At 37.0% G+C, this 1,153,433-nt stretch overlaps 1 protein-coding gene, 1 non-coding gene and 2 pseudogenes across 2 annotated transcripts; 3 read left to right on the top strand and 1 right to left on the bottom strand.

Annotated features, from left to right (window-relative positions):
- Positions 1-244,367: 244,367 nt before the first annotated feature.
- Positions 244,368-1,137,151, bottom strand: DPYD (dihydropyrimidine dehydrogenase). Its single transcript, XM_065908208.1, has 23 exons — positions 1,136,907-1,137,151; positions 1,098,353-1,098,463; positions 1,021,724-1,021,806; positions 929,497-929,584; positions 900,699-900,860; positions 885,066-885,262; positions 878,522-878,603; positions 871,951-872,038; positions 774,800-774,907; positions 772,929-773,098; positions 756,233-756,443; positions 727,414-727,598; positions 687,617-687,832; positions 618,301-618,465; positions 553,265-553,333; positions 539,481-539,564; positions 470,852-470,972; positions 469,916-470,035; positions 405,343-405,485; positions 372,219-372,398; positions 267,009-267,152; positions 249,118-249,258; positions 244,368-245,905 (listed from the first exon to the last, which is right to left on the bottom strand). Exons 1-23 carry the CDS (start codon positions 1,136,943-1,136,945, stop codon positions 245,735-245,737), a joined length of 3,078 nt encoding a protein of 1,025 aa, XP_065764280.1. The 5' UTR covers positions 1,136,946-1,137,151; the 3' UTR covers positions 244,368-245,734.
- On the top strand, positions 945,063-945,169 carry LOC136156706 (U6 spliceosomal RNA). The gene has a single exon (XR_010661193.1). It is a non-coding gene; the product is annotated as a U6 spliceosomal RNA (small nuclear RNA).
- Positions 1,050,164-1,051,914, top strand: LOC136149709 (small ribosomal subunit protein uS10-like; annotated as a pseudogene).
- On the top strand, positions 1,061,032-1,062,269 carry LOC136163305 (eukaryotic initiation factor 4A-II pseudogene; annotated as a pseudogene).
- Positions 1,137,152-1,153,433: the final 16,282 nt, after the last annotated feature.

The following is a 1,153,433-nucleotide window of genomic DNA, read 5'->3' as shown; positions in this document are numbered from 1 at the left end:
GAGACACACATCCCGCCCAGTGAGCTCAGGAAGTCAGTGACCCCTAGGACATGCTCTCTGCACACATGAAAATCAGTAATTTATGGAAAGGTGGCATTTCAAAGTGAAAGACCCTGATTGTACTGAGACCCGAAATAATTTTTCCATAGTACCTCGGTTGACCATGTAGGGACAAGAAATCTCCCCTGCCCAACCTGGAGGAGGAGCTGATGAAAGAAGCATGACTGACATTTTACTCAAGATTGAGGAAGAAGATGGTCTATTCCCCCTTCCCACTTTTCCTTTGATTATAAAACTGTAGCCCACTAAATTCTCCAGGCAGGGCACCTTCTCGCTGGCCCACCTGTAAGCCTTATAAGCATCCTATTCTAATTAATCACTTCTTTTAATAAATCACTTCTTTTGTCTATCACTTTACCTCTTACTGAATTCTTTCTATGCTGAGACATAAAGAACTAGAGCTCCTTGGAGTCCCCCCAACGAAATGCCACTTAACAGTTTCAAACTAATAGTCACTCTTCCAAAGAAGATATTCAAATAGCTAACAGATATGTGAAAATGTGCTCAACATTGCTAATCATCCAGGAAATGCAAATCAAGGTCACAATGAGGTATCACCTTCACACCTGTTACAAAGTCACAGTGAAGTATCACCTTCACACCTGTTAGAATGGCTATTATCAAAAAAGATGAGAGATTAACCAGTGCTGGCGAGGATGTAGAGAAAAGGGAGTCTTGTGCTGCAAACCCTGTGGGATTGTAAATTGGTGTACCCAATACAGAAAACAGTAAGGATACTGCACAAAAAATTAAAAATAAAATGGCCTATTCTACTTTTGTGTATATATCCAAAGGAAATGAAACCACAATGTTGAAGAGATATTTGCACCCTTCATATTCAATTTAGTATTATTCACAGTAGCCAAGGTATGGAAACAATCTAAGCATTTGTCAACAGATAAATGCATAAACAAAATGTCACACACACCATGGAATATTATTTAGCCATAAAAAGGAGGAAATTTTGCCATTTGGGACAACATAATAGACCCCAAGGGCATTATGCTGAGTGAAATAAAGCAGACAGAGAAAGACAAATATAGTAGGATTTCATTTACATGTGAAATCTAAAACAAAATCCTTCCACCCTCTGGCAAAATAACAAAACAAAAATCAAACCCATAGACAGGTCAGATTTGTAGTTACCAGACATAGAAGGTGGGAGGTGAGGGAATTAGATGAAGGTACTAAAGTACAGACTTTCAGTTATAAGTACTGAGAATGTAATGAACAACAGAATGACCCTGGTTAATACTGCTGCATGGAATATTTGAAAGCTTCTAACAAAGTAAATACTTTGGCCAGCTCATGCGAAGAGTTGACTCATTGGAAAAAACCCCGATGCTGGGAGGGACTGGGGGCAGGAAGAGAAGGGGACGACAGAGGATGAGATGACTGGATGGCATCACTGACTCAATGGATATGAGTTTGGGTAAACTCCGGGAGTTGGTGATGGACAGGGAGGCCTGGCGTGCTGTGATTCATGGGGTCACAAAGGTCGGACACAACTGAGCGACTGAACTGAAGAGAGTAAATACTAAAAATTCTCACCATAAGAAAAAACACTTTTGTACCTGTATTTAAGTCAAATTATTCATTTTACTGTACATCTTAAATTTATACAGTGCTGTATGTCACTTATACCTTAACATACACAAAAGGAAAAATTATAATTACAATTTAAAAATACTACAAATCCACCTTAATGATAAATGACACCAAGTGTCCCAAGGCAGGGGAGAAGTAAAAAGAAAGATGAATTGAGGCCACAGCGGTACCTAATCACAGCCCATTATCTTTAGCCCCTGAGGCCACTGATCCCAGACCAGAGCTCTGCTTCCCATTCACAGAATTCCAAATCACATGTTATCAGCTGCTCTCCAAAAACACAAGGGCCCAAACACAACAGGCAAGGGGCACATCAGTGGGGTTTGAAAGTTTAGTAAACTGTTTGAAATAAACTTGATGTAAAGTGGTGACCACAGGTAAACACATTTGGAGATGACATAGAAATAATATTCAGCTTCAAGTAAGTCCTGTGAGGGACTCAGAAAAGTAAGCACAAATGTTGGGTTAAAAAGCAGATGAGTAGGGTTAAAGCATCCTACACATGGAAGGGCGGCTAAGGCAGGCTTTGGCTCTTAACTAAATGATGTTCATCCCTACAATATCCGTATTTGAGAGATTAGGAAAAAGTTTGGACATTGTATTCCACTTTGCCCTTTCCACCTGGGTGCTCACAATAGTCCTGATGCTTTTGCCTTTTTCCCAGGACACTCGACTCTGGATCACACACAACTCACTGAGAGATTAGATAAGTGTTGTCTGGAGAACAATGAGACTTAGTGGATAAACAGGGATGGCTTACAAAGAGCATACAAAGGGTGGTTATCATCAGGGTAGCACAGGATTGGGATGTGGGTCCTGTGTGCGGCATCAAGGTGTGAACCGGAGCCCATCATTACCATCCAATCCTTTCTACAATTGACCTTGAAAAGAAGGTCAGTGCGATATTGACCAAATTTGCAAATCACACAAAGCTTGCAGGTAGGGGAGATAAAGACGATGACATATTACAAACCCAGCAGGAAAATAGATAATTCAGGGCACTGGTTGAACAAAAGTGAGATGAGGTTTAATACAGAGACATGCAAGATAATATATGCACCTGAGAGAAAATAACTCTCAGCACAGATTCAAATTATGGGGGTATTACTCAGGAAGCTGTCATGCTGAGTGAGATTTGGGAAGGATGGTGGATAACAAATTGAATAGGAGTTCACAGTGCAATGCCACAGCAAAGAAGGACAGTGCTATTTTGAGATGTGTAGACAATATAAAGAGATCTTTGAAAATACAAGAGGGGACAGAGTGTTGCTTTATACTATATGGGTAAAAACTCACCTTGAACTCCCTGGTGCCCTGACTCTAACAAAGACAGCAATAAGATGGAAGATTTAGCAAAGATAGTTATTTGAATGCTATTCAAAATGATGCACAGGTCTCCCTAGGAGAAGCTGAATTGACTTCCCTTGCAAACATGCATTTATAAAAAGTTTTTTCATGGCAAGGTCCTCCTCTTATTATATTTTCTTTAATGTCTTATTGACTTTCAGAAGGGGAAAATAACTATTTAGACAGAAAAGAACAAATAACTAAATGTATTCTTTTAGGGAGCAGAAAAACAAGTGCTGAATTTTCACATGGTTAGCAATGTTTACTGGGTATAAATTCCTGCCTGCTGAAATTTTTGACTCTAATAGGGAAAGAGATGACAAAATTATCATATAAAGACAAATTAATCCTTGTATTAGACTCATAAATTAATATTTGAATAATAAACATTTAAAGGAGAGATCTTGTGCTGGAATCAATTAGAGAAGTTTTCAAACTGCCCTCTCCTCCACTCATAGTATTGAAAAGTCAGTAACAGTAGGAGTGGGCAGATGATTGAATGGGGAGAAACTGGAGCTTTGAGGTTGGTAAGAGGGAAAATGACTGGCACCTGAACCAGCTGGTAGGGGTCTCAGGAACAGAAAGATAGGAGAACAAAAATCCTTAATACTTGGGAAGATCAAGGTTTTGCAATCAGACATACTAGATTTATAAGCATGCAGTTTATATACTCTCTCTGAGGCTAAGATGTTTTATTAAGTTATAAAAATTACTTTGCAAGATTATAATGACAATTCAAAATAGTATGTATATGTGAAGCACTTAGATGTCAAAGCCTGTAGCAGGTCCATGATAAAGGTTTACAATTTTAGTGATTAGTTGTTGAAACCATAGAGGGGGGGGAAAAAGACTAAGAGGTTTTAAACCTGGAGAGAATTTTAGTACTTGTTTTTCAGAAATGCAGTAGATAGGAAGATAATTTATTAGCTTGGCAAAGTGCTCAGACTTTCGCTCACATCAAGTTTGAAGAGATGGTAGAACATCTCAAAAGCCTAGAATACGCAGGCTTTTGATTTTGCCAGAATTTGCCTCTTGAGGTATTTCATGCACTACTGAATATAGGGAGGGTAGAGTCACTAAAACTGTACAATTGTATAGCAATTTTGAATCCATTCTCCAAAACTTATAGGAATACCAATGCATTAACATTTCTGGAGAACAGATTTTGAACATTTTGATGGGCCTAGGTCAAACTGAAAAAAAGCTCAGGACTAAAAATTCTCAGCTCATTGGATGACACACATTCTTTTTTTTTTTTTTTAACATGTTAAGTACCTATCAAAAGTAATAGGAATTCCTCCTGTTCAGTTCCTAATTCACATTTAATTTCACACAAATAATGACACTATTTCTATGCACATCATGAGTGTGTGTAGTGGGGAAATAAGTAAGCAACATAATAAGCTAACTAAGATCCAAATAAAGTATGTAGCACATCTGTCTGAGGTTAATGGTACTTTGCATTAAGATTTATCTCATGGTTACTTTTTATGTCTATAGAACGTTTGTTATCAGTTATCATTGCATGGACCATAGTCACAGGAGCAAAATATGAATATATGGTTAAACCAATCGCTATGTGATGCTTCTTTGCACACATTTATTCCTATTTTGGAGAAGGCAATGGCACCCCACTCCAGTACTCTTCCCTGGAAAATCCCATGGATGGAGTGGCCTGGTAGGCTGCAGTCCATGGAATTGATACTAGTCAGACACGACTGAGCGACTTCACTTTCACTTTTCACTTTCATGCATTGGAGAAGGATAGGGCAACCCACTCCAGTATTCTTGCCTGGAGAATCCCAGGGATGGTGGAGCCTGGTGGGCTGCCGTCTATGGGGTCACACAGAGTCAGACACGACTGAGGCGACTTAGCAGCAGCAGCAGCATTCCTATTTTGTCATCATTCAAAAGACATTTTTATTCCCGCCATTCAAACAATAATCACTTCCAAAACTTAAAATGATGTATTAAAAATTAAAATATAATTAGCAACATCATAGCTGAAATGTACCTAATTTTACAATTTGATAATAAATAAGAGAAAGGTTAATGTTAATGGTGACGATCATCTTTCCAATCACCCAAATTTATTTTTATACTTTATTTTACACTTTAACATTCTAGAGCAGAGGTCAGCACACTTTCTCTATAAAGCAGCAGATAGTGAATATTTTAGGTTTCATGGGCCAGGAGGCAAAATCTAGAATATGGAAGTATTTATATAAATGAGAGAAAACAAGTGTCCACAAATTTTAACAATAATAATTAAACATTATTCAGTGGCTCAGAATGTAAAGAATCTGCTTGTAATGCAGGAGACCTGGGTTCAAACCTGGTCAGAAAGATCCCGTGGAGAAGGAAACAGCAACCCACTCCAGTATTCTTGCCTGGAGAATTCCATGAACAGAGGTGCCTTGTGGGCTGTCCATGAGGTCACAAAGAGTTGAACATGACTAATCAATTTTCACTTCACTTCATCAATATAACAGTTAATATAGTAATAAATCAATGTATTTTAAATAATATGGGCCTATTAATGAGAAGAATGAAATTTTTGAGGGGGGTGGTGATAGCATTTTACTTAATTGAAGTTCAAAGCTAGTGGTCCATGCAGTCCTGGCTTTATTGTCATACAAAGCCTTCCCTTATTCCCCTGAAACAGTAATCTTTTCCCAGGGAATACTCCAGAACATGCTGCTAGCACCTCTCTTTTGGTACATAATATAATAACCTCATAGCATTGGACTCTTTTTAAAATGGGGTGGGTTCTAGGGTAAGACACCCTGAGCATGAATTCCAGTAGAACTGAAATATTATTAATTGTGTAACCTTTGGTTAGTTACTTCAGTTTGCTCATGTATAAAAGAAAAAGTAGCACATATTTCATAGGGTTGTTGTAAAGATTAAAGAAACTTAAAACAGCAAAAATTAGTACCATGCCCTGGTGACTCAGACAGTAAAGAATCTGCTTTCAATAGCAACTCCCTCCAGTGTTTTTGCCTGGAGAATTCCATGGACAGAGGAGCCTGATAGGCTACAGTCCATGGGGTCACAAAGAGTGGGCATGATTGAGTGAATTACACTTTCACTTAGAAGAAAAAGATGACATATAAAGCACTGATATAAAAATTATCCTTGATTAAAAAAAACATTTAAAAATGTAAAACCATTCTTAGTTCAAAAGTTTCATAAAAACAAGCAGCAAGTTGGGTTTGGGTCATGAACCATATTTGACTAAAACTTTTTATTTTAAACTATCATTATATGTGTATTAGAGCCAAAATGAACTTTAAGCTGTTGTCAAAATTACCTAACTCACTGTACAGGTAAAGAAACTGAGACCAATAGTTAACTGACCTACCATGACCATCTAGTTCATGAGTACTAATTTTTGATGTTTTAAATTTCTATTTAAATTTCTATTTTAGTGACAGATCCCAGAATAGAACCTTCATCCTTGGAACCTCCTACAACTGTAAATCCCAAAGTCAGCCTGAGTCGGGTGCTAAGAGCAAGGCAGAAGTCAGTTAGAATTAATAAGTTCAGACATTTAAGTCTTACTCAGTTCCAAGAAGAGGACCCGACACACTAGCCTCCTGCCTGAATCCTCGCAGTTTACAAGGATTTGGAGTTACTTGTTCAGACTATAAGCATCCAGAGAGAAGACAGGATCTGCCATACATGAGTTTTTCTGCTTTAGGACCCAAAATACTCCCATAGATGTATATTAGTGTGCTAGGGCAGTCAACAGTTAGAACTGGTCATGAAACAATGGACTAGTTCAAAATTGGGAAAGGAGTACATCAAGGCTGTATATTGTCACCCTGACTATTTAACTTATATGCAGAATATATCATGTGAAATGCTGGGCTGGAAGAATCACAAGCTAGAATCAAGATTGCCAGAAGAAATATCAATCACCTCAGATATGCAGATTGACACCACCCTTATGGCAGAAAGCAATGAGGAACTAAACAGTCTCTTGATGAAAGTGAAACAGGAGAGTGAAAAAGCTGGCTTAAAACTCAACATTCAAAAAATGAAGATCATGGCATCCGGTCCCATCACTTCATGGCAAATAGAATGGGAAACAATGGAAACAGTGACAGACTTTATTTACTTGGGCTCCAAAATCACTGTAGATGTTGACTGTAGCCATGAAATTAAAAGATGCTTGCTCTTGGAAGAAAAGCTATGACACACCTAGACAGTGTATTAAAAAAAGAGATTACTTTGCAAAAAAGGTCCGTATACTCAAAGCTATGGTTTTTCCAGTAGTCATGTATGGGTGTGAGAGTTGGACCATAAAGAAAGCTGGGTCAAAGAATTGAAGCTTTGAAAACTGTGGTGTTGGAGAAGACTCTTGAGAATTCCTTGGACTGCAAGGAGATCAAAGTCAATTCTAAAGGAAATCAGTCCTGAATATTCATTGGAAGGATTGATGCTGAAGCTGAAGCTCCAATGTTTTGGCCACCTGATGTGAAGAGCTGACTCACTGAAAAAGACCCTGATGCTGGGAAAGATTGAGGGCAGGAGGAGAAGGGGACAACAGAGGATGAGATAGTAGGATGGCATCACCGACTTGATAGACATGGGTTTGGGTGGACTCCGGGAGTTAGTGATGAACAGGTAGGCCTGGCGTTCTGCAGTTCATGGGGTTGCAAAGAGTTGGACATGACTGAGCAACTGAACAACAACAAAGAGCAGTCAAAGAACCACAGACTTGATGGTTTAGACAGCAGAAATTTATTTCCTCACAGTTCTGTAGGTTGGAAGTCTGAGATCAAATGGTGGGCAAGGTTGGTTTCTCTCACAGGCCTCTCTCCTTAGCTTCTAGATGGCTTTCTTCTTTCTATATTTTTACATGGTCTTCCCTCTGTGTCTGGGTCTTAATCTCTTTACTTTAAAAAATGTATTTATTGTTTTATTTTTGGCTGTGCTGAGTCTTTGTTAAGGTACACTGGCTTCTCCTTTGCAGCAGCTTCTCTTGTTGGGGAGCAGAGGCACAGTAGTTGTGACGCACGGGCTTAATTTCCCAGCCAGGAATTGAACCCATGTCCCTTGCATTGGCAGGTGGCTTCTTAAACACTGGACCACCAGAGAAGTCCCTCTTCTTCTTACAAGGACACCAATCATGCTGGGTTACAGCCTATCCCAATTACCTCACAAAGTGAAGATAAAACTAAATTACCTTCAAATAGACTCATATCTTAAAGGACTGAGAGTTAGGACTTCAGTGTTGAATTTTAGGAGTACACAACTTAGCTCATAACAGATTCCCAAGCCTGGGATTCTGATACTTTAGGATGGTATCTTTTTGTACCTGTATAATTCTGTAATATTTGCACTGAGCAAAGGATGATAGATTGATAAGAAAGGGATATAAGTAACCTTACATAATTACCTGCTTTTCAATGTTGGGAGCAGATGGACTGTCACAACCAAGTCTCCCAAATACTCATGGGTCTTAGTTTTCCCAACCCTGAGACAGAAGAGATTGGGCACATTCAGGGTGGTATGGCCAAAGATGGAGGCGGGTACCACAGGTACCCTCAGATCCCTAAGTCAAAATCCCTATCTTGACTTACAGAGACAAAACAGAAGTGAATAAATGTTTGCCACAAACCTTGAGGATGTAGAGGAAAGTAATTCCATCTGCCCAAAGCATTCAGGTTATGCATTACAGTTTCAGAATTATATTTTAAACCAAGTAATATTTCACAGGGATAACATAATCACCTAATGAAGTCTCCTTGATGTTAATTATAGAGATGTATTGAAATCCAGCAGCAAGATTTATTTTGTCTGAAATATCCTTTACATTTTCATAGGATGTAATTTAGACAGTATTGTGTCTATAGCATTCCATTCAAAGTCACCTTGCCTTTCCACAAAATCCTGTCTTGCTCAGAATATATTTAAATTAATGCATGGTGTACAAATTCTTACCTTATATAAGTTTCTGGGCATTTCTGCCTGAAATATGGGTAGAAATAATGGTTTCTAGGAAAAGCATTAAAAAGTAGAATTTGTTTACATTGTTCTGTGTGTGTACCTGCTCAGCTACTCAGTTTTACCTGACTCTCTGAGCCCCCATGGACTGTAGCCCACACCAGGTTCCTCTGTACGTGGAATTTTCCAGGCAAGAATACTGGAGTGGGTTGCCATTTCCTCCTCTAGGGTATCTTCCTGACCGAGGGATTGAACTCATGTCTCCTGCATCTCCTGCATTGGCAGACGGATTATTTTTACCACTGAGCCACCTGGAAAGCTGTACACTGCTTTGCACTTCTTCCATAAGAATCCCTTACTTTTAGTTAATCAGAGGTGTTTAGTAATTTGCCCAAGGTCACAGAATTTATAATGGGTGGAGTCAAAGCTAACAGACAATTTTGTTTGACTTTATTCTAATACTTTTATCATAGCTTTGCTTTCTCTTTCAGAATCCCTTTAATCATAAAACACCTAATAACCTGAAATACAGTTTTGTATAACATACTTTCTCGGGAGGGGGGCTTCAGATGGGGGACACATGTATACCCATGGCAGATTCATGTCAATGTATGGCAAAACCACTACAATATTGTAAAGTAATTAGCCTCCGATTAAAATAAATGAATTTATTAAAAAAATACTTTCTCTGTTGGCCCACTTTCATCTGTAAGTAATATAAAATGAACTCAAATTGATTTAGCTCCTTCTCAATATGGCAGCAGGATATCTGCCACCAGCAAGAGAACCAAATTGGGCAGAAGAGAGAGATGGCTCTCTACAGAGTAAAGGAAAACTGTCTCTGATGATTCCAGCAAACCTTTGCTTTGGTCTTATTGACTGGTATTAGTACACATGCCCTGAACCAATCAAAGGAATGGGATTAAATTTGAACCCACCAGGTCAAGCCTTTGACCTGAGGTTAATTCCCTAATCTACAGACAGGTTGTTCTGGAGAAGTTGTGAAATGAAGCCTGGGGAGTAAACTGCAGTTTTGCTCCCTCCCAAGGGTCATAAAACACCAGGCTTTTAATTTTTTAATATTCCCTTTCAGTGTGTTTGAATGTACTGTAACTGCAAGGTGTCTGCTTCCTCAGGATTCTGTGCCTTTAAAAAAGAGTGAGTTTTAATTCATTACATGTCAGGCAGACTAAACCCTTTGCCAAAGCAACCCCTTCTTAGTAAACAGAATGCTTTAGAATGCTAAAGCATGGGTGACAAACCCCAGAGCAAACTTGCTGAAAGGTAGCTGTCATTGAGAAATTCTTTTCAAGCACACTACCTTTGTGAAGTTATTCTTGCCAATTAAGGAAAGAAAGGGAGAAAAAGACCTTCATTTTTATTATAATATATCAAAGAATAACTTTTTAGTTTTAAGGCAAATATTTGCTTTTCTGGCAAATCTTTTAAGCAAATGTTTATTTTTTTAAAGTTTTTAATGCAAATTTTGCAATTTCCTTGGGTTCTGTTTTTTTCTGTATGGTGTTTAAAAAGAAATTTTTATCCCTGGATTTTTAAGACTACAAAAGAGTGAACTGTAACTATTATAGTGTTTTAGTTTGTAACTAAACATGAAAAATATCCTTACAATTTTAATAAAACATAACATTTTAAAAGAACATTAGTTGTCCCTTAGAAGTATTATTAGCAAAATTAATTTTATAATCATGCATCTTATTTATAAATTATCATTTCTCTTTTAACAATGAAGCTTCAGAGAAAGATAAGGATTATTTTCAAAATTATGATAAATAATATTTAATATATCATCAAACATCAAAGTTATTTTTAAATAATTTCAGGTATATTAATTCACTGATCCTTTATATAGCTCTCTAATTTCTTTGCTTCACAAATAAGAAAAGTGAGGCTCAGGGAATTAACATTGATAGTAAGTAGTGGATTTGAGATCCAAACCCAGATAATCTGGCTCAAAGCATTGCTCGACAATGTTATATCATTTTTTTCAGTACCCAGTGCCTTTCCAGAAGTATCCCAAAGATTTTCTCCACTCAACAATCTTTACCTCAATAATTAATACTCTTGATCATATCCTCAAATTTTTCCTTTCTGTTTTCCTACTTATCAATGAGAGTCAACATTTGAATGGCATTTAGTGGTTTGCCAAGCATTCTCACGTAGTATTTTAATTACAAAGTATATTTCATTCACATTCCCATTTTGCAGGAAAGAAACTGAAGTTCAGCTAGGTAAAGTTCTTAGGTCAGGAGTGACATCACCAACATGGTGACACAGGTCATTCCTGACTTGGTTCCCCCTCACAAGGCAAAAAATTAACCCCTAGTAACAGGGAAGACACCACTGAGAGAATCCTAGAACATGGGGGAGAGGCTGAGGCTGCACTTTGCACCACTGAGACCAAGAGAGCCCATACTAGGATAGGGGAGTGGCAACGGTGCACAGTCGTGCCAATACAGGTGCAACTGCACTGCTCCTCTCCCAGGTTGGAGGAGTACCATGCCAAGAGGCTTCCCCTGAGCCTGCAGTTCCTCCAGTAAGAAAAGCGAGCCCAGGGTGGACATTTAGCTCACTGAGCATCCTGGATACTTTTTGGGAACCCCCACTCCAGTCGTGTCTCACAGAGATTGCAGAATTTCTGTGGTGCTCAAATACTGGAAATCTGATTGTGACAGAAGAGGGAAGAAGAGGCTTGCAATAAGCAGTACTTGGATCTTGGCAGAACGAGTTCCTACCTGTAGTACTCAGGTACAGTCTCAACCAGTGCCTTTGCTCATTGGCAGAGCCAAGACATGGAATAGTCTGAGCAGGGAACTTGGAAGGGTACAGGTCTGTCTGATTTGGGACCTCAAGCAAACAGCTTTGCTGGCCCTGCAACTAGACTTACCCCCACACTGGCAGGGAAGCCAAATCACATCCCAGCCCACTTCTGAGTATCCCCCAGGCTTGACTGATCAAAAGGCCTGGCCAGAACACCCGGAAGTTACATAGCCTAACAGTGCTCATGCACAAGTATGGCAGACAGAGTTCATCTGCAGAGTGAAGCCAGTTGTCTTGTTTGGCTGGAGAGCTTTTAGTGTCAGTTGGCTTGAGTCAAGACCACAAATGAAAAGTCTTGCCAGTCTTGGAGTCAGTTCTCAAGCTCTCCTGGGCAGGGAAACTAATTCATAGCCTTGCTCATTGCTGAATACAGCCTTCAGCTCACCCAACTAGGAAACCTAAACAAAACACATGGGAAGCTGTGTAGTTCATCCAACAGCCCCACTTACAGTGGCACTTGAATAGAGATCACAGTCTGTGGCTTTCCCCTTCTGCAGAGTCAACTAGTGGCCTCATGTGGCCTGGGAATTCTGTGCACAGTCTTGCTCAATTCAGATTCCCAAAAGACAAGCTGTGTAGGCTCCAGGGCCTACCCTGTTGCCCTGCCAGGGCAGAGAAATTAATTTATAGTCCCCATATACTGCTGAGTATAGTATCTAGTTCTGACTGCTTAGTAAGCCTGACCAGAAAAACCAGGTAACAGTGCAGCTCATACTACACCTTCAGTTGGGTAGGGAACCAAGTCAGAAGTCCTATCCAACTGTTAGCCAGCAGCAGCTTCCCCAATCTCCTCCCCTCACCCCAGAGCTCAGAAAGTGGCTTTGCACAAAAACAGATCCTGATTATAAGACAAATCTGCTTAGGACATTACCAGAAGTTATACCCAGACACTCAAACTGAGCTGACTGGTGAAGAACTGTCTGCCAGGGTGAACCTATAGAATCTGAAAAAGGAAAATGCTTCCCTAAATGCAGAGACACCAGTGTAAGGCATCAAGGATCATAAAAACCAGGTAAATATGACATCACCAAAGAAAACTAATGAAGCTCCAATGGCTAACCCTAAGGAAATGGAGAATTATGAACTCTTTAAAAAGCTTAATGAACTATAAGAACACCAAGATGAGTAAACAAAGTTAGGAAAACAATGCATAAACAAAATGACACTTTCAACAAAGAAATAGAAACCCTCCAAACAAAAACAAAAAACAAAAAAGAAATCCTAGAACTGAAACATATAAGGTCTGACCTGAAGAATTCAACAGAGAGCTTCAAAGGTAGACTCAACCATACAGATGAAAGAATCGTTGGAAGACAGGCCATTTGAAATTATCCAGTCAGAGGAGCAAAAGGAAAAAAAGAATAAAAAAGAGTTAAAAAAAAAAAAACCCACAGGATTTATGGGACAGAATCAAAAGAAATAAGAACTGCATTATGAAAATTCCAGAAAGAGAAGAGAAAGGGATGCAGAGTATTTAAAACAATAAATGCTGAAAACTTCCTAAATCTTAAAAGAGAAATGGACATCCAGATCTATGAGGCCCAAAAGACCCCAAATAGGTTGAATGTGAGTAGGGTTACATCACAACAGATTCTAATTAAATTGTCAAAAGTCAAAGACAAAGAAAGAATTTTGAAAGCATCAAGAGAAAAAAGAGAAATCATACACAATGAAAACCCATGAGGTTATCAGTGAATTTCTCAACAGAAACTTTTCAGACTAGGAGAGAATGTGATGATACATTCAAAATATTATAAGAAAAATTGTCAACCAAGAAACCTATACCCAGCAAATATGTCCTTCAAAAATGAAGGAGAAATAAAGACTTTCCCAAACAAATGAAAGCAGAGGGAATTCATCACTACCAAACTCTTCTTACAAAAAAAATGATAAAGGAAGTTATTTAAGTGGAAGTAAAAAAAAAAAAAAAAAAGACACTAATTAACATCATAAAACCATAAGAAGGTAGTGTAAAACTCACTGGAAATAATAAATAGTCAGATTCTGTAATGTTGTACTAGCAGCATACAATGCATTTACAACTCCAGTTTAAAAGTTAAAAAACAAAACATGGTAAAAATAACCACAATTATCTGCTATTGGTTATCTAATATAAAAAGTATGTAAACTGGCATCAATAAACTTGTGAGGGAGAGGAGGAGTGAAAGTGTGTAGTTTAGGAATGCCTTGAGATTAAGTTGTTACAAGCTTAAAATAGGGTGTTACAATTTTACAAAACATTATGTAAGTCTTATGGTAACCACAAGGGAAAAACCTGCAGTAATCACATGAAAAAACATGGTAAAGAAGACAAAGCATAATGACCAAAGACATCAAAACACAAAAAGACTGCAAGAAAAACAAAGAACAATGGCCCTACAGAACAGCCCAAAAGCAATTGATAAAATGATAATATCAAGTTTTTTACCTTAAATAATGCCTTATGACTGTACCATGGAAGTGAGAAATAGATTTAAGGGGCTAGATCTGATAGACCAAGAGCCTGATGAACTTTGGACGGAGGTTCATGACATTGTACAGGAGACAGGGATCAGGACCATTCCCATGGAAAAGAAATGCAAAAAGGCAAAATGGTTGTCTAAGGAGGCCTTACAAATAGCTGTGAAAAGAAGAGAAGCAAAAGGCAAAGGAGAAAAGGAAAGATATTCCCGTTTGAATGCAGAGTTCCAAAGAATAGCAAGGAGAGATAAGAAAGCCTTCCTCAGTGATCAATGCAAAGAAATAGAGGAAAACAACAGAATGGGAAAGACTAGATATCTCTTCAAGAAAATTAAAGATACCAAGGGAACATTTCAGGAAAAGATGGGTTCAATAAAGGACAGAAATGGTATGGACCTAACAGAAGCAGAAGATATTAAGAATATGTGGCAAGAACACACAGAGAACTGTACAAAAAAGATCTTCATGACCCAGATAATCACAATGGTGTGATCACTCACCTAGAGCCAGACATCCTGGAATGTGAAGTCAAGTGGGCTTTAGAAAGCATCACTATGGACAAAGCTAGTGGATGTGATGGAATTCCAGTTGAGCTATTTCAAATTCTGAAAGATGATGCTGTGAAAGTGCTGCACTCAATATGCCAGCAAATTTGGAAAACTCAGCAGTGGTCACAGGACTGGAAAAGGTCAGTTTTCATTCCAATCCCAAAGAAAGACAATCCCAAAGAAAGCTCAAACTACCACACAATTGCACTCATCTCACACGCTAGTAAAGTAATTATCAAAATTCTCTAAGCTAGGCTTCAGCAATACATGAACTGAGAACTTCCAGATGCCCAAGCTGGTTTTAGAAAAGGCAGAGGAACCAGAGATCAAATTGCCAATATCCACTGAATCTTCGAAAAAGCAAGAGAGTTCCAGAAAAACATCTATATCTGCTTTATTGATTACGCCAAAACCTTCGACTGTGTAGATCACAATAAACTGTGGAAAATTCTGAAGGAGATGGGAATACCAGATCACCTGACCTGCCTCTTGAGAAACCTGTATGCAGGTCAGGAAGCAACAGTTAGAACTGGACATAGAACAACAGACTGGTTCCAAATAGGAAAAGGAGTACGTCAAGGCTGTATGTTGTCACCCTATTTATTTAACTTATATGCAGAGTACATCATGAGAAATGTTGGGCTGGAAGAAACACAAGCTGGAATCAAGATTGCCGGGAGAAATATCAATAACCTCAGATATGCAGATGACACCACCCTTATGGCAGAGAGTGAAGAGGAACTAAAAAACCTCTTGATGAAAGTGCAAGAGGAGAGTGAAAAAGTTGGCTTAAAGCTTAACATTCAGAAAACTAAGATCATGGCATCTGGTCCCATCACCTCATGGGAAATAGATGGGGAGACAGTGTCAGACTTTATTTTTGGGGGCTCCAAAATCACTGCGGATGGTGACTGCAGCCATGAAATTAAAAGACGCTTACTCCTTCGAAGGAAAGTTATGACCAACCTAGAGAGCATATTATAAAGCAGAGACATGACTTTGCCAACAAAGTTCTGTCTGGTCAAGGCTATGGTTTTTCCAGTGGTCATATATGGATGTGAGAGTTGGACTGTGAAGAAAGCTGAGTGCCAAAAAATTGATGCTTTTGAACTGTGGTGTTGGAGAAGACTCTTGAGAGTCCCTTGGACTGCAAGGAGATCCAACCAGTCCATCCTAAAGGAGATCAGTCCTGGGTATTCATTGGAAGGACTGATGCTGAAAGCTGAAACTCCAATACTTTGACCACCTCGTGTGAAGAATTGACTCATTGGAAAAGACCCTGATGCTGGGAGGGATTGAGGGCAGGAGGAGAAGGGGACGACAAAGGATGAGATGGCTGGATGGCATCACCGACTTGATAGGCATGAGTTTGAGTAAACCCTGGGAGTTGGTGATGGACAGGGAGGCCTGATGTGCTGCGATTCATGGGGTCACAAAGAGTCAGACATGACTGAGCAACTGAACTGAACTGAACTGAAGTGGATTAAAGTCTCTAGTCAAAAGACACAAAACGGAGAGTTGGTGGAAAATGTTGGAGTATGAAAACCCTGAACTCATCTCCTCTCACAGCCATACCAAAACCACAACTATTTATAAAGGATCTATTGATGAGAAAGACTAGAATCTAGCAGAAAGATCTACAACTAAGGATATAAAGAAAGAAGCATGATAGAGGTAGGAGGGGTTGATTCATGGTATAATCAAGACTCATGCTCCTGGTTAGGCAGTCCACAAATGACAGGTTAACTACAATTGCAGAAGTTTTCCCTATGAAGTAACAGGTCTGAGCTCTGCATGGGTCTTCTCACCCAAGGGGTCCTGCACCAGGAATATAAACCCTCAGAACATTTGGCTTTGAAGGCTAGGGCAGGACTTACTTTCAGGAGATTCAGAGATCTATGGGAAATAGAGACTTTACTCTAAAGGGTACACACACAATCTCACATGGTCTGGGACGAAGGGCAAAAGCAGTAATTTGAAATCAGCCTGGGTCAGACGTACTTGCTGATCTTAGAGAGTCTCCCAGAGCAGCAAGAGGCAACTGGAAACTCAACCTGGGGATGTAGACACTAGTGGTAGGTAGCTATTTTGGGGAGTTCGTTCTACCATGAGGACACTGGTGCTGGCAAGTACCATTTTGGAATCCTCCCTCTGGTTTATTAGCACTGTAATTCTGGCTCACTCACCAGGCTGTTGACACTAGTACGCCTCAGGCCAAGCAACTGAATGGGTGAAGACAAGTCCCATGCACCAGCAGGCAGGCTGCCTTAAGAACTCACCTCCCCTGCCCCCAACCCTGAGCCCAAAGCTTCCCCAGGACACACTGTGCAGTAGAAGACCCAGGATGCTGCCCCCACACACCAGTGTGCACATACTAGTCCAGGCATCCTCAGGCTCTGCAGCCAGAGACCCCAGAACACAGCTCTGTCTACCAGTGGGCCAACGTTAGCTCCAGGACCACTGCAGCTCTGCAGCCTGGAGTAGCAGGACTCAGACCACCAGCTGGGTGGCAGCAGCTCTGGCACCTTAGGCCCCTCAGCCAGCAGCCCCAGGATCTGGTTTAACACAACAGTGGCCTGACACAAGCTTCAGGACACCCAGAACCTGAAGCTAATAGTGTCAGGCATTGACCCCACCCACCAGTGGACCAGGCCCTGAAGCCAGAGATTCTGGAATCCAGGTGCACCCACCAGTGGGATGACACTAGCCCTGGGACCACTTGGGCTTGCATCTGTCCACCAGAAGGCTCATATTAGCCCTGGGACACCCCCATAAGACCCTAGCCCCTGCCACCAGAAGGGTGACTTTAGATCTAGGACCCCTGATCTTGCAACCACACACCTCAGAACCTGGCCCAGCCTACCAGTGAACCAGCACTAGGCCCAGGATTCATGAGGTTCTACAGCCAGCTTCCTTATGACCCAGCTTCACCTTCCAGTGGGAGCAGCCTCTGCAAAGGCAGACCTAACCTACTGGGCCAGGGGTGCCATGCCTACCAGACCTCCAACTGTAGTCAGCCCACCACAATTAAAGGACCCACACAACATGCCGAAGGGGCACCCTTAGAGTACATAGCTCTGGTGATCAAAGGAGAGTGGGCTGCTGGAATGCATAGGATATCTCCTGCAAAGGGGGACTTCAAGGTCAGGAACCATAACCAAACTACTAGATGCATAAGAATAAAAAAGGAAAAGTAAGCAAAAATGAGGTGACAGAGAAACATGTTCCGAATGAAGGAACAAAATAAAACCCCAGAAGAGCCAAGTGAAGTAGAGATAACATACCCAATAAAGAGTTAAAGGTAATGATTGTAAAGACAAACAAAAAACTCAGGAGAAGAATGGATGAACAAAATGGGAATTTAGAAGCTTTAAACAAAGAGAAAATATAAAGAATAACTAAACAGAGATGAGATGAAGAATACAATAATGGAAATAAAAAATATAGTAGAAGGACCCAGTAGTAGATTATATGATACTGGATTAGCAAACTGGAAGACAAAAGCAGTGGAAATCACTGAAGATGAACAGAAAGAAGAAGAGAAAATAAAAAGAATTTAAGAGAATTTAATAAAATAAAAATTTTATTAAATAAAATTTAATAAAATAAAAAGAATTTAATCTCACTTAAGAGACTGCTGAAACAATATCATTCATACTAACATCCACAGTATAAGGGTCCTAGAAGGAAATGAGAGAAAGGGGCAGAGAATGTATTTGAAGGCATAATAGCTGAAAATTTCCCTACCCTGGGAAAGGAAACAGACATCCACATCCAGAAAGCAGAGTCTCAAACAGGATCAGTCTGAAGAGAACCATGCTAAGACAAATTGTAATTAAAATGATAAATATCAAAGATAAAGAGAGAATGTTAAAATCAAAAGAAAATAAGTGAGAATACAAAAAACTAAAAATCTTCTGCACAGTAAAAAAATAAAAGATCAGTAAAATGAAGAAACAACCTATGGAATGGGAAAAATTCTGTAAACCAAATATCTGATAAAGAGTTCATATCTAAAATATACAGGAAACTTAAACAAAACCACAAATAATCTAAAGTAAAAAGGCAAAACATAAATAGACATTTTTCCATAAAAGATATTCAAATGATCAATGGATGCATGGAAGGGTGCTAAGCATCAATCATAATTAGGGAAAAGCAAACCAAAACCACAATAAACTACCTGGTAGGATGGCTAGCATTAAAGAGACAAGACACAACAAATGCTGACAAAAGTATGGAGAAAAGGAAACCATTATATACTAATGATGGAATTATAAATTGGTACACTGTTTATAGAAAATAGCATGTGTGTATGCTTAGTTGCTCAGTCATATATGACTCTTAAAATTCCATAGACTGTTGCCTGCCAGGCTCCTCTATCCATAGGATTCTCCAGGCAATAATACTGGAACAGGTTGCCATTTCCTTCTCCAGGGGTTCTTCCTGACCCAGGAATCGAACTTGGATCCCCCGTACTACAGGTAGATTCTTTACCGACTGAGCTATGAGGGAAGCAGAAAATAGTATGGAGCTTCCTTAAACATTAAAACTAAAACTATACATAGGATTGAGCAATTCCACTCCTGGAAATATATCACTGGGAAATGAAATCAATATGTCAAAGAGATATTTGCACCCTATGTTCACAGCAGCAAGATACGGGAACAGCAAAAGTGGCCACTGACAGATGAATGGATAATGTTGTTGTTTGTATATAAAATGGAATATTATTCAGCCATAAAAATGAAAAAATCCTGCCATTTGTTACAACATAGATGGATCTTGAGGGCATTATATTAAATGAGATGAAAGTGAAGTCACTCAGTCATGTCCGACTCTTTGTGACCCCATGGACTTTAGCCTACCAGGCTCCTCTGTCCATGGGATTTCCCAGGCAAGAATACTGGAGTGGGTTGCCATTTCCTTCTCCAGGAGATCTTCCCGACCCAGGGATTGAACCCGGGTCTCCCGCATTGTAGGCAGACGCTTTCCTGTCTAGCCACCAGGGACTGGACCCTAAATGAGATGGTCAGACAGAAAAACACAAATACTATATGATTTCACTTATATCTGAAATCTAAAACAAACAAACCAAACTAATGGAAAAGTGATCAGATTCGTGGTTATCAAGGACAGGGAGTCGTGGGAGGGGAAATTGTATAAAAGTGGTCAAAATGTACAAACTTCAGTTATAAGAGAATACTGGGGATATAACGTACAGCACAATGACTATTCTTAACACTGCTGTATGATATATATTAAAGATGTTAAGAGAGTAAAACCTATGAGTTCTCATCACAAGAAAAATATTTTTCCTTTTTCTTTTGTATCTACATAACTAAACTTGCAACAATCATTTTATGATATATGTAGAGCAAATTATTATGCTGTGAATCTTAAGCTTATACAGTGCTATGTGTCAATTATATTTCAATAAAACTGGAAAAAATAAAAGGAAAAAAGATATTATCCAGGATCCTTCAGCTAAAAGGAGGTAGAGGTAAGATCTTATTCAACTCTTTTTTTTTCTGTGATATGACTATGCCATTTTTAGAGGAAGAGATTTTCTTCTGGGCCATCATGGTTGAGTTGTATGGAGTGGAGTTGTATGTCACAGAGACTTTTTCACACTCTTTCCCTGGGAGCCCTGTACTTTCCTTTAGGAATCTACAGGGGCCAATGGGAGAGCATGAACTGGAGAGACTTCAAGTGTTCCCATTGGTTAGGGAAGATCTGCTTTTATCTCTTTTGCACATGAACTTCTATGAAATAATATTTTAGATACAATATTCTTCAGCTTAAAAACCACTGTCAAAACAAGAAAAGAAATCCAGAATGAAAAAAGCCTCCTATTCCAAACCTCAGATAAGGTAAATAATTTCCCACAAATCACATAGCTCACAGACACACAGAACCAGCAAGGCCATAACCCAGTTCTCCCAAGTCATATCCCAGAGCTCTTTCTACCATCATGATAAATGCTACTTTCCTGAAGAAAAAAGTCATTTAAAAGCCCATTACAGAAATGATAAACTGGGAGCCAGAAACAAAATCTTAAGAAAAAAAGTAGGCCAAGTGCTGTATTGAGGTCTGAGAAGGCCATTTTTGCCTACTCAGGCACTGATTCAATTTTTCATTTTGGCATGATTTGAGCTTTCTTCTTTCTTATGTCCAGGTACAACTCTTTTTCAGGAAAATTCACTATGGGCAATTATCTACTTGGGGAAATAAATGAGACTCTTTTTAATGGTGTTCCTTGCCCTGCTTTGAAGAGGGATAAATCAGAACTTGTTCTCAAAAGACCTTACCAAAAATAAAAAATATATTTTAATATTCACAGGCAGCCCTGGGTAAGTGAAAAATGTACATGATAAGCTTGGAAAATAAAAACAATCAAAATGTTAGTAATGATATAATGTAATAATTCACCAGAATACTCAGGTAATAGAATGGGCACATAAATATAGTTTTCTAGTGAACTGAAATGAGCAAAAGAAAAAAAAATTGTTGTAACCCTCACAAATTTTTTTAATGCAATCTTATTCATTCTTTAAAAATAGTTATAATACTCAAGGTAGGTTGGTTGATAATTTATAATATTACAGTGCTTCTGGACCATCATTCTGAATATGAGTTCTCACTGAATTCTACATGATGAAAGAAACTAGGTTTAAGGCAACTTGGTCCCAAAGGCTTTTTTATTTTAAAAATTCATAAAATTTTCTCTCTAAAAATTTCAACTGCTTCTGTTTCTAGCCATGACAAAATAATTAGTATTTACAATGCTCGCTCACTGTAAACAAGTAGAACACAGGACAAGATGTACTGATCATAAGTTTTCAGACATTGGGTAACAGGTAGAGCAGGACTGTTCTGAAAGAAAAGGGAAATAGATGAGATACCCTACAACTGTCCTAGCTTTCTGCCTGGTTATTCCTTCCATATGGTGACAAACGGAAGGTGAACTCAGAACACAGAGAAGTCACTCAGTGGTGGAGTCAGAAATCAGAGCGCAGGAAGGCTGAAGCAGCTAGAATTGGTGGGGACGCATACAGGAGCGAGGGGTTCCCAGGTGGTTCAGTGGTAAAGGACCCACCTGCCAGTGAGGGAGACAGGAGATGGAGACTCGAGTTAAATCCCTGGGTTGGGGTGATCTCCTGGATTAAGAAATGGCAGCCCATTCTAGTACTCTTGCCTGGAAAATTCCATAGACAGAGGAGCCTGCTGGGAACTATGGTCTGTGAGGTCATACAGAGTTGGAAATGGCTGAGAGACAGCACACACGCACACCCATGCAGGAGAGAGTTATCGAGAGGAAGGAGCTCCAGAAATCTGCAGAGGAATTCACTGTGCCTTTGACTACGGAAGTGCTTGTGGATATGACACAGCTCTACAAGAACAAACAAAGAACTACATGCAGTATAAAACAAATAATTCTCAGACCTCAAACAAGGCTGGGAAATGGTCAACCTCTCACTAGTTTAATGTACAGATCTCCTTGAACATCTGAAACATTCAGTGGTGAATCCAGAAGGAATAAGACAGGAAGCAAGGTGACAGGGCACAACCATTAAAAGAATGACATGACAATTAAGAACAGGATACCACAAAAACTGGTTAGAGCCTACTAGGCCCAAGATGGCAGAAAGCTTGATTTCCAGTAGACCTCAGGCCCCGTTATGTGCTCATTATATAACACATGAGCCACATGACATACTCACAGGCGCCAGGACAGTTCCCAGGCTAACCATAAAAGGCCAAAAAGTGGGCAGCGCTCCAATTGCTGGAAGTCCCCATCCCTTCTCCAACATAGAATGTTCCTCACACCCCTTAGCCTCTGAAAAAACTGAAAAACATTAAACAGAGTCTAGAAACCTCTGAGACAACAACAAGGTATCTAACATATATGAAGTGAAATCCCAGAAAGGCATGGGACTATGCAGAAAAAATTAAATACTGATCCCAAACTTTACAAATATAGTGAAACCTATAAATTTATAGATCCAGGAAGCTCCAATGAATTCCAAGCAAGATAATTATAAAAAATACACACCAGGACATGACAAAATAATAAAAAAAAATAGCCAAAAATGTTTAAGACAAATATTCCCTGGAACAAGTTTTCATATACTAATAATGACTGAAGGATTCTCATTAGAAATAACACAGACTGGAAGACACTGAAAGTTCTGAAAGGAAAACCTCTGAGAACCTAGAACACTACTTATAGCAAAAAATATCCACTAGAGACAAAGGTGAGATAAAAATATTTCAGGTAAACAAAACCTGAGAGAATTTAATTGCCAGCTGTTCTGAACTATGAAAATTGCATCAAGTTTTCAAGTGGAGGAAAAGATAAAATAAAATAGGAACTTGGATCTAAAAAAAGAAGAGCCCCAGAAATGATGAACATTTGAGGCAACAAAAATGGCATTTTCTTTTTTAAATAAAATATATTCATTATTTAGACCAAGACTAATAATGTTTTGCAGGGTATTATAGCATATGTAAATGTAAAATATGTGATAATAGCACAAAGAATTGGAACTACATTGTGAGTGTGAATGTAAAATGGTGCAACAATGATACCTGATACTCTTACCATAGATTCAAGAATTTTATTCCTCATTATTTACCCAAGAGAAATGAAACATGTTAAAGTCACGATGACTTTAACACAAATGTTCATAGATGCTGTCTTCATTTATGATAAATATTTATAGTGGCCAGACACTGGGAATGGAACCAAAGATATATGAATTTGTGAATGATTAACAAACTGTTTTATTCATCCAGTGGAATACTACTCAGGCCTAAAGGAATGAACTGCTGGTGTATGCGACAACATGGGTGAATCTCCAAAATATTATGCAGAGTAAAATAAATCAGACAGAAAAAATACACACTCTAAATTTTACTTGTATGAAATTTAGGAACAGACAAAATTAAAATATTAACAAGAAAATAGATCAAATGTTGCTTGAGGTCAGAGTTTGTGGAATACTACCTGTGAGTGGAACATAAGAACTTATGAGATGAAAATACTGTATATCTTGATTACTGTATAATTTGTCAAAACTCATTAAATTGTGTAGTTAAACTGAGTTCCTTTTATAGCATGGAGATTAAAACCAATATTTAAAAATACAACTAATCAGTAATAGAAGACAAATGTTTCTATTAATGAACAATCTTTTTAAAACAAGTTGATATAATGGATAAAGGAGTTTATATTTAAGTTAAATGAGAGACTGTGTTCCTTCGTATTCTTACCTTTTTCATTAATGAATTTAATGTCTAAAATAAAATACTTGGCCTGGTTGTATGTATTCCTCTGATTTTCTCATTTGATGGATGATTTTCTGATTAAAAAAATCATATTTAAATCAAAGCAAAAAATAAATTTATTCATTCCATTTTCCCTCCTTGAATGACACTGATTTTATTCATTTATTCATTCACTCACTTTTTGAATATTTTGAATAAGAGTACAATATAGACTATGGAATCAATAAACTTGGTCTCTAATCCTGGCTAATTATTAGTTGTATAGTTTTGGGTACCTCAGTCTTACTATTTTCTTGTTATTGTTGCAGACTATGTAGTCAGTAAGTAGCAATGTTCCTACACCATTAAGAAAAAGCATAGTCACTATCTTTAAGAAATTTACACTTGATGAAAAGACAGGTAAACAAATATTTGTAACATATTTTGGTCACTGGCCTGATAAAAGAATATATGTCTTACTTCACTCTGTCATGTTCTTTATACAGAGTGAAGTAAGCCAGAAAGATAAAGAACATTACAGCATACTAACACATATATATGGAATTTAGAAAGATGGTAACGATGGCCCTATATGCAAAACAGAAAAAGAGACACAGAAGTACAGAACAGACTTTTGAACTCTGTGGGAGAAGGTGAGGGTGGGAGGTTTCGAAAGAACAGCATGTATGTTATCAGTGGTGAAACAGACCACCAGCCCAGGTGGGATGCATGAGTCAAGCGCTCGGGCCTGGTGGGCTGGGAAGACCCAGAGGAATCGGGTGGAGAGGGAGGTGGGATGGGGGACCGGGATGGGGAATACGTGTAACTCTATGGCTGATTCATGTCAATGTATGACAAAACCCACTGAAAAATAAAAAATTTAAAAAAGAAAAAAAAAAAAAAAGAATATATGTCTGCACCAGAGGTCCACTGAAGGGCCACTTCAGTGTGCTGAGATGTTTGTAGAAAGTGTTAGAAAAGGAGTTCATATTTGGACTCAGAGTTGAAGAATTATTAGAAATTTACCTGGTTGACAAGCAGGCAGGAGCCACTTTAGGTAAAGTAAATCCAAGTGCAAATAAAACAAGACTTAAGAAACATAATACCTTAAATAAAAATGTAGTGGTAAAACATGTAAAGGTTGTGGGTGAGAGCCATGAAATGAAGCAGAGCTGCTCATGGATCCATACCACACTGCATCTGTTGGGATAAGAACACTATGAGATTAGGTGCTAAATAATGAAAGTTTCTGCTTGTCTATCTGGATGGAGAGATTCAGAAATTGCAAAGCTTACCAGCACTAGGATGTGTTTCCTTTTTACAAACATAACAGTGTTATTAATAGTAAAGAGTTTCTGCTATAGTATTTAAGTCATATTAAGTTTTGCCATTTCTTTTAAATGGTGTTAAGAGTTTATCAACATAACTCCTGAGGACTGTGAGTAGGGAGGGGGCCTGAGCATGGCCCAGGAGGTGTGAAACACCCAGAGACACCAGACCTTTGCCCCAGCCCTTGCCTCGGGGAAACCTGCCTGCTAGGGTCAGGTTGAATGCCCATGCCTGACCTGTGGACCTGTGTTCCCCACGCAGGTGGGAGAGAGAGAGGCCCCTTGACTGAAACTGAGAAGTTTTAGATTCGTGGTTTTATACTGTGCACCAGAAGCGAGGAGAGGGATAAAAAAAATACCTTCACTTGTACACACCTCATTTTTATGACTCGAAAGAACTGTGTTTTTATTCACAATTACAGCTCACAGCAAGGCTGTCCAAGCTGTTAGGGAGATGTTCCTACAAAGGGCCCTGACTGAAGAGGCAGTCAGAGATAAGGAGACATTTATTAATAGAGAAGCCAAAGGAAAACAGTGTCTCAAGGAGGGAGTGACCAACTGATTTGAGTGCTGCTAAGAGGTCTCTTGGCAGAATGGAAGACTTTACTGAAATTAAACTTTTGGACACTGGACCTATTTTTTTGAAAGAGATAAAATAAAAAAGGAAAATGTAGGAAAAGAGAAAATATGAAGATCACTTCTCCCTTTTGGAATGCACTGAAGGAGCTTCCACAGGAGGGAACACAGCCCTATCAATCAAGAGAAAATTGGATTAAAGATTTACTGAACATGGCCCGGACCATCAGAACAAGACCCAGATTCCCCCATAGTCATTCTCTCCCATCAGGAAGCGTCCATAAGCCTCTTATCTTTACCCATCAGAGGGCAGACAGACTGAAAACCACCATCTAAAAACAGAAAACTAACCAATCTGATCACATGGATCACAGCTTCTCTAACTCAGTGAAACTATGAGTCATGCCATGTAGGGCCACCCAAGATGGAAGGGTCATGGTGGAGAGTTCTTACAAAATGTGGTCCCATGGAGAATGGAATGCCAAATCACTTCAGTATTCTTGCCTTGTGAATCCCATGACCAGTATGAAATAGCAAAAAGATAGGATACTAAAATATGGATTCCCTAGGTCAGTAGGTGTCCAAAATGCTACTAGAGAAAACTGGAGAAATAACTCCAAAAAGAAGGAACAGATGGAGCAAAGCAAAAACAGCACCCAGTTGTGGATGTGACTGGTAGTAGAAGTAAAGTCTGGTGCTGGAAAGAACAGTAATGCACAGGAACCTGGAATGTTAGGTCCGTGAATCAAGGTAAATTGGAAATGGTCAAACAGGAGATGGTAAGAGTGAGCATTGACATTTTAGGAATCAGTGAACTAAAATGGACCGGAGCTTCCCAGATAGCTCAGGTGGTAGAGAATCTGCCTGCAATGCAGGAGACCTTGGTTCGATTCCTGGGTCAGGAAGATCCACTGGAGAAGGGATAGGCTACCCACTCCAGTATTATTGGGCTTCCCTTGTTGCTCAGCTGGTCAAGAATCTCCCTGCAGTATGGGAGACCTAGGTTTGATCCCTGGGTTGGGAATATCTCCTGGAGAAGGGAAAGGCTATTATTCTGGCTTAGAGAATTACATGGACTGTTTAGTCCATGGGGTTGCAAAGAGTCAAACAAACTGAGTGACTTTTACTTCACTTTCATAAATTATATAGACCATTATATCTACTACTGTGGGCAAGAATATCTTAGAAGAAATGGAGTAACCCTAGAGTCAACAGGAGAGTCCAAAATGCAGTAATTGGGTGCAATCTCAAAAATGACAGAATGATCTGTTTGTTTCCAAGGCAAACCATTCAATATCACAATAATCAAAGTCTATATCTGAGCCACTAATGCTGAAGAAGTTGAAGTTGAATGGTTTTATGATGACCTATAAGACCTTCTAGAACTAAGACCCCAGAAAAGATGTCCTTTTCATCATAGGGGACTGGAATGCAAAAGAAGGAAGTCAAGAGATACCTGGAATAACAGGGAAGTTTGGTCTTGGAATACAAAATGAAGCAGGTCAAAGGCTAACAGAGTTTTGCCAAGAGAGCACATTGGTCATAGCAAATACCCTCTTCCAACAACACAAGAGATGACTCTACACATAGACATCACCAGATGGTCAATACCAAAATCAGACTGATTATATTCTTCGCAGCCAAAGAAGGAGAAGCTCTATATAGTCAGCAAAAACAAGACCAGTAGCTGACTGTGGCTCAGATCATGAGCTCCTTATTGCAAAATTCAGAGTTAAGTTGAAGAAAGTAGGGAAAACCACTAGATCATTCAGGTATGATCTAACTCAAGTCCCTTACGATTATACAGTGGAAGCAACAAATAGATTCAAGACATTAGATCTGGTAGACAGAATGCCTGAAGAACTAAAAACAGAGCTTCATGACATTGTACAGGAGGCAGTGATTGAGACCGTCCCAAAGCAAAAGAAATGCAAAAAGGCAAAATGGTTGTCTGAGGAGGCCTTATGAATAGCTGAGAAAGGAAGAGAAGCTAAAGGCAAAGGAGAAAAGGAAAGGTATACCCATTTGAATGCAGAATTACAAAGAATAGCAAGAAGAGATAAGAAAGCCTTCCTCCATGATCAAGGCAAAGAAAACAATAGAGTCTCTGAAGAACTCTAGAGGAAAACAATAATATGGGAAAGATTAGAGATCTCTTTAAGAAAATTAGAGATACCAAGGGAACATTTCATGCAAAGATAGACAGAATGAAAGACAGAAAGTTATGGACCTAACTGAAGCAGAAGATAATAAGAAGTGGCAAGAATACACAGAACTATGTGAAAAAGATCTTCATGACCCAGATAACCATGACGGTGTGATCACTCACCTAGAGCCAGACATCTTGGAATGTGAAGTCAAGTGGACCTTAGGAAGCATCACTATGAACAAAGCTAGTGGAGGTGATGGAATTCCGGCTGAGCTATTTCAAATCCTAAAAGATGATGCTGTGAAAGTGCTGCACTCAATATGCCAGCAAATTTGGTAAACTCAGCAGTGACCACAGGAATGGAAAGGTCAGTTTTCATTCCAATGCCAAAGAATGTTCAAACTACTGCACAATTGCACTCATGTCACACATAGCAAAGTAATGCTCAATATTCTCCAGGTCAGGCTTTAACAGTCCATGAACAGAGCACTTCCAGATATTCAAGCTGGATTTAGAAAAGGCAGACGAATCAGAGAGCAAATCGCCAACATCAATGGACCATAGAAAAAGCAAGAGAGTTCCAGAAAAACATTTACTTCTGCTTTATTGACTATGCCAAAGCCTTTGACTATGTGAATCACACAAATTGTGGAAAATTCTGAAAGGGGTGGGAATACCAGACCATCTGAACTGCCTCCTGAAAAATCTGTATGCTGGTCAAGAAGCAACAGTTAGAACCGTACATGGAACAATGGACAGGTTCCAAATTGGTAATGGAGTATGTCAAGGTTGTGTATTGTCACCTTGCTTATTTAACGTATATGCAGAGTACATCAAGTGAATTGTCAGGCTGGATGAAGCACAAGCTGGAAGCAAGATTGCTGGGAGAAATAGCAATAACCTCAGATATGCAGATGACACCACCCCTATGGCAGAAAATGAAGAGGAATTAAAGAGCCTCTTGATGAAGGGTGAAGGAGGAGAGTGAAAAATTTGGCTTAAAATTCAACATTCAGAAAACGAAAATCATGGCATCCAGTCCCATCACTTCATAGCAAAGAGAGGAGGAAACAATGGAAACAGTGACAGACTTTATTTTCTTGGGCTTCAAAATGACTGCAGATGGTGAAATTAAATTCACCGCAACTATGAAATTTAAAGATGCTTGCTCCTTGGAAGAAAAGCTATGTCCAATCTAGATAACATATTAAAAAGCAGAGACATTACTTTGCCAACAAAGGTCCATCTAGTCAAAGCTATGGTTTTTCCATTAGTCATGTATGGGTGTGAGAGTTGGACTATAAAGAAAACTTGAGCACTGAAGAATTGATGCTTTTGAACTGTGGTGTTGGAGAAGACTCTTGAGAATCCCTTGGACTGCAAGGAGATCAAACCAGTCCATCCTAAAGGAAATCAATCCTGAATATTCACTGGAAGGACTGATGCTGAAGCTGAAACTCCAATACTTTGGCCACCTGATGTAAAGAAATGACTCACTGGAAATGTCCCTGATGTTGGGAAAGATTGAAGGTAGGAGGAGAAGGGGACAACAGAGGATTAGATGATTGAATGGCATCACCAACTCGATGGACATGAGTTTAAGCAAGCTCTGGAAGTTGGTCATGACAGGGAAGCCTGGTGTGCTGTAGTTCATTGGGTCACAAAGAGTAGGACACAACTGAGTGACTAAACTAACTAACTTTTCCTTTAAATGTGTGATTTTTAAAAATTTCTATATCAGCTGATTCTGTTTTCCTCTCCATAGAAAGCATAGTTCACCATTCTGAAATATTGGTTAATGGAAAACAATGTATTTTCACAAACTGAAAAACAATTTATAAATCACATTTATATTTAACATAATGAACTTCATATTTAAAATGATTTTAAATCATTACCTACTTCCAACTATTTTCCCCAAACATTTCTGGAGCTCAGTGGACAATGCAAGCAGATTGAATTAAGCCATTTAATCCAAAGTCTCAAATAAAAAAAATTAGGCTTCAACATTGCTTTAAGTAGAACCTATGAGTCTGAGTAAACTCCAGGAGTTGGTGAAGGACAGGGAGGCCTATCGTGTTGCGATTCATGGGGTTGTAAAGAGTCGGACACGACTGAGCGACTGAACTGAACTGAAGGAGCTAAGAATTTACTGATCAGGACTATATCTGGAGACAATAACGTGTATCAAATAAAGTTTAGTTCATAAGATAGAACACTATTGTATTTCAAATGGTAAGAGATATAATATAGGGAATTAGAAAATTACAAAATTGTTGGCAAAGTTGGAAGGGTGTGAGTCAGGAATTAATGATTAACTCAACTGTAGAGTTTAAGGATGTACCACCATAACTGCAATTCAGGAGTCAGGCACTTGCTGCTGGCCCCACTGGACTGCCACAACTCTCACTCGACCAGGAAGGTAAAACCAATGACCAGGCATGAGGAAGCTGAGTCCAGCCACCACAACTGCTAATCTCCATGACCAAGATTGCCAGCACTAGTTAACTACAGCTGCTCTCCAGTTCTCTTTACCTTCCATATCTCATGAGAGTGCATCTAAGTGACAGAGATTAATTTGCATTTATAGGTTCAGCTATAAGAATGAGGAATGAGAATTGTAGTTTTCTTTCCCTTTGGGGAAAGCTCATGAAAAAGAAAGGACAGAAATGGATGCCAAGTATAATACCTATTTGACTGTTGCTAACACATCCTTTAATCTTAGAACTGGGTCTCACTCAAACTTTGCCTCATGAGAAAATATGACAATTTAAGATTATGACAGAATGTACTATAAAAAAAGCACGGTGTTGGAGGTGGATGTTCTACAGAGAGAATTAGAAAACAAGCAACTTGAGAGGGAATAACTAATATTTTATTAATTTTTAAAAATTTTAGTCGGGTATAGTACCTGATGAAAGATGGACACTAATTCAGTTTACTAAATAAATGAATTGAATGAAATACATTATTCCAACACAACTGACCAGGGCTGCTCATTTATCCGTTAACATTAGGATTTCAATGGCTCTTGTTCAAGTTAATACATTTTTGCCACTTTCCCTCCAATATATACAAAGGCATAAGGTTGTAATTACTTTCCATAAATATCCAGAGGTAAAGGAAGAATTTTCCTCTGCAATTGTATTTTCTAGGAAGCTGTCACACAGAAATTGCACTAATATAGCTATTATAAACTCAATAGTTAGGAAATTGAGCAAAGCAGAAAACATTACTGGCTCTGAGTATAAACTTCTGGGCAACACAAAGGAAATTATTGCTGCAAACAGGCTTTCATGTAGAGGTGGGCCTTCCTGGCAGCTTGCTTCTTGCCTTTGGATTTGCTATTTAACTTGAAGTGGTGACCTGCACAGAGCTTCTAGATTCTGGCCAGGGAATGCTAAGGTCTGTGGCACTTTCTACCCATGGAGCTTTTCTCTAGCTACTAGGATCACCTTTATACAGAACTCAGCTTGGATTACTATTTTTTATTTATTTATTTATTTTTTACTTTTTTTTCTTTCTTAGGAAGCTCTCTTCAATAGTAGGGAAAACAAACTATTGCTTGAGATTAATCATCAGACATGTAACAGAGAATTAAAAACATTTGTGAACACTGGTACTATCACAACAGGAAATTTCACTTTGAAGAGAAGGATACAAATTCTGTTTTGCAGAAATAGTACAGATTTTCCTGACTGTGTTTGCAGAATAGTTTTTGTTAAAAAAACACAGCTTGTGAGACCAGCAGACTACATACCAATTTCTGGCTCTCCATCTTCTACTTCCAAGCTTGAACTTCCTCATCTATAAAATAAAGGGTAACACATATTTTTCTCATGGATTATCAGGATTAATTAGACAACATTCTTAAAGTGTGAAGAGCACTTCTAACTATAGTCAGTGGCAGGCATGTGGATACTAAGAGTGGATTTTGTTATCATAATCACCTTCAATTTAGATAATATTTTATATGAACATGATGTGGGCATTTTCAAACTTTAATGACTCAAGCTTCTGCTATATGAAGATGTTATTAGTGATGATAAACAAGATAAAATCCCATGATTTTAGGGGATCAGTGTGACTGTTCAGGGTAAAGAGTGAGTTTGGAGTGTGATGATTTTAGGTACAACCTAAACTAAGACATGCTTGGGCATATTACTTAACACTCAGCCTCAGTTTATTAATCTCTATAATTTACAGAGTTGCTCTGAAGATTTGAACTACTTCATTGGGAGGTAAAGCGGAAAGGCAACTGCTGGCCTCTGGACTTTCTTATCCATGGAGAAATAGAACGTCAGATGCTCGTGTCTCCTAAACATTCCTGATCCTTCAGACCATCAAGTCTCCTGACCATGGATTAGACAGGCTGCTCACAATTTCCCTCCCACAGCCAACCCTGTGCCAGTTATGGGAACGACATGACTAAATAGGATAGCACCCAACAATTTCTTTACATCCCAACTGATCTCATAAAATTCATAAAATTATTGTTTTTCCTCATAACATTTCAGTGATGGAATAAAGTATGCTAAAAATATATTGCCTTTCCCAGTGGATAAAGATTAATTCAAATAGTACTTATAAGAAGTAGTCAAGAGGAAAATAAGATTTAAAGCTTATTTCTCTAATTTTATGGGCTGTGGTCAGCTCCTAGTGGTTCAGTGATCTGATTGTGTGTATGTGTATACATATATGTATACAAACACACACATGTATATATATAGGTTCCATTTGTTATTAGTTTTGTGAATGTTAATATAGTACAGATATGAATATTTAATAAAACTTTTAAACATTTGGGAATTTTTACATACAGAGAATGATAAAAGAAGTTCCCTAATAAAGTCTCTTTTTGGACTTTACAGATGACTTTGATAGAAATAAATCATCTAAATATTTTTGCACATTCATGCATTGAAAAGGACTATTCTAGATACTAAGGATACTAAGCAGTAAGAAGGAACACTTGACATGGTCTGTCTCCTCAAAGAGCTTATAACCTAACTTAAAGACAAAGCAAACATAGGTGAATAGAATGATAACTGAAAATCCCAAGAACTGAAACTTAAAGACGAAATAAATAGACCAGACCATATTGCTTAAGGCTACCCTGGTGGTTCAGACAGTAAAGAACCTGCCTGCAATGTGGGAGACCAGGATTGGGAACATCCTTTGGAGGAAGACACAGCAACCCACTCCAGTATTCCTGCCTGGAGAATCCCCATGGACAGAGGTGCCTGGCAGGCTACAGTCCATGGGGCCACAAAGAATCAGACATCACTGTGTAACTGAGCTTACAGGCACACAGATATTGCTTAAAAGAACAAAAAAGGGAGATAACTTTCAAATAGAATGATTAAAAAGTCTTCGTGATTAGTAAGAGCTAACATTTATTGAAAGCACTGTTCTAAGTGTTTTACACATTTTATTTCATGTGAGCCTTACAATAACCCTAAAAGGAAGATGCTGTTATTTCCATCTTACAAATGAAAAAACTGAAGCACAAGTGAAGCATTTGGATCAAGGTTGCATATTTAGAAGCAGTGTAACCAAGATGGAAGCCAGTCAGACTTATGCATCCCATTGTGTTCTTAGTTTTCATGCAAAATACCTCTTGAAGGGGGTTAAATTAAGGCCAGACCTTCATGGATAAGTGGAGCTAAAATACAAGACCTTGTAGATAGGTCAGTGAGCTCATAGGGGTAGGAAAGTACAAGTCACTTTTCAATAAAGGGGGTAGTTGCTTTTGGATGTAGTCAAGAGTTTCTGTAAAAGTGAAAAATGTAAAGACTGAGAGGGAGAAATTGGGATACCTTGTAAAGGGCCTTAAAGATCAGGTGTAAGACAAGGCACTTCAATTCTATGATAATCAGGGAGCCATGAAATATTTTTGACATCAATTAAGATTATAGCCTGTATTTATCCATAGTATTCAAGGAACTTAGAAAACTGTGTCTCTATGTGCAAGATCTGTGATTTTGCACAAAACTGGAAACTTACTCCACCCATTCTTCCTCTTATTGACTTTCTTCTTATGCCAGAAACAGAAAGGGTCATGCCTGTGACCTTCCTCTTGACCATTCCCGCTCCATTTCCCTGTCTTCTTTTACTTTTCTGTGACAGTCTTGGATGCCTAACCATAAGGATACATATGTTTCTGCATTCTCATAGCTGTTCAGTTCTTGGGAGCACAGATATTCATCACACTTTGTCCTGGTTTTAGCCTGGGTGACCCTCCTGGTCAGTTTGAATCAAACACAAGCCGCTACTTTCTAAGCTTGGTATTTTTCCTGATGTTTAAACCCTCTTAAAACCTCTCCATTCACTTTAAAAACTCCAATTAATTTGTTAAAAGCCAATTCGAGGGATAGATGCTTCTCTAGCCATTCACCCCAAACTCTATTTACCCAACTAACTTGTTTGTTTACTTTGAGGATCAAGCCCACTTGCACTGGATTAATTCCAGCTATTTGGGACATATTCATCCACACTGCAGTTGTTCTGTGCTTAATAACCCTTGTCTCAGGGCATGAAGAAAAATGGATTGGAAAGAAGCAGATGGGACTTTTTCTTGCCTTATTTGCCTTTGTCATACCACCAATTACAGCACTGGAAACTCCAATTCTAGGGACAGACTAAGGTGGTAGAAGATTATTGCCTCTCTGTGTTCTTTTTTTTTTTTTTTCCTCAGAGGCAGGGCACATTGGGTAGAAGAAGGGAGGGAAGATATGTTTAATTTGGGTGTTTGAATTTGAGCCAGTAAGCTAATATCCAAGAGGAAATGTTTTGAAAATAGTCTGAAATAAGAAACCAGAATAGAGGTAGGAGATCTGAACTGCAGACGTAGTTTTGGAATCTAATTTCAATAGTTTTATAGTTGAAATCTGAAATATACTTAAGCTCAGTGAGGAAGTAAATCAGTGGAGAGAAATTGTTGGAAAATCAAATAAGCCAAGCAAACAGGTATATATCGTGGAGAAAGAAATGGCAACCCACTCCCATATTCTTGTCTGGGTGATCCCATGGACAGAGGAGCCTGGTGGGCTGCTGTCTTTGGGGTTGCAAGCACTCAGACACAACTGAGTGATGGAGCACACATGTGTACACTAAAATGTCATAAAAACTGGTTTTTATTTTTGTAATTATCATAATAACACTATCTATTGAAATGAGGAAGAAGATACAGAGTTGGATTGATTATAGGATTGGAGGAGGATAATGAAAGTTAAAATGTCGAGACAGGAGAATGTTTCTAGTAAGTCTCTAGTGTCAAGCATGCTCCAGAAAGATCAATGATGCTGACTGACCAAAAATCATGGGAGGTGGTAAACAGGAGAGGTCATTAGCAATGATGGTAGGGGCAAGAGACAGATTGTGGGAAATTACAATGAAAATGAAGGTCAAGAATTGGGAATACAGGTTTGGACTGTTGGCATAAAAAGGAAAGGATGCTACTGATTGGTAAGTAGAAAGGGCAATAAAATGAAGTAGAAAAGGACTGCTAACCAGGGGAAATAAAATATTTCAAGTTTGAAGGGAAGGGAACAGATGGAATACCGCTTCTAGTGAGAAAGAGATTGGACGGATGGTTGGAAGCTGATGAGGGTGGGAGTGAACTTACAAAGAAAATAGGAGTGTGAGAGTTTCCTCAAAGATATTTTTTGCTAAACTCAGCCAAAGGTGATGTGGAGTCCCCACATTACAGGAGATCTTGCCCTCTTTTAGCTTTCACTAGCTAATAGACATTCTCTATCCCTCCATTTCATAGATTCTGTCTTCTTCCAAACATCACTTGAAACTCTCCACCTTGCTTTGGCATTCTATTTACATTCTGCTTCCTTACACACCTAACAACATGGTTTACTACCACACAGGACTGTGTCATATGCACGTGAATAAAATGAAGCAACCACGAGCCTCATGTCCAGTAGCGCAAACGTTGAAGGAATGAAATGTTCACTCTAATTTGATGCCTAAGTAGATATAAGAACAATCTTTTCATAGCTATCTATAAAATCTTCCCTGGTGGCTCAGATGTTAAAGAATCTGCTGGCAATGTGGGAGGCCTGGGTTTAATCCCTGTGTCAGGAAGATCCCCTGGATAAGGGAATGACAACCCACTCCAGTAATCTTGCCTGGATAATTCCATGGACAGAGGAGCCTGGCGGGCTCCAATCCAACGGGCCACAAAAAGTCAGACATGACTGAGTGACTAACACAACACATAAAGTCTTTATGATGAATTACATCAAAAATACAAGTGGATAAAAAGAAAAATGTTTTATTCTTTCTAAGGTAAAGGTGTTAAAAATAAGACTATTTTTCTAAATTGTATTATCATGTGAAGTATGTTTTTCTTTTTTGACTCACCTTTAATAGACTTCACAAAATCAACTTCAAATTCAATTATTGTCATCTCTCTCTATTCCCCCCCGCCACCAACTCCCTGCCAGTTTAAAAACTTAGATGTTGGTTTAAAAACACAGACTGTGTGATTAAAGCATCTATAGAGATTATCAGAGGAGAGACTACTTTAATAAACTTCTTAGATTTTTGTGCATACATATAATGTGGACTCTGGAGATTTATAGTCAGTGAAAGTACCTTTTCAATAATAATTAGAATTGAGCAAAAACACTGATAAATAGATTTTTTTCCTCCTTGGGGTTATGAGAAGTCAACAATAGGAATTATATTTGGGGATGGGGTGCAAAGAAGTTATTAAAAGAAAAGAATTAATCATAGCTACTATAATGTTTTGATCTGGGCAAAAGATGGTCTTTTAAATAAGCTTTCTACTTAATCCACTTGAATCCAGCCTTCTTTTGTGCAGTCCCCACAGGGATGTTTTGTGTGGTTTATGTATTTTCTTGTGTTTGTTATTTCAGGACTTTGTGATATTTACATCAGTGCTGATGACCAGCGAGAAGAATTTGTTCACTCTATTCTTTCTCACACTCCAGATTGATTCATACAAATTGAGGCAGCATGTAGGAAAGAGTTCATTAATTTCAGGCAGGTCATGGGACTGAAGAAACATATAGAGTGTTAACTGAAAATATCAGGTTGTGTGCTGTCTCCTTAATTTCTCAGGGTAAAAGCTTGCTGGATTTTTCTCTTTTGTCACATAATGCATGTCCAGTGTATTTTTTAAATTAGCTTTGGGTTGTTGAGTAGTTGAAACATCATACTGAAACTTAGTCTTAAGCCAAATTATTATAAAGCATTCAATTGTGTGAATGTTTCATTTCTCTGCATATCTTTTATCTAGATTAGTTAGTTTGATAAGATTAATTCAGTTTCACCTGGATGTTAGGTAATTCTGGGGTACAAGAGCTTACAAATGTCATTGTTTGTTTCACAAATCTCTTGTACAATTTCATGAGGAAAGAATGTCTGTTGTGTCTGTGTCCTAGATTCCTCAAATATAAGATTGGGAAAGATAACACTTCTAGACCAAGTGGCTGCCATATGCACAGAACTCAGATCTGATAAATCATTCCTGAAAAGATGAGAGTGTGGAGGGCAACTTTCAAGATGTCTTAACAGAAATAGACTATACAATTTTGTCAAGTGCACATGAAACATTTTTCAGTATATATCATATGTTAGGTAACAAAATAAATATTAGCAAATTTAAGAATTTTGAAATCATACCAAGAATCTTTCTGGACCATAATGAAATGAAACTAAAATTCTATATCAGAAGGAAAACTTGAAAATCCAAAAATAGGTGGAAGTCAAACAACATACTACTCTACAACCAATGAGTCAAAGAAGACATCAAAAGGGAAATTAGAAAAAATATTGAGACAGATGAAATAAAAACACCATGTACCAAAACTTATGGGATACAGCAAATCAGTACCAGGGACAAGTTTATACTGTAAATGCCTATTTAAAAAAACAAACAAACAATAAAAACCCTCAGATAACCTAACTTTATAACTTGAACCTGCAAAAGAACAGACTAAACTCAAAGTTAGAAAAAGGTGAAAAATCAATAAAGTCGAAAGTAGAAGTAAATAAAATAGAGGATAGAAAAAGAACAGAAAAAACCAACAGGTTGTTGTTGTGTTTTTATTTTTTTAAAGATTAACAGATTTGACAAACTCAGTTACGTGAAGCGAAAAGAGAGAGAAGATTCACATAAAATAACAAAGCTAGAAAGAACAGATTAAAAGATGAAATATTTCAATTGATGCCACAGAAATAAAAAAGGATTGTGAGAGACTACTATGAACAATTAGACGACAACAAATTGGATAACCTAGAAGAAAGAGATAAATTCATAGAAATATACAAACTGCTAAGAATAAATCATGAATAAATAGAAGATCTGAATAGCTCAAAACTAGTAAGGAGACCGAGTCAGTTATCAAAAACCTCCCAACTAAGAAATGCCCAGTATCAGATGGATTCACTGGAAAATTCTTCCCACATTTAAAAAAGAATTAAAACCAACCCTTCTCAAACTCTTCCAAAAGTTGAGGAAAAGCTTCTAAACTTGATTTATGGGGCCAGAATTACTCTGATACTAAAGCCATACAGAGAAACGAGAAGGAAAACTATAGTTCAATATTTCTGGTGAATATAGATGTTAAAATTCTCAGCAAAATAATAGCAAACTGAATGCAACAGCACATTAAATAGATCATACATTATGAACAACTGGAATTTATCCCTGGAATGCAAGGATGTTTCAACATTTAAAAAAATCAATGTGATATACCACATTGATAGGACGAATGGTAAAAAAAAGTTACATGATAATCTCAAAAGATTCGGTAAAAGAATTTGTGAAAATTAAACACCCTTTCATGTCAAACAAAAACACTCAGCAAACTAGTAATAGAAGGAATGTTGAAGTATCTCAACATAATATAGACCATATATTAAAAACCCACAGCTAACATAATGCTCAATGGTAAAAAACTGAAAGCTTTTCCTCTAAGATTAGGAACAAGACAAAGACACCTAGTCTTGCCACTTCTGTTCAACATAGTTCCAGAAGGCCTAGAGAGAGAAAGCAGGTAAGAAATCTAAATCATCGAAATAAAAAATTAAGTAAGATTATCTCTGTTTGAAAATGATATGATCTTTTTTTTCTTTTAAATTAATTTATTTTTTTTATTGAAGGGTAATTGCTTTACAGAATCTTGCTGTTTTCTGTCAAAGCTCAACATGAATCAGCCATAGGTATATATATATCCCCTCCCTTTAGAACCTCCCTCCCATCTCTCTCCCCATCCCACCCTTCTAGGTTGATACAGAGCCCCTGTTTGAGTTTCCTGAGCCATACAGCAGATTCCCATTGACTAGCAAATGATATGATCTTCTATGCAGAAGATTCTAAAGATTCCACAAAAAAACTGTTAGAACTGAGTGCAGCAAAACTGCAGGATACAAAATCAACATACAAATATCATCACATTTTAAACAGCAAAAATGAACAATTCAAAAAGAAATTTAGAAAACAATTCCATTTATAATAGTAGCAAAAAGAATAAAATACTTAGGAGTAAATATAATCAAGGCGGTAGAAGACTTGTACATTGAAAACTACAAATCATTGCTGAAAGAAATTAACACAAAAAAATGGAAAGACAGCCTATGTTCATGAATTGGAAGACCTTAATGTTGTAAAAATGTTCATACTACCTAAGGCTATCTACAAATTCAGTGCAATTCCTATCAAAATCCCACTAGTAGTTTTTGTAGAAATAGAAAAACAACCCTAAAATTCATATGTAACCACAAAGAACTCAAAATAGCCAAAATAATCTTGAGAAAGAACAAATGTGGAAGCCTCACACTTTGTGACTACAAAACATGTACAAAGCTATAGCAATCAAAATAGTATGGTTCTGGCACACAGACATATAGAAATGGAACAGAAAAGGGAGCCCATAAATAAATCCATATATATATACATATATATATATATATACATACATATATATATAAACAAATGATCCTTTACAAGGCTATGAAGATCACATACACTGGAGAAGGGACATACTCTTCAGTAAATGGTAGTGAGGAAACTGGATTTGTGTATGAAATGGAATATAAGATCATGTCATTGACAATGGAATGTAAATGGACATTCATCCTACACACAAAAGTCAACACAATATGAATCAGATGCTTAAACATAAAACCTGAAACTATAAAACTTCTAGAAAAAGTAAAGGAAAAGCTCATGACCTTAGACTTGGAAATGATTTCTAGATATGATACAAAAAGCACAGGCACTAAAACCAAAAATAAACATGTAGGACTACATAAAATCAAATTCTTTTGCACAGCAACAGAAACTATCAACAAGACAAAAATGCAGTCTATTAAATAGGAGAAGATATCTGCAAATTATACATCCCATAAGGGACTAATATTCAAAATATACAAAGAAATTATACAACTCAACATAAAAAAGCAAACAACCTCATTAAAAATGGGCAGAGGACCTAAAAAGACATATTTTTTGTCCCAAAGAAGACATATAGATGGCCAACAGATACATGAAAATATGCTGAACATCATTAATTACCAGGGAAATGAAAATCAGTCATGATGGTATATCACCTCACACTTGTTAGAATGAGTGTAGTCAAAAAGATAAGGGATAAGTGTTGGCAAGGATGTGGAGAAAAGAGAACCTTTGTTCACTGTTTGTGGGAATATAAATTTGTGAAATCACTATGAAAAGAGAGTGATGCTCCTAAAAACTATTAAAAATAGAACTATCATTTGATCCAGCAACTCTATATCTGGATATTCGTCCAAAACAGTTGAAAATAGGACTTCAAAGAGACATTTGGACTCCCATGTTTATTGCATCACTATTCACAATAGCCAAAAGGTAAAAACAACCTAAATGTCCACTGATGCACAAAGGAAAAACAAAGGGTAATATAAGCACACAATGAATATTATTCAGTCTTAAAGAAGGAAATTCTCTCAAGTACTACAATATGGATGAATCTTGAGAACATCATGCTAAGTGAAATAAGCCAGTTACAGAAGGACAAATATTGCATGACTTCATTTATATGAGGTATTTAATGCAGTCAAACTCATAGCATGGAAAGAAGATGAGTAATGTCTAGGGACTAGGGAAAAAGGAAAAAGGCAATCTCCTAGGCAATGAGTATAGAGTTTTAGTCATGCAAGACAAAAATGTTCTAGATATCTGTCCAGCAAGGCACAGACAGTGAACAATACTATACCACACACTTAAAACTTGTTAATCAGGTAGATTTCATACTATGTGTTTCAACCACAATTTATTAAATTCTATAATTGAATCTTGACTTTTTTTCATAGTTTAGTGTGTATTCAGTGTTATATGCAAATGTTCTATGAATGTTTGGAAAAGTTTAAAAAATTACTTATTTTTAAGTAATAAATCTTATTATTTAATAAATTCTATTAATTACATTGTTTGAACCATCTATGCTACAATTCGGGCAACCAAATCTACAGATTGATAGTGGCTTGTGTTCTTCTATAATTATATTTCTCTCAATTTCTTCCTCCTAAAAGTTTCAAACAACTTTTGTTCATATTTATGTTTTCATATATATGTTCAACTTAATGCTCTGTTTCTTGGCTTTGCCTTCCTTTTTGTTTCATGTATATATGGCTTCTCTCCCCCTCCTCTTCCTCCTCCCTCCTTTCTATCCTTTATACTTTCCTTTCACCCTTCTTTCCTTCATGTTTTTGACATCTTAACACACCTTTAATCATTTTTCTTTTTAATTTTATTGTATAGACTACTTTCATTTTATTGTCAAATTTAATATTTTCCCTTTCCAGTTTGTTTTGTGCTTTCTTGTTTCTATTTTTTTGTCTTTTGATAAATATATTTTCCTTCTTTTTATTTTCTTTAATGATGTGGCAAGTTATTTTAAATTTTACCTCTAATTTGCTTATCAAATACATATGTAATCTTCACTTCTCCATTTATTAAAATCAAGAACCAAGCAGAGATGACATCCCCTTATGCGCTGAGGAATTTATCCACCATTCTACTTCTCCCCAGAGTGATCTTTGAAGACCATAAAATTTAGAAGTATTGTTTGCGTGTGTATAATATATGTCCATAAAAATCTTGTAAACATATCTGCGGAAGTTGCATTGTTGATTTTAATACAATGTTCCCATTCTTGATTTCTTGATTTTGATTATCTTTTAGTAAGCATGAACATCTTTAATTTTTTCTAGAGACAATTTTAAGTGGCATAATTTGAGAACATCATTCTGTTTTAATTTGATGTTTAATGATTTGGTGTTTAATGATTTAGGAAAAGTTGGAGGTTAGCCTGATATTTGTTCTGAGTTAGAAGCTTTGGCACTTGTAGAATTTTTTGTTGTTATCTTACAATTAGCTTTAATAGCCTGGCTACAGCCAGGAGTGCATTTTTTTTTATTACCCATGTCTAGGACATAGTGATCTCTGGGTCAGGAAGATCCCTAGGTCAGGAGAAGGAAATGGCAACCTTCTCCAGTATTCTTGCCTGGGAAATCCCACGGACAGAGGAGCCTGGTGGGCTACAGTCCATTGGGTGGCAATAGAGTCAGGTATGACAGCGACTAAAAAGCAACAAAAACAAGGACATAGTAAGCTCTTCCAGTTTACACACTGCATATTTTCTTTCAATCTAAGGAAAATTTTCATTGAACATGCATTTGATTGTCACAGTTAATGACTGATGATGGTATTGATAACAGTTATTCACTGAGTGCTTGAAATGCCTGTTTTGAGGTCTCCTTTTCCTAGGCTTTAAGGTTGAATTCTTTCTTCCTTTTGGTTTCTGCCCTCCTAAGTTTAGTCCAGTGGTTTGTGTAACCTTTCTTGGGCTGAGTGTTTGTTTGCTTTTCCTCTGATGGGCAAGGCTGAATGAGGTGGTAATTCTGTCTGATGATGGTTTGTATTTTTGTTTTGTTTGCTGTTTAGATGAGGTGTTCTGCACAGGGTCCTACTGGTGGTTGGAAGATGCCAGCACTTGTATTCAAGTGGTTTCCTTTGTGTGAGTTCTCACTATTTAATACTCCCTAGGCTTTCAGCTCAGTTCATTCCCTCAGTTGTGTCTGACTCTTTCTGATACCATGGACTACAGCATGCCAGGCTTCCCTGTCCATCACCTACTCCCAGAGCTTAGTCAAATTCTTGTTCATAGAGTCAGTGATGTTATCCAACCATCTCATCCTCTGTCATCTTCTCCTCTTGCCGTCAGTCTCTCCCAGCATCAGGGTCTTTTCCAATGAGTCAATTCTTCACATCAGGTGGCCAAAGAACTGGAGTTTCAGCTTCAACATCAGTCCTTCCAATGAACACCCAGGACTGATATCCTATAGGATGGAATGGTTGGATCTCCTTGCAGTCCAAGGGACTCTCAAGAGTCTTCTCCAACACCACAGTTCAAAAGCATCAATTCTTCTGTGCTCAGCTTTCTTTATAGTCCAACTCTCACATCCATACATGACTACTGGAAAAACCATGACTTTGTTTTGGGTAAAGTAATGTCTCTGCTTTTTAATATGCTGTCTAGGTTGGCCATTGCTTTTCTTCCAAGGAGCAAGCATCTTTTAATTTCACGGCTGCGGTCACCATCTGCAGTGATTTTAGAGCTCCTCAAAATAAAGTCTCTAACTATTTCCACTGTTTCCCCATCTATTTGTCATGAAGTGATGGGACCAGATGCCATGATCTTAGTTTTCTGAATGTTCAGTTTTAAGCCTGAACTTAAAGTTTAAGCCTGAACAGTTTTCACTTTCCTCTTTCACTTTCATCAAGTGGGTCTTTAGTTCTTCTTTGCTTTCTGCCATAAGGGTGGTGTCATCTGCATATCTCAGGTTATTGATATTTCTCTCAGTAATCTTGATTCCAGCTTGTGCTTCTTCCAGCCTGGCTTTTCTCATGATGTACTCTGCATATAAGTTACACAAGCAGGCTGACAATATACAGCCTTGACATATTCCTTTACCGATTTGGAACCAGTCTGTTGTTCCACATCCTGTTCTAACTATTGATTCTTGATCTGAATGTATATTTTTCAGGAGGCAGGTCAGGTGGTCTGGTATTTCCATCTCTTGAAGAATTTTCCACAGTTTATTGTGATCCACACAGTCAAAGGCTTTGGCATAGTCAATAAAGCAGAAATATATGTTTTTCTGGAACTCTCTTGCTTTTATGATGATCCAGCGGATGTTGGCAATTTGATCTCTGGTTCCTCTGCCTTTTTTAAATCCAGCTTGAATATCTGGAAGTTCTTGGATCACATACTGTTGAAGCCTGGCTTGGAGAATTTTGAGCATTACTTATTAGTGTGTGAGAAGAGTGCAACTGTGCAGTAGTCTGAGCATTCTTTGGTATTGAAATGAAAACTGACATTTCCCATTCCTGTGGCCACTGCTGAGTTTTCCAAATTTGCTAGCATATTGAGTGCAGTACTTTCACATCATCATCTTTTAAGATTTGAAATACCTCAACTGGAATTCTATCACCTCCACTAGCTTTGTTCATAGTGATGCTTCCTAAGGCCCACTTCACTTTGCATTCCAGGATGTCTGGTTCTAAATAAGTCATCATATCATCATGTTTATCTGGGTCGTGAAAATCTTTTCTGTATGGTTCTTCTGTGTATTTGTGCCACCTCTTCTTAATATCTTCTGCTTCTGTTAGGTCCATACCATTTCTGTCCCTTATTGTACCCATCTTTGCATGAAATGATCCCTTGGTATCTCTGATTTTCTTGAAGAGATCTCTAGCCTTTCCCATTCTATTGTTTTACTCTATTTCTTTGCATTGATTGCCGAGGAAGGCTTTCTTATCTCTCCTTGCTATTCTTTGGAACTCTAGGTATATTCAAATGGGAATATCTTTCCTTTTCTCCTTTGCCTTCTGTGTCTTTTCTCAGCTATTTGTAAGGCCTCCTCAGGCAACCAGTTTGCCTTTTTTGCATTTCTTTTTCTTGGGGATAGTGTTGATCCCTGCCTCCTGTACAATGTTGTGAACCTCTGTCCATAGTTCTTCTTCTGTCTATCAGATCTAAAACCTTGAATCTATTTGCCACTTCCACTGTAAAATCGTAAGGCATTTGATTTAGGTCATAGCTGAATTATCTAGTGGTTTTCCCTACTTTCTTTAATTTAAGTCTGAATTTGGCCATAAGGAGTTCATGATCTGAGCCACAGTCAGCTCCAAGTCTTGTTTTTGATGATGCTTTATAGCTTCTCCATCTTTGGCTGCAAAGAATATAATCTGATTTTGGTATTGACCATCTGGTGATGTCCATGTGTAGAGTCTTCTGTTGTGGTGTTTGAAGAGGGTGTTTGCTATGACCAGTGCACTCTCTTGGCATAATCTGTTAGCCTTTGCCCTGCTTCATTTTGTGCTCCAAGGCCAAATTTGCCTGTTACTCCATGTATTTTTTGACTTCCTACTTTTTCATTCTAGTCCCCTATAGTGAAAAGGACATCTTTTTTGGGTGTTAGTTCTAGAAGGTCTTGTAGGTCTTCATAGAAATGTTCAACTTCAGCTTCTTCAACGTTACTGGTCGGGGCATAGCCTTTGATTACTGTGATACTGAATGGTTTGCCTTGGAAACAAAAGAAACCATTCTGTTGTTTTTGAGATTGCATCCAAGTATTGCATTTTGACTCTTCTGTTGACTATGATGGCTACTCCATTTCTTCTAAGGGATTCTTGCCCACAGTAGTAGATATAATGGTCATCTGAGTTAAATTCACCTATTCCAGTCCATCTTAGTTTGCTGATTCCTAAAATGTCTATATTCACTCTAGCCATGTCCTGTTTGACCACTTCCAATTTGCCTTTTTTCATGGGCCTAACATTCCAGGTTCCTATGCAATATTGCTCTTTACAGCATTGGACTTCACTTCCATCACCAGTCACATCCACAACTGGGTGTTGTTTTTGCTTTGGCTCCGTCTCTTCATTCTTTCTGAAGTTATTTCTACACAGATCTCCAGTATCTTCTCACTGTTTGATACTCCTTAGGGTTAGTTCTCTGGTAGTCTAGGGTCTTGGAGTCAGTGTTCCCTCCAAAGGCTCAGCGCTTGACCTCTATGGTTCCTTCAGCCCGACTAGCTTGAGAAACTCGGTTCAGCTCTCCACAGACCCTGCCAGTCTTGGGTCCCTCCAACTTTATGGAGCTTCTGCGGCTTGTGGGGGTCCAAATTCCAGGGCCTGGGTCCTCAAACTTCAGCCAGCACTGCCACTGTGGCGAGAGCTGATAAGTCACAGAGCTCCCAGGCCAGCTCCATCCTGATGCCTCCATCCATCTAATGCCTCCTTAGCTTGGCATTTCTTACTTGGGGCTTTCAAAGAAGCCTTCTTTGTTTAAACTTCAAGCACAGATCTTTAGGAGCCACAGTATACATTTTTTCTTTGCTTATAAGTCAAGGATCTTCCTTACGAACCCTCCCAAGTCAGTTCTCAAGAAGAGTCCTGCTCAGTGTCCTTGGGGTTGATAGAACAGGACTGAGTTCTCTTCAGAAGCAAAGGAAAGCTTCATTCTCTGACAGAAGAATGGAGAGGCACTAGCTCACTTTCTAGAGCATGTGCTCTTCAGGGCTTGAAATGCCTATTTTAAATAATTTATATGCTATCTAATTTAATCATAACAGTGACTATTAGCATCCTCATCTTAAAAATAGGCAAATTAAAGGTCAGGGATGTTAATCAACTTTTCAAAGCCATTGCAACTGGAAAATTGGAGAGAATTTGAACTGCAAAGGCCACACTCAAATAGGTGAGATAAAGACATACAAACTTCAGTTATAAATGTGTCACCAGTATGAAATGAATAGTGTGGGGAATATAGTCAATAGTAATATAATATTTTTGTATGGTTACAGATGGTAACTAAACATACCCTGGTATTCATTTTGAAATGTACAGAAATATTGAATTACTATGTTGCATACCAGGAACTAACACTGTTGTAGACCAATTATACTTCAAAAACAAAAAAAAAATTCATAAAAAAAGAGATCATATTTGTGGCTACCAGAGGCAGGACATGGGAGAGGGGGAACTGGATGAAAGTGGTCAAAAGGTACAAACTTCCAGTTATAAGATAAATTCTAGGGGTGTAATGTACAACAAATATAATGAACACTTCTGCATACTAAATATGAAAATCCTAAGAGTTCTCAAGAAAAAAAATTTCTTTTTCTTTTATTTTGTATCTATATGAGACAGTGGATGTTCACTGAACTTATGGTAGTCATTTCATGCTGCGTGCAAGTCAAATCATCATGCTGTACACCTTACACGGTACTGTTTGCTGTTATATCTCAAGAAAACTGGAAAAAAAATTAAAAGACTGCAACCACTAATTGACACTGTCTCCTCAAGAGTTCTAAGTTTCAGATTCTTTGATATCATGTGGGCATCAAAGAGATGGTATCTAAAGTGGTCTTATGTTTCCTGCATGCATTGTTCTGAGTTTTCAACATGCTCCCCCTTGTTCTCGGGTGTTGCTTTTTGATCTTCCTTAAGTAGAGAGAAAGCTCTCTATATTTCATGTTCATTTATTCACATGAGGGATGTGTTTCCAGCAACTCCTCCTCTTTACTAGTTGATGGGAAATTCTTCCTCTCAGATTTAGGTCCTAAGGGCAGAGTGACGTGTACAGTTCCTACATTCTGCTTTTAGTAACTTGTCATTCAGGGTGGGTCTGATATGAATATTTTTCTGTGGTCAGGCTCTCTGCCTATGGTTGCAAGACAGAGGAATCTGCAGCAATTCTTGACACAAGTTTAGAATAGTTTGAAAACTACTTTCTGCCAGCATTCATGTCTCCTATCAGACTTCATGTCCCGCCAGAGAAAGCATTCTTCTCAGGCACCTAGGCCTCCTAAGATGCTGTACACTATTGAGTGTTCCCATTTATTTCTGACGATGCCTTTTGCTGTCTCTGTGTAGAAAGCAACAGGTGCATGGAAAGCAGGGAGAGATGCATTATTGAGTCATAGGTTTTGGGAAGACCACCATGAATCCCATAACAAAGGGCAAATATTGGAGGTGAATCAAGGATTTTTTCTTTTCCATAATGTTTTTGGCATTCTCTATTATTTTTCATTGACCTGCAGAATATATGAAACCTAAGTATTTATTAACACATAAATATCAGTGATAGATTTAATGGAAAAATATCCCCAAACTTTAACGTATGTTCTTTTAGAAGTTTTGTTTTATACTCCTGTTGCGAGTTTTATACTTCTTCCACCCATCGTTCTTGTTGAGTCACTAAGTCATGTCTGATTCTTTTGTGACTCCGGGGACTGTAGGCTCCCAGGCTCTTCTGTCCATGGGGTTTTCCAGGGAAGAATACTGGAGTGGGTTGCCATTTCCTCTTTCAGGGAATCTTCCTGAACCAGGTAGGGATTGAACCCACATCTCCTGCATTGGCAGGCAGATTCTTTACCATTGAGCCACCTGGGAAGCCCCAGAGAGGAGGGTAGGAAGGGCCTATTAGGGACATACCAGTAAAAATTTGAAAAATCATCAGATTCAGCAATCTGGTTTAGAGCCTAGTGTTGTACAGGAGCAAAATTTGCTGCCCTGGAGCAGCAGCTGCATGGCGCTGGAGTGACTTTGAGGAGATACCCCATGTCCAAGGGCAGAGAAGCCCCAGGAAGATGGCAGGAGGGGCAAAAATCACGCTAAATATCAAGCCTCATACCTGCCAGAGACACTCAGAGGGATCAAACAAAGCTTGTGTGCACCAGGACCCAGAGATTCCAAGGAGACTGAGACAGAACTGTGTCTGAGTGTCTCCTGTGGAGGTGAGATTCAGCAGTGGCTGCTGCAGGGCCAGGGGCTCTGGGTGCAGCAGACTTGGGTATGGCATAAGCCCTCTTGGAGGAGGTCACCACTAACCCACCATAGAGCTGCCAGAACTTACACAGGACAGGGAAACAGACGCTTGGAGGGCTCAGACAGAACCTCGTGCACCAGGACCCAGGAGAAAGGAGCAGTGACCCCACAAGGGACTGACTCAGACTTGCGCGTGAGTGTCCAGGAGTCTCTGGCAGAGGCGTGGGTGGGCAGTGGCCTCTGCAGGGTTGGGGGCACTGAGCACAGCAGTGTGTGCTGGGTCCTTTTGAGGAGGTATCTTTATCTTCATTACCTCCACCATAGTTTGGCCCCGGGTAAATAACAGGGAGGGACCACGGCCCCACCCATCAACAGAAAATTGTATTAATTTTTACTGAGCACAGCCCCACCCATTAGAACAAAACCCAGTTTCCCCCTCAGTCAGTCTCTCCCATCAGAAAGCTTCCATAAGCCTCTTATACTTCTCCATCAGAGGGCAAACAGACTGAAAACCACAATCGCAGAAAACTAACCAATCTGATCACATGGACCACAACCTTGTCTAACTCAATGAAACTATGAGCCATGCCATGTAGGGCCACCCAAGACGGACGGGTCATGGTGGAGAGTTCTAACACAATGTGGTCCACTGGAGAAGGGAATGCCAAACCACTTCAATATTCTTGTGTTGAGAACCCCATGATAAGTATGAACAGGCAAAAAGATAGGACACTGATAGATGAACTCCCCAGGTCAGTAGATGCCCAATATTCTCCTGGAGATCAGTGGAGAATAACTCCAGAAAGAATGAAGAGACAGAGCCAAAACAAAAGCAACAAACACCCAGTTGTGGATGTGACTGGTGTTGGAAGTAAAGTCTGATGTTGTAAAGAGCAATACTGCATAGGAACCTGGAATGTTAGGTCCATGAATCAAGACAAATTGGAAGTGGTCAAACAGGACATGGCTAGAGTGAATATAGACATTTTAGGAATCAGCAAACTAAGATGGACTGGAATGGGTGAATTTTTTTTCTTTTTTCTTTTATTTTTATTAGCTGAAAGCTAATTACTTTACAATATTGTAGTGGTTTTTGCCATACATTGACATGAATCAGCCATTGATTTACATGTGTTCCCCATCCTGATCCCCCCTCCCGCCTCCCTCTCCATCCCATCCCTCTGGGTCTTCCCAGTGCACCAGCCCTGAGCACTTATCTCATGCATCCAGCCTGGGCTGGTGATCTGTTTCACCCTTGATAGTATACTTGTTTCAATGCTATCCTCTCAGAACACCCCACCCTTGCCTTCTCCCACAGAGTCCAAAAGTCTGTTCTGTACATCTGTGCCTCTTTTTCTGTTTTGCATATAGGGTTATTGTTACCATCTTTTTAAATTCCATATATATGTGTTAGTATACTGTATTGGTCTTTATCTTTCTGGCTTATTTTCACTCTATATAATGGGCTCCAGTTTCATCCATCTCATTAGAACTGATTCAAATGAATTCTTTTTAATGGCTGAGTAATACTCCATGGTGTATATGTACCACAGCTTCCTTATCCATTCATCTGCTGATGGGCATCTAGGTTGCTTCCATGTCCTGGCTATTATAAACAGTGCTGTGATGAACATTGGGGTGCACGTGTCTCTTTCAGATCTGGTTTCCTCGGTGTGTGTGCCCAGGAGTGGGATTGTTGGGTCATACGGCAGTTCTATTTCCAGTTTTTTAAGGAATCTCCACACTGTTGTCCATAGTAGCTGTACTAGTTTGCATTCCCACCAACAGTGTAAGAGGGTTCCCTTTTCTCCACACCCTCTCCAGAATTTATTGCTTGTAGACTTTTGGATAGCAGCCATCGGAATGGGTGAATTTAACTCAGATGACCATTACATTTACTACTGTGGCAAGAATCCCTTAGAAGAAATGGAGTAGCCATCAGAATCAACAAAAGAGCCCAAAATGAAATACTTGGATGCAATCTCAAAAATGACAGAATGATCTCTGCTTGTTTCCAAGGCAAACCATTCAATATCAGGTAATCAAAGTCTATGCCCTGACCAGTAATGCTGAAGAAGCTGAAGTTGAACGGTTCTATGAAGACATACTAACTAACACCCCAAAATGATGTCCTTTTCATTATATGGGACTGGAATGCAAAAGTAGGAAGTCAAGAAATACATGGACTAACAGGCAAATTTGGCCTTGGAGTACAGAATGATGTAGGGCAAAAGATAATAGACTTTTGTCAAGAGAACACACTGGTCATAGCAAACACCCTCTTCCAACAATACAAGAGAAGACTCTACACATGGACATCACCAGAAATACCAAAATCAGATTGATTATATTCTTTGCAGCCAAAGATGGAGAAGCTATAACGCATCATCAAAAACAAGACTGGGAGCTGACTGTGGTTCAGATCATGAACTCCTTATGGCCAAATTCGGACATAAATTGAAGAAAGTAGGGAAAACCACTAGACCATTCAGGTATGATCTAAATCAAATCCCTTAGGATTATACAGTGGAAGTGACAAATAGATTCAAGGGATTAGATCTGTTAGACAGAGTCCCTGAAGAACTATGGATGGAGGTTCATGACACTGTACTGGAGGCAGTGATCAAGACCATTCCCAAGAAAAAGAAATCAAAAAGGCAAACTGGTTGCCTGAGGAGGACTTACAAATAGCTGATTTGAAAAGAAGAGAAGCTAAAAGCAAAGGAGAAAAGGAAATATATACCCATTTGAATATATCTATAGTTCCAAGGAATAGCAAGGAGAGATAAGAAAGCCTTCCTCAGCGATCAATGCAAATAAATAGAGGAAAACAATAGAATGGGAAAGACTAGCGATCTCTTCAAGAAAATTAGAGATACCAAGGGAATATTTCATGCAAAGATGGGCTCAAAAAAAGGACAGAAATGGTATAGACCTAACAGAAGCAGAAGATATTAAGAAGAGGTGGCACAAATACACAGAAGAACTATACAGAAAAGATTTTCACGACCCAGATAATCATGATGGTGTGATCACTCATCTAGACCCAGACATCCTGGAATGTGAAGTGAAGTGGGCCTTAGGAAGCATTACTACAAACAAAGCTAGTGGAGGTGATGGAATTCCAGTTGAGCTATTTCAGATCTTAAAAGGTGATGCTGTGAAGTGCTGCACTCAGTATGCCAGCAAATTTGGAAAACTCAGCAGCAGCCGCAGGACTGGAGAAGGTCAGTTTTCATTCTAAGGCCAAAGAATGCTCAAACTACGACACGATTGCACTCATCTCACAAATGCTCAAAATTCTAAAAGCCAGGCTTCAATAGTATGTGAACCGTGAATTTCCAGATGTTCAAGCTGGATTTAGAAAAGGCAGAGGAACCAGAGATCAAATTACCAACATCCGATGGATCATCAAAAGAGCAAGAGAGTTCCAGAAAAATATCTATTTCTGCTTTATTGACTACACCAAAGCCTTTGACTGTGTGGATCACAACAAACTGTGGAAAATTCTGAAAGAGATGGGAATACCAGAACACCTGCCCTGCCTCCTGAAAAATCTGTATGCAGGCCAAGAAGCAACAGTTAGAACTGGACATGGAACAACTGACTGGTTCCAAATAGGAAAAGGAGGATGTCAAGGCTGTATATTGTCACCCTGCTTATTTAGCTTATATGTAGAGTACATCTTGAGAAATGCTGTACTGGATGTAGCACAAGCTGGAATCAAGATTTCTGGGAGAAATCGCAATAACCTCAGACATGCAGATGACACCACATTTATGGCAGAAAGCAAAGAGGAACTAAAGAGCCTTTTGATGAAAGTGAAAGAGGAGAATTAAAAAGTTGGCTTAAAGCTCAACATTCAGAAAACAAAGATCATGGCATCTGGTCCCATCACTTCATGGCAAATAGATGGGGAAACAATGGAAACAGTGAGGGACTTTATTTTTTGGGGCTCCAAAATCACTGCAGAGGGTGACTGCAGCCATGAAATTAAAAGATGCTTGCTCCTTGGAAGAAAAGCAATGGCCACCCTAGACAGCATATTAAAACACAGAGACATTACTTTGCCCACAAAGGTCTGTCTAGTCAAGGCTAAGGTTTTCCATTGGTCATGTATGGATGAGAGAGTTGGACTATAAAGAAAGCTGAGTGCTGAAGAATTGATGATTTTGAACTGTGGTATTGGAGAAGACTCTTGAGAGTTGCTTGGACTGCAAGGAGTTCCAACCAGTCCATCCTAAAGGAAATCAGTCCTGAATATTCATTGGAAGGACCAATGCTGAAGCTTTAACTCCAATACTTTGACCACCTGATGCCAAGAACTGACTCATTTGAAAAGACTCTGATGCTGGGAAACATTGAAGGTGGGAGGAGAAGGAGACAACAGAGGATGAGATGGTTGGATGGCATCACAGACTCTGTGGACATGAGTCTGGGTAAACTTTAGGAGTTGGTGATGGACAGGGATGCCTGGCATATTGCAGTCCATGGAGTCGCAAAGTGTTGGACACGACTTAGCAACTGAACTGACTGACTGACTAACATCTCTTCGGCATACAAATTGCTTTGACCTGAAAATCATCAAGGCCCAGGAAACAGAAGATTCTTTGGCTTTCCCCCTAGCTACCTAAACAATGTAGATAGAGCACCTGTTCCTGGAAGGGAATAATCACCTTAGATAACTGTGTGTGCGTGCTAAGTCGCTTCATTCGTGTCCGACTCTTTGAGACCCTGTGGACGGCAGCCCTCTTGGCTCCTCTGTCCATGGAATTCTCCAGACAAGGATACGGGAGTTGGTTGCCATGTGCTCCTCCAGCAGGCTCTCTCGCGTCTCCTGCGTTGGCAGGCAGGTTCTTTACCACTAGCATCACCTGGGAACCCCATAGATAATTGTTGTACGAACGAGGTGTATAGACAGGGTTGAAACTAGCAAAGTCAACCTGTTTAAAGCTCACTCTGTGTTCCATTGTCTCTGCATGATCTAGCAACATTTGCTTAATAAACATTTATTCTTCCATCTCCATGTCAATTGCCTTCCTCCTTTGGAAATCCTAAACTACTACCCTCAACCTCCTCTTTTGTCTTTAGCTAAAGACGGTATTTAAGGTGAGGATTTTAGCTATTATGGGGAGTTCCTCAGTTCCCTTGGGTCTCTCCTATATATACATATTTTTATAATTTTGTGTGATTTTTCTCCTGTTAATTTGTTTCACATCAACTTAATTCTTAGACCAACCAGAAAAAAAACCTAGAAGCTTTTCCAGTTAGGGAAAAAAGTTGTTTTCAATTAGATTTAGCATTACCCTAGATTCTAATAAAATTGAAATAGCTAATATTGCTCAGAAGTTTATTGATGTTCTAAGATGTTTTTATGTCCTGATATTGTATGTGAGAATCAGAAAATCAGCACCATACCCTGCTAAACTCCCCTAGTATGAGCCCATACACCCTACGACCTCTCCTCCCAACTGTGATGGGAGGCCCTCATCTTACCTTCTCTGTGAAATACTTCTGTCCTCACGAAGTCCATTAAATAGACAATGGTAACACAGAAACTCTATGCAAGGGAATTAAAGTGTGACCCAAGCATAAGGCTGGCGTGTACGAAGTGGGGACATGGCTCTTAGAAAAGAGGAACAGGAAGACTAGAGGTCCGTGGAGGTTCATTTCAGATGTTTTCACCACCCTGCTGCCTGCCTTTTCATGGTGATATGTTAATCCCAAAGGTATGAGAGCTGCTTCAAACCTGGCATCAGAGCTATGCAAGGAGACAAACTGGTTGGTGCAAGGAACTCCTGAAATATTTGTATACTGTTTGCTGTTTAACTGGGCTTCCCTGGTAGCTCAGACAGTAAAGAATCTGCCGGCAAAGAGGGATACCTGGCTTTGATCCCTGGGTTGGAAAGATCCCCTGGAGAAGGGAACAGCTACCCACTCCTGTAGAACTGCCTGGAGAATTCCATGGAGAGAGGAGCCTGGCAGGCTATAGTCCATAGGGTCACAAAGAGTCAGATACGACTGAGCGACTTTCAACTTTTTCTGCCTAACTATCAACATTCAGCTATTTCTCACTGGCAGTGATACCTGATATGTCATTACGGCCCAGATATAATTTTATGGCTGTCACTATCGTGCTAAGTGGATGGCAGAGGATGAGATGGTTAGATAGCATCAGATAATGAGGGACAGGGAGGCCTGGCGTGCTGCAGTCCATGGGGTTGCACAGAGTCGGACACGACTTAGCAACTGAACAACAGTGTGCTGGGCAGACCAAAGGACTGGTAAGATTTTACACTCCTGTAAATCCACACTCATATATGTGTTATTAAAGTTATTATTAAAGAAACAAAGTTTGAATTCATTTTAGATTTATGGAAAACTTGCAGAGATGGTACACAGAGTACCAGTATAACACCTCAGATAACCATCCTTTAATCGTCAAAGCCAGGAAATTGCCATGGTGTAGCACTATTAACTAAACTCCATGCCTTATTTAATATTTCATACCTGATTTTAATTTCACCCATTTTCCCAATAATGTCATTCTGTTCCAGGAACCCACCCTGCATTGAGTTGTCGTGTCTCCTCAATCCCCTCCATGTGATATTTCTTTTTCCTTTCTTCGTCTTTCATGACATTAACACTTCTGACGTCTACGGATCAGTTATTCTGTAGAATGTCTTTCAAGTTTGTGTTTGTATGTTGTTTTCTCCTGCTTAGAATAAACATGCTTTTTTGATCAGAAAACTGAAGAAATTACATTGTGTCCTTTTGAGTACACAGAGGTGATTTTAAAATATCCTCTGTTTAGATACAACCTGTTAAGTTGAGTTCCTGTTCATCAGTTCAGTTCAGTTCACTCAGTCCTGCCGGACTCTTTGCTACCCCATGGACTGCAGCACACCAGGCCTCCCTGTCCATCACCAACTCCCGGAGTTTACTCAAACTCATGTCCAGTGAGTCGGTGATGCCATCCAACCATCTCATCCTCTGTCATCCCCTTCTCCTCCCGCCTTCAACCTTTCCCATCATCAGGGTCTTTTCAAGTTAGTCAGCCTTTTGCATCAGGTGGCCAAAGTTCATCAGGTGGCTAAAGTACTTCCTATTCATAGAAGTCCTTAAACAAGGTGTAGTTGTAGGATTCTTGGCTTTGGATATAAAATTGAGGTATATGACTTCTTAGATCCTTTTCTGTTTATCAGATTCTATGATTCCACTTCATTCATTTAGCCAGTAAATATACTGAGAATCTCCTATGTGCCAGGCATTGAAACATAAATATTTATATTTAAACAAGTAATATTTTAGGAATATACATAAATAAATACATACATAGCAAAATAAAGCTAGTCATAGAGGAATGTCTAAATTTCTTGGGAAGCTCAGGAAAGCTGAGGGTTAAGAAAATCAAATTAGGGAATTATGTGTTTTTTCCCACACCACCAAGAAATTCTCCCGTACCCACTGGGTATCCTACAATTCAACTCATTTCTGATACTCAATGGAGTTCATGTCAGATTCCACAGGTTAAGGGTTCAGTCCTACAAGAATGCCCTCCCCGACATCCTTTAGATGACAATTTCAAGTCCAGGTTGTTGTCTGTGCTTCCCCACCAACTGCTACCCATGACCCCCTCCTCAGTTTGATTGGTTTGTTAGAGAGGTTTACAGAACTCAGAGAAATATTTACTTATATATACCCAATTATAAAAGTATGTAACTCAGAAACAACAAGGTGGAAGAGCTGCATCAGGCAAGGGACCTAGGAAGGGAGTGCCACTCTCCCTGAATACTCACCAACCCAGAAGATCTTTGAAATTTGGGGGTTTTGGAGGCTTCATGACATAGGCATGATTGACTAAATCATTGGCCATTGGTGACAGAATTGAATCCTCAGCCCATCTCCCCTTCCTAGAGGTCAGGGGTGGGACTGAAAGTTCCAATCCATTAATTACAAGGTTGGTTCCCAGAAACCAGCCCCCAGTCCCTAGGTTACCCATGGGTTTTCCATAAGTCATTTCCTTAACATAAAAGATACCTTTTCAACTCTGCTTCAGGAAATTCCAATGGTTTTAGGAACTCTGAGCCAGGAATAGAGACAGGATCAAATAATATATTTGCTGCTATAAATTACGATATCACAGGAATATGAGAAAACTCATCTCTCCCTAATTCCCATCTTTACCTATATGGGAAGGAATGTCTTCTAACACTGAACTTGAAGTGGTGGGAAGGTAGCTTCTTAATTCTTCACTCCCTTAACTCAGCTAATTAATTGGTAAAATGTAAGATCCCGACCTTCAGTGGGTCTTATTTTTTATTGGACATGGATAAATGCGCTTTTCTTTATGTATGATCCAGAGGCTTGATTTCTAGGACTACCATCTTTGAAAACAATAAGCTTTGTTTACAGTTTTCGTAAGGTTAATGCCTCAGTGGAGGGGGCTCTGGGCAAGGGTGAGGGAGATATTTCCTCACTGGTGGCTGGTGTGATGCTGTGAGTGTGTTTGTGCCGGGGCTGGCTACATGAGGCTCTGCGGAATTCTCCAATCCCGTTTTCCCATTAATCACATGGCTACTTCAATCCCTGTTTTGACTCATGTGTCTATTATGTATTGATTTGAATCCTAGGAAGAAAGATCTGTAATCAGCACTCCTAAAACTCAAATACCTTTGATTGTCAGGACAGGCTTTATAGAGGCAGAGCTATTTGGACTAGATTACAAAGATAAGACAGAGAATGTCAACGGTAGAAGATAAGTACATATTTTGGACATAAGAGTTTTGGAGTGTTTGGAAAAGGAGCTAATCATAGCATCATTCTTCCCTACCTTGGGTTTAGAACAAATTTTCAAATAAGATAATGGAGTAGCAGATGGAGAACCAAATATAATTTTTATTACTGATGTATGCCATACTGGTGAATATACCTTAGGGTAGGTCTTTAACAGAGGGCAGTGAGTCAGCCCTTGTTGTGTGTCATTATTTTACACCCTGTCATTGGGCTCGGGTCCTGCTCAGCCATTGGTCGGCACCTCAGTGGGCTGTGCCTTCAAGCAACCAACAGTCAGTGGGTGACCATTAGTAGTCCTGCTCAGCTATTGGTCAGCACTGCAGAGGGCCCTGTCCCCAAGTAACAAACTGTCAATGAGGGATCATTAGGGAAGCTGAATGTGAAAGAATTTCAGTCTAACCTGGAACTGGAGAATATGAACGGAGAATCTCACCCATCTACCCTCAAAAGAACAGAACTTAAGAACTGAGAAACTGATTTCCTGTAAATGCCTGATTTACAGAAGATGGGGACTTATTGCCTGATCAAAGAACATCTGCCAAAATTCTCCTTCCATTCCCGAGCCAGTGAGCTCACTACTTAGCCTCTGATTGCACCCTCTCCTCTTTGCCCTCTGTGCATAAATACAGTTCACTTCAGACCCTCAGGGGACCCACATGTAGCTTGCAGCAGCATGTGTTTCTGAATTGCAATTCATCTGCTACTCCCAAATAAACTCATTCCAGTAAATCAAGCTTGCCTCAGTTTACCCTTTTATTTAGGTCGACATATGTAATCCTCAGAATTACCCTGAATTACCCTTATGGTCAGAGGCAGTGATGAACTTGGGCAAGTATCCCAACATGGATGGAGTATATGCATGTCAATAGTATGGGGTGTGTGTGTATGTGTGTGTGTGTGTATTGAGATGGTGGAAAATAATAGAATATGAGACTAGAAAGAAACATTGAAATAGACTTAGCTCTTTGGAAAAGTTATACAGCTTGTATCATATATTAGATCATTCTCATTGCCGTATGAAGGATGCATTGGCAGGAGGGGAGACAGACGGCATGCAGCTAAGTTCAGCTCCCCATTTGTTGAACTAATTCAGGAGTGAAATGACTAGCATATGAACCAAGACAATGGAAGTGAGGGTAGAGTGGACAGGATAGATTTAAGACAAATAGTCCAGCAGAACAGACAGACTTGGTGAACAGTTACATATGAAAATGAGGGAGAGGAAGAAGATTAGGAAGCCAGCTGAGTCTCCTGCTTGAGGATCTGAATTAGGGAATGTGGGCAGCAGCAGGCACTTATGGAGAAAGGTGCTTATGACAATTTTTGAGCTCCTGGTGTGTGGTAGAGTGTGCTGGGCATTTTCCATGACTCTTGGGGTTTAGGAGGCCAAGAAATAATATTCCTCCCAGGAAGCATTTCATCCAAAAGCAAATGCAAGTCACAACCATCTTCACCAGCTACTGTCACTGTCACTGGAGCTGGCCATTTCTGTCTCAGAGCCTCCAGTCCTCATAGTCAAGGAACCAGGAGGCAGCCCACCCAGCTCACGCCTGCCCTCACCCAGGAGACCCCCCTAATCGGCCAGCAAGGCACTGGTGGACAGTAACGCTCTCCCCCAACCCCACCTAGGGCCAAGGAGCGCCCGTGACACTCAGGAAAGACACTGTCCCTGCCACTTGCCCTTTTCAGGAGGCAAGGCTGTACTCACCAGGGTGTCTGGGGAGCAGGACGCCCGCCTGTGCCTAGTCTGAGCTGCCAGCACCTGGCAGGCGTGCAGGGGCATGGGAGCCATGCCCTCAGCTTCTCATCCTTGCCACTGCCCCACTAAGGTTGCACAGGTAGGATCTGGGCCCTATCCCTGGTCCAATGCAGACCTGCCACGAGAGCTCTGCCCTCCAACAAGGCTACCGTCCACCCAAACCCAGTGGTCTGCCTCCCAGAACTCATCAGATGCTCACTGAGGGTAAAATGTAAACCCTGCGAGAACAGAAGGATTTTGAGCAGTAAAGTTGGATCTGACCAAACCAAGGTATTTCTGTCAATCTGTCTGAGGTTCTCTCCATCAATTCCAAAACTCTGGGAACAGAGCACAGGATGGAGGCAGCAAGCAATCCCGGGAGTTGCAGGCCAGGGTGAGGATATGTGGCTGTCCTCCCAGCAAGGGTGCCGGGGCCCCCACCTGAGTTCACTCTCTCACAGACACTTTCTAAGGACACCCAACCCCAGCCTGGTGCTCAGGGCATTGGTGAGCAGTGATGGGAGGGAGCCACTCCACTGACTACATTTTGAGGCTTAGCTCTTTCAATCAGATGAACAGTACTGTTTTGTGAAAACTTTGAAAACTAAGGAAAACCCCTAAGCAGGAGAAGCATCAGGAGAGGGGACTTTGTCTGCTGTTCATTGCTGTGAGGCCAGGACATGTGCCTCCCCAACATTACAGGTAACACGGCAGCCAATCCCCAAACATAGGCGCCCCACAAGCACCAGGCCAGCACTCCTCTTATATGTCCCAAGCCCAGAGACATGGGAGCAAGTGTGCAGACCGGAGGCAGATACCTCAGCAGGGATCCTGATGGGACCCCGGCCCAGTCTGTGTATGAGTTAATGGTTCTGTGCTGATGTTAACTTCCTGCACCTAGCAGATGCAAGAAGCTCACATTTTGAGAGGGATACGGGGAAGTTATATGGGAATTCTGTATACTAGTTTTTCACCTTTTTTCCAGTAAAACTAAAAGGTTTAGTTTGTTTTATTAAGTTAAATCCTGGAAAAAAGTTAAAAAAAAAAAGAAAGAATATTCTTATTTCTCTTTCCAAATTGGAAACCATTTAAGAATAGGATACAGGAGTTAGTCACATGCAGATCAAAGTCTCTGGCCATGTGGGCTTGCCCATATTTTTCACCTGAATCAAACAGATTTATCAACTAGTGAAACTAGACAACTGTAGGCATTTATCATAGGACTAGAAACAGATTAAAAAGGACAAATCATTTCTAAATGCAGGCATTTCTGAAAGAAAGAACTTAGAAGACACTGACCTGAGCAGCTTCAAGTCCTTCTGAACTCACCAGAGAACTTCTCCTTTTGTGGGGAGAAAAGAATAAAGGGTGCAGAGTTGGAGGAAGTGGCCCTTGGTTTTCTTTCTCATTCTTGCAAGGGGCATTGGGATTATTCACACCTATGGAAACAAGGGGAATAGAAATTAAACATTAGCTCTAGTCCTGACAGGCTTAATTGAAACACTTGCAACAGTACTGAGAGATGGGTATTTTTAATCTCCATTTTACAGACCACAAAACTGAGGTCAGAGAGGTTAAATTACTTTTTATGTTCACATGACTATTGAGTGGTGGGGACAAGATTTATATCCAGCTTTGCTTGAATTGAAATACTTCATCTTTTGCCATTGTAATACCACATTGCTTTAGAAGCTGAGTTAGGAAATGTTAAATTTTAGATGTTGACAAGGACATCCAGGTGGAGAGGGAAAGTGGAAATACATATCTGCAGTCCAGAAGGAATCTTAGGCTAGAGTTATAAATGTAAGAGGCAGAGGAAAATACATGGACGTTGAGAGTTTTGAGGAAGATAAAATTCTACCCAAACTGTTATTTGATAAGGAGGAATAGGTAGATGACAGCTTTATGGAAAAGAGGATTTGGGGGATAATCAACAGAATTATGGGTTGACTGCAAGTTATATACATACATTGTTATTACGTTATTTAGTCACTCAGTCGTGTCTGACTCTCTGCGACCCCATGGACTGTAGCCCACCAGGCTCCTCTGTCCATGGGATTCTCCAGGCAAGAATACTGGAGTGGGTTGACATTTCCTTCTCCATATACACATACATAAATTTTACTTAAAGTTCTTCCTTGTAATCTGTGACATATTTCTAAAGATAGATCATTCCTTTCAAAATTATGTTTATGAGTCTCCCAGCATAGGAGGTAATTCTGTTCTATAATTGCCATTTCCTCTCTGCTTCACAGAAGCACTGCTCTTGGGTTTGGATTGACAGACTAGGAAGAAGCGGTTGACTTCACCCATCATTGTTTAGATTCAGGAAAAGCTATAGGACATAATAATAGCATGAGTGGACCAGCAGAGCAAAGGTCCCAAGACTTCCAGGCGCCCGTTCTGATTTCCCTCTCACTCTGCACCTGGAACGCAATGAAAGTGAATCAATGTAGATAACCTCAGTTTAGGGGCCCCTCTGGGTCCTTTTAGCTTTCAAGACTAGCTAGTCACTTAGATCCTCTCAGAATTATAATTCTTTTATTCCTTAGTGCAACTGATTCTCACCAATAAAAGTTGCTCATTATTTCCTGAACAATCTTGACAGTAAGGTATAGGTTCTTAGTCTACTATATAGTCCTTTGCTGGATTCTCATTTATTTTGGATTAAGCACAGGCATATTCATAAAATTTCTTCTGTTAGTGTTATGGGAGGATTTATAGAATTATGTTCCCAGGTATCTCCAAGACTAGAGAAAAGGCCACAGTACCATTTCATCCTGGTAATGAGGAGACAAAATCAAAGGAAATCTATAAATATTATACCAACGATGTAACCTATTTATTAAATAATTGTTAGTGCATTAGAATGATCAATTACAAGTGGCCAAAATTAAAAACAAAACTGAAAACAAAACTTCAAGCTGATTTAACTAAAAAAGAAAAATAATTGATTAAAAACCTAAGAGCAGCTATAGCTTCTGATACAGGTTGTTCTAGGGTCTCAGGATTGCAAATGATACATGATTATTTACTCTCTCTCTTCATTTCTCCACTCTGCTTTCTGATTTACTGGCTCCACAGCTAGGCCTAGCATAGTAATCCCTGTAAACTTAATGCTTGGTTTCTCGAATGTTCAAATCCAGTGGAAAAGAGACTTTATCCTTCTTCCAAAATCCTGCCTCACTGACTCTGTTTGGAGTACATTCCCATTCTCGAACCAGTCACTGTTGTTCAAGGGAATCTGATGCTCCAGCTGGCCAAGCCTGTAGCTGAAGCTGGAGGCCCACATGAAGCACCAGGGCTAAGAACTGGAAACAGGATGCCACAGGGGAATTTGAGCTTATTGGAAAAATGGTGTGTGGATGCTTAATGACTGAGAAAAGTCATCTATGTTTAGGATTCCCTCTCTCAACTTAAAGGAATCCAGCTCAAAATAACTTAGGCATGAAAGAATCTTCATGAGTTCACATCCATGAAAAGTCCAGAGATGCAGCTGACCTCATTCAAAGCAGCAACCAGGAGCTCAAATGATGTTTCATGACTCTTGCAGCTGCATTCCTTCACTTCTCTTTGGTGTTCAGTATTTAGGCCTCTGCACAAGGTGGGCAAAATGGCAGCTGGAAGTCTCATACTTGTTATGTAGCTGGAAACATTTGACTACTTTAGCACATCTCATGGGTAATAGCTGTCTTTCCCATTAGCTCTATAACCCTTGGGGAAGACTTTCTGTTCTGCTTGGGTCAGGCTTCTATCCCTTCATTAAAGACAAGGCCCCAGGATGCCTAGCTATCCTGGCAAGGTTTGGATTCACCACTGACTTAGTGAGGGCAGGACACTGGAACTAACAACCCTGAGTGGGACCAGGAAGCAATGGTTCGCAAAGGAAACTAAGTGTATGTCAGAAGCAGACAAAACCAGAGCTACTGCCGTCCATTCTAAGTCACTAAGTCGTCCGACTCTTTTGCAACCCTAGGGACTATAGCTCCTGCAGGCGCCTCTGTCCATGGGATTTCCCAGGCAAGAATACTGGAGTGGGTTGCCATTTCCTCCCCTAGGGTATTTTCTCAACCCAGGGATCAAACCCACGTCTTCTGCATTAGCAGGAGGATTCTTTACCACTGAGCCAACAGGGAAGCCCCTCTAACTGGTTAGAGGTGTCTAAAGGATTTAATATTGTGTCCATACATTTTCTCATTCCTCTGAAAGCAAATCACTAAGCACAAGAGTTTTAAACATGAAAAAGAGAAAGATCATTGTGAGTTCCACTTTAGCAGAACATAAGACCTCATAACTATTCACTGGCAATTCATATTCTTTGGAAGAAATTTGGGAGGAATCATGCAATTCTTGGTAGTAGGTCTGGTATTTTCCTCTGCAATGCTATACTCACCAGATCAGAGGAAATAAAGCTACTAAAATGACTGAGATGAGTTCGATAGATGGAGTTTTGTTAGTTATGATTATTGCTAGTGTTGTTTCCTTTTTAAAATTTTTAATTGGTGGATATTTGCTTTACAATGGTGTGTTGGTTTCTGCCATACAACAACATGAATCAGCCGTAAGTTTACATACGTCCCCTCCCTCTTGAAACTCTCTCCCACCCCCTACCCCATTCCACCGCTCTAGGTTGTCAAAGAGCACCAGTTTGAGTGTTATACAGCAACTTCCCACTAAATATCTGTTTTACATATGGTAATGGGTAATGTTTTAATGCTACTTTCTCAATTTGTCTCACCCGCTCCTTCCCACTAATGTTGTTTCTTAAATTAAGTATTACAATAACCATAATCTCCACTTTACACTTTGAGAGTAACTTTGGCAACATTTTTATTTAGTTGTAATTATTTTATATTAAAGTCCTCTGGAGATGAGCTTTTCAGAAGAGGAGATTCCATCAGCGAATCCCTTCTAAATTCATACAACTTTATGAGCAGGACCGGAAGTGAGTAGGGTGTCTTTAGTGAGATGTGTTAGAGATGATTCACTTTGTTTTTCACTGTGTACGACACATTTTTCTACACGTGAGCCAAGATTTCTTCACTTTCATCACTAGGAATGAGGCCACCCAAGCTGATTAACTCACACCAAGGGTTTAAATGGAATGGAATAAAGATGGCTTATTTAAATCACAAGCATTTTGAGGATCATTAGAGCTCTGTGTCCTATGAATAAGGACGATTAAAATTCAGCAGAGTTTTGTGTATTCTTAATGCGCATTTAGTTTACACCACAACGCTGTCTTTAACATACCATTATGGTGTGTGCTGTGACTGCTATTCATAATGACACACACTCAGTAATATGCGTGATGATACAGAATAAGTTCAAGTGTCTTTACATTATTCTTAATATAATAATGGTTCCGAGGGCTGCATGCAGCTGTGAGTGCATATTAACAGGGGTATCCCACTGTGAATTATGAATCTATAACACAAAATTTTCAGAAAAAGTACTTACTGTGTATGTAAAATAGCTGCCTTTTAAAGCTTGAAACTTGGTCTGGTTAAAATTGCTCCTAGCAATATTTTTAAAAGAAAATATTCCAGAGGTAATAAGTGGACTGAATGGATTTGTGAATGATTGCCGTAAAGTCTTAGGTAATAACTCATAAAACCACAAAAGGAATAGAAAATTATCTCTTTATGCATGTGTAATATGAAATCAATTCAAATGAATTTCAGTAACAAATGTTCTTGATGTTTTTGCCATCTAAATATGGATCTCCCTATTTATCTTTTATTCTTGTTGATTGAGTGATACTGAGACATAAAGGATCCTATTTCTTTGCTAATCTGAACTCAGTGCTTATAAGTTCAGTTCAGTCAGTTGTGTCTGACTCTTTGCAACCCCATGGACTGCAGCACGCCAGGCTTCCCTGTCCATCACCAGCTCTGGGAGCTTGCTCAAACTCATGTCCATTGAGTCAGTGATGCCATCCAACCATCTTATCCTCTGTTATCACACTCACTGATGACAATATAGGCACTACCTTCTGTGCCTAAAAATGTAGGCAAATTCATGGATTATTTTTTTAAGTTTTGACCTCATTTTGGTAATATCCAGACCCACATCCACTCCTCCCCAAAATCTTTCTCAAATTCCAATTATCCCAGTGAACCAGTCCAAACACTTTCACCTTACACAGGAAACTTGAGCTATTCACCACAGTCTTTCCAAACTCATCTTCCTTGACCTCCCACCTCCTCAGAAGATGGACACCAGCATCTTGGAAATATTCACTACTTCTTTGCTCTGTACCTCTTTCCCCTAACCCTGGAATGTTTGCTATGTGCCTGTGGACACTTTTTCATTTCAAGGCATAGTTAAAGCCTTGTCGGCTCAGTAACACAGCCCTTGCTGCAGCCCACCCCAATCACACACTTAGTTACTCTCTTTACAATGCTGTTTCTGGATGGTGTAGACTGCCCTCTGATGTGCTTACTGGGTGCCACACCACTGAAACACTGCTGATCCCATGGGATTGACAGAACCCTGAAATGTGTGTAACTCACGGCATCCAGTGCAAAGCACGTACAGTCTGCATTAGCTACTCTTATGCTCACTGAAATGAATTATGAGTGTCTGTTATTAGACCGTTCACCCCCTGAGGTCAAGGACTATGTCTTATACCCAGGACCAAGAATGATATTAAGCAAAAAAAAAAAAAAAAAAGAAAAAGAAAGTGACTGAATGCTTGTTACAAAAATGGGTTGACTATTTCACTAAAGCACTTTGTAAATTATAGAACGATTTTACACACAAGCTATCATTATGGTATTTCATTGATTCTAAGATTCCCTTTTTTGTACAATTTAACTCCTTGGAAATTGGGACAGGTTGTCATAACTTGATTGGCAGCATTCGTTCTCTCTCAATGGAACATAAAATAATGATGTGTCTTACATGTGATAGTGTCTTAAATTCAAAGAAACATGGCATTACTACCTTCCAACTAGAGTTAATAAGGTCAGTTAAAAAATGTCTATTAAGTGTCTTTATTGATCAGAGTAGGCTGAGTATCATAATGGAAAAAAAAGTGAAAGTCGCTTAGTCATGTCTTACTCTTTGCGACCCCATGGACTATACAGTCCATGGAATTCTCCAGGCCAGAATACTGGAGTGGGTAGCCTTTCCCTTCTTCAGGGGATCTTCCTAACCCAGGGATCAAACTCAGGTCTCCCGCATTGTGGATGGATTCTTTACCAGCTGAGCCACAAGGGAAGTCCAAGAATACTGGAGTGGGTAGCCTATCCCTTCTTCAGCGAATCTTCCTGATCCAGGAATCGAACTGGGATCTCCAGCATTGCAGGCAGATTCTTTACCAACTGAGCTATCAGGGCAGCCTGAGTATCATAATAAATAGTCATAAATCTCAGTAGCCTATCAAAAGTTAAGTCTTCACTCGTGTTCCTATCAAATGTGGGTCAGAGAAGAGATGAGGGGAGTCTGCTGTCTGCAGTCTTTCAGAGCCTATGCCTGTTCCATCTGGAGGCTTCTGCATCCACTAGGGTAGTGGCACTTTCTCAATGACCTTCTAAATGAATGGGAGTGTCAGCACAGAGGACCCTTCTTGGAGCCTAACTGTGGCACACATCACTTGCATTCCCATCTGCCAGCAAATGCAGTAACATGTCCCCACCCAACTGCAAGAAAGACTAGACTTCTAGTCTAGATGTGTGCCCGGAGGGAGAAGAAAAGGGGTCTGGGAGGCACACAAAAAATTTCTGCCTCAAGCAGCATGAGACATGTGGCAATACTGAGAGCACACACAAATATTTCCACAACTTCAATCTGCAACAAGCTTATAATTCAATCTCTATTTAGTCAATAAGTGTTTATTTCATATCTTCAATAAACCATGCCATGTGCCACAGGACATGAAGTATACAGAAACAATGGGATGTGGATCCTTGTGTGGCGGATTTATTATTATATCTGAGAGAAGAGGTGAGATAAGCACATAAATAGCTGTAAGATAGAAAGCAAGAAGTGCCACTAAACAGGAGATTGTGCCTTGCTGGAGGGGTCAAGGAAGGGTTTTGGGAGAGAGATGTGTAGACACAGACTAAAAGAAGGAAGACTGAATATGGATATGAACAGAAAGAATGCCGGGAAAAAGGGACAGACTTGAACTCAAACAGGAAGAAGAAGGCGGTACAGGCTTGATCTGAGTGTTCCAGAAATTTGCCCGTGTGTGGCTATTAGCATAACTGATGCTACTTGGCATTAGCTCCTCCTGTCCTTCTACTGACCCTACCCACCACTGTCCTACGCAGTGAATCACTTCTGTTACCAAGGACTTTGCAGTTAACATTGTTTAATAATCACGAGGACCAGGTAACCCCTATGCTCTGTTAGTCCCTAGTCAATGATGAAAATCTTCCCTGACATATTCCCAGGGCACATGACAATGGTTACACATTCATGAATCTTGACTTAGAGGAGCACATCTTGTTTCCAAGCCCCTACCTCCATACCCTCAGGTTAAGTATAAAATTGTCCCAATGGCCGCTCACCAGTTTTGAGTGCAGCTATGAATGTCTGGATTGTGGTCTGCCCCATCAAGTATGTTACCCTCTAATACGCTAGTTCGTTGATTATATGGAACTGCCTGCCTTCTTTTTTGGCCTAAAGATGCCTTCCCAGTGAAGTGGATATTTTTTGTTTCTGTGTCCTTCAACAGCCTGGAACAAACACATGGTCACAAAGAGTCAAAGAAAATTTTAGTGCACAGAAGCAGCCTAGAAAGGGATTTGAGTACTGTCTTGAGGCACGTAGGATTTTGCTAGGTAAGGCTATAGGGGGAAGAGAGTGCACAAAGGAAGTGCACAGAGGCAAGGTCTCCATGTTGCCTGCTTTGGTTCCATCATGTCAGCAGGTGGGTGAGCACGTATCCCCATCTGCCCCTCTCCCTCCCATCTTATCAGCATATGATGCAGTAAGTCATGTGCCGTGGGTGGAGTCTGCAGAGCGCTCACAGTGCTTTCCATCTGGACATGTGCACAATATGTCCTCAGTGCAGAAGGATTTACTCCTGAAACCCTGTCACCCAACCGAAAGGGCACTGTAGCAATGCCTTCTGTGCCCAGGGCCACACTCCCTTAGTTTACCTCTGATTTCAGCCATGGCTGTGATGGAAGTTGCATGGAAGCCCAGACCCGCCTTGTGCTGGCAGCTCCCCTTCTGCTGCAATGGCCCTCTGAAGAACCTGACAGCCTTGTAGTGGGAGAGGACTTACCAGCCTTGGGGGCAGCCCTCAACCAATAATGGAGGGTGTTCAGAGGATAAATGCTCATATTTATTTCAATTCACATGTTACAAAATCTTCGAGAAAATTGGGTTTTCCATATTGTTGCTGACAAAGGGAGAGAGTTTCTCAAAGTGCTCCAGGAACTAAGAAACATCCAGGACCGTGGCTTAAAAACCTGTTGCTATAGAATTTGTGTCCTTTTGGAGCTCTGGAAAGGTCATATATCTTCCAGGGAGTGTCGCGTTTGGTTTTTCATGCAGTTACTGTTCTTTGCCTTAATAAATGCTGCCTCTGTAAGCCTCCTTTAAAATATAAGAGATACCCCCTCTTTGTCTAACAGCTATAAAAGCTTATCAGCACCTTAGTAACCTTTATAGGTTTATTTCTGTTTAAATCACTTAATCTGATTTACATTAGTCTTTTTAAAAGAAGCAATATTTTCTTGCTGTAGACACCCTTTGAAATTGATATGGTTTAAATCTTCCCATACAGACATCTCTGAACAGTGACTTTTTTTCCTTAGTTGCCAACAGACTGAAGAGATACCAATAATAACAAAAGAAAACACAGGCTTCCCTGTGTCGACGTCACCTTAAAATCCCATAACCCTGTGTGGCTAAAATAAAAAAAAATATGAAAGGAATACCATGTACGCTCTTAGTATAAAAGTTAACTGCAGAAAAAAGAATCCTTAGATATCTACACTGCTACATTGAGCCTTGTACTTAGAGGTGCCCTCACAGCTTTTATGCTGGTTGATGGAATCCGGTTCACCATGCCTTTATATTTCTTGAGTTATTTCAATTACATTTTAACACAGACAACAGGAATGATGAGGATTTCAAGAAGTGAAATGGTACCTCCTGAATGCTTACTATCTACTGTGAAGTATGATACACACTTTACATGCAATTCACTTCTTCCTCAAATCAATCCAATGAGATTTGTATTATCTCAACCTTATCCCAATCTTTTAAATGATAAATCACAATTCAGGGAGGTTAAGTAATGTTTGTTCTCAAAGTTATGTACTAGTAAATACATATCCATTCAAGGCAAATCTGTTTGACTGCCTTGAAACGACAAACTAGGTCCCTTTTTCTGCTCCTCATTTCCCCCCGCCCCCCTGTCTATTCATCCATACTACTCCACTTATACAGACCCACAATGAATACCTTTTCTGCACTAGATTCTGGCTTACAGGCTCTCAATACTCAAAATGCAACCATTGAGTAAAACCACAGAGTTACAACAAATTTAAAAGGTTATCTAAGTAGCTTAAAATTAAAATTTGAAATTAAAAGATGATTGCTCTTTGGAAGAATAGCTATGACAAACCTAGACAGTGTATTAAAAAACAGAGACATCACATTGCTGACAAATGTCCTTATTGTCAAATCTATGTGGTTTTTCCAGTAGTCATGTACAGATATGTGAGTTGGACCATAAAGAAGGCTGAGCACGGAAGAGTTGGTGCATTCAAATTGTGGTGCTGGAGAAGATCTTGAGAGTCCCTTGGACAACAAGGAGATCAAACCAGTCAATCCTAAAGGAAATCAACCCTGAGCATTCATTGGAAAGACTCACACTGAATGCTCCAATACTTTGACTACCTGATAGGAAGAGCCAACTCATTAGAAAAGACCCTGATGCTGGGAAAGATTAGGGGAAAGAGGGGAAGAGGGTGACAGAGAATAAGATGGTTAGATGGAGTCACTGACTCGATAGACATGAGTTTGAGCAAACTCCAGGAAATAGGGAAGGACAGGAAAGCCTGTCGTACTACAGTTCGTGGGGTCACAAAGAGTCAGACCTGACTTAGTCACTGAACAACAACAAAAAAGTAGTTTAAACTTCCTCTAGATACAACAGTCGGACGGTAGGTGGGGGTGGGAGGCATGCACCCACAATGTTCCAAACAATTTTAGCTCCACTTGAAAACCTTCTATGATCAGAATTTAGGTTCTTTCTAGGTAGCCCACTCTTCAAATCTCAGTTTTAATCTTTTTTTTTTTTTTTTTAAGTGTCTGTTGTAACTAGATTTCATCACACATTCTCCACTAGAGCAGCCTGCAGGGAGAAAGTTAACCTTTCTCCAGGCAAACAAGTGGCCAGACAGCTTTGGCTCCTACTTCGCTGGATAGACTGGAGAAGCAAATGGCAACCCACTCCAGTACTGTTGCCTGGAAAATCCCATGGATGGAGGAGCCTGGTAGGGTACAGTCCATGGGGTTGCAAAGAGTTGGACACTACTGAGCGACTTCACTTTCACTTTGGGATTTCTTGGGTGGCTCAGATGGTAAATCGTCTGCTTACAATGCAGGAGACTCGGGTTCGATCCCTGGGTCAGGAAGATTCTCTGGAGAAGGAAGTGGCAACCCACTATAGTACTCTTGCCTGGAAAATTTCATGTTCAGAGGAGCGTGGTAGGCTACAGTCCATGGAGTCGCAAAAAGGTGGACACGACTGAGCGACTTCACTTTCACTGGATAGAACAGCCTGGGAAGGGTCAAATCTGGGTATCTTGATCAATTTCCAAATCAGTGTCAGTTTCTCCTGTCAAATTGAGAACTGATGTTTAGAAGTTCTCATCTTTCAGCAGATTTCCCAAATCAGTTGGGAGGATATCGTTGCCCCTCCCTCCTCTTCCTTACCTCCTCTTTTTTATCATCAAAAAATGATATAATTTCCTATCCAACTATTTGGCTCCCTCTTGAACCCATTGTTTCTTTTAGGGATTTTTAAATGTGAAGAGTCCGTTGCTCTTGGAGCCTTTACTGCAGCACCAACTCCACTGAAGGTAACTCTACGCATTCTGATTTCTTAAAATTCAATCAGTGAGAGCTAATGAATTTCTAAGGGCAGGAGATCAATCATGTTCTATTTATATTTAATTAATTTCATGTTGTCTCACTTGTCTTTTATAACTACTTTAAAGCATTTGAGAAAAGTATGCTTGTGAATACATTCTTATCTTAAAATAGCTTTTAATTTTTAAATGAATTTTACTATACCTAATTCATAAAAATCTTCATTTTCTCAGAAATTTTAGGACATATTCAGTAAATCTCTTATTGACAAAAAGAAGCCTCCTCACAGATTTCATGCCTCACAAATTTCTTCATTTCATTCAAAGAAGAATTGATTTCATACTTTTTTCTTTTTCTTTTTGGTCCTGAATGAAACTCAATTGTAACAGTTTATTGCATGTACTTATTTGTCTATTTGTCTCTTTCCGGACCATGTGCTCCTTGTGTTTAGCAGAATCCATGGTACACACAGTAGGTGTTGCAAGAATATGTTGTTTTGTTTGAAAGACTGGCGGAGTGAGTGAATCCAAGAGGCTGTGAAACTAGAAAAGTACAGAATGTACAAGACTTATCAGGGGAAGACTTGCTGGTTACACATGGAGCAAAGGGATATGGTAGATGAAAGAGGTTATGACACAACATGATTAAAGATTGAGTAAAATGAAAGGATGATAGAATGTATGCAACTGGGCACTAAGATATTGATAGAGAAGGAAAGAGGGGCTAGGTTGGAAGAAGGAAAAAGGTTTTCAGGGAAGTGGGTGGATAGAGAGGGAAAATTGGGAGACCAGAATTAGGGCAAGGGAAACTCATCTCTTTCAGAGGCTGGTATAATAACATGGACATAAGTTCTTTTATGGAAGACTCTCAGATCTCCTTTGGTGGCCAGGCCAGTTATTAATTTTTCTTCAAAAAAAAAAAAGTAGGCAGAGGGATTCCCTGGTGGCTTAGTGGTAAAGAATTGGCCTGCCAATGCAGAAGACACAAGTTGAATCCCTAATCTGGGAAGATCGCATATACCGCGGAGCAGCTAAGCCCATGCACCGCAGCTATCGAACCCGTGCTCTAGGTCCCGGGAAGTGCAACCGCTGAGCCCGTCTGCTGCAGCTACTGAAGCCTGCGCAACCCACTGGCCACGCTCTGCAACAAGAGAAGCCACTGCTCTGAGAAGCCCATGCACCGCAACTTGAGAAAAGCCTGCACAGCAACCAAGACCGGCACAGCCAAATACTTAATTAATTAATTAATTAATTATTATTTTAAAAAGGAGGGACACCATTTAGGGAAGAGGTCAGCAAAGTTTTTCTATTGAGTAATTATTTTCAGCTTTGCAGGCTATATAAGTCTTTATAGACATTTCTCAACTCTGTAGAAAATTCTCAATTCTGCTCCTGTGAAAACAGTCATAGACTCTATGTAAGTGGTCCAATTTAATATTATCTAGAGAATCAGGTATTGGGCGGGGTTTTGCCTGTAGGCATAATTTTCTAACTCCTGACGTGGGGCTCACAGATTAGAGTCAATGTTGGTCGGTCATCTCTCTACTCTGTTGTGTTTTCATAGCTTGTGCAATAAATTGGCTTAATGTGAAATTAAGGCCTCTCTGCTCAGAACAAACAGCTTGCTTACTAATAAACTCCTTAACAGGAAACAGTCTAACTGAAAGGAAAAAAAGCACAATGTGAGAGTTGTGAGTTAGGTTTATTTGGGGGCAAAATGAAGACTATAGCCTGGGAGACAGCATTTCAAAAGTTGTCAGAAACTGCTCCAAAGAGGTCAGTCAGTTCAGTCGCTCAGTCGTGTCTGACTTTTGTGACCCCATGAATCGCAGCACGCCAGGCCTCCCTGTCCATCACCAACTCCTGGAGTTTACACAAACTCATGTCCATTGAGTCAGTGATGCCATCCAGCCATCTCATCCTCTGTCGTCCCCTTCTCCTCCTGCCCCCAATCCCTCCCAGCATCAGGGTCTTTTCAAATGACTCAAGTCTTCGCATGAGGTGGTCAAAGTACTGGAGTTTCAGCTTCAGCATCAGTCCTTCCAATGAACACCCAGGACTGATTTCCTTTAGGATGGCCTGATTGGATCTCCTTGCAGTCCAAGGGACTCTCAAGAGTCTTCTCCAACACCACAGTACAAAAGCATCAATTTTTCGGCGCTCAGTTTTCTTCACAGTCCAAAGAGGTAGGGGAGTTATATATGTGATTTTGGTGAAGGGTGAGTACTACATGAAATTAAGGGTACATTTTTGCAGATGGTTGCTGCCAGTCTGGTGACTGTGATTCACAAGAAGCAGACATCACTAGAAAAGATTTTATTTATGAGGAGATGCAAGAATTGGGCTCCTAAAATCTTCTGAAAGTATCTATCTGAAGACCTGCTCTGCCAGTTTTTCCCAGAGCAGAGAGGGGCCTCATTCCTGATCGCCACTCTTAACTCCTTTCAGGGGGTGTTGAAGCTACAGTGGCGCATAATTTAATCCTTGTAGAGATAGTTGACAAGTGCCAGTTTGTAAGGAACAAAACAAAATCTTTTATTTCCTATTAGCTACAAATCATTCACTATTCAAAAGTTAATATTATGTTTGGAATGCACTCTTAAAATATACCTATCAAGTAGTTGAGAATTTCAAATGATCAATTTTAATCCTTTTGTTGTCCAAAGGGGAAGAGACAAAGAGGAAATGATTGCATGAGACATGTGAACTGGGGGAAATGGTGGACATGAGGTGATAGGTGAACCGGCTAGTTGGAGAAGAAGATCAAGTTTGTTCTCCTCATCATTTGACTTAAAATCAGTACAGTTTGTCTCAAATTAATCATAAATTATTTCTTAGGGGGGCATTTTTGTTAGCAATGACTATTAATGCTCTATGTCTTTGTTTTGCAAGATTTCTGAAAAAACAATTATTTTGTTTAAATATGATTGATCACATAAAAAAGGAATCTCAGTGGATGCTAACTGTGGTGCCATTCATTCCTCAGGATAAAAATTCATATTACTAGAGAGGTAGTATTCTGATCAAAGTGGCACTGTCAGTTTATATATAAAACTGTCTCTTCCCAACTACAAATGTATGGCAATAACATCTGTAAATAATACATATAGAATCACTGTTATACTGGAAAAGAAGATAAACATCTTATTGACAAAAAATTTAAAAGATAGAAATTACAATTAGGGAGACTGAAGCTGGAGATCTACTACATCATAGGAAGAAAACACAAAGAGGCAGCTGAGAGCTCCACCTCTATGGGGAAATGGAAACTCAGTTTTCCATACTTTGGTCAGGAGCTGAAGAAATAAAAAAAGTCAACATCACTCTCAGGGGCTATAGCCTGTAATGTACTGCTTGGTAGCACAGCAAGAGGAAGCAGAGACAGCTCAATAGGGCTCAAGTCATATACTGCCTTTGATACTAGATCAGTTTTAACTCCCAGAATGGTAATTCTGAGCTACCAGTACAAATCCTGTTTTTTGACTGGGGACCTGAGTAACCCTAATACAGTCAACTATAAAAAGACTAGACATTGAATAGTGAGTGCAAAGAGGAATAGAAAGGAAAAATGACAAAATACAATTGTTTAATTTGATCTTGCAACTAAAATTTCATGAATGAAAACTCACAATAGTCAACAGATTTACTAAGTGATGAAATTGTTTATTTGCTAAGTCGTGTTTGACTCTTTTGCAACCCCATAGACTGCCAGGCTGCCTGGCTCCTCTGTTCATGGAATTTTCCAGGCAAGAATACTGGAGTGGTTGCCATTTCCTTCTCCAGGGGATCCTCCCAACCCCAGGATGGAACCCATGTTTCCTGCATTGGCAGGTGGATTCTTTACCATTGAGCCACCTAGAAAGTCCAAATGATAAGATTACTAAGATTATAATCTTTTGAACATGGCATTATATGGTAGGTGGTCAAAATCCTCAAAGACACAAAGTAAAAATACATGCATAGAGAAACCAGATATTATAAACAAAAATAGATCAGTATGAGTCATGGGTAGTAGAAGATGTTTTTTAAATATAGAGATTTAGGAAGTAAAAATGTAGTCACTGAAGAAGCTCAGTAGGTTGAACACAACCAAGGAAGAATGAGTGAACTAGTAGAAAGATCTGAGAACTTGACTTAGAATTCAGAAGAGGTAGATAAAGTATTAAAGGAAAGGTAAGAGACAGAGAGTAGAATGAGCAGCCCAACTCCATGTAATAGGAGTTGCAGAATTAGAAAAAAAGAGTGGCAGAAAGGTAATATTTTAAGAGATAATGAAGGATTTAGTGCTTTTCTGAACTGAAAAATGTATCATCTGAACAAGACCACAAGCTGAAATTCAAAAATAAAAATAAATTCATATCCAGAGTAACAAAAATGTAGACAATAAGACTAGGAGTTCTTAAATGCTAATGGAAGAAAAGGACATTACCTACAAAGTGGTGAAAATTAAGCTGAGAGCAGACTTCACAGAAGTAACAATAAATGCCATGAGTTGACAGAGAGGGAAAATAATACTCAATATATAGCTCTTTAACTAGTTAAACTATTTTTCAAAGTAAAGGCAAAATACCATTTTGAGATACTAGGATTAAATGAATTTATCCCCCATGTATAATAGCTGAGTGAAGATCTAATCAACTAGTAAACTAGTAAATTAGGGAAGATATCATCAAAATAGGGATATAAATGAACTACTGACATTAAAATTAGTATTGTGTGTGTGCTTAGTCACTCAGTCATGTCCAACTCTTTGTGACCCCATGGATGGTAGCCCGCCAGGGTCCACTGTTCATGGGGATTCTCCAGGCAAGAATCCTGGAGTGAGCTACCATGCCCTCCTCCAGGGGATCTTTCCAACCCAGGGATCGAACTCGTGTCTCCCACATCACAGCTGGATTCTTTACCAACTGAGTCACCAGGGAAGCCAGTAACCACCACTTATCTTCAAACTAATGAAAAGTACAAGATCCAAGAGAAACAGAGGGCTAGTGTTTGGAGGGTAAAATAGACTTTGTTAGAAAAATATGAAATTAAATAGGATTGTTAAAAATTTTAATATTGACACTAAAAGAATAGAAATACAAGTATAATTCTAAATTGGCAGAGATAAAAAGAGGGAGTGAGAATAAATGCTATCAAACAATAGGCTGGAAGAGAAAGGGACAAAGGAAGAAATATGGAAAAAAGAAAACAGAAAAGAATGTAGCATAAATGAGTCTAAATAATCCAGTAATCACAATAAATGTTAGTTGATTAAATACACCAAGTATCAATAAAAATAGGGTGATTAAATTGCATATTAAAACATTTTCAGGGCTTCCCTGGTGGTCTAGTGGTTAACAATCTGCCTGCCATTGGAGGGAACACAGGTTCAATCCCTGGTCCAGGAAGATTCCACACGCACAGGGCAACTAAGCACATACTCCACAACTCCTGAAGACCCACACTCTAGAGCCTGTGCTCCCCGACAAGAGAAGCCGCCACAGTGAGAAGCCCACTCACTGAAACAAAGACCCAGTGCAGAAAAATATTAATAAATCTTAAAAAAAAAAGCTCCAACTTAAAAACAACATTTGCAACATCTAGACTTACCAATGTATCATTAGAGAGTGTGGTTTGGAGGAAGGTAAAGCAGGTGTGTAATTTTGGTGTTGCTTTTGTTATTTAGCATTTAGATAACTTCAATGTGACTTGCTTACACAGGAAAACCAAGAATAATAAAAGCAGTTGATACCACTGCATTTGTCTGCACATTACTATGCAACTATGCTTTTCAGGGGATTTCAAATGAGATGCACTTCAGCTTAAATCCTGGTTGTGTCAATTCGATTTTGTGACATAGAACAAGTAAGGTTTCTGAGATTGTTTTCTCATCTGTAACATTTTATAGAATCCTACTTCACAGGATTAAAAGTGGATGTAAGCTTAAAGTATTTATTAAGATTCAGTATATGTTAGACCCCTTTTTCTGTTTTCCCGTTACTCTTTAATGTGTTCTATTTGGGGCTAAGATAAAGCTAAATATTTGACTTGATTTAAAGCTTCAATAAAGAAGTAAACCTAGAGGCAGCAAAGGCTCATTAAATATCAGTCTACATATGTAGATGGTGTTTGCTTGGAAGCACTACAGGAAACTCAATGATACCTAAGAAAGGCGGGTTCCAGCTTGCATGTGCTGTAAATCATAAGTTGTGCACAGGACCTTAGTGGTTACTTAATCTTTTTCATTTTACCAATAGGGGAAATGAAACACAGAAAGGATTAGTGTGTTGAAATTACATAGAACAGTGTTTTCCACATTTTAATGAATATGGAAGTAGTGAAGTGAAAGTCATTCAGTCGTATTTGACTCTTTGCAACTCCATGGACTATACAGTCCATGGAATTCTCCAGGCCAGAATACTAGAGTGGGTAGCCCTTCCCTTCTCCAGGGGATCTTCCCAACCCAGGGATCAAACCTAGGTCTCCAACTTTGGAGGTGGATTCTTCATCAGCTGAGCTACAAGGGAAGCCCTAATGAATACCTGGGGAGCTTGTTAAAATGCAGATTCTGATTCAGTAGACCTAGGTGGAACCTAGGAGAAAGCAATGGCACCCCACTCCAGTACTCTTGCTTGGAAAATCCCATGGATGGAGGAGCCTGGTGGGCTGCAGTCCACGGGGTCGTGAAAAGTCAGACATGACTGAGTGGCTTCACTTTCACTTTCATGCATTGGAGAAGGAAATGGCAACCCACTCCAGTGTTCTTGCCTGGAGAATCCCAGGGACGGGGGAGCCTGGTGGGCTGCCGTCTGTGGGGTCGCACAGAATCGGACACGACTGAAGCGACTTAGCAGCAGTAACAGGTGGAACCTGAGATTTTTCACGTGGTTTCAATACTGATCCACCGTAGACCACAATTGGAGTTGTAAGGACATACATGTTGAGAGTAAACTTTATAATCTGAATCTTCACTAAAAACACAATGTGCTTTCTTCCACATCACACTTTAGGTAGCTTTCTAGGAAAGCAAACAAGAGGTTTTTCTGTTGGGTTTATAGAGCAGAAATAAACATAATTTGTATTGATATATGTCTTTCTTGGTTTGATATTGGAAGTGAGATCGCAACTATATAAATAGAAATTGATCAAAAAACTTGTTAGTGAAGAGAGAATTCTGAATGCAACCACCTCAAAGTTCTCCCTTTGTGCCAACTTCCCTGTCAAATTTCCAAGTCTAAGTGTTTCACTTGAAAAATAAATGGATTTCAAAGCACTTTTGTGCCGTGACTCTCAGTGGGGTTTTAGAACACATATAAGGGAACCAAAATCCAAAGTAAAACCCTTTGGAATAAGATATTGTACATTCAGTTGTTAGGTATGGATTCAGATAATTTAGTCACGTTTACTTAGGCAACATTCTTTTTCCAAATACTTCTTGCTTCCGGGATCTAAATAAGGCTCTTAGACCCTTGGGTTCAATTTCCCTGTCTGTTATCACACTAATTATTTTTTTAAAAGAAACACTTAAAACTGTTAAACGCTAAGTTCTTAGATTTATGGATTCAATAAAAAACAGTGCCTCTTCAATTTTTCAGGGCTTGTGCTGATTTATATGTGCTTTGCTGACACAAAAATTAGATTAAAATTTTTTATTGAATCTTGTCTGAAACGCTTAGACTTGAAGGGAGACTTCAAGAGAGAAAATTCACTTTACTGAATCTGGCTTTGGGAAAACTGAATATAAGCACCGATAAGGTTACTGGTTTATGTCTGGATGTATCTCGGTCCACCCTGCCCATCGGGGGAAGAGATTTCTTCGTTCATTCATAATTTCACCAGGATTAAGTATTCTATCCCGTATTTCAAAGTGTGGCAGCCTGATTACCATCTGTGTAGTCAGGGGTTTGAAATTTTATAGGATCCCAGCAGTTGATCAAAACTCGTTCTGATCAACTCAGTGAAAGAATTATCAGGAGACTTCTTTAGTGCCTTTGGTAGAACTTGTTTGTCAGAGCTCAAAATTCAAATTTCTGGGTGGCAGCTTCCTGCAGCTCCAACCATAGACTTTTTCTCCTTGGTCACAATTTTCTTCATTTGAGCTCAGTTTGGTCTCTAGAAGTCCAGTAGTGTTTTATGCACTCGGATGAACATTGAATCAGGAGGACAATTAAATAGCTGAGAACAATGAACTCAGGGAACTCTGCCTTTCTTCTTTGTTTAAATCCAGGAATTCTTCTAGCCCCTGCTTTCAGAATGATCAAAATCCTTTGGTTTTCACCCCCCAGTTACAGGCTACCAGCAAAGTGTGGAATTGGTTTCATTACCTTGTGAGATTGCTGGTGACAGTGACTCATGCAGGGAGGGTTATTTGTTTCCTGTGATTTTCCTGCCATGCAGGTGGTTGGTTATATAAAAAAAAATTTTTTTTAAAGAAGTTATTTTCAGATATGTCCTGAAATAATATCACCTCTGTTGGGTTGCTTAAGGTAATAGGAAACTGAAGGATGAGGGATAGAGGACTTGGTCTTGCATCAGTGGTAGTAGAAAGGTGCTGAAATAACAATGTTAGAATAGCTATGAACAGAATGTAATGCTATCATTGCTTATGGCCACAAAAATTAAACACTGCAATAAAATAATTGTCTATTGGGTGAACTGGTAGACGTGGTAGTTTTATTAGTATGATTTTGAATATTTTAATAAAGAATTTATTATGAAAATAATGAAGCAGAAATTTTGATATCTACATTTTTGCTTTTACAATGACGCTCCCTATCCCATCCCCTACTCCAGGAGGAAACACCCCTGGTGTTTCTATTCTCTCATCCAAAAGAGTGAAGACTAGATTTGGGGAAAATTTATTTTTGACAGGTAAATTAGACATAGTATTTTTGAGGTGGGCTTCCCTGGTGGCTCAGTGATAAAGAATTTTTCTGCCAATGCAGGAGATGTGGGATCAACCTTTGGGTTGGGAAGATCCCCTGGAGAAGGATATGGCAACCCAGTCTAGTATTCTTGCCTGGGAAATTCCATAGACAGAGGAACCCAGTAGGCTAAAGTCCATGGGGTCACAAAAAAGACATGACTTAGCAACTAAACAACAAAAAACTTTTGAGGTGTAGGTTTTAAATGAATCTTGCCTATTAGAAGATGGCCAGAATATTTGCATAGGCATACTACCAGGAGTTTGAAATACTAAAAAATAAATATCCTTTCCCACCTGTCAAATACAAAAGCTTTTCATCTTGGCACAAGTTAAAAGCCTCATTGTTATTTCCCAAACTTGTTTACTAAGCACATGTTGAGCTCAGTTGTCCCTTTGAATTTAATCAATCAATAAATTCTCCTTTTGAACTGTGATTTCTCAGAACTTAACCAGCGAGTAACTGTAGGAAGGCAAGCTTCTGGATCAAGCTCTTCAGATGCTATTATGCTAAGATCTCTCTCTCCACTCGGGCTGCAAGCCTAGGCAGCCACCCAGGGTTCCGTGTGAGGGGCTGAGAGGCCATTAGGAATCAGGGAACAGCTTTCTCCTGGTCGCGGCGCTGGCACTCTTCTGAGAGCCGCAGGGCGCTGACCCTGGCGGCTGCTGATAGCCTGTCTGCTGCCCTGGACTTGCTGTTTTTCAAAGCTAATCTTTCTTTCAGTTCATTTTTATACTTAGACTTTATTACCATGTAAAGCTACAGATATCAGAAGAGGTAAAGATTTACTCAGAGAGGATATTACTGAGTTAATCTCATGAGATATCACAACACCCATACATTTATTTTTCAGCCGTTATCAACTGGGTATTTCATATTAATCAAGGAAGATATGATTTTGCTAGAGAACCAACTGGTGTTGCTATCAGTTTTTCCTGTGTGTGGTTCTGTCATCTTTTAAATCCTATGGTAGGAGAATTTCTTCAGACTCAGTCAGAATAAGATGTAGAAAGAGGTGACAAGATCTATATCCTTAATTTAGAACTTGTTTCTAATGATTGATTATTTGCATCAAAGGTGTAGTTTTTATGCTTTCAGTTTAAATACAGCTCAAGCAGCATTTCTAATACATATCTTTTCCATTAAACATTTAATGTAACGCTTTTTATTTATCTCTTGAGACAAAAAACCCATTAGTTTATAAAAGAAAATGGGTAATTCTTTTGACTGCGTTTGAATGTTACTGGAATGGAACTGAATTTGGATATGTCCATGGGTTTTAGGTGAGGAACAAGGTAGTTGTGCTCATTTAAATAATCAATTGGTCAGATTTCCACAGAACATCTTAGGTATAGGAGAAAATTATTTCACTTATAGTAAGAGCATAGGGGAAGTGAGCTTTACACTCAGTGAAAATTTCAAATCTACACTGAAGAGCAAATTATTCTGCAGACCGAGTTAAGACAAATACTTTGCTTTCACTTTGTCCTTATGATTTTTAAGTCAGATTGTGGCATACCATACAAGTTGTACTTTAAAAAAAAAAAGAACAGGAAAGAAGACATTGTCATTGATTTAATCCCTCAATTGATATTCACTAAGCGCTATTTCTACTTTATTGACTACGCCAAAGCCTTCGACTGTGTGGATCACAATAAACTGTGGAAAATTCTTAAAGAGATGGGAATACCAGACCACCTGACCTGCCTCTTGAGAAACCTGTATGCAGGTCAGGAAGCAACAGTTAGAACTGGACATGGACCAACAGACTGGTTCTAGATAGGAAAAGGAATATGTCAAGGCTGTATATTGTCAGTCTGCTTATTTAACTTATATGCAGAGTACATCATGAGAAATGCTAGGCTGGAAGAAGCACAAACTGGAATCAAGATTGCTGGGAGAAATATCAATAACCTCAGACATGCAGATGACACCACCCTTATGGCAGAAAGTGAAGAGGAACTAAAAAGCCTCTTGATGAAAGTGAAAGAGGAGAGTGAAAAAGTTGACTTAAAGCTCAACATTCAGAAAACTAAGATCATGGCATCTGGTCCCATCACTTCATGGCAAATAGATGGAGAGACAGTGGAAACAGTGTCAGACTTTATTTTTTTGGGCTCCAAAATCACTGCAGATGGTGACTGCAGCCATGAAATTAAAAGACACTTACTCCTTGGAAGGAAAGTTATGACCAACCTAGATAACATATTAAAAAGCAGAGACATTACTTTGCCAACAAATGTCTGTCTGGTCAAGGCTATGGTTTTTCCAGTAGTCATGTATGGATGTGAGAGTTGGACTGTGAGGAAAGCTGAGCACCAAAAAATTGATGCTTTTGAACTATGGTATTGGAGAAGACTCTTGAGAGTCCCTTGGACTGCAAGGAGATCCAACTAGTCCATCCTAAAGGAGATCAGTCCTGGGTGTTCATTGGAAGGACTGATGCTGAAGCTGAAACTCCAATACTTTGGCCACCTCATGGGAAGAGTTGACTCATTGGAAAAGACCCTGATGCTGGGAGGGATTGGGGGCAGGAGGAGAAGGGGACGACAGAGGATGAGATGGCTGGATGGCATCACCGACTTGATGGGAATGAGTCTGAGTAAACTCCGCGAGTTGGTGATGGACAGGGAGGTCTGGCGTGCTGCGATTCATGGGGTCGCAAAGGGTCAGACACGACTGAGTGACTGAACTGAACTGAACTGAAGTGCTTTCTATGTCCCAGGAACTGTGCTAAGCCAGTTGGTTTCAGTACATCTTGGTTACTGCCTGATAACCATCTAACATCAATCCTGACCTCCCTCCTCACTGCTATTCTACAACTACCAGGTCCCAGGCCCTGAAAAATGTCTCTGGGACCTGTTCATTTGTCCTTGTTGTGATCATCTGTGAGATTTTTGTTTGCACTAGTCCGGTGTCTTCCCGCTTCTCTTTCTAGAGAACCATCCTTCAGATCCACCCAGGAACCCAAGTGTTACATGTGGAAATGGTGCTCTGGTGATGGCTGTGTTCATTCCTCTTGGGAAGAGGACTGTTCATTTCTGGTGCAGTTGCTCTGATGCCACAGGACATAACGAGACCTGTGATTCATCTGAACCCTTACCACAGTGAACTAACAATGAATTCCTTCTAAAACAAACTTTTTTTCTGAGACAAGTACTTTACAATTGTTGAATGACACTTTCACTGTTACAAAATGGTCTAAATGAAATGGGACTAGAGATGAAGGATTACTTTAAGGCACTTAGGGGAAGAAAGAAGATGTTTTCCCTGAAACAATTGCTTTTCAAGGCTACCAGAGACCATCTTTGCCTTGAAATGCCTTGAGTAAAAGTGGGTACCAAGCAGGAAAGGATTCCAAGATTTTTTTCTAAATTCCTAATTTTTTTTGGTTGGCAGGGCTCAGAGCAGTATGAGCTATCTAAGTTGCCAAAATGGATACTTTTTTTCTAGAAAACAGCAAATATTTGAGAATTCTTAGAAATTCTTACAGTTTTTATTAGGTTGAAAAACAAGATTACAACTCAAATTTTTCAAGTTTTCAGTCTGGTCTGTGAAAACTGGGAAGAATTTGAAATTTGACTATAAGATCTCAATTATTTGTATCTGATGATAGTCCGAGATAAGAAAAAACAAGTTGAGAATAAATTTTACATTCTAGTAGGCTAACGTCTTGTGTGTTGGAGAAAATTTTATTAAAACAAAATGATTTCTCAACCCAGAAAAATTCTCTACAATTGTAGTAGAAAACTTATTTGAATAAGCATTAAACCATAATATGATCCACATCCCAGGCAATCTAAGAGATAGCAAAGACAGGAGGGATCAAGCTGGCAGAAGGGGAGGATGTGGGGCTCACCTCCCCAACACAAACACATCCAAAGCACACCTACATATGAAACAATTCTCAAGGAAAACTGGAAACTGGCAGAAGAACTCCTATACAACCAAAGCTTCAAAAAAGAGTTCCGCATAACTGGATAGGGTGGAGAGAAGTCATGGGATTGGGAGGGCTTTGAGAGGAAGGAAAGGTCCCTACGGGTCACCTTCACCCTGGGGAACAAGCAGGTTGAGCTGGGTGTCCCGGTCCTGGAGGCCTCCATGGAGAAGGTCAATCCCTCTGGCTGCTGGGAGACCTACTGGGACAGGGAGAAGGGCTGGAGAGCCTGGTCCCTGCTTGTGAATAGTGCACGGGGCTGGTCTGCCATCCACAGGACAGAGAGCTCCGCGCTGCCAGCAGCTTCCTCACCGTGCTCCCCAGCCTGAGCGCAGCAAACACCCTGGGCCTGCTCACTGCACATCGGAACCTGGCCTGAGATCTAGGAGAGCCGGGTCTGGGGAGAAAAACTCCGTCTAGGGACACAGGCAGGTTGGGGGGTCTGGGATATGGTCCAGGTGATACAGCGGCTGCCAGTGTTAGTAACTAGCTCACACCAGCACCACAGGGGAAGCCCAGACTGATGATGGCAGCGGAGCTGCTTGAATTCCTGTGGCCACAAAGCCCCGGCCTGGATAACACACAGGTCTCACTCCATATCACAGCTGTGCACTGGATCTGGGAGGACCACACAGGGGAAGAGACAATGCCGTGCTATGTCTGAGCTGAGCCATGAATCCCTACACAGGCAGCACATCAGATCAGTGTGAGGACATGAGCCTCACTTCAGTGCTCCCGTCCTTTGGGGCAAAGCACGCACTCAAGGGAAACAGAGCCTGCTCAAGCTCAACCCCCGGGGCTTCTGCTCCAGCAGCTGGAGAGCAGACCCTTCCTCTGATATGGGGGAGACAGCCCCTGAGCAGAGAGGACGACCTGCCTCTCACTCTGCACAGGCTTTAGATCCCCTAACACCAGCTACCCTAACTAGGTGATGGCATTCATCTTACCCTGAGGAAAGATGTGGCTTGTGTCCACATCAAAATAAGCCCTCAAAAAAAAAAAAAAAAAAATAGGGACACTGCCCCATGAAAACACTCTATCAACACCACAATAGATTAGGGCTTCTCTGATATTCACAGAACAGAGCAAGTTGGTTTTTTTTTTTTTTTTTTTTTAGAACAGAGAAAGTTAAGTGAAAAGTCAAACTATTCCCAATTAAGACAGCTGGGGAAGGCCCCCTGAAAGACAAAACAGATCAGTCTATGCTAGACAATGAGTTCAAAATGGAGATTATAAAAATGCTAACTGAATTAAGATTATCAATATAAATGCAGATCAATGTTAACAAGAAACTAGAAAGTATTAAAGATGACCCAATCAAAAATAATTCAATTTCTGAGATAAAAAAGCAATCTGGAAGCAATGAATAGCTGCCTAAATGATACAGAAGAGTGTACAAGTGATATGAAATATAGAGTAATGGAGATCACCAAATTAGAATAGCACTCAGAAAAACAAATTAAAAAAAAAAAAAAAAAGAAAGCAACATATGAGACCTATGGGAATAAAACATGCCAACTTATATATAGCAGGGTTTCCAGAATGAGAACAGAGAGAGAGAAAAGAAAATCAAAATAATTTTTATTTTGTTTAAAGAAATTATGGGATGCCCCTGGTGGTACAGTGGATAAGAATCCACCTGCCAATGCAGAGGACACGGGTTCAATCCCTAGTCTGGGGAGATTCCACATGCTGCAGAGCAACTAAGCCAGTGCACCACAACTACTGGGTCTGCAATCTAGAGCCTGTGAGCCATAACTACTGAAGCCAAAATGCCTAGAACCCATGCACCACAGCACATAGTTGCCCAATAGCCCTGCTCTATGGAACTAGAGAAAGCCTGTGCACAGCAATGAAGATCCAGCACAAACCAAAAAACAAATCATTAAAAAAAAATGATTTAAAACAGATATTATGGGTAAGAACTTCCCAAACCTAATAAGCAAACAAATGCAACCCTATGGACTGTAGCCCTGCAGGCTCCTCTGTCCATGGGGTGCTCTAGGCAGCAATACTGGAATGGGTTGCCATGCCCTCTTCCAGAGGATCTTTCTGACCCAGGGGTGGAACCCACAGCCTTTTGCATTGCAATCAGATTCCTCACTATCTGAACCACCTCAGAAACCCATGGGTGCCCAGACAAAATGAGCTCAGAGCCAAACCAAGACATATCATAGTTAAAAATGACAAAATTTAAAGATAAAGACAGGAGAGAAAACAAAGAGTTAGTTACAAGGAAACACTGCAGAAGGCTGTTAGCTGATTTCTCTGCAGAAAGTTTTAATATATCATGCAACTCCCTTCTGACTTTTAAAGTTCTGAAGGGGAAAAGCCAGGAACCTAGGATAGTCTACCTAGCAAGACCATCATTTGGAATAGAAGGAGAAAGAATTTCTCAAGATAAGCAAAAACTAAAAGAATTAAAAACATTAAAATGTATCCTAAAAGAAATGTTGAAGGTTTTTTTTTTTTTCTGAATTGAAAAGAAGCAAGAATTTACAGAAAAGGGAAAAATCCCAATATGAAAGGTAAATATATAGGAAGGATTAAAGATCACTTAAGCAAGCCAGTATGTAGATAAAAAAACCAAAATTGTTAAAGCAACTATAACTACAGTACATATTGAAAGGATAGGCAATGAAGATGAAAAATTGGACATCAAAGAACACAAAACGTGGGGGGTGTGCAGTAAAAACTATGTCAATCGCTCAGTCATGTCTGCCTCTTTGCAACTCCATGGACTGTAGCTTGTCAGGCTACTCTAACCATGGGATTTCCTAGGCAAGAAAACTGCTATTTCTTTCTCCAGGGGATCTTCCCAACTCAGGGATCAAACCCAGGTCTCCTGCATTGCAGGCAGATTCTTTACCATCTGAACCACCAGGGAAGCCCCATATAGATCTTCTAGAATGTGTTTGAATTTAAATGATTATTGGTTTAAAGCAAGTTGAAGTAGTTATGACTCAACATACATGTAAACCAGGGTAACCACAAATAAAAAACCTACAATAGATTCATAAAAACCCAAAATGAAAGGAACTCAAGCATACTACAGAAGAAAATCAAACTACAGCACAAAAACAAAACCAAAGATCTACAAAACTGGAAAACAAAAAGTAAAACAGCAATAAGTAGAAACCTATCAACAATTATTTTAAATGTTAATGAATTAAATGCTCTGATCAAAGGCAGAATGGTCAATAATTAAAAAAAAAAAAAAAGAACCTTCAATAGTGGTATAGCCACTATGGAAAGTTGATGGGAATATACATAATGGTGCAACATGGAGTTTCCTTTAAAAAAAAAAACAACTGAATATAGAATTATTATAAGATCCAGCAATTCCACTCCTGGGTATATATCCAGAAAAATAAGAACACTAAATCAAAAAGATACAGGCACTCTAGTGTTCATAACAGCTCTATTTACAATAGCCAAGATATGTAAGCAACCCAAATGCTGGAAAACAGATGATTTGCTTAAGAAGATGTGGTATATACATAAAATGGAAAACTAGTCAAGCTAGTTAGTGTTAGTCGCTCAGTTATGTCTGACTTTTTGCAATTCCACAGTCTGTAGCCCACCAGGCTCCTCTGTCTGTGGATTTCTTCAGGCAAGAATACTGGAGTGGGTAGCCATTCCCTTTTCCAGGGGTTTTCCCTGACTCAGGGATCAAACCCGGGTCTCTTGCATTGTAGGCAGATTCTTTACTATCTGAGCCACCAGGGAAGCCCCACAATGTAGTATTATTCAACCATAGAAAAGAATAACATATTGCTATTTACATCATCATGGATAAGCTTAGAGAATATTATACTTAGTGAAATAAAGACAGAGAAAGACAAATACTGTATAGTATCACTCATATGTGAACTCTTTAAAAACACCATGAATGTATACACAAAACAGAAACAGACTCATAGACACAGAAAACAAATTCATGGTTACCAAACAGGATAGGTGGGGGGTGATGATGAATTATGAGTATGGGATTAAGAGATACAAAATACTATTCATAAGACAGATAAGCAATAAGGATTTGCTGTATAGCAGAGAGAATTAGCTCCAGTATTTGTAACAACCTAATATAGAACATGGGCTTCCCAGGTGGTGCTAGTGGTAAAGACCCCACCTGCAAAGCAGGAGACATTAGAGATGGGGTTTTGATCCCTGGATCAGAAGACCCCTGGAGGAGGACACAGCAAACAGTATTCTTGCCTGGAGAATCCCATGGACAGAGGAGCCTGGCATGCTACAGTCCATAGGGTCACAGAGTAGGACAAAACTGAAGCAACTTAGCATGCACGCACAAAACAATATAATCTGCAAAAAAAAAAAAAAAGATTTTCTATGCTGTATACCTGAAGTAACACAATATTGTAAATCAGCTACGTGTGAAAATCGCTTAGTCATATCCGATTCTTTGCGACCCCATGGATGATACAGTCCATGGAATTCTCTAGGCCAGAATTCTGGAGTGGGTAGACTTTCCCTTCTCCAGGGGATCTTCCTAATGCAGAGCTCGAACCCAGGTCTCCCGCATTACAGGCAGATTCTTTACCAGCTGAGACACAAAGGAAGCCCATATTTCAATTTAAAAAGAGATTTCAAAGGAGAAAGAAATCTCATTCCTTTACACAGTCAAGCAGATTAACCCATTATGTACACGTTTCAAGATGAATAACAAGTAAATAAGTAAAGGACTCATTTGTCACAAACAATTCATCCTAACTTTACCTGGTAACTGGGGAGACCGTATGTATTAGCTAATTGGATCTATCTAGAGAAAAAGCAAACCTCATATCTTTATAACAGGAGGTAATTTTGCACCTTAGAGCAAAGTGTCCACTGAATTTAGGCTCCTCTCACCACAGATTCTGGAAGCTAGGGGTACTCTCTCTCCTGATGTTAGCACTTCAAAGAGATGATTCTCCAGTTTCTTCAGAAAGACATGCCTAGGTCAGAAAAGCAACAAGAGGCCAGCTGACAAAAGACCTATCTAGTCTAAAAAATGATTTATATATATTTCAAAGAGAGAAGAAAGCAAACGCCCTGTGAAAAGGGAGGAGAGCGAAGTCTCTTCCCCCATTTTCAACAGGGAGAATTAAGCCTCTTATTTTTAATTTATGTTTGTTCTTACATGTGCAACTCTGTGGGAAAAAAATCATTATTTGGTTTCACAATTGTCTGCTAATAAGATCTGTTATGTAAATGTTTACCTCTGGGTATTGAGACCATGTGCAATATTTATAACTTTAACTCTGATAAATGTATCCTATGAGCTGAGTTCCTGAGAAATTTGAGATCACTTCTGTAGCCATCTTCTTCCCCCATGCTCTAAGAGAATGGAGTTTCTTAAGAGATCAGGAATCTGACTCATGTAATTTTGCATGTGCCATGACCCGTGGCCACAATTCAGTGGCATGTCCAACTTTTGAGCTCCTTAGTTAATTTATATAGAGCTAATAATTCCTCCCCTGGCCTTCCTCTTAATTCAGTTCCTATTGATACAGATATTCTTACTGTAGCCACACAATTCCCTTCTTACTCCCATTTACAACAATGGCTCTTAACACTGAATAGATATTACACTCATCAGTGGACCTTTTATAAAATAACAATGTCCAAGAACTCATGTCTTTCAGAGATTTCAATTCAGTTGACTTGTTATAGGGCCCAGGCATCAATATTTTAGATATCTGCTGTGCAGTTTGTGTTTAGAACCATTGATCCAGAACAAATGCTTGGTCCAATAAGCCGCTCACCAAAAATACTAATCACCCTCTCTCTGTAAGATGGTCCCATGCTCATCCATTTAGAATGGTGGAGACTTCCACTTCACTGGCCTTTTTTTTATAATGGAGGAACATCTTTTGCAGGAAACCACATTATCACAACCACCATCATTTCCACCACCAATAACTGTAAGCTACCTATGTGAATTTTTAGTGCCATGCACATTCTGGTATGCAACAACATCTAATAAATCTTTATCCAATGGATGAGGAATGCCTAGTGTCTTGCTGTATCTGTTTGCTGAACCCAGGGTAGGCAAGGCATGAGCTGAGAAGCTGGAAGATAACTGAAGGAGCTGGAAGATAACTGAAGGAGCTGTAGGAACTACAGACATGTTTATCCTCCACCTGCAGGTGTGGCGGCTATAGCAGTAGCAGACAAGCTGTATTCTCTTATGGTTAACCCAATATAACCCAGCCTCAGCGACTTTTCAGGTGGAGCTTAGATAGGTTTACACAACAAAAGTGGCCCAAGGCCAAGCGGGTACATCCTGAGGCGCATGCACAGTGCTATAAGTGATCTCACCTGCTATATAACCAGGTATTTACAAAACATGAGCAACAGCAACAGGCTATGGGGTGAGAGAGCCTGACCACTGCCATCTTGGATAATTTGCTTTTTCCCTACACCTAGTTATTAATTAGTATGTGAGGCTCAAAGAGACAGAACTTGGAGCTCTTGTATGTAAAGAAGGTCTCTTCTAAAATTCAAACTCCAGGGGTGTAGGATCATGGTAAAATTCAAGTACATGATTATTTTCTGATAAGAATAATTAAGGTGGGATCATAGTAAGATGTTAAGTTTTAAAATGGGGGTGAGGACTCAAAGCCAGAGACGTTTGAATGGTAATTAATTCCTGGATTTTTAAATACTTCAGTTGTAAAATATCTATAAAGTATTCTGCTATAGACTATCTCTCCAGTGAGAAAAAATAACACCCAGAAGCTTTGAAGAAATATTGCTATTTCTCTTCTTGGGTAGGAGGGTGGTAGAGAGGAAAATAAATAAAGGAGGAAAACTGGGCAAAGATAATGTTTTTAGGGTTGAGGAGAATAAAGGAAAAGTGTTGGACAATAAGAGGAAATTGACTGAGTGGGCCTTTCCCTATCAAGACAAGAAGAGTTAGAAAAGGAGTAGTTTCTTTACACACAAGCATAATATTTTACTAGCTTAAAAGACAACTAACCATAATCTTGGAACTTCCTATCTTCTTTTCATATATCTTGTACCTTTGGTAAGTGTGCTTCCTGGTGTTTGTTCTCCCCTCTCTGTAGCCCTACATGGTCTTCAGTGGACAAGAATATGTATAAAATATAATATACACACACGCACACACATTTGGAGGGCAACTATTTAACCAGGAGTTCACCTATATTTAGCAAACATTCCCCCAAATGTTCTACCTTCAGAAAAGAGCTCCTGGCCAGGTAAACCTGAAAAGCTGTGCGCTAAAACTCCATGCATACTAACATATGAAAGGCGTGAGAAACCTGAAATCATGAAATCTGTTGAAATTTAACCCAGCGTTCTCCAAAGTTAGGAAAGCAAGAAACTCTTTACGATAACTTCCCCACAGAGCTAGACATCTGTATCACATCCTTTGAAGGATGCTGTGTTAACTCACTTCACCTGTGTTGCATTTTCTATCTTGTCCCTTTAGTTCTATTACTATGGGCCTTTATTCATTTGTATTACCAAAGACCTAAGAAAATTTCAGAAAACAGGTGATAAAAAGAGGAAAGTGAAGCTACTAGAGGGCGAGAGAGACTCAGAACCAAGATGGTGTTAGATTAGAAACCGAACCAAGCTGGCCAAAGACTTTTCATATGAATATGCAATTTAGGGAAAAGAATAAGGGAATAGGCTGTCTGGATTCCTGTGTGTGATTTTCGGATTTTTACTAGATGCAGTCTTGGAGAAGGCAATGGCAACCTACTCCAGTACTCTTGCCTGGAAAATTCCATGGATGGAGGCGCCTGGGAGGTTACAGTTCATGGGGTCGCAAAGAGCTGGACACAACTGAGCGACTTCACTTTCTCTCTTTCCATAGTTCCTTTAGGAGAAGGAAACAGCAGCCCACTCCATCATTCTTGCCTGGAGAATCCCATGGGTGGAGGGGCCTGGTGGGCTGCAGCCTATGGGGTTGCAAAGAGTCTGACATGACTAAGCAACTAACTCACACATACACACACACTAGATGCAGTCTACTCTTTTGACAATACAGTCTATTCAAAAGAACTGGGATGAAAGTGAGCTGAGCTTGAGATTTAAAAAAAAGTTAAAATAGAGAAAGAAATGAATCGTTATTTATGACAATTTCAGAAAAATTGCTCTGATTCCTCTCTTGAACATGGTTATGATCCACATTTCTTTAAAAAAGAAATCCTGTTCGGTAATACTGTTGTTCAATCTCTCTGCTACCTCATTACCAGCTATAAAATTTATCATAACTCAAATTCAACTAACTAGATTCCTCTGGCTACAACTAAAGAACCTTTCTTCATTATTCCACACTTAGAAAAATAAACGTCAACAAAAGAAGCTAATAGGAAGGATTTATGAGATGTGCAATAATTCCAGCAGCATGACTTTGATTTCCAAAATGCTCTCACATTGAGCATCTAATTTGGTACAGACTAGGCAACTATAATTATCTTAGTTTTCAGATGATGACAGTTAAATGATTTGCCCAAGATCACACTACCAGCAGAGCCTGAACTTTGGCTCATTTCTTCTGACTCTGAATCTATTTTCATCCCAATACACATAACAGCTTACTAGCCCTTTGATTTCACAAATAACCCACACTTAAAGTTCACAGAAAAATGATTAGTTAACAGCTAACAATTATTGAGAAGTTACTATGCTGTGGGCCCCCTTTTGAGTCTTCACATAAACGATCTTATTTCATGTTCACAAAATTCCTGCAGAGAAAACACTATTGTTATCTTCTTTTTACTGGTGAGGAACAAAGGTTTGGAGAAGTTAATGGGCGTGGAATGTAGACTCAGGTCTTTTAGACACTGGAGCTCACTCATGTGCCAAAGCTGTTTGTTTTTAATTTTCTACTGCTATTGGAACAAAATACCACAGACTCAGTGGTTTAAAGCAGCGCAAAGTTTTAACTTACCATTGTTGTAGAAGTAAGAAGTTCAATAGAAGCCTCACTGGGCTAGAATGAAGGTGTCAGCGGGGTCGCATTACTGCTGGAGGCTCTTGGGGAGAACCTTGTTGCCTTCTCCAGCTTTGAGAATCTGCCCAGGTCACATCTGTTGCCTCCTAGCGTCCTCCCCATTTTGAAAGCCTGCAACGTTCCCTGGGTCCTCATGCGGCGTTCTCTAAGGCGCCTTGCCGGCTTTCACTAAGAACACTTGTAATTACTTTGAGTACACCTGGGTAATTGAGAAGACTCTCTCTAAAGGTCTGCTGAATAACAATATTAATTCCACGTGCAACTTTCCCTTCACTCTGTAACTTAACATTTTCAAGACGTGAACATCTTTGGAGAACGTTACTCTGCTGACCACCCTGTTCTGTTTTCACAGAAAGGAAGATTCAGTGAGGTTTGGAATGCAATAATTCATTTATTCAGGTAGAAAATGCCACCAAGAGGTGTTTAAAAGACTTTCAAAAATAAATATGTAAACAAAAATAACTTGATTAATAATGAAGAACTTTATTTCATTATTTAATTAATAACGAAAATATGAATTTTTAACAAAACAACTAGAATGCATAATTGCTACATGTTTTCACACACGTCTGATGCCTATAGATTACCTACGAGGTATATAGATAAGATGACAGTTAATTAACCCTCTTTCCATCCTACTTTTTTGCTTTCTTTTTCTTTTTATCCTGCCTTGTTTAACAAATTTCCGCCCTCCAAAATAAATTATACTGTGTAGGCCTAGCCTAGTAAAATTGATAACTTTATCCTAAAATAAATGCATTAAAAATTTCCATGTTTTCTATTATTTTTTAGCTTAGTCTTCAAGGAACTCTGTGTGAGGATTCTGAATATTATTTGCAGATGGCAGGCCTTGAAACTGGTTTATCTCATCAATAAAAGGAAAAAGAATCAAGGAGACATTGTTAGGAGAAGTAAGAGTGAAGTTGGTAAAAGGCAGGCATTTATTCACTGAGAAACATATGGAACACTAACCATATGCCAGGCACTGTTCTAGGCTCTAGACAAACAGTAATGAATCAAATAGCCAAGAAGCCCTGTCTAAGGGGCATAGACATCAATTTCTATGAGATAGATACTGAACACTTAACAAGTCTGTATGTAATATTTAGCAGTGGAAAGTGCTGAAAAGTCTGAGAAGATTCATTCAGGGTGGTGGTTGCTGTTTTCTATGGGGTGGCCAAAGAAGACTTCCCTAATAAGTTACTATTAAGAACAGAGACTGAAAGGAAGTATTAAGAAGAGGCAGACCATGTGAATATATGACAACTAGTGTTTCTGAAAGAGGGAACAGCAAGTCCAAAGACCTTGAGGCAGGAATATTCTTGATACATTGAAAAAAGAGCAATTGTTTTCCCCCTCAGCGTTATTATGGTATGGTATGAAAAGGCAAAAAGATAGGACACTGAAAGATGAACTCCATAGGTCAGTAGGTGCCCAATATGCTAGTGGAGATCAGTGAAGAAATAACTCCAGAAAGAATGAAGGGATGGAGGCAAAGCAAAAACAACACCCAGTTGTGGATGTGACTGGTGATGGAAGTGAAGTCCAATGCTGTAAGGGCAATATTGCATAGGAACCTGGAATGTTAGGTCCATGAATCAAGGCAAATTGGAAGTGGTCAAACAGGAGATGGCAAGAGTCAGCATCGACATTGTAGGAATCAGCGAACTAAGATGAACTGGAATGGGTGAATTTAACTCAGATGACCATTATATCTACTACTGGGAGCAGGAATCCCTAAGAAGAAATGGAGTAGCCATCATAGTCAACAAAAGAGTCTGAAATGAAGTACTTGGATGCAATCTCAAAAACAACAGAATGATCTCTGTTCATTTCCAAGGCAAACCATCCAATATCACAGTAATCCAAGTCTATGCCCCGACCAGCAATGCTGAAGAAGCTGAAGTTGAACGATTCTATGAAGACCTACAAGACCTTCTAGAACTAACATCCAAAAAAGATGTCCTTTTCATTATAGCAGACTGGAATGCAAAAGTAGGAAGTCAAGAAATACATGGAGTAACAGAAAATTTGGCCTTGGAGTACAGAATGAAGAAGGGCAAAGGCTAATAGAGTTCTGCCAAGAGAACACACGGGTCATAGCAAACACCTTCTTCCAACAACACAAGAGAAGATTCTACATGGACATCCAGATGGTCAACACCAAAATCAGATTGATTATATTCTTTGCAGCCAAAGGTGGAGAAGTTCTATACAGTCAGCAAAAACAAGACCAGGAACTGACTTTGCCTCAGATCATGAACACTTTATTGCCAAATTCAGACTGAAACTGAAGAAAGTGGAGAAAACCACTAGAACATTCAGGCATGACCTAAATTAAATCCTTTATGACCATACAGTGGAAGTGAGAAATAGATTTAAGGGACTAGATCTGACAGCAGAGTGCCTGATGAACTATGGCCGTAGGTTCATGACACTGTACAGGAGACAGGAATCAAGACCATCCCCATGAAAAAGAAATGTAAAAAAGTAAAATGGCTGTCTGAGGAGGCCTTACAAATAGCTGAGAAAAGAAGGGAAGTGTAAAGCAAAGGAGAAAAGGAAAGATATACCCACTTGAATGCAGAATTCCAAAGAATAGCAAGGAGAGATAAGAAAGCCTTCCTCAGTGATCAATGCAAAAAAATAGAGGAAAACAACAGAATGGGAGACACTAGAGATCTCTTCAAGAAAATTAGAGATACCAAGGGAACATTTCAGGCAAAGATGTGTTCAGTAAAGGACAGAAATGGTAGGGACCTAACAGAAGCAGAAGATATTAATAAGAGGTGGCAAGAATACACAGAAGAACTGTACAAAAAAGGTCTTTATGATACAGAAAATCACGATGGTGTGATGACTCACCTAGAGCTAGACATCCTGGAATGTGAAGTCAAGTGGGCCTTAGGAAGCATCACTACGAAAAAAGATAGTGGAGGTGATGGAATTCTAGCTGACTTATTTCAAATCCTGAAAGATGATGCTGTGAAAGAGCTGCACTCAATATGTCAGCTCATTTGGAAAATGCAGCAGTGGCCACAGGACTGGAAAAGGTCAGTTTTCATTCCAATCCCAAAGAAAGGCAATGGCAAAGAATGCTCAAACTACCACACAATTGCACTCATCTCACACGCTAGTAAAGTAATGCTCAAAATTCTCCAAGCCAGGCTACAGCAATATGTGAACCGTGAATTTCCAGATGTTCAAGCTGGTTTTAGAAAAGACAGAGGAACCAGAGATCAAATTGCCAATATCCGCTGGATCACCGAAAAAGCAAGAGAGTTCCAGAAAAACAACTATTTCTGCCCTATTGACTATGCCAAAGCCTTTGACTGTGTGGATCACAATAAACTGTAGAAAATTCTCCAAGAGATGGGAATACCAGACCACCAGACCTGCCTCTTGAGAAACCTGTGTTCAGGTCAGGAAGCAACAGTTAGAACTGGACATGGAACAGCAGACTGGTTCCAAATAGGAAACAGGGTACGTCAAGGCTGTATATTGTCAGCCTGCTTATTTAACTTATATGCAGAGTACATCACGAGAAACTCTGGGCTGGGCTGGAAGAAGCACAAGCTGGAATCAAGATTGCCAGGAGAAATATCAATAACCTCAGATATGCAGATGACACCACCCTTATGGCAGAAAGTGAAGAACTAAAGAGCCTCTTGATGAAAGTGAAAGAGGAGAGTGAAAAAGTTGGCTTAAAGCTCAACATTCAGAAAACTAAGGTCATGGCATTCAGTCCCATCACTTCATGGCAAAAATGGAGAAAGAGTGGAAACAGTGGCTGACTTTATTTTTCTGGGATCCAATATCACTGCAGATGGTGACAGCAGCCATGAAATTAAAAGATGCTTGCTCCTTGGAAGAAATAATCAACCTAGATAGCACATTAAAAAGCAGAGACATTACTTGGTCAACAAAGGTCCATCTAGTCAAGGCTATGTTTTTTCCAGTGGTCATGTATGGATGTGAGAGTTGGACTATAAAGAAAGCTGAGCACAGAAGGATTGATGCTTTTGAACTGTGGTATTGGAAAAGACTCTTGAGAGTCCCTTGGACTCCAAGGAAACCCAACCAGTCCATCCTAAAGGAGAACAGTCCTGGGTGTTCATTGGAAGGAAAGATGCTGAAGCTGAAACTCCATTGCTTTGGCCACCTCATGCAAAGAGCTGACTCATTTGAAATAACCCTGATGCTGGGAAAGATTGAGGACAAGAGGAGAAGGGGACGACAGAGGATGAGATGGTTGGATGGCATCACTGACTCATTGGACATGGATTTGGGTGGACTCCAGGAGTTGGTGATGGACAGGGAGGCCTGGTGTCCTGCGGCTCATGGGGTCAGAAAGAGTCGAACATGACTGAGCGACTGAACTGAACTGAACTGATTGAGGTACAGTTGACATATATTGTTGAGTAAGTTTAAGGTTTCTGATGTGTTGATTTCATAAACATATATAGCAAAATGTTTACCACTATAACATTAACTAATACCTACATCCATCACATCATTACAATTTTTTTTTTTTTTTTTTTTTTTTTGGTGAGAACATTCACTCTTAGCACTTTCAAATGTAAAAGACGTCTTAACCATAATCATCATGCTGTAAATTAGATCCCAAGAGGTTATTCATTTTCTAACTGGAAGTTAGTACCTTTTAACCAGCATCTCCCCATTTTGCTTACATTCCAACCCCTGGTAATCACCACTCTACTCTGTTTTTATGAGTTTGTATTTGGATTCCATATGTAAGTGATATCATACAATACTTGCCTTTTTTTAAGTGGTGCTGGGCATAAAAGCAGCCTCCCTGTGCTTTTTATTTTTTAACTAGTATTTGTCTTTTTTGTCTGATATTTCATTTAGCATAATGCCATCATGATCCATCCATGTTGTCACAAATGGCAGGATGTCCTTATTTCTCATAGCTGAATAATATTCCATTATATGTATTGTGTGTATATATATATATATATATATATATATATACACACTTTATATAATGGATATATCACATCTTAATCCATTCATCCACTGATGGGCACTTTGGTTGTTTCCATGTCTTGGTTATTATGACTAATGCCACAATAAATATGATAATACAGATATCTCTTTTATTTCCTGTGTTCAATTCCTTTGTTTATACACTCAGAAGTAGAATCACTGGAAAAAATTATTCTAAGTGAAGCAGAAGGAGAAAACTAGACAGAAATAGGAAATGAGTCAAAGAAGTAGTAGGGACAAGACTATAGCTAATATTTGAGAAATTTGATTTCATTATGAGTGAGATGAGAACCCACTGGGTTTTTGGAACAGAGAGGTGAGATCTGGTTTTAGTTCTGAAAAGGTTACTCTAGCTGCTGAGGGTGAGGAAAAGAATAAGGGGAAGAGAGACCAGTCAGGAGGCCATGAAAATCACCCTATTGAGGGAAGACAGTAGCACTTAATACGGGGAAGGGGCCAGATTGTGGATTTATTTTGATGGCAAATCTGTAAAGATTGCTGATGAGGAGGAAGTGTGGTATGAGGAGAAGGGAGGAGGTGAAGATAAAACCAAGAATTTTAACTGAGCAACTGAAAGACTGTAGTTGATATTTAGCACTTGGATGAATGAATCCGGGGACAGAACAAGTTTAGAGAAGAAAATGAGGATTGTGGCTTTGGACATGTTAAGATTGAATTTCCCATTGGATAATCAAGTAGCAATGTCAAATAGGCAGTTGGATATGTAAGTTTGGACTTTAAAACTGGATATTAAAGTTGTGAGTCACCTTAAGTCCTTCCTGGTGTGTCTCAATACTTAGTAGTTGGAGAAAAGAGGTGGAAATGAGCAAACTAAGCTGAGAAAGAGTCAGTGAGATAGGTAGAGAATCAAAATAGAGGAACAACCTTAGAGTAAAGTGAAGAAAGTGTTTCCAGAAGAAGAATAAAACTGCAACTGCGTGCTCAGTTGCTTCAGTCGTGTCTGACTCTTTGAGAAACCATAGAGTAAATATATGCCATTAGGCTCCTCTGTTCATGGGATTCTCCAGGCAAGAATACTGGACTGGGCTGCCAAGCCCTCCTCCAAGGGATCTTCCCATCCAGGGATTGAACCCACATCTCCTGTGTCTCCTGCATTGCAGGCAGATTCTTTACCATTGAGCCACCAGGGAAAAGCCCCCAAAATGTATCTAGTATGGGGAAAAACATAAAATTGAAAACTGCCTGTTGGATGTAACAATGTAGAGGGGACTTTGATAACCTTGGCAGGAGTTTTTACAGTGAAAATAAAGATGAAACTGATTGGAGTGAACTCCAGAATGACAGGGTGAAAGAAAAGCAGAGACAGCAAGTATCAGTTCAGTTCAGTTCAGTTGCTCAGTCTTGTCCAACTCTTTGTGACCCCATGAATCAGAGCACGCAAGGCCTCCCTCTCTGTCACCAACTTCCAGAGTTTACTTAAACTCACGCCCATTGAGTTGGTGATGCCATCTAGCCATCTCATCCTCTGTCGTCCCCTTCTCCTCCTGCCTCAATCCCTCCCAGCATCAGGGTCTTTTCCAATGAGTCTTCCCATGAGGTGGCCAAAGTATTGGAGTTTCAGCTTCAGCATCAGTCCTTCCAATGAACACCCAGGACTGATCTCTTTTAGGATGGACTGGTTGGATCTCCTTGCAGTCCAAGGGACTCTCAAGAGTCTTCTCCAATACCACAGTTCAAGAGCATCAATTTTTCAACACTCAGTTCTCTCCACAGTCCAACTCTCACATTCATACATGACTACTGGAAAAACCATAGCCTTGACCAGATGGACCTTCGTTGGCAAAGTAATATCTCTGCCTTTTAATATGCTATCTAGGTTGGTCATAACTTTCCTTCCAAGGAGTAAGCGTCTTTTAATGTCATAGCTGCTGTCACCATCTGCAGTGATTTTGGAGCCCCCAAAAATAAAGTCTGACACTGTTTCCACTGTCTCCCCATCTATTTGCCATGAGGTGATGGAACCAGATGCCATGATCTTAGTTTTCTGAATATTGAGCTTTAAGCTAACTTTTTCACTCTCCTCTTTCACTTTCATCAAGAGGCTTTTTAGTTCCTCTTCACTTTCTGCCATAAGGATGGTGTCATCTACATAACTGAGGTTATTGATATTTCTCCTGGCAAACTTGATTCCAGCTTGTGCTTCTTCAAGCCCAGCCCAGAGTTTCTCATGATGTACTCTGCATATAAGTTAAATAAGCAGGGTGACAATATACAATATACAGCCTTGACATACTCCTTTTCCGATTTGGAACCAGTCTGTTGGTCCATGTACAGTTCAAACTGTTGCTTCCTGACCTGTATGCAGGTTTTTCAAGAGGCAGGGCAGGTGGTCTGGTACTCTTTCAGAATTTTCCACAATTTATTGTGATCCACGCAGTCAAAGATTTTGGCGTAGTCAATAAAGCAGAAATAGATGTTTTCCTGGAACTCTCTTGCTTTTTCGGTGATCCAGCGGATATTGGCAATTTGATCTCTGGTTCCTCTGCCTTTTCTAAAACCAGCTTGAACATCTGGAAGTTCTAGGTTCACATATTGCTGAAGCCTGGCTTGGAGAATTTTGAGCATTACTTTACTAGCGTGTGAGATGAGTGCAATTGTGTGGTAGTCTGAGTATTCTTTGGAATTGCCTTTCTTAGGGATTGGAATGAAAACTGACCTTTTCCAGTCCTTTGGCCACTGCTGAGTTTTCCACATCCATAGACACCCTTTAAGTATGACATCTCTGAAGAAGAGCAGTAAAATTGAATAGTAGTGGAGCCAATCATGAGTCAAGGGTTTGTTTTTTTTTTTTTTTATTTTTCTATCTTGGAAATGCTATTTATTTTTATTAATATATATTTGATATATAACATTGTATAAATTTAACATGTACAAGGGAAGGTTTACAAAAAATGGGAGAAATTATAGTGTATTTGTAGGCTGATGGTAATGAACTGTGGTTTCCCAGGTGGCTCAGCTGGTAAAGAATCCTCCTGCAAGGCAGGAGACCCCACGTTCTGGGATTGGGAAGTTCTCCTGGAGAAGGGATAGTCTACCCACTCCAGTATTCTTGCGTGAAGAAGCCGCAAGGACAGAGGAGACTGGTGGGGTACTGTCCATGGGATCACGAAGATCAGACACGACTGAGAGTAAGCAGAGCGCAGCATAGTACAGGAATGAGCTAGTAGGAGAAACTGAGGATGCGGGAGTCAGGACAGTTGCCAAAATAAGCGAGTTAGTAAGTGGTAAGTGCTTCCCTTGTGGCTCAGCTGGTAAAGAATCTGCCTGCAATGTGGAACCCTGGGTTCAATCCCTGGGTTGGTAAGACCCCCTGGAGAAGGGAAAGGCTACCCATTACAATATTCTGGCCTGGAGAATCCCATGGATTGTACAGACCATGGGGTCAAAAAGAGTTGGACTTGACTGAGTGACTTTCATTTTCTAAAGGACGAAGGAATGAAGCTTAGGGAAGTGCTATCCCCACAGAGAATCAAGAAAAGTGACAAGAGGGAAGGTGGAGGATGCAGGACCAGACTCAGATAGATTGGACGGTTGGTAGATGTTCTCATTACTTCTAAGAACTTCTAGTGTCTCAGTGAAGTAAAATACAAGGTCATCAGAAGATAGTGAAAAGAGGGGAAAAAATGTGAAGAGTTTGAGGAAAGAGAAGAAGCAGTCATCTAGGAGAGTTAGGGTGTAAGTATTCCAGAGAGACACAGCAGAATGCTGGCGGTGCATTTCAGCATGGTTCTGTGTTTTTCTCTAGCCGCCCCAGGGATAAGAGACTGAACCTTAATTACAACCCTTGGAGCTGTAGTATTTTTAAAATTTGTAAAGGTATTATTTCTTCTGGATCATAATAAAGCATTATGGGCTTCCCAGGTGGCTCAGTGGTAAAGAATTTGCCTGCCAATACAGGAGATGAGGGTTCGGACTCTGGGTCAGGAAGATCCCCTGGAGAAGGAAATGGCAATACACTCCAGTACTTTTTCCTGGAAAAATTCCATGAACAGAAGATCCTGGTAGGCTGCAGTCCATGGAATTGCAAAAAAGAGATGTGACAGGATGCTGGTGGTGAATTTCAGCAGTATTTTTCTCCAGTTCCCCCAGGACACGAGACTGAACCTCTATTATAATCGTTGAAGGTAGTTTTTTTTTTTTTTTTTGTAAAGATATTATCTGGATCATAATAAAGTATTATGGATGAAGCCTTTAATGTGGTCCACTCTCTGGGAACATTTGCACTTTCAATAGTAGGAGAAACAATTACCCAATACCTGATGACTGAACAGTGGAATTTCCGTAATAAGGTTGATGAGGAAATGTTACTGAAGAATGAGTGCGATTGCTGTTCCTCAAATAACAGTATATTGTTATCAATGGATGCATGAATCTGGACCTTTATAAATAAGCAGTTGTGATTTTAGACATTTATTTTTGACAGATGCTATTCCTTAATGTCAGGGTGAATGTGCCACTTAGCTCCAGAACAACAACAAAAAAGAATAGAAACAAAGAAGGATTTAAGGGGATAGCACCGTTGTAAATCTTCTTTGTTTTGCTGTTCTGTGGTTATCTTTTAAAGCTGTGATTCATTTCCAGGGTTTTTTCATCAAAGTAAATAAAAAGTATCACAAAGATTCCCAGTATTTTCTTTTTATAGCCCTTTGGTCCATTATTACAATGCTAAACTCAGACATCTTTGGAAAATGAGCACACAGTGGTGTCCTCATACCACAAGATGCTAACTCTAGTCACCCCTTCTATTTAATAAAGACAAAGGAGATGTCTCTTTCTCTTAAGTGGCAGAGCTAACCTTATAATCTGTCATAGCTCTGCCAAAGCAAGGAAATTCTGAGAAAACTTCTGACACATTTTTCTAGACTCCTGGAAAAACAGTATATAAAGAACCAAGAGAGCCTGACATGAAATGAAGACAGCTTACTGTTCTGTCTTTTTCCTTAATTGGAAATGCTGTTTTATAAGCAGCTCTGTTTTATTTTCATGTACTTTAGAGAAGAGCAGGAGAGTCTGGTTAAACTAGAAAGACCTTCACTGGTGCTCTAACACTGCTGCTTTATTTTGGGGCTCACGGTGTGATTGAAAGAGAGACGGATGGGTCTAATAGTGCTTCCTGCTCCAGGTTACAATGGGAATCTTGAATTCTTGGATAATTCCCAAACAGAAACACAAAGATAAAGAGCAGAAAATATAATGCAATATAAATGTCTTATTTACTTTTATTTTACATCTGCAATTTATTGGTTTTTCATCTCTAAGGGTCATTATCTAGCCTGTTACTAATTCATCCATATACCCCATTAAACATTTATAAGTATATGCATGGTACTTACAATACTTCATACCAAGGTTCTGAGAATATTGAGATTAGTCAGTGATGGTCCTTGATCTCCTGTAGCGCGTAGTCTAATCTTCCAACATAGCCGATAGTGTTGGATTGAATTGTGTTCCACTAAAATTCATGTCCACCTCAGGAGTGTGATCATATTTGGAAATATGGTGTTTGAAAAGGTAATTATGTTAAGATAAGATCACACTGTGGCATCCTTATAGGAGGAAGGTTATTTGAACACAGACACACATGGAGGAAGTAAACCATGTGTAGAAGGCATGGGTTAGAGTTTTGGTTCCCCAAGGAAGGCCAAAGATAGCTGTCATCAGAAGCTAAAAGGAGGCAAGGAAGGATAATATTCCAGAGCCTTCAAAGAGAGGATGGCTCTGCCCACACCTTGATTTCAGAGTTCTAGCCTCTGAGACAATGAATTTCTGATGTTTTAAACCACTTTGTTTGTAGTTTGTTAATGTCAGTCCTTGCAAACTGATACAGATACTCATCCATTTTGATGTATATTCACTGCCTTCAAATAATTCTCTTCTCTCACTTTTTCTTTTGTAAAATCATTCTCTTTAAATGGAGAAAACTTTCAAACAAGTGGTCTAATACAGTTGATTTGTGATATCCTGTGCCAACCCATATTCTTTTTTTTTACCCATCAAGTATTTTTGTCTTCATGTAGGGTAGATGTTTTCTTTTTAAAGTACATCTGTGAGAGAGTTTGCTTTCATAGTGCAAGTGTTTTGTGATGTAAATAAAAGCTAGTCATTGAGGACTTACTAGAAACTGAAGGCCTTTTTTTTTTTTTTTTTTTAAACCAAAGCACAGGTGAATGGCTTATAATTCTTCCCTGAACTTCAAATGCTTTTTGTGAGAAGCAAATATGGAAGGAATATGATACCAGGGTTTCTTAAAGTTAAATGAAATTTCTACTTGGCCATGTCTCTTAATAAACAGAAACCAACTAAGCCATATTTTTTTATCTGCACAAAATGAATGGCATTTCAATCAATAGATTCAACAGCAAAGAGCCAGCCATGGTAGTACAGCTGCCAATGTCAAATATAGTAAGTACTCAAGAAGGCATTGGCAGGGACAAGTTTTGTGCAAATGTTGTTTCATGAAAAGCAGATTCTCATGGTAATTGTTGGTGACCATGGAGATCAAGTTCTAAATGAACGTTGTACAATTATTGATTTGGAGATGAGAAATGCATTTATCCTAAAATCTCATTACCTAGCAACCACTGAGGCAGAGTCACCCAATCAGAAATAGCCTCTCTCATAGAACTATGGAGGTCAAATTATGTGTAGTTTGTGTGTGTGGTGGGGAGGGGGTTGGTATTAAAAATAGGTTTACATAGAATAGAATATTCATAGCCTTTACTTTTCAAACCTGCTCAAACTAGATTCTCTTATAAAGAATAGGAGAGAGCATAAAAAGTTCTCTTAGGATGCTTGGGAAATAGAAAAAAAGGTAAATTGCTTGCATTGGTTAGATAACATTTATTGTTTTCTTCAGGGGAGAACTTTCTTCCTCCTCATTCTTTCTCAATCTCTCTCTTTCCTCCCTTCCCCCCTTTCTCCTCTTAGAGAACTAACCACGTATGAAATCTTAGAGTGTATATATCCAGAACTATCTAACCAACAAAACCTACTTCCACGTGGCATTTCTTTTAAAATATTTCTTTCTGAAATATTTTCCTAAGAAAATGATGCTCAAGATTAATCGGAAAATCCCAACTTGATATGAAACAAAATGTAACTGGAATCTTCTGGGGGCGATGATCCCATGAGAGACAGCTGTTGCGAGGTGCAAGTCCAAGTTTACTCATTCAGTTTATGGGTTTAAATAGTAATTTACAGGGAAATAATGCTCCTTGATGAAAATAGATGCTTGTTCATCTATATTAAGAGTCTACTAATTTCCTCTCCTATTCAATATGTTGGGAGATAATTTCATGCCACTGTATAAAAGTTGGAGGTGTTTTGGAAGCAATGGTAGCACATACATTTAAGAATAAGTTATAATAGCCTATTACATACAAACCCTGCTCATTTTTTAAAATTTGTGCTTTTTTATTGGAGCATAATTTCTTTACAATGTTTTGTTAGTTTCCGCTGCACAACCAAACCAAATGAGGCAGCTACATGTATGTATGTATGTGTGTGTATATATATCCCCTCCCTCTTGGACATCCCTCATCCCCCACCCCACGCCTCTAGGTCATCAGAGAGCCCCAGGCTAAGCTCCCTGCTTTATACCCCAGGTCCCTCTAGCTGTCTGCATTACACGTGGTGGTGTGTATGTATCAATGCCTCTCTCCCAATTTGTCCCATCCTGCCTTTATCCTCTGTGTGCACATGCCTGAACACTTGCTAAAACATAAGAATAAATTAAACTTTTACATTAAAACTAGGAGGGTGAAATAGTCAAAGATCTTGACCTTCCTTACTTAGTATCCCTATGATTCTCAATGATTTTTGACTAGTTCTGATCACATTTCAAAGAAGAAATGTTTACCCAATGGAAAAACGGAATTCTACCCTAATTCTTTGCAGGGGGATAATTCTGTGAACCATGTATGTAACTGTATCCTGAAGCCTTAAATTGATCATAAATCTCTCAAAAAATTTAATTTTTTAATCTGTGTAGACTTGTTTTCATCACGCTAAATGTTAAAATCTAACATTGTAACTAATGTTAAGCCAGTTACCTGCTGAGTGCCTGCATGAAAGATGAAATGCCTGGAGCATTTGGCATGAGAATTTCAGCCATTAGTTATTAGACTGGTAAAGTTAAATTTATGACCAAGTGACCAATGAACGAATGTTTTACTCCCTAATTCCTATTTATCAGTTAGGTGTAATATTCTAAGAAGCTCTACAGAGTTGGATAATAAATAATATATCTCTGTATATACATAACTAGAAACAATGACTTGTATAACTGAAGTTAAGATCCTCAGCTGGCATTATAGTCTGTACCATGCCTCAGTCCCTAAAAAATATTTATTGAATGCCTACTAATGGTCAGGGATTGGGGATTTAGTAGAAAACAAACCGAACAAAAATCCCCACCTTTGTGGAGCACTAATTCCATGATGACTTTAATTACAACTTTAAATACTTAATGACAGCTGTGTATAAGATTGAGCAATGCAACTGGCTTTTTTACAGAATGTGTAATACTGTACAGGTAAGACAAGTTCTTATAAATATATACACCTGTGCAATTGTAACTACAAAATATAGGTCTTTTCTATCTCTCCAGAAAGGTCCCTCATGCTCTTTCCCAAGAAACTCATACACCACATCAGGAATCACTGTTTTTATCTGGAAAACCAAAAATTGCTTCTTCTTTTTCTTAGATTTTATATAAATACAGTTATAGCATATGCACTATTTTGTCTTAGTTTTTTCACTCTGTGTATGGTTTTGGGGATTCATTCATGCTGTTGTATTGGCATTACATTCCTTTTTACTGCTGAGTATGATTTCATTGTATGAATATACCAAAATTTGTATATTCATTCAAATGTTCATGGACATTTGGGTGGTTTCTAGTTTTAGATTCTTATGAATACAATCTGTAATAAACAACCAGGGATAGTCTTTTTTCATATAAGTCTGTTGTCAGGTATATATACTACAAATATCTTCTCCCAAGCTGTAGCTTGCATTTTCGTTTTTATTTTGCTTTTGCTTTGGTTTTTTTTGTTTTTTTTTTTTTTTTGCATTTTCATTTTTAACCATGTCTTGTTGATAAACAATATTTTTAAAATTTGACAAAGTCAACTTGACACATTTTTTTCTTTATGATCAGTACTTTTGGCCTCATCTTTACAAAAACTTTTCCTCTTCAGGAATTGCAGAGATATTCTATTTTGTCCTTTAGAAGCTTTTAAGTTTTAGCTTTTGCGGTCAGGTTTATGACCTATTTCAAGTTAATTTCTCTGTGAGGTAGAAGTTGAGATTTATTTTTTATTTGTGTATTTATCCTGTAATTTTGTGTCACTTTTTGAAAAGACTTTTTTCCCTATTGAATTGCCTTGGGACATTTTCCAAAAATCAATCAATCATATGTTTCTGGACTATTATTGAACACTCTGTTCTGCTTCATTGATCTATTTTCTAATCTTTATGTAATACATACTATTTATAACAAATTTTGAAATTAGCCATTGTGAGTCCAAATTTTTTCTTTCTTATTGTAGGCTCTTTCCACATAAGTGTTAAGAATTAGCTTTGTGATTTGTATTTCAAAAGCTTTGTTGGGAGTTCTTGAAATCATGCTATATTCGTTTAACATAATTGAATTGTGTTGATCAATGCATGAATTGATATCTTAATAATATTTAGTCTTAGAATCCATAAACATGGTATATTTCTCCATTTATTTGTCTTATATTTCTTTCAGAAGTGATATATAGTCTTACACAGCTTGTGTTAAATTTATTCCTAAGTATTTTATCTTTTCTGAAGCTATTTAAAATGGTATCACTTTGAATTTTATTTTCAAATTATTTGTTACTGATATATGAAAGCTTAATTGAATTTTATACATTGACTTTGTAACCTTAAAATTTACTAAATTTACTTATTAACTTAATTAATAAATTGCTTATTAATTGTTTTATAAATTTCTTATGACTTTCTATATAAATAGGTGTTATATTGTCTGCAAATAAAAGCAATTTGTAACCAAATTTTCAAAGTCTTGTTAAAAAATAAAATGTTATTGAGGTTCAAAATTACTAATAATGTGAGGATAAAAATAAGGCACAAGCCTTCACCATTTTAAAGTTATATGTTGAATCTGAGATAGTTTTTCTGTATCCTTATTAACATACACCAGTGCTGTCCATTAGAAATACATCTGAAAACTTTTTTAGTAGCCAGATTTTAAAAAATAAATAGAAATGGATATAATTAATTTAATGCTATATTTCATTTTACTCAATATATCCAAAAGTATTATTTCAACATATAATCAATATAAAAATTGTAAGATATTTTATAGTCTCATCTTTAGTTCTCAGTCTTTGAAATCCAGGCTGTATTTTGCCCTTACAGCACATCTCAATTTGGATCAGCCACATTTCAAGTGTTCCATAGCAACATGTATCTGATAGTTTTCATATTGAATAGTACAGATCTAGAGGATAAAAGGCAAGCATATAGACATATAACTTGTAATTTAACAACTGAATATTTTCTCCTTCTACAGATGCATGGAAGCTAGTAAGATAACTTGAAAATTTACTTTCTCAAGGCACATATTGCATAATTTATCACACTTACCAGTCTAAGCACTGTTTGAGGAAGGGATAGCAATGGTTAAGAAGCCAAGCTCTGAGCTAGATGGGCTGATTTCCTGTCTTGCCTCCATAATCTAATGTGTGACGTTGGACAAGGCTCTTTTTCTCTTATTCTCTTTGTCTTAGGTGAGTTAAATAAGATTAAACAGAGCAAGGTGCATAGCAAGCTTTTAAGAATGTTAGCTCTGAATATTTCACTGTGTGTGTGTGTCTGTGGGTATTTGGAAACACCATGTATACATGACCTGGAGGAAAAATGGATACAGTGGCAAGTCATGTTCACTTATATCCCTTTTGGTTGGTACTACGTTTAAACTGAGTCACATCTGATTTGATAAAGTAAATTGGAATAATCAAAAGTATTACACTTAATGAAGAAAAAGCATGAGGAAAATGTCTGTGGAGCTCAGTAAAGAGGCAGCCATGTACCCTGACCAGCCAAGAGAGGTTCTATCTAGGGATCTCAAAACTGCTCTGTATTTAGAGCTGAATGGACTTTTCAGACATTTTTTTATAGATATATTTGCTCTAATTTCTATTTCTGGTCCCAGGCCGCCAGTAACCTCTACTGGCTCAGTTGACATCTGGCAGCTCTCTGGCTCAGTAACTTAAGTCAAATTACCTTCTTCTCTTTGTTTTAATAACTATCCTTTTCTATTCTCCATGGAAGCCAGAGAGAGAGGACAGGAGGAAAAAAAGAAGTCCCTCTGAGGCAAAGTCTTAGATTTTTGAAAGAATCTATTTTAGACTTGCTTTAAAATCCATTCATTTTGATGAATATAATCTAGTATGTGTCTGGAGCCAGCCCAGTAAATTTGTGAAGATTCTCGGCTTCATCTCAGTACTCTCAGAGAGACAATAAATTTGCACTTCTGCAGCATAATGAGATTTGTTTGCACAACTTCCCTGAGTGTATCTATAGAATGTGCTTGTGGGGGAGAAGGGTTATTCAAGTGCTACCATCTGACTTTGTGCTTTCAGTAAATGTTTGCTATTTGAGATATTTTTCTATGTATGTGTCTCAGAGTTTCTTTGCTTTGTGATGTTTTCTTCTCATGGGAGGCTGGCAGTATAAGTGGTTGACAAAAAAAGCTAATAAATCCAGAGTTAATAGGGCTCTAGACAGCAAAGTACATAGTATAAGGAGTCTCACTAGCTGCAGAGTGTGGTTAAAGGTGGAACTGTCAACAGAAGTCTGATTGTTGCTGAGGGCAGGACAAAGCTCAGAAAAATTCCAGATGAGTTTTCAATTCACTGAAGTCATGTCTCACATCAACATATACCTCTTCCCTGGGATTTGAAGTCATCAAGGAAAGATACAACTCTCTGTGGGTTTCAGCTTTGCATGAATTTGGAGTTGGTTCAGGAGAAATACTTTGAGTGGCAAAGTACACAGGAATGGAGAGTGTCCATACTCAGGTACATCATGTACCTTAAATGTTTATGTAAAGAGCAGCATTGTGGAACCTCCTGCTTTTTGTGACAATATGCCTTTCACACTGCTTTTGAAGCTCCATGATACAGATTTACTCCCTACTAAGGGTAAATCAGGTACATTTAAATATTAGCTGCAGTGGTTACATACTGGAGGTGAGGCGGGATTGTGGGCAAGGATTCAGTTCAGGCAGATGCTTAGGCAGGATCTTGGCTGAGTGTGGGTGCAGTGACCACTGACATCTGACTGTCGTGGGAGCCACCACTCTGTATTTCCTCAGAGAATTTCTCAGGTAGGCTGAGGAGGTGTGTCGCTGTGGGTTGTGGAGGGGACTGGCTGATGGGGCAGGACTGATTTTCTGAGATTTGAGCACCGAATCTGGAAGAAAGGTGGATAAAAGATGACTCATAGTTTCTAACATATAAAAAGAGTAGAGAGGCTGAAACATTGTACACTTGAGGAGTAGGAAAAGGAAAGGCAGCTTAAGTGTACCTCTGACAAAGGGACACTATTATCAGAAAAACCCAGGCCGTCTATGATCTATAACACTGGCATTGGTTTCTCTCAAGGCAACTCAACCACCTCTTGAAACATACACAGTTCTCAATGAAGACAGAAAAAAAAACCTCATTTAAAAATAATTGTGTCATTTATAGAGACATGGATGGACCTAGAGTCTGTCATACAAAGTGAAGTAAATCAGAAAGAGAAAAAAAAAACTATCATATTTTAATGCATATATGTGGAATCTGAAAGATGGTACAAAGGAAACAGTTTGCAGGGCAGGAATAGAGACCGAGACATAGAGAATGGACAGGTGGACATGTAGAAGGGTGGGATGAATTGGGAGATTGGGATTGACATAGGTATAATTGCCATGTGTAAAATAGCTAGCTGATGGGAAGCTCTTATATAGCACAGGGAGCTCAGCTCAGTCCTCTGTGATGACCTGGAGGGATGCGATGGGGCTGTGAAGGTCCAAGAGGGACAGATATAGCCTGGCAGAACTGCTTGTCCTTGAATTCATTGGAATACAACTGTTTTATTACATACATATATAGCTGATTCATTTCAGTGTACAGCAGAAAGGAGCACAGCATTGTAAAGCAACTATAAGTAAAAAAATACTCTGGGAATGAGGATAAACTGAAGCTTCCATATAAACTGTAAGTTTTGCATCACGTACAGAGCAAGCAATTTGTGCCAAGTCTATTTCCAGGTCCAGCAAGGAGGTCTAAACAAGTAGGGATCTCATCCAGCAACAACTGTTTAACTCTTCCTAGAGGTCAAGCTTTGTGTGAGGCACTGCAATTTGGAGAGAGCAGAGGGAAAAATGTTCTAGAGTCCTTGGGAGTCTGCCAAGCACATGTTCACCTGTTCTGAAAACTGCCATGAAGCCTTGGGAAAGAGAGTGGGGTAGGGGTGAGGGAAGTATCACTGAGAGCATCAACCCTCCAGTTCCTGATAGCTCTCATCTTCTCACATAGCCTCGCAGGACTTCTTGCCCTTGAATTCATCGAAATACAACTGTTTTCTCAGAATCCGTTCCATTTTCTGGCTTTTGCTAGTTTGAAGGGATATCTATCATTTTTTGAGGGAGACCAGACATACTTAGAGTTAAACAAAGGAATATGAACATGTATTATTGAAGCAGAAATAATCCTTCCTATTCTAATTTCTATCTTCCTGCCTTGCATGTTTTTCCTGATTCTCATATTTTTGGAGCCGCTCAATGGAACCATATCTCTTCTCTACCCTCTTTGCGTCTGTAATTTTATCTGATTTGATGTAACAATGAGGTCAACATGAATGAATGCCAATCTTGTCTCTCATTTCTGCCTTTTATACACATTATGTTGTGATAAAATTGGACTATCCACAATATGACAGAAAACTATTCCCCAAATGGTTAGCATATTAGTTACAACTGAACTTATACAGTGCTTTCCCATGTAAACCATAGCCTTTTCTATTTTAATCTCTATATGTCCAAGGCTTACTAATTTGACCCAGTTTAAATGCTACATGCTTCTGATTGTTCTTGCTTACCTCATTCCTCTTATCCCCTTCCCTTTCAAACTTACTCACCATGGAAAATAATGCTCTCTCCTTGAACTTCCCACACTGTTCTCTGTACTTTGCTTGTGCTAACTCATTCAGTACTAAGCATAACCCTATGATGTATAATATATAACCTTAAAATCACTGCTATTTTACAGATGAGGAAATTAAGGCATAGCAATCATGTTCTTGATTTCATGTTCTTGTCCACACAGTTCTATGTACTTTGCATGTGCTAACTCATTCAATACTAAGCATAACCCCATGATGTATAATATATAACCTCAAAATCACCACTATTTTACAGCTGAGGAAACTAAGGCATAGCAATCATGTTCTTGATTTCATGTTCTTGTCCTGTGCTCAGTTGCTCAATTATGTCCAACTTTTTGTGATCCTGTGGACCATAGCCCACCCGATTCCTTTGACCACAGAATTTTTCCAAGCAAGAATACTGGAGCAGGTTGCCATTTCCTACTCCAGAGGATTTTCTCAACCCAGGGACCGAGCCCATGTCTCTTGTGTCTCTTGCGTCACCTGCATTGGTAGGCAGATTGTCTACCATTAGCTCCTGCTCTTAGTAAATATCAGATCCAGTATACAAACCTAGAGAGTCTGGTTCTAGGGTTCATGTTTTTAACCCTTATTCTATAATGTCTAAATATGATCTGTGCTTTATATCTAGTATTAAAAATGTTGATGGCAACTTCTTTTCCTACACTGATCTTCTCGAGCATAGAGCTGCTGTTTGATTTTCTTTGGTTCTTCCACATTGCCCAACAGGGTGCTTTACACATTTAGAAACTCACTACATATTGGATTAAGGATTGATTCTCTTATTTTGTTACTGTGTCACTTTCTGTGGTTTGGTTGTCTCTAAATTTAACCAAACAACATCTTAGTTGGTGGTCAATATGTTGATTTATCATAAACCTTATTGAGACCAGAGTAAGCCATCTTCTTCACATCTTTCATGCCACCTCTCACCTCCTCCTGGCTGAAGAAGAAAGAGGAATTGGTTTGACATGACAAATTTTGTGGGTTGCTTTTAAACAACTTAATAACCTCCAGGATTTTACAAATTGATCTTTTTCTTAATGAATTGCCCAAGAAACTTTCAGGTTTGAGAGTCAGACCAACTGCTCCATAATTCATGAGTTAGTCCTTGTGTTCTTCTTGTAATGCAGGATGAACTGATTAATTTTTTGGACATTTGGCAAATCTGATCTGGGTGACTAAGTCCCTGGCCTGTTTTAAATCCTATTTCTTAAGTCCTCTGGTAGGAATTATATTATGTCTCTGACAACAGTGGCCTTTGTAATGAGAACTGAAACAAAACAGGCCTTAAACATACTCATGTTAGCCAACCATTATTCAATTGTCTTCTTACTACAAAATTATCTATCCTTTGTTTTTTACTTTATTCGAAATATATTTCCTGGTTGCTAAATGTTACATCTTTCCTGCTAAGCTGATTTTATGTATCAGAAGCACATGCATAGTTAGAGGCTTTGGATGATAGAAATTGGATTCATCTATTTTTGAAGGTTAAAGTTTGGGGATTATTTACTACAGCAACCCACACCATACAAGCATGACCTTTACCTTGCTTATAAAGAAGGGCTGGTCACACAGACAATAATCTACTTAATCTTACTTTATAATGCCATGCAAATGCCTAGGAAAAATTCAAAAGCTAATGATGTCATCAAAATAAACTAATCTGTAATAGTTGAAGACATTTCCCTCTTGCCTGAAGGCTGTAGCTCCAACAACTTTAAAGAGATGCATTTATTTCTTCATCCATCCATTTTTTTCAACAAATATTTATTGATGTTCTAGCATGTGCCTGCTCAGGTGCTAACTCAGGAGGAGCGTTTAAAGATAAATAAGAGTTGACCCTTACAGGACTTCCCTGGTAGTCCAGTGGCTAAGACTCTGAGCTCCCAATGCAGAGGGCCCAGGATTGGTCCCTGTAAGATAACTAGATCCCACGTGCTGCAACTAAGCAATCGTATGCTGCAACTAACATAGAAGATCCTGCATGTTACAACTAAGTCCCAGTACAGCCAAATAAATAAATATTTTAAAAGAGTAATTGACCCTTCCCCTTGAGGAGTTAGTTCAGCCTGTTGGGGGGACACTGCCAAGTTGTATATCAACAAAAATACTGAGTATTTACAAATGGAAGAATGATTAACTTACAAGGGCACTAAGAGAATGTGACTTTTAAATAAGGTCTTCATGACTAGAAAGGAGTATGCAAGATAGAGAAGAGACAGATGAAAAAGAAGTTAGAGATGGAAGAGAACTAGAGGGATGGGGTTGAAAAGGAGAGCTGGGCTCTCATGGGGAAGGACTTAGTGTGATTTTTCTCAAGGGGTCATATTATATTCTAAAGGTAATAGAGTCTGAAGGTTCTGAAAGATGAGAGTGACATGCATGTATTTTTTTTTTTTTTTTTAAAGAAGATAATTTTGGTGTCGGGTGGGGTACAATTTAGAGAGAAGATAATCGGGAATTGCCTATAAAATACTGAGTGACATTTCTCGGAATTTGATTTTCTAAAGATGAGCATATAAAAACTCAACCCTAGTAGAGAGAAGGATTTTATTGAGAACAATCATATATTGATAATTGTTAATGATTTATTTGCCCTATAGCAAAAGAATCAGCTCTGGCATGACTTTACTCTCTCAGAGTACAAAAATCACTGTTATTTTCCCAACCCAATGCACATATCTGAAATTCAACCAAACCCTTGGCATTCAAGCAAGTTCATGTTCATTTGTAAGCTGTGGCACAGCAGGATTTGGACCAACCTCTTATGCACATTTGGTGGAAAATAACCTTAAAAGTAATTGTGGATCTCAAACTTCCTCTCTTGATTAAAGCAGAATTAAATTTTATTTAAGAGGTCATGATTATGGGATACTATAGAGCTGATGGCAATGGTGCCTGCAGGTCTATTATAGAGCCCCATGCCCAGTCAATGGCCAAAATATTAATCAAGGGTGATGATGATAACTGTGGTGCTGTTATTCAAGTCACTCTTAGAACAATTAATTGTTTTGTCTATGCCCCCAGAAAGGAATGTTTTATCTAATCTTAGAGAACTATACTTTTTTACATATGAATACTCAGGTCCCATATTCATAACAGAAGAATCTTGCTGTTCATGTGGTTTATTTGAATAGCCTGCTGGATTCATGAGAGAATTGAGGTGTATGTATGTATGCATGTATATCACGGGGGGAAAAAAGTAATTAAGCACACACAATAGAGTCCATCTTTAAAGTCTTATATACTAATAAGTCTTTTAAGATGTTAAAAATATAATCAACATATGCAGTAGGAACACACGTGTGTCTACAATGAATTAAAACTTGAGAAAAATATCATGATGTCATGATGTTTGGCTTAATCAGACTCAGCCTAAGAAGAAGTGGAAGGAATTTTTGCAGTGAGAGACCACGATGATTTTATGTCTGAGTTAATGGTAAATAGCGATGACAAATCAAGGCCAGAGTTACTACCCATGTGATAGAGTAGAAGTCCATTTTCTGAGTCATGTCCAAAGATATACGTTCAAGACCAGACTCTGCCACATGTTAGCTCTGGAATGGTGGGAAAATCATTCAAACAATGTACACCTTAGTTTTCTTATCTGTAAGATGAGTAGATTCAGTTGTGTGCCCCCTGAGAAGCCTCCTGGCTTTAATGTTATATGAATTCATGTCATTGCCTAAAGGCCCATGATTTCAGCGGTTTGATGAATCTGTTAAAGTGGTTGGTTTACCAGACTCTGCTGATGGGCTGTCAGGGCCATGGTGGTAAACAGCAATGTCAATGAGGCAGTGAGGGAATGACTTTCTCTATTTCCTTCAGGGTTGGAGCTGATCTCTATCTACCTTAGTTTCCATAAACCAATTATAAATGTGAAGTCTAGGTTGCTAGATGCCCATCAGCAGACAAATGGATAAGGAAACAATGGTATATATACACCATGGAATATTACTCAGCCATTAAAAAGAATTCATTTGAATCAGTTCTAATGAGATGGATGAAACTGGAGCCCATTATACAGAGTGAAGTAAGCCAGAAAGATAAAGACCAATACAGTATACTAATGCATATATATGGAATTTAGAAAGATGGTAACGATAACCCTATATGCAAAAGAAAAAGAGGCACAGATGTACAGAACAGAATTTTGGACTCTGTGGGAGAAGGCAAGGGTGGGATGTTTTGAGGGAACAGCATCAAAACATGTATATTATCTATAGTGAAATAGATCACCTGCCCAGGCTGGATGCATGAGACAAGTGCTCGGGCCTGGTGCACTGGGAAGACCCAGAGGAATCGGGTGGAGAGGGAGATGGGAGGGGGGATCGGGATGGGGAATACGTGTAACTTTATGGCTGATTCATATCAATGTATGACAAAACCCACTACAAAATTGTAAATAATTAACCTCCAACTAATAAAAATAAATGAAAAAAAAATGTGAAGTCGTTAATTGAAGGTTATAGCTCTTGTAGGATTGGATCCACCAAAAATACAGAAGCCTGCCAGGTTAGGATGCCCTGGCCCTCTCGATGGTGGCCACGCAGTGCTGTGTGTGCTCCCCCCACACAGCCCAGCTCCTCAGTGGTGTTCAGCTCTTTTCAGCCCCATGGACTGTAGCTCCGCAGGCTACTTTGTCTCTGGAATTTTCCAGGCAAGAATGCTGGTGTGGGCTGCCAATTTCTTCTCCAGGGGATCTTCCTGACTCAGGGGTCAAACCTACGTCTCCTTCACTGGCAGGCAGATTCTTCACCACGGAGCCACTGGGCAGCGCGGTGCAGGGCCACGGTTAGAGCACCGACTGTCTTGGCGACTGAAGCAAGTGCTTAATCTCTCCAAGCCACATTTTCCTCACTAGAAAACTGGGCTAGAGACAGCATCTATCTCATTAAGTAGGCTGGAGATTCAGATAAGTAATTTTAAAAATAGTGTTTATTGAGTGGTATAAGTCCAGCACTTTGTGTGAGTTTTAAACTCTTAACTTCACTTGTTTCTCAAAAGGACTAGAGGGGATGTTGAGTGGAAAGACTGAGATGGTAGAAGGAGGAAAGAGGGACACCAGAAACAACATTTTTAGAGCTTTGTAGCTTTGCCCCCCATTTGCCTCAGTTTTCTTATAGTTCATAGTCTTACTGCTCTTGTAGGAATGACCTTTGACTTTCCAGAGGAAAATAATGCAGCAAGAGAAACAGTGAAAGTGGATTCGTGGCGAAACATAAATGTGGCGTCTGTATTTTATGTTCACACCAGTGTCTTCTACTTTAAATTTCTCTATTTTGTCCCCACTTTTCCACTTGGTAGAAATCATTTGCTGCCCTAATGTTCAGTTAGTGGATTTCTTTTGTAGGAAAAAGGGCTTTTTAAAAACCTACTGTAATGACCGCAGTACAAGTGAATCCTTTCTATAAATTCACTTGGATTTTTACCTTGACAATTGTGAATGAAATGTAAGAATAAATTTAACATCCCTGAGAGAAGCAATGGGTTCCTTTTCTATTAATTCTAGATTCACACCTAGTATTAATTTATTTTTGGTTTCCATTGGGGGCAGACTAAGATAAATTGCATTCAAAGGGAAACAGGAGTGATTTTGAAGACAGAGGTTAGAACTGGCTCAGATGAAAATTTCTAAAACACTGTGGTGTATTATCTGGAATGACTGTGAAAATATCTTCCCTTGAGAATTTTCTTAACAGACTGGCTTCCTCTCTGTTTATATTATATTCGATGCAGTGGTAGCTGAAGTGTGGGGGTGGGGTAGGGGTGGGAACAGTGTCTCCAAAGCCCCTTCCGGTCCAATCCTTCAGAGTCTAATACCAAAGGGAAGGAAACTTCACAAACAGCCTTTATCATTAGAGCCAACTTAACGACAGAGAGCAATTAAGCATTTCTATGGCGGGTAGTATTCTGTGTCTGTTAGCTATTATTAAACTTATTGAGTTTTTGAGGGGATTTATCTCTTGTTGCCTCTCTTTGCCTTTGGCTCAATAGGGCAATGAAATCAGAATTGCATGTCTGTGACAACATGGGGGCGTTGCCACAGGATGAAAGATGTTACCAATTTAGCCTGCCGACCACTTCAAACTCGAGAGGAGGAGCAGATGGGCTGGTGCTGGAAAATTCTCTTACTTGCTAGATGAAAACAACTCATAAAATGCTAAAGATGGTAAAGTGATTTTAAAAATTAAACAAATACAAATCAATTTTTTGTGTCTCTTGGTATGTTTCCTAAACAATAATGTCGTGTTTGGCCTAGAATCAACCAAGGAGCATTTGCTGAGGGCCTGCTAAATATCTGTTATGAATTACGGAGTACAAAATTAGTGAGTTTAAAAGATATGGACTGCATCTAAGGAGGGTACATATGGTTACCAGGACAAGCTGCACACTCATGTGTGTATGTCTGTCTGTATCTGTTTGTCTATCTCTGTATGTATCCATTTATGCATCTATCATCTATGTATCACCTATCTGTAGAATTCTATTAGCATCAGGTCTTGACTTAATATTATATATGTATTACATATAGACAACACTAAATGTTTAATTGCGAGGTACTGGCATATAAGACTGTCAGTTATGTAATATGCAATACAGATATTGTAAAGGAGAATATTTAAGAAAAAATAATATGAATAAAGATATAAAGATAATTTGATCTGGACATTTGAGTGCATAGATGGGAGGAGCAAAGCAACTGAGTGTGACAAACAACTTGAGCCAAGGCTAGGGTCAAGGTGACCATGAAAAGATATGCTTACTGGAACCAGTTTTTGGTGGATTTGAAATTACAGAAGATAAAGCAAAGTAGGCAAATAAGTCAGGAGAGTTAGGCAGAGTTGGAATTAATATTTTACCCTTTATAGGGTTTTAAATTAGAGATGGCATACAGTTTAGTGGATGGATGAATTTAGATGTGGAGGTAAGCTCTATTTCCACCACTATCTTGTAAGGTTGGAGATTTGCTTAATGGAATTATTTGGGATAATGAGAACTGGACAGTTGTGCCAAAATGCCATAGTAGAGGCAAACATTCTATAGGTGGGGAGGAATATAATCTAGAAAACAAATTGCTGCAAACTTGGTGATATCATTCATTCAAAAAACATTTGTCAATACCAACACTGTACTAGATACACCCAGTGGACAAGTTCCCTATCTTTCCAGAGTTTATAGCTGTGTTAAAAAGCAAAATTTAACTTAGTAAATTTTAAAGATCCTATTGGCTTTTTTCCAGGTGTTACTAGTGTTAAAGAACCTGCCTGCCAATGCAGGAGACATAAGAGACAGAGGTTCAATCCCTGGGTTGGGAAGATCCCCTGGAGGAGGGCATGGCAACCCACTCTAGTATTCTTGCCTGGAGAATCCCATGGACAGAGGAGCCTGATGGGCTACTATCCATGAGGTCGCAAAGAGTCAGACATGACTGAAGCAACTTAGCTTGCACACAAGGATTCATGAACAGAGCAGCATCTAGCAGATAGAAAGGAGCTGTACAAAATGGAAGGCTTTTATAAGTAGAGAGGGACAAGGAGAGAGCAGCTTATTTAAGGCAAGAGAAAAAGCATGCAACTGACTCTCCTTCCTTTCATGTGGCATCACTGGGCTTTCTCAGACTTCCCTACATATCTGTAAAACTCCCCACATCTTGAAGACTTTAACCCTGTTTCAGTCCAAATTATTACCCTCACCCAAATTCCTATGTTGAAGTCCCAGCCCCCAGTTCCTCAGAATGTAAATGTATTCAGAGATAAGTTAGGGTTTAAATGAGGTCGTATAGGTGGCATGCCTGCTCAGTCCCTCAGTCGTGTCAGACTTTTTGAGACCCCATGGACTATAGCCCACCAGGCTCCTCTGTCCATGGACTTCTCCAGACGAGGATACTGGAATGGGTTGCCATTTCTTCCTCCAGAGGATCTTCCCATCCCAGGGATCAAACCTGTGTATCCTGCACTGGCAGGCAGATTCTTTACCACTGAGCATCTGGGAAGCCCCATATAGGTGGACCCTAACCCAAACTGACTGGTGTCTTTATAAGACAAGCAGAGGTGGACACACACAGAGACACCAGGAGTATGCACACAAAGGAAAGGCCATGTGAAGACACAGCCAGAAGTCGGACATCTGTGAGCCAGGGAGAGAGGTCTCAGAAGAAACTAAAGCTACCAACATTTATCTTGGACTACTAGCCTCCAGAATGGTGAGAAGATGGATTTCTGTTTAAGGCACTGAGACTACATTGTCTTGTTACAGCAGCCCAAGCCAGCTAACACAACTTCCAAAGCAGAAAGTTGAAGACTTTTCTGTATGATTTCTTAGCTCTTTCTTCTCTTTCCTTTCTATGATTTACTGGAGCAGGAAAGTTGGACTTCCCATTTCCTGTGCATAAACTTGCCTATCTAAGTCTATTTTGCCCCCAGGTACCAAGGCTCATAATATTACCCAGGATGAAAGAAGTGCTGTATTTTCCTACACTAATAAAAATAAAGAAATAAATCCAATGTCTGAGTCTTTCAGGCATGACTGTTCTTATGGTAGCCATGGAATAATTTGTAACAATGAAACTAGCACGAAAATGCAGTAGTTTAATATCCTTTGAGTATTATTCCTGCTACATGGCCAAGTAGAGGAGATAAGGCTTTAACACACACTCACACAAACAAAAAAGTAATTATGAAGAGGAATAAGTATGATGAAAACAAATATAGGATCTATTGAGATGGGAGTGTGCAGAGGTAGGGAATTCCTCTCTGGGAAAGTATTGGGTTGGCATTTCTACTTGGACTTGAAGAAAGAGTAGTATTTAACTTGGGACAGGAGGAGGATATGTCAGGAGTGCAATAGCAAAAAGGAGGAAGGAAGCTACTCGGAGGAACCACATGGAAGCTGGTGGGGATCGGTGGGGCGGCCGAATAAGGATGAACACATGATGTGGCATGCACTATTACAGAGGCCCGGCTGGGGAAGGCTGGTGGGCTGTGTTAGAGGGAGGTCTGAGATTTTAACCTCAGTGCAAGGGCAGCCACCAAAGGATTTCAGCCTGTGATTGCCAATTTGTGATGATGGAAACGCCAGGGAGCACAAATATGTAATGACGATAGCCACAAATAGCATTTATGAAATGCTTCCTTGATGTCAAGAGGTATCTATGTTGTTTAATCCTTGCAACACCTGGTGAGGTAATAATTGCTACTCTTTATTGGCTACTGACAGTATTCCAAGCACCATATTAAATACTTTACAAATATATCTCTAGTCTTACAACAAACCTGTCAGGAGGTATTATCTCCTTATTTTAAATAATATAATGGAGGCTCTGAGTGATTAAGTGATGATTAAGGTAAGTGGCAGAGCTGATGTGAAAACCAGAGCTATATAATCCTATCTTCCACAGTCCTAGGCATGTAGTGTATTTGAAAACAATTGAAAAGGGTGAACAGTAGACAAAGCAAGATAAACAAGAAAGATGTAATTTGAGGAAGGCCTTTCAATATCCCTGAATCTCTCATTCTGGCTAAATTCAGGACAAATCCACAAAATTTATTTGCTATTGTACCTGTATACTTCACCAGCAACCCATTAAGTCATATTGTGTTTGTGTAATTGGTATTAGTTTCCTAGGGTTTTCATAACAAATAATCACAAACTCAGAACTTCCCTAGTTGTCCAATGCTTACGACTTAGCCCTCCAATTTGGGGGGTGGGAGTTTGATCCCTAGTTGGGGAGCTAAGATCCCACATGCATCAGGGCCAAAAAAACCAATACATAAAATAGAAGCAATATTGTAACAAATTCAATAAAAATTTTAAAAATGGTTCACATAAAAAAATCTTTTAAAAAAAGAACCACAAACTCCACAGTAGAAATTTATTCTAGATTCTGGAGGTCACAAGAGATCAGGAGGTCAGCAGGTCCATATTCCCTCTGGAGGCCCTTGAGGAGAATCCTTTGCCTCTTCCACAGGCGGCTCCAAGTATTCCTTGGCTTGTGGCTGCGTAACTCCATTCTCTGCCTCCATCTTCACATGGACTTCTTTTTTCTCACTGTGTCTTACCTCAGTGTTTTTTTTTTAGGACACTTGTCACTGGGTTTAGGGCCCAACTTGATGATCCAGGATGATCTCACTTGTAGAACTTCAATTTAACAGCGAAGATCATTTTTTCAGTAAGGTCAGATTCACAGGTTCAAGAGCATGGACACATTTTTTCCCCACTTTCCCACATGTCCCATTTCAGAAAGCTCCTCCTGTGTTCTGGATGAACATACAGAGAAAACCCAGGGTATTACCAATCTCTGATCTCTTTGTTCCCCAAGGCAGAAGACCTCCATCCTTAGGGATTAGCTCTCTTGCTGTGGTTTCAATCTTCTGAGCAAATATAGACAAGTTAAAAGTCTACAGAAGTTTCTTATTTTTTTTCATTTTATAATTGGAAGTTTTGTGATATTTCATAATTGACCAGAATCATATCATTTTCCCTTCCTTCCTTGATACACAAGTCTCTTTTCTATGTGTCAGTTTGTACATAGGGCATTAGAATGTGTGTTGTTATTGTATTGAAGAGTATAAAAGTCTTTCTGGAGTAAAAATAACAGTCATGATTTTGATTATTGCTTTTTTTCATTATAAAGTCATTAGTGTTATTCTGACGAACCAAAGTGAAAAGATCTTCACACAGTTCCAAGTTAACAAATTCTTTTCTACTCACTCATACATCCAGGCATAAATGATAAGGCGTCATCGTATGTGTTTGGAATGGAGCCCTACAATCTGACCTGCAGATCAAAAAAGTGCTAATAAGTGGCAATCAATCCATCAGCCAACAAATGGTTTTATTTTCACTCAGTAAGGGTTTCACGCTTAAAGGGGAGATGGATAATTAAGACTTCATGTTTCAAAATATTAAATATTGATTTGTAGACATTTAGCAGCAGGCATAAAGCTCTCCTGAGGGATGACAACAACTGTCTCAAAGATTATAAAAGATTTTATTTCTCTGGGTAGAATTTAGCATTTATTTCTTATTTAAAAGATGTGAAATGAGAGTTAGTAAAATATTATATCAAGGATATAGCTCAGAGCTCCTCAAATTGCTGTCATGTCTGTGGTGTGTGGCTGGCCAGAGTTAAAATAAAACCCTTTTGCTAGTTGCGTATCGGCTTTTGGTTTATTGAAGTGTCAGAAGGTTTATAAGCTCTTCAACTCAAGTTTTGATTGTTTTATCCAACTACTGTCACTTCTTATCAGTATTAAAGGCAGAAATCAAAGAAAAGGCCCAGGGGAGGAGGACTTCCAAATGTTGCTTTTTGCTGTCACTGTTGTAATGCTGACACTCTCCTGACAGGCCCTTTTTCTTGACACCATGGAGTAATTAGGGGCATTTTTATAATAAGCTTTACCAATTAGTTAATACATTTTCTGATTAAACACTCATTTGTCTCAGCTGTACAGAAACTGCCTAAATGAGTAGGAGCTGGAGATGGGACTATAGCTGGGGCTACATGGAGACACCACGGCGAGTCCAAATGTCACCTGAGCTTTGAATTTCTTAAGACCTTGAATCAGAAATCCTTGTCAGTGCAGGCAATTGGGACAATATTAGGGCCAGACATAATATTCAGACCTCAGAGAGTAAAATCCCAATCAATAGACTCCATGTAATGTGTGGATTTTTAGCACCTTGATGAAATTCAGTGTCTTTCCAAAGGTTTGCTCCATAATAATCTCTTTTGTTGAGGAACTGTGCAAGACAAAGTGGAACATTGACTGGACATGGTGTGTGTGTATTAATCGCTCAGTCATATACAACTTTTTGTGACCCCGTGTACTGTGGCCCACCAGGCTCCTCTGTCCATGGAATTCTCCAGGCAGGAATACTGGAGTGGGTTGCCATTTCCTTCTCTAGGGGATCTTCTTGATTCAGGGATCGAACCTGTGTCTGTCTCCTGCGTTGGCAGGCGTGTTCTTTACCATCTGAGCTGAATGGGTGTGAGGGGACCTACAAAGCAGTATAAAGGTTCTGCAAATATGTTACAGAAGATGAATTAAAAACTGTAAATTCCCCAGTGTTGCCATAGCATTCTCACAGATACAATGCAAGTTTCATCTTTATTTACACTACTTGATATGCTTCAATACGAACAAGCATACTATCAGAAATTGTATGCCATTTGGCTTGTTGCAGTGAGCTCTTAGCTGTTAAAATTAAAACTGCAATTTCAAGGCAGAATTCTTTTGGCTGCAGAGGGCTCGGTGTTGTTGGGTGGAGTAAAAGTGCAGGGCCTTGGGTCTGCTCTTCCGCTGGGGTAAGAGTAGAGTTCACTTTGAGCCCTAGAGTTCCCCACGTGGAGGACACGGGCAGTCTCTGCTGCCTTTCTCTCATTTTGCTCTAAGAGTCTCTTCCCATCTCTCAGCAGCTTCTCAAAATTTCTTCTCCTATAGTATTCACTCAGGAATCTTTTATTTCTCATTTTAATATGATGGAAAAGTGACAGCAGTTGGATTTTAAAAATTGGAATTTGGATTGCAGTTCTTATAAACCGTCCTTCCACTGGAGATCATACAATGTTTGTTCATGTTGCTATTGGCAGCTCCAACTCCTTTCTAAGACTGAGGTCTTAGAGGTAGGTAACATCATATAGGCATAAATTGTGAAGAGAAATGAGCCAGAGCCTCAAGTTCCCAAACTGCAGCCATGATTCTCCACTGGATGAACCTTGAGTCTCCATGCCCTGTGGTTGGGTTTCTATTGATTTTTGTTTTCTAGATCAATTGCACCATGGGGCTTTAGAATTGCTCATTAAGGAGTTTGAAAAAGAAGCAAATTTGGTTCAATTTTTGTGCTGAAAATTTGCATTCTCTAACTCTGAAAGGCCTGGCACTAGAGCTCTGCAACCCTTACCTCATGCTTTGAAGGTTCCATTGCATATATCCCATGGCAGAGTGGAAAAGATTTAATGAATAGCCTTGTGGTATATGAAATTGATTTCTTTAGTAAATATTAGTTTGGGAGCTTCATGTGTGAAACTGGCATGCAGTGTCGCAGTTCATTTTATTTTCTTTTTTGCACTCATATATTCAATCTTATAGTAAAATATTTTTGTATTTCCCATTAAAGTTTATGTGATGCTGTTTAAGGCTGTTTTTTGCTTATAATGAAATGCTTAGAATTAAAAATACATTCTTTTAAAGGCGCATCTTTTTTTTATTAGACATTTGAATGCATCACACTGTTTTATCAGCAGTAGTAAGTAGAGGATAGAATAGGGAAGTGACAGAAAATCTATTTGGCAGAGAAAATAGGCTCTCTTCATATGTGTATGTGATTGCATGTGTGAGTAACATTACAGTAATCGTAATACGAGGATAGACATCTTTTGGCATCATAATGGCAAATCAGAAGACAAAATACAATTTTTAAAATGTGGTCTGTTTTGGTCACTTGATTATTTCACACCAGCAGCGAACAGAATATAGACTAAGACAAGAGAATCTGCTACATTAGATTCTAAATTAAGTCCTACATTATAGCTCTTTTATAAGTGAAAAGGAATTTAAAAGGCAAGTCATCTATTTGGAAAAGAGAAGGAGCTAGTATAGTTAGAAATAAACAGTCATATTTGTTTTAAACATATATTTTGTAAAACAAAGAAGCAGCTGTGGTTTCCATAAGAGAACCTTTGAGAGTGCATTAAATGGAATATTTAAAGCTGTAAAGTTGAAGTGGGAATTCATACCAATTATCATTGCCTCTAATAATTTAGATAGTATTTCCTAGCATGCAAGAAAATCTCTAAAGTATATGATCATGTTCAGATTTACACATAGGTTTCAAAAAAAAATCTCTCTCTTTCTGAGAGCTTCCAGGAAATTCTTACTCAACATGCAAATCCCTTCTGATTATCAGGTGATCAAGGAAGTATTTGTCATTTCTAAAACACTAAACATTAGATTCTAAAGATAATGCGCCCCAAAGAGGGGAAAACCTGGCTCGTTTAATAATGTATACTTCATTTACAGTTCCGAGGAGCTTCGTTCTTCTGGCTATGACATTTCCCCCAGTCATGGTTCTGATGTATGCAGATCTCTAAGTACATTTTAAATAGAACAATAACTGAATGATACACTCAACAGGATTCATGAAGAGGAAATAGACATATTTCGGCGTGGGAGAATATTTATGCATTATTTAACAGCAATAATGTTTGAATTCATACATTATGCAAATGCAGTTATAATCAGGAAAATGAAAGAACTTGGACTGCTGCAACGTCCTTAAACCCACCATTAGGTACCTATTTGTGCATAACATTTAATACTGCACAATGCCTTACGATACTACAGTGTATCACTCGAAGAGAAAAGTTATCAGAGATTAACTGGGTATAAAATGAAAAGTTGATGAACCCCTGATTGCTACCTTGATACTGACTTCTATAAATTTATCTTTAAACAAGTGCAAGGATGTTAATGATAATTAACATGATATTGGAATAAAATGCACTTTACTCAAATGCTGCCCCCCATTAAAGCTTTCTGCTATTTAGTCGGATATGAACGACTTCATCTTCTTTATCCAGAGAGCCACTGCACTTAATGCAGGCACTATTCTAAGAATTTTACATGACTTACCTCATTTAATCTCATAACAATTAGCTCATAACAATGTTATGAGGTAGATACTATTATTATTCCTATTTTACAGATGAGAAAACTGAAACACAGAGAGGATGTGTATCCTGCCTAAAGTCACTGAAGTGTTAAGTGGTAGATCCTTGACTTTGAATACAGGAACTCTGAATCCAGAGCCCACAGTCAGTCTCAATGCCATGTTGTTTATATTACTATGATAGTTACTTATGTTCTACTTCTTTCTTTTAGACTGTAAGTTCTCTGCATTAGAAATGGTAAGAGTTGAGTATCTGTTATATCCCAGACAACGTGCCAGCCCAGGTGAATGTCAAGATGAGGAAACATAGCCCCTACTTTCTAGGGGCTCACAGTCTAGCTGGGCAGATAAACATGAAACTAGACCGCATTGTGGGAAGCGAGAGACAGGCATGTAGAGAGAAAATTAGGGAAGTGATTGGAAGGGCATCTAACCCGTCTGGAACTATAGGAGTAGGAACTATTCAGGAGAAGGAATCTCAGGAAAGCTGAAGGAAGAGATACCTCTAACTGGAACTGCATCCTATCTACTGAGGCTTTTCCTTATCCTCTAGTTCCTGGCATGGAATTCTTCACAGAGAAATTGATTAAGTAGATCAGACTAATGTTTAATTGGTTGAATTAAGTCATTGTTTCCCAACACCAGGGACTTCCATATTGGCAGTCTTGGGTGCAGCAGGGTCTAGGGAGAGTTTGGAGACAATATGTGCCCTGATTTTAACTGGAAGTAGTGGTTTCTGTTGATTTGTAGAGAATTTTATAATATCCATGACCTCGCCCTGTGGGGGAAAAATGTACACCTCTGTGGAATTCTGTGAAATTTCAAGGTGTATGTGAACTCTCTAAAATCCGCTCGGGACCCGGTTAGGGACCCCTGGTCTAAAGGAATGCAACTGGATGAGTAATAAGCCTGCCAATATACAATGGCTGTAAGTGAGTACAGATCAGTGGTTCTTAAACTTTCTAGTCCTGAGGGACTTCTTTGTGTCTGTAAAAACTAAGGACCACCCCCACCCAAAATTTTTTGTTTATGTGGGTTATATAAATCTATACCTACGTTAGAAATGAGAACTGAGAAATTTAAACATATTATCTATTAATTCAAAAATTACAATAACAACTTCCATTATGTGCTTGCATAAATGTTGCTATGCATGCATATGTGCTCAATCGCTTCAGTCGTGTCCAGCTCTTTACGACCCTATGGACTGTAGCCCACCAGGCTCCTCTGTCCACGGGATTTCCCTGGTCAGAATACAGGAGTAGGTTGCCATTTCCTTCTCCAGGAGATCTTCCCGACCCAGGGATCGAACCCACGTCTCCTGCATTGCAAGAGGATTCTTTACCTGCTGAGTCACCTGGAAAGCCCTAATATTGTTATAGGATATAACTATGTTTTCCAAATTAAAGAAATTAGTAACGTGAGTGGTATTAGTTTACATTTTTGTAAATCCCTTTAATGTCTGGCTCCGTAAAAGATAGTGGGATTCTCGTCTGCTGCTGCTTTTAATCTGTTGGGATATGTTATTTTGGTTGAGCTTACAAAGGAAAATTATTCTCACATAGATATGTAGTAGGAAAGGAAAGTATACTTTAATAGTCTCATGAGATCATTGTGGACATTCTTCTTTGATAGTACACCAAAACTTGGCAAACAGTTGTTTCTTAAAAGTTATTTGAAATGTCAAACCTGAAACAGTATTAATGAACTTTTTTCTGCTCTGCTACTTGAACATTCACTAGTTTTCTTTGCATTTTGAGTGAATTTTTCACTCTTGTATGAGGATTATAAAGTTTTGCAATGTTTGTTTGGAAATGCAAGTTCACTGAGATATGCAGATCTTCCAAATGTTGATGCATTCCATTACATAGCATTTAAAAATTGCATTCATTAATATCACCACCAATCTCACCCCAAAATCCTTAAATATTGGGAAGTTGTCAAACTAATCGATATGGATACAGATTTCCAAAATTTCTATTTTTATTTGGATGAAATTTAATTTTATCAATGACAGCAAAGATGGTCAGTTGCTTTTCTTGAAGTGATAGGTTCGTGTCATTTGTTTTTGAGAAAATGTCTTCCAAATACACATTGAAAAAATCATAGTGTGTCAATTGTTCTTTCAAGTAAAAATGCTTTCCACAAAGTGGCTTGTTCGGCTTACAACACAAATGAGCCCCTAAATACTTCCTGAGACAAAGCTTGTACTTCTATGTATAACCAAAGTGCTCCATGTCTACTTCCCATTTCATCTTATTAAATATTGTATTCAAGAGTAGCTTTAATAAAATTAATTTTTACTGTTTCATAAAAGACATTCTTAAGTGAAAGTAGCATTTGTTTAAACTGTAATTGCATAGCAGTTGAAAAATATGACTACATTGTACAGTTGGATGCTGCTTCCTTGATTTCACAAAGGCACCAGAAGCCCTACCCACCATTACTTTAGCACCATTAATGCAAACCATCAACGCAATGAAAAAGGCAAATCATGTGTTAGTAATATTATGAGAATAATTTTGACCTTGCAGATGCCCTGAAAGATCTCTGAAATTCTGCATTCTACACTTTGAGAACCATCTGTGTAGAAGGTACAAAGAGAAATTAGCATCCTCTATGGAGGAAGTTTGAAATAAATATGGAGGCAAGTTTACAAGTTTGGAAAAAATAGCTTTTCAGAGAGAGAAGCTAACTCATAAAAGTATTTGTATGTATCTAAGTATGTTTCAAGTGCAAGGAAATGCTGTTTTATACTGTAGACTTCTTGGATGCCCAAAACACCAATTTTAACATTGGATTGTTCAGGATAAGAATGTGAGACTCCTGAGGTAGTCATTTCCTGGCTGCAATTTTTGACCTTCGTGTTTCAAGCACAGCAATATCCATTTCTCTGGGTAGAATTTAAAGGAGTCAATGGGAAATGGTAGGAGGGAATTACAGTCACCCAAGTGAAAATAGAGATTTTTAAAAACCTTACAAAACAAAGACTTTCAGGAGTGAACTTATACTGCAAACACATTAACTTCGGAGAGTCCAGGTTTAGAGTGGAGTGTTGACAGACACAAACTGCAAAAGCAGGAGGAGGCTGTTCCGCAGTAATTAAAACTAAACTGAAGAAGTCGAAGGATGCTTGTTATTCTGTGTTTTTATAGCAGTGTGTTCAGCTGCCATGGAGGAGACTCTATTAGCATTTACTTTACAAATCTCATTTCTTCAGAGGTCAGAGCTCAAGCTGAAAATTCACTTCTGGTGGAAATTCCTTAACTTTCTGTTGGCCCATGTCACAAATGGAATGCTTCTTAGGTTTATTTTAGTTGTCTAAATATTGTAGGGTTGCTTGGTAATAAATCAACTTTATGCAATATTTTTCTTCTCTTTATCTCTGGTCATCTTGAAACACTAAGGGTTTCTTGCATTAAAGTAGAATCCTGTATAATACATAGATCACTGATAAAAAGATAATTTGGTGTTGTGAAACAGGTTAATAAGAAAGAATATTACTAGCCATTCATCTTTCTGCCTCCAAGGCAAAGAATATCTTCCAGAAAGATAGCAGTTGAATGTCTTTTTAAAAACGAAGTGGTAATTTTCTCACCAAGATTACTGGCATGTGGATGGAAATTTGCAGTAGAAAGCTATCCTAAGCTTCAGATTTCATTATACTTTGTGATTTCCTTGATATCACCACTTCTTCAAGCACAGTTAAGGTATATTGTGTAGGATCTTTCATGTACACAGATCCTGGAATCCTGGGAGAGATTCATATATGTCCGATATGCAGTTATTTCTGGGACTAGGTTAGCATTTGGTGGTATTTCCTGCCAAAAAATTTTGCAAAGGAAATTGCTATGTTTGGGTAATGCATGAAGAATGTTTTCTGCTGGAACTCTGAGTACCTACCACATGAATAAAAATATGTGCTCTCAGCAGAGAAAAAAAAAAGCTTAGGCTAGAAAAACTTACCCTGGTCTTCTGACCTCTGCGGGTCACTGTCACAACAAAGAGGACAAGTAAGTCCACAGCTTTGGAGATAAGGATAAAGGAGATTGGGTAGTAGCCTCATGTTTCTATCCATTTGGAAGAAACTATTTCTGTGATATGGAATGTTTTAGACATTCAGGCTTGACTTTGTAACTAATATAGTAATTAAGCACATTTATGTAATTCTGGACTGGGTATCAGTGTTAGATTAATGGAAGACCTTTCTGCTAGTGCAATTTGTTCAACTGCTCAGAAGGCTTTCTCAGAGGACTCTTTGGAGGTGTCTTTTGGGAAAGTTTACATAAGAATACCCAGAGAATTAAAAGTCATTGCAATAAAGGGAGACTTGGAGATGGTTTATTACAAACCATCCATTTCTTAAGTGAAATATTTTCAGCTCTTCAGGATCATATCAGATGAGAGCGAACCTCTAGATGGGCGGCAAGACAGAACTCCTTGAATTCCTTTCAAGACCTAAGTTTTCATGATTTAATAAGAACAAATGTAAAAATACCTGCATTGAAATAAAAGCCCTCCATACAGCCTAGCTACCATTTTTATTATCTTAACTGTTGGTTAGATGCTAAAGAGTGAAGAAATAATAATAGAAAACCGGTCTGGGAAAAAGGCTGAGAAAAAGACTGTCTCTCTATAGAGATTTTCAAGGCAAGTGAAACAGCATTAGCCTGCTGACAGGTTGTGATGGGGAACAGTTGAAAAGAGCTTAGAATTTCTGAATCGACACAAAAGCAGTACAGGTGTCACTTCAATCTCATGTAACCTTAAAAGAAACCCCAAATCCATGTTCCCTTTGGGAGTCAGAATCAATATAGGCAAGAAGGAGGCCACAGAAAGGAAGCATGGTATTTGCTTATTCACAATGACTACTTTTCCTGCAATATGTTTATAATACTGGTGCTTTTGTTTTAGAGGTAGAATACACAACCCCCCCCCCCATACACACATTCCAAGCTGAAACATAGCACCAAGAGCATAACATCACCCCACACAGTTTCATTATTAATAGTGTTATCGTGAATGCAAATGTTGACACATTATCTGCACAACTATTTTCTAGTAAGGAAATCCACAAATAACACTTGACATCTTGTTTGCATAGCAGCTACCGTGTGTATTTTTCACTGTTCTTTGTATCTTCACTGCATATTGGAGCTCTGCATCATTTTGGCCTAGTTCAGCATCTTTTAATATGCAAACCTGATTCAACATCAAAGGACAAATCAGCTTCAAAATGATTTTCCACACTAACAGTCTTGTGCATCACCACCAAATATTATCACATTGATTACCACACAGTTTGAAGATTCAATGGTTTTGTGTTGATTTTTTTCTCCATTAATTTATGTGGTCTTTCACAATATGCTTTTGAGGGCATAGTTTTTTAGTTCTCATTTTCTTAAATCTATTCTTCATTAAATGTGTAATTTTCAGTACAACTCAGGGTTTTCTAGCATCATGATGTTAATGATGCTTCAATTATTTTACTCTATTGTTTGCAATGCAATTAAACAAGACACTGAATCTTTAACATTAACAATTCTTCTGTATGACTACAACCGTTAAATAACTACTGCAAACTTGCTATCAGTTCTGTAGGGTTTACATCAGAAACAATCTTAGAAGAGCTGTTTCACCATAGGATGCAAACATCTTGGTTCCTAAGAAAGGCATCGTGGAGATGGTTTGCTAATTGATTTTTCCTTAAGAACAATCTGTTTCTCTTCCAGTTTATTATAGGAAACACTGGAATTTGTCATTTTTCCAATATTTGGAGGCTGCTGCCTTAATAAATGCACATATCAGATGATGCGCCTTCCCTGTCTGATGGGCAAATGGTGTTGGGCAGAAGAAGGTCACACTGCTGTTAAATTTGCTCCTGAGCAAAGGATCAAAGTGTAAATGGAATTCTGAAAGCTGGGAAATGTGAGTGTGCCAGTGTAAATAATCTATTAATTATTGACAGCTAAGAGACTAAAAATTCCTATTTAGTCATGACATCTTCATTTTCACACTGAGCCACTTCTGGCAATTTTTAAATTAAAGTTTTCTTTTACTATAGATATGAAATATTTCCCTTATACTAAATCTCTGCTGGTGCTTTCTCCTTCTTTTGACATTTTGTCTGATTTCTGCATATTAAAGCAATATCGGATATGACAAATGGCAGGGAATGATTCGAGCACGAGAAAGAGAACAATGATATTAGAAGTGCTTACACACTACACATTTAGAAATTTTTCTTCCTATGTAGAGGGGAAATAAATCCCCAGGAATAATGTGAGTGATGTTTGAGAAGCTTCAGGTGTGTTCACTATTTATAGAGGGCAAACAACACTAAAGGTGATGACAATTACGAGACCATTTAGCAGATATCACAGAATTGTACGTCATTTTTCAAATATTTTAAAGTGTATCCAGGAAAAGGACAAGGCAAATGTAAAATATTTTAGTGTCCTTACTGTAAGTTTTCAAAGTTATTATTATAAATCGTTTAATGACACAATACTTTTCATATATTCAGTTTCTTTTTCTCCACTACACATCACCGGGCTTTCTTTATTTCTGGCGTGAGCTATTTGTTTAACTGAAGTAACTGGCACTCTGCTTATCAGAGTTTAACTGGAGAGAGTATAAATGGAGCCTGACGAATAGGCTGGGCCATACAAGAACATTCGGGAACTTCTGAGGCACAGTGGGTTCGTGCCCCTGACATCTAGGGGAATGGCTTTTATTAACAGTGCACTTCCATTGGCGAGGTAATGTTCGGGACTTTGATCACTATAAAGACCCTCTCTTCTGGGTTTCTTAACAAACTAAAAGGTTGAATCAGGTTCCCTGAAGTTTGCGAACCCCTTTTTGTCCATTTGGGTCAAGTTTGAAGCCCAAATGGGCCAATTTATGTTTGCAGGTTAGTGTTGCTTTGAGTTGAGGAAATATGTTTGAACTTTCTATTCAGCAGTCCAACTCAGGGGGTGTGAATAACGGTGAACTGTTCACACGAGCCCCAGCACACCTGCATGCTGGGTTTCCTACTGCTGGACTGCTGGTCCAAACTGGCCTTAAAGAACTGGACACCAGAGGAGGTCTTTCATGGTTCTCTGACTTTGATTTCCCACTCTCTGCTACTGATCATTTATGATAAACTGGAGCCTTTTGAGGTGAGCTATGTCATGGCTACTGTCTACTTTTGAAATGACACTGTATTAATGCATTTTACAACTAAAACGAATATGAAATACTTGATTTTTAAAAGAAATATTTTAGGTAATAAGCCTAAGGTAGAAAGGGGAAAAATGAGAGGGAGGGGTCACCATGGAATAAATGTGTGAGGAATTTAATTACATCGTTTGTTTAAGATAAGAAGACAGAAAGCAGGAAAGATCAGTAAAGAAGGAATTCATCAGAGAGTAAGCTAATAGCAAGCCATTATTCCGAACAGAATCACATAGTAGGTATGAGTCTTTGTATTTTCAGTTTGGAAAGATATTTTTCTTTTTGGGGTGATGCCGTGCATTTTGTGTTTCACAACAGCAGTATCCGAAATGGAGGAGATACATCAATAGATCCATCCTTAACTAGCTCAGCCATATTCCCTCGTGGTGCTTGAAATGCTCATTCTGTCCAGCAGAGGGCACTAGTAACTAGTGCACACCAGTAACACGTCGTGGTGTTTCCCATGATGAATAACCATATTTTCAATACAACGCAAGCCGCAGTAATAAGAACTAGTTATTATTTTTGTTCTTGTTATCATGACATATCTTTTATTTATCCCATTAGACATTTCCAGCTTCTATAGCTTCAATTAAAATATCAATACCTGGTTCAGAATACTCTCTCAAAGTCAAGAACTGGGCTATTAAAATAAATACACACAGATGTTTTCACACTTCTAAATAAAAGGGACTTTCTTGACTTTTTCTCAAAGTAACAATTCTATTCATTTAAGCAGGATTCCAAAGAAAAGGGGCAACAATTCTAAACACTGCAAATATTTGAGTGGAGAGCAATTGATACTTTAGAACTTATAAGAATCATGGCTCTGCTTTCCCAGTAGGAAGTTTTCAGTGAGGAAACAGTCAAGGTGCAACAAACCTTGATTTCACAGACAGACTCTAGAAATTTTAATTAGCCATCTCCTTACATGTTTAGACATTAATATTGTTTATGTAACCATCTTATTACATATTTAAACATCGCATTAATTTGGCAACCTGCTGAGTGTTACTGAGGAATTCCCTGAAGAGTGACAGATATTTCCAACATTTTACCAAAACATAATTTGTGAAGTTTAACTAAAGCAATTTGGCCCTTTTCATCATCCTGGACCAGATGTGTAAAAGGAAGAAGCTATAGAGCTTTATTTACCTATTAAAAAAAAAAAAAAAAAGAAAACAATAGCAAACATCTTCAAACACCTGGCAAGAAAGAGTTCCTTACCCTGTTTTCATGCTTTAGCACCGTAAACGCATTATTACGGAATGATAGTTACCTAAAGTCTATGTACTGTGGTTGTTTAGTCCCTAAATCATGTCTGATTGTTTTGCAACCCCATGGACTGTAGCCTGCCAGAGTTCTCCAGGCAAGAATACTGGAGTGGGTGGCCATTTCTTTCTCCAGGAGATCTTGCTGACCCAGGGATTGAACCCATGTCTCCTGCACCGGCAGGTGGCTTCTTTACCACTGAGCCAAAGTCTATGTTGCTCAGTCGTGTCCGACTCTTTGCTACCCCATGACTCTAGGCCGCCAGGCTCCTCTGTCCATGGCGATTCTCCAGGCAAGAATAGTGGAGTGGGTTGCCATTACCTTCTCCAGGGGATATTCCCAACCCAGGGTTTGAACCCAGGTATCCCTCATTGCAGGTAGATTCTATACCATATAAGCCACCAGGGAAGCCCAAGTCTATGTGTATTCTTCTTAAAAAGAAATTTTATAAGACATTTTAAATTAAATCAGTGTATTTTTATATCCCTTTACATATCTATATGTTAAACTTTGGATCATTGTGCTTCTCTCTCTTTTTTTTTTCAGTGGGAAGACCTAGACCTTATGAATATGTGCAGTAATTTTAAAAAATGTGATATACACTGCACATAATTGAAATGACACATTTTGCTATAAAATTATACCTTTTATGGCTTTCACTTAAAATACAGAATGTACAACTGGTTGATCAATTAGAGTTTTGAATTTCATTATTCATATTTTCTTATCACCAGTTTATAGGTAGTGTCCATTTTGTCTTCCATCACAGTTGTGCCTGGTTGAGTGTCAAAAAAGTTACATTCTACAGGACGTCCCTGGCAGTCTAGTGGTTAAGTCTTTGCATTCCAATGCAGAGAAATGGTTTTTATCCCTGGTCAAGGAACTAAGATCCCACATGCCTTGCAGACAAAAAAAGAAAATGTAAAACAGGAACAATGCTGTAACCAACTCAATAAAGACTTTTAAAATGATCCACATCAAAAAAAAATAAAGTTACATTCTAGAATATGGTAAAACTTTAGAGGGAGATTTATGCCATTTTGAATGAATTGTTTCAGGTTGCCTGCATTTTTAATACCTCTTTCTTCTCACAGAGAAGAAAAGTTTGTTATTTTTGGCTTTCATTAGCGTTCTCACTTCAGAGTTAGTATAGGATTCTGCTTTCAAAGCCGGCATCTCTCTTCTTTTTAGCATCTGTTACATAAACAGGGTGAACAGCGACAGGATTCCAAATCGGTGAAGGAAGCAGCTAACCCGCTTATTCCTCACTGGCCAGTATAACTGACAGCACTTAGCTCTCTCCACCCCTGCCGCCTCAGTTTTGAAGGGAAGCACTGTTTTGCTCCTTTCCCAACACTGAGGTTCTGACAACAGGCAGGTCTGAGGCAACGAGTGCTACTGGGAAGAGAGCAGAGGAAGGAAGCCTGGTAGTGGGAGAACGAAGGTATTAAGGGAAATTATTAATACTTCTATATTTTTTTGCATATTTCTTTCACTGATTCTTATACCATCCCTTTGAGAATATATAATTGGGGTGTGTGTGTGTGTGTGTGTGTGTGTGTGTGCTCAGTCATGTCTGACTCTTTGCAACCCCATGAACTATAGCCTGCCTGGCTCCTCTGTCCATGGAATTCTCCAGGCAAGAATGCTGGAGTGGATTGCCATTTCCTTCTTCAGGGTATCTTCCCAACCCAGCAATTGAACCCTTGTCTCCTGTGTTGGCAGGCAAATTCTTTACCACTGCGCCACCTGGGAAGCCTTCCCATTAAAAATTCTATATACATATTTGTATATATGTATATTTTAAGTAACGAAGAGGGGAAATTCTCTAGACAGGAGAATTTTTTTTCCTCTACTCTCTGAGCTAACATTCAGGCAGGAATTGGTCAAATCAAAACATCTTAAAGGGAAATACTGGGTTGGTCAAAAAGTTCATTTGTGTTTTTCCAACCAGAATAAACTTTTTGGCCAACCCAATATTAGCTTTCATAACAATAACTTCAGTGTAGAGTGACTCCAGGGCAGAATGATGTTCTCAAGGATTGACTGTTTGCCTTGGTCTTTTGCTCTGTTGTTCTCAGAGCACACTGGATTTGTGCTTAGCTTGTGTCTTCATAGTCATAAAATGGCTGCCACAGCTCCAGCAGTCACAGTTCACATTGTCAAACAACACATAGTCTAACACAGTTTCTTAAAGATAGCCAAGTCTGCTGCATTGAATTGTACCGTTTTACCTCTGAGATTAGTGGTAGCTTAATTCCCAAGTTCCATAGGGAAGTAGAATGGCTGCATTTGCTCCTGCCTCTCAGGTTCAAGGACATCATAAAACAAAAACAGAAATAAAAACCTTGCACTCAGAGAGTTAAATAATTTATTCCAGGATCTAGGAGCCTATAGGGAACATAATGCGCGTTGTTCTGTCTCTAAGTCTACCCTGGAAGATTTAAGAGAAGGCAGCCCTCAGATTTCTGTTTATTTGTGTAACTTCTTTGTACACAGTAGGCACTCAGCATCAGTTGATTTGATTTTAGGTTTAAAAATGAAATTAAAACCAAGTTCCCTTGGGCTATTTGGCTTTGCTCTCACTCTCTGGCCTTTCTCTGTGATAAGTTTAATTGAATTTGAACCAGACTCAACTGTGAGAAATGTCCAGGACCCAGATATCTTTTCTCATGTGTTTAATTTGTGCTAATATTAACATAGATGGAGATAATCAGACTCAGTGAACTCATTCTGCGGCTCTAGGATGCTAGGCCCAATCTCTGTAATTAATCAGCCAATCAATCTACAATACCTTTTGAGTACCCCCACTAGAACTCCATCCTACCTGCTCTAAAATTTGTAAAAGGTGCTTTTTGTCAAGGAGCTTACAATATATTTGCAGAAACGTGAAATACATGTAAAGTGTCGGCTAATGGTTTTAAGGTGTTATATATGAATCAAATAATTAAGCTCCTTGGGAGGCTCAGTACATAAACAGACATAAGATGTGAGCTGGCCTGTGACAGGTGAACTGGCCACAGGGGAGTAGAGTAATATCTCTGATGGAGAAGCTCTACTCAAATTTTATGAACATGAGTTTTCTCAGATATCTGCAGCTGCACCACCTGGAGGGATTGGAACGGAATCGACTTAGAGGCAAACCTCAGGCCTGGAAAACTGGGCCAGTTGCTTAGGGCTGTGAACTCTGTGCAGTGGGACAAGGACTCAGAGAGTCAGGCTGAGGCCCAAAGGAGGATGCTTTTATTTAGGAAGCTTTAACTAAGAGGCAAAGGTTGCAGGTCCATTGAGTTGGTGATGCTGTCTAACTACCTCATCCTCTGTCACCCCTTACTCCCCTTGACCTCCATCTTTCCCAGCATCAGGGTCTTTTTCCTCTCTCTTGACTTTCTACAACCAAAACTTTATTGCTCCATTTCATGTGATCCAGCAATTCCACTCTTGGTTGTATATCTGAGAAAAATGAAAGTACTAAATCGAAAAGATACATGCACTCCAGTGTACATAAGAACACTATTTACAATAGCCAAGGCATGGAAGTGACCCCAGTGCCTATAAACAGACAAGTGAATTAAGAAGACTGGTATTGATAGACAATGGAATATACTGCCATTGCAGCAATGTGGATGGGCCTAGAGAGTATTGTGCTAAGTGAAATAAGCCAGACAGAGAAAGACAAGTATTTGATCACTCATATGTGGTGTCTAAAAAATTATGCAAAACAGAGACAGACCTACAGATGTAGGAAGCGAACTAGTTACCATGAGCCCAGGGAAGTGGGGAGGGACAAATTAGGGGTATGGGATTAACAGGTACAAGCTACTATACATAAAATAAACACCAGGAATATACTGTATAGTACAGGGAATTATAGCCATCACCTTAAAATAATCTATAAAGGAGTTTAATCAGCAAAAGTATTGAATCACTATGCTGGACACCCTAAACTGACACAATATTGTAGATCAACCTCACCTGAATTGAAAAAAACTAACCCGCTCCATTTTAAATCCCACTAATTCTGACATGGGTGTTTGTATTATAAACAGGCAATGTCTGAATGTCTAAAGAATGTCTCTATTGCTTAGTTATGAGACATCAACAGTGGTTTCTTGATTCAGGGCTCTCTTGGGTATCCTCCTCAAAATACACTTGTAAGCAGTCACCTACTTATGTGATACCTTGAAAGCAAGAGAGGAGAAAACAAAATAAATGGAGAAGAAGTAGGCATGGAGAAATGAGCACTAACATGATGCTTTCAGGCTATTTTCACAGAAACCAGGAACTGATTAAAAGAGAGAAGCAAACAAATTTGTGGTCATTTAAAACCTAAAGACACATTTGATAACATTTCTTAATTTCTTTAAATTTCTATCTTTTCCCTCCCTGTGAAGGAAATCTACTCAGTATAACATAAACCGCTAATACTGTGGTCTAGGCAGAACATGGTTCTCTGAGCCAATGCAGGCGAGTTTTCAGGGAACCTAACAACATTATTGATTTTAGGCAAGCTTATTAGAATCAGTGTTAACATGCCATCTTCCTCTACCAGACTGTATTTGGACTTCATTATGAAATCTCATTACATTAAAAGGAGGCAGCAATGAGTTCTGTAAATAAAAAATTCCCAAAGATGGATTTGTTAAAATTAGTATATCTAAGAAACCTGCTTTGGGTATCAGTCTGTCAAGAAACAGGATCATGTACTTTATTTTACCGTGCATTCCCGCTGCCCTTTGTATCTGGATTGAGAATAGTCACCAAATCTAGTAGCATACGGAAAATCTTCACCTGTTTCCCTGTGGGTAACTCTGTGCGACATACAGCTGGGTGAGGCACCACATCACGTGGTGGCAACAGGCAGCTGGAAAGGGGTGAATGCTGGTTTGTTCCTCTTTCCGTACAGCTTAGCCACGCAATAAACTCCTGAATCCTGAGCAAGAGCTGTGACAACGGAATTAAGTCCACAGCCCTCAGGCCCCGCCTTTCAGCGCAGGAATATGAAGGACTAGCAGAGATTTGAAATCACTCCCACTTCCGCTTCAGTAGCACATGGGAAATCATCTGGATGAGGTGGCTTAAATGAATTAATGAAATTGATGGAAATGAACTGATAGTGGAAATTATTTTTCCAAAGCAAAGAGTTATAATACGTACTTTCCTCTCAGGCTCTCAGTCCAGGGGCTATTTAATCAGTACCAACACACACAGTCTTGTAAAAACTGGAGAGAATGATGAAAACTGTCTAGCCAGAAAGCTGAGTACCCTCTCTTTCAAAATTACAGGCACACACTTAACACCAAACTCTGAGTGTGGCTTCACACTCATAGTGTAGCCCTAAGGAGCATTTCTGAAAGCCACATTTGTCCAAAGCGTTCCTGGAGGCACACAGCCACAAAACCCCGGCCCGCTTCACAGAAGGCTCCCCAGTGTCAATTTGCACGGCCTTGTCCCAGAATGCTGCTTCCTCACCCATCCAGTTGACATTTAGGATCTCGACAGATCTGGGCATTGATCTGACCTGTTGGATTAATACTGTCACGGGGACAAAGACCTCAGCACCAAGATGCTGAGTAGCATGCTATAGTTTAGGGAGAACTCCCAGGACTCTAGTATCCAAGTAAAAGGTGACAGTTGAAGTGATTGGCCGATTTCTCCCTCCTCTGACATGATATTCCCATCTACCATACCTTACATAGATTAAGAGTGGGGTCACACATTTACTCAAGCCATACACAACCATGCTGGGAAAATGTAGTATCTTTATACTCTATAATTGATCTGAGTCTTCTTTATGAGTCCCCTCTCTCTTGGATGCTTTGAGCTGCCAATTAACAAGATATCAGTCTCCTCTGCTTTAAATAGTCTCATTTCAGCCTCTGGTTCATCTGTCTGGCCTCCTCCCAGGACTGTTGCTCCTGCACTATGGGGGCTTGGCTTGGTCCCAAAGTCTAGGAATGTCCTACAGATCTGGAGCCTGTCAAAGTGGGCAGGCACTAATAGCAGAGTTCCTAAGTTCCCCTATAACTAAGTTTTTAATTATCATCCCCCCTTGGACTGTGACCCCAGGATGACAGGGGAGGGGGATTGCATGGATATGGAAATATACACATCTCTACTTGGGCATTGTTTCTTCCTACCACTTTTCAGAGTTGGCAAAATTGGGCTTTTATTTTACTTTCTTTCTCTCTGATCTGAACTTCTTATTAATACATTCTACATTTCTCTTGCAGAACTCATTCCCGCTGGTCATTGAGGTTTAAAGAAAGAATTCAATTCACCAATAAAGGATTACAACTCAGAAGGCATTTTGAAAGCCTTGCACTCATTGCCTACTGCTATATTTATAGAGGTAAAGTTTGAGTGGAGTTATAGAATACTGTCACTTTCTCTTTCCCATACAAGGTCTCCTCACAATGTCCGTTTTCAGAGACTGACTTGAGATGTCAATTGCCTTAGCTCCCATGTTGTTAGCTAGATATCTTGACCTTAGAATCTCTTAAAATTCTTTAAACCAGAGGGGTGTTTATTTTTAGTAACCACAGTATACTTGGAAAAGTGTGCATGATACTTGTAACATAAATGATGAAGGGTTTCATATCAGTCTGGTTGTTATCAGTCTGTATGCTTATGTACAAAACTCTCTTGCAATGATTTTCTTAGAGCACTTCAGAGCAAAGAAGTCTCTCACTTCTGGTTTATAGAGTTGTATATACAGAGGTATTAGGTTATGAAATTAGTTTTTGAAGCTTCTGCAATGGGAGAAGTGAGCTCATCGTGCTCAACACCAGTCAACCTCCTCTGCAGTGCATTATACAATTCTGGATACAAACAGTACATCTGTCGGAGAGCAACTGGGACTCAATTATTCAACGTATTTATTCAATAAATATTTATTGCACTCTCCGGGCCATCTTTTTTTTCTTGGTGCTGGGGACAAAATGGTGAAGTCTTTTTTTTTTTTTTTTCTCATTGCCTTTTATTTTATTTATTTTATTTTATTTATTTTTTTTTTCAGTGGGTTTTGTCATACATTGATATGAATCAGCCATAGAGTTACATGTATTCCCCATCCCGGTCCCCCATCCCACCTCCCTCTCCACCTGATTCCTCTGGGTCTTCCCAGTGCACCAGGCCCGAGCACTTGACTCATGCATCCCACCTGGGCTGGTCATCTGTTTCACCATAGATAATATACATGCTGTTCTTTCGAAACATCCCACCCTCCCCTTCTCCCACAGAGTTCAAAAGTCTGTTCTGTACTTCTGCGTCTCTTCTTCTGCCCTGCATATAGGGCCATCATTACCATCTTTCTAAATTCCATATATATGTGTTAGTATACTGTAATGTTCTTTATCTTTCTGGCTTACTTCACTCTGTATAATGGGCTCCAGTTTCATCCATCTCATTAGAACTGATTCAAATGAATTCTTTTTAACGGCTGAGTAATATTCCATGGTGTATATGTACCACAGCTTCCTTATCCATTCATCTGCTGATGGGCATCTAGGCTGCTTCCATGTCCTGGCTATTATAAACAGTGCTGCGATGAACATTGGGGTGCACGTGTCTCTTTCAGATCTGGATTCCTCAGTGTGTATGCCCAGAAGTGGTATTGCTGGGTCATATGGTAGTTCTATTTCCAGTTTTTTAAGAAATCTCCACACTGTTTTCCATAGTGGCTGTACTAGTTTGCATTCCCACCAACAGTGTGAGAGGGTTCCCTTTTCTCCACACCCTCTCCAGCATTTATTGCTTGTAGACTTTTGGATAGCAGCCATCCTGACTGGCGTGTAATGGTACCTCATTGTGGTTTTGATTTGTATTTCTCTGATAATGAGTGATGTTGAGCATCTTTTCATGTGCTTGTTAGCCTTAAATAGGGTAGATAAAGTCTCTGTCCTAAGGGAGCTTATATTCTGGAAAGTAAAATAAGAAAAAGGAAATGGGTGTGGATGAAAAATGTTACCTGCCATTTATCAGTCAAAAAAGATGTTGGGGCCGTGAAGTCATCAGCCACTGCAGTCGCCCCCAACTGTGCTCCCTGAGGGGATTCAGGATGGAGAAAAACAGGATATGGTCCTAGACAGCTAAGGTGAATATCAAAGGAATGATTTCAATGACTGCAGACTCTTGCATCTTCCCATACAAAGGAAGTGAGAAAAGTTCTAAATCCATTAACCTGCAATGTCTGGTTTTCTTTAATTAACAGTGCTATTTTGATGCTCCAACTACCTCATTTTTTTGTTGTAAAAACTCCTTACACATCCGGGCCCTCTTCAGAGCTGTCCCTCAGAGCTGTCTGAGAGGCTGCCTTCTGGACTTAAGTTCTCAACTAAGTACCCTGAAAAAAAAAATCAGACATAATTCTCAACTTTTAGGTTGTGCTTTTTTTTTTTTAGTTGATGTGGGTACATATGAAGAGTATTTAGGGACCTTCAAGAATTTATCCATAAGAAGAAGAGAAAGCTCAGGGAAAGGAGAGTGAGGTTTGATCACTATGCATAGTAGAGGGACCAAACTTTAGAAGAGAGAGGAACTTGTATTCCTACTTGGTGTTGCTGGGCAGAGCAGTACTGGGACCAAAGGGGAGGATCAGGGAGGCAGATCCTACTCAATATAAGGAAGAACTACCTAGCAATTAGTTTTACTTCACCTGTCTTTGTAGAACTTTACTGTACTGCTGGAAGGAATGTGAATTGTTCAGTTGCTTTGGAAAACAGTCTGGCAGTTACTCAAGTGACTAAACATACATTTACCATATGACCCAACAATTCCACTTAGGTATATACACAAGAGAAATGAAAACATATATGCATACAAGATGCTGTATATGACTATTTATAGTAACACTATTCATAATAGAGAAAAGAGGGAAACAATTCAAATGTCCATCAACTGACGATCAGTCAATGGAATATTATTGGCCATAAAAAGGATGAAGTACAGATACGTGTTACAACATGGACAAACCTTGAAAAGATTATGTTATGTGAGATAAGCCAATCACAAAAGACCACATATTGTATGATTCTGTTCATATGAAAGTATAGGATAGGAAAACCTATAGAGGAAAAGATACATTAGTGGTTGTCTAGAGCTGGTGAAGATGTTAGAAGTCTAGGGGAATGAAGGTTAAAGGGTATGCAGTGTCTTTCTAAGGTGATGAAAGGGTTCTAAAATTGATGGCGATGACATCTGCACACATCTGTGAATATGCTAAAATTGTATACTTTAAATGATTAAATTGTAGGATACGTGAATTATAGTTCAATAAAGTTATTTAAAAAAAGAAGTAATATTTGAATGTGTGCTTTCAACTTTTCTAACCAGATTATGGGACACACCAAATTACGGCTTTGGTTCAAGGGAAAAGAGAGGGTCCATTTCAGACTCCTTTTGAACCTTTTAGCATGTATGGAAATCAGACATTCTTTGACGATTTGGGGAAACCGGGTTTTCTGAAAGATAGGTCCTGCCTTTTTTTTTTAAAGTGCTTTCTGTGTCCTTTGTCCTAGGTTCTCACTCCTAAAGATGCAGCAGTAAGATGCAGAAGAAGGAAAGAGCTGAGAGAAATTTACCAATCAGTGGCTACTCTTCGTCTCTCAATGAACTTTTATCAAAAAGGACAAATTTTAAAAGAAACATATAATAAAAGAAGGGTATCACTCATTAAAATATTCTTGAAATTTATAATAAGGAAAAATATTTAAAATTTCAAAAAAATTTTAGTATGTTTTAAAAAAATTTTTTAATCTGCTTTTTTAATTGGAAGATAATTGCTTTATAATATTGTATTGGTTTCTGCGGTACAACAATGCTAACCCTAAAAATTTCAAAATTTTATTATTATTTGTTATAATGATAGTTATAAGTGAAAATGTTAGTTAGAAAGAAAGTGAAAATGTTAGTCATGTCCAGCTCTCTGCAACCTCATGGCCTGTAGCCCGCCAGCCTCCTCTGTCCATGGGATTCTCCAGGCAAGAATACTGGAGTGGGTTGCCATGCCCTCCTCCAGGGGATCTTCCTGACCCAGGAACTGAACCCATGTCTCCTGCATTGCAGGTTAATTCTTTACCATCTGAGCCACCAGGTCATTTGTTATGTGACATAACAAAAATTTTACTTATTGATACTTAGTACTTGTTGTGTCCTAGTCCCTTTTATATACTTTAGTCATAATTCTCTTTTAAATTACAAAAACAGTATAGCGAGACTGTAATTTGCTTCAAATTACTATTTTTGGTTCAGTGGCAGAGCCAGGTTTAAATCTGTGTCTTTCACATACCAGTATGTTGTTACAAGTTGCCTCTGAAGAAAGTGAACCAAAGCTGCAGCTTGAACATCCTTACTGCTAAGATGTACGAAACAACCTAAGAGGTAAGAAAGAAGTCTGGTTATGTAGAAGGTCCCTCCATAAAGTTGTCAAAAGTGAAACCACATCCTAAAGTGAGTGCTGCCAATTATTTCTTAAAAGGTCAGTACCATTGCTTAGTCCTGAAAATTCAAAGTTTCTTATTTCATGATTACTGGATTCAAATAACAGCACTTTCTCTCTCTTGTCTTTTTCTCTTGCTTTCACCCTACACAAATTGCTAGTTGTTGAGCTGCCAACAAACCAGAGCTCCCCTGGTGCTTCTCACACATCTCCAGAAGCGATGTCAGACTCATGTTCATATTCTCCTTGGCTGATGAAATATTTAAACCATGCTGATAGCCTCAGATGGCATTTTAGATGCTGAATACACCACCCTGTGGGTCTCTTTCCAGAGGAACAGTAGGCTGCAGTGCCCTGCCTCCATCTCTCTCCCATGTTTATGCTAAAAATGACACTTTCTCCTAATGCTTTTTAATCAAAAGCAGCTCATCACCAACACTAAAAAACAAAAAAACAAAAAAAGAAAACAGTCGTTGCTAGTAGGCTTGACTGGCCAAGTGCACACAATTAGTAAGACCTTTTGGAGGAAGAATGTACAGAAAATGCTCCATTCGTTGACTCTCAATTAAAATGATAACAGCAACAGATCAAGTGACGGGAAACCTGTTGCCTTTCTGTCAACCCTGAGGCTGGTGCCTGGTGGGAGAGCGAGGCTGTCTTTGCAAGCACAGGTGAGCAGGTCAAGCCAGGTGCAGCTTTAACACCCAAGCTAATTGAGGAAGACATTTTCATTTTGACCTGATCCCATAGAAAACAGACAAACAAACGCAAAACACTTGTCGAAGAGCTGTGCTGACACAGGTAAGGTTAATAGGTGTGAGGGACTAGACTTTCCTTAATATTAATCAAAAATAATTTGAGCCTTAACACAATGCCCTTGCTCCTTAATTTTGATGGTAAAAATCAGACCATTTCCCCTCAATGCCATTAATGGGGTCAGTCTCTGAGTCTGAGCCGGTTGCCATGCCGTCAGTCCTGCGGAATCCTAAAAACCATCATCATTTGTTTTTAAACAGATCAAGAGCTATTTACCATCTCAGTGTTTTGTGTACAGCTGGGTGTCTGGCAAATGTCCAATATCCATTAACATTTAAAAATTAGTCCCATAATGCATCTTTTCTAGGGCTTGAGAAGTATACACAGTGACACATGTTGAGAACCAATTACACTTGCACTACCATTAGTCTGGCTGCATTCAACTTCCCAGTAAATGCAGGCTAATTTAGTTTCCAGAATGGCGTGTCTAAATTCATACAATGACCTTAGAGAAGGCTGAGTATCTAAAGGTTTAAAGTGGAACAAACTGCTTAGCAAGAATATTACTTTTCATAGTGAAACATGAGAGCACATTACGTGATGATCCGCTAAAATTCTGCATGTTCCCTCTTAATCCCTCTTTTCTGAAACTTGCAGTCAGGATGAGTCGGGAGGGCATGGACAGATTTCAGCAACTATTTTTATTCCCTTGGTCTGTAAAGCTCCCATCACTTTGTATGTTTGCAAATAATTCACAATGTGTCTATTCTTTCTCAATTTTGTAGTTATTACTGAGTTACCTGATTCCATTTGTTTAACAAATGAACAAATTCTGTCTTCGGAGGACAGCACTTCAAACTCTATTTGGGAATCATATTATCATGTTGCCCAAGATCAGCAAAGCAAACTATAATGGGTGGTTTGGTAAAATGCTGAAAATGGAGGTGTTTAGAAAGAAATGGACTTCCAGGTGACACTAGTGGTGAAGACTCTACCTGCCAGTGCAGGAGACGTGGGTTCCATCCCTGGGTGGGGAAGATCCCCTGGAGAAGGAAATGGCAACCCACTCCAGTATTCTTGCCTGGGAAATCCCATGGACAGAGGAGCCTGGCAGGCTACAGTCTGTACAGTCTCAAAGAGTTGGACAGGACTGAGCATCTGAGCACACATACACATAGAAGTACTTTCTGGAAAATGCTTTTCAAATTTGCACTGTCTAGAAAAATTCCTCTAATCATATCCAAGGTGAAAGAGGGATTGGATCTATCTGGGGAGCAGCCCTCCTTCTTCCCAGCTGTCCTTTCAGTTTTCAGTAATCAGGACGGAAACTGATGGGCTTCCCTGGCTGATGATTCTGGAGCATGTAGTGTACCAAGCTTATCTTAGCTCACTTAGTCTATGTCATGCTGTTTAATAAAGCTAAATTGCTCACATAAACAGAATACTGTGCCATGGGCTTTTAGGATTCAGAGGTAGTTTAAAAATATAATTTTTCACTAACATTCAACAGAACAATTTAGCAATAGCTTACAGAAAATTGCAGGAAAGCAGTAATTTTCCAAATGTGCACAAACTGATTCAGTGATTTACCAATTAGAGACTTTGGGGGTGGTTGGGGATGTGTACTGAACTAAAAAAGTTGTCCTCTCCTAAGGAAGATTTTCCATGATTCAGGCCATGCTAGGGAACCTTACTACATTTTTCTCAAGCATCTTGAAATATTTCATGATAAAGCTCCTTTTGGAGGTTTTAATTGTTAGGTTAAAATTGCATTGATTTAAGTCAGAGTTGACTCTAGGAGATATCGGGCTTCCCTGGTGACTCAGATTGTGAAGAATCTGCCCACAGTGCAGGGGACCCAGGTTCGATCCCTGGGTCAGGAAGATCCCCAGGAGAAAGGAATGGTAACCCATTCTAGTATTCTTGCCTGGAAAATCTCATGGACAGAGGAGCCTGGCAGGCTATAGTCTATGGGATCGCAAAGAGTTGGACACAACTAAGCATAAAGCCAGGAAATGTCAGGGCTTCTGTAATTTAAGAGTAATTTTTCATGTGTTTGGAGACATTTATTAGGATCTCCTCTTATTTTGAGAAGACTATATATTTATAATATTTTGGGTTTAAATGCTTCTAAACATCATAGGAAACACAGCTGCCTCACTCGGGCTGTTGATCTGTGTTCTGATTGAATTGGGAGTTTGAGGTTTGCACTCTTTTCTATCATTTGGGGAGTACAAATTATAGTTACTGCTGAAAATTTGTAGGAGAGGAAGATAGACACAGTAGATTAAAATAATAAAGGAAAAATGTGCCAACTGGGGGAAACATCCAAACCTCCACTTTTTCAGAGCTGTTTGTATTGTATATTTCCAGGTCACTTTTTTTTTTTTTTTTTTTAGTGTAGGAATTAATCCAATTGGCATAGAAGAACTTGATTTATTGGGTGAGTAGAGGTTCTTTTAGGTTGAGAATATTTCATTTCAGTAACTTGAAAGGTAAAGATTTTTACCTATAGTAGTAAATGTGTGTCCTGCTTCAAATAACTAGTTCAAAACAGGCTTGAGAAAAAAAGTGTGTTAATTTTATATAAAATGCACACAGGGTTATGATCTCATCACACATACAAAAAACCTTTTACAATTGCAATAGTGAACAAGAAATGTTTTTCCTCCAACTTAATTATTTAGTTTCCTATGAAGAAGTTGATCTACAGAGGTCAATTATCCTTCAGGGATATCCTGGAAGAAATGAACAGTTAGCCTGATTTTCTGTTGAGTTTGGAGCTTGAGACTCAGTATGTGATCTATTAAAGAAAGGAGATAATTCCTCTTAAACCATGTCTTAATCTACATGGGAGTCTTACACTGCAGGTAAGAAACCAGCAAAATAATCCAATCCACCACCATGCTGCCAAGACAGAACATCTCGATACACAACAATCATGGCTTCAAAACATTAAAAGAGAAGTCTCTCATGGGGAGCAATGAAGGATAACAGAATTCACTCCTCTTATGAATTGTAAAACCTTGTGAAAGGGAAATGCCTTTTGATTTTTTTTAACGAAAGAGAATTGCTCAAATCTGATTAAAGGGAGTAGCAGCAAGCATTGTAATTTGGGGTAATCAGGAGAGTATACAGTTTTATGGAGAGATGAAAGCCAAGAGTAAGACTTTCATAAGCTTCAGACTATCTGGGAGGCTGACTATTACTTGTCTCTGCTCTAAAAAGAAAAAAAAAAAAAAAAAAAAAGCTGTTATTGCCCCAAGAAACAGAATTTAAAATGGGGAATAAATTGAGTTAAAAGCATCCTACACAGAGCTTTTCAGAAAAGCACTGAATTTTCCTACATGATGAATCTAGAAAAAAATTATTTCCTCTCTGGAAACATCTTTCTCTCTTTTTTGAGTTAACATGGGAGTTGTAGATGCAACACTGTCCCTCTCTTTCTCTTAATTTTAGGATCCTAGTTTCAGCTGGATCTATTGCCTTGGAAGCCAGGGCTATGCTTTAAGCTAAATAATATTGGATGTCTTACAAGACCAGAACCTTCATGTCACTAACTTAACATTTCCCCCAAGGATGCATTCATTTGCTATGTCTTGGTCCTAGGAGTCTGGCTTTTAAATACACACACACACACACACACACACACACACACACACACACACACTTGGGAGACTGATGAGAATATGCAGAGAGTTTAAAGATGAAGAACTCAGAAGTATATTATGGATTGGGAACTTGCTGGAGTTGTGTCATTTCAAATGTAATCCCAAGGAAATAATTTTATAGCCAGTTGCTGGTTTTCTTTACAAGAGGAAGAACAGTTTTATCAAAAAACCACTGTGTAGGTGGTAAAAATAAGTTTCTGCATGGAAAGGGGGGAGAGCTCTCTTGAATGGCTGCTACTTATGATACCAAAGATAATTTGTAATAATACATAAAGAGAGCACCCTGAATCCATTTAACCAGTTTCAATGAGATTTAAACCCTTTTCATGCATTTTCATTGACTTCTATAGCATTCTGGTGAGGCAGAGTGGGCAGATATTATTTCTGCCTCCGCAGTTGAAAGATGGCTGTGATGAAGACTAGAGCTGAGGATATGTGGAACCGTGTCTGCTGATAAAAGATTAGGTGCTTCTTGTTGAATCTCTTTTCAAGTTATTTTTCTTTTCTGATAGATTTCCTTTTCAATATTTTTCTCTGCTCAGTTGCACACTGCTTCAAGTCTTGCCAGGAGGAAGGGGAGAGGAAAGGGTCCCAGGACTTTGAATTAATCTGAAGGACATGTTCTTTAATCCTCCTTTTCCTTTCTCAACTTGTCTAAACTTCTGCTGACAGGCTCAGGATGACCTCGTAAGCTTGAGCCTGGCATCAGATGTGGCCAGAAGAGATTTTATGAGGAGAGGTGTGGTCCTGCCACTCAGTCTGGACTTGCATCTCCAAAAGCAAAGCCCAGCCTACTGGCTGCTTAACAGGTCCTGAAGGATGGGGTAGAAGTGGCAATTATAGCTTTTGGTGTCAAGACCTACCTGGATTTAAGCCCTGGCCCTGACACTTATGGTCTGAGTCTCCCTCATATGTAAAATGGCAGTAATATTGATAACCACTTCATAGGATTATTTATCTAGTATTGGTAAGGATTAATGAGACAATGTGAGAAACATGTCTATTATGCTGTCACTGCAGACCCATGCTGAACCAAACAACTCATGTCTCTGTGATGCTAGTAGCTGTGGACTCAGACTTGAGCTTAGCCTTTTTTGCAGTATGCTTTCTTGGTCAAAGCCCCCAAAAGTTAACTTTCTCTGTTACACTGTGTCTCCACAAAGGAGCTTTCCTGAGTGTAATTTTATATCAAAAATACATCACAGAGTTCATCACATCAGAAGGTTTTCTTGTCATTGATTATTTCACAGTATATACCTACATCAAATTATTATGTCGTGCATCTGAAATGTATAATGCTATTTGTCAATTATCTCAATTTAAAAAGTAAATGGAAAATAAAGATGTCTGCGAATCCATCAACTAATCTTTGTTCTATTGAATAGTAAATTTTCTCCTGAGAAGGCCTTACATCTCATAAAACTCTCTCTGAGGGTGCAAAATATATGTGGTGGCAGTTTTCAAAAGCATTTCTGTGCTTTGCAACCAGAATCAAACATCGGAGAATGTTAGGTCCAGCAGCACCTTGGAGAGCACCAAGCTTGCTGCTCTGGCCATTTCACAGATGAGGAAACCGAGCCATATAAAGGCCGTACTGCTCTTCGTTTGCTAAGTAGGTTAAGAGCCTTGGGCTCCTAACTCTTAGTAGTGTGTCTTTTCTTTCTCATAGAATAAAATATGATTTTACCAAATATTTCTGGATACAAGTCTAAAGGCAAAAACTACTTGTTCATAAAACAATTGATCCATGTAGGCAATCTACTTATTCAGTCAATTCATTCCTTGGCAGGGGAGGAAGGGCAGGTCACTGATGGGGAAGGGTCTCTTAAAATGGCTGTTTGGCTAACTTTTTGGTGAAATAATTCTCACTTCAAGATTGTGGTCATTTCAATATCTTTGAGCTCAGAAAAAAAGTGCTTCAATGATGTCCCTTCCATGTTGTTCTGAATGAATAGGAGGCAGTGGTTATGGCCATGGGGCATTCAATGGGACAGGAAGAGATGTTTTTCATGCCTTGGGATTTACAGGATGCATAACTGTGGTTAGTGGTCAACTCTCTCTTATTCTATGGGATGATCCGAGGTGAAACATCACACAGTTTTTTCCCACAATAATTTATTTCCTCTATTTTTTTTTCCTTCAGTGGTGCATTTATACAAGGCCTGACAAAATGTGGACACCAAACTCAAGTGCACAGTTCAATAGTTCAAAAGCATCTCTGGGAATTAAGGGGATGTTTGAGCAACCACCAGAATGACAGGTGAAGTCAATACAAGACAACTTCAGTGTTTTTTCCTATTTGCTCTTAGAATGATGCATTTTTGCCTAGTGAAGAATTGGTGAAGCTTCTTCTCTAATAGTAAGTTTTAAAACACCCAGAAGCATTTCCTACTCCATCTCCACATTCTTTTTCTCTGGTAGAAAGATTTTGTTCTCATAGGTCTCTAAAAGTTAGAGAGTGTTTCAACATCTGTTCCATACATATTAGTTATTCCCAAAAGAGCTTTGTGGAATCACCTTCACTAATGTAGAGCCAACACTGAGCTCTCTTACATCGACTTCTGTACCCCACATCTGGATGCCTAACTACTTGTGTAATCTGATGACCCTGATCTTATAAATGATGGCTCATAAACATTACTACCTGAACTTTACCAGCTCAGAGCCCCTAGTTGCTCATTTGAGAATCCCAGCCAATCTCCCACTTGATTCACTAATCATGTGTGTAGGCTCACCCTGGGATACATTCACTTAGGATTCAGTCTCTCAAGTTCTTTGCAAGGTGTTTCACCAGTGTTGCAGTGTCATTAGACAGAAGACTCTTCTTGGCACATTCTGGGAATGGCCCCAAGAGCCTTTTGGGAGACTGAGCGGTACCATCGTGGGGGTATTGTGGGGCTGGAAGCCCATGAGAAGGGCTAAGGAAAACCTTCTCCCCATCTCTGTGCTGTACTTTGTCACCTGGATTCAGAGTAGAATAAATTGGGTCCAGAACCTTATAACATCTGCGAATTTAGCTCCATACATTCTAACTTCTTCCTTTTGGTCCAAGAACTGCTGCCTGTTAATCTGGTGGTGGGGAAGAAACACGCTGGGGGAACAGAAGGATAGCATGCTCTCCATCCTTCCTCCCACCTCAGGATCCCTCATCTATACCCCCCACAGCCACACTCCTAACCCACACAGTGCTTCCTTCAGCTGAGATGCCAGCCTCTGAAAATTCGCTCATGGAAATGGACATTCACATGTGTGATGGGGTAGGATGGAGAGGCAGTGGAATAGGAATGTTCTCATCCTGAAATTCTTGACCAGTGTAGGAATTCAGGTAGGAAGTGCTGGAGCCACTCAGGTGGTGAGGCCCTTCCTCTCACATTGTGAGGGCGTCTGGCCCCTTCTGGCCAACCGTTGTTTCCTCCTCCGTGTGGTTGTCAGAAGTAGACCCTCTTCTCTGTGTGGCAGATGGAGTGTCTGCCTCAGAACGTTTCCAGGAGAACCGTGTATGCTGGTGACTATTATCAGCAGTTCTTCATTGAAGAGCTGACATGCTTGCTCTCAAACCGTATAGTAAAGGGTTGAGGGCGGGGAGATTGCCTGGCTTCTCACCACGTGAAGGAGCAAGGCCTCCCAACCTTGGCCTTGAGTTCCAAGTGGATTCGTTCTTGCTCACTAATTCTCTCTGTTCTCTCCTCTCACCCCTTTAAAGCCTCTTCTCATGATGATGCTTTTAATCACACCATCCTTGTTCCCTTCCTACTCCCAGAAATTCAACACCTCAGCAGAATGATGAAGCCGCTGTATGCCTCCTTTCTCAGGAAAATTCCACAGGGTGGACCTCGGGTCTCCATTAGGTATCATGGCTTTCTTCATTTTTCCTGCTTTCAACTGGTCCTCCAGATGTGCTCTCACCTAGAGCCTACTGGAGCTATGGAAGTCCTGCTCCCCTTCGACCTCTTCCCAGGACACTGTCCTCTGGAAGACTGTGTGTTTAACCTTTGGCACAGGTTCCCATTTCTTGTTGTTAACAGACCGTTGACTTTGCTTCTTGAGAATGATCCTGGCCTTATACGTTCCCCATCATTACTTTCCTTACATTAATCGGCATTGTGTTGCATGCATGCTCAAGCCTCTTTGAAAATTAAGTCATGGAAATGGGTGTACAAGTTGACCCTTGAACAACATGGCAGTTAGGGGCACTGACCCTCCTGCTCAGTTAAAAATGCCTACATTACTTATAGTCTGCCCTCCACACCTGTGGTTCCACATCTGGGGATTCAATCAACCTCAGATGGTATAGTATTGTAGTACTTACTATTGGGGGAAAAAAATGGCTAAGTGGAACTGTGCAATTCAACCTGAGTTGTTAAGGATCAACTGTCCATGTGTGTATTGGGATAAGACAACTCCCCAAATAGCTCCTTGACCACAGAGTTGGGGTGTAGAGGTGGGAAGACTTGCAGGTACCAGCACAGACTGTGTTGCTGGGGGTGGGGAGCCATGCCCTCCCTGTACACACTCAGTATGTTTTCACACATAAGTCCTTTAGTCTTTGTCTTAGGTTGGGTCCCCCAGAAACAGACCCTGAGACAAAGCATTAAGTGTAGGAAGGCTTTTACATGTGAACTTTCAAGTTGCAAACTTTCAAAGATGCATATGTGGGTGCCAGCCCTCGTAGGCAGCCATTGTACTGTGTGACTGTACTTTTCAAGGTACTGTGAGATTAAAAATGTTTTCTTTATTTTTTGTGGCTTTTTAATATGTATTATTTGTATGAAAAACCTATTATGGTATAGTACTATATAACCAATTGTGTTAGTTGGGTACCTAGGTTGACTTTGTTTGATTTAGGAACAAATTGGACTTATGAACTTGCTCTTGGAACAGAACTCATTTGAATGTAGGGGACTTACTGCATATCAGTCTGTGGGGGAGATGATCTCAGGAAATGCCAGTAGTGGAAGGCAGGTATAAGCCAGGAAAGAGAAGGGACGAAGCTAGTGTGTGTGCAGTGGATTCCTGGGTTGCCAAATGCTGGGAGACTGTAAGGAACTTACCTCAGCAATGTCCCACCTAACAGTGGGATTCCCCTCTATTACTAAAGAATGGGCCTTCCCAGGTGGCTCAGTGGGTAAAGAATTTGCCTGCAATGCAGGAGATGCAGGAGACACAGGTTCGATTCCTGGGTCGGGAAGATCCCTTGGATTAGGAAATGGCAACCCACTCCAATATTCTTGCGTGGAGAATCCCATAGCCAGAGAAGCCTGGCAGGCTACAGTTCATTGGGTCACAAAGAGTCAGACATGACTGAAGTGACTGAGCATACATGCACGCCTTACTAAAGAATGCTACTCTGAAAGGGAGTATAGGCCCTGCCCTCTGTTAGAAACCAGAGAAAGCCCTCATGCAGTTATAGGTGCTTACAGTCAGCAGCCCATAACAGCTTGCACTGGGACCGTCAGAGCCAAAGGGAATGGGCAGGCCCCTCATTGCCCCATCCACTACTGCTCTATTCAAAGATATCAGGAGAAACATTTTTATACTTCACTGGTCTGTGACCCAGAAATGCAGAGACCCCTCCTTCCCTTTGGTCAGAACCTGTTCCATGCTGGTGTGGTTTTTTTTAAATGAAAGTCCTCCCTACCCCTACTCCACAGAGAAGGATGTAACAAAGAAGGAGGGCTGGCTGGGATACTGGGCCATTTACAATCATCAGCCTTTGTTTTGATAGCTCCTGAGAAAGTGGCTAGTACCTGTTTAATAAAAATAAATATTTGTTAAATGGAATAATAAATTAAAATATTGAAATTTGAATCAAGGACACCTGATCTCAAGAATTATGCTCTTTTCCTTTAATTCCATCAGTAAAGAAACTGCCTGCAATGCAGGAGAGTTGGGTTCGATCCCTGGGTTGGGAATATGCCCTGGAGAAGGCAATGGCAACCCACTCCAGCATTCTTGCCTGGAGAATTCCATGGACAGAGAAGGCTGGCGGGCTACAGTCCATGGGGTTACAAAGAGTTGGACATGACTGAGCAACTAACAATTTCACTTTCTTTTCCTCATTAGGTAGTCTCAGAACTAAGGAGACGAAACAGTAGCTGCCACCAGAATGGTTTCCCTCACTGGGAATTCTCCACCTTGACTGATAATGGCTTTTGAGTATCTAGAACTTGGATCTGTAAATTGGCCTGCCAACCTAGCCCGAATGCTAAACCTCAATTTGTTAAGGGCCATTCAAATCAACTGAAACGTCAACATTCTTAAAAACAGATCTATTAATAATTCAAATGCTTTAGTAATAGTATAAGCATTTTCTTACACTATATTAGAAAATTTGATGATGTCTGCCATATTTATAATTGTACTGGCTTTATTTTTCAGAAATAGTATGATTGCTAAGCACTGACATGTCTGGTTTGATGACAGTTTTCCAAATCCCATAGCTCTTATTTCAGTAAAGGAAATTTGTCTAGGAAAGCTGTGAATTCATCACAAGAAAAAAGAAGTTAATTTTAGTATAGGATTAGTGGTGGTTAGGTGTTTTTGTTTCTTCTATTTCTTTACAATTTGTTATGGGCAATAACTTTCTAATCAGGACTCATTCTATTCCACTGATACAAAACAAGTACTAAAGTTTCAATGGCATGAATTTGCACACACATTATGTACACATGTACATGAATTCACACACAATGTATTTATTCATTCATTCATCCATTGAACAAATACTTGCTTGCTGATCCGTAAATGAGTCATTAAATGTATAAACTCATTTGAAGGCCTACAATGAGGTAACTGCTTTGCTAAAAAGGAAAGCACAGACCTCTTGTTAGGAAAGACCTTAATTCAAATTCTATTAGCTGCCTAATACTGAATAAGTGAGTTCTACTCTCCAAGTTTCAGTTTCTGAATCTGTCAGATCATGATAAATAATACTTATTTTGTGATTGATGAGGGTTAAATTAGATAAGACATGAGAGTAAATTAATACTTAATTCTATGGATGACTCTATGAGTCCTTGCCATTACTTTGCACATTTTTGAAGAGGAGGCAATCAAGCTGCTCCCAGATAGGATTCTCCCAAGTTGCACAGAATGACATCTCAGTAGCTAACACAGGAGGCTACATTCTGATTTATATACCTGACATCTTGCTCTAAAGTTTTCAGGCTTATGTAGAAGTAGTAGGAACCTTCCCCTTATCTCAAGTGACACTACAATTGTTCTTATCAGGTAAGAGGCATAGAATCTCTCTCTCTCTCTCTTTTTTAATCAATTAGGTACTCATTAAGGTCAGCAAACTTCTATTGATTGGTAAAGGAGTATGTGGCTAGTTAAAGCAGCGGTGACAACTCAACTGCCAAGCAGAGGACACCTAGCAACTCTCCAGAAAGTTATTTTCATTTATTTCCATTGAGTTTTATTAAGTTCCCAGCATCACAGCCTAGGAATGATGTTTAAATATTTGAGTGGGGATTGACTGTGTGTTTTGACATAGTTGTGCTTTTGCAGGAGTATCAATGATCATATAGATTGTTTGTTCATTTGATGAGCTTCTTGCATGAGTGGTGTTGACACTCAGACTATTCCTTCAAGAATGTGTTTAGTTTCACCAGCATCCTTCTGTAATATAGTAGGGTAAATATTTTTCTTTGTATGTGTGGGAACAACTTTCTAAAGTCACAGAGGAAGGCAGTGGGAATGTATGATTTTCATATACAAATATTTATTTTATAGACAATTTTTCAGGAGCATTTAGTTCATAAAGCTAAGTAGATCTATATATTGATTAGACTGGCTGGTTCCCACAGCAGGAGAACTTGATTCATATCTTGTAAATTCACTATTCTCTTTAGAGTTTCATGTTCTTCACTGGCAGCATTTCTTCCAGGATTATAAGGCCTCTGCCACCTACATGGGTATGGGTTAAAAAAGAAAAAAAAAAAAAACAATAAAGGAAGACATAAGCATGTACAGAGTGTTTTGAAGATAGAATTACAAAGCATAAAAATGTTTACCTTTGATATCTTTTATATAAAAAGAACCTAGGAAAAATAACCTTTGTATTTTTCTTCATATTTTTACCTACTTTTGACAAAGGGAGAAGGATAAGGCAATAATGAGATTGGGTTTGTAGCCTGGTCCACCTGAACGCTCCTCTACCCCTCAGTTTGGCTTGAAGGATGTTCCCTACCCATCCTAAGTCTTAGGTTCAGCACCTAAAGAATGAATGCAATTATAAATACCATGTAGAGTTGTGAATATTTAAAGAAAATATATACAAAAGTACTCAGAAAACAGTAAGTAATGAATAATTGTCAACTATTTTTATTTCTTGTCAAGGTTATTATAGCCCCTGAGAAGATAAAACATCTAGTAGTTAGAATATAGTATTAGAAGTGGGCAAGGCACAAAATTCTGTTTGTAGCTCTACTATTGACTTGTTGCATGTTTGACATGAGTAATGTACTTTTTCATTTGTGCCATTTAATTTTAAGTTATCTGGAAAATGCAATGCTGGAATTTGGTGATTTCAGTGCCATGAAATTTTTTAGGATGGAATCTGGAAATAATGGGGGCAGGAACAGGTCACACAGAACCCTAGGGATCATTGTGAAGATGGTGGCTTTGACTTTGCCTCATCAGGATTTTTAAGTAGAGGAGTATAGTTACTTGAATTAGGTTTGAGAGTGTTCTGTTTTGTTTTATTGGAGTATGCTGCTGCTGCTGCTGCTAAGCCACTTCAGTCATGTCCGACTCTGTGCGACCCCATAGACAGCAGCCTATCAGGCTCCTCTGTCCCTGGGATCCTACAGGCAAGAACACTGGAGCGGGTTACCATTTCCTTCTCCAAGGCATGCATGCATGCTAAGTCACTTCAGTTGTGTCTGACTCTGTGCGACCCCATGGACAGTGGCCCACCAAGGCTCCTCGGTCCACGGGATTCTCCAGGCAAGAATACTGGAGCGGGTTGCCGTTTCCTTCTCCGTATTGGAGAATAGTTGCTTTATGATGTTGTGTTAGTTTCTGCTATACAGCAAAGTGAATCAGCTGTGTGTATACACATATCCCCTTTTCTTTGGATTTCCTTCCCATTTAGATCACCCCAGAGTGCTGAGTGGGGTTCCCAGTGCTATATAGTCAGTTCTCATTAGTCATCTGTTTTATAAATAATGTGCTGTGTGCTCAGTTGTGTCCGTCTCTTTGCAGTCCCTTGGACTGTAGCCTGAAAGGCCCCTCCGTCAATTCCAGGCAAGAATATTAGAGTGGGTTGCCATTTCCTTCTCCAGGGGATCTTCCCAACCCAGGGACTGAATCTATGTTCCTTATGTCTCCTGCACTGGTAGGCGGATTCTTTACCACTAGCACCACCTGGGAACATAGGAATGTATATATGTCAATCCCAATCTCCCAACTGAATTAAGTTTTGAATTGACTCTTGGGATTGCTCTGTTGACAGTAGCCTATGGGGGTGGGGTTTGGAGAGAAAGGAAAGGCAGGAGGTAGAAATCCTCCTCAAGTGGACATTACAGTAATCCAGATGAGAATCAATGGTGCCTTAGTTCAGGATGGTTGCAGAGGAACTTTTGAGAAGTAATTGCATTCTTTATGTATATTCAAGGTAGAGACAATATCATGATAGATGAGTTGGATGCAGGGTGCAAGAGAAAGAGTTAAGAATCACTTGAAAGCTTTGACCAAAGTAAGTGGAAGCATAAAGTGCTATCAACTGGGAGGGAGAGAACTGAAATGGAACAACTTTCGGGTGGTAGATCAGGAGTCCAGTTTGTGACATGCTGAATTTTAAAATGTGTATTGACTTAGAGATACTGACTAGGCAGTCAGAGGTATGTATCTAGGGTCAGAGATACGGATCTAGAGGTCAGACTGGAGATACAAACCTGGAAATCATTTGCATGAAGGTGGAATTTAAAGACATAGACTGGATAAAATCATGAAGCCAGTTAATGTGATAGAGTAAAGGGGACCAGGTATCAGGTCTTTGGACAGTTTGCTTCATTAAAGGATGTCTTCCAAAAATTAAAGGAAGAGCAATCTTATTCAAAAGAGCTCAGATTTACATCTGATCACTTTTGTGCCTTCAAACTGTGAAAAGTGTAAGTCTTCTTGCTCTTGCTGAGTTTCTGCTGAAAGAAAAGTTATAGTACACAGCAGGTGAAATTTGAATTTTTGGAATGTCTCTTAAATGCCATGGGCTTGTATCTGGAATGTATAAAGAATGGTCAAAATCCAATAATAAGAATAGCAAGCTTTGATTAAAACATAGGCGAAATATTTGAACTAACACTTTACCAGAGAAGATATAAAAATGGCGAATAAGCACACAAAAAGATACAGAGTATAATTAGCTTTTATAAAAATGCAAATTAGAATCACAATATGAGATATCATAGCATACTAACTAAAATCACTAAAAAGCAAAAACAAAAGAAGCAAATAAAAAACATAGTACCAAATGTTAAGGAGGATACAGAGCAACTAAGACTGATGGTTAGGAATATTAAATGATAAAAAGCCACTTTGGAAAACAGAAAGTTATATGCACTCAGCATAGATCTAGCAAACATATTTACCCAAAAGAAAAAAAAAAAGCTTATAAACAAAAACCTGTACATGAGTGGCTTTGTTCATAACTGTCCCAAACTGGAAACAATCCAAATGTCCTTTAACTGGTGAATGGATAAACTGTGGTATGTTCTTACTATGAGTTAGTTCAGTTCAGTTGCTTAGTTGTGTTCAACTCTTTGCAACCCCATGGACTGTAGCACACCAGGCTTCCCTGTCCATCACCAACTCCTGGAGCCTGCTCAAACTCATGTCCATTGAGTCAGTAATGCCATCCAACCATCTCATCCTCTGTCGTCCTCTTTTCCTCCTGCCCTCAATCTTTCCCAGCATCAGGGTCTTTTTTCAATGAGTCAGTTCTTTGCATGAGGTGGCCAAAGTATTGGAGCTTCAGCTTCAGCATCAGACCTTCCAATGAGCACTCAGGACTGATTTCCTTTAGGATGGATTGGTTTGATCTCTTTGCAGTCCAAGGGACTCTCAAGAGTCTTCAACACCACAGTTCAAAAGCATCAATTCTTCGGTGCTCAGCTTTCTTTATAGTTCAACTCTCATATTCATACATGACTACTGGAAATCCATACGTTTGACTAGACAGACCTTTGCTGGTAAAATAATGTCTCTGCTTTTTAATACGCTATCTAGGTTGGTCATAACTTTTCTTCCAAGGAACAAGTGTCTTCTAATTTCATGGCTGCAGTCAACATCTGCAGTGATTTTGTACAATGGAGTGCTACTTAGCAATAAAAAAGAACAAGCTATGGATATGCATAGCAACATGGATGAATTTCAAATGCATCATGGTAAGTTTAAAGAGCCAGATTCAAAGTCCACATATGGTCTGACTCTACCAAGACAGAACAGATCAGCTGTGTGACTGACTGGAGCTGTGGAAAGGAGTCGACCACAAAGGACACAAATGTGTAATTTGGAGTTCTTTTGTATCTGGGTTTTGGTGGTGGTTACATGACTGTACACATTTGTCAAAACTCGTAAAACTTCTCACCCTAAGAGGTGGATTTCACTGTACAAATGAGTATATCTCAATCATCCCTGATTAAAAATGTAGGATTTCTTTACACTCTTGAGAAGCAACTAGAAAGAAATCAGAACAAACAAATAGCCATATGGCTTCACAGTGCTGAACTCCTGGGAAACCACCTCTGAAAGTCAAGGAAAAACCAAATCTCACGCTGGAGGCTTCCCGCAGGGCTGTGCAGGGGGCAGTGGGCTGATGAGGCCCTCTTTCATTCGCTGCCTCCACAAGACTTTGAACAAAGCCGGGGATGGCCTTGCTGTGGACTGTTGGACAGCACATAGTCTCAGTGATAGATGATCCAGCCTCATGTACTACAAAGTACCAGCATACAACAAGCTTGTTGTATTTTTAGATCCCAGACTCGGAGACACCATGTATGGTATTTTCACCTGGGGTGAGGCTGACCTGAAACACCACAGGCAGACTCTCTGGAGTAAAAGATTTTTAACTGTGTGTCAGCAATGATTAGTTACAAAGGGAAAGAGAACTTGCCCCATTTGACACTAAATGACAGAACAATGTGACAAAAGCTAAAAACAGCAAAAAACAGTCTTTAAGACAAGAGGCTGATCCCCAGTAGTGTTAGGAACAAGCCTTTTGATTACATCCTTTGTCCCAAGAACAATAAATCCCTACCCTCCAAAGGCTTTCTAGGCTAGTCTCCTAGATTTTGGCCTGGTGACCTCCAAAGCACAATATGCAGAGCTGAAAGAATCCGACCTGCATTTAATATTTCATTTCTGTCTATCTCTGCAAAGTGTATTCTGGAGAGGAAGTCACAGAATCACTTTATACCCCTATAAATCAGGCATAGCACAAACCACATGTTCTCTAGCTTTTTAGAGACCTGAGTAATGGGTTAAAAAGCTGATTAGTAAAAATATTCTTTTAAACCTCTTGACTTAGTTTTCTTGCCAGGTTGTTAATTTTAATATTGGCTTTCTGTGAAACCTCAGCTTCAGTAATAAAGTATCCTGTAAGGCTTTGCTAGAACTAAGCATGCAGAGACACCAGACAGGTCCCTGCCATAAGGGTCCCTGCCATAAGGGCTGGCATTAGGGGAGGAAGAAGCAAGAGTTAATAATACAATAACAGTGATGATGATGATGATGATGGCTATGGTAATTCAAAATAGCATATGCTAAATCACAAATGTGTACACAAAATAGTAACCACAATAGAGAACCAGAACACTGTAAATAGAGATTTAAGACCCAAACAGTTCTGCCCTCAAGTTCAAGTTCCATTCCTTTGTGACTGTGAAACACTGAATGACTCATGGACCCTCTGTCTGAGTTTCTTTATCCAGAAAAAAAGATAACTGTAGATTCTACTTCTTAGAGCTGTGAGAATTAAAGGAAATCATGGTCATACATGTTTGAGGACAGGATGTGGCATTGACATGCTCTATTGGTACCAGAAATGAAGATGATAGAAGTCCTGGTGGGACTGCAAAGAGGCGGCTACCTCTGTAATGATATGTCAAGTGTGCTCTCAGAGGGAGGTCCTGGCTGGAAATATACATTTGCGAGTGTGAATAATACTTAAAATCATGGGAGTGGAGTGAGATTAAGGAAAGAACATAGATTAAAAAGAAGATAAGGGGACTTCCCTGGCCATCCAACAGTTAAGACTCTGTGCTTCTGCTGCAGGGGGTGTGGGTTCAGTCCCTGGTCAAGGAACGAAGATCTCACGTATCATGCCCCATGGCCAAAAAAGAAAATTAATTAATTAAAAAAGAAAAGAGGATACGGCCTAGTGTGGAGGCCTTTAGCATGCTGAAGTCTAGAGATTGTGCTGAGAAGGGGCTACTAAAGTTAGTTTTTTGGATTTTCTTCTTTCTATTTTTATGGGCTCCCCTGTTGGCTCAGTAGATAAAGAATCTGCCTGCTGTGTGGGAGACTGGGGTTCAATACCTGGGTCAGGAAGATCCCTTCGAGAACAAAATGGCAACCCACTCCAGTATTCTTGCCTGGAGAATCCCATGGACCAAGGAGCCTGGTAGGTTATAGTCCATGGGGCCACAAAGAGTCAGACACAACTAATGACTAGCACTTTCACCACACTTTCTATTTATTTCAGAATTTACCTCTATAATACTTCACAAATTCCCCAAAAACATCTCAGTCATGGAATTCAGCTTCAACCTAAATCGTGATAGGTAGCTCCACTCACTTACATTTCTCTCATTATTAAGGGGATGTGAAAAAATAAGTTAAATAAACCTTTGTTGGCCTGTGTAATTGTAGTCCAAGTCTCCATTGTCAACGTAAAGGGGTGAAGTAATTATCTAGATAATTCAGGCGGAACCTACCAGGCCTTTGGGACCCCTCTCTCCTTCTGCCTCTTTTGCCTGAGTAACCAGGGAATCACTTCAATCCTTTCTCTGCTCACGTACTTCTGGTCTTACTGTATCTTTGACCGTTGGACCCTGTCACTGAAATAAATATATCATACTGGACACAAATACCAGGGAGGGAAGACACTCTCATTTCACATGTGGATATATTTTATTTCCATATGGACTATTCTGGGAGCCAGTGAGGAAGGCAGATCTAAAGTGCAAAGGATAAATGAAGGCAGACAGTCAAGAACTGAGTCCTTGTCAGTTTGAAAGGAAATCAAGCCCACTAAAGGTGCAGGAGTTGAATTTTCTCGACAAGATCCTGTATATAGCTCTTTGGGAGAACAGCAAGAATACTTAAAAAAAAAAAAAAAAAGGAGAACATGTTGACCCATGTCACAAAACACTGTATGAATTTATAACCTCCTCATTAGAGATATTTTTCTAATCAAGAAGTAGCTCTTTAGCCTCATGAAAAGGAATGTGAAGGGGATGAGATGTTGTTGATAAGAGAGTAGAAAATTGTACTTGCTTACATGCCCAGGATGGGATAAATAACAGCAGGGTAAATGAAAATCTACCCAGCAAACGACACCCTCCCTTTTGTGTGACTGAATATAAGTCCATGGAACTTGCAGTTGTGGCCAAATAAAGAGAAGCCACCAGCTCTAACTCGGCATTGACAGAGGCTGTCAGATCTTATCTTAATGAGGCACAGATCCTAGGACAGGAGAAGAACAAAACGAAGCTGTGTGATAAGGTACACAGTGCAGTAATTGGATCAAGCTGAGGCAGTGGTGGTCCTTAACAGCGGCTCTGGGTACAAATGAAAGGGCTGTCACTGGCAAATAATTTGCTGTGTTTCAGTGTTCACTTTTGTCCATAGAGTTGTGTGTCAGGAGAAGAGTCTTAGACTTGCCTTCTCCATCTGCCTTCCAGAATATTTGTCTCTAACTGCACTTCAGCCAATTTAACAAGGAAATCTTGAGATGTTAGAAATCCTTTATTTACATGAGTATACTTTCTCAGCTCTTATTCTGCATCCAGTAAATTCCCCATGTTGCTAGCAAAGTGTTGCAATTTACATTGCATTGTCCATGACTTGCCAAGTGAAAGTGAATGTTGCTCAGTAGTGTCTGACTCTTTGTGATCCCATGGACTATACAGTCCATAGAATTCTCCAGACCAGAATACTGGAGTGGGTAGCCATTCCCTTCTCCAGGGGATCTTCCCCAACCCAGGAGTCAAACCCAGGTCTCCCACACAGAAGGCAGATTCTTGACCAGCTGAGCCACCAGGGAAACCCAAGAATATTGGAGTGGGTAACCTATTCCTTCTCCAGCAGATCTTCCCATCCCAGAAAACAAACTGGAGTCTCCTGCATTGCAGATGGATTCTTTACCAGCTGAGCTACCAGGGAAGCCCTTATGACTTTCCAAGGTTCCCCTAAAATGCTAGGTAAATATTGACATCCTGTGCGGTGAAATGAACTCTCCAGAATAAACTGAGATCTTAATTACAATTAAAGAAGTCTTTAGCCCCTGAGAATCACAGCACTCTTATAACAGTTCCACAGACATTGTTTCTGTAATATATTGCTTTGCAACAAACTACTCTAAAACTTTTTGACTTTAAACAATAGTCGACCATTTCTCATTATTCTCCAATGTGGATTGAGCTCACTGATGGGATTCTTCTGTTCCATCTGGTGTCTGTTGTGGACTGAACACAAGAAGATGGTTTCTTTACTCACATGTCTAGGCCTCACCTGGGTTTTCTTGAAGAGCTGGGGGCTGGTTGGGGATCTCTGTCCATGTGGCCTCTTCATCTGGCGAGGCTGGGCCTCCTGGTGGCACCATGGTCTCAGAGAACTCTCTCCATCTTTGTGGAGACCAGAATGGGAATGTAAACTAAACAAAATTAATAGCTCACATTAGATCACTGCTTGCTCTTCAGCTGTTACAACAGTGAGTGGTAGAGTTTTAGCTTCAGGGTCAGGACACTGGCATTCGAGTTCTGCCTCTGCCCAACAAGTCCTTCAGCCCCATCAGTCCTCGGCAACCTCATCTGTAAAATGAGTAGATAGGATTAGACTGGTGTTTTTCAAATCACAAAGGTGCAAATGAGGGATATTTTAAAAGCATTTTCTCTCTCATTACCCTACAACTGAACCATGCTTAGTATATTTATTCAAGCACAAGCGTTAATTCAAGCGCTTTCAAGCAAGTCCGGAAAGCACAACCTATTCTGTGCTCTCAGGATAGTTTTTAGGTAGCTTACCTTCTTTGCAACTCTAGGATATGTCAAAGAAATAAACGTTCATAAAGTTGTAACTACTTACTAATGCAAAAGGGGAACACTTCTGATGTCAGTGATGTGAAGAACCAGAGCAGTTTCCTGAGAGAGGTGGTGGAAATGTTCACAGGAGGTTTTGAGGAATAGGGCTGTCTTCTAGGAAGAGTTTTATTGTGTTTCTGTCTGGAATCGTAGATTGACTCGAAGACCTCTGGATCCACTCGCCTCAGTGTAGTGGTGTGACGGGGCTGCATTAACTGATGGCCCAATTAGCTTTTCAACAATACAACTGCTTATTAAGTAAACAAAACCATCTCTAAACACAGGCCTGCAGTTGACAGTGAAGAGCTGTGTAGATGTTACTTTCGTTCTTCCCGTAGCTTAATGTTCTACTGCTGTACCATTCAATAGAAATATCATGTGAGTAACATGGGCGTCACTTGGAAATTCTAGAAGTCACATTGTAAGAGACAGGTAGAACTAATTTTAAAACTTTATATTTTGAAGTAAATTTAGACATAAAACAGTTACAAAAATAGTGCAACTTCATGTTCCCAAACTTTCTTAATGTTAACATCCTACATAACCATGGTAAGGTTATCAAAACTAAGAAATTAATATTGGTGCAATATAATTAACTAAAGTATGGACCTTATTTGGATTGATGAAATTAATTAACCCAGTACATCCAAAATGAAATCAATAGAAAAATTACTGATATGATATTGTATGTTCTTTGTTTTGTACTAAACCTTCAAAATCTGCTGTGTATCTTACACTTGTGGCACGCCTCAGTTTGGACCAGCCACGTTTCAAGCATGCAGTTGCTCAGTGTGGCTGGGGCTCCTTCATGGAGCAGTGTGTGCTGTGCCCAGTCACTCAGCCATGTCTGTCTCTTTGTAACACCATGGACTGTAGCTAGCAAGGCTACTCTGCCCTTGGAATTTTCCAACCAAGAATGCTGGAGCAGGTTGCCATTTCCTACTCCAGGGGATCTTCTTGACCCAGGGATTGAACCCACGTCTCTTGAGTCTCTTACACTGGCATGCAGATTGTTTACCACTGCACCACCTGGAAAGCCGCAAAGTCCTACTATAACAAGTTAGAGAAGAGCTGCCATCAACAGTCAACTTATTCTGGTGTGAATCCTACTGGAGGTACTTGGCATCCATGCAGTACTAATGGTAGAGACAACTAGCTTCTTATTGAGAGCTCTGACTTAGGGGACAAGCAGAAGGGAATTCCAACTTTGTAACTTCAGTCAGTTCAGTCACTCAGTCATGTCCAACTCTTTGCAACCCCATGAATCACAGCACGCCAGGCCTCCCTGTCCATCACCAACTCCTGGAGTTTACTCAAACTCATGTCCATGGGGTCAGTGATGAAAACCAGCCATCTTATCCTCTGTCATCCCCTTCTCCTCCTGCCCCCAGTCCGTCCCAGCATCAAGGTCTTTTCCAATGAGTCAACTCTTCGCATGAGGTGGCCAAAGTACTGGAGTTTCAGCTTCAGCATCAGTCTTTCCAATGAACACCCAGGACTGATCCCTTTTAGGATGGACTTTGGATCTCCTTGCAGCCCAAGTGACTCTCAAGAGTCTTCTCCAACACCACAGTTCAAAAGCATCAATTCTTCAGCTCTCAGCTTTCTTCACAGTCCAACTCTCACCTCCATACATGACCATTGGAAAAACCATAGCCTTGACTAGATGGACTTTTGTTGGCAAAGTAATGTCTCTGCTTTTTAATATGCTATCTGGGTTGGTCATAGGTTTCCTTCCAAGGAGTAAGCATCTTTTAATTTCATGGCTGCAATCACCATCTGCAGTGATTTTGGGTGTTAGCTATATGACTTTGATATATAACTCGAGTTTTCTGGGCCTCCTTTTCTTCATCTATTAAAAAATGAAGAAAATAGCAACCACTCATGAGGTTACCAGATTGACGGAATGAGATCACACAGTTAATTGCTAGGACAGTGCCTTACCTGGAGTGGCTACATGGCAAATGTTAGCTTCAGTGGTCATCTGTATCACAGCCAAAAGGCCAAATAAACATCCACCTTCCTATGAGTAATTGGAAAAGTTGTTTAAGGCTCTGGTTAATATTTCAGAAAAGCTCAACAAGTGGTTATTAAGTACCTACTATTTTCCATAAGCTTATGGAAGTTTCCTTATCCATCAAAGGACAAACAGAATGAAAACCACAATCACAGAAAACTAACCAAACTGATCACAAGCTGATGGATCACAGCCTTATCCATCAAAGGACAAACAGAATGAAAACCACAATCACAGAAAACTAACCAAACTGATCCAAACTGATGGATCACAGCCTTGTCTAGCTCAGTGAAAGTATGAGCCATGCCATGGAGGGTCACCCAAGACAGACAGGTCATAGTGGAGAGTTCTGACAAAACGTGGTCCACTGGAGAAGGGAATGGAAAACCATTTTAGTAGTCTTGCCTTGAGAATCCCATGAACAACAGTATGAAAAGGCAAAAAAGTATGACACTGAAAGATGAACTCCCCAGGTCAGTAGGTGCCCAATATGCTCATGAAGAAGGATGGAAAAATAAATCCAGAAAGAATTAAGAGATGGAGCTAAAGAAAAAACAACACCCAATTGTGGATATGAATGGTGGTGAGAGTAAAGTCTGATTCTTTAAAGAACAATATTGCATAGGAACCTGGAATATTAGGTCCATGAATCAAGGCAAATTGGAAGTGGTCAAACAGGAAATGGCAAGAGTCAACATAGACATTTTAGGAATCAGTGAACTAAAATGGACTGGAATGCATGAATTTAACTCAGATGACCATTATATCTACTACCATGGGCAATAATCCCTTAGAAGAAATGGAGTGGCCATCATAGTCGACAACAGTCCAAAATGCAGTACTTGGATGCAATCTCAAAAATGACAGAGTGATGTCTGTTTGTTTCCAAGGCAAAGCATTCAATATCACAGTAATCTAAGTCTATGCCCTGACCAGTAACGCTGAAGAAGCTGAAGTTGAATGGTTCTATGAAGACCTACAAGACCTTCTAGAACTAACACCCCCAAAAGTTGTCTTCTTCATTATAGAGGACTAGAATGCAAAAATAGGAATTCAAGAGCTACCTGGAGTAAAAGGAAAATTTGGCTTTGGAGTACAGAATGAAGAAGGGCAAAGGCTAATAGAGTTCTGCCAAGAGAACACACTGGTCATAGCAAACAACCTCTTCCAACAACACAAGAGAAGACTCTACACATGGACATCACCAGAAATACCAAAACCATATTGATTATATTCTTTGCAGCCAAAGATGGAGAAGTTCTAAACAGTCATCAAAAACAAGACTGGGAGCTGACTGTGGCTGAGATCATGAACTCCTTATGGCCAAATTCAGACTAAAATTGAAGGAAGTTGGGAAAACCACTAGACCATTAAGGTATGACCTAAATCAAACCCCTTATGATTATACAGTGGAAGTGAGAAATAGATTTAAGGGACTAGATCTGATAGACAGAGTGCCTGAAGAACTATGGATGGAGGTTCATGACAGGAGGCAGGGATCAAGACCATTCCCAAGAAAAAGAAATGCAAAAAGGCAAAATGGTTGCCTGAGGAGGACTTACAAATAGCTGAGAAAAGAAGAGAAGCTAAAGGCAAAGGAGAAAAGGAAAGATATTCCCATTTGAATGCAGAGTTCCAAAGAATAGCAAGGAGAGATAAGAAAGTCTTCCTCAATGATCAATGCAAAGAAATAGATTAAAAAAATAGAGTGGGAAAGACTAGAGATCTCTTCAACAAAATTAGAGATACCAAGGGAACATTTCATGCAAAGATGAGCTCAATAAAGGAAAGAAATGATATGAACCTAACAGAAGCAGAAGATATTAAGAAGTGGTGGCGAAACTGGAGCCCATTATACAGAGTGAAGTAAGCCAGAAAGATAAAGAACATTACAGCATACTAACACATATATACGGAATTTAGATAGATGGTGGCGATAACCCTATATGCAAAACAGAAAAAGAGACACAGAAGTACAGAACAGACTTTTGAACTCTGGGGGAGAACGTGAGGGTGGGATGTTTTGCAAGAACAGCATGTATACTATCTATGGTGAAACGGACCACCAGCCCAGGTGGGATACATGAGTCAGGTGCTTGGGCCTGGTGCACTGGGAGGACCCTGAGGAGTCGGGTGGGGAGGGAGGTGGGAGGGGGGATCGGGATGGGGAATACGTGTAACTCTATGGCTGATTCATGTCAATGTATGACAAAACCCACTGAAATGTTGTAAAGTGATTGGCCTCCAACTAATAAAATAATATTTAAAAAAAAAAAAATACACAGGAGAACTATACAAAAAGATCTTCGTGACTGAGGTAACCATGATGGTGTGATCACTCACCTAGAGCCAGATATCCTGAAATGCGAAGTCAAGTGGGCCTTAGGAAGCATCGCTACAACCAAAGCTAGTGGAGGTGATGGAATTCCAGTTGACCTATTTCAAATCTTAAAAGATGATGCTGTGAAAGTACTGTACTCAATATGCCAGCAAATTTGGAAAACTCAGCATGGACCACAGGACTGGAAAAGGTCAGTTTTCATTCCAATCCCAAAGAAAGGCAGTGCCAAATACTGTTCAAACTACCACACAATTGCACATATCTCACACACTAGGAAAGGAATGCTCAAAATTCTCTAAGCCAGGTTTCAACAGTGCATGAACCCTGAACTTCCAGATGTTCAAGGTGGATTTACAAAAGGCAGAGGAACCAGAGATCAAATTGCCAATATCCATTGGATCATCAAAAAAGCAAGATAGTTCCAGAAAAACATCTACTTTTGCTTTATTGACTACACCAAAGCCTTTGTCTGTGTGGATCACAACAAACTGTGAAAAATTCTTCAAGAGATGGGAATACCAGATCACCTTACCTGCCTCCTGAGAAATCTATATGTGGGTCAAGAAGCAACAGTTAGAACTGGATATGGAACAATAGACTTGTTCCAAATTGGGAAAGAAGTACATCAAGGCTGTGTATTGTCACTCTGCTTATTTAACTTATATGCAGAGTACATCATACGAAATACTGGGCTGGATGAAGCACAAGCTGGAATCAAGATTGCCAGGAGAAATATCAATAATGTCAGATATGCAAATAACACCACTCTTATGGCAGAAAATGTAGAAGAACTAAAGAGCCTCTTGATGAAAGCGAAAGAGGAGAATGAAAAAGTTGGCTCAAAACTCAACATTCAAAAAAAGATCATGGTATCCGGTTCCATCATTTAACAGCAAATAAATGTTCGAGAATCAATGGAAACAGTGACAGACTTTACTTTTGGGGGCTCCAAAATCACTGCAGATAGTGACGGCAGCCATGAAATTTAAAGACACTTGCTTCTTGAAAGAAAAGCTATGACCAACCTAGACAGCATATTAAAAAGCAGAGATTTTACCAACAAAGGTCCATCTAGTCAAAGCTATGGTTTTTCCAGTAGTCATGTATGAATGTGAGAGTTGGACTATAAAGAAAGCTGAGTGCCAGAGAATTGATGCTTTTGAACTGTGGTGTTGGAGAAGACTCTTGAGAGTCACTTGGACTGCAAGGAGATCAAACCAGTCTATCCTAAAGGAAATCAGTCCGGAATATTCATTAGAAGGACTGATGCTGAAGCTGAAACTCCAATACTTTGTCTACGTGATGCAAAGAACCAACTCATTGGAAAAAACCCTCTTGCTGGGAAAGATTGAGGGCAGGAGGAGAAGGGGACGGCAGAGGATGAGATGGTGGGATGGCATCACCGATGCGATGGACATGAATTTGAGTAGGCTGTGGGAGTTGGTGATGGACAGGAAGGCCTGGCGTGCTACAGTCCATGGGGTTGCGAAGAGTTGGACATGACTGAATGACTAAACCGAACTGAACTGAACTATTTTCCAGGCACTGTAATGAGTACTAGAGGCAAAAGGTGAATAAAAGCCCTTATGGAGTTATTGCTACAGAGTCTGAAGGACTATTATATAAAAGGAATAGTTACCTAAGATATTTTTCAAATCAATAGGTCAGGCTGCATTAATTAGTTGGATTATATTACTCATATCCTTGTTACAGAATGAGGTGGCAAGCTCATGGAGATGGTTAGAGGTATCAAGAAAATCTATCATTGGTAATAACAATGATAGTTATTGGTAATATCAATGGTAATATCATTGGTAACAAGAGCCAACATTTCTTCTGCACCAAATCACCCAGCGACTCTAGACTATGTGACTCTAGACTATGTCTTAACTAATGCCTTATATTTCTCTACTAAAGTTTTTGTTATTTAAATCTCTGAATGTAGTGCATGTCATTTTTTACATTCCTGACACATACAATCAGGAAACCACAGGAGTGAATCTTTCAAACTTGTAATTGTCTTTGGGAAGTTGTCCTATGGATTAACCATCCCTCCCTCCCTCCCTCTCTCCTTCCTTCCTTCCTTTTCTTTTGCTTTCCTGTATTTCTTGCATTTACTTTGTATCATGAGATCATTTGTCCAGATTGTCTAATTTTTTATGTTATCAATGCAATTTGAGGAATGAGCTAACTTGATCTTTCATAATAAAAACTAAGAGCTCTGGTACACTTGAAAAGACTCTCTTGTCCAGCAATCACAAGACAGACTGAATTCTGTCTCTTATACACAGATATATTCCTTTCTCACAATTTAAACAATTTGAGTCTCAGTTTCCTTATTTGTAAAATGAGAGTAAGAAAAATGTTTCTCTTTTAGAATTGTTTTGAGGATTAAAAAAGATGATGTATGCAAAACTTGTATTACAACATATGCTTTGTATCCATCAACCACAAAAAGTGTGTTCAGTAACTGTTGTTTAACAGTCAGTCCAAGATGTCAACCTAATTGTGCCTGGGAAGCACTGAGGAATAAACACTAGTGTAACAGGAATGTGAAAAGAGTTCTTTAGCTTTTAATTAGCTAAATGGCATTTTTGTGCTGCACTGATCATTTTGAAATCTAGATGTCTTAAGCTAGGAAAAAAAAGAAAAACAAAAAACTTTTTCCCCCATCCTGTTAGCTACAATTATCTTTTAAAGAACCCAATATAGAGGATTTTAAGCACAATGATTTTTTTTATTATTATTAATTGAAGAGGAATGCCCCTCTACCTCTGGCAGCAAGGCCATGAGACTCATTGCCCTGGCATGAAAGGAGGCCAGGGGGAAAAGGAAACAGGAAGTCAGAAGTCGATTTCTTGTGTTCCAGGAAGGGGTGAGTGAATAGTTCTTTCTGCCCCGTGATTGGGTCCACTTCTCATTGGCACAAGGAAACTTAAGAATAATCCAAATAATTTTGTGATCCCGAGTCATGAGTGCTGATGGCATTGTGTGGGGAAAGGCGACAGACTTTCTTAACAATTCCGGCTGTATAACGGATCTCTGTCCTACTTCCTTTAGAAACGATGACTCCGTCACTCTTAGGGGTGAGCCTGAGGGAGCATCACTGGCAGCCCTTGGCCTTTGTAAGGCTTAGCAAAATTGCCCTGGGATGGGCGGATGGAGAGGCCTCCAGTGGCCCGAGGACTGCTGGCAGTTGTGATGAGGAGGGCATGGGGCATAAGATGCTGAGCTGGGAAGGAGGGGACTGGGTTTAAACGGTGGAGACTGTGGTCTCTGGCGAGGAACATAAGACTCTCACACTCCAAAAAGAGGGGGGAAAAAATGAGAGAAGCACTCTACCTCTGCAGCCCAAATTTATGGAGCAGAACAGACCAGACCAGACCAGACCATTTTTAATGGAGGACTACAGACTCTGACAACATTTTTACAAGGAGCAGGGGAAGGATAAGATAGCTTGAAATACTGAAAAGAGACTGTTATACCAGAAGAGACTGAACTATTTTAATGGAATAATTAAACTGTTGGATCTAGAAATTTACCATGTTAGATTAGCATTTATTTTTTCTTCTATTAACAAGTAGTTCAGGTGTGTATGTTTGTATGTGTAGAAAAAAATCAAAAGATGAGAACACAGGGAGTATAGCCAATATTTTATAATAACTATTTATGGAGTATAACTTTTATTTTCTCATTTTTAAAAATATATTTTAAAATTTATTTATTTGACTGTGGCATGTGGGATCTTCCCTTGTGGCAGGCATGTCAGTAGTTGTGGCCCATATAGAATGGCTCCACAGCATATGGAATCTTCCTGGATCACGGATCAAACCTGTGTCCCCTGCATTGGCAGGCAGATTCTTAACCACTAAACCACCAGGGAAACCCTTGGAGTATAACTTTTAAAAGTTGTGAATCACTGTATTGTATATCTGTAGCTTATATAATATTGTACATCAACTACACTTCATATAATATTTTTAATTAAAATAAAAACTGGAAACTTATTTTTGAGGAAATGGGTAAGATTGTGAGAAGAGCATATTTTTGGAGGGAAAAATCAAATTTCCATTTGTAAGTGTTAAATTTGAGGTATCTATTAGATATATAAATGGAAAGGATGGGTAGTCATTTAGGCATTCAGAAAAGAGGATTGCACTAAAGATAAAATGTAGCCATTATCAGCAAATAGATGGTATTTCTGTGCCAGGGCATGGCTTGTAGTTGTTCAGTCACTAAGTCATGTCAACTCTTTTAAAATTTATTTATTTTAATTGGAGGCTAATTACTTTACAGTATTGTGATAGTTTTTTCCATACATTGACATGAATCAGCCACAGGTATACATGTGTTCCCCATCCTGAACCACACTCCCATCTCCCTCCCCATCCCATACCTCTGGGTTGTCCTAGTGCACCGGCTTCGAGTGCCCTATTTCATGCATCAAACTTGGGTTAGTCATCTACTTCATACATGGTAATATACGTGTTTCAATGCTATTATCTCAAATCATCCCCCCTTGCCTTCTCTCACAGAGTCCAAAAGTCTGTTCTTTATATCTGTGTCTCTTTTGCTGTCTTGCATATAAGGTCATCATTACCATTTTTCTAAATTTCATACACACGTGTTAATATACTATTTGGTATTTTTCTTTTGGACTTACTTCACTCTGTATATAGGCTTCAGTTACATACATCTCATTAGAACCAACTCAAATGTGTTCTTTTTAATAGCTGAGTAATATTCCCTTGTTTTTATGTACACAACTTTCTTATCCATTCGTATGCTGGTGGACTTCTAGATGGCTTCCATGTCCTGGCTATTGTAAACAGTGCTGCAGTGAACATTGGGGTACACATGTCTTTTTCAACTCTAGTTTCCTTGGTGTGTATCCCAAGTAGTGGAATTGCTGGGTTGTATGGCAGTTCTATTTCCAGTTTTTTTCAGGGATCTCCACACTGTTCTCCATAGTGGCTGTACTAGTTTGCATTCCCACCCACAGTGTAAGAGGGTTCCCTTTTCTCCACAAACTCTTCAGCATTTATTGTTTGTAGACTTTTTGATACCATTCTGACTGGCATGAGATGGTACCTCACTGTGGTTTTTACTTGCATTTCTCTGATAATGAGTGACATTGAGCATTTTTTCATGTGTCTGTTGGCCATCTATATGTCTTCTTTGGAGAAATGTCTGTTTAGTTTTTGGCCCATTTTTTGATTGGATCATTTATTTTTTGGTATTGAGCTGCATGAGCTGCTTGTATATTTTTGAGATTAATTCTTTGTCAGTTGCTTTGTATGCTATTATTTTCTCCCATTCTGAAGGCTGTCTTTTCACCTTGCTTATAGTTTCCTTCATTGTGCAAAAGCTTCTAAGTTTAATTAGGTCCCATTTGTTTATTTTTGCTCTTATTTCCATTACACTGGGAGGTGAATCATCAGAGGATCTTGCTGTGATTTATGTCAGAGAGTGTTTTGCCTATGTTGTCCTCTAGGGGTTTTATAGTTTCTGGTCTTACATTTAGATCTTTAATCCATTTTGAATTTATTTTTTGTATGGTGTTAGAAAATGTTCTAGTTTCATTCTTTCACATGTGGCTGACCAGTTTTCCTAGCACCACTTGTTAAAGAGATTGTCTTTTTTCTGTTGTATATTTTTGCCTCCTTTGTCAAAGATAAGGTGTCCATAGGTTGTGGATTTATCTCTGGGCTTTATTTTCTGTTCCATTGATCTATATTTCTGTCTTTGTGCCAGTACCATACTGTCTTGATGACTGTGGCCTTGTAGTAGAGCCTGAAGTCAGTTCCTCCAGTTCCGTTCTTCTTTCTCAAGATTGCTTTGGCTACTTGAGGTTTTTTGTATTTCCATACAAATTGTGAAATTATTTGTTCTAGTTCTGTGAGAAATACCTTTGGTAGCTTGATACGGATTGCATTGAATCTGTAGATTGCTTTGGTTAGTATACTCATTTTCATTATATTGATTCTTCCAATCTATGAACAGGGTATGTTTCTCCATCTATTTGTGTCATCTTTGATTTCTTTCATCAGTGTTTATAGTATTCTATATATAGGTCTTTTGTTTCTTTAGGTAGATTTATTCCTAAGTAATTTTTTCTTTGTGTCACAATGGTGAATGGGATTGTTTCCTTCATTTCTCCTTCTGTTTTCTAATTGTTAATATATATATAGGAATGTAAGGGATTTCTGTGTGTTAATTTTGTATTCTGCAACTTTACTATATTCATTGATTAGCTCTAGTAATATTCTGGTGGTGTCTTTAGGGTTTTCTATGTAGAGGATCATGTAATCTGCAAACAGTGAGAGTTTTATTTCTTCTTTGCCAATCTGGATTCCTTTCACTTCTTTTTCTTTTATGATTGCTGTGGCTAAAACTTACAAAACTATGTTGAATAGTAGTGGTGAGAGTGGGCACCCTTGTCTTGTTCCTGACTTTAGGGAAAATGTTTTCAAGTTTTCTCCATTGAGGATAATGTTTCCTATGGGTTAATCATATATGGTTTTTATTATGTTGAGGTATCTTCCTTGTATGCCTGCTTTCTGAAGAGTTTTTTTTTTTTAACATAAATGGGTATTGAATTTTGTCAAATGCTTTCTCTGCATCTATTAAGATAATCATATGGTTTTTATCTTTCAATTTGTTCATGTGGTTCATCACATTTATTTGTGAATATTGAAGAATCCTTGCAACACCAGGATAAAGCCTACTTGGTCATGATGTATGTTCTTTGTAATATATTGCTGATTCTGTTTGCTAGAACTTTGTGGAGGATTTTTGCATCTATGTTCATCAGTGATATTGGCCTGTAGTTTTCTTTTTTGTGGCATCTTTGTCTGGTTTTGGTGTTAGGGTGATGGTGGCCTCATAGAATGAGCTTGGGAGTTTACCTTCCTCTGCAATTTTCTGGAAGAGTTTGAGTAGGATAGGTGTTAGCTCTTCTCTAAATTTTTGATAGAGTTCACCTGTGAAAACATTTGGTCCTGGGATTTGGTTTGTTAGAAGATTTTTAGTTACAGTTTTAATTTCCATGCTTGTGATGGGTCTGTTAAGATTTTCTATTTCTTCCTGGTTCATTTTTGGATGGTTATACTTTTCTAAGAATTCATCCATTTCTTCCAAGTTGTCCATTTTATTGGCATATAGTTGCTGATAGTAGTCTTTTATGATCCTTTGTATTTCTGTGATGTCTGTTGTGATTTATCCATTTTCATTTCTAATTTTGTTGATTTGATTCCTCTCACGTTTTCTTGATGAGTTTGGCTAAAAGTTTGTCAATTTAATTTATCTTCTCAAAGAACCAGCTTTTAGTGTTGTTGATCTTTTGCTACAGTCTCCTTTTTATCTTTTTCATTTATTTCTGCTCTAATTTTAATGATTTCTTTCCTTTACTAACCCTGGGGTTCTTCAATTCTTTTTCTAGCTGCTTCAGATGGAAAGTTAGGTTATTTGATTTTTCTCTTGTTTCTTGAGGTAAGCTTGTATTGCTATGAAGCTCCCCCTTAGCACTGCTTTTACTGAATTCCATAGGTTTAGGGTTATGTTTTCATTTTCCTCTGCTTCTATGCATATTTTGACTTCCTTTTTTATTTCTTCTGTGATTTGTTGGTTATTCAGAAGCATATTGTTTAGCCTCCATATGTTGGAATTTTTAATAGCTTTTTCCTGTAGTTGACATCTAATCTCACTGCATCGTGATCAGAAAAGATGCTTGAAATTATTTCTTTTTTTTTTTTTAATTTACCAAAGCTAGATTTATGGCCCAGGATGTGATCTCTCCTGGGGAATGTGTCATGTGCACTTGAGGAAAAGGTGAAATTCATTGTTTTGGGGTGAAATGTCCTATAGATATCAATTAAGTCTAACTGGTACATTGGATCATTTAAAGTTTGTGTTTCCTTGCTAATTTTCTGTTTGGTTGATCTATCCATAGGTGTGAATGGGGTATTAAAGTCTCCCACTATTATTGTGTTACTGTTAACTTCCCCTTTCATACTTGTTAGTATTTGCCTTACATATTGCAGTGCTCCTATGTTGGGTACATATATAATTGTTATATCTTCTCCTTGGATTGATTCTTTGACCATTATGTAGTGTCCTTCTTTGTCTCTTTTCACGGTCTTTATGTCAAAGTCTATTTTATCTGATATGAGTATTGCTAGTCCTGATTCCTTTTGGTTTCCACTTGCATGAAATATCTTTTTCCAGCCCTTCACTTTGAGTCTGTATGTGTCCCTTGGTTTGAGGTGAGTCTCCTGTAGACAGCATATATAGGGATCTTGTTTTTGTATCCATTCAGTGAGTCTTTGTCCTTTTGATGGGACATTCAACCCATTTACATTTAAGATAGTTATTGATAAGTATGATCCCATTGCCATTTACTTTGTTGTTTTGGTTTCAAGTTTATAAACCTTTTCTGTGTTTCCTGTCTAGAGAAGATCCTTTAGCATTTGTTGAAGAGTTCGTTTGGTGGTGTTGAATTCTCTCAGCTTTTGCTTGTCTGTAAAGCTTTTGATTTCTCCTTCATATTTGAATGAGATCCTTGTTGGGTACAGTAATCTGGGTTGTAGGTTTTTCTCTTTCATCACTTTAAGTGTTCTGCTATTCCCTTCAGGCCTGAAGAGTTCCTATTGAAAGATCAGCTGTTATCCTTATGGGGATCCCCTTGTGTGTTATTTGTTGCTTTTCCCTTGCTGCTTTTATTTTTTTTATTTTTTATTTTTCCCCTTGCTGCTTTTAATATTTGCTCTTTGTATTTGATCTTCGTTAGTTTGATTAATATGTGTCTGGGGGTGTTTCATCTTGGGTTTATTGTATTTGGGACTCTCTAGGTTTCTCAGACTTGGGTGACTATTTCCTTCCCTATTTTAGGGAAGTTTTCAACTGTCATCTCCTGAAGTATTTTCTCATGCCCTTTCTTTTAGTCTTCTTCTGTGACTACTATGATTTGAATGTTGGGGCATTCATTGTCCCATAGGTCTCTGAGGTTGTCCTCATTTCTTTTAATTCTTTTTTCTTTTTTCCTCTCTGCTTCATTTATTTCCACTGTTCTATCATCTGCCCCACTTATCCTATCTTTTGCCTCAGTTATTCTACTGTTGGTTCTCTCCAGAGTGCTTTTGATCTCATTTATTGTATTATTCATAATTGATCGACTCTTCTTTATTTCTTCTAGGTCCTTGTTAAACATTTCTTGCATCTTCTCAATCCTTGTCTCTAGTCTATTTATCTGTAACTTCATTTTGCTTTCAAGATTTTGGATCATCTGTACTATCTATCATTCTGATTTCTTTTTCAGGTAGACTCCCTATCTCCTCCTCTTTTGTTTGGTTTGGTGGGCATTTATCATGTTCCTTTACCTGCTGAATATTTCTCTGCCTTTTCATTTTGTTCAGGTTGCTGTGTTTGGGGTGCCCTTTCTGTAGGCTGGAATTTCATTGTTCCTCTTTATTGTGGAGGCTGCTCCCTGTGGTTGGGGTTGGATTAGTGGCTTGTCAAGGTTTCCTGGTTAGGGGAGCTGATGTCGGTGTTCTGGTGGGTGGAGCTGGATCTCTTCTCTCTGGAGTGCAGTGAAGTGTCCAGTAGTGAGTTTTGGAGTGTCTATGGGTTTGGCATGGCTTTGTGAAGCCTATCTTTTAATGCTCACGTCTGTGTTCCTGCATTGCTGGAGAATTAGCTTGGGTGTCTTGCTCTGGAACTCGTTGGCTCTTGGGTGCAGCTTGGTTTCATGTAGGTATGGAGGCTTTGGGGTGAGCTCTTATCTATTAATGTTCCCTGGAATCAGGAGTTCTCTGATGTTCTCAAGTTTTGGAGTTAAGCCTCCTTCCTCTGGCTTTCAGTCTTATTCTTATAGTAGCCTCAAGACTTCTCCATCCATACAGCACAGTTGATAAAACATTTAGGTTAATGGTGAAACAGTTATCCACAGTGAGGGACACCCAGAGAGATTCACAGAGGTACATGGAGAGGAGAACAGGGAGGAAAGAGATAGAGGTTACCAGAAGGAGAATAGGGGAAGTCAAAAGGGGGGAGACCAATCTAGCCAGTAATCAGTTCTCTAAGGTTCTCCACAGCCCAGAACACCCAGATAGATTCACAGAGTTAAGCAGAGAAGCGAAGGGGGAAGGAGGAGATAGAGGTGACCTGTGGGAGAAAAGGGAGAGTCAAAAGGGGAGAGAGCAATCAAGCCAGTAATCACATCCCTAAGTGAAAATGGATATTGAAGATTAGGTTTGTAAAGGTACAAAATTGATATCAAATACCAAAAAGCAGAGATTAAAAAATCTAGAGTAGAGTTTAGATTCTCAAAAACAATATTAAAAATACAAAACAAAATCAATCACAAAAATTATAAAAAATATGTATATGAAATTTGCTTTAAAAAATAGGATCTTTTTTTCTAGGTAATAGTAGGTTATAAAAATGAAAATTAAAGGAGTAATAAAGGACTTAAATTAAAAAAGATTAAAAAGTGATAGTAGTAAAAATATACCTAGAAATTTCTTTGGAGCTGTTGTGGGCAGCTCAGTTTCAGATAGTTTCTTGTTCCAGCTTGTACTTGTTCTCAAGGTCTATGGGCCCCCTCCAATGCTTAGTCAATGTTAACTCCAGGGTTTTAATCTGCTGTACCTGTCACGTCCAGAGTGGTTCCCTCTTTGTTTATTTTGGCTTCCTCTGTTTGCAGGTCTCTTCAGTGTCTAATTTCCACTCTGACACAAGGGGGCGAAGGTGGTCACTTATTTAGGCTCACTTGTTCTGTTGTGTTGTGGGGAGGCATGGACACTGAAAACAAACATCACTGGCACATGTGGGGGATGCTCGCAGTGTATGGACCACACTGGGTTTGCCCCAGCTCAAGGTGGCGTGTGCTTTCAGGGTCTACACTGCTCAGGCTCCAGTGTGCTCTGCAAGGGAACTGTCCAAAGCGGACCCTGCGTTTGGTGCGCTTCCCAGGTCTAAGCTGCTCAGGTTCTCAGGTACTCCGCAAGGGCACAGGCAGCTGGGCGTGCGTTTTGTGCCCTTCCCAGGTACGAACAGCTCAGGCGACCAGGGGTTTGGCCAGCGCACTGTCCCCGGTGGACCGTGCGTCTTAATCACCTCCCCGCCCCGGCTGCTCGGGTTCCGAGTGCACCGGGAGAGCTCTGTCTCAGCTGGGCCGTGTGTCTCCTCTGGGGAGCCGATCTCAGGCTGTGACCCTCCTGGCAGATGTCAACATCCAGCATCCCAGGAAGAGGTGGTTAGTAGCTGGGAGCCTGCACAAAGAGCTTGGTGGAGGATGCCAGGTCTCTGGGGTCCAGATTGGAGCAGACCCTTGCCTTCTGACTCTGAATGTCGCACGCCTGCCTGTGTGTCTCCGGTGGCGGGGAGGGGCCTGAATGCAGCCAGCTAGCTCCCATTTGGTATTCGCTCAATCCTTTGCTCTGTGAGCAGGCCAGGCTGCCAGTTAGACCCTTTCATGGGAAAGTTCTCTCTCTCTTTTTTTCCTCCCTGGTGATCCCACAGTTTGGATGGCTATCTCACGTTAGCTGCCTCAGATTGTCTTCAGGGCATTCAGGCCCGGTCCTTAGCCTAGGCACCAATTATCCAGCCCGCACCTCCCTGTCCAGACCCCGCTTGCTGATGGCAGACTTCAGCATCTGGGCTACTTCTCTGCTGGCAGTTGCGATTAGGCACATATTCTGTGTGTTCTTTGTTTTTGTTTTTCTCCTGGTTATGTTGCCCTCTGAGGTTCCAAAACTCCCCACAGACCCTCCCCTGTGACAGGGTTTCCTACTGTTTGTAAACTTCTCCTCCTTCACGGCTTCCTTCCCAGAAAAGAGCATCTCTGTCCCTAACTCTTTTGTCTCCCTTTTTGTCTTTTATATTTTGTCCTACCTCCTTTTGAAGAGAATGGGCTTCCTTTCTGGGTGCCTGATGTCCTCCACCAGCGTTCAGAAGTTGTTCCGTGGAAGTTGCTCAGCATTCAAATGATCTTTTCATGAATTTGTGGGGAGTAAGTGGTCTCTCTGTCCTATTCCTCCACCATCTTCCATGTTGACTCTTTGTGACCCCATGGACTGTAGCACACCAGGCTCCTCTGACCTCCACTAACTCCTGGAGTTTGCTCAGACTCATGTCCATTAAGTCAGTGATGCTATTTAACCATCTTATACTCTGCTGCCCCCTTCTCCTGCCTTCAATCTTTCTCAGCATCAGGGTCTTTTCTAAAGAGCTGGCTCATCACATCAGGTGACCAAAGTATTGAAATTTCAGCCTTAGCATCAGTCCTTCCAATGAATAGTCAGAGTTGATTTCCTTTAGGATTGACTGGTTTGATCTTCTTGCAGTCCAAGGGACTTTCAAGAATCTTCTCCAGCACCGCAGTTCAAAAGTATCAATTCTTCAGTGCTCCAGCCTTCTTCATGGTCCAACTCTCACATCCGTACATGACTACTGGAAAAAAAACATGGCTTTGACTATACAAAAAGAACTATACTTTGTTGGCAGTGATGTCTCTTCTTTTAAATACACTGTCTAGGTTTGTCAGCTTTTCTTCCAAGGAGCAAGCATCCTTTAATTTCAAGGCTACAGTTGCCATTCACAGTGATTTTTGGTCCTTGGCAATTCAAGTGTTTGAAGAATGTTTGCCTTTCACTGATTATCTTTTGGCAGCACTGTATGCACACCTGGGATGGGGAGATGGAAGACTGACCATTGCCCTTTCCTTTGCCCTTGACCAGAAGCCTAAGAAAAAAGAAAACTTAGGAGTATATCTATATGACCTAGAGAGTATGTGCTGATGCTGAGAACAAAATTCTTAGACATCTGCTTGGCTGTTGATGAGGAAGGAAGGCAAACCTGTCTACACTGCCTTCAAGTTTCATGGGAGGAGTAGTGAGGACACAATTTGCATGTCACCCAGGGCAGTATTTTGAGAAGGGAAGTCCTATCCTTTCGTAGTTTCCTGGTTTAACAAAGGCATGAGCAGAGAAGACATGAAAGAGACGTCTCCAGTTGAATACTAACAAAAGCCACTTGCCTCCTACTGTTTCCATCTCTTTACCTTCTAAAAATAACCTCTTTGAGAGTTGGGCCTGCGTGTACATCTGTCTGTTGGGGTTTGTACTCTCCCTGTATCATATTCATGCCTCACAATGAGGAGATATTTAAGGCGTGTAGCTCTCACTCTCCTCCTTTCATTTATACTCTCCACATTTACCTCTTCTTTCACACGTCCATCTTCCCTAAGTGTGCTCAGACATGACAGTGGAAGCAAATGCTCTATTTCATGTCACTGGGGGTGGATGATATTGTTCCTGGTCGATGCACATAGACCGATCTCATCTGCATCATGGAAATAATATAAAACATCCCCTTCAGTTGAGGTAGCCACAGGTCCAGTGTCATACCCGGTGGGTTTTCAGTTGCTGATTCTTCGGCGTCTATCTTGTTCTTGAAATACGCAGACTCTCCTTTCCTGAGAGGCTTGAGCAAAGTATAGGAGAAAGGTTAATACTAATAATGGCAATGATGATATTAGGTTTGCTAGCATTGAAAGTTACCATTCATTAAATATCTTCTTATATTCAAGTTCACTATGTTTGGTTCTTTGCCTGTCTTACATCAGATACATGTGAAATGGGGCTTGGGAGGCCACAAATATGGTGATTAGGGCCAAATTTCTGGAGTGAAATAGCCTGGATTAGAATTTTGGTTGCATCACTCATTGCAGTGTGATCTGGGTCCCCCTTTGCCTTGAATTTCTTCATCTGAGTAATATGGACAGTAGTAGTGTGGATAATAAAAGTACCAACTGCAGAAATTGGCTTTCTGGACTAAATGTAATATAAATAAACAAATTGACATGTTAAGAAATTAGAAAAACACTAGGCTCATAGTAAATGATCCATAAATATCAGCTTTATAAATATCAGTATCTTATATTTGTCCTCCTGTCAAAAAGGAGAAAAGCAAATCAAACATAAGTGATCCCAAACTGCACCATGGTAGGTGGTATGTCTGGACTTATAGTCAGGTTTGTTTAAGGCTATGCATTTTTCAGTGATGCAGAGGCCAAAATGGCCCCATAACAGATTTCTGACATCTGTATATAGCTAATGAATGTTTCATTCTAACATAAGAATTACTGGTAAACACATTGTGTGCTGTATCACACGGGTACATGTTATATCACTGTAAGAGAAGACCACAGTGTTCCCGTTTCACTGGACTCTTGTATTAGTTCAGGTGGCCTTGATCTCCATGCAAACTGAACAACAACAATAATAACAAAACCCCTGCAGCAGTGTGAGAAGGTCAGTGCCCCTGACCACTACCACCTCTGATCACAGGCTGCAGAGTCCTGACTTTATAGTAGAGCCTATGCATGTATTGATACTTTGTAAACTTTAAAGCTTTTACCATTATCATCCTTGAATGCCTATTGTGTGGGTACCAATACCTAGGAATATTTATGCCATCTGGGTAGAAATAAAAACCCCTGAAAGTTGATGTTATAACTCTCAATGCACTTTTCCTCTCTATTTTTCTTGTTTCTAATGTTGACAACCGCCCACATGGTATTCACTGGTTCTCAGTATAGCCCACAGAAACGCCAGCTGGCTGCATGCCGGTGTCAAGAGGATGAGATTGTTGAGAGCTTCTTCATAGCAATACCTTGTCAACCACCAGCATTGTTTCTAAATCTGAAATATTTTTCTTCTTCCGTGCCTTTGGTTTCTCTTTCCACTTGGGAATGGGACCCAGAATAGGTTACTAATTATATTGTGGTAGCTGTGATTCCTAAGAACTCCAGCTCTCATCTTTATGCAGCATCACTCACTTAGCTATTCCAGCTAATGTGTGGAGATCGGATAGGGCTGTCAGCGTGCACATGCAACATCACAGGAAGTCTGCTGTGCCTCCAAGTAGTTCCATGCTGGCTTTAAAAATATGATTTGTTTTCTCCAAACCTGTCCAGTGCATAACATCCAGAGAGAAACATGATAAAACCACAAAATCTGCCTCCTGCCTAGTTTTGACCATTAAAATCGTCTTTGTCTTCAATTAATAGAAATGCTAAATCTATCTTTTTGAGAGTCAATAGCTACTGAAATTCAAACAGAAGCATTTCAAAAAGCACGATGTTTCTCCTACACTAATAACAACTCCTCAGGTAGCAGCGCAGATCCTAAGGAATATTCTTGAGCTTCGAATCTGGCCTTGTGTACACTAGATTGTTGATTAGAGCATTAATAAATAAAGAAAGCTTGCAGAGTGCACAGCACTTCCTAGGCTGTATAAAAATATATTATCTTCTACTCAACAGATAAAATGCTTTAAAAATGGAAACTCATGGGCTCCAGGGCCTGTTTTGGCTTTCAAAATCTCCCAGCCAAAAAACCTAAGGGCTTCTGACTATATGTATTTTGCACATAATGAAAATACATAGTGAGCCTTCAACCTGTGTGTGACGTGTGTGTATCAATATAGTAACTCTATGTGTTATGGTGTTTGAATTTAATCTGCCAGGAATGAGATCAGTTTACTGACTTAAATGTCTTTAGACAATGACAGAGTCAGGAATCATAGGCTTGTCATTAGAGGTATGTTTGGTTTATACTCCGTGCTGTTTTACTGTATTCAGGACTCTGTATTACTGTGTGTGGAGTGGTGGTCACTATATTGAATTCCAAGTGGCTCTGGATTTGGGAGCAAAAAAAGAAGAGAGAGATGAATGGTGCCCCTCTTCTATCACAGACTTGAGATTTCTTTCTATCTACCACAGACTTGAGGTTTCTACCTGCAGTTCTTGACCCAGGATATTCCAGTAACTTATTTAAAATGTAGCTACAGTTTGAAATATTCAAGTTGTTCTTATTCTGGGTATATTGTGCATTTCTTTGGTAGAACAACAGATGAGCTAGTATATACTGAGTAATGTAAGTAATGTCTGTGTAAGCAGTTTCTAGGGGCTTTACATGTGCTAGTCCACTTCACCACCACAGCAATCCCATCAAGTAGCATTATTATTTTCCCAATTTGTAGATGAAGACACTAAAACATAGTAAGGTTAAGTGATTTTTTTCCCCTATAGACACACAGTAAGTGGTGGAAGGGAAACCATTCCAGTGTTTTTAACCACCATGGCCAAGGATTTTGAAAGACAGATTTTATGTAGAAGTGGTAGTAAGGAACTTTTCTAATGGCAGGTCAATACAGAGGAGAAGCCAGAAATCTTTGATTTATGATACTGAAACTTCTTGGCTTTTCAGGCTATGTTAGCAACAGCATCTAAGATTCCTTAATTTGGGGGAAAATCCTAAGTCTATGATAACTATACTTTTTCTCCTTTTGCAACATAAATATTCTGAATATGTAAAATGCATGAAAAATTGCAACCAGTAAGAAGTATGAAGGAAAGATAGGACAAACCTAGACAGTGTATTAAACAGCAGAGAGATCACATGTTTTGAAAAGCAGAGACATCACCTTGCTGACAAATGTCAAAGCTATGGTTTTTCCAGTAGTCATGTACGGATGTGAGAGTTGGACCATAAAGAAGGCTGAGTTTGGAAGAATTGATGCTTTCAAGCTGTGGTGCTGGAAAAGGCTCTTAAAAGTCCTTGGACAGTAAGGAGATCAAACCAGTCAATCCTAAAGGAAATCAACTCTGAATATTCCTTGGAAGGACTGATGCTGAAGCTCCAGTACTCTGGCCACCTGATGTGAAGAGTCAACTCACTGAAAAAGACCCTGATGCTAGAAATATTGAAAGCAGGAGGAGAAGGGGAAAACAGAGGATGAGATGGTTAGATGGCATCATCAACTCAATGGACATGAGTCTGAGCAAATTCTAGGAGATAGTGAAGGACAGGGAAACCTGGAGTGCTGCAGTCCATGCAGCTGCAAAGAGTTAGACATTACTGAGCGACAGAACACCAACAATAAGGATGAATATAAAGATTCTCTTACCCCATGTGGTGGTAATAGAATAGATGTTTCCAGAAGTGGTGTCATCCATAGTTTTAAGTCTTACCTAAGAAGGAGGTAGGGTTCCACTTTAAAGGAATGCAGTGTTCACTATAGTTGAATCATTTGGTTGACAATGTACCTAGAGTAAGGAGCCCTTCTGTACCCTCCAATCATTAGTTAGCTTCACACAAAGTTATAGGACATTTTCTGTAAATGCATTTTCTGTAGATGGTGCATGTTAGCAAGGACTAGACATTTCAAGTGATGTCCTTGAGTAGAATGTTTTGATTTGCTCCTATTAGGTCTGGCCTTACAATAAGTCTTGGGTTCCCCTGATTTCTGAGATATTGTAAGCATTTGAGGTAGTCTTGAGTAGGGATTCCCAAGGAATCTAGTGAAATAAGGAAAACTTGAAACCCTACTCTTGAAGACTCACATGTAGACCTTACCTTGGTCTGTGGCCAGGACACAAGAAAGGATGAGCCTTTGGTTCATTTGTTTCGATTCATCCATATCATTTCACACCACCAATCCATTTCATTCTGGAGTAACACCAACAGTATCCTTTTTTGGCCTTAACCAGTGAGTCATTTTTCTATTTATTTACTTTGACTTCTCCACGTGGCTTGTAAACTCTTGGTTCCCCAAGCAGGGATTGATCCTGGATGCTTGGCAGTGAAAGCTTGGAGTCCTGACCACTGGACAGCCAGGAAATTCCCAGCCGCTGAGTTCTTTACATGTCCTCTGCTCTCTCAGTATTTTCACTCTTGCCCCCTGTCCTCTTTCCACAAAAAAATCATTAGCAGCACTGTGTTTGATTTGGTTGATTCACCTGCCAATTTTGCTACACTTGGAATTCTAGAGCAGTTTTACAAATGAAAGGGTGTCTAAGTAAAGACTCTACATGTTAGGATAATTCACTAACTAATGGTTATATTGCTAATTTGATTTTGCTGCTGATCAAAGATAGGAAGAGAATTGTAACTGAAATGCATTGCACCCAATTTGTAAATGTTGGTACACATTATCCATCATTGTTACGCTATTATGCTATTAACATAAATTATCACATAGAGGTAATTTAAAACTGTTAACTGACACAGGTATATCTTCTTCCTGGTGATAATTACACATAAAGGAAAGAGGTCAGGCTAAATGTTGCATAGTATTATTGCATGGACTATTGATGGACAGTAGTGATTAAGTGATGTTAGCATTGAAAAATTATTTTGCTCCTAGTATCTCTATGAATTTTCTGTTATACATGAATTTAAACTCTCATAATCAAATAAGCAATAGATTTTTCTTAAAAAACACAATTTTGGGGCTAACTTTTCTGAAGTCACTATTCTGCTTCACACTAATATTGATTTTAATGAGTTTTTGTTTCATGTTCTTTTAGTTGCATACTTAGTTATAGGACTTTTTCTTTTAAATTTTTTCTTTAAATTTTCTTTAAAATTTCTTTAAATTTTTCTTTAAAAAATTCGAAGACCTTCACTCACTACTAGTGAATCCTTGGTTGAGTACATAATTCCCAATTCATTTGTATATCAATTTGTATATCAATGTATATTCTTAAGCAAATTAGAATTTGCCTCAGAAGGTGAGTATTCACGTTGAATGGGGATATGTGGGCATATTCTGTGTTGATGCTATGATAGTGTGAAGAGAGATTTTCTGTGGAGTCTATCCGATTATGTACCATATGTAGCTTTGGGGATATAACTAATGAAAGGGAAACTAAGATCGATTATAGGATGAGAGACAAAGCCAGATGATGAGCATTGGATTTTTCAGGCTTAAGCTTTGAAAATCTTAAGTACTTGAAGCTTCTCAGCCAGAGGATAGGTTGTCAATGAAATACTAGACAAGTCATTCCTGGAAGTGTTCTATGAAATCTTACTACACTTGGATTTCAAATGTAAAATGACAAGGAGACCTCTAACAGAATAATGTGCTATAATTTCATCTCATCCCAGAGGGTTCCATCAATTCTAGGACTGTTGAGTCTATGAGAGGTATGTGTTGCAAGTATTTATGAGATGGAAATGAAACAATGTAGGTGACATTCTGAAGCTGTGAAATGGGGAACCTAGACTGATTTCTCAGTGCTCAGGTCAGAAAATAATCACATAAACTTACATGGAATATGCTACAATAATTCTTTGTTATTCTCAAATGTGGAGTGCTAAATGCCAAGTCAGGACATAGTGGGATGTTTCTAAGTTCTAACATAATCATGAAGGATGAAAGACATATACCGTCAGAATTACTCTTGAAAACCTTAGGAAGTTACCCTATCAAAGACTGAGACACTCTCTCAGTTAATCCAGAGCCACCAGATTTCTTCCAGGTTGGGTACATCAGTATTTCTGTGTGCACCAGAGGCAGTAAGTGCCATTTATTTAGGGTCATAATGCACAATAATATATATATAAGAACTAGAATCTGAGTTGACAGAGTGAGGACAGTCACATGATGAGAGGCATGTAAGAACCAGGCAGGTTGAAGGAAGAGATGTTCATCTTCTCACATGCCGTCTACAATCTCTCTGGGATTTCCAGGCACTAAGTGAAATTGCTGGCCTAATCGCATGATAACAGCTATCTTTCCCTTCTTCTCTTTGCTCCCTCTCTTTTCTCTTCCTCTTTTCTACCCTCCTTCCCCTCCCTTCCACTACTCTCAACAGAGCTTTATTTAGCATCACCATGACAATCTCTTTAAGATAGAATAAAAACACTTAAGACTTTTAAAAAATATGTGTGGTCTATTCTCAGTTCTAAGATCTCTAATTTTTCAAACCCCTATGACTTATTTTATGTTGATAGAGATTCTTAATGTTTTTGTAGGTCAGACTTTTTGAGTAGGTTCTGAAAGCTATTTTTCTTTCCCATAAAAAATGTACTATAGACATTCAAACTCAATATAAACAAAAATAAAGATCCATGCATGACCCTATAATTTTTAACTAAGATTCTCTAGACCACTACAGATTTCTCCTTCAACCAGCAGGTGATCCACATTTTGTAATCTAGTATTCTCTTTATATTATCACTTTTGAGGGGACCTATAAGGATGATAAGGATAAAAACACTAAGATTGAATAGCTAACATTCATTAAGTTCTTAAATATGTACAGGCACTAGTCTACCTCATTTACCATTTATCACAACCTGATGACAAATGTGCTGTTATCCTTACTTTACTGTTACAGAAACTGAGATGTGGGGAAGTTAAGGAATTTGCCCAAGATCACACAACTATTAAGTAAGTGAATCATGACTTGAGGCCAGAAAGTCTGGATTGAGACCTTATGGTATAAAATTAACTGGATGTCCTTTCTACTCAGTTTGGTCAAAAGAAAAGAGGAGATGATCATGGCTACACTATACCATTAAATTGTGGCTCTGTGACAGTGGTGGCTTATACTAGTGCTTCCCCTCTTAGAAGAGGATGCGCCTCCTCTTAGTATTTGAAGATGGCTGTTGACCTACAACTACATCCAGCTAGTCTCGCAATCAATCCTCTTGGAAGCACTTGAATTGATTTCTAGCAGCCTTTAGTCTGATTCTGGGTTCCTAAAAAGCCTATACCTACTTTCCAGAACAGTTTAATTACACATCACTATTTGTTTTAAAATCAGAATATAATTTCAAAGACTAAAAGATAAATGATATTATTTAGGACATATAGTTGCAAGCATCAGAAATTTAACTTAAAAAGAAAAATATATTGAACTGTCAAAGATCTACAGAACAGTGACATCATGGGAAAACACAGAGAAAACTAATAGTAATGGATAGATTTGGTTCTCATCTGCTTTTCCTTTCATTTATTTCCCTTTATTGCTAACTGGCTTTTTCCAAGTGGCAAGAAACACGAGCCACCATAGATTACACATTTTATATTTTAGATCTTATAAAAAGGGAGACAGTTTTGTCATTTTCTTCATGCCCAGTTCAAGAATCTAAGACAATATATTTTATGGACACAACTTGGGTTAATTTCCCAAGGGTCTGTTCACTGGAACAAATCCAATGGGACTTGAGATAGAGGGGTTGGATCATTTGAAAACATATCAGTCCCATAGAAATATGTGGATAGAATAGTAAAGGAGAAGTTCCCAGGAAAAGTGACAGAGTGATAAACAGACGGCACTTACTGGACGGCTCCAAAAGAAAACTCAGCTAAATTCATTTGTTTGCAGTTACTAATAAATTATAGAGGACTATTAGACAGAAGGCTTGAAAATGTATTTCTTGCTTTGCACAGTCAGAGGAATATATTGAGAAAAATGGTGTAACCAATCTAGTGTGTCTTAATTTAGCAAATAAGTGACTATTGGAAATTTTTTATTATTTCATCCTTACTTTGGACTTTTATATCAGTTTAGGGTGAGATAAAATTGTAAGGAAAAGCTGGTGGGAATAAGAAATACCATTTTTTTTAGAAGAATAGCTGTGACTGCCTGCTGAATGACTTCTGGAAGAGTCTGTGATTGCGACAAAGATAACTAGGCTGAGAAGGAAAGTGAACATGCAAAGCTTAGAACCTGACTTGTCAGAGGTTTTTTGATAGAGTAATTGCCACCTGGTGCTTTCTAATGAAATAAGCAAAATAGCATTAATACACATGACACTTTAAGTAACATGATTCTGGGATATGGGATGGATCAACTCTTAGAGGAATCTGCAGTTTTTGAGAAGGATCTGTCACTGGTCTGGCTACACCTGCTTTACATTTCTGTCATTCTGCTGAGTAAACGATGGTTTTACACAAGAGTGTTCTTACAAATTATGTTAGTGATAAAGACATACTTTATGGAGGTCACACTTTTTCAGCACTGAACAAGAATCAGGATGTGAAAGGACAAGTTTCTTTCTCATTCTTTTTCATTCCCATTACGTGAGAAAAAGAAATTTACATGTGGGACTTCATGTATTTAAAAACACTTGGGCATCAGATTGAAGCTTTTCTTCTTGACCAGCTTAAGTGAATGTGAGAGATAGTGTGTGGTAGATGGGCACATGCAGCTCCAACTCCATCATTTAGGAAGATGAATAATAGAAAGTTTTAGATTGAATGCTTTTAAAAATGTGCTTTATGTTTAGATCGATATTTAAAAATCTTTTCCATCTACCACTAACTCTGGGAACATTATGATGAACTACTAATATCAATTTACAGCAATATTTTTTGAGAAATGGAGGTGTATTTGCATAGGAAGTTCAAAGGACAGTTTAAGATTAAACAAATGTAACCTCTAATTTCTGGTGATAGTAGGGTGTCTCCATAGCTTGAAAGGACAAGGCGGTAGATATGGTGAGAGAAGGAACATAAGGATAAGATATGGTGGGGAAATGCAAGAAGAGTGCAAATTTGGTCAGAAACAAAGTGTATTTAAAGAGACTGTGGCTGTACCTCAATCACAGTCACTGACTCCATACAGAAAGAGAAAGAAAACAGGATGTTAGAATATAATTTGTGAGAAAGAAAATCCAGCATGCTTCTTGGCTATTTAATAAAATTATGACTCATTATCCATTGTGTCATTGGAAAGCATTAGTATAGAGTTGGTCAAGAGTATGGGCTATAGAATCTAAGTTCAAAAAATCTTCCCTGCTGGTTGTGTGAACTTGAACAAGTTAATCTTCTAAATCTCACATCTACCATCTTCAGACTGTGGATAATAATACAACCTGCTTGAAAAGTTTATTCTGATTAAACAAGCAAATCCAGGTAATGTTATTACCTCAGTGCCTGCTATACAGCAACTGCTGAGTAAAATTTCCTACTATTTATGACTCAATCATTAATTCCTCCTCCTCACTTATGGATAGAAAAATCTGTCCCATCATGTACACACCACATCCTGGTTGTATTCCTGGCTTTAGAACTCTCTAGAGTGACCTTAATGTTGTCTAATCATAGATAACTCTTTGACTAGGGAATGGTAATAGACTGCTCAAGACAGAAAGTGGCAAAGTCTTGACTACCATTCCTACTGATGAATAAACTGAGTCCTAGAATGCCTACACATCTTTCATAAGGCTACCCAACTAATTGGCATTAGACTAACAATTTTTCCATTATAACATTTCTTCTTAAGATTCTATGGGTGCCAGGAATATCTATGAGTGTCTGACAAAAGCCATAGATTTTATCCTCAACCAATGTATGTCTGCACATATAAAACATTTTGCATACAATCTCAAGGATTCCAACAACCACACACTTCCATAGGCACTTGCTTATAGACTTTAGCTGACCAACACCCTCCCAACTTTGCCACCTTGAAAATTAACTTTTGGTTAAATTCATCCTGTTTTTCTTTGCATCTATGTCCTTCACGTAAAGACTTTCAGTCTTTCTTCCCACTGTTCCCAAGACGATAGAGAACTCTCTAGAATGGTCTTAATGTTGTTTAAGGCCATGTCTAAGGCCTGAAGCAGGAGATCTAGAAGCAATGGACTTAATGTTATATTTTAAAGTTGATTAGAATCTGAAGGCCTGCATCCTTTGGAAATGTTTCAAGAAAAACACATTTCTACCAAATACCTCAGGAACAGGGCAAAGAATGGCAGCGAAAACATAAATGTGGGATTATGTCCTTATATGGGGCTGTTCTCATTTTTATTATACCAAGAACATGTGAGATGGGATGGGGCCTCCAGATTTGTGCTCATAATGGAGAGACAAATTGCCCCAAATCATTGCTCTCTTTACCTCCTGCGAATGATGACTTGTGTTGTTGTGATGCACTGGTAACATATCCAAACTAAAGGTTTCTCATCAGTGGTGGAATGATTTATTTTTTCTTTTGGAAAACACGCAAGCAATCTCTCTGTATGCAAAAGAGTGAATGGGTGGTAGACATAAAAGAATGGAAGAAGGAGTGATTAACTTTTAAAACAACAAATGGTTATTAGAGTATTACAGGGATAAGAGGGTCAGAGGAGAGGGAGGGGAGAGAGGAGAGGAGAGAAAATCACAGGGAGACCAGATTGCCAGTTGTTCATCCACCCCCTACAATTCTGTTGGTGGCAGAGAGAGGACCCCCACTGTCCCCTCCAACCCAGCCTAAAGCCCCCAGATAAAACAGCAAGTGCATTACTGTGTGAGGGGTATCATAACCAAACTCAACAGACTGGGTGGTTTACACAACAGACATTTCTTTTCTCAGAGTCCTGGAGTCTGGAAGTCCAAGATCAACGTGTCAATCAGGCCGGCTTCTACTGAGCCATCTTTCTTTGACTTACAGATGACCACCTTCTCTCTGTGTCCTCACATGGTATTTCCTCTGTATTTGCATTTCCCTGCTGTCTCTTTTCAAGGCCAAATTTCCTCTGACACCAGTCAGATTGGATTAGGGCCACCTTACTGGCCTTGTTTGAACTTGATCCCCTCCTTAAAAGCCTTAACTTCAAATAGTCACATTCCAGGGTACTGGGGGTTAGAATGTCAACTTATGAACAGAAGGAGACTCAATTCAGCCCATAACAGCTGAGTAACGTGTCAGCCTGGCAGTCTCATAAGTTGGTCATCCAGGCAGAGGTGAGGAGATGTTGTTCTGTAAGGTAGAGTGATGTAAGGTAGGCTCACAACTGACATTTTCAGCTAGCAGGATTTGGCAGGTATAAAGTAGACAGTGATTATTTTGGCTCTTTGACCAATGTAAGTCTTGACTCCTGCACTAGCTCTCTCTGCAAAAATATGAAGTGTTTGGGACAAAGGATTTTCTGTTACCCTGAGAATGGATTTCCAAGAAGGCTGCCAGCCCTGATATAAAGGCTTTGCTCCCGTCCAGCTCTCAATGCTGTGTATACTCACCATGGTGGAACATTTCCAATCCCGTCAACTTGTCTTTGATTTCACATTTTTTATAGTAACTTTCTAGCCAAATATCAATGCTGCTCACTGTCTTTTAGATGTTCAACATCAAAAATTGCACAGTGGCTATGTTTTTATTTTATTTAAGGATTATCTCTATTTTTGGCAATCTTTGACAAGTCTTTTCAGCACTGACACTGCAATAAACCCATTGAAACCCTGGCTTTTATGGAGAACAAACAAGCCAGAGAATTATTTTACCCAACTAAGATGAGACATAGATTTTTGTTATCCTCCACCTACAAAAAATCCTATATATCTCCATTACAAGTTTATCTTAATAATGGAATTTTGTGTCTTGCTTGCATTTTCTAAACTTTGGAGGATTTCACATAAAACAGAAAAGTACTTTTCAAATCTTTTATTTAAAACCAGGACATCTTCTGGGCCAAAGAGGTGACTTTTAGAAATGGAGCTAGGACATGATCATCTCCCCCAAATGGGAGACAAATCTAAAGTGTGCTGAGCTAAGAAACCAGGCAGGTTTCAAAAACCTCTTACCATATTTATTTTTATCTGTATACTTCCTCTTGTGTCCATTCCCATATGATCTGCCATCAATTACCCAACGTAACGGAAACCTCGAGTTTCTTACAAGGTGGAGATACGATAAAAGTAACTGGAGGCCAGTGAGGTTGCCACTTCAGCTTTTGTCTAGTTGCCTGCCCCTTGCACCCCCCTGACTCCTTCCTCTAGCTTTTCTGTTAAAAGCTTCCATTTGTATATCTCTTCTTTTTCATTTTTTAAAGTTCATAGGAAAAATGATACTGCTGTGTTTCAAAGCACTTTGGAATCAGATAGATTGGGAATTGAAATCCTGGCCCTATGCTTGCTGTGCTGACTTGAGCAAGTTTCTTTTTTCTGGCTTTATTTCCTCATCTCTTAATTGGTGCTATGAAAAATAAATGGGATTATAATTATAAAGCACTTGGTCTAGTGTCTGACTATAGAGTATCAGACTGCACAAAAAGAAAGCTATTTCTCTATTTTGTATTCTCTCTCTTTATTGGTCTTTTTAATGTTGGACCCTCTCTTCCCTTATCCTTTCTCCCCTTTCCTGTCCAGTTTTCTCTCTTTCCTAACAATAACATAGGGTACGCATGTCTTTGCTTGCCATCCAATCCAATGCATCTCAAACAAGGGCTGTATTGGAAATGCTTAAGGGTTTCTAACTATTCCAAAAGCCTGAGGGAAACCTTAAATTCACCAGTAATAGCACCTCATTGTTTCTTTTCCTTTGACTCCAATTAGGTCAACTCAGTATGGAGAGACTGTCTAGTTCATGTTTATCAGCAACTCTAATGAGATATAAATGTCTTACATGTGAAAAGAGAGAGTGAGAAAGAAAGAATGGGGAAAAAAAGAATCAGCTTGGAAATACACTTTTTCTGGGAAATCCATCTTTCAACATATGGAGTCTATGAGGATTGGGAAAGAGAATAAACAAATCCTTTTCTTTTTCTCTTTCCTTATCTCTAAATTTAAAAGGGCATAGACTAGATGATTTTATCTGTCTTCAACACTCACGTTATAGACTATGTCAACATGACTCTTTAACTGAAAGATATTTTGGTATCTGAGACCTGTAGCCTTTTCCTTGAGTGATACTGTAAGAAACAGGTTTATGGGTCTCACCTTTGTATTAGCTCTTCAGGATTATTATTGAGGACATTGTCTACTACATTATTCAGTGTGGCTCCTGTATGAAACCCATCTCACTATTTCATGTTGACATCTAGGAAACTTACAGAACTTCAAGTCTCAGTTCTAGTCACTGAAAGGATCTTTACAGCTTACAATCTATATTCTATTATCCCAGATCTCAGTGTTCAAAAACACAATGTATTCAGATTTTTCTATTTTATAACACTTACCTTAAGTCTTTACAAAAATTCAGAGTATACATTTATAAATAATTCTGCTCCCTCCTCTGGCTTCTCTAAATTCTTAGCCTTCATAGATGCCATTTCCTCCAGATGCCATTTTATTCATACACCTTCTTATACTCTGTTCATCTCCAATATAAAGTCAATGACTAAATAGTTCATTCACACACACAAAAGGAGGTGAGCCTGTTTTTTCTCCTCTCATGACCTCTAATTTTTGCATGTGGATTTCTGTTTGGCTTGTAGATATTACTCTATGCTATTTGGTGAGAAGAAATCTACAGTGATAACTGATACCCTATATCATACTCAACTTTCCCTTGTGGTCTTAATTTTGCTAGTGAAGACTGTGGTATTTTTCTCTTTGCTCTATTTCTCTTTTCTTTTGTTTGAGAATATGCCATATTTTATTTTGGAATAGTCATATTTTACCTTAAGGATATGGACTTGGGACAAAATTGTTCCTGAATTACTTAGCTTGTTCCTGACTTAAAGCATTAATTATTGCAAGCCAAATTGCCCACAAAATGTAGCTGGCTCATGCAAATCCTCAATTTAATAATTTACTATAGGTTATTGAAGGGGTTTCACATTTTAATTATGCAAATTGCTTCAAGAGCCTTTTGGTCATTTTCAACAGAAACTTTAGTGAGCAGAATACACATGTAACATTATTTTTCACAAAAGTAGAGCTGAGACACTGAAAACTAAGATGGCATGTGGGTTAGCACACGGTGAAAGCCAGGAATCTGGGAAAGGACTTCTTGGATTTGAATTCTAGATTCTTCACTTATTTGCCATGTTGTTTTGAAAAGGTTACTTAGTTTTTCTGTGTTTCTTTTTGTTTTTTAATCTGTAAAATGGGCCCAAAATGATGCGTTTAGCTTAGCTCAGAGCCTGGTGCATGAGCAGTATTCTTGTTTCAATGATTTTAAGTTTTCAGGATAAAATTGTCAAAACTGGCCTGCAGTGAACTGGCACATAAATACACTTTATTGCCTTAACTCCACATCTCTTGGCTACTTGTCATCAGGTTTCTGTCATCCAGAGAAAGCTGTTCTATACTTCAGCATTAGATCTGGACACTGGGGAACAAAAAGGAGCTCATGTAAAATGAAGCTGAAAAAGAAGTTGATGATTTAAATAAATGAGAATTGTTTCTTATAAAACCCAGGAAGGATAAAGAGCCCCACTCAGTTCATTAACCAGTTACTAAATGGTGTTTGTGTTATCCCCATGAATACTAAATGAATTCATTATGATATGTGCTATTACAGTGAATAGCAAATGAATTCATAACGATGGGCTTCATAAAAATATTCCTAATGGAGAAGTTATGCATTATCAAGCTGGTTTCTAGAGTAACTGGGACTTACATTTAAATGGGGGAAATAAATAATACTAGGCACTACATTGGCTAGTTGGAGTTATTTGAGTAGGTTCTACAGAACTGAGAACACAGTTTGTGTCTTGGTAATAAGTCAGGAGCCTCCGATGACTCTCAGGTTTTGGTTTCTGTCCTTGATTACTGATGCTTGATATCCATTTTTGTCTTTGACTCAAAGAAAAGGATCCAGTAATATGTAGCTGGTCAACAGTAAACCTTTGCTTTGTGATTAGAGAGATTAAGTGAGAAAGTCTTAAAATATTTTCAACCTTTCCTGCCTAGAGGCCATCCAATGCCTATCACACTTGACCAATCTTCAGGTCAGTTGCTGTACGTAAAATGCAGTGAACCACCCCCACTTTCACACAGCATAAGAATAAAATAAATTTTAGAATGAATGGCACGAATGGTGTATCCTTGAAGTAATATTTGAATTTTATTGACCATCATAAATAGATTATGAAATCATGGCAGCAACAAAAGCACAGATGGTGTCTTATTATAAATCTGCAAACTATAAGCAATGAGCCTGCAGACCACTCAGAGGGCACTTGTGGGCCATCAGTGGTCCAGAAACCACAGTATACTAACCTCTCATCTAAAGGTAGAAGTAATTTCTTAGGAAAAAATTGACACAGCTTCTTGGGTTCATAATAAACTTAAAATGCTTCTAAGGCTTAGTTTTTAAGAACCAGCAGTTTTATGTGTCACCCTAATTTATGAATTACATTTGAGCCTCTGAGAGTGAAATTTAGCAAGTATAACAAGCAAAAGAAATAAAAAGTAAAACTATACTAGTGCAAGCAGTTTAACAATTTAATTAAATAACATTACTTGTAGCCTACCATGTGCAAGGCATTGAGGGAGATATATAAAAAAGACACCATGTTAGTCTTCAAGAAATTTTCAATAGAATTTGTCATGTACACATTTCACCGTGATGTAAATTAGGCTGGGATCAGATTTAGAACCAATATACACATAGTGGAATTGAATAATAATAGCAAAATAAGACTATTCAGTTATATAGGATTTTTTTTTGTGCCAGAATCTTTCCTAAGCACTTTACATCAGTTATTCATTTAGTCCTCTCAACAAGCCTGTGGTGTGGGCACTTTTGTTATTCCCAATTTCTGTTGAAGAAGTGGAGCCACAGAGGGTAGAGTAACTCAGAGATAGCTAATTAACTCTAATTTTGGCTTGCTTTCCTTCTCCAAAGAGCATACTGCCTATGTTTTCTTCAAGGAGTTTTATGGTTTCAGGTCTTACATTTAAGTCTTTAGTCCATTTTGAGTTCATTTGTGTATATGATGTAAGAAAGTAGTCCAGTTTGAGTCTTTTGCATGTAGCTGTCCAGTTTTTCCAGCATCTTTTATTGAAGAGACTGTCTTTTCCCCATTGTGCTCTTTTTAGTTACTTTCACCAATGCTATATAGTTTTCTAAGTATATGTCTTTTGTTTTCTTAGATTTATTCCTAAGTATTTAATTCTTTTTAATGCAACTGTAAATAGGCTTGCTTTGTTAATTTTTTCATTGTAAGGCACAGAAACACAACAAATTTCTGTATCTTAATTTTGTATCTCTCAACTTTACCAAATTCATTGATGAGCTCTTGTAGTTTTTTGGTGGCATCTTTAGTATTTTCTATATAAAGTATCACATGCCACCTGGGAAACCCCATACAGTATCACATCATTTGCAAAAAGTGATAATTTACTTCTTTTACAACTAGGATTCCTTTTATTTCTCTTTATTGTCTTACTTTTTGTCTTATTTCTGTGGCTAGGTCTCCCAATACTATGTTGAATAAAAGTGGCAAGAGTGGTCATCCTTGTTTTCTTTATTATCTTAGAGGAAATGATTTTAGCTTTTGCCTGTGAAGTATGATGTTGGCTGTAGGCTTGTAATATATGGCTTTCATTATGTTGACATATGTTTCCTTTACACCCACTTTGTTGAGAATTTTTACCATAAATGAATTAATTCTGCCCAAAGCTTTTTCTATATTTGTTGATGTTATTATACAATTCTGCTTCTTCAATCAGTTAATGTGATGTATCACATTGGTTAATGTGCAGATATTGTATCCCTGGGATAAATTCCACTTGATTATGGTGTCAAGAAAAAAAAAAACATATTTAATAGATATAGAGACTAAACACCATGCTGTGAGGAAACATGGCTTGGTGGTGATTTTCCCAGTTCAAGCTCTTCATTAACCAATGGACCTGTTTTTTGTGGTTGTAGTCCAAGGAGGGGAGAAACAGAAAGGAGACTGTGACCAAGATAGAGAAGAACAGTGAATCCAAGGAGTAATTTCAGGGAAGTCAGGGGAAATTTTTTCTGAGTTTTCAATGTTTGGCCCATGTCAATATCACTTGCATATTTCTTGAAGAAATTTTTGTCAAATTTTCAGACTCTGGACCTTCATTAAAGCAAGTCAAAACACACACAAACACACACACACACACCATCTCCAGTTAATCTAACTACTATACACAAAAGCCTTAGTTTTGAGCAATTTCCTATATTACTTAAACTTTTATATAATGATTCAGGAAACTTCATTAAGACAATGGCATTAGTGCCTGTCTTATTAATAGTATATTACACATTTCAGAAATGAGAGAACTTTTCTCATCATGCCCAGCAAAATATCAAATGAATTAGATATGATTAAGTATGAGCTTTAGTACATTATCTCATTTAATACTCACAAAAATCCTGTGAAGTAGGTATCATTATCGTGTTTTACAGCTGAGGAAACTCGTTAAGTGATTTGACTAAGGTTACAAGGGGTGGAGAGGGAAAGTATAGTCTTGAATGGGTTTCAAATATCCCAGTAGTAATTTCACCTGTTTTACATTTGTCTCATTTATACTTAAAATTGAAAGTATAAACAAGTTTATACTATAAACTTCACCATGCTATTAAAAATGATAACTTTTTAGTGTAATGACTTCTGAAAACTGTTCACAGTCCTGTACTGTGGCTTACATTTCAGCACAAAAAGCTCCCAACACTTAGAAAGTGTGAGCGTTTTATGTAACCTAAAAATGCTCTCAAGTAAGGCCATTTAGTAGCAACTCCATAGACAACCTCCTGAATATAAAGTATGAACAGAATCTAAATGAGAAGGTATGTTTAGTGGGGAAGGAACACGTTATCAGTATCCTTAGAGTCACCCTGCTCTTCGTGTGGTACCTGAAGAAAAACAATGATGTAGATTTATTGATACTACTCTCTACTACCGTCCTGGAGGTAATTGATAATCAATTACTTAACTGTCCTTAATATCCCTTCTATTTCTACCATAACAACCACAATAAAGCACAAATGGATTAATGCAGTCATTTATTCTTTCCCAAAACTCCTTCTAAGTAATTATTTGGTACCAAGCACTAGGATTAGCATTTTGGGTATAAATACAGAGTTCCTAATCTATTCCCTTGAGGCTCTTGTTCTCTATTATGTGTGTTTTAGGTACTTAACTAAATATGTACACATGTATGTAATATTACATGTAGGGACTTTAAAATGCATTATAGAAGATATATTAATGATAATTTGGTATTACATGTCACGCTAACAGTTGTCCCAGATGACTCAAATTCTAAGTTTTTCCAGGAGAGAAGCTGCCTTATATAGTACTTCTCTTCCTCATATCTCCCTTCCTCACCAGCTGGTACAGTGGTTTAGACTTTGTGAGCAGCCAAAAATAGTAATTAATTGATTTCTTAATTGACTTGTGGTGATCTTTATTCTTTAAGATATATGCTTAGCATTTTCTCCATGGCAATAATAATTTTTAATGATCGGTTAAATTTATTCTTTCATCAAGCACTAACAAATGCCTTCCCAGGTGGCTCAGACGGTAAAGAATTTGCCTGCAATGTGGGAGACCTGGGTTTGATCCCTGGGTCGGGAAGTTCCCCTGGTGGAGGGCATGGCAACCCACTCCAGTGTTCTTGCCTGGAGAATCCCCATGGACAGAAGAGCCTGGTGGGCTACAGTCCATGGGGTTGCAGAGACTCGGACAAAACTGAGCAACTAAGCACAAGAAATGCCTGCTAGAGGTCCTGGAGAATTTCTGGATAGTTGTCTCTGAGTTCAACTCACATCTAAACAAAGTCTTGATGTTCCAGGACTACTAAGGATGATTTGGCATATGTTAGCTTATTTTCTAAGGTCAGTAAATCAGGCAGTGTCTCCAAAATACCACCACTATTAAGTAACCTAACTTTCACATTCACCTGGCGGGTGGCTTTATATTTGCCCATCCATGGGAGAAGAAAAAGTGAGAAAACCAAAATTTGCTTGGTCATAGAAGGCAAGTCACTCAGTCAATTGTCTTGCCTCTCTAGGAAGCTATGGCTCATAAACAAACTGAGCATATCTAACACTGATAAAGTGGCTAAAGCTTCAAAAGCAAAACAAACCCAGAACCTGATAAATCCCTTTGCTTAAAAGCAAAACCAAAGAAAGTTAAGTGACAAAGAGAAAAGCTTTTGTTTAGCAGCCAGGGATATGACACATAGTCTTGTGGGAGATGGGATGAGAAGTCAGCTCTCATAAATAATCCCACTGTTCTAATGGATGATTATGAAATGACCAGAAAAAGCATATTGCTGTCTCATTTTGATCAGGATTTAAGGTAATACAGTGGAACAAGTTTGATCATTAAAGAGCTCTGGGAAAGCTGGTGTTTACTTAAAAAAAATTAAAACTAAGCCATTCTTCTCACCATGTAATTTAGGTGACAACATATTTTGTTTGTTTTTTTCACAAAAGCCACTTCATTCTTTATCAGCTAGGCTCACTCATTTCTGAGAAGTTAAAATTATGTGTCCCCAAAATCAATGATGTACCTTACTGCACAACCAAATTGACTTGAAGCATTTAAGGTCATTTCATGATTAGATTTGAACTAGCTCTTCTTTTGGAAGATCTGTTGTTGCTATTTAGTTGCTAAGTCATGTCCAACTCTTTGAGACCCCATAGGCTGTATATAGCCAACTAGGTTCCTCTTCCCATAAAATTTCCCTGGCAAGAATACTGGAGTGGGTAATCATTTCCTTCTCTAGGGGATCTTCCCCACCCAGGGATCGAACACATATTTCCTGTATTGGCAGGCAGATTCTCCACTGCTGAACCACCAGGGAAGCCCTTTAGCAGGATACTTTGTGGTAAATCCCACAATAGTATATGAGTGTGTGTGATTTGGGAACACACAAATGACCCTTCCTTACTTGTTGAAATGATCTCTCCCTTTGGACTGCATGGTAACTAATTCTCTTGATTTTTCCCCCTAATCATTTTATTTCTTAGTCACCTTCACAAGGGTTTTCTTCTTCACCCCATCTCTTCAATATGACTTTTTAGTTTTCTGCTCTAGTTGTAATATATAGTAAAGGGTATAAGCTTTGAATCAGACTGGTTGTGGCTTCTGAGTAACTATGGGGTTTGAGAAAATATCTTAGCTTTTTATGTCTCATTTTCCCTCAATAATTTGACTTGACTGCCTATTTCTTAGGGCTGCCACAACAAAGTGCCATAGCCTGGGTGGCTGTCTCACAGCTTTAGAAACTAGAAGTAAGACACTTAGTTGCGAGCAGAACCATGCTCCTTCTGAGACCTGCAGTTTTGCCTCTTTCTAGATTCTGGTGAGTTGCTGTCAGTTTTCATGGTTCATTGACTTGCCGTTGGGTAACTTGGATCTCCGTCCATGTAATCATACGTGTTCCCCCTGTTTCGATGTTTTCACCTGACCATCTTCTTTTAAGGACCAGTTACATTTTATTAGAGGCACACCCTAGCCAGTATGACCTCATTTTAACTTAACCTCAGCAGTGACATTTGCAATGACACTACTTCCGAATAAATTCATATGCTGAGATACTGGAGGTTAAGACTTTAATGTAAGTCTCTTAGGAGGGACCATTTCAACCCATAACACTAACCTATGGCATTCTTGCTTGAACTAGAATGATGGATCAAATGCCACAAAATTATATCTCCTTCCTTTCTCCTTCCTGCTGGGTTTTAATTACAGCACCTGTTTGTGACTGACTTCAGTCTGTTCCAGTGTCCTTACATCTTGTCCAAAATATGCCCTGAAAGTGGTGAAAGTTGGGTCACCATGTTGACCTCTTCTGACCTCATGTTGGTTTCTCAAGACATGGCTAATAAATATGATTTGGTATTTTTGTTTAGAGAAGCATTTATTTGCACTTCACTCAGTGTTTGCCCATTTTTGGCTTCTTTCTTTGTCATTTTGTTCAGTTTTACTGCAATCTCTTCCATACCACAACATGCTTTGGTACAAGGAATCAGATGCTCCAGGAAGAGGGTTAACGTCCACAGATAGCGGATCCCACCAGCCCCAGCTCTGATACAGGAGTCAAGATGCCTCTGGAAAGCACACTGTGCTAAGTTATAGACACGCAAAGAAGGGTAATTAGTTTTAATTGTAATGCTTTACTTTTGGCTATGCTTACCTCCTGCCAGATTTCTAATTCCCTTAACATTTAAGATTGCCAAATCAGGCCATCTGTAAACATGAAAAGTTGTAAAACTGGGGTCTTTCACCAAAAAGATAGTTCTAATATTTTGAGCAGAAGAAAGATGGATTTTCTAGTCCTAAAAGTCCTAAATAATTCAGTTTGGAGTGGGTATATCTTCCTGCTTATTTTCTCTCTCTGCACTTCCTAGGGCTTTCTGGATGTGGGTGGATTTTGGTTCAGTGACTATCTTTTTTTAATTTCTCTTTTCTTTTCTTTCTGTCCAGAATGTGCCTTGGCAAGACTTGTGGAGAAGCCCAGCACAGCCTTTCATGAGCCAGAAAGGTTAAAACTGTGCTGAAAGGACAGCCCCAGCTCTCTGCTGTTGGTGAGTTATTCTGTTTATTCTACATATGTTTCCTTTTAATTAAAATGTCATTTTTAATTAAAAATGAAATGTCAAGAAGGAAAAAAATTGGCAAAGTCTGGACTATTGCAATGAATACAAGCAGAAAAAGTCAGTAGAGAGGAAAAAAACTTTGAAAGGATGAGAACAGTATCTCATTCACCATTTTGGTAGAAAGAAAAAAACATCGAGAGGCTTGGAGACGTTTGAATAGTCTTTGTTGTTCACAACACACACACACACACACACACACACACATCTGCTTTATAACATGTTCCCATAATTAAAAAATATATATTTGATATGTGGGCACATGCTTTAAGTTAATGAGTGATGCTGATGGGTGCCACATATTTCATGAGTGACAGAGCCACTAATGAGATGTAGCATTGGCTACAGAGGGCACCAATAAATTGTGTAAAACACCCCTGCTGGCCATTTATTTAATTTATTTTACAGAAGTGTAATGCCTTACAGTTTAATATGGAGGTTTTATTTTGTTATAAAGACCCAAGCCTACAATAGGCCTTTCAAGAATTATGCATCATTTATGCCTCCCATTTCAGCACTGCTCTGATAGAGAATGTTGCATGTTATGATTAAATCCTCAAGGGATGCTTCCATAGACAAATAAATTCCATAAAAACAACTGCACTAGAGTACCAATCACCTTTCTTAGAGTGCAGGAGCTGACACATGGTTAGGTAGATAGTAAAGGAATAATGAAATGTTCAGTTCGGTTCAGTTACTCAGTTGTGTCCAACTTGGTGATGCCATGGACTGTACCATGCCAGGCCTCCCTGTCCATCACCAACTCCTGGAACTTGCCCAAACTCACATCCATAGAGTTGGTGATGCCATCCAGTTGGTAATGCCATCCAATCATCTCATCCTCTGTCATCCCCTTCTCCTCCTGCCTTCAGTATTTCCTAGCATCAGGGTCTTTTCCAATGAGTTGATTCTTTGCATCAGGTAGACAAAGTATTGGAGTTTCACCTTCAACCTCAGTCCTTCCAATGAATATTCAGGACTGATTTCCCTTAGACTGATTGGATCTTCTTGCAGTCCAAGGGACTCTCAAGTCTTCTCCAACACCACCATTCAAAAGCATCAATTCTTTGGCACTCAGCCTTCTTTGTGGTCCAACTCTCACATCCATACAGGGGAAAAACCATAGCTTTGACTATATAGATCTTTGTTGGCAAAGTAACGTCTCTGCTTTTTAATATGCTGTCTAGTTTGGTCATAGCTTTTCTTCTAAGGAGTAAGCGTCTTTTAGTTTCATGGTTGCAGTCACCATCTGCAGTGATTTTAGAGACCAAAAAAATAAAGTCTGTCACTGTTTGCATTGTTTCCTCATCTATTTGACATGAAGTGATAGTACCAGATGCCATGATCTTCATTTTTTGAAGGTTGAGCCTTAAGTCAACTTTTTTACTCTCCTTTCACTTTCATCAAGAAGCGCTTTAGTTCCTCTTTACTTTCTGCCATAAGGGTGACGTCATCTGTGAATCTGAGGTTATTGATATTTCTCCTGGCAATCTTGATTCCAGCTTATGCTTCATTCAGTCCAGCATTTCTCATGATGTACTCTGCATATAAGTTAAATAAGCAGGGTGACAATATATAGCCTTGATATACTTTTTTTCCCAATTTGGAACCAGCCCATTGTTCCATGTCCAATTCTGACTGTTGCTTCTTCTTTCTTTTTTCCAATAAAAAAGGCCTTTGCTACTTGACCTGATTACTGGTATGTTTCAGATTTATAGGAGATATTTATTTTATTTTTTTTATTTTTTGGTTCTACCTTTTCATTTTTTTTTCATTTGTTTTTATTAGCTGGAGGCTAATTACCTTACAATATTGTAGTGGTTTTTGCCATACATTGACATGAATCAGCCATGGATTTACATGTATTCCCCATCCCGATCCCCCCTCTGGCCTCCCTCTGCATCCCATCCCTCTGGGTCTTCCCAGTGCACCAGCCCTGAGCACTTGTCTCATGTATCCAACCTGGGCTGGTGGTCTGTTTCACCCTTGATAGTACACTTGTTTCAATGCTATTCTCTCAGAACATCCCACCCTCTCCTTCTCCCACAGAGTCCAAAGGTCTGTTCTGTACATCTGTGTCTCTTTTTCTGTTTTGCATATAGGGTTATCATTACCATCTTTTAAATTCCATATATATGCGTTAGTATACTGTATTGGTCTTTATCTTTCTGGCTTACTTCACTCTGTATAATGGGCTCCAGTTTCATCCATCTCATTAGAACTGATTCAAATGAATTCTTTTTAATGGCTGAGTAATATTCCATGGTGTATATATACCATAGCTTCCTTATCCATTCGTCTGCTGATGGAAATCTATATTGCTTCCATGTCCTGGCAATTGTAAACAGTGCCGCGATGAACATTGGGGTGCATGTGTCTCTTTCAGATCTGGTTTTAACTGTTGCTTCTTGACCTGTGTACAGATTTCTCAGGAGGCAGGTCAGGTGGCCTGGTATTCCCATCTTTTTCAGAATTTTCCAGTTTGTTGTGATCCACACAGTCAAAGGCTTTAGCATAGTCAATAAAGCAGAAGTAGATGTTTTTCTGGAACTCTCTTGTTTTCTTTCTATGATCTAATGGATGTTAGCAATTTGATCTCTGACAAAATGTAGTTTTGCTATTGAATGTGGGAGAGAACAACGGGAAGGGAACCTCTCCCCAGCAGGTAATACCTTGATTTTGCCTTTCATCTCTTTCATTTTTGTCTTGTTTGCTCTTTTTGATGAGAACTCCCCATCCCTCTCCATGTCTGCTCATGTTGGCTTTACTTTCTTCCCTCTATGGTACCGTGCTTTTCCTTGACTTGGGTCTGTGCATATCCTCTTCCTTACCCTTGAAATATAATTTCATCCCCATACTCTTCCCTAATTCCCTACCTAGTTACTCTTCTCATCCTTTAGATCTCAGCGTATAAAATCAGTTCTCAATAGCAACCAAATCTACTGCTTTTTCTCTACCATCAACAGGTTCTGTGATTACCTGTCCACCACAATCTTCTTTCACAATACCCTGGACCTCTCCCTTGCAGCACTTACTGCAACTGTTATTAAGTTATTAAATACTTACCTTCCAGCTTAACTTAGCCACCTTTTCTAGAGTGTAAACTTCAGGAGAGGAAATTGTGCTTACCTTGATGCCTATGTCTCTAGCACTTGGCTCACTGTCTAGCACATAGTAAATGTTAGATATGTATTTGCTATTGAATGAAGTTTATTCTCAGGTGGGTTCTTCAAGTGTGTAGTTAGTATGGTTTGTTACAAAGCAGGTTAAAAGTAGTGTAAGTTCATACACATTATGAAAGGGTCTACAAACACTCAAGCACTGTAGCTTTAGCTCTGTATTTAGTATGACTGTGATCCATGAAAATGATAATAGGGCTTAGAGTTTTATCCTGGTGTGATCAGAAAAAAATGCACTTTATGGAGACATAATTCAGTAAAGTGGTGTGAAGAGTCTACTATGACAAGCAGTGTCCTTGGTACCTACTGTACAATTTATTTTTTTTTTTTTTTTTTTTTTTTTAAATATTATTTTATTAGTTGGAGGCCAATCACTTTACAACATTTCAGTGGGTTTTGTCATACATTGACATGAATCAGCCATATAGTTACACGTATTCTCCATCCCGATCCCCCCTCCCACCTCCCTCCCCACCCGACTCCTCAGGGTCCTCCCAGTGCACCAGGCCCGAGCACCTGACTCATGTATCCCACCTGGGCTGGTGGTCCGTTTCACCATAGATAGTATACATGCTGTTCTTTCAAAACATCCCACCCTCACGTTCTCCCCCAGAGTTCAAAAGTCTGTTCTGTACTTCTGTGTCTCTTTTTCTGTTTTGCATATAGGGTTATCGCCACCATCTATCTAAATTCCGTATATATGTGTTAGTATACTGTAATGTTCTTTATCTTTCTGGCTTACTTCACTCTGTATAATGCCTACTGTACAATTTAGGAGCTCTCAATTTAGTAAAATTATCAGAGCAAGTGAGACTGAAAGAACATTTTTATGTTGGTTATCTTTTTGTTCTCCACCAGTAAATGTTATCTAAAGGAAAATTAAAATTAGGTTTCTTCCCAGTTCTTCACTGGGTCTGCAAGAAAACATACTTACCTCTATTTACAAAGCTGAATCTGGAGGAGATTGAAATACTGTTCCTTGTTTACCTTAATAACTAATGAGCTAATATTACATGACTACTTTTGCTGAAAAATAAAGCAAATGGTAGAAATTTTATTAGGTCTATATTAATTTCCTTGTCTAGTCCTGAGTGTTATAAATATAAGTAATAAAAGTGAAGACATCTCCTATCCATTTCACTGGCTATTTTTTGACAGTTATCTTTGAAAAATTATTGAAAAGTTTCCCCTATTTTTCTTTTATCACCATGATAGTCCCGAAGTCCTGCCTGGTGTCCAATTGAAATCCCTCCTGCTTTATTAAACCAATTTCTGCTTGTTTGCTTCTCTGTGTCCATGGAGAACAACTGATCGACATCCTTCATATAAAACCCTTTATATTCTTGGAGGCAGTAATTTCCTGTGAGATATTTAGTTGAAAGTTTCATAAACTTTAAGAGAAAAAAAGGACTGTGTTTAGTTTCTACTTCATAAAAATATTATCCAAAGTTTTAGACATAAAGATAGTTACATTTACCTTCCCGTGTGACAAATTAACTTTAACCCCTTTTTAAGTAGCATTTTGAGTCCCATCATAACACATTTAAATCATGTATTTCCTGTCAAGCGTGGTTAATCATTTTGAAAGTGTGTGCATTGTTGTAACTCTTTTTGGCTTCTCTTAATTTCTTGGTAATTCTCTTCGACGATGTTCTATCATTTAAATTTATAATTGCTTCAATATGAATTATCACTGATTTTGGCAATTTGATTTTAAAACCTCGAAATCTGATTATGGGGAACCAATAAAAAAAATTCATATCAGAGACAGACAAAAAATATTACCTTTTAAGGTTGAGTGATTCGATTTCAGGAGCAGTTTAAAAAAATACCTCATCTCTAGCATTAATTTCACATTAGTTGTCCACGGTAGTTTAAGAAATCCAAACATTTATATAGCAATAATGGCAAAATGTCACTTAAACTGCAAACATTTTTATGGTAATCTAGATGTGAAGGTACCTTCTGGGATTGACTACACATGATATTAACTGTCTTTAAAGTTTCTTCATTCTTTACAGCAAGGGAGGTCTTCTCCTTGGAAGTTCTATGATTAGAGGGGTCTCTATACAAATTAACAAAAAATTCTGCCCAACTGTTTCCTTGGTTTCGGTGAAAGGCTGCCCTCTTGTGCAGAGATGAGAAGCAACTGTTTAAAAACCTCATTTGCCTTATTAGTGATGCAATTTCTGTTGGATTCTGAAATGGACATTACTACTTTGCACAACACCCACAGATCATCTTTTAGAAATAAATTATGATTTTCATAATTCTTTAATACAACTCAGACCAAAGATAAAGTTCACTTCCATATAAGAAAATAGTCCACTGATAGGAAGAATCTACATGGTTCCCCTTTTAAAAAATAAATGATGTGCTTATTTCTAGTTACAAAATCTTCTGACCTGATAATAAGCATATAACTAAAGAAAAAGAAGTCAGAATTACTCCTTTTAGACTACTTAAGGCTGAGTCTTGACTTTGTCACCAGAGGGAAAGAAGAAATGTGAAAACTCCTTTCAAAATTAGCACTTACAAGTGAACAGAGCACACATGCTCTCCCATCTTTTTTGTCTTATTTTTCCAAGTTTATAGTTTCATTGCAAAAGTAGTGATCCCAAAATGCATCTTTGATAAGTAGATCAAATAGATGGATTATTTCTAACTGATAGTTTAATAGTGTTTTATTCTATGCAAATGCTTTCTTGTACTTTTTAAGTTAGGGTTTTAAAGAACTTAACAAATAATTATTGTCACTTAGAAAAGAATTAGTTGACTGTGAAGTTATGAGCGATGAAGAATCGTGAACAATGCTATCTGAATTAATCATTCTGTCTCTATCTAACACATAACTCGAAGAATGGAGAAGTAAAGCTTTGATGTGGCTTACACGTTAGAATTCCACTAGGTCTTTAGTCATCAGATGATGTTTGAACTCCATCTTTTTAGAAGATAAAAATGACTTAAAGCAAACAGAGCCCCAAGAAATATAAAAACATATGTCTACACAAAAAGTTGCAAAACAAATGTTCATAGCAGTATTATTTATAATTACCAGAATAGCCAAAAAATGGAAATAATCTTAATGTCCATCAGTGGAAACCTGTGGTTTATCTATACAATGGAATATTATTCATCCTTAAAAAGAAGTGAAGCACTTATATCTATTACAACATGGATGAATCTTGAAAACATTATGTGAAGTGAAATAAGCCAGACACAGAAGGCTACATAGTGTTTGATTCCATTTTTGTGAAATGTTGAGAATAGGCAAATCTATAAAGATAAAATGCAAATTAATAGTTTCCTAGGACTTGGGGTGATAGGGAAGTTTGGAGATGGTGAAAGGAAAAGGAAAGCTGCTGTTAACGAGCACAAGATTTTCTCAGGCAGTGATAAAATTCTTTCAAAATTGCTTGTGGTGACAGTTGCCCAATTTTGGGGATATATTAAAAACCACTGAACTGTACACTTTAGATGAGTTGTATGGTATTGGAATTATATCTCAATAAAGCTGTTATTTTAAAAAACAAGAAGGGTAAAAACAAAAAGAAAAAAAACACCCACTCTGTCCTGTAAAAAGTCTTTTCCTTTATTGTCAATGTCTGATATTTGGCATTCAAAGCTCCTCATATGTGTGCAGTTAGCCTCAGAACCTTCCTTGGTTTTTAAAGATTTTATGTCATTGGTTCAAATCTGCCTTCTTGTTTTATGAGTTTAATTATTATGAATAATATCCCTTCAGACTCCCCCCCCCCCTTCCATGACAAAATGCCTTGGAGGGAATGTAAATATTTTAAGTGTTGTTACAATATTTATATGACTGCAAACAAAGAGCCAGGGGCCGCGCTTTGCCCTAACAGAGCAGAGCACTGGCTTTGCCGTCTGACTAACGAAGATTCAAACCCTGCTTGTTAGTTGTGAAATCCTGCACAAGTGCTCTTTTTGAATCTCAATTTCCTTAGCTGTAAAATGGGAACAGCTTCACACAGCTGTTCTCCTGGGTAACAGATGAAATCATGTATTTTAAGCTCTTTGCAAAGTTGCTTAGCACATGATAGACATTCAAATGAGAGATTAGGAACAATAATTCTGAAGGAAAGTTCTGTTTATTTAACTAAAGTACATGATGAGAAAACAGAGTTAGCCTCCTCAAGCCATTTTCATGTTCATGAGGGAGTTTTTGCCTTCGTCTTTAAAAATAGGAATATTTATAGAAAGTTCAATACGAAGATGCATTTTTTTCCCCTTTAAAAGAAAACCAAGAAGGAAACATGTAAGGAGTCATCCTAGCTTTGGAGAATGGTTAAAATTATTCTCTTCAGGTATTATTTAGAAAATAATAGATTTTACTTATCTTAGGAATTTTTTTTCCTGCCTTTTCATCACAATTGCAATCAGCACACTGCCTTCACTCAGTAACAACAGAAACAGCTGGATCACCCATTTTGATGAGGGATTACTCTTCATTATTTATAGTAACACCCATTTCACCAAGTGGAGTCCAAAAGAAGCAAAAAACAAACAACTGACTTTCCTTATAACAGGTAACTGTTTTCTTTTGTATTAAATTTCCTTCCCTATTGCTTTCCCCAGATTCAGATTCTGAAGCCTGTTTTGCCACATAGGGGACACTTTGAAAGCAGCCAAACCAAGGTAGCCAATAGAAATTTAATTCTCAAAATACAAAGCTTTGCCTTAAACATCCTGTAGAAGCATTAAGCAAAATATTAGGGGATAAAAACAAGCACATAACCATGCCAAAGACCTTGAAATCTGAACGGAGACTATGTTCGAAGTCAGACATGCATAAATAAGTGTCTTTTCTCGGTGATATTAATGAAATAGTTAATTCTGTTGTCATGGCAACAAAGAACAGCTGTGATTAAAAAAAAAGCTAAAGGTCTATACATAATGCCCAATGCAAGGTCTCTCTAGTTCTAAAGCTGATTTTCTTAGCTACAATAGAAGTGATGTGTTTTCAATATCATCCTAAGCTTTCATGTCAAATCCTTCCAGTTAATCCAATAAATAGACCAGTAGCATAAAAAAGAATATATGTTTGCACATTATAAACCTTATAAAAGAAGTTTACCTATGCTCAATCTCAAGAGGTGATCTGGAAAGTAAACATATGCTCCTGCACAAATAAAAACCTTTACTGAGTGGAAATTGTAAGAAATAAAATATGTTCCAATGGGATATCAGAGTAATTATCAAACACATTATTATCTAACCAGTCAGTAGGAATGTATTATATTTGAGATAATGACATCACTGTCCACAACAAAAGCAATGCAACAGCAAAAATAATTCAATTTTAAAACCCACCAGAACATAATAAGTGAGCAAGTTTGTTTTCCAGGCTCATCAATGCTTTTCTGTGAAAGTGAATTCATTTCAATTTGCTAAATAATCACACCAGTAAATCTACCTCAGATTTCAGATCAATTTTGGATTCTGACAAAGATCCATATAATATTTTACCTTTCTTTATAAACTTCTCTCCACCCTCTGGCTCCTGGAAGATGTCCTAGCTTTCTTTGTCTTCCTCATCTCTGCTCCTCATGGATCTCTATCAGAACTGTTCTCTCCACTCTAGATCATGATTGTAGCTTGGGTGCTCAGGGTTTTTTCCATGCATTACTGTAATAATCAAATGTGCCCCCAACTTAATTTCTTCCCAGATATCAGAGTGATCTTTTTAAAACACAAATCAAATTATGTTACTTGTCTTAAAATTTTTCAGATAGTTTCCCTTTGGTGCATGCTCAGTCGTTCAGTCCTGTATGACATTTTGTGGCCCCATGCACCATAACCAGCCAGGCTCCTCTGTTCATGGGATTTTCCAAGCAAGAATACTGGAGTCGGTTGCCATTTTCTCCTCCAGGGGATCTTCCCTGACCCAGGGATCGAACCTGCGTCTCCTGCTTCTCTTGCATTGGCAGGCAGATTCAGTGGTAACCCTGAGCCACAAGGGAAGCCCAGTCTCCCTTTATGTTCAGGAAAAAATCCAAACTTCTTTCTTTTTTTTGTTCTTCTGTCTTTCTTTTTAAAAATAAGAACCGTATATGTTTAAGGCGTACATGATGATTTGATGTACCTATACATAGTGAAACGATTACTACAGTCAAACTAATTACCATATCCATCTCCTCACAGTTACTTTTTTTTTTTTTTTTAATGAAAGCACCTGAAATCTATTCTCTTAGCAGATTTTGAGAGTATAATCCAGTGTTATTAATTACAGTCCGGGTATTCACTAGTCCTCTAGACCTAACACATACTGCACAACTGCAGTTTTGTGTCCTATGACCACATTTCCTCATTTCCCCATCTCCCTGCCCTTTGTAGCCACCTGTTCTCTGCTTCTATATATGTTACTTTTAAAAATTACGTGTATAAATAAGAGTCTGAAGTGTTTTTCTTTCTGGGTCTGGCTTATTTCACTTAGTCTGATGCCCTCCAGTTTCATCCCTTTTATTGCGAATGGCAGGGGCTCCTTAGAAGGCGCTTCATGATCTGAACCTTAGTGACGTCACTGGCCTCTCCTGTGATGCCCACACCTTCCTTTCTGGCTGAAAATATCTTTCAAAGCTTTCCAAATGGACAGTATGTTCTCAATGTCTGTGTTATTTTACAACTCCTTCTTCCTTCAATTTGAAGGTCTCTCTTTTTGCTTCTCTATTTAATGCTCTCCAATTTGTAATTTTAGATCTAACTCGTATTTTCAAAAGTAGACAACATAGTATTATATGTAATGATAAAAAAAAATGGTCCAAATTCAAATATCCCATCAATAAATTGGGATATAAACACAATATGGAATATTTTGAAGACATTATAAACTATGCTAGAGGTATACATGTATTGATACAGAAAAATTTTTTTTCGCTATCTTTTTGGGTTACTATCAGGTGAAAAAAACAGTATATTCAATGTAATTCAGGTATTAAAATTAACTTTATTGATGCATAATTTACACATTATAAAAGGCAAACATTTTAATTGTATAATTTGATGGATTTTTTAAATACATTCTAGCATGTAAACATCATCACAATCAAGATAAAGAATATCCCATCACCCAAAATTTTCCTGGCTCCCTTAACCAGTCAATCCCACTGCTATCCCTGGCCCCAAGCAACCATTGATTTGCCTTCTATTATTATAGATTAGATTTTTTTTCCCTAGAATTTCAATGAAACCATATAGTATGTGCTTTTTTGTGTCTGGCTTTTTTCTTCCAGCACAGTGATTTTGAGGTTCTCCCATGTTGTTTTATCAATAGTCCTTTTATTTTATTGCTGAGTGATACTCTCCTTTATTATTCAGTAATTTATCTGTTCACACCTTGGTGGACACGGGTTTTTTCCAGTTTTCACCTAAGGTATAAATGAAGTTGCTATGAACCTTCAAGTACACATCTTTGCATGGACATGTGTTTTGTTTCTCTTGGGTAAGTATCTAGAAATAGAATGCTCAGTTGATTGGTAAGGGTATGTTTAACTTTACAAGAAACTGCCACATTGTTTTCCAAAGTGGTTGAACAATTTTATATTCCTCCAGTGAATGAGACTCCAGTTTCTCCACTGTCTTACAGTGCGATTCTTATCAATATTGGCCATTCTAGTTGGTGTGTAGCGATATCTCACTGTGGTTTTGATTTGTATTTACTTGATGCTTAATGACTTTGAGCATCTTTTCAAGTGCTTGGTCATCTGTTTATCTTTTTTGATGAGAATCTATTAAAATCTTTTTCTTATTTTTAAATTTCTCCTTTTTTCTTGAGTAGTAAGAATTTAAAATATTTTTTCCTAGAACAAGTTTTCTGTTTTATGTATATATTTCTAATATTTTCTCCTTGTCTATGGCTTGACTTTTCATCTTCTTAATGGCTTCTTTTAAAGAGGAGAAGTTTTTATGTGATTATGTTCTGGTAAAAATAAAGTGTAAGCACATCTATTAAACCTGGAAGACAACCTGATTGTGCCTTTGCATTCCTGGAAACTGGCTCAGTATCTGACATAATCAGTGCACGATAAAATTTCACTGAATTCTTTGAGCAAATATTATTGAGGACCTGCAATGTACCAGGAACTGTGCCTGGAACTGGAACACAAGTTATTTATAAAATTCAGATCTTGCAAATAAGTAGATTATAGTTCAATAAATAAAAGGTAGAGTACTGTATATGGACAAATCTCTAGATTGTCTGTGCCTAGCAGAATTCCTAGCACTTACTAGGTACTTGGAAAAAACGTGCCAATGAATGAAATGGAGTGATTATAATCCATGCATGCTAAGTCACTTCAGTCATGTCTGCCTCCTTGCGACCCCATGGATTGCAACCTATCAGGATCCTCTGTCCATGGGGATTCTCCAGGCAAGAATCGAGTGGGTTGCCATGCCCTTCTCCAGGGGATCTTCCTGAGGGGATAGAACCATGTTTCTTGTGTCTCCTGCATTGGCAGGCAAGTTCTTTACCACTAGTGCCACTTGGGAAGCCCAGCACCACTTCAGTGATAGTATTAATATTTTTAGTGGTTCAGATACACTATCTATTTATTTTAGAGAGTTTTTTTATTTGTTTGTTTTTAATTTAATAGATATGAAGGGAGACAACCCAGATAAATGTGAAATTGATAGAAGACTGAGAAAAGTTTATAGGAGAGTGACTAAACCAAATGAACTATTATTACTCTGGGACTTCTGCAAAGTTGATGACTCCTAAAAGGAGAGGGATCAGGCAAATAAATTTTTTTTCATAATTTTTTTTCAGGAGAGTCATCTTTAAATAAAAAAGGAGCTCCAAATGTCTGTGTGGAACTGTTTCCTTTTCTTCTTTATTAGAAGTGGTTAGATCAGATCTCAAGTCAGTTTAAATGTCTTAATTATTAACAAGTCTATGATCATTCTTTACATAGATGTTGTCTATGTCCTCAGTCATTAGAATCAGGACACCAATGTTATTTTCTGTATAATCAAATTGGACGATTTCATCCTCAGGCTCTCTAATATGTGTGATACTGGTAACTCATTTCCTGAGAAACATTAACTCCTAGATATTAGATATATTATTATTGGTTATTATGTTTGAACCTTTTTCTAATAAGGGCAAATAGAAATGATGATTGCAAGAAGTCTCAAAACATATGAATAAAGAAAATGTTCTTTCAGCAGATGATAAATCCTAGTTATGTAATAATTCATGTGTAAATAGAAAAGGCCGTTGGGAGGGATTATTTTTTTCTGGAGAAATTGACCATTGGCTATTGTTTTAGTTGTGGGATGTATATTTCTTTTCATGATAATATTTAATGGGCAGATTTTTAAGTTATTAAAAGTGTATGATAGGAGATTAAGGCTCTTCTGTTTTAATTTTATGGTAGCATTCTACAGGGTAGGGTCTTTTGCAAACACTAGTTTACTCTGAGCTTAGCTTTTGTCTTTATTTGGTAATAAATCACTACCTGTGGGTGGAACTATGCACCTTAATACATTTGGTAATAGCGCTTTGAAGACAGAAAAACACACATTTTTTGTAGTGCAAATAGAGAACATGCACTACTATAATCTTTATCCTTTTAAAAAAGGAATGCAGTTCTGGGGAACATAAGGCTGTTGTCTAATTATTGGTGAATTCTGAACTGCTTGTTAACTTGTATTAAATTGAATTTAGATCATCCCTTAATCTGACCAAAGCGTTTTGCTATTACATTTGCTAAAGTTTACCAGCTGGTTCATGATCATCTGTTCATCCTTCTACAGGACGACAGGTTATAGAGTTTCTTAAAAAGCAACAAGACTTATTTCAAGCTTTCTCATTTCTTCCAGCAGCTGATAGGCATTACTGTAGAAAGTCTTGGCGACAACAGAGAACTTTGTCTGGCTTATATTTTGCATGAGAAAACTCTGAAAGGGGCACTAATGTTTTTCACACAGTCAGAAAGTACTGGAAGAAATCAGTTACTTTCTTGAGGGACAAGGTGGTTTCTATTGTTCTGCCATAAGAATTCCCAGGTAGCTCAGTGGTAAAGAATCCAACTGCCAAGCAGGAGACGTGGATTTGATCCCTGTGTTAGGAAGATCCCCTGGAGAAAGAAATGGCAACCCACTCAAGTATTCTTGCCTGGGAAATCCCATGGACAGAGGTGCCCAGTGGGCTTCCGTGGGGTCCCAAAAGAGTCAGACACAGCTTAGTAACTGAACAGTCAGCAGCAGCATTATTCTGGCATAATTGAAAAATCTAATGATTGAAGAAGGGGGTCTTAGAGAAAAGAAAGAACAATATACAACTTTACCCTCAATAGTTAAAAACCAAAAAACTGAGACCCAAAGTCTAACTCAGTCATAATGTTTCATCTCATCAATCATGGTAGGAATTTTTAAAGTTTGTAATTTTGTCAATTAACCTATCATTGCCTTAATATCCTTATCTCGGAAATGAAGATAATTGTACTGTCTTTCTCACTGACTTATTTTGAAGTTAAATCAGATCATATAAACAGTTCACTAAAATAATAGATGTCACTTAGTAAGGGCTTGATAAATATTAACACTGCTATTTGTATGACTGCTGTTCATACTATTATTTCCCAGTTTTATTATTATTATGGATTACTCCTCTCTGGTTTCTGTAATGTTTAGAGTCAAGACTATAAAGTGAAAAGAGCTGAGCATTCATCTTTGGGGGTGATCAGGAGCTGACATTACCCTTCTGGAAGAATCATCCTCAAACATTGAGATCACTGTGTCCTACTTAATGGATGGCGTGAGCCTTTCTGCTTGTGTCTTGGAGGGAAAGAATGTCATGGGAGACTGCCTGAGCCTGAACCAATGTCCTGAGTTGTGACAGCAATTCCCACTGTGCTGAGAGAGCACCAAAGATAAGTCAAGAGTGGGTGGTAATCAATTCACAGATTTATTTGGCAATACAGATCCACAATCTTCTTTCCACAATTCCAACATCTGAAAAAACTCCAAAACCCAAGAGGGTTTTGGGAGGAGGGTATTGTATGGTTGTTGTTTAGTCACTTATCTTTTGTCACCAAAGTTAACCTGATTTGTACTCACATGGCAATGAAATCTGAACGGATGTGATGTGCATCTATTATAGCATCATCATCACCCTTAGAATGAATACACACAGCCAGAAATATTACGACTTCATATATGAAGGGCTGCCCTGACCTTTCTTGGGATATGATATACAGGGTGGGTTTTTTGGTGCTAAGTTGCTCAGTCACTCAGTTGTGTCTGACTCTATGACAGCAGGGACTGTAGCCTGCCAAACTCCTCTGCCCATGGGATTTTCAAGGCAAGAGTACTGGAGTGGGTTACCATTTCCTTCTCCAGGGGATCTTCCCTACCCAGAGATTGAATCTGTGTCTCCTGAGTCTTCTGTATTGGCAGACATGTTCTTTACCCAAACTACCTGGGAAGCCGTGATATACAGGATATGCATATGCATTTTTCCCTAAAATGTGAGAAATTCTGAAATAGGAAATATGTGTGGACCATAGCTTTGTGGATAACAGATTAAGAACTACACCTAGTAGGAGATACATTTTGATCTGGTAAAGCAAGCTGACCCAGTGTGATCTGTTCACTCCTCCGGGGGCGATCACCTCCGAGCATCCACTCCTGGGGAAACATCTTTCATCTCCAGGCAGTCCTGGTAGGCTCCCAGAGAGAGGGGAGGCCATCGATACTGAAGCCACAGCCTGACTGTGGTGATTTCTTACCTTAGAGAGAGCAAACTGTCCCCACTTTCTTGAAGCCAGGAGTCTAAATTTAAAGACCATTTGGACAATCAGAATTCAATCTGAAGGGTGACTTTCTCAGTGAGGTTAGAATATGGCCTTATGAGCCTAATATTTCTAGTTCCAATAAGGCCTTCCTTTGCAGGTTGGAGACTTGGGTTCCTACTCATCTTTAGTTTTCACTTTGGTGCTGAGAGCTCTTGCCCTATTGAGTGGTCCATTCCTTCCCCCCTTCAGTAATGCAGAGGACCTGTGGCCATTTTGGGCTGACACATTCCCTTTTCTTTCCACTTGTCCTGAAAATAAGATGGTATCTCTGAGATTTGCCAATATCTAACAGATTATAGCAGACACAGAATATCATGTTCAAGAAAGACTAGACACAGGCATTAGTGCTGTGCTCTGCTCAGTTGCTTCAGCTGTGTCTGACTCTTTGCGACCCTATGCACCGTAGCCCACCAGGCTCCTGGGTCCACAGGATTCTCCAGACAAGAGCGGGTTGAGGTGGTTGCCATATCCTTCTCCAGGGATCTTCCTGACCCAGGGGTTGAACCTACATCTCTTACATCTCCTGCATCGGCAGGCAGGTTCTTTACCTCTGGGGCCACCTAGGAAGCCCATGGATGCTAGTCCTGGTAATTAAATGTTCTAGAGAAGGAAAGAGAATTAGAAGGGTGTTTCGTAATGAAATCCTAGAAATGGTATCACAGATGGAAATCATTAAAGCACTGTGGCGGGAAAGGACTCTGGCTAGGGGAGGTGATTTACCAGTCCAGGTGTTCTGGACTACTAGAAACTGATGTCAGTGAACATTCCAACAGTCTAACCAACTCCGTTTACTTTATTCCTGCTTTCTCTGCCTAGACGGAAAAAACATGTTGACATAAAGGCTTGCATTCCAGTCCCCTATTATGAAAAGGACATCTGGGGTGTTAGTTCTAGAAGGTCTTGTAGGTCTTCATAGAACCAATCCACTTCAGCTTTTTCAGCATTACTGCTTAGGGCATAGACTTAGATTACTGTGATATTGAATGGTTTGACTTGGGAATGAATAGAGATCATTCTGTCGTTTTTCAGACTGTATTCAAGTACAGCATTTGGGGCTCTTTTGTTGACAATGAGGGCTATTCCATTTCTTCTAAGGGATTCTTGCCCACAGTAGTAGATATAAACTGGTAATCTGGGTTAAATTCACCCATTCCAGTCCATTTTAGTTCGCTGATTCCTAAAATGTCTATGTTCACTCTTGCCATCTCCTGTTTGATCACTTCCAATTTGCCTGGATTCATGGACCTAACATTCCAGGTTCCTATGCAATATTGCTCTTTACAGCATTGGACTTTCCTTCCATCACCAGTCACATCCACAACTGGGTGTTGTTTTTCTTGGGCTCCGTCTCTTCATTCTTTCTGGAGTTATTTCTCTACTAATCTCCAGTAGCATATTGAGCACCTACGGACCTGGGGAGTTCATCTTTCAGTATCCTATCTTTTTACCTTTTCATACTGTTCATGGGGTTCTCAAGGCAAGAATACTGAAGAATAAGAAGCCTTTCCCTTCTCCAGTAGACCACGTTTTGTCAGAACTCTCCACCACGACCCTTCTGTCTTGGTTGGCCTTATATGGCATGGCTCATAGTTTCATTGATTTAAGGTAATCCAGACATACTAGAGAGCAAAGTCAAACAGGCCTTAGGAAGCATCACTTTGAGCAAAGCTAGTGGAGTGGTGGAATTCCAGTTGATCTCTTTTAAATCCTAAAAGATGATGCTGTGAAAGTTTTGCACTCAATATGCCAGCAAATTTGGAACACTCAGCAGTGGCCACAGGACTGGAAAGATCAGTTTTTATTCCAATCCCAAAGAAAGGCAATGCCAAAGAATGTTCAAACACTGCACAATTGTACTCATCTCACATGCTAGCAAAGGAATGCTCAAAATTCTCCAAGTCAGGCTTCAGCAGTACGTGAACCATGAACTTCCAGATATCTGTTGAAGGTGGATTTAGAAAATGCAGAGGAACTAGAGATCAAATTGCCAACCTCTGTTGGATCATAGAAAAGCAAGAGAGTTCCAGAAAAACATCTACTCTTGCTTTATTGACTATACCAAAGCCTTTCACTGTGTAGATCACAACAAACTGTGGAAAATTCTGAGAAATGGGAATACCAGACCACCTGACTTGCATCTTGAGAAACCTGTATGCGGGTCAGGAAGCAACAGTTAGAACTGGACATGGAACAACAGACAGGTTCCAAATCAGGAAAGGAGTAGTCAAAGCTCTATATTGTCACCCTGCTTATTTAACTTATATGCAGAGTACATCATGCAAAATGCCAGGCTGGATGAAGCACCAGCTGGAATCAAGTTTGCCAGGAGAAATATCTATAACCTCAGATATGCAGATGACAACTCCCTTATGGCAGAAAGTGAAGAAGAACTAAAGAGCCTCTTGATGAAAGTGAAAGAGGAGAGTGAAAAACCTGGCTTAATACTCAACATTCAGAAAATTAAGATCACGGCATTCGGTCCCATCATTTCATGGCAAATAGATGGGGAAACAATTGAAACAGCGAGAGACTTTATTTTTTGGGGGGCTCCAAAATCACTGCAGATGAAATTAAAAGACACTTGCTCCTTGGAAGAAAAACTATGACCAAACTAGACAGCATATTAAAAAGCAGAGACCAAGGTCTGTCTAGTCAAAGCTTTGGTTTTTCCCCTGTATGGATCTGAGAGTTGGACCACAAAGAAAACTGAGTGCCAAAAAATTGATGCCTTCTAATTGTGGTGTTGGAGAAGACTCTTGAGAGTCCCTTGGACTGCAAGAAAATCAAATCAGTCCATCTTAAAGGAAATCAGTCCTGAATATTCATTGGAAGGACTGATGCTGAAGCTGAAAGTCCAATACTTTGGCCACCTAATGTGAAGAACTAACTCATTGGAAAAGATCCTGTTTCTGGAAAAAATTGAATGTGGGAGGAGAAGGGGGAGACAGAGGATGAGATGGTTGGATGGCACCACTGACTTGATGGACATGAGTTTGAGTAAGCTCCGGGAGTTGGTGATGGATAAGGAAGCCTTGCGTGCTGCAGTCCACGGAGTCACAAAGAGTTGGACACGACTGAGCAGCTGAACTGAACTGAACTGAAGGGCCTGAGAGTGCAGGCTCCTTGACTGTTCTGGTTCTTATTGTACAGTCTCTGTGACTGGAGGTGGTAGGAGTTTGCCCCAAATGTGGAGCTAGTCTGCAGTGTGTGCTAATAAGCTCCCAGGACTGAGCTTCCAGCCTTGAGGACTTCTAGCAGGTGGGCACAGCCTCTCCTGAGACTGTCTGCCTTTGCTGCAGAGAGCAGATGGGTGATAAGGTTAAGCTGACACAGACAGCTTCTTGAGTTGTCAAGTAGGAAATGTTCATCTTCCCCTCCAAGTTTTCTTCCTGAAGGAAAACAGCTATTTTTGGTATTCTTCATTCTTTTCTAAGGTTAAGGTACATCAAGTTGACAATAATTAGTCAAAAATATTTACTAAGTGTCTACTCTTTTCTCCTCACAGTGCCAGGCCTTATAGGCATGCAAAAGAAGGGGATATGTTTCTTCCCTGGGAAGATGAAACAAACAAAAACAATAAACCATTTCTGCAGCTAAACCAGGGCAGGTAAGTGTGGCTGGTTTGATTGACAGTGGGAAGACTTGGAGACTGACTTAGTTAAAAGAGGAGGAGAGAGGTGTGAGCGGATTTGGTGAAAGGTTCTAGAAACCTGTAAACAGCAAAGACACTTATAGGTATGCAGAAGGCAGGGAGGCGATGGGAGGGGTGATGGGGCTGGTCTGTCCACATGGAGAGCCCTGCTAGAAGGGGCAGCTGTTTATAGATTTAGCTCAGGGGTCAGCAAATCTTTCTTGGAAAGTGCCAGATCATAAATATTTCAGCCATACCGTCTCTGTCAAAACTGATGACTATGAAGTTCTGTTGCCACTCTGCTATGCAACTTGTTACCCATGAAAGCAACTATAGACTGTTCAGTTAGTGAATGAATGTGGCTTTGCTCTAATAAAACTTCATTAATAAAAGCAATCTGCCTTGGTGTGGCTGCTGAGGTATGACAACCTCTGCTCTAGAACTGATAGTTGTTGGATCTGACTTTTAAAAAAGATACAGAAATCAGGTTCATGATATGAAACATGTTGATTTCAAGAGGTTGACTCAGTAAAACTTTTAATGCCATCTGATATAAGCAAATTTGTTTCTATGGCTCCATTGTGGCCAATTTGCGTGCTCAGTACGATTTGACATAGGCTTGGGGATAAACAGGATTTGATAGCTGAACAGGAGAAAGAAAACCTTTCTAATAAAAAAGAATAGCATGAGAAGAATTATCCAGAAACTGAAGGTGCCCATGATGAGTGGTTTAGGAGTATAAATGCTAAAGCCATCTACTTGCCATGAGACCTTGGATGAATGACTTCACCTCCCAGGCTTGGATTTCCCAATTCTGCATAATAAGAATTAAATTAGTTATTATTTGTAAAAGTGCTTAAGACAGTCCCTGGCACAGAGGAATCACCAAATAGCTATTGAGTTAATAATAATAAACAGAGATGTTAAGAGAACTTATAAATTGCAAATTAGATGTTTAGGCCAGCTAACTAGTATGAATGAGTACACAAATCTTCACTCATTGTCCATTTCTCATTGATATGTGTGTTTTATTATTTGTAGTGGTAGGGATTAGTGAATTCCACACAGGCAGATAACTTCCATTTGGTCAAAAGTCAGACTCCACTTCTGACTGGTCACTCATTCTGCAAACATGTATCTTGGTCCCAAGAGGCCAAGATAGACTATATTTACCAAATAGGGAAGAAGAGAGAAGGAACATCAAAGGAAATCTAGTATATGCTAATTGTTCCAACAGGTATCAGAGTTCATACCAAAATCCTATAAAGTATGACAGTCTTCTCATTCTCTGAGCCCAGTAGCCTGCTGCTGCTAAGTGGCAATGGCATAAACTAAAATCCAATTAATGTCAATGCCTGTGTCCTTCTTTTGTAGCTGTGGTTTTCAAAAGGTATCTTGTGGAACTCTAGAGTTTAGGAGAGTGACCATAAGCTCCTTGTGAGCAGAGATCTTGTCTGTCTTTACGCTGAAACCACCAAGGCCTAGAACATGTGCTGTGTATGCTTGTGTGTGTATATGCGTGTGTGTGAGCTCAATTGTGTCTCATTGCCACCCCGAGGACTGTAGCCCACTAGGCTCCTCTGTCCATGGGATTTCCCAGGCAAGAATACTGGAGTGAGTTGCTATTTCCTAGTCCAGGGATCTTCTTGATCTAGGGATCAAACTCGCATCTCTTGAGTCTCCTGCATCAGCAGGTGAATTCTTTACCACTAGTGCCACGTGGGAAGCGTAGAACATACACTGTGTGTGTGTGTGTGTGTGTGCTAAATTGCTTCAGTAATGTCTGACTCTTTGCAACCCTATAGACTGTAGCCCACGAGGCTCCTCTGTCCATGGGATTTCCCAGGCAAGAACACTGGAGTGGCTTGCCATGCCTCTTACAGGGAATCTTCCCGACCCAGGGATCGAACCTGTGTCTCCTGCAGCTCCTGCATTGGCAGGCGGATTCTTTACCACTGAGCCACCAGGGAAACCCCAGCACATGTTCTAAGTATTTGTTTTAAAAAATGAATAAATACATAAAGGAAGGGAGGAAGGCACGAAGGCTTTTATTCTTGGCCTGCTTCAACCAGAGAAATTCAACTGGCATCTGTTTTATCCATTTGGAAGCCCCCGCAGTGCATGTCACTGCCTCCCCTCAAAAGCACATTATCTTGCCTGTAACACTGGCAACAAAACTCAGAGAATGTTTAAGCATCATTGCTACATTACTGATAGGGTGTCTCTTCTAAGCCTGAGCTGAGATTAGAATCACCTTGCAAATAGAAGCCCCTGAGCCTATGGTTCAGGAGCCCAAAATTACCAATCAGTGTTTCTAGGACTGGCCCAGCCCAATTCCCGGGCCCCTCTTTCTAATGGTGTATCCAACCATGCCATGTGTTCCATGCAATGTGGGACTGGCTGTTGGGAGGAAGAGAATGTTTTTCCAATGACCGGAACATTTGCACTAAAGGATTTGCAGGCATGTGTCTGAGGTCACTGACAGATACAAATAGAGAGAGAGACAGAGTACAGAGAGAAAGACTCAGACTGGGAAGGCAGTTTCCATTTGAACTTTTGCCCCAGGCACCATAAATATAAGGGCAACTCACTGGACCCCTTTAACAAAAGGTAATATAAGGAGTGAGGGCAACTTTTATTCTTTATCCTAAAAGTAGAACTGATGTCCCCTAGAGAAGGGCATGGAAACCCACTCCAGTATTCTTTCCCAAAGAATTCCATGGACAGAGGAGCCTGGCAGGCTAAGTCCACGGAGTCGCAGAGTTGGACATTACTGAAGCGACTTAGCATGCACAAACACAGAGTTAATATCATGCTAAGAGGATTGAGAGCTTTGCTAACAAGAGGATGTTATGCAGTGGAAACTCAGATGAGCAGAATCCAGGTTTAGACTGAGGGGACCCTGGTGTCTCCAGGCACACGGCTGGCATGCAGGAGGATGCGGGAGCACATGGCCCCTTGGAGACAGATCCTAATCCTTTTGCTATTGTAGGAAGTTGAAAATGGGGTGTACTCTTAGAAAAGGGGTGTCATAAGTAGGCTGTGGGCTTCCCCAGTGGCTCAGCAGTAAAGAATCTGCCTGCAGTGTAGGAGATGCAGAGGTGTGGGTTCAGTCCCTGGGTTGGGAAGATCCCCTGGAGAAGGAAATGGCAACCTACTCCAGTAATTTTACCTGGGGAATCCCATGGACAGAGGAGGTTGGCAGGTTACAATCCATGGGGTCACATAAGAGTCAGATATGACTGAGTGACTGAGCAACAACAAGAGGTAGGTTTGCAAGTGAGGGTTGGCTGTTAACATTTATTTCATAATGTTAATGTGACCTCACTGGTCCACACAGTGACCTAGTGAGGACTGAAGATATTCAAATCAGGTGAACACTCACACAAGTGCTGTTTGATTAGCCCAGTGCTGACAGTTCAGCATGTGTCCCCACTGGAGACACTAAAATCCAGCCCTTCTTGCAATAGTTCTCTTTAAGTACCCTTTGTAATTCTTTGGATGAGGGTTTTCTAAAAACCTATTCTATTAGGGAGCCCCAAATCTGTAATTTCCTTCTAATGAGTCCTGTTAATTTTGTGACAGCCTGCTCAAATATCAACACCACACTCCTTAGGTCTGGAGGGGGGCTTCATAATGAGATGGATCCAGGGAGACAGAGAGCTGCCAGATACATTAAAGAAGCCAGTGTCCCTGACTAAGGAAGGACTTATTAATGATTTTAGTCCCAAAGGGAGAAATACACAGAAATTCCTCAGAAAGAAAGAAATGGTGATGGTGAAATCAAAGCAACCCAGATGGCCTATAAACAGGCTAATTATGTGGAAGACCCAGAAGCAACTCTGAAGTTTCTTCCCCAGCTGCCTTTGGAGTCTGTCAGGTAGCCAGATGCTGGCAAGGCAAACATATCTTCCACAGGTCATCAGCAAAGTGGTGCCAAACATTAAAGCAAACGACAACCCCCTAGGATACTTCTTATGTAACAGGGAATATTTCAGATCTTTATGGGTAAAACTCTAGAGGATTTAGAAACTTCCATATTATTCAATGAATAAAAATTATTATACAGATGGTTTTTGTTACTGGAAAAATATAGTTATGAAATGCTGCATATATGTATCTGCTCATACCCATAACCACAATGTCAGATTAAGGAAAAATGGTACTAGCATATTGTCAGTGTATTATAATTGAAAGATAAATGGCAACAGTTTGATGAATAGTGTCATTTAATGTCAGAGTTTTCTTTACCATCTTCAAAGTATCAAGTCCAAAGCTTGGGGCAGACTCTGAAATAAGAGACTGGGATTGAAAAGCTCTGCTCAATCTCTTGGCCTTGACCAGACCAATGCCCTGACAGATATCCAAAAGCAAGGAGTACAGACCTTTCTCCCTAATTGAGTTTGGTGATTTCAGCAATGTCTGCAGAGAAGCCAGGCGCCTGACTCAGGATGAAGAAGGAGACAGAGGGTGGGAAAAGGAAGTATGCGGGGTTAGTATTTTAAATGAATGGATCGATTTAACCATAGGCATAATGACGTCATTAAAGGCATCTTGCTGATTACAAACTGATGTTCCCATTAGGTGGAAAGATTAGTGCCCCCCCTTCCCCAAATCCAGATATTATTCAGATGTCATTTTAAATTATACCTCATAGGAGGAGAGAACCAGGGCTTAGTCTAGAAACTTAGAAGAGATTTCTAGCTGACCTTTGCACTTTTCTGGGCTCACATATTGTTATGTGATTTTCTGATATACCTACCAGTTTCCATCACCGTACTGTGAGTTCCCTGAAGGAAGGAACCATGTCATTTAATTCAAAATCTTATTCTGGGAGGCGAAAGAATGATATCATAAACAAATAAAGCTGGGACAAATGAAGATCCATGTGCAACAGAATGAAGCTGGACTCCTACTAGTTTGTTAGACATTATACCAGAAGTATAAGCAGCAAAATAAAGTAGATAAATCAGATATTGTCAAAAATTTAAAAACTTTATGCATCAGAAAACACTATCAAGAAAGTGAAAACACAATATATGGAATGAAAAGAATTTTTCCAAATTTTATATGTGATCAGGGACTTGTATCTAGAATACACAAAGAACTCTATAACTTAATATATTAATAAAAAAAGGCAGCCTAAGAGTCCCTTGGACAAAAAAGAGATCAAACCCCTCAATCCTAAAGGAAATCAACCCTGAATATTCAGTGGAAGGAATGACACTGAAGCTGAAGCTCCAATACTTTGGCCACCTGATGCAAAGAGCCGACTCATCAGAAAGACCCTGACATTGGGAAAGATTGAAGACATGAGGAGGAGGGAGCAACAGAGGATAACATGGTTGGATGGCATCACAGACTCAGTGGAGCTGGGTTTAAGCAAACTTTGGGAGATAGTGAAGGACAGGGAAGCCTGGTGTGCTGCAGTCCATGAGATCGAAAAGAGTCAGACATGACTTAGCAACTGAACAACCAAAGCAGAGATAATAATATACATATGAAAAGATGTTTAACATCATCAGCTATCAGGAAAATGCAAATCATTACACAAGGAGATACCGTTTCACTTTTCTAGGTGACTATAATCAAAAGGACAGATAATAACAAGTGTTGGTGAGGATGTGGAGATATTGGACTTTCATACATTCTTGGTGTGAATGTGAAATGGTGCAGCCAGTTTGGAAAGAAACCCGGTAGGTCCCTAAAAGCTCAAACATAGTTACCACATGACCTGCCAGTTCCACTCCTAGGAATTGTTCCTAGGCATGCACCCAAGATAAATGAAAACATGTCTACACTAAAATTTGGACATGAATATTTATAGCAGCTTTATTAATAATAGCCTAAAATGAAAGCAAGGCAAATGTATATCAACTGATGAATGGGTAAACAAAACATTGGTGTATCATGGAATATTATGTAGTCACAAAAAGAAATAAACTACACTCTACAAGATGGGTGGGATTTGAGATTTTGCAAAGTGAAAGAAACCAGTTATAAAGAACCAAATATTATGTGATTACATTTATGAGATGTCTGGAATAGGGAAATTCATAGACAGAAAGTAGATTGATGTATGCTTGGGGTCAGGGCAGAGAGGAATGGCGAGTGACTGCTAGTGGGTAAGGGATTTCTTTTGGGAGTGATGAAATTCATAATGGTGATGATTGCACCACTCTGTCAATATACTAAAAGCTAGTGAACTGTATACTTAAAATGGCTCAATTTTTGGGTTATGTGAATTACATCCCAGTAAAGTTGTTAAACAATCTATTATGGCCCTGGCCTACAATATGCCAGACCCTCAACCTGGTCATGGGAATGAAGATATGCATATGGCAATTGCTAGCAACCTAATGCACTCATGTGTGCATGCATGCTAAGTCACTTCAGTTGCATCCGACACTGTGTGACTCTCAAGAGAAGACTCTACACATGGACATCACCAGATGGTCAACATAGAAATCAGATTTATTATATTCTTTGCAGCCAAAGATGGAGAAGCTCTATACAGTCAGCAAAAACAAGACCAGGAGCTGACTGTGGCTCAGATCATGAACTGCTTATTGCCAAATTCAGACTGAAATTGAAGAAAGTGGATAAAACCACTAGACCATTCAGGTATGAACTAAATCAAATCCCTTATGACTATACAGTGGAAGTGAGAAATAGATTTAGGGGACCAGATCTGATAGAAAGAGTGCCTGATGAACTATGGATGGAGTTCATATTGCCAAATTCAGACTGAAATTGAAGAAAGTGGAGAAAACCACTAGACCATTCAGGTGTGACCTAAATCAAGTCCCTTATGACTACAGTGGAAGTGAGAAATAGATTTAAGGGACTAGATCTGATAGACAGATTGCTGTTGAACTATGGACGGAGGTTCGTTATATTGTACAAGAGACTGGAATCAAGACCATCCCCAAGAAAAAGAAATGCAAAAAAGCAAAATGGCTGTCTGAGGAGGCCTTACAAATAGCTGGGAAAAGAAGGGAAGTGAAAAGCAAAGGAGAAAAAGAAAGATATACCCATTTGAATGCAGAGTTCCAAAGAATAGCAAGGAGATAAGAAAGCCTTCCTCAGTGATCAATGCAAAGAAATAGAGGAAAATGATAGAATGGGAAAGACTAGAGATTTCTTCAAGAAAATTAGAGATACCAAGGGAACATTTCATGCAAAGAGGTCCTCAATAAAGGACAGAAATTGTATGGACCTAACAGAAGCAGAAGATATTCAGAAGAGGTGACAAGAATACACAGAACTATACAAAAAAAGATCTTCACAACCCAGATAATTACGATGGTGTGAGCACTCACCTAGAGCCAGACATCCTGGATGTCAAGTGGGCCTTAGGAAGCATCACTACATACAAAGCTAGTGGAGGTGATGGAATTCCAGTTGAGCTGTTTCAAATCCTAAAAGATGATGCTGTGAAAGGGCTGTACTCAATATGCCAGCAAATTTGGAAAACTTAGCAGTGGCCACAGGACTAGAAAGGTCAGTTTTCATTCCAATCCCAAAGAAAGGCAATGCCAAAGAATGCTCAAACTACCGCACAATTGCACTCATCTCACATACCAGTAAAGTGATGCTTAAAATTCTCCAAGTCAGGTTTCAGCAATACATGAACTATGAACTTCCAGATGTTGAAGCTGGTTTTAGAAAAGGCAGAGGAACCAGAGATCAAATTGCCAACATCCTCTGGATCATCAAAAAAGCAAGAGAATTCCAGAAAAACATCTATTTCTGCTTTATTGACTATGCCAAAACCTTTGACTGTAGATCACAATAAACTTTAGAAAATTCTGAAAGAGATGGGAATATCAGACCACCTGACATGCCTCTTGAGAAACCTGTATGCAGGTCAGGAAGCAACAGTTAGAACTGGACATGGAACAACAGATTGGTTCCAAATAGGAAAAGGAGTATGTCAAGGCTGTATATTGTCACCCTGCTTATTTAACTTATATGCAGAGTACATCATGACAAATGCTGGGCTGGAAGAAGCACAAGCTGGAATCAAGATTTCCAGGAGAAATACCAATAACCTCAGATATGCAGATGACACCACCCTTATGGTAGAAAGTGAAGAAGAACTAAAAAGCCTCTTGACAAAAGTGAAAAAGGAGAGTGAAAAAGCTGACTTAAAGCTCAACATTTAGAAAACTAAGATCATGGCATCCAGTCCCATCATTTCATAGCAAATAGATGGGGAAATAGTGGCTGACTTTATTTTTTGGGGCTCCAAAAGCACTGCAGATGGTGATGGCAGCCATGAAATTAAAAGACTCCTTGAAAGGAAAGTTATGACCAACCTAGACAGCAGATTAAAAAGCAGAGACATTACTTTGTCAACAAATGTCCATCTAGTCAAAGGTATGGTTTTTTCCAGTGGTCATGTATGGATGTGAGAGTTGGACTATAAAGAAAGCTGAGCAATGAAGAATTGATGGTTTTGAACTGTGGTGTTGGAGAAGACTCTTGAGAGTCTCTTGGACTGCAAGGAGATTCAACCAGTCCATCCTAACGGAGATCAGTCCTGGGTGTTCATTGGAAGGACTGATGTTGAAGCTGAAACTCCAATACTTTGGCCATGTGATACAGAGAGCTGACTCCCTGGAAAAGATCCTGATACTGGGGAAGATTGAGAGCAGGATGAGAAGGGGATGACAGAGGATGAGATGGTTGGATGGCATCATTGACTCAATGGACATGGGCTTGGGTGGACTCCAGGAGTTGGTGATGGACAGGGAGGCCTGGCGTGCTGCAGTTCATAGGGTTGCAAAGAGTCAGATACGATTGAGGGACTGAACTCAACTGAACTGAACTTTGTGACTCTATGGACTAGGAGCCTAGCCTGCCTGGATCCTCTGTTCATGGGATTCTCCAGGCAAGAATATGGAGTGGGTTGTCATTTCTTTCTCCAGAGGATCTTCCAGACCAGGGATTGAACCTGCATATCTTAAGTTTCCTGCATTGACAGGCAGTTCTTTATCCCTAGAGCCATCTGGGAAGCTCAATGCACTCATAGGGACATGCATAATGAGCAAAGATATTATCAGGAGGGAATGATTAACTCTCATCTCTGGACATGCCCTTAAGAAGAGGGCTTAACTTCTTGAGTTAGTTTTTGAAGAAATAAAATTTACTCTTAGTGTGATGTGATGAAGACCAATATATAAAGAGGAAACAGCAATTGCTAAAGTATTGGGGTGTTTATATATATATCTTGGTATAAGGTTCATTTTAAAAAATTCTATGCTAAAAAAGGAAAAGATAAAGAAGTTTAGAAAGCATTTCATTGGGCAATTGCTCTACCATTGTTGAGAGGAAGGAGGATGTTGTGTGTTCATTCTCTGTCACGTCTGACTCTTTGCGACTCCATGGACGGGAGCCCGCCAGGCTCCTCTGTCCACAGGATTCTCCAGGCAACAATACTGGAGTGGGTTGCTCTTTCCTCCCACAATATTCTGTTCACCTGACATATATTTGCTGTGAAGCAACCTTAGTCTTCCCCAGGTTGACTTAGGGATACCTTTATATTATTTCCGTAGTAGCATGATTAACATTTTATTAGAAGAAAATTACTGTATATTTCTAGTTTTTTCCCTTTACACAGTGGCTGATATCTACTGGTTATTAATAAATACATGTTGTTCCCAACCCTATTGCTAAATATATCTTCAATCCATTCCTTTCTCCCTAACCACACTATTGCTGTCTTATCAGTTCAAGTTCTCAAAATTTCTTGTTTGAGTGGCTGCAACAGTACTGTAATTAAACTGTGCTGCCATACCCATTATCATAGCTCATGGTTTGAAATACTCCTAGTCAGCCTTTGTCTGTGCAACCAAAATACTCCTAGAGTATCCCTGTTGATAAAATTGATCTGAAAGTTAAATATATATATACCTTTGGGTCCAATTATTTCATAATCTGGGCAGCTCTGCCACCTGAAATTCTTTAATAACTGCTATTTGATAAATGTGGAGCTGTCTCCGCTATTTAATGCATGGTGATGAAGAGTGTTGATTTGTAAACATCTCTTGGCTGAGTGTTGGAAAAGGGCATGGAAGACCACTCCAGTATTTGCGCCTGAAGAATCCCATGGACAGAGGAGCCCGGTGGGTTGCAGTCCATGGGGTCACACAGAGTTGGATATGACTGAAGCAACTCAGCATGCAGACATGCTTGGCTGCGTCTAAAAATGGTTGACATGATACTAATATGCAAAGGATGGTTTTCTTTACTGTTGTTGTATCAAACAAGCCATCTAAAATTTTCAACCGCCTGACAAATTCCATATGGATCTGTTTATAGTAATGAACATCTTCTCTAAGGAAGGTATTTTCTAAATTCTCTGAAACTGACAGTCATTCATTCATTAAAATGTCACTTAAGATGCAGAAAGTAATAAACTTCCTTTCCTAAATAAACAAATCCTTTACAGTGCATAAAGATTAGGAAACTTTTGTTTCTCATTTTGCCTCAGTATGAAACTTGTGGGCTAGATTTTATTAACTCCTCAATTACACAACCTGATTAGGGGCCTGGCAGCTTCAGAATTTTCTATTTACTACAATTGTTAGATAGCATCACTGACCCAATGGACACGGATCTGAGCAAACTCCAGGAGATAGTGGCATACAGGGAAGCCTAGTGTTCTGTGGTCCATGGGGTCGCAGAGTCAGATGCTACTTAGTAGCTGAACAACAGCAATTCTTTCAGGTTTTTCCTATCTAGTGCAGTTGTACCTTATACTTTAGCTTTCAGTACCTTGATGACCAGTGAAATTGAGCACATGTTCATACATTTTATTAATTGATAGAATACCCATTTTTGTGTGGCTTCTATCATGATGTTTGCCTATTTGTTCTATTGGTAGTCTGTGTTTTCCTTATTGACTTGTAGGAGTTTTAAATTTTGTACATTAGTCCTTTGTCAGTTATATGTATTGCAAATACATTTTCTCACTCTCTGACTTACCTTTTCATTCTTCTTCTAATGGTCTTCTAATGGTCTAGTGGTCTTCTAATGAAAAGAAATTCCTAATTTTTAAGAATTAAAAATAAACTTATTTTTGGCCATGCCATGGGTTGTGGGACCATGGTTTTCCAACCAGGAATTGAACCTAGGCCCTTGGCAGTGAAAGCATGGAGTCCTAACCTCTGAACCACTAGGGATTCCCAGAAACTCCTAATTTTAATGTTGTCATTATCAACTTTTTCTTTCATGATTAGGATTTTTGTTTCCTGCTTATTAAACATTTACCACTATATACCCATAAAATGGCTAACACCCATGCCCCAATATAAAATGTTAACAAGGGTGAAGAGGAATCTGAATCCTGCTGGTGAAGTGTAAATAGCTATAATCATTTTGGAAACTATTTTAGAAAACAAATAATAATAAACACACATAATTCCTATGATTAAGCAATCCCATTCACGGTTACTTCTCAAATGAAATGCATATATATATGTACCAAGATGAATCTTCATGGAAACATTATTTGTAATAGTAAGAAAGACTACCAACAAACTATACTTTCTTCAATAACAATATAGATATGAAATTATGATATACTTATGCACTGGAATACTACACAGCAATAAAAATCATCAAATTACCATTGTATCCAACGGCATATATGGCATATATGACTCTCCAAAGGCTAATATCATGTGAAAGACATCAGTCATTAAAATATATATATATTTTATATATATACTATATATATATAGTGGAGGACTTCTGTGGTGGTCCAGTGGTTAAGCTTCCACTATGGGGGGTACAGGCTTGACTCCTGGTTGGGGAACTAAGATCCTGCTTGTAGCAACATGTGGCAAAAAACAAAAACATAGTGTGTGGTTCCATTTATACATATAAAGTTCAAACAAAGGTAAACCAGCATGATGTTAGAAGTCATGGCAATGGTTACTTGGGTGGAAAATAAGAAGGCCCAAGGAGGATTTCAGAGATGTAGGGAGATTTTTGACTTGGGTGGGGATTAAATGAATATTGTTCTCTTTGTGCAATAAGCTGAAACTTACAACTTGTGAAATTTTCTGCATGTGTTATATTTTAATAAAAGAAGTTTATAAAAAAGTAAAATTATCACATAAGACAAAAATCATATTAAAATTCTTTTTGGAAATATTTGTCTCTACATTTTATTCTCTCATTTCCTACATATATCAGCGTAATTTGCTATTTCGTGGGCACAGATCAATGTTTAGTTTTTCATTCTAAGGTCATGTGAGTTTCTACTTTAGATGATTTTTTTTTTTTTTGTATCTTAGGTACTAGATTCTAGAAACACAGAACTAGTATGGACCTTAAAAATCACTTTTAAAATCCCTTGATAAAGACCTGAAGTAGAGCAGTGAGAATAGACGTAGATACAGAAAGACTTCTTATTTCAGAAGCAGAATTGATAAAAATTGGCAAAGGACGGGAGGAATAAAGTGGGACAGACTGTAGTCGATTTTTATTTTTTGGTCCATCCATTCACCCAACTTTGGTAACAGCAGAGGCACAGAAGACAGAGTCCACAAAGGCTCCTGATCCTTGCAGAATATATTTTTCTTATTGCTCCTATTACCACAAATTAAGTTACTTAAAGCAACACAAATATTTATCATCTCACAGTTCTGGAGGTCAGAGTCTAAACAGCATCTCCATAGGTTAAAAACTAAGGATGGGCAGAGTTTCGTTCCTTTCTAGATTCGCTAGAGGCAAGTCCATTTTCTTGCTTCTTCCAGCCTCTAAAGATGCTTTCTTTTCCTGCCTTGTGATCCTGCTTCCGTCTTCAAAGCCTTAAGTGACCAGCTGAGCATTTCTCAGTTGCATCACTCTGACATTCTTTCTCTTCTGCCTCCTTCTTCCACTTGTTGAGGACTCTCGTGTTTACATTCAGCTCACCCAGACAGTCTAGGATAATCTTCCTATTTTAAGGTCAGTAGATTAGCGACATTAATTCTATCCAGTACTTATTTTCTCCTCTTGCCATGTGTTAGTGTTAGTTCGTCAGTCATGTCATGTAGCATGATACTCGCTCACTCACTTGCCATGTAGCATGATAACTTCATGGGATCCAGACATTAAGACATAAGCTGTTTGGGGAGGGGGCAATATTTTGCCTACCACACAACATGATATTATTTTTTGTGACACAACAAAGATGACGTGAACTTTGAGCTCCGAGGGTCATATGTGGAACCTGACAACAAAGCCACATAAGCAGAATGAAGAGATGAAGGGAATCTGAGTTCTGTCAATGCCATTATTTGAAACTCTGCATCCATCAGACAGTACCTCTGTGTTTTTAGATGTGTCAGCCAATAACATTCTTTTCCTAAAATAGTTTGAATTGGGTCTTCTGTCACTTGAAATTAAGCTTCCTGACTGATATGGGGCAGAAAGAAAGGAAAAGTTTATTGTTATTTTAATGGGCAATCCTGAGTGACTAGAAGAGGGGAAAATCTTCAAAAACTGCCAGAATGTATATGAGTTTGAATTCATTAATGATAGTGGAATAGAGAAGGCAGGGGCCCAGAAACCTCTTGATGTTTGCAGAACACAACATATGGAAAAGCACTACATAAATTCTGTAAATAAATAACTGTCCAGATACATTAATTAAGATAACTCACTACTGTAGAATTTATCAGTGACAAAATGGCTTGGCTTCTAAAATGGCATGGCAGTTTACATGCATATTAGAAGAATAGTAAATATGAGGACAATGATAAACAATATCAGAGTTCATAAATGCTGTAGATCAGTTAATGAAAAGCAAATATACTTAGAGGGACAACTAGCCATGCAAGTTTCCAAGCTAAATGGGACTACTCACTTTAAAAATGTCATTTGTAAATTAAAAAGTTTAAGCAGAAAATTTGTATTAGTTAATAAAAGAGGGAAAGAGGTACCATATTAATTAATGTTACCATATTAATTAATAAAAGAGTTAGACTACATGAATCTCCCAGGATCATTAAAGATCTGGTCCAAATTTTTACTCTCCATGCAGTTTCTGAATTGTGTGCAACTGTGGATCAAAGGGAAAGTTACTATTATCTGGGTGGATAATAGTGGCTTTCCTGTTAATTGAATTAACTTCATAGGACAGAAGTAGACTAGATCCTGCCAGGTAATAAGCTCATTTCTAAGGACTGTATCTTAACCCTTTCAGACTATGGATGTTACACAATTTCTTCAAGTCATTAAATGGCACCTTAGACCACAAAAAGGGAATAAAGCATCTGCAAATATTCATTTTGTAAAAAAATAGATAATACCCACTTAGCAAAATGATCTGGAAGAGAAAGCATCATCTGAAAGTTAAGTCAGCTGAGCTTCATTTCTAAATATGATAATTGGATAATTATATATACATATATATGCCAAAGAATGTTCAACTACCACACAATTGCACTCATCTCACACACTAGCAAAGTAATGCTCAAAATTCTCCAAGCCAGGCTTCAATAGTACGTGAACCATGAACTTCCAGATGTTCAAGCTGGATTTAGAAAAGGCAGAGGAACCAGAGATCAAATTGCCAACATCTGCTGAATCATCAAAAAAACAAGAGAGTTCCAGAAAAACATCTACTCTTGCTTTATTGACTACGCCAAAACCTTTCACTGTGTGGATCACAACAAACTATGGAAAATTCTGAAAGAGATGGGAATACCAGACCACCTGACCTGCCTTCTGAGAAATCTGTATGTAGGTCAAGAAGCAACAATTAGAACTGGACATGGAGCAACAGACTGGTTCCAAGTTGGGAAAGGAGTACATCAAAGCTCTATATTGTCACCCTGCTTATTTAACTTATATGCAGAGTACATCATGTGAAATGCCAGGCTGGATGAAGTACCAGCTGGAATCAAGATTCCTGGGAGAAATATCTATAACCTCAGGCAGATGACACCACTCTTATGGCAGAAAGTGAAGAAGAACTAAAGAGCCTCTTGATGAAGGTGAAAGAGGAGAGTGAAAAAGTTGGCTTAAAACTCAACATTCAGAAAACCAAGATCATGGCATCCGGTTCCATCATTTCATGGCAAATAGACGGGGAAACAATGGAAACAGTGAGACTTATTTACTTGGGCTCCAAAATCACTTCAGATGGTGACAGCAGCCATGAAATTAAAAGATGTTTGCTCCTTGGAAGAAATGATCAACCTAGACAGCATATTAAAAAGCAGAGACATTACTTTACCAACCAAGGTCTGTCTAGTCAAAGCTATAGTTTTTCCAGTAGTCATGTATGGATGTGAGAGTTGGACTATAAAGAAAGCTGATTGCTGAAGGATTGATGGTTTTGAACTGTGGTGTTGAAGAAGACTCTTGAGAGTCCCTTGGACTGCAAGGAGATCCAACCAGTCCATCCTAAAGGAAATCAGTCCTGAATATTCATTGGAAGTACTGATGCTGAAACTGAAACTGCAATACTTTGGCCACCTGATGCAAAGAACTGACTCATTGGAAAGACCCTCATCCTGGGAAAGGTTGAAGGTGGGAGGAGAAGGGGAAAACAGAGGATGAGATGGTTGGACGGCACCACTGACTCAATGGACATGAGTTTGAGTAGGCTCCGGAAGTTGGTGATGGACAGGGACTGGCGTGCTGCAGTTCATGGGGTCACAAAGAGTCAGAAAATGACTGAGTGACTGAACCGACTGAACTGATATATGTTAAGTTTCATCACTGGGTTGTTTCATTTTTGTTAGTATTATTAGTTATCTTACTCTCTTTTTAAAAGAATCTTGATTTTTCAACTGCTTGGAATGTCTTTTTCCCGATTGCTAAGATGATGAATGAATGCTTAAAAGGTCATTTCACCAGTTAATACTAAGACAGTCTGACTTTGAGTCTAACAAACGTAGATTTTTGCTAGTAGCCTTTTATCTCTTTAAAGTGTATTTGAAATTTCTATGTTCATAAAGAATAGCAACACAAGTGATATCTAACATATTAAATGCAAAGCTATCATCTTCATATTACAGATGAGAAAATTGAGGTTCAGTGGTACAGCTAAAGTATCCAAGTTCATGCACTTGGCAAGCAGCAGATTTAGGTTCTAATAATGTGTGTAAGATGAAAAATGTTTTTCATATTCAAAGGAAGGTTTGAGAGGTGTGAATGAAGATGGGGAACACAGACTGTAGGCTGTGTAGTGAGGGGAGCTCAGTATTGGGTTTAAATATGGACTTTGCCCTCTTCAATGTATGGTCTTAGGTAAATTGCATTAACTCTTTGAGCCTTGGTTTTTCATCTGTGAAATGGGGCTAACAACCTCTAGTCTGATTAGATTACTGTATGCTTAAATAGATGTTTTATTTACATTTCAATTTTGGTTTGCTGATGTTGTTTGGTTGATGGAGTCTCAAAACAATGGTAAAAGAATTTTCTTTGCATTAAATGTGTGGCATATAAAGAACTGTTGCTTAGTCTACTTTATACTTTTGCATTTCAATTTCCTATGATGAAAAGAACATCTTTTTTTGGTGTTAGTTCTAGCAGGTTTTGTAGGACTTCATAGAAACAACTAACTTCAGCTTCTTTGGCATTAGGGGTTAGGGCGTAGATTTGGATTCCTGTGATGTTGAATGGTTTGCCTTGGAAACACATTTTGGATTCTTTGGTTGGCTATGAAGGCTACTCCATTTCTTCTAAGGGATTCTTGCCCATAGTAGTAAATATAATGGTCATCTGAACTAAATTCGCCCATTCTTGTCCGTTTAGTTCACTGATTCCTACCATGTCAATGGTCAATCTTGCCATCTCCTGCTTGACCACGTCCAATTTACCTTGATTCACTGACCTAACATTACAGGTTCCTATGCAATAATTTTCTTTAAAGCATCAGAATTTACTTTAACCACCAGATACATCCACAACTGAACATTGCTTCTGATTAGGTCTAGCCATTTCATTCTTTTTGGAGCTATTACTAATTGCTCTCTGCTCTTCCCTGTAGCATACTGGACACCTTCTGACCTAGGGGGCTCATCTTCCAGTGTCATATCTTTTTGCTTTTTCATACTATTCTTTGAATTCTCTTGGCAAGAATATTAGCGTGAGTTGCCATTTCCTCCTCCATTTCCTCCTCACGTTTTGTCAGAATTCTTCACTATGACCCATCCGTCTGGGTGGCTCTGCATGGCATGGCTCATAGCTTCATTGTATTTTGCAAGACCCTTCACCACGATAAAGCTGTGATCCATGAAGCAGATGTAAATGATATTTACAGGTGACTTTTTTGTTAATATACAAGTTAACAAGAATTTTTAAGTTATTTTATTGCAGTGATAGTCTCTCACATGAGTAATATGACAGACCTCTGATGGATCCTCGGACACTATTAAGAAGATCCTCATAACTGCATGCCATTTTATTATTGAAATTATGTATAGATTTTAAAGTATAACTTGATTATATGAGCTCCAGTATAAATATATTTTTAGTTGAACAGATGTTAAAAATTTGATGAACTCATTATTGACAAGGGTACCAGTAAGATTTACAACTTGTTCTAGTATAAACATTTTAATTTAAAAATAACAACACATAAGAGCAGAGACAGAAGATGATTTGTATTCAAAACATACCTTTATTTTCTAAATTGTTTCATTATAGGATACTTTTAGGTAAGTAAAAATAATTGCTTATTCAGTGAGTTGTTTAATTAACCTGTATTATTATTATTTTTTATCCTCACAATAACCTTGGGAATTAGAAACTGTTTTAATGCCAGTTTTAAAGATTAGACAGTTGAGGTTGGTTGCCTGAGGTAACAAGCAATTAAGTGACAGGCAGATATCAAACTCCAGAGACTGTAGTTATCTTCCAACTTTGGCTAAAGCTCAGTTATGTAAGGGACATATGTTTGGAATAGTGGGGAGGGGGGGCTAAGCAGGAGAGTATTGTATTCCTTTTTTTTTTTTTTTTCCATTTATTTTTATTAGTTGGAGGCTAATTACTTTATAATATTGTAGTGGTTTTTGCCATACACTGACATGAATCAGCCATGGGTTTACATGTGGTCCCCATCCTGAATCCCCCCCTCTCACCTCTCTCCCTATACCATCCCTCTGGGTCATCCCAGTGCACCAGCCCAGAGCGCCCTGTCTCATGCATCCATTTTAATGGTGGTAGTTTAGTTGCCAAGGCATGTCTGGCTCTTGTGACCCCATGGACTGTGGCCTGCCAGGCTCCTCTATCCATGGGATTCTCTAGGCAAGAACACTGGGGTGGGTTGCCATTTCCTTCTCCAGGGGCTCTTCCCAACCCAGGGATCAAACCCAGGTCTCCCGTGTTGCAGGCAGATTCTTTACCAGCTGAGCCACTAGGGAAGCCCAAGAATACTGGAGTGGGTAACCTATCCCTCGTAGTAGGCAATGGCATCCCACTCCAGTACTCTTGCCTGTAAAATCCCATGGATGGAGGAGCCTGGTGGGCTGCAGTCCATTGGGTCATGAGGAGTTGGACACGACTGAGCGACTTCACTTTCACTTTCATGCATTGGAGAAGGAAATGGCAACCCACTCCAGAATTCTTGCCTGGAGAATCCCAGGGACGGGGGAGCCTGGTGGGCTGCCGTCTATGGGGTTGCACAGGGTTGGACACGACTGAAGCAACTTGGCAGCAGCAGCAGCAGCCTATCCCTTCTCCAGCAGATCTTCCCGACCCAGGAATCGAAACTGGATCTCCTGCATTGCAGACAGATTCTTTACCAACTAAGCTACAATGAGACTGCATTTAATTTGTTAACACATGAAAGGATCTGGAGGTTTTTATGATGGTGGAGAAATATGATGGCACAATCACGTTGGCAAGTAGGGTAGCATAACACCCGAAATAGTGAGCAGGGATGTCAGCAGGGATATCAAATGGCCTGTTAGGAAGTTTTTACAAGAGCTGGACAATACATGTTAGAGGAATGAACTGTAGACAGTTTCTACAATTTAAAGCTGGGGAAAGCCTTGGGGAATGTTTTAGGAGTAAAATTATTGGGCATGGTTAAAGACTGGATGAAAACAGGGAAGATAAAAAGTAGGAGAAGTAACTATTTTGACTTTTGAAATTGAGTTTGAAATGCTTAAATACACCAAGTGGTCAGATATATGGATAGAAGTCAAACTTGGAGGTGTAGACATTAGCATCATCTGTACAGAAGGGGTGATCAATCAGTGTGGAGGAGTGAGAAGTCTCAAGGACACCTTCATTAGATTTGAACTAACTTTATTATATGTATTATTGATTATGAATGAAATTAACAACAGAGTTAACCCCAAACTACTCTACCTCAAAATCTAAATGGTTGATATGAGATTGTATTTGCAAAAGAGATAGCGAATGACCATGTTATTTAAAATGCTTTATAAAATTTTATTTAATATTATTTGATCATACAGATTTTATGGTAAACGTGCATTTCTAAAAGTGCATAATCAAACATTTATTTTTTTCTTGATCTTGCACTTGTCATAGAAAGGTGCTATGGAAGATTTACTGCTTATGGATTCATATTAAAATATGCCACAAAGAAGAGATAAACAAGTTTATAAGATGCTGTTTGCTGGTTTTGAAAATAGAGGAATATAAAAATATTATTTGGCAGTAACAGAAAATATAATTTCTTTTAAAATTACTTTCAAAATTCAACATGAACACTAAAATAAAGAGTTGGTAAAGTGGTATCACCCATTTAATATATATTGCCCATACTGTATTTCTCATTCTTGAACAATGAGGTGCATGACTCCACTTCTGTATAATCTGTGCTGTGTTCAAACATTAATTGCTGGGATCATGAAGGTGACTATATTAGAAGCAGATAGAACAGATATGTGCACAGCAAAAGAGTGGCTTTAACCAGAGTTCCATCCTAATGTCTTACTTTGTTGGGAACATAGTTTACATATTTAAAGAGGAATGTCATGTTGATTCATTGGTAGCATTTGGACACCCATCTCAGGCCTGAGTGGTGAATAGCATAGCTTGATACAAATGGTTGCTGAACACTCTCGCCTTCAGTATCCAGTTATTTCAGTGACGAGACCTTAACAAAAAGTTTCCCAAACCTTCATTGGTTTTCTTTTCCTACCAGAGTAAATAATTATTTGACTTCATCTGAGCTTTATGGAGCTAATTACTTTTGCTTAGAAACAGAGTTAAAATTAAATGTAATTTTTAATTATAAAATGTTTCCTTGGAAACATTTGCTTGTAAGTTACATTGTACTTTGTTCTAAAATACTTAATTTCCCTTACAATTAGAAATCAAAGACAGAACTCAGCATAGGGCAATTTGGAAAGTGTAGCATTAATTGCTACAAAAAAGTTAATTTTTTCATAATGGACAACTGATGGTGAACATCCAATTAACTGCTACATAGTTATATTGAACAATTCTGCTCAGAAAAGAATTATTCTATTTTATGACCATTAATTGAATGATCACTGGAAGCAGACATTTTTAAAATTTAGAAATTTCTTTAGAAATTACCTTTTCTGAAAATTTAGAAAGTATTGGTTTGTTTGAATTTAGAAAAAGCTGAGCATAATGATCACAATGGAAAAGATCAGCATAAGTAGGTGACCTCGAAGTTCACTGCAACTGTTTCACAAATCACCTTAACACACAGGATTCACAGCCAAGGGCAAGCCTCTCTTTGGCTCGTAAGGTGTCGTCCTGGAAACCATCTTGATGCAGTCGATAATAGGGCAGACGGAGAGACAGAGGGTGCAGCCCGTACAAGCGTCAGTGATGGCGGGCAGGTGGGTTTCAGGATCAAACTGGATAGCCTGCAAACAGAAATAAAGAGTCTTGCTGTCACTGCCCACAAAGGGCAAGAACACCCCTATTTTAGCATCAGCGTTTTTCTCCACCGCAGGAGAGCTGCTGGAGACAGCTACGCCCAGCACCGCGGTGCAGCTATAGCAACAGCTGAGCTGCTAGAGAAGAGGGGGGGAAAAAGAGGGAAAAAATCCTTTTAAACTAGAAACACGATGCTTAAAATTCCTTAGAGGTGTTTTTCTTGCTTTGCGTGCGGAAAATATTTCATAGCATAGGAGCTCTCGGGCTTCCTGCGTTGTGAGCAGAGCGTGGGTGCTGCCAGTCTGACCACGACCTGGTGGGTCGCTACCGGAGGCGGGCAGGGCGCTTCCACACCTTGGCCTTTTCACACGCCTGCTTCTCGACAGTGAAGTGTCACATTGTGGGTATAGGGCTTACAGAAAGGCAATAGAAAAAAAAAACAAAATTAGCTTAAGAGCCAGCCTTCAGGTTTGAGGGTTTCCAAGCTGATTCGAGGCATTACTCCCCCACCAAAGGGAAAAGCACTGAAAGATGGGAGGCGGGATCCCCGGCTTCCGGTCCTGGCCGGACACTCTTCTGCTTGGAGAACCAGGATAAGCTTTCCAGTTCTCAAACTGCTCAGGATTTTGAGAAACTCAATAATTTATTCCTTTCTCCCTCCTTCTCTCTCATCTTTCCTTCCTTTCTTTCTTTTAGCATGATTTAATTTACAATATGGTGTAGCAATTGAAAAACAACAATCTGTAGTATGCAATGAAAATACTCTACAGCTGAGATTTTTATTTAGGTAGAACGCTTTACCCCCTGAGCCACCGGAAAAGCCTTGAGATTTTTATTTAAAGTCATGATGACTATTTGCCTGTGAAAGAGATATTTCAGCAATGGAAACAACAGACAAGAATTTCCATCCAGGAAAGACTTCAGGGCAGCTACAAGGGGGCAGAGAGGACTTGAGGACTCGTCGAGAAGTCTCTCTTGCAGAACAAGTCAATGTTTTTACTCAGACTGCGTGCTAATTCGGAGGGATGAGCGAGGGGGCTGAGCAAAATTACGAGGGTCAGTAAGCCCCCACCTCGCCCCAGATACTCCTGGAGGTCAGGTCTGCGAATCTTACATTTTCAAATAATTACTGAGTTCTGATTTTTTTTTTTCCTGTGTTATATACAACATGTTATAAAATCCAATTAAAGTATTTGTTATGTTTAAGAATTTCCCTCCATCAAATAAGGTTCCTTGCAACTTAATTTTTTTCCCTTTTATGAACATAACAAATTAAAATGGTCTCATTAGAGTAAATTATGTCAGAGTGCTTAATATTTTTTAAAAATTCTGAGCTTTAAGGAAACAACCATATATCTGAACAAGTACTGTAGCTATGACAAACCATTAGGAAATTTGGTCTAACCAAATTGTTGCCATGTTTTGTAAAACGACATCTCAGATGACTGTTTAAATGAGTAAAAGCTATTCTCTTCCTATGTACCCTTTTATAAACAGAAATCCAAGAAACAATTGATGAAAATAAAATTATACTTACATCTTAGAAATCTTACACTTTGAAATTTTGCAAACATGCAAAATTTCACATTTGAAGATTTTTATTTTCTATTTTTTATCTTTGAGAGACAGAAGAGCCAAAGCTTTAAAAAATCTTTTTGAATGCATAATTGCAATCTCTCCCCTCACTAATAAGATTATTTTTGTTGAAGTTTTGCCAAGGCTACAATTCCAAGGTGGGAATCATAACCTCTAAGATTTAAGATGTTAGAGCCCTGGTGCTGTGATTTTAGTGTTAGAACTTCCTGATTTATCTCTGTTTGGTTAATGAGAGGAAAGATGAAATGAAAATGAATATGATATGATTAGTATTTTCAAAATAACTGCTAGAGATGCTTTTCAGGTGTAGAAAAAGATGAGTAAATACAATGGGTAAAAATTGGGTATGGAACAGTGTTAAATTAAGGAGGAAGAGGTTCTTTAAGAATTAAACTTATGTCTGTCATACGTCTATTAGGTGGTCAGAAGAATACATAAAATCATATCACAAGCAAATAGGACCTTTCTCTAAGCTAAATAAGGTAAACGAAATATAGTTTTTTAAAAAATAGGCCATTTTATCTATCCTGAAAATTCATTAATCATCTTAAAGGGATCTTATTTTTACTTTATTATACTTCCTTATAGTGTGAAATATTTAATGAAAACAATATTATTCTGTAGCTCTTAACCTGAAGACAGCTGAATGCGCCCTTTTTTCTTTATTGTTCCATGGCAGACTCTCAGCTGAGGCTCAGGGACTGGGAAGAAGCTCTGGCTCACTTTATGTGGTAGGAACACAACTTGCTCAGCTTTTCCAGCTACAGAAGAATTTCAGGTCCCAACCAGCACAGCCAGTTGGTGGTAAAACGCCTTTTCTTTCTAACTGTAGTAAAAGCCCAATCAACACTGAACGGAAGGCCACAGAAGGAAGCAAGTTCCTTCCAGATCATGGACATAAGTGGTAGGTCTTTTCCCTGCTTTCTCCTTTAAGGTATGATGCTTCCTTATGACCATAATTGTCTGAATTTTTGTTTGAATTTTTCCTTCCAATTTTATGAGTGATGAAGTGACACTAAAACAATACTGTGCACCGAAAGGTGGCCTTGTTCTTATGAGTTATTAGCTTCCTTTGAAAAAATCCCTAGAAAAACGGCATGGATGAACGTGTTTGCATGGCGTGAATAGAGACACAGATGCAGAAAACAGAGGTGTGGACATGGGGTGAGGGGGAAAGAGGAGGAGGGATGAATTGGGAGACTGGGATTGACATATATATACTACCATGGGTCAGACAGATAGCGAGGGGGAGCCTCCTGGATAGCTCAGCGAGTTCAGCTCAATGTTCTCTGGTGACCTAGATGGGTGGGATGGGGAGGTGTGAGCAAGGTCTATGAGGGAGGGGATCTATGTACACATACGCTGATTCACTTTGTTGGAGAACAAAAATTAACCTGACATTGTAAAGCAACTGTTACTCCAATTATAAAGGAAAATCACCTCTGTGCTATGGATGTGAGAGGATGGAAAGCTATGTCACTGCTGAGAAGTGACATTTGGCATATCTGGTCTGAATCCCACACTTCACAACAAAAGATGCTTTCTGCTACGAAAGCCAGAAGAAACATGCCTCACAGCATCCTAATTACAGCATGATTCTTACCTGGTAGCCAGAGTCATTACAGGTCATGTAGCATTTGCCACAGTTGATACACATCTCTTCATCGATCACAGCCACAACCTGCTCTATGTTGCTCAGTTCACCATATGTTCCAAGGTACTGCAGAGCTTTTCCAATCACATCCTAAAAGATAGGTGCCAAATTACTTACAGGGCTCATTTTAAAACATTACCGTGTTATGACTGGTATCAGTCCAAATCTCCCTGTTTTTATAGAATGTTGCATTATCTAACTTAGAAGATTTTAGATATTATAGCTCTCATGGATATACTTTTTAAAATTGTAGCTTACATATTTCTGTGTCCTGAAAGATGGACCCTCTCTCCATATCTAGCTTAGAAACACAAGACTTAACTCATTGCATTCAACAGGTTTTCCACAAATGATCTAAATCAATGTTTCTGTGGGCAGGAGAAATAACGCATTTTTCAATGGTTGTGGCTTCCTTTTCCTCAGTTTTGGACTCTGAATGACCAAATAATGAGGAACAACAGAGGGAAATGCACTGATACTAGAAAATGTTAGATTGCTAGGAATGAGAATAAAAATGTGAACACTATGCATTTATAGCACTGCATTTGAAGTCTAGATTTTCATTTAAAAAAGTGCTTTGATAGCATACCCACCTGTCATGTTTTGAAGAGTTATTTCATTATTTAAAAATTCTAATTTATGTTAATTAGGTTAATCTAGTAGCTAAATAAGATGCTCTTTTGCTATTAAAGAACTCGGATTTTCTTCATTCACCATTGAAGATTCTTCATGCCCTTATACATCTTTGTTCTTCATATTAATTGGAAGTGTGCTTAATATGTGAAGCACAGAAGATGTTTCATCAACAATAAGAAACACTTTGTTTCATAAAACAAAACAGAAGAATGTAACAATGTTTGTCAAATTAGTATGCTGTCAAGATTTTCTGTTTCTGTTTTTAACTTTTAACAAGACAATCTTTTGTTTGAATTCAAGGTCCATATTCAAAGAGGTTTCACTCTTATTTAAAGCCATCTTCAGATATTCTCTTTGGTATTTTATTTCCTGCTCTTCTTTTTATGACCTTGGTTACCCTTTTAAACTTTTTTTTTCCTGTTTCCACTCTAAATGACAATATGATCATGACTTTGAGCTTTCAAACTGAAACAAAGTTTACATTGTTATTTACTGTTTATTGGTGTAGCTCTCAAGGAATAAGAAGATCAGAAACTTAATGTCTTTTACTATTTTCTTTTCAGGGTGTTGAAAATATAATTTCAACAATCTCACTGTCTGTTTGTAGGGCGCTGCCTGGGGTCCAAATCAATATCTCCATCCTGAGTTTCTCTCACAAACTCAAGATCTTTATCAGTGGCATGATGAACACCATTCCTAGAATTTGGTACAACAAATTCACCACTCACTGAACTTTTCATCAACATCACAAAATTGGATCTTCCTCTGATTTCCTTATTCATGGAAGCACTGTTAGGATTTCTTCGGTCACAGGCTTGACATTTCAGAGTTGCATTTTACTCCTACTTCTCCCTACTCCAATATCTCATCGGTTGCCAAGTCTTCTGAGTTCTGGATTTGCAAAATCTTTTGAATCTTCTTTCCATGTCCACTATAGGTTTTATCCACTATTAATTAATTTCCCATTACTTCTAAGGTAGTTACAAGAGCCTACACAGTAAGTCTCATCATTATTTTCTTCCTTTCCCATCTTATCTTATGCAGTGTTGTCATCTTAATCTGTGCTGTATAACACAAACTACATTTCTCACTACCTTACTAAAAAAAAAATAAAATCTACTGAATTAAATACAGCTTCACATTTAAGTCTAGCATTTAAGGCTTTCACTGGCATGCCTTTTTTGGTCTGATTTCTCACTTTCAAACACCATGTGCTTTAGCTATACCAGACACATGCCCCGTACTGAACACACTTATCAATCAACTCCTCTGGTACCTAATTTTATCTTGGGTCCTCTGTCCAGAATACTCTTCCTTCCCTTTTTTATTTTGAAAAATCTTGTCCATCCTTCAAAGACAGCTGACACACCACTACTCCAAGAAGATTTCCTCAAGCTTTGCTTTTATTCTAACCCAGAAAAGTGTGATCTCTCTTTTCCTCTTTCTCACTCGTCTCCTACCTCCTTCCTTCCTACACACCCACAGTGGCTCGTAGTATTTTATCTATTATGTGGAACTAATGATTACAGATTACTTTGAGTTCTTACTATGTATTGGGCCAGTGCCATAGTTTTTAAGCATTTTCTCACTTAAATCTCACATATATTATAGAGGATGAGGTGCCTAACATCTAAGGTATAAGAGTAAGTAAGTGAAAAAGCAGGCATTCAGACTCGTGCTGCCTAACTTCAAAATCTATGATTGCAAGCACTCTGTTATGCTGACTCATCTGTCGCTTCTCTAGCAAATTCTGCTCCATCTCATACATATTTCTATACTTGCTTCCTATATGCAGTCTTTTACTAGGTTTTATTCATCTTTGTGTCACATGTGTTATATCTTGCTTCTGAGATCACTGAAATCTAATGGGTACTTGAATATTTGTTAAAATAAGTGTATCTTTCATTTCTTTATATATTAAATATATGGCAAAACATTAGGCTAAAATATTAGCTTTGTTACAACTGAAATATTAGTTGTATGGGCTAATAGCTATTTGTAATTTACTAAATATTTTTTAAAACATGAGATTCACAGAAAGATTTGAGTACGTTTTTAAAATCATTTTTTATTGGAGGATAATTGCTTTACAATATTGTGTTCAGTTCAGTCGCTCAGTCGTGTCCGACTCTTTGTAACCCCATGGACTGCAGCAAGCCAGGCTTCCCTGTTTATCACCAACTTCCAGAGCTTAGTCAAACTCATGTCCATTGCATCAGTAATGCCATCCCACCATCTCATCCTCTGTCATCCTCTTCTCCTCCTGCTTTCAACATTTCCCAGCATCAGGGTCTTTCCCAACGAGTTAGTGCTTCGCATCAGGTGGCCAAAGTATTGGAGCTTCAGCTTCAACATCAGTCCTTCCAATGAATATTCAGGACTGATCTCCTTTAGGATGGACTGGTTTGATCTTCTTGCTGTCCAACGGACTCTCAAGAGTCTTCTCCAACACCACAGTTCAAAAGCATAAATTTTTTGGCGCTCAGCTTTCTTCATAGTCCAACTCTCACATCCATCATGACTACTGGAAAAACCATAGCTTTGACTAGACAGACCTTTGCTCGTAAAGTAATGTCTCTGCTTTTTAATATGCTGTCTAGTTTGGTCACAGCTTTTCTTCCAAGGAGCAAGCATTTTTTTAAATTTCATGGCTGCTGTCACCATCTGCAGTGATTTTGGAGCCCCCCAAAATAAAGTCTCTCACTGTTTCCATTGTTTCCCTGTCTATGTGCCATGAAGTGATGGGGCCAGATGCCATAATCTTAGTTTTCTGAATGCTGAGTTTTAAGCCAACTTTTTCACTCTCCTCTTTCACTTTCATCAAGAGGCATACAGATTTCTCAGGAGTCAGGTAAGGTGGTCTGGTATTCCCGTCTCTTGAAGAATTTTCCACAGTTTTTTGTGATCCACACAGTCAAAGGCTTTGGTGTAGTCAATAAATTAGAAGTAGATGTTTTTCTGGAATTCTCTTGCTTTTTTGATGATCCAACGGATGGTGGCTATTTGATTGACAATAATATGTTGGTTTCCACCAAACATCAATATGAATCAGCCACAGCTATACATATCTCCCCTCCCTCCTGAAGTCCCCTTCCATTTCCTACCCTACCCCATCCCTCGAGGTTGTCCCAGAACATTGGGCTGAGTTCACTGTGTCAGACAGCAAATTCCCACTTGCCATCTATTTTCCACATGATAAGGTATTTATTTCCATGCTATCCTTTCAATTCTTCCCACCATCTCCTTCCCCCACTGTGCCTACAAGTCTGTTCTCTGTTTCTGCATTTCTACTGCTGCCCTGCAAACAGGCTCATCAATATCATCTTTCTAGATTCCATACACATGCATTAATATACAACATTTGTCTTTTGCTTTCTGACTTCTTCCCTCTGTATAATGGGTCTAGGTTCATCCACCTCATTAGAACTGACTCAAATGTGTTCTTTTTTATAGCTGAGTAATATTCTATTGTATTGATGTACCAAAATTTCTGTAGCCATTCATCTGTCAATGGACATCTAGGTTGCTTCCGTATCCTAGCTATTGTAAAAAGTGCTGCAACAAACATTGGGGTACATATGTCTCTTTCAGTCATGGTTTTCTCAGGGTATTTGCCCAGTAGTGGGACTGTTGGGTCATATGGTAGTTTTATTCTTAGCTTCTTAAGGAATCTTGAATACTTCTTCAAATACAAAATAATCATAGTCAAAGAATCTAGATATGTTTAATATTTAAATGGATGAGGTTCTAAAAGACAATATGTGATAGAAAATAATTTTTTCAATCTAGTAGACAACCCAGTCAAAATGGTTGTTTCATTGAATTAGAGCATGACTTGACTGAAATAATCAGTAAATATTCAAAAGATGATAAAACAGGAAACTCTTTAGACAGCAATCCAGTTTATAAGGTTTATTCCAAAGAAACAGTGCATATTTCTAAGAGATGTTATTGTAGGAAGCAAATTCACATTCTGCATATATCAATTACCCTTTTTGCACTTTATTGGGGAATTGTTCTTGTCATTTATTAAAACATCATTTTTTAATGTGAAACTAAATAAAACAAAGTCTTTGGAGCCTCTAAAGTTTATTAACACATGGTGTTAAATTGAGTCATTTGCAGTGATGTGATGAACCTTGAGTATATCACACAGAGTGAAGCAAGTCAGAGAAAGAAAAAGAATGTATATGAATGCATACACATGGGACCTAGGAAAACAGTAACTGATGAAAGTATTTGCAGGGCAGAAAAAGAGATGCAGACCTAGAGCACAGACATGTGGACACAGTGGGGGAAGGAGAGGGTGGGATGAACTCAGAGGGCAGCTTTGACATTTGTACATTTGTGCTCATGCACAGTCACTCGGTCAAGTCCAGCTCTCTGTGACCCCCTCAACCATAACCTGCCAAGCTCTTTTTTCCATGGAATTTTCCAGGCATGAATCCTGGAGCAGATGGCTATTTTTACTCCAGGGCATCTTCTCACGCTAGGGATTGAACCCGCGTCTCCTGTGTCTCCTGTATTTGGCAGGTGGATTCTTTACCACTGAACACCTGGGAAGCCTATATATACACTACCATGTGTAAAATAGATAGCTAGGGGGAAGTTGCTATATAGCAGAGTGAGCTAAGCTCAGTGCTCTGTGATGACCTAAGGGGTAGGGTGAGGGGTGGAGAGAAGGCTCAAGAGGGAGGGTAGATATGTATACTTATAGCTGATTCACATGCTGTACAACAGAAACTAACATACATGGTGAAGCAATTATTCTCCAACTCAAAAGAAATCACCTCTCTTTCATCATAGTTCTTAAGAAAATTATATATATATATATCTTTTAATCTGAAAAATGATCCAAGAATGACAACTATTTTAAATTATTTTGAAAAGAGTATCAAAGAAAATGAATTATCATTCTATGCGGTGGAAAATGTGGAGGTTTGTTTAAAATCAAAGCTTCCATGTAGCACTTAGTCAGCTTATGAAAACCTTTGAGTCCACATTCTGGAATTTGGAGTTTGCTGAAAGGTTCGTATAATCAGCGAAGCACATATGGCTAGTCTAGTCCCTGTTGGACACACATCTGTGGCGATTAGGGAAACTACATTCATTATTACAAGCAAGGGATGGCTATACAAAGGTCAGGTGATGTGCTATAGTCATCCCTGATTAGTGGAAAAGTTTATGTATGAATGTGTATGTGGGAATAAGTGATGCTAAATTCTTTAAAGTATATATGATTCATTTGATTTAAATATCTGTTCCCAAAATTAATGTTGGAAAAGAGTACAGAATTCTAGAATCACATCTTTGTCAATTAATTATTTGTTTGGGATAATCAAAAGAATTTTGTAAAAACAGATCAGTCAATATTTCTGGTTAATACAAACTTTAGGATCAAAGAATGAGGAACTAGAGGACCCCCATCCCATCTATCCGAAACAGCCAATATTTAAATTATTTGACGTAGGTGTTTAACTACTGTACCATTTCCTTTTCTGTACTGTTACCAATGTCACAGGTTCTTATTTTTTATATCAGGTTCACTGCTTGCTAAATTGTCCTATCAAAATAGGAAATGAGATAATTTGGTTTGTTCCTACTGAATTTATGCTGACACTTAATAATTTCTCCTTTAACTAATGTTCTCAAATCAAAAGTTCAATGATCCTTAATGAAGCTTTTCTACTTCTATCTTTTCCTCACTCTCCTTGCCACATCCACTTTTTTCTTTTCTAAAAAACCTGATGTGTTCACGCTCAGTCACTCATCATGTCCAACTCTTTGCTATCCAATGGACTGTAGGCCGCCAGGCTCCTCTGTCCATAGGATTTCCCAGGCAAGGATACTGGAGTGGGTTGCCGTTTTCTTCTCCAGGGGATCTCCCCAACCCAGAGATGGAGCCCACGTCTCCTGCACTGCAGGTGGATTCTTGACCATTGAGCCACGTGGGAAGTCCAAAAGAACCCGGAGCACCATTTATTTTTCAGCAGTGTGATAGAACAATATCATACAAAAATACTCTCAAAAATATTGCATACAATTTATTTTTGATATCTTATATAATGTCCTCTGAGTAAGGAGATAGGGAGGGTGACCGTACAATTAGAAAAAGAAGCCTAAATTCTTTAAATTTAGAGTTTAAATTCAGTTGAACTCTGATAACAGGACTCAGGATGAATAAGGTGAACTGGGAGGGCAAAGACAAAGCGTGATTCAGGAAATAAAGTAGGTTAGTGGAGAAGGTGAGAGAAGCAAGCCAACCAAGAGATGGGATAGAAGCTAATGGAGTGTTAGTTGCTCAGTCGTGTCCAACTCTTTGTGATCTCATGGACTGTAGCCTGCCAAGCTCCTCTGTCCATGGGATGCTCCAGACAAGAATACTGGAGTGGGTTGCCACTCCCTTCTCCAGGCGACCTTCCTGACCCAGGAATTGATCCCAGGTCTCCTCCATTGTAGGCAGATTCATTACCTTCGGAGCCACTAGGGAAGCCCAGAAGCTAATGAAGATCTGGGAAATGAAGTGCGTGAGGTGAGAGGGTGGAGTGGGAGATAGACAGATGGGTGTGAATTGGGTGTATTGAAGGGTGGTTCAGTACAGATTTGTGGCCCTGATCACTGTATTCTTTTTATGTGGGTTGGTTCAGGCTTTAAAGTAGCAAGTTGTTGCCACTTTAGATTTAAATGCATTTAATGAGGCTAAATGTGATGTATTTTTATTGTATCCTTACCTTATTCAACTCTTGAATATGTTTTCCCTGTTCTTTTTTGTTTCTGAGAGTGTTCTTTACGGGGATGCTAGACAGATAATGGGAATTGAACAGTTCTAATTGTAAATTAACTATATACCAGTTATTCAAAGTAATAGGTGTTTTCTCTTTCCCTTTTTAAAACATTTTTAAGAAAGTACATTTCTACTTTTTCTAATATTTTCTCCAAATTCAGATAATTTGAGGCCTTGTTACTTCTGAAACATGTTAAAATCTTGATGCCACTCTTTTCTGATCATCGTTGGTCATATGATCTCTATTTTCTCATATGACCATTGAAAACGGAATTACCTAAAGGCTTAATTTAACTCTTTTCCTACTCCTTGTGAAACTCAGAGATTATGTCATCAAATTTCAATTTGGCAGTTTCTCATTCTTCTTGATCATCATCCAAGTTAGAGCTCTGGCTACGGGATTGTTTTCTGTTGTTGTTTCTGAATTCCCTGAAAGTAGATTCACTTAAGGTGGCATACATTTTACCTCAGACTTCCTTTCTATGGCCTAATGAACTCTAAGATGATATAGAATGGTTACTTTTCTTCAAGATTCTTTTAGCTGCCATTTTCCACAAACAGATTTTTATAAGGAGCCAGAATTAAGCCAATGCAGTAAGTCCCTCATTGCTTCTTTCTCTTTTGTGAGATTAAATTTCCAACAAGGCAATTCAATAATTTTTCCGATGTTTTGCCTTTAGTGGAGTGGGATTTTCATCTGACGTCTATAAAGGCTTACATCGCTGCTCTATCTTGCCCTTCCATATTAACCATCTGGTTACGAGGTCTCTGATGTAATCCCAGGATAACACTTCTGTTCTCCTTTCACACTCTCCTGCAGCTGCTTCCTCCATGCTTTACCTTCAGGTATGTGGATTTCCATGCATGTGCACATCTTTTTGACATATACTGCTTCTCCTCCAGCCCTTCAATTAGACTTATTTATTTTGAACAAGATACACCTTTCCATCATCATATTCTAGTCAGGAATCACATTTCAAAATATCCTCCCAAGATTTAAGAGATGATTTTTACCCAAAATTCTTTTCATGTGTTTTAAAGTTCTGTTTGACAATTTTTCATCTCCTATTTGTCTGTATACAGACAACTGAGAATGTGAATACCTCCTGCCCATTTCTCTGGTATCTTCTGAAAATTGCTGGGACAGTCCTCCAGTATTTTTCTTTCTGTGCCATCCCTTTTAGGCTTCATAGTATATAATATGGCCGTACAGTTTTATCGGAGTACTTTTCTCCTTCCCCTCACAACTCAGTTGAAATAATAAACCACTCGATCAGGCTGACTGGTCTCCTGCCAACACTGTCTTGCCAGTCTTATGAGATGCAGTCCATCTCTTACTAGAAGCAGCAGGAAGAAGAGATGAAAACATCACTAGTGCCCCTAAACCATTCATTTTCCTACCCAGAAATTCAAAGACGTTAGAGATACACTCCTGACTTCATAAAGAGAAGGAGAATTCATTCTCATATATATCAACAGAAGTGGGAAGCATTCAGGGAACTTTATAAGTCTTGGCAGAATCTCAAATCTCTGTTATACGCTGCCTGGGAATAAAACATGTTTCTCATTTAGCAGGGCCAAATATGCACACTATCACTTCAGTTTTCTTCAGCCAGGAGACAAAACTGCCTCCTATTTGGCTTCTTTTCTCTAGCACAGGTGAACCTGTGGAATGTCAGGCGCTTCTTCAGAAGGTCCTGGTTCATCTTTGAGAAGACTTTTATCTATTGCTGGAGGCCAGCTCTCTTTTGCTTTTTTTGTCTCATTCTTCCCCTTCAGTCTTCCAATACTGATGTGGATTACCCTCCTCTTCCTCTGAACCCTTTTCTTTCTATTTCTTTCACAAAAGTCAAAGCCCCACAGTATGGCAATATGTACAGTAAAGGCTGTGTCACTATGAAGTGGAAGCCAAGATACAGGGTTGATAAAGAGGAAACTGACTGGATGCCAGGCTGACTCTAGTGAAAGTGAAGCTTCTCAGTCATGTCCGACTCTTTGAGACCCCGTGGACTGTAGTCTACCAGGCTCCTTTGTCCATGGGATTTCCCTGGTAAGAGTGCTGGAGTGGGCTGCCATTTCCTTCTCCAGGGGATCGTCCCAACCCAGGGATCGAACCTGGGTCTCCCACACTGCAGACAGGCACTTTACCATCTGAGCCACCGGGGAAGCCCGGCTGACTCTAGGGCCCTAGCCTACTCCTTGCTGCAGGACTGACAGTCTCTGAGACCAGTTTTTAGCTTCCAAGGATGCAAGGAGAACCTGGATACCATGTTGGCTAGCAAAGACTTCTAGTTCTTGAAGGTGAAAGTGAAAGTGAAGTTGCTCAGTCGTGTCCATCTCTTTGCGACCCCATGGACTGTAGCCTACCAGGTTCCACCACCCATGGGATTTTCCAGGCAAGAGTACTGGAGTGGGTTGCCATTTCCTTCTCTAGTTCTTAGGGACCCTTTAGTCATGGTGTACCACTGTGTAACTCCTGGTGCTTCAGCTGAAATTCTTAGAAGTGTAATCAGTACATCCCATTGCCCTTTCACATTATATTAAGACCAATGGAGAAAACGGGATTATTTTCCTCATTATTACCTCTTAGTTTGGTCCTTTCCATAAATCTTATTGAACAAAAGAATGAGTTGTACTGGATTTAAGATCCCATGACTGCAAATTATTCCAAGTATGTATTAATACTATATTTTGCCAACATACTCATATGCTTAAAATGCCACCTTCCTTTTATTTTTTTCTCCCTTTCATGAGAGACAGTAGAAGATAGTGATTAAGGACTCAAGTTCTAGAGCCAGATTTTGGAATCAAATCTTGATTTTGACATCTTTCTAGCTGTGTGACCTTAGATAAGTTATTTAACCTCTCTGTTTATTAATTACTTAATCAGTAAACTAGGGAAAATATGGGTACCTGATAGGGCTATGGTGAGGCTTAAATGAGTTAATTCACAGGCATGCAGAACAGTGCCTGAAACCTCATAAGTACTCAATAAATATTAGCTTTTATTATTAATTCTCTGCTTAATTAACACTAATTTATTAAACTCCATGTTAAATATCACCATCTCTGTGAAGCTTTCCACAATTACCCGAGGCAGAACTAATCCCTTTCACTCCTCTCTGTTCCCAGAGCATTTTGTACATATTTGAATGAACTGTAAATAATTTTTAACATGTGTCTCTCTCCCTTGTTAGACTATGAGCTCCATAAAGATAGATATCTTTCTTTTTAAAATTCATGTTGTATTCCCAGTTTCTAGCACAATCCCTGGATTGCAGCGAGTGCATAGTAAATATGTGTTAGCACTACATCTCCTCCGAGATCAGGAAAATTGTGGTGCCTTGGACTGTGTACCTTGTATGTCTCTGGAAATAGACCCAGTCTTTAGCACACTGCCAGTCACATAGCAAATACTCAATAAATATTTACTGAGTGACTGATATTGAAACTGCCTACCTCTGTAGCAGCAGACCATTACTTCTTATCTGAGGTATTTGAAAGAAAAAGAAGAACAAAAGACAAGATCTATTGAGCATGGCTTGCTTAGAAATAATATTGTCACAGTCATAACCAGGGAAGATGGGGGTAGATTAGAAACTTGAATGCATGACTGAAAAACTTGTTCAGACAAGAGGGGCTTAGTTAACTTTGTGGGGCACTGGGGCCCTCTCTGTAGCAGATGGGGGATAATATACTGTGCTAGCTGAGAGGATAAACAAAGCATTGTCATGGAGTTTAAACTATTGAACAGAGGAATCTATAAAGTGGCCAGCAGAGGAGAGAACAAACCAGCTAAAATAAACAGATGGGTGGACAGAAAAAATATTAAGCATGAAAACAGATAACCCAGACCCTCAGGAAAAAGGGAAGAAAGAAAAACGGTTATGTCAAGCATAGAAGAAACACTGTAGAGAAAGCATGAAAGTGATGATGAAGCAGCAGAGGGAAGAATGTAGTGTGCCTGCGTAAGTGTGGTACAGTGAAGCAATAAAAGCAGTGTCTGATGCACATGCAGAGGCAGAATGACTCTTAAAGGGAAAGTGACTTAATTTCAATGTCATCCAGAAGGAGTGGGAATTAATGGGGAAGGGGCGGGGGGCTTGTAGAAAGGAACAATAACTGTGTCCCCTTACATTTGATTATGCTTTAGGTGAGGGGGCTTCCCAGGTGGCTCAGGGCTTAAGAATCGGCCTGCCAGTGCTGGAGACACAAGAGCTGCAGGTTTGATCCTTTGGTCAGGAAGATGCCCGTGAGAAGGAAATGGCAACCTGTTCCAATATTCTTGCCTGGAGAATCCAGCGGACAGAGGACTCTCACGGACTGCAGCCCACGGAGTCACAAACAGTTGGACACAACTGAGCCGCTGGGCAAACAGGCTTAGTACGATACGTTCACACACATCACTTCATTGAGAACAATGGAGCTGTGGCCTTCTGACATCCAGTGTTTATTCTCCCTCCTGCCAATGTCTCCCCTATCTTGTTGCAATAGCCTTCTAACCAGTCTCCCTGCTTTTGTCCTTGCCAATCTAGGACATCGCTCAACACTGCAGCCAGATGACCCTTTGAAAAACTGAGTCTGATTATGTCTTCTTCCTTTTAAAAAGCCTCCATATTTTCCTGCCAAGGACTTTCCTACTTCGGAGTCTTTGCATTTTCTGTTCCTTCTGAATGGAAGGCTGTACCCTTGGGCGCTTATCTGCATTTATCACTGTCTCCGTGATGTGTCTACTCATGCCATTTAACCAGGCAGGCAACCCCTGACCAACCAACCTCTCCGGCAATTCCTTTTCTCCAAAACCTGCTGAATCTTCTCCACAGTGCTGTGGCCATCTGGTAACAGTATGTATCCACTCGCTCATTTGTTTATTGTCTGTTCTCACTAAAATGTAGGCACCCTCAGAACTGGGGTTTTGTTTTGTTCACTCCTGACTTGCTGGTGATTAGAGCATTGCTGGAACATAGTGAGTGGATATTAATCGTCATTGGATGAATGACAAAATGAATGTATGGGTAAATAGGATAATTACTGCCAATTGGAAATTGAAATCTCAGTGGTTACACGTGAAAGACACAATAAAACATTATTGGATGCCCTTACTAAGATGAGTAGCACTTTCTGACCTGTGGTCCACTTCCTCAGACTTTCTCTTTTTTTTTCCCCCTCCACTTCACCATTTCCTTCTGGTTATTCTCTTATTTCATTGATCACTTGATCCCACTTTCTTCCCCAGAACGTCCTATTCCCTCATAGGGTACTAGGTTAAGCAAGAAATAAGAAAATATATGAGAAGCTACTGTCTTGTGTCTGGCAACTAGTAGGCGGTCAGTATGTTAGTTTTCTCTTTATATCCTCCAGCACAGGTCCATAATTAGCCTGAGTTCACTAACTTCAGTATGTTCAAATCTAAATTTTTCATCCACATCAAAAAAACTCATCAAACCTAAAAACACCAAGGAAAAAACCCTGATTCATTATCTTTTATTTTTCTTTGTTTTAGTTAGTGTACTATCAATAATTTAAGCATCTAAACCTCCTTAATTGCAATTCCTTACCCTTCCTTATACCCCAGTATATAAGAGAATCACTAAGTTTTAGAAGAATTAACAGGACCTCATCAATTTCACCTCTGTCTCTGTTACCCTATCACTGGGAATAGCCCCTTTTCCACTTAACCTTCTAGTCACTACCCAGTCTACAGTCCTTAAATGCCACTTTCTCAAAGAGGCCTTCCTCACCCCCTTCAGTCTAAACTAGGTCATGCTATGAAAAAGACTGCATACATCTTGTATTTTTTTCTTTACAGTTTGTACTATAAACACAATTTAATGTTTCTTTCTCAGTTCTATATGTTTCATGAGGGTAGAGGCTGTGTCTATTTTATTTTTTGTACTATAGATGTCCAATTCCTAGCACATTGCTCTTCTCATGGTAGGCATGCAATAAAGATTTCCTGAAAAATATATGAACTTCCTCAAGACTTCCAGCTTGGTTGACCTCCAGAACTTTACACTCTTAAGTTTATTTTGTTTGACATAAGGAAATGGAAAGTCACCCTAACCGGTTACCTCCTTCAAGTTGTCCATTCCTAACATCATAACTAATAGCGGATAACATTTATTTAGGATATATTTAGGTGTAGACTAAAAAGCTGGAAAAGGAAATGGCAACCCAGTCCAGTATTCTTGCCTGGAAAATTCTATGGACAGGGGAGCCTGGTGGACTACAGTTCATGGGGTCACAAAGAGTCAGCCACGACTGAGCACATGAGCACAGGCTAAAAAGCACTTCACACACTACCTAATTTATTATTCCATGAGGCAGACTCTTTTTTTCTGTCCATCTTACAGATTAGGTAGCTGAGGCAAGTTCATATAGCTGCTAAGTGGCAGTGCCATGATATGAACCCAAGTAGTGTGACAGAGGGGTTTCCCAGGTGGTGCAGTGGTGAAAGAACCCGCCCGCCAATGCAGGAGATGCAAGAGACACAGGTTCAATCCCTGGATTGGAAAGATTCCCTGAAGGAGGAAATGGCAACCCACTCCAGTATTCTTGGCAAGTCAGGGAGGAACAGAGTCCAGATAAGATATGAAGTCATCTTGGATAAAATAATGACATATCTTATGATCTTCTACTTACTGCAATGCCATAGACATTTAATGAAATTGAATTTGGGCTTACCAGTGTCCTTTCAGGAAGTGGCGCATGTTTGAAGAAAGTCACTGCAAGAAATTCTTAAGAAGCTGTTTCCTTCATTGAAATACATAGCAAAGTTTGCAAGATTTTAGCAAATTACATTAATGGGAAAATAGTTTTCTGAATTAAACCGAGAACTACTCTGTCACATAGAGTTGTTGTGTGGTCAATTGCTCAGTTGTGTCCAATGCTTTGTGATCCCATGGACTATAGCCCACAAGGCTCCTCTGTCCATGGGATTCTCCAGGCAAGAATATTGGAGTGGGTTGCCATTTCCTCCTCCAGGGGATCTCCCTGATCCAGGGGCTGAACCCATGTCTCCTGCATCTCCTGCACTGGCAGGTAGATTCTTTATCACTGACCCACCTGGGAAGCCCATATATATACCTTCATACATAATATATACCTGTCCCAGGTATTGTGAAGATTAAATGAGATAAAACAGGTATAGAACTTGGAACAGTACAGGCACATTAGAGCTACTGATTACTATACACTTCCATGGATGCTCACAAGATATGAATTTTCTCTCCTAGTCTGGAAAATCATATTGGAATATGAGTAAAACTGAATTTATTAGATACAAGGAAATGGAGAGTCTTGAATGAAATATACTTAAATTAAAAATACTATCACATGCACACACAGAGTTCACTTTTGGTAACAATATCATAGCTTTAGAGATGAAGAGTCATCTAAAGCCACCATGGATACCTTTGGGACAAGAACAGACCTCTACTTCCTTCTTCCTCTAAAACATAAACTCTGTTCCATTCTATAAAAATATAAAACCTTATAGAAAGCAAGATGAAATAAGAAATCATTGTCATAACAAGTAATTCCCCATTTCCCAAAGAGAGAGTTGCACTTATAACTGATGAAAATGTTCCTTCACCTTCCAGACCCCCACCACCCAATATCAGTTCCTATTATGCTTTCTAGGACACAATTTTTCCTTAAAGTGATAACAGTAGAATGGGTATGGGCATCCTGGGGAGAAGCGGTAGTAGCAAATCCACTTGATAGTGAGAAAAAATCTACCATAGCAATCCTTTAATTTGTCAGTCAACATTGTTATGGTCTTAGATGATAGGAAGTTGGTACCCACAGTGTCTTGAGTCTTAATGTAAAGTAATCTTGGGATAATTCAGTTTGGATCATCTCTGAAGTATGACAATTTAGAATAGAAATGTCAGCTTGTATTACTTTTAATAAGACACCTCATCTCTCGTTCAGAATTTTAAAAAAAATGTTTACTTATTTTTTTGACTTCCCATTTTTTGGTTTTTTAAATTCTGCCCAGTTTGATATTTTATTTGGATTAGTGATTAGCTAGCTTTAATTCAACTACAGCAGGTCCTTTGTTTGTTCTCTTTTTGTTTTGCTTCTACATTTCCTGAAGGAATTTGTTGCTGTTTAGTTGCTAAGTTGTGATCGACTCTTTGCAACCCCATGAAGTGCAGCACACTAGGCTTCCCAGTCCTTCACTGTCTCCCGGAGTTTGCTCAAATTCATGCCCATTAAGTCAGGGATGCCATCCAACCATCTCATCCTGTGTCACCCCCTTCTCCTCCTGCCCTCAATCTTTCCCAGCATCGGGGTCTTTCCCAATGAGTGGGCTCTTCACATCAGGTGGCGAAAGCATCAGAGCTTCAGCATCAGTCCTTCCAATGAATATTCAGGGTTGATTTCCTTTAGGATTGACTTGTTTCATCTCCTTGCTGTCCAAGAGACTCTCAAGAGTCTTCTCCAGCACCGCAATTTGAAAGCATCAGTTCTTCAGTGCTCAGCCTTCTTTATGGTCCAACTCTCACATCCATACATAACTACTGGAAAAACCATAGCTTTGAGTATACAGACCTTTGTCGGTAAAGTGATGTCTCTGCTTTATAATATGCTGTCTAGATTTTTCATAGCTTTTCTTCCAAGGAGCAGGTGTCTTTAATTTCATGGCTGTAGTCACCATCCATGGTGATTTTGGAGCCAAATAAAATAAAGTCTGTCATTGTTTCCACTTTTCCCCATTTATTTGCCATGAAGTGATAGGACTGAATGCTATGAAGAAATAGAAGACTGGAAAAAGTTGCAATGCTTTTACATTGCATTTCTTTTATTTCAAATATAAATAATATTTTACTTTGATTCTTTTATACATACAGCAAAGATGGAGATCTTATGTTTACTTCAGACTAATTAACTAGAGAAACAGACCCAGAGTTCCCACTTGACCCCAAATCATACAGTAGTTATAGTCAAACATGGGAGGCGGTTGTGAAGAGCTGAAGGATCCAGCTTCTTCTTTATCATCGGTGTCCACATCATCCTTTCAGTAGCACACAAATAATTTAAATTAAACAGCTCAAGAGACTCTTTGGGGCTATTTTATTGTTGAAAGTCCCAAGTGTTCACCTTACTTGGAATTATGGCATTGAAGTGCTGGTAGAATTTGTGTTCAGCCACTTCCATATTTCGTTTCAGAACTCTGAATCATTTAACCCTCCCAACGTCAAGTAAAAATTCCACTGTTTTCTTATAGGGCACATTTTTTCTCTCTCATAGGTAGAAGACATTTTTAAGGGTTTCAATTTCTATTTGACTACTAAAGAGGAATTCCAGAAAACTCCTTAGAGCAAGCTTTTCAACTGATGCTTCAACCAGAAAATGGGGATGTAGGAGTAGATAGGCACCAAAAAGAGAAGAATAAGTTTCAGTGAATGTAAAGCACATTCAGTGACAGTGATTTCAGAGAGAATGTGGGCCTGTAATCCTCCCTCCCTCCTTTTTTTCCCATTATGATTGCTTTAAAATAATTCCATCTTGAGGGAGGTGGGCAGGAGTGAAGTAGATGTGGCTATAAGGGGGCAAGCTGAGGGATCTTTATGCTGATGGAAATCTTGTATCTGCCTGTGGTGCACACAGGACCCTACACATGGGGTGAAATTGCGTGAACTAAACACACATGTATGCACACACATGCAAATGAGAAGTACAACTGGAGAAATCTGAATACGATCAGTAGATTGTATCTCTGTCATTTTCCTGGTTGTGATACTGTACTACAGTTTTACAACATGCTACGTTGCAGACACTATATAAAGGGTACACAGGACCTCTCTGCATTATTTCTTAACCTATATGTGAATCTACATCTCTTTCAAATGAAAAAGCTGAAGAAAAACAAGAAATATAATGCACACATAATTCCATCTTAATAATAATTTTTGATATTATCCAGAAAATAATTCTAAAACCCAAATTTGAACAGACTTTCCCAGGCTGAAGTGGAGAAAGTTTTTCTACAATGTAAGGTATCATGTTGATATTGATGGTGCATATTGATCATCCAGGGCTTCCCCAGTGGCTCAGCCGTGAAGAATCTGCTTGCAATGCAGGAGACACAGATTCGATCGCTGGGATGGGAAGATCCCCTGGAGGAGGAAATGGCAACCCAGTCCAGTATACTTGCCTGGGAAATTTCATGGACAGGGGAGCCTGGTGGGCTACAGTCCATGGGATTGCAAAAGAGCCAGATACAACTTAGCAACTGAGCATGCATGCATACAGAAGAGGCTGTCTTGTCATCACAGACAAAAAAAATTTCAATATATTTTAAAAACAAAACCAGTGATGTATTTAAGTAGGAAATAAACACAAACTAAACAGTAAAATAGACATATATATACATACATAAATACACACACAAACACAGCTTAATCTTTACCTTAACAGAAGGAATAGTTTTTTGGGGGATAAAATGGTTTCTCTCAAGTGGTGGAAAGGTCGCACTTTCTTCTTTCAGCCTAAACTTTTCCTCTGCTATGATTTTCTTGCGCTTCTCAAGATAAGGTCCGAAACTTGGCAGTTTCTAATAGAAAAACACACAAACAAGAAAGCATGTTAGTTCACAGAATAGAAAAATGTGAGAATATAAACACATAAAAATTATGAACAAACAAAATGTGTGTTTGGAGACTGGTTCAGGTAAACTGCAACAAGGTCTTCATTCTTGGACCTTTAGTCTTCTAGGTATTAAGATTTCATTAATTATTAAAAAGAACACAATATCACAATACCGTTACCAAATATGTATGTGTTATATATACAAATGTTAATTTAAAATACATCTCTAAAAACGGAATAAAATTCACAATGGTAAAATCAGACCATTCACTTAAAACAATAGCTTTTAGTTAGACCATTTGTTCAGTTCATATAGACAGAAAGTGAAACCTATTGATGGTTTTTTTCCTCTTCATCAGGTTTTTAGCACAGTATAGACACAGCCCAGTCTCTGACAAATGCTTTTGTCAATAGCAAAGATACTTGGCCAAAGTTCTAATCTGTATCTCTATTTTATTGTGTTCAAATTCTTACTACATCTCTTTAAAGACTGAAACTAATGTTGACTGCAGTCTACTGGAATAGCTGAAAAACAGAATGGTAAAAATATTGATTTCTCTGTACAGAAAATAAACTTTATTTGCATGAAGGTGGCAAAAATAGAAACGAAAAGCAGAAGAAATATCACATTGCTTAAACAAACTCCATCAGTATTCAAAATCACATTATGTAGCTTTAAATCTCAAGGTTATTCAATTGTACTTTACAAAGTTCATTTAGAAAGATACCTGGATGTCATGGAAAAATGCTAAGTGGTTTCAAGTTAACATGAATATGCCCTCCTATTATTCATTATCTTACAATTATTTCCTCTTCACTTTGTCCTTCTCTTCTAGAACCTTTGATCTTCACTTTTACTGACATATACTGCTGATGATAGACACCATTGAATTCCAAATGTTTTGTGTTTGCTTGTAACCTGGAACTGCTAGGTCTCTTTCCTAAGACTGCAAAAATAACCCCCTCCCACCTCTCCTGCAGAATAAAGCACATTTATCTAGCCGATGAAGGCTTGGAAAACTACACCACTCCAAGGTCATACTGATCTCTGACTTAGCAAGTCCTTTGGTACAAAATCATAGTTGTTTCAAAACACTGGCCTCTACCTGCCAGGCTGCATAATGCCCTAGGAAAGTGAGTTCTCTTGTCCTTCAGAGATGTCAGTAGGGTAGGTAAACTAAACTTAAACTATGTTACAATTCAGCCAAACTGCACCTGGAAATTTATATTGGTAGAAAAGATTCATGTGTAACTATCTAAGATTGTTACTTCCATTATCAATTTACTGTAATTATGTCAAGTCGAGGAAATAGAAACAATGTTATGAATGCCAATTTAATTTACATACAATTAAACCAGAACTATACACTTCATCTCCGCACCTTAACGCTTTCCTAAATTACTATATTTAATGATTAGAGTAATATGAAATGAGATGATGGAGGGAGAGAATATATGAATATATTGTATCTATTTTATCATAAAGTAAGTGATGCTGTCCTATTAAAACGCATAGAGTATAAAACAAATCCTTAATATTATCACATATTTAGGGCCCTTTAATATAGAAAAGATAAGCTTGCTTAGAGTATCTTCTACTGAAATGACTCTTTCCCCTGGCACATGAGGCGTTAGGGATTACACTTGGTGCCTATGCCCCTTAGGGTCCTGATAACACCTCAGAAGGCAGTGAATGCATGTCCACTTGATAAAATCTTGTTAGAATATCACTCACCACACTTCTACATCAAGGACACTCTCACCCTAATCTTACATCCTTGAAGCTTATCAAGATTTGTTAGTGTGAAGCACATGACCTCGGAGGCGAGCAGATCCCTCATAGGAAGGCAAGTTTTATGAAAATCTGAACCATTATCCTCTTCCTTGACAGGGTCTTACCTTATTCAACACTGTGTCATTCCACCTAAAAGTTCTATAACGTTATTCAAAAGAAATCATCCTTGGAACTTGTTAGTCTACTTTTAAACATAGACCAGAGGAGATATTTCTTTTCCATTTAAATTATTGTTCATCCAAAGAGAAATAGAGTAGTTAAATTTAAACTGTGATCGTTTAAATTGTTCCAATAATGATAATAATAATATTAATAGAAAAATCGTTTGATGCAGAATAGAATACAGCTTGCACAGACACCAACCACTTGTTATTTGGTGCAATTTTTTTTTTTTTTTTTGCATTGGCTGACCATATTTGCCATATTTAACTAATGCAGTCTTTTCATGACTAATGGTGCTATAATTATAATGTGTTAATCTTTTATAATTTATCCTAAGGAGAGGTTCTCAATTTAACATAACAGTTCTTACAGGATTTTCTCTGTGTGTTGGTTGAAGAAAACAGTGGAAAATAAAGAAAATTCTTGTCAAAGTTTTCTTTAAATTGACAGCACATCCACACAGATCACTGGCTGCCCCTTTGATGTTCTGCCATTTATCTCCAAATCAGTCAGGGTCTATCTGCATGCAGTTTCTCACTGCAAGTGGAGACTGAAGTGTAGGAGCAGCTTCCGAAGCTTCAAGGTTGCCGTAGTCATTTTGCTTTCTGCATTAGTATAAGAAATTTCAGTGCTTTTAAAAAATTACTATTATGTCGCTCATATTTAAATGCCTCCAAGATAGCTTAGAACTGAACATTTGAAAAGTTAAGTTTTCTGAAAAGAAAAAAGATCAATTGCGCCTTGCATCAGGGGACCATATATTACACTTAGGCATATGTCTGTGTTTAGATCTTGCCAGCGGGACAAACCAGAGCAAAATAAAAATAAGAAAGAGTGAAGGTAAAGGCATAGTGGGCCACTGTATACGTGTGCAATCAGCGATGATTAATAAAGCATTTAGCTCAAATCTCTGCCCGAACATACAGTTAATTGATTTCCTATTTCAGGAGGAGAAGCAGCAGGCCCTGACAGAGCCAGCAGCAGGAGCTTTTCCTCTTCATTCATTATTTTCTTGCAGAAAAAGTTGTAGCCTGCGGTAACTCCAAGTGAGAGGTTTGAGCGTCATGCTATATTTCTTAAACAAAAGAAAAAGTTCTTTAGGACTCTCAAAAGCTGCTTTGTAACTGATGAGCTGAACAAAGCTCAGAAATGGTGTGATTTTTGTTTCACTAGTTTCTCCAGGGATTCATCATTGATGAATTTGTCCTCACCAGAAAAGCTAAATCCTACTCATTTAAAGATAACAGTATCTCACGCTAAAACTGTCTCTATCCAGATATTAAAAGCATTATATTGCCGATAGAAAAGTGACAACATAATGAATCAACAAGGATACCTTAAGCCAGCAAAGCTTTAAGGTAAAGAAGTCTATTTGGACTATAATTTATTCATGGATCAATCTAAAGGTAATTGAGCATATTATGAAGTAGAAGAAGGTTCTTGCTTCTAATAGAAGCAAGCACTAGCATCTCCCAGTTTAAATTGCATAATTTTTATGAGAATGGCAGCAAGTTGGCTAACAGCACCGGTCTATAGTGCTGTAAGAGATCAACTGTATTTTTTAATTGTACTCTCTTACCTGATTTGAAACAATGAGGGCAAGAAAGGTAATTTCTTTGATAACCAAATGGTAATAAGTTAAAAGATAAAGTGATTTCAAGTTTATACTGAGTGTGATATAAATATGTATATTTCATATACTGTTAAAACATACACACACATATATGAGTACAATATATGTGTGTGTTACAAATTGCATATATATTTTGCACTCAGTATAAACCTGAAATCCATATATACATATATGTGTGTGTGTGTGTGTGTGTGTGTGTGTATATATATATATATTTTCTGTGTGTGTGTATACACACTGACAGATTGAAGAATAAATTAAGTGTAAATGATATAGTATGCTTCACAACTAAGAATTTATTTTTTTACAAAAGCATGTTCATATACGACTTAGTTACACTATCTTTTGTCATTTATTCAACATATAGAATATCAAATGCCTACACTGCGCAAGGAATTGTCCCTTGCTACATTAAAGGTTGAATAATTTCTATATGTAATGTAATTATCATTGCTAGTAATTTTATAAGTATCTCTTGTCATTCATGAGGGCTAGTGCTATACTGAATTATATATCAAGCATATCTAGTTTTGCTGTTATCTAAGGGCATTGGACATGTGTTTGAGTAAACTCTGGGAGTCTGTGATGGACAGGGAGGCCTGGCGTGCTGCGATTCATGGGGTCACAAAGAGTCGGACATGACTGAGCGACTGAACTGAACTGAAGGCATTGTATACAAAGATCCTTGGAAAATTATTTAATCTCAATCAAATGATCAACAAAACAAAAAGTGAAGACAATAAACCTTCCAAGATTTAATCTTTAACAAAATTCAGAAATGCAATGGTGTACTTTTGGATATCTAAAATAAAAATGTAGGAGCACAACGGTCAGGAGCCTGGGTTCTCTTAGTGTGTTCCTAACACACCCTAATGAAATCACTCTGTGCTCGGCGTGATGCAAGAAAGTATGGGAAACAGAGATGGGAGGTCTGTTCTGTTCTGTCTGAATCTACTAATTTTTCTTCTTCCCTTCCTTCAATTATGACAGCAATTAATTGCTTACATTTGATCCTGAATTTTATTCCACAATCTGCTTTAATGTGGTTTACATTTAGAAACTTGGATTTTCCCCATGAATAACTGGCTTGTATTTATCACTGATATAATAGCAAGCAATTTTTCATGATATTATCAGATTTGGACAATGGAAAACAATAAGAAGAAAGAGAGAGGACCATCTGTACATTATGTTAGATAATACCATGTGGTACCCAGTGGTCCAAATTGGGGCACTGGGGCTGGACATGCAAAATACATGATGTCAATGAAGTGTAACTATTAGTTTAACCTGATAAACTTAAGCGGACAACGTATGATCAAAAATTTGATGTCGATGGCAGTCAAAAGCAATGATAACTCATGCTTCATGGTGAAAGCAGAAAGGCAGCATTTGCATAGTGGCTAGGATCCTGATTTAGAAGTCAAATTTGCATTAAAATCACATCACAGTTTTACACCCACTAGCTGTGTGACTATGTGCCAATTACTCAACCATTCTGCTACTAATTTTCCTTATCAGTGAAATGAGAATGATAATGTCTAACTCACGATGTTGGTATAAGCATTCAATGGAATAACATGTGTAAAGTTCATGCCTGCCAATTTATTCCCACAAGCCTTAGCAGCTCACATTGCCTTGTGTACCATGCTCTGTATGACCGTGTTTGCTCATGTTAGGAAGGAACCCACCCTGTGTTTTTAACCTGGGACATGTCCATTTGGAGTTTTGTCTCAGTTCAGTATTCACAGGATCTTAATAATGTCCTCTACTGACTCCCCAGTCTCCCCAGTATTAAGAGCCCCTCGAAGTGTTGCAAAGCATTCTGGACACTTCTATCCTTGCATTTATGCCACTGCCGTATCACTACTAGCCTCTGACTTCATTTTCCCCATTTGAGGTCCTGGTTAGTTTTTGATCTAGCCACTCAATGTATTTTCTTCCCCCTTGTTTTTGGCTTGTTGCTTAGTTTTTGGTTTTTTTTTTTTTCCTCAATAAGTTTTTCACAACTTGAAAAATTACTGAATGAATGCACACATGAATATCTTGAATGTATGTTAAAAATCCTGCTGGTTGTTTGAAATGTCAGACAATCCCAAACAGTTACTTTCAGAAAGAAATCAACTTACAGAAATAGGTTCTTTTAAAATTAAAAATTATATCATACTTACACAACATGTGTGATTCACAAACTAAAAAAAAAAAAAAAGTGCAAGACACTTACTTTATATATAAAAAACAATCTGTCATTTTCAAGAACCTGTAGTTAATAACAACAGCCGTACGCCAAGACAAAAGCTGTGGCAGAGGTGACCTCAGATGTCAGATAAGCAATGACAATGTGCACCTAACCCAGGCTGAGAGGGCGAAACTTTTCTAGAGGAAGTGACATTAGAGCTAAGTTCTGAGGGAAAAAGTGAAAGTTGATTGGCGAGTAGTGAAGACAGAGAAGTGAGGGTTAGGAAAGGAAACGAAAATCTTCCCAGTAAATGAAATAACAGGGGGAGAAGGATAACACTTTGGAAGAGGCTCTGGGGTCCAGGAGACTGCTGACGCTCTGCTCCGTGTTTAATAAGATATAAGAGAGTGCGGGGCTTCTTCAGTGAAGGGGAAGCGGAGCATGTTTTGTTGTGAAGTGATGACGCTGGCATGTATGTTAAGAAGAATGTCAATCAAGAGAAGACAATCTAACATGAATGGAAGGTCAGAAAAGGGTGAAGGAGGAAAGACTTGCTTTTTGACAAAGATTGTGCAGGTGCTAGAGCCACAAAGACAGCGAGGAGGTGGTTCTTTCCAAAAGCAGCTTATGGCCTGTTAGGAAGACTGACTCATATTTGACGGAACTGAGGTGAGATCATGACTGTTTTATATTGACATATTATTTAAATGATGTATAGCAGATTCCTCTAAAGACACAAACTTATTGCTTAAAGTGATAACTTTCAAAGCAATGTCTTTAGCTTGGAGTTCAGGAGATTAAGTCCTGATGCAGTGATTGAAAAGAAATAAAACCAAAGAGATGTCCAAACCACTGTGCATGAGAAGTGCAGAAGAATCTGAAGCAGAGGGGGAAGAAAGGAGAGAAGAGAGGGAAGAGAAAAGATCATTAAGAGAAGGAAAAGAGAGACAGAGAGAGAGGGAGCAGAATCTGATGGTGTGATGGCTGGAGGACTTTCATAAAGAGGAAGAGCTAATATTCAACTTTAAGATGTTTGTATTGCCGCAGCCCAAATCCTCCTCTATGACCCCTAAAACTTTAATAACATCTCCTACCCAACTTCCTACCCTGGAGGGAAATCTGGAAGAAAGTCAGGAAAATAGGATTGAGTTTCAAGGTTGGATTAGATAATTCTTGAGGTTGGCCTCAAGAATAGAGACTAATGAGAGGTGAGATTTGAGGGAGATTCAGAAATCAGTGGCAGTAAGAATTTATTGCCAAAAGTAATGTAAAGAACACAACCTCTAGGAATTTTGTAGCAATATCCAGAGGGTGGGATTGGGTGATCTCAGCTGACATCTGGGTTATGTAGATAATTGTAAGGAGGAAAGAGATAAGCAGAGGAAGATGTGCACAGTTTGACGTAACCCTGAGCTAATGAGCAATTTATTTCAACTAAGAGCTTCCCAGGCGGTACAGTGGTAAAGACTCTGCCTGCTAATGCAGGAGACGCAGGAGACATGGGTTCGATCCGTGAGTCAGGAAGATCCCCTGGAGCTAGGAAATGGCAACCTACTCCAGCATTCTTGCCTGGAGAATCCCATGGACAGAGGAGTGCTAAGTCTATGGGGTCATAGAAGAGCCGGACATCACTGAGAAATTGAGCGTGCACGTAGCAGGCATGCAAATTAAAGACTTTCTAGTAAAGGAGGATTTCAAACTGTGAAGAAAGATTATGAAAAGGAGAAATAGCATGTGGTGCCAGAAACGGGGAAAAAAGAGAAAGGAATGGTTGAGAAAGGGATGGAAAGTTAAGAAACTACAGTATGAACTCATCCTTACACAACCTAAACGTAGTAAATACCCGAAGAAGAGTAGCAAGTGAAGCCGGGAAATCTATGGGGGGCTCTGAATTTAGGGTAAAGTGGTCTGAAGTTTTACTCTTCAGGGTGTAGGGAAACATGTACCTTGATATACTTTTATATAATCAGGTCTCCGTGGTGGGAGACAGAAGGATGAATTGTTGGGAGAATGCTTGTGGCAGAAAGAGGAGAATGATCCAGAATGTTGGAGATGGTGAGTTCAAGAAGTATATTGGATTTCAGAGCACTGGAAAAAAATGTAAATAGAAAGAAAAAGAAAAAAAATATGAAAGAAAGAAGAGTGGAATGGAGTGAGGGAGTAAAGGAAAGAGGCAAAGACAAAAAAAAGGAAATGAAGAGCAAACTCAATCAAAAAAGAATGAATTTTTATACATAGGAAAATATTTTTAAAATATTGTATACTCTGAAAAATAAAGGGCCAACAGCGACTACACATACCAACCCCAAGAATACACGTGGGTCTTCACTCCTTCACAACTCACCAACCCGTGCGCCCTGCTCTGACAATGACTGCTGCCTGAAACCACCTCGCTTTCATTCTTTCTGACACAGAACTCTCTGACAAACTTCTGCTTTTACCTCTTTACTGCTCATCTCCCTGCAAATGACCTCCCCTCTCTCACCCCCGCCCCCTCCCCGGCTCAATCAGAGTCTCAAGCATTTTCAAAATCATGTGGGAACTGTGCTAACGGATGACTGCACAGGTTGTAAGTTACAGAAGAGTTACATCTTCATGAAAATGAGCATAAAACAAGGTGGGTAGGGAATCTGGGAGGGACAAAATAGGATTCCATTTTCTTTCCTTGCACACTGGAGAACTGCTGGTGCTTTATACTGGTGATCAAGTAGAGGGCAAAGACATGGAAAAATCACCTTCCTCAACAATAGCTCTAGTGAGAGGTGACTGTAAGTTCTATACAGGAAGCAACTGTACCATCATTGTTATCTTCCTCAAAATCAACAGATTTATCTAGCATCCCTCACACCAAGCCCTTTGCAAAGTGCAGGAGTCCATCAACTCTTCTTCACTGCAAACCCATGAGGTGGGTATTGTTCTTGTCCCCACTTAGAGTTGAGAAAACGGAGGTTTGGAAAAGCTTAATAACTCGCTCCAGTTCTTACTTATTAATCAACCACAGATCCAGGATTCAATTCCCAGTCTGCCAGATGCTAGACTCTGTGCTGTGCTGTCACTCACACCTCTTTGCAGTCCTTACAAAGCTTTATATTAAATGAGTATTTACTCCATTTTGATTGATGTAAAGACAATTACCACACACATATTCTGTTCCTTGAAATCTATGCTTCTTATTTTTCTTATTCCACAAACTGTGAAGAGAAAAATGCCTCAAAAGAATGCCGAACACATGCCATGCAAAATATCTGTATTAGTTTAGTCCTGTTTATTACTGGCCTCAAGTTTAATGAGCCCAAGTTAATACAGGTGAAAGGCCAGAGTGTTACATGCAGTGGTTAATGAAATACCATAGAGCTGCTGAGAAAATGATTAGCAGCCAAATATGAATTTAATATACTTCATTCTCAAGATGCAGCACCCCATGGGAGGCATCTTTTGGGGGGAGACAACATGATATATTGCAAGCAGTACTTGCTTGAGAGTTAGGAGATGTGGCTCCAATTGTAACCTTGCTACTGGCTCTTTTTGTGACCTCTGACAGTGCAGTGACTTTCTTGGTTTTCTCATCTATAAAATGAGAAGTTTGGGCCAGATGATATATAATATTCCTTCCAGTGTCACATTTTGTTTTGTTTTCAAATTCAGTTAGAAATCCTCAGGGTTTATGCCCAGGTAGCAACACATAGTCTGTGGATGAAACGTTGGATTGAGTCATAACTTACATAACTCTTTCCCCCTTACTTAATGATAGAACATTCTGAATCTATTTAAGTAGTAAAAATATGGATAGTGTAGCTAATATTTACCAAACTCCTGAGGTTGGATGAGTTCTTACACTGCTTTAGGCTTCATTGGTACATCCACATATAGCATTGCTATTTTATCTCATTAAGTAATAAAATCTGTATGGATAATTAACAGAAAGAAAACATTTTTTACAAAGAAAGCTATAATATAATCTGTATAAATTGGGAAATTCCTACAGATCACAACTAACACTACACCGTAATTATCTGTACAAAGTTTGATGTTTACTTACAAAGTCACTTGAGACACACTGTCTACAAAATCAAACATGCACATTTAGAAGTAGATATCAGTGATCCGGGGCATTAACTTGCCAAGTAAGCAAGAATAAAACAGAGATACACTTCTGATTGCATTAGTGTATTTTGGAAGTTTTAGGCTGTTAAAAGAAAATAATTGTGTGTGTGTATGTGTGCTCAGTTGTGTCGAACTCTTTGTAACCCATGGACTATAAGTCTGCCAGGCTCCTCTATCCGTGGAATTTTCCAGGCAAGAAAACTGTAGGTTGCAATTTCCTACTCCAGGAGATCTTCCTGAACTAGGGGTTGAACCTGTGTCTCTTGCTTCTCCTGCATTGGCAGGCATATTCTTTACTGCTACACCACATGGGAAGCCCCAAAGAAAATAGAACCTTCTGTAACATAAAACAGTGCAATATACAGAATGGTCACTCATCTTGGATGCAGAGACTAAGACACTTTGTCTCTAAGGCAAGTCACTTGCCCTCTGTGAGCCTCAGTTGTTATCTATATAAAAAAGAAATAATAATGATCACTCTTGCCTCCTCACTCTTCACAATTGTTTGAAATAGGAAGGCACTAACAGATTATTAAAATAGAGCTTTTACTGTTTTATAAACTATAAAGCATCCTAGAACTCAAGTGTTATTTTAATATATTGAGTATAAATATGATTTACGCTCAATATAGCAAACAATATAAAGATGAAGTGAGTATGCTGAATTATAAAAATGTCACAAAAAAACTATACACATGAAGAAAGACTTCCTGAGCTATAGTTCTTCTAGTGCTTTAGGAGGACTTGTATGCAATAATATGTTTTGAAATCCACCTTCAAAATGCCACTGCTTTCATGACAAAATATTGCATAGAATGTCAAGGGCAAAAACCAATGAGGGAAAATGGGATAAAAATGATTTCGTACAATGGGATAGAAGCAAAGGGAAACAGAAAAGTGGAGTGATGAAGAAAATGGGACTGCTATAGATATGAAAAAAGGCACTCAGGATACAGGCTATATTTGGAGCTACAGTAGATTAATCAATCTTTTTCAGATTTATATACTACAATACCTAATATTTTCCTACATGGAAACACCTGGATGACGGCTTTAAAAACCTTCTTACCTCAAAGTGTGGCACAAGATATAAAGTATTACATGCTAATCCAATCAAAAACCCTATTTTCAGTTACATTTCAGGACATATTGAAAAAAATGATCATCATTTTGAAAGTCAATTTTTAGGGTTTCTATGCTAAGCAGGAGATTTATATTGGAGAGAAAATGAAAGTAAGTGCAAGTTTTTAGTTGAAAGAAAAAGAATTTTCTAACATAATTAACTACCATGCTGGTAGGAAGTATTTAACAGGGGGAAAGAATCTTTTACATGTGTGGCGAAGGGCTCTATAAACAATAGCTTCTCCATGCAGGTTAGAATACACTAGCTAGCGTCCGTCTGTAACATCAGACTTGCACCCAGACCTGGGTCACTGCTGAAGGCAGTCATTGTCCCACAGATTTGGATCTTCCCCTGTCTCTTCCACACACATCACTTTCTAAACTATAATACCATTATTTGTGCATTTTCTTTTTTTCTGTATAGATCATAAACATTTTGGGAACGTGCTGATTTTTCATCATTTCCCTTAATTCTTTGCATCTAGCTGGCATTAATTAAATATCTGATGAATGAATGAAGAATTAAAATTGACAGAAAACTATACTGACAAGTAATTTCAGCTAACCTTAAGTGGTCACAACTTAATGATGACAACACATGATCTAGCCTGAACACTTTTGTACAAAATATTCAAAAAGATTCCCTCTGTGCACAATGTTTGGCAAGAGTGAGATTGATCTAACACTTAATGACCAGATACATGCATGATATTTGGCCTGGCCCACAGTATTGCATAAACCAATCCCTGGTAATAACATTTACTTTGAATTGTGAAAACATCCTGTAGCTGAATAAGTAATAAGATATTGTAGGCTTAGAGCACAATACAAATAATTTCTGTGTATTTTCCAGGTTCTTTGCTTTAAGTTTTTAATAAGAAAATAGTAATGACCAACTTTTTCATTCTCTTGTTCATAAAAATATCAAACAACAAAATATTTTATAAATCATAGTTATAAAAAATCATTATTTTATTGAAAATTTACTTAAAACAATTGTGAACCTAGACACTTATCACATTAGGTCAAATATCCCTGAAGGTACAATCCAGTTGATTCTGTGACCTTTATAAAGGCAAAATGGTTGTGTAGTCCATGCCGTGGTTCTTTTTATCCCCTACCCTAGCCCTTGGGACTAAAGATGAGCCTAATGCTTGGCACTGACTAATATAACCACAAAATGAAGACAGCAAAGAAATCAGCTATTAGTTACATAATTATCTGAGCTTCACTAGACATCAGTCAGTTGTTGAATATCACATGTCCCAAGAAGAATTAATACCAAATTCTAAAACCAAATAACATGGTTATAGATTTCAAAGTTTTAGAAATTGTTTTTGTGTATTATCTCAATTTCTATCATAACATAATTATTTTAATACTGGTGAAACTTGAAACCCACTGATGAGGCAAACACTTAACACCCAAGGCCACATAACAGTAGGTAGCAGAGCAAACTCAGATCTTGGTCTCCCAACTCAAAGCTTAACCCCGTCGCCTTCTGCATTGACTGACCATGTTCTTCCCAAGCTTTTTGGCTGCCATTTCACCTAAAACTACTGCAAGGTTTTTGGCATTTTTAGTAGTTTGTAGTAGTTCATGTAATAGGATTAAACATAAATAAATAATAATATAAATACATACAACATTTATCACAATTATTTATCACAATTTTCATTGATATATATTTATCTAATCATTTGTCTAATCCTATCAGACGACAAATTCTAACCCTTTGTTGCACTCACCAAGCAAAATCTTTGCCTGTATTTAACTCAAATACCCAGTTATTTTATGTTTACACTTGAAAACTATATATGGGTAGAGAATGTAACTGCTCCTTGTCCCCAGCTGGGCACTCAGTCCTGTCCAATAAGCCTTGGTATGTTACCACCGTCAACCTGGGGCTTTCTCATCACAAAATGACATTTTTATACCTCCTTCTTTCTTCTCAAATCTAAACTGCCACTCCTTTTCATTGTTAGTTGATAGTCTTAGTTAAAGATCATTACAATATTGGTTAAAATATTTGAAGCAATTTTTCTATCCTGAATCTTATAAATCTACCTCATTTGTACTATCATCCTTCATCTTTTCTTCTATTAAGATGGGAAGCGTCCTGGTTCTTTCCAACAATTCGTCGAGGGCTCTATTGCTCATATACACCTGATGATCTGAAGGAATTTGCCTCTGTAATTTTCATCTATGTTTATCCTGTCATTCAATCTCATTTTTAAAAATATTATTTCTATTAACACACAATATGCTTTATTGATTGCACCAAAGCTTTTGACTGTGTAGATTACAACAAACTGTGGAAAATTCTTCAAGAGCTGGGAACACCAGACCACCTTACTTGCCTCCTGAGAAACCTGTATACAGGTCAAGAAGCAACAATTAGAACCGGACATGGAACAACAGACTGGTTCCAAATCGGGAAAGGAGTACATCAAGACTGTATATTGTCACCCTGCTTATTTAGCTTATATGCAGAGTTCATCATGAGAAATGCTGGACTGGATGAAGCCCAAGCTGGGATCAAGATTGCTGGGAGAAATATCTAAACCTCAGATACGCAGATGACACTACCATTATGGCAGAAAGTGAAGAGGAACTGAAAAGCCTCCTGATAAAAGTGAAAAAGGAGAGTGGAAAAGTTGGCTTAAAGCTCAACATTCAGAAAATTAAGATCATGGCATCCAGTCCCATCACTTCATGCAAATAGATGGGGAAACAATGGAAACAGTGAGAAACTTTATTTTGGGGGGTTCCAAAAACATTGCAGATGGTGACTGCAGCCATGAAATTAAAAGACCCTTGCTCTTTGGAAGAAAAGTTATGACCAATCTAGACAGCATATTAGAAAGCAGAAACATTACTTTACCAACAAAGGTCCGTCTAGTCAAGGCTATGGTTTTTCCAGCAGTCATGTATGGATATGAGGGTCGGAGCATAAAGAAAGCTGAGTGTTGAAGAACTGATGCTTTTGAGCTGTGGTGTTGGAGAAGACTCTTGAGAAAATTCCTTGGACTGCAAGAAGATCCAACCAGTCTATCCTAAAGGAAATGAGTCCTGAATATTCATTGGAAGGACTGATGCTGAAGCTGAAACTCCAATACTTTGGCCTGATGCTGGTTCATTTGAAAAGACCCTGTTGCTGGGAAAGATTGAAAGTGGGAGGAGAAGGGGACGGCAGAGGATGAGATGGTTGGATGGCATCACCGACTCAATGGAGATAAGTTTGAGAAAACTCCGGAAGTTGGTGATGGACAGGGAGGCCTGATGTGCTGCAGTTCATGGGGTCACAAAGACTCAGGCACAGACATGATTGAGTGACTGAACTGAACTGATACTCCTTTCAGGAATCTGTCCTCTTTTCCAAACTAAGGAAATGCTTTGGTAATGAGGTCAAAAAGCACCTTTATATTGCAAATTACATGGCCATGCTTTTGTGCTCATTTTACTTTGTGTGCTTACTCACTCAGTAGTGTCTGACTCTTTGTGACTAAGACTACTGGAGTGGGTTGCCATTTCCTCTCCTGGGGGATCTTCCCAACCCAGGGATTGAACCCATGTCTCCTTTGTCTACTGCACTGCAGGTGGGCCAATTCTTTACCTGCTGAGCCTTCAGGAAGCCCTTCATTTGACTTTATCTTTCAGTAATATGCAACCTAGGAAAAATCTCTTCTTCTTTCTTAAAAATACTACCCTTCTTTTCCTCCTACATCATTTCTGTATCCCTTTTGCTGGTTAAACTTTTCTTTATGAAACCTATAACTTAGCATATCCAAGACTCAGTCCTAGACACTCTTTTTTCCCCCCTTCTATCAACATACTCTTTCTAAGTGATTTAATCTAGTCTCATGGCCTTAAATATCATTTCAGCTGTGGCTTTCAAATTTATAGCTCCAATACTGTTCTTCACACTGGGCTTCAGACTCTTAAGTCCAGCACCTCAATTAACATATTTAACTAAATGTTGGGAAGCAATCTCAAAATTAACATATCTTAAGTAGATTCCTTATTATTTCACTCCAAATAGATTTCTTTCTAATCTTCTCCATCTCAGATAATGGAGTGACTGCTCACCCATTTGCTCAAGTGGAAAACCTAGGGTTATTCTAGACTCTTTCTTTCCCTTACCATCCTGCTTAGATTATTCCTTCAGCAAAACACCTAGGCTCCACCCCCAGCAGACATCCCCAGACTCCCCACTTCTCACTGTCTTTCCTGTAAGGCCCTAGTCGGGGTTTCACTGTCTCTCACAGGGAACAGAGCAGTACCTCCTAACTGATCTGCCTCCTTTGTTTTTGACTTGCTATAATGTATTCTCCACATAGCAACCAGAGCAATTGTCTCAAACAGGAATGAGAACAGGTCACCCCTCTGCTTAAAATTCTCCAATGATTTCCCAGTGTCCTTAAAATAAAATATAGAAGCTTCACAATAACTGCAGATTTATCTGGTCTCTGACTACTTCTTCAGTTCTGTTTTTTTTGTTTTCTTAATTTGCTATATTGCTGCCATACTGGTCTTCTTGCTTTTCTCAAGTCTTATAAATTCCTATAGCCTTATACTTAAAGTAGGCCCTCCAAATCATACTCTGCATATCTCACTTTTAATAATAATCCTATAATTAATTAACTAATGTTTTTTTCTCCATCTTCTCTAGAAGGTATAAGCTACCAGGTTAAATTGTTTATCAATTTTGTTCATTGATGTTTCCCAAGAGCCTTGAACTCTGACTGACTCACACTGAATATTCTTAGTGAATGAAGGTATTGGGTAGAAGTATATAGTATATTTAGGATAAACAGTGCAGTCCTTGAAGTGAACTTGGCTTCCAATCCTGGTTCCATTATTTACCAGGTTTTTGACCTAGGTAAATTTTGTTTAACCTTCATGTCTCAGTTGCCTAATTCATAATATGGGAGTAATTTTTCATAGGGCTATAGTAGTGAAAGTGAAGTTGCTCAGTCGTGTCCGACTCTTTGTGACCCCGAGGACTGTAGCCTACCAGGCTCCTCTATCCATGGGATTTTCCAGGCAAGAGTACTGGAGTGGGGTGCCATTGCCTTCTCCAGGAGATCTTCCCGACCCAGGGATCGAACCTGGGTCTCCCGCATTGCAGGCAGACGCTTTACCGTCTGAGCTGCCAGGAAAGACTGGGCTGTAGTAAAGATTATATAATTTATACTTGGTATATAAAACAAAGTCAGAGCTTTGTACAAATTAGGCACTTAATAAATATTAGAACTTGTCTTCGACATCATTATTTTGATATAAATCCCAGTAGGGTGTTGCAGTTTTTACTATTACTATCTTACACGTGCTTTAGCGAATTTTGCTCTGTGCTTAATATTACCCTAGAATTAATGCTTCCCTCCCTCCAATAAACTTTTTTTCCCAGAGTTTACAAGGGAAGTCAATGGATTAAGCATGTTTTACATCATGGAAAATTATTTCACATTTAGACTGCATGCATTCTATAGAGTAAGAATCGCTCACATAGTTATACAACTTTAAGCTCTGCATGTTTAAGTAAGTAAAATTAAGGAAATGAAGATTTGATAGTTGAGAAGTAAATGTAAACACTAGCGCTTAAAGCATGAAGACAAGCCCATTCTGTAGCCTAAAGTAAACGCTGTCATCTGTGGGGGTGGGGAAGAGCCTCAGATCTGAGCCCATTACCGTGCTACTCCATGAACACCTGGCAGTCTGTCACTTCACAGGCGACAACATCTTCTCCAAACAGAAGAGACTTGAATTCATCAGGGATTCTCATAGTACAGTATATGCTTAACTTAAGTACCTGCTTTCCATGATTTCCATAGATTATCATATTCATGACACTGTGGAGTGAAGGCATTCTCCTCACTCTCTAACCAGAACATGAAAAAGAAATTAAAACACTGGCAGGCACTTTGTCTCCAGTTTGTTGGACAAGTAAGAAAAGGACTTTCTACCCATTTATGTAAATGAAATTCTGTCAACTCAGAGCATTTTAACAAAGATAACACCCGTCTGCCTATTAATAAATACCAGGCAAGATAACAATTACATTTGGAGTTGACTGTTTTTTCTTTCCATAAATGTAGGTCAGTGGATATTTTTAAAGACAATGTTATAAATAAATTTGCAAGCCCCCAATAACTTTCCCCCTTATTTCCATTAAACCAGGAAGAAATTTCAGCATGTACAGTTTATGTTTGTTTTCTTAGTAGTGGTTTTAGAACATACCAGTCAAAGTCATTTTAGAAAATCAACCCTGAATATTCATTGGAAGGACTGATGCTGAAGCTGAAGCTCCAATACTTTGGCCACCTGCTGTGAAGAGCCAACGCATTGGAAAAGACCCTGGTTCTGGGAAAGACTGAAGGCAAAAGGAGCAGGGTCAGCAGAGGATGAGATGGTTAGATAGCATCACCGACACAATGGACATAAATTTGAGCAAACTTCTGCAGATAGTGGAGGACAGAGGAGCCTGGTGTGCAACAACCCATAGGGTCACAAAGAGTCAGACATGACTTAGAGACTGAACAATAAGAACAAAATGTAATTAAATAGGTATGTGCTTACACACACACACACACACACACACACAAACACATACATATTAGTAAGACATCCATGCTCTAATCCAATTTTTGAATTCAACAGAAAGACATAAAGCATAGTAGGCTCCCTGTTGTCCAGGGGTGGTTATCCAGTTAGAAATGATCTAGGTCCTTATATTTCATTGACTATCAGAAGAGAAGGGTAAGGATATGTAACAGAATAATTAATCTGGTTACCCATCAAGTTTTAGGAATATACTTAGGAATAATAAATTAATGAACAAATTGAGTTTGGGGGGATTATCTATATAATCAATTAATCCATCCTGGTCCAATGTTCTAATAGTTAGATTTCAGAAAGTGACTTTTAAACAGGTGATGATGAGATTCTGAATTTCCTTTTGTGGAAGATCCTTCCAAGAAAACGTATTTTTCTCTGTCTAGTGAAGTTTGGGAGAGAGACTACGTTGCTGTATTAGAATGCCAGTTAAAAGTACTGGATAATTTTGTTTATATTTATGACAAATTAAAAGTACAGCATTATATTTAATCACATTTAAGATGTTATCATATTATTATGAGGAAAAATCAGCAAAATAAATTGTTTAAAATGTTAATAAAACATTTTTACCTTCAGAGTCTGCTAATTTAAAGATGCCATCAATTAATTGCAAGACATCCAGATTCAGAGGTATTAAAATGTGAAAAAACTGCATGTCTTATAATTGATGGGATGTACTATGTCCCCCAAATATTTACTGGCTCAGTTCTAAGTTTCTTTCTTATCACTGTTAGTAGCTATAACAATGGTATTTCATTATTCCTAGTGCAATGCTATGTGAAAATTACATCATCATTCCTAAAATTCCATTCATAAATCAAAGTCCAAATTTTACAAGTATAAAACAATGACAAAAAAATTATCATCAGAAAAATGCAGGGAATAAACACTGTTTTATTTCCAGCTTTATCCCCCCAAACAGTGTATCTAAAAGGAAGAGAAGGCAGAGAGGAGAACTCACTGGATGCCTCTGATTTGGGTGGAGTCCAGGTCTGCATGCCTCTGAGACAGGTATCTTTGTTTCCTGAATTCTATCTCCCCCCATATCTAATCTAGACGTAGGTAAAGCCATTTAACAAAAGATTAATGTGAGTTCAAGGACAAATTGTCATAAGCAATAGTGCTTCTTCAAGGAAAATCATATGTAATCATTTTTTTAAGAGCAAAATTCACCTCCTGTATTTCTTATGAATGTCTCTGCATGAGCTAAATACCTGAACAGTTGATGGACTTAGTTATTTCCAGAAGAAATGTCTGTTGATCAGAGGGCAGGGAAAAATTCTACCACTGTCCCTCGGAGATACTTTTTCTAGGACAGAATGAGCCACAGGAGAAAGCTACACAAGACAATGTCAAAGGATACAGCATCATTATGCCATTTATAATGGCTGGTGTGGGTTACATCAGCCAATAGTCCTGGGAAAGTAGGTTTTCCCCGAATAAGAATGAATCAAAATGATAATGTTCTAATTTATAAGAATAATAAAGTCATAAGCAAATACTATACACTCCTGTTAGTCATCCCATGATGGAACTGTGTATGTGATGGCACTAATGGATTCCTTAAATGCAAATTACTGCTAAATTCCTAAGTAAACCGTCCCTCACTTCAGAGCCATGGTAATCCATCTCTTATGTCAGATGAACTGTGAGACTTATCCCTCTGATCACACAGGATTTACGGCTTTTCTTCATTCATCTCTCATACTAGTAACCCTTTTACTTCTCCTTTCCAAGTTTATAATTTAAAAGCAATCTATTCACCACTGAAAAAAGGACCCTAGTGTAAACAGGATGTCTTCAACTTATGGCCAAAGAAGCCATTACTGGTTATACAATGGTCCAGGTTCTATTACACATATGGCAATCTGGGGAGCTTCATGCCTCGCTCACCCTCAGCAATGTTTCCTGTCAACACACCCAGAATCAAGGCTGGGTACTGACTCTGGAGGTCTCCTCCTGCCCCTAATTTTTCTTATGATCTCGCATTTCATGTTTGAGAGAAAATTTCCGGAGGGCCAGGACTGGCTGCAGTAAGTTCTTTGGTTTGTCATCAAAATGGATTTTGATTTTTTAAAAGTTCCAATATAGTAGGTTGGCTAAACTTGCATTCATTCCTCAAAATTCTTGACAGCCATTAAAAAGAAAATCACGTACAGGAGGATTATAAGAAGTATAGGGAATGCTTACACAATATATTTTTAAGAGAAATAAAAAGAGGAATTAGATCAGTATATGCAGTATGACACCAATTTAGTTTGAGAAATTATTGTCTATATGTGTATACACACACCTGCACGCACAGTTAGGATATCTGAGTAGTAAGACTAGCAATGATCTTTTTTATACTCAATGTATTTTGATAATTTTCTGCAGTGAGCACATATTACTTTCATTATCAGAAAAATGCTATTAAAACAAACACGGTCTTAAAAGATATACTAGTGGAAAATACTATAAAAACCTTTGTGGGATTAAATTACAATTATCATTGTGGGAAAAAATTGCTATTCTTTTTTAAACCTATGAGGTTCAAATATTAATTTGGGATGGCAGCTACTAGGCAAATAAGTGGGAGAAACCGTATGCAATCAGTTCAGTTCAGCCACTCAGTTGTGTCCGACTCTTTACGACACCATGAAATATAGCACGCCAGGCCTCCCTGTCCATCACTAACTGCTGGATCTACTCAAACCCATGTCCATTGAGTCGGTGATGCCATCCAACCATCTCATCCTCTGTCGTCCCCTTTTCCTCCTACCCTCAGTCTTTCCCAGCATAAGGGTCTTTTCACATGAGTTAGCTCTTCGCAACAGGTGGCCAAAGTATTGGAGTTTCAGCTTCAAAATCAGTCCCTCCAATGAACACCCAGGACTGATCTCCTTTAGGATGGACTGGTTGGATCTCCTTTCTGTCCAAGGCACTCTGAAGAGTCTTCTCCAACACCACAGTTCAAAAGCATAACTAGACATAAATATGATAAGCAGATCTCAGGCCAGGTTCTAAAAAAATGGTTAAATACACATTAAATCAGAAATGTTCATCCATTCTAACAAGGCATTGAATAAAATTTGAGATTACATATGTCTATTTTATAGCTGTGAAAAGAAGAGAAGTGAAAAGCAAAGGAGAAAAGGAAAGATATACCAATTTGAATGCAGAGTTCCAAAGAATAGCAAGGAGAGATAAGAAAGTCTTCCTCAGTGATCAGTGCAAAGAAATAGAGGAAAACAACAGAATGGGAAAGACCAGGATCTCTTCAAGAAAATTAGAGATACCAAGGGAAAATGAGCAGGAAAAATCTCTCCTCAATAAAGGACAGAAATGATATGGACCTAACAGAAGCAGATGATATTAAGAAGAGGTGGCAAGAATACACAGAAGAAGTGTATATAAAAGATCTTCATTACCCAGATAATCATGATAGTGTGATCACTCACCTAGAATCAGACATCCTGGAAAGTGAAGTGAAGTGGGCCTTAGGAAGCATAACTACAAACAAAGCTAGTGGAGGTGATGGAATTCCAGTTGAGCTATTTCAAATCCTAAAAGATGATGCCGTGAAAGAGCTGCACTCAATATGCCAGCAAATTTGGAAGACTCAGCAATGGCCACAGGACTGGAAAAGGTCAGTTTTCATTCCAATCCCAAAGAAAGGCAATGCCAAAGAATGCTCAATCTACTGCACAATTGCACTCATCTCACACGCTAGCAAAGTAATGCTCAAAATTCTTCAAGCCAGGCTTCAACAGTACATGAACCGTGAACTTCCAGATGTTGAAGCTGGATTTAGAAAAGGCAGAGGAATCAGATATCAAATTGCCAACATCTGCTGGATCATCGAAAAAGCAAGAGAGTTCCAGAAAAACATCTATTTCTGCTTTATTAACTATGCCAAAGCCTTTGACTGTGTGGATCACAATAAACTGTGGAAAATTCTGAAAGAGATGGGAATACCAGACCACCTGACATGCCTCTTGAGAAACCTGTATGCAGGTCAGGAAGCAACAGTTAGAACTGGACATGTAACAACAAACTGGTTCCAAATAGGAAAAGGAGTACGTCAAGGCTGCATATTGTCACCCTGCTTATTTAACTTATATGCAGAGTACATCATGAGAAATGCTGGGCTGAATGAAGCACAAGCTGGAATGAAGACTGCCAGGAGAAATATCAATAACCTCAGATATGCAGATGACACCACCCTTATGGCAGAAAGTGAAGAAGAACTAAAGAGCCTCTTAATGAAAGTGAAAGAGGAGAGTGAAAAAGTTGGCTTAAAAGTCAGCATTCAGAAAACTAAGATCATGGTATCAGGTCCCATCACTTCGTGGCAAATAGATGGGGAAACAGTGGCTGACTTTATTTTTCTGGGCTCCAGAATCACTTTAGATGGTGACAACAGCCATGAAAATAAAAGACACTTACTCCTTGGAAGGAAAGTATGAACAGTCTAGACAGCATATTAAAAAGCAGAGACATTACTTTGCCAACAAAGGTCCGTCTTCTCAAAGTTATGGTTTTTGCAGTAGTCATGGAAGGATGTGAGAGTTGGACTATAAAGAAAGCCGATTGCTGCAGAATTGATGCTTTTGAACTGTGGTGTTGGAGAAGACTCTTGAGCGTCCCTTGGACTGAAAGGAGATCCAACCAGTCCATCCTAAAGGAGATCAGTCCTGGGTATTCATTGGAAGGACTGATGTTGAAGCTGAAGCTGAAACTCCAATACTTTGGCCACCTGATGCAAAGAGCTAAGTTATTTGAAAAGACCGTGATGGTGGGAAAGATTGAAGGCAGGAGAAGAAGGGGACGACAGGGGATGAGATGGTTGGATGGCATCACTGACTCAACGGACATGAGTTTGGGTAAACTCTGGGAGTTGGTGATGGACAGGGAGGCCTGGCATGCTGCAGTCCATGGGGTTGCAAAGAGTCAGACATGACTGAGCGACTGAATTGAAACTGAATGTTTATTTCTGAATATATAACTAAATGTCTGTCCTATATGGGGTGGTGGCAAATTAATATGCTTCCAAGAATTAAACTGTAATGTAAACTTTAAGAATTAAAAAGCTAACTCTAATACTTGCTTTTATTAGGGTGAGATATTTATTCACTTTATATTTCTGAAAGGAGACATACATTTAGACAGATGCACATATATAGCACTTATACGCATACTGGCTTCTCTGATAGCTTAGGTGGTAAAGAATCTGCCTGCAGTACAGGAGACCTAGGTTCAATCCCTGGGTTGGGAAAATCCCCTGGAGAAGGGAAAGGCTACCCACTCCAGTATTCTGGCCTGGAGAATTTCATGGACTGTATAGTCTGTGGGGTCCCAAAGAGTCAGACAGGACTGAGCGATTTTCACTTTCACATTTATACATAATCATATTCAGAATAAAACTTTGTCCCTCCAAAGTTGAGTTAAACAGCTAAACAACTGTAGTTTCCTGAATGTCCCTGAGCCTAAAAATACTGCATCTCTGGAAGGATCTTTGGTGGCAAGTATCATCTGCACTGAACAGAGTTGAGAAGAGCTATCAAGCTAAGTATTACCCTCACACTTATTTTCAATAGGACTGTTTGTGGATGAAAAAGAACACTTTTTACTGGCTAGTGATGTCTTTTGTAGGAAAGTCTTTTTATGTGGAAGTCAGCGAGTATGAGAGAAGTTTCACTAGAATAATGAAAAAGTGAAGTTGCTCAGTTGTGTCTGACTCTTTGCAACACTATGGACTGTAGCCTGCCAGGCTCCTCCATCCATGGAATTTTTCAGGCAAGAACACTGGGGTGGGTTGCTGTTTCCTTCTCTAGGGGATCTTCCTGACCCAGGGATTGAACCAGGTCTCCTGCTCTGCAAGCAGACTCTACTGTCTGAGCCACCAGGGAACCCCATGAATAATAAAACTAGTTTTTAAAAAAATGAAACAAAGACTATATACATAGATTAGAGGCCATAGCAGCAAATACACTAATGCTGGAAAAATAAGGTATGAGTAGAGAGAGGATTATAAGTTGGTGAGACACAGTGAAGACTGGTACTTTACAAACATCGAAGACCCATTAAGATAATATCTACTTCACAAACATTTAAAAATGGGTATTTGTATTTCACTCAGGCCTGTTATACACACATATACAGCATGTATAAACAAAATATATACTATACACACTATACACTATGTATACATACACACAGGTAAGTACACATGGAGAGAAGACAACTGTAATTTAAACTCCACCTTCCTCTGGAAGCAAAGGACAAATGCACAAAGGGGAAATTGGGCATGTGAACATGATCTAAAAAAGGTAAATTAAGGAAATTATTGAATCAATAAAACATTAATTTTCCCATTATATATGATATTGAAGTTCAGAAAAAGTAGCTATTGAAACTCTGCAAATGCTGAGTCATCTGATGTGACTTGAAAGCTGGATAATATTCTGTCTGAATAATTCAATTAAGTTACATCAATATGTATGCAGAGTATATCATGTGAAATGCTAGGCTGGATGAAGCACAAGCTGGAATCAAGATTGCTGGGAGAAATATCCGTCACCTGAGATATGCGGATGACACCACCCTTATGGCAGAAAGAGAAGAACTAAAGAGCCTCTTGATGAAGGTGAAAGAGGAGAGTGACAAAGTTCGCTTAAAACTCAACATTCAAAAAGTAAGATTTTGGCATACGATCCCATCACTTCATGGCAAACAGATGGGGAAATGGTGAGAGACTTTATTTTCTTAGGCTCCAAAATCACTGTGGATGGTGACTTCAGCCATGAAATTAAAAGACCCCATGCTCCTTGGAAGAAAAACTATGAGAAATCTAGACAGCATATTGAAAAGCAGAGACATTACTTTGCCTACAAAAGTCCATCTAGTCAAAGCTATGGTTTTTCCAGCAGTCATGTATGAATGTGAGAGCTGGACCATAAAGAAGGCTGAACACCTAAGAATTGATGCTTTTGAACTGTGGTGTTGGAGAAGACTCTTGAGAATTCCTTGGACTGCAAGCAGATCAAACCAGTCAATCCTAAAGGAAATCAGTCCTGAATATGCATTGGAAGGACTGATGCTGAAGTTGAAACTCCAGTACTTTGGCCACCTGATGCAAAGAGCTGACTCATTAGAAAAGACCATGATGCTGGGAAAGATTGAAGGCAGGAGGAAAAGGGGATGTAAGAGGACAAGATGGTTGGATGGCATTACTGACTCAACGGACATGAGTTTGAGCAAGTTATGGGAGTTGGGGGTGGACAGGGAAGCCTGGGGTGCTGCAGTTCATGGGGTCACAAAGAGTTGGATATGACTGAGTGACTGAACAACAGCAATAAATGTTTGGGCTTCCCAGGTGGCACAGTGATAAAGAATCTGCCTGCCAATGCAGGAGACACAAGAAATGCAGGGTCGATCCCTTGGTCGGGAAGATCCCCTGGAGTGCAAAGTGACAACCCACTTCAGTATTCTTGACTGGAAAATTCCATGGACAGAAGAGCATGGAGGGCTATACTATAGTCCACAGGGTCACAAAAAATCAGATACCACTTAGTAGGTACAGATGCACACCAATGTTTACTGAAAATCTACAATATTTTAGGCATTGCCTTTTCTCACTGATTCATGGTTCTGCAAGGAGACCCAGGCTAACTGCACCATTGTGTGCATATGCATACCATCTCAGTTGTATCCGACTATTTGAGACCTCATGGATTGTAGCCCACCAGGCTCCTTTGTCCATGGGATTTTCCAGACATGAATACTGGAGTGGGTTGCCATTTCCTACTCCTAGGGATCTTCCAAACCCAGGGATGGACCCTGAGTTTCTTGCATCTCCTTCATTGGCAGATGAGTTCTTTACCATTGTGTCACCTGGAAAGCCATGGACATCTTCTAAAAGCGGCTAAATTGTGTTGCACTGAGACACCAGCTTAGGAGGCCTAGAGACATACAACTGGTATGAAATGACAGTTCTGGATCTGCTATGGATCCAGGGGAGTTCTTCTCACAGAATTCATTTCTATACACAATCTCTTTTTTGCAACATTTCGTAGTGACGATGAATTTCCAATTTTGGTTATTGTCCTCTAAAATATATTCCAGCAGATGCTTAAAGAAAAAACTCACATCTCCATGATACAAAAAGCATTACAATAGGTTGAATGTGCTAATACTACAGGTTTCCCAAATAAAATCTTTATTGATCGAATGCCTTATCATTATCAAGAGTCAATCATTTATCTGATCTTTCAAGTATATGTGAATTGAATAACACAGATTTTTATTCCCTGAACAATCTTCACTACAAGATCACTTCAGAATTGTAGCCTGAAGCTTTATTATTACCATATAATTGCAGAGGAAGTTAGGTCAAGCACCGTTACCATCTTTCTCATATACTGATTCAATCTATATACTGGGGTTTATTCACAGTCTAGAAAGTCATACAGAGATTAGAAGAGAGTTAATCCATTGGAGAGATATGCTGCATAAAACATTCAGTATCATTAAAATGTCAAAGATGAAGTTTTAAATATTATTTGATTTAGAATTTTGCATCTTTATTCATAAGTTTAAAATTGTCTATATTTTTTATTGTAGTACTATTAGATCTTAGTAGTAAAGTTCATCAAGTTTTACAAGTTTTGGGGGGGTCTGTATCTTTTTATAAGCAGTAATTGTTTAAATAACACAGAAACCCATAAAACTATCAGCTATTCAACTGCAAAACTACTCATGCCTGATATCCTTCTCATGGTAAAATTTAAAGTTTGCATTCCAGTTCTATCAATGATAACTTGTTACATGTTTTCAAAACTTTGGTCATTTATATTTGATTAGAAATTGGCTATTTTCTCTAGATTTTATTGCCAAAGAGTTATACATAACACATTATTATTCCTACTAATTCTCCGATATCTGAGGTTACTTGTGTTTTCAGTCTTACAGAATATATTTTGATTTCCTACTTTTAAATTTTTAATAATTTTATGTATTTATTGGCTTTTCTTTTCAAATGTCATTTTTTGTTTTAGATTTTTTTTTCTGTTATTGTTGTCATTTCTCAAACATATCTTGCTGATACCCAGGAGAAGTGGATATTCTTAGATCCAGTGTATCTCCCTGGTACAGGTTCACCTTCCCTTCTTTGAGCGTTGTGAGCTCTCTAGATCTTCAGTCTCTATTGTAAGTACACCTTCTTTCTTTTCCCTTCTACTTTATCCCTGTCCTTAGCTTTCTGTGTAGATGATCTTTCTTTTTAAGATTAGATTTCTCTTTCCCTCAACATTTCAAGCCAGAAACTGGGTTTCAAGGATACAGAGCATTTGCACATACATGTGTAGAAAGCAATAGATGGTTGGAAAATAGATTCCATGTTCCTTGGCTTCTGCAAAGAAGTAGGGATGGGAAGGGAATACAAAATTAGGTCCAGGAGTAATGAGTGACATTAGTAAGTTTTCTGTTTAAGTACCAGGAAACAGCAGCATCTGAAACAGTTCTGAAAAGAGTATTGAGTCTAGAATCAGTTGGGAAAATCTAAGACTTTAGGTCTGCTTAAATTATTTTTTCTGCCAGATTCAAAAATTAAGGCTTCTCTAAGGGATCTTAAGACTCTTTGCAACCCCTTGGGCTGTAGCCCGCCAGGCTCCTCTGTCCATGGAATTTTCCAGGTGAGAAAACTAGAGTGGGTTGCCATTTCCTCCTCCAGGGGATCTTCCCGACCCAGGGATCAAACCTGTGTCTCCTGAGTTTCTTGCATTGCAGACAGATTCTCTACCACTGAACCACCAGGGAAGTCCAAGGGATCTTTTACAAAAATCCTTTTATTTACTCAAAAGATTAGAGAAGGACATAAACTCAAATTAAAAACAAAAACAAAAAATATTAATTGTATGCTTTACAGTCCCTTGAATCTGCTTCAAAACCTTATAAAAGCTTATTTACTTATTTTTAATGATTTATTTTACATTTCATTGGTCTAGACCAGGTCATCTGAGGATTGAAGTTGAATGAGAAAGTTCCGGTGCTAGCTGCAAATGGAAAAGAACTTTCTAAATTTAGGTGCATGGCTTTGGAGATCTCTGACTCTGCAAAGAACCAATTTGCACGTTGTTCTGGGCAAGGAGCACAGCTCCCACAAGGATGCCTCTTCTGTGTGTAAGACAAATTCTCTATACCATTTAAAAAAGTGTAATGAGATGAAAAATAATATACTATTATTTAGTAATAAAGGGAAAAAAACCTCATTGTTTTTCACGGGCTTTGTAGACAAAAGGTTCTCGCCTTCGGGTGCTGGCAATTTTGAACAAAAAGCCTTCAGTATAAAAGCACACTGGATGTGTTATTTATTATGATTTCTAGTGATGCATTAGAGGCCAGAACAGTATTTGAAAAGAATGCCCGATACCATGCATTCTGTAACTGGTTCACAAACATTAGGAAGTCAATTTTATGCCCATTGACAACACATCTCATCCCTTCAGCGTGTCCCCAGAAGTCAGGCAAGAGTCCCGTGTAACAGCCAGCACGGGAAGGCTGCTGAAAGGCAGTGACGTGGAAATTAGCGCACTGCGTGGCCCGCCTTGCAGCCCAGTCCCTTGATTTCCATGATCTGACAGGAAGATGGTATCAAAGGCTGCGCAAAGGTGTTAAGGATAGGTGAGCAGTTAGGATCGTGTGTCACAGCTGACAGCAGAGGGAGTGTCAGGCTACCTGGGGAGTGAAGCCGGGAACACGGACCCTATCATAGAAAATGTGCTTCTCGTTCAAATTCTCAGAATGGAGAGGGAGGGGCAACCTTTCTGGCATGAATGCTCTACTGCTGTGAGGATCCAGTGAAAGGTCTTCTCAGGGTTTGTTTAAAAAGGTCAGCTCAGGAACTACTGACCCCCATGACTTCATCCTGACAGTTGCAGCCCTCTCACAAAATCACTCTTGTCACTTCTAGCCTCCTGTGCTTTTCTGAAAACAAAACCCTCTACCACCTGCCGTCCATTATTCCATCAGCGAGCAACACACGCTCTCTTCAGCTGATATTTCAATTTATTTGTGGTTAGATGTGCAATAATCCTCTGACCGAAGCGGAGGGAACAGTTTAAAGATTTAAAACAAAACAAAGCCAGTGCTTCAAACATCTCTTCATGCAAAGCTTACCAGACACAAAAATGTGGCTAATTCTCCTCCACACAAAAGCAAAACTAAGACACGCAGATGGTCAGTGCCTGCCCTCTGCAGAGGGAGAGGCGGGGTTGGCTCCAAGTAACAAATAATTATCCAGGTCCTTTGTAACTCAAGTTGTACCACTTCTCCTGTGAGCATCCACAAAGACGGCTGCATATATTTGCTATTAGCTCCTCCTTTGTCTGGGGATTTGGTTAAAGCCCTTTCTTCATATAAGTTTGTGTCGCCTTGTTCTCACATTTGACACCAACTGAAATAGCCTCACAGAACCTTTGTTTCTATTTTCTTCAAAATGTGTATTCCTCAATGAGGAATTTCATCCTAATCTCTTCTTTTCAAAAGGATATGAATTGAACATGCAGAGAAGCAGCCTAACAGGGCCGATTATCAATTTCCATTTCCTTTCAGCACTTGTGCCACCCGTGGGCCCCTAGACAGCATTCCTTGAAGACAAAGGGTGTCTGAAATGGACAACTTTATTTTCTACACTGGTCTCTCTTAGTGGGCGACAGAGACTCATCGCCCATAATAAATCCTCCCTCTGACCCTTTTATATAATGCACAGCTGAGCTAAAAAGGAAATCAATGTGGCAATTTTAATTTAGCACTTTCATTCTGTTAATTTAGCTAAAAAATCCTATGCCATGACTTCCCCTTGTCAAAAGAGCCAATTCCCGTCAATGTAAAAATGTGAAAATGCTTTGAGCTGCTTCCCTTTTTAAAAATAGTATGGCTGTATAAACCATGGGTCACATACTAAGCCCTCTGTGATTTTCTTGTGAATGCAAAGCTCCTATTGAAATCAATGTGAGCACAGCAACTTGGAGAAATGTAGAAGGGCTCTAGGGAGAAAAAAATCTTGGCCTACACTGTTTGTTAGCTTTGCTAAGGATGCTTAGGAAATGCTGTAAAAACGGGATGCCAAGTGTCTAAAATGTGCACGAGGTAGCGAAGCCCAGTCATTTTTAGTAAACTGGGGCTGTTTAATCATAATTAATCCTTGGGGAGAGTTCTAAGTGAACAACACTGTGTTTTCTGTCCACCATAAAATGACTCATCAGTTTCACTCCTTCTCTCTGTATTTCATCGCAGGAGAATGACTGGCAGACAGAGACTCACGCTTCTCTGGACACGGCCCTCTCACAGGGGAAGGAGGCCACCTCAAAGCCATGGAGCAGCCAGTGCCACGGCGGATGAGCAGGAGTGAGGGCACACCCCACAAGGGAGGTGGCCTTGGGAATGAAAGTGAAAACGTTAGTCACTCAATCTCAGTCGTGTCCGGCTCTTTGCAACCCCAGGACTGTTCCCCTGTCCATGGAATTCTCCAGGCAAGCACACTGGAGAGGGCTGCCATTTCCTTCTCCATGGGATCTTCCCGACCCCAGGACGGAATCCAGGTCCTACACTGCAGGCAGATTCTTTACCATCTGAGCCACTAGGGAAGCCCTTTCGACAGGAATCTCATGTCAAATGAATCGCTTCTTCAAGTCTCTGTTCAAACCTGACCTTCCGTAAGCATCCTTTTCAACTGAAAAGTCTTTCTGCTTTGTGTCATTCCGCAGTTCTACCTATGTATATAACTTACATGGCTTCTTTTTCTCCTCAGCACTCATGATTTTCAACCTCTTTTATAATTTATTTTTATTGTCTATCTCCATTTCAGGGAAAACGTTAAGTGCCTTGACTGCTTGTTCACTAAGTTATCCTCAGAGCATGGCATACTGTTTGGCACATTGTAGGTATCTCACAATCATTTGGCACATTGTGGGTACCTTGCAATCATTCCCTAAAGACATGTTACAAGGCCGTATCTGCCAGTTTGTTCTCTGTAGGTAGGAATGGCAGCACTGCACCTCTACGGTCATCCTAGACCAAGGCCTGCTCTAGAGGGTTACTGGAGGCTGACTCACATTACGGCTGTATCTGTGAAGAAAGTCATCTCTTACTCTGAGAACCCTTAGAACTTCCATTAGAACTGAGACTAGTAGGGGAGAGGAAGCCCAACTCCAAACCAGACCAATAAACTAGTCTAAGTGTGGGCTTGTGAACAATCAGATCTTGGGCCTTGGGGATTGTAGACAAAACTAGCTGGTTTCAGTTTGACACAAGGCTTTAGTTATTGGGCCATTTAGTGAGGGTCTTTATGATGTAGGTACCATGGGTTCAGAGGATCCCCCTGGAGAAGGAAATGGCACCCCACTCCAGTATTCTTGCCTGGAGAATTCCAAGGGTGAAGGAGCCTAGTGGGCTGCAGTCCATGGGGCCACAAAGAGTCAGAATGACTAAGAGAATGAGCACATTATATTACATTACCATGTCTGGCACTGCGAAAGAGACACATCTGGCCTGTGTCTACAAGTAGATTATGATCTACAGTAGTTAGCTTATATATTTCAAGACTGGAACAGGACATGGAGTTTCCTACCTTGAATCTTGAAGAATGGCAAAGCTCTCAGCAGCAGAGATGAGATGAATGGCATTAAAAGCAATGGGAATGGTGTTTCAAGAAGCAGAATGCATTTGAGGAATAGCAATTAGCCTCACATAGTCCACTTAACTTGTGGACATGTTTACCGGAGGGATGTTGAAAAGGGAGATAAATCTAGAAAGATAGGTGGCTAATTATATCAGAGATTTGGTTTTATATGTTGTATTATTTTATTGGGGAACCAGCAGTATCTTTTAAGGAGAGGAAAGACTCCTTCAGAAATCTGTGCTTTAGGTAGGATATTTTATTTTATTCTGATTTTGTGGGGGTATTGGGGTGGTGGTAAACATAATCAGTTAAGCAAATAAATATTTATGAATGCTGAATCATAAAACTTAAAAACTATGAAATTCATCCAACTTCTAATCTTTAAGTGATAAAACAATATTCTAGTATAGAGTCACATTTGTTTTTCAGAGGCTTCCTAGATAGAGACTTTGCAACTTTTCTCACTAATCTTTCTAGTACTCTGAACCATTAAGAAATTCTTTCCTATTTTCAAACCAAACCTCTTAACATTCATTATAGCCAATTTTATCTGATTCCATCCTATATGTATACAGAGAATTACCATATGCCATATAAAAGTTAGCCTCATAAATGCCGGAAGAGAATAAGGAAGAACATTTTGCTGAAATAATCTACTGTTCTCTAAAACCTTGTTGCTAGAATTTTTCCTAATGCCACTCATTTTATCCTTTTAGCCAAAAAAAAAAAAAAAAGACAAGAGTCTTAGGTCTCTTTGCTATCTTTACATTTCCTTCTGAAGATTAACAATAAAATTGTATCTTGAAGAGTATGTCTATTGAAGAGACTAGTAGATGATCATATGGTGGCTGTTTAATGTCACTGATTGACTTTTTAGTCCTCAATTGCATTGCTCTGATTAGTCTAATTAAATATAAGATTGCCTATAACCTCATACTTTTCTTTTTTCTATACTTAGACCTACTTAGGTCAGATTATCCTTCGTTACCTTCAGAGTAAAGGTTAACTATCACATGACCAAGTAAGAGGGAAATGTGGTTTTGACATATTAATTTAAGTTTGAAAGGTAGAGTTCTCAGTTTTAAGGCGATTAAGTGTAGACTACAATTTTTAATGCCAACTATAACATTTTAGGTTCTCATTTGACTTCTGAAACCTGGGAATCAGAAACACATTTGCCTTGCATACCAGACAGGACAGATAGACACACCAAGAGTTTACCACAGTTCCTGTAGATAAAATTTATTTTTTTAATAAATTCTGCCTCTAATAATAAGGTTGGCGTTTGACCAGTTCATTGAGACTTGGTCCTTTATTACCCTCTGAAATTGGTACTATAAAATGAATTTAAGAAAACCTTGAAATATAGCACCTTCAATAGCCCAGAGGACTCTGCTACTTTCTAAATCTGATAAACAAAGTAAATATATGAAGAAAAATACATGTGCTCCTTGACATCGCATTTATATACTAGCTTATTTATGAAATTTTTCTTTATTGGTCCTTTGAATGTAAGAAAATAAGAAAGCTAGATGCTTTTAAAATGGATGACAGCATTTATTCACCAAGAAAATATACATGAATATATATCAATATTCACTTTTGGTTTTTATTCTTTCATTGTTCCTCAATTTTTCTTTTATTTTCCATCTAATCTTTAACAACTTAAAAAAAAAAAGCTACATTACACCATCCTAAGCATCCTGCTTCCTATTTAGCCACTGCTGGGCTTGGGTGGATACCTTTATTGAGTTGTCAGGATGATGCAGGTTCTGAGCCCTCAGCACACAGAAGTCAACATGCAGTAATGAATCTGGGTCCCTGCCAAATATGGCCTGCCATGGCAAAGTTCCATCCCTGTATTTTAAATCATGCTGGAGTTTCTTGTGTTTCACTTTTCCTTGGATTTTGTTTCATTAAACAACTTTGAGAGAAGTAGTTTACACTTTAAACCTTTGCATGAAAGTCACTGATCAATCAGTGAGTTTACAGTTTAAAATGACACAATGACTGATGTGTAGGAACCAGAAAAAAATTTCAGAATAAACTCCTTTCTTATTTTCCTGAAGCAAATGGCTCCCCCTGCCCTGCTCCAAACAGCACATATTTCTGGCATTTTAATATGTCATTAGTTGAACCAAATAGATTTTAATCCTTATAACAATTCTACTAAACCTGAGCTTATTTATTTCTCTTAATGCTTTGCCATGAGAAAAGGCAAATAGTCATGCTAACTGGGTCACAATGCTTTAATATTATAACTTTTAGTAACTTTTCTCAGTAATTTTAAAATCACAGAGAGTCACAGTTTCCCAGCAGACAACCAAGGGAAACCAAAGAACTAGATTTATTCCAAGCACAGATTCAATAGGTCAATGTCCACATGCAAATTTGTGTTTTGCATTTTATATTATTTTCTTCAACTTGTTTCAGTGTCTCCCAAGAATGGAAAATATATTTTCCATGGTTCAGTTGGAATTTATTCCTCCATATTTGGACAGATAGATACTAGAAGTAAAATATTTGGTTTCCAAGGATAGAGGCCCACTGGGAAAAATTAGATGTTACTAAAATTTGCCTGCATTTTTGGACATCCTGTATGATCCATCTCTTACTTGCCTCCTGTTCCAAATGCCTGTGCATCCACACAGAAAATAGAGTGGTTTTCATGATCTTTTCTTAGTGAAATGCTGGGCAATCTTTGTCTTGTGAATTTAGGAAAGGCATTCTCTATCTGTCGTGCACCCTGACTTTTTCTACTTGGTGTGAAAGAAAAACTCTAGCTTCATGGTAAATACCTGAAATAGGCCTGGGATTTAAAAGCCTTGGACAACCCTGGTGATCCAGTGGTTAAGACTCCACGCTTACGATGTAGGGGCCACGAGTTTGATCCCTGTTCAGGGAAATTCTGCATGCCTTGTGGCATGGCCCAAAAGAGACCAAAAAAAAAAAAAAAAAAATTACTTCCCTGGTGGTCCGGTGTGCAGTGGTTAAGAATCCACCTGTCAATGCAGGAGTTCAGTCCCTGGTTTGTGAGATCCCACATGCTTCAGGGCCACGAAGCCCATGCATCACAACTACTGAAGCCCGCTGGCCTCAGAGCCTGTGCTCTGCGACAAGAGAAGCCACTGCAGTGAGAAGCCCATGCACCACAACTAGAGGGTAGACCCCGCCTGCTCCAACTAGAGGAAGTGCTCCTGTAGCACCAAAGACCCAGTGTAGCCAAAAAATAAATAAATAAAATTCAAAAGAAAATGAAAGCTTGAATTTACTGAATATGCCAGAACAAACCATGATAAGCAGTAAATTATTTTATATAAATGCTTGGGAATAGTTCATTCTGTTTGTTGTCGTCAGTTAGTTAAATTATGCTCAACTCTTCGTGACCCAATGGACTATAGCCTGCCAGGCTCCCCTATCCATGGGATTCTCTAGGCAAGAATACTGGACTGGGTTGCCATTTCCTCCTCCAAGGGATCTTTCCAACCCACAGATTGAGTCCGTTTCCTGCATTGCAGGTGGGTTCTTTACTGCTTAGTGGAAATTCAATTTATATCATTCCTTTCTTCTGATACTATTAATGGCTTATAAAATCATTTGAGATTAATAAAACGAGGATTAATTTTAACCTTGCTCTTGCCTGATTTGTCACAGATTCTCCATTTGGGGGATAAAAATGAATGAAATTTATTATATGTGTGAGACTTTTTCCAAAACTGTTCTTTGGCTCTCATTTTAACAGATGTGGTATTAAGTGATGAATAGCTGGAGAAATTGAGAGGCAGTAGCTATTATTTACCCACTTTTGGTACAAGGTTCCCAAATGATTTAAGTTGGGATATCTTTTCTTTAGATTCTAATATCTAAACATAAATCTGATAAATTTGCTTGAGTAGAACTTCTAAATGTGAATATCAGACAAACTTGATTCTATCCTAGTAATTTTCATTATCTGTAGATTATGAAGCATTTATATATAAATGTCCTGTTAAAAGCTCTGGATCTTAACAAAACAAACACTTGCTTTGATGAGCCTGCCTAGACCCTTCTTCCACTCATCCATACTTAAAGTGAAACCAAACTCAATTCCTTTCAATCCCAAAAGGCTCCATTATATCTCACACCTCTCCATGTACACATATGCTGTTCTCTGGGCCCTGTACATCTTTCTTCTAGTCTTAATCTAGTGAATCCTAGCTCTCTTTCTAAGCTGCTTCAGTTATGTCTGACTCTTTGTGACCCCATGGACTGTCCCCTGGTGGGCTTCCTGTCCAAGGGATTCTCCAGGCCAGAATACTGGAGTGGGTTGCCGTACCCTACTCCAGGGGATCTTCCCACCTCAGGGATCGAACCTGCATCACCACTAGCACCACATTCTGCTTCCTCTAGGAAGCACTCTTGTCAACACTTATTTCTATAACACTTGAGGTTAACCCATTCATAACATTCACTCCACTCCCCTGAGTACTTTACATTCTCCCTAGGCTAGTTTCTTGAAGAGCAAGACCTGACTGTAATACTATTATTAAAACCATGCCTGTCACACAGCTCTGCTCAAACATGTGTGTTGAGTAAATATAGGGAGGAGTAGAAAGTAAAAATATCATCTTTTCTTTAATGTGCTTTCTGCACATGACTTCCCCATCTCAGTTCTTTTTAACGCCCTGAAAATAGAAGCTTGAAATTTACTGAAATCCTTTATTTTCTTTGGAACTTTTCTACCTTACTCTGCCTGAACAGTTATTTATTCATTCAACAAATATTTTGAGTTTTATTTGTGTATAAGTCATTTGTCAAGGTTGTGGGAAAAAACTCCAAGTGAAATCATACTTGAGTGTTGCCCTTAAAAAGTTTACAGTCTAATAGAAAAGGAAAGACCGGCATAAAGAACACTATCATCAAAATAGAGTGTCATGCAAGTGATGTCGTTAGTTGGAGAGATAAGGCAGGTCTTCCTAAACATGAACAAGGTCCTAAGGCATGTTCAGGGTCTGGACATTATGGCATACAGAGAAAAGACATTGCAAATGATGAGATAATGTGTGCAAAGAAGAAAGAGGAAAATAGAGAGCATGTAAACACAGACAACAAAGCTCCCCTGGTGGTTCAGATGGCAAAATATCCACCTATAATGCAGGAGACCTGGGTTCAATCCCTGAGTTAGGAAGATCCCCTGGAGGAGGGCATAGCAATCCACTCGAGTATTCTTGCCTGGAGAATTCCATGGACAGAGGAGCCTGGCAAGTTACAGTACATGGGGTTGCATAGAGTTGACATGACTGAGTGACTAACAAAACACGGACAAAAACCTATTTGGGGCTCCAGGTTTATGAATGAGAACAATGTTGTAGTATGCTGAGAGGGAGCCTGGGTCTAGATAGTGGAGATCCTTCAATGCTAAGCTACAGAGTTAGATTTTTGGTTGACAAAGGGGACAACTGAAGCTTAAGAGCAGAGCTATAAATCTCTCATTGTCTGGCTTCATCTTTCTATATAATATTTCTGTATCTTACTTTTTTCCTACAAAGCCACAGAAATACTTCTCATTTTGTTCCTTTCCTTATTATTTTATGACATAGCCATTGATTCCTCTAGAAGCCCCACTTGAAGGCTGCTGGAAAGGTCATTGTCAAACCATTTCCCCCACCCCCAGTAAGCTTTATTACTCACATCAGGTTAAAAAATCTCAATAATTAGCATCTTTTGCAGTTTCTTACTGGCATCTATCCAATTCCAATTTACCTGCTACACATTTTCCTGGTCCTTATGAGAACTCTGACTCCAACTTTTCCATTTCTGGAGTCATTTCCTTGTCTTGTATACCTCTGTGTTGCCTGTCTTTTGAAACACTAACTTGTGGCCACGCTCCCTTGAACAATGGATTATGGAAAAGGCATATTAAATGGAAGCTATTAATCTCAACCACATGATGCTATATATTGTAATAATAACCTTGTCTGTATAGCTGATTTTGGATGATCCACGCATATAGTAGTAGGGATTTAGTAAGTGCTTAGTGAATGAATGAATGGAATGACTGTTGATTCATGTTGGAATACATGCTTCTTAGGAATAAGAATTAGTTTTTCTATTCTACACCCTCCTACACTCTCACTGGTACAGACAACTCAATAAAAGCTAATTAAATGAATGTAATTAATCCTTTCAGAAAAAGGAAGAATCCCAAGGAGGTGCAAAAGAGAATAAATTTTCTCACCTCCAAATACACAGAGCTTCATATATGGTATTTAAGATAATACGGAAACATACTCTTTAAAAAAAATATAGCTATTACTGATTTTTTTTTAAAAGCCCAACTCAAAGGCTTCATATCTTTGAACTAAACAAGAGTTCTGGGTTTTATGGATTGCACAAACAAACAGAAGCTGGATGTGGTTAGAGTTATCCGTGCCTAATATTTTAATTCCATTGTTCAATAATTCCCATTCCTTTGCATTACTTTTGCTTTATTATACTCCTATAATACTCTCAAATATATCTATAAAACTTTACAACCCTTTTCCAATGGCATATGGTGTGTGTTCTGAAGAGAAACATGTTTATGAGCTGAAAGATGGGAAGAAAATGTAAAGTGCTCTTACGGGACTTGGGGAGGGAATGCTGCCTGCTTGCGTGGCAGGAACATTGCAGTATATCAGACTCTCGCAGCCTGAATCAGAGCTCTTCTGTTTCTGCAATGAACAGAAGTCTGGGAATGTACTATGCTAACTTTGATGTCTTTACAGTTTCCTTGTTTTGGTTTTATTGTTGTTGTTGTTTTTCCTGCTGGAGATTGAAGTCAATAGTTCCTGGAACGATATTTTAATTTCATAAGCTACAGAATAATATCTATGAGGAAGAGGAGACATTTAACGTGTGGATAGAGGTGCGAAACCAAATACAATTTTACTGTCCTCTTCCACTGGAGCCCATCCAGATTTTGGCAGGCCACAAGTAGTTCCTTGGAGAATCTGTCATTCTGTAATCATTCTTATAAGCCTACAGGAGGTTCTGAAAGAGCCTTCTGTGTTCTTAAAACGCTTCACTTGTTGAGCTCTAGATTCAAATTTTTAGCTGCTTTCTATATGATAAATCGGTTCAGTTGTGTCCGACCCTGTGTGACCCTATGGACTGTAGCCCGCCAGGCTCCTCTCTCCGTGGGATTCTCCAGGCAAGTATACTGGAGTGGGCTGCCATGCCCTTCTCTAGGGTATCTTTGCCACCCAGGGATCTAACCCACCTCTCTTACATCTCCCTCCTGCATTGACAGGAGGGTTCTTTACCACTAGCGCCACCTGGGAAGCCTATATAGAGTTCTTGTCTTCCTCATCACGATCATGGATCTAATCATAGAGACACAGAGTCTAGAAATCTTAGCACAGTCTCACTTCTCATTTTTCTTTCTAGTTGATCAACAAGTACAGCTCATTTTTCCTCTCAATTCTCTCCTACCCATTTCTCCCCTCTCTCTTTGCACTTCCCTAGTTTCAGGCTTTGACCTTATAGTGTGTGTGTGTTTGCGTGTGTGCGCACACGCACACACTCAGTTGCTCAGTCGTGTCCAACTCTTTTCAATCCCATGGACTGTAGCCTGCTTGGCTCCTCTGTCCATTGGAATTCTCCAGGCAGGAATACTGGAGCAGGTTGCCATTTTCAGCTCCAGGGGATCTTCCCATCCCAGGGATCGAACCTGCATCTCTTGTGTCTCCTGCATTGGCAAGCGGATTCTTTATCACAAACACAACCCGGGAAGCCTTATCTCCCATGGCCTACTTGAATCATATCTTAATCAATGGGACTCTAGCCTTTCCCACACAAATAACCCTTCAACATGCCACCCATAGGATGACTATTCCTTTAAGAAATCCTTATAACAGCAGCACCGGGTGCACTCAGGTTTCTTCTGCACATTATATTGCTGCTGCTGCTGCTGCTAAGTCGCTGCAGTCATGTCCTACTCTGTGTGACCCCATAGATGGCAGCCCACCAGACTCCGCCGTCCCTGGGAGTCTCCAGGCAAGAACAATGGAGTGCGCTGCCATTACCTTCTCCAATGCATGAAAGTGAAAAGTGAAAGTGAAGTTGCTCAGTTGTGTCTGACTCTTAGCGACCCCACGGACTGCAGCCTACCAGGCTCCTCCGTCCATGGGATTTTCCAGGCAAGAGTACTGGAGTGGGGTGCCATTGCCTACTCCATCTGCACATTCTACTCAACATTAAATCCCCTTGAACTTCTTCACCCTCTGAAATATGGCTCCTCTGTCAAACTGTGGTTCAAAAGATTCTTGTAATATTCCTGGATTTCTCCAATTAGAAATAGTCTTACAATTAGTTGCTAGGCAGCTTAGAGTCTTAGTCTATATTCTTTTATTAGCAAACATAAGGCCACTCATAGACCCTTGCCTAATAACTCCATTCTTTTTCCATTTTATTTTTCTCACTTTAATATCTATCCTCTGAGGTTTCCTTAACGTCTATCAATTGTTTATCATCTACTTATTCAGTTATTACTTATTTATTGAAAATCACTGTAATAAGTTTCAAAATATAAATAGAGTTGAGGAAAATATGCTAGTGAATTTAACTTCATACAAAGAACATAAGATGCCAATTTATACATAGAAGGTACTCAACGGTTTTGTGATTGAACCCAAAGAATTTTGAAGCATTAAAAAATTCCACAGAAAAAGATTACAGGTAAGATGTACTCGGTCACTAGAAGGAAGCCAAACACAATAATATGGTATTTATCCTTATTGGCTTTCATGTGTTTATAGTGAGTCATACTTCATAATTTTTACATAAAAGGGTGAGGCAACATATGCAGTATTTTCACTCTACTATAATCCTCACAAAGAGGATCTGAAAGAGAATGTCACTCTTCACATATGAAATAATACTCAGGCACCACCATATTCACTAACTCTGTTAAACAGCAGTCATAAAAAACAGTCATCAATATCTCTCTTACCTCCACCTGAGAAGGTTAGTGTTATGGGATGTGCACAAAAGAAGGGCAAGGAGCATAGATTGTTGGTCCCTGATCTATGTCAGAGCAAGGTACCTGAAAGACACTGAGAAGGTCAAGAGCAGTGGAAGCTGAAGAAACAACTATTTGTGTTTGTGCGTGTGTGAATGTTCATAGGATCTGAAGAAACTTGAGTTCAAATGCCAGCTGTCATGACTTGACTGTGTATGACTCAATACAGAGGTGAAATCAAGATGCCCCTACTGAGAAGTTCAAAGTACAGTCTCCTAAAGAATGAGGCTGCAACAAGTCAAGAGATGCAGTCATAACGGAGAGGAAATCCACCTTTCATATTATACTCAGTTGGACTAGCAATGAAGAAAGATCAATAAAAACTAAATTATTATAGTTTCTAGGGTTACCTTAATGTATTTTTTCTTATAATACAAAACTTTTCATTCATTTATTTACCTTGGGTTGGTTGCTAAGGTGTCTATAATTTAAAATACATTTGAAAAGATTTCTGTGACCTTCACAATTACCACACTATTAAGAGTGAACACAACTAAAATTGGGAGGAACATGGAGAGAGAAGCCCAGGGGGGAAAATAATAAACAAAAAACTGTTTTTAAAGATATTTTTAAAGATACACACAAATAATGTAATTCCTTCATTATCTTCATCAGACTTTCTTACATCTCAGCATTCTTTAGGTCAATCAGTTAAATCTCTGCTAATGCTTTCATCAGAAGGAACATCATGATTGAGGTTAACACTTCAGTGCAAGAGTTGTTACTAATAATAAAAAATTATAATGCTAAGAACTTTTCCCTTTAGTGATATAGAAAACGGCCTTACAGATAAACTACTATATCATTTCACTAATATATTCAACATCCATTAACTTGATCATAGAATAGTTTACTAGGATAGAAACTGAATAAGATGCAGGAAATCTTTACAGCATAAGAAATATGCATAAAACATCTTGTTTCTATATTTTGCAATTATAAAGGTAAAATAATACTATAGGAAAAACTGACATGGAGAAAAGTAAAACATACACACACAAAATTAATGCTCTAAAAATTCTTATCATTCTTACGGGTCTTCCTTTCATCTTTTTCATGTGCAGGTCATCATGATGTAAAATGACTGAGAATATATTTACTTATTTTTCATTTTATCATGTGGAGTGTGCCAGAACACTGCCTAGAAACTGCAACATTTTATTCAATGATGTGCCATGATTTAATCAATTTTCCATATTGCTTCCAAGTTTTTAGAGTTATATTTGATTATTAAATAATGGTGAAGTGAACTTGTGTGCACATTTAAAAAAGTGTATTTGGGACTATTTCCTTAGAATTAATTAAAAGGGTTTCTCAGGTGGCACAGTAGTAAAGAATCTGCCTGCCAATGCAGGAGATGCAAGAGATGTAGGTTCAATCCCTGGATTGGGAAGATCTCCTGGAGTAGGAAATGACAATCCATTCCAGTGTTCTTGCCTGGAAAATTCCAAAGACTGAGGAAACTGTCAGAGGCTACAGTTCATGGGGTCACAGAAAGTCACAAATTACTGAGCATGCATTCACACACACAGATTATAGGAATTCTTTTTCAAAGAGTTGAAACAATTAATATTTCCAAAGTGATCAATATTTATGATATCACCAGTTACATACTGATATACTTGATAGTGTCTTAATATACATAAATGTAATTTTTGTGCTGCCTATTTGTTATGTGACATAAAAATGATACCTATTTTCTTTCAATTTTTTTCAAAAACTAGTGGGTTTAAAAATTTTTTACATGTTCTTTATTAGTTGTATTTTGGTTCATGAATTTGATTATAGAGTTATCAAGGTATATTTCTTAAAATTTTAATTTAATCTTAAAAACCTTCACTCTGCCTAAATCTACTACATACTCTCCCTAAATCTACTGCTGAAGTTTGATAAATATTCAGTTTTAATTTCTACCTATTGATCGGTTTGTTTTTATATCTAATAATTTAGTCCTTTTGGAATTTGCTTTGGTGTATGGGACAAGACATTTTAGATTTCTTTCCATGTAACTGCTATACATTATCATATAATATATCTTAATTAAAAATACTTTCCAATTGTTGTATGAAGCTTTCTGTGATACAGAGAATTCACAGAACTTATTATACATTCTAGGTTCCATTTTTAACTTAAAATTATATTCTACATAGGTGGAGACTGGTTTTTAAGGGTTAATTACTTTGATAATATAATTATGGGAAGCAATATTATACTGGTAATAATTTACTTATCTTCTATTAATAGATAATGACTTTTGACCAAGCCAGAACTTTATAGAATTGGTGCCGGGCTGATAAGTTTTCAAGAAATGAGAAGATTATTTCCTCCAATTTTTAAACTAAGTTATGATTCAATCTCCAAAATGAAAATAACCATTTTCATTAAATTTGAGTATAAATGTTTGTTTTCCTTTGGTAAATGATCTGTTTAAAATAAGACTGCATTTTGTACCACAACATAGTATTCTTAGCATGGATTCTGAAGCCAGACTGGCTGAGTACAATTCTTCATGTTGCTACTGACAGGCTGGATAGTTTAGGGCAAATTATTTAACGTCTTTGTGTACTACTTTCCTCAAATATAAAATGACAACAATAACAATTCTGAGGTTGTTATAGAATATATATATATACAATACTATACATATATATATAAAAAACTATATATATATATATATAAAACTTTACCTAGTTTTGGAGGAAAAGGGGAAATTGTGTTAAAACAGGTTTCCTAGAAAAGGTTATCATTTGCTAAATCTTAAAATATAAGTAGATGTTCACTACTTAAATTTTTCATTTTGACATTAAGTTTTAGAAGTTGGTGGTTGCTGATTTAGCAGTGAATTTTTACTACATACTTTTAGAAAGTTCTGCTCAGTTCTGCTGGGACAAGCTGAATGCTTCTTTTTCAGAGAAGTCCTAGGCCTAATGATGAAGTATGTCAATACTGCCTTTGACATGTATCTCCTCTCAGTAGAACTAGTATTGAAGAGTAACCCAATGTTGAGAGTAAAATGGTAAAAATCTAATAGAATGGTAAAAATGGTAAATGGTAAAAATGGTAAAAATCTAATAGAATAATTTACACAAAGGTGAATAGTAGCTAGTGGGTTACTTCTTATAGGCAGGATCTCATGTACATTTTTTATTTAAAAAGTGTCTCAGAAATAATTGATATTTTAAAAAAATATCTTCCTAAAGGGCAGCTTAATCCACCATTTTTCTAGGTTTCTCTAAGCATTAAGTTTGGCCACGATGAAGCAATAATCCTAGAGTTTATCAGCTCAGCTCTGCATATAGATACTTTTACTGAGCTGACTTGGCTAGGCTCAGTGGTAAAGAATCTGTCTGCAATGCAGGAGATGCAGGAGATATAGGTTCAGTCCCTGGGTCAGGAAGATCCCCTGGAGAAGGAAATGGCAACCCCCTACAGCATTCTTGCCTGGAGAATCCCATGAACAGAGGAGCCTGGTGGATACATTCCATGGGGTCTCAAAGAGTCGGACATGACTGAGAGACTAATACTTTCACTTTAGCTTCTACTAAGAATTGAAGTGATATAGTTAATTGAAAGACATTTTTGTGTCTTTCACAAAATAGCAGCTGTAGGCATTGTACATTATACTAAAGAATGTTTCTTAAATATGGATCCATGTAACAAAATTTCCCAGTATTAAGTGCCTGCCAAGAACAAAATGTTGTCTCTTAAGACAAACCTAGTCATCCTCTTTTATTACACAACAAGCACTGCAAAGCCAACTGCTACTATTAACTTTAGAGCTACACTTGGTGTTCTGTTCTAGTCCTATAGCTTACCTTTGATTTCTGATACAAATTCTTTTTACTTCCTAAATGATTCCTGATCACTCTTGAATTTAAAACAATTGTCTTGTCTCAAATAATTTAAATCTGTAAACTGCTTTAAAAGCCATGTTGTTGCTGTTGTTGTTTAGTTGCTAAGTCGTGTCCGATTCTTTGGTGACCCTATGGACTACAGCCCGCCAGGCTCCTCTGTCCATGGGATTTTCCAGGCAAGAATGCTGTAGGGGGTTGCCATTTCCTTCTCCAGGGGATCTTCCTGACCCAGGGACTGAACCCAAGTCTCCTTCTTGGTAGGCAGATTCTTTACCACTGAGCCACCAGGTAAGCGCATTTGGGCTTTACTAAATGGAAAAAGAAATTTTAAAAAGACAGTGGTAATTTTTTTCTTTCCAAGTAAATTTCAGGGTCCTACAGCAGGATTTTTTGTTTTATACCTTCCATACCATTCACTTTTAGGTAGTCAATAAATAACTTGACTGATTGACAGCTGTCTTTTAAAAGAGGATGTCTAGAGAGGATTTTTAGCAATGAATTTTCATTAAAAAATGACAGGTTAATAGGAGAAATATTAAACAGAGAGGCTTTCTGTTATTTCCAAATTCCTCCACCATGGACTGTGGTTGTTTTCTATATGTAAGAGACAGTATATCCAGGATCACCATTCTTTAAGCTGGAAAGGATTTTGATAGAGTCCAATTCCTTCATTTCAGAGATTAGGAAACCAAGGCCCAAAGAGTTTACATCATTTGCAAAGGTAGCATGATAAGCCATTTAAAGTCAAAACTGGAATTGAGGCGTCTCATTTTCCAATCGAGTCAGCTGAGGCCAATCCATTTATTTACTTTCTGTGTCTACACAGTAAAAATGAATTGCATTAAGGTTTGAAATCAAGCATGACCCTAATTTGAATCTCTATTCATAACCTCTAAGCTTTAAAAGTGCTAGGAATCATGACATAAATAACAAAATCCAGAGCGCTCATTGTGCCAGGCCCTGTGTTAAACATGTTTCATTATGTCTTATAATCTTCACAATAACCTCTGACATAAGCACTGCCATTATTCCCATTTTACAGATGAGAAAATGAGCAGCAGCCCCTATGCTTAGGACCAAGATTTAGCTGAGCTCTCATTTACTTTGAGTACTGCTTCACAAATCCATTACAGTAAATCCACTGCTTTCTTTTCTAGATACACAGATACCAGGTCAGATTGAGCTACCTTAGTATTCCTCTAATAGAATTCTTACTTCCTACCCACTCAGGCCTTTTCCCCAGAAACTTCCCACCATCAAAACAGAAACTTATACTCAACACTTGATGACTGAAGTCACAAACCATGCTGGAATCCAAGAAAACACCAAGTATTTGAACAAGTCAAGCAGGAATAGTCTGAATTCCACCCAAAAGATGTGAAAAGACTGTGCTGCGATTAAGGGGGACCTTGGAAGAATGTAGGAATCAAATTTGTAAACAGAAGGAAGGAATCTAGGCTGAAAGCAACTGGATCCTTTGTTTACACCATCCTCAATACCAGAAAAGAGTAGTGTGCTAGGTTGTCTCAGACTAGAAAGAATAAAATGGACAATAAACACCATAATATTTAAAACTGATGCAAATCAAAGAAAGTCTCAGTTAACGAATCTCTCCATTCCATAATTATGATATTTGCCCAAGGTGATTTGCCTGTTAATTTTTCTCATGAAGCCTAAGGAATCATATGGCAAATGCCAATGAAACAGTTCACTTTGAAGCATGTTTATTTTTCAGCTGTTGGTACCACAGTACTGTGCAGTGTTTGGAGGTCTTTTGTAGCTGTGGAATAGTGGGACATTTAAAAATGCTAAGAGTATAGTGTCTTCCCAGAGCTGACTATGCTGGATGCCAGCTTCAGTGACACATGTCCCACCTAATACCATGCCACACAACCCCACAATGTTTTCAGCAGATTTAAACATCTGCCTTGGAGAGACAGAACATATTACTATTGATTTAGCTTGGTGTTTAATGTGGTTGTTAAATTTTAAATTGCTGTACAATGACCAATACTTTGGGTAGTAATGTAATTCTTCCAAGTTTATCATCTCTCTTAAAGCTTGATTATTCAGTACTTTGTGTAGCATTAAATTCCAGACAGAGGAAGAGTTTTTTTTTTTTTTTTTTTTTTTTTTAATACACAAACACCTAATAGAACTTTTCAGTAAGCTTTCTCATAATGGTTTTAACAGGAAAAGACAACTGCCCTCATGTGCTCCTCTGAGGACATTCTGCCAGCTCTGGATCTCTATCAGTTTTTCCATAATGTGCTCTTGGCACACTTACTTTGGTATGGCTGGTTTGAGAGCACTGCTTTTTTTTTAATCCTTGTCACCAAATGTGATGTTTTCAGCACTCAAGATACACTGCAAGTGGGGATAAATATTGAGACTGATTAATATCGAGGCTACAGCAGAGAACACGTAGGATCAGCTACCTCTTTATAAAATGAGCCTTTAGGAAATTACTTCATCTTGGGAATATGTCTGGCTATTCTACACAATTTTTTAAAGGGTTAATAGTTAATGTGCCAGGCGGCACTGCTTTCTTTCCCACTACCTACAAGCAGAGTGGTCTTGGTGGGCACACACCTTAACATAACGTAACACCTACTTTTGCCTTTCCCAAAGAGAGACTGATGGCTTCCCTGACTTCACATGCCTGATCCAAGATGTTAGTGAACACTCTCAGATCGGCGGTGGAGCTTCCAAAGGATTTTTTTCAGTATCCACCAACTACGTTCCAGTCTGGACGAAGGATGTTAGCTAGGTAAGCTGACCCTACTGGGGGATGTTGGCTGCACATTGAACGTGGCCTGGCTGAAACCTGTTCCTATGTGAAGTGTGGCATGTGGAAAGCGGGACAGATGGTGGGGTCAGTAATAAGGAACTTGTTGTTGTTGCCGATTGGAGGCCATTTCTTCTGCCAGCATGACTCCACAGATTTATCCTGGCATTGGTGACCAAGGGGAGACAAACAACGCTGTTCAACAAGCATTCTGAAAGATAGCATATGGCCTGGAATAAATCCCTGGAGTATACCAGGATGTGTTGCGCCGCGTTACACTGTGGTAGTATTGCTCCTAAGCAGTAGGGGGCATGACAAGTTTATCCAGTTAGAAGCATTCACAGAAGTGACTGAAAACAGCAGCAAATATAACCTCATGTGCTTGTGAGCTACTGTGGGGTGTGTTGCTTCTAAAATTAATTGCTTAATAAACTGCATTACTTTCATTCTTTCTCACTTACTACCAGAAAATTTACATACGGGTTGGGTTTTAGGGTTACAAAGTGTTGAGAATGTTTGTTGATTATATATATATATATATATAAGATAAATATATATATATAATATGCGTATATATATATCTATATATGAACTAATAAGAGGGAAGTATTAATAATGTTAGTCTAGAAGCTTAGTTAATTGGGAGTCTCTAGGGGTGTCACTCAAGTTGGTGTCTGCTAATTAAGGCGATGCATTTTCCAGGGATTTAGAAAACTGAGAGCCCGTCTGACTTTATGACCACTTGTGGGTTATTATGCAGGAGCAGTGACCAGCTTTCACTGATCCTACTCACATGGCTGACTTAGTTAGACACGTTTTACTTTCACCATAAAACTCATGGACAGTAATACAGTAACATTAGTCACAGAATAAAGTACCAAGGTGATTCCACTTCAACTTTTTTAAGAAATTTGGAAATTCTGTCATTTAGTTTGATCTTTTTGAAAAAAAAAAAAAAGAAAGGAATCTGCCACAACTGCATACTTCTTGTGAAGCTTTGTGGATTCATGAATCTTATCTGGCCTGAGATGGTTCCTAATTAGGAATCCTGAAATTCCATTGGTCCATTGTTTTGATCCATGCCAGCTTTGGTTCATTAGTGCTGCACAAGTCCTGGTGCCTCAGATACCTCTTCCTCATTTCTGATGTTACAGCAATCAATTGATTAAGTAAATGGATTTTTTAGAAGGCTGCAAAGTACTTTTCATTCTACTGGGAACAAGTTATTAAAATAAAAATAATTATTATTAAAGTGGTTTCATAAGGTGAATCAAAGAAAAGTCAAAACATTGTGAAAAACTCAATAATACAACTTCCATATATGCAATAGAACAATAAAATAGCACCAAATCCAAAGACTGAGTTTTATTTGTGGATTTGAAAAATCTTGGACTTCCAGTATTTAAAACTTATCTCCCTAGAATTTGGGTTTAACCCTAACGTCTGAGAATGAGTGAGCAGAAGAACTCTGGGATCTGCCCAGGGTTTTATCCAAAAGCAAAAAGAGAATTCACTGAGTTTGAGAGAGAATAGAGATGTTCCTGGCTTGTTATGAAAGCAGCTCATTCAGTTAACTGTAGTATCAGTTTTTCTAACACTCAAGTAATTTAGTTATGCGTTATACTACAAACCTGAACATGGGGCTTCCTAGGTGGCTAGGGGCAGAGAATCTGCCTGCCAATGCAGGAGATGCAGGAGCCATGGATTCAATCTCTGGGTCGTGAAGATCCCTTAGAAGAAATGGCAGCTTGCTCCAGTTGCTGCTGCTAAGTCGCTTCAGTCCTGTCCGACCCTGTGCGACCACATAGACGCCAGCCCACCAGGCTCCCCCGTCCCTGGGATTCCCAAGCAAGAACACTGGAGTGGGTTGCCGTTTCCTTCTCCAATGCATGAGAGTGAAAGTGAAGTGAAGTCGCTCAGTCGTGTCGGACTCTTTGCGACCCCATGGACTGCAGCCTACCAGGCTCCTCCGTCCATGGGATGTTCCAGGCAAGAGGACTGGAGTGGGGTGCCATTTCCTTCTCCCCTGCTCCAGTACTGCCTGGGAAATTCCATGGACAGAGGAGTGTAGTCGGGCTACAGTTGATGTGATCCTAAAAGTCAGCCGTGACTGAGCAACTACGCATGCGCCACAAATCTAAACATCGGTGTGAGCTGAGAGTGGGCCTTAAAGTCATGTAGGTTTGCAAACACATGGAAGGTAAGGAAAGCTCTCTTCTGAGCACACATGCCATATGCAAACCTTATTATTATAATCTCAAAGAGGGAGGTGCTACTATGGTGACCTGGCTTCGTGGAGGAGGTGCTTGCATTTTCTGGCACAGTTCCTGACAGATAATGGAAGCTGGATAAATGTATGTCAAACTGAACTTGGAAGCTTGACAGACAACAGGGCAGATGGACACAGAAAGTGACCAGTAGGTTCATGAGGGGAACTAAGTTAGGGCATAAAGATGCGCACCCTTGCTCTACTCTGCCTTACTTCCCTGACTTTATGAGTTACTTTTCCCATTCATTCTACTCCAGCACACTGCTCCTTGCTGTTTCTTCAGGCTTTCGCACTGCCTGCTCCTTTGGCTTGGAAATCTCTTCACAGGTATTCACACGGCTTATTCTTCACATCCTTCACAACTGTGCTCAAACATCACCTTCTCAATGAACTGCAACCGGTCTCCTCACTCCCATACTTTTGACTACCTTGCCCAACTCTATTCTGTTTACATAACCCTGTCTCGTAACATACTTTCACTTGTTATCCTTAATGTTCATTTTTATGTCCCCTTTCTTGAATATAAGTTCTACAAGGGTAGGACTTATTTTTATTGATGTGTCCTAATTGTCTAAGGCGATGCTGTGAAAGTGCTGCACTCAATACGTCAGCAAATTTGGAAAACTCGTAAGTGGCCACAGGACTGGAAAATGTCCATTTTCATTCCAATCCCTAAGAAAGGCAATGCCAAATAATACTCAAACTACCACACAATTGCACTCATCTCACACAATAGCAAAGTAATGCTCAAAATTCTTCAAGCCAGGTTTCAATGGTACGTGAACCGTGAACTTCCAGATGTTCAGGTTGGATTTAGAAAAGGCAGAGGAACCAGATACCAAATTGCCAACATCTGTTGGACCATTGAAAAAACAAGAGAGTTCCAGAAACACATCTACTTCTGCTTTATGGACTATGCCAAAGCCTTTGACTGTGTGGATCACAACAAACTGTGGAAAACTCTTCGAGAGAGGAATACTAGACCACTTGACATACCTCCTGAGAAACCTGTATGCAGTTCAAGAAACAACAGCTAGAACCGGACATGGAACAACAGACTGGTTCCAAATTGGGAAAGGAGTACGTCAAGGCTGTATATTGTCACCCTGCTTATTTAACTTATATGCAGAGTACATCATGAGAAACACTGGGCTGGATGAAGCAGAAGCTGGAATCAAGATTGCCAGGAGAAATATCAATAACTTCAGATATGCAGATGACACCACCCTTAAGCAGAAAGTGAAGAAGAACTAAAAAGCCTCTTGATGAAAGTGAAAGAGGAGAGTGAAAAAGTTGGTTTAAAACTCAACATTCAGAAAACTAAGATCATGGCATCTGGTCCCATCCCTTCATGGCAAATAGACATAGAAACAATGGAAACAGTGAGAGAGTTTATGTTTCTGGGCTCCAAAATCACTGCACATGGTGACAGCAGACATGAAATTAAAAGACGCTTGCTCCTTGGAAGAAAAGCTATGACCAACCTAGACAGCATATTAAAAAGCAGAGACATTACTTTACCAACAAAGGTCCATCTAGTCAAAGCTATTGTTTTTCTAATAGTCATGTATGGATGTGAGAGTTGGACTATAAAGAAAGCTGAGCACCAAAGAATTGATGCTTTTGAACTGTGTTGTTAAAGAGTCCTGAGAGTCCCTTGGACTGCAAGGAGATCCAACCAGTCCATCCTAAAGGAAATCAGTCCTGAATATTCATTGGAAGGACTGATGCTGAAGCTGAAACTTCAGTACTTTGGCCACCTGATGCGAAGAACTGACTCACTGGAAAAGATCCCGATGCTGGGAAAGATTGAAGGCGGGAGGAGAAGTGACAGAGAATGAGACGGTTGGATGGTATCACCAACTCAATGGACACGAGTTGGTGTTCGACAGGGAGGCCTGATGTGCTGTAGTCCAAGGGGTTGCAAAGAGTCGGACATGACTCAGTGACTGAACTGAACTGAACAGTGTCTAGGACAATGTCTGGCAAATAGTAGGGATTCAATAGCTATCTTTAGCTGAGGAAGAATGATTCTAGGTGGCCTGAGGTTTCAGTGCCATGTTAACTGAGTTCCCTTTGAAATACAACAGAATATATCCTGTGGGCAACTAAGCAATTACTGACCTCTAGGACAAGTAACTGCAATGTGTATCCATGACCTCCTACCAAAAGCCAGTATCCTGGGTATTTGAAAATCCCATTCAGATACCACTCAGGGGCTCTTGAAGAGATACCTGCATTCTTATGTTCCCTGCAGAAGTTTTCAAACACACACAGACACACACACTGGAATATTATTCAGCCACGAGAAAGAAGGAAATTCTGCTACTTGCAACAAAATGGATGAACCTTGAGGGCATTAGACTGGGTAAAATTAGCAAGACAGACAAAGGCAAATACTACACATATCAATTATATGCTAACTCTAGATAAAAAGGAAAAAGAAAAATCAAACTGAGAGAAACAGAGTAAAAAAGTGTTTGCTAGGGGCTGGGAGGAGGTTGGTGGAAGAAATTGAGAGAAGGTGGTGATAGGGTGCAAAGCTAGTGATAAAATGAATAAAGTCTGAGGAAGTAATGTATAAGTGATGACTACAGTTGATGACACTGTATTATATAACTGAAATTTACTAAGAAAGTAAGACTTAAAAAAAAGAAAGTAAGACTTAAATATTACAATAGTAAAAGAAAGGTAAATATGTGAGGTGATAAATGTATTAATTAACTCTGCAGTGAGGGAGGGATCCTTTAACAATGTATACAAATATCAAATAATCACATTGTACATTTTAAATATCTTGCAGTTTTATCTGTCAAACTACATTTCAGTAAAGCTGGGGCGGGGGGAGAATTACTCAGGAGCTCTCAAGTCAAATGGCAGGTGGAAGAACTGCTTTGGACTCCTCCTTGGTTGTTTGGAAGCGATATGGAGGTACTCAAGATTTGAGATCTATCCCTATATCTTGCCAAGAGAACAGGATTTAGACTACAAAGTTCTTCAAATCAACTTGTATTCAGAGAACACTAAGTGCCCCAAAAATAATAACACTTTACATTAAGGAAAAATAAATCTATTTTCAGTAGGATTTCACCAAATATCTCTGGTGTTACCAAGAACAAATGACTTGATAATTCTGGTGAATGCATTTTAAAGAAAACTTCATGTAACATTAGGGAAGGAAAAGAAACCAGGATCTTTCATATATGTATACATAGTTCTACAAATTTAGAATTATAGATATGTGAGACTCTCTCTTTTTCTCAAAGACCAAAGAAAAAATAAAGATAAAAGAAAAAAAAAAAGTTTCTAGGGATTGTTTTTTCAGTCTTCTTCAAATAGCCTATGCACATAACTCCTATCAGATTCAGCTTCTTTGTATTGATTTAATTTCCCTTCCTCAGTGGTAGACTTAGAAAACTACACTCTTTAAAAAAAAAAAAAAAAAACTTTACATAATAATATTTTTTTTTAAGTAGCATTTTTTTCTTCAGCCTTTCTTTTGTGGCTAAACTAAGTTCAATTTATTCTACAAGCTAAATACTGCCAGTTCTTTTCACCCTTCCTGATTGTGCTTTCTGCCACTTGAGTAGTCTTCATTCTTTGAAGTTTGGTTCTTCCAGGACTATTTTGATGAAATATTTGATCAATATTTTTTAGAGACTCCTAAAAAGCATTCTAAAGCTACTACTTTCATTTTTAGACCTTTGTCACTATAAAATATATATGTTCACTATGGAAAATTGAGGAAATACAGAAAAGAAAAAGCAGGAAATCAAAATCTCCCAGAATGTCTGCTCTAAGAAATGCCAGTTAATATATGGGTATCATCATAGTTGTTTCTTACTGTCCACATATACATGTTTTTTGAACAAAACTGGAATTACATTTAGATATAATTTTGTTTCCTGGTTTTTAACCTAATATGAACATTTCCTAGGTACAGTATACATTCTTTTTAAATATTGTATTTATTTTAAAAAGGAGTCACTTTCATTCTGCTAAACTTGTTTATAACAAGATATATTTTTGAAATCCTGCTTGGTAGAACAGTTATATAAGAAGAGGAGTATCTCAGCATTTGCTTTAAACATACCAAAATAACTAATGGCCAGAGTATTTGTAACTTAGAATACTTAACCAGTTAGAGTAAACTGTTTGAACTGCAAAGGAAATAAATTCAGAAGTGACATGTCTATCACTGATTGAGATATCTGAATCTTTTACCCAAAGAAATCTCAAGGATGCATGGACCTAGACTCTTGAGTAAGACATTTTAGCATCATCCAATGACTGTAGCAATTAGGTAGACCCTTGTATGTAGTGACTCAATGTCAACAACTATAAAAGAGCAAATATATTTTCATCTATATTCTATAAGGACTTTCTTAGAATTATATCTGTCAAGCATACCCAGATTAAAAATTAGTTCTTTTTAATCATAAGAACTTTTTTTTTTTTTTTTACCATAGCATATTACCAGGAAACAGCTATTCATTGCCTCATAGATTTATTTTCTGACATGAGCAAAATTCTAAACCAAAAAGCATTCTGAAAATAAAATTTATCACCCAACTTTGTAGAGCCTTTTCGTATATGTTATCTAACAAATTTTTGTTCTACCAGAATTTGGGCAAAAAGACTGTTATTCTTTTTTCTTTTATTAAATTATTTATGTGCTGGGTTTTTACTGCTACATGGGCTTCTGTCTAGTTCCTACGAGTGGGGGCCCCTCTCTAGCTGCAGGCTTCTCATTTCAGTGGCTTCTCTTATTACAGAGCACAGGCTCTAGGCTCATGCGCTTCAGTAGTTGTGGCGCATGAGATCAGGAGTTGCAGCTCCCAGGCTCCAGAGCATAACCTCAATAGTTGTGTTACAAGGGCTTCGGTGACCCACAACATGTAGGGTTTTCTTACACAGGATCAAGCCTGTGTCTTCTGCATTGGCAGGTAGCTTCTTTACCACTGAGCCACCAGGGAGGTTCAAGTTATTCTTAGTAAGTGCGCATAGGCTGCCTTTTTGTGTCATCAAGAAGAGGTATCCCCCAGCAAATAGTAACTGACTCCTTTAGTGTATACAGTATTCCCAGTTGCAGACCTTTCCTACATGGTAATCTTTGTTCCTGATTTGCTTTTCTGGTCATCAAACCCTAATAAGTATAACCATGAATCAAATATCCAATAAATGGTCATTTCAGGATAACCCCAGAGCTGAACTTCTGACTCTCTGATTTTGGAACAATATTCTCTGACTTTAAGGCCTTTGATATTAATAATTCAAGTAATTTTTTAAGGCAGAAGGACAAGAAGTGCTTGTCTTCTGCCCGCCAATGCAGGAGACACAAGAGACTCGGGTTTGATCCCTGGGTGGGGAAGATCCCTGGAGGAGGAAATGGCAACCCACTCCAGTATTCTTGCCTGGGACATCCCAAGGATAGAGGAGCCTGGAGGGCTAGAGTCCATGGGGTCACAGAGAGTTGAACACAACTGAGCGCACATGCTATGTCTACATCCTTAAAGCAGATACATACACAAGTGCTTGACTTTCTGTTTACACAAACATAGTAGAAGAATTTTTGATTCTGGGCAACCAACCAGAACTTAATTAACTAGTAGGTGAAGTAAACTATATGTTCCAGATGTAACAGGGAACAAGTGCCTTCAATTAATGGAAGGTAAAGTCACAGCCCCCCAAATGAAAAGAACGAAGAGTTATCAGGTCATTTTACATGAAAAGTCCATTTTGACATTTCTGTTGTATTAACAATCTGTTCCTACTTTGGTGGCCTTGGAAGAATAAACAGCAATATTCATAATCTCTACTATCTGTTTTGTTAATTTTTTTGAAGACCACTGGATTGGTAGTAACCTAAAACTTCTCACTACTTAAAGTGTTCTCATTTTTGTAGCAAATGGATTAAAATCAACAGAGAAAGTTCCAAAGGGTGACAAAATTATTGGGTTTTCTTGAGATTGTTAACGCTTACCTCTTTATATGGAAGTTCTTTGAGTCATGGTGAAGTATCACCTGTTTGGATTCACGCACTGTGGTGCATGCCTTTGGTAGATCAGAAAGAGAGAGCGCTCAGCTCCATCACTGCAATCTGATGCAGCAGAGAGGAGTGACAACTGAAGTAGCCTTAGACAAGTTATCACTTTTCTCTTACAAATTACATTCTTATTCATTTTACAGATATGCCAAAATAGCATTCGTTCTCTCAGCAAATTTAACAAATAAAATAATATACCTTTCACTGCAGTGGCTAAGATTCAGTCATGTTGAGGGAAGGGGGATGTATAGAGAGATGTGAGCACGGTACAGGGTGTTGGGGGGGCAAGTGTGCACCATTAATAGGAGAAGATGTCAAAAAAAAATGAAGCATAATAATAGTGCAATTTATCCTTGCTAAACGTACTGCAGTGTGCTATAATTAAATATGAAAACCTAAATTTATCTCTATGTTCGGCTGTCATTAATTTAACAGGGAGTGCACATGTTCTAATCTAATGGCTGATTTTTTTTTCTCCATGTGAAGCATATTAAAATGTATATTAGCCTCAAGGTGCATAAACACAAAATAATAGACCAAAGGTTTTGGCCTGTGGAGAAAAAAATCCATGCTCAAAGGCCGTCAAGTAGCTGTGATGCAGGGGAGACACTCACTTAGCCTCATTAAGCCAAAGCTCTCTTTTGCTTGTCTTTTGTTCTGCATGACAGCAGCCTCTTTGTTGTATAATAATTCATTCCAAGTTCGTTCCAAGCTACCGAAACTGGTGAACTGTGGCCATTTTAATGAGAAGTATTGGTGGTATGCATAATCTGGAAGCCACGTGGGCCAGACAATCACAGAGCACTGCAGCCAGCAAAATGAGATATTGTCGAAATCACAAATTTGTCAAGTTGTTTTTGGACAGGGTATTATAATAAGCACTAAAATATGCATCCTATTACTCTGCATCTGCCAGTCAAAGATCACAGTAATGAATGCGTGCTGCAGGGTAAAACCAGGCCGCTTTCCTAAGTAAAACAAACCACAGAGTACAGAAAAGAATTATGTGATAGTGTTTTTTTTGTTGTTGTTTTTTCTTGGCATTGCTCAAATTTTTTTTTTAATCCTTTTCCACCCGGAGTCAGGTTCTCCTGGCATGGTGTCCACTGCTAGCGGTGAATACACAGAGCCTCCTGATGCCAGGGAGTATATGTGAATACATTGCTTTTTAATAGGTGTGCTTACCAATGGAGAATGCAAAATCTCAAATTCAAGGCTTAAATTGAGTCTAATGAAGAATTCCTTGGAGACAAAAGAAAAAAATGAAGGCTAAGAAAATCTCTCCCAATGATATGAGGCTTTATGTTTTATCCTTCCCAACTTCAAATGACTTAACCTTTGGGATTTTTTTTGTTTGCTTGTTTTCTAGTTTTTTTTTTTTTTTTTTTTTTTTTTTGTCTGTTGGTGTCTTCCTTTTTACAGGCTTCCCTGGTAGCTCTTTCCCCTGTGTCTTGCTTTCTTGCTTTTTTGTCTCTCTGTTGGTTGGTTTGGTTTTTAGGCTAACCTGAAGCGTCCATACTAGCCAGTTTAAGAAAACAAACACAAGGTATAAAGTAAATATTTTCACTTGTCAATAAAAATGGTCCTCAAGGAGAGTGACCATATAATTTCTCATCTAAACCAGAACTCTTCTGAGAATGAAAGAGAGAGGGGTATTAACAATTGAAGGCATAAAAGCCAGGTTTGTCACGTGCAAACTGGCTTACATGATCATCATAAGCATAAGTTCTTAGATTGGTAAATGTGAAAGAAACTCAACCATGATCAAAGGCAGTATAAAACATTCTCTTATTTTGGACAGTCTGTATTAAACATGTAGGGGCTTTATTTGTGCCTTCAACCAATGGATACTTCATAAGATCTGGTTAGAAATACAAGGATTGGAAGACAGTGGCAGACTAGAACAAAAAATCCATTGTTACACTACTTTCTAATCACTCATTGAAACAAATCTTTTTGAACCTTTGTTTAATGATCAGCACACACTATGAGAGACAACAATTTATAAAACGTATGGTCCTTGTGATGTTTATAAACAGGCCTGAGGGTGGAAAGATGGTTAAAGGCAGGGAGCACGATGACTCAAACAAATAGGCACACATGTAGGAAATGTTAATGTAGGTATAAACCAGGTAGTCCCTTAGTTCAGAGGACAGAACTATCCTAGCTGGTGAGGAGAAGTGAACAAAGCTTCCTAAAGTAGGTAATGACATCAAGTTGAGTAGAATTTCATTAGGCAAGGACAATCGAGTCTGGGGAATTAATTGCACGTCATAAGCCGAGATGTTGTGATTGTGATAAGAAGGGGCAGGAAATGTTTCGGGAGCTCTTGACTCAGAGGTGATGTGCAGAGGACTAACAAATGTATGACAAAACCCACTGAAAAATAAAAAATTAAAAAAAAAAAAAGAAAAAAAAAGAAAATGTAAAAAAAAAAAAAAGTAAGGCTGGTATAATAAGCTGCACCAAGATCACAAAAAGCCTTGAATGCCAAATGAAAGAATCCCTTACTCAGCCGTTAAAAAGAATTCATTTGAATCCGTTCTAATGAGATGGATGAAACTGGAGCCCATTATACAGAGTGAAGTAAGCCAGAAAGATAAAGAACATTACAGCATACTAACACATATATATGGAATTTAGAAAGATGGTAACAATGGCCCTATATGCAAAACAGAAAAAGAGACACAGAAGTACAGAACAGACTTTTGAACTCTGTGGGAGAAGGTGAGGGTGGGATGTTTCGAAAGAACAGCATGTATATTATCTGTGGTGAAACAGACCACCAGCCCAGGTGGGATGCATGAGTCAAGTGCTCAGGCCTGGTGGGCTGGGAAGACCCAGAGGAATCGGGTGGAGAGGGAGGTGGGATGGGGGACCAGGATGGGGAATACGTGTAACTCTATGGCTGATTCATATCAATGTGTGACAAAACCCACTGGGAAAAAAAAAATAAAAAAGAAACTCCTAAAAAAAAAAAAAAGAAAAAAAAGAAAGAATCCCTTATGTCTATTGATCATGCAGTATCATTGAGACTCTGAACAGGAAAATGAGTTTTGGAAAGAGTAAGTTGGCAGTGATGTGTAAGAGGACTGGAGTGGGAGAAGATGAGAGGAGAAAACCTCTCAGTTGCAGAGCAGGAGAATGGTCCTAAAAACCTACACTAGAATATTGATATTTGAGTTGGATAAATGGGGCTGATCCAAGTGCTTCTATTCTTTCTGAAATATTCCTCCTGTGAGACTTATAACATTTCCTAAGTTGCATTGTAACTTCTCAATGTCTTCTCTGTCCTCAGCCTACCAGCCTCTCTTGCTTCCATGTCCATCTCTTACTGGAGAGTAGGTCTTGAGCTCTACTTTGAGAATGCTCAAGACCAAGAGGGTGAGTCTATTTATGTGATGTGGTAAAGCCGAAGCTAGTTGACATTTTCTTTTGCCTTAATATTTAAAAGTGTGAGCATTCTGGGGACATAACTACTTTATTTTATAGGTGCAGCTTTGAAAAGGAAGATAAATGCAAGGCAAACCAGAGCTCCGAGTTTGTTTCAGGTGGAAGTCAGAAGCTCTGCCCACAGCTGAATCATGGAAGCCTGAAAGTGTAACAGATGTCCTGGGATGTTATGTCTGGAGTCTTAAAGCTGTGATGCATGACAAGTTAAGCTCCTCAGGGCCAGAGGTCTCTGTCTCTGGGGCACTAATACATCCCTCCATTGCCCACATGTCTTCTGTTTGCTGTGCATCTGTGTAGGGGTGTGTGTGTGTGTATGTGTGTGTGTGTGTGTATTTTCCTTTGGGACATTTGCTTTGAAGTCTGGTCATCAAACCAGCTGTTCCCTGGGGAAAGCACCATCCTATAGAAAAAACATCTACATCAGCCGGCAGTTTGTGTAACTTGCTAAACTGAAGACAGATAACACTGCATGGCAACTGGAATGCTTTCATTTATCTCTTAATTTCATTAGATTTTTCATTTAATGGTCAAATTTTCAGTTTTCTTTTTTCAACTCTGATGATGAATGCTCAGTATTATTTTACTCACAGCTCTATTTCATTCTGTAGGGAATAAGAATCATTCTGAATTTTTTTCTTTAAAGACCTCAATAATATTTATCTCCTAAAATGGAATCTTCAGATACACCAGGGCTATCTTACGGCTTGCTACACACTGGGACATGTCTACTATGAGATCCCCGGAAATAGCTGGTTTTAATTAAAATGAAATGTCACAATAATATCATTCCATATTCTGATGTCATAACAAAATCATTTAATAAAACTTCTAATGATTGTTCTACATAAATGGAATCCCCTACAGTGCATTGCTTGTATTTCCTTTATATTCTTCTGGTATATTCTTCCTTGCATTATAGCTATTTAAGTCTTACCTTTCAACTAAATTATAAGTTCTCAATAGATAACATCTGTTTCATTCTAAGTTCACAGCACAGAGCTATTCATGTGCTTTGGGCTCAATAGTTATTAGTGGAATAGAAAGGTAAATCTAAATGTTTCATCCTCCTCAGGGTTCATTTCTATTATAGAAACATAATATGTTGATATGCTAACACAGGATGACAATAAATAGCAGTCTTTTGAAACCTTTCCCTTCTCCAGGATATCTTCCCGATCCAGATCTCTCACATTGCAGGTTTGGGAAGATCTCCTGTAGAAGGGAAAGGCTACCCATTCCACTACTCTGGCCTGAAGAATTCCATGGACTGTATAATCCATGGGTTGCAAAGAGGTGGACACGACTGAGTGACTTTCACTTTGAAAACTAGCATTTATTAAATGGATAGGGTAAGTGTTATCTTAAGATAGCATTGAACAAATAAAATGCTCCACGTGGACCAAACTGAAAACTCATATTGGTGGCAATGATATTGGATTCTAACTGTATTTCACCTGCAAAGACAGATTACCTTGCTCCATCCCCAGTGCCATCATCCTAGTCTACGGCAACAATTGTCTTGCAACTAAATTTCTGTAACAGCCAGTCCCACCTGCCTCTTGCAAAATAAAAGGCAAGTTCAGTGTTACAAACTTAAAGCATTAAGTATATATTAAGTATTACAAACTTAAAGATGGAGTTAGCAGGGTAGTGGAGGAAGAGCAGAACTCCTTTGAAGAAGGGAGAGCTGTGGACTGCATAGGTCACACATCCATGAAGCTGGGCCTGATAATAGTCTCCTAATGTTTTTCTGATTTGATTTTGCATATTTTCTGTTTTCCCATAACAGAACAATGATTTATTTAAAATGAAATTTAGATAACATCATCGTTTCTGGGCTAAACCATTTGACAGTTTCCTTTTCCTTTTGCACAATTAATACAATCCAAAGTCTTTATCATCACCAATATAGTTCTGCACAATGTGGCCACTGCCAGCCTCTCTAATCCTATGCAGTGTGACCTTTACCCTTTTTCTCTAACTTTGGCCATACAAGTCTTCTTTCAGTCTATTAAACTAAATCACAAATGCTTTTCTCTCCCAGGGAATGCTGTTCTCTGAGTCTTTCTCATCCTTCAGATCTCCTTTCAAATATCACTCCCTCAGAGAACCATTTCCTGTTCCCCAAGCCAAAGTAGCGACGCATTCTGCACATTCTCCTAAACACATCTTTCTCTCCTTCATTATAGTATCACAAACTTTAAAAAAAATTAAAATTGTTTCTCTCCATTATCTGACTATAACCTCCAAGAGGGTCAGAACCTAGTTGATCTTATTCACCACAGCATAACAACATTTGGCACAAAGCCTAGCTTACAACAGGAACTTAATAAGCATTTACTAAATGAGTAAATGAATGAATGCAAGTTTCATTCAACTGCTCAGTGACACTTTTCTCATTATTATCATTCTTTTCACAAAGTTAAGATGTAATTCGCTTGGGCACCCAGAAATACAGCAAGTTCACTTTGGCATTTGGAGGGAGGCGGGTACTTACTAGGCTCTTCTGTACCCAGGAAGAAGCTATTTTCTCAGGACAATGAGTCTTTATCAATATTTATTTCTGTTATACAAAATAAGACCCAAAACTAAGTATGTTCCCACGTCATCTGCTTTCGTGACTCCTGGATGGTCTGAGATATAATGTCTCTTTCTAGGGCTTTCTCTTTCTCACTTTCTATTCTATTTCAGAACAATGGGCTGTTATTTTTCATAAGCCATTTTGTTTTTCTTTGGCTTCAAATAGAATTAGGACCATTTTTAAGAAACTACACGCAAATAGAGTATACTGCCTCTTCCTGGAACTCTAGTACACTATTATGACAAATGTTTTTCATAGCAATATTCACTGCATTATGTTCAACTGTTTTTGTTGTTGGCCTGTAAATACTAGAAGTATAATTACTAGCTTTGACAAAGTAATAAAGTCAATAGAATAAAAGTATGCTAGGATTAAGGCATCTTGTTATAAGATAAGCAGCAAAATCAGTACACACATGGAAAATTAATATTGATATCAAATCCAGCTATCTTATGGTCAAAATAAAAAATCATTGCATTCTTAAAATATTCTTCTATGAAATTTATTCCATTTATAATGTGAATGCTAAGAAAACATTAAAATACTTTACATATATATATGACACCTATTAGGAACTTTTTATTATATATATTTATATATATTATGAGTATATATAAAATATACTAAATACGTAAACATATATATATGTGTGTAAAATTTCTTTTGATTCTCTATCATAGTTCTATGAAATCAGCAGGGGAAGATTTAACTATTTCCATTCTCTAGATGAGAAAATTGAGGCTCAGAAATACTGTCTATGACCATGCAGCCAGCCAATAGTAAAGTCAGAATTCAGATCTTCAGAGTCCTATTCTTTTTATTTTACCATTCTATGTTTAACAAATACAACAAACATAAAATATATTTTAAATTTAAAATGTTCTGATGAACATATTCTACTATTCCATGGAAGAACTTAATAGCAAAAAGTTAATTCATGAAGTCTTACAATAATTCATGAAGATTTACAACAGTACAAGATCTGAATTTATCTAGTATTATTTACTAAGCCCTCATCAACCTTTCCCCATCAAAAAAGAAGTGTATTAAATTAACATTACAGTTATTTAAGAAGTAACTTTTTCTAGCCTGATTTCATATTATGAATAAAGTATTCATTATCCTGATTTCTTGGTTTCCCATCAAAATGCATTTAAACTGGTATTTCCAGGAAATCTCTTGTGGTAACTTTGTAAAGCACTTACATCATAGGAAACATTTTCAGTACTTTCAATAGAAAAATATACTATGCAATTTTGGCTGAAGTTTCCAGGGATATGAAGGATTTATTTCTTGAACTAAACCATCTCTAAATGAGATTTAAGAATTTAAAAACTGGGAGTGAATATATGGCTGGATTACATTAAATTCGGATGAATGAGATTTGCAAGGTCAATGTCAGTATTACATTTCGGTGTAAAATGCAAAGGTAGGAAGCTTGATGTTTCCACTTTGTTATGTGATGTCCGTGCATGCTAAGTCGCTTCTGTCGTGTCTGACTCTTTGCAACCCCACGGACTGTAGCCCGCCAGGCTTTCCTGTCCATGAGATTCTCCAGGCAAGAATACTGGAGTGGGTTGCCATTTCCTCCTCCAGGTTGCTGACTCAGGGATTGAATCGGCGTCTCTCTAAGCCTTCTGCATTGGCTGGCGGGATTTTTACCACTTAGTGCCCCCTGGGAAGCCGTTAGGTGACAGCTAACTCACATATATGTGGGCACATATACGTATATGTATATGTATATGTGGGCACATACATATGCAGATACGTATATGTGGGCACATACATATGCAGATGCCCATATTTGTATCTATTAAATGATGGTGGGATATCACATATATATATGTATATATACTCATTTAATATTTATGTTATATATAATACATGCTATTATATATGTAGATAGGCATACATATAATAGATATTGACATATGCAATAGAAAATAGATATTAACATATAATATTTGTACATATTAATATATGTAATTATCTGTATGATATTAACATTATCAAGTTTTATCAAGATGTTCCTCTCTCAGGTATAGCATGACTAAGAAATGGATACTTTTTTAAGCTTATGTTTGATAATTTTTGTTGTATTTTCCCACTGATAAAGTAGAATTTTAAATATAACTTGTTTTATTTTTATCTGTCCTCAATTTGAGTGCTTCCTAGTTCATTAAATTTAGAAATCCCTTCTCATTGCCCCTCTGCCATGTACTTAATGATCTGTAAAACACTTAAAAACACAAGAGGAGATCGATTTTTTTAAAGAAACCCTACAGAGAAGCCTTCTGAAATGTGAGAAGAATCTTTTGTAATCAGCAATTTATTTATTTGTGTTTTAACTACTGACGTTTATATAACAGAGGTACTGTTTTGCAGGGTAAACCTGTAATATGCTCTGCAGCTTAATCTGATGATAGCTGATAAGAGTCTGTTTAAAAAAATTTTTTTTTTGCATTACTTTGTAACATAACTAATTTAGAGCCTAATGAGCAGAATTACAATCCAGAGGAACAGGATTTAGGTTCAGCTGGGGGAAAACAGGACAACAGCTACCTTACCTCTACACTCCCTTCCTACCACTATCATGTTTGTGGACTGTTCGTTGACACGGTGTGACAGGTGAATTGAAGCCTGGCTGCAGGCTGCAGAACATAGTGAAGACAGTGTTAAGAGCATGTGTCTAGGCAACCTACACAGTAGGTACCATTGTCCTAGGTAGGTTAAATGCGTTTTCACCTGTGTCATCATGAGAGTGGAACAAGCTAGAGCTGTATTAGACCAAACTTTTCTCAAGTGGGAAGTTGGCCTCAACTAGTTACCTTCTGTTTGGGAGAATGCTTACCTGCCTGAATAGCTGAGCACATAGACTTGGGCTGGGTACTATTAAGTACATGGGATATAACATTTGGGACATAGTTTTCTGTTTGATTTCATTACTATACTTCAAATTTCATGCTTCCTAGAATCAAAGACTTTTCACACTTCATATTTCCATACGCTGTCAGATGTCTGACCTTGGGATCATCATTTAAACTATTCATAGTTCTTTTCATCTATCAAACTTTATAACCTGTTGTTCTCTGGATCCTGTATGAAGCATGAACCTTTCTGCTTTTGTGGCCAAATATTCTCTTTGAATTTTCACTGGAGTCATTAAAAAACAACCATTATCTGCCTCTTCCATAATTTGTCTCTGGGTAGGAGGCCCCAAATTGCATTAGTTGTTTTTATTATCCTAATACATTGAAAGTTGATTTTACTATAATTTGTTCTTCACTTTCATCCCAGCTTTAGGTCTCCTGATACTACTGTTTTCTAAATTGTGTCTATTAAATGTCTTACTGTGTCTATTAAACGTCTTATTTGGCATTATTATTTCACAGATTCATATCTTACATTTAACCAGGTTTCATTTCATTTCTTCTTCCTTATTTGTAATGTCTTCAGATTCTTTTGTGCAAGTTAGATTTTTCTGAAAATTGAGAAGTTTTCAGAAAACTACAAGTTTTATAACCATCTACAAGTTTCCTTACTGTTTTTTAGTCTCATTTTCCAATGAGATCTCTAAATAAGACCTAGAAAGTGCTTCTTACTTTGAGATTTTACTTTATTGTATTATCTATACCAGCACTCCTTAAATTTTAATGTACATGTCACACTCCTGGGATTCTTGTTAAACTACAGATTGTGATTCAGTAGATCTGAGGTTGGACCTGAGATTCTACATTTCAGACAACCTGCAGGTGATGTGATGCTGCTGGTTCAGATACCAGGCTTTGAGTAGCACTCATCTAGACCATTTTAATTCATGCAAATTACATAAATAACCTAACTAATTTTAAATAAAAGTTTAATGAAAATGCTCACGTTTTTTACACTTTGATTTTAATTTGAAATGGTGGTTATTTGAGATGAAATTCTTTGACTTTGGATTAGAGAAAAGTTCTCACTTCAAAATGACCTACAAGGGTGATGAGAATTTGGTTTTCCCTTCTTCAGAATCTAGGGTTCTGTTTTGGGGTAAGAAAATGCCTACTTGGTTCTTTCGAGCTCTTCTTGATGGTAAGCTATATTACCTAATGTTTACTCATGTTCAAACACATGTCACCTTTCTGCCCATTCATTCAATTTTAGAGATCCCTTTTCAATGTATTACTACCCTCTTGTCTTCTGCTTATTGGGGAGAATTATGTGCTTATGTGAGATTTTATTCCTCAAATAAGATAGGTTTCATTACTGACCCCTGAAGAACACAAATGCCTAGCTATCCCTATTATTAAGGCAGTACTCTATAGAGGACATCAAAGTTCCTCTCATTTCCACGCTGACTGAATGAAAAAGCAATGATTACAATGAGCCAGCCGGAGCATATGAGGCAGAAAAAGGAGCCTTGAACTTTCTCAAGACTCAGGAAATATGTATTCCATGGCACAGAATGCAGTATCACTTCTGAAATATTTTACTTTCTGTGAAAACTGCCCACACATCTTGATGGATATATTTTCAAGTTGTACAAGCATTCTCATACCTGTAATATGTGTATAAGCTCTCCTTTATTTTTGACATTTTTATTCACCCTTAATGGTACATGGAGCTAAAAGTGATATATTTTCTAGACATGGCTTGATTTCAGGTGATGTATATCTGTAGCCAGAGAATAAGATTCTTTACAATGAGCAGTGTTGAATAGGTGCTTCCATAATAATCAGGCATCATGTATTTGGACTTGACTGCTCCGGGTAACCATATATATTCTTATTGAAGTGCTGGGTGCTTACAAATGTTTTACTTCATTCTGCAGTTAACAAAAATGACCCTGAAAAGTACACTGATAGCGAGCAGCATTGCGCCAATTATACCCTTCACTGCATTTGATTGTAGGGTTTTCTCATTATTAGCTTAAAAGTGAGCAATACCAAGTCCAATTCCCCAGTGCCTTTTGTGCTTCTACAAATCATGTCAAGTTGCTCACAACCACTGAATTCATTGCTCTGATTCAGAGATAGCCATGCATTGGATGAGAATTTAAAAACAACAATAGCAGAAAACATTTTCAAACTGTACAAATTCACAATCTCAGAGAGTTTTATATATAGGTAAATGTTCTTTTATGAGGATTCTTCATGTTCCTCAATTACTAGGGATGACTTTTGGAGAGTCTACTTCTACAAATGGCAAAGTACCTTGTGTTGGAGTTCTTCAGCAGGTAACCACAAGCGCACACACACACACACACACACAAAGTCATCCAAAGGCAGTGAACAATGATTAAAACAAAATGGAAAATGAAGGGAAGTAGGCATTTGGAAGAAGGGGATGACATCATTCTTTCAGCTTGAGGATGGATTCAGGTGGTATTAATCAGGGAGGTTAAAATTCAGAGAGAAACCCGCAGCACTAATTGGGTGAGAAGCAGAATTGAGTGCCCTCAAAGCCCCTAGAAACTGGGTGAATTTCTAGGAAAGGGGAAAGTTGCAGAGCAGAGGATTCTGCATACATACTTGGCCCCAATCTCTGACTGACTTCTGAGACATGCACACACTTTGCAGACTTCAAGCAGCTCAACTAAAGCTAAAATAACTAAGAAACATATTCTGATTTCCACTAAGTGGACAGAAGCACAGGGAAGCCTGGTGTGCTGCAGTCCATGGGGTCGCAAAGAGTCTGACATGACTTAGTGACCGAACGACAAAAAAAGTGGAGATAAGACAGAGTCCAGATTTGCATATACATAAGTTAACCGTCTGCTAAAACAAATAAAATTCAGCACTCTTAGGTAGCAAACAATAGAGTTCAGAGTCTATACAACACATCATTCATACAATGCAGAAACAATAAAAAAAATTGCAGACACATGACAATGCATGAAATTGTGTCAATTCTCAATACAAAGGGCAGTCAATACAGATCAATCTTGAGACAATCCAGGTATTAGTATTAGAGGTCAAGGTAAAGGCAGCTATTATAACCGTATGTATAGAAACTAACACAGAAAGCTAACCAATCTTAAACACATGGACCACAGTCTTCTCTAACTCAATGAAACTATGGGCCATGCCATGCAGGGCTACCCAAGACAGATGGGTCATGGTGGAGAGTTCTGATAAAACGTGGTCCACTGGAGAAGAGAATGGCGAACCACTTTAGTATTCCTGCCTTGAGAACCCCATGAATAGTATGAAAAGGCAAAAGATAGGACAGTGAAAGATGAACATTCCAGGTCAGTAGGTGCCCAATATGCTACTGGAGATCAATGGAGAAATAACTCCAGAAAGAATGAAGAGAGAGAGCCAAAGCAAAAACATCACCCAGTTGTGGATGTGACTGGTGATAAGTTTGATGTTGTAAATATAAGTAAAGTTTGATGCTATAAAGATTGCATAGGAACTTGGAATGGTAGGTCCATGAATCAAGGCAAATTGGAAGTGGTCAAACAGGAGATGGCAAGAGTGAAGATCAACATTTTAGGAATCAGTGAACTACAATGGACTGGAATGGGAGAATTTAACTCAGATGACCATTATATCTACTATTGTGGCCAAGAATCCCTTAGAAGAAATGGTGTAATCATCATAGTCTACAAAAGAGTCTGAAATGCAGTACCTGGATGCAATCTCAAAAACAACAGAATGATCTCTGTTCAATCCCAAGGCAAACCATTCAATATCACAGTAATCCAAGTCTATGCCCTGACCAGTAATGCTGAAGAAGTTGAAGTTGAATGACTCTATGAGGAACTACAAGAACTTCTAGTACTAACTTTCAAAAAAGATGTCCTTTTCAGTATAGGGGACTAGAATGCAAAAGTAGGAAGTTAAGAAATACCTGGAGTAACAGGCAAATTTGGACATGGAGCACAGAATGAAGAAGGGCAAAGGCTAACAGACTTTTGCCAAGAGAGCGCACTGGTCATAGCAAACACCCTCTTCCAACAACAAAAGAGAAGACTCTACACATGGACATCACCAGATAGTCAATACCGAAATCAGATTGATTATATTCTTTGCAGCTAAAGATGGAGAAACTCTATATAGTCAGCAAAAACAAGAATGGGAGCTAACTGTGGCTCAGATAATGAATTCCTTACTGCTAAGTTCAGACTTAAATTGAAGAAAGTAGGGAAAACCACTAGACCATTCAGGTATGACCTAAAGCATATCCCTTATGACTGTACAGTGAAAGTGACAAATAGATTCAAGGGATTAGATCTGATAGACAGAGTACCTGAAGAACTATCACAAAGGACGTTTGTGATATTGTACAAGAGGTAGTGATCAAGACAATCCCCAAGAGAAAGAAATGCAAAAAGGCAAAATGGTTTTCTGAGGAGGTCTTACAAATAGCTGTGAAAAGAAGAGAAGCAAAAAGCAAAGGAGAAAAGGAAAGATATACCCATCTGAATGCAGAGTTCCAAAGATAAGCAAGGAGAAATAAGGAAGCCTTCCTCAGTGATCAACTCAAAGAAATAGAGGAAAACAATAGAATGTATGCCCATCAAGAAGCAACAGTTAGAACTGGACATGGGAAAACAGACTGGTTCCAGATCGGGAAAGGAGTACATAAAGGATGCATATTGTCACCCTGCTTATTTAACTTATATGTAGAGTACATCATGAGAAATGCTGGACTGGATGAAGCACAAGCTGGAATCAAGATTGCTGGGAGAAATAGCAATAACCTCAGGTATGCAGATAACACCACCCTTATGGCAGAAAGTGAAGAACTAAAGAGCCTCTTGATGAAAGTGAAAGAGGAGAGCGAAAAAGTTGGCTTAAAGCTCAACATTCAGAAAATTAAGATCATGGTATCCGGTCCCATCACTTCATGGCAAATAGATGGGGAAACAATGGAAACAATGAGAGACTTTATTTACTTGGGGTCCAGAATCACTACAGATGATGACCACAGTCATGATATTGAAAGACACTTGCTCTTTTGAAGAAAAGTTAGGACCAACCTAGACAGCATATTAGAAAGCAGAGACATTACTTTTCCAATAAAGATCCATCTAGTCAAGGCTGTGGTTTTTCCAGTGGTCATGTATGAATGTGAGAGTTGGACTATAAAGAAAGCTGAGGGCCAAAGAATCAATGCTTTTGAACTGTGGTGTTGTAGAAGACTCTAAAGAGTCCCTTGACTCTCTAGAGTCAAGGAGATCCAACCAGTTTATCCTAAAGGAAATCAGTCCTGAATATTCATTGGAAGGACTGATGCTGAAGGTGAAACTCCAATACTTTGGCCACCTGATATGAAGAACCGACTCATTGGAAAAGATCCTGATCCTGGGAAAGATTGAAGGTGGGAGGAGAAGGGGACAACAGAGGATGAGATGGCTGGATGGCATGACCAACTCAATGGACATCAGTTTGAGTAAGCTCTGAGAGTTGGTGATGGACAGGGAGACCTGGCATGCTGCATTCCATGGGGTCTCAAAAAGTTGTAAACAACTGAACTGAGCTGACTGAACTGATCTTAACAACGCTCATGATATTTAAAAAAATAATGATAATGAGTGATTAGAAACCTTACAGGAAACAAAAGCTATAAAAATGAACCAAGATGAAAGTTTAAAATTGGAAAATACAGTATCTAAGATAAAAAATTTTCACTATGTTGGCTCAACATCATAATGGAGATGGTATAAGAAAAAATATTCAGTAAACATGAAGGGAGATCATTAGAATTTATCCAATCTGAAAACAAGAAAAAATAAACAAGTGAAAAAATAAATAAAAGAACTTTAAGGATCTGTGGAATAATATCAATGTCTAATAAACATTTAATTGGAGTCCTAGGAAAAAGGAAACACAAAATGGGACACAAAAACTACTTGAAGAAATAATAACTAATATCGCTCAAATTTAGTAAGATGCATACATTTATAGGTTTTTCAGGTGGTACAGTGGTAAGAATCAGCCTGCCAAAGCAGGAAATGAAAGATACTCAGGTTTGATCGCTGGGTCAGGAAGATTCCCTGGAGTAGGAAACAGCAACCCACTCCTGCATTCTTGTTTGGCGAATCTCATGGACAGAGGAGCCTGGCAGGCTATAGTTGATAGGGTCACAGATGAGTCAGACATGACTGAGCACACATGCACATGCCTGTCAGTTCAGTTCAGTCACAGTCCTCTCTGATTCTTTGTGACTGCATGTACTGCAGTACTCCAGGCTTCCCTGTCTGTCATGAACTCCCGGAGCTTGCTCAAACTCATGTTCATTGCATCAGTGATGCCATCCAACTGTCTCATCCTCCGTCATCCCCCTCTCCTCCTGACTTCAATCTTTCCCAGCAATTGGGTCTTTTCATATGAGTCAGTTCTTTGCATTAGGTGACCAAAATATTGGAGCTTCAGTTTCAGCATCAGTCTGTCCAATGAATTTTCAGGACTGATTGCCCTCAGGACTAACTGGCTTGATCTTGCAGTCCAAGGGACTCTCAAGAATCTTCTGCAAAACACAGTTTACAAGTATCAATTCTTCAGTGTTCAGTTTTCCTTATGTTCCAATTCTCACATCCATACATGACTACTGGAAAACTATAGATTTGGCTAGACAGACTTTTGTCAGCAAAGTAATGTCTCTGCTTTTCAATACACTGTCTAGGTTGAACACAGCTTTTATTCCAAGGAGCAAGCGTCTTTTAATTTTATGACTACAGTCACGATCTGCAGTGATTTTGGAGACCAAGAAAATTAAGTCTCTCACTCTTTCCATTGTTTATCTATTTGCTATGGAGTGATGGGAAAGGATACCACAATATTAGTTTTTTCAATGTTGAGTTTTAAGCCAGCTTTTCACTCTCCTCTTTCACTTTCATCAAGAGGCTCTTTAGTTCTTCACTTTCTGCCATAAGGGTGGTGTCATCTGCATATCTGAGGTTATTGCTATTTCTCCCGGCAATCTTGATTCCAGCTTGTGCTTCATCCAGTCCAGCATTTCTCATGATGTACTCTGCATATAAGCTAAATAAACAGGGTAACAATACACAGTCTTGATGCACTCCTTTCCCAATTTGGAACCAGTCCGTTGTTTCACGTCTGGTTCTAAATTCTGTTTCTTGACCTGCATACAGATTTCTCAGGAGGCAGGTCACGTGGTCTAGTATTCCCATCCCTTTCAGAATTTTCCATAGTTTGTTGTGATCCACACAGTCAAAGGCTTTGGTGTAGTCAATAAAGCAAAAGTAGATGTGTTTCTGGAACTCTCTTGCTTTTTCAATGATCCAGTGTATGTTGGCAATTTGATCTCTGGTTCCTCTGCTTTTTCTAAATCCAGGCTGAACATCTGGAAGTTCACAGTTCACGCACTGTTGACGTGTGCCTTGAAGAATTTTGAGCATTACTTTGCTAGCGTGTGAGATGTGTGCAATTGCGTGGTAGTTTGAGCATTCTTTGGCATTGCCTTTTTTTGGAACTGGAATGAAAACTGACCTTTTCCAGTCCTGTGGCCACTGCTGAGTTTTCTAAATTTGCTTGCATATTGAGTGCAGCACTTTCACAGCATCATCTTTTAGGATTTGAAATGGCTCAACTGGAATTCCATCACTTCCACTAGGTTTGATCGTACTGATGCTTCCTAAGGTCCACTTTACTTCAAACTCCAGGATGTCTGGCTCTAAGTGAGTGATCACACCATTGTGGTTGTCTGGGTCATGAAGATCTTCTTTTTATAGTTCTGTGTATTCTTGACACCTCTTCTTGACATCTTCTGCTTCTTTTAGGTCCATACCATTTCTATCCTTTATTGCGTCTATCTTTGCATGAAATGCTCCCTTGGTATCTCTAACTTTCTTGAAAAGATCTCTGGTCTTTCCCATTCTATTGTTTTCCTCTTTTTTTTCTTTTGCATTGTTCACTTAGAAAGACTTTCTTATGTCTCCTTGCTATTCTTCAGAACTCTGCATTCAAATGGGTATACCTTTCCTTTTCTTCTTTGCCCTTCACTTCTCTTCTTTTCATAGCTATTTGTGAGGCCTCCTCTGACAACTATTTGGCCTTTTTTCCATTTCTTTCTCTTGGGTATGGTCTTGATCAGTGTCTCTTGTACAAAGTCATGAACCTCTGTTCATAGTTCTTCAGGCACTCTATCAGATCTAATCCTTTAAATCTATTTCTCACTTCTACTATATAATTGTAAGGGATTTGATATAGGTCATACCTGAATGATCTAGTGGTTTTCTCTACTTTCTTCGATTTAAGTCTGAGCTTGACAACAAGGAGTTCATGATGTGAGCCACAGTAGCTCCCATTGTTTCTGCTGACTGTATAGAGCTTCTCCATCTTTGGCTGTAAAGAATATAATCAGATTTCAGTATTTCTGGTGATGTCCATGTGTAGAGTCTTCTTTTTTGTTGTTGGAAGAGGGTGTTTGCTATGACCAGTGTGTTCTCTTGGAAAAATTCTGTTAGGCTTTGCTCTGCTTAGTTGTGTACCTCAAGGCCAAACTTTCCTGTTACTCCAGATATTTCTTTCCTTTATTGTCATAAAGTCTGAACATCTGAATTTCAGGGGGAACACAACAGCTTTACACATAGAATCAGTCAAGAGTTTGAAGTGTACCATCCAAATTGTTTACTTTGTCTATGATAAAATGCTGCCATTACTGGAATTTAAGAATGTGGTATCTGAATAAAAGCCTTGCTTTAATAATTTCTTTTTTTTTCAAAGCTCAGTTCTTAACAAATTCTGAAAACATAAATTTGGACCTGGTCATTGTTTGTTCTCCAGTTAATTCTTCAAATAGCTTCAGGATAGCTTTAGTTAACTTGGCAAAATGCCCTCAAAAGTGAATTAGCATGTTTAACAAACAGGCCAATCCCTCCCTCATCCCCACCCCAAGCAAAGTCTGTTTCATTTCAAGCAGGCATTTTAGCATATAGTGGTCTAAATTTCATCCTGTGTTCCCATCTTGAATTGGCTGATTTGGAGGCAGGCAGACTTCCTGTATCTCATGCAATTTAGAAACAACAGCAGATTAGTGATTAAATTGGCTGAACAACTTCTGGCTTGTATCAATTAATTTCTCCAAGGATTTTTCCTTAAATAAAGCATCTTTTCTACACAGCTGCAGGGAGTGTCTCAAACAGCCCAATATATAATACAGCACTATCTTTGAATACTTTCATTTTTAATGTTACAAGCTCTATCACAGAAAGAGCCCGGAAACTCTGTGGGGGCAATCCATCATTATTCAACATTAACACAAGTATAAGAAACAACAGTATCAATGTTCCAATAAATTGAGACTCTAAAGAACTCTCCCTTTCTGAAGGCATCTGCAATCATGAGGGATCTGAGAGTATTTCTAAGCCAATCAAGAAAGAGTTATGTATTTGGTATCTATAGAGATATCCTCCTTCTTAATTTCAAATTCAGCATGAAACCTAAACCATGCATTGCTGTTGTTGTTTAGTCGATAAGTTGTTCTACCCTTTTGCGACCCCGTGGACTACAGCCTGCCAAGCTCCTCTGTCCATGCAACTTCCCAGGCAAGAACACTGGAGTGGGTTACCATTTTCTTTTCGGGGGATCTTCCTGACCCAGGGATCAAACCTGCATCTCCTCCTTGGCAGGTGGATTCTTCACCACTGAGTCACCAGGGAAGCCCAAGCCATGTGTAGTTAAAGTGATTTTCCAAGAGGAAAAAAACCACCAACCTCCCAAGACCACACCCTGTGAACAGTAGAAGAATGGATGACCCTCCTTTGGAAACATGGTTGAGAGGGCAAAGCTGTGACCTTCAGTGGCTTCTGGTCCCTAGAGTTTGATTCTTGAAAAAAAAAATGTAGAAGGTAAAAAAAAAAAGCTGTACAGTAAAACAGAGTCTTAATTCACACGGGGGAAAAAAAATTACTTTCCTCTTGGGGTTTTCTTCAAATACTTGGTGCTTTACCTGTACTGTTCCCTCAGCCTTTGGCAGCTGATCAACTCAGCTATCTGCTCCTTCCAAACTTCTCCATTCTCCCAATTCCCAGATACTAGGAATTACCTGCCAGGAATTATACTTTGTGTTGAGAGTTCTCCAAACATAATCAAGAGTCCAGAAATTTGCCAAATGGGTCAGATGATGTGCTTTAAAGTTAAAAAACAAACAAACAATTTAATGCAGAAACAGGAAAATCACCTATGTACCCTACTATCTAAGCATTTTGGAAATTTTCCTTATATTTTATTTTCAGTACCTTTTATCACCACTAGTGTTTTCAACAACTTTAGAGAGCATACTAACAGTAAATTAGAAAATAGGGGTGCTTCTGATAGCAAAAGTTTATATTTATTAAAAAGTGGAAGAAGGGATTTATATATTAAATTTTTACAGTGATTTTTTTCTTTTCAGAAGATATTCATGAAAAATTTATATTTATCAAAAGTTTTAGTGCTGATCAAAAGTTAAAATTATTCTTGCCATAGGAAAAACATGGTAAATACTTCTGTGGAATATCTACCTCGTATTTATATACTCCCTGGATTTATTTAGTATTAAACTTAAAAATTAAAACCCATATCACTCCATTTCCTGTAAGTTGCCACTTCTTTACACCGTACAATTCTTGGACATAATTACTTTGAGTCTCTAGAGTAAGATCAGTAAGCAACTAATGAAAGATTCCTGGTAGAAGGAGATAGAATGAGACAATGACTACATAACTGAGATCAAATTATATCCACAGGGAATATGGTGCTCTCTATATTCCATAAAAGTCTACAGGAAAAGCTCACTAATTTGGATGAATTGTGTGAAGAGTTCTTTTGAATTGGTGAAAAGTCTGAATTATAGATTATCGAGAAAGAAATACACATCCACTGGAAAAAATTGCTAACAAATGCTCATTTAAAACAGCACATTCATTGTTGGTTTTCCTAAGAATTTTGATAGCATACTTGAAAGCTGTTAATTATCTTAAGTAGGTTAAACAGTTTCTGGAAATGTGTTTATACTGATAATTTATTTAGCAAGGCAGTCTTTTTTATATCAAATAGCATAAAGATATATTACAGTTACTAATGACTAAACATCCTGCATTTTAGTTATATCTAAACTTTACAACTGTGGCATTGGAGAAGACTCTTGAGAATCCCTTGGACAGAAAGGATATCCAACCAGTCCATCCTAAAGGAAATCAGCCCTGAATATTCATTGGAAGGACTGATGCTGAAGCTGAAACTCCAATACTTTGGCCATCTGGTGCAAAGAGCCGACTTATTTGAAAAGACCCTGATGCTGGGAAAGACTGAAGGTGGGAGGAGAAGGGGACAACAGGATGAGATGGTTGGATGGCATCACTGACTCAATGGACATGAGTTTGAGTAAGCTCTGGGAGTTGGTGATGGACAGGGTAGCCTGGCATGCTGCAGTCCACGGGGTTGCAAACAGTTGGACACGACTGAGCGAGTGAACTGAATTGAACTGAAACTTTACAAGTTTGTAGTTTTCCATTACTAGTTTCTGAAAAAATATGAGGCCTTTCTTTCAGAGGTCCACTACTCTTATTTAATATTCATAAATACATAACTCTAATTAAATATGATCATATCCTGAGCTTTGTTTTCAAATTTGGATGACAGATTTCTATAATGCATGAGAAGCCTAAACTTTTTCTTTCAAAAGTCACAGATTCTAATCGTAAATCTGAAGAATTCTAAGAATATGAAAACTTTTTTATAAGTGTGGTATTCTCCAGATAGCAAGTAAGCTTTTCACAGGGAAATAAGAATATTATGAGGCTTAACTAATATCTATCTTGTTCTGTGATAGTAATCCCCTATAGGGTTCAACAGGCTATCACAGTCAAGTGGCAAATCCATTCTGGGAATCAAAGTACATTTTGCCAGCAGTCATTCTTTTCTGAGAGGGATGTGGAATGGTTTGGGGTTTATGTTCTGATTTCCTGTTAACTGGGTTCAAATCCCAGCTCAGCTATTTACTAGCTTTGAGTGTCTTCCCATCTGTGAGGCAGGGATACCAGCAAGACCTATTTATTTCATAGGTTGTTCTGAGGCTTAAATGAAGCATCAGTCCAGCACATGGTACTTCGCAGGAGCAGGAGAATGTTAACAATAGTTATCTGTTTGCCAGAGCTTTATCAAAAAGAAGTTGGGTTCTTTTGGCATGAATTGTTCTTAATGAGTTTTCATTTCTCCCTACCTCTAGGGTTTCCCTGGTGACTCAGAAAGTAAAAAACCTGCCTGCAATGCCAGAGACCTGAGTTTGATCCCTGGGTTGGGAAGATCCCCTAGAGAAGAAAATGGCAACCCACTCAATAATTTTGCCTGGAGAAATCCATGGACAGAGGACCCTGGCAGGCTACAGTCCTTGGGGTCACAAAGATCCCAACACAACTGAGCAACTAATATAACAAAAACTACCTCTACCCATGAGCATTGTTTTAGACAAATTTTGCTTCCAAAAGAATAGTCTTTCTTTTCTATATATATATATATATAAAACCAATGAGTTCAAGTATTTTCCAGAAGGCCAAATCCAACTTTAACATTCAGAAATTTTAAAAATTCACATTTTCCCCCCTTTGGTAAAATCGATGTATCTTCAAAGTTTTTTGTGTGTGATTTCTTCCCCTGTGTGTGATGATTTCTCAGAGATGACCAGTACTGTGTTTGATCAGATTTTCAAGCTCACTCAGTTCCTTGGATGCAATTTGTCTGGGGCTGGAAACCTTCACTTAAAGTAGTTCAGTACTACCTGACTACACTTGTTCATATTGAAACAGGGCTTCAATTTGGATTTAGTGATTTTTGTTCTGCTCTTTCCAGATTGAGATGATCCTTCTTGGTGGAGAAGATGGAAACTAAATAGGAGTTGAGTAGTTCTGTCAATTTTGTGTCACCAGTGAACACCTAATCTTACATTTACTTTCCTAAGAAATGATCTTATCACTAGCATTTTCATCTGGTAGTTCTTAAATACACACACACACACACACACACACACATATATAACTGATGGGATGGATACCATCTGCATTATTCTTTTCTTTCCAAATCAAAATAGCTCCATATCATCATCCTTCTTACAATTTGTCTTAGATGAAACATCTGTTTCTTTCTAAGGAAAAATATTTGGAGGAAATACTCTTAGTATGAATATGTGTTTACAAATACTTGTGGTGATGACCAGATTTTCTTCTTTTTTTTTGGATGAATTGGGTTAAGTTTTGAAACACTGTCATCCTTTGCTCTTTAGATGAACCCTATTCTCAGTTTGTGGGCTTCCATGGTGGCTCAGAGGTTAAAGCGTCTGCCTGCAATGAGGGAGATCTGGGTTCAACCCCTGGGTCAGGAAGATCCCCTGGAGAAGGAAATGGCAACCCACTCCAGTATTCTTGCCTGGAGAATCCCATGGACGGAGGAGCCTGGTGGGCTACAGTCCACGGGGTCGCAAAGAGTCTCAGCTTGTAGCAGTTTATCACTACTGAATCGTTACATTGTTCTAACCTGCATTCTGTACACATTTAGAATAATAAATTAAAAGAACAGTTAAAAAATACTCTTTGATGCTGCCCAGCAGTATAACTCTTGTATGCACAGCTACACCCTGCCTGGGATTATTAATTGACTTTATATAATCACTACACTGAAATTGTCTCAAAGACACACTTAGAGCTTGCCACTCCACCCCTAAATCCTGCTGTTGCTTCATCTCATCCCACCCAACTCTGGCATGTTATACCTTGTAACACCAAATAAAAGTAAAAAATGAATGCAAAATTTTAATTGTTTTCCTGGAATTTTTCTAAGGTTAAAGAGTATTAGGCCAGGTTTCTCTAGGACTTCCAGAAAGAACCTTATAGAAGTAAATACAGGAAGTATACAAGCATTGCAAAACTAGGGCATAGTACTTACATATAGATCTAGGGAATTTTCAAGTACCACTTGTAGGCTTAATTTTGGTTTGCTGCAGCCCACAATGCTTGAATAAGGACTACAAGAATGGAAGCTTCGTCTGGAATATAATGAAAATGTTTCAGTATTCTTGGCAAGTGTATGGAGGGGTTTGCATACCATTAAGTATAAACCAGTCACTGCCTGGGTCCCTGGGCAGTGGCAGGCATTAGAAGCCCATAGGAGACTGTGTACTCTAGGAGAGTCTAAAGTCCATTCAAATATACAGTTACTGCCTCGATGGCTGATTTTATATGGAATTGAGATGACTTAAGAGGGAAAGACGGCAATGTTCACAGTTTGGCTGGGCATCCAGCCAGACATGCACACAAATCGAGACAGGCACGGCAGCTGCCGGAGAAGAGGCCTGATGCAGGGAGAACAAAGCAGTCTGCTGGAGCCTGTGCAGACTCGGGGGCCTGGCTCCTCCCCGCTGTCTGAAGGCTCTCTCTTCTCCATTACAACTCTGGCTCCCTTTATCTTCAACATGACTGAAGACAAAAATGAGCAGACAAGACTCCTGAAGGCAGTTGGTGGAGAAAATATATGCCTATAAAGGCATAAATTCATAACCCAAACTGGATTTGTGGTAGAGGAGCTAAAAGTCAAGAAATCCAAAATAAAGAGACAGAACTGAAGGGAGAGATGAGTTCACAACCTCTGCCAGTAAACAGAGTACATGGAGGATCAGCCCAGTAAGCAAGACGACAACGTGGCTAATAATCTTAGTGCTAGTGGTTAAGGGCCTAGGGAAGGATGTGATGTGGCTGCAAAAGTAATGATTTATCCTGAGTCCTCTGAATACAGGTGAGCAAGCAGGTGTCAAGTTATTCCCAGTACAATCCACTACCATAGGTCACTGGGAGGGAGGTGGAAAGTTCATCACGTTGCCCACAGATTAATAGAATCCTAGTCTGCTATCTGTCAAACCAGGATCAAATCTAAAGCGTTCGGACCAACGATTGCTTTAGCGCAGGATGAAAAGTAGAGGCGGTGAAGCACAGAAGGCAAGTGTGCAGGTTTTGTGAGCAAATGCACCCAGGCCTAAATGTTGTCTTTGTTTTCATACTAGCATGAGAACTTGTATGACTTTCTTAACCCCCCTCACTCTTACTTTTCTCAGTAGGAAAAGAGAATAATAGTTGAAACTTTACATGGATTATTATAAGGATTAAAGTAGCTAACATACGGACCCTCAAAGCAACACTACATGACACCCAATTGAAAGTGTTTTTATCATATCATTGTAATTACTGGGCAAACAACCAAATGTGAAGTCATGCACACAGCTTAGTCCGTGTTATAAGATGAACACATAATCAATGAATGGCAGAAACAGGACTTCGCCAGCTGTGTATTCAGTGGGTACAGCTGAGGGGAATCACTGGACCCCAGGAATAACAAGACAGATCCCACTGACAAGAGAGGGAATGGTGAGACTAAGGAAGGGGAAGTGCATTGGAACAAATGAACTCTTAAAATGGGAATGTTAATATCTGGAGAAGATTCAAGAAAATTTTCAAGCTAAGGAATCACTGGGTTTATGACCATGACACAGGAGTTAAGAAATGAGGTGAAAGTAGATTTTGTGTCCCATAGAATCCGAAGCACACCATTGTCACAATCATAGGTGAATGATGCTATTATTATCTTTCTTCATAGCCTTTAGAGACTCTAACAGTGGGTAGGAGAAGGGGATTCATATTTTATAAACTCCAGAGTTTGTATATTAGTGAGTCAAAACTGCCTTACTCTGGTTAACACTTTTTTTGGACAATCTTCAAGTAGTAAATAAAGTACTTAAAACTTATTGGATTAAGCTCTGATGAGTCTAGAAATGCTAAGAAGGAGAGAGATAGGCATGATCTGATACAGAGTTATAGATCTGATTTCTGTCTGTGAAAATTCATATAAATTTGTTTTTGTCGCACTGATTTTGATAACCTGCCATAAAACTTTTGTTAATGCTAAGAGGAAAGACATAGCGAACGCTATAAATTCATGTAGATATCTCTGCCTTACATATTTTGGTAGCAAATTAAATTTATCACTTCATTATCCCTTTCTGGCAGTTGGAAGTTGTAGACTTTAATGGAAGGTGCCAGGGTTGCTAATAGAATCTTCTCGTCACAGATGAAGGAAATGTAAAAGCAAAACTCACAAAGATTTGATGGGATTTATGCTAAAAGACAACGGCACCCAAAAGCACAAGATAAGAATGAAGCCTGTACCCTATCAGGGTATGGAATTAATTATCTAACAGATCTGTAACTCTTTCTCTGCTATAAATAAAGACGCAGCAATTTTCACGTGATCACTTGGCCACAGCCATTGCCTAGTATAGATTGAATTAATGAGGACATTTACATAAAGCTTGTACTACTGTTTTCATCCCTCAAGACAGTTCATCTGTCCCTTCTCAATTGCTCCTAATTTCCCAGGTTGAGATGGACACATTACTTTCTGCTTCTGTAACTCCAATATCATAAAAGCAGTTATGCTGAAAGAAGGTATAATTAAGTGGTTAAAGGCACAGTTTTGCAATAAACAAAACATGGGTTTGTATCATGCTTCCACTAGTAACAACTAAACCTCTTTAAGTCTTCAATTTAGTGCAGTTCTGTTGCTCAGCCATGTCCAACTCTTTGAGACTTTAAGTTTAGCTTTCACCTTTATAAAATAAGGATATAAATATGTGTGTTTTTGTATAAGTAAATGCATATATATGCATATGTGTATATAGTTATGTAAAGCATTTAATGAGTTTATTACTATTGTCATTTTTTTGCAATTGACCATCCCTTGATGATAAAGGGTTTGTCTTGTTCATCACTCAGTCTCAATTATCTACCACATTGCCTGGTATGTAACAGATATTCAATATTTGTTGAATGAACAGATATATATTTAAATGATTAAAAGCCAGACTCAAAGCTTCTGAGCTAGGCAGAGAGACATAAAATAAATTCTAGTTAATACTCAAAATGAAACCTGACAACAAAAGTTATGAGTTCATAAAAGATATGTGATATTTGTTTCTAGCCATATGTTTTTAGGAGATGAGACTTAGATGACAAGAAGCACAAAAGCAGAACTTGAAGGAAAAAAAATACCTGAATCACATATTGAACCATTTATACTTCGCCATAGTAACACCCACAAAATGCAGAAAATGTACCTGTATGAATGGAAATTCAAACTCAAGAGTTTTGTCTTTATTTCAGTAAATGTTATATATAATTTTATTGTCCATTATTAACAGTGCTATTACAAGACAAAATGTCAATGCATATATTAAAGCATTAGAAAGGCATTTGGCTTAAATTTTCAGGCAGATGCCCCACTGGGTTTGTTTGTATAAAGGTGGGTAGGACACTAGGGCAAAAGAGCCCAGCCCTGCATGTAACAGTCTATCTACAATCGATTTAAGGTTCTGTTCTGGGAGCTGTGGCCTCGGGCAAGGCCAGCTTTTACTAGCAGAGGCTACAGGCACTGGCTGATCCTACAAAGCAAAGCAAGCTGAAGGTCTACCAAAGGACCTAATCAAATTTTCCATCTTTACGAAACAGCTTCTCATTTGCATTGTGATGCCACATCCCTTACCTGTGTCACCCCTCAAGGAGCCAGATGTTCCCCTTCTTGATTTCTAAGCCCTAGCCAGCCTCCCTGATACGCAAGGCCTGAAGTATTCCAATTCCACACCCAGCTGCTGCAGGGGAGTTGGCAGAGGGAAATACATTTGTTTATGCCCCCAGCCATCCATTTTCTTTAAGCTAGTTTCCAGCCAAGATTGTTATCTAGGTACCAGTTATTATTTTCCAATGGTTAAATTCATAAGGTTTTTAGTTCCCAAAGGCTATCTGATTAAAAGGAATTTGGACACAAAAAATGTCTTTAGTATTTCTTGTATGATAGATATATCTTGCTTTGTCCCTAGAAATATTACTGAAGGTTTTTTCTCTAGCTTCTTTCAGGGCCAGTTGTTTACTTTTTAAAAGTAATTTAATGTATGTACATATATTAACACAGAAAAATACACAGGAACAGTATACAGTTGGAGGAATTTGAATAAATAAATATATCCATGAAACTATAACCCTAATCAAGGTATAGGAAATTTTTATCACCCCAGAAAATTCCCTTAGGCTTTACTCCAGTAAATTTCTACTTATCACTGTTGTGATTTTGAGACTGAGCAGGACCCTGTGGGGTTCCTGGGAATGGAAGCCTTTCTGTGTCCCCATTTCTTGTTTGTAGGGAATGGGCTCAGCCTCCATGACCTTCTCTGAGTTCCAAAGAGCAGGTTCAAACTGTTGCTACAGGGCAGGGAGGGGATGCAGAGACAATGGAGGAGCAGTCAAGAAACAATAGCGCAGCCTTGGGACAGGATCCTGGTTCTGCTTCAAGGGATACACTTAACAGTATTTTTTAGCTCTTCTGCATAAATAAAACCCCCAACAAATTGAAGATGTTAACTGCTTGGTGAAACACTCTTCATTCTAAAGAGAAGGTTGGTCACAGTTTGGTAACCTCAAGAAGCACATCAGGAGATTGCCTGAGGCCAGATTAAAGGAGTGTAGGCCCTGAGCATCCCTGATCCTTATCAGCAACCTCACTCTTGAACCACTGCTATCAAATTCCTCACCATATCCCCTCCAGTTGAGACACACAGTTTTGGAGCACCAGCCTACTGTGCCCCAGCTTTGCCTCACAAAGCAATAAAGCTATTCTTTGCTGCTTCACCCAAACTCTGTCTGTGAGATTTGATTCAGCCTTGGAGCACAGTGGCCGAGGTTTTGGCATCAATTTCTGATAAAATAGACTTATTTTTCCCATACTTAAATTTCACATAAATGGAGTTATTTTCTAAGTATGCTTTTGTGTCTGGCTTCTTTCTCTTAACATAATGTTTTTGAAATTTATCCATCTCAAACTTTAAGGACATATGCTTTTATTTCTCTTGGGTAAATACCCAGGAGAATAGTTTGGTCTTATAAGAAAGTGTTCATCCTTGCATGAAATGCTCCCTTGATATCTCCAATTTTCTGAAGAGAGCTCTAGTCTTTCCCATTCTATCATTTTCCTCTATTTCTTTGCATTGTTCACTTAAGAAGACTTTCTTATCTCTCCTTGCTATTCTCTGGAACTCTGCATTCAGTTGGGTGGTGTATCTTTCCCTTTCTCCCTTGCCTGATTTTATTCTCTTCCCAGATTTTTGTAAAGCCTGCACAGACAACCACTTCACCCTCTTGCATTATTTTTTCTTTGGGATGGTTTTGGGCACCTCCTTCTGTACAATGCTACAAACCTCCATCCATAGTTCTTCAGACAGTCTGTCTACCAGATCTAATCCCTCGAATCTATTTGTCACCTCCACTGTATTTAGGTTGTACCTGAAAGGCTTAGAGTTTTTCTATATTCTTCACTTTAAGCCTGAATTTTGCAATAAGGAGCTCATGATCTGAGCCACAGTCAGCTTCAGGTCTTGTTTTTGTTGGCTGTATAGAGCTTCTCCATCTTCAGCTTCTAAGAATATAATCAATTTGATGTCAGTATTGGCCATTTGGTGATGTCCACATATAGAGTTGTCTCTTGTGTTGCTGGAAGAGGGTATTTACTGTGATCAGTGTGTTCTCTTGACAAAAACTCTGTTAGCCTTTGCCCTGCTTCATTTTGTACTTCAAGGCCATACTTGCTGTTACTCCCGCTATCTCTTGACATTCTTCTTTTGCATTCCAATCTCCTATGATGAAAAAGACATCTTTTTTTGGTGTTAGTTCTTGAAGGTCTTGTAAGTCTTCATAGAACCAGTAAACTTTAGCTTCTTCAGCATTAGTGGTTGGGGCATAGACTTGGATTACTGTGATGCTCAATGGTTTGCCTTGGAAGCCACCTGATGCGAAGAGCCAACTCATTGGAAAAGCCCCTGACATTGGGAAAGATTGAGGGCGGGAGGAGAAGGGTGTGGCAGAGGATGAGGCAATTGGATAGCATCACTGACTTATTGGCCTCCTTGATAGCTCATTCGGTAAAGAATCCGTCTGCAATACAGGAGACCTCGGTTCGGCTCCTGGGTGAGGAAGATCCCCTGGAGAAGGGACAGGCTATCCACTTCAGTATTCAGGCCTGGAGAATTCTCCTGGGTCACAAGGAGTTGGACACAACCGAGCAACCTTCATTTTCACTGACTCAATGCACAAGAGTTTGAGCAAACTCCAGGAGATAGTGAAGGACAGGGAAGCCTGGTGTGCTGCAATCCATGAGGTCACAAAGAATCAGATATGGCTTAGTGACTAAACAACAGCAACATAAGAAAGTGCCAAAGAATTTTACAAAATGGTTATAGCATTTTATATATCCACTGGTCTAGTTGTTCCATATTCTTGCCAACATTTGATGTTATCAGTCTACTTAATTTTAGCCATTACAGTTGGGTGTGAAGTGGTATCTCATTATAGTATTTTGCTGCAAATTCCACAGTCACCTAAACATTTTTCTTTTTCTTACCCAGGTTTATCTGTTTTTACCTAGTGCTGTCCTTTACTTAGAAGAATATCGTTTCTAATCACCAGTCTACTTACACTATAGTGATGTGAAAGACCACTTGTATGATGAAACAGAAGTTGGTGATGACAAAAGACGCATCTACCAAAACATTTCCTTAACTCATTCCTGCTAAGCTTCTTTTGAGTTTCCCAGGAGGGGCAGAATGAACCACCATCAACATAGCATCTCAGATAGGCTTATCAGAACTTTCGTGAACTAATTAAACAGGTGATTTAGTCGCTAAGTCATGACCAACTTTTTCGACCCCGTGGACTGTAGCATGCCAGGCTCCTCTGTCCAAGGGATTCTCCAGACAAGAATACTGGCGTGCCATTTCCTTCTCCAGGGGATCTTCCCAACCCAGGAATCGAACCCGGGTCTCCTGCATTGCAGGCAAATTCTCTATCATCTGAGCTACAATGGACTCCCCTAATTAAATTAAACAGAGGTCTGCTCAATTCTGAGGTCAAAAGGCTAATGAAAAAATAAAGTCAAGAGTGTGGGGCTATAGAATATCTGTTATTGAGTTCTCTACCTTGTTTCTTTTATTCAGTTCCTTCTTTCTTAGGCCTTGACTTCTACTTAACCAACTAATGCATTCCTCTTTAGCCCAGGGAAATTATCCTTGAAGCTCATTAGAATCAAGTGTATCTCTTATTAATTGATTCAAAGTAGAAAAAAAAAAAAATCTCACCACATTTCATACAATTTAGGCTAAATAAAATTTTTGAATACAGTGCAAATCAATTGAACTGTCCTTTCATGTTGCATCCTTCAACTGCTGAATATTCTATATGGCATTTCACAGAAATATGATTTGATTTGAGAACATCTGCAGCAGTCTGGAACATATTTTCCCCTGTACTTGACTTTTAGCTCATTATAGCTCTCAGATGTTCTCTCAGCAATCCTGTGACATATTGGAGTGTTACTGAACAAACATCAGTGAAGCCTATGTCTTGAGTAGTGTCAATCTCAGTTGAAAATGTTTCAGCTTTCTTAGCATCAACACTGGAAGAATTTAATTAACCCACTGAAACTTTCAAAATGATAGTTAATGCATGTAAGAAATGAGAAATCTGAAATGTAGGGGGAGAGTGGATAAGTGCTTAACCTCCCACAAGCTGATGCCTGCCACCCTCAGTCTGCACTGATCCAACCCATGAGAAGCCTTGCTGTCTGTGCAGCCTCCTAGATTTTGCTCCGAAACCTCTGGCTTGCTCTATAGCCCCTCCGGAGATGGAGAAGGTGGAGGTGGCAACTACTGCTATCACGCTCCCCTGGTCCCCAAACAAGGTCAGCTTCCAGCCTCTAATCAGCTCTCATCCAGCTGCTCTCATGTTTTCAGTAGGTGGGGTTGGGAGACCAAGGTCAGAAAAGCGCTGTTGGCAGTGACACGGATTTTTGCCCACTGCTGCTATTACATTAAGGAAGCAGCTGGTGAGATAATGTATGCCAAAGTGCTTTGTAAATTATAAAGTGCTTATATAATTGTCAAAAATAATCACTACTGCTATTTCATTCCTAGGTTGCAGGAAGAGCACTGAACTGGACCACTGGGTGGCAAAGCCCACCATTAAGCTGGTGAGGTGGGTGTGTGGGGTCCAGAGAGGGGGTCTCTGGTGAGACTACAAATTTGGATGATAACAGCAAGGAGAGCCATGGATAGGCAAATGTTAGTATTTAAGAGCCAGAAAAAGGAGAGGTGTCCTGAAAGATGAAGTCCAGGAAGGTTCTCTTCACACATAGAAATGTTATTTGCCTACAAGCCTCTGCCAGACATCCTGCCTTAGCCTGTGGTATTCTTCTGATATTTACTAGACCCTCATTTCAGATTACTTTGGGAAACACCCTCAAACTTCTCAATACCTCTGCTATCCTGTGTGTATCTCTATATCACTGTCATCATCATACCATAATATATAAATAACTCTTTAATTGCCTAATTTCCATACTAGTCTGTGAACCTTTTAAGGAAAATAACATTATAATGCTCGGCACATATTAGGTGCTAACAGTTGTTTGCTTGATAAAAGGGAAGGGAGAACCAAGTAGAAAAGTGTGTTCAAAAATCAAAGAAGACATTTCAAATAGAAAGAAGTGGTCGACTATGGCATGTGACAAGATGTGGTGAAGACAAGACTGGGAAATGACTGGATTTGGTGATCACTATATCATGCAACTCTAACAAGAGCAGTTTTAGTGATTTGGGGGGATGGGGATGAATAGAAATCTAATTTTAATGGATCAGAGACCAAAAAGCAAGTAAAGAATGAGAGAGTGAGTAGAGGCAATGTTTTCTGGAACCTTAACTCTGAAAGGAAGAAAAAAATTCAGAAAATATTATTTATTTTTCTCAATAATCCAATGGAATGCCTACTGTTACCCCAAGTTTTGCGATGAGGAAATGGTGGCTAAGACCGAGTATGTAAGTTGCCCAAGGCCTTACTACTGACAAGAAAGAAGCTCTGTGAAAGGCACACATTCTGCTCAATTTCCTCAGTTGGATTAGGCCAATGGTTGGGTCTCTTCATAATAATTTATTTATAACCAGGTACAGGGCAGGAATAATTATCATTGCTGTGTGGTTTGGAATAAAAGTCTATCTAGTATCTTCAGGCATTTTACTAAGAGATCAGACCCAGGGTAGGGTGATGTAATGGGGAACTGCATTATAGTACCAGTTGCCAGCATGTGGAAAGAGGTGTAGAAAGAAAAGGGAAGGTCACTAAAGAAAAGCTCTTCTGTTTTATAATTTTTCAAAGGGCTACAGAGCTATCAATCCTCTGGCAACAGCTACAGGTTATTTGCAATTCTGTATCAATCCTCACTGGCTGGTAATAATAAACCCGAAATGTCAGCGACTTAATACAATAAAAGCTGATTTCTCACTCATTAAAAAAAAGTCTGTTGTGTCTCTGGATATCTTCAATGTAGCAACTCAGCAATCTAGGCCATCCGTTTTATGCTACACTTTCTCAACTTGAGTCTTCGGAGTTTGCTATGGCAAAGGACAGGTAATTCAGAGACCTGAGCACACTCTGTGAAATGCTTCCCCTCCAAATCACATGCCACATCTCACTCACATTGCAGTGATGAAAGCATGTCACCTGGTCATACAGAGCATCTAAGAGGCAAGGAGGTTTACTTCTACAGAACCCTGAAATGCTAGTGAGCACCACCAGTGCTGACTACAAAGTCTGTAGGCATGAACAGAGGAGAAATCAGCTTGCATGCTTGTTATACATCTCAGTGAAGACTGTATACAGTAATCTTAGAAGAATTCTTAGGAGGCCTGAATTACCACAAGTGCCACATGTTTACTTTCATTACCTTCACTTGAGACCTACATTAAATCTAAAGAGATATTTAGCAACACTGGGTAACATTTAGGCTCCAAAAGGTCACCACCTTGATAGACCTGAGATGATGGGTGCCATTGTACAGCTCAGTTGGAATGGGCACATGCAGAGAATAACTGCAAGCAGAGGATCTAGAGAAGGTTCTCCAGTTTGAGATGAAATAGGATAAAACTGATAGCAGGAAAGACAAGAAAAGTGATTTAAAGAGAAAAGGTAACAGAAGTTCAAGAGGCACAGTCTTGACATGATTATCCAGAAATAATCCACAACAGATGGGTGAGTAGGGTGTGAGGGGCTGGGAGTGAGGCTTCGGGGTGCTTCCAGGTCTATGAGACTACTTCACAGACAGAGCCTGAAGCTGTAAATCAAAGGCTCCAAGAATCAAAGGATTCTCTACGTAGCATGAGTCATGTTATCTGAGCAGGTTGCAGTCACATCTTCTCAAACACATTTCTAGGGGTCACTGGTGGCCATGAAGCACAGACTAATACAGGGCATGGATTTTAGACACTAGTAAGATTGCTTTCCAATGTCTATACAGCATGAAATGGATGGGAGATTTAGAAATGAAGTGGTTAATTAGATCAACATGGGCAACCAAATATACTTGTCAGGTTTCTGAAGAGAAAAGGAAAAGGGATAGATACTTCTTCTGGATATCTAAATGGATTTAGTTAATTGAGAGATTGATTGCCAATTATTCAGTACTATTGAAGATATCTCTGCCAATCCTTCCTGAACTTCCAGGGTTTTAGTAACGCTATTCAATGGCAGTCAAAATGCATAAAAATTTCACAGGTAAAAAGTACAAAACCAAAATGAAAAATAAAATACAAAAACAAAAGCAAAGTTTGATTTTCTGGGGAGGAGGTAAATCAGATCCCTCTTTTGAATTTCAAAGAGCAGATATTTAATTTGCTTCCTCAAATCTTAGATTAAGACAACTAGGTATAAAGCTGAATATAACTAGAATTTCTGTTTGCTCTTTGCATTATCAAACTGACTCCTTTGACTCCCTTAATATCAGAAAAATATATCTTTTATCTAATACTCCCTTTATTCAAGTGGACAGAAGAGCTCAAACAGACATATAACAAATACCTGTTTTTTTCTCAGGGAGACTCTCAGGGGCACAGCTCAGAGATACAGAGAGATATTTTGCTTTGTTCCATAAAATCAGGATATTCCATAAAATTAGGAACAAAGCTAACTGGTTTGCAATAAATGTTCACTGATTTTGTAGAGTTCTTAGGAGTGGGGAGAGGGAATGAGTTCAAGGATAGTACTTGAATTCAAATTTTATCTTACATGCTTATACTAATGGTTTCTTTACAAATCCTCAGTCCCCACCCAGAACAAGAGAAATCCTAATCTTTTTTCCTGGCTTAAAAGTGCCATCAAAATTAATGTGGGTAACTTGTGTTGAAGATGAAAAGCACTTTTGCACAAGTTTTAAGTATATAATTAATATTAATGAGATGCATTCTGATTAAAGTAGTATATTTGATGAAGTATGAGGAATTATACTTAACCACTTACTTTCATGAAAGTGACAAAGAGAATAATTTCATTTGTACTTGGCAATTAGACATCAATTTAATGAGTGGGAAAAAATAGGGAATCATACTTTTTAAAAGCATGATGGAGTTCTGGCAGCAGTGAAAATGCTATATGGTTTATATTTTACTTCAGGCCTACAATGGTGGACCACAAGGTGAATGCAATGGTTATGAACACAAGAGTTCATGGTTGCCCAAATGCATAAACCAAGTTCCACCTTCTGGGAAGTGAAAAGCCATGTCCTGAAACATCTTGTCCTGTGTCCGTGCCCACGTAGGCATGTCCATTCAATCACATACCTCAGCTGGGCTTAGCATTGAGTTGGGCTTAGCACTCCTCTTTAAAGTGCTCCCAGTAATTTCTACGAAGTGATCAGAGTTTCCTTGTGAAATGAACCCACCCAAAGATGGGCGAAAACAAGCTGGGAAGGTTTATAAGGGAAGAGCTATTCTGGTTATAAGCACTGCAACACTATTTTTTCCCATAAAATGAGAAACTTCTACCAGTCCCTCTCTTAATGGTTCACTTCACATTCTGACAGAGTTACTCTGTCAAAACGGAGAGCAAAAGGGGCCCCTCCTTTCTACCTATTTTAGGACCAATGATGAACCATTCATACCGATTTACTGCCCAAACCCCCAATTAACAAATTTATCTCCATTTTGGGCTTCCCTGGTGGCTTAGATGGTAAATAGTCTGCCTGAAAAGCAGGAGACCCAAGTTTAATCCCTGGGTTGGGAATATTCCCTGGAGAAGGAAATGAAAACCCACTCCAGTATTTTTGCCTGGAGAATCCCATGGATGGGGGAGCCTGGTAGGCTACAGTTCATGGGGTCACAAAGAATCAGACATGACTGAGCAACTGATACTTTCATTCACTTCACTTTCCTTTCCATTTTACCTGGAAAGCAAACGCTGATTTGTTCAGGAACTTTTTTATATGGGTATGAAAGGTAGTGCTTCAAAGGACAAAGTTGCCAGCTTTTAACCGGTTCAAATGAAATGAAGCTAATAAGAACATGTTACCAATAGAAGGCCGAGAATGTATAAAAACAATCTATGAATATCAGCTGGAAAATCTACGCAAAATCTAGGAGAAATCAATTCATAAAGCATTGCTCAAATGTTCATATTTACCCTAAGGTTATATATATATTTTAGATACAAATATATCATATATCCAAATCACCCCTTAGCCAGCTAGCTAGCTAGCTAGCTATGTTAGAATTAATTATAACAATAATTGCCATTGCTGCACAATGAATGTCTGCTATATGCTATACACATCACACATATGATTTCTAGTCCTCACAAAACAAAGCACACACAAAATCAGTATCACTATCTAAATATGTCATTTCAGGAAAGAACTGAAGGATTCATGTGGCTGGCTCCAGTTCATTCAGTAGTAAGACACTGAACCAGGATTCAAACTCAGACCTGCTGGACTCCAAGCACCATGCTCTTTTTACTGCAGTAGTCGCTGACTTCACTGTGGGGTCCTTACACATTCATGAGATGATGAGACACTCAGGACTACAAGACTATCAAGGACCATCAAAACTCACCCAACATTTTTTGCTTCTAAGTAGGGATAATCACCATTTATAACAGGTGGTTGCCCTATTCTTAAAGGGTACTTGGCAGTTCAGCGTTCTACCTAAGTTACTAGCCAAGCCATCTGATGATATTAGATGTAAACATGTTGCCACAATAACCATGAGGTAGACTGATTGACTAATTTTTAAAAGTTTGAATTTCTAGGAACCAATTTTTTTTTGCCATGTCCTGTGAAATGAACTAAAACAATAAAAAATATTTAGCCTCATACAATTAGTCATAGAAAGTGACCTCAATAATACTGCTTTCTAATTCCATTGTTACCCAAGTAACTGAAAGTAATGTAACATGCTATTTGGAACTTCTCCAACAATATAATGTAACTCCCCCGCTTCCCCACACGCACACAAATAACTGCAGGGACAAAGCTGAGATGAGAGAAGAAAACATGGACAAGAAATACAAGCCCATAAGATGAACTTGAAAGAAAATGACCTTTATCTCCTTTGCACTCTCTTTTCTTGGTTAGCTCTGCAAGTGATCATTCAAGAAACTAGCAACAAAATGTTATCACCGAGCACAGCCCCGCCCATCAGAAAAGACCCAGTTTCCCCCTCAGTCAGTCTCTCCCATCAGGACGCCTCCATAAGCCTCTTATCCTTCTCCATCAGAGGGCAGACAGAAAACCACAATCACAGAAAAGTAACCAATCTTAAACACAAGGACCACAGCCTTGTCTAACTCAATGAAACTATGAGCCATGCCAGGTAGGGCCATCAAAGACAGACGGTGGACAGTTCTGACAAAACGTGGTCCACTAGAGAAGAGAATGGGAAACTACTTCAGTATTCTTGCCTTGAGAACCCCACAAACAGTTCATACTGTTCATGGCAAAATGATAGGATACTGAAAGAGGAACTCCCCAGGTTGGTAGGTGCCCAATATGTCTTGAGAACCCCACGAACAGTTCATACTGTTCAAGGCAAAATGATAGGATACTGAAAGATGAATTCCCCAGGTCGGTAGGTGCCCAATATGCTACTGGAGATCAGTGGAGAAATAACTCCAGAAAGAATGAAGGGATGGCGCCAAAGCAAAAAAAAAAACACCCAGTTGTGGATGTGACTGGTGATGGAAGCAAGGTCCAATGATGTAATGAGCAATATTGCATAGGAACCTGGAACATTAGGTCCATGAATCAAGGCAAATTGGAAGTGGTCAAACGGGAGATGACCAGAATGAATGTTGACATTCTAGGAATCAGCAAACTAAAATGGACTGGAATGGGTGAATTTAACTCAGATGACCATTATATTTACTACTGTGGGCAAGAACTCCTTGGAAGAAATGGAGTAGCCATCATAGTCAACAAAAGAGTCTGAAATGCAGTACCTGGATGCAATCTCAAAAATGACAGAATGATCTCTGTTCATTTCCGAGGCAAACCATTCAATATCACAGTAATCCAAGTCTATGTCCTGACCAGTAATGCTGAAGAAGCTGAGCTCAACGGTGCTATGAAGACCTACAAGACCTTCTAGAACTAACACTCAAAAAAGATATCCTTTTCATTATAGGGGACTGGAATGCAAAAGTAGGAAGTCAAGAAATACCCGGAGTAACAGGCAAATTAGGCCTTGGAGTACAGATGAAGCAGGGCAAAGGCTCACAGTTTTGCAAAGAGAACGCACTGGTCATAGCAAACACCCTCTCCCAACAACACGAGAGAGACTACACATAGACATCGCCGGATGGTCAGCACCGAAATCAGAGTGACTATATTCTTTGCAGGCAAAGATGGAGACGCTCTATACAGTCAGTAAAAACAAGAACGGGAGCTGACTGTAGCTCAGATCATTCAACTCCCTATGGCCAAATTCAGAATTAAATTGAAGAAAGTAGGGAAAACCACTAGACTTACAGATATGACCTAAAGCAAATCCCTTACAATTATATAGTGGAAGTGAGAAACAGATATAAGGGCTTAGCTCTGACAGACAGAGTGCCTGATGAACTATGGACGGAAGTTCATGAAATTGTACATGAGAGAGGGATCAAGACCATCCCCAAGAAAAAGAAATGCAAAAAGGCAAAATGGCTGTCTGAGGAGGGCTTATAAATAGCTATAAAAAGAAGAGAAGCAAAAAGCAAAGGAGAAAAGGAAAGATATACCCATTAGAATGCAGAGTTCCAAAGAATAGCAAGGAGAGATAAGAAAGCCTTCCTCAGTGATCAGTGCAAAGAAATAGAGGAAAACAATAGAATGGGGAAGACTAGATATCTCTTCAAGAAAATTAGCGATACCAAGGGAATATTTCATGCAAAGATGGGCTCAATAAAAGACATAAATGGTATGGACCTAACAGAAGCAGAAGATATTAAGAAGAGGTGGCAAGAATGCACAGAAGAACTATATAAAAAAGATCTTCACAACTTGGATAATCACGACGGTGTGATCACTCACCTAGAGCCAGACATTCTGGAATGCAAAGTCAAGTGGGCCTTAGGAAACATCATTACGAACAAAGCTAGTGAAGGTGATGGAATTCCAGTTGAGCTATTTCAAATCCTAAAAGATGATGCTGCGAAAGTGCTGCATTCAATATGCCAGCAAATTTGGAAAACTCAGCAGTGGTCACAGGACTGGAAAAGGTCAGTTTTCCTTCCAGTTCCAAAGAAATTCAATGCCAAAGAATGTTCAAACTACCACACAATTGCATCCCTCTCACATGCTAGTAAAGTAATGCTCAAAATTCTCCAAGGTAGACTTCAACAATACATGAACTGTGCACTTCCAGATGTTCAAGCTGGGTTTAGAATAGGCAGAGGAACCAGAGATCAAATTGTCAATATCCGCTGGATCATTGAAAAAGCAAGAGAGTTCCAGAAAACATCTGTTTTTTCTTTATCGACTATGCCAAAGCCTTTGACTGTGTGGATCACAGTAAACTGTGGAAAATTCTTCAAGAGATGGGAATACCAGGCCACCTGACCTTCCTCTTGAAATATCTGAATGCAGGTCAGGAGGCAACAGTTAGAACTGGACATGGAACAACAGACTGGTTCCAAATAGGAAAAGGAGTACATCAAAGCTGTATATTGTCACCCTGCTTATTTAACGTATATGCAGAGTACCTCATGAGAAATACTGGACTGGATGAAGCCCAAGCTGGAATCAAGATTGTTGGGAGAAATAGCAATAACCTCAGATATGCAGATGATACCACCCTTATGGCAGAAAGTGAAGAAGAACTGAAGAGCCTCTTTATGAAAGTGAAAGAGGAGAGCGAAAAAGTTGGCTTAAAGCTCAACATTCAGAAGACTAAGCTCATGGCATCTGGTCCCATCACTTCATGGCAAATAGATGGGGAAATAGTGGCAGACTTTATTTTTTTGAACTCCAAAATCACTGCATATGGTAACTGCAGCCATGAAACTGATAGACACTTACTCCTTGGAAGCAAAGTTATGACCAAGCTAGATAGCATATTAAAAAGCAGAGACATTATTTTGCCAACAAAGGTCTATCTAGTCAAGGCTATGGTTTTTCCCGTAGTCATGTATGGATGTGAGAGTTGGACTATGAAGAGAGTTGAGCACGGAAGAACTGATGCTTTCGAATTGTGGTGTTGGAGAAGAGTCTTGAGAGTCCCTTGAACTGCAAGAAGATCCAACCAGTCCATCCTAAAGGAAATCAGTCCTGAATATTCATTGAAAGGACTGATGTTGAAGCTGAAACTCCACCTGATGAGAAAAGCTGACTCATTTGAAAAGACCCTGATGCTGGGAAATATTAAAGGCAGGTGGAGAAGGGGATGACAGAGGATGAGACTGTTGGATGGAAACACCGATTTAGTGGACCTGAGTTTGAGTAACCTCCGGGAGTTGGTGATGGACAGGGTGGCCTGGTGTGCTGCAGTCCATGGGATCGCAAAGAGCTGAACACTACTGAGCAACTGAACTGAACTGAACTGACTGATACAAGAGTCCACAGGCAGGTCTTTCACCATGGATTTTCACTTTAAGTTTCCATATACTTGTTGATAAGATTAAGTTGTTTCAAATAATTCCAGTTTACTTTAGTAAAGTATTATATATATATATTCTGGTCACAAGTTCTTTGTGTGATACAAGTATTATGGATACTTTCTCCAATTCTGTCATTTTAATTTTCATTTCCTTATCTTGCCTTTAATGAGCAGAAGTTAATTTTGATGAAGTGCAACTATCAATTTTTTTCTAGTACGTTTACTCTTTTTTCTATCTTAAATAATAAAAAAACTTTCTTAACCCAAAGGATATTTACTTACATTTTCTTTAAAAATTATATAGTATTGTTTTTACTTTTATATCTGTGATATATTTAAAGTTACTTTTGTGTCCTGTGTGATGATAATATGGAGGTTCATTACATATCTGTATCTATATCTATATATAGATGGTTATACATTAATTCCAGCTCCATTTATCAAGAAGTCTTTCCTTTCTCCATTGTATTGCTTTGGTGTCTTTTTCAAAAGTCAATTGAGTGTATATGTATGGGTTTACTTCTAGACTTTCTATCCGTTCCATTGATCTATTTGTCTATCCTGACACTAAAACACACTTGCTTTACTACTCCAGATTTATAGAAAATCTTGAAGGCAGATAGATCAAATCTTCTAAGTATGTTCTTTTTCAAGAGCTTTTTGGCTACTGTTGAACCTTGGAAATCCAATGTAAATTTTAGAATCAGTTTGATAACTTCTACAAAATCACATTCTGGGATTTTGATTGGGATTTTCATATATCTACAGATCAATTTGAAGAGAACTGCATCTTAGCATATCTCTCTATTGATATTTCTTCATTAATTTTTCTCAGCAATTCTTTATAGTTTTGTAATTTGTAGTTTTCAGTGGGTGGTTACTGTACTAATTTTAATTTGTTCCTAAGTATTTTGTAGATTTTGAATGCTATTATAAATGGCATTTTAAAATTTAATTTTTTGGTTGTATATATATAAATACAACTAACTTTTGTATATTGTGTTTATCTTGTGAAACTCTGCTAAGTTCATTTATTGATTTTTAGTTCCAGAGAATAGAAAGGAGAAATAAGAAGTCCTTCTTAAATGAACAATGCAAAGAAATAGAAGAAAACAATAGAATGGGAAAGACTAGAGATCTCTTCAAAAAAACGAGTTATCAGGGCATATTTCATGCAAGGATGGGCATGATAAACGACAAAAATAGTAAGGACTTAACTGAAGCAGAAGGGATTAAGAAGAGGTGGCAAGAACACACAGAAGAACTATACAAAAAAGGTCTCAATGACACAGAAAACAATGATGGTATGATCACGTACCTAGATCCAGACATTCTGGAATGTGAAGTCAAGTGGGTGTTAGGAAGCATTACCATGAACAAAGCTAGTGGAGATGATGGAAATCTAGCTGAAGGCTATTTAAAATCCTAAACAATGATGCTGTTAAAGTACTACATTCAATATGTCAGCAAATTTGGAAAACTCAGCAGTGGCCATGGGACTGGAAAAGGTCAGTTTTTCATTCCAATCCCAAAGAAGGGCAGTGCCAAAAAATGTTCAAGCTACCATACAACTGTGCACATTTCACATGCTAGCAAGTTTATGCTCAAAATCCTTCAAGCTAGACTTCAACAGTATGTGAACTGAAACTTCCAGATGTACAGGATGGGTCTGGAAAAGGCAGAGGAACCAGAGACCAAACTGCCAACATTCCTTGGATCACAGAGAAAGCAAGAGAGTTCCAGAAAAATATCTACTTCTTCTTCACTGACTATGCTAAAGCCTTTGACTATGTGGATCAAAACAAACTGTGGAAAATTCTTAAAGATATGGGAATACTGCCTTACCTGCCTCCTGAGAAACCTGTGTATGTGGTTTCAAGAAGCAACAGTTGGAACTAGACATGGAACAAAGAACTGGTTCAAAATTGGGAAAGGAGTATGTCAAGGCTATATACTGTCACCCTGCTTATTTAATTTCTATGCAGAGTACATCATGCGAAATGATAGCCTGGATGAATCACAAACTGAAATCAAGATTGCTGGGAGAAATATCAACAATCTCGGATATGCAGATGATACCATTCTAATGGCAGAAAGTGAAGAGGAACCAAAGAACCTCTTGATCAAGGTGAAAGAGGAGAGTGAAAAAGCTGGCTTAAAACTCAACATTCAAAAAACTAAGATCTTGGTATCTGGTTTCATCACTTTATGGCAAACAGAAGGGGAAAAAGTGGAACCAGTGACATCTTATTTTTTTGGGCTCCAAAATCATTGTGGACAGTGACTGCAGCCATGAAATTAAAAGACTCTTGCTCCTTGGAAAGAAAAGCAATGACAAACGTAGACAGCATATTAAACAGCAGAAACATCATTTTGCCAACAAAGGTTCATATAGTCAAAGATATATTTTTTCCAGTAATCCTGTATGGATGTGAGAGTTGAACCATAAAGAAGGCTAGGTGAGGAAGAATTCTTTTGAATTGTGGTTCATGAGAAAGAAGACTCTTGAGAGAGTCTCTTAGACAGCAAGGAGTTCCAATAAGTCAATCTAAAGGAAATCTACCCTGAATATTCATTGAAAGGACTGATGCTGAAGTTTCAATACTTTGGCCACCTATTGCAAAGAGCTGACTCTTTGGAAAAGATTGTGATGCTGGGAAAAACTGACGACCAAAGGAGAAGGGAGCGGTACAGGGTAAGATGGTTAGATAGCATCACTGATTCAAAACATGAATTTGAGCAAACTTTGGGAGATATCGCAGGACAGGAAAGCCTGGTGTGCTGCAGCCCATAGGATCTCAAAGAGTTGGACACAACTTGTTGACTGAACAAGAACAATAGTGTTTTTACAGGTGCTTTACAAGTTTTATGTACACAGTATTACTACCTGAAAATTAAGACAGTCTTCATAGTCTTTGTTTCCAATTTGGATAACATTTATTTCTTTTTGTGTCCTTATTGCAGTAGTTAGGACCTCCAGTATAATGTTGGATATAAGTACTGAGTGTAGACATTTATGCCTAGTTCTTGATCTTAGGGGAAGTTGATTTTTTTCACCATTACATACGGTATGAGCTGTAGAACTTTTATACATGCTTTATCAGATTGAGGGTTTCCTTCCACTAGATTGCTTAGGTTTTTATGATGAGTAGTTGCTGGATTTTGTCAACTGCTTTTTCTGCCTCTAAGGATTTGTATCTAGAGCATATAAAGAATTCCTAAAATGTAACTAAAAATTCAACCCAATTTTTAAGTAGGGAAAAGAACTGAATAGACTTTTCAGAGAAGAAGATATATGGATGGGTAAAAAGAACACAAAGAAGTGGCTGAACATTATGAATTTTCAGAGCAATGAAAATTAATATTACAGTATGTTACTCATGTACATACACTAAAATGTCTAAAATGGAAAAAAAAGAGAATACTAAATGTTGGCTGGAATGTGGAAAAACCAAAAAACCCATCTGCAGTTGTAGGAGTGTAAAATGCTGCAATCACTTTGGAAATCTGTTTGTAGGTTTCTTATAAAGCATACACATTACCTTATGATGCATATTACACTCCTGGATTTTACTAAAGAGAAGTAAAAATTTGTATTCACAAAACCATTTATGCCTGAATGCCTATTTCAGATATATTTACAATATTGGGAAGGTGAACATAGCCCAAATGTTGATTTGAATGAATACTCAAATTGTGGCATATTTATACAATAAAATATTATTTACCGATAAAAATGAATTGCCTTACAGCCCCCAAAACATGGATGAATCTGAAACACTGTATTGAGTGAGAATAACAACACAGAAAAAAGCATACATTATGGAATTCTAGTTGTATCATGCTAAAGAATATGAGCAAACTAACCTATGTTGATGGAAATTAGTGTTTGCTTCTGGTGGTAGGAAAGACAGAGAGATAATGACTGGGAAAATGTAGAAGGGAATCCAAGAGGTATTGGCAAGATTGTGTGTCTTGATAGATAAGGGTCTTATTGGTGTATTGTTGGCCAAAACTCATCAAATGGTTTATTTAAGATCTGTCCATTTTTATGTAAATTATGTAAATTCCAAATTTTCAATTTGGAAAAATGAAAAGCACAAAAGAATAAATAGCATGAAGACATAAGACTTTTAAAGTTTTGAGTAAACAGGAGGTATCACTGTTATTATAAGGACTTTTGTGATAGTCATGCTTATGACATTATATATTCCTTGTGGATGCTTCTTTGTTCCCTGTGTTGAAAAACATACCAGAGACAAGTAAATAGATAGACATCTACATATAAAGCACCACAACTAGATAGCAGTAGTTTTATAAAATCATGTTCCTTTTGATTTTAAAAACATGAGAATGATGAATCTGGTCATATAGATGCACCAATTTTGATTTTTATCATCAAAATAAAACCTTGTATTATGAATCACTATACAAGCACCAGACAGTGTTTCTGATTTTATCCTAATGAAAGCTTTTTAATGAGTACACATTATGTTCACTTATTAATACCACTGATAGGTATTTCATCATATTTTAATACCTACTGAAAGTAATTTGGCACGTTTACTGTTTTCTTCTAAAATGCTTGCTATTCTTGAAAGGGCCTGGCTGGAATTTTAATTATAAACTGGCTTTCTTTTTTTCTTCTAAAGAAGGACACCACAGATAATCTGTGCAACTTAATTCTATAAACATGGAGCATTGTGCGAGGTGCTTGAAAATTCAAATATAAATGAGACATGATCTCTGTTTTCAACAAGCTCATAATGAGCTCAGTGATGGACAAGAAGTAATATAACTAGAAGATCATCTAATAACTGCAATACTGGTTATATGAACAAAGGACTGTAGGAGAAAAGTGAAAGCGAAAGTCACTCAATTGTGTCTCTTTGCGACCCCATGGACTATACAGTCCATGGAGTTCTCCAGGCCAGAATAATGGAGTGGGTAGCCTTTCCCTTCTCCAACCCAGGGATCCAACCCAGGCATTCAGCATTGCAGGCGGATTCTTTACCAGCTGAGCCACAAGGGAAACCCAAGAAAACTTGAGTGGGTACCCTATCCCTTCTCCAGGGAATCTTCCCAACCCAGGAATCGAAATGGGGTCTCTTCCATTGCAGGCAGATTCTTTACCAACTGAACTATCAAAGAAGGGACTCAATTTTCCTAGAGGGAGAGGAAGATAGTCATAGATGACTTCACAAAGGAAGTGACATTTAAGATAGATAACACATTTAAGATAAAAAAAATAGAGTGATTAATATATCATTCAGCAATTCAGCTACCACACTGTTACTCCTAAATGATGAACATCAGGTCAGCCACTGGTACACAGTGTGGTCTAAACCCTCAAGAAGCTTACACTCTAGGTACATGTTGCCAATTCTAGAAGGAATCAAGGTCGCTCACTTGCATACCTCGTTCTTTTCACTCTGGCTTCTTTCCATCTCATTTTACTAGACTCATACACCAAAAAAGACTTTTAAGTTCAAAGTTACTATTTTTCTTTTTTCATTTTTGATGTAATGGGAAAAACGATGGCATGGTAAATATTGATTGTTAGTTCTACCACTTAGCTGTTTTCTTACAACATTTACTTACTCATTCATTTACTTATTCAAGCATCATTTATTAAGCCCTTACTAACTATCAGTGGGTACCCAGGAATTGGGATACAAAGGTGAAGACTGTCTGGCAGAAGAATCAGAGATGCAAAAATTCAAATGCTGTGTGATACTGGTTGCAACTCAGATGGAAGAAGAAAAGGAGAAATTGACCCTGCTCAGAGAGGTCAGAGAATAACTCAAAGAGAAGAGGATGCTTTAATTACTCTCTAGTGAACTGGAAAGACATTCCAGATGTAAAGATAGCAGGTGAAAATGAACACAGACCCCAAGCAATCAGCTGTGTTGTCCTGTGTTGTTTCCTCTCAAGGGCTCTTGCCTAGGAATTCTGCTTTCATCCTAAGCACAGAAAAGTGTAGTCATTTCCTTCCATGCTTTCTGATTGTAAATTTTTTTTCCTTTTAGCATGCAATTTCTTCCATGTTTCTCAAGCAAATAATCTCAACATAATTCTTATTTTCACACCTTAAAATGCCAAATATTAGCATTTTATTTTCTAATGTCACTAAAACATATACTTCGCCTCCAACTCTAAAGAAGAATTTGTGGATAAAGATATAATCGCAGTTACATTTTCATTTAAGTATTCTTCACAACAGTTTATCTAAAATACTTGAGGCGAATCGCATTTCAAAATTCAGAAACTTTTTTGGACTTTAGGAAAGAAAAATGGTACATTTACTACATTATACCTAGTACCTCCAGCAAGAAGCAGAGTGGCAGCCTGGACTCAAACACATTAGTCTCTCTGCAGTAAACATGCAAATGTTCACTCTAAGAGGAATAAATAAAGATTATAAATAGCCTCACATCAGTTCAGGCCAGGTTTGCTGCCAAATGAGTTATGTGAAGCATTTGGTTTCAGAGTTTTTTGGGTTTCAGAATTGTTAATGAGAGAATGTGGACTTGTGGTTATCCTCATTTTATAGTTTAAGACACAGATTTAGAGAGATTAATTAACTTGCCGGAGTTGCTTAGCTAGTAAGTGACGAAGCCTCATAGAAACCCAACAGGCTTACTCTAAACTCTGCCAGTAACCACTGTCCCACATGCAGCAAGCAAACATTTCACTTTTACTGAGCTGCCAGGTTTTTGCCAGGTAAAGAGGGAATTAAGGTAACTGAGTATAAAATAAAAGGGTTTGGCTATAGATGCCTCTCCTTTTTTGATGATACTGTGAATAGTCTCAGTTTCCTAATCCTCACAGACATCCTCATTGCTGACTGCATGGACTCTGGATGTCATTCCTTTGAGAACTGTCTCTGTCCTTACAATTCTTCTTGCTTACGTGTCTTTGATCGAACAGCTGAACTAACTCCCTGGTTCCTCGATGGGCATGTTCAGCCACTGGCTATACAGAACCCAGGGTGCTGCTTCTCTGGATTTCCTCTCCCGATTCTCTATGTCATTTCTCTTCCAGCTCAAAATCATTTTTACCAGCTTTCGCCCACAATAGAAGCTTGTGTTGTGTCCATCGCTATCTTCTCAGTCTCTGCCTCCATTCAGTTGCTATTCTCTTCATTCCTCTTGGCAACATGGATCTCTGTGTTCTTCCATCAGAATCAAGGTGTTAAAATGCAGATTCCTGGACCCACCTTTGACCAGTTAAATCGGGATCTCTAGGAGTGGAGTGGGGGAATCTACACTGTCAGACACATGCCACACAGTATTCAAGCACCATGAGTTGGTGATCAACAGCTCTGTGTTGGAGCAGAGATATGACTGCCCTTCCTATGGGATCTACTCTCACGCCTGCAGGTGCAAATTTGTACAACCTGCACCATAAGACCAGAACAAACTATAAATGCCTGACTTCTTGCTCCTCCAAAGTCAGATGAAGAAACATTGCTTGGGAAGTTTAATCAATTAATACGTGAGGCATGCATTAGGGAGAATATATTAAATATATTAATTACTTGAAAGATAACATGACTAATTTGGCCAAATCCTTGTTTCCATGGCTCAAGTCTCATTTTCCTCCATCTTCAAACACTGTACTGTAATTGGTTTCTTCTAAATTTCTACTCTAATTTATTCTAGCCTGACCTCTGAGTGAAAGATTAAGTAGAGAAACAATTATACTTTCCAAACAAATTTTTTCCTGTCTAAAGAAGCCAGCTACTTCTAGTGGGGCTTTTTAAAAGCATGTGCATCTTCTCTTGTTTCCCTATAGGATGAAAACATGGTAAGAAGCAGCATCCTACTCTTTAGCTAATGAGAGTATAATATGAATTATTGTCAAAGACACACACACACACACACACACACTAGGAAAGAACAGCTAGGAAGCCACCTGTACTGTGGACCCAGAGTGCTTTGATTCACTATTCAGAATATTAACCTAAAGGAGATAGTCACCTATTGTTTGAGTCATGTCAGCCCTCACTGGAGACTCTGGAGCATAGATCTATTTACCAGACCATCTGCTTGTTCCTCAACTTAGTGCTGAGAAATGAATCAGTAATACAATCACATAGGCAAGATCTTCTTTTTTTAAACAAATGATAATACTGAAAACTACACTTACAATTTTGATGAAGGTTGAGCTTACCAAAATAAAGTCTAAACCTAGATTCAAACTATCTGAAAATCAGTTTCCACTTATGTTATTGACACAAGTGTCTCCATCATTACCCATCTTTTATCTGAATATGTAAGTTTTGAAATGAGTGTGGAAGTCCTTAAGAGACAAAATGACACAGGTCAATGCAGCCTCTTCCATTTCAGTTGTCATGATGACTGCATACATTTGAGACAATGCTTTTATAGATGGTCATAAACTATCAAAATTATCATGTCAGAAACAATTAACTTGATATATTTACATTGCATGAGTGTAAAGTTATTTGTAAATTTTTTTTTTTAGTTATGAACAACCTTGGGATATTGATGATCATTGATAAAGGCATGAACACTCACTGTCTAAATACTTTCAGACTCAGTTTATGATAATATGATTAGTTACACTAATAATACTGCTTAGGCACTGTCTTGCTAATTATAATATTATAAATATTAATGTCACCCATCCTTTCTGTTTGATTGCCATTCATGGAGTCATTCATCACGATATTTTCCTGGAAACCAGCAAGATTTTATTTTTCCCCCCTTTTATCTTTGAACACTGGACTTGGAGTCATTCATACACATTAATCTATAAGAAGCTCTTACTTTTCGCTATCTGTTCAGGGAAGAATAGTGATATTTCCAATTAAAACTAGTCAAATGTAAATCATTATATGATGTTTCTCTTATTCTTTCTGAGTCCCTAACCCTGTCATCGAAAGCACAGAACCCAGGGTTTTTGTTTTCTATTCTTTTTCATGTGACCTGTTTCAAGTTAAGATTCATTTGAATTATTAAATGCTTCCTTAAAGAATCTTTTTATACTTGCCTCTCTTTTTTTTTAAGTTAATTATTGATGTAGTGACAAGCTGAAAAGACTAAGAATTACAATTTTTTCCTCCCCTCATTCAGGACTCAAGAAACGTCTTCTGACAATGGTTGTCTATTTAGAATAATACAAAGGAAATACAAAGGAAAAATACTGAATGTTGTTTCAGAAAAGATTTGCTAAAATCACTGTATTATACAAAATGTAAATGTAGTGTATATTTCTCTGAAAATAGCAGTTAGAGAGAAAGCTGGGACATAACCTTTTGAGCCCAGATTTAACCACACACATAGCCGAAGCAGTTACAAAAGATACTGATTAGATTTTAATTTTAAAAACTTCATCATATTATTCAGGGCTCCAGTGATTTGATTGTCTGAAAATAGAAAGGTAATGTTATAATTTCCAGAGCTGGTTAAAGAATAAAGAAATCTCCAGCCTCCCACTGGAAAGAATGCCAGTCATCACCACAGTAAGCAAGAATTTGGAGGCATTTTATACTATAAACTTCAATCTTTTTCCTTTATATGACCTTGTGTTATACAGGTTTCATAAAAATGTAGCTCAGAGACCTGTCATATAGTTGTAATCAAGGCTCCTTCAGAACAATTCTACTGTGCAATCATATCCAATGGGGCATCTGTGTTTCCCCTGTTAGTAGGATGGTGGGAGGGCAAACAAGACCTGAAATGGAAAATGAAAAAGGCAGAGTCCTCAAGGACAGCCCAAGAGAGGTGACCACATACCTTTCCCACAAGTTCAGCAATACAAGGAACTGGTTTCCCTTTCTGGTGACTCCTCGTGGCTGGACTCTGTCCATCCCAGTCCTGTAGTTCTTCAATGCTTTTCAGATAAAGCAAGGCTTTGAGGCCAGTGCAGTAGTCTTGAATGATAGTGAAGTCCTGATTTTGAACAGCACTGCATACCTAGAAAAGGTAGAGCAACCAACAGAATGTCAGTTCAGTTTAGTTCAGTTCAGTTGCTCAGTCGTGTCAGACTCTTTGAGACCCCATGGACTGCAGCACGCCAGGCCTCCCTGTCCATCACCATCTCCCGGAGTTTACTCAAACTCATGTCCATTGAGTTGGTGATGCCATCCAGCCATCGCATCCTCTGTCGTCCCCTTCTCCTCCCACCTTCAACCTTTCCCAGCATCAGGGTCTTTTCAAATGAGTCAGTTCTTCGCATCAGGTGGCCAAAGTGTTGGAGTTTCAGCTTCAGTCAAACCAAGAGCTAATTCTCTAAACAGACTCACTTTTCAGACAGTCAACACAACTTATTTTATATGCTAGGCACTGGTCTAAGCATGATGTGTCAGTCATTGCCTGCAGGTGATAGGAATGTTAGGGAAGGAAAAACCGTCAAGGGGCACAGGGAAACCTTCAGGGACTATGGATACTTTCATCAACTTGATGTGGGGACAGTCTCACAGGTATATACACATTCAAAACAACAGGCTGTATACTTTAAATATGTGTAAAGTGTTAGTTACTCAGTTGTGCCTGACTTTGCAACTCCATGGACTGTAGCCCTCCAGGTTCCTCTTTCCATGGAATTCTCCAGGCAAGAATACTGGATTGGTTTCCATTCCCTTATCCAGGAGATCTTCCCAATCCAGAGGTTGAACTCAGGTCTCCTGCATTGCAGGCAGATTCTTTACCACATAAGCCACCAGGGGAACCCTTAAATATGTGTAGTGTACTATATGTCACGTATAGTCAATATGGCTGTAAAAAATTAGGTCCAATAGGTAGAATTTCTAAGGAGTTAAATTCAGCACAACATAAGAATGGACATTTTAATCTCTCATTTTCTCTCTGTTGAGATGTACTGCCTGAAGGTACATGTCTGGGCTGGTCATGTACCTTGTTTGAAGGTGGTCATGCTGGGCTGGAGTGCTCGCATCAGTTAACTCAGTCCTCAGGTACCAATGCCTACCTCTGTAGCTTCATCTATTGCTGTTCTTCTTTGTATTCACTATGCTCCAATCACCCAGGTCTTTCCTCTTCTCCTCAGATTTGCCACATTCTTTCTTTGCCTTGAGACCTGTTAAGACCTTTCTGCCTGGAAGGCCTTTGCTTTTTGCACGTGGCTGACTAACCCCCCAGCTTCAATCTCATGGGAAATATTACTTCTTCAAGGAGGCCTCTAGGAGTTCCATATAGGTTAAAGCCTCCTTAACTCATACAGCTTTGACTTCTAACTTTTGCAAGATTATTTGATTGACAGCTCCCTTCCCCAATAGACTAAAGCTTTAGGAGGGAAGAACCTATATTTACTTTGGACAACATATTATCCCCAGTGACTAGCATAGAGTTTGTCACTTATTCTGCTCTTAATAGAGATATGTTTAAGGAATGCATATGCAGGAGAGATTTTTTAAATTTGCACGACCATTTGTTAGAAAACAGAGATTTAATTCTAGAGTTAAGGAAGGCTGAATCTGAGAAATTTAGGATCCTTCTAAAAACAATATATTTGAGAGTCTGTTAGGATTTGAGTTAGAGTTTGAATTTAGTGAATTTAGAGAAACACTTCCAGATTGATTACTTACAAAGATAATTCTCCAATTTTTATACTACACATAGACTCCCGAAACTCATTTACAACTGCTGGTAGGACTTCTTCATCCATATGGCCCACCATAACTTAAACAGTAAATTTATCACCTAGAATTCAATGACTCTCTACGTCCATATTTCAAATCAATCCAAAGAAACAACCATCCAAACAAAAGTAAGCAAAGCAAAACTCATTTATAGCCTATCTTCCCAGATATTAGATTCTTAGCATATATCATTGTGCCTGGTGATAGCAGCCAATAATGGAGCTCCAATACTTTGGCCACCTGATGCAAAGAGCTGATTCACTGGAACAGACCTCGACGATGAAAAATTTAGGCCAAGAGGATAGGGGGCGACAGAAGGTGAGATGGGTGGATGGTATCACAGACTCAATGGGCATGAGTTTGAGCAAATTCAGGGAGATAGTGATGGACAGGGAAGCCTGGCGTGCTGCAGTTCATGGGGTTGCAAAGAATCATACACTATTTAGCGACTGAATAACAACAACAATGAAAACTCATGTCATACATGAATGTAGATGAGGAAATACCTGAAAATAGAAGGATAAACCATATTCTATTTCAAGGTCTCTTAACGCCTTCTGGGTGTTTAATCACTATATTTCATTACAATCCTCATGCCTAGCACACTACTAGATACTTAGCTGTTGCTAGACTGGTTGAGAAAATTTACTGAAAACACACTCAGAGACTCTAGAATAGGGAATGGGAAATAGACAGAAACAGAGAAAGGGCAAGAAGAATGTACACCTAGCAGTTCTCAGCAAAGAGTGGTAGTAATTTCACAATGTATATATAAAAAAGCCAAATGTGGGATTCTGGGAATAGAAGCATTCAAAATGAAGGCTTAAGGAAAACAATGAAGGACACTCAGAAGAGACACAAGATAGCATCACCCAAGATGTCAAATGCTGCATGAAGAGTCAATGATATCAGAGGTGAAAAGGTGTCATTAAATGTATCAGTCAACAGACAGTAGCATTTATGGTGGAGAATTTCTGCAATAGGGCAGAAGCCATGTTACGATGAATTGAGGAGTGAATGAGGATTGAGGAACTGAAGATATGAAGACGGAATGATCTGATGAGAGGTTTGGCTCGTGTAAGAAAAAGAGCAGAGCTAGTGTTATAAGTAGGAGAATTTTCTGTACTATTTTTATAAGGATGAAAATGGCTGTGTTTTAAGGGAATGTGGCCATTTTATATTTCAGAATAAAACAGAATGGCTTCTGTATATTAAATTTCTGTCAAACTTGGTTGAATGATGATGTGGGAAGAATAAAACAATGCAATATATAACATGAGGTAGGCTCTTACTATGGGCCATACACTCTGTTCAACCTTTTTTAATGTATTATATCATGCAGTCCTCAAAATAACACTAAGAGTTAGGCTTAATTTTTAGCTCTATTTTACAGATGAGGCAAATGAGATGCAGAGACATTATCTGACTTGTCCCAGGCAGGCCACATGGTTAGAAAGTGGATTATACTACATAATTCATGACCATGCAGGCTAAGGTGACTTATAGACATTCACAGCAGAAAAACTCTTTTCATATAATGAAAATTATCTTTTCCATGAACCAAAACCATGCATATATATTTTAAATGGGCAATTATCTTCAACCCAAATATAGCTATTGTTTTGAAAAACTGATACTGGTAGATAAAAATTGTCAATGTCTTCATGTTTTATTTACTTCTTACTTGTATAGTATGAGTAAAAACAAGCCAAAACCAAAAGCAGAAATAAAAACCTTTCATTTCCTGTTGTGAAGGGCTGTATGTTACCGCAATGTAGGAAAGAACATTGAATAACTAAACACAGACAAGAATATTTTCTAGGAAGTCCATTTATATCACATAAAAAAACCTGTTTCTCAGGAAGAACAATTTAAGCATTAATTAGGCCTGTTATAACTTTCTTAGAGTTGATTTTCTTTTCAGAACAATGATAAAGAACATCATTATAATCTCCTCCACAGGATTTTTTTTGACTGTAAAAGTCAACTGATGCTTTACTTAATCTTCTTTGTTCACTGTGAGATTCTATTTTTTTTCTAGCATATGCTAATGGTTACACTTTTACTATAGTCTTAAAACATTTCCCCATATGAACATAAGAGATCAGATTTTGAAAATCACATCATGTCATGTAATTTATAGGATGTTCACGATTGCTGTGAAAACGTGCCGCTGAAAGGACTCTAAAAAGGACTCTAGCTACTTTGCAATGCATGAATATTCAAGTTTAGTCTTAGACCTCCCTAACTTTCCTGGTGAGAAGATACAGAAGCCACTACTTCCCTTAATCCACAAACAATTTGTAAAGAGCAGACTCAAGCAAGTGGTGCCAGAGTGATGGGAGTGACTTGTGTATTTTAACTATGGAAGATCATATGTTAACTATGGAAGATCATAGTCTTTAGCTGAAGACTAAAAAGACATCCTCTTTTCCCCACACTCTTGTATGCTCTTTAGTCTGTAGTGCTCACATAATTGGGAGCTACACTGAGCCTGTGAAGAGGACACAGAACTTGAAGAGGGAGGAGAGACTCCCAGGTGGTGATCAAACATGGCTGGGATGGTGTGCTGTGGTGGAAACCCTGGACGCCACCGTCAGGCATGGGTGTCAGAGGGGACCACTTCAGACATGTTTCATCATAAAGCAACTGTCACACTATTAATATACTTTCCTAAAATAATTTAACTTTTTTCCCCGTAAGATCATACATTAATTTTCTGAAAGAATTTCTGATAATAGAAGCTTTTACATTGCTATCTCTTTGAAAAATGTGATACACACACACACACACACACACACACGTATTATCAGAGGCTCTTATTAAACTGTAGATTCTGTTTCTGTAGGTTTGGAGTGAGTTCCAAGTTCCAAGTTTCTGCCTTTGTGACAAGCTTCCAGGTGGTGCTGAGGTTGCCAACTACACTTAGCATAGCAAAGATTTAAGCACTGGTGGGGATGAATCTCTTCTTATCTTAGAAATGCCTTCTGCAAAGTAAATTTCTTCCAGACAAATAATTTCCTGCTTTTTGTTATTAGACTGCAATATTTGGGCCCTTTAAAGCTCTACTTACAATAATGTTATATGTGAAAACACAAGAGTAGTTTTCTGATGAAGTAGTAATGAGACTGGAAATAAATCTTAGGATGCAAGCACAGCTATAGGGAACAGGACTTTGTCCACGGGATTTGATGCTCAGAAAATGGATTTGCTCAGAAAGGTGCCTTGTTCTTGCCTAACTTGCACTGAGGGCTTTATCTCTATCTCAAAGGTAAATGGTTCCTTTTAAAACTCCAAACATGTAGCTGCTATTCCTAAACGGGTGTATTTTATATGACATCTCTTAATTGTTTGTTTAACAGCTCTGATTAGGACTCTTAATAGCTGTTAACATGTTTGCTCAGTATAATTTGTAAGTTCTTTATGGTGAAGGCTGGTTTATCTTTCTTCGCAGCAGGGCATCAGGTGCCATTATAAGGATCATTGCCACCATTAATTATTTCCATAAGCGTGAATCTCCCTACAGTGAGCTGTTCTAAATAGGGGCCCTTGATTCTCAGCAGGGCCAGCTGTATGCAGAGGCTGAGTATGTGGTGACCCCCTGTGCAGCATGATTTGAGGTGCGCCATAAAGCTCCCATGGCCACCAAATGGTCCCCTCCAGAGGTCTGACACAGTGCCCTGAATTTTCACTTTAGGTGCAGGCACATTTAATTGGAGCCTGTCTATGCAAAGCAACTGTAAAAATACCTGGGAGGTGACAGAAGGTTGCTGGGTGCTACTCCTTTCTCATTATTTTTCATTAAGTGAGATTAACTATATTAGTAGTAAATTACCTATTTACGGTGGTCTATATTTTTAAAATCTCCTTCACATACATTGAGAGAAATTCTCAATACTCAACGCAAAGCTACAAATTAGGCAGGTGAGAGGATAGTATCAATATTTATGCTTTAACAATGGAAAGAGCTTGAACTTGAAGAACTATTTCTTAAAATCTAATCAAGTGGTTTTTATGCCACATCAAGTAGTATAGCCTAGGGGTTAAGCACATGCGTGTAGAAGTTTTGCAGAATTGGGTTTAAACTACATCTTAGCTGCCTAAGTATGTGCAACTTTCTTCACTTAAAAATGGAGATTAAATACTATGCATATAGGAGAGTAGAAGGTCACATATTTAAGCGCTTAAACTAGTGAAAGTGAAAGTGGTCACTCAGTCCTGTCCGACTCTTTGCAACCCCATGGACGGTAGTCTACCAGGCTCCTCCGTCCATGGGATTCTCCAGGCAAGAATTCTGGAGTGGGCTGCCATTTCCTTCTCCAGGGGATCTTCCCGACCCAGGGATCCAACCCGGGTCTCCCGCATTGCAGGCAGACGCTTTAACCTCTGAGTCAGTAGCCAGAACTTTGTAAGCTAGATTGGCATCAAAACTAAATTTCATAACATGTATAAATCATTACAGCATGAATTAGGCAGAATATAATTTTTTAAATCTGTACTTTTGTGGTCTAATGAAGTAAAAGGTCAGGGATATTATTTTTATTATTATTATATTTATTTTATTAATTATTTATTATATAATTTTATACATAATTATATATTTTATTTATACTTTATATATTTATATATTATGTATGATTTTATATATAATTATATAATTTATTATATAATAAATATAATTATTTATTATATAAATATTATTATCATTTATTTTATTTATAATCTCAGAAAAAGCTTAGCTCTGTTGTCAGAAGACATGTCTGAGACCCAGTTAAGTCCTGTGTGACTGAAACTAGTCTTTGAGCTTTTTGAGTCCTTCTCTCCCACCTTCCAATTTGAAAACAGTAGATGATGATATCTTATTCATCACTGTGAGGGTGAAATTACCTCATGAAGATGATGGAACTACTGTGGAAATTGTAGTATTATTTAGACAGACTGGTATTAAACTCCACAGTTTTCATCAAGTAATCTATAAGTTAAAGGGCTTGGTGGAGGTCAAAATGGAAACTTTGGCCTGTAAAGAAAAAGCCAAAGTCCTTGATTTGTAAAAGACAGCGCACTAGAAAACTAGCAAACAGAATTCAAACTGGATTCAAAATACTAATCTCAGGCAACTAATGTGGCAAAGAAGAGTTCTAGAGAAGTAGAACGTGTGAGGTTGGCATGGGTTTTAGTGTAGCAGAGTCGCACAACTTTCAAATGATATTTTGAAATGTGACAAGATTTTTAAAATAGGGATCTTAAAGTATTAGACACAATTCAGATAAACCCATGATCATAATGATTCCTTTTCATTCTTACCACATAGATGGACAAACTACATTCCAGGTCTCAGAAATGTGTGCCACCAGACTGCAAAATATATGGTTACAATTTAAGTCCAAAGTAGTCTCAAAGTTTCTGTAAATTCATTAGTAAGAGGAATATCAGCGAGTAATCACATTTTAAGTAAAAATGGAAATTATGCTGCAATGCTTAACACATACCAAAATATACTAATAAGAGAATCTTTTGTGGTTGGAGGAAGTTCAAGAATATTCCCATTAAACAAACCATAAGTGAAACAGTGAATAAGAAGGAGTATCGACTCAATTCTTAAAAAGATTTCCCAGAAAAAGAAGGAAAAAAGTGATCCTATGATCTCTGTTTACCAATCCGTTTTGATAAAGGGCTAATCTGTTTAAGCAATGTAAAACACCTGCAGTATTTTCATAGTGCTTTATTGTTTTCAAAGACAAAAGGGATTTTTTGTGTCACAGGTTAGGAGTCCAGGAAGGTTAAACTGTCCATGGTAACACACAATTGGAGGCACTGCTGGTCTTCCCACCCATTCTGAAGTTTTCTAGCTAAGGCACTGCCTTTTAATACCAGCGCTTAGTCCACGTACCAGTTCTAAGAGCAAGACAGAGAAGGTGCTGTTAAATGTTTAGTTGAGTGAAGAAATGGAAACTAAACATTGAATGCTATGTTCCAACTCAAAAGATTAGTAGGTGGTAGAGTCAATGGTCAGATTCAGATCTTCAGACCTTGGTTTTTATCTTATTTCTATAAATTCCAAAATCTTAATTGTAATGTCTTCCATAGTTAAATATGCTCATATTTGTGATTTTCATAAGAAGCACATTATTGAAAAATAATTTCAAATTTATTATTTAATGAATAATGTCAGAAATCCACAGATCTGTATAAGGATCTTAATAGTTAGATGACTACTGCAAGGTTTACTATTGAAACTGGAAAACAGATCTCTATTGTTGTTGGCTGAAAATGCAGTTTCCAACTCCATCTGTCCACATCCACTGATTAAAAACACCAGATTTTCCAAAGGCATGGAATCAAGTAATTCCTCACTGAATTGGGTTCTGACCAGTACTGACAAACATGTATAAAATTACAGTGTACTTTTGAAACTGGTGCACAATACATACTATTGAAGTAATAATTCAGAAGAACAATATCCCCCTATGAGATTTTGGTACTACATAAACATGGCACTGCTTACTGGCATTCATGAATAAAACACCAAAAATTATAATTTTATAAAGCTATAGGTGAAAAGACAACCCCTGGAGACACACAGTACATAGGGAGCTAGACAGGGATGTATTTGTATATCCACATAAAACCACAAATCTTAGTTGTTCTATCATATTAGCTTCCATTTGTTGGAGCTGTACAACATCAAAGTTGTGATGTCCCTATATATTGCATTTAGCAGTAATGTAACAGACTATGTGAAGAAATCAAAGTGAGAGTTTCTAAGTAGTTTCCTGGCAATTGAGACAGCAGGCTCTTTCATCTGCTCTGTAACTGTAGCAATGCATTGATTTAAACTCCTTCTGAGATTTCAAATGCTTTTATACTCTTAGGTCTCTCAAGCAGCTTTTTTTTTTTTCAAAGTGATAAAATTCTAGCATTCAACAGAATACCATTTTGTTTCCCCCAAAAGGAGAGGGCTTATTTCAGCTTTGTTATTAACCTGCATAGGATCACTAAGTAAAATAGCTGTCCAAATGCCATCCTATTAAGAAATCTGGCTTTGAGTTCAGTTTTCTACGTTCTGACCATAGCAAATCAGAGAGGGGGCAAAAAGGACAACAAACAAATAGCCCCACAGAAGTTGTTTTTTTCAAAGTTTCAACTCAGGAAAAGCCTAATGGATAAGAGGCTAAGCTTATTAATTTTTTCAATTAACTGCTACTCATTGATAAATCCTAAAGGCATAGGAGTCACTTTGTTTTGCATATTCATCTATTTCATTGTGGATTACATTATTTATCCTCATATCTAGTCCTTAAAATTATATATTTTGTGAAAAATTCTAAGTGTCTGAATACCTCATTTTTCCCAATCAAGAATGAATTTTATGGAGCTTGAAAGGTTATTTCTCAACGTCCATTTGTGGTCATTCTCTTTCTGATGAATTTCCTAACCCACATTCAGCTGAATACAGACTAAGAGTATGAAGTGTTTTCAAGGACCCAAGGTTCTGGGATCCAGACCACATTTCCCAACCAGAATATATTCATCTACTCTCCAAGTATCTTCTCAAAGGCAGCACAGGTGCTGGGTCACCCACTCGACTGTTATTCAGAATAGCACATGGAACTGATCTTACTCACACTTTGTTGATGACACAACTTGACTGAAGATGGCCTGGGCTGATTAATTCCTCATGTAAGGGCCACTTTTTTTTTTTTTAATGGCATGTCACGTGGCATGTGGGATCTTAGTTCCTTGACCAGGGATTGAACCTGTGCCCCTTGCAGTGAAAGTACTGGAGCACCAGGGAAGTCACCAGCCTCAGCTGATTAGTCAAAGGGATATGCCCTACAGGTGAGATTGCCTATGTCCCCCTCCTTGTCTCGTCCATTACAAAGTCAGTTCCAGGTGAACTCAGATCTCATTATGACCTGAACCGAGAAATAATAATAAAAAGAACCATACAGAGACACAGCACCTCTATCTGCTTTTTATGAGGGGCTAGAGAAAAGATATGGAGAAGGGAATGGCAACCCACTCCAGTGCTCTTGCCTGGAGAATCCCATGGACGGAGGAGCCTGGTAGGCTACAGTCCATGGGGTCGCTAAGAGTTGGACACGACTGAGCGACTTCACTTTCCCTTTTCACTTTCATGCATTGGAGAAAGAAATGGCGACCCACTCCAGTGTTCTTGCCTGGAGAATCCAGGGGCGGGGGAGCCTGGTGGGCTGCCGTCTATGGGGTCGCACAGAGTCGGACACGACTGAAGCGACTTAGCAGCAGCAGAGAGAAAATGAGTGAACCAGGCACAACATGCAGGGCCAAAGAATGGTGACTTCTGTCCTGCCTCTTCAAAGACACTACTGTTGACGACTCAGCTTCCTCACAGACATAAATACAAGACTAAAAAGACTGGGTAAGACCTGGAGTCTTCTGTACATCAGGGTCCTATGCAGCCCATTCTTTGGTTAGGGGCTATGGCTGCAGTTTGAGGAAGCTTGGTCACTTTTGCTTCAGAAGCAGTAGATTTTTCTACTAAAAAAAATTTCACCATCCTGGGCTATTGCTGTCGTGCAGCATCAGTTACCACAGTAATTTTCAATTACTCTGCGGCAGCACAGGTGGTGGTGCAAGGGTTTCGTGTAGCATTCTGCAAGCTCAGCACCTCCCGTGATCAAAGTGGGGCAAGAAAAGGAAACTAAATATCTAAACAATAGCTGTCAGATGACGAAAATCCTTAATTTTAGGCAATCTCTCTTTTTCAACAGAGTCAACACAGCTGTGAAAACTTGATTTACAATATCATTTACTAAAATACCACATGGGGTTTGGATGACAGAAAGAGAGTAAGTCATAAAGCCAAGAAAGGAAACGTCTATTGGGCAAATTATCCCATGCAAATTTTTTCTGGACCTTGTAGAAGAACAAAGGTATGTGGATACTCAACAATATAAGCAGACATTTATCAATCTAAGAAAAAAGGACTATTTGCCTGCAATGAAAAAAAATGTTAATGTGAAAATTAGCATCTCAAATAATACTGTCCCCTTCTGAACTAAAGCATTCATAATTCAGTAGTTGATTTTATGCTTAATCTATTATTGGTAAAAACACAAATTTGTGAGAGTGGTCTGTAACTGTTATCAGTGAGTCAAGAATCTTGACTGAATTGCCAATGTAGTCTGGGACACAAAAGTTAGACAAAGTTCAGCTGATTAAGAGTAAGTATTTATGAAAGTTTCTCAGTCATGTCCAACTCTTGAGACCCCATGGAATGTAGTCCATGGAGTTTTCCAGGCCAGAATACTGGAGTGGGTAGCCTTTCCCTTCTCCAGGGCATCTTCCCAACCCAGGGATCAAAGATAGGTCTCCTGCATTGCAGGTGGATTCTTTACCAGCTGAGCCACAAGGGAAGCCCAAGAATACCGGAGCCTATCCCTTTTACAGTGGATCTTCCCAACCCAGGTGGGGTCTTCTGCATTGCAGGCAGATTCTTTACTAACTGAGCTATCAGGGAAGACCTAAGTACTTACAAAGTGCTATAGAAAAAAATCCTACCAATATCTAAGTTAATATAGTGAAAGCACGTGTAGGTACTGATGGAAGGTTGGAAAAGCAAAGCAAAAAGGTTTATATTTTTTAAAAGATGTGTTCTTTTACACATTAAAGACCTAAAGACAAAGAGCATTAAAGACATTCTTAATTTCTATGCAATACAGCTGGAAAACACGAGGCATACGAAGTTTGTGTTTGTGGAAAAATCAGGGAAATAAACTGTATGCTTGGGTTTTTTTATTATTATTATTATTACTAATTTAATGAAGATCAAGAACCTAAAGACAAAATGCCTGGCTTTCAGCTTCCAAAAATGGATCACTGGAATATGGTTACAGATGAATGGCTGACATGATCAAACAAGCAGTTTTATTTCTGCATTTCTCACTAAAAGGGCATGTATTTTATGATGTGTGGAGTATGAGAATTAACCTGAGGGAAAATTACCAACACCATAAAAAATTCTAGGCTGAGGGTTTTAGGATACTCCAAGGTGATCAGATGATTTACCATCAAAACTGTGATACTTGAGAGTAAATGGGGAAATTGGTAAAGAAAACTCCAGGACAATCAGCATAAATTAAAACTGTCCTGGAGAAATCCAGGTCTATGATTTTCTTACTTATTAGACAGATTTCTTCTCTGTGTTTAGATTGGAGGGAGATTTTCACTTATCCTCTTAGAACACATTCTAAAATGTTTTGTTACTTTTGGCTTGGTTAAGTATTCTAGTCCTTCAGGTACTTATGCAGACCTCAGAACAAAACACTGGATTGAAGTCATGGGGCCTTTAATGCTTAGGTAGGATTTTGGAATCTCGGATACCTGATCTGATTGAAGGAACCCAAGGTATAAAGGGGCACTCTTGGCTGCCAAGGGTCTTTTGGCATAAAAAGAACTCAAGAAGTATAGAAACAGTAAGGACTGTCCTAAATCTGAATCTTGTAGGTCAAACAAAACCATCCTTAAGGGTGGAAAAATCTGATGTACTTTACATATTTAATAGTCTGTTCTTTTTTACTATCATTTCCTTACACCTTACTCAAATTCTTTTAGGCTTACTGCACTTTGAAATTCATTTAATAGTTATTACATTTCAAGTACTGTACTTTAAAAAGTTCATTTAAATATCACAATAACACCATGAAATAATTTTATTATTTTCTTCAAGAGACAGATGGGAAACAGTCTGATTGGTTCAAAATTGGGAAAGGAGCATGACAAGGCTGTATATTGTCATCCTGCTTATTTAACATATATGCAGAGTAAATCATGAGAAATGCCCGGCTGGATGGATCACAAACTGGACGAGCTGACTCATTGGAAAAGACCCCGATGATGGATAAGACTGAGGGCAGGAGGGGAAGGGGATGACAGAGAATGAGATAGTTATATAGCATCACTGACTCAAAAGACATGAATTTGAACAAATTCCTGGAGATAGTGGAGCACGGAGGAGCCTAGGGTGCTGCAGTCTATGGGGGTCACAAAGCATTGGACCATGACTTAGTGACTGAACAACAGAGAGCCAGAGAACTAAGGACCTTAACTAAGATCATACAGCTAATAAACAGCAGGGCAAAAGTTCAAATCCTGAGTCTCTCTGCTTCTAGATTCCTTTCTCATAACTCACGTGTCCTCTTGCTTTTCTGTTGTAACCACTACAATAACTCATGCAGAAACAGGAATAAATAAATGTGTGTGTGTGCTTCCTGGGTCAGGAAGATCCCCTGGAGAAGGGAATGGCAACCTACTCCAGTATTCTTGCCTGGAGAATCCTGTGGACAGAGGAGCCTGGCAGGGCTATAGCCCATGGGGTCTCAAAGAGTTGGACATGACTCAATGACTAACACACACATATACATATATTATGAATCTATTTATCTATCTATCTTTCTAAAATAGAACTCTTGTGAGGACTATATTGAATAAAATGATATGTATCTAGTTCAGTACCTAAAGTACATGTATAGCTGGTATCATTGCCCTGATCTCACTCTTCAGCTTCCAAAGACACAGTAAAAAGATAGGTGCTATATCTGTTTTGTTCATCACTGCACATTCATGTAAAGATTTGTGGTTGGCATGTGATTTCTTCATTGAATAAATGAATGAAATAAAATGAGGATATGAGAGTAATAGCAATTAATGACAAGCATAGTTCTCTTTCATTTTCTGTCAATAACACATTTTCTCTTCCTCTATTTACACAAATACATTATAACTCAGAATTCACACCAACCCTCAATAAGATATTATTTCAATTTCTACTTATTAGAGTCTGTGCTATTCACTGCCCCATTAAATATTAAATTCTTTGCATTATCACTTAACTCTTTTTGGGGAGTATCAATGCCTTTCTAGGATGCAAAGAAGCAGCTCTGCTTCTTTAACATTCTTCCTGATAATCAACATACTGTTAATTACAGTCAAACTTGGCCTGGATATGGATTATTGCTTATCTGGGAGTCCCACTCTAGATACCTGAAATTTGACAGCAACTGTCATTTGATTTTTCACTTCTAGTAGTCTCTTATAACAACAACTGGATAAACATGTAATTTATTTAATGTCCAATTTATGCAATGTTCTAAAATACTAACTTTCACATGTATATATATATATATGTTGAAACATTCATATAGAGCAGTCTAGATTTTAGCCATTGTGAAGAATAGATAAAATAGAGCCAAGAGAAGCTAAGGGAAAGGTTTCTGTGTTTTTCTGTGCCTGGGTTTTCTTATTTAATTTTTTCATTTCTGCATCACACACATCCAGGTCTGGCCAGTGTCTCTTTGGATCAGGACCAATATTTCCATTTTAAAGAATTCTTTCTCTTTGATTATTTCAAATTTATACTTTAAATTTAAAGTTAGGAAACTTATCAACTCCCTCTAAATAGTTCAAGGTAAATAATCAAATTTACTATTGAACAGATTTGTGTAAATATTGGCATTTAATACATTTTGCCTTCCTTTAATATGTATCCTGCAAAACTGCTGCATCTTCTATTCGTTTGGGATGTAGTCAGGTGTGTTTAATAGAATATTCTGAATTTTGATCACAATAGAGCAATTTTATGACATCCTTTCTTCAAAAAAAGTTTTTCCCTATTACTCAAAAATTACCCACTCACTCATTTATTGTTTCATTCAATGATACTAATTTATGAACCAGTCATCTGGTTTCTTTTCAAATTCTATTATCAAACAAAACTTCTGACTGCAGTCTCCTGAGAGTATGCTGTTTGTTTTATATCTATCACAGTGAACCTTCCTCAAAAAGATGCTGTCAGGACCAAACGAGATGAGAATTATGAAGTACTATTTACAGTAAGACTTTCTTGCTATATGTATGACACAGTGGGTCTCATTAGAGGTAAGAATAACTATTCAAGTTCTTAATTGTGTATCTTGATGTGAAACTAATGCCTTTTGAGTTTTGTTCCCATGATGATTAATTTCTAAGACAAGTTACTACGTTGAGCCCCAGGACTAAAATGATCACATCTATGTTGTAAGTGATTGACTTATCACACACAGATGAATATATAAGATAATATGTGAGGGCCAAGAAACAAATGAATTTCAACTGTTATGCTTTGGCAACATAAACTAAAATCTGACTGCTATTCCCTCTCCACATATCAATACATTGTAAGTTTTAAATCAATGATTGAATATGAACTAGACTATGTATATGAATTAAAGAAAAGATACATAAGTTAAATGCAGATAAGTGAATTTTATGTGTTTTACATTTCAGTCTTTCCTATGAAATGTTACACTATAAGTTCATCTATTGCTTACATCCTGAAGTGGTTATAAGGAACATTCCCTAATTATATAATGCTCTAAAATGCTATAGAGCTGACTTTTTTTTTAACTCTCTTTAGATTATTCACATTTGCTTTGTGTGTTTCAGAGACATCAGGTCCTATAAATATGCAACATTATTCTTTATTTAGTAAAACCAGGCATGTGCAATGTGTGGTGTATTTGCCCATGCTGAATTCACCAGTGATTAAATTGATTTTTAGCTTGCATCATTGTTTTCAGGCCCAATGATGAGTCATGGAACTTTTCTCTCACCTCATATATATTACTGCATCTGGTATCATTAGGATGGAGTTAACATCCAGGATGTAGTGACTGATTTAGGGAGATGATAATGAGATTATGGCTCATGCCCTTAAAGCATGACAACTGAAATCCTATCACTTTCCACATGAGGAAATATGCTAAATATTATAATATCTGACATGTCTATCACTGTAGGGTTAAGCCAGCTATCTGAAACAGGTTTGATATTTTGATCCTTAAACATATTATCGTCTTTGTCTTACAAACACAGCATAATTGATTCGGAGATAATGAGGATTTACATTTGCAGACCAAAACTTCTAACTCCAAGAAGTTTTCAGGTCCTCTTGGTTCAAGTCTATCAGCTTAAACAAAAGATGCAAACAATATCATTATTTTTCTTTCCTCTGATTTCATGGGGTGGAATCAGGGTAAGAGAGGTGTTTAACTAGGAATGTGTATATTTCAGACCAGGAGAATTTGGTCTGAAAGTTTTCAAAAGATCCATGAGTTGTAAAAACATTAAATGTGTGGGAAATTTGACCACTTAAGCACAACAGAGAAGCAATATTTCTTGAATGTTTGAAGAAAATGAGTTAAGAAAATGAATGAGAATGTTTTTAAACACTGATAAATTTAGGCTTTTTTCCCCCTTTGGACATTTTCCCCTTTAGACATTTTATTCACTTAAAAAATATATATATATACATTTGATGCAAATTTTATTCTTTAAATTGTTTCCTCTGACACAATCTTCTAGATCTCAGCTTTGGGATATATATATATATATATATATATATATATATATATATATATAAACATGAATGATAAGGAGTAACTGAAACTTCCCTCTGAACTATTCAATACCAGATGCTTATTGCCTATTTCTACACATATACTAATATAGACATCTACCCAGTCACTCAGTTCTCAGCATCTATCCACAAGCACTTATCCGTGTATCAACTTTGTGCCTAATACTGACAAGCATTCATAAGAAAAGGAAAAAGATACATCCCAGTTGAGAGAGAAGACAAACATTGATGGGTTATACATGCATTTGAAGGCTTGGTACATTTCTGGAAAGCAGGATAGAGAAAAGGAGGCACACAACTATCTGACATCTCCACTAAGGTGCCTAGGACTCTACGGCCAGAAAAGCATTTTTAATTTTCCAGCTCCTCACAACCTACTTCTCCAATAGTCCAAACTGAGGAATCATTTCTTATTCCTTTTGATTCCTGCCCATAAAATTCTAATCTCTCAGAAAGTCTTATTGCTCTCCTTTAAATATTTACTGTGATTCACACTTCATTTCTCTCCATATCTATTGATTTTTGTTATTCAAATCCATCATAATCTCTCATCTGGATTATTAGAATATTCACTTTTCACTGTTGACCATTCTCAAATCAATTATCTACACAACTAGAATAATTATCTTACAATATAAATTAGATCATATTTCAATACTGATTAAAACCAGAAATGTCTTATCTCACTTTGCAAAAATGGGAACATCGGATATAATACCTGACAAAACTCTGTATGACTTGGTTCCTGCTTACCTCTCTTTCTCATACCTGCTATACATGTCTTTTATTTTGTCACTCATGCCTTTATTTTTGCCCTATCTGCCTATAATTCTCTTCTCTGTATTTTCACATAGCTGGGTGGTCTTCTCATTCAATTCTCCTCTTAAATGTCACCTCTCCAGATCTCCAACCAGTCAAACCAGCCACCCAGTCACTATCACATTTTCTAGTTTAAGAGTACTGTGGAGTACTTATCACTATTTGTGGCATTTTTTTCTTATATGTTTGCTTCTTATTACTATATCTGGTACTATCAGATACTAAATAACTATTCAGAGAAAGAATGGGCATTATTTATAACCACTACATAACACTGCTTGGTCACATGACTTTCATGACTAAAGTTCTCAACAGATGTTACTTATTGATACCATCAAAGCTAATCTCTCCCTGATCTATTTAACTTTTCCTACATAATATATAGCTTTAAAAATTAAAATACTTGCATCAGACATAAGCATTTATATCAAGTATGATCATGTTTATTGGTAAGAAAATAGTCTAATTTTAATACTTTAATGCATAGAATTATTTGTGAAATAATTCTTTGTGAATGTGCTTACTTTTAAATTAGGCAAGGTTCATAAACATTTATTTAATTTGATTCCATTTGAATTAATGGATTCCTTTAAATATTAATGGAGTCCTTTAAAAGGTACTATGTCTTATTCCCCAGTAAAATTAAAGAAACAGAACTTTGAAGTGTTCCCAATATCCCTATTGCTTACCTTCCAGGTTTTTCACTGTGAATCACTATTAATTCAAATTTCAAACCTTTATATTTAATAACTCTGTTACATACAGTATTTAACAATCTTAATCTATCTCTTTGTTGCTGTGTTGTTGTTTAGTCACTAAGTTATGTCTGATTCTTTGAGACCCCATAGACTGCTGCCCACTCGGCTCCTCTGTCCATGGGATTTCCCAAGAAAGAATACTGGAATGGGATGCCATTTCCTACTCCAGGATATTTTCCCAACCCAGGGACTGAACCTGCCTCTCCTGCATTGGTGGATGGAATCTTTACCACTGAGCTACCTGAAAAGCCCAATAATACATCTCTAGATATGTGCATTCAAAAAAATTAGTATCAGTTAGGTAATGATGTGAGAGTTGGACTATAAAGAAAGCTGAGCACCAAAGAACTGATGCTTTTGAACTGTGGTGTTGGAGAAGACTCTTGAGAGCCCCTTGGACTGCAAGGAGATCCAACCAGTCCATCCTAAAGGAGATCAGTCCTGGGTGTTCATTGGAAGGACTGATGCTGAAGCTGAAACTCCAATACTTTGGCCACGTGATGCGAAGAGCTGACTCATTGGGAAAGGCCCTGATGCTGGGAAAGATTGAGGGCAGAAAGAGAAGGGAACCACAGAGGATGAGATGGTTGGATGGCATCACCGACTCAATGGATGTGGGTTTGGGTGGACTCCGGGAGCTGGTGATGGACAGGGAGGCCTGGCGTGGGGTTGCAAAGAGTCGGATATGACTGAGCGACTGAACTGAACTGAATACCATAAAAATTATCTATACAAGTGTGCAAGTCAGTGAGTTCTAATAAGCTTACAGAGCTGTACAGCCATCAGCCAGCCCAATTTAAAAGTGTTTCTACCACCCAAATGTTCCCATGTGCCCTCTTACGGCCTTTCTCCCACTTCCTCCCCACGCTGCCAGCAGCTGCTGCTGAGTCTTCTACCTTTGTAGGTTTACTCCTTTTGATCATTTTCATATAAATAGAATTATATGATACAAATAGAACTGTATTTTCTGTCTGCTGGTCTTCACTTAGCATAAGGTTTTACACATGTTAAACAATCTATGTTGTTATGATATCAGTCTATTTTATGACTGAATACTTTGCCATTGGACATGCCGCACTTTGTTTATCCATTCATCAGTTGATAGGAATTTGAACTTTATCCAATCTGAGGGTATAAGGAACAATGCTGCCATGACCATATACGTATAAGTCTTCTTGTAGATGTATGTCTTTATTTATTTTGGAGAGATATGTAGAAGTGAAATTTCTGAATTGTGTGGTAAATTTATGTTTAACTTTCTAAGAGCTTCCAAAATGTTTCTGAAAGTAGTTGCACCATTTGACATTCCCACAAGCATTACATGAGGGCTCCAGTTTTTCCACATCCTCACTAGCACTTATTATTGTCTGCCTTTTGAAAATATGGTTATTCTAGTGGGCAAAATGTCAACAAAGTATAGTGGTTAAAATCAGATATGCTAAATCAAATCATGTGAATTTAGATGACAGTTTTGCCACTTATCATCTTATAATTTGATATTTCTATTTATAGAATGGGAATAATACCAGCAACTATCTCACAAGATTATTGGAGGAGTAAGTGAATTAGTATAACTAGTAGCCTACAAAAGCATCTGACACATAGTAAATTCAACATAAGCAGTAGCCATTATAATAGTTTTGTTATTAGATTTGCAGAGTTAAAATGTATATACAGCCTTATTGTAGATTATAGTAAGGCTTTAGTAAACTATTTATGTTCTCTTCATTATCAGTTCCTTATATGATGTTGTTCTAAGATAGTTATCACAATATGCAGTCACTAGAATGTCAACTGTTACACAAATCGAACTAAATAGCTTACATAGAATTAGAATGCGTAAGACCCCAAGTGGCCAGAATGATCTACCAGACAAGTTGGTCAAAATTGGGACTTCAACTGATTTAAGCATTTATTCACTAACTCATCATTTATTCATAAAATGTATCTATCCACGAAAAAAATTGAAAGCTACTACAGACAAGTTGTTTTCCTATATAAAGTTGAATTCAGTTCCCAATCAATTGACCATAAGAACCTTACTCCTCCCTTTTCTTTATCTGCCTTTTTGTTTCTTTGTCCCCCTTTTCCTTTGATCGGATGATTAACGAATCACTGCTGCTTCACCCAAGAAATGAATGGAGAAAGAAGCAGATGAGAGTCCCCCTTCTTGAACCACTACGATGCCTGTTTTAGACACTTTTCTAGAAAGACACAAGTCCCACGTGCTCTTCAGATATATTTATTTTTCTCAAAAAAGAATTCCCCTTTGGCCGCACTGTGTGGCATGTGTGATTTTAGTTCTCTGACCAGGGATCGAACCTGCATTCTGTGCATCAGAAGCAGCGTCTAACCACTGGTCAATAGGGCAGTCCTTTAGAATATGTTTTGAATGCATATTACTCAGTTTTAAAATATTACTGAGAGCATATCAGAGCACTTCCTCTGGGTTTGCAGCTATTAATAGAAGTGGGATCACTTCTGCATGCTTAGGTCACTACTGTACTAATTTCCCCAAGTTACGGGAGTCTTGGGATACCCATTTAATTCTCTCACAGCAAGCCAGTTGTACTTGAGATCACCGAATTTCTTAGCTTTCTGTGTCTCATTCTGTGAAGCGATCTAGTGAAGTGATCACTTATAAGTGATCTTATGCTAAAAATTCATGTACTGACAATACCACTTACATTTATAGCAAAGATATGAACAGTATGAAGATGATATTTCACTATTACTGTACTCACAGGATTTTTCTTTTTTTCTGAAATCCTATGCTTTTAGAAAAATAACATGAATATATTCTGTCTGAAAAGAAGTGAGGCCAGTGGCTGAAAGATACGTGGAAGCAGGTATAACGCATGGAAATATAAGGCAGAACTTGCTTATAGTTTTAACTGGATAACTTGTAATGTAATAAATTATCTGTCACTGTGAATACAGAGGCTTGATAACCAGATGTGCAGAAGAGATTAGAATCCTGGATGAAGTGCCACAATGGGCCACACACTACAGCTCATAGGAATCTACTTTTGTAGGGTGATAAAACCCAGAAGGATGGGAAAGTTAACTCTGGAAGGATGATCTTTAACCAGTGGGCAACAGAGGGCTGCAGGGAATGGTAGATAAATCTCTTCATTTTCACTGAAATAGATTGTCCCAAGTCCCAAGGCATGGGATTTTTTTTAATTTGTTTCTTTCATTTTTTTTTTTCCTTCTGTGCCACCAGTTTGCAGGATCTTAGTTCTATGCTGAGGGACTGAATCTGGGCCACATCAGTGAAACAGCTGAGTCCTAACCACTGGAACACCAGGGGATTCCTTCAAGGCACTGGTTTTTATCTAGAGTGTCTGAAGGCAATCCACGCTGCCAACTGCTCTCTGCTTGTCTTTGCATCTTGTGAAGCAGTGGCCAACTCAGTAATGCATTACCTTGTATTCAAATGGCATCTTCTTTCTCACTTCTATTTTCTTTGACTCTTGCTATCCTAGATTTTACCTTCCAACAAAACATCAGCCCTTGATCTCTCCCTTAGACTTTGTTTCAATCAACCTGAACTAAGACTAGCTACATGCTAGAATTGTTGTTGCTGTTGTTTAGTTGCCAAGTTGTGTCCAACTCTTTTGTGACCACATGGACTGTAGCCCACCAGGCTCCTCTGTCCATGGGATTTCCCAGGCAAGAATACTGGAGTGGGTTGCCATTTCCTTCTCCAGAAAATCTTCTCAACCCAGGGATTCAAACTTGCATCATCTGCATTGTAGGCAGAGTTTTTATTTTTGTTTTTAAATGCTGAGTCAGTGGGGAAGCCTACCTGCTAGAATACAGGGCTGTCAACTTTGTTTTAAAATTCTTTGTCAGTGCATACACATGCTAGTGGGGGTGTGAGGATGAGGATCATTCCAGCCTAAGATTTATGGGGTACTTTGTTGCAGGTACTATTACAAATGCTTTACATGTGACAGTGTTTACTCTTTATATCCATTTTACCAAGTAGGTATTGCTATTATTACCACTTCAGAGATAACAAAACTGAGGTATAAAAAGTTCATATACCTAATAAAGGCAAGGTCACACAGCTAGTGAACAGTAGAGCTAGGATTTCACTCTGCACAATGCATGCATTTTGATTAGTGTTGAAACATTTATCACTAAGGTGCAGTTTCTAAGGTCTCCCATGCCTAGCTGGCAATTCTGAGGCTGATATCATTGCCTGTGTAGCAGACTCTGGACAAGACCCTTGGGTCCCTGACACATGTCTATGGTTAGAATAAGGTCTCTAAACAGCTGAGATCCACTTTCTTGAAGAATGTGGTTGTTGGGGCATCAGACTCTACCTCCTGGGCTATTTAGCTCACATGTTCAAAACGAAGCATCACTGAACACATAGTTGCATCAGTTTCTCGTATCTTCCTGTGTAGAGGTTTATTAGAGGTTTATTTTATTTTATGTTTACTTTGTAGTTTCTCCTTGAATCATTTTTGCTCATCATCATACAGTGCATATTATATCCATTCTCCATACAAACAGATATGCCCAGGCTCATTCTTCTCCCTTATATGACTACTGGGACTACACTACAAAGATTCCCACTTTGTGTTGTGTGAGATTCTTACCACTGAAAGTGACCTAATTTCACCTACAAAATACTTGCGTTTTGCTCTATTTAAAATAACGACCATAGAATCTCTTTCAACAAAAGGTCACCTGTGTCAATGGACAGAACACAGAAGATCAGATCACCTGCCGTAATTGCAAATTAATGCTCTCCTGGCAATGCATTAACTACACACTATTGATCTATAGTTGAATCATAGAAGAACTACTGAGAAGTGATTTTACATTCCTATTTTTTGAGCTTTTATTGCTTTTTCCATAATGCATTCTTCTTTCAACTGGAATTTTCTCTAATTGTCTCCATTTTTAATTTCCCACAGTGAGATGACTTCTAACTTGTAATTAGAATCTGTAAAAATTCATATCTCTGTCTCAAAGGCTGTTTAGAAATCTATTGAACTGTAACTTTTATGCCATAAAACACATACATGATGCAAAGATACATATTTTTAGAGAGACAAGCTTTTGAATGATTTTTTAAAAATTTAGATAAAACCAAAATCCATTTGTTCCTCTATCTGAAATTACAATTTGTTGAACAGTCTACAATAAAATATTCAAAAGTTTCCCCTAAAAGCATTTTACGTGGGAGTATTGATGATGTGATTTCCATTCCTTGAGCAAACTTTTAACATATAAGTAAACAGTTTCTATCAGATACATTTTTTTAAGGAGTGTAAGTGCAAGAGAAAGATGCCAAAATCCAGTAAATATTTATAGATATCTGCACAGAATACTTCTGACAAAATCCAGATTTTCTCAAGTCTGTGTCAAATACAATTGATAAAAATTCTTCTACTTAGTGGAACTGATTATAATCTTGTATTTCAATGCTGAATTTGATCATGCTCCTAGTTTAGACAGAGGTCATCTGGCCTAAGCCTGGTTTCTGAATTGTGAATTAGGAGTTGTTTGAACTGGAGAGAGATTCTGAAATTTCCTTTACAACTTCTCAAACACCTTAAACTTATCATTGATTTTTTAAAATTTCTACGTGGGAGACATAATTGTGATTACTAACCAGTGGCAGCAATGCTTTCTAACTCTCTATTCAGTCTGAATTCTGAACCCTAGCTTAGTATCAAAATGAGTTTCTAAAATATTAGGGTGGATTTTTCAACAAATACACAATTATGCACATCCAAATTAGGTTGGGTTCTTCAAAATAATCACTTTGGTGGATGTTGGCACTCCTCAGAATAATTTTGTTACACCTTTTTGGAATTGTTTATTAAAGTCAGTTTATGGACTGAGAGAAAAAGAGACTCATGATTTTGTATATGTAACTCAGTTCAACAACCAACTTTGTTCACTCTCCTTAGCTTAACTTGGCTCTCCTTAGCTTTGTTTAAAATAAGACCCATTCTCAAAGTATGAAGAGTAGTTACTAATGGAATTGAAAATACCTTAGCTCCCAAGTGACTATTTTTAATAGTCATTTGAGTGGATAAGTTATGAAATGATTACTTAAAAATTAGTTACATTCAATGACAATTCATTTCAAATAATAAACTGAAAAATTAGAAAGATTCAGAGAAAACCAACATAGAAAACATAATGTTTGAAAAATAATATGTGAAAAAGAATATCTAAACAACTGGGATTTTTTTTTAACTGAAGAATAAAAAGGTAAATAAGTAGTTTAAAATTTTTTGTCAGACATATGAAGATTCTTTGATGAAGAAGTGAAACTAGTAGTTAACCATAGCTCTGCATACAAAGCTAAAAGGAACAAACAATATAAGGGATCTGGCCAGAGTCAGGAAAAAATTTAGTCAAAGAACTTCACACAAGATCAGAAATTTCATATGGCTATATCTGCAAACATCTTAGCTAATTCATGGTTATTTTCTCACATAAAATAGTCATTTGTGATATAGTTACTTTTTCTTATAGTAAAACTATCATTCAAAAAGATTAGATTTAATTTCAATTAATTTCTTTTGAATGTAGATATTAATCTATCAAGTGGTGAGTGTATAATAATTCAAAAGCCTAGCAGGCTTCCATTTAATTTCCTCTATTTGCTTATAAACAACATTGTTGCCCTAGAATCAAGATGCTTTTCAAAAACTAAAACCTCTTCCATTAAAGAAACCATCTATTAAAGTAATTTAAAAATAATGTAATAATTGACAGTAATTTGAATTTCATTGAATGGATACTAAGAGTATATTTTCCTTATACATTATCGTAAGAATACAGGGTTTCTTTTATTTTTAAATAACTACTTGCATATTGTTCTTAACATTGTAAATGAAACACTCATTAAAGCTAGGAAACAAGAAATTGCATAGTGGAAAGAAAACTATTTTAACTAGCTATGTGAAATAGTTCTGATGCCATTTAAAATAACTTTGAATGGTATCAACTATTCTACCTTTGGTATCATAGCCTGACTTCAAAGTGAATGATGATGAAATTAAAAATATGAAATAATTGAAAAACCATATTTTCCACTTACCCAACAGGAATTTACAATACATTAGGCAATTTTTTTACCATCCAAAAGCCCCAACTTAAATAGTTGAGGCACTGAAGTCTTCCTGTGCATTATGACCAAGAGAGAATGTCCGCTACACATCTACATTCACGTGGAAATAGTGTCATCATGCTGCTTCAATTACTTCTTTTTCTCTAGTTTCAATAAAATAATACATCTCTTAATCACATTAAAAAATTCCATTCAGCTGGAACTAGCTCCATCAGAGTAGCTGATTATTGTTAAAAATTGACTTGGTTATATAACTCTAGTCTGTCATGTGACCATGACTCACAGCAAATGCCCACTATGCTCCCTGTTTCTGCTGTATTTCAGGATTTTCTATTAATTTCAGTGACAAATCCACACAAAAGAAATGAATTTTTAAAAAAAATACCTGTACAATCTCAATGAAGGCACAGGTCAAAATTGTACATGAATGAACTGATGGCTTCCTATAATTTCTGATGTCTTGAATCAAAGTCCTTAGAAGATTGAATTACAATGGCAGTATCATTAAATTAAATTATAGAAAAACAAAGTAATTCAGTGGGAAAAAAGGTAGTATAGTACTTATATACAATAGAGGAGAGTGAACATTTTGCGATGAAACATCACTAAAAACAACTGACTCAGCATGGGTTTTGGTTGTAATAGAAATCCCTAAGTAGCTTTTTATTAACAGAAACTTTAGACTAACACTTAAGTCAGATGAAAGGGATACAGAATTCTGAAGGCTAAGTCTGGGACAAATGATTTAAACTAAAAGTTAAAAAAAAAAAAGCCATGGTTAATTTATTAACATAATCATTTCAAACTGTTTTAAAGGGAAATTATTCAAACTGTTTATTTACTATCGCTTTTCTAAATAACTCATGGACATCCAGAAGCAAACTTCTTTTTTTCAGAGTAGCCCTTCAAAAGATTTAGGACCACAAGAGTTTATGAAGAGTTTGAGAATGTAATTTAGCAAAGGGATATTATAAATTTCAGCACTCAGTATCTGAAATTTACTAATATTTTTCATTTAGAATTTTTATAGACCTAACTTGCATATTCTAACTAATGAGAGCCTATCAAAAAACATGAAAAATAAGACTTCAAGACAGTGGGGTTCACAAATGAATTAGGTTAGTTGACTTGACTGACTAATCAGAGCAGCTACCCAAGGATACAGACCCGTAACCAGTTTTGAACCTTATTTCTTGGCCAATGTGTTGCATCTTGTTCTGTTGTAATAGTCATTTTTACTCCAAAATTGTTTCAGGGAAATGCTCTGGAATATTGAAATTACTCTCTAGCTAACTGCTTAGTTTTTCTATTCCATATTAACTGAAGCATTTTTAAAGTAGGGTTGTTCATAGGGTCACAAACAGTCAGACACGACTTAGCAACTGAACAACAATAAACTGGATATTGTACCGCTAAAATGTTAAAATATTTGTCAAAGCAAGTTGCAGAATAAGATAACAGAAATAAACAGCACCAATGAGAAATGGTGAAAGTGAAAGTCGCTCAGTCGTGTCCAGCTTTTTGCAACTCCATGAACTGCAGTCCACAAGGCTCCTCTGTCCATGGAATTCTCCAGGCAAGAATACTGGAGTAGGTTGCCATTCACTTCTCCAGGGCATCTTCCTGACCTAGGTCTTCTGCATTGCAGGCAGACATTTTACCAGTGATACATTCCTAAAAATGGTAAAAAGACTTTGAAAAGCAAAAAATTGCCTGCTAAAATGAAATCGGAAACCCTAAAAGATAATTTCCATTTATAAACTGCAAGGTCCAGAGAAGAGAATGAAGTAGGCAGTAAGAGCCAGGGAAGAAATGGCAAGAAAACGGGAGGGTGATGATGGAGGGATGTAGGGCCTTGAGGTATACAAAAATTGCCAGAGGGTCTTTAATGGGAATTTTTTTTTAAATGAGTAAAAACTGATGCTTACAATCACCCATGGCCCAGCTGACATTAAGCATTGTGAATTTGGAGAAAATTCAATTGGCAGAGTTACCTGAATTTGTCTAATAATATTCAGCAGCCCAGAAGTATAGCAAATGAAAGGTTAGATTAACCCAGGTCTAAGAAGTAGAACAGGGCAAAATTTAGCTACAGTGGAAGAGATATAGAAATATTATACATTTTCCACCCCATTCAAATGCCAAGTCAAAATTGTAAATTCAAGGATTTTCCCACTCATAACTGTCCTAAATATATCTTAATAATGATTTTATTTCTCGCTTTAGGTAAAATTGGTTTAAAAATATTTTCTGGCTGAATAAAAACGTGACTAAAACTAATGACACATCAGTTTAGTCGCTCAGTCGTGTCTGATTCTTTGCAACCCCATGGACTCCCTGTCCATCACCAACTCCTGGAGCTTACTCAAACTCGTGTCCATTGAGTCGGTGATGCCATCCAGCCATCTCATCCTCTGTCGTCCCCTTCTCCTCTCACCTTCAATCTTTCTCAATAACAGGGTCTTTTCCAATGAGTCAGGTCTTTGCATCAGGTGGCCAAAGTACTGGAGTTTCAGCTTTAACATCAGTCCTTCCAATGAATATTCAGGACTGATTTACTTTAGGGTGGACTGGCTGGATCTCCTTGCAGTCCAAGGGACTCTCAAGAGTCTTTTCCAACACCACAGTTCGAAAGCATCAAGTTTTTAGTGCTCAGCTTTCTTTATAGTCCAATTCTCACATCCATATACGACTACTGGAAACACCATAGCCTTGACTAGATGGACTTTGTTGGCAAAGTAATGTCTCTGCTTTTTAATATGCTGTCTAGGCTGGTCATAACTTTTCTTCCAAGAAGTAAGCATCTTTTTATTTCATGGCTGCAGTCACCATCTGCAGTGATTTTGGAGCCCAAGAAAATAAAATCTGCCACTGTTTCCACTGTTTCTTTAACTATTTGCCATGAAGTAATGGGACCAGATGCCATGATCTTAGTTTTCTGAATGTTGAGCTTTAAGCCAACTTTTTCACTCTCCTCTTTCACTTTCATCAAGAAGCTCGTTAGTTCTTCTTCACTTTCTGCCATAAGGGTGGTGTCATCTGCATATCTGAGGTTATCGATAATTCTCCCAGCAATCTTCATTCCAGCTTGTGCTTCATTCAGCCCAGTGTTTCTCATGATGTACTCTGCATATAAGTTAAATAAGCAGGGTGACAATATACAGACTTGATGTACTCCTTTTCCTATTTGGAACCAGTTTGTTGTTACATGTCCAGTTCTAACTGTTGCTTCCTGACCTGCATACAGATTTCTCAAGAGGAAGGTCAGGTAGTCTGTTATTCCCATCTCTTGAAGAATTTTCCACAGTTTACTGTGATCCACACAGTCAAAGGCTTTGGCATAGTTAATAAGGCAGAAATAAATGTTTTTCTGGAACTCTCTTGCTTTTTCGATGACCCAGCAGGTGTTGGCAATTTGGTCTCTAACTCCTCTGCTTTTTCTAAAACCAGCTTGAAGATCTGGAAGTTCACAGTTCATGTATTGTTGAAGCCGGACTTGGAGAATTTTGAGCATTACTTTGCTAGCGTGTGAGATGAATGCAATTGTGCAGTAGTTTGAGCTTTCTTTGGCATTGTTTCTTTGGGATTGGAATGAAAACTGACCTTTTCCAGTCCTGGGACCACTGCTGAGTTTTCCAAATTTTCTGGCATATTGAGTGCAGTACTTTAACAGCATCATCTTTTAGGATTTGAAATAGCTCAAGTGGAATTCCATCACCTCCACTAGTTTTGTTCATAATGAAGTTTCTTAAGGCCCACTTGACTTTGCATTCCAGGATGTCTGGCTCTACCACACCATCATGATTATCTGGGTTGTGAAGATCTTTTTTATACAGTTCTTCTATGTATTCTTGCCACCTCTTCTTAATATGTTCTGCTTCTGTTAGGTCCATCCCATTTCTGTCCTTTATTGAGCCCATCTTTGCATGAAATGTTCCCTTGGTATTGCTAATTTTCTTGAAGAGATCTCTAGTCTTTCCCATTCTATTGTTTTCCTCTATTTCTTTGCACTGATAACTGAGGAAGGCTTTCTTATCTCTCCTTCCTATTCTTTGGAACTTTGCATTCAAATGGGTATATCTTTCCTTTTCTCCTTTGCTTTTGGCTTCTTTTCTTTTCATAGCTATTTGTAAGGCCTCCTGAACAGCCATTTTGCTTTTTTGCATTTCTTTTTCTTGGGGATGGTCTTGTTCCCTGTCTCCTGTATAATGTCACAAACCTCCATACATAGTTCATCAGGTACTCTATCAGATCTAGTCCCTTAAATCTATTTCTCACTTCCACTGTATAGGCGTTAGGGATTTGATTTAGGTCATACCTGAATGATCTAGTGGTTTCCCTACTTTCTTCAATTTAAATCTGAATTTGGCAATAAGGAGTTCATGATCTGAGCCACAGTCAGCTTCTGGTCTTGTTTTTGCCACCTATATAGAGCTTCTCCATCTTTGGCTGCAAAGAATATAATCAATCTGATTTCGGTGTTGACCATCTGGTGATGTCCATGATGACGCATAGTGACACATATTTGATACATAACCTGCAATTTTACACCAGTAAATGACTATGCATGGAAATTTACATTTCTAAGAATATCACCTGGGAGTCAATATTTTATGTAGCTGGAACGTCTCCAAGCCTAAGCTGAAGGAGCAGCGCTTTGGCAGCCACTTTTTAATACCATGTTGACCCTTTCACCCCCTCTTCACAATCTGGTAAAAAAAAAAAAATCACAACTCAAGCACACTCACTTAAAAAATTCATTCAACAAATGTTAAATGTGTTTCTGCTATACACCGGCCAATACATTAGGTGATTAGTGTTTTATGATGATGCTTGGCATGAAAAGATACATTAAGCCAAGCAGATTTCCTCTTTTGAAAATCTAAGCCAAGAGACATACTCAGCTGGTAAGGTATTTCATGTAACAAGTGGAACTGACAGACCACCATGTAGAATGGCCCATGATAAGCATGAGCTAGGCAGTTCAGAGGAGGCAGAAATGAGGAGTAAGTCTTAAAGAGGAACAGACAGAACTATAGATTCCTTTTGGGAAAAATCACACGGCTCACGAAAGAGAAGTGGAAAAGGTTTCTGCCCTTTCTGAGTAGAGAAGTGCCCCACTGGTTCTTGTAGTTCCTATCTGCATTCATATATACTATACAATAGGCTTCATTTACTTCAGGAAGTTTGAATGATTCTTTGCTTTTCAATCCCAGATGAGCCTAAGCATAAACTGCAATTTGAGTGAATCTTTCACCACATGCTTTTATGAGGACACATAGCACTTTCTATGTTCACTTATCTGTATTGTATTTACATATCTGTATATCTGCTCTGTATTCTTTCTTCCTTTCTGATGCCCCAAAGTACCTTCTTTCATAATTTTTCTTTTTCTTAAGGAACTTCTTCTGTCATTCTTTTAGTTGTGCTTCCTGGAAATAAATTCTTGGTATTTCTTGAGTTAAGAATGTTTTTTATCTTTCTTTCTTGAAGGAAATAGGATTCTGGGTTGATCTTTTCTTTCAACAACTGAAAACTTTTGTCCCACTTTCTGGATTTCATGGTTTCTGATGAGAAATCGATTGTCATTAGAATTTTTTGTTCCTTATAAGTAAAAATGTCATGGTTTTCTTGTTTTCAAGGGGTTGTTTGTCTTTAGTTTTCAGAAGTATGATGATGATATGTTTTGGTATAGATTTCTTTATGTCTCTCAAATTTGGGATTCATTCAACTTCTTGAATCTTGTAAGTTTATGTCTCTTGCAAAAATTGAGAAATTTCAGATATTATTTCCTTTTTATCCCCTCTTTCCTTGATCTCTCCTCTGGCATTCTGACAACATGAATATTAGATCTTTTTCTGTACTCCCACAGTTCCTTGAGACTCTGCCCATTTTTTCCCTTTCAGTCTTTTTTCTCTCTTTTTTTCAGATTGGTTAATTTCTACTTCTCTGTCTTCCATTTCACTGATTATTTCTCTGTCCTCCCTATTCTTCTGTTGAGTCTGTCAGCTGACTTTTGTATTTGCTATTGTAATCTTCAGTATTGAAGTACTTTATATCCTCTATTTCTTTTTTGAGATCTTCCATATTTTCCATTTGTTTCAGGCATGTTTGTAATCACCATGTTAGACAAATTTTATGATGACTGATTTCAAAATCTTTATCAGATCACCCTAAATCTCTGTTAGCTTCATATTGCCATCTATTAATTGTCTTTTACCATTCACCTTGAGATCTTCCTGGGTCTTGGTATGATGAGTGATTTTCAATCGAAACACTGACATTTGGGGTACTATGTTAAAAGAGTCTTCATCTTATTTAAACCAGTTTTAGCTGGCTTTTCTGGATACCATTCTGGCAGGGGAGGGGGAGGTTGCTGCCTCCTTACTGCCCAGGTACCCTACTTGACCTCCATTGACTCTGAAGGACATTCTCCATGTTACTGCCAGGATAGGATAGGAGATCTGGCTCCCCACTAGGCCTCCTCTGACACCAGGGGACTGTGGTGGGAGGGACAGAGTGGCCTTGTTACCACTGGGTGGTGACAAAAGTCCTGACTCCCCATTAGACTTCCTCTGACAGTGTCTCAAAAGGGAGGAGAAGGGATACTTCATCACTGTCAGGGGGTGGAAGTCCATGCCTCCAACATGTGGGGGATCATTATGGCCCACGGGCAATGCTAGGTGCCTTGTTACGGCCTCCTGAGACTAGAAGTATAAGACTCATGCTTGTACTTTGTATAGAGAGGTTTGGCGCTGCAGGTTTTAGCTGCAGTATTTGGCTGGAGTAGAGCAGTCATGGTCTAAAAGTTTTCTGTCTGCTGGGTTGCCCTTTCTTGGTTCTCTAGTTACAAAGGGTGTGTGTGTGTGTGTGTGTGTGTGTATATATATATATATATATATATATATATTTTTTTTTTTTTTTTGTCTACCCCTGTTATTTCCCTGTTGCTGGCTTCTTTGGATCCAAGTCTGGATATATGAGGCAAAAAGAAAACCCAGGAAACTCTCCACTCTTTTGTGCCTTGGGTCCTGAGATTCCTAGCCAGACTGCTTTCTCCTCACATTTCAGTCTCTTTATGTTAGTTGTATATATAAAATTCAGAAGCATAGGAAAAATTACATCTATTCCATCTTCTTGGAAGCAGAAGTCTGCCTCCATTAGCATTTTGATATATGTTGTTTTCACTTTATATTTCATAATGGGATGTTAACTCCAATTGTCAAATTGGCAACACGTTATTTTACACTTTACATTCTTGCCACAGAATATAAGTGATGCTAAACATTCTGCTCCCCCGTTACCATCAATGCTAGGTAGTAAGAAGCCATATTAAAGGAATATTACTTCAGAAGTCACAGCCTACTTGCCATGTGAAAAATTTTATCTCTGGTTCCCATCACATCACTGAAACCTGTGTATCTGGCCCCTGAGAGTAATGCTTATCCTATAAAACACGGAGGCACTGTGCTGCATCTACACTGAACAAGATTATAATGTAAAAAGCAAGGTTGTAATTCATAAAAAATAAAGTGATTTCTAAGTTATTTGTAGAGGGTTAATAAGAGCATGATGCACTACATCTCAAAGTATCTTTTTATGAAAGCAATGAAAGAATCTCCCTCAGCTTTATATCACAAGAAGGTAAACAGCTGATTTATTTCTACATTTTGAAAAACTGTGATTTCCTCGCTTTGGCTATCAGGAAGTTCACAGTCACTTTTGTCAATCTTACAGTACCATAGAGCAGAGATATTGTATTGGCCTTACCCTGGGCTTCTTTTATTTTCCAGTCAAGATTTTGCTTTTCCCCAGGTCTCCACATGTATTTGGTTTTTATCCAGTAGCACAGTATGCATTTTGGTACCTGATCCCATTTATTTTAGAAACATACAGGTGCACAAATATGCTTTTTTTTAAAAAAAAATAGAGGGTTTATAAGCTCTTAAAAGAACAGGAAATGACAGGAAATGAACCTCAGGGTTGTTCTCAACTCATTATAGAAACTCAATGAGCGCCACCCAATTTGATCCCACAAGGATTCTTTCTTAAGAGACCCTACAAGAACATATTTGTTGTTACATAATTTACAGTTTGTTAGATGGAGCTTTATGAAGGGATGGACAAACACAAGTAGTACCTGGAGCACCGAAGCACCACTGTGGAGAAACTGAAGGCCACTTTCAGCTGAGTCAATTCCACCAGTGGCCAAAATGGGAAATCCAGGCAAAGCACGAGCAATGGTGGTCACAGCTCTCAAAGCAATAGGTCTGATGGCTGTGCCTATGGGAAATAAGGGTGATCAATGGTTAGAATACTGACCACTTGAGCATATTGCCTTATAACACTACTGTGTGATGGCAGTGTTGTACTAGACAAAATTCAATTTCGTCTCTATTTAAGATACATAAGTATGCAAAACAGAAACATTGTTATGTTTCAAAGTATGTTAATTTATAAATGGATGCATTCTTATTTTAAGGACTTTGATGCTATTATTGCATGCAGGAATGTTATGCAAGTGGGCATAGCAATGCAAATTCCTGCATACAATACATACATACTACAATTTGATACATAGTACCGTGTAAAAAGTTGTATGGAACACTCAAGCATCTGTTTGAGAAAGAACAAGGAATGGCAGATTTTGTAAGAGAAAAACAATCACATACAGTGCATAAATAGACACACAGTTATGTCATGTTTCCATGAAGTATAAAGCAGCTGGTGTGAATCGAGATACTGCAAAAACAAGGAAGGTGCCGATGAATTTACAGATTCCATATTGCATTTTACATGTATTTTCCCAAATCTGACGAAACACAGTGAGCCTAATCTAATTTTTCATATGTTAGAACTTTTTAACCGAGTTAAAGAGAATTTACTAGAAATCAGTAATTAGAGAGTGTACATTTGATTTTTTATACACTATTTAACCACACATTACCAATACATTATTTGCTGAGTGTAATAAAAGCTGCAGGGATGGACAGAAGACAGCATTTTTTAGGTCATATTTCACATGATTACACTGCTTAGACTCTCAAGGGTTAACACAATCTGGATTAAATTAATGTTCTCACAATACAGCTATGTAATTTGATATTTCTGATGTATACTCATAAGTCAATGGTTCCTTAAAGGCATTTTCTGAAGTAAAAGTAGTTTCTTTTGTGCAAGAATGTGGCATTTCCTCAACCAGACCTCCACAAGCAACCAAACAAGTGAAAGGTAAAACAAGTCTTTTGTGGTGAGTACTTTGGCATCCCGTCCACCATCACCAGCATCTTTACCAGTATCCTCATTATGTATTTATTGGTGTTCCCATTAAGGCAACACAAAGAGCTTCCATTAAAATCAGTGGTTGGGCTTCCTTGGTCACTCAGTGGTAAAGAACCTGCCTGCCAGTGCAGGAGACATGAGTTCTATCCTCGATCCAGGAAGATCCCACATGCCGAGGAGCAACAAAGCTCGTGTGCCATAACTATTGAGCCTGTGTTCTAGTGCCTAGGAACCACAACCGCTGAACCCATGCGCTGCAATGAGAAACCACTGCAATGAGAAGTCTGCACGCCGCAACTAACAGAGCAGCCCTACTCACTGCATCTAGACACAAGCCCTCATATCAGTGCAGACCCAGCATAGCCAAGAGTAAGTAAGTAAACAGAAAAAATATTTTTTAAAAAACATAAACATAATTTAAAAAATAAAATCAGTGGTTTTCTTTTCATCCTGTTCATTTCAGATGAAACTGAATTTATGTGTAACTAATGCTTTTGCATTCAACACCAAAATGTTTGTTGAAATGACTACTTGGTGCTCCAAAACCTAAAAATACCTTCCTCTGGATAGTAGCATTCTTAGGCAAGAATATTCAATGCTGAAACTTCGGAATTCCATAACTGATATTTAAATACAAGGCAGTAAGTTAGGGCCATTTAGAAACAGAACATCAAGACCCTATTTCTATTTTAAAATATTTAGCAGTGACTTCTTCTAAGTCTGAATGTTTTAATCATTGAAAAAGGTGAACACAGTGGACAGCAGGATGCATGGAAAGACTGCACAGACACGTACTTATAAAAACATATCTTTAGCTATACTAAAGAGGAATTCAAGAGTAAAGCTTAGAGGAAAGCATTTTTAGGGAATTTGTAACTTGAATCTTTTAGACAGACATATAGCTATCCTGGCATAATATAACTGACATGTTCAATATATACTAAGTTGATGGCTCCTTTACACACATGTTACTTTGAAGCAATAAAGAAACATTGGGATTCTTTTTTTTTTTTTTTCCTTATTCAGTTGACCCTAGAGAGTAAAGGAGATTTGTGCTAAGCAGATAAATAATTTATTTCTAACTGCACTGTTAGAAGACTATCATTAACACTAAGGGGTAAAGTTTCAAAGTGGTACACAGGGATTTGGCCACATATTCCAATTGATATTAATGGACATCAAATGGCAAAATCCCAGAACACAGCTTTGAAAATTTAACCAGTTCCATTTAAAGGGTAACATTATTACACAGGTGTTAAAGAACATCAGCAAACCCTCAGTGGCATTTTAAAATGTTCAGTTGGGTCAATAAGATGTTTTCTGCTTGATGTTTCCCTTCTTTTTCTAAAGCTTTTCTAATTTACCTAATGAACATGAAAACCTTTCAAACTAATAAAGGTATCTTTTTAAAAATTAAGAGTAATTATGTTCTCCGAGGAAATGTGATCCAAAAATGAAGAAATGGATCCTTCTGTTGCTGGGTAATAGTAAATTCAGTTTTAATTTCCATTATAAATTCTATTTGATTGGTTTTCTTTATAACTTGATTTAAATGAAATATAATCTACCTGTTCTTAGCATTTTTTGTGGGGAATGGGTTTAAAAATGACTTTTATCTAGCATGAAAGGTTTTTGGAAGGAAACTGAAGGTACATAAAAAGATCTTTCAAATTGCTATACAGAAATTTTTTTAGTTTTAAAATGACAGAAATGAGGAAATAATAGATTCAATATAAAAATAAAACTTCTGGTCACATATATCAATACCACACAAGATTATACATATGTTAATTAAAATGCATAAAGATTTTCAGAATCATGATTATTGAGATAATTTTTTTTTTTGGCACTGCTATGGTAATTAGTGATTTTAGATAAAAAACCAGGGAGGAAGAGGCCAGTTCGAGAAGCTCAAGGAATTAAAAGTAGACTACATCCTAAAGAAAACAACAAGGTTTAAACTTAAAAAATTGAAATCCTATTAGCTTAAATTAACTAATAGGCAATATGCAATTTAAATTAAGTCTTCATCTACATGGGATAACCAGATGGGCCTGATGGAGAATTCAGTTACATCAAGTGTTTCCGTTTCAAATGTGTGGGATGCACCAAGGAAAGTTAGCCATCCTGAATCCTCACATTTTGAGGAAACAAAGAAACAAACAAATGTGAACCAGACCTGTGAGTTCCAACACTGATGCCAAGACATGTACCATTAGGAAAACTTCGCATTCATTTAAACATCATATATTTTATAATTACTATTAAAATAAATCCTCGAAGGAAGGGAATTTGAAGATGAACCAGTCACAATATCAAAGAAACAACATGGTCAACTGTTTAGTTTAAAATTCTAGCTCCACTATTTACAAGCTGTGTAATCTTGTGAAAATTTCTTAATCTTTTAATCTATAAAATAATAAAACTTTAATAACTTCACAGAGCTGTTCTGAGGATTAATTTTATATATGTATGTGTGTGTGTGTGTGTATATATATATGTATATATATATAGGGCTAGCTCATGATAAAGATTATATGCGTGTGCTAAGTCGCTTCAGTTGTGTTTGACTCTTTGCCACCTCATAGACTGTAGCCTGCCAGGTTCCTCTGTCCATAGGATTCTCCAGGCTAGAATACTGAAGTGGGTTGCCATTTCCTCCTCCAGGGGATCTTCCTGACCCAGGGATCAAACCTGGGTCTCTGGTATTGCAGACTGATTGAGTCACCAGGGAAGTGCCAAATATTATACAGATGTTTGCTAATATAACCTGTACTACCCTAAAACGACAATTGATTTCAGAGGGAGCATTTATTTAGTTTACTTCATGACTTCCATGTTGTTGCTGCGTGCTTAGTAATGCAATTTTTTTTATTGTAGACAAAAGCATGATGCTTAGGATGATGAAACTTTATAACCTCTGCTCCCTTAGGAGAACCATCTCCTGCTTCTTTTCCCCATCTCTAGCAGCTTTTATGGAGTGATATCATAATGCTGGTAGGATTAACTGACTCCAAAGCTAAAAATCTCAAATACAGACATCCATATATTACATTTTTTTTGAGAATCAAAAGGTTCATGCACTAAATCAATATGCAAAATTTTTAATGACATCAGAACTTGAGTTTATTTGTGAGAAGTAAGCAGAACTTTATTTAGCATGACTAAATCCTTGAAGAGAAGACTTTTTTAATGGGCAAGACAGTGTGGAATATATGCTAATTTTTGGATAACTGAAATTTTGAATAATTGAGTTTAATTCTGTTTGTTTTTGCCTTAATCATTTGACTTCCAGGACAGCTACTGTTACAGAATTAATTGTTAGAGCTAAGTCCACAATAAACTCCCTGATAATAGCTCTAGCTGGCAATAAAACAGAAATTGGGTTATAATACTCACTCGTGCTCACTGTGTATACAAAAAGAAAATGTAGTTTTAATTTGCTTACATTAATTAAAATATAATGAATTAAGTGGATAACAAATTCATTAGAAATTGAACTTTGACTGCCTAATTGTTAACAGTTTTAACATCACCCAGAAGAAAGAAAGTGGTAGCAAATCAACACTTTCAAGGATTTAGGAGTTGAGAGATTGATTTTTATAAAACACATAAATCAAGCACCAACAATTTATACTTTAAAACAACTTTAAAATGTTAATGAACCTAATATACTGATAAATATGTAAAGCACAACTAATTAAAAATACATCTCTACACACGGATTAAAGTCCCCTAAGAAAATTAGCATAATTCAACCAGAAACTGAAGTACCAGAAGGATCAGGGTTATATCAAGAGATGTGAAATCTAAACGGGAGAAATGGGAGAGAGAAAACCAGTTGTTTTATATTGTTATTTCAGGTTTATTGAAAAACTAAAATTTTTCTTATGAAATGTTTTAATTTTTGTTAAGTATTTCAAGAAAATTTCTCCCAGTCTTTATATCTTTATAACTATTTATCTGCTTCATAACATATTCAATATGTTCACAGTCGATTCATATTCAATAATTTGGTACCTAGAATGTGCTAGACATTTTATTTTAAAGCAATAGAATTAATACTATTTACCAAAGAAGGGGACATTTACCTCTCTGGGTGCTTGCTCATGAAGTAATTTCCAAATTCCCTGATGCTTGACACGGAGACTGGGGCTTCATATACAGCATGTGTTTTAACCCTTGCAGTGCTGTGCAGGTAGATGCTATCATGTATGTGAAGAAAGTATACTTCAACCTGAATAAAACTTGTTTGATGTCACAGTTTAAAAGTTTAAAGATCAAGTCTCTGTGTGGAGTCCATACTTTTGAACTGTGAACTGACAGTGCAGCAATTATGATGAGCATCACCTTCAGAAAGCCAGTGGCAGTACTGCCTATAGTCTAATGCTCAGATGGCTTCTAAAGTCCACCCAAGCAGATGTAAGTCTTGACTCTATTACTTTACACAATTGTGACTTTGAGCAAGCTCCTCAGCTTCCTAGAACATCAGTTTTTGGTATCTGTGAAACAGGAACATCAATAACAGTAATGTCATAGCAACCTGGGGACTATTACATGATACAGTTTGTGTAAAGCATTCAGTCCAGTGCCTGGTTGTAGTATATAGAGACTGATATTACTACTGAAGTCAGAAAATTGATCAGAGAAATAAGCATTCACTATAAACATGTGGGGTTAAACACTTACTACTTAAGGGGTGTTAGTTAACATTCTAGAGAGTAAATTTGGAGATCCTAAGTCATTTCATTTCCAAAACATATAGTTTAAGTCTATGACTGCAAATGCATTTATTTGTGTGAAGAACTTTTAATAGATTTATAATGCAATTGCAATGTCTAAAGGTATATGTCTTATCCTGAAATCCCACTTTGAGAAATATAATCCACTATGCATAGATACAAAGTTACATGTATAAAGATGTTCCTAGAAATACTCTTTTATATAACAAAACAGTGAAAAACAACCTAAATAATCACTAGTATTTATGATAGAAAATAAATTACAGTTCATTCATGTATGATGTTGCAGGAAACCTTTAAAATTGACATGGAAATATCTCTAGGATACATAGTTAATGTGTTAAATCACAAGTAGCAGAACAATATATAGGGTGTGGTCCCATTTTAGGTAAAGAAAAAATATGATTACACTTAGTATGTGGACATGTAAATGCATAGAATACTGTGTTTTAAACTGCTAATAATTATCTCTGGGGAAACAGGCAGAAGAAGAACTTTCAAGTTTGATATCTATATTTCTATATTATTTGATTCTTTTAGGTAAGAGAGTGATTACGATTCACTTCTGCAATGAAAAAATGACTTTTTTTTTATAATGCATCTAAAACAATACAGGAATAGGCATTTTCAAGATTCTGTGCTGTGAAACTTTTACATAAAAGATGTGCAGTGCTTCTACTCTCTGTACAATCAGAAGAGTACTTTTGGTTCTATATCTAATATTTTAAGTAAAATATTAACAGAATATATCCAAAACAGAGTGAACAGAATGACTGTGATCTCTGTCCCTGTCTCTCTCACTTTCACAGACACACACACATAATGAGATGGAACCAGAGATACAAAAAGCATATAAACAGTTTTGTTTGGAATCAAAGGGTAAACAAAATCAGTAAAGTTAAATTTCAGTAAAGCTAACTGTCAGTTTTATGAAGTAGTTTAGGCTACAGTAATTTAGCAGAACACAAGAGAGCAAGAATATGTATCATACTTCTACCAATTAAGGATATTGAGTTATATTACTAAAGTATGCAACTTTAATTTTGTTTAACAATATCTGCCAAAATAAACTCAATCCCCATAACTTAAAACGTGTATGTATACACATATATTATATGTAAATAGTTTATTATGTAAAGTTAATTCCACTGTTTTGGCTACAATAAAATTGATTTTTAAATAAAAATTTTAAACAATAATATGTATGTGTGTGGTATATAAAATGGCTGAAAGTATTAATAATCTAATGGTTGTCTTCAAGTATTTAAGAGATAATCATGAAGAAAGATTCCATCCATTTTTTATCTCAAAAGATAACTAGAACCTATGGTTAAGCACACACTTTTGGTTTTATTTTGCTATTTTTTTTATCATTAATTAATATTAAAATTTTCCAATTGCAAATTCAGCGACAGAAGTAGCTACATTGGTATGCCCCTATCAGTTGAAACTAAGTGGGTATTTGGCAGGTAGTGGCCAGTAGAAAAGACCTCTGTACTATAGAAAGTATTGGATTATATGATCTCTGCCAATTAAAAATTCCAGGATACTTTGTCATGGTATTTTAAGGAGTTATTTTATATGCTCTGTAGTTTCCCAATAGATACCAGTGATGAAGCTAACACATAAAAGGATTAATTATAAGTGAAAGTCAAATTTTAACATTCAATGCATTCAATATGGGCTTCCCTGGTGGCTCAGATGGTAAAGCGTCTGCCTGCAAAGTGGGAGACCTGGGTTCAATCCCTGGATTGGGAAAATCCTCTGGAAAAGGATAAGTCAAATATACTTCAATAAACTAAAAAAAAAAAAGACTAAATTTTGCAACTAATTTTGTAACTAATAAAGAATTGTTGTCCACGTATGATAAAAGCAAGAATACGAGTATTATCTTAATTGTTGGCTAGGAATTAGATAGAAATAATAGTAATTTATGACCTAGCTTGCCTAGGAGATTCCCAGTTTGTCACACCTATATTTATTTGTAATTACATGATGTAATTATAAATACCATCCTCTTTCACTCTAAAAGCACCAAGTTTGGATTATAAATTATAATGAAATTGTATTTAGGGATTATAACACAAAGATAATTATGGAAGCAAACGAAATTTAGAACAAATTATTATTATTTAGAACAAAATAATAATCTATGAAAAACTTAGGAACTAACTACACTGTCCAAGGCTCAAAGGATGGCATGAAGAGACACATTTCCTTGAATTTATTACTAGAAGGAAAAATATAGGGTATTTATATGTGATACCTGGGCATAATTATTCTATATGTTCTTTCTATTTTCAACCTGTAGGTGGCCACCACAAGCTACACTTATTAAACAACTCATTAGTAGCATTTTCAATACTGTCCTCTTCAGATAATTAGCAATTTATTTAAATAACCAATTTCTGTAGAAATAATTGCCATGAAATGCCCTGAACCTACTTTTTTATAAACTATAATAAAAGTGTTAAGATAATCCCTGACATTTGCAAATGCCATTAGTTCACCTTTCCTTTTGATAGTGCTATGGCATTATGCTTAAACAATTACCCGATAACACAGCGGTTTAATGAAACAGTACAGTAAGCACATTCTTCAATATGGTCAGCAAGGACATTCAGATTTAGAAAGAAATCCAGTATGCAGACATCTTAACACTGAGTAAAGACACACAGACAAAAGAAAAAAGATTACTGAAATAAGTACATTGCTGCTATTTCCAACTTGGTTTAGTGTTCATAGTAGATGCTACAACATATGTATTCTCTTTGGAAACAAGAATAGAAAGTTTTGCAAATTGGTTCATGCAATTGGCTGATGTTAATTAAAATCATGTGAATCTATGAATATGTAAAATATACTCATCATATTATTTGTTCAGTAACCTCCACACAAGAGAAATAAGTAGAGAATTTTTCTTACTCTAATTTTTAAAATATTTAAGTATGTTCTTACTTACAAAATGATGCAAATTTTCAAAGCAGAGTTATCAAGAAGAACTATAAACTGCTTTTACATCTCAGCTGGTATTTAGCATTTAAAATGGACCAGGGTTTGGATCTCAGCTTCTTCCTTGTTATTCAGCTCCCTATTCTAAGACCTACTGATAAGGGCTCATGGTGTGTTTCTGAGTCATCAGAGATAAAACTCTCTGAGACTGTCACAGTTTTTAAGCTGTAGGCCTTCATATGATAAAACAGGACTAGAATTCAAAACCAATGGCCGTATCATTTTATAGCTAAAAGAAAATACTGTTGAGAATCTACTGAATACCAGGTACTCTACTAAGACTAGAGACTTTTTCAAGAAAATTAGAGATACCAAGGGAACATTTCATGCAAAGATGGGCTCAATAAAGGACAGAAATAGTATGGACCTAACAAAAGCAGAAGAGATTAAGAAGAGATGACAAGATTACACAGAGAACTATACAAAAAAGATCTTCATGACCCAGATAACCATGATGGTGTGATCACTCACCTAGACCAGATATCCCGGAGTCCAAAGTCAAGTAGGCTTTAGGAAACCATTTTGAACAAAGCTAGTAGAGGTGATGGCATTCCAGCTGAGCTATTTCAGATCCTAAAAGATGATGCTGTTAAAGTGCTGCACTCAATATGCCAGCAAATTTGGAAAACTCAGCAGTGACCACAGGACTGAAAAAGGCCAGTTTTCATTCCAGTCCCAAAGAAAGGTAATGCCAAAAAATGCTCAAACTACCACACAATTGCACTCATCCCACACTCTAGCAAAGTAATGCTCAAAATTCTCTTTGTTGAAGTGAGGCTTCAATAGTATGTGAACTGAGAACTTCCAGATGTTCAAGCTGGATTTAGAAAAGCCAGAGGAATAAGAGATCAAACTGCCAACATCCGTTGGATCGTAGAAAAAACAAGAGAGTTCCAGAAAAAAACATCTACTTATGCTTTATTGACTATGCCAAAGCCTTTGACTGTGTGGATCAAAACAAATTGTGGAAAATTCTGAAAGAGATGGGAATACCAACTACCTAACCTTCTTATTGAGAAGTCTGTATGCAGGTCAGGAAGCAACAGTTAGAACTGGATATGGAACAACAGACTGGTTCCATATAGGAAAAGGAGTACATCAAAGCTGTATATTGTCACCCTGCTTATTTAACTTACATGCAGAGTACAACATATGAAATGCCAGGCTGGATGAAGCACAAGCTAGAATCAAGACTGCTGGGAGAAATATCAATAACCTCAGATATACAGATGACACCACCCTTATGGTAGAAAGTGAAGAAGAGCTAAAGAGCCTCTTGACGAAAGTGAAAGAGGAGAGTGAAAAAGTTGGCTTAAAACTCAGCCTTCAAAAAACTAAGGTCATGGCATCCAGTCCCACCACTTCATGGCAAATAGAACGGGAAACAATGGAAACAGTGACACTTTATTTTCTTGGGCTCCAAAGTCACTGCAGATGGTAATTACAACCATTAAATTAGAAGATGCTTGTTCCTTGAAAGAAAAGCTATGACCAACCCAGACAGCATATTAGAAAGCAGAGAAATCACTTTGCCAACAAAGGTCTGTCTAGTTAAGCTAGTGTTTTTCCAGTAGTCATGTATGGATATGAGAGTTGGACCATAAAGAAGGCTGAGCGATGAAGAATCGATGCTTTTGAACTGTGGTGTTGGAGAAGACTCTTGTTACTTGGACTCTAAGGAGATCCAACCAGTCCATCCTAAAAGAAATCAGTCCTGAATATTCACTGGACAGAGTGATGCTGAAACTGAAGGTTCAATACATTGGTCACCTAATGCAAAGAACTGAATCACTGGAAAAGACCCTGATGATGGGAAAGACTGAAGGTAGGAGGAGAAGGGGACGACAGAAGGTGAGACAGTTGGATGGCATCATGGACTCGATGGACACGTGTTTGAACAAGCTCCAGGAGTTGGTGATGGACAGGTAAGCCTGGTGTTATGTAGTTCATGGGGTCGCAAAGAGTTGGACATGACTGAGCGATTGAACTAAACTGAACTACTAAGTTAGCTCAGATCGTAAAGAATCTGCCTGCAATGCAGGAGACCTGGGTTTGATCCCTGAATCGGGAAGATCTCCTCGAGAAGGGAATGGCAACCCACTCTAGTACTCGGGACTGGAGATTTCCATGGACAGAGGAGCCTGGCAGACTATGGTCCATGGGGTCGCAAAGAGTCATACCTAACTGAGTGACTAACATTTTCACTTTCAGTACTAAGTTACTTACACATTATGTCTATCTTCACAATAAGTCGTATATGCATTATTCCCTCTGTACAGATAAAGAAATTCAGGCTCAGAAAAGTTAAATAGCATATGTACATAAGAAAGACAGCATCATGTAGTGAAGTAACACATTATAGCAATAAAACAATTAGTTCACAATGTGACCATAAAACACATTGATGGGTTTGAATTTGAGGGTTTTTCTTTATTTCCAGATTACCATATCCTTCTGTCTCTTTTGTTGAAGTACTTCTGGCAATGCTATAAACCTATGAAAGCAACAAATTTACCTATAAATATACATATATGACTATTTAATAATACACGTATTTCCTAGGTGAAGAGATTCAGAACTATGAGTTAGCAAATTTGGTGTATAAATATTTTTCATATGATTTTGCTTAAGGATGTTCAGGACAAATGTTATGAAACCACATAAAAATCTCACAGTCTGCGTGTTCAAAAATGGTTATTTGAAGAAGAGAAAGAGGTAGTTTAAAATGGTAATGTTGATAACTAGAAGAAGTAGGCTTTGCTCTTGGAGACCCAGGACAATTAAAAATGAGCCTTTTTCTCAAGACATAAAAAATAACAAAAAGAGTTCTCACATTCGTTAGGATCATATTCTCTCTTTCTTTGGAATGCCATATATTTCTTTCCTTTCTGAAACTCTGTACTCCGTGTGTAGTGTGGGTGTTTTCATGGACAGGGTGTCCATGGTCGCACCTGCTCTACCATCAGAATTTTCCTTTTATTCTCATTCTTTTTATTTGACAATGAATTACCAGTGTAAGTTTCTGTGCCCTATGGTAAGGCTGCATTTCTCACAGCCTGATGAAACCCAGGCTGTGCAGCAAGCACTGAGGTTTTGTTCTCTTCTCGGGGGTGGACACCTCTCAAAGATAATAATGGGCTTAAAACTTTTTTATTGAACTATAGTTAATTTACAATAATATATTAATTTCAGGTCTATAGCACAATGATTCAGTATTTTCAGACTATACTCCATTAAATGTTATCACAAGAGCATAGCTTAGTTTCCTGTGCTATACAATACATCCTTGTTGCCTATCTATTTTATACACAGTAGTTTGTATCTCTTAATCTCATTCCCCTATTCTGCCCCTTGCCCTTCCCCTCTCTTCATCAGAAACCACTAGCTTGTTTTTATATTGTGAGTCTGTTTCTGTTTTGCATATATTCATTTGTAATATATTTTAGATTCCACATATAAGTGATATACAGTATTTGTTTTTCTCTGACTTATTTCAATAGATAAAATGTTCTCTATCTCTATCCACATTGCTGCAAATGGCAGGATTTCATTTTTTATGGCTGAATAGTATTCCACTGTGTATATCCCACCTTCTCATCCATTAGACTATTGATGGTCACTTGGGCTGCTTCCATATCTTGGCTATTATAAATGGTGCTGCTATAAACACCAGATGCATGCATGTTTTTGAATTAGTGTTTTCATTTGTTTCAGATAGGTACCCAGGAGTGGAATTGCTGGATCATATGGTAGTCTTGTTTTTAGTTTTTTTGAAGAAACTCCATACTGTTTTCCATGGTAGCTGCACCAGTTTACATTCCCACCAACAGGTACAAGGGTTCCCTTTTCTTCACATCCTCTCTAACATTTGCTATCCATAGACTTTTTGATGAAAGGTGTTCTGACATGTGTTTAAAGATAATAATATGGACAAGGTCATCTCCAGCTGGACCCTATTGGAACCCTCTGAGAGCCAGTGCTCCTGTAAACTGACTAGGCACTTTGGAAAGTACGAGCTCTATTCACCAATATTTGCTCTACTGATCCGTAACTGCCCTCTCAACTAAGTGACAGGAAAAATTTCTTCCTATATTTCAATAGGGTAAAAAATGAGAAATCACTGTTAGTCAAAATTATTTCTTGTACCTAATATGATGTCAGTTGCCAAAAGGCAGCAATAAAAGTCTTTCCTCTCATTGAACTAATGAGACAAAGTAGCTGTAATGAAGATATGGACAAAGCATGTTCACATCCTGATTATGTGAAGCAGACTGAAGAACTGCTGAAACTCAGAGAACAGGATGATCCAGGAAGACTGAAGTGGTTCAGAAAGGCTTTGTGAGAGATTCAGGATACCAGCTAGGCTCTTGAGAGACGAGTAGGTAGGTTTGGGGTTCAGAAGTAGGATATTTCAAATTCTGGCAAGGGTCGGGGACAAGGTGAGCAAAATTGCAGTTACAGTAAGGAATAATTCATGTTTCTGAGACTCTTGCATAAATAACAAAACTAAAGTAGCCTCTCAGGTTGGGGAACCATATACAATGAGTTTGGGTTGCATGGGGGTGTTGCCTGGTGAGCAGAAGGCAACACCCACACTCCCCCAGCTATTGTTATGAATTTATATATGATACTTTATTTTAAAAACTGATTTTTAAAATACTTAGTTGGCATGAGAATTTTTGAATTTCTATGAATTTCAACAGTGTCTGAAAAAAGATATAATAAAATGAAAGAAGCCCAGACTTATCTCAATGCTAATAAAAAATATTTCTCTAAGGAAACTAAACAGAATATATAGTCTATGTAGTAGCTCAGATGGTAAAAGCATCTGCCTGCAATGCAGGAGACCCAGGTTTGATCCCTGGTTTGTGAAGACCGCTGGAGAAGGAAATGGAAACCCATTCCAGTATTCTTGCCTGGAGAATTTCATGGACAGAGGAGCCTGTGGGCTACAATCCATGGAGTCACAAAGAGTCCGACATGACTGAGTGACAAACACACACACATGTCCCTGGTTGTAGCCTTTATATAGATCACAAGGATCTTTGTAGTCCGATTTTAAAAGTAATAGGATTTTTACCCATCAGAAGGGACAAAAGTTGCAATTAAAATTAAAATAATGTTGCCTCTTTTTACAACTTAGGGAGCTCATGTAATGAAAGAGTGTACAAGTTCCATTCCATTCAACAACTGTTACTAGCATCATACATTTTCATTTTCATAAATGCAGTTATAGTCTTAAAAAAATCATAAATATTGCAAGAATCTGTAGCAAACATTAAAACAGAGCACACGATAAAGCACTTAGGAAAGGGAAAATAATTTAACATTACACTTCTTTACAAGATCTTCTAAACTATTACCTAGAGGAGCTCTTACACTATGTTAGATCATGGGTATATTCTGGAAACTTCTATACCAGAGGGCACCTGGGGGCTTAAACTGGTCATCTAGCCTTGACATGTGCTTATCCATGTGTTGCCTGATATTTTAGTGCTTTGAATTATAAGCAAGGATGCTCCTCGGGCAAGTGAACAGTTAGAAACCAGCAGCTATTTGCACAAACCATATACTGGGAAGGAACATCTAATAGACATAAATAGAACCATGTAAAAATCAAATAAGATAATCTAGGTAAAAATCAAATAAGATAATCTAGGTAAAGCAGGTAGCTCTGTGACAAGCACATATGAAGTGCTTAGTAAGCAGGACCATCAAAACAGATTTTAAAAACTATATAAATAAAGTAAGGACACTGTGAACAACTTTATGCAAAAAATGAAACAATTGCAATGAAATGGACACATTCCAAGCAAACCACATCTAAGCAAAGATAACAACAAAAACCAGAAAATAAAAATAAAAAACAACCTCATAACTATCACAGAAATTGAATTAGTAATAATAACAACAACAATAATAATAATAAAACAATTGTACCAAGCAAACTGCAGGCCCAGATGGCTTCAATGGTAAATTCTCTCAAACTTAAGGGCTTCCCTGGTGGCTGAGGTTAAAGCATTTGCCTGCAATACAGGAGACCTGGGTTTGATCCCTGGGTCGGAAAGATCCCCTGGAGAAGGAAATGGCAACCCACTCCAGTATTCTTGCCTGGAATTCCATGGATGGAGGAGGCTGGTGGGCTACAGTCCACAAGGTCCCAAAGAGTTGGACACGACTAAGCGACTTCACTTTCTTAAGGAAAAAAGAATATCAACCATATGGAAACATTGGCAGAAGACAGAGCAAGAAGGAATAGTTCCCAACTCATTTTATGAGGCCAGCATAATTCTGATACCAAAATCCAACAAATATACTGAAAGAAAATAAAATTGTGGGCCAATATTGTTCATTAATATAGACTCAAATGTCTTTAATAAAATTCCAGCAAACTGTCTTTGAAGAAGCTGATAAGTTAATTCTAAAATTTATATAAAAATACAAACTATCTAGAATAACAAAAACAATTATGAAAAATAAAACATAAATCAAGGATGCTATTTCACTTTAGGACTTGCATAAATATCCAGTATCATAATAACAGAATAAAAATATAGACCAGGATGGAATCTAGAAATAGTCACCACTATAAAGTCAATTGATTTTTGACCAAGTCACTAAGTCACTAAGTAAGTTCAGTGGGGGAAAAAAAAATCATTTTAACAAATAGTGCAGAAGAACTGGATATTTGTAAGAAAAGGGGATAAAAAAAATCCTAGTTGCTCTCTTACTGCATACAAAAAATTTTTAAAGATTCAGAATGAATTAAAGGCCTAAATGTAAAACCTGAAGTTATAAAGTTTTTAGGTAAACAAACAAACAGACAAAAAAATACAGGAAAGTATCTCTATAACCTAGAGTTTAGCAAGATATTTTTGGAAAGAATATTAAAACAAGTTACTAAATTATAAAATATTGATAAACTAGATTTTATAAAAAATCAGTAAACAAGCCAAAGTCTATAAAAATTAATTACATTTACATACATAAATTTAAAAAAGAACTTATATCTAAAGTATATAAAGAGTTCCTATAAAACAATAATTACAAGATGAGTAATAACTAAAATAAGCAAAACTTGATCAGATGTTTTTTAAAAAAGACATATAAATGGACAATGAGTACATGTAAAGTCACTCCATATTCAGTTCAGTTCAGTTCAGTTGCTCAGTCGTATCCGATACTTTGCGACCCCATGAATCGCAGCACGCCAGGCCTCCCTGTCCATCACCAACTCCCGGAGTTTACTCAAACTCATGTGCATCGAGTCCATGTTAGAGAAATACAAATCAAAACCTACATGAGCCTCCACTCCACACTTATTAGAAAATAGGTAAAAATCAAGAAGACTGATAACACCAAACATTGACAAAAGTGTGGAACAAGTAGAACTCTCATATATTGCTAACTAGAGTACAAAATGAGAAAATCACTTTGGATAATTGTTTGAAAATCTCTTTAAAAATTAAACATATCTCTATCCTATGACTCAGCAATTTCACTCCTAAACTTTTGCCCAGGAGAAATGAAAATAAGACTACAAAATTGTACGTACAAGAATGTTTATAATAGCCCCAAACTGGAAACCACCCAAATGTCCATCAACAAGAGAATGGATAAGCAAATTGTGGTTAATCAATTTAGTGAAAATTATCAGCAATAAAAAGGACATGCCTACTGGTACCTACAACAACATAGATGGATATGAAAAATGTGATAGTTGAGTAAATGAACCCAAAGATTACACACACATACACACACACACACACACACAGTGGTAGGAGTGTGAGGAAGAGGGAGACAGAAAGAATGAATAAATTATTTCATTTATATGAAGTTTAAGAATAGTTAAATATATATTTAATATTAATATTTATATTTAATATTAATATTTAATTTATTTTTATTATTCATTTATATTTATATTATTATTTATTTATATTTGATTTATATTTATTACTTACATTTAATATATATTTAACTATTCTTAAACTTCATATAATATATGGTGGAGGAACTGACTGTCAAGCAGTACCAAGAGAATTTTCAGGTATGAAAGAAATATACTCTATTCTATTTCAAACTGTAGTTAATCCATGCATGCTCGGTTGCTCAGTAGGGTCTGACGCTTTCTGATCCCAAAGACTGTACCCCACCAAACTTCTCTATCCATGGGATTTTCTAAGGAAGAATACTGAAGTGGGTTGCAATTTCCTCCTCCAGGGGAGCTTCCTGACCCAGGGACTGAATATGTTTCTCCTGCACTGGCGGGTGGATTCTTCACCACTGAACCACCTGAGCCCCTGTGGTTACTACAAATGTAGACAATAGTCAATGGTAATTTAGCTGAACACTTAACATTTGTGCACTGTATCCTATATAAAATGCACTTCATACAAAAAGTAAAAAACATGTAAATATATATAAGAGGTAGCAAAAATGTCCATCTTAAAAGTAAGCATCTCCCAGCTGGATTCATGTCGAAGAAGTTTTAGATGGTTAGATCACTCAAAGTCTTCATTTTACAAAACATGAGAGCATCCTTCCCATTAGTGGGCAGGAACTACATCTGAGAGAAAATGAATCTTACATTCTAAAAGTAAACAGGACTAAAGATCTGTAGTACATCATGAAAGAGAAATATTGAGAACAAGATGACCCATCAGAAGTACTTTTTATGATGTTCTTGGCCTCTTCAATGCTTGTAATCTCCATAAAATATTCTTGAAAGCAATGCTTTTAAAGATGCCATATACATCCTATGTAAGCATGTACATGAACAAATATACACCATCAGTGATGTTACTGATTGTTAAGAATAAAGATTAATGGAGTACAAAAGGGATGTAAACATAAAGACGGGTATTATGGCCAGGCTGTAGATTTAAAGCACAGCCCCTAAATTAGCCAGACATGCTAAGCACTGCTTCATGTAGAAAGATACAACTCCAGTAAGCTGCAAAGGCTGTCTGGCCTTTTGCTGACTGTTGTACTGAGTAAGACTCCAGAGCCAAATTTCAAAAATGTCATCAACTGATCATAAATATTGTGAACATATAATGAGAGCTTCTGTTTCTGCACTTTATGTTCAAATTGCTATTTGAGTATATCTTTACCTCTTCAAAACAAGAGAGCGAGTGGTCGAGGGTGTTATTCCTATTAAAACCTTGTAATCATAAACTGATCTTCCCAGCTGAATCTTTAAAGAATATTTGGCTTAGAGCTTATGTCAAGTCTATGAGGGGTTTGAAACGAAAAAACCCTCTCCCTATTTGCTGCTTTTCCAATCTTTTATGTTTTCTGATGAAATTTCAGGCTCTTGTCAAATTGAGGTCATTACTTTGTCAATTGGCATGGCTATTTAGGCTGAATTGGCAAGTGTACCACCTTGGATGATTCAACTCGTTGCCAAATGGCATTTAGCTAACTTCTGCATGCATGAAAAGGAGAGAGCCTATTATCAGGACCAACTTGGTAGAAAAAGGATATATAGTCAGTATCTAATATACATATCTAAACAGAAATGGGATGCATATGTTTTTCCTCATTCATAGATGCTCATTCAGTTTATATTGTTGCTGTGTTTCATCATCCAAATGCTTAAATTGTGCATAATGACTTCAAACAGCATTGGACCACTCAGAATCGGGCATGGGCATCACAGATGTGCTAAATTTGGTTCCAGAGGCATGGCTAGAACACAGTTTCTATGCCTCAAGGGGAGAGACTTTTCTAAACAGATTTTGCCAAAATTGCTATATGTTATTTTTCTCAACAGAGCTCAGAGACTCTTTGCAATTGTGTAGCATAGCTGACAGAAGTCATCTAGGACTATATCAATCTTTCTAATATTTTCAAGGATATCTGCAATGGGTGTAACTAAGGCCAGCAGTCACACTGCATTTCTCTTTTCTAACACTAATATTTGTTTTACTCTAGGCAAAAAGAATTGTAATTGTCATTGCTGTTGAGTTGCTAAGTTATGTCTGACTCTTTTGTGACCCCATGGACTCTAGTCCAGCAGGCTCCCCTGTCCATTGGATTTCCTAGGCAAGGACACTGGAGTGGGTTGTCATTTCCTTCCCTAGGGGATATTTCTGACCCAGGGATTGAACCTGCATCTCCTGCATTGCAGGAAGATTCTTGACCACTGGGAAGCCATCAGGAAAGCCCATAGGCAACAAGAATAAAGTGTGAGAAATAGCATGCTCACAGGCAGTAAGTGGCTTGAAAAAGGCCTCCTGTTTACATTCTAGAAGATCATTTATTTATAAACTCCAAAATACAAATCATAAGATTCCCAGAGTTATTATTTCCTAAAAGCTAAATTGTTACAGAACAGCTCTTAAGATTTGAAATTTTAAAATGGCAAACTATTAAAAAGTTTCAAGAAAAAATGATATGTGTCCCATATCTAGCACACACTGAACTAGAGAAACATATTTGTGATTGCCAAAAAGGGGCTAGCACTCTAAAGACTGTAGGCAAACAAAATGCTAACAAGTTTAATTATTCACAATGGCACATTTATGGAGAGTATAATGCCACAATCAATAATTACAAGCCCACACAAGCAGCATTGTAATAATTCTACAAGGCATGTTCAGAAGTGAAATAATTTAGAATTTGAAATCAATAGCATTTATAGACATTGGAAAATGTCAAATGGAAAATGAATGTCAGTGTTTGTATTCTTTCTGGAGCATTCTCACTGCTTAGATTTTAATCATTTCTTAAAAGATTTCCTAGTATCTAAAAGCAAAAGCAAACATTTGCCCTTTCATGTCTCAGTTAACTCTTCCAACAGATTCAGATTTGTCAGGGAGCTGTTTTATACACAGTGAAGTATCAAGTCTTCACGAGAACGCAAGTTAACCCCAATTTTTCTCCTTTAGTCTTTGTTCCTTTTGGCTTCTTTCCCTTATGACCTTCTCAGCCTCCAGTTCTACTTTGTTAGCATGTCAGAATAAAGGTTTTGGCATAAATACTTTCTACCATAAGATATTATTTTGGTAAATTTGTAAATTAACATAATTCTTATAATTAAAAATAAAAGAAATTGTGTGATGGGCATATGGAAACTATGTACTATCTTGTCAACTTTTCTGTTAATCCAAAATCATTTCAGAAAAAAAAAAAAAAGAGTTTAAAAGAAATCCCTTATACAGCACTTGGATTCTTCCTGCTCTTACAAAAAATATCAGTTTGTCTATACTATTTGGCAGAAATGAAGACACAAATTTGTGAATACTGGATATAGTTTTTTAAAAACATAACATTTATAACACAAGGAACTCTGCTCAATGTCATGTGGCAGTATGGATAGGAGGGGAGTTTGGGGGAGAATGGCTACTTGTTTATGCATGGCTGAGTCCCTTTGCTGTCCATCTGAAACTATCATAACATTGTTGATGGCTAGACTCCAATATAAAACAAAAAATTTTTTTAAATTAAAAAAAAAGATAGCATTTATAGTTTTTATTAACTGCCATTTCCTATCAAGAAATAATAGTAATAAAAATAACCATCTTTTATTAAGCTGTCTAGTATATATAAAGCACTCTATTAAGGTTTTTACTTAAGCAGTTTCATTTAATTCTCAACAAACCCTTAGGAGTTTTTACTTTAGATGTCCAAAGAGGTTGAATATCCCTCCCTTGTAATAGTAAGTGAAAGATCTTAGATTCCAACCAAATCTGTTGACTCCCAAATTAGTGCCACTTTCCACATTGCCTCACTTCAGAAAGTTAGCATTTTTCTGTACTTATGTTCATACTATTATGATTGTAGGCACCATTCTAGGTTACACATTTGAAAGAGTGCTCAAAAATAACCCTAAAAACAAGCTGATATTTGTCCTAAAAACAAAAGGAAACACCCTGACATTTTCCAGCAAAAGCTGTTCTAGTTATGAAAACATTTCACTATCTATTCTTTGCTGACACTTCTTCATGTTACTTTAAAAAAGGATATATTTAGCCTTTGTTCATTAATAGACTGATGTCCAATCACCTTATGTATCATCAAATTACTTATCAAATGAAAAAGAAAAAGTAGAAAATTTAATTTCAGATTACTCCAGAAACTATGGTAACAGGCTGTTTGGCAGTCAAAGGGTGGAAAATCCAGATTAGATAGATGGATATATTTACATATTCATTTTTACATTAAACAGAGTGGATGACACATCCCTGTATAAAACCTATTATTTAAGCACTTCAAGTGAAAAGTGTTAAAATAAATGGCTCATGACTTATGAAGTGTTAAAATAAACGTTTATTTCAACACTATACATGTCATAAGCCATTTATTTCAACACTTTCTACTTCAGAAGATTCACCCAGACAAAAAGGAAAGATTTCCTTTGCTAAGATATGTCAAGAGGCCAAAGCATAGAGGCTAATATCGGAGTTTCAGTGCTAGAGGCCTTGGTTTGGAAAGGCTAGATTAGAAGACGTGATGGGAGTTTGATGCTTCACACCTGGTAAAAGCTTTGAGAATATGGGCCACAGCATCACCTGCAGCGGCTTCATTTAGACATCACATTTATCTAAACCAATTTTGAGACTTCAAGACATGCCTGAGCATCACATTGCAAATGAAATGTACTGTTTGGTGGTATTTCTACAAAGAAAACATATGTTCTATTTCATGAATCCACTAATGAGAAGAGTCTGATGTATCCCAAACTCTCCAGAAAACAGAGCTTCCAAGAATAAAGGCAGATTTTCATAATAAAGCTTATATGGCCCTTCTTATCTGCTAATCTCCATTCTAAGTGCTGTACAGATATCAACCAATGTAATCCTCCCAACAGTTTGGCAAAATGGGTTATCTTATTTTAGTCATTTTTTTCCCCAACCTGAGAAAATTCTAAGTGGCTGAGTGACCTATGCAAGAGAAACTACTAAGTGGTGGTCCCAGAATTCCACCCGAAGCAGTGAGCACCAGAGTCCTTGCACTTCATCCCTGGTCTGGGCTTCTGCCTTTTGGAAATAGGATAACAGATTATTTTGTGTCATGGTCTAGAAGTTATGTAAGTTTAAGAAGTTGTCAAGTTCATGACTTCCTCTTTAGGCAGGGCCAGCCTAAATCGGTGAAAATTATCTCATCTGTAAATAAGCTAACCACAGTAAAATCATCAATATTTCCATTAATATAAGATACTAATATTGACTTGTGACTGATGACAGTTATGTATTCTTTCTGTTTGCCTACATTAAAATTTCATTTTCCTGCAAAAGGTTGAACATCTATGGATAAAATGAGAATGTCTGATAGTGACTGAATTATTTCCCTCTGTGATATTTCTATGGACTTTAGACAAAAACGCTGGCAATTTCATTTTCAAGCAAAGCCAACAGTAGTAGATTTCATATTCTAAAGCTGTCTCTGGGGTCTCTTCTATAATGTGACTAACTCTATTCACCAGGGTGCCACCCCCATGACTTAATCAGCTCCCAAAGGCCCTACTTCCTAAACACATTGGGGGTCGGAATTTTAGCATATGGATTTGGGGAGTACACAATCATTCCGTCCATAACACTAACCAATCCCTTGGACAATCTCAAGGCCAAAAATTGGTAAAAAGAAGTCAGGAGACAGAAGGTATTGTTACATATGAAGAAAAACTTTTAACATATCACAATGGGGGAAAAATTTCTTAGATCATGATAAGGGTCATTTCAAAAGAGAAAACTAAAAAGCAAAATTACAAAATGCATTTCACAAAAAAGATACAGAATTTTTTCCCAATAATAATCTGGATAATATTAAAATATATACTAATATGTATATGATCTCTATATTTGATATGCTATTATTAGAATATAAGCTATTTCAACAGTATAATTTTGATAATAATTTATCATATAGTACATATACTAGATGAATGAGATCCATCTTTTCATAAATGAAAATCTGATATTTAAGCATTATTATTGAGAACAGATTTTTGTTTTTTACTACTGAGACTAAAATAAAGATTATATATACATATATGCAAGGCTTCCCTGGTGGCCCAGCTGGTAAACAATACACCTGTAATGCGGGAGACCTGGGTTCAATACCTGGATTGGAAAGATCCCCTGGAGGACAGCACGGCAACCCACTCCAGTATTCTGCCTGGAGAATCCCCATGGATGGAGGAGCCTGGCAGGCTACAGTCCATGGGGTCACAAAGAGTCAGACATGACTGGGCGACTAAACACACATACATATATACATATATATGGTACGTGAGTGTGAATATCTTAGTAACTTTTCCTCAATTTAAGAGACACTTCAGACCTTCAACTGGAAAACAGCTTGAACTGAAAAAGAACTTTTACACAAGCTTAAACAATATACAAGACTTCCCTGGTGGCTCAGTGGTAAAGAAAATGCCTGTCAACGCAGGAGACACGGGTTTGATCCCTGGGTGGGGAAGATCCCCTGGAGAATGGAATGGCAACTCACTCCTCCTCTCTTGTCACCTGGGAAATCCCATGGACAGAGGAGCCTGCCGGGCTGTAGTCCACGGGTCGCAAAGAGTTGGACATGACTTTAAACGACAAAAAAGTATACATAAAATACATAAGTGTTTTCAGCTACTAAATCACTAGACATTTCTTGAATGCTAACTATAAAGTAGCTACTGTGTTTGGAGGTGGTGAAATAACTTATTGTAATACATGCTACTGGCTCCAGAAACACCTGAGCAAATGGCCAAGACAGCTCAGAGGAAGGTACCATGTACTCTGTCTGATTGGGTCATCTTTAAGATAATATGAGCTATTAATAAGGAAAAGTGTCATTTTAGAAGGCAGAGAAGGCAGGTAAAGAAATTACAGATAGAACTGCATGAGCAACAGGTCAAAGATCTGGATGTAATTGGAACAGAAGGTGTGTCACAAGGCCTAGAATAAGGGTGAATTAGGTCAATTAGAAGGGACAGGAAGGGGAAAAGTCTGGAAGGAGAGTGTGGTAGGTATCTCTGGGACCCACATCTCATCTCCTCAACCACCTCTGTAGCTGAAGTGTTCCAAGCCAGCTATTACAAACCCAAGATTGCAAAGGTCCACTTCACATTCTGCTAAGGCTTCTTTCAACTTTGTGCACCAGGGTTGAGGCTGGCACAGTCAAAGCCTACCACATCTGCACAACTGCACCCACAGAAGTTCCAAGCATTTAAAATTCCCTGGGACAACTTTCAAGTAGGGGGTGATGGGTGCCACTGGATAAATGCTTCAGCTTTCATCCTTCAGGTGGAAAATTCAGCAAGACCCTCTGCCATCTCTATATTTCTTGGGAGTTTACAGATACAGTCTCAGAATAATACTCTTCATTGGCTTTTACTTCTTCTTTGCCTCATGTTCCCTCTTCCCAAATAAACTAGCTGCATCCGAGTTTTTGTCACAGGTTTGGCTTTCAGAACTCAAGCTGAGGCACTGAGAGTTACAATGGGGCTGTTTGTGAAGGGTCCTGCACTCCACTCAGCATTTTGGATTTTTTTTCTCACAGGAGCAAGGAAGGCCTCTGAGAATTTTGAGCAGAGTGGTCACCAGATCCAATGGTATTGCAGACGTTATAAATGGTAGTGGTGTTAAGTAAGGATTAGAGGAGATGAAAGTGAAAGTGAAGAGATTATTAAAAGGTCATTAGATGACCTTTTAATAATAATCTGTTGGAGTAAAAGATGTAAGTCCCCAAGCATACACTATACAGTACCATGCCCTTTGTATAAACTGCAAATCCAAGCAAAATCAGATATCATATTGCTTAGGTGTATTACACACACACACACACACACACAAATATATACACAAAATAAAATTAAAGAAAAAACAAGAACTTGGTAAACATAATGATAAAGTTTAGAATGGTGGTTATCTCTGTGTGTGAGACAGGAGAATAGGATAGGGAGGAACAGATAGGCTTGGTTGTGGGCAACTTTTAGTTCTTAAATTGGGTTAGTGGGATCAGAGGCTTATAATATTAATGAAATAAAGAATTAATAAGTTAATAAAAGAGTAGCACGCATGGACCAATCTTGATAGTGTTTTGTGACTGAAGACCCATCTTTGTGAATCTGAGATAATCCAAACAAATGAACCCCAAACTAGTGAGATTAAGCAATGTTTTTGTAGATTTCTACTTGGCTGTATGCTGGTGAAAAAAAATGTAGAACTGATTATTTTCCACCTATTTTACTTAAGCTCTGAAAAAATACACAGTAACTAGAGTGGAATTAAGTTACTTATGTACCCTGATATCTGATTGGATAGTATCTAAAACAGACATGATTAAAGATAAGAAGTTCATCATGTGTAAGTTTATGGGCTTGGACTAAATCAAGTTTATAAAGACAGAAAATGAGGTAAGTGAAATTTTGTCACATTCAGATATGGATCACATGGGAACCTGTCATTCTTTAGATACACAGAGTAAGAGGCCGAGAGGCATTCAGAAGACTCAAGAGGTTACCTCTACTAACTAGGATAATTTTTGGTTTGTAGAAGATAATTTGAATTTCAGGTGAGTACCTGAGGTTATCTAGGTGGAAAACATCTGAGCTACTTAGGAACATGGAATATAGTCCATTATTTATATTTTGGTTTGTCATGCATAGTGTGCACTGTATAATCAGGCTGTTGTAAATGTCTTCTATATATATAGTAGCCTAGGCCTAAAAGAAGGTGTGACAGTATTGACTTCTGGGAAGTATTTCCCAAAATGTTGTCCAATTGAAAAATCATCTTTGGATTTTAGGGTCATAAACTCAGTATAAATTCTGCTTTCCTCTCTTGATAGCAACCGTGAACTGGATTTTAATCACTCTAAATATAAAGCTAACAACACCTACCTCATAAGGTTGTTGTGAGAATCAAATGAAATTCTGAAAATGCTTTGAAACAGTAAAAATGTTACACAAATATCAGTTACTGTATCATTTAGAAAGCTTTGAAAATTGATGGATACTTAGCAACATGAATTCTATTTCTGGTGAGGACAATAAAAGCTAAAATTTATTACCCTTACTATATGCTAGCTAGATCTTCAAGTATCTCATAATGATTATCCCTTAATGATGATGGCAGATGTTGGAGTGATAAAAAGGTCAGTGAACCAAGGACCAAAGTGTTTAATCAAGGTGGGATAGTGACTTAAGGACAGTAGGTGAAAGCAAGTGACATAACTGAGGCAAGGCCAGTGCAAAAATTCAAGTGGTATAAAAAAGGCAAGAATTTCAAAGGATGACAATTGAAGATAATTACAGCAGCAATTTGGAAATAGTAAAATAATAAAATAATTATATGAACATCATTAATTTTTGTTCACATTAAAACTCAACAAGCTTTAATTCTTGCTTTCTAGTCTCATCCCTCCCCCATATCTGTTTAAGGCAACCTAGCCAGACTAAAATAGGGAAAAGATACAGACAGTGCATGTATGGATAGATAGGAATGTACACACACCTCTACATATATATAAAGTTGCCTTTCACCACTGTCATTCTTGGCAGATAAAACACTATAATCATTTTATAGTTGAATGGCATATAATGCAATGAAAGGTCTTCACAGGAAAAAAAATATTGTGTTTTCACCCTTTACTTTCTTTAGCAGTGATTAGTTCCAGAAATATAAGGTATCATCACTTCTCAAAAAGTGCTGTAGGTTATAAGACTGCTCCTCTGAAGTTGGCAACATGTAATAAATGTGCTTTATTCCTGAACATCAATCAGTTTCAAGAATGGCAGTTGCTTGTAGAATGGTAATAATAGAAATAGTCAGCTAATAAGTACTCTAGGCTTTAAAACACTGGATGACAGATGTGAAGCCTTCTTGTTATAAAAGAACACTCTCTTATATAATTATGGTTTTATAACTAGCTACATCAGTTTCTAAATATTTAGTTTTTAAGATTTCTGTATCTTTTTTGTAACGAAATTTATACGGCACTGTTCCATACTGACATAAGAAATAAGATATAGAAATATATTTTAGAACTGCTTGAAAGTATGCTGGAAAGATGCAATAGCATTAGATCATTTAATCTGAAGAATTTTCCATTTTAATAATTACTAAAACATGAGTTGAGAGAATTTTAATTTACTGCAAAAGTATGGACAAGGTAAATTCTTACCTCATTTGTGATATATCTTGCAATTATCTGAAGTTAAAATGTTTAGGTAATTTATGAAATAGTTAGATACATATACTTTATTGAATGTGCTCTTTGATTAAAAAAAAAAGATGATTTTTTTCAAAAGCAAAATTTCTTTTTGTGTCAAATACAGAGAAAGAAGGTCCCTAACCTAATGTGAGTTATAATTTGCTGGATAGAGGGTTTGCAGAGTGAACATAGTTATATAATGCACCATATCTAAATGCCAAAGAAACACTGTGGACAGCTCCAAAGGAGATCAGAGAGCAGGTGAATTCCAAGATGTGCTGGGAGAAAGAGATCAGCAAAGTACAAAATGAGATAAATAGACCTCAGGCATTCCAAACTTCAGAAATTGTTTTGAAAGAAGGCACGAAAGTGAGAATGTACACGATGATTTCATAGAACAAGATGATAAGTGTTCAACTTGAGTAGACATTCTGTAAAATGTTCACTGAGATGCAAATTGGGAAGCAGATGCTTGCTAGATCGCAGAGATTTAGTCTAGGATGGCTAAGAAGTTTGACAAATGAAACACTGGCATAATACACAGAGTTACTTCTGAGTAGCACTGGTCAGATTTTGAAGGAGATTTTAATATAAAGGTTCAGGGAGAGAAAGGAAAGGTGAACTGACTGAGTGCCTCTATGTGCTGGGCACTGTGACGGACGATTTTGACTTAAAGGATGACACCTTCATAATTTACTTTATCATTAATAGGTATTTGAAATCATATAAATTCAAAATTATTTTAGAAAACCAAGCATACAAATATGGGAAAGTTTAGTACTAAATGACACTTGCTTGTAGGGATGAAATGATGACAACCATCTTTGAGAAAGAGATAAAAGAACCTGTAAGTCAAGAAATATCAATAACCTCAGATATGTAGATGACACCACCTTTATGGCAGAAAGTGAAGAGGAACCAAAAAGCCTTTTGAAGAAGGTGACAGAGGAGAGTGAAGAAGTTGGCTTAAAACTCAATATTCATAAAACGAAGATCATGGTGTCCGGTCCCATCACTCCATGGCAAATAGATGGGGAGAAAATGCAAACAATGAGAGACTTGATTTTCTTGGGCTACAAAATCACTGCAGATGGTGACTGCAGTCACAAAATTAGAAGACGCTTGCTCCTTGGAAGAATGGCTATGACAAAGATAGACAGCATATTAAAAAGCAGAGACATTACTTTGCCAACAAAGGTCTGTCTAGTCAAAGCTGTAGTTTTTCCAGTAGTCATGTATGTGAGAGTTGGAACATAAAGAAAGCTGAGCACTGAACAATTGATGCTTTTGAACTGTGATGTTAGAGAAGACTCTTGAGAGTCCCTAGGAATGCAAGGAGCTCAAACAAGTCAATCCTAAAGGAAATCAATCCTGAATATTCACTGGACAGACTGATGCTGAAGCTGAAGGTCCAATACTTTGGCCACCTGATGCAAAGAGCTGACTCATTAGAAAAGACCCTGATGCTGGGAAAGACTGAGGGCAGGAGGAGAAGGGGGCGACAGAGGATGAGATGGTTGGATGACATCACAAACTTGATGGGCATGAGTTTAAGCAAGATCCAGGAGCTGGTGAAGGACAGGGAAGCCGGGCATGCTGCAGTCCATGGGGTCTCAAAAAGTCAGACACGACTAAATGACTGAACAACAACAATATATCAAGAAAGACCCAATTTGCATCTCTTTCCTATACAGGTAGCTTCCCCAGTAGCTCAGCTGGTAAAGAATCTGCCTGCAATGTAGGAGACCCCAGTTCAATTCCTGGATCAGAAAGATCCACTGGAGAAGGGATAGGCTACCCACTCCAGTATTTTTGGGCTTCCCAGGTGGCTTGGCTAGTAAAGAATCTGCCTGCAATGCAGGAGACCTGGGTTCAATCCCTGGGTTTGGAAAATCCCCTGGAGAAGGGATTTTCTCCTTGTATTCTGGTCTGGAGAATTCCATGGACTGTACAGTACATGGGGTCGCAAAGAGTCGGACACAGCTGAGCAAATTTCACTTTCACTTTCTTATGGGGGGAGGAAAATTGTGCCAAATGGCTATTTTATTTTAAAAAATTAATTTCAGAAGTTAGTTCAAAAATTATTTCTGAAGGTTGAGACGAGTGTGATTTTAACTTGAGAAAATGAAACAGTGATCTTAGAGCTGAGAAGTAAGACTAAGCCAGACATTCAGCATGCATTATCTCTTTCATCCCTCATAATAGCTCTGGGAGGTCTGATTTGGGTTATTATCTTCAATTTACAGTGAAGATACAGAGGTCATCAGCTGGTAAGTATGCCTTTGATGTTTAAACTCATTAAATTCTTTACATCATTTATGTGGCCTCCACCCAGTAACTCCTGAAGCACTGAACTATCAGCAATTTCTTGAAGAGATTGTGTTTATTCCCACCTCTGTGTCAATTCCCTTGTTACTTCCACTATCTGAAATGTTCTTTACCTTCTTTGCTTATTCTTCCTTTAAGGTCCCTACAGAATGTGATGCCCTTTTGGGGGCCCTCTTGGATCATCCCCAGTCCTCATGTTTCTTCCTTTTGTTCCCTCTAGCACTAGCAGTCATCACCTTGAATGACAGGTACAGGCATGCATGCCTCTTCCTTTGTGGTATGCATTTTATAAGGGCAGGAGAAAAATCTAGTTACTACCCTGACTGTGAGCATATTCATGGAAAAGAAAATAAGAGTGCCAGAATATTGTAATTAGCCTCCAATTAAAATAAATAAATTAAATTTTTTAAAAGAGAGTAGGCTTTAGGAAACACGGAGCATGACCAGATACGTTTCTGACGCTCTCTTCAGTCTGTGTCTTCAAGGGTTAAACAGGGCCAATGAAAATAACCACTCCATAGAGTTAAATGGGAAAGTACATGTAAAGTGCTCCATATTGGATCTGTCACATGGTAAGCTGTTAATGAGTGTTAGTTCTTCCCACCACTACCACTACATCATTATTCCTAGCTATTAATAAAATTCATTCCTTAACTCCTGAAAGCTTGTAAAGGGTTATGTTTTCTTCTAAAACTTGAAGACAGTTTTAAGTTTTACAAAAATAATCATATTGGGAGATTGCCATTTGAGTTTGAAGCGTCATGATGAAAAATTAACTTTTATTTCTTTTATAATTTATAATTTAACTTTTGATCAAAGCCTTGAAAGAATTAGCAATTTGTGATAGATTAACCTTTACCTGGAAGATACATAAAAGACAATATTATCCTTTTTTTCTCTTTCTCTTTTTTAGGAGGTGGAAATTATAAGACATTGTCTAGTAGAAAAGATACCAGACTTAGGCATATAGTTAGTTTTACTTTGGAGCCATGCTGGTAGAGAAAACAATGAATGTTCCACTTCATTTATAATTTCCACTGTGAACATGATAAGGACCAGTATATTCTCAAATCAAATTAATCCACATTGTAGCATTTGAGATACAGTGAAAATCCCTAATTCAAGTGTACAGTATCACCTATAAAGCCAAAATAAATGGGGTGAGATAAGAGTTCTCAGTCTTGGGTTATAGTGTCAATGCAAGACTTGAGCTGTGTTAATTCAACAAGCTTGATCTTGATTGCCAAAGCATGCTTGTCAATATTTAGCTCCCAGGGGGCATGTCAGGGGCCTTTACAGAAACTAGCTTAAATACAAAATACTATACCAGGATTTGTGATCCTTTTCCTAAGACTCAGATTAAACTGCTGATTTTTTTCTTTTAGCTTTTTAAACCAGAACGTGTTTTCCATATTTCTATAGTAACAAGAAGAGGAAAAATTGCAAAGAATTGTAAATGCTATTATTAGGATTTCTTGAAACCCAGATAAAATTCTGTCACATAGAATCACTATAAGGCTTTTTTCTGAGGTTTGAAATAGCATTACCCCACCATGATCACAATACAGAAAAAAGTTTGGAAAAAATGTTAATCCACACTGAGAAATAAATGTAAAACAGATGAGATTATGGGTAGCGATTCCTACAAACTTAAAAACAAATAGTTTGCAATTTTAATAACTCTATACTTAGCACCTTCTTCTCCAATGAAACTATGAAATTTCTAATCTTCTGTAGCCACTATTATTTACATTTAAGAAAATATAGTGAGGATCAATCTTATAATGAAGAAAACCTACACCCTCTATGGTGATTAAGAATAAATCATGATAAGAAAATTAGTATTTTGTCCTAGACTAATACACATCTGTTTCCCATCTGACTTTTCTGGCTTAATAGATATAGGTTAGCAACCTATACTTTCGTTTATTGAGCCTAACAAAGCATTTATGAAATTGAGTATGATGAAGATTATAGCAAAAATAAAAACAAAATGATAAACATATTTCACATAATTGAAAAATTACTCCTTTCATTTTGTGATAAAGTTTCATATATGACAAGTTCCTTATATAATAGAACTGAAAATGGCCTTGATATCACTTATCTTAGTGTTTTACCCAAAATAATGACTAAAGATGAAATCAGATCAATGCTGCACTAGTAAGAATCAGACTGAAACCACCAGAGGTACCAGACCACGATTCAGCTATTTTTGGTTAGCTACAGACAGCTGTGATGCACAATTCTTATCTTTAATACATAAATGGCAAATTTTTCTTCTCAGTCTACGAATGTCTGAATCAAGAACTCTAATGATTCACTGAAACGATACAGTTTTGATTTATCATATTTGTTTTCCTCAGGTAAGACAAATATCTGAGATACATTCTTAAATTCTACTTGAACTTTTATGTAATGATGTATCTTCCCATCATTGACCCTAACTAGCTTCCTAAATGTCAGTTGACCCTCATAACTATTGTCATATTTTAGATGAAAAACCAGGCTCGGATGGCTCAAGCGAGCAGAAGGTAGCACCAGAAAGTTACAAGTACTTAAGCCGTAGTTTGAACCTGGGTCTGTTGATTACAGCCTTGGGGCTCTGTCTTTATCAGTTTATCAGAGATTTCCCTATCCAAGGGAAGCTTGAATACACACAATGATGAAGCTTCTGGATCTAAATATTTAAATAAATGAATAAATATATATATTTATATAATATGTTATATATATTATTATCATAATATATAACACATAGATATATATAAAGAGAAACATGAGTCTCCAGCATGTGTTGAAGATTTAGTTAGGGAAAACAAAACCTAACTGTTTCAGTTATACTGTGTGTAGTCTTAGAAAACCACTTCAATTTCCCCTGATAGATAACAGTGGCAAATCAGTTTTTCTTCACTATCCCTTTTATCCTTGGACACTGCCTTATTAGATGCTGGGAATCCTAGATACAAATTACACCATATTACTTTGCTCTGGCTCACCACATTTCTGCCTCACTAGTATTTACTTTTTCTTAAATCCCTAAACTCATGTAGCATGTCCTTTGCTTGTCCTCTTCCCTCTGCTCTAAGAATCCATATGATTGCATGATTGGCACTTTTTACTCACACAAGTCTCAGCTCAAATCTTATTTCTCAGAGATACCTACTCTGAACCCCACTCTAAAGCTCCACTCCTTTCTTTCTCTAACAAAATTTTACCACCTAGTTTTTCTATATTCATAATAGTTAGAAGTATCTCAGATTATCCTCTTGTGCATAGTCGGTCGCTGAATTGTCTCCAACTCTTTGCAATCCCATTGAGTGTAGCCCACCAGGCTCCTCCGTCCATGGGATTTTCAAGGCAAGAATACTGCAGTGGGTTGCCATTTCCTTCTCCAGGGGATCTTCCCGACCCAGGGATGGAACCTGCTCTCCTGCGTCTCCTGCATCCACAGGTCGATTCTCTACCACTGAGCCACCTTGAGATTATCCTTCCTAATTGTTTATTTCTCCTTTCCTGACCCTCTCCTCCTAGAGAGGAGTGTTCACTCTTGTTTCCTCAGAGTCTAGAACAGTACCTAGCATGTGGTAGCTCTCTTACAAATATGTTAAAGGATAAAGAATTGAATTAGTCTCTTTAATATCCAGATAAAATATACCCCACAAAAATATTTTTAAGAAATAACATTTGCTGTTATCAGCCCCATCTCTGGGAATTTGTGTCACTATGATGCATAAACAACCTCATTGTCTATTTTCTATTATGTAATTTATTTTTTTTAATATAAATACTGACTATAAGATGAATCTGATATTTTAATCTTTCCATTATGCTTTTAAACACAGTATTTCTTTAATAATTTCAGGTCTCCTACTAACTAGTTCAATTTCAAGCATGTCACCTATCTATTCATAAATCAGAATATTTTAGTATTCTCCACTTAGATGACCAATTTTCTAAGAAAATCCCATTCCTTTATTGTACTATAAGTTTGATTCTTCCACTCAGAATTTTATAAATTATACATTCTTCATCAGATATATTCTACAACATTTTTATGGAGAAAAGTAACATTTTGTGCTTTGAGTAAAAGTGAAAATTACTTTTAAGTCATATGAATTTAGACAAATAGGAGTATTGAATATAGTTATTACCAATTACCAGATTTTTTTAGATAAAAAGATGGAGCTATCTGAAATAAAGAACTTAATCTAAGTTTCCCAAGAATTAGCTCATAACAATTTTAATAGAATACGAATTTCAGAGAAATACTGTACTATAAAATCTGTATGATTCGTTCCTCTGAGTTTGGAAGGGTATTCATAAATGTCCCTAGACAGCTTAAGATGTCAAGGGAGAATACCAGCCAGGGAATAAAAAATAGTGCAGTTGAGCCCAGAATACTCAATTGTCAAGAGAAAAAAGCTCTGCAGCATGGACAGAATGAACAGGAAGCATCGAGACAGACTCTAGGAAGGCAAACCAATACCTGATTAAATAACATTGCTGTGGCCTACAATTCAGGGTCCAGGAGCTTTGGCCTTCCCATGCAATTCAGTTCAATACTTCATTATACCTTGTCAAGTAACCTCTGCTGGATTTGCAATTTTCTTCATCTTTTATGTGAATATTTCAAATGAAAGCTATATCATCATGCTCTGCCCCTCCTTTAGAAGACTAGTTAGAAAGAAAACTTTTATTTAGGTCAGAGTAACTTATCTGACCCTCAGAAGAAAGTTCTTGAAGAGTTCAGCATCTTAACTCAAATGGTGATTTAAAAAGAGAGATGGAGCTGAGAACATATCTTTTTTTCCTCTCTTAACTGGGATAAGCCTTCAAGGCAGCCTGAAGTTGTAGGCTGCAAAGGATTATATTCCAGAACATTCTTCAGCTTTGGTGAGGATAAGGAGGATTAAGACCTGATTCCATGTCTGTTGGTTTTGAGGAAGTGTGGAGTTAGAACACAACTTCACAAACTCCAGAATCAGGTGTTTGGTTCGTTTTTTTCAGTCGTGTGCTCTCTGCTAAGCCACTGAGAAGTTTTATTGTCAATGAAAGAATATAGTACATAATAACAAAATCCTTTAATTCTGATCTCTTCATTTAGCATTCAGGGACAACCAAATTCCCCTTTCAAAATTTTGGTACTCTTGAAGTATTCACTAAGATTCTTCAGAGGCTTAAGTGAGAGAAAAGCATTGGACCTCCGAGTGTCACACAGAGGCACATTATTTGGCTCTTCTGTCAACTTTGTTAGCTGAGCAAGGTTCCCCACTAGCTGTTGGAGGAGCTCAAAGTTTGTGCTCTGCACAAGAATCACACCAAGCAGAAATCTGACTGAGCATCCAGCTTTACTTTGGGAATTGTCACCATTAGTCCCTCAAGAAGAATACACTTGTCTACAGCTTTGGCTGGAACACCACTTGCTCCAAAGATAAGTTCTTTGAACTAATAACTTTTCAATGTGTTTGCTATTTTTTCTTATATCCTAGGCAAGCTAAGAGTATTATGCAACTATTAAAAATGATAATCATGATAATTTCTAATTGCAAGACAAAACATGATGATATAATTTTAAGTGAAAAAGAATGAAAATAAAATTGAATATACAGTGGTTTTCAATGATGATAAAATATAAATTTCTTGTGTGTGTACAGACATACATGTATACAAAACAATGTATTCATGCATACACATGTATTAGTAGTGAAGACAGCATAGAACTACTGAATTTTATCTTTTTAATATATATTTCTTTTATCTAGATAAAACTTTTTAATAATAATGTCTTTGTTTTGATAGTCATTTGAAGGTGTCAAATTAATTGGATTTAAGATTGCTACAATTTGAAATCATTTGGTATAAGAGTATTTGTTATATTACTGGTAGCCGTGTCACTCACTGTTCAAGTCTCTTCCCTTTCCAAGCGTCAACTCGGACCACTGCGGGGATGCAATTTTGGCCATCTAAGAATACTCTACTTAGGCATAAAGAGGAAGAATGTTTTATGTCTTTTCTCCCAGAGCTGTTCCATGAAAGCTTGCCTTGTATTATTAATACTTGCCTGTTGTAACTGTGTACTTAACCAGCTTGATTGGGCTGCCATACCAAAACACCATGGACTGAGTAACTCAAACAGTAGAAATTTATGTCTCTCAGTTCTGGAGTCTGGGAAGTTCAAAATCAAGGTGCCAACTCACTGAGTTCCTTAGGAGGGGAGGGCTCTCTTCTTGGCTTTCAGTCAGCAGTCCTCTAGCTGTGTCCTCATGGAGGAGAAAGAGAGTTCTGGGGTCTTTCCCTCTTCTTATAAGGGCACCATCACCCTTGTGACTTTATTTAGCTTTATTACCTTCTCACATGTCCTATCTTCAAATCCAAGAACTAGGGCTTCCTAATGAATATGAATTTTGAGGGGATATAATTCAGTCTATTGCTAAATAATTCACTTAAACTGAGCAAAAGTACTCATATTTTCATAAACATTCAAAGGGAAGATAAACTGTAATGCCTCAAATTAATCCCACTAAAAATAGTCATCTATGTTCAAGCCCTTAAAGTCTTTCAATCATGTTGTACTTTCCCAACAAACTCATTCTGAGAAAGAAACAACTTAATATGATATCTTGGAGATTTCAGTATTTATGTGCTAGGATTATTTTAAATAGTGAAAGTCCCTCAGTCGTGTCTGACTCTTTGCAACCCCATGGACTGTCCAGTCAATGGGATTCTCCAGACCAGAATACTGGAGTGGGTAGCCTTTCCCTTCTCCAGCAGATCTTCCCAACCCAGGGATCGAACCCAGGTCTCCTGCATTGCAGGTGGATTCTTTACCAGTTGAGCTACAAGAGAAGCCCTATTTTAAATAAGCAGGCAAATATTTTTATCATTATTTAATTATTATTCTTGCATAATGGAGAATAACCTCATAACTGAAAAGGCTGGATATTAGAATAAAATTCAATATAAAATGAAAAGTTGTCAAGATCATGAATGCATCCTTATATGATAAAGGGGGAAAAAGATCAAAATGTAGGTGAATTGGCATTGTAGTCTGACATAAAATTTTCACTGACAAAATATATATGATTTAAAAAATATTTTACTGAAAATGTATTAGATATAAGTAAAAATGTCTTTGGGAAAACTGAACTGGTAACTAAAAAGCAGCTTCTTGATGATAAATCACTGTTATTGATGATGTGCTTAAGTCTGAATAAGATTGTTTATGAAATGAACATGAGAAAGAGTACTTCCAAATTAACATTATTTATATACAATGTACTTTTATGTACATATGAGTAATGAAAGTAAGATATTAAATAATATTATTAAGCATTTGAAAATTTTCTTCACATTCATACAATTTATTTATACAAATTGGCTGAAAACTTTTTTCTCAATCATCTCACTGGAAAATGGAGGATTGCACCATGTATTTGGACAGAAACTGCCTTTATCCAACACGTAATCCACAAAAATTATAGTGTGTTAACTATATACAAAATGGTTTTTAACACTAACTCTATGGATACTGGGTGGGTCAGATGGTAAAGAATTTGCCTTCAATGTAGGAGACCTGGGTTCAATCCCTGGGTTGGTAAGACCCCCCGGAGGAGGAAATGTCAACCCACTCCAGCATTCTTGCCTGGAGAATTCCATGGACAGAGGAGCCTGGCGGGTTGTCACAGCCCAAATGAGTCAGCCACGGCGCAGAGACTGGGTGCACACACACACTGTGGATATTACACTGAAACCCTGACGATAGCTGCGCATCTTCTTCACGTAGTTTTCTTCACGCCAGTTAGCACAACGGCAATTATCTGCTAAATGTTCAAGAGTTATTCCCTTACTAGAGTGATTATAAGCATCTTGAAGTCCTGAGGCCATACATGTTTCCCTCACTTCATTCCGGCAGACTGCCTGGAATATATATTTATTAAAGTAAGGAAAGAGGGTAGAGAAGGAGGCAGGAAGGCAATGGAATCACTAAATACCTAATAATATCCCATTAAGAGCCTGAATTATTAAACTGGGAAAATGAGTTTTGCTTTTCCAAGGATCTATGCTATTGTGACGTTGAAAGCTAGTTTGGTACTGCTGAAGGATGTCTACAGACTCTAAATCTCCATCCTTCTCCTTCCCCAAACTGCCTCCTCGCCCTTCTGAACCAAGTACTATCACTCCCCATATATGAGCTACTCCTTTGGATTACATCACAGATATCCAGAAGAATCTAATCAAAACAGACATACATTATGTGTGAAAGTTAATTAGCTAAGCCGCTTAAGTCATTTCTCATTCACATGGACAGCTATGACGTCTGCGAGGGGATAAAACACAGAAGAGGTAAATTCTGCTGTGAGGTGTAGGGGGCCAGAAAATATTTGGAATATAAACAATCACTACCCCAAAGTGGGGCTTGGGAAACAAAAAACTGGGCTCAGACAAGGAAAGGCAATATGGGTGCTGGGAAGTTGTCAGTCAAAAGGGGAAGTAAAAGTAAGAGAGACAAAAACTTTGTCTAGTTAGGTTCTCCAAGAGCCAGCCCTAGAACTAGTTATACACTTTCTCTCACAAACGCTTTTACGTATTTTGAGTAATTTTAGTAAGGATGACTTTTGTTATTAATATCCATCTCTTCTATTGATTCCCCAAGCAGTTAATGAGTATCTACTACTCGTACTACATATAAGCAACTTTACTAACAGAAGAGTTTCCTTTAAATGACCAACATAGCATTTCTGTGCTAAAAGATCTTTCAGACTACTGAGAGAGAGATAGAAACAAATAATAACCATACAAAATGATTGATTTCTTTGATAGAAGCACATCGAGAGTACATGGAAGTTACTGAAGGGAACATTTAATTTAGCAAGAGAGTTTGCAGGAAAGATTTGTTTGCACACCGAAGAAAAATTGGGATTTCCACAGACAGGGGTTAAACAAGAGAAAAGCAAGAACCACGGGAACCAGGGAACATTATAAGACCAGAGGGTGACAGCTGAGTCTAGGGAGGTAGACAGGGAGGAAAACAACAACAACAACAAAAACTAAGGCTGGAATGATGGCTAAGGATAAGTTTGTGCACATTAAGAAAGCAGGGTATGGTGTAAAAGAATAGACAGAAGATGGGAGAGGAATCATGGTAGTAAAATCAGTTAGGAGTGTACTTTAATATTCCCAATCAGAGATAATCTTGGAGATTAGAAGAAAAAGACAAACTCAGAAAAACATCAATTAAGTAGGCTTTTTAGGTGTCAGAAACCAATCAGATATGGTAATACTTATTATAGGCTCTTATCATTTTAGAAGGGGTAATGTGCATTGAGTGGGCTTCCCAGGTGGCACAAGCAGTAAAGATTTCACCTGCTGGAACTCTTCAAGATGAAACCAAGATTTTAGGGAGAAATATCAATAACTTCATATATTCACTTCATATTTCATGCAGATGACACCACCCTGATGGCAGAAAGTGAAGAGGAAGTAAAGAGCCTCTTGATGAAGGTGAAAGAGTAGAGTGAAAAAGTTGGCTTAAAACTCAACATTCAAAAAACTAAGACTATGGCATCCTGACCTGTTACTTCATGGCAAATAGATGGGGAAACAATGGAAACAGTGACAGACTTCATTTTCTCGGGCTCCAAAATCACTGCGGATGACTAAAGCCATGAAATCAAAAGATGCTTGCTCCTTGGGGAAAAAAAAAAACAATGACAAACCTAGACAGTGGATTAAAAAGCAGAGACATCACTGCTGAGAAAAGTCTACATAGCCAAAGCTATGGTTTTTCCAGTAGTTATGTACAGTTGTGAGAGTTGGACCATAAAGGTTGAGCACTGAAGAATTGATGCTTTTGAACTGTGGTGTTGGAGAAGACTCTTGAGAGTCCCTTGGTGGCAAGGAGATCAAAACAGTCAATCCTAAAGGAGATCAACCCTGAAGATTCATTGGAAAGACTGATACTGAAACAGAAGCTCCAATAGTTTGGCCACTTGATGTGAAGAGCCGACTCACTGGAAAATACCCTAATGCTGGGAAAGACTGAGGGTAGGAGAAGGGGGCAACAGAGGATGAGATGGTTGGATGGCATCATAGATTCAAAAGCATGAGTTTGAGCAATCCCCAGGAGACAGAGAAGGACAGGGAAGCCTGGTCTGCTACAGTCCACGGGGTCACAAGAGTCAGACACAAATGAGTGACTGAACAACAATAACACAGATTGGGCTTTCCCGGTAGCTCAGTTGGTAAAGAATCTGCCTGCAATGCAAGAAACCTGGGTTCAATCCCTGGGTCAGAAAGATCCCCTGGAGAAGGGAATGGCTACCCACTCTAGTATTCTTGCCTTGGAAATCCCACGGACAGAGGAACCTGGTGGGCTACAGTACATGGGGTCACAAAGAGTCAGACACGACTTAGTGAATAATACAGAAACACACAAATATACAGTTCCTTTTTTCAACTTATTGCCCACTCACCACCGTTTTCTGCTTCACCACGTCCCAAAATAATTGTCTGGATTCCTGTTTCCCACTTAGTGAACCACTGAATCACAGTGTTCAAATGGAATCACTTGCACACTTGGAATAATAATAATTGATCTCCAGCATGCTCCCTTGAAAGTGAAAGTGTTGGCTGCTCAGTCATGTCCCACTCTTTGAAACCCCTGGACTGCCAGGGTCCTCTGTCCATGGGATTTTCCAGGCAAGACTGCTGCAGTGGGTTGTCATTTCCTTCTCCAGGGGATCTTCCCGACACAGGGACTGAACCAGTGACTCCTGTGTCTCCTGCATTGCAGGCAAATTCTTTACCTGTACCATTAATTATATTCTTCTCTCCTATCAGTAATTGCAGTTTCCTTTGGCTTTATATCACAGTGCTCCATTTTAAGAGCAAGAGATAATTGTGAGCTTTTTGAAAGATGTCTTGTTTTCAGCAGTTTGAACTTGGGACAACAGATTTTGTCAAAGGCAAACAAGCACATTTTCACCTTTTAAAAACTCAAGTTTTGAACACACCTGTGAAAGGTCTCGATTCCATTTGATACTCTGTGAAGTCTTAGGAAAACCCAACTCACATTCATGTTTATTTCATCTCTACTTTTTCTCCAACTTGCACTACATTTTAAAATTACTTCCTAAATTAGTAAAAGCAAATAAAAAGACAGACGGCAGAGAGCACTGGCATATAAGCTTATTTTACTTGAGCTTGCTACATTTAGCTAGAAGCACATTCTGATGCTTCTATTGGAGTCTTTATTTACACAATAATTAATCAACTATATATGTCTTTTATCTGAGTAAATGATCAACAACCCTTTCTAAATATGTTAAGGAGTTCATTTCCATCTGAATTCTCCTGACAAATTCTAAAATAGATAACCTTAATAAGGCATTAATGAGATCATTATAACTAGTTTTTTCTGTATTTAAAGTACAGATTTAAGATCTTCATTAATGATTAACTACTGGAAAACTTTGTCCAATCCCTTCAGTTATTTTTAAATCTTCATATACTATAATTACATATACTCAATCATAAAACTTTCCATGGTGCTGAGCACAATTGAACTTTGAATAAGAACAAGTACGTTACAAATCTTGGCTGTTTAAAAGGTTAATCTTTAAATAGATTAATGACGTAGTGATCTTTACTTATTTCAAGCCTTTTTTTTTGAACTGAGGAAAAGATAGTTTACTACAAGCTATCTCTCTGACCAACCAGACTTACGGGAATAATTTCTGTAGAATATTTACCAACAAACATCTTGAACTTTTTGATTATAAGGTATCTCTGAGATCAGATAAATTGCATATAGTTGATCTTAGATCTTTATTTTCAGTTGTATTAAAATAAAAAAAGTGCACATTTTCTCATTGGTTTTTAAAGGAGTGACAATTAGTTTTAAAATTATATTTGAGCCAAAATCAAACTGCAAAATTTTAACACTAAAGTTACTTGGCAGAAATGAAAACAAGGGTGTTTTACATATGGTACCACAAAATTAAAAACATCAGAATACTTGAGATTTCCTTTCATTAAATACAAAATAGTTATTTCAAAAATAACTCATAGGTGACTATATTTTAAATTTATAATGTACAATTTCAAACTTAAATTCAGTTTCAAGGCAAATTAACATGTGTGTGTGTGTGTGTGTGTGTGTGCATGTTTTCAATCTCTGATTCATGTCTGATTCTTTCAACCCCATGGGCTATAGCTCACCAGGCTCCTATGTTCATAGGATTTCCCAGGCAAGAATACCTGAGTGAGTTGCCATTTCCTTCTCCAGGGAATCTTTCTGGATCAGGGATCAAACCTGTGTCTTATTCATTGGCAGGTGGATTCTTTGACATTGGGCCACCAGGGAAGCCCCAAATTAGCTAGCAGTCTCCAGCAAAGACTTAAACTTAAGAAATGTAATTTTCTAACATAATCAAGCCTTTCAAAACATGGTTCGCCATCAGCCCAATAGGGTCAGAAAAAACTCAGTATTTTCTGACCCCTGAAATCTTTACAAAAAAATGAATGCACAAAATCAACACAGAAGTTTATAAACTATGCTAATATGCTAATACGATGACATAGATATTCATCTATACTCTAAACTATTTCCTCTTACAAGATATCATTTTTTAATATAGTCTAATTACCTCCACAGTAACTGCAAAAGGGCAGTCAAGGCTTTACAGTGTAAATCTGTGCTTCTGTGTGCTTACTAGCCAGAGTTTTAAAGTGTTGGAGAGGACTAAGGAAGGTGATAAGCTATTTATAAATTGGAAGGTGTTTTGTATTTGCCTAGGAATATATATTGTCAATATGTGATTAAATTATTGCACCACTTTTCCTGGAGGATTTCTGTACTTATTGCTTTTTTTCAGCAAAACATTTATCCCACTCTCTTAATCTTGTCCTCTTTCTTGCATGAATTCACACATATTAAAATGCAGGTGTCTTGCTTGTCTGATATATGTCATTTGCATTATTTGAAACCCTGAAGCCCCCAAATTTCTTGCAGTCTGTACAATTCAGGAACAAAATTTTTTAGTAATATGATTCAAAGGATAAGATAATGTCTAAAGAAACATACATACAGAAACAAGCCTTTTTTAAACTTTCCCATTGAACTTGAGGGGTAAAGTTGGAGAAAATATCTCTTTTGAAGGAAGCATAGACTCTAAATTATCATCATAGTCTGTGAATTATTATTTGATGTCCATTTTGCTCAGAGGAGACTTTATACAACATAAAGTTATAGCAATCTTTACTTCAGAAGGATGCACTTCAAAGAATAAAGTGAAATAAAATAAACTTTACTTTAAAATAGGTAAAATAAACCTTAGTTCAGATAATACATCTAAGCGGAAGATGTACTTATACAATGTGGATTTGGAACACAATGAGCAAAGTACACATACTCATTAACAATGATCATCATCATAATAAAATGTCCAATGAGTATTTACTAAATATTGCTATACTTGAAGCTCCATGGGGACAAAAAGTGATCGGTGTGAGTGACCACTATACCTTGGTACGTGGGACTAGCATCAGTTATATGCTTCACAAGTCCTTCTCTCCTGAAGTTCACAGTTTAAGGAAGACAGATAAGAAATTAGAAGTAGAATACCGTAGAACCTTGATTGAGAGATGCGCAGTAGGCATGGACTTAGGAGGAGGGGCTTCTAAATTGTTCGGGGGAAGTGTAAGGAAAACACTGGACTTTGTCTTGAAGAATACATGAAAGAGTGACTCTTACAGTAGGAATGCCTCTATATATAAGGGAGCAGTGTGACTGTAGGGACATCAGCAAGAGAGAGGTAGACATGATGTACAAGTGTGGGTGGCTCAGCATGGTCAGTCGTGGCCTCCCGCAGCTGTAAGTAATGAAAACAGATGAGGATGGCTTGGCGGGACGGAATCATGCATGAACTTGGAATGCCATGGTAAAGCAACTTTCATCCTGAAATTCTGTCCATTTTATAAATTCTAGTCAAAAATAGTACCTCTCCCACAAATCTCTGATCTTTCCAGAGAGAAGTAGGCTTTCCATGGAGTTCCTCCAGAACGCTTTTTGAGTTGATCTTCTGGCATTCCCTGCATTTTCTGTTGCAATAGGTGGTGGAGTGACAAGAACAGGGATGTAGCATTCAGAAGGCAAGGGATCTACCCTCAACTGTATCACAAAGCTCTAGCCTATCTACCTTTGGACAAGTCAGTTAACCTTATTACTTCTGGGTAACAATACATACATTTACCACACAGGATTATTGTGAGTACATGAAGGTACTCTAGAAATGTTACTTGAATTATTTGAGTACATATCCTGTTATTTCCTATATGAATGCACACTCCTTTAAAGGGGACTAGATTTAGTCTCTAGGAGAGGGGGACAGAAGCTTGTCAGTTATTTATAAGCCTAAAACCTTGAAGATCTATCTCAATCATTACTTCTTCCAGGAAACTTTTGCTTTGTCCCTCTCCCTGAAGGGTTACTTCCCCTCTCCTCGATTTATAGGTAGGTGCACAGTTATTACATGGTGCTTGCTGTATTCTGCCTTCTAATCTTTCTTCTCTCATGTTCCTTCGCTGGATACTCTTCCTCTTTTTGAACAAGAATGTTTAGACAGTCTTTGGATCTCTTCTTCTCTTTATCAGTATGCATATCTAGTCTAACTCATCAGATCCCATGATTTGTAAATACTGCACATCCTTCGCAGTTGGAATGCTCTATGTATGTATCAAGCTCTTCTTTTCCCCTGAGTTTCATAATCAAATATCCAATCAGTGACTCTAATCTTCACTTGCATTTCTAATAGACATTGTAAATCCAACACATCTGAAATAAACGACTGATCTTCCTCCCCACTCCCATGCTATAAAACTGGTCTTCTCCGGGATCCTCCATCACTTTAAGTAGTGCCATTGTTCATTCAGATCTTTGACCCAAACTACTTGGAGTCATCTGTAACGTCCCATCCTCTCACTTCCAAAACCCAATCCATCATCCTGATTTACTTATAAAGTCTAGCCTGAATGCAATATTTCCACTCTCCATTGTTACCTCACTAGTCTAAATGACCACCATCTTTTGCCTGGATTCCTGCACTAGCCATCAAAATGATCTCCCCATCTCCATTATGTCTACCACAAAATAGCTATTGTGACACTGGACTTAAAAATGGAAATCAGATCATACACTCATCCTAAAAATTAGGATAAAATCCAAAATACACAGAAGGCATCCCTGATCTCTGTCTATACCTCTAATTGCATCTTCAACCACTTTCCTCCTCATTCACTTGACTTCACATCACACATCCTCACTGAAGCTCCTGAGCATTCCACCATTTCAGGGTCTGTGTGCTGTACTTCCCTCTGCAGGTGGAAATATGGCTTGTCCCCACATTTACTTCAAGTCTTTTTCGAACATTATCCTTTATAAAATTGTGATCACATACTTCCTTTGCCCCTTCTCCTGTCATTTCTTTACAGAACTTGTAACCACATTGCATTAGAAATCTATTTACCTATTTATTTATTCCATGTCTCCCCTATTAGGATGTTAACCAAAAGAGCTTATCTATCTTAATAAGTCTTATATTCTTGAGCAATTGAAAATAGCAAGACAATATTTATTGAATAAATATTCAATTAATAAATGTTTAATAAAACAGATATCATAAAAAGGTTTGAATAATTGATTTCAAGTAACAGACCAGTTTAGCATTTGGGTGCATTCTGATCAAGATCATGTTCAATTGTCTCCTGACACAACCAATCTTTTCTTCATAGCTTAACTGAACATTCATGAATGATAGTTTACCTTTTCTGTTTCCACTATAAGGTACTTTCTTCAAAATGTTTTCTTTGGTGGTACTGATCTATGTATTTAGTTTGCAATTTTTCAGTTCACTTTATGTAACTAACTCTGACTAATATGCCATATAACTGTTTACTGTCATTCATCTCATGACTCAGCCTGTTCCAGGAAATGCAAAGATCAAAAATATTAATTTCTCTTTGATTGTGGCTTAATATTTTTTCATCTTCAGAGATGTATTCTCCTCTAACTTGAACAATTACTAATGTCACTGAAAGTCTGCCTACTCAGGGACTTCAAAGCCAAAAGTTAGTGCAACAGTCTATAACAGAGCAATGTGCTTTGAGGTTCCAATTTTCAAGTTACATTTACTACTTGACTGCCACTTTACCACATCATAATTCAGGGCAGGACAACCAAAACCTCCAGAAAGTGAGTGGATAGGGAAAGAGATATACAATTGTTGTTGATAACATATGAGCACATGACTAAGCTGAGTTAGTTAAATGTTCCTGGATGTTCTTAACTCAGTGCCTGGATATAGAAAGTCACAGACCAGTGCCCACTTATGCTGAATTACCTGGTGATATTACCAACCCCCAGGCAGACTTCCTATCATTGCTCTCCTCTAAAAGTTTCAAACTGTGTTTTTGAACACAGTTCAAATAGAGGAAAATGAGGACAACCAAATCAGGCTAATTTGATGTACATAATTGGAAAGAAGACATCATTTAAGAAAAAAAATAGTTTCCTGTCATTTGGCTATGCTACAAAAAGCTAGAGAAATCTAAAATCCTGAGTTCTGTGCTGAGAATATTTTCCTTGCACAAGGAAATTTACTAGTTCCCACACCAATTTTAATTATGTGTGCACGTGTACACACAAACACATACAACACAACCACACACCTACATACACATTACACTGAATAAGACAAAGGTATTTCACAGAAAATTTTTCCATAGCTTTTGGTAAACACTGAACTTGAGCTTAGGAATGGCAAGAATTTACTTTTAATATAATGCGAAGTGTTGGATCTCTAAGTATCAAGGTTCTTACTTTGAGATTTTTCAAATAATTTTTTCTTTATTATTCTGAAATGTAACACACATTTAGATGAAACATTGCAGATTCACCACATCTACTCAGTCCTTCCTGAAAACACCACCTGGGTGACAGAAAGTATTAAAAGAAAATAAGCACAGATGTATGAAGACAGGGAGAGTAAGGAAGGTAAGGTATCTTCTGCAGATGAAAAATTCTGGAACTTGGAAAGTGAACTGAAAAGTAGTAACTGACTTAGCAGAAACTTATTAACATTCATAGTGTGGAAATCCCAGAAAGGCTCAGGAGAGTGGGATATAGGGTTCACAGGGGATTGAAAATGGGACTATTGTGGGAAGATTGATACGTAAAATCAAGCTCTAGGGCCCTAGGTCCCCTCTCCCACTCTTTGCAGTCAGGTTGGTCCACTAGAGACCAGAGATTTATTTTTACAGAGAAAATGTACTAGAGATACATCAGGTATCAAACTAGTAGAAGGCTGTGATTGAGATGATTATGAAAAGTAAGCAAATGAAATGAAAGTCTGGATATTGAACACTGAGACTATCATTCACCCTTCTTTCCTTTTATATCAGGAAGACATGTGCTTTCACTGCAAGACACTTGAGGATTCTTCTCCTAAGAAACTACTTATTTTTAGAGAAAAGACCTCAAGATAGTTACATTTGTGAGCCCCAACAAAAAGGAGAGCTTATTTTTCCATCATTTAACATTAAAATTCTATAGCTGATTAAGTTCACATACAAACTCAGAGCTTCCAATCAGCTTCCAATCAGCTTCTCATGCTCAAAACTGAATCAAGAAAAAGAGCCCTGGATTCTCACATTTCAGAAAGTCTCCTACATGAACTAGAAAAATAAAAACAAATCATCAAAATAATGAATACATGAATAATGAGGAAATAGTAAGAATATAAGAACTGAAGGAAAATGGAAGGAAAAAAACAGAAACCATTAATATCCTTAAAAAGAGCAAGATAACACTGCATTCAAAAGATCAGGATGCAATAAAAAAAAGAAACTATCAGAAAACAAAGAATTTTAAGAAAATTAAGCTATAACTATCAATAAAATAATAGGTTAGGAGATTGGAAATCATATAAAAATATTTCCCAAAAGACAGAATGATTAATCTTCCAAAAGAGAGAAAAGTAAGATTCAAATGGAAGAAAAAATATTTTTTAAAATTAGACAGGAGAATTACTAAAAGAAAGACAGGAAAAAATGAAGACAAATTATAAAAAAATAATACCAGAAAATTTCTTACAATGAAAGGGTATAAATTTTCAGATACCAAAGCCCTGAAAGTTCAACAAAAAATTAAAGGGAAAATCTTCACTGAGAAAATCAGATCACAAGGGGTAGAGATCTGAAAGGAGGAATGTACATATCTTAAATGGGGACTTCCCAGGTGGCACAGTTGTAAAAAATCCACCTGCCAATGCAGGAGATACTAGAGACATGGATTCGATCTCTGGGTCGGTAAGATTCCCTGGAGAAGGAAATGGCAACCCACTTCAGTATTCTTGCCTGGAAAATTCCATGGACAGAGGAGACTGGTGGGCTACAGTCCATGGGGTCACAAAGAGTCAGACTGTGCGTGTGTGCATGCACACTCACACACACACACACACACACACACGAGTTTTAAAAGAGCAGGCATTAATTGCAATCAGATTTCTCAATAACTGGCAGGATAAATTGGAATAATGTCTTAAATGTTAATTTAAAAATTACTTTAATGAGGAAATTTATGCTCAAATTATTAAATATGGAGATAGAATAAATATTTTCAAATATGCATGAACTTAAAATTTATGAGAATGCTTAGACTATCTCAGGAAGTTCTCAAGCTAAGTTTCAGAATAAAAAATATAAATAAGTATACTAACTAAGCATGAGCAACAGGAGGATCCAGAAATAGAGAATCCAACACAAGTACTTAGTTAAGGGACATTCCTAAATGATACCAAATGGACACATAGGGCATAGTTTTCTTTTTTTTTTAAATATACATCAAATTCTCTTTAATTCTTCCAATAGGGTGTCAAATTCTCTACTTCACTACCATCTTTTGAATTAAATATTCTCTTTAAAATATTTTATTAATTTGATTATTATAAATAGCTCACTGCTTCTTTACTTTGCATGTTTCTGTAAACTGAGACAAAAGAGCTTTTTTATTATTTATTTTACACTTTTGCTCAAACAACTTTAAAACTGTACCTCTAGTTTAAGCTAGACCAGCAAAGAACTGCTTCTATTGAATTACACCTGGATATCATGCTAAAAACTGATGGATGTCACTAGAAAGTCAACTCATTGGAGATAGCATGTTGGCTCTTAAGCCTTTTGTCGATGATAGAGTTACAAAATCTCGTGGTATTCACTTGGTGAGAAGGCATGCACCTTAGTTCTGAAACAACTGCAGTATCATCTTACAAACCCTTTTTACATTCACATTTTAATTTTGTTCATGTTTTTAAGAAATAAATATAAAATTCCATGCAAGTAAATTCAGCATCTTCACTGTGATAATTTTTCATTTCTTTCATCTTTAGAAAGTTATTCTTTCCCATTTTCAAATAGGGTAAATATCCATCTTTGCTTTCTTTTTTCAGTAATTTAATCTAGTACAGTACTTCTTCAAGTATTTAATATAAAACTTATTTTGATATATATACTTAGATTTTTTTTTCCCAGAGAGCTAATTTATCCATTCATTATATGTTTAATAAAACATCTTTTTCCAGTTGACTTGAGAGTCTTCTTTTATAATATGTTATGTTGTTGGAATACAGAGTTTCAGAATTTTCTGTTATGTTCCTTGGTTTGTCATTGATTGTTATGGTAGTAAACATTTAACAATCATCATAATTTTGCAATTGGCTTATATAATCAATTGTGTATGTCCTTTTTCACCTTTCTTTCCGGTTAAAAAGACTGCTTAGTAACTTCTTTTTTCCTATTTGGTCTTGGTTCTGAACTTTAAAACAATGCATGTTTTAGTAAAAAACTTATTGCATTTCTATAATTGCATTAAACATACAACATTATTTGAAATATCATATTTACAATAATTAGTTTTTTACTACAAGAATATACTATATTTTGCTGTTGTTTAAGTTGCTAAGTCATAACTGTCTCTTTTGCAACCCTATGGACTGCAGCCCACCAAACTCCTCTGTCCATGGTATTTCCCAGGCAAGAATACTGAGTGGATTGCCATTTCCTTCTCCAGGGGGATCGTCCCAACCCAGGGACTGAATGCATGTCTCCTGAATTGGCAGCTGGGTTCTTTACCAAGGAACCACCAGGGAGGCCCTTCAAATCTGTTTTTCCATGCTCTGCGGTTATATTGTTTCTTCCTTTCAGTTCTACATGCTATCTGTTAAAGGTGAAAATTCTATGCTTTTTTTTTCCCTTACTAGTGTGAATGCTAGTGAATAGGAAAGCAATTCATGCTTGTATACCTGCTGTATGGTGTAGACACTGCTACCCTAAAAGCATAGGCTTGTGAATCAGTCAGACATGACCTCAAATAACAATGACCTGAGTCTATGGCACAATTTTCCTCATTTATGAAATGATTCTTTGCAAAGGCTGCTAAGCTCAGTTCCTGGTACTCACTCGCCCTTTAATAAGAGGAAGCTGCTATAATATCTTAGTGCCACTATCATCATTACAATGTCCTAAATTAAGATTTAATATTTCATTTTGCATATACTAAGTATAGAAGCAAAGCACCTACACATAAGCAAAAATATTTTCTAAAAATTTATATCCCGTTTTTCATGTTATGCATAATTTCCAGAAAAATATTAAGTAACAATCTGATGATAATATGTAGCTAATATTCATGAAATCAAGCCACCCTTGCATTCCTGGAACATCATTCTTTGGTTAAGATGGATTATTCTAATGTAATATTGAATTCAACTTCTTAGTAATTAATGTACACTTAGATTCATAATTGAAAGTAATCTAAAATATTTATTTCATGCTTTTTAAAAAATCAACTTTTTAGTATGCTGTTTCATAATGACTTTTCCATTACAGAAATATTCTAGGACTATTTTTGTGGTTTTGGCAAACAGGAAGCTTTATAAATGCAACCATTTATTTTATACATGCAATTTTGCTTAATCATCACAAAACTGCTTCTGAAATAATCATTATTCTTATTCCTACTATGCAGATGAGAAAATTCAGGAGATAAATATTCCCCAAGGTCTCAAAATGTATTAACTCAAAAAACTGTGCTTTTGAGCCCTACCCTGCTTAACATGACTTTCAAAAATATTATTTTCTAATTATATTACCACACCACCATTCTTTACATCAGATCGTAATCTTGAAGATACACTCATTCAGCAGTGTTTACTGAGCACCTACTTTGTGCCAGCCACCATTTTAACAACAGAAGATATATCATTAAGTAACACAGTAAAATATCTCTGCTCTTGGGAAGTTAACATTTTACTGAGTAGTGTGTGCATGCATGCTCAGTCATGTCTGTCTCTTTGTGACCCAGTGGACTGCTAGGCGCCTCCATCTATGGAATTTTCCAGACAGGAATACTAGTGTGGGTTGCCATTTCCTAATTCAGGGGATCTTCCCAATACAGGGATTGAAACTGTGTCTCTTGCATCTCTTTCATTGGTAGTTGTATTCTTTAATATCGGGCCACCCGAAAAGCACTCACTGAGTAGTAGCAGATCATAAACAGAATAAGCAAGTAAAACTTTTGTGGGATGTGTCTAAATGCCCTTGGTATTTTGATAGTGGCTGCACTTTTCACTTTCATGCATTGGAGAAGGAAATGGCAACCCACTCCGGTGTTCTTCCCTGGAGAATCCCAGGGACGGGGAGCCTGGTGGGCTGACGTCTACGGGGTCGCACAGAGTCGGACACGACTGAAGGGACTTAGCAGCAGCAGCAGCACTGACTCTGCAGATTACCTTGGGTAGTATGGCCATCTTAACAATATTAATTCTTCCAATCCATGAGCATGGTATATCCTTCCATTTTTGTGTTGTCTTCAGTTTCACTTGTGTCTTACAATTTTCTGAGTACAGATCTTTTACCTCCTTAGATTTATTCCTAGGCATTTTATAGTACATGTCCTTTTTAAATTTAACTATTTCAAATAATAATTACCCTAAAGTTTTTCAAAGAGTTGTTTAACCTTTTAAAATTATCCAAGTGAAGTCAAAAAGAAAAAAACAAAAAACAAAAAACAAATCTCCAATTTAGGATAAGAAGTTTGAATACTGGAATTTTCACCAACAGCTTGTTATTTATCATAAATTATTCTTTGTTAAAATAATCTGGAATTTAGATTTAAGTTATTTCCTTATAAAATTTTGCTAATATTTGTGGCTTTATTTTCAGGATTAAGTTTTGACATAGGCATTTAATTTTAAAACTCAATTTCCAATAACTATTTAGGCCTACATATATGGTTAATATTTTAAGAGCTTAACATTTATGCAACACCCTTCTAACTCTTAGATTCATAATTTAATTTAATGGCTCTCATACTTTAGTGTGCATCAGAATCACCTGGAGGGCTTGTTAAAACAGACTGCTGGGTGTAGTCTTCAGAATTTCTGATTTAGTAAGTCTTGGGGTTCACCCTGAAAAGTCTGTGCTTCTAATAAGTTCCCAGGTGATGCTTGCTGCTGGTCCAGAAACCATAATTTGAAAACCACTGTTGTAATTGATCACTCAGTTATTTAGTACATATATCTTCAATAATATTTTTAAAGAATGATGTATTTTCTGAGCCCTTGAATACATGAGAATCTTTGCACATTAATATCAACTTGAATATTTAAATACCCTTTCTTATAATATGTGCCACTCCATTTTCTTCTGCTATTTCGTGTTGCTGAGACTACATCTGGGGTTAGCCTAATTCTATCCATCTACTCTTATAATTCAAAATATTTTGTAGAATGTGCTAGGTAAGTCTCTTTACAGATTTTTCTGGTAATCAGTGAATTATTTATAGTTAAATTATTTTTCAATTTAGGAAAGCTTTTAAAAGTTTAAAAATATATGCCTTTCATTATGAAATAATGAATGGAAAGTGCCTATTAAAGAGACTAAAATATAGAAAGTAAGCTTAGAATAGTGATTGGTGTCTTTTCTCTAATTGCCTACTGCTCCACACCCATCTTGCTACCTTCAGCAAGAATTCTGTTTTCAGTTGTCTGTATGTCCATCACCTTCTCTTTCATGATTTTGACTTCTTTTTCTAGTTTGTCTACATTTGGGAGAGATTTCTAAGGTTACCCTTCATAACACTGATTTGAATTTCCATGGTTTCTATTTTTCTCTGTCATAAAAGCAGTGTGTATTTTGTTTGTGCTATTATATTTTGGCTTTTTTACTATTTTTCCATTTCTAAACCATTTTCTTATCCATTCTGCATCTTCTCATCTCGGTCCAACACGAATTGCCCCTGCCTTTTCTGTCTGCTTGGTTGGGCAAATCCCCTCTTCAGGACTAAAGGTACGTGCATCATTGATGTTCATATTTCAAAGGTAAATTGGTAGACTCTAGCAGACCATGGGAGTCTGTGAGATAAAGTAGGAAAGTTTTATCTTTTCTCCCTTGTCTTGATCTCTGACACTCTTTACAGATGGAATATATGTAAAACTACATAATTCCCAGTGAACAGATACTAGGAGTCTTGAAGTTTCTAATTCTACTTGAAGATCTTAGCTTATGAGGATTAGAGCTCTTAAGCATTAGGCATTGCCTCCAGCTACTCCTTGCCATGCCTCACAGAGAGAGAGAGATGAAGTTTTCATTCATTCTAGAATCCATCTTATGGCACAGACACAACAGCAGTTCTGCTTGCCTTAAAGTAGGTATAAAAGTGCTAAGCACTTATTGGCTCTGTCTTTATCTACTCCTGGTTTAGAAAAATCTCAAAAAAAGTATCAAAAATATTCTCATTAAAACAGCTCTTTTGATATATCCAATCATATGCATATTCTCAGAAATACCTGGTCAGGAGTCCTATAGGAGTGATAAAGAAGAGTCACTCAAGGTGTATCCCATTCCCCAGATTTAATACTTATATGTAAAGCTCAACAAACAGAAAATTAGCAAAAATTGTTTGATATGTGTGACATCTGGCTAAAAGTTAACTCAATGTTATGTTGCTCCTTTGCATTTTTGTCAGTCTTTATTTTTTCATACCTGTTTCAGTGAGAATTTTGGAGAATCTATCTGTGGGTCTACTCACTTAAAATCTAAATTATTATTAGAAATGCCAATGACTAAACTGAACCATCAAAGATATATTGGTTCACTTCATTTTTCTTAAAACAAACATCTCAAATTTTTTTTACAAATTATGATAACTTGTAATGGTGACAGTCCCCACATTAAAATCCCCTCCCAATCTTGCCAAGTGAGGACTGAAGATCACATGTGCTGAATCTTCTAAGATTCTTATTGAGAAAAGTAAATATTCCTGACCTCACCTCAGGTCTACGGAATGAGATGCTCTCTGCACTCAGGAAATGGCAGTTAATAAACCCCTTAGGTGACAACTATCACACTAAACCCTTTGGTGATCCCTGTTATAAACCTATATAAAAATGGTAAAACTAAACAAAAATCTTTCGGAAATGATTTAGAATAATGGACAAGGAATAAGCATGCAAGTACACACACAAACACACACACTATTTCTACAAAAAAGTTATCATACCCCCATCAAGTATAAACTTGCTGTTAAAACAAAGATTCAGGAAGCTAGAAAAGCTAAGGCAAAAAGATAATTCAACTACACAAACTACTATTGTTAGCCCAATTCATTTCTATTATGTTTTATTTTATACTATTTAAGACAGAAATTTATAATTCCATTTTAACAGTGGACTAAACATTAAAGTAAAAGAACAACTGTTTGGAACTAGTGGATAAAAACTCAGCACAGAAAAAATTTGATGCATTAAACCTTTGGCATCTGCTTGGAAAGTACATATGTTTCTCTGTGTTATTTCTCAGTATATTAATATGAGAAATGCATGAAGCACAGAGATCAATAGGAATACTGAGAGGTTTACTAGACCACTCACAGTATAATTGTGACCTGTCATTACTGTGGATTTTTTTAAAACAGTGATTAATATTAGTGGTATATTTATAGGCTAGTTTCAGCTTAATTTTTATTGTTAAAGAAATACAAAAGTGGTTCTCTGTGTATTTTCAGCCTACAATATGTTAAGAACATTACAAAAGCATAATAATGTAAATTAATACAGGATGAACTGGAATAGGAAATCTGCTATAACACAGCACAATTTATGGTTAAATTCATAATATCAAGAGTAGGACAACATAAATCCCAATTACCTAGGGATCAGCTGTGTGATATTACAGAATTTACTTGGCCTTTCTGAGCCTCAGTTTCCTTTTCAGTAAAACAGGTCACCACCTGTGACCACTTGAGCAGGCTATAGTGATTAAATGATATCACATATGAAAAGCTTTCAGTATCTGGTGCATAGTAAGATGGCCTATAGTCTATAGAATTTCCTAGGTGCCAAAAGCTCACCAGCAAGTCAAGATGGATGGCAGAGATTAACAGGCAGTGTAATTCCAAAACTTTCTGCATTATACACAGCTGAAAATTAGGAATCAAAAGGTGTTTCTCAAAAAAAAAAAAAAGTGTTTCTTGCAGGTCTAAAGCGAAATGTGTTAGTCACTCAGTCGTGTCATACTCTTTGTGACCCCATGGATTGTGGCCTGCCAGGCTCCTCTGCTCGTGGAATTTCCCAGGCAAAAATACTGGGGTGGATTGCCATTTCCTTCTCCAGGGGATCTTCCTGAACCAGGGATCAAACTCACATCTCCTACATTGCAGGCAGATTCTATTGCAGGTCTAAAAGCTGCCTCTAACATTCCTATGTTTGGATGGAGATGACAAAGAAACAGCAAATGCCCCTGCTTTTAAGAAGTTTATAATCCAATTAGGTTAATCATTAAAGAGCTGTGCTAAATGAACAAAGATGTTCAAGACACATTCCTTGGGACTCTTGATTTATATATATATACTTCTTTAAAAATAATGAACACTGATTAAAATTTCTCATATGATATCATGCCCAATGTATACTAAGAATGTCTCACCTTCTTATTTTAATTATATGTTTATCTTCTTTTGTTTTAAACCAGGGAAAGTGAGAAATAATGTAGTTTACTTTTTCCCTTTCAGAAAGGGCTTAGCATTGATTTTTTTGGCTCAATTTCTTCCCCACCTCATCATTTTCAAAACGTCCTTTTCTCTCTCCCCATTTAATGAAAAACAAACATCTCTGAATTACTTAATAGTGCTTCTTGCAAGCTCAGTTGAAATTATGGAGGAGATGGTACTGCTCCTGTAGAAAAAGATGGATCTGTCCAAAATGAAGGTGAGACAGTTGTAGGAATACATGGTCATTTGTAACTGACTGAAGATTACAAAGAAGGAATATAGTAAGGACACCCAAAGTTTGTTCTCAGCATCATAGCTGGATAAAGCCCTCATACAGTTTATCTAAGTCAGTAACAAATAAGGTTATTTGTAGCTATATTGATGACAGTTTCATTTCAAGCAAATGCTGAGTGATTACACTTTAAGAAAATGCCTGAATGCTTCCTGTCTCTTTTGGTGGTGTCGTTCAATTCAAGATTTTTTCCTAATTCACCTATTTGACTCAATTTTCCAGTATGGGGATGAAGTGATACAGATAATAAGGGACACGGGTTTGACAAAGTTCACAGGCTTTCAAATCCAGATAGAATAAATTTTAGATTACTAAGTGACATTTGTACCTTATTAGAATTTAATAAGTATACCATATTTCTACCACTCAGATCTATTGTGGCAGATTTTGGATGAAAACATTGATAAAAACACCTAGCAGTTCATCTTTGGAGACAGATCTTAGTTTGAATCTGACACGTCCTGGCTATGTAAACTTTGGCAAGTCACTTAACTATCTGGAGTTTGAGCTTCTAAGACTGTAAAATGGGCCTAGTAATAACCACCTCGTAGGGTTATTTAAATAAGAATGCACTTAGAAGTGTTTAATACAGTGTTGGGAGCATAAAGATCATATTAATAAAAAGCCTTGATATTCCACACAGCTGTTACTAATTTTTTGAATTGCCAGGGCTGAGGAGTGCAGAAATACTGATCAAAATGCTAGATCAAAGTGCTGGACCTTTGGTAAAAGCACAGCAAAGGAAATTAAGCCAGTCAGACCAGATTCCTTTGCCTCCTCAATTTCAGCCTTAACTCTTCCTGTCCCATCACACCTGTATCATCTTGGCAGTCTGCACCTTTAATGCATTAGATACTGCCTAGGCCTCCTCAAAGGGTTCACCATGCCCTATACTTAAGGACCTCTTGGAACTTATCAGGTATTCACATGATACACAATTGTCTGGGCTGCACACCAGGACACTCCTTCACCCAAGAAGGCTGCAGGTAGCTTCCAAGGTTGATGAGCATTATGGCAAACAGGATATAAACATGACTGGGAGACTCAGCGCACAGTGTAATCCTGAGAACAGCAGAGATCCTGTGCACGGGAACAGATTATCTCCACAGCATTGGTGTCCCCTCCCTTCCACTGATAAGAGGTACCATTGTATGGGGATGACAGGAAAGAACTAAGTGAAGAGAGACAGGAGGCTACCAATACTGTTGTCTTCTATATTTTAAGAGTCTGAGAAAATAACTAGGTTCATTGATATTTAAGAGCCTGTCCTGGGAGAAAACTGTTATTATTCAGTATGTTAGTATCTATACAAAGTCTAAAAGGAAAACATAGTATTTCACAATCGTGAGCTTAATTTTACCCTTGTCTGCCTCTGACACCTGTTTCCTCTTGAAAGGATTACTAATATCCATAAATGGTCTTTAGTGGCACTCAGAATGGATTCTCTTTGCATAAACAGTGGTTTGCATTCAACATTTAATCTGGAATAGGGTGATATTTTTTCTATAGTGAAACCTCAAATACTATGTTCTACAAGTTTTCTAGGAATTATTTCTGACCCTATTAACTACAATTTGTTTCAGATACTTAACTGTGGGTAGAGATTCTGCATTTATTTATAGGATACCATGAGTCCCTAATTTTATCATGGATTAAAGACTTTTAGGTTATTTTAGAAATAAGTTATTCAAACCAAATGCTCAGTGACACTAACTGTATGTCATCTACTGTTCATATACTCTAGCCTGGGATTCATGTATCAGAAATTCAAGAGCAAGCCTCCAGTAACCTGTGTTCTAATATGTCCTCCAGGTGCTGCTACACATTGAAGTTTTAGAAGCACTGATCTCCTGGAGTCTGACCTCACCAACAGGACTCCATAAGTAAAAACGGGCTTCAGTTTAGAAGCTAAATAGAAATATTTCCTTTATCGCCATACATGAATCCTAGTACATAAAAGAATCATACATACAAATCTTAGGTCCACCAATTAAGTATTAATCTATGTATTTTTTATTCTGTGATCAGGTATTTGTTTCTAGAGGCTTTCAAGATCTTTTACTGAGAACCATGCTGATAGTTCTCTAGATGAAAGGAATAAATGCATTAGCTGTATAGTCAGAGTTTACTGGAGGGTTCGGACCAGTGCTTACGGATTTCAGCCAACGCATGGATAAAGATGGCGAAGAATCTCATTCCAGTCATGCCCTCCTTTCCTAATTTCCCTTTTCACTGTTTGGTCTTCCACTTTTCCTTAGGGAGCTGGGTGATTGATAGCCTAATCCAATGACTGTATTACAGCTGCCTCAACTAGGACTCTTTTCCTTATCATTAGCAGTTAGCCTATGGTTAAATTCACAGCTCACTGCTTGGTACAGCCCCTGAGATTTAAGGGTCTGGCCTTTAGAAAATATTTAACATAAAACTGAAATCTTGACATACTGAGAACTCAGTTCTCTGCAAGGCTTCTTTAATTAATCCAATGTACTGTACCATTGTTCTGTATGAGACTGTGACATGGTGAACTGTTTCTGAAGCTTACAGAGATGTGTAGCTCTAAATTAAATAGTCACTGACGTGTACCTACACCGATTTTTTAGTACAGTAGATATGCATGAATCTGTGAATATTTAAATTCAAGCTCAAACAGTGACACAATACTCTCTAGTTTTACTTTCATAATAAAACATTTTTGATTAATTTCAAGCTTGAAATCATTATGAAAACACACACAGAGGAAAGAAATTTAATAATTCATTACCACCACTGCAAAGGTAAGTTTTCTTAATATGCTTGTCAGGGTCCTTTAGTTTACAAAGTCTATCAAATATTTTCTTAGGAGCTGGTAACAGACATTATTTTCCCAATTTTGAACAAAGAAAACACATATAAATATCCAGATACCCAAGAATTTGTTGGCTCTTAATCAGTATTCATTTTTATCATTTCTCTGCAGTTATTTTAAAATACCTAAGGAAATAACGTAGACCTTGATCTATGCTTTAAACCTCTGCCCTCGCTCCAGTCCGTCCATGAGCTGTAAGCATCTATGAATATGGCAGCTGAGTCCCAGATGAAAAATTATGCATCTCATAAACTGCTATTCTGCTGAAATGTCAAGCCAAGGCAAGGCTGTACCTCAAACTCAGCACTTGGCATTTTCCTTCTGTCTGCTTTGTTGCCATGAAGCAAACATGAACAGTGAGGATTTGTGTAGGGCAGGTAGCAGGCGAGCTCACTGTCAAAAATCTATTATTAGGGCTCTGATCTCCTGCATAGACCAATGACGGCCAAACAGTGAGAAACTCTGGCTTCAGAAAAAGCAATATAATGCAAAAGGGGATTCTTTGTCAACCTGTACATGAATATATTCAAATAAGTATGATTTAAATGAGAAGAGTTCTAATGGTGAGCTTCTCTTGGCTAAACTGATAATTTATAACGAAAATTATAATTCAGCATCTTTATTTGATATGCCTACTTTTGACTATCCTGCAAATATAGTACATATATTTTTATAACAAATGCTTTAAGAATTTGATCAAACTTGTGATAGTCTAAGAATGTTTTTAACTATGTGAATAACAGACTAGACTATTTTGCATTATGTTGGTACATACTAAAAAAAGAAAAGAAATAAATAAGTATAAAGTGAAAGGTTCTTCTTTAATTATTCTTTTTGGCATGATTTATCACTACTTTTTTATTCATTTAAATATTATTTTTATCAGGCTATTTTAGACATTTCAGTATTAAAAGCTAAGTTCTTATTGATAAAGATGGTTACAATAAAGAGCTGAGATTTTATGACATAGTAGGCGTGTTTTTCTGAAAGGATTTTATGCATCAGTAATCATGCGATTGACACAAAAAAATCCAGCCCATTAAAAACTACTTATAAAAAAATACCAGTACTGTATTTTATGATATAATTGTAATGTATAGTATAAGAACTTCAAGCAATCTTACCAAAATTTTCAGTTGCTTGCACATATAAAAATAGTTTTTCAAAGGAAAATGAAACTGAAACTTTGGAGTTTCCAATCTAGTGTAAGTTTTGTTGTCTTTCCCATTTTACATAATAGTCACTAATAAATGCAAAAAAATAAGTGCATGATCAGAGCAGGTTACACTGGACTGTATTCATGTAATTCCCAGTAGCAGTGCATACTTCTAGGTCATTGCACAGTCCCAACATTTTTTCAGTAACTATTTTAAAGACAAACATAAAATATGCAGTGTGGAGCCAATGCCTAAGATTCTTTTTTCAGCTACTACATTGATCCCGGCAAGTTTTCTGAACTATACACTGTGTACTCATTTCTAGCACTACATTGGCACTGTGTAAGCTGATGCCATATTTCTAACTTGCACCTTCTTTTATTGGCAATTCCCATGCCATGTTGATTTTACACACACACACACACACACACACACACACACACACTTTTAGGCTTGTAAATATAAGAGTTCAGTGTCCAATAGCCCACACTGCAAGATTTCAAATCACACATCATTTATTTGTAGAATGGGAGAGTATTCATGGAGTACACCATTATCATTTGCTAAGCAATACAAAATTATTTAACTTCTATAATAATCCTTCATGTGACTAGTAAAATCTAGGTTCCTGGAAAGAAATTAAATCTTGAAAGCTACCTTTGATGAACTATTCAGAAATCAGTATAAAGATTACAAGTATTAGTAGTGAATAATAAGTGCTGTTTTAACTGAGTAACTTGATACAGATTCAATAATTTCGAACATCTAAAATTTGAAATTGAGAACAAGAATTTCCCTTTTTTGACAAATAAAACAAAGTTAGCAAACAAATAAAAGTACAGGTCAATTTTTCAGCCTGTTGAAAGTAAATTATATTGAGCCTTCTGCAGATGACTTTCAGAACTTCCCCTATCTGTGGGTATGTATGTGTACGTGTTTACATGTGAAAGAAAGGAAACATGTAATTGGGCAATGGAATAACAATAAACCTAAGGAATACGCCCATTCCCCACTGATAACAAGAATCTTTTGAAACACAATGAGGAACAATAATAAAACTCCTTCAAATGAGTTTACCCCATTCCTTGATTACTATTTCTCCTGATGCAGTTATAAATGGATAAACATTATCCTCATGAAGTCAGTTGCAAGAAAGACATAACTTTAGTTATGCCATATAGGACTTATTTTTAACTATCTCTAAAAGAAGCTTATCCACAGAGATGATTTCATGTGAAAACGTCATACTACAGATGTGTAACACTATTAACTTAGGTGATAGTAATCACTGAGTTAGGAATGGGCTTAAGGTATCATTATTTGGGGACAAGATCAAGAAAAAGATCAAAGTTTGAAACTAAATCAAGAAAAAAAAAATAACCAAACTAAAACTAGGAAAAATAATGAATAATTCACTTGAGGACAGAGCTAATAAATAATAATCCTGAAGAGATTAGTGTTTCTTCTGACCAATAGAAGCAAAGATTTTTCTCCCCTCCCTTTGAAAAAAGGAAAATCCAGTAATTTACTCAACTCTGAAGTGATACATAAAGTAATTGCTGTTTGATTTTTTAAAGTGTTTCACATGGATTCTACAATAGAGAAAATTGTGTGGTAACAGCTTATAGTATAAGGTCTCTACTGTTCAAAGAAAGGTAGAGAATATTGATCCTTTAGAGGCAATGATTTGGACAGAAGTACTTATACGGCAGAAAGTTAAATTAGTCATCCTATTCTCATGAAAATATTCCTTATGAATACTGAACAAGATTTCTTTTGATACTGTTCTCATTATGAAATCACCATTAAGAGACTCATACTGTTATCATTAATCTTGCCAGGTATTTCTCTTACAAGTAAAATTTAGGTTTATAAATATTTTTACTCTGAATTGGTTCATATGTTTGACCATCTTCCCTACTCCAATTACCTACAGATGACTTGGTAAATGCAGTTCTAAAATAACAAAGCTGAGGACGACAGCTTGGGATGAAGTCCTTACTCTCCCTCTTGATATAAATTTTAAACTTCAACAGGTAGAAGTTACCTCACTTAATGACTTCTATAGGCAAAATGACATTTCTATTTAACAAAGAAACCTCCCTCTAAAACAGCAGCTTTCCAAAATTTTTGAATTAACCACAGTAAAAAAATTCAGTTTACATCATGACCTGGTACTGAAATATACCTATGTGTGTGTTACATGGATAACTAAAAAAAGATGTTTAACCACTGCTTATCTCACCCATGAGCAAAGCATTCGGACATTTTCCCTATCTAATTTCATTAAAAAAAAAATGATTACAGTTCATTAAGCTTGATTCCACAATACACTCATAAGTTGGGAACCAAAGTTTGAGAAACATTGCTTTAGAATACTCTAGAATCCAGACTAGTCATATTTAAAATAATGAAACTGACATTCCTTAGCTGAGGTTCTATTTCTGAAGCTAGCCCCTTTTTAACTAACACGTTTTAAACGAAGGACATTACTGAAATGTGAAATTGTTCTAGAGCACGTGCACTACTCCCAGTTCCTCAGCATTTCCCTGTGGAAACAAAACCAAAACCTCCATTTCAAATAACAGGAATCTTATTTCCAGGAAAAACAAAAACCAAAACCAAAAACCAATAAAAAGCTAGAAAGCATTGAAAGAGAAAAATACCCTTTTCCGGCAATAAAAAGTATGTTTTGTATTGTAGGTGGCTTTCCAAAACAGCTCTTTTCAGCTTTCACTTAAAAAAAATTAAAAAACAAAAACAAACAAACAAACAAAAAACCCTACGATTCCAGCAGTTTTTCTAAAAGTAGATATCCCAATGTTCTGAGACACAACTTGAGTAAGTATTAACACTGGAAATGAGCTGTGGGAAATTTTTTTTTTAATTTTGTAAAAATACCTGGCATATTTTACATGGTTTTCTATACTGAAACAGAGTAATTGATAAAACTAGGAATGGTATTTAGCCATTTTGTTACTTTCATCATTCCTAAACTTTGAAGCCATTATTATTTACCACATTTTGCTCGGCTAGGTTTCACTATAACTCATTCTGAAGGTACTTTGTTATAGAACTGACTTCTATCCTAAAATATATTATCATTGCCGGTTTAAACTGTTTTTCAGATTATATTACCTTTAGATTAAAGCAAACATTGCCTTAAAGGAGAAAAAACTATTAACTCTGTCAATATGGAGAGAGTCTATTTTCAAAACAAATTGTTTAATGTGAAAGGACTGAATATAGACCCTATTAGAAATGAGGTACAAAACCTTAAAAATGTTAGAGACATTTTGTTGTTTAAAATTAAAGTTCCACACAGGCTTGGCTGAGTTTATAGCCCAAGTGAATATTTATACATGAATTTATAAATCTCAGAAAGAGAGTTTTATGGAAATGCTAACAGGCCCTGAGGTATAGCTGAAAATGTTTGCAGGTACCACTATAACTCCTAGTGTATGTATGCTTAAAAGACTGCAACACAAAAGACTTTTTCTAGTGCTGTAATTCCATCATTTTATTAGACTGAGTTATACTATGGGAGAATATTCAGAAACTGCACCTCAAATGAGAAAACGTGAATGGTGTTAGTTATATAAAATACTACTGCAATAGTTCTTTTATTAATTTTTAATGTTCACTACCCTCTGTGACCTCCTTTATTCTCTCGCCGTCAACATGGCAGGCTGGAAAAATTGAAATGGGCTGACAGAAAACAGTGCCAGTCACAGCCCAACTCTGGGATCTCGCAACTCTCTCTCTGAGACACTGGCTCACTCGCTCCCCGTTATTCTGCATTACAATAATATTTAAGGCCCTGTTTGATAGCTCCTGATAAAAGGGAGTTCTATCTGGACCCTGAACAGGTGCTCCTCGTCAGCCTTCCGCTTTCTGACATTGTGGGAATGGCATTCAATTAAAAGCAGAATATACTCTTAAAAAAAAAAAATCATGGCTTATAGCCACACTTCACGCTCTCAAAACATAATACCTCAGCATGCAGAGAGCTTTATTTGTGTCTATGCAGCCTCTTCCAAAAGCACATTTTGGTCTGATTCAGCAACGCTTTTCTTGAACAGTGGGACACTGCTATGTTATGTATATTTACCACTGTCTCTATCACCAAGGAGACTAATCCCCATTCTAGTACAGTCAAGAACCTCCCAGCTTCATCTTTGCAGGACCAAGTTCATGTTGTCACAGCAACGGACTGCACAGAGCAAAGACACTGAACGGGACTTTGGGATTAAAACTTCTCTTTCTGTTTCAAATGCAAGTGTTTTATGATGAGAAAATGTGCGTGAAGGTATAAGGCCTGCAAATATCTTGTCAGCTGAAGCTCTAAATGGAATGTTTTAATGATTTATCTCACAGTTGTGAAAGTAAGATTTCTGAAGAATGAAGATTTCAAACTTCTAGGAAGAGTGGAAACTAACCCAGACTATGGAAAAAGGTATTAAAATCACTGTGCTTATATTCTTCTCATAAGGCCTTGGTATTAGCTTTTTACTAATTAGTAATGAGACAGTTGTGACAATGAGAAATCCTGAGTAATGCACGGACCACAAGAGAATAGAATGTGTGTGAAGCCCCATCTTGGTATTCTCTCTTCTTGTGCCACTAGTCACTTGATGGATCTGTTCCATTTGTCATAACTATTAGGAACTTTGACAAGCAGTGAGTTATAAAAATTGGGGATCAAAAAAGACACCGTATTCTTGCTGGTAATACGGTCTCTTGAGCTTTCACCAGTCCTCATGGAAGCAGAAATGGGGGAGAGGGTAACACCTACCAGACACTCCTCCGTAGGTAGTCCGCCTCCCGGTCCCCACTGCTGGCCAGGGTGTGCCATCAGCTTTTAATCCCATGAGACCTGAGACGGTGTTGGTGGCCGTGACACCATCTGCCCCACCTATGAAAAACAGAGCATTCATCCGCAGCTCTTAGAGGGACAATGGTTAAAACCCATTCAAACCCACACAATCCAGGAAAATGCACACACTACTTTCTCCTGATAGCATTTCCTCTCCTCAAATGTATTCACTAATCCCATGCCCATAATTATGCTTAAAATCCTAGACATAAGAATTTTTAATTATCACCACTTTATTTTTCCAATTATTATACAGACTTGTGTTTTGTACTCAGTGTTATTTTCCAGGTAATTTACAATATCTTTACAAATCAGGATGCAATTTCCATTGGATAGCATGCAAGCATATACGATTTGTGAAACCATGCACCGATTGTACGATTGATGTATTCAAGATATTTATTGAGCATATGTTTAAGGCAGTGTTCTAGCTTCCATCAAATACAAAGGGAACTTGTAAGAAATTTCACCTGTGGAAGCAGCTATCTTTTTAAAAAATTTCATTAAAAGTTCAAGTGCTGTTGCTGGACTGGTACATTATGAGGTCATTTATTTTGCAGTGGTCTGCTGTGACTGTGGCTTTGTCTCCTAACTCTTTGTGTGTAAAGCAGGTGCTTATTAGGAAAACTGATAGATATACTTGTTTTCCTGGGCCAAAGTTTGAAGTCCATCCACTAGGTTGAGTATAGGTATGGATCTACTACATTTGTGAGATCAAGTGCTCAATTTAACAACTTTCTTAAAGTTTAAACAGAGATGTACACATAAAGTGGTAGATGAGATACATTTTATCACGGCTACGAAATTTAGGCTCAGAATACATAACGAGGCAACTGACGTGAGTTGGAGTCTTACCTTCCTTTGCAGCTCTAGCTATGCTTACAATATCAGTGACATTTGGGGTCAACTTGGCAAAAAATGGAATCCGAACAGCTTGCCTAACCCAGCGACAGATGTTCCGCACCAGCTCTGGATCCTGTTCAAATAGGTCAGTTAAATATAGAAAATAATTAAAGAATTGTGATCAAAATGTGTACTGCAACAACAGCAAAGCCGGAGACGTGCGAGACAAATCCAACCTGACAATGAGCTACATGATAAATTTCTCAAATTCTTCCCCAGTATTACACCTAGGCTCATTAGGGAACTAAGGTTAACACACTTCCAGTGAACTGCAAATTCATCACATAAAGGTTAAATTCCTCAAGGGAGCCTTCGGAAAATAAAATTACAAAGAACCAAATGGAAAGTGTTTCCCACTTGCAGTTAAATAATATCAGAAATAAAGCAGAGACTTCTGGGGAGGAAGTTTGAGAAACATCACAGAATTTCTAACGACCTCATTGGTTTAAGCCTATAAAAATATTTGAATAGCTGATTCCCAGGTGAATGATATGAAATCTAAAGCTTATTGTTTTCATTATTAAAAGACTTAGTCTTGTTGAAGTATATTCAAAAGAAAATATGTGACTTCCTAGTCAATCTAATTATGATATATAGTATATGCTAATATGGGATAATTCAGCCTTAGGTTATACACGAGCTGATCAGTAACTTTAGCTTACTTTTGTAGATGTCACTAAGATCTGTGAAGTACTTTTCAACATTCATCTACTTGAAAGAATTGATCAAAATGACAAAAATGAAACAAAATATCAAACACTCATTTTTAAAAGCAAGGCATAGACGTTTTCCTGAGCCTTTTTCTTGTGATTTTTCAGGCTTCTAGTTTCTCATGGGACAAGTATCATTTAGAGGGCAATCACCTTCTTTTCCATTGAAAATAACTTAGCAGTAGTAATGTTCCTTGATTTCAACACATACAATAGTCCTTCTTTTCATTACTTTTAGTGCAAAATTTATTCTGACAGGTAATGATAATGTGCTTTGATAAATTACATTAAAATATGCAACAGCAATTCATTATTGAACTTGGTAATATTATCCTAGGAAGTTAAAATGCTTTATTTTTTTTTAAATTAAAGATCCACCCAGAAAAATACAGACATATATTTAAACCATGGAACACGAGGCTAGTATTTCATTTGTAATTAATATTTTTATATGTAAGAAAGTTGCTCTTTGCATTTTAACCTTTCAAATTCTTTTAAGATGAGATTTCTAATGTTTTAACCTTTAGAAAGAACCTTTTCACTTAGGTTTAATGTATCTTGATCAGTCATCTTGTATTACTCTGAAAGTTATGTATGTGCTAAGACACTGCAATGAGGTAATTTCTGTTGATTGTTACTGTCTCTATTCAGCAAACTAATAATTTTAACAAGAAATCTTTGAATTGGCTTGTTCTCTTTTCAGAACAGTAATTTCTTCATTAAACATAAATATTAAAAAAGCACTATATAGAATGCTCTACAGGGCATACTGTGCATTATGAATAGTAAAATCTAGAGACTTAACCACACAAATTCTAACTCATGAAAATGGAGATCTGCCCCTGCCCATGCAACGTTCATGAAATATTTATAACCACTGCATTGGCATTATGAAGGCAGTTGCATCTTTGTGACTTTCATTTTTAAGTTATGAATTTCCATGGGACTTAGCCTAGAAATGACAGTAACTCTAGATGATACGAATTACATGTCCTTCATAAAAGCTCTCTTTAAGGCAGAATTTACCAATAATTTAAAGATCACTGAATCTTTAATTTGCATAATACATGGCAGGTAGCCTGACAAGAATTAGTGAAACAAATTTAAAATATTATCTGGTTCAAATACAGTAGACACTAATAATCTGATATATGTTTCTAAGTAGCTTTCAATACTATTGACCACCATGCCTGTATAGTTTACTTTGAACATTTGTCACACTTTCCTCGTTGTTAATTCTCACTAGTTGAATACTTTGAATGAGTGCCTTTTATTCATTTCAATTTGAAATTTGCTCAAAAATTTTCAACTTATTCTTTTTAAACTATGGTTCATTGGCTACCTTTGTTTACTTGAATTATCTGCCACTATTTTGAGATAGCATAATTTAATCCTCCTAAGATGATGCTATGAAAGTGCTGCACTCAATATGCCAGCAAATTTGGAAAACTCAGCAGTGGCCACAGGACTGGAGAAGGTCAATTTTCATTCCAACCCCAAAGAATGCTCAAACTACTGCACAATTGCACTCATCCCACACGCTAGTAAAGGAATGCTCAAAATTCTCCAAGCCAGGTTTCAGCAATACTTGAACCATGAACTTCCAGATGTTCAAGCTGGTTTTAGAAAAGTCAGAGGAACCAGAGATCAAATTGCCAACATCCCCTGGATCATAGAAAAATCAAGAGAGTTCCAGAAAAACATCTATTTCTGCTTTATTGACTATGCCAAAGCCTTTGACTGTGTGGATCACGATAAACTGTGGAAAATTCTTCAAGAGATGGGAATACCAGATCACCTGACCTGCCTCTTGAGAAATCTATATGGAGGTCAGGAAGCAACAGTTAGAACTGGACATGGAACAACAGACTGATTCCAAACAGGAAAAGGAGTACGTCGAGGCTGTATATTGTCACCCTACTTATTTAACTTATATGCAGAGTATATCATGAGAAATGCTGAACTAGAAGAAGCACAAGCTGGAATCAAGATTGCCGGGAGAAATATCAATAACCTCAGAGATGCAGATGACACCACCCTTATGGCAGAAAGCAAAGAGGAACTAAAAGCCTCTTGATGAAAGTGAAAGAGGAGAGTGAAAAAGTTGGCTTAAAGCTCAACATTCAGGAAGCTATGATCATGGCATCTGGTCCCATCACTTCATGGGAAATAGTGGAAACAGTTTCAGACTTTATTTTTGGGGGGCTCCAAAATCACTGCAAATGGTGACTGCAGCCATGAAATTAAAAAATGCTTACTCCTTGGAAGGAAAGATATGACCAACCTAGATAGCATATTAAAAAGCAGATACATTACTTTGTCAAAAAAGGTCCGTCTAGTCAAGTCTATTTTTTTTTCCAGTGGTCATGTATGGATGTGAGAATTGGACTGTGAAGAGAGCTGAGTGTCAAAGAAGTGATGCTTTTGAACTGTGGTGTTGGAGAAGACTCTTGAGAGTCCCTTGGACTGCAAGGAGATCCAACCAGTCCATCCTAAAGGAGATCAGTCCTGGATGTTCATTGGAAGGACTGATGCTGAAGCTGAAACTCCAATACTTCGGCCACCTGATGCGAAGAGTTGACTCATTGGAAAAGACCCTGATGCTGGGAGGGGTTGGGGGCAGGAGGAGAAGGGAATGACAGAGGATGAGATGGTTGGATGGCATCACCAACTCAATGGACATGAGTTTGAGTAGACTCTGGGAGTTGGTGATGGACAGGGAGGCCCGGCGTGCTGTGATTCATGGGGTCGCAAAGAGTCAGACATGACTGAGCAACTGAACTAAACTGAACTGAACTGATACTTCTAATAGGGCTTCTCTCATAGATCAGTTGGTAAAGAATTTGCCTTCAGTGAAGGAGACCCAGGTTCAACTCCTGGGTCTGGAAGAATCCTGAATCCTGGATCTGGAAGAATCCTGGAAAAAATTCCTGGGTTGGGAAGATCCCCTGGAGAAGGAAATTGCATCCCACTCCAGTACTCTTGCCTGGAGAACTCCATGGACAGAGAAGCCTTGGCAGGCTACAGTCCATGGGGCAGCAAGGGTTGGACATGACTTGGCAAGTAAACCACCATATTTCTATTGGTAAGGTTTATGCTGTTAACCTTAAGTTAAGGTTTATGGTGAGTAAGATATATGTTACCTGTCTCCATACACAGTTGAACTAGCTGCTTACTAATCCTCATACCCAGCTGAAACATAATTTGCTTGTCAGAATTTTAAAAACAACTTCTAGCCAACATTATTGTAAAACTTAATGACTGCTCTGTAAATTGCAAGGTTTTGTTTGACAGGCATAATGGGGAATATTCTAATACTACTAGAAATGTCGTGAGGCTAATAAATACAAAATAATGAATCTGTAAACTTTGGGGAAACTATTCACATACTCCTAAAATTCTCACACTTTTGCTATGAATGATCAAGATCTAAAAGCAATGAATAGTACTTCTGCATCTTCTCATTTGCTAGAGATCGCATCAGGTGGTGATTCCCTTCCTCACAGGCCAATTTTCAGAATCTTATTAAGATGAATAAACTTTAGACAATTTCTAATTCTCCCCTATGAGAAGTCTTCAGGATAAGAAATATACAAAGGTACTACAGTCTCTTTGACAAATCAAGACTTTAACATTATCTACACCAACAAAAAGTCAATAAAAGAAGACAGTTTTGCACTGCTTTTTCAATTCTAAGCATATAACACTGTAGGCACTCAAAAATTTCTGTTATGTTGATGGAAGAAGAATAAATGATAATTTCATAGATTTTCAATTGATTTCTTTATATAAACATCAATTTATAGATTATGTCTGGGTTTAAGAAAAACTAATACATTTTATGATAGACACTGTCTAATAAGATGAAATTCACGAAGACTTTTTTACAAAGCAGGAAAGATTCTGAAGAAAAAATGGTAGATAATCATGGAAAAAGAACAGCCTAACAAATGAAAAAGCTGGCTTAAATTTCAACATTCAAAAAATGAAGATCATGGCATCCAGTCCCATCACTTCATGGCAAATAGATGGGCAAGCAATGGAAACAGTAGCAAACTTTATTTTCTTGGGCTCTGAAATCACTGCAGATGGTGATGGCAGCCATGAAATTAAAAGATCCCTGCTCCTTGGAAGAAAAGCTATGACAAACCTAGAGACCATATTAAAAAGCAGAGACATTACTTTGCCAGCAAAGGTCTGTTTAGCCAAAGCTATGGTTTTTCCAGTGGTCATGTATAGATATGAGAGTTGGACTATAAAGAAAGCTGAGCACTGAAGAATTGATGCTTTTGAACTGTGGTGTTGGAGAAGACTCTTGTGTCCCTTGGACTGCAAGGAGATCCAAGCAGTCCATCCTAAATGAAATCAGTTCTGAATATTCATTGAAAGAACTGATGCTGAAGCTGAAACTCCAATATTTTGGCCAGCTGATGTGAATAAGTGACTCACTGGAAAAGACCCTGATGTTGGGCAAGATTGAAGGCAGGAGGAGAAGGGGACGACAGAGGATGAGATGGTTGGATGGAATCACCAACTCAATGGACGTGAGTTTGAGCAAGCTCCTGAAGTTGGAGATGGACAGGGAAGCCTGATACCTGCAGTCTATAGGGTCGCAAAGAGTCGGACACGACTGAGCAACTAAACTGAACAAATTTTTTAAAGTGTCAAGTCCACAGAAAGTTTACCTGTATCACCAAGTTTTTATTGGCTTTTCCTACAGATATTCACAATGCCCATCCCTGATCATGTTTGTAATTGTTCCCACAGCAACCACTTGTATATATGTGTGTGTGCTACTTTAATATCTTATTAACCCCTTTGTCATTTATACGATCACTAAAGAAAATCGTGAGGCAGCAGAATGGGTTGTCCTGTGATGGGGGTGTGTGATATCACAAGCAGGAAAGCAGTGAAACCCTTAAAGATTGAATGACAGACGGGAAAACACCTGGTGGTCTTGAGGGTACTATGTGACATAAAAGCACCAGATTAAGCTTGTGAGATGCTAAGAAGAGGATAAAAGCAAACTAGAGATAAATGTGACCTCTGTGACAATTTTAATGAGGAGCAGTCCTATGTCTGTCTGCAATTAATACACTCTCGAATAGCTTCCTATGAAATATGAAACAACAATGATAACAGCAAAAAGCGAAAAATGTAGTTCTGAGAATACTGTTGCAGAAATTTCCATTGTCCCAAACTGGCTGCTTTTAAAAGCTTAATTTTCTATCTGGGCCACAAGATAATAATTTTTAATTCCAGTAACTAGTATGTCTCTAGTTACACATCAAGGGGGCTTTACAAATGATGCACCCTGTTGCTTTTGAGGACCCTTAGATGACTTCTCCATTGTAGGACAGGTATTTCCACCAATTACCTAGGACATCAAATCTCATTGATTTCTTGCCCTGGTACAAAGGAATAAGCACTAGAGAATGAGACTGTGAGAATTTCTTGATAAGCTAAATTACAAGTGAAATTTTTGACTTTAAGAAACATTTTTCTCCAATTTCCCTGGTAATTTTCACTCTGTACAATTCTTTTCAAAATGGCTTTCTTAGAAGGTGGCATTTCAATGAATCCACTGAAAAATTTTACCAGTTATGAAATGTTTTCCACTAAGGAACTCCCAAGTCTTAATTCACATGGCATGCCAGGAAGTAGCTAGCATTTTTATTATGTCCACTTTTCTGACAGAGAGAACTGGGGCCCAGAAGATCAATCTCAGTACCTATTTCACCTTTTTAATTTTCTTTCCCATTATCATGTCCTAAACCATCATCTTCTTTAGCAAAATTGCCCCCTAATGTAAAATGCAGCCATCAATTGTAAACGAGAACTATAAAAGGCTTCTACTTCATTTATATCTGTAAGACTAGATGTAGGTTCAGAATAACAGGCAGAAGTGATATATTTATCCTTCTATGTTAATAAAGCAAGACAGGTAGTGTTCACTACTCCAGCTAGGCATAGGAATGCAGATGTTTTAAATTAACTTGTATTTTAGCATATGTCCTTCTTGCACCAGTTTTCCTGACATAAGAGTTCTAATGATGGCACAATCACCTGGAAAATCACTTGGCACTTTCCTATAAAGGTAAATATACACTTACAGATCTAAGAAGCAATTCTATTCTGAGTTATATATCCAAGAGACATGAAAACATATATCTACACGAACTCTTGCACACAAAAGTTCATAGCAACTTTTTCAACATAGCTCCAAATTGGAAACAACTCAAACATCCATTAGTAGAATGAATTGGCATGTCTACACAATAGAATACTAGTCAGAAATTAAAAAAAAAATAAACTAAGAAATCATGCAACAGCTTGGACAGAATTAAGAAAACATTATTCTCAGTAAAAAGTGAAAGTGATAGTTGCTTAGTTGTGTTCAATTCTTTGCAACCCCATGGAACCTGCCAGGCTTCTCTGTCCAAGGAATTCTCCAGGCCAAAATACTGGAGTGGGTTGTCATTCTCTTCTCCAGGGGATCTTCCTGAGCCAGGGATCAAAACCCATCTCCTGCATTGCAGCCAGATTCCTTACTGTCTGAGCTACCAGGAGTATTTGCTACATGATTACATTTGTATGAAATTCCACAAAGGAAAACTATGCAGATAGAAAGCACAGAATTGGTTGCTGTAACTGAGGCTTGGGGATGGGAGACAATTAAATGGGAAAAGGTGTAAAGAAATTTTGTAAATTAAAAAGTGCTCTGTATCTTGATTGTGATGGTACTTACATGAGTATACACATTTGTCAACATGCATCGATGTGTTGATTTGAATGTGTTTTTTCTGTTATAAGTAAATTATACCATTACAAATTTCATTTAAAAATTTAATGGACTATACAATCCATGGAATTCTCTAGGCCAGAATATTGGAATGGGTAGCCATTTTCTTCCTCAGGGGATCTTCCCAATCCAGGGGTCGAACTCAGGTCTCCCACATTGCAGGCAGATTCTTTACCAACTGAGCCACCAGGGAAGCCCAAAATAATTTCAAGGGTATTCTTGAATACCCTTGAATAAATAGGGTTTCCCTGGTGGTTCAGATGGTAAAGCACCTGTTGGCAGTGTGGAAAACCCAGGTTTGATCCCTGGGTTGGGAAGATCCAATGGAAAAGAAAATGGCAACCCACTCCAGTACTCTTGCCTGGAAAATCCCATGGACAGAGGTGCCTGTGTAGGCTACAGCCCATGGGGTTGCAAAGAGTTGGACAAGACTTCACAACTTCACTTTCACTTTCTAAACATAAATAGAAAAATTAAAGCCAGGGTCATTCTAGGCAATATGGGTTCTATCATTTTAACAAATATTTACGGACCACAAGGCACTGCAATTGGCCTCTGCTGGAGACAAAGATGAGTCAGACGAGGAAGGCAGAGTCTTCTAGGAAGTACACCCCAGGCACAACAAAAAAATGTATGGCTCAAGTGGTAAAGAATCCACTTGCAGTGCAGGAGACACAGGAGACAGGAGTTCAATCCCTGGGTTGGGAAGACCCCCTGGAGGAGGAAATGGGAACCTACTCCAGTATTCTTGCCTGGAAAATTCCATGGACAGAGGAGTCTGGCAGGCTTGAGTCCATGGAGTTCCAAACAGTCAGACATGACTGAGCATACATGCGATGGATGTTAAGTATGAAAAAGGAGATCCTGATATGCTCTCATTTCAGAACACTTCAGAGCACATAGCACAGCGCTTGGCACAAGGAAGATGGTAGGCTCTGAGAGACGGCATCAGAGGGCAGACAGACTGAACGACATCACAGACAACTAGCCACTCTGATCACATGGACCACAGCCTTGTCTAACTCAATGAAACTAAGCCATGCCATGTGGGGCCACCCAAGACGGACGGGTCACGATGGAGGGTTCTGACAAAATGTGGCCCACTGGAGAAGGGAATGGCAAACCACCTCAGTATTCTTGCCTTGAGAACCCCATGAACAGCATGAAAAGGCAAAAAGGTAGGACAATGAAAGGTGAACTCCCCAGGTCGGTAGGTGCCCAATATGCTACTGGTGATCAGTGGAGAAATAACTCCAGAAAGACTGAAGGGATGGAGCCAAAGCAAAAACAATACCCAGTTGTGGATGGGACTGGTGACAGAAGCAGGGTTCAATGCTGTAAAGAGCAAGATTGCATAGGAACCTGGAATGTTAGGTTCATTAATCAAGGCAAATTGGAAGTGGTTAAACAGAGATGGCAAGAGTGAACATTGACATTCTAGGAATCAGCAAACTAAGATGGGCTGGAATGGGTGAATTTAACTCAGATGACCATTAAATCTACTACTGCGGGCAGGAATCCCTTAGAAGAAATGGAGTAGCCATGATGGTCAACAAAAGAGTTTGAAATGCAGTACTTGGATGCAATCTCAAAAATGACAGGATGATCTCTGTTCGTTTCCAAGGCAAACCATTCGATATAGTAATCCAAGTCTATGCCCCGACCAGTAATGCTGAAGAAGCTGAAGTTGAACAGTTCTATGAAGACCTACAAGATGCTCTAGAACTAACACCCAAAAAAGATGTCCTTTTCATTATAGGGGACTGGAATGCAAAAGTAGGAAGTCAAGAAACACCTGGAGTAACAGGAAAATTTGGCCTTGGAGTACAGAATGAAGCAGGGCAAAGGCTAATAGAACTCTGCCAAGAGAACACACTGGTCATAGCAAACACCCTCTTCCAACAACACAAGAGAAGACTCTACACATGGACACCACCAGATGGTCAACACTGAAATCAGATTGATTACATTCTCTGCAGCCAAAGATGGAGAATCTCTACAGTCAGCAAAAGCAAGACCGGGAGCTGACTGTGGCTCAGATCATGAACTCCTTATTGCCAAATTCAGACTGAAATATAAGAAAGTGGAGAAAACCACTAGATCATTCAGATATGACCTAAATCAAATACCTTATGACTATATAGTGAAAGTGAGAAATAGATTTAAGGGACTAAGTCTGACAGACAGACTGCCTGAGGAACTATGGATGGAGGTTCATGACACTGTACAGGAGACAAGAATCAAGACAATCCCCAAGAAAAAAGAAATGCATAAAAGCAAAATGGCTGTCTGAGGAGGCCTTACAAATAGCTATGAAAAGAAGGGAATCAAAAAAGCAAAAGAGAAAAGGAAAGATATTCCCATTTGAATGCAGAGTTCCAAAGAATAGCAAGGAGAGATAAGAAAGCCTTCCTCAGTGATCAGTGCAAAGAAATAGAGGAAAACGATAGAATGGGAAAGACTAGAGATCTCTTCAAGATAATTAGAGATACCAAAGGAACATTTCATGCAAAGATGGGCACAATAAAGGACAGAAATGGTAGAGACCTAACAAAAGCAGAGAATATTAGGAAGAGGTAGCAAGAATACACAGAAGATCTGTACAAAAAAGATCTTCATGACCCAGATAATCACGATGGTGTGATCACTCACCTAGAGCCAGACATCCTGGAATGTGAATTCAAGTGGGCCTTAGGAAGCATCACTACAAACAAAGCTAGTGGAGGTGATGTAATTCCAGTTGAGCTATTTCAAATCCTGGAAGATGATGCTGTAAAAGTGCTGCACTCAATACGCCAGGGAGACCTGGGTTTGATCCCTGGGTCAGGAAGATTCCCTGGAGAAGGAAATGGCAACCCACTCCAGTACTCTTGCCTAGAAAATCCCATGGACAGAGGAGCCTGGTGCAGGCTACTGTCCATGGGGTCAAAAAGAGTTGGACACAACTGGGCGACTTCACTTTCTTTCTTCTCTTTCTTTCTTCCTCCATGCCCCCTGTGCCTTCAGTTGGAGAAGACACAGAACTAACTGCTTGTGTATTCTCTGCTCCCCAGGCACACATGTTCTGACTCTAGCTTTGGGCCTTTCTCTCCTTCTGCCTGGAATGGCCTTTATATGTCCCTTGGATAACACCCCTTTCCCTCCTACCTCAACACAGCAAGGATTACTAAATAATGACTCCCTTTTAAATACTCCCAAAATGTGTCCTTATTACTTCATTTATCACAGTGTTTTATAATCTTTTTTTCTTCATCTCTACTAGACTATCAGTCTGTTAGGGGCTATATAGTACTCCTTTATCCTGATCACCTTATATAAAATCTGAGATACTAAAGATAATAAATACTGTGTTGAACAAAAGAATGAAGAATTTCTAAATGTGGACCAGCTTTCCACAATGAGAAAGAAAACAGTTGCCCCTTCCCTTCAAAGGAGACAAAATAAGTGGCGATATTAGTAGCTCTTGTTCCACAAGCCAGTGGAATTCGGAAGCAGTCTTTTGCTGTCCTTTACCAGATAGTGAACTGCTTTCAAGACAGCTGTGCTCTCCTGGGTCCAGCAATACATTAAAAACTCCCTGAAGTCCCAGGCTGTCCATGGCCCTTTCTGTCTGAATCTTTAGGATATTGAAGGTTTTCCAGAGTTTGCACCCCTAACCTTGTCTCAAGACCCAGTTACTGGCCCCTGGGGTTTGGTGGGGAAGTCTACCCACAGTTTTGCCAGTTAAAGGGAACCTGTACTACTTTAAATACCATTCCCTGTGACTAGGGCTTAATGCTATTTTTTCTTTCATTCATACAGCATTTCTCTAGCATATGATTCCTCTGATGTTCCTAGTGTCATTTTCCCCCATTCCCACACACTTAGTTTCAGAATCTTAAACTTTTAACAGATGGATGAAAATTGCCATGAACTATTTATACGTGATTCTTAAGAAATAAGTGTTCTTTGAGTCATTATTTTTATCCCTTCTGAGGACCCTCTGGTCTACCAGCTCACTTCATTGTTCCAAATGGCAATTGTTAATGGTGGAGGTCAGCTCTGAAAACTGTTCAAATTTTCTCCTCCATAATTTGCTCCTATGGAAGCAGATTCAGACTTCTTTGATTTATCTTGATACTATCTTAATCCCAAGTATAAATCCATTGCTTCTACTGACCATGGTAATAACACTTGAGAAGGAGAATCTGATCAGTAATCAGGCCAGTGAACATCTCATGCTCATAGTTCCATGTGCTATTCCTGCCAATGAATGTCTTTCGGAAACTCTTCCTTATAATACTATTGCTATCTTGAGCCTCTACTCTAGGAACCCCAAACTATACCAAAACAAACAGAAAAATATAAGCTGAACTCAGATTCTGTAAGTGGATCAACTTTTTGAACTGTTGAAAAATTGTGTAATCTTTCATAAGAACAGATGAGTAGATACACAAGATGACTTAACTGGGATCTGAAATGTTCCTGTGGAGACATGCAGAAGCTGGCAACTTAGATAGACTGAGTCAGGCACCACCCAGATCCTCCTCCAGGAAAAGACTTGTGTTCAGTTGCAACAGTGTGGTGAGCTGACAGCTTATAACTGCTCACCTTTTCAAGTTACTTTCAGCTTATAAGCTGAGGTCAGGGTCCTCTTGGGGAGGTCTCAGGCAATAGACAGCAAAACCGTGGTATAAGGACCCAGCCATTCTATCCAATGCAAGATTCCTCTAGTTGGCCATCTCTGCCCTAGAGTTCTCTGTTGGGCTGGTGAAGACTCTCCTCATACCTGTTTCAGGGTCTGACTGCTCCCCTTCTTCAATCCTGAGTCCTCCCTATTTCTTCCATAGGTGTTACTCCTCAAGAAATCTTTTGCACTTCTAACTCCATCTATCTGTCTGATTCCCAGAGGCTTCAATTCCTTACTTGGATTTGAATTCTCTCTGTGATAGGATTAGGGTAAATTCTAAGAAAGTTAAAGAAGAAAAAGAAACTCACCCAAATGACCCCAGTGTATCTAACTGAGAGAAACTCAAGCAAACTAAATGGAATCCCAACAAATCTCTTAACCTCAGCTTTCCTGGAAGCTCCTGGAAAAAAAATCAAGCCACTTTACTCAACAATGGACAATATATATACTCCTGAGTAAGAAAAGGCCCAATACCCAGAACCAGTACTAATTTTCTCCTGAAAAAGATTGTTTTAAGGGAATAGTAGCAGACAACGGTTGGGTGTCCTCCATGCAGAGACAGTTCAGAGTCGTCACTGGAGAGTGTAGATAGCTACTTCATCTTTGATTCAGAACCTGCTGGAAGAGTCATTGCTGTGATATGGGACACTGGAAATGACTGTGCAGAAGTCTACGGATAAAGTAGATGGTACTTTTGTGTCTGAAAGGCCAAGTCTACCCATCAGGAGAGTGCAGCCAGGGGAATCGGGAAGTAATGGCAATTAATAATATCATGAAGAGACCTTTGTAAACGCCCTACAGCTGCACTGGGTCTCTAATATCCTATCCTAAAGTCTGTTTTTGCTTTCATACCCATTCTGCTTGCCTAAACTCCTGAATTTCGGGATTTCACCCTTTGCCCACTTCTTTCTGGATAAGATCTCCTTGAGTCTTGCCTGAATTGGCCTGCAGTTGCCCTGTTTGCACCCATACTTGATCCATGACCTGTTGGTCAGCTACAGCCAGTCATTCCCTTCTGCTTCACAGTGATTTTCCTTTGTCTATGCTGGGTATTTCCATCACTACTTCCTTTGTTTTAGCTTTTATCATCCCTCTCCCCACCCAAATCAAGAATGACACAGACTCCATGTCTATCTTCGTAGGCAAACAAATGCACTTTGAGAACCATATTCTGGCCATAGTTCATAGCAATAAAGATGCTTTAAAATCCTCCACATTAAAACATTATTGAAAATGACTTACTCTTTTCAGCATTACTTATGCTGAGGCCCTGCAAAGACCTTGATCTTTTCTTATATGCGGGGTGTTATTTATTTGTGAATTCAAAGGTTAGTATTGTCCATCACGCAAAAAGAGTGTTGTCCATAGTTTGTTAATGAGGTTACTCAGAGTAAGCTGAAAAATCTTACTCTATGGAAAGATAGGCTATGCACATGTTTTGCTGATACCACCGGTAGAGGTTCAAAACTGTGGGCCAGCTGAGCCAAACTGAAACTCAGCAGGCTTCCCAATCACTGTTCAGAACACACTCAAAAGGCTTCAGTGGGTAATGAAATGCCAGCAGTCACTTGCACTACTGTGTATGGATTCATTTTAGATAAGGGCAACTGAGTATTTAAGTGTATAACAAGGATTTTTTATTCTTTGCAGACTTCAGGCAGCTTGACATTTGTTTTCTTAATGCAAAACATAAGTGTAAACAGTGTAACAATTGATATTTTATACGTCTGTTGGTCTATTCACTTAGTCCATGTTTCTGAATGCTAGAGTTAAAAACAACCAGAAGCACAAAATCTTAGTATCTTTATAATCCCATATTGGTGTGAATGATTAACTGACACAGGGAGGAGGCTAGTGTAAAACCGCCTTCTGCCTTGGAGCACCTATAATGCTGATACATTTAGGTTGAAGGGAGTCTAGGGAAGTCATGCTTCTGTCCTGGAAACTTTATGAAATCCAAGCAAGACGGAATTATTGCTGAGGGAATTTTAAATAACATAGCAGAGAAAACTGCAATCCCTTGGCAATGAATGGTTTTAGCTAAGGGAATGCATCCATAACAAGTTGGTACAGTTCCTTAAGGGATTTCTTCCTACTGCTGCTATGAGAGTTAGAGAGAGGTATCTAGCTAGGTCTTTGTCTTGCCAGTTCAGTAGACTGATTTCACTGTAGAACTGAAAAAGATTTTGAGATAACTAAAAGAAGGGTGACTTTATTAAAAAGTTTTTGTGTGAAAATATGGGATGGGGAAGATGTAAAACATGACCTTTAGGAAGTGTGATTTTTCACAAACTCTTGATAGGAAATTCATGGATTTTAGATTTTTTCCCAAATTTTGAGCAATCTGAATGTAATTTAATTTTTTATATTCATGGTTTATAAGAGTATACATCACAAGGGCTGTGTGTTTGTGTGTGTGTGTGTGTGTGTGTGTGTGTGTGTATGAACTTATGTATGTAAAAAGAAGATTCTCTATTTTAAAGTCTTTCAAGTGTCAAGGAAAGGAACCATAGTGAGCCTACCCCCTCCCACCCCATTATGGAGGCTTCTTACAAGTATATATGGGGAAGTAAGAAGGTAAGTGCCAGTCCTCTGGGGGCTGGGATGACTTTGATGTCTGTAGGACACACAGCAGCTCTGGTGACCCTCCGGTGAAATCAGTGACAAAAAGTAGCTCTTACTCTCTTGTTTTCCTTTAAGAGTTGGTGTCTATGGTTTTTAGGATTAGAAATTCTGTGATATTAATGAATTTTCTCTTAACTTTTCAGTATCTATTTTTCCATTTCTACTTTTCCCTTTCTATTTTTTTTTTCTATATTGCCTTTTTGGTTCTCCAATTCAATTTTTCTATGATCTGCCACAGAATCTACATATTTCAAAAGCAAACCAACACAGAAGATTCTCAGATACAAGCAGAATAATTTTTTTTTTGGGGGGCCATCTCTCCTACTTCGCACCCTTCCCATTTATTTTGTTACATCCTCATTGCATGACGTTTTGGTGGGACACAGAAAGTGTCACCAATATGGAACCCACTGAACAGAGAATTTTTCTGTCCCTATTCTCTGTCAACCAAGAAACAATAATATGGTTTTAGGCATGGCCAACCGCTGTTCTGTTCCAGCCAAAATTTCCAATCTCATAATCAGAAAAGTGGCTGGAGTTTCTTTGTGTAGTGTGTGGTGCAACAGTACCCAGCAAAGGCACTGGTGGCAGGTATCAGCACTGGTAGAGGCTGCATTATGGGAAAAATTCCTGCTGCCCCTTTTCTGGATCCATTTGGCTTCTACCCCTCTTCTAAGCCTATTGTTCCTGCCTTCTCTGGTTCTCTTAGACATCTTGTATCCTTCCAATAAATTTCCTTTTTACTTCTGAGACCAGAATCAGTTTCTTGCAATTAAGAGTGCTAAATGATAGTTAGCCAGCACCAAGTATAGAGTGCCTTACTGTCTGAGTTATGACACCAGACTCCCGGATAGCCTGCTGATCTCTTTCTTTAATCTATAGGTGGTCACTTTTTGCTCAGGATACAAAATCTATTCCAATGAATTGTGATCTAGATATCTAGCACACATACTTTTCTGACAGCAAGATATTATCTTTGATAATTTTCCTTTAGAAAGAAGCTTTGGGTGTGGCAGGTCCTTAGCTGCATGGATTATATAGTACAAATAAATAAATAATATTTTTATTTAATCCCCGATAATTAACCTGAAACTTTCCATAAAATGTGAAATTATTTTTTAAAATAAGGTATTAATTTGTCCTCAAGTACAGTCAGAATCACTTAGGGCACTAAAAATTGGTCAAAGTCAAGAGACTATATAAATGCCCTTTGGGATTACTATATGTCATTATTTGTAATATGCCATAATAAGCAAGATATCATATTATTAAAGAGGCCCTTGCAGAAAGAAGTAATATATGTCACCTAGTATAGGGAAGCTTGATTTGAAATATATTAAGAGTAGCTATGATTTCTTAAAAGATGGATATGTAAACAGAAACTGGTAATACAGCCCATAAGAAAAAATATCTTGAAGCACTGAAATTAAATTAAAATAGGATCTCCTTTTCACTCTGAATACCTGCATGATTACCAATTTGACAAGGATCTTTCATTTATCCCAACTCAACTTTACTAAGGTGCTTGCAGCCTACACTGTTGATAAAATAGCTGATGAAGCTTGCATGAGGGAAAAATCTTCAAGCTGCTTGATGCACAAAATCGTATTAGTATTAAAAACAGATGAGTATTACTTTTGTAATATTTAACACATGTAAAGTACCCAAAGGACTGCTAAATTTAGATAGTTTATACTTTGCATTTTTCACTTAAAAATGTGTGGTAAACCTTACTGGATCATATAGTTAATATTTACATGCTGCAGCAAATAATTAGCTTTCTAGAATATTGGGCAAAGACAGAATCCAGCATTACAAAAAGACTTTACTCATGCATTTCCAGTGCTAATATTCCTCGATTTTTAACATGGGGCAGTTGGAATCACAAATGCAATAGTCTTATTCTTACATTGTCCTTTCCCTGCTCAATAAAGTGTCTGTGGGAATTCAAAAACTATAGAATCTAAACCTTTCTGAATATTTGCAATAACCCTGCAGCTAACCATGAAGACTTTATGAGTGGTCTCATTTTGGAATAAGAAACAGACTTAAAAAGAACTACAATCTTCTTTCCTTTCGAAGTGTGCACAAAAAAGGTGGGACATTAATGGCAGAGTGATTACTTTTATTTACTTCTAAAGTGTGTGCCTTTGGGATTGAGGGGAAAGACTGGAGTCTTGAAGGATTCACAAAGTGGCAACAACTAGAGTAGGGCCTCCAGAGAAACACATGGATAATGAATACCTAGAAAGACTCTAAAGCATAGGAATGCATGGTGTGATGGGAAATAGAAAACAATAATCCAAATTATTGCTTTTGAAGGGAACAGAGAGGAGATATGACTAAACTGTTCAACGAGAGTTAAGAGTCAGCTTCCTAAAGAGTCTGTGCCTTACCCTTTAAACAATCAGAAAATATGAAAAGTCATATGGTTAAATCCATGTTTTAGAAATATAATTCCATATATGTCTGTGGTTGGGTAGGATAAAACACAGTGCAAGCAGGGAGGTCAATCTGAGAGAGAAGAGAGACCTATGGTATAAGAGTGCTAGTGAAAATCAAGAATATCAAAGTGGGCTGTAATATCATATCAGGGATGAATATTAAAAACTTTCAAGATGAGAACAAACTGTTGAATGAAAATCAACAACAATTCTGTTGTAGCAATTTCATCAACCAAGTGAGGAAAAACAAAGGAAACAGGTTTGGGGGTAAAATGATGAATGAGCTTTAGATAACATTGAGTCTAAGGTCCCTACAGGACGGCTAGCTGAAAGAATCCAGTTGAGAGTTAACAGGAATCTGGATCACAGGATCACTGGAGCATACATTTAGGAGCTGTTAGTATGTAGTTGGTGGCTGAAGTCTTGTGAAACCTTTGCTATTTCAGAGAAAGAAGAGAACAATGAGGAAAAATCCAAGGAAGAAGGGAAACTCCAATAAAGAAAATGTAGATGTAGATCTTGATATAAAATACACCAGAGAAATCAGGTCAGATGAGGACTGAAATGTAGGCAATAGATTATATCCTGTAGAGTCACTGGCGATTTATGGCACATATAGCTAGACATTATAGAGATGGAGGCAGATTACAATGGGTTAAGTAGTTATAGATACACATAGTCCAAGAAAACCAACAATAAAATTGGATTTTTCAGTTGATGCAAAATAGATGAGAGGCCAACCATAATCAAGCAATCAGCCTTTAGCACCCCCACTCCCCTTCAAAATACAGAGCTTCCATGTCTCACTCACAGATGGATCTCCCCTCAGTTAGCAGATATATAATTTGGTTCCTCTAGAATGCTTAGTTTAAGCCAATGTTATTCATAATGGGATTTTCCTGAACCTAACATACCACAGAGATTGCTATTAAGAGAAAAATGACATGGTAGCCACAGTCATTTCTAAATAATCAGAAAACAGACAATAACCTATACTAAACATATAAATCATAATATGTAGTCAAAATCAGTCACTATATAATTTTAGGACAGTCATATTAGTCCACTTATGTTAAACTACCAGATCAGAATTTATTAATATGCTTCTTCCATCACAATATACTTCCCCATTCATATCATACACATTAGTGTCAACCATTGAATTAATTTCCTCATTTATTTTTCCTTAAGATTTTCTATATACTTGTATTTGGATGGCTCAGTATAAATATATTACATAGATGAATGAATTAATATTATGTAACTAGATAATACAATAAAAATAATTTAAAATATCAATAGGGTTGTACATTTCCAAAGAGATATTAGTTAGAAAAAAAAGACTACATACTACTACGTTATAAAAAGGTCATATCTCTATGTCTGAGGGGAGAAGGGAGAGGGTGAGATGTATGGAGAGAGTAACATGGAAATTAACAATACCATATGTAAAATAGATAGCCAATGGGAATTTGCTGTATGCCCCCGGGAACTCAAACAGGGGCTCTGTGACAATCTACAAGGGTGGGATGGGGAGGAAGATGGGAGGGAGGCTTGGAAGGGTGGGTATATGGGTGTACCTATGGCTGATTCTTGTTGAACAAGAAAATTCTGTAAAGCAATTAAACTTCAATTTAAAAAATAGTCACAAAAAAGTCAAACTACATTAAATACAGCATGCTTTCATAAAGCATCTTTATGTAATCTTTCGCTAATTATCTGAGAGTCATACTCTCCGACAATTAAATTTCCTTAAAATTTGCCAAAATTTCATTCTGATTATGTTGAAATCAATCTTTATAGAAAAGAGGAATAATGTATAAATGCTTATTTAATTTTATTATATCAGTTCTTCATACCCAAGATGCTTTTTAATTTATGTCTTTGTTTTATTTGACATTTAATTAAAGCTAACAATTTATTTAAGTGTGATAAATTAAAGAAAATGTTTCCCAAGCTGAGTAATAGACAACTTTTAAATGTTACTTCTGAGACTTTGGGGGCACTCTGGCAGGATGAAATTAATAGCCTAAAACAGCTATTAGAGAATAAGGGAAAAGAAGAATAGTTATAAATCTGAATTTTGCTAAAATTGCATAAATAGGAATGAGCATTAGCAAAAATATGTTTTAGGATATGGAATTGCTACCAAATTGGATACTGCATACATTCAGTTTTATGGTTAAGCCACTAACTCTGATTATCCATATTGGAGTTATAAGAGCTATTTATATTATAAGCACATTTAAAATCCAGTAAATTTCTCTTTGCCTTGTAATCAAGGGAAATGTATATTTTTAACTTTATTTCCAGTTCAGTTCAGTCGCTCAGTCATGTCTGACTCTTTGCAACCCCATGAACTGCAGCAGGCCAGGTCTCCCTGTCCATCACCAACTCCCGGGGTCCACCCAAACTCATGTGCACCGATTTGGTGATGCCATCCAACCATCTCATCCTCTGTTGTCCCCTTTTCCTCCTGCCCTCAATCTTTCCGAGCATCAGGGTCTTTTCCAATCAGTCAGCTCTTTGCATCAGATGGCTGATGTACTGGAGTTTCAGCTTCAGCATCAGTCCTTCCAATGAACACCCAGGACTGATATCCTCTAGGATGGACTGGCTGGATCTCCTTGCAGTCCAAAGGACTCTCAAGAGTCTTCTCTAACACCACAGTTCAAAAGCATCAATTTTTCAGCGCTCAGCTTTCTTCACAGTCCAACTCTCACATCCATACATGACCAGTGGAAAAACCATAGCCTTGACGAGACAGACCTTTGTTGACAAAGTTAATGTCTCTGCTTTTTAATATGATGTCTAGGTTGGTCATAATTTTTCTTCCAAGGAGTAAGCGTCTTTTAATTTCATGGCTGCAATCACCATCGCAGTGATTTTGGAGTCCCCAAAAATAAAGTCAGCCACTGTTTCTCCATCTATTTGCCATGAAATGATGGGACCAGATGCCATGATTTTAGTTTTCTGAATGTTGAGCTTTAAGCCAACTTTTTCACTCTCCTCTTTCACTTTCATCAAGAGGCTCTTTAGTTCTTCTTCTCTTTCTGCCATAAGGGTGGTGTCATCTACATATCTGAGGTTATTGATATTTCTCCTGGCAATCCTGATTCCAGCTTGTGCTTCATCCAGCCCAGCATTTCTCATGATGATTTCTGCATATAAGTTAAATAAGCAGGGTGACAATATACAGCCTTGACGTACTTCTTATCCTATTTGGAACCAGTCTGTTATTCCATGTCCAGTATTTATTATTTCCAGTATTTCATCCTGAATTAAAGTGACACTTTTGAAGCATTCTGCTGGTTACTAACAGGTAAGGGTAAGAGATACCTCTGAGTCAGTATACATGAATGGACACTAAATATCTTACTCTATTTTTGAAACATAAATACACTTTCAAATTATCTGATATCATATTTGTGAGTTTGATAACTATAAGCTTTATTACCTAGTATTATGTAGACCTAGTATTATGTATGACAAATAGATTCAAGGGATTAGATTTGATAGACAGAGTGCCTGAAGAACTATGGACAAAGGTTCTCAATATTGCATAACAGGCAGTGATCAAACCATCCCCAAGAAAAAGAAATGCAAAAAGGCAAATTGGCTGTCTAAGGAGGCCTTACAAATAGCTGAGAAAAGAAGAGAAGCAAAAGTCAAAGGAGAAAAGGAAAGATATACCCATTTGAACACAGAGTTCCAAAGTATAGCAAGGAGAGATAAGACAGTCTTCCTCAGTGATCAATGCAAAGAAGTAGGGGAAAACAATAGACTGGAAAAGACTAGAGATCTCTTCAAGAAAATTAGAGATTCCAAGAGAACATTAGAGATTCCAAGAGAACATTTCAAGCAAAGATGGGCATAATCAAGGACAGAAATTGTATGGACTTAACAGAAGCAGAGCATATTAAGAAGAGGTAGCAAGAATACACAGAAGAACTATAAAAAAAATCATCATGACCCAGATAACCACAATGATGTGATCAGTCACCTAGAGCCAGACATCCTGGGGACTGAAGTCAAGTGGGCCTTAGGCAGTACCACTACAAACAAAGTTAGTGAAGGTGATGGAATTCCAGTTGAACTATTTCAAATCCTAAAGTATGATGCTATGAAAGTTCTGCATTCAGTATGCCAGCAAATCTGAAAAACTCAGCAGTGGCCACAGGACTGGAAAGGGTCAGTTTTCATTCAAGTCCCAAAGAAAGGCAATGCCAAAGAATGTTCAAATTACCGCACAATTGCACTCATCTCACATGCTAGCAAAGTAATGCTCAAAATTCTCCAAGCCAGGCTTCAATAGTATGTAAACTGAGAAGTTCCAGATGTTTCAGCTGGATTTAGAAAAGACAGAGGAACCAGTGATCAAATGTGACTGCGGCCATGAAATTAAGACACTTGCTCCTTGGAAGAAAAGCTATGACCAACCTAGACAGCATATTAAAAAGCAGATACATTACTTTGCTGATTAAGGTATGTCTAGTCAAGCTATGGTTTTTCCAGTAGTCATGTACTGATATGAGAGTTGGACTATAAAGAAAACTGAGCGCCAAAGAATTGATGCTTTTGAACTGTGGTGTTGGAGAAGATTCCTGAGAATCTCTTGAACTGCAAGGAGATCCAGCCAATCAATACAAAGAAAATCAGTCCTGAATATTCTTTGGAAGGGCTGATGCTGAAGCTGAAGGTCCAATACTTTGACCACCTGATGCGAAGAGCTGACGCATTGTAAAAATCCCTGATGGTGGGAAAGACTAAAGGCAAGAGGAAAAGGGGACAAAAGAGGATGAGATGGTTGGATGGCATCACCAATTTGATGGACATGAGTTTGAGAAAGCTCCAGGAGTTCGGAATGAACAGGGAAGCCTGGCGTGCTGCAGTCCATGGGGTCTCAAAGAGTTGGACACAGCTAAGCAACTGAACCAAACTGATGTATAACAGGATAACAGGAAACTGAGATGCAGATGTGAGCTAGTAAAAAGCTTCTAAAAGTTAGACTAATTCTTAGCCAAGTGATTCACTTACACTAACCTTATTGTATGACTCAATTTTCTTAGAAAACGATATACTGCTCTATTTTATATGAGATCAATCATCAGTAGCTAAAACTGCAAATGTTCACATTCATGTTCAAATGGATTATGGCTAGGTATTCTTGCCTGGAGAATCCCCATGGACAGAGGAACCTGGTGGACTATAGTCTGTGGGGTAGCAAAGATAGACATGACTGAGTGACTAAGCACACAGTGAGATTTAAGGAGGGAAGGAAGAAGGAAGCAAAGTAGGAAGGTTGGTAGGCAGGTGGGCTAAAGAAGACGAGACCCAAGAAACTGAATTAACTCCTCCACAGCATCATGACATTTTATTTTTGTTACAAATTAAGTGATAGTACCATCTGTGTAAGAATAATGGGTAATTTTCCTTTTTCAGACATAGATACAGAATGATATAGCATTAATTGAATATTTGCCTTTATTAAGAAAATGACTTTGGGGAGAACAAGATGGGGGAGGAGTTGGTGGATGTGGAGTACATCTCTCCCTATGGATACATCAGGAATATACCTTCAGACACAGAAGTGCATGCAGAACACCAGCTGAGAGCGGACAGGAGGACCTGACCAGTGGAAAAGTATATCTAGAACCACACAAAACTTGGTAGGCCAAAGGAACTAGGGGGAAAAACAGGAGTATTGGTAGCACTGGACCTACCCTTGGTGGGTGGGGGACCTGAAGCAGGGGTCAGATCTTCACAGCGGGGCAATTGTCTGAGCCTGAGGAGAAACATTTAAGGCTGAGAGTGAAACAGGTGATCTGTGGCAGCCTAAATGGAATGAGAATCAGACAGTCTTTGCCGCAGGCATACATATGCCGGGCAGGAACACGGGTCTCCTGGAAGCGGCAGCAGCTGGGAACTGGAGTTTAGGGACTGTGGAGCAAACCCAGGGCAAGGGCTGCAATTGACTGCAGAGAGACAGATCGAGGGATGTGAGGGAGGAGATCGTGGTGAGAAATGCCTGTGGAGGAAAGCCAGGCAGCCATGGAAGGAAGGCGATGCTGCTGAGTCACGTTTAGAGGGTGGAGCCATCACCATAGCCTCTCACCCAGGGGGCCCCTGTGAGCGCCTGAGGCGCTGATCTACAGAGAAGGACCCCAGGCAAGGGAGCCCTCTACGTGCCTGAATGGGCAGAGCTACTGAGAAAGACTGGCCAAAGAGGCCTTCTGATCGCCAGTGACAAGAGGCTCAATAAAAGACTCTGATGGAGCCATAACTCCTGCAGTGGAGGCAGTTTGTGTCCCTGAACACTTGGCACCGCCAGGGCCCCTGCAAGCCAAGCAACTGCACCACCTTCATACTCAACTCTCACTGGGACAGAGCTGCCACAGGCAAAAAAAAAAAAAAAAAGTGTATTTATGCACACAGGGTCACTTCAGTCCTGACAGACTCTTTGTGACCCTGTAGACTGTGGCCTGCCAGGCTTCTCTGTCAGGGAGGGAGTCCTCCAGGCAAGGATACTGGAGCGTATTGGCCAATACTGGTTGCCCTACCCTTCTAGAGCACTATATCTCCTGCTGCCCTAGCCTCCAACCCTCTGGGTACCTGGTGCTGCCAGAACCCCCGCAACCCAAGCAGCTGCACCACCTCCACACCTGGCCCTCACAGGGGCAGACCCAAGCCCTCCAGGGCAGCCTCAGGAGCTAAACCCCAATGGATGACCCACATGCAGAGGTGGACATACAACCACAATTGAAACCCAGGGGCAGTGTGGCTAAGGAAGAAGACCCCCAAACCCTCCCACCAGCTGTACACGCTGCAGATTGAATCCACATGATCAACTATGCAGACTCTGTATCTATGGAATATATAAAAGGCCACTGAGAGCTCCCATTAAAGAAAGCACATCAGCTCTGATAGCTGTGGACATCGGCGCAAGAACACACAGGACTGGGACCAGATTAGCATCTGAGCAGTCCCCACAGCTGGAGAAGGCAATGACAACCCACTCCAGTACTCTTGCCTGGGACATCCCATGGACGGGGGAGCCTGGTGGGCTGCCGTCTATGGGGACACGACTGAAGCAACAGCAGCAGCAGCAAGAGCCCTCACAGCAGGTCCAGAGAGCAGTACAGTGTCGGAGGGCATCCTAGCGAGATAAGGTGGACTGTGAATCCCAGTGCGGCAAAGGACTCTGACAGCAGTGACTCAAGAAAAACATTTATTATTCTTACTTTTTGACTTGTTCTGTAGATTCTTTCGGATGTTTTTAATCTTCTTCCCCCGCTTTTCCCTCTTTGTTGTAATTGTTGATTTTACTGGCATTAGGAAATCCAATTAAGCTTTTGAGTTTTTTTTTTTTCTTTTTCCTCAGTCACATTTTTTACTGTTGTCAGAAACCTCTGCCTCTACGTTGGGCTTTTGCAGTTCTGTGGAGTTTTTCTCCTTTTTTTTTTCTTTTCTCTTTTTTCAGTTTTAATTTTTTAAACCTATTATTATTTTTTCTACATTTATTCCCTTGTTTGCTTTTCCTACTGTTCTTCCCCCCTTGCAGTTAATCTTTAACATATATAAGTCTTCTTTATCTACCTCTATTTAACTCTGAATATCTATTCTATCTTTCTTTTCTTTCTCTCCTTTCCTTTTAACATATTTGTTAGTTTTGTTTTCATTGCTTTATTCCTCACTTGGCACCTTGCTATAGTTTTGTTTTCCAGTTTGTGCTTTAATTATTTTTGTTCTGGTAGATATAATATTTGGTTTCTTTTGTAATTATTTTTGTTGGACTGTTTTGATTTTGCTTATGGGTGTATATGTATATATGTATATTCAGTCACACTTTCTATTGTTGTTATAAACCTCTGCCTCTACATTGGGCTTTTGCAGTTCTGTGGAGTTTTCCTTTTTTCCCCCTTTTTGCTTTCTTCTTCCATTTTTTTCTCTTTTCTCTTTTTTATAATTTTAATTTTTTAAACCTATTATATTTTTTCTACATTTATTCCTTCATTTGCCTTTCCTACTGTTCTTTTGCCTTGTAATTAATCTTTAATATATATAAATCTTCTTCATCTATCTCTATTTAACTTTAAATATCTATTCTTTCTTTATTTTCTTTCTTTCCTTTCCTCTCAACATATATGTTTGTTTTGTTTTCACTGCTTTATTCCACAGTTGGCATCTTGCTTTAATTTCGTTTTCCAGTTTGTGCTTAAGTTAGTTTTGTTCTTAATTGGTAAATATAATTTTTGATTTCCTTTGTTTGCCAGATCAATCTACTGTACTTTATTTTTGTTGGACTGTTTTCACTTTGCTCATGGGTGTATATGTACATGTGTACATTCCATTATTTTAATTATTATTTGCCTGATTTTGTAACTGCCATTTGTCTGGGGGTCATCTTCAGTTTCTCATTTTGGATATTTGTTTTACTCTCCCTTAATGCCATAACAAACTACTTGTGGAATCTTCATTCCTGACCAGAGATCAACCCTGAGCCTTTGCTGACTCCAAGACCCTAGACTACGAGAGAACTAACCCTAGGGAGTATCAAATGGTGAGAACTCACAAAAAGGAAACCACTTGAATATAAGACCCGGCATCACCCAACCACCAGTAGCACCCCTGTGCAGGATGCCCATCTAAACAACAGACAAAACAAAAATACAAACCAAATCATCAGCAGACAGGCATCCCACCTCACTCACCCTTGCCCATCAGAGAAAAAACTAACAAACAAACAAACAAAGACACAGCACAAATCTCACCCTGTACAAAGCTCACACAAACCACTGGGTCAATCTTAGAAGGGCAGAAACCAAAAGGAAGAAAGAATTCAACCTTCTTCAAGGAAAGAATTCAACTTTCTTTGAAGCCTGGGAAAAAGAGACCTCAAACACAATAACTTAAAATAAAAACTGAAAAGGCAGAGAAATACTGCACAAATTAAGGAACAAACTAGAAACACAGAAGTCCAAACAGCACAAAAAAAGAAAATTATAGACCAATAACACTGTGAACATAGATGCAAAAATCCTCAACAAAATTTTAGCAAACAGAATTCAGCAACACATCAAAAAGCTCATACACCATGATCAAGTTGGGTTTATTCCAGGGATGCAAGGATTCTTCAATATATGGAAATCAGTCAATATGATACACTGTATTAACAAACAAAAGATAAACACCATATGATCATCTCAATAGATGAAGAAAAAGTCTTTGGCAAAATTCAGTACCTATTTATGGTTAAAACTCTTCAAAATATGGGCATAAAAGGAGCCTACCTCAACAATGTAAAGGCCATATATGAAAGGCCTACAGCAAACATTATTCTCAATGGTGAAAAACTGAAAGCATTCCCCCTAAGATCAGGAACAACACAAGGGTGTCCACTTTCACCACTGTTATTCAACATAGTCCTAGCTACAGCGATCAGAGAAGAAAAAGAAATAAAAGGAATACAGATCAGAAAAGAAGAATTAAAGCTCTCACTGTTTGCAGATGACATGATACAGTACATAGAAAACCCTAAAGATAGTATCAGAAAATTACTAGAGCTAGTCAGTGAATTTAGCAAAGTTACAGGATACAAAAGCAATACACAGAAATCGCTTGCATTTCTATATACTAACAGTGAAAAATCAGAAGGAAAAATTAAGGAATTAATCCCATTCACCACTGGAACAAAAAGAATTAAATATCTAGGAACAAACTTCCCTAAGGAGACAAAAGACCTGTACACAGGAAATTATATGACACTAATGAAAGAAATTAAAGATGACATAAATAGATGGAGAGATATTCCATGTTCCTGGATAGGAAGAATCAAAATTGTGAAAATGACTATACTACCAAATGCAATTTACAGATTCAATGTGATCCCTATCAAATTACCAACGGCATTTTTCACAGAACTGGAAAAAAAATTTCACAATTCATATGGAAACATAAAAGACCCTGAATAGCCAAAGCAGTCTTGAGAAAGAAGAATGGAGCTGGAGGAATCAAGCTTTCTTACCCCAGGTTATACTACAAAGCTACAGTCATTAAGGCAGCATTGTACTGGCACAAAAACAGTAATATAGACCAATGGAACAAGACAGAAAGCCCAGAAATAAAACCATGCACCTATGGGTACCTTATTTTTGACAAAAGATACAAAAATATACAATGGAGCAAAGACAGCGTCTTCAGTAAATGGTGCTGGGAAAACTGGACAGCTACATGTAAAAGAATGAAATTAGAACACTTCCTAACAGCATACACAAACAGAAACTCAAAATAGATTAAAGACCTAAATGTAAGACCAGAAACTATAAAACATTTAGAGGAAAACATAGGCAGAACACTCAATGATATAAATCAAAGCAAGATCCTCTATGACCCACCTCCTAGAGTAACAGAAATAAAAACAAAAGTAAACAAGTGGGAACTGATTAAACTTAAAAGTTTTTGCACAGCAAAGGAAACTATAAGCAAGGTGAAAAGACAACCCTCAGAATGGGAGAATATAATAGCAAATGAAACAACTGACAAAGGATTAATTTCCAAAATATACAAACAGCTCATATAACTCAACACCAGAAAAATGAACAACCCAATCAAAAAGTGGGGAAAAGACCTAAACAGACATTTCTCCAAAGAAGACATACAGATAGCTAACAAACAATGAAAAGATGCTCAACATCGCTCATTATTAGAGAAATGCAAATCAAAACTACAAAGATATATCACCTCACACAGGTCAGAATGGCCCTCGTCAAAAAATCTGCAAACAATAAACGCTGGAAAGGGTGTGGAGAAAAGGGAACACTCTTGCACTGTTGGTGGGAATGTAAATTGATACAGCCACTATGGAAGACGGTATGGAGATTCCTTGAAACACTAGGAATAAAACCACCATATGACCCAGCAATCCCACTCCTAGGCATATACCCAGAGGAAACCAAAATTGAAAGAGACACATGTGTCCCATTGTTCACTGCAGCACTATTTACAATAGCTAGAACATGGAAGCAACCTAGATGTCCATCAACAGATGAATGGATAAAGAAGTTGTGGCACATTTACACAATGGAATATTACTCAGCCATAAAAAGGAACACATTTTGGTAAGTTCTAATGAAGTGGATGAACCTAGAACCTATTATACAGAGTGTAGTGAGTCAGAAAGAGAAAGATAAATACTGTATTCTAACACATATATATGGAATCTAGAGAAATGGTACTGAAGAATTTATTTACAGGGCATCAATGGAGAAACAGACATAGAGACTTATGGACATGCAGAGAGGGGAGGGGAGGGTGAGATATATGGAGAGAGTAACATGGAAACTCACATTACCATAGGTAAAATAGATAGCCAATGGGAATCTGCTGTACGGCTCAGGAAACTCAAACAGGGTCTCTGTATCAACCTAGAGGGGTAGGATGGGGAGGGAGATGGGAGGCAGGTTCAAAAGGGAGGGGATATATGTATACCTATGGCTGATTCATGTAGAGGTTTGATAGAAAACAGCAAGATTGTGTAAAGCAATTATCCTTCAATAAAAAATAAATTAATTAAAAAAAGGAAAATAACTTTGATTAAATTCCACTTGAAGTGAAGTCGCTCAGTTGTGTCCGACTCTTTGTGACCCCATGGACTGTGGCCCAGGCTCCTCTGTCCATGGAATTTTCCAGGCAGGAGTACTGGAGTGGGTTGCCATTTCCTTCTCCAGGGGATCGTCCCAACTCAGGGATCAGACCTCAGTCTCCTGCACTGCAGGCAGATGCTTAACCATCTGAGCCACCAGGGAAGCCCAAATTCCACTTAAAGCTATATGATACTTATGCTGAAGCAGGCGTTCAGAGAAATAGAACTTCACAGTACTAAGGGAATTTTCTTCATACTATTTATTTATTACCTAGGAATCTTACATTAGAAGAAAGAATGCCTTATTTCTCTCAACTTCAGGTTTTATATTTCCAGGTCCTTTTGATTCCATCTGAAATGTTACTGAGATAATCACTGTTAGTTATTTTCTGATTGTGAACACTGGGAACACTCTTGGTGTTGCTGGGCCTTGATGCACCCTCTTACCTTGCCGGGCGATTTTTCTCTCTGTGCTGTTCTGGGCTTAGTCGCTGACTCTTTGCGACCCCACAGACCGTAGTCCACCAGGATCCTCTGCCCATGGAGATTCTCCAGGCAAGAATACTGGAGTGGGCTGCCACGTTCTCCTCCGGGTATCTTCCCAACCCAGGGATCAGATCTAGGTCTCCCACATTGCAGGCAAATTCTTTACCATCTGAGTCACCAGGGAAGCCCATTTGGCACTCTGAGGTCTGAGTTGTGTGTTTAAAATGATGACACATCCTATCTGCATATGGGGTCTTTGAGCCAGTTTTCCTATTTCTGTTTTATAACACATACACACACACACACACACACGGCTTCCCAGGGGTTGCTAGTGGTAAAGAATCCGCCTGCTAATGCAGGAGGCGAGAGAGAGATGCAGGTTTCATTCCTGGGTTGGGAAGATCTCCTGGAGGAGGACATAGTAACCCATTCCAGCAGTCTTTCCTGGAGAATCCCATCGACAGAGGAGCCTGGTGGGCTATAGTCCATAGCATCACAAACAGTTGATCACAACTGAAGAGACTTAGCACAAATGTATGTATATATTTAGTAAATATATTAATGGTGGCAGTAATATGAAAGTAGGATTAGGACTAGCACAACTATAGGCAAATTTTTGGCAGTTTCTTTGAAGTAAGAAATCTCTCTCTGAAGACCTGATCATTTTGTTTGGTTCTCTGTCTTAAAGGCATCTTCATCTGCTCCAAGCTGAGTACTCTGTCTTCAGGCTTTAGCGTGACTACAATCCAGGACAGTCATCAACAAATAATAGCACTGCTGCATCATATGACAGAGACTAAATATTTACCATTTATTGGATCCTGGCATACCATAAGCAATAATATAAATGACAAATTCTGGGGAAATAAATTATAAGTGAATAGTCAATTAATGAATAAATTCCATATTATTACTGGTAGACAGTGAAAAACACAAAAGAAGCAAGAATTAAAACTACTCCTTCACACAGTAAGTCTCTGATAATCTTAGACTAAATATTTGAAGTCTCAAGTGTTTGTGAATGATCCCATAGAACATATACTCATATATAATTTTTAAAGAAACTTGGAGCATGTCATGAGGTTGGTGTGAATGAGGCACTTGGCTAGGAATAAGCCTAATTTTTAAGAGCTTTTATAGTTAGCACCTATATTGCAGTGCAGTTTAACATTTTTTTTACTTAGAAGTACAGATAAATTTTTGAATAGATCAAAAAACTCTTGTGTAGAGTGACCCCAAAAGAAGCCCACTAGCTAATTATTACGATGGAAATAAGAAAAAAGTGCAACAGTTTTATAAAGCTGATGCATCTCAGGAAATAGAAATTCTGGGTAAATTTGGTGTTGGTTCAGGCAAAAATGAGTACACCATACACTCTATATGAGAAACAAGAAAAAGTGATGCTTGGAAATGTTTCAGCTGGTGCTCAATTCAGAATTTATGTTAATAGCATTATAAATGACTTTAGTTCTGTTTCTATAGAATCATTAGGGTCTACAGGGATCACTGAAATATTTCAGTTACACTTAACTGCTTACTGCTTTTTATGAGGAAAATTATATGTCACAGTGATACTTAGGGATTTGAGACCATCTTGGGATCTGTCCCTCATTAATATTGAAGTCTCAGCACTTATAGATTTACTTTTCTTCTATAATTTCTTTTTAATTCCTCAGTAATTGCTAAAATATGGCTTATTCAGCTTACTATGAAACTCTTTTTGAAGGTGCAGAGTTTTCTTGAAAGTTATTTTTAAATTTGACACTACAATGGATAGACATTTAGGACTTAAGAAAATTCAATTTCTCCAAATGTCCAGGTGCTAGTATAAGCCATGGTTAAAGTTATACACCCAACTGCTGTTGACTGCTCCTGGTTGGTCATTTTTTGACTCATTTTTGAAAACTATGGCAGGCTTTATGGGATTTCTAACAAGTATATACATGGTCTGTGGCCACAAATAGTTTATATTCTAAGAGGGAAGCAAAGCATATCATCAGAGTATAGGTGTGGGGTGCTGGAAGCAGCATGATGACAGAATGAATAAAAAACAAATTGTGGGACTGGAATGAATTAAGCCTTTGTTTTCCTGGCTCTGTCACTTAGCAGCTACATGACATGTTCCAAGCACACACTAGAAGCTCAACAGACAAGATAAGCAACAGAAATTCTGTTGAGTTTAGAGAAGGGAAAAGTCATTTTGGGACAGTGATTGGTAGATATTTCGACTCTATCCTTGCAGAACAAACAAGCTTGACTGGGCAGACGTTGGAAGGAAATCTGTGCTGTGACCTAAACACAAATGAAGGTGTTGTAGGGAACAGGAAAGCCAGGTTCATAGCGGGAAAAGCAGAGTAAATGCTCTACCATGGAGGTTCTGCAGATGGGCGAGGGGAAATCAGATCAAAACTGTAGATTCCAAAAGAAAGACAGGTTGCTTGTCTCTCTGATAAGCTTTCAGAGAGGGAACTTCCTTTGTTTTTCATCATGCTTTCCTTTGCAACATGCACAGGAAGCTCTGCTGTCAGCTTTTTGTAGAGGCTGCTTCCTAAATTTAATTAGAAGATGCTTCCTAATGCGGAAGCAGAGCCTCCCCTCTTCTTTCCTTTATTACAGTTTATCTAATCAAACTCAGCTCATCAAATTTCCAGCTTAGTTGTTTTCAACACTGTGCATCAGAATCACTTGCCCACTTAAACACAGACAGATAGACAGACAGACAGACAGATAGACAGACACACACACACACACACACACACACACACACAGGTCTTGGACTCAGCCTTTTGGGAGAATCTAGGGAAGATAGGTCCATGCACCTTTTTTTTTTTTTTCCATTTATTTTTATTAGTTGGAGGCTAATTACCTTACAATATTGTAGTGGTTTTTGCCATACATTGACATGAATCAGCCATGGATTTACATGTGTTCCCCATCCCGATCCCCCCTCTGGCCTCCCTCTCCATCCCATCCCTCTGGGTCTTCCCAGTGCACCAGCCCTGAGCACTTGCACCTTTTGGAAAGAGTTTCACTGGTGGTTCTAATCTTCAGAAATGATTGGGAAGGAACTTTTAGGTCATATCTTTTTTCTTAGCAAGTCTTTAAAATGCGGGTCAAAGATAGTCACCTGTTCAGATACAATAGCATCCTTGTTTCTCCTTGGGATAACTGTATATTTTCTCCTTAAAATGACGGAACATGTCACCTTGTGAAATTAGCTGCAGAGATATCAATACCTGAAAGCTAACTTCATTTACCAGAGCTCTCTCTCTGACCCACTGGGTCCCCACAGTCTCCTGCATTACCTCCCATTTGGCCAATTCAACAGATAGAAACAGTTAACTCTAAATTTCTTACATTTTAAACCAGCATGTTGGAAAGTACAAGAGTGCAGCTGCTCCTCTCCTAAAAGCAATCCACATACTTTTTTGAGGCAAAGACACAAAGCAGTGCAGTCTTTCTAATTTCCTTTAGTCTTCTACTCCTCTATTTTCTTCCTCGTGATATGAGGCTACTCAGACCTCCTTCTCACTTTACTCCCAAGGGCTACTTTCTGGATTCATTTCCTCATGTCCTAACGTCTCATTCTCTTTCTTCAAGGTAACTGGTTCCATAAATTTAAGTCATGAAGTTACCAATCGCTTAATGATTTTACCTTATAAAGAATGGTCACATGTTAAAAGGTAACTCCAGAAAACAACAATAAAATAACGTCTCCACCTCATAGGATGACTCAGTAATAGTGGACAGTTTAGACACCATGGCACGATAGTAGAAAAGATTCATTTGACCGAGAAGACTTTACAAAGAGCCTCCTCAGTTACACTCTGTAAACTAGTCAGTGCCTGACTAGTAGGTGTTCAATAACAGTTTAGAATGAAGGACTGTGCCAATATATTTAAACGCCAAGGAAAGAGAACTGAACCAGAAGCCAGGAAACCTGAGCTCTAGCTTAGGAACAAGATGAACATGGACTTGAAAAAGAGGAAAACAAGTGCCTAAAGCCATGGAAATGAGCCATAAAAATGCAGTTTTTAAAAGAAAGGAAATCTCAAGAAGGAATTCTAAATAAGGTCAAATTCTGTGCAGGAGATAAGGAAATAGATGATTGTGAAAATGCCATTGGTGTTATTTCTAATAGTATTTTGACTAGAGTGAGAGGAAAATCAGGCAAAAGAAGTTTGGGAGAGTGTAAGCAGTGAAGAAGTGAAGGCAGTTTTCTAGATGACTGGAAATGAAGAGATGAAAAAAAAGGACAGGTGTATTGAGAGGGTGATAGGATTGGAACAGGTTTATCTCAGGATTTTGATCACGCATGTTGGAGATGGGGAAGGACCAGGGCAAGGGAGAAATGAAAATTATAAGTACAGAAAAGAAACTGAGACATTAAAGAAGTACATAAAGTTAGGATTAAGCGCTTGAGAAGAAAGCTTTGTCTTGTAAAGGAGGAGGGACTCATCTGATATTCAGGTTACAGGAGAATGCCAACTAGAAAGAAATATTTCCAGGAGAGTCAGAGCAATGAAGAGGCAGAATTCCTCAGGACTCTATGAAATACGTCCCACTGTGGCTCTGTCTCAGGAAAAGTACTCATTGCACCTTGTTCAGACCGCCACACAATGGCTCAACTCTCTGGTAAAATGTACTTAGTTAGGTCTCCCAGAACAGATACCTACCATCTCCCACTGCTCTGAGGCAAAAGACCTTCAAAAGGCGTACTAGCTGATGGGTTCAGCTATTTGTTTTTTGCTCAGAAACTACTAAGGGAGGTCTAAATTGCAGAATTTTGACTCAAAACTTTTTTTGGAAACTGGTGTCCAGCTAAGAAAGTGCCTCAAATGAAATCAGTATGGGCCTGAGAAGGATTTTGAAGGATTATATCACCAGGAATCTCTAAGTCTGGCAGAATGGCAAGAGATAGCTTAATGACTGAACACCATTTAACTATATTAACAGGCGTGGCTGAGTTAATACTGGCCAAGAGCTATCTCCCAGCAACAGAACCTGAATCCATGGCAGCCAGACTGGCTAAATGAAGAACTTGGTTTACTTCATAGGAAGTGAGTTACCACTAAACCAGCAAGCAGAAGGTGATCCCTGCTTAGCTCCACTAACAACTATATCTTGACTCCCTTCTTTTCCTTTTCTAAATGAGTGGCTCCTCTATGTCAGTTTATTAAATGTGGCAATTATTCTGTTACAGAAGTTTGTAGATGAAGTAGCAAGATATCATGATCCTGTTATTTTACCCTGCCATTTAATCTCAAAAGTATTTTGACTGAAATTAGGCTTAGTAGGAAAAAAACAAACAAACAAAATAAAGGTGAAAGTGAAAAATCATATACATTAAACCTTCACACTGATGGCAATATTTAAAACTGTGAAAACAGATTCTGGGATATAGAAAGTTGCCAGAATAACTCAACACCTAAAGAAGCTCTGAGTTCCCCAGAGAAGACAGCAAATGTGAGGCTTCATTAACCTTGGGAAGGGGAAAGAAGCAGAAGTCCCAGTAGATCTGAAATTAATACAGCAGATTTTTGTTGCCACTAGAGAGGGCTCAGCCAACATATGCCACTGATGCTCCTATCTTGCACATCTGTCCTCCGGGAAGGTACCTGATCTGCTAGGGCAGACAGACCTGGAAGGGCTGGAGGCTGGGGAGTAGATGAAATAAATTTCTCCAAGCATTCATCTTTTAGGAAGAACGGACTTTCTTCCACTTTTACCTGTAAAGTTTTAGGACCTGATCTTATACCCTTCTCAGAGAAGGGGTTCAGGGGTTTGTGTGATCACTAGCTCCTGAAACAAAACCTGTGCATCATCCACAACCTTCCACTTGCTCCAGAGAACCTCAAGTCCTGGCCTGTTCTTGAGTGACAAAACCTATGACATAGGGAAGTCAAAGAGTAATTACTACCTATTCCATAGACTCTGTAAGTTGTGGGAAGGAGGTCAAGCTGAACAGGTAGCTATTATTAAGGAAGAGCTAATGAATTAAATAGAGAAGAATGTTAATTTACATGTAATGAGTACTCTCAAGGAGCTGCAATTAGAAAATAAAAATCACTTGAACTAACAATAATGATTTTCAGAATTCTAAAAACTAACAGAGTAATTGAAAGAGACAGTAGCCACTGCTGAGAACTGAATTAGTTGCCTGGATGATCAAATGAAAGGGAGGGGGAGCAGAAAATTAGCAATAAAATAAGAGATTTAGAGGAAGATCTAGGTGATAGAATATGCAAAGAAGTAGAGTTCCAGATGGGGAAAAATTGAGCATGGAATAGAAGTGATAATCAAAGAAATAATAGAATAAAAATTCCTTGGGTTGAAGAAAGACTTGTGCCTTTTGAATGAATGGGCTCAGTAAGACTCAGACAGGATTAATTTTACAAAAAGCCACACACCTAGATATAATCAGAGGAAATGTCTGACCTCTGATGCTAATGAAAAAAAAATGCTTTCTTCTACCCAGAACAAAAAATAGTTATCTTACAAAGGAAAGATTATCTGACTATGTTATTAAAAGAAAAGGACTGCGATCCAAGAATCTTTCAACCAGCCAATATAATACTCAAATGTTAAGGAGAAAGCACAATGGGTTTTCAACATTCGAGGATTCAGAAAATATGCCACCCATGTACTGATATCTTATCTGTAGAAAATACTTGAGGAAGTACTCCCAACCCCATAAAAAATTCAACCAGAAGCAAATCATTTCATTCTGAGGAAAGAATACAACAATGAAACAATGTTAAGCAACTTGTTTTAATTATATGATGATAACTCCATAACTAATATTTAGAATAGAAGTTATAATACAGGATTCTTAAATATATATATATCTATATCTTATATAGATATCTCCCCCCGCCCCCCCAGCCATTTAGGAAACCCAGGAATTGTGGAGGGAAGAAAGTGCAGGAAGGCAGGCAGAAGTCGGACAGTTTCCAAAAAACACAGGATGAGAGCTTCAGAAGTAAAATAAGCAAGTAGGTTGTTCTAGTAGAGTCATCATAATTACTGAAGTTGATACACTAATTGAGAAATAGTGCTTTACATATCATTGTGAATAGAAGTTCATATTGGAGTAAAAATTAATAAAAAGGAAAACAAGGGGGGAGAACTTCAACAAAGAAAGTAAACAGTAAACACAAAATAATATGAAATATTATATCAAGTTGATCAGTTACCACTATATATGTGAGTAGGTTGAATTCATTATCAAAATTTTTAAAAGATCCAGATTGGGCTTAAAAAATCAAATCAAACAGCTAAAATAGAAAAAAAAGAAAAAGAGAGAGAGAGAAAGTAGAAATAGTAATTTAATTTTAAGAGTGAAAATCTAGACCAAAAACTTTAGTGAGGATAAGGAGTGATATTATAGAGGGATAACTAACATATTCCCAAAACTATATTCATAAACTATACACCAAGCAAGATAATACATTTAAATAACTTTAAGGCATAAGGTTTATTTACCATACAGCTCAGTTGGTAAAGAACCAGCCTGCAATGCAAGAGACCCAGGTTCAATCCCCAGGTCTGAGTTGGGAAGATTCCTTGAGAAGGAAATGCAGCCCATTTTCAATACTCTTGCCTGGAGAATTCCATGGACAGAAGAGCCGGGCAAGCTACAGTCCACGGGATCCCAAAGAGTCGGACACGCCTGTGTGACTAACTCTCACTTAGATGCTCCCTAGTGGTCTAGAGGTTATGATTCTGCACTCTCACCACCGCAGCCGGGCTTCAATTCCCAGTCAGATCAGGGAAGCCTTTTTCTTGGGCATCCTTGGTGGCTCAGATGGTAAAGAATCTGCTATAATGCAGGAGACCTGGGTTTGACCCCTGGGTTGGGAAGATCCCCTGGAGAAGGGAACGGCTACCCACTCCAGTATGCTGGCCTGGAGGATTCCATGGACAGAGGAGCCTGGCAGGTTACAGTCCATGGGGTCGCAAAAAATCGGACACGACTGGGTGACTTTCACTACAATTCTAGGAAACAAATAGGAAAATACTGAAAAAACAATGATGATCGGAGGTTTTAATAAATCCTTTAGATGTTGACTGAAAACTAAGTAAGGATGTAGATAATTTGAATGGTACAATTAACAAGCTTGATATAATTGATAATTGTGGAATTATTTAATGCATGAAGCACAGATATTTTTCTCAGTTAGCAATGTGAATACCCTGGACATACAGCTGGCCACAAGCGGAATACCTCAGCAGTTTCCCCCCAAATAGTGATCTGATTTATTGAGTTCTTTGACTAGAAACCAAAGAATTTTAGGCATTAACCACCAGTTGATGACCTACCACAGTCCTGAATCCACTTATGTTATTGTAGGAGAGTGACAGCAGAGCTGAGTTACAGAGAGAAACTGATTCAATAGATAGAGAGGGCACGGAGGCATCAAATTCTTGATTCCACTTTTCCCAAGTCAGCTGTATTGTCACTCCTGTGGCTTGGCTGTAGCCAACATTTCCCTCATTTGGCTTAAGCTTTTATATTTTCATCCAAAAAAGGGCCAACTAACTCAAGATTCTCTCTCTTTTTCTCTCCACACATAAAATGCAAACATGTATACCAAATTTATATAAACACTTTCATTTACATCAGTAGAATTGCAAAAACCCTAAATTAATGCAGAGAGTCTCAGATTTAGGGGCTTCCCTTGAAACTCAGTTGGTAAAGAATCTGCCCGCAATGCAGGAGACCCAGGTTCGATTTCTGTGTTGGGAAGATCCCTGGAGAAGGAAACAGCAACCCACTCAAAGAATACTCCAGTATTCTTGCCTGGAGAACCCCATGAACAAAGGACACTGGCAGGCTATAGTCCATGGGGTCACAAAAGTCAGACACAACTTTGCACCTAAACCACCATGATCCTTAGATTTATATCCGTATGCATAAGGCTAACAACTTAGATTTCTCTTATGAACCTTTCTTTTCTTCCCCAGAATAGCATAATTTAAGAAAAATAAAAATTTTTGTTGAGTACAGAATATATTTGGGAGCCCATGAAATTTTCAAGTTTCTAAATTATTTCAATGAGCATTTTGAGTTATCTGGCTTAGCATTTTAAAAGGTGAAATTTACCTTAAAGACTTTTTCATTTTACCTACAAAGTTAAGGATTCTCATTTCCTTTACCTCAAAGCAGATTAGCATGATGATCTGATCAGAACAGCTGGTTTCTTGGTCAGTCATTTTATCACTCCATGTTTCTCACCTTGATAACCACTGGCGCATCTTTTCCTGTTGTCTGTGCTCTAGTGGTGCTAATAGCAGCTGCGGAACTAAGTCTTTCATAGATGAAGCCCAACTACTCCATGGGCTGGAGCCAACTCTATGTTCAGTGACATCAGCTGTTGCTTGAAATTGGCCATAGTGAGAGCACTTATATGACAGAAACCACAAATACTCCAGATCAGGGATTTATTTTCAAGAGCAACTACTGATTTTTTCCCAGGTAGTTGGTTAGACAAAGTTTGGAATCTCATGCTCTAGTAGGAAGAAATAGAGTGGGAAAGGCCTATTAAAGACTGATTAGCTTCCACCTCAGTAAATGAATTTATTTCTGAGAAGTATAACTTTTTAAAAAAAGTCATGGAGTCCTTAAACTAATAATTTTAGGAAATGTTAAGTCTGAAAAATCATCTTATAAAATTACAAGCTAGAAAAGAATTGTACTTTTGCCTAAGGCAAGTTAAAACATGATCTTTTCTACTTCTCTTTTTAATCTCTTATATTCTTATAGTAGTGAATCTTTTTAGTTTCTACTTCCAAGAACAACTAATTTAATTTTTCAAAGGACAGTTAGAATGGCATTTCAGCGAAAAAGAATTTTTCATATTATGCCTTAATAAAACTTGGAGACCTGTTATTACTCAATGGAGAGAAAAAATTACCAAAGCTTTTTCTTTCTGATAAAGCACTGAAACATTCTTATTACTTCATACAAGTTAACAATGCTAAGCAGAAGTGGACTTATGTTCTTAATAGAATTAATCAAGGTCCAGCAGATTATAGCCAGTATTAGGTTCAGACTTGGCAAAAATGCTAATCACAGTCATGTATGGAAAAATGAACTGAAATCCCTTAATTTTCATCCACAAAATGTCCAGAAAAGTAAGAAAAGTAAATACAAGGTCAAAATTGAGCACTGAAAGTTTAACACTGATGAATGTGCAGAAGTCTAAAAGATGGATTTGTGTTGGGAGTTGAAGTCATGATAAGGGGGTTGTCAGGAGGAGGCAGAGCCCTGGCTCTAAGGGGTCTGAGTTTTTATTTAGCAGCCTTTGCAATTTCTGTCCTTGCCAGCTCATGAAGGGGCTTATCATCAGCGCCCCTACCACTCACCATCATCACCACTTGAAGAAGGACAATTCAATTTATTTTTATGACAGAGACCAGTTTGAGGTCTGGATTAAGTCAGCCACTTCCTGTATCTGACTTAGAGTTTCAAGTATTTTTAAAACACTGTTAAAACAAAGAAATGGAAATCCACCCCCCCCCCCCACACACACACATTAAAAAAAAAGATAACACAAAACAACATTAAAAAAAAACACTTATAAAAATACTGAAAATCAGTGCGGTTTTTTTTTTTGATGGTAACCAAACTTAGTATTTATTTGAATGGCTTATTTTATCTTTTTTTTTTTTTAGTTATAAAGGTCTTCTGCGATGTGTGTGTGTGTGTGTTTAATTGTCTCAGCTATCTTCTATGAACCGAGAAAGACCTTCTTTTGTTTGAACGTGACAGATCAGTTAGAACAGTGGCAACTACCATTTACAGCTATTGATTTCAATGTGACATTAAAGGCCCCAAATTCAACCATTATTCTCTTCAATTGTCACAAACAAAGGTTAATAATAGTTGAGTTTGGACTGAAGGAATCAGGTAAAGATTGCCAACTGAAATTAGCACATTGTTCCTCTCTGAGTCACAAGTCAGTATTAGGGTCTGTGTTCCACAGATTACATATATATTAACACGATTTTAAAATGCATCTTTCTCCCCAAAGTAATATTTGAAATCCAGAGAAAGAAAATGTAGTTTCATAAGAAATCAAGCCATTTAAAATAATAAACAATTTACAAATATATTTCTCTTCGGACAGAGTAAAAACATTTTGTTTTGGAGTTTCTATTGCAGCAAAATAATGTTTCTCATAACTGTAAAAAGTGGTATGTAGCATGATTAAACAATATTTCAACCCTTTAGTTCATGCAGAGGTTACCAGCTAGAGGGGAGAAAGGTTTGATTGGTTTATTTTTTCCATGAGAAATTTTAAAGGAAAGCATACAACTTCTTTAATATATGAGTGCTAAAGCTACAGATGGCTTTCTCTTATGGGCAGGTATGAAAGCATAAAGTCCCTTTCCTATAATAAATAGGCAAAAAAAATAGCTGATAAGATATTATAAATCTTCACAAAAGCAATGGCAAATTTAAAATGTCTAAAAGTCTTTACAATTTCAACTTGTTTATATTTGTATCATAACTTACTACCTGTTTTGCCTATTTGTAAATGATAAATAAAGCTTTATATGCTGTTTCCACTGTAAAAATTTTTTTAAAACAGTATCTTGGTTTTTAAAATTACTCCAATAATTTTAATTATTATTGACTGATACGTTATCATTACATAGTTATAGAGCACTACCAAATTATAATTCTCATTAGATGGAAACTAGTCATTTTTGGACTATTTCATGGGCAAGAAATCTAGATCAAGTAAATGAGTTTAGCATAATTTATTGTAGATCATTATTTCCAATAAGAAAATAATGAAACTCTTCCCAAAAGTTAACCTGTGATTATCAGTCCCAAAGTCTAAGGAATTTTGAAAGTGAAGCAATATGTTTCCAAATAAATACCTGGTGCATTCTTTGAACAGGTGGACCAAAATTGGGCTCGATTTAATGCCATGCAAAATATTTCATAGCTTAATATCAACAGTGGTAGTGGAATTACTTTAACTACAGGGTCACATCTTGTGCACTCAAACATAATAACATTCTTTTAAAATCTGACATATCTTGAAACAAACAAGAATTAACAATTGTTCCTATATAATTGTATTTTAAAAGTGTCCTCCTTCTTAATCCCACAGTTTCTAACCACTATGAGCATTAGTGTGTTTTTTTTCACTTTTTATCCTATATTTATACAGGCAGATATGTGCTTCCCCGGTGGCTCAGAAGGTAAAGAATCTGCCTGCAATGCAGGAGACCCAGGTTCTATCCCTGGGTCGGGAAGATCCCCTGGAGAAGGGAATGGCTACCTGCTTCAGTATTCTTGCTTGGAGAATCCCAAGGACAGAGGAGTCTGGTGGGCTACAGTCCATGGGGTTGCAGAGTCAGACACGGCTGCAGCGACTTAGCATGCACTGCATGCACAGGTGGTACTAGTGGTAAAGAACCTGCCTGCCAATGCAGGAAACATAAGAGGATCCAGGTTCCATGCCAGGGTGGAGAAGATCCCCTAGAGAAGGGAATGGAACTCACTCCAGTATTCTTGCCTAGAAAATCCCCATGGACAGAGGAGCCTGGTGGCTACAGTCCCGAGGGTCGCAAAGAGTCAGGACAGGAAGCGATTGAGGACGCACGCATCTATGTATATACCGTGTAGTATGTGTGTGCTGGACTTCCCTGGTGGCTCAGAGGGTAAAGCGTCTGTCCACCATGTGGGAGACCGGGGTTTGATCCCTGGGTTGGGAAGATCCCCTGGAGAAGGAAATGGCAACCCACTCCAGTATTCTTGCCTAGAAAATCCCATGGACGGTGGAACTTGGTGCAGGCTACTGTCCATGGGGTCGCAAAGAGTCGGGCACGACTGAGCAACTTCACTTTCTTCTTTCGTTCTTTCTTTCACGTGTGTGCTCAGTTGTGTCCAACTCTTTGTGACCCTATGGACTGCAGCCCACCAGGCTCCTCCGTCCATGCAGTTCTCCAGACAAGAATATTGGAGTGGGTTGTCATGCCCTCCTCCAGGGAATCTTCCCGACCCAGGGATAGAAGAACCTGCATCTCTTATGTCTCTTGCATTGGCAGACAGGTTCTTTACCACTAGCACTACCTGGGAAACCATATATATAATATACATATGTATACATATATGTACATATATATATGCATATCACATACATACATATATACACACACACACCATGTACATTGATATACATGAAATATTCACTTCTTCCCTCTGATTAAGACACAGACCTACCTCATTGTTTATGATAAGGGCAGAGTATCCTGTTCTATGGATATGTAATTCCCTTAAAGATGAATTTTTAAATTGCTTCTAGTTTTTGTCTTTTTACAAATAGTGCTGCACTGAACTATATTAAATGTGTTAACGTATGTTCTAAGATTTTTATAGGATAGCTTCCTAGAATTGGATTACTGGGCCTAAAAGTTCATGCCCTGAAATTTAGTTAGATTCAGCAAAGTACTTTCTCAAAGAGTGGTACGATTTACTTCCTCACTAACAAAATAGGAAAGTGCCTGCTTCCCCCACACTCTCAATAGCACAGAAGGCTAGGCTCGTTGCCAATTTAACTGATGAAAAATTTGATATCTGTGTTGGCTTAATTTGCATTTCCAAGCTGACCAATGAATTGAATATCTTTTCATGTTTACTGGCCATTTGCAATTCTGCTTCTTTGAATTCACTACCCATTCTTTATAGGGTCGTTGTCTTTTTCTTATTAATTGGCTAGAAATCTTTTCTTCTATGTCTTTTTTTTTCTCCAGCTTATATGGATAATGCATGCTCACTTCCATATAGGCAAAACAAGATTAAAACTGTCCATATTTCTACCCACACAGAGATAAAAATTTTTTTGGCATATGTCTTGTTAGTAGCATCAATGATGAGATAAAATAATTGTATACATTCTATTTTATCACCTCTCCAATTCACTCAGCAATATAGCCTTGGCATTTTTCTATACTTTTACTATTCATCCACAACTCAAAATAAATGTTGAATCAAAGCAAAGCTGCTCAATCAGCTTCTTCTCATAGATTTCATATCTTATAATGGATCATGATGACTGTGGGGATGCAAGAACGTGCCTTTTTGTTGTTAAGTGGAAAACTGCAGGAAGAAAATTGACAAGAAACTCAACTGCAATTACATATGCAAACAGGCTCTATTCTTCTAAATATTTACATGTATTATAATCTTCACTGAAATTCCATAGAATGAGTACTATTATTAATCCATTTTAAAGAAGAGGAAATGAATGCAGCAATCTAGTCCTAGGATCTTAGTATCTGTTCAGTCTGCCTAATGGAAGTACAAAAGAACCAATGAAATTATTTGCACTTGGGTTGGTGTTTTTTGAATTATTTTTCCCAAGACCATTTCCCCCTAACACATTGCAGGGATTTTAAACAGAGACTTTTTTCATTATTTAAATAGATTAAACACAAAAGAATATTTATGATGAGATGGTTGAACGGCATCACTGACTCAATGGACATGAGTTTAAGCAAGCTCTAAGAGATGGTGAGGAACAGGGAAGCCTGGCCTGCTGCAATTGATGGGGGTGAAAAGAGTTGGACACAACTGAGCAATTGAACAACACCAAAACAACTAACAATTGTCTCAGTACAATGTAGCTATTCATTCAATATTTTGACACTGGTTTGCAATTATAGCTCACTTAAATCAAGTTTCCACATGATTTGGGTTTATTTGTTTTTTTCATGAATTTTCTATTCTATAACTTTATTCAACTACCTAAGCCACTACCAAAATCACTATCTTAAGAGTTATAGCTTTGTAACAATTGTTGATAGTGGTTAAGGCCCACTCAATATATACTAATTGCTTAGAACAATGTTTAAAAGTGAATAAATGTTATATGAATCTTTACTATTATTATTCAAAGTCTTGGCCATTTTTGTGGTTTATTTTTTTTACTTATTTATTATTTATATTTATAATTTATTTTTTTGTTATCCATATAAATTTTAGACTCAGTTGGTCAATATCAATAAAATAATTTTGCTGGGATTTTGACTGGATGCTCAATAAACATTGAAACCAATCTGGAAAAAAAGTGAAAATATTTATGTGAAAGTCAAAGTGTTAGTTGCTCAGTCATGTCCAACTCTTTGCAACCCCATGGACTGGAGCCACCCGGCTCCTTTGTCCATGGAATTCTCCAGGTGAGAATAGTGGAGTGGGCAGCCATTTCCTTCTCTAGGGGATCTTCCTCATTTAAGGATCAAACTCGGGTCTTCTGAACTGCAAGCGGACTTTTTACCACCTAAGCCACAGGGAAGAAGATGATAATTATCATTTTTTTACATCTTTTTAAAATGTCTTCAATCAGAAGTTTTAAATTTTCTATAAAATGATTGTATACATCTCTTGTTAGATTAAATCTATTTATTTATAATTTTAACACTCTAATAGTGTATAGTTTAAAAATATACATTCCTAACATTGTGTAGCTAGTGTATAAAGATAAATTGATATTTGCATGCAGAATTTTTTTCCCTTAAAACTTTCTAAAATCCTTTTATTCCTAATAATTTACAGTGGATTAGAGTTTCATTGATCAGAATATATTTGTTTTTTAATCCTATATTTAAACATTATTACATTTTAGTTTCTTAAAATTCTTAAAAATTCTTAAAGAGATGGGAATACCAGACTACCTTACCTGCCTCCTAAGAAATCTAATGTGAATACCAGACCACCTGACCTGCCTCCTGAGAAATCTAACAGTTGGAACCAGACATGGAACAATGGACTGGTTCCAAATTGGGAAAGGAGTACGTCAAGGCTGTATATTGTCACCCTGCTTATTTAACTTATATCCAGAGTACATCATGCCAAATTCCAGGCTGGATGAAGAACAAGCTGGAATGAAGTTGCTGGTAAAATATCAATAACCTGAGATATATAGAAGACACCACCCTTATGGGAGAAAATGAAGAGGAGCTAAAGAGCCTCTTGATGAAAGTGAAAGAGGAGAGTGAAAAGGTTGGCTTAAAACTCAACATTCAAAAACCAAAGATCATGATATCTGGTCCCAACACTTCATGGCAAACAGATTGGAAGAAAATGGAAACAGTGACAGACTTTATTTTCTTGGGCTCCAAAATCACTGCAGATGGTGGTAGCAGCCATGAAATAAAAGACGCTTGCTCCTTGTAAGAAAAGCTATAACAAACACAGACAACATATTAAAAAGCAGGGACATTACTTTGCTGACAAAGGTCCATCTAGTCAAACAGCTATGGTTTTTCCCAGTAGTCATGTATGGGTGTAAGAGTTGGACTATAAAGAAAGCTGGTCCCTGAACAAGAATTGATGCTTTTAAGCTGTGGTGCTGGAGAAGACTCTTGAGAGTCCCTTGGATTGCAAGGAGATCCAACCAGTCCAACCCAAAGGAAATCAGTCCTGAATATTTATTGGGCAGACTGATGCTGAAGCTAAAGTTAAACAACTTTGGTCACCTTACATGACAAGCTGACTCATTGGAAAAGACCCTGATGCTGGGAAAGACTAAGGCAGGAGGAGAGGGGATAAAAGAGGATGAGATGATTTGATGGCATCATTGACTGGATGGAAGTGAGTTTGAGCAAGCTCCAGGATTTGGTGATGGACAGGGAAGCCTGGCATGCTGCAGTCCATGGGTCACAAAGTTTCCATGGGTCAGGAAGCTTCCATAAGACTCTTATCCTTCTCCATCAGAGGGATTGTCTCCATCAGACAGACTGAAAACCACAATCACAGAAAACTAACCAATCCAGCTGCACCACAATGGAGTGGGCGAGCAGTGGCTGCACAGTGCTGGAAGGCCGAGAGGAGATACCCCACGTCCAAGGTCAGGAGTGGCAGCCTAGAGGAGATACCCTACATCCAAGGTCAGGAGCAGTGGCTGTGCTTTGCTGGAGCTGTGGTGAAGATACTACACTTCCAAGGTAAGAGAAACCCCACTAAGAGAGTACGCACTGAGAAAGGGAATAAGAGGGCAGACAGACTAAAATCACAATCACTGAAAACTAGCTAATCTGATCACGTGGGCCACAGCCTTGTCTAACTCAATGAAACTAAGCCATGCACTGTAGGGCCACCCAAGACAGTCGGGTCATGGTGGAGAGTTCTGACAAAATGTGGTCCACTGGAGAAGGGAATGGCAAACCACTTCAGTATTCTTGCCTTGAGAACCCCATGAACAGTATGAGAAGGCAAAATGATAGGACACTGAAAGATGAACTCCCCAGGTGGGTAGGTGCCCAATATGCTACTGAAAATCAGTGGAGAAATAACTCCAGAAAGAATGAAAGGATGGAGCCAACACAAAAACAACACCCAGTTGTGGATGTGACTGTTGATAGAGGCAAGGTCCGATGCTGTAAAGAGCAATATTGCATAGGAACCTGGAATGTAAGGTCCATGAATGAAGGCAATGTGGAAGTGGTCAAACAGAATATGGCAAGAGTGAATGTCAACATTCTAGGAATCAGCGAACTAAAAAAGACTGGAATGGGTGAATTTAACTCAGATGACCATTATATGTACTATTGTGGGCAGGAATCCCTTAGAAGAAATGGAGTAGCCATCATGGTCAACAAAAGAGTCAGAAATGCAGTACTTGGGTGAAATCTCAAAAATGACAGAAAGATCTCCATTCGTTTCCAGGTCAAACCATTCAGTATCATGGTAATCCAAGTTTATGCCCCAACCAGTAGCACTGAAGAAGCTGAAGTTGAAGGCTCTATGAAGACCTACAAGATGCTCTAGAACTAAAACCCAAAAAACATGTCCTTTTCATTATAGGGGACTGCAATGCAAAAGTAGGAAGTCAAGAGCTACTTGGAGTAACAGGCAAATTTGGCCCTGGAGTACAGAATGAAGAGGGCAAAGGTTAATAGAGTTTTGCCAAGAGAACGCACTGATCATAGCAAACACCCTCTTTCAACAATACGAGAGAAGACTCTACACATGGACATCACCAGACGGTCAACACCGAAATCAGACTGATTATATTCTTTGCAGCCAAAGACGGAGAAGCTCTATAGAGTCAGCAAAAACAAGACCGGGAGCTGACTGTGGCTCAGATCATGAACTCCTCATTGCCAAATTCAGGCTTAAATTGAAGAAAGTCAGGAAAACCACTAGACCATTTAGGTATGACCTAAATCAAATCCCTTATGATTATACAGTGTAAGTGACAGATTTAAGGGACTAGATATGATAGACAGAGTGCCTGATGAGCTACGGACAGAGGTTCGTAACATTGTATAGGAGACAGGGAACAAGATCATCCCCAAGAAAAAGAAATGCAAAAAAGCAAAATGGCTGTTCGGGAGCTCTTACAAATAGCTGTGAAAAGAAGAGAAGTGAGAAGCAAAGGAGAAAATGAAAGATATTCCCATTTGAATGCAGAGTTCTAAAGAATAGCAAGGAGAGATAAGAAAGTCTTCCTCAGTGATCAGTGCAAAGAAATAGAGGAAAATAATAGAATAAGAAAGACTAGAGATGTCTTCAAGAAAATTAGAGATACCAAGGGAACATTTCATGCAAAGATGGGCTCAATAATGGACAGAAATGGTATGGACCTGACAGAAGCAGAAGATATTAAGAAGAGGTGGCAAGAACACACAGAAGACCTGTACAAAAAAGATCTTCACGACCCAGATAGTCATGATGGTGTGATCACTCATCTAGAGCAAGACATCCCGGGGTCTGAAATCAAGTGGGCCTTAGGCAGTATCACTATAAACAAAGCTAGTGGAGTGATGGAATTCCAGTTGAGCTATTTCAAATCCTGAAAGATGATGCTGTGAAAGTGCTGCAGTCAATATACCAGCAAATTTGGAAAACTCAGCAGTGGCCACAGGACTGGAAAAGGTCAGTTTTCATTCCAATCCCTAAGAAAGGCAATGCCAAAGAATGCTCAAACTACCGCACAATTTCACTCATCTCACATGCTAGTAAAGTAATGCTTAAAATTCTCCAAGCCAGGCTTCAGAAATACATGAACCATGAACTTCCAGATGTTCAAGCTGGATTTAGAAAAGGAAGAGGAACCAGAGATCAAATTGCCAACATCCGCTGGATCATGGAAAAAGCAAGAGAGTTCCAGAGAAACATCTATTTCAGCTTTACTGACTAAACCAAAGCCTTTGACTGTGTGGATCACAATAAACTGTGGAGAATTCTGAAAGAGATGGGAATACCAGGCCACCTGACCTGCCTCTTGAGAAATCTCTATGCAGGACAGGAAGCAACAGTTAGAACTGGACATGGAACAACAGACTGGTTCCAAATCAGGAAAGGAGTATGTCAAGGCTGTATATTTCACCCTGTTTATTTAACTGATATGCAGAGTACATCATGAGAAATGCTGGACTAGAAGAAGCACAAGTTGGAATCAATATTGCCAGAAGAAATATCAATAACCTCAGAGATGCAGACGACACCACCCTTATGGCAGAAAGTGAAGAACTAAAGAGCCTCTTGATGAAAGTGAAAGAGGGAAGTGAAAAAGCTGGCTTCAAACTCAACATTCAGAAAATAAAGTTCATGGCATCTGGCCCCATTACTTCATGGCAAATAGATGTGGAAACAGTGGAAATACTGGCAGACTTTATTTTTGAGGACTCCAAAATCACTGCAGATTGTGACTGCAGCCATGAAATTGAAAGAGGCTTACTCCTCGGAAGGAAAGTTATGACAAACCTAGATAGCATATTAAAAAGCAGAGATATTACTTTGCCAACAAAGTCCATCTGGTCAAGGATATGGTTTTTCCAGTAGTCATGTATGGATGTAAGAGTCGGACTATAAAAAAAGCTGAGGGCCAAAGAGTTGATGCTTTTGAGCTCTGGTGTTTGAGAAGACTCTTGAGATTCCCTTGGACTGCAAGAAGATCCAACCAGTCCATCCTAAAGGAGATCAGTCCTGGGTGTTCATTGGAAGGACTGATGTTGAAGCTGAAACTCTAATACCTCGGCCACCTGATGCAAAGACCTGACTTATTTAAAAAGACCCTGATGCTGGGAAAGATTGAGGTCAGGCGGAGAAGTGGATGAGGATGAAATGGTTGGATGGCATCACCAACTCAGTGGTCATGAGTTTGGGTAAAACTCGGGAGTTAGTAACGGACAGGGAGTCCTTGTGTGCTGTGGTCCATGGGGTCCCAAAGAGTCAGCCATGACTGACCGACTGAATTGAACTGATATTTTAGTTTACTTAAAATTAACTTTCTCACTGCATTGACATTTTATATCTAGTACAATGTAGAACTGATTTGCTAACCAGCAGCTATCTTTGTTTCACAATGACCTGAAAGAAATGCTAACCGTTAAGTTTGATATATATTGCAGTTATTTTGTAAATATGTTTGGTTATTTTTAAGGAATTCATTCCTGTTTATAGTTTTCTAGGATGGTTTTAAAATTATAAATAGATTTGAATTTTATCAAATGTTTTTTCTGTAGCTATTGAGATGATCATGTGAATTTATTCCCTTTTAACTGTTTATATGATAATTTACATTCATTTATATATTTCTGGTTAAATCAAACTTGCTTCATTGAGATAAGCCCCAAGTGTCATTGCATGGTCACCTTTCTTAGGCCTAGTGGGATTCCACACGTTAATATTTTGTTTGGCGCTTTGTATCAGTGCTCATGAATAAGATTAGCCTGTAATTTCTCACACTGGCCTTTTAATATTGAGGTTATGCCTGTCCCATAAAATGAGTTGAGAGGGTGTTCCTTTTTTGCTATGGTCTATTATATTTTAAAATCTTTTCTCGAAACACTTCCCATTTTTTAAAAGCCACTTTTGGAAGGTCTGCTTTTTTCCTATACACTGAAGACCAATCTGAATGGAATACTGGTTAGCAATTCTATAGTTAAAATGGAAATTAGGAGTCTTTTTGACTAATTAGGTTTCAAGCAGCTTTTGGTTGCACAGTATATTCATGGATGTTAGGATGGCATTGTCACAATTAAGGTTTCTGAAAAAATCCTTTCCAAGAGGTTGTTTCCCATCAACAAACAGAAGTAAAATTAAATGCCCGATTAACAAACATAATGTCCTCTTTAATAATTCTCAGCACTCTGGTAATTCTGCTAATATTACTGTGCTATCTGCAATTCTTTCCTTTTGTTTCATGTTTTGAATAATTCAATTAAAAGTCTGACAAAGCAATAACAAGGGATTAAATGTTGTCAAATTGTAACTCGAAATAAAAACATAAGCTCTTTGGGAGTATTTATTAAAAATTCTACAATGCCTTTTCAAGTGTACGAGGTTCTTGGATTCTATAAAGTTAACTGCTTAGCCAAGTTATCCCGTTTCCTCTTTTGTGCCAATTCCAGTAAGTGAAGAAAATAAAAATGTGTAAAACTGAATGATGTTCTAGCAAATAGACCACTTGGGAAAGACTCTGAAATGTTTCTATGTGGCCTACACTGAAGGAAGGATGATGCCTTGCCCTCTTTTCCCCTGTATTGTGAAAAGATGGATCAGTTATACAATGAACACTGGACAGTAGGGTCTATAATTTTGAACCTTTATCTGGAAACTATTAAGGTACAAGACAAGGTGGAGGATAGAAAAAGGAATGTGATATAGATCTACTCTTTACCAAAGTAAAGTAATATTTCCTTTAGTAATGGAGGTAGGACAAGAGTCACTTTCATGCATAAACTAACCTCATCTGGTTCATGGGCAGAAGGCAGCCAGAAGAATATGCCAAGGAGCATATGGATCAAGATGTCAGCAGCACAGGATTCATACCTCCCATATAGATACAATTCTGCTCTCATCAGGGTCTTCCCCCATGGCTAAGCAGTAAAGAATCCACCTTCAATGCAGGAGCTATAGGAGATGTAGGTTTGATCCCTGGGTTGGGAAGATCCCCTGGAGGAGGGCATGGCAACCCACTCCAGTATTCTTTTCTGGAGAATCCCATGGACAGAGAAGCCTGGTGGGCAACAGTCCATAGAGTCGGACACTACTGAAGTGACTTAGCACACACACATGCTGCTCTCATCAGATTTAATGATGAAGAAGGATACAGTGAGGAAATTACTTATATTTACATCAGGATTAAAAATAAATTAACATAACTGGGCATCACTTAAAAAGAGGAGTTATGGAGTAGTGGTAAAATGGGCAGCCTGCAAACAGACACTCTGAGGCCTAGCTTGGCTAGTTCTTAGCTGCTGGATTTTGGACAAATTGTTTAACCTTTCTATGCTTCTGTTTCTTTATCTGCAAAAATCAGGAACATGGTGATGCTAGCTTAGAGGGTTGTATGTAAAATGAATGTAAAATGTTAATACATGTCTTGGTATATAATGAAATCTCATAAAAAACAAGATCTATTTGTTATTGCCAATGCATAGCAAACTATAAATTCTTATCAAAAAATTAGTGATGATTTGGATTTCCCTCACAGTGAGGTGGTTGAGACTGCACTTCCAATACAGGGGGCAGAGGTTCAGTCCCTGGTCGGGGAACTAAGATTTTACATGCCACATGGTGCAACCAAAAAAAAAAAAAAAAGTGATGATTCTATGAGAATAAGAAACCATGAGACACATTCAAACAAGAAACATGTTAAGTAATCAAAAAAAAGAAGAAAAATATAATTAAAGAAATAAAAAGAAAGTATATGAACTTGGGCAAACTCTGGAGATGGTGAGGAACAAGGAGGCCTGGCATTCTGCAGTTTATGTGGTCAGGAAGAGTCAAACACAATTTAGCAACTCAACAACAACAATAAATGGTGAAACTTTTTTTTTTTTTTTAATTCTTGTGACATAAAAGGAGTCTCAGACCTGGGACTGTCCCTCTTGAGAGCTGGAGAGGGAGGTAAGATTGACAGGAAAGGGTGACTGAAAAAGCAAGGAAGTCATAAGGAAATTGAAACTTCCTTTTTAACGAAGGAAATTAAACTTTATTATAATACTGACTGGGGCATTGGTGGTGAGAAGGAAGAAATTAAATATTCAAATATAAGATTTAGCCCAAAATATGTTACTTAAACAGCTTACTAATATGAAATGTACCACTGTATAATATTTATAAAATTATTTAAAAAACAACACTATAGCCTTCTATATTTACCAACTGTCTCTATTTTTATGTTCACAACTTATACCAGAATGTGGGTTGCCCATGTCAATTTTATATTTACTCATCTACATATAAGTAGATAATTTTTGTAGGCAATCCCACCTGACAAATTCAAAGGTGATCTGAAAGCTTGGGTTCAGGAGTCAGCAAAATAAACTAACTGATAAAATACTAGCTTATTTTTGAGGACTTTTTTTAAAACTACAAGCTTTGTATTAAGACTGGCACCAGTCAAGAAAGGCACAGGACGAACTAAGTTTCAATTATTAGTGATCTTATAAGTCACAAAATAAGGAGAAAATATATGACAATTTTTTTGGTTTTATATACTGATTTAAAAAATGTTAGCATTTAGTCAACTGTTTATATCATGACTGGAATCTGGTTGATAAAAATGTAATAGGAGATTCAAAACAGATTGATACTGTCAATTTTTAGAAATTAGGGCATCGTGCTACAGGCACACAAAACAGAAGCAATGCCCAGCCAAGGCAGAACCATTTAGCAACGAGATGACTAAAACTCTAGAGGGTAAAATGGGTTCACCTAATAAAAAAAGTCAATTTTGTTTGATGAATCAGCTATAAAAGCCCCGCTTTTTAGGAACAAGTCTGTGGGAGGTTTCCTGAACTTCTCTTCTATTTTGTCACCAAAAATATTTTCCTGTGGCATCTGTTAAGGATGCAAGTGTCCTAGTTACCACATTTCCTTATTTACTCTCAGTCTATTATCTCATTTTCACTTTTACAACATCTTCATAACTTTTTATATATGTTCCTCCCTCCTCTTCTCCCAACTTAGAAGGACAATATTAAAAATGTAAGGGTGAAATACGTGAGAAAATAACATGAACATTTTAATGCATTTGGAAGCTGACAAGACAACTGACTTATTCTTCTGGGTACATTGTTCAGTCGCGAGGTTGTGTCCTCCTTTTTCAGACCCCGTGGACTATGTGCTACACTATATTACAAGTTTGAGAGTTTACACTGAAAGCCCGATTAGTAAAAATAAGAGAAGTTGTTCCAATAGCATTTTGTAAAATGATATTAATAGGACTAGTGTTTCTTGAAACAAATTATATAGGAAAAAAGTTAAGGGACAGAATTCAGAGTGACAGGAAAAGAAAAATAAAATAGAATAAAGGAAATATAAATTTGGAGACATGAGGAAGAGTAGAAAGATTAAAAATATAAGGGAAATGAATATAGAGATAGAAAAAAATCATTTAAGTGGCAAAAAGCAATATACTTACTTTTGAACTACTGTTACAATTCTTATTTTAAAAAACAAGTACAATTCAAAATAACAATGACTCTGGAATACAGTGAAATAAATAGATAATGGAAATATAAAAACATAATAGGGATAGAAACATAAAATCAAAGGTGATTCAGGAGAAACAGAATTATAAGATCATTTACAAAAAAATAGATAAATAAAAACAGAGGGAAAACATTTAAAAGAAACAAGAAGTAAATACTGCAAAAGGAAAAGTTTAATTGTAGATTTTGATTTAATTCCTTAATATTTAATAAATATACATATTAATACATTAAATTCAGCTACAGCAAATGTTAAGAAATTCATGATCACAGCAGAGGTGAGGGTATTGTTTATATTTGTCTTTAAATACAACTCAAAAATGAGATTGGAGAATCTGGTATATTCTTGAGTGCTCACTGCCAAGGAAATTTGAGCTTCCTAATCCAATTTAGGAAGAAAATCAGAAGTTCTTTGTAAATAAGTCTAAATAAAAAACAGGAGTGCTAGATTCAAAAGGATCAAGGAAGAGAAAATGGAGAAGGTGGAATGACAAATAGCAATATGTGACCACAGAAAGAGGAAAGAAATTGTGAATAAGGGACATGACTAAATTAAAGAATGCAAAAATGCAGAAGTGTCCAGTATCTTCAACACCTTCAGAATTCCTGCCATGTAATAGTTGCTCAGTTAATAACTAATGAATTCATTAAACCAATGGGTGTTTCAATTACCAAACAATCATTCCAGGCTGTGTTCATCAATGGAAAAAGGATGAAGGAAAAGCAAATCGGTAGATTTGCCAGGAATAGTGTCAAAATGACTGCCACTTTGGAATAACAGACCTATTCTTGGAAAAAGATGAAAACACTGAATAATCTGAAATTAGGAACAAAAACATACAGATTCTTTGTGAATTGATCTACAGGGAAGAAATAGGTCTGCACTGTTCTCAAAGAACTATTCTACTGGTTGCTTTGATTGCTTTTATTGTCACCAACCTTGGCACTCCTCTGGCCATATGTGTGGGATTCTTGGAACCAAAATGAATATTACATACAGTAAAGTACACCTATCCTGAAGGGAAAATGACAACCACATAACATCATGCAAAAGAATGCCAACAGAAAAGAGAATTTGTTTTTGCGTTTTATGAGACAATAAGGCAGAAAGAGAAAGAAAAGTAAAGCGAACGACTGCGTGACAGAAAAGAGCGAGGCTCACAACACACGAGACCAAGAAAAGGGGGTGGGGGAGCCCGCTAAGGCAGAAACAAGGTAACAAAAAGACAAAACCAGCAGTAGAAAAGAACTGTCAGCCACAAAACCCTCAAAACAATAGATGCGAAAAAAAGGAACAAGATGACAGGAACAGAGCAGCATGGAATCTAGTAAGAAAAAGAAACAAAAATTTCAAATAATGGATTTTCCAACACCCCCGCTGTTCTGCCAGCGCATTGTGTCACAGCCTCACAGAACAGCGCATAATTTATTATGGTCACTCGCTGCCAGGCTGCTATAAAGAGCAACAGCTATATGAAAATACTCCCCACCGCTGGATGGCTTAATGATCTACCCTTTGTAGAGGGTAGGGCTGTGGAATGGCAGGCGAGGACAGAACCACTCACAGGCAGGATGGTGCTATGCATATTTAGTGCTCTCCACCACGTGAAAGAAGGGTGAATTAACTCTGGGGGCACCTCTGTGGCAGGGGGTGTTTCACCCCTCTCCAGCGTCTCCTGGATAATCGCCATCTAGCAGGGACAGTTTCTGAATGCCTGGTATCACACACTGTTTCCTTTAGGGGAGGGATGATGTAAAAATTGGAGCAATGAAAAAATAGATTTTTAGAATAAGAACAGTCCTTGAAAATTAGCATTCATGACTGTAAAACTGTATTTTTTTAATCACATCTGGAGACTTAACAAAGAACTGTTAGGGTTCCTCTTTATAATGAATTTGGATACAGGAAAAATAAACAGGACATAAAAATAAACATCATTAAAATCATTTTTACCATTCATTTTCAGGAAGGAACATGGCCTTTTCAGTAGTTATTTATATAGAAGAGCTTTCATTACTTTCACAAATAGCACTGTCTTCAAAGACATATACATCAGTAAGATAGGTATTCATTTCTATGGTCAGTAAAGCCAGGGATTACTTCTTTCAAATTCTTTTTTGAAAGGCATTAGTGCCACAGAGGTTGGGAGCACAGGTTCATGAATCAGATGCCCAGGATTTCGATCCTGATGCTGCCCTTTATGTGCTGTGTGGCCCTGCCACATTACTTACACTGGGTTCTCCCCTTTGTAAAACAGGAATTAATAATAGTCCATACACCACAGAGTTGCAGGGAGGATTGCATGAGTTAGACCTTGAATCAGAACCTGGCAAACAGCAAGGCAGGTTTCATTGATTGTGTGAAAGTGAATGTGCAGTTGCTCAGTTGTGTCTGACTCTTTTTTATCCCACAGACTATAGCCCACCAGACTGCTCAGTCCATGGGATTCCCCAGGCAAGAATACTGAAGTGGGTTGCCATTCCCTTCTCTAGGGGATCTTCCCGACCCAGGGATCAAACCCAGATCCCCTGCCCTGCAGGCAGATTCTTTATTGTCTGAGCCTCCAGGGAAGCCCACTCAGTGATTTGTACCTATTCTCAAATAACATGGGGGGCATTCAGGAAGCATTTGTAATCCAGAACTTTCTATCATTAGGTGGTGGGCATGGAGACAGGAGATAATAACGTCCTTAATCCCACTGGAGGCCAAGCTGAGGTGGTATACTTTTTCCCCCTCCCCTCATTTCTGGGTACATACCTTGCTTACACAGGATAGCAAATGTGCAAAAGGAAGTCACAGTCAGACATTTTGATATTTTTCATCTTTCAAACACCTACAGTAACATGTGGAAAATGCTGATTCTTAAAAAATGATTAGTGAGTTCCCAAAATGGAATATTTGAAAAGGAGGTAGATCCCTGCCCAGGGAATTAGGAATAATATGTATATGTGAGTAGTATGTACTTCTAGATAAATATGTTTAGAATGGATTTGAGACATATTGAAGAAATCATGGCATCCAGGCCCATCATTTTATGGCAAATAGATGGGGAAATAGTGGAAACAGTGGCTGACTTTATTTTTGGGAGCTCCAAAATCACTGCAGATGGTGACTGCAGCCATGAAATTAAAAGACGCTTACTCCTCAGAAGGAAAGTTATGACCACCCTAGAGCATATTAAAAAGCAAGAGACACTACTTTGTCAACAAAGGTCCCTCTAATCATAGCTATGGTTTTTCCAGTGGTCATGTATGGATGTGAGAGTTGGACTATAAAGAAAGCTGAGCACCGAAGAATTGATGCTTTTGAACTATGGTGTTGGAGAAGACTCTTGAGAGTCCCTTGGACTGCAAGGAGATCCAATCAATCCATCCTAAAGGAGATCAGTCCTGGGTGTTCATTGGAAGGACTGATGCTGAAGCTGAAACTCCAATACTTTAGCCACCTGATGCAAAGACCTGACTCATTTGAAAAGACCTTGATGCTGGGAACGATTGAGGGCAGGAGGAGAAGGGGACAACAGAGGATGAGATGGCTGGATGGCATCACCGACTCAATGGACATGAGTTTGGGTAAACTCTGGCAGTTGGTGATGGACAAGAAGGCCTGGTGTGCTGCAGTTCATGGGGTTGCAAAGAGTCGGACATGACTGAGTGACTGAACTGTACTGAACTGAACTGAATGAAGAAATCAGGCACATGAAACCTAAAACATTTGTGATGCAAAGAGAACAAAAAATCACAACAAGGAGTTATTATTGGTTTTACAGGGAAGTAAAATGACCTAAACGTAAGTTCTAAAGTTACAAAAAATCAAGAACTGCTTTACTGAGTAATATTCATAAATCACTCTGCTCCAGACCTTCTTAATCTGAATAGCACAAAAATCCATTTTGTATGAAGGCTTAATTCATCCAATTACTCATTCATTCACTCATTCATTCATATCTTTATTAACCTGTCCAAAATATCTACTGAACCTATAATGTGTCAAAATGACATTAATCGTGGGAGTTCAATGTAGAGCAAGTCACTCTAGCCATAGTTCCTTTGTCTGTAATGTAGATGTTTATCTTCCCCCTCAAAGTTGATTGAGGAGTGGATGTGATTCCATGCATAGAAAGACTTAGCACATTGCCTAGAATAACATGGGCACTATGTAAAATAAACTCAATTTCTACTGTTCATTAAAAAACTTTATGAATTTATTATCTTGGTACATACACATACATACATACATACATACATACATACATACATATTAGTGGTAAAGAATCTGCCTATCAATGCGGGAGAGGTGGGCTTGATCCCTGGGTCAGGAAGATCCCCTGGAATATGAAATAGTAACCTACTCCATTATTCTTGCCTGGAAAATTCTATGGACAGAGTAACGTGGCAGGGTATATTCCATAGAGATGCAAAGAGTCAGATATGACTGAGCATGCACACACACACACATATCTATATATCTAGATATATCATGGTAACTTTATAGCCACCTCAAAAATATAATTCCTTATTTACTATTAGGAAAACTGTACACTTCACTTTACCATAAGTCTACCATTTCTATTGAGAGAGTAAATATATAATACATTTTATACATGTTTAAGTTTTTAATTGTTTAAAATAAGGATGGCTCCCTTTAGAGGAAAGCTTTTAATAAGAGTTTAATAATAAGAAATGGAGAAAATACCAGAATCATAGATATCAGTGGATGGACCAGGATTGGAAAGGTAAAGATCCCCTAAGAACTGGAATTGCGTGTGCCTGTGTGCACTGTTGTCGCTCAGTCATGTCAAACTCTGTGACCCCATGGACTGTAGCCCACCAGGCTCCTCTGTCCATGGGATTCTCCAGACAAGAATACTGCTGCTAAGTCACTTCAGTCACGTCTGACTCTGTGCGACCCCATAGACAGCAGCCCACCGGGCTCTCCCATCCCTGGGATTCTCCAGGCAAGACAACTGGAGTGGGATTGTAAACTGTTTATTTTTCTGAGGCAAGGTCATCAGATGAATAAAGAATGCTTATCTGTTCTGTGTAAGAATGCATCATTCACTACATCATGGAGCAAAGGAGAGAGAGGCAGAGAGAGTGAGAATGCTGAAAATATCATCTGTTTTCCTGGATCCAGACAATCACGAAGTCAACTTTAACCTTGTATCATCAATTACATAGGGAATATATCTGTCTTAATTTACAAAACCAGAATTTTGGCAAAAGCTAGAAATCTAAGAACTATCTTTCCACTTGTTTCTTCCTTGGAACCTCCATACAGTTTATCTTCAGATGCTGTTCAATGTGATCCTTATCTTTGGCATATGCATTTCTCTATCTCTACCATCACTTTCTTAATCTAAGATACAAACCACTGATATTCCTTACTTGAACTATTTATTGTAGATTTTAGCCTATCTTCTCAAGTCTATTCTCATGCTCCTCTATTCTGTTCACTCAAAATGAAAATATATTCTTATCATATCCACCACTATCACCATTCAACTCACCACTTATTATTTGTGGGGTTATTTATCCAATATATCTCTACTTTACTAAATGGACAGCTACTTGAGGACAGAGAACATGTCTATTTTTATCACTGTATTCTTAGCATTTCACACAGTTCTTGGTACATTGTGCTACGTGTATAACTCAGTCATTTTCTGCCTTTCCCCAACCCCATGGACTGTAACCTGCCAGGACCCTCTATCCATGGAATTTTCTGCCAAGAATACTGGAGCAGGTTGCCATTCCCTACTTCAGGAGATATTCCCAACCCAGGGATGGAACCCACATCTTTTGTGCCTCCTGCATTGGCAGACACATTCTTTATCACTGCACCACCTAGGAAGCCCTTGGACGTGGTAGATACTCTAAAAATTTATTGAATGAATGAAAGTAGAGAAATATTTGGTGATTTGGGGAGTGCAAAATAGGCTCTCTAGAATCTATTTCTCCTAAATAAAAAGGCTATTCTCTAAAAGTTTGAGACAGGTGTAGGATATAGAAGAAGAATCAACAGTGAACAAGGAAAGAGGAATAGAGAACAAACACTAGAAGTGAAGAGAACAAACTGCTCCTTCATACACTAAAGCACAACTATAGGAAAAACAGGAATGGAATGCATACTATGGTGTTGCCACACAATTTCTGGTGTATTCAAGAAGAGAAACATCTTGGCAATTGAAAACTGGTAACAGAAATCACATTTGATAGAGGACCAGAAATTTTACAAAAAAGACAAAAACATCTGTATGTTCTTTTTTGATGAGTGATTAACATACAGGAAATGTAACCAAATTTGCAACTTGACCTATCAAGACTTTTAAAGCTGAATACACCCAGGAACAACAGATAGAGAAGAAAAACACTCAAACCATTAACTCTAGAGTAAAATAGCAAATATTATGAGAAAAGAACTAAAGATATTCAAGACATCTAAAAGTGGTTAAAATTGACAGCCATCTTAAAGTTGATATCCTTTCAAGCAAAACTTATTTTTCAGAGTATATATTAATTAATCACATTGATTTTTTTGATGAAAGAACAAAAGCATCATTAGCTCCAAACATGATGGTCATTAAGATTTCTGCAATGTAATTGACAACAAGACAGGCTTCATGTTTGTGTAACATCCGTGATTCCCAGTAAGGACCGCCTCATGTGTTTAGGGGTGGGGTGGGGGCATAACAGTTCTCTGGGAATGTAGCTGCCAAATTATGGTAACAAAAGCCATAGAAGTTTCAATTCTGAATCAGTACTACTAGGCTGTAAAATGCTATGAGTTTGTTAAATCTATTTTCTTTGACTTATGTTTTGGGGGAGAGGGTAATATTTTCACCTCTAGTCAGAAAAATCCATGTACTGTCTTCCTAACGTTGCTCCCCTATTCCCAGCTGGAAGACTTAAACTGATTGTACTTTAAAGATTACTTCTACCCCAGTGAGAAATGTGTAAAAACTGTCTCTGAAGTAGAAGTTGCCTTAATTTTACAGTCTTCTTAGAAGTGGTGCCTCTTTTGCCTTCCCTTGATTCCCCTTATTTATTATTCTCTCTCTTGCCTTATCTTGAACTCTGCTGCCTCTGAGTCTCTTAGCTCCTGAGTTCTTATCAGTTTTCTGTCCAATTTTGCTATTTAACCCCAAATTCAGTGTCTTTTATTCCTGGGTCTTTTGTCCATTTTAACATCAGATTCAAGCCCTGTTTGCTAGTTCTTCCAAATATTCTAGGCTAGCTGGATCCTATAACTGGACTCTCCATTTCTTTGCCAATATTTCTATCTTAATAATTATGGTTCCCAACCTTGTTTCCATTTCGCACTGCTGATACCTATTTACTCTTCAGCGACATTACGCTTTACAAATTGTATGATATCACAGACTAAGTTCATAGCCTCTTCCTCACCTTACTCTCACATTCCTCTCTATAGGTCAAAGATATTTTTAGTTTATCTTTGTGCCCTAGTCAACAGACATATAGAAAACTCTCAAATTTACTGTGGTATGATCATCTGAAAGTGATTCATAAAAAAATTTAAAAATGCTATTGCTGCTTTATTTCAGGAATATAACATGATGAGTAATAATAAAAACCATATTAAGTTTAAAAACACATATTTCAATGTTTTTCCTGCAACTATTCACCAGGTGGTCCACCTATCTGTACAACATAATTTTTTTACAAAATGACAGATACATGATTGTTATTATAGATAGCAACAATTTCCTGATTTTTTCCTAGATATTTTTCCTAGATATTTCCTGATCTAGAACTAACATCTCAGTTAATTAGATTAGATTTAAAGGATGTTGCTTTCTCCTAAACATTTGTAATTTTTAACAGAAAGCAATCATTTCTATATCATTAGCCAGCATAATAACTAAAATTGAAAAACTCATAGAGAACCAGCTTAAGGCAAAATATTGGCAGCTGTAGAAATGCCTCTTACAGATCTCCTATAGTTATCTACTTATCCAAGTACCCATCTATACAAATGGCTGAGAATTAAAATCAAATAAAAAGTTAGGCAACATAGCATAGTGTAAAGCAAATATTTCTTTTTAATCAGAGATACTTTTCCTCATAAACAAGTTGATAATCTATTTTAAAGCACTTCCAAAATTGTATCACCAAAAAGAAAATAAAAGAAGGCAGGCTAAGTAAAATGTGTTTGGGTAATGTCGGATTTTAGTCACTTTTGGCAGGAGCTTATATCATGCAGCCATTTCTTGTCTCTCTTCCAGGAATGAGGTTATTTTACAGTGCAGTAATTTCCAAATCTATGATGTCTCAGGGGTACACCTGATGTCACAGAGGCACACCTAGCCTGGCCCATGTTTAGCCAGTCAGCTCATAGACCTCAAGTACAACTTTCCAGCCTGAACTTACATTCATCCATGCTGATTAGAGCAAAATTACACATCATATTCAGGAACAAAACAGCACTTTTCCACCCATATTTCTTAGAGGAGGCTAGAGTCAGAAAGGGTGAGAGGAATCAAGAACCTGAAATAGAAGTGGTCTCAGGGGCACACATCTAACCAGTATCAAAAAGGAAATTTAACTCAGCAGTGATCCTCACCTTAGATCCCCCAAGACATACCAGAGAGAGCACTGTGGCTTCAGTGTATTGTATTTTTACCACTGCTGGGGCTGCTACGTTTGTTTCTATTAAGATTTCTCATACTCCCAAGTGCCTTCACCTCACCCTCTGGGGTATATAGGAAATGCCATGACTAGTCAGCTGTTTTGGCTTTAAAAGTGGTATCTTTATACTGTCCTCTCCACAGACATGCCATGGGAACCAGATGGAGGCAGAGCTATGGTCATTGTTCCCTAGACCTTGTACTGCATATGAGATAGAAGGTCTGTTAGCCCAGCTGCTAGAAAAAGGTTTTATTTCCCAAGGGAAAGGATAGCACATCTGGGGCAATGTGGTCCTCATACTTAGTTTTGGATTCTCTTCCTGGTGACAGACATCTGCTCTCTGGCAAGGGAAAGAGCAATAATCTGTGTTTTATGAAAAATGTTGGCATGTTGTAACAGAAACAAATCTTTTTTTTTCTTTTTTAAAAAGAAAAATACAGAGTTTATGAAAATTAAATTTGGACACAGAACAGATCATGAGGGAAATATCAAAATCTTGCTTTAGGTGATCTTAATAAAAATCAATACTTATTTAAGATCACGGAACATATAAGATTTACCACTTTTAAATCTGTTTGTTTGTTTTGTCTAGCTAAATCATCATAAAAGCAGGACTATATATGTATTTCCTGACGGTAACTGTTAAGATTGAGTTGAATATTCCAGTGTTCAGAAATTCTATGTAGAGAATATATGTAAACAAATTGATGGGGCTGTGAGAAAGCAAGACATAGCAGGTGATGAGAGTGGTGCACCATCTTTATTCAGGATTCTGCTCTGTCTGTAAAGTTAGAGCAGTCTTCCCTCCAATTATATACTATCATTGTGGAATTTTCCATTCAAAGGAATTGTTACTGAACTAGTTGTGAACTATTTAGCAATCACACCTACGATGAAGGCCAAATCATGGCTTGCAAACACTGAACAATGAGAATCCTCCAAGGGCCAGATAAACAACATCTCCGTAACTTCTTAGAATTTTCAGGTAAAGAAATCCAAACTCATTGACAGTGATTCAGTCTCTAGGTCACCACAGATTGAAATGAGAGTGTGTATCTAGTTTCTATATTTAACCTGTTCATATATAACATGTTATTTTTTCTTTATCATGGACAATTTAATTGATAATATATGCCCAGTTAATGAATTAGAGGTCATCCAACATAGAATTAGGTGAATTTTATTTGAATAATTTCAATTGAAAAGATATGAATTCCAGGTGGAGAGAATAATAGTATTCAAAAGGGTACAGAGTAGGAAGTTTCCCCGGCAACTGACTGACTTATTCAGTTGGCTGGAGATTTGATTACACCCAGATGACATATTAGAAAATACTGGCCAGAACACTAGACGGGGGTCAATGACAAGGGCGTTACACGCTCTAGGCTCTGCTAGTTGGTTAGCTCAGACTAAGGCTATTTAGGTAACTCCCCAGTCCCAAATTCCTGTCCTCTAAATAAGGAGGTGGAACTGGTAAATCTTCAAGGTTCCTTTCAATTCTGAGAGTCTGTGCCACATCATTGACTCAAGGCAAAGAAGAAAACAGCTGCTATGAAAAATAAGAAAAAGCTTTAAAAATGTGTACTTTCTAATGGCAAGGACAAAAAATCATCTTAAGGAGACTTTGTAACTAGTATTATAAAGTCCTGTGGAACATGTTGCCTCCTGCTCTTCTTTTTTGCTATGTGGAAGATAAAATAGGAAGGCAACTTATCCCATACCCCATACCCTACTCCCTACTATTTTTCTTTTGGTAGCTGGTGGAGGGTCTAAGAATTAAAAGTATTGCTGGTTGAAGAAGGCAATCTAGAGAATCTTCAATGTCGAGAACCCAGAAAATCAGCAAAAATCCTGAGAAGGCTTGGTTTCAATATTTTAAGGTTGAATCAGAGAGGTACATACTGATAAAATCCATATTGAGTGAGCACCTATCCTTGGTCAAATGTTTGCTACTGTTTACGTGTACCACATAGAGGGTGAAAGGAGCCTAATGAAGCTCTAGTTCCTCATTGCCACATGTCAATATAGGTCAAGTGTGGCCATACCTTCTTTATTTCAAGAGATGAAAGAAGTAGATTTTTCTTTTTGTCCAGCCACCTGTTTTTAAAATGTTGGTAATAATTTAAAAAAACAAAGCAAACACAGTAACAATAGAAAGCTATTCAAGGCCTTTTCAGGTACTGTGTGAATCTAGGTTAGGAAGGTCTATGAAGTGGAAGTAAAAATATTCAGCATAATTCTGAAAGGACAGAAGAGGAATATTCACTTAATGCCCTATGGACACTTAGCATTTTAGAAAAGAAGACCTCAAAGAGATGCCATTTCATCTGCACTTTATAGAATTTATCATAGTTCAAGTACCTTTATAAAGTAATATGCTGTCACAGAAATTAGTTTACATAGATTGCACGTAGACAACTTTAAATTGGATTGTGAAGACATCAGAGCTCCCTTATTCCTGAGAGACAGAACACTTACATAGGACGTTCAGGTTTGTTTGGGAGTTTAGAGCTTAATCCTGCTCTTAATTTAAATGATAATATTTATACTAATATTCAAATACTTATTTATTAGGGACTGTTCTCTGTGCCTTCCCTATATTCAGGCTTACATGCTAACTAAAGCTCAGGTCTGGTAGCCACTGACAGATTTGTGACCTGGGAAACACAGAAGGTCAGGTTTTTTGTTTCTTCTTTTTTAATTTGTTAAATGGAATGGAAACTCATCCTACTTCAGAGGATTGTTATGAACTGAAGAAAAGACAGAAAAAAAATTTCATATTGTAATATAACTCTGACTCTTTGGACTATATATGCCACCCAAACTAGAACATGTTTTTATGGTTGCTTGAGCATCAAGTTTATTGGGTGAAACCACTAATTAAAATGGAAAAAATGTGATAGAAGAGTAGGCTGACATACTAAAAGTTCAAGGGTTCTATTTTAACAATATAAAGTACAAAATGTCTATTAAACCAAAGTTTTTTAAACAACTTTTAGTTAGATATTCATCAAATAAATAAAATATACCAAAAAGTGAGAATTGATTTGTGTAAAACAATAGATATTAAATAAATAAAACATTGACTTTCATGCAAACCAGGAAAATGTTACTGTTTTTACAAAGAATAACATAATATGTAATTTTTATTTATTTAGTTGTTATTTTACCAATGGTCTTTATGATAGTTTAAAAATGACATATGAGCTTGCTGCCTATAATGTTAGCATTTAAAGAATATTACAGCTGGAAGGGGATTTAGAGACCATCTAATTCAAATTCCATATTATAGAGATGGAAACTGATGCTTCAGGAGAGTAAGTGACTTGATCAAGGTGACAAAGATGGTTGATGGAAAGAATAAAGAATGAGATTGCCTTTAAACACTTAGCGAGTGTCCTGCTTAGTGTTTAAGATTTTATAGGAAGTTTCACCACACAGGGAATACACAATTCAAATTCACAAGTCAGCTTGAGATTTTATTTATTTCTATAAGTTCCATAAATATATATGATGTCTCTATGTCATAAAGGTTATAGCCTTTTCTATTCCTATATTTCACAACTTTTAGTCACTATGGGAACATATATAAAGAGTTTAAATTTACATGTATAATTAAACTAATTAAACTCAGGTATAAAAGCATTTTATATTTCACTTAGTTGATATTTGCAAGAAAATATTTGAGATAAAGAAGAAAAAAAATGTTTAGAGAAAGAAAATGTACTGTATTACTATACTCTGCTTATAGTCGTCTTAAGGAGCTAAAATCATGATTTCTAGAAACACCAGAAATGGTGACAGTACAAGAGAGTGTTTCTAATGGAAAAATACTCTAGCCATGGGACTAATGTCAGTTTGATTCATTGATGAAGCAAACGTTGCTCAGGTTCTGGCGATACACATAGCTCTTTACTTGGCACAAAGGGAGCTTGTAGCAGATGGGATGCAGATCACACTATGATGAGGAAAACAAATTGGAATGGCTCCTCAGTCTCCCAATACTGGGTACAGATTCGCCATCCCACAAACTTGTGAGTGTTTAAGACTATAAACCTTAGGGAGGGAGGAAGAAGCATGGAAACAGGGGGCAGAGAAAAGGAAATAGGAAGTAAAGGAGAAAATGAATAAGCCCCAGATGTCTTCATGCCCACTCTAAAAATTCAGAGGTACAGTAAAGTTTTTTCCAATGTGCTAATAGTCTTCCTTCCTGATATCTAAAATATTGAACATGCATGTGTCCCGAGGCAGAGTAACCATTTAAATTATGTTGGAGCAAAATAATTAAGTTAGCTTTATGTTTCAATTATACAAGGTACAAAAGAATATAATTTGAAAGAAAAATTCCAAACTTGGCTAGTAGAATTGGTTATAGTTTTAGATATTATAACTAACAAGAGAAACGGAAATGCTTCTAAGTTTCCTTCAGTCTAAGACATAATAGTTTTTGGAACATATGTTTTCCATGAGTTTTAGAAATCTTAATGATAACTGACTGAAAAATTTTAGCACTTGCATCCTCATTCAGCCAAAGGCTGTTTTATGCAGCTAAATAACTCTCTGGAGAGGATCCACCTAAGACATTTAACAACTGGGTAAGTTTTGAGGTGTTCACAGAGCAAAAGTCCGCTCTAAAAAATAAACTTAAAGCTGGGTAACATTTTCAAAATAATTTTCATATTTGTGGCAAGAAATACATATGAAAATACATCTTTCTTTTAAAACTTAGTCAATAGATTCAAATTTTCCATAGCTGTTTTAATCCATGTAACTAAAAGATATTTGGGAAAGGTATAAAGAGAGAAACTCGACTCCCTTCGGCCCTGCTCCACATGTCCTTTTAAGAATGTTCCTTGTTTAAACCAAGTTACTTATCTTGACACACGGACTGCTGCCTAATCACATGACTTATAGAAATTATGATGTAACGTAATGATGTTTTCCCTCTACAGGTAATTCTGAGGCTTGTTCTGTTACCACACTGAATGATCTTCTGGATAATCTGCTGTGAGTGGAGCAGAGAGTATACTTGAACAACATCTGACTAGGCCACCTTCTCCTGCTGCTACAAAAGAATGGTTTCTTCCCAAGTCACAAATCTATCCTGAATGTTAATTAAATATTTACAAGGTACTTTAAAATCCTCCCTGAATGCTAACCTGAAAATAGTAACCTACGTTCATTTGAATAAGCAGAAATTTCTGCCTGTCCAAATTAAGCATCTCTGGCCTCTGAGTTTAATTCAGATAATTCTATGACTTGGGGGGGAAAAAAAAAAGAAAAAAAAGAACTGACTACCTACTATGTATAAGGCTCCATGTCAGATGTGGAAATTAAACTTTTTAGGACTAGGAAATTTGTCATAAATTACAACAATTTGTATTATTTAATTCACATCATGTCCCTCTGGGCTTAAAAGTTAAATTAGATGCAAAATACTCACCTTTTTAGCATTAAGCTTTTACATTGTTCCTTAACATATAACACTGTATCTAGTTACATAAAGATGCAGTATTTTCTACATATTAACACAGATTTCCACATTTTATTCATTAAGTTTCTGAAAGAGTTTTAGCATGAAGGTTCCATTTATTGTATCAAAAAATAAAAATATCATCAAAGTCTTTTTGCAACTCCCAAAACACAGTTAGAGAATAATGATCATATGCTAAAAAATGTAAAATGCAATTTGTGCTGTGCCCCATTTACTACAAAATCACTACGAACAATGCATTTCGTACAGTATATTGCTCCAGGGAAAGTGGATCAGCATCAGGAATGAATAAAGAACACTGCATTTGAAATCAGCTAATTCTGCCTCAGCGCTTTTAAAAACGATTTGTTATGATATTACCTCCTGTCAAGCACATAATGTGATATTTTCCTCAATAAAAACTAAACAGTTGCTGTAATTTCAGCTTCTCTAATTTTCTACTTTTTAAGCACTAAATATTTAAACAATGCAGACCTGGAAGTCTCAAGCCAGTCATCTGATCCTCCCATCTTCCTGCCTAAGGTAGAGTAACTATCCATACAGGGGCCTGTTCTGTAACAGACATACATAACGGCAGCTGTTGAGGTCCTTACCTGCCCACAAGCCAGGCCCATTCCTCTTTCTCCCATGCCATGTGGACACGATAAATTTAACTCCAGGGCATCTGCTCCAGAAGCCTTTAAGATGAGGAAAGAAAATGAAAGAAAACGCAAAGCTTTAAACTGTGTACTAATAGGCTTTCACCACCGATAATACAACATAGGTCACATTTGCCAAATTTTAACTACACTTTGTCCTGCACCACGGCTATTTTATGAGGTATATTCTGACTCTGTCAAATGAGGGTATCTATACAAGGATAATTCAGTTCAGTTGCTCAGTTGTGTCCGACTCTCTGTGACCTCATGGACTGAAGCTTGCCAGGCTTCCCTGTCCATCACCAACTCCCAGAGCCTGCTCAAACTCATGTCCATCATATTGGTGATGCCATCCAACCATCTCATCCTCTGTCATCCCCTTCTCCTCTGGCCTTCAATCTTTCCCAGCATCAGGGTCTTATCCAGTGAGTTGGTTTTTCGAATCAGGTGGCCAAAGTATTGGAGTTTCAGCTTTAGCATCAGTCTTTCCAGTGAATATTCAGGACTGATTTCCTTTAGGATTGACAGGTTGGATCTCCCTGCAGTCCAAGCGACTCTCAAGAGTCTTCTCCAACACCACAGTTCAAAAGCATCAATTCTTCGGCACTCAACTTTTTTTATAGTCCAACTCTCACACCCATACGTAACTACTGAAAAAACCATATTTTTGACTAGACAGACCTTTTGTTGGTAAAGTAATGTCTCTACTTTTTAATGTGCTGTTTAGGTTGGTCATAGCTTTTCTTCCAAGGAGCAAGCGTCTTTTAATTTCATGGCTGCAGTCACCACCTGCAGTGATTTTGGAGTCCCCCAAAATAAAGTCTGTAACAGTTTCCATTGTTTCCCCATCTCTTTGCCATGAATGATGGGACCAGATGCCATGATGTTAGTTTTCTGAATGTTGAGTTTTAAGCCAACTTTTTTCACTCTCCTCTTTCACTTTCATCAAGAGGCTCTTTAGTTCTTCGCTTTCTGCCATAACAGAGGTGTCATCTGCATATGTGAGGTTATTGATATTTCTGCTGGCAATCTTGATTCCAATTTGTACTTCATCCAGCCTGGCATTTCTCATGATGTACTCTGCATATATGTTAAATAAGCAGGGTGACAATATACAGACTTGATGTACTCCTTTCCTGATTTGGAACCAGTCTGTTGTTCCATGTCCAGTTCTAATTGTTGCTTCTTGACCGGCATACAGATTTCTCAGGAGGCAGGTCAGATGGTCTGGTATTCCCATCTCTTTCAGAATTCTCCACAGTTTATTGTGATCCACACAGTCAAAGGCTTTGGCATAGTCAATAAAGCAGAAGTAGATATTTTTCTGGAACTCTCTTGCTTTTTCCATGATCCAGCAGATGTTGGCAATTTGATCTCTGGTTCTTCTGCCTTTTCTAAATCCAGCTTGAACATCTGGAAGTTCATGGTTCACATACTGTTGAAGCCTGGCTTGGAGAATTTTGAGCATTACTTTCCTAGTGTGTGAGATGAGTGCAATTGTGCCATAGTTTGAACATTCTTTGGCATTGCCTTTCTTTGGAACTGAAAGGAAAACTGACCTTTTCTAGTCCTGTGGCCATAGCTGAGTTTTCCAAATTTGCTGGCATATTGAGTGCAGCACTTTCACAGTATCATCTTTTAGGATTTGAAATAGCTCAACTGGAATTCCATCACTTCCACTAGCTTTGTTCGTAGCAATGCTTCCTAAGGCCCATTCGACTTAGCATTCTAGGATATCTGGCTTTAGGTGAGTGACCAGACCATAGTGTTTATCTGGGTCATAAAGATCTTTTTTGTACAGTTCTTCTGTGTATTCTTGCCACCTCTTCTTAATATCTTCTGCTTCTGTCAGGTTCATACCGTTTCTGTCCTTTATTGTGCTAATCTTTGCATGAAATGTTCCCTTGGTATCTCTAATTTTCTTGAAGAGATCTCTAGTCTTCCCCATTCTATTGTTTTCCTCTATTTCTTTGCATTGATCACTGAGGAAGGCTTTCTTATCTCTCCGTTCTATTCTTTGGAACTCTGCATTTATATAGGTATATCTTTTTTCTCCTTTGCTTTTAGTTTCTCTTCTTTTCTCAGCTGTTTGTAAGGCCTCCTCAGACAGTCATTTTGCTTTTTTCTATTTCTTTTTTGGGGGGATGGTCTTGATCACCACCTCCTGTACAATGTCATGAACCTCCATCCATAGTTCTCCAGGCACTCTATCAAATATAATCCCTTGAATCTATTTGTCACTTCCACTGTATAATCATAAGGGATTTGATTTAGGTCATACCTGAATGTTCTAGTGGTTTTCCCAACTTTCTTCAATTTAAGCCTGAATTTGGCAATAAGGAGTTCATGATCTGAGCCACAATCAACTCCCGGTCTTGTTTTTGGTGACTGTGTAGAACTTTTCCACCTTTGACTGCAAAGAAAATAATCAATTTGATTTCAGTATTGACCATCTAGTGATGTCCACATGTAGAGTCTTCTCTTGTGTTGTTGGAAGAGGGTGTTTGCTATAACCAGTGTGTTCTCTTGGCAAAACTGTTAGCCTTTGCCCTGCTTCATTCTGTACTCCAAGGCTAAATTTGCCTGTTACTCCAGGTAGCTCTTGACTTCCCACTTTTGCATTCCAGTCCCCTATAAGGAAGAGGACATCTTTTTTGGGTGTTAGTTTTAGAAGGTCTTGTAGGTCTTAACAGAACTGTTCAACTTCGGCTTCTTCAGCATTATTGGTTGGGGCACAGACTTGGATTACTGTGATATTGAATGGTTTGCCTTAACAAACAGAGATCATTCTGTCATTTTGAGATTGCATCCAAGTGCTGCATTTTGAACTCTTTTATTGACTATGACGGCTACTCCATTTCTTCTAAAGGATTCTTGCCCACAGTAGTAGATATAATGGTCATCTGAGTTAAATTCACCCATTCCAGCCCACTTCAGTTCACTGATCCCTGAAATGTCGATGTTCACTCTTGCCATCTCCTGTTTGACTACTTCCAATTTGCCTTGATTCACGGACCTAACATTCTAGGTTCCTATGCAATATTCCTCTTTACAGTATCAGACTTTATTTCCATCATCTGTCATATCCACAACTGGGTATTGTTTTTGCTTTGGATTTGTCTCTTCGTTCTCTCTGGAGTTTTTTCACCATTCTTTTCCAGTAGCATATTGGGCACCTTTCGACCTGGGGAGTTCATCTCTGATTGTCATACCTTTTTGCCTTTTCACAGTGTTCACAGGGTTCTTAAGGTGAGAATACTTAAGTAGTTTGCCATCCCATTCTCCAGTGGGCCACGTTTTGTCCGAACTCTCCACAATTACCCCTCCATCTTGGGAGGCCTTACACGGCATGATTCATAGTTTCATTGAGCTAGACAAGGCTGTGCTCCATGTGATCATTTCAGTTAGTTTTCAGTGATTGTGGTTTTCATCCTTTCTGCCTTCTGATGGATAGGGAAAAGATCCTTATGGAAGTTTACTGATGGAAGAGACTGAGGGCAAAACTGAGTCCTGTTTGGATGGGCTGGGCCATGTTCAGTAAATCTTTAATCCAATTTTCCACTGATGGGCAGGGCTATGTTCCCTCCCTGTTGCTTGACCTGAGGGCAAACTATGGTGGAGGTGATGAAGATAATGGCAACCTCCTTCAAAAGGTCCCATACAGCACTGCTACACTCAATGCCCCCAGCCCTGAAGCAGGCAACTGCCAACCCATGCCTCCACCGGAGACTCCTGGACACTCATGGGCATGTCTGGTCGGTTTCTTGTGGGGTCACTGCTCCTTTCTCCTGGGTCCTTGTGAGCACAAGATTTTGTTTGTGCCCCCCAAAAAGGCTTATGCCATACCCAGGTCTGCTGCCCCCAGAGCCCCTGTGGCAGGCCACTGACGACCTATATCTCTATAGGAGACATTCAGACACAGTTCTAATAACAAAAGCAAATATGTATTGAGTGTTTATGACACTCACTGCTCTCTGTGAGTTGTATTTCTTATCTCTAACTCTCATCCTCCTTGGAATAATCAGGTACCAATTTTACAGATGAGGAAACTGATGCACAAGGGAATTAAATGACCAGTCTGGTTATCAAGTGACACAACAGAGATTTTTAACTCAGGTCTGTTTGATATCATGTTGATTCTGCCCTATACAGCTTCTGTTTTTATAGAAACAAACCTCATTAATTCTGGATAATTGGTACTAAAGGTAGCAGGGCAAAGAAAAATGTAGCAGGCTAATGGAATAAATATGAATAAAATTTTAAATGTTCTTTTATTAGTTAACTTTTATTATTTATTAATACTGCTTTCAAATGCTTCAGAGCACTCAAGCATGTTAATTGCCCAAACTGGGAACACCATTCATTGTATTCTATGTTGCTTTAAAAAAATTCAAGTGGAAAATAAGATTGTGGTAATAGTTCAAATTAAATCAAAATATATAAAAATATAGATAGTTTTTCTCCTCTCTCTTTCAATTTTGTACCTCTAAAGTAATCTATGTTAACAATTTAACATGTAATTTTCTACTTTTTCTATATGCTAAAAAAAGTAAAGCACACATATAACACATGTATCAGGCTTATTTTTTCTTCTTGGTTTTGCTCTTTATATTTTCATTTTTTCTTCTAGATTTATTGAGATACAACTGACATACAGCACTATATAAGTTTTTGGTGTATAGCATAATGATTTAATTTTAATGCACCATGAATGATTACCACAATAAGTTTAGAGCACATCCATCATCACATATAGACACAAGATAAAAGAAAAAAGTCCTATGATGAGAACTCTCAGGATTTTCTCTGTTACATACTGCAGTATTAATTATATTAATCAAGTTGTACATTACATCCCTAATACTTCTTTTGTTATAACCAGAAGTTTAGGCCTTTGACCACCTTCACCCAATAACTCTGGTAACCACAAATCTGATCTATTTTTCTATAAGTTTGTTTATTTTTGAATTATAATTTATCTATAATACTATGTTAATTCCTGGTGCACAACACAGTGATTCAATATTTTTATACATTCCTATACATTACACATAATCATCATGATAAGTCTAGTCACCATCTGTCGTCACACAAAGATATTACATTACTATTGACTATATCATGCATTTCATACCCATGAGTCATTTCTTTTGTAATTGAAAGTTTGTACCTCTTAATTTTCTTCACCCATTTCTCTCATATTTTTAAACTGAATCAATCTTATTGTATTTTTTAAAAGTCCATCCTAAGAAACATGAAGTACAGATAATTTTGTCTTACTTGATAATTAAGTAGGACTCTTTCTTATTTAAATCATTAATTCATACAAACGGGACCTATAGAAATGAACAAACTATTTCACACTAAGCATTCTTAAAATAACTGGAGAACCATAGAATTCTTTAGAAGTCTTCTGTAAAAACTCTAAGAACAATAAAACACTTTTTTAAATTTGAGAAATGGACGATAAACGAAATGATTCTTTTACCTAACGTCTAGAATCTTCAATGCCACCATTTCTTTTTGAGTAAGGTACGCGTGGCTCAGTTTCCAAAATATTATAGCATGTTTATCACATCATGGAAAGACTTTTTAAAAAGTTCATTATTTTCTAAGAATATCAGACCTTTCTTTAGACCAACAACTTTTTTTCAAATGTCTCTTTTCTTCCTAATCATTCACGATTTTTTCCTATTTATTAATTTTAAATAAGACCTCAGCAAACAAGTATTCTATCGATAGCTACATCTTTCTTGGTTGACTTTCTTACTCGCCTTTACTCATGAGTGAGCTTGCTTTTCCTTCTGCACATTTGTGAAAGTTCAATGAGTCATTCAGCCTATTTTCTAACATGGTTTTATTATGGTTTTTGTAAATGCTTCATGTTATTTGAAAAGTATTTGAATCAGAGTTCGGTGGTAAGTTTAGACAAAGCACAACCTGCTAAACTCTGAGTTCCAATCCTAGATCTGCTAAGGAACTTGGGCAAGGCAGTTAAGCTTCTTTGTTCCCGTCTACACAAGTGTAAGGGCTTCCCAGATGGCTCAGCAGTAAGGAACCCGCCTGCCTGAAATGCAGGAGACTCAGGAGACATGTGTTCCACCCCTGGATCAGGAAGGGCCTCTGGAGGAGGAAGGCAGTCCACTCCAGTATTCTTGCCTGGAAAATCCCATGGACAGAGGAGCCTGATGGGCTGCAGTCCATGGGGCCTCAGAGAGTTGGACACAATTAAGCAACTAAGCATAGACACATTCAAGTGTAAACTGGAGACAATAGGACCTATCTCAAAACCAGGTCATGTGGGAATCTGCAGCTTAATTAAAAGGCTCTACACTGCAAGTATATATTTTTTCTTATTATGTCTTAGTTATTTCAAATATTTCTTTTAGACTTATTTGCTTTAGACTGCTAGTTGAAATGCAGCAATTAACAGCAAATCAACTCAACAACATTTTGGAATAAGCTTTAGGTGTCATTTGTATAGATATTTACATTATACATATTTTCTAAAATGTAAGCACAAGCTTACAATTAGATTTATAATAGGCAATAATAACTAACATTTATCAAACACTTAACAATATGTCAGACACTTTACTAGGCTTTTTATAATGGATATATCATTATTCCTATTATGTAACTGATAAAATCAAGGTACAAAGAATTCAAGTGACTAATTTATTATTCTAAAGCTTGTAAATGAGAATAGGATCTTTAAATCAAGTATTTTAAGTATAGAACCTGTATTCTTGGTCACTATCATAACTTATTAGAAATCAGGTATTCCACTAGAATTGGTTTAACGTGATAACAAAACATTACAACTCGACATCTTTCAAGTTTCTAAATATTAAATAGATACTAAAATCTTATAAGACCACTTATTAAATTTAGTCTTTTCAGTGACTGTCAAAAATTTTCCCAGCATTATATATATATATATACAAATGCTAACCCATTAAACATACCCATAAAGACCTTTGAAATGAGGATCTAGGCCTCAAAAACAGATAATCCTGCTCAAAATAACACCAAGAGCTGGGGAATATTCATTTGGCCTCTGCTTCAATATTCTTGTCATACGATGTACACCACCTTAAAAGGCAGTTAATTCTATTTCCAAGCAACCACATGCATTCAGAAAGCCTTAATTGCTGAATTACCATGAAATGTTAAATTAACTGAAACTGGGCATGCATTCTGACTCCTGTTAGTCACAAGCTTTTTAGTTTAGTCACTTAGCCCAGAGTTTATTCTGCCTCACCTAAATGATTATACAATAAAATAATCTAGTGAAGGCAGTGACATAGAAAATTTGCTGCTTCTAATTTCATACATTATCTATTTATCATCTGTTTATCAGCATGAAGTAGAATGATATGTTAATAGCATGGACTATAGAGCCAGATTTCATGGGTTTGAATCCCACTTTTACCACATACTAGCTGTGTGAACTTGGGCATATTATTTAACAACTTTTGGCCTCAGTCTCCTCATTTCCAAAACATGGAAAACAGAAAAGTACCTCATAAGGTTGCTTTTCTAAGGTACAAATAAATTTAATAAAAGCGAATGACTTAGAACAGTGCCTGGACTGCAGTAAATATTATGTAAGTATAAGCAGTTAATCTAGTCTAATTACCTGTCTCACTGTCTATCCATCTATCCATCCATCCATCTATCCATTCAGTAACAATCTCCAACTTGCCTTTCCTCAGCTTTGATCTGAGAAAGAATATAAAGTAGCTATATACACACTTTGGGGGTCTCACAGGTGGCTCAGTGGTAAAGAATTTGCCTGCCAATGCAGGAGATGCAGGAGACGAGGGTTCAATCACTAGGTTGGGAAGATCCTCTTGAGTAGAAAATGACAAACCACTCTAGTATTCTTGCTAGTATCCTCTGTCCATGAAGAATTCCATGATTGAGTGACTGAACAACAAAACAACAAAAATCCATACTTGGGGCCGGGGGAAGTGGTGGCAGAAAACTATTCTAAGAAATTCTCAGAGTCGTGGTAGTAACGTGATTTCTAAAATTCTCTGAATCATTTTGTAAAACCTCTCAGAGAAATTAGGGAAGCAAAACCACAAACCCTTGTACGATATGTCCAACAACACGGGGTACACAGTTCTTTTCCTTCTCCTTTCCTCACCCCTCCCTTCCTTATCCATCTATGTAGTTCTAAAGTCACTGGCTGGGGATGAGCAAGGGAGGTGACTAGGAAGTTTGGAGGAAGAGCCACGAGGGCCCAGTAGGGGTATCAGAGCCTGAGCACAGTGAGAACGACAGAGGGTGTTTGGGGCTGTACATCAGAGCCCTAGTGGGAAGAGAAGTCTTCCATGGGTCAAGGGGAACAAATAAAGGACTTAAGAGACCAAGCAGGGTAGAAAGACGTGAAGCTACATTTCTTGGGGTCTGCTCAGTCAGTCACTCAGTCATGTCCAACTCTTTGTGACCCCATGGGCCATAGCTTGCCAGGCTCCTCTGTCCATGGAATTTTTCAGGCAAGAATACTGGAGTGGGTTGCCACTGCCTACTCCAGGAACACTTCTTGGATTCTCTCTAATTTTCTTCTGTTAAAAGAATACATGAGGCCCACTGCCAACTTTCTACATAGCAACACTGTCAATCAGTCTCAACTATCCAAAACTGGGGACCCAAGTTCTCTGGGATCTTAGACCACTTTGAAGTGGACCTGGGACAAGTAAACGCTGGATTGGCCTGGGCCCCACTGGGCACTAAGTCTGTGACCATCTCTCATCTCCAAGTAGACATCTATCTTTCCTGATTCTGTTCCGTCCTGCTGACTCTTAGTGTTCAGGGACTTATATCCAACTGGTCCTACGTACTCCCATCATGTACCTCTGTCTGCTTTGTATCTCAGCCTATTTGAGATTTCCTAACTTCAACATCTATTTAATTTTATGAAATACTGCTAGTCCAGATCCTAATTAAAAAAAAAAAAATGAAAGGAACCTGGCTTCAAAGCGGTTTATTTGGACTCTCTGCTAGGAATAGTATGGTCACCTGGTTTTGACACCTATGCCTCTCAGCTGGACCTTCCTTGTCTTGGCATAGCAGTTATAGTCAGACCCTTGGCATACCAGTTATAGTCAGACCCTTGGCAATCACCCATCAAATCCCTGACCTTCAGCTTTGGATTTTAATCACCTCAAGTTCATGGTGCCAAATCAAATCCATTTCTTCCCATTGACTCTGTAATTGCTTCCTTTTGTTTGTCACATGCCTGTATATCAGCTCTTTGCCTTTATTTTGCTTCATTCAACAAATATCTGAGGACTGTCCACTGACCAGCAAAGCCCTGTGTTTGGAATTGGGGGTTAAATAGTGAACCAGATGAGATGTCCACCCAGACAGTTTGCTTTGTCACAAGAAGACAGGTGAAAGAGCTGATGACATCACTGTTAATCACCAGTTTTATTAAATTCTGTGGAGAAAAGGCATGAGCAGAGGTAGATCCAGATTTGGGGGAGGAGCCTGAAGTTCATACAATTTGCAGGTACTTCTTTGAAAATAAAAATGATTTAAAAATTAAAAAGAGAAAATCAGGTACAGTGCCTTGGAAGAAGCTTGTACAAGTAAGGTCTCTGAAGCTAAACTTTCATTAACTTTATGATAATGATATGATATCCTAGCTCCTGAGGATAGAATTTCAGAAGGAGTAGGATAGGGGATTAAACTTCTAGTCAGGGAGCTCTGAGAGGAGGAAGAGAGAACATTTCAGCCCAGGGTAATGGCAAAGGCTCTGAGGTACAAGTGTGTTGGAGGAGTAAAAGAAGGCCATTGGGGTCTGGAATGTAAAGAACAAACCCAAGGAGACACCAGGGGAATGGCCAGGTACCAGACCACACAGGTCAAGTTAAGAGTTTTACATGGTAAGAAAGCTAGTGGGAAGACTGTGAGTTGATTGAAAGCAAAGAGATTAATGGGGCTTTCAGATTAGGATGGTAGCAACTCATATTGAGGGTTTCCCAGGTGGTGCTAGTGGTAAAGAACCTGCCTGCCCATGCAGGTTAGATAGAAGAGCAGGCTTGATCCCTGGGTTGGGAAGATCCCCTGGAGGAGGACAAGGCCACCCACTCCAGTATTCTTGTCTGGAAAATCCCATGGACAGAGGAGCCTGGCAGGCTGCAGTTCATAGGGTCACACAGAGTTGGACATGGCTGAAATGACTTAGCACACACAAGTGCAATGCATATTGAGCCACACCTAATTAATATGTCTCCTCAAATTTGGTGGCCTTACTTGCCACCCAAGCTTTTGCCACTAGCTTGTAAAAGAACCTTGGTTCCTGTTGCTATCCTCTGCTTTCCTGTCCCTGCCAGCTCTCATCGCTCCCTCAGAATGAGAGCAGGACCCTCCACTGAACGTGTCAGGGTGGGGGCTCCAGGAGGGCCAGTGCTCACAACATGCTGCAGGATTTGGCTTCTGAAGCAGCTGCTTAAGGAGGGAAGGACCCGCAGCCCAAATGTGCAGAAGAAAGTAAGCCTTTGGGGTGTAAAGTGTGACGAGTGAGAGAGAAGAAACAGAAGGAACCAGTAGATATGTCCTCCACTCATCTTCTTCTCTAAACTGTTGTGAAGCAGGATGATCCCACACAGCCCTCCCATCCCACATGGCTGAGCAATTGGCTCCATCTCCTTGTGAAGTGGCAGCCAGCTCTGGAACGCACCACACTCCATCTGCTTTCCCTTCTTCCCATTGCCTTCACTCCCCTCACCCCCCTCCCACTATTCTTATTGCTTTGGAATTGAATCCTTCAGTGAAGCATCTTCACATTAATTTTGACTCAGGCTCTGTTTTCTAAGCTAACACACATTAAGAAAGAAATGGATTCCAAATCTATTCAAATGAGTTCAAGATCTATTTAAGATCTACTATGGGGTATGGTTCAATTTGGTATATACATTTAAACTGTGAACATGTCTATACAGCTGAGGCTATACCTTATTCACCTTTGTTTTGGATGGCCAGGGACTCTGAAAATAGTAAGTGCTTCAGAGATCTTCCTTCCATGGGATTGGAATAGTTTATCAATGTCCCAGAAAATTAGGATAGCATGTGATCAGATATCTGAACCAAAGAAATTGAACCAAGTCTAACAATGCTACCGATTTGACACCAAGCTGTAAAACCTTTTCCGGAGTCTGCTTCTGTTTTATGGTGCTCAAAAAACAAGACAAATTAAAATCAGGTTGAGGAATAAGACATTAAAAGCATGTATATTCTGGAGAGTTCGAGTGGAAAGGAAAGTTTGGTTCAACATGGTTCTATTTCCAAGAATATGCATGTGAAAAAAAGGGTATACTGCATGCACATTGACTTTTAAAAACAGCATCTGGTAGATTTTACCATATTTTAAGAATGTGCTAGGTTTCTGTTTTTTTTTTTTAACCCCAACACTTGGTCCTAAATGTTTATTCAAAATAATATAATAAAGTGGTAGTCTCCAATGAAATAAATAATAATGGTCCCTTCTTGTCCAAATTTTCATTCTGATAAAGAGTTTCTCTCTCTCTATTTTTTTCATGTCCTTGTACAACTGGATCTGCTCTGCTATTACACACATGCATTTCTGTTTTCAGATATAACAGTGAAGAACTGATAGCAAGATTTTCTGAATTCCCTGTTGTGCAATTCAAGAATTAATCTACTCTATAGAGAGGAACTTCATGAATTTAAAGTATATCCATCATCATATTAAGTGATTTGCTGAACTTAAAAGCAATGGCTTGTAGGACAGCTGGCATGTTCTCTCAGATTCCTACCCTTCATTATCACCACCCCCAAACAAATGTACACTGTAAGTAGTATAGTAACTTTGGCTTGAACACTTTTGTTTTTGTTGATTTGTTTTAATGTGGGCTCTTCCATTGTAAGAAAATCTGCTTTAATCTGTTGTGAAGCATGTGTTCACAGAAACAAAACCAAATACTGACTCTACAAAGCTTTACTGGGTGCCTACCATATGAGCTATGATGGAATCATGCTGACTATTGCTTCCCTCCAGGGCAATATGAAGACCTGGGGATAGTTCCTTCAAGTGTTATGCCCTGAGCTGGTCCATATTTCAAAGACGAGAGGGAACTTTTTTTTTTTTTTAATTGACACTATAGGTCGAACTTCTTGATATGTAAATTGCTCTTCTGTTGAGAAATCTAACAGACTATTTTGACTGAATGGAAGGCATATCTTTTTCCTTTTCTTTCTTTCCAACACATTTTCCTTTTTTTCTTCCTTCCCCTTTTACTCTGACTGATTGCTAATGAGAAACTAGAAAACAATATTGAATAAAACTACAATTAAAGAATTAGATATATGTGAATACTATATATCTCACATATGAGATATATGAGATATCTGAGATATATATGAGATAGATATATATTAGATATATGTGAGAACTATGGAAATTATCTTTAAGCTGTATCTTTATGCATATATAAAAGTTTTTGACTTCTTAAAAGTAAAATTGGCTTATTTAAAAATTATCATTACCATCTTTTTAAATTCCATATATATGCGATAGTATACTGTACTGGGGAACACATGCAAATCCATGGCTGATTCATGTCAATGTATGGCAAAAACCACTACAATATTGTAAAGTAATTAGCCTCCAACTAATAGAAATAAATGGAAAAAAATCATAAAGAAAAAAAATTAACACATTATTGACAAAAATACTTTCAGTATCTTATTCTACAGAAAGCAGAGGAGCAAGTAGTGTGATAAAGCCATTCATCATAGTCAGCTTTAAATTGGCAAAACTCATGCCAAACCTGGACTCTGTGGAAAATTTCACGGTCAATTAGGTAAATACATGTGTAAAATGGACCCAGCAACAAAGATCATGAAGCCAATTACTGATCATATTTAATTTCATCCCTCTAAGTCCCAGAAACAATTTTTGCCCTCACAGATCTAAGATATCCAAATAAACTGTACAATCACAATATTTAAATGCTATAAAAATCTTTATAACATTTTATAAGGCAGAGTTGTTAGTTCACAATTATTGTTAGGTTTAGTCTTCACATCTTAGAGGTTTTCAAGAAACCCCAGCTACAGTGTTTTTTACGATAGGACAATGGACATAACTACATAATTTTAAGTATGTATTTTTCTATTTGAAATAGAAATTTGAGGCACATGGTTAGTTGTTTGCATTTGTGCAAGATTCAATTTATATTATAGAAAACTCGCTGACTAGTGTTCCATTCAGGAGCATTCTGTCCTACCATTTTATGCATGTCTGTATTCAAACTAGAATAGTATTAAATGAACCTTTTATATTTTAAATATTCAAGAGCTTCATATTCAAAATTTCTTTTCTTGCTGTCAAACTAGCTTGCCTAAAGGCAAGGTAAGATCAAGTTAGACTCTCAAAGGTAGAATTAAATTTTATCATGGCATCCATCATAATATACAGTTTGCTTAATATGCAAATAAAGAGTATATGGAGTCAAAGAATAAAGGATTTTTAGGCAGTGCGTGAAATCTAAGGGACTACTTTTATAGAATAGATTCCTTTTAAATTTACATTTCCATCATTTTAATGAAAACACAGGGTAAACAAATTGTAATAGAAATGTTTTAAGTTACCATTTTTCACTCAATTTTTCTTCTACTGGGTTATTTTTCATGACAGCTCTTTATTTAAAACTAATAAAAATAGAAGAGAAGAAATAAAATAAATATAAAGAAATCATTACCTCAGCCTTTCTGGAGAGTTCCATCCAGTCATTTCTGTTGTAACTGCACATGATGCTAGCAATCACAATCTTTAAAAAGAGAAAGGAAAGAAAAATTAGTTCAAATAGTTTTGTCTTTGTACACAGGGGTCTATGATATTTATATATATTTGTTTATAATGGTAAATTATATCATAAAAATTCGTTTTCCATCTGCTGAAAGAAATCAGTAAATTACAGCATGGAATTATAGTGAAGCAAAGGATAAGATCTGGGGCTTCAGACTTAGGCTAGAGACTTTCTCATTTACTGTCTTTGAACGCTTGAGCAAGTTACTTAACTTTCTGATCCTCTGCATTCTCATTTTTAAAATGGAGATAATAATACTGACTTTGCCAACCTCAAAAAGTGATAGTGAGAATTATATGAATTTGCGTATGCAAAAAGAGTTGTTGAAGTTATATAACGATGGAGTGTGTGTGTACTCAGTCACGTCCAACTCTTTGTGACCCCGTGGACTGCAGCCCAGCAGGCTCCTTTGTCCGTGGGATCTTTCAGTCTGGAATACTGGAGCAGGTTGCCACTTCCTACTCCGGGGGATCTTCTTGACCCAGGGAATGAACCCTGGTCTTCCACATCTCCTGAAGTGGTAGACAGATTCTTTACCACTGAGCCACCTAGGAAGCCCATAATGATGTAGAAATATTTATTAATGTAATTACTGGTATAGTTAAAAGGTTTCAAGGTATGGAAAGGAAATAAATTAGTGTCTTCTTCAATCATACCTTACTATAGTATGGATAATTACACCTTACATATTCGGAGTGAATTATAGTTTTAAAGTTTGTTAAATGTTGATTATTTAACTACAGTATTACAGTATGTTATAATGGAGGCTTCATGGAGTAGTAGTTATTAGTATCTGCTCTGAAGCCAGAATGTCTAGATTAGAGTTCAGACTCTGTCACTAACTGTGTGGTCCTGGACAAGACATTTTATTTCCTCATTGGTTAAATATGGATAACACTACTATCTACTTGCTGCTGTTGTGTCTGACTCTTTTGCAACCCCATGAACTATAGCCCACCAGGATCCTCTCTTCATGGCATTTCCCAGGCAAGAATACTCTAGTGGTTGCCATTTCTTTCTCCAGGAGATCTTGCTGACCTAGGGATAGAACCCATGTCTCCTGCATTGGCAGGGCCTTAACCACTGAGCCACCAGGGAAGCCTACTATCTACTTAGAAAAGTAATAATCAAATTGCTAAGAGTTTATGGCTCTAATAATGTACCAGGTAATGTTTTAATGTATTTTATCCTATTAACTTACTTAATCATTCTCAAATTATTCTTCCCATTTTACAGATGAAGATGCTAAGGCACTGAGACACAAAGGTTTCAGAGCTAATAAACAGCAGAGCCAGGACTCAGACCCAGAAATTTAACTGAGAATCTGTGCTTTTAGCCATTAGTTTTTGCTGGCCTAATGTAAATATTCAGTATATGTCAGTAATTACTTTCTATTATTACCATTTAAAGATTATGAGATCATGACACAAAGTCTGTGCCAAATCTAAAGCCACAGAGTCTAGTGGAAGAGTCCACTAAAAGCCCCTGGGCTCTTTTTTTTTTTTGCCTAAAAAAAAAAAACCAAAGATGTGATGAACAAGTCAGATGATTGCTTTTATCAATAAGAGAAAGAAAATAAGCTATAATCGTACAGGAGAGAGTTTTGAATACCAGAGCTCTAAATACTGAATAAGCCTGTCCTTAACGCTGGGTCAATTTTTTCCTGATAGACTATAATCCTCCATGGGTGCCTGGATTGCTCTGCACCATTCATCATTTTATCTCCAATAACCAGCATGATGTTTGGCACATAGCAGAATTGATTGAATAAATGTACGAGGTCACTAAAGGTTTAGGAACAGAGAGTTGCATTTTCACTTTATCTTTTTAAGATTAAGCAGATATGAACACCATGAGTTAGAGAAGGGAAAAAATAAACAATTGGTGAAAACTTTTGGCAAATGATTATTGTATGATTCAGAGAGAAGAGGGAGCAGAACAGTTGTGAATGCTGGTCTTGGTGACAGAGAAAGGGTCAAATATCAAAATACAAAGAAACTGTGTGTATTAAGATTGAAAAAGAAGAATCAGGAGATCTGAGAGGCTGATTGTGAGTGACTGAGAAAATCTTACTTTAGTCAGACAAAAGTAAGATGATGCTGAGCAAAAAGGAAACCAGGAGAAACAGTGTATTCAAACAGATTCCTATGTAGAGAGAGGAACATAGAAAAGTAAAAGTAGATGATGAATAGGAGAAGAAAATTAAGAATGCATGATTGTTTTTTATTGAGTTTAGGATTCAACTTTTGTGTAGCTTTTAAGAACTGGGGAGGAAAAAAAAAATGTAAGAATGACCCTTGGCCTTTTCTACAGGGGCTGAAAGAAAGTGAAAAGTCAACTTCCAAACTTGCCCATCTGCAAGCAAGAAAGGGTCTCCAGCATAATTATGCATCTTCAATACACTCTTTCTGCCATTTTTACATGTTCTAAAATCTGACGTTTTTCTCCCCACCCTCCAGTTAGAAAACAGACCAGGGAGAAATTCTCCAGAGAGGTACCAGACCTTCAGGGACTACACTATTACCTTCTCTTGAGTATTCCTTGCATGTAAAAGAGGGTGACTTCATTTGAAATGAAAAGCAATTGGGATGAGGGCTGGGGGCAGGTGGACAGATGCTACTGTCCTCAGTGGCCTCGAGGTCAAGTCAATAAATACATCTTTTTTTATTTTTTTAATTTATTTATTTTAATTGGAGGCTAATTACTTTACAATATTGTAGTGGTTTTTGCCATACACTGACATGAATCAGCCATGGGTTTACATGTGTTCCCCATTCTGAAGCCCCCTCCCACCTCCCTCCCCATCCCATCCCTTTGGGTCATTCCAGTGCACCAGCCCTCAGCACCCTGTCTCATGCATCAAACCTGGACTGGCGATCTGTTTCACATATGATAATATACATGTTTCAATGCTATTCTCTCAGATCAGCCCATCCTCGCCTTCTCCCACAGAGTCCAAAGACTGTTCTATAAAGAAAGGTTAATCTAAGGATTTAGGGAAGGAGCAGACTCCCCGAGCTTGCTGGTAAAATGTCAAGAGCAAGGTTAGATTCAAAGATTCAGACTGAAAAAAAATGACTTTAGCATTAGATACTGATTCTGTGGTGAAAGAGACAAACAGTAGACCTAGGTTTTTAGGGAGCTCTATTGTTCAAAACCAAGAAACACAGACAAAAACCAAAAACCAAACTTGCCTCCAGTTATGACAAAGTAACGCTCAAGTTTATACTCCCATATAAATATGAAGTGACTGCTAAATGAGGATGGCATCCTCCTCCCCAGTGGCCCTTTCAGGCGCCACATAGGTCAACAGGGAAGATCCTTCTAGTGGGCAGGGTCCTGGTGGGCAGATGGGCTGACCAAGGAAGCCACTTCCAGGAAAGCAAGGTTCACTGGCCCTGACAACTGGATATGCTAGATGTTCTCAAGTAGGGACTAGCATAGTTCCTCTTCACTAAATGGCCGATTTTTATTTTGACAAAGCTGTTTTTTCTTCAAATATATATTGATTGTGCCTGGATTGGTTAGAATCATCATTCACCTTTTAGGTCCCCAAGATTATGAGGAGTACATTTGGGCCTGATAGAGAGAAGTAAGTAACACCCAGAGAACTGTCCTGAACATTGAGAACACTGGTGCCATCAAATGCCTAGGAACGCAGTGACTGGGTATGATTTGGGGCGCGCTGTCGTTGGCGAGGGGTGGCCACCGGTGGGAGAGATAGATTATGCTGAGCAGACAGAAGTTTTGTGTGCTCTGAACAGCTAAGCACTACCCTGTTCCTCATCTTCAAAAAACAGACTCTACCTTCTTACCCAAAAAGCTGGGAAAATATCTCCAACAGGGTTAATCACAGTAATCAGCTACTCTACTCTCATTAAAGTCCTTCAGTTGAGCTGGGGAGATAAAGACTTTTTTCCTCTTTGGTCCCTAAACTGGAATGAAGTGTGTTCATAGCAGCTAGTAATCACTGACGGATTCCTTACTTACCCAAGCCAGCCCTCCCACTCCCACTCAAAGCTAGCTGCACTAGGATGATAAAAAGCAGAGACAGAGCAAAATGGAGATGCAAGATGGAGACATGGTTCTGTCACTTTTAAGTCTGGTGTACCACTAACATGCCTGTTCAAGTGAACCAATAAATATCACTTTGACCTGAGAAAACTCAAGTTATATTCTGGTTTCTATCACTGACAATCTTGACAATTACTACATGCAAAACTAAAACTGTCACTTTTAAAATAACTTCCTAAGCATTTTTTTTCTGTCAAGTAAATTTAAAGGAAAAATAACTTTATACCTTATTTTTAAAGGCTAAATTATCTAAGAAGTCTAAATATCTTTATCTAAAATCAAGGGATGGTTCGTAAAAATATATGTTGACATTCTATTTCAGAGGAATAAAGATGACCCCAAATCATTTTATTCTTGATTAAAAGATATAAGGATTTTTCAAAAACCCAGGCTAAAACACATCAACAGTAAAAGAACACTGAACAGAATTTAATCTTTCTTTGAGGATTAGAAAGCCCTCCCGTGTTTTGCAGTGCTTGGTTTTAATCAAGCAAAGGAAGACAGGTTACTTTTTTCTTATGGAAAAAAAGAGTTAATGTATATTTTATATTGTGAAACATTATGAAAAGTTACTAGAAATGAATACCCAATGAAACATTTTTAAAACACAGCAACATTTCCCTATATTTCATTTAATTTATGCCATTTTTATGGCTCATATTTTAAAACACATAAAAACCAAATGCTATAGTTTTAACTAATCCTACATTTTATGAACATTTTAAGAGTCAAGTGAGAGATTCAAACAATATTAGTTAATCACTTAGTATGAAAACTGAGTATCTACTGTAGTAAGCACTAAATGACATATAGAGGAGTTTAAGACACTGATTCAGAGTCTTTGATTATTCAACAATCAGTATTTCTTTGAGACCTATGTGCCAGTATCTGTAACTCTAAAGTGATGAAGAAACAGGGAAAGTCCCTACATTTTTAGGAGGGGAAAAAAGTCTTTAAAGAATACATTATTTGGACTATTTTCGGTTCAAGATTTAAAAACATTACAGGTGAGCAAGATGGAGAATCATAGGGATGCATAAAGCCACATTAGATGAGTTGCATTCCAGGTACGGGAACTCTGGAGTAGGAGTCATCATGATACACTTAAAAATAGAAGGCCTTTGTCATTGCTGCTTCATGACAGGGCAAGAGAGTGCAAAAGGAAATGAAAGAAGAAGGAAGCAGTCATTTCTCTGGGAGCTGAAACCTGTGGGAGTTAGGGCATTTTTTACAAGGGTAATGGGGCTTCCCTGGCAGCTCAGCGGTAAAGAATTCACCCGCCATGCAGGAGACACAGGAGATGCCAGTTCCATCCCTGGGTGGGGAATGTCCCTTGGAGAAGGGCATGGCTACCTACTCCAGTATTCTTGCCTGGAAAATCCCATGTAGCCTGGCGGGTTACAGTCCATGGGGTCGCAAAGAGTAGGACACAACTGAAATGACTCAGCACACACGTATGCATGCATATGGGAGGTACCAGGAGACCACTGAAAGGTTTAAAAATGAGTAATAAAATGATCTGATTTACATTTTTAAAAGATGCTGGCTACTTTATAGGGGAACGGAATGAGGGGGCTGTAGGGTAAAAGCGGACAGTCCAGTTAAGTTGAAATAACATGACTTGTGTAATATTCATGGAAATGGCCAGACATGGAAATCTGAGCTAGAAGGGTCAATGGTTATACTCAGGAGGTGAGAAAAAAGAAGAAATTAAGGATGATCTCTAGATTATTGGCCTGAGCCACTGAATGTAACATAGACGCTTCACTGAGATGGGACAAAGCCTAGTGCAATTATAAGTCAGGAACTGTTAAGATGTTTGACTTTAATATATTACATATAAAATATTTAGCAAACTATTAGTGATGACATCACTTGTGACACTCGATACACGAGTATAGAATTCACTAAAGAAGTTAGGGTTGAAAGTGAATATTTTAAGACTTCATCATTAATGGTATTTAAAAGCCACCTGGCTTAGTGACTTTACAAACAGAATAGAAAAAAAGAAGACAAAATGAAAGATATGAGGATTGACCTAGAGTCACATTAGAATGTGGTGTCACAAATGCCAAGAGGGGGAAATGTTCCATAAAGAAAGGAGAAATTTATGTGGATGGATGCTTCTGAGAGCTGATGTAAGAAAACAGAGAAGTGTCCAGAGGATTTGGCAATACAGATGCCACTGGTAACCTTTACAAGAGAAGCGTCAGTGAAGCAGGGAGGACAGAGAGTCAGACTACAGCAGACTGCATAAAGAGAACATGAAGGAATCAGGGCAGCGATACACAAAGCCTTCTAATGCTTTTGGTGGGTTGCTGAAAGAGAAATGAGGCAGTAAATGAAGGGCTGTGGGAGGGCAAGTGAGAGTTTGTTCTTTTGTTTAATGGGCTATATATTACATATGTTTTTATACTGGTGGAAGTGACATGGAAAAGAGGAGGAAACTGTTGAAAAGCCAAGAGGTGATGATGAATCTACCACATAAGTAGAGAATGTAAACTGTGCAAGGAGCAGAGGCATTGTTTCCAGTCTAACAATGTTAAAAGTCAGAATAGACAGAAAACGAGAATGAATGTAGTTGAGTTTACAGATTTGGTGTGGAAAAGGTGAAATTATCTTCCATGATGTTTAGATTTTCTTTACCATGTAACAGATGAGGTCTCCTACTGATAGTTAAGAGAAGTAGAGACAGAGGTTTAGAAGAATGAGAGGGAGATTAAAGTATTGACCTAGACATCTAAGAAAATGGGAACAAAAATTTACCAAGGGGTTATGGTAACATTACTAGGCTAGAAAGGCAAAAATATTTAATCAGTATATGTTTTTGTAAAATGAAATTAGTAAAAGGACAGTATAATTGAGAAAATTAGAACAAAGAAGAGAGCCCCCTTTACACGGCTGACCACAAAACAGGTTTTATAAATTACTTTAAAGTTGAAACTCATCTTATCAAGATGTTTTTTGTTGCTTCGGTCACTAAAATTTGATTCTTTCCATAAGAGGGCATTCTTATATCTAATTCTGTTGTTGAGAGAATACTTTTAAATTGCAGTTTTACATAGTTTTGACATTCATTTTGACTAATGCATGTAGCCTAAAATTACAATGTGTAAACATTCAATTTCTATTAAACATTAATGTTCTAAAGCATATAAAATGCCAACTATAATAGTTTATGAATCAGATTTTGTGTTGTTTCTCCCTGAAAAATACTTCATAGGTTAAAAAAAACAGGACACTTACTCCACAGCAAGAAAAAAATAGTGCTAAATGGCTTCAACTGTCATCCTTCAAAGCTTTAAATTAAAGAATCACATTTGCCAGTCAAATTATTTTTTATATAATTCATTTCCTTATGGAATAAATAAAATGATTTTATTAAGCATTTTTTTCAAGGTGAATGACAATGAAGTCTGCATGTCAAAAATTAAGGTGAAGAACAATATAAAACTTCCAAGTTTTATCTTTGGCTGTCTCGTCAAATTTCCAAGCATGTGCAGTCTATGCACAGGTTTGGAAATACTATTTTGGTATTCTGTAATCATTCTGTGATCTACAATGGAAATTTAGTCAACATTTCAGCTTCAAGACAACCTAAAGTTTTTAGTAGGGAAAAACTGGCAAAGTGCAAAGTGACAAAGGGGAACAGTGTAACAAGTAGTCAAGTTAGATTTTCTCAAACAATTTAACAAAATCTTTCCTAACACTACAGGGATTATACTACATTGAGGAGGAAAAATAACATGGGACATGTTATTTTCAAAGACATTTAAACTAAACAAAATGTTCATTAACTGTTAATTAATTGTAAAACATTCAAATTGTAAATGTTCTTTATGCCATTATATGAATATAGTGAAAATGAGATTGGTACAATTTTCCTGAAATGTACACATCGAGAGAAGAACATTAAGAGTAAAACTCACAAGCTCTTCAAATTTTATACGGTTATTGCTAACTTAATGGCTGAAAATGAGAATAGTACTATTAAAGTTCTTCTTTATATTATTTTAAAATTTAGTGTTTTCTTTCTTTGCTTATTTTGGGACATACACATATCTTGCTTATACAACTATTTCTAATATGTAAAAGTCATGTTCAAAGTTACAGAATGTGCACAAAGTTTTCATAGAGACACGTGCACCTCAATGTTCATCGCAGCACTGTTTACAATAGCCAGGACATGGAAGCAACCTAGATGCCCATCAGCAGATGAATGGATAAGAAAGCCGTGGTACATATACACCATGGAATATTACTCAGGCATTAAAAAGAATACATTTGAATCAATTCTAATGAGGTGGATGAAACTGGAACCTATTATACAGAGTGAAGTAAGCCAGAAAGAAAAACACCAATACAGTATACTAACGCATATATATGGAATCTAGAAAGATGGTAACGGTAACCTGATATGCGAGACAGCAAAAGAGACACAGATGTATAGAACAGACTTTTGGACTCTGTGGGGGAAGGTGAGGGTGGGATGATCAGAGAATAGCATTGAAACATGTGTATTATCATATGTGAAACAGATCGCCAGTCCAGGTTCGATGCATGAGACAAGTGCTCAGGGCTGGTGCACTGGGATGACCCAGAGGGACGGGATGGGGAGGGAGGTGGGAGGGGGGTTCAGGATGGGGAACACATGTAAATCCATGGCTGATTCATGTCAATGTATGGCAAAAACCACTACAATATTGCAAAGTAATTAGCCTCCAATTAAAATAAAATAAAGCAATATGAGCAAAAAAGAAAAAAAGAAAAAAGAAAATCAGGGATGTTTTCCACTGGAACAAGAAATGAACAACTGGAGACTACTCAGAAACTACAGTAACTGCTGTTTTTTCCTCTTCTTTTGATCACTTCTTACTAGTTCTCGGGCTTCCCTTGCAGCTCAGCTGGTAAAGAATCCACCTGCAATGCAGGAGACCTGGGTTCGATCCCTGGGTTGGGAAAATCCCCTGGAGAAGGGAAAGGCTACCCACTCCAGTATTCTGGCCTGGAGAATCCCATGGACTGTATAGTGCATGGGGTTGCAAAGAGTCGGACACGTTTGACTGACTTTCACTTTTACTTTACTAGTTTTTTATCTAATTTTCATCCCCTTTGTATCTAGAAACTGATCTATCATTGGTCACCAGTTACAAAAATTAGATACATTTCAGCCCAAACCTTTACCAGAACTCTTTCCAGCACTGAGGTGGTTAACCACCTCCAGCTTCCTGATTGAAACCCTCCTCATGTGGGCTCTTGAGATACATCTTTTCATCCTTATTGTTCCTATTTTTGCTATTCCTTCTCAGCCTCTTCTGCCCCTGACCGTCTTTTACATGTTAACGTCCCCAGGTTGTACTCATGGTCCTCTTTTAGCATTGTTTCATGCATATCCCTTAGACATCATATTCCTAATGATTTCAGGTGATACCTATATGTAGAAACTTCAGAAATGCCTCCAACCTATGTCTTTCTCCTGAGTATAAGAACAGCATATTCAACTACCTTAAAGAACCTACATTCAACTTGCCCAAAATCAAACTTAAACTTCTCCACCCAGAATTTGCATTTTCTCTCCATTAAATATGCTTATACTCTATGCTTTTGTTCCAAGTTAGAAAATTAGATTTTCTTTCTACATTTCTCTCATTGCCTACATCCAACTATTTCCAAATACTCTCTAGTCCACAGGTTTTCAAAGTTGCCTGAGCACTGAAATCATCTGGAGAGTTAAAAACATAACTCCTACATTTGTATGTATTTAGGCCCAGACATCAGTGTTTTCTCAAGGACCTCCAGGTAATTCTAACCTGCAGGAAAGCTTGAGAAGTATTGCTCTAATTTACTCCTCAAATATCTCTTCTAGGTGTCTCTGACTCTTTCATCATAACTGCTTTAGTTAAGATGTTTACACTTGCTCCCCTGGATTACTGAAATAGATTCCTATTAGTCTCCCCATCTCTGATATCAGCCTAAGCCATCTGCCAGATCTATCTAAAGAGGCAAACCTGATCATATCACACTTCTCCTTCAAATCTGACTTCAAGATAAAAATCCAACTCTTTAATATGCTATACAAGACCACAATGCAACATTTGTTTCAACCACAAAGAATTAAATACTTTGTCTCCTGAACGTAATATGTATTCTGCATTCTCTTGACCATATATCTATTCTTTTTGTCTGAATGAATAAGGAATGGTCCCTGTGCTCTAGGAGCATATGGTATAATAAAGCAGACATATGTAAATTGATACAAAAATAATTATAGTGTATGAAACAGCGTACAGTGAGAGCAGAAAGGAAAGAGTGATTATTTGTACCTGTGTGAATCAGGGAAGGTCTCATAAAACAGTAACTCTTAACTGATTCTGAAATCATACATGAGTATTTATTAGAAACTGATTAGAATAAAACAGCCAAGAGTACTCCATTGTACTAAGCAGCAGAAACAAAGGCAAGGTGTGTTGCCTTTAAGGAATATGCTCTGTTTAAGGACTCTCAAGGAGTTCAGTTAGCTTTGGGGGAAATGAATGGCTTCACTTCATGGGCAATGGAGGTGCATACATAGGTAGAAGTCAGGTTTATTCAAGCAAGGGGCTAGAACAATGGTTTCTAACCAGGTGATCATTTGGCTTTGAATTTTAGATTACTCGGCCTAGCAAATCCCTGCTCTTCTTTTGGACATTACCTCTCCTAGGAAGGCTTACTTGTTCACCCTTCTGTCTCTTTGTCAGGCATCCCTCTTCTGACATCCCACAGCATCCTTTGTATTTCTTTATCATAACATTTGTTATATTGTATTAAATTGGTGTTTCTACGTTTTTCAAAAGATGACCAAAGTTTAGTTGGTTAGAGCCCATATTTTTCATCACTGTATTGCTAGCACCTAGCTGTTGCTGTTTTTCAGTCACTAAGCGATGTCCAACTCTTTGCGAGCCCATGGACTGCAGTACACCAGATTCCTCTGTCCTTCACTATCTCCCGGAGCTTGCTCAAATTTATCTCCATCGAGTTGGTGATGCTGTCTAATAATCTCATCCTCTGCCACCCCCTTCTCCTTTTGCCTTCAACCTTTCCCAGCATCGGGGTATTTTCCAATGAAAAAACTAGCATCTAGTATTTTACCTTATATTTAATTAGGATTCAAAAAATATTTGCCTCAAAGGAATACTGAAATAGGTAACTGAGAAAAGAGATTGAAAGTAACACACTTTGCAAGTAATCCAAGTAGTTAAATAATGCATTGCATTACATTTACAATATCTAAATGCAAGTAAATTTTTATAGTCTACAGAGACAATAAGAACAGACAGATGGTTCAAGGTAAGAGTATTCAAGAACCTCTCATACTTAATAAAATATACTTTATATCAAAGAATAAAAATCATTTATTTATATATTTACACTTAATACACACTTTCACATCTATTATCTAATTTATTTAGCATAATAATTTTGAATGTAGAAAACCTTATATTGAGAATAATGAGCACAGATAATTTATTTTACCAGGGGCAAATAAATCAATAGCAGAGGCAGGGATTAAGCTCTGGTCTTTTGACTCGAAGTTACTCTTGACTACATCAAGACAATACCATATTGATTCCCCATCCTTTCAATTTACATTAGAGATTCTCGTTGATTTTGTGCTCTCAGTCCTCTGTGGTAAATCATTTGAACAAAGGTGTGCCTTCTCTGCACTCATACCCCTCTGCAATGTCGTGTGTTAGTTGCTCAGTCATGTCTGACTCTTTGGGACCCCATGGACTGTAGCCAGCCAGGCTCCTCTATCCATGGAATTCTCCAGGCAAGCATACTAGAGTGGGTTGCCATTCCCTTCTCCAGGGGATCTTCCCAACCCAGGGATGGAACCCAGTTCTCCCACATTGCAGGCAGATTCTTCACCAGCTGAGTCTCCAGGGAAGCCACTGCAATGTAAATGTGCAGCTACTCTTTAAGTGGGGGATTTACTTACCTGCCTTTTGAATCTGGGCTTTGTAATTTGTTTCAATCAACAGAATAAGGCAGAAGTGATGTTGTGCCAGTATCAAGCCACAACTTGAAAGAGGCCTGTCCTTTTCTGTTTACTCTCTTAAAATCCTGCCTAGTCATGTGATCAAGTTAGCATGGCCTGCTGAAGGATCAGAGATCACATGGAACAGGGAAGAGCCATCCAGCTGAGGCTACTTGGGACCAGTCAGCCCATAGCCCACCTGGAAGTTGACTATAGATGGAGCAAGACAAGCTGAGACCAGAAGAACCACGGTTTAGCTCAACCTAAATCACTCACATGCATGCAGAATTGTGAATTAAATTAAGAGTTGTTTCAAGCAACTAAGTCTGGGGTGTTTTGTTATATAACCAAAGTTAACTGATACCACTTTTATTAAGTTTAACAATAACAACAGTAAGAAATAGCACTTGCTGTGTACTTGCACGTGCCAAGCACATAGTGTGAGTGAAGTCGAGTCCGACTCTTTGCGACCCCGTGGACTGTAGCCTACAAGGCTCCTCCGTCCATGGGATTCTCCAGGCAAGAATACTGGAGTGGGTTATCATTTCCTCCTCCAGGGGATCTTCCCCATCCAGGGATCGAACCCAGATCTCCCGCATTGGAGGCAGACGCTTTAACCTCTGAGCCACCAGGGAAGCCCCAAGCACATGCATTACCTCTAATCATTATCAGTCTGGATTTGCATATATGAAAGAAAAAATGTATTTAAAGAAGTTAAGTAATACTCATGATTATATAGCTAACAAGAGTAACTATACATCTTGAACTCTCTACCTATAGTATTTTTTCCTCTGAATCATTTTTTGTGTTCCTTAAATACACAATTATAGAAAACCTTGTGGGTTTATTTTTACACTCAGTAGATTTTTATTCAATATGTGTCAATTTTTATTACTTTTATTCTCAGAGACTAACATTATTGCTGTGTTCTTACTCAATGTATTATTTCACTGTGACTCTATAAATACCATCTAAGCTAGGATAAGCAGGTGGAACTCCCTAGGAAATCATGAAGTCAAAGGAAGATCAAGTGAGAAAGACCCAATGAGATGATCCGCTGTTTCCTAACCACCTAAAAACATTAAGGAATGAAAATAGGTAGTGCTGGCCCCTTATAATCTGGCTCCAAATCACCTTGCTGTCCCTTATCTTGACCCACCAAACTGAATTCCATATATATACTGGCCACCAGATTGTTTTTAGGTTTCCATTCTCTTCTGTGTGCAGATTCTTCTTTTTATAGTCCTCTCCATTCCTCTGACCATATATCTTCTATTCACTCTTTAAGTTTCTAACACAGAGCTAACTTCTATTCTACTGCACTCAATGATCTCAAAGACAGAACTACTGTCTTTACTGATATCTGAGGGTGATGACTTTGCTTCTCTACTCCAGTTCCTTGTCACACTATATCACAAATGTGTGCTTATTTATATCACTGTCTTCCCTTACTCCACTCAATGGAAAAACATGTTACTTTTTATTCACCTTTATTTTCTTATCTTTTGGTTCAGCATTGCATAGCATCTAATGCATTTAACAAATGTCTATGGAAGGAAGGATGTCCTCTTGTTACTTATTATTTGTTAAAAAAAATTCTAGTTCATCTCTATAAAGATTATAGTACTTGCTGCAATAATGGAGAAAAAGTGCATATATAAAACTACCAAGACTATTATATATTTTTATACCTATAAGCCATTTACTGCCTTCATAGCATGATTTTGACACTGGCTTTAACCTACGATGTCTAACTGGATTTAGGTTGTTAAAGGAAAGTTATGACCAACCTAGATAGCATATTAAAAAGCAGAGACATTACTTTGCCAACAAAGGTCCTTCTGGTCAAGGCTATGGTTTTTCCAGTGGTCGTGTATGGATGTGAGAGTTGGGCTGTGAAGAAAGCTGAGCTCCGAAGAATTGATGCTTTTGAACTGTGGTGTTGGAGAAGACCCTTGAGAGTCCCTTGGACTGCAAGGAGATCCAACCAGTCCATCCTAAAGGAGATCAGTTCTGGGTGTTCATTGGAAGGACTGATGCTGAAACTGAAACTCCAATACTTTGGCCCCCTCATGCAAAGAGTTGACTCATTGGAAAAGATCCTGATGCTGGGAGGGATTGGGGGCAGGAGAAGGGGACAATAGAGGATGAGATGGCTGGATGGCATCACTGACTCGATGAACATGAGTTTGAGTAAAATCCGGGAGTTGGTGATGGACAGGGAGGCCTCGTGTGCTGCGATTCATGGGGTCACAAAGAGTTGTACATGACTGAGTGACTGAACTGAACTGACTGATCACTGTTGACCCTTCACTGAGGTTGCAGTAAGTCAACTGAAGTCATAAAATTTGAATTCCATGTACACAAAAATGTTACCTATATAAAACCTGTGTACGAGATTTGATTTTTCTTCTATTTAAAAGGTCATGATATGTTGCTGTATTGATGTAGTTCACTCAAGGACTTAGCCTTTCAAAGGCACATATAGGAGTTGATTTGAAATATAAAGTTTCTATATTTCAGTTTAAAACTTTTTCTATTTAGAGGAAATAAATATTCACTTAATTAAATACCTTAATAAATTAATAAGGTTAACTAATACAGTGTTAAAATGTGACATAGGAATTTGAAGGTAAAAAAGAAGTTAAAAATAAAATAGTAATAAAGAAACTGTCAATAAAATTATGCGGAATGATGAACTACATGAGATAGTTTGGGCACTTCTTCCAATACCAAACATGTAGCACTTGTGTATTACAAAGATTATTTTCTGTAAAGACTTTAAATCCCAAATGAAAACTTTATGTAAATACTAAACATTATTGTAATTGTTTTATGAGATGTAGCTCTTTTGCTCTCATTAACTATGACTGCATGTTTAACGCATGTTCAATTAGATAATCCTGTTGTGTAAGATAGTGGTATTGTGTCTTAAGCACTGGATGGTAAGCTTCTGGAGGATGCAGGTTGTGTCTTCCATCTCAGCATATGTCCCTTGTGGGCTGGGACTGCTTGTTCTGTTTACTAATGTACTTGACACATATTAGGAATGCAAAAGTATTCGTTGAATACAGAAATAAATAAAATAGTTGAAATGCAGTAAGCGTTCGTTAAAAGGAAAGCTTTTAGGAAGTCAGGGACTTCTAAAAACACACAAGTTACTCATTCCCAACTATGTGCTATTACCTCAGACAAATGCTATCAGTTCAGTTCAGTCGCTCAGTGGTGTCTGACTCTTTGCCACCCCATGGACTGCAGTACGACAGGCTTCCCTGTCCATCACCAACTCCCGGAGCTTACTCAAACTCATGTCCATCGAGTAGGTGATGGCACCCAACCATCTCATTCTCTGTCCCTTCTCTTACTGCCTTCAATCTTTCCCAGCATCAGGGTCTTTTCAAATGAGTCAGTTCTTCACATCAGGTGGCCAAAGTATTGGAGTTTCAGCTTCAGCATCAGTCCTTGCAAAGAATATTCAGGACTGATTTCCTTTACGATTGACTGGTTGGATCTCCTTGCAGTCCAAGGGATTCTCAAGAGTCTTCTTCAACACCACAGTTCAAAAGCATCAATTCTTTGGTGCTCAGCTATAGGAATGCTTAAATCCAACTTACTGTGGGATAAGCTGCCCACCCTTGGGGGACTCTGACTCTGCCTCAACCTTCCATATTCTTCTCCAGACACCCACAGGCACTCTCCCATACTTCCCTCCTGTCTCTGTTCAAATGTCACTGCCTCAGTGACACTTGAAGATTGCAAACCATCCCCTCCCAGCTCTGTTTTCTTTCCCATGGCACTATTATGTCATTTTATTTAAAATAGTTAATGTCTTTCTCACCTCAGTGGGAATGTATGCTCCACTGAAGGAAGACTTTGGATACAGAACAGTGAGGTGATTCTACTTACTTGTTAAAGGAATAATCAAATACTAACATATCATTTAGATATCTTTTTGCGTCAGCTACCCAATCTATAAAATGGGAATAATTTGATTTACCACACTTATTTCATAGGGATTATTCCAAGAATAACATAGTGTTATATATTTGACATGAAATACTTTTCAATGAAATTCAATTATTTTTTATGACTAAGAGAATAATGTCATATTCAGATTTGCCATTTTCTACAATTTAGTTAGAGTGCAAACAATGACATTTTGAAATAGCGCTACACTTTGGTTTTAAACATCCACAGATAAGACTTAAAAACATGCCATTGAAAGGGTAGAAAGCAGCATCTTCATGTGCTCCTTTGATCTTTCGGTAGTATCATATTGTGGGCATATTTGTAAATTAATGCAGTTTAAAAAAAGGAGGCAGATCCATAGAATCAAACTGTATAGATCAATTCACATCTTGTAGATATTTAAAAATTATTTAGATTTCACTAAACTACTAGGAAATTGACTAATAGCTAGGATACCATTTATTAAACTTTATATTTTTTGGCTTAAATTGCTTTAGCAGAATTGAGATTACAATCTTTTTCCTACTCACTCAGAAACAATTCTAAGGACTTTGAGCCTCAGACATGTATGTTTTCTTGTTTGGAATATCCAAAGAGGACCAATACTGTAAACAAATTCCATGTTAAAAATAGAGTAGCATGCTGCAATGGGTTGTGATGCTGGATGAAGAAAGTCTGGAGAGTGGGAGAGGACTCAGGAACCATGCCCTTTCCCTGAGAGGTCTAAGGAACATGCACTCTAGACCACAAAGCTGGAAGCATTTCTGCTCACCCATGCTCTGCAGGGGAAACATGCATCTCCATTGCTCCTGTCTCCCCTATGCACTTCTGTAAGTACTCCATTACCTTTCTCCCCATGAGACCACGTGTTTCAGCTCCTGCTTTGAAACAAGCATGGAAGACGAGTTGAGTGAAAACCATATGACTGAATAAAGGAGCCTGTGCACCCTCCTTTCACACAAATGATTCCATTTTTGCTTTCGTTCTGCTTTCCTTCCTCCTCTTCATCAGACCCCAACCCCATCACACTTTCCCTCACTTTATCTGACCTTTCTTTACAAGAAGCTTTTTCCATGTTTGGATCCTTATGCTAGCTGCCGCATCTGCCAACAATGGGCACTTTAACTGTTAACAACAGTAGAACCAAACCCTCTAACACGCTTCACTTTTCAGGACAATGATGAATGATATTTAACTAATAAACATTCATTGTATCATTGAATAAATGATTCCCTTGCCTTCACATGCTATTGATACTTGGGAATCAAATCAAAGATATTTCCACATTTTGTAAACATCTTAGGGTTTCATCTACATTCCAAATTTCAGTTTGAAATGTTCCTTCTCAGAAGCTTGGCATAGGGATTTACAACAGAAATAATGACAGGATCTTTTTCAAAGTGATTGGAACCTTTCTGGTATAAACTTTATACAGCATAATGAATGTGTTGGCATTTTGAACTTATTTGCATACTATAAAAATACAACAGAGAGCACAGCAAAGTCCCTGTTAAATTCACATTACCTGTTAAATGAAGACACCAAAAGGCAGTGCAGCCTAATTAGAATCATGAAATGGTATTCAAGCCATACTTCTAAGAAAACACATATGCACTAATAGTTACAATGAATGAAATGGGTTTACCTCTCATTAAGCAAATGAGAAAATCCTCAAATTTCTTTGCTTTAGTCATTTCATAAGATATTTCTAATAGCAATAGTACCTATTTCAACTGCTGAGCTAAAGTCACATTTGTCAATAATCAGTGTACTAGGACTTCCAATGCAAAGCGAAATCTGAAGGACCTTTTCAGAGTTTAAAATTTGATGTTTTTAACAATAAAGTTTAAAAATTAGACATTTTCTTTCAAATATTCTTTTTCCTGATTGTTCACCCTTTCCAGCTTCCTCATGATTGCACAGATGTGATAACAATGCTGTTTTTAAGTAACAACAAGGTGTTTGTTTTATAATCTTTACTCTCCTATATTCCACATATAATTATGTGATCTCTGAAACTTTCCAAACAAATAAGAGAACAGTAGCTTTCAAAATAAACTGATTGTAAGGCTGGAGTCTGCAGTCCTCTAAATTAAGGACAGATTATACATCTTCCTTACTATATAAGATTTGCCAACTTGAAAGTTTGTTTTAAAAATGAATTTATAAGCATAACATGTCATGGGAATTATTGTATAAAAGTATACACAATTAAGAGTTGGGAAAAGGCATAAGACTAAAATTTTGGTCATTGAGCATTTTCTGTTTTGATAATTACCACTATATTTCAAAAACATTATAAAACTATAGCACTGATTATTTTAATTACTTGGATATGGCAAAGAACAGCCTGTAGAATGATTTGATTTAAAAAGCAAATTTCTGTTAAGGTTTTTCAAATTATGTACAACAACTCCAACTGTTCTATCCTTTGAGGAAGGAATGGAGAGGTGTCCTTACCTCCCCCATCGAACAAGTTATCATAGTAGATAACATAAAAGCCTGTGATCAGGATTTTAGTCTCGGATGCAGCCCATGTGCCCATATGCCTCATAAATTCTTCTAATACTTTTTCACATGCATGATCGTGAATACCTATTCAGTGAAAAGGTTTACCATATGCTACATTTTTCAGTTACCAAGAACAAAGGGTGAATGGTTCCTGGACTCGTATATGGAACAAAAAAGCATAAAAGCAAAACAAAAACCTCTTACAGTTTTACTAAATAAAGAAAGGAATGAAGAATTGTAAAGACTGAGTAGAAGCCTCTTTGGGAGCCATGCTGTTCTTTTCTTGAGACAAAGTGTTCAATGAGGGACAGATAGGGAGGAGAGGAGAAACAAATGTAGACCTCTCCCTTGTCACCCAATCCATCTTCTCCTTAGTAAAGAACTATTTGCTACAGTATAGTATTAAATGCTTCCTTCAGTGTGCTTTCAGTAACATGAATTTTCATTATTTCTTTAGGAACAAATCACAATAGGAAGTTACTATCAAGAGTTTGTGGTGTTTTTTTTTTTTTTTTTTTTTCCTTTCCCTTTTCAATATACTCTTGGGTACACCACCTCTTGAATCAGGTTAAGCAATCCCTTTCCTCTTTTAATATATTTTAATGACTTGGAGTATTATTTCTCAGTAGATACTAGTCAGTCAAGCTAGAGATATTTACAGCATTGGCTAAATGTATAATATAGTCCCCTGAATTATTTATGTAAGTAATACATATTGTGATGCATAGAGGGCTTCCCATGTGGCGCTAGAGGCAAAGAACCCACCTGCCAATGCAGGAGACTTAAGAGACTGGGGTTCAATCCTTAGGTCGGGAAGATCCCCTAGAGGAGGGCATGGCAACTCACTCCAGTATTTATGTCTGGAGAATCCCATGGACAGAGTGGCTTTGTGGGCTATGGTCCATGGGGTTGTGTAGTTGGACACAAAACTTAGCACACACACATGATGTACAGAAATCATATAGAGATTATATGCATACATATAGACATATACTTTCCCTCAGTCAACTACCCCAATTACCGCTACAGTGAATCAGCCACTCATGAGCCTTTATTACTGAAACATACACACACACACACACACACCATTCTCAGAATTGAAAGGAAAAATCCTTGTATACAAATTTAACCTTAAGCTTTTGTCCCATCTAGACAAAATCTTTCTTTTTGAATTGTAATTTGTTACAATAAGTGTTTTTTATCACTTTAAATTTCTGGTAAAGGATTCATTGTATCAAAATACTATAACCAATAAGCTAGGTGCTGTGAAGCTCATTATATGGGGTATCATCTCTATCTTACACACATGGTCTTAGACCTGCCAGAATAAATTCACTCAAAGCAAATTAGTGGCTACATTTCATGTATTAAAGGACATGTGTAGTTTTGCTCTGGTGTCAGTTTCCTGGTGTCATTTTTCAATGTGCATCAGAAGGGACCCAAAGTGGAAAATTAACTTGGGCTTTTTAACTGTCACAGCAAGATGCTCATCTTCTCAAAATACATATGCCTTAATGGTGGTTTTCTTCTCATGTAGAATTGCTCTACCCCACTCTATTTCTTACTGCCTTCTTATTTATTTGCAGTAAAGCTATCACTCTCCATTGAATATGCTGTAGCTATACAATTGCAAAGAGTCAAGTCTCTGTAGGTGCAAAGTATTTTAGTTCACAACCCATATCTCTTTGTGTATGGAAGCTATACTGAAGCATTTCTCTTGCCTGACTTGGCCTCTGTCTGGTTTAAAGTGTCAGCTTCTTCTTCTGTTCATTTTATCTTAAATAACTTTGTTGATGAAACTTTTTTAGGCCACTCTAAAGAATCTTTATTAACTTAGGTATGTCATTCTTGTTAAATAAACTCATCAACATTCCTTACTTTTCATTCAATTTTCTTTTGTCAGACTAAAACTTCATTGCCAGTAGCATGGCTGTTTTTACTTCATATGAAGCTACCCTCCCTGAAGCTAAGAAAGAAAAACATTTAAGGGAAAGAAAATAAAAAACTCTAGGAGACTTTTAGAATGAAAATATGGGGAAATTACTATCAATCTACGTATTTTTCAAGGACTTCCTTTTTAAGCTAGTGTTGTAGCAGCCATCAATCTTAATAAACTAATCAAATAATCTTTTCCACAACCTCCATCTTTGATGAAACAAAACTTCATTTACAATAATAAACACCACTATGCTTCCTGAGTTGTCCATAATTCAACGAGATACTAATCAGCAATATGGCATCTTCCAATCTTCCATGACTTATTACTGATAAAGTTTTTCCTGACACCCCTATGGCATCAACCCTTTTCTGTGATACACTAGCAGGGTATATGTGTGTGTGTGTGTGTGTGTGTGTGTGTGTGTGTGTGTGTGTGTACTCTTGTAGCGCTTATAGCTTGTAAAGATATGAATTTTACAAAATAGTCTCTTTAAAATAAATTATTTTGGATGTGTTTGACCTGTCTTCCCAAGTATATACCTTTTTGTTGGCAGGGATTCTTATATATGTATTTTCCCATGTATAGTGTCTTATATAAACTATTCCCCTGATTAGTAGATATAAAAACTATTCAATGTCACCTGACTTACTACAAAAAGATGAAGGAAATGATTAGTATAGCAAGAGAAATCCAGTTAAGGACTGTTAATGTTTTCAGTTCTCATTTTGTCAGAAATTGCTATTAAATTACTTGTTGAGAACTTGAAAACCATGGCAGGATATAGGCTTCTTTATTGCTACTCTCCAGGTTTGGATATATATACACTGTAATTAGAATTGTTGGCAGGATGAAATTTCATTTGTGTCAAAAATATTAAAAATGCCCTTTTTGGAAGGACTAAAGAAAGCACCTTATTTGCACTTAAACCACATTATAGATGTAAAAGTATATGACACGTATTTTGTATTTAAAACTAGAAGAGGACAATCAAATTTCTTATAGTTTTGGAAAGATTTCATAGTGTGTCCTCCCACCCACCTGCAAGGACTAAATTCACATGAATTAGCCTCTCATGCAATGTGTGCAGAAACTGATTGTCATGTCAGTGGTTCATATAGAGCTATAATTTGGAATAGGCGAAGGAAATGCATCCAGTCACTGTGCACGGTGCTAGGTTCTTCCAGAATCATTGAGTAAACACTTTACTCTCTGATTTGCCTTATCCATAAGCATCCAAATTTGGACCTACTTCATTTTTAACTTTGAAGATGCTATTTTGTTTTAGATTTTAGGTATATAGCCACATTTTTTTTCCCATCAGAAATGGATTCTAGAATACTTTGAAGCAACTGGCATAACACTTGTCTCACAGTACGTTTTGGGGTAATTAGCAGTTGCCAAAATATCGCTTTATTCTTAGCGAAATAGAAAAACGCTCTATCTGGAAATCATTAGAGGTTCATGCCCTATAAAACTTTGTAAACTCAACACAATTTTAAACAAATGTGAACAAATGTGAAAGTGCTGCTCCATTCGTCACTGGGATGACAGAATTAATCCAAACCCTCTGGGATATCTTCAACTGAGAGGTGCTCCCTGAATTCCCTTTTAATTAGGTCCTGGTTTCATCTCCATCTCAAAGGATTTCTTATTGACTCATATCTTCCTACTATTCGTTCTCAACGTTTACCCTCTACTATTATCACAAAAGGTTAATTAATTTAGTATTTCCTAAGGTGTGAGAGATCTTTGACTACTGGCTCCCTTGCTTGCTGTTTGAACACTGCCAAGAAACATACTTCCCTAAAGTCAACAAAGGAGGTCACATGACAGTGAAAAGAGCTTGGGCTTCCACCTTTATTAGTTGTGGTTTTTAGGTAAATTTCATAGTTCCTTGGATACTAATCTCTGTTAGCCTCAGTTTCCTTATCTGTAACATGGGATTAATAATAACTGCCTTGGTGAATTTTTGATTTGTTTTTTAAAAAGCATTTATATTTATTTGGCTATTTCTATATCCACTTGTTATCTCTAATCCTATCACCATTTCTGCTTCTATACTTGTACTTCTAAATGATAAACATAAAACACCCCAAAAGTATTAGCTAGCTCTTTTGCCTCTGTAATTATGTAAAATTAGCATATATTTCTTATACATAAATATTAAATCAAATATGTAAATTTCAATGTCAACAAATAACCCATTATAACACATGCCTTTAAGCAGGAGAATGGCATTAGCAGAATGATTGATAGCGATATAAAAATTGAATTTCTTTCAAACAAAGTTATATATAGTAAGAAGAATATTCTTTAAACAGACATATTCTATTGCCTGATATATCTGATTTTTATTTTATTTTACTGTGTTGTTTTGACTTCAATTTTTTCAATATTGAAATACAAATATGCTTCTTATTAAAAACTACCTAGAATATCAAATCCCATGCAATAAAAGTGTTAACCATTGTAAACCCTGTCATGTCTCTGAGAAGCAAAGGAATTATCTTGTTATCAATTTAATAATAGAACATTGAAATAAATGACGCCATCCACTGACACCAGTAACACTGCCTCTCTGGGGAAATTCATGTCTGTGAGAACTGTCAATCTAGATGGATATGGACATATTAAACATACTCCCTTCAATCCATAATTCTACTCTTTCTGGGATGCCTTAATAAAAAGATTCCTTATTTTGATAAAGACAAGCTATGCAGAATATCTTGACATTACTGATCTATAATCCTTTTATTTGAAAAAATATTTCATGGAAGGGTTAGTAAATAATTTACCAAATTTTCTCCTCCTTCCTTTGTTTCCTTTAGCATAATCTGTATGTAAAATATGTTTCAGAAGCTTTAGATGATTGAAGTACTACAATTACATAAGAGATGTAAAAAGCAGATGTAGGGTTATTGATTCAGCTATTTGCTTTAGCAAACTTTCTGCAAAATACAGTTTACCTTTGTTATTTTGCCTTAAAATTGCCTCTAGTTCTAATTCAGAGGAATATAAGATGAAATAATGTGTCATACATTTTTCCATGAGAATATATGACAAGAAAAGTAAAAATCATAAGCATAAATATATCAATCAAATATACAGCACTAGAAAAGACTGAAAATCTTCTTGGTATAAAAATACATTGCCAGAAAAAGTAGAAAGCAAGAAATCAGTGCAGCTGTACTGCAAATTTACCAAGATGTTTTGGTATCTTAGAATGCTGATGCAGGTTAAATTGCATTAACAGACACAGACAGGTTTTGGCTGAAACCTACAAGTAATGATGTTATCAATGCCTAAGGACTGCAAAAGGAAGAGCACACACTTTAAGGGGTAAAAAAGTTCAAGGTGGAAGTAGGGATTCTAGAAAAGTTTCTTGAAATTTCCAATTGGTTTTGAACTCTTACTCCCACTGTCCCCACCCCAGATGATGACATACCAGGATGAAGAGAGGGTCAACTTGCCATGATATCATTCCACCTGCTCTTGTTCAAATGCCTTTGTAGGTAACCCAACTACATATCCTACAGGCACCAGAAACACTCTGTACCCAAAGCCAAACTCGCCATCTCTCTCCCCAAATCTGTATCTTCTACTATATTCTATCTTCAGTGAATAGAGCCATCAAATATAGTTAAGAGAACTAAGAATCATTCTATTATACTGCATTTCCTTTTTGCAATAAACTACACTAGTTAGTAGTACTTGAATAGTCACTATCTCTGGCAATTCTAATTCTTACACTTTCTAAAATGCACCACCTCTTCTATGTCCATTACTGTTGTCCAGTATTCCCATTTATTGCCTACATGAGGTCCTTCTATAGATCTGGTGCCTAACAGCTACTTAAGATATATTATGGCGTTAATCTCACAACAGTGTTATGACATAGGTACAAATATCCCCATTTTAAAGGTTTTTTTGTTAAATTAAAATCCATGTGTATTAAGTTTAGATAATTAAAAGTTTAGGAAAATGCAATATGAAGAATAAAAATTTACCTCTAACTCTATTCTCTGCCTCTAGAACCTTCTCCCACAAATATCAATACTATGAGTATTAAAAACATATATTGTTACACCAAAGAGATCACATCATGAAGATGGTTCTGCAACTTGAACTTCAATCCCAAAATTTATCTTTGATATTTATTAAATCAGCCTGTCTATATACTTTTTCTTAGTTTTTTAAAAAAACATTAAATAATACCACAAAAACATTTTGTACACATATGTTGGAGACTATATTCATTGAGTAAGACCTTAATGAAGAGATTTCTGGGTCAAAGGGCACCTGCATTCAAAATTTACTGCTATGGTCAAACTGCTCTGTAGAAATAGTGTATAAAAAATACATACGCTATTCATGCACTATCAGTGTATAAAAATGTCCATTTTCCTATAATGTTATATTAATCAGAGTCCTGGAAGAAACAGATGGTATACTCAATTTGGGTAATTTGAGTAAAGATTCATAAAAGGGCTGTTGACAAAGGTATACACATGTGTAGAAAAACCACAAGCGACCGTGGAGGATACTAGGGGAGCCAGTAGGGAGCCATTGGCATGCCAAGACCTGAAAGCTGGTGAAGAGGGCCATCAGAGGAGCTGAGATTTAGTGGCATTCACAGTGACCCTGTCGGGAAGGATCTCCCCAACCTTTCCACAATCTCTCTGGTCCCACTGACTGAGCCCAGCTGGAGGCCAGAGGACAAGGGGGCCCACTGACACAGGCCAGCCTTCCAAATACAGATACCGTGTGAAAGGGGAGAGCAGGTCTGAGCAGCACACTGAAGATGTCGACCATATCTTGTCATTTCCCAGAGCTGAAAATTAAAAGGAGTTTGTGCACAACGCTGAGGCATCAGAGTATTTCAGTTCTGCCATGTTGCATTCTGAACTACTAGATACTCCTTTGCTAACTGGTTTTGGTGTCTCTGCTCTTGCTCTTTTCCCATTAAGTTTCTGCAGAGCTACTTAGGGATCGTTCCAAAATGCAAGTGGGGCTGTGCAACTTCTCTGCATAAAATCTCTCAGTAGTTCTCATTTTCCCGGATAAAGTTGAAATATCCTAGGCAAGAATAAATGGCTTTCATAATTGGGCCCCTGTGGTCTGGAGCCACCTCTCTAGCCATCATGCCTGCTGCCAAAAAACACCCATTTGTACTCAAGCTCTCAGGCAGTAAATGGGCTTGCCAGGTGGCACAGTGGTAAAGAATCTGCCTGCCAATGCAGTTTTTGCAAGAGATGCGGGTTTGATTCCTGGGTCAGGAAAATCCCTTGGAGTAGGAAATGGCAACCCACTCCATTATTCTTGCCTGAGAAATCCCATAGAGACAGGAAACTGGCAGGCTACAGTCCATGGGGTTGCAAAATACTGAACACAACTGAGCGACTGAGCATATACACACTCAAGCAGGGTTGAGCCATTTGCAGTTCTCAGTTGTGAACCATTTTCTCACACTTGTATGTGACTGCATTATTTGGTCAGCAAAAGCAGTTTCCCCTTTGCACAGATGGCCAACTCCTATTCATTTTTCCAGATGCCACTCCAGAGGCTCTGCCTCTGGAAGGCTCATCCCAACCAACTCTCTTTTGGCAAAGATAGACACTCAGTACTCTCAACCTCTATGTGACACTGTACATTTCTGCTCATAGCTTTCTGAACCTGTTTATTTGTATATCTTCCCCTTTACGCTGTGAAGAACTTGAGAGAAGGGCTTCTTGCTTGCTCACTTTACTCATCTCCCTCTTTGGTATGCAGCAGAGATTCTGATGTCTGACGAGCATGAATCCTGAAGCCTTCGCTAATTTGCTGTGTGCACATGCTAGAGTTCCTTCTTTTCTCCAAGTTTCTTAGCTGCAAAATGGGTGTAATATAGTGCCTTGCTCTTACCATTGTTATGAGAGTTAAGAGTTCTAACTGTGACAAACCTTTACCACTATATCTGGTATAGAAGCACTCAACAAATTGTTAGTCATTCATCTTGTCTATGGACTTACCAGGTGGCACTAGGGGTAAAGAACCCACCTGCCAATGCAGGAGACATAAGAGACAGTAAGATAAGATACATAAGACATAAGATTCAATCCCCAGGAATGAAATCCCTCCTCCCTCCCTGGAGGAGGAAACAGCAACTCCTCCAATATTTTGGGCTGGAAAAACCCATGGACAGAGGAGCCTGGTGGGCTACAGTCCATAGAGTTGGACACGACTGAAGTGACTTAGCACACACACAATCTTGCTTGCTCCGGAGTTTATGTATCATATCAAACGACCAAGGATTCCATTTCTAAGAGTTTTAGAGTGCTATTTACATGAAAACCCACTAGATTTCCCTGGAGTAATGTGAAAAGGTTTGGTGCCTGACATTAAAACTCCTGAAGGCATCAAGTTCTGGACAGACAAAAGAAACAGGTGGCTGCCTAAATCCCTGGGTACCTGGAGAAATATTAGGGTAGACTTTTTTGGTCAGTTACTGCTCATTGTGTAATATATAGCATACAAGTGTGTCTAGCATATAACAGGGGATAATAATATTTGGTGGAAGAATGTATATGCTTTAATTGGGACACAAATTGCATATCACATAAAGTGACATTCATGCCCTTTGTCTGAGTGACTGGGAAATTACTGCGACTCCTCAGGAGGGTGGAAACACTATTCAAAAAGCATGGCAACAATGTAGGGTCTTAAAACTGTTACCTCTGGTGGGAAGTCCTCCTTAGCTTTGAAGACCTGATAGCAGAACCAATAGGCTGAGTGCTTCCAAGAGCAGAAGCAGGTTGAAGTTCTATAAAAGAAGAGGTTCTGAAAGGTAATGTACTTGCCTCTGAGGACAGAGACAAGGAATACATAACATAGGAACAATAGTGATTGAAGTTCTCTATTCACACTGAGAGCTGCTACTGAGTTAAATATTCCTGAATCCTGATTCATTCCTACTCCTTGTTTTATCTTTGTGAAAAGGCAGATATATAGAATTATCCTCACCAATAAGTCTAAGCGGTATTCTGAAAAAACTAAAAAAAAAAAAAACCCAAATCTGAGTTTCAAATTATAATATTACAATATTAAGAAAAATACCACTGTTTGGATAAAGAATTATTTACAGTTTAGAAAATGCACATCTTTTAAAAAATAATACATTCATTAGGGAGGGTTTTACAATTAAAGAAGACTATCACAAGTTGTTTAGTCCTTATCAATGTACCATGAAAATGAGAAGATATAGCTTCAGAGGGCAAATGACAGTAAGTGAATAGGCTGAGGTCACATTTGCAGACTTCCTCTGATAACATGTCCACTGCTGAGCAGGGACTGTGGTAGGCGGGCTGACCTGGGAGATGACCATGAAGTCAGCAAACCAAGGAGGGGTAAAACACAATAAACTACTTTTCTCATTAGGGTCTACAACATCTCACTTCCTACTTCCTTGGTGTTGTCAGGTCAGTGGCGTTGTCTCAAATCTTACAGGTCAGACTAGACTCTGAGCACAAGACAGGGTGATGGGCTCTGGAGCGTCATTCACTGAGTACCTACTATCTGCCAGGAGTTGTGCTAGGTTCTAGGTATAGAATAGTCATGAAAATATGTGATACCAGCATACACACTCAAAAATACTGTCCAGTAAGGAAAAGAAACACTCACATTCCTACAAACTGTGATGAATGCAAGTGGGTTGTTACAGTATCCAAACAAACATATACAACAAGAAATAATGTGAACTTAATATAGATTATCCTTTCGGGTAATGTCTACCCATAGAAGTGACTTGCAAGTGAAAGATCTGTCAGATGAGTAGAATTTGGGGGGTGAAAAATGGCCGAATTCAACTAAGCGGACCATCATATATCAAGACCCAGATGCAACAAGAAGACTAGTGTTGCTGAATGGTACCCACAGGATGAAATGGTATTAGATGCTATCATGCAAGCAAATAGGAACCATAGTAAAATGTTGGTTTCAGCAAATGAAACCACATCATGATGATTTTACTAGGAATGAACTAGAAAACTCGCGAGCTCTCCCATGCCGCCCATATGCCTATTTTCTTCAACGTGACGGTGGAGTTGAACATCACTGAATTCTTGATTTCATTCAACTCTGTAGGTAACCACACATTCATCCTGTAAGCTCTTTTTCTTGTCTAGTTCATCATCTGGCCTAGTGGGAGGGGGGGTATGATTATGGCTAAGTGGGGAGGGAGAAAGGAAAGAAGCAACTTCTTTTGTTCCTTTCCTTTCAGACCTGATATTATCCTGAAGAAGAGAGTACAAAATGACATTGCCTCCCTCCTGCTGGGGAGAGTGCCAAATTGGTCATGGGCGATTGTGAGCACCAAGCTGACACAGTACCCTGGTGACCTGAGTGAGTTAATGTATTGTCCAGAAGCTCTAATTTACAACCGGGAAGAATTTGGGGTTTTGAGAGGCAGATTGAATAGGTCCATTTTGGCCCATTGTGATTTCAGTGACAGGTCCAGTTTGCTCTAGTCTAAACCGACTCACCAAATCAAGCATTCAGACAATTAAATCACCAGCCCTTTGACATAGTGTAGGATTTCTGCAAAGTGACACAGCCCTGTCACTTCAGGTTCCAGCTTAACGTGCCTTTTACTTTCCAGTCCTTTTCTCTTTTCAGGCATTTTGCACTGAAAACCTTCTTTGACACTGATTTTACAACAAGATATGCATAGTGTTGCTTATCATAGCTATTAGCTATTAGCCTATGAATACAAAATCTTGCCTATAAGTTTGTAATAAAACCAGATACACAACCAGAAATATAGCTAGTCATCTTGATTCTAAGATTTGCGCCTTTTTAATTAATGAACATATATCATCTCTGTTTAGTCTTTTCATGTGAAACTTTCTTAGTATACAATAACTATTACATTTAATTTTATCTACTGATGATGAAATTATTCCAAAATATATATATAGTCAAAAAGAATTTAAAAAATACTTTCAGAGTGGTTCATAAAACTAATGAGAATCACATCTGGGAAACATTTAATATTTTTTCAATCAAAATATCTGTGGAAAAATAGTCCCTGTAATAAAGGGTATTCAGTGGTTACATGGGAACACTTCAGAACTTTTGTTAGGGTGGTTATTCAGAAGCAGCCATCGCACTGCTGGATGGAGACAGGATGGAAATATGTCTTTCATCACATGGGTAGAAAAAACAACTGAGAGTGTTAGTCAGAATACTATTGGCAAAGAAAACACAGACATGTGGCTCAGAGAAGAAAGAAAACTGTCATGTGGAAATAAGACCAGCTAGATTGTGAAAGAAGGATCCTTTGGCCCTATTGGTTAAACTGTATCACCAGAACTACAGTAAGGGGGAAATGAACATTGATTATGAAACTAACTATGCATCAATTATCATTTGTTATGCAAATACTTATAGTGAAATTCTTCATAACAAGCATTATAGAGTTCAGGCTCAGTAATTCTTCCAAGATCCTTCTGTCACTTTCATAAGATCAATTCGAAAATAATCTTCCTCTTCTCCAGACAATGATATCAGTATATGACCTAGTGTGCCCTTGAGTACTATGTATCTCATGCCACAGTGAATAAAACCCTTTTCCACATGCTATTTTAATAAAGGTTAAACTTTTCTTAGAGTTTTCTAAAATATACAAACCAAGCAAGTAAGAGTCCTTAGTTGGCCATTCCTAGTTTGCCACATTATCTTTATTCTAATATGTTCCAAATGCATAGATTAACTGATTCAATTTTTCAGATTTAAAATTTTTCTTGTATTAAAAATGTATAAAGTTATAAAAATAGAATCACATTTATTGAATATAGATTACACAATGAGTCTGCCTTAAAAATTTTAGGATATATTATGACCATGTTTAGAGTAGTGCATTATAAAAAAATGGTAAAATTAATTTGAAATCCCTAGATGATTAATACATGTACATTTGGCATACATAATTAATCCTTTTATTAAGTGTATATTAAAATCAGCAGGATAACTAGACATTACCAAAATATTTCAGTACAAGAAAAACAAATACAAGCTATCTCTTTCCTCTTTATAACAATATAGTAGATCATTAAGCTGAAATTTTAATAAACTGATGATCTGCCTATTTAGTACATTTTGATAGAATGCAATTAGGCAAATCAAGATATTTCAGTATGGCAACAAGTTATCAAAGTATATGGTGGAATTATCATATTGTCTTATTAGTTAAATATTAGTCGGGAATATTCTGTTACTAAAATTAAAACTATAAAGATATCAGAAGAAAACAGAAAATCAGAAAAACCTATTCTTCTTTTATAACTACAACTTTCTGAAAACCCTAATCTCCTACAATGATTCAATTCTTCATTATTCCTGAGGAAATTTTAGAAGGGACATTTTATAGAAACAGATGTCTATGATTAGTAAGGTTTCATACATGATTATGCTCCTAGATTACACACAAACTTCAGTGGAAATAAAAGTATATTTGACATTTTATAAAAGCAGGCTTCATTCAAACATGCTATGGCTTCACCCCTATCCCCCAACTCTGGTCAAATCCTCCTACATTTGATCCTAAAAACATTCTTATTGAATCTTTGACAGTGTTCTTTTACTGATTCCTCTTTTCACAACTTCCATTCCGTGCATGCATTTTAACTGTATACTTTCATGCATATTATATCTATTGGCTTCATCTTACTGAAAAATAAACCTGTCTTCTTTACAGCTTTAATAAAAATCTCTAGTAAAACAAGTATGAAAAAATCTTAACATTGTTAGTCATGAGTAGTGCATACAAAGATGTTTGTTACATTATTTTATATAATTTTCATTATTTTTCATTTTTAAAAAATACTAAGATATAAGCATGAATTGAAATGTGCTTATTGAATACACTATAGAAAAGGAGAGCTATAGAATCCAGAGTGGGCTGAGAGTTGAAGAGAATAGAGTGGAATTAAGAGGCAAGAAATCATGGAGATATCCTTTCACATGTGGAGGGCATTATAGAAGGAAAGGGCTTTTCTTCAGAAACAGGATCTCAGCCTTCAAGATGGTAGAGGCTGCATAGTTCTTTGGGAAACAAAACCAGGTGCCGTCCATGGAAAAAAAGCAAGTAAGACATGATGGCAAAATTATCCAGAGGATAAAATGTTAAGACAAAGTAACAGTGCTGATAAAGTTGCCTAGGATGATAGCAGATGAAAGTTAAAAGCAATACACTAAAGGTCTCATGAATATTTGAAGATGAGGGAGCAGAAAAGGGAATACAGAGCAAGGGTCCACAAGGCTATAGGATAGGAAGAGTGTGGCTTAATTTCATGGAATATGGTTCATTGATAAGGCACAGTTGACTAGAAAACTAGAAAGGGTATTGGGAAGCTAGAAGAATGCTGAATGCAACTACCGGCCTAAGAGTAGAGACATAATGTGTAGGGGGTAGGGCAAAGAGTAGGCAGGAAGAATGGGGAAAAGTGACCTCTATTTGAGAGAGACTTAAAGAATGCTCCACTTTCTGAGGGGAAAGAGATATTTTTGTTTAGGCAAAGTGGTAGATGCAAGACTTTAGGAAAATATTAACATTGTCAGAAGATAGCAGAACATGGGTTTTACAGGGCAGACTAAATTAGAAGGAAGGTACTCAAAGAAAGAATAAAGTTAAGTCCTATAGAGTAATAACTAATCAGAGAGATTTCACCTTCAGCAACAATGCAGGACTCAGGACAAAATAGGAGGAGGAGTCCAATCACTACCAGTGATTGGACTGGCAGATGTCCACTGGTACTAATAGATGTCACTATTCAAGCCATTTTGACTACTTAGGATTTTGTTTGATATGATGTTCATGTTCCTGCAATTTCTATGGCATGAGAGAGTTCAGATTCAGAGTTGGCAGAAGAACTTCATCATTTATGCAGCATTTAATATATGAATTAAGTTGTTTTAATTCTGCACTATTTCATATTTAATCCTCAGATACATTCTTGGAGAAAATTTCTATCAATACCCACTGACTTGGAATACTCTGAGGCAAACGGAAAGGCATAGAGCCAAGGTTTTGTCCTTTGTTTTTTGAAGTAATTATCTATTTGTTCATAAATCCATTCAAAATATAAGCTTTCTGATATTGGAAATCTTGATAATTAGACAAAAATGACCTCCTTTATTTTTATTTATTTATTTATTTACTGGTTATTATCTCAAGAGCCAACATAAACCTATTTCTATTCGGGCTTGGTCAAATGACTGACATTTTTGAGTTCCCAAAGACCTATACCTTCATCACATACAAGCTGTAATACAAAACTCCTGTTTGTCTATTCTAGGAAATTACTAAGAAAACATAACCCCAATTCTTCACTCTACACTAGGTACCAAAATAATTTCACAGCTGATTTAAAACTCTTACCCTCATCTTCATGCCCCAAGTGCAATGTGACCTGTCTAGCCAGGAAACTAACAGAGCATTTTCTCCTTTCGTCTTTCTGCAGTGTGTTCCCCAGCTCCCAGCAGTGGTCTGTTCCCATAGTTAACCTCACAGACAAGATAAAGCTTTCTTGCCCAATGAAGCAAGAAGAAAAAAAATCTCTCTTTGAAAATGTACCTCCATCTCAAATTTTTTCCAGAAATAGATATTAATCTTGCCCCTTTGCCCACTCAGCCAATAGTCAAAAAACCTCTGAATACAAAAATTCTCAGTAATTTTCTATGTTGCTCCCATCAAACTATTTCATTACACATGACTAAAATGGAGTAGGGAATAGAAAATAGTATGTATTCACCTCTGGAATGATCTCATATATTTTCTGAGCATGAGATCCCATTGGCTTCTCTTATGTGCAATTCAAAGATGCCTAAAAAATGACTAAGTGTTTATGGTTCAGTTAGAATGTAAAAGTGGTTTCTCCTACTATTCAATACCCACTACAACAAATACTACTGCAATCTAAGCTACATGATACAATAAGACTTCTCAGCCTCAATGAGAGATCTTTTTAATCAAATCAATGTCAGAAGTGCAGTATTATTAGGGCGCTGATAACATGGCTCAAGCTCTTTGTTTATGGATGAGACTGTGACTTGCCCAAGTTCATATGGTTGCCAACAGAGCTGCAAAAGACTGTAGTTCCCAGCGTTTATTCATTTATTTCCTAAACTCCATTACTGTCCCCCAAACTCACCCTCCTCCCCTCCTCATCCCCCTCACAAAGAGGTAGACTCCCTGATCTCAGTTTCAGTCAGTTGCTTGAAATTATTTTAGAAAGACAAGTACTTCTTCAAATGTGAAACCTGGAAAGGACACAAATTCAAAAAGTTAACAGCTAATAAATATTTGAGTGTTACTATGTGCCAGATACTGTAGAACAAAATTAATGAGGTGGAATCGTAGAGGGAGAAAGGCAGTAGGCTATGTTCATACGAGGAAGTTTTACAGTTTGAGCTCATTACTTAAAATAACAAGTGGATCATGTGCTAGGAGGCAGCTAAGACAGACATCCTATCAACCAACCAAGGAACTAGAACTAAAAGCAAATAAACTACCTGTGGTCCTGAAAAAAAAACCTAACATCACTTACACTAATAAGTGATTCATATAATTTGAAAATTAACATGTTCAGAATCCAACAAGCCCTTAAGTTTTTTTGAGGATGTTTAGATGTTTTTAAATTTGTTCATGTGAGTACCAGTAAAAAAGGTTTCTTTTCAGTGTGCACATGGTTATGTGCAGTAACCATGCAGTATTAATTTGCAGTACAAACTGCAGGATTAATTTTAATTGATAAAATGGCTCATTTTCTTAAAGAGAATATTGGGTAACTAGAGTATTAACATTGTAAAGCATTTAGAAAATTTTACAAGGATGCAAATGACATCACAATATCAGTTCAGGGAAATGTAAGAGCTTAAGTAGTAAAACAGCGTGTGCCTTTAAAAGTGGACATTAGACATAATTTGGATTTTGGTAGAATTAATACAAACTATTATGCATCCTTTGTAACTATATAGAGAAATGTGTTAAATGGTTAGCTCAAACTATTAATAGTATAAAATGATATGCATCTTTGTAAATTTGAGTTAATGAGGACTGTACATTTTGTACTATGTGTATGATTGTAAAGATTGGTATGTTTTATAGCTTACTTTATTTCACGTAATTTGATTTTATATGATACTTAATTAACTTATATGCTTTTTATATTTCAGTAAATCAATAATAACATTGGTGAAATATTTTATATAAGAAATAAATTCAGCATATTTTGTCTAAGTGTGGAAGTGTTAGTCACTCATTTGTGTCCAACTCTTTGCGACCCCATAATTTGTTTGCCTTAAACCTAAATATGCAGAAATATCTATCATTCTGGTCTGCAATTTCTTCCTTTATATTTTTTTTCCTTTCCTTTTTCTTCTTTTTGTATTGGTTTATCTTGTTTTTGGGTGAAGAATGACTACGTAGATATTGTTACAGGTAACTGCTATATATTGGAGAGACTGAAAATTTTGAAGTTCAACTCCTGGCTTTGCAACATTCTATCACTTTTTTCTTAGGTATTAATAATTTGCTTCTCATTTTTTAGGATTAGTTTCCACATTTGCAAAGAGAGGAAAATAATACTTTCTCTTTAAAACTATGCTGAGCACTAGTGATCAAGTAGGTCTATTTCTCAGCATAGCAACTGGCACAATAATAGGTAGTTATTATTAATACTAATAAATTTATTTATCATTAATTATGATACTCTTACTAATAGATACTGGCAAAAAGTAAGTCTAAAGTACACACCCCTGAGATTTAATAGTATTCTCTTGGGTGTGTCTTATTTTTGCAGGGGAAGTAAGAGGTGGGAAGGGAACGTTAGTAATAACCAAAAACATGTATTTAGGAAAAGAGGCATGAGGTGCTTAATAAATGTGGACAAACTGAACACTAGTTTGTATGACATTGGGATCAGTATCTCCAGCCTGCATTTTTCTCCTTAGTAAACAGACTGAGCCAGATGACGCTTGACAATTAATGATTCAAAGATTCTCTGGCATTCAAGAATTCTATGGCTTATCAATTCAATTACATTTATTGAGAATGCTAAAGAATGGCAACTCCAACTTTTTCTATCATCATCAGCTTTCCCTCTAAGATTAGAAGGTTGCTTCAGTGATGATTGGAAGCAAATATTAATATAAATCAGAAAATCACAGGAGATGGACAGAAGTTCCTTAGTTATATCTATGAAAAAAGAATATTACTCTTGGAAAAGTCAAGTATACGGTTTGATATATGCTATGTATCAATCAGGCTTCCCAGTTGACAGTTGTGGTAAAGAAGCCACCTGCCAATGCAGGAGATGTAAGAGATGCAGGTTCGATCCCTGGGTCAGGAAGATCCCCTGGAGGAGGGCATGGCAACCCACTCCAGTATTCTCGCCTGGAGAATCCCATGGATAGAGGATCCTGGTGAGCTACAGTCCATGGGGTCTCAAAGACTCAGACACGACTGAAGCAACTTAGTACACACTCATGTAATCAATTACTGATAGACTTTGACAGATTTAATCATTTGTTTTGTTAGACTCAGTCAACATGATTTAGGGACATGGATTCTTAAATAAGTAATAATTTAAACTAAGTATTTGATAGTTGTTTTTTCTTTAAAACAACACAACACAAAACAAAACAAAAAAGCTTTCATGGCATGTGTCATTTAAATATGTGTCTGATTTTTATAAATTATTGAAAAAATTAAGAAATATTCACTTCTACATGAAAATAACATATTATGATGTATATGAGAGAAAAACAATTAAACTGGGCTCCGTATGTGGTGTGGCCCTAGAAGTATCCAGGGACCATTATCTAGAGGGAACAGAGACATATATGCAAATAATTACAAGGAAGAGTGATATATACACAGATAGAAGTATGATTATCCTTCTCACATAACTAGTTTCTTTTGTAAAAATTCTAGTTTACATTGATATACTTTTTATATCTGTAAAAAGTGGCTATGTGTGAATCAATCCTTTTGAGAATGTAGAAGTAGAGCCTGGGGGTTAGAAAGAACAAAGAAGAGAAATAACACATAGTAGAACAAGCTTAAGCATTTTTGTCAATCTCTGGCCAGACAGTGTAAAACAGGGCCTTAGAAATGACCCTTAGAAAAATTCATTTATTCATTTTTCTTGAGACATGTTAAATGAGCTCCTCCTATACACAAGCTACTGTTCTAGAAGACGGAGATTCAGGACCAAATGAGAAAAAATAAAAAAGGTTCTTAACCTTATGAAATTTACACTCTAGAGAAGAAATAAGTTTTGTGAGAAAAGGGACTAGTTGAGTACTATGTTCTAAAATAGTTTCTGTCACACAGTATATATTCAATAGCATTAGTAAAATTTTGCTTCTGTGGGTCTTTTTCTTCTCTTGTGTTTCTCATCTAGAGAAGTCTCTTTAGCATTGGTTGTAAAGCTGGTTTGGTGGTGCTGAATTCCCTTAGCTTTTGCTTTTCTGTAAAGATTCTGTTGTGTAGTACAGGGAGCCCAGTTGAGTACTCTGTGATGACTTAGCGAGAGGTGGGATAGGGGTAGGGGTGGAAGGGAGACTCAAGAAGAAGGGGACATATGTATACACATGCTGACTTACTTCATTGTACAGCAGAAGCACGACATTGTAAAGCAATTATACTTCAATTAAAAAAAAATACCAGTAGAATTAAAAAAAAAAGAAACAATTTTAACAGTAATGAGTGCTGCTGGAGTTTGTGATAGGGAATGCTCTCTACAGGATGGTCAAGGAAAACTATTGTAAAATGGTATGATTCAAATTAATAACTTGTGCTTGAATTTCTCATTTCTTGATAAGATGCAATTACATGAATGTTAAGGGATGTGATATTGTCCTACAGATCTCAGACACTGTGACATATTTTTGTGTTTTAGCTTGAGTAATTTCTATTACCCTGTCTTCAACTTCACTGATTCTTTTCTCTGCTATACCCAGTCTCCCTCAAGTCTATATCATGAATCACTGATTTCTGAAATAGTATTCCTCATATATTTCCATTTGGATCTTCTTCATATTTTATAACCATATGATAAAATTCTAGTTATCTTTCCATGGCTGTATTTCCCCTAGCCCGTTCCCCCCGCCGCCTTTCACATTTATCATGGTAATTCTAGAGTCTCTATCTGATCTTTACAATCTTCTTTCTGGATTAGCTTCTACAACTTATAAGAAAACTCTCTTGACCTGGGTCACATTTTTTAAACTTATACTTTTAAATTGTATGCCAGAGAGTTTGTATAAAAGAACAGTAGAGACAAATAAAAATGATCTTAGAAAAGGGTGCATCCCCTTCTATTACCAGGCTGCTAACATTATAGAAGCATGAGTTTGAGCAAATTCCAGGAGATGGTGAAGGACAGGGAAGTCTGGCATGCTGAAGTCCATGGGTTCTCAAAGAGTCAGACACGACTGAGTAACTGAACAATGACAACAAGGAGACTGACTTGATCAAATCTGTAGTTGAGCTATGCACTCCAATATATATGCCTGGAGAATTCAATGGACAGAAGAAGTGGTGGGCTAGAGTCCACCAGGTTACAAAGAGTCGGACTTGACAGTGACAACATTTTCACTTTCATTTTTTGTGTTGGTTTTACCAGATCTAGTTCACTAGCTTCAAATGTTGTGAGGGTTGGATCAAAACTTTCTGTTCAGTACAACCTGGGAACTGGGCCACAGAAAGACTCCAGTGTCTTCTTATTATGATTAGTCTAGCCTCCAACATTCCAAACCATGGGATAGCTCTTGCTGCTTGCAGGCCAGCTGGGGAGCTTTTTGTGTTGCTGGGGAGTTCTCTTTGCTCTCTAGTTCTACAATGGCTTTCTGTGCTTCAGAGTATCTTTCTGCTGAACTTGCCTTCCTCAAACCTTCAAAGAGCTACTGTAGTATAGTCAGTGAAGGCCTAGAATGCCTTGGGGAATTCCTCACAGGACTCTCCCTACACCAGAATTCAGCAGGCCTCTGCTTTGTAACTGGGAAAGGTCCTGCTTCCCTCCGAGATGATGTCTCTGGGATCTCCTACCTTGGCTCTACATCTGGTGAGCAGCTCAGTGAAGCTGATAGAGATAGAATCAGATACTTATACTAGTAGAAGTCTGAGTAGAGGACTATAAATAGAGAAAGAAACCTAGGAAATTCTGGGAGACCACTTCAAGTTAATGATCATTCAAGAAAGCTACTGGAATGTTGTGGAATGAAGCAGGCTTGCTTCATTCTATAAAACCATAAATAAAAGCACAAGATATGCCCCAGGCCATTAGGTGAAAGAAAAATATCACCACCCTTCTACTGTTTTGAATAAGTGCTATGATAATCCTAGTTCGGCATCATAGGGTCAAACACCCTCCTGCCCAATAAGAAAGGCAGAGTTAATGATGTAAGCCTGTTGTTCAGTCACTAAGTCATGTCCAACTCTTTGTGACCACATGAACTGAAGCACACTAGGCTCCCCTGTTCTTCTCTATCTCCTAGAGTTTGCTCAGATTCATATTCATTGAGTCGGTGATGCTATCTAACCGTCTCATCCTCTGCCACCCCCTTCTCCTTTTGCCTTCAGTCCTTCAAAGCATCAGGATCTTTTCCAAAGAGTCGGCTCTTCCCATCAAGTGGCCAAAGTACTGGAGCTTCAGCTTCAGCATCAGTCCTTCCAATTCAGGGTTGATCTCCTTTAGGATTGACTGGCTTGATCTCCTTGCTGTCCAAGGGACTCTCAAGAGTCTTCTCCAGCACCACATTTCAAAAGCGTCAATTCCTCAGTGCTCAGTCTTCTTTACAGTCCTCTTCTCACATCAGTACATGACTACTAGGAAAGCCGTAGCTTTGACAATATGGACCTTTGTCAGCACAGTGATGTCTCTGCTTTTTAATACACTGTCTAGGTTTGTCATAGCTTACCTTCCAAGCCACAGGATCTTTTAATTTCAGGTTGCAGTCACCATCCATGGTTATTTTAGAATCCAAGAATATCAAGTAGGTCATTGCTTCCACTTTTCTCCCTTCAATTTGCCATGAAGTGATGGGACTGGATGCCATGATCTTAGTTTTTGAATGTTGAGTTTTAAGCCAGCTTTTTTACTCTCCTCTTTCACTTTCATCAAAAGACTCTTTAGTTCCTCTTCACTTTCTGCCATTAGAGTGGTATCACCTGCATATCTGAGGTTATTGATATTGCTCTTAACAATCTTGAATCCAGATTGTGATTCATCTAGCCAGCATTTTGCATGATGTACTCTTCATACATGTTAAGTAATCAAGGTGACAATAGACAGCCTTGTCACTTTGCCTGTCACTTAATTCCTTCTGTGTTGAGACACAAAGAACCTGAGCTTCATTAAGTCCTAAAACAAGGTGTGTTATCTTAGACCATGAGTTTGGGGCAGGTTTGAGTTTGGCACGTGGGTTCAAGTTCCAATCTGAGGTGAACAGAATCAAAACGACATGGTGAAGATTTGGTTGCTAACAGCTGACAGTTTTCTGCCTGGGCTCTTTGAGGTTCTCAAACATCATACCACTCCAGACACATCCACTAAATATTCTTTAAATCTTTATTGGTTCCTCTATTGTGATTTCCTTCCCCTCCCACCATTCCTCTAAGAAGAAAAGCAGTCAAGAGTCTCTTCTCTCCCCAAAAGAGCTTATTACTTTCTGGAATTTAGTTCATTGGGGTTAATCTGAATGGGTTTTAAAAAAAAATCCAATTTTGCTGACTATCTGATTTGTTCTGGTTTTAGGGTAGGAGTGTAATCTCTTCTGGCTTTCCCTCTCCTAACTAGAAGCAGAAGCCCTACCTGAAATTCAAAGTCACAATCTAACCATATTGTATTTATCCTGACTGAGTTTGAATTGGGAAGGTCTTGGAAGGTATTAAGCAGAGATTAGGCAACAACTCTGAGTCATAAAACATGATACAAAACCGTGCAGTTGAACAGTAGTACAAAAGTATATTAAAGTATTTGAGGTATGATTATAGTAACAATGACAATTATTGTTCTATACCATTTTTATGTTGATTTCTAAGCTGTTTAATAATTCATCTAAACACTTTTTGCACACATAGTTTTTCCAATATATAAATGTGTTCATTTCTTATATTAAGACACTTACCCCCAAACTTACAATCCAAGAGCCATAACTAAATATACAATTTTAACTAAACCAACCACAAAACAGTTACTGATCATTTTAATGTTGGAGATTTTAAAGGACATATTATGAAAAAATTAAAATGTGAAAAGCAGCACAAAGTTAAATTAAATTATTTATTATGGAAAGATTAGTCAATCTAGTTACTTCTCTAAATTTTTCATGAATAAAATATTATACAAAATTTCCTTTTGAGTGATCAGTACATAGATCAGAAACTCCCAAAAGAAGCTGTATTAATAGTTAACTCATTCCTTATTAATACTCTAAGCATTATAACAACATGAGAAGTGAAGTATCTCTCAAAAATGACTTTAATGATAAGTTATTTCTTTACTTAAAGTATATAATGGATAATTAGTTTAGGAAAAATCTCAGTGGGAGAAAAATACCCAACTGTGAAATCTGCAAATACGTTCCCTGGATTGGGTGAAAATGCTATTCAGGCCAATACCAGGGATGCATAAATTCTTTCTATCCTATTTACAATCCTGTCTTGATTAGTTAGGAGTTCATTTTCCAGTTTGCAAATTATCTAGGTCTTTGATTCTTCTCTTCCCTCTGGCTGATTACCTTTCCCATTTCTCTGCTCATTAGAACCTCCACAAGAAGGGAAAGAAAATCCAGGTGAAAAGAAAAAAAGTAACTCAGACACGGGACAATTTTAGGTACTGTGAAGCTTGATTTTAAAAATTATATGCAGACATATTTTTTCTATTGTGAGTGTATGTATATCAGACTTCTGTTATCAATTTGAAATTATACCTCTCAAAGTCTGAGAAGTATCCTTGGGAAATTATCTTCATCTGGGTATCAGACTCTAACATGGATTGGGGATGATATTTTCATGCATTCCCTACAAGGTTATTGTGATATCAACTCAGAGAAATACAAATTTGTTTATTGTAAATGGTTATACAAAATTAATAAGTTGTTAGGTTTTGAATTCATAAAACCTCTTTGTCAATTCTTGCTTCTTTTTCTTCTATTAAGATTCAAGGTTTGCCTTGGGAAAAGGCTCCTTGACAAAAAATGTGTTTTTTTTCTTCCTGCCTTGTTTTTTTAAGATTTCTTTTCTCTTAACATGGTTATGAATTGTACTCTTGGTAGAAAAGCAGAAGTGACTGGTAAACATACCATATCTTTACTAATGTATTTCATTCACCAATTCTTCTCTATCCTCTATTAAAACGGATAGGCTCAAGTTGCCGGTATATTAATATACAGTCTTACCAAAATAGACCTCATTTTAAAGTATATTTTCATGACTTTGATTGTTAAAATGAAGACACAAATTTTACATAAATTAGAGGGTTCAATATCCGTATGTTTATTCTATTAAGTTTGCCTCATTTGTGATAAAGTATTCCCCTGCCAATGAAGGAGATACAAGGTGGAAGAGACGCAGGTTCACTCCCTGGGTCAGGAAGATCCCCTGGAGAAGGAAATGGCAACCCACTCCAGTATTCTTGCCTGGAAAATTCCATGGACAGAGGAGCCTGGTGGGGTCACAAAGAGTCAGACATGACTGCTTACGCACACATACAAGGATGAAGTACTAAATTTTACTGTGTGATTAAATTAGTCTAGTACCTCTGTGACCATTTCCCTTAGATTATTTACAATTAATTAGATCATATTTGCTCATCACAGATATAGTCTTAAATTCTAATAAAATTGAATCAATTACTCAACCATAAATAATGGTTGAAATAAAAGACAGTTATCAAAGTACAGTATATTAATCTTTAAAATAGTACTAAGTATTTATTTTTTAGAAAACTGTCTTAAAGAATAAAAAGAATACTTTAAAGTAAATACCTCAGAAGACCTAGGGGGAAAAATAATGAAATTTGTTCCTTGTGAAAAATAAATCTCTGGAATATTCCCTGTAGGAATGTTCTCTGTAAGGTACAGTATAAAAGAATAAAATAACTAGTGGCAAAAAAAGGAAAGTAAAATAGAATAAGTAGTTTGTAACAAAGTTAATGCAACACATATAACTACAGTGTAAGCGTGCTAAGCCTCTTCAGTCATGTCCAACTCTTCATGAGCCCATGGACTGTAGCCCATCAGGCTCCTCTGTCCATGGGATTCTCCAGGCAAGAATACTAGAGTGGGTTGCCATTTCCTTCTCCAGGGGATCTTCCCAACCCAGGAATCGAACCTGGTCTCCTGCATTACAGACAAATTCTTTACCGTCTGAACCACCAGGGAAGTCCCCATCCATACCTTATGGTAAATAACGACCTTTATTTGACAACTTCTTACTTCTAGCCTCTCATAAAATCTTGGTTCTTTTTAAAGAATTAACGGATTAAATGGGCCATTTGAGATTGGAAAAAAAAAAAGAAAGAAAATGCATTTTGGGGACTTATAGGTTCAGGGGCAGAAAGAGGTTTTACTTTATTCTTTCCCTAATATTTTAAAGAGAAGAATGCATTAGAGTTGACTTCTCCACAAAAAGAGAACACTGACTGATGTGAAATATAACCAAAATGATATTAATTAAATTGAGTCCACTGAGCAAACCTCTGCAGTTACTTGAGTATGGACTTTGTTTGTATTTTATGACATGGTCTCATTATGTAGTAAACATATATAATTTAGAAACAGTCTCCATCGCCCCTCTCATGAGCTAAAGCTTATACCAGAAGAGTCTAAATTCAATGCAACACTGCCATCCCCAGGGTCTCTTTCACAGAGCTAACTGTGATGGACGCTATACTTCCAAACCAAGGAGACAGTGAGCGTGTGGGTGCATGCTCAGTAGTGTCCAACTCTTTGCCACCCCATGGACAGATATTGTTACCCAAAAGGCAGCCTGACAAATTACAAAGTAGAGGAGAATATGAGAAAAAGTATGTTGTAGGCAGTTAATGCTTGTATACACAAAGTGATTGAAAAGCTTTGATGGATTTTCTTAAGATTTTCCCTTAACTGAATGAGACAAAGCACTAGCATTTTAATCTCCTACAAAGCAGCCACTTAAAAATCCACACAATTCTTTCCTTTCTTAACACTGCATAAGGTCATCTTTAACATTATGTTAATTCCCATGTCCCCATATCAAAGTGAATACGATCAAAACACTAGAAAATTTCATGAAAGTAATAATTGACTGCTGGCTTGGGCAGTGGATAGGTATTGAACAGTTGGGTGATAGAGGTTTAGCCATTTAATCCAACATGGGATTAATTGCCAGTACACAACCCATGAAAAGTATTTTGGTAATTTTAAATTTAACCTACTGAGTCTATTAAAATAGATTTACTGAAATATAATTTTATATGTTACATGAAGTATAACATATAATAATTTCACATATTTAGAACTTACACTTTTATGACTTTTGACATGTGTATATACTTTGAAACTATTATCAGAATCAAGATAATGAATGTGTCTATCATGCCCCTGAATTGCCTTCTCTTTATAATTCCTCCCTCCAACTCCTCGCCTGTCTATCAGGTAACCATTAACTTATTTTGTGTCCTTATAGATTAGCTAACTGTTCCTATAACTTTATTATAAAATGTATACTTTTTTGAAGGAAGGGAGGCTGGCTTTTTTACCTCAGCATAATTTTTGAGATTAATTCAAGTGGTATGTATCAATAGCTCATTTTTCTTACTGCTGAGTAGTATTTTATTGTATACATACACCAAATTTGTTGATCTACCCAGCTGGACATTTGAATCATTCAGAGTATTTTGCTATTGCATTTATAGCAGCTGTGAACAGCCCTGTATAAGTCTTTGTATGGACATATGTTTTGATACAAGAATTTGTAGTACATATGCAGAATGGAATATTATTTAGCCATAAAAAAGAACAGATTTGAGTCAGCTGGCCTGAGATGGATGAACCTAGAGACTGTTACATGGAGTGAAGTAAGCCAGAAAGAGAGAAACAAAAATTGTATATTGACGCATATATATGGAATTTAGAAAAATGGTACCGATGACCCTATTTGCTGGGCAATAATAGAGACACTGGGGAAGGAAATGACAACACACTCCAGTATTCTTGCCTGGAGAGTTCCATGGACAGACGAGCCTGTTGGGCTACAGTCCATGCGATCACAAGGAGTCGACCACAACTTCGTGACTGAGAGAATGGAGACACAGATGTAAAGAATGGACTTGTGAACATAGTGGGGGTAAGTAGAGGATGGGACAAATTGAGAGAGTAAATTGAATTATATACTCTACCATGTATAAAATACCTAGATGGGAGTTTCTGTACAACAGAGGGTGCTTTACATCACAGCTTGGTGCTCTGTGACGACCTAGAGGGGTGAGATGGAGGGGTGGTGGGAGGAAGACTCAAGAGGGAGGGGACATATGTGTACTTACAGCTGATTCATATCATTTCATGGCAGAAACCAACACAATATTGTAAAGCAATTATCCCTCAATTAAAATATTTTTTAAAAAATTGATTATCTGGGTCATTTGGTAGCTGTGTGTTTAACTTTTTAAGAAACTATTCAGCTTTTTTCAAAAGTGGTTTTACCACTAGCAATGTATGAGAGTTCTTATAACTCCATATCCTTGCTAACATTTTAAAGTTTAGACACTCTAGTAGATGCATATCTCACCATGGCTTTAACTTGGATTTCTATAATGACTAATGATGGTGAGCATCTTTTCATGTGCTTATTTGTCTTTCATGGTCTTCTTTGGTTGCAGTGTCTCTTTACCTATTTTGCTCAAAGTGGGAAGAGTTGTTTGCTTTCTTATTACTGGGTTTTGAAGGTCCTTTAAACATTTTTGGATACAAGTCCTTTACCAGATATGACTTGCAAATATTTTTTCCAGTGTGTAGTTTGTATTTTCATTTTCTTAGCAACAGGTTTGAAGAGCAAAAGTTTTAACTTGGAAGAAATCACATTTATCATCTTTTTCTTTCAAGGACTATACTTTTGGTATGCATCCAAGAAATATTTGCCTAACCTAAAGGTCACAGAGACATTCTCCCTTCTTTATTTTTTTTAAGGAAGTTTTATAATTTTAGGTTTGTCATATAGGTCAATTGACTATTTTGAGTTAATTTTTATGTATTGTGTCAGATATGAGTCATTTTTTTTTTTTTTTTTTTTTGCATGCGTGTATGCTCAGCTGCTTCAGTCTTGTCCAACTCTTTGTGACCCCATGGACTATAGCCAACCACGCTCCTCTGTCCCCAGGATTCTCTAGGCAAGAATGTTACCAGCATCATATGTTGAAAAGACTGTATGTTGTCCACTGGATTTCCTTTAAGTATCTGTCAAAAATTATTTGTTCATAAAACTAATTTGTATGTTGCTTTCTAGACTTGTTATTCTGCTCCAATAATCTAACTTCACACCTATACTATACTATTCTAATTACTGTTAGTCCTGAAGTCAGAAAGTTTTAAATTTCCAACTTGGTTCTTTTTGAATTATTCTGACTATGGTAAGCCCTTTGTACTTTTATATGAATTTCAGACTCAATTTGTCAAATTATGCAAAAAATCATGCTAATATTTTGATTGTAATTTCATTTTACCTTTAAATCAATATGAAGCTACTTGACACCTTAACAGTAGTGACTCTTCTGATCAGTGAACACGGTATGTGCTCAGTTTCTAAGTCATCTGACTCTTTTGCAATCCCACACACACCAGGATCCTCTGTCCATGAGATTTGCCAAGCAAGAATACTGAAGTGCGTTGCCATTTCCTTCTCCAGGAGATCTTGCCAACCCAGACATCAAACCCGCATCTCCTGAAATGAAGGAAGATTTTTTTACCACTGCGCCATAAGGGAAGTCCTCCCATGTATTTAGTTCTTCTTTAATTTCTACCAGTAACATATTGTAGTTTTCAGTGTTTATATATTTCATATTTTATGTCAAATTTATCCCTGCTAAATTTTTTTTGCTATATAGATGTGATATACCTATTTCAGCTTCCAATTGTTAATCCCTAGTATATAAAAAGTAAGAATACTGTTTAAAAGTTGATCTTGTATCTGGCAGTCTTGCTAAACTCATTTATTATTTAAAGTTGCATTTTGGCAGGCCAAGGCCAGATTGAGGCAAGTTAGGCATTTGCCTGGAGTGCAGAATTTAACAGAGTGCAAGAAAAGTCAGTAATGAAAATAAACAGTATTTCAATGTCATTTTTTAAAAAGTCAAATCTGAAAACAAGAGCTTGTAAGCTAGCTACCTACTTTTGTAAATAAAATGGCTTTATTGGTATATTTAGTCAGATTTTCTATATAAGCAATTATGTCATCTGTGAATAAAGGCAGTTTTACTTCTTCCTTTGCAATCTGGATATCTTATTTCTTTATCTTCCCTTATTAAACAGTGTAGGAACTCTAGGACAGTGTGTCCTAGAAATGGCAAAAGCAAATATTGTTGTTTTATTTTTCTTAGGAAGAAAATATTGTTTTCTACCATTAACTTAGATGTTAGGTGTAGCGATTTTTAAAAAATACAATTTATAATTTTTATAATGCATTAATTAAATGTATTTAATTTCGGAAATTATTTTTCTATTCTTTATTTGCTGAAGTTTCTTAAAAATTAGGAATACATTTTTGGATTTCTTGAAATGTTTTTGTTCTGTTTGTGTTTTGGGTGTTATTATTTAGTTTGCAATTTTTGTGAACAGCATTATTTTCAAATGTTAAACTTACTAGAATTCCTGGAATAAACCTCATTTGTTCACAATCTATTATATCCTTCATATATTATTGGTTAATATTTGTAAATTTGTTTAGGATTTTTGCATCTGTGCTGATGAGGGACATTGGCCCATAGTTTTCTTGTTCTGCCTTTGTCTAGTTATGATATCAAAGTGTTGGCATTAGAAGTTTAGTTAGGAAGTACTTCTTCTGCTTTTCTTTTCTGAAAAAGTATGAGTAGATAGCATTATTCTTTCTTAAATGGTTGGTAGAATTCAATCATGAAGCCATCTGGGCCAGTAGTTTTAATCATGCAAATATTTTGACAGAAATTCAACTTCCTTAATGTTATCAAGTGCTTCCTGACTTCATTTTGAAAGCTTGCGTCTTTAAAGGATTTTGTCCAGTTCACCTGTGTTGGCAGGTTTATTTCTATAAAATTGTTCATAATATCCTGGAATTTTCCTTTTAATATCTGTAAAGCCTGCAGTGTGGTACCTCTCTCATTCCTTATATTGTTTTATGTTTATTCTCTCTTTTTTCCCCAGGTCAGTCTGGTTAAAGTTTATCAATTTTATGTCTTCTTAACAAATCAGCTTTATCTTTCTTGATATTTTCTATTATATTTCTGTTCTTTATTTCATCAGTTCCTTTCTCTGATTGCGATTATGTCCATTATGTTATTTATTTTGGGCTTAATGTTCTCTTGCGACAGTTTTTGAAAGTGGAAGTTGTGGTCATTTATTTGAGGCCTTTCTTAATTTCTGATACGTGAATTTGATGCTATAGACTTTCCCTCAAGTAATGTTTTTATGATATACCACAAATTTTGATATTTTATGTTTTAAATTTCATTCAGTTAAAAATACTTTTTAATTTTCCTTATGATTTCCTCTTTCATCTAAGTGTTTTTGAGGTATATCATTTACTTTATAAATATTTGATGATTTTTCAAATACTTTCCCATTTTTGGATACAAATTTAATTCTACTTTGAGCAGAGTATATATCTTGGTTGACTTAAGTTTTTTTAAATTACTGAGACATCTTTTATGACCCAGAATATGGCCTATTTTATTAAATGTTATGCATGTATTTGAAATGACTGTGTATTCTGCCTTCTTTGGATGGCTAGTCCTACAAATGTCAACTAGATAAGTCATTTTTCAAATCCTCAATAGCCTCATTCTATTGTTTAATTAATTACTGACAAGCAGGTATGAAAATCTCCATTTATAATTTCTTTCCACTGCTCTTTGCAGTTGTCTCATTTTTTGTATTCAGGTATCCTGAAGCTCTGCTATTAAGTGAGTGAAACCATTAGGATTGCTATCAACTCTAGATGAGTTGATTTTTTAATCATTATAAAATGATCATTTTTGTCCCTGGTAATATTCTTTGCTTTTGTAACTACTTTATCTTCCATCAATATTACAAGATTTTATTTGAATCGAATTAGTATGACATATCTCCTTCCATTGCTTCAGTATTCTCTTTGTATCCTCATATTTAAAATCATCTTTTTTTTCCTTGTTGGCAGCATATAGTTGAATCCCACTTTTTATCAAATGTGGACATCTCACCCTTTTAATTCAGATGTTTATACCATTTACATTTAATGTAATTGTTGATATCAGTTCCGTTCAGTTCAGCTCAGTTGCTCAGTCGTGTCTAACTCTTGGTGACCTGATGGACTGCAGCACCCCATACTTCTCTCTGCATCACCAACTCCTGGAAGGTACTCAAACTCATGTCCATTGAGTCAGTGATGCCATCCAACCATCTTTCTCTGTCGTCCCCTTCTCCTCCTACCTTCAATCTTTCCCAGCATCATGGTCTTTTCTAATGAGTCAGCTCTTTGCATCAGGTGGCCAAAGTATTGGAGCTTCAGCTTCAGTATCAGTCCTTCCAATGAATATTCAGTACTGATTTCCTTTAGGATGGACTGGTTTGATCTCCCTGCAGTCCAAGGGAATCTCAAGAGTCTTCTCCATCACCGTGGTTCAAAAGTATCAGTTCTTTGGCTCAGCTTTCTTTATGGTCCAACTCTCACTTCCATACATGACTAATGGAAAAACCATAGTTTGGACTAGATGGATATGGTTAGGTTTAACTCTATTTTCTTTTGGTTTGAGTAATTTGACTCTATTTCATGCTTTATTGTTTCTGATTTATCTGTAACTCAGTCACATAATTTCAATTATTTTTAGAGCTTAGTGCATATATCTTTAAGTTAATCATAGTCTGTCTTCAAGGGATATAAAACTTTACATATGGTTTTAGACACTTATAGTAGTATACTTCCATTTCTTCCTCACAACTTTTGCATTATTGCTGTCAAGCATTTTACTTTCATGTATGTTATATACCCCTATGCTATATTATTTTTTGTTTAAACAACAAATTCTCTTCTAAAGTAAATTAAATGATTAAAAAAATATTATCCATGTAGTTACAAATCCTAGTGCTCTTTACTCCTTTGTGTAGATGAATACTTCAACCTGGTATCATTTTCCTTAACAAAAAACATTTTTTAACATTTCCTGTGGTGCAGATTTCCTGGTGATGAATTCTTTCACTCTTTTTAGTTTGAAAAGAACTTACTTCACCTGCACTTTGAAAGACATGTTACTGAATTTTGAAATCTAGGTTAACAGCTTTTGTTTGCTTGTTTTTTTAAACTTTCAGCACTTTAAAGATGACGTTAGTTTGCATTGCTTCTGGTGATAAATTACAGCAGAATATTATGTTTTTCTTATGTTATGGTTCTCTGTATGGAACATGCTTTCTGTCCCTAGCTGCTTTGAAGTTGTTTTTTCTTTATCACTGGTTTAATTAATCTGGTTATGATGTACTACCTTGCTGTAATTTTCTTCATGTTTCTTACACTTGGAGTTCATCAAGCTTCTTGTTTATTATTTCTGTTTGTTTTTGTATTGGCTGTGAAGTGGGGAAGGCTTTTTGTTTTAAGAAAAATTGAGAAAGTTTGGTCCATTATTTCTTCAAATTTCAGGAATTCCGGTATATATAAGTTGTCCCCAGCTCACAAGGTGTATGTTTAATTTCTTCTCTCTCTGTGTGATAGTTTTCATTGCTGCATCTTCAAGTTACTGTTTCTTCTGCAGTACCTAACATGCTGCTAATAAATTTTATTGTGTTCTTTACCCTTTGAAATGTAGTTTTCAGACCTGTAATTTTGATATAGGTCTTTTATCTATCTTCCATAGTTTAACTTGGATTTTTTGAAAGTAGGGAATATAGTTGTAAAAACAGCTTTAATGTATTTGTCTGCTAATATTAACATAACACAGTTTTAACTGATTTTTTAAAATTTTGTGTTTATGTTCTGATTTCTTTACAGGCTAGCTAATTTTTTAATTAGATGTCAAAAATTGAATTTTATATTGTTTGATACTAGATAGTTTGTATTCCTATAAATATTCTTGAGCATTCTTTCTCAGTTGCAGTTATATTCAGTTCAGTACAGTTGCTCATTCATGTCCAACTCTTTGCAACCCCTGGACTGCAGCACCCCAGGTTTCCATGTCCATCACCAGCTCCCGGAACTTGATCAAACTCTGTCCATCAAGTCGATTATGCCATCCAACCATATCATCCTCTGTCGTCCCCTTCTCCTCCTACCTTCAAACTTTCCAAGCCTCAGGGTCTTTGCTAATGAGTCAGCTCTTTGCCTTAGGTGGCCAAAGTACTGGAGCTTCAGCTTCAGCTTCAGCATCAGTCCTACCAAGAAATATTGAGGACTGATTTCCTTTAGGATGGACTGGTTGAATCTCCTTGCAGTCCAAGGGACTCTAAAGAGTCTTCTCCAATACCACAGTTCAAAAGCACCAATCTTTAGCGTTCACCTTTCTTTGTGGTCTGACTCTCACATCCATACATGACTACTGGAAAAACCACAGCTTTGACTAGATGAATCTTCATTGGCAAAGAAATGTCTCTGATGTTTAATATGCTGTCTAGGTTTGTCAGAACTTTTCTTCCAAGGAGCAAGAATCTTTTCATTCCATGGCTGCAGTTACCATCTGCAGTGATTTTGGAGCCCAAGATAATAAAGTCTGCCGCTATCTCCATTGTTTCCCCACCTATTTGCCATGAAGCAATGGGACCAGATGTCATGATCTTTGTTTTTTGAATGTTGAGTTTTAAGCCAACTTTTTCACTCTCCTCTTTAACTTTTACCAAGAGCCTCTTCAGTTCCTCTTTGCTTTCTGATGTAAGTGTGGTATTATCTGCATATCTGAGGTTATTGATATTTCTCCCAGGGATCTTGATTCCAGCTTGTGCTTCATTCATCCAGGTATTTCACATGATGTACTTTGCATATAAGTTAAATAAGCAGAGTGACAATATAAACCATCAACCCACTCCTTTCCCAATTTTGAACCAATGTGTTGCTCCATGTCTGGTTTTAACTATTGTTTCTTGATCTGCATACAGATTTCTCAGGAGACAATGTCAAGAAATCCCAAAAAAGGCAATGTCAAAGAATGTTCAAACTATGGCCCACTTGCACTCATCTCACATGCTAGCAAAGTAATGCTCAAAATTCCAGAGATCAAATTGCCAACATCCATTGAATCATACTGGTATTCCCATCTCTCGAAGAATTTTCCACAGTTTGTTGTGATCCACACAGTCAAAGGCAATAGTCAGTAGGCACATTCAAAAGGCGTAGTCAATAAAGCAGAAGTAGATATTTTTCTGGAATTCTCTTGGTTTTTCTTTTTTTTTTTTTAATTTCTTTTTTTCCCCCAGTTCTTTTATTTTTTATTTTTATTTTTTTCAGTGGGTTTTGTCATACATTGATATGAATCAGCCATAGAGTCCACTCTCTTGGTTTTTCTATGATTCAATGAATGTTGGCAATTTGATCTCTGGTTCTTCTGCCTTTTCTAAATTCAGCTTGTACATCTGGAAGTTCTCAGTTCACATACTGTTGAAGCCTAGCTTGATGAATTTTGAGCATTACTCTGCCAGTGTGTGAGATGAGTACAATTGTGCCATAGTTTTAACAATCTTTTACATGGCCTTTCTTTGGGATTGGAATGAAAACTGACCTTTTCCAGCCTATGGCCACTACTAAGTTTTCCAAATTTGCTGGCATATTGAGTGCAGCATTTTCACAGCATCATCTTTTAGGACTTGAAATAGCTCAGCTGGAATACCATCACCTCCACTAACTTTGTTCGGAGTGATGCTTACTAAGACCTACTTGACTTCGCATTCCAGAATGTCTGGCTCTAGGTGAGTGATCACACCATTGTGGACATGTGGGTAATTAAGATCTTTTTTTGTATAGTTCTTCTGTGCATTCTTGTCACCTCTTCTTAATATCTTCTGCTTCTGTTAGGTCCATACGATTTCTGTCCTTTGTTATGCCCATCCTTGCATGAAATATTCCCTTGGGATCTCTCATTTTGTTGAAGATGTCTCTATTCATTTTCATTCTATTGTTTTCCTCTATTTCTTTGTACTGATCACTTAGGAAGGCATTCTCATCTTTCCTTGCTATTCTTTGGAACTCTGTATTCAGATGGGTATATCTTTCCTTTTAGTTTCGCTTCTCTTCTTTCCAGAGCTATTTGTAAGGCCTCCTCAGACAACCTCAGACAACCATTTTGCCTTTTTTCATTTCTTTTTCTTGGGGATTGTTTTGATCACCACCTCCTGTATAATGTCATGAACCTCTCTCCATAATTCTTTAGGCACTCTATCAGACCTAATCTTTTGAATCTATTTGTCACTTCCACTGTATAATCATAAGGGATTTGATTTAGGTAATACCTGAGGGTCTAGTGGTTTCACTACTTTCTTCAATTTAATATTATTTTGCAATAAGGAGTTCATGATCTGAACCACAGTCAGTTCCTGGTCTTGTTTTTGCCTGCTGTAAAGAGCTTCTCCATCTTTGGCTGCAAAGAATATAATCAGTCTGATTTTGGTATTGACCATCTGATAATGTCAACATCTGGTAATGTCCAAGAGAATTCTCCCTTGTGTTTCCTGAACAGGGTGTTTGCTATGACCAGTGCGTTCTCTTGGCAAAACTCTGTTAGTCTTTGCCCTGCCTCATTTTGTACTCCAAGGCTAAACTTGCCTGTTACTCCAGGTATCTCTTGACTTCCTACATTTGCATTCCTGTCCCCTATGATGAAAAGGATATCTTTTTTTGTGTGTTGGTTCCTGAAGGTCTTGTAGGGGTTCATAGAACCACTCAAATTCAGCTTCTTCAGCACTGGTGTTTGGGGCATAGACTTGGATCACTGTGATATTGAACAGTTTGCCTTGGAAACAATCTGAGTTCACTCTGTCATTTTTGAGACTGTACCCAAGTACTGCATTTAGGACTCTTTTGTTAACTATGAGGGCTACTCCATTTCTTCTAAGGGATTCTTAGAAGTAGTAGTAGTAGATATAATAGTCATCTGAATTAAATTCTCCCATTCTGGTCCATTTTGGTTCACAGATTCATAAAATGTTAATGTTCACTCTTTCCATCTCCTGTTTAACCACTTCAAAATTAGTTTGATTCATGGGTCTAACATTCCAGGTTCCTATGTAATATTGTTCTTACAGCACTGGACTTCCATCACCCAGTCACATTCACAACTGGGCATTGTTTTTGCTTCATCTCCATCTCTTCATTCTTTATGGAATTATTTCTCCACTGTTCTCCAGTAGCATATTGGGCACCTATTGACCTGGGGAGTTCATCTTTAGTGTCATATCTTTTTGCGTTTTCATACTGTTCATGCGGTTCTCAAGGCAGGAATACTGAAGTGGTATGCCATTCCCTTCTCCAGCAGACCAAGTTTTGTCAGAACTCTCCACCATGACCCATCCGTCCTGGGTGGCCCTACATGGCATAGCTCATGGTTTCATTGAGTTAGACAAGGTTATGATCCATGTAATCAGTTTGGTTGGTTTTATGTGATTATGGTTTTCAAATTGTCTGCCCTCTGATGGATAAGGATAAGAGGTTTGTGGAAACTTCCTGATGGGAAGGACTGGCTATGGAGGAATCTAGGTCTTGTTCTGATGGGTAGCTCCATGTTCAGCAAATATTTAATCCAATTTTTTTGATGGGCTGTGTTCCCTCCCTTTGTTCTCTCTCTTCAAAAGGACTTATGTAAGCAGTGTTGTATTCAGTGCCGCTGACCCCATGGCAGGCCACTGTTGACTCACGCTTCTTCCAGAGACTCCTGGACACTCACTGGCAAGCCTGGCTCAGTCTTCTTGCAGGGTCACTGCTCCTTTGTTCTGGGTCTTGGCGTGCACAAGGTTTTGTTTGTGCTCTCCAAGAGTCTGTTTCCCAGTCCTGTGAAAGTTCTGTAATCAAATCCCACTGGCCTCCAGATCAAACTCCCTGGGGGTTCGCAGTCTCTTTGTCAGATCCCCAAGTTTGGGAAATCTGTTGTGGGTCCTAGAACTTGCGTAACAGTGTGAGAACGTCTTTGGTATAATTGTTCTCCAGTTTGTGGGTTGTCTGGTGGCTCCATGGTAGGTCTTAAGGCGACCTCCTCCAAGAGGACTTATGCCACATACCTTGTCTCCCAGATTTGCTGCAGCTAGAGCCCCTGTCTCCACTGCATCCACAGGAGATGCTCAAACACTCAAAGGCAGGTCTGTCTCAGTCTCTGTGGGGTCTCTGGGTCCTGGTGCACACAAGGCTTTGTTTGAGCCCTCTGAGTGTATCTGGCGGGTATCGAGTTTGATTCTAAATGAGATTTCGCCCCTCCTACTGTCATGTTGGGGCTTCTCCTTTGCCTGGGGTATCTTTTTTTGGTGGGATCCAACATTCTCCCATCGATGGTTGTTCAGCAGTGAATCGCAATTTTGGAGTTCTCACAGGAGAAAATGAGCACATGTCCTTCTACTTCACGTTCTTAGCAGTTACATTACTTAGACATATTTTTATCCTTTCAGGTCTGGCTTTTAAGGTTTGTTGGGCATACCCAAACAAGTGTTTGACCTATGGCTAATTGTGATTCATAAGGTTTTTCACTGTGGCTGTCAGGAAGAGTCATAATTTCCAGATATATGTGAAAATTGAATAATAGTCCCTCAAATCCATTCTGAAAGTTCTTTCTGTAGTCTAATTTACTAACAGGCATAAGCTGATCTGTTAAATATTCAAGGGATCTTTTGCAAATCTCCAAAGGTTTTTCTGTATGCAACTCTCTACTTTCTGATGCTTTATCTTGTGAATGCTAGTCATTGTTCTCTCTGGACTCTCAGTTCTACTTTTCTGATTTCTGACTGGTTTTTTTTTTTTTTCAATTATTTTTATTAGTTCTGACTGGTTTTTGCTGCCTTCCCTGTAGCCTGGAAGTTTTCTTGAGCAATGGCAGAGTTCATTTCCGTTGCTTTCCATCTCTCAGTGACCGCTGTCCTTACTGACTGATGTTCTACCTCTTAAAAATTCTTGTTTCATATATAAGTTTTTGGATGCTGTTATTTCAATTGAGAAAGTAAATCCAATCCCATTACTCCATGTAGGATGCTGCAAATGTTTTCTTTTAAGGAACTAGGAACGTCTTAAGAAAATGCTTGGCCACATGGAGCCAGAAACAAGTCATGTAACTATGAGCTATATTATGTTTTCTTATTAATTTTGGCTGCTCTTGTTTTGTGAAATTATAGTTTAATTTTTCTTCACTTCTATGCTGAAACCAAGAAAATAACTGTCATTATTCTAGTTTTATTTTAATCAGAAGCTAAGTCAAATGAATGAATGATAATAAGGCAAAGAAACACAATGAATGAAACATTGAGGAAAGAATCAGAAGACCTTACATTCTACATAACATATAATTAATTCAACTTCAGAATAATCACTAAAAATATATTTATTAACTTAGTATTTAATTTTTAATTGATAATTATTTCTGAAATAGCATCTTTTATATGAACTGTTTATAAATGCTTTGAAAATCAATTGGGCAATATGATTCAAAAGCTATAAAAATGATGTTTCCTTCTATTTGCTAAATCTACCCCTCAGAATATTTCATGAAAACAAATTATTATTTTTAGTAGAAATAAAAGCTAAATGCATAAAGTTATTCTATGAAGTGTTTCTCAGGTGGCTCAGTGGTAAAGAATCTGTATGCCAATGCAGGGGATGTGAGAGATATGGGTTTGATACCTGGGTTGGGAAGATCCCTTGGAGAAGGAAATGGCAACCCACTCCAATATACTTGCTGGGAGAATCCCAGGGACAAAAAAGCCTGGCCAGCTATAGTCCATGATGTCTCAAAAAGACACAACGGAGTGACTAAGGACAACTTCTCTGCAGTATAAAGTTACAAATACTTGCAATATGTCAAGCCCATTACCTATATATATTTTTCTTTTTTTTTTCATTTATTTTTATTAGTTGGAGGCTAATTACTTCACAACATTGCAGTGGGTTTTGTCATACATTGACATGAATAATATCTCATTTAATTTTTCCAACAAACTCTGAGAGATGGTATTATCATCATGCTGATGAGAATGAGGCTAAGTATCAATAAAACAACAAGTCAGAGGAGCTGCTGGGATTTAAATCCATTCTGATTCTAAACCCTATGCCTTTCATCCCTGGACTCCATATACTCTACAAAAGTGAAAACACATACTTGTTAAAATAACTGGACATGAACTGTTTTGCCCCATCCACTTTAATATTTTAAATTTCCATTTTATGATTCATTTTTTAGACTATGATATATTTAAATATGATTTATTCTTATTTATATAAACTAAATAGATATTTTTAAAAAAATAATAATATCACTAGATAACTGTTTGAGATTTTAGCAAAAAAGGAGGTTAGAAAATATCTGTCTTCTGGAATTCACAATGTTACAAAATCACTACTTAAGTGATGGTGTGAAAAAGGAAGGGCTTCCTAGAGGATTTACTAGGCTTCCCTTCAATGCCTGATCCAGTACTTTTCTTTAAAAAAAAAAAAACAGTTTTATTTAAAATAAACCAGCATGGGAACATGTAGAAGTTTACAGAAACGTGAACTTAATAAGCTCAAATAATTCTGGTTAGAGCAAATGAATGAATGATATTAAGGGAAAGAAGTACAATGAATAAAACATTGAGGAAGAAATCAGAAGATCTTACATTGTACATAAAGTATAAGTAACTCAAATTCAGAAGAATCACTAAAAATATGAGATTCTTACATCTCTGTTCGTGAAACCCTTTTCTTGGGATACGAGGAGAGAAGAGCTAGGGTGCTGTTTGTACTTTATAAGCTCTGAGGTAGGAAAGCAAAAGTAATGATCATGTGGCTGGCTGATAATACATTTACTGTAGTTTTATTTGTTACTAAATTTTATTTCTCTGGCCAGATTGCATGAGTAACACACCCCCCCCCCCCAATTTCTAATTAGTTAGACTTAGTTACACATATGCCAAAGAAAAGAAAGCCCACTTCTGCTGAGTCAGCCTCCGGGACACCCGTAAGAAGACTACAGGAATGATGGATGGGGTGATGAATGTCTGCTGAATAAATAGAGAGCGTTCTCCTGTTTGGAAGATAAATAGATCTGACTCTCAACTTCCTATTTCCAAATACAGGACTTAAAAGGAGGCTGGGTAACAAACCAGTCCACACCAAGTTGCTGGTATTGTTTTCTATAGATAAACCTCCATCTCCGCAAAGCCAAAAGAGCTAAGCCATAAAATGTTCTTCACTGGAACTAATGACAGAACTTTCTTTGTCAAGTGAAAAGATTTGGGGTTTTAAATTTTTTTTGAGAGTCTGCAGTTGAGAAAGCGCAATCTATTTGGACCATATCAGCAAGGGAGGATTGTAACACATATGTTTCTTAATTCCTCAGGTTCCTTATAGTCAAATGGAACCTGTTTCATGGTATAATGGGATGATTTCCAGTTTCAATGCATTAACTTACTAACTCTATGATCTGGACAGTTAAAGCAATATCTCTAATGTCAGTTTCCTCATCTGTAAAATGGGGAAAATTTTTGTTTCACAGATACATAAAGCCCTTAGTACAGTTCCTGGAACAAATAAACAGCTCCCAGTAAATAGTTCTGGTTTAGGAGTTTATAAATATTTAATGATATATGCAAAGTTCATGAGTGATATTGATTATATATGTAGTAAAATCAATTGATGAACTTTATAAAGATATAAACACACACAAATATGTTATCTATACATATGCTTACATATACATACACATAGATATATATTCACTTTATCCATGCCAGAATTACTTAAATGATTCAACTAGTATAGGGCCTAACTCTCTCAGAGATTCTTTTTTAAAAAAACAAACACTGAATCATTTTCATATCACCTTCTTCATACAGACTTAGTTACTTTTCAACATGGATTATCTGCAAGGCACAGAAATATTTTTAAAATTTAAATTTAATTTTTCAATTTAAAATTTTTTAAAAATTTAAAATTTAATTTTTAAAATTAACAAAATCCATCCGAAAAAGACACAAACTTTGACATGGTGTTGAAACCTTGAGTCTTTGGTCCTAGAGAGGGTCATAAAGAGTAAAGTAAGTCTGAGAGAGAGAAACAATATTGTATATTAATGCTAAGGCTAGTCTTAAAGACTGAACTTATGACTTAAGATGATAAAATGATGTGACCATTTTATTAATATATAGATACAATTTCCTAGAAGTCCAACAGATCAGGTGTGTGCTAGGAGCCAGAAAAACACCTGACTTAGCAGTCCTCCTTTGCTGGGAGGCAGACATTGATAAACAGCACAAATGTCGACAGACCACCGTGAACAGTGTCATGAGGATTCAAAAACTTTTGACCACACCAGAGGACCTGGCCAAACCCCAGAGGAAATAGGGAGGGTTCTCTTGACCTGGGGTCTGAGAAGGGGAGGCAGAGAGCTTGAAAGTGAGGGAGGCAAGGGGAACCGCACACCCATTACACACCTGACATGATCTATCAACAGAGGGGGTAGAGCTTAAACCCTTCATTCTTCCCAGACACTTGGAAGGGGCTCTGGATGTAGGGACAGGCTGATTTCTATGGCTCAGTGGTGGGAGGCTCTCCAAAACTCTCTTTGCAAACACCAGGCCAGAGGGTCTTCTGTTTGAAACCTATAGAATCTTTCTGAGTTGAGGCTGAACATTGTTTAGGGGGAGCAGCAAGCATCCCTTCTAACAACTTGCTAACAAGTGGTCTGAAGCAAGGCAGTGTGGTGGGGCTTTACTGTTAAGTCTGTAATGCTAAATATTTATTCAGTGACTTTCTTTTTCCCATGAGGCTGGACTTAATTTCTGGGTGAAGTCAAGTTCACCCACAATGAAAGTGCTAACTGAGTAGGATGCCTGATCTTGGTCACATCATTTCAGTCAAGCTAAGACTTGGTGCTGAACTTTTCTTTTTTTTTTAATTTAATATCTGGGGTATTTTTAATATTGAGAATTTTTATCACTGTCTTTCCCCTTTGATAGTATCTTGTTGCCTGGATGCCTAAAGAATTCTTCTATCTTTCCTTACAAGTATATCAGCTTAACTAGGACATATCTCAGATTCATGTTCTGGTTATAAATTTCCTAGAACATACTGTGCCTTTAACTTTTTTTTTAATTGGAGGATATTTGCTTTACAATATTGTGTTGATTTCTGCTTTACAATATGGTGGTGATTTCTGCTGTACAACACCACAAATCAGCCATAATTTATATATATATATATATATATATATATATATATATATATATATATGCGTGTGTGTGTATATATATATATACACTCCTACTCCCGCCTATGCCCCCAACCCAAGCCCATGCTCCCTATATGACAGAGCAGCTTTCCACCAGCTATCTATTTTATACTTGATAGTATATATATATATGGGCTTCCCTAGTGGCTCAGATGGTAAAGAATCTGCCTGGAATGTGGGAGACCTGGGTTTGATTCCTGGGTTGGGAAGATCTCCTGGAAAAAGGCATGGCAACTCACTCCAGAATTCTTGCCTGGAGAATCCCCATGGACAGAGGAGCCTAGCTGGCTAGAGTCCAAGGGGCTGCAAAGAGTTGTTTGGACATGACTGAGTGACTAAGCACAGCACAGAACAGTGTATATATTTGAGTGCTACTTACTAAGTTCATCCTTCCCTCTCCTTTCCCCACTGTGTCCACAAGTCCATTCTCTGCATTTACATTTACATTTCTTCCCTGCAAATAGGTTCATCACAGCAAATTTTCTAGTTTCCATAAATATATATTAATATGCAATATTTGTTTTTCTCTTTCTGACTGAATTCACCCTGCATAACAGGCTCTAGATTCAGCCACCTCACTATAACTGACTCAAACTCATTCTTCTTTAGGGCTGAGTAATATTCCACTGTATATATGTACTATATTGTCTTTATCTATTCACCTGTAGATGGACACTAAGGTTGCTTCCATGTCCTAGTTGTTGTAAGCAGTGCTGCAATGAACAGTCTCCTGGAGATCCTAATAGGCAACTAGAATTAGGAAATGCAAGACATAAATTCTTAATCTGAAGTCCTTAGAACTCTTGATAGAAAATAGTAAATTCATGAACTTCGATGGAAAAAAATTTAGATCTTTATTTTCCCTAGACTTGCATTCAAATGTATCATTTCCTCTATCATGAAGCAACAAACCAGTGTAACACTATCAATACCTGTGACTTTGCACCAAAGGAAACCACACAAAATCATGTCAAGCTGTAGAGTTGCTACAGAGAGCACAAAGTGTCACTTGAAGTCAGCATTACATCAAGATTGCAGTAAGTATTAGATTCACCATTAGACTGTATTTTTAGTCTCTTACTAAAGAATAATATAGATTACTAATATTTTTAAAAATAATTCAAGAATTTCATTTTAATTTAATGGTAATATTTTATTACCTTGTGAATTTTGTTTTATGCACTCAAAAATCGTATTCTGAAACAGGCTTTCGGGTTTCACCAGGGTGCCTACAGAGGTCATGGCAGCCACACAAAGTTAAGAACTCTGTATTTAAAGGCTCCTAATCAGGAATGCATCTTCAGAATGCCGATGAAGAGCAACTTCCTTAGAGTCATTGTGAACATGTGTGCACGGCTGCTCTTTCAGTAATAAACTGAGAAAGGGCTTCAGTAGAAATGACATATCTTATAATAGAAGTATATCACATACCATTGTTCTTCCTTTATTAATTTCTCTAACAAAGCCATCATTCCTTTTTCTACCTTCACCAGCTGATTCACTGATAAATCCTTACCTTTTGCCTAACTCTCACTCTAACTGCCACAAATGATAGAAAATATCAGTCTTTGCTTCCTAATTCAGTGCCTTCAGACAAAATGCACCAGGTATTTGTTGGTAAAATTTTTTGCAAGCCTAAAATATATGATTTCTAAGGTTGTTGTAGTGAGAATGAAAGGATTCACTTAAAATTGATTTCTGTAAACCTTAATTATACATTTCATAATAAGCATTGCAAGAATCTCAGCTCAGGTGGGAAAAAAAAAAAACCTCTTAGTAATAGATTGATTGATACAATTATCAGTGTGCCAAATTTAACTCACAGATAAATAAAAGGAAACCTTGAAAGCCAAGAAGAAATCTAGTATAAGTGTGTATGTCTATGCGGGGTGGGGGTGGGGTGGTATATGTGGGTGTGGGTGTTCATTTGCTCAGTCGTGTCTAACTCTTTGTGACCTCATGGACTATAGCCCATCAGGCTCCCCTGTCCATGGAATTTTCCAGGAGAGAATACTGGAGTGGGTTGCCATTTCCTACTACAGGGGATCTTTCTGACCCAGGGATCAAACCCATGTCTCTTGTGTTTCCTGCATTGGCAGGTGGATTCTTTACCACTATGCCATCAAGGAAGCCCATATAGGTGTAGGCTTTGGTATAATTCTGTGATAGTTAAGAAACAAGCCCCCTTACAAGATATTTCATCTTTATATTCAGGATGTTCTTCCAGCTGTCTCTAGTCCATGGTCAACTGGTGCCTACTGTCTCTGGAAATAGAGATACTGGTTATGGGTGTTAGCTGATCTGTAAGCCCTCCAACACAATTTCTTTTTCAAAAAAGTTAGCCCTTGATTAGAAGGTGCCACAATGGGTTGAATTATCCAATCCCTGTCATTAAAGGTGGCAGCCACGCACTTGAGAATGATGTGGGAAAACTCCAGTGAGAGTGATAATTAAACTTGGAAAATGAAGGGTCACCTTCTTTCATTCAGCTCATTGGGTTTGGCACCAGAGTAATTCTAAAACAGTGGGGGACATTCTACTCTCAGCATGGCAATATCTAGGTGCACACATTATTTCTATGGGTTCAAATGGGAATGCCATTTTAATTGTATTTAAAGTGTTAACTTTGATATGGGGAGTAAAAATGTTAGAAATTAGTTCTAAGAGTACAGAAAAATAATAATGAGCGAAATCTAAATGGTGAAAGAATTAGAAACAAGAAAAGCATGTATTGTTTTCTCAGAAGAAGCAGCATTATAGGAGAAGAAAATTGTTTCCAGGGAAATTGAAAAGAACATTTAAATGTGTTCTAGTCTTTCTATTTGACTGTAGAATCACAAAGCAAGGGTTTTGTCTTAACTTTTCTTGTCTAGTTAGTGTCATTTCTTAGAGGCCATTATTATAACATCTTATTCTTGCTCAAGAGAGGGTAGAAAGTATCAGGGGAGCTTTAAGACAAGTTATTAATAGGAGTTATTTTCCAGAAAAAGGGTTGTTTTTCTTTTTTCAAATACATTGGCTCATCTAAATACTATTGAAGGAATATTTCCTACTATTCTTATTTTGCATTAAATAAGTAATACTGAGCTTTTAAGAGGACCTGGAATGATATTGCAATATAAGCAGGTATACTACTGAACACTATTACTAGAAAGGGCATGGATGCTAAAATCAAATTTTAAGTTCAAATTTTGGCATCACCATATAACAGCTGTGAGCCTTAAGTATGGTACCTAGTGCCACCTGCCTCATCTGTTTCCTCATCTGTGAAATGGGAGAAATACTACTACCTATCTTATAAAGCTATTAGAAAATTAAATGAGTATTAAAATATATAAAGCATTTATAACCATATCTAGTACAGAGTGAATATTATATAAGTGCTCATTCTTACATAGGGTCATAGGGTTACAGAGAGTCAAACACGACTGAACCAACTAAGCATGCACACACACCTACTTATTACATTATTTTATTTCATAAAACTGTAGACTATGTTTAAAAATATATTAGTAATTATATTTATGGTTGACCACTTTTGTCCTTGGCATTATGAGAAAAGTTTCCCAAAACATGTGGATTCTTTAAAATACAAATAGTCCAACAAAATTGTTAACTAGAGTTGATGAATAATGCTCAAACTGATAATTGCAACATCAAGCTCCAAAAGTGAAAAATTCTTAATAAGCAGAAGCTATTGATTTCAGATGGCCTTTATATAGTTTCTTTCACATCTGAAGGGTTGAACTGAGGAAGATAAATTGTATCCTATGTGATTATATTTTGTTTTAAGATAAGAGAGAATTTGGAAACAATTAGAGCTTTCTAAAACAGGAAAATAAACCTGATGAGCTAGGCAATTGTGTGATAGCTGAAGTCCCTTTGTAAAATTTTCTGATTTATCAGTTTGTGGGCAAACATCCACATATTTCACTGGATTTTAAATTATTTATTATTATTATTAGAATATTTGAAGTGTTCTCATTTATCTCTAAAAGATCATCGCAGAAAAATCTCTTCTACAATGTAAACATTGCCTCAAACCTCAACATCAATTCACCACCAGCTCATTGAGAGAGAAGAGAAAGAGAAAGAAATGTGTGTGTGTGGGTGCGTGTGTGTTCACAGTGAAAGAGGCTAGGGGACAAGGAGGAGAATGAATGAATGACATTAAGGACAATCCTAACCAATATTGAAGAGAAAAATACTGTGGACAAAAAAAAAAATCACAGGCAATCTATAAAAACCCACAAAGAAACATAATACTATCTGCAAGCCTGATTTTACTGTAATATTTGTATACAGTCCTTTAGAAGGAAAAAAAGGTTTTATAAAAGCTAGTTTGCTCATTCAGAATAAAGGTGTTAAAACATTTGGTAAGTTATTTCCCACTGAAAAATATAAACTACATAAGAAATTCTGCATCTGCTTCAGCTTTATATTTAAAATGATTTACAGTCTGCAATTTCTTCCTAAGGTCATCACCTTCATAAATACTAGCCACATACAGTGAAAACCAACTCAATAAAATGAGTATTTCATTTCTCTTCCTCCTGCTTATATAGATACTTCTTCCATCTACATGGCACCCATTTATAACAAAGACTTACATTGTGCGGATTTTTATGAGTTCTTTAGCATTTCTTTCTTTTTTATCTTTCTATGCATCAGCAAAGCAACTGGCAGATTCTTTAATAAAATATATTATACACATTAATATTTATAAGCCTATGAATTGGATGTTTAAATAAACATTCACCAACTTATGCCAATTCCTTTGTTTTAGGCGTTAAATCACACTTACATTGTCTGGAAAGTCGGCTTTTAGTTCAGTGACACTTTGACACCAATATGCAGCCGTTTTTTCACTGATGAGCTCAATATTCAGGAAAGAGCTTTGTCCAGGGCCATATATGGGGCCAGAGGTGGTCCCCCGGATGATTCTGGGTGAAACGTTTGTCACTATATCCTGTTGAAAGAGTAAAGATAGTGAGTCTCCTTTCTACAAAGAAAAACTGTTATCTTCATTCTATGCTCATTTCCATATGACAGCATTCTACCAAGTCCTGTCTCACATTTTTAATATATTTTAAATTACAGCTGAACATAAACTACTTAATGAAAAAGTAAAAATATAATATTTGTTAGCTTTATTTAAATTACTTCCTACAATTGTAAGGTTAGGCCAGTGGAAAAAAGACATAAATTCATTTCTACTGGTTTGTGGCTTATACATTTTAATTTGTTTGCAATTAAATAATAAATAAAAACACATCAAATAAAATGTCAAAATATTATTTCAGGCTATTTAATCTAAGTATCATCAGTGAGATTTTAACTCAAATAAGAGTTAATGTTTGCAAAGAAAATTTTTTTTTCTAAGAAGTAATTTCAATGTAAATCAGCTAGAGTATATATTAGCACCACTGACTCATCAAACTTTAAAACACATTTTAACAAACTAGGTTGACTTACCTATATTATTCTAACTATAAATTTACATTCTCAATAAGTACTAATTTTTCCCGAAACTGGAATGAGGCTATCAATAACTTCCTGATAACTATAAACAGTAAACAGTCAAATTAACTTGCTTGTTAAGTGTAATTAACAATCCATAACTGCTTCTAAAGCTGTATTAACAAAGAAGAGGAACATTCTTACATTACTAAAAACTAAAATGAAACAAAGAAGAAAAAATGTTTCTTTAGCCAACTTCCAATTAAAATTAATTTTGAGTAAAGGTCATTTAGTTAAGGATTTATCAGAATTAGTCATTTAAGTACCCCTCCTCACCATCTTGTCACTTTTAGTGAGATAACATGAACCCCCATTAGTATATAGCAATTAAGGTCAATTTACATATTTTAATTAAGAACCACCCCATATAAAACAATTAGCGTAATAGGCATACTAACTGGATTTCATAACATTTGGACGTTTTTCCAACTAGATAGACAGGAAACCTTAATTAGCATTAATTAGTGCTGATCTGCATATGTTTGATAAGGCATACCCTTGCCACAAAAGATTATTTATTCCTGAATCTGCCAAATGCTACAGTTGCAGAGGATAAAAGGACTTTTCTACACATTGCATGTTAATTTCTGGCAATTTACATTCACTTTTACATTCGAATTAGTATATTATAAAATAAATGGTATAAATGTTACAATAAGCCGCCTTAAATATGTACGTTTTTACTTATAGGAATCCTGCCAGTTAATGTTTTACTAATTAAGCTATTTCACTTCTATTGTAATTGTAGGAACGTCACCAGCCTTACTTTGATTTGCTATTGTGAAACCATGTTACACAATCTTAACGGGTAAAATGACATGTAGAGTCACTCCAGGAAGCTCATGCCTAGTGAGTCCAATTTCTTTCTTGGCAAATGCTTAAATGTGTGGAATGTATCTCTGCAGGTAGCTTCTGTGCAGCTCATCCAGGTAGGGAAGCTCAGGCTGTCATGGTCTGAGAGGACAATTCCAGAAATGTTTCATTCAAATCAGGTTGATTTTCTCTCATATTTCAATTTTCAACAGCCATAATTTTAAGCTTTGAGCTCCTCCTTTCCTCTGCATTTTTCGTCACCTTGATAAGGCCAATCTAGGTCACAGGCTGGGCTCAGCACAAGAGAACTTGACCAAGGAGGCAAATATATTCAGGACAAGAGTTCAGTTCATCAAGTCACATGCCCTAGCACTGGGTAGTTCCACAAACGAAAGGCCGCAAGTTTTAAATGACTGTCTTATCATTTATTGGTCCCTGTTAAGAAGGAAAAAACTTTCCTCCATGCTTCCAGATTTTTCAGACTAGTCTAAGAATTAAACTGACACGAGATAGACTAACAGGAGAAAATGAAATTCACTTCATATGTACAGGAATTTCACATATGTGAGAGCGTCAGAGCTGCCACATGCATGAGACGTTCAGAGACAGAAAAGTTAAATGAAATATACATGCCATTCAGAGTTAAGGAAAGGAGTGGGGGTACGGGGCTTCCAAGAACAGAACGGTCATCATAGGTCAATAAGAAGAGCAAGCATTTGGTAAGTAGATCCTTGCCTTGTTGTGTAGATGGGGTCACTTTAGGTAAGTAACTCTGGGGAAAATTCCCAATTTAAATTATTCTTTATAGTTAAGGGAGAGCAACGGTTTCTCGTGAAGCTGCAGGATCTTGACTTCTTTTAGCTCAAAAAAACCTTCATGCAAAAGCAACACACTTAGGGGAGGTTAATTCTGAACCCCTGCGTCTGGAAGTGGCACTTTCTGCCTATTCAACAAAACTGACTCGTGTTAGACTCACTTCTCCTGCCCGTTCTTTAGGACTTAGCTTGGACTTCAGTCTATTTAGGAATCCTTTCTGATCTCTCCAACACCATCAGGTCTTAATCTGATCTTATTCACACCATCGTCACAGTACATAACTTTCCCAATTGGTACTCCTAATATTCTATCTATATTTTTATTGTCTATATTCTTGTCAGTACATTCCAGTAGAGTGTAAATTTTGAAAGGAAGGAACTATATCCTGCTTACTATTACATAATCAGCTTCTAGCCTAGCTTTTAATATGTTCAAATATTTTTTTCACTAAAAGTACAGCTTATTTATAATGTTGTGTTAGCTTCATGTGTAGAGCAAAATGATTCTTTTGTGCGTGTGTGTGTGCATGCATGCGCTTCCCAGGTGGTGCAATGGTAAAGAATCCTCCTTCCAATTCAGAAGTCACAGCAAACATCAGTTTTATCCCTGGGTCGTCAAGATCCCCTCAAGTAGGAAAAGGCAACCTACTCCAGTGTTATTGCTTGGAAAATTCGGTGGACAACAGAGCCTGGCATGGTCCATGGGGTTGCAAAGAGTTGGACACAACTGAACATGCATGCACAGTGTGTGCATTTTTTTCAGATTTTTTTCCATTATAGGTTATTATAAGACAGTTGCTAATGCAGTAGATCCTTGATGTTTCAAATAATTTTTTAAGAAGGAACCTAGACAAAAACCCTAAGCACTAGAACAGGCCTTGTCCTGAGGCATGGGAACTATAAGGTATTTACTGTTGGCCTTATTCTGTAGGTGAACAAATGGGCTTGGACTTAACATTCAGGAACTCATTCATTTGTGGCTTAAATAGGAAGATTCCCTGAAGGAGAGAATGGCAATCCACTCTAGTATTCTTGCCTGGCGAATCCCATAGACAGAAGAGCCTGGAGGGCTAGAGTTCACAGTGTCGCAGAGTCAGACACTACTGAAGTGACTTAGCATGCACAGACACACACTAGTCCATTCACTTGCTTACCCTGATCCCTCAGAGACACTTTCTCTGAAAACAGTCCCCTCCCCGACACTATGGCTACATCCTGATACCTGCAGGCAGTCATGTAGTTTGCCCAGTACTCCACTTCTTTCTCCCCATCCTAGCCTACTGCAGAGCTTTGATGACACAGAGCATAACTGAACTTGATCACTCTGTAACTTCTAAGACCTTCTTGACCATTGACCCTAAATTGCTGGATTTATCAGATCTTTAAGATCCAAATAGAATAACCTCATTCATAGATATAAACTAACTCTTACACTTTTCCAGTTCAAGTGGATAAGAATTCCTAAGAGATTTCTTTGGGTAAAGATCCTGATAAGAAGATGATTTCTTCCTATCAAGACCTAAACCAACTATAGTTGCCTTTTGTATTTATTTGTGCCTAGGCTGTGCTCACATCTTAACAGACTGCACATATATAATAAAATAAAAAGACGTGAATATAAGAATAACATCTGTACTGAGAAAGGAAAAACTCAACAGTCCAGAAATTTTAACCCATATGCTATTTTACAGGATCCCTCCTAATGACAATTTGGCCAGGAACTCAAAACAGCCAAAAGGGTCAATAAGCTGTGATATTTAATCAAAGGACAGTTAAGCAAATGCTTCTTTCTTAAAATGTCCTGCCTCAGTGATACCTTAAAACCTCAAATTCTTCCATTAGAGATTTTGTGTACTATGGGTTGAATTTATTGTTAATGTTGGAATCATTTCATTTTCCTCTCCTATAAACCAATGTTAAACTGTAATATACCATTTGAGGATTATCAATGATTTCCTTAACCAAGAATCAACAGGAAGTACAAGGCAAATCAAAGGGAAATTCTGTCTACTTTATGACATGCACTATTTATTCCTTTATGCTGATTTATGACTTAGCAGCTTTCCCAGGCAGTGCTAGTAGCAAAGAACTCATCTGCCAATGCAGGAGATGTAAAAGACATGGATTCAATGCCTGGGTTGGGAAAATTTCCCTGGAGGAGGACATGGAAACCCACTCCAATATTCTTGCCTGGAGAATGCTATGGACAGAGGAGCCCGGCTGGCTACAGTCCATAGGGTTGAAAAGAGTCAGACATGACTGGAGCGAGTCAGCACACACTCAAGTATGACTTAGTGATTGAACAATAATAGAGCTCCTCGAAACAGATCTGTTTTCTCTTTCCTTAACTCAAGTACTACTGCTGCTGCTGCTAAGTCACCTCAGTCGTGTCCGACTCTGTGCAACCCCATAGACGGCAGCCCACCAGGCTACGGCATCCCTGGGATTCTCCAGGCAAGAACACTGGAGTGGGTTGCCAATTCCTTCTCCAATGCATGAAAGTGAAAAATGAAAGTGAAGTCTCTCAGTCATGTCTGACTCTTAGTGATCCCATGGACTGCAGCCCACCAGGCTCCTCCGTCCATGGGATTTTCCAGGCAAGAGGACTGGAGTGGGACTCAAGCACAAAAGATACTAAATAACTTCCCCAATTACAGGTACCTATTGTGTAGAACTCAACTATCCATGAGGCAATTGTTACCATCACAGCAATTTAAAAATTCAGCGTATGAACATTTCAAATTCAACTGAAGTGCCAAAATTCCAATATGGTCACCCAGTGATAAATCAGTAACATAAACTTTAGTTTAGATTTTGTTTCCCAAATTCAGTCATATTTGCCACTGCTATGTCAAAAAATTCTCCCCTGACAGGAGATTCAGACTTTTTGAATTAAAGGAAAGATGAATGAAAATTGGATACAATCAATTATGCTTAGTTATCTGATTAGAGTTAGAGCTTCAATACTTGGGTAATAACTTACTAAAGCATTTGACCTGGGAATACTAGAATGTATTATTTAATAAGATAACATTTTGCTTTAATATTTAATAGCTAAATCACATTAGCAATGCAAGGGAGTTAACAAAACAAAATAAACATATTAAAAAATAGGTTCAGTTAAATTCAGTCACTCAGTCGTATCTGACTCTTTGCAACACCACTGCCTGCAGCACGCCAGGCCTCCATGCCCATCACCAACTCCCAGAGATCACTCAAACTCATGTCCATAGAGCTGGTCATTCCAGCCAACCATCTCATCCTCTGTCATCCCCTTCTCCTCTCGCCTTCAATCTTTCCCAGCATCAGGATTTGTTCAAAAGAGTCACGTCTTCACATCAGGTGGCCAAAGTATTGAAGTTTCAGCTGCAGCATCAGTCCTTCCAATGAACATTCAGGACTGATTTCCTTTAGGATGGAGTGGTTATATCTCCTTGAAGTCCAAGGGACTCGCAAGAAATTTCTCCAACACAACAGCTCAAAAGCATCAATTTTTCGGTGCTCAACATTCTTTAGAGTCCAACTCTCACATACATATATGACCACTGGAAAAAATCATAGCCTTGACCAGACGGACCTTTGTTGGCAAAGTAATGTCTCTGCTTTTTAATATGCTATCTAGGTTGGTCATAACTTTCCTTCCAAGGAGCAAGTGTCTTTGAATTTCATGGCCGCAATCACCATCTGCAGTGATTTTGGAGCCCAAAAAATAAGGTCTGCCACTGTTTCCACTGTTTCTCCATCTATTTGCCATGCAGTGATGGGTCCGGATGCCATGATCTTAGTTTTCTGAATGTTGAGTTTTAAGCCAACTTCTTCACTTTCCTCTTTCACTTTCATTAAGAGGCTCTTTAGTTCTTCACTTTCTGCCATAAGGGTGGTGTCATCTGCATATCTGAGGTTGTTGATATTTCACCTGGCAATATTGATTCCAGCTTGTGCTTCATCCAGCCCAGTGTTTCTCATGATGTACTCTCCATATAAATTAAATAAGCAGGGTGACATATACAGCCTTGCTGTACTCCTTTACCTACTTGTAACCAGTCTGTTGTTCCATGTCTAGTTCTAACTGTTGCTTCCTGACCTGTATACAGGTTTCTCAAGAGGCAGGTCAGGTGGTCTGGTATGCCCATCTCTTTCAGAATTTTCCACAATTTATTGTGATCCATACAGTCAATGGCTTTGGTATAGTCAATAAAGCAGAAATAGATGTTTTTCTGGAACTCTCTTGCTTTTTCGATGATCCAGTGGATGTTGGCAATTTGATCTCTGGTTCCTCTGCCTTTTCTAAATTCAGCTTGAACATCTGGAAGTTCATGGTTCCCATACTATTGAAGTCTGGCTTGGAGAATTTTGAGCACTAATTTGCTAGCATGTGAGATGAGTGCAATTGTGCGGTCGTTTGAGCATTCTTTGGCATTGCCGTTCTTAGGGACTGGAATGAAAACTGACCTTTTCCAGTCCTGTGACCACTGCTGAGTTTTCCAAATTTGCTGGCGTATTGAGTGCAGCACTTTCACAGCATCATCTTTCAGGATTTGAAATAGCTCAACTGGAATTCCATCACTCCCACTAGCTTTAGTTCGTAGTGATGCTTCCTAAGGCCACTTGACTTCACATTCCAGGATGTCTGGCTCTAGGTGAGTGATCACACCATCATGATTATCTGGGTCATGAAGATCTTTTTTGTACAGTTCTTCTGTGTATTCTTGCCATCTCTTCTTAATATCTTCTGCTTCTATTAGGTCTATACCATTTTTGTCCTTTATTGAGCCCATCTTTGCATGAAATGTTCCCTTGGTATCTCTAATTTTCTTGAAAAGATCTCTAGTCTTTCCCGTTCTATTGTTTTCCCCTATTTCTTTGCACTGATCACTGAGGAAGGCTTTCTTATCTCTCCTTCCTATTCTTTGGAACTCTGCATTCAGATGGGCTTATCTATCCTTTTCTCCTTTGCTTTTTTCACTTCTCTTCTTTTCACAGCTATTTGTAAGGTCTCCCAAGACAGCCATTTCGCTTTTTCACATTTCCCGTTCTTGGGGATGTTGTTGCTCCCTGTCTCCTGTACAATGTCATGAACCTCCGTCCATAGTTCCTCAGGCATTCTGTCTATCAGATCTAGTCCTTAAATCTGTTTTTTACTTCCACTGTATAATTGTTAGGGATTTTTTTTAGGTCATACCTGAATGGTCTAGTGGTTTTCCTGACTTTGGTCAATGTAAGTCTGAATTTGGCAATAAGGAGTTCATGATCTGAGCCACAGTCACTTCCCAGTCTTGTTTTGCTGACTGTGTAGAGCTTCTCCATCTTTGGCTAATATAATCAATCTGATTTCAGTGTTGACCATCTGGTGATGTCCATGTGTAGAGTCTTCTCTTGTGTTGTTGGAAGAGGGTGTTTGCTATGACCAGTGTGTTCTCTTGGCAGAACTCTATTAACTTTTTCCCTGCTTCATTCTGTACCCCAAAGCCAAATTTGCCTGTTAGTCCAGGTAGCTCTTGACTTCCTACTTTTGCATTCCAGTCCCCTACAATAAAAAGGACATCTTTTGTGGGTGTTAGTTCTAGAACGTCTTGTAGGTCTTCATAGAACTGTTCAACTTCAGCTTCTTCAGCATTACTGGTTGGGGCATAGACTTGGATTACCATGATATTGAATGGTTTGCCTTGGAAATGAACAGAGATCATTCTGTCGTTTTTGAGATTGTACCCAAGTACTGCATTGTGGACTCTTTTGTTGACTATGATGGCTACTCCATTTCTTCTAAGGGATTCTTGCCCACAACTGTAGATAGAATGGTCATCTGAGTTAAATTCACCCATTCCAGTCCATTTTAGTTTGCTGATTCCTAAAATGTCTATGTTTACTCTTTTCATCTCTTTTTTGACCACTTCCAATTTGCCTTGATTCATGGACCTAACATTCCTGGCTCCTATGCAAGATTGCTCTTTACAGCATCGGACTTTACTTCCATCACCAGTTATATCCACAGCAGGGTGTTGCTTTTGCTTTGGCTCTGTCTCTTCATTCCTTCTGGAGTTATTTCTTCACTGATCTCCAGTAGCATATTGGGCACCTAATGACCTGGGAAGTTCAGCTTCAGTGTCCTATCTTTTTGCCTTTTCATACTGTTCATGGGGTCCTCAAGGCAAGAATACTGAAGTGGTTTGCCATTCCCTTCTCCAGTGGACCACATTTTGTCAGAACTCTCCACCATGGCCCATCTTTCTTCGTAGCCCTACATTCATGGCTCATAGTTTCAGTAAGTTAGACTGAAAGGTTGTGGTCCATGTGATTAGATTGGTTAGTTTTCTGTGATTGTGACTTTCAGTGTCTGCCCTCTGATAGAGAAGGATAAGAGGCTTATGAAAACTTGCTGATGGGATAGACTGATTGAGGGGGATACTGGGTCTTGTCCTGGAGCTTCTCCTTTGCCCTTGGACATGGGGTATCTCCTCACAGCTGCTCCAGCACCTACCATCTTACTGGGGTTTCTCTGACCTTGGACATGGGGTATCTCCACACGGCCAGTCCAGCAAAGCACTTATGACTTGCCTGTTGGCTCAGTCAGTAAAATGTCTGCCTACAATGTGGGAGACCCGGGTTCAATTGCAGGGTTGGGAAGATCCCCTGGAGAAGCAATTGGCAACCCAATCCAGTACTCTTGCCTGGAGGATCTCATGGATGGAGGAGCCTGGTGTGCTATAGTCCACAGGGCCGCAAAGAGTCAGACACGATTTTAAAAAATTGATATTTATTGATAAGAAAGCATTAGGTGATATCTCTGCTTCATGTGATACTGTAATTACCATTATAAAATGGAGTGCTTATTCAGAGTGATAATAGTGATTTTGCAGTACTAGAAAAGAGATTTAAATGGTAAGCAGGGTGATTATATTTGTTTGTTTAAGAATATTTTCTTGACCTCTCTTATGCTTAAAAAAAATAACTATGCTGTTTCCATGGTTACTGCTGGAGTAAGATAGTCATAATGGACTCAATGAAAAGGAAACTTTTCAGAGATGATTTGGTAAAAACTAGAAAAAGAACTGGTGTCCAAAAATGGTAGATGAAAATGAAAAATAAAATTTGCAGGGTAAACCACAGCTACCATGCTACAAGAAATGAATTTTAAAAATATGCTAAATGAAAAGAGTAAGATATTTAAAAAAAATAAAGACTATGATAACTAAAACATGCTTCTGTGATGAAATATAAAAAATAAGTCAGAGAATAACTTAAAACAATTACCACTGTTACTTTTTGGAGTAAGCTTGGAAAGAAATTAGGGGGTGGAGAAGCAACAGAGGTTTTCTACAAGTATTCATAATATGTCAATTAAAGATTTAGTCCTGAACTGCAGAAACACATGGTAGAATAAGAAATCTGGTTAATGTATTTTGTGCTAGCATAGTGAATATTGTTATAAGCTATTGATAAAATTTTATTGGTTTACCTAGAAACCTGTAACATAAATCTTAGGTATATTTATTCCTTTTTAACTTCCAAGATTCTGCTGTGAATTGGTTGTTTTTTATCCAAAAAAATCTTTTATTTGGTTGTAATAGTTAAAATATCAAAAATGTCATGCACGACAGGAAAAAAATGTCCTTTAAAGTATATCACCTTCTATATAAGTGGGATTTAACTATAAAATATTCCATAAAGCATATACTCACTTTATAGATAAATTGAATAACAAATATCCTATTACATAATATGATCCTATCATTATAAATCTAGCATACTGCTACCCTGGGAATAGTAAAAAGTAAAATAAAATTCAACAGTGGCCCAGTTTCCAGTGCAACTCCACTATTATGAAAGAACTCTCTAACATTTTATTTTCTACATGAACTTAGTTTATTAATATTTGATTAGCCCCTGAAATAAACTTTATAATGGTCAGAATAATTTCCATTTTGTTTTTTTGGGTGAGTGACATGGATAGGATGAGAATGTGTTCTTAATACATCAATTTTCCATCCTGGTATCTTATACAAAGATAGCACTCAAAAACCTGAAATAGTGACATTTACCCATTTGTCATCAGGAACTTTAAATCTGTCTATCCACATGGATAAACACAGTAAACAAGATCAACAACGCTTTCCTAAATACACAAAACAATTTATCAGAGAAATAGTGGTGTTGAAAATGCAGAAACAATAATAATTTAGATTTTTATAGCACAGATATTTCACATAGATCATTCATTTGATCTTTGCAACTCTATTACCATGCAGTTAATGCTACAGTCAGGGCTTAGAGAAATTAAAGTGACTTGCCCACTGTTGCACAGTTCTAGTGAGCATTAGAAATGAGACTAGAATCTAGCTGTATTTATGTTATATGAGTAATAAAATTATTAGTGATTTTATGTTTATGTATATGATAATAATTAGGACTGACTTTAGTTGCAAGAAATATAAATTGACTTAAACAGCTTACATTTTAAAAGTGGGATGTGGCATGTGTGCTTTAAAGAAAAGGAATAAATCACATAATGCCAGAAAGGATATTCAGTTAGAGATTGACTGTCTGTCTCTTATCTGCTTCAATTTGTGTATCTATTTATTCTTTTTTTTTTCCTGCAGAGGTCTTCCTCTGTCTCAGTTCTAATGACAGGACACAAGTCTGTGACAGGTCTCAAGTTATAAGTTGTACGTGTAGTCTCTCCCACAAACTGGTATCTCTCAGGTCCACCAACCCTGGTGGCAGAGACTCTGATGTGTTTAACTTGGGTCTGAGAGCCCCTGTTTGTATAGTTAACTTTGTCCAGTAAGGTGGAGGGTTCCCCAGGTGGTGCGAGTAAAGAACCCACCTACCAATGCAGGAGACATAAGAGACTCAGGTTTGATCCCTGGGTCGGGAAGATTCCCCGGATGAGGGCATGGCAACGCACTTCAGTATTCTTGCCTGGAGGATCCCACGCACAGAGGAGCCTGGCGGGCTACAGTAAACACAGGCACGAAGAGTCGGACATAACTGAAGTGACTTACACACATAGCACAGTGGAATTAATTGAGATTCACATAGATACTCAGGGCTTCCCTTGTAGCTCAGTAGGTAAAGAATCTGCCTGCAGTGCGGGAGACCCGGATTCAATTCCTGGGTTGGGAGGATCCCCTGGAGAAGGAAATGGTGACCCACCCCAGTAACCCTGCCTGGAAAATCTAATGGACAGAGGAGCCTGGCGGGCTAGAGTCCATGGGGTCACAAAGAGTCAGGCATGACTAAGCGACTAACACTTACTTACTTCAGTTCAATTCAGTTCACTTGCTCAGTCGTATCTGACTTCTTGCAACCCCATGGACTGCAGCACGCCAGGCCTCCCTGTCCATCACCAAACTCCCGGAGTTTACTCAAACTCATGTCCACTGAGTCAGTGATGCCATCCAACCATCTCATCCTCTGTGGTCCCCTTCTCCTACCACCTTCAATCTTTCCCAGCATCAGGGTCCTTTCACATGACTCAGCTCTTCGCATCAGGTGGTCAAAGTATTGGAGTTTCAGCTTCAGCATCAGTCCTTCCAATGAACATTCAGGACTGATTTCCTTTAGGATGAACTGGCTGGATGTCCCTGACATCCAAGGGACTCTCAAGAGTCTTCTCCAACACCACAGTTCAAAAGCATCAATTCTTCTGTGCTCAGCTTTCTTTAGAGTGCAAATCTCACATCCATATATGACTACTGGAAAAACCATAGCCTTGACGAGATGGCAAAGTAATGTCTCTGCTTTTTAATAAGTTATCTAGGTTGGTCATTACTTTTCTTCCAAGGAGTAAGCACCTTTTAATTTCATGACTGCAATCACCATTTGCAGTGATTTTGGAGCCCAAAAAATAAGGTCTGCCACTGTTTCCACTGTTTCTCCATCTATTTGCCATGAAGTGATGGGACCGGAAGCTATGATCTTTGTTTTCTGAATGTTGAGTTTTAAGCCAACTTTTTCACTCTCCTCTTTCACTTTCATTAAGAGGCTCTTTAGTTCTTCACTTTCTGCCATAAGGGTGGTGTCATCTGCATATCTTAGGTTGTTGATATTTCACCTGGCAATATTGATTCCAGCTTGTGCTTCATCCAGCCCAGTGTTTCTCATGATGTACTCTCCATATAAATTAAATAAGCAGGGTGACAATATACAGTCTTGACATAATCCTTTACCTATTTTGAACCAGTCTGTTGTTCCGTGTCTAGTTCTAACTGTTGCTTCCTGACCTACATATAGGTTTCTCAAGAGGCAGGTCAGGTGGTCTGGTATGCCCATCTCTTTCAGAATTTTCCACAATTTATTGTGATCCATACAGTCAAAGGCTTTGGCATAGTCAATAAAGCAGAAATAGATGTTTTTCTGGAACTCTCTTGCTTTTTCGATGATCCAGTGGATGCTGGCAATTTGATCTCTGGTTCCTCTGCCTTTTCTAAATTCAGCCTGAACATCTGGAAGTTCACGGTTCACATATTGTTGAAGCCTGGCTTGGAGAATTTTGAGCACTAATTTGCTAGCGTGTGAGATGAGTGCAACTGTGCGGTCGTTTGAGCATTCTTTGGCATTGCCGTTCTTAGGGACTGGAATGAAAACTGACCTTTTCCAGTCCTGTGGCCACTGCTGAGTTTTCCAAATTTGCTGGCATACTGAGTGCAGCACTTTCACAGCATCATCTTTTAGGATTTGAAATATCTCAACTGGAATTCCATCACTCCCACTAGCTTTAGTTCGTAGTGATGCTTCCTAAGGCCCACTTGACTTCACATTCCAGGATGTCTGGCTCTAGGTGAGTGATCACACCATCATGATTATCTGGGTCATGAAGATCTTTTCTGTACAGTTCTGTGTATTCCTGACACCTCTTCTTACTGTTTCCTGCTTCTATTAGGTCTATACCATTTCTGTCCTTTATTGAGCCCATCTTTGCATGAAATGTTCCCTTGGTGTCTCTAATTTTCTTGAAGAGATCTCTAGTCTTTCCTATTCTATTGTTTTCCTCTATTTCTGTGCACTGATCACTGAGGAAGGCTTTCTTATCTCTCCTTCCTATTCTTTGGAACTCTGCATTCAAATGGGTATATCTATCCTTTTCTCCTTTCCTTTTTTCACTTCTCTTCTTTTCACAGCTATTTGTAAGGCCTCCTCAGACAGCCATTTTGCTTTTTTGCATTTCCTGTTCTTGGGGATGTTGTTGCTCCCTGTCTCCTGTACAATGTCATGAACCTCCATCCATAGTTCACCAGGCCCTCTACTCTGTCTATCTTACTTACTTACTTACACATAGATGCTCATGTAACCAAACATGGAGTAACTGAGAGCTGAACAAGTAATCTCAAAAAAGTCTTTTATACTAGGACAGGTTCACCTTAGACAGAAGTTACGATATAGGCATTGATAAAGCCTCATTAAATAAGAAAAAGACAAATTTTTTATCATTTAGTGAAGTTAAACTTTCCAAAGTCTTTAATCAATCATGATTATCTGTTTCTTATTCCTGTGGTCCCAAATGTTGTAAGGTCAAAGTTCTAAGAACCTTTGAAACTCTTCATGTTTTACATCACACTGGTAATTCTGTATTTCCAATATACCTATGTGCTGAAGACTGCCCACACAAAATGGCCTAGGGTGCGCTTAATCTCAATCTTGGGTTGGACAGAACTGAATGAATGGCTACTCTATGTGAGGAGTGTAAGAGAGTGAAAGGAGCAAGAAGAAAAACAAACAAACAACAATAGTGCACTGTGCAATAGAATAATTAGGGAGACAATTTAGAACCTTATCAGGCTTTAAAAAGGATGGCACAGTGGTAAAAGAATCCACCTGGTATAAGAATCCACCTGCCAATGTAGGAGACACAGGAGATGAGGTTTCGATTCCTGGATCAGGAAGATCCCCCAGAGTAGGAAATGGCAACCTGCTCAAGTGTTCTTCCTTGGAAAATTCCATAGACAGTGGAGCCTGGCAGGCTATAGTCCATGGGGTCACAAAGAGTCAGACAAAACTGAGCGACTGAGAAGATGAGCAACCGTAAAAAGGGAAATGATGAATGGAAACTAAATATTCTGAATGTATATGTCTAGGAAGGAATTTTACTCATATCCTCTATGGGGCATACCTGGGCCAAATGTCTTTCACCTCCTGAATAGTGTCAGACATTTAGAGGATTTGGTTTCTCCCACAACACAAGGATGACGATTCATTTTTTGAATTTAGTCATGTTTGATAGGTAAAATTCTAGGTCCCAGACTTGAGTAGACTTTTGTCTTTCTTCTTGCCCCTTTCCAAGGAGTTTATAAATTTGCAAACAGGCCATTGAAAAATAATTTAGTTTGCTCTTTGAATTTTTCATCTATCAAAATAGCTTCACTATATCACAAAAATGTTGTAAGATATTATATGGAATGATAGAGCACATGCCTGATATGTGGTATCTGATAAATATTTATTCACTCATCAATTTACCAACTTTGGAGACTAATTAGAAATTGTGAAAGTTCAGGCAATTGGCCTTAACTAGTGCACAGGCTGAAGCTGGGGATGAAACAGGAAATGAGGATATAGGAAGACTGCACAGAGTTGGGTCAACTTAAAGAGTTGTGAATGACTGTTTTAAAGAGTGTAAACTTCTTCATGCAGGCTTTGAGAATCTTTTGTGTTTTGTCTCCTATTCAAGTTAGTAATACCAATAGCTCACGGCAGCTGTGCATTCACAGAGGTAAGTTTTCAAGAAACAGATGAAGAGCTTTTTCAATGCTGATATCAGATGGATTAGAACCTGATTAATCAACACACAGACTGATTAAATTATTGGGTTCACTGTTCAGATAAGAGGTTTTGGATACACTCTGCCAAACTGTAATTAACTTAGAAATTTCTGCTGGCCTGCTCATAAGATGATCATGTGATATGCTTTGAAGAAATATTTTAGAGCCCAAAGCAGCAGCTGTGAAGGTGTAAGCATGAGTCAGTTCTAATAATTGTTAAACACCTTCAAGTATTAGAGCAGAATTTTCACTGAAAATGATAAACGTTAAAAAGGCTTTACTTTTTATAAAACTTGTATAAATACTGTGGTCTTACTCTAGAAGCCACTGTAAATGAAATGGCTATTACTTAAGGAAGGGGGCATCCAAAAGAATCAGACAGGAGTTCTCCATTTTTGCATTATAATTGACAAGATATTGAGAGAAAACCCTCACAACATGGGGCATTTAAAAAGACTGGACATGGTATGAAAAAATAAAAGCAAAAGATGCACAACCATCCCTGTGTCAAAGCAAGGAAGTTTCTCAAAGATCAGAAGTGACTACCAAGCAGAGATCCACAAGGCAAACCAGTTGTAGGGTGATGTTTGCCCTCAAGGTGTCTGCCAGTCCCAGGTGGCCTAGAGCCCGAATTCTAATGGCTTAGAAACATTTGAGAGAGCTGGCAAAGTCAGGGCCCAAGTATGGTAGTTGGGTGACAAGAAACCTCCACATACAGGTAGGACCAACAAAAAGTGATGCTCTCATCTCATTCTGTGAGTTAAAGAATAACTATAGGACAATGATGGGATGTGTCCATTTGAGTCCTAATTTTGTGTAAGAAAGAAAACATCTCTCCTAAGAATACAAATTTGGGTGTGCCCCAAACCACAGGTGGAAAATTTGGTTTAAAAGTGGTTCTTGCTCATAGTGAATTCAGGTAACTAGTGTCAACATCACTCTGGAGAAATTTTTACCTCAGGAATGTGAGTTCAAAATAGAATTCTACTAATCAAATGAGGGAGGGCAAAAAGCCTCATAAGTGAAAGTCGGTAGGAATAAAATGCTAAAATGTTAGATCTACCAAAAAAAAGGAGCAAATACACAGATATTGAGATTTTCGGATATGGAATCTAAATTTTAACATGTCTGAAAAATAAAACAGAAGCTTGAATGTATAATCAAAGAATAAGAAATTCAAAGCTCACTATAAAATTTTAAATATCAGAAATAGAATTTTTAGAAATAAAAAGCAATAATTGGGAAAAAAAGAAGAATCTTAATAGTTTAGGGTAAATAAGGGACTAGACATGGTTGAAGAGAAGTAGTCAACTTGACGATATATCTGGGAAAATTACCTGAAAGGTAGCACAGACATAGGGGATGAAAGGAAAGGGAATGAAACATGGGGAATTAAATGAGAAATCTAACTGAAGTCCACAAGAAGATAATTGGAAGGATCAGGAAAGGAAGTATTTCAGTAAATATTGTAATAGACTTAATACAATCAAAGAAAGATGTCAATCTTCAGATCTAGGGACACCAACAAACTCAAGGGAAGTCCATTGGATCAATGGAAAAGAATAGAGAGCCCAGAAACAAACCTATACTTATCTAGTCAATTAATCTACAACAAAGAAGGCAAGCATATACAATGGGGAAACGGTAGTCCCTTCAATATGATGTTGCAAAAACTGGACAACTACATGCAAAAGACTGAAACTAGACTTACTATTTTACACCATATACGAAAATAAACTCAAATTGGATTAAAGGCTTAAATATAAGACCTGAAACCATTAAACTTCTAGAAGAAAAATATAGGCAGTAAGCTCTTTTACACTGGTATTAGCAATATTTTTGTCACTGTGTCTCCTCAGGGAAGGGCAACTAAAGCAAAAAATAAATAGGACTACCATAAACTTCCAGATGTTCAAGCTGGTTTTAGGAAAGGCAGAGGAATCAGAGATCAAATTGCCAACATCTGCTGGATTGTCGAAAAAGCAAGAGAGTTCCAAAAAAACATCTATTTCTGCCTAGTTGACTAGTTCAAAGCCTTTGACTGTGTGGATCACAATAAACTGTGGAAAATTCTGAAAGAGATGGGCATACCAGACCACCTGACCTGCCTCTTGAGAAACCTGTATGCAGGTCAGGAAGCAACAGTTAGAACTGGACATGGAACAACAGACTGGTTCCAAATTGGGAAAGGAGTACATTAAGGCTGTATATTGTCACCCTGCTTATTTAATTTATATGCAGAGTACATCATGAAAAATGCTGGGCTAGAGGAAGCACAAACTGGAATCAAGATTGCCAGGAGAAATATCAATAACCTCAGATATGCAGATGACACCACCCTTATGGCAGAAAGTGAAGAGGAACTAAAGAGCCTCTTGATGAAAGTGAAAGAAGAGAGTGAAAAAATTGACTTAAAGCTCAAATTCCATATACCACAACTATTGAATCTGTGCTCCAGAGCCTAGGAGCCAAAACTACTGAGCGCAGGGGCTGTAACCTCTGAAGCCCACGTGCCCTAGAGCCCATGCTCCGCAAACAAGAGAAGTCACCACAATAAGCAGTCCGGACACTGCAACTAGAGAGTAGCTCCCAATCGCCACAACTAGAGAAAAGCCGCCACAGCAACTAAGACTCAGCATGGCCAAAAAAAATAAATAAATAAAATTATATTTTAAAAAACTTTATTAAGAAATAGGCTGAGGACATGAATAGACATGTTTCCACACAAGATGTACAGATGGTCAACAGACACACATGTAAAGATGTTCAAGATCACTAAACATCAGGGAAATGAAAATCAAAATCACTATGAGATATCATCCCTTACCTGTCAGATTGGTTGTTATGAAAAAGACAATAATGACAAGTGTTAGTGAAGACGTGGAGAAAAAGCAACCCTCATGCACTGTTCATGGGAATGTAGAATGGCACAACCAAAATGGGAAAAAAATATGTAAGTTCCTCATAAAATTAAAAACAGAACCATCATGTGACCCAGAAATTTAACTTTTGCGTATTAACTAAAGAAAAAGAAAACATCAATTCAGAAAGCTATATGCACCCACCCAATGTCCACTGCAGCTTTATTTACATTAGCAAAGATATGGAGGCAGCCTATGTAGTCACTGATGAAGGAATGGATAAAGAAAATATGGCATGTATATACAATGGAATATGTTGTTGCTCAGTAAAGTCATGTCTGACTCTGCAACCGCATGAACTGCAGCATGCCAGGCTCCTCTCTTCTTCACTATCTCCCAGAGTTTGCTCAAATTCATGTCCATCGAGTCGGTGATGCTATCTAACCATCTTAGCCTCTCCCATTCCCTACTTCTGTTGCCTTCAGTCTTTCCCCAAATCAGTATCTTTTCCAATGAGTTGGCTCTTCACATCAGGTGGCCAAAGGATTGGAGCTTCAGCTTCAGCATCAGTCCTTCCAATGAATAATCAAGGTTGATCTCCTTTAGGATTGACTGGTTTGATCTCCCTGCTGTACAAGGACTCTCGAGTCTTCTCCAGGACCGCAATTCGAAAGCATCAATTCTTCGGCACTCAGTCATGTTTATGGTCCAACTCTCACATCCATACATGACTAATGGAAAAAATATACCTTTGACTTTATGGACCTTTGTCAGCAAAGTGATGTCTCTGCTTTTTAATACACTGTAAAGTCTTGTCATATCTTTCATTTCAAAGAGCAGCTGCCTGTTAATTTTGTGGCTGCAGCCATTGTCTGTAGTGATTTTGAAACCCAATATGATAAAATCTGTCACTGTTTCCAATTTTTCCCCATCTATTGGTGATGCAGTGATAGGATTGGATGCCATGATCTTAGTGTTTTGAACGCTGAATTTCAAGCCAGCTTTTTCACTCTCTTCTTTCACCCTCATCAAGAGACTTACTGTGATGTTGAACAGTTTGGCTTGCAAACAAACCAAGATCATTCTGTCACTTTTGAGATTGCACCCAAGTACTGCATTTTAGACTCTTTTGTTGACTATGAGGGTGACTCAATTTCTTCTAAGGGGATTCTTGCCCACAGTAGTAGATATAATGGTCATCTGAATTAAATTCCTCCATCCAGTCTGTTTTAATTCACTAATTCCTAAGATGTTGATGTTCAATCTTGCCACCTCCTGCTTGACTATGTCCAATTTACCTTGATTCGTGGACCTAACATTCCAGGTTCCTATGTAATATTATTATTTATAATGTTGGACCTTATTTTCAGCACGATACACATCCACAACTGACTGTAATTTCTGCTTTGGCCCAATCACTTCATTCTTTCCAGAGCTATTAGTAATTGCCCTTGCTCTTTTTAGTAGCATAGTGGACACCTTCTGACCTAGGGGCTCATCTTCTGGTGTCATGTCTTTCTGCCTTTTCACACTGTCCATGGGGTTCTCGCAGCAGTAACACTGGAGTGGTTTGCCATTCCCTCCTCCAGTGGACCACGGTCGGTCAGAACTCGTCACTGTGACCCTTCTGTCCCGGGGGGCACTGCACGGCATTGCTCATAACTTCATTGAGTCACACAAGCCCCTTTGCCACATGATCCATGAAGGGGAATGGAATATTACCCAGACATCAAAAAGAATGAATTCTGCTGTTTCTGTCAAGATGGTTGCACCTAGAAGGCACTATGCTAAATGAAATAAATCACACAGAGAAAGAGAAGTACCATATGGTTTCACGTAGTCATTAAATATAAAAAGCAATAAATCTAACAAAAAAGAAACAGCCTCATAGATACAGAGAATAAAATGGTGGTTGCCAAAGATGTGGGGTATGGGGAGATGGGTGAAATAATGGAGGGGGATCAGGTGGTAAAAAATTTAGTTATAATATAAATAAGACACAGATACGTAGCATACAGCATAAGGGATATAGTCAATAATACTACAGCAACTCTGTATGATGACAGATGGTAACAAGATTTATCAAGATGAACATTCCATAATGTATAAAAGTATTGAAGCACTATGTGGTACACCTGAAACTAATATAATATTGTATGTCAATTTTATTCAAAAACAAATAAGTAAATGTAGGTCCTTGTAGCAAAAATAAAGAGATTTAAAAAGAAACCAAAGATTAAAAAGACTACCTACAAGAAAAAGCAGATTGATAGTGAACTTCTTAGCAGTGCCAGTGGAAGTCAGAAGAGAGTGAACTATTTTCTTTAAAGAAGAAATGTTGACTGAGAATAACTGCATACCTTCAAAATTGTAACTCAAGAATGAGAGTAAAATAGAGCTAATTAATGAATATAGTAAAGTTGCAGGATATAAAATTAACACACAGAAATCCCTTGCATTCCTATACACTAACAATGAAAAAACAGAAAGAGAAATTAAGGAAACAATACCATTCACCATTGCAACAAAAAGAATAAAATACTTAGGAGTATATCTACCTAAAGAAACAAAAGACTTATACATAGAAAACTATAAAACACTGATGAAAGAAATCAAAGAGGACACAAACAGTTGGAGAAACATACCGTGTTCATGGATTGGAAGAATCAATATTGTCAAAATGGCTATTCTACCCAAAGCAATCTATAGATTCAATGCAATCCCTATCAAGCTACCAACGGTATTTTTCACAGAACTAGAACAAATAATTTCACAATTTGTATGGAAATACAAAAAACCTCGAATAGCCAAAGGAATCTTGAGAAAGAAGAATGGAACTGGAGGAATCAACCTACCTGACTTCAGACTCTACTACAAAGCCACAGTCATCAAGACAGTATGGTACTGGCACAAAGACAGAAATATAGATCAATGGAACAGAATAGAAAGCCCAGAGATAAATCCACAAACCTATGGACACCTCATCTTTGACAAAGGAGGCAAGGATATAAAATGGAAAAAAGACAATCTCTTTAACAAGTGGTGCTGGGAAAACTGGTCAACCACTTGTAAAAGAATGAAACTAGAACACTTTCTAACACCACACACAAAAATAAACTCAAAATGGATTAAAGATCTAAATGTAAGACCAGAAACTATAAAACTCCTAGAGGAGAACATAGGCAAAACACTCTCCGACATAAATCACAGCAAGATCTTCTATGACCCACCTCCCAGAATATTGGAAATAAAAGCAAAAATAAACAAATGGGACCTAATGAAAATTAAAAGCTTTTGCACAACAAAGGAAACTATAAGTAAGGTGAAAAGACAGCCCTCAGATTGGGAGAAAATAATAACAAATGAGGAAACAGACAAAGGATTAATCTCAAAAATATACAAGCAACTCCTGAAGCTCAATTCCAGAAAAATAAACAACCCAATCAAAAAATGGGCCAAAGAACTAAACAGACATTTCTCCAAAGAAGACATACAGATGGCTAACAAACACATGAAAAGATGCTCCACATCACTCATCATCAGAGAAATGCAAATCAAAACCACAATGAGGTACCATTACATGCCAGTCAGGATGGCTGCTATCCAAAAGTCTACAAGCAATAAATGCTGGAGAGGGTGTGGAGAAAAGGGAACCCTCTTACACTGTTGGTGGGAATGCAAACTAGTACAGCCACTATGGAAAACAGTGTGGAGATTTCTTAAAAAGATGGAAATAGAACTGCCATATGACCCAGCAATACCACTTCTGGGCATACACACTGAGGAATCCAGATCTGGAAGAGACACATGCACCCCAATGTTCATCGCAGCACTGTTTATAATAGCCAGGACATGGAAGCAACCTAGATGCCCATCAGCAGATGAATGGATAAGGAAGCTGTGGTACATATACACCATGGAATATTACTCAGCCGTTAAAAAGAATTCATTTGAATCAGTTCTAATGAGATGGACGAAACTGGAGCCCATTATACAGAGTGAAGTAAGCCAGAAAGATAAAGAACATTACAGTATACTAACACATATATACGGAATTTAGATAGATGGTAGCGATAACCCTACATGCAAAACAGAAAAAGAGACACAGAAGTACAGAACAGACTTTTGAACTCTGTGGGAGAACGTGAGGGTGGGATGTTTTGAAAGAACAGCATGTATATTATCTATGGTGAAACAGACCACCAGCCCAGGTGGGATGCATGAGTCAAGTGCTCGGGCCTGGTGCACTGGGAGGACCCTGAGGAGTCGGGTGGAGAGGAAGGTGGGAGGGGGGATTGGGATGGGGATTACGTGTAACTATATGGCTGATTCATGTCAATGTATGACAAAACCCACTGAAATGTTGTGAAGTGATTGGCCTCCAACTAATAAAATAATATTTAAAAAAATAAAAAATAAAAAAATAAAATCATTCAATTGGAAAAAAAATAAAAAAAAAACAATGAGAGTAAAATAAAGATGCTTTCAAATTAAAAAATGATTAGCAAATGAATGAACTAATGTGACTTCAACTGCAATAAATGTGAAAAACTAAAGATAGAACACTAAGAAGTGAAAAGCAAGTTGCATAAAATATAAACTGTCTGATTACCTTTACATAAAATATGAATACAGGCAAAACTAAACAACACACTATTTAGGGAGGCATATGTGGCAAAACATAAACAAAAGCAAGAAAATGATTATCACAGAATTCAATTCATTACCTTTAGAGGGAAGGATTGGACTTCCCTGGTGGCTTAGATGGTAAAGAATCTGCCTGCAATGCAGGAGACCCATTCCCAAAGTTGGGAAGATCCTCTGAAGAAGGGAATGGCAACCCACTCCAGTATTCTTGCCTGTAGAACTCCATGGAATGAGGAGCTACAGTCTGTGGGGTCACAGAGACTGGACACGCCTGAGTGACTAATACCTTCACTCTCACTTTTCAGAGGGAAGGACACAACTGAGGAGGGGTACACAGACTCAAAGGTGCAGCCATGTCCTGCTCTGCATCTTAACTTGTGAAATGCAAGATCTTCATTTTATTTCTTAAACTATATATATAAATTAGACATATCTTTTGGTATATTTTATGCTTTTAAAAAGAGTAAACAAAAGAAAGCATCATGGATCAAGCAGGAAACAAAGGATAGCATGCAGACCTGATGCTGGAAGTCGTGTTGGCTTCTTTTATTGTAGAGCACAGATTTACATTCTAGTGTAAGCCATGGCTTACATTCTAGTGTAAGCCATCTAAGACTCTGAGATTAGTGTGCTCTTCCTCAACCTTAACCACTTCTGTTGATATGGCCCTGAATGATGTTTTAGAGAACACTGATTCTACTGTTCTCTAACAAAATAGTGACGTTGTAAGACATGATTCTTCCCATCATTTTCAGTCATCACTGATTAGGATAACAAAAAGTCATTTATCTATAAAACTAAAACACATTCAACACGCAAATATTTCTATCTGAACATTTTCAACTCATGATGCAAATTTATGATTTGGGGGTAATGTCAAACTCATATTAAAATCACTTTAGGACTTCCCTGGTAGCTCAGTGGTAAAGAATCCACCTGCTGGTGTGGGAGACACTGCTTCAATACCTGGTCCAAGAAGATCCAACACAGTGAGGAGCAAGTAAGCCCATGTGTCACAACTATTAAGCCTGTGCTCTAGAGCCCAGAAATCGCAATGACTGAGACCAACTGCTGCAACTAGGGAAACCTGCATACCCTAGAGTCCGTGTTCCACAATGAAAGAAGCCACCGCAATGAGAAGCCTGGCAGTGCAGCGAGAAAGCAGACTCTGCTCTCTGCAACTAGAGAAAAGACTGCACAGCAATGAAGACCCAGCACAGCTGTAAATACATAAATTGAATTATTAGGAAAAAACACTTTAGGTTACATACACACATGCTTTCGCTATCTTAGGGAATCCTCCCCACCAATATTCTACTGACTAAAATAAGAAGACACAGTATGGGAGAGAAAAAAGAAATTTATTACTGCCAAGAATTTGTGAAACCAATCAGCTAACCAAAAATCATTTCATCTGAGCAAATACACAAAATCAGACTTCCCTAAATGTAAGTTAAGCAGCCATGAGATTTAATAATTGAAATAATAAAGTTTAAAGTCTATTTTCTCATAATTGTAACACCCCTCCTCAATAACATTCTTTCATATATTAGGCCATAAAGATGGTTGTATTATAATTACAAAATGCCATTTAAAAACTGTATTATGTCCTACAGCACTTAGCCTTGACAAACAATTACTGGATATCACATTCAACTGAATACAAAAAGCAATCTTTATCACAGGTTAAAATTAGCCATGGAACAATAAAAGCTTTCAAAGCTATTCTAAACTCTGAACTGCTTTGCAGCAGTCTCATTTGAGGAAATGCAAACAAGAAAACTGAAGGACATTTGAAAAACTTCCTGTCTGTGTCTTCTAGTTTTTCAAGTTTTTTTTTTCTTTTTCAGTTTCATAATAGAGAATCTTGTTGCATTTATACTCTTAGAAGATGATCAATACAGCTTTATAGGGGAAGACTTTACAAATCAGAATCAAAATAAAAGAAGAAAAAGCAAGCAAGGAAACAGAATTCTGAACTTCAGAATGTGTTCACTTTTTAGGCATTACTGTAAAAAGGAAAACTGAATGGCAAAATCTTTGCTTTTATTGGGTTCAGGACATGCTAACCCAAAATATGGCACCTTGGCATATTAAATAACTTAAGCTGAAGAAACCATTTAAAATGGCAGAAGCAGAAAGGTCATATGGCCCTCTTTCCCCTCACTCTCCTCCCCTGAAACATGTTATACAACTCTCCTGTAAAAAGTACTTTCCTCTGCCTGGAATAAATTCTTGTCACAAGAGATGGGGAATGGGAGGGCCAAGAAAGCTGTACAAACTCATCCTTATCTTCCTAGATATTCCTTCACCTCTTTGTCTTGTCCAGTCTTCAAAAATACAGTGTTTCTTTGTCTGAAAGGTATTAATGCTTCCTGCTCTGGTCACTTCTTAGAGTCTTCATTCTCTTTTGAAGGATTCCATGTATACGTAAAAACGCAACCAAATGTGGATGCTTTTCTCCTCTTTAATCTGTCTCATCAGTTTAATTTTCAGAACCCAGCCTGGAGCCCTATGAGGTTACAGGAAAACTTTTTCTTCCCCTACAAATGGATTTGTCAGTTAGTTCAATTATTCTGCGATAATATACTTTCTTGTTTACTTATCCTTCAGAAGAAAGCATGAAATGGAGAATTTCACCACTTAAATTATTTAATGAATTGCTTTAGTTATAATAGTTACTAATTCTGAAAATGGTATAATCAAAATCATAATAAAACAGTGGTGGGCAGATTAGAATGCTAGATGTAACCATAAAATAAACATTCTTACATGCTGACCTAAAAATCAACTAATTTCTGGTAGAGATGTTATAATCAAAATCTTCTAATCACTTTGATTAAAGTACTAATTTGAGACTCTACCACTAGCTTACTGAGGTAGTGTTAGAGATCATTGGATGGTTAGAAGGAACAATCCAGTGATCAGTTTTTCTTTGGACAGTAATCACAATCTGACTTTAAGTATATTAAAAATTAATTAAATGACAATAATAATGATAATGAATATATTTTAAGTAGCAATGAATTTAGTCACTTAAATGCTTGTCCAGAAGCCAAGATTGGTAAAAGCCCCTCCAAATGATAGCTCATATTTAAATGGTGGTCTACAATATCATCTGTACTTTCACATATACAGTAAAATTTAATGTACTTAAACATCCTCTGAAATATTTTTCCAAAGCTGCTTGCTAGAATATTTGGGTATGATGGGAAGTTCTGTGGCTAGACTATCTTGGGATAACATCAAGTGATATCTCTTCTTGGTGATTCACAATACACTCTGACCATACGAAAGGTCTTAAGATACCCAGTACTAAACCTATCTGTCAGCCTTTCTATAATTCATTATCTCACAAACCCATCAGACTCTGAAACTTTTTCTCATATATTGCCAAATAATATCCTGTATGCCTTTAATATTTTATAGAAAATAGAATATGGCATACAAATAGGGCAGTGGTCTTTAAAATTTTTTATCTCATAATCCATCATTATGAGCACACATTTGACCATTCATCTCCAAATAAATCATTTACAAAAACAAAATATTCTCATGCTTTCTTACTATATCTCAAGGCTCTAGAGACCTTTGAACTCACAATGGACAGAAGGGCACTGAAAAAAGATCTCTCTGGAGTACAAAAAGAAGAGAAATCTGTCCAGAGAGAAAGCTTAAAATCTTACAAAGGACAGGAAGATTGTCTAGAGCAGAGGTCAATAAACTTCTATTGTAAAAAGTCAGGTAATACATAGTTTAGGCTTTGCAGGCAATACTATCTCTGTCACAACTACTCAATTCTGCCATTGTTACATGAAAGCAGTCATAGACAAAATATAATGACAGAGCAATCTGTGTTCCAATGAAAATGTATTTATGGACACTAAAATTTGAATTTCGAGCTAAGTACAGGCCAACTATTTATTTCTTACTGCTACTTACATAAATTTCATGTAATTTTCACAAGTTACACATGTTATTTTTCCTTTGTTTTTCCCCCAAACATTTAAAAATGTAAAAATCATCCTCAGTTTACAGGCTGTATAAAGACAGACTGATCAGATTTAGCCAGTCAGCCACTGTACCCAGATCCTTTGTTCAAAGTGTAAAGGGGCAGATTAAAGAACAAACAAAGGATGACTACAGAGGATGCGGGAAAGCACCATTCTGATTTTCCTGCAAAGCTTTAAAGGGCAAAATGCAAATAATTAGTTAAAGATGATCCTGTTTCTTAAGGTTCAGAAAGGCTTAAGACATATAAGCTGTTTGACAGTAAGCAACAATACAAAGTACAGCTGGTCAATATAAAACAATCGATTCCAAAACATAAACGTATAGAGAAATACTGTCCAAAATTGTTTTTTAAATGATGACAGTTTTGACAAGTTTTCAGGAAAGTCCAAGATCAGTCAGAGCTGGATCCATGGTCCGTAAGGATCTCTGTGGACAGTCAGCACTGATGTTTATTAGCTGGAATTGTCTTTGCAAAAATGATGTAAAAGAATTGGCTTTTAATATATCAACCTCATTAGGAACAAAACGCTGTGCTAACATCTGTAATGTTTCATAGTACTACATATAATTATTTTCACGTTTAGGTGAGGGTTACATAAACATCATAGATCTCCAGAAGCCTTTTATCTGATAAATGTAAATGTAATAAAAACCCATGGTTCTGATTACCAAAAGCTAAAGAATGAGTAATTTATACACTGCAGGCCTGCAGATGTACAATTTGTGTGATAAAATAGCCCTAAGGGGAAGCTCCGATTGCAAAGACAAAGGACACAAATAAAATGCCATTATTTCCTCACAAACTTTTTTGGTTGTGGTTGGTTTTTTGAAAAATAGTATTTTTATTGCTGATTTTCTGGTAACAGAAATAATTACAGGCAGCACTGCTTAATACTTTACAAATAAGAGCATGTTGAAATTCATTCATTAGCATATTGATAAGTTTCTGTTTCTATAACAAAGCTAAGCTATACTAACGGTTCACAACTTTATTGTAGATACTAACCACAGCACCATACAATGATCCTATAATTGGATTGCAGTGTCTTGGATCAATTTTGTAATAGGGTAATTTCAAAATAATCTTATTTCTTTTTGAAATGGTTACAAATCTAATATAGAGAGAAATGTGGAAGATTCCCAAGTACCTAAATTACAGCAAGTAAGGTATCTGAATGTTCCCTTAGATAAAATGAAGGAAATGAACTAGGGAAAAAAAAACTTAAATAATTGCTTATTCACATGAAAAAAGGATTTCTAATATTAAACAAAAGGGCTCCAAGTTATGTTTGTCATTTTTATAAATAACTGATGGACATATAAAGACCTGATAGAAATACAGAGATTGTATTTATTAAATGTGCTGATTGGTTTGACGGGATTAGAAGAAAGTGTTTCAAAGGTGTAAGAGATCAGATTAAGAGACACAGGTCCATACAGATTACATTAATCCTACTGTACCCATTTGCCCTGCATTTTCAAAGACTTTTTTTTTTTTAATACCAGGAAGCAGTATGCTGTATTGGTTAAAAAATAAAGTCAAATTACCTGAGTTCACACCCTAATTGTCTCATCATACTAGCTGTGGCACCTAGACAAGCTACAACCTCCTTCCACTTCACTTTCCTCATTGGTAACATGAAGACAGAAATAAAAATTTCAAAAGCTATCTTGGGAAAAAAAAACCTTATCTTGGATAAGGTAAAACAAGGTACATGTAGAGCTTAGAATAGTATGTGATACAGCATAAATATTTATTATAGTTCAATGGTCTTTTGTGCATTAACATGCTTTACCCTTTCTATAGTTTCAATATATCTGATTTAATATTGATGTCTATCTCATTTTGGTGAATTGATAATGTGTATTAGGGATGTTGTGCATGGAGAACTCTGGTCTTTAGGAGAGCTTCTGCTAATTTACAGAAGCTGCAAGTGTTAGCTGACACAACTGGACCCACAAAAGGATTTTAAGATTTCTGAACGAGTTTCCTCATAACATGCCACACTGCTTATTCTGGTAAAGGGAAAGAATTTAAGCTAGAGACAGTTAATGCTACAATGCAGAAAAGACCTAGGCTGCACATATCCTTTTAGGAAAACTTTGTACAAAGCTTGAGGTACCCACTTCATTGATGCAAATCTGTATAGTGAGATCAATAAAGTTTCCCCAATAGTTACAAATAACACTGTCTCTACTTTCAATATGTTTTAAGGGAGATCACAAAGACTAACATGGATGGTCCCAAGACAGGACTAAAAGAAAAGAAAAAAACACTAGAGTCGGAAAGGAAGACCAGTATGTTGGATACAGAGTCAAATCCCAAAGAGATGCTGATGGGCCAGAATGATAGATTTAATTTATTAAAATAGCATGTGATGAGTAATTGTATTTTGGATCTAACACTCCAAATGCACAAGTGCAAGATAGAATGGGAACAGTTCATCAACTGAAAATAATGAAATATCATGGTGCTTTTATTTCAGTACGGCTGTAAAAAAAGGAGGCTACACACAGAAAACAGTGAATATACTAATAGTAAATTTGTATTAGAAAAGGGATGTGATTTTCCCCCTCTTTTTATAGCTGTTAAGAGTACTGCTACTAATTTGGGGCAACAGGACACTTTCATTAAAAAACAATAAAAATGGTTAAGAGACCTAAAATGATATCATATGAGGAATAGTTAAAAGAAGTATCTTATATGAGGTAAATGATATATAAAAGCTGTGATCATTTATATGAGGGACAGTCAGACATAGGAAGTTTAGACTATTTTTCAAATCATCTTAAGAAGGAATAACTTGCTCAATAACTAGGAACTATTCAAAATGATTTCAACTATACTTTTAATATCCAAAGCTATTTAAAGAAGCAATAATTTCTCTGTAGAGAGTTCCTTTTAGAATGGTTCCTATTTTTCCACATCTTCACCAACAGGTTTTTGTCTTTTTGTTTGTTTTTTTAAGGCAACCTAACAAGTTTGAGGTAATATCTACTTGTGAGTTTAGGTCCAAATCTCCCTGATTATTAGTTATGGGTATAAAATTTCTCTTATGCAAATGAGTTGTAGAGATCTGCCTTACAAAACTGTACCTATAGTTATAACAATATGGTATTATGCACTTTAGAATATGTTGAGGATAAACCTCATAATAAGTGCTCCTATCAAAAAATAAAAATCCACAAAAAACACAAGGATATTTCTAGAGATGATGAATATGCTAAACTTCTTGGCAGGTAAGGTGGTCTGGTATTCCCATTTCTTGTAGAATTATTCATAGTTTATTGTGATATACACAGTCAAAGGCTTTAGTGTAGTCAATGAAGCAGAAGTAGATGTTTGTTGGAATTCTCTTGCTTTTTCAATGATCCAGTGGATGTTGGCAATTTGATCTCTGGTTACCCTGCCATTTCTAAATCCAGCTTGAACATATGAAGTTCAGGGTTCATATACTGTTGAAGCCTAGCTGGGAGAATTTTGAGCATTACTTTGCTAGCATGTGAGATGAGTGTAACTGTGCAGTGTTTGGACATTCTTTGGCAATGCCTTTCATTGGGACTGGAATGAAAACTGACATTTTCCAGTCAGGTGGACAATGCTGAGTTTTCCAAATTTGATGGCATATTGACTGCAGCACTTTCACAGCATCATCTTCTAGAATTTTAAACAACTGAACTGGAATTCGATCACCTCCACTAGCTTTGTTTGTAGTGATGCTTCCTAAGGCCCACTTCACTTTGTACTCCAGGATGTCTGGCTCTAGGTGAGTGATCATATCGTGGTTATCTGGGTCATTATGAACTTTTTTGTCTAGATCTTCTGAGTATTCTAATCACCTTTTCAGGAACACAGAATATAATGTTTCATGGTGGTATATAATGTAGAAAATGCATCAGTTCAGTTCAGTTTAGTTGCTCAGTCGTGTCTCTTTGCGATCCCATGAATCACAGCACGCCAGGCCTCCCTGTACATCACCAACTCCCAGAGTTTACTCAAACTCATGTCCATTGAGTCGGTGATGCCATCCAGCCATCTCATCTTTGTCGTCCCCTTCTCCTCCTGCCCTCAATCCCTTCTAGCATCAGGGTCTTCTCCAATGAGTCAACTCTTCACATGAGGTGGCCAAAGTATTGGAGTTTCAGCTTCAGCATCTGTCCTTCCAATGAACACCCAGGACTGATCTCCTTTAGGATGGACTGGTTGGATCTCCTTGAAGACTCTCAAGCGTCTTCTCCAACACCATAGTTCAAAAGCATCAATTCTTTGGCACTCAGCTTTCTTCACAGTCCAGCTCTCACATGCATACATGATCACTGGAAAAACCATAGCCTTGACTAGATGAACCTTTGTTGGCAAAGTAATGTCTCTGCTTTTTAATATGCTAAGTTGGTCATAACTTTCCTTCCAAGGAGTAAGCGTTTTTAATTTCATGGCTGCAATCACCATCTGCAGTGATTTTGGAGCCCCCAAAAATAAAGTCTGACACTATTTCCACTGTCTCCCCATCTATTTCTCATGAAGTGATGGGACCAGATGCCACGATCTTAGTTTTCTGAATGAAAATGCATAGATATGTAATTTTGTCATTTTGAACATCTTTCCTAAATTTTTATTTAGCCTGAATGAAACATATGATTATAACAAATATTGGACATCACTTTTTTCCTACAGAACGCAATAAGTTGTGAATAAAATGCAATTTGAATATAAATTCCTTTGACTTTTGAAATTATAAAAAAAAGATTCCAAATTTTACCTATAAAAATAAAGCAGTGATAATAGCTAAAGTGTAAAAATAAGAAAAGTGCAATAATATATATTAGTAAAATTAACACAAGAATAAAAATCAGTAATTTTATCAGCATGGTTTTGTCACAAGAGGAAATCAAACAATGGAGCAAAACGAAAGCCAGTGTATGTTGGCATGTTTGTGAATATGGTGGATAGTTAGACTGTAATGTTCAATTTAAGGGAAATATTTATGAAATAGTCATCAACTGTACTAGAACAATTGATACATCATTTAGAGAAAAAAATAAAATAAAAATGGGCTTGCTAGGTGACTTGGTTGTAGAGTTCACCTGTCAATGCAGGAGACACAGGAGATGCAAGTTCGATCCTTGGGTTGGGAAGATCCCATAGAGGAGGAAATGGCAACCCACTCCAGTATTTTTGCCAGGAAAATTCCCTGGACAGAGCATCCTGGTGGGCTACGGTCTATAGAGTCGCAAAGAGTCAGACACAACAGAGCATGCATGCACCTATGCATAAGCTAAAAATAATGATGACTGTCTATACACCAGAAAAGATATTAAATTTTATAAAGTAAAATAAGTAAATGAACTAGAGGAAACAGAAGAAATATATGTTAATATGAGTCTCAATTTTACACGTGGGTAAATTTTCTAAGTATAACAACAATGAAAGCAAACAAATAGGACAATCTAGACAATAAAAATTTAAAATATACTTCCATATCATATAATTATAAAAATATAATTGAAAACCTGGGATAATATTTGCAGCATGGCTAACTTGGATTAATACTCTTGCTCAATTGGAAGGGAAGAATTAACAGCTGAGTTGTGTCTTCTCTTCCAGCTCCAGTATCAGCAAAAGTTTTCTGTAAAGAGCTATTTAGTTAATATTTCAGTCTTTGTGATTCAGTCTTGTCCTAACTATTCTGTAATTGTACCATGAAAGCTACCACAGATAAAATAAACTAATGGGTGTGGCTGTGTTCCAATAAGACTTTACTTACAAAACTAAGCAAGGGGCCAGATTTGCCCCATGGGCCTGACTTTGCTGACCTTTGCTCTAGCTTCTGCTACTGCTGCCGCTAAGTCGCTTCAGTTGTATCTGATTCTCTGCAACCCCATACATGGCAGCCCATCAGGCTCCGCTGTCCCTGGAATTCACCAGGCAAGAATAATTGGAGTGGGTTGCCATCTCCTTCTCCAATGCATGAAAGTGAAAAGTGAAAGTGAAGTTGCTCAGTCCTGTCCGACTCTTAGCGACCCCATGGACTGCAGTCTACCAGGCTCCTCCATCCATGGGATTTTCCAGGCAAGAGTACTGGGGTGGGTTGCCATTGCCTTCCCCTGCTCTAGCTTCAGAGATGCTCAAAAACTTGATCTTTGGCTAAATTCTCCTTACAACAATAATTCAAAGAATGTATATCCCATCTACTTTAAACGAGAGTCCTGCTGAGATTATGCTCTACTCATTGGACAGTTGCACCATGTTATTGAGTTTGGCCATTAATTAATTAATTGATTAGATGTAGCTACATCAAAGAATGGGAGCCACATACCTAGCACTGAGAGAACCATAAATTAGCAAGGTGAAAAGTGAAAGTGAAGTCGCCCAGTTGTGTCCGACTCTTTGCGACCCCGTGGACTGCAGCCTACAAGGCTCCGCAATCCATGGGATCCTCCAGACAAGAATACTGGAGTGGGTTGCCATTTCCTTCTCCAGGGGACCTTCCCGACCCAGGGATGGAACCGGGATCTCCCACATTGTAGGCAGACGCTTTACCTAGCAAAGTAAAAAAGACTGCTGCTGCTGCTGCTAAGTCGCTTCAGTCGTGTCCGACTCTGTGCGACACCATAGAAGGCAGCCCACCAGGCTCCTCCATCCCTGGGATTCTCCAGGCAAGAACACTGGAGTGGGTTGCCATTTCATTCTCCAGGGGATCTTCCCGACCCAGGGATTGAACCGGGGTCTCCCACATTGTAGGCAGACGCTTTATCTAGCAAGGTAAAAAAGACTAACTGGATCCCAAAGAGGTGATGGGTTGGCTGAACTGAGTGTCCTCACCCAGGTAGCCTCTCTTCTATTCTGGGGATGTTGGAAACTGTGCCAGAGATTCGTGTCACTTCCACTCTGCTGCCACTCTGGATGCTGAACAGACCTGCCCCAGGTCTTCTTCAAAGCTCAGCAAACCTGATACTGTGTTTCTGAGCTAGACTACTAATGCAAATCCAAAGACAACGGCTGCTGATAAGAATAACCATAAGTGCAATTATAAAAGGTTTTAAATCAGTAAGAAAAAGGTGAGACTTCTAAGAGAAAAATGGCCAATAAATATGAAACAAACAGCTGGTAAAATAAAAATTCATATGAAAAATGAAAAGAGCAACACAAAAGAAGTTTACCTCATTAGTAATCAAAGAAGTTTAAAAGATACCCCATTATATGCCTATCAAAACAGAATTTATTTTATGATAAAACTTGGTGAATATTGGTGAAACTTGAGGGAATAGGAAACTTCATGGGCTATTACTAGAGTTTACACTGGAAAACTTGAAGGAATTTAGCAACAGAGGTGCAATAAAATGTACTTTTTAAACAACAGGCTTACTGCTGAGATTTTATTTCAAATGTAAGTCATACAAAATATAAATTTATATGTATACATATAGTATGTATAGCATTATTTGTAACAGCAAACAAACTAAACACAGCTTTAAATGTCAAATAGTAAATTATTAACCTTAAAATTATAGTGAAACCAAATTCATCAGGCATTGTTCACTGCCTATCTAATGTTCACTTCTACTTTTGTTCTTACTCACAGATTCCAGATATCATTTAGGGAACAATGTGCCCAGTTTAAGACTTGCCTCCCAATATTCTCTTACACCTAGGGGAAGCCATTTGATATAGATCTGGCCAGTGAAAAGTAATCTGAGAATTTCTGAAAAAGCTTTGCTTCCCGATATAGACATTGCACTTCCCTGCTTTTCCTTTATTTCTGCCTAAAAAACTTATTTCTCAAGAGCATCATTTAAATTCTAGAAAGCAAGAAGAAATGCCTCAAATTTTTGAAGAGGCGTAACTTTTAAGCTAGAAATCTTAAATCAGGGAGAATTCTAAAAATGTTCCTGCTATACATCCTTTCTGAGGAGCTTTCTGGAGGACTGGTTTTAGGAAAATAAGAGATCTAACTAAGAAAGGAAGAAATGGGATTCAGGAAACATGCAGAGTAGCATAAAGTAATTTGAAAATTCAGAAATAAGAGTCTAGATTAGAACAGAAGTGGGTGGTCTCCATAAGTCAGAACAAGCTGACTGAATCTTTGGAACTTTTTGTGGAAAAATTGCTTATGCATATCTAAGAAATCAGGTAAAATACACATGAAAAAGAAGGAAAGTTATATAAAAAAAAACTTGTTTAAAAGGTGCAATTATTAAATCTATGTAAAACAAACATTTGTAAGTCAAAGGGAAAATTCATTGCACACAACTTGAGTCAACAATGAACAATATTTACACAAAGTAAGGTAAGCATTAATAATTGAGAATAAAATTCTTAGAAACTGTAATAGGAAGCCAATAGGAAATGTCTAACTGAAAAATGCAATGTAAGTACATTATTTAGAATCACAGTGTTTTAAAAATCTCAAAAAAAAAAATGGTAAGAATTGAAAGAATTGCTTTGCGATAGCAAGAAAAGAAAGTGCTAAAAAGTGGGGCAGGGTACAGTTGAATTTCGTAGAAATATTTTTAGTATTATTTGAGGTTTAACTCTGGGTACATACATTGCTAACAACAAACTTTTGTTTTAAAATAGTTATAGAAAGTAGGCTTAAATGTGGTATACAACGTACTACATTAAAGATTACTATTCTCTATGTATAAAAATACCCCTCAATTGTTAGAGACAAAGGACTCAACAGAAAAGAAGTCAATATTTGCCCTTATTCTTTATTAAAGTTTTGGAGGAGAAAGGAAAAAATAAAAAAGCATAGTTAAAGGATGTGCACAGTCATTTCACAGAGGAAGGAGAGCAAATAAAGGTAACAGCATAAAAAGATGCTCAACTCTGCCAGTCCTCAGGAAAATGCACGGGAACCAGGAGATGTCATTTTTCAACCATAGGATTTTTACAACACAGTGTGTGAAAATGAATAAAGAAAACCTCTTTTTAAATGAAGTGGACAAGCCCTGAAGTGGGATCTCTCTTGCACCACCACTCTCAAGATTTTTTCCTTGCCCACCAATAGCCCAACCAAAAAAACAGCGAGGCTCAATCAATAAGAATCTGCCACTATGCTGAACTCTTGTTTTCCTCCAGGGAATTTTCAAACAGCCCCTCCCAACCCCATACTTTCCAAAAGAATGTTCCTCTACTTTGTTCTTCAGATATAACTGTGGTTCAGTCATAGTTGGCATGTCCTAAATTGCAATTCCTCTGCTATTCTCAAATAAACATGCTTTTTGGGCTAAGCTGCTTTCCTTTATGTTTTAAAGACTGAAAGTAAAAAAAAAAAAAAAGGAAAGATTGATATAACATTCAATGGTGGACTTCATGGTGAATATGGATAGATACTCTTACATTACTGGCTGTGTGAACTGCTAGGACATTTTTCAAAATTTAACCTTCAGTGTTTCTCAAAATTAAATAATACAGATGCTTTTGAATCAACATTCCCCTTTAGGAATCCAGTTTAGAGAAATAATAGTCCAGGACACGAAATGCGAACATTACAAAATGACAAAAATTTATAAAATCCAAATGTCCACCAAGAAAAATAAAGTTGAATAAATCATGCTACGTCCAATCCATACGATGAGAATTGGGATGTCATTTTTTAAAAATGAGTGAATAATACCAATGAGGTACTTAGTACCTCATTGTACTAAGGCAGACAGCAAAAAGATAAATAAAACCACATGCATTAATATAACTATCTTGTTAGAACCTTAAAATCTTGATAAAGTTAAAGCTATTTTTTAAGTAAAAAAGCCATGGTTCCTTTGACTGTTTCATTTAACTAATTGATGCCTACATTGGCACACATTTTTATTCAACAAATATTTTAAATTACTAGTTCCTCTTAGAAAATTCTGTGAACTCCACTTTTCCCCTCTCTCTTTGTATATGCATGATCATTTACACACATAGATTCATCTAAAAACACACACACATACACATTCCTAAAGAAAGAAAGTACTGATAGTGGATTATAAATCACTACTGCATAGAAGTATTTTTTTCCATATTGCTTCTATTAAAACCAAAGCATTACCTTCTCCTCTTGGGGGGTGACAGGGGTGAGGGGAGAAGGAAAAGTGTATCACATTGAAAGTTATGATAGTGATACTAGATGTCAACTTGGCAACAGTTGAAGAAGATAGTGCTGTTGCTGAGATAATGATCTAGGGATACATGTATATAATCTAAATATAAAGACTTACTGTCATTCAGTGAACTATACAGTTACTTAATATGTGGATGTATCCAGTTCTTCCCATTGCACTGAACTGTCTTATTCCTCCTTTAAAGTGGTATTATCCACCTGAAAACATATTCAATTACACTTTCCACTAAGGATGAACTGTTAAAAATCAATGCACACACCATAGACACCTATATTTTTCCTTCCCCATTAGAGTTTAAGATTGCTACAATTCTATAAGTATTGACTGACATCATTAGGTTATTTATGGTGAAGAACTTGAGGCAAAGATAGTTTCTACGTGAGTACTCTAATAGAAAAAATATACTTAAATTCCACTGTTTTTTTTTTTTTTTTTTTTCCCACTCAGGTGAAGGCTGAACCAAATTCAGGCACACATGAGTAAAACTGGTTTGGATAAATGAAGGATATGGGCAGGCCAGTTTCATTATTGATAATAAGAAAGAATATATAATATTTTATTGGGAATCAAAGATAGCAAATTTAGTTCTCTTACTAGGAGTAGTTACTAAAAGTCTGTATTTATAGGTACTGAGAATAGGCCAGTCATCTTTGTGCAAAAAAAGTTCTCCACCTGCCTCTGCTTTCACCTGTAATTTCCCATTATGGAAGCTAAGATTTTAGTTCTTTTTATATTACCTCTCATGTAAATCCATCCTCCAACCTCCCAATGTAACACATTTTCAGTTAAACCTCCAATCTAAATTTTTATGTTTGTAGTCAGGTAAAGACTGGGCAAGAGAGAGGATGGGGGAAAGAACACAAATACAAGCTTGACTTCTTTGACTATATCTTGCATATATCTGTCTCTGGACCATATTTTGTATAATTGAATACCAGCTAGAGGAATAACCACACAGAGAGGTGCTATACAATACAGCTACTTTAAAACACTGTGACTTGTGTATCTCCAGTGGGATAAACATAATCTAAAGCAAAACAAAATAAAATATATGTCAACATTTTTTCAGTATTAAATTTGTTGGGATAATGGTTTTGCTGTGTATAGTACAGAAGAAAGAAAGTATAAATGTAACACTGACAATGTTAACTAAAAATCATGCAGTTTGAAAGTGCATTGGACATAATTTGTATTATTATTTATTTTATTCTAAAACAGTTAATATTTAGATGGCTGCCTTTTTAAAGCCTAGAAGCAATGACCAACCTAACATCAGTGGGTGGCCCTAAGATCCAGATTATGGTCTCTAAACACTACTTTTTAATTAAAATTGCTTAGAGAAATGACTAATTCTATTTCAAGGCAGAAAGCAAGCAAAGTGAGCCTAAAATGTTTTATCTTATCAAAAAGCAAGGAAGCTGTCAAAAAATACAAAAGCATTACCAGAGTCATGTGAAAACTTATAAATAAGTGGAAAAACTAAAGCATTTATCTTGCTTATCCTATATGAACTCTAGCTCCAGGGTCATATCAAATAATTCATGGTAGGAAATCACTCTTTACAAAATTCTAGTTAACATCTGAAGAAGGTAAGATAGAAATATAGTATCATATTTATGCAATGCCAAATAAATTAATAGACCCATAACCAACAGAGTAATATGAATAACAAAATTTGTTTTCTAGGTCAGGGTACTACTAAGACACTAGAGAAAACATGTAACCTGGGGCTCTTTGGGGTTTATAACCTCTTGAGATGACCAATAGCTACTTACAAGCATCATCAATACAGAAAAGTGGTTATTTTTATACCCTGAGAGATGAGTATAGATAGCTATTAGACATTCTTGCCAAAACACCACCACAAACTATCAATTCTCTAGATCTAACCATATATTGTGGCTCAGAGGGTAAAGGCGTCTGCCTACATTGTGGGAGAGCCGGGTTCGATCCCTGGGTCGGGAAGATTCCCTGGAGTGTACGAAATGGCAACGGACTCCACTACTCTTGCCTGGAGAATCCCATGGACTGAGGAGCCTGGTAGGCTACAGTCCATGGGTCGCAGAGTCGGACACGACTGAACGACTACACTTTCACTTTCTTGGGGCTCCCCTGGTGGCTCAGACGGTAAAGCGTCTGCCTGCAGTGCGGGACACCCAGGTTCAATCCCTGGGTTGGGAAGATCCCCTGGAGAAGGAAATGGCAACCCACTCCCGTACTCTTTCCTGGAAAATTCCATGGACTGAGGAGCCTGGTGGGCTACAGTCCATGGGGTCGCAAAGAGTCAAACATGACTGAGCAACTTCACTTTCAACCATATATTACATACATTACAATATATCTAAGAATCTAGAGATAATTTAAAAGAAAGATCAAAGAGACAATAAACAAATTTTTTAAAAAGCTCTAAAGGGTAGATTAGTTGGCTTTTCTAACAAAAACTTCAATAAAAAATTTTAAAGAGGTGGAAAATTTATAAGAGATTTAAGAGAAACATCAAACAACTGCTATCTAGGGATCTTATTTGGATATACTAATTCAAATAAACCAACAAAATTAAAAACAAACAAGAAACTAGGTATTTTATAATACTAAGGAATTTTAAAATTATCTTTAGTTGTTATTCTAGTATCATTTTCATTTTAAAAGTGTTTCTGAACATATATTGAAATATTTACCAATTAAATCATAAAACAACTGATATTTACTTCAACCCAAAATAGAAAAAGTGGTGAGGTAAAAATGGTTGAGAGTTGGCTATAAAGTTATAAGTATTGCAGCTTGGGGGTGGGCATGTTTTCTACATCTTGAAATTTTCTGTAAGTAAAAGTTTTTACTGTGACATGAATACTAAGTTCCATTATCCCTTTCAATCATTCAAAACAGGTTCCATAAAAATTTGTATCTAATATTTCAATTTATGTACCATTTAATAATTTACATATATATATCAAAAGAATATTTATGTCTATTGTAAATTTAATCTCTATATCATAAGTTAACCACAAACTGACATGACTTATGGGTGAAATGTCCAAAAAATGGTGACAATGATAGGATAATACACTATGTGAGCACATAAAACTTGGCTGAAAAGACAAACCATAGCTTCATGAAACTATTTATACCTGTTGATATCAGGAACCTTATTTTTAGGAGAAACTATGATGATGAAAAATGTATTTTTAAGGAACTAATGAGTTTGGGGCATGTGTCACCCTAAACGGTTAATATCAAAAATATATTAACAGCTCATATAATTCAGTATCAAAACCCAAACAACCCAGTGAAAAAATGGGGAGAACACCTGAATAGACATTTTTCAAAAAAAGATAGCTAACAGGTATAGGAAAAAATGCTGAATATTGCTAATTATTAGACAAAAGCAAATCCAAACCATATGAGATAGCATCTCACACTTATCAGAATGGCTGTCATCCAAAAATACCACAAAACAAATGTTTATAAGGATATGGGGAAAAGGGAGCCTTTGTACACTGTTGGTGGTAATTTAAATTAGTGTGGCCACTGTGGAAAATAGTATGGAGGTCCCTATAAAACTAAGTATACAACTACCATATGATTCAGCAATTCCTCTTCTGGTTTTATCTGAAGTAAAAGAAAGCACTAATTTGAAAAGATACATGCACCCCAATGTTCATAGCAGCATTATTTACAGTAGCCAAGATATGTAAGCAACCTAAGTGTCCACTAAGAGATGAAGGGATAAAGAAGATGTGGTGTATATATATGTATATATGTATGTGTGTGAGTGTATACTAACAGCAAAATACTATCCATCTATGAATAAATAGTGAAATTTTGCCACTAGCAACAACATGAATAGACCTGGGAGGTATTATGTTTAGTGAAATAAATCAGACAGAGCAAGACAATATCAAAATGTCTGATATCACTAATAAGTCGAATTCAAAAATCAACAAATGAATATAATGAAACAAACAAAAAAAAAGTTTGAACCCATGTTCTTACCTTGTCATCAAGGCAAAAGCCCAGTTCTAAAAACTGGGTGAATTTAGTACAGTAAAAGGCAACGAATCAAGACTCAGGAATTCTCAGATTGTCCCTGATGAGTCTATTCCCACCACAACTACATGTGCTAGAACTACTCAATGATATTATCACAGACTTGACCTGAGGTTACTTTCCTGGTTAATCCTTTCCTACTATCACAAAGATGATAAAATGCATCAATAATGATAGTTACCATTTGTTGAGCACTTGCTATGTCATAAACACTTTATAAGGTTTTACTTCTATTTGCTAGGAGTATACTTGACACATGGGTGACCTCAGTAACTTGTAGTTATTACTACTGCATTACAACATGTTTAGAAATAGGAAACTGAAACTTAGAGCTGAAATAACTTGGACAAAGTCCCCTAGCAAATCGGGACATGAAAGGGAAACTTGCTACTGAATACCTGAGGTATAACCATAATAAGTCCTGTTGATATTTAAATCAACTTAAAAATTCATTAGAATGGAACTGGAGGAATCAACCTGCCTGACTTCAGACTATACTACAAAGCCACAGTCATCAAGACAGTATGGTACTGGCACAAAGACAGAAATATAGATCAATGGAACAGGATAGAAAGCCCAGAGATAAATCCACAAACTTATGGACACCTTATCTTTGACAAAGGAGGCAAGGATATACAATGGAAAAAAGACAATCTCTTTAACAAGTGGTGCTGGGAAAACTGGTCAACCACTTGTAAAAGAATGAAACTAGAACACTTTCTAACACCATACACAAAAATAAACTCAAAATGGATTAAAGATCTAAATGTAAGACCAGAAACTATAAAACTCCTAGAGGAGAACATATGCAAAACACTCTCCAACATAAATCTCAGCAAGATCCTCTATGACCCACCTCCCAGAATATTGGAAATAAAAGCAAAAATAAACAAATGGGACTAATGAAACTTAAAAGCTTTTGCACTACAAAGGAAACTATAAGTAAGGTAAAAAGACAGCCCTCAGATTGGGAGAAAATAATAGCAAATGAAGAAACAGACAAAGGATTAATCTCAAAAATATACAAGCAACTCCTGAAACTCAATTCCAGACAAATAAATGACCCAATCAAAAAATGGGCCAAAGAACTAAACAGACATTTCTCCAAAGAAGACATACAGATGGCTAACAAACACATGAAAAGATGCTCAACATCACTCATTATTAGAGAAATGCAAATCGAAACCACAATGAGGTACCATTACACGCCAGTCAGGATGGCTGCTATCCAAAAGTCTACAAGCAATAAATGCTGGAGAGGGTGTGGAGAAAAGGGAACCCTCTTACACTGTTGGTGGGAATGCAAACTAGTACAGTCACTATGGAGAAGAGTGTGGAGATTCCTTAAAAAACTGGAAATAGAACTGCCATATGACCCAGCAATACCACTTCTGGGCATACACACTGAGGATACCAGATCTGAAAGAGACACGTGCACCCCAATGTTTATCGCAGCACTGTTTATAATAGCCAGGACATGGAAGCAACCTAGATGCCCATCAGCAGATGAATGGATAAGGAAGCTGTGGTACATATACACCATGGAATATTACTCAGCCGTTAAAAAGAATTCATTTGAATCAGTTCTAATGAGATGAATGAAACTGAAGCCCATTATATAGAGTGAAGTAAGTCAGAAAGATAAAGAACATTGCAGCATACTAACACATATTTATGGAATTTAGAAAGATGGCAATGATAACCCTATATGCAAAACAGAAAAAGAGACACAAAAGTACAGAACAGACTTTTGAACTCTGTGGGAGAAGGTGAGGGTGGGATGTTTCGAGAGAACAGCATGTATATTATCTACAATGAAACAGATCACCAGCCCAGGTTGGATGCATGAGACAAGTGCTCGGGCCTGGTGCACTGGGAAGACCCAGAGGAATCGGGTGGAGAGGGAGGTGGGAGCGGGGGATTAGGACGGGAAGTACGTGTAACTCTTTGGCTGATTCATATCAACTTATGACAAAACCCACTGAAATGTTGTGAAGTAATTAGCCTCCAACTAATAAAAAAAAAAAAATTCATTCCCAATGGCAGTGCTAGATGAAAAGTTGCTTGGTGAATCAGAAAAGAGAACAGTGCTTTATTCATTCATTCAAAATGGAACAAAATTTTGATTCGTGCCCTATGTACATAGTAATGTTACCCTTAATATTTTGGGGGCAATTACTAGATGCCAAGAAATGTATCAAGTACTTTCATCACTATGCCAAATCAACCACTGCATGATACTGGTTGGGCAGGTCACTAACCTTTCTATGAGTCCTTTCTATAAAGTATTGATTCTCTTTCTATAAAGTATTCACAACTGCAGTATCTTTACTAGTACATTATCATCATTATCACTACCATTGACTCACTGCCTATTCACAACAATTCCTTATGGTTTATACTCTCATCTGCTCTACCACTTACTAATAGCGCCTCTGAAAGCAAGCATTCTGGGTCTCATCCTCGTCTGCTGTATGGGACTAATGTTAATACATACTTCATAGGCTTGCTGTGGAGACTCAGAGAGGCAGTTAACCCACAGCTTCTGGAATATAAACCAATAAGAATTGCTTTCAATTGGGTAAACATTTAATGAATTGGAGAATGGAGCAAATATGCATGACTTTACCCCTGAAACCAAAAAGAATTAAACATTACACATACTGCACATTTGTGAGGGCTCACTGCTCATTTGTGTCATTATTATTTTTTAAAGTTTCCTTTGATGCCATTTTTAGAGTAACATGATTAAAGAATAAGGGAAGATATTTTATAGTCAAAAAACAATTGATTTTGGAGTTAGATAAATCTGAGTAAGAATTCTGGCTTCATCATTTAATAGCTATGTGACCCTGAATAGTTTACTTACTTCTCTGGGATTCTGATTCCTTCATCATAGGATTATGAAATAATGTGAGAAGATATTACATTCTCATTTCTAAGATTTATCATGATGATTAAATCAGATGATCAATGTCATAAATTATTTCAGTCATATTTTCCTCTGTATAAACTTTTTAGAGGAAGATAGGAGATTTGATCCTAGAATTTTGCACCCTCACATTAAATATTTTTCTTTCAAAGCTGCAACATCAGCAGATTATCCACCCAACTATCATAGTAGCACTGCCACTGAGAATGCATTTTCAAACTGGTTGAAACAACAGGACTTATTATGGATACATGATTATGGATACAGCTCCTGCATTCAGTATTCAGTAGCAGCTTTCCCTTTTAAGTCCCAATGCCTCAAAAGGAGCTCTTCTGATACAGTGTTTTTAATTCATTTCCACTTATCAAGGAGGGAATATCAGGTTTTATTTCAAATTTGTGTCATCCCATTGCTGTGTGATACTTGACATCACAAAATATGATGCAACTCTTCACATATTAAGCTCAATACAGTCATAAATTTGCACTCCAAGCCCTCATTGACTTCAATAGAGCTTTGACTTGTAGAATGATTACAGATCAAGGCATTTTGATATAATGTAATTTTTAAGTAGCTTTTTTCCATAAGTAGGAACATGCTGAGAATAGCAAACTACCTGGACAGCATACACACAGCAGTCACTAATCTCGCTCCTTGTCGAAACATTTTCTGTTCATATGGCAGTGTTGACTGTGGGGAGAGACTTAAAAAGATTTTAAGGAAAATCCCTGCAGCCACACTCTCCTCCCTATGAGCATAACACAAATTTGAGGAGCTTCAGGAAAATCCATCCTTATAGAACCATACATTGGATGCTTTATTACAATAAACTGGCTATCACTGGACTGTCGACCTTCTATGCATGCCAGTTACAATGTGTTTTCCTTTATTTTAAATCAGGTTTTGTTTCCAAATGAAGATTTATTTTTCCAGTTGATCATAGTCTGAACATACAGCATAAATCACAAAGAACACAGTCTGCAAAGATATGTTTCAAGTTCAAGCAGCAATGATCTGCTACTTATAATCCTGAAGACAATAAACAGTTTTATCCAATCAACCAGAGTCTAAAGAAATTCAAAGAATGAAAAGTCTTTGAAATATACAGGCTTTTGGATATCAAATTACCTTTGAAACCCCCCACCCAGAAGTATCTCTAACAAAATCCATTTGAAATACTGCTTCAATATTCTAAAAAATCAATAATTTAAACCACAGGTTGAACATTTTTACTGCTTCTACTGCAGACTGTCATTTTTCGAAATGAAAATGCTAATGATACCGAAGGGGAAAGCACTAAGCAGAAGAGATGCATGAATGAAACCTTGGATTGGCTAGACTTGCTGGTTTGATCTCTTTCTCTCTCACTCATCTGTGACAAAATGTCTTTTAAAATCAACAACTTTCATTTTGGTGTTTCTAAAAAAAATGCACTTTTCTGTTGTACATTATATTCTTGTCTATAGGAAGTTAAGGAATGTGCTATAGCAATACATTTTACAGTAAATATGAATACAGAATGTAATACCAAGTATGTTCTATTATTTCAGCATAATCTATAATGTCAGGACACCTTTAAAATATTGCACGGAGCACCAGGGAGAAGTTAATCCCCTAGTACTAACAGTTTTCATATTCATACCACTGTACTAAAACATCAGCAGTGAAGAAAGCCATGGAAATCCAGGGCTCGGGGGAGTTCAATTCGAAAGAAACTTTTTCATTGCCTCTGAAATTATTTGCAGTATTTAAAAACGTTAAGAAATAAAGCAGTGATTCCAGGGTCATCACCTTCCCTGTGGGGGCACTGGATTTAAATGAGCTCCACTTAACACAAAACTTCACTGGAAAAATGGGTGAATGCTGGAGCTGAGTCATTTTTGTCCAAGAACTGGGAAATCACAGTATATAAAACAACTTACAGGAACAAGGGCCAGAGAGAGAAAACCAACAAAACGAGGATGACCCGTGAATAGTCAAACGTGATCCTGAGAACAATGGAATTTAAGAGGGAGTAACCGTGTCCCATAAATAAGATAGCTTAAAAGAAGCCAATAGTAAATCTTTTAATAAATTTCTCACTTCTTTTCTAAAAACTTATAGCAATTTAAATTCAACCATATAGCTAAATCAGGACAAATATATTATTGACCAGTTTGTATCAAATAATAAATTACATCATGTTGCCACCTGAAAGGATAAAAAAAGTCCTAACTTGAAGAAGAAGAGAACAGAGGAGAGGACTCTGGTCTTTGCTGAGTGGTGACTGTGTCATCGAAATATGGCTGCAGGAGACACAAGGGAACTCAGAAACTGTTAAGCTAATATATACACACTACTATACATAAATGAGATAAACTACAAGAACCTACTGAATAGCACAGGGATCTGTATTCAGTATCTTGTAATAACATATAATGGAAAATAATCTTAAAGAGAATATATATATATACATATATAACTGAATTACTTTGCTATACACTTGAAACTAGTAATTTACAATATTAGTTTCTCAGAGAGACATAAATCTGGTACTCAGGTAACTCTAAAAAGATTTTAAATGTTCTAATCAAACATTTAGCATGGTAGAGAAGAAAAGAGCTGGATACTAGCTCACTCACTTCATTTTACAAGACTACACAGTGTGTTGAAATTTCATTGCAATTTTTGTCTTTTTCCTATTAAAGCCGGTAGTTCTAGAGTTCCAGTGGTTTATGGGAACACAATTTTAAGGGAGTTAAGTTTTAAGGGAATTTTAAGGCTAAATTAAATTTCTAGTAAGGGATATAATGGGGAGGGCTCTTCAGATGGGAACTGGCTGCATGAACAAGTGCTGGGGGAACACGAGGGTGCCCTTAGGCAGGTGTGGCTATAGCAGTGAGCAGTCTATAAATCTTGTGTACAAGCACAGTCTGGAGACTGGATAATAAAAAGAACACACAGGGTTTCAGAAATTGTATAATGCTACAAAGGGAACTCTACTATTTTAAAAAATCTTAGGCTTTCTGTTACTAAACCTCCTTTTGTGAAACGGTGGAGTGGACATTTTAAGGCAAAGAAAAAGCCAGGTTGAGATGATAGAGGACTTTGCACAACATGCTAAGGAGTATGAACTTTTTCCTACAGGTAGACAAAGTAGTGACATGCCAAAATCTACTTTAGGTGGGTAAATTTGGTTGAAAATAAATACATTAATTTCTGTTGTGAAACACCATGGAAATTAGACCTTTTAAGGGGTTCATGAAATGATCAAAGTGAAGACAAATGAGCCTTGAACAAGGAAAGTTAGTGCACAGATGTAAGATACATGTGTATAGAGTGTTCTGGATTTGGAAAATGATTCTATGGGAATAGTCAATACTTCATTTGAGAAAGAAGGGAAGAGAGGGAGAGAAAGAGAGACAGAGAGAGACTGATCAGGTCCCACATCTCAATAACCTGTGAAAATGTTTTCCTTGCCTTTCTCTGTGTTCTCTCTCTCCCTCATAGAAAGTTAAGAGTCAAAATGTAAATATGGACTTAAATGGATGAAGAGTTCTGTTGCTGGTACTTTATTCATTTGTGTACCCAAAGTTTTAATAAATTTCCCTTCCTAAGCTGCATACGAGTTATTTGTTCCATTGTTGATTTTATTATCATTGATTATACTATTATTACCTTAGTATTTGAATATGTGAAGTGCTGTAAGACAGTTTGTTAACAATTTGTCACGACACTTCTGCTGGGTGGCAGGATGACACATATCATTATCACTATTATTAAGATTTATTTTTACAGCTGGTACCATGATAAATGATTTACAGATAAACACAGCAATACTCAAGTTATTTATATCAAGTTAATTAATCATATCGATTTAAAATCCTGTTCTATTACTTAACTTTTCCCCTGTACTTGTTAGCTTTAGATCTAATTTTGGAGTAATTATATTGAGTTCAAACTTTCAAACTCTACATTAATACCTATATCTCATCTGAAAAATCATTAACATTTTCAGTTCAATTTTAATAACTGCAGTTCTTCTAGTAGGGTGACCTTTTCTTTCCAAATATTTGAAGTAATTAAGCTGGAGAATGAAAGTACCCATTGACGATTTTCTTTTGCTATTGAAAAATCCTACTTCAGTGACTGGCACAGAACAGAGAAACCAGGTTTTTCTCTTCGCTTCCTTTGTGAATGGCACAACCATAAACAGCTGCAAAGTCAGAGATCCAGGAGTTGTTCTTACCTTGTCCCTCCCCATCGCTGGCTTCATGCTATCAATCACCAAGGCTGCTACTGTAGTTTCCTTTATATATACTAAATAAGTTGGCATTACTCAGTCTACATCCATGGACCAATACCATTTCTTCCCTAATAGAATGCTCCTATAAATTACATGAAATCTGGAAGCTCCTTGTCATGCTCCTCCCTATTGTATCTTCAGTGCCCAAGTACAGTGCTTGGAAATAGAGTACTTGTTATAAGTATTTGTGGAGTGAATATATTGATCCTCCCACTCTTGCATGGCTATTTTCTAAAAACTGTCTGCCTAGTACTAGAGAAATCTTTCCAAAAAAACCCCACATCTGATCTTGTCATTTTCACATGAAGTCCATCCGTTATCCTTCAAGAAAAAAACATTACAAACTCTTCCCCAATGAACAAATAAGGCCCTTTGTTACCTGATTCTAATTTAACTCTGCTTATTCTCACTATATCATCCCTGTGAGGAAGCTCAACCCTTCCTTCTACTTCTACTGGGCTCTCTCTCTCTACTTGACTTTGTACACGCTACTCATGCACAGCATGTTCCCTTTTCTTCTGACAGTTACTATTCAGAACTCCTCTTAAATATCATCCTTTTTTTCTAATGACATCCCTTTCTTCCAATCTTGGTCTGGTATTTTTCTAGTTACCTGTTTCTACCTCTCTAACCATGCTTTACAAAGTGTGTGCATTGGATACCAGTGAATCTCACCACCAGTTGTTAAATTCTCTGAGAGCAAGGGTAGTGTAATAGTTCAACAATTTGCAATCCTTAAAAAATGAACAAAGAACTACAGAGATAATATAATTCTATTAAAAATACAGTGCTAAACAGGGAAATCTACTCAATGCTCTCTGGTGACCTCAATAGGAAGGAAATATAAAAAAGAGGGGACACATTTATACATATAACTGATTCACTTTGCGGTACAGTGGAAATCAACACAACATTGTAAAGCAACTAATGTCAATTAAAAAATTTAAAGATACAGTGCTAAGAGTACCAAATACATGGTTTGAGACTGCCCTATACTATCTACATGAACTTGGACAAAGCTGGTAATTAATTAATTTGAGACTAATTCTCCTCATCTGTAAACCAGAGTTCTTAGACTGGAGTTATAGCTATGGTAAGTTTTTTGTTGTTGTTGTTTTAACTCTCATGATCTGTGCTGCTGTAACTAGACTGAGAAAATTACCAAGTAGGGCAGCAAAAGCAGGGGAAAACATTTGATCCAGACTCCTAGAGTAATATTCTTTAATCTTGTTATCAAGAGTATATTAAATGTTTCTCCTTAGGTGTCTAATTTTGTAAGTTAGGCTCATAATTTAGCTTGGAATATTTATTCATTCCCTTGAACTACATAAATGACAAATTATGAGACAACTCTTTGAGTACATGACTTCCTGTAACAGTATCTCCCACAGGCCAGGGGTCCATTTGAACTGGCTACTCTTTACAGGTTGCCTTCCAACCTCCACCCTAAACTCTTATTTTCAGACCTGCTCTCACTTTACGGCTCCAATGAAAGTGCATCAACCTTTCCTAATGACCACACTTTGAAGATCAAGAGAGAAGAATGAAAAATGGCAGCTATGTTAACAGCTAGTTATAATAATTAGCTGTCATGGTGACATGTTATTAAGAATATTAATGCAATTATAAGGCCTTCATACTTTTACTATTTTAGTTACCAATTATATTAGAAGTCAATATCACAATGAGAAAAAAACCTCAAACTCATTCTGATGGCTGTAATAAAAAAAGACAATCAACAATGTTGATTAGTGTGTGAAGATATTAGAGCCTTCACACACTGCTGGTGGGACTGCAAGCTGGTGAAGCTATTTTGGAGAAAAGTTTGGTGATTCAATGAAACTTAAACATAGAGTCACCATATTACTCAGCAATTCTACTCCTAGGTATATTCACAAGAACACTGAATACATACATCCACTTAAAAACTTATACATGAGTGTTCAAGAAAACAATACTTGTAGTAAGCAAAAAAGTAGAAAAAAAGATTCTAAATATTCATGAACCAATGAATGGATAAACAATATATTAATATATCCACAGTAAAGAATGTAGTTTGGATATATGCTACAATATGAATGATATCTTGAAAATATTATGCTAGATAAAAGCAACTAGACACAAAAGGTAACATACTGTTTGATTCTATTTATACAAAATATTAAAAATAGGCAAATCAATGGAGAGAGAATGCATATTACTGGTCTCCAGGGACTGAGGGGTGGGAGGGATAAGAAGCAATTGCTAACAGGTATAAAGTTTCTTTTCTGGAGCGATGGAAACGCTCTGAAATTAACTAGACAGTGGTGATGGTTATGAAATTCTGTGAGTACATTAAAAATAAGAAAACACATATATTTAAAGAGTAAACTTTATGATGTATAAATTGTAAAAGAGAAAATCTACAATGAAGTTGATAGCTAAGATTCCTAAATACAATATTTCTTTACACTGATATTTTAATTTCAGAGATAAAACTTTCCAAATAATTAAAAAGAAAATGGTGATTACATAACACACACAAATATTTAGGCATATAAAATATACACAAATCTTTTATATACTATATACATGCCAAAGCAAAGTATTATAAGTTCTCAGCAGATAACTACATGATATCAGGATATGTATGATTTATTCCTGTGTTAGCTATATATAAATGAAGACTATCTAGCTTTTGAAATAACAGAAAAAACATTCAAATTTATATATAAACATAAAGGAGGAACTTATTTTGAAGCTTGCTCTTTGTAAAGAGTGTTCTTCAAAACTTTATCTAGAATGATAGACAGATATACTTGATTTCTTTTTATGCAAACTTATCTCACTAACAATAAATAAATTTTTATATTACTGTCTAAAGAATAAAATGAAAAACTGAGTAAATCAAAAAGTAGAATGGTTGGCGTTTGAAACACTGACCTCTATATGATTTTTCTGCCTAAGGAGATTTAGTTTTAAATAAGTAATTTCAATGTTTAGCCTTGTATTCCTTTGGTAAATTCACTTTTCTTCTATCTTGTATAATTTCTTTACAAAGACTTCATAACCTAAGACTCCATATGGAATGAATATCATTTTTCTTTACCCTTGAAATAAAGAATATTATTATATCTTTTTTATATTTGTGACAATATTTTAAGGTATCAGTTTAAAACAGCTTGAAAAACATCTTTTTGTTAAAGTAGCAAAATTTTTCATTTGTCATTCAGTTCAGTTCAGTCGCTCAGTCATGTCTGACTCTTTGCAAAACCATGGACTGCAGCACCCCAGGCTTCCCTGTCTATCACCAACACCCAGAGCTTACTCAAACTCATGTCCATCAAGTTGTTGATGGCATCCAACCACTTCATCCTCTGTTGTCCCCTTCTCCTCCTGCTTTCAATATTTCCCAGCATCAGGGTCTTTTGCAATGAGTCCATTCTTTGCAAGAGGTGGCCAAAGTATTGGTGTTTCAGCCGCAGCATCAGACCTTCCAGTGAATACTGAGGACTGATTTCCTTTAAAATGGACTGGTTGGATCTCCTTGCAGTCCAAAGGACTCTCAAGAGTCTTCTCCAACACCACAGTTCAAAAGGATCAATTCTTCAGTGCTCAGCTTTCTTTATCGTCCAACTCTCACATCCACACATGACTACTGGAAAAGCCATTGTTTTGACGAGATGGACCTTTGTCCGCAAAGTAATGTCTCTGATTTTTAAAATGCCGTCTAGGTTGGTCACAGCTTTTCTTCCAAAGAGCAAGCGTCTTTTAATTTCATGGCTGCAGTCACCATCTGCAATGATTTTGGAACCCCCCAAAATAAAGTCTCTCACTGTTTCCATTGTTTCCCATCTATTTGCCATGAAGTGATTGGACTGGATGCGATGATCTTAGTTTTCTGAATGCTAAGTTTTAAGCCAAATTTTTAACTCTCTTTTTCACTTTCATAAAGAGGCTTTTTAGTTCTTCTTCACTTTCTGCCATAGTAGAGTGCCATCTGCATATTTGAGGTTACTGATATTTCTCCCGGCAATCTTGATTCCAGCTTGTGCTTCATCCAGCCCGGCATTTCGCATGATGTACTCTGCATATAAGTTAAATAGGCAGGGTAACAATATACATACTCCTTTCCTGATTTGGAACTAGTCTGTTGTTCCATGTCCAATTCTAACTGTTGCTTCTTGACCTACATACAGATTTCCTTTGACATACTCCTTTCCAGATTTGGAACCAGTCTGTTGTTCCATGTCCAGTTCTAACTGTTGCTTCTTGACCTGCATACAGATTTCTCAGGAGGCAGGTCAGGTGGTCTGGTATGCCCATCTGTTTCAGAATTTTCCAGTTTGTTGTGATCCACACAGTCAAAGACTTTGGCTTAGTCAATAAAGCAGAAATAGATGTTTTTCTGGAACTCTCTTGCTTTTTTGATGATCCAGCAGATGTTGGCAATTTGATCTCTGGTTCCTCTGCCTTTCTAAATCCAGTTTGAACATCTGAAGTTCATGGTTCACGTAATGTTGAAGCCTGGCTTGGAGAATTTTGAGCATTACTTTGCTAGCGTGTGAGATGAATATAATTGTGCGGTAGTTTGAGCATTCTTAGGCATTGCCTTTCTTTGGGATTGGAATGAAACCTGACCTTTTCCAGTCATGTGGCCACTGCCAAGTTTTCCAAATTTGCTGGCAAACTGAGTGCAGCACTTTCACAGCATCATCTTTTAGGATTTGAAATAGCTCAACTGGAATTCCATCACCTCCACTAGCTTTGTTTATAGTGATACTTCCTAATGCATTTGTGATGCATGTAACTCCAAAATTAATTTTAATTCAAAGATATTTTTCAGAGTATATAAGGTATATTTTTTCTTTTTATTTAAAAACATATAGCATAAACACAACTTCAAATCCTCCATGGAAAACAGTGAGAATAAAAACATCCACATTCATTTAATCGGATGCATGAAAGTGAAAGTGAAGTCACTCAGTCGTGTCTGACTCTTTGCAACCCATGGACTGTAGCCTACCAGGCTCCTCCATCCATTGGATTTTCCAGGCAAGAGTACTGGAGTGGGTTGCCATTTCCTTCTCCAGAGGATCTTCCTGACCCAGGGACCAAACCCGGGTCTCCTGCATTATAGACAAATGCTTTACCGTCTGAACCACCAGAATCAGATGCATACATGTGGTTTATTTGCTAAGAAATCAGGAAAATAAATGTTGACACTATAATTTAATCAAGGGCTTCTTATCTTTCAAAAATCTAGTTTTGAAACACTTAAAATTTTATCTTTCTTTATTAACATAAAAGTATAAATACAAGATTTATTGTGCATCTGTAACCTTTGCTTCAAATGCAACCTAATGTTCTATTCAAAATCTTATTTCAAAATCCTCAAAGATGTTGGAATCTAGAGGCAAATGGCAGAAGCAATCATTTGCATTCAGATCTCTTTTAAAGGGGAGATGTATGTGTATACCTCACTTCATTTATAAAGGGCCTATATTTTTCAAAGCATTAATTTACTTACAAGGAGAATTTTCATGTTTATATTTCACCCACAGATAACTTTCTGAAATGAAAAGTTATATTTCCTCAGCTATAAAGGACAATAGCAACAAAACACATTTCTAGATCTTTTACTTTTAAAGTACTAAAATTTTTCGTAACTCCTCCAGCACTACTCACATGCATTTAGAAATGAAATACATATAATTTGACATTAGATTACTCTGTTCTTACATTTTACTAAATTTAAGCAAAATCCATTTGCATGGTAAAATTGTATAAATAATAAAACTGAAATTCTACCATTACAAATAATATTTTTATTTATTTAAAGCATTATTCAAACTTGTATCTGTAATATGACTACTATTTTAGGGTTCTTGATGATGCATAAATGAAATATTAAATAATTCACCCAAGATTTGATTCCAAATCTTCCATCAGTCATATTTGCCTTTTTTTACATTATCATAAAGAGGCATTTTTTTCCTTATATATGTGGGATTTTTTTGGCACATGATACCAAATAACATATGTTAAAAGAAGGAACTGTAAAAACACAACGTGTACATTAATATAATGTGATACAGTGTATATCAGAGCTGATAACTTCCAGGCAACAGCATATTTACATGTTGAAGCACATTTTAAGCCTTCCTTGACTCACATAATTTAGGTTTCAAATATATTTCTCCATTGCTCACTGCAGAATAGCTGCAGAACTGAAAGAAAACTTTCGTATGAAAATGAAAGCCCTTTTGTTTCCACAGAAACCCTTTTTCTGTCATCCACTGGCAGTGAGTTTCCCAGTCGTGTTCTCTGCCAGTCCTTACCAGTTTGCCAATTAGACATGCTGCTTCCCAGACATCAGACACAGATTCCATAAGACTGCTGTGCAAGCGTACCCTAATTAACCATCAGCTTAATTAGACAATTTACTGTGTAATTAGCAGGCAATTAGTCAACACCTCTCAGATCTTATTGACTGCTGTGACAGCCTTTCCATCTCTCCACATTCCAACACACAGCAGCGACCATGTTCCAGCACTCTTCAACCCACGACGACACGGTTCTGGATGGAGAGGTGGGTGATATTATATAACAAAGGAAAAAATCAATACGGAGTCTGTCCAATTATTGAACTGTTTATAAACGTGTCTTCTTTTAATACTGGAAATTCAATATTAAAGATATTTAAGTAGCCACTCCAAAAATGGTTTTAGAGTCAACTTCTTACATCTTATTTCATGTTTTAATGTAAAACACTGCAAATTACATGTACTATGAATTATGCTCCATGATTGACTATGCCTGTAATAATTTGAGTGAATTTTCTGCTCTGTGTGTAAGAGAACTACTCCAGTAAATCCCATTAATGTTAATAGTAGTTACAGACACAAGCCCCACACATACTAACGAATGCATTCTAGAGTTGGGAAGCATTTTCTAGTTCTCAGTGAATTATGAACAGGTTCAGGAATCAGGAAGGAATCATATCTTGGTGTTTTAACATTTATATGAACACTTGTTAATTCTTACATGAAAAAGCATTTTAAAAAATGCTTTTCTCTGAGCCCATGGGTATGTCACATAACATCTACTGCTCTTCGCAGGGCAATTTCTGACCCTTCTAAAAGACTTTGCCTTTTCTGGGGATTTTATGATTAGAAACTAGTGGGATTCCAACAGCCATAAGAAACAACAATTCTTTACCGTTTTTCTTTTCAGAAATATTAAAGATGAAGTTTTGGGGATGATTTAAAAGTCACAAAACCTTTTGCCATTGGAAAGGAGCAGAAAGGAATGATATGTGACCATTCCTTCATAATTTAGTTGGTTAGTTGTCATCTACATTTTCTGTTATCTGATAAACTATAATAAACCTCATGTACTTATTATGACAAATTTTTTTCTATATTATTTACATTTTCCCATTAGCAAAGGTTTTCTCTATCTTTCTTTTTTTTTTTTTTAAATGTAAGGGCCCAAAAGTTCTAGGCAAGAAGAACAATTAGTGAAAAGCCATAGGTAAGAATGAAGTTGGCTCACTGGAGAAATCTAGAAAAGGATGTTGTGGCTATAGCTTAATTGGTAAAAGTAGAATGAGATGAGGTCTGAGAGATAGGCAGAACCTATATGATAACGTGATCTGTACAAGAATTTTGGATCTTAGTTAAGAGCTATGAAAGCCATTAGAATGTTTTAAGCAAAGGAGTGGCATGGAGTGACTTAGGTTGTAAGAAACCAGTTAGCCTACAGGACGGAGGAGACCGTTTAGCCTATGGTATGCAGGCTGGCATGCAGGAAAGGCAGGAGGAGAAGCGGACAGGCTCTTGTAGAAAACGAGCAGTATTTCTGTGAGAAATGATGGCGGCTCAGATGTGGGTACCACTAGTGGAGATAACTCCTTCAAGGAGATGGGCAAAATTATAGTGATTTTCTATGCTTTAATAAATGATTACATAACTATTAATTCTTTAGTTTGGCTTGCAGATGGTAATAATAATTGCAACTCTTACTGACATGGTATTTCACATGTTTCAAATCATTTTTTACAGCTACTATTTTTTTTTTTAATTCAAACTGAGCTTCACTAGAAAACCATAAAAAAGGGAAAACACAGGCTTTGCTGAAAACTGACTAACTGCAAGGTACTCTAGAATGCTTCCACTCACCTTTCCTTCCTCTCCTTCGCTTGAGCCCACACTTACATTGCTGTCTTACAGCTCTCCCAGTCTTCTCTACCTTCATTCATATTTTCTCTCACAGGTATTTCACCTAATAACTTTCTAACACGTTTAATCCCATCTCAGCAACTCTTTTGTGGAAGATCTGGACTAAAACAATTCTGATGCCATGTGAAACAGAAATAATCAATTAAGTGACAACCACAGCATCTAGAAAAATTGCTCAATATGAAAGAAATTTTGTAAAATTTAAGAAATTTTTGTAATTTATTTTAACATAATTAATATCACAAACTGTCACAAAGCTTTCACATAATTTAAATTTGGCACAGACTTTAGTAATGCGACTGTGTTGAAGTACAAATTTTGGTGGAGATCTTAAGGGGAATTGAAATAAATTACAAAAATAAATTCCCGTTGAGTAAATTTCCAAGTAGGTGACAAAAATCTGCTTAAGGAATCCTTATACCCTTCACCTTCAACAGAATACAAAAGCATGCTGGAAATTATAATTATTCTTCGGAGGATGTTAATGGTGTGTTTTGAGTCTCATTGCCATACCAAACTCCAAGAGAGTAGTTAAAAAGAGACCCTCATAACACTTGATATGCGTTCCCTCAATTTTGTTTCTCTTTTGAAGGGTGAAAGCACAATGCATGGTGTCTGACTCTGGTATGTCTGAAGGGTAAAGCCTGAGTTGCCTGCGTTAGAAAGATGAGCTATGGGAGATGCAACTCTACCCTGACCGGTCTGCAATCCTAGGATTTGTCAGGGCAAAGGCAATATGCACCAGTTTAGGAACCCTATAAAATAAGGCAGTGTAAGGCCACTTAAGCTCTATTCAATAGGGACACCTGGAAAGGCAAAGAGTTCTCAGCAGAGAAAAGTTGATGAATGGGCTCCCAGGAGTTGTGCAGGGAGTAAGCAATAACCGAAGACTCAAAGAACCACTGCTGTGTGTGCTTCGTCACTCAGTCATGTCTGGCTCTCTGTGACCCCATGGACTGGGACCCGCCAGGCTCCTCTGGTCATGGGGATTCTCCAGGCAAGAATACTGGAGTGGGTTGCTATGCCCTCCTCCAGGGGATCTTCCCAACACAGGGATCGAAGCTGCAGCGAATTCTTTGCCGTCTGAGCCACCAGGGAAGCCCCAAAAGAACCATGGGGGAGAGTATTCCCTAATGACTGGAGGAATTTTTGTAGAACACAAGTGAGCCTAAAAAGGTATGAGTCCTAAAGAAGAATAATATAGATGTAAAAATTCTATTTATCCAAGAAAATAAAATTACTCATCATGAAGTGAAAGTGAAAAGTAAAAGTCGCCCAGCCGTGTCCAACTCTTTGTGACTCCATGGACTATACAGTCCATGGAATTCTCCAGGCCAGAAAACTGGAGTGGGTAGCCTTTCCCTTCTCCAGGGTACCTTCCCAACTCTGGAATCAAACCCAGATCTCCCACATTGCAGGCGGATTCTTTACCAGCTGAGCCACAAGGGAAGCCCATTGTGAAGCAGTGACATTTAAAATTTTATTCTTCACAATGATGCTTAACGCTATGCTAAATTCTAAAACATATTAGACTAGGGAAATAGTCAATAAGTAGGTACTTTCCAACTCCTTCATTTGGAGCTGCCTTCCAGAGGCTTACGTTTAAGAAAGGAAAAAAGGAACAAAAAAGAATCCATTCCATCTTATTTAATAAATCAATTTTATCAATTAAGTAAAATCTTATAAATGTTTAAAGAATGTAGAGAAGATAACCATTGGTCAACACAGTGACAGAGGACTTGCATCATCACTGGCCTTTAAATATTAGGAGAAGTCTTTGTAAGGAGGAACAGTAAAATTAAAGGATAGATAATGGAAACATAAACCCCATGACTAGAATGGATTAATCAGAAAAGAGAGACTGTCTGTTTGGGAGGGGAAGTGGAAGTGATCACTGAAATGGTGAATGGAAGTTACATCATGATTAATAGTGACTTCCAAACTGAATTACACAATTCCTCTGCTTAAACCCCTTCAGGTCCCTGTTGTCTCTACAGTCACATTTAAATTTACAGCACAACAGGCCTTTCCCATAGTCACCACAGCTACTTTTACCACCTTGCAAAACATGCTGAATCTCACTTAAGATTCAGCCGCTGAAACTTAAATATGCTTGGCACAGTCAAGACCATGGATGTCCATGTGCTATTCCTTCTGCCTAGAATAAAGATACAGCTCAAATGTGAAGTCACTTTTCTTTTTAAAAAAGCTAAATACTTATTTTGAAGTCACATTTTTAGTCTAAGAATCTCTGCTGTCTTGTGTCAACATTTAGTCCTGCATCTTTGGTGCATATTCTGAACAAGTTTAAATTTTCTAGAGCAAAACCATTTACACACACACATACACTCAGACAGGCACACTATATGAATGGCCAGTGCCTAAGAAATGTATGCTGAGTGAATAAGATAAAAAAAATGTGTAAATAAAGACAATTAACAGCAGCTCTCAGAATACATCTAGTCTAGTCCATGTACCCAAAAGTGACACTTATGACACTTTTAGATAAATTTTAACTTTAATAGAGGGTGAATTTGGCAGAAACTAATGATAAATTGTTCCAAACATATGGGATATTGTGCGAAAATGTGCAAATGAATAAGCAGAGCAGGATAAAAAGGCCAGTGGACTTAGCTGAAATGAAAGAAGCAGATGGGGAAGTCGGGTAAGTAAAGGTAACTGATATATAAAGTGTTGCTGAATGTTTCACTAAAAAAGCAGCTACCTCCTTATGCATGTAGTGACACCTTATTTCAGAAATAGTGGTGAATATGAAGCAGTGGATACTGAATATAAAGACCATTACAAGTCATCTAAGAAAAAGAAGCATAAATACAACTATAATTTAAAACTGAACAAATTCTTATAAAATAACAAAATAGCCAATGCAGACATGTTTTTAATAAAAATTTGAAAGTGAGGTAATCACTTGGCTTTTATATTTAAAGTTTTGTTTTAAATGAAGGATTCTTGACTGGAAAATTACATGGATGAAGGAGCCTCGCTGGCTACTGTCCATGGGTTTGCAAAGAGCTGGACATGACTGAACAACTAACATACTTAAATGAAGGATAAAGAGTATCCTTATGTAGTATGACAAGCCTCCTGTTAAAAATCAAGAAAGAAAATGCAAATCCAAGGAGGGTATTATGGAATTCAAGTCATCTTAACTTTAACCAAGACTGTGTATCATTCAAATACACCTAGAATATGGATATTTTTCAGCTAGTTAAATTTAAAATCTGCAATTGAGATTGAGACAGGATGAACATGAAATCAGTTTCCCAATAGCAAGATTATACTTTGAGAAAATTTCCGTTAGCCATAATTATGAGAATTTTCCATTAACCTTGACGTCATTTGCTTTAAAAAAAAAAAAAAAGGAACTGAATAAGAGGTATTTTCCACTACGCTAGGATCTGCTACCAGCTAACTAAGATCAAAATTGTACACGTCAATTTATATTATTAAAAAACCTATTTGAGTCTCACTTTACCCATTCTCCCAAAATGATTAACTAATTAACAAGTGTAAAATCACAGTCTGAAATGGAAAAAAGGTGGAAAAAAGACATAATTATATTGGAAAATTGATTGGTCTCCTTCATAGTCAGCTAGCCCAAATGGTGAAATAGAAAGTAAAAACAAAAAGCTGAGAATGCCTGAAATAAAGCACCTTTAATAATGCACCAGGTTAAAAATACTACTTAGGTTATGATTGAAAGATTTATGCTTAATATTAGAAGTATGTGTGTTAATCTGTTTAGAAACATCACAATCTATATATTCTCTTGAATAAACTAAGCCTGGCATACCTGACATGCTTGAAAATTATTCATTTAGAACTTTGGTCTAACTTGCAAGATTTAGCTTCATCACTGCAAGTATAAACAATAATGGGCATGCAATATTCTTTTGTTGTTGGAGAAATCAAGGTTATATCAGAGGAGAGCTTGCTAAATGGTCGTGAAGTGAACACGTGGATGAAAATCTCTCATAGGACTAATACATGTGGACTGCAACCTTTAAGAAAACGCATTCTTTATAATCCGAGGATGCATCAATTTTACAAATTGTAAATTCTGTCAAATTTATAAATATAATTCATCTAAGTAACAAAGAGTTTCCCTCATAGCTCCGTCCATGGGATTTTCCAGGCAAGAGTACTGGAGTGGGTTGCCATTTCCTTCTCCAATGGGGTCTCAAAGAGTCAGATAAGACTGAGTGACTTCACTTCAATTCCCTTATAGCTCAGCTGGTAAAGAAACCGCCTGCAGTGCAGGAGACCCTGGTTCGATTCCTGGGTCAGGAAGATCCCCTGGAGAAGGGATAGGCTACCCACTTCAGTGTTCTTGGGCTTCCCTTGTGGTTCAGCTGGTAAAAAAATCTGCCTGCAATGAGGGGGAGACCTGGGTTCGATCCCTGGGTTGACTAACCATGTGAAAATCAAACTGTTACCACACAGAAATCACTGATGGTTTTAGCATGCTATAAGTTTCCCAGATGAAAAGTTTATATTGAATGCATTTAAATAATTTTAAGCCCTTTCTTAATGTATAGATATATATTAGGAAAGCAATACCATATAGCAAAAACAAATTACTTATGTACTAAATTTAAAGCCAGAACTATAGCAGTGAAAATAATGCAGTGAACTGCTGTTCATTTATTGTTTCACAGATTTTCATGATAAAGTAATTTAGAAATGCAATAATAAAAAAAATATTGGTTTTGATATAATCTTTTACAAACACAGGTATTCATTGCTCATTAAACTTTCCAAAAGGAGTTATATGAGTAAATTGTGATTTTCTGTATTGTAATCCAAGGAGAATTAGCTAGGCACTAAAATATTATTGTGTAACTTATTTGTGAAATTCTCCATAACAATGTTAAAGATTACTTTCAGTATTTATAATCCTGACAGTGTTAGTCTTAATTTTTGTCTGGTTGATAGGTGCTAACAATTTGTGCAAATGCAGGCAACTTCCTCTCAATTAAGATAATGTGGATTGAAACAAGTTTCTGGAAATCCACATGGGAGAACAGACAACTGACATGGTAAAAAGTGTGCAAACCTTATTATGGGAAGGAAAACAGGACTATTTAGAAAGAAAAAAGAAAAGACTTGTGGATAGGACATGAGAGCTGTCTCCAAGTAACTGAAGAGCTGTCATGTGGAATTGTGGTTTAAATTAGAATCCTATAATTATTCATTCATCTAACAAGTATGTAGTGCGTCCTTCTTATCTGCCAGACATGGTTCTTGGCACCGGGCATACAGTAGTGAGCAAGAAAGATAACATCTCTCTTCCTATGAAGCTTACTTCAAATGGCTAAAACAGAAAGTAGACACACAAATAAATGATTAAGAACACGGTAACTTCATATGGTGACAAGCATAGTGAAGGAAGAACAACCAAGGAATCGCGGGACAGACAGAGTGAGATTTGAGTGGTCAGCAAAGAATTCCCTGAGGAAATTTTTCATGTGAAAACGGAAAGAGAAGCAAGAGCAGTTGTATAAAGATGTGAAGGCAGAGCAAACACAAGTAAAACAGCTCTCAGAAATGGAGGAGTTGACCATGTTAGAGGGCAGGAAGGAAGGACAGTATGGTTGGAGAAGGATGGCATAGGAAGACTTGCTTTTCATGAAAATGGATTCCCAGATGTTATTAATCAATCCATCTCTCCCCCCCCAGCCACGCCTCTCAAGAACCAAAATAGACATAAACTCCTATGTGCTACTTTGCTTGAAGCAAGGGGTGGGAGACCTTCGGTGCCCCTTTTCAAATGAACTGCAAATGCTGATGGAGACAAACTGCCTTCATTTTTGGACATGAATTTATCCAGAGAGGATATATAGAGAAAAGAGTCTGGATCTGTATCAAATAGACGGTGGTTCAAAACAACGCATGGCAGATTTAAACTGCTGAATAAGAGAAGCCACACCTATGCTCCCGGGTCCAGCTTGAGGACCCAAGAACATGAATGAAGCCATCAGGGACCAGTCAGCCACCAAGAAGGCTGTCAAACAACAGATGCACTGGTGAGAACAAGTGACATATCACATGGGGCAAAAAGAAGCTTACCCACCTGAGCCTTGACCAGATTACCAAACTATAGGATCAAGAGCAGAGTATTTGTTGTTATAAGCCACTAAAATATGGGGCAGTTTAATATATAGCAATAAATAAGTGAGACAGAAATGCTTGCTAGTCTAAAACACGTGGCAATGGATTTCAGATTGAGAGGCAGGCAGAAGTCGCTCTTGAAAACTCAGGAATAGTCTGCTAGTAAAGTCTGGAAGAATGCTAGTGGAAGCTGGAAATGCAGTGTGAAAACTGTTATTGGCGACTGGGAAAAGAGTGGACTGTATTATGTAGTGACAGAACAATTGGCAAGAATGTCACTGGTGATAACTCAAAAGACAGAAAACGTACATAATGCATTTGTGGATCTGACTAAAGATATCTCTAGACAGAATGCTTTAAGTGTTGGTTATTTCTTCCCAAGTATAATAAGGTACTGTAATAGAGAAAAAGAGCCAAAAAGGATATATTTGATTGCTGGCAAACTTAGAGTAAAGCAAATGAGACTAGCACTTGCTGGGTTGGAAAATAAAGCTATTATTTACACTTTCTCTCTCCTGGAAGAAGATTTTCAAACTAAGAAATGACTGCAGGGTAAAGATCGCATCAAGAGCTTTGCTATATGATACTTTGTTAGAACGTTACAAAGATTTTGCAGGAGTCCTAGTGGATTCTTTCAAGTAGACAATATCGATTCTAAGAATCTCTAGGATGCTGTCATAGCAGCAAGACATATTCAAAATGGAGAGAAGTCTGTTTCAAAGAATTATGGATGTGGCTCTGGGGCATGATTTGAAAGGTTTTTAAGAGAGTTTTGGTGACATCACTATGATCTAGGATTAAAATGAATAATTCAAATAAAGGAAAGAATAAGAATTCCTAACTTTCTATGGGCAGAAACATTATGAAAAGGCTACTCAACTGCCAACATGGGCCATGATTGGTCCCTTCTAAACAAAAGAAAACAAAACAAAACTCAGAAGACAGAATCAACAGCCCAGAACGTATGGCCAATAATGGATAGAACAATGGATTAGGGAATCACTACTTGGGAGTAGAATGAGCTTCCCAGATGGTGCTAGTGGTAAAGAATCTGCCTGCAATGCAGGAGACCTGGATCCGATCCCTGGGTCAGGAAGATCCCATGGAGAACAGAATGGCAACCTATTCCAGTATTCTTGCCTGGAGAATCCCATGGACATAGGATCCTGGCGGGCTACAGTCCATAGTGTTGCAAAGAGTCAGACACGACTGAAGCAATTTAGCATGCATGCATTCAAGAAACAGGTAAATACCATCTGCTCAATGGTGGGAAGAACAGCAAAGTCAAATCACAAAGGGGCATACATGCAGCATGGAAGGATTATTGCAACTGTCTTTATAAACACACTACCTACAGCACGTATGTTGCATCTTGTAACTTGTTTTGTCCCAGAGTGTACAGTGCAAGTGACAGTGTGTGACTTTTGGGTCTCTGTCTCAATGGAGCTTGAAGCTTCCACTCTTGCCTTCTTAGAACACCAAGAGGAAAGAGATATTATGAAGAGATGGAGGGGCGGCCAGCCATCTCAGCAATTACAGCAACTTCAACTAGACACGTGAGTGGAGGCATCATGACAGTCCCCAGGCATCCCTCCAATTGACTGCAAAGGCTTGAACGAGCCCAGCAGACATCATGTGATGCACAAGAACTTCCCATATGAGCTCAGCCAAACTGTGTGTGTATGTGTGTGTGCTCAGTCATGTCTGACCCTTTGCAACCCCATGGACTGTAGCTCACCAGGCTCCTCTGTCCATGGAATTTCTCAAGGCAAGAATATGGGAATGGGCTGCCATTTCCTACTCCAGGGAATATTCCCAACCCAGGGATCAAGGCTGTGTCTCCTGCAACCCCTGCACTGGTGGACAGGTTCTTTACCACTGGGCCACCTGGGAGGCTCCTGCAACCACACTACCAGTATGCATACCTGAGTGAAAAAGTGATTGTTCCAAGGCCTGCGCACCTTATCTAACTTTCTCAGACTAATATAGTTGCTCCTTGAACAATGCAAATTTGAACTACACAGTCCACTTCTTTGCAGATTTTTTTTTTCAATAATTAAGTACTATAGTACTATATGGGCCCATGGTTGGTCCAATCTGCAGATGTGGAACCACAAATAACAGAGGGTTGAACTATAAAGTTATAAGCAGATTTTCAACTTTGTAGGGGGTCCATGCTCCTACCACCCATGGTGTTCAAGGGTCCAACTGTATTTCATCTAAAAAAATTTACTATCTGTCTTATAGGGATATTATGAAGATTCAGTGAATAACTATGAACAGTATTTGGCAATGTCCATGTCCATACATTCTAAGTACTCAATAGATGGTAGTTAGCAATGTGTATAAAAATAATAATCATAACAACGAGCTCCAATTTCAAACAATAAGTTCAAGATAGTGATACAGAAGCAACCTTGAATAGAGACTGGAGTTGCCCAGGTCAAATTTCTTTTCCCTAGATGGCACTACATTTCCATATTTGTTAGCCTTTCTCTAGGGTATTTATTTACTTGGAAGAAGGGAAAAAATTTTTTTAAATCAACAATTCATTTATGTTAATAAGTTAGATTAATTTATGTCATGATGTCTCTGAGGGCAGAACTATGAAAATGGATGCAACTTGTGAGAAGGCTGGTTTGGAGACAATAAATGGAATATATTTCTAAACTAGCTCTTTCTATAGCTATAGCTGGCTGCATTGCTTTAAAGATCTAGCATGTTCTGTCACTAAAAGTATTCAAGAACAGGCTACATTTTTTTCTGTCAGAGGTCTTGACACATGAGCTTAGATAATTCGGCCAGGTAATTTTTATTTCCCTTGCTGATACTGTGCGAGACTTACAGTGTTTTCTCAAAAATTCTCTGCATTTTAAAAGACTTAGTCAACAACCTAGGACTTAATATGCAATCTATGCATTTAGAAATTCCATTGACATTTTCATTTTTAGACATATAAGCATATACTATAAAAATAACCTAGGATATGGAAATTTTAAATTGGCCTTTTCTCCTTTGATTGAGATCAATACTCAGAACAATCAATTTTTTTGTGTTAACTATCTGTTCATATTGCTAGAAAAAAAATAAGCTCAATATGCTGTTGCCAAGAAATCTATGTATTCATTTACTAAATCATTTATCCAAAGAATATTTATGAAACATTTATCAAACTCTTCCTATACACTAAGCATTGTGCCCTGTGGTATAAGACTATTTTATGGCAACAGTTATAATCAATACTTTGATGCCAAAGAAATAATGAAGAACCTTAAATATTTCTCAGATTTTAGTTTTCAGTATTTTATATTGAGAGAAACTCATTATTTGTATATCTATTTACCTGATTATTTGATACTTAAAAAAATAAAATATATGCATTCAAGATATTAAAATATCAATCACAAGTGTACTGTAGTATATATATATATATAAGTATGTGTGGGTATATATATATATACACATAGTTTTTAAATGAACAGAACTTCTGCTTAGGTTTGAATTTGATTTAGGATATTGGTAAACCCTTCTGAGTTTATCTGTGTAGTGATGAAGATATATACACCCTGCAATTAGATATTATATATTTGAGTATATAATATGTTGCTCTAAAAGAAATAAAATAAAATTAACAAAACCAAAGCATGTATCTATTTTCTATTGGTATAATGCAAACACAGGTAAGGAGGTTATTTTATATGAGTATTAACAATATCCAATATTCCCAGTTAAACAGAGCATTACATCAGTTTGTCGTGAGAGTTTAGCTTTAATTAAGCTTGACTGATTGATTTCTTTCCTATCTTTTTAAACTTGAACTCAGTATATATTTATATTAAAATTTTATAATTATATTTTAAATATCATTTTATAGTGATATTTCAAATATTGTCTTTATAAACAGGACTTCAAGAAAAGCAATCTAGGTATTTTGGGACACTCTAAGCAAGTCTGATTTGGGAAGGAAGAATATAGTTAATAAAAGCCAACTTTTATGTTATTTAACACAAAAGGAAACACAGGTCTTTGTTATATATATTTAACTTTAAAAGAGTGATCATTTGCCTCTCTAAAGAAAGCACACACAGCTTCTATACAGACTGCACAGTAAAGAATAATAATCTCTCTGTTTACTGAGATATCAACTGGCATTTCACTGTAAGTCAATGGTCTATCGTTGCTACAGCATATTAGACCTCAATCTGGCATCTACAAATGTCAAGAGTACATACATATATATATATAGGATGAAAATCAAAGCATGCTCCAAATGCTCCAAAAATTAGAAAAAAAAAAAAGGGAAACAAAGTTCACCTAAACATGCTTGCTAGAGAAATCAGTGTAATATTCAGCTGTCAATCTAGAAAAACAAAGAGGGACCCACACTGTCAGTAGGACAGGATAATAAAATTTCCAGCAGATGTTCAGACAGGGCTCTAATTTTTACTGAACTCCCTTGGTAAGCATTTAATTTCTTTATCATATGCAAGCTTGGCAAATTGTACTTCATCAAAACTGCATTGTGAAATATTAATATTTCATATGATAACAAAACTCCATAGAATAACCTTTGTCATATTAAGAGCATCCAAATTTCAAATGTCAGGACTCTGAATTTTAATACATTTTAAGTAGACTCTTGAAATTGCATACTAAATTATAATGAGGATAATCTAAATTGGTATGCTATAATGTCACACAAATGTGTAGTACATACAATACATGAATAGATGTCTTTAGTAAGAGGCTATAAAAAACACGAGTTGTATACTACAACATTTCACCAATAAGAAAGCACAAAAATCATAGGACAGTAATATATTCAAAACATATTTAATCATCAAATAGAGACAATATAAGAAAACAAAACAAAAAGTAGATCTTCGTGATACAAACTATGTTGCAAAATCATGTATGGGAAGTAGTCATTTTTTAAAATAGGCTTACATAAGCCCACGGTGGCATCCTTATTTATGTCACTACAATCTGCATGAGTGAATTTAAAATAGTTTTTGCACAAATATTTTGTTGTACCCATCATCAAAGTAAGTAAAATAAAGCTTCCTAAAACTTCCTATCATTATGGTTTATGTGCAAATTTAATTTGCATTTGTCTATAACTCTCCTTTTGAAACATCATCACAGACTTCTGAATTGATAGATTAAATTCAAATTGGAGGTCTAGAAGGAAGTTAGCTCCCACATTCATTTCTGCTGGTAATCCTAATGAAGGCAACTGCTCTTAGGTTATTGAAAGAGACAGCTTCGCAAATCAAATGCATGTCACCAACGGAGTAAAGACAAATGTCTCTGATTAATCAGAATTCAATTTTTGTAAGCAAATTCGAAGCAAATATTCTTTTTCCTACAATTCTTCACTTATTCCTGATTAGCCACCCATTTTTGTTTACATATAAAATTTTTTCAATAGCATAACTACTCATTAAATGGTATCAGAGATTCAGTTCTTAATGGATTAAACATCAGATTAGAGCTTCTGAGTAATTCTTAAAGGAAGAATTGAAATACAAACAAATTTAAGGTCAATAGTCTACAAAGCTGTAAACAACTGATTAAGGATATTCTGAAGCTAAATTCAGTATGTTGTTTATTTTTACACTTTATTTAACCAAAGAATTTCTGAGAATTCAGCCAATTTATTTTAAAAAAATTCCTTTAGCTATTTAAATATAAAAATATTTAGGTAAATTTTTTTCATGCACTAGGTTTCTAACTTTTGAGGATTTCTAGATAATTGTGATCACATTTATACATAGCATCTTGTGAAGCTGTCAGAATGAGACAGCCAAGATGTTTTAGCCATAATAATGCCAGCTATTGATCCTAGTAAGAGGAGAAAGAAGAGAATGTGCTTAATGGGGCATTTTTGTTCTCTCTTAGTTTCTTTGCCTAAGGATAAGGCTGATTTAAATAATAATAGTCTTTTCTCAGTCACTAGATTCACACATTCTTATACATTAATTATTACTAAGTACCAGTAAGTATTAAATATACCAATAGGTGTATCATCTAAAATTTTATCAATAAAAGATCTAAAAATGTTAAATTTTGCTGATCTTTTCTAATTCAAAGCCATATGAGGATGCAACCCTTTATTGCATAAATTATATACTTTTAAAATGTTCACTTATATACTTTCTGTATTTTAAAGACTCAATCTTAACTTTAATATGTAGTTAATTTTCTACTAAGTATGTCCACTTGCTATGTCAGTACACAGTAATAATGTCAAATTAAACTCAGGTCAATGCATTTGGGGAAACATTTCTGTATTTAAAAATTCAAGAAAAATTTTATTCCAGGCACCAGTTAAGTTATACTGAGTGATTCATTTTCACATGAACTGGTTTCCAGGATTATGTGCAAATCAAATTCATTGTCTAACTTTGAGTTGAGGCACATGTTCTCATTCACACACATCCAGAAATCACAAAACAATTAATAATGCCAAAATAAGAGTTACTGAGTTTGCAATTATTAAATGAAATAGACATTTTGTAGTATTTACATTTTTGATACTTAGACAAAACACAGTGATTCCCTGGTGATTCAGGATAAAGAATCTGCCTGCAATGCAGGAGACTGGGGTTTGATCCTTGGGTCAGGAAGATCCCTTAGAGAAGGGAATGGCTACCCACTCCAGCATCTTGCCTGGATAATTCCATAGGACAGAGGAGCCTGGCGGGCTACAGTCCATGCGTCCCAAAGAATTAGACATGACTGAGTGACTAACATACACACACACAAATGAGAAATAGAAATCGATCCCATTCCCCATCTTGGGACAGAAGAAATGTAATGAAATTAGCTCATTTGTAATAATCAGTCTTACCCAATAGTTTAATAACTGTTATAGCTTGGTGAACCTTTGCATTATAATATTTATGCCTTAATTAAAATAAATGATAGATATTTAAACACAAGTTCAAAAACAATTTCTTACCTTATCAAGAGAGAAAGTTTTAGTCAGAGCAAAGGCCCATCCAGCTTCAAAAGCTCTTCGAATCATTGATGAACTGGTAGTTGGAGTTGCACTGGCAAGACCAAAAGGATTTGTAAACTTCAATCCAGCCATTTCCACACTAATGTCCACCAGATCAATGGGAGTATAAAAGAGGGGGAGTTCGGGCTTAGCAGAAACTGAAGCTCCATATTGTGACTGTAAAAAAAGACAAATAGCCAATAATTATTCTTGAATCACATCTGATTTCTCCATATAGAGTCTTTTACAAAAATCACTTCAGCACAGCATTAATATTAATGTAGATTACATTGGTCTGCTTGGAATGATTAAGACTGGCCAATAAAGTCAGGCAGCAGAGTAAAATTCATATATCATCTTTTTCGTATTTCAAAAGCAGTACAGAGAATACTAACAGAAATAATATCAATTAAATAAACAAAAAACTATACTTAAAACATACTGAGATTCAAACACAAAAAAGAATAATTTCAAAATTTATCTCCCTGAACCCCCTAGCCTAGCCTTTTTGTACTTAATTTGTAGAAGTATCTTTAGTGCTCAACGATACATTTAAAAAAAAAAAGAAAAACAGCAAGTTAAGAGACCTAAATTCAATTTTCAGTAACTTCATTCTATTTAGGAGAATTTAGGAAAGCCACCTAACACATCCTTGCTTTTTCTCCGTTACCATTTTCAGTACAGCAGCACAAATTCTGGCTGCCTAATTTCCTACCTCCTAGGGATATTGGAAAATGCAGGAAATCATAAGCCATAGGGAGACATCTAATTTGGAAAGTAGATAACGTACTAATGTGTACGGGGAGACTTTCTTCAGCAAAAACAGGTACCAAACAGTTAATGTCAAAATCGTCTATTGGCTCTCAAACTGTAAAATTATATTTCTTAAATGGATACAGTATAAAGCTACCTAATTATTGGAAAAAATTAATCAAAAAATCCTTTACAAAGTGCATGGCCCACTGCAACATAGTAGGTGCTTGCCAAATGCGGTCTCTCTGATTGCAGAGATTATTAAAGCTTTCATCGAGTTCTTTATGAAATGTGTCTGTTTCTCTCCTCTCCCTCCCTTCCTCTCTTTCTCTCTGTTTATCTTTGAAAGACAAATAATACTGGCAAATATAAAGAAGATGAATTTTCTTAGCCAAAGCAGTTACTGAATGGACCAGTCTAGTTAATTCTAAAGTAAGAACTCTTTTCTCTTGTGAATAATCACTCAAAAGTTGTTTGAGCAGAACTTTAATTTTACAGGAGTGTGTCTTGTGTAGATAAAGATTGCCATGACTTGCATAAAAATTATTTCTGGACCTCCACCATTTATAATCCACAGTAAAGTTCACTTAATATGTAAAAAGGCATCAAACTTGTCAACTGAAAGACTAATGTGTCTCTGGTGCTTGCAAAGTGGTGCCTGATGGCATCTACGCTTTGGCTGTGGCACGCATCTTCTGCCAAGAATGTTCTGGGTTTCAAGGCACATTTCTGAATATTGTGCACTTCTATATTGTGCGGATAACTCTTCCAGTTCTCACAGGGATTGCAATATTATTAAAAGGACTATTAACAAAAACAAAAGTTATAATGTATAAAATAACAAAATGCAGGCTAATCTGAGACGTGTTAATTTGAGGCATGAGTGTCTGTGTGAGTGTGGGCAGGAATAGCTGAGAAAATAAACAGCTTCCATGAGATTTTCTCAGCTCTGTGCCTGCGTGTTCAGTCGCTTCAGTTGTATCCAACTCTCTGCGACTCTATGGACTGTAGCCCACCAGGCTCCTCTGTCCATGGGATTCTCCAGGCAAGAACACTGGAGTGCTTTGCCATTTCCTCCTCCAGGGACTCTTTCCAACCCAGAAACTGAACCCACGTCTCCTGCATCTCCTGCATTGCAGGCAGATTCTTTACCCACTGAGCCACCTGGGAAGCCCTTTCTTAGCTCTAAATAATAATTCAAACTGAATCAAGGAAGTTCGGATCAGATGAAGGAAGCATTTCCTGACACCACAGTTTGGTAAACACCAGAGAAATTTACAAAAAATTTCCTTCCATGACTGTGGAACCTAGAAACTCTGGAAAACCTTTCCTCTGATGACAATGATAGAAATACTTACAGTTCCATGTTCGCTGAAGTGATAAGTCTCTCATCTGTTTGTGGCTTTATATTGAAGTAACTAACCTCTTGAATCTCACAGGTGAATTTTAGTTTGTCAACAATTAGAGTTATACAGTTTTGGGCAATAGACCAAGGAAGTAGACATATATGCGTAGTTCAACTTGCATTTCTTAGTTGATATAGTTTTAAATACACAAATCATTGCATTGAAATTCTTAAAAATGTCACTACCTCAATATTTAGAAAGGAAATAATGTGGGCAAACTTTGCAAGATTTTTCTTAAGTTTCAAAACAAAAATGAAAAGCAAACAAAACACGTAACAAAAAAAAAATCAATACACACAAAACTTTTTCAAATGAGAGGTATAACGTTTCATAAAATGTATATTTTATTTTATCAACAAAAATACTACTGATGTATAGGCAGATAAGATACAACCTTTAGTTTTAAGTTGTTATTGTTAGTTTGGTCACTAAGTTGTGTCCAGCTCTTTGCAACTCCATGAACTGCAGCACACCAGGCTTCTCTGTCCATCACAATCTCCCTGAGTTAGCTCAAACTCATGTCCATTGAGTCAGTGATGCCATCCAACCATCTCATCCTCTGTCATCCCCTTCTCCTCCCGCCTTCAATTTTTTACAGCATCAGGGTCTTTTCCAAGTGTCAGCTCTTCACATCAGGTGGCCAAAATATTGGAGCTTCAGCTTCAGTATCAGTCCATCCAATGAATATTCACGTTTGATTTCTTTGGGATTGACTGGTTTGATATCCTTACTGTTCAAGGGACTCTCAAGAATCTTCTCTAATACTATAGTTTGAAAGCATCAATTCTTCAATTCTCAGCCTTCTTTATGATTCAACTCTCACATCCGTACACGACTACTGGAAAAACCAGAGCTTTGACCACACAGACCTTTGTCGGCAAAGTGATGTCTCTGCTTTTTAATACGCTTTCCAGGTTTGTCATTAGCTATTCTTCCAAGGAGCAAGTATCTTTTCATTTTGTGGCTGAAGTCACTGTCCACATTAATTTTGGAGGCCAGAAAAATCTGGCACTGTTTCCTCATTATCCCCATCTATTTGCCATGAAATGATAGGACCGGATGCCATGTAATAGGCAGTCCTTTTTCATGTTGTATATACAGGGCAATGTTTTTGTTTTGTTTTTGCGACTTATTACCACAGTAGGGTGTAACAGCACCACATTAATATATTTATTTGACCTCATATTCAAGTTTTCATTTTCCGAAATTTGGTAGCTTGTTCCCCTTTGCACTATTGTTCAGGGAACTCAAGCATCTTAAATTTCAGCCCTCACCACAAGGTTCAGTTCATTTCAGTTCAGTTCAATTCAGTCGCTCAGTCATGTCCGACTCTGCTGCCCCATGAATCACAGCACGCCAGGCCTTCCTGTCCATTACCAACTCCCAGAGTTTACTCAAACCCGTGTCCATTGAGTCAGTGATGCCATCCAACCATCTCATCCTCTATTGTCCCCATCTCCTCCTGCACCCAATCCCTCCCAGCATCAGGGTCTTTTCCAATGAATCAACTCTTTGCATGAGGTGGCCAAAGTACCGGAGTTTCACTTCAGCATCATTCTTTCCAATGAACACCCAGGACTGATCTCCTTAAGGATGGACTGGTTGGATCTCCTTGCAGTCCAAGGGACTCTCAAGAGTCTTCTCCAACACCACAGTTCAAAAGAATCAATTCTTCGGAGCTCAGCTTTCTTCACAGCCCAACTCTCACATCCATACACGATCACTGGAAAAACCATAGCCTTTACCAGAAGGACCTTTGTTGGCAAAGTAATGTCTCTGCTTTTTAATATTCTGTCTAGGTTGGTCATAACTTTCCTTCCAAGGAGTAAGCGTGTTTTAATTTCATGGCTGCAATTACCATCTGCAATGATTTTGGAGCCCAAAAAAATAAAGTCTGACACTATTTCCACTGTCTCCCCATCTATTTGCCATGAAGTGATGGGACCAGATGCCATGATCTTAGTTTTCTGAATGTTGAGCTTTAAGCCAACTTTTTCACTCTCCTCTTTCATTTTCATCAAGAGGCTTTTTAGTTCATCTTCACTCTCTGCCATAAGGGTGGTCATCTGCATATCTGAGGTTATTGATATTTCTCCCAGCAATCTTGATTCCAGCTTGTGCTTCTTCCAGCCCAGCATTTCTCATAATGTACTCTGCATATAAGTTAAATAAGCAGGGTGACAATATACAGCCTTGACGGACTCCTTTTCCTATTTGGAACCACAAGGTTAATTCCTCCCAAATTCAAATTGCAACTTCCAAATTCAGATTTCCAAGAGACTTCAAGACATTTGGAAGTGGATGCTTTGTCATTAATTCAAACTCAAATCTTTCAGAATGTACCTCATCGTATTCCCTTCTAAAGAATATGATTTCAATATTCAACATAATATAATTTCATATAGTACTATTTTTCCAGTCATCCAGTAGTATGACTAAATAACAAATGTAAGAAGCAGCCTAGATGTTGAATGATGAGGCTAGTTCCCCAGTGACACTGCTGTACAAAGGATGTTATACTGGCATCAGTAACAACACAAAGAAAAATAAAATATTGACAAAGAAGAGAGTCTATCCTATAATAAGTGAAAAATTGTGGTGAATAAAACAGACAAAGTCTCTGAAGATTACATATAGCAAAACATTAAGAAAGCTACCAACCAATCAAGTGAACACAAAATTAAAATCACAGACCATTCACCACACTATCCCTTGCCTCATACATTATCTGATGTATTCCCATTAGCCTGAAATATAATCTAACACATTCTTCACCCATCAAGCTCTTAAGTGATTCTTCAAGACTCAACTCATGCAATCATATGCTTCCTGGGACATTCCTTTAATAGATTCCATACACTTGTCTAATGTAGCAGACTCTTTTCTTAGATACTTTATCATTTAAAATATGGCTTCACCTCAGTAGTCATCGTACTGGGCTGTGCTTGTTGATTTTTCTCTTCAAACAGAACATATGTTCCTTGAAGGCAGTGACTGTAGCATATTCAAATTAATATCTCCATTAAAAGCAAAAACATTTGCAAAATATATGTTTATATTACATCATATGTTATATAAAATACTTATTCTTAAAGGCAATTCTGCCCTTTGTAGAGAAAAAGATAAATAAAATCACTTTTCCTCAAGATAGCCCTCATTATATATTTGCTCATTATTATTTTTAATATATAATGTTTTTCAACATTCTCACTGTCCTTTGTTAGATAGCTCATTTACCTTTTGTGCTCTGAAACAGAGGAACCAGCTAAAATACTTAAAAGGGTTAAATACAGAAACTTGAATTTTAAATTTCCCTCCTCCTTTCCCTTTTCTAAGGAAGGAATCATCTTATAATCTGGACATCACTACAATCTCCCTAGTTGTTCAAAATGCACTTAAAAAAGATTAAGGACCACTGTCATAATGGATGAATTCATTCATTCATGAGGTCAGTTAAGCATTTGTGCAATGCTTATTATATGCCAGGTACTAGTATAGGCACTGGGGATTTAGCACAGAGTAAGTTCAATGAGGTGCCCACTGTCATAGAGTCTGTTTTCTATAGAGAAGTTTGGAGGGTTGATGGGAGTCAGACACCTAGGAACTAAAGGAAAACTACAGAATCAACAAAAAAAGGTGAAGTAATAAAGAACTGAGATCAGGATGGAGGGCAAGAGTAAACCCATAGACAAAGGAGAGACTAAATGTTTGGCAGATTTTTTGACAGTAAAGATAAAAGTAACACTTCTTTTATAAAACCCATTGTCAGACATGAGACACTGAGAATGAGAGAGATGTCTAAAGATGACTTTTTTAAGTTTACTTTTTCCACTTCAGAACTTTTTAGGGGAAAAGATTTTAGGAGAAAAGATTTTAGTTACTCGCAATTCAATCTAAAAAAAATAACTCTCCAGAAAGCAGGAATAGAAGGAACATACCTCAACATAATAAAAGCCGTCTACAATAAACCCACAGCAAACATTATCCTCAATGGCGAAAAATTGAAAGCATTTCCTCTAAAGTCAGGAACAAGACAAGCGTGCCTGGTCTCACCACTACTATTCAACACAGTTTTGGAAGTATTAGCCATAGCAATCAGAGAAGAAAAAGAAATTAAAGGAATCCAGATAGGAAAAGAAGTAAAACTCTCACTGTTTCCAAATGACATGATCCTCTACATAGAAAACCCTAAAGACACCACCAGAAAATTACTAGTCGATGAATATAGCAAAGTTGCAGAATATAAAATTAATACAGAGAAATCCTTTGGATTCCTATACAGTAACAATGAGAAAACAGAAAGAGAAATTAAGGAAACAATCCCATTCACCATTGTGACAAACAGAATAAAATACTTAGGAATAAATTTACTTAAAGAAACAAAAGGTCTATATATAGAAAACTATAAAACACTGATGAAAGAAATCAAAGATGACACAAATAGATGGTGAAATATGCCATGCTCATGGATTGGAAAAATCAATATATTGAAAATGAGTATATTACCCAAAGTAATCTATAGATTCAATGCAATCCCTATCAAGCTACCCACAGTATTTTTCACAGAACTAGAAAAAATAATTTCACAATTTGTATGGAAATACAAAAAACCTTGAATAGCCAACACAATCTTGAGAAAGAAGAATGGAGCTGGATGAATCAACCTGCCTGACTTCAGGCTATATATACTACAGAGCTACAGTCATCAAGTACGGCACTGGCACAAAGACAGAAATATAGATCAATGGAACAAAATAGAAAGCCCAGAGATGAATCCACACACCTATGGACACCTTATCTTTGACAAAGGAGGAAAAAACATACAATGGAGGAAAGACAATCTCTTTAACAAGTGGTCCTGGGAAAACAGGTCAATCACCTGTAAAGGAATGAAACTAGAACACTTGCTAACACCATACACAAAAATGACCTCAAAATGGGTTAAAGAGCTAAATATAAGACCAGAAACTATAAAACTCCCTGAGTAAATAGGAAGAAAACTCACTGACATAAATCATAGCAAGATCCTCTATAACCCACCTCCCAGAGTAATAGAAATAAAAGCAAAAATAAACAAATGGGACCTAATTAAACTTAAAAGCTTTTGCACAACAAAGGAAATTATAAGCAAGGTGAAAAGACAGCCTTCTGAATGGGAGAAAATAATAGCAAATGAAACAACTGACAAAGAATTAAATCTCCAAAACATACAGGCAGCTCATGCAGCTCAATACCAGAAAAATAAACAACCCAATCAAAAAACGGGGCAAAGAACTAAACAGATATTTCTCCAAAGAAGACATATAGATGGGTAACAAACACATGAAAAGATGCTCAACATCACTCATTATCAGAGAAATGCAAATCAAACCACAATGAGGTACCATCTCCCACTGGTCAGAATGGCTGCCATCAAAAAGTCTACAAACAATAAATGCTGGAGAGGGTGTGGAGAAAAGGGAACCCTCTTACACTGTTGGTGGGAATGCAAACGAGTACAGCCACTAGGGAGAACAGTGTGAAGATTCCTTATAAAACTGCAAATAGAACTGCCATACAACCCAGCAATCCCACTGCTGGGCATACACACCAAGGAAACCTGAATTGAAAGAGACACATGTACCCCAATGTTCATCACAGCACTGTTTACAATAGCTAGGACATGGAAGCAACGTAGATGTCCAATAGCAGACAAATGGATAAGAGAGCTGTGGTACATATACACAATGGAATATTACTCAGCTATTAAAAAGAACATATTTGAATCAGTTCTAATGAGGTGGATGAAACTGAAGCCTATTATACAGAGTGAAGTAAATCAGAAAGAAAAACACCAATACAGTATATTAACACATGTGTATGGAATTTAGAAAAATGGTTACAGCAACCCTATGTGCAGGACAGTAAAAGAGACACAGATATAAAGAACAGACTTTTGGACTTTGTGGGAGAAGGCAAGGGTGGGATGATTTGATATAACAGCATTGAAACATGCATATTACCATATGTGAAATAGATGTCCAGTCCAAGTTCGATGCATGAAACAGGGCACTCAAAGTCGGAGCACTGGGATAATCCAGATGGATGGGATGTGGAGGAAGGTTGGAGGGGGGTTGGGGATGCAGGGACACATGTACACCCATGGCTGATTCATGTCAATGAATGGCAAAAACCACCACAATATTGCAATGTAATTAGTCTCCAACTAAAATAAACTAATAAAGAAAAAAAATAACTCCATGACAAGCATAGACCATGAGATATCCCAAATTTATAAAGGTTATACTTAAATTTTCTTATTTCATTTCCATCTGCAAAATGCTCCAAGGAGCTTCAGATGCTTGCAGAATACAGAAGACAGCATACTCTATTATTATATAATCTCAGTTGTGATCTGGGTTTTCCCCTTTCTCTACTTGTTCTAATCACATGTTTCAGCCTTTCTAATCTCACCTACTACCATTCCCTCCCATCTGATACTTCAGTTTATTGAACCACTTACAATTTCTCATAAAAACCAGTATCACTAATGCATCTATGTATTATGATATTTTATTTTTCCTACAATGTTCTTTCCTGCCTGGTTTTCCTGCTCTGAAAATTCCAACTAATCTAAGAGTCAGTCTTATCTCCACCAGGACATTTCTGCAGCTATCCACAAGCACAGTTGTTCCTGAATCATACTCTGTTTCTTGGTTGCTTACATGTATTGTGTCTCATCTAACTTACTTTCAGTACCTAGCATAAGACTTAGCAAACAATGCTTAAAATATTTGTTGAATGCATCATAGCAGTGACCTTCATACTAGTACTTACCTTCCTTTTTACATCAGCTTCCATAAGATGATAATGATCAGTTTACATGAAATAATCATTAGTTATATTTCAGATATTTAAAAAATGTCCAATATTCTATGATTCTAATATAGAGTGTAAGTATGGATGTGAGAGTTGGACCATAGAATTGATGCACCCAAGAACTGATGTTTCAAATTGTGGTGATGGAGAAGACTCTTGACAGTCCCTTGGACTGCAAGGAGATTAAATCAGTCAATACTAAAGGAAATCAACCCTGAATATTCACTGGAAGGACGGATGCTGAAGCTGAAGCCTCAATACTTTGGCCACCTCATGGAAAGAACTGAGTCATTAGAAAAGACCCTGATTCTGGGAAAGATTGAAGGCAGGAGGAGAAGGGGATGACAGAAGACAAGATGGTTGGATGGCATCACCGACTCAAACTCATGAGTTTGTTCAAACTCATGTCCATCACTTGGTGATGCCATCCATCGATCGAAGGAGGCGACAGATGGATGGCATCACTGAGATTGATGGATGTGAGTTTAAACAAACTCCAGCAGACACTGAAACTCAGGGAAGCCTGGTGTGCTGCAGTTCATGAGGTCACAAAGAGTTGGATGTGGCTTAGCAACTGAATAACAAGAGCAACATTCAACTCTTACCTCTGGAAGACTATAGAATTTAGCAAAGACTCTCAAAAGAGCTATCTAGTAGAAACTATAAATAACTTTCTGGGCAATGTAAATACAGGTATTCTTTAATTCAGTCACAATAACTGACACAAAAATTGACCTCACAATTTTGCCAGGATATAGTTTAAAATTAGGCTTTGCTGGTAGCTCAGCTGGTTAAAAATTCACCTGCAATGTAGGAGATGCTAGTTTGATTCCTGGGTTGGGAAATTCCCCTGGAGAGGGATAGGCCTCTGACTCCAGTATCCTTGGGATTCCCTGGTGGCTCACACAGTAAAGAGTCTACGTGCAGTGCAGGAGACCTGGCTTTGATCTCTCGGTTGGGAAGATCCCCTGGAGAAGGGAACAGCTTCCCACCCCAGGATTTTGGCCTGGATAATTCCATGGACAGAGGAGCCTGGCAGGCTACAGTCCATAGGGCTTACATTTCTGCCCGCCATGATTTTGAACTTTCAGATTCAAATGGACTCCTTTGGTTCCAAGTAACAACTAGGTTCAGAAGGTTATTATGATGGAATAGAAGTATCTCATGTAACTCAGAGGGAATGCAGTATGGTGTCCATGAAAGGCTGGGACTCCACTTGGAAAGCCATGTGATTTATCTCTTCCTTTCTCCTCCTCTCTGTTTATCTAGAATAATTCTGTCTGCAAATTGACTTCCTTTGCTTCCTCATCCAGAATGGTTGATATTTTATAGGTCTAGCCCAGACATTTTTAAATCTACATGTTAAAATTTTGGAGAGGTTTTTGCTTTTTTAAAAAAATTCCAACATCTTGGCAAGAGACTCCATACCAATTACGTCAGAATCACTCTGAGTAGGACTCAAATACTGTAATTTTTAAAAATCTCTCCAAGAGATTGCACTGTGAACCCAAACCTGAAAATCATTTCTTTAGCCATATTAATGCTTCTCCTAATTCTTATTCTCAAGTGAAACATTCAAGTTTAGCCACCATCATCTAAAATACCTGCATTATTCAAATAAACTGGGCACATACTCTTAAAAAGTGTTCATATGGGGAGATTTATCTGCATAAAAGGCATCAGGTCTGACAACCATCAATACACTTTCAAAATATTAAGGCCCACTGTAAAAATAGGTCACTTACTTTATAATCAAAATGAACAAGATACTTGAATGAATAAGCAAATAATACTTATTAGGAAACTGACCTAAAAATTATTCATGATGGCTTGATTAAACACACACATATAGCATATGTACACATGCATTAAAAACTATCATCAAATGTGAAAAGTACATACCATTCAGATATTAATGAGATAATCATCATAATGCTTTTCATTTGAGAATAGAAATAAAAACAAGTATAATCCTGTAATACAATGATCAATGATTTTATTATTATATTATTACTCTTTATCACTAGTATTCTATTAACCTGGCTGAGTCATGCATTCATAGAAAAATATGCATACAAATATGCAAAGAAATATGCAAAGTTATGTCTTTGGAAGGAAAGTAAATTGCATAATAATTATGTACCCCAATTGCATTTTTTCATAATTTGCCTTAATAGAATGATTTGTTTTTAAATACTGTTAAAAGCAAGACTATTGCTAGTGTTAAGTTGGACTAAAGAAGAGATAATAACTATTACTTTGTTTCTTGCAATTTAAAATCATCAAATAGCTTTCACTCACTCATTTCACTTATATTTCATTATGATATATCTACATTGCTCCCTATCTTGAGGTACAACTGCTCTTGAAGCATCCATTCTGAGATTATTTTAAGGCGAATAAAAATAACATTGTGTAGCTACTTATAGCTAGATTAGTTCATAGGTTGGATTAATGCATTAATTAACTCTAGCTCAGTTACTTTGCTCTTTGAAGAAATATCTGAGGGGAGAAAAAAAAAACTTGCAAAGCAGAAATTATCTGGATTAGCTGCTTCCATGATGGAAAGGCCTAGGTACAGGATTATAATTATAACATAAAATCAGAGTTCATTTCTCCATTTTGAGAAATTTTCATTTGTAATGAAAATTTTAGACAGATATGAGACTATGAAAAAGTTTTGAGGGGAGAACAAGATGGTGGAGGAGTAGGTGGACATGGAGTATATCTCTCTCCATGGATACATCAGGAATACACCTTCACACAGAAGTGCATGCAAGAACACCAACACCATGGTGAAGGCTGATGCTGACTGAGGAGAGACGGATCAAGGGGATGTGAGGGAGGAGATTCTGGTGGGAAATGCCTGTGGAGGAAAGCCGGGCAGCCATGGAAGCAAGGGGATACTGCGGAGTCATGCGTAGGGAGTGGAGCCATCAGGATAGCCTCTCTCAGCCCCCACACACCAGCATTGGCAGCTGAACAATAGACAGGCTGGCCATCAAACTCCTGATGCACTGAACCACAGAGTAGGACCCCAGCCAGGTTGCCGCTTTAAGTGTCCGATACACGGATCTACAGAGTAGGACCCCACCCAGGCTGCCACTTTAAGTGCCCAACACACGGATCTACAGAGTAGGACACCAGCCAGGGGGGCCTCTCTATGTGCCAGATGCACCAAACAACAGAGAAGGACCCCAGGCAAGGGAGGCCTCTAGGTGCCTGAACAGGATGAGCTATGGAGAAAGACTGGCCAAAGAGGCCTTCTGATCGCCAGTTACAAGAGGCTCAATAAAAGACTCTGATGGAGCCATAACTCCTGCAGTGGAGGCAGTTTGTGTCCCTGAACACTTGGCACCGCCAGGGTCCCTGCAAGCCAAGCAACTGCACCACCTTCATACTCAACTCTCACTGGGGTAGAGCTGCCACAGGTTAAAAAATATATATATTGTGTTTATGCATACAGAGACACTTTGGTCCTGATAAACTCTTTGTGACCCTGTAGACTGTGGCCTGCCAGGCTTCTCTGTCAGGAAGGGAGTCCTCCAGGCAAGAATACTGGAGTGTATTGGCCAATACTGGTTGCCATACCCTTCTAGAGCACTATATCTCCTGTTGCCCTAGCCTCCAAACCCCCTTGAGTACCTGGTGCTGCCAGAACCCCTGTGACCCAAGCAGTTGCAGTACTTGGTCCCCTCAGGGGCAAACCCAAGCCCTCCAGGGCAGCCTCAGGAGCAAACCCCAGTGGACAACCTACATGCAGAGGTGGAAATAAAACCACAATTGAAACCCAAGGGCAGTGTGGCTAAGGAAGAAGACCCAAACTTTCCACCAGCTATACAAGCTTCAGATTAAATCCCCATGATCAACTAGCCAGACTCTGTGTCTATGGAATATATAAAACATCATGGAGAGCTCCTACAAAAGAAAACGTAGTAGTTCTGATAGCTGAGGACATTGGAGGCAAGAACACACAGGAGTAGGACCACATTAGAATCTGAGCAGCCCCCACAGGAGGTCCAGAGATCAGCACAGTGTTGGAGGGCATCCTAGGGAAGTGAGGCGGACTGTGACTCCCAGCGAGGGAAAGGACCCTGACAGCAGTGACTCAAAAAAAAACATTTATTACTCTTATGTTTTGACTTGCTCTGTAGATTCTCTTGGATTTTTTTCTTTTCTTTTCTTTCATGCTATTTTAGTTGTTGATTTTACTGGCACTATGAAATCTAATTAAGCTTGTGAACTTTTTTCCTTTTGCTCAGTCACATTTTTATTGTTGTTATAAACCTCTGCCTCTACATTGGGCTTTTGCAGTTCTGTGAAGTTTCCCTGTTTTTTTTCTTTTCTCTTTTTTTTATTTTAATTTTTAATTTTTTAAAACTATTATCATTTTTTCTACATTTATTCTTTTTTTTTGCTTTTCCTACTGTTCTTTGCCCCTTGCAGATAATCTTTATGCATATAAATCTTCTTTATCTACCTTTATCTACCTCTCTTTAACTTTGCATATCAACAAACAATAAAGTTCTTACTGTTTGCAGATACATAGAAAACCCTAAAGACAGTATCAAAAAATTACTAATCAGTGAATTTAGAAAAGTTGCAGGATACAAAATCAATACACAGAAATCACTTGCATTTATATATACTAACAATCAAAAATCAGAAAGAGAAACTAAGGGTCAATCCTATTCACCATTGCAACAAAAAGAATTAAATATCTAGGAATAAACTTACTTAAGGAGATTAAAGAACTATACACAGAAAATTATAAGACACTGATGAAATAAATCAAAGACAACATAAACAGATGGAGAGAGATTCCATGTTCCTAGGTAGGAAGAATCAATATTGTGAAAATGACTATACTACCAAACACAATCTACAGATTCAATGCAATCCCTATCAAATTACCAATGGCATTTTTCATAGAACTAGCACAAAAAATTTCACAATTCATATGGAAACACAAGAGAGCCCGAATAGCCAAAGCAGTCTTGAGAAGGAAGAATGGAGCCAGAGGAATCAACCTTCCTGACTTCAGATTATACTACAAAGCCACAGTCATCAAGACAGTATAGTACTGACATAAAAACAGAAATACAGACCAATGGAACAAGATGGAAAGCCCAGAAATAAACCCATGCACCTATGGGTACCTTATTTTTGACAAAGGAGGCAAGAATATACAGTGGGGCAAAGACAGCCTCTTCGATAAATGGTTCTGGGAAAACTAGACAGCTACTTGTAAAAGAATGAAATTAGAACAGTTCCTAACACCATACATAAAGAGAAACTCAAAATGGATTAAAGACCTAAATGTAAGACCAGAAACTATAAAACTCTTAGAGGAAAACATAGGCAGAACACTCGATGACATAAATCAAAGCAAGATCCTCTGACCTTCCTCCTAGAGTAAAGGAAATAAAAACAAGTAAACAAGCGGGACCTGATTAAACTTAAAAGCTTTTGCACAGCAAAGAAAACTATAAGCAAGGTGAAAAGACAACCCTAAGAATGGGAGAAAATAATAGTAAATGAAACAACTGACAAAGGATTAATTTCCAAAATTAATCCTCATACAACTCAATAAAAGACTCTGATGGAGCCACAACTCCTGCAGTGGAGGCAGTTTGTGCAGCTCATACAACTCAATGCCAGAAAAAGAAACAACTCAATCAAAAGTGGGGAAAAGACCTAAACAGACATTTCTCCAAAGAAGACATACAGATAGCTAACAAATACATGAAAAGATGCTCAAAATTACTCATTATCACAGAAATGCAAATCAAAACTACAATGAGGTATCACATCATACCTGTGAATGGCCATCATCAAAAAGTCTACAAACAATAAATGCTGGAGAAGGTGTGGAGAAAGGGAACCCTCTTGCACTGTTGGTGGGAATGTAAATTGATACATTTACTATGGAAGATGGTATGGAGATTCCTTTCAAAACTAGGAATAAAACCCCCATATGCCCCATCAATCCACTTCTAGACATATACCCTGAGAAAATAAAAATTGAAAAGACACATGTATCCCATGGTTCATTGCAGCACTATTTACAATAGCTAGAACATGGAAGCAACCTAGAGATCCATAGACACATGAATGGATGAAGAAGTTGTGGTATAAATACACAATGGAATATTACTCAGCCATAAAAAGGAATGGATTTGAGTCAGTTCTGATGAGATGAATGAACCTAGAACCTATTATACAGAGTATAGTAAGTCAGAAAGAGAGAGATAAATATTGCATTCTAACACATATATACAGAATCTAGAATAATGGTACTGAAGAATCTATTTACAGGGCAGCAATGGAGAAACACGGAGAAGTCAATGGCACCCCACTCCAGTACTCTTGCCTGGAGAATCCCATGGAGGGAGGGACTTGGTGGGCTGCAGTTCATGGGGTCGCTAAGAGTCAGACATGACTGAACAACATCACTTTCACTTTCACCTTGCTAGTTTATGGTTCTCTCAGTGGTTGGTATGTGGCTCCCACTATAAAACTGATAAACAACAATGCCATATGTATACCACAGGGAACTATATTCAATATCTTGTAAAGAATTACCATGGAAAAGAATTTTTGGAAAAAAAAAATATATATACATATAAAACTAAATCACTTTGCTATACAACAGAAACTAATACTATAAATCAACTATACCTCAATAAAATTAATTTTTAAATTAATTAGTTTTTAAAAAAGGAAGCAGTATGTAGAACCTCTACTTCATACAACCATAGAGTTGGTTAAAAGAATAAAATAGTACTTTAAGAAAGGGCTTCTAAAGTACTGAAGGATCCACTGCCCTCCACCCTCTGCAAATAATAACTAACATGTTGACAAATTTTCAAAAATGTCAGTCAAGAAGGTAACAATCGCCATATTCACAGGCCTGGGGCAAAGGTGTCAACACTGCTGACAAGATGTCAATGACTAGTATAAGAAAAGCCTGGTGACTAGCACAGGGTGGTGCCTGACAGCAAATCCATGTAGCACAAAGGAGTCAGTATGATCAAGGCGAGAGGGATGAAGGCAAATAAAAGAAGTTGACATTTAAGAAAGGTGGCAGCAGCAATGTTAAATATTAAGACTTGGAATAAAAAGCTCAATATTGTAAGTCAACAACCTACCAGGCTTTTGTGTTAACCAATTAACTTTTCTATTTCTGAGCGAAGACTCTGATATAAGTTAAAGTGGGGGTAGGATGCAGGGAGAAAACCAGTATGGTTTCTCAGAGGTCACTTTGCCACTTCAGCAGGTCAGTTAGGCAGCTGGGAAACTCATCTGTCTCATCTTTAAACCAGTAATTGTGAAGTATGGTTGTGGGAATCAAAAGAGAAAAATTATAGTACCCTTCGGTTTCCACATTAACTGTATCCCACCACCTGTTTTAATAGCTGAAAGTAGTATTTATCACCAGTGATCTGAGTGAATTTGTAAAAATCTATTTCCTAAACTTTATGTACCCTGTAATCCTCAACATATTCAATTTTTCAACCACAGTTATCAAGTGCCTACCACATGGTCAGCAGTTGTTTGCCAACCACCTACTATGAGATAAGAGGTTTTCTAGGCATTAAGGAATCATAGAGAACAAACTGACAAAAACACATTGAAGGCTACATTCCCATGGGCCAGTTGTTTGTTTGCTGTTTTTGTTTTTTTTGTTGTTGTTTTTGTTTTTTGCAGATCTTATTGCTATTTTTATCTCTTTGATTTTTAAGTATTTATTGTAAAACCCTTTCAGAAGATAGCTCTATAATTCAATTGTCCTATTACTTGAATTTACTCTTTCAAAGTCTGTTCCTCACTTCCTGCCCTGCGTGTTAAGGGTCTGAATCAAATGACACCTATATCCCTCTCAACCAATTTCAGCATTCAGTTCAGTTCATTCGCTCAGTCGTGTCCAACTCCTTGTGACCCCATGGACTGCAGCATGCCAGGTTTCCCTGTCCATCATCAACTTGCGGAGTCCACTCAAACTCATGTCCATTGAGTCGGTGATACCATCCAACCATCTCATCTTCTGTCATCCCCTTCTCCTCCTGCATTCAATCATTCCCAGAATCAGGGTAATTTTAAATGAGTCAGTTCTTAATATTAGGTAGTGAAAGTATTGGAGTTTCAGTTTCACCATCAGTGTTCCCAGTGAATATTCAGGACTGATTACCTTTAGGAATGATTGTTTGGGATCTCCCTGCAGTCCAGAGGACTCTCGAGAGTCTTCTCCAACACCACAGTTCAAAAGCATCAATTTCTTGTTAATTTTTGTTTAGTTGATCTATCCATAGTTGTGACTGGGGCATTAAAGTTTCCCACTACTATTGTGTTACTATTAATTTCCTCTTTCATACTCGTTAGCATTTGCCGAACATATTGCGGTGCTCCCATGTTGGGTGCATATATATTTATAATTGTTATATCTTCTTCTTGGATTGATCCTTTGATCATTATGTAGTGTCCTTCTTTGTCTCTTTTCACACCCTTTATTTGAAAGTCTATTTTATCTGATATGAGTATTGTGACTCCTGCTTTCTTTTGGTCTCCGTTTGCGTGAAATATTGTTTTCCAGCCCTTCAGTTTTCGTCTGTATGTGTCTCTTGTTTTGAGGTGGGTCTCTTGTAGACAGCATATATAGGGGTCTTGTTTTTGTATCCATTCAGCCAATCTTTGTCTTTTGGTTGGGGCATTCAACCCATTTACATTTAACGTAATTATTGATAGGTGTGGTCTTGTTGCCATTTACTTTGTTGTTTTGGGTTCACGTTTATACAACCTTTCTGCATTTCCTGTCTAGAGAAGATCCTTTAACATTTGTTGAAGAGCTGGTCTGGTGGTGCTGAATTCTCTCAGCTTTTGCTTGTCTGTAAAGATTTTGAGTTCTCCTTCAAATCGGCAAAACACTCTCCGACATAAATCACAGCAAGATTTTCTATGACCCACCTCCCAGAATATTGGAAATAAAAGCAAAAATAAACAAATGGGACCTAATGAAGCTTAAAAGATTTTGCAGTACAAAGGAAACTATAAGTAAGGTGAAAAGACAGCCCTCAGATTGGGAGAAAATAATAGCAAATGAAGAAACAGACAAAGGATTAATCTCAAAAATATACAAGCAACTCCTGAAACTCAATTCCAGAAAAATAAATGACCCAATCAAAAAATGGGCCAAAGAACTAAACAGACATTTCTCCAAAGAAGACATACATATGGCTAACAAACACAACATCACTCATTATCAGAGAAATGCAAATCAAAACCACAATGAGGTACCATTACACACCAGTCAGGATGGCTGCTATCCAAAAGTCTACAAGCAATAAATGCTGGAGAGGGTGTGGAGAAAAGGGAACCCTCTTACACTGTTGGTGGGAATGCAAACTAGTACAGCCACTATGGAAAACAGTGTGGAGATTTCTTAAAAACTGGAAATAGAACTGCCATATGACCCCGCAATCCCACTTCTGGGCATACACACTGAGGAAACCAGACCTGAAAGAGACACGTGCACCCCAATGTTCATCGCAGCACTGTTTATAATAGCCAGGACATGGAAGCAACCTAGATGCCCATCAGCAGATGAATGGATAAGGAAGCTGTGGTACATATACACCATGGAATATTACTCAGCCATTAAAGAGAATTCATTTGAATCAGTTCTAATGAGATGGATGAAACTGGAGCCCATTATACAGAGTGAAGTAAGCCAGAAAGATAAAGAACATTACAGCATACTAACACATATATATGGAATTTAGAAAGATGGTAACAATAACCCTACATGCAAAACAGAAAAAGAGACACAGAAGTAGAGAACAGACTTTTGAACTCTGTGGGAGAAGGTGAGGGTGGGATGTTTCAAAAGAATAGCATGTATATTATCTATGGTGGAACAGATCACCAGCCCAGGTGGGATGCATGAGACAAGTGCTCAGGCCTGGTGCACTGGGCAGACCCAGAGGAATCGGGTGGAGAGGGAGGTGGGAGGGGGGATCGGGATGGGGAATACGTGTAACTCTATGGCTGATTCATATCAATGTATGACAAAACCCACTGAAAAAAAATAAATAAATAAATTTTTTTCTGTTAGGTTAAAAAAAAAAAAGTAAAGTGAGCATAATGTTGATGAAAAAAAAATCTGAATGAGATCCTTGTTGGGTACAGTAATCTAGGTTGTAGGTTATTCTCTTTCATTACTTTCAGTATGTCCTGCCATTCCCTTCTGGCCTGGAGGGTTTCTATTGATAGATCAGCTGTTATCCTTATGGGAATCCCTTTGTGTGTTATTTGTTGTTTCTCCCTTGCTGCTTTTAGTATTTGTTCTTTGTGTTTGATCTTTGTTAATTTGATTAATATGTGTCTTGGGGTGTTTTGCCTTGGGTTTATCCTGTTTGGGACTCTCTGGGTTTCTTGGACTTGGGTGGCTATTTCCTTCCCCATTTTAGGGAAGTTTTCAGCTATTATCTCCTCGAGTATTTTCTCATGGCCTTTCTTTTTGTCTTCTTCTTCTGGGATTCCTATGATTCGAATGTTGGGGCGTTTCACATTGTCCCAGAGGTCCCTGAGGTTGTCTTCATTTCTTTTGATCCTTTTTTCTTTTTTCCTCTCTGCTTCATTTATTTCCACCATTTTATCTTCTACCTCACTTATCCTATCTTCTGTCTCCGTTATTCTACTCTTTGTTTCCTCCAGAGTGTTTTTGATCTCATTCGTTGCATTATTCATTTTTAATTGACTCTTTTTTATTTCTTCTAGGTCTTTATTAAACATTTCTTGCATTTTTTCAATGTTTGTCTCCAGGCTATTTATCTGTAACTCCATTTTGTTTTCAAGATTTTGGATCATTTTTATTATCATTATTCTAAATTCTTTTTCAGGTAGATTCCCTATCTCCTCTTCTTTTGTTTGACTTGGTGGGCATTTTCATGTTCCTTTACCTGTTGGGTATTTCTCTGCCTTTTCATCTTGTTTAGATTGCTGTGTCTGGAGTGGGCTTTCTGTATTCTGGAGGTCTGTGGTTCCTTTTTATTGTGGAGGTTTTACCCAGTGGGTGGGGTTAGATGATTGACTTGTCAAGGTTTCCTGGTTAGGGAAGCTTGCGTCAGTGTTCTGGTGCATGGAACTAGATTTCTTCTCTTTGGAGAGCAATGGAGTGCCCAGTAATGAGTTTTGAGATGGGTCTATGTGTTAGGTGTGACCTTGGGCAGCCTGTATGTTGACGTTCAGGGCTATGTTCCTGCGTTGCTGGAGAATTTGCGTGGTATGTCTTGCTCTAAAACTTATTGGCTCTTCGGTGGTGGTTGGTTTCAGTGCAGGTATGGAGGCTTTTGTACGGTCACTTATTACTTAAAGATCCATGTAGTCAGGAGTTTTCTGGTGTTCTCAGGTTTTGGGCTTAAGTCTCCTGCCTCTGGATTTCAGTTTTATTCTTCCTGTAGTCTCAGGACTTCTCCAACTATACATCACTGATAATAAAACTTCTAGGTTAATGGCGAAAAGATTCTCCCCTGTTAGGGACACCATGAGACGTTCACAGAGTTACATGAAGAAGAGGAGAGGGAGGAGGGAGATAGAGATGAGCAGGAGGAGAAAAAGGGGGACTCAAGAGGAGAGAGACAGATCTACGCAGTTGTCTGTTCCCAGAGTGTTCTCCGTAGCCCACACACCCACAAAGATTCACAGAATTGGATTGGGAAGAGAAGGAGAAAGGAGGAAATAGAGGTGTTCTGAGGTAGAAAACAGAGAGTCAAGATTGGGAGAGAATAATCAACACACTCCTGAATAAAAATGGGAGCTGAATATTGGATTCTTAAATGTTCATAATTTATATCATATACTGAAAAACAAAAATTAAAAATCTAGAGTAGAGGTTAGACTCTTAAAAATGCTATATTAAAAACAAAAACCAAAAAACACACAAAAAATATTTCAGAAATATATATGAAGTTCAGTTTAAAAATAGGGCTTCTCTTAATTTTTTTTTTTTTTTTTGGTAAGGTTATAGTGTATTGAAAATGAAAATTAAGCAGTAGTAGATGAGTGCTAGAGAACTTTAAAAGAAATAAGAGAAAAAGAAAAATAGAAAATAGAAGAGAAAAAGAAAAAAAGAAAAGAAGAAAGAAAAAAAAATTTTTCCCTAATTAAAAAATCGTAAAAATCTATGAAAATGAAAGTTAAGGAGTAATGGGGGAGTAATAGGGAATTTTAAAGGAAAATAAAAGAGAAAAAATAAAAAAGAAAAAAAACTTTTTCTTACTTAAAAAATAAAAAAGTAAAAATATATCTAGGAATTTCTCTGGAGCTGTTGCCATCAGTGTGGGTTCGGCTGAGTTTCAGATAGCTCCTCGTTCCAGCTTACACTTCTCAAAATCTACAGGCCCCTTCCGGTGTAGTCGGTGTTTTCTAGAGGGATTTTAATCTGTTGCACCAGTCAATTCTGATGCGGTTCCCTTTGTTTATTTAGCAAGACTCATTAAGAAACAAAGAGAGAAGAACCAAATTAACAAAATTAGAAATGAAAATGGAGAGATCACAACAGACAACACTGAAATACAAAGGATCATAAGAGACTACTACCAGCAGCTCTATGCCAATAAAATGGACAACTTGGATGAAATGGACAAATTCTTAGAAAAGTATAACTTTCCAAAACTGAACCAGGAAGAAATAGAAGATCTTAACAGACCCATCACAAGCAAGGAAATCGAAACTGTAATCAAAAATCTTCCAGCAAACAAAAGCCCAGGACCAGATGGCTTCACAGGTGAATTCTACCAAAAATTTAAAGAAGAGCTAACACATCTCTTACTCAAACTCTTCCAGAAAATTGCAGAAGAAGGTAAACTTCCAAACTCATTCTATGAGGCCACCATCACCCTAATTCCAAAACCAGACAAAGATGCCACAAAAAAAGAAAACTACAGGTCAATATTACTGATGAATATATGCAAAAATTCTTAACAAAATTCTAGCAAACAGAATCCAGCAACATATTAAAAAAAATCATACATCATGACGAAGCGGGCTTTATCCCAGGAATGCAAGGATTCTTTAATATCTGCAAATCAATCAATGTAATACACCATATTAACAAATTGAAAGATAAAAACCATATGATTATCTCAATAGATGCAGAGAAAGCTTTTGACAAAATTTAACATCCATTTATGATTAAAACTCTCCAGAAAGCAGGAATAGAAGGAACATACCTCAACATAATAAAAGCTATATATGACAAACCCACAGCAAGCATCACCCTCAATGGTGAAAAACTGAAAGCATTTCCCCTGAAATCAGAAACAAGACAAGGGTGCCCACCCTCACCACTGCTATTCAACATAGTGTTGGAAGTTTTGGCCACAGCAATCAGAGCAGAAAAAGAAGTAAAAGGAATCCAGATAGGAAAAGAAGAAGTGAAACTCTCGCTGTTTGCAGATGACATGATCCTCTACATAGAAAACCCTAAAGACTCTTCCAGAAAATTACTAGAGCTAATCAATGAATATAGTAAAGTTGCAGGATATAAAATTAACACACCGAAATCCCTTGCAATCCTATATACTAGCAATGAAAAAACAGAAAGAGAAATTAAGGAAACAATACCATTCACCACTGCAACAAAAAGAATAAAATGCTTAGGAGTATATCTACCTAAAGAAACAAAAGACCTATACATAGAAAACTATAAAACACTGATGAAAGAAATCAAAGAGGACACAAACAGATGGAGAAACATACGGTGTTCATGGATTGGAAGAATCAATATTGTCAAAATGGCTATTCTACCCAAAGCAATCTGTAGATTCAATGCAATCCCTATCAAGCTATGGTATTTTTCACAGAACTAGACCAAATAATTTCACAATTTGTATGGAAATACAAAAAACCTCGAATAGCCAAAGTACCCTTGAGAAAGAAGAATGGAACAGGAATCAACCTGCCTGACTTCAGACTCTATTACAAAGCCACAGTCATCAAGACAGTATGGTACTGGCACAAAGACAGAAATATAGATCAATGGAACAGAAGAGAAAGCCCAGAGATAAATCCACAAACTTATGGACAACTTATCTTTGACAAAGGAGGCAAGGATATACAATGGAAAAAAGACAACCTCTTTAACAAGTGGTGCTGGGAAAACTGGTCAGCCACTTGTAAAAGAATGAAACTAGAACACTTTCTAACACCATACACAAAAATAAACTCAAAATGGATTAAAGATCTAAATGTAAGACCAGAAACTATAAAACTCCTAGAGGAGAACATAGGCAAAATGCTCTCCGACATGAATCACAGCAAGATCCTCTATGACCCACCTCCCAGAATATGGGAAATAAAAGCAAAAATAAACAAATGGGACCTAATGAAGCTTAAAAGATTTTGCAGTACAAAGGAAACTATAAGTAAGGTGAAAAGACAGCCCTCAGATTGGGAGAAAATAATAGCAAATGAAGAAACAGACAAAGGATTAATCTCAAAAATATACAAGCAACTCCTGAAGCTCAATTCCAGAAAAATAAATGACCCAATCAAAAAATGGGCCAAAGAACTAAACAGACATTTCTCCAAAGAAGACATACATTTGGCTAACAAACACAACATCACTCATTATCAGAGAAATGCAAATCAAAACCACAATGAGGTACCATTACACACCAGTCAGGATGGCTGCTATCCAAAAGTCTACAAGCAATAAATGCTGGAGAGGGTGTGGAGAAAAGGGAACCCTCTTACACTGTTGGTGGGAATGCAAACTAGTACAGCCACTATGGAAAACAGTGTGGAGATTTCTTAAAAAACTGGAAATAGAACTGCCATATGACCCCGCAATCCCACTTCTGGGCATACACACTGAGGAAACCAGACCTGAAAGAGACACGTGCACCCCAATGTTCATCGCAGCACTGTTTATAATAGCCAGGACATGGAAGCAACCTAGATGCCCATCAGCAGATGAATGGATAAGGAAGCTGTGGTACATATACACCATGGAATATTACTCAGCCGTTAAAAAGAACTCATTTGAATCAGTTCTAAAGAGATGGATGAAACTGGAGCCATTATACAAAGTGAAGTAAGCCAGAAAGATAAAGAACATTACAGCATACTAACACATATATATGGAATTTAGAAAGATGGTAACAATAACCCTACATGCAAAACAGAAAAAGAGATACAGAAGTAGAGAACAGACTTTTGAACTCTGTGGGAGAAGGTGAGGGTGGAATGTTTCGAAAGAACAGCATGTATATTATCTATGGTGGAACAGATCACCAGCCCAGGTGGGATGCATGAGACAAGTGCTCGGGCCTGGTGCACTGGGAGGACCCAGAGGAATCGGGTGGAGAGGGAGGTGGGAGGGGGGATCGGGATGGGGAATACGTGTAACTCTATGGCTGATTCATATCAATTTATGACAAAACCCACTGAAATGTTGTGAAGTAATTAGCTTCCAAATAATAAAAAATATAAAAAATAAAATAAAATAAATTAAATTAAATTAAAAAAAAAAAAGAAGAGCATCAATTCTTCAGTGCTCAGCTTTCTTTATAGTTCAACTCTTACATCCATACATGACTACTGGAAAAAAAATTGTTTTGATTAGATGGACCTTTGTTGGTAAAGTAATGTCTCTGCTTTTTAATATGCTGTCTAGTTTGGTCATAACTTTTCTTCCAAGGAGCACGTGTCTTTTAATTTCATGGCTGCAGTCACCATCTGTAGTGATTTTAGAGCCGCCAAAAATAAAGTCAGCACTGTTTCCACTGTTTCCCCATCTACTTGTCATGAATTGATGGCACCTGATGCCATGATCTTAGTTTTCTGAATGTTGAGCTTTAAGCCAACTTTTTCACTCTCCTCTTTCACTTTCACCAGGTGGTTCTTTACGTCTTCTTTGCTTTCTGCCATAAGGATAGTGTCATCTGCATGTCTGAGGTTATTGATATTTCTCCTGGCAATCTTGATTCCAACTTGTGCTTCCTCCAACCCAGTATTTCTCATGATGTACTCTGCATGTAAGTTAAATAAGCAGGGTGACAATATACAGCCTTGAAGGACTCCTTTTCCTATTTGGAACCAGTCTGTTGTTCCATGTCCAGTTCTAACTGTTGCTTCCTAACCTACACACAGATTTCTCAGGAGGCAGGTCAGGTGGTCTAGTATTCCATCTCTTGAAGAATTTTCCACAGTTTGTTGTGATCCACACAGTCAAAGGCTTTGGCATAGTCAATAAATCAGAAGTATATGTTTTTCTGGAACTCTCTTGCTTTTTGCATGATCCAACAGATGTTGGCAATTTGATCTCTGGTTCCTCCGCCTTTTCTAAATCCAGCTTGAACATCTGGAATTTCACAGTTCATGTACTGTTGAAGCCTGGCTTGGAGAACTTTGAGCATTACTTTACTAGTATGTGAGATGAGAGGACAGGTTTTCTAATTTGTAAAATGGGGGAAACTGTTTACTCCAGAGGTAATTTTTGACTATAACATTAATGCTAGGCCCTTAAAAAGGTATTCAATAAGTTAGATTATTTGGAACATGTATTATTTGGGTTTCCAAACCATAAAGAACCTAATTTTGTCCTTTTTATGGATGAAAATAGTAAGGCCAAGATAACACATTGGAGACTTTATTAAATCAGGAATTTCACATCCATAAATATTAACACACTCTGCTGCCTCAAAGCCATTAATGAGATGATCAAAAGGCAACGTGACATTCCCAAAGGTCTGAAGGCAGAATTCATGAATAATTAAGTCAGAGCTTGAACCCAGGTATCCTGACTTTTAGCCTTCCATTACATCAACTAAACTACATCACTTTATCCAGATTTTTTCTTAATTTTTATTTTATATAGGAGAACAGTTGATTAACAATATTGTGTTAGTTTCAGGTGTGCAGCAAGCTGATTCAGTTTTACATATCCATGTATCTATTCTTTTTCAAATTCTTTTCCCTTTAGGTTGTTACAGAATATTGAAAAGAGTTCCCTGTGCTACACGGTAGGCCTCTGTTGGTTTTCTATTTTAAATATAGTAGTGTGCATATGTCAATCCCAAACTTTGATCCTTTACAACTTGTATAAGATTCAACTTTAATAAATCATTGAGTGCAGAGAACAAAATTCTAGGTAAAAATTTCAATTGAGTTTTTTGCAGGCGAATTTTTCCCAGGAAGCTAAATATTTTTTTGGGGCTCTGTTCTACTGTGATTCTGTCCTTAGCACCATACAGCACCAGGCATCACGGTGTTAGAGATTTGGTCCAGAATTCTTAACACCTATATAGTGCATTTGACCAAGTGACACTGAAGAGGCTAAGTTCTTTTATACAACAGAAGCATACACTGAGATCAGGTTCTATGTGGCATGGATCAGATTTTTAAGAGTTATTTTTCTACCCTGTCTAGAGTTAGCTGCCTGAAGTAGCAATCTACTGCTAGATTGGTAAGGAAATATTGTGCCTTTATGGAGACAATTTCATTTTAAATTACTTTTCAGGTCAAGTGCTGCCATTTAATAAGGCTTGGAACCTTATACAAAGTCAATAAAAGGCATTAAAATTACTTATTAGTCATGGCATTTTCTTCTATCACCAACTGCATAGTTTTGTTTTGATAGCTCCATTAGATATAGATTCATTCCTCATTTTTTTCTTTGATATACTTTTACAACATATAGATGATATAAAAAATAAATCCCTCTTCATACACAAAATCTACACATTATTACAATTGAATCTGTAATAAAAAAGTATCATCTCTGATAATTAATAATTACTTTAAATATTAGCTAGGGAATACACCAAAAATTAACATGAATATACCACCAAAAGGTGTCATTTTTCAATGACAGCAAGCCAATTTAACATTTCTACTTCCCACTGAAAGGGATAAAAATGAGATCACAAGCACTTCTGATTTTTGTTCAGTCTAAAGGTCCAGTCTCCCAATGAAAAACTGAGCTGAAGTCATCACAATACTGTGATCCTGACCAAGTGGAAAAACTTGGCATGGAAACAGCATTTAGCCATGACACACTTCAATATTATTTTTCGGAGGCTATCACTATCTCAAACTAAATCCATTATGATTTAAAACTGTCTTTTTATTGATATTCATTGTTTTCCAACCTGACAGTGGCCAATGATTTATATCAATTTTCTCTTAACACAGAAATTAAAGAGTTTGAAATATATCTTAAACTAAAGAATGCTTTTCCAATAGGTCTCAAGATTTTAACACAGCTGTCACCGGTAAAGCCTTACTTCCTCTCAATTGGAGAGGGTTTAGAGAAGAAGCCAGCTCCCTTGATAAGATCGTTTTTATCTGAAGCAGTGGAATATTAAAAAAATTAGTATGACATATTGATGATGCTTTTTTATAAGACATTTTTATTCTCTAAGTAGAAAGAACACTGCAGTTGGCTGTCAATCATTAAACCACAAATGAAGTCCTTTGCCTGGCAAAGGAGATTTGCAACTATACCAATGCTGGTAAACTAACCACCAAATTATAGCCCTTTTTACTGCCTCACCCAGATTTCACAGGGGCTGCACACCCAAATAAATGCCTCTTGGCTACCCATTCATCTAACAGCTGGAAAGATGACACTTGACATTTGGAAACTTTCCTGTGAAGATTGCTGCAAGGCTTTCCCATTAGCTTCCTGGTGAGACTGTAAGGTCGAATAAGCTGCCTCAAAACCTGCAAAGGGTAACGGAAATACTCTAATATTAAGCCTGTGCAATTTAAATTTCTAATTCTCAAATCATAGTCCTCAGATACTGTAGAAACCACTGGTATATTTCAGGGCAAAATAATTTCTTTGAAGATGTGGAATTAAAGTGATATTTTAAGCAATGATGATGGTAAGTCCCTTTTATTTAAAGTTGGCACCGAAGGTCTTCTAAGCAACAGAGACTTGGACATAGATAAGTTCTTCCAAGTTTGTTTTCTAAAATCCCAGACTGTCATATTTTTGGCAACTGTTCATTTTGGTCCAGAGTAGAAATCTTAAACATAAGGCCCCTGTTGTTACCATTCTTTAGGTTTTATTTTCACATCATAGAATAGCTATTAGCAATAGCTTTAAAATTCTAACAGTCTAACAATACAAGTTTGTTTCAAAAACCACTGATCTAAATATAAAATGAAACTGTAAATACTACAGTATTAAGAAAATTCTGTGATCTTATAAATCTTTCAAGTGTAAAGACAGAACTTTTTTTCTCTTTAGAAAGGGAACATTTAAAGAGATCCCCAAATCAAAAGTTTTAATAACCTGACTGTTCACTAAAGATATTAGAAAGACAAAATCCCTCACATAATCTCAAATCCTAAAAATGGCAAAGGTGAAAGATTTCATTTATTGATATGAATGTACATAATTCAATTAGCTTTATGACAATGATCCTTTCACACTGTGCTCAATTTTGAATTCCCCGTCTACAAAATGCCCTTACAATTTTCTACTCTTGCTTGTTAACTCAGTATTTCCCATGTGAAAGATTGACAAGACTGAATAGGCCTCTCTAAATGTTCAGTCATATGTTCAAATGCAGATAAAATTAATAATATGATGAAAGAAGAAAATGAAACATTTAAAAATATATGCAGACAGACACTGAAGAAATAGGAGACATGAAATATATTTGAATCTTGAACTAATCATCATCTGAGGCTGAAATCACTTTTTAAAAGTTAATTTAATGATGCTGAATTTTACCCAATTAGCAACAGTCCCCACTGACAGATGGGGATTCCTCAGGATGGACATCTCATGGCCCCAAATCACAAATCAACACAAACACAAACCTAGCTTTCTCAAAACATTCCATCAACAAATCCACCAAGAAGGGTCTCAGCTCACAGAGAAAATGAAATACTTAGCAATGACTGGGAAGACGTCTTTCTCTTCAAACTAAAATCACAACTACCATGCTGTACTCACTCACTCTACGGTGGGACTATGACATGACTCTCTCTCCTCTAGGTACTGAAATCACAAATTTGCTTCACATAGACTACTGAACTGCCACGAGATGGTAATGACTTCCTGTCACTCTTGACCTGAGGCAGATCTGAGCTAGTGTCCAAGAGTTTAAAGACTCTATCTCATTATCAAGCCCATGAGATACCTAGTTCCTTCAACAACTAGTGATTCCTTTGTGCCTCAATCAAACCAAAACAAAGTACACAAAAACCTCAAGTAATAGAGAAGCAGGTCATCAATGAAAGGGATTTATGATAGTTTTGAAGGATGTTATCGACCCATATACTATATACAACTGAGTAGAATCACATTAACTGTGGGAGAACTGCATTAAACCTTCATTCAAATATCGTGTAAGTGTCACTGAAGGTGCACAACACTGTAGAAAGTTGAGCTGAAAAACACTGTGGAAAGCTAAAACTTAAAAGATACCTGTGTTGTGTGACCTTACAGGATTAGAAAAGGCATTTTACATCTAATATGATGCCAGAATATTCCTGTGTGTTTTGTACATATGTTCTAAGAAAATTTTGTCAAAAGAATTAGTTTCGGAAGGGATTGACAAGTTAGAAAGAATGAAATAAGAAATAATCATAAATAAAATAACAACAGTATCAGGCATTTTAACATTAATACTTATTATAGGAATACAGCATACCTAATTAAGGGTAAAATTTGAGAAAGAAAGAGAATAAAACATATTATTTGCAAACATGCATGTAGACAAACTCATGCATATAGAAGGAACATCAAAACTAAGCTAATAACATTAACTTTTTGTTTTTGAGAATTGACCTCAAATGCTTATTGCCAATAAACAATATCCTTTAACTATTCAACTTCAACTATTCTATAATTTAGTATTTAGTGACCCCTAAATCACTTGTAAGCTCAGTAACCAAAACTTTTTTTTAAATTTAATCTTTGATGACCCAATGCCTCCTTCCTTATCCTTTATAGTTTCTCAGGAATTCTACCTGGAAGAAACCAGGCATTATCTTTTCCATTCCTTGCCTATAGTTGAAAAAGCTCTACACAAATTCTCTCCCTTATTTGAATTTCTATACATTCTGAATTTATCTTTCTACTAATAATTCTTGTCTTCTGTGCAATATTTATCTTTGTACCACTACAACTGCTTTCATAGCAGCAACATATAAATTTAGTGAAATCCTTCCAGTGAAAGTAATAAATATTGTGTTTTTTTTAATATTACAAATAAGAGAGTAAGGAGAAGGAAATGGCAACCCACTCCAGTATTCTTGCATGGGAAATCCAATGAACAGAGGAGCCTGGAGGGGCTATAGTCCATGAGGTCGCAAAAATTTGTACACGACTAAGCAATTAAGTACACACAGACAGACACACATAAGAGACAGTGAATTTAAAATAGAATTCTGAATCACAGAATGACATGACTAGGGGATCACTCTAATGATGTAATAAAACTGTGACTTTTGAGATTATAGTTTCCATATGTTTAGACTGTTTTATTTAATATAATGTCTCGTGTCTACAGGGCTTCTCTTATGGCTCAGAGGTAAAGAATCCACCTGCAAATCAGGAGGCGTGGCTTCAGTCCGTGTGACTGGAAGATCACCTGGAGGAGGAAATGACTACCAACTCCAGTACTCTTGCTGAAAAATCTCATGGACAGAGGAGTCTGGCGGGCTACAGACCAAGGGTCACAGAGTCAGACACGACTAAGCACGCACACACACAGCTCATGTTTATAAGATTGTTTTCTGAGAACTACCATGGATACTTTAGGGAAAATGATCTTCTGATCCAGGATTAGATTTAGAAGAACTTAGCTTGTATTCTATGTCCAATTTCTCAGAGAAGAACATAGCTCATAATGAGATATCATATAGCCTTTTCCCTCCTGTACTTTTTGTGACTACATTTTTGTTTGTATGTTAATACTAGAAGAAAGCAAGTGCCGAATCTTCTGAATGACTGCCTTTTTGTAAATAATGTTTGGTATTAACTCTTCTCTTTGGTAAAGTAGGATCTTAAGCACATTTTACACTCTCTTTATGAAGCTGGTTTTGCCAAACAGATTCACTGAACTAGTTTCTTCTCTCCTTTTCCTCTCTGAGACATACAAAGGAAGGCCAAAGAGTCCTAATTTTGTAATGGGAGGGGTACCCCTATATGCCTACGAACCTTCTACTCTATCCATTGAGTTGTGTGCTTATTGAGTTGTATGTTTCTTATCCCATTTGTGTTGGCTCTAAGTATAAATAAAAATTACATAAATTGATGAGCTGTATGAATGTGAAAAGAAAGTGTGTTGATTCTGTTTCAAAGGTATGATAAAAAGGTGAGATACTAAAAAACAGTAGCTGTCAAATTAGGTGTGAGAGAAAGAACTGAAATGACTTCAAGGCAATTATAGAGATTCAGAAAATTGCTCTGTATGTTCCTTGAAAATGTTGCTCCATTCAAAAAAAAAAGGAAGTTGTAGACAATATATTATAGTTAGGTTTAGAGACGAAATATGTTAGAACTACAGAGACTAGATTGAAAAAATCCTGGCCCTGCTTATTTTTTAATAGAAATGAAAATGAGAAAGTATCTAAATGCTTTAAAATAAAATGATATGCTTAAAGTATGTGTATATTTTTCTTATATATTCCCATTTTAACTTTTTTGGATTAACTGACAAATTGGTGATTATTGTGTCATAGGACAAGACAACATTTTTGTACTGCTGTGTTTTTAAATAAATGTTCTGGATTTAACCAATTTACATTAATAAATTTTCTAAATTTACCTATATAATTGTCTAATTTTTACCCCAATTAATAATTAAATGGTCTTTAATCATGCTAATTAGTTGTCCCTTATTTTCTTTCTCTGGAAAGTTCAAATTACTAGAATTTTCCATCAACTTAATCATTCTGGCTAAGGTATGTTTTTAATAATAATTAAGTTATACAAAAACTAGAGCCTCTAATCACAATCTTCTAATTTCAGTTTCAAACTACAGAGGAACTCTCAGGAGAAGTTCTATTGCATTATTTTATTTTTAAATTTTAACACATACAGTGGGGGAAGATATTAATATCAAGGACTGCTATTAATTGGCAAGAAAACTAACATTTCAGAGTTGAAAAGTACCAGTGAAGTAGTTTGGTATAAAGGAACAGACACTTGTGTGTTAAAATTCTGGCTTCCTTTCTAACAGGATACTGACCTTGAAGATTTATCATTTAAGACTTTATTTTTACCAATAATGAAACAGATAATGACGCCTGTTTAACAGGGTCATTTAATCCAAAAATGCACAATTTATGATAGATACTAAACAACTGTGTGCTAGGTTGCTTCAGTTATGTCCAACTCTTTGCAACCCTATGGACTCTATAGCCTGCCAGACTCCTCTGTCCATAAGACTCTCTAGGCAAGAACTCTGGAATGGGTTGCCATGTCATCCTACAGGGGATCTTCCTGGCTCAGGGATCAAATCCCCATATCTTATGTCTCCTGCACTGACAGTCAGGTTCTTTACCATTAGCACCACCTGGGAAGCCCAGATATTAAAGAATTAGCTGTTGTTATTTCAACATTTGACAAATGAATAAAAAAGTATGTTTCAAAGAGGATAAAAATCGGGGACTACTTCTATGGGGAGTCTTCTCACCAAAGTCTAGCCAACATTGACTTGACTACATTAGCATTTACTAGCTGCAGTAAATTTAGCTTTCTATTATGTCATACATATTTTTCTCTAATTATTTTGCATGGATAAAATAACTGAATTCAAACAACATCATAAGCTCCTTTAGAGAAGAAAGGCTGATGGGTTAATGTGGTTAATCTTCTTTTTCTCTAGCACAGGACTTTTTATCTATCCATCTGTGAACATACATGCACACATGCATACAGACACAAACAAACACATATACACATTAGTTAAATAAATAAAGTCATTAGAAAGATATATGTAGAAGTATAAATTTTAAATTTCATAGACTTTGTTTACCTGCAGTCATTCTTTCAGGTACATACTCTTTCTTTGGCTACACTGTCAAAATTATCTTACTCAGTATTCTCACCTAAGTGTAAGAAGAAATCTTAAATATGCCTGGACTCCACTAACATAGTATTTCAAACAAGTAAGGTGAAGTCATATTGGATCACATTAGTATACAGTCAAAGAAGAGTAAGTTTAATATTCTAAAATAATGACTTACAAGCAGGGGGAATGTTGACAAAATGAAAAATATTCCTCTCCTTGTTAATTCTAGATCTGACACTAGCAGATGTGTTAAATTTTTTATTTAAACAATTCTTACCACATTTCTGCCCCACTGCATACATCAAATTAAATTCCCAAGCTGGATATTCTCATCATTTTCTAAACCCAGTATTATAACAGATCCTTTCTCCTATTTTTTCTTATATATTCTCCATGTTCAGGGTCTCCACTAGCCCAGACAGCCTTTTGGTGAAATAAAACAAAGCTGCTGCACAGGGGCAAGGCTTACGGAGCAGGCAGAAAACACCTTTGTGAGAATTTGAGGGAAGACACTCTTGCTCTTGAATAGAAGCAGCACAATAAAAGGTACCATTGCTCAGTGAGTGCAGCTCGGTCTGGATTTCAGCCAACTGGTACCCTTGTTTGGGTACCCCTTGCACAGTGAGGAAGCTATGCAATCTTATCCAGCAGTGTTCTTTAAGTTCCAGCAATTCAAATCACTCAATATTCTTCCAGTTTTTCTTATCTCCCCTCTTTACTTATATCTTGATTTTTATGAAGTCTGCTGACTCCATATCCTGATACCTACAGCCAGACAGAATCAATCATCATCTCTTCCATACATCCTTGCGCCTTTACACTTAATATTATTGCATTTGTTATTTTGTATTATATGCATGTTTACATAACTATTCTTAAAGCACCATTTAAAAAAACTATTCTATATTGGATGAATGAATGAATCCATGCAAGAATGACTACATTGAGAGACAGATGGATGCAAATGGATAAATAAGCGAATTACTAGATAAAAATCTCTTATCATTATCTGAAATAGTGTCTTTCAATCTTCATCTATTAAAATACTATACTTTCACATTCTATTCAAATCTCCAATTTTATAACTTTTCTTGATACCATTTTAATTGTTCACAGGGAACAATCTCTAATAACTTACAAACAAGTATGCATTATTTTATTAAGAGTTTTCCATAAATTTTCTCCTGTATTCTTCCCTGAAATCCAATAGGGTAGCACTTTACCATTTCTCCTTTATTAATTACCATTAATAATTTATTGATATTGATATTAATAATTATCAATATTAATTCATTAATAATTCATTTGTTTTCTCCTAAGAACTCCATATCTTGGAACAATGGCGTGATTTTACCAAAGTCATACAGTTTGAAACTGCTAGAATGGGATTTGAAATCTGGTCTGTTCAATCCAGAACCCAAAAATCTAATGACTCTTTATACTTCCCCTCATTTATTCACTTTGGTACTCTCCCAAAGTCAAGTGTTAGACCAAGGGCTGATACTCAATAAGTGGTAATTGATTAAATTAACTAATAAAATATAGGTAAAGATCACTTCAGATAACTATGAGAATACTAAAATCTCAACATGGGTGTCTTTAATAACCACATTTATCTAAAAAAGTATATTACAAAGAAATTCTATCCAGTTGCAATGACTGCATGCATAAAATAAGACTATAATATACATACACAATTTTTTTTTAAATCCACTATCCAGTGTTACAGTTTTCCCTAAACAAAGCATAATATAAGAAAAGGTGTTATAAGCTTTCATTCATAAATATACTTCAGGCATTATAGAAAGCTGTATAAATGAATACTACAATTCTTACATTCATAAGAAAACACTATTTACAGTGCTAATTAATTACATAACAAATTTTTAGTTCTCTTAACTCTTCTTTAAATTCCTTTAAAATCAATTATCACTACATATTTTTTCTATTTAATGAATGAATATATTTTTTATTTTGAGGACATATTAGTAAACAGCACATCACTGGCTAGTGCAGCATCAGACCAGTAAGAAGACTCCAATCAGGGAAACACAAGATGCTAAAGAAGACACCAGGAGGAATGTGTTCCTGGGAGAGGAGGAGGAAGCAAAACCTGAAGAGCAAGAGGGATGCAGACCTGTGAAACGTCTGGAGTTGGGAAAGGACTGGATGTAGGAGAAATCTTGATGTGTTAGGGGAAATTCAAATTGGTTTCATGAGCTAAGGAGTATAAAGAGGAATATGGGCTTCCCAGGTGGCTTAGTGGTAAAGAACACACTGGCCAATTCAAGAGACACAGAAGACATGAGTTTGACCCCTGGATTGGGAAGATCCCCTGGAGGAGGGGATGGCAACCCACTCCAGTATTCTTGCCTGGGAAATCCCATGGACAAAGGAACCTGGCGGGCTACAGTCCATGGGGTCCGCAAAGAATCTGACACTACTGAGTGATTGAACACACAAAGAGGAGTATACTCCCCTTGAGTATAAAGAGGAGCCTCTGAAGAGTTTTAACTGAAGAACCTGTACTCTAGAAAGAAAACTCTGGCTTCAGTATAGGGGGCCTTGAATTTGACAGGAGGAAACCGGAGACAATTTTAAGAGGTGACAGAGGCCAGAACTAAGATATCGACAGTATAGAAAGAAAAATTGTACTTCGTCTGTATATTCCTTTTTAGTCTCATAATTGCTTAGTACTTTGTATCCCGCACCCTCGCAGAAAGGTGGAAGTGTTAACCTGACAGAGATTTTACCTACCTTGCATTTAACTCTGAATTAAAGTGCCATTCAATACTTTGTTTGACTGATCTGAATCCTGCAGCCAAATCCAAAACGCTTACTGGTCACTAATTTTTAACTTTTATATATTAAAAACTATCAATCATAGAAATTATATAAATGTAAATATATTTAAATCACATGCACTTTTTTTCATCATACTTAAGAGTCTATATATTTCATGAGTAAGTGGAAACTAAGTAAAATGACTGTTCATTTCTATCAGTTCACATTTATCAGATTTAGGAAAGTAGAAAGATAACAATCATTAAAAAATACTCTTAAGAATCCCTCTGAATGATAATTGTGAAGCACCACAAAACCACCACCTCCATAAAGTATAGTAAATATTTTCTATGTCTTTATCCTAAAAGCCATAAATGGATTTAAATATATAGAAAACAATAGCACAAACCATTCTCCACTTGCCTGTGTTCAATTTTACCTTTTCAAATCTCTTTAGCATTGCTGCCTTCCCATCATTTTCACTTCTGCAAACTGAATTCACATCTTCACTAGGTTTTTTACTGGCCTAGCACAAAAGCCTTTTCTCCTGAGCCCACTTTCATTTCCTCAAGGAGCTAACAGACTGGTCAGTGACATGTCTGGTCAACCAAAAATTGTATTTCACACAAAAAATAAGGAAATTAAAATAAGTGTATGAAAGTCTTTATAGGGATCGAATTGACCAGGTATATATAAGAGAGGGAAGAAAAGAAAATATAAATAAGTAGCTCATAAATGTGTACACAATTGTGCTGTTTTATGAGAAAAATACATGTATAAGCACACTAGTGTAACTCTTTCAACTGTGTTTTCTTAAGAAATAAATCTATTCTGATATTATGCTGGTTCCTACTTTTCTCGGGAAGCAGCCTGTTATAAATGAAAGTAAATATTATAATTTCATGTGTTTGAATGTCTATTTTAATGCTGTTACTCAGCAAAATAAGAAGCCATCGACCATATATTGGTTTCCAAATTGACTTTGAAAGTTTTATTAGCTTGAGGAATCCAGGGTCTCTTTGCTTTCTGCCAAAAAGCAAAAGAAAATGGCGGAAAGCACAAAGAAACTAAAGAGCCTCTAGATGAAAGTGAAAGAGGAGAGTGAAAAAGCTGGTTTAAAACTCAACATTCAAAAAACTGAGATCATGGCATCCAGTCCCATCACTTCATCTGCCATTTCATGGCAAATGTTTTTCCCATGTTTTATGGGGAAACAGTGACAGACTTTATTTTCTTGGGCTCCAAAATTACTATATATGGTGACTGCAGCCATGAAATTAAAAGATGCATGCTCCTTGGAAGAAAAGCTATGGCAAACCTAGATAGCATATTAAAAAGTAGAGACACTATTTTACTGACAAAGGTCTGTATAGTCAAAGCTATGTTTTTTCCAGTAATCATATATTGATGTGAGAGTTGAACCATTAAGAAAGCTGAGCATCTAAGAATTGATGCTTTTTGAACTGTGGTGTTGGAGAAGACTCTTAAGAGTCCCATGGGCAGCTAGGAGATCCAACCAGTCAAACCTAAAGGAAATCAGTCCTGATTATGGACTAATGCTGAAGTTGGAACTCCAATACTTTGTCCACCTGATGAGAAGAACTGACTCATTGGGAAAGACCCTGATGCTGGGAAAGATTGAAGGCAGGAGAGAAGGGGACGACAGAGAATGAGATGGTTGAATGGCATCAATAACTCAATGGACATGAGTTTGAGCACGTTCTGGGACTTGGAGATGGACAGGGAAAGTAGGCATGCTGTAGTCCATTGGGTCGCAAACAGATATTACTGAGTGACTGAACTGAACTGAATCCAGAGTCTGAGGACCACTGATGTAGAGGATTTGACTCTAGGAACTAGAAATTTTAAATATGGAAAGTAAAACAAGTTTAGGAGATGATTGTGTTTGGTTTAAAAGCAGTGAGTTTGAAGTATAGGTAAATATATATACACAAGTGGAGTAGTGAATTTGAAATGTGTTTTAGACAAGTGAAGATATTCAGCAGCCAGTGAGACCAGGGACAAAATTTCCTACTGGAGATACACAGTAGGAAGTTAAGGAAGTGGGTGCCCTGGTAGAATGCTATAAATATAAGAAGAGAAGAATGAGGAAATACAAAAAGGGTGATAGGTGTGGGGACAGGAAAAGCAAAAAAGAGCCAAAGCAGGAGTCCATCCTCAGTAGTTGTCATGAACTGTTCCTTCTATGTGTTTCCAAGGTCATGGAGACACTCCAAAATACAGATGTTGCAAAGCCTGCAGTTGAAACCACCACTGATGCATTGCCTTTGTGTTCCCATATTTCCGTATGTTAAAACTCCAATCCTTTCCCCCCTTTCTTCCTAGCCTAAACTCATGATTTATGACCGATTTGGAAGAATTCTTAATTTAGATTTATCATCTCCCCAAAACACTGCACAGCTTCCCCAGTGGCTCCGTGGTAAAGAATCTGCCAGCAATGCAGGAGACATAAGAGATGAAGGTTCAATCCCTGGGTTGGGAAGATCACCTGGAGGAGGGCATGACAATTCACTCCAGCATTGTTGCCTAGAGAATCACATGGACAGAGGAACTTGGCAGGCTACAGTCCATAAGATCTCAAAGAGTCAGACATCACTGAAGTGACTTAGCATGCATGTATGCAAAAACACTGCTTCCTAAATCACACTTTTGTCTGAGTGCACAGCCAGTAGGGTTTACAATAACTAGACCTTTATATTTCTGGAACAACACACTCTAGGCCACATCCTGGGATCTCAAGCTCCATTACTCAGGGATGCCAAAGTGAGGTGAGAGTGAAAATGAAAGTGAGTTGCTCAGTCATGTTCAACTCTTTGTGACTCTCTTTGAGTTCTCCAGGCCAGAATACTGGAGTGGGGTAGCCATTCCCTTCTCCAGGGGATCTTCCCAACCCAGGAATCGAACCCAGGTCTCCAGCATGGCAGGCAGATTCTTTTACCAGCTGAGCCACAAGGGAGATGCGAGTAAGTAGGTTAACTGAACATAAAAATATGATGTAATCAGTACCAAGTCCAAGCCCTACCTAGGAAGTAAGTAGTCATGGATGAATTACAGAAAGAGTAGAACAATCAGAACAGACTAAATAGTCAGGACAAAGAGGAAGAAAAATATTCAAGGAAACATTAAAGACAAAGTAAATCCTGTTAGCATGTAAGAAATCAAAGAAACCAAGAGGAGGCAGGCAGGAATTATATTTTGAATTTAGAGTCATTCCTGAATAGGAAAGGAAAAAAAGAATTTTACTTACAAAAATAAACTTTTCCAGAAACATTTTCTGTAAATTAGGTCACTGTGTCTACATTTAGTTAAAACATAGAGCAAGAAAAGAGAGCATTTCATCAAAGAGTAAAACAACTGAAACCTAATAGCTATGGCTTTTTATCCCCTAGACCACAAAGTTACTGTAGCAGAGTAGTTTTTTTACATTTTATCATTTTTACATTCTGCTTATGTATCACAAAACTCAATAGTGAAAAACACTAGAATGCATATTGATAAAATACTTGTTTTATTTTCAATTAGGTGCATATAATTCAGGAAGTGAATAGGAGTTCACCTGTTCAAATGGACAGACAACATAATTTTCTGGATTGATAAATCTTTAGGAATATAGATTCTATATCATACTGTATATCATCCAGATTTGATAAATATATTATCTATGTCTTAAAGCATTGATAAATCTTTTAAACACAGAGGATAAATAACTTCATAGTATTTCATTGGTAGAAATGCACAATGAATTTTCAATCACCTAAACAGGTCTGCTATCCAGTCCACACTTAAAAACTTTTATCCAAGAAAATATATATGTGACATATTTCATATATATATATATATATTATATATATCATATATATATATATATAAACTGAATTTGATGGTAAATGCCTACCTGTATATATCTGTGAATGTACCAAGAGGCTTGCTTTCCATCATTCACGGATTCCACGGTAGTGTTGGCTATACCAACAACATCACCACCTGCAAACACCCATGGTTCACTGGTTTGCATAGTTTCTGGATCTACTTCTGGGAGATCCCATCTGTTAAATTTTATAGGGCTCAAGGCTTCTTTTACTGCAAAAAGTGAAAGAAAGCAAGCAATGACTAATTTGTAACCACATAACAATAATTTGAAAATTAAGAAAAATTATGATTTAATTATTTTTCTAAGGATTCAAAAAACTGTTTTTAATGAACAATAAAAATGGAAGGCTAATGAAATATCTAAGTTAACAATATATTCAAAGTATACTGACTTAATTCAAAATAAAACTCACATGTACAGCTACAGGCAATATTTCAGATCTGGTATATTTGTCTAAGAAGTATGGGAGACTACTGTCCTTTAAATATTCTAAATGTTATAAAAAATATTTTCTAAAACTTTGTCCATAACCATTATTTTCACAAATTTATTACTCATATGACCCCAAATGTATTCCTGTGTAATACAGGTGTAAGTTATATTATGAATTTGAGTCAATTGCCAATGTCTTCCTTTCACAGAAAGTTTTATAAACAAGAAAAAAGCTTATACATTTTCATCAAGTTATTTACACTTAATGTTAAGTGATTTAAAGAATCCAGAATACTGTTAAAATTAACCAGAAAAAATCAACAAATGGAAACATTAACATTAGTTCTTTGGGGAAATTTCTCTGTAAAAGAGATTTAAATTTTCTGCTAAATATGCTGTGTCCCAATGAATTTAAACATGTCAGAAAAAGGGAGAAACTGAATCCCTTTAAGAAAAATTTTCTAAAGAAATTGACTAGACACATGATCTGGATATTTGGCAGAGATGAAAGAAAGTAAGTTAGATAAGAGGTTCATCTAGAGAAGAAATGACGAAAGGTAGATAGTACCATATATGCTGAAGCAAATTGAGCCAGTGTTTAAGATAAAATGTTCTTTTCAGATATTCATGCGATGCATTTTAAACAGAGTTTCTCGTGTATCTGTGTGTGTGCTAAGTCACCTTAGTCATGTCCAATTCTTTGCCATCCTATGGAGTATAGCCCACCAGGCTCTTCTGTCCATGGGGTTCTTCAGGCAAGAATACTGGAGTGGGTTTCCATGCCCTTCTCTAGGTGATCTTCCTAACCCAGGGACTGAACTCACATCTCTTATGTCAGTTGCATTGACAGGTGGGTTCTTTACTGCTAGTGCCACCTGGGAAGCCCTACAGCTTCTCGTGATATACTAAAGGGAACTATTCTTTACTGTAATTGAAAAGAAAATATAACTATGTAAACTAAGGGAGAAGATATTAGAAGTTCTTGGAGAACAAAAGTTAGTTGTTGAATAGATTGACAATTTAAGTTGAAAATTAAATAGCCAAATGTGGAAGAAAAAAAAAAACCATGCTATTCTAACTTTTTTTTTCTGAACAATAATAGAAAAATATAAAAATAAACTCTGGTACATGTCTGTAGCTTTCTGCTTAAAACAGATTAGGATTCTAGAAAACCATTAAGGGACTATTTATTGTTGATTGTACTTTCTCCACAAGACTGTAGGTTCCATGAGAACAAGAATATGTCCATGCTGTGGTGTTTACCACTGTGTCACCAAGCCTAGTATATCCTAAAAACATGGAAGACACTCAACTGAATGGATGGATGGATGGATGGATAAATTAGTAGATGGGTCAATGCCACCATGCTCAGGTTTTTATTTTTAAATCTTCTATTGTTTGTATCTCTGATGCAATTTCACCTTTCATTGAGAGCAAAATTTAATGTTCATATAAATATTTTCAATGCAGAATGACATTATGAGAAAATTTTTCTAATGTTTTTAAAGGTCACATGGAAAGAAACCTTAATATTTGTTCCCTATTGCATAACAGATCATCACTACCATCTGTTGACAGTTACTTGGGTTGCAAATCTTTGATGGTGAGCATGACTCATCTGTTCAACTTATTATAATAATAGTAACTGTTAACACACCAGCATTGAATGGTATAGCCGCAAGGGAAGCCCAAGAATACTGGAGTGGGTAGCCGATCCCTTCTTCAGTGGATCCTTTCAACCTAGGAATCAAACCAGGGTCTCCTGCATTGCAGACAGATTCTTTACCAACTGAGCTATCAGGGAAGCCCTATAGATAAGCATAAACATATGCAAGAGATAAAAAATAATTCTCCTGTATAAGAAATAACCTTATTTGCCCAAGACTTTGATACAACCTTGTCCTTTATACAGATCTGAAATAAAGATGATTTTTAAATGAGAAGGAATTCAAAACTATTTCACTAGGAGATCAAAGCCTTTTTATACATTTTTCTCATTTTTTACAGGAATACTCTTGAAGGTTAGTACAGATTTCACTTTAAGCTTGAGCAAGGCAGGGATTATACCTTAGTTATCTTTGATTTCCCATAGCAGGTATTAGTCAAAGACATATATACTGTGAAGTTATTGAAGATTAAGCTCCAGGGTCCCTCACTTGCATGGGCCTCTTTCAAGACCTAAATTTTAATTTGCAATTTTTTTCTTTTTTTATAGAAAAGCCCTCAAATTATATAGGCTTCAGGTCTCACAAAATTTGAATCTACTCAAGCTCAGTGAATTGTAAATAGTAGGTGCCGAATAAATGTTTGAATTAAAGTGAAATTCATGAGTAAATGTGTTTTATAATTTTTTATGATTTAATGCACATGGTATGATTCACTTTAATATTAGAGTGCCATCACTATTTCAGTCAGCAAATAGTCAGGAGATGTTACTAGAAGTTTAATAAGTAATTATTGCATTTCTTAAAATATTTAGCACCAATACTATAAACCAACCTAGGAATATGCATTTGTGAATTCAAAAGCACTAATTCTATTCACAAGTCTTTCCATTAGATACACATTGCATTATTTTATGTCTCTAGACATCCATATATACTTATGTTTACTTTTTATATTATGTTCTCTTTCCTCAATATTTTACTCAATTATAACTTGAAGTCTTAGATCTGACTATAAAATGTTTTAATTATATTCGATCATTTGTAACATCCAACTAACCTTATAAATAATCAAATAACTTCCTGATACTCTATTCCAAAAGAGAATTTGTCTCATATTAAAAATTATCTCAGCTCTCTTTTAAAAAATCATCTATTTAATTCCCCCCTACTCTTTTTTAGAGGCCTTCAAGTTTAAAATGTTCATAACTTCATTTAATAAATAAATAGAAAGCAATGAGAGATCAAGCAATTGGTTATGCTGTTATGAAATAGTATAGCAGAGCTTACATCAATCAAAATAAAGATCATTTCTTTGCATTTTAATATCTAATAGTTCAACGTGTCCTTTATCATTTGGACAAACTTTATCATTGAAAAAGTAGAACATGGACAGCTTGTAAGAATATAAGTGACCCTTTAGTGAGTCAGAAATGTTTTCTATCGGTGGCACTGAGCAGTTAACACGAGAATGATTGTTCATTACACCTAGAACAGCAGATGATTAGGATCATTTCCCTATAAGCACAGTAGACTCAATATTTAAGCATGAGAAGTAGAGAGAGAGAAAGAAAGAGACAGAGAGAAAGAGGGGGAATCATTAATTTTCTGAAATTTTGTTGATTCTCACTGTGGATCCAAGTAACACTTTTCACAATTTCAGTGACTCTTTTGAAAGACAGCAGTTATTTCCATCACTTAATCATACTTTTAAAGCTCCAAAGTATTTAAGTTAGAATGCAAATTAAAGATTCAGTGAAAAAGAATACATGTGCTTTTATTCATAATTTGTCAGAAAGGAGTTCATTTATTTAGCTGCTTCTTACGAAGGAGACTTTCATCCTCGTCATTGTAACCATCCTTCTATGAACTCCTCACAGCTCTCTTACATCTCTGCTGATACGTCTAACTTGGGATACAATAAAAATAAGTCTCAGAAGGATATCTTCTGTTCTGCCTTTATCTGGCTTGGAAAGAGTGAAAGCATAAGTGGATGAAAAATGTATATTTACATTTGCAAACCAAATAACTGCTTGTCATTTCCTGTGAAGTGTTAAATGAATATTAATAGAAGGACTGTATTATTTTCTTTCTTGTTTATAAAATAACGGGGGTGGGGAGAGTGGGATTTTCTGTCATGATCATACACAGTTTCCCCACAGATTTTCCTGAGATTGCGTCTTGCTGGAGACTGCAGCATATGCCCTGGTAGCTCCGTAGATGAGCAGAAAAAGCACTTGAAAAAGAATCCCAAAATGTGCTTATTCACAGCCTATATTATTCTGCAAATGGGAGAGAAATGTGTTAAATGATATGCTGCCTGGAATTTTATGCAGTCTTTAAAAGGAACAAAAACATCCTTTATTCATACCAAACATTCAAGATTTATGTTAATTTTCGGCTTTAATTACTACTATGTTCCAATGAGCTGATTTAAAAAACAAAGACACTCGGAGGTAGCTTTAAAACAAGAAACGGTTTTGAAATAGGAACTTTTAGTCAACTTAATGTTATGCATGAAATGATTTTTTTATGTAGACTTAATTGTATTGTGACACACAAGTTCTTCAATAAGCCACAGCTTAAAATTGCAGAAACCCTCCCTGAGGGACACATCGCTAGCAGATGCAGATTGCCAAGGTCAATTAAACTGATGTAGCTGTGCTGTCATATATGTAGAAGAGAAACCCACGAGCATATGACAAGTATATTTCTCAGTATTTATAAAAAGATGTCAAGGATGCTATATTTTAGTACATAAATATAAATTAATTCTCCATAAACAATAAAACAATACAACAGAAATTATGATGAAGAAGGATTATTAGTATTCTTCAGAGAATTCGACTATAAAACAATGGGGGGAATAAAAAAAATTCCAACATTTATAAGAAAATGATATCTTGAAAACAGATGAATTCATCTATGTGCTTGTTGCTTAATTTTACATAACCTATTAGCCAATAGGACCAAAGCACAATGAAACAAAAAGACAAGCTGAGGCAATCATCTCAGTAAATTAGAGCTGAAAACAAAATATCAACAAGAGGAAACAAATTCTAATTACACGACCAGGATATCAGAGCTGTTTAAATAGAATAACCTGGGGTGAGGAGGGGACAGAATCACAGAATGCCTAAGAATATCAAGTCCTGAAGGCATGAGCTCTGTCCTCACATCTCCCTCTTCCTCTAAGTATTCGAATCAATATGCAGTCCATTTCCAAATACAACGGAGAGAACAATGAAGATTCATCAACTTCTTTCTGTAAACCCTTCAAAAGTCAACCTTGAAACTGTACCTTCCTGCCCCTCTTGGACCTCTGGTAAGTAACTCTGGTTCTTTTTATAATATCATCTTTCTCTTATTTTCCTCTTTCACCTCCTACGTTGAATGAAAGTGAAAGCTGCTCAGCAGTGTCCGACTCTTTGAGACCCCATGAACCACACAGTCCGTGAATTTCTCCAGGCCAGGATACTGGCATGAGTAGCTTTTCCCTTCTCCAGGGGATCTTCCCAACCCAGGGATCGAACCCAGGTCTCCCACATTGCAAGCGAATTCTTTACCAGCTGAGCCACAAGAGAAGCCCAAGAATACTGGAATGGGTAGCCCATCCCTTCTCCAGTGGATCTTTTCAACCTAGGAATCGAACCAGGGTCTCCTGCATTGCAGGTGGATTCTTTACCAACTGAGCTATCAGGGAAGCTGTAGGTTGAATAACTGGTTTTAACCTGGTTCTCTCTTCTCACTGTAATTCTCACAAATTCTTCTATCTAATTTCTTAATTTACACTGACTTCCTACCTTTTTCACCACCCAATTATTCCTTTCAGTTTATCTGAGGAAACCAGATCTGAAAGAGACACGTGCACCCCAATGTTCATCACAGCACTGTTTATAATAGCCAGGACATGGAAGCAACCTAGATGCCCATCAGCAGATGAATGGATAAGGAAGCTGTGGTACATATACACCATGGAATATTACTCAGCCATTAAAGAGAATTCATTTGAATCAGTTCTAATGAGATGGATGAAACTGGAGCCCATTATACAGAGTGAAGAAAGCCAGAAAGATAAAGAACATTACAGCATACTAACACATATATATGGAATTTAGAAAGATGGTAACAATGGCCCTACATGCAAAACAGAAAAAGAGACACAGAAGTACAGAACAGACTTTTGAACTCTGTGGGAGAAGGTGAGGGTGGGATGTTTTGAAAGAACAGCATGTATATTATCTATGGTGAAACAGACCACCAGCCCAGGTGGGATGCATGAGACAAGTGCTCGAGCCTGGTGGGCTGGGAAGACCCAGAGGAATCGGGTGGAGACAGAGGTGGGAAGGGGGATCGGGATGGGGAATACGTGTAACTCTATGGCTGATTCATATCAATGTATGACAAAACCCACTGAAATGTTGTGAAGTAATTAGCCTCCAACTAATAAGAAATAAATAAATAAATAAATAAAATAAAAAAACAAACAAAAAAAAGAAAATATGGTGTCTATTGTCACCAAGTTTCACGAGCTCAGTCCTCCTCGCCTTTGCCTTTCTATAGCACCCATTAGCTGAATCAAGTTAATTTTGATCTCCTTCTCTAATTTGCAGAATGCTACTCTATCTGGGCTCTCATTCTTTTAAAACTGTCCATGGGCTCCATCTAGCTCTGCCTCATCTCATCCTCCTCCTCTTTCCAGCTCTCAAACATCGTCTGCTACACATCAGTGGGTCAGAAATTATAGTCATCTTGTGCCTTTAAACTTCATCTCTCTGGAAGTGACCTCAAATGCTACCTTCCACTTTTTTATTCTGACACTCCCATCTGCCTGTTAGAGATTCCAACGTGGATATTCTACTGTCCCTCCTAAATCATCACATCTAAAACCCAGTTCAACAGCTTCCTCTGGGCCTTTCACATTTTACAAGTAATTATTAGTAAGCTTGGTTTTTCGTGTCTCCTACTCATTGTGACCACCAAAGCTTCACTGAAACTCTCTTCACTATGAAGATCGAGAGGGCCACATCCAGCGACTCTTCCAGTGATCGACCCGGTTCTGGACCAGGACTAGGGTGAGGTGGGGCGAGGCACCCAAATAGTAAGATTTAAGAAGGGTCTTAGGCACAAGATCATGCAAAGGCAGTTCAGTGCCACAACTGTCTCAACCTAAGCATGGCACTGCCTTCCTAGACTTCTCAGGAGCTCTCAACAGATAACCACTTCCTCCTCATAAAAGTCCCTTATCTAGGCTTCAATGACACCACACTTCCTGCTTTTCCGTGTGCCTCTAAGATCACACTTTAACCCTTGCTTTTTTCTATTCTCCTTTCCCAAAAAACAAAAACCTGGAAATACATCTTAATTTTGGTGTATTTTTTCAACCTATTCTGTCCAATCATCTCATCATGTGGCCAATTACCATATTCTAACAACTCAACCGAAGGAAACTCTCTCTTACTTACTTCCTATATCTCATTCACATCATCCTCATCTAAAGAAGAACGTTAAGAAAAGCAATTAGCATTTATTGATCCCTTGTGTACGGTAGACATGATTCTGGATATTTCCATACAGTAATCTCATTTAGACCACAACACAATTCTTTAAGTTAGGTATTATTAATAGTATCCTAAATATAGTTATGAGATGGCAAAGTCAGTAGACCAGTTTAGTCACTCAGTCGTGTCCGACTCTTTATGACCCCATGGACTGCAGCATGCCAGGTTTCCCTGTCCAACACCAGCTCCTATGAAACCAGTTATTTCTCACGTCCAAGCTCTCCTTGCCACTGACCCTTGATGTGAGGGCAAGAAAAAGCCAGGGATAGGCCAAAAACAGTCTCTCTACTGGGAACAATAGTAAAGTAAAGTCGCTCAGTCGTGTCCGACTCTTTGTGACCCCACGGACTGTAGCCTACCAGGCTCCTCTGTCCATGGGATTTTCCTGGCAAGAGTGCTGGAGTGGGTTGCCATTTCCTTCTCCAGGGGATCTTCCCAACCCAGGGATCAAACCTGGGTTTCCAGCATTACAGACAGACGCTTTACCATATGAGCCAACAGGGAAGCCGACACTGGGGACAATGGGAATAACGAAAATGAAGCAGATTGGAGTTGAAGAGACAATGGTTATTTTTCTTGTAGGTCTCATTTCCACAATTTGAGAGTCAGTTCATTGTAGAGAAGAAGCCCAAATATTTCCCTTTAAAAATAAAACTTCTAAAGAAAGTCTCTGGGCTTCTCAAGTGGCTCAGTGGTAAAGAATCTACCAGCTAAGCAGGAGATATGTGTTGGATCTCTGGGTCGGGAAGATCCTCTGCAGAAGGAAATGGCAACCCACTATAGTATTCGTGCCTGAAAAATCCCATGTACAGAGGAGACTGGCAGGTTACAGTTTGGGGGGTCTCAAAGAGTTGGACATGACTTAGCAAATAAACAGCAACAAAGAAAGTCTCTATGTGACATTATGCTGACGAGTAGAATAGGCACTTAGCTAATACCTTTTGATTGATTTAACTATTTGAATTATCCACCGCTGTGTTTAAAAAAGTTCATTTCAATATGCTTGTAGAACTCAGACAATGTAAAAGTACAGATTTAATTTTCTTTCCCTCCTTGTCCAGGACAAGCTCAGGCTCCCCAAGTTAAATACAAAAGATAGATGTCAATAATAGCCTGGAGCAACTCCTTTTGTTTTACTTGTATTCTCCAGGGAGTCTCCTTCTCATTTCCTAAACTGACCAACTAATCAATTCAGAATTAAAATTGCCTAAGCACTTCACCTTGATTTGCTTATTTCTCTGCAATAATTCCGTCTATTTAAAACACTAAACTCCTTGAAGATTTGATTTCATTTTCTCTGGAAGAGATCTCTCAAGGAGGTCAGTGTCCTTGAAGAAAATATATGGGGATTGTTTTCAAATTCTCTGTTGGATTCCCAAACGTTGCCCTTTGATTTGCTTATTTATATTCAATGATACCATCTACTTAAGACTACAAACTCCTTGAAGGAATAGACCATCCTTTAATCTGATTTGGACTATAATCATCATAATTCTATGCACATTTGGGTGCTTAATATCTCTTGATAATTAGAAGACAGTGAAAAAAAGTGGAAAGGCTACTGAAATATTTTATATAACTTCTCAGTGAAAGAACTTTTTAAAATGTTGAATGATACCATCAAGTGTTAAAAATAATTAGAGAAAGGGGTTAAAAAATGTTTAATATAAAATCCTCATTTGCTGCATTTAAAGCATAAATAAAAACAAACAGAAAGCCAGAAGTAAATTATACTACTTGTGAAAACAATATTATTAAAATATAAGTGAATACTGAAAAATATTTTAATTAACAAAATAAATCAAATGGAAAAGATTCCCTAAATAGAGCTTTAAAAGTAAGTCTATGTGTGTTTGTCTGCCATGACTAATTATGTATCCATGTAATGTGTGTTCAATTTGGGCTTATTTAAATAGCAGAAATGCTCATTAGCTGCAGTATATCTGTGAAGCTTCAGTAAACAGTTTAATGGTTTTTATGTTTAACCAATTTCATAAGTTCCTGTAATTTTAGCTTTAGCAGCTCATTAATGTTATTTTTTGATATCCATCTTATGACTTTTTTTCCTTGTCAACCGGCTGCAGGCAGATTTCAGTGCAAATTTAAAACATACAATAGAATTTATTTTAAACAATCTTAGCACGTAGGTAAATGCAAAAGTCAAAAATATAGGTTTTATACAGAGTATTGATTATATTACTATGTAGTCAATAAATATCTTTGGTAAAGACAAAGGCTATATATTAAATAGAATTCATGATGATAATAATGATAAACAATTATTGAGTGCCCCCATGAACATGTAGCTGGTTCTGGACAAGTCAACTCATGTTGTCTCTTTGTATTTTCACAGAAGAGGTATTACTTTAATTTTATAGTTGAGGAAACTGAGACTTAGCTAAGTTACACAGATTACTATCTCACAATTTGAACCTAACTACAAGCCACTATCGCAGTTCTAAGTGGGAATACCTGGAGTTCTTTATGGGCATTTGGAGATAAACACCTAAACCTTAGGAGAGGGCCATACAACTTAAGATTAGATATAGTCATAGGATGGAAGAAGTTCTTAGAGAAAGAGCACAAGTCTGGGTAAAAATAGAATGAATCATTTATTTTTAAAGTGGCAGCAATCACTACCTGGGCTAAAGCCAGAAGAGGAATCATCAGAGTTTCATGAAGATGAAGGTATTTCTTTGCCACACGTGACAAGAAGTGGTAATTTTAAGAAATGTCAAATACAAGAGAAATGTAAGGTGGATAACTAGATTTGGGGATCTGGAGGTCAATGAGCAGGAAAAAGAGGACATTTGTAGATAAATGATGAAGGCAAAGGGCAGAATAAAAGGGGTTAAGGAGAAAAGATCTGGCAAAGACAGCAAGACAGTGAATTCAGGATATTCTTCTGGGACTTTAATAATGATTGCATAGGGAAAAAAAATTAAGGCAGTAGCTTGCATTCATTCAATTAGCAAATATTTATTTATTGTCTACTGTGTAGTAAATCCAACTGTAGGCCCTGTAGTAAAGCACAGATAAGGGACATGTCCTTGTATCACGCACATTTCAGTTGGCAGAAGATAAAATAAAAGTAAATAAGTAAGTGAACCAAATGATAGTGAAAATGGCTATAAAGAGAATGACATGAATGAGAGTGTTATGTGGTGAGGGGATTGAGAAGTATAAGAGGTGCTGCAGATCACGGTGGGGATGGAGGGGCACCGACAATTCTTTGATGAGATGGCATCTGAGCTAATACACAAAGGATGAGACAGGGATAGCATGTGAGGTCCTTGAGGCAGGTCATTCCAGGCAGAGGGAACCATGACAGAGGAGTTAGAATGAGCTGAAGTTGATGCATTTGGAGAGCTGAAGGGAGACTTCATGTGGGTAGAAGGAAGCAAGCCAGAAGAGAGGAGGCCGAGAGGCAGATCAAGGAGGGCTTCAGAAGCTGGGAAGGATTTTATTCTAAATAAAGTAGAGCAAAATAGAATTGATTTATTTTATGTATTTCATTCTAAATAAAGTAGGAAACCACTGGAGGGTTTGGAACAAGGGGATGAAATGATGTAATCTCTGTTTATAAAGCTGATTCTGATAGGACTATAAGGAAGAAAGTAAATGCAGGTTGACCAGTGAAAAGGTTACTAGCTTCTATGCAAGTGTCCAGCATCTAACCACTGCCTCAGCAGAAGGAGGACAGCTTGTCTTCATGTGACACTTCACACAGACATTACTTTCAAGCGTTCTTGTCTTTACTTTGAATTTTCTGAAGGGGCAGTTAGAATAAAGCAATCATTTCATTCTATTCACCCCAATGCTTATCCATCTCTTCATTCATCCATTTATCCATTCATTCAATGACCCCTTGAGACTGTGGGGTACTTTGGATTAAAATATGAATAAATTATCCTGCAGTCCTACTGTCAACATAATTAGAATATATAAAGCATATATAGATTAAAACAGGAGAAGACCCGGAGCAGATTAATTATATGTTTTACTCTGTGGTGAGGGGAATGTATTTCGTTGACACGGCACTTTAGATTTCAGGTACCCACTAACTTTAGAATAAAATTCAAATACTTTAGTCTTACACTAAAACATTTTGTGAATTAGCAATGATATATTTCTCCACCTTTACTATTTCTTGTTGGGTGCCTTATGATCCAGTCAAAGGAATTACCCCTTCTATTATGCACCCTGTTCACTCTGACAAAATGTGCTTTCCCGTCTCTAGTCTCTTAATCCCAACCCAGTGCCCATCTCTATTACAAATACCCCGCCTCTGTAAAACTTGCTTTGATGATTACAGCTGGAAGTCATCTCTCCATCCTGTGTGTTACGCTAACAGTGCATCTATTTCTCCTCGAGTCGACCTAATGGTATTTTTACATGCAGTTTCCCTCTCTTTTAGACTGCAAGCTCCTGTAGACAGGGTCAATGTATTCATTTTTTGTAAATTCAGGAGAACTTAACACAGAATCTAATAAACCTAGAATGAAAGCATAGGAAATAAAGTCCCACAAGTATGTAGAAGGACAGATTAGAAGGGTGTCCGCATTAAATAGAAGCATTTGGTTTCAATCGCACCATCAGGGGAGAATAACTTTAGATTCTATAGCAAGAGAGTAAAGCAATGATACTGATGATCTAGTAGCTCATTTGGCAACAGTGTTCAAATACAGGGAAAACACTGGACCATATTAAACCAAGTGATTCATCACTATGCTTTTCAGAGGACATGGAAAATCACTGAATGTTCACTGAATATAATATGCTTGGTACTCTTTCATGCACTTGTATGGAAAAAGTGGTTGTGTAATTGAAAGTCCCTTGAAAACATTTTAAAGAGCTTCATAATTGCAAAGTATTATAAGAATAGTTAGAATGGAAACAAGGTGGGCACGAGATAGCATTAGAACATACAAAGCTTGAGTGAGACCTCTGAATACATGTTCAAATAAGTATTGGCTTTCTCCTCCAGCAATGCCAGCACATTGGGGACATATAATGCGCAGGAGGGCCGAAAGGATCTACTCCACATTCAAGGTCAGGAGGCGCAGCTGTAAGAAGATACCCCTCATCCAAGGTAAGGAGCAGTGGATGCGCTTTGCTGGAGCAGCCGTGAAGAGATACCCAACGTCCAAGGAAAGAGAAACCAAAGTAACACGGTAGATGTTGCAAGAGGGCATCAGAGGACAGAAACACTGAAACCATAATCACAGAAAACTAGCCAATTTGATCACATAGACCACAGTCTTGTCTAACTCAAAGAAACTAAGCCATGCTGTGTGGGGCCACCCAAGACGGATGGGTCATGGTGGAGAGATATGACAGAATGTGGTCCACTGGAGAAGAGACTGGCAAATAACTTCAGTAGTCTTGCCTTGAGAATCCCATGAACAGTATGAGAAGGCAAAATGATAGGATACTGAAAAAGGAACTCCCCAGGTAGGTAGGTGCCCAATATGCCACTGGAGAACAGTGGAGAAATAACTCCAGAAAGAATGAAGAGATGGAGCCAAAACAAAAACAATACCCAGTGGTGGATGTGACTGGTGATAGAAGCAAGGTCTGATGCTGTAAAGAGAAATATTGCATAGGAACCTGGAATGTTAGATTCATGAATCAAGGCAAATTGGAAGTGGTCAAACAGGAGATGGCAAGAGTGAATGTCGACATTCTAGGAATCAGCGAACTAAAATGGACTGGAATGGGTGAATTTAACTCAGATGAACCATTATATCTACTACTGTGGGCAGGAATCCCTTAGAAGACATGGAGTAGCCATTATAGTTAACAAAAGGGTCCGATATGCAGTACTTGGATGCAATCTCAGAAATGACAGAGTGATCTCTGTTCATTTCCATGGCAAACCATTCAATATTACGGTAATCCAAGCCTATGCCCCAACCAGTAATGCTGAAGAAGCTGAAGTTGAACAGTTCTATCAAGACCTACAGGACCTTTTAGAACTAATAACCCCAAAAAATGTCCTTTTCATGATAGGTGACTGGAATGTAAAAATAGGAAGTCAAGAAACACCTGGAATAACAGGCAAATTTGGTCTTGGAGTACAGAATGAAGCAGGGCAAAGGCTAATAGAGTTTTGCCAAGACAACGCACTGGTCATAGCAAACACCCTCTTCCAACAACACAAGAGAAGACTCTATACATGGACATCACCAGATGGTCAATATCAAAAATCAGATTGATTATATTCTTTGCAGCCAAAGATGGAGAAGCTCTATAGAGTCAGCAAAAACAAGACCATGAGCTGACTGTGGCAAAGATCACGAACTCCTTATTGCCAAATTCAGACTTAAGTTGAAGAAAGTAGGGAAAACAACTAGACCATTCAGGTATGACCTAAATCAAATCCCTTATGATTATACAGTGGAAGTGAGAAATAGATTTAAGGGACTAGATCTGATAGAAAGAGTGTCTGATGAACTCTGGATGGAGGTTCATGACATTGTACAGGAGACAGGGATCAAGACCATCCCCATGGAAAAGAAATGCAAAAAGGCAAAATGGTTGTCTGAGGAAGCCTTACAAATTGCTGTGAAAAGAAGAGAAGCAAAAAGCAAAGGAGAAAAGAAAAGATATTCCCATTTGAATGCAGAGTTCCAAAGAATAGCAAGGAGAGATCAGAAAGCCTTCCTCAGCAATCAATGCAAAGAAATAGAGGAAAACAAAAGAATGGGAAAGACTAGACATGACTTCAAGAAAATTAGAGATACCAAGGGAACATTTCATGCAAAGACGGGATTGATAAAAGACAGAAATGGGATGGACCTAACAGAAGCAGAATATATTATGAAGAGATGGCAAGAATACACAGAAGAAATGTACAAAAAAGATTCTCACAACGCAGATAATCACGATGGTGTGATCACTCACCTAGAGTCAGACATCCTGGAATGTGAAGTCAAGTGGGCCTTAGGAAGCATCACCACAAACAAAGCTAGTGGAGGTGATGGAATTCCAGTTGAGCTCTTTCAAATCCTAAAAGTTGATGCTGTGAAAGTGCTGCACTCAATATGCCAGCAAATTTGGAAAACTCAGCAGTGGGCACAAGACCGGAAAAGGTCAGTTTTCATTCCAATCCCAAAGAATGCTCAAACTACAGCACAATTGCACTCATCTCACACACTAGTAAAGTAATGCTCAAAATTCTCCAAGCCAGGCTTCAGCAATATGCGAACAGTGAACTTCCAGATGTTCAAGCTGGTTTTAGAAAAGGCAGAGGAACCAGAGATCAAATTGTCAACATCCGCTTGATCATTGAAAAAGCAAGAGAGTTCCAGAAAAACATCTACTTCTGCTTTATTGACTATGCCAAAGTCTTCGACTGTGTGGATCACAATAAACCATGGAAAATTCTGAAAGAGAGAGGCATACCAGACCATCTTACCTGCCTCTTGTGACACCTATATGCAGGTCAGGAAGCAACAGTTAGAACTGGACATGGGAAAACAGACTGGTTCCAAATAGGAAAAGGAGTATGCCAAGGCTGTATATTGTCACCCTGCTTATTTAACTTACACGCAGAGTACATCATGAGAAACGCTGGGCTGGATGAAGCATAAGCTGGAATCAAGATTGCTGGGAGAAATATCAATAATCTCAGATATGCAGATGACACCACCCTTATGGCAGAGAGTGAAGAGGAACTTCAAAACCTCTTGATGAAAGTGAAAGAGGAGAGTGAAAACGTTGGCTTAAAACTCAACATTCAGAAAACTAAGATCATGGCATCTGGTCCCAACACTTCATGGGAAATAGATGGGGAAACAGTGGAAAGAGTGTCAGACTTTATTTTTGGGGGCTCCAAAATCACTGCAGACGGTGACTTCAGCCATAGAATTAAAAGACGTTTATTCCTTGGAAGGAAAGTTATGACCAACCTAGATAGCATATTAAAAAGCAGAGACATTACTTTGATAACAAAGGTCTATCTAGTCAAGGTTATGGTTTTTCCAGTGGTCATGTATGGATGTGAGAGTTGGACTATCAAGAAAGCTGAGCACTGAAAAATTGATGCTTCTGAACTGTGGTGTTGGAGGACTCTTCAGAGTCCCTTGGACTGCAAGGAGATCCAACCAGTCCATCCTAAAGCAGATCAGTCCTAGGTGTTCATCGGAAGAACTGATGCTGAAGCAGAAACTTCAGTACTTTGGCCACCTCATGTGAAGAGTTGACTCATTGGAAAAGACTGTCATGCTGGGAGGGATTGAGGGCAGGAGGAGAAGGGGACGACAGAGGATCAGATGGCTGGATGGCATCACCAACTCGATGGACATGTGTTTCAGTAAACTCCAGGAGCTTGTGATTGACAGTGAGGCCTGGCGTGCTCCATTCATGGGGTTGCAAAGAGCCGAACACGACTTAGCCTTAGCGACTGAACTGAACTGAACTGAACTGAATAAATCATGTGCGCATTTACATTTGCATTAGGTAGCTTCCATATTTGGGGGCTATATATTAAATATGCTTCCCCAGAAGCTCTTTGGTAAAGAATCTGCCTGCATTTCAGGAGACGCAGGAGACACGGTTCAATCCCTGGGTCAGAAAGATCACCTGGAATCCACTCCAGTATTCCTGCTCACTCTGATTCCAGTATTCTTCCCTGGAGAAACCCATGGACAGAGGAGCCAGGCTGGCTGTAGTCCACTGGGTTGCAAAGAGTCGGACATGATTGAAGCAACTTAGCACATGTTAAATATGATTCAACATAATTTTCTAACTCATAAAATTACAACTTACAAGCATGTAGGTCAATATCTAATTTATCTGACTAAAATAGGTATATTGTTATTTTTACTTTCTGCTTTCAGCCAATAATACAAATGCAAAGCAATTAACACTAATCTGTAATATTAAATATATATTACTAAGAGCATTATTATAAAATCTACATCATTACTAAATTTATAACTTGACTAAATTTTGTATCTTGATTTTACATCATAACAGCTTACTATAATTTAATACTTCAGAAGAATATCAGGCTTCAGAATAAACTTTTAGTGTACCATAAGCTAACTAATATTTAAAAGACAACTATAATAGGCTATGTCAATAAAGCTCTCGACATGTACTACAGTCATTATATGCTGAATACCATTTTCCTACATTTGAAGATCTCTGTTCTCTGAAACAATTATGCTATTTTTCCATTTTCTACCTCCTTTTCCCAGCAAAACTTGTTACATGCCACTGCTCAACTTCTTGTATGTAATCTTTGATTTGATGGAAAAGTACTGATTTATCCACTGTCTCCCTGTAAGCATGCATATGATATCAACCACTAGTGAAACCTGGAAAATAAAGATAAGGGAAGGCTCTGAACAGAGCTATTCACTGGGGAAACAAACCTATTCCTATGCAGTTATTAGAGGGAAGTAAAATAATTACAGAAATATCATGTTATGCTTCAAATGGATGTCTAAGGCAGTTGTAAGTGATGTGATGTTGATTCCAAATCACTTTCAACACTGTTATCAGTTTGACCTCCTTCCTCATCACCTCCACCCTTTTAAAATAATTCAAAAGAAAAACTGTGCAAAGATTCCATTATTTTGGATGATAATTCTGCAGAAATGCCAGTACTTGTTTTAAACTCTACCACTTTATCCTCACTCTGCACAGTATATTCTATAATAAAAAGACAATAATTTTTTCAGTCAGAAAAAAAAATCTGATTATTAGGGCAGTTTTTAAGAAAATATGTACAGTTTTACTATTGGTTTCCTGAGAATGCTACTTATCTAAAATAGGGTTAAAAGCAAGACAACATACAGGAAGACTAAAAAAGGATTCATTCTCATCACTGGGCCAACAATACAAAGGATATGTCAATGTTTTATTTCTCAGGCATTATATAATGGAAAGGTGGTGGAGGTGCAGCATCACAGACTAAAACTGTCTTGATGCCCATGTCCTCCTAAAATATTTACCACCTAAAGATCAGCATAAGAAAGGCTGATTTTTTTCCCTGTTCATAATATGATAGATTCTTCTTGATTTCCAGACGAAATGCCACATGTCCTCTTTATTCATACTTTTAAGAAACTGTCATCTAAATTATAAGTTATAATAGTCTTTATTCATTAATTCAACCAATGAGTAACCACTATTCTAGACACTAGTTTATGACAGTGAAAAGACAAATGATATATAATAATACCTAATGTCTCTTTTCAACCTGAAACTTCTTAGTTCTAGTCCTATATCCAGCTTTTGAATGGATTAGCAAATCCAAATGAAACACATCACCATTTCCCTCAGATCTATTTGTTTTACCTGCTGCTTTCATGAGTTCTTCAGGCATTATATGGACATATCTGATTACATCTAATCAGATCCCATGCTAGATTCTCCATATTCCACCTCTTTATCATACAGATGACCAAGTCATTAATGTCTGTGTGAAAAATACGTCTGGATTCTGAATGTTCTTCAATAGTGCTATGTCCTTTAACTTAACTTAAGCCTTAAGCAGTAACCATGCAAATTGACAGTCTTTTAACTGGTTTCATCAATACTATTCTGTGTTAATCCCAGGCCATCTTTATCACTATCACTGCCACCTTGGAGAAGCATGTTTATTTCACACTACTGATGCTTCCTTTCATGCGGGGAAACAAATATTGGTATAATACTCGTGGTGTCACTCTGTATCTTACCTCTCTTTAAAAAGCTGCAATTGGTAACTATAATTAGCAGATATGAAATAAGAAATTAGGCATGTGTGGCATCACCAATGCAATGAACATGAACTTGGGCAAACTCCAGGAGATGGTGAGGAACAGGGAGGCTGGGGCACTCCAATCCATGGGGCTGCAAAGAGCGACTGGGCGACTGAACAACAGCACACCCTTGCCAAGAGTACAGCTTGACAGCTGCCCAGTTGAGGATGCCTTAATACTAAAAACCTTCCTGCTTCAGCTTCCCAACAGGGAACCTGCATTGTTGGATCACACCCATGACTGCTGAGTAACTTACCTACTTCAGGTATCTAATAGCAGGAAACATATTTGCCTTTTGATATGAAGCTCCTTAAGGGTGACTTCATGGTTTCCCAACTATTTGAAGAATATTACAAATGGTTCAAACCCAAGCAGAGAGAAGGAAGATCCAGCACCTACCAGAACTATCACATTAACACAAAGATCTCTCCAATATTTAAGCCTCCTCATTTATCAGTTGGGTGTGTACAGGACAAAATTCACAACCCCTGGCTTAGGATGTTAAGTCTCCTAATTTCACCTAAATTTGTAGACAAACTTCCTCCAATCTTACCCCTATCCACTTCCCACCATATCTTAACATGCAGCATGTGCTCCAGCTAAACAGAATTTCTCACTACTGTCTGGTCACCTAAGGCCGTTTATCAGCTTGCACCTTGTATATGATATTCCCTCTAACAGAGAAAATCCTTGTTGTTGTTCAGTCACTAAGTCGAGTCCAACTCTTCACACCCCCATGGACTGAAGCATACCAGGCTATCCTGTCCTTCACCATTTCCTGGAGTTTGCTCAAACTCATGTCCACTGAGTCGGTGATGCCATCCAACCACCTCATTCTCTGTTGTTCCCTTCTCCTCCTGCCTTCAACCTTTCCCAGCATCAGGTGAGCTCTTTGCATCAGGTAGCCAAAGTATTAGAGCATCAGCTTCAGCATCAGTCCTTCCAATGAATATTCAGGGTTTATTTCCTTTAAGATTGACTGGTTTGATCTCCTTGCTGTCTAAGGGACTCTCAAAGAGTCTTCTCCAACACCACAGTTCAAAAAGCATCAATTCTTCAATGATCAGCGTTTTTTATGGTCCAAAGCTCACATTCATACATGACTACTGGAAAAAACATAGTTTTGACTATATGGACCTTTGTTGGCAAAGTAATGTCTCTACTTTTTAATACACTGTCTAGGTTTGTCATGGCTTTTCTTCCAAGGAGTAAGCATCTTTTAATTTCATGGCTGCAGTTATCATGTGCTGTGATTTTGGAGCCCAAGAAAATAAAGTCTGTCACTGTTTCCATTGTCTCCCCATCTATTTGCCATGAAGTGATGGAACCAGATGCCATGATCTTAGTTTTTTGAATGTTGAGCTTTAAGTCAACTTTTTCACTCTCCTCTTTCACTTTCATCAAGAGGCTCTTTGGTTCCTCTTCACTTTCTGCCATAGTGGTGGTGTCATCTGCATATCTGAGGTTATTGATATTTCTCCCAGCAATCTTGATTCCAGTTTGTGCTTCATCCAGCCCAGCATTTCTCATGATGTACTCTGCATATAAGTTAAATAAGCAGGGTGACAATCTACAGCCTTGACATACTCCTTGTTCTATTTGGAACCAGTCTGTTGTGCCATGTCCTATTCTAATTTGTACTTCTTGACCACATACAGGTTTCTCAGGAGGCAGACAATGTGGCCTGGTATTCCCACCTCTTGAAGACTTTTCCACCATTTGTTTTGATTCACAGAGTCAAAGGCTTTAGCATAGTCAGTGAAGCACTCAATGAACTAGAAGCAGAAGTAGAAATTTTTCCGGAATTCTCTTGATTTTTCTATAATCTAACAGATGTTGGCAATTTGACCTCTGGTTCCTCTGTCTTTTTTAAATCCAGCTTGAACATCTGCAAGTTTTTGGTTCATGCTGAAGCCTATCTTGGAGAATTTTGAGCACTACTTTGCTAGCATGTGAGATGGGTGGAATTGTGCGGTAGTTTGAACACTCTTTGGTGTTGTCTTTCTTTGGGACTGGAATGAAAACTGACCTTCTCCAGTCCTGAGGCCACTGCTGAGTTTTCCAAGTTTGCTGACATATTGAGTGCAGCACATTCACAGCATCTTCTTAGCATCATCTTTTCAGGCTTGACCAGGAGAAACTCCTACTCAAGCCCTAAAACCCACACCAAATATCACTGCAGATTAGCATTATGCTACATTATGCTACAGTGCATGTATTATTTACATGCCTGTTTCTCTTATTAGCCTATATGAGTCCCTGAAAGGCAAAGACTCCCTTTTACTCATATTTGTATTCTTAGTGCCTGGATAGGCCCTATAACATATTTGGATATTAAAAAGTTATTCATTGAATGAAAAATAATGAGAATAAATAATAGAAATCATACAATAAAAAGTTAAATTTTGGACATAAAAATGAAAAATTCAGACCTTCATTTATAATGATGAGAAAGAACATGCATGAAATAAGTAGGATGATAACTTTCTAAAGACATGCTATTTTTTTAATATAGCTTTTAAAAATGACTGTAAAATGACTACTTAATCTAACAATGTGATGTTGAGCAAGTTGCATAATCTCCCCCTGGCTCTCTCCCTTCCACCCCCATTCCACCTGGAAACTCCTACACATCACTCAGCCTTCAATTTACAACCCACTTCCTCTAGGAAGCTTCTCTGAACCTTCAGATTGTTCTCTCTCTGCTTCCCCGGGGACTCTAAACTTCTCCCAGCACAATTTATTATGAATGTGAGTCTTGCCTGGTTAAACTGCATTCCTGGATGCCAAGTTTGCATCTACCTGTTCTCCGCTTTATCCTGAGAACACATTCAGTGTCTGGAACAGCAGACCATCAGAAACTATTAGCTAAACAAATAAACTTGTGAAATTAGGAGTCTGCAGTATATTATCTCTTAAGTCCCTTCCAGCAGTCTTCCTGGTGGTTCAGTGGTAAAGAATCTGCCTGCAATGCAGGTATGTGTTCCATCTCTGGGTTGAGAAGACCCCCCCTAAAAAAAGAAAGGGCAGCTCACTCCAATATTCTTGCCTGGAAAATCCCATGGACAGAGGAGCTCCGTGGGGTTGCAAAAGAGTCAGACAAGACTTAGACACTAAACAAAATCAGTTAAGTCCCTCTCACAATATTTGGAAATGTAAGTAAGGAAAACATCAGTGCTAGTATGACTGCTACTCTACTTTTCAATTCTATCTATCCATTCCTAGTCATATTAATCATCAGTGAGGCCCTTCCTCTAACATTTCTGCCATCAGTCAAAAAGTTCTCCTAGTTAGCATTAAAGTATAGTATTCCTTAATCTGTACTTTGAAACTATGTTGTAAACATTTCTGTTTATAAAAATGCATACAATAGGGAAAATCTGATCGATTATGACACATTCTCAACTTGATATTCCATTCCATCCGAGACTCTCCTTTTTATTTTTGGTAAGGCAGAAAAGGAATTCTGAAAGTTAAAAGCCACAAAAAGTAGACAATTATTCAAAGAAAAGTTTGCTGAATTTCTAAGTGCCATCAGTGGCTTCTGAAGGAGCTGTTTTATTGTTTGAAAGATGAAACATGCTTGTTAAAAAGGGCAGGTTATTAAAATGCCCTAGTGTTCCCACTTCCATTAGTGAAGTAGCATATAAATAACATTTTAATAAGAAAAAAGCAAATTAAATATACTGATGTCATGTCTTTTCAAGCACAGATAACTATGACTACTGGGCACTTAACTCATGTACTGTTCAATTTAAAATATTTTTCTAGTTTTTCCCAATACCTAAAATAACGGAGGAAAAACGGGCCCTTTTGAAAAATTCCTGAATATCTGCATCGTCATGGATTCATGCACACTATTCCTTACATACCTAGCCTTTTCAAACTCTGGCGTAGGCCAGAATAAGGCAAATTAACCTACGGGCTGCTCCTTTTTTCAGGGTTACAGCAACTGAATCAGACTACACTTGAAGCTAGTATTGGCAGAATCTTTTATTTACTCCATGAGGTTTTGGAAAACACTTTCTGAGGGCCTTCTAATAAGAGGAGCTGGTAAGTCATTTTATAGCCTCCCCACCATCCTGCCAGCCCCTCTCCCATCCTACCCCCCAAAAAATAACCCTTCCTTATGGAACTAATTGCTATTAATGCTATGAAGGCAGCTGATTTCTGAGGGGGGGCAGTAAAGGTTAAGAAAGCACTGGGCCTTCTGTTTCCTCATTGTCTCTAGTGAGATGAGCCGGAAGAAAACGCAGCCTCTGGGTGAAGTACACAAACTCCTTCCCTAGAAGCACCACACACTCGTGCTACGCCCGGAGATATGCCCGCAGAGTTCAGTCCCCTCGTCACTCGCTAGCCCGAGCAGGCTGGGCGGCGTTTTCCTGAGTGGGTATTACTGCCGCCATTCATCCTTCTTCCGAAAACAAAGGTTTTTAACCTTAGTTATCTAATCCCATAATTTTTGAGTGCTTAAAGGCTTCAATTTAGCAACATCAACAGTGGTTCTCTCTTTCCTTTTTCACATAAAAATGAGCAATCATACAAAACAAAAATTTGGCCCAGACTTTACCTTGTTCAAGAGGAGAAAACAAAGATATTAAACATATCCTCTAATCTTTAAACATTTGATTTATGGAAAACCCAAAATGCAGATTTCTAAGTACTAAAATTAGTTGAAAAAAGCTCCTCTCCATGGTATTAAAATCATCAGAATTGATCATAAAACATTTTGAAAACATATGATACAGTTACAAACTGTGTACTTTTTTTCTGTAAAGTAAAAATAATGAAATAAAGAAAACATTTTCTCATTTAAAAATTCATAATTTGTAAGAGCTTCTGTTTTACTCATTTACAGACATGTGGACAGAACCTGCAAGGCCCCAGATGAAGTCCTAATTCTTAAGGTTTTTATCCCTAGATAAGATTCATACCGTCATAAGGGGGTACTATAACTCAACTATAAATCAATTTAATTATTAAAGTGTTATTTTGTTACACAAGGATAGTAACATCTACAACGTAAGAGATGTTCACTACGTGCTAGACATATATCTAAGTGCCTTACATATATCATTAATTTATTTATTCTTAAAATAATGCTAGAAGGTAGATACTATAATTTTCCTTCTTAAAAGATCAAGATCGTGAAGTACAAAGAGGCTAAGGGAGCCAGATTTCCAGCTGGGCAGCCTGGCTCCAGAGCCCCTGCTCTAAGCTGCTACACCAGACGGACTCTAATTAGTGTCATATTTATTGGATTATAAAGAATTCAACAATTTATGCCAAAACAAGGGAAAAATCAATAGCAAAGAAAAAACAGAATTACTTTTCTAACATTTATGTTTTCTAAGAAAAATAAATCAAATAAGCCCCAAAGCAGGAAAAATATAACAACTAGGTATAATAAAACTGGAAAAGACTTGAGGCTGGGGAACATTGAAGGCAAAAGAAGGGCGTGGCAGAGAATGAAGTGGTTAGATAGCATCACCGACTCAATGGACATGAAATTGAGCAAACTCTCAGAGACAGTGAAGGACAGAGGAGCTTAGCGTGTGGCAGCCCATGAGATCACAAAGAGTTGGACATAACAAAGAGTCACAAGAGACTGAGCAACAACAACAAATAAAGAAATTAAAATCTTAATAAGAATCAAGTCAAATCAAACACACAAATATAAACTAAGTATCTATCATGGCTTTTATTGGGACTACAACGTACTGTAAAGATACATCCTCTGTCCTTTGGGGATTTACAATCTAACTAGAAGATAAATTATTACAGGTTCTGAAACATCAAAGCACATGGGTCTTTTCAAAGTAGACATTTCAAAGGAATGAGAATGATTTGGTGCAGCATGTGAAAGAGGCACCGAGGTCATGGCATAGTTGAAAGTGCCTTCCTTCAGTTGTGGAAAAGCAGACAAAACTGTATCATCTACACCTCCTAGGAATGTGCAGACAAGGACATATGTTATCACCTCCCCTGAAAAAATGAAACTGTGAGGTCAGTAAAAATGGTAACAGAGTCTCCTTATCAATTCCACACTAACAATAGAGATTTTTCATAACATTTTTTTCGTAACTGGTAGTTTGGTTCCAAGCAGAAAGAAAAGGGAATAAAATAAGGATAAAAGTGTCTAAACTTGACCTTGTCCTAACAAAAAGAGGGAAAACTCAACTCCATAAACACTGATGTTGGTGTTTAACAGAAGAAAAGACTTCTTATATCAATCATGAAACATATGCTCTTACAATAAATAAATACATGTTTTAAAATTTCCAGTGAAGGGCAACATTTGTGGAGTAGAAATGCCAGTTAGAGGCAGCCTGTGCTTAATTTACTGAGAGCCTTTAAAATCAGACTTGAATACTAAAATCCAAATTAAATGTGATTTGGGATCTTACATTCTTAGAGGAAATGGATGAGAATTTTGAAAAGGTGGAACCACCTTGAGTTTTTCATAGGAAAGATATTAAATAAGGCTAAGAATTTATCATCCCAATCAAATTAGAAATTGGACAACATACTACCTTTAGAATTTGTAACAGTAGTTAATGAAGGATTCAATTTAATTGTGCTTATAATAAGCACACATAAATTCCATGCATAAGGATGTAGAATATGTAGTCTTTTGTTCTTAGCTTCTACTCACTGCTACAATCCAAAAAAAAAAGAGAGAGAGAGAAATAAAACAGAATTAAGTAAAATAATGATGATTACTTATAATTGTGATAAGCCTTGGGAAGAATGAAATAATTAGCAATTGTAATCTAAGGATATTATACAAATTTGTTTTATAAATTTGACACATTTTTCTTTTCTATAAGCTATTGAGGCAGTTACTATTTTTATGGCATGAAATAATATTAGAGATACACTTGGTACTTAATACTAAAGCTATTTTATATTCTCCATTGTGCAACACATAAATTAAGGGACTTACGAAATAATGTATATAAGAAAAAATTAGAAAAATAATTTTCTTCGGATTTCACAATTTAGTTTACCTTTATAAACAACTATTATTGATATAATTGAGACACTACAATTTCATTTCACTATTTTCACTTAAAATATTATTATAATCAGATAATGTGGTGAGTATAAATTATCACTGTACTGTCGTTTATTTCATTCCTTTAATTCTTCAGCATATATTTACATAATACATTCACCAAGGACTTTCCAAATTAACCACTATGGAATCCACCCTGTACTAGATACTAGGAGGAACAGTTCAACAGGGAATACTGGAAAGTAAAGAAGTTTTCAGCCAGTCAGTAGGAGTTTCATCCTCTTGTACAGGATAACACTGGTGACTTTAATGAAAAGCAAAATTGGAATTAGATATCTGAATCTGGGATATCATTTTTGAACTTTAGTGAGAAGAGAACTATTGTACCATTTCCAATAATAGCAAACTTGAGAGGAAATCAGTCTTAGGGCAACCTGTTGAGGAGATCCTTATTTTGTGCATATCTCTCTAAATGTATTCTAAACTTGATAAAAACAAACTTTTTGTTTGAAGGTCTACCTCCAGCCCCAGTCTCTGAAGTTTTTAAGTTCAAGAAATACTTCATTCATCTTTGTACTCTCCAGAATACATTTTGGTACCTGGAATTCACTAGAAACTCACTAAATGCTTGTTACATGCATGAGCATAAACAGAGGATGAAATATCTGCTGAGAAATGAAGAGTAGAGAAAGAGATTTCAGAGTCATTTTATACAGAAGTGCAATAGTGCCTATTGTAAGTCTGGCTCCCACTTGCCACATAGAAGTTGTCTGTTAAACATTCTTAACAGGAATTAATGTATGGATGGATAAATGAATAGAGTTCAGTGAAGAAATAAATATACTAAGAAAAGAGAAAATGGGCAAAGTCTGAACTTTTTAGAGGAAGGAAACAGTCAGTGACAGTGGAAAAGGAACAGTTAAAAGAAAAAGCAAGAAAATGGAGTGTCATAAACAATAATAAAGTGTTACAGTTTCAATTCCAAAGCATTTCACATTACTTCATTTTAATTCTGACAACTGTCCTGAGAGGTAGAAAGAGTATATATTATTATCCATGTTTTGTTATAGAGGAAGAAATTGAGGCTCAGAAAGGTTAAGTGACACAGAAGAGAGTTTTTCAAACAGAAAGAAATATTTAACACTGTCAAATGCAGAAAATAGAATAAGGAGTGAAAAGATTACACCGAGTTTTGTGTGCAGTTCACTGGAGTCTATACAAAGTGAGCCTGGGAAGGAGTGAAGAAGAAGGGTAGAAAAGCAGATTGATGATTTAAGAAAGAGGTTATAAGTAAATATATTGAAATATATAATACCACATATGCAATAATCACAGAAGTATCATACATAAATCATATCACAGGAGTATTTAGATGGGATAAGATTCAGGGCAGAAGAGACACAAAGAGCTTCTCTTCTTACCCCAACTGACAACTTGCCTCCTACAATCTGATTTTCACAATATCTGATAACACGTGCACATGAAAGTTTTCTTTGAAATTATTGTTTCAAGATTTTAAATACCACTTGGGTAAGATCTTCTTGATCAACTTTTCACAAATGATATTTCTCCCTACCATTTTTTAAATGTATTTCATTCAAAAAACAGTATTGAATATATTTAGAAAGCAGTAGAGACGTGAATGCTATTTAACATTGCAGCTCTTCCAGCTCCCCTCTAACTAGAAAGTAGCTCTTATTAATGTCAACGTTGAAGGTCCTCGTAAAGCAAGTAGTTCTATTTGAGGAAAATTTTCTCAAGCAGTTTGTTTTTCAGGAGGAGGGGGAAAAAAAGGGAAAGGGAAGGTTTAATCATTTTTCCTTGATTTCTCTAATGTATATGGGGTGAAACATATAGAGCACTGGACGAAACATACACAAGAAAATTTTGGAACAAAATTCACAAATAAATTTTTAAACGATTTAGTTCAATAAACACAAGTAAATCAGATTTTCTTTTCTTCTACTCAATATTTTAAATATTAAGTTAAATCTTTTCACTCTTCACACACACACCAACATAAGCTTTGGAAAGCTGTATTCTATGATTTTCTGAGTCACATCTACTTAAGTTTGCTAGGGAAAAGATATATTTTTCTTAATATTAGAGTTGTCAGTTGTGGAACATAAATTTAAATGGTAAGATAAATTGTTTTTTGATAGACAAAAAATCAACAGAATTGCAAGTTAAGTGATTCAAATTTTTACTCAGTTTTCAGTCATATACAGAGCAGTAAGAATATTATGATCTTTTTTTAGATAACAGAATACAGTTTATACGTTGCTCTCTTTTCCCTTCCTGAACTCATCAATGAATAACAAAGCGCACTGTGACTATGTCTGCATATCACATAAATGTCTAGATGAAAAGTGACAAATTCAGGCCATCATCCAACTATTTGAAAACATTTATCTTGATGACATTAAACATCTGGATGTTTCCAAATACCAAGATGTTTGATGTCCTGCAGATAAAATATCCTGATGAGTGGTTAAACGTTTTACTTATCTATTGGATAAAAATGCACATTTGCAAGCATTATCTTTTTCTGTTTCAGACGCAAAATGTAATTTTAGCATGGATATAGTAGGAAGCTATAGGAATCATCAGGTTCAGAAATTTTACTTACTGTTTTTCCTAATGAATCTTGAAATTAGAGAAACATCTTTCTTTATTTTCCTTTTAGTTAATAAAATAGATGTCATTTTGACGGTGTGCAGTAAAAGGTAAAAGATTTGCAAAATGAAGGGTACGGAGGAACCTAAGCCTTTATGTAAAGTGGCCCACAAAAACTGTGTGCGAGGCAAAAACACAAAATAGTCTTAGTTGATTGACTTATTATTCAGTTGGAATGTTATATATTTATTTTTCTCATATCTTGTTCAAAGCATTTTGTTCTTAGCATGTCCATTTATGCCATTTAGATGAAATGACAGAAGTTCAAACTTCCTAATTTGACAATTTTGATATTTTTAGTGATAATTTGGTATGCAAAAAATAGTAAACATGAGTTCTATTTTTGACTATTCATTAGATCTTAATTTGCTTGAATCACTGAAGATTGGCTATTACAAGTTCTCTGTCACATTTTCTTACTCTAGGTCTAACTGAAGAAAAAGCTGATTTTTATAGAGGAAACAAGGCAAACATTGTTACAAAGTAGGGTATGTATTTTGACTGTAAGCTTAAAAGAAAGATTAATGTTGTCTTCGATTCCCAGCACTTTAAAAATAATTCTGTATAAGTATTAAATACCATTTTTAAGTCTTGCAAATCAAGATTTCTGGCATTCCATACTAGAAGAAGGAAACGCATCTTCAAGTGAAAAACAATTCCCTGAAAGCTGGAAACCATTAGGGCAGTAAAATAACAGACAATTGCATAACACATTTAAGCTCCCAAGCACTCTACCTTTAGGATCACTCAGAACTGAGCCAAAGGCACTGATGACCACATCGGCTTTCAGACAGACTATCTGATCTTCATCTTCATTCCATTTTCCAGTTTCATCTTGCTCTGTCCGAATAAATTGCACAGCAACAATTCTCCCACCTTTTACTATAACCTTCCGTGGAGACAAGAAAGGCAAAAATTCACATTTTTCTTCTCTAGCAAGCTCCATCTAAAATGAAACAGAACAGAGAAAAACCTGAAAATGTTTCTTCTTGATTTAATATTTGATTTTTAACTCAATTATTCATGCTAAAGCTTATAATGTTTAAATCAACATGAAGTTTTTTTTTTCACCAAAGCTGAGATTCAGTTATCAGCTGTTCACATTTTGTAAATCACTGACACAGGAAGTCTTGGATTGAAGTTGTCATGTGGAATTTTATAGATCATGGAGAGCGTGCATGCATGCTAAGTCACTTCAGTCATGTTAGACTCTGTGCTACCTTAAGGACTTTTGCTCTCCAGGTTCCTCTGTCCATGGGATTCTCTAGGCAAGAATACTGGAGTGGGTTGCCATGCCCTCCACCAGGAGATCTTCCAGACCAGGAGACTGAACCTGTGTCTCTTGTCTCCTGAACTGGCAGGTGGGTTCTTTACCACTAGCGCCATCCAGGAAGCCCAGATCATGACATCACAAGCTATTTCTGAGGTTTTAGGTAGTGCATGCCCTATGGCTGGCGGTGTGTGAGGTTTCTCACTAGAATAGCGCAGTCTCCTTATGCTTTTATTTCTGTAGGTTAAGTTCTCTTTTTAATCATCCCTTTTATGAAAATTAATTCTGATTATTACCAGGCTGCATATATCTAAACTAGCAAAAAGTCCATAAAGTGGGTGAGCAAGTCTCTGGAAGTAACTGATTAGAATGATAGGAAAGAGAAAAGATTAGAGAAATTTCGCAGAACCAACAAACAAGTAATATTTACTTTTGAAAAAAAAATGAAAATTTCAAGAAAGAGAAACAAACATGTTCCTCTTGACAAATTCCCAGTTATTCCACGTATCTCACATAATTTATTCTGCCATAAAATTGGACACCCTAGTTTTTGTTTTTGTGCCCCTAATGGGATGTCTATTAAGATAGAATGTTAAGATGTACATATTCACTTCTTTTTCCACTTACTGTATTGGGGGCCAGGCCTTTGTTAATGTGATCCTAACCAGTATGTTGACTAGTCTTTTGCAGGAAATGTAAAAACAGCCCATAGGAGAGGTTGTGAGTGTGTCTAGTCTCACTCTTTCCCGACCCAATGGAAGAAAGGTAGATTCTCAGTTGACAAGTGAGGTTGAGAAAGTTGAATGTGTAAGGCTTCTAACCAGGAATTATTTGGGCTACAACAAAATGAAAAAACTGAGACAAAATGTAACCTGCTCAGTGTTACGATGAAGCCATGGTCCCATCTCTCAGCACTCCAACCATGAGTGGTGGTTCCAATCTTTGCAGTACATCGGAATCACCTTAGAAGACCTGATACAACACTGCACGGGCTTACCCCCGGTTCCATAGGACTGAATGAGGCCCGAGAATCTGCATTTCTAACAAATTGCTAGGTGATGCTTTGCTGCTGTTCCAGAAGTGACACTTTGTGAACCACGTCATTTTAGACTATAGCTGCCTATCTCTGAACTTCAGAGCTATACCGTGAATTTTCAGTGAGATTAGATCACCCATTGATCTATACCATGAATTGTCAGTGAGATTAGTATCACCCATAACGGAGTGAAATTTTTTTTCCTCAGAGAAGAAAAATTCTCACATAACATAATAGCATAGAGTCACAGCATATAAACAAATATACAGAATATTTATGGTATGAAAATTACAATGTCATAAAAATCTAAAAATATCTAAATCAACTCCTTCAAGGGATGATTTTTTAATTTGAAAAACACATTACTGTATATTGAAATGAAGCTATTTCAGTCTATGTCTTAATTTGGTATTTTTTGAAAACTGGTTTTGAAGATTTGAAAACTGAGCTCCACAAACTACTATCACACAATCTTTTCCTTTTAATTATAAAATTAAGAGATTAGCAATAGCAAAACCAATAAATAAATGGATATTGCGGGTGGTAAATACACAAGACAGTGGCTTTCAAAATGTTTGTGGTTTAGAAGGGAAATCTCTAGAAGTGAAATTGAATCAGTTTGAAATCTACTTCCATTGCTTATTTGGGATAGTTGCTGAATCGCTTTGACCTTACATATAAAAAGGGGATAACAATACCTAGCTACATTAATTGGTTTGTGGTGTTGCTTAAGGCAATTCAGAAATGTAAAACACCTGAAGCAAACTTTCACTTGTAGAAGGTGAAATAAATGCAATTTATTTGAAGTTGTCCTTTTCTGAATTCACTTTTCCCCCAAATCATTTTTCAACCTACTCAGTAACACTTAGCTGTAAGATCATGACTCCAACATAAAGGTAACTCAACAGCAAAAGTAAGGGGGAAAAAAAAAAAAGGAAAAGCCAAAAAACTTATACTCGTCTTTCAGTTCAGTTCAGTTCAGTCGCTCAGTCTTGTCCGACTCTTTGCAACCCCATGAATCGCAGTACACCATGCCTCCCTATCCGTTACCAACGCCCGAGGTTTACTCAAATTCACGTCCATCAAGTCGGTGATGCCATCCAGCCATCTCATCTTCTGTCCTCCCCTTCTCCTCCTGCCCTCAATCCCTCCCAGCATCAGGGTCTTTTCCAATGAGTCAACTCTTCACATGAGGTGGCCAAAGTATTAGAGTTTCAGCTTCAACATCAGTCCTTCCAATGAACACCCAGGACTGATCTCCTTTAGGATGGACTGGTTGGATCTCCTTGCAGTCCAAGGGACTCTCAAGAGTCTTCTCCAACACCACAGTTCAAAAGCATCAATTTTTCTGCGCTCAGCTTTCTTGATAGTCCAACTCTCACATCCATACATGACCACTGGAAAAACCATAGCCTTGACTCGACGTATCTTTGTTGGAAAAATAATGTCTCTGCTTTTTAATATTCTGTCTAGGTTGGTCATAACTTTCCTTCCAAGGAGTAAGTGTTTTTTAATTTCATGGCTGCAATCACCATCTGCAGTGATTTTGGAGCCCAAAAAAATAAAGTCTGACACTGTTTCCACTGTCTCCGCATCTATTTCCCATGAAGTGATGGGACCGGAAGCCATGATCTTAGTTTTCTGAATGTTGAGCTTTAAGCCAACTTCTCATTCTCCTCCTTCACTTTCATCAAGAGGCTCTTTAGTTCCTCTTCACTCTCTGCCATAAGGGTGGTGTCATGTGCATATCTGAGGTTATTGATATTTCTCCCGGCAATCTTGAGTCCAGCTTGTGTTTCTGCCAGCCCAGCGTTTCTCATGATGTACTCTGCGTATAAGTTAAATAATCAGGGTGACAATATACAGCCTTGACAGACTCCTTTTCCTATTTGGAACCAGTCTGTTGTTCCATGTCCAGTTCTAACTGTTGCTTCCTGACCTGCATACAGGTTTCTCAAGAGGCAGGTCAGGTGGTCTGGTATGCCCATCTCTTTCAGAATTTTCCACAGTTTATTGTGATCCACACAGTCGAAGGTTTTGGCGAAGTCAATAAAGCAGAAATAGATGTTTTTCTGGAACTCTCTTGCTTTTTCAATGATCCAGCAGATGTTGGCAATTTGATCTCTTGTTCTTCTGCCTTTTCTAAAACCAGATTGAACATCTGGAAGTTCATGTGAATACATGGTTCACAAGAATTGCTGACTTGGAGAATTTTGAGCATTACTTTACTAGCGTGTGAGATGAGTGCAATTGTGTGATAGTTTGAGCATTCTTTGGCCTTGCCTTTCTTTAAGATTGGAATGAAAACTGCTCTTCTTTAACTTTCTACAAAATAAAAATGCTTGATGTCTGGAAAGCAAAATATTCCTTAAATACTTCAAATTACAAAATAAACATAGCTCCATACTGTGATATGCTTTCTGTATCACTTCTGTCACCTTTGCATAAGGGAGTGTCTCATAGCTCATCAATATAAACCAGCTTATTGTATTTCAAAAATGTCAAGTGATGCTAAATTTTAATGATAATGGCAAACTTGACTGGAGAGCAATGCCAAATCTTTAGGTGTGAGTAAATCAATAAATCAATACATGATGTGTATTTATAATAGTACTCTTTTCTGTGGAGGGCAAAAATAAAATCCCGAACTAAAGCTGCACATATTGGGAGCACATCTCAGACGCGTTTAGGGTGTGTTTCAGTCCTTTCTACTCTTCTCTATGAATACTTAGATAGTATATATTATTATATGTAGATAAACTTATATACTTTTTACCAAGTTTGGCATTTAACTTAGAATGAGTTATTGAACACTGCAAATAAATCAGAACTTTTCAGAATTTACAGTAAGATTAAGGCTGAATAAGATTTAGTGGTACTCTTGCATGGCTTTTGAGTAAAACTTATAGCCTAAAAACTATGTAGAATTATGAACAGGAAGAAACTGTATTTTAATATGCCCTCAACTAACATAATAACTTTTCATATGCAGCAGGGTTTATAACTTGCATTCAAATATTCAGTATTTGTGCCAGCTATCTGACTGTGCAGAGATGTCAGAAGGTATACACACTGGCCCCCAAACAGACCATTCCATAATTCTGCTTTTGAAAATTACAATGCTATTCACTCTCTCAAATATTTAAGATTTGAGCAGCAGACATAAATCACACTCTGTCCTGCTATTTTGCTATTTGGTACCTAGATTTTCCATTTTACATAACATGACTTGAACATATATAATTATTTGGAAATTATTGATATTACACTGAAAAAAGAACTGAGATAATAAGATTTACTGCAGTCAATAGGGAAATATTAGGAAAATGAGAAATTCAAAGTAAGTGAAGCCATATGTTAAGTGAAATATCCTTTGAGTTATTTGCAGACAACAAAGGAATTTACTTCCATTACTATGAAATCTGTTGAAAATACAGACAATAATAATAATACATATTATTAATATAACAAATAATATTAACTAATAATTTTATTAATTATACTTATAATAAGTAATAATAAAGTAATAATAATAAGTACTTATATTTATTAAGTTCTCAACACATAATCAGTTTTTAAGTGCTTAACACATAATTCATTTTAATTTTCACAAAGGAGATATGACATCTGTATATGAGTTGTTTATTTTAATTATTTAGCTTCAAAATTTTCTGTCTGTTGCAGATCGAAAAGCCAAAAACACAGTGGGCACCATCATGATTTACAGATTGATCTCACAACCTCAGCGATTCTCCTGCTTGCTGGCCTCACAAACAAACTGTTGTGGGAAGAAGTATTCCTTCCTACAGAAGAAACCAAAGGAATATTAAGAAATGATGAAGCTTATCTAAAAATTATGATATGGCTAAATCAAAACCCTGTGATATTCAATTTTATTCAAAGACAGAAATTTTAGTATATTTGAAAGAATGAGACTCTGTATAGCTACAGTTGTTGAATTTCAAAACAAGGCTAATTGGAACCGGAAAGGATCTAGCCGAAGGCAAGTTAAAGGTAAGGGTTTGGCTGGATGAAGGCTGTCCTCAGTGGAAAGAGGAAATCCAACCTCCTGGTCTAAGTAAGTTTAGAGGTATAATCACAAAGTATAGGAACCAGGTGATGGACTTATGAACTCAATATTGTAGATTAGTTAATGGAGACTCCTTGAATACAAAGGAAGGGTAAGTTTAGAACATGAAGTACTACTTCATAAAGCAAATAGTAGAGATATAGAACACATTATCTAAAGATAGAAAGATAGAAAATTAAAACAGAATTTAAATGTATTTATTTGTTAGACAGTAAACTGGCACAGACAGAATATCTTACTTAACTTTCTATTCCCAATATCCAGCCGTGACATTCAAATATTTAAGAAATGATGAGTACAAGAAAATGAACATTTGGACAGATGCCTGGCAAATCAGGATATATTCTAGCCAATATGCCACATGAAAGGTTATCAGGTGGATTTCAGTCCTATCAGTATCTAATAAAATGACTGGCATACAGTTGACATTGAATAATATTTTGTTTACCACGATGAATGACTAATATGAAAACCCCGAAGATACTCAAGCTAACAAAATGACAACTGACTAGTAGTAAATGGAGTCAACAATTACTAAACATTCATCCTAAAGAAAGGGACACTTCTAAATAGAAGACATGCTACCTGACCAGAGCATCCTATGCTGTGAGTTTGAAACAAAAAAGCAAATGGTACTCCTTCTCATTTGTCAGTTTCAGTGCCATATGTTTTATGATGGACCAGACTGACCAATGTCTAACTTCATGAAGTAGGTCTTAACATTTTGTTGTTCAAATTAATCAGGCTCCTGTGCTAATCACTGGTTCACAGATGTCAGTGTCAGCACCTTTTAATACCTAACGTTTGCGTATGATCATTGTGTGTGCGCTCCATCACTCAGTCATGTTCGACTCTTCACAACCCCATGGACTATAGCCTACCAGTCTCCTCGTCCATGGAATTTTTCAGGCAAGCCTACTGGAGTGGGTTGTCATTTTCTTCTCTGGGGGCCTCCTGACCCAGGGGTTGAATCTGTATCTCCTGCGTCTCCTGCATTGCAGGTGGATTCTTTATCACTGAGCCATCAGGGAAGCCCCAATGATCATTAATAATCAACAATTCAGTGAGTTTAGTATATGGACACTTCTGTTCATGATACACATATTTATTTATTTACTTGTTTGATAAGCCTATTCTCATGAGGAACAACTGGTACACCAAGCAAACATACACATGTCTCTTGTCCTTTTCCCCACCAATAAATATTCAAGGGAATTAGAAACAAATGCATCCATAAATTTCCATTTTTGAAGTCCAATAAATCGTTACTTTCTTTTCATACTGTCTGAGGGAAAAAAAAAAACACTTCTTAGCTTTGATTTTTACCTCCATATTTGGGGAAAATACGTGGTTGATGCAGAGTGAAATAAAAATAGAGTGCTATAGCATGCAATAAAGATCATCATTTTAATGATTAACTTTATGTAATGTGATGATTTGGTCTGATTAATATTACAGGCATCATACTGTGGAAATTATGAAACAACATAATTTACTATAATTAAAAGCATGATGTCAACTCATTTTTAGATTGCATATAGACAAAGTAAGCATAGGTTATAAACGATAATGAGCAGAATTCAAAACCAGCATACATTAAATTCTAATTGCCAAAGTTTGAGAAATGATGTGAAGAAACAATATTCTTTGTAAAGATTATCCTCTAACAGCTAGACATTCAACAAGTGATCAATTCTATCAATATACGAACATGAGGACCTCAGAGATAGTATTTCAAATCAAAATTGTTTCATACTCTGTATTGGCTAGCGATAATCTTGGAAAATATTATCTTTTATTTCATCACTATTAAATTATTCATACTACATAATAGGAACACTATCAATGTATTAACTTGCCAACATTTATTAAGTTCTTTTATGTACAAAAATGGTGCTAGGCGTTGTAGTTAATAAAATAATTCCTACTTTCAAAAATCTCAGAGAAAGAAACAAATATGCAATTATATTTTGTGATAACATACAAACACATTCTGTTTTAATGGCACATAAAAGGGCTGTTTTAAACAGCAGTTGTGCAGGTCACAAAAGGGCTGCCTGAAAAATGTAAAATATAAAACTAATCTTGAAAGAAGAGTAGGAATTAGTTAGAAATTCTGGTATGAAACAGATTATCTTCCTTCAGTGAGAGAAGATGTAGGATGGCAAAAGAGTTTATCTCAAGAAAGAAAGTGACCTGGTCAAATCCCCTTGTAAACATGCTAGTGGCAGCAAGCTATCAACCAGCATTTGGAAGTGGGAGAGCAGTTCTCCTTGTAATGCTTTAGCCAAGGTATACCTGCTAGTCTAGGACCGCTAGGGTAAACAGGACCTGGGATTTAGGCAGCACAGCTCTCTCTAAACAGGCATGTAAACTATGTGACTATCTGCATATAAATGGAGATGTTTTATAGTTAAAACAACTTCGTTTTGTGTAAGTGATAGAGCTACTAATGTTACTTAGAGACTACGTTATTCTGGATAAAAGCATACCCTGATGCAACAAGATGGCAGTCTTGTACCTTTTCTTGTTTACCGCACAGTTCATGTTTACTTGTATCCTTGAAAGTATTAATAAAGCTGGATACAAGTTATAACTCTAATTCATGTGAGTTTGATTTCACAATCCAATCTTCTGGTTGTTTTGGTTACCAAGGAGACAAAGGAGGATAGAGAAAGAGACAGTAAACTCTGAAAATCTACTCCTGATCACATTTATTTAATTTACTAAAAACATCTTAATATATTTTGTACTTTTTGACTTATACAGACTCACACTCTGTGGTGGAATGCAGAGCAATTGATGTGCTTACCAGTCTCTGGAATATACAAGCTAACTCTGCAATTATTCTTTTCTAGGCAAAAGTTTGCTGAAACCACAAGCTGAGGTTACTTTTTTAGTACTTCCTATTGTGCTTGGCTTCTTTTAACTGTAGGATTTTAAAATTGAAGAATCTTTAACAGAAAGAAACATTTCTCCACATGAACGTTGTACTACACATTGGATATAGTTGCCCCTTAACTATGCTGTGTCATGATTAAGCTACAAAAACCAGAGATCCAATGTGTGGCATAATTTAGAGGCTGAAAATGCCTTTGCACAGGTATTATAAAATACATCATTTTTAAAAGAAGAGAGTATTTTTAAACATTATTCATTTATGACTGACAAAATGTTCTGAAATCTGACGGGCTTTCATTAATCCTCATCTTAGATTTTGCTACAATCAAGCTATTGTTGGAATATCTCACAAGATATTTGTTAGAATATTTGTTGGAATACAGTCAAGCTATTGTTGGAATGTCTCACTAGATTACCTTCTGTATTATGTTGGTGTCTTTGTAACACCTTCTTCAATCTTGAAATGCCTCTTCATATAAATTCTGTACAAATTAGGATTCTATGTCTTGTGCAACTTACTAATCCTCTCTGATGCAGCAGATTTTACTGATTTTTAATTTTAATTTCATATACTGCTTGGTTGAATTTTTTTTCTTTCTTTTTTTCTAAATTCAGTTATCTTTTAAGAGTTTGAAGGCCAGGGAAAATTGACATTTTCAATCTACTTGAAATGCTAGGTTGATACTGTAATAAAAGAAACTTTAAAAATTTAGATTAATATATATTGATAAATAATTGAATAAACTATTTATTCAAAAGCTATTAGAAGTAATTTTGAAGTATATATATGTATATGATATAAATTACATATTTTAAATATTTTATATTCATTTAAAGTCTTCCTATAAGGTTTTCAATGCCCCTAAAGTACTTTATTCAACATACTTTACTGATCTGTTTACTTGGATCAAGCATTATTCTATACTTTCAGTCAAACTCAGGTTGAATAAGCCAAACCATTTGAAGGAGATTGCACTTTAATTTGTGTGATGAGTATAAAGTAATAACTACTCTATAAGTGTTATAATATAGGAAGCATAAAGAACTGTAAGGTCTCACAGGAGGGAGAGGCTAATTAGGATGGAGCTAAGGAAGCCTTCAAAGAGAAAATGACATTTAGAACAGACATTGAAGGATGAGTTTATCTTTTTTAAGAGAAAAAAAAATCACTTTTAAAAAGAATGACAATTTTGTTTTGTTTTTGTATTAACTCATACGTGCTTTTCATTTATTTTTATCTTTTAAACTGCATGCATGACCAATATGTTTTTTAAAATTATACAAATTAGTTTTTAATATTTTCAATTTATAAAAAAGGAAAGATATTGGGAAGTGCAGATGAATATTATTAATGGAAGAGGAGCTTCTAAATTTCACGTAAAAGTTAATAGAGTAATAACAACATAAAGTTTTAGAGTAATAACAAAATGCCATTGTTTAATACAGTTTGATAGTGAACTGATACCAGATTAAAATGTGCACTGTTAATGAATCTGTGCGTATGTATGTGTATATAATATATATTATATATAAAACTCCAGGAGACAGTGATGGACAGGGAAGCTTGGCATGCTGCAGTCCATGGGGTCACAAACAGTTGGACATGACTTACCTACTGAACAACCATGGGATCAATACATTCATGGGAAAGTTAGTGAACCTTTTTTAAAGGTACATTGTTTTTAGCTCTACACATATTCCTAAATAAACATGATGTAGCCGTCCCTTGGGATTTTTGAAAATAAGTAAGTATTTAGAATATATAATCTTGAATGGGCACAAGCATTTTTTGGCTCCTGGCCTATTTACAGTCCTTGTTTTTCACTTACCACCTGAATTATCAAATGTGGTGTAGAATTCTGACAATCTCACCTGTCAGCTTCTTTGATATCCATGTCTTGACTGCAGCAGATTTTACCTCACCAACTGACTGGGGACACATTAATTGCAACTTGTTTCAAGCGTAGTATTTATAGATATTGCCAAAATTTTCAACACAGACTTCCTGTCATTTCATGAAGAGATAAAGCCTTCCTGTCCTACATATGCAAATATGTATCATTCGCATATCTTTCTTAAATGTTCAAAATACACAACTTGGGGAATAGAAGAACTTTTAGAAGCGTATAGTTATAACACTGATTTTATAGATGGGCATATCAGACTAAAATATATAACCTAGACCCAAGTACTTCAACTTTGGGTTAATTCCTTTTGTGACTATTCCATTCTCTGAAATTTCAGTCTTTTCACAAAGGTAAACACATACAGATCCTTGGAATGTCATTCCCACATCATCATAAATTATTAAAGACATATTTAATATCTTAGCACCAGGAAAGTCCCTAACTACCATTAATTAACTTTGTGTTCCCAGGGACAATTGTGCCTGTTTGTTTGTCTGCAGGTATCTTCATATCACTACCTAGCTAATGGGTCTCTGATTACTTTCCATGGAGACCACCAGCTCAAATGATATGCAGGTGCCAACTACTGAAGAGCTGCTATAAGCATCACTCTTAACTAAGTAAAATTAATTTTGCCAGCTTATAAAGGTTATTTTCTAAAAATAGTCCCAGAGTCATATTTCTTAAAACTAAATAAAAACTAGAAAGCATTAGCTACTGGTAAGAAAATGCATATTTAGCTAGCAATATTTATATGATGAAAGAAACTATGGATATCACTTTAACATGATCATTTGACCTTAAAAATACTTCAGAGGAGACCTGCAGATCATGCCACATTAATGATCTAAAATGGGGAATGCTACGTGGTACCAGAAGGATTCAATTAAAAGATACATATTTTTCACATAAAATGCATTTTCTCAGAGTTGTAATAACAGATGAAGACATTTTTGACCAACAGACCAGTCTATCTGCTTCTGTTATTTTATTATTAAAAATAATAAAGCAGCATTATCAAAATAGCCGACCTTCTGTATAGCTAAAATACATGAAACCAGGCATTGTCAAAGTTAAATCAGTTATTATTCTAGCAAATGAACAGATGGAATAAAATAGTGAGCCCAAATAAAACATAACAGAGGTAATATATGTTGGGAATTTGATGCATGATGCAGGGAGCCCAAAGCTGGTGCTCTGTGACAACCTAAAGGGATGGCAGGGGAAGGCAGGGGGGAGGAAGGTTTAAGAGCCAGTGGGCATGGGTATGCCTATGGATGATTCATACTGATACGTGGCAGAAACCATCACAATACTGCAATTATACTCCAATTAAAAATAATATAATATTAAAAAAAATCACAGAGGACTTCACTGGCAGACCACTGGTAAAGAATCTGCATGCCAATGCAAGGGACACAAGCTCAATCCCTGGTCCAGAAAGATTCCACATGCCGAGGATGCTAAACCCATGCACGACAGCTACTGAACCCACATTCCCGAGAGTTCATGCTTCACAAGAGAAGCCACCACAATGGGAAGCCCTTGCACCGCAACAAGCAAGGTTGCCCAGCTTGCCAGGACTAGAGAAAGCCCACGTACAGCAACAAAACCTCAGTGCCGCCAAAAATTAAAACAACGGAATCAAAGATCTATTGTGTTTTGCTGCTATTGGGAAACCGAATATGTTTCTTGGTATGTTCTCTGTGTGTGGGACTGTGCTATTAAAATAATTTTGTACTGCATTCTTCTCAGTAATAATTAATATGAACTACAAAGTCCTTCCCCAACCTTATCCATTAAATTTATCAACTCCAGTGGGTCTGTTGAGTCCTGACCTTCATGCCTCCTTTTAGGGATTCCCAACTGCCTAAAGCATTTCTGCAGTTCTATCTGGTCTGTCAACAGCTTTTAATACCAGCATTTTGGGGGATTCTGTTATCCTGTGAAATTTAATCTCACCTATTTAAGCTTGCAGAAAGTTCTGGAGGGAATTATTAACAGATTTTCCCTCATCTTCTTAGAGGATAGTGCTGAATGATTGGCTGGTTTCCCTAAGGACCCTTGGCTGCGAAGTGCCAGTTTGTCAGTAGCATCCTATTTAGCATGTGTGTGAGGCCACAGGGGAGACTGAAAGACATTTGGAATCAGAATTACATCAATATGCTGATGATGCCTCCACATCTTCGTTTCATCAAACCTTATATTCTGTAGCATTAATGCTTCCTTAACTACGATGGAAAATGCCCCAAAACAGCACACTGCTTATGGCTCTAATTAGACAGCGGGAAACTAGATTGATGATCCATTAGAGCAGTGGATCAGCAGCCTCGGAGTCACCAGGGAACTTGTTAAAAATGCAAATTCTCAGGTCCACCCCACACCTACCAAATCAGAAACTGGAACGGGGCCCCAGTAAGCTGTGTTGAATAAGCCCCTCCAGGTTATTTTGATGCACACTAAAGTATGAAAACCTCTGATTAGTTAAGTGGGATGTGCTTGTCACTGCAGCGTCTATTGGGTAGTGCTTCTTAGTAGATTAAAACATTTCTGGATCTAATTATATGGTTCTTTGTTATTAACCATGTAAAAATTCCTTGTTAAATCTAACTGGCCTATGTAGTAATTTATATTTGCCACTAAATGGTCAGAAAACTTTATATTGTTCTCTAGTTCCCTCCTCTTTCAAAAATCACTTGAGGATTAGACCACAGCTTTGGATACCTACATGCTGACATGCCTGACAGTAAGGCCTTTTACCAACAGACAAATCATGTTATTCTCAAATTCCATCCAAGAGTCAAAGCCCAATAAACAATATACATATTTGAGAAAAGCTCTAAATGTCAATCTTCATTGACTTCATAGAAACCAAGTGTGACTGCAGTTTATGTATTTTGGGGGTAGAAAGCATATGAGAAATAGAAGAAATACAAAGAAATTAGATTTGGTATTAAATTCTTCATATAGGTTAAAATTTTTTCTCAGGATATTCTCTATTAGAGAACATCTATTAGCATTAGAACTACCATGTCCTGGGCCTCTTTGACATATGCAAAATCAAATATCTTGCCATCTCTACAAATACTGAAAGTTCTCAGTCTGAAAAATGTATAATCATGGGCCAGTGATGCAACCCTAAAATCCATGTACCTCCTGTTGCTGTATTATTCCTTCTCTAATGCTGAAAACGTTTGCCTAGAATTTGCAAAAGAAACTCCTAATGCCTTCTGCTGTTACAACTAAGCTAGCTTGGTAAGTGTTAGCCTTTTTAATGCTAGAATCCCTGGATGCTTATTTTCTCTAGAAAACATTCATTCTACAATTATTTATTGAACATTTTTCATGTGACATTCATTGGGCTAGGCAGGGGAAGAAAAAAAATGAGGACATAGAATCATTCTAATAGAGCTCACAGCCCAGGGGTTTTAAGACAATGTAAATGTTTTCATTTCTTGTAAACTAATAATAAACATCCAGACATTTGTATTCTAGTTTTAATTAAGCCCCAGACCTGGTTGAGTCTACTAAGTTCTGCTGCAGGCAATAAAACAAGTTATCCCACCAACCCATTGCTTCCTCCCAATACTTTGATGACTATAGTTCATCCCACCAAAGCTTGACGTTCTGACTGAGCAATGCCTGGAGTTTGATCCTTTCCTTCCTATACACCAGTCACATCAACTAATAGCCTTGTTGTTGGTTAGTCGCTAAATCATGCCTGACTCTTTTGTGACTTCATGAACTGTTCCCACCAGGCTCCTCTGTCCATGGCATTTCCCAGGCAAGAATATGGAGTGGGTTGCCATTTCCTTCTTCAGGGAATCTTCCTGACCCTGGGATCACACCTGCATATCCTGCACTGCAGGCAGATTCTTTTCCACTGAGCCACCTGGGAAGCATCTAATAGCCTACTCTTACAATTAGCCCCTGAATAGCCTCCCTGCATCTAACCCAATCCCCCCCTTCGTCAATTATCAATAGAGCCATCCTTTTAAAATTTAACTCAGATCCTGGTGTTTGTCTGCTCAAAACAGTTCAAGGATTTCCTCTTCCTCAGTAAATACTGGCCTTTGGAACACTTACAAGACCTCATCACATATAGGCACATATTATCCTCTTATACTCGGTTCCAATCTTTTTTTTTTCCTGACTTTTTTTTTTCTATTTCTAGAAGTCCAGGAAACTTCCTCAATCAAGGCTGAATGCATTTGCCTTGATCTGGAACACTTTTCTCCCAGATGTCTACATTTCCTCAATGTCTTCATCTCTATGCCCCAAAGTCATAATAATAAAAAGTCTTTCCTTGGTCACCCTGTTTAAAATGGAAATCTCACCTTCTCTTTCACCATAACCTCTCCCCAAATTCACACTTCTTATAGTCCTATTTAAATTTTTGTTCTGCATTGCATTAACCACTCTTCAACATACACTTACATGACAATCTACTTGCTTGCTTGAGTATCTTTCCTTACTAGGTATGGGCTCCATGAGGACAAGATTTTCTATCTGATATGTTCACTGCTATATTCCAATTGCCTAAAACAGTGCTTGATACACAAAGGATGCTCAATAAACTTTAAGTTGTTTATTGTATTATTATAAAACAAGCAAACAAAACTTCTACCCTCTCAAGTAATTAATTATCTGGTCTCATTGTGTTTGTGTGTGTGTGTGTGTTTTCTATTTATGTAGAAGAAATAGCCACCACTCATTTCTAGTGACCCTTGCCAATGGAAGATGACTATAATATAGAGTATGAAGTAAACTGACACTGCCAATGGAAGATGACTATAATATAGAGTATGAAGTAAGCTGACACTGCCACTGGAAGGGAAGGGTGTCTTCCCTTCCAAATTTCAAGGTGCTTTAGATTTAGAAAAATAAGATGTAAAATACTTAGTTCAAAATTGTTCAAGCACTTATTATTGGCTGAGGTCCTATGCTATACATGATGATATAAAGATGAATAACATTAGCTCCTGTCTTCTCTTAAGCAAGTCACTTTACTCCAGTATAACTATTTTCCCTGTATTTGTACCAATGTAAGATTGCACTTTTTTTTTTTCTTTTTTGCTCAGTCGTGTCCAACTATTTTCGACCCCTTTGGAATTCTCCAGGCCAGAATACTAGAGTGGGTAGGCTTTCCCTTCTTCGGATCTTCCCAATACAGGGTTTGAACCCAGGTCTCCCTCATTGCACTAATTCATGCCTAAAATAGTGCTCCAGAAAAAACTCCTAGTATTACAAGACTATTTCCACCTTGGATTTGGAGGGGAAAGTCTGAAAAAGTGCAGATGGAGAAAAGCCCTGGAGAATAAAGTTGACATTTTAAACTCAGTCATGAACCAATGGTAGCTCTGATATTTCAGTGAGATTAATCTGTAATGTAGTTAGCCTACATGTGACAAATTACCTATTGACTACAATCATAATTCTTGCCTAGTTAGCAAATCAAATTCATAATACTGATTTGTATAAAATGAGTAATTTATCTCTCTATAAATACATTTGGTTCCTGTTCTCAGAACTAATATCCTTTATAAGGTATTATCTTTCTTAACATTAAAATTTGAGAACTCTATGGTACATGTACCCAGCTCAGTCAAGATTAGTCACCAGTCACCTCTAAGAATGATATGATTTTAAATCTGTCATTTTTAGTAGTTAACTAATTATTAATTCTAAATAATCCTTACATTAGAGCTCTTTTAAAAAATAAACAGCAATCCCCTTGCCATTTTATATATATATATATATGTATATATATACACACACATATACACACATATATATATATATCTTTGAATGTAGCTTGTAAATTTGGTTTACAAAAAATTTCGAATGTCTATAATTACCACATTCTCCTAATATCAATGCATTTTTGGAAGAGTATCTATTGTTAGGATATGGAAGGCTTAGCACATTCCACTGTTACTAGTTAAATACAACATCTTTCAATGATACTAACACAGAATAAGAAACACTTGTGAAATGACAAAGATAAATTCATTTTCTCCAAATCAGTGTTATAAAATAATTTTCTTTTCCTTTGAATGTCTGTACTAAAAAATAGCAACTATGGGTAACCCAGAAATTTTTAAATTTGCATTTCACAATCTGAAGAACATTCTAGTGATTTAAACTAAAAGTCTGCACATTAACACTTATATCTTCTAAAATCTGTTGCATTACAACTCCATATTTTCTGAGGCTTTTTTTTTTACCTCCTCAGGGACGGCTCTTATATTAACAAAGCCTTTTCTGAAGACGATGAACACTCGGCGGGCTCCACAACGTAAAGCGGATGTTGCACAGTCGAAAGCTGTGTCTCCAGCTCCGAGTACAATCACGGCTCCCCGTATCGACAGCAATGGAGAGTGACAGGCGCACATTCCTGAATGATGAAAGGAAAACCCCATTTTCAAGTAGAGAAACCATTTCTGCATGACAGCTCAAAAGATACTTGTACTCAAAGCAGTGTAAAATTGCATCTTGCAGTTTTCCAGGATGGAGTGTCACTATCAAATTATTCTGCTTCATTGAAAGACAGTTTTATTCCCACTTTAAAAATATGCTCATATATGTAATTTCATAGTCAATACCTTTAACTTCTGTTTTTTTTTCTTTTCTTTCTAGAAGGATATCTATAACACATTTTGAAGAGTTTGGGTCTTAAGAAGCTGGAATCAACCTATTAAAACTCTCTTTGTCAAAGCTGTGATGTGTATTTTTAACTTACTGTCATTAAGTTATTTGTTAGAAGGAAAAGAGTGATCCTTGTGATCTGGGTGAATAATCTGCAGTATTTCATTACAACATTTTATTTCTAATGTGTACCCTGCTGTGTATTTGGTAAATTTTGAAAATTAACATGCTTAGTATGTTCCCTTTATGTAACTGAAGAATTTCTAAGAATTATTTCCCTCAAATAGTTAAAACAAAACTTTATCCCTTTTGTTTTTTTAATTTTTTTGCTTTTCCCTGGTTTTGTTTGTAAAATTGAACAATTAAAAAATATTAATCTCCAAGTGAGCATTTTTCAACAGCATTTATATAAAGATTTGATGTCCAAATGAAGATTCTTTAAAAAAGCAAAAGCAGGTGTTTGCTATATAATAGGTAGCATTGTATTATTGGATTAAATAAAATTGCTGACAAGATAAATTACTATAATTTTTGAAATGATACCACATATAACTTAGTGTTATCATTTTGCTTGAAAGTTTTTGTTTGGGGTTACATAATTAGCCCTCCGTAACTCTCAAATACATACCATGTGTGCTATGATATTCTTGCTTCCCAAGCAAGCATCATGTTCTCTTGGGAAAAAAAGATGACTATAGTACACAAATTTAGCTGTAAAAATCTGCAGATTGATCTAAGAGAGGCAGTTTCTTATATTTTTCAATTTTAGGAGAATAAATATAAGTTCTTATTTTTTCAGTAGGTAATTATATGTTAGAACAGCTTAAGTTCAGAATTCTTTAAAAGTATATATTTAAGGAGTTTGGCTATTGGCTTTTAGGGAATACCCTGTAGTTTCTTTCTCACTAAGATGATGACTCTAGCCCAGTCACAGCAGAAGACAAGCATAGCTTCTGGTTGGTCTTCTTGTGGTATGTGAAGTGATATCACACAGAGACTACATATTAGGGTTTTCATCAAAATGTTTTACTTTAATTTCATAAAACTGGTTCAAGAAGGGACTGAATCTTTCTGCTTGTATAGATACAAAGAAGACACGATCACTTGTGCCATTTTAAAACAAACAAACAAAAAATAGTTACCAAAGTGAAGTTAAGTTTCTTTTAAGAACACCTTCTGATGTTTGTTAAGACACTCTTACTTTGAAGTAACTTTTCATAATGCAATTTAGACCTGTATATAATCCTTATGATGATGTTCGATTAGGAGGATGGACAAATATGTGATTATGGCTAACAACTATATCACATTTTTTTTAAATTTTACCTTGCTATTATGAAAAGATGAACAGGAGATCTGGAAATTTTCCTACTGAGCCTGAATTTAAGATAATTGTATAATACATAGAATAACATAGGCAACATTAGGAACAGAAGACAATTGGGGATACCTGCTTTACTGCTTTTGGCTACAAGAGGCAGAAAGTCTTTGGAAGTGTAAAACCCCTGGTCCTGTGTCAGGCCTTGGAAGATGTGATCCTTTTTGGGTTCTGGCAAACCTAAGTAATACAAATTTATAAAATATCATTAGCAGGAGGAGTGATTTTTCTTACCGACTATTAGAAAGAAAGTAGAAAGCTACAGTCATTAGAATGATGTGGTTTTAAAAGAAAAAATTTATAAGCAAATTAATATAAAAGTGTACAGAACACATTGTAACAGACCTCAGAGTGTACTTTTGATATATAATTTTTATAATTGATAAATAACTTGTACTTTTGATGTATATGTAAAGCATACATCATAAATCACACATTTATATACACATATACAAAAAATGGATACACACATATAGTGTTAAGAGGGAAATCAGGTTATATTCTTTCATCATATCATAAATAAAAATATTATTTCTGGGTATTAAAGTGCTAAATATAAAACATTCATCACGAAAACTAAATGAAAATATGGATTTGTATTTATCTAGTTCCTGAGTATGGAAGCTAATTATAAGGGGGAAAAAAAGACTAAAAGACTTAAAGGAAAAAAGAGTTTTACCACAAATATTCAACTACTTCTACATTTCAAAATATACACAAATTAAACAGTGAATGATTAACTAGAAGGCTATTTTGACAAATAAAATGTCTTTTCTATATAAAGAGATTTCTCAATTCTAATAAGAAACATTAATTCTCAATAGAAGAATAAACAAAGGATAATAATAATGGGATAACAAAAATACAGCTTAGAAGCACCAAAAATCTTAAACCCTTTAGGTAATATAAGAACTGCCAGTTAAACAATAAGATATGATTTCTCTTCTATTAAAAAGTAAAGGACTTAAGAAAACCACACCATATGGCAAGGTTAAAAATGGGCTTCGTTATGCTCCTTTGGTAGAAATTTAGTAGAAACTGGTGCTCAATTTCTAAAAAATGTTTTGAATCTATCATAAGAAAACACTAAGACATGCAAATAAACGTTTAATGTACAAAAGCGGTCATTGCAAAATAAGAAAAAAAGAGAGAGACAAATAAAGGACAGAGGAATACAAAAATGCCACAGAATGAATAATACAGTTTTAGTTTAAGAAAAGAAAAAGATAATAGAACAGAATGCAGTCATTAAAACAAACATTTGAAAAATGTGGTAACAGATTGCAGTAAAAATACAATTTTAAATAAACCAGCAGGACACAAAGCACTGTATGTTCAAGTTTTGCAAAAAAAAAAAAAAAAAAAAAATATATATATATATATATATAAAAACAATACAATCTGAATAGTGATCATAGTGATCATTTCTGGTAGTGGGATTAAGGATATTCCATTGTTTTTTGTTGTTTTTTTTCTTATTTGCCAAATGGTCGGTTATATTCATGTATCAACTAACTAGGAAACAATTGCCAACAGTTTGAAAAGCATGTCACTAGGCAGCTAAAATGTTTTCAAACTACAATTGAAACAAATCTGAGAGCTTTCACTCCACTACAGGAACACTTTTCATCTCAATTCCGTAAGGAGGAAATTTAAATTTAATGTTATTTACTATCTAAAATTCCATCGACCAGTAGGCCGTTCCAGAGAAGCAGGCGTTTACTTCATAGTTAAATGAAGGGCAATGGTAGCTGCTGGTGGACACAAAGAGCAAAAAGCATGGCGCAAGGGATTTTTGTTGTGTGAGATAAGGTAGGTACTGTGTTTGACCTGGAAACTGAAAGGGCCTTGTGGATTGAGTTTGTAGCCAGCAATAAACCACTCCTGTCCCTTCAAATTAAACATTTTTCTTCCCTGTCCATCACCTCCTCCCTTTACTCCCCCAAAACATTTGCCTTTTGTATTTAGACTATTCTAAAAGCATTATTTTAAGTTATTTTAATTATTTAAGAAAGTTAGACAAATCATTTGACTTGCCTTTGTCTTACTTCTCTATAAATAAAAGGGGGGTTCAGGATGGGAAACACATGTAAATCCATGGCTGATTCATGTCAATGTATGGCAAAAACCACTACAATATTGTAAAGTAATTAGCCTCCAACTAATAAAAATAAATGAAAAAAAATGAAAGGAGGATAAGTTTATTTCTTCATTTGCTGACATTGATGAATATGCTTTAGTCTATTTGTAACATGGCAACTATTACATAAATGTGTGGCTATTAATGTAATTATTTTAGAAAGACTGAGATGGGTGTGGATACAGTTACATAAATAAGTGGTGACTAAGTACTTGAAGATCCTAGTGACAAAATAATTTTTCTCAAAAGTTATTAAGATGATTGTAGTTTGAGCTACATTTGATTAGTCAAAGGAACATAAATCATTTTATATACATATATATATAAATATACATATATATATTTAAATAATGACCTGTCACCCCTTTTATATTACTATACCATAGAGATGGTGTATGTTCTATAATACTCATTTTCTCATTTTCCTGTTAAAAAACAATAAACAACAAAGAAAATAATGTGAAGTGTTTTGCAATTTTAAGGTGATATGATAAGGAAAAATGTTTAAGGCAGATCAAAAACAAAGCACAGAGAATGGAAGTGGTGGATAAGAATTCCACAGTTTCTGGTAACAAAGTCCAAGATCATTCCTTTACTAATTCCTAATCTGATCTTTTTCACTATTTGCTAGGACTAAGGCAAAATGGAGATTTATATCTGTGCTTAATTTCTATAGACCCACTGCTAAAATAACTGTTACATAAAGAAGTGCAAGGCATTCTTATTAAGTGCACTAGCTGACCCACAGAGATGATGACTTTTTCCTCTCCTCAAGAATTATTTCATGAGAAAAAAGCTTTGGTAAAATTCACATTTCGCCTTTTCCCTTGAATCAGACACTGACAAACATGACTCCTGTGTTTTCATCCCACTCTGCATTTATCACTGCAATGAAGTTAACATTTACTAGCTCAGAATCTCCCTGTAAATGTTCAGGAGGGCACCAGTTACATATCCTGACCTATAGATATTGGCTTGAGGAGAGGAAAAATGAGCCAGTAACTAGACAGCTCTGCAGCCTATTTAGCCATATCCCAGTTCATGCACACTTTCAGATTTCCAAGGTCCATGGAGCCCTTCCCTCCTACCCAGGTGCCAGGTCATCCAATAGGACCCTGTATCTGAACCTCTTCTCACAGACTCTTAGGGAGTCCAGCCCACCTGGCAGAAGTACCCTAATCCTCTGCTAACCATGACGGCTGTTGGGTGATTAGGAACAGGATTTTGTCATCAGACTTTGACGTGAGTTCATCCTCTCCCATATTTCTGATTGTGATTTTCTGTAAGTTTCTATGCCAGTTTTATGTGTCCCTAGCTAAGTATGCCTGTCAAATTATCAACCAAACACTAATCTAGGTATAACTGTGAAGGCATTAAATAGATGTAGTTAATATCTATAATCACTTGATTTTAAAAAAAGGATATTACTTCAATAACCTGGGTAGGCCTCATCCAATAAGTTCAAAGGTCCTAAGAACAAAACTGTTGTTTCCTTAAGGAAGAATAGTTCTGTCTGTCTGCTGGCCTGACCTATACCTTTCAGATTTGTCAGCTCCCACAATTGTATAAGCCGATTTTTTAAAATAAATTATCCCACTCTTTCTATCTTATATCTCCTAAAGTTTTTATCATTTGAGAGAGCCCTGAAATAATTCATTACTTTCTCTGAACTTCTACCTCTGCATTTCTAAAACAGGAATAATAATTATATTCTCTCATAGATGTGAGATTTAAACGAATATCTATCTATCTATAAAGCATTGGGACGTAGTGCATAGTGAATGCTCAATAAATGTTAGCTATTAAGATAGGATTATTATTTGGTACTTTCTATTTTTTTTTTCAAATTCCACATCTTGTGGCAAGGAAAGAATAAAGCTTAAATCAAAGTAAAGTATTAAACTTTAGCAAATTTAAACAAAGTGCTACAAAAGAAGAAAAATGAAGCAACCTTAAGTGAAATATGAAAGATAATGAAACTTGCAAATACCCATCTATCAAAGGAAGATTTCCCTGAGAGTAGGTGGCATATTAATAAATAAGGTACGTGTCTATACTAGGATGATTTCAAAATGGCACTGAAATGACTTTTTAATTCATCTTTCAGTGGGAGGAAGGAGCTTTATGAATACAGAGAAATTGACAAAGATTTGACAAACAAAACAGCTCAGTATAATATATGTCTAGTGTTCTTTGTCTTTCAATAAGGCCAGATAGTTTCTTTGTTCCCCTAGAATAGTTACTGAAGTTTCTGGTTTTTCAGCATGTATTTATACAAAGGAACACCTTCTTGAGAAGCACTGAAAGATTATCAATTTCAATTCTCCAAAGAAAGACAGAAAAGTTTGCTTACATTACAGAAAATCTGACTTAACATGTATTGATTATTTACAGGCACTGTTTTAAGTGTCTGACTTATAGGCAGGTGATTTTTATATACCAACTCATTTAATTCTCCAAACAACTCTCTGAGACAACTCTATTATCTGCATTGCAGATATGAGGATTCTGATGAACATAAAGATTAAGTAACTCTGCAGAAGGTCATAGAAGGAAGTAGCAATGCCAATTTCTAAACTGGATGATCTGACTACAGAGTGTGTATGCTTTAACTTGAAAATGCTGCCTTTGCCACATAAAAGTTATAATTAGGCCCTGTTATAATGTGTCGCTACATAACCAGTGATACCTAAATTAATCATTCAACTTATGTGTTAAGATTCACTGTAAAGTTATGGATACATATACAACACAGAATGTTCCTTTCTAGTGGGAGAGAAAAGACTGGCTGCTTCTCTTGACTGTATCTTTGTTTGCGATTACTTTCTCTAGCATAATTCCTTTCCAAAATGTTTTCCTCCTTTAGTGTATTCCTCTTGACTGTCTACTGGTTATTTTTCAATGATTTGATATTCTTTGAAATTTATATCTCTGCATTGTTTCCGAAGCACCTCCCTCTGGAACAACTACAGGATAAACAACAGCAGGGTGTACAGTAAATTATTTTTGCTCATATTAAGTTCTATACAACTTCAACGAACATTAGCATGATATTAAATATTCTGTTTCATATCACCGTCTAGTAAGTAATAGAGGAGGAATAAGTTTCAAAGGATGATTCCTCATAGCTATTGTAGGATGGGCATGTTTATGAATTTCTCAGATTTTATATGTAATAGCTGCTGGTGTTACTTCACTGGGTCCTTTACTCAGTGTTAATTGATTTGAGCAAGCATTAGTGTGATGCCTCTCATTCGAATGACAGCTAAACTATATGGGAAAGATGGTGACCAGATAGACCTGTCACTGGAGACAGCCTCACACATCCCACGGAAGTGGAGAAGACAGCCCAGAACACTATGAGACGGCCTCAGGTACCTGGCGAAAGAGTGGTTTAAGAGAAAAGGCAGTACTCTAGTATACTGAACTGTCTCGGCAGGTTCATCAAGCCTTGTTATTTCACACAAGTGCTTTTTTAACAGGAAGATTTTAATAGACACATAAAACCCCACTGACAATGTCCTACTCTCAAGTTTACTGGCTGCACACAGCAAAATGTAGCTGATGGTAAATGTCCTAAGTTTTCACTTTACCAAGTACTTCTGTATCTGAGACCTTGTTTTCTTCTCAAAGAAGAAAGCATGTTGTGTGATCTCAGTCCTCACTGCTAAGCCTGGTTCGGGGAATGGTGCTGCATTAGGAAGAACAATAACATGTGAAGATTAAACATGGATTCATTAAACAAACTCTGAGGGACACTAAGCTATCTACCACAGCTATGCACCTGTGCCTCTGTAAGAAATGTCCCTGTGTAACCACTGGTTTTATTTTTGTTTATTAAATCTTTTTAAAGTATCTTAATGTCAACTTACTTATTTTTATCATTTGTAAACACAGCATACTGAATAAGAGTGAAATCTCTAAGTCATTTCTGCATTAAAATTCTAGTTTTAGCACTTACTGGCAATTATGACCTTGGGCAAGCAAATTATTCTTTCTGGGCAGCTGCAGCCTCATCTTAGGTTTGTTAGGAGAATAAAATGAAAACAATATACGTAAAGCTCTTTGCATAGATGTGAAATTCATGTTTCCTTCTATTCATATTCTTTCCCTGAAAGCCTTTGTTTAATATAATCAAATGATACATTTGGCTAGATAGAAATTAAATGCTCATCTCATCCATGATATACACAATTAACACTCCTGCACATGTAAACTGTCAGTACCAGACAGATTGGTTAGAATTTTAGGAAAGAAAATAGGCATGAGCAAGGAGTGGTGGCCTAGCCCAGAAAGGTGCGAATTGATCTCCTAATCCCAACCCAGACAGGCATAGGAGAGCTCAGATATATGCTACAAAATAATCACAAAGACTTTTCCAATTCCTGAACATGCTCTAGGCACACAGTGGATATGAACTAACCACAGGGGCTTACTCAAGTAACCTTAGGCAGCTAGAAGGTCACTCAGTTCAGTTTTCAGTTCAGTCACTCAGTCCTATCTGACTCTTTGAGACCCCATAGACTGCAACATGCCAGGCTTCCCTGTCCATCACCAACTCGTGGAACTTGCTCAAACTCACATCCATTGAGTGGGTGATGCCATTCAACCATCTCATCCTATGTCATCCCCTTCTCCTGCCTTCAATGCTTCCTAACATCAGGTCTTTTCCAATGAGTCAGTTCTTCACATCAGGTGACCAAAGCATTAGAGCTTCAACTTCAGCATCAATCCTTCCAATGAATATTCGGGACTGATTTCTTTAGGATCAACTGATTTGACCTCCCTGCAGTCCAAGAGACTCTAAAGAGTCTTCTCCAACACCACAGTTCAAAAGCATCAATTCTTTGGCACTCAACTTTCTTTATGGTCCACACTCACATACATACATGACTACTGGAAAAAACCATAGCTTTGACTATATAGACCTTTGTTGGCAAAGTAAAGTCTTTGCTTTTTAATACGCTGTCTAGGTTGGTCATAGCTTTTCTTCCAAGGAGCAAGAATCTTTTAATTTCATGGCTGCAGTCACCATATGAAGTGATTTTGGAGCCCAAGAAAATAAAGTCTGTCAATGTTTCCATTATTTCCCCATTTACTTGCCATGAGGTGATGGGACCAGATGCCATGATCTTAAGTTTTTTGTATGTTTAATTTTAAGCCAGGTTTTCACTCTGCTCTTTCACTTTCATCACAGGGCTCTTTAGTTCTCTTCACTTCCTGTCATAACGGTGGTGTCATCTGCATATCTGAGGTTATTGATATTTTTCCTGGCAATCTTGATTCTAGCTTGTGTTTCATCTGGCCTGGCATTTCACATAATACAGTTTGCATATAAGTTAAATGAGCACAGTGAAAATATACAGCTTTGATGACTCTCAAATTAATTTCTTCACTGTATCTATGTTTTAATAAGCCATAATTGAAATATATTAATTTTAGGTGTACAACATGATTCAATATTTGTATATATTGCCAAATGATTACCACAATAAGTCAAGTTAACTGCCTTGCTTTTACAATGAAGATATTCCTGACTTACATATGGGATTGTTCTGAAAATGAGGTAGAAAATTATGCATAAAAGCACTCTGGAAGTTTAAAAAAAAACACTCTGACTAAATCTAAAATAACATTCAAATATAAGTTATTATTACTGTCTGATAAAAATCAAAAGGGCTCCCCTGATAGCTCAGTTGGCAAAAAATCTGTCTGCAATGTAGTAGACCCCAGTTCATTTCCTGGGTCAAGAAGATCCTCTGGAGAAGGGATAGACTACCCACTCCAGTATTCTTGAGCTTCCCTGGTGGCTCAGCTGGTAAACAATCTGCCTACAATGCACGAGACCTGGCTCCGATCCCTGGGTTGGGAAGATCCCCTGGAGAAGGGTAAGGCTACCCACTCCAGTATTCTGGCCTGGAGAATTCCATAGGCTGTATATAGTCCATGGGGTAGCAAAGAGTGGGACATGACTGAGTGACTTTCACTTTCACTTTCAAAATACAAAAACTATGGATAATAAAGCATTATAAAAGATTCATAGTACACACTTTCACAAACAAAAAATACTGTAGTTAATTATAAGAAGATATTTAAATGGCTGTATGTAGATATGTAAATGTAGGAATGAGTCATAAATTCATATATTTGTGGATATATATGTTTATATACTTAGAAAAAATAAACTATTTCCATATCAAGCCTGAACAGTTGAGATTACAATATGGAAGTAAAATACTCTTTTCAAGGGCCTAAGCATTTCAAAATTCCACAATGGATTATAAAGTTCTTCAACTGTCACTTAAAAATCATTTATATGGCTTAAAGGATTTATATCTTATTTCCAAGGGAAAACAGTGCCATAAGGGTTATCATTCTAGGATCTATATATTGACTGGAAAAAGAACAGATCAATGATGCCCTATTGTGATTCTTTTCTCAATAAAACTCCCCTTCTTTTTTCTGACACCCCACTGTAAATATGTTTAGCTCTGAGTGTTCAGACTGAATTCAGAAAGAACGGAGTGATTCTATATAATATATATGAAATCAGATCACCATGCATCACAATAGTATTCATTTCACTGATTTTTACATCCCCATTAAACATCTGTTCTGTATAACCACAGTCTAGTCCTTCTCTATGTGACCAACCATAAGCATTAATTGTATGGATCACATAATTCGTTAGAGCATAGCAAGATGAAGACTTTCAAAAAATGTTATGAATGAAATCATCTCATATTTTTTCCCATTTCACAAGTTCTTTTTCTGTACAAAGACATATAACAATAATGACATCCGGAACTAAGAGAGGCTCTTCATATAATTTTGGATAGAGGCTGAACTAAGACCTTTTTACTTTTTTTGTATTTCATTATAAAAATAGTAAAATTTAAAAAATATTGGGAAAAAAAAAGCATTGGAGAAGAGAATAAAGTAAACAAACATAATAATTCCTACAACATTACAAATGTATTTCACTTTGATTTTATGATTTCATGTAGAAAATATCTACAAGTTCTATTATACCAATGATAGCAGTACATAAAACTTCATATTAAAACTAAATATCAGGCTCCAATGTAGAGTTTGTATGGTTGACAAACAATACATAAAATAAAGCATTGTATTCACAAGATCAACACATATGAAGTAAACTACTTGAATCCAAGGAGTTAAAATTCTTCTAGAAGATTTTTTAACCTGTTATAAAATATCTAGCAATTTCATACAACAAATTGAGAATACTGCTCACTATGCATTTCATTTATATTCTCATAATTTTTACTTCTTTTATACATTTGGAAAAAATGGACAGAGGGAGACTTTATTTTCATTAATGCAATAATGTCTAAGAACTCAAAGATGGATAAAATATCCTTGAGTATATTTTACTTTCCTGATAAATAATGCTTATACTTAGGATTGTTGCTGCTGCTATTGCTGCTAAGTCACATCTTTCGTGTCCGACTCTGTGTGACCCCATAGACGGCAGCCCACCAGCCTCCACCATCCCTGGGATTCCCCAGGCAAGAACCCTGGAGTGGGTTGCCATTTCCTTCTCCAGTGCATGAAAGTGAAAAGTGAAAGTGAAGTCGCTCAGTTGTGTCCAACTCTTAGCGACCCCATGGACTGCAGCCCATCAGGCTCCTCCGTCCATGTGATTTTCCAGGCAAGAGTACTAGAGTGGGGTGTCATTGCCTTCTCTAACTTAGGATTGTTAGGTAGTTAGAATAAGAAAAAGGAGTCCAGAATGGCAGTGGCTAAAAGACAAAGAAGGGAAAAGCCCACAAAAATAGAGCAAAGGAAGGTCCCAGGACCAGAGTGAGGACCTCCTGGTTAGCCCAATTTACACAGGGCAGGCTCAGGGTGAGGAGAAAAAAACATAAAAAGAGGAGCCAAAATTGAGCCTCTGACTCTCTTCTCTTTGCATTTTTTGGGTCGGCCCGCCCTCATGGCTCTTGCTTCCCAAATAAAACTGAACTGTAACACTGGGTCCATCCGTCCTTTCAAATTTTAGCTGCGGCGAGACAGACGGAGGAAATTACACACTCTCCTGACAGGATCTACCTTATCTATTGGTCTCTCTATAAAAAGATACATGAAGGAACCAAAAAGACAAAATCTTGGACCAAAAAAAAAAGATGAAATATTTTTCTTTATATTTTTGTAATCTAACTTTCTTAAAATTAGCAAAATTTATTTTACTAATTAAAATTTAATTTTAATATAAACATAAGATCTCATTAAAAGCTCTCTTCCAGAAAAGATTTATTAATGTAATTTTCTATTTCTGTCACAAAATTATACCTATCCCTTTGATTCTTGGTATTATTTATTAAAGTGTGTTTTATCTCTTGGGCCTTTTCTATTTATTTTCCTCTCTTCTCTCTTCTCTGCTTCTCATTTTCATTTGGCTTTTGCTCTAAAACAATTTCCTTAAATTTTAATCCTCACATCATGAAGTAAGGGTAAGCAAAAAAAATTCAAAGAACATGCCTCAGGCAAAGGTTTTTTCCTTAATGACTAGAATTCTTAGATGGTGTTAGAAAATTACTATTTAGGACTATGTAGTATACTATATTCCAAAGTAAAGAAATCATTAATAATAAAATACTAAAAGGAACAGTTATATTACAAAATAAATCTACCAGGCTTACAAAGAAAACAAATTTGCAACAGCCACCTGCTGTGGAGATGAGGCAGTAATCTCAACAGCAGGAAATAAAAGAGAAGAGAGGAGAAAAATACAAAAGCACAGACATTAAAAAAGTAATTAAAACACTTATCTCCATCGACATACATAACGAAAAAAACCCTCAACCAGCCACCTAAAAACATACTCTATTGAACTGCACAGCAGGAAATAGCATTAAAGCTGCCACCATAAACACATATTCTGTAGAAGGGAGAAGACCCCTTTAAAAATGTAATCTCAAAAGTATTACTAATGTGTTAATCACCAGTAAATGTATCTCACATTCATTGTATTGTATTAGTTACCTTCTCAAAGGTATTTTTAATTTCATTTCTACACTTTTTATTCAAATAAATCCTTAAGTATAGGTACTGGTAACCTCTTTATTTGTAATCTTTCTAGTGAATTTTACAACTATATTGTGAGACCAAAGTATTCTGTATTATCAAAATTTTACACAAAACATTTTAACATAACATGCATTTAGATAACACAGTTAAACTATGTCCTTTAAAGCCAAAATCATCTTTGCTATAGTACTGAAATAAAGAGTGAAACACAACGCAAGAGTTGAGGTCATAGATTATGGACTAAATCTGAAATGACAGCCAAAAATCATTCTGAATTACTCAAGTATGCCCTGGCCTTCAAAGCTCTGCAAAGTGAAATAATGCAAGTTTAAGCAAGCAAGTGGCGGACTTTAAAATAAAGACCATGCACCAAATGTGCTTGGTGAGGCTCTCAGCTGCTGAAAGTTGTTTCTTCATCTATATAATTCTCCACAGGCATGTCTGTGAAACAATAGAGAGCTGCCTGATTCAGACTCAAAAGACTTCTAATGGACTTCTGACCTTTACTTTTTAGCTATTAGCTATAAGCCTATGCCCAAGTCATTAAATTTTAAACCTCAGTTTTCTCATCTTTGAAATTAGAAGAATCACAAAAGTGCATTTCCTTACAGAACTGTTATGTGGACAAGTAAGCATAAAGCATACTGCTGAAACAACTTAATTTTACATGTAGAAAAGCAATTCATAATCATAAATATTGGTTTTTATATCATATAATTAATCTTTTAATTATGCATTTTGTTCTTCACTCATATGATACATTTCTGTGCAAATTTATTTATCTTCCTCTAAATCACTACTGTGGTTTTATAAATCTTACAAGGAAATACTTACCTCAGATGACTTTTTTTTCAAGAAATGTGTATGATATAAGAAAACATTAAATTATTTCCAAGATTAAATACACTTGGAATGTGTTTAGTATTACTGATACATTGCTGAGCTACGAATCTTGAAATTAGAATACCTTTCTAGGAATTCAGAAAATTCCACAAAGCAATAACTTTCCAAGGACATTCTTTATGGATAGACATGGTTAACCATTTCAGAAACACATGGTTGACTTTGAACCTCAATTTGTTCATCCACAAAATAGGCAGATTATCTAGAAACCAAGTTTTGAAACTTGCTTGTGTTTCTCAAAGAATCCAAGATTATGAAAAGTATCTTTGTACATATGTGCATTTTATCGTGTATGTGTGCACAGGGTTCATATCTTTCACTATATACTCAAAGGAGCCTGCAACTCAAAAATGCTTAAAGAATCATATTCACCAAGATTAATTCAACTATATCATACTATTTGGGGCTTCCCTGGTGGCTCAGATGGTAAAGAATCTGCCTGCAATGCAGGAGACCCGGGTTTGATCTCTGGGTTGGGAAGATCCCTTAGAGAAGGGAATGGTAACCCCCTCAGTATTCTTGCCTGGAAAATCCCATGGACAGAGGAACCTGGCAGGCTACCGTCCATGGGGTCACAAAGAGTCAGACACAACTGATAGACTAAACACATGTACCATATCATTTATCCAACTGCCATTCCAAGTACATGGAGTGTGGTCTCAAATGCCAAAATGTAATGTAATTATCCACACCTAACAACTGCTACACACCAGGAATGAATACCAATTTATCTAAGAATTTGTAAATATATTAAGGCCTGATGAAATTAAGTAATAGTTTTGACATCAGACATAACTTTGTTCATATTACTACTCCACTATATATTGACTATGTAACTTACATAATGACAGCAACTTAAATTTCAACTCTCTGTTTCCTTATCTATGAAATCAGGTAGATTAACTGAGATCATATATCTTGATAATATGATAAATGTTTACAACAGTGACTGGCATGTGGTAAATGCTAATCAAAGAATTGGCTTTTATATATTTTACCTTTCAAAATCCTATTACTTGCAATGGCTGAATAATATTCCATTGTATCCTATAAATCAGCCACTAAAAGGAACAAAATAGGGTCATTTGTAGAGACATGGATGGACCTAGAGACTGTCATACAGAGTGTGAAGTAAGTCAGAAAAAGAAAAGCAAATATGATACATCAATGTATATATATGGAATCTAGAACATGGCACAGGTGAACCTATTTCTAAGACAGGAATAGAGGCACAGACATAAAGAACAGACATGTGGACACGGGGGAAAGTGGAGGGTGGGCCAAACTGGGAGATTAAGATTGATACATGTATACTACCATGCATAAAACAGAGAGCTAGTGGGGACCTGTTATAAAACACAGGAACTTTAGTTAGCTCAGTGCTCTGTGATGACCAGAGGGGTGGGATGGAGTAGGACAGTGGGAGCGAGATCCAAAAGGAAGGGGATATATATATACATATAGCTCACTCACTTAACTATATGGCAGAAACTAACACAACATTATAAAGCAATTATATTCCAAATTTAAAAACCCTATTACTTTCAACTTGGACTTTCCCTGATATTTTTTTAATATTTAACATAATTTTAATCTAAAACACCATAACTACCAAAACTATAGATAATTTTTAACTTAAGTGTCAATCAACATTTCCTTAGGCACAGTAATTAACCATATAAAACTCAGCAGATTAAATATATATTCACTATATACCTAGTTCTAAAATTTTCCTTACATAAAAAAGTCAAGCAAAACTAGTCTATCATGATCAACATTCAAATTTGGATACTAGGCGTGATTTTTAATTGTGTTTTAAGATCACATAGAAATAGAAAGCTTAGATATTTCATTTATCTAAACACTTATTCATTAATATATATTGAGTGCCTACCATGTGCCAGCTGACACATAAGGTACTAGAGATACAAAGATGAATAGCTTCCAATCTAGTGGGAAAAGGACATATAATCAAAAACGTCATAAAGCAAGTAAGTGCTATGACAAGCAGACACAGAGGAGCCCTTACAAAACACACTTCACCTGATCTGGTGACACTGGTAATTATGTTAGCTATTCAAAGTATTCTGATAGTCACATATGGATGTGAGAGTTGGATCATAAAGAAGGCTGAGTGCCAAATAATTAATGCTTTCAAACTGTGGTTTTGGAGAAGACTCTTGAAGGTCCCCTGGAATGCAAGGAGATCAAACAATTCAATCCTAAAGGAAATAAACCCTGACTATTCATTGCAAGGACTGATGCTGAAGCTGACGCTCCAATACTTTGGCCATCAGACGCAATGAGTCGACTCATTAGAAAACTGACCTGATGCTGAGAAAGACTGAAGGCAAGAGGAGAAGGGACGACAGAGGATGAGATGTTTAGATGGATCACTGACTCAATGGACATGAGTTTGAGCAAGTTCTGAGAGATGGTGAAAGATAGGGAAGCCTGGTGTGCTGCAGTCCAAGGGGTTGCCAAGAGTTGGACACAACTGATCAACTGAACAACAATTCAAAGATGAATGTTTCCCGTGGTAGAAAAAGAAAGAGGAAGAACAAGCAGCATATACAAAGATGCGAGTGGGGCAAGCATTAAATCTGACTGAAATGAGGGTGTGGTAGGGGACCAGATAAGGTGGGAGCTGATGATGTTGTTCAGTCACCAAGTCTTGTCCAACACTTTGCAACCCCCCAGGACTGCAGCAATCCAGGCTCCTCTGTCCTTCACTATTTCAAGGAGTTTGCTCAGATTCATTTCTACTGAGTCAGTAATGTTATCGTCTCTAACCCTCTGCATCCTCTTCTGCTTTTGCTTCCAGCATCAGAGTCTTTTCCAGTGAGTCGGCTCTTTGTATCAGATGGTCAAAGTATTGGAGCTTCAGCTTTAGCAACAGGGGACAGTCATAACAAAATCTGAAATTTGACAGATAGGGTCCAGACCATAAAAGGCTACGCAAGCCACACTAAGGAGCTTGTATTTCACCTGGAGGAAACACTGCAGGAAAATAATATAGTCAGTTTTGTATATTAACAAGGACAAATTGGTAGCAGGGTGTAGAACTGATTCGCAGGTGGTGAAAATGAAGGAACTAGATAATGTAAGGGGATGCTGCATAAATCCAGATAAGAAAGGAACACTAACCTTGTACTTCTCAACCTGGATTATTAGTAATCTCCACTAACAAGGCATGGCAGGGAGTGTCCACAGCCTCAGTACAAATACAGTCTACCTTCCTAGGGCAACAATTTCAATCAAAGATAGGTAATGTAAATTATGGTGTTTATATTAAGACAAAAATGGAGATGTTGATGAATGAAATGCAAATTATGAAGAAAATTTTAGTACTTCAAAGAAATTCTGTATGTGGGATTTGAAACTGTGCCTCAGGATTCCCTAGAGGTATGCTTTCCCTCTCTTCTCCTATTACAGTATCTTTAATGGAAAAAAAAAAGGATTCACATTAAGACACTGACAGTGGGGATACAGGAGAATAAAAACATATCCTAAAAGTCTTTAGGGGTTAATTTCAATGGATTTGGCACCTAGTGGACGAGAGGTGTAGAAGGACTAGTGGGGCCAAAGCTGAGCCTCAACTTCCTCTTCCGGTGGCTTTCTCAACAATAGGGTACCTGACTATAGGCCAGGACAGCAAAGGAGGAGGAGATCCTAGGCAACAATATTAGCCCATTTGGAACATATTTAATAGAGTGTGGGGCAACCAGGAAAGTTATCCTACAGATAACAGACAAGTAAAAATTCAAGTCTGAAGCTTATGAAAGAAATCTGGTCTGGACCAAGAGATCTGAAAAGTATCACCCAACAGACTGAACTGGAAGCCATGAATGCTAATGAACTAATCTTGAGCTAAAGAAATCCCATGGTAGAGCCCTACATAACAAATCAATAGCACATTTAAAGGAAGAATGAGGAAGAGGAGCCCAAACGGAAATTGAAGAGGGATCAGTCAGGAGGGGCAAGAGAAAGCAGTATGCTGAAAGCCAAGAGAACAGAGATGTGAGTCCATACCTTCTTGTCTGCAGAAGAAAATATACAACAATAACAAAAATACATATATGTGTATGTGTGTAAACACCAGGAGACAGGTGTTTAAAGAGTACTTTTAATTTTAGAACTCATCCTACTTGAATTTTAAGTACAGTACCAGGTCATTATACTATAAAATGGGAACAAACAGCATCAATTAATTATTTTGAGAAATAATATAATGAAAGTATATTTTCAAAAAAGAGATAAAACAGGACAGAAACAACAAAACTGAAATAGATTTACTATAACTATGAAAATCAAGAAAAATGAGGCATATCAGAAGAGGAACAAGAAACAGAATAAAACTTACACTGACACCCACATTACAAGGTATTCTACTGGTAATGCCCACCAAAGTATGAAAATATTTTTATAGAAGAGGAATATATCTTATGCCTTCCTAGGAATCAGTATCAATTGAGAAAATATTCACACTAAAGTGCTTTCTTAAGAAGAAAGAATTAGTTAAAAATGGCAAATCTACATTAATGAAATTCTGAACGAATTTCTCAGGCAATGGATATAACAGCTTGTAAAATATTTGTCGATTAAAAACAGTCTTTAGGACGGTTCATAACGAATTTCTCTTAAATAACTTTGTCAAAACTGAAGCTTTGAATTAGGGAGCTGTGTTCCACCTCCAGTAGGTTTGGAAATCCAACAAAAGTGGCTATTGATGTGTGGTTCATCCTGCAACAAATTTTCTGACCTCTGAAAGCAAAACCAAATGACGACTCCCAGACAGGTGAAATACATGGCCAACCAAGGTAGTAACAGTTCGCGCCCAGCTCCTCCACCTACATACGTGTGATGTGCAGCACACTAGCCTATTTCTCTGCACCATAGCTTTTTCTTCTGTAACTGAAGCTTTTAGCACCACTTCCCTGAGATTTTCCAAGAACTTGAATCATGAAGCATTATACAAATAAATGTAATTAATAATCACTGAAAATACTTTCATTATAATGGACTCTACTACACAAAGAGTCTCATCTTCTTTTACTACTATGAGATGAACAAACTACCGTAACTAGATGCCGGATTAATCAGGCAGATCAAGTTGAAATTCTGGGTTGCTCTTTAGAAATTATTTAAATTACCTATGAACTATTAACACACATACAATTAAAAATTAAATTACATGCAAAAAGCACCTGAACCACTCTAATCATAGTACATAGAGCATATACCTTGACATTGTCAATAAAAAATTACACTTTTTAAAGTCATATAAACTAATAAATTCTATCCCAAATGCCTGTGGTTTTGTGAACTGAGCAATCAATGTTTTGATCTTTTCTTTTTTTTATCCAGTTTCTGAACAGATCATTTCTACTATGAAATATGATTTTAGGGCCATTTCTTATCATTGTAAATATTTTCAGATAGTTTTAAAAAGTCACATTCTAATGCTAAGCTGTTTGAGTTGTGCTGATTAGAGCGTGGTTCAAGTAAAACCAATATTAGCGATTTAATCTAATTCGATAGTTTTACATTTCAGCCACAATTAACTCTAACTTGCTGCCTGTATTCTGTATATTACAAAGAAGAGGAGGTAGGATGTAGTTCAGAAGCTCTCTTCCCCACAACTGTCTTAAATACAGACTCAACTTCATATAAGCTCAGTAGTAATAAATATTTTAAGAGTTTACATTTGTAGAGTGTTTTACTACCAAAAAAATATTTCTTGTATATTTGAGCTCCACAACAACTTTATCAGCTAGACATCTTTATGACTATTTAAAAAATGAGCAAACTGAGGTTCAAGGCAGTGAAATAAGCTTTCTAAAATCTCATAGCTAATAAGTGCCAAAGCCAGATTTAATCGAGCAAAAGTTCTTAAATACAGTGTCTCTTCCACCATTATATAAAATATATATTTAGGGTAGCGTATAGTCTTTATCATTAGGGGAAAAAAAGGAACCGTAAGTTAGCCTTTAAAAATTTAGCATTCAGTAATCTGTGGCACCTTAAATTTTCTGAGTGTTAATACAGTAGTTTTATTCATCAGAAAGATAAAAACAGGCTTTAAAGATTAATAGGTAATTATTCACATATCATCCCACCTACACTACAGTTTTAAAGATTTTAGTAAAACTATGCCTACTTAATTTTAAATGATGTCTTGTAAAAGGATTTTCTAAGCATTATTCATTTGTTTAAAGCTCAGATCTACAATGACAAACCCATCATCAATTCGTTTTGATGAAAGGGTAATAATGAAAGCATTATTTTCTTTTTCTCACTGCAAGTCATTTGACCTGTTAAGTCAACTCTCAAATTTTCATTCATTATTTCTACATGAAGGATTTTGCCAGCTCAAAAAAGTATAAATCTTCATTTGTCAAATTTAAACTCTCCCTGTCCCAGTTGCTATCAGGGCTCATAGCTCTTATCCTTTAAAAACAGCAAAATATTGTCAAGTCATACAACCTCCCAACAGCCGCAGATGACCCCTGGAATCAATAATATTTGTAACTTGTAAGTGCACTGTTAAGGAGAACAGAAGGCAAGCGCTGTCCTCGTTAACCACATTGAGCTCTGATACTACACCAACTCCCTTGTGTGGTCCGTGATCAATTTTAATCTTCAGACCAAGAATAAAAGAATGCAGACTCCTGATTCTGGATTCATCTTGAAAGGAGGTTATAGATTTGTACTTCTGCAGTGGGAATGAAAGATTTAATTCAACTGGCATTCCAGGAAAGAATACATCTAAACTATCATTCCTCCTCATTACCCTCACTGCTTCCAGGGTCCTCCATTGACAAGCTAAATACTGAAAAATGTATATGCAATGGGTTAAAAAAGCAAAGCTCTTTGTGGACATGTGATCAACTGACTACAAAAACAGACTTTATAGTGATTCGTTTCACTACTACATTTAAAGTGGAATCACTTTTTATGTCTTGAATTTCATCATACTTCTGCACCATACTTCTTTGAGTGAAAATCTTTATGTTTAAGCAATTAAAGACTGCATCATTTACTAAAATCAGCATTTGAAAAAATAATTATTAATTGTTTCTAAATGCATACATTCAGGTACACTGTTACATTTTTGGGAACTTTAAATTGCAAACTGATATGAATAAGTAAGGTACCACCAGTTTATTAGTTTTATATCTTTATATCCATGTCTCTCTATATATAGTAACATAAATATGTATGATAATGCATTTACACAAAATGTAGAAACATTCTTATTTTTCTATAAAGATAACAAATAACACATTTTATTGTTAAACATAGAGCAAATATAATGTGTTCTAGAAGTTTTCAGGAACAGTCAAGATAACTATATTTGAAAAACCCTAGTTACTATAGAATAGAATTTTCACTACATCAGATAAAAATTCCTATTCCACGTCATCACCACCATCGTTGCGGCAGTTTGTGAGCATTCATGATGCATCATGTATTGTGCTAGACAAAAAATAAAAAAAACCCAGACAGGTGTTAAAGAGGCAGAGCCAAAATTTTAATTTCCAACTCTGCTACCTTCCAGTTGTTTGATATTGAGCATATCAATTTACCATCTTTGCCACAGATCCCTCATCTGTAAAACAAGTATGTGGTCATTAATAGCAATGAATTTAGTAAGGTTTTTATAATGAGAAAATGAGAGAATGTAGGAAAATATGGAAGTATGTGTGGTATGTTATGGGCATAAAATAGTTGCTAGATAGAATAAAATACATTCTAGTTCACTCATTCTTTCATTAATAAACTTCCAGTATGAGCTTATTATGTAACAAGAACTGTGTTAGGAAACAAGATGAGCAGAAGATGAGAAGACTCAACAATCTGATGTTTGCAAGTTGCTTAATTTTTGGACATCAGCCTGCTTATTTACAAAATTAAGATATTAACATTTGTCTTGCAAGACTGCTGCATGGATCAAATGGAATTAATTATGCAAAGTGTCAATCATAACACCAGCTACATAGAGGGGACGGTCAATAAATACTTATTGAATGAAGAAATAAAGAACTGGACAAATAGATGGATGGATAGACATATGTTATGCTTTAGGCAGAGAAGAAATAAGAGTGCATCAGTCAGGCATCAGCTCAGAGCACACATTTACGAGTGAACTTAAAATATTTCTAACAAGGTTTTTACATGAAGTCCTGGCAATAAGCACATTTGTTCTGTTTCCTCCCATAGACAAATCAGCATTCAGTAAAAATGTAAAGGATAGATTCAGATTCCTTTCACAGGAGCTACCTTTCCTCTATTTATTTTCAAAAGGCCCAAATTCGGCAGTGATAGGTGTTGCTGCTGGTAAAGGACACGCCTGCCAACCCAGGAGAGACTACAAGGCGTGTGTTTGGAAGCTCTTCTGGAAGAGGGCATGGCAACCGCCTCCAGTATTACTGCCTGGAGAATCCCATGGAAAGAGGAGCGTGGAGGGCAACGGTCCACAGTGTCACAAAGAGTCGGACACAACTGAAGCAGCTTAGCACACACGCACACAGTCAACTGATCCTCTAAAACCAATAAAGCAGGGTAGGGTGCTGGTTAACAGGGAGGAGTACTTTATTTTATTATTTGATTTTAAAATATTTAATGAAATCCATGACATTTTGAACAGCTAGAAAACTCTGAAAAGGAAACAAGAAAACAGAAAAAGGAATCATTTTGACATTTCTATTTTAAGAACAATGACTCCACCTCGGCCAACAGAAGTGAATTTTCTATGTGAAATTTGGTAATGGAAAATTATATTTATCTTTCCACTTAAAATGAATATTAATCTTAGTTAAAACATATATTGATCTGAAAAGGATAGTAACATTTTAAACTGTCAGTGAGATTATCACTGTCTATCAGTCCAGATCTGTTCCATGCATGCTCCAATCTGATCAGTTTTAATGAGCTGTTCCCTGAAAGTAATATTGTCCATGCTATATTAAAAGTATAAAGAAAAAGAATCCAGGGATGTACCAGCACCTTACATGGTAATGAAATATGAGGTTAACAGACCCAGTCAAGTGGTAAATAGAATGACAAGCGTAACTGCAGTTTGTTCAAATAAAAGACACCCAGATTCGGGTGGAGGGGCATGAGACTCAGAGTCCAGATCTGGGAGTGATTGGTAAAGGGGAAGAGAGAGGGTGAGACACTGGTATTCAGTGAAAAATAAAGTACCACTTCTTGAAAACTGGTTTAGGAAAGCTTTGTGGAACTGAAAAAATTTATTTTAGGTATCTTAAGAGTAATGGAATGGGTGAATTTAACTCAGATGACCATTATATCTATTACTGTGGGCAGGAACCCCTTAGAAGAAATGGAGTAGCCCTCAGAGTCAACAAGAGTCCTAAATGCAGTACTTGGATGCAATCTCAAAAACAACAGAAGGATCTGTGTTCATTTTCAAGGCAAATCATTCATTATCACAGTAATCCAAGTCTATGCCCCGACCAGTAACACTGAAGAAGCTGAAGTTGAACGGTTTATACAGACCTACAAGACTTTCTAGAATGAACACCCAAAAAAGATGTGCCTTTCATTATAGGGGACTGGAATGCAAAAGTAGGCAGTCAAGAAACACCTGGAATAACAGGCAAATTTGGCCTTGGAGTACAGAATGAAACAGGGCAAAGGCTAATAGAGTTTTGCCAAGAGAACACACTGGTCATAGCACACACCCTCTTCCAACAACACAAGAGAAGACTCTACACATGGATATCACCAGATGATCAATACCAAAATCAGACTGGTTATATTCTTTGCAGCCAAAGATGGAGAAACTCTATACAGTCAGCAAAAACAAGACCGGGAGCTGACTGTGGCTCAGATCATGAACTCCTTATTGCCAAATTCAGACTTAAATTGAAGAAAGTAGGGAAAACCATTAGACCATTCATGTATGACCTAAATCAAATCCCTTATGACTATACAGTGGAAGTGAGAAATAGATTTAAGGGACTAGATCTGATAGGCAGAGTGCCTCATGAACTATGAACAGAAGTTCATGACACTGTACAGGAGACAGGGATCAAGACCATCCCCAAGAAAAAGAAATGCAAAAAATCAAAACGGCTGTCTGAGGAGGCCTTGCAAATAGCTGTGAAAAGAAGAGAAGCCAAAAGCAAAGGAGAAAAGGAAAGATCTACTCATTTGAATGCAGACATCCAAAGAATAGCAAGGAGAGATAAGAAAGACTTTCTCAGTGATCAATGCAAAGAAATAGAGGAAAACAATAGAATGGGAAAGACTAGAGATCTCTTCAAAAAAATTAGAGATACTAAGGGAACATTTCAAGCAAAGATGGGTTCGATAAAGGACAGAAATGGTATGGACCTAAAAGAAGCGGAAGATATTAAGACGAGGTGGCAAGAATACACAAGAAGAACTATAAAAAAAGATCTTCACGACCCAGATAATCATGATGGTGTGATCACTCACCTCGAGCCAGACATCCTGGAATGCAAAGTCAAGTGGACCTTAGGAAGCATCACTACAAACAAAGTTATTGAAGTTGATGGAATTCCAGTTGAGCTATTTCAAATCCTAAAAGATAATGCTGTGAAAGCGCTGCACTCAATATGTCAGCAAATTTGGAAAACTCAGCAGTGGCCAAAGAACTGGAAAAGGTCAGTTTTCATTCCAATCCCTAAGAAAGGCACACACAAAGAATGCTCAAACTACTGCACAATTGTACTCATCTCACACGCTAGTAAAGTAATTGCTCAAAATTCTCCAAACCAGGCTTCAGCAATATGTGAACCATGAACTTCCAGATGTTCAAGCTGGTTTTAGAAAAGGCAGAGGAACCAGAGATCAAATTGCCAACATCCTCTGGATCATCAAAAAAGCACAAGAGCTCCAGAAAAACATCTATTTCTGCTTTTTTGACTATGCCAAAGTCTTTGACTGTTTGGATCACAATAAACTGTGGAAAATTCTTCAAGAGATGGGAATACTAGACCATCTGACATGCCTCTTGAGAAACCTGTATACAGGTCAGGAAGTTACAGTTAGAACTGGACATGGAACAACAGACTGGTTCCAAATAGAAAAAGGAGTATGTCAAGGCTGTATATTGTTACCCTGCCTATTTAACTTATAAGCAGAGTACATCATAAGAAAAACTGGGCTGGGTGAATCACAAGCTGGAATCAAGACTGCCAGGAGAAATATCAATAACCTCATATATGCAGATGACAACACCCTTATGGTAGAAAGTGAGGAAGAACTAAAGAGCCTTTTGATGAAAGTGAAAGAGGACAGTGAAAAAGTTGGTTAAAACTCAACATTCTCAAAACTAAGATCATGGCTTCCGGTCCCATCACTTCATAGCAAATAGATGGGAAACAGTGGAAACAGTGACTGACTTTATTTTTCGGGGCTCCAAAATCACTGCAGATGGTGATTGCAGCCATGAAATTAAAAGACGCTTACTCCTTGGAAGGAAAGTTACAGCCAACCTAGACAGCATATTAAAAAGCAGAGACATTACTTTGACAACAAAGCTCTGTCTAGTCAAGGCTATGGTTTTTCCACTGGTCATGTATGGATGTGAGATTTGAACTATAAAGAAAGCTGAGCATGGAAGAATTGATTCTTTTGAATTGTGGTGTTGGAGAAGACTCTTGAGAGTCCCTTGGAGAGCAAGGAGATCCAACCAGTCCATCCTAAAGGAAATCAGTCCTAGCTGTTCATTGGAGGGACTGATGTTGAAGCTGAAACTCCAATACTCTGGCCACCTTATGCAAAGAGTTGACTCATTTGAAAAGACCCTGATGTTGGGAAAGATTGAAGGCAGGAGGAGAAGGGGACGACAGAGGATGAGATGGTTGGATGGCATCACTGACTCTTGGACATGGGTTTGGGTGGACTCTGGGATTTGGTGATGAATGGGGAGGCCTAGCGTGCTGAGGTTCATGGGGTCACAAAGAGTCGGACACGACTGAGTGATTGACCTGAACTGAAATGAACTTAACTAAGAGTAATATACTATTTGACAAAATTTGCTATAAATTGATTGCTGTAAATGCCAACTTATGTACAGAACTTTGAGGCCAATTTGCATTAACTGAAGATAGACTTTGCATATGTGTCTATACGTGTATATAATACATATTAGTAACATATGCATGCAAACTTTCACAACTACAAGTACACAGGTAATTCCATATCTACTTATCTAGCTGTATATGTATGTTTTAGAAGTATTAGTTAATAACAAACATAGTAAAGCTCTATCAAAGAGTAACACAATTAATTAACTTACCTGGTCCCCTCTAATGGTTTTGAAAATCATTCACAAGATTAAGCAGTTATAGATGCTTTTGGTAGAATAGCCTCTCTCCTTCCCTACTTTTATCTCTTAACCTTTCTATAGGGTAGACATCACCAAGAATCCATTGATTCACACTATCCAAGGTGGTTTAAGACACTCAGACCACTCAGGGATAAGATGTCCACCAGACCAGGTTACGTTTTAGCCAAACAACCAAGCCATCCATCACGAAGTCTTTCATAGCCTATGCACCTCCTGATTGGTCGTGCCCAAGCTCTGCTAGTTAATTAATATAAATAAATGTCACTCCTGGAATCTAGCCAAATTAAAGTGATCATGAGGATGAGAGGCCAGGAAATATTTTCTATGCTAACACGACAACAAAGTGGAATGAGATGGGGTAGGGGTCTGACAACAAGAAATGAGGAGGCACAGAAATACTGCCCTTTTCCTCTTTTCAAAATATAAACAAAATCTTAGAGTATATCTATTTTTCACTGACTTCTTAATCCCTCCTTCTCTCAAACAAAAGCAAATATTCCCAGAGATGTATTGTTAACATGACTTTCAAGCATTAATTTACAACTAGAAAAAGCATAATGTCAAATATTTAGAGTATATCCTGTTTCCACAGATCTCTCCTTAAAACCTGCAACAATAATATAGTAAATGACATTATAAGTAGAAAGGGTTAAGAGACTAACTTAATCGTGTGTTGCATTTTTTAAATTCAGCATATTAATGCAATATGATATTGTCTCTGCAGAGTTCCATTTCACATGATAAAAGAAACAAGAAGCATCTGATCAATAAACAGAAAATCAAGTTACATATTCCCGCTAGGTTGCTCTAACAAGGATTAATCTCAGAAATGTTGGTGCATGCCTAATGTTGTGGCTTTTAATCCTCTCACACCAGTGGGTCTAAAATACTTGCTATTAGCACTAATGTAAAAAGAATTAATACTTTACATATGGCTATCCACTCCACTCAAATGAAGGGGTTAATGGTAAAAATAAGCCTTTAAAGATGTAAATGATTCCTCCCATGTGGCTGGAAAATAGCTCAAGTGTTTTTCATTTAAAATTATTAACATATAGAAACATTATTATCTCTGCAGTTAATATGCACCTCACTTAAAATCTCATGGTCTGCAAAAATTAAGGAAGGTAGCATCCTTAATGAAATTATAAAACATATATCATTTATTAAGCAACAAATTATATCTTTAATTTTCACTTTAATATATCTTTAATTTAAGTTTTAATGATTATATGGAAAATGCCTTCCATAGCCCCAGGACAAATTATGTCATAGCAACAGAGTTTGTTTCTTCTACCCCCCACCTTCTGCCCACCCCCAGGGCTAAACAAGGTTGTAATTTACCTCAAGCTTCCTTTTTATGAGCAGGCACTTCTCTGAAATACTGAGAAAATCAAGGTCGAGACAACAATATATGAATGTTTTTCCATTAAGAGTCTAATTGTATCTAATTTTGACATTTTCTTACTGATTAACATAGACTATTAAATAACCCAGTGAATGTTATGAATCAAATTATCATTGCTGCCTTAAAATGTGATAAAGGTTAAAGTTGAATTAGGCAGGTATTTTTCTTCCTTCTCTCCTTCTCCCCCTACTTTCTTCCTCCACTTCCCTATATTCCCTCGTCCCTTCAGTAAATATTTATTAAGTGGCCTTGATACGAGAGGCAATGTTCTCTGCTGAGAAGTTATATAAATTTGCTTTAAATTTAATATAAAGTCTACTTGCACAGTCAAAGCATAATTGCAGCTGTCAATAGTTGATAAAGTTTAAGTCTGCAAACTCTCTTTCAAAGGAAACTATTTTATGTCTTGATAATCCAAGGGGACAAACTCACTGTTCATTGTGCTCACAGAAATCAATCATACTTCTCTGAAAATAATTAAGAAAGAATAATCATGTCATTAAAATCTTTAATAAATTCTTTATCATTGTTCATCCTCTAACACAATGCTCATCACCTGTTTCACATAAATGGTTAGGTAGTTTCAATCACAAAATGTTAGCATCTAGGAGTTTTGGTTTCTCACTGAATAACTTAAAGCAAGTATGTTTTTCACTGTGAAGCACATCAAGGTGAAGAATGACTCAACTGAAGGGGGAGAGGCGACGTGATCCTCAAGGAGGCAGGGCAAAAGGAGAGGGCAGAGGAAAGAGCACACTGATAGGAATTGGTGAAATTTCCAAAACTCCTGCTACCAACACTGCTTTGCCAATATGCATCAAAATCTGTTCATTTATTTAATATGCATTCACAAATTAAAAATTACAATTTAAAGACGTAGGCTATCAATATAAACATATTCAGCAAATAATCTCTAATTTATAAATGTTTAGGCCAAATGACAAAACGTGTGTGTGTGTGTGTGTGCACGTGTGTGCGTGCATGCTTGGTCCTGTCCAACTCTTTGTGGCCCAATGCACTGTACACGTAAGGTTCCTCTGTGCATGGGATTTTCCAGGCAAGAATGCTGGAATGGGTAGCCATTTCCTACACCAGAGGATCTTCCTGACTCAGGAAGATCATAGTTGATAAAGTTTGATAAAGTTGATAAAGTTGATAAAGATCCTTCTTTATCACTAGTGCCAGCAGATATAGCCTTTGTTATTTACAACACAGTGAGGTGATATCCTCCGGAAGTTTGACAGAGTACAATCAAACACAGAAACTTGTTATAAGATCAGATAAAACTGAGATAAAGGTACTTCAAGGATGATTTTCCCTCAGAAGGGGCTTGAGTTGCTCAAAATTGCACAGTCAAATAAGTAACTAAGCTGGGGTCTGAAACCAATTACCTAATTCTCAAGTCACTTAATGTTCATTAACAATGAAAGCATCATGGTTACACACAAAAAGAAATCACATGTACATCTTCCCCACTCACCAAAACACACACTTTTCAATGTAGTTTCTAAAATCATGTTCAAGTGTGAAAATACACGATTACTTAATGTTACAGGTTGAAGAGACCCCATATGCTCAGGTCTCACTGTCTCATTTTATTAACCAGTTCAGTTCAGTTCAGTTGCTCAGTTGTGTCCAACCCTTTGTGACCCCATGAACTGCATGCCAGGCCTCCCTGTCCATCACCGACTCTCAGAGTCCACCCAAACCCATGTCCATTGAGTGGGTGATTCCATCCAACCAACTTATCCTCCGTCATCTCCTTTTCCTCCTGCCCTCATTCTTTCCCAGCATCAAGGTCTTTTCAAATGAGTCAGCTCTTCACATTTAAGGTGGTGCAAAGTTGGGAAAGGAGTACATCAAGACTATATATCGTTACCCTGCTTATTTAACTTATATGCAGAGTACATCATGTGCAATGTCAGGAAAAATGAAGCACAAGCTAGAATCAAGATTATCAGGAGAAATATCAATAACCTCAGGTATGCAGATGACACCACCCTATGGCAGAAAGCAAAGAGGAACTAAAAAGCCTCTTGATAAAGGTGAAAGAGGAGAGTGAAAAGCTGGCTTAAAACTCAACAACTAAAAAATGAAGATCATGGCAGCTGGTTCCATCACTTCATGGCAAATAGAAGGGGAAACCACTGAAACAGTGACACTTTATTTTCTTGAGTTCCAAAATCACTGCAGATGGTGACTGCAGTCATGAATTAAAAGAGGCTTGCTCCTGGGAAGAAAAGCTATGACAAACTCAGTGAATTAAAAAGCAGAGACATTACTTTGCCAACAAGGTCCATAAAGTCAAAGCTATGGTTTTCCAGTAGTCATATATGAAGTGAGTTGGACCATAAAGAAGGCTGAGCACCGAAGAACTGATGTTTTCGAACTTTGGTGTTGGTGAACAGTCTAGAGAGCCTCTTGGACTGTAAGGAGATCAAAGCAGTCAATCCTAAAGGAAATCAATCCTGAATATTCATTGCAAGGACTGATGCTGAAGTTATAATATTCTGACCATGTGATGCAAATGGCCGACTCATTAGAAAAGACCCTGATGTTAGGTAAGATTGAAGGAAGGAAGAGAAGGGGAAGACAGAGGACGAGATGTTTGGAATGGCATCACAGACTCAATGGACCTGAATTTGAGCAAGCTCAGGGAGATGGTGAAGGAGAGGGAAGCCTGACATGCTGCTGTCCATGGGGTCGCTAAGAATCTGACATGACTGAGCATCTGACAAACAACAACCAAGGTATTATTGTTGTTCAGACACTAAGTCACGTCCTCCTCTTTGCAACCCCATGGGCTGTAGCACACCTGCCCATGCAGGGGACATGGATTCAATCCCTGGGTCAGGAAGATCCCCTGAAGAAGGAAATGGCAACCCAATCCAGTATTCTTGCCTGGGAAAATCCCAAGGACAGAGGAGCTGGTGGGCTACAATCCATGGGGTCACAAAGAATCAGACATGACTTAACAACTATACAACAAGCTGTGTTCAAATATTTAAGCTGTATAAGTGGCTCCGAGGGTAAAGTATTTGCCTGCAATGCAAGAGACCCGAGTTTAATCCCTGGGTTGGGAAGATCCCTTGGAGAAGGGAATAGCTACCCTCTCCAGTATTCTTGCCTGGAAAATTCCATGGAGAAAGGAGATTGGCAAGCTACAGATCACGGAGTTGCAAAGAGTCGGACACAACTGCGGAACTAACACTTTCACTACTTTCAATGTGATAATTTAATGTACATACAGAATGAAATGATTATCATTACCAAATTAACTCATTTCTCATCTCACATAGTTTGTGTGTGGTGGGGGAGTACTTGAGATGCACTCTCTCAGCAAATTTCAAGTATACAATACAGAATTAATGACTATAGTCACTGTGCTCTACATTAGAAGTCCCAGATTTCTAATATCTGCTCTACTCTAGAAATCCCAGATTTTTAATATATTTAATCTATACTGAAAGCATGTACCCTTTGACCAATATTTCCCCATATTCCCTACCCCTCAGTCTGTGGCATTCACCATTCGACTCTCAGGTGCTCCGAGTCTGACTTATTTAGGGTTTCATACATAAGAATCATTCAGTGTTTGTCTTTCTTGACTGACTTAACTTCACTTAGTATGATGTCCTTCAGATTATCATTGTTCTCACACGTGGAAGGATTTCTTTCTTTCTTTTTTTTTTCTTTTTTACTGGTGAATGCTATTTCATCGTATGTGTATTTGTAATAGTTTATGTATATATGTACCTACACACACAAGCATACACATATATTCAAGTGAATAAAGATCCCCACAAAGACTGAGTTAGAACTGTTTGAGTGTCTCCTGTGGAGGTATGGGTCAGTGGTGGCTCTCGGTACAGCAGACATAACTAAGGCATACGCCCTCTCAGAGGAGGTCACAATTAACCCCACCTTAGAGCTGCCAGCACTTACACAGGACTAGGGAAACAGACTCTTGGAGGGCACAAACAAAACGTTGTGTGCACCAGGACCCAGGAGAAAGGAGCAGGGACCCCACAAGACACTGACCCAGACTTGCCCGTGAGTGTCCATGAGTCTCTGGCAAAGGCGTAGGTCAGCATTGGCCTGCTGCAGGGTTGAAAGGCAATGGACTTTTTGAAGGAGGTTGCCATTATCTTCATTACCCCCACTATAGTTTGGCCTCAGGTCAAACAGCAGGGAGGGAACACAGCCCCAGGCATCAAAAGAAAACTGGATTAAAGATTTACCAACAAAGGTCCTCTAGTCAAGGCTTATGGTTTTTCCAGTGGTCATGTATGGATGTGAGAGTTGGACTTTGAAGAAAGCTGAGCATTGAAGAATTGATGCTTTTGAACTGTGGTGTTGGAGAAGACTCTTGAGAGTCCCATGGGCTGCAAGGAGATCCAACCAGTCCATCCTAAAGGAGATCAGTCCTGGGTGTTCATTAGAAGGACTGATGCTGAAACTGAAACTCCAATACTTTGGCCACCTCATGTGAAGAGTTGACTCATTGTAAAAGACCCTGATGCTGGGAGGGATTGGGGGCAGGAGGAGAAGGGGACGACAGAGGATGAGATGGCTGAATGGCATCACCGACTCGATGGACATGGGTTTGGGTAGACTCCGGGAGTTGGTGATGGACAGGGAGGCCTGGTGTGTTGTGGTTCATGGGGTCGCAAAGAGTCAGACACAAGTGAGCGACTGAACTGAACTGAACTGAGCATGGCCCCGCCCATCAGAACAAGACCCAGTTTCCCCTCAGTCTCTCCCATAAACCTCTCATCCTTATCCATTAGAGGGCAGACAGACTGAAAACCAAAATCATAGAAAACTGACCAATCTGATCACATGACCACAGCCTTGTCTAAATCAATGAAACTATGAACCATAATTTACAGGGCCAACCCAAGATGAACGGGTCACGGTTAAGACTTCTGACAAAATGTGGTCCACTGGCGAGGGAAAGGCAAACCACTTCAGTATTTTGCCTTGAGAACCCCATGAACAGTATGAAAAGGCAAAAATCATAGGATACTGAAAGATGAACTCCCTGGGTTGGCAGATGCCCAACATAATACGGGAGATCAGTGGAGAATAACTCCAGAAAGAATGAAGAAACGCAGCCAAAGCAAAAACACCACCCAGTTGTGGATGTGACTGGTGATGGAAGTAAACTCCGATGCAGTAAAGAGTACTATTGCATAGTTATCCTGGAATGTTAGGTCCATGAACCAAGGCAAATTGGAAGCGGTCAAAAGCGGATGGCAAGAGTGAACATCGAAATTTTAGGAATCAGTGAACTAAAATGGACTAGAATGGGTGAATTTAACTCAGATGACCATTATATCTACTACTGTTGACAAGAATCCCTTGGGAAAAATGGAGTTTCCATCATAGTCAAAAAGAGTCCAAAATGCAATACTTGGATGCAATCTCAAAAACGACAGAAAGATTGCTGTTCATTTCCAAGGCAAACCATTCAATATCACAGTAATCCAAGTCTATGCCCTGACAAGTAATGCTGAAGAACCTAAAGTTGAACAGGTTTACATAGAACCTTCATAGAACTGTAGAAACCATCTAGAACCCCCCAAAAAGATGTCCTTTTCATTATATGAGACTGAAATGCAAAAGTAGGAAGTCAAGAGATACCTAGAGTAACAGGCAAATTTGGCCTTGAAGTTCAAAACAAATCATGTCAAAGGCTAACAGAGCTTTGCCAAGATAACGCACTGGTCATAGCAAACACACTCTTCCAACAACACAAGAGAAGACTCTACACATGAACATCATCAGATGGTCAATACCAAAATCAGACTGATTATATTCTTTGCAGCCAGAGATGGAGAAGCTCTATACAGTCAGCAAAAAAAAAAAAAAAAAAGACCAGGAGCTGACTGTGGCTCAGATCATAAACTTCTTATTGCCAAATTCAGACTTAAAGAAAGTAGGGAAAACCACTATACCATTCAGGTGTGACCTAAATCAAATCCCTTACAGTTATACATTGGAAATGACAAATAGATTCAAGGGATAAGATCTGACAGACTGCCTGAAGAACTATGGATGGAGGTTCGTGACATTGTACAGGATGCATTTATCAAGACCATCCCCATGAAAAAACTGCAAAATGGCAAACTGGTTGTCTGAGGAGGCTTTGCAAATAGCTATGAAAAGAATAGAAGCTAAAGACAAAGGAGAAAAGGAAAGATATAGCTATTTGAATGCAGAGTTCCAAAGAATAGCAAAGAGAGATAAGAAAGCCTTCCTCAGTGATCAATGCAAAGAAATAGAGGAAAACAATAGAATCGGAAAGACTTGAGATCACTTCAAGAAAATTAGAGACACCAAGGGATTGTTTCATGCAAAGATGGGCACAAAGAGGACAGAAATGGTATGGACCTAACAGAAGCAGAAGATATAAAGAAGAGGTGGCAAGAATACACGGAAGAGCTATACAAAAAATATCTTCATGACCCAGATATCCACGATGGTGTGATCACTCACCTAGAGCCAGACATCCTGGAATGCGAAGTGAAGTGGGCCTTAGGAAGCATCACTATAAACAAAGCTAATGGAGGTGATGGAATTCCAGGTGGGCTCTTTGAAATCCTAAAAGATGATGCTGTTAAGTGCTGCATTCAATTTTCTAGCAAATTTGGAAAACTCAGCAGTAGCCACAGGACTGGAAAAGGTCAGTTTTCATTCCAATCCCAAAGAAGGGCAGAGCCAAAGAATAGTCAAACTACCACACAATTACACTTATCTCACGCATTAGCAAAGTAATGCTCAAAATTCTCCATGCCAGGTTTTAACAGTACATGAACTGGGAACTTCCAGATGTTGAAGCAGATTTAGAAAAGGCAGAGGAATCAGAGATCAAATTGCCAACATCCGTTGGAACATCAAAAAAGCAAGAGAGTTTCAGAAAAACATCTACTTCTGCTTTATTGATTTATGCCAAAGCCTTTGATTGTGTGGATCACAACAAACTGTGGAAAATTCTTCAAGAGATGGGAATACCAGACCACCCAATCTGCTCCTGAGAAATCTGTATGCAGGTCAAGAAGCAACAGTTAAAACTGGACATGGAACAACAGACTGGTTCCAAATCATGAAAGGAGTATGTTAAGGCTGTCTATTGTCACCCTGCTTATTTAACTTATATGCAGAGTAATCATGAGAAATGCTGGGCTGGGTGAAGCACAAGCTGGAATCAGATTGCTGAGAGAAATATTAATAACCTCAGATATGCAGATGACACCCTGTTATGGCAGAAAGCAAAGAAGAATTAAAGAGCCTCTTGATGAAAGACAAAGAGGAGAGTGAAAAAGTTGGCTTAAAACTGAACATTCACAAAACTAAGATCATCGTATCTGGTTCCATCACTTCATGGCAAAGAGATGGGGAAACAATGGAAACATTGACAGACTTAATTTTCTTGGGCTCCAAAATCACTGAAGATGGTGACTGTAGCCATGAAATTAAAAAATCCTTGCCCTTTGGAAGAAAAACTGTGACAAATATAGATAGTATATTAAAAAGCAGAGACATTACTTTTCTGACAAAGGTCTGGCTAGTCAAAGCTATGGTTTTTCCAGCAGTCATGTATGGATGTGAGAGTTGGACTATAAAGAAAGCTGAGAGCATAAGAATTAAAGCTTTTGAACTGTGGTGTTGGTGAAGACTCTTGAGAGTCCCTTGGGTTGTAAGGAGATCCAACCAGTCCATCCTAAAAGAAACCAGTCCTTAATGTTCATTTGAAGGACTAATGCTGAAGCTGAGACTCCAGATCTTTGGCCACCTGATGCCATGAACTGACTCATTGGAAAAGACCTTGATGCTGGGAAAGATTGAAGGCAGGAAGAGAAAGGGATGACAAAGTATGAGATGGATGGATGGCATCACCAATTCGATGGACATGAGTTTGAATAAACCCCGGGAGTTGGTTGATGGACAGGGAAGCCTGGCATGTTTGCCATCATGGTCAGAAAAGATTGAACAACTGAACTGAACTGAAAGACTTCAGGCTTCTAAATATCTAGAACCATTTCAAATATTCCATATATACTTAAAAGAACCATTTGGAGGAGGAAATGGCAACCCACTCCAGAATTCTTGCTGGGAAAATCCCATGGACAGACGAAACTGGCAGGCTGCAGCCCATGGTGTCACAAATGGCTGGCCATGACTGAGTGACTGAGCTCAAAAAGAACCATTAATAGCTTAGGCTGCTAAACCCCGAAATACTGCTTGAATAGTGTTGGCAAGTATGATTCAAGTTAACACACATTTAAAGAGCTATATAAACGGTGCTCTGATGAATGAAAAAACGTGATTAAGAAATGATTCTTGTTTAAAAAATTCATATATCCATATACACAACTACTTACTGAACATTTTCCACTGCTTAGCCTAATACCACATCAAATTTATCATGTGCACAATTTGACCCATCATTTTCCTCCTCAAATATAATATTAATCCTACCTTTCCTTTTATGAACAGTAAGGTTATCATTCATTCAAAATATATTTATACAGCACCTACTATGAGCCAGTGTGCTGAGAACTCATGCTGACTAATATTGATTTGATGCATGCCTTCATGTAAAAAATAAAACACACATACAAAATAACTGCAAAGTACACACCAACTACCCAGCTCATCAGCTATGCAAAAAAGTAGGAATCATTCACCTAAACATCTCCTTCTTCATCAAACCTCATTTTATATATTAAATCACAAAATCCTACTTGTTTTGACTTAATTTCTCAAGTTAACCTTCTCAATCTCACTACCATAGTACAGGCCCTATTTCCTGGCTGACAAAAATAATCTCCCAGGCTGATCTTCCTGCTTCTAGTCCATCTTAGTGGAATCATTTCTTACCGTACTGGCAGAGAGAAATTGAAAGGTAGCAATATCACTGATCAGGGACTCCCAGCATTTAACTCCTTAGCATGGAATAGAAAGCTCTTATTCCAGTTGTTTGAAGTTTAGTCTCACATCTCCCAATCTTTAAGCAACTAGACTTCACTTCCTATAGACCAATTTGACTTTCATTGTGTAGTATCCTGAACACAATATTCCTTCTCATTTCTCCACATATTATTTTGATTCTCTCTGATTGAAGGCCCTGCCCTCCCTCTTTGTCTAGTTATTTCTTATCTTTTCTTTAAGAAGCAAATGATAAACCAATATTTTTGAGATGATTTATAGATGAGTGTCACCACCTACCTCAAAGTGAAATATGAAATTCCCCCTCCATATCCCCCCTCTTCATTATTATTATTATAGCTAGTGTTTCAGTCTATTTTACCGATTTTTACACTCTTAATTATTTTTTTATTTTTGTCTTTGAATTCATTAAGGAGAAGTCCTTGCTTTGTTATTCTCTGTATACTTTCAGCTTAGTACACAGTAGGTACTCAATAAATTTTAGTCTAATGAAGGAATGATAAATTCAGTTATTTCTTCATTTTTCCTTTACTTTCACACTTTTTCTCAGCATCATAAAAGAAAAACTCCCTACATATGGGAATGATTTATCCTTTTTTATTTTAATATTCAAGTATCCGAAAGTAATTTTAGGATAATGATATTCAAATTATTATAAGAAAAGAATACTTCTTCATAATATTATCTTTCTGAGACAAAATGGGATTACTATTCAGAAACCAGAGGGACAATACAGAGACTCTGGAGAGTTACCTATTTTTCACTTAATTATTTATAAAAATAATTTGGATGTTGTGCTAGAACCAAAATTTCCAGGCATGAAAATATTATAAATCTAAGAATAAGAAATACTAATAACTGTCACTACTCACATATCAGTGCAAATTACTTTGTGATGACACAATAAGCAAAAAACTGATTCATACAAACTATATATTTGTATTTTACATATATATATATATATATATATATATATATATATATATATATATCTCTCTCCTAGGGGAATGATTGGTATTATTTTAAACATTTAAATTTTTCATTTAAATTTTAATGCTATTGGCAAAAGGGAAGTTCAAAGAATGAATGCCCTGCTGTTGTATTAAAATTTCTAAGTTAATGAGACCAGAGATTTGTTCTAAAATAAAGTTATGAAAAAATTTTTTCTTTCTTTTTTCCTTTTCTCTCTCTCCCTTCCTCCTTCCACCTTTTCTCCTTTTCTTCCTCCCTCCCACCATTCCTTCCTGCCTTTTATAATTCATAAATGATCCAAAGACCCAATTCCCACATACAAAGATGAGGCTAAACTATGAACAAACACACCCATACACAATGTACATGCTTACAGATCTCACACTTTTCTTCACTAAAACCACAAGACCATGACTCCAAAGAAGTCAGTTTTGAAAACACCTATACAAGAACACTCAACCAGTCCACAATAAATGAAGTTCATTGACAATGGGCTATTGATTTCAGGCACAATTATAAACCTTTTACCAGGCTTCTAGATCAGTAAGATATGGTGACTAAAACAGACCTGTCCTATCCATATCTGTGAGTTAGCATTAAAAAAAATAAATTAAATTTTAATAAAGTCACATTTACACTAGAATTTCTAGACCCTTAGCTTTGCTGGATCTTTGTCTTTTGGTAATTTACATGTCCAGTGAAAAACAGCATTGCTGAGGACAACCAGGCTGACTGAGGATGAAACTTGTCTTATGACCTAGGGATGGTTACAGAAAATCTGCAGGAGGTTCTTTCTCTGAGTAGGGTGTGTCTTCTACCAAACACTTAGGAGGAAAGGTGTACCAGAGAAACAACCTTTGTTAAACCCTTGCTTCTCTAAGCAAGGTCTGCAAATCTGAAGTATCTGCATCACATAAGAACTTGAGAAAAATTCCAACCTCCACCCTAGACCCACTCAGTCAGCTGGAAGCAGATATGCGGTAACTCATATTTATATTAATCTTCCCTGGTGGCTCAGTTGGTAAAGAATCTGCCTGCAACATGGGAGACCTGAGTTCAATCCCTGGGTTGAGAAGATTCCCTGGAGGAGGGCATGGCAACCCACTCCAGTATTCTTACCTGGAGAATCCCGAATGGGGTCACAAAGACTTGGACACAACTGAGCGACTAAGCACAGCATTAAACTATTAGTTTTCATCCTGAAGTAAGAATAAATTTTTATGAAATAAAGAAGTCTCAACCTACCTTCTCTTGAAAGACTCTTGGTTTGCCCCTTGTTTCCACCAAAACATAGGTCATACCATGGCCAGACCTGTTGTAGTTCTAATAACTGCATAAGGAACCAAATAGAGAAGTATATAGAGAAAGAATTTGGGGGTGCTACAGTAGACCCTTTGGAATGCTGTCACCTAAATTGTATGAAAATCATTCCCCTGGTTTGCTTTTGTCTCATTTCACTGATGAGAAAATTAAAGCATCACTAGTGCCTTTCGAGATCAGCATTTCTCAAACTCTCTGTGGTCAGGGGGCAGTCATCTTTAATTCAAACCCACTTCAAAAAATAACTTTGGTAAAACAATAGAAAAATAAATTAGAAATATGAATTGAAAAAATAGCAAGCATACAAATATATTCCCTGATATTTTATTATTTGATTCATCAGACATGAAAACAAACACCAGTTTATTATTGGTCGGTACCAACTACTTCAGAGTCTGGCAGCAGTCAGTGGTTACACTGTCAGTGGCACTGCTACAGACCACACAGAACTTGAACCCACGTGGTCATACACTTCAGAAATAAATAGATTTCAATTCAGATCATCAGGCTTCAGAAGCACCATTTCAACCATGGTACTATAATCACTGACCTCTGAAAGGCACAGCTTAGCCTGGAGCACAGGGTTCCTTGCTTATAGACCAGTACTTAGTTTTTGTCAGGGACCCAAATTAAGTCATAGGCTGTGCAACACAGAAGACATCATAATGGACCAGAAACATCAGGTGGTTTCAGTTGCTAAGTCGTGTCCGACACCTGCAAGCCCATGAACTGCAGCCCGCCAGGCTCCTATGTCCATGGGATTCTGGAGTGGGTTGCCATTGGAGTGGGTTGCCATATTGGAGTGGGTTGCCATTTCCTTCCCCAGGGGATCTTTCTGATCCAGGAATTGAACCCGGGTCTCCTGCATTGCAGGCAGATGCTTTACTGACTGAGCTATGAGGGAAGCCCAGAAACATCAGAGGATGTAGTTTTATGTCTCAGCTTTACAACTAGTATGTAATTCAATGAAGATGTTTTTATTCATCTTCATATATACTCCAGTCAATAACAGACTAATATAGCACATCACTGGGTTGTTATATGGATTCTTTGACAAAGTGTTAGTATTTTGTTTTATACATATTGTTAATTTACAAAATCTAATCTTATATAGAAACATAACCAATTAATTGTTTGGTTCCCAATCAAAATTAGGTAGTCAAAACATATTTTCATTTCTCTTAGAATTGCTAGAGATGCTTAATAAAATTATTCCTAGACAATTTATAACAAATTATATTCAAGAATCTTATTTATATCAAGTTGACAACTATCAGTTTATAATCAAAATGGATATGCTGGTTGTCATGATAAAATACAGTATTCTGTATTGATTCACTTGCCTATACATTTAGAAATATGTAAAGATAACAAATTAACTACTTTCCATTATACTGGAATTAAGTGTACTTTTGTACTTAATTTTTCAGAATGTCACATGAGAACTCTGAAAAAATAATTTACTTCTCTTTCAAACATACTACATATATTTAATCTATATCCATGTTTTAATCAATGCAAGAGAAACTAATGATAGTGTTAGAACCATTGTTTCTATTTTTACAATACTGATCAGCATTAGCAATTCAGCAGCTGTGTTTCTTATTCCTTTAAAAAGTTTTTGTTTCCTTCCTTAATCTTGGTATTTTTTCAATTTTTTAAACATATATGTGTGTGCATGTATACATGTGTGCTCAGTTGTGTCCGACTCTTTGTGACTCCATGGGCTGTAGTTCACCAGGATCCTCTGCCCATGGAATTTTTCAGGCAAGAATATTAGAATGGGTTTCCATTTACTTCTCCAGGGGATCTTCCAGACCAAGGGATCGAATCTGAGTCTCTTGCGTCTCCTGTACTGACAGACAGATTCTTTACCACTAGCACCACCTGACAAGCACTTACATATGTTCAAAGTCTAATTTCACTTAGTTTCCAGGAAATTTGGAAGCAATTTTTATTCATTAAAAATGGATATTTTAAATATGTCAACATTAATTTCTAAACTTAAAGCATTTTTAAGTTTATACTGTATGACAGCTTTTCCTCATGTTGAAAAATAGATCTGGGTAAGTTAAATCAAAATCAAACACCTGTTATTGCCATGATTGATTCTAAATACAAAATAGCTGAACATTATGAGAACTGATTTAGTCATTGTTTTTTAATGAATTTTATAGTTAGGCAAAATTTCCCAGCATAAGTAAAAAAATATACAGGAACTCTGGAATTATTACTATGAATCAAACTCAGGTTTCAGGGCTATTTGACAACATTGCTATCTCAGGGTATCTATAGGACATTAATCTTAAAGTTGTTATGTACTGGTGTTTTCAGATCCATTTGAATACATTTAGATTTCTCACTAGTAACATCTCATGGTTTATAAGAACATTTCTATATCATCTTCTTAAAAAGAGGCAAATAAAATTGACCAAAACATTTCACTTAAACTTCAAATAGCTTACAATATCACACATCAGACCAGAAATCCATATTTCTTTTTATATTATTCACTATTTTATGACTTTTATTAGCATATTCATTCTTTAGTCTCCTAACACATGGAGATTTGAGCTTTAGGCTTCCTACATACTTCTGCCTTTATCTAATCATTTTAATTACACATGTATGGTTCAGTTTTTACTATAATTTTTTAATAAAAAATCAGTCTCCCATTTGCAAAAGTATTATAGTTTTATATGAAATTGGATAATTAGAAGTTTTCATCCTATTAAGAGACCTACCATATTTACTTCAAACTCAATTATCTAATAATTGGCAAATTTATTCATCTACATTGTAAGAGTATCTAAATTCATAATGATGGTCATGCCAGCATTGCAAGAAGCTGAATGTCTTTGGATATCAAAGAATTTAAGTATTAAAAATATTAACTATTTTCAGCATAAACATTGAGAACTTACTATAAATTTATCACTCTTCTATGTATTTTGAGTAATACAGAAATATGGTAGGTACCTGGTGCATGCATGTGCATGTGTGTGCTCAGTCATGTCTGACTCTTTGCAACCCTACAGATTGTAACCCACCAGGTTCCTCTGTCCATGGGATTTGCCAGCTAAGAATACTGGGGTGGGTTGCCATTTCCTACTCCAGGCAATTTTCACATCTCAGGGATATAACCCGTGTCTTCTGTGGCTCCTATGTTAGCAGGTAGATTCTTTACCACTGAGCCACCTGTGAAGTCACATGTACATGGTACTCCTGCCAGTGAAGGAGATATAAGAAACAGGGGTTTGATCCTTGGGTCTGGAATGATCCCCTGGAGGAGGGCATGTCAATCCACTCTAGTATTCTTGCCTGGAGAATCCCATGGACAGAGGAGCCTGGTAAGCTACTGTCCATAGAGTCACAAAGAGTAGGACATGACTGAAGTGACTTAGCATACATACACGTACACTGGAACTGAACAATTAGCTAAATCAATGACATATGATGGAAGTCGGCTTTCTCACATAGGAGGTGTAGGAAGATACAGGCAAATAAAGGGAAGATGCTAAAATGACTGAGTGGCAATGAATTAGAGAGGGAGACAAGAATATATATTCATGTTCAACTTAGTATAAATGTGAAAGTATTAGTCACTCAGTCATGTTCGACTCTTTGTGACCCCGTGGGGGTAGCCAACCAGGTTCCTTTGCTCATGGAATTCTCCTGGCAAGAATAATGGAGTGGGCAGCCATTTCCTTCTCCAGGGCATCTTCCCGACCCAGGGATCGAACCCAGCCCTCCCACATTGCAGGCAGATTCTTTACCATCTGAGCCACCAGGGAAGTCCTTACAGGTATAGATAATTATATATTTATAGATATATGCATGTACACAGGTGAGTATACACATGTATCTTATTTTGTTGTGTCAGTTAAGAGGTCCTAGAAGCAATAGTACTGCAACAGCAATTTGCATGCTTAGCTCTGAGATCTTGGTTTTTAATAAAAGGACCTTGGCAAAATGACTAATTCTAGGACTAGGGTAAGAATCACGCAAGATATGCCTATAGGCTCTTGTAGTGCCAGAGGTTAAATGTTAAAAACACAAATATACACACTCATACACACACTCCCCAGATAATGGGGATATATCAAAGAAACACTGGAACCAACTTAAAGAACTTCTAATGGCCACAGATGGAAAAATTACAAAATAAATATGTTATATACAATATACTTAATATTAGATTATATCCAGAGCACAAAATAAGTATTCATGCTGCTGCTGCTGCTACTAAGTCACTTCAGCTGTGTCCGACTCTGTGCGACCCCACAGATGGCAGTTCACCAGGTTCCCCCATCTCAGGGATTCTCCAGGCAAGAATATTGGAGTGGGTTGCCATTTCCTTCTCCAATGCACGAAAGTGAAAAGTGAAAGTGAAGTAGCTCAGTTGTGTCTGACTCCTAGTGACTCCATGGACTGCAGCCTACAAGGCTCCTCCCTCCATGGGATTTTCTGGGCAAGAGTACTGGAGTGGGATGCTATTGCCTTCTCTGAAGTATCCATGAGTCCACCCTTATACAAATAAATGATTATGTAAATAAATAAACAAGCAGAATAGACAAATCTTCACACAGAATAATTCCAAATAATTTATGCAGATATTCTATTCTCAAAAAGGGAAGGGTAACTCCTCAGCTTTTAAGAATGGCCTGATTATAGTGACTTCCTTCCAAAGAGTATGAAAAGAGAAAAAAGGTAACTTAATAGTGAGGAAACCTATCATACACTACTTTAGCCAAACAGACCAGGACACGTTTGAAGGTAGAATATCATAGAAAGTGAAAAGAATGACCAATCTAGAGTAGAGACGATTCAGTACAGAATAATTAGAAATAAAATTGTTACCATAGAGTGTTCAGTTGTTACCAAGACCCCAGAAAGTCAGCCCTGGGCAACAGAAGCATTTTAATTAGGGAGTTTTGATAAGGGACACAATATAATTAAAAGAACTATTAAGGAAGATAATTTTAGCTGAACAGACAAAATAAAAGAAGAAATTCTGATATAGAGAGGCTGTCATTAAGAGAAAATATTAACATGTACAAACATCTGGATTATAGTAAGAGCAGATACAACAGAAGAAAAAAAGGATATAGAATTATGATAGTTTAATTGTAGATGATATCCAGGACAGTAATTATAATGACCTGAATTTTGTGCTGCAAAAGTCATATGTTGAAGTCCCAAACTTTAATAGCCAAAATGCCACTGTATTTGGAGACAGGGTCTTCAAAGAGGTAGCTACACTAAAATAAAGTTAAGGTCATGAGATAGGTCTTAATCCATCATGTCTGGTATCCTTATTAGAAAAGGAAATAAAGAAAATAAAAATGCACCAAAGAAAGCATGAAAAGACTGAAACAGAGGATACCCATCCACAAGCTATGGAGCTAGGTCTCAGAGAAAACCAACCATACTGACATCTAGATCTTAGACATCTAGCTCTCAAAATTGTGGGAAAACACACTTTGCTGTTTAGGCCACTCAGTTTGTGGTACTCTGTTATGTTAACTTTGGAAAGTTAATATAATGATAATACAATAATTTAAACAATAATTTTCAATTCTGAAGTTTTGCAAACTTGTACAATAACCCTTGACATATCAAAAGTAACTGGGAAATGGAGGAGGGAGTTCATGCAGGCTGTGGCAGATGATAAATTCCTCAACAGATAAATCATTGCCCTTTTGAGGTCTTTTAAGCAATAGTTAGAACTGGACATGGAATAGTTAACAGACTGGTTCCAAATAGGAAAAGGAGTAAAAAACAGGAAAAATGAGAAACACTGGGCTGGAAGAAGCACAAGCTGGAATCAAGATTGCCGGGAAAAATATCAATAACCTCAGATATGCAGATGACACCACCCTTATGGCAGAGAGTGAAGAGGAACTAAAGAGCCTCTTGATGAAAGTGAAAGAGGAGAGTGAAAAAGTTAGTTCAAAGCTCAACATTCAGAAAACTAAGATCATGGCATCTGGCCCCATCACTTCAAGGGAAATAGATGGGGAAACAGTGGAAACAGTGTCAGTCTTTTTTTGGGGGACTCCAAAATCACTGCAGATGGTGATTGCAGCCATGAAATTAAAAGACACCTACCCTTGGAAGGAAAGTTATGACCAACCTAGACAGCACATTAAAAAGCAGAGACATTACTTTGCCAACAAAGGTCCATCTGGTCAAGGCTATGGTTTTTCCAGTGGTCATGTATGGATGTGAGAGTTGGACTGTGAAGAAACCTGAGTGCCGAAAAATTGATGCTTTTGAACTGTGGTGTTGGAGAAGACTCTGGAGAGTCCCTGGGACTGCAAGGAGATCCAACCAGTCCATCCTAAATCCTGGGTGTTCATCGGAAGGACTGATGCTGAAGCTCAAACTCCAACACTTTGGTCACCTCATGTGAAGAGTTGACTCATTGGAAAAGACCCTGATGCTGGGAGGGATTGGGGGCAGGAGGAGAAGGGGACAACAGAGGATGAGATGGCTGGATGGCATCACCAACTTGATGGACATGAGTTTGAGTAAACTCCAGGAGTTGGTGATGGACAGTGAGGTCTGGTGTGCTGCGATTCATGGGATTGCAAAGAGTCGGACACAACTGAGTGACTGAACTGAAGAAATCAGTGATAAAAAAACCAAAAACTTATCCTGACTGTGCACCTACTAGCCTGAGGGCAAAGTGAAATCTGAGACCACTTCTTTCTTTTTTTTCACTCTCTGTGATCCTGAAATATATCAAGAACTATATTAATATCTGTTGAGTGAATAAGTTTATATTTCCCACAGTGCCAAGCCCAGAGTCTCCTGCATTTGTCAGTGCTTCATTAATGTTTGTTGAAACAAATCAATAGGAAAAAATGTTTTAAGCTCTAGTCAAAGTTGTAATTATTTTTAAATGTCAATGACATCAACATATCTTAAATGAGAAAACAATTATTAAAGTAATGGAGAAAATATCATGCAAATATCCAGCTACTTCAGGCACTTTAGTTTAAGATGATTTTAATCTCAATTTAATTTGGGAGTGAATACTTTCAATGCCTACCACTGGTTACTACAAATGACATGAAAAAAAAAAAACAAACAAGGAATGGCTTCTAAGCCCCTCCTAAAATCCCTGCCTAACTGCAAAGAGTTGGACATGACTGAGCGACTGAACTGAACTGAACTGAACTGAAAATAGTCTACAGTTTCTAAATATGATGTCTATATTTCCAACATAATCAAAAGTCTTCTAAAACAATGTTAAATTGGTATCAGTTGTTAATATTTGCCTGGCTTGCAGAGGTGAGAGGGATCAAGTTTTATCATGCTTCCTTTCTGTATTAGCTTGACAATTGTCAAAATGAAAAGACACAGGCAGGGGAGAGATTGGAGGAGAACGAAATATAATTCTTGAGGTACATATTACGTGCCATGTATCTTCTGTTGCTCAGTTACTCAGCTGTGTCCCAGCTCTGCAACCTTACAGACTGTAGCCTGCAAGGCTCTTCTGTCCATGGGATTTCCCAGGCAAGAATACAGGAGCAGGTGGCCATTTCCTACTCCAAGGGGTATTCCCAACCCGGGGATCAAACCTGCGTCCCTTGCACTGGTAGGAGGATTCTTTATGATTGTACCATCTGGGAAGACCTAGTTATTTTCAAGATGACATACATTCAGTTTCCACAGAATCTGTGCTATGTTTAGTCACTTAGTCATGTCCGACTCTTTGTGACCCCATGAACTTCAGTCCGCCAGGCTCCTCCATCCATGGGGATTCTCCAGGCAAGAATACTGGTGTGGGTTGCCATACTCTCCTCCAGGGGATCTTCCCAACCCAGGGATCACACCCAAGCCCCCTGCATTGCAGGCCAATTCTTTACTGTATGGACCGCCAGGTAAGCCCATGAATACTGGAGTGGATAGCCTATCCCTTCTCCAGGATATTTCCTGACCTAGGAATTGAACCAGGATCTCCTGCATTGCAGGCAGATTCTCTTGCAGCTGAGCTACCAGGGAAGCCACATTAGAAGCCATAGCATTTAATGAAATATTAATGTATTATTATTTCTAGTTTATTTAAGGAAAAAATTGGAGCTTAAGTGACTGAAGTAACTTCCCAAGTTAAAATATTCACTAAGCGGCAGATCCAGGATTTGGATCCAAAGGATACGTCCTTTAATTTACAACACACTGCCTTTCAGGATTAATGAAACTCTATATCTAAATATTAACAACAATAATTTATTAACTATAATCATTTCAATCGTCTCTTCCATGTTAGTAAGCTGCTGTTACCCACCTAATTACTCCTTGTTGTCTTACAAACTGACAGCATGAGGAGCCAGCCGGTGGCAGCTCACACTGTTTCAGATATCCTTCCAGATCACCCTCCTGCTTTTTGATTTCTCAGGTTTCTTGGTACCAGTGTTGTTCAGGTGCTCAGACGTGTCCGACTCTTTGTGACCTCATGGACGGCAGCACACCAGAGTCCCTGACCCTCACCATCTCCCAGAGCTCGTTCACTCATGTTCAAACTACCGCACAATCACACTCATTTCACATGCTAGCAAAGTAATGCTCGAAATCCTCCAAGCTAGGCTTCACCAATACTCGAACTGAAGACTTCCAGATGTATAAGCTGGATTTAGAAAAGCCAGAGATCAAATTGTCAACATTTGTTGGATCACAGAAAAAGCAAGAGAATTCCAGAAAAGCATCTACTTCTGATTCATTGACTACGCTAAAGCCTTTGACTGCTGGATCTCAACAAACTGTGGAAAATTCTTAAAGAGATGGGAATACCAGACCACCTTACCTGCCTCGTGAGAAACCTGTATGCAGGTTAGGAAGCAACAGTTAAAACTGGACATGGAACAATGGACTGGATCCAAATTGGGAAGTTTGCCGGGAGAAATGTCAATAACCTCAGATAGGCAGGTGACACTACCTTTATGGCAGAAAGCAAAGAGGAACTAAAGTGTGTGTTAGTCACTAAGTCGTGTTCAACTCTTTTGTGACCCCATGGACAGTAGCCATCTAGGCCTCTCTGTCCATGAGATTTCCCAGACAAGAATACTGGAATGGGTTGTCATTTCCTTCTCCAGGGGGATCTTCCCAACCCAGCGATCGAACTCGGGTCTCCTACATTAAAGGCAGATTCTTAATCATCTGAGTCCAGGAATCTACTTCCACAGCCTGCTAAAGGTCACTCCCAAGGTATACTCATTACTCTTCTATGAATCTTGATGCATATTCCATCCCTAGCTATCACCCAGTATGCACAGTGATTCTTTTATTGTGTAGGCCAAAGAGTAAAAAACACAAAACCAAACCAAAATTTAGACATTAATGGTTAAATTGTCATTTGAAAATCAGCTAGTAATAGGAAAAAATGTTTGGCATCCTATGTTTGCCTGTTGCTCTAGGTCCTGCAATCAAGCACATAGCAATATTCTCAAACAATTGTATCAAATAACAGTTAATTATAGGAAATCTAGTACCACTTAGGAAGCTTGCCAATAATAACAATAATGATAATAAATAATACCTCTTTACAGTTTTTAGGAGATGAGAACAGCCATGATTTGTGAGGTGGTAACCAAACACTACTTAGACTTTCAAAATGATTTATATATGCAAAAATATGGTTAGAAGAAGAAAAACTCTGGACTCTCATTGTATGCAAACAGAACTAGTAAATACTAATGTGTGGCTGTGCTGTTTTATGGCCCATATATTACATGCAAAAGAGCATAGTGGTTATGTAGTTAGGCTTTAAAACTAGACACCTGTGTTCAAATCCTAGCCTCTACATACTAAGGAAATAACCTGGGATGGATTTTCAACTAGGAACTGCAATCATGAGGAGATAAGCATAATTCATTTGAATTAACACATACAACAGAATTAGAAGAGTGCCTAGCAATTAGTAAACTCTCATATATACTAGATATTATTACTGCTTTTTTAAAGTTAATAGCTATCTTTTTTGTAAAAAAAATGCAAATCACTGACTTATTTGATTTTCCATTTTTCTACCACTCCATAACTTTTTTAGTAGTAAAAGCTATCAGTCCATCTGTAAGTAACATGCTAGATCTGACATCTTTTTACCACTTAGGTTGCTACCACTTGCTTTAGGTTTTCCCAGAAACAAAGCCTGAGACAAGAAATCAATTGCAAGTACTTTACTTGGGAGATGATTATATACTTGGGGGATGAGGACAGGAGCTGGGAAAGGGAAGAACAAAAACAAGAGGTGTTTTCCAAAAAGTTAGCCTGTGAGGAATGAGCTCAGACCTGCTAGTGATTCTGAGACCCAATGTTGGATACTTGTCTCAGAGCTATTCTATCCCAGGGGTCTGGTAACTGGAGCACTCAGGGCGCATCCGTCATAGTTTGAAGGCTGCTTGTAGAGGCATTATTTCTTTCAGTGCATCCTGAGCCTCTCCATTGTCATCTCATCCTAACTCCTTATTTTAGATTGATACAGCTATATTTTATCAAATGCAGTAAGATCAGCATGATTGACATCCTCACATAATTCAATTACTCAAATGACTCTCCTTGGGGATGCCATTTCTGGTAATTCTATTTTAAAATAGCATCCCACTCCCCTTAAAAGTCAAAAATTTATTTCAAACATTAGCAATCTTTTGTCCAAGATCAATATATACAGCAGATTTTATGAATGGGTTTTAGAAACTAGGATCTAGATGATATTATGATTTATATAAATCTTAAATCTTATTGTAAGTCTTAAATCTTAATATGTCACCAAGAAAACGGGAATAATGAAATTCCTAGGGTGTGAGAATTGAATGAAATAATATAAATATGCTATAAAGCACTATATAAATGTACTACAAAAACATTATCCTTATACCTAACATTTCTTAATATTTTATAGTAATTTTCTGTACAGTTCATTTTATTTCATTTCCATTTGCCTTACTTAACCACTTACTTTTGTCTATTTTGTTTTGTTTGTTTCTTAAATCCCTCAGAATACTCTGTATGCCGCAGCATCTCTTCCTGTGTCTAATCTGACGCTGCTCTATTTCTCCATGCCTTCTCAGCCACTCTATTTCTAGTTCCCTTCACATCCTCCTCCGGGGGGGCTCGTTCTTTCCTCTGAGCATTCTGCCAGTATCGTCTCTCCTGCCGCTTGAAGCTAACAAGACCCTGAACTGCTGCCTCTCTAGGACCTTAGAGCTTAGTGTTTTGTCAGCTTCAAGCTGTTTTGGAGAAAGTGTTGGCTTATTTCTCAGCTGTAGCATTGACTTAGCAAGTCTTTCTTCTAAACCCGTAAATAATTCATTTCAGGTCAAGTTTTTGCTACTAGAAACTTTTCCCAGTAAATAACAAGTTTCTTTATCTCTAGTAAGACAGTATGGTTTGGTGGTAAGAGTAGTAGGCAACTTATTAATGAAAGATAAGTTCCATAATAGGAAGGGATAAGCCTTCCACTTTGGTACAGCCCTACTTGCTATGATTTTTTTGATGGGGAGCAAAGGAAAGAATCACAGTGGTAATACAGCTTCCCGCTCCTTAGAAAGCCTGTTCAATAGGCAGTATCATCAAAAGCTTCAAGAGCTAAGCCAAACCTCAATGGAACTATAATACTCCTGTTGTCTCAATAAGTTTCATTCTAGGTTCCATAATAACTTAAATAATTGAAGAAATGAAAGTAGTTGAAACAACAACAAAAAGGTAAGTACATAACAGGCTACTGACAGCAGCTCACCAATTCTCATTTTGCTGATTATTACACCTAGTGTGACTTACAGGTATCCCAGGGATTAGCTTAGAGGGATCCCAGAAGGACTTCCCATTCCTTCAAACTGTCATTGTCTGAGCTACCCCAATGATGGGACTGGGATCAAGAGTACTGGGCATTCTGCTAGTCACTCCATGCTCAAAGGACCACAGGTCAAAAAAAGATACAACCTTCTTCTGATCAGCAAAATTGAAAGCCCAGCCAGCCACTCTCAAGCCAGCTCAGAGCTTAGTTTATTCTCTCTTGTCAAACTAGCAAACCCTGTTTGTTGCTGGCATTTCAACAAGCAAGATTTATTAAGGGTGAAATGTCAATCTTGGGCCTTGCTCCACCTTGTCCCAGGTCAGTAGGCAATGCAAGTGGTCACTCTACCAAGTGGCATTTTGCAATCATAAGCACTTATGTGAAACCAATCTGAGAAATGATTTATGTTGACAAAGAGTAAGAGATCAAATGCATAACACAATAAAGAGATGGACAAAAAAATGTGCTTCTAAGAAATGCATTATTCAGAACTAAATTGAAGGAATTTCATATATAAAAGTAGATTAATAACTTTTCTATGTTTTATTCAGAAAAAGGACACATATGCAAACTAGTAAAGCATAAAAATAAATGAAAATGGAATATTATTGAACATAATTTGCAATTTTGGATAAATGTTTGCTCTTTAAAGTTAAGGGAGTAGGAAAAAATTCTTGGAGATCTTTATAACACTGTACAGGAACAAGAGTCAGAGAAACCATAACCATTAAAAGATACAAAATAAGAATATTAGATCATTTTATGGATAACACAGCCATACTTTTTAAAAATGACTTATAAAGACCCCTTTGAAATTGAGATTTGAATTATACATAAATATAGCCATGGGATTGGACATCTAAAATCCCATACCACCACTCAATTGTAACCTAACACTAATGCCAAGGGTACATAAGCACAAGACCATGCAGCTTTCTCCACAGTAAAAATAAATAATATAACAGGGAGTGAAGTGAAAAGAGCTGGCAGTGCATTTCCCCCCCAGCATATCAAGCAGGTTTTCATAAGGAAGCTGTGGTCATCAATCACTACCTCATTACCAGCCCGTCATCTGGGCTTAGGCTAAATGTATTCTGGCTGGCTGCCATACTAAATGTTCAATGAAACATCCTTAAGGCTCTCTACAAGTTCAGCTGAAGTCGCACATGCTATACATCAAAGAGGAACATTAGTGTTATCATAGCTTAATAAATAGTGCCATCCTGGCCATGTAATCTTGTGTTCTAGAGCTATCTACCATCTCCAGTATTATACTGCTTAAGTAAACAATCTTGCTATCTCCTGTGAGGTTTATTTAATGATAAATGCATATAGAGATAATGAGTCAGATGACTACAGATACATAGATATATTACAAAATATTTTAATACACATATATTTTTAAAAAACTCTCTTGGAATATAAGTCATATTTGTCCATTGCTCTTCATCACGTTTGACTCTCACCAGAAAGCTTTTAAGCCAAATAATGGCCCCAATCTTGCTGGTGACTTTCACAATTTCAACTCATGCAGATTGGGTGATATGTGTTTTATTGAAATGGTTGTCGTTATCATTAGTCTTATAATGATAATCCCAGAATTTTTTAATATAAATACAGTTATCATTACTTTCACTTGTGTAAACTATATTACTAGGTTTGAGGATGTGCTTTTTTTTTTTTTTTTAGGTGAAATGTTCAAAATGGTTTCACAGAAGTCAACATTTTTGCAGTTTCTGCTTATTCTTAGTTTGGTCTTTAAAGCCTAAGGATATAGGCAACATGCACATTACTAAGAAAAACTGCTCCTGGCTTCTTTCCAAGGTTCAAAAATGTAAGCAATTCTAACACAAAACTATAAGGCATGCTTTTTTAACACTAACAAATTTGCTGAAGCCACACAACCTTCTTTGGTTCTATTGCTAATCATGTGCTTTTGATTAAGAGTTTAAAAAAAAAATGATTAAGAGGTCTGAAAGCTAAATCTAAAATGTGAGATCAACCATATTAATGAAAATTTTGAATCAAGATGCCAACAAGTAAATTTTAAAAAAGAAAACACTTATAAGGAAGCTGTGGTACATATACACCATGGAATATTACTCAGCCATTAAAAAGAATTCATTTGAATCAGTTCTAATGAGATGGATGAAACTGGAGCCCATTATACAGAGTGAAGTAAGCCAGAAAGATAAAGAACATTACAGCATACTAACACATATATATGGAATTTAGAAAGATGGTAACGATAACCCTATATGCAAAACAGAAAAAGAGACACAGAAGTACAGAACAGACTTTTGGACTGTGTGGGAGAAGGTGAGGGTGGGATGTTTTGAAAGAACAGCATGATATTATCTATGGTAAAACAGATCACCAGCCCAGGTGGGATGCATGAGTCAAGGGCTTGGGCCTGGTGGGCTGGGAAGACCCAGAGGAGTCGGGTAGAGAGGGAGGTGGGAGGGGGGATCGGGATGGGGAATACATGTAACTCTATGGCTGATTCATATCAATGTATGACAAAACCCACTGAAAAATTTTTTAAAAAAATTAAAAAATTAAAAAAAAAAAGAAAACACTTAGTGTCAAATATAAGATGAAGGTCATCTAATACCAGAAAATGAATAGAAATATTAAACAGCAAGCAAAATTAAGGCTCTAGTAAAGGGTACTGAAAATGAGATGAAGATCTGGATCCAGCTTTCCCCTCAAAGGCTAGGCCTGAGGTTGGGTTAACCTGCCAGGAAAAGTGGCCAAAACCATTGCCAACCTGCTAACCAGAAGCATGCCATTCTAAAATGTGGGCCTAGAGGGGACAGTTCGGCATAGACAGAGCCTCTTCACATTGATCAAACCAAGATACCAACCACTTCAGGCATTAGATCACTGGGGCAAGAATTATTAAGATGTTAAGAAGGAAAATATTTTGTTCTATCCTCTTAGATTCAGCATCTGGATCTTATGAATTCAGTCAATAAAAGATTAACAGAGAAAAGGTGTATGATTCTTACTAATATGTACATGCATTAATAGTTACATTAATATTAACATTCATAGAAAATAAGCAAAACTCAAAGAGGCAATTAGACTTGGGGGCTTATATACTCTTTTAACAATGGAAAAGAGGTTTGAACTACAAAGGCAGATAAATTATGTAGAAACAATTGAGAAATATATGGGGGAAATAAAGATAAGGGTTATTGTAGTAAAGCCTGTTTATGCAAACTCATGGTAAGTGTTGAATCCAATCTTTGGCATGGAGTTCCTCTTCTCTTCCTTTCCTGGCAGGGTGAGGGGATTGACTAGAGTGCACTTCATGGAAAGAAATTTATGCCCTGTCTTTAGGGAGATAAGGGAAGAGAAGAGTACTTTTCCTGTATCTGTGATTCTCAATTGCTTTCAACTGAAAATAATCCTTATGCCTAAATGGCATATTTGGCAGGCATATTCTGATTCTCTTAAAAGATCTGATTCAAGACTAAAATTCTGGAGGAACAGGTAAGGAAACTGCAAAACCACTGGATAGGGAAGAAAGGGTACAGATGAAGAGACAGGAAAAAACTAAACCAACACAAAAACTTTCAATTCTATTAAAAATAAATCTGCAAAAACAACCTTAAATGTTATAAAGAATTCTAATACTAAAACAGAAAATGATCTAAGTCAATATGAGAAACAGGAATTACAAAAAATAAACTAATTTTATGGAACAATCTGACAAAAACATTACAGTAATTATGTCCAGGATGCTCAGAATAGAATATTACATATTGGTTTTCCTTAACCAAGTATTAACTTTCCAATACAAAAAGAAGAACATTCAATATGAAACAACAGATTTGAAAAAAAAAAATTCATGTGAAATACTGGAAATAAAATACAATTAATAACATAACAATAAATAAAAAAAATAACTCTTGCTCTGAAAATGTCAAAAAGATAATTAGTAGTGATATTGAAAAATTCATCCACAAGGCAGAAGAGAAAATAACGAATAAGCAGGTAGAAGGTATGAAAGATACCAACAGATATCTTTGAAGTTCCAAGAATAAAATAGAAGAACAGAGAAGTATGATTCAAAAAAATAGTATTTCACAGTATTTAACACTGGTGGGCAAAGCAGGCACATATGTTTCCACAGGGCTTATAGAACAGTGTCAGAACAAAACCTATTCATGTCTAGTGCAGTGCAACTGACAAGAGTAGGATTTTTAGGGACAAAGAAAAGCCCCTCAGGACCAAATCTAATCTCCTCCATCTAGTTGCAATTGCCTGAAATTCCTTTAACTGGAGACAAAGCCTTTCAATCTATAGCTAGAGATAAAAGGCTTAAAATGCAAATAACCAGAAAGAATGAATGTGTTCAGTCTACGCTCTGTTTACTTAGATGGAGTGTTAAAGTGAAGAGGCACAAACCACCATGAGAGATCTGTTGAGAGCGATATGTTTCTGAAGAGATTCTGGAATAGCACTGCCTTCCAGGCCCAGGCCGTCTGGGCCCCCTACTCTGGATTTCAGAAGGCACTGCTCTAGTCATTTTTGGCTGTATTCCAAGAGATGAGGTGCTCTGTGGAGCTGAAGCTAAGTGCCCACTCATCAGGCTGGAATTTTGTTCACCAGAAACCTGGGATTGCTTCCAGGGTCTGCAGCCTCTTTTCCGGTTATTATACCACCCTTAGAGTGACATGTCTGCAAACCAAGGGCTGCAGTAACCAGGCAGCCTCCCCATTTATAAGATGAGAATGAGACTGTCTATTCTAGAATTCCCACAATGATTTAAAAAGTCATTATGTATGATTGATATATGCAAGCATTCAATAAATGTTCATTCCTTACCCTTTATTGATAATACTATTATCATAATATAAATGCATGTGTACTGAATTTAAGAATAATGTTCTATTATCTTCTGTTATCTGCTGTCTCATGGCTCAGACACCAAACAAAACTACTGTAGTTAACATTAGCTGTTATTTTGTGTATATATATTTGGCTGTTTCTTCCCATCCTATCTTTTCCTTTCCTATTATATACATTGTGGAAATAAGAAATTGCAAGCACCATGCATTTTAAAAGGTGTAACTAAGAAACAGCTGACTTCTCTGAAGGTTTAAAAATTTTCCTTTCTTAATGATCATTAAAGTGATATGCAATATCAAATAATCAATGGTCTCATTAAAAACAAGACAGCGGTCTTACAAATAGTCTATGAAGCTGAGTCCTTGAGTTTCAGTGGTGTATGTCTGTGTATTTAATTTCATATAATTGGTAGGTAAACAAAGAAATAAAATTTTCAGCTATGACATTGATTCCAATTATCTCATTGTTAATTTAAGGAGCCCCCTGGAGGCTTAAGTTCCATTAACAAAATATAACCAAATTAGATCCTCAAACACATGTATGCATCACCAGGCGATGCTTCACATTCCTATCCAAGCTGCTGTGATTTCTGAGTGACACTGATAAGGTCAAGAGTCATGTAAAAGCTGGTTCTGATTCTACTCAACTTAATTGAACTATGGGGACAGAACTATATTTTTATCGTATCATAAATAAGGCGTTACCTATCAAAACAGAAGAATCCAAGGGCAATCAGTCATCAGAGAATCTCTTTATCTAGACTGCATGTATAACTGACAACTCATCAAAATATTTAAATATATATGAATGAAGTCAGGTTACACAGTGACTTGCAGAATTTAAAGAGTACACATTCACTGATTTGTTTTTAAAAAGAAACTCCTAAGGAGGGAAAAAAAGGCATTTTCAATTCCGTTGGCACATTTAAGGTTGTTTTTAGTATTGTGTTCAGCCTCTGGCAGAGGTATGTTTATTTAAAGGTTTATTTTGTTAAAAGATTCTGCGTGTCTGTAATGGTTCTGGCTGCATAACAACATCAAGGCCTAACCAGGGCAAGTGGTTCCCTGGTATTTGCAGAGAAGTTAGGACAGACTCTACATCTGCACCAATGGTCACTGCTTTGAGGCTCCTGACCTTTCACGGCAGCCACGTATCGTGGAAATTTTCCCTTGGTGAATAAAACGGTCATTTTTACAGAAAAGGCACAGAGGCCAATAGAGTAACAGCCGAAAAGGGTGACTCATACTTCACTCTGGTGCTCTAGCTCTGAGGTCTGAAAGTGAGTTTAAATACCTTGTTTATTCTTGCCTGCTATGACTTTAGGAGGTCAAACCCCATAAAGAGATCGATCCCAGCAGCTGGTCTTCTAGCATAAAATGCTTATTTATGAAGTCAATGCTTCACTTTTCCTCTTCAGTTTGAAAAGAGTTTTAGCCTCCCTGTCTTTCATAGATGAAGATTAAGACTGTCTAGCTGACATAAACATCAAATATAAAATTCCTATGGCACTGCTTAGCCTGTCCCAAGTCTTGCACTGGGAATAAACCAAACGATCCTCCTTTGGACACAACTGGTTAGATGGGGGATGCATGCTTAATCCAGGTCCTAACCTCTGACCAGTCCACCCAAATACTGTATGTAGTCTGTAGTGGGGAATTTGATTGGTGTTTGTAATGTACTAATAGAAGGTTAAGGCCTTCTTTTGGAGACAAGTACAATAAGCACAGGTAAGAGTTGTATAGAAAAGTAAAGGATGAAGATATCAGAAACAAAAAGAGAGATCAGACACGAGAGTATTTGGTCACCAAGAAATGAAGAGCTTTATTTCTATCCCTGATGCTTTCCACTTCCCATAAAGCCTGGCAATATTTCACGTCCTATATTTACTGTGACTCCCTCTTTACTTGAGCTAGCTGCAGCGGTCTTTCTTTCAGTCTTTCTTTCTGCAAAGAAGACTACCAGTGAGAATAACAAAAACAAACAAACAAACAAACATTTGTTATTATTGATTGCAATGTCTATAAAATTTGAACTACAACTCTCAAGCTCCTCCATCTCTAAGATATAAGAAACAAAACTGTAACTTTGTATAACTACCAAAGAGTAATGCTAAAATATCATCCCACTGCTTTCTATCCTGGTTATCATGGCTATCTGCATGCGAGTTTAGTTGCTCAGTCATGTTTGACTCTGCTACCCCATGGACTGTAGTCCATCTTGCTCCTCTTCTGTCCATGGGATTCCCCAAGCAAGAACACTGGAGTGGATAGCTATTCACCTCTCTAGGGGATCTTCCCGACTCAGGGATTGAATTCGGGTCTCCTGCACTGCAGGCAGATTTTTTATTGTCTGAGCCACCAGGGAAGTTCTATCAGGGCTCTACATGTTGCAAATATCTGTGTATATATATCAGATGATAATGCACTAGAGAGTGAAACTTATCACACATTTTTAAAAGAAAATATTTTAAAGTTACATTTTGATATATGTAAGACATTCACTTAGTTAAAAGATAAGATACAAAATGGTACATTTTGAAAAGTTACCCTTCCATGTTGTCTTTTTAAAGTTTATTTTTGGATAGCATTTAATATATGGAATTTTCATCAATACACAAGTAAATATTCTTATTGCTCTATTTTTTTTTTTGCACAAATGACAGCATATGCTATTTTACATGAACTTTTTTTCACATTACTGATCCATCTCAGAGATATTTCCCAGTTGCTATATAAAGATTTTCTTCATATTTTTAATGCTTCCTAATATTGTATAAATACACCATAATTTTTGGTAGATTATTAGCTAGCTTTTCCCGATGGACACTCAGGTTGATTCCATTTCTTCACTACTCTAAAAAACATTGCAGTTAATAAACTAGTAGACACACATTTCTTACGCATAAAATAATTTCTCAGAAGTGGAATTGATGGTTTTACATAAGCATTGTATAAGAGTGTCTGTTTTCTCACAGCCTCATCAACAATCTGCCACTCTAAGAGATAAAATGGTAACTCAGTGGAGTGTTAATTTGCATTTCTTTTATTATGAGTGATGTTCAGCATTTTTTCAGACTGTGTAAGGGTCATTTTTTATTTCTTTTTCTGTGAAATATGCTATTCTTAGTGTAGGATGTGAAACACAGATTCAACTTTATTGTAGAAGATACCCCAGTTATACCAAAACCATATAATGAATAATTTGTTTTTCCACACTAATTTGAAATACTACCTTCTACATACACTAAATTCCTGTGTGCATCTGTGTCTGTCTCTGGGTTTTCCTAATCTATTCTATTGATCTGTCTTTTCATGCACTAATACCATATTATTTTAAATGATACAACAGTGGTGTTTTAGATTTATCACAATATATTTAACTTCTCTTATAATAACATTCTTTCTAGTATATTAATCTTGAACTCCAATTTTACTGAAATTTGTTTGTAGAAGTTTATCAGTTGATTTTTCATTGATACTCACCTCACCTAGAAATAAAGTTTTTCTCAACCAATACAATTCTTATATCTCTATTTCCTTTCTTTTCCCTCAGTGTTCTGACAGTTATTCCATTAAACGTAGAATAATAATGATAATGGACACCATCACTTTGGTCCTGACTTTACTGAGAATGAGGATACTCTTTCTGCATCAGAGAAATGCTCTGTTAGATTTGCATTAGGATAGATATATGTTTGTATATATGTTTGTATTAAGAATATATCCATATCATCCATTTTCTTTGAAAATCAATAATGACTATAGAACTCCGTTAAATGACCTCCTGATTTTGATAGAAATTATCATATTTTGCTTAGACATGTCAACATGTTATATCGCTACTTTTCCTAATGTCAGACAAACTTATATTCTCTAATGCACTTCCCTTTTTCCTGGTGCGTTATTTTTTAAATTTGTTGGTGGAGTCTGCTTGCAAAATTTTATTTAGTATTTTACAATAAAATTTATAAGTGAGACTGGTAAACTGGTATATAGGTTTTTTGGTTTTTCTTTTTGGGCGAATTGGAGAATTTGTCAGGTTTGTTACTGCTTTATTTCAGTAATTATGTTTGGTTTTTTTTTTTTTTTTGGTCATCTTTCTTATATTCTGTCAACTCATCTTCTAGCTCCTCCTATTTTTCTGCATTGGTTCTGGCACTTAGGTTTTATAGCTTTTACTCGTAGAACTAATGCTACACTAAGTTTTCTTCTTTTAAATAAACAGCAAAATATTAGTCATTATTTGAGGGGCTTCCCAGATGGCTCTGAGGTTTAGAATCCGCCTGGCAATACAGGAGACACAGGTTTGATCTCTGGTGGGAAGATCTCCTAGAAAAGAAAATGGCAGCTCACTCCAGTGTTCTCGGGTAGGAAATGCCATGGACAGACGGGTCTGGCAGGCTACAGTCCATGGGGTCACAAAAAGTCAGACACGATTCACCAGTTAAAGAGCAAAAACAAAGTCATTATTTTTATTATAGGGCTTCCTCAGTGGCTCAGTGGTAAAGAATCTGCCTGCAATGCACGAGCCACAGGAGATGTGGGTTCAATCCCTGAGTTGGGAAGATCCCCTGGAGAAGGAAATGGCAACCCACTACAGTATTCTTGCCTGGAGAATTCCCATGGACAGAGGAGCCTGGAAGGCTACTCTCCATAAGGTCTCAAAGAGTTGGACAGGACTGAAGCTACTTAGTATGCACATTTTTCTTATATGTTTCTGCAGAGTGTGATTCATATACTGGTAAATATATTTGCTTTTTCCTCACAATTTCTTACAGTATTTTGTTTTAATGCCATGATAATATCTTATTAATCACCTAATATTTTATATTCATTTAGACTGATTATTTAGAGGATGATCCTGCAGAGACGGGGAGGCAGTGAAAGAAATGAACCTTCCAAGATTATTAGCTATAAAATACTTTTGAGTATACATTATATTTGCATTTTGATTTTACCAAAAAAAATGTGTTTGGATGTTTTTGATATTATTGATGTTGACTTTCTGAAGAAATGTGAATTTACTAGAAAATATAAGTTTAAATATTTTAGTCTCCTTTTCACAAATAAAGAAAAATTAAAGTAATACATATTATTAACTTTTAACATGTTTATATATTTTATTCTAAGGAAATCTTATACTGACAACCCATGCAATGAGAAGTCCAGAGCCCAATTATTTACCTGATTAGATATGGAAGAGAAATCCCTAGAGGTAAGATATACTATGTACAGAACTATGGAAAAAAAAGATAACAAAAGAGTATAATATACAGGTTTTCTGCTAATATAATATATACCTATATAGTATGTGTTTCTTACTAAAAGCAGAAAAATTAAATCCAAGATCAGACATGTTTAAAAGGGAGAAGTTTGCTCATTATAATGTGTAATAAACCATTGAGCATAACTTATTCAACAGTGCTACATCTTTATACTTTCTCTGAATAAGCCAAAGAAAGGTTATCTTAAAGTACCTTTGTATAATTATATAACTTCTGAAAATAAAGATATGTAAATTTACTATATATTTCTTTTCCTAATAAAATATTAAAATTATTACACTGCTAAGTACTATATCATAATCAAAACCATATCCAGTAGGCCTACTGAAACAAAAGTCTCCTCAGAATCTCCTCTAATTGTTTTTCAATTCATATGTTTAATATTTTGCCAATTATTGATGAGTCACCTGTGCCCTTTTTGTTTCATTCCTCTTATTATCTTCATTTCTGCTGCTACTACCAAATGAAATTATCATTATCTTTCACTTTGATGATAGCCTCATAGAAACATGAAAAGTTATTGTTAAAAGGAACTCTGCAATCATAACTAAGCTACCGAATGTCAGGTCTGGATTTAATTACAGGTGTTACTAGGTGGTGGTTTGAGAATATCAATACAGTTTTTGTCTAAAAGAAATAGTTGTAAGGAATCATCTAGGTGATGAGATGCATCCTGGATTCAATCAAGTAGAAGCTGTGATCCAGAAAACCCAACCTTTCATAGAACTGTGGAGATCAATCTGGTGTTTAGAGAGAATGTCTAAGGCATTATAGGCAAACTAATCTAAAATCAAGGTAAAAGTGGGTCAGGTGCTGTGGACTGTGCTAACACAATAGGAAATGGAATTAGGGAGCAGAGCTTTTAAAGCAGTTTAATGTCTGTGTATCATCTCACTAGGTATTATGTCTCATGCTTGTTAGGAAAGCAGATACATAGGGAATAAACTTCATTTCTGTTATATGATTATGGTTAAAATTAGTATTTTGAGAATAAAGTTTAGAACATAATTACTGAAAGTAGCTATACAAATAAAAAGTAAGAGAAAACAGGTAGAAACATAATTAAAACTAGAGATTACATTTGTTTATATCATAAGCACATATAGTTTTATTCACTGTAGACAGCTGATATTAAGATATAACAATAGTTAACACATCAAGCATTTATTTTATTCCAGATACTATTCTAAACATTTTATCTTTACCAAATCATTTAATCCTATTATCCTATGTGTCAATTATATTATTTTTCAGATTTAAAAATACTAAAACAAAGAGCCATTGAGTAACTTGTTAAAAAAAAAAAGAATTTTAGGCCCAAGCACTACAGTTCTGAAACCTTCTATCATAATCATTTGGAATACATGACTCTTGGAAACTGCGCATAAGTGTATGACTCCTGCTATCTTATCTCAGCCGCAAGAGATCCTCCATAGAACATTTTAACGTAGGAAGACTATGCTAAAAGAGAAACCACCTAGAAGAAATTCTACCATTTTTCTTGATATAACATGCTATCTGGATGGTAGACTGTTTGCACTGAAGGCCATAATAACTTCCCCCACCCTGGCACGCACGCCCTACTGCAGATTACTTTGCCATCACTCCCCTTAAAATCTTAGGGGAGTCTATGACCCTGCATTTGGATGACCTTGTGACAAAGACAGTCTTTGGTCTGCTTTGACCAACATAACAGAGTAAGACCAACACTGTGTGTTCAGCTTCGTCTCGCTTCAAACCCCAAAATCATGTAGCTCAAATTGTTGTGATGTGATAACTTTATAGGTGTGTGTGTGTAGGAAGGAATGGACTATTTAAATAGCTATTTAGTACAGTTATTTAATATCCACTGCCACAATCACTTTCTGAACTATCTCCCCAAAGCACACAGGTATCCTTTTGAATGTATATATATTTCTTTCATACTTTTATTGCCAAATAACATAAATTACGTTATTACCTTGGATTCTTTCCTAGAACAGAAATCCTACTGAAAGTATAAACTCTCAAATTTTCATCCATCATGAAAAAAGTCTCTCAATATTGACAATTAGCTTTTAGTTGTTTAAAGCACCAAGTGCTACCTTCTGCCCTCAGAGTCAGCTTTAAAAAAATGTCCCACACACACACAAAAAAAATGTCCCACAGTGTTAAGCTGAAGGTACAAAATCTTGCAAAAAATAATCTTAATGTAGGATTGGGTGGTGTTCAAATTTTCTTATGAAAGATCCATGTAAGGACATAAAGTTTGCTTATGCTATTCATATAAGCCTGTACCTGTGCTAGTTTTATAGGAGATGAAAAGTGGGAATCAATGTCAGCACCAACAATTAAAATTTATAAGGATTATAGACCGATGCATAATTATCAAGTTTTCACATGTGTCATTTCTTTTCATCATCATATCAACCCCGCATTTGGGACTGGGGAAGGGTGTGACTTGTCCAAGGTTGCAGCTTAAAGATACAAAGAACCAGAAACCTGTATTTATTCTGAATTCTTATTAGATTCATACTAAGTATGCCCTGGATCTTAATTTTGTTTTACATATGTTATATCTACATAATTAGGAAGAAGAACATATCTCTATATGTTCTTTGATGTTAAGGATGTTAGGCAATATTAATATTTGACATCTTAGCAAGGAGTTCTAAGAAAACTCTTAAATCTAGAAGGTTTATATTTTCACATGTTTGCCTACATATTTCAGTTTAATTGAGGAAGCAATTTTTAGTCTTTAATTAATTGGAACTGTAATTATTCAGCCTGGAGAAGTCAATTTAATGAAGATTTTTAGCTACATAAGGAGTTCTCAAGATGATCGTGCCTATTTTCACTTAAAACTGATTCATAAGAAAAAAAGATGACAATATTCCTGACAGTGAAGGTTAGCAAATTTTAGAAAACATAAAGGTTATAGAAATTCTTTCTATGAATGTTATTAAATCTTCATATTTATTATTCTAGCTATAATTTTGTATGCACATGAATAAGTTACTTAAAATATGTTTCTTTTGCAGTTTTAAATGATTCTGTAGCTGTGTATAGCAATGTATTTAAATCTGATCACAATGCACTTAATCATGTGTTATTATTTTGTAATTAATAGATGATATTAAATTTTTTTGACATTTCAATGGAGTCAATATTTTGAAAATTAAGCAAAAAACACAAGAAAATTCTTCTGGGACTGCCTTGTTGCCAGACAAGTGCCCCTGTGTTTAATTTAAATGGTAATTAAGATTTCATTATAAGTCTAAGTTATAAGAAGTGGGAGTTGGGAGGTACCAAAAAGTAATGGTGAAAAATCCCTTATTTTCAGGCCATGAACACTCCCAGAGAACAGAGAAAATGAGAGAGAGAGGCCTTAATAGGTAAAGATCTCTATTCCTGTAAAGAGGAGAATCAATGTCGTCATCTTGTGTTCCTATAACTAAAGCCTCTTAAATGATTCTCCCACTTACACTCCTCCCTCTCCATAGCTGCCAAAGTATTCCTTTAAAATGGAAATCGGATCCTTTCACATGCCAACTCAGCTACCTCACCTCTCAGGTCACGAGTCTCCTTTGCTCCCTCCACGCTCAGCTAGCATGAACTTTGCTTATCTCCCACTCAGTATAGGTGCCCTTGGAATGCAGTCACACAGTCTGTGTGTGTATGTGTGTTCACTTGTGTCCAACTCTTTGAAACCCCATGGACTGTAGCCCACCAGGAGCCTCTGTCCATGGAATTTCCCAGGTAAGAATACTGGAGTGGGTTGCCATTTCCTACTCTAGAGGATCTTCCTGACTCAGGGATCGAACCCATGTCTCTTGTGTCTCCTGCACTGGCAGGTGGGTTCTTTACCACTTGAGCCACCTTGGAAGCTCACGAAGTTCTTTACTTCATTATATCACCTTTCAACTTATTTCACAGTGTGATATGTGTTGCATTTAATATCTGTCTCCTACCAGTCTAAGAGCTCCTTAAGAGCAGGGATTATGTGTGTTCTCTTTATCATGATGTTTCCAGAACCAGCTCAATGCCTGGCATGAAGCAGTTTCTCCAGTACACTACTAAATTAATACATAAATTTGCAATGAATAATATTTTCTTTACTAAAGACCCTGATGCTGAGAAAGATTGAGGCAGGAAGAAAAAAAAAAAAAGAAAGATTGAGGGCAGGAAGAGAAGGGGACATCAGAAGATGAGATGGTTGGATGGCATCACCGACACAATGGACATGAGTTTGGGTGGACTCCTGGAGTTGGTGATGAACAGGGAGGCCTGGTGTGCTGTGGTCCATAGGGTCGCAGAGTCGGACACGACTGAGCGACTGAACTGAACTGAACTGAATCCCTTCATGTATTCAATCATTCAATAAAATATTTAATAAGGATTTAATTTATGCTCAGTCCAAAAGCTACCATGGGCAAAACGGATGCATAAACCTTGCTCCATTTCAGTTTCTAATTCATTAAGAATAATGCATGTAGTAAGTTCTATAAATCTAAACATCTTTATTTCATAGAATTTAGTTTGCTTATGATGGTGATTACATGTTTTAAAATCTTGTTGATCTGAAAAGTATGTTTCTCATAGTGATAACACCCAACTTTGCAAAAGTATCTTTTAGTGGTGAGTTAAACAAGCAGACACATTTCACATATTACACAATAAAAAGGATTAATAGTCCTGAAGGTGCAATTCTCCCATTGTTCCAAGTTTATTTTCACATTATTTCTCAGTGGATTTAACTCACTATAACTATCATCAGGTTACTAGTTACTTGAAAAAATTCTAAATTTTATTTTCTGAAATAACAATCTAGTACATATGAAATATAAGGTAACGACATTTATAGAAAAGGTATAATTTTTACCTAAGTAACAGGGAATAATTCAAGGTGTGTACACAAACACACATGCACACTCACATACACAATACGCACACATACACACACATTAGAGCTCCAATAGCAGTGCTTAAAATAGTACCATTCCATTCATTGCACTCTGTTATTTATCATATAACATGTCACCTAACTAAAAACTGTTCAATCATAAAATGATAGATTATTCAAATGTCTAGCTATAATAGTTGCAGTGAAATCCTTAACTCTGAGTATCTGATGAGTGTTCAATTAAGACCTCAAGACTTCACATCTTGTTTCTGTTTGGGGACTGTTGTTTTAAGTATCTACAATTTATTCATCTTTATACATAAAACATATGTGCAATTTTAACAGTGGTATATGATGCAAAATTTGAACATTTAAGGGATGTTACACCACATTAAGTTTAACCCTCATTTATGTCTTGGATGATAGATGCAAGAATTCCAACTGAGGCGATTTTATGAACCAGTTAAATGATTTGTATTCAGAACAGCATTAAAAGTCCCCATGACAAAGTGTACTTGAACAAAAATACCCTGCTTGTGACACATCCTTTACAAGTAATGTGTTTTCATTTTTCACATGTTGCATCTCATTTATTTTACTCAGGCACACATACTTAAATCTGCAAGATACTGCAAGCTTCCAATACCTCTGAAATAATAAATCACTTCTCACAGATGTTTTCACCCGCTGCAAGGCTGCCGTTCATTAATCAAACATTATCAGTTTCTATCACTGCCCAGTGTTAAACACAAAAGGCACTTCATTTTGAGTTCTGACTTTCATTCACTGGTTAGTCCCTGACCCCACAGAACTCACTGCTTGCATTTTAGAAATGTGAAACCTCCTACGGTGTAATAGATTTTCCAGCTAAAATCCTATGTGGTATTATATATTTGGATTCTATATTGCTTTATCCTGAGTGAAATCATACTACAGACCTAAAATGGCAAATAATTGCAGTCATACTGTCCATCCAGAATTAGGTACACAAAAATAATAAATTTATAACATAAGCTCTGGTACTATGAATATATCTAACACATCACATTTCTAGAACACAGATGTAGGAATGTACTTTCTTAAAAAATTTTGCTTAGCTATTTAAATCATTTCAAAAAACAATGATAAGGCAATTTGTCTACCCACAGTGATTTTTAAGCGTACAAAAGAAACTGGAGCAAAGTTAGAGACAACTGTAAAATTTTTCTCAATTTCTTCCTCTCTAAGGAAACACATTATGGAAAATGGATCGACTTGTAATACAAGATATTACAGATGATCTTATGGATCATGAGTCACTAGAGACACTCCATAACATCCTTATGACATAAAGAACAGACAACTGATGCAAACTGCATTTCTTTACTGCCTTAAAAATAGCTCAGCAATACAGACAGTGCAAAGAAGAATTTCAGCAATCACTTTTATTTTCTTTTCAAAAACATGATCTCAAGTTATTTATTCTCTTTGATTAGTAAGTCTTGAACAATAAGAACTCAAAAACCAACTCAAAGATCAAAATTGACTTACAATGAATTAATGAACTGGAGACTGCCATGCAATTAGACATAAAGGAAATCTTTTATAAATATTTCATTTCATCATTATGAATCGATATCATTACTAATTATTCATAAATTCTCTCTCATTAAGGTATGGTGCAAAAAGTCATACATTCTTATATGGTCCTTTTTCCAGTAAATTTATAATAAAAATAATGTGAAATTTTGCAAGATCCTTTTTCAGATCAGATTTGAGGGATTCAAAATCAGTAAGAAAAGTGACATGAAACGTATGTTACCACGATTTCAGTGAAGTCTCAGCTGACCTTATAGAATATTAACTTGAGGGAAGAGGAGAGAGCAACACTACTATGGCGTTTGTGCATGTGTGTGTGTGCACGGCAATGCTCCTAAGCGTCAGTTCAGTTCAGTCCAGTCACTCAGTCTTGCCCAACTCTTTGCCCATGAACTGCTGCATGCCAGGCTTCCCTGTCCATCACCAACTCTCAGAGCTTGCTCAAACTCATGTCCATCGAGTTAGTGATGCCATCCAACCATTCCATTCTCTGTCATCCTCTTCTAATCCCAACTTCAGTCTTTCCCAGCATTAGAGTCTTTTCAAATGAGTCAGTTCTTCACATCAGGTGGCCAAAGTATTGGAGTTTCATCTTAGCTTCAGAATCAGCCCTTCCAATGAATATTCAGGACTCATTTCCTTTAGGATGGACTGGTTGGATCTCCTTGCAGTCCAAGGGGCTCTCAAGAGTCTTCTCCAATACCACAGTTCAAAAGCATCAATTCTTCGGTGCTCAGCTTTCTTTATAGTCCAACTCTCAAATGTATACGTGACTACTGGAAAAACCATATCTTTGACTAGATGCACATCTGTTGGCAAAGTAATGTCTCTACTTTTTAATAGTTCATCATAACTTTTCTTCCAAGGAGCAAGTGTCTTTTAATTTCATGGCTACAGTCACCATCTGCAGTGATTTTGGAGCCCCAAAATATAAAGTCTCTGTTTCATTTGTTTCCACATGGAGGCTCCAATAATATCATTCCAGAAATCCAGATGCTTCCCACTGCCCCAGGGATAAATCAAAACTCCACAGACTTCTTAACTTCATACATGACCCATAACAATTTATTCATGCCCTACTCTCATGCCCTACCCACTCTACCCTTCAGCATGAATCCTGGAATACATAACCCATACGTGTCATGATTTTCACTCGGTTCCTTCAAGTCTTGTCTTGTGGGAGACACTATCTTCTCCACCAGTATTGGAGTTACCTCACCTTCTCTGTCTAAAAAACTCCCACCCTACCAAGTTAAAGTCTCATTCAAGATGGTCATTAAATATCTTCTCTGTTCTCCCTTGTATGGATACTTTAGTACAGTATTTTTCCCCCTTAAAGATTTATGAGGTTAGCTATGAAGAGAGTATGTCTAAATAATCACGGAATTGCGAATGGCTAGTAGAGTACCTGGAACAATAATACTTGTTAAAAATGACAAATAATTGAATAAAATAATGAGTAAAAGTAGTCTTTAGCAGTCAGAAGTTGAATTTCTTACTTATGTCTTGATAATTTTTTTGTCTTTACATTTTTATAAGACTAATCTCTCCCCTCCTTTTCTTTCTCTATCCATTCTATATTCTTTTTTTAATTTCCCACATGAAAAGGATCTGAAATATTTTAGGTTTAAAATAAATGACAATGTCGGGATGGGGAATACATGTAACTCCATGGCTGATTCATGTCAATGTATGACAAAACCCACTGAAATGTTGTGAAGTAATTAGCCTCCAACTAATAAAGAAAAAAATAATAAATTTAAAAAAAAGAAAAAAAATAAAATAAATGACAATGCTAAAATTTTATTCTTCCAAGACAGCTATGTATTTAACAAGGATAGCATACAATGTTGTCCTTATGCTAAATCATAAGCCTTTAGTTGTGAAGTTATACGTTTCAGTTTAAAAGGGTTTGAGGAAAGAAATCAGAATCAGATCTCTTTTAAAGCTGAACTCAATGTCTAGCAGTGATCATCACTGTGCATGTGCTCGCCATACGTATGTACAATAACTTATCAAGGAGTCATCTAGAGTTTATAACCCCTATCTTATCTCAACTAACCCAATAATATAAAAAGTTAGTGGTGATAAATAGAGATGCCATTCACAAATTTGCATATGGCCAAATGGGTTACAAGCATGTAGCTATATTTTCTCCTGGTTTCATAATGTATTTGACATAATATAATATTTGAGACAATTACACTGATTGAAGACTCCATTAACTCTGAGCTTCCCAGCAATGGAGTAAAAATGAAATAAGTATAAACTACATAGATATCAATATCTAAAGCAAGAAAATTTACCAGTGCATCAGGAGAGACTATTTTTATCAAGAAATTTTGTTATACTAATCAATAGATAAAATTTACTGACTGATATAACAGTATTCAATAGTAACTTTGCAAAAGGAATAGAATGTATTTGGCTTTTTAATTTCAGAGAAGTCTAGGGAATTGTATAACAAAATGCCTATATATACAGCTCCATATAATTTTCTAGATTTGTGAGATATCTATTGCAACCTTTATAAGAATATAATATCATATCCTTGTAACATTTCTATATAGAATCACTAATACATATTATCTGATTTGAGCAGCAAATATATATCTTAAGAAAAGGAATTTATTGACTATATTATCCTATTTATCAGAAATATCTTTTATAAAAATTAGCAAAATATTAAATAGCAAACAATAATAAAAACCTTGAAAACTAATGAATCAAAAAATGGGCTAACATAAAAGGGATATATTTTTATCTGTTGTGTCCTACTTGAATATATACATATATACAAATATGATTAAACACTTGCATTTCCTAAGAAACATATCTTTACAATTAATTTTGCAATGAAACATTTCGAAAATAAAATCCTACATGATCCCACAATGAAGTGTCATGGATTTGATTTTTCAAATTATTACATTACTTTCTTACAAATGAGTATGTATCTATTTTTCTACAGAGGCTAAAACATGGTCAGAGCAAGACACATTTGTAACTGCTGTTTCAGCTCTCAGAAGATGCTTTTTGTGAGTTTCTTCCCCTGTTGCCTGCTGAAACACATCTAGCCATCCCAGCTCCAAAGTGAAAGCAGTAATCTCTCATGGAGTGTCATAGTTTATTTTCATTTAAACAAGTTGATTCTTAAAACTCAGCTAGGGCAAGGAAAACAAAACCTTCAGAACTCAACAATGAAAGTTACAATATTTTAAAATAGTCTTTTTATAGAAGAAACAATCAAATGACTATAACACACACACAAGTACACAAAGCACAGGCATCTCCTGCCACTCAAGGAAACAAAAACTTAAAAACTGCACACATTTGGGATACATGCAAATGTACTTGTGTTGTAAAGCAATTAATAAAGATATTGACTTTCAAGTGTTTTTTTGAGTCATCTAGCTTTCATTGCTTTAGACGAAATAAGGCTGAAAGTGGGATGACATGCCTAGGAAACTCAAAATAAAGACTATTTTCCTCTTAAACTTAATGAAAAATAATTGATTAAGAATATCATGATTTTTTTACAAGAATGAGGGCTTAGAAGATTGAAAGGACTTTTCAAAATAGCAACATCTCTTGAAGCTCTGACTTTATCCTATTCCATTTCTCTTATAAATTTAATGTACCATTTTCCATTAGCTATCAATCTCTTTACAAGTCTTAACAACACAACTTGCCTAACAAACAACCATGCTGGACTGTCATATTCTACCTACAAAGCAGTTGCTCTGAAAGCCCAGTGAGAGAAGGGATAATAAGAATCACAACTTATAGAAAAATTAACTCACTCAAAATGTAGAAATTCACTTAGTCCTCCTTGTTTCTCACTAGCGTATACTTCTTCTCTTAAATTAATTTTTATTGCAGTATAGTTACTTCACAATGTTGTATCAGTTCTGCTGTCCGGCAAAGTGAATCAGTTACAGGTGTATATATTTTCCCTCATTTTTGGATTTCCTTTCCGTTTAGGCCACCACAGACCATTGAGTCGAGTTCCCTGCGCTATACAGTATGTCCTCGTGAGTTATCTACTTTATCCACAATCTCAATAGTGTATAGATGCTTTTTTCACTAGAGTACATTTGTGTCTTGTGTCCTCCAGTCTAGGCATGGAGTTTAATGAACTAAGCAGATGGAGTTCTTGAGCTAATCAAGGTGGATGAGGGAATCAAGAGATTTAGCTACTTTTTAACAGACTTTGGCAAAGTTCCTTCATTCCTACACCTACTGCTGTATGGTATTAATATTGAAACTTAAAGTGGATTCAGTGATGCACACCATGATATACTCCTTGTCTGTCCAGTTCAGGACTCAGTTTTCTAGGGCCTGCTTATTCTGATCTCATAGAGCCATCTGATTTTCAGCTTCTAAAATTTTATCATTGCTTCCTCTCCAACTGTTTTTTTTTTTTTTTGGTGGGGTAGGCAGAGCTTATGGCATTTGAAAAATCCTGTAGCTTTTATTTTAGTGGCAATTCAGTGTAGGATAGAAGGATATGCTTGTATTCAGCCTGACATTTTCGAATGGAAGTCTCACTGAACTAATTATAAAAATAAGAACTTCTCTACCATATCTTACTTTGTGTTAATACTTGGAAACTTTTCTATTTTCTTTTAATTCACTTGAATAGAACTAGAAAATTTATTCATAGGTGTGGCTTTTCTCTCTTTGGTCTATATTCTCAGACTTAACTTGAACTTTCAAGTTCAACTGTAACTTCTAAAATCATTGCATTAACTGTATTCTTTAGCACCTTCACTGTACAATTATCACATAAGTATGAAAGACATAAGGCAAAAAAAAAAAAAATCAGCTATGGCTTTCTATAGATATTTATTTACTAAAAATTCCAGACAGTATTAATACTTATATATTTACATTTCTAAATTCAAAATACAATCTTGCCCATTAGTTGCCTCATGCTTCTGACTTTTAAAGAAAACTGTCAATATTTTATATGTTAATAAAATATACAATCAAATTTGTTTTTACAGTGCTGGGGCTTTTGTCAATCAATGATATCACATCCTATTGCCATTACAGATTAAGCAGCTGGTTTTATTTTTAATACAGTGTATATAAATGAAAAACTATCCATTTTCTTATAGGTACATCTGATAAAAGATCGTTCCCTAACAAAAGAATATGAGTTGTCCAGAAAATTAAGTTTACACTGCATTTTTCTAATAACAACGGCATCAGAAAATTAATAAACACTGATAATATATTCCAAATAGAAATACATTTAGTATATAACTAATGGGGGATATTGAAGATGACTGTTTATTCAGTTCTTCTCAGAGATCATTCTCGAGATGATATAACTATAAAAATTTCTGATTAGAATTATTCCTGAAGAATTTTAAAACCAGATATAGATTATGCTCTTGAATTTCATATGAGTATTTAAATTTTAATGTCAATTAATGGTTCAAATATACCTACAGGACCACACTTAGAGAAATTAACAGCTATTTAGTAGCTTATTTCTGTTCAAAATTTCTATTAGCTCTTATTCTACAGATAGTACCTGCAGTTTTCATCAAATAAACTATAAGAACATCAAGAAAATACTTTGTTCAGTTATACTAGAATTTAATTTTTGTTGATGCTCTATTAAGCATTTCAATTAGTTGCTATGTTTACCTTTAGTTTTATAAATTAATTTTCTTGAATATCTAAATATGCATTTCCTAATGAGCTTTAATATTCTGAGAGATAAATATGAAAAAATATTTTGAAACCAATTATAAGAATAATGCTACATAATCTGAAAATGCTGATCAAAATATATCATTTCAATAATGTCAGTGCCAAGGTAATATAGCTTCATTTGGTGAAAATAAGGATTTTCACTTTTATGATAATGTTAGATTTTATGCTATGTAAATAGAGATTAATACACATTGAAAAACCGAAGCTACGGGAACTTAAGAGCAAGACTGCAGATATAAGTCTAATAGCTGCTAACTAAGTGGCCATTTGTTTTCCAAACTTCTCGTTAAGATTCCTAATGTTAAATAAAAAAAGACCTAAACCTTTAGACCTAAATATTAATTACTTAACTCATCTTTGGCCCAAGTTCGATTTCTAATCATTTCTTATCTATATTGTATAACAGCTGACCACTTGTCTCCATATGCCGAGTCTTGTAACTCTCAAATGCATATCCTATTTGTACAGACTACGCTGCTTAAAACCTTTCGATCATCTTTTGTATTCAATAGAATAACAGTGCAACTTCCTCAGCTTCCTGAGCAGGTCTTCCAATATCTGCTTCTTGCCTAACTCTTCAAGCCAAACATTCAACAATGAGAGATTCACGTACTTCAACAACACTAAAAGTACTCAGGATTTTCTATGCTAGTTCACTGAAAACTTGCTCTCTTAAGCCTTCTGGCAGAAATAACCTCTCCCTCCATCTTCTCTTTTCCTGCTACCTCTTAATCATTCTTTCAACTCAGTAAAGCTGCCATTTTCTCTAGGAAGTATCCATGACATCCTTCCCCTACCCTAAAAATACACTCTTACACTTATATTCATCAGGGTCATGGATAACGTCAGCTATCCCCATTGTGCCCCCACAAAACTGGGCACCTTTCAGTCATTACATACAATATCAAGATGTTTTGAAACTGTTACTTTACACACAATGACTCTTCAGTCTTCCTGAAGTCAAGTACAATGTTTTCTCTGTTACTGAATGCTTAACAAGTAGTACCTACAATTTCTTTTGTTCAATACAACATCAAGATTCAGCCATGTTGTTTCATGTATCACTAGTTCATTCTTTTTTCTTGCTGAGGATTATTTCATTGGTGAATATGCCAAAATTTGTTTAATCCATTCATCTACTAATAGATATTTGTGAAGAATTTATCCCCATTTTTGGCTAATATGAGTATTCATTTAGCAGTCTGTGTTGTGTTCATATCCTTATTTCTCTTGGTGAAATATCTGGCACTGGTATCACAGGGTAGGTATAAGTTTAACCTATAAAAATTTACTAAACTGCTTTCCAAAGTACATTTTACACTCCAACCAGTAATGTGTGAAAGTTCCAGTTGCTTTATACTCTTGGCAATTTTTGGTATTATTAGTCTTTTTACCTTAGTCATGACAGTGAGTGTGAAGTGGTTTCCCTGTGTAGTTTTAATTTCCATTTATCTAATGACTAATGATGTTTAGCATCTTTTTCATATACACATTGGCTAGCCCTATGTATTTATTTGTCTGTTCAAAGCTTTTGCTTCTTTTTAAACTGGATTGTTTTTCTTATATATCATAAAGAATTCCTAGCATATTCTGGAAATACACAAACATGATGTTGGTGTTCAATCACTAAGTCATGTCCAACTCTTTGTGACCCCATGAACTGCAGCACACCAAACTTCCCTGTCCTTCCCTATCTCCCGGAGTTTGTTCAAACTCATGTCAATTGTGTCGCTGATGTCATCCAACCATCTCATCCTCTGTCTCCCCCTTCTCCTCCTGCCCTCAATCTTTCCCAGCGTCAAGGTCTTCTCCAGTGAGTTGGGCCTTCACATCAGGTGGACAAAATATTGGAGCTTCAGCTTCAGCATAAGTCCTTCCAATGAATATTCAGGATTGATTTCCTTTAGGATTAACTGTTTTGATTTCTTTGTTCTCCAAGGGTCTTATTCAGGACCCACAATTTGAACACATCAATTCTTAGGCGCTCAGCCTTCTTTATGGTCCAGCTCTCATATACATACATGCCTACTGTATAAACACCATAGCTTGGACTATATGGACCTTTGTCAGCAAAGTGATGTGTTTGCTTTTTAATATACTGTCTAGGTTTAAATATATATATATATATATGCTTAAGTCACTTTTTCGTGTCCAAGTCTTTGCAACACTGTAACCTGCTAGGTTCCTCTGTCCATGAGATTCTTCAGGCAAGAATACTGGAGTGGATTGCATGTTCTCCTCCAGGGGAATCTTCCCAACCTAGGGATCAAATCCACACCTCTTGTATCACCTGCATTGGCAGGTGGGTTGTTTACCACTAGCAGGAGATGCAAGAGACTCGGGTTCAATCCCTGGGTCAGTCAGCTACCCAGGAATAGGAAATGGCAACCTGCTCCAGTATTCTGCCTGGAAAAACCCATGGGCAGAGAAGATTGGCAGGCTACATTCCATGGGGTTGCAAGGAGCTGGACACAATTGAGCACACATACATATATATTTCATGAAATATATATATATGTATGTATATATGAAATATTTTCTCTCAATCTCTGATTTGCTGTTTCATTTAAAGGGAAGTTTTTAATTCTGATGATGTACAATTTGTTTGTCAAATTTTAATGTTTCATTTTTTAAATTTCTTTTTCACAAGTGTTTTCTTTTTTTTTACCTATCTTATTATCACAAAGATTTTAAGGGAAATCCATAACTTCAATGAAAATTATACTAAAACCATTGAGCCCTTGGTACTAAGAACAGTGTTAAATTAATGTAATCTTCAGTGTAACATGCATGAGGCAAATAACTGTCTCCACTTAAAAGATGAGGAAACCTAAACAATGAGAAGTTAGAGAATTTACTCAAGGGGGGACTTCTCTGGTAGCGCAATGGTTAAGACTCCGAGGTTCCCAATGCAGGGGGCCCAGGTTCGATCCCTGGTCAGGGAACTAGATCCCATGTGTGGCAACTAAGACTCAGCACAACCAAATAAATTTTGGGCTTCCTTGGTGGCTCAACTGGTAAAGAATCTGCCTGGAATGTGAGAGACCTGGGTTGGGACTATCCCCTGGAGAATGGAACTCCAATATTCTGGCCTGGAGAATTCCATGGACTGTATAGTCCATGGGGTCACAAAGAGTCTAACATGGTTGAGTAACTTTCACTTCACACAGCTAATATTTAACAGTGAAGTGAAAGTCACTCAGTCATGTATGACTGTGACCCCATGGACTTTATAATCCATGGAATTCTCCAGGCCAGAATACTGGAGTGGGTAGTCTTTCCCTTCTCCAAGGGATCTTCCCAACCCAGGTATTGAACACAGGTCTTCTGCATTGCAGGAGGATTCTTTACCGATTAAGTCACAAGGGAAGCCCAAGAATACTGGGATGGGTAGCTTATGCGTTCTCCAGCAGATCTTCCTGACTCAGGAATCGAACCAGGAATATTTAACAGAATTGGGATTATATATATGTCTGTTTAACCTTGAATTCCCTGCTCCTATCCTTTACTGCTTTACTGCCTCTATAATTTTAAGCCCTCTATAATTAGATAACTTGACTATGCATTTAAAAAATCTGGAAGGTTTTTTATTGCTATAGGAGATCATGGGAAATAGCTATAGGATTAATATATAACTTTGATATAATTAGATAAACCCAAATAGGTTCACTTATAAATTGGCACTGTGGAGATTCAGGAGAAATATTTCAATGATCATTTTTATATCACAGAATACAGCTTGTGCACCAGCACATGGGTAGTATCTGATCCACATATTCAATAATGGAAATTCTTTGGTTATCTGTAGTGTTCCAAATAGGTATAGTTTAAAAAGATCAATCCATAATGAGACATATTTTCCATACTACATATGTTGAACTATTGTCCTTTAACATATGGCTAATTAAGCCTTTGGCATAACCCACTCTTTTCTTTTGACTACAGGTTTGACCTAAAGGCTTAGCTCAAAATGAATTACCTCATTTTTCAAGTCAGCAAATAAGGCTTTTTTAACTTGTTATTTTTTTCACTCACACTCTATAGTTGACCTAGATTATTTAAAAGTGAAATACATACACAGAGTGTAAGAACTCAAGTTTTTAAATTAATGCTCAATTAGATCATTCTTCATTGAATTTTACATACGTTTATTTTGCTTTCTTGTCTCTCCTCATATTTAATTTCTTCCTTTTCCACCTTATACATGAATATTGTGCATTCATATAGTCATCTGATTTTCACATATGCCCAGTCTACAAAGCTCCAGTAACACAGCATGATATGCTTAAGGATGAACTTCTCTTTAATTTTTAACTTACAAAATGTCCTACATTTTCCTAATAGAAATATTCTCTAATGGCATGCTATATTTCATCACCATAACCAAGCTAAACACAAATTGTTGCTAAACACTAATAATACTGTATTTTTGAGGGTAATATATTTGTCATAATAATTTACTGCTGGGGTTATTCAGTGACCTGATAGAATTAACTCCTTTTCAAAGCAATAAATTACTTATAGCTGAGTATAACTTCTAGACAGACAAACTGGCTCAAATCAGCTTTTCGTGCTTTTGGTTTTATATATATATCTGCTTGAAGGGATAATAATTTTGTAGGTCTCCTATAATTCCATTGAAAAAATAATAACTTATTTCACTGTAATAAATTCAAGAATATTACTTTTGTTCTAAATACAAATAAAAAATATAACTAATATTCAATAAAGGTATCAACACCATGTGTTTCCTCTTTTACAATAAAGGGCTTTATTTTCTTTTTTTCCTTTCATCCCATAAAAATAAACTGGTTAAGACTCCCATAAATGTATAAGTACTTAAGTAACACTTCAATGTTCTATGTCTATGTATCTCTGTTTTGCTGTGCAGTTTCTTTTACCCTCTTCAAATTTTCCGTTTTGTGTGTTTCAGGAGATAAGGTTCTCTCTCTCCTTGGCTACCTCCACCCCCTCACTTGGCTATCTATCATGTTCTACCGTAGAATTTTTCCCATCTTCACCAAACCGTCATTGAGGAAAAACATTCTTATGACTTTCAAAAACTAACACATCTGCCTATGCTGTTCTTTACTAGTCTCTTTTTACTCTTCCCTACCTTCTCCTCCTTAAATATCATCATTTCAAGCTTTTGTTTTCCATTTTCTCCTTTGCCTTGCCATAAAATGTATTCAGATTTCTCTATTAAAACAGTAACTATAACTTTTTCACCTCTCCTTTGGCAGTAAGCCATTATATACCACTTTTTACTTACTTCCCCATGATTACTCTATGGGATATAGTGGAATGATAAGAAAACCATAAAGCTTGGCTATATGCCTCAGTTCTTGAGACTCTTGGTGATCTTAGGCAAGTAACTTTTCTACCCTAGATGTGTTTTTTCACCATTAAAACTGATGTAACAAACACCTGCTCCCTGGAATTATAGTGCAGTTTACATGAGATCCAATGAGATCATGTGTACAAAGCCTCTAACGCATAGTAAGCATTCAAGAAGATGTTAGCAAAGCTCTTAGGCACTGATGATTCATGCCAAATTTGACGTTTATGATACTACAGATGAGATTTATTTGCATTAGATAAGAAAAACTCTCAAAAACACCAAATGACCTTTCTAGAATGGTTTTTCTCAAGTTTATCAAGTTACTGATAGAACTTTTAAAGTTTTTTTTCAAAATACTCAACAAAGACAATTCCCACAACTCAGATTCAGGACCTGCCAGGGAAAACTGCATTTCAAAACAGTCCTCACAAAGTAATCATGAAACATTCTTTAGACTGATTAATAGACATTTAAAACCTTCTAAATGACTTGGTTAAGGATTTTAGTTCATTTTCATTGTAACTATTTGAGGAGAGCTGACATCTGTGATCAACAAGCTTGTGTTTAACTGTTCAGCATCCTGTCACTCATCTATATTGGTTAGGATGATCAGGAACATGTTAAGAATTCCCATAGGATCCCAGAATCCTTTCAGCATCCTATTATAAATAAAAGGGAACTGTCCATTGCAACCAATTTGATAAGAAAAATATACAACACTTTTCAACTGAATGGTAGGTGATTTTAATACCAAATGTAAGCATTTTTGGAAAATTAGCTCTTTTTGAATAGAAATAAAACCAGAATAGTTTTAAAAAATGAATAAAAATAATGAATAATGTTACATATTATTATCAGTATTCTAAAAAGTTATAATGTTGAGGAGAAAAGAATTTAACACAATTACCAATGTTTAAAAGATCTGTTCAGTAAATTTAACAAAAATTATCTATAGTAATAAGTATTGGGTAGAGTTTAGTACAACTCATTTTTACAAATTCATTTTGTTAAGAGGGTAAACATAAGATTTGAGATAAAAGACTTGCCTAAAATATTCCTCCTTCCTTTTATTTTCTATACTAATCAACCTGCAGTGGTTTGTGAAGAGCATATGTTCAGTTATTCTGCATTGTGAAAACATATAGAATCTGTGAAGACTGATTTTACATTTCCATAATACATAATGCATATTTTCCAGACATTAGGAGAATACAATACTGAACCCTAATGATGGCAAAAAATAATTTTAGAGACGAATGTATTTAATAGTTGTGTAATTAAGAGAATTTCTAAATGTATTAAGCATATACTAGTGCTATATTTTGATAAACTACAAAATATAGAAAGCCAGTAACAAAGCTCTAGGGAAGACACAAAGTTAAAAATAATGGAAAACTGAGTATTTTTTTGCAAAATAATTTTATTGGTTATTGAAAATGTGTGGAAAACTCACATCTTACATTATGTGACAAACATGTCTCTATGAAAAAAATCAATAATTTTTGTAAGTATATCTCATGTTAACCCCTGTTAACCATTGCCTTTGTAAGGACTCCAAGATTATTTTTTAAGTAAAAAATTGCTTTCCCAATTCCTTTTCTAAATACACATGTATTATACACAGTTTTGTTTTAAAAGGTATATATTCAATATTATTTAGTATCCCAAGCTTACTTTTGACAAATATCTAGCATTTCTAACTCCTTAGCAAATAATATCCAGGTTTAGGGATACTGGTTCTGTACATCAGCAGCTAATACCAACATCCTACTAAAGAAATTCAGCTTCTTTATGTGAGCTAACATTACTTTTTCTTAAAAACCACAAAAGTTTCCTCTAAGCATAGATTTACCTAATCTATGCTAAGGACAAAACAATGGGACAACAACGAAAGTAAAAATAAGCATGAATAAGTCATGTTGAAATAATATTCATAGAAAGAGAATTAGAATAAAGTCATTGCAGTGTGTCTGAATATCACAATCTTGAGTGTGGGCAGTTATACAGTTTCACTGGGCCTTAGTTTCTCAGCCACATAGGGCAGCTATAAAAAACAAATACATAATCCCACTGATGCCAAGGCTTCATATAATACATATAAGCTGATAAGAGTAATGACTGCCACTTACCATATGCCAGTTTCACTGAAAAAACAACTTGCATTAGTTCTATTACTCCCAATAATTATGAATCGTGGGATACTTACTGAATATAACCAGCTTTAAGGCTTATCTATTTATTCATTTATTTTTGCTAAGGCACAGAGCAAGTAATACCAAATCCACCTCTCCTGCCCACACTTCACACTTGATTTACAGACATAATCAGCTACAGATGAGGGTTTATAGCATCTCTCCACCAGGAATCCCAAATGGAAGAGGTCAGATCAGAACTCATAATCTTCCCCTTTCTTATTCCATTGGTAAACTGATACCACCATTCAACTGGTCAAGAGAATTGTTGAAGCCACCCTTGACTTACAGCTGTTCCTTCAATTCTGCACCTGCCTTGCTGATCCTTGCTCCTGTTCTTCATTGATCATATCTAATCAGGTGCCAAGACCTACTCATTGCACTTCCTGCTTGTTCCCTGCTTTCAGCTCTCACAGCCCTACTTCAGACCCTCGATTTTATTTTACCTGAATTATTTAATAGGAACAATGTAAAAATCTCCCAGTGTCCGAACTTGACCTTCTCCCATCCATTTCCATAGTGCCAAAAATTATCTTTCATATCTCTTACCTCTCACATTACATTCTTTCATCTTTCACAGTACAAAAGAAATACACTAACCAACTAAACTAAACTCATGTGCAAACCATGTAACATCTGCAGAATCTGATTCAATCTGTTGTAACCTGTCTTCTAGCACATACTCTTACCAGTAGAAGCCACAGCAACAATATTTAGCTGTTACATATGATATTCCCTATATCTGGGTGTCCTTCTCATCTTTTGCCCCTTACATAATCCCTGATTTGTCTTTTTCCTGTAGAGGCTAATAGCCTAGGATGTATTAAATAGAAGCACATGAAAGTGTACAATTTTCAGATGCTGTGCTACCATGTTACATATTATAGGAAAAAAAGAAACAGATACCTGGGGAATAATCAGGAAATGTTTGTATGTCTGTATTCCCTCAAAACTGCAAGCTTCTTGATAGCAAGGCCATATTAATCACCTATTAAGAACTCAGTATTTACTGAATAAAACAACTAAATGAGGTGATATAAGCAATAGCAGGAGTTAAAGATTTAGCATTATAAAAATTATAGAATGATTGTTGTTTAGTTGCCAAGTCATGTCCAACTCTTTGCAATTCCATGTACTATAGCATACAGGCTTCCCTGTGCTTTGCTGTCACCTTGAGTTTGCTCAAACTCACGTCCACTGAGTTGGCTATCCAATCATCTCATCCTCTGCCACCCCCTTCTCCTTCTGCGCTCATTCTTTCCCAACAGCAGGGTCTTTTCCAGTGAATCAGATCTTCCCATCAGAGCTGACCAAAGTACTGGAGCTTCAGCTTCAGCATCAGTCCTTCCAATGAATATTCAGGGTTCATCTCCTTTAGGATTGACTGGTTTGATCTCCTTGCTGTCCAAGGGACTCTCAAGAGTCTTCTCAGAACCACAATTCGAAATCATCAGTTCTTCAATGCTCAGCCTTCTTTATCGTCCAACACTCACATCCATACATAACTACTGGAAAAACCACAGCTCTGATTATGTGAACCTTTGTCAGCAAAGTCATGTCTCTGCTTTTTATTACAATGTCTAGATTTGAGACTGAAAGTCATTTATTACTGGTAATACTTTAAGTATGTCTGTTGATATTTTTCAGTGATGCTAGAGTTGGACTCGAAAAATAACACAGAAATACTAGATTTTTCAAATAACATTTTCAGACTACATGGACATAGTTAGGTAAAAAATATAGCTACATATGTTAAACTATTCAAAACTAATTTTTAATATGATACTGTGTCAAAGCATTTTTTCAACTTTTTACCTTATTTTGTTCTTAGAGGTCCTGATACATAGAAAACTTCTAAACTCCACAAGTGAGGTTGCTTGTTTCTCCTAGTTTCCCTAGGCTGCTTTCTGAATTTACAGAAAGGGGGTGACAGAATAGAAATAACTTTAAGATTATATTGCCTTTACAAAATTACTCTTTCCTCACTTTATCCTCCTCAAGCTTCTATTTCTCAGAAAGGTTGACTTTAAATTGTAAAAATATGGTAGCTGAGAATTAAAATGAAACAAACAACTCCACTCCAAAACACATGCCCAAATCGAGGTGTTTTCATAATGAGTGTGTGTGTGTGTGTGTCTATAGCATGTGTATACCTGTACACACAAACACATATATGTAGAAGGAAAAAGAACACATTTAAATATAATGAAAAATAGTCACAAGGAAACCTGGCAGCTTTGGGGTCAAATCTATACCTTTCTAACAGGAAACTTCACTGTTGAACCAATCATTACAGGCTTAGTCTTGTTTAGTCCTCATATGATCCATGCTATAATAGCCCAGAATTTTCCCACTAGAAATTCTAGTCAATCACTACCAAAAATTTATTATAAGGGTGAACTAAAGATATACATAACAATGATTCAACTGCCTCTAGAGTCCCCCATTAATAAAGCATTTCTGCAGTCAATAGCAGAGGAAAACATACATATGGTCACACAACTTTAATAATTCATTTATTGACTGTGTCAGAGTGCTCGTCTTTAGAAAGTAAATTTATATACAAAAAAATTAATTTTATAATAACAGCTGATTTATACCTTTCAAAAATGATAATAGGATTTTAAATTATTCATTATGATTAACATTTGGGTTTTAGTTTTTATTTTTCTTGGGGGAGGCCATTTTTCTAAGTAGCGTAAAGGCAAACCTAAATCCAATTTAAGTCAAGTTTAAGAAAAAAACAAAACCTGAATAAATTAGTCTTGAATTCAATATATTTTTACAGTTGGTCAAACAGATACTGAACTAAAATAAAATGTGTTTTATTCCACTGAGTAGCACAGGAGAATGCATTTCTATTTGATCTTATTACCTTTAAAGCTAAGAAAAATCACAAATTCAATAGCCACATTTTTCATATTCAGTATTTAGTTTAATTTTATCCTTTTCATTTATCAGTTATACTTTTCCTACAATCTTTAATAAACTTTGCTATATAACTAACACCTTATCTGTCTTTTGTATTAAGATGATGGATGCAGTTGCATAAAAATGTAAGGATATGTTCCAAATAATGCCCAGCTTACTTCCCTGAGTACCAAAAATAAAAGGAATTATGGTCTGAATGGCTCTTTGCTTCTTCCAGGTTGAATCAGTAGGGGCTAACTGTTAGAAATTATAATGGAGAGTTGAGAGAGAAAACAAAATAAAATAGAAAGAAGTTACATAGATTTTATAAATCATATCCTAATCTAAAGCAAAGAAGATTTTTATTGCATATGCTCCTTTTTACCTATCAATGTAAAACATTGAGAATGTTCAGTGTAAATCAATGAGAAAACATAAAACTAACCATGAATCACAATTTATTAAGATTACACCTTTAGAACCTTCAGTCACTTCATAAAAATTTGAGTAATTTCAATTCTCAATCCTGCTGTGATTTTATTTTTTTAATATTTTTCATTTATTTTTATTAGTTGGAGGCTAATTGCTTTACAATATTGTAGTGGTTTTTGCCATACATTGACATGAATCAGCCGTGGATTTACATGTGTTTCCCATCCTGAACCCTCCTGCAACCTCCCTACTCATCCCATCCCTCTGGGTCTTCCCAGTGCACCAGCCCTGAGCACTTGTCTCATGCATCCAACCTGGACCGGCGATCTGTTTCACACTTGATAATATATATGTTTCAATGCTGTTCTCTGAGATCATCCCTCCTTCCTGCTGTAATTTTAAATCTTGGCTGTAGTTTTTTTTCTTTGATTTGAAACCAAGCATATATTTATTTACCAAAGATTACTTTTAAGAGATGAAAATATAAACCTGAGAAAAACAGCAAGTTTGCCTATGTTAATAATGCTTTTTAAAAACTAATACATGGAGAAGGAAACGGCAACCCACTCCAGTGTTCTTGCCTGGAGAAACCCCATGGACAGAGGAGCCTGGTGGGTTACAGTCCATGGGGTCGCAAAGAGTTGGACATGACTCAGTGACTAACGTTTTCATTATAAGTTAATGTCATTAAATGCATACATACTAACATGAATGGCAAATTTCAAGCAAATACTAATAAAAAGAAGAAGTCTAAAAAAAAAAAAACTAATACAAGCATGGTAGCAGGAAGAAAAATATTTCTGGATACACTTTCCAGATAATCTATTTGCTAAAACAGTAACTAAGAAGGAAGGAAGTCAGGTGCTTTAATGAACATGAAAATGTGGGGACCCACCTACAGTAGCCTATTTCAAAGAGCATTCAAAAAATAAACAGGCTTTCCTGGTGGTTCAGTGGTAAAGAATCCACCTGCCAATGCAGGAGACGCAGGTTCAGTCCCTGATCCTGATCCAGGAAGATCCTCTGGAGAAGGAAATGGCAACCTACTCCAGTATTCTTGCCTAGAGAACCCCATGAACGAGGAATCTGGCAGGCTATGGGGTTGCAAAGAGTCAGACACAACTGAGCGACTGACCAACAACAGCAGCAAATAAAATAAACAGTGATAGATACATCTTCTGCTTCAAAGACAGGTTCTATATTGCTGTTCTTAGAAGTATCCTACAAACAGGTACACATGCTCAAAACAAGTTAGATGGTATTACACTAAAAAGTTAACTTGATTTTTATTATATGTAGACTTCCATGTAAAAGTTTCTCTTGTCTGAAAACTATGAGAAAATATAAGCAATTAATATCCTTAAGTAATTCCTTATTCTACAGTCTACTGGCCAAATCTGGTCTTCTATCCACAATACAGTTTTACTGGCACACAGCCAGCTGTGTTCATGTGTTTACATATACCCTATTCTACTCCTGCTTTTTCACTATAAACACAGAGAGTTTGGTAGCTGGGACAGACACTATATAGCGTACAAAACCTATAAGTAAATACTGATTTCTGTTTTTTAGAGAAAAATTTCACTGACATCTCATTTAACTATTTTTTTTCTTTACCAGTTAGAATCTAAAATAGATATTAATATTTAAGTTCTGTCTTTTAATATTCCCTCCTTTTAAACTGAACTTCTTGCTGAATTTGGCACTCGCTTCCCATCCTATCAGTTTATAATCCAATTGAGGTCCTCATGAATTCAAAAAAATAAATATGATTTTATTTTACTCACAGAGGTTCTTCTAATTCAATCTCTTGATTAATTCTGCATTAACCTATATATCTTTAACATTTATTACATCTAATATCACTGCAAGTTTCTGTTGGTGACAGTTAGGATGCAAATGAAAGTATTAAAAGTCCTTATATACCACCTCACAGCCATTACTTTGGCTGCTAACAAAAAAATCAGAAAATAGTAAGTATTGGCAAGAAAGTGGAGAAATTGTAATCTTTGTGCATTGCTGGTGGAAATATAAAATGATGCAGTCATTATAGTAAACATTATGGAATTTCCTTGAAAAATTAAACATAGGATCACTGCATGATCCAGCAATTCCACTTCTGGGTATACACAAAAAATAGGTGAAGGCAGAGACATGAAGAGATTATTTGTTTACCTATGTTCATAGCAGTATTATTCACAACAGCCAAAAAATGGAAATAATCCAAAGGTCCACTGACAGATGAAAAGATAAACAAATGTGGTAATACATAAAACAGAAAGTTATTCAGCTGTAAAAATAAAAGGAATTTCTGACACATGCTAAAGCACAGATGAACCTTAAAGTGTGTGTATGTGTGTGTGGCCAGTCATTCAGTTGTGCCTGACTCTTTATGACTCCATGGACTACAGCCAGTTTCCTCCGTCCATGGGATTTTCCAGGCAAGATCACTGGAGTTGGTTGAGATTTCCTCCTCCAGCGGATATTCCCTTCCCAGAATGAAAACTGTGTCTCCTGTGTCTCCCACACTGGCAGGCAGTTTCTTTACTACAGTGACACCTGGGAAGCCTAAACCTTGAAGATATTATACTAAGTGAAATAACTCAGCACAAAAGAACAAACACTGCATGATTCCACCTATATGAAGTATCTAGAATAGTTGAATTTATAGATATGGGAAGAAGAAGAGTAGTTACTAGAGAACAGGGGGAGGGGAGGATAAGGAGTTGTTAAATGGGTATACAGCCTCAGTTTGCATGCTGAAAAGAGTTCTGTAGACGAATGGTATGAGTGATCGTAGCGCAACAAGGTGAATGCACATAATGCCACTGAACAGTACATGTAAAAAGAGTCAAAATAATAAATTCCATGTTGTGAGTACTTCACCACAATTTGTAAATGAATTTTAAAATTTAAATCATTATATATGAGCAATACCATCTCCCTGTATTGGTTAACGGTAAAACTTTGGTTTCAGGTGGACCTGCATTCAAATCTAGTAAAGACAAAATTACTTAATTTCTTTCAGACAAAATTTATGTATGCATGAAATGAAAGAATCAAAAATATATAAAATTACTCCAAGATAATTAAAACAATTCATATAAAAAAGTCAGTACTCCCAAGAAATTTAGCTGCTACATGTGTTATATTTATATGTGTGCTCAGTCATCCAGTCGTGTCCAACTCTTTGTGACCCCGTGGACTGCAGCACGCCAGACCTCCCTGTCCCTCACCAATGCCCAAAGTTTGTCCAAGTTCATGTCCATTGCATCAGTGCTGCCATCCAGCCATCTCATCCTCTGACACCCTCTTCTCCTTATGCCCTCAATCTTTCTCAGCATCAGGGACTTTTCTAAGGAGTTGCCTGTTTGCATCAAGTGACCAAAATACTGGAGCTTCAGCTTCAGCATCAGTCCTTCCAATGATATTGGAAGTCCTTCAATATATCCACATGTACACGATTCTTATTTACGAACAGCATTAAAGTAGACATTATTTTCTAAATCAATCAAAACCCCTAAATTTATTTTGCAATCTATAATCCTTAGCAGCTATGGTAGAAGTTTAATAACATACTTGGAAATATGATTAGCTGATGATAAGATTAAAAGAATAAGAACAGTGGCAATGCACCTGAATATGATACGGTCTTTATAAAACACAAAAGAAAGATTGTTTTCTTTCAGTAAAAGGAAAACAGTCATAGAGATATTAACTGCAGTAAATTTTAAAGTAAATTATTCCAGCACTGATAAATGTATCAATAAAATATAAATATTAAGGTTTAACAAGCAAAACCATCATGTACATAAGAAAGAAGTACAAAATAGGAACTTAAACAGCCAAGGTAGCAATTTTCCATTTAACATTACTTGTTTCCACTAAACTGGATGTACTGACATAATCTTTGACTAATTAACTCAATATCAACATCTTCTCCAAATTTAACTTACGAATTAAGAGTTGGATGCACAATTTATCTCTGTAACACAAGCAAAGTGAACATCTGTTAATTTCCTGTCATGGAAGTTTGTGTTTGGGGAGGGGGGGTGTGAACAGAGCCTCTGATGTGTAATGTTCTTCCCATCTGCACACCAGGTGGCACTGCATGGCTAATCAGAAGATAACACACATCAAGTTTCTTACAAATTTTCAGATAAAAAAAGTAAATAAATCATAATTTTGTTTTAAAACTTGTTTCTTAAATGTCTACAGCAAATATGCTTTAAAGTGTACCCTAAAGATTTATGTTGTTTTGAGTTAATAAAATAAATTAATCATGACTGTAGTACTGTTTTCTGCATATATTAACTCCTTATATAACTTAAATAATATTATGAATATGAGTTTAAAAAATTAAGAAAGAGTAATGTAACCAATCTAAGTTTTCCCCCACTGACTTCTGTTTATTCATTTAAATAAATTTATGTCACACAAAAGAGCCTTGAAAAATTCAGAGCATGATTTTGCTGGAGGCCCCCTAAACCATTCAAAGATAGGATCTGGAGAAAAAACAATTTGATACCACTTTCAATTGAATTGTTTCTAAAAGAGATGTATTACTTAAAATACAATGTCTTAATGAAGTCTCTTCAAAGCACAAGTCCTTCTTTAGAACACACTGCTTTTAAGCATTTATGTCAAAGAAGGTGTTCAAAAGCCCATGGAAAAGAATATCTGTTCATCTGATCTAGTGCTCCTAGCCAAAGATTGTATAATCTAACCTGTATAAACAGTAAATAAGTGATAAATAAGACACAAATTAGGTTGCAAATTTTCTTATTTCTATTCTTTGGGAAAATTTACTTCTACTGATAGAAAGAATGCTAAAGCATATGTAGAGATATACCTAGTTTCCTCTAATTTACATCAACTCTGCCATTTCCATATCATTTCTCATGCCTCTCTTAAACCTTTCATTGTGTTTAATGGGCTCCTTTGTCAAATTTTAAATACAGTGATTTACAAAAAGGTAAGATATACAGAGTTGTGTAATTTGTAATGTGAATAAAGCTATCTTTACCCCAGTAGTATGCCTCAACTCTAAATGGAAATCACTGATGTTTTATACATGTGTGTTTGAAACAGTCATGAATTTTAGATACAAATTCATTGAACTGGGGGTTTGGAGATGGAGGTTGTGTACTGTGGCATTTCTTAATACTTCTATGATAATACCCACTATCTAAGTGATTTCTAATTTTGCTAATTATTTCAAAGTTTATCCTTCAACATCAAAATTCTACCTGTAGAGGATAACCCATACCTACAGGATGATTACTATATTTAAGAAAATCCATCTTAACTTCCATAGTGAAATTTCTATAATATCCCATTCCAAGTTCAGACGATGATTTTCACCCACCAAAAAAATGTAGCCATCAGTCATAAGCCATTGTATGCATGTGTGCTCAGTGGCTTTGTCAGGTCTGACTCTTTGTGACCCTTTGAACTGCATCCCATCATGCTGCCCTGTCCTTGGGGTTTTCCCAGAAAGAATACTGGAGGGGACCTCCACGCCCTTCTCCTGGGCATCTTCCCAAGCCAGTGATGGAACCCATGACACCTGCATTTCATGCATTGCAGGTGTCTTTTTTACAACTGAGCCACCAGGGAAGCCCATAACTCATTGAGAACTGCTAAAAGAAAAAATAAATAAATAAAATAAAATACAGTGCTTTAACAGTGGGCTCCTGTTACTTCACCAACTACTGTAAGTGAAATATATTTTCATTCTATAAAAATATATAGATAGAAATATAATAGAAATGCCTCCATGTCTTTACCCAAAGAAAACTAAAGATGCATTCAATATTTAAAAATATAATTACATTACTTTTTAAAATTTTAAATAAAAAGAACATGAGCTACAGAATATTTTAAAATAATCCCCTTGCTAAATAAATTACTTCCTTTTTGACTACTATATGGAAGTAGCAAATATGCTTAAAATCAATGGTTAGTTCAATAGATATTTATTGAGCACCTATAATATTCCAAGAATTCTACCAGCAGAAAAATCTATTTTTTAGAAAAGATTTTATTGTATCAACACCTTCACCATAAAATACTTATTAAACGCCCTCAAGCAATTAGCTTTGCCTTTACTAAAAATGCTCAAAAATACCTAATATTCAATATAACATTATAATATTTGGTGTAATGATTTAGCATAAATGTAAAAATGTTATTAACTAAACCATTTAGAATTAGAAACTTATTGCCCTGAGTAGGTCTTCACAGGTGGCACTAGTGGTAAAGAATCTATCTGTCAATGCAAGACATAAGAATTGGGGTTCAATCCCTGGTTTGGGAAGATAACCTGGAGGAGGGCATAGGAGCCCACTCCAGTGTTCTGGCCTGGAGAATCCCATAAACAGGGGAGCCTGAAGGGCTACAGTTCACAAGATCACAAAGAGTTGGACACAACTGAAGCAACTTAGCATGCATGCATGCCTTTGAGCAGGTAATCAAAATCATGAACATATCTTTGTATTTTGTCTAAAATAAGATACTGAAAATTATATAAATTTTAAAAAGGTTAATTGATCAAGTATAGTATTACACTTCTTAAGAAGTCATTATGCCATTTTCCAACTTTTTCCTTTGTTTCTCTTTTCACTGTTTCTATTTATTGTTGTTCAGTCATTCAGTCATGTCCAACTCTTTGTGACCACACATACTGCAGCACACCAGGCTTCCCTGTCCTTCACCATTTCCCAGAGTCTGCTCACACTCAAGTCCACTGAGTCAATGATTCTGTCCAACCATCTCATCCTCTGTCACCTGCTTCTCCTCCTGCCCTCAATCTTTCCCAGCATCAGAGTCTTTTCCAATGAGTTGGCTCTTAGCATCAGGTGGCCAAAGTATTGGAGCTTCAACTTCAGCATCAGTCCTTCCAAAAAACATTTAGGGTTCATTTCCTTTAGGATTGACTGGATTGATCTCCTTGCTGTCCAAGGGACTCTCAAGAGTTTTCTCTAGCACCATGGTTCTAAAGCATCAATTCTTCAGCACTCAGCCTTCTTTATGGTCCAACTCTCACAACCATACATGACTACTGGAAAAACCATAGCTTTGACAATATGGACCTTTGTTGGCAAAGTGATGTCTCTCCTTTTTAATATGCTGTCTATGTTTGTCATAGCTCTTCTTTCAAGGAGCAAGCATTTTTTAGTTTCATGGTTACAGTCACCGTCCACAGTGATTTTGATCATTAAATTTCAAAAAGTCATATTGACATACTAAATGTCTCAAGAAACATGCTAAAACTGTAGAATACATTTTAAAAACGAATCTCAGTTCTCACAGGTTTTTAATATTGTGTATTTGTGCATGGGGTGTAGGAGTGAATATATGCACACAACCAAAAATAAGAAGAAAAATAAATTCAGCCCTATAAATGACAAATAAAACATTTTGCTATATGTGAACATAGAGCAAACATTTATCTCAGCAGGATGAGTATGAGAGTCTCATGCAGGAAATATCATTTGAAATTAATATTATAAGTATTCATTTTATTATATGGAGACAGATAAAGTTTTTCTCAGAGAATAAGCCAAGGTATAATGGTGGGAGACTATAGGCTAGAAATGTGGTAGTGGGTGGGTTAAAAAGGGGTACATTTTGGAAAGCTATGGTAGTCAGTTGAAAGTCATACTAAGAAAATATGACTTATTCTGAATGTACTGACAGTCAAAAAAAGTATCAGGACATATATAGCTTATTTTAATGTAGTGTTACCATAGGTGGAAAGTTCTTCATAGCAGAGTATCATATAACAGCAAAGGATGAGATGGTTGGATAGCATCACCAACTCAAGGGACATGAATCTGAGCAAACTCTGGAGGAGACAGAAGGACAAGGGTAGCCTGACATGCTGCAGTCCATAGGGTTGAAAAGAGTTGGACATGACTTAGTGACTGAACAACAAAGATTACTCAGAGAAGAAGTGATACGCACCTAGGGGCCAGATTTACTCTTGCTGACATGATTAGCATGGTCTCCTAATATAACCGAACTGTTTAGGAATCGGTGTCAGCTTGGTAAACTTAGAACAAGGAAATTTAGAGGAGAATGGACTTAATATATATCTTCATGATAGGGGATCAAATAAGTCCAGGTTCATTGACGTAGGTGCCTTTAAAAAGACACTGCCAATTTCCTCAGACTCTTCCCCCCGACCCTCGCCGCCTTTTCTATGATTGGAAAGTTGACCAGCCCCTAATAACTGCTTCTGCAGATTAAGATGCACTTTCTATAGATATGTTAATATGATCAAAGACTAATTGCCCTACATCTATTTTATCTCCTTCTGGGGGCTTTGCTTGAACCCATTAAATGATGATTTAATGAACTCTCAGCTGGAATTCTATTTCCCTCATTTCTGAATTCTTGGGAACCATCTCACAATTATACCAGAGTACTTACAAATGACACTAGAGTAGACATTACTGTAAATTAAAAAAGGTGGATTGGCAAAATATCCATGCCCTTTCTTTCACTTACAATTAAGTCAGGTTTATTATTTTAAAATAATCTATTCAGAATTGTGCATAATTCTTAAACAACTTCAGTTTTTCAGTGGTCTAAAATCCCCAATTCATTTTCTTCTAAGTAAATGGAAGTATATGTGATTGTGTACAATTTAGAAACTCCTGATTAAGAAGCTAATTAAGAATAACTTTTACAGAGAAGAATTCTGGCTCTAAGAAGGCACAAGAGATTTAACTAAAGGCCACACTGTAGCAAATTTAATACCGAGGTCTCTCAATGGATTTCCTTAATTGTAATTATCTCTTCTTCAGCTGTTACAATATTTGGGCGTCATCACATTTAAAAAATACTCTTTTCTGATAGCAACAGAAGAAAGTTGATGGTGCTAACAATAAGAAAAGTAAGGCTAAGTATAAAGCCTAATTCTTACAGATTATGAAGTTCCATGTTCAAGATCATTAAGTAGAACTCCTCAATATAAACAGCTGTCATCAACTAACATGTTGATTTTCAGTTATTGTGTCTGCAACTGTTTTTTTTCTCTTTTTTTAATTTTTAATTTTTCTTCTTTTCTTGTTTTTTTGGCTATGCTGGGCCTTTGTTGCTGTGAAGGCTTTTCTCTAGTTGCAGCGAGCAGGGGTACTCTCAAGTTGTGGGGCTTCTCGTTGTGATGGCTTCTGTTGTTGCAAAGCATGGGATCTAGGGAGCTCAGGCTTCAGCAGTAGCATTTCTCGGACTCCAGAGGCTCAACAGCTGTGGTGCTTGGGCCAGTTTTCAGTGGCACGTGGAATCTCCTAGACCAGGGATCAAACTGGCATCTCCTGCATTAACATACCACTGAGCCACTAGGAAAGTCCTGCAACAGCTTTTTATGCCCAAGTATAGACGTTTGCCAGCTTCCCAGGTGGCCCTGGTGGCAAAGAACCTGCCTGCCAATGCAGGAGATGTAGGATACTTGGGTTTGACTCCAGGGTTGGGAAATAAATGCAAATATCTATGCTGTCACTAATGGGGTCTCGAAGAGTTGAACATGATTGAAGCAACTTCACACACATGGATGTTTTCATTTATTACATTTTTTCCACATTCTATATAAAATTCTCTTTCCATGTTTTGCTTGTCATTTACTAGTTTTCTTTAACATTGTTTAACCTTAATTTTTTATCCATAAAATAGAGTTTATAATATCTACTTCAACGGTCATCATAAAATTTAATGGCATAAAATAAAGATTGAGAATAGAATATCTTAGCTAATACTGCTATCATTATCACTACCACTAATATCACTGTCCCTACTTTATATTTCATTTATATTGTAACACTACCTTAAAAATAATGTAGTAGCTATGTCTACTTGTGTTTGATTAATATTGAAATACCCTAAAACTCCAACATATTTTAACATCCTACCAACTTATTTTGGCAAATAGTCAAAAGAGCTGCATTAAAAATCAATAATTTAAAAATACTTACAGAGTTCCTACTACATGTCAGGAACTATGCTAGACATTGAAGATTTATTGATGAGTAAGGCACACAGACTCTTCAGACTACAAGAGTTTTAACATCTGGTGGTGGAAACAAATACATACCAATCTACTATGATACACGGAAATAAGTGCTAAAATCTGATCTGGACATCCAGAGAGGGAACAGAAACATAACAGTATGATGACTGGTGATGGTGAAGTGGCTTAATCTGCCCACAGTAAAGAGCGAAGGTAGCGGATGGATCCTTACAAGCAAAGAGAATTACATGAAGTAGAAAAAAGGACATGTAAGAACACAAATATGAAAACAGTGACGGTTCTGGGTTCAGGCAACACTAGGTCCAAAAACTGATTTTAAAAGATTGAAATGAGGTAAAACTGAAAATATTTCAAATGTCTGTAACACTTAATGTAATAAGTCACTAAAGACATAAGTTATTCATAAATTATGAAAAGCCTCAGCAGTCTATTTTAAGGGATTTTTCCTGTTTTTCAAAGAAAATAGGGAGTTATTGAATGGGGGGGTGGGGGGATCTAAATGAGAGAATGATGTGATGAGATCTAATTTTAGAAAGATCACTATTTCTGTTTGGCTAACAGTGGCCAAGGAGACTGGTTAGGAGGCTAAGGAGTAGCCTAGTAACATGAAAGGAGGAGAACAGAGACTTTGGAGTCAATACAACTAAAGCACAGGGTGGTGATATTCAGCTTTTTAATTTCCTTCGGCAGTCTCTGCTCCCTTTGTATCTATTATGACTATAATTATGCATTTTACCACTATTTACCGCATAATTCTTTCTCTCCCCCAAGTATTAAAAACAAAAATTCAGGAAAAAAAACTACTTCATCAAAAGAATATATAAAGCATTATACCTTTTCTGAGAGTGTCTTAGTGGATGTTCCTTCCCTTACATATTTGCTTAGTTTTTCATCACTGTCATGCTTTATGAGAATATAAGAAGTAAATTACCATAAAATGGACGATCAGAAATGGGAAGAGAGGGACTTCCCTGGCAGTCCAGTGGTTAAGAATCCACCTTCCAATGCAGAGGATGCAAGTGCGATCCCTGGTCGGAAACTAAGATCCTACATGCACGGGGCAAGTAAGCTTGTGCAACACAATAGAGAGCGCTCATGCCCCCAAAAGACCTAGTGTAGCCAAAAAGGGGAAAAAAAAGGAAGGGAAATAGGCTACTTTGAATCAAACATTAAGGGTTTGATTCTTCAGTCACCTAGAACAGTGATACTCAGATTGGCTCTAGAATATAATCACCCAAAGAACTAAAACAAAAAGGAACAAATGCTTAGAATACTGAAACCATGCAAAACCTGTTTAATTCACTCAGCAGCTGCTTATTGAGAGGGTTGTCGTGCTATGGGGAAAAGGCAATTAGTACTTTAGGGCCTTTACAATATACAACAGTGGGTTTTGAGCATTGACTATCAAATCACATTTTAAAAACACATTTTCCATATAATGCAATATGCATGTGTAAGCACATACACCAAAAGCAAATACACATATGATGGAAAAATATTTTTCTCAAAATAATACTCACCCTAACAATGTGCAACACACTGATATTTTCTATTATTTTGTGCTCATTTTTAATAACAAAAAATGATGGTTGTCATCCATTATATTGATTTTAATACCAACCAAAGAAAGCCATCCAATACTTTGAAAAAAACCTTGTACAGAAGATGTTCTAACTTTATTTCTAAACAGTGACAGTAACACACTGTGCCAGTGCTTTTATTTCAATAAAAATACCAAAAATTTAGGGTCTTTGAAAAAAATACCAATTATCTCAAAGATAACTCAATCCAGTTTGAATAAGGCACAGAGCTTTATCTCACTTATTTTTATTTCACTTAGAAAAAAGTAAACCTCTCATGGGTAAAGAGACATATTCTTTCAGTCTCACAATGATGTATGTACAATGAGATAATTTCCTTAATGGATTCTGTTAGAATTTGGAAAAAAGCGAAAAGTGAGCATTTCACCAGCAATAGCACAAACAATATTAAAAATCAGGAATCTTCAGAATCTGAGATGGACTTACATGCTACGGACTTATGCACAGACTTATAAAGCTATCCCTCATCCTTCATAAGTCACACTTAATTAAAACATAAGTTTTTATTTTTCTTTTAGACTAATAGAGAATGAGACATAGTTACAAACATAGGTCTAAAATATGGTATTCCCAACTACAGAAAGAGAAAATACTCCATTATCATTATAACCAACAGGTTAAGTGCTAAGTTCTAAGAGTGTCTTTCTTGGCTATTACCTGCTTACTGATTTCTCTCAATAAGGATTCTATGTGTCAAATACAAATAATGATGCACATCAGTAGCAAGACTTCTATTTTTTCCCTCTCTATATATCTATCATCCTCCTTCTCTATAGGAATAGAAGTTTAATGGAGCACTATGTCCACTCAGCTAAAGGCTGTATTTCCCTGCAACCTGTGCTGCCAGGTATGTTTATATTACTAGGATGTACACAATAAGATAAAAATAGAAGTAACACGTGCAGTTTCTGGGTCATAAATTTAAGAGGAAAGGAACCCCCTTCCTTATTTCCAATTTTTGTTAGCAGGAATGTGGAAAGAGTGGCCACCCAAGAACCAAATATGGAAGACACGTGTTGAGGATGGTTCACACTGAGAGAGGACTGTGCATATATCTTGTTTAAGTCTTTATTATTTTCCTTTCTTAAAGTGGCCAAACCTATATCCTAAGTAATATAGAATTCCTATTCCAAAATTTACTTCTCTATCCTGAGAAGGAAAAGCTAGGTAAACAAAGTGAGTGAAGTCTAATTACAATATAGAAGCATGGTGATGTTCAATCACAAAAACCATGTAAAGATGTGAGGCCATCTAAGTAATAGGCTGTCAGATGGTAACAGAAAGGTCATAAATTCCCAACTTGGCAATCAAGAGTGTCAAGTAAGTACTTCCTGGAGAGCAAGGCTACTTGTTTTCTATACACAGAACACCACCCTTTTTTTTTTTTGACAAGATGAAACTTTCTTGTATATATTTCATACAGAATACTGAGAGAGAACATAACTGCATTCTACACATCACTACACCAAAATGTCAAAAGATTCACTTCTCAGCATGAAAATGCACAGAAACATAAATATGAAAGGACTTCACATTTTAAGTGCTTTATTCACACCTCAATGCAGAGTCAAATGGAGTTTTGTGAATGGGATATAGCACTATCAAATAACATATGTAAGGGGACTTAACGGAATAAAAGAAAACTGAAACATTCCTGATTCTTGCAGATGGAAGATATCGCTTTATAACTGAAACCACTCAGACTGATAAAACACTCAATTCTTCCCAATTTTGTTATAATTTGCTTCTTGAGCAGTTAATTTGGAGATGTTTCAACATATTGGCTGTTTATTTGGCCCCTATCTCTTCAGTACAGAGATTCTTTGTGGACAAAGTTCATAGAGATACATGAAACTGCATTAGCATATACAATTCCACATCTTTACATACAACTGCTATAGGAAACTACAATGGTGAATTTCAAATAGCTATTTGAAAACATTGCCAATGTTTCAAACCTATTGCCTGACTAAATTTTTCATTTATTATTAACTAAACACATTTTCCCTGGAAAAGGAAATGCCAACCCACTCCAGTATCCTTGCCTGGGAAATCCCACAGAGGAGCCTAGTGGGTCTGCAGCCCACCATGTCACAAAGAGTTGCACAAGACTTAGCAACTAAACAACAACAAAACATATTTTAATATGCATTTTGTGAGAATAAAAGCAACTTATTGATTCAATTTTGCTGGTACTGGTAGAATATATGTGAAAAAAACACTTTCCCTATTTCTTTATGCAAAATTCTCAGTACAAATGTAATGCTGAAAAATAAAGCCAAAGTCAAGGGTAATGCTGCTAAAAATGGAACCTAGGCAATATATTCCTATGTATTTTCTCTTTTCTGTTTTTATCTCACAGGATTATTGTACTTAAATAACCTAGAGAAATCCTGATGACAATGACAATCAAGTTTATGAAAGAAAGGAGGTTGAATAAAGACATTTAGGAGCTAGAAGGCAGTGAAAATTTGTTTGCCTCTTCCTAATTTTTCACCTAAGTAAAGGGAGTGACAAGATGGTTTTAAGACTTGCTATCAACTAGTCAGTAAGATAACACATACCATCCTGATAACAATTTAGTAGGCAAAAAAGCATTCCTGATGATTTTATTCTAGAAACATATAAAAAATGACAGCCCCAAAAAAATGTTATCTAGCATGTGATTACTTAAAGAGATGGAACAGTTTTTACTTCTGTGTAGGTTTACTAGACATTCATATTTAAAGAAAGTGAAATAAAGAGGAGATAGACAAACTAAAAGACCTGAGGATGCACTTACTCAGTTTATACGCCATCCACTGTTCATAATATGATCATATAAGAGAATAAATACAAAGTTCACAAGACAAAGAATAAATTATACCAGCAGTGTGTTCTCTTTGGTCTCGGTAGAGAGTAAGGGAAAGGGGAACATGTTAGAAAACTCAATCTCCTGCGATAGTTAGGCAAAATATGGAACCATAGGGCACATTGATTGCCTTAGCAGTTATACACTATCTGATGCTCAAAACTGTGATCAAACATCTTTATAATTCAGCCAAATATGAAAAGTCTTTAAAAATACCAAAAAAAAAAAAAATAGAAAAAGAAAATGAGCCAATTCTATCTCTTAATATCAATTAAATTAATTTGTTTTATCAAAAAGAGAAAGCTATAGCATCTAGATATTTCTAAGCCTGAATTCTGAGCTTCTGTAGCATGACCTGAAAACACTTTGCATCTTAGATGTTTACTGGTGAAGAGAATATGGTAAGAGAATGGGAAGATAAAGATACCTCGTCCAGGTCAACCTATAATGAGGTGAGGCAGTGCAACTCATTATAAAACAGAAATTTTCTTTGGCCATTCATTTCTATCTGCTCTTTTCTGAACAGATACAAATTCTACCATAAAAATGTCTGAAGGTAGCTACTCTTCTGAATACTGTCAGGAAGCAAAAAAAAAAAATTATAAAGAAAAATATTTGAAAATAAGCTACTCACCTATCCCAATGAAAGCAGCTTTGTACCCGTCTTCTTTCAAAGTACTAAGAGTAATGTCATTCACTGAAAGGCTTTTACCACAAATTATCTGTAAAGAAAGATTTGGGTAATTAGATTTTGGCATTTGAATAATTAAAATCTTAATCTTTAAAATAAAAAATAACCCAGCTCAGTATACACATGTATAATTCCATGTATATATATGAAAACATTTTATATTTTAGTATATAGGCTTACATATACAAAATAGTATATAAATAGAACACTATCATATTCTACTTAATGGCTAAATGCATTTTTGCCTTTTAATTAAGTGGCAGAAGAAAAGTTTGCAATTTAAAATCAAGTCAGTAAATTTTCATCTCTTTCTTAGGACATTCAAGGCACTATGTGGGGTATTTTAAAGAATAAAATGATAAATGAGAGTTCCAGCCTAATGTACAGTCAAGATCTGTGCAGGAGATGTACAGAAATAAGTATAACAAACAACAGAGTGTGATCAGCATTATGTCTACAAGAATTCAGAGGATAGAGAGATTCATTTTGGCTGAGGTCATACATACAAAAAAAAGAGAGGTAGTGGGATTTCAATAAAGCCTTTTTATTTTAACTGAAGTATATTTGATTTACAATATTTTGTTTGTTTCAGGTGTATGGCAAAGTGATTTGGTTAAACATATATGTGTGTATATCTACATTCTTTTAAAAATTATTTTGCATTATATTTTATTATATATACTGAATATAGTTCCCAGGCAATAAATCCCTTTTAAAAATTGATAGGATTTTGATAGTGGACACTGTCCAGGGAAGATGAATAAAGTCAGGAGTCAGAGGGTGGACACTCCTATTAAAAGTCACAATACTTTTCTCAATTCCCAGACATGAGCCAATTTTCAGATCTTGAACTTGCTGACTGAAGAGGTGGTCGGGTTGCGTAGAAAGAAACACCCTGCAACATCCTGACAAGTAAATACTATAATGATTCCTCTACTTCTTCAAAGGGAATCTCGGCCATTTACCCAGTTATGTACACTGGGGAAGGGGGGATAATCACACATTCTCAAGGACACTGGAAAAGGCTCTTTATTGACTTGATACCTGAGGAGTGGGGACCTAAAGAGACAGGGTGAAAAAATAAGCCTAGATAAAGTTCACAGTGGACCTAATTGGAGCACAGCTCCAGGTGTTACAGCAGGTAAGTAGCCAGGTATGAGCAGAGAAATGGGGTCAAGGGCCTAAACCGCCCATCCTATAAGCAGCAGGAGTCCATACATAGACAAAGGAAAGTAGGAGCCTTCAGACTGATAGGAAACCATACATTTGGGGTGATAAGAGTCCGAGTAGATGGCAAAGAAAGGTAAGGAAAAGGGTGAATCTCCTGAATTCAAATGCAACCTTTTGCTCCTTGTGCCCTCATTACCATAAGATTAGTCTAACAGATAAGAAGTACTCATTGTATAAGGATGCCATGAGGCCATGACACTTCTAACTACAGCTAAATGGCGACAAAAATCCCTCCTTCCGCAGTGAATATTCCACCCCTTCATTTGTAGGCCCCTCATAAGTGGCTTGCCAAAGAAACCCGGGTGGCAGCTCCTGGGGTGCCTGCTCACTCTCCCTCTGATAGCACATCCTTGCTTAAAAACTTTCGTTTCACTTTCTTAACCCCTCCGCTTCATCTCTGAATTCTTTCGCGATGAAGAAAAAACCTCAAATTCACTTGCAACCCAGGTAGTGGTTATCCCCAAGCCTCAAGGTGTATAACCAAAATGTTAAATGCACCAGTAGAAGTAAGCCCAGAGTGGGTCTCTGGTCTGCAAAGAGCTATTGTAGCTACAATAGCTGGGAAGGCCAGAAAACTTCTGAAACCCTGGTCAAGAGACTAAATCAAACACAATATCGAACTCCGGAGTGGGTGGAATAGAGAGAAATGGTGGTGGTCTGTGTTCTACTTCTGCTTCATTCCCCAGTCTGACCCTGATGAGACTAGATGATTCCTGGAGAATGACTGTAAACTAGCGCAGGTTTGACCAATAGTCCTAACTGCAATGTCTATGGCAAATGTGGTATTACTGCAGATTAGTTAAGCCCACAGGTACACTGCATGTGGCCATTGATTTGGTGAATGTATACTTTTCATCCTGTTGCTGTGGAGAAGGGATCGGAAACAGTTCACATTCATGGGAGAAACATAAGAACACTCAGTTACTGGTTTGCCTCAGTTCAGTTAGTTCAGTCGCTCAGTCATGTCCGACTCTTTGAGACCCCATGAATCGCAGCATGCCAGGCCTCCCTGTCCATCACAAACTGCCGGAGTTTACTCAAACTCATGCCGATCGAGTAGATGATGCCATCCAACCATCTCATCCTCTGTCATCCCCTTCTCCTCCTGCCCCCAATCCCTTCCAGCATCACGGTCTTTTCCAATGAGTCAACTCTTCACATGAGGTGGCCAAAGTATCGGAGTTTCAGCTTGAGCATCAGTCCTTCCAATGAACACCCAGGACTTATCTCCTTCAGGATGGACTGGTTGGATCTCCTTGCAGTCCAAGGGACTCTCAAGAGTCTTCTCCAACACTACAGTTCAAAAGCATCAAATTTTGGCGCTCAGCTTTCTTCACAGTACAACTCTCACATCCATACATGACCACTGGAAAAATCATAGCCTTGACCAGACTGACCTTTGTTGGCAAAGTAATGTCTCTGCTTTTTCATATGCTATCTAGGTTGGTCATAACTTTCCTTCCAACGAGTAAGCGTCTTTTAATTTCATGGCTGCAGTCACCATCTGCAGTGATTTTGGAGCCCAAAAAATAAAGTCTGACACTGTTTCCACTGTCTCCCTATCTATTTGCCATGAAGTGATGGGACCAGATGCCATGATCTTAGTTTTCTGAATGTTGAGCTTTAAGCCAATTTTTTCACTCTCCTCTTTCACTTTCATCAAGAGGCTCTTTAGTTCCTCTTCACTCTCTGCCATAAGGGTGGTGTCATGTGCATTTCTGAGGTTATTGATATTTCTCCCGGCAATCTTGATTCTAGCTTGTGCTTCTTCCAGCCCAGCGTTTCTCATGATGTACTCTGCATATAAGTTAAATAAGCAGGGTGACAACATACACCCTTGACGTACTCCTTTTCCTATGGAACCAGTCTGTTGTTCCATGTCCTGTTCTAATTGTTGCTTCCTGATCTGCAAACAGGTTTCTCAAGAGGCAGGTCAGGTGGTCTGGTATTCCCATCTCCTTCAGAATTTTCCACAGTTTATTGTGATCCACACAGTCAAAGGATTTGGAGTAGTCAATAAAAGCAGAAATAGATGTTTTTCTGGAACTCTCTTGCTTTTTCGATGATCTAGCAGATATCGGCAATTTGATCTCTGGTTCCTCTGCCTTTTGTAAAACCAGCTTGAACATCTGGAAGTTCTCGGTTCACGTATTGCTGAAGCCTGGCTTGGAGAATTTTGAGCATTACTTTACTAGCGTGAGAGATGAGTGCAATTGTGCAGTCGTTTGAGCATTCTTTGGGATTGCCTTTCTTTGGGATTGGAATGAAAACTGACCTTTTCCAGTCCTGTGGCCACTACTGAGTTTTCCAAATTTGCTGGCATATTGAGTGCAGCACTTCACAGCATCATCTTTCAGGATTTGAAATAGCTCAACTGGAATTCCATCACATCCACCTGCTTTGTTCATAGTGATGCTCTCTAAGGCCCACTTGACTTCACATTCCAGGATGTCTGGCTCTAGGTGAGTGATCACACCATTGTAATTATCTGGGTCATGAAGATCTTTTCTGTTCAGTTCTTCTGTGTATTCTTGCCACCTCTTAATATCTTCTGCTTCTGTTAGGTCCATACCGTTTCTGTCCTTTATTGAGCCCATTTTTACGTGAAATGTTCCCTTGGTATCTCTGATTTTCTTGAAGAGATCTCTAGTCTTTCCCATTCTGTTATTTTCCTCTATTTCTTTGCATTGATCTCTGAGCATATATATATATAATATACATACATACATACATACATACAATGTACAAATAGAGTTTTATTGTGACACAATCTTTGATTGGAAAAATTCAGTTTAAAATAAATAAGAACTAATCTATCAGCTATTAGTATGAAATAAGTTGAAATTACTCAATAAGAAATTTAGAAGAACATAGTTGGGAGGGAAGATAATTATGCTAAGTTTAAATATGATGAATGTATGTTATTTGGATGAGAAATATGCTCAATAAACTACTAAGAATACAGAACTGGAGTTCAAAATAAAGATGGTACTAGAAGAATCCTTAGTACATAACTTGGCCAAAGTAAATTCTTAGTAATTTTATCAAATTGAAACAAATCTAATAGAGGAAAAAAACAGGCAATATCCAAGATAATGCTCAATCATGAGAGCTAAAAATACATACACATATAGATATGGGCAGATACATGCACAGTTACATGCATTCATATAACAATATATCACATGCTGCCCAGGAGCCAAAGAGACTAAATCCAGAGAGGAATCCACTTCATAGCCAGTAAATTATTGTTGACTTTAAAATATACAGTGTTAGGTGAGAGGTAAAAACATAAGGCAGGTTATAAGAAGAATGTGGTGATGAGGAAAAAGTGGTAATAAGAGTAGACCAATTTTTGAAAGATATATCCTTTTATGGTTAAGTTTGATAAGTCATATAAGATGAAAGTACTTCATTAGTGGACGCCAGTCCTCAAAGCTGAAAAAGAATCTTGTTACTGTCTCTCTTCAGAATTGTACATAGAATTTATTGTTTACAAAGCAAGTTTGAATACTTTATTTCCTTCACATTTTATTTATTTATTTATTTAATCTCCTTCTCCATGGCTGATTCATGTCCTTCCCATTTTAAAACAACCTGAGTCATGGACAAGATAGTACTAACCTCCTCAATTCAGGTTCTAATTATTTCTTGATAATATAATAAATTCATAGGGTTTAAAATTCAAATGTACAAAATGATGATAAACAACTTCCTACACCTTCCCAAAGGTAATCTATTCTACTGGACTATTACACATGTCCAGAGCACATATATTTTCAGGCATATATAAGCAGATATGTTTATAAAAGTGGTAATAGCATACTTTTCCCTTTGAACAAATATTGACCAAGGTGAAGGACATTAACTGACTTCATCAAGGCTATCTGACTATAAAATTAGGAAGGGGCAGAACTGTAGCTGAAACGTACATTTCCTGGCACTCGGCACACTGACCACTACTGGGTCACTACGCCTTGATGAGGTTCCTGGTAAGAGGAATGGGTGTGCCCTACTTTCTGCAACATATCCAGTATGGTAAAAATTGAGTGCAATTTTATAATTATTTATAAGATGAATTTAGAGGTGTCTTAAATTAATTTTTGATTTATCTTCAATTTCAAGTATCGCCTAATATATTACTTCGAGGTCTCAATGATCATTTCCTTACTTAACGAGATTTAGGTAAGAACCTGCATTCAAAATGAAAGACATTTAAAGAACTTTTCAGGATATATTTATATGAAGCAAGCAATCACCCTTAAATCTGTTTTGAACATTATTTTGAACAGTTTTCATAAAGGTGTGCACATATGTATTTCATATTTGCTAGAATATTTTTTATTTGGTGATTATATACACGTTTCATCATCTGATCACCGCCAAATAAAATTAATCACAAGTATAAAAACACAAAATACTGTTATGAGTGTTTTTCTTTTTATTGGTTATTTTAATTTGTATTTCTAAATGCAAGAATCATGAATAGTTTGCTAACCACTTTTCAAAACAGTTTTTATATGTACTTACAAGAATGTATTGTGTAATTTATAATACTCTGTTAATCCATTATTTTATATCTGTCATGGAAAATTAAAAGTTTTGAAACAAAAATAGCAATAAATTTAGGTGAAGTGTCAGAATATATTCTTAAATATAATACAAAAGAATGGAAATATAAAAAGAAAAGAACGGAAATATCTAAAGCTATATCTAAAAGTAAAATGTATTGATTTTTGACTATCTACAAGAACAATACAATATTTATTTCACAAAACAATTAAAAATATAGAACTGTTGCTTTCTACCTTGCCTAATTGCTGTTTATATTGAAAAAGGATTATCACATTAACACTATTGACATTATGCACATAGTAAATAAAATAAACCTCTGTAAAAAGTTTTGTCCCAAATTGTGTAATACAAATGTTTCAGAGTTCACATAACTTCCACACACACACAAGAAAAAATGTGATTAAAGAAAGCAAATCCTTCTATTAGCTGCACTGAACCCCTAAAGCAATTTAGGAATTTGTTTCTTACAGACAATTAATCACATGCAGGCGTGCCAGATGAGAACTATTGATTGCCCTTTTCCAGGCTAGTGGCATTCAGACAGTAGACAGACAAATGCCCTAAGCAAGGAGAAGCATCTTTCTGCTTCTGCCTGGTGTAGCTTTTAATTGTTCTTTCCTAAAGTGTGTGACATTTTGCTGTTAATCTTCAGTATAGAGCTTACTCCTTTCTTTTAAAGCAATACACAAATGTTATGCTTTTCACTTACCTTTACACCAAGGTCCTTCATAAGCTCAATCTCAAAATTTACTACATCATATGGTAGCCGGAACTGAGGGATTTCAGAAGTACTAAAAAAAGAGAGAGAAACATTTGTGGAAAAATCAGCAGTTTAAAAAATGCAACACGTGTTACTGATCAGTATTAAAGGAATAAGTATTTCTTCTAAGGGTATTTTCATAATGTATAAGATGCATATGAGGAAATACATATTTTTATATGCATGACAAAATATGAATGGGTTATTACAGAAACAGTAGAAATTGATGTAAAAATAAAAACAATGAAAAACAAATACTAAGTATAGATTTCATCAAAAGCAATTCCTATACATTTAAGTTTATCACAATATTTAGTTGATCTATATACTAGCAAATTCATAAATGTCTTAAGAGAAGAAAACCTTAAAAAATAAAAAATTATTTGAAAGTATACAGTTTTTGATATGTACATCATACATAGATACATATGTATTCAATAACTATATAGAAAAGTATATATATTTTCTATATAATTATGGAACATGCATGTGTGATATGCATAGTAAAAAATGTATACTTTTATATAGGAAAAACTATATTGCAAAGCAAAAGAGTTCCAGAAAATCATATACTTCTGCTTCATCGATTAAGCTAAAGTCTTTGACTGTGTGGGTCTCACAACAAATTGTGGAAAATTCTTAAAGAGATGGGAATACCAGACCACCTGACCTTCCTCCTGAGAAACCTGCATGTAGGTCAAGAAGTAACACTTAGAAACAGATATGGAACAATGAACTGGTTCAAAATTGAGAAAGGGGTATGTCAAGGCTATATATATATATTGCCACCCTCCTTATTTAACATATATGCAGAGTACATCATGTGAAATGCTAGGCTGGATGAAGCTCAAACTGGGATCAAGATTGCCAGAAGAAATATCAATAACCTCAGATATGCAGATGAAACCACCCTTATGGCAGAAAGCAAAGAAGCACTTGATGAAGATTTCTCTTCATTAAAGAGCCTCTTGATGAAGGTAAAAAAAGGAGAGTGGAAAAGCTGGCTTAAAATAACTTTCAAAAACTAAGATCATGGCATCTGGTCCCATCATTGATGGTAAATAGATGGGGAAACAATGGAAACAATGACAGATTTTATTTTCTTGGGCTCCAAAATCATTGCAGACAGTGACTGCATCTATGAAATAAAAAGACACTGGCTCCTTGGAAGACAAGCTATGACAAACCTAGACAGCGTATTAAAAAGCAGAGACATCACTTTTATGACAAAGGCCTGTATAGTCAATGCTGGCTTTTCCAGTAGTCATATATGGAGCTGAGAGTTGGACTATAAAGAAGACTGAGCACCAAAAAATTGATGCTTTTGAACTGTGGTGTTAGAGAAGACTCTTGAGAGTCCTTTGGACTGCAAGGAGATCCAACCAGTTGATCCTAAAGGAGATCAAACCTAAATATTCATCAGAAGGACTGATGCTGAAGCCGAAGCACCAATACTGTGGCTGCCTGATGAGAAGATTTGACTCACTGGAAAAGATACTGATTCTGGGAAAGACAGAGAACAGGAGGAGATGGGGCGACAGAGGATGAGATGGGTGGATGGAATTATCGGCTCAGTGGACATGAGTTTGAGCAAACTCCAGGAGATAGTGAAGGACATGGAAGCCTAGCATGCTGAAGTCCGTGGGATCACAAAGATCCGGACATGACTGAGTGACTTAAACAACCCACTACCAGAACATATGCCTCCATGAGAATAAGCACTTTATTTTATTCATCTTTGTAACTCTATGGCCTAAGGTAATGACCAGCACATAGTAGGAGATAAATAAAAAATTAAGGAAGGAATGAAAGAAGAAAGGAAGAAAAATTGGGAGAAAGGGAGCTTACCCTCAAGACTGCACATTGAGAAAGGTGATATGAGGATAGAAGATGGAATTTTATTAGAATAGTTACATCTTAAGTTTGTTGCATTTATAAAGACAAGCTTTCATTCTTTATGTTCTGTTTTAACAAGAAAGTTTCAAAAGAAACTTTCCTTGTGGCCACAAATCTTTTAGTACAGTCAGTCAGTGGAGTGCTCAGATTTCCTGAAAAAAAAATCATTCTTGTATATTCATGTTTCTTTCATCTAAACGGAATTAATTAAAAACAACCTTCTTCCCTTATTTTTAAAGTACAATTCTCATACTTGGCTTTAGTTTATTATGATACAGGTACCACACTTTAAATTTGTGTTACATCACACATGTTCTCAAAATACTTTCTACAAATAAAACTATTTCACCTAAACCCTATTTCTTTATTGTCAGTCAACATGAAATGCAATAGACATAGTGAAAACATAACATACAAAATAGCTAAGGCAAAAGACATTATTATTCCAATTACACTAACAAAAAGTCATATTCATATATATGAATATATATTAATTTTATAATAGAAAAAAATCAGAAAGTATACATATATATACATATACACATCACATTACATTTGCATGTAATACTATATTCATATAACTTTGTTATTATAATATCAAGTCCTTTAAACTTTTTTTTTAACTTTTAAAACTCACATATTGGTGGGGGAGAAGCCACAATTCAAGAAAAGCAAAACTACTGATTATTTCACAAATTTTTTGACACCATCATGACACTATACAATAGGGATTAAGTCCTGGATAATTTTTAGCCAGCTTAGTGATGTTTTAAAAACTGGCTGTGATACTTGTTCATCAGGTTTAAAAGATTCTGTTTGGATGCAAAGGAAAAGGAAAGATAAAACTTGACATCACCTCTTTAAGCAATTGATTTCAAATACAAAGCTAATGTAATCTTTTTTAGCCACTTTGAAGATACAAGAGAATGAGAGGCATCTGTAAGTGAGAAAATAAATTAGTAGAAAAGTATTGCAGTGTGATTGTGGTTAAAGTCCAGTGTCAGTTTTTATAATCCTGCAGCAGTTACACATGCTGCTACCATGGGACGATCCAAAGGAGACTGATTAAACACTTCATATTGTCCCTGGACTGCAAGGAGATCAAACCCATCAACCCTAAAGGTAATCAGTTCTGAATATTCATTGGAAGGACTGGTGCTGAAGCTGAAACTCCAATATTTTGGCCACCTGATACGCAGAACTGACTCACTGGAAAAGACTGTGATGCTCAGAAAGATGGAAGGCAGGAAGTGAAGGGGACAATAGAGAATGAGATGGTTGGACGGCATCCCCGACTTGATGGACATGAGTTTGAGCAAGCTCCAGCAGATGGTGATGGACAGGGAAGACTGGTGTGCTGCAGTCCACGGGGTTGCACAGAGTCGGATACAGTCCATGGGGTTGCAAAGAGTTGAACACAACTGAACTGAACTGACCTGATTGTCACTGGAGACTGGGAAGATTCAAAGGCAAAGGAAACGAAGTAAATCATAAAAGATTTTCTTTTAAACATGCTAGGTCATTAACCCAGGGGAATCTGTCCCACTGAATATGTTTAGGAAATACATAGAAACACAAGTTTCATGTCAATTTATATGATTTAGAAGTGCATATCCTGCATTTGATTTAAAAAATAGAGATGCTAACAACCACAAAAACCTTCTACCAAAATTATCAACACAATAATTCACAAACAGGGGTCGTCCTTTTCAAGCTTCTTGTGCAAACGCAATTAAAGTGTAAAAAGATTATTTCTAGTCTATACAGCTACCCAACAATTAAGTTCATATTTTTTAAACTAGTTCATATATTCGTTGATGTGTGTATCTGAAAAAAGTACAGTGTTTATACATATGTTGCTAATAGATTATGTTGTTCCTAATTAATGAAGCTGTGATAAAATGCCATTAAAAATGAAAGCTTAAATAACTCCAGCAAAATAATATGTTAGGTATTTTACTTTCCAGGAGAAAAATTTACTAAGTATGTGTGATACCTTAAAACTCAAATTAGTGAAACATCAATACAGAAAAAATAATTACTTCTGGGCTATCAGGGTATTTATTCTTCAGTTTAAGCTTCATATCATCTCTAAAGGGTCTTCATACTATGTGATACTTTTACTTGATGACTTAGTCTAATAGTTTTATATTAACAATAGGTTACTTGGAGTTTAGCATATTGTCATTTTACCAATATTGATATTTATATATCTATTAATGTATATTTACAGGTGCCATAAAATGTAAAAACAACATCAATTTTAATCACAACTTGATTTAATTTATTCTCTGATTATTAAATATGACAAATCTGTTGCTTAAAAAATAGTTCTGTAGCCATCAAAATTTAAATGCTAAGTAAAGCAACAGATATGCCAACTGGATATATTTTTATAATCAATGAGTTTCTGATGCAAAATGACACATTCATAAAAAAAAAAACTGAGTAATATTATCAAACTATCATGCAAATTCTTGCTCATCTTTATATCAAATGTTTTAAGGAATATCCAGTCCCCGCTTAAAATAAAGTTTATTTTTTATGATCCTAAATAAAATACATGTTCACTATAAGGTTCCATTTATTTTATAATTTTTAGGATTAGTTTCCATTATAGGATATTACATGATATTGAATTAAGTTCCCTGGGCTACACAGTAAATCATTGTTGCTTATCTATTTTAGGTAGAGTAGTTTGTATCTGTTAACCCCAAGCTCCTAATTTATCTTTCTCACCCTCCTTTTCCCCCTCTGGTAACCATAAATTTGTTTTCTATGTGAGTCTTGGCTTGTAAATACGTTTATTTAAATTATTTTTAGGTTTCACATATAAATGATATCATGTAATATTTGTCTTTTCTGTCTGACTTACTTCACTTAGTGTGATAATCTTAAGGTCCAACCAAGTTACTGTAAATGCCAATATTTCATTCTTTTTATGGCTGGATAATATTCCATTGTATATATATTTACCGCACCTCCTTTATCCATTCATCTGTCAATGAACACTTAGGTTGCTTCCATATCTTGGCTACTGTAAAGAGTGCTGCTATGAACACTGACATGCATGCATTTCTGTCATATTAGAGTTTTCATATTTTTTGGATATCTGTCCAGAGTTGGAACTGAAGGATCGCATGGGAGCTCTATTTTTAGTTTTCTAAGAAACCTCTGTACTATTTTCCATAGTGGCTCCACCAAATTACATTCCAACCAAGAGTGCAGACCAGTTCTCTTTTCTTCACTACTTCTCCAGCATTTGTTATTTGTAGACTTTTGAAGGATGACCATTCTGACCTGTGTGAGGTGATATCTCATTGTCATTTTGATTTGCATTTCTCTAATGATTATCAATGTTGAGCATCTTCACATGCACCTGGTGGCTTTCTGTATGTCTTTCTTAGAGAAATGTTTACTTAGGTCTTCTGCCCATTTTTTGATTGAGTTATTTATTTTATTTTATTTTGACATTGAGTTGTACAAGCTGTTTTGGAAGTTAACCTCTGTTGGTCATGTTGTTTGAAAATATTTTCTCCCATTCCACAGATTGTATTTTTGTTTTGTGGATGATTTCCTTTGCTATGCAAATGCTTTCAAGCTTGATTAGGTTCTATTTACTTATTTTTGTTGTTATTTATTTTACCTTGGGAGATTGATCTAAGAAAATATTCCTAAGATTTATATCAGATACAGAATGCTTTGCATATGTTTTCTTGTAGGAGTTTTATGGTGTCATGTCTTTTATTTAGGTCTTTAAAGTCATTTTGAGTTTATTTTTATATATATGGCGTGAGGAAGTGTTCTAAGTTTAATGACTTACATATATTTGTCCAACTGGCCCAACATCACTCATTGAAAAAACTGCCTTTTTTCCACTATATATTCTACAGAGTCCATTTATCTTAAATAAAGTAAACTCCATCCATTGTCCAAGCCTGATATGAATATCTGAAAATCACTTATACACAGTGAATATTTTCCATACTAGTGTGTGGATCTTCAAGGGAATAAATGTGTATGTGATGAATCCTGGTTTACAACAATGATGTTGCTTAATAGCAAACAGTAATATGGTACTTATGAGATAAAACACTGCATAAATATACAGTAAAATGGAACATTTTTAGTAGTTTCTAACTTAACTGTAATCAAATGCAAAACTTAAGAGACTGGAGAATGAAAATACATGACCAAGACAACACATCTACATACACACTGAAATGAATCATCCAATATTCTGTGGAGGTAGGTTCCCCCATCTCTAATTTGCATAACTCACATATATCTCCATTAAAAGAAAGATTCACAGGGATGAAATAAGCTTTCATATGATTGGTTCCTCTATTCATAAAATACTTTGCTGTGATTTTTCTTAAATTCACAGAACTAGACAGAGAAATTTTAAAGTAAATATTACTTAAAGCCAAGTGCAAATTTAAAGTAAATAATGAAAGCAAAATTTGAGCATTTGGAAAAAGAACACTTAAAATACCGTCTGTGAACTTGAAGTTCCTATATGATTACAAACCAATATTCATAATTGTTTTACCCATTATTTTGAACACTATGAACATGAAATAAATGTAGGAATTACCTTAAACCACCAACATATTCTTGTTTTTCAAATATAGTGATGTCACTGTAGCCTAATCGAGCCAAGAAGGAAGCACAACTTATACTTGCAGGCCCAGCACCCAAAAGAGCAATCTTTGCAGAATAGGCTTCAGGCATTTTTTCTGGGGGAGGCAGAGAAGGATTCCTGATTTGTGGGATATTCATTGCTTTGAACACCTATGGAGAAATCAATTGGTATGGTTAAATTTTTTAAGGCAGCTTTTATATCCTCAAATTTTTGTGTTTTAATGTTTCAAATTCACTTATGCTTTTAATAGAAATAAATATATTTTAAGTATTAACATAGGCTATTTAGAAGTCATATTGGATCCAGCTGATAACAATTTATGCTTGATTAACTCTTTCTCAATCTTTGAAATTCCTGCCTAAGGTTACACTTCTTCTGGGAAGCATTCCTGACTCACTTTTCTACTCCACTATCTGGGCCAACTTAAGCATTCCTCCTCTGAGCTCCTGAATCACATTTTGTACGCTACTAAGAAAATCATTTACCATATGTGTCACGTTTCCGTGTTAGTCAGCAGAACATTAGTTCTTGAGTTAGAGAATAGGTCAGATACAAAAATGCACACATATAACTTATTAACTGTTTTAAATATTTTAGACACATGTTATTTTCCATGTATAACCAGCAGTGAGCACTATACTGGAATGTAGACATTCAGTAAATAATTTATGGCATCTGTTTCTGGTTATGACAGACTAGTTTTTGAAGGATAACTTTTCAAAAATATGTTGGAAGCACTGGATAGACTCTGAAGTAACCCTGACTAGAGGAGCCATGATCTCAGGAAAAAAGATAACATCAGAGAAGTGAGATGATAGTATAGGAGTTACTTTTATCCTGAGGGAATCAGCGACTTCTTAGCAAAATGAGGAATCCTATAGATAGAAGACCAAGGCTCAGAAGAAAGAGCAAGAGAGATCTTAGGTAATCTTCTAGGACTAGAGTGACACAGGGTTTGAGGAATCTAAGAGGCTAGAGACCAGAAGCAGAAGAAAGTAGAGAGAAGTTTAATTCTTACACTTCATAAGACAAAGACTAAGAATATAAACAACAATTTTTTTTTTTTTTAAAGTCTCTATAAAGCAGAAGGGGGACTTCCCAGGTGGCTCAGGGATAAAGAGTCTGCCTGCCAATGCAGAAGGCCCTGGAGACATGGGTTCGAGCCCTGGGTCGGGAAAATCCCAAGGAGGGCAGGGCAATCCACTCCAGTATCTTTGCCTGGAGAATCCCATGGACAGAGGAATCTGCAGGGTTACAGTCCACGGTCTCAGAGTCAGACATGACTAAAGCAACTTGGCATGCATGCAAAGCAGAAGGAAGCCTTCTGCACTCTGATGGACCAAATGAAACAACCAGAGTACAAGAGTAGCTAGAGAAAGTCCTAGTCAACCTCTTAGCAGACAGCTGAAACATATGGAGGGTTATACTCTGCAAGTGGAGCGGACCAGAGGTAGATATCAACCCAGCTACTGATTTAGATAAAGGTGATATGGTCTCACTCCTGTCTACCTACCAAACGCAATGGTGAACCTTCTGTGGTAAATAAGTTAACCACAAGGTCTACAAATTTTCATATACAAGGCCTGGATTTTGATCAAAAATCCCAGGTCTGTCATTAACTAAGAACTGCCAATAACTCAGAAAATAGATAGATATGAATACATAATTCAGTACATGTTGTTATCACAAATGGACTTTATACAGAAAAACTACAATGAACATGTTCAAAAAATTTATAAGAATGTAACTTCACCAGGAAACTTAAATTTGTTAAAAAAAAAAAAAAAGAAATTTTTAAAAAGAAGAAATTCAAAATTAAAATCAAAACCAAAATAAATGTCCTTAACAGTAACTTGAACAGGTGAGCAAAACTGGACTCATAAATGGAAGATGGGTCAGTATTTTGTTATTTTTCCATTTATTATTGCATCTGACGCCTCCCCTTCCCTTTGTTTGATAGCAGTAGTTTTTTCTGATGAAGCGAGTATTTAAATAGAGCTTTGTAAACTTCATCTCAGAGGGCAATATATTTAGAGGTCTGGCTTTCAAATTACACTCTTGGGATTGAGTCTTGACCTTTATCATTCTCATGGTAAAGTCCTTGAATAAAGACTTTAATATCTCCATGCATGAGTCTCCTCAAACTGTAAACTGGTATCAGAAATATCCATCTCTTAAGGCTGCTATGAGGATTGAATGAGTTAATACGTACAAAGCTAATCTGAGTGTTTCTCCTCCCATCTGTAGTGAATGTCAGGGCATGGTGGAGTTATAAAACACAGTAGGCATCCAACTAGATTCTGATTAATTTCAAAATTCCTGTGCTCTGAACTCCAGTGAAAGGCTTCAGTAAATGAGCACCACACATAGTTCTTTCTCAGTGACACAAAGGGATGGTTACCTCTCTGTTATTTGTAAGGGAATAATCTTCTTGAGCAACTTCCCTGGTGGCTCAAGACGGTAAAGCGTCTGCCTACATAATGCGGGAGACCCGGGTTCAAACCCTGGGTCAGGAGGATCTCCTGGAGAAGGAAATGGTAACCCACTCCAGTATTCTTGTCTGAAAAATCCCATGGACGAAGGAGCCTGGTAGGCTATAGTCAGTCCGTGGGGTCGCAAAGAGTCGGACACGACTGAGAGACTTCACTTTCACTGTCTAATCTTGAGGAGTATTTAAAATAGATCTCCTTGCATAATCGTCCTGTGATTTTTAAATTTTCACCCATCTGGAAAGGGCATTCCTTTCATCACTCCATATTGACTCTATTATTATTTCCCCTATAATTTTCACATTTTGAGGCAAGGGAGAAATTATCCTGATTTTAAAGACTGAGACAGAGAGATGCCAATATTTCACCTGGGGGTGATTTTTCCCCCAAGCCTCTTTACATTAAGGAGACAGAAATTTCTAATAGTTATAATTTCTAATAGTTATAAATTTCTAATAGTTATATATTACCCTCTCAATGGAAAAGGACATAACACGGTAAATGCAAAGATACGTACCAACTCTAACTTGAGTGTAAGTTTTTCTCATTTTAATCTTTCTTACTTTCTAAAATGACACACAATGAAAACAGACAGAAATATTTGGTAGCTATAATTCTTCCCCAATTGCTCTACTTGTTCTTATTAACTAAGAAATAGCAAATGTAAACCATAGGGAAATCATGACAAATAAAATATTTTTGGAAATTTCAGAATATCTCCACCAGTTGGAAGGATATATGGTAAAAGGTTAGCTGTATCCTACACATCCCATAAGAGTGTTATATTTTTGCAAGTATTTTAACTTGATTTTATTATATAATAAAACATAATTTCTGGTCATTTCAAAAGGTATATTATTTCATCAGTGTAGGTCTAAGAGAAATCTTAACACAAATAATACACTAGTTTTCACTTCACTGGTTTCAATTTCTTTGAGTTATTTAATTAGCAATATGCCAGTCTGGTTACCTTTTGAATGCCTGAATGGAGAGAGATTGTTATTTGTGCATCCAAAAGTACGCTACCTCAAATTACATGGCTTCTAAGAGACGCTTCTATGTAATTTTCCTGATAACGTGCTTCCTTTTGTGAAAGAAGTCAAAAGAAACACTCAGTACATACTATCCCCTGAACTCATCCCTTGGAAAGAAATATTCTCGGGCTACCTGACAGTTTCTCCACAACAATTAAAAAAGGGACACTAAAAGCAGGAAGTGTATTTCAAACATATCAAAAATAAGGAAAACTTCATACAATGGCATATTTTTAGTTAATTATCAATGCATTTAGTGATTTTTTTAAAATGCTGCTTCATTATTATCTTATTATTAAAAGAGTCATTGTTGTAATGCATATCTGGCATGGTAAAAATACTATATGATGTGAAATCAGAATGTTCTGTTCTATTCAATTTCCACCTTAATTTAGTAAATATCTTTATGTGCCCTCTATGCACTAGACACAAATATGAGTAAGACAAACATAGACCTTTCAGTGAGTAGCTCCCTGGGTAACAGAAGAATCATATGTCTTAAACACAGAAAAATTATTACAATGCAATCTGCCAATGTGTAGGGTTCATTTTTATACATGGTGCTCTTGGAACCAGTGAGAAAGAAAACTTATCCCAGAAGGGAGGAAAAATAATATCTTAACTAAATCTTAAAAAAAATGACACATATTATTGTGGAGAAGATTTTACCTCTCTAAATGTCAGCTCTAAAATTCAGAGAGTAATAATTATTTCAACAATTTATTGTGAAGATTGAGTAAATCAATGATAACCTCCAGGGGTTAACACTTTCTCTCTATAAGGCACTCTCCTGAGTGCTTAACCCTTTATATCTTCAGCCTCCCAAACACTTCAAAGAGAGGTACAATTGTTCATTTTATGCACAGCAGAACTGATTCCTAAATTACTGCTATTACATTATGGTTCATATTTTTATTATGATTAGGCTATGTGTTCTATTTGTGCTTTAAGGCTACAATTGAAATAAATAGTTGACAAAAAACAATTTGAAAGCATAGGTGTGTATACTTTGGTGATGAGCAACTTTACTGATCCAAAATCATATGTTGGTTCAAACTAATCAGTTCAAACACTTATGTGCCTTCAGGAATTTGCTCATGCTGTTCTCTGTGCCTTGAATTCTCACCTATTCCTCACTTTACTGGACATGATGTACAGGACTCAGTTTAAATTTCACTTTCTCAACTCAGCTTACCCTCCCTAATAGGTTAGGAAAACTGACTCCCATAGTACTGACTGCTCCCCTCAGCACTTCATTATAATTTGCTGAATAGTCTGTCTTTCTCAGGAAGCAATAAGCTACCTGAGGGTTAGTATCATTCCTATCTTGTTCATCACCGTGTCCTTAGCACCCAGACACTGCAAGCATCTAGTTAGTCACTCAAACATATTTTCAATGCTGGGGTTGGAAAATACAGCTGTCAGGGGCCAGGCAATCCATCTTATAGCTTGCTGGGGATGAAAGGAGAGCAGGGAGGCAACAGAGAGTGATGGAGACATGGTAGACTAGAGAGATCTTCCCCCATTCTACCAGCTCCAATTGCTTGCTAACATGATTTTTCTAGAAAAATGATGAACTACTTAAGTATGATTAACTATTTATAAGAAGTTCAATAAAATTATAAAAGAAGAGTAATTAGAAGGCAGCTGTAACTGAAATGTACAGGTTACTATATGATATGCCAGATAATCATTTACTAATCTCTTTTCAAAGTCAGGTTTTCTTTGTAGGCCATCCTCATTTTTCCTTTCATTTGTATTATTTACATTATCTTTCTTCCATTTTTTTCATCATTTACCAATCCACCGCAACTAAAACCTCCCTCCCCTACCTGTATCCTCTCTCTCTAACATCTTCAAATGAAACCTGCTTATTTATATATAATCTTTATCTTTTTTGTTATAGACATGTAAAATCACAAATTTTCATTTAAAAATAACTTTGGTTACATTTTATAGGTTGTCAATGGAAATTGTGTTATTCAGTCTAAATATTTTATAATTTCTATTGTGACAACCTCTTCAACCCATGCATTATTTACAAATGCACTTTAAATCTGTTGTTACTGCCTTCATTTTGATAATATTTTGATATCTTCAGTTCAGTTCAGTTCAGTCATTCAGTCATATCAGACTCTTTGCGACCCATGGACTGCAGCATGCCAGGCTTCCCTGTCCATCACCAATTCCCGGAGCTTGTTCAAACTCATGTACAGAGTTGGTGATGCCATCCAACCATCTCATCTTCTTGTCATCCCCTTCTCCTTCTGTCTTTGATATTTTTTATCTAATTTAGTTGTGTTGTAGAAAAAAATATAGCCTGTACATATTTAACTGAAAACTATATATACACACACACACATATATATATATATTTCTGAAAGTACATGATCAATTTGGATAAATGTTCTTTCCACAGATGCCTGAAAAGGTTACACTCACTCTGTATTAGTTGGATACAGAAACTTTTATACATTTATTAAATCAATCTAATAAATTTAATTCAAATAATTCTTAAAAATTTTAAGGCCATGTTGTAATGTATATGTAATTTTAAGAATGTTTATTCTTTTCATTACTTATTTTTCTCTTTATTTTTATTAATATATGTCCCTAAAACTCCACTTTTGTTACACATAAATACCACTACATTAACTTTTTATGGTTAGTATTTGCATAGTATTTCTTTTTTCAACCACATTATTTTCAAGTTTGCTACAATAATGTCTTTCTCTTCTAAACATCTTATAGTTGTTTAAAGTATTTATTTTTAATCTATAATAAAGCCTCTTATGTTTTAATAGGCAAACTTGATAAAAGTAAGTTTTGTGGTTAATAATATATTTGCATTAATTTCTTCTATCTGCCTTGTGTTTCCTGTTTCCTATGCTTTTTATTTGCTCTTCATGCTATTGATTTTTATTTTATTTTCCCTTTTCTGTCTCTCACTGGATTAAGTTTTCTACCATCTCAGTCATCTTTGTTTCTATGACTGCTTACAAATTACAAATTGTATTTCTATATTTTATGTGATTATCTTTTAATTTTTTTTATTCTTTCACTTTTTTATTTTTTCTAACACATTCTTTTGGAAAATTCCATTTCCTTGCAATGATTTTATAAATTTAACCTCTTGTTTGTTTTGGGTTTTTTTTCCTTTTTTTTTCCATTTATTTTTATTAGTTGGAGGCTAATTACTTTACAATATTGTAGTGGTTTTTGCCATACGTTGACATGAATCAGCCATGGATTTACATGTGTTCCCCATCCCGATTCCCCCTCCCACCTCCCTCCCTGTCTGATCCCTCTGGGTCTTCCCAGTGCACCAGCCCTGAGCACTTGTCTCATGCACCCAACCTGGGCTGCTGATCTGTTTCACCCTTGATAGTATACTTGTTTCGATGCTGTTCTCTCAAAACATCCCACCCTCGCCTTCTCCCACAGTGTCCAAAAGTCTCTTCTGTACATCTGTGTCTCTTTTTCTGTCTTGCATACAGGGTCATCATTACCACCTTTCTAAGTTCCATATATATGTGTTAGTATACTGTAATGGTCTTTATCTTTCTGGTTTACCTTTTAATTTTTAACACAGATATTTCAATGTTTTAAAAAACATATTTCCAAGTTATCAAGTATTTCTCTTCTCTCAACACAAAAGGCCCCTAGCACCCCTGACTACCTGACCCCTGACCCCCCACCTCAAACACCTCCCTTGTCAATTTTATGTAAAATTTTTATCTCTATCTTTATTTTTCACACCCCAAAATGAATTGTCATTCTTACCTATGGTCAATAGTTACTTTTATTTATAACTATATTTTTATGGTTTCCTTGCCATCATCATTTCTTACATCCCTCTTTCATTCCAAGTTTGTATCAATCATGCTGAAGAATAACTTTTTTAAGAATTCTTATAATAAGGTGAGTGACAAACCACCTTAGATTTTAAATGTTTACAATATCTTTATTCATGTTTATATTGTTAAGGGAGAAATACAGTTCTTTATCCTAGTCCTTTAAAATGCTGTATTCTTGGCTTCTAACATCTATGGATACTAATGAGAAGTCTGAGGGCAGATTGTTTATTTTAGAAAAATCTTTGTTTTTTCCCCTAGAAGTTGATTCTTTCAAGAACCTTGCCATTTCACAATATTACAATCATGTTCTAAATGAGGAACTTATATCTATCCTTTCTCTTGGAAAATCCTCTACCACAACTGCCTTAAGACTGCTTTAAGACTGCTCTACACCAATTTCTAATCCAGTTCTAAATTTAAAGTTTTACTAGTATTCTTATTTCAGTGAATATTTCTAATCAACTATTTCATATCAAATTCATTGTTTTATTAATAATTTTAACTTATTTATGTGGATATTATTTTCTATTTATTTTAAAAGGCCGAATATGGTATTATTTGGTTTCATTAGGATAAAATCATCTGTAGTTTGGGTCTTTTGATTATCCCTGGTTAACTAGTTTTTTTTTTAACTGGTTGAACTAGCTTTTCTAATGTTGTTTTAAACTTTAGGTTTTAGATTTAACACTGAGAGAAAATTTTCTGTTTTTGCACTAACCCTCCTGGTTCTTACATCAAGTACACAATAGCTTCCACCCAGTATCACTCCTCTCCTCTCCACCACTGCAGAACCAAGTCTCTTATTGGAGTCCCAGAGCCCCAGTCTCAGGTAATATTTACAGACAATATAGAAGCAAGTTACTGGGCCACTAGGCACACGCCCCAAAGACTGGGACACAGCTCTCTGTAGCTTCATGCCAGCCCAAGCCCTGTTTTTTTTTTTGTTTGTTTGTTTTTCCAAACTTCCTACCAAGGGTAGGTGAATCCAGTTCTCTAGCATGCATAAAGCTTTTGGTACCTACTACCCCATAGCAGTCAAACTCCCCAGCAGCCCCTGATGGTTTGCTTATGTAGAGACTAGAGGACAGTGGCCCAAGTCCTCTATCTACTGTTGAATGTTTCTATAGTGGCTAAGTGGTAGAGAAATCACCTGCCAAAGCAGGAGATGCAAGGTCTGTCCCTGAGTCAGGAAGATATCCTGGAAAAGGAAATGGCAACCCACTCCACAATTTTTGCCTGTGATAATCCCATGGACGTAGGAGCCTGGAGGCCTACAGTCCACGGGGTCGCAGAAGAGCTGGACACGACTTAGTGACTAACCAACAATAACAACATTTCTATACCATTTCTGGCCCAAAAAGGTATTTATCCTCATTTTTATACTTCAGCTATTCATTTTCCTTGTGTGCTTATTCTGTGTCATTTATCATTACCATTTGGAGCAAATGGGTATTTAAATTCTAACTCACAGCATCATGGTTCTTACAAGTATTCAAGCTGATACATTACTACTGCTGTATACTCCTTTATACTACTATCCATCAAGTATATTTATGAAAAACTACACATTTTAAGTTCTAGATTCAAATCAGTGAAAGTCCAGTCATCTACACAGTAAGGTGCCCCCAAGAGTATATACATTTTTGAACTTATAAAGAATAAATTCAAAAACTTTCACAGCAAATAACCTTAAGAACCATGCAGTTTTGGTAAATTTCAATATTATTGCCCCAAATCACTGAAACTTATTTTTTTATGTGTTAAAATTCTAGATACTAATGTATAGTTTTAAGTCAAACTAAAATTTTGTGATAAAAATCATCTAGCAATCTGTCCAGTCATGCAGTTTTATTATCCATCACTGTGCCAGCACTGAGGATATTTAATAGATTTCCAAAGATTTTTGGAAAACAATATCAAATATTTAAAGCTATCAAGACATTTTTCCTCCCTATTAGTCACTTCATTAAGACTGAAAGGGGAGACACAAATAAGGCCCAAACAAATTTTACTTGCATTTGCATCCCCAAGAGCCATGCTCTTGATTTTATTGATACGAACTATTGATTTTATTAATGTTTAATGCATATTTGTGTACATCTTATTTCTTTCAGAAATTTTTTTTTCTTTTATGTGAACAGTACTCATAAGCTATTGATAACACTCTTAAGAGTAGTATTGAGGAATTTTATCAAAGATGATATAAGTTTGGGACAATAAAGAAAGACTGAGGTATCAATCTAATAACTATTACTAATCTATATTCCATTTATAGATGAACTGCAAAAATATTAGCCATAAGAATCATTATCCACAAAAATTGTTATTTTCCATTATCATGATAATGTATCTTAACAGGCACAGGAACTGGCAGATCTTACTGACCACTTTGCCAAACTGGGACATAAAAGTGATAGACACATTCTTAGATTTACTTACAGACCAGTTATCACAAAATCAAGCTTAGGTTTTCCTAACGAACATAAAACTTAAGTCTTAATGAACTTAAAAGCTTAAACTTCAGGACTCTCAAAAGCATAGGCCTCTTCCAAGGCCCTGCATTGATGTATATAGTACTATTTTGTGTAATGCTTCAAAGAAGGGACTCAAAGTTTATCATCTCAGGCCCCACAAAACCAGAATACTGGCTGTATAATAATCCTTCAATGACAAGGGAAAAAGAAAAACCAAAAGCTTTTTGGTAACATACACAAATAAAGAAAATGACTAAGCCATATGTATTCGTCTTACACAACCTAGTTTAATATAGTTGATTCTTGTATAATAGAAAATGATGTAGCGACCTCATTTTGGCTTCTGTGGTGGCTCAGCAGTAAAGAATCCTCTGCGACATAGAAGAGCCTGGGTTCAACTGCTGGGTTGGGAAGATCCCTTGGAGAAGAAACGTCAACCCACTCTAGTATTCTTGCCTGGGAAATCCCATGGACAGAGGATCCTGGAGGGCTACAGTCAGTGGTGTCACAAAAGAGTCAGACATGACTTAGCGACTAACAACAGCAAGGAGGTACAGTAACTGAGGTATTTGTGGTTGAGACAACAAGGTGTAACACTGGGAGCTTGCAGCCAGAAAATTCAAGTTTACATTGACTTTATAACAATGACCTAATATTAGGTGGGGCAAGTGAGGATTTGTGAAATTAAAGGAATTTGAGGCTTTGTACTCTGTATCTGCCCTTTATTACCTGCAAACTTGTGTGAGCCTCTTGTTGCTGCTGCTGCTAAGTCGCATCAGTCGTATCCGACTGTGTGTGACACCATAGACGGCAGCCCACCCTGCTCACCCGTCCCTGGGATTCTCCAGGCAAGAGTACTGGAGTGGGGTGCCATTGCCTTCTCCGGAGCCTCTTGTTACTCATACATAAAATGAGGATGATAACATTCATCTAGAGGGTTATTCTGAGTTAACAGTCAAGTTCTAAGTACAGTACCTAACATTGTCCAGGGTGAAAGGAGTTTGTCTAATTAACTATCAGTTTAGAAGCATTTTGATCCTTCATTTCCTTAAGCCCAAAATGGGGAGAACATTAGCAAGTTTACACGTCTTGATGGTTATCAATATTTTTAAATGAGATATTACAAAACAGCATTGAGGCACTATGCAATATAAGTATTATGACTACATTTTCCCCTATCTGATACCGTTTTTTTGTACTAAGGTCTACTCACCTCCAGAACCAGTCAAAGAATATTAATGGAGATTGGATTATTAGTCTAAAGATGCTAATGTCAATGCATAAGTCTTATCAAGTCACTACGGAATTTCAGGACATGTAGTATGTAGAAGCAGCCTACAACAATGCTTAATTCTAATCAATGCTCAATCAGTGTTTGTTAGATTAATTAAATCCTTACCAACTGGGAGTGTAATAATACACTTGGTGTTCATAGAAGCCAGTTTTCTTGGGATGGTGCCGGTTTGCTTCTGCTGCACTGCATTAATTGTTAACAGGGTTCTCATTCACTCTTCCAGTCTTTTGCATGATTAACTTATAAAGCAACTGACATAAGACATAGAGTATACCTAATCTCACATTTCAGTTTATGCACTTTTTTGCAATAGTTGGTGTTAATATGAGGACTACTCCTAATTTTTTCTTCTTCTATACTTATCTATTTGATAGATGGGAAGATCCATCACAAAAATACATTATTTGAAAAAAGACATAATATTCTATTATTTATTAGAGTACATGTGTCTCTATATCCTCTGCCAATATAACTGTAGAAATCAAAAGTTTAAAGCTTTTAGTGACTCCATGTTCAAGTTGAAGATACTGTAGGAATATTTGTCCTATTAAAATAATCACTAACTCAAGCAATCATGTTCCTTCTTCACTCACAATTCTTTAAACTATTGACTGCAGCATTTAACAAAACATGCTGATGTCATTCAAATAATTTTACTAGTTTACTTAATGTAGCTTCATAATACCCGATCATTTGAACTATAACAGTGTATTTTTTATTATACTATAAGCACTGGTCAATTTGATTTGAATTATGCCTATTCAATAAAATATAGAAATAAATTCAAATAGCAAATGATAGTGTATAAATAGCATATGATGATGGGACAAAAATAGGGTATTTCAAATAAGAGCTGATACAAAAGACCTGAAAAATACAGTTAAAGAAAAATCTAAAGAATAACTCAGTTCTGTTCTTAATCAAAAGTATAAAAAGTAAATTCAAAGTACAGTGCAAGGAGTATATGCCATGTAAAACAGTATGTTTAATGGGTATTAATATAATCCCACAGAATATTTACTGTGAAAAACAAGTATTGTTTTCTGATACCAATTTCATAATCTAATGTATTCCTAAAAATTCATAATTGAGGCAGCAACCTTAAGTACTAATCCTCTGAGCCTCATTCATTTTAAGATTTAAAGTCAAACTTTAGAACCTTGGAATTTTAATTTTTCTAAATTGTTTCTAAAACTCTTTGACATCAGTGGAAAGGAAGTGATTTGACATGCAGTTAATTCTCTACTTATAGTTATTTTTCAAACTTTGGGAAATGAGTAGAAAGATGCATTCTTCTTTATCCTTTTACAGCAATTCATTAGTTAAATTTGAGAGGCAATGAGAGTCTAGTTGGTTAATTAAATGTGATAAATATATGATTTCTTAAGAAGTCAACTAAATGATCAAAGACATTTTATAAAAAAAATTTCAAGTATTATATCTATGTAGAGAAGTTTTAAAACCCTGATGAAATTGATAAGAAAATCCACAGCAAGCTATTATTTCCAAATTATTTATTTGAAGCACTATTGTTATACTTAATTGAACTAAGAGAAAATTGCCCCCTAGAGAGATTTGGAATTACTCTGTAGCCTGTCTGTCTCATATGTATGCAAAAGTGTATGAAGCAAAGTCACTGCAGATGTGGGAACAGCATAGGATTGACAATACAGGACAAAACAAAAGTAGTTAAAGTAGCTGGTCTCCTAATCCTCCTCATGCTATCCTTTATGTGATTTATTCCTTTTCTACTACATACTACATACTACATACATTTCTATTACATGTTCTAAATCATACTCCCACGTTTAAATGGAAAAGTATAATCTTTGGATTTAAATTTTAAAGGTAGACTATGGAGTTGATATTTCAAATATCACATAGATATTATAGGAATATATACACATATAAATTATAGGAAAAACATTTTTGAAAAATACCATACTATTTTAGTCTGCTCTCCTAATCTTTGCTTAATTTGGTTGAAAAATAGATTTATAATTCTTTAAAAGTCAAAAATCAATCATTATTTTATCAAACAAACATCAAATTATTTGCATCATGTTGAGTTTTTACTTAAGTACTCCTATAGTTTGAGAGAGTAATGGTATTTGCATGCTATTATTTATAACATTATTTAATATTTTTATTTTAGAATTATTTTTTAAAGTTATACTCTTTACAGTGGCAGTCAATTAATTCATAGCATTATGCTTATTATTTTCATTGAGTTGATTTAGTGTTAGTTTCAGGTTATGTGTGTGTGTACATGCTCAGGCATGTCCAACTCTTTTGGAACCCACTGACTGTAGCCCTCCAGGCTTCTCTGTTCATGGGATTTCCCAGACAAGAATTCTGGAATGGGCTGCCATTTCCTACTCCAGGGGATCTTCCTAACCCAGGGATCAAACTAGCATCTCTTCCGTCTCCTGCATTGGCAGGCAGATTCTTTACCACTGAGTCATCTAGGAAGCCCTAGTTTCAGGATACAGCATAATGATTCAGTATTTTTGCAGATTATACTTCACTTTAGGTTATTATGAAATAATAATTTCCTGTGCTATATAATATATTCTTGTTGCTGCTCTATTTTATACATAGCAGTTTGTATCTGCTAATCCCATATCCCCAATTAGTTACCCCCATTCCCTCTCCCTTTTGGTAACCCCAAGTTTGTTTCCTATACCTGTGAATCCATTACTGCTTACCTTCACAACAACTTTGACAGTTGGGTATATTTAAGTAAACAACCCTTTGACAGAACTCTCTAAAATAAATTGCCCTAAGTGGTCAACTTAAAAAACAAAAACAATGAAAAGTCTTCCCCTGTAGTTCCACTGGGAGATTTTTATTTATAACTTGATAGATAAATTTGAAGCCACAGTAATAAGAATGTAATAAGAAAATACATTCCTATCTAAATTCCATGACACTCTTAAAATGCATCTAATGCCATCCTAATCTATGCTATGTCTGAAATAAATAGACTTTGCTTTGGAAAGCAGAGGTACAACCCCATTAAAACAGAGTTCTCGGAGGAATGGTGTTTCCCTTTCTCTCCACTCTCCCACCCCCCTTCACTGTTTCCTTTCTCTCTTTCCCCCTTCTCCCCTCTCCTTCCTCCCTCGCTCTCTAGTCCAAACCACAGACAACTAACATTATTTTACTGATTTTGCTTTGAAATGCAGTGTTAGTTTATATAGATACTGTGTGACCTTTTACTTACTACATCCTTGCAAGCCTGCCCCGTTTTAATGAAGAGACAATGAGTCCCCAAAGAAAAATGTGGAAGAATTCAAGTGAATCTTCTTCATCAACTAGGGATTGTCTCAGGTTGTAAAGATCATACCTTGCACTGGTAAGGTAAACTAACGCAATTTTGAATTTGGTAGGAAAAGAAATTAAATCCAAGAATTTATTGCAACAACTCACAACCTCAAATTGTTTCTATTTTCTCACTCCCAGGAGCCCTTCCTTAGAATTAACCTGTCAGAAAGCAGGAAGGGAATAAAAACCTGATTTATTACTAAAAGCAAAGTAAGACTTAAGCTTGAGGGATATTATGAGAAGGATCCTAAAAAGAAAGAATATGTTGTGTTTGAGTTGACAACATCAGACAGAGAAGTCATTAATTAAAAATCTAGCGTTGACAGGTTGTTTAATTTGGTCTTCGAGCCAAACAGACCCCAAGGATTACAAAATTCTACTGTAACCTCCATATAAGCTGATCATTTAAATGATACATAGGAATTGATCTGGTAGTTGACTCCGAAAAGGAGGCCCCAGAAGGAATAAGATGTCCCAGAGCTTCAAAGTCATTTAAAAAGGATTAAAAAAGAAAGACATGGCCCAAACTTATAAGAAAAATAGGAACAAAATGTTTTCATATTATTTCATTATAAATTTGCCTCCAAAAAACACACCTGCTTTCAATCCATAGGTTCACAAAATCTAATGCTAAAAAATATTATTCAGTTTGAGGGTTTTTGATAATTCTATAACCTCTATTACTCAAAATATATTGTAGAAGAATGCCAATGTATTCTTTCAAGCTGTGAAGATTAAAGATGGTTTCAGGAAAAAGAACCAGTTAAGTAACATAGTTTTTATTTTTTTTTCCATAATGGGACCCCCTAGCCACACTCTAACGTAAAGTTAATGAATAAATTCTATTTTCAGATACTCCAATTTATATAACTTTCAGTGAAAGTATTTTAATAACCTTCTGGGATTACAATTAATTTGACATATGGTTTTAGAAATTTCATTTTTGAAGCCAAGTCGTTGAATAAAAACATCATTTATGGCACAAAATACTTAAACTGTAGCTGTATATCACACTAAAAATGTTGGATATCAACAAAGCTTCAAGGATTAAAGTTATTTTAAGATTTTCGTGCTTCAGGGATAGAAAAAACAATTGTACATCTCACATACCTCAGTAGCATATTGCTGCAATCCACCAATATTAATTGGTCCCTCTTCGGTGGCATACAAATTACATCCACCTACACAAAGATCAGAGGTGGGGCATACCATTCCACAGGTCAGACCAAGTGGGTTGTCAGAAAAAATCATCCTAGCAGCTCCATAATAGTTCTGCAAAAATAAAATGTTTTTATGTAACAATGTACCTCTTAACATTCAAATTATGACAGCTTTTTTCTATTAAAGCAGTGTATAAGATGCAGAGGTTATACTAGTCTTTAGCATCAGAAGCTATCTAGTTAGCATAGTAAAATATACACGTATCCAATACATATATATTAATAATGAATAATGAAATTTGGTAAATTGGAATTTAAAGTAGACCATCTAATTCTATCCTGCTACAAATATTTCTTTTCAGTTTTAACAAAAGTTAGTTAAGTAGATTGCTTGAACAGGCTTAAAACCTAAACCTTAAAACTAAAGAAAAAAAAAATTATGCTCTGGTAATTCAGGATATACTCCATGTAACTATATGAAGGGTGGCCAGAGCTCTCTTTCCATTCAATTTATCTGGTTTGGCCATGGATACTATGTATTGTGACACTCTTGTGTTGAGTATCATCCTCAACAACCTATTAACCAAATATGCAGATGAAACTCATTATACAAGACTAGACTGTTAAGTTCATCACTTATCACTCCCTTCCACACATTTGACTATTATAGACTAGTTTAGAATCTTTTGCGTTTCATTAAGAATTTTTGGAATCCTACTAGTTCATAAATTATACAAATACATCATTTTTACTGAATGATGAACAATACGTTGAACATTTCAGAGATATGTGTTCCTTTCATGAAAATTTAAAATTGAATTTGACTAGTATGCCTCAAAGCTGTTAAGTATTTTGTCAAAAATAAGGATAATTTTGAGGATCTGTAACAGTCAAAAGATCCCCAAGGAGATGTGACATCTAAATGTAATCTGTTATTTCAGAGAGGATCCTGGATCAGAAAAAGGACATGAAGCAACAATAAAGGAAATCTGAAGAAAATATAAACTTTAGTTAATAATAATAACATATTGGGCTTCCCTCATAGCTCAGTCGGTCAAGAATCTGCCTGCAATGCAGGAGGCCCAGGTTCGATTCCTGGGTTGGGAAGATTCCCTGGAGAAGGAAATGTCAACCCACTCCAATATTCTTGCCTGGAAAATCCCATGGACAGAGGAGCTTGGCAGGCTACAGACCATGGGATCGCAAGAGTCAGACATGACTTAGTGACTAAACCACCACCAATAACACATTAATAATGTTTCATTAGTTGTAACAAACATGCTACACAATGTTATATGTTAATAATAGGTGAAATGTAATAAAATTCTTTGTCCATTTCACATATAAAAATACTCTAAAATACATTTTAAAAGAAGATAAGGAAGAATGTACTTAACAATATGAAATAGATGCATTTATTTTTTTCAGCCTTTACATAAAGTACATTTGAAAGTCTTTGAAAACATACATTACTTTCACGACTAACTTCAATCAGAAATACAAATTCCAAGATAAAAAATTGAGGATAATAAAGAACAGCAATAATCTTTACTAATTATTAACTCTGTGCTACATTTCTGACACTTTACCAGATCTTTATTTAAGTTTTTAACATCAATCATCTTATTTAATATATCTAGCACTTAAGAAAAAAATTCTAGGCATGAGAAAAAACTAGAATTAAATCTTTGATAACCAGATAAAAAATAAATTAATGAAGCAGACCCACAGGTGATACAGAATGTAATGTTAGCATATAAAACCTTTAATTAAATTTTAAATAAAAATTCAGGCAAAAAGACATGAAACAATAAAAATACAATCATAATACTATAATTAGTTAAAAAACAATCAAACCGACATTCCATAACTGAATGAAACCTTTAAAAGTAGATCTAAATGCATGGTTTTAACAGCATCCAAGGTGGATTAACAATATTTCTCTTATTCAGTGTCTACTTAGCAACCAACAGTCACATCTAACATGTAAATGCCTCTTCAATACACATTTTCTGAATACCTAGTAGAAATGTGTTATGAGATTCAAGTTATAAATAAGGAAAGTGAAGTATAAAGGGTAAATAATTTGCCAAGGGATCATACAGTATATAAGTGGCAGAGTCAGAATCCAAAGCCATATTGTGGCTATATACTCTTAAGTACTACGGTATACTTTCATATGAAATCCTACTATTCATTACTCAATGGATTATAAAATTTTGTTATGATATTATTTTTCAGTTATAGCACATACCACAATGTAAAAGAAACACAAAGCTGTTTTCATTATAATTAGGAAAGGAGACAGCAAGCCCATTAGATTTTTCTTTATACTTCATCCGATGATTTTTGTTTATAGTTTCTTTAGTTTTGATTTTTCATCAGTCCATTTTAAAATTACGAGATATGTCCTTTACTCTTAATTCAAAAGATTAAGATCTGCTTCTTTCTCTAAATTTGGTCACATTTACCAATATCTTTGTGACAGTATGTTAGTATCACTAATAAGGACCAATAATAAAGTATTTAACTGACAAAATTTAATTTTCAAAAATTAACATTGGACTCTCTTAAACATATAGAAAGAGCATGTACAAAAAATAAACCAAAGATATTACATCATCTATTAATAAATAAAAACTCATTAAATAGCAAAATTGATTAAAAGAGCATTTGAAGATGATTTGGTTTAAATGATAAATTCTATAAAATATTCAAATATGTATATCAATTCTTAACAAATACTTCCAAAGTATACATATCTAATTTAACCCAGAAATGCAAGTTTAATTTATTATGCCAAATACACTGTATCAATAAAATAAAAAATAAAATTTACACAATCATCTCAAAAGATGCGGAAAAGTATTTGACAAACTCCAACACAACTCATGGTAGAAACTCACAACAAACCACAAACACAAATCAACTTACTCTCTGATAAAGGGCCTCTATGTAAATTCAACAGCTAACATCTTATTTTATGCTGAAAATTGCATGCTTCCTCCCAAAGATCAGGAACAAAGGATGAGTTTCTAACTAGCACAGTACAGAAAATCTTATCAGATAATTTGACAAGCAAGAGAAGTAAGTGCTATTCAGATTGCAAAGGAAGAAGTAAAATTATTTCCACTTACAATGAATGCAAAATCCAAAATGCCAGACTGGATGAAGCATAAGCGGGGATCAAGATTGCTGGAAGAGATATCAATAACCTCAGATATACAGATGACATCACCCTTACGGCAGAAGGTGAAGAGGAATTAGAGCCTCTTGATGAAAGTGAAAGGAGACAGAAAAAGCTGGCTTAAAACTCAACATTCAAAAACAAAGATTATGGCACCTGTTCCCATCACTTCATGGCAACTAGATGGGGAAACAATGGAAACAGTGAAAGACTTTATTTTGGGGGGCTCCAAAATCACTGCAGATGGTGACTGCAGCCATGAAATTAAAACACACTTGCTCCTTGGAAGAAAAGCTATGACCAACCTAGGCAGTATATTAAAAAGCAGAGACATTACTTTGCCAACAAAGATCCATCTAGCTAAAGCTATAGTTTTTCCAGTAGTCATGTATGGATGTGAGAGTTGGACTATAAAGAAGGCTGAGTGCCAAAGAATTGATGTTTTTGAACTGTGGTGCTGGAGAAGACTCTTGAGAGTCACTTGGACTGCAAGGAGATCAAACCAGTCAATCCTAACAGAAATCAATCCTAAATATTTACTAGAAGGATTGATGCTGAAGCTGAAACTCCAATATTTTCACCACCTAATGCAAAGTGAAGAACCAGCTCATTAGAAAAAACCCTGATGCTGGGAAGGATTGAAGGCAGGAGAACAAGAGGACGTCAGAGGACAACATGGTTGGGTGGCATCACTGACTCAATGGACATGAGTTTGAGCAAGCTCTGGGAGATGGTGAAGGACAGCAAAGCCTGGCATGCTATAGTCCATAAGGTCACAAAGAGTCAGACATGACTGAGCAAATCAACAACAAATGATAAAATAATCTTTCACATAGAAAATCCTAATAAATTCCATTAAAAATTATTAGCACTGTTATCTTTAATTTTATGAATCAATTTGACTGTGCCTTGGGATGCTTAGGTTGAGCATTACTTTGAGGCATGGGTATGAAGGTGTTTCTATATGAAATTAGTTTGAATTGGTGGATTCAGTAAAGTAGATTGCTCTCCCCAATGTGGGTAAGTAACATACAATCCATTGAGGACCTGAATAGCATAAAAATGGTGGAGAAAGGATAAACTTGTCTCTTGTGGTTGAGCTGGGACATTGATAATATATACAACGATTTTATATGCATATCTATCTATCTATCTATCTATCTATCTATCTATCTATCTATCTATGATATATTCAGCTTCTCTGGAGAATACTAATAAGCTGCCTTGGTGCCCCAGATGGTAAAAGGCTGCCTAGAATGCGGAAGACCTGGGTTTGATCCCTGGGTCAGGAAGATCCTCTGGAGAAAGGAATAGCAACCCATTCCAGTATTCTTGCCTGGAGAATTTCATGAACAGAGGAGTTTGACAGGTTACAGTCCATGGGGCTGAAAAGAGTTGGACACAACTCAATGACTAACACTTTCAACACACACACAAGAAACAGAGCAACCATAAAGATATAAATGCATAAAAATTAATTGGTATTTCTATCTATTAGCAATGAACAAACCAAAAATAAAATCAAGAAAATGTTTATATTTACAAGAGCATCAAAAATACTTAAAATTATATTAACTAAAAATGTGTAAAACATATATTCTGTAGAAAACTAAACACTGATGAAAAAAATTAAGTAAGACTTAAAAATGGAAACTATATCCATGATAATAAATTGGAAAATGTCTTGTCAGGATAGCAATACACTCAATGCAATCCCTCTAAATATCCTCACTGACTTGTACTTTGCTAAAATGGACATGCTGATCCTAAAATTCATATGAATATCCAAGGGAATCAGAATAGCCAAAACAATCTTGCAAAATAACAGATTTAGAAGAATTACATTTTTTTTATTTCACAACTTACCACACAGCTATGGTAATCAAGATAAAGTGGTAATGGCAAAATGATAAAAATATACCTCAATGGAATGAATTGAGAATCCAGTAAGACTTTTGTATTTATGTTCAATTGATTTTTAAAAGGGTTCTAAGAATTCAGGAGGTAAAGAACATTCTCTTCAACAAGTGATGCAGTAATAGCCAAATTTCACAGGCAAAGGAATGAAGCTGAATCTCCACCTCATACCATACAGAGAAGTTAATTAAAAATAGATCAAATATATCAAACAAGTCAATCCTAAAGGAAATCAGTCCTGAATATTCATTGTAAGGCTAATGCTAAAGCTGAAACTCCAATACTTTGGCCACCTGATGCGAACTGACTCATTGGAAAACACGCCGATGCTGAGAAAGATTGAATGCAGGTGGAGAAGGAGATGGACAGAGGATGAGATGGTTGGATGGCATCACTGACTCAATGGACATGAGTTTGGGCAGACTCCAGGTAATGGTTACGGATAGCGAAGCCTGGTGTGCTGCAGTCAATGGGGTCACAAAGAGTCAGACATGACTTAGCAACTGAACTGAACTGAAAAATAGATCATAGATCTAAATTTTAGAGCTAAACCTATAAAACACGTAGAAGACAACATAGGAGTAAATCTTCATGATTAGGTTATGCAATGGTTTTTATATAAGACAACAAAGCACAAGCAACATCAAAAAAAGATAAGCTGGATTTCATCAAAATTAAAAGAATACCATCAGAAAAGTTAAAAGACAACCTAGGAGGAAACCAATCCAGGAGGAAACCAGTTAAGTAATCTCTAACTTGAATACATAAAGAATATCTACAACTCACTAATAAAAACCAAATTAAAAAACGAATAAAAAATAAATACCCAATTAAAGTGACAAAGTATTAGTATAAATAGTCTCTCAAAAATATACAAATGATCAACAAGCATAAGAAATGATGCTCAATATTATCAGAGAAATGCGAGTCAAAATGACAAAGACATCTCACTTCTAACATACTTGGATGTCTATAATCAAGAAGACATACAGTAAAAGCTGTTGGAAAAGATATGAAGAAATTGGAACCCTCATATACTACTGATGTGATTGGAAAATGATGTAGCTGATTTGAAAATTAGTTTGGCAGCTCTTCAAAAGTTTTAAGAGTGAAGTTACCATGAGATTCAGGGATTTTACTCTTTGGTGTGCACTCAAGAACATTTACAAAATTTATCTATGCAAAACTTTGTACACTAATGCTCATAGCAGTATTATTTCTAAGGTTAAAACAAAAAAAAAACAACTCAATTATCCATCAACTGATGTAAGGCTAAAAAACATATATACATATAATCTATGTTATGTTATTTGGCAATAAAAAGCAACGAAGTAATGACAAATCCTACAACATGCCTGAACCTTAAAAAAACTATGCTAAGTGAAAGAAGTTACTCACAAAAGACTACATATTCTGTGTTTCTGTTTATAGAAAATATCTAGAATAGGCAAAAATAAAGAGACTGAAGACATATTGATAATTGTCTATGACTGGGGCTCTGAGAAGAAATGGAAAACAGCTGTTAATAGGTATACGATTTCACTTTGGGATGATAAAAATACACTCAATTTGATTGCAATAATAAGTGTAACTCTGCAAATATATTTGCTATCACTGAACTATGCACGGTATATTGGCAAATTGTATGGAAAATGAGTTATATCTCAAAAAAAGCTGTTACATTTTTTAAAACTACACATACAGGACTGGAAATTATATAGGCACTGTGGAAGGCAATAAAAATAACTCTTGTAGGAAATAAAAAACTTTTAGCAAAGGGATATTTGAATAAGACTGCTAAATTAGATGCAAAACTGGACAATATCCTGTGGTTTAGTCTCTGAGTCATTTCCTACTCTTGCAATTCCATAGACTGTAGCCTGCCAGGCTCCTCTGTCCATGAGATTTCCAAGGCAAGAATATTGGAGTGAGTTGCCTTTTCCTTCTCCAGGGGATTTCCCTGACCCAGGGATCGAATCCAGGTCTCCTACAGTGCAGGACGTCTCCTGCATTGCAGGCAGATTCTTTATCAATTGAGCCATCAGTATTGTGGAAGGGAATAAAATAAAATTTTTGGAATATTTTTTCCACTAAAAAAAATAAATTGCATCTCTACTGTACACAAACCTAAAAGAAAAGATGTAAATTTACAGTTTAAAATTTTAATTAGTAAGTTCATATTTATTTTTCCTAAAAATTAAATAATACTTATGTATCACCTTGTATTTACTTACAAGATGCTTTAGTATAGCAGCAAACAGATAGACTTATTTCATTGTACTTAGTTACGGTTTTGGATAATTTTACCTAATAATGGTAAACATAAAACTGTTCATACCAAACAGTTATTAACTTAAAATTAATCTTCTATTCCTAAGCAAACTTCCTTAGTTCCAACTTAAACCCACTGATCTTCTAACTCAGCACCTACAATTAAACTAACAGCTAAATCACTGCTAGAGAAAAATCTCAAAGTCATTTTAAGTATTCTTTCCTCATCTTACTTGTCACCTCTGGAACATTTGACATGATTGATTAACAAATATATATTGACTGACTCACTGAGTAAAATATCCTATTGCATAATTAGAAGCTTTATAATATAAAAATAGTGTCATGGTGAAAAATGTCAATTGCTGATAACTTGTCAGGATATTTGAGGACAAAAATGCAGAAAGAACTTAATCTAATTAAACACTGAAGGATTTTTCCACAAGGATGTTGATTGTTTTATGACCCCCAAATTCATTTTAAGCACAAAAGATAATGACAAGAGAGAAATATATATATGTATATATACATATACATATATATATTTATATCACAACAAATAAAATATAATGAAACAAAACATTTTAAATTACACTTATGGCTCACCATTTGCCACAGCTGTCAAACTACTAGAACCTTACTATCACAGCCTATCATTGACAATAAAAGTGTCTAGTAACTCGTCAACAATCTCACAGCTTCAAGTGTAACCCTTATATCAAAATAAAATTATAGGATGCTAAAATTAATTTTATTGGAATATAGTTGCCTTACAATATTGTGTTAGTTCCTGCTGTATAGCAAAGTAAATCAGTTATACATATACACACATCCTCTCTTTTGGGATTTCCTTCCCGTTTAGGTCACCATAGAGCACTAAGTAAAGTTCTTTGTGTCATATAATATGTTCTCATTAGTTATCTATTTTATACATAATATATATATAGATCAACTCAATCTGCCAATTTATCCCACCCCTCTTTCTTTTCATGGTATCCATATGTCAGTGCTCTATTTCTATGTTTCTATGTCTGCTTTGTTAATAAGTTCATCTGTATCATTTTTCTAGATTCCACATGTGTGATATTATATGACCTTTGTTTTTTCATTATGATTTACTTCAATCTGTACCAGTCTCTATGTCCATCCACACCTCTGCAAATTGCACAACTGTGTTCCTTTTTATGGCTGAGTAATATTCCACTGTATACAGGTACCACATCTTCTTAATCCATTCATCTGTCAGTGGACATCTAGGTTGCTTCCATGTCCTTGCTATTGCAAATGGTGCTGTAATGAACATTGGGGTACATGTATCTTTTGTAATTATGTTTTTTTCTAGGAATTGCCCAGGAGGAGGATTGCTGGGGCATATGGTAATTATATTTTTAGCTTTTTAAAGAAACCTCCATACTGTTCTCCATAGTGGCTGTATCAATTTACATTCCCACCAACAGTGTAAGACAGTTCCCTTTGATCCACATGCTCTCCAGCATTTGTTATTGGTATATTTTTTGATGATGGTCATTCTGACCTGTGTTAGGTGATACATCATTGTAGTTCTGGTTTGCAATTTCTCTAATAATTAGCAATGTTGAACATTTTTTCATGTGTTTGTTGTCCATCTGTCTGTCTTTTTGGAGAATGTCTATTTAGGTATTCCATCCAATTTGGGGGTTATTTGTTTTTGTTTTTATATTGAGCTGCATAAGCTGTTTGTATATTTTGGGGATTAATCCTGTGTCAATTGCTTCATTTGCAAATATCTGCTCCCTTTCTGAGGGCTGTCTTTTCATTTAATTTATGGTTTCCTTTGCTGCACAAAAGCTTTTAAGCTATATTAGGTCTCATTTATTTTTGTTTTTATTTTCATTATTCTAGCAGGTAGGTTACAAAAGATCTTGCCACGATTCATGTCAAAGAACATTCTGCCTATGGTTTCCTCTAAGAGTGTTATAGTGCCCAATGTTACATTTAAGTTTTTAATCCATTTTGAGTTTATTTTTGTGTATGGTATTACAGAGGGTTTTAGTTTCAGTCTTTCACATGCAGCTGTTCAGTTTTCCCAGGACCACTTATTAAAGAAAATGGCTTTTCTCCATTATATATTCTTGTCTCCTCCTAGGTGACCATAGGCACATGAATTTCTCTTTGGGTTTTTTTGTCCTGACCCATCGATCTATATTTCTATGTTTGTGCCAGTACTATACTGTCTTGATTACTGTAGTTTTGTAGTTCAGTCTATGAACTTCCCAGGTGGTACAGCAGTAAAGAATCTGACTGACAACGAGAAACATACGAGGCACAGTTTCGATCCCTGAGTCGACAAGATCTTCTGCAGGAAATGGCAACCCATTCCAGTATTCTTGCCTGGAAAATCCCAAGCACAGAGGAGCCTGGCAGGCTACAGTCCATGGAGTTGCAGAGTCAGACACAACTGAGCAACTGATACAGTAGCTTATACTCTGAAGTCAGGGAGCTTGATTCTTCCAGCTTTGTTTTTCTTTCTTAAGAGTGTTTTGGCTACTTGAGGTCTTTTTTTTTTTTTTTTTTTTTTGCTGTAATTCTGTGAGAAATACCCTTTGTAATTTGATAGGGACTGCACTGAATCTGTAGATTGCTTTGGGTAGTAGAGTCATTTTCACAATATTGATTCTTCCAATCCAAGAACATGGTATATCTCTCCACCTGTTTGTGTTGTCCTTGATTTCTTTCATCAATATCTTACAGTTTCTGAGTTTGCGTTTTTTGACTCCTTAAGTAGGCTTATTACTAGATATTCTTTTTGTTGCAGTGGCAAATTGTATTATTTCCTTAATTTCTTTCTGATCTTTTGTGGTTAGTGTATAGAAAAGCAAGAGATTTCTGTGTATTAATTTTGTGTGCTGAAATATTGCTAAATTCATTGATGAGCTCTAGTAGTTTTCTGGTAGCATCTTTAGGGTTTAGAGTTTTCTACATATAGTATCATTCTGTTATTTACAAACAGTGACAGTTTTACCTATTTTTACTTTGGATTCTTTTAATTCTTTCTATTCTATGAGTGCCATGGCTAGGACTTCCAAAACTATGTTGAATAAAAGAGGTGAGAGTTGAAATCCTTCCCTTGTTCCTGATCTTACAGGAAATGCTTTCAGTTTTTCACTATTGAGAATGCTGTTTGCTATGGCATTACGATAGATGGCTTCTGTTTTGTTGCGGTAAGTTCCCACTATGTGCAATTTCTGGAGAGTTTAAATTATAAATAGATGTTGACTTTTGTCAAAAGCTTTTTCTGCATTGATTTAGGCAATCATATGGTTTTTATTCTTCAGTTTGTTAATATGATGTATCACATTGATTTGTGTAGAATGAAAATTTCTTGCATCTCTGGGATAAATCCTACTTGATCATGGTGTATGATCCTTTAAATGTGCTGCTGAATTCTTTTTGTTAGCATTCTGTTGAGGATATTTTGTATCTATGTTCATCAGTGATATTGATCTATAATTATCTTTTTTGTGTGTGATATCTTTGGTTTTGGTATCAGGGTGATAGTAGCCTCACAGAATGAGCTTGGTAGTATTCCTGTAGGAGGCTATAAAATTCTTAAAAAGTAATAAGTATCATTGAACATTACTTAAATAAAAAATCACCAAGACAATTTTTTTTAAAGGCAAATATTCACTCTCTGAAATCAAAATGCTTTGCTATCAGTATAAGAGGTCATTTCAGGCTAAGGTTTAGACTTAAGTTTTAAAACTGGTGGCATTCAAATGACTCGAGTTGACAGAACTGAGATGAGAGGGAATGACATACAAGTTGTTGTGGACTGAAATGAGTAAATAATCAAAATTTGGGATAATGACTTGACAGTTTGGCTAAGAGTTCATTCACTCACTTAGGAAATGATGATTAGGAGATATATTTGGAAAATATGCTTGAACTATATTATGGAAAATCTTCACTGCCAGAATAAGAATTTGGTATTTAATTGAAGTTTTTTAATATTCATAGAAGGGTGCCAGTACTAAGGGACTAGTTGGGAAGACTTATGTATAGATTATGTGGAAATTCTCAAAAACAGAGCGGAAATACTGGGAATGTGAAGAAGACATAGTTAAACCTAAAAAAAGAAAGTATTGGCATATATCACAGAACATAGAAACGTGGTTTTAAAAACGGGCTGAAACAACATTAAGCAATGATTCAGAAGTCATCTTTGCAATTCACCTCTTACAAATAACTTTGAAGAAATGGCAGATAACTCTGTGTGTAGAGATCTGGCTATTCAGAGTCAAAGACATTCAGGAACGTATTAGAAAGAGAACACTTCCTCAACTCTTCCCATCAAGAACTTCACAATCAATATCGATTATTTCTCTCATAGTAAGTGGGAAGATTTCTCGAGCCCTCCTTCTAAATAAGAGCTCTGACTCCTATTCTGTGAGCTCTTAAACCTTTCTAATAGTAAAGGCTATAAAATTTAAATTTAGAAGGGTACTTTAAAGACACCCTAGCAGTCTCCTTCTTGAAAATACACAACCACTTTACTAGTTTCTTCATGTTATTCAATCAATCACAATTATATTAGTCTTCTATTGTGTGAAAGAAAAAAAATGTACAAGGAAGGCTATGTTAGGGGGGATAAAAAATAAATATCTGATCTTTTGTGCACAGAGTTATTTTATACATATTGGACGACAGGTTTAACCCTTCTTTAATAAAAATCTAGAGACAAAATGATGCTTGATATATTTGCTGCTTTTATATCAACACAAAAGAATAGCAATTGAATACTGCCCAGTCCATAAGCTTACCCAGGATCTTGCTGGTGCTGAATTTTCTATTACTCATTGGGATTTTTAAAGCCATTTATGTGAGTTAATTTTAAGAAAACTTTAAGTTTTATTCTTTTTTATTTTAAAATTAGAGCTTGAAACCTCATTATTGTCATCCCTCTACAATTTAATGATTTTTAAAGTCAGTATCAAGAAACACAAGAAACCCACAAGCTAGCTATTCTCTCATATGGTATAACTATTTTAACAAATAGTTCTATCATATTCAGGCCTTCATGTCACTACAGCATTATCAATACAGCTGGTGGATTTATTTTAAAGTGTTCTTCCTTCTTCCAATGAGTGTTTTCACAGATGGAAGCACCCTTCCAAGATAAACTCCAATCTGTTGCATTTAAAAAATACTTGGGCTAAACTTCAGTAACTTTGCATGTGTGAGAAGGGTGAATTAACATTGCTTGTATTTCTGGATGGAGCTATATGATGGTGAATGTAATGATGTACATTAGCTGAATAGAAAATGTATCTAGTAGTACATACAAAAAGAATAGGTAAAAGGACATCTCTGCCAGTCACCATCCCTTAATAAACAATCTATGAATCTTCATGTATTGGGTAAAGGAGAGGTGGGAATAAATTGTGAACGGAATACACGAAACCTCCTGCCCTCATATTACTCACATTCTTGTGAAGACAAATGAGGACGGAAGAATAGATTTGGCTGCTTTTTTCTGAAAACCCTTTGTTGTAACACATACACTAAATTTTATAAGATTTTTACAAGAGTAGGCCAGAACTATGAATTAATTTTGGCCTCACTTAAGGAATTTAAAAAAAAAAAAAATCTTGTAGAAAATAAAGTTTTTATCTGACCTTGAGATGGTAAACTAGAAAACACATACTCAAGTACACATACACACACACACACAGGCTTCAGAGCAACACGTTCCTGAATTTGAATCATGTTTAAACCGTACAACTGAAGGAAAATGTATTATCTCTTAGCACAGGTTTCATCACTTAAGAAATACACATCAAAATTCCTTCTTAATTAGTCATATTTATGTTAAATATTTTTAAAATGCTTGACACAGATAAGATGCCTAGTAGGTTATGAAGCACAGGTTAGATTTAATAAATTTGTTTCCACCCCTCCCCCTAGGCTTTTTCTCCCTAAAAAGTTTCTTAAAATGTTAAATCTAACAGTTTAAGATTTTAACGTTTTTTAAAGAAAACTCATGTTAGGAAGTAGATTAAAAAGACTGCAAATAAGAGCAAAAGTTTGGAAAGAAAAACTACCACAATCTACTAAGTCATGAAAAACAAATGGCAGAGAAACATGCAAGTAAAGGCGTAATAATTTATGTACGTTGTAGAAATGCAAAAATCTTATTTCTAGTTCTCCAATTTTCTGCACCGTACCCACCTATCTCTGTTTAATTGACTTGAGAATGTATAATTTTCCCTGAGTTAATTAATGTAACTTAGTGTGCATGTGTGCATGTACTCAATTCACCAATCATCAAGTATTTATGAGCAGCTACTCTGTGAGAGGCCCTTTGGTAAGCACTAGATATGCATGAAGAAGCAGTGCTTTTGCCTCTAGATTGTTCTGGTTAAACAGAATACAATTTTCATCCATACCAATATCCATCCTGTTCATACCGTATATCATTGCTCAAATAACATTTCCTTTAAAAACTTTATGGTTTTCACCATTTTCCAACTAGAAATATAATGTCACAATATCCTCCCTTTGTGCTACACTTTTTTGGTCATTGTATTTGTTAATATAAATTTACAATAACTGTATATTTTTCTGATGTGTCTTCTGCTGCTGCTAAGTTACTTCAGTCATGTCCGACTCTGTGCAACCCCACAGACGGTAGCCCACCAGGCTCCGCCGTCCCTGGGATTCTCCAGGCAAGAACACTGGAGTGGGTTGCCATTTCCTTCTCCAATGCATGAGAGTGGAAAGTGAAAGTGAAAGTCACTCAGTCATGTCCGACTCCTAACGACCCCAAGGACTGCAGCCTACTAGGTTCCTCCATCCATGGGATTTTCCAGGCAAGAGTACTGGAGTGGGTTGCCATTGCCTTCTCCGGATGTGTCTTTGACTAGCTTTTAAAAATTTCTGAAGTTCAGAGACCATATCTAATTTATATTCTTTAACTCTAAGCAAGCAGTAGAATATACTACTAGAAGCTTGTTAGCATTTATCTTATAATATCAAAAATAAGCATTCATATAAAATTCAAACGGTTAGCATCACCGACTCAAAGGGCGTGAATTTGAGTGAACTTCAGGAGACAGTGGAAGGCAGAGGAGCCTGGAGTGCTGCAGTCCATGGGGTCGCAAAGAGTCTAACACGACAGTGAATGAACAATAACAACAACTTCATAGTTTTGTATGACCAATTTAAAATAAGTAATGTGAATATCTGTTGTGAATACTAAAATGCCCATTTTATCCACAGAAAATAAAATTTGCAATAGATTTTCTAAGAAATTTACAGAAGTATAATTTTTTATTCTTACATATGATGAAACACAGAAATAACAGAATACAATGTTATTTCATTTAGAGTGCTAGAATTCACATATAATGAAAATGAAATGAAAAGAGATGCTCAGAGAAGATAGGTGATTTTCCTAAGATCACACAGCTGACAAGTGAATTGAAAGTCGCTCAGTCGTGTCCAACTCTTTGCAATCCCATGGACTGTAGCCCACCAGGCTCCACAGTCCATGAAATTTTCTAGGCCAGAATATTGGAGTGGTTGCCACTTCCTACTCTAGGGGATCTTCACGACCCTGGGTTCGAACCCACTTCTCTTGCATCTCCTACACTGGCAGGCAGATTCTTTACCAGTAGCACCACTTAGAAAGCCCCCACATATAGTGAAGTCGTGCGGTCGTGTCCGACTCTGCGACCCCTTGCACTTTACAGCCTACCAGACTCCTCCGTCCATGGGATTTTCCAGGCAAGAGTACTGGAGTGGGTTGCCATTTCTACATAGAAACTTCTGTGCCAATATAGAAACATATATGGTAGAGTCAAGATCATAATGCTAGAATGATTATTAAAGCTAAGAAAAATATGCAAAAGTAGAAATCTAGAAGTATCATTTATAAATACTGCATAACTTGCAAGCAAAAATAAGTCTTAATTTGAGAAATTATTGAAGGTGAAGTAAAATTAATATTGATATAATCGCCTATTCATATACTATATAAAATGCTAAAAAGATTTTTCTCTAATTTGATATTATAAATTTCATCTTTCACCGATTTGTTTTTCCTTACAACCCAACTAAACTGTACATCCTTTTAAAGGTAACCAGAAATATAGATTAAATTTGATTCTTTTTACTGGAACAAAAATATAACACAAATTCTATACTAAAAGGGCATTTGTTGCCCAATGTCAGAAATAGAAAATTAGTAACTAGATGTGTTAATGCACTTCATATATCTCCCTCTTCTGAAAGATATTATACTAAAAACAAAGCTATATCACATGTGCTACTGCCTACTCAGTAAACTACTGAGAATTATTTCATCTTTGATATAATTTAAATATACTGGTCATTAATATTTGGCTACAAAGAGAAAACTGGAAATTCTGTTGTTTCTTTGTTCTTTAAAAATCATTTGTTATTAAGAAGGGCAAAAAAAATACAAGTCAATCAAATGATTGGCCAACTTTTAAAAATAAGTTTATATTTTCAATAACAGGTATAAGTAAGGGCAAAATTAAGAAAAAAACTGAAAGGTAAGAAAGAGACCAAATTATCTCACTCCAAATAATCTTCCCTTAAACAAGATTTAAAAACACAAACTCAGAAATAATTGCTGAACATCATCATATATATAATACATGTATATAAAATAACTTAAGACAGAATTATTACTTATGATAGTAGAGCTAGACTACAATTTAGCACTCCTATTTTCTTCTATTCAAACAAAATAAAGTAAGAATATTTTATGAAGGTTTGCTCTTCACAGACAGAAATGAGATTTCTTAATCAACTGGGTGTTTTGCTGTCTAACATAGTGTGTTATTATATATTACTCATAAAACCACCAGCCAGCTACAATCTGCACAGAAGATACAAACACAGTCAGAAAGTCTCCATTCAAAGTGCATTAATTTAAGCCCATACGAATTTCAAAATTATAATTAGTTTTGTTTACAATCAGGGCTTCCCTGATAGCTCAGTTAGTAAAGAATCCGCCTGCAATGCAGGAGACACTGGTTCAATTCAGTGGGTCAGGAAGATCCACTGAAGAAGGGATAGGCTAACCACTCCGGTACTCCTGGCCTTCCCTTGTGACTCAGCTGGTAAAGAATCTGCAATGCAGGAGCCCTGGGTTCAATTTCTGGGTTGGGCAGATCCCCTGGAGAAGGGCAAGGCTACCCACTGCATTATTCAGGCCTGGAGAATTCCAAGGACCAGTCCACGGTGTCGCAAACAGTTGGACACGACTGAGCAACTTTCACTTCTTTCCAATTATTTACTTAAAATTCTTCAATTTATCAAATAGTTCTCTAAAGATGAAACTCAAATTTCCTTAAGACGCAGTTTATTGTATTATATATTCTGCCACTATTTAAGATTTAATAGTACTTAGAATGGGCAACAATAGGGATTGCATTGAATCTATAGATTGCTTTGGGTAGAATAGCCATTTTGACAATATTGATTCTTCCAATCCATGAACACGGTATGTTTCTCCATCTGTTTGTGTCCTCTTTGATTTCTTTCATCAGTGTTTTATAGTTTTCTATGTATAGGTCTTTTGTTTCTTTAGGTAGATATACTCCTAAGTATTTTATTCCTTTTGTTGTCTCTATCAAGCTACCAATGGTATTTTTCACAGAACTAGAACAAATAATTTCACAATTTGTATGTAAATATAGAAAACCACGAATAGCCAAAGCAATCTTGAGAAAGAAGAATGGAACTGGAGGAATCAACCTGCCTGACTTCAGACTCCACTACAAAGCCACAGTCATCAAGACAGTATGGTACTGGCGCAAAGACAGAAATATAGATCAATGGAACAGAATAGAAAGCCCAAAGATAAATCCACGAACCTATGGACGCCTTATCTTTGACAAAGGAGGCAAGGATATACAGTGGGAAAAAGACAACCTCTTCAACAAGTGGTGCTGGGAAAACTGGTCAACCACTTGTAAAAGAATGAAACTCGAACACTTTCTAACACCATACACAAAAATAAACTCAAAATGGATTAAAGATCTAAATGTAAGACCAGAAACTATAAAACTCCTAGAGGAGAACATAGGCAAAACACTCTCTGACATAAATCTCAGCGGGGTCCTCTATGACCCACCTCCCAGAATATGGGAAATAAAAGCAAAAATAAACAAATGGGACCTAATGAAACTTAAAAGCTTCTGCACTACAAAGGAAACTATAAGTAAGGTGAAAAGACAGCCCTCAGATTGGGAGAAAATAATAGCAAATGAAGAAACAGACAAAGGATTAATCTCAAAAATATACAAGCAACTCCTGAAGCTCAATTCCAGAAAAATAAATGACCCAATCAAAAAATGGGCCAAAGAACTAAACAGACATTTCTCCAAAGAAGACATACAGATGGCTAACAAACACAACATCACTCATTATCAGAGAAATGCAAATCAAAACCACAATGAGGTACCATTACACGCCAGTCAGGATGGCTGCTTTCCAAAAGTCTACAAGCAATAAATGCTGGAGAGGGTGTGGAGAAAAGGGAACCCTCTTACACTGTTGGTGGGAATGCAAACTAGTACAGCCACTATGGAGAACAGTGTGGAGATTTCTTAAAAAACTGGAAATAGAACTGCCATATGACCCAGCAATACCACTTCTGGGCATACACACTGAGGAAACCAGATCTGAAAGAGACACGTGCACCCCAATGTTCATCGCAGCACTGTTTATGATAGCCAGGACATGGAAGCAGCCTAGATGCCCATCAGCAGACGAATGATAAGGAAGCTGTGGTACATATACACAATGGAATATTACTCGGCCATTAAAAAGAATTCATCTGAATCAGTTCTAATGAGATGGATGAAACTGGAGCCCATTATACAGAGTGAAGTAAGCCAGAAAGATAAAGAACATTACAGCATACTAACACATATATATGGAATTTAGAAAGATGGTAATGATAACCCTATATGCAAAACAGAAAAAGAGACACAGAAGTACAGAACAGACGTTTGAACTCTGTGGGAGAAGGTGAGGGTGGGATGTTTCGAAAGAACAGCATGTATATTATCTATGGTGAAACAAATCACTAGCCCAGGTGAGATGCATGAGATGAGTGCTCGGGCCTGGTGCACTGGGAGGACCCAGAGGAATCGGGTGGAGAGGGAGGTGGGAGGGGGGATCGGGATGGGGAATACGTGTAACTCTATGGATGATTCGTGTCAATGTATGACAAAACACACTGAAATGTTGTGAAGTAATTGGCCTCCAACTAATAAAATAAAATTAAAAAAAGAAAAAAAAAAAGAATGGGCAACAATAGAATGGGAAAGACTAGAGATCTCTTCAAGAAAATTAGAGATACCAAGGGAACATTTTATGCAAAGATGGGTTCAATAAAGCACAGAAAAGGTACGAACTTAACAGAAGCAGAAGATATTAAGAAGAGCTGGCAAGAATATACAGAAAAACTGTACAAAGAAGATCTTCATGTCCCAGATAATCATGATGGTGTGATCACTCACCCAGAGCCAGATATCCTGGAATGTGTAGTCAAGTGGGCCTTAGGAAGTATCACCACGAAAAAAGCTAGTGGAGTTGATGGAATACTAGTTGAGCTATTTCAAATCCTAAAAGATGATGCTGTGAAAGTGCTCCACTCAATAAGTCAGCAAATTTGGAAATCTCAGCAGTGGCCACAGGACTGGAAAAGGTCAGTTTTCATTCCAATCCCAAAGAAAGGCAATGCCAAAGAATGCTCAAACTATCGCACAATTGCACTCATCTCACACGTTAGTAAAGTAATGCTCAAAATTCTCCAAGCCAGAATTCAGCAATACGTGAACTGGAACTTCCAGATGTTCAAGCTGGTTTCAGAAAAGGCAGAGGAACCAGAGATCAAATTGCCAACATCTGCTGGATCATTGAAAAAGCAAGAAAAACATCTATTTCTGCTTTATTGATTATGCCAAAACCTTTGATTGTGTGGATCACAATAAACTGTTGAAAATTCTGAAAGAGATTAGAATACCAGACTTCCTGACCTGCCTCTTGAGAAATCTGTATTCAGGTCAGGAAGCAACAGTTAGAACTGGATATGGAACAACAGACTGGTTCCAAATAGGAAAAGGAGTACATCAAGGCTGTATATTGTCACCCTGCTTATTTAACTTATATGCGGAGTACATCATGAGAAACGCTGGGCTGGAAGAAGCACAAGCTAGAATCAAGATTGCCGGGAGAAATATCAATAACCTCAGATATGCAGATGACACCACCCTTATGGCAGAGAGTGAAGTAGAACTAAAGAGCCTCTTGATGAAAGTGAAAGAGGAGAGTGAAAAAGTTGGCTTAAAGCTTAACATTCAGAAAACTAAGATCATGGCATCCGGTCCCATCACTTCATGGCAAATAGATGGGGAAACAGTGGAAACAGTGGCTGACTTTAATTTGGGGGGCTCCAAAATCACTGCAGACGGTGATTGCAGCCATGAAATTAAAAGACGCTTACTCCTTGGAAGGAAAGTGATGACCAACGTAGACAGCATATTAAAAAGTAGAGACATTACTTTGTCAACAATTGTCCATTTAGTCAAGGTTATGGTTTTTCCAGTGGTTATGTATGGATGTGAGAGTTGGACTATAAAGAAAGCTGAGTGCCGAAGAATTGATGATTTTGAACTGTGATGCTGGAGAAGACTCTTGAGAATCCCTTGGACTGCAAGGAGATCCAACCAGTCCATCCTAAAGGAGATCAGTCCTGGATATTCATTGGAAGGACTGATGTTGAAGCTGAAACTCCAATACTTTGGCCACTTGATGCGAAGAGCTGACTCATTTGAAAAGACACTGATGCTGGGATTGGGGGCAGGAGGAGGGGACAACAGAGGTTGAGATGGTTGGATGGCATCACCAACTCAATGGACATGAGTTTGGGTGAACTCCAGGAGTTGGTGATGGACAAGGAGGCCTGGTGTGCTACAGTTCATGGGGTCTCAAAGAGTCAGACACACCTAAGCAACTGAACTGAACTGAACAGAGTACTTAGAAAACTGTCATGATAGAAAATATGTTATTTATTTAGCACTTTATATTTTAATAATGACTTATACATACGTTTTTCATATAAATGTTGTAGTGTGATGCAAAGGAAAGCACACTGGACAAGAATTCAGGAATATACTGTTACACTATCAAGTGGTTATGTGATCTGGGATAAACCATTCTACCTTTTTGGATTTCATATTTATTTTCCACATAATGAGATGGTTAGTCAGATTAAAATTCCATTTGTATAGGTAAAGAATGTACCTGCAATGCTGGAGACCTTGGTTCAGTCCCTGAGTGGGGAAGATCCCCTGGAGAGGGGAATGGGCAACCCAGTCCAGTATTCTTGCCTGGAGAATCCCCATGGACAGAGGAACCTGGTGGCCTACAATCCATGTGGTCACAGAGTCGGACACAACTGAGCGACTAAGCACAGCAGAAACAATGTAATATCCATCTCTCTTTTCCACCAGCACATTAGAAAAGAGGGGACATTTTGAAAATATTACAGCCCTTGGTAATTTAGCACTTAGCAAATTTACCATTTGCTAGTCTCAAAACTGAGACGTTACATATTAAAATTCAAGGCTGAATTCTAGAAAATTGAGTTAATGTTTCCAGCTGATAAGTGAATGAGTTAAGATAAGCATACATTTGCATTGCTAAATTTAAATTAATACATTACCAGTCTAGTCACAGGGTTTCCTAGGTGGAGCTCGTCGTAAAGAACCCGCCTGCTGATGCAAGAAATGTGGATTCGATCCTTGTGTAGGGAAGATCCCTTGGAGGGGGGCATAGCAACCCACTCCAGTATTCCTACCTGGAGAATTCCATGGACAGAGGAGACTAGCAGGGTATAGTCTATGGGGTCACAAAGAGTTGGACACAGTAGAAGCCACTTAGCATGCATGTATAGTCCAGACACAGCATTCAATAATTACTCTGAAGAGCTTCTTTTCATTTCATGAAACTAGTTTTACATGTTGAGAAAAGTTAGGATATTCTGAAAATAAATATACTATCAAGGGAATAGCCTTTATCAATGTAAGAAATATTACACAGCATAGTATAAAATATCTTTGTCCTGTCAAAGATATATAGATTGACAGGACAAATAGAGGGTTTTGAAATAGACCTAAATAAATATAGAATTAAGTATATGGTAGATGTAGCATTTCAGAATAGAGGGAAATACATTTTTCAATAAATAGATTTGGAATTATTAGTCATTTAGGAAAAAATAAAGCTGAATATTTTTCTCATTTTTTGTACCAAAATAAAAACTAAGAATAAGGTCTATACATGTTATTCTGTAACCCATTAGCTTTACTTTATTTTAGTATAGAATTTTAATCTATTATTTTTATTAAAAATATACATCTTACTGAGGAAGAAAATAATATGGCCATTTTTAGGAAAAATGTTAACCCTGCCTCAACCTCAATCAACTGAGGAATCTAAAGTTCAAGTCCTTCTATGCCATGTTTCACTTATATATAAATCAGAATTTTTAAAGATAGTGTTATGCTATTCATAGTATTATGCAACTCACTTTCTTCATTTAATAGGAATATCCTTTTAGATCAACAAATGTAATGAGAGCCACATAACATTTCTTCATATGAAAACAGGTTAACAGGTTAAACACCTTTCTTAATGTTGGGCACTATTGTTGTCTCAAGTTTATGCTACTTCAAACAATGCTATGATTGCTGTAATAAATACTACTGTACATATACCATTACATGGTCGTACTTTTATTTCTCTAGCAAGAACAGATAGTAAAGCATTGCCAGCACAACTGTATAAATATTTGAAATTTTCAAATATATTATTACTGTATGAGATTTCTTGCTTCCTTTCTGATAAATAGCAAAGGAGGCTATTTAACTTCTTAACTTTAAAAACATGATGAGAGAAAGCTGGTATCCCACCCTTTTATTTATATATTTCTGGCTAATATGGAAGTAGGACATCTCTAGTATGGCCATTAATCAATTGCATGACCTCTTTTTTTAATGCTTATGAGAACACTGCCCATGTAAGGTGGGTTATTTTTCTCACTTAAATTTTTAGGAACTCTGATTTAATAGAAGTTACCACTTAGCCTAAACATGCAGAACAAAAAACAAATGTTCACTTGGTTTCAAGTTTGGTTTGATTTTATTTTAAAATACATTTTTAAATGTGTGTAGTAAAATTTTTTCTCACATAGTTCACAGATTGAAAATTATCCTTAAACCTTTTCCTTTTTATATTTAAAAATTTAGTACATGTAAAATTTATCTTAGATGGCCTGAACAAGTGTTCTAAAGGTAAAGATGAAATTATGCCAAGACCACTTTTCAAAGAAGTCATCATTTTCCACTGAATTAAAATATCCTCTCATTATATATTGTGTTCTCTTATTTACTTGATTCCATTTACAGATTTTCATCTGTTTCAGAAATGTGTATTCCTGTACCAATTCTATACTGACTACAGTAGTTGTACAGTGAGTTTCAATATCTGATATGGCAAATTTTTTTGTCTCATTTTTCAACAGTCTATTTCTTCGATATGCCTTCTTGATTACTATCCCAGAATTTACCAATAAAAATGTAGGTATCAATCATTCTAGACTACCCATTAGATCTTAAATATTTATAGGCACTTTTTCACATGTATTGAGAAGCAGTTACCTACTATGACTCTTCCAATTTATAAAGTTTAAATTATAGGTAAAATATTTTTTTAAGTTATTGTGAATGCATTCATGAACTTCATGTTCAGGGACAGAAAATGACAAGATGTAAGCAAAGAAATAAGTGTAACAACCTTTAAGCCATTTGCTAAACCAGGTTTAAAAAAAGCCTTTAATTTTCAGGGCCTTTGAGAACATAGCAAATATAGATTCCTTTTCTAAATAAACATCTTTATTCCAGTATTTATTTTTTTTACTATGCTTGCTCATTTTCTTTTAGGCTTTATCTGTGAAAATTTTATAAGGACTGCAATAAAGACAAGCATTGAAATATGTATATTATAATATGTAAAACAGATGACCAGTGCAAGTTACATGCATGAAGCAGGGCATTCAAAGCTGGTACACTGAGACAACCCAGAGGGATGGGGTGGGGAGGGAGGACAGAGGGGGATTCTGAATGGGGGGACACATGTATACCCATGGCTGATTCATGTCGATCTATGGCAAAAACCATCACAATACTGTAAAGTAATTAGCCTCCAAAATGAAAAAAAGTACTAATAATAATTTACTATGTCTGGACCCACTAGACATCATAGGCAATATAATCATACTCACAAATATTTCGGATAGTGGGATTCTCAAGAATAAAAAATAAGAAATTTCATCTGTTTTAATACATGTACACCCATGGTGGATTCAAGTCAATGTATGGCAAAATCAATACAACGTTGTAAAGTAAAATAAATAAATAATTAAAATTTAAAAAAAATAAAAAATAAATAAAATGTCATCATTCAAAAAATAAAAGAAAGTATAGGCAGACTTGAAAAAAAAAATAAAAAGCTAACAGACTTTTTAAATGTAAAATATAACTTCTAGAAATGAAAGATAAAATTGTAACTCAAAACTCAGCAGATAATTTTAACAACAATTTGAAACTGGTGAAGAAGGTTTTAGTAAACTTGAAAGTAGAATTTAAGGAAATGATTTAAAATATAACCCCCAAAAAACAAAGTAATGAAAGTTCAAAAAATAATAAGTTGAGTCATAGACAATAAAATAAGAATATTTAACATATACCTAATGAGAACTCCATAAAATGAAGTAAAGACAATGAAATAGTTCCCCAAATGATGAAAGATATCAACCCACAGATTTAAGAGTCATAATGAAAACAAAGCAAAAGAAATAAAAGAAATTCAGATTGATATAAATAACTGTAACACGGTTGAACACTAAAGGCTAAAAGGTCTTCAAATCAGCCACCCTCCAAAGACATTATTCTCAAGTGAGCAATAACTAGACTGCTGGTGATATTCAAATAGCATGCATGACATAAGACACAAAAGTGATACTGCCTGAGAGGTGTAAAAAATAACTGCAAATCCTTTACTCTGTGCACAAAGTATTTTATGAGACTTAAGAAATGTATGGACAGTTTCAGAAACAAAAAGAATTGGTCAACAGCATAGCCTTACCAAAAAAGATTTAAAGAACTGATATTTATTCTAAGCAGAAGTAAACTGCTTTCTCATGAAAACTCAACAAGGGGGAAAAAAAACTGAAGAAAACTGCCAACAATTTGAGTAAAACTAATCCAAAACTGATGAATAAGTATACAATAATTAGCATACAATAATAAAGCATACAATTTTATTCATCAAGTTTTAAAAAGATAGTATTACTGCTAATTAGACAACGAAGACCTAATTAGAATTGCAGTACCTTAGTCTATGCCACAAGACCTACTCAGATTGGGTCCTGGAATGACACAGACCCATAATATTTAGCTGTTGTAAAATTTAGAAAAAAATTACATATTTTATGTTATTTAAAAACTGACATCATGACTGTAAGGGGAACTGACACACAAGTTCAGAACTATTTATGTAAACCAAATGGCAGATTGAACTCTGAAAGATAATGACTTGTTAGTTCCCTAGGAGCATCACAAAAAGTTTTGAAAAGCTGTGTCCCCTTGAACACCATCTTATGGCGGGTAGGTAAGTTTCTGTCAGTCTTTTAGGGACGGACAGAGGAGCTCCAAGTACCATCTGGCAGTAAGTGTGGGAACTAACCTTGTGTATCAAAGGAAACTTGAAATCTCAATTTTCACATTTTGTTTTATATATCTAAAATATTCATTTTTTAAATTGCTTATTAGTAAATTATAGACTTCCTAATACTTTTTTCATTTACTTACTTCTCTGTCATAAAAATGGGGGTACCTAATTGGCTTTACTTTATTGGCAATGGGGAGTCACGGAAGCTTTTTGAACATGGGTACAATGTGATTAAAGCTATGATTTTAGAAAATTATTCTGAAAATGATCAATATTTTATTTGATAATGGTATAAACCACTTGGCCATTGAAACTGAAAAGCAAACCCTAAAGTAGAATGGACTAAATCTATTGATTGCACTTCTGCTTTGTAATATTTGTGCATGCATATGCATATATACATACACACATATAAAGAAAACATTTCTAAATAAAACTATTGCCATCAATAATATTAATCAAAAATAATGCTGGTTAAACTGTGCTGCTCCTCTGATTTCTAGTTACTTTCAATAGGAACCTATGATAAGAGCCTTTTATGTGACACTGAGTCAGTTTTTTTCTAATGTATATTATTAAATGTATTTATTGAGCTATAAAAGCCACTAAATCTATATAGATTCTGTAAAATCTATACAGACTGTATACAAAATGTATACAGATTCTGTAAAATATACAAGTCTGTGGCAAAGCCATTGCTTTACAACTTAATGTGAAATTTTGAAAGAGACAATAAATATTTTTTATTAGAAAATAAAGCATTGTGTAACTAAGGAACATTTTTTTAAAGTCAGTTTTTCATTACATTTATAGATTGACCTTATGAATTCTTACATAAATTAGTGGGGTTTTTTTCTTTTTCAGAAGAAAACTATCAAAAAATATAACCCTTATTTTCAGTTTGATGATCTGAAACGTGTACTTTCCATTGAGAGATATAATTCCGAAGAACAACCTGAATGAAACAGAGAAAAACTGACCAACGAGGTACAATAGAATTGAGTGTACCTTTAGAAACTAGAGCTGTAATCCAGTTTGTAAAAAAAAAAAAAGAATGGAAGTATTGGTCTAAACTCCACTGAATCACAGAAACCTAACACAATACAATACAAGTGACATGCTTTTCTCAAAAAGGCTCAAGGCTCATTGAGTCTGGCGATTCAATTACCCTCTCAACCTGGAAAGAACCCCCCTCCTGAGTTGAGGTCCACTGGTAGAGCAATGTGGGACAGCCTACATCTTACACAGCTGGTAAATATCTTAAAAGCTGCAGGCTTTAAAGTACAAGAATCTCTTACCTTTTATAATTGCTACAATGATTCTTCAACAAAATACTACTTACAATAGAGTTCCTTAAATGTCTGGTATAAGATTACATTTTCAATTAAATATCTCCAGATATCTTCTCTTCATATGGAAATTTATTTAAATAAATACCAAAGTGCAATGCTTCATCAGGTAGTAAGAAATATGAACAAACTAATGAAACAACATTATCCTAAAATTGAGATGATTCTGATCTTACTTAGACATTTTATAAGTTTTTCAAAGAATATCATTATTCCCATTTTGTCTTTTTTCATATAAAATTTTGTAGAGCTTGAATGATTGTGCTATACACTAATTAGAATCACAAAATCACTACTAAATTACAGATTCTCTAGGGAAAATTTAGCTAGCATGGATCACAATTCTATTGCCTCATGCTTAAGCCAGGAGTGCAACCTTAGGTATAATTTTAGCCAAAACACTTTCTACTTCAAATTTTGGACATTTTATTTTATTTTTTTTCTCATGAAATTTCATATATATGCTTCACATAAATTATTCATTTTCATATATAAGTCAGAGATTCTGTGATGATAAATGTTGAAGATATTTCAGTTAATAAATGAGATCTCTTTTCAGATTGTATCTTCTTAATTATAAAACAAATACAGAGCATTAGTGATTTTCTACTATATATAGAATTAAGTCTCAAATATGGAGCATATAATTCAAACATTTTCACAACTTAATATCAATCTAACTGCCTTGTCTCTTTCCCATCACTCTTCTTTATATAGTCAAGGCTCCATTCTAGTCACACTGAATTTATTATATTTCCCTACACATGCCATGTATAACCCACATTCTTGCTTTTTCATATGCTGAATAATCTTAAACTGAATGGTTTCAGCACTAATCACAGTGAATTATCAGTAGGTTTTTGTGTTGCATTATTTTTTTAATGTATCTGGTTTTGCTCAGAGTTATAATTTCCAGAAGGCAAGGTCATAGCAGGGATCCTTTTTCACCCAGTATGAGTTTGTCACTGAGTTTAGTAGATAGTAGATGCTCAATAAGTAATACCAGAAACAAAAATAGAAATCACTTGTATAGTATTTACCATATTGAATGAATAGAAAAAATAATAACGCCACATCAACAAAATATTTGTTGAATAACTGCCATATCAGAGATTTTCACATGAAAATATTATTCAGTTCACACCACCATCCTGTAAGACACATGCTATCCTTTTTTGATAAATGAAAGTGAAGAGATAAGTCATTTTTCTTAGGTTCACAGGGGTTCAATGCAAAAATTCAACCTGGACTTCAAATCTGACCATGTAGATTAATACCACGTCCTATATCTAAGTAATAACCTCTAATTCTTTTGAAATCTGAAAGTTATATAAATTTATAACTTTTCTCCTACAACATTTTAAAATCACTGACGTACTGAGAAACAATCTTTATATGTAAAAAGGTACCAGGTAGTTGAAGGAGCACTTACTGGATTTTAGCAGCATTTTAGCATATAAGTACTAAATCCTGTGAAAAGAAGCAATCGCTGCATCCTTACGGGAAGATGCCTTCATTTGTTGCTCAGTAGTTAAAGGACAGGATCCTTGACTAAGAGCTCATAATGCTTCTTTTGCAAACAAAAGATACTATTGACAATTTAATCAATCAACCATTCTCTTGTTTACTAAAATCTGGGCTTAGCCTTACATTGATTTTAAAAAACAACATAAAGATCAAAATTCCTTTTTTTCTACTAATGTCCATAAAAGTCTGTTTTCTATTTTTTAGTTGTTGTGGGGGTTTTGTTAAAACACTATCAGTCTCTACGAATTATTCTAAGTCTTAGACAACTTCCTTTGATTTGTTTCAGTGCCCTAGAGTTAATATTAAAGTAGATTTTAAAACAAAGATATCAAACTTGAAATGTGTTTTGATAATCAATGACAGTCCCTATCTGTAAGCATTTAGCATGCTTAAGCTAGACTCAATCTATTCAGTGAATGCTTTGTATTAAAAAATGATTCAATTCACCACAAACTAATTTTTAAGATAACAAACAATGAAAACGGATTTCACAATAATCATTATCACAACTAGGAAGAGACTAATTAATAAAATGTGTCACATTCTCACATGCCTACAGAAATCATGCTTTTAATACTTTAACCTAATTTACTAAGACAAGCTTTATGCTTTAATCATGGTAATAATAGAGAACAAGATCAAAGGCTGCTATTAATTTTCATTTGCAGAGCTAAACCCAAATTTACCTTGTTTGAGATACTTGTGATGAAAGATTTGATATCTAGATTTGTTGGACAGCTCTTCTGACAGGGGGCATCTGCACATTTCAGGCACCTAGGGAATAAAATAACTGAATTAAAGAAAATGTCGAGTAACATTCTATATATTCTCTACCGTAAACACATTCAGAGTTAGTGTCCAGTAAGAACAAATAAAACTATATTATTTTTAGGAACAAAAATTATTTAAGCAATAAACAAAGAGTACTTGTGTTTCACTTTTTGCACACTTCCGAAGATGTATAATATAGCACCATTCAGGTAAATAGCTACCCTTTCTCATGGTGTTCCTCCTAGAGTTTAAGAATATCATACTTAAGATACATGATTCATCCATTTCCTAAATTAGTATTTTTTTGTCTCTCTCATTGCACTGATAATGCTTAGAGAATAGAGTCTTTTTTTTGTTGCTGTTTGTTTGTTTAATTTATTTACATACTGCAGGATCTTAGTTCCCTGATCTGGGGTCTAACCTATGTTCCCTACTGTGGGAGTGCATTGTCTTGACTACTGGACCACCAGGGAAGTCCTGAGAATAGAATCTTTTACGATAATAGTTTTGTATGTCTTTTAGACAGTAGTTATTACACAAATGCAAAGAAAAAGATCTCCTTTCACCACTTGTAAATTCTTCCTCCATTTATCCCTTCCACTTATCCTCCCACCTCTCTTCCCTGACTCCTTCTTCCTCTCTAATCATCCCTCCCTTTCTCCAATTTTTTTTTTCTTTAACATACACACTATATATACAGCAATTGGGCTTTGTAGTAGATACTGCAAAGCATAGACCGGATCCCCTGCCTTCCAGACTGAAACATTTATTCTCCCAGTTGCTGTGCCCTCGGGTGAAGAAAATAGGCTGAACCAAGGTCATGCCCCCTTCCCAGGGGCAGCGAGTTTCCAATCACAGGTCACTGACAGGAAGTAAAGACCCATTCTCCTTGCCCCTACTTGGCTAACAAGTCTTCAGGGATGCACTGCAGCCTTTATTGTGGCTATGTCTGTCCAATCTTGATTCCATCACTCTTAAATAGATGTATATCTTCTAATAAACTTTCCATATACTAATTTCATATCAGAATTTGCTTCCTGGAGAAATGACCAGACATATGTTCAGATTTTAATGTGCCTAAGAACCACTTGGGAAGCCTGATAAAGGTCATAACTTCCACAGAGAAGCCCCTCTTGAGTTTGAGTGATTGGCCCTTGTTGTTTAGTCGCTCAGTTGTTTCTGACTCTTTGCAACCCCACAGACTGTAGCCTGCCAGGCTCCTGTGTCCACAGGGTTCTCTAGACAAGAATACTGGAGTGGGTTGCCATTTCTTTCTCCAGGGGATCTTCCTAGTTCAGAGACTGGACCCACGTCTCCTACATTGGCAGGCGAATTCTAGTTAATGTCCTGGGAATCTGCATTTTGCTGCCACTCCCCCACTCCCAGTGACTGCCCTCTGGTAAACATGATTGGAGCCACACAGAGAGAATCACAATTCTATAATTACTACTTTAGAACTGAAACCATTGGCTAGAATGGTCTTTAATTTCTACATTCTTATACTTATTGTATATTCATTTGATAAATATTTAATGAACCCTTGTTACATGTTAGAATCTGGGATATGAGGTTATAAAAATGATGAAAAGGACAACCATGGCCCTGCTCCCATGGACCTTGCAGTTTGGAGGAAGTTCACACATATAAAAGACACTTGTAGTGTCATTGTGGTCAGTGCGAATTTGGGTAGAAACAGCAAGCTAGTAGAGCATATAAAAGGAACAGCAGTCCAGGAGGGAGAGAGTCAGGCAAAGCTTATTGGGAGAAACAATGCATAAAGGGATGCTTGAAGAATGAGAGGGCGTTAGGCAAGTGAAGGAGGGTGGGATTTAGAGCAGATCACTCGAGAAAATGATCAAAACATTGAAAACAGTATGTGCCAAGGACTAGAGAGAAAAGAACATGACATGGTAGGTAGACTAATGGAATCTGGTCTGGCATAAAGTGAGAGTGAGACTAGAGAGGAATTAGGCTGGCGACCTAAAATTTAAGATATATCATTGTCACATTTGTCAGAAGATGAGGATTCTCTGAGAATTTCACTCAGAATGAGTCCCACATTGCTCAGTGACAAAGGTGACGAGCAAGCTCATTTTCTATCCACTTCCATGTGTAAAGACGTTGGTTCATTTCCTTTGAGAAAACAATACCAGTCTCCTTGTCATTCTTTGTCAATCAGAGAGTCCTCTTCATTGTCTGGACCAATTTCTCAGTACCTAATTAATATCTTGTTTTTAAATCTGATCTCTTTTCTCTGGTTTGTGCCCTTAGCCTTCTCTCTAAATTAAATTTTACACAATGAGGACCAAAGGCTTTTCATAATCAATTGTCCTCTCTGAAATGTAGTCATTAAACCTCTCCCCTATCATTTCTCTAAATGCCGTTGTTAGATTCACAGCTATCATTGAGTTGAATTCCTATCTTCTAATACTTAAGATTTTTTTTCCCCTAAAACGTTGTCACTGAGTTTAAAATGAATTTCTTGGAAGTATGATCAGTAGCACAACAATCCAAAAATATAATATGAAATATATGTAATATATAGGTATGATCAGTAGCACAACAATCCAAAAATATAATATGAAATATATGAAATATAACATATAGGTGATACCTATATGTGTTAACTTCACATGGATAACATGTTGCACATTAATAGTGTTTGAAAGGATTTCCTACTATGAGGTAAAATAAAGTAGCTAAAATAAAAAGCTACAAAATAATATACAATAAAAAATATCTTCTGACTTGTGAAAGTCATTTTGACAGTTTTTTAAACATCTGCAATTCCACAAGAACAAAGCAACAGAAATACTTATGATAGATAAAGATATAGACAGACAGATAGACAAACAGACAGATAGAGGGTTCTGGCTATCCCTCTTAAGGCACAAGTTTTTGGCTTTTCTTTTTTCTAACACCCAACTTAAATATAAGGCAATTAAGAAATAAAGTTATAATGTCAGCAGGTATGAATGAGCCAAATTAATGCAAGGTGTATTTTTCAGTTCTTCCAGAGAAATCTTAAATTCAACATAAACAGATTCACTTAACAGCACTGACAACGTAAGGATTTTTAGTTGTGGTTATTAAGCCTCTTTACCAAATAACTCTCCTTTTATTATTGAGCTAGTTCACAAATAACAGCTGTTGGAAATGTCAGATGTTAATGAGGCAGGGCAACGCAAACCTGAATTGTAGCATTCTTTTTTCCTTTGGTGCCATGAATATGCCAGAATGGGCAGACTCTGATAATAATACCATCTTGCAATTCTCTAAGCGCTCTGCAGACGAAAGTGCACCAGGCTGCCATTAATCCCACTTATCACTCTGACAGCTCAGTAATTACACTACTGCTATAGCCAGGTAGTCCTAATAAAATATCAGCCACTGCAGTGGAATGCATACTGGTGAGATGTTTTATTAAACTTGGGGGGGTTGATCATCAAGTGACATTAGTGTTGACCTATTTTTCTATTTGACAATAAATTATCCTTTGACCAAACCATAATAGATATTACAGAGTGCATTTACTGTACCAAATCAGAAAGGTACTGCATCGCACTGATGTAGGCAAATGGTGTAAATAAAATAGCAGAAATGCATGTCAGAATGGTATTACCTAAATTGCTTTAAATGATTGATACCATGAAAAACCACAGACACAGTACTTAGGGGAATATGTCAACAATTATTGTAAACCACAGTTCTACATAAATTTTTCGTTAGAAGCTAACATTTAAATTGCTCTTGTTTTTATCTTCAGTCATTTAATTCCCCTTTTATGCTTCAAAGTTATCCGTTTATAGTGCAGTTTATTTTGAAATGCATTGTAAGAGGCAAAATTTAATTCAGATAAACATTCATGTAATATTTTTAATCCCCAAATAATTATATTTACAAGGAGTATATTAAGTTATTTTAAAACAATAAAACATCTTAGATTTTTTCCTAGTGATGAACTTCTTTCATTTTCATATTTAATAGAGAACATGACAATAGATTTCATTAAAAAGCAAAATACAGAATCTCTAATAATGTTAATCCTTCATGATTCAACATCACCATAAAAAATGTATGAAAAATTTAGTACCACTATTTAAGGGACAAAAACTACTAAAGATATATTTATCCAGTATCTTTCTCTAGGGGAAGAAGCTGTGATTCCTTTCCCCAAATATCAATGAGGCTGGAGAGTTTTATTCTATATTACGATACCAAAAACCAACAAATTATAGTGAGTAAAGGAAGCAGCAGCATTTCATCCTTCACACATTTAAGAACAGACACCTGCTTCTTTTATTGTTAAGCATCCATAACAGTTGGAATAATAACCTAGGCTTATTAAAGAATTTTCTAATCTTTGAGTCTAAATAATTTCTTTGCCAGTAAAAAAAAAAATCACACAAATTTATTTGACAGATTTTAAACCTCACATTGCACTGTATTTGGGTTTTATTTGCTATACATTGGCTCAATGAAGCCAGCATTGCTTCATCAGATTATGTATAATCCATATTAATGGATATATAATCTAACAAGGAAGTTAGTATTTACATTAAAAATTATTTTAATATTGATGTTGGTTTTCCTAAGATCTTTGATGTTCAGCAGCTTTATCTGGAAGGTCTAACTAGTTCAAATGCGGCAATGGGTACACAATGTAATTTCTCTACCCTGTAATACCAGTGTAGGCAAATCTACAATCTAACATCCTTCCCTAGCTTCACAATAATTTCTACTGAAACCAGGCAGAATGAAGTATCAGATTGAAGGGAAGGAGTATGAATCAAGAAATGAAGGTTAAAAGTGTCATACCTATGTCTGAGTTTCACAGCTTGTATCACTGGTACCCAGTGATACATCTGGTACCCAGATATGGTCATAATAAAAGGACCCCAAAAAGGAGAATTGGCATCTTTAAAACATGACATCAATCCAATGTTATGAAACATTGAACGCTCAAGGGCCATTCTCAGCTCAAAGTAATTCTTTCTGCTTTCTCAATATTTCATTAACAGCCATTCTTATACTTCTCTGTTTCTCTGATTACACAACAAGTTCTTATTAACACATGCATATTTGAAACTAACTTTTAATACCCCTAATATTCTTCCCAGGTGGCGCTAGTGGTAAAGAAGCCACCTGTTAATGCAGAAGATGTAAGAGATAGGCTCAATTCCTGAATCAGGAAGATTCCCTGGAGGAGGATATGGCAACCCACCCCAGGATTCTTGCCTGGGAAATCCCATGGACAGAGGAGGCAGGAGGGCTATGGTCCATAGGGTCGCAAAGAGTTAGACAAAAGTGAAGCAACTTAGCAATTAGCAATATGCATTTTGGCCCAGTTTCTACACTCCACTGGTTTGGAAAGCTATGGCAAAAATATTTACAGTAACTGAAATTTTCATCCTGTGCACCATTCTGCCTTTTTAAGAACACCATTGATGTTCATGATTTAAGGCTTTTAATATTGTATAGGTTAACAACAAAAATATTTTTAAGTAAAGCTATTTATCCACTAGAAATTTCCATTCACATGTGGATGTTTCAAGACAGTTCCAAAGAAGCAAAATTTAGAATAGTACACAATTCACACAATTGATGCTCAAAACATTTTGTTGGATGATCATGAATATAGAAATATAATATAGACACAAACTTTTCTATAATCTTTCTATAGTCTGACACAGAAGATTATTGGTTTTCTAATACTAATGGCTAAAAAACAGTATGTTTTACATTTTCTGCATAATTTGAATTACATGAAGGAACTTAAAATTAAAAAATAATATTCATTTTTAATCTTCATATGTAACTGATTCTTAAATATTAATAAGACTACTTTTATTTCTGCTTCATAGATGAAAATACTGAGGTTCCAGAAATCTCCCAGAGGCATAATGATACAAGTGGCTAAGGCAGTTGAAGGAAATACTAGAACATATTTACCATCTTATACTCAGGATTAGTCCATTCATGTATGAAGGCAGGTTAAAATTTTAAAAGGTAATGTTTTACTGACCTTATCCTTTGGCATTATCAGTGCCTTTTTGCCACAGTAATTTGAAGACTGAGAAAAAAGGCAGTTAAGAAGTCTCAGCTAGAGAAAGCTATAATATCCTCTTTCCTGGAGTCCAATTTTAGTTTAAGGAAAAAAAAAAAAAGCAGAAGGTAGTCTTAACCATCTCCTCAAGAGACTTCTCAAGTCAAGATGAGTTTTTGATATTACACAATTTTGAAGGCTAATTCTATTACAACATTAAACAGCTTTGATACAGACATATCTACTAGAAAGGTAGTTTTCTAAAAGTCTTCATATGCTACAAAAACCTCAACAGGTGGCGCTTAATTTGCCATTAAGCCATTAATTTGCACGCATCTTATCCTGCACGCAAATAAGACACTTCTGTAAAGAACTTAGTACATAGTACCACCTGGAAAATTTTAAACATATTGTTGTATTTTACTACACAAAGAGACCATCATCATGAGTATCTTAGAATATTGTTCTTAAACTTAGATTTTTCTCTTTCTTACATGAGCAAAACAGACTTTAAGTTTCTGTTTTTGCTGTACAGAAGTGGAATAAGAAGAATGTGGTGGAATTGATGTACATTATAAGCTACAGGAAAAGTCACTATAAGAAAATAAACACACATCATGCATATACAGATAAGACAGCACTAACTAGGTAGGAAAAGAGAACTAAGCATCATTAAAGGAAGTGGAGTCAGTCCTTAAAGTTTTCAGAATCTACTGGGGTTTAAAGGCACTAGAGATTGAAGTACTAAATAACAAGCCAAGTTTTAATTACCAATACCAAAATCTAAAGGTATGGCAGGAGTGGTAAAGAACCTGCCTGCCAATGAAGGAGGTGAAAGAGATGCAGGTTTGCTCCCTGGGTTGGGAAGAAGCCCTGCAGGAGGGCATGGCAACCCACTCCAATACTCTCACCTGGAGAACCACATGGACAGATGAGCCTGGAGGGTTACAGTCCATAGGGTCACAAACAGTTGGACATAACCGAACTGACTTACCACACACACCCCAAAATCTAAAGAAAATATGTTTATTTGCCAAATGCAGGTTATAGTAGTGAAGGAACAACGACCCTCTTTCTAATTTCTCTCTGCTACAGTTATTCAAAGAGTACAAGGTAATAACTTACAAACTGAATTGTTGAAATGGAATAAAGGATGCTATTATATGACAAGTATTAGAAGTGATATTACACATTCACAAGTTTTTAAACATATGTCAGTAACACAAAAGCACTTAAGTCAATGAATAGAGAACAAAACAGAGTATTTATTAAATGTTTCTCTGCCCAGTGGATATCTAGGCCCTAAAATCTATGATATAATTTGATCCTTGCCACTTGAAGCTATAATAGATGTATACTTTGATCAAAAAACCAGAGAATACTACAGATAAAAGTGCTTCTTGATGTCCTAGAGGGATGGTGTCCTTGGCAAAACCCTCCTGGAAACCATTCTTTATTCAACTTAAAGATGGTAGGGATTGAGAGTATTCAAAGTGATTGAAGAAGATGGCGAGATTCAAGAAGAAGATAGAGAGCTTCCTCCACCTTGCAGTAATGAGATAATGATAAGTCATGTACCTGGATACGGTTCAGTTCAGTTCAGTTGCTCAGTCATGTCCGACTCTTTGCAAACCCATGAACTGCAGCATGCCAGGCCTCCCTGTCTATCACCAACTCTCAGAGTTTACCCAAACTCATGTCCATTGAGTTGGTGATGCCATCCAACCATCTCATCCTCTGTCATCCCCTTCTCCTCCTGCCCTCAATCTTTCCCAGCATCAGGGTCTTTTCAAATGAGTCAGTTCTTCGCATCAGGTGGCCAAAGTATTGGAGTTTCAGCTTCAACATCAGTCCTTCCAATGAACATCCAGGACTGATCTCCTTGAGAATAGACTGGTTGGATCTCTTTGCAATTCAAGGGATTCTCAAGAGTCTTCTCCAACAACACAGTTCAAAAGCATCAATTCTTCAGTGCTCAGTTTTCCTTATAGTTCAACTCTTACATCCATACATGACTACTGGAAAAACCATAGCCTTGATTAGATGGACCTTTGTTGACAAGGTAATGTCTCTGCTTTTCAATATGCTGTCTACGTTGGTCATCACTTTCCTTCCAAGGAGTAAGCGTCTTTTAATTTCTTGGATGCAATCACTATCTGTAGTGATTTTGGAGCCCAGAAAAATAAAGTCTGACACTGTTTCCACTGTTTCCCCATCTATTTGCCATGAAGTGATGGGATCGGATGCCATGATCTTAGTTTTCTGAATGTTGAGCTTTAAGCCAACTTTTTCACTCTCCTCTTTCACTTTCATTAAGAGGCTCTTTAGTTCTACTTTACTTTCTGCCATAAGGGTGGTGTCATCTGCATATTTGAGGTTATTATTTCTCCCAACAATCTTGATTCCAGCTTGTGCTTCTTCCAGCCCAGTGTTTCTCATGATGTACTCTGCATATAAGTTAAATAAGCAGGGTGACAATATACAGCCTTGATGGACTCCTTTTCCTATTTGGAACCAGTCTGTTGTTCCATGTCCAGTTCTAACTGTTGTTTCCTGACCTGCACACAGGTTTCTCAAGTGGCAGGTCAGCTGGTCTGGGTTACTTTATTTATATGAAATATAGCCAGGACAAAAAAAGAAAAAGAAATATAGCCAGCACAAACAAGTCAGATAATACAAAGCATATATGTATGACACATAGTGTGTGTGCATACACCTAGACTTACAAGTACACAAATATTAATTACTAAGTGATCAGATCTGCTTATTTGTACAAAGCCTTTAAATTATTAACCCAGAAAGCATAGCATAGAGATTAAGAGAACAAGTTTTGGGTTTTGATGTACACATTTAATTCTTGACTTATCTTTACTGGTGTTAAGACGTTAGGCAAATGACCTAAACTCTCTGAGGATCCGTTTTCTCATATGCAAATGGAGATAATAATTTATACTTCAGAGGTTTGTTGTGAGAATGTTAAAATATTTTACACTTACACCAAATAGTATGTACTCCTTTAGCTATTTAACAGTCATTCTCAATAATTCTCAAAATTCTCTGAAAAGTTATGTATTTTTTTCTCTCCTTTAATGTGAAAGGGGTCATTGAAGAATCATAGTATGTTTTATAGTTATTTACATATATTAAACATATATATTTAAACATATATTTAAATATATTAAAGTGGATTTCTGACCAACATGAACATATGCTTTAAATCTTCATATTCTCCTTATGAGATTTCAGAAGAAGCAAACAGTATTTACATTTCAGGAAAATCAGAGAGCCTTCTCAAACAGATACTTATGATGGAGGCTGCAGAATAAGTAGGATTTTACCATGGACAAATGAGTCTACCAGAGCTTAATACTGAGACCAAGTTTCAGATGCATATGTGGTTCTCCATATTCCACATAGCAGCTACTATACAAGGTGCATTTTACCTGCCCAGTAATATGGCAGGAATGAATGAGAGGAATGAGGGGATGGAATGAGGAGAAAAGAACATCTACTGCCTAATATCATTCATTAAAAAAAAAAAAAACAGACTATGGGTTCAACCAGGGCAGAGAGAATAACCCATCATTGGTTCTCCGTATCTATACTTGTAGCTGGCACATGTACAGTTGCTCACAGATGCCTATGGAAAATTCCTGTTACTGAATTTCTTCAGGGATCAAACTGCTTAAATGCATGTCAATCTCATCAGCGATCCAGTGTTATTTATACAGAAACCTTTCCTCTTGAGGCTTCTTGTTGTTTCTTTATGCTAATAGTATGAGGCAAACATATTCTCCTCCCCAAAATAAGTTAAATTAAAGATGATAGGTTGAGCAATTCAATATACTGTGAGGTTTGAGCTTTTGAAAAATGGATATATCCTAACTAAAAGTGTAACTGATCTTTGTATGAATGTATACTTGAGAAAGTAATGAAAGCAATGAGTAAATATGAGAAGCTTTGTGAAAGAGGCTTTCCTTTCTTGCTGAACCACATATTACCTGTCAGTACTTCTGTATTTATCAATGCCTGTGTAAGGCATATTTCTCCCTTTCACTTTTCCATTGCTACCACCTGAAGAGATGGTGGCAGATTATTTCTTACCCTCCAGGGTAGAGTAGCAATTTGCCCTAACAAAATATGCTACCTATGAACAAATAAAATATTTCTTTAGATATCTGTTTACAATTAAGAAAATATCTATGATTTATATACCATTTAAAATTGAATAAGGTGATGGACAGGGAAGCCTGGTGTGCTGCAGTCCATGGGGTCGCAAAGAGTCAGACATGACTGAGCAACTGAACTGAACTGAACTGATTGAATATACATGCGATCACATATACTCATAATAAAGATCAATCACATGCTTAGTCTAGAGAAGGAAATGGCAACCCGCTCCAGTATTCTTGCCTGGAAAATACCATGGATGGAGGAGTCTGACAGGCTGTGGTCCATGGGTCGCAAGGAGTCGAACATGACTGAGCAACTAACAACAACAACACCTTTAGTTAAGCATGTAGTCATTTTGAAAAATCCAAGATCTGCAACACATCTACAGTCTAACCTGCTATTATTAATTTAACTACAACAAGCCATATGTGATTATTTTTCAAACCAGCATATTGCTGCTGAGCAGAACTGCGGTTCCCCTCACATTCCAGACAGCTGTTACATGATGCTCAACACACTTTTGATCCTTTACAGACCTTAAAGAGAACAGGGTGACAGTACTGACAGTTTTTATTATAGCTTTCCTACTACTCAATAATCTTACTTCACCTGGACTATTTCCCCAGTAGTGTTATAAGCTCTTTGATTTATATTGAGAATCCTTCCAGGCTTCTTAGAAAGAAGACATTCTTTTTCATAACATATCCATATGACATGCAAATTATATTTTCAAACTTTGAAACACCTGTTATATGTTTATCTTAATGTCTATGAAGCCCCCTTAGGAAGGTCAACCAAAAAAAGTAATTTATATTAGTTATAGGTGTTTTTAAAACAAAATTTTCAGCAAATTTCAAAACTGAAAAAGCTTTATAATTTATGAATTTGCAGGTAATTTCAGGAAAAATATAAGAATAATAGTAATGTTGTCAGATTTTTATCTGATTTCTAATAAACATGTAAAAGAGAAACAAAGTCAAACAGAATAATCTATAAATAAAATACAATTCCCAGATATGTGGGACATATTGATCATGAAAAAAGAACATTTGTGTAAATATGTATGGAAGATACTGATTTAAAAATATACCGGACTTACTTCATGTAAAAGAGAATTTGTCCAGTATTTTGTCTTTGTAAGTGCAATAGTTATTGCAATACTTGAGGTGATAAAAGAACAAGTATGGAGAGCAATCACCATCCTTGAATTTTCCTCCTATTGGTACAACTATTCAGTTTCATTGTAGAGCCCATAAAAATTTGTCTAAAAGCTTCACTTTATAAAAATAATGTCACTTCTCCTTATTTAAAAGTAAAAGCTTTAGAACATACTTAAAATTTAAATACTTATTCCTTTTACATAGTTAAATCTATGTTGATTACCCTAAGTAAAAGAAAACCGCATTCAGTACAAAAAAATTTTAAGTAAAAGAAAACTGCATTAAGCACAAAAAAATTTAACTATTACACACAACCCTGCTGATCTTTTTAAAACCCATAACTGATTATGACATGCTCTTGCTTAAAAGGAGAACTGGCATCGAGTACAGTGGCCTTTGAACTTGGCCCCGGCCGACTGCATTCCTCCAGCTCCAGCTGCAACAACTGATTGACTCTAGACCTCTGCATTTCTGTGACCAGGTCATCACTTTTCAACCTCTGTGTATTCCAACACTATCTTCCCTTGCCTAAGGAGCGGCAGAATTCATCTCCAATGTCTCTCATGGAGCCCCCTGGTTCTTACCATTTTCATCTTCCAGAGCACCCTGTGGATTCCTTTATGAAAGTAATGATCACACTGGACACTAACAGTTGATTTTCTGGCCTCTCTGAATCCTTCTCTACTGAGAAAATGGTAGGGTTCCTTGTCTTTGTTTGCTTGGAAATAAATTATTTTTAAATTGGCTGAAAAAGCCAACCAGAATTTTGGAAATGTACCAGTCATTTTTTTTAATGCTTGGGCAAATAATTTTAATAACTTCCTTTCAAACCTATGTAAATAATATATGTTTACAGTAAAAGATATTTATATTTGTTTTAATCTATCTAGTAAATACGGAGAAGTTGCTATATGCCAGTTGTAGTCTATGTGTTTTATAAATACTAATCCATTTAATTTTCATAATCACTCAGTGATGTAGACATAAATATTAATTCATTATGGCTTTATGAGAATCTGATGTGGTAGAAACTTTTTGTTCTCATTTTAAAGATAGTAAGGCACAAAATTTTCTTCTCTGATTTAAGTGTGAAATATTTTATTGTCTATTTCTGTGATCCTGGTGATCATTAAGCTAACAGACATAAAAGGAATGAAACTGGATCATTTGTAGAGATGTGGATGAACCAAGAGTCTCTCTACAAAGTGAAGCAAATCATAAAGAGAAAAACAAATATCACATATTCATGCGTATATATGGAATCTAGAAAAATGGCAGAGAGGAACCGATTTGCAAAGCAGGAACAGACGCGCAGACTTAGAGAATGGACACAAGGACATGGGGTGGGGAAGGGGAACTGTGATGAACTGGGAGATTGGGACTGACATTTATACCCTTCCATGTGTAAGCAGACAGCCAGTGGGAACCTGATAGCTGGAACAGAACAGCCAGTGGGAACGGGGAGCTCAGCTCCATGCTGTGTGGTGACCTAGAAGGGTGAGATGGGGGAGGGGGAGGCCCGAGAGAGAGAGCATGGATGCATACATGTAGCTGATTCACTTCACTGTACAGCAGAAACTAACATAATATTGTAAGGCAACTATACCCCAATTTTAAACAAAGCTAAGAGACATTTCTCAAAGGCCTGTGATTCCCAATTTTCTCTTCTAAAATCATAACAGTGTATGGTGAAGTCAGGACTTGTCTCCAGGTTGTGGACTGGAAGGCCGGATTGAGGACTCATCCAGGTCTGATGTTCTCCAAAGTCAAGACTGTGGGTATCATAATTTCATTTCTGCAGTAGTTTCCATAGTGAATGTCACAGTGAGAATTTGAGAAAGTTTCTGATACAATATGAAAAACCATATATGTTGTAGACCTTTATATACAATATATGCCACACATGGCTGGTTTCAAATGCAATTTAACAAAAGTCCTTATCTGCTTTATAACATACTCAGAAATAATACTTAAAGATCATGTAATCCTTTACAAAGCATTTTTTATATTAAATTACCTATAGAGATCACTAAGATTAATCTTATCAATAAAAATACAAGATAGACAAAGGAAAACAATTAGAAACAACCTAAAGATATCACTAACATGAGTCAAAATAGATAAAATGTATTCAACATCTATAATCATTACCAGTCGAAAATAATTCTGTCACTAAATACCATTTGCAACATTATATATTAGATAAAGAGACTCCAGGTAAGATCAAAATTGCTCGATTAAAGATGCTGTCCAAAAAAACAAACAAACAAAAAAAGATGTTGTCCAGTCCACTATTACTAACCACTAGGTTTTGTATAGAGTGACTTACACACTATTTCAGTCCTTGGGAGTTTAATGTCTAAGAGTCAATGATGACATCTCACATGAAGAATATGGAGAAATTTCAGGAAATTAATGAATATGAGAGAAAAACAGATAAGAATATAAATGTTTAATCTTCTTAATTTAATTCATATCTTAAGGTGGACCAGGGTTTCAGGCAATAGCACTGCCTGGAAGTGAACTAATGTGATGATAGTCTGATCATTATTAGAATATTTTGAAAAAAATTAGCCTAGAAGCCAAAGCATGCAATGTTCAGATATAATATCTTGAACACGGTCATCAAAATTAGCTGCCTACAGCATATTATTTAAACTCTAAAAGCACGAAAATAAAAAACTAAAGACAAATCATATAAATTTTTGTAAACACAGAAAATTCCATTGACTACACTTCTAATCAAATTCCTTACGATACAGTGAAAGTAACAAATAGATTCAAGGGATTAGCTCTGATAGAGTGCCTGAAGAACTACGGACAGAGGTTTCTGGCAGTGTACAGGAGGACCACTCCCAAGAAAAAGAAATGCAAAAAGTCAAAATGGTTGTCTGAGGAGGAATTACAATAGGTGAGAAAAGAAGAGACGTTAAAGGCAAAGGAGAAAAGGAAAGATAGACCCATCTGAATTCAGAGTCCAAAGACTAGCAAGGAGAAATAAGGAAGCCTTCTTTAGTGATCAATGCAAAGAAATAGAGGAAAACAATAGAATGAGAAAGACTAGAGATCTCTTCAAGAAAATTAGAGGTACCAGGGAACATTTCATGCAAAGATGGGCACAATAAAGGACAGAAATGGTAGGGACCTAACAGAAGCTGAAGATATTAAGAAGAGGTGGCAAAATTACACAGAGCTATACAAAAAAAAAAAAAAAATTCATGACTCAGATAACCATGATGGTGTGATCACTCACCTAGAACCAGACATCCTGTAGTCTGAAGTCAAGTGGGTTTTAGGAAGCATCCCTATGAAAAAAGCTACTGGAGGTGATGGAATTCCAGTTGAGCTATTTCAAATCCGAAAAGATGATGTTGCTAAGGTGCTACACTCAATATGCCAGCAAATTTGGAAAACTTGGCAATAGTCACAGAACTGGAAATGGTAAGTTTTCATTCCAATCCCTAAGAAAGGCAGTGCCAAATAATGTTCAAACTACCACACAATTGCACTCATCTCACATGCTAGCAAAGTAATGCTCAAAATTCTCCAAGCCAGGCTTTAACAATACGTGAACCTAGAACTTCCAGATGTCCAAGCTAGGTGTAGAAAAGGCAGAGGAACCAGAGATCAAATTGCCAACATCTGTTGAATCATCAATAAAGCAAGAAAGCTGTAGAAGAACATCCACTATTGCTTTATTGACTATGATAAACCTTTTGACTGTGTGGATCACAATAAACTGTGGAAAATTCTGAAAGAAATGGGAATACCAGACCACTTAACCTGCCTCCTGAGAAATCTGCAGGCAGGTCAAGAAGCAACAGTTAGAAACAGACATGGAACAGACTGGCTCCAAATTGGGAAGGAGTACATCGAGGCTATATATTGTCACCCTGCTTATTTAACTTCCACTCAGAGTACATCAAGTGAAATGCCCGGATAGATGAAGCACAAGCTGGAATCAAGTTTGCCAGGAGAAATACCAATAACCTCAGATATGCAGATGACACCACCCTATGGAAGAAAGTAAAAAGGAACTAAAGAGCCCCTTGATGAAACTGAAAGAGGACAGTCAAAAAGTTGGCCTAAAACTGAACATTCAGTGCTTGCTTTGGCAGCACATACACTAAAATTGGAACAATACAGAGAAGATTGGCATGGTCCCTGAACAAGGATGATATGCAAATTCATAAAGCGTTCCATATTTTTTGGACACCTTATCTTTAACAAAGGAGGCAAGGATATACAATGGAGAAAAGACAATCTCTTTAACAAGTGGTGCTGGGAAAACTTGTCAACTACTTGTAAAAGAATGAAACTAGAACACTTTCTAACACCATACACAAAAATAAACTAAAAATAGAATAAAGATCTAAATGTAAGACTGGAAACTATAAAACTCCTAAGGGAAAACATAGGCAAAACACTCTCTGACATAAATCACAGCAGGATCCTCTATGACCCACCTCCCAGAGTATTTGAAATAAAAGCAGAAATAAACAAATGGGACCTGATTAAACTTAAAAGCTCTTGCACAATGAAGGAAACTATAAGCAAGGTGAAAAGACAGCCTTCAGAATGGGAGAAAATAATAGCAAATGAAGCAACTGACAAATAATTAATCTCAAAAATATACAAGCAGCTCATGCAGCTCAATTCCAGAAAAATAAATGACCCAATCAAAAAAATGGGCAAAGAACTAAACAGACAGTTCTCCAAAGAAGATGTGTAGATGGCTAACAAACACATGAAAAGATGCTCAACATCACTCATTATCAGAGAAATGCAAATCAAAACCACAGTGAGGTACCATCTCACACAGGTCAGAATGGCTGCTGTCCAAAGTCTACAAACAATAAATGCTGGAGAGGGTGTGGAGAAAAAGGAATCCTCTTACACTGTTGATGGGAATGCAAACTATTATAGCCACTATCGAGAACAGTGTGGGAATTCCTTAAAAAACTGGAAATAGAACTGCCATATGACCCAGCAATTCCACTCCTAGGCATACATACCGAAGAAACCAGATCTGAAAGAGACACGTGTACCCCAATGTTCATCGCAGCACTGTTTATAATAGCCAGGACATGGAAGCAACCTAGATGTCCATCGTCAGATGAATGGATAAGAAAGCTGTGGTACATATACACTATGGAATATTACTTATCTATTAAAAAGAATCCATTTGAATCAGTTCTAATGAGGTGGATGAAACTGGAGCCTATCATACAGAATGAAGTAAGTCAGAAAGAAAAACACCAATACAGTATATTAACACACACATGTGGAATTTAGAAAGATGGTAACAATAACCCTATATGTGAGACAGCAAAAGAAACACAGATGTAAAGAACAGACTTTTGAACTCAGTGGGAGAAGGCAAGGTGGGATGATTTGAGAGAATAGCATTGAAACATACATATTATCATATGTGAAATAGATCACCAGTCCAGGTTCAATGCATGAGACAGGGTGCTCAGGGCTGGTGCACTGGGATGACTCAGAGGGATGGAATGGGGAGGGAGGGGGGTTCGGGATGGGGAACACTTGTACACCCATGACTGATTCATGTCAATGTATGGCACAAATCACTACAATATTGTAAAGTAATTAGCCTCAAATTAAAACAAATTAATTAATAAAATAACCCTAAGCATTCAAAAAACTAAATCATGGCATCCAATCCCATCATTTCATGGCAAATAGAAGGGGAAACAATGGAAACAGGGAGAGACTTTATTTTCTTGGGCTCCAAAAGACTGCAGAGGGTGACTGCAGCCATGAAATTAAAAGATGGTTGCTTCTTGGAAGAAAAGCTGTAACAAACCTAGACAGCAGATTAAAAACCAGAGATATTACTTTGCCAACAAAGGTCCAGCTAGTCATGTATGGATGTGAGAGTTGGACCTTAAAGAAAGCTGAGTGCCAAAGAATTGATGCTTTTGAAGTATGGTGTTGGAGAAGACTCTTGAGAGTTTCTTGGACTGCAAGGAGATCCAACCAGTCCATCCTAAAGGAAATCAGTCCTGAATGTTCACTGAAGGACTGATGCTGAAGCTGATACTCCAATACTTTGACCACCTGATATGAAGAACTGACTATTGGAAAAGACCCTGATGCTGGGAAAGACTGAAGGCAGGAGAAAAAGGGGATGACAGAGGATGAGATGGTTGGACGGCATCACCCACTCCAACCAAGGGGATGGACATGAGTTTGAGCAAGTTATGTGAGTTGGTGATGGACAGGGAGGCCTGCTGTGCTGCAATCCATGGGGTTGCAAAGAGTCGGAAATGACTGAGCGACTGAGCCAACAATTCTAATGAAGACTGCTGTAACACTGACAATGTTGTCATACTTTGTCACAAGCACCATTAAAATTAAGAAATTTAAATAAAGAATTTGAATGAAAGTAATATAACTTAATGTTTGTGGTCTATGGAATCTTAACACATTATTGCCTTTGTTTTTTCATTCATCTCCTTCCTTCCCTTTTTTCTCAGTCAACAAATATCAATAGAGCACTTGTTCTTTGGCAAGGATTTGCAATTTGCTGGGTTCTGGAGAAAACATAATGAGTAAGACTTGGTTCTGCCCTCAAAAAGGTTATAGTGGAGAATTCAGGCAAATAAGCACACATTCTCATATGATGAGGTCTTATAATGGAGAGGTGAAGGATGTATATAGTTGTCTCACTGTTCACTCCTCTAGTTTCAGTTCCCAGTAGAATGCTAAGGACACAATGAACAGATTTGTTCCTCTATGATATGTGTGTGTGTGTGTCTGTGTGTGTACTGAATAGTCAAAGTTATGATTTTTCCAGTAGTCATGTATGGATGTGCAAGTTGGACCATAGAGAAGGCTGAGTGCCAAGGAATTGATGCTGTCAAACTGTGGTGCTGGAGAAGACTCTCGAGAGTCCCTTGGACAGCAAGGAGATCAAACCAGTCAATCCTAAAGGAAATCAATACTGAATATTCATTTGAAGGACCGATGCTGAAGCTGAAACTCCTATACTTTGGCCACCTAATGAGAAGAGCATTGGAAAAGATCCTGGTGCTGAGAAACATTGACAGCAGGAGGAGAAGGGGGCGACAGAGGATAAGATGGTTGGATGGCATTGTTGGACATGAGTTCGAGCAAACTCCAGGAGAAACTGAAGGACAGGAAAGCCTGGTGTGCTGTGGTCCATGGTGTCACAAATAGTTGGATACAACTTAGCAACTAAATAACAAATATGCCAAGTAATACAGGGCTTATATAAAATAAAGGAACTGAAAGTATTTGCTGCCTAGTATCAGGGCTTCCCCAGTGCTCACAGGTAAAGAACCTCTGCAGTGCAGGAGCTGGGGGCAGGCAATGAGGGTTTGATCCCTGTATCAGGAAGATTGCCTGGAGAAGGGAAATGGCAACCCACTCCAGTATCTCGCCTGGAAGATCTCAAATCCCTGGGGTAACAAAAGAGTCAGACACAACTGGGCAACTAAATAAAAATGACAAATGAAAGTAGCATAGAGCTCTCTGCCCAGTTACTTTTAGGTTCATCTCAATCACAAACAGATCGTCTCTTTCACCTGATCTCTCTTCTTTTAACCACACACCAGCCAGTAGGTAGTCATCACAAGACAGTACAATACCAAAAAAGACAATATACTTTGATGGATTCTGGACTTAAATCTGGACTCTATCGCTCACTAGCTTTGTGATCTTAGAAGAATTATTTAAATAGTCTGTGCCCTCAGCTTCCTCATCTAACTTGCTAATTATAGGCTAGACACTATACCATTATAGGGAGGATTGCTTAAATTAATATATGTAAAACATTTAGGGCCTGCCACACAATAAAGGCTCAATGATACAAATCACTGTTGTAAATCATTATTGTCTAGGAACAATAGAGAATGCAATGGAATAAATGAGTACTTCTTTCCACAGCTACTGAAAAGCACAGTGTTATGATGTAACTGCACGATATAACTGTAAAATAATGTCTAATACACAGGTTACTGCGAAAACAAAATAAGACAATTAAGAAGAGAACCAGCAATAATGTCACGCTCATAAAAGTTGCCCAATAAATGATCATTTGAGAACATTTTAAAAAATATGAATATCTTCCAAACCAATTCAAGAAGAGTCTGTGGAATACAGAAGTGAACTGATATCATTCTGAATAGAAACAGAACGTGTAGCCATAAGATTATATGAAATAAAATATGTAAGATGTAATTGTTATGTGCATCCATAAGTTTGATAGTGAAAACAGCAGTCACATAACAAAGCCAAACATGAACTGATCTCTACAGATATGCTATTAGCATGATGGGGCAAACTCAGCAATGATTTGGCAGTCTGTACCTCATTTGTCCCAATAATCTCTTCTTTAGTTCATTATAAATAGCTTCAGTGAGACAGTTAGCAACCAATTCTCTATTTGTGTAGTTAGTGTAGACAAATTCATATGTACACAAAGAATAAAAAAAGGCTTTGGAACCTAGGGTGGTGAGAGTGGGAAGGAAAGTAAATGAGTCTTGCTTTGTCAAAGGGAGAACCTCTGATAGAGGTATAACTTTTTGCTTCTATTATTTCCTACATCTAAAATGGATACCTTTTCAATACAATGAATGCATTTCATATGATGGGATATCTGAATTTTCTACTTTAAGTAAACAGAAAAACTCATTTTTAAATATTTTTAGAGAATAATTTTTCTTATGTACTACCTTTTTATTCAAGCTGTGAAATGCCCCACCTGCTCCTTTCTTGATATTTTTTAAGGTGAATTTTTCAGAACAATCTCATGGAGAGGAAATTGCTTCACAAGCTAGGAAGATATGAATCTGTTCTTTCAGAATAGTGAGTGTATAAATCCTTTTTTATTGAAGAGGTGTTGTTAAAGTTCTATATGTAAGACAACAGTACAGTATTGATTTTGGTAACGCTGATACAAAAGCAGTATCTTTAGGTAAACATGCCATATTCTTCCTATTTTTCAGTCTTTGCTCTTACATTTTCTTCAATATAAAATGCAGGACTCCTCATTCACGTTCCTCTTCTGGCAAATTCTTGCGCATTCTTCAGGATGGAGCTTAGGTATCTCTCCTTTTGAGAAGCCTCCCTCAACTACCTCATTTTCCCCTCATAAAGGTAATTCATTTCCTTCATATATCCACATTTTCATCTTTTACTAGATTTTTTTTAAACTGTAAACCCAAATAGCCGCTAGGTCTCAGAAGACAAATTTTATTCATTCAAAAGACACTGAGCATCTGTAAGTCATGAGAAACTGGTGGCTAAAAAAACACACATAGATACTTCCTTAGGGTTAAATATAGATACCTGCATCTTAGGGTTAAACAAACATTTCACTCTAAAGATGAAGATGAATTATAATAGCATAGAGCAATGGGATCGGGGGATCAGGGATGCCATCACAGGGATGAGTAGGAGTTACCCCCAAGCAAGGAGAAGAAGGGAGTAGGCAAAGGAAACAGATGTACAAATGCTAGGAGATGGCAGGAGGCTCAGGGGTTGAAGGCTTTGAAGGATGCTGGTGCCCGGAGCAGGAATTGATGGGGAGGGTGGCTGACAAGGGCTGAGAGACTATAGATTTAGCCTGGGACTTTCAGCAGCTAGCCATTCCAGGTGCTCAAAAAGGTTTGCTGAATAAATAAATGAATAATAATAATAAAGACTATGCACTTGCTTGGTTTTTGAGCGTTTATGTTATTTGTATCTTGGGAAAATTAAAAAAATTTACAAGGTAATTTACTTCACATTACTATAAACAGGAATATTTTTGCCTTGTTAAGACCTTCCCCTTTTCGTATATTTAAAAGTAATTTAGAGAACTATAATTCAGATTTAAATACAGTATATAAAGTATTTATGATGCAGCTAACTTGAAAAACACACATCTTAACATACATCTGCTTCCAGAGGAAATATTTATAATATTTACCAAGTTTCTCTGTGGATTCCAAGACGATGTAAATTGTACAGTCTCTTTAGGAGAAAAATGATCCTCATTTTCCACATAGCCTTACCAAATGAATGCCCCAAAAGACAGCTTGGCACTAACCATTCCTTTTGTCTGCACTGCTGGATTCCCATAATACATACTTCCCAAGAAAAAGGAACACCTCCATCTGATTGATGAATTCATTATAGACATTTCCCATCACAAAATGATTCAGTCATGAGGCAAAGACACCTAAAAATAAATGCTCAGGGAAGACAAATTCAAGAATCAAGAAGGAATTTCAATGTTCCTCTGCACTGAAAGAGCACTGGACAAAGAGGCCTTTCCAGTTCCTATCATGTTAGGAACAAATTATACAATCTTGATCCCGTCATTTAATTGGATTAGGTCTCTGTTTTCTTATGTTAAAGGCAAGGTTATATGATCAAGTGGTCTCTAAAGTGCTTTCTAATGTAAAAGGGCCATGGTCCAGTGTCCTTCTCACAAGTTTCTCAAATATTATGAGATTATCAAAGGAAAATTCTTAGAAAAATTATAAATACCACCTTCAGTTTTAGGAGTTGATAAAGAATCACCAAAATTTTAAACTATAAAGACTTTCTTTTTAATGAGAAAAGTGAATCTTTCAATAAATGAAACAGAGTCTGAAACCAATAGTGAGACCTCCTCTAAAATTTCATTAGTAGCATGGAAATCCTTATTTTAATGTGAAGAACTTGTAAGAAATCCAACTCACAGTAATAAAAATGGTAAAATATTTGACAACCTTCATCTGGTCCAAGATGTCCAACTACATTAAGTGATGAGGATACAGAATGTCTCCAATTCCTTCACGCTCTATTTCTTGGCAATCTGACTTAATTTTTAACTAAAAAGTTATTAAGAAAGCTATTTAACTCCACCCAGCATAGAACCTTACTATTACTTACTGTCCAGAGTATAATTTATTTTCAATATGACTGGATATCTCAAATCATACTATTATATTACAGCCATGCTATTTTCCAACAAGGGTCAAATGAAGTGCAGACTCTTGAAAACAATAATAGAAATAACACTATCTTAAAAGTCAAAAGGATTTGGGTTCGAATTCTGTCTCTTCCATTTACTAATGCGACAAGCCACAATTATTGTGAGCCTCACCTCCTGAATCTATACAAGTGGATTTATAACATTATTAGGAGGGTCGGAAGAGATTAAATATCTACAGAGTCTACCTAAGTATTTGTAAAGTAATAACTGCTTAATCGGAGAAGGCAATAGCAACCCACTCCAGTGCTCTTGCCTGGAAAATCCCATGGGCGGAGGAGCCTGGTAGGCTGCAGTCCATGGGGTCGCTAGGAGTCGGACACAACTGAGCGACTTCACTTTCACTTTTCACTTTCACGCATTGGAGAAGGAAATGGCAACCCACTTCAGTGTTCTTGCCTGGAGACTCCCAGGGATGGGGGAGCCTGGTGGGCTGCCGTCTATGGGGTCGCACAGAGTCGGACACGACTGAAGCGACTTAACACCAGCAGCAGCAGCAGCAGCAACTGCTTAATAAATGTTACTTTCCCATCTCCTTTAATACCTAACAACAACAGCATTCTCTAACATTCTCTATTAATCAATAAAGAAAAGATCAGTGCCCTCATGGTGACTACCTGTCTCTGTTTTTGTATTTGGTTAAACTTACTGACACAGCTTTCTCCCCCTGTGAGTCTGTAAAACTTTCCAATCAGTGCCCACCTTTATTCCTCTCTGCATCCCTCTAGTACCTAGCACAGTGCCCAGCAAGTAGCAGAGACTTAATATTAAACATTAGATAAATAAATTAATGTAGTTACCATCTCATTTATCTCCCATTCATGCCCTAATGTGCACTCACATGCAACCAAACCTTTTTAAAACTTCACAGTATGAAGTTCTTAAAGATAATATCCAATAACATATTCTGTTCCCTAGGCTACTTCTCACACATAGTAGGAGCTCAAACTTGTTAATCTGACTTAAGTAATCTTGCCAAAAAATTAAAAGTATTTTCACAGCAGTGCCCTGCCATGGTAAGTTGCTTCAATCATATCCAACTCTTTGCAACCTGATGGACTGCAGACCACCAGGCTCCTCTGTCCATGGGATTCTCCAGGCAAGAATACTGGAGTGGGTTTCCATGCCCTCCTCCAGGGGGTCTTCCCAACCAAGAAATCAAACCTGCATCTCTTATGTCTCCTGCATTGGCAGGCATGTTCTTTACCACTAGCACCACCTAAGACGCCATTTCCCAACAGTAGAGTGCATCATAAAATGCATCATAATGCATTTTTTAAATTATTATGATTTATTAACTTGATTATTTTGATTTATGCCAGAGAACTTGAAATGAGGATTTTAAAATGCATATAGGATATTAAGATTCTCAATATTCATTCAAACATTTATTATGAATCTTTTCTCTGAAAGTCAAGCTTCATACAACCTAATTATCATGCACTTATTGTGTGTGAAAACATCCTCAAGTATTTTTTTTCCAATCAGTTCATAATTGCTTGTACTAATAGCTACTACATATTTTATTAATTTAGAATTGACATAATCTATCATTATATTTAAAAAATAAGAGAACATTGCTGACAAACTGTTGAGGTAAGAAGGAAAGCATGAGAAAGAAGGGAGAAAAGGAAAATAGGAAACTGAAAGAAAAAGGTGACGGTATTGAGAAAAAAGGGGAAAAAAAGAACAGAATAAAAAGGGAAAATTGAGGGGGGTGAAAAAGGTAACAATAAAATAAGGAGGAGCAGTACAGAAATGAAAACGCAAAAAAACAAAAAAACAGAACAAAGGGCATAGAGAAGGAAAAATTCTTAGATGCATATGATGTTTATTCTATTCATATGTATAAAATTCTAGCATTATGAAATTAGACTAGAGTATAAGATAAAATGACTCAGCTGTCTCAAAATATCTTTTAACTATTTAGCACATTTCCAGCCCAGAAATTGTGGTGAAATTCCAAAACACTTAAATATGAGATCTGGATTTAGATCACAGTCATCTGTTTTGGTTTAGCATAAAGGTGACATTACATACATATTACATGTTCACATTAATAACAGTGCATACTTTCCACCACTTGTCATGTAGCTTCAAGCCAAATAATAAACTTAATTTTATGTCTTTACACAAAATTATCTATCAATTTGTATTTTCATATATTAGGATAAAAGAAATAAACCAGTTTCTATTCATAATTAACCTACACTTTATAATAATTCTAAAACTCTAGGAATAAGACTGGTTTCCCTAAGAATAAATATTTATAGTACTTTATTGTCACCTACAATGCTGACTTCTGAATACCTTCTCATATTTTGTGTATAAGATTTATTCTATAATTCTCTCCTTCTTGAAAGTGATATTAATTCTAATTCATGTTGCAGCTCTCATGCTTTGCACAATGCCCAACAATTTATATATATTCAACAAGTGTTTGTTGAATTAATTAATTAATTACCAATGAAATGTATGGCTTATATATACTTTAATTTCTGTGTGAACTAATCTTTTCATGTTTGACACAATATATCTATCCACTTCCTTCATTCTAAACTACCTATTATACCAAGCTAATCTTTTTTTATATTTTAATATTATTGATTTTTTTATGCCATGTAGCATGCAGGATATTATTTCCCTGACCAGCAATCAAACCTGTGCCCCCTGCAATGGAAGCATGGAGTCCTAACCACTGGACCATCAGGGAATCCCTTAATCTTTAAATATTTATTTAATGATGATATTCTCCTGCCTCAAAACATTAAAAAGTCTCATCCTTTCTGAGGCTTGAAAGTTTAAATGCCTTGAGCTTTCTATCATTCAATGATAGATTTAAATGTTAACTTTCACTCTCATGAGATTCTTAGCTTTTTGTTTCAAGTATGTGACACTATCATAAACTTTTTGAGGGAGATCTTTATAGAGTTTGAGGGAAGGAGATGGTTTTGCAGTTTATGTTTCAAATTGTTTGAATATTTAACATGTGTCAACAAAATGTCTGCAGAATTTTTTGTTTAATACATTTTATGGGCTATGGCTACAGACAGGCTATTAGACCATCTCAAGATCACTATACGCAATAATCATTACATGATTAGGAAGGACATCTGAGAAATTCAGGTGCAAGCTCAGAGGACACAGAATTAGCTGTGGAAGACAAGCACCTGTGGCAGGTAATACCATACATCCACTCAAGAAATTCCAAGTTCCATCTCCAGTCAACAGCTCACACCTCTCAGGAAGGCTTAGAACACAAACAGGGGAGTAGCTGGTAGCCTTACTCTTAAGGAGATAGTAACAACTGGTGAAAAAGATAGCAGATCAACCAAACCTACTACAAATCTATAGGACCCTCCACCCGACCCATAGTCTAGTAAGCAATAACACATGCACATGTTCTAAACCAATGAGCTGGGGGTGGTTTTTTATGTGACAATAACTAATTGATAGGAAAACTGTGCCTAGAAGTTCAGTATTAGTAATACATACATATTAATACATAATTATAAATAAATAAATATATATATATATATATATATATAACAGAAACCTAAAATATATGGTACTTGATCTACAATGAGGTGGTAGTCAGAAGCTGAAAGTTCTTACAAAACATAGAAAAATGCAAGAGAATTATGACTAAAAATTGAAAAAGTGCTGAAATTATCATGGATGCTGGAAAAAAATGGTGATGTGTTTTGTAACAATAAATGTAAAACTTTGACCGATGGTAAATTTAAAGTGAAATAATAAATACCTAATGAATTTATGGACCTTGGCAAGATGACTTTTCAGGTGGTATATTCACAATGTCCACTGGTCTTTATGAGAAGGCACATTAATAATGAGAGACTCAAGAAAGTACTTGTCCATTTGCAAGTCAATATTAGAGCGAATATAGAGAAGTCTAGGGTAACTACATTGAAAAATAAAATAGTTTCTCATCTCTAGTCTTTCCAACGGGCAAAAGATTTTCAAAGTGAAATGATGTCCAAGGACTACAAACAAGTCAAGGCTATGATTTCAAGGTCCTTTGCTGAGAACTCTAAAAGAATTATGTGGAGTCTAGTGGGGAGAGAAGCAATGAGGACATGGGGTTCTAGAAGTCTTTAAGTTGTGGTCTCACAGATGCCAAATCAGAAAAAAAAAATAAAAACCGGAAAATAAAGTGTATAAAGAGAAGCATTTCTGGAAAACAACTGTGGTTTGGGTTTTGCAGTGGACAGAAAACTATACCAGACCCAGAGAAAGCCCACAAAAGTTTATAGTAACTTCATAGGTCAAAGAGCCACCAGCAAGTAATAAAAGAGATTTAAATTGTTCAAACTGCAAAATACCTCTGGGGCTCCAACTTTCTATGAGCAGGAATAAGTCTAAGAAAACTTCTTTGGTGCCAAAATGAACATGAAAAGTGTCGCTTCTAAAGTAGTCAAGAAAAGCAACCGATTAGGAAGGATATCACCACAGGCAGAGCAAAAACCCCAGAGCAGACCATGGGGAGGAATGACCTGGAAAGTTACTGTCAGAGGAAAAGTCAGAACCTAATCAAGGAACATTTCCTCTTTTTTCAGAGCTGAGGGACTGAATAATACGTTTCCAGCACAGTTTCAGAATTACTATGGACCAGTGACTGATGGTGCCTCTCATTTTCCCCCTTTTTGGAGCTACATTTGAGGAAACACATCAGAAATTTATGCAGTTTACAAGACCCTGGAATAAACATGAAGCTCAAACTGGATGAGATTTCCGAAGGTGCTGAGTTGGAATGAAGAAATTTTGATTTTGGGAGAGACATATGTAACTGAAGCCAGGAGTGGTCTATAAAAGACTGGTGGAAAATGGGCCCATTTCTACACCCCTTCCCATATCTATACACTCTGCAATGTGACTCTGTAGCTTCTCTCACCAAAAAAGTAGAGTCTATTTCCATATTCCTTGATTTTAAGCTGATACCTTGGCCAAAACAATGTGGCAAATGGTGTACCAGTTCTGAATCAAGGCCTCAAGAGATCCTCCTATGTTTAAAAGTTCTAAATTCTGTAATGTCATGAGACATATGATGTACAGTTGTTTTTTTTTTTTTTTTAAGTGCTTTGTGTCTATCTGTGTGTTAAACATCATTAATTCATTAATTTAAAAATTCACTATAATGTAGCTACAGGATTGGGAAGCATAAAACATACTTTTACCCTGACTGTGCTCTTATAAGCATTTATTTAAATGTTAGCTGATTCTAAATGCTTTTCCTATGTACTTTGGTGGTTCAATCAGGAAAGAATCTGCGTGCAAGGCAGGAGTCCCGGTTCAGTCCCTAGGTGGGAAAGATCCCCTAGAGAAGGGAATGGCAAACCCTTGCCAGGAAAACTCCATGGACAGAGGAGCTTGGTGGGCTACAGTTCATGTGGTTGCAAAGAGTCAGATACCCCTGAGCAACTAACACTTCATGCAAGCATTGCCAAACATAATTCTATAGGCAAGAACTTCTCCACGAATCATAGACTGAAAGTAAAAGAAGCTCACTTTTTTTTTTTTTTCACATTCTTTTCCATAAATAGTTTATCGCAGGATATTGGATTTATTTTTTTATTTTTATTTAAATTTTATTTTATTAGTTGGAGGCTTTGCTATACACTAGAGGTTAATATATTGTAAATCAACTGTACTTCAATAAAATAATTTTTAAAAAAATAAAAATTAAAAAAATAAAAGAAGCTCACTCATCTTTTTATTGTCATTTTATTGACATTTTTATTGTCATTTTAGAAGACACATTAAGATCTGTGATGATAACATAAAAATTTCAACTATCTTGTCACATTCTAAATTTAGTCATTTCTTAATAGTTTAGATAGTTGACCAGTTATTTCACAGTCATGTGAAAATGAGAATATTTCAATTACAGAAACTAAACTCCTACTACAAGATGGATAAATGTTCAACATTTTTGGCTGTAAGGATAACAAACTTTTATTCCTGTAGGACTCCCCAGATCACAAATATTTGTTTTAAAATTCATCTTTTTCTAAAAAGGAAAAGTCCATATCAGTCTACAACTTATCAAAAATTAAATAAGGGCTCTTTCCAAATTTCTTCAAAGAAATTTCACAAACTACAATCTATTTTAGCAAGATATATTTATCAAGATATGATAAATATTAATATTTAAATTTAAATATTAATATTTATCATATTAGAGTAATTAAAAGATAAGAAATAAAATGCTTATATTAACCATGATATATCACATAATCACTAAATAAAAAATAAAGAGCATTAGATCTGAAACATGAAAACTCTATTCAGTTTTTCATATAAAATTACAAAAAAGCAGCATTTACTAGGTTGTAACTAACAAGAATTTCTGTAACCATTCATCTTTCTATAGACAGAATGTCCCAGATTCTTACAAATTAAGTAGAAATTACTGGTCTTGCCTTGATTTCCATTTATTAGCACTATTTTGCAGGAAGGAAAAGGATTTTTCAGAAAAAGGAAGCACTCTCCATATAATTTTCAAGCTCAAAGAATACAAGAGCTGGATACAATTATAAAAATTTTAATAAAGCAATAGAACATCAAGTTTCAAACACATCATTATAGAGTTTTTTCTTCAACCTTAAAAAAAAAAAACTCAACTTTCACCAACATTCTTCAAGAATAAGAATAATCTCTATCATGTTCTTTTTTTTTTTGAGTTAAAAAAGAACATTTAACATATCATGTTGGAAAACATTTGTCACTGAGGAATAATGTGTTCATTTTAAACAATTATGAGACTATGACTGTTAAATTGTTACATTTTTATATTAAAAAAGATACCACTGTCAAAGGGTAGGACAAGACCACAAGACTACTCTCAATATATCCTGTGAAAATATATGAAAGTCAAATGTGAATTTAGAAATATTTCTTAGCTGTTAAAATATAAATGCACATATTTTCAAACTTCTAATACATATTAGCTGCTTATTCCACATGAGACAACAACCTTAAATATTCAAACATTCTTTTTTCTTCATATTAAAAAGAATAGTATGTCTGAATAAATGAAGCAGAAAATAATAGACATTAGGAGAAGTTTTCATCCCTTAACTTTAAACCATCAATTTTGAGTGGGACTGGAGATTGGGGAAAATAAAGGAATAAATCAGTAAACAAATTAATCATCAATATGATTTCAGTTCCTGATAAATGTGTGAAGCAAAACACACACCAAAAAATAGAAACTGATTAATAGGAGCGGAGGTCATTTAGATTATATAATTGAGGCTTCCCTTAAGACATAATACATGAACTAAGCCCAAATTATATTAAAAAGCCAGCTATAACCTAAATGTCCATCAACTGATGAATGGAAAAGGAAGATGTGGTACATATCTACAATGGAATATCATTCAGCCATTAAAAAGGACGAATTTGAGTCAGTCTTAGATGAAGTTAGAGCCTGTTATATATAGAGAAGTAAGACAGAAAGAGAAAAACAAATATAACAAATGCATATATATGGAATCTAGTAAAATGATACTGATAAACCTATTGCAGGGAAAGTAAGAAAACATGAGGAGAATGGATTTGTAGACACAGTAGGGGAGGGAGAGAGTGAAACAAATGGAGAAAGGAGCATCAACATGCATACACTATCAAGTGTAAGATGGACAGCCGCTGAGAAGTGTGGTGTGGCACCGGGAGCCCAGTCTGAGCTGTGATGACAGGAGGGGTGGGGTGGGGGAGGCTAAGGAGGGAGGGGACGTCTGTATAATTGTGGCTGATTTGCACTGCTGTAGAGCAGAAACCAACACAACACTATGAAAATTTTTTAATTAAAAAAAATAAAAATGCCAGCTATCAGAAGACCCAGGAGGAAGAGTATTTTCACAGAAGGCTCTATAAAAAGAAAGGATTACTGCTCATTAACATATTCATACTGTACTTCAGTACATAACTAAACTAACTAAACATAAACTGCAGTTGCCCAAATTCAGAGATTACATTACCCAAGTTGCTTTCCATGAACGTTATTATCACCATAACTCTATATTCCCAACAGCTGATTATTAAATATCTATTAGTTAATGAAAATACAATTTTTGTAAGGGCATATCTGAGTATGTATATTTATTTTGGCTATAAGGAAAAGATAAAATGTTTCATAACATATAACATATAACATAAATGATTTATGTTATATAAATAAGGAAATACTCTATATATTTAATAAACTAGCTCAAAAATAAAAATTTTTCAAAGCTTTTGTTAAAACTTTTGCATGTATTTTTCCCATGAGTACCCAAAATTTCCAAATTAGGATATATACATATATATACATATATATATATATGTAAAATTAATATTGTCCATGTGAATGAGAAAATACCCACTTGAACAAAAAGCATCTCTATGTTCATTATAGCATTATTTACAACTGACAAAATGTGGATTCAGCAAAAACGTCCATTGATAGATGAAAGGAAATCAGTCCTGAATATCATTGGAAGGACTGATGCTGAAGCTGAAACTCCAATTCTTTGGCCGCCTGATGTAAGAACTGACTCATCTGAAAAGACCCTGATGCTGGGAAAGATTGAATGTAAGAGGAGAAGGGGATGACAGAAGACAAGAGGGTTGGATGGCATCACCGCCTCGAGGGACATGAGTTTGAGTAAGCTCCGGGAGTTGGTGATGGACAGGGAGGCCTGGCGTGCTGCAGTCCATGGAGTCACAAAGAATCTGATTGACTGAACTGATGAACTGAACTGAGAAGAAAGGATAAGGATGTGGTGTATAGTGGTTATGCTGTTGTCTAGTTACTGTGGTGCCTGACTCTGTGTGACCCTATGGACCGTCAGCCACTAGGCTCCTCTGTCCGTGGGATTTCCCAGGCAAGCATATTGGAGTGGGCTGACATTTCCTTCTCGAGGGGATTCTCCTGACCCAGGGATCAAACTCGCATCTTCTACACAGGCAGGCAGGTTCCTTACTGCTGAAAAATTACCCAGACACAAGAAAGAATGGAATCTTGCCATTTGCGACAACAGAAGCATCTAGACTGTATTATATTAAATGAAAGAAGTCAGACAGGGAAAGACAAATGTTGTGTGATCTCACATGTGAGATCTGAAACACAAAACAAATTAACAAACAAAACAAAACAGAAACAGACTCATAGACAGAAAATAACCTGGGGGTCACCAGAGGGAGCTAGGTGAGTGGGGAGGGTTGCTGAAATAGATGAGGGGATTACAAGGTACAAACTTCCAGTTATAAAATAAATAATACACGAGGATATAAAATACATCATAAGGAATACAGGCAATACTTTTGTATGGTGATAGATGGTTACTAGACTTACAGAAATGACCATTTCATAATATATTTAATGTAAAATCACTATATTTCACACTGAAAGTAACATGGTATTATATGGCAAATACAGTTCAATTTGAAAAAAGATAACTGTAAGTGACTAACACCTTGCATGGTAACATACTATTCTGAATACCTAGAAAACATACCTAATTTGCATTAGAGCTCTTTGATACAGGCTCTTTTTAGTCTGACTAGGTAATAACCATTTGTATTTAATTAAACTGGGAAACATCATAATAATCTTCCAAACATATCTTGATAAACGTTAGGTCATGTTAGACAATGACATGAAATACATTAGCTGTGACATCCAAAATCTCAAAGTAATGATTTATGTACTGCACAAGTCTCATCCGATATTTTATTTTTACATTTATTATATATTTAAAATTATAATCTAAAATATAAACATGTATGTGCACACACATATGCATCTATACAAATAGGATGTATTTGTGTATATGTAGATAAAATAGACAATAGCACTGTAAATACTAAAAATTGGCAATTGTGAAAAATACAACGGGTCATCCATTGGGCATATTTTAAAATCCTTAAACTTATTTTTAACCAAAAATTTATAGTTCAATAAAAATCTAATTGGCAAACATTAAAATGTATCCAATGTTGGAAAGTAAATGGGATATCGATGTATTAATAATATATTAGTGGCTATCAAGTTTAAAGAAATATTTGACATTTAAATAAAAAAACCCTCCTGATAGTTTTACTTAGACGTTCAACTCTAGGAATATAGCCTGTAGAGACACTCATATATGTACAGAGCCATGTGCATATAAATTTATTTCAAATGAGTTAAGGAGAAAGAATTAATATAAGAAACACTGTTTGTCTAAAAGCACTAATTTTGCTACAAGTAAAACTACAAGTTCTAAAGTAAAATCTAAAATTATTGTTATGATTTTGAAAATAAATATTTTCCCCTTATATTTGATTAAAGTAGTTAGATACATGCAATAGTCTCCTTTAAAACTAGCTATGTGTGCCATCTCTGGAGGAGGAAATAGCAACCCTCTCCAGTACTCTTGCCTGAAAAATTTTTTCTGCAGAGGATGGGCCAGAGTCCACAGTGTCACAAAGAGTCAGATAAGGCTGAGCAACTGAACACACACGTACCATGCATGTGTGCTGTATTTGGACACGAAGAATACGTCCAATTTCCCTTGTCAAAATAAGTAGGCAGTACATTACCTATAAAAGATTTTCTAAATAGTAACAATAATGTTCATACTTAGTGGATAAGGAAAGATAAGTGACTGCTATTTTAAACTGGATAAGTTATGTGCTTGATGACATAGTCTAAAGCTTTTTAGCACCATTCTTTAGGCTTCCATTTGGCTTCCACCTGGTAAAAAAAAAGTCCTCCTGGAATGTGGGAGATGTGGGTTTGATCCTGGGTTGGGAAGATCCCCTGGAGAAGGGAAAGGCTACCTACTCCAGTATTCTGGGCCTAGAGGATTCCATGGACTATATAGTCCAAGGGGTCACAAAGAGTCAGACACGACTAAGCAATTTTCACTTAGTTTTACCTAAAAACATACTTTGTAATATTATAAAACAGTATCAGCTACATGGTCCTTCCTTACCCTCAATTAATTTCTAAATTTTTAATAAGGGAAGTCAATAAAATCAAATAGAAAATTAATAATGTTAATTATTTTTGGTATCTTTCTTATATTCTTCATACTACTATATCAAAAATAACTGATAAATATTTATTTATTAATGTTTTCTCAGTCTCTCTACCCAATGAAGTTCTTTCTATTTTTTTTCGATGATCCTTCAGAGGTTGGTAACTTGATTTCTGGTTCCTCTGCCTTTTCTAAAACCAGCTTGAACATCTGGCTGTTCACAGTTCACGTATTGTTGAAGGCTGGCTTGGAGAATTTTGAGCATTACTTTACTAGCGTGTAAGATGAGTGCAACTGTGCGGTAGTTTGAGCATTCTTTGGCATTGCCTTTCTTTGTGATAAAGGCTAACACCATTATTAATTCATGTAACAGATGGGGCAACAAGGCAGCAAGTGGTGGAACTCAAATCCAGAATTCATGACCTTAATCATTAATAGGTATTTCCTCTGAGCTTATTTTTATAAGACACATTAGGAAATAAACATCCAGGTTGCTCAGGGTTAATGCCAACAGTACTTTACCTCTTATCCCATCTTGTATAGAGAACTATAGAGATGCCTCTTAAACACATAGAACTCTATGGGCATCTTCAAAAGTATAATTTTAATAGAGCATACTGAAAGAATTTCAGTGCTAAGAAGTATTTCATGAGAAAGTAGATGCAGCATTTTACAAGCACTTTTGTTCAAAATTGTTGGCTTATGAAGGAAAGAAGATAAATAGGACAGTAACTAGGGAGGACTTTAATGTCAAGCTAAAGCATTTTCAGTACAGAGTGTATCACATGTGCTTGGGAATGGAGGAGAACTGGTAAGCAGAGGACAAAGGAGAATTGACGAGAGTAACAACAAAAGCAAATGTCTGAGGGATCAAGTTTCTGGCAGATGTAAGAATGTGACAAAATAGTTTAAAAGTAAACTTAGAAATAGTAGAAGTATTTCTTCCACTACAGGTATAGGAAAGTGAGAGGACAGATTTTTGAAGATGGTAGGTGGTCCCTGCATAAACTCTTGAGAAGTGATTTTTCATGAAGGCTCCAAATAGGAAAAGAGTATGTCAAGGCTGTATATTGTCACCCTGCTTATTTAACTTACATGCAGAGTGCATCGTAAGAAATGCTGAGCTGGAGGAAGCACAAGCTGGAATCAAGATTGCCGGGAGAAATATCAATAACCTCAGATAAGCAGATGACACCACCCTTATGGCAGAAAGTGAAAAGGAACTTAAGAACCGCTTGATGAAAGTGAAAGAGGAGAGTGAAAAAGTTGGCTTAAAGCTCAACATTCAGAAAACTAAGATCATGACATCCGGTCCCATCACTTCATGGCGAACAGATGGGGAAACAGTGGAAACAGTGGCTGACTATATTTTTCTGGGCTCCATAATCACTGCAGATGGTGACTGCAGCCATGAAATTAAAAGATGCTTTCTCCTTGGAAGGAAAGTTATGACCAACCTAGACAGCATATTAAAAAGCAGAGACATTACTTTGCCAACAAAGGTCCATCTAGTCAAGGCTATGGTTTTTCCAGTAGTCATGTATGGATATGAGAGTTGGACTATAAAGAAAGCTGAGCACCAAAGAACTGATGCTTTTGAATTGTGGTATTGGAGAAGACTCTTGAGAATCCCTTGGACTGCAGGGAGATCCAACCAGTCCATCGTAAGGAGATCAGTCTGGGTGTTCATTGGAAGGACTGATGTTGAAGCTGAAACTCCAATACTTAAAAAAAAAAAAGAAAAAGAAAAAAAAACTCCAATACTTTGGCCACTTGATATGAAGAGCTGACTCACTGGAAAAGACCCTGATGCTGGGAAATATTGAGGGCAAGAGGAGAAGGGGACGACAGAGGATGAGATGGTTGGATGGCATCACCGACTCAATGGACATGGCTTTGGGTGGACTCCAGGAGTCGGTGATGGACAGGGAGGCCTGGCGTGCTGTGGTTTGCAAAATTTGGACACAACTGAGCGACTGAACTGAACTGAACTGAAAGGAGACTCACTTGGACAATGAACATTCTTGTCCTGAGAAAACAGAAAATCAATCATCTAATTAACTAGCTTAGAAGTTAAACTTGGTTTCAATTAACTCTTTAAATTCCTAAAGAAGACACTAAAAGGTTGTTTTCTATCTCTAACAGTAGCTCTAGAAAATGCACTGAGTTTTCATCATGTGCCATATACCCTGCCATGCTCTTTACTAGAGCAGCTTTTGTGTCTTAAACCAATCCTGGAAGGCTAACACCATTATTAACTCAGGTAACATATGGGGAAACAAGTCAGCAAATGGTGGAACTTGAATCCAGAATTCATGACCTTAATCATTAATAGGTATTTCCTCTGAGCTTATTTTTATAAGGCACATTAGAAAATAAACAGTACATACAGAGTACAAAAGAGTTAGGTCAAAAAATAGTACAAATAGACTATAGATTAACAAAAATAGATGCCATAATTTTTAATCATTTGTTATTACATTGTATGGCTTTACTAAAATTTATTTAAACAATTCCCTATTTTTGGACAAATGAAATATTTATCTTTTTTATTTCATTATTAGGACAAATAGCTAAGAAACCACTTCATATGCATAACTGCTTATGTTCATATTATGCCATTCCAAGTTTCTTTTTTATGACTTCATAATACATAATATGGTTTCCCTGGTGGCTCAGCAATAAAGAATCCTCCTGCCAGTACAGGAGACATAGGTTTGATTCTTGCATCAGGAATATCCCCTGGAGAAGGAAATTGCAGCCCACTCCAGTACTCTTGCCTGGGAAATCCCATGGACAGTGAAGCTTGACATGCTACAGTCCATGGGGATGCAAAAGAAACCAAACAGGACTTAGCAAGTAAAACAAATATTTAATAAACCCCATATCTTTGAGTCTGTTTCATTGAACTCTCCTTTTAGAGCTCTACTGTTAATTTTTCTTTTTAATTTCTAAAACATTTTACTATTAAGGCTAATCTATCCCACACTTGGTAGCTTTATTTTTCAAATATTTGACTAAAATTAAATTGTATAATTGTGAATTTCTACAAGTTGTTTAATCTCTATGTATCTGATTTATGGACTAGCAAAATGGGAGAAAATAATGGCATCTACCTCATAGGATTGTTGAGAATATTAAATGAGTTAATATATGCTGAAGACTTACAATAGGATCTGGCAAATAGCAATAAATTTTATATATATATGTATATGTATAGTATATATAGTTACCTGCGTATGTTTATGCATATATCCTACACTTATCTAGATATATGTTTATAACTATATAACTAGTCATCTATATATGTATATAATCATTATTATTATTTAGGATTGTTAAAGCTCACCTGTATTTGTGTAGCAGCTCTGCTTGCTTTTAGATCTTTTCCCTTTCTTTTTGCAAATTTCTCTTTTTCCCCTCTTCATTACTCTCCCATTGTTAAATGTCTAGTAACACATTCTAACTTACTAACATCATGTAATACATATACATTTTTTAATTCATTAATAGTTTCCTGAAAGTCTGTTTAAGTGAGGTTTTAAATTTTGAGTAGAGTTTATAAAGCAATAACTAGTAATTTTTCTGCACCTCCTTCCTCATTCCTAATATTCTTAATTTATGTTTCATATTATTGATTTTTACCCATTTGGTTTGTTTTATCTAAATAACTGATTAGTATTTTTGAAAAACCAACTCAGATTGCGTTATAGGTTTTTTCATTTTTTATTTGATACCTTCATTAATTTTTACTGACTTCCCTACTGCTATCGTGTATCTCCACTACTACTGGGCTTCTATCGAGCATCCTAATTCTAATAGTTTTCTCATTATAAATAGTGCAATATATTTCTTTATCTTTTTTGTCTCCCCAATGTTTTACAAGGCACATAATGTGCTTTGATTTTCTTTAGTTTTTGTATTTTATTTAGTAGCATAAATGAACCTATTTCTCTCCCGGTCAGTTAAAAGTAATCTGTATATTTTCATTTCTTTCATTTCCCTACTCCATAATTAAACAGTCTTCATTATTACCATCTGGGATTTTACATGCAGATTATCATAATTATATTGACATGTTTACATTACAATCTATTCTTTCAAGAATATTTGTCTTTTACATTCACTTGTACGCAAGATATTTTAAATTCTATTCTTGATTTCTCAATTTTTTTCATTCAGTAGGATAAATTTTCCAGTAGTTTTTCCTAATAGGTTGTTCTGTACTGTGCATAGTCACTCGGTCGTGTCCCACTCTTTTCGACCCCATGGACTGTAGCCCGCCAGGTTCCTCTGTCCATGGGGATTCTCCAGGCAAGAATATTGGAGTGGGTTGCCATGCCTTCCTCAACGGGATCTTCCCAACCCAAGGCCTGAACCCAAGTCTCCTGCATTGTATGCAGTCCCTTTACCATCTGAATCACCAGGGAAGACTAAGAATATTGAACTGGGTATCCTATGTCTTCGCCCAGTGGACTTCCCAACCCAGGAATCAAACCAGAGTCTCCTGCATTGCAGGCAGATTACAGCTGAGCTATCCGAGAAGCCCCTAATAGGTTAAATGATGCATATTCTGAATATTTTTCTAATACTACCATAGATGAACATCCTGACTGTTTATAAAACTATCACACCACCGATCTATTTTTTCCTTAAAATTCTGTAGATAGAATTTCTCCATTGTCTTCTGACATGTGGAATCGAAAATAAGATGGGTGAAGCCAACTGATATTTCCCCTTCTATGTAATTTATTTGTTTCTTTGGCCTAGATAGTGATAGAACTTTTCTTAATTACTGAAGTTTAATAATTTGAAAATAACAAAAAGATAAAGAAATTACTGCAAGCTACATATTTAGGTAAATAAAATATTCTTCTATTGTGCCTATGATTACTGTCTCATTTCCACATGTTGTACTTTTTCTTTGGAACACATTTATTTCTGCCCCCCTACTCTCTATTCCATCTCTACTCTGTTCTTTTTATTCAAAGTGTTTATCATTCCTAATATATTATAATCTCCATATCCCCATGTCTATAATCTGTCATCCCTCCGTAGGATGTCAGCTCTGAGACAGCAGGTACAGTATTTACTTTGTTCATTGCTTCACCCCTAGAGAACTGAACGAGATCTAGTATAGCTAGAACAGCCAGAATATAAAATATGTTTTGAGTCAATCTCTGAAATCACATATACTGGGTCATCATTTTAGCTTAAATATAATTGATTTTGTCTCATATTATTTTAAACATTATCATTTTCATCTGCATTATTAAAAGCTGCTCAAATGTCTTCTTTTAATCACAGATTTTATTTTATTTTTATTTCATCCTAGTTCTACTCATTACAGTCTCCAAAGTGGGATTTATTTGATTTAGATTCTTAGCAGTTCTGCCTTACCTTTTTTCCTTCTTATCTCTTCCTGTATTCTACTCTTTTTTCACAGAAGCCATGTCTTCTTGACTGTGTTGAGGTCCCACAATTCTGCCAAGGTATGTGCATTTCTACGTACTCGTCTTTAGACAAAAGGTAATGGGGAACAGTTACAGGCATTGCTACTGGGTTCATCGGCTTCATTCCATGAGGTCCTGTGACTATCTTGGGACTCCCTTTCATGGAAGACCCTATGACTTGATTAGATTTTACAGACTTCCTATCCAGTTTCTCTAGTCCTTCCATGACCTTCCTATGTGTAGAAAGAGGAAGGAGGCATATTTGGGACAGGAGTGAGAGTTTCTTTTGTTCCACAGAAGTTCCAGAATGATACAAAGGAACACACACCTGTCTTCCTCATTATCACATGTGTCAGTTCTCCAGGTCAGAAGTTGGAGCAATGATGCACCCTCCTCCCTCAGTCTCAGGCATCTTTATGATACACATTTTAAACACAATAAAAATATAAAACCTGGCTGAGTTCTCTTAGGAGAATTCCTTCTGATGTATATGTTGTATGTAATTCTTTAAGATTATTAGATTGTCCATAAGAATTAGTTGTCAGTGTTTTGTGAAGTTTTAGTATATCTCTTTAAGAGTTCATAAAAGCTGGAAAAGGCTACATTATGTAAATTTTAATTAAAGCAGCACTCCAGTTTGTTGACAGACATTATATCTTTCTACCAAAATTATCTAAAATACCACGTGAAGTGTGGATACTATTTGCCATGATTAAACTACTAACTACAATTAATAATTATTTATTTATATGTCTTTCTTCCCTGGGTACTCATTATTTGCCACCTAAAAGCTGATAGTGAAAATCTATAATGATTAATTTTTAAATCAAATTATTTAAAATATTAACATCTTAAAATTTATATATGCCAGGCTTTCTCATATTATGTATCTCTGATTCTTCACTTGCAATATAGAAAATGATTTAGTAATGAAAATGACTTTCCCTTTGCTTATGAGTAACTATAAATCTGCTCCTTGGAAATAGTGTCAGAGATACTCCAAACACCCAAGCTCACATTAATTTCTCCTCTCTTTGAATATCTATTGCACACTCACTCACTAACATGCAATTTAGTGCTTAATTATTTGCAGATTCATAGTATGAAATGTTCTTGAGATAGAAGTGCCAGAAGGGACCTTACAGATTATCAAGTTCAATTTACAAATGAGAGAACAGAACCACAGAGACATATTCAAGATTGCAAAGCTAGCTAATGGCAGAACTGAGGCTAGAACACAGGTCTTACAATTTCTTTTCCAGTTTTAATTTTCCAGCCAGATGGGGAGGTATTTAAGGACAGAGATCATGTCCTCTATGTCCCAGTAACCTCTTTCATACTCATACTACGGGTATGAGTGAAAAATGCTGAAGTGCTCATAAATGATGGATGATAAGCAAGACATGCCTTTGTTCTGTTGTTTTCAGCTGGACCACATGGTTAAGTAGCAATTATGTACCATATCATAATATGACAACTAAATTGTGACAAACTTCAAACTTTTTCCCAAGTAAGGTCACATCAGAAAGTACTGAGAAATAAAAAATATTTTCTTTGACTATAGCAATTTAAAAAAAAACTCAAAGTCTAGTAAGTATATCAATAATATCATCTCATTTAATCTTTCAATGGCTTTATTTAGTAGCCATTACTATTATCTCCAAACTACTAAGAAGAAGAAAAATCTCAGAGGCAAAGTAACTGGCTCAATGTCTCAAAGCTAAGGAGCGGAAAGGCAGGAAATTAAACTTAGTCCATTTCATTAAAAAGCTTAAATTCATTCTATCACTTCTCCACAGACAAACGCTGTTTATTAAACCATGTCCAAAAACTCCTATATTCAATACCACCAAAATGAAAATTATAATTACTACACTCAACATTCAAAATTACTAAAATATATTTCTTAAAACATGTAAACTTAGTTACCACTTCTAACTAAAATGTAACAATGATATAATAGAATACATTCCTTTTCACTGCTACATCATTGTATATAGGCAAAGACAGGGCAAAGAGAAAGGCTTCACTTTATGTAGCAGTGAATACTTAAATCTAACAATCTTTGGAATTAGCAACAGTAAAACTCAAAAGAGTAGCTATCTTTGATAATTTTCCACATATCCCCTAAGAAATAGATGCTCAATTTTCCTCAAAGGAAAAAAAAAAGTTACAGTGAATTTTAATGTACAGCACAACACTGGCTAAGGAACCACTTGGTACAAGAAGCTCTCTTTCTATACTGATAGTTATCATTGAAACATACTGCCACCTTATGACAACTCTTTTTATATCTTAATTTTCAGAACACTTTGTTTTAAAAATAAATTCTTGCCAGGAGTATGACCATGAGGTACAGAAATTATCTAAAATTTAAAATAAATAAATAAAATAAAATCCCTAGCTCAACTGAAAATAGACCAAGAGAAAAATGTTATACTTAAAAGACTATTTTTAGATTTTGAATAACAGTGATTTTGATGACATGATGTAAACACTTTTAAATTCAAGAGACCAAGATATAACTGATTACATGTTGGCAATGGACTTAAATTTTGAGTCTACCTTCCAATTATAGCTTCAGAAGTTATATACAAAGCATTAGTCCCTTACTGTGTCTATCATATTGCAACCACACACTCAAAAGATATAAAAATTGCAACGGTTCTGATTGGAATATAGGGAAAAGAAACACTAGAATTAAAAAAGATCGTAAAGCTGAATAAAGTCCTCATTGTGTGAAACTGACAATAAGGCAAAATAAGTATTATTACTACTACAAATTAAAGCACCTATTTACATAGAGTCCTGTTTCCATTGTAAAATTCCTATTGTACTGGAAAATGTGGAGTTTTTTCCCAGCAGCTAGCTTATTTTTCTCTATGGATCCATGACTCATGTTTGTATTGGGTTTTGTTTCCTTTTTAGCATTAACTCTTAAGGTACTTATAGACAAATATATGATTCATAGTTATCAAATATATAAGAAGCCATTGTATGCATTTTGTTCTCTACTATTACTCCTGATTAACCTCATTTTTCTGCCTTATTTTTACTTTTGCCTGACGGCATCATTTACTTTCATTTTTATGTATATACTTGGTACTGTGAAAGGAATATTGATTTTTGAAGCTGAAAACCTAGAACCATTTCTAACTTTTACTAGCTGTAGGATCCTGATGAATTGCTCCATCTCTAGGACAAACTATAGATTTGTCATTTATAACTTAAGGTTAAAATACCTTCTTTGCACAATTATCATAATCATTAGAGACAATGATAAGAGATACCTAAAATTTGTTGGGTGCTTAATATGGAATGTTTACTCATATAACAATGTCTACATTTTTATTTCAACAAAGCTTCTGAAACCGTTATATTTTATAATTGCAATTAATACAGTAGTGTTCTCTCAAAAAAGACATTTTTTAACCAGCAATGTCCTAGAATTTAGGAAAAGCAGTTATTGCTCTTTATTTTTATAATCACCCTCATATTCTTTTTGAACTAAGCAGAATTATTAACAAAAACATTTCAATCAACTGCTCAGCTGAAGTTAAATCTTGAATGAAGAATAAATAAATGGATGTACTAAAGACTCTGGCATTATAGTTTTAAGGGGGAAAAGTTGACAATTCACTAAACTTTTCCATTTCTGCTTAAAATTTTAAGCAAAGGATCAAAACTTTAAAAAAGAAATTGTGCACTGTAACACATTGCTTAGTTTAATTACTGATTTGCTGTTTGCCCCAAAGTTTTAATCAAGAGCGTTCTTACATGTGGATAACAGTGGAGACATCTGTAAAAGTTAGTGCCACGTTTAACTCCTCTAGGCACGGCAGCACCTGGTGACGCCACAGGGAAGAAATCATGGGTACTTCTTGAACACACGGCAACAGCTGTCAACTCAGAAGGAGGTATATTCTAAGTTCTACCAAGCACGTGGTATTCCAAGAAACCTCATTCTGTCCCTTCTTTTAACTGAAAAGAAGCCAGATGGAAATATGCAACTTGTCAAATCGCAAATAAAGAATTTGTATAAATCGTAATGCACGTCACACTCTATGTTCAGCTTTAAATACTTTGTCACTCAATTTCAGAATAATTTCACTGACATTTTAAAATAAAAACAAAGATGTTGGATGTTTTTCCAGATAAAGACCATACCACATCTCTAAGCAAATACGATAAATAAAAGACAATGGAAATATGATTGTATCTTTAACATAATAACAGAACGAATAAAAGACATCATTCTAGATGCTTAATAATGTCCAGAATGAGTATGACTGCTGCACGACTAGCCATCTTTCACAACAGTTAATGGTGCAGTCTTCTTGGAGCACACAGCCACAGAAAACCAGAAAACAAGCTATATTATTTATAGTAGAGCAATCCTAGTTGTGTTAGAATGGCTAAACCTCCACTTGCATCTCCAGTACAGACTTTCATTTCCATCCATTACACAAAATTATCATGATAATTTTAAATATAATGTGGTCATATTTAATTGTTAACGTATGCAAAGATCAGAAACTGATAATTTTGTGACATATTAGTCACCAAAAATTACTTATAATTTTAAGATCATGAGATGCTTTTCATAAAACTGGACAATAGTTAGAGTTCAAGCTTCCCTATTTCTGAAGTGCTACTGTGAATGAGTTAATTTGTCCATCATTCTCATATGCCTGCATAAAAACATTACTTGAGTACTTACTATATAACATATACCATGCACTTTTATTTACATGGAGCCATTCCTTCAATATCACTAAACATTTCTTTCATAGCTGGAATCTAGTTTAGGGTGGGAAAAATATTCTACAAAATTTGAAAGAGAATGTATCAAGAATATGAATCACATCATAGTCTCCATTGGGTATGATGTCTTAATGATGGTATGATAGCAATCACTGAATCCCTATAAACACTCAAACATTTCTCACTAAACTCTATAGTATAAACAACTTGCTAACAGCCTCCTAATGAAACAAATTGTTTGCTTCTTTTCCACATAAAGCCTAAGAATTACATAAATGACTTCAGCAAGTCAACTCTCATTTTTTTATACCAGTAATAACACACCTTAATGTGGGTAATCAACACTAAATTATATTTTATTAACAATATTATCCACTTTTCAAACGCTTATAATTTTACATTATTTGCATACAACCACCACATCATCCATGAGAGCCAGGCATCTTTACACCCAACACTACAGATGAGAAAGCTGAGACACACAAAGGTTCAGAGAGCTGTCTAAGATCACACAGAAAGAGTACTGGGGTTCTGAGTAATTGATTCATGTTTGTGTCCAGCCCATGTTTGTGACACAGCCCATGTGTCCTTCCAGTCCCTTACTCCCTGACAAAGTTTTCAGGTAATAAACATTAGATTGTGTTTTTTAATATATTTTGTAAAGTATCTTTAAAGGACAGAAAGATGGCACTCAAATTGTTGAGGCAGGAAACCCAGCCACCATTTTCTGCTTCCTCTCTTCTTCATCCTCTCGCACTAATAGATGCAAAATTAAACCAATGCAAACAAAGAATCTCTATGTAGGAGGTGTAGTTCATAATTCCTGGTTTCTGGGAGTTACATAACTCACTGGACAAGATATACTCATAACCCTACGACTTCTGCAGTCCTCACTTCTTTACAAGTCATTTTACTTCACGTTTCCTTTCAGATGATCATCCCGTTTCCTTTTGTGGCACCAGATAGCGGTTGTGGCTACAACACAATGGATGGCGGTCACTGCAGCCTAGCTTGGCACGTGCTCTATGGAAGATCCTCTCCTGGCAACTGCCTCTTCCCTGAAGAGGAGAAGCCTACCACAGAGACCTCTTGATTATCCTCAGGTAGAACGTCTGCAGTGCTCCAGACACTGCCATGCACACTCACTCTATTTCCCACCCTGTGATGGTTTAGTCTTTAAGTCCCGTCCAACTCTTTTGTGACCCCAGGGACTGTGGCCCACCAGGCTCCTCTATACTTGGGATTTCCCAGGCAAGAATACTGGAGTAGGTTACTATTTCCTTCTCCCAGAACAGGGATTGAACCCGCATCTCCTGTATTGCAGCAGATTCTTTACGGCTGAGGCACCAGGGTGGCCCTCTTCCATCCTACTAAGCTACAGTCCGATTTCATTCAGTTGCCTATTTACATTTAAAACCAGCAACAAAAACATGGAACACCCAAGTGTTACAAAGGCACAGGGCAGGTAGGGAAGGCCCTCTCAGAAAAAGATCACAAATATCATACTACTATTGTATATACCCACTCTAGCACTCCCTTCCCTTTCAAGCTTCCCTTGTGGCTCAGCTGGTAAAAAAAAAAAATCCGCCTGCAATGTGGGAGACCTGGGTCGGGAAGATCCCCTGGAGAAGGGAAAGGCTACCCACCCCAGTATTCTGGCTTAGGGAATTCCATGCTGTATAGTCCATGAGGTCGCAAAGAGTCGGACACAACTAACTGACTTTCACTTCACTCTAGCATTAACAGGTTTCGTCAACTGCCTCAAGTCATTCATAAAAGGTAAACTATTTTCCTCGATTACATTTGGAAAACAGAATAGAAAACTAAATTTCTTCTCTGCATTTGTCCATATGAATCAAACCTTAGAATATATTCTCTGAATGTCAGCTGGTAGTATCATCAGGGTGTTGCTATAGTTCTTTGTGACTCAAAAATACAAAATGTGAATCAACATAATGAAGACACTGCTGCTGCTGCTGCTAAGTCGCTTCAGTCGTGTCCGACTCTGTGAGACCCCACAGACAGCAGCCCACCAGGCTCCCCCGTCCCTGGGATTCTCCAGGCAAGAGCACTGGAGTGGGTTGCCATTGCCTTCTCCAATGTATGAGAGTGAAAAGTGAAAGTGAGGTCGCTCAGTCGTACCTGACTCTTAGCGACCCCATGGACTGCAGCCTACCAGGCTCCTCCATCCACGGGATTCTCCAGGCAAGAGCACTGGAGTGGGTGCCACTGCCTTCTCCAATGAAGACACAACCGTAGAGAAGTGTGCAATGCTGTGCCAGGCACTCAAGAATGCTTGAAGGGTAGAAGAGGGCTGGGTTGGGGAGAAGCACATAATGTTACCATTTAAAGTTCCTGTGTTACCCACTTCTGAAACATTCCAATCCTAGTTCTTACAGAATCAAGACAATTGGACAACAATAACAACAAAAAAGAACAAAAAACTTCCATCTTGACAAAATAATTTTTGAATAATTATGACTAGAAAAGGTTTGCCTCTTCTACAATACAAAGAACTCCATGGCCCAATTTTACAGAGACATATATTGATCATCCTGTTCAAAAAAAAAAAAAACCATAAAAAAAATGTTTTTATATAAGTGGATGCAGACCATAGGAAATGAGATGTGCTTTCATACTTAGGTTTAGGTTGAAGGGGTTGTTACCTGAGGCATGATGTTGATGTACAAGGGAAGAATCTACACTATTTTACTTTCAGACAAGAATAAGAAGGCATTGTTTCTTGGAAATAAAGCTAGTTAAAGAGAGAACCAGATAACAACTTCTTCAATGAAAGGCCATACTTCACTTAAGATCAGTACTTTGTCCTAAATCCCAAACTTGTCCTCATGTCAGTAATAGAAAGCATCAGCTTTCCTACACAATCCCTCATACTTCTAATAAAATCATGCTTCTCATAGTAGCAGATGGCATCTTAGGAGAGGCAAGGGTAGAGTGAAAATACGAAAAATAATTGTGGTTTAAGAAACAGTACTGATACTATACTGACATTATCTTCTTATGTTTTGTTAGTAATATTAGAAATCATTTACACAAATGTGAGTCACATTATAATATATCCAATCTGATGTGCAATATTTGATCTCATTTGAATTTCTATTCCAAAGATATTAAAAATGTTCAAAATAAAAGGAATCATAAATAAAAACAAAATGAAGGACATCTCAATTCCCAGTGATCATTATCTCTCCAAGCAATAATGGCTCCTTAAGTATGAGCTATGCTTTTCCTTTTAAAAACAAAAAAATTACTCTTACAGTGAAAATAAAAACATTTTTTCAGCTATTCATATCAACATTTGAAAGTACAGATATCTATTTAGTAAGCAAGTCTCCCTGGTAAAAAGCTCCTGGGAATACATGAAGGAGCTCGTTAGAGGAAAAGGACATACAGAACAAGAGAATACACTTTAGTCTCTAAGTGTATTACAGAAAATGTGAAAGTGTTAGTGGATCAGTCGTGTCTGATTCTGTGACTCCATGGACTGTAGCCCGCCAGGATCCTCTATCCAATGTAAATATACACAATCTTACAAGACGAAACCACTGTCCTCAAGAAATGGAGCCCTAAGTCTTCTGGGGGGGGGGGCAGTTCTCATTTAGTGCAATAGGCTATGAATCAACCAGATTAAATTTCCCCTTACTTATAAGAGCACTAGGGAAGCACTGCCTCTTGCAGGTGGTCTATGTTTGAATATATGGTCCCTCTCCAGTCCCAGATCAGAATGTCCTTCCTAACTGCTTCTATGAAAAACATGAGAGATTTCATATTACCTGAGTAACTAGGCTAACACATGTTATCCAAAGCGCCAATGTTAAGAGTCTGTGATTTTGATGGTTATATATATCAACTTCTTAATGTCTCCATTTTTTACAGTGCTAAGTATATGAGGACAAAGTCATCTAATGCATAAAAATGTATGTCCAGAGGAATTTTAACATCAATAAAAGACAGAAAAGTAATTCCTGTGTTTGTAACTCTGGTGTTAGGAAATAATGTATGACTATAATTTACATGGTGTTCTGACTTTAGTAAACACAACAACATTTTTGTTGTGTAATGGGAATTAGATTTACAATTTGCTATTTACTAAAACCATTAAATGAGAACATAGTTAACTCAGGCTTTGTAGAAGGGAAAAAACAGAGCAGCATATAAAAATATACTGGCCTTTCCAACAAGCTTCAAACACCGTGAAGTCAATTAAACATTCAATCTCATTAACATGCCTATATGTAATTGTGATAACATTTACCACATTTTAATATGCTTTGGGTGCTTCCCAGGTGGTTCAGTGGTAGAGAATCCTCCTGCCAATGCAAGAGATGCACGTATGATCCCTGGGTGGGGAAGATCCCCTGGAGAAGAAATGGCAACCCACTCCAGTATTCTTGCCTGGAAAATCCCATGGACAGAGGAGTCTGGCAGGTTACAGTTGATTGGGTGGCAAAGAGTTGGATACTATTTAGCAACTTAACAGCAGCAGCAGAAATATGCCTTTACTGAATATAGGATACATCAAAAATGTATCTTTTGGAGTATGTACCAGAAATAGGACCCCCCCCCCCATTTCCTCTGCTAGTATCACATAAACCAGTTTGGGCCATCATTTTACACTATGCATATTATTCAGTTTGAATATATATTTAGAGTAGCTTTTTACAAATGGAAGAAGATACCTACACACACACACATCTGTGATTCAAAACTTTCATTTAGACCATGACACCCACCCATCAATAGTCTTTCATGCCATATGTTTTCATAGCAGTTCTCTAAACACAAAGGGAACCTAAATATTCAGTGGGTATCAAACACATCAGACACCTCCTTGTTTATTAATAGATCTTTATATGAGTTGAAAGAGAAAGATGACCTTTCCTTATAGATCACTATCTCCTGACTGAAATAACGTGTGACCAATTTGGCCTTTAAATCTTAGGTCAATGATATGCCTCATCAGAATTAAAAAACAAACAAAATAAAGGCTCAGCATTTCTCCAAAGATTCTCAAGACAATCTTAGAGATGAATGGCATTTAAAACTTATTACATTGAAAAGAACAAAGACAATTTTTCTAAAACGCATTCCCTTCTCTGTTCATAACATGTTTATTAGTAACCATGACTTTACCAAGCCTATCAAATATGATGGTTGCTGCCTCAAAAACTTTGATCTTATTTCTAGGAAATCCATGCCCTCTCTTAACATAAAAATGAAAAAATAGGGTGATACTTAAAATATTTGCATGTGTGACTTATAATTAGCCTTCATTTCTACACAAAAGACATTGACATTGCAAATCTTTTTTTTATAAAGCAGAAAGATCAAATGTGCCCAGTCCACTCTGAATTATTATAATGTTCTCATTTAAAACCACCATCTGTCAGAGATTATCTTATCTTATACCAAGGGAACATCCATTAAATATTCCTCCTCCTCATCGTGGAAAAATGCTCATACAAGTTTAGGGTCCTACCTGAGGAGGTGTGAGTATTAGTCGTTTTATTCTCTTGTCTCTGAATGAAACTTAGAATAGACAACTGAGAAGTTTACACCTAAAGAATAGCATTCTTTTTAGGCTAACGAGTGTGATTCATGAGGGCTGCTATTAATTTACACATTCTGAGGCCAATGAGTTAATTTACACTATCTTGGCAACAAGCAGTTATCACTTATTTTGTTTGGTTTAAAAATAGTAAAAATTTACAAAGGTAAAGTTTGTTAAAATACAGCGTTTACCTGCAAGAATCTGGGTGGAAATAAATAGCTAATGTTGGCATAACTGCTGAGGGAGAAAATTGGCTAAATCATTCTCTTTTTGCATGGAAGTCCCTAACTTCTAGACTACTTAATCACAGCTTCATATTTTATGCTTTATTTCCCTGGCTTTGGGGAAAAAATACACAGGTCACTGTGAACTAAGAGCAGTTCTTAAAATATTCATGCCACCTTCTATTCTTTGTACAATAGTAATGAGAAAATTGAACATTTTGTTCAATTACAGAAAAGAGTACTACAAATTTCAAGTTATATATGCATACAAGTCATATGTAAATTCATGAAAATAAAGCTCCTTTTCTCATTTCACAGATTTCCCAGTAGGATACTTCATATGGGCAGTAAAAATATTTGAAAGCATAACTTAATAAGCCATAATTGCATCTATATCTAAAGCAAAATAGAAAAAAGTGAGTCTTTCATTCTAAACAGTGAAATAGATCATAACGACACTTTGTGGAAAGAAAGAAGTTTCTAGAAGCTATATCATAACTGCCGGCTTAAATTGTCAGCCTGCATTTCTAGTATCCATTTAGAACAGTGGCAGTCTTCCATGGCAAGGTTCTCCTGCTACTTTGCAATACATGAAGAAAAAGAAAGAGGTCTATTTACATGATTCAACTTACACTTAGGCAGAGAAGCAGCAAACACTTTAAAGAATGGTTCTTGGCAAAGGTTAGAAGTCTGATAACAAAATTCAAAATAATGATTCTCCTGCAATTTTTATGATGTCCTTTACTTTAAAAATTAAAAAAAAAAAAAAAGCTAAAGTCTTTTGGGAAATTCCGAACTAACAGCAGTTCAACTGAGTAAAATTATAGTAATAAAAGTACTTTTTAAATTAGAGCTACTGACTCTCAGAATGTTCTTTTCTGAAAAGAGAAGATATTTATACGTTAAGTGCTAAGATGTAAGTGTGCATTAACATGGATATCATTATCAATCCATCTGCACAGAGTTTATTTTGCCATTGACTGTTACTGCTCACCTAGTGTACACATTTGAGAGACAAAGTTTAATAATACATCTTCCCCTAAAAATTATACCACGGTGGGGAAATAGGTATGGCTAGGTTGAAATAATCAGTGTGATACAGTGTAACAACTACTTTATTGGTAATATGTGATAGATTTTCTTGAGAGGGCACCAACAATCCCTTCCACCTATGTATGAGCATGCCCCTTCTCCCTTTAAGAGATGGAAACTATTCCTCCTTGAAACTAGACCACATTCTATTAGGACTTCCAGGGATCAATAAAATGGTGGCAGAAGTGTCATTGTACCAGTTCTGAACCAAGGCTTTAAGAGGCCTAGAGTTTTCACTTTTGCTCTCTTAGAATGCAACTTTAGTGCTATATGATGCTAATTTAGCCCATGCAGTTCCTCCTGCAAGTGAAAGCATCCTGGCATTCCAGCACCTGCTGAGCGCCTACAGGACTGCAACCACACAAGTGAGTCCAGGCAAGACCAGTACAACTACCCAGCTGAGCCCAGCCAAAGGAACTGTAAGAAACAGCAAACTGTTGTTGTTTTAGGCCACTAAGTTTTGGGATGGTATTATGCAACAATAGATAAATGTCGTTAAATAAGGAATTTTCCTTATAATCTATAAAATCTAAACTAATTTTCCCTAGTAAATCAGCTAGTAAAGGGGAAAAAGCCAATTCCCCTGAATTCCCACACAGAATGAAAGTATAGTGCAAAGGCAAAAACACAAGCTCTAGTCTCAAGTGGAACACAAAATCTTGTGACCAAATGTGAATCACATTAACCATGCCAAGAGATGACCTACATCAGTGAGACACATTAATACCCTCATTCAATAATAAACTCATAGTGATTCAGAATCTGATAAAGGTTCATGTAACAGCCCCAATTAAAAATATTACCATTAATTTGCTTTTCAGTATTAAAATTTTGAAAGTGATAAAGCCACATTTCAGAAACCAATATAATAGGACCATATAAGCTGAACCTCCCTCAAACATTCTTTATCTGAGGTATGGTTTAGTGATGGTTTCTGACTGTACTGGGAGCATAAATCATTGAACAGCAGCATCATTTCTTTTGTAAAACTGAATAACCTATTACTCACATACTTACTATTGATCACCAGGATACAGAAATCTGTGTGGTAAATTCAAGTAGTTTAATTTCTGGGAAAATAGTTTGTGGGATGAATTTTAGGCTTTTCTTCCCAGAAAATAAATCACATTTTTTATTATAGATATTAAGCAAAAACTTAAAGAGCCCCATTTCTTTTTTTCTTCTGCTTTTCTCTCACCTCCCACACTTTTTTCTCAGCCCATGGGATCTCATGCTGGCCTGACTTCCTTTTGCTATTCCACAATTTTCTCCATTGCTCAAAAAAGCAATATTCAAACAATAAAATTAAGTATAACATAAATACGCCTTTTAAGATACATTTCCCAAAGGACTCCATGTCCTCAAATCATTCAACTCTTCCCCAAGTCTACACATTCAGCCTCTGAGTACAGCTGGTATCAGCTAGTTATTAGCAAAAAGCTTTAACACATTCCTAACAAAAATATCACTTTAACTTTCTGGCAGACTTAGAGATGGATGCTTTTGAAAAATCAAGGAGGGAGGTCTTCTATAGGACAAGGGAGAAAACCAAGTCAAAGAGCAGAGGAGCACATTGGCAGCACCTGAGGATGCCTGAGAGAGGGAAGGTGCCCCTCTGGGGAAGCCACAGGACACTGAGGATCCACACTAACAGGAATTCAGGACAGATGCGTGCTCTAAATCACCTCCTTCAGAAAATCTGCAGTGATTTCTCCACTGCTTACTATAACAATTTCTAAGAACTCTATCTGATGATGGAAAAAAGTGATCAATTCTGTCTCAAAGTTAGTCTGGGCTCAAAAGAGACACTATTCATAGACCCAACTGACTTCAAGACTATGCTCTTTTTAAGCAGAGAAGGTGATTCTGGAAGAGGCCACTCTGCTTGCATAAGAGGGGAGCAACGATATTAGCATTTTAGTCGCTAAAAGTTCTTTCTAACACATATTAAAAAGGATAGTACAACGCCTAGAGGGATTCCGCATCAGGTCCCAGGAGAGAACAGAATTTCTACAGCATCTATGCATTTCAAACAAAAGTACCATGTTTCCACAGAGGGCACAGAATATTCTGCAACAATGGAATGTATATGATTCACTTACTTTTTTGACATTTGTTTCAGAGTAGTTGCCTGAATATATTTTTTTTTTTGCAAAATGTGGATAATAACATACACTGGAAAAGTAAAAAGTGATTTTCTCTGTTCTTCTATTATTTGAATACTATTTGTTAATCTTTTTATCTCTTCTTTACCCCTCTTTAGAATTTTTGAAAATTTAGGTTTATGTATAATCATTTATATTGGGAAAAGTACAGTTACTACAGAGGACATTCTGCTGAATTGAAACTATGTAATTAGAAAAAAAGTTGATATGTCATTTAATTATATTTATAGGCATGATTAAATATTATCTCCAATTATCACATGGTAAATAGCCTTCTTTGCCTTAGTATAAACTGAAGTCAGAAGGTTTCCAATTATCTACTATCATAAAATATTTTATAAATAGATAAGTTACTCTACTGAGCTTGTAACGTCCTTATTAATATACATTCAGTCAGGAAATAGGCAGTTGGTTCATCCAAAGTGCCTAACTAAGAATTAGACATATATTATAAATAAATACCCAATATGATAGATCATTTATACCCACAGTCTCTCAAGAGGCATCATTCACATTTTGTAAGGAACAACTCTTTTTTATTTTTTTTTTTTTTATACAGGGGATGTCTGAGATCTGTGATGTCCTCCTATTACATGCCAAAGCACCCACTCATCATTGTGACAACAACCAAAAATGCCTCCCCACATTTTCAAATGCCTCCTGAGGGGTATCCACTCTTCCAGTTAAGAATAATTAATAGATTCACTTTAGAATTCAGAAGGGAATAAAAGTTTTTTTACAAAATTGAAACCAATGAAGCTTCTACTTAACTTGGAAACCATAATAATCTGTTTTTGCAACTGTAGCATTAGCTGTACTATAACAAGTTTTATGGTCTAGTGTGTATTTATAGTATAGCTGTGCTAAACACTTTTGAAAGAGTGAGAAATTTGCACTTGCAATAATGCAGAAAGCTTATAGGGAAACCATGTTTAAGCCTAGTAACTATATCATGGTCTGATCATGAATCAGTTGGCCCCAGGTACAGTCTTTTTACTTCTTTAAAATTCCCTTTCTTGAAGAAAAAGAACACTTACACAATAAACTAAACTAATTGATTCCAAAAAGTTTCACACATTTGTGGACAAGAGGAAAACAAATATTTTATTGATATCTAAAACTACTGTGATCACTGAAATTTGTTCAGTTAAATACTGAACATCAATGTTTTATTAGATGCTTAAATTAAATATTTATTAATGTTTTGTTAAATTGTGAAGAAATATAATAGAAATATAGATAAGGAGTTTGTAATGAGAAAGAAAAAAATCTTTTCGATTCTTAATTGCTCTAGGAAGCACAGTGTTCACAATATTTTGAATTAAGAAACTGATTTCAAACAATTATAAGTATTTTTAAAATGAGAAAATAGATTGAAGTTTCTCAATGGCATTCGAAGAGAAGCTTCCTCTGTTAACCCTTTTATGCAGTCATAATGCAATACAGGGTAATGATATTTCAATTAATAATTGTTCATATAATATGATACAAAGAAGGACCATTAGATACAAAGAAGGATTATACTGTCAGAAGACCTTAATCAGGAATACTTCCCTGATACCAATTTAGGACTTTGCCCATCTCCCAGAGAAAAAAAAGCTACTGCTACTGACTATTTAGTCTACAACAGACCTTCCTTGTGATAAATACTATATATATTTTTAACTAAGTCCCACACCATTTTAGCAGTATTTCCATTTAATCAGGGATGACACTAAGCCTAAATTATGTCACACCACCCTTAAGTGTCATTAAAATAATATAAGAAAACTAATAATATAACCAGAAACTACAGTAAAAGTCATGTTCCTTTATGCAAGTAAATCAGCCTTGAACAACTTCAGAAGGGCTAGCAGAAGAATACAGGAGAGAAAAAAGTTTCTATTTGTAATTTTTTACCCTCTCTTAAAAAAGATTGAGCAAGTGGAGGCAGCTTACCATATACTCACCACCATTCATTCATTCATTCAATAAACGTATCTACCTATAACAAATATGATCAAATTATTTTATTCCATCATGTATCAATTTTCTAAATTCTAGGGATATGCAAATTTAAATTTTGGAATAATAAATAATGCAATCAACTATTGAATATTTACTGAAAAATATTAATTATAAGTCATGCTGGTTCTACTAATAGAATATACAAAATATATTTAAAAAGTAAACTAAAGTAGAATGAAGAATAGTGTACATTATAACAAATAATAAGAACAAGGATTTCTACATAAATTTGACTATGATTTACATACTTTTACTTTAAATAATTCCACATTTTGATATATTTATTTGACATAATAAAATTTCACATTCATCATTGTAGCTTTTTAACAATAAACATAGCATACACACTCCTTATGCAAAGATGTATTTAACTTTAATATACATATATGTTCAATAAAGATAGTAGAAAATAAAAATTTCATTCTCTGAGGAATTTACAGTTACAGTGATGATTACATGTCTCATTTTGCTGTATCCAGATATACTGAAATACTATTTCTTATTCTTATAAAGTGTAATAAAAATTATCTTTCCCTGTGTTACTATTATTATTTTAAAGTCACCCTATAAATCTTCTACGCACAAAAACAGCATTTCATCAAAAGATGCCCTCATTAACAACATAGTAATGAAGGTGATATCTTAAAACTTTCAGTGTACTGTACAGTTTAAAATTCACTTTCTCTTTTAATCTACATATCAATTCTGTTAGGGAGATATTATTGCTAATCCCTCCTTTTATAGACAGAAGTATTGAGGCTTAAGGAAGTTATTTTCTTGTGTCAAATTACACACCTAATTAAGGAAGTTAGGTAACATTCATGTTTCTTCAGTGATTTTAATCACATTAAGTGGATTCCTCCATTCAACATATGGATTTAATTTTTTTATGAAAACAAAGTTGCACTTTCTCATTCCATACAAATACCAGTTTAAAATATCCTTTCAGCGTAACAGAGCCCAGTGAATACATCATTACTCCACACCCCGTTTACCAGACAACAGGTCCTGCTCAGACATTGGGCAGTGCCTCAGTGGGCCCCACTCAAAAGCAACCGACTGTCATTGAGCTACCATTAGTGTCCTGCTCAGCCATTGGGTGGTGCCTCAGTTAGCCCCGCCCACGGTCAAGGAAGGACAGTTAGTGAAGGGACTGTGGACAGCAGTGGCTGTGAGGTGGAGTGTGAGGTAAGAGGTGGACCCCAGCCTTCTCCCTGAGGCCCTCCAGCTCGCCTCGCCTGGGCCAGCAGGTGAGTAGGGCCCCAGAGAGCAGGCTTGGGGCTGTGTCCTACAGCGCTCTGAGCCCTCATCAAGGTCACCCACTAGCCTCGGCCCAGGCCTCGAGGCAACAGTGAGCCTCGTCCCCCAATCCTTGCCTCTGTGACCTAACAGCAGAGGCAGTGTGCCTGGGCTACTTTCTGTGGGGCCTGGTCTCCCCTCTGAGGGGCCCGAGGGGCCTGAGGGCCAGCTGGGTTGGGCACCTGGCTCCTTCAGTGATGACAGGTGGGCAGGGTGTGGGGACCTAGTGCTGAGGGAGCTGCCAACGGAGACCTGCCTCCTCTTAGTAGGATGGGGACCTTCGAGGGTGAAAGCCGTGCCTTGGGACCTTGCTTGTCTTGTCAGGACAGAGAATAAACATTCATTTGGTATGGATTCACAGGAACATTGCTACCTGACCATGACCTGACCTCAGGAACAAAGGATTTGACACCAAGCAGTTCGCAACAACTAACCACGTCCCTCCTCATCTTTTTGTTTTAAAAGGGCTTTGCTGAAAGCTTTTAGTAACTTGGGGTTCTTAAGGCATGAGCCATCCATCTCCTTGCATGGCCCTGTAATACACCTTTCTCTGTTTCAAGCTCCAGTGTTTTAATATTGTTTAGCCTCACTGTGCATCAGACACTCGAACATGCATTTTTAGCAACATTAATTTACCAGTAAAATCTATGTTTTAGTCCTTATATATTTTTGATGTAAGTAAACATTGTAATTATGCACAAGACATAGATAAATAAACTTTCACTCCAATTTACTGTAGTTCTTTCTTAATGCTACTATAAAAATTAGTCTATATTGTTATTTGTGCAAAAGATGTCAGGGAAATTCTGAATCAACACCAAAGAGGAAAGTATAGGAAGAGAAGAGGAAAGAGAGAGAATGCAGGAGAGACAGAGAAACAGAAGAAAGAACAAATATCCAGCAGTAGCGATATGAATTATTTGCCTAGTTACCACAAAAGTAATAATTACACTGTAACTCCATGGGAACAATGGTAATTTCACAGTAGCTCATGTTACTGTTATCATCCTACATCCTGATAACTGTGAAATTAATTTGTGGCACTACTGTAAGGGTTGTCTATAAGCTGTTCCCTTGGTAACAGTATTATGCTATGATAGAGAAGGAATGGGCAGAAGTAAAATGGGCAGCAGCAAGCTGATTATACAGAGGAATGTGTCTATCTAAATACACATAGCATAGCAATCACCCTTGGAAAAATTACCTGGCTTTCCAAAAGGGTTCCCTCCCATTTACTGTTCAGTATTTGTTGACTGTGTTTAGTTCAAATGAATAGCAGGTAATAATCAAATTACCAGTTTATACTAAGTAACAGAGTCTTGTCTTTAAAAAACCGCAAGAAGAAAGTTAAAAATGTAACACATTTATCTTGCTCTATTTTTCTCTTTCCTCCCCTGAAATTATTACATGCTATTAGAAGCTATACCAAATGGATACATACACACATATACACACTTAAGAAAAGCATGCATACTGCAGATAGCTAGGCAACCCTTAGGTACAAACAGAATACCAGGCATTTTTTAAAAACAATTTAGCTTAAAGATAATCATTGAAAAAGGAAGATCCATTACATCTGCCATCTACTATCTTCAAAGTCATAGAAGGAAATTTTGAACATTTGGCCGAAAGAATAGTAGCTTACATTTCTCTTTCTTTTTATTTTTCAACATGAAATATTGAACAGAGTATACACTCAAGTGGAAAAGCATAACTGTATGATACCATAAGAAATTCTAAATTAGAGCTGTGCATTTTAAAATCTATACATCCCAAGCTTTGGATGGCTTAGCAGCCCAGAGGTAGAGGCCACATTCTCCAGCTCACCCTTCTTTCATAATACTAAACAGGCTGAATACCATTCTGGGATGGTAACAAATTGGCTGAGTGCACTGCTGAGATTAGCTAACATCTATGTGCCTGTGCTAAACTAAGTATCATGAGATTGGCACTATTTTGTCATTTTTCAGATAGAAAATTCAGATACGAATTCTTCAGAGTTCAGTAAGTCTATTTTAAAATCTATTTTTGCTTTTGAAATGATCAAACTGTACCTAGAGGTATAATTACATCTTAAGATTTATGATAAGCTTTTGCTGAGTAATATTTTCCCTGTATACGCAATGCGAGGTCAATAGTTACTAGAAAGTCTTTTGTTTGGCATATCATAGATTCCTGTCAGCCTAACTTCAGAGACAACTGCATTCTGACAATGTAGAATGTAGTTCTGAAGAAAAGCTAAATCACAGACATAAATGTTCTAATCTTAGTTGGCTCCTACCCACCAAACTTCTTTTTCCCAAAGTACTTGGCACATAATAGGTTTACAATTTTTGCTGAATAATTGAATAAATATTCTCAAAATCCTTATTTGGCCATATTCCCAATAATGATCTTGTCCTAACCAACATTTAGAGTCATCTTCTCTGACACCTACTTCTCTAGAGTTAGTCTCCTAATTTTTAGATCTCTGAATATTCTCTCCACAATATCTTGGAGTGGGAATCATGGTAAATTATTTTACTTAATTTTTATAAGAACTAACCACAAAGGCTGGCTACAAATTAAAGTAGTAAACCACCCCAATAAATAGAGAAATGGTTTTTACTATTACAAATTTACCACCATTCTGTATATGACCATAGGCAAGTTTCTTGACAAACTTGAATCTCAGTATCTTCATACTTAAAATGGACATAATAATAGTACCTACCTCATGGAATTATTATTAGAAAGGAACAAGATAATCCATGTAAAGTATTTAGCATAGTATTGAAAAACAGAAACATTATAAAAAGCATCTATGTTATAGCTGTAATTTATTAAACATATCTAAAACACTTAAGATATATTCACTTCAGTGATTAAATTTTTATCTACCATGTCACATAGCTGAAACATTCCAAAAACTTTGCTGAGTAATCTTCTGTGTACCAGGAACGAAAAGTGGCACTGAAAACAAACTTTGGTATCAAGCAAACAAGACTACAAGTTGTAGTTTTGTCACCTAAGAGAGTTGCCATCTGCAAATTTTTTGAATCTGAATTATCTATTAAAAAGGGTAGAGATTGTAAGTGTCCACTTGCTTATTATTTTTTCTGCTTATTAAAATAAAACTCATACTCCTTCCCACAGCCAATGGGTCATATACTGCCCTAGAACTCATGTTTCGCTTCCAAATTCCAAGCGCACTTTTATCTGCAGAGTCCTCAAGCATGCCAAGCTTGACATGAAAGTGGGCTGGAACCCCCGTACCACACCTCCACTCACCCACAGAAAGCAACAAGGAAGCATGGAGGATTTATACAATGATTAGTCAGGCACACTATGTCAACTGAAATAAAGTTTCTAGGAAGCTTATACATTTGAGTAACTTCAGTATTTCTTAGGAATCACCAATGATTATCCTAGCTTTACAAGAAAATGTGACCCTGACTTGTGTGATTAATTAAGTAGATTTTCATGGAAATCACTGACTATATGACAGTGCCTTCTAGAGGCAAATTTATACGTGCATTAATATGCTCTCATCCTGGAAAAAGAAAAAATACCTTCTGAAAGTCCATACTAGTTATCTGAAATAACAAAGGTGAAGTACAAACTATGTGATTCATCATAACGTGAAATAAACATATATTGCTACTCTGTGATTTTAGTCTTTATCTCTGTCTGACCCGTTTCTTGAGATTATTACCTCAAGATGCTCTCCCATGGAGTTTTCACTGAGAATACTTTAATCCAGTTTCTTAAAAATCCATAAAAAATTACTAGGGTCTCAATGACTTGCCAACACTCCCATGTTTCAAAAATGATACACAAAAAACATAATCTTCAACAAGTGTGACTAAAGTATTTTACCCCTGTAGTGTTGAATTGTTCCATTGGAGGAAAGCAGGAAAAAATATAAATATGCACACCAAAACTAGAACCTTGTTGTCACTTAATGTATTCCTGCTGAACTGACTAATTCAAACATCCCACAATTCCAACATGAATCTCTTAGCCTCCCATTTTTACTGAATTTCTCAAATAGTACAGGTCTTTATGTTCTTCAAGGTTTCTGCTATACTCTGTGCTGCAAAATGGTTAAAACGAAGACACCCAGATATCCAATGGGTCAAGTCCCTGATTTCCTCTTTATCATCTGTGCAGCCTTAGGCATGGTTTTCTTAACTGTAAAATTAATGTAAGAATACTTTGAATTTAAGTATTAATAATATCCACCTCATAGGATTGTAGCAAGAATTAAGTGAGTAATCACAAATAAGTATACAGAGTTCTTGGCATATATGTAAGCAAAAAATTACATCCATTATCATTGAGTCCTTCAACTTTCTTTATTTTTGTTCATCCCCTTTTTAAATTTGAACTCAGTTTTAATGATTTTTAAAACCCTTCTATAAAGAAGGCTATCCCCTTGTTATTCAGTTCTTCCATTATGCCATTTTTAGAAAATTCATATTCTGAATGAAAACTTTCATTTCCACAGAGAAAATCATACATACATGCAGAAAATCAGCATCATAATACAGCTAATGTCATCAATAAACTGAGCTCTCAAGACTCCACAGAAAATGGAAGAAAGTGGAAGTCAATTCATTCTTCCATTCTCCGACTACTTAAAATTTTTGTCTTTCCTCCTGATTTCCAAGCTATTTTTGTTTGATTCCTTTATCTTTAGCATGATAATCTCCCTTTGTATTTTTATGACAAGAGTCTTAAGTTGGTGCTCTGAAACAGAGATGCCAACAATTCTCTAAACCTGCTTAATTTTTTTTCTGCCCCTTATCACAATGGTGTTTCTGGCCCTCTTCCTATCAAACATGAATTCTTACAAATGTAATTGGATTTCATCTCCTTCTACTGTCTCTAAAGTCACATGCCTTCAAGTTTCACCTCTTCTTCTTTCATCTCCTGGAACGTTCATGTTCACATCTAATTATTTTTAGTCACTCTAATGTGATAACATTCTTCCCTGAATTCTACATCTCATTCCTCCCTATGTGTAGCCAAAAAGTCAAAGAAATTTGTTGTCTATATTGATCATCTCCACTTTCTTCCTGCCCACTTATTAATGTTTATTCATTCATTCCATAGTCTATTCCAGTCTAGCTTCTGCTCTTACTTCTCCATGGATATATTCATGTTACTCAGTATGTCTATGCCACTCATTCCACAGAATACTTTTTCAGATCTCCTTTTATTTGATCTTTTGGAAGGATTAAATAAAGTTGGCTGCTCTCTCCATCTTAAAGCACTCTCTTTCTTTCAATTTTAAAAACTCTATGCTTCCCCCCCCCCTTTTTTTTTATCATTCTATAGTCTCCTTTGTTTTCATTTGTGTTTTTCCGTCTTTTAATAATTGTTAATATTGGAGTTCTTCAAGATTCTACTGTGGTCTTTTGTGTCATTCCACATTCATTTCCATGGCTTCAATTATATCTCCACATTTATCATCTATATGTCCTTCATTCTCAGATCGCCACTCTACAGTCCATCTCTTTCCTTACCTTTGGGCATGTACGTCAAATATAATTATTGAATCTAGCCATTCATTGAAATTCAACAAATATGTGCTAAGCATTTGATATGCCCCAGGAACAGTTCTAAATAGTAGGGATATCTAGCGAACAAACACAGAAAACTTCTTGCTTTCACAGAACTTCATTCTACCAAGGGAGATACATTAAATATAAACAAGTAATATAGACAGTAAGTTAGATAGCTGGGAGTTCTCAGGAGAAAATAAATTAGGGAAGATAGATAAGAGCTGTTGATGATATAACTTGGGTAACGTTTATATAGCAGTCAAGGAAGATGTCTCTAAGAAGGTAACATTTCACAATGCAGTAAGATTAGATGTCAAATACAGGAGAAAAACTATTAAAAATTCCAACATATGGAGGCTGAACAACACGCTGCTGAATAACCAACAAATCACAGAAGAAATCAAAAAAGAAATCAAAATATGCATAGAAATGAATGAAAATGAAAATACAACAACCCAAGACCTATGGGACACTGTAAAAGCAGTGCTAAGGGGAAGATTCATAGCAATACAGGCTTACTTCAAGAAACAAGAAAAAAGTCAAATAAATAACCTAACTCTACACCTAAAGCAGCTAGGAAAGGAAGAAATGAAGAACCCCAGGGTTAGTAGAAGGAAAAAAATCTTAAAAATTAGGGCAGAAATAAATGCAAAAGAAACAAAAGAGACCATAGCAAAAATCAACAAAGCCAAAAGCTGGTTCTTTGAGAAGATAAATAAAATTGGCAAACCATTAGCCAGACTCATCAAGAAACAAAGGGAGAAGAATCAAATCAACAAAATTAGAAATAAAAATGGAGAGATCACAACAGACAACTCAGTTCTTCAGAGAAGAGAACGAAAGATTGAGAGGAAGCAGGGGGAAGAAAGAATGGAATATGCAAAGGATGATTCTTCTCTCTTATCTTCCTTTTTCCCTGTGTTCTGTGAAACTTTGTATGCTTTGCCTCATCTCTTTCTAATCAAATTTTCAGCCATGTATAATCACTATCCAAGGATTTTTTTAAAGTTCTTATGCCTTTCCTGTTTACTTTCCTTTCCAGTAAGTGATAAGTAGTATTTATTTTTTTACTAGTTGTGTCTTATCTTCCTGCAAACATATTCTCTTCTAATTTATTTCAGAAGTAAGCAGGATATTAATATTAAATAGAATAAATCAAATTAAAATAATCAGTACGTCAACTGAGCTTTTACTTTGTAAAGAAAGAACATTATGCCTAATAGAAAAGGGATGCAATGAAGCCAGATTGTCGTAGATAGAGGTATGACTGAGAGGTAAAGACATGGAGTCACACTGTTCACATTACATATTCCAAAACGTTGGCAGTGAAACACCTTCAGATAAATTTGTCGTTGGACATAGCACAGTTCTGACAGGTGGCGCTTAGTGAATTCTTTCAGGTTTTTAAAAATATTTAATTATGAACATGAACATAAGCCTTAATTAAGATAACTCTTTGTTCTGCCTGAATAAGAAACTGCTAAAATGTCAGAGGGCAAGACTAAAAGTTTCTGTCTAAACTCATTTTATAGTCTCCAGATTTAAATACATGCCGTGCTACCAGGAACCACCAAGCGAATTCTCACACAGGTTCAAGGCGATCCAAGCTCCAGTAAGAATTTTGGACTTGAGGAAATATAGAAGAAACCACTAGTCATAAGCAATTTCCCCTATCAAAGGATCATTTGTTGCCCTTTATGTGTCCCAGATATATTCCTCAGATATATCTGTTACAAAGACTCCCACCCAGCTTTATCTTTGAAAGACTTACTATCTGAGATCCCGTCTTTGGGGATATTATTCTCTTTAGTGCAGGATGTCAGAGCTCAATTACTGATCCTCTAATGCTTTGGCCGATTGTTCTGAAATCTAGAACTTTTACCATTTAAAAATTGTTTTAAATGTCTACAGTTCTTCAAAATGTACATATTTTTTCCCTTTCAGGTTATAGTATAAAGTCTGGCCCTGAAGTGGTATCAGGCTTTGTCTTCATAAGTTCTACTGGATCCTATACCAGTTTGTTTGTTTGTTTTTTTCTTTCATATGGTTGTTTAATTTACACCACCAGTAACATTTTTTTCCTCAGACTAAACTGAACTGACTCATCAAGATACAGTTAGGTAGAAAGACACCTGCAAAAAACTTGATACATGCAAAAGCAACATTTAAATGGTTCAAAGTTTTGTTCTTACATGTCTTCAACATACTAGTTTATTATTCTTTTCAAATAAACACATTATTTTCTCAAATTGAAGGTATGAAATTATTACAATAAAGCAAATTAAATAAATTAAGTGCTGTGTAATTATCTCATTTATATGACTCAGGTTATTAGCTTATATATGTCTTTCAAATAATTCTCATTTGCAGTTACATTTCAAACTGCAGATTTGACGCACCAGCCAGGAGGAATGCCACAATTCCTGCTGTGCTAAACTTACTGAAACAAATAGAAAAAAAACACTTCATTGTGTTGTGTTCCTGTTTTCCTATTTTGTAATTGGACTACCCCACAGGAAATACTCTTCTTTATAATATATCACTGAGTTAGTATAATAATCTTGCTTCATGCTCTTCCTTTATATATAGCATAAGGATTTCTGAATTATTATTTTATATTTAGGGATAAAAATAATATGACACAAAAATTTAAAGATATTAATCAAAAGTTGTGTTAGGACTACTTGTAATGGCAAATGCTCCTAATGACATGACTGAATGTATTTTTTGACAGTGAAAATACAGGCACACATATGTTTCTATCCAAATATCTCTAAAATGAGACTATACAGAGGATTGAGAGATAAGCATTCTGGAAAAAAAAATATGTCTTCTTCAAATGTTTTAAATGATTAACAGCATATATCTTACTATTCAAAGATTACAAATTTGTTTTTTCCTTTTAATTTTCAAATAAAACATGACTAAAAAGCAAAGTCTCCTTGTATAAAAAGTAGTCTTAAAATTTACATCTGGAGATTATGGTTTAGGGTTATATTCAATGAATCTTATTACATATTATACAGATTTTTCATGGTTAATTTTCTCAAAATAAAAAACTTTTATGAAAGTGTTAATATCTTTATAGAAAAATTAAAAACAATGCTTAGAAAATGCTTGATAATTCCACTTTATCTCTCCATGGATTCCTCATATTAAGACCACCTTTAAGGTGAATTTTGTCACTGAAATAAAAAATTCATTGGAAAGGTGTTTAAGCTGGAGTAGCTTTATGAATTGTGCTAATAACAGTAAAATGTTATTTCTAATGAATAATAAAAAGTCTTATCACATTCCATTTAGAAAAAAAACTTAGTAGTATATTAAATGTTTTTTTAAACCTAATTCTCATTTAATGCAGAAATCATTGAGAAGAAATAAAGGAGTTCATATAATGGGATATAATATCTAATTTGGAGCTTTATATAAATACCACCTGTTCCTTAAGTACTGTCAGCATTTACTGAGGATCAGAATAAAAGGATACCAAAAAACTTTGTTTTACATAAAAGCACACATAGAATTCCTTCAGGAACAGATACTTGTGAATATAATTTAAATAATAAAAAAGGAATTAAACATAATTTTGAAAATGACATCATATGGTATGATGTTCTAAAACCCTGTCCTAAAACCATTTCTGAGGATTTTAACATGTTATACAAATTCATTAAGAAAAATAAACAAATGCATTTATTTCATGAAACTTTAATTAGACACATCCTCCTACAATGTGTCTTTGACATCTATCCCTACAGAATCTCACTGATATTTATCTTCCTGTACCAAAGTCTAAAACATTTGATTGTGCTCACCCACGTGCAGCATACCCAATGATACAGAACTCCCTCCTGAGTAAAGAGGGAATTAAAGAAATTAGATGATAACAGGTTGCATATTATAGTTGTAAAAAAAGTCACTTTAGGAAAAGTAAGTGCTTAAGTGATCATATAAAAAGCCCAATTAAAACTAATTAACCTTTTTCTCTTAGGATTTGTAAATGTACACTATTTAGCACTGAACTGATGACAGGATCAGTTAATAATTTATTCTTATCAAAGCAGTGAGTTACTTCATTTACATGTGGGGTATCCGGAACATACATTACTTTGATTTTGAAAAAATAAACACTAACTTGACACTTACTAAAATATTTTGTTAAATAAGCAATGATCTGGCTTCATGTAAATGAAATATAAATGAAAATGTTTTGAAAAATAAGGCTTATAGAGGTTAAAGAGCTTACCAAAAATTACAGTCAGTCCTAGGGACAGAGTCAAAACTAGAACTCTGGAAAGTTAGGAGACCTTGACAGGTAAAGCAAATTAAATTGGGTTTTAAGCAGTTTGCATGACAAACATGCAAATGTCAAATATTTAGAGCTTTGGGTCTGGGGTTCAAGAGGATGATGCGCTAGATAATACACATTTCGTTGTTGTTCAGTTTGTAGCACACCAGGCCTCTCTGTCCCTCACCATCTCCTGAAGTTTGCCCAAGTTCACATCCATTGCATTGGTGATGCCATCCAGCCATTTCATCCTCTGATGCCCTTGTCTCCTTCTGACCTCAATCTTTCCCAGCATCAGAGACTTTTCCAATGAGTCAGCTGTTCGCATCAGATGACCGAAATACTGGAGTTTCAACTTCAGCATGAGTCCTTCCAACCACTATTCAGGGTTGATTTCCCTTAAGATTGACTGGTTTAATCTCCTTGCAGTCCAAGGGACTCTCAGGAGTCTTCTCCAGCACCACAGTTCAAAGGCATCAATTTTTCGGTGCTCTGCCTACTTTACAGTTCAGCTCTCAGGACCATATGCGATCACTGGGAAGGCCATAGGCTTGACTGTATGGACCTTTGCCAGCACAGTAATGTCTCTGCTTTTCAGCACACTGTCTAGGTTTGTCATCCCTTCATTGATCATGGCCGTGTGGTGGCAAAGGGGCTTGCATAACTCGATGAAGCTATGAGCCACACTGTGTAAGGACACCCAAGAGAGATGGGACAAAGCAGAGAGTTCTGACAAAACATGATCCACTGGAGGAGGGAATGGCAAACCACCCCAGTATACTTGCCATGAGAATCTCATGAACTGCATAAAAAGACAAAAAGATACGACACCAAAAGATGGTTCCCCGAGGCCTGAAGGTGTCCAATATGCTACTGGAGAAGAGTGGAGGAGAACTACTAATAGCCCCAAAGAGAATAAAACGGCTGGGCTAAAGTGGAAACCACACTCAGTTGTGGATGTATCTGGTGATGAAAGTAAAATCCGGTGGGGCAATGAACAGTATTATTTAGAAACCTGGAATGTTAGGTCCATGAATCAAGGTAAATTGGGCATGGTCAAGCAGGAGATGGTAAGAATACACATTGACATTGTAGGAATCAGTGAACATTTAAAATGGATGGGAATGGGCAAATTTAATTCAGATGACCATTATATATACTACTGTGGGCAAGAAACCCATAGAAACGGTATAGCTCTCATAATCAACAACAAAGTCTGAAATGAAGTACTTGAGTGCAACCTCAAAAATGACAAAATGATCTTGGTTTGTTTCCAAGGCAAGCCATTCAACATCACAGTAACCCAAGTCTATGCCCCTACTAATGAGGCCATAGAAGTTGATCAGTTCTATGAAGACCTAAAAGACCTTCTACAAGTAACACCAAAAAAAAAAAAAAAAGAAAGAAAGAAAGAAAGAAAAGATGTTCTATTCATCACTAGGGATTGGAATGCAAGAGTAGGAAGTCAAGAGGTACCTGGAGTAACAGGCAAGTTTGGCCTTAAAGAACAAAATGAAGCAGGGCAAAGGCTAACTGAATTCTGCCAAGAGAATGCATTGGTCATAGCAAATACCTTTTTTCAACAACACAAGAGATGCCTTTACACATGGACATCATCAAATGGCAATACTGAAATCAAATTGATTATGTTCTTTGTAGCCAAAGACAGAGAAGCTGTATACAGTCAGCAAAAATAATACCTGGAGCTGACTGTGGCTCAAATCATTAGCTTCTCATAGCAAAAATCAGGTTTAAACTAAAGAAAGTGGGGGAAACCACCAGGCCAGCCAGGTACAACTTAAATCATAACCCCTATGAATATGCAGTGGAGGTAACAAATAGATTCAAGGGATTAGAACTTGTAAACAGTATGGCTGAAGAGCTATAGACAAAGGTCTGTAATGCTGTAGAGGAAACAGTGAGCAAAACCATCCCAAAGAAAAAGAAAAGCAAGAAGACAAAGTGGTTACTTAAGGAGGCCTTACAAATAGATAAGAGAAGTGAAAAGGGAGAAAGGGAAAGGTATATCCAATTCAATGCAGATTTTCAAAAAACAGCACGGAGAGGCAAAAAAGCTTTCTTCAATGAACAATGTATAAAACTAGAAGAAAAAACAGAAGGGGAAAGACAAGAGATCTCTTCAGGAAAACTGGAGCTATCAAGGAGACATTTTGCCCAAAGATGGGCATGATAAAGAACAAACGACAGAGACCTGGTAGACAGTAAAGAGATCCAGAAAAGATAGAAATATACACAAAAGAACTGTATAAAAAATGTATAAAAAAAGATCCAGATGAACTGGATGACTATGATTGTGTGGTCAGGCACCCAGAACCAGACATTCTGGACAGTGAAGTCAAGTGGGCCCTAGGAAGCACTGCTGTTAATAAAAGTTAGTGGATGTGACGGAATTCCAGTAGAACTATTCAAAACCCTAAAAGATGATGCCATCGACGTGTTGCACTCAATATGCCAGCAAATCTGAAAGACCCAGCAGTGGCCAGAGGACCAGAAAAAGTTAATCCTCATCCCAGTTTCCAAGAAGGGTAAAGAATGTGCTAATCATCAGACAACTACACTCATCTCCCATGCTAGTAAGGTCATGCTTGAAATCTTGCAGGCTAGGCTTCAGAATTATGTTAACCAAGAACTTTCAAATGTCCAAGTTGGGTTTAGAAAAGGAAGAGGAACCAGAGATCAAATTGTCAACATTCGCTGGGTCATAGAGAAAGCTCTGGAATTGTAAAAATAGAACATCTACCCTAGGTTTCATTGACTGCACTAAAGCCTTTGACTGTGTAGGTCATAATAAACTGTGGAAAGATTTTAAAGAGATGGGAATACCTGACCACCTTACCTGTCTCCTGAGAAATCTGTATGCAGGTCAAGAAGCAACAGTTAGAACCCTGTATGGAACAATTGTTGGTTTAAGATTGAGAAAGGAGTACAACAGGTCTGTCTGCTGTCACCATGTTTATTTAATCTATATGCTGAGCACCTCACAAGAAATAATGGGCTGGATGAGTGACAAACTGGAATCAACATAGGTGGGAGAAACACAAACAACCTCACATATGCAAATGGTACCACTCTAATGGCAGAAAGCAAAGAGGGACTAAACAGCCTCTTGATGAGGGTGAAGGAGGAGAATGAAAGAGCCAGCTTAAAAATAAACATTAAAAAAAAACTAAGATCATGGCATCCAGTCACATCGCTTCATGGCAAATAGATGAGGAAACGAAACAGTGACAGACTATTTACTTGAGCTCCAAAATCACTGCAGATGGTGACTGCAGCCATAAAATTAAAGATGTTTGCTCCTTGGAAGAAAAGCTATGACCAACCTAGACAGTATACTAAAAAGCAGAGACAGTACTTTGCCAACAAAGGTCCAGCTAGTCAAAGCTATAGTTTTTCCAGTAGTCATGTATGGATGTGAGAGTTGGACCATAAAGAAAGCAGAGTGACGAAAAATTGATGCTTTTGAACTGTGGTGTTGGAGAAAATTCTTGACAGTCCCTTAACTGCAAGGAGATCCAACCAGTTCATCCTAAAGATCAGTCCTGAACATTCATTGGAAGGACTGATGTTGAAACTGAAGCTCCAATACTTTGTCCACTAGATTCAAAGAACTGACTCATTTGAAAAGACCCTGATCCTGGGAAAGGTTGAGGGCAGGAGGAGAAGGGGGCAACAGAGGATGAGATGGTTAGATGGCATCACTGATTCAATGGACATGAGCTCGAGTGAGCTCCAGGAGCTGGCAATGGACAGGGAAGCCTGGCATGCTGCAGTCCACTCTCTCACATGCAAAGAGTCAGACACGACTGAGCAACTGAATTGAACTGAACTGAAGATCTTGGTATGTGGCCCCATTACTTCGTGACAAAAAGAGAAGAAACACGTGGAAGCACTGACAGATTTCCTCTTCTTAGGCTCTAAAATCACTGAGAATGGTGACTGCAGCAATGAAATCAGCAGACGTTTGCTTTTTGGCAAGAATGCTATGAAAAACTAGATCATGCAGATTTAGGAAACAGTAACAATACACAGACTATGAATACAGGCAAAATAAGTAGGTGAGATCACTAAAGGCATGAATGTATAGTAAGAAGACGACCCAAGAGGAAAGCTTCTTATAGTCCTATTTTTAGAAGGGGTGGAGGAGTGGATTAAATATCCTGCTTGCATGAATAAAACAAGAAAAAAATTTGCTTTTCTCTAAAGTTATAATTACATGTAATTGCTTATATCCCACCAGTACATAAACTTAATAACCAATACAGTGCATTAAGGTAAGCAGAGGGGGACTTCATCTTCTAAACAGATGTAGTAAACAGATCTTCTAAAAAAAAGATCTTCTAAACAGAATGTAGTAGGTCACAGTTGGTGCCTATTTAATGCCTGAATTGTCAAAAAGTAGAAAAAGCCAAACAAACCACAAATATATTTTCAGAAAGATAAATTAAGGAAACAATCCCATTTGCCATCATATCAAAAAGAAAAAAATACCTAAAATAAAACTCCCTGAGGAGGCAAAATATTTGCACTCCTAAAAACTGATGAAAGAAATCAAAGAAGACAAAAATAGAAAGATATACAATGGAAGAATCATTATTGTCACACTATCCTAGGAAATCTACAAACTCAATGCAATCCCTATTAAATTGCAAATGGCATTTTTCACAGAACTAGAACAATTTTTTGTGTGTTTGCATTTGTATGGAAACACAAAAGAACCTCAAATACGCAAAGCAATCTTGAGAAGAAAAAACAATGGAGCTAGAGGAACCAGGCTCCAAAACTTCAGGCTATACTACAAAATTACAGTCATCAAAACAGCATGATACTGGCACAAAACCATATAAATATGATCAATGAAACAGGATAGAAAGCCCAGAAATAAACCACTAATCTATGGTCAATCTTTTTTTCAACATAGCAAAAATGATAAGGGTAGTTTAGTTTTATAATAAACTGTGAAGCTTTCTTTCAGAGTGGCTGTAAGCTTTCCTCTAAATTATGCTTTAGTTGCATCTGACATATTTTGATGTTTTATTTCCATTATTAGTCAGTTCAATTTTTTTTTAATTTCACCTGTGATTACTCCTCTGAAACATGGTTATTTTTAAATTTGCTGTTTAATTTCTAGCCAGTCCACCCTGGCTGGAAATAAGTAAGAGTGAAACTGAGTCACAAAATATCAGGATAGTCAAGAAGGTAGTCCATCTTATGGGAAAAACCCAACAACTTTTTTGGAGGACCCAATATCAGGTCAGAGAGGCAATTAAGAGAATGTTAAATACAAGGGTTATTGTAGGAATTTTCCCTTTTAATTTAAGTGAGGTAAGAATCCAATGGGGGTTTTGAGAAGAGAAGAAATATGATCTGACAAATTAATAAGGTCATTCTAACTGCTGCATAGAAAACATACTTTATAGAGACCAAATGGAAGTATATTCTTCAACCTTGGCTGCATTCAGGAATTACCTGAGATGCTTTAAAAATACTGAAGCTTACTAAAAGCTCCCCTGCCACACACACACACACACACACACACACACTTTTCTCATTTAATTGGCCTGGAGTTTGGCTTAAGAACTGGAAAATTTTAAACTTTCCATGTCCCCATAGTGATTCCAATCTGCATCAAAGGTTCAGAACTATTATGTTTGAATACTCTGGATAAATTTTTAAAGTCAATATTTTCTGATTAATTTTAATGGAATGTAGGTTATGAAAAAAAAAAAGAATAAAAAGTTCAAGAATGACTCAACTGTTGTACTAGGTTGACTTCTGTTAAACTACAAAGTGAATTAGTGGTAATGGAGAGGTATAGGTTGGCTGCAGTTCATTTATGCACAATATTCCCAAAGAACTATGTCCCACAAAGGTCTTCCATTTATGTCTTCACCTCTTCTCTTAGCTCGGATGGTAAAGAATCTGCCTGCAATGCAGGAGACAGGGGTTCAAGCCCTGGATTGGGAATATTCCCCTGGAGAAAGGAATGGCTATCCACTCTAGCATTCTTGCCTGGAGAATTCCATGGATAGAGGATTCTGGTGAGCTACAAACTTTGCTATCACAAAGAGTTGGACACTACTGAGCAATTAACACACACTTTTCTTAGCCTATAGCCTCCCAGCCCTCCTCCAGATCTCAAGTAAACTAACTCCCTTGGGGGATCTTCCCTGTCAAAGTATCCTATAATTTATACTCTTACCAATAAAACTCTCCTTTGCAGAATTATCTTAGTTATAAATTAATATACGGCCTCAGAGGATAAAGCGTCTGCCTGCAACGCAGGAGACCCAGGTTCGATCCCTGGGTTGGAAAGATCCCCTGAAGAAGGAAATGACAACCCACTCCAGTATTCTTGCCTGGAGAATCCCAAGGACAGAGGAGCCTGGAGGGCTACAGTCCACGGGGTCGCAAAGAGTCGGACACAACTGTGCAACTTCAGTCACTCACTCACTCACGTTTATGTGGTTATTTGATAAATGCCTACCTCCTCTCTCACTATACTATAGTTGTAAAACTCATGAAAATTTGCTTAAGATTGTAACTCTTGTTCCTCCTTGCCCTTTGCACGTGTAATAATTTAATAAATATTTAAATCATACCTAAGAGAAGCTATCTCCACAAACTTTCACTGTGTTTTCAGTGGCCTCTGTTACACTTAGAGACACCCTTTTAGATAAGTGCTATTAGAGTCCACAAATACAGACATTGCTCAAAACAATAAAAAAATTAGTGTAATAACAAAGCCCTCTTCCTTATTCAAATCTTCTAAAACATCATAAGTGAGATTTGAGAATTTTGTATGTAAAATATAACTTCATATTTTTAAATAAGTTTTGAATTATGACTTTTAAAATGCCAAAAGAAATCTATTGAGTGAAGTTTATAAAAAAAAAAGAAAAACCTTTTTTTAAATTAACTTTTACTGGACTATAGCTGTTTTACAATGTTCTGTTACTTTCTACTGTATAGCAAACTGAATCAGGTACATGTATGTGTGTGTGTGTGTGTGTGTGTGTGTGTGTGTGTGTGTGCGTGTGTGTGTATACACATACATATATCTACCCTCCTTTAGATTCTGTTCCCATATACCTGATTACGGAGAATTAAGGACAGTACCATGTTGTCTATAGTAGTGGAGGTCAGAGGACCCTGGCATACTGTAGTCCATGGGGTCACAAAGAGTCACACATGACTTAGCATCTGAATGACAACAAGTATATGTATGTCTATGCCCACCTCCGAAGGGATCCCTCTCCACTTGCCTTCTTGAAAATCATAATTTTGTTTTCTACAACTGCGACTCTATTTCTTTTTTGTAAACAGGTTCATTTGTATCATTTTTAAGATTTCACATATAAACCATAGCATAATACCTTCCTCTGTCTGACTTTCTTCACTCACTATGACAATAACAAGGTCAACCTAAATCACAGCAAATGACATTATTGTGTTGTTGTTTTTGGCTGAGCAATATTCCATTATGTATATGTGCCACATCGTTTTTATCCTAAATTCATGCTTAAAATTAAACAAATTATACTATCAATCACTATATTTAATGACACCCCAATTTACACACAGGGGCTTCCCAGATGGTGCTTGTGGTAAAGAACCTGTCTGCCAATGCAGGACACATGTGAGATGCAAGCTAAATCCCTGGATCTGGGAAATCCCTTGGATTAGGGCATGGCAATTCAGTATTCTACTAAGGAGAACCCCATGGACATAAACATATCCTAAATTATAATCTCAAATTATAAATAGAAATTCAAAGTTTTAGTTCACTTCACTTCAGTCGCTCAGAAGTATCTGACTCTTTGTGAATCCATGGACTGGAGCATGCCAAGCTTCCCTTTCTGTCACCAACTCCTGGAGTCTACTTAAACTCATGTCCACTGAACTGGTGATGCCATTCAACCATCTCATCTCCTGTGGTCCTCTTATCCTGCCTTCAATCTTTCCCAGCATTAGTGTCTTTTCAAATGAGTCAGTTCCTCATATCAGATGGCCAAAGAACTGGGGTTTCAGCTTCAGCATCAGTCCTTCCAATGAATATTCAGGATTGATTCCCTATAGGATGGACTGGTTGGATCTCCTTGCTGTTCAGGGGACCCTGAGGAGTCTTCTCCAATACCACAGTTCAAAAGCATCAATTCTTCAGTGCTCAGTTTTCTTCATAGTCCAACTCTCACATCCATACATGACTACTGGAAAAACCATAGCCTTGACTAGATGGACCTTTGTTGGCAAAGTAATGTCTCTGCTTTTTAATATGCTGTCTAGGTTGGTCATAACTTTCCTTCCAAGGAGCAAGTGTCTTTTAATTTCATGGCTGCAGTCACCATCTGCACTGATTTTGGAGTAAAAAAATATTAAGTCTCTCACTGTGTCCACTGTTTCCCATCTATTTGCCATGAAGTAATGGGACTGAATGCCATGATCTCAGTATTTTGAATGTTGAATCTTAAGCCAATTTTTTCACTCTCCTTTTTCACTGTCACCAAGAGACTGTGTAGTTCTTGGCTTTCTGCCATAAGGCTTCTGTAATCTGCACATCTGAGGTTACTGACATTTCTCCTGACAATCTTGATTCCAGCTTGTGTTTCATCCAGCTCAGCATTTCTCATGATGCACTATGCATATAAGTTAAATAAGCACAGTAACAAAATACAGCCTTGACGTACTCCTTTTCCTATTTGGAACCAGTCTCTTGTTCCATGTCCAGTTCTAACTGTTGCTTCTTGACCTGCATACAGGAGGCAGTTCAGGTGGTCTGGTATTCCCATCTCTAGAAGAATTTTCCACGGTGTGTTGTGATCCACACAGTCAAAGGCTTTGGCATAGTCCAAAGAGCAGAAATAGATGTTTTCTGGAACTCTCTTGTTTTTTCAATGATCCAATGGATGCTGGCAATTTGATCTCTGGTTCCTCTGTCTTTTCTAAAACCAGCTTGAACATCTGGAAATTCAAGGTTATGTACTGTTGAAGCCTGGCTTGGAGACTTTTGAGCATTACTTCGCTAACATGTGAATGAGTGCAATTTTGAGGTAGTTTGAACATTCTTTGGTATTGCCTTTCTTTGGGATTAGAATGAAAACTGACCTTTCCAGTCCTGTGGCCACTGCTGAGTTTTCCAAATTTGCTGGCATACTGAGTGCACCACTTTCACAGCATCATCTTGTTTCGGATTTCAAATAGCTCAACTGGAATTCCATCACCTACACTAGCTCTGTTTGCAGTGATGCTCCTTAAGGCCCACTTGACTTGATATTCCAGGATGTCTGGCTCTAGGTGAGTGATCACACCATCATGATTATCTAGGTCATAAGGATATTTTTTTATAGTTCTTCTGTGTATTCTTGCCAACTCTTCTTAATATCTTCTGCCTCTGTTAGGTCCACACCATTTCTGTCCTTTATTGAGCCCATCATCACATGAAATGTTCCCTCGGTATCTCTAATTTTCTTGAAGAGATGTCTAGTCTTTATTTTCTTCTCTTTCTTTGCACTGATCACTGAGGAAGGCTTTCTTATCTCTCCTTGCTATTCTTTGGAAGTCAGCATTCAAATGGGTATATCTTTCCTGTTCTCCTTTGCCTTTCGCTTATCTTCTTTTCACAGCTATTTTTAACGTCTCCTCAGACAACCATTTTGCATTTTTGCATTTCTTTTTCTTGGGGATGGTCTTGATCCCTGTCTCTGTACAATGTCATGAACCTCTGTCCATAGTTCTTCAGGCACTCCTTCTATCAGATCTCATCCCTTGAATCTATTTGTCACCTCTACTGTATAATCGTAAGGGATTTGATTTAGGTCATACCTGAATGGCCCAGTGGGTTTCCCTACTTTCTTCAATTTAAGTCTGAATTTGGCAATAAGAAGTTCATGATCTGAGCCACACAGTCAGCTACCAGTCTTGTTTTTGCTGACTGTACAGAGTTTCTACATCTTTGGCTACAAAAAATATAATCAATCTGATTTCAGTATTGACCATCTGGCGATGTCCATGTGTAGAGTCTTCTCTTGTGTTGTTTGAAGAGGGTGTTTGCTATGACCAGTGCGTTCTCTTGGCAAAATTCTATTAGCCTTTGCCCTGTTTCATTCTGTACACCAAGGCCAAATTTGCCTGTTACTCCAGGTGTTTCTTGACTTCCTTCTTTTGCACTCCAGTCCCCTATAATGAAAAGGACATCTTTTTTGGGTGTTTGTTCTATAAGGTCTTGTAGGTCTTCATAGAACCATTCAACTTCAGCTTCTTCAGCATTACCGGTTGGCACATAAACTTGGATTACTGTGATATTGAATGCTTTGCCTTGGAAACGAACAGAGATCATTCTGTCATTTTTGAGATGACATCCAAGTACTGCATTTCAGAATCTTTTGTTGACTATGATGGCTACTCCCTTTCTTCTAAGGGTTTCTTGCCCACAGTAGTAGATTTAATGGTCTTCTGAATTAAATTGATCCATTACAGTCCATTTTACTTCGCTGATTCCTAAAATGTCTATGTTCACTCCTGCCATCTCCTGTTTGACCACTTCCAATTTGCCCTGATTCATGGACCTCACATTCCAGGTTCCTATGCAACAGTGCTCTTTACAGCATCAGACTTGACTTCCATCACCGGTGATATCCACAACTGGGTGTTGTTTTTGCTTAGGTTCCATCTCTTCATTCTCTCTGCAGTTATTTCTCCACTGATCTCCAGTAGCATATTGGGCTCCTACCTACCTGGGAAATTTATCTTTCAGTCCTATCTTTTCGCCTTTTCATACTGTTCATGGGGGGGTTCTCAAGGCAAGAATGCTGAAGTGGTTTGCCCTTCCCTTCTCCAGTGGACCACGTCTTGTTAAGTTTATGTTAAGCCTCACTATAATTCTAAGTATAGATAGTACTCATAAATCCTAATACCATTTAATTTCTAATCAAATATAAAGAGCTTGTGGTTACTAACTTAAATACATTAATTTAAGTAACAAATAAAAACACAATACACTATATTTCAAGAATAGCCGTCAAAATCAGAAAATCATTGAGTATTTAAACTGAAAGTTCATAAACCAAGGAAATCATCCCTTGCTGATGGTAATTTGTTTTCTTATCAATAACCTCGTACTGTGACTATTTCTAGGTTTTTAGCTTCACCTCTTGCTCCTCATCGGCAGAAGGAAATGGCAACCCACTGCAGTATTCTTGCCTAGAGAATTATGTGGGCAGAGGAGCCTGGTGGGCTGTCTGTGGGGTCGCACAGAGTCGGACACGACTGAAGCAACTTAGCAGCAGCAACAGCTTGCTCCTCATCACTTAATCTTCTCTTATGATTTTAAAATTAATAAGTACATGCTAATGGTTTACCAACTTTTTATGTATATCACTGGATTCTATGTAAACACTTTATAAAAGCCAGCTCTTTTACCAGGAGACCTACCCCCAGGCACTATCCTCTGAAAGCAGAGATTGAGTGTTGTTCTCCCCTCAACTCTGGCACCCAGCCCACACTGGGTATTTGACAGGCCCCATAATTAAATTAATTTGAATAGCAAAGAACAGAAAAAGGTTGTATACTTTTGTTTTTAAACATACATGATAACTACTAGCACCTCTGAGCACAACATAAACCTATAATGTGATAAGACTTTCAAAGATATTCAGTTTGAATTATGCTACAAGGAACAGGTGAGTGTGGCTGTGCGTGTGTGTGTGTTGTGTACATATACATATATAGTGTGTGTGTTTAACATCTATATGTTTTCAAAATTTGAGGGTTTCTTTCCAAAGTCAATTTTAAAACATGACTACTCTAACATTAACAGATCATCCTGGATTGAGTCAAATCCAAATAATCTACCATGTTACATACTTATGAAAATATAAAATATAAAACTTAGCTTAAGGAATTCATTCATGGCCTAAATAGACTGTTTAGAAATTTGTGTAAATATACTATTTCTATGCATCATAATTAAAATGTATTTGTTGTTATATATCAAAACAGACAAAAAATAATCAGAGGCATTTAATAATTTAGCATGTTTAGATAATCTTAGTTTGCTCATTTAGCTATAAATTAGAAATAGTATGTATTCATATTTATATAGTCAAAATATCTTTTGGAATAACTATATCATCTATAGAAATATATGTGACAAAAATATTTATCATAACCCTTAAAAGCAAACAAATATTTTGGTGGAGTACTGAAAGAACAATCAATACTCTAAAATTTCAAATAAGCAGAATAACTCTAAAGAAATATAAATTGCAGAACAAGTTTTGAATTACTACCAAATAAAAATAGACTTTCATTTTAGTAGAATGACCCACTAAAGGAATGATTTCAGGTTTCAATTAATGGTTCTAACTGGTTCAAACTTGCTAACCAATGTTTTTTAAATTATTTAATATACTCTGTTCATATGAAATCATTTCATTATAATCACATGTCAAAACTAGTAATATATTTCTTTACAATGAAAAATTTTCTTATCCTTGTTTCAATCTCAAAAAGAAGAAATCCAATTCCTCAAAAAGCTTTTTCATCCAAACTGTTTAAATTTCAACACAATTCTTAGCCCTGGGTGAGAAATGTCTGAAGCAATATTTCCTCACAGAATATGAAATTATAAACAACATCTAAGGGAATGAAGGAAGAAATGAAATATAGAGGAAAAATGTGACAATGACAAATATAATACCAGTAAGTAATTTAACCTTATTGTAAATCATTTTTCTTACCCATCTAAAAAAAAAAAGATTATTCTAAACTCTCCTCAAAGATAGAGGGAGATACTGGCAAAATAATTGGTTTGTAAACACAGCACTGATATCGACTTTTATCACCTCTGTGGTCCAATGACTAACACCCATTTCCACTAAAACTTGATGGAAGTTGATGTTAGAGAAGGCTTCTAAATAAAATGATTACTACTATTTTTTCTATTTGCTAGTCAAAGTAATGGCCCTTAAAATGGGAAAGAAATATAGGGCTAAAAGTTAGGACATGTACTAAATTAAATTTCCTAGGAGGTTTCTTAAAAGATATTAGAAAGATTGAACTTTAAGCATCAGGAGCATTTTTTAAAAAAACAATTCAGAAATCCCATATGACGTCTCACTGAATCTTTGTGCATGAGAAGAAAAATATTTATTCATTATTTATTCATTATTCATTGATTTATTAAATAAATATTGATATTAAATTTTGAAATAGAGGCAGTTCCTCAGATAGTTCCATGGGTAGAAAACTTTATAAAGGAGTTAAACAGACCAAAAACACATCAAAATGAATATTTTCCAATAAATATCAAATATCATGTATATACTTAAGCAGATGCCACAATTCTTCACCCATTTATAAGAATAACTGATAACTAAACTATCACAATGTTGTATTTTCATTGGTACCACTCTGTGGTTAACTAGTATCAAACTGGAGAGTAACATCATACCGTTTTACAATGTACATGGTTCTTCAACCACAAACATAACAAATTGATGCTAACTGATTCAGTGGCATTGATACCAACACCTCCTTTTGACTGCATATTGGTGATTTTATCATTGCGATTGGCAATTTAATTCTTAATCATGCTTGTTTACTTGAAAGAGTAATCAGGAAATGTAATTTATTCAATTTCAAGGAACAGTTCAGAAATTGGGAAATATGACACCTCAGTAAATGTTCTAAGTAGCGCTTATTAATAAAACTGGAAGAGCTTCATAGTGTTTTTAATAATAGTCTACCAGAGAAAATCACAAATTCATCACATATATACCAAACAATTCTTTGATATTAATTTAATTGATCTATGTCAAGTTTGCTCTTAACCAGGGTTCGGTAAACTATGAACGATGGGACAGATCCAGCTGCCTGCCAATTTCTGTAAATAAAATTTCATTAGAACACAGCCACAACAGTGTAGCCACACCTGTCAGCTGACATATTGTCTATGTGGCTCAAATGCAGTATACCAGCATAACTGAATGGTTCTGACAGAGACCATTTGACCTGGAAATGCTGAAGGTATCTACAATCTGGACTTCTACATAAACTGTTTGCTTACTTCTGCTTTAGGCTATCAAATATCATATTCTGTTAACTGAAGCAACAAATTCAGAAAAGTAAATCTAACTTATTAACTATCTTCACTAACTGTCAAAATGGGATACTTCCTCGTCCCCTTAAAAAATAAAATCAACATAAACACTCCTAATGGATGGAATTTAGTATATATGATAATAATCTAGGGCTTCCCTGGTGGCTCAGATGGTAAAAGAATATGCCTGCAATGCAGGATACCCAGGTTCAATCCCTGGGTTTGGAAGTTCCCCTGGAGAAGAGAATGGCAACCCACTCCAGTATTCTTGCCTGGAGAATTCGGACGTAGGAGCCTGGCAGACTACAGTCCGTGGGATCACAGAGTCAGACACAATAGCAACTAACACACACACATAATAATCTGGAGAAATAATAGAGATAAGAAACGCAGAAATTTTCTTTTAAATGTAATGTGTTGATAAATGAGAAATAATAAGCAGAAAAACTAAATGCAATGTATGTCTTCTAGAAGAGAAGACTGATACAGAAAAAATATAGAATCAGCTACTGTGTTATATATGGAATGAGCCCAAATTAATTAGAAATAGCAATAACAAAATAAACCAATGTACTTATAAACAATAATGAATTATCTATAAACCCATTCTATTATTCTTCTTAAGTTGTAGAAAATGCCAACTATAATTACAAAATATGTATTCAAAACATGTAAACCACTAATTTTCCCCTTGTAAAAGCCTGATTCAAAAAGCAATTTACTTTATGGTTTACTTAAGCTTTGCAACTACATTAAAATATGATAGTATATACACAACAGCTTGTTAACAAGATTATCATAACATTAAAATCATAATGTAGCACTTCAATTATGGATACTTAAAATTAAAGCTAATCCTCACAGTACCAATTTTTATCTCCTAAATAATTTTAGCTATTAACTGCTAATTCAAAGTCTGGATCTAAAATGGTACACATTCTAGAGTAAGACTTGGCTCTGTACTTTTCTTTGGCAGCAAAACAAAAGCTATATCCTTTCTTTCCAATTTTTAACACATAATCTTTTACTACTAAGGGAAAAATGCAATTTTTTTACCTTAGTTAAGTACTATTTATTTATGCTGTTGTTAAAGTTGTTATAAATAGTAACATTGAATATACTAATAATATATATTTGTTTGGGTCTTACTATTCTAAATGTATCAAGTTGTCATAAAATAGCAGTTAAAATACTAATTTGATTTTTTTCTATAAATATTCCTTTTATGTAACTATTGCCTAGTACATAGTAGGCACTAGATTGAAAGAACCACTGTTCAGACTAACATCATAATGCATTTTATAAATATATAATTGTATTAATCCATGCCTGATTTATTTGTGCTGCTGTTTCACAAAATTCATAATTAATAAATACATAATCAGTATTTCTCACATTCAAGTTCTAAGTTCAAGGTAGAGAAAAATATTGTAAATCAACATAGTTCCTAATTCATATACCCAATTGCTACCAAATCCATAAATAATCTGCAGTATTAATATTAAGCATATATTTGATTTATTAAACATTAGTGAAAATTAATATAGAACATTCCTTCTAGTTTCCATGAATGTTGAAAATATTAAATTATATTTGCCTCATCTAAAAGTAAATGACAAATCTTGCTTTTACTCATCCCTGGAGAGAATGAAAGTAACATTCTTAAGTTATACAGTAAACAGATAAAATCAAATGTATGTGTGAGTGTGCATGCACATGTGCACATTTCACACATATGTGTAAAGTGTGTGTATACATTATATTCATATTACACAAATTACATTAACTTAATTACATTGTATAATAAAATTCAATTAATTACATATATTTTTATGCAATTAATCATAGTTCTAATGCCTAATTTACATTATTTAAGCTTCATTTCAATAATGCTTATCAAAGTAGTTGCATCACCATTATCTAGAAAAAATGATGGTGTGCTTTTGTCTTCATATTTTACAAAATCTACTATGTGCATATTAGAGTGTGTGCCTCTCTCTAACAGAAATGATAATTAGATAAGATTTACCATTTAGTGGAAAAAAACTTAGACAACTATAATTATGATAGGATCAAGAAATAGAATTAAAATAGAGTTTACACACTGCCTCTGCATCCAGTTTCACAGGTCAAACTTTGCATGTAGTTAAAACACACATACATACAAGGGCCTTTATGATTATGTCTATTTTTGAAAACAAAAATACGTTACTGATACTAAACCATATGTAGCCACTGGTACCATGATATAATGTATTCAGGATTTTAAACAATTTGTGTTTACTTTTCATACCATTAAACAATCTGTTGATTGCATGAAAAGTATTTTAGTAATTTAATTATTTTTCATTTTATTTTATATTTTTCTTCAATGCCACTTCAAATTTTCTCATGCCTTCTTTTTGTTTTCTAAACTGCTCATTCAATTCACTATTCATAAATGTTTAGGCTGCCTGCTCTTCCCCCGCTCCTGTTTTCTTTTTACCATCATAGAAGAATTTCATTGAAAGCTTGCTGTGCATACAACTGTAATTCTAATAGATGCATCTTAAAAGCAAAGGGATCTCCAAATTTCAAATGCAATCACACTGCAAGGTTTTCTTGACTGAGACAGGAAGATTTGGAAAGAGAAATTAAAGCTGAAAGTAATGGAGATAGGGTACATATACATGAACATATATATATAAACAAACACAGGTTTACACATATACAATATATGTACACATATGCAATATATGTACACATACACGCACGCCTACTTATCTGCAAGTGTAAGGTTAAGTTACTGCTGTTATTCACTCAGTCACCAAATCGTGTCCAGCTTTTTGTGATCCCATGCACTGCATCACTCCAGGCTTCCCTGTCCTTCACTACCTCCCAGCGCTGCTTAGTCGTTCAGTCGTGTCTAACTCTTTGTGACCCCATGGACTGTAACCCGCCAGGCTCCTCTTGTCCATGGGAATTTTCCAGTCAAAAAGACAGGAGGGGGTTGCCATGCCCTCCTCCAGAGGATCTTCCCAACACACGGATTGAACCCAGGTCTTCCGCACTGCAGGCACAGTCCTTACTGTACTATCTCCCAGAGTTTGCTCAAAATAATGTCCTTAGTTTGTGATGCCATCTAACCATCTCATCTTCCACCGCCCCCTTCTCCTCTTTCCCTCAGTCTTTCCCAGCATCAGGGGCTTTTCCAATGAGTCAGCTCTTTGCATCAGGTAGCCAAAATATTGGAGATTCAGCTTCAACATCAGTCCTTCCAATGAATATTCATGGTTTATTTCCTCTAGGATTGACTGGTTTGGTCTCCTTTTAATATTATCTTCAAATCTTATTCAGATGGGCAAAATTACTCCAGTAATCAGATGGTCTTTTACTCCAATTCATTTAGAAATACCAGTTAAAGAAATAGTGTAGCTTGATCATTATGCTTAGCAAGGAGTGTAAAATTAATGTAAATAAAATAAGAAACTAAAACAATATCGAGGTACCAGGGGTAACACAACCCTTAGATCAGATGGCAAACAGCCTCAGTACCACTAAATATTAGCCAGGGAATGAAATCAAAGTTGTTATTTATAAAATACATCTAGAAGGGAAAAACTGAAAAATACATCTTTTTAATGTCTTTGAATCTCTCTTCAGACCTCATTCTGTCAATGAAAAGTTTAGATTGCTATCTATATTCTTTCTACCTCTCAAAGTCTCTAAGTCTCACGTAAAGCAATAGCTCTAAAGGATTTTTACCTTTTGACTTAAATGATGTTTAGAATGTACCTCTTAAAATTATTCTCCTAATTTAAATAGTTATACTTTCAGTTTTAACTCTGGATACATCAGTATACCTACAATTACTATTACAGACACCAGAAAAAAAGGCAAGAACATAAACCGTGCAACTCAACATCACCATCTAGTGACAGAATTCCTAACACGTGACAAAGCTAAGCAAAAAGGAATAGATTTCAGAGATACAGTGCCCTGGTAGTTCATCTCTATTATAATGATCAAAATGTAATAGCTCTCACTGAATATGTTTGTGTCAGCAAATAAAATACTAACCCCTAATTGGCAATGTCTGTACTCTAAAATGTAATTTATATTCTCCATAGAGGTATAGCCGTAGATCTCACCAATCTATATTTTTGTGTATTAAGTCATTGTCAGAAAGCTTCATACACTTTTTAACATTTTTTCTTAATGAGCTATATTCTATATGTACCTTTTCTTTCAGATTTTGGCACTCCATTTTCTCAAGTTACTCAACTTCAAATGCTTTCCAATTTCTTATTTCTACTAATCATGCCCACTGCTGCCTCAGGAAATAAAAAGAGGACAAAGAGACATACTGTTTTTTAAAAATTCCCACTTTTCCCCTTCATATTTAAAATTTATTACAGGAGCTAAGACTGGTGTAAAATATTATAATATAGAAATCAAATCATTTTGGCATGATAAGAGAGTGGATTGACCAAGATAAGGGAAAAAATGATGAAAAAATTGAGAATTTCACCTCTAAATCAACTATTATCATACTATAGAGATTTCACTTAGAGATCATACATTTTTTCTATATTTAAAAAAAATTTATGTCATCATTTTTAAAAATCCTGTACGATATTTCCACACAGCCATGAAACTACAATGGACTCGCTAAGTCAGACAAAAAATATTCCCTCTGGTGGTGGTCTACATTCTATGGGTTTCCCAGGTGGTGCTGTCCCCTGCACTGACTCGCCTCTTAACGCAGGAGACGGAAGAGACCAGGGTTCAATCCCTGAGTTGAGAAGATCCCCTGCAGGAGAGCATGGTAACTCGCTCCAGGATTCTTTCTTGGAGAATCCCATGGACAGACGAGCCTGGCAGGCTATGGTTCATAGGGACCATATGCTGCACAGTGAGGCAACTTACTTAGCAGAGTATTCTACATTATAAAACCACACTGAAGTTTTCCAGTCAATTCCATTATGTACAACATATACTTTCTTTGAAATAAGCACTATCCACCATTAAATGGAAATGATGTATACAAACATTACAGTACTTTGTATCTTCATTTTCTAAATGTTTCAGAAATTACAAAGCATTCTCTTCTGCATTATTATTTTCTCCATATCAGTTCTATTTTAATCTTACTTTACAAAAAAGTAAGACTTAAAACATGCCTTTATCTAAAAATCAAGTTTTGGAGTCTAAAATCTGATTTTTGCCACTTATTCCAGTATTTGCATCTTAATTTATTCTTTTAATTTTTCATTTCTTCATTATTTTTCTAAATCATTCATAATATGCTTTGATTATAGAAAACTCAGAACAGAAAGCTAATCACTTGAAAAAAAGTAAGCCCATCACCCAGACACAGTAGCTATTTTACTATGTTTACTCCAATTTTTTCTCTTCATTTTTTAATATTCAGTGAAGATCATGTGCTACATCCAATTTTGTTTCCTGGCATTTTTCACTAAACATTACTATGAGGATTCTTGGGTCACTAAAAATCACTCTGCTAAAGATCATTTCAATATCCAGATATAACTAAATGTGCCACAACTTACCACTATGTATACATTTTATGATATATCATATATATGAATATATGCTAGGAACTTCATCTTCTGCATTTTCTTATTTATTTCCTCAATGGAAGACAATTAGGTTCAGCTCAATTTGTTTACAGTTATAGTTTGAGGAATAGCTTCAGATTACCCATAATTTATATGTCTTGTGCATAGCATATTTCACAAAGTTAAATTTATATGAAAAGGGGGATGCTTGTTTCAAGGTTCTTATTACTTATCGGTACACTCCTTTCCTTAAACGCACAGGTAATTTCAACTCTTTCTGAGCTCTGAGAATGGGACAATGACTCTTATCCATCTCAAGCACTCAAAATCTCATCTGCACTGAACTGCAGTAATGTCAATAACCAAGAAATTAGTACTTTTAAATGCAATTTATATTTTGCTTGCCATTAGAGTTGATTATTTTAAGGGTTTATTAATCATACTCTGCCAATTAAGCACTGATCTCCTAAATCTTTTTGAATCTCTTACACACTTGGCAATACAGAACACTGATTTTAAATTTTTGTATTTTGTATTTTTGTATTTTGTATTTTTCCAGCTACAGAAGCTCTTTTAATGTAATCAAAGCTCAGTTATTTCCCAACTTTTTAGATTATTATTTCTTTTCCCATCCAAACCTCTGAGATATTCTCTCACATAGTTCATTGGATTTTGGTTATCTCATTTATTTCCTTTAGCTCTTTAATATACATGAAAATTCCTTTAGCAGTTAGCCATGAGGTGAAAATATAAGGTGATTTATTTTTCTAAACAGCCAAATAACTGCCTCTTATACCATCTGCTGAGTGATTCAACTTGTCCTGGATGATTGGGGTGGTCTAATATAACTACCTCATACGATCTTCATAGAATAGGTAATACACAGAAAAATGTCACAAATTTCCATCTTTATCTTAAAACTGACCACCTTACTAAGTCTTTTATGAATTTCTAGAGTGTTTTGTTGATAATTCTATAGATGTCTACATGACATACAAATCATACTTCAGAGAATAAGAGTCACCTTGTCTCCTCCTTATCTTATTTGTTAATTTGGATTTTATATCCATTATTGTTTTCCGGATCTACTTTTACTCTTCATTTTTTGAGAGAGAGTGTGTGTGATGTATATGTGGGATATGTGTGATCATGGTTTAGCTTTTCCCTAGACTCTCCTTTGGTGAGAGTAATTTTTAACTGAGGCCGTCTTTTACTCCAGTTAGCAGAAAGTTCTACTGAGTGGCACTGCTCTAGATGGATCCATGAGACACAGAACATGGGGCAAGAACGCCACCATCCTGTGTGTCTCAGGCACATCACATTATAGGAGGAGGTTATTTAAAATTTTTAAATCTGAAAATACATTTCTCTCTGAAACATTTTCCTAAACCAAGTATTTCATTAGGCATCTGGTTAGACTTGCCTCCTTTCTGACTCTATGCACTACTGTTGGAAATCAGATGCTTTCCGATGGCTACAAATATCAAAATAGTAACAAATCCCAGTCCTCAACCTCTAGCCTTTTTCCTGAGTTGCAGAGTTGTCTCTTCTCTTGCCTACTGCACATGTACACGTGGGTTTGCCACAGCTACCTCAAATTCATCTGAAAAACAAAATCGTCTTACTTTATCCTTCTTTTCTCTCTCCCTGTCTCAATTAATGTATATCTAAATACTCAAAAACATTTGAGTTTAAACATATACAGCTCTACATGTAAAGTATAACTCAATAAAACTGGAAGGGAAAAAAAAGAAACAAGTGAATACAAAATCAAAAAACTTTTTTCAACTTGCCCTTGATAAATATCCTTATTCTTACTTTTAATCTTTATAAAAAATTCAACAAACAATTTCTAAGTACCTACTATATACTAATACTTCGGTAAGGCTAAGAATAAAAAGGAGGGCAAAATAGCAATTCTCCTACCCTAATGGACTCTACTATCTAGTAGGATACTCAAGTAAATGAGACTTTATTCTAAAAGTATAAGAAAACTTTAACAGGTTGTAAACAGAGCAACACTAATTAAACCAAGTTTCTGGTTTTTGTGGCTATTAAATCACAAAGTTTCATCAGATCTACCTTCTAAATATTTCTAAGTTTCTCGGACACTCCCCCTCTGTGAACTGCCACCCCCTTCTACCTTTATATTAGTCATGTCACTGATTGCTCTCTTTCACCCTCTTCACTGTCCCTCTCCTTTGCTGCCAAAACAAGCTTTTAAATTATTTTTTCCCATTCTGAGTATGAGTTAAAACCTAATCTAAAACCTAGACTGTAGCCCCTTATGCTTTTTAAATAGTCGGCCATAGGTCCTCGCACCCAGGATTCAATCCTCGCATCTGGAACCAGGAAGAAGTCCAGGAGTGGATCAAAAATTGCTCAGCTGGGACACTGATGAAAGAACTGGTCCAAGACTGCATGCAAAGACTGGCCACTGATAGGATTGGATGAGGTGACAGAGTATTGACTGAGGGCAGAGACCTCTCTTTTTTGTTCTGAGCTCATAAGTAGCAGAACCTTAAACAAGGGGCTATTCAATAATACCTGAGCACAGCAGCTACAAGATGCCAAGCTTCACATACAGTCGAGTTTTGCTCCAACATCTCCAGGATAGACACACTCGGAAGGAGGGTACCATTGTGGGTGCTCAGAGCCCGCCGAGGGCTGCTGCAGAGGTAAAGTTAGTGAAAAAAAAAAAAGTGCTCCACAGCCAAGCTATGCCACCCAACGGGCCAAAAGGAAAACCGCCACGGAATTTTGGCTACAGGGAAACAACTCAATACTGTGGTTCTGGGTCTTCACATCAAGCATTTGACTCTTGTATCTGTTTCCCCAACTAGGCCATTAGTTCCGTGAGGGCAGAGACTCTCTAATTCACATCTGTAACCCCATTATCTGGTATATTACTGAAACCCAATAAATGTTAATTAAATAATGAATGATTGACTCTATCCCCACACTGTATTTTCTTATCCTATTCAAATTCTGAAAAGCTGTAAAATAATCTTCATACTTTTTAGTCTTGTCACCTCCTTTGTTAAAAGCCACAATCTGCTGCTGCTGTGTGTGACTCTTGGCGACCACATGAACTGTAGCCCATCGGGCTCCTCTGTCCATAGGGTTTCCCATGCAAGAACACTGAGGTGGGTCACCATTTCCTCCTCTAAGGGATATTCCCAACCCAGGGATCGGACCCATGTCTCCTGAGTCTCCTGCACTGGCAGGCAGATACTTTCCCACTGAGCAACCTGCTGCTGCTGCTAGGTCTCTTCAGTCATGTCCGACTCTGTGCGACCCCATAGACGGCAGCCCACCAGGCTCCCCCGTCCCTGGGATTCTCCAGGCGAGAACACTGGAGTGGGTTGCCATTTCCTTCTGCAATGCATGAAAGTGAGAAGTGCAAGTGAAGTCACTCAGTCGTGTCCGACTCTTTGCGACCCCATGGACTGCAGCCTACCAGGCTCCTCCGTCCATGGGATTTTCCAGGCAAGAGTACTGGAGTGGGTGCCATTGCCTTCTCCTAGGAAGCCCCATAACCACAATTTTGCCCTGACGTAATTTAAAGCATCTATCCTGGCAAACTAGACTCTATGTAACTGATCTCTAAAGTGAAAGTGAAAGCGAAGTCACAGCCATGTCTGACTCTTTGCCGCCCCACGGACTGTGGCCTACCAGGCTCCTCCATCCATGGGATTTTCCAGGCAAGAGTACTGGAGTGGGCTGCCATTTCCTTCTCCAGGGGATCTTCCCAACCCAGGGATTGAACCCGGGTTTCTAGCACTGCAGACAGACGCTTTACTGCCTAAGCCATCAGGGAAGCCTGACTTCCAAGATATGGCAACAAATACATTTCCAACCAGCCTCCTGAGGCCATCCCCTGAGGTAACTGAAATTTTTGCCAAATTATTCATACTTGTTTCCCAGTCCCCCCCCCCTCAACTCACACTCTGAAATTCTAAATCGTCCCCATCAATCCTGCCAAACTTGTAACTGCTTTATTTATACCCAAGGATTCCTGACATATAAGGAGAGACATTACTGACCAAATACTGCTGCCTATATGAGTTTTGCAGGAAAACATACTCAAAAAAGCTCAAAAAAAATTTGCTTTACATCAGACCACTTTACTGTTCTTAAAATACATCTTGCACCTGCAGCTCAGTGCCTCTGATCAACACTTTTCCCTCTAGCTACAAACTTGGCCATCTTCAAGGCCTAGATCAAGTTTCTTACCTTTTCCATGATTTTGTTTGGTTTGACACCCTTCATGTAAGACAAAAGTGATCACAGATGAAAGAACAATTAATTTTTGCCCCTGAATGCATTCTCCTCATATTCTATTTGTCGCATAACATTATAAATTTTTGTTTATATGCTTCCATAATCTTCCCATATAAAGAATGAGCTCCTGCTGGATTTTCTAAAGGCAAAACCCAAAAATTTTTTGTAAAGTGCTAAGTCCACAGTATGCTATATTATTGAATGTTTTTGATAACTAGATTATTTAATTTTGCTTAGCGAATCTAAACATTATGAGCGTGAGTGTGTGTGTGTGTGTGTGTGTGTGTAAAATATGCTGCCTATGTAAATAAAGTACATTACACAGCCATATAATTAAATACTGACTCATCTAGACTATTGCTTTATCTCATAGCGTGGGTGGTTGAGAGGTTACTCCAATCAGGTAATACTTGTTTTTCTCATTACTTCATCTCTACTTTTTAAAAAGCAGAATATCCTGATATTTCCTAAAATGACAAGTATTATGAAATTTGGCAGAATTTAATCATCTCTTCAAATGCAGTTCTCCCATAATTCCTTCTATTTTTCTTTCCTTGATGACAAATTTTCTGTACTAATTACATGTCCTTTCCTTGTTCATTGTATTTCCCTCACTCACATCCATTTTTCATTCACATTGCCCTTTTTCAATTTTTTCTGTTTTTGGCCTTTCATTCAAAGCTTCAGAATTGGCATTCTCTTTGTCTTCCTGTGGGTCTGTGTGCTTACTTCAAACTGAACAGAAATAAAAAACACATAGAATAACTGTAATGTTCTAAATAAATACTGATGCTATGCTTATTATATTCAAAGTTATTATAATAAATATTTATAAAAAAAGATATTTTCAATGTATACCTGAGGTACTTTTAGATAGAGGATAAAGAATATATTGAAAACCAGCAGTTCGGTCACAACTCCTGCCTTGGCCTTTTCCACATGTATTTTATTCTTTATTTTTAAATTATTACTATTTTCAATAACTTTAACTTTCTTAGAATATCCAACTACATTCCATATATATACAAATTCTCTATTGTGAACTCAGTTTTATTTTTCCCCCTTTTTTATTAGTAAAGACATTAACAATAAAATAGGCTCACTTGCTCCAGCTGGTAATTTCTCAGTACTAGTAATATATTATTCCTCTTTTTGTGACATCATAATCATCTATATAGAAGTACCATGTATCTTTGTGTAGAAGCTACTGTTTCCATTAAATTTAATTACCTCCCCCTGTGGTTTTAAATAGAAGTGGCTTCAAAATGAGGGCAGCTTCTATTAAATTTAATTACTTTCCCCTGCTGCTTGCGTGGTAAAAGGGAGGTCAGTAAATGAGAGCAGCTTCTAGACTAAAGTATATGGTAACTGTGTGCCAGCAATAACAAAACTGTATCCGAACTACCATTCTAGGGAGTTTCACAGGTTTTATCCTTTCTGCTATTTAAAATATTTTCTTTTGCCTTGAGTTAAGCCCCTAATATAATGAGCATTGATAGGAGGAGATACATTTTAAAAATCAATTTTAGTTTCATAGGCTAAATCAAAGTAAATATACTATTTCTATACAAATATATAGAAATCTTGCAGTGGAAATTATTCCACTCCAAGATTCAAGCTCAGAACTTTTAAGATTAACATCATTTGCTGTCGTTTCTCTAGCTGTAAGGATGCTAAGTTTTATTCTTCACACATTTTCAATGTCTAGTAAAAGCCTTCATTGATTCTGATCAGATGGATTTAAAGACTGCTTCCTAAAACTTATTAAAAAGGTATTAAGTTTGGGAAGATTTCAGAAAAACATTCAGAAATAGGAATGTTAAAAAGAAAAAAAAAATCAGGTTCATTACAGACTGTTGTATTTGAAAAAAGTTAATCTGTATGCTTTATAACAGTATAAAATTGTACATCGGTTTAAAAATACTATGGTATAATCCTATAAAATCTAATAGAATATGAAATTTTAAGTACCTCTTTTTTAATTAAATATTAATTAGGAGAAAATTCTACTCAGTTAAAACACCATTGTACTATTTATTTTTTTATACAAGCAGAATGCAGATGAACAATATTTCAATTCAATCACACAGTTTAGTATAAATATAAAACAAGACACCCCTTAAGCATTTTAAGTAACAAATTAAACATTTACATTTTTTACTGTGCACTGAGGCTTAACATTTATGCAGCTTCAAAACCAAAGTAGAGCCTCAAGGGAAGTCTCTCCACTGACAAATTAATACCTTAGAGAACAGAGCTGAATGGTGGCAATGAACTCATTTGTTCCCCCAATAATGAAGAATGACTTTTTCTTTACCACATCTGTGACTGTTGCTATGGTGACTCAGACTTACCTCATTGCTTCTCGGAGAGCTCCTCGCTCACCAAGAGTCGTGTGCTTGATGTCATCAAAATTATTCTCCAGCTTCTCGCAATTCTGTAACATATTAGAAAAACGCATTAATCCTCCAACATCCTGAGATAAAATTATATCTATGCAATTATGTAAAAATATAATTGATTATATTGATTATGGACTCAAAGAATACATACACCACTTTAATTGGATAGGATTCATTAAAATTGACAGTGTGAATTCAACAGTAACAAAATAAAAACGTCTTATGATACAGCTGTCACAGAATTCATCTTATCAATTTTTGAAAATTGGCTAAATAGGAGAAATGAATATTACATAAAAGTAGTACAACTTCTAGAGTTTTGAAGTTAAAAAATTAGTTCTCTAAAATAATCTAAGTATATCAAAACCAACTGGAATTCAAAAGAAAGCCAATAAAGTTTGAAATGATATTAAACTGGATATGATAAATACTCAGTTCTAAAAAAATTAGTATTTACTGAAAACAGAAAGATAAAGCCCAAGCATAATATAATAATAAAGTTCAAACATCTTGAAATCAAAAATTTTTAATTGGATCTTTAAATAACACATATATAAACTGTTTACAAATATACATATGTATAAATATTTAAAAATAAATAAGTCCAATCATTAAAATCAAGTGACACTGTATCAGGCTCTTAGTAATACTGGACTGAATTTTTTAACAGACTTTTAAAAATTTTAATAATATTTTTATATGTAAAACTAACTTAATCTCACACGATCCTAATAAATTATGAGAACATAACGTACAAGATTAAATTTTAGCCTAAAATGTGCATCCATATGAATCTTTTGGCACATTATATTTCATATATAATTTAGTAGTACTTAGGTAATAAAATAAGTGGGCTTAACATTTTAGTTAATTTAAGAAAGCAAAACTAATATAATTTTAAATATCAGTGTGCTCTGTTTAAATTGTAAATAAATATGCTGAATTTTACAAAAACACAGAATTTAGATTAACAATATTCAGTGTGTAAGTATTCGTTGATTTAAAACCCATTTATTTATATATATATATATATCAATATGACCGTGCTTTGATTTTTTTAGATTGGCCAAATTCAGGCAAACATTCTTTTTAACACAGAGGCATGTTTCATAATGATAATCTTGAAAGTTCGCAAAATTGTACCTAAAATCACTTGAATTGTGAATAGAAGTCCTTCTATGGATATGTAAGTTGCAAATATCTCCTGCCCTGTGTCTTCTTTTCACTTTTTAATAGTATCTTTTCATAAGGAGAATTTCTTATTTTTAAAGAGGCCCAATTTCTTCTTAGATACATATGTCACTTAAAAGTAGACATTTAATTTTCAAATACATGCGTCTGTTAAGTATCTTTGATATTAATTTCTCATTTAAATGCTTTCTTCTCTGCAATCATGCTCTGTGTTTTTTCAGTCTTCAAAGTTTATTGAGGGTTTCAACGGCTAAGCCAAAGATTTCTCTTGGTAAATGTCACATTGTACTTGAAAGTATGTGGGTTATTTCCAAATATCTTTTGTATTGATTTCTAACATAATTCCCTGGTGATAAAAGAACAGACTATGTGTGATTTCAATACCTTTATACCATGAAATTTTTGCACCTTGTCCTTCTTTTATGTCCCTGAATATGTTCCAGCATCTATATTTAATCTATGGGAACTTCAATAGAATTTGTATCCTACTGTTGTGTTAAAATTATATAAATCTTAATGATCTCAAATTGGTTCATGGTGCTTTTTAAGTCTACTGTATCCTTTTATGGAGAAGGAAATGGCAACCCACTCCAGTATTCTTGCCTGGAGAGTCCCATGGACAGAGGAGACTGGCAGGCTATAGGCCATGGGGTCGCAAGAGTTGGACACGACTGAGCAACTAAACCACCACATATCCTTTTACTTTTCTGTATATTGATTCTACTAATTTTTGAGAGTTTGATATTGAAACTCCAATTAAAAATTTAATTTAGCTACCTAAAAATTAGTTGTAATATATAGTGGAACTATATGTAATTTTGTTCTGTATTTTCTAAGCCTCCTGTAAATGTGTTATCATACATTCATAATTTTTTAAAAGCCCAATTTATTATCACTTAGGTTTATGATTAGTGCTATTTTTGTCCTATTTAAGAAATCTTTTATTTTCCTCAAGGTTATAAAGATATTTTCTTATATTTTTTCCACAAAGTTCTATTATTTTCATTTCACATTTAGATGAATAGTTCATCTGGAATTGATACATGTATACAGTATGTAACAAAATCACATCATATAGGTCAGCAATTAGATCAGTACTGTTGATTGAAAAGACCATCATTTCCCCCACTTTAATTCATCTTTCCCATAAAGTAAGATACAGTATACATGGGATCTGTTTCTGGAGTCCATAATGGTCAACTGTCGAATTTCCTATTCTTGTGGCAGTATCACACTGCTTTAATTACTTATATCTATAAGAAATAAAGAATGCCTTACTTTACATATGAAAAAACAGATAATTCAATGTAAAATGGGCAAAAGACACATAGATACTATATAACAGAGACTATACAAATAACTAATCTTTTTTTAAAATGCTCAATAGCATTAGTTATGAGAAAGATGCAAATTTTAAAAATGAGATATCACACACATTTTGGAAGTGTCTAAAATGAAAAAGATAGATGATACAAAAGTGCTTTTGTAGTTTAAAAACTAAACTGCAAACTGTTACAACCACTTTGTAAAGTTCTTTGGTTGCACTTTCAAAAGCTGAACATTCATGTCTGGGAATATACCCAGAACTAATATATATTATAATATGTTCACCTAAAGTCATATACAAGAATATTAATTGTAGCACTACCAAATTTCCCAAAACTACCAAAAAAAAAAAAAACGCAAAAAAGTCAAAACTGCAAAAAAGTCAAACACATATAAGTAGGGGACATACAAATCAACTGTGCTATATTAACACAATGGAAAATACACAGCAATGAGAATGAACAAACTATGACTATGTGCAGTAACATGGATGTATTTCACAAGCATTAAATTAAATGACATACAAACGAGCACACAGGAAAATTATTCCACTCACATAAAGTTCAAAAATAAACAAACCTATAGTGAATATTCCAAAAATAAGAAGATAATTCCATTTATAAGAACATAAAAAGAAAAAAATATTTCTGAAAGTTTAACCAGGAAAAAAAAAAAAAAAAAAAAGCCTAAGACAGGTACTGAGGAGTGCAAACATCATGAAAAAATTAAAGGCCAAAATCAATGGAAAGGCATCCTATGTTCATGGATTAGACTTACTATTGTTAAGGTGTACTACTCCCTATATTACTCTAAAGATTTAATGCAATTCCTATCAAAATCCCTGCTGACTTTTCTTTTGCAGACTTTGATAAGCTGATCCTAAAATTCCTATCAGAATATTAATAACAAAGAATAGACAAAATCTTCCTAAAATCAGAAGAGCAAAGTTGAAGGACTAATATTTTCTAATTTCAAAAATCACTATAAATCTACAATAATCAAGACATACATCCATACACACACACACACACACACAAATGTTCATGCCAGCATTACTCACAACAGAAAACAAAAAGTAAAAAAAATGCAAGTCAATAGAATGATAAATGGATAAAAAATATGGTATGCCAATATAATGATATTCTACTCAGACATAAAGTTCTGGTACATGATGACCTTTAATAATATTATGCTAAGTGAAAAGGCCAGACATAAAAGGCCACATTACATCAATTCATTTATACAAAATGTCAGCATAGGAATATCCATAGAGACAGAAAGGAGACTAGTGTTTGCCAGTGGCTGCTGAGAGGGAAGGAATTGCTGCTAATTGTAATAAGGTTTCTTTCCGGGGACGTGAAAGTTCTGATATTAGTGACAATCAGTGTGCAACACTTTGAATATAGTAAAAACCACCTATTTATATACACTTTAAGGGTGAACCTTATGGTATGTGTGTATATCAATAAAGCTGTTATTTTAAAAATAGGCAAAACTAATCGGTTGGAAAGCAGTGTATAGTGACTACAAGAGGCAGAAGAGTCTTCCAGGGCACTGTTTAATTCATTTTGTGAAAATTCATGGACCTGAATACTTAGGATCTGTTTACTTTTCCATATGTGATACTGCAATAAGACACTTTTAGAAGATAGTTTGAATTCTGGTGAAGGAATCATAATGCAACAGTATATCACTACTATTTAAAAAAAGGCAGATAAGAAGTTCAAAGTATCTGACATAGTAAATGTTAGCTATCAGCTAATAATAATGAAATAACATTTTATTATTTACTAAAATTCTGTAATAAAAATCAAATTCCTATAACTTACCCTGATAAACTTTTGATACCTTCTTAAGTAAATTACAGACTTTTTCTCTATACAGTGATAGTCTTAAAGAATAACACTTATATGACTATAATTGCAAAGATAAATAACCTAACTATTGAATTAGCTTGGCTTTGAAGAACACTCCCAAAACTTCTGAGATATAATTTATAGTCTGGGCCTCTAAATTAGAAATCAGACTTTTCCAATCTTTTGCTTACTGGAAGTCAAGGGAGAAAAGCAGAGGGGGTATAAAGTTAAAACTGTACAGATTATAGTGTCGTTTCATATATTCTATGGGAACGAACAATAATATGTTTAAGAAGTTTTACATCTATAGGTGTTCAATGCAGCATCTTTATGACAGTGAAATATTGAGGAGGATTCTAAATTTTTAATAATGAAAGAATGGTTAAATAAAGCACTTTAAATTTAAAGGATATTATGCATTAATTACAAATGCTGTTTAGGTGGATATAGCCAATATATGATATTGAGTACCTTTTTTAAAAAGACACTATTGAACTGAGTATGTTGTATGATACAATCACAATTATGGAAAACAACCAAGCAAAGCCAAAAAAGACTAGCAATGAAACAGTAACTCAGATTATCTCAAAATGTTAAATAAACAAGGACATCTTTTTAACTTATAGTTTTCAATATTTCCCAAGGTTTCTGTTATATGTTTACATCTTTTTTTACTTCAAGATAAAAAAATAAAGAGATTTTTTTTAAGTTTTGGAAGTATTTGTATATTCTATATTGAATATGCTTCATAAAATAGAATACAACAAAACAATAGCAACAAAAGAAATTTAAGACAGAACTTTACTTTTCCAGTATTTGTTTTTTATATTAAATATGACCTTGACAAAATAAAATTTCTGCTTCTATTTGCCAATGAGTTCATGAAAGTTCTACTATTTCAAATTGTCCAAAATAAAGTTTCCAATCAGTTTTATTTTTAAAATCTTGCACTCCCAAAAGAGGTACAAGGATGTACACAAAGCAGTAAAAGAAAATAAAGTCATGTAATAAAATCAGTTACATATATTTCCTATATTTAACCCATTGTGTTCAACTACTACTCAAATAATGCCACTTGAATGCTACTTAAGTGAATACATAAAAAGACCCAAACATAATTACTAGGTATATAGTATTTGCAGTGTACTTTTTTAACTTTCATATATTCAAACTTAATAACAGATGACTAGTATCTATTCATGATTCTAAGCAGATTTCAAGATATAATTTTTAGAGTTGCATAGTATTCCATCGCATCCATGTGCTATTACTTATTTAGCCAATTCCTTTTTGGTTTGATTTGTTTCTTTGCTAATGCTATTACAAACATAAAACAGGAATAGATGGATGAAAATGAAATACAAGCTTAAAAAGTATTAAGAAAAACATTAATATTCATTAACTTGGATTATTCATTCCAAATAATTTCCCATCTAACTCAAACTGTTTTCATGTTAAATATATTCAAAATGCATGACTATGGTAAAGTTAAAACTCAAATACAGGATGACTGATTCTAAATCTCATTCTTGTTGTTTCCCAGTTCAACCACTGATGGAAAACAATGCATGTTTTCTTGGTGGTCATATGATTATACTTATTTTTTTCTAGGTGTTCCATAAACCCAACACCATCCATTTAAACGAATCACTGCTAAGAGTCTCACATTTAAATCTTAAATTGAAAAAGGTTTCATAATATCTTTCAATAAAACTTTACCAACTCAATATGGAAAACTGCATCTGTTGCTTCCCCACAGGTGGCTTATAAATCAGATGTGGAAATAGAAACTTCTATTTCATTGTTATGGTCATATTTTTAATAAACAACCTACTTTGGATATTTATATACATAAACACACACACATACTACAAATATGTTTGCTAAACGGAGTCATTTAACAGAAATAAATCTTGTACTTTGACAAGGTATTTTTGTTTTGCATGGTCGATTTTCAAGACTATCTTAGAAACTTTGATTTCACCGACAGGGATTAATGAAATCAAATAAAATTATATCTGAATCCCTTTATTTAAAAATAATTTTCTTCAGTTAGGTTACTGTCTTTAAGACATGCTATCTATAGGACATCTGAGATTTACTCATTAAATCTAATGGAAAAGCAAGAAAGTCGCACTACTGTAATTAAGAGAGAATTTTAAGATCTCAATATAGCCATTTAAAGTAACTCCCTAGACCAGAGCAATAACATCCACGGCAAAACAAGTCACAGACAGCAAATATTTTAAGGCAGCCTGCTACAAGCATGTGACACGGCAGCTTAGAATCAAAAGCAAACACAGACATAGTTCACAAAAATCTCTTGTCCCCTCAATATCCATTTCTCAGTCCCTTGGGAAAAACTGTATAATAAAATGTAAAAAATAAAAATAAAAAATAAGACTTTATCATTTCTCATAGTTTATAAATCATTCCAAAAAATTAAATGTTAATCTGATCATTTTTTGGAAAAGGTCAATTCACAGTAAGATCTATGCATAGACAACCATTCAAAAACAGAATTCTTGTGGAAATTTTACTTTTTCTGATTTATATTTTTAAAAATTATGTAGATGGCTTCAGAATCTCCAATGAGTCTAGATGTTAGTATAAAAAAATCTTTGCCTCCTTTCTATGTGGTATGTTGAGAGCATTAAGAAAAAATACTGTTTTGTCTGTTTTTCTTTTAGACCTTACATCCCTCATCACCTTCCTCCTCTTTGCAACATTCACTGTAATTTTGAACTTTATTTTGGCCACCACTGCTGCAGAGAAACAAGTTTATGAAGGACATTTTAAAAGAAACTAATAAAATTACTAGATTTTGAGATCTTAAAGGCCTATTCCTAGCATAAACAATACAGTGGAAAGACTATTTGACTGTTTAGTTTTTCCAGCCACAGAGATAGGAGATAATACTCTGTTGAAGACAGAGAGAAAGAATTGGACACAAAAGCCTAAAGTATCACCACTGAGCTCATTGTTGCTCCAGGAATTGAGGACAGCCAAAGAACTCAGAATTGACTGAGAGAGAAAGTGTTCCATAGCATCTGAAAGTATTTCTTCATTTTAATGAAGAGAAGCCTCAAATTTAATGATTTTATCTGGAAGTGGTTAAAGTGACATATTTTGCCATGAAGTACAATGAGAACCCAGAGTGAGTGACAAATACCAGAAATGCAAAGAATGCACTGTTTCACAATCCCTGAGTCTGTACAAAGATTATTGTGCCCAACAGAAAAAAAAAAGAGGAAATAAGTGAATGGTATAAACAGTTAAACAGTCTAATTGTTACCTTCACCAGAAGTACCTCTGAGTCCTGAGGAAATCAAATCCAAGATTTTTTGTTGTTGTTCAAGAACAATATGTGAAAGTACAAAAGAAGAGATAGAAGGGTTAAATTTAATTTAGACAAATGTCAGTCTTTTTCCAGAATCAAGTTAACATCTCAAGAAACTAACATCTTTATATATTCATCCTTTCCATAAGTAAATTAAGTATCAGAGCCATTAAAGGAGGGGCAAAGAGATTCACGGTCATGTCCACTATCAGTTACATTTTCATAAAAGTAGGGACAATTTTAAGCAAAATGGAGCCAACATCCTCCTATCAAAATCTATTTTCAGCCCAGTGCACACAAGTATGTACCTGAGAAAAATTACAAACTTATTTTTAAGTAACAAATAACTTAACATGTTGTTTACTCCAGGATAAAATCCTGTAACTCAGATCAGGACTTGAACCCCATAGTCTTTTAAATGAGATCACACACTTGGTCTTAAGCTTTAATAAAACTCAGGTTCTTAATATCTCATTGCAGAAAGAATTCCGTGAAAGACAATGGGATAGGTAAGAAGCAGATTTATTTAGAGAGAAATACACCCCACAGATAGCGTGGGCCATCTCAGAAGACAAGAGGCCCCCCAAATATAGCATGGTTAGTTCTTATAGGTTTAATAATTTCATTAGCTAATGAGTGGGAGGATTGTTCCAACTACTTTGAAGAAAGGGCAGGGATTTGCCGGAACTGAGCCACTGCCCACTTTCTGACCTTTTTCGGCTGGTCTCAGAACTGTCATGGCATTGATGGATGTGCCATTTAGCATGCTAATGTATTACAATGAGCATATAATGAGGCTCAAGCTACATTGGAAGCCAAATAACCACCACGGTGGATATAGTTGGCTTTAACCAGTTTTTGTCATGCCCTATGACTACTCATTGGAAAAGACCCTGATGCTGGGAGGGATTGGGGGCAGTAGGAGAAGGGAATGACAGAGGATGAGATGGTTGGATGACATCACCGACTCGGTGAACATGAGTTGGAGTAAACTCCAGGAGTTGGTGATGGACAGGGAGGCCTGGCGTGCTGCGATTCGTGGGGTTGCAAAGTGTCAGACATGACTGAGAGACTGAACTGAACTGAACTGATGGCTATGTCATTCTTTCAAACACTGTCCTAGCCCCCTTCCCTCCCGTTTCAATGGAATTTTATATATAAGTGTAGGCTTACCCCAGAACACAATTTCAGGCATAAGTAAGGCATAAGGGACTTTCCAGGATGTAAAACCTTTCAAACAGTTCTGAAAATTACCTTGCCCATGGTTGATGACTGATACTTCAGATTTTTCAAGGGCCTTTTTTATAATTTCCTTTGACCAAGACAAATGCATGAGAAAGCTGCAACCATCACAGCAGAGGCAGGATGGGCCATCAGTTTTGCAGGAAATAAGGAAGGGAAAGGCAAAAGCATATTAAAAGAAAAGGGGACACACAGAGAAAATGAACAAACTATTCTTCAGATTAGAAAGCACAAGAACGAGAAAAATCAGTGATTAGTAATAAAACACTGGGACAAAAACTGGCCTATTAGCCTAAACACCATTGAGCAAGTAAGTGGGAATGCACAGGAAAAATGGAAGGACATGCAAGTATTGAGTTTAGTGCTGACCAGACATCCCATTTGCTACAGTAGGCAAAGGTTATCTCTACTTAATTAGTAGGAAGCTGGAAATCCATACCATCAACCAGGGTAAATGTTACAGTTTTTTTGGCATATGAAAGTGAAAGTGAAAGTGAAGTCGCTCAGTCGTGTCTGATTCTTAGCGACCCCATGGACTGCAGCCTACCAGGCTCCTCTGTCCATGGGATTTTCCAGGCAAGAGTACTGGAGTGGGGTGCCATAAAGTAGCTAACAGGAAGGACTTACTCTGTGTTATACACTTTTCTAGGAATTTTACCCTTTAAATCTGCACAAAAATCATTGAGCTGTATACTTTACAAATGAGGAAACAGGTATAGGGAGATTAAGATATCTTGCCTAAGGTCATATAGCTAGTAAGTGATAAAACAGGGATTTGAACCCAGGGAGTCTGTCCTCAAAGCTAGACTCAAATCGCTCAGACTGCTTCAAAAGAGTAAACTGAATAAAGTGAATATGATAAAGTTCTGAATAGGTCCTTCTCTAGTTGTCCATTGTTAAATTTAGATGCTGCACTGGATAGATAATAGTTTACTAGTAAAGTGGGGCATAAGTCCATACACAATACTGACTGACTTCTTTCTAGATGTGCTATACTTTACAATGTAGAAAAAAAAGGAATCCAATATACACGTTTAGGCCAAATTAATATCCATAAATATTGTGCATGCAACAGTCTGTATTTGGGTCTGTGACACCACTGTGACAAATATAATGAGCAATTAAATTCCCAAGTGCTCAGATTTTGGCAGCAATTAAAGTGGAAACTAGAAACTAAGCATCAAAAAGAACTGGTTCTGATGGCCTTCTGCCAAATGAATTCCCATGGGTTGAGAGAAGGTCTAAAGTTTCAACTGTGATAAATTTTACAGTGTTTTATATCTCATCTGTTTTAAGGATTATATAAAACATAACAAAACAAATGAGCAGAATATCAACAGCAACCTTGGGGCAAAGTAATACACAAGAATACCTCTCAATGCTGACAAATTTAAACAAAATCACTGAATTATCTTTACTTAAACGAAACCAAGCAATAATAAGTTCAACCAAATATCTACTAATTCACATGCTGGACAGGACAGAAAAGAAGAAAAAAGTTAGCAAATTACATTATTAAATAAAATAGTTGATGGTATTACCATATAATTTAGTTTCTATTAGGACTACATTTCCTTTATGAAATAATCACAATAACCAGAACTAAATAAATTGGATCTAAAATGTATATATTAACCTAAATTTTTTTTAATTAGTAAATTAATTTTAATAAATGAGGAAACAGTACTATATTGTTAAGGTCACAGAGAGTTAATGGCACAGCTACTAGAACTTTAGTGTCATACTTACTAAATAACCAAAGCTGAAATTAATCAATTAAATTTCAATTAAAAAAAAGAAATTTGAAAATCTACTATTTTTTTAGGCATCATACTAAGCATCAAGGATAATAAGTTGAATAAGAAAAGACCCCCATATTGATCACAATCCACTGTTAATATACTGAAGGGAGAGGAATTAATTCTCCTAGAGCAGAAATGTCTAGGTTCATGACTTCTAAACATGTCTTTGAAGCGATTCAAAATTTTCCAGATTAAGAGGGTTAAAGAGGGGCGAGAGGGAAAGGTAGTAGAGTTGGCTCTAGCCCCAGGGTCTAGCCCCAGGCCTTGGCCTTATTGTCTACTGGTTATAATCCTTAGGCAGGGCACTTAGTTTATCCTGGGCAAAACATACTTGAAACTTCTAGAGCTGTCAGTCTAATTAGATGAGGTAATGTATGTAAATCACTCAGTACATTGAACAAATAGAAGGTTTTCAATAATCAGAGGAAGTGAAGGAAAAAAATAAAGAGGAGGAAGAGTATCTATGAACCCCACTATAATACTAATGGATCAGATGTTATGGAGTGAGGTAGAAAACAGTGTACTTTTCAAGTTGTTCAAGTGATACTAATGAGTAACAAAGCAAAATAAATACAATCTTTATGGGAAAAAAACAAGACTTTTAACTTTTTGATCATAAGATCCCTATGAGAATATAATGAAAAACCAAGATCATTTTCTCTTAAAAAATTGTTGCTGTTTAGTCACTAAGTTGTGTCTGACTCTTTTGTGACCCCATGTGACTGTAGCCTGCCAGGTTCCTCTGTCCATGGGATTTTCCAGGCAAGAATACTGGAGTGGGTTGCCATTTCCTTCTCCAGGGGCTCTTTCCTGACCCAGGGATTGAAGCCAAGTGTCCTGCATTGGCAGCGGGTTCTTTACCACTGAGTCACCAGGAAAGTCCCTTAAAAACTTAAATATTCAAAAAGCAGTCAATGCAGAAGATGTAAGAGAAATGGGTTCAATCCCTGGGTCATGAAGTTCCCCTGTAGGGAGATATGGCAACTCACCCCAGTATTCTTGCCTGGAGAACATGGACAGAGGAGCCTGGTAGGCTACTGTCCATAGGATTGCAAAAAGTCCGACACGACTGAAGCAACTTAGCACCAGCACAATATGCTATATATACAATTTCAATGACCATTGGATCTCCTGAAACCCATCTTTGGTCCTATCTCTACGTGCACTGAATTTTAACATCAGGAAAGATGATTTTGCATTGGACTTCAGTTCAGTTCAGTTCAGCCACTCAGTCATGTCCAACTCTTTGCAAACCTATGAACCACAGCACGCCAGGCCTCCCTGTCCATCACCAACTCCTGGTGTCCGCCCAAACCCATGTCCAATGAGTCGGTGATGCCATCCAATCATCTCATTCTCTGTCATCCCCTTCTCCTCCTGCCCTCAATCTTTCCCAGTATCAGCGTCTTTTCAAATGAGTCAGCTCTTCACATCAGGTGGCTAAAGTATTGGAGTTTCAGCTTCAACATCAGTCCTTCCAATGAACACTCAGGTCTGATCTCCTTTAGAATGGACTGGTTGGATCTCCTTGCAGTCCAAGGGACTTTCAAGCATCTAAGCAATGGACTTAGATGACATAAAAATGAAAGCTGCTATGCTGTCCAAGTAAACTGAGAAGCAAGGGGTCCAATAGCTGACAAGTTCCTATTGCTTGATAATGATGCTTCAGTTCAAGCATTCAAATTATTAATAAAAAATATGATGCAAAAGTCAATCTTGTTCCCAAGCTAACAATGAAAGCAAGTCATTCACTCATTCAAAGTTTATTTAGATTCTAATACATGCCAGATATGGAATAGTCACTGGTCACTGAGGATACAAAGGCTTTTTAAAACAACAAAAACAAAAACCTCTTCATTTAAAAAAACACAGTATCAATCCAATAAGGAAACTGTTATCAGGCATGTCCCACATCCAGTGGAAGAATCCTTGCCATACATTAATCACATATTACTGCGATCATTACAAATTTCAGATGACTGGAAGCCAGCAGGACACCATATTTTGAAGGACTCACAGGGGATTATTATCAATGAGGCCACATGTTTTACGTAGTCAATTATAAATTTATATTTCAAAATCTGAACAAGTTAAGTAAAACAGCATACTCTAAGTTATACCTACATGCTACAACTCTAAGGCAATTTAACATTGATTAATTTAATTATTTTATTTAGGCAGTAAGGTAAATAGGGAAAAGATAATACCAGTGCCTATGTTTCTCATGTAGTTAGAAATTCCTATGGTCTAAGTTTCTACAAAAAAATGAGTCAATTAGATGAGCTTACTCTTCCAGTAAAATGTTGTTTTAAATCTTGGCACTCATCAAAAAGCCTCAAAACTAACCTCACTGAAGTTCTTTACAGGAGAAGTAAAAAAGTAATAACTATATTCAGATGTTTTAAATTCCAGATGAATATTCTAATACCAATATATGATTTCCAGTTCTAATCAAGAGATTCATATTTCAATAGATAATTGCTTTTCCCTTTGGTATGTCTTAACTAGTCTAATCCTTCCAATGAACATTAAGACATAATCATATTTAGCTAATGTCATTTCACTAACGGTGGCCAGCTTACAATCGAGGCCTGTCGAGGAGAATTTGATATGAGTAACAGTGAAATGGAATATAATATAGTAGGAGACTGAGGAGCTGTGGAAACAGGAAATCTGTTTTTTACTTTCAGATTTGCAACTACACTGTTTATATGTTCTTAGGAAAATGTTTAACATCTCAATCTGCAAATATTCCCTCATGAAACAAAGATATTAATGAAAGTGATAAAAGTAATGATAAATAATTAAGTGTTGTGAGGATAAATTAAATGAGATCATGTATGTGAAAAGATAAACAAGAAAGTACTGTTCAAATAGTGCTATACATTTTTAAATGGACAGATTAAATCTCATTTCCAGGCTTATACACTAAATCACAATGTATTTTCGCTACATTTACCTTTAAGTATTTAAGATTTTAATTCTTATCCATAGTAAGAATTAAGTAATATTTTAGTACTTTGCCAAAGGAAGCAAAAGTTAAAATAAAAACAGTTCTGCAAATCCTACCTGCTAAGCATTAATTCCTGTATCTAAAGGAAGTCAACAAAATTCAAGACTGAGTCTTTACTTTTTAATCTTAATTTCTTATTCAAATTACCACGCAGTTCTTTACATAACGTATGGTTACATTTTGAATGAATCTCACATGGTTTACAGGATAACCAAATGAAAAAGAGCATCGTTACTTCAACAAATGTTGTGGAGTACTATGTGCCAGGCATTGCCAAACTCAAATTGCTATACAGACCTTAATATTTGCTTTCTGGAAGCCATTGTTATTTACTTATTCACTTAATCTTGATCAGAGGAAGGCTTTCAAATAGCAGTTGAAATTCTACCATCTATCATTTCAACCAGGCATGTTTGCTCACCTTCACGTTCTGTGTGATAGGACCCATCTCATTTGCTACCAGGCTATATCATTTGCCACTGAGTCAACAGTGCCTCCCTGCCTTTCCTTCTAGACAAAAGCACACTTTCTCCTCAGGGCCTTTGCACATGCTGTTCCCTCTGTCTGAAATATCCTGCCAAATGTTCACAGAGTGAACATTCATCTCATTCAGGTCTCTGTTTAAATGGCACTTCTTTAGAAACATCTTTCCTAACCATTGTCCCTAAAACTGAATCTCTCTCCACTTTCTCTGCCCTTTTCCCTATTTTCTATTCTTCTTCATAGCATTTATTATACCTAATATTATATTGCACGTTACAGTATTTTTAAAAGACTGACTGTATTCATAAAGGCAAATGGTTATTTTTTATTTATAAATATTTTCTGTAGTTATGAAAGCAAGAGGCATTTTTTTTTTATTTATTTACTACTGTATTTCCACATAGTAGTTAACCATTAAAGGCTTGTTGAGTGGATGGTCTAGGAAGTTTCATATACATGGATCAGACACTAGCTTCAACTAAAAGTGCTAAATGATGTCAGTGAAGGCAGCTAGATATCTTTCCTCCAAGAGACTTTCCACTCTAGCCTTATCTTGACAAGTACATCACAGTCCAAATTTGGTTATTCAGTCTTGGCAAACTAACTGTTAATTTTGTCAGTCATGACAATGAGTTTGCCTTTCTTATTCTATCTCACATTAGCCAAGTTAATAGAAACAGAGATACAAAATTAGAGTGCAAATGCACTCATTTATTACATGAAACTGTTACATGAATGAGACTATTATGATAACATGAGGAGTGAAATTTAACTCTCAGGAAATTCAATATGGAATGGCATATAAAAATCAATGTTCGCTAGTGAGCACAGATTCTAATGAAAAGAAATCAGACTTTCAAAAGTATTATTCATTTCAAAACAGATGGCATAGAGCATTCTTGTATTCCACAAAGAGATCATACCAGTGATGTTACTTGACATGAATAGACACTGCCCTTGTTGAGTTTGCAACTTATCTTATCCTATGATTGTACTAATGGACATTCAAGTAGAGTTAACCTAAACAAGTCTTCATCTGCCAGATGGATTTTGGAATTCTGTAAGATAACTTTTAATATACAGGCTCCTAAGTCACAACAAAATGCTCTGTGTGGTGCCAAAACATAAATCAAAAAGAAAACTATTTGAAAGTCACTATAGAAAGAAAACAAGAACTTCTAATTAGGTGCATAATAACTTGCTAAAATAGGGGTGGGGGGTGAAATAAGAAAGCAAAAAAAAAAAAAAAAAGACGAGAAAAAAACTTAATGTACCAGAAACTGATGGTGGTTATAGAATCTGTCTGCTAAGAATACGATAAATGGGGGAAAAAATGAATTATAAATTATAATCTACATTTGTATCATTTTCTCAAAACACTGCCTCAATCCTAGTTCATTTCCAGCACTCTCAACCAGTTCAGACTTATGATACTTACTAAATAGCATGGCTATATAATTTTTTTTTTTTTTGATGAGTGTCAAAACTCCTTAGCCAAACTGACCTTCCTGTCTTCAGTGATACAGTGGAAGATAGAATGCTACAGAGGAATGGAAGCTATGATTACCATATTTGTCTCCTAAGCCTGAGTGTGTGCACTCATATTTAAACACCTCTTTAGCACCGGAGTGCCTGCAGACCACGGCTCACCATGAATTAGTTCCTTTTTGGCAGTTTCTTGCTGTGATCTTCAAATGAATGACAGAACTTTGTATACCTTCAAATACCCTTCTGGAGGATATTTTGAACCCTGATATGCTACATGAAGCCAACAGGAAAAACCTAATTCCAAGAAGATCAGAATGTCCCAAAGTTCTATAAGTGTCACATATTTATGAGTTAATTTTCATAAAAAGTATTTCTACCAAATGGCAAAATTAAATTCATTTTCTTAATACTAATAAATTCATAGTACCCAGCATTTCATATACTAGTAAGTTCAGAGTACCAAGCACTACATATACTGACTGATTTGTTATCAAAGAGGATAGCTTAAGGTCTCTGCATTAAAATGATCAACCACATGATCAAACAGCTATTTACCTTTGTCATGTTGAAGCTTGAAAATCAACTATTGAGTAGTTTTACTAACATTGGTATGCCTCCACTAAAGTAAGTACCACCACTAGAAAGGCACAGACACACAGATGTTCTATGCAGGACACTGTGTGTGCATGCATGCTCAGCTGTGTCTAACTCTTCAGGACCCCATGGACTGTAGCCTACCAGGTTCCTCTGTCCATGGAATTTTCAAGGCAAGAATTCTAGAGTGGGTTGCCATTTCCTACTCCAGGGGATCTTCCCAACACAGGAATCAAACTCTCTTCTCTTGTGTCTCCTGCATTGGCAGGCAGATTCTTTACCACTGAGCCAAAGGGAAGCCCATGTACAATAATGGTTTATGGTTTAGTCACTAAGCTGTGTCCGACAGCTGCAACCCTATGGCCTATAGCCTGCCAGGCTCCTCTGTCCATGGGATTCTCCAGGCAAGGATACTGGAGTGGGCTGTCATTTCCTTTAGGGGTATATAATAATAAGCTTATTCAATATTAAACATGTGATGTAATCTGGAGGCTTTAGAATTAAATAATCCCTTGTCCTTGTGAAGTTTATCTCTGAAGCAGTGAGTGATCTTCTGTCTATGAACACAATAAAATAGGTATATCTGGGTAGATGAGGAAAACTCTGAGGTCAGGGTTGATGGTATTGGGGGAGTGGATTAACTCCATTGTTACTATTCTGGAATCAATGGTGATTTTCTACATTTCAAAGACAATTTTAGATAGTTAAGCTTTTCACACAGAGGATTATTTTTAGAAATAACATCTACTTTAAAAAATTGTAAATAATGCTCTCATTTACTGAATCTAATATGCTTATTCATGCACTAATTAATTACATAGAAAACACATGATTCTCAGTGTTTAGCATTTAATCTCTAATATGTTTAATTTGGTCAAAATCTATAGAAGTTTACAAAAAATCTACAGACCATATGGCTGTGTAAAGTAATGCATGATGTATTATAACAGTACCATATGGAGAATACAAAATGTAAAGTTGGACATCAGGTAAACTCAAGAGATGTAAACATACTCTTTTCTCCAGTGCTGACAAGGACCAGTTACTTTAAATTCTATTAGCAAATAATTAAAAGCTGCCTATGTATCATTTTAAACTATCTCAATTCTCTTGTTTGGAATAAAACCACTTGAGATCAGAGCAAAATAAGTCATTAAACAGGAAGGAGAAATTCAGTAGATGGAAGTGCTGGAACTGAACAATCTTCAGTGCATAAAAAATTTTAAATGAACATTACAAAGAAAAATATTCAATCCAATTCTATATAAGTCTCCATAAACAGTACCTAAATTGATAAACTGAGTTTTGCTTATATATAGCTAAGATTCCTCTATGGACACGAAATGCCTGGTGCTAGATAGATATCAAACAAACAAACAAAAGACCCTAAGACAGTATTTCTAATCATTTATCCTTAAAAGCACATGTGCATCTTAAATATGTAAGCAAAGATTAATAGAATCATTTAAGTTCTTGCATTAAGTTAAAATTCAGAAAAGCAATCATTTTTAAGTCACAAAGATAAAACCTTCTAACATCCTTTTGGTTTTGAAGAAATAAAGGCTTTTACTTGACAGTTACTTACATAAATTTGTATCAAAAAGAGAAGTTGGCAGAGACTTCTAAATTCATAACAATTGTCTATTAGTCTGTTTTTAATAATTTTTCGTTGGCATGTAATCCTCTTTAATTAGATTCCACTCTCTGTTGTTTCAAGACTCCATAAACTGGTGTCTTATATACCAGCTGCTAAAGCAGGAGTTACTGTCTAAATGATATTCACAATGAGTATTTAGAAGGTTTACAATTATACCCTTGCTAATAAATTGTGCTATTTTCCCCAACAATTTTAAGTGCTAATCTTCAGAAGGCATTTTAAAATTAGCTAAAATTCTGTCAAGAGATTTACAAAAATTGTTAGCATGAAGATAATTATGTCACAGTCCTTGGACTCCATCTCTGATTGTGTGCATAAATCAGAAAATGTCAGCTGTGTTTTCCCTTAATAATTATCCTTGCAGCAATATATTATAGTCTAAATTCCTATTATAATCTTTGTTTCTGGTTTCTAAAACATCAGACAATTATTTCAAAAGTTTGGAACTGATTAAATAATTTATATTCCCCAGAAAATAAGTGATTACCAGTCCCAAAATTTTAAGTATCAGTAATAAGTAGATCAATATGGAAAGTATAAATTCAGCATAAATTCCATCCTCAGGAACTAAGCACTTGAATGTGATAACAGTTGTTTTTTTTGTTTTTAAAATACCAATTAGGTAAAATTCTAACACAGCAGATAACAGGCAACTAGAGATATAGAGTTGAATTGAAATTCTAAGTCATATATCTTTTTTTATTTCAACACCAGAAACATATAAAAGACAGTAATTTTGTATCTGAAATATGTATCAAGTTTCTATCATCTGTCAATATATGATTTTTCTATTTTTTGTAAAAAATATAACCTTCATTTCACAAGGTATAAAATGAAAAATAAATTCCCTCCTTTTCTTCCAATAATTACAAATTACACATATGTTTTAATTTTTTTAATTAAACAGATGAGACTAAAAGATGAAGTTTTAAGCCTAGTAACCATAATAGAAACCAAAGTCTTAGATAGTTATCATTACACTTAATTAATGGCTAATACCAGAGAGTTGTTTTAGTGCACTTCTCACTATATCAAGCATTTCAGAATTAGAAACATAAAAATTAAAATTCTCTGAATACATCAATGCTATAACTTCCCAAAATGACTTGATGTAATAATAGTTAAAGTCATGTAGCTGAAAGTTGTGAGTATAAGACTAACGAAAAGGGGATATCTTTTCCTGGAACATAAACTATATGAATGATATCTTGGAAAAATGTTTGGAAACTCTGCCAGTCAAACTAGAACCAATAGTACCACATTTTCCATGTTGTTCAATATTATGTCCTTTCCATGAAATCTCAAAGTGGAAAAAATGTTAAGTAATTGGTAAACATTGGGAATTGAGTATTATTACTGAATTTAAATTTATAAACCCTGCAGCCACATCAGATTAACAGGACCATTGCTAGCCCAAAGAATGTAGGAGCTAGAACCAGTGATTTCTGCAGATTCTCATGATTCAATTTCCTAAAAATAAATTTATAACTTTAGATACCAGGTTTTTTTCTTGATCAATTAAGCCAACAAACAGACATAACTCTTTCCCACAAAATACATCAACATCTTCCTTAAAAAATGTTTAGTAATACACATTATTAAGATAGAGGAAAGGAGGAGGGCGACAGATGATGATTGGATGGCATCATCAACTCAATGGTCATGAGTTTGAGCAAACTCCAGGGAATAATGAGGGACAGGGAAGCCTAGTGTGGGGTAGTCCAGGGACTCAGAAAGAATTGGACATGACTGAGCGAATTAACAACAAGTTAATGCTTCAGTTCTTTCTCAGTATTCTCCTCAATAAAAAACATCCTGTGCATAAATGCATTTGTATCTTTAAGTTTAATATTACTTTACTTTCAAGTGTTATTAATAATTAGATGTCCAATTGAAAAAGTAATATATGCTTCTTGTAAAATTTTTTAAAATAGTTATATAAAAATTAATAATTTCCAACCTATACTAACATCTATTGTAATTCTCTGTACTAGCCGTTTTAAGCACAATTACTATCTTTCTATAGAGTGCTTCATGCTCACAGAAACCTACACTTGATGCTGTATTTTCTTTTTCTGTGTGTGGAGAGTATTCTTCAATGGAGTCCACTTTTTTAAAAAGTCAGTAACTTTTTTTCCACATAACATGAATATGTATATCTCCTACCAGATCAATAAACATGTTTCTAAAATTCCAAAAACTACATCGTATTTCATAATTTTAGTAATTTTATTAAGAGAAATGCAGTTTTTATCCTGGTATCTTATTGCTACAAATATATACCACTGTAAAAAAGTGATGATGGTAATTTTTCTTATTGTGGGATAAATGTCTTCATAATGGAAATGTTAGGACTTATTTTCATTTTAATATATGTAACTAGATTTTTCACCAAAATTTGTACCAATTCACAACTCACTGGCAGTATATGAAAGTGTGTCGTTATCTGAAATTTGTTAATGCTGGGTATTATTAATCTCCTATATGTTTCCCAACTTGAGACTGGAAATCATTTCACATTTACCTGACATATGTTTGAGCATCTTTTTATGTGTTTACTTATTTATATTTTCTTTTGTAGATATTACCTATTCATATCCTTTGACGTTTTTCTTCACCACTTATGTTATAAACATATACCCAGATAATTGCTTATCTTTGATTGTTTAGGATACATTTTTCCACACAATCATTCTCTGTTATTTGTTGCTTGCTTTTCAAGTAATATTGAAAATAATGACAAAAAAATGAAAAAAATCTATAGGATGAAGCTAAAATGGATTTTTAGAGAAAATTTTATAGCATTAAAGAAATAACATGGGAAATAATTATAAACATTGATAATTAGAAAGTATTTAGAACAATTCATAACAGAGAAGAGAAAAGAGAATCCCTCCCCACTGTCTGATGAAATGGGAGTAAATTTTTGAAGCCCAACACTGCAATATTTTGGCTGGATCTGCTTTGGGTCAGAAGGAAACATTGAAGAAGAAAATAGGTTTGCTATTTATGTTTAAGCCATAACATTTATATATTCAAATAATATGTAAGTAACTAGTTGGGAGTGGAGGTTAGCCAAATACTGTATTTTTCTTGAATGAAAGAAAAACATCACTAATTTCCTTATTTTTCCATATTTACCACTTCACCCTTTTATTTATGATGATGTGTTCATATTCCAAACATTAAAGATAAAATAATCAGTTAAGAAAATTTCAGTTGACTATTTGAACTTTCTCCTTTTATTTTTCTATTATTATTTTAAAATATTGTATTAATTACAAAAAATAAATGGAGTTGTGTGTGCAATGATGCCAAATCCATGAAAGGTAAGAAGATTCATATGCATCTGGACTATGAATGCTCCAGGAGTCACAGCCTCATTCTCAGTTTATACTTTGCCTCCAAAACTTTGTTTCTTTTTCTTGACTGGCTTAAGCAGTAAAATAGTTATTAACAGTTTTAGTTATTTAAAAGCTTGAAGGAGCAATAGCATATTTTTTGATAATTTTTAATGAAATAGATAAGAATGTGTATAGCTAGCTTTCTCTGGCGCTCTTCACTGGAGACAAGTGTTGGTTCAAGAATTTTTCTTCATGAAGGAAAAATGCTGCTCTATCAGAGGTTAAAAACTGAAATAAGGTAAATCGACTTGAATTCACTATTCACTCTAATGTGGACATTTGCAAATTTGGCTTATTTAAACACTCTTACAAGTTTGGGCATGATTCATTCAAAAAAATTATAAGGAAAACAATATATATTTATGGTACATAACCAAAGTACTGCAATGAAAATGAAATTTGAAAACTGAATGAAGAGTGTTGATTATGTAGATTGCAAGGTTCAGATAATTTACATGTGATGAAAATTACAGTATCAGTTTTCAAATTAATGGCATTATCAATCATCACATTTCCCTGAATCAGTCCTTTTATGAGATTATCACAGAGACAAGAGAAGATGGACCAAAAGATTAGTGACCCTTTTATCCCTTTCATCTCATCACAAGCCACAAGTGGCTTAACTTGTCATCAGAAAATACACTTATCAAAATTTCCATCAGCACAGTCTGGAAATATTGCACTGCAAGACCTCTTTGACTTGATTCTGGATCTCTCTTATTAGTGATTATCTAGAGGTACCTAGCAAGCAATGAAGAAAAGAAAGTGATGGCATCTCTCCCCACAGAACTCTGTGAAATTGCCAATGCTGAGAATGTTGAAAAAGAATAATAATCATCACAATGCTGAAATGAATGTGTGATATAAGTACCTCTTAATTACACTAACTTCCCAACACTGATAAGATCACTGAAATAGCATTCTACTGGTTACCCAAAAGGAATAGCTGGGGAAAAAAAAAAATTTGTTCCTTGGAATAAGTAATTCAAATATTTTAATGTCAAAATGAACAAATCTTAAAACAATGTGACATACTATATATTTTACTTTTTATTTGTTTGCTGTTACTTTTATTAAAACTAGAATGTAATTTCCATAAGAGAAGGAATTTTCCTATATTTTGTTCTCTGCTGTGTTCTTGGGGCATTAAACAGTATCTGACCATAACAGGCACTCAATGAATGAATAAAAATCATATTATATGTAGAATTTTAGATTTGTATAAGTATTCAAATTAAATAAAAGAAAGACTTCATAGATTTTATTCCTGGGCTAAAAGGCCAGACCTTCTCTAGTATGGAGTAGCTCCTTTGATGAGCACTACTTTATTGATACAGTTCTTAAAAACTGGGAAAGATGATAAGCATATCTCAATTTCATTTGTAATGACTATTAGTAATACATACTTTAGTGTAATATTTAAATATTATAAAGTAATATTTCTCTTATTGCAGGCTTCCCTGGTGGCTCAGATAGTAGAGAATCTGCCTTCAATGAGGGAGACCTGAATTTGATCCCTGGGTTGGGAAGATACCCTGGAGAAGGGTGTGGAAATCCACTCCAGTATTCTTCCCTCTTGCCTCTTGCCCCAAGGACAGAGGAGCCTAGTGGGCTACAGTTCATGGGGTCACAAAGAGTCAGAAACAACTGACTAACTAAGTATTAGTCTGAGGGACTAATATTTCTATTAAGCATATTTAATATTTAAAATTGATAAACTGAGTAGCTATCATGCCATCCCTGTTAAAATAATTAAGTATTGGCTGCTATTAGGCAGCCGTGCAGCATAGGAGCAGCAGAGAGGAGAGAGCAGATACCCCACTTCTAAGGTCAGGAGCAGCAACTGCACTTTGCTGGAGTAGCCATGAAGAATACCCCACGTCCAAGGTAAGAGGAACCCTAGTAAGACAGCAGGCACTGAGAGAGGGCATCAGAGGGCAGACAGACTGAAACCATAATCACAGAAAACTAGCCAATCTGATCACACGGACCACAGCCTTGTCTAATTCAATGAAATTAAGCCATGTCATGTGGGGCCACCCAACATGGACAGGTCATGGTGGAGAGGTCTGACCGAATGTGGTCCAGTGGAGAAGGGAATGGCAAATCACTTCAATATTCTTGTCTTGAGAACCCCATGAACAGTATGAAAAGGCAAAAAATAGGACACTGAAAGATGAACTCCCCAAGTGGGTAGGCGGCCAATATGCTACTGGAGATCAGTGGAGAAATAGGTCCAGAAAGAATGAAGGGAGGGAGCCAAAGCAAAAACAACACCCACGGTGGATGTGACTGGTGATAGAAGCAAGGTCCAATGCTACAAAGAGCAATATTGCATAGGAACCTGGAATGTTAGGTCCATGAATCAAGGCAAATCGGAAGTGGTCAAACAGGAGATGGCAAGAGTGAACATCAACATTCTAAAAATCAGCAACCTAAACTGGATACTGGATTGGAATGGGTGAATTTAACTCAGATGGCCATTATATCTACCACATTGGGCAGGAATCCCTTAGAAGAAAGGGAATAGCTATTGTAGTCAATAAGAGAGTCTGAAATGCAGTACTTGGATGCAATCTCAAAAATGACAGAAGGATCTCTGTTTGTTTCCAGGCAAACCATTGAATATCATGGTAATCCAAGTCTATGCCACAACCAGTTAATGCTGAAACTAGCACCCAAAAAAGATGTCCTTTTTCATTATAGGGGACTGGAATGCAAAAGTAGGAAGGCAAGAAATACCTAGAGTAACAGGCAAATTTGGCCTTGGAGTACAGAATGAAGCAGGGCAAAGGCTAATAGAGTTTTGCCAGGAGAATGCACTGGTCATAGAAAACAAAATCTTCCAACAACACAAGAAAAGACTCTACACATGGATACCACTAGATAGCCAACACCGAAATCAGATTGATTATATACTTTGCAGCCAAAGATGGAGAAGCTCTACACAGTTAGCAAAAACAAAAACAGAAGCTGACTGTGGTTCAGACCGTGAACTCCTTATTGCCAAATTCAGACTTAAATTGAAGTAGGAAAACCACTAGACCATATAGGTATGACCTAAATCAAATTCCTTATGACTATACATTGGAGTGAGAAACAGATTTCAGGGACTAGATCTGATAGACAGAATGCCTGATGAACTATGGACAGACGTTCATGACTGTGTACAGGAGACAGGGATCAAGACCATCCCCAAGAAAAAGAAATGCAAAAAAATCAAAATGGCATGAGGAGGACTTATAAATAGCTTAGAAAAGAAGAGAAGCGAAAAGCAAAGGAGAAAAGGAAAGATATTCCCATTTGAATGTAGAGTTCCAAAGAATAGCAAGGAGAGATAAGAAAGATTTCCTCAGCAATCAATGCAAAGAAATAGAGGAAAACAATAGAATGAGAAAGACTAGAGATCTCTTCAAGAAAATTAGAGATACCAAGGGAATATTTTATGCAAAGATAGGCTCAATAAAGGACAGAAATGGTAGGGACCTAACAGAAGCAGAAGATATTAAGAAGAGGTGGCAAGAATACACAGAAGAACTATACAAAAAAGATCTTCACAACCCAGATAATCATGATGGTGTGATCACTCACCTAGAGCCAGACATCCTAGAATATGAAGTCAAGTGGGCCTTAGGAAGCATCACTACGAACAAAGCTACTAGAGGTGATAGAATTACAGTTGAGCTCTTTCAAATCCTAAAAGATGATGCTGTGAATGTGCTGCACTCAATATGTCAGCAAATTTGGGAAAGCTAGCAGTGGCCACAGGACTGGAAAAGGTCAGTTTTCATTCCAATCCCAAAGAAAGACAATGACAAAGAATGCTCAAACTAGGACACAACTGCACTCATCTCACACGCTAGTAAAGCAATGCTCAAAATTCTCCAAGCCAGGCTTCAGCAATATGTGAACCGTGAACTTCCAGATGTTCAAGCTGGCTTTAGAAAAGGCAGAGGAAACAGAGATCAAATTGGCAACATCCTCTGGATCATTGGAAAAACAAGAGAGTTCCAGAAAAACATCTATTTCTGCTTTACTTTCTATGCCAAAGCCTTTGACTGTGTGGATCACAATAAACTGTGGAAAATTCTGAAAGAGATGAGAATATCAGACCACATGACATGCCTCTTGAGAAACCTGTATGCAGGTCAGGAAGCAACACTTAGAACTGGACATGGAACAACAGACTGGTTCCAAATAGGAAAAGGAGTACATCAAGGCTGTATATTATCACCCTGCTTATTTAACTTATATGCAGAGTACATCATGAGAAACGCTGGGCTGGAAGAAGCACAAGCTGGAATCAAGATTACCAGGAGAAATAATAACCTCAGATATGCAGATGACACCACTCTTGTGGCAGAAAGCGAAGAAGAACAAAAGAGCCTCTTAATGAAAGTAAAAGAGGACAGTGAGAAAGTTGGCTTAAAGCTCAACATTCAGAAAACTAAGGTCATGACATCCGGTCCCATCACTTCATGGCAAACAGATGGGGAAACAGTGGAAACAGTGGCTGACTATATTTTTCTGGGCTCCAAAATCACTGCAGATGGTGACTGCAGCCATGAAATTAAAAGATGCTTTCTCCTTGGAAGGAAAGTTATGGCCAACTTGGACGGCATATTAAAAAGCAGAGACATTACTTTGTCAACAAAGGTCTGTCTAGTCAAGGTTATGGTTTTTCCAGTAATCATGTATGGATGTGAGAGCTGGGCTATAAAGAAAGCTGAGCATGGAAGAATTGATGCTTTTGAACCGTGGTGTTGGAGAAGACTCTTGAGAGTCCCTTGGACTGCAACGAGATCCAACTAGTCCTTTTGAAAAGACCCTGATGCTGGGAAAGATTGAGGACAGGAGGAGAAGGGGATGACAGAGGATGAGATGGTTCGATGGCATCACCGACTCATTGGACCTGGGTTTGAGTGAATTCCAGGAGTTGGTGATGGACAGGGAGACTTGGCATGCTGCAGTTCATGGGGCCGCAAAGAGTCGTATACAACTGAGGGACTGAACTGAACTGAACTGAATCAATAGAATAACAAGTATAATAAAATTCTCAGTGACTATATTAAAATTGCAAAATATGAAAAAATTACTTTAGAACTTAACTTTCAAATGGACATTTTTAAGGAAAACCTAATGCTGCAATTCAAATGATTTCCTCTCTATTATTTATTTCTATTAGAAGACATCTATATATTTAAATTGTCAAATTATCTTAATACTTCAGTTAAACATTATACACATATTACATACATATATATTACATACATACACTTATACATGCCCTACAATTCATATAAGAAATTACTTGGTGTAATTCTCCACTAAATGATGTCATTAGTACCTTTTGCTGATTTCATGGAATTATAATTATCATAATTATCATGCTGGTCATTAGTACTGTCTTAAGTAGCTTATACGTTACTAGTTCTACAAAGATCTGCCCAATATTCTATTAACATTCATTGACAGACTGCTGCTGAAACCACTGAACTGAAGAGATCCTTGAAAATGCAATAAATGTTTGCTGAATTGAAACTACTGACTATTGGTAGTTATAAAGTAAAAATCTATATTGTTTAAACAATTTCCAAAAAAAAACAAAACTCACAACCTCTCAAGGAATTAAAATCTTCACTCTTAGGATATTCTTTAGTTCTAATCTGAAGCCCTTATAGTTCCCATCCTCTTGTTCTGTACTCAATGGAAATGTTCAATAAATATTTGTTAAACTCTATCCTCTTGTTCTGCACTCACTAAAGATGGAAAACAGTTAGTCATCTTTCTTTTGTACGAACCCTTCACTCAAAGACTGTTATTAACTCCATACTCTTACATTCTCAAGCTTGAACAATCCAATTCTTTAGCCTTGCTTCATCATTCTGATTTGTTTTCAACTCTCAATATATACACGTGCTTATCTCAGGAATCCACTTTAGTTCTCAACTTTCCTTCTTAGCAGTGGGGCTCAAAACTGGACAACCTGTTCTATGCATTTAACCAATTTTGAACATAATCAACAAAATATTGCTTTAGAGCTTCTTACTATAGCAATAACTCCCTCTCAAACAGCCTGATCTAGATGCTTTTAGGAACTAAAGTGATACTTTGACCCACTAGAACTTACAGACTTAGTGGCAGAAGCTCTTTTCCCTCATAGTAAGTAATATGTTTTCCTTCAGTATATTCTGTAGAGTTGGATAATAATTTTCCTCAGCACAAGCTGATTACATGTAAACTGAATACAATTTTAAGACAACAAAACAAAGTAAAAAGTGACACCCATGTGCCATTACATGGTGGATTTGAATAATTCCATCCTCTTTCCCAAATTCATTATTCATGGAAGTTTCTGACAATCCCCAGTGAACAACACATCTGCTGCATGAGAACTTTTATTTCCTCAGCTAAGTTGGAAGTGGAAACTTGATTTTTTTAAACACTTATTATAGCATATAATCAGGGTTACCTTGGTTAGTTATTAATTAGATTAAATTATATCCACACTTCTCTCCTTAAAAAGTCAAATGTTCACTACTGAGTAAGCAATACTCTGAAACAGACACTTCATAACATTTCCATATATAAATCATTTATATGTATTTTATTGGTATAGATTTATTAGAAATAAATTGACAATACTTTTAGAGTATATCCTATATGTTCTAGCTCTCTGGCTTTGTAAAAACTACATTTTAATAGAGAGAGAAATGACATAAATATATACTCAAAATATCTATTTAAAATATGGTAAATTACACACTTCAAATGTCAACATTTACTACTGTTAGCCTCATATACTGTTAAACTCTTTAGGGAAAGACAGGATGGTAATGTGATAGTGAGGGAAATGGACCTAGGAAAAACAGAATAGCCAGGGACAGCCTAGTTTCTAAGGTCATGATACAGGAAAAGGGAATTGCAAAAATTCTGAGATGGCTATGAACTTGACTAACTCCAAGTAAAAGAAAGTGTTCTTTTACATTTGATATCATGCTTAACGGTAGAGGTTACAACAGGAGAGGTGGACAGGGCTCAGATCATAAAGAACCTTGCTAAACTGTGGTAAGGAGTTTGTAATTTACTGGAATTACAACATGAACACAGGAAAACACTTAATTCAGCATCACTGTTTACAAAGCATAAGAAAACCATCATATAATACTTTGTCCTCTTTATTTTTGTTTAGTAATTTTTTAACTTCTTAAAATATTAATTCATCATGTGCTTCTAGAATACACATAATCATCAGGAAATACAGATTTCTAAAATACTGCACAAGAGATAAATGACCTTTTAGCTTGTATAATTAAATAAGATGACTAAATAGGGAGGGATGAATGAATATCCTAGTCATCACTTTAAGGTAGCCACTCTCAGATCTAACTTGCACCACTCATATATCACTAAGAATCAGTGTTATATTTCCAACTTATTAATTGAATTTCAGAACTGGGCTAAGTCATACAACCAAAAGGGTGGAGTACAAGGAAGTGCACTCATATTCTCCTGTGAGAACACCAAAATCACAACTAGTTGCTGAAGAAACACCAACAGCAGGACCTTGGAACCTACCAAAAAAAGATACTCCATATACAAAAAAAAGAAGAAGCCACAATAAGATGACACAAGGAGCACAATCAAGTTAAAATAAAATCCCATACCCACCAGGAGGGCAACCCACAAACTGGAGAACAATAATACAAAGAATTTCTCTCAATATTGTAAGATTCTCGGCCCCAAAACAATAGGATGGGAAAGACTAGAGATCTCTTCAAGAAAACTAGAGATACCAAGGAAACATTTCATGCAAAGATGGGCACAATATAGGACAGAAATGGTATGGACCTAACAGAAGCAGAAGATATTAAGAAGAGGTGGCAAGAATACACAGAAGAACTATATAAAAAAGACTTTAATGACCCAGGTAACTATGATGCTGTGATCACTCACCTAGAGTCAGATGTCCTGGAGTCTGAAGTCAAGTGGACCTTAGGCAGTATCATTACGAGCAAAGCTAGAGGAGGTGATGGAATTGCAGTTGAGCTATTTCAAATCCAAAAAGATGAGGCTGTGAAAGTCCTGCACTCAATATACCTAATTACATAAACTCAATAAATTTGCTATGAGTGTAATTACATATATCTAATTACATATACTTTAGAATTTTTAAGACAGTCTTTTGTATCCTGTAAATGTGAATTTTGATGTAATAACTGCTAATAAAAGTATACTGAAACAGTAAAAAAAAAAAAAAAAAAATTGCTCTTTGAGGAAGACAACGGTCACCACTGCAGCGAAGTTCCCTGAGGCCCGCTCCTGCTCCTAACTCACCGCTGTTTGCTCTCGTGCACAAACACGTTGGTCAGGAGGCTGCGTTGCAGCCACGGCCTTTAAAGACACCAGTAAGACTCCCATGGAGCCAGAGGTGGCCATTCACCCGATTAGGATCACCCTCACCAGCCGCAACGTGAAGACTCTGGAGAAGGTGTGTGCTGACCTGATCAGAGGCATGAAGGAAAAAATCTCAAAGTGAAAGGACAAGTTCGGATGCCTACCAAGAGTCTGAGAATAACTACAAGGAAAACTCCTTGTGGTGAAGGTTCTAAGACTTGGGCTCGATTCCAAATGAGGATCTACAAGCGACTCATTGACCTGCACAGCCCTTCTGAAATTGTCAAGAAGATCACTTCCATCAGTATTGAGCCAGGAGTCAGGTGAGAGTCACCATTGCCGATGCCTAAATCAACCTTTTTAATAAATTGATAATCATTTGTTTAAAAAAAATTACATAAGTGCATAATTACATATGCACTCAATAGCAAATCTGGAAAACTCAGCAGTAGCCACAGGACTGGAAAAGGTCAGCTTTCATTCCAATCCCAAAAAAAGGCAATGACAAAGAATTCTCAAGCTACCGCACACCTGCACTCATCTCACACCCTAGTAAAGTAATGCTCAAAATTCTCCAAGCCAGGCTTCAACAGTACGTGAACCAAGAACTTCCAGATGTTCAAGCTGGATTTAGAAAAGGCAGAAGAACGAGAGATCAACTTGCTAACATCCGTTGGTCCATTGAAAAAGCAAGAGAATTCCAGAAAAACATCTACTTCTACTTTATTGACTACGCCAAATCTTTTGACTGTGTGGATCAAAACAAACTGTGGAAAATTCTGAAAGAGATGGGAATACCAGACCACTTGACCCATCTCCTGAGAAATCTGTATGCAGGTCAAGAAGCAACAGTTGGAACTGGACATGGAACAACCGACTGGTTCCAAACTGGGAAAGGAGTACGTCAAAGTTGTATACTGTCACCCTGCTTATTTAACTTATATGCAGAGTACATCATATGAAATGCCAGGCTGGATGAAGCACAAGCTGGAATCAAGATTGCTGGGAAAAATATCAATAACCTCAGATATGAATATGACACCACCCTTATGGCAGAAAGTGAAGAGGAACCAAAGAGCCTCTTGATGAAAGTGAAAGAGAAGAATGAAAAAGTTGGCTTCAAACTCAACAATCAAAAAACGAAAATCATGGCATCCAGTCCCATCACTTCATGGCAAATAGATGGAGAAACAATGGAAACTCTGAGAGACTTTATTTTCTTGGGTTCCAGAATCACTACAGATGGTGACTGCAGGCACGAAGTTAAAAGACACTTGCTCCTTGGAATAAAACCTATGAACAACCTAGACAACATATTAAAAAGCAGAGAAATTACCTTGATGACGAAGGTCCGCCTAGTCAAAGCTATAGTTTTTCCAGTGGTCATGTATGGATGTGAGAGTTGAACTATAAAGAAAGCTGAGTGCCAAAGAATTGATGCTTTTGAACTTCAGTGTTGGAGAAAACTCTTGAGAGTCCCTTGGACTCCAAGGAGATCAAACCTGTCAGTCCTAAAGGAAATCAGTCCTGAGTATTCATTGGAACGACTGATGCTAAAGCTGAAACTCCAATACTTTGGCCACCTGATGCAAAGAGCTGACTCATTAGAGAAGACCCTGATGCTGGAAAAGACTGAAGGCAGGAGAAGGGGATGACAGAGGATGAGATGGTTGCATGGCATCACTGACTAAATATGTATGATTTTGAGCAAGCTCCAGGGGATGGTAAAGGAAGTAAAGCCTGGTGTGTTGCAGTTCATGAGGTCCACGGGGTTGCAAAGGGCTGGACATGACTGAGCAAATGAACAACAAATACTCCCATATTTCATAAAAATCTACAAGTATAACTAAGACTGAAACAACACACTAAAATATTTGTGAACTTATTTCTGAGGGTTAAGATTTCAAGTGATCCCATTTTTCTGTGTTCGTATTTCCTAAAATTCTCTACATTATCAAAAATTCTTTAATAACTGACTCTTACCGAGTTTTGGTTCTGTACCAGACATTGTTTTAAGTTCTTTCATGTCTTAATTTTTTAAAACCCTATCATCTCCCTCTAAAAGAGCCATTACTAAATTTGTTTTCTCAGATTGGGGAAGTGTTGTAAAGGGGTTAAATAACTTGCCTAAAGTTTCCTAGGCAGTAACTGATAGCACTCAGATCTGAACTTCACAAGCATGGTATCAGGACCTGAGCTACACACTAAGCATTCCACAAATAGAAGAGAAGCATTATAACAGTTATATTAAAACTTAAAAGGAACAAACTTGATGAATATAAAGACTGCCATGGTTGCATTTATCATCAAGCTCAGTTCTATCTCCATGAAATTTATAGGAAAAAAAAATATGGACAAATATTCTGTAGAAATGTTTGAATAAAGCTTTTCTTAAAGACAGGAGTCTCCTCCAAACTTTTAATTTTGTGACTTTCCTTTAACAACAACAAATCACGTGTTCTTGTTGTCCTCAGGAGCACTACGAAATTTCCTGCCTGAGAAGTAAATGACTGAGGGGAAAAATTACAGACCATTATGGCATGCTAATAATCCAAATTAGATAAACAAACACAAGCAATGGAAAGGAAGAAAGAGCAAATGCATTCAGCAGAGAATGGTGATAAAGTGTAATGGACAGCTCATTCTCCACAGTTAAAATTGCACAAGCTGAGCTGTCTAAGGGAAATGAGTCATCTAATTTTCAAGTTATAAGGGAATCTTACAGAATATTCTGAGTTTGAAAAGCTAACACTGCAGACAAATGAAATAGGACTCCAAATATCAGATTAAAATCACACACAATTACAACTGATATAGAATATTTTCCTCTCTTACAAATGGTTAAATGCATGGTAAATTTCCAGTTTTCTGTGTTATTTAAATTCCAAAGTAGGTATTAATTAATGAAGTAAATTAAGGTTAACTAAAATTTTCGTTATGAAAATGAAGTTTAAAACTCTCTATTATGACATTATTCACTTCTACAGTGCTTCTTCTTCAAGCTGGGCTTCAGCAATACGTGAACCATGAACTTCCAGATGTTTAAGCTGGTTTTAGAAAGGGCAGAGGAATGAGCAATCAAAATGCCAGCATCTGCAGGATCATTGAAAAAGCAAGAGAGTTCCAGAAAAATGTCTATTTCTGCTTTACTGACTAAGCCAAAGCCTTTGATTGTGTGGATAACAGCAAACTGTGGAAAATTCTGAAGGAGATGGGAATACCAGACCACCTGACCTGCCTCGTAAGAAATCTGTCTGCAGGTCAGAAAGCAACAGTTAGAACTGGACATGAACAACAGACTTGTTCCAAATAGGAAAGGAAGTACGTCAAGGGTGTATATTGTCATCCTGCTTATTTAACTTATATGCAGACTACATCATGAGAAACTCTGGGCTGGAGGAAGCAGAGCTGGAATCAAGATTGCCGGGAAAATATGAATAACCTCAGATATGCAGATGACACCACTCATATGGCAAAAAGTGAAGAAGAACTAAAGAGCCTCTTGATGAAAGTGAAAGAGGAGAGTGAAAAAGATGGCTTAAAGCTCAACATTCAGAAAACTAAGATCATGGCATCCGGTCCCATCACTTCGTGGCAAATAGATGGAGAAACAGTGGAAACAGTGGCCAACTATTTTTCTGGGCTCCAAAATCACTGCAGATGGTGATTGCAGCCATGAAATTAAAAGATGCTTACTCCTTGAAAGGCAAGTAAGTTATGACCAACCTAGACAGCATATTGAAAAGCAGAGACAATTCTTTGTCAACAAAGATCTGTCTAATCAAGGCTATGGTTTTTCCAGTGGTCATGTATGGATGTGCGAGTTGGGCTATAAAGAAAGCTGAGCGCTGAAGAATTGATACTTTTGAACTGTGGTGTTGGACAAGACTCTTGAGAGTCCCTTGGACTGCAAGGAGATCCAACCAGTCCATCCTAAAGGAGATCAGTCCTGGGTGTTCACTGGAACGACTGATGTTGAAGCTGAAACTCCAATACTTTGGCCACCTGATGTGAAGAACTGACTCATTGGAAAAGACCCTGATGCTGGGAAAGATTGAGGGCAGGTGGAGAAGCGGACGACAGAGGATGAGATGGTTGGATGGCATCACCGACTCAATGGACATGGATTTGGTTGAACTCTGGCAGTTGGCGATGGATAGGGAGACCTGGCGTGCTGCGGTTCATGGGGCCGCAGAGTCGGACATGACAAAGCAACTGATCTGAACTGAACTGAAGGATCAAAATTAAGAACTAAACTGTCTCCTAGTTTCTTAAAATTAATAATTCTCACATTAAAAATTAATGCTGTATTTTCATTTTCTTTCTGTTTTCACTAAGTAGTATTATGACTTACATGGTGCTTGCTATGTGCAATAGGGTGTCACATTTGCTAACAATATTATTATTACATGTGATTAGTATTATCAATATTAGTATAAATTAACATCATCCTCATTTTATAGATGAAGAAACTGAGCACCAAACAATAGCAATAACCTCCCTAATATCAGGGAGCTGGCAATTTTCTTTTTTTTTTTACAGAGCTAGTAATTTTCTAAACTCAGTTTCCCCATCTTTAAAGTAGAACACAATATACTAAATGCAATGCATTATAATAATTCTTATTCTTTATTAATATTATCCAAATTGTAAAAGTAGAATAATAGCCAATGAGCACTGAGAATCTGCATTTTCTAAAAGGTAATCTTCATTTTGAAATTGCTATGTAGAATGGCAACTTTCTATTCATCTTACTGAAATTCAATGGACCTGATGCTCACACAGCAACCTTCTGATTATTGTTTGACTTTCAGTGGAGTTCTTTTCTCAGTGGTGATGACATCTCAGATTAAATCAAGAACATAATTTTGATGATGATTTAATACCCCATGTAGCTCAAACACAAGCAGAAGATAATAATAATCAGTGTTCTAATACATGGAAGAGATACTTTCCTTGTTATAAATTAATAAACTGGTACACAGAAAGTTAGCAAGAACCAATCCCATATATTTCCCTCAGAAATAGCTTAGGCTTATTAGTGAGAACCAACTGTCCATCAATACCCACATCCCACAGTGCATTCTTTCTATCTTGACATCACCTACAGGCATATGTCTCCCTAAACCCATTAATCCCATTCTGGATTAATGATTCCACAGAAGCACCTTCTAGCACTTGAGCATCTGTCTATCATGTTATTTCTCTTATATTACAGTTCTTTATTAATGGGTTTCTCTCTCTCACTTGACTAAGTATTCCTCTGTGTTTAAAAGTTCATGTATAACCCAGTGTTTGGTCAATAGTAGGTGCTCAATATCCACTTACTGGATTAATTAATGATTGATTTGTATTTAATTCAACTCTTCAGGAACTTCTATGCTATTAGTTCAGTCCTGTGAAGTCTTCACAACTTTAGACTCAATAAAATCCTTGGGTATTGTCATACTTAAGTTTCTGAACTAGGTGAATCACTGTGAAAAGAATAATTAAGATTCTCCTGCCAAATGCCAGCACATCTGATGAGCAGTAACCTTTATAAAATTTCTGAGTACAATTTCAAGGCTCATTTTTTCCCTTTCTAAGTATAAGACATACTACACCACACCTAGCCTAGAATCTAAACTAGAATACTGAGTAAAAATGCTTAATAAATGTACTAAACTGTATAAATAAATTAACAGCCATCACTTATTTAACATTTAATTTTTCTTTCAAAATATAATATACACAGTCTTCAATTATCTTCAGAATACAATTATATTAGAAGGTGGACAAAAGGATGTCATCAGATACTAAGAAAGCATCAGAAAACACGTGAGTCACATGACTCATCTAAAATTGAGTAATTAGCATGAATAGTCTATTTCCATTTTCCAACAAAGATTTGCTTTATGAAACTGTCTTCAAAATACAAGTTCTAAGAACAAACCAGGCCACATGGAAGCAAATGTCTTATCCTCACACACAAAAAAATGTGTAAGCATAAAAGAAAAGCAGGATATAATAAAGTTGGGAAAACATTCTTAATCACAATGTTTGGTTCTGGGAAAACATTCTAGAGGAAAGAATAAATTGATGAGAAGATTAATCTGAGTCAAGAAGAAATTTGGAGGACTAGAATCAACTTTAAGAGAAATCAGATACAAGAACAAATCATTAAAAATATGTACACTTAAAAATCTTTAATAAACAGCTGTAAAGTTCCTTTTAGAAAATACAGAAGAAAAATCTAAATGTGTAAAATATGTTAAGCTGGGAGCTGAAGTTCCAAGATACTTTCAGTCTTTAGCAGACACATCAAAACATAGTCTGTTTCATATAGCTGCAATGAAACAGCCTTCAAAATACATCAGAAGAATTAAGAACTTCATATAACAGTAAACAGTGCATTAGATAAAAATTTCAATCTTTAGGGAAGCAGAAAACTGCTTTCACAAGAAGCCAGAGAATGGAAAAGGAAAGGGAACAAACTTATTAAACAAAATAAAACATTAGAAAACTCTAGAGTGTGTATGGAATGATTTTTAAAAGATAAAGAAGGATCAAGTCTTGGGTTGATCTAGCTAAAAATAAGGGCCTGGGCTTCTCTGATCTTGGAGAAGATAACATAGACAGGAACTGAATATAAAAAATGCATTAGATTCCAAGTGTCCACGAACAGATGAATGAATAAATAAGATATGATACACACACAGATACAAACACACACACACACACAGAGGACTATTACTCAACCATAAACAGAAGGAAATTTTGCCAATTTTGACAACATGAATGGCTCTGAAAAATATTATGCTTAGTGAAGTAAGTCAGACAGCAGAGGACAAATTATGTGTGTTTTCATTTATATGTGGAGTCTAAAAATAAAACAAATGAACAAATAAAACAGAAACAGATTCATGGACACAGAGAAAACACTAGTGGTTTCTGAGGGGATAGGGATTAAGGTGTACAGGATAGGGGATATAGTCAATATTTTCAATAACTTTGAATTGAGTATAACCTATAAAAGTATCAAATTACTATGTTATACATTTGAAAATAATACAAAAATTTAACTCGTCTATACTTCAATTAAAATTAATGCATTAGAAAACTGAGCCCTCTTAGAAGATGAATTAAAAGTCATTTTGAAGAAATTAATTGATGCAGCTATGTTACTTCTCTAAAAACTCAAGAAAAATAAAATAAATGCTAACCAAGCTAACTGATGGAGAAGGAAATGGCATCCTACTCCAGTATTCTTGCCTGGAGAATCCCATGGCCAGAGGAGCTTGCTGAGCTGCTGTCCATGAGGTCACACAGAGTCAGACACAACTGAAGCAACTTAGCATGCATGCATGCATTGGAGAAGGAAATGGCAACCCACTCCAGTGTTCTTGCCTGGAGAATCCAAGGGACAGAGGAGCCTGGTGGGCTGCCGTCTATGGGATCGCACAGAGTTGGACACGAAGACACGACTTAGCAGCAGCAGCAACAGCAAGCTAACTGAAGGAGATAAGAAAACTTATGTACTTAAATGTTATATCAAAACTTTCCAAATTGGCAAAGTTTCATTTCAGTCAGAAACACACACATACACACACTGAAAGGGAGATGGAAGCTTCAAGTTTTCCTGAACTGAATTTTTAAAAACGCATTTTCACAAAGTATCCAGTTTAGAGTGAATCTATTCCATAAAGATAGAGGGCAATCTTCCCAACAGAGGTGAAAAGATCAGCTACACATTTAAAGAGACAGACATATATAAAATTATTGCCAAAGTCTTTTAGAAAAAATTTCAAAAAAATCATTGGCTACTATAAAAGGCAGCTTATTCTCCATCACAAAAACTCAGATAAAAGATCTACTAGCTGAGGAAAAACCCTGATAACATAAGAGAACAAAACCCCTACACATTGGACAAATTATTAAGAAATCAAATATTCTGAAAAGTATACTGTTGTTCAGTTGCTCAGTGTGTCCAACTCTTTGCAACCACAAGAACTGTACCATGCCAGGCTTTCTGGTCTTTCACTATCTCCCAGAGTTTGCGCAAACTCATGTCCATTGGGTCGGCTATGCCATCCAACCATCACATCCACTGCCACTCTATTCTCCCGCTGTCCTCAATCTTTCCCAGCATCAGGGTCTCTTCCAATGAATAAACTATTCGTGTGAGGTGGCCAAAGTAATGGAGCTTCGGCTTCAGCATCAGTCCTTCCAATGAATTTGCAGAGTTGATTTCCTTTAGGATTGCCTGGTTTGATCTCCTTATAGACCAAGGGATACTCAAGAGTCTTCTCCAGAACCACAATTTCAAAGCACCAATTCTTTGGCACTCAGCCTTCTTTATGGTCCAACTTTCATATCCATAACACGCTTACTGGAAAAACCATAGTTTTGACTATACTAACGTCCTCAATACTCCAAGTTGGGCTCTTAACAGAGACCAAAGAGGACTACCTGGAAATGCTCTAGATAAACAGATCTCTGAGGAAGGAGGAGATCAAGTTGTGATGTTGTGCAGATGCAGTTTCAACTCCAGAACAGACCAGATGCCACCTGCCCCAGCCCAGGATTAGAGCCCCATGACCAGTCCTTCCATCAAGCCAACTCCCTTCTGATAGAGCAGGTCCTGCATAAGTGAAACTGACCTTGTACTGGTAGGTGTTTTGGACCCTCTTTGGGCTCAACTCTCTCATTTGACTTGGAGTTACTAGTCTAGACTCAGGTGGTCTATTTGTCAAAGGTCAGGGGTGCTCAGGGACAGGATTGAGAAGAGGAACTCTTGACCTCCTCCAGTTCTGTAAGGTGAAAATGAACTTCCTGAAGCAGCCAGTCCCCTGAAGAAATTCCCTCACTCAGTACATCCTCCCCTGACAACAAAAACGGTCTCTATGCCAAGTACTGAATTTTGTCTTCTAATCACATAGCTTGAAAAACAGATGTGAATCAATTTCCTAGTTCATCTGACGTTCCCATGAGCTCTTTCTGAAGATCCAGAAGATAGCAAGATGCTTTTCTTCTCCCTTTACTGAAGGAATTCTGATTTTTTCTTTCAATTTTTTACAATTAAAAGATTACATGACTCAAATGAATGTTTCATAGGATTATGCTGCTGCTGCTGCTGCTGCTGCTAAGTCACTCCAGTTGTGTCTGACTCTGTGGGACCTCATAGACGGCAGCCCAAGAGGCTCCCCCATCCCCGGGGTTCTCTAGAAAGAACACTGGAGTGGGTTGCCATTTTCTTCTCCAGTGCATGAAAGTGAAAAGTGAAAGTGAAGTTGCTCAGGCGTTTCTGACTCTAAGTGACCCCATAGACTGCAGCCTACCAGGCTCCTCCATCCATGGGATTTTCCAGGCAAGAGTACTGGAGTGGGGTGCCATTGTCTTCTCCATCATAGGATTATAATCCATAGGAAAATGTTCTATAACTATGTATAATTTAAATGTGAATAAGTAGCTTTTCAGTCCGGCACTGAGTGGTTCTTCGGATCACGTCTGGTGGCTCCGCGGATTATAACAGAGAACATGGCAACCCAGAGGGAATGAACCCCGATGGTGTCATCGAGAGCAACTGGAATGAGATTGTTGATAACTCTGATGATATGAACTTAAAGGAGTCTCTTCTTCGAGGCATCTATGCTTATGGTTTTGAGAAGCCATCAGCTATTCAGCAGAGAGCTATTATTCCATGTATTAAAGGGTATGATGTGATTGCTCAAGCTCAGTCAGGTACTGACAAGACAGCCACATTTGCTATTTCCATCCTGTAACAGCTGGAGATTGAGTTCAAGGAGACCCAAGCACTAGTACTGGCCCCCATCAGAGAACTGGCTCAACAGATCCAAAAGGTAATTCTGGCACTTGGAGATTACATGGGAGCAACCTGGTCATGCCTGCATTGGTGGAACAAATGTTCGAAATGAAATGCAAAAACTGCAGGCTGAAGCACTACATATTGTTGTTGGAACACCAGGGAGAGTGTTTGATATGTTAAACAGAAGATATACTCTCCAAAATGGATCAAAATGTTTGTTTTGGATGAAGCAGATGAAATGCTGAACCAAGGGTTTAAGGATCAAATCTATGAGATTTTCCAAAAATTAAATACTAGTATTCAGGCGGTCTTGCTTTCTGCCACAATGCCAACAGATGTGTTGGAAGTGATCAAAAAATTCATCAGAGATCCAATTTGAATTTTGGTGAAAAAGGAAAATTTGACCCTTGAAGGAATCAAACAGTTTTTTATTAATGTTGAAAGAGAGGAATGGAAGTTGGATACACTTTGTGACTTGTACGAGACACTGACAATTACATAGGCTGTTATTTTTCTCAATACAAGGCGCAAGGTGGACTGGCTCACAGAGAAAATGCATGCCAGGGACTTCACGGATTCTGCCCTGCATGGTGGCATGGACCAGAAAGAAAGAGATGTTATCATGAGGGAATTTCGATCAGGGTCAAGCCGTGTTCTGATCACTACTGACTTGGCTCGTGGAATTGATGTGCAACAACTGTCATTGGTTATAAACTCTGATCTACCTACCAATTGTGAAAACTAGATTCACAGAATTGGCAGAGGGGGTCAATTTGGGAGGAAAGGTGTGGCTATAAACTTTGTTACTGAAGAAGACAAGAGGATTCTTTGTGACACTGAGACTTTCTACAATACTACAGTGGAGGAAATGCCAGTGAATGTGGCCGGCCTTATTTAATTCCTGGGATGAGATAGTTTTGAATGCAGTGCTCACTGTTGCTGAATAGGCGATCACAACGTGCATTGTGCTTCCTTCTTTGGGAATATTTGAATCTTGTCTCAATGCTCATAACGGATCAGAAATACAGATTTTTGATAGCAAAGCGACATTGGTCGTGAGCTCTTGTGAGGAAAGTCATTGGCTTTATCCTCTTTAGAGTTAGACTGTTGGGGTGGGTATAAAAGATGGGGTCTGTAAAATCTTTCTTTCTTAGAAATTTATTTCCTAGTTCTGTAGAAATGGTTGTATTAGATGTTCTCTATCATTTAATAATGTACTTGTGGACTAAAAGATATAAGTGCTGTATAAAATCAGCCAATTATGTTAAACTAGCATATTTGCCTTTATTGTGTTTGTCATTAGCCTGAATAGAAAGGCCTTTAAAATTGATTTTTTTTTTTAGCATTTGAATGCATTTTGTTTGGTATTATATTTATTCAATAAAGTATTTAATTAGTGCTAAGTGTGAATTGAACCCTGTTGCTAAGCCCCAGCAAACAATCATCCTAGGTAGCGTAAAACCCCCAGTAAAATGGCCATATTGCATGTGTCTTAATGAAGTTTGAATGTTAAATAAATTGTATATTCACTTTAAAAAAATTATAATAAATGTGAATAAGTAAACTGACTTCCTTTTATTCAACTTGTAGGTACTGTAATTACAGTATTTTTGTTTTTAAATCCACTGAAATAATCCAGAAACACAGCAAGTAGTTCTGTCTTTGTTCAATAATAAATGTGATTTGTCCCTTTTTTGTGGCTATTACTTAAGTGATTATGGAAACCTGATAGAATTATAATTCTTAGGATAAGGTTTTATATACAAAGTTTATTGAAAAGTGACTTTCATGGATACATTGTTTGTTTTCTTCTGTTTCTAGATGGTATAAAGGCAGTACTTCTGTTTTGCTGTTTTACAAGTCTTCCCTAACTTAGCTGTGGTAAGAGTTTTACCAGGAATATCCTGCGATAGAAACATTTGAAACTCAAACTTAAATCTGTAACCAGTTATCAAATTTAATGTACTGGTGAAACTAGCAAGGTTATTAAAATAAACCTGGTTTAAAAAATCCAAACTACCTAAAAATCTAGGCTTTGGCAAAGAAAAACAGGCATTACTATCTAGCACTTCAACTAAGAATTATCAAATCTACAGTACTGTCAAAACAATTTTAATACTAGTCATAATATATGCTTAATGAATATATACATGAAATATTTAATGCCAAATGCAGAATGTATGTGACAAATATTATGTGACAGTAGTTCTTAATTTTGAATCAAAATACATGCTGTAGGTTCTGCAAATGTATAATGATCTATAGTTAGTTTAAAATTATTTCTGTTTTTTAATTTTTACTGGACTTTTTCGCTTATGTTTATATTACCATGGTGTAATTTTTAATCATAGTCCCCCTTTTGGATGATTTACTTCTTTGATTTTGAAAATATAAAACAATTTATTTTTTGTTATCTGTATTTTATTCTTCAGCTTGAAATCTGCTTGCCTATTACCCAGATGACCCTAAGCATTACTCTTTCTAAATGAAAAAATTAAAGGTTAAAAGAAAATGCTCTCTATTGGAATTCTGTATGGTCTAGCAACATTATCCACTGCCCTTTTAAACACAGAGCAGTAACAAGGATTCCTTCCCTTTCTATCTCCTTACTAATCTATGCAAAACCTTTCTTTCACTGTATATTGATTCACTGGTAAACAGAAAGATAGAAATGACAAAGATTTCTTCCACTATTAAAACAAAAATTCATAACAATCTTTTTTTTTTTCAATCTTTCTCTGGTAGATTAAATAAGATACCTTAGATTCTCATAGTTATGAAAAACAATAGAAATTCTAAATTTTAAAATACTTATAGCTAGAAAACAATTACAGGTTCTAGCATCCTTGTGTGCTAAGTCGGTTCAGTCATGTCTGACTCTTGGCAACCCAGTAGACTGTAGCCTGCCAGGTTCCTCTGTCCGTGGGCTTCTCCAGGCAAGAATACTAGAGTGGGCTGCCATGCCCTCCTCCAGGAAATCTTCCCCACCCAGGAACTGAACCCGTATCTCCTGCACTGCAGGCAGATTCTTTACCACTGGGCCACCGGGGAACCGCTCTTGCATTCTTACTACTAGTCAATTATTGACTTTTAAAAGTAGACTTTTAAAGTATCCTTTTTTCCAATAAATGGTTTTTTCCTACCAAATTATTGCAGAAGACAGAGGTAAATATAGGTTAGCAAATGTACCAAAATGCAGAAAACAGATAAAAGATACTCAAAGCAAATCATAGAAGCATTTAACAAATTTATCATCTATAATCATTTGTATTCGCCAATAATAGACAAAGTTTTTTGACATTGAATTATAATTAAATCCAAACATACTATTTAGGAGAAACCAAAACCAAACAACCCAGAAAAAAATAAAAAAAAAGAAAGAAAACTTTTTAAAGGTACAACCATAGACAAAAATATATTAAGTAAGCAAACAAAAATAAAACAGCTACAATAATATACTAATAATTACATAACAGATAGAGTAAAACACAAAGCAAAACCTTTAAACTGAGTTTCAACACATGATAAAATATATGGCTGCCTAATTTAAATGCTACCCCTTCAGAGGTCACCCAACCTGAATTCCCTATCATTTTAGTCATTTCCTCTCATTTCCAATGTCATTTTAGTCATTTTGATAGTTTACAGTGAACAGTGTCGGATTCTTGATCTCTGAAGATGATTCAGCTTCAGGACCAGGGACCAGGCCTGATCACTTAAGAGCTTTTGTGTAGCAGAGTTTTACTAAAATATGAAAGGGACAGAGAAAGCTTCCGACATAGACATCAGAAGGGGGACAGAGTGCCTCCTCGGTGGTCTAACCAAAACAGTTACATACTTTTTAAATTAGTTATTACAATAAGTCAAAAGAATGTCTCAAAATTATAAAAATCTTACCAGACCTACACCCACAATTTACATTTTAAGGTAACAGGATTAGAATTTAACAACAGAAAGATCTTGCCAGACCCACTCCCATAATATACATTCTAAAATATCAGGATTAGTCAGGAGGTTTTCAGGAAGAGAAACTGTTCTCAAGTGGGATACATTGTTGTTATATAATCCCTAGTACAGAGTTTAGCTGAGTTGTTTGTTGTGTAATCATCAGTTCCAGGCTTAAAGTAAAAAACAATTTTATGTGACTAACACTAAGGAATGAAGAGGAAAAAAATATGTTGTCCTTTCCTCCACCTTGAGAATTCCAAATCCCTACCTCCTCCTTAGAAAAGGTTAGTTTTCATTCCAATCCCAAAGAAAGGCAATGACAAAGAATGCTCAAACTACCACAAAATTGCACTCACCTCACACGCTAGTAAAGTAATGCTCAAAATTCTACAAGCCAGGTTTCAGCAATACATGAACAGTGAACCTCGAGATGTTCAAGCTGGTTTTAGAAAAGGCAGAGGAACCAGAGTCAAATTGCCAACATCCACTGGATCATTGAAAAAGCAAGAGAGTTCCAGAAAAACATCTATTTCTGCTTTATTGACTATGCCAAAGCCTTTGACTGTGTGGATCACAATTAACTGTGGAAAACTCTGAAAGAGATGGGAATACCAGATCACCTGACCTGCCTCCTGAGAAATCTGTATGCAGGTCAGGAAGCAACAGTTAGAACTGGACATGGAAAAACAGATTGGTTCTAAATAGGAAAAGGAGTAAGTCAAGGCTGTATATTGTCACCATGCTTATTTAACTTGTATGCAGAGTACATCATGAGAAACGCTGGGCTGAAAGAAGTACAAGCTGGAATCTAGATTGCTGGGAGAAATATCAATAACCTCAGATATACAGATGCTGCTGCTGCTGCCAAGTCCCGTCAGTCGTGTCCAACTCTGTGCGATCCCATAGATGGCAGCCCACCAGGATCCCCCATCCCCGGGATTCTCCAGGCAAGAACACTGGAGTAGGTTGCCATTTCCTTCTCCAATGCATGAAAGGGAAAAGTGAAATTGAAGTCACTCAGTCATGACCTCCTCCGTGAGAGCCCCAGACCCCTTTCTCCTCCTCTGGCACTCCAAACTTTTTATCAACCTGCCTAGGAATTGACTCTCTCAATTTCCTCTCATTTTTCTATTTATATTCACCACACTATATTTATAATAGCCAAAATTTTAATCTGTTTAATTACTGTTGGTCTTTCCTAACTAGATTGTACACACCATATGACCAGCCCCATTTAAACAGTAACCTGATAGTGTTGTTTAAACAACATAACTAGCAAGTTTAAATTAATAAACATATATCAAATTTCACGATAGCCCATAATAAGGGGACATAATTTATTTTCAATTATTCTTAGGACATTAAAAGTATCCTAATATTATACAAATTTAAAAATATATTTTACAGTCAATTCTAAAAACCAATTATTATATAGGCTTTTTCACTACAATGAAGCATAAAGAGAAAATGATAACATGACAAGAAAACTATGATCATTTGGAAAAAGCATGAACCATTCATTCTCTCAACATATGTTAGGTAAAAAGAAAAAAATTTAAAAAAATTCTAAATATGTAAAACTAAAAAATTCCATACTAAAGATCTATCCAAGTTATAATTATTATTTTTTAACCTTAATGATATATTTAACTTAAGAAGTTAAGATACAAGAATAACAGTTAAAATGTAAAATATAATAGTAATGGTATTATAATTAGGATAAAATGTGATGTAGCATGCTATAAGGGCATCCAGCAGAGACACAAGATCTACACCACAGACGCAAGGGCAAACCCCCCTTCCCTTCACAAGGAAATGCTATACGATCACCAGAAGATGCAGAAATTAAACACACATATACACACCACATACACATACACAGAGATGAAAGATCCTAAAGAAGAAAGGGAAAAAAAGAAGAAGAAAGGGAAACAGCATCTACACTTTAGGGGGAGTCAATTCAGTCGCTCAGTCGTGTCCGACTCTTTGTGACCCCATGAACCACAGCACTCCAGGCCTCCCTGTCCATCACCAACTCCCAGAGTCCACCCAAACCCATGTCCCTTGAGTCGGTGATGCCATCCAACCATCTCATCCTCTGTCATCCCCTTTTCCTCCTGCCCTCAATCCTTCCCAGCATCAGGGTCTTCTCAAATGAGTCAACCCTTTGCATCAGGTGGCCAAAGTATTGGAGTTTCAGCTTCAGCATCAGTCCTTCCAATGAACACCCAGGACTGATCTCCTTTAAGATTTACTAGTTGAATCTCCTTGCAGTCCAAGGGGCTCTCTTAGGGGGAGTATAAGCTAGTAAACCCTTTATAAAGGAAAATTTTTCATCATTCATTGTTTGAACCAGCAATTTCACTTCTAGGACTCTACACTATAGAGACATGTAGATATACACAAAGAAGGTAGACAGAGGAGTTTCACTACAGCATGGCTTGTAATGGTATACAACTGGGAAGTAATAAAAGTCTTTAAAAAAAAGATGATTAAATATGCAATTACATTTGTATGTAATAGAATATTATGTAGCCAATACTTTGGCCACCTGATGCAAAGAACTGACTCATTTGAAAAGACCCTGATGCTGGGAAAGATTGAAAGCAGGAGGAGAAGGGGATGACAGAGGATGAGATGGTTGAATGGCATCAACGACTCAATAGACATGAGTTTGAGTAAACTCCGAAAGTTGGTGATGGACAGGGAGGCCTGGCATGCTGCAGTCCATGGGGTCGCAAAGAGTCGGACACGACTAAGCAACTGAACTGAACTGCTTATGCAGCCATTAAAATTAATGAAATAGATCAATATGTACTACCCAGGAATCAGGAAACTGTTTTTATATGTAGCAACTAACTCTTCTAAAAGTCTATAACCTGATGATCAATCCAATATGACAGTTTAAGTTACAATGTTACATAAAAAAACATATAATATTAAGTTTCTAGAAAGCAATCAATAAACACCTAAACCCCCAAACTGGAATAAAAGAAAAATAATACTGCATGTAACTTAGTAGTACAGATCTGTTCAAAGAGAACATCTTCTCTTTAGGGTCCTAGCAAAGCATGAAAGTAACACTAATCTAAAGTTAATTTATATTGATATTTAAGACCCTGGAATACAGTAAAGAAGGCTAGGCTAATTGAGTTGGGAAACAAACTCACCAATTAATGGGAAAGGCAGATTTAGAGTCAATAAAAAATGGCAAGTATCTAATAAGATGCTGGACACTTAGTAGGTTTAAGAACTTATAGTATCATTGGAAAGAGTGACAAGTAAACAAGCAATGCAAATACAATGTAAATAATTTCTAAATAGTATAATATAATTTACTTATTTGTAAGCTTTTATTGTCTATCTCCCATGACTAGAATGAGAGTGCCATGTGGAAAAGATTTTTGTCTAGTTGTATTCCAAATGTTTATAGCAGTGCCAGGGAATTAATAAATTCTCAACAGATTAGTTGATTGAATAAAGAAAGGGAGAGAAAGTAAGGCAAAATACAAAGGAGGGAGGTTGGGCTACACTGGACGTAGATTCAGAGTACTGGGCCAGGAAGTAATCAGAGAAAGTTTCTGAGAAGATATAAAACCTCAGAGAGACCTGAAAACAAGATTGAATTTAATGAATTCAATGAATTCGTGATATTGTCTTTGGTCAAGGACCAAAGACATAGAAGACTTCTTAGAAATAAATGGAACTGATTTCTGTGAAAATATTGTTTTATTTTGCAACTAATATTTTAGTGTTTGTGGGGTATCCCAGGTTAAGATGTCAGATAGATAGATAGATAGATAGAATTTGATACATATATCAAGTTACACAGAGAGCTCTAGTAAGAAAAAATGATTGGAAGTATGTTCACTGGACTTAGCAACACAAAGGCCACTTATGACCATTATGAGAGCTATTTCATTATGGGGAAGAAGTGGAAACCAGATTGTGGAGGGTTTAGGAGTAAAAGAGAAATGAATGTTTGGCTTTTCCAGAGAATGGGTAGTGATTTTGAGGTCTGGATGAGAAAAGGAGCTTTATCTGATTACATCTGTGAATATCTCTAGTTATAATATATACTTCCAACAAACCTTTTTAAAGTGACAAGTTTAGGCTTTGTGTTTGTATGTGGAAGAGGAAATATTGCTACAGAGGTAGAGGAAGAAAAACATGCACTGTACTCAAAATTAGCTTCTTCCATAGGTTTTTGGACATGCTGACCAGGAACTCTGAGAATTCAACAGTGTAAGATTATTTATTGACATTGGGTGGTTGGAAGAAAGATTTGCCTATTATTTGAATGTGAAAGAAAAATAAACAACTTTAATGAGTAGAGTAAGTGTGTTGACTGAACTACATGAAATGCATTTAGTTTTTCTCCCCAGGAGCATACTCAAGCTTATATATCTCTGTGCTTTTGGTGTTCTAGGATAGTATTTGTGAAAATATCAAAATATTTCTGCAGATATCTAAAAATGATTTATTGTAAAGAATATAAAATAATTGAGACCTAAAATTCATTACTTATTGATTACTGGAAAGTCATTCATTTATATTATGAAAAATTACCATAGAATTTTCATCATCACCATTCTCTCATTCTATTTTTTTCTGTTTCTTTCTTGCTATCCTCCCTCGCTCTTTGATTATTTACCTTGTTCCATTCTCTCCACAGTTAATTGTCAGGAAATATTTGCTGAAAGTTAATAATAATTTTTGTAGCATATTATAGCATTAAGAGATAGAGTTCAAAAAAGCATGAATCAATAACATTGCATTTATTTTGTCTTACTTAATTTTATGGCAAAAGTAGCCCAGAAATTCACCTATATCACACCAATATACGTACATTGCTTTTACTTTTAAAATCAGTTACAAAATTATAAAATACTTGACCATATTATAATGTAACAATTGGCAATTGGCTTTTTTTATATAAGTGACAATATTTGGGAATGGATTACTGCATTTTAAAATTCTTCATTATCGCACTATAAGCGGTTATACACACACAGAAGCAGCAAAGACGGCTAAGACACAAGACCTGTCACCCAGAGGCTCTCGTCATCTCCAGTGTTGTAATGGAAGTCATGGGAATCACACAGTTACATTACATGGCCACAGAGAGAAAACTTCCTTCCTTAAAACTAGGATGAAACAAAGAAGTACTTCCAAAAGGATACATAAAATAACCTTTATCTTCCATTTACTTTCCAAGTCACCTTGCCACCTCTGATTGATTCAATCAAAAGATGCCACAGGAGGGCAAATGCAGAGTAATCACACAGGCAACAGGCACTCAGTGTGACTTCCATAGGGAGATTCCTAACCGGCCTTCTGAGAGTGGCTTAGAAGTGTGGCAAGACATATTGATGGATGTAAAGTGATAGCATTTTTACATGATAAAAACTGAGTCATCTGTACGCACTCAGAATTTACCACATCTCAAAACATATTTGAACACTATGTAGGTCCATCTGTTACCTTTCTGATTTTAATAATTTCAAAAATACCCTATTTGAAAGGTTTTTAATAAATTATAAATACCTAATATCTTCTATCTGTACTTGATTTTTACTACATTCTCTTGTTTACATACATATTCATGTTTTATATATAATGACATACTTATGTCATATGTTGTATTTACCTATATATAAAATGTTTATTTACATAAATTAACATATATACAGAAATGCAATTAACTCATTTAGCAAGCCCCATTTATACATCTCCAAATACTGCCTGATACTTCAGTGTGGTGTGTATATATTTCTATGTGTGCCATGGTGTTCTAAAACAGAAGAAAAATAAAGAAAAAGGTTGGAAAGTGCTGTACTAAATGATTACTCAATTTGTGATGATGGAAAAAAGTGCCCTATCTTTACAGTAGTGGTGCTCTCTTCAGCTAGATTATTCTGTTTGTGAAATTTTAACCTATAAACAATATTACAAAGCACGCCTCGAAGGATCTCACAATTTCATAAGATGTCCAGATCTTAAGTGCATCAGAGTAAGAAACATTATTACTGATTTCATTTGGGCACCAAGGAAAAAGCATAAAATGCTCCTCCTCTAGTCCTTTATAGAGAATAATTCCAGACAAAAATAAAAACTTCTTATCATAACAATCCAAAGATATAAGCTAGCTGATATTTCTCTTCTTATGACTTAAAATAGTTTTTTCAGTTAAAAGCCAGAATGATAGCAGTATTATATTTACTTATAGAACTTGAGAATCATTTTGCTCACTAAATATACTGTTAGAGATGGTTAGAGATAATTGGGCATTCTACTACAGACCTTTTTATTGAGTACACTGGGGGCTAAATACTTCTAATTCCGATCCTTCAAAATGTATACAACATGAAAATATTGGTGTCCAAAGGCAAATGAATTTGGAAAACCAAATTTTAAATTTGAACTTCAATTTTGATACATGTGAGAATATTTCTTTAAGTTTTAATTAGATCTGATATAGTAACATGGTCTAGTTTCTAGAATTTTTGTTTCATTAATTTGTACATGTACTTTTGCCAAGTATTTGTGTCAGCCCTGAGGATATAGTTGTGAACAAAATGGACAAAGCCACTGCCTTCAAGAAACTTGTATTTTAGAGAAGGAGAAAGTCAATAAACAAATATCAGCAAATATGTAGGTGATAATAAATGCTATAGAGAAATATTAAGTGTAAATAGGGATAATAAGAAATGATAACAGAAAAAAGAAATGCTAGAAAGATAGAACAACAAAGGAAAAAAGAAATGCTGGAATGGGAGATATTGCTATTATGACTTTCAGTCTCAAGAAAGATCTTGGCAGTTAGATCACATCTGAGCAGATATATGAAGGAAGTTAGAGAGTATGCTTTGCAGATATACGGGAAGAAGTATCTCAGATTAAAAAAAAAAAAAAAAAAGATAGTATAAATGCCATGAAGCAGGAAGCTATATGATGTTTCACAAAAAATTCAGGCGACAGTCTTCCAGTGTCTGGTTCTGCAGGTAAAGAGATTGGAAGTCACCACTGCAACTTAACAAAAAGTAAAAAGCTGAACAAGCTGAAAAATCAACATCTTTTCTTGGACTTGGAAAAGAGGGAAGGACCCAGAGCAACGCATTTTCCCAAGATGGGAGAGGCAGGTGTACACAGCGAGTCAGAGTATACCAGCATGAAGACTAAGGAGAGGAAATTGCCACGGGAAGCAGTACCAGAGTAAGAAACGATAAACTGTCATTGATAAACGGTTGGGGGCTCAATGTGAACAAGTCTGAGAGTGAAAAACTCCAGGGAACCCAATAATAGGGAAGCCTCCAAAATACTGTCAGATTCACCACCCGGAGTAGATAATATTAACTTGAGAGAGCAGACTTCAAAGCAATGAAATTTATCACAGGAAAACAAGCCACATGCAAAAGAATGAAACTTGACCCCTATGTTACACCATACATAAAAATCAATTTCAAATTGATTAAAAACTTAAAACAAAAGGTCTTAAAATACAAAACTCCTAGAAGAAAACAAAGGAGAAAAGCTCCTTGACATTGGTCTTAGAAAAAATTTTTGGACTTGACACCAAAAGCAAAAGCAAAAATAAAGAAGTGGGATGACATCAAACTGAAAAGCTTCTGCAAGGCAAAGAAAACCATCAACAAAGTGAAAAGGCAGCCTATGAAATAGGAGGAAAGATTCACAAGTCACATATCTGACAAGGGGTTAACATCCGAAATATACAAGGGACACATACAACTCAACAGCAAAAATAACCCAGTTGAGAAATAGGCAAAGAACTTACACATCTTCCCAAAGGCATACAAATGGCCAACATGTACATGAAAAGGTGAACAACATCACTAATTATCAGGGAAATGCAAACCAAAACCACAATGAAACATCACCTCACACGTTAGGACATCTATTATCAAAAAGAAAATGTAATAAATGCTGGAGAAGACATGGAGAGAAGGGAACTCTTCATACACGGTAGGTGGAAATGTAAACTGATAGTGCCATATTGAGAACATATGCAGGCTCCTCAAGATATTAAAACTAGAACTATCAGGTGATTGTTGTTTAGTCGCTAAGTTCTGTCCAACTCTTTTGCAAGCCCATGGACTGTAGTCTGCCAGGCTCCTCTGTCCACGGGATTTCCTAGCTAAAAGTACTGAAGTGGGTAGACATTTCCTTCTCCAGGGGATCTTCCCAACCCAGGGATCGAACCCACGTCTCCTGGACTAGCAGGCAGATAATTCACCACTGAGCCACCAGGTAAGCCCCAGAACTACCATATGACCCAGCAATCCCACAGAGTTAAGTCATGGGGAGAACAACGAAAGTTGGAATAAGAAGGACAGGGTTGCAAGTTTTACAGTGCTGTCTTTTATCTTGAGTGTGATGGGAAGACAATGAGAAGACATGCTGCATTTTATGTTTCAAATTAAAAATAATATGGGGTTTGGGTATTTTTTAATGGCTGAGGACAAGGGGAAAACAAGAAGATCATCAGGGAGAATACATTAAGTTCAATGTTGCTTTAGAGCAGGGCAAGAGATGGTCACTTTGGTGAACCTCTATATTTCAAGCATAAACACCAACAATAAATTTACAAAAGAAAAAATGACTGCTTCTGTCATTCTGAAACTGATATTAGGAGCAGAAGCAGGTCTAAGCTCTCTCATAATTCTACACATCCACTGTTATAATCAACCATTCACACTCCAGAGAACATTTCTCTACTTCTTACATCCTATCTCCTTTAAAAAGAGAGGACAATATGAACAAGCTTGAGTTATGCCGTTACTGACATATGAGACAAAACTGCTTTGGAATGAAAGGAAGAAGTGAGTCACAGAAGCCTTTAATTAATAAACATAAACTTAAAGTTCTTCCCTGTAGATAGCATTACTTTACTAGCATGTGAGATGAGTGCAATGTGCGATAGTTTGAGCATTCTTTGGTACTGCCTTTCTTTGGGATTGGAATGAAAACTGGCATTTTCCAGTCCTGTGGCCACTGCTGAGTTTTCCAAATTTGCTGGCATATAGAGTGCAGCACTTTCACAGCATCATCTTTCAGGATATGAAATAGCTCAACTGGAATTCCATCACCTCCACTAGCTTTGTTCATAGTGATGCTTTCTAAGGCCCACTTGACTTCACATTCCAGGATGTCTGGCTCTAGATGAGTGATCACACCATCGTGATTATCCGGGTCATGAAGATCTTTTATGTACAGTTCTTCTGTGTATTCTTGCCACCTCTTCTTAATATCTTCTGCTTCTGTTCAGTTCAGTTCAGTTCATTCGCTCAGTCATGTTTGGCAATTTGCGACCCCATGAATCGCAGCACACCAGGCCTCCCTGTCCATCACCAACTCCCAGAGTTTACTCAAACTCATGTCCATCAAGTCAGTGATGCCATCCAACCATCTCATCCTCTGCCGTCCCCTTCTCCTCCTGCCTCCAATCCCTCCCAGCATCAGGGTCTTTTCCAATGAGTCAACTCTTCACATGAGGTGGGCAAGGTATTGGAGTTTCAGCGTCAGCATCAGTCCTTCCAATGAACACCCGAAACTGATTTCCTTTAGGATAGACTGGTTGGATCTCCTTGTAGTCCAAGGGACTCTCAAGAGTCTTCTCCAACACCACAGGTCAAAAGCATCAATTTTTCGACACTCAGCCGATATCTCACATATCAGTAATCTCACATATGCAGATGACACCACCCTTATGGCAGAAAGTGAAGAGAAACTAAAAAGCCTCTTGATGAAAGTGAAAGAGGAGAGTGAAAAAATTGGCTTAAAGCTCAACATTCAGAAAATTAAGATCATGGCATCTGGCCCCATCATTTCATGGGAAATAGACGGGGAGACAGTGGAAACAGTGTCAGACTTTATCTTTTTGGGCTCCAAAATCACTGCAGATGGTGATTGTAGCCATGAAATTAAAAGACGCTTACTCCTTGGAAGGAAAGTGATGACCAACCTAGATAGCATATTAAAAAGCAGAGACATTACTTTGCCAACAAAAGTCCGTCTAGTTAAGGCTATGGTTTTTCCAGTGGTCATGTATGGATGTGAGAGTTGGACTGTGAAGAAAGCTGAGTGCTGAAAAATTGATGCTTTTGACCTGTGGTGTTGGAGAAGACTCTTGAGAGTCCCTTGGACTGCAAGGAGATCCAACCAGTCCATCCTAAAGGAGATCAGTCCTGGGTGTTCATTCGAAAGACTGATGCTGAAGCTGAAACTCCAATACCTTGGCCACCTCATGTGAAGAGTTGACTCATTGGAAAAGACCCTGGTGCTGGGAGGGATTGGGGGCAGGAGGAGAAGGGGACGACAGAGGATAAGATGGTTGGATGGCATCACCAACTCGATGGACATAAGTTTGAATAAACTCCGGGAGTTGGTGATGGACAGGGAGGCCTGGAGTGATGCAATTCATGGGGTCGTAAAGATTCGGACACGACTTAACAACTGAACTCAACAGGATAGATAGCATAAATGCAATACTTCATGTATCATTTGCTAGTAGTACCAAGAGTGCTGTGTGGTAGAGGGAACTCAGCACGGCCTGGAGAGGAATATTTTTCTCCACACCCCGCTGACCCCCAACTACATAATCCTTACAAAAATCTGCTTGTGGCAGCCAGAGAATAACTTGCAATATTAAATAATCCATATTACTCTTAAATTTGTATGCCTATATAGATCTAGATAGAATATGTGAAACATAATTCTTTATAGTACCATTTACATGAAAACTAAAGTCTATATTCAAATTAATTAATTTTTATCAAATTACTAATATTTGATAATATTTACAAAAAAGTTAAATATAAATTCCAACTTCATTTAAAAATCTGCATTTAAATTTGAGATATTAAAAATTATAAAGTATATTACTTCATTGCACGATTTTGTTTATATTATTATGTCATTCTCATAATTTGAATATTTTTGAAAAATAAGTTTTAAACATATGCAAATAGTCTGCAAATGTTTAAATAGTTGAAAAACTTCCATTTACCTTTTATTGAATTATATTTAAATTTGTGCATTTTGACTAAATTCTATTTATAGTTTAATTCTTTAAAACATTGTCACTAGAATACAAATTATATGACATCCTCAATTATCACAAGTTTGTTTCTGCTGAAACAAAGGCAAGAAAAAATAAATTTTGTAATATAAATACAATAATTTATAAACTATACATATGTTTATTACTCATCTAAGCCTCACCAGCCCACCAACAGAACAGACATGTATAAAAGGCATATTTTTCAACACTGTCACTATGAATATGTATTTGTTAAAGTTGGATGCTAGAACATAATTTTTTAACACTTTTTGGTCTTGCATTATAGCCTATAAATATTCAGACAGAAGAGATGTGGGCCTCTATTTGTATTCTTGCCTGAACCAAACAAATGTCCAGGCTAGTGTGACAACTAGAAGACGAAATATGATTGTGCAGCTATACACAAAATTCTAGGAGAAACCATTCACACAGATCACAATATAAATGAAGCTCTCATGAGGTCAAGAAGGTGAGAAGTTGCCTTTTCTGTATGTATTTTGAAGGTAGACCTAATTTCTTAACAGACAAGAAACAATGTTTGGAGAAAATGAGAAATAAAGATTTCAACATTTTTGGCCAGAGGAATTAAGTGAATAAAGTTATCATTCACTGAGACTTACTTGGCATTTAAACAGATAAAAGTTTAGGTAACTGTTAAAAAACTCCTGACACTTTCTATGTATTTTCTCTAGAGAGGAATGACAGAACAATAATACCTACCACAGAAATACTTCACCATGGTAATAAGATAAATGTCAAGTGTTTTGACTTCCTTGGAGGAAAACATTCTAAAAATGCAAACTGGAATTGCTATCTTGATATTACATTCATGATAAATTTTAAATGATTTCTTAAAAGTATATGTTCTGTCTAGATTCTTTCCTGATGCCAACATTGTGTTAACAGTGCCAATGTAAAACTCAAATACAATGCAAACCTCAAAACACTTTTTTCCTTTCATCAACATCACTATTTTCAGCACTTCAGCACTGTTTTCAACATTACTGAATTTTACTGATCTTTCACATGTAGCTTTCTAGATGTTTATTCCCATTATTTAAATATCTGTTTCTATTTTCTAATTCATAATAAAGTATTTTTATTTCTCTTTCTGTTACTGCCCTTATGACAGTACAATAACATTATTGCTTTGAGACAATTTTCTGTCAGGTATATCAAACTGCTGAGTAGACTTGGATCACTCTTTTGAAATGAGATTTTTAGTTAAATTTGATTTGAATTTTGGGCAAACCCAGTAAAACTTGTATACTGAAAAACTGGTAACAAAAACAACTTTAAAAGGTGGATGAATGTAACAACTATTCATGTCTTTTTTCAGTTTAGTACAAAAATATTCCAAACATTTAATTTTTTCCTGTAAAAATATATATTTTTATATATTCTGAAGTGTGCTAGGGTTTAAAAGTGTCAATTTCATCCCTAGATGCTAAATATTTTACTTACTAGCTACGTGACTTGGACAAGGAACTTAACATCTCTAATTCTCTGTTCCTTGTCTTTAAATAGGGATAACTCTAGTACTTAACATCACTGAATTATTGTGAAAACTAAGTGAGTGCTATTTAATTTCTTCTTCTAAAAAGGGTGGACAGTAACATACAATTAAAGCCTTCATAAGCTGTCCTTATTATCCTGTCTATTCTAGTAATACTATAGTTATCTGCAGTTCATTGAAAATATGTCACTATTCCATAAGTCTGTGAGGCTACACATGATATTTGTTTGGTTATATTGCTTCCTTTCCCTCTTCTCTTTCCTGCTTGCTTAAAGGCCTGCTACATCTTCAAGATTCAAATGATCCATCATGTTCTCCAATTATTCATTGTACTCCCTCCTGGCAAAGGTAAATGTTCTGTAATTATCCAATTATTTATTTCACAAATATTTATAGAATGCCCAACATTATCCAATGTTCTATAATCTTTTTATGTTTTAGAATGTATCTAGTCAAGATTTATCTTAAAAATATAATTGTTTCTATCTTGACCTTCTCTGTTCAATTCTTTTTTACCATCAGTCCAAACCCAGTTTGTTTAATGAATGAAAAGAAGACTGAAATGCCACCATTTCCATTTATCTCTGTCTTTGAGGGATTAAATATTTATTCAATTGAGAAACTAGCTGCCATGTAGGAGATGTAGATTCAGTCCCTGGGTCCGGAAGATCCCCTGGAGAAGGAAATGGCAACCCACTCCAGTATTCCTCCTGGGGAAGTCCCATGGACAGAGGAGCCTGGCAGGCTACAGTTCATGGGGTTGCAAAGAGTCAGACACAACTCAGTGACTAAATCATATTTATCTTTTTACCATCAGTCCAAACTCAGTCTGTTGAATGAATGAAAAGAAGACTGAAATGCCGCTATTTCCATTTATTTCTGTCTTTGAGGGATTAAACATTTATTCAATCGATTCATAAAATTTCCCACTCAAAAGATTAAAACCAGATTACTATGATGACATTCATCACAAAGAAAGTAATGTTTCAATGCTAGACAAAATGTACTATGAACATTTCCAAGAAGGTATAAGATGAAGTAAAAAGGAATAATGCTTTTTATAGGGAAGATAAGTAAGACTCTTCAAAAGAACACTTTCAGTGAAAAAATTACAAGTATATGATATTCAATGTAATAAAGCTTAGAACATCTGATAAAGCTTAAACTTTGCCTTGCAGATAACCTGTCCAATATATACCCAAAAGTTTGAGGCTTGATAAGTTCTATCAGCCTTTCTTTGGATTGGAGGGAAGTTATCTTCTCTTCCACTTGTTCTTTTTTTTCATCTCTGCCTAGAGGCAATTGTGGGACAGCCAGAACCACAGACAGTATAATATCACCAGTAATTAGAAAGAAGTGATTTTACCACTGAATGTCTGTAATAACAACAATAAAAAGAAAATATCAGCATCAATGATATCAAAATCTATCAAGAACAAAGATAACAGCTAGCAGTCATTGAGTGTGCTCTCTATACGCCAGGCACTTGCCAGTCAATGAGCCAAGGCAGCTGGTAATTCTCACCATACATCAGTGCTACATTCCACTCCTGTCTGTTCCTCCCTAATAAAAATATGGGTGCCTTCTTATAACCCTACTATGAAGAATCTGCCTGAAATGCAGGAGACCCAGGTTCAATCCCTGGGTCGGGAAGACCCCCTGGAAAAGGAAATGGCAACCCATTCCAGTATACTTGCCTGGAGAATCCCATGGACAGAGGAGCCTGACAGGGTACAGTCTATTGGGTTGCAAGAGTCAGACATGACTTAGCAACTAAACCACCACCATGCTACTCAGTATATATGTATTGATTAATAAATGACGTCTTATTTAACTTTTTCATCCCTTTCCAATGTAGAGAGCTGCTCATTCTTTCTAAATAATCTTCACAATGTCTGAAGAATCTTTAATCCCATTCTCTCTATTCCCATAACTCCCACCTTTATTGATACTCTTAACTAAAATGCTCCAAATTAATATTCTAAAGATTACTCATTAATTTTAAATCATTACTTTTATGATGGTCATATTGTAGTCAAATTCGTGAGCTTATTACCTTAAGGGAAACATCCAAATCCCTGAAGTATACTTAATTGTTTTCACAAGCTCAATACAGTTTTCCTTTCTAGACATTTCCATCTTCACTCTGCCTTCTTCTATTACTCTCAGACATGAATCCCTTCTCAAATTTGAATTATCTACTGGATTTTTGTCTCCAAAATATAGTATGCATATTCCACATTCAAACCTCTGTTCTCCTTGCTGGACCTCCTGGCCCTCTTCCTTTTATTCACTCTTTTAAATCTTGTCCTACTAACCAAAAGATAGCAAGAGCCCAGGGATAATAGAAAAACTATTTCAAATATGTGCAAGAAAAACAACCACACTGTCAAACCACTTTAGGCAGTGCTGTGGGGAAATGATTTGGGTAGATTATTGTTGATTTGTAGTTTACAAAGCTACTAGCTTTAAAGAAAGAAAGTATAACTTTAAAAAGAAGGCATACAGATAGAGATAAAGAGAGATACATTAATACAGAGGTATAGATACAGATTCCAATTCTCAAAACACATGAGTGGCAATGTAAAAGCATATGGATAGGATGAACCAATAGATAATAAGAGCAAAGTCATACCATAAATACTACCTGTATTCTTACTGGGAGAAAAAAATGCAAGTAGTCCAAAATAACCAACTACAATTACTTCATGTAACATGGAAACAAATTAAAAATACTACATCTGGGTATGTTTTGTCTTTTATAGAATAAAGAACACTGAGTTTATGACAAAAGCTCTATTTAATCATAAAAAAAATATGGTTATATTAACCTGGATTTGTTAACCAAATACCCAAATGTATGAAGGGGGTCAATTGTATAGTAATGAACGGTAACTAGACCTTTGGTGGTAATCATATTGTGTACAGATGTTGAATTATAATGTTTTATACCTGAAACTTATATAATGTTACATACCAATTTTACCTCACTTTTTTAAAAAAGCATGTGACATTTTAAAAAAAAGTCACACAAGATAAATAAATGTACTATCACTTTTCTCAATATTTAATATCTATAATTATCACTGAAGAACTGATGTTTTGAACTGTGGTGTTGAAGAAGACTCTTCAGAGTCCCCTGGATTATAAGGAGATCAATCCTGAAGGAAACCAACTCTGAATATCCACTGGAAGGACTGATGCTGAAGCTGAAGCTCCAATACTTTGGCCACCTGATGCAAAGTGCCGACTCACTGGAGAAGCCCCCAGTGCTGAGAAGGATTGAGAGCATGTGTAGAAGGTGACAACGCAGGATGAGATGGTTGGATGGTATCACTGACTCAAGGGACATGAGTCTGAGCAAAGTCCAGGAGATGGCGAAGGACAGAAGACTGGTGTGCTGTCATAGATGGGGACACAAAGATTCAGACACAACTTAGAGACTGAACAACAGCCAAGACTGTAGACATAAAATTCTTCAAAGAAATCCTAGATAAGTGTCTTATCATCTGAGCCTGAGACACTCCCCATATGTACATAAAAACAAAATAATAAAATAACTTTGTTTCGTGAGCATTTACCATGTGCTAAGCTTTATATTGGGCTTCCTCGGTGGCTCAGTGGTAAAGAATCTGACTGAAATGCAGTAGACACGAAAGACGTGGGTTCGATCCCTGGATCAGGAAGGCCATAGCAACCCACTCTAATATTCTTGCCTAGAGAATCCAATGGACGGGAGAGCCTGAGGGCTATAGTCCATGGGGTCACAAAGAGTCAGACACAACTGAAGAGACTTGGTGTGCATGCACGCAAGTTTTGTAGTATACCATTTTAAATTTATTAGTTCACTTAATTCTCAAAATAATTTAATTAGATTGCCCTAATTGTTAGTATTTTCCTTTTTTATTGAAGGAAAGTGGAGTTAGCTGATAGAAGTGAAGAACTGTATCCAAGATCAAGTCAGTAAATGCAGAGAAACGATTTTCACCTAAGCAACTTACTCCAGTATTCTCGTCTGGAGAATCCCATGCACAGAGGAGCCTCATGGGCTATGGTCCATATCATTTCAAAGAGTTGGACATGACTGAAGCAACTTAGCACATACGCAGTCTGTCTCTAAGCAGGAGCTGATTACATTACACTCTACTGTTTCACTCAACATGCAAAGTTTTACTACTACTTACTCTGTTTTTCTTCTCCTACTTTAATTATAAGTTTAATTTATTCCCTAAAAATTAAACATCTTTTTCTAAGTCATTAGAATTTGACATATGAGAAATTGTCATATTGTGCACCTTAGGATTTTTTGGTTGTCTATACCTAAAACCTACTTTAGCTTAAGCCAAAATAAGATGACTATATTTGGGTACAAGAATATATCACAAAACACAAAACTGCAAAACTCTCCTAATGAAAAGCCATGAGTAACCCAGGAAAGTTTCTATCTACATCTGCCTCAATCTTCTCTCTTGTCAGACTGGATTTTTCTTCTTTTAATATAATTGTCAGGTGGAAAATGGCCACCCCATAACACCCAGATTTCACATTTTTTCTGCCCAAACAGCCTAGAATGAAATACCATCTCTTGTCCCAGATTTCTAAGAGAGAATCTGCTTTTCCTGGGTTGGATCAATTTTCTCAATCAGATTCAGAATTTGACCCTAAAATGAGCTCAGAGTCAAATGGTACATGAACAAATTCAAGGCCCCACACTATGTGTCTGTAAACTGGGGGCATATATCCTCAAAAGTACACACCACAGTTATATTTATTCCAGAACTTATGATACAAATTTGTCTCTTGCAGAAAAAGAATCCTATAACTAAGGAACATAAAAAATACAGCCAGTTCAATCCTAAGAGGCTGCACATGAAGGCAATCAAAGTATGCTACTCCAAAATATGCTACTGCAGCATAAAGATTATTTTGAGCTAAAGACAATTAAGACAAAGCAAAAGCACAAAGAGCTCTCTGCCCTCTGCTATCTGTCTAAAAGCAGGACATAAATTTCCCTCTGTGAAAGTGTTTCTCCCCCCTTCTCTGGTACCAGGAGAACAATTCTTATCACTGAAGACAGAAAGTTGACACCAAGATGAACAAACGAACCTTACTAAAATAAATCTTATCATCCATTAGTTTCCCCCATATACTTACCTTTCCACAATTAACCATACCTAGAAGTCAAATTCCTTTTCTTTTGTCTGGTCACTTTTCCACAATACACCACCCTTTGTTAAAATGCTAATATAAGCCCATAAGTCTACCTGCTTCTTTGAGTCTTCACTTCTTTTCTATGAAGGCTTCTATGGACATAAAAATAAAGTATTAACATCAAATAAAATGTGCATGCTTTTTATTCTATTAATGTGTCTTGTCAGTTTCATTCATAGACCTCATACACTGAACATAAGATGATAGAAAAGTTTTTTCTTTTTTAACATAAATTATAAATACGGATAGATATAGAAATATTTAAAGCTACATCTTCAAATATTGGTGTTAAAATGTTAACCACTGATCCAATCTGCAAATTTTGAATAGATATTAATGTTTTCAGGATTAATCATATGCAATGTTCTAGAGAATAGGTTAGTAAAATCTAAGTAGATATTAGAAATTCTGAGAGAGTAAAAATAGAAACAGTCCATTCTGTCTTATTAAAGACATAACCATGCATAGAATATAACACAATACTTATTTTTGTTGTTATTAAAGCAACTCAAGAGAGGAAACACTAAAATACCCTGGTCTACAGAAAAGAAAAAAAAAATGCAATGCAGGATGTTCTGATCTTGACAGAGTTACATAAAAATTCAAAGAAATTTCCATAATGGAGAACTATGATAGCAGAGTTCCACATTTCTGTTCAGATTCAATTTTAAGTGTGTGACTACAGGAGGACCTTTTTCAAGCTATGTCTCCATGGTCCTTGACACCCAGAGTACATGCAATATTAATGTTCTAGTTTTGTGAGTATACAGCATACAGCAAACCCTCACTGAAAGAAAAGCTCCTCAATTCCTAATCATTTCAATAGGCTCTAATGTAATATTTCCTACACTGGAAATCACTGCACTTTATTTAAGGAAATCAGTCTGGCCAAGGGAGCTCTATGGAGTGCAGCCTGCACAGACGCCAGTTCAAAGGATCAGATGTCAAAGTGCTCCCTCTAATGTCCCTTAATCATCACTCCGATTAGTGCTTGAATAGGACTGTGATTAAAAACGCTGCTGCCATTGTCTACCTATTCAGGCGGCTAGCATTCTACGTGGGTTCCACCGATTAGTGTTTGAATAGGGGAGCGATTAGAAAGACAGCTGCCATTGTATGCCCATTCGGGAAAACAGCAAAACTCGCATATTTATTTGTTATGAGCACCAAATAAATGTTTTGCAAAGGTAAAATATACCATTAGGCTCTAAAGACAATTCAACTGATTTCTTTTGTTTAGAGCATTCTATTTTCCCATATGCAAAGATATTTCTTATTTGCAAATACAGTAATAGACTTCATTAATATCTTTTAAAATATACATATTCTGTTTTTATAGACATAGTCTTAACACATCTGCTTTATTATATAGTACTTATTGACCTACAATGCATCATATAATTCCAGTTTAGTATTTATGACTATGCAAAGAATTTCTGTATAAACAAATCAAATCAGCTTGGTTTCAGATTTTTAGGATTCCCTTTTCAATATTCTTGGATTAATATGTAATCTAGATGAACAAATTCTCCAAAGAGAAACTTCCTTGTCAAATGTTTAGAGGAAATGTTTCACTCTCTCTCGAGCCCTTTTAAGGGAGGGAAACATTTCAGGTTAACACTTAGTACCCTGCAGGGGTTCACACAACAGAGTGTCCACCAGGGTGAAGTCCCCATGACAACGAAGAGCTATAGACTAAGGAAACTGGGCAGGACCAAGATGTCATACTGAAGCTTTTTGGAGAGGCCAAAGCGTGGCAAAAAAAAATTCTCAGGAAGATAATGCATTCCAACTCCATGCATATATTAGTCAGTGCTCAAAAATCTGGTATCTCTGTTTCCCCGTTTCTCTCTGTTTCTCTCTCTCTCTCTCTCTCTCTCTCTCTCTCTCTCTCACACACACACACACACACACACACACGCACACAAACACAGACCACACACATACAATTTTCTGCTAAGAAATTTCTGGGCAATGCAGGAAATGTTCTGTTTTCCATTACCGCCCTTAATATCTTCCTGTCTCTTTCCACATTCTTTCCATATTTAGTTACTCTGTTCTGTACCCACTGTCATTATGAACCTACATATGTAGTAACAGAAACAGACCTGAGAGCATCAATCCATCAAAGCAAAACAATGACAGTTACAGAGGAGTATATACATTTGTGCCAGGAACTGTTTTAAGAATAGTATGCAAATTAATTCATTTAATCCTAACAACAACTATATCAAGTAGATGCTATTATTATCCTTAATTTACAAAAGAGGAAATGGAGGTAGGAAGAGATAAAAGAATTTACTCAAGGTCACGCAGTTAGTAAATTGCAGAACCAATAACTGAACCCAATTAATTTATCTCTGTAACTCATTCTTATACCAGCCTTTCTGTTGATATGTCATCCCTTCAGGTTTCACAGTCTTTGTTCATAAAAACCCAACCTCAAAGAAAAGAAAGTTAGCTTTAAATAGAAAGATTTCTTTCTTTTGCTAATAAAGCTAGCTGAAACCCACCTGACTTAGAGGAAAGTTTTTTCCAGTTCAATTTAAACCCTGACTAGACAAGTACACTGCATTCTAATCAACAGTAAAGTTGGTTTAAAAAAAAAAAAAAAGAAGCAGAACCATCACTTAACCATTATAAAATTTCAGGCTAAAGAAGAACAAAATACAAGCAACAGGGCTGATGGCTGACAATTACAAATGAGTTTAATTTGTATGTCACATGGACGTGGAGAAAGTTGTGATCAGTCTGAAATAAATAATTAAAGCAAAGCTTTCTTGTAACAGCCTCAGGAAATCAAGAGTTAACACTTTTCTTCTTTTTAGTCAATTAACATTTTATTACATATTTTGCCTGGAGAATAAATTTCTGACAATACTATTTTATGAGTGGAATAAAGCACCGAGAAAATACACACTTTCAAAGACAGAACCTAATATATGGCAAAATTCTAAATTATAGCAGGTAGCTCAGTGTGCTTTCTTAATGAGATGGCATGCATGTCTCTTAATGAAAGCATCAAAAAATAGAACTTTTCAATAAATGTAATTTTTACTATTGTCACTGTTATTGTTACTTGTCCTACTCCTCTCTTGACCTCTTCTATGTCATCACTTGGTACTCCCACCCATATTCTACACTTCAGGCATGTAGCACTAAAGTTGCTAAAGTACCTTTAGTTCAATATCCTTCCTCATCTTAAGTGTTTGCAATATATAGTCTGTACTCTGGTGGGATCGTTCTTCATCTTCTTTCCTTCCTTCATCTATATTTTCAACTTAAATTCTGTTTCCTCAGGGAAGTTCAACCCTAAATCCTGAAACTAGGTTACCTACTTCAGCTATAATGCCCCTGCTTGGCTATATGCATAACACTTGGTCGTGAATGAGTTCAATGCTTGTTCCAATGACTGTAAGCTGTCAGGGCAAGAAAAGCGCCTGTCCCTTTCCCCACTTTTCATATTGGTGGACACATATTAGGCCTTCCATTAATATATGATAATTAATTAATCTGTACAACTCAGATTTCAAGCATATATACTATAAATATTTAGTAAAATAATTGATCTGTAATAGTGTTATATAAGGAGAAGCCAATGGCACCCCACTCCAGTTCTCTCGCCTGGAAAATCCCATGGACGGAGGAGCCTGATAGGCTGCAGTCCATGGGGTCGCTCAGAGTCAGACAAGCCTGAATGACTTCACTTTCACTTTCATGCATTGGAGAAGGAAATGGCAACCCACTCCAGTGTTCTTGCCTGGAGAATCCCAGGGACGGGGAAGCCTGGTGGGCTGCCGTCTATGGGGTCGCACAGAGTCGGACACGACTGACGCATCTTAGCAGCAGCAGCAGCAGCAGTGTTATATAAATATGGGAAAGCATGATGCAATATGTTATCTAAGAGAGTTCACTGCCACAGAAAGTATTTCCAGTCATTGGATTAATGCCCAAAAATGTTCAGGAGATGTTCTTTGGAATTCATACTTCATATGTAGACAACGGAAACCAATCAATGCTTTCCTATTTTAATTACAAATTCAGGCTATATTTTGTATTCTTAAAGAAATTGAGATTTCCCAAAATTCTCCTTTTGAAATTCTTAACTAGACTTCTACCAAAATGCCTTTCCCATAAAGTAAATATTGGCTATGTGTCAGAATTCATATACCAGAAGACTTCATCCCAATTTCAAAATAACAAGGTCTAAATATGTCTAAATGACCACGCAGCAAGAGTTTGGGCCCAGAATCCCTGTTGTTCTTAAAGTTGTATATCCTGGCAACAGAATTTTTAGGTAGTCACATTTCACAGTATATTTTAACTGCAAATTTTTGCCTCTGCTGAACTTTTAAACTTGCATTTTCTTTAAAGGATCACATAGTTTTTTCTAGTTAATATCTATCCTAAGACAAACATAAAATTGATTACTAAATTTAAACAGTAATAATTTCTAAACTTTGTTAGAAGTATGCAAGAGACTGTACAATAAAGATCACTTAAAATATACCATTTAAAAACAAATCTATTTTTCTAATTCATTACAATGCTCTCAACACTGGAATTTATCAGGAGAAATGTTCTTAAAATATAAATGGTAAAACCATACCAGCTTAATAATTCCAAAAAAAAAAAAAAACCCAAAAAATGCATACTACATACAGTAGCATTACTGGGAAATTAATGTAATGACCAGGGAAGCCCCTCATGGAGCCAGCCAGGAGTTCTGGGTCCACTTGCGCCATCCAAGTCCATCCGAGTCCCTGCTGCAGGTTGGCAGCTGCTACCCAAGTTTAAACACTCATGAGGACATTCCTGTGTCCCGGGCTGGCTGGTACCTCTAAGACTGTGGAAGCCTTTTGGTTGGCAGCTCTTTTCAGGGCCAGTACTATGGTGATGAAAGTGAGGTGTCCATGTCACAAAATTTAAGGAGACACTCACTCTCAGAGTCTTGCACGTACCGTCTCAGCTTCCCAACACAGGGTTCTGAAAGGCTTTCCCTGGCCTCTTTCTTAGTCTCTTAGTCTTAGTTAGTCTGACCCAAAATAAGGGTCAGGCTAAGACCCTCTCTTTCTTAGCCTTTCTGACCCAGAGTAGGAACTTACCCTACCCTATCTTCCCACACCAACATCTCATTTGAGACTGCTGGATGAGGGATGGGAGATAATCATCAATTCTGTTAAATCTAAATTCAAAATCAGACTCTGTAGGATAGGGCATGTCTTCTTGTAACTTTGTTTCCTTCCTTCTAAAGTTTATAATGTTAGGCAACTAGGCCACTGATTTTCATTTCTTAAAGGAAGAAGGCAAGGGCAGAAAGCACTGGCAGGAAGAGATTTACTATGAGGTTTCAAATTTCAGAAGTCAAGTTCTCAAGGAAACTGAAAGAATGTGGGTGATTGACAGTGTGGGTTTAGGAGGATATGTGTGATAAAGCAAACGTTATCCTCCACTCCTACATCTGCATCTAAGTTATGTAAGTGTTTTAAGAAAGGAGAAACAAAATGAGGATCAAAGGAAAGAGATGAGTCCAGAAATATTGTTAGATCCAGAGAAAGAAGATCAGTTCCTCAGGCTGGACAAGGACAATGACAAACTCTATCAAGGTACATAGAAATCACGAGCTTGAGAACCTGTTACTCACTAGATGACGCCCTGGGAAGAGGCAACTGAACCGTGAAGTTCTCCAAGCCCCAGTGTTGAAAAGAACTTAAGAATGACTGTCATGTGTTCAAGAGTGACTTCAAAGTAGACATGAGTTAAGGGACAGGAAAGGACTTGATAAATGGGAATAAATGGGAATAAAGCATGATTTCACATTCCCCAGGATCATTATTAGCAGAAAGATGTTATGAAGCATCAGCTGGGCTCAGATCACCTACCACAATTGCCACCAAATACTCAGAAACTCAGATATTAGCTCAGAGAAATAGGGGAAGTGGCGGGGGGGTGCTATGAACACAGAAAAAAAGAATTCTAACAGTGACAGTGATTAAACTTTCACTCTGAGAGAAGCTCAAAACAAAAATTAAGTTTAGTTACAGAAAAATAAAGGAGGTTTTATTTCTTGCACGCCTGAGTTTCTAGTCTGATATTTGTACTCTCCACACAATATATTTTTCACCTACTGAAGAAGGCATTAAGTTGCAAAGAATCTTGGTTTTAGTTACTTCTTTATTCCAGAAACTCCTTCAGGCACTGAGTCTATTTGAGGAAGAAAGCTATTGTCAGCAACCAGAAAAGCAAGCTCAAGCTTGAGAAGTTGTTTCAAACTATGGTTTGAGAAGAGGCCAGGGCAGAATCAGATTGCTTCCTCACTATGAATCATGAACTCATTAAATTTTGGAGCTTAAAAATAAAAATTCGTATTGTGAATTTGCTATGTACCAATATGGGGATCTAGGGCTTCTCAGGTGACTCAGTGGTAAAGAATCCACCTGCCTGTACAAGAGACGCAAATTCGATCCCTGGGTCAGGAAGATCCCCTGCAGGAGGAAATGGCAACCCATTCCAGTATTCTTGCCTGGAGAATCCCATGGACAGAGGGGCCTGGCAGGCTATACAGTCCATGGGGTCACAAAAGAGTAGGGCACGACTTAGTGAGTAAATAAAACCAATAATAACAATATTGGCACCTGCACCCCATGTCATTTAACAGAGCTGGGGATTCAAGCTTCCACCTTCACTTTCTGAAAGAGATTAGCTAACAAATAACTTTATTCACTACTTGGATTTCATCTCTTAATAGTCACATAAAATTGAGATGGAAAAATGGACTCAGCAGATAAAGTAAACTAGAAGGATAATTTCCAAAGTACAAAAAAATAACCACATTGACTAATCAGGTGTTACGGGAAAAGCACATTGACCCCTGCTTCCTGTAAGAACTCTCTCACCAAGCTCCGTGTTCCCCATTATAGGGCTTATTGGCTAAATTCTCATCTGCCTCCCCTTGTCTGGTTATCAGGGCCAAGCTGAGCCACTCTGGAGACTGAGGGAAAAGGAAAGAAATGTGCTCCCACATGGGATTCTCAGGTGGCACTAGCAGTAAGAAGCTGCCTGCCAACGCAGGAGATGTAAGAAACGTGGGTTTGATCCCTGGGTCTGGAAGATCCTCTGGAGGAGGGCATGGCAAACCACTCCAGTATTCTTACCTGGAGAGTCCCATGGGGAGAGAAGACTGACAGGCTCTAATCCATAGGGTCACAAAGAGTTGCACATGACTGAAGCAACTTAGCATCCATGCATGTGCCTCCACATATCTGTCTTATATATCCTTGCATCATTTATATATTTTGTATGATTTATATGTTTTTATTACTTACCTTGATACTGAGTCTTTTGGTGCCTCTTTTACATTTTTCACCCGAGGCCAATGCCTAACTCGCCTCTCCCTAATTCCTGCCCAAAAGTCCCCAAAGTCTAACCTTCACACTCTTCCCATTCTACATACTGTTCCTGGGTAACTCTACCCACAGGCTTTTAATTACCCACTTGTATTCTGATTATTGAAAACTCTTCATCTGCATTCCTGACCCCTTTACTTAGCTATAAGCTTTAAACTAAACAGGATGTCCCACAAGTACAAGAAACTCAAAAGATCTCAAACTGAATTCAAGATTTCTGTCAATTTATCCTATACACAATAAAATGCACACATAAAGTCAACTCCCAAATCATATTTATGTCCTGTTATGGACTAAATATTTGTGTTCCCTCAAAATTTGCATACTGAAAACCTAAACCTCAGTGTGATGGTGTTAGAAGGTGGGGCCCTTGGGAGGTGTTTAGGTCATGAGGGTGGAACCCTCATAGAGGGGATTAGTGCCTTTTTAAAAGAGGCTTCAGAGAGCTCTCTCATCCCTTCTGCCATGAGAGGACACGGCAAAAATCCATCTATGAATGAGGAAGCAGGCCCTCGCCAGATATTAAATCTTCCAGTGCCTTGACCTTAAACTTACCAGCCTCCAGAAGTATGAGAAATAAATGTTTACTGCTTAAGCCACATAGTCTGTGATATTTCTGTAAAGTAGCCCAAACAGACTAGGACACCTCCTAACTATATTCAAGCTTGTCCTCTCTCCTGCATACCCACTGTCCCTGGTCTTCATGATTTGTCTTCCAGCCTTCCACATTAGTCTCAGAGACCCTGCTTCACCCCTTCTGCATTAAACCCAACTTCCACACTGAAAGTTATAGACTGATACATCTCAAGGCAAATCCGACCAACTCACAGTGATAATTAAAATTCCTTCATGGTTCATCCTTTGAAAGAGTACTACATATTAACATTGCTGTCTTCTTCCAAAAAAGCATGAAACCTTCTTGGAAGGGCCCGTATCGTGTTCATCTTTAATCCTGAGTTATAAGTGGTACCATGCCTGGCCCATTGTAAACAGGCAATAAATGAGAATGCAAAGCAGTGACTAAGACTGTGAAGGGGGAAAAAAGTGGTCATCAAAACTTATATATTATTTAAGTTACTTCCTAGAAGAAAAAAGGGCAATAATTTATTTTTATCTAAGTATCTTTAAAAGTCTGCTTAAAGAGCTCTGGTACATACTGCATAAGTTCACCTTCTTAGTTGTGGACTCTTAGACAGGTTTCTTAAGCCTCCTTCATCTATGAATGAAGATAAAATACAGTATGGGTGGTTCTGAGGCTTAAAATGGGTTACTTCACAAAAGGCACTTTGAAATATAACTACTCAGTAATTTCTTAATATATATTATGGCTTATTCTTATTTTTATTATTTCATTACCTACTACATGCTATGAATTTAAAATAGATTAGCTAAAATTTCCAAAATCATGTCAAATAATTGATTGTTTTAATTGCTTTTCCTTTTTATTTTCATACAGGATAAATTTTCTGATTTGTAACATTTTCTGGGCTTTAAAAATTGCTAATGGAAAAGGAGTACAAAATATTTATGTAATTAGGACAGTTCAACACTTTAAAAAATGGCAAAAATAAACAGCAGTTATGGAACACCTGCTTAACAGATACTGGAAATAACTGCTTTGTGCTTCATTAACCAGTAAAAACACATTTGCCAGTTTAAATCCCCTACTGAATTCAGAATTTCTAATTATCACTAGAATTGTATCAACTTGGCAAGGAAAGAAATTCCTGGGTAAAAAATTTCAGAATTTCTATAAAGCCTACAAACAAATACTTGTTTATTAAAACTAAATGTGATTTAATTTAATAGACAATTTTAGACTAATTATTTTGCATATTTTAGTTACCTTTGAGTGGCATTACTATAGTGCCTCACATATGGTTGTTTCAAGGGCCAAAGGGGAAAGAAAGAGAAAGAGAGAACTCTACTCAAATAAACCCAAACCATGACCCTGATGTAGATTCGCTAAGAATGATAAGGCAGTGATTATCTGAGTCAAACCAAAATAGAAAATTGTGAAGTTAATGCAAAATAATTAGAAAATAAAACAAAATAAACACAAACATATCAAGCTTTTACATTCGATAGTCAGGGAGTTGGCTCAAAATGACCTCTTTAGCTGCCTTCATAAATGCTATAAGATTCCTTCAGTGTAATGGCAACAACCATTACAATCTGCATTTTCCTTAACTTTGAAGTATCTATTTTCTAATAATCTTATTTGTGTTTTCTAAGGAGGTAATACACTGGAAAAGGCATACAAGATTCAGATGACCAGAATTCTAGACATGGCTACAAAACTAAGTAATTTTAATGAGTTTAAGTAAATAATTCAATATTTTCAGCATAGTCAGTAAAATGAAGAAACAAATCTGGGTTGTTCATTTAGATCATGATTAAAATCAAACACAATATGCAACCGTAGTCTGGGAGCTGTATACCAAAAAAATATGTGATCCTTACATCTAGCATGTAAAAGAAAGGTTGAATTCTTTCAACACATCTTTAGTGAGCACCAAGGGTTCATGATGCTGGGGACACAGCTTATGAAACAATATATATATTGAACAAAACATAGCAATCCATGCCCACCTGGATTTCATATGCTAGTGGGGAAAAACTGACAATAAACAAATCAGTGAATAAGAAAACAGTATATCAGTGATGGGTGCCATGAAAAAAAATTAAGCAAAGTCTCAGGAGAGCCTAGTATGGTGGCAGGCTAGAGTTTTAAACAGAGTGGCCAGAGAAAGCCTTGCTGAGGTGTACAAAGGAAATTGTGCAAACTCTCAAGTAAGATGGAAAAATCACTGAAAGTTTCCGTGCATAGGAATATTAAAGGATTTCTCAGATATCATAGATGTATCTTTATCTATTAGAAAGATACTCTACCAGGAAAGGGCATAAGCATGCAACCATTACAAAGCAACTAAAATAACCCAGATGAAAAATAACGACGATGGTTTAGAAAGGCAGGAAGTGGTGGAAGTGATGAGAAATAATCAGATTCTAGCTATTAATATAACTGAAGGATATATATATCCAAACAGATCTTCTAATTAAGTATGGGAGGTGAGACAAATAACAAAACTGAGGACTCAATATTTTGCTCTCAGAAAGTGGTGGATAGAGATGACTTCAGGAACAATAGATCTCGGATGTAAGATCATAATTTGGATTTTTGACATATGAACACTGAAATGCCTGTTAGGGATTTAAGTGGAGGTATTCACTAGACTCAGGGGTTGGGAAGATCCCCTGGAGAAGGAAATGACAACCCATTCCTGTATTCTTGCCTGGGAAATCCCATGGACAGAGGGGTCTCTAGGAGTCTATAGGCTGCAAAGAGTCAGACATGACTGAGTGACTAGGCACACACATGCATTCATTAGGCACTTGGTTACAGAAGTCTAGAATCAAAGACAGTAGTCCAGGCAAGAGATATAAATGCAGGAACCATCTGTCTATAGATGGTATTTAAACTGAGGAGAGAGAATGTGATCAACAACTTACTGAGTCTTTAAAAAGAAACAGAAAGATCTGAACCCTGGGCGCTCTAATATTTAGGGGTGAGGAGATAAGGAAGAACCAACAAAGAAGCCGAGAAGAAGACGCCAATGAGGAAAGAAGAAAAAAGGAGTGTGATGTCTTGGAAGGGAAGTGAAAAAAAAAATTGCAGGAAGGAGAAAGTGACTGCCTATGTTAAGTGCCGCTGCTACTTAACAGCAAGGCTTGGTTCCTCAGTTAGCAAAGGCTTCCCTTGTAGCTCAGTCGGTAAAGAATCTGCCTGTAATGCAGGAGACCCCAGTTTGATTCCTGGGTCGGGAAGATTCCTTGGAGAAGAGATAGGTTACCTACTCCAGTATTCTTGGGCTTCCCTTGTGGCTCAGCTGGTAAAGAGTCCACCTGCAATGTGGGGGACCTGGGTTCGAACCCTGGGTTGGGAAAATTCCCTGGAGAAGGGAAAGGCTACCCCACACCAGTATTCTGGCCTGGAGAATTCCACAGACTGTATAGTCCACGGGGTCTCAAAGAGTCTGACACGGCTGAGCAACTTTCACTTTCACTTTGGAGTGAGTGCTCTTCAGGAAATAACAATACAGGAGGGAGGAAGCAGGGTAGAAAAGGAAACACTGATCAAGGATGGGCCAATGATAGTGTCTAGTCTAAGAGCCACAGGGCAAGGATCTGGAGCACAACTGCCCGTAGGAGCTGTCCCCGCCTTAAGGCAAGCAGGCTGGCTTCTTTCAAGATACTGTCTTTGTATTTAGTTCTCAGAAATTTAATTATAATACATCTTGATATGGATCCCCTCGTGTTTCACAGAGGTTTTTGATTCTGTAGGTTTGTGTCTCTTGCTAAATTTAGTAAGTTTTTAGCTGTTATATCCCTTTGGGGTATTTTTCAGCCTCACCCTGTTTCTTCTCTTCTTGTTAAGGGTAGAAATTCAGTGGTCTGGGGTGTGGGCTGCCTTGGTTACCAGGTAGCTAGTGAGCATGAAAGTCCTGACTCCCTTATCTTTCACCAAGCAGAGGGGTTGGATCGTCTCATCACCTCATCACAGGACTGAATTCCAGGCTCCCTGCTCAGCGTTTATGAATACATTGGGATGAGGTCACATTTTTGTTGTTGTTGCTGTACTCGGCTAGAGGATAGCAGTTACTATCTAAAAGTCTTCAGTCTTGCTATGATCAGAAAAGAAACTGTTTGTTTCTTAGTATTTTGGCTAGAAAGAGCAGACTTTTGTTGAGGTGTGTATGTGTGTGTGTGTGTGTGTGTGTGTGTGTGTGTGTGTGTGTGTGTATCAGTTAGCATTTCTGGTTTTCCAACTTCTTCGGCTCCAAGGCTCCAAGATATATGCAGAAAAAAGGAAAACCCAGGGAATTCATCACTGTGTCATGTTTCAGGTTCCATATTCCTAGTTAATTAGTCTTCTCTACACCTTAGAAAATCTTCTCATATGTGTTTTATGTATGTTTTTTTAATTTGGATGAGTAATTATAAAACTCAAGTATGAAAATTAATAAATTAAAAAATAAATTATATCATGTGGTAATACTTTTATTCTTCATGGAAGCTCAAAGAGAATAATAATGAAAAGGAGAAGAACAGCATTCTTTAACGACACTGAAGATAACTTTCAACTCTAGTTCCATATTCCCTCTTGGAAACATATTTCACTGTTCTTTATTAATACAGTATATACAGTTAATACATAGAGTTTTCAAGTATATATCCAGAGCAATAAATCTGATCTTATAATTGAGATAATACTAACATATCTTTAAAACTTTCATTTTTCCTCTAACACTTACTCATTGTAGCAAATCTAAAATATACAAAAGTGCTAAGAAAACAAATACAATTACTATTAACATTTTATTTTTTTCTGTATGTATATGTGTATAGGTGTGGTTCTGTAAAACTATATACAACCATTCTGAAATATAGAGCTGTTCTGTACCTTGTCCATAAATTAATAATATAAATTATAAGTCTTTTTCAGATTATTAATTACTTCAAAAGTAATTTTATTTTAAAATAGCAATTTAATGGTTGCACAATTTACTACAGAATAGATCTGCCCTAAGTTACTCAGCTATAACCTGCATTTTCCCACCCACATTTTTCTCTACAAATAAACAGTACTGGGATAATCTTCTTTCTATTTAATTATTTACCTACATTCCTTATTTGCTCCTTATGATAGTTTACTAGAAGATGAATTATTAGGTTTAAGTGTTTGATAATTTAAAGGTATTCTTATGAACTGAATCCCCTCAAATTCATTTATTGAAGGCCTAAACCCCAGTATCTCAGAATGTAACTGTATTTGGAGACAGTCTTAAAAGAGGTAATTAAATTAAAATGAGGTCATCAGAATGGCTCTTATCTGATATATTGGTGTCATTATAAGAGGATAGTTGGACATGTACAGGGGGAAAACCATGAGAAGAGAGTGAAAAGGAGGCCACCTATCATCAAGAGAAATGCCTCAGAAGAAATCAACCATGCTGACACCTTGATCTCAGATTCCTAGCTTCTAGAACACTGAGAAAATAAACTGTTCTTCAGGCCACCCAGCCTGTGACAGCCCTAGAAAACTAACATAAGTATTAACAAATATTGTCAAAGATACTGACAAAGATACTGTCAAACTGCATTCCTAGAAATCTGTGCCAATATATATTTAATGCAGAAAACCTATTTCATTGTATCTTTGTCAATTACCAAAAAGAAAAAAAAAATACGAGACATTCAATTTATAAGCTAACATTATGGAATGAAAATGCTAATTTTTCATAAAATAATAATAATAACAACAATAGTAATAATGGTGAATGTCTCCCCTTCTAAATAAACAGTTTAATAATCTATAAAGGGGAAACCTTAGAGAGTTTAATTTATCTGGATCATAGTTCTCACACATTTAAAATGAGAGAGACTTGATAATCATTAAAGGATTTCTAAGTTTGAAAATTACATTAATCTTCTTTCAGTGCCCTTCAATTATTTACACCATTATACAGGATCACAACTGATAGTTGATTCATTCCTTGATCTAATTTGGACCACACTAGTGTCCTTCCAGAGACCTCTAGAAGAAATGTCATGGTAGAATGCAAAGCTCACAGAAGTGGAGAAAGGAAAACTGAATTACATATCCAAATCTGCTAGTAAGTGGCTGTGTTATCATCGCAAATCGTGTTGTTCCCCTGTATTTCTATCTCTCTTTTTTAATTCAAAAAACTTTGCTGGTTGGCCAGTGACAGAAAAATTAAAAATCAGATAAATACAAATGCACATGTACAAATACCCTCAATTCCTATCCTAAGAGAGTTTATATGTAGTTAAGAAGTACATAAAAATAAACTAAAATCATTATATGAAAAAGAACATATACACAAAGTATCATAAGAGTTAATGTTAAATAAGTTTATACTTATTAATTGACTCACTAATCACTTGGAAAAAATTAATTTTGGAGAAATTAATTTTTCTCCAACTCTTTGCAACCCCATGAACTGTAGCCCACCAGGCTCATTTGTCCATGGAATTCTCTAGGCAAGAATACTGGAGTGGGTTGCCATTTCCTTCTCCAGAGGATCTTCTCAACCCAGGGATTGAACCCAGGTCTCCTGCATTGCAGGTGTACTCTTTCACCATCTAAGCCACCAGAGAAGCCCTTGGAGAAATTAACTTTGGGAAATCAGGTGAAAAGGAAGTTGTTTTCCTAACAAATATTTATACCTCATAAAATGACATTTCAAATATTGCCTTCAAAGTTGTACTTACTTAATCCCCATTTATAGCCTAATAATCCCAGCCCTATAATGATTTCATGGATCCAATTAAATAACGTTCTAGGAGTCAGTAATCACAGATTTTTGCACCTGCACCTCATCTGGAAATATAACATGATCATATTGAACACTTAATTTTTATATGTTCCCCAAAAGAATATTTAACAACGGTTTGTGTATACTAGTATACCCTTCTTCAGTTGAATTACATCTGAAATTTGGAAACTCTTCTATATCATTGTGTTATTATAAAATTATTTTAACACGTTTTTATATATTTTCAAAAAATAAAATTTGGCACAAACTAAATTTACATGATTTTAAACTATTTCAAAAGATTTTTTAAGGAACAAAATGAATCACATTTTTTAGATGATTCAAAGATGAAATATTTAAATATGAAAAAACTGCTGTATTTTACACATATTGAATTATATTTTTAAGTATATATAAAATCATGTCTTACAGTGTAGAATGAGATAATTTTCAGCATGAAACCATGTATCAGTGGTACTTACAAAGCAGTTCTTATCAGGATTTCTTTTCCAATGTTTCTTGTCTAATTTCTTGGCCGAAGTGGAACGCAGAGTTGCATGAGACTGTGTTCGAGGATTTAAAGCCAGGATACTCTGAAGATAGCATAGACAAAATATAAGCATAAATATTCTGGGATTTTAAAAAATCAAATTTTATTTTAAGATTCCACACACATACTCCAAAGATGTATATTAAAAATGTTGTTTTCCCCTTCTACTACTGTAATTCCATGACAAACTTATCTAAAGAAACTATTTACTAGGTGATATTCCAGTTCACTTTATACAAATATTTGTTTATGATAACATAAAGGAGTTCAAAAACATGTAAAACATAACAATTGACTTTAAGATAAATTTTATAAATAGTATTCTTAAATGAGAATGAAAAGAGGCAGGCACTTCATTACAGATTTGATTTAAACTAGTAATAATAATCTCCACTAAGTTTTTAGAGTTTTACCAATTGCTTTCACATGTATTATTTAATATACAAATAGCTACTGTTTTCTCAAAATTTTGGATGAGGAAATAAATTCAGGGTGATTAAGTAACCTGCTCAAGATTTCACAATTAATATGTGGAAGGGATTGAATCAGAACTCAGTTCTTCTGAGTGTTGGGCTTACATGTGAATTTATCCAAAGATGGAGTCTACATTTTATTGTGACTTTTTGAGATATAAAATAGAATACAAAACGTTTTTAAAAACATGTGTAAAGTAGCACCTGAATAACTCAAGAAATAATTAATTTAAAAGGCCTGTCTTAAGCAAGACTTGAAAACATGACCACTAGGACTCTTCCAGAATGAATGTATGAGGACCTCTGCAGATCAACTCCCTAGTAGAACAATATAACTGATAAAAATTAGTAAAAATAAGAAGTCTTTGAAGTCTCCGAAAATTCTTAAAGTCAAAGAGCAAATGAAGAAATTGCTATTGAAAAAAACCTACTAAAACTTGGTAAGAATGGCGAGGGTCTGTGGCATTTGAAGTTCAGTCTGTCTCCCTCCTCCAGGCTCCCAGTTCAGCACATATAAATTCTACCTCAGGTGAGTACAGCCAAGAACAGAGGGCTGCCCCTCTCCCTCCCCTCTAGGTGACACTGAGGTATCTCCAAAGATAGGAAGGATATTAGCATATCTAATCCCCTCTCCCCAGTCTACCAGCTATGCAGCAACTAAAGGCCAGAAAGTGCAGCTGAGAAGTCAGGAGCGCCTTGCTTCCCCCACACTCACTCACAGAAGAAAGGCTCTGTCTCAGGAGCAACACGCCTGTAACAACAGGATCCTGATCACCATCTCTCAGCTCACTCATGGCTTAGAGTTAGCAAACCAGGAGAAGCAAACTGAGGTCAGAGGTTACTGCCTATACCAGGGCCCTGCTCATAAAGCAGGAGTGTGGCTCCGAGAAATGCAGGCCACTGTAACTACCCCTAGATCTGGAGCTGTGGCAGAGGTTTTTCCCAGAGAAAGAGGCCACACAAAGAGAAGAACTGACTTCATTTAAATTAATACATGGGAAGTTCAAGTCTAAGGGTAATCTCAAAAACAATAAAGATTTCAGTGCCAGACAATTAAGAGGAAGTAGGTAGCTTCATGAGAGCAATAAACTAAATCACAAGGCAGTTTACCAGAAAGAATAGCTAATGGCTCCTGTATGGCCACAAGAAATCTCAAACACTCACCTAAAACCTACTCTTGCAAAGGGGCCCAAATTTAACTGAATCACACTAGGGAGCCATTTATTAATATATCCCAAGGCACTGCCTAAAGCAACAGAGCAATCAACTAGCAATCAAAGAGACTAAGAACTGGGTGTGATACCAACAGAGGTGGACCATTTAACAAAGAAACCCAAAGAGAAGGCAAAGAGAGTCCCACTAAAAACACTGTCATACCAGTTAATGTGCACATGCCCAAACGGCTTCACCCTGTGTGAGTGCTATCAGAGATTAGGGAAACAAAGGTACTTAAAAGTAGTCCAACAAGTCACTAAACAAACAGGCTAACAACAATCAGCCCCCCACTCTGGGATGGGGTAGAGGGAAATTAGCATCCAGAATTGCTATATCACTGAAATGTTCCATTTTCCATTAAAGGAAAACTACAAGACATTCAAAGAAACAGGATTATATGGTCCTGGCAAGAACGAAAGCAAGTAACAGATATTGTCTTTCAGAGGTTTCAGGTGTAACATTGAATAAAAACTTCAAAGGAGTCATTATAAGGAAAGTATGGTAACAATATTTCACCAAACAGAGAATACTCATAAAGAGATATAAAAATTTTACTAGAAGGGCTCAATCAGCCAGTTCAGTAGCTTAGTCGTGTCCGACTCTTTGCAACCCCATGAATCACAGCACGCCAGACCTCCCTGTCCATCACCAACTCCTGGCGTCTACCCAAACCCATGTCCATAGAGTCGGTGATGCCATCCAGCCATCTCATCCTCTGTCATCCCCTTCTCCTCCTGCCCCCAATCCTTCCCAGCATCAGGGTCTTTTCCAATGAGTCAGCTCTTTGCACAAGGTGGCCAAAGTATTGGAGTTTCAGCTTCAACATCAGTCCTTCCAGTGAATAACCCAGGACTGACCTCCTTTAGGAGGAAGTGGTTGGATCTTCTTGCAGTCCACAGGACTCTCAAGAGTCTTCTCCAACACCACAGTTCAAAATCATCAATTCTTCAGCACTCAGCTTTCTTCACCGTCCAACTCTCACATCCATACATGGCTACTGTAAAAACCATAGCCTTGACTAGACAGACCTTTGTTGGCAAAGTAATGTCTCTGCTTTTTAATATGCTATCCAGGTTGGTCATAGCTTTCCTCCCAAGAAGTAAGTGTCCTTTAATTTCAGGGCTGCAATCACCATCTGCAGTGATTTTGGAGCCCAAAAAAATAAAGTCTGACACTGTTTCCACTGTTTCTCCATCTATTTCCCATGAAGTGATGGGACCAGATGCCATGATCTTAGTTTTCTGAATGTTGAGCTTTAAGCCAACTTTTTCACTCTCCTTCACTTTCATCAAGAGGCTTTTTAGTTCCTCTTCACTTTCTGCCATAGGGTGGTGTCATCTGCACATGTGAGATTATTGATATTTCTCCCAGCAATCTTGACTCCAGCTTGTGCTTCTTCCAGCCCAGCATTTCTCATGATGTACTCTGCATATAAGTTAAGAAGGTCTCAACAGTATATTTTAATTTGCAGAAGAAAGAATCAGCAAAATTTAAGAGAACTCAAGAGATACTAAGCAGTCCAAAAGACAAAAAATATTTTTCAAAAAATTAACACAGCCTTAAAGATATATGGTACACAATTTGTTGCTGTTGAGTCCCTCAGTCATGTCTGACTCTGCAACTCTAGACTGCAGCACCCCAGGCTTCCCTGTCCTCCTTCACCATCTCCCGGAGCTTGTTCAAACTCATGTCCATCGAGTCAGTGATGCCATGTAACCATCTCGTCCTCTGTCATCCCCTTTTCCTCCTGCCTTCAATCTTTCCCAGCATCAGGGTCTTTTGTATTGAGTCAGCTCTTTGCATCAGGTGGCCAAAGTATTGGAGCTTCAGCTTCAGCATCTGTCCTTCCAATGAATATTCAGGACTGATTTCCTTTATGATTGCCTGGTTTGATCTCCCTGCAGTACAAGGGACTCTCAAGAGTCTTCTCCAACACAGATAAGTACCACAAAATATTGTAGCAGGATTTCAGAAAGGACGGCAAGAAAGGAGGAGAAAAATATATGAAAAATAATGGGGCTGAAATTTTAATTTTTAAAAAAAAGAAAAAACATTAAATATATATTCAGTAAGACAGACAAATTTGAAGTAGGATAAATGCAAAAAGATCCACACATAGACACATTGGCAAAAGAGCTAAAAGTGAACACCAAAGAGAAAATCTTGAAAGTAGCAAGAGAAAAATACTCAAATGTACAACTCCAATAGTTTAACGGTTGACTTCTCATCAGGAACAACAGATGTTTAAGAGTAGTAGGATAAGATTTCAAAGTACTAAAAGAAAAAAATTGTCAAGCAAGAATACTATATTCAAGAGAGAAGAACAAAAAGAAATAGATTTGAATATTGTAAACCAACTAAACCTAATAGATAATAACTACATTTCATCAAATTGCAGAATGCACATTCTTCTCAGTTCAGTTGCTCAGTCATGTGCAACTTTTTGCAACCACATGGACTGTAGGACACGAGGCTTCCCTGTCCATCATCAACTCCCAGAGCTTGCTCAAACTCATGTCCATCAAGTCGGTGATGCCATCCAACAATCTCATCCTCTGTCATCCCCTTCTCCTCCCGCCTTCAATCTTGCCCAGCATCAGGGTCTTTTCCAATGAGTCAGTTCTTTGCATCAGGTGGCCAAAGTATTGAAGTTTCAGCTTCAGCATCAGCCCTTCCAATTAATATTCAGGACTGATTTCCTTTAGGATGGACTGGTTGGAGTCCAAGGGACTCTCAAGAGTCTTCTCCAACACCACAGCATCAATTCTTCAGCACTCAGCTTTCTTTATAGTCCAACTCTCACATCCATACATGACTACTGGAAAAACCATAGCTTTGACTAGATGGACCTTTGTTGGCAAAGTAATGTCTCTGCTTTCTAATATGCTGTCTAGGTTGCTTATAACTTTCCTTGCAAGGAGCAAGCATCTTTTTACTTCATGTCTCAAGTGTCCACAAAACATCCTCTATGACAAACCAGATGCTAGGCCATAAAACAAACCTTAATAAATTTTAAAAGGTTAAAATCATACAAAGCAGCTATCCAACCATAATGGAATGAATACAGATATCGGTAACAGAAGGAAATTTGGGGGAATTTACAAACAACATATATGAACCTGTAAATATTGTGCTGAGAGGAGTCAGTCACGGAATCCCACATCCTGTATTATCCCACTTATATAAAACGTCCAGAATAGAGACGTCTATAGAGACAGAAAGTAGATGTGGTTGCCAGGGGCTGGGGGATTAGGGGCACATGCAGCATGAATGCTGAAGGGTATATGGTTTCTTTGGGTAGATGAAAATTGATTGCAGTCATAGTAGCAAATTATGAATACAATAAAAGTCTTGAATTCTACACTCTATATCTGTGAACTGTACAGTATGTGAATTATATCTTAATAAAGCTGTTACTAAATAATCATATTAATAATACACAGTAAATTCTACATCCAGTGAATGTCACTGTATATTGCATTCATTCTAGTAAACACTATTGGGGCTTATTTTATTAGCCTAACATTAATGAAGATTACTTTTAAGTAATTGCTATATATGTTAGACATGATATTTCTTCAATCAATCAATTTAGGTATCTGTGTTCTGAACAATAAATGTACAATAAATCTATGAGTTTTAAACAATATATTCCTCATGATTAAACAATGCCAAAGCAACCTAGTAATAAGAGCCAACACTAGAAAATATAAGTAATCCTATTTATATACGAAAAAATAGAAAACATTTTTTTATCATGAAACAGAAGCAATTTTGTTTAGTTATCCTATTTGAATCATTAGTCATCTCATACATTAACTCAAGCTGATAAATAAGAAGATGATGTTTTTAAAGTAGTTATTGTGACCAACATTTAAACGAAAAAAAAAAAAGTAGATAATATGCAAGAAAGATGGCTGTATTTCATTTAGTTTTTACTTCCACAATTCATATTGTGATAAATGATTATGTTTATCTATGTTGGCACAGTAATGTAACTTTTAAGAATAAACATTCTGAATGCAATTTATTGGCTGCTTATCACAATAACTTTTCTTTTGCACAGCATAAGTAGAAAGTATAACACAACATGAAATATTGGGTTAACCTTTTGCAAAAAGGCAATGAGTTGAATTCAATGGATCTTGGGTAAAAATAAATTGGATTGTGAAGAATGGTTACCAAGGATTTGACTTAATAATATCCCAAATGAAAAGTGATATAAAATAAAAATACAAGACATGAGTGGTTGAGAGCTGTTAAAAACAATTTTCCAAAGCAAGACTTTTTGGAACTAAAAGTCAATATCATCAATAACTAAGCAGCTGGCAGAATAATACAGGAGAGTTCTAAATTGCATTCTTCCTAAGAAATGACCAAAGCCAGGTCCTAACAGGGTCACAGGGTCCCCTCTCTGGATAAATTGAGCACTTTAAGAGACCCATTAACCCTTTCAGAAATAAGGCATATTACTTATAAAGGAAGATTTTCTCCCATGCAAAGAACTTGGCCTTTGGCTTCCCCAGTCATTTTCAGTAACCCAATAAAAATGTACTGGTGATTCTAGAGGAATAAAACAAAATTTGAGAGAATTTCACTGCACTAATTTTATTTAGGTTAAGAAATGACAGAATATGATCAGAAGACAGGTTCACACAAGAGATCAAATCAAAGGCATGTGTTTTTCCTATGCTGTCTGTCACTTCTTCTCTGGGAAGCAGATAGAAGGTCATAACACACAAACTAGAATTCTGCATCTGAGAAGTGGCCTTCTGTACTACCACCATAGAGAACACAAAAAGGAGCTCTTACTGACTACAATCACAGGCCCTCAATTCACAAATAAAAGCACTAAGTCTTAGCCCCCAAATACTGGAACTGACCACTGACAGCTTGAATTTCAACTGTATAGCTTTGCTTTACATCTCAGTATCAATTATTCAAACCTAATGCACCATTAAGCTCTCTCCAGACTTCCCTGGTAGCTCAGCTGGTAAAGAATCCACCTGCAATGAAGGATATCTAGGTTTGACTCCTGAATCATGAAGATCCCTCACAGAAGAGATAGACTGCCCACTCCAGTATTTTAGGCGTCCCTGATGGCTCAGATGATCAAGAATAGGCCTGCAATGCGGGAGACCTGGGTTTGAGCTCTGGGTTGGGAATATCCCCTGGAGGAGGGCTTGCAACTCACTTCAGTATTCTTACCTGGAGATCCTCCATGGAGAGAGGAGCCTGGTGGGCCACAGTCCATGGGGTCACAAAGAGTCAGACATGGCTGAGCGACTAAACCCAGCACAGCACAGCAAGCTCCTTCCATCCTTTGCAGTTTAAATTATAAGCAAATGTTTCCTCTTCAGTACTGGTCATTACTTAATTCTGAGCCATTATACACATGTACAACATAATACACATGTACCAACATTTCAATTTATAGGCTGAACTTATTAATTCATTAAATTTTGTCTTATTTAAATTACACTTAGATTTTGTCTCTGATGATGTATCCTAAGTTCTTTATAAATGTCTCCTACTTTTCCAGGTTAAAAATAAATAATAAGTAAATAAAATTTAAAACTTGTTTCTCTGATTTTTTTCATAATTTGGTATAACTATGTTAATTTCAATAAAATGTATTGTGGCAGCATTTTTTTTTCTTCAATAAATACTCCTGGTTAACAGAAAAATAAATAACTGTTGCTTAATCCTTTTGTTAAGTATCATTTGCTTCATCCGGGTAACAATCTAACAAATGTTCAGCAGTTGAGAACTGAACTTTTTATTTGCTTAACAGTCTCTTGCTTATAAACCCCAATCTCAGCCAATTAGCCCACCCTCTCCCATGTCTATCACTGATCATAGTGTAAGGAGAGTTTAAGTAAGTAACTTAAGAATTTACAAAGATGCCTTTGGTTCTTGGGTAAGCTCAGAACTCCAGGTGGTTTGGGAGTAGAAAAGAGAACACAGCCTCAATTTTGCACCTTACACTCACATTCAAGAGATCAATATAAATAACCTTGAAGTCTGAAAACCTTGAAAAATCATGGTAATCAGTTCTAGTCAAGAACTCTCAGATTTTCCTATATTTACTGCACTTTCATTCTTTGTACAGGCTCAGATTTCTTTTCCTTTAGATTGTACTACCTTTCCAAATAACTTACCTTCCACATTTTTCATTTGATTAACTCTACTCAAAGAACATTTTCTCCTTTATGCACAATGACTAACTCATTATGATTAATACATAATTGATGAAGGATGGAGTCTCTAACAGTCTTAAGTTTTACAACTTTAATTGTGCTAAGTATTTACTATACAATATGCACAATGTTAGAGGTTAAATGGGCTTAGATTTTAGCTCTACTGCTTTTTGCTGGTTATTTAAACTCTCTATCCCTCTACTTCTTCAACTATAAAATGTTGATTAGTCATAGTACCCACTCCATAATATCATTTTGAGGATTACATAAAATGACATAAAAAACTTAGAACTGTGCATGCAGAAAGTGCTTAACACGTGTTATCAGTTAGTAAGTGATGAATCTAGATTTTAGACTCCACTGTATTCATATTCTTATATTGATCATTTTGAATATATAGATATAGGAATCATTTTTTAAAGTACAGGAATATTTTTTCTTTAATCTTTTTTCTTTTTTCTATAAAGAGATGAAGAAAACAAGCAAAAATTAAAGTCACTCAGTCGTGTGACTCTTTGCAAACCCATGGGCCTGCCAGGCTCCTCTGTCCACGGAATTCTCCAGGCAAGAATAGTAGAGTGGGTAGCCTTTCCCTTCTCCAGGAGATCTTCCCAACCCAGGAATCGAACGCAGGTTTCCCACATTGCAGGCAGATTCTTTACCATCTGGGCCACCAGGAAGCCAAAATTACAGGAATATAGAATAAAGCCCAAAAGTACAGGAATATAGAAAAAGATGAAGAAAACAGGTGAAAAGGTAAATGTAAAGAGACAGTAGGTAGAGATGTTTCCCAGATGAAACCAAATCGTTGGTTCCTGAAGTTATTTTTGCCCTAAGCCTGCAATTTCAAAGGCACTTTGTCTGAAAACGCAATATGTTCTATACAAATTAAAATGGCAGTGTGGAAGAGTCATGAAATTCAAATATAGATTTTTAAAATCCAGTACGTGTACAATATAGTAACGTAGATATCATTTTATAACACATATAACAGTATATAACTTATGGATCTTTGGTCCCAACATGTTTAGGTTAATTCACATTACAATTCCTTCCTAAGAAAGACAAGTAAAAAGTTACAAATTTATAAAAAATAAAAAAAAAATCATCAACTAGAAATGAATGAACCCCTTCACACGCTAGTTACATTGCATAGGAAATTTGATTTATTTCTACTGAACCCATAGGTAACACAAATAAAACAGTTTATGTTCCTTAAAAAACTTCATCATGGCACTGTCCTACTCAGCAAGCAAAGATCTTCTACATGAAGCTGCTGTCTGTATTTGCAAGGTCCCGTGTGTACTCTCCTTCACTTACAGAACACACATCACATACTAGGTACTGAAGTGCTCCCTAATTAAAAAATGACTTTTAATGTCTTTCAGAAAAGATTAAGAATTCAAACCCAGGATCCCTAACTTATACATCTGATATTACTCTCGTAATTCTTAACACAGAACAGAGCATGCCAAAGGTGGTGATTGATTCTGACTTAGACTCTGTATTTGTCAACTGGGGCTGCTATTAAAGAATCTCAGAGACATTTCTTTCCCACAGTTCTAAGAAGGCCTCATCTCCAATTACTATCACATTGAGAGTCAGCACTTCAACACACCTGAATTTAAGAGGGAAAAACATGCAGCCCATAACAGCCATGGAAAGGATTCTATTGTCTGTGGGACTATGCAAATGCTATAAATCCAGGGCATTAATTTAAAAGATATTTTTCTCTTTAGATTGCAAATAGTACTATATTGAGTCTATATTTCTATTTTATCAAGACAAGAAGAAACTTTAAAATAAATAAAAGGAATATTACATGGTATGCTTAAATTTAAAAAAAAAACAATATTAACAAAGAAATTAATATTAACCATTAATTATGTATCTGCATCCAATCCCATCACTTCATGGCAAATAGATGGGGAAACAGTGGAAACAGTAGCTGACTTTATTTTTCTGGGTTCCAAAATCACTGCAGATGGTGACAGCAGCCCTGAAATTAAAAGATGCTTACTCCTCGGAAGGAAAGTTATGACCAACCTAGACAGCATATTAAAAAGCAGAGACATTACTTTGCCAACAAAGGTCCGTCTAGTCAAGGCTATGGTTTTTCCAGTGGTCATGTATGGATGTGAGAGTTGGACTATGAAGAAAGCTGAGCGCCGAAGAATTGATGTTTTTGAACTGTGGTGTTGGAGAAGACTCTTGAGAGTCCCTTGGACTGCAAGGAGATCCAACCAGTCCATCCTAAAGCAGATCAGTTTTGGGTGGTCATTGGAAGGACTGATGTTGAAGCTGAAATTCCAATACTTTGGCCACCTCATGCTAAAAGTTGACTCATCTGAAAAGACCCTGATGCTGGGAAAGATTGAGGGCAGAAGGAGAAGGGGAAAACAGAGGATGAGATGGTTGGATGGCATCACCAACTCAATGGACATGACTGAGTAAACTCTGGGAGTTGGTGATGGACAGGGAGGCCTAGTGTGCTGTGGTTCATGGGGTCACAAAGAGTTGGACATGACTGAGTGACTGAACTGAACTGATGTATCTTTATTACTTAAACCATTTGTATAGCATATGTACCAACTTACATACTGATATATTTCTACAAGAAATGAAAAAAAAATGTGTCACATGCAAACCCTTATTGAGAGGTATCAAAAATATTTTAAAAGATGAGAACCTGTACTATAGCCATTTTATTAAACAATTTCACTACCTTATAAACTATTTTTCCATTTAATATATTATTGCAAAGTATCTGTGCTTATATATTCAAATAACCCATATTTGGAAAAGGAATAACTATGAAAACTCATGTTAAAAAATATCTGATGCTTCCAAGAGCTGAAAAAAAAAATATATATATATATATATATTTGAGTTCATATACAGAAACCAAAGATAAAATTATGAATGAAGAGAATTAAAGAGAATTATTACATTACCAAAAATATATTCATCAGTTCACTGATAATTAAGAAAATTCATACTCTAGAATTTATACTTTTTTAGAATCAAGTAAAATTAGTACCTTTATCTCAAAACTTGCTTTACAGTAATTTTTTGGCCTCAAAGTAAAATCAGCTTTTCAGACTCTTTCAAAGAAATAGGAAAACTATTACAATTTACCTGTAATCTATTCACTATTGAATAAAAGGCACACTGTCCCCTAAAAGAGCTGTGTTTACAAGACCAAGGGTCATTTTAGCTCAAGAGAGGCTAAGTGTCCACGAGCATGCTAAAAATAAAGCCATACTGATGAGCAAATGAAAAAGCTCAAAAACAAGATTTAAAGGAAAAGAAAGAAGGAGAACTTTAGCTAATTGAGTTTAGATTTCTTTTTTAATTAACTAAATTGAGCAAGTAGCATGATTTTCAGGTTCACAAGAGCATAATAAATCAAGGATTGACTAGTTGCCCTTCATTTATATGGTTAACAGCTGAAAGAAAACATGTGGGATAGCAAGTGATTTATGTCAGAAATGACCTATTAATTTCCTGATTTTATTAATACCTGTGCAGAGACTAACCACCACAGTTGTAGTTGTTAAATATAAACTAAGGTTAAACCGTAGAACCAGCTTGAACCAGAAAGGGCTAAAACGGCAACAGTCCACTGCCCTGAACTGGTTCCAGCCAGACCACGGCTGCAGCACCTGCATAGATGAGACCCAAAGTGTGAGAAAGTTGCCTTTGCCTCATTATCACGCTAAGATCTCCACCCAAAGAGTGGACCCGCACTTGGCAAGACACAATATGTGCAAAAGGGCCCAAATGACTACACATGCTCTAGTTATTTCTGGAAATTTCCACCCCTTTCTCAAATTGATGACGTACTCACCTGTAACCCTTTGAAATTTTCTCGCCTGCCTCCCCCAGGAAGAAGGGATGGTTAGAGCATGGAGCTTTCCCTTCCTCACTCTTTAATCAATAAATAAAATTTCCTGCTCTGCTTGGCAGGAACTTGCTTTTCTTCAAATGGTGGAAGCAACAGCAGGCATGAAAAGGACTCAACTGGAATCCAACCCATCCAAGCAGGGTCTGGTAACAAGTGAGAAGGATAGGAGTGGGGCAAGGATATGGCCAATTGGGAATCTGAACTATTTAAAATCAAGAAAATGAAACTTTTGAAAACATTTATTATTATTATGCTATGTTTTAGTTTGCTTCTCAACTCTCTATGGGTTTTCTGCAGTGTTCAGTACTGTTGACTGGCTCTTCTATCCAGAAACACATCCTCTTTGGTTTCCCTGACATCAGAGCTTTGAGACTTCCCTTTGTATTGACTACTTTTACTTTTGTGACTTCCATTTCCCTCTTGATCACAAATAAGGGTACTTGGACCTTTCCTGCATGCCCCTCTACTAATGGTTACTTTTCTGCCGCTGAGTCTTACCTACATTCTAAACCCTGAGATCTCTGTCTTAATTTACAGTCATCTACTTCAGTAGATGACAAATAACCCACTTGCATGTTCCATCATTATCTCAGTTTCTTCACCTCAAAAAACAATGCATTCTCTTTCCACCCCCAACTTTTTATCCATTTGACTTCTGTTAATAATACCACCACTTTTCTAGTAAATTGAACTTCCCATGTGGTCAATCTACAACTACTATTTCTTTTGTTCCTTAAAGTCACACAATGCCAGTCAATGTTACTCACATCTGGCCTGCCCTTTTGTATTTCTTGCATCTACAAACTATTGCAGATCCTGTTACAGTACACTTGGATCATGACATCACAGTGTGTGCATGTAGGCTTAGTCGCTTCAGTCATGTCCGACTCTTTGCTACCCCCAGGGACCACAGCCCACCAGGCTCCTCTTTTCATGAGATTTTCCTGGCAAGAATACCGGAGTGGGTAGCCATGCCTGCCTCCTGGGGAATCTTCTCCACCCAGGGATCCAACTTGTATCTCCTGAATTGCAGGATTCTTTACCACTGAGCCACCAGGGAAGCCTGATATAATAGTACTCTCCTAACTAAACTATTTACCTCAATTCTGTACTTTCTCTCTTTCCTATATAACAAACATCCTCTATACACAGATATAAATGCATGTACACATACACATATACAGACCACAAAGCTTACATGTCTCCCTGTTTTATACTTAATGCCAATAAAAACTACAACTTTATTGTTCAATGTATTACAACCTACCACTCTCACCTTATTTGTTGTTTATAGAGTCCATGTACAATCCTACATCTACACCTCTACTCACATATCTTTTCTAAGATGGAACCACTTTATGTTAATTTAATGCTAGTTTTCCTTTACAATCTAAGATCTATTTCTCCAAAAGTTAAGAAAAATTGTCCCTGCCTCTATTTAGCTCATACCCATGAACTTTGAGATATCCCACTGACACTATCATTGGACATATCAGATAAGAAATCAAGTAACTGTTAATATATATACATTCTATTATCAAATTGCTCTGTAAAACCCTCAAAAGCAATGATATAGTTTATATATTTTCCTATCCTCAAAACCAAGCATAATCTTTCATAAGTAAAATTATGCAAAACAAAAAATTGCTAATAAGAAAAGTTCTTTTTATGGCTGAGTAATATTCCATTGTATATATGTACCATATTCTCTTTATCCATTCATCTGTCAGTGGACACTTAGGCTGTTACCATGTCCTGGCTATTGTAAATAGTGCTACAATGAACACTGGGGTACACGTGTCTTTTTGAAATACGGTTTTATCAGGGTGTACGCCCAGTAGTGTGATTGCTGGGTCATATGGTAGTTTACTTTCAGGTTTTTAAGGAACCTCTATACTGTTCACAGTGGCTGTATCGGTTTACATTTCCATCCACAACGCAAGAGGGTTCCTTTTTTTCCACACCCTCTCCAGTATTTACTTTTTGTAGATTTATTTGATGATGACCATTCTGACTGTTGTGAGGTGATACCTCATTGTAGCTTTGATTTGCATTTCTCTAGTAATTAGTGATGTTGAGCCATAAAAAAGGGTGAAATTAGGTCATTTATAGAAATGTGCACCAAGAATCTGTCATACAAAGTGAAGTAACTCAGAAAGAGAAAGCAAGTATTGTATATTGATGCATGTATGTGCAGTAGTAGAGAGAAACCTCGTTTCAGGATAAAAACAGAGACAGCGACACAGACAACAGATGTGTGGACACAGAGGAAGGACGGGAGGGAGAAGGGAAGGGTGGGATAAATCAGGAGGTTAGGTTTGACATAAATACACTACCACGTGTAAAATAGTTTGCTGGAACCTGCTATAAAGTACAGGAAACAGAGGTCAGTGTTCTGTGATGACCTAGATGGGTGGGATGGACAGACCCAAGAGGGAGGAGATACATACAGCTGACTTATGTTGTCATACAGCAAAAACTAGTACAACTCCGTAAAGCAATTATTCTCCAATGAGAAAAAAAAAAGTTCTTTAGCAGAAGACTCAGAAAAAGCAGCAAGAAACTTCCACTGGAGAATGGGCTTTAATGCTGGCAAAACAAACAGAATTTTGTTTTCTTCTTAGTGTTCATTCTATTGCAAAGGACAAAGAACACCATTCAGTACTTGTCAGCACTCACAAAGATTTTTAAGCCATATAATCATTAACTACTCAGAAATGGGAGGTCAGTGTTTTCAGACTTTCATTGGAAGGATTAATCATGCAACTCACTAGCAGAAGCAGCAGTGAAACACTTTGAACTGAACCTTGCAATCTGTGGTAATATAACACCAGCAACAATTTCTGACAAGAAAACAAATGAATTACTTGTTATCCACTCAAAATGTTCTAGGGTCAAAACTTCAGACTTTATTACACAATACAGACATCTCAAACATACGAAACACGTGGTATCTACTTGACCTAAACTGGTTTCCTTTCAGGAATAAATAAAATGAACTCTGCATCTTCTCAAGGTCTCTAGAATTTAGTACATTAGAGTTGGAATGAACTTTAGATATTAATATTTCCCATCCTAATTCAGAAATCCTATTCCAAACACTTATTGAACTATATCAAATTTATCAAATAAATATGACAAAGGGTTACATATATAAAGCTCACATGAATTTAAAAAAAAAAAAAAGAAAATGCCGAAAGATAAAATGCAAGACAGGCATAAACACTTCACAGAGGAATGCGTATATATATTCAATTTAACAGATATATTCAGCCACCCCCTGGGTTTTCATTGCAAATAAGTTTCTGTTCCTATCACTATTAGAAACACTCTTTCAAGTCTCTGATAATGAAGAATTTGCCCATTACTTCTCTTTGCATTACTGTTGTCACACATTTTTGTTTTTCATACTTTGTCCCTTTTTAAAATTTTTCAAGTAATCTTTATAATAGTTTTGTTGAGATATAATTCACTTACCACACAATTACCCATTTAAAGTATACAATTTGATGCCTTTTAGTATATTCACAGAGTTGTACGATCATCATCATAATCAATTTTAGAACACTGCATCAATTTCCTCCTCCCCAAAAAATCCATACCCATTAGCAGTCACTTCACATTTCCCCCAAATTCCCAGCATCAAGCAATGATTAATCTACTTTCTGAGTACAGATTGTCTGTTCTTTTTTTCCAGTTTTTCTTTTTTCCAGCAGCATAACTGACAAATATTATATATATATGTATATATAAAGGACTTTGTTTAAGGTGTACAATGTGATTCTGATCCACATATACATCATGAAATGTTACAATTAAAATACCTGTCACCTTACAGTAACCTCTTGTTTGTGTGTGCATGGTGGGGGTGGAGGGGGAGGAATATTTTCAGTCTCCTCTTAGAAAATGTCAAGAAATACAAAATTATAATATGAACTATGGTCCCCATGCTGTACATATCAGATCTCCAGAACAGGTCCACTCTACATAGCAGATGCTTTGTACCCTTTGACTATCATCTCTCCACTTCCCCACCTTCCAGCCCCTAGCTTGTCTTTTTATGCCCAGTTTATTTCACTCTGCATAATGTCCTCTAAGTTCATCCATGACATTGAAAATGAGACAATTTCCTTCTTTTTTAATGGCTGAATATTGCGTTGTGTCCGTGTGTGTGCGCTACATTTTTGGTATTCATCCATCTCTTGATGGACATTTGGGCGGTTTCTGTATCTCACCCATTCTGCATACTGCTGCAGTGAACATGCAGGTGCCGACGGCTTCTCTTCAGATACTGATCTGCCCGTTTCACCTGTTTTTGAATGCCGATCTCACTGGGCATAGAATGCTAGCTTGAGAGTTGTGTGCTGTCCCCCCAGTGCTTTACACATGTTGTTCTTCTGTCTTTTCATCTGCATCATTTCCAAGAAGAAATCTCTTTACTTTATCTTGCTTCTTCTGTACATAATTTGCCTGTTTTTTTTTTTTTTTTTTTTTTTTTGGCTGCTTTGAAGATTTTCTCCTTATAATTGGTTTTGATCAGTTTTATTATGTGTCTTACTGTGGTTTTCTTTGTATTTCTTCTGCTTGGCTTCACTGGGCTTTTTGGACCTAGGAATTTATTTTCACATTTTTTTCTTCTGGTTTCTCATCCCACCTCCGCTCCTCTCTTTAGGGGATTCCATGTACATGCATATTAGGTCACTTGAAGCTGTCCCACAACTTGTAGCTCAATTTTTTTTCTCTCTGTGCTTCATTTTGGATATTTACCATTACTATGTCCTCAATTGCACTATCTTTTCTTCTGCACTATCTAATCAGTGTTTCATCCTATCCAGTGTGTGTTTCATCTTAGATATAGTAGGCACAATTTCTATAGTTCAATTTCACTTCTGTCTTATCTTCTGTGCTTCTACTTAACTTGTTGAACACATAGAATATGTTATCACTATTTTAATGTCCTCTGCTAATTCTAACATCTGTGTCAGTTCTGAGTTTGTTTCAATTCATTCATTTTTACCTTCATGATGAGTTGCATTTTCCTACTTCTTTTAAGGATGCCTGGTAATGTTTAACTGGATGTCAAGCATTGTGGACACACTTTGTTGGGATATTCCTTTATTCCTATATATATTCTTGCTGCTGCTGTTGCTAAGTCGCATCAGTCATGTCCGGCTCTGTGTGACCCCATAGATGGCAGCCCACCAGGCTCCCCTGTCCCTGGGATTCTCCAGGCAAGAACACTGGAGTGGGTTGCCATTTGCTTCTCCAATGCATGAAAGTGGAAAGTGAAAGTGAAGTCGCTCAGTCATGTCCGACTCTTAGCAACCCCATGGACTGCAGCCTACCAGGCTCCTCCGCCCTTGGGATTTTCCAGGCAAGAGTCCTGGAGCGAGTTGCCAGTGCCTTCTCTGATACATATTCTTGAGTTTTGTTCTAAGACATGGTTGAGTTATGTGGAAACAGTTTGATCCTCTTGAGTCTTGCTTCTAAGGTTTGTGAGGTGGTATCAGAGCAGTATTTAGTCCAGGGTTAATTATTTCTCACTATGGAGGCAAGTACCTAATGCTCTATGACATGAAGGGTTCCAGTCCTGCTGGTTGGGAACAGGCACTCTTCCCAGATCAGAGTAAATGTCAGATACTGCTCCTTCTAGTTCTCTGACTGTTCTTTATCCAGCTTTGGGTAATTTTTCTCACATTCATGTGCCGATCAGTCCTCTGTGGAAGATTCAGCGGGAGGCCCCTACAGGGCTCTGGTTTTCCTTCTGAGAAGCTCTCTCCTCTGTTACTCTGTTCTAGAAAGTTCAGTGCCTTGGGATCCCCAGAGTCCACCAGGCTTTGGGTGGGTTCCAGTTTCCTAAGCTAAAGCTTATAAACTCTTCCAAGAGAGTATACTGGGGAAATTTGGGGGGCTCTCCTCCTTTGTCTTCTGTTTCTCAGGGATAGCATCTTTTGTTGCCTGATAGCTAGTTTCTTTAAAAACATTGTTTCATATGCTTCATTTATTTCTACTGTCAGGTGGGAATGTGTGCAGGAATGGGTTCAGTCAGTAGGCCTAAGTTGCTCAAATCCAGCACAGTCCCAGAAAAGGATTATTTTCAGAAGTGGCCCTTGGCCCACTCCTGGGAACCAAGCTGAGAATGCTCGGACCAGAGCATGTCTGTATGCCTAAGGCCTTGGGCCATGCTACACTAACTGACTTAAGCTCACCATGTGATTAACAATGAACATCTGCTTTTTCTCTGGTGGTCTGGAGTGTGAATAAGTGAAGTCAGCCATGCAGCACCACATGCCCCCATGACTAACGCCCAATAAAAGCTCTGGACGCTAAGGCTTGGGTCAGCCTCCCTGGAGAGCAACACCACACACATGTTGCTACACCCTGTGATGGGGGATTAAGCATGACTCACACGGCTCCACCGAGAGGACGCCTCAAAGCTTCTGCCTGGCTTCCTCTGAATTCGACTTGTGCTCCTTTTCTCTTTGTTGATCTTAATATATCTTTCAAATAATAAGCTGTAATCGTGAATATAATAACTTTGGAGTTCTATGAATACTTCTAGGGAATTAATGAACCAGAGAGTGGTCGTGGGGACCCCTGACACAAACGGGAAACTCACACCCTTTTATTAATACTCCACCTTGAGCAGAAGTAGAAATACAGACAAGACACTATATTTTAATGACCACTCTCTCCCTGATAGCTGAGTTGGTAAAGAATCCGCTTGAAATGCAGGAGACCCTGGTTCGATTCCTGAGTCAGGAAGATCTGCTGGAAAAGGGATAGGCTACCCACTCTAGTATTCTTGGGCTTCCCTCATGGCTCAGCTGGTAAAGAGGAGACCTGGGTTGGATACCTGGGTTCGATCCCTGGGTTAATAAGATTCCCTGGAGAAGGGAAAGGCTACCCACTCCAGTATTTTGGCCTGGAGAATTCCATGGACTATAATCCATGGGGTCACAAAGTGTCAGACACAACTGAGCGACTTTCACTTTCACTTCACTTTCTCCCCCACACAACTTAACTTCCTAAATCATCTTGACAAAAAAAAGAAAAAAAACAAAGAAAAATTCTCAAAATGGCAATAAAGTGATTTCTCCACTTACGTATTCAACTAATTGTCAGTCAGTAAGATGTATTTAGAAATGTGACTCTTTTAAGAAGTCTCAATAAAAGAATGGGTGCACCTTTATTTTTCCCTTTCTCCCTCCTTTTGAAACTTGAACTTCCAAACTGAACAGTGAGGTGGACTTAAGAATATCAGAGTATAAAGACAGAAACCTGTTTACAAGAAAAAGGCACTGTATGCCCTATACAATGTATCTCTGGGCTTCTTCACACAAGGAAGAAATAAAACACTGTCTTGTTTAAGCCACTTTTATTCATTTTTTTTTCTATAATATGCCTCATAAACTGGTTCTTGCAGTGCCCACAGTGATTCTGTTGGCCAACCAGGTATGGGAAGCACTGATAGTCCCATCAGCAAGCAAAATATCCAGGCAGAATATTTATAAACATGAAAATGAAAGCATTTGGCTTATGTACTTAAAAGAAAAATGGGAAATCACATCAGCATAAGTTATTATTTTTCTTGACATCCATCACAGTGTCAAAAATCCTAAACCAAAAATTACTCACTTCAAGTAGTGATCAATGGAAATTTTGTTGCACCAGCACAGAAAAAAAAAAAAAGAAAAAAAAGATTCATTTTAATCTCCCTTGACTGATTGTTAATAGGTTTCTCCATTTTAACTGACATAAATTTTTTACAGCATGGCATGATGTTGTGAATAAAAATTTACCCAATGTTCCTTTAGAAACTATTTTCTGGAAACCTTCCATAATCATCCTTTGTACACTCTCTGCCTTCAATATACACTCCCAACCAAGATGTGTTAAACCCAACTTACCAGGCTGTAGTAGATTACACACTTCAGTGCTCCCAAGATACACTACTATCTCTATCAACATTTTCTGATTTAATTTCAAGATTTATTCTCAGCCTAATATATATTTCAAACAAGAAGACAGTGTAACTCATTTTTTTCAAAATTTAATAATGCTTCTTATTTGAAGAAATACTTAAATTCATTTTCCCAATGTTCTTGCACTGGATGACTATTTTTAACAGCTGATTCTAAATGAATGGGAACTTCCAGTTTGTGAGGCACTTTTCTAAGGGTTTTTAAAGTTGATCATCACAACAATCCTATGATGCCCTTACTAATATTATTGTTAGTTCAAAGGTGAGGAAACAAACCTGTGAACAGGTTGAATAACCTTCCCAGAAAGTGACAGATTCTACATGCGTTTTTTCTTCAGACTCTATACTGTTAATCACTAGCCTGTACTTCCTCCATGGGCACCAATAAAATTAGTGTCATATTTCTTTTTAATGTACACAACTCAAAGATTGCTGCATATTCATCATAAATAATAAAATGAATTTTGCAGTAGGACATATAACAATGTAAATAAGACATGAAATAAGTCAGATTTATAGAAAACCTATCATCTATCTGTTAGCCACAGCATCTACCAAACTACCTGGTTACCTGTTTGGGGGTTAAATGATGACAAAGAGGCAAATCTAAGAAATATTATTAAGGAAGCTCTGGAAGGAGCTGAAGACAATGAATAAACACTGTGATGAGAATGGAAAAATATGTCTATCTCCCTTGTCAACAATTTGTGATTATAAGGGCAAGGAAAACCACAGAAAATAAAAGTTATGATACAGAACTGGCTTAGGAAAAAGTGTTCAATTCATTTTGGCACATCACTTGAGTTTTGGTGTCATCTTACAAATGACATATAGGCTAAAAAAAAAAATTGACAGTGAAATACAGCATGTTACCAGTGCCTTTCAATTGTTAAATTTGAATTAAGTCCAGACATCTTATCTGAAAAGCTGCTTCCTTAATTGTGAAGAAATCACAGATGCTCTGGTACCAAAAATATAGTTTACAACTTAGAAATGCCAAATAACACTACTCCCATTATAATAGAAATTATATGCTTAACACTTTCAGTTTATAAAAAAAATTTTACATGTATTATTAGATGATGTGTTCCAATTGAAATCCACACTGTAAAAAATGTCTACTTATGTGCCTGTCTGCCCATAATGAATATAATGACTGGCTGTGAGTCATCTCAGTGTCTTCAAGACCTTGTGTAGATATAATATAAAGGAGGTTACAATGAATTGAACTGCACCGCCTTAGACTGTTAAAGCTGTAAGGCTCCTCCATTTACAGGTGAACCTAGGAAGGTGAAAGGACACCCCAAATTAAAGGTAGTCAAGATTAGGACCAAGTCTCCTGATTCCATTACATTACCATATTCATATAAGAATATTACTACAAAGAAGCTACCAAATATTTTGATTTATGCACTATTTTATGTTGCCTCTGACTGAGTCACTTCTGTCTGACTGGAAGCCATATAAAAAGGTAGAAATGGAGCAATAATCAACCAAATGTATAAATAATAAGACCAGACAGAGGCATACTAGGTCAGAAGTTCAGGGTTTCATAATTTTTGAATAAAACTAGATTCCTTTTGTCCCCACAGGAAAGATTACACAATCCCTATATTTAAACAATTCTTTAAGCATTAAAAGTTTTCCACTGCCACTGAAATAATAACTCTTCATCTCAAGATGAGTAAATTATCACCGCCACTTTCAATACAAAGTTCTTACACTTCAGCTGTCATGTTACTGATTCATACTGAAAATAAATTTTAAGCAGAGTTAAGATTGCTGTGTAATGAGCAATAATTTTATCAAATTAGTAGCATTCAGTTTCTAGTGAGATTTATTATTTTATTCATAGAATATTTTGTAAAAAGGGCATACTAAACAGAACCATTTAACTTTTAAGACTTTTCTAAAATGGGGCATACCACTAGGAAACAATCAGTTATTGTTCTCTATTTCAATCTAAATACTTGTAATAACTTCCAGGTATTTGATAAAAGGCACTTCCCATCACTGCATAGGTCCACATACATTCTACAAGCCTTCCTGGCATTTAAACTCATTCAAAGGTACAAATATTTTCCTCAAAAATGATGGATATTAACTTGTAATTAAGGTTATTATATTGGCATAGAGAAGAATTTGACTTAATGGAAGACTGCAATGGAAATTAACAAAGTCGTTACATAATTAAATGACAGAATTGAATGTAAGCAACAGTCAAGGTATTTACACACTTGTTAAGATTTAAGGAACCAAGGCTAGATGATTAATACATCTCTTGTAGTATTTACTATGAAGTGAAATAAAAACTTGAAAGACTAGAAGCAAGTTATTTAACATTATCACAGATAATGAGATCTTAGATTCCTTGGCTTTTTTTTTTACACTGAATATAACAATTTTTATCAGGAAAGTAAGAAAAGTTTTCATTAAAATGAAATTGAACCCTCCTAGTAAATTATTCAGAGAAGGAAATGGCAGCCCACTCCACTATTCTTGCCTGGAGAATCCCGGGGACAGAGGAGCTTGGTGGGCTGCCGTCTATGGGGTCACACAGAGTCAGACACGACTGAAGCGACTTAGCAGCAGCAGCAGCAGTAAATTATTTGATAACTTTTAAATATATATGTATGGTGTTTCTCACAATTCATGAATCAGCCCTATAGTAGAGCTTCTGCCATGAACAGAATCTTGAAATAGAAAAAACAATACTTCACATGAGCAAGGCTGTAGAAATTTCCTGTGGTTATTAAATTAATTCTATTATTAACCTGGTAATATGTTTAGGACCAATAATAGCTTTTAAAAATTATTCCTTAGAAAACTTTCCTTGAAACTATCTTACAATTCATTGTTTTCTACCTTCTAGCCCATTATTTGGTAGTTTCAGCTCTACCAGAGGAACCCAGAGACTCAAATATTTAATGTTTTAAAATCTTAATTTAACCATTAGGGGGCCTTTTAAAAAACTGTACTTTTCTAAAACTGCTAGGCAAATAGCCAAAGAAAGAGTGAAAAGTGTCCCAAAATGTGACAGATGAATAGAAACTGGACTCATATTAGTGGGTGAATTAAAAACAGAAACAGCTCAAAGTGCTGCCTCTAGAAAAAGAATGGAGAGAAGATGGAGAGGACAGCAGAGAAGTCAGTGCTGTGCTGGACTCAGCTCCAGTGGGTCCTGGAGAGCCTACAGTAAACATTTCTTTTTTCCCAACTTCATGTTTTTAGGGTTTAAAGTCTGCCACAGAGAATGTGCCTATGACCTAATAATCAGCTAGCACTGCAAATCATGGCTTCCCTGCTCCCACCCCCCTCTCCCCGCTCCTGGTCAGTCGTTTGCCAACACATCACTGGGAGGAATAGTAAAGAGAACCACCGACTTCATTAAAAGCTTTTCTTTATTTTTTATCTTTATATCGTGCATTTGTTACACTAATAAAAAAATTATATTTAAGATGCCCTTATTAAAACAATGGAATAATTCAGAGCTTATTCCATAGGATTCACTGGGCAGCAAGGTAATCATAACATTTCAGCAACAATACCTTAATAATAATGGAGAGAACTCAAAGGTCCATTCTAATCAAAAGTAGTTCCCATGGGTATTAAAAGGCACTGGTGAGCTTGAGTAATAGCATGAGAATTTGCATAACTAGTCAATGTAATTTAATATCCCCAGAAAAGTTGACTCAAAGAATAAAGGTTATCAAACCCAAAGGTTATATTTTTAAACCAAAGGGTCTTATGGAGGCATATTATTTTAAAATTGAGAAATGAAATAATTACATAGATTCCTGATTTATTTCATTTTCAGATTAACTGAGAACTAGACAAATTGCCTTGTTTTGAACATTGTAGAGCAAATTATAATTACACAATATGGACCTCTAAGCATTTGCCATTGTAGCATAATTAAATCAAAATTGTATTAGTACTAAAGACACAAAAGAGGCAATGGGTAGGCTAATATAAATTAATCATAGATCACATCCTTATAATGTAATTTTTTTCGAATTCTCAAATATGAAGTGATTGTCTTCACAGTGGCATCATTACCGTTATAAAGTAGAACTGCAAAAGAATAATATCCTTCAGTCAAGGGGTCCAGTGAATCAATTTTATAACATATGTCTAAACATATAGAAACTAAAGAAAGAAAAGACATATATATCATATATATTTAGAATCCCAAAACCAATTCCAGTTTTCTTGTCTATTTTGCTGATTTTTCTTAATTTCTCCAACAGATAAAGACTGTGTCCTGTCAGAGGTCAAAGAAGCCTGGCAAAGGGCAAAACTGGTCAGTTGACACCATGTTGAGAAGTGATTGATGAAGCCTCATCAGCTCCCTCCACTGCAACCATCTGGTCTGTGGATTAGAAGCCATTCATACTTTGCTTCATTTACACATGTGAAGGACTCCTTGAAGAAGTGAATATAAAACATCTTATTGAGAAATTTTGTGAATGTATACAGTGGGAAAAAATGAGGTAACATCTGAAGGACTTCTCCCTCCTATACTACTTTGATTCCTCATTTTTATGTCATGTTTTTTAATGTCTAAATAAAGAGCAATGTAAAACTGGTTCATATTTGTAGATTTTAGTTTCCAGTTCAACCACTACCTATAATCATACCATTTAACCTCTCTATGCCCTTGGCTTCATCACTTCTGAAACTAATGTATCTTTGAAAGGTTGGAAACATGTTTTTAAGTAAGGTGGGGGGAAAATAGTGCTGTAGGTACACAGACCCACACTTAATCTTCTTAGCACTAACTCTACCAGCTCCTTCACTAACACCTGTCTTACACTTGACCTAATTCAGCCAGGAGAGTCCTCCTCTACCTATCCCTAGAAACAGACACCTAACTCATTTTTTGGCCCTTGAATTATAAGAGATTGTAGCGAATGTGGGAAAAGATTATATCAAAGCCTACATGAATCTATTATCATTCATTCAATAAAATGAAAATAGCAGTGTGAAACTAAATCATCAAGCTGCATGAAAGTGGATTTATAATATGCATACTTTAATTCTAACAGCATAATTCTGAACCATCATACCCAAGCACTTTTCACCTTCTATCTTGATTTATACTTATTTGTGAATTTGCTTCAAATTGCATTCTGATGTCATAAGCTCATTTAGGAAAGACACATTAATCTTTTTAGCCAGCCCCCACATCTTATTAATACTTAATGCAGTGCTTAGGATATAACAGATACTTAACAATTACTTATAAAACTGAATGAGATATATATTTTGTTGATAACTTTAGCTTTGAAAAAAACATATGTTTAATTTTCCGTGTAGATTTTAGAATTTATCTACTTGGTTCTTTATCATATTTGATAATAACATACTTTTCCCTCATACAAGTACTGTACATGTCTGTAAGTCAAATGACTTCATGATAATCCAGCTTACAGATGCATTTGTTCTTAATTCATTTGTTCCAATCAATTATAGTGTGAGGTAGACAGGAAAAGAATCATGATCTCCATTTTACGAACAGAAATTAGCTTAATTTGACAAAGTCATACAGTGGCAGAACCAGGACTTTAATAGCATATTTAGGGCTCTTTAAAATATATTATGATATTTGACCTTAATTACTTCCTTAAGCTATGAATGTGAATTTATTAAGAGCTCCCCTCTTACATACTTTAGCTTATCCCTAGCCTTACTATCTCTTTCCAAACTTTCACCCCTCCTTCTCTTCCTTCCTTCCACAAATATCTCTGCTTTTCTGCAAATCATATTAAGATCTGTATTCATTTGCTGCTGCTGCTGCTGCCGCTAAGTCGCTTCAGTCGTGTCCGACTCTGGGCGACCCATAGACGGCAGCCCACCAGGGTCCCCCGTCGCTGGATTCTCCAGGCAAGAACACTGGAGTGGGGTGCCATTTCCTTCTCCAATATTCATTTGCTAGGGTTGTCATTAAAAAAATATACCACAAACTGGGTGGCGTAAAACAACGGGCTCACAGTTCTGAGGCCTGTGAGTCTGACATTAAAGTGTCAACTGCTATATTTCCTCTGAAACCTGTGTCTCGTGGAGGCTCTGGTGTTCACAGGCAACCCTTCGCATGACTTGGCATGTAGATGCTTCACTCCATCTCAGCCTCCGCAGTCATAAGGCAATCTTTTCTCACGTATCGTCATCTTTCCTGTGTATTCTACTCCTTATAACTCTACATTCCTGTCAGCGTACCAACCCCTTGATTATCACACCGCCCTCTGCCCAAACTCAGTGAAAATTTAACATCGAGTTTTCTTTCCCTCCCCTCCATTCCATATTTTCAAAGGGATAAAAAACCCCTTAGAATAAAAACAATAATTGGGAGCCATTAATATTCTGATAGCTGACAATGGCACAGCTACTATGTGTTTTAAACTATTAAATATATAATGTTTCCTTCAACCATACAACAATCTTACGGTATGTTACTATCACTGCCCCCATTTTTCAGAGAGGTGTGCTCAGTCACTTTAGTCACATCCGACTCTGCAACCCCATGAACTATGGCCCACCAGGCTCCTCTGTCCATGGGATTCTCCAGGCAAGAATACTGGAGTGGGTTGCCACGCCTTCCTGCAGGGGATCTTCCCGACCCAGGAATCGAACCATTTGATGTTTTCATCATTTTTTTTTAATTTAATAAAAATTAAAAATCATTATTAACCTTAAAAGGATATTATTTCAAACACATTCACACACTGATAGTAGCCATATAAAACTGTACTACAGTTTTCAAGTATTTCGAATCCTTAAAATAATTTTACCTGCAGTTAGCATCCTTTCATGATAATGTGATCTTAATGTGATCTTAAACTTGCTTATTATTATCTAGTTTGGGGATGAAGGGGCGATGGGCAGTAATTTTCATGAACAATCTAAGAATTTTCTTCTATGAATGTTTTATCTCTTTCAAAAAACATAGGTTTAAGAATACCAATCTTCAGAGTTCAGGCTGCAAGTAAATTTTAGCTTTAAAATGAAGCATGAATCAAAAGTTATTTTGGAACTTCCCTGGTGGTACAGTGGTTAAGACTCCATACTTCCAATGCAGGGGGTGTGGGTTTGATTTCTGGTTGGGAAAATAAGATTCCACATGCTGGGAGGCATAGTCAAAAGATTAAAAATTTAAAAATTAAAAAAAGAACTGTTTTTTAAAAAGTTATTTTGGTTAACACACCTAAGACAAAAGAAAAATGTTTTGCTTTATTAAATTTGTTATTGTGACACAACTGTGTTCAGGCAAAAGTAGCTACACTAATTGTCCCTTTCATCTTAAGTACTATGAGAAAAATAAAAAGGAAAAAATTGCAAACATGCATGTGTTTGTGTATATACACACATGCACACACAAACATATTACTCATTCTTTTGGTGTAAAGACAAGGGGAAAGAATCCTTTGAGAATCTCGACTGCTGGAGTGATTTTTGGTGGTAGGACTTCCATATAAAAGTTTCTATCCTTAGTCACATGCTGGGACATCTGCAGTTGGTATTATATTTAATCATTTGAGATGACAATCTGAGATTTATCCATTCACTTGTCCATCACCAACTCCCTAAGCTTACTCAAATAATGTCCATCAAGTCGGTGATGCCATCCAACCATCCACCCTCTGTCGTCCCCTTCTCCGGCCTCCAATCTTTCCCAGCATCAGGGTCTTTTCAAATGAGTCAGTTCTTCACATCAGGTTGACAAATACTTCAGAATCAGTCCTTCCAATGAATATTCAGGACGGATTTCCTTTAGGATTGACTGGTTTGATCTCCTTGCAGTACAAGGGACTCTCAAGAATCTTCTCCAACACCATAATTCAAAAGCATGAATGAAAAGATAATGAAGTTTATCTTAAATAAATTTTGTTATCTCCACTCCCAGAGAATCATGCTGCTATTTAAAACTATTTAAAAAATTAGTAAGAATGTAGAGAAATGCTTCTGACAGAATAAAAAGGTCAATATAAGATTGCATTCCTTCTCTTTTTTGTGTGGTATATATTAAAATTTTGGGTTTGAAGTTAATATACAGTATGAGGTCTAAACATACATGTATGTGATTCTTAAGTTGCTCATTTAGTTTCAAACACATTTTAACCATTCCGCAATTTTATTCCCCATTCCCTCACTACTACTGTTTTTGACATATTTTACATCTTTTTGTGTAGTCCTTAACTTCCTATTGCAGATATAGATGATTTTACTACTTCCATCTCTTAACCTTCTTACTAACTTTGTATGAGGTGGGATTTACTACCTTTAGTGTGTATCTGCTTTTACCAATGAGCTTTTCCTTTTGTAATTTATATATGTTTCTAGTTCTGGCCTTTTCTTATTTGCTTAGAAAAGCCTCTTTAATGTTTCTTGTAAAGCTAGTTTGGTGGTGCTGAACTCTTTTTCCTTTTGCTTGTCTATAAAAACTTTTGATTTCTCCATCAAATCTGAATGAAAGCCTTGCTGGATTGAGTATTCTTGGTTGTAGGTTTTCCCTTTCATCACTTTAAGTACACCATGCCTATAGAGTTTCTGCAGAAAAGTTAGTTGACAGCCTTATGGGAGCTCCATTCTACATAACTCATCACTCTTCCCTTGCTGCTTTTAATATTCTCTCTCTCTCTCTTTAATTTTTGCCAATTCAATTACAATACATCTTAGTATTATCTTTTTTGGGTTGATCCCGTTTGGGCCCCTCTGTGACTCCTAGACCTGAATGTCTGTGTACTTTCCCAGACTAGCAAAGTTTTCACCTATGATACCCTCAAACTCATTCTCTTACTTTTCTCTCTTCTGGGGCAATTATACTGCAAATGTCACTATGTTTTTATGAGATAGTTTTTACTATGTTTTCCTAGAGATCTCTTAAATTGTCCTCATTTTTTTCATTCTTTTTTCTGTTCAGTGTCAGTGATTTCCACTACTCCGTCTTCTAGCTCACTGATCCATTCCTCTGTATCATTTCATTTACTGTTGATTCCTTCTAGCGTATTTTTCATTTCAACTACTGTATTCTGCATCTCTAGTTGGTTTCTCTTTATATTTTCTGTTTGTTATGAATCTCTAACTTCTCACTTTGTTCATCCATTCTTCGCCCACGTTCTTTGATCATCTTCACAATCATCACTTTAAACACTTTATCTGGTAGATCGCCTATCTCTACTTAGTTTTCCTTATGGAGGTTTACCTTAACCCGTTGGAACATGTTCCTCTGTCGTCTCATTGTGTCTAAATTGCTGTTTTTATTTCTCTGTATCTGGTTGCTTGGTTGCATTTCCTGACCTGAGAAATGCGGCCTTCTGTGGGAGATGCCCCCATGCAACCCAGCAGTATAGTCCCCTCTGATCATTGGAGCTATAAGCTTCAGTGATGCACCTATGAAGCCTGCATGGGTACATCTGTTGCAGCAGGCTGACTACAGTGGGTGGTCTGATAGATGTGGCTGCTCCTTCGTCCCATTGGTTTCCAGGTCTTGCCTTGTGCAGAGGCTGCCAGCTACTAGTTAGCAGCACCAGGTCACAGGGCAGCTGGCTGGAAAACCCCAGAAGGTCCCAGGACTTGTATTGGCTAACTGGTAGGAAGAGCTGGTTCTGGAGTGGGTGGACGCAGGGTTAAGATTCCTGGATCTAGTGTCTGTCTGCTGGTGGATAACGCCTGTTCTTGCCATGGCAGGCTGTGAGTTTCTGGGTGTCCCAAACTTGGTGCTGGTGAATGAAGCTGGAAGTCAGGGCAACTGGCTGAGGAGTCCATGATATCTCAGAACTGATACTGGCCTGCTGGTGGGTTGGGCCAGGGTTGGTGGAGTCTGAGGCTGGTGCTGGACATGAGCAGGCTCCATGGGACACTGGGGCCAGGGTCCATGGGATCCCAGGGTTAGTGCCAGCTCACTGCTGGGCAGAGCCAGTTCCCAGGGTCTCTGGCTGCATGGCCCCAGGGTGTCTAAAAGCTTGTGGTAACTCACTGGTGAGTCAGAACCTGGGGCGGCTGGCCAAGGTTTCTCAGAGCGGTGTCGGCCTGTGATAAGTAAGGTGGACCCTGCCATGGCAGGCCACCAAGCTGTAACTGAACTGGAACTGGTGTCCACTCACTAGCAGGTGGGACTGGAACTCACCGGGTTCTGGGATTACTGCCTGCCCACCGGGATAGAAGACCTGGGTTCTGGAGTCTCTGCTTGAAGGGCCCTAGCGATACGAGTTCTAATGCCTGCTCCCTGGTGCATGGGATCAAGTCCCAGGTCCACTGGTGGACAGGGCCATATGCAGCAGAGGCTGTGTGTTCAAAGGATCTTAAGGCAGCCTGCTTGCTGGTGGATGGGTGGGTGTGTGTGTGTGTGTGTGTGTGTGTGTGTGTGTGTGTGTGTGTGTGTCATATGCAGCAGAGGCCGTGTGTTCAAAGGATCTTAAGGCAGCCTGCTTGCTGGTGGATGGGTGTGTGTGTGTGTGTGTGTGTGTGTGTGTGTGTCATATGCAGCAGAGGCCGTGTGTTCAAAGGATCTTAAGGCAGCCTGCTTGCTGGTGGATGGGTGTGTGTGTGTGTGTGTGTGTATGTGTGTGTGTGTACACACTGGAATACTACTCAGCCAAAACAGAGAATGAAATTTTGTCATTTGCAACAAAATGGATGGACCTGGAGGGTATTATGCTTAGTGAAATAAGTCAGACGGAGAAAGACAAACACTACATGTTAACACTTATATGTGGAATCAAAAAATAAATTAAACAGATGAATGAAAATAACTAAAAGAAACATAATCACAGATACAGAGAACAAACTAGTCATTACCAGAGGGGAGAAGAAAGGAAAAAAGGGCAAGATATGGGTAGCAGATTAAGATATACAAAGTACTATGTATAAATGAACTGTGAAAGTTGTCATGTTTTAATCTCAGGCATCTGCGAAGGGGAACTGTTTGAATTACTAAGGATATCAAACTTTTATACCAGCATTCCCCAAAATCTGTCGTGAGAGAATATTTAGCAGAAGATCCCCAAAATTTTGAGGACACTGTGGTGCAGAGTCAGAGAAAAGTAACTTGTATTTCTGTGGGCCTGGGGACCCAACTATTTGTACTCTAGTTTCCACTGACAGTTATCGATCAAAAAGCACACTGGAAAAACTGATTTCTTTTTGGAATCTCTGTTCTTAATTCCTAGTTAAAAACAGCATCATCCTACAGACATACAAAAATATGAATTTATGAATTCCAGATGACCTTCACAGAACTCCATCCATATATAGAAAAATCAGACTTCTTTGGCATGCTCAGGGGAAATTTAGATTTATTTATTTGATTTAAAAAGAAAAGGAAGCAGGCAAGCATGAGAAAAGTAAAAATCAGATGAATAAGTACATCAAATCCACACAGCTGGTAAAAATGGTACACTTAATCCTGCATAGCATGTAAAATACACTAGCTCTGACACCACCATCTTGCATTTCCTTAATATGATCACCCAACAGGTCATGTTTCCAAACAATTTCACCATTCCCATATTTTATTACAAACCATCACTGAAAGACTGATCAATAACAAACTTGTTGAGGAATCAGCAGACTCTTCCCAGAGTTGAGTGACTTCTATAAGGTCAGAGGCAAAGGATCTGACTTGTGGAGCAAAAATATGCCCAAGCTTGGCCCCTATCCCAGGATGCTTATTTTCATTAACATATAGTAAATACACATTATCTTCTATTGTTTTGCTGAAGATCTTCACCTGGCCTTTAATTAAATATACTAAGATTTTTAAAGCTTTAACATGCTACTATGGTCAATTTTTAATATCATTCAAAGGATTTCACAAGGACTAAAGTAGATCTACTTAGAGGAGTCAATCTTGAGTAGGTAAAAACAAGGTGAAAACTGGAGGCTGAGGTTTGGGGAGAGAAGTCAAAGTGTGAAGGGGCATGGGGAGGATCAGCAGAGAGTGGTAAGTAATAAAATATTGGGGGAGGGAGAAGTGCAGTCAGGCTCCATCCTTGAGCACCATCTGTATAAATCAGGCCTGGAGTTGACATGTAATTTTGTGTTGGTCCCCTGAGAAGTGGCCCTCAGGGCTTCATTATTGATGAAGAGATTTTTCTTCAAAGTGGCCTAGTCAGGATTGCCTCAAGGGGACATTCATAAGCACTCATAATATCAATTTCCAAGCACCTGGGAGGTAGGAACACAGATTGTCTCTTTAATTATTATGATAGAGGTAGAGGATAGTGAGAATGCTATTACACAACCAAACTGAAATCCTCAAAGAAATTAAATTATTATAATGTAATGCAAAAAGTTTATTATCTGAGTCATTCTTTAGAAAGGGCACACTTTACCTTTTCCTGGTGCAAAATAGGTTGATCTCCAATTCCCTCCTCCCTTGGACTTAAAACAGTTACAAAATATATAATATTATATATATATATAACATAGTATACAATACTGTAATATACAGTATATTATATATATTAAACATATAATATATATTAAATATATAATATAGTATAAAATACTATACAAATATAGTGTGTGTAAGGATGCTTAGAAGCCCAGAAAAAACTTTCTTTGAAGCTAATATGATGGCTTAAAGAAACTGTAAGTTTAGTCCAGTTAAACACAAGACATATGGAGCTGGGCACTTTTTCTTAAAATAATGACACATAAGGGTTTCTTTTCACAGAAGGATAACAATAATCCCTTCTGAATACCATTGAGAATGCCAAGAAGTAAATTTCACCAATGGTTTGACCTGATCTAGTCATAAAAACATTCAGAAAAACACCAACATTTCAATCCACATGTACAAATGTAGTGAAACAGCAAGGGTTAGGAGTAGGAGGAATCCTACATTTGACTCTCTGCCATAGTGTATTAGATGTAGACAATCCTATATAGAAAAAACCTTCACCACATACTTCCTCTAAATCTTTTACAGCTTACACTATAGGGCTTGCTATTCAGCGGGTACTAAAAATATTTTTAAATAGAAATAAAAAGCAAAATGAAGACAGTCCTTTTAATTTGACCTGAATTTCAAAAACTCCCCCATCTCATTGTTAATACTGACAAAAATAATTCAGGAATTTACTGAATAAGTCAGTAAACATAAGTCATGTTTGCAACATTTTTTAATCAATAATAAGTCTCTCTCATAATTCTTTTAACTTCATTAACTCTCTCTTTCCTCACATATTGTAACAGCCTTTGATATCACTAGTTAATTCTTGGAGTTGAACAATATTCTAGCCAAATGATATTTAAATAATACATATGCCTAACATACATTCAATCATAATATTTAAAATAACTACTACCATTCAAGAGGTATATATTTCAAGTGACAGGTGCTGAGGCATTACATGTACATGACTCCAATTAATCCTTCTATCTAGTACATGAAATAAAGTAAGATTAAATCCAACTGACAAAGAAAGAAATGACAGTTTAGGAAACAACTTGAGCACAATCATATAAATAAAAAATATATATAATAATGGTGCCAGGATGTGAACACAGGCCTGTTTTAACACAGTGTATCTATTTTGTTTTTTAAACTAACCCTGAAATGAAGCTTAATTTTGTGAAGTACAAAATCAAAAAAATTTTTTTTTCAAAATCAAAAATTTTATATAAATATAATGAGTTCCTAACATCAATATATAGATAACTATGGTGAAGAGTCTGAAAGAAAAGTTATATGCTGCATTAAATACAGATGTTTCATATCTACTAGTATAACATTTTAATTAAAAGCAATGGAAGCAGTAATAATTATAAACCACAGGAAAGACATAATCCTATTAAGAGTTATCAGTAGTATAACTGGCTCCAGGATATCTATGAACACCCACATTATTGATGTTTGAGGCCAAAAAACACCTTCTGTCTTAATATGGAGGATTAAGAGGAAATGAAGTCCAGAAGGCAAGCATGTCACATTTGAAAATCAAAATCCTGATTATAGATAAATTTACAATCTTAGAATGCCTTATTAAGTATTTTTTAATTAAGGCAGGATATAAATGACACAGAATTTTCTTTACAGTTTAAAGGACTATTTATCATTGTGTCCATTTAGCTAAGAAGCAGAAAGGCAAATTGACCAGTTATAATTTTCAATCTTTTTAGCCACACTGAGGCCTAGACTATATCAAATGTCTTACAGCTTCTTTGTCACGTTATTTCATGACGTGAAATGTTTTTCAGTCTCACTGTCTTTAATTTTAGTGTTTCTAATATTGTGACTTAACATTATGCTATTTGATTCTCTCACAGGTGACCATACCTGTTTATCCTATTTTTAAGCTCTTGTTCATATACAGAGTATGGTAAAATACTGTATTAAAATAGTTAAGGAAAGATATGATTGCTTAATGATCATCCAATTATCTCAGCATTTTGATTAGAGGTCTTCATAGGATTCTTATTAATTCCTCACTGCAAATGTGGAGCTTTCCAAAACTGAATATTCCTTCTACAGTGTAAGAAAGGAGGCTATTGAGTTTTAGCACACTTTTACAATTAAGCAATCAGTCAACACTATCTGCTATGATTAAGATTAAGCAGATCCAATCTAAAAATCTCCCTAGTGATAGATTCATCATTAGTCATTAATCTCACAGTTTTTAATTAAACCACTGAAAGTGACTTATCTGAATTCATGTGTAGGAGGCAGAATTTAGAAGAAAAACTATAATGAAATATATATATATATATATATGACCATTCTTAACTATAGAAATGTGTATAGTACCTTAAAGCTACAAGAAGGTTCCATTGAAATAACTCCAAATTTGGAGTAACTTTCCAAATCACATAAACAGGCACGTTTCTACTGCCCAGCTCAATTCCTTAGAAAGGAGAAATACTTTAAAATTAAGTATTGTCCACAGGACAGCTTAAAGTAGGGAGAACAAGTATATTTTTAACAATGCAAACTCACAAAACAAATTAAAAATGAAATTTTAGTTTTAATGCTTTAAAAGCCTTAGCAAGTCAAGATAGCATTCCCAGAGATTTGTGGCACCCAATCAATAAAAACAAGCAAACAAAACTGGACTTAAAAAAGCATTTAGGTTTATATAAATAAATAATGCATACCTTCTGCAAAGCTGAGTCCTTATTTTCTTCTTGGGATCTACCTCTTCCCTCCCCAGGGGCAAAAGCAGTTATAATAAAGGGTATTCTTGCAATATCTTTTACCATCTCTACCAACTAATTAGCCTTTTTTTCAAAATTCTCCTAAAAATGTAATTTCTCCAAGTTGCTACACCATTATACGCCCATTTCCCAAAGCCATCACTTTATTATCCTATTTTCTCAATTAATAAACACAAAATTTTTGACTGTCTTCTCAAATGAATAGAAGTTATAGGATCAGTTGTTCAAAAAACATTTCTATTTAACTCTATTATGATTTTGTGGATATTGGACTGAAATCTTTTTTTTGTATTCACAGTAAATTTGAAATGAGTTTATAACTACCAAAGAGTCATTAACTGATAATTCTAAGAATAAATCTTGACTTGGGGTTGTGGATATAGTAGAATGCGAGATTGCAATTCAGTTCAGTTATAAATACTTACCAGAATTATTAATAACCAAAGAGTTAATTAAAAGTTCACTGTACCTGCACACATTTTTCTTCAGCTATACTTCTATAGTAAATTCTCAATTATCCATGTCAGTGGAGAGGAACAAGACACTGAACAAAAGTGAACTCTTCCAAAATCATTCTTACTTGCTTTTAAAAGTACAGATACTGACATTAGACCAGCCGTCGATTCAAACTAAGTGAATTATTGTGAAGGTATTGTTGAGGTAAGGGAAGTTGATCAATGTCTGACAGTCACCTTTTCTGAAACCTTCCCCAAAGAATTTGTATTCAAAAGTCATTCTTGATAAAATTCAGTTGTATCCTAAAAGTAAGCCCACAAAGTAAAATATCTTTTTAAAGTCTATAGCTACCATTAATGAACTTTAAAATAAGTTATTTCATAGGCAGTGATTTTCCTTAGTTGTTCAAAATTTTTAATTTTATCATATTTTGTTATTTTCTTGAGAAGATGTCAAGGTGTGACACATTTATTATCTTGTCTGATTATTTTCCTTACTTAGCAAATCATGCAAATTTGACACAGAGAAGTTAGGTATTTAAACAAAGTCACCTGTCTAAAAAGGTGTAGAAGTAGACCTCAACCACAGGCAATTTGCTCCAGATCCCAGAACAATGTGGTCCTGAACCGTATTAACATATCTGGGAAAATGTCTGATTTCTCATACATTGACAGTAATTTTTGAGTATGTGAGCTAGGTTCTATTGCCGAGTACCTATCATCTACTACGGCATCCTTGCTATGCCTATCTTTCTACCCAGGGATATTTTAGTTTTGGAATCTGGTGACCTTCTGACTGTCTTTTATGCTCTCAGCCCTTCAAACCCTGATGCGATATTGGATTGAGGTTAGAAATATGGAGTGAGCACACAAAATAACTCTGTAAACCTCAATAACTTTTTGCCCTAGAAATAAAATATTTCTTTGCTGCTTCACTGCAACTTGAGGTTCTATAGGAAGCTTAAGGGGAAAATTAAATCATTGTTATAGTGGGTTGTCACTATCACCTTCTGTTCTTTTCACATTTGTCAATTGAACATGTACTCTGTTTTATACTGATAATTTTTTTAAAGATGGCATGCTTCACATATTTGAGACTAAGGCAATGGTCACAAGCAGATAAATTTCTAGACAATGGTTTTAATGAATTCATTCAAAAAAACCAAATCCAATGTATGCATTCAAATCTGATAGAAAACTGAGCCTTCATAATTCATTCAAAAAAATGAACTTTGGTGAGTCAATAGGATCACCTGAGACATCTACGCTTGAATGTGTTCCTCTAGACTTAATGTATTTTTCCACACTACATTATATTTTAATGATGAATTTCATGCTCTTTCATGGTACTCTAGCTCGGAAATCGTGGATATCACTTTGAGGGAAAAGAAAATAACTATGTGTGATGAAAGATGTTACTGATTAAAGTGTGTTGCATGTGTGAATTACAGAAAAGTTGAAGAAGCTTAAATACCACTATTCTATAGTACAAGTAATATCAGGCTGACTAAGGTTAGATTGAGGTGAGTAAATGTAAGGGTCTGAACTTCTTAAATAGTCTTAGTTGAAACAAGTCATGAAATTAAACTGGTTATTAATGTTTCAGTGGCATCTTTTCCTTAGTGTAATGTGGTTAAGAACTGATTTCATGGACAAATGCAAAACAGCCACCGATAAAGAAATTCAAAATCCAAAAGCCGCCAGCTCTCTGACATTCTTAACTCTGAAATCAGTACATCAGTACCACATGAATGTTGTCAGAAGGTTACTATTTGAGTTAGCTTAAAAGGAGGTGGGGAGGAGGGTGGTTAAGTCAAAGTAACAAGGACCAAAAAGGACAACATAAATCAATCATCTTTTACCTTGTGCATGAATAAATATTGGGTTAAATATATCACACTGATCAATATGAAAAAGTAAACTAGCCACAAGAGAAACCACAAGTAAAATTAAGTAGACATGTACACATAGCATGTGCGTGTGTGCTCAGTCATTCTTTGGCTCTAATTACTAGGGTGGATTTTTCAAACCAAGTATGGAGTCTGGAGAAAACACTACTACCATCCCCCAAACAGAACACAAAGTTCCTACAATCAATGCTAGAGGCAACGCAGTGGCAAAAGCAGCTCTTTTGCAAACAGGTGGTTTTAAAGTTTTACTTAAGCCACTGGCTGAAAGGACAGAGCAAAGGAAAATGTCATTTCTTAAGAAAACACAGGCATGCACGTACATTCTACCAGAGTAGAAGACTTAAATTTTTAAAAAGCCCCAAACAAAACACAACAAAAAACTAAAAAGCAGTTTTATTTTAGCTCAGAACTGTGAACACCGGATTAGTATGCCTAAAATCACTGCTTGAAATTATATCTCTCTCGTCGCATACATAAAGATCCTCCTAGGGAGAAATTGAAGGAAACGATCATGTTACTTCAGGGTGGGCTTTATTCACAGGAAGAAAGATGACATTTTTACAGAAACAGAGTGCAAGAGAAAATAAAAAACTGTTCAGAAGAGGAATATACAGCTTATTTTGTATTTCTGAAGGCACTGTATTTTTCATGTTCTCAATACCCTATATCCCTATGTTACTTTCATAAGCAATACTAAGGCTAGCAGTGGCTGCATTAGCTTACACACAGATCTCCATTATTTCTATCCTCCACCTTTGCAAATATGCAGAATTCAGCGACTGGAGGTGGGGGTAGCAGACAGGTACCCCAAAACGCTTACAGGGAAAAAAAGAGGAGGTGCGGGATAGACTGGGAGATGAACGCCCTTATGAGAAAGTCCATCTCCCTCGAACTCTTCTAGTTCTTCAACGGCCACCCAGAAACTTCGGACCCCGACTCCGAAGTAAACAGCCAGGTCCCAACGCGAAGGACAGCCCTTGCAGCCGCGGACTCCCACGCTTCTCCCGCCAGCCCACACGGGCGCCGGCTCCTCCGCTGCTCCTCCTCCTCCGCAGACTTCCCGCGGAGGCAAAGTTTCCCGAGGCTCCCACTCTCTTCCCGGCCCGGCGGTGGCCGCGGCGCCCTTTCGGGCACCCACCCGCTGCGCTCCCCGCCCGCCCCTCGCCAGCCCGCGCGCAGTCGGTACCTCGATATCCGCCACGTCCTTGCTTAGCACAGGGGCCATGGCGACGCCCAGAGCCTGGAGTTTCCTTGCCACGAACCCTTCCGCGCCCTCAGGCTTCAGCCAGAGACGAAAGTGACAGCTTGCCCGAGCGCCCCTAGAAATAGGAAGCGGAGGGCCGGAGGCGCGGAGGCGGGGCGGGCGCCGGGCGGTGCCGCCCCCGGGGCGGGGCTGCGCGCGGGGCCCTGCGGCTCCTCTAGCCCCGCACGGCGGGCAGAGCCGGCCGGCTGGAGCCCGACCCCGGCTCCCGCCCCCGCCCCTCCACCTCGCAGCTTGTTTTCCTGCTACTCGCGGCAGGAAGGGAGGGAGAGAGCGCACTGGCGTTCGGGACTGGCCTTTGCTCTATAAACTGTTAGAGGCAGAGCTAGGTAGGTGGGGGCTAGATGTGAGAGAACCACAGGATTAAAGGTAAAAACAATTGGCGCCCTAAGTAACAAATTATTCCTTTTATTTCCTTCCGCAGGATCCCTGCGAGGTGCAGAAACATTGCTTTTTGGCAACTGCAGCTTCAGAATTCCTCAGGGATAACGTAGTAAATGTTCCTCCGTGCATTCAACAAATAGGCGGGAACAGGCAAGGGCAAGGGTTTTCTGAAAATGGACGGTCCCGGGGAGCGGGGACGAGGCGGGGGCGACGAGAAGAGGGGCCAGGAATAGAAGTGAGCAAAATTTTCTACAGTCAGAAGCTGCAAGCAGTAAGTCCTGTCTGTAGGTGGTACAAAATCAAGGTTGTATATTTGCAGGACAATCCATTCTAATGGCCTTTTAAAAAAAATTTCTAAAATGTGAAGCTCTTGTCAAGAGTTGTTTTAGAGCTCGCTGGGGAGAGGGGAACTATTTCATTTGAAGATGGTCTCAATCCAGAAAATATTCCCCTCTGAGTATATCTGTACTCCAGATGTCTCTCTTCATTCTCCCTCCATCGTCCTCCCTTCTCCTGAAACGCTTCTTGCTTACTTCTGTTAAGAATTTTATCACACTTCTTAGTTCTCTTGGCTAGACAGTGAGCACCTTGGGTTCTAGTATTTCCTCTTCATCATTATTCTTTCATTAGTTCATCATTTCATTCAATAAATATTTATTGAACATTTTCATTACCAAACACTTTGTTAGGTGCTCTGGCTATAGTCTTCAAGAAGAAACATCTCTCTCATGGAAAGTTACTCAGAGTAAGGAAATGAGCAAACTAATAGGAGACTGAGATGCCTGCCTGGAAGGTAAAAGAAGAATTAGGACAGAATTAATGGGGTGTACCTTGGACTGCAAGGAGATCCAACTAGTCCATCCCAAAGGAGTTCCTGGGTGTTCATTGGAAGGACTGATGCTGAAGCTGAAACTCCCAATACTTTGGCCACCTCATGAGAAGAGTTGACTCATTGGAAAAAACCCTGATGCTGGGAGGGATTGGGGCAGGAGGAAAAGGGGGCGACAGAGGATGAGATGGCTGGATGGCATCACTGACTTGATGGACATGAGTTTGGGTCACTCTGGGAGTTGGTGATGGACAGGGAGGCCTGGCATCCTGTGATTCATGGGGTCGCATAGAGTCAGACACGACTGAGGAATGAACTGAACTGAACTGAATGGGGTATGAGTGCTCATTTTCATGAGTGGGTGGGAAGACTTCTTTCAACAAACGACCAGATTACCTCCCAGAACCTGGAATTTACTAGGAGGTGGATACATTTTTCTTAAGTAGTGTATTAAGAGAAAGTAGAAAGTTACACAGAAACCTTGAAATCTTTCTTGATTCCTGTTTTCTCCCATATTTAATGAGCATCCCCAAGCTCTCAGGATTCAACCTCTTAAATACATCTTGGAACACTTCTTCATTTCTCCATCTTCACTGAACCCACCAAGAGCCAAGCTGATTGTATTGCAATTTCTATTCTTACTCCTTTTCACTACAGATTAAGCTTTAAAAAGTATTAATTGGCTTATGAAACACGCACACAAAAGAAATCTTTGAGTGATGTCCACTGCATTCAAAAGAAAATACAAGCTTCATAGTGACTGAATAACCAGCCCTTCTCCTCTTCTGCAACTTACTTCACTCTAGGGCTTCTTTTGCCAAGAGTCACTGTGTTCCAGTTACAAAGTAATCTTCTGTTCTTCTACCACTTTTCTCCCTTTGTACATATCCTCCATTCCACTGGTACTTTAGATGTCAAAGAAACCTTCCCTGACACATCCCCACCACCAACAAAATTAGACCCACTCTGTCTCTGTTATCCTTTCATAGCACCCTATTTTTTCTCCATAAGTAAGTAAGTGAATGTTAGTCGCCCAGTCATGCCTGACTCTTTACGACCCCATGGACTGCAGTCCACCATGCTTTTCTGTCCATGAGATTTTCCAGGCAAGGATACTGTAGTGGGTAGCCATTTCCTTCTCCAGGGGATCTTCCCGACCCAGGGATGGAACCCAGGTCTTCTGCACTGCAGGCAGATTATTTACCGACTGAGCTACAAAGGAAGCCCCATAGCCCTGTCAGATTTTATTTGCCTATTTATTTGAGTGTGATTTGTTTAATATATATCGTCTATTTAGTTTGAGTGTGATTTGTTTAATATATATCGTCTATTTAAAATGTAGGCACCAAAAAGTGAGGGTACATATCTGGCTTGCTAGCTTACTGAATATTCAGTTTCTAAGCCAGGACTGAAACATACAAGAGAAATACTGAGTGACTGAATGAACTCAGTAGATCCTGAAGTAGCTTTACACACTACCCAGTTTGTTTTAGAAACTGTAGTTTCACTTTACCATTTATTCTTCTCAATGTTCTACTTAGGTCTCAGGAAGACCACAGAGATATAAATTTAAGTGTTCTTTTAGGTTGCACACTAATACAGATCTTATCAATTAGCAATCCATACTTCTTTTTTGGTTGTTTTATGGGAATAAGTGTCCTGTTATCCTTAAGAGTTAGAACTGTATTTCCATTTTTATTTTATGTGACTATTATTCTCCTAAACCACTATACAGGATAAGCCGCAAATATGCTGTCTTTCCAAAGATGAGAGATTCTTCAGTGGTACTCAATAATCAAATATAAAATTTAAATGTTATTTTATTATTCCCTCAACCTCACCAAACAGATGTATTCTATTCTGAGATATTTAATTAAGGCATATAACTACATTGCTCATATGCCACACCTATACTCCATGATCAGTGATTGAATCTAATAATATTTTAAATCCATTGAAATTCCACATTAAACACAGTTGTACCTGTAAATAATCCAAGCTGTTTGAAGCTAACTGCAAATGCATTCACAGTACACTTTTTAAAGTTGTAAATTATGATGGCATTTGTCAAGCTGTCCCTCCATCTGGAAGCACAGTCAAATATCAGGTGTTCCACATTAATTTTTTTGTAGGCTTTGGCAAGACAGCTCATCTAATAAAGTGCAAATTTACCAAAATGCATCTCAGTCTAATAATTTACATTACATAATTGAATATTACTATTATTACTATAGTCAGAAGGAAGGTTTATGAGTCATCTTTCATTTCTGGAAAGTTATTCAGTACCACAAACTTAGAAACACAATAAACATGTAGATTTCCACGTGTTTTTATGTCCCTGCTTTACTCAAAAATTAAGCAATTTTTAAAACATTCTTCAGGGGGGCAGTCCTAAGATGGCAGAGGCATAGGATGGGGAAACCACTTTCTCCCCCACAAAAGATCATTTGAACACTGAGCAAATACCACAAAATGACTTCTGAAGGCTGGCAGAGGACACCAGGCACCCAGAAAGGCCACCCATTGCCTTCATAAAGAGGTAGGACAAAATAGAGAAGATAAAAAGAGAGACAAGAGAGTTAGGGACAGAGACACATCCCAGGGAGGGAGTTTTAAAAGAGAAGTTTCCAAACACCAGGAAACCCTCTCACCAGCGGGTCTGTGTGGAGTTTCGGAATCTCAGAGGGCAACATAACCAGGAGGAAAAAATAAGTATATAAAACCCACAGATTTTGTGCCTAACTGCAACTCCCAGCAGAGAAGTAGCCCAGATGCTTACATCCTCCACCAGCAAGCGGAGGCTGAACAGGGAGGTGTGGGCTGCAATGCTTAGGGTAAGGACCGGGCCTGAATGCCCTGAGGGCAACCTGAGGGAGCTAACATGAGCTAGCAACCCAAACTGTGGGGTAGCCAGAGAGGAAAATAAAAAAGAGGAGAGAGACAGAATTTTCCCATGAAAAGCTCTAACCTAAGGCACTGCCAGGTCTGCTCACAGAACAAAGGACTGAGCCAATACCAGAGGAGAGTCAGCTGGCTGTGGACCGGCCCATCCCCTGCCAGAGGCAGGGAGGCAGGCAGGTGACAGCCAGAGGCAGAAGGAAAGGGGCAAACTGGCCCCAGAGATGGTATCCCTACCAAACTGTGAGGCTCCCAGTTGCTAACCAAGTCTTCCTGGGATCCTGGACGGTTGACATCCATCAGGAGAGTCATAGCCAGAGATCAGCACCCCAGAAGAGACACACGGCACACCTGAGACAGCGCTCCCACTGTGCACCCAGGAAACCGGGCGGCTGGGACCAGAGAGGTGATAAGACGCACCGCCCGGCTGGGAAGAGTGCGCTTGCCTGGTCGCCTGAGCTACTCGGAGCTGGGAAGGGCACGAAACGCCGCCCCAGCTGAGTCTGTGCCTTTGTGGAGTACCCGAGAACCTGAACGTGAGCGGCGTAGATCTAGGAAGTGCACACAACGCAGGGCTGGCCTTAGACAGTTCCCCTGCAGAGCAACCTGGAGCCTGAACAGTGTAGACCTGGAAAGCACACATGCTGTGAGCGGGTGCAAACCCAGTGTGGCCCAGACACTTCGAGCACTCCCCACACATGCCAGTGATACTGTTTGCACTGTTCCTCCCTCCCTGCAGCACAACTGAACAAGTGAGCCTAAATAAGTGACCACCTTCGCCATCTTGTGTCAGGGCAGAAGTTAGATGCTGAAGCCACTTGCAGAGGAAGCCAAAATACACAAAGAAGAGGGAAAGGCTTTGGAAGTGACAGGTACAACAGATTAAAACCCTGTAGTTAGCACTGGCTACATTGGAAGGGACCTATAGACCTTAAGAAGAAGTATAAGGTGGAACAATGAACAATCTGAAACTGAACTGACCACACACTGCCCTCAACAGCCCCAGAGAAATTTCTAGACATACTTGACTATTATCATTTTTTAATTTTCAAGTTCTTTATTACTCCTTTAATTTTCCTTTTTAAAACCTACTAATACCTTGAAAAAAAGACCCTATTTTTAAAGCAAATTTCATTTTTTTAATGTAACTTTTGCAATTTTGTTTCATTTTTTTTAATATTGTATTTTTGAGAGTCTAACCTCTACTCTAGATTTTTAATCTTTGCTTTTTGGTATTTGTTATCAATTCTGTACCTTTAAGAATCCAATCTTCAGTACCCATTTTTACTTAGGAGTGTGATTACTGACTTGATTGCTCTCTCTCTTTTTGACTCTCCTTTTTCTCCCCCAAGTCACCTCTATCTCCTCCCTCCACCTTTTCTACTTAACTCTGTGAATTTCTTTGGGTGTTCCGGGTTGTGGAGAAAACTTAGGGAACTCATCACATGCTAGATTGGTCTCTCTCCTTTTGACTCCCCCTCCTCTCCTCCTGTTCACCTCTATCTCCTTCCTCCCTCTTCTCTTCTCTATGGAACTCCGTGAACCTCTCTGAGTGTTTCAGACTGTGGAGAGCACATAGGGAATTGATTACTGGCTAGACTTCTCTTTTCCCTTTTGATTCCGCCCCTTCTCCTGGTAACCTCTATCTCTTTCCTCCCTCTCCTCTTCTTCATGTAACTCTGTGAACCTCTCTGGGTGTCCCTCACTGTGGAGAATCTTTTCACCATTAACCTAGAAGTTTTATCATCTGTGCTGTATGGATGGAGAAGTCTTGAGGCTACTCTAAGAATAAGACTGAAAGTCAGAGGCAGGAGGCCTAAATCCAAAACTTGAGAACACCAGAAAACTCCTGACTCCAGGGACCATTAATTGACAAAAGCTCATCCAAAAGCCTCCATACCTACACTGAAACCAAGCTCCACCCAAGAGTCAACAAGTTTCAGAGCAAGACATACCAAGCTAATTCTCCAACAATGCAGGAACATAACCCTGAGCACAAAAATTCAGACTGCCAAAAGTCACACCAAACCCACAGACACCTCAAAACTCACTATTGGACACTTCATTGCACATCAGAGAGAAGAGCTCCAGCTCCGAGTTCACCCACCAGAAGACCAACACAAGCTTTCCTAACCAGGAAACCTTGACAAGCCACTCGTCCAACCCAATCCATAGGAAGGAACATCCACAATAAAGAGGAACCACAAACTTCCAGCATACAGAAAGGTCACACCAAACACAGCAACCTAAACAAGATGAAAATGCAAAGAAATATTCAGCAGGTAAAGGAATATGATAAAAACCCACCAAACCAAAGAAAAGAGGAGGAGATAGGGAGTCTAAATGAAAAAGAATTCAGAATAATGATGGTAAAAATGATCCAAAATTTTGCAAACGAAATGGAGTTACAGATAAATAGTCTGGAGACAAGGATGGAGAAGATGCAGGCAAAGTTTAACTACGACCTAGAAGAAATAAAAAGAAGTCAATAATAAATCATGCACAACCAAGAGTTGATAATGAATAATGCAATAAATGAGATCAAAGGCTCTCTGGAGCAGTAGAATAACTGAGGCAGAAGATAGGATAAGTGAGGTGGAAGATAGAATGGTGGAAATAAATGAACAGAGAGGAGAAAAGAAAAAAGAATTAACAGAAATAAGGAAACCTCAGAGACCCCTGGGACAATGTTAAATGCCCCAACATTTGAATCATAGGAGTCCCAGAAGAAGACAAAAAGAAAGGCCATGAGAAAATACTTGACCAGATAATAGTTGAAAACTTCCCTAAAATGGGGAAGGAAATAGCCAGCCAAGTCCAAGACACCCAGAGAGTACCAAACAGAATAAACCCAAGGCAAAATACCCCAAGACACATATTAATCAAATTAATGAAGATCAAACACAAAGAACAAATATTAAAAGCAACAAGAGAAAAGCAACAAATAACACACAAGGGGATCCCCATAAGGATAACATCAGATCTTTCAATAGGAACTCTTCAGGCCAGAAGGGAATAGCAGAACACTAAGATAAAAACCTACAACCCTGATTACTATACCCAGCAAGGATCTCATTCAAATATGAAGGAGAAATCAAAAGCTTTACAGACAAGCAAAAGCTGAGATAATTCAGCACCACCAAACCAGCTCTTCAACAAATGCTAAAGGATCTTCTCTAGACAGGAAACACAGAAAGGTTCATAAACTCAAGCCCAAAACAACAAAGTAAATGGCAACGGGATCATACTTGTCAATAATTACCTTAAATGTAAATGGGTTGAATGCCCCAACCAAAAGACAAAGACTGGCTGAATGGATACAAAAACAAGACCCCTGTATATGCTGTATACAAGAGACCCACCTCAAACCTAGGGACATATACAGACTGAAAATGGAGGACTGCAAAAAGATATTTCACACAAATGAGACCAAAAGAAAGCAGAAGTAGCAATACTCATATCAGATAAAATAGACTTTCAAATAAAGGCCATGAAAAGAAACAAAGAAGGACAGTACATAATGATGAAAGGATCAATCCAAGAAGATATAACATTTATAAATATATATGCATCCAACATAGGAGCACTGCAATATGTAAGGCAAATGCTAACAAATATGAAAGGGGAAATTAACAGTAACAAAATAATAGTGGAAGACTTCAATACCCCACTCACATCTATGGATAGATAAATCAAACTGAAAATTAGCAAGAAGACACAAACTTATATGATACAATGGACCAATTAGACCTAATTGATATCTATAGGACATTTTATCCCAAAATAATGAATTTCACCTTTTACTCAAGTGCACATGGAAACTTCTCCAGGATATATCACATCATGGGCCATAAATCTAGCCTTGGTAAGTTGAAAAAAATTGAAATCATCTCAAGCATCTTTTCTGATCACAATGCGATAAGATTAGATGTCAACTACAGGAAAAAAAAAACTATTAAAGATACAAACATATGGAAGCTAAACAACACACTTCTGAATAAACAACAAACTATAGAAATCAAAAAATAAATCAAAATATGCATAACAACGAATGAAAATGAAAATACAACAACCCGAGAAATCACAACAGACAAAACAGAAATACAAAGGATCATAAGAGACTACTATCAGCAACTATATGCCAGTAAAATGGACAGCTTGGAAGAAATGGACAAATTCTTAGAAAAGTAAAACTTTCCAAAACTGAACCAGGAAGAAATAGAAAATCTTGACAGACCCATCAAAAGCACAGAAATTGAAACCATAATCAGAAATCTTCCAACAAGCAAAAGCCCAGGACCAGATGTCTTCACAACTGAATTCTACCAAAAATTTAGAGAAGAGCTAACACCTATCCTACTCAAAATCTTCCAGAAAATTTCAGAGAAAGGTAAACTGCCAAACTCATTCTATGAGGCTACCATCCCCATAATACCAAAACCAGGCAAAGATGCCACAAAAAAACTACAGTCCAATATCACTGATGAACACAGATGCAAAAATCCTTGACAAAATTCTAGCAAACAAAATCCAACAACATATTAAAAAGATCATACTTCATGACCAAGTAGTCTTTATCCCAGGGATGCAAGGATTCTTCAGTATTCTCAAATCAATCAATGTGATACACCACATTAACAAATTAAAAGATAAAAACCATATGATTATCTCAATAGATACAGAGAAAGCTGTTGACAAAATTCAACATCCACTAATGATAAAAACCCTCCAGAAAGCAGGCATAAAAGGAACATACCTCAACATAATAAAAACCATATATGATAAACCCACAGCAAACATTATCCTCAATGGTGAAAAACTGAAAGCATTTCTCCTAAAGTCAGGAACAAGACAAGGATGCCCACTCCCACCACTACTATTCAACATAGTTTTGGAAGTTTTGGCCACAGCAATCAGAGCATAAAAAGAAATAACAGGAATCCAGATTGGAAAAGAAGAAGTAAAATTTTCACTGTTTGCAGATGACATGATCCTCTACATAGTGAAGTGAAGACCCTCAGTTGTGTCCAACACTTTGTGACCGCATGGACTGTAGCCTACCAGGCTCTTCTGTCCATGGGATTTTCCAGGCAATAGTACTAGAGTGGATTGCCATAGAAAACCCTAAGGACTCCACTGGAAAATTACTAGAGCTAATCAATGAATACAGTAAAGTTGCAGGATATAAAATTAACACACAGAAATCCATTGCATTCCTATACACTAACAATGAGAAAACAGAGAAATTAAGGAAACAATTCCATTCACCATTGCAATGAAAAGAATAAAATACTTAGGAATAAATCTACCTAATAAACAAAAGACCTATATATAGAAAACTGTAAAACACTGATGAAAGAAATCAAAGATGACACAAATAGATGGAGAAATATACAATGTTCATGGATTGGAAGAATCAATATAGTGAAAATGAGTGTAGTACCCAAAGCAATCTATAGATTGAAAGCAATCCCTATAAAGCTACCAACGGTATTTTTCAGAGAATTAGAACAAATAATTTCACAATTTGTATGGAATTATGAAAAACCTCGAATAGCCAAAACAATCTTGAGAAAGAAAAAGGGAACTGGAAGAGTCAACCTGCCTGACTTCAGGCTATACTACAAAGCAACAGTCGTCAAGATAGTATGGTACTGACACAAAGACAGAAACTTAAATCAATGAAACAAAATAGACAGCCTAGAGATAAATCTACGCAACTGTCGACACCTTATCTTTGATAAAGAAGATAAGAATATACAATGGAGAAAATACAATCTCTTTAGCAAGTCATGCTGAGAAAACTGGTCAACCACTTGTAAAAAAATGAAACTAGAACACTTTCTAACACCATACACAAAAATAAACTCAAAATGGATTAAAGATTGAAATGTAAGATCAGAAACTATAAAACTCCTAGAGGAGAACATAGGCAAAACACTCTCTGACATAAATCACAGCAGGATCCTCTATGATCCACCTCCCAGAGTAATGGAAATAAAAGCAAAAATAAACAAATGGGACCTAATTAAACTTAAAAGCTTTTGCACAATGAAGGAAACTATAAGCAAGTTGAAAAGACAGCTTTCAGAATGGGAGAAAATAATAGTAAATGAAGCCACTTACAAAGAATTAATCTCAAAAATATACAAGCAACTCCAGCAGCTCAATTTCAGAAAAATAAATGACCCAATCAAAAAATGGGCCAAGGAGCTAAACAGACATTTCTACAAAGACATACAAATGGCTAACAAACACTTGAAAAGCTGTTCAACATCACTCATTAACAGAGAAATGCAGATCAAAACCACAATGAGGTACCATCTCACGCCAGTCAGAATGGCTGCTGTCAAAAAGTCTACAAACAATAAATGCTGGAGAGGTTGTGGAGAAAAAGGAACCCTCTTACACTGTTGGTGGGAATGCAAACTAGTACAACCACTATGGAGAACAGTGTGGAGATTCCTTAAAAAACTGGAAATAGAACTGCCATATGACCCAGCAGTCCCACTGCTGGGCATACACACAGAGGAAACCAGAATTGAAAGAGACACGTGTACCCCAATGTTCATCACAGCACTGTTTACTATAGCCAGAACATGGAAGCAACCTAGATTTCCATTGTCAGATGAATGGATAAGAAATCTGTGGTACATATACACAATGGAATATTACTCAGCCATTAAAAAGAATGCATTTGAATCAGTTCTAATGAGGTGGATGAAACTGGAGCCTATTATACAGAGTGAAATAAGTCAGACAGTAAAACACCAATACAGAATATTAATGCATATATATGGAATTTAGAAAGATGGTAATGATGACCCTATATACAAGACAGCAAAAGAAACCCCAATGTATAGAACAGACTTTTGGACTCTGGGAGGAGGCAAGGATGATTTAAGAGAATAGCACTGAAACATGTATATTATCATATGTGAAACAGATCAGCAGTCCAGGTTCAAAGCATGAGGCAGGGTGCTCAGGGTTGGTGCACTGGGATGACCCTGAGGGATGGAATGGGGAGGGAGGTGGGAGGAAGGGTCAAGATGGGGAACACATGTACACCCATGGCTGATTCATGTGAATGTATTGCAAAAGCTACCACAATATTGTAAAATAATTAGCCTCCAATTAAAAAAAAATTCTTTGGATGATGATTTTTCTCCCAAATGTTAGAGACTTTGATTTATCATAAAACTGTTTTTCCACTGCTGATTTTCTAAGGCCAGATTCACTCCTATCCAAATTGACCAAGAGAATAATGACTAAAAATCAAATGGATTCAAATATTTCTAATATTCCTGCTCAAAAAATGGAATTATATATATAAATATGTATGTATGTGTATGTGTGCTTATTAGTTGCTCAGTCATGTTTGACTCTTGTGACCCCATAGACTGTAGCCTGCCAGCTGCTTCTGTCCATGGGATTCTCCAGGCAAGGATACTGGAGTGAATATCAGTCCTATTTTATGGAATAAACATGGTATAGTTTATTCAATTACATGTATCATGTATTCTGTACAAACCTGCTTGTGCATACACATACACACATGCGGGTGCTACATATATGCATATATATCAGGTAATGGCATAAACATCACAGATAACAAAGAAAACATAAATCCCTGTCAGAAATTTATTCAGTGATTACTTATTGAATGCTACTGTTTCAGACACTGAGGTCGGCATTAGTGACACCTCAGTGTATAATAAAGACAATTTTCTTGTCATCACAAAAATTAAGCCACTAGTTCAGAAACTCATACTGTCACATAATGATTTTGAGTAAGTGTTTTAAATGAATGGGGTTATTATGAGAGTTAAATGACAATGTATATGATAGTATTTTGTAAATTGCAAAATGCCGTGCAATGTTACACATTAAGTATTTAAAGATATGTTCTCCAATGCTCATGTTCTGGAAATACACCATTGGAGTATGATTGACTATGAATGATTTAGGGTAAAATGCAGTGTGAGTAGGAGGTTTATAGACTTAGCTGACTTAAAGTAGGGAAAAAATATCCTCTAGAATGAATAGTCCCTGAATCTCTCTCATTACTGCAAAGCCTTTTCTTCTTGCTTGTTGCTTCTCTCTCACAATCAAAATTTACCATAATTCCAGCAGCTGGCAGTTAAAAAGCTGTCTCTTGGTTTTCTTGCTGAGAGTTTACTCTTTTGTAGTTTTAAGTATGTTTATATTTGGGATTGAGACAAAACCTTGCTGAAATTATTCGCTGTTTATTTTGGTTGTCTGCAATGGACGTCTCATGTGCCTCACAGGTTCCCACCCTTCCCTGCAAGTTAAGACTAAGGTATTCATTCTGGGCTTACTGATGGTTGACAGCTCTTTGCTGAGTCACTCTTTGGAAATTGCCCCTGGCTAAAGAGGCTAATTCACCTGAGAATCCTGCCTGTTTCTCTGGTTCTGTTCAGTTCAGTCACTCAGTCATGTCCAATTCTTTGTGACCCCATGGACTGCAGCATGCCAGGTCTCCCTGACCATCACCAACTCCTGGAGTTTACCCAAACTCATCTCCATTGAGTCGATGATGCCATCCAACCATCTCATCCTCTGTCATCCCCCTCTCCTCCTGACTTCAATCTTTCACAGCATCAGGGTCTTTTCCAATGGTAATGCACATCCAATAACTGATGTAGGGCCATAAAGGTTTGGCACTTGCCTCAGTTCAAGATATCTTTGGCCATCCCACTGCAGAGGTCCCTGATGGGATCATCTGAGACATATGCTGGAGTTGCCAAGAATTCAGATTCCTCTGTCCATCCTGCTTCATTCTCCACTCCAACAGGTCCTTATCCAGATAGCACTTCCCAATAAATAAACTGCCTGTGTATATATTCCTTTGTTAGGTTCACTTCCCAGGGGACCTAAGCAGCATTATCACCTCTGTACATTATTTCACTGATAAACTAAATTGTATTTAAATATACTTAGTTATCCACACGTCCGGACATAAAAAATTGACTCACATAATGAAGTCTCATAATTTTTCCACATACTGAGATATTCCTATATTTGTTCATATATTTATTCATCTCACAAATAACTATATGCCTAATATACACTAGGTATAGTGAAAAAATAGAGATATGATGAGCAAAAAAGAAATGAATTCTCTGCTTTTGCAGCTCGCAGATAAGTTAGAGAGATGAACATTTGCCAAGTAATCAAACAAAAATATAATATTTACTATGAATAACAATATCAAGGAAAATGTAGAGAACTGTTATATCCGAAGTACTGGGAAATCAGTGAAGGACAACTTGAGTAAATGACCTTGCTTCTAATTTCTGAAGGACAACAGGAGTTAAGAAGGCAAAAAGTATTGAAAGTGAAAGTGCTGGTTGCTCAGTTGCCCAACTGTTTGTGACCCATGAACTGTAGCCCACCAGGCTCCTCTGTCCATGGAATTCTCCAGGCAAGAATATTGAAGTGGGTTGCCATGCCCTTCTCTAGGGGTTCGTCCTGACCCAGGGATCAAATTTGGGGGTCCTGCATTGCAGATTCTGTACCATCTGAGCCACCAGGGGAGCCCCTAAGAAGGCAAAAAAGAAGAGCTCAAAAGCATTCCAGGTGAGAAAGTAATCTCTGCAAAGACTCCAAGAGCAGTGTTATCCTATTAGAAGAGAAAGAAGACTCTGATATCTGGAGATCAAGAAGCTGGGGGGAAAGTATCCCAGAGGGAGGCAGTAGAAATAAGAATGGCCTGCACTGTTTTAGTTTTAGTTTAGGAATTTGAATTTTATCCTATAAGAAATGAGAAATCATGGAAGTTTTTTAAAGCAATGGAATGACATGATCAAATGTATGTATTTTGAAGTATCACTTTGATTGCAGTATATGTGTAATTGCATATTCATATACTAACTTGGGTGAATGTGTGAAAATCAAAACAGGCAAGTGATTTCTGGGGATGGGCTCAGTCATTTCCTCCACATGCTAGCCTGGCTGATAATCACCATTGTCATGGAAACCAAAACAGTGAGTTTTCTACCATGTATCAATATCATTGTCACTTATTATTTTCTAACAGTTAGAAAGCAGGTCTCTATTTTTTTCTCCAAGAACATGTAATGAAGTTATAATATTATATTAGTTACAGATGTACACCATAGTGATTCATAGTACATAGTAGTTTGTACTTCTTAATCTTCTACCTCTATCTGCCCCTCCCGCTTTCCTCTCCCCACTGGTAACTACTAGTTTGTTCTCTATATCTGAGTCTTTTTCTGTTTGTTATATTGATTCTGTCCCAGGATCCATCCCTATTCGTCAGCAGGCAGGCACCAGATTTGGAATACTATAGAACCCGTAGCTAGCCATGTCAGGAACTTGCCCCACAAACCAGTGGGACAATACCACCTTTGGGAACCCTGATCCTCCAACCACTCCCCCTAGGACCTGGCTCTGCCAGCCAGGGAGCCAGCACTAACCCTGGGACCCCCTGTCCCAGGATTCCACAATCAGCTTCTCCATGACTTGGCCCCACCAAAGGGTGGCCAGGAGCTTCCACACACAGCAAGGCCTAGTAATCAACCAGACTGACGGCAGCCACCCACAACCCACCACAACAGAAGTACTCGTGTAGCAACCAGAAGCGATACCTCTAGAAATACAGTTCTAGTGACCAGAGAGAGGGGAGTGCCCTGCTGGGAATCAGAGAACATCTTCCATAAAAGGCCACTTTCCCCAGGTCAGGAAACATAAACAACTTACCAGATACACAGAGATTAAAACAACAACTTAGGCAAAATGAAGCAACAGAGGAGCAAGATTAAACTCCGTAAGAACTAAGTGAAGTGAAGATAGGCAGTCTACCTGATAAAGAGTTCAAAGTAATGATCATGAAAATGAACAAAGAACTCAGGAGAAGAATGGATGAAGTGAGAAGTCAGAGGTTTTTAGCAAAGTTAGAAAATGTAAAGAACCAACCAGAGATGAACAATACAATAATTGAAATGAAAAATACACTAGAAAGAATCAAAAGTAAATAAAATGATAGAGGAACAAATTAGTGAGCTGGAAGACAGAGGAGTGGAAATCACTGAAGCTAAAAAGAAAAAAGAATGAAAAGAAATAACTGTTTAAGAGATCTCTAGAACAACATAAAACATAGTAACATTCTCATTATACTGGCCCCATAAGAAGAGAGAGAGAAAGAAAGGGGCAAAGAATATATATAAACGTATAATAGCTGAAATCTTCCTAGCCTGGGAAAGTAAACAGGTATCCAAGTCCAGGAAGCACAGAGAGTCCCAGACAGGATCAACTCAAAGAGGACCCACCAAGACACATTGTAATTAGAATGGAAAAGCAAAACTTAAAAAGAGGCTAGATTTTTTAAAATAGCAAGGGAAAAACAACAAGGTATGTTCTGGGAAACCCAGGCTATCAACCAGCTTCTCAGAAGAAAGTCTTCAGGCCGGAAGGAAGTGACCTAATATATTTATAGTGGTGAAGGGGGGAAATCTACAACCAAGGATAGTCTACCTGGCAAGGCTTTCTTTCAGATTTGATGAAGAAATCAAAAGTTTTACAGACAAGAAAAAAGGAAAAAGAGTTCACTACCACCAAACCAGTTTTATAAGAAATGTTAAAAGAAACTTCTCCAAGGGAAAAAGAAAAGACCAAAACAAGAAACATGAAAATCATGAAGGCGAATATACAGTCAAGGTAGTATATCCACCATGTATAAAGCTAGTAAGAAGATTGAAAAGGAAAAGTAGTAAAATCATCTATGTCTGCAATAAGAACTTAAGCAATACACAAAACAAAAAGTTGTAAAATATGAAGTTAAATACAATAGTAGTGAGGAGGTGGGGAGTAAAAATGCAAGGTTGTTAAAATACTTGAAATCTTTTAGATGAGCAACTGAAAAAACTGTATGTGTATATATTATATATCTAGATAGATAGATAAATATCTCATGTTAACCACAGACCCAAATCTATCATACACACTCAAGAAAGAGAAATGAATCCACAAACAACATTAAAGACAGTCATCAAGACACAAGATAAAAGAACAAAATAAGAAGAAAGGAACAATAAAGAGCTATATACAACCCCCAAAGAATTAGCGAAATGGTAATAAATATATGCTTATCAGTAATTATTTTAAATGTAAATAAACTGGAATGCTCCAAAGGCATAGAAGGGCTGAATGAACATGTATAGATTGCCAACAGGCACATAAAAAGATTCTCAACACCACTAATCATCAAAGAAATTCAAATCAAAATCCCAATGAGATATCACTTCACACCTCTCAGAATGGTTATCTTCAAAAAGACCACAAATAACAAGAAAAGGAAA

The sequence above is a fragment of the Muntiacus reevesi genome, chromosome 1, assembly GCF_963930625.1.
Source record: "Muntiacus reevesi chromosome 1, mMunRee1.1, whole genome shotgun sequence".
Taxonomy (NCBI): Eukaryota; Metazoa; Chordata; class Mammalia; order Artiodactyla; family Cervidae; genus Muntiacus; species Muntiacus reevesi.
The sequence above is the reverse complement of the archived record's forward strand: the minus strand, read 5'-3'. Positions and strand labels throughout refer to the sequence as shown.

Excerpts from the sequence above, each read along its gene's own strand:
- DPYD (XM_065908208.1), bottom strand. The coding sequence starts at position 1,136,945 with ATGGCCCCTGTGCTAAGCAAGGACGTGGCGGATATCGAG. Across the intron at positions 885,263-900,698 it reads TGCAGCAATATGCTACTGAG|GTGTTCAAAGCAATGAATAT; the intron begins GTATGTGAGATG and ends ATTTCTCCATAG. Across the intron at positions 539,565-553,264 it reads AACTCTCCAGAAAGGCTGAG|GCTTCTGGAGCAGATGCCCT; the intron begins GTAATGATTTCT and ends CTCATCTTAAAG.